At 37.4% G+C, this 1,153,433-nt stretch overlaps 16 protein-coding genes, 4 long non-coding RNA genes and 1 pseudogene across 30 annotated transcripts; 9 read left to right on the top strand and 12 right to left on the bottom strand.

The window, feature by feature from the left end:
• Positions 1-41,851: 41,851 nt before the first annotated feature.
• Positions 41,852-56,030, bottom strand: LOC122413831 (uncharacterized). Its single transcript, XM_043424440.1, has 3 exons — positions 55,583-56,030; positions 55,282-55,496; positions 41,852-41,886 (listed from the first exon to the last, which is right to left on the bottom strand). Exons 1-3 carry the CDS (start codon positions 55,927-55,929, stop codon positions 41,852-41,854), a joined length of 597 nt encoding a protein of 198 aa, XP_043280375.1. The 5' UTR covers positions 55,930-56,030.
• An 8,526-nt stretch (positions 56,031-64,556) lies between these two features.
• On the bottom strand, positions 64,557-65,579 carry LOC122413829 (uncharacterized). The gene has a single exon (XM_043424439.1). The coding sequence runs from the start codon at positions 65,577-65,579 to the stop codon at positions 64,557-64,559; it is 1,023 nt and encodes a 340-aa protein (XP_043280374.1).
• A 57,253-nt stretch (positions 65,580-122,832) lies between these two features.
• On the bottom strand, positions 122,833-125,111 carry LOC122413559 (uncharacterized). Its single transcript, XM_043423991.1, has 7 exons — positions 124,199-125,111; positions 123,912-124,102; positions 123,790-123,822; positions 123,680-123,712; positions 123,453-123,603; positions 123,163-123,325; positions 122,833-123,092 (listed from the first exon to the last, which is right to left on the bottom strand). Exons 1-7 carry the CDS (start codon positions 124,346-124,348, stop codon positions 122,938-122,940), a joined length of 876 nt encoding a protein of 291 aa, XP_043279926.1. The 5' UTR covers positions 124,349-125,111; the 3' UTR covers positions 122,833-122,937.
• Positions 125,112-147,532: 22,421 nt separating this feature from the next.
• Positions 147,533-149,523, top strand: LOC122413561 (apical junction molecule-like). Its single transcript, XM_043423992.1, has 2 exons — positions 147,533-148,195; positions 149,385-149,523. The coding sequence occupies exons 1-2, from the start codon at positions 147,619-147,621 to the stop codon at positions 149,498-149,500; spliced, it is 693 nt and encodes a 230-aa protein (XP_043279927.1). The 5' UTR covers positions 147,533-147,618; the 3' UTR covers positions 149,501-149,523.
• A 41,463-nt stretch (positions 149,524-190,986) lies between these two features.
• On the top strand, positions 190,987-191,722 carry LOC122414012 (uncharacterized). Its single transcript, XR_006261682.1, has 3 exons — positions 190,987-191,075; positions 191,457-191,516; positions 191,623-191,722. It is a non-coding gene; the product is annotated as an uncharacterized lncRNA (long non-coding RNA).
• Positions 191,723-265,297: 73,575 nt separating this feature from the next.
• LOC122413828 (uncharacterized) lies at positions 265,298-267,757 on the bottom strand. The gene has a single exon (XM_043424438.1). It carries the CDS (start codon positions 267,755-267,757, stop codon positions 265,298-265,300), a length of 2,460 nt encoding a protein of 819 aa, XP_043280373.1.
• Positions 267,758-267,980: 223 nt separating this feature from the next.
• LOC122413827 (uncharacterized) lies at positions 267,981-269,205 on the bottom strand. The gene is made up of 2 exons (XM_043424437.1): positions 269,074-269,205; positions 267,981-268,829 (listed from the first exon to the last, which is right to left on the bottom strand). Exons 1-2 carry the CDS (start codon positions 269,203-269,205, stop codon positions 267,981-267,983), a joined length of 981 nt encoding a protein of 326 aa, XP_043280372.1.
• A 65,718-nt stretch (positions 269,206-334,923) lies between these two features.
• On the bottom strand, positions 334,924-1,093,120 carry LOC122413486 (membralin). 5 transcript variants are annotated; one of them, XM_043423864.1, is made up of 14 exons: positions 1,092,791-1,093,120; positions 933,095-933,233; positions 850,115-850,660; positions 788,166-788,401; positions 684,890-685,112; positions 684,631-684,784; positions 684,291-684,534; positions 684,115-684,205; positions 650,578-650,635; positions 540,429-540,512; positions 511,556-511,688; positions 417,622-417,721; positions 373,960-374,287; positions 334,924-336,937 (listed from the first exon to the last, which is right to left on the bottom strand). In XM_043423864.1, exons 3-14 carry the CDS (start codon positions 850,427-850,429, stop codon positions 336,615-336,617), a joined length of 2,289 nt encoding a protein of 762 aa, XP_043279799.1. In that variant the 5' UTR covers positions 850,430-850,660; positions 933,095-933,233; positions 1,092,791-1,093,120; the 3' UTR covers positions 334,924-336,614. The 5 variants fall into 5 exon arrangements, with proteins under 5 accessions (XP_043279799.1, XP_043279801.1, XP_043279800.1 ...); XM_043423866.1 differs by having other exon boundaries at positions 684,291-684,525; XM_043423867.1 differs by lacking the exon at positions 334,924-336,937 and adding an exon at positions 360,414-360,968.
• LOC122413487 (uncharacterized) lies at positions 365,179-367,876 on the bottom strand. The gene has a single exon (XM_043423870.1). The coding sequence runs from the start codon at positions 367,874-367,876 to the stop codon at positions 366,275-366,277; it is 1,602 nt and encodes a 533-aa protein (XP_043279805.1). The 3' UTR covers positions 365,179-366,274.
• Positions 368,132-369,922, bottom strand: LOC122413489 (uncharacterized). Of its 2 annotated transcripts, XR_006261559.1 has the most exons (7): positions 369,691-369,920; positions 369,429-369,604; positions 369,119-369,339; positions 368,860-369,038; positions 368,622-368,781; positions 368,329-368,515; positions 368,132-368,248 (listed from the first exon to the last, which is right to left on the bottom strand). XR_006261559.1 is itself a non-coding variant. In XM_043423872.1 (6 exons), the coding sequence occupies exons 2-6, from the start codon at positions 369,563-369,565 to the stop codon at positions 368,388-368,390; spliced, it is 825 nt and encodes a 274-aa protein (XP_043279807.1). In that variant the 5' UTR covers positions 369,566-369,604; positions 369,691-369,922; the 3' UTR covers positions 368,334-368,387. The 2 variants fall into 2 exon arrangements, 1 of the variants encoding a protein (XP_043279807.1); XM_043423872.1 differs by lacking the exon at positions 368,132-368,248 and having other exon boundaries at positions 368,334-368,515; positions 369,691-369,922.
• Positions 777,516-781,166, bottom strand: LOC122413488 (uncharacterized). Its single transcript, XM_043423871.1, has 2 exons — positions 780,522-781,166; positions 777,516-780,149 (listed from the first exon to the last, which is right to left on the bottom strand). Exons 1-2 carry the CDS (start codon positions 780,567-780,569, stop codon positions 779,301-779,303), a joined length of 897 nt encoding a protein of 298 aa, XP_043279806.1. The 5' UTR covers positions 780,570-781,166; the 3' UTR covers positions 777,516-779,300.
• LOC122413826 (uncharacterized protein K02A2.6-like) lies at positions 920,049-920,999 on the top strand. The gene has a single exon (XM_043424436.1). The coding sequence runs from the start codon at positions 920,049-920,051 to the stop codon at positions 920,997-920,999; it is 951 nt and encodes a 316-aa protein (XP_043280371.1).
• On the top strand, positions 930,086-931,344 carry LOC122413490 (uncharacterized). Of its 2 annotated transcripts, none has more exons than XM_043423873.1 (3): positions 930,086-930,393; positions 930,510-930,827; positions 931,058-931,195. In XM_043423873.1, exons 1-3 carry the CDS (start codon positions 930,382-930,384, stop codon positions 931,076-931,078), a joined length of 351 nt encoding a protein of 116 aa, XP_043279808.1. In that variant the 5' UTR covers positions 930,086-930,381; the 3' UTR covers positions 931,079-931,195. The 2 variants fall into 2 exon arrangements, 1 of the variants encoding a protein (XP_043279808.1); XR_006261560.1 differs by lacking the exon at positions 930,086-930,393 and adding an exon at positions 931,291-931,344 and having other exon boundaries at positions 930,418-930,827.
• LOC122413825 (uncharacterized) lies at positions 1,006,749-1,010,267 on the top strand. Its single transcript, XM_043424434.1, has one exon. It carries the CDS (start codon positions 1,006,749-1,006,751, stop codon positions 1,010,265-1,010,267), a length of 3,519 nt encoding a protein of 1,172 aa, XP_043280369.1.
• Positions 1,015,993-1,017,219, top strand: LOC122413824 (uncharacterized). The gene has a single exon (XM_043424433.1). The coding sequence runs from the start codon at positions 1,015,993-1,015,995 to the stop codon at positions 1,017,217-1,017,219; it is 1,227 nt and encodes a 408-aa protein (XP_043280368.1).
• Positions 1,093,121-1,093,145: 25 nt separating the features above from the next.
• On the top strand, positions 1,093,146-1,094,724 carry LOC122413492 (uncharacterized). The gene is made up of 2 exons (XR_006261561.1): positions 1,093,146-1,093,232; positions 1,094,439-1,094,724. It is a non-coding gene; the product is annotated as an uncharacterized lncRNA (long non-coding RNA).
• Positions 1,094,725-1,104,399: 9,675 nt separating this feature from the next.
• On the bottom strand, positions 1,104,400-1,107,514 carry LOC122413363 (activin receptor type-2A-like; annotated as a pseudogene).
• A 7,114-nt stretch (positions 1,107,515-1,114,628) lies between these two features.
• LOC122413494 (uncharacterized) lies at positions 1,114,629-1,116,140 on the bottom strand. Its single transcript, XR_006261562.1, has 3 exons — positions 1,115,985-1,116,140; positions 1,115,180-1,115,856; positions 1,114,629-1,115,020 (listed from the first exon to the last, which is right to left on the bottom strand). It is a non-coding gene; the product is annotated as an uncharacterized lncRNA (long non-coding RNA).
• A 178-nt stretch (positions 1,116,141-1,116,318) lies between these two features.
• Mgat1 (alpha-1,3-mannosyl-glycoprotein 2-beta-N-acetylglucosaminyltransferase) lies at positions 1,116,319-1,122,471 on the top strand. Of its 5 annotated transcripts, none has more exons than XM_043423875.1 (11): positions 1,116,319-1,116,810; positions 1,118,251-1,118,378; positions 1,118,658-1,118,763; positions 1,118,916-1,119,091; positions 1,119,492-1,119,734; positions 1,119,823-1,119,961; positions 1,120,273-1,120,501; positions 1,120,968-1,121,072; positions 1,121,233-1,121,323; positions 1,121,408-1,121,578; positions 1,121,981-1,122,471. In XM_043423875.1, the coding sequence occupies exons 2-11, from the start codon at positions 1,118,277-1,118,279 to the stop codon at positions 1,122,092-1,122,094; spliced, it is 1,476 nt and encodes a 491-aa protein (XP_043279810.1). In that variant the 5' UTR covers positions 1,116,319-1,116,810; positions 1,118,251-1,118,276; the 3' UTR covers positions 1,122,095-1,122,471. The 5 variants fall into 5 exon arrangements, with proteins under 5 accessions (XP_043279810.1, XP_043279814.1, XP_043279811.1 ...); XM_043423876.1 differs by lacking the exon at positions 1,116,319-1,116,810 and adding an exon at positions 1,116,833-1,117,155; XM_043423877.1 differs by lacking the exon at positions 1,116,319-1,116,810 and adding an exon at positions 1,116,833-1,117,166.
• Positions 1,122,472-1,123,960: 1,489 nt separating this feature from the next.
• On the top strand, positions 1,123,961-1,152,898 carry LOC122413457 (uncharacterized). The gene is made up of 2 exons (XR_006261548.1): positions 1,123,961-1,125,104; positions 1,149,092-1,152,898. It is a non-coding gene; the product is annotated as an uncharacterized lncRNA (long non-coding RNA).
• Positions 1,139,746-1,145,358, bottom strand: LOC122413456 (uncharacterized). The gene is made up of 2 exons (XM_043423810.1): positions 1,141,243-1,145,358; positions 1,139,746-1,141,102 (listed from the first exon to the last, which is right to left on the bottom strand). Exons 1-2 carry the CDS (start codon positions 1,145,248-1,145,250, stop codon positions 1,140,785-1,140,787), a joined length of 4,326 nt encoding a protein of 1,441 aa, XP_043279745.1. The 5' UTR covers positions 1,145,251-1,145,358; the 3' UTR covers positions 1,139,746-1,140,784.
• Positions 1,152,899-1,153,433: the final 535 nt, after the last annotated feature.

Raw genomic sequence — 1,153,433 nt, 5'->3', positions numbered from 1 at the left:
AAAAAAAAACAGAGTTGAAATTTTTTCCATCTTCTTTATTCATAGGTCATCCTTGCTTATCCAACTATTGTGTGTATTGTCGAAACCTAGCCATTTTACAAGCAACTGACTGCCGCGCTTCTTCAACACTTTTTCAATGAGATATATGTCGGGGTATTTAACATGTAGTAGCTCTTGCTCGTAGAAACCACCTGCGATGGGCTCATCTTGATGATCTTTTATATTATAAGTAACTGGATTAGTTTTTCTCACTCGATATATTGTAAATATTTCTGTTGTCCAGTTTGGGGTATAACCTTTTTCGAAAACATTCTTAAATTTACTTATGCGCACTTTATCGCCGATTTTAAATTTTGCTGGTTTTCCCCGATTCACAGTTCTATTAAATACGTTACGCCATAGTTGTTTCTCATTCGCAGCACTAACATCTTTCGGTTTCATTTTTATCGTACGATGTAATGTATCATTATATTTTATAATTAATGTATCGAGAATATCGATCCATTTCCAGCTTCCGCGAAAACTGAATTGAATCCACATTTTATTCTTAAGTGTACGATTGAAGCGTTCACAAATTGAAGCTTTCAAATTACTAAATGTAGAATACAAGTGTATATTATACTTTTTCATCAAAGCCTTAAAGTCCGTATTATAAAATTCTTTCCCTCGATCCACATGGAGATTTTTCGGTATGCGTCCTTTGCCGAGAATCGACTCCATTGCAGCGGTCACATCTTTTCCACTTTTACTCTTCAACGGTGCGGCCCAGGCGAATTTGGAGAATATATCGATGACGGTGAGTAGGAATTTATGGTTGGAATTGTGTTGTGCATATGCAGACATATCTACAAGATCAGCTTGCCAAGTCTCATCCAGGCCACGTATATCCACATGTCGACGTGGATAATTCCGCCGAGCTGGCTTATGCAGTTCTTCAACCACCGCAAGCTTCTTTTCACTCATTTTTTTTTCTTCTCCCCCACGGTCCTCATCAATTGCTGAAGATAAGAGTCTGGAGGACTTTTCACTGACTTATCATTAGATGATCTCGTAAAAGCTTCATATCATCATGAAGTTCTGAGATTACTCTCTTTATATTATCAATTTTTTCACGGAGATAGGCGAGCTCGGTTCTCACACGCTTTTCTGCAGCCGCCACATTCGATTCACACTTTTGATTCGTTGTATGAGTCACACTATGAGTTATAGAATGAATGTGTTTACTGAATGCTTCGAGTGTTACAACATCTCGAGCATTTACTGGCTCGCCAACGTTGCTCAGTCGTTTTCGGTCCAAGTCGTAATGACCGTCTGATGTAATTTTGAATCCAGTACCTGGTTTACCCGGAGGACCTGCACCACGTCTACTCAACTTTCGACCAAACACATCGACGCTCATGTTGGGAATGTGGATGAAAGCAAGCCGTCACGCGTTAATAAATGATTTCAGCTTCACGCAACTCCTCGATAATCGATATAATTTCATTAGAATGTGATGAATTTCCAGCAGCTTGCGATGCGAGCAATAAGCGAAGACGATCCACCAGTTCATTCGGATCATCCCAATGAACATAGTCGACAGAGGTATGCTTTCGTGCTACCTTATACTGAGGCAGAGCACCGCCCTTCTTATCATTGCTACCGAGCATTTGGGATATATAATTTTTAAATTTACTACTTTTATCCTGACGTACTGCACCCGTGCGTTTATAAAATTTTTTATGAGCATTCGTTGTGATGATAATTTTCTGATATTTCTCCAAGTCATTTGGTGTTAGATATTTGAGTTCGGGCTCTTTTTTAAACAACAGTTCCACCAAGCCAATACTTTTGGGATACTTTTCATCTCCAACCACTATATGATCGAGTTTGAAATGAATTGGTGAATCACCAATCATTAATCTGTTTTGAGCGAGATTTCGTACTCCATACACGCCATCTAATCTTGTTTTGTTATTACTACGCAGTAAGCCCAGATATTCACGTATCAAATTATCAACATCTCCAGATGATTCCAAGTTATCATCGTCCTCATCATCATCATCATTATTATCTTCATGAATATCATTATCACTATTTTTAGTTAAGGGTACACCGACATTCTCATCAGTAATTGCATCATGCCTAATATCATCTTTGAAAGAAATATCTTGCTTCATGCTATTTTCTCCAAAATTTGGAGACTCTTCCTCCTTCTCCTCCTCCTCCTCCTCTTCCTCCTTTTTAATATTTACACGTTCATTCTTAATTTTAGGTTTTTTCGTATATGAAACTAGTTCTTCTAATGGTTCAACAATCGGTTTAAACACATCTTGCATTTTCTGCTGAGCACTATCACGTCCACTTTTCAACATTCGATGTTTTCGTCTGATTGCATCACTCGCCTTGGCAAGTTCACTCAATACAGCCGTCTCCTTTAAAAGTTCTTTGCGCTTCATGTTGACACGAGTAAGTCAGACTTTAGACTGTCTTGTAAAATCCAGGGGAACAATTATTTATCATCATCATCATCATCATCGACAGTGAGGAAAGAATCAAATCCCCTTCTATATCTTCCAGCATTCAACTCACTGTCCTTGTCAATCGTGATGAATCCATACTTGTCCGATTTCCAACACTTGACACACATTTTTTTGAAACTTGCATAAGTCATATCCGTATTGACATGATCATTATATACATGCTTGAGGTTCATATCATCTTGTTTGAATAGCACTATAAAATTTGCATTGTCACTCACGAGATGTTTCGGAATACGGGTATACGTCTGACAGAGATAAAAACTATCCACAATCTCGTGTCTTCCCATGGAAAAAAATGCTCTCACGTTGTCCTGTTTCTCACACGCTATATCGTCAAAGATGAATATGGAGTTTGGGCGAGCTTCACTAGGTGCCACAACTTGTTCATGCTCGTTAAATTGAAAAAATTTCACTCCTTCCACAGGTTTAAGCATTTGCTCGAGCAATCGGTATTTAGGCTGCTTCAAAGATTTCGAGTATAGATATATATTCTCAAATCTCAAACCATTTGGATGTATTAGGAGCGTGAGTAAGGCATTCGTTTTTCCACAATTCGAGGGGCCACAAAATACGGCTCGAATGCTGTTAGGTAGTAAGTTTCCATGACGCTTCTTCACACTACCCGCTCCAACAATAAATTCATCGAAATTTATTATGGGGAGTTGACCGCTCGAAACTTGTTTCTTCGACTTCATCTCGCATGCGACTGATTGAAAAAATCATATAAATGCAACTTTATAATGTTGGAATAGTCAGTCGAGTTGTAACCACTGCAGAGTGATGATTGTACATGATAAACCTGGTAAAGGTTTGGTAAACAGTATAATCAACAATCTCCCCGTGGAACTACATCTACCGGGCTATCAATATTGTGGACCTGGTACGAAATTGATCAAACGTCTTGCTCGTGGTGATCCTGGTATAAACGCGCTGGACGCTGCGTGTAAAGAACACGATATCGCATATTCGAAAAATCGTGAAAACTTGGAAGCACGACATCTGGCGGATAAAATTTTGGCTGAACAAGCCTGGCAACGTGTAACCTCGAAAGACGCAAGTCTTGGTGAAAGAGCAAGTGCTTGGGCCGTGACAAACATTATGAAGGCGAAAAAGAAATTTGGTCTAGGTATGAAACGAGTGACGAAAAAGACCAAAAAAAGTGTTTGTCTGAAAAAGATCATTAGTGCCGCAAAGAAAGCCATGGTTCGTAGTGGTGACCCCCGTGAAATCGTCATGTCAGCATTGAAAGGTGCGCGTGCCAGTGTTAAAGGTGTTAAAGTACGCACGCCTCGGGTTCTACCTGTACCTCGCAAAATCGGCGGTTTATTGCCCTTCCTCGTACCCATCTTTGCCGGCCTTAGCGCCGTTGGTGCACTGTCTGGTGGAAGTGCTGCAATAGTCAAAGCTGTAAATGCTGCTCAAGCGGCTAAAAAGGAATTGGAGGAAAGTAAACGTCACAATAGAACACTCGAGGCCATCGCTTTGGGTAAAGGTTTACATCTGAAACCATACAAACAGGGTTTGGGTCTTTACCTCGGGACAAAAAACGTATAATCACGCTACCACATCAACCACTGACCGACATCGATCTGCTAAAGTATGCGAGAGCCATGAACATTCGTAACTTTCGTGGGGTTATCATGCGTGACACTTTGCCTGAAAATGGACCACTCAAACAAGAATCGGCAATCGTGAATTTGGATGAAAATGTGGGCCCTGGGACACACTGGGTTGCATATAAAAAGAATGGTCAACGAGTCACATACTTTGACAGCTTCGGTAATCTCCCACCTCCACCCGAACTCATGAGATACTCCAATGTTGGTAGCGTGAAATACAATTATAAAAAGTATCAGGAATACGATACAATAATATGCGGGCATTTATGCTTGAAATTTTTGTGTGGACAACTAAATCGACGAGACAATTATGCACTATATAAATGAGGACTATGGAGCTGCGTGTTTAGTTCTAAATCTGCGAGCATCATGGATGATAGTTTGACGATCACCATTACTGGATCATCCTCCATACTCGAGGCACAATTTTTTCCACCCATCGAACTATCGCCCGACAAAAATTATACTCTTGGACTCGTCGAGCTGCTCACATTCAATTCGATTCCAAATATCGACATTGGTTGCAATGAATTTCACGTTGGAAATCATGTGGTGACCATTCCAACGGGCAGCTATGAAATTGAAGATATTGAAAAATATTTGAAAACTGAGTTGGCATCTAAAAACATACAAATTCAGCTTAAGCCGAATAATTATACGCTACGCAGTGAAATTGAGTGCAATCAATCGATTGATTTTACATCCAAAAATTCGATTGGACCTTTGCTAGGTTTTACGTCGCGTCGATTGGAGCCCAATAAAAGACATGTGTCCGATCTACCCGTATCCATTCTCAAAGTGAACGCCATTCGAGTCGAGTGTAACATAACCACTGGTGCATACATCAACGGGCGAAAAGTTCATACAATTCACGAATTTTTCCCATCTGTACCGGCCGGCTATAAAATCATCGAAGTACCGTCGAGCGTCATTTATCTACCAATCACAACTCGTCGCATTGACAATATACAGCTTCGTATTGTCGATCAAGACGGAGATTTGATCAATTTCCGCGGTGAAGTCATCACCATAAGACTTCATATAAAATCTCAATGGGCATAATTTACAATCATCGTATTGGCAATATTAATAAGCCAACATGGGATCGCGAAAGCAGTCGTCGATCAACGCTCAAAGAGCTAACACCTCAAAACCTTCTGCTATTGAAGAGTTTGGGTCTCAAAATTCGTGGAATTCGCGTGTGAGAAATTATCTGCTTTGCTCGTTGTGCATCTGCTGCCTGCAATGGAGGAAGAAATCGTAAACATCCAGACACCCGTCATGTTTGACGAATCCATCATACATTATGAGGTTCATGCTCATCAACCATACGCATCGTCAACATACAACAATAGTGATGAAATACGTATTTCAATCCAGCATCAAGATTTATCAATTCTACCGAGTAAAAGTTCAATTCACATTTGCGGCAAACTGACAAAGGCGGATGGTGCAGCGTTAGCTGCAACGAGCCTCGTCAACAATGCCATTTGTCATTTATTCGAGGAGGTGCGTTATGAACTTAACGCAGTTGAAATCGATCGTAATAAAAATGTGGGAATCACATCTCTCATCAAAGGATATACATCTCATTCGTCGGCGAGAAGTGCAATGCTTGAGAACACCGGTTGGCTCGATGTTGAGGAGACTAAACAAATTGTAGACGTAGCAGGCAACTTTGACGTATGCATACCACTGAGCATGCTGCTGGGATTTGCTGAAGATTATCGAAAAATGGTGGTGAATGCAAAGCACGAATTGATTTTGACTAGATCACGTTCCGATGATAATGCCATAGTTCAACCAGCCGCTGAAGATTATAAAATTACACTACGGAAAATTGAATGGCTCGTTCCATACGTCACCGTGGCGGATAAACGGAAAATTCAACTCTTGAAATTCATCGCCAAAGGTACCCCAATTCCAATGAGTTTTCGTACGTGGGAATTGTATGAATATCCAATGTTACCGGCGACATCGAAACACGTGTGGTCAGTCAAGACATCAACGCAGCTGGAAAAACCTCGATATGTGATCCTGGCATTCCAAACAGGACGAAAGAATAATAAGAGGCAAAATGCGAGTAATTTTGATCATTGCAACGTTACTGATGTAAAATTATACTTGAATTCACAATGCTATCCTTATGGTAATATGAATTTGAATATAGAACAAAATCAGTATGCAGTACTCTACGATATGTATACAAACTTTCAACCGATGTACTACAATAAGGAGGCCGAACCATGGCTTACAAAAGCTGATTTTCTCAAATTTGCACCTCTCATTGTGATTGACTGCTCGAAGCAGAACGATTCTCTCAAGTCTGGACCTGTTGATGTGCGCCTCGAATTTGAAACAAGCACAAATATTCCAGCACAAACATGCGCATACTGCCTCATTCTACACGATCGCATCGTTGAATACAATCCTGTGAGTGGTGGGGTGAGAAAATTGGTATAAAACCGTACCATCAACTTCTTCAGCCAACAGTCATCATGGATTTTGTCATCGATCTACAAGGCTTCAAAGGACCCATCAATGAGTTTATACTCAAAGAAATTTCAATCATTCGTGCGGACGTGAAGAATGCTGAACCTCTCACACTTTTCTTCGCACCACCGTATGCATGGGATTCTCTACCGGCAAAGTATAAAACGACAAACAAATGGCTGGAACGTAATTTTCATGGATTATCATGGGATTTTGGTGTAATACCATACGATGCGGCAAGAGGAATAATTCAAACTATCTTACGCGGCGCTCATACCATCTTCGTAAAAGGCTGCGAAAAATCTTCATGGCTGACGAACTTTTTGGATCTGTCAACGGAGATTGTCGATTTGGAGACTTTGGACTGCCCATCGTTGAAAAAACTGCCGAAAAGTCCATCGAAATGCGACCACCACCACACCAACGAATCGAAATTTAATTGTGCAACGATGAATGTAAAATCTTTGAAAAGCTGGTTATATGTATATCATGCATTGTGCAAACGAGGGATTTTTGAATAAACAAAACATTTTTTCCATATATGAGTGTGTGTGTTTTTTTTTTTATTTTATATAATACTCTTCCTCCTCCTCCTCCTCCTCTTTCAACATTACTCACACTTCATCGAAGATTTACATATACTATTTACATTTTTTCTATTTGTTGAGAAACATTAAACTTCTCTTTGACAAAATTTGATGGCCTTCAAATCGCCACCAAGATACTTCATATAAAGTTCCCCGTTATGAGCTGTTTCCAGGAGTTTCTTGAATGTAGCAGGATGCTGATCGAATGCCGTTACGACTCGTGGCGGCAGGAATATGTTGAATTCATTCTTGATTTCGGCAACGTATCTTTTGCCCCACTTGGTGTTTGCGATCCTGACATCCGAGACGAGATATTCCCCATCGACTTCGAGCTCGTTCAACTTCTTAGTAGGAAGATATTCGGACTTTGCGATGATGTCGTTTATTGCAGCGAACTCCATTTTACGATGAATATAGTTTTTGAGATTTTTCCACAAAGAGCAAGTCTTGACTCAACTTTATGAAAATGTGAAGTGATGCTTTTTTCTTCTGGACTCTGCTATTTGTAGTTTTTCCATCTATCCCTACCCCAAAACTGAATCATCCCCTTCCACACGTTTTCAAACAGGTTCAAACGTGATCTATATTGTGATCGATACAGTCTCCTCCGATGGTTCTTTTTTCTGTACAGGCTCAGACGGGTCATCTCTTTGATTCCGCCGACGTTATGAACACGTGCATTCTAAACTTGATCGAACACGTTTTGAACACCTGCATTCTAAACTTGTTCAAACACGTTCGGGCCTTCGCAACATTTCCAACAATGTCGTCGTTGAGGAGCAGGACCGTCAATATGATCATCCATCGACGATACGTTCCAATGTTCAACGCAACGACGTAACAATGCAATCTCTCTATCACATTTGTAATATTCTGGTAAACGATCCCACAGGATATCTGTATATTCACTAAAACATTGTTTAAAGACGGTAGGAGATATAATTTGGAGCTCCTCCGATGTCATTTCACAGGGATTTTTTATGCGTAGAGTCGTATAGATATTCACAAGTCGTTCCATTATGTGACACTTTTCACAATCTCGACGTTTAGGTCTACAAGAATCAATATGCGTATGTAGCCAGGGTTGATTAAAATGATCGTAGCACAATTGATATGATTGCACTTCACTATCACACTGCAAATACTTGGGTAAACGATTCCATAAAGCAGGAATGAATGCACTATAATACTTCAAAAGCAAAGCCTTCGGTAATGATTCAAGTTCATTTGCTGTTAATGCCAATGGATGTTTCGCCGGGTGGATAGCATACATACTTGCACACCTCTCCATCTCGACCTCGACTTCAGAAATGATCCCATTTTTTTTATTCCAATGTCTTTTAAATATTTCCCTCCCCACTTTCATCACTAGAATTTCCGTTCTACTACCCCAAATCATTTCATGATATATTTTTTTAATACTCCGTCCCCCTAAAAACTCATTAAGTGATCAAGATAAATCTGGTTTGAGAAAAGTTGCGTGGGTGGGCATTTCCGTAGAAAGTTTTCGAAACACTTTTTTTTCAGTGTCAGTAAATCTTAGTTAGTTACACCATGGTGGATATTCGACATACTTCGAATGTCATAAATTTGATTATGAATTTCATGGGTACTTTGAAATGGTTGAAAAAAACTTCCGCTCCTTTTCGTTCCTCACTCGCAGGTCATTGCGGGTCCTTAGATTTTTTGTCCCCGCAGTAGAAGTTTTTTTTTGCTGGAAAAGTTCAGTTGTACATTTTCTAATTTTTGGTGGAAAGTCGTTGGAGGGGATTCAATGCTCGCCATTAGTTGAAGTGTTGAAAGTAAGCGAAATCCTCCCTGTTTTTTTTTCTTCATACGAAGAGTTAAAAGGGCATTTTCCTGACGAGGAAAATCATTCTACTCTCAGCAAGTCTTCACCGACTCATCGAAAGGTTTTTTTCAAAGTTCGCGTGAAAATAAAAAAACAAAAAAATCAAAAATGTTCTCAATTGAAATTATCGACCTCACGAATGAGGATGTTTATGAACGCGAAATTGAAGTGATAAATATTGAAAGTGATGAAAGTTCGAGTGACGGGGATTGTGCCCAAAATGTAATCGATATTGAAGATGAAGAAAGGGACGCGAACTGTGCCATTAGTGATGAAACGGAGGACGATCTATCCCTCTATGAAGGGTCTTTCGAGTTCCCCGATAGTGAACGTGTTGCGTCACCCAATTATAATTCAATCCATATTGATATGGAGGATTATAGTGAAGTGGCGCTGTGGAGGGCTGGTGGGGACTTGTCTCTGAATTCGTGGGGCTTCGCGACCAGTACCCCTATACCAGCTACATCGCCGGAGGAAAGCCGTGACGATTGTCGGCTCGAAATGATGCGGCATCTGGAATCGGTTGATGTAACACCGATGACCCAGATTTGCCGCATGCAATCATTTTATGCCGACGATCAACAATTCTCGGTCTGTACGAGCTGTTTCGTACAGGCCTCAGATGCGTACGGACGAGTCACCGCGCACTTCACCCACCTGAGGGGGCCGTATGACGTCCTGGACGATCGGTGGTGCGGCAATTGTGGGAGATCGCTATCATTATTCGTCGCTGAAACGATGTGCCGGATATGTATGCAGTGACGGTGAGTTTCATCTTGCACAATTCTTTTTCTCATTTTATAATTAATGAATTAAGAATTTTTTTGTTTTTTTTTTGTTACAGGAAGGCTCCGATTTTTTTTTTTTTACTGAATAATAATGATAATCATAATAATAATCATAATAATAGTTATAATTATAATATATAGTTTTAATACTTACCGGGTCGTTATCGCGTCTCTTAATAATAATAATAATTTAAGAAGTAATAATAAGTAAATGTATCTAGTTATAAGAATAAATACTGTATATATCATCGAAAAAAATTTTATCTTCGGATCCCCTCTCCATAATTTCTTTTCATCTCACTCCCTCTCTCACACCCGCCACTTAACCATCACGCCCCCCCCCCCTCGCCCGCATTGCCGCCAACCTTTCTGACCATCCCCTCCAAACAACCGCACAACGGTTCCCCCTCCACATCCTGCCCCGTAGCAGACCCCGCGCCGCAGTCCCCGCGCTCCCCCGTCCCCGCACCCCCCCTGAGATCCCATGGGTTAGGTCTCTCCTAGCTACTCTACTAATATCCAATGTTACCGGCGACATCGAAACACTTGTGGTCAGTCAAGACATCAACGCAGCTGGAAAAACCTCGATATGTGATCCTGGCATTCCAAACAGGACGAAAGAATAATAAGAGGCAAAATGCGAGTAATTTTGATCATTGCAACGTTACTGATGTAAAATTATACTTGAATTCACAATGTTATCCTTATGGTAATATGAATTTGAATATAGAACAAAATCAGTATGCAGTACTCTACGATATGTATACAAACTTTCAACCGATGTACTACAATAAGGAGGCCGAACCATGGCTTACAAAAGCGGATTTTCTCAAATTTGCACCTCTCATTGTGATTGACTGCTCGAAGCAGAACGATTCTCTCAAATCTGGACCTGTTGATGTGCGCCTCGAATTTGAAACAAGCACAAATATTCCAGCACAAACATGCGCATACTGCCTTATTCTACACGATCGCATCGTTGAATACAATCCTGTGAGAGGTGGGGTGAGAAAATTGGTATAAAACCGTACCATCAACTTCTTCGGCCAACAGTCATCATGGATTTTGTCATCGATCTACAAGGCTTCAAAGGACCCATCAATGAGTTTATACTCAAAGAAATTTCAATCATTCGTGCGGAAGTGAAGAATGCTGAACCTCTCACTCTTTTCTTCGCACCACCGTATGCATGGGATTCTCTGCCGACAATGTATAAAACGACAAACAAATGGCTGGAACGTAATTTTCATGGATTATCATGGGATTTTGGTGTAATTCCATACTATGCTGCAAGAGGAATAATTCAAACTATCTTACGCGGCGCTCATACCATCTTCGTAAAAGGCGGCGAAAAGTCTTTATGGTTGACGAACTTTTTGGATCTGTCAACGGAGATTGTCGATTTGGAGACTTTGGACTGCCCATCGTTGAAAAAACTGCCGAAAAGTCCATCGAAATGCGACCATCACCACCACACCAACGAATCGAAATTTAATTGTGCAACGAAGAATGTAAAATCTTTGCAAAGCTGGTTATACGTATATCATGCATTATGTAATAGAGGGATCTTGGAATAAACAAAACAATTTTTTCATAAATGTGTAATTTTATTTATACAATATTCCTCCTCCTCCTCCTTCTTCAACATACATTTCATCGGTGATTCAGATATATACATTTTTGCGTTGAGAATATTAGAAATCTCTTTGAGAAAATTCAATAGCATTCCAATCACCACCGAGATCTTTCATGTATAGTTGTCCACAATGAGCCGTTTCCAGAAGTTTCTCGAATACCGCTGGATTCTGATCGAATGCCTTGACAACTCGCGGTGGCAGGAATACGGTGAATTCATTCCCGATTTCGGCGACGTATCTTTTTCCCCATTTGGTATTTGCTGTCCTCACGTCCGAGACGCGATATTCTTCGTTGACTTGGAGTTCTTTCAGCTTCTTGGCAGGGAGATACTCTGACTTTGCGATGATATTGTTGATGGCGGAGAACTCCATTATGGATATAGTTTTTTGAGATTTTCTTTAAAGAGCAAGTCTTGACTCAACTTTACGAAGACGTGAAGTGATGCTTTTTTCTTCTGGACTCTGCTATTTGTAGTTTTTCCATCTATCCCTACCCCAAAACTGAACCATCCCCTTCCACACGCTTTCAAACAGGTTCAAACGTGATCTATATTGGAATCGATGCAATCTCCTCCGGTGGTCCTTTTTTCTGTACAGGCTCTTTGATTCCGCCGACGTTATGAACACGTGCATTCTAAACTTGTTTAAACACGTTCACAGTATTTCCTACAATTTCGACGTTGCGGAGCCGGACCGTCAATATGATCGTCCATCGATGATACATTCCAATATTCAACGCAACGACGTAATAATGCAATCTCACTATCGGATTTGTAATATTCCGGTAAACGATCCCACAGAATATCTGTATATTCACCAAAGTATTCCTTGAAGATGGTTGGAGATATAATTTGGAGCTCCTCCGATGTCATTTCACAGGGATTTTTTATCCGTAAAGTCCCATAGATGTTTACAAGTCGTTCCATAATCGAGCATTTTTCACAATTTCTACGTCTGGATCTAGCTGAATCAACATGAGTTCGCACCCAGGGTTGATTGAAATGATCGAAACACAATTGATATGATTGCACATCAGCATCACACTGCAAATACTTGGGTAAACGATCCCATAACGTAGGAATAGAATTACTATAGTACTTTAAAAGCAAAGCCTTCGGCAATGACTCAAGTTCATTTTCCGTTAATGTCGATGGATCTTTTGCTGGATGGATAGCATACATACTAGCACACCTTTCCATCGCGACGTTTACTTTCAGAATAAGCGTTCGATGTGAAATTTTTTTTTTTCTCGGAAAACATTCAAACAACTCTCAAGTCAAAAGTTCGGGGAAGGGCAGGTGCATTTTGAAAAAGAAATCTCGTCGGATCTTGCGCCGTCTCAGGAATGTAGAGATATGTAACACTGGACATTTATCATTAGACGTCGTGTGACGTGCAATTCTCGGAATAACAATATATTTTTTCAAAGATACAAGTCTCAAGTGAAAAGTCGGGGGAGGGGCATTTTGAAAAAGAAATCTCATGGAAACTGGCACCATCTCAGGAATGCAAAAATATGTAGGACATATAAATTTGTCATTAGAGTAGTGCTTTGGTCCGATAATTGAGATCATTTTCGAAAAGAGCAGGTCACTTTTTCAAAAGAAAATTCCGTCCAATGCAATCTGATGATCACACCGGAAACATAAATCAGTCATTCGAGAAGTGCAGCAATCTTTTGTCATCAAAGTGCCGCCGCACCCCCGCTGTCCGAGAACCTTCCCCCTCCACATACCATGCAGCCCCGCAACGGTCCCCGCGCTCCCCCGTCCCCGCTCCCCCCTGAGATCCCTGAGTTAGAACTGGTATAGCCTTACTACTCATACTCCAAATGCGTATCAAAATTTTAACATGCCGGATATTCGAGTTCCCCTCCAATACTCCCGAATAATGGAGTAAATCCTCAGTCATATAGTAATTTAAACTAGATTGCGGTGCGTTGCGTTCGGGCCCACCATCGCATCGACAAGACTTCGATTTTGTGGAAGAATTAAAGGCCGGAATCGAAGGAAATGAGGGCCTAGATATAAATGCGGAGGAACGATTGTTATCCCAGTGCCCACATATGAAATTGACGGTGCTAGGCAAATCTCAGGTAGCGTTGCTCGATACAGGAAGCCAGGTGACGGCAATCTCTGAGACTTTCTATGATCATTTAAAGGGTAAACACGCAATCAAAGAATTACCCGTCACAAATTTAGAAGTCTCCACGGCTATTGGGAAAAAAGCAACTACAATAAAACGTCAGATTTTTCTAGCTGTTCAAATTGAGAATATGGTAATTCATAGTATTTTTTTAGTTGTTCCGTATCTGACTTCCGAAATAATATTAGGCAACGATTGGTTCATGCAAAATCAAGTGGTTATGGACTATAAACGAGGCTTTATTGAAGTCCGAAATCAACGAATGTTAGATTCGTCGGTGATTTTTGACGCTTCTGCACCCGAAAGAATTGTGTGCGCTCGAAATAATGATGCAATTCGTGTTTATGTGGTTAAATGTCATGAAATTTCCCCTATAAAAACCATAAATATAGAACAGCGTACCGGTAACGAAGTTATCGAAAGACAGGACGCGATTGGTACTCTAAACGATCATAGGAAAATTATTGACGCGAAACAAAATGTGACGATGGTTATTAGGGGTGACCCAGATACAAATGAAAGTTGGAAGGGTGTTGACAATGTTATTCGGAGGAACGGGGAGAATGGGCCGAAAGAAATGATTACAATTCGGGCCGACAAAAAAGTTATTGAAAATTCGAATAATTTGACTGCATCGAAAAGTTATGAAGTTATGGACAGTTCAAAGCATTTTATTGAATTAAATAATGTGAAAATGAAAATAAGAAATCCGGATAATCAAGGGATTTCAGACGAATTGCGTAATATTGTCAGTGGGGTGAAATTGTCGTGTAACAGAGAAAAAGATATTTTTTACAATGTGTTAATGACATCGCGTGCACTATTCTCGGATAAGGCGGGGTATGCTAAAGGGTATGAGCACCGAATAAAATTAATAACAAAAAATCCCAGCATTAGACATTCGTATCCAATTCCGTTCAAAGTTCGCGAACAAACTACTCATGCGATTGAAAAAATGATATCCGAGGGGATTATTGAGCGCGGAATCAGTCAGTTTATTAACCCTCTGCGAATAGTTAAAAAGGAGGACGGAACGGTAAGAGTATGTTTAGATGCTCGATTTCTTAATAAAGTAATTGAGGACGATCATGAGTCGCCACCTCTTATAAATGAGCTCTTACAGAAATACCATGATTGTAAATGGTTCTCCAAGATGGATCTCATACACGGATACTGGCAGGTGCCTTTACATCAGGATTCGCGACCATATACCGCGTTTTTATTCGATTCGCATATTTATCAATTTTGTCGTATCCCTTTTGGGTTGAAGACGACGGGAAGCGGTTTCATCCGAGCCTTAAGTTTCGCTCTCGGGAAAGATTTCGACAAACATGTTTCGTGTTATATTGACGATATTTTAATTGGAACAGAAACGTTCGACGAACATATTCGGGTAATGTCCGGGATCTTCACGCGTCTTCTTGCTTATAACTTTACGCTGAAATTATCGAAGTGTATGTTTTTTCAAGAAAGCGTGCCCTTCCTCGGGTTTATGGTATCGTCGAAGGGTATCGAACCAGAATCGCGAAAATTAGAATCGATCTTGAATTTTGAGGAACCACGAAACAAGAAACAGTTGCAACAGTTTCTGGGGGTCTGTAATTATTATAGACAATTTAATGTGAGGCATAGTGTGTCCCTGGATCCTCTTAGAGAGTTCCTTAAAAAAGATCAGGAGTGGCAATGGTCACCAGTTCATTCTCAAGCTTTTAGAAATATGAAGAAAGATTTTAATGAATGCATCACCCTTAATCATGTAATTCCCAATTCAATGTTTAAAGTCCAAACTGACGCGAGTGATAGGGGCATTGCTGGAGTATTGTACCAGGTCGATGAAAGGGATCAACATAATGTGGTGTCGGTGATAAGTCGGTGTTTGTCGCGCTGTGAAATTAACTATACGACGACAGAAAAGGAACTTTTGGCTATTGTATATGCTGTGGAAAAATTTCGGGTTTATTTAATTGGAGCAACATTTGAAATTGTGACTGATCACCAGAGTTTGACATTCTTACGATCGTCAACATTTCAAAATGCTCGAATCGTTCGATGGAACCTATTACTTCAACAGTATACCTTCAATATCTCTCACTGTCGCGGCATCGACAACACCGTAGCTGATTTCTTCAGCCGAAATCCCGTTGGCAAGTTTGAAAAACAAATCCAGGAGAAAATCGTGATTTCTTCCATGCATCAATATTTTTTACCAGTACAAAATCGAGAAGATTCCCCATTAATTTCGGTAGCCATGCTGAAATATGATTCGAATCTTAGGCGAGATTTTAGAACTTTGAGTGAATGGCAGCTTAAAGATCCGTGCGTAAAAAAGGTAAGAGATGCGGTGGAAAAGTCAGGAAATGAAAAACCGGGATTTATAATACACGAAGGCATATTATTTCATCGTAGTAAACGTCATGAAAATTGGAGGATCGTAATTCCGGAGAATATGCATTTATTGTTGATTAAGATGATACACGACAAACTAGCGCACCCGGGGGTCTATAAAACAATTGGATATTTAAAACGTTTTTATTATTGGAAACATATGTCCTCTCAGGTAAAACAGTTCGTTATGTGCTGTGATCTTTGTCAGCGGGTTAAGTACTTGACGATCTCCATGGAAGGAGAGTATAATTGGGTGGCAACTACCCAGCCAAATGAATTAGTGACGGTTGATTTTTATGGCCCCCTTCCAACCGGACGAGGGGGCGTCCAGTATATTTTTGTGATGCTGGATTCATTTTCTAAATTCGTTTGTCTTTATCCCATGAAAAAAGCGACTACCAGGAACTGTTTGAAAAAAATCGTAGACCATGATATTCCCTCGATGGGAAAACCGGCTCGGTTACTCTCAGATCACGGTAGTCAATTCACGTCGGACGTCTGGAAAATTGAATTGGAAAAATTAGGGATCAAAACGTTGTTCAGCTCGATTCGACATCCACAGTCAAATCCAACTGAACGCGTTATGAGAGAACTAGGTCGTTTGTTCCAAACTCTTTGCGCGAAAAGACATACTAAGTGGGCGGATCTTGTCCCGCAAATACAAGAATTATTAAATATCACCGTACATCAAAGTACCGGCATGACTCCTCAGGAATTACATTTTCACAAACCAATACAAGATGAAATTTATAAATTGATTGATTTTCCTGCAAATGAAGGACCCAGTCATGAATATATTATTACCCTGGCTCGGGAGAATTTGAAAAAGAATTTTGAATATCGTAAAAAGTTTCAACGCACTGTGACGAAGGTTCAATTATCCGTGGGAGATTTGGTACTCCTACGAGTTCGACATTTGTCGAATGCATATGACAAAGTCATCAAAAAATTTTTCCACCTTTTCGAAGGCCCTTACCGGATATCGCGCCGCGTTGGGGAAAATGCGTTCTGTCTGGTGGATCCAGCGAACGAGGAAAAAGAAATTGGTATTTATAATAGGCTTCATCTGCGAAAATATTGCGCTCCCAATCGAATTCACTGATTGAAAAGCGAGGAATGGTCTGGTGTCGTCAACCGGGGACTCTCTTTCTCTGGTTCCATTTCCCAGATCCATAGTATGTTTGGATAAATATTACTTGCGAAATCTCGATAGATTCATATTAAGGACGATATAAGGTGTAAATAACGAAATGAATGTTGAAAAAAAAAAAAAAAAAAATGTGCAAGACTCCAAATTGTATATTTCGATGAATCTGTTTTGTGTTTATAAGAGTGTTTATGTATGTCATTTATGCGTGAGATGAGTTTGCTATCGTATGGGTGTAAAATCGGTGTGAGTGTCGGTATGATACATCGACGTGAAAGAACATTTTTGGTCGAACTCCTCCCCGTGACCCCGGCCCTTATTACACTATCTGTGAAGCGCCGATTCGATCATAAACGGTCTGGGAGCGGTTCGCGCTTTTTGGCCATGAGTTTTTTTGTCGGGCTCTACTGCAACAGTTTCGTCGTGGTGATTGTCAGTTGTGGAATTTCTTCATGCGTCTTTGATCTCGAAAATGCGACGCACTCGAAGGGGAGAATTGTTAGATACGAAATTCGAATAAAGCGACTTGATCGACAATCCAAAAGTCGTTCGTCGATGGCCCCACTTATTTCGTTTGTCTCACCCCCACCAAAAATTGTCACCTGACGATCCCGATGATTATCTCGTCCTCGCTCTCTTCGCTCGGGGACGTCAACGAGGCCGGATCACCAAAGGATTTCATCCAAGCACAGAAAAAATCACTCGTTACCGCTGGCCAGCCACATCGTAATATCATCTGACCGATTTCAATACATCGCATCTGAGCCTCCAGTCCTCGGGCAAGAGCCAACGAGGGAATATTATCAATTCTTTGAGATAAGTCCAATTTTGTTTTTGTATTCACCGATTCAGTTTTTCACTATACCGAAAGACTAATTTATCGACGTCAAGATTCTCATGTTTGTACAAGCGAGACGAAATCTCAATGATGGATTTGTATGTGGGAGCGGGTGATATAGGCGCGATTGTATGTTTCGATAGAAATTTCTGTTCCGGATCACTAGATCCGATATGATTATATTCACAATATTTAAAATCTGAACACCAATGAAATATCGGTGATCGTTTGATTAAAATATTATTGTTATCTGAGCATCTAATTTTTGTTGTAACTTGAAAATTAATAAGAAAGAGTTACAGTATTTTCTGTTGTATTCGTTGTGTCTTGAATTTGATCTATCTTTTCTCTTTTCCTTTCTTTTCACTAACGTTGTAAGCCGGAAATCATATCTCAGCCCGCAACACGCATTGCTACATGCTCTTGAGTTTCCAATGGAGAAAACATATTAGAAGAAAAGGAGAAAAATCACCAAAGTCCAAGAACAAACCTCTATCGAAATATTTCCAGTACAATTTTGACGAAATTTAGGTCTTTTTTCGTGGAAACCAACGTTATAAGCCGAAAATCATATCACGACCTACAACCTGCTTTTCACCGTGCTCTTTGGTTCCTAATTGACAAAACATATTAGAGTACAAGGAAAAAAATTGCCAAAGTCCAAGAACAAACCTGTGACGAAATATTTCCAGTTCACTTTTTACGAAAAATAAGTCTTTTTTAGTGGAACCCAACGTTATAAGCCGAAAATCATATCCCGGCCTCCAACCCGCTTTCGACCGTGCTCTTGTGTTCTTGATTGACAAATCATATTAGAGTACAAGGAAAAAAATCGCCAAAGTCCAAGAACAGACCTGTGACGAAATATTTCCAGTTCAATTTTTACGAAAAATAGGAATTTTTTCGTGGAAACCTACGCTATAAGCCGAAAATCATATCCCGGCCTCCAACCCGCTTGCGACCGTGCTCTTGGGTTCCTCATTGACAAAATATATTAGAGTACAAGGGAAAAAATCGCCAAAGTCCAAGAACAGACCTGTGACGAAATATGTCCAGTACAATTTTGACGAAAAATAGGTCTTTTTTCGTGAAAACCAACGCTATAAGACGAAAATCATAAATAATTCATAGAAATTTAAACTAAAATCCTATAGTCAACTGAACATAAATAAGGAACTTTTGAGAAAAAAGACGTGATATCAAACCATAAACTTCCCCTAGGAAAAAAAAGGTTGGGACAAGTACATTGATGGTCCCTCGTTTGCTGATAATTCCATCCATGAAAAAAACTTTAAAAATATTTTCCTTTTAAATTGTCAAAAAAATGATTTTATAAAAAAAAATATAGAACAATTCGAAAAAATTTTCACAAATCTTGAAAAAACATTATCTGTAAAAAAAACTAATCTGTATCTACTTTTTAAAGTGTCAAAAGAATCAAATAACAAGTAAAAAATAAAAAACCGAAAAATCGCGCTTGAAATCATTTTGGAAACCGATGCCTCATTCTTCTTATTTGATTCGAAGGGCTAAATCAATTAAAAAAAATTCCATCTAATTTACGTGCAGCATTAAAATTTATTATATCAATTCGAGGCCAAGTATTTTCTAATAAATTGAAAAAAGTTACCATTTGAGTTACGTGCAGCACTAAAATTTATGATATCAATCGAAGGACAAGTAATTTATGAGTAACTCCAAATTTTAACATTCTGGAATTGTTCTAAGAAGCTTTTAAATCCAAAAAAATCACATGCAAGATAGTCATTTCTTACTCTATGGTGGCAAAGACTTATAAAAAAATCGATTCTTTTCAGACTTTCAGGAGCTTCTGATATTATTCACAATATTCGACGTCGATTAGATCGATACAAATTATGTTTAAATATGAGTTAAAAGTACTTGTCCGGCCCATCACTTTCCATTAAAATTGATTATTCAAATAAAAATCAGGGCTTCTCTAGAACTGATCGAGCACAAATATTCATGCAAAGCGTATTTAGAGAGTTATCTCCAAGTAATATTCCCTTAATTGCACTAATTGAATAAGAATGAAAACGAATTGTCCTGTACTATACAAGGGATGTTATTGTGCATCGATAAATAAAAAACATTTTGCACATTAAATATGTTCAAGCTTCCAAAAATAACTCCCCAGTTGGTATTGGAATGACGGCAATTTTGACTTCTCACTTTTTCCAGCGAACGAATTTCATTCGGTATAACTAACCTATACTATTATTAAGAACATTAAACTAATAATAAATCGCATGTCGATAAATTTTTAACCGGATTCTGCCGTACAATTTCGATTTTTTATGATTGATTTTTATTTGAATGGATAGTGATGGGCCGGACAAGTACTTTTAACTCATATTTAAACATAATTTGTATCGATCCAATCGACGTCGAATATTGTGAATAATATCAGAAGCTCCTGAAAGTCTGAAAAGAATCGATTTTCTTATAAGTCTTTGCCACCATAGAGTAAGAAATGACTAGCTTGCATGTGATTTTTTTGGATTTAAAAGCTTCTTAGAACAATTCCATAATGTTGAAATTTGGAGTTACTCATAAATTACTTGTCCTTCGATTGATATCATAAATTTTAGTGCTGCACGTAACTCAAGTGATAATTTTTTCAATTCATTAGAAAATACTTGGCCTCGAATTGATATAATAAATTTTAATGCTGCACGTAAATTAGATGGAATTTTTTTAAATTGATTTAGCTGTTCAAATCAAATAAGAAGAATGAGGCATCGGTTTCCAAAATGATTTCAAGCGCGATTTTTCGGTTTTTTATTTTTTACTTGTTATTTGATTCTTTTTACACTTTAAAAAGTAGATACAGATTAGTTTTTTTTACAGATAATGTTTTTTCAAGATTTGTGAAAATTTTTTCGAATTGTTCTGTATTTTTTTTTATAAAATCATTTTTTTGACAATTTAATAAGAAAATATTTTTAAAGTTTTTTTCATGTATAATATAAATAGATTAATCAACTTCATCTTTCATTTTCGTTTCATTTTGACAAGAGCGATTCGAAGGAAAATTATTTTCTCGGGAATTACTGTTGCTTAATATTGACACATGCATTAACTTCGTTTTTGATTTGTTTTTGATTGTTATAAAGAAGCAGTATGCAAAATTTCAGCTCAAAATTCGGTTTCCGCTTTTCGGAAGTACAGCCACGAAATTTGCAAATCTTGCACCGTTGATCCACGGGGCTACGATCGCAATCACTTTATAATAACATAACAGACGATAACAGACGGTAAACAAGAAAACATTGAGGACTATCAGATACTTTCTCATCGGCGATTGGTCGAGACGGATAGATTCTCACCGGTGATTGGTTATGATGGGCATCAAGAAGCCCTTGTATGTATCGGTCTGAACCCATATACGGATACGCCAGCTGCGTAAATGTGTTGGTACTTTTTGCATAATCTTGAGCCCGTGCAAAGTTTTTTCTCAGCAATTACGCCACCGATCATGCTGATTTTGGGCGCAATCGAAAGAGAATTTCTTAATTAGCTGAAAGTTCAATTTTCAAATTGCGACATAACTCCTGAGCTTTGCAATTCTAGAAAATGACATGTCGATTTTACCCCCACCACCGCGAATCGTTTTATTCAGAAATAATATAGTCTCGGCGAGAGCCTCGGGCCAGCAGACGACAGGGCTGTCAATGTACTTGTCCCGAGACTCTACCGAGTCTCTTGATATACAATGCTATTAGTCAGCCGTCAGTTTTTGATGTTATAACAAATGGATTTACGACATTACGAAGTGCGGGGTGAAAAAAAAAATATTTTTCATCTAATAAGTGTATGTGGTTTATCATCTAATACTGGCTGTATGAATTCGATTCAAAATTCTTATATGACTTGTAACGTAATATTTTCCCCGATGGGTACGATCACGTCCCTTCTCAGCTCACCCGTCTCGTCCTCTCGCACCACTCTCCGGCCATGAGAGTGAATTGGGCGCCAGGTACGAAGTACCGCCGATTACTCGACTTTTGATTCATTCACTCTCAACGATGGTAACGTCAAATAATATAATTTACGACACAGAGGGAACGAGAGACACGCGTGACTGAGGACGGTCCGGCTACTCAGCTCATCTGAGATACTGAAAGGTAGAGGGGGGGATCCTTGGGGAAAAGGTAGCAATTCGCAACGCAAAAAAAATAAGCCAAGACAAAGCAGAATTCTGGACATACTTCAAGCTTTATTCACAGTGACCGAATAAGTTCGAATACAGCAAAAGGGATAAATTATAACCGGGTTGGACTCGATACAAAATAAAGTTTGAGGGAAATTAATTCGGGGGGCATCGGATCGCAAAACTTTGACTGCTCGCGCCGTAACGAGGGACTTCGCGCGGGGCGCGCCCGAATTCACCGAGTAATAACGCGGTTAACGCCTCGTGGTCTCCCGGGTGCCGTAGGTAATCGACAACCGATGCTCTGGCGTGCAGGTAAAAGGTAATCAGCCGTCCGCCAGGCGGATGCTCTAGGTAAAAGGTAAAAGGTAAGCAACGCCAGAACAGCCGGTGCCCTAGGTAATCCAAGGTAAAAGGTAATGGGCACCCGTTCGATCGCGAGGAGTCTGGCGATACGCGACGAAAGGTAACCGAAGGTAACAGCGGGACGAACTTCGGCCAAGCGCGAGGTAACGCCGAAGTTCCCGCGCGTTCAGTGGAGGTAATACGAGCTGACGCGAATAAAGAATGCGATAAAATAGGGATAATGAGCGTCGGATTAATATTGGCGAAGATAACAGAGATGATGCAATAATACGTGGTAATAATGCTCGCAGAAAAAGGTACAGAAAAGACAGTAAGCGTCACACGAAATAGAAAAAGAACAATATAGGCGAAGGTAAAAATAACGGTGGAAAAAGATTCGATACAAAAGATAAAATACAACGCCGTATAAACGATGCTCGCTAGCGCGAGCGAGAGAGACAGAGCGCAAACGAACGCGAGGTAACGTGCTCGCTAGAGCCTCGGCGCGTGCAGGGAGAGAGAGAGAGAGAGAGGCGTCGTCGCGTGGAATATTCCAGCGCGTACGACGCAATTTCACAAAGACTCGACTTCTATGATTAACTCTACATTAGCGCGAAACTGTAAAGAATTGACTGAGACCAAATTAATAACGAAAAACTGATCAAGCTAAGCCCTTCAAAACGACAATATCAAAAGACGGGAAACACGGGAAGTATCGGCCGCAATCTCGCTCGATACTTCGCCCTCGTGCCCCACTAAACGCAACATAACTACAAAAACCGGAACTATATTCCGAAATAACAAGAGAAAAGAAAAGGGCTCGACTAGATCAGTGAATTCGGTGGAGATAACGAGTTGGACTTACCGAGGAACGCTCGCTGCACAAGGGGGGTGGTCGTTGGACTCGACTGGACGCTGACTCACCGGTATGATGTTCGGAACTCGACTGATTGTGCGTGCGAGCGGTCCTCGCGATTCGGCGCTGTCCCCACCACCGGGCCCCGGTACGGCAGCGCTCTCGCGCTAGGCGCGAGCCTGAGTGTGGACTCTTGGCTCGCGCTTTCGCGCGGGATTTTCAAATGAGGAGCGCGCAATGAACGTAATTGTAGTTACGTCTTTTGCCTGAACGGATTAATAACAACTCACCTCTTGTTCTCACCTTCCCCGCTCACTCGGAACACTCCTCTCGACTTGATAGCCGTGATCCGGGTGTCTTTCCTCTTGGGGATCCGGCGGGCAGCTCCGGAAGGACGAGGGGAGGCCTCCCTCACGACTCCGGACGTCTCGGAGACGTGGTGGGCCCACAAAATAAACCACCAGGTACAACAGCACCTCGCCTCCAGAAAAACTCCCCCAGATCCCACCTGACGAGGCGCCGGTTCACACGGACTGTGACACCCGAATCCACGGTAGTGCGGGCGGTGCAACTCTGGGTTGCTACAGCGGGAAAGACACGGGCGGCGTTCAAAATATGGCCTATGCCAGCGTGCTCTTTCAGCCGCCCGCAAGTCGAGAATGTTATTCGATGCTCGGTGACGGTGTGAGAGGGTGATCCTTATGAGCGAGATCGGCTCAGACAATCGGCAAGCCTCAAGCAAACAAATACTGGTGAGAGGGGGGGGGGGGACCCCGGCGGGTGGCAACCCCAAATCACTCCACTATCAAACGAAGCTGTCAAAATACACGTCATTAGAACTTAAAAAAGGCGAACTAAAATTCTCTCTCCCTCTTCTTTGCACGCGGGGGTAACAGAAGGTAAAACAGGTAAATTTCGCTAGCAAGGTAATACACGGGTTAACAAACTAATACTTAAAGATACGTGACGCTGAGTCTTGTTCCGACCATCGCCAGTGAGTCGAGGGGCGTCCCAAAATGGACCGTAAACCCGGTCCACTGGTCGACACAGATCGTACGAGTGGCGGGGCAGAAATGTCACGTCACAAACCCCAACCCCAGAATTTGTTTGGCTTGGTGATGACGACGCTCGACGATGTCGGCTGCGGGTGGCTGGCGGTGGTGTACATCCTTCGGGTGACTCATCTCGATGCCCACTCGCACGACTGTGTCTTCCGGCTTCCCGAATAGGCCAAGGCGGTTAACCTGAAACAGGGCTGGTTCCTCGGCTCGCCATACTCGGAGCCCAGATTTTCCCAGTCCACCACGCAAGTGCGTGCTCCATATCCCCAACTCAATTTGGTCCCAAGACGAATAAGAAAACTCAATATATCCTTGAGACTTTAGCCAAAGCTAAGCTCTCAATCAAAAGACACGAAATTTTTGAGCCAACGGGGCTCTGACTGATTTTACAACGAAAGGCGGCGGGACCACTCCGCGAGGACGGAAACCAGGTGAAATAGGGTTTAAAACACAAAAAAAACGACATTTGGAGAACACTTACTTCCTCTTTACTGGATTAACTTAAACTTAGAAAAAGGAATACAATACTCCGTCTTAGACCGAAAATCTTAAAGCTAATAGTTTAGAAGCGTCAAAGAAAGAAACAAAATAATAAATCACAAACGAAAATGCCACCACTACAACGAAAAAACTTTCTTAATTCATTGGCACGTGGGGGTAACGAATAAGGTAATAGAAGGTAAGGGCGGGCTGTTCAATCCAGCGGCCGGGTGCGTTTGGGGCGCCCGGGAAGCCCTACGTAAAAGCTATGACGCTGGTTTGCAACGGCCGTAAGTACGCGATAAGCCGGGTTCGAGAAGTCCGGGGAATGTTAGAGGAGAGGACTACAAGATTCAGGTGTGATGACCTCGGGTGGGCTCGGGGTGGAACGGATTGGGTGGTCACTCATCGGCGATTCCACTTCCAGGGTTCCTCCTTTTGATATGCGCCCCCGTGCTTCGGGCAAGTCCGTACTGTCACGTCGAGGGTTCCGCAACGGAAACAAAATTTGCGAGGGGTCCGTGGACACTCTTGCCGCCGGTGGGCCTTACTTCCGCAGTTGAAACATTGGCCGTACTGAGGGCCGGACAGGATCCCTGAGGGGCCTGGCGGAGCTGCCTTGCTGGTAGCCGTCGCAGAGTGGGGCGTTCCTGCCGAGGTCCCGTTCGTGTCCTCCACCCTAGCGGGTCCAGGAGGTTGGGTCCTCTGCTCGTCCGGTTCATTCGATGAGGCCATTGCGAACGTTGACGTCGTCTTGGGTCCCGTTGCGGTAGATAATACGCGCTCTAGACGGCCACGCAGTTCCTCCACTGGCAACGTTTGGCTCCCGGTGTCGCATATAGGCGGAGGACTTGTTTGATTGTCCGCGTCCCGTGTGCTCGGCGGAGGGGTTTGAGAAGCTGCGTCTTGGGTCGATGGGAACGCACTGATGGTCGCGGATGACCCCATGGACCGCGGGTGTCGTAGCCCTTCGGCGATCGGGCAATAGCCCGATTTGCGGTGCGTTAATCCCCGTATGAGACCAACCAGGGCGTCCAGAAATCCCGGTCGCACGAACTCTCCAGCGGCCAACAACGGAGCGTACGGTCGGAGGTTATCAAAAACCGGGTTGGCGTCGATGTCCACCGGCTCCTGCCGGTCCAAGGCCTCCAGCAGTTCTTCTAGTATCGCCATGGGAGATGGTGAGCGCGGTGGTGACATGTTGGTAGGTCGCGGAGTTGGCTTCGAATCCTCTCGAGGTGCCTCCCGGGGGGGTGACTCTCGCTTCCCCGGCGGGCCCCCTAGCGGGGAGCGCGAACGGTCCCGAGGATTAGTTGATGCTGGTTCTGGAGTTTGTCTTTGAGCGGCGGATGACCGTCTTCTCGGTGGGGGTGTTCGCCACTCGTCCGGGTCTCTGAGTAGTTCTTCCTCCGTGTCACTCCCGAGATCCACCACCAGCTCGGAGGGCCACGTACCGTCACTATCGCCCTCTGACGAGGAGGAAATTTCCATCTTGTAGTTTGTTGGGTGGGGAGAGCTCATTTCCAACTCGCAATACGTACCGACAAGTGCCTTCCGGAAGAGTGGGGTTCCGTCGTCGTTCCGCGCGTCGGGGCGGAGGCCCGTGGATAGGCGAGCGTGGAGTATAGGTACTGACCAGCGGAGGTAAGTTGCCGGCTAAGGGCGCGGCTGGGTAACTCGGAGGTAAAAGGTACGTTAGGAAAAAGGTAAAGCGTGAGGTAAGCGGAAAAGGAACGCCGAGTGGACATGCGTAGGTAAGCTGCGGAACGTAAAGCACAACAAAATCGACAATTAAAAGCCATGCAATCACCCTAGGTTCGTGAGAATGTCACCGGGAAAAGGAGGGAAACGAATGTTAAACACGTGAGAGTGGTGTGTCAACGTTGGCCGGGTTTTAGTTTGATCGAGTCAATTGACGTAGGGTTTAAGGTCTTGTACGTGAACTTTCCCAACCCAGGTTTCGTCGGGATTCGTCAATTCCATAACCACGGGAGATATTTTCCTTCGGACAATAAAGGGACCGTGGAATTTGGTCGCCAGCTTGGCTGCCACGTGTTGAGCTGCCGAGGATAACACATGTTGTCTTTTTAAGACTAGATCGCCTACCCGATAATCGCGATCGCGGTGCTTACGGTTGTAGTAGAGTGCTTGGCGCTCTTGGGCCTCGTCGATTGCGATTCGAGCGAGTCTGCGTAAAGTCTCGAGGCGTTTCATGCGTTCGGCCCAGCCCTGGGGTGTGGGAGGTTCGTTCGCCGACCCCTCCGGAGGTAATAGGTATCGCGGGGGTTTTGGTTCGCGCCCGTAATTAAGGTAAGCCGGACTCGCCTGGATGGACGTGTGATAGGCCGTGTTATAGGCGAAACGAAGAGCGGGTAGATGGGTATCCCACTCGCGGTGGTCGGGGCCGAGGTATGAGACGATCATCGTTTTTAGGACTCGGTTGACTCGTTCCACGGGGTTCGACTGAGGGTGGTACGGGGCGATGGTTTGGTGTTTTACGCCCAACCGATCGACTGCCGCGCGGAGGTCACGGTTAACGAACTCGGTTCCGTTATCCGTGAGCAGGACTCTCGGGTGTCCCCAGCGGCACGCGATTTCGTTCTCGAAAGCCTCGGCGATTTTCTTGCCTGTGGCTTTGCGGAGCGGAGCAACTTCGATCCACTTGGTAAACAAGTCCTGGAGGACGAGCACGTAGGTAAAACCGTTTTTACTGGTAGGTAAGGGTCCCATGATGTCTCCCGCAACTATATCCCACGGGTGGTCAAGGATTCGTTTACCCATGAGGCCGACCGGGGTGGCCTGCTCCACTTTACAACGCTGACACGTCGCGCATTTCCGAACGTACTTGACTACATCGCGAAACATATTTGGCCAATAATAGTGGACGCTGAGACGATGGAAGGTCTTTTCAACGCCTAAGTGACCGGCTTGAGGGACATCGTGTGAATTGAAAAGGGCTTGTTGCCAACGTTCAAAAGGTAAAACGAGCTTCCATGAATCTAAGTCTCCGACTTCGAGAGCGGGGAACCTGGGAGGGCGATGGTGGTAAAGACTGTCGTCCTGGCAACGCCAGTCAGGATATCGGTCCGGGGTTCGGCGAACGGTGCGAAATTTCCGGTTATACCAACGATCTTTACTTTCGAGAGGGGGTACGAGCAAGGCACAGGTATCTTCCGGGATACGCGAAAGGGCGTCGGGTACGTGGTGTAGGGCGCCTTTCCGATGGATGATTTCATAGTTGTACTCCTGGAGTTCCAGAGCCCAGCGTCCTAGACGACCGGAGGGATTTTTCAGATTGTGTAGCCACCGTAAGCTGGAGTGGTCGGTTATCACAGTGAAGTGATATCCTTCGAGGTAACAACGGAACTTCCGTATCGCCCAAATAACGGCGAGACACTCCTGCTCGGTGGTAGTGTAATTTCTCTCGGCGGCGATTAGAGCGCGACTCGCGTACGCGATTACGTGCTCTATGCCGTCGACGGTCTGAGTCAGAACGGCTCCCAAACCCACGCTACTTGCGTCAGTTTGTAGAACAAACGGTAGTTCGAAATCGGGGCAACTCAAAGTCGGGGAGCTAGATAATCGTTCGCGAATTTCCCTAAAAGCCTCTTGTTGGGACGACTCCCACGACCAGACCGAAGTTTTCTTCAACAGAGAGGTAAGCGGACTGGCTACTGTCGCGAAAGCCGGGATGAAACGACGGTACCAAGACGCCATACCGAGAAAGCGGCGTAGTTCCTTGATATTCCGCGGCGCGGGGTACGTGACTACCGGCGCTGCTTTTTCGGGGTCTATTTGTAATCCATCGCGGTTCACAAGAAATCCCAGGTATCGCACTTCCGAACGGCAAAATTCGCTCTTATCGGGATTAATGGTTAAGCCCGCGTCCCTGATCTTGGTCAATACCCGTCGTAACCATTCGAGGTGCTCGTCAAAAGTCGCGGTTACGATTATTATATCGTCCAGGTAGACGTACACGTGCGGCTGCATCTCGGGGCCGATGAGCCGATCGAGTAGGCGCTGGAAGGTAGCCGGTGCGTTAGTGAGACCGCACGGCATGCGCCGGAACTGGAATAAACCCATGCCGGGGACCGTAAAAGCGGTTATCTCGCGACTTTTCTCCGCCAAGGGAATTTGGAAGTACGCTTGGCTGAGGTCGAGGGTGGTAATGTAATTCGCCCGCCGTAATCGATCTAGAATGCTATTCATTAACGGGATTGGGTACGCGTCCTTTTTTGTGACCTCGTTGACTTTACGGAAATCGAGACAAAACCGTAGTTTGCCGTTGGGCTTCTTAACCATAACGATGGGGCTAGACCAGTCACTCGCGGAGGGCTCTATGATTTCGTCTGCGAGCATTTCTCTAACAGCTTCGTGAATCGCCTTCTCGATTGCCGGTGAGACGGCGTAATAGCGTTGTTTAATCGCGGGGTGTCCGCCTACGTCGATATGATGCTCGGTCAAGGTAGTGCAACCCGGTTTCTCCGGAGGCTTAGGTATTTCGCGGCTAACCAGGGCTTTTAAAGTGTCGTCTTGATCGGGCGTTAAGCTGCGCAGCCCGCAACAAAGATAATTAACTGACGGTTTGCTCATCTGAACTTCGAACGAGTGCACGCGTCGCGGTTCGAACCAGCTGAACCATTTTCCGCTCGCGAAATCAACGACCCAATGAGCGGCGCGCATGAAATCGAGTCCCAAGATACAAGGTAATACTAGCACAGGTAAAAGGTACGTCGTCAGACGGAAGGGGGTGCCATTCAGGTAAACGATCGGGTTCACGACTTCTCTCGCAATGGCTTTCTGACCGCCCGCCATTTCGACACCGCGCGGTCGACAACGCTCTCGCGGGATTCCTAGGTCGTCCACCCACTGAGTCGCGACGGGGCCGAAAAAGGTACGACTCGAACCGGAATCGAATAAGGCCCGCACCGGGTGACCCTGGATGGTGAAAGTCACGAATAGCGCGGTAGGGCTTTCTTCCGTTTGCACGGTGCCGCACCAGATGGTCTCGGCGTCGCGGGGCGTCGTTTTGGGGAATACGCGGGGCGGACCGTCGCTAGGGCGCGATGAGGTAGACGGTGCTTCGCGAGGTAATCCGTCAGGTGAACCTGACGAGGTAAAAGGTAATTCGCGAGGTATCCCGTCCGGTGACCCTGACGAGGTAAAAGGTAATTCGCGAGGTAATCCGTCAGGTGAACCTGACGAGGTAAAAGGTAATTCGCGAGGTATCCCGTCCGGTGACCCTGACGAGGTAAAAGGTAATTCGCGAGGTAATCCGTCAGGTGAACCTGACGAGGTAAAAGGTAATTCGCGAGGTATCCCGTCCGGTGACCCTGACGAGGTAAAAGGTAATTCGCGAGGTAATCCGTCAGGTGAACCTGACGAGGTAAAAGGTAATTCGCGAGGTATCCCGTCCGGTGACCCTGACGAGGTAAAAGGTAGTTCGCGAGGTATTTCAGCGGCCTTGGCGGGTGCCTTCCGTATTTTCCGTGGACCCGCCCTCAGCGGTTTCCCGAACACGAGCATTCATTCGACTTTTGGCCTCGGCGCCCACAACGATAACAGAATACGACTCGCGGTTCTCCGCACGAGTTAAAGCGGTGTCCCGGTTTCCCACAGTTCCAACAGTTGGCTGGTCTCTGATTCGGCTTGGTTTCCGCGGGGGCGTTTTCTCCGGTGGGGAGGTTATCGTCGAGAAACGGGTTCAAGGGGTGGAGCGGTTCTACGATCGGGCCTGGTTTCGGTGCCTGTGCACCGGACGCTTTCGGGGGAGGCTGGCGTCGCTTCTGGGGTTTACCCGGGGCCTTTTGGAGAGCGTTAATGCTTTCGGAAGCTGGGGCGGGGACCGGGTCCTCCGGTTGGTACTCGCCCGCGGGGGAAACTAGGTTCTCTCCATCTACTTCCGGCCAGGTTTCGACGGCCGCGAATATTTTCCGCGAGGAAGTGTTATTCGAGTTTTTCGGTCCCCGGTAAGCTAACTCTGGACAGAGCGACTGACTGGGAGCCGGTGGCGCGCGATAGTTACGGGAAACGGCGAAGCTCTTCTCGATTCTCACCGCGACGTGCTCGAACGAGTCAAAATCGAATACGTCGTCCCGGTGAATAGCAATATGCAAACGGGGAATTAAATTCCGATGCGCGTACTGAATTTGTTCCGCTTCGCTCCAGGGAGGCTGGAGACGATTGAATAACCCCCGTAGGCAGGTGAGATAGTCGGCGACGGACTCGTCCAGTCCCTGCGTTCGGCGCATGATCTCTTCACGCAGCGCATACTGATAATCGGGGTCCCCGAAACGCAAACGACACGCGGACGCGAATTCCGCCCACGTGCTCCAACGATCACTGTCGTTGCGGAACCATTGTAGCGCTACCCCGGTTAGAAAGAAGGGGATGCAACGAATTAGGTCGGCATCGGACACGGGTACGAGAGCGCGACCTTCTGAGATACGAGTCAGAAAGGTGTCAACGACTTCGCTCCGGCGTCCGGCGAATGAAATATTCCACTTTTTCATGAGGTGTAGCACGGAGGCGGCGGAAACCGGCGCGCGGGCGTACGGGTATTCCGGGTGTTGGCGCGGGGGAGGGTGTTGTACTGACCTTGGCTCACTGATCGGAGCGGTGTAATGGGGTGGTGCTCGTCCCCCGAGGAATTGCTCGCGTGGTCGATGGGGCGATTCGTCTGCGGGGTGGGTTTGCGGGCGATGAGCCGCGGGTGCGGAGGTACTCGTTCTCGGGCGTGCCCCCGCATGCATCGGAGGGGTGTTCAGGGGGAGTCCCGACCACGGTTGGTGATTTAGAGGGCCGAGACCAAGATGTTCGCCTTGATGTAGCAGCCGGGTCCAGATCTCCTGATGGCTGGATCGCTCCGGCCCTAGGGATCCGGACGGGCCGAAACTCGCTCCGGTAGCTGCCATGATGGGGCCCTTTAGGCTCCCTGTGGTTCTCGTGGTGTCCCCGGGCCACAGATACGACGCGTTCGAACCGTCCTCCGGTGGCATAGTATGGCCCAGGCCTGAATCCGTTCCTACGGCACCGCGGAATGGCTGAGCGTTCGTCGTACGTGGCTCGGACCCGAACGTTTCATTCCCTCCACCTACGGCGCCTGCCGGCGGCGGAGAGGAGGCACGCTGCGGGCCCCCGCCGAAGCCAGGGGAGCCGTCACGGTTTCCTTCCGGCATGGCGGCGAGCTGCCGAGTACGCGACGCGGGTGAAGAGACGGGAGCGCGGCGACGGAGGCGACACCGCGGGTACGCGCACTTGGGGTTTTACGCGGAAAAAGCGACTCTGAACGCGCGATGCTACTCGACGATCCCGAATAGCACTTTCGGAGACCTGAGAGGAAGCCCCAAAATGAATTTTTCCCCAGGCTCACGACGGGCAGTGACTAAAACCGTTTGTTTTACGTGGAGGTAGGGGAATCGTCAGCAGGCGAGGTAAGAATTCGATTCCGAAGGTAATAGGCGAGAGTGTGAATTCAAAGGTAACTCGAATTTGAATGACTTCAAATTCGATAGGTAATAGGTACAATTCAACTCCGCCAGGTAAAAGGTAAGGGATCGAATTCGTCGGAAGTACGCGATAACCCTCGAAGGAAGTTGAGAAACGAAAGGATGAAGAGTCCGATCCCGCAAAGTGAGAATTCGAGCCCAATAGGTAATAGTAGGTACGACTCGAATCCGTAGGTAATCGGCAGACAACCGAACTCCTCAATAGGTGATGGGTCGAGGTCCGATTCCGAAATTAAAAGCGAGAGTTTGAATTCAAAGGTAACTCGAATTTGAACGAATTCAAACTCGATAGGTAATAGGTACAATTCAACTCCGCCAGGTAAAAGGTAAGAAATCGGACCCGTCGGAAAAGCGAAGGGTAGCAAAAAAAAGAAAGGAAAACGAATTGATTTAGTCGGAGGTAGTAACTCTTCGATTAATCGGGGAGCGCGAAATTCGATTTTCGTGGTCGAAATGACTTCGCGAACCGTCGGATTTCGCGTCGTAATAAATCCGGGCGTAAGGGAAATCGCGAAAGAGGCAAACACAATTAATACAGTCCGAAATCAATAGGGAGGTAACGAATAGCTACGAAAACTGATCACGGTGAACACGGTAATTGAGTAAGCGAGGTATCAAGAGCGCGTGGCTGCTAAGCGTACCGATTGCTTACACGATTACTCGAAGAATGGCTGTTATCCTCGAGTCGGATCGCTGACTCTCCCCCCTTTCGACCGGGTATGCGGTGGGTAGGGGTAACGCGTCGGATCATCGATGGTCAAAACAAAAAAAAATTGGTTTTCGAAATGCCCCGTCCTCGACACGAGCGCTGGATTATCGCTTTTGTGTGTTGTGAACGAGTCTTGAGATAATCGCTACGGGTATTGTACGGCTCACGCACGGGTGGTTTTTCAACTCCTCGGAATTCGAACAATAGAAGAGTTGTTTACGTTTTCGGGGCTAACGGCCAATCTCCTGAGCTTGGACACTGAGCGAGCTCAACACATTGGGCTTATGCCCTCTAGCGCGAGGCAATGTTTACACCTTGGGACTAACTGCCAACCTCGTACGATTTAGAGATACGAGTTCAACACGTTGGGCTTATGTCCTCTGGCGTGAGGTGTTTTCACCGGGTACGATCTAGTTAAAATCAAAATACTTTGACGATCTCGTTCGACGAATTTGCTCAACGTTGACACACAGGATTAGAGGAGTAAATTATATAGCAGGCAAACACAAGAAATACGCAGAATTTCTTACGACTAGGAAACAAGATATTCAAACATAGCACAAGTTAAGCGGCACAATAGAGGTACTGAGGCAGCAGCGGTGAGAGAACAAAGATGTAAATAAGGCAAGAAATTGATATGGCTGGCAACGTACCAGGCCAACACCAAGTACGCACAAAAGAAATCGAAATAATATTTCGTCAGAAAAATATCTCGTAGTTATACGAGAGGTAAAAGGGAAAAACAAATTTTATTTGGTCACCCCACAATAACAACGCCTCTGCTCTCGGGAGTGTCCGCCAAACACAATAATACGCAATATTCGGAGAAGTCAGAAAAAGAAACAAAAGATTAAACTCTCTCAAGATCTCCCAGCACGTCGAGGTCTCGCTATCGCCAAGAAAAATGTTGACAAACGTACGCCAAAATAGATCGAAATTTCTCGACGCGGGCTATACGGATCTAGGGCGCAATGGTTACCGAAAATTATATGGTAACGAATAACGCGAAACACGAAATACGGAATCAAAATTCGATATTACAACATTCTAGACTCTAATAAATTGCTACTTTTCGGGCCCCACGTTGGGCGCCATTTGTAACGTAATATTTTCCCCGATGGGTACGATCACATCCCTTCTCAGCTCACCCGTCTCGTCCTCTCGCACCACTCTCCGGCCATGAGAGTGAATTGGGCGCCAGGTACGAAGTACCGCCGATTACTCGACTTTTGATTCATTCACTCTCAACGATGGTAACGTCAAATAATATAATTTACGACACAGAGGGAACGAGAGACACGCGTGACTGAGGACGGTCCGGCTACTCAGCTCATCTGAGATACTGAAAGGTAGAGGGGGGGATCCTTGGGGAAAAGGTAGCAATTCGCAACGCAAAAAAAATAAGCCAAGACAAAGCAGAATTCTGGACATACTTCAAGCTTTATTCACAGTGACCGAATAAGTTCGAATACAGCAAAAGGGATAAATTATAACCGGGTTGGACTCGATACAAAATAAAGTTTGAGGGAAATTAATTCGGGGGGCATCGGATCGCAAAACTTTGACTGCTCGCGCCGTAACGAGGGACTTCGCGCGGGGCGCGCCCGAATTCACCGAGTAATAACGCGGTTAACGCCTCGTGGTCTCCCGGGTGCCGTAGGTAATCGACAACCGATGCTCTGGCGTGCAGGTAAAAGGTAATCAGCCGTCCGCCAGGCGGATGCTCTAGGTAAAAGGTAAAAGGTAAGCAACGCCAGAACAGCCGGTGCCCTAGGTAATCCAAGGTAAAAGGTAATGGGCACCCGTTCGATCGCGAGGAGTCTGGCGATACGCGACGAAAGGTAACCGAAGGTAACAGCGGGACGAACTTCGGCCAAGCGCGAGGTAACGCCGAAGTTCCCGCGCGTTCAGTGGAGGTAATACGAGCTGACGCGAATAAAGAATGCGATAAAATAGGGATAATGAGCGTCGGATTAATATTGGCGAAGATAACAGAGATGATGCAATAATACGTGGTAATAATGCTCGCAGAAAAAGGTACAGAAAAGACAGTAAGCGTCACACGAAATAGAAAAAGAATAATATAGGCGAAGGTAAAAATAACGGTGGAAAAAGATTCGATACAAAAGATAAAATACAACGCCGTATAAACGATGCTCGCTAGCGCGAGCGAGAGAGACAGAGCGCAAACAAACGCGAGGTAACGTGCTCGCTAGAGCCTCGGCGCGTGCAGGGAGAGAGAGAGAGAGAGAGGCGTCGTCGCGTGGAATATTCCAGCGCGTACGACGCAATTTCACAAAGACTCGACTTCTATGATTAACTCTACATTAGCGCGAAACTGTAAAGAATTGACTGAGACCAAATTAATAACGAAAAACTGATCAAGCTAAGCCCTTCAAAACGACAATATCAAAAGACGGGAAACACGGGAAGTATCGGCCGCAATCTCGCTCGATACTTCGCCCTCGTGCCCCACTAAACGCAACATAACTACAAAAACCGGAACTATATTCCGAAATAACAAGAGAAAAGAAAAGGGCTCGACTAGATCAGTGAATTCGGTGGAGATAACGAGTTGGACTTACCGAGGAACGCTCGCTGCACAAGGGGGGTGGTCGTTGGACTCGACTGGACGCTGACTCACCGGTATGATGTTCGGAACTCGACTGATTGTGCGTGCGAGCGGTCCTCGCGATTCGGCGCTGTCCCCACCACCGGGCCCCGGTACGGCAGCGCTCTCGCGCTAGGCGCGAGCCTGAGTGTGGACTCTTGGCTCGCGCTTTCGCGCGGGATTTTCAAATGAGGAGCGCGCAATGAACGTAATTGTAGTTACGTCTTTTGCCTGAACGGATTAATAACAACTCACCTCTTGTCCTCACCTTCCCCGCTCACTCGGAACACTCCTCTCGACTTGATAGCCGTGATCCGGGTGTCTTTCCTCTTGGGGATCCGGCGGGCAGCTCCGGAAGGACGAGGGGAGGCCTCCCTCACGACTCCGGACGTCTCGGAGACGTGGTGGGCCCACAAAATAAACCACCAGGTACAACAGCACCTCGCCTCCAGAAAAACTCCCCCAGATCCCACCTGACGAGGCGCCGGTTCACACGGACTGTGACACCCGAATCCACGGTAGTGCGGGCGGTGCAACTCTGGGTTGCTACAGCGGGAAAGACACGGGCGGCGTTCAAAATATGGCCTATGCCAGCGTGCTCTTTCAGCCGCCCGCAAGTCGAGAATGTTATTCGATGCTCGGTGACGGTGTGAGAGGGTGATCCTTATGAGCGAGATCGGCTCAGACAATCGGCAAGCCTCAAGCAAACAAATACTGGTGAGAGGGGGGGGGGACCCCGGCGGGTGGCAACCCCAAATCACTCCACTATCAAACGAAGCTGTCAAAATACACGTCATTAGAACTTAAAAAAGGCGAACTAAAATTCTCTCTCCCTCTTCTTTGCACGCGGGGGTAACAGAAGGTAAAACAGGTAAATTTCGCTAGCAAGGTAATACACGGGTTAACAAACTAATACTTAAAGATACGTGACGCTGAGTCTTGTTCCGACCATCGCCAGTGAGTCGAGGGGCGTCCCAAAATGGACCGTAAACCCGGTCCACTGGTCGACACAGATCGTACGAGTGGCGGGGCAGAAATGTCACGTCACAGACTATAAAAAAAAATGTTATGTAAGTTTTGAGAAAACCATGTGGATTAATTTACCCTCATCGCAGTCGGTTCGCGAGTATTTATTATATAGGACATATATTAGTATTGGGAAATTTCTCCTTCTACTAATTCTTTGATTTTACGTTTATTTATGACATAATGTTGTTGCAATCCTGATTCTGGTTTATTAAAAATTTTCAACGGGAGTTATGTGAGAAAAAAAAACTTTCGCTCATTATAACCTCTCAAACGTTCTTTCCAAACAGAAATTTTATGTTATGTTATTACATTATAGAAAAAATATGCGTGGTTGCACGTAAATGAATGCAAATAAATTTTGAAAAACTTTGGTCAAGTAAAAGTGTCTAATTCAATGTATTGTTGTCATATTTTCTTTCATTTCATTTGGCTGTGTTCACCGGGCCCTTTTTCCCATCTCTCCTTAGCTTACAGTATATCCATACCAATTTCTATTCATTCTCTAGACAATTCGAGTGACATTCGTATTTCTATTTCCTCATATTGAGTTCAATAAATTGGAAAATTCATAACAAAATGTTTTCATGATTGCTTGTATATAAACCCAAGTTTTAAAAAATCTTTGGGCCATGTAAATACATAGATATTCACTTGAATTGTTGCAAGATGAATTTGGAAATTTATTTCAATGAGCCATTGGTTGCTTATTTTTCGTGATATCAAAATTTCTATCTTTGAAATGCAATGAACATCTCTTAAGGAGGCTCGGTCGCGAATGCCTGCGAAACAGAAAAAAATAATTTTTTAATATCTCATAGTTAGATTATCAATAATGACATATGCAAAATTTCAGATGGGGTCATCGACCATTTAAGAACGAAAAAAATAGTGAAAGTTAGGATTTTTAACACGGGTCTTATGGAAGAGTCACTCTCAAAACGCGTGTCCTAAGGGATATATATGCACTTACGCAACAGAAATAAACAAAAAAATAGAGTATTGTTCTCCAAATCATAAGGATTCAGAATATATCAAAAAAGTTTGGAGTTATCGACCTATCTAAAAAGATATTGACTGTTAAAATGTCTACAAACTCGATGTTCTGGGACGTTTCGTGACGGTGAGACGATTCCGCAACGTCGCAGAAATCAGATGTGCAGCACAGCGCTGAAGCGCATGCGCGATATTTGAAGCATCGACTGTCTAACCTGGAATTTGTGAAAAACACACGCACGTCCGGGCGCGTGTATACGCGTACATAGAGGTTAAAAAACGAATTAATTGTATAAAAACGTCAAGTTTTAACGATTAACACACAATTTATATACTTATTTTTCAACAATAATAAATAATGTTATATATCAGAGGTAATGAGACCGAAAAAAAATCGTAATAGATCGTTGAGTATTTCTGTATGAAATCAAGTCATTTTCAGCTGTTGAATTATTTTCTCTATATTTCGACGTTGCCACTTTTTTGTGAGCAGGATCGTAACGTCAAACTGTACCTTTTTTCTGTTCTTTTTTGATTGATGTGTGACTGATTATTTCTGTTTTAAATGATTAATAATCGTTTTATAATGCATTGTGGTAATGCAAATATGCGCATTTAAAAAAAAAAACGGGGTGCCCCGTTCATGCACCCACAGAACCCGGCCCTACGCGACCGAGCTTCCTTAAGTTTGACGACATGATGAAGCGACATGTATATTGAGTATTTCCAGACCATGTTTGCTCTGCAAAGTCCAACCCTACGTCCGAGTTTTCTCACGTGCAGGGCGGGCAACGGGTGTTTATCGTACTCGGCTAACAGGGCTCTGGCCACACACACACACACACCCACACCCACACACTACGCAAACACTTATACGCACACACCTTTTGACAAACCGGGGAGGTGAATGCTCGGTGACCCTGTAAACGGGTCTTACCGAAAATCGAATGTCCGGGAACTTCTATAAACGGAGTCGCCCGAAAACGAATGAAGGGGACCCTTATAAACGGGCTCTCCCCATGAAAGAAGCCCGGTTTGTCATTACGGGGCGATCGAGTGGGGAATGACGGAAACGAACCGACGCGGACGACTACTGCTGGAGATGGCCGCAAGACTGGACTTAGCAGTGGTAAATACGGGACACACGCCGACGTACAGACGACCAGGGTTCGGAGACTCCATCCCGGACGTGACGCTGACGTCGGACGGAATCCTGTCACGGCTGAGGGGGTGGCGGGTGATCGAGGACTATACAGCCAGCGATCACCAGTACATCACCTTCGAAGTGGCAGGACGGACAGAAACGAGACGAATGAGAATCCACCAACCCCCGCGGTGGAACCTTGACAAACTGGACGGACGAAAATTTTCTGAGGAGTTGATGACAACACCAGCTCCGATGACGAAAATTCCCCCCGAGCTGAGTGACCGGCAAAGGGCGGAGAGACTGACGGACGAGACGGCCAAACTAATAGACGGCTTGTGCAACAGCACAATGCCGAAACGACGACAGATACAGAAAAGACGACCACAATACTGGTGGACGGACGAGATCGTCGAATTGCGCAGGATTTGCCTGGCAAATCGGCGACGAGTGACGAGGGTGGGGGCGGACCCGAAAGGGAAAACTTTCAGGCCATATACAAAACAGCACAGAAGACGCTGACGAAGGCAATACGGGACGGCAAGACGCGATGCTGGAGGAAGCTCTGCGAGGAGGTGAACGAGGATCCCTGGGGAACGGGTTACAAAATTGTGACCGGCAAACTAGGGGCCCGAGTTCCACCAGAACTCAAAAATGCCGAAACAGCAGGACGGATTGTTGACGGATTGTTTCCGACGCACCCGATACGGACGAACGTGACGGACGACGCTGACGTGCCGGCGCCCCCCGTCTTTGTCGCTGAGGAGCTCACCAAAGTTACGAATGCGATGAAGACTGGTAAGGCGCCGGGACCAGACGGAGTACCGGCTGAGATCCTCCGGCTCGTGGCTCGCCTACGGCCGGAGATACTCCTCGACCTGTACAACACGTGCTTGACGACAGGGAACGTTCAGCGATCGGTGGAAAGAGGCGAGGCTCGTCCTTATCCCGAAAGGTAAGGGCGACCCTAACACGCCCTCGGCCTACCGACCATTGAGTTTACTTGACACGACAGGTAAACTCTACGAACAATTACTGAGACCGAGACTGACGGACGCGATGCAGGCCGGAGGGGGTCTCTCCGACTTGCAGTTTGATTTCAGGAGGGGTCGATCGATGATTGGAGCAATCCAAAAGGTGGTTGACTCTTTCCTGGAACTGGACAGACACTGTCACGCAGCCCGACCTATCGTACTGCTGGGGACACTGGACATCAGGAATGCTTTCAACTCGGCCAGGTGGGTGAATATCTTGGAGGCACTGAAAAGCAACTTCGGGATCCCACCTTACTTGGCCCGGGTTGTAGAGGATTACCTGAAAAACAGACGTATAACGTACGAGACGATAGAAGGACAGGTAACGAGACAGGTCACCGCTGGGCTTGCCCAGGGGTCGATACTGGGACCTGACTTCTGGAATGGCTTATACGACAGCTTGCTTCGGCTGGAGATGCCGCTCGGAGTGACCCTCGGCGCCTACGCTGATGACGTAGCGGCGGTGATTACAGAGCGATCTCCGGAACTAGCACAGTTGAAGTTGAACCAGACCATGAGATGAGTTGGACGTTGGATGACGGACCACGGACTGCAACTCGCAACGGAAAAGACGGAACTGACGCTCCTTACGAGAAGGCGCATACAGACGATACTGCCCATGAGAGTGGGGGCACACGAGACGGAGACCAAGGGGGAAGTCAAGTACCTTGGGGTAACCCTTGATACGAAGATGACCTTCTGGCCTCACATACAGAAGACGGCCCAGAGGGCGGCAGAGAGGATAGCGTCCTTGAGCCGCCTGATGGCAAATACGACGGGACCGAGACCGGGGAAACGGCGACTTTTAATGGCGACAGCTCACTCGATCCTCCTGTACGGTGCGGAGATCTGGGCAGACTTCCTGAACATAAAGAAGTACTGCAAGACGATGACGATGGTACAGCGACAAGGAGCGCTGCGAATCGCTTGCTCCTACCGGACAGTCTCTGCACAAGCTGTTCTGGTGGTGGCGGGCGTAATTCCCGTGGATCTCCTTGCGTTTGAGCGTAAGAGGGTCTACGGGAGCAGTGCGGACATAGGACAGAAGAACGCTGCAATCGCCGAGCGCGAAAGGACGATAGACACTTGGCAAGGACGGTGGACAAACGGAAATGATGGTAACTGGACGAGACGACTTATACGGGACCTGAGGCCGTGGCTCGGAAGGAAGTTCGGGGACGTGAATTTTTACGTTACTCAGCTCTTGACGGGGCACAGTTACTTCCGACGGTACCTCCACAGAATGAACAGAGTACGGACACCTGACTGTAAGTACTGTGGACATGAACGAGACGACGCGGAACACACGTTTTTCGTGTGTGAACGCTGGACGAGACAGAGACAAGAACTGGAAATAACAGTTGGCAGTATTACCCCGGAGAACATCGTCGGGGTGATGCTGCACGAACCTGAATGGTAGTGCTTAGTCGCCACCTACACGGAAACGATACTGCGACGTAAGAACGTGGACGGCTGCTTGACGGATGACTGAGCAGACTGAGTGACGCGACGTTACGATAACGGTGGGACAGAACGGACGAACGCACACAGACAGAACCCCCAGTCAGAAGTAATATCAACATAGTCCTTGGCTGGGGGGAAGGACAACAAGGAGGTGGCGGTTTTAGTGGGTAGGCCTATTTTTTTTGGGAGTCCCACATACCCATGTAGTCTGTAAGACTACATGGAATCCGTAAAAAGGATTTCCGCAACTCCTTGGTAAAAAAAAAAAAAAAAATTCCAGACCATGTTTACGATTGGCATTATGGATTGAAAAATTCATGTGTTTGAGTCTACGCCTGATCATTTTTGGATGTTATTCAATTTTCATTAAACAACCTTGTTTTTTCCGGATATTGAAAGGGAGAAAACGTTTCCCTGGATTTTGTGCAGGTCAATGAGGATTTTTCTTCTGATACTTACGTTCCTCTAATTTTTAATGAACCAAAAATCATGTGAGAATTTCAGTTTTTCGCTGGCATATGAATTTTGACCTGTGACATTAAATTTCATTAAAAAAAAACTAGTTTTTCCTGGATTTTGAAAGAGAGTAAACGTCGTGGCTTTCTTGATGGCAAAAGGATATCACAAAAAATACAGAAAAACCACATTTTTCAAGAGATTTGGCTGCATTACGTTGAGAAAGTATCTGTGAACTTGTAAATGGAACTTAGCGTTCTTAGTTTTATTGAAAAAACGTTATCATAAAGTTCGCATTTCGAAACCGTTAAACAAATAATTTTGTTATTTTCTTCCAATATTTATCACAAGGACCTTTCAAAAAATTCGATATTCCAAAAATTGTAAAAAATAAAAAAACATGAGAAATACCGAATGCAATCATCCTCCTTCAAGGAAAATTAGCTGGAAGCAACCTCCTAGAGGTCTAACAGGAACAGGAACAGGTGCGAATTGTAATAAATAACAGAGTCGAGAAAAGATTTATACTTAACAACTGTGATATTTTATTTTTTTATTTTTTATTTTAGGGTTGTTACAAGAAAAAATTTAATGGTTTTTCAAGATCGAACGAAATCTATTTACATGTTTTGTTATGGTATAGTTCGCAATAATTATCAGGAGGAAGAAGACTTATCTTTCGTTTGTCTTTTGCCTCGAATGGTCCTTTTCCCTAATATCGGACCTATTCGTTCAAGCGCTCGATTCCAACTGCCGTGATTGAAACACCTCTCTCGACACTTCAAAATCTTGAGAGGGGGAAATGTGTCGTAGAAAAACACTTTATCCGAATTACTCACTAAACTTACTCTTAGGCCAGAACTCTTGTTTCAATTTCTCGTTACACAACTTTTTATTTGACAGAAAAATATGTTTTTATCGCCATATTCGGTAATTTGAGGAAATCGAGAGATCCAGAACGTTCTATAATCTAGAACAATGAAAGGGAGAAGTTACACATTTATTAATAAAGGGTTGTCCTACTTTCATGTAAAAGAGATGACTGCGTCAAAATACATTTAAAATATAAATGGGCATTTCACCCCGAACTCAAAAAATACGAGGAATTAAACCGAATTAGAAGTAAAATTTATGTTCCACCATCTTACTTTTGAAAAATGAATGAAAATGTTATTTGGAGTTATTTTTTCGATTCAGTTTCGTTATCAGCTATCCGAAAAAATGGTGAACGGAACAGCGATCACGTCTGAGAGGCCGCATTACCACTATTTCACTGGAGAAACGCTATGTGGTTCACGAATAAAGCCATTGAATCTTCGCTGGGTTTTAGACATGCATATTCGCTGCTGGAACTCTGGTGCTAAGATATCAAAAACAAAAAATTCGAGGATTACGTTGACTTTCTAGAAAATTATATGGTATTGCCATCACCACAATTGGTTTTCCGAGTAATTAGCATCTACAGATCGAATTCATGAAAGATCGTTGCGAAGTCACATCTTTGAGAACAAATGCATGTTTTAACGAGCGTCCGGTGATCCAAATAACAATATGGCTAACTAAATTTCCGAAGTTGCATCCGCTTGAGAACTTGTGGAATAACACTTGGTTTTCTGTTATAAGATAAAATCGTAAGCAAATTTATTGAAAATTTCGGTTTTTGCTATAAATGTTACCGGTTAAGGTTTCTGTATGTAAAAATGGTATGAAATTTCCAAAGATATAGTGATAGTAGTAAGGCTATACCAGTTCTAACTCAGGGATCTCAGGGGGGAGCGGGGACGGGGGAGCGCGGGGACCGTTGCGGGGCTGCATGGTATGTGGAGGGGGAAGGTTCTCGGACAGCGGGGGTGCGGCGGCACTTTGATGACAAAAGATTGCTGCACTTCTCGAATGACTGATTTATGTTTCCGGTGTGATCATCAGATTGCATTGGACGGAATTTTCTTTTGAAAAAGTGACCTGCTCTTTTCGAAAATGATCTCAATTATCGGACCAAAGCACTACTCTAATGACAAATTTATATGTCCTACATATTTTTGCATTCCTGAGATGGTGCCAGTTTCCATGAGATTTCTTTTTCAAAATGCCCCTCCCCCGACTTTTCACTTGAGACTTGTATCTTTGAAAAAATATATTGTTATTCCGAGAATTGCACGTCACACGACGTCTAATGATAAATGTCCAGTGTTACATATCTCTACATTCCTGAGACGGCGCAAGATCCGACGAGATTTCTTTTTCGAAATGCACCTGCCCTTCCCCGAACTTTTGACTTGAGAGTTGTTTGAATGTTTTCCGAGAAAAAAAAAATTTTCACATCGAACGCTTATTCTGAAAGTAAACGTCGCGATGGAAAGGTGTGCTAGTATGTATGCTATCCATCCAGCAAAAGATCCATCGACATTAACGGAAAATGAACTTGAGTCATTGCCGAAGGCTTTGCTTTTAAAGTACTATAGTAATTCTATTCCTACGTTATGGGATCGTTTACCCAAGTATTTGCAGTGTGATGCTGATGTGCAATCATATCAATTGTGTTTCGATCATTTCAATCAACCCTGGGTGCGAACTCATGTTGATTCAGCTAGACCCAGACGTAGAAATTGTGAAAAGTGCTCGATTATGGAACGACTTGTAAACATCTATGGGACTTTACGGATAAAAAATCCCTGTGAAATGACATCGGAGGAGCTCCAAATTATATCTCCAACCATGTTCAAGGAATACTTTGGTGAATATACAGATATTCTGTGGGATCGTTTACCCGAATACTACAAATCCGATAGTGAGATTGCATTATTACGTCGTTGCGTTGAACATTGGAATGTATCATCGATGGACGATCATATTGACGGTCCGGCTCCGCAACGTCGAAATTGTAGGAAATGCTGTGAACGTGTTTAAACAAGTTTAGAATGCACGTGTTCATAACGTCGGCGGAATCAAAGAGCCTGTACAGAAAAAAGGACCACCGGAAGAGATTGGATCGATTCCAATATAGATCACGTTTGAACCTGTTTGAAAGCGTGTGGAAGGGGATGGTTCAGTTTTGGGGTAGGGATAGATGGAAAAACTACAAATAGCAGAGTCCAGAAGAAAAAAGCATCACTTCACGTCTTCGTAAAGTTGAGTCAAGACTTGCTCTATAAAGAAAATCTCAAAAAACTATATCCATAATGGAGTTCTCCGCCATCAACAATATCATTGCAAAGTCAGAGTATCTCCCCGCCAAGAAGCTGAAAGAACTCCAAGTCAACGAGGAATATCTCATCTCGGACGTGAGGACAGCAAATACCAAATGGGGAAAAAGATACGTCGCGGAAATCAGGAATGAATTCACCGTATTCCTGCCACCGCGAGTTGTCAAGGCATTCGACCAGAATCCAGCGGTATTCGAGAAACTTCTGGAAACGGCTCATTGTGGACAACTATACATGAAATATCTCGGTGGTGATTGGAACGCTATTGAATTTTCTCAAAGAGATTTCTAATATTCTCAACGCAAAAAATGTATATATCTGAATCACCGATGAAATGTATGTTGAAGGAGGAGGAGGAGGAGGAATATTGTATAAATAAAATTACACATTTATGAAAAAATTGTTTTGTTTATTCCAAGATCCCTCTATTACATAATGCATGATATACGTATAACCAGCTTTGCAAAGATTTTACATTCTTCGTTGCACAATTAAATTTCGATTCGTTGATGTGGTGGTGATGGTCGCATTTCGATGGACTTTTCGGCAGTTTTTTCAACGATGGGCAGTCCAAAGTCTCCAAATCGACAATCTCCGTTGACAGATCCAAAAAGTTCGTCAGCCATAAAGACTTTTCGCCGCCTTTTACGAAGATGGTATGAGCGCCGCGTAAGATAGTTTGAATTATTCCTCTTGCAGCATCGTATGGTATTACACCAAAATCCCATGGCAATCCATGAAAATTACGTTCCAGCCATTTGTTTGTCGTTTTATACTTTGTCGGCAGAGAATCCCATGCATACGGTGGTGCGAAGAAAAGTGTGAGAGGTTCAGCATTCTTCACGTCCGCACGAATGATTGAAATTTCTTTGAGTATAAACTCATTGATGGGTCCTTTGAAGCCTTGTAGATCGATGACAAAATCCATGATGACTGTTGGCCGAAGAAGTTGATGGTACGGTTTTATACCAATTTTCTCACCCCACCACTCACAGGATTGTATTCAACGATGCGATCGTGTAGAATAAGGCAGTATGCGCATGTTTGTGCTGGAATATTTGTGCTTGTTTCAAATTCGAGGCGCACATCAACAGGTCCAGACTTGAGAGAATCGTTCTGCTTCGAACAGTCAATCACAATGAGAGGTGCAAATTTGAGAAAATCCGCTTTTGTAAGCCATGGTTCGGCCTCCTTATTGTAGTACATCGGTTGAAAGTTTGTATACATATCGTAGAGTACTGCATACTGATTTTGTTCTATATTCAAATTCATATTACCATAAGGATAACATTGTGAATTCAAGTATAATTTTACATCAGTACCGTTGCAATGATCAAAATTACTCGCATTTTGCCTCTTATTATTCTTTCGTCCTGTTTGGAATGCCAGGATCACATATCGAGGTTTTTCCAGCTGCGTTGATGTCTTGACTGACCACACGTGTTTCGATGTCGCCGGTAACATTGGATATTCATACAATTCCCACGTACGAAAACTCATTGGAATTGGGGTATCTTTGGCGATGAATTTCAGCAATTGAATTTTCCGTTTATCCGCCACGGTGACGTATGGAACGAGCCATTCAATTTTCCGTAGTGTAATTTTATAATCTTCAGCGGCTGGTTGAACTATGGCATTATCATCGGAACGTGATCTAGTCAAAATCAATTCGTGCTTTGCATTCACCACCATTTTTCGATAATCTTCAGCAAATCCCAGCAGCATGCTCAGTGGTATGCATACGTCAAAGTTGCCTGCTACGTCTACAATTTGTTTAGTCTCCTCAACATCGAGCCAACCGGTGTTCTCAAGCATTGCACTTCTCGCCGACGAATGAGATGTATATCCTTTCATAAGAGATGTGATTCCCACATTTTTATTACGATCGATTTCAACTGCGTTAAGTTCATAACGCACCTCCTCGAATAAATGACAAATGGCATTGTTGACGAGGCTCGTTGCAGCTAACGCTGCACCATCCGCCTTTGTCAGTTTGCCGCAAATGTGAATTGAACTTTTGCTCGGTAGAATTGATAAATCTTGATGTTGGATTGAAATACGTATTTCATCACTATTGTTGTATGTTGACGATGCGTATGGTTGATGAGCATGAACCTCATAATGTATGATGGATTCGTCAAACATGACGGGTGTCTGGATGTTTACGATTTCTTCCTCCATTGCAGGCAGCAGATGCACAACGAGCAAAGCAGATAATTTCTCACACGCGAACTCCACGAATTTTGAGACCCAAACTCTTCAATAGCAGAAGGTTTTGAGGTGTTAGCTCTTTGAGCGTTGATCGACAACTGCTTTCGCGATCCCATGTTGGCTTATTAATATTGCCAATACGATGATTGTAAATTATGCCCATTGAGATTTTATATGAAGTCTTATGGTGATGACTTCACCGCGGAAATTGATCAAATCTCCGTCTTGATCGACAATACGAAGCTGTATATTGTCAATGCGACGAGTTGTGATTGGTAGATAAATGACGCTCGACGGTACTTCGATGATTTTATAGCCGGCCGGTACAGATGGGAAAAATTCGTGAATTGTATGAACTTTTCGCCCGTTGATGTATGCACCAGTGGTTATGTTACACTCGACTCGAATGGCGTTCACTTTGAGAATGGACACGGGTAGATCGGACACATGTCTTTTATTGGGCTCCAATCGACGCGACGTAAAACCCAGCAAAGGTCCAATCGAATTTTTGGATGTAAAATCAATCGATTGATTGCACTCAATTTCACTGCGTAGCGTATAATTATTCGGCTTAAGCTGAATTTGTATGTTTTTAGATGCCAACTCAGTTTTCAAATATTTTTCAATATCTTCAATTTCATAGCTGCCCGTTGGAATGGTCACCACATGATTTCCAACGTGAAATTCATTGCAACCAATGTCGATATTTGGAATCGAATTGAATGTGAGCAGCTCGACGAGTCCAAGAGTATAATTTTTGTCGGGCGATAGTTCGATGGGTGGAAAAAATTGTGCCTCGAGTATGGAGGATGATCCAGTAATGGTGATCGTCAAACTATCATCCATGATGCTCGCAGATTTAGAACTAAACACGCAGCTCCATAGTCCTCATTTATATAGTGCATAATTGTCTCGTCGATTTAGTTGTCCACACAAAAATTTCAAGCATAAATGCCCGCATATTATTGTATCGTATTCCTGATACTTTTTATAATTGTATTTCACGCTACCAACATTGAAGTATTTCATGAGTTCGGGTGGAGGTGGGAGATTACCGAAGCTGTCAAAGTATGTGACTCGTTGACCATTCTTTTTATATGCAACCCAGTGTGTCCCAGGGCCCACATTTTTATCCAAATTCACGATTGCTGATTCTTGCTTGTGTGGTCCATTTTCAGGCAAAGTGTCACGCATGAAAACCCCACGAAAGTTACGAATTTTCATGGCTCTCGCATACTTTAGCAGATCGATGTCGGTGAGTGGTTGATGTGGTAGCGTGATTATACGTTTTTTGTCCCGAGGTAAAGACCCAAACCCTGTTTGTATGGTTTCAGATGTAAACCTTTACCCAAAGCGATGGCCTCGAGTGTTCTGTTGTGACGTTTACTTTCCTCCAATTCCTTTTTAGCCGCTTGAGCAGCATTTACAGCTTTGACTATTGCAGCACTTCCACCAGACAGTGCACCAACGGCGCTAAGGCCGGCAAAGATGGGTACGAGGAAGGGCAATAAACCGCCGTTTTGGCGAGGTACAGGTAGAACCCGAGGCGTGCGTACTTTAACACCTTTAACACTGGCACGCACACCTTTCAATGCTGACATGACGATTTCACGGGGGTCACCACTACGAATCATGGCTTTCTTTGCGGCACTAATGATCTTTTTCAGGCAAACACTTTTTTTGGTCTTTTTCGTCACTCCTTTCATACCTAGACCAAATTTCTTTTTCGCCTTCATAATGTTTGTCACGGCCCAAGCACTTGCTCTTTCACCAAGACTTGCGTCTTTCGAGGTTACACGTTGCCAGGCTTGTTCAGCCAAAATTTTATCCGCCAGATGTCGTGCTTCCAAGTTTTCACGATTTTTCGAATATGCGATATCGTGTTCTTTACACGCAGCGTCCAGCGCGTTTATACCAGGATCACCACGAGCAAGACGTTTGATCAATTTCGTACCGGGTCCACAATATTGATATCCCGGTAGATGTAGTTCCACGGGGAGATTGTTGATTATACTGTTTACCAAACCTTTACCAGGTTTATCATGTACAATCATCACTCCACAGTGGTTACAATTCGACTGACTATTCCAACATTATAAAGTTGCATTTATATGATTTTTTCAATCAGTCGCATGCGAGATGAAGTCGAAGAAACAAGTTTCGAGCGGTCAACTCCCCATAATAAATTTCGATGAATTTATTGTTGGAGCGGGTAGTGTGAAGAAGCGTCATGGAAACTTACTACCTAACAGCATTCGAGCCGTATTTTGTGGCCCCTCGAATTGTGGAAAAACGAATGCCTTACTCACGCTCCTAATACATCCAAATGGTTTGAGATTTGAGAATATATATCTATACTCGAAATCTTTGAAGCAGCCTAAATACCGATTGCTCGAGCAAATGCTTAAACCTGTGGAAGGAGTGGAATTTTTTCAATTTAACTAGCATGAACAAGTTGTGGCACCTAGTGAAGCTCGCCCAAACTCCATATTCATTTTTGACGATATAGCGTGTGAGAAACAGGACAACGTGAGAGCATTTTTTTCCATGGGAAGACACGAGATTGTGGATAGTTTTTATCTCTGTCAGACGTATACTCGTATTCCGAAACATCTCGTGAGAGACAATGCAAATTTTATAGTGCTATTCAAACAAGATGATATGAACCTCAAGCATGTATATAATGATCATGTCAATACGGATATGACTTATGCAAGTTTCAAAAAAATGTGTGTCAAGTGTTGGAAATCGGACAAGTATGGATTCATCACGATTGACAAGGACAGTGAGTTGAATGCTGGAAGATATAGAAGGGGATTTGATTCTTTCCTCACTATCGATGATGATGATGATGATGATGATAAATAATTGTTCCCCTGGATTTTACAAGACAGTCTAAAGTCTGACTTACTCGTGTCAACATGAAGCGCAAAGAACTTTTAAAGGAGACGGCTGTATTGAGTGAACTTGCCAAGGCGAGTGATGCAATCAGACGAAAACATCGAATGTTGAAAAGTGGACGTGATAGTGCTCAGCAGAAAATGCAAGATGTGTTTAAACCGATTGTTGAACCATTAGAAGAACTAGTTTCATATACGAAAAAACCTAAAATTAAGAATGAACGTGTAAATGTTAAAAAGGAGGAAGAGGAGGAGGAGCAGGAGGAGAAGAAGGAAGAGTCTCCAAATTTCGGAGAAAATAGCATGAAGCAAGATATTTCTTTCAAAGATGATATTTGGCATGATGCAATTACTGATGAGAATGTCGGTGTACCCTTAACTAAAAATAGTGATAATGATATTCATGAAGATAATAATGATGATGATGAGGACGATGATAACTTGGAATCATCTGGAGATGTTGATAATTTGATACGTGAATATCTGGGCTTACTGCGTAGTAATAACAAAACAAGATTAGATGGCGTGTATGGAGTACGAAATCTCGCTCAAAACAGATTAATGATTGGTGATTCACCAATTCATTTCGAACTCGATCATATAGTGGTTGGAGATGAAAAGTATCCCAAAAGTATTGGCTTGGTGGAACTGTTGTTTAAAAAAGAGCCCGAACTCAAATATCTAACACCAAATGACTTGGAGAAATATCAGAAAATTATCATCACAACGAATGCTCATAAAAAATTTTATAAACGCACGGGTGCGGTACGTCAGGATAAAAATACTAAATTTAAAAATTATATATCCCAAATGCTCGGTAGCAACGATAAGAAAGGTGGTGCTCTGCCTCAGTATAAGGTAGCACGAAAGCATACCTCTGTCGACTATGTTCACTGGGATGATCCAAATGAGCTGGTAGATCGTCTTCGCTTATTGCTCGCATCGCAAGCTGCTGGAAATTCATCACATTCGAATGAAATTATATCGATTATCGAGGAGTTGCGTGAAGCTGAAATCATTTATTAACATGTGATGGCTTGCTTTCATCCACATTCCCAACATGAGCGTCGATGTGTTTGGACGAAAGTTGAGTAGACGTGGTGCAGGTCCTCCGGGTAAACCAGGTGCTGGATTCAAAATTACATCGGACGGTCATTACGACTTGGAACGAAAACGACTGAGCAACGTTGGCGAGCCAGTAAATGCTCGAGATGTTGTAACACTCGGTGCATTCAGCAAACACATTCATTCTATAACTCATAGTGTGACTCATACAACGAATCAAAAGTGTGAATCGAATGTGGCGGCTGCAGAAAAGCATGTGAGAACCGAGCTCGCCCATCTCCGTGAAGAAATTGATAATATAAAGAGAGAAATCTCAGAACTTCATGATGATATGAAGTTTTTACGAGATCATCTAATGATAAGTCAGTGAAAAATCCTCCAGACTCTTATCTTCTGCAATTGATGAGGACTGTGGGGGGGGGGGAGAAGAAAAAATGAGTGAAAAGAAGCTTGCGGTGGTTGAAGAACTGCATAAGCCAGCTCGGCGGAATTATCCACGTCGACATGTGGATATACGCGGCCTGGATGAGACTTGGCAAGCTGATCTTGTAGATATGTCTGCATATGCACAACACAACTCCAACCATAAATTTCTCCTCACCGTCATCGATATATTCTCCAAATTCGCCTGGGCCGCACCGTTGAAGAGTAAAAGTGGAAAAGATGTGAGTGCTGCAATGGAGACGATTCTCAGCAAAGGGCGCATACCGAAAAATCTTCACGTCGATCAAGGAAAAGAATTTTATAATACTGACTTTAAGGCTTTGATGAAAAAGTATAATATACACTTGTATTCTACATTTAGTAATTTGAAAGCATCAATTTGTGAGCGCTTCAATCGTACACTTAAGAATAAAATGTGGATTCAATTTAGTTTTCGCGGAAACTGGAAATGGATCGATATTCTCGATACATTAATTATAAAATATAATGATACATTACATCGTACGATAAAAATGAAACCGAAAGATGTGAACACTGCGAATGAAAAACGCCTGTTGCGTAATGTATACAATAGATCAGAAGTTGGAAACCAAGCAAAATTTAAAATCGGTGATAAAGTACGCATAAGTAAATTTAAGAATGTATTCGAAAAAGGTTATACACCAAACTGGACAACGGAAATATTTACAATATATCGAGTTAGAAAAACTAATCCAGTTACTTATAATATAAAAGATCATCAAGATGAACCCATCGCAGGTAGTTTCTATGAGCAAGAGCTGCTTCGAGCAAAATATCCCGACATATATCTTATTGAAAAAGTATTGAAGAAACGTGGTAGTCAGTTGTTTGTAAAATGGCTAGGTTTCGACAAAACACACAATAGTTGGATAAGTAAAAATGATTTGTAAACAATAAAGATGGAAAATTCAAAAGTCTGATTGATTTTTACGACCTTTCCCCAACTCCGCATGAAAAGCAGATTAAAGAAAAAGAATGACAGATTTTCACAAAAAATTTTTATTTTACATAAACTACAACATATATTTACAAATTTACAAGTTTTTGAGGAAAAGTCCTCTCGCACAAAATTTTTTTTATTTCATATCAATGTTGAGAACAAGTTCTCACTCTCACAATTTTTTTTTTTCGCTTTCAATGTACAAATATTCTCGCAATCTCTAACATTCACAAGCACACATTCGTATTTACAATGATCTATGCCTCCATAGCTTCTGGAAATTCGGGAATATTGTAATGGCCCCATGGTAACGTGTCTACCGTTCCAGGTATAACATAACGCTTGTCATCGTGTGGACTTAGAGCAATTTTTGTCTCCGTGATGGTATAGACATTGTGTAATGTCGAGCGAATTGAAGATTGAGAACGCTTCATTTCGATCTGCTCATTGAGACATTTCACGTAATCTTCGAATGTTATGGTCCTCGCCACAACATTACTTTTTACTCCTTTTGCTTTTTTAACATCGTTCTCACCCTCAACTCGCGTCGCATACATCTTCGATCTAAGTCCAACGAATTCGGTCATTATGGCCCCATTGTTCTCATCTTTCATGAGACCCGGGACCTTTTTGTTGACTAGCGGTATACCATAAACGTTGTCATGGGGATAGTCACTGGTGTCATATTTGTCGAGATTACATTTCATGTCCTCGTACACATCTTCACATTCAATGTGGTAAATTAAACTATCAGTATCCGTATACATGACTTTACATTTATTTTGATACGACGGCATCATGAACTCGTGATGGAATTCATATAAACAAGTTTTTGAAATATCTAAAATAGACATGCCAACATATATCGGTTTATTGAATTTGACTTGTAGATTTCGCAACTCTACAGCGATTAAATTTTCCGCAAAAATACTTCGACTGTGAAAGTTAGGTTTAGCAATCATAGCCTCTGCTCCGTATCGACCTGCCCATTCCGTTAACAGTTTAACTTGGACGTGACTACGAACATCCTCCATGGTTTTTCCAAACACGGCATTATTCATTAATTTGAATAGATTTTTTTCAAAATCATTTTTCGCACGTGTACGAAACTGTGTATTCAAATCAATGTATGTTTTGAGCCAGGAAGATTGCTTAAACTTCAAGACTCTATGAATTTTAGTGATTGTCAAACCATGTTTCAAACACTGCTGCAATGCACGATAGTGGATGACATATCGTTTTTTCGCATTCACCGTGGCAAGAAGCTTCTCTTGCTTCGCGCCCGGAGGTTTGTCATGCGTTGGACAAAATGGCAAATCACTATGTGCATCGTGCAAGTGTTTCGGATATTCCAGATCAACCTCAAGAATATAGCCAATTTCAGATTCAAATGGATGAGACTCGATGTTGAAGTTGGCAAGGTCTTCAATCCATTCGAAATCTGCATACGGCAGTGGTTGACTCATTGCCCAACCATACAAATTGTTCACATCAAAATACATCAAGTATGACGATGGAATAGATGGGTCATACGAGTTCATGTACTTGTTATTGGCACGGGCATGTCTTTTGGAGCATTGACTAAGACCACCTCGGATACCTCTCTCCACAAACAATACCATGTCGATGTCTGTGAGCAATTCAAACTTTACTTTTGTATATTTCATCATGGCATCCCAGGTATATCCGGGGAGAGTGTAGTAAAACGCAGGGTCAAGACCATAACTTTTCAGGCAAGTATCGCGAAAATTCTCAAAGATATCGGCTAATAGTAATACGTCAGTCTTCAAGTATAAATCGCTGTATTCGCCGAGCGTTCGCGTTGAAAATCGTTCCCACACATTTTTCGCATGTGCATACTCCTTCTCGGAAACTGTTGAATCAGTTAAAGAGCTGTAAAATGCTTCCCGCGGTGGAAGCTCCGTTTCATCCAACTTTTCGAAACTGTCAATATACTCGTACGGGAAGACACCTTTCCGTGTTAATAAATGAAAATGGTCTACATCTTGGAATTGCGACTTTAACGTCGCGAGTTTATCTACAGTTAAAAAGGATGCTAATTTGTCTAGGCTCGTATTGAGAAATCTGAGCGAGTCAATGAAACGCAATTTTATATTTTTCCGCGTGTCTTTGCCTGTTTGAACCGTTTTCGAGAAGGAGATGTACTTTTCTTTTGTTATTGGGAGCAAGTCGATTTTCCCCGCGAACGCAGTTGCTACTTCTTTAATTATAAAATGTGCATCATAACCGGATAAATTGTGGAAAACTATTGGCATGAAAAACGAATTCTGATAGTTTAAATTACAATTTGAATGAGCCGGACCTCTGAATTGCCCTGTCAAGTGGCAATGATCGCGAACACGCTCGTCACCCTCGACAAAAGGTTTCTCACAAATATGGCACTCTTTTTCTTCCCGAAATTTCCTCCACTCTTGCGGAGACAATTCTTTCATCGGAACGTTCGTAAGAAGAATCTTTTCTACGCGCAAAGCTAATTGTTTAAGTTCTTCTACGAACCATTCCACGCAGTCCTCACCTCGGCGTTCGTGGTATCCCGAAAGCGAATCATCGTAGGAGCACTTTACAAAATATCCAACGCTGAAGACGCGATGATGTTGGCTCTTATTTTTCTCCCTTTCTTCAGCGCTGGTCTTCTCCAAGATGCATTCGAGGTCGGCGTATACCACGAACGGGAGACGCTCCTTCCGATTGGCATTGGTAAACTCCAACCATTTGTCGTTCTCAGCTGGTAGTCGAACGGCACAATCGTTGATAACGCCACAATCCACCTCATGGAACTGCAGCTTATCAATGGTTGGGAAGTAATGAAGGCATCTATAACAATAAAAAATTTCAAATATTTACAGTATATTATCATAATCGTAAAGAAATGTATACAGTTGTATATTAAAAATACTTACCGATCACAGATGTATTTCTTGTGCCCATCAGAATTGAGCTGTGAGTTGACGAGCCGGGATAAATTCTTGATCCACGCGAAGTGTCCAATTCCACATCCCGACACGTCTTCGATGTAAAGCAAGTTGAAGTGTCGCTCTTTCTTCTCCTTGCTCACGCGGACTGGTAGAATGACTTCCTCCTTCTCGCTATAGACATTGATTGAGAGATTATTCATCTTCTCAAATTTCCCAATCTGGTCCAACTTCATAGGGAAGTTAATGCCTTGGAAGTTGAATATCGTTGAATAATGCGGGTAAGAGGATGTGCGATCGCTGTTTTTTTCTGCTGGATAAAGTGCAGCAGTCATAGCCCATCCAAAACACGCATTATCCGCCGATTTCACATTTACCACCGCTCTTTTCAACTGTATACGTTTCGCCAATGAAACGTGACATCCCGCCCGCAAAGCGTTGTACTTGTTGATGTTCACAGTTAAATTTGTTATTGATGTTAATGTCCAGCCACTGTCACTCTCCTGGAACTCCTCGAGCGATCTCAGAGTCGGCTCCACGACTCGCTTCCGATACCACTCACTCAAGTCCGATGTTGTGAAAAGTTCAACATTTCCCGTGTTGACACTTTTATTTGCCCGCTTATCGCCCACGGTAAACTCTCCGTTAAACGAAGTGTTCACTTTTATACTATTATATTTGCAAATATGAGCCTGCACTTGTTCTTCAACAAGCTCATACGCATCCAATAGAAACTTTCGTGGGTCGATATGATCACGATTAATCACAGCACCGGTTGACAAGCGATTTTCAAATGCGCTGTCAATTTCACGCCATGTTAATCCATGATCATTTAATCCTCCGCCCCAATGTATGAAGCGTTGGCGTGTTGCCTGCTTCAAACATTCGAGACGCAAGATTTGCGAAGTGACCGAGTGGTGATATCCCAGTCGCGGTCGTTTCGATCGAACTTGCTCCTCCAGCGATTCGATAAGGGTATCACACTGGTGTTCCCACACCAAAAATTGCTCCAACGTTCGCAGGAGAGTTGCTTGCATACGCAGCAATTGCTCGGTAGCGATGTCGACGGTGAGAGACATGATGCGCTGAACGAAATTTGACTCGAAATGTAACTGTTACGTCGTCTCAACAGAGTCTGAACCTTCCTCAAAATTGTTTCATTTTATATACGCGTTTTTTCGTTTCTGAGGTGGGGATGAGTAGGAGGGAGGAAAAATCTTGACTTTTCTGGAAACTCGAATGTGGTACCCAGGATCTAATCGAGGAAGTGCGGTTGACTTCAAAAATCCCTTCTTGCGCCTTTTGAGAAATGCCTCTGCAGGTTAAAAATGTGCAACACCGGACACATAAATCTGTCATTGAGCGAGTGCATCTCTGTAAAGATTTCTAGTCCAATGTGAACATTTTTTTTTTCTCGGAAAACATTCTTCTAAACATCTCTCAAGTCAAAAGTTGGAGGGAAGGGCAGGTGCATTTTTAAAGAAATCTCATCACCATCTCACGAATGTAAAAATATGTAATATGGGACACATAAATTTCTCATTAGGGGTCTCCGTCACAGATTCCAATAATTGAGAGCACTTTTCTTCTCAACTGACTTTTCTTAAAACTCCGCAGGAAACATAAATCAGTCATTCGAGGGGGGGGGGGGGGGGCGGGGGCATCCACGAGTTCTTTTTATTCCTGAAAATATACTTTGTCTATGCAATGCCGCAAACAGGACCGCTGCATCCCCTCTCCCCCTCTTTGTTACCCTGAGAACCTCCACACACCATGCAGCCCCCGCAATGCGCTTCCCCGTTGTCGCACTCCCCCTAAGAGCCCATCGGTTAAAACTGGTTTTGAAAACAGAAATCTTGTCGGAACTTGCACCACCTCAAGAATACAAAATACGTAACACCGGACACATAAATTTGTCATTAGTGTGACATGTAAACATCTTTCGTCACGGAGTCCGATAATTAAGATCATCTTCGGCAAGAGCACTTTAAAAAGAAAATTCCGTTCAATCTGATATACCAGAAACATAAATCAGTCATTGGAGGGTGTAAAAAAATCTTTTGTCTCTTCAAAGTGCCGCCGCACCCCCGCTGTGCGAGAACCTTCCCCCTCCACATACCATGCAGCCCCGCAACGGTCCCCGCGCTCCCCCGTCCCCGCTCCCCCCTGAGATCCCTGAGTTAGAACTGGTATAGCCTTACTACTAGTGATGCTTACAGGGAAGGATTCTCAGTAAGGGATCCATAATCCGTTGTTCTCGATGACACATCGCATGCGGTTTGGCATCGAGTTAACGAGATTGAGGGAAATTTCTTCCCTCGCCTCGATATCTCGCCAAACACGATACACGTGTGCCACGAGAGCGTCCCGGTTTCTGTCTTCACCAGATTCCCACTCTCGAACCATGATACCTATGAGGGGTTTAGAAATTTCCATTCAAATTAATTTTATGGCCAATAACATATTCCGCGTATTTAACGATGCGCTCCACAAGTATCTAGGAAAATAAAAGTAAATTCTGATAAAACATACTCCACAAGTTCTCAATTGGATTCAAATCTGGTGATTTGGGGGGCCAATTTATTTCGGTGACGTCCGGATGCTCGTCAAACCATCTCATCGTCTCACGGGAAGTATGAACCGCAGATTTATCCTGCATAAATTGGATACGTAGGTACTGATCAAGTGGAAAGCGAGCTCTGGCGGCTGGGAGCATGGTATTTTCAAGAACGTTGACGTAATCCCCAGAATTCATTCTTACTGGGATTTCGCATGGCGTCGTAGGCGTCGGCTATCGTCGGAAGACCGGAACACCTACAAATGGACGAGGAAAGGGAATCTTAAACTAGTAGTAAAATTCAGAGTTGAGAAGAAAAGCAGCTACGGAGATTTAGATTTCATATCTAGAGTCGCAGTAGCGACTTAATTCATTTTTAAGCGAGTCGCTCCCAGGGACACTTGACAGGAGCGATAAGGTTGCGAACTCTTTTCGAAAACGTTCAAGATTTGTTTTTTCAATAATAAAATAATTACATAGCTTCGTAAAATATTTGAAGTTTATATATTTCTATTCAATTTTTTGTATCGATCGCAATCTCTCGGAACTCTGTAACTTAACGCATTGAAAATATAACTTATTTATTTTTTCATGTCATCAAAAGATTGTGCATTTTTTGCACATATTTTTGATGTTTATTGATTTCATTATCTAGTGGCATTAATAAAAAAAATTTCCTACAACTGTTTATTTGAAAACTTATTTTCAAATTTTTTTTCCCGAAAGCTCTTCGCGGGTAGTCAAAAAATTCGAGGACGAAGATGAAGGCGAAGACTTTGGGATTTTATAGAATTAAAAAAAAAATTATATTTTACAATTACAAAAAATCTATAGGAATTTTATAAAGATTTTATCAAGAGACTCGGTAGAGTCTCGGGACAAGTACATTGACAGCCCTGTCGTCTGCTGGCCCGAGGCTCGCCGAGTATATTTTCTCTGAATAAAACGATTCGCGGTGGAGGGGGCAATACTGGCATGTCATTTTCTAAAATTGCAGAGCTCAGGAGATTTTTTATAAATCAAAAATTGGTTTGGAGACTAATTTTTAAAATCCAGCGGAATAAAGTTTATGAATAAGTTTATGAAATAAAGAAATAAAGTTTATGAATATATACCCATATATACAAGTAGGAAAAAGACTTCCGTTTCCGATGACAGTGGGGAAACAGTGGAGAAAAGTAAGGTGCGGGAAATAAAGGGAAAGAGAGCAAAGAAACAGTGTGGGGAGAGAAAGTGAGGGTGGAAAAGTGGGGAAGAGCGGTGGTAAGAGTGTGGAGGGCAAAAGAGCGTAAATGGAAGGTGGGGGAAGAAGTGAAAAAACCGAGGATAAAAAGGGGACGAAAAGATAGAGGTTAGAGCGGCTTAGGGTGAAGTAGGTAGAGAGTGAGGTGTGAGAAGTTGGGAGTAAGCGAGCGAGGAAAAGTAGGTCAGCGGCGGGTGGAGAACGGCGAAAGTAGGAAAGAGGAGCAGGTTGGTAAGGTAGAGGCGGGATAGGTAAGGTAGGAAAGAAAGGATAAAGAAGGAAATAGAGAAGGAGAGTGGAGATAGTGGATATAAGGGAAATGAGTGAGCAGAGTAAGAGAGGAATGGGGGACGGGGTAATGAGAGTGAGGAGCATGGAGGGGGGGGGGGGGGAAGAGCGAGTAGTGTAGGGAATATAATGGAAGCGATTCTGGCAGGGGACAGGAAGAAGAGGGAAAGGGAGGAAGGAATGGCGAGAGGGGAAGACGGAGGGGAGGTGGAGGCGTTTAAGAGAAGTAGAAAAGTGGTGAGGTCGCCGGAGAGAGAGGAGGGAGAGGCGGACGAGATAGTAAGAAAGATAGGGGAGATGATGAAGGAGTTGTTGAAGCAGGAGTTAAGGCAAGAGTGTGGGAGAATAGAGAGTAAGGTGGACAGGTGGGCGGAAGAGGTGAGAAAGGAGCATGATGAGATGAGAAGGCAGTGGGGAGAGGAGAGGGAAATGTTCAAAAAGAAAATTGAGGAATTGGAGCGAAAAGTGGAGGTACTGGAGAAGGAAAGAGGGGAGGGGGGAGAGGGTGGGGAAAGGATCGGGAGAAGAGTGTGGGAGGTAGAAAAAGAGCTGGAGAGGAGAGAGAGGGAGGAAAGGAGAAACAATATAGTGACGAGAGGGGTGAAAGTGGCGGAAGCGGTGGAGTGGGAGAGGGAGATAGAGAAGATATGGGAGAGATTAGGAGTGGAAGGAGGTAGGAAAGAGATGAGAAGAATAGGGAGGGTGGATGAGGGAGGGAGGGGGATGGTGTTAATAAGGCTGGAGGGAAGGGAGAAGAAGATGGAAATAATGCAAGCGAAAGTAAAGCTGAGAGGGAATAGAGAAATGATAGAGGATGATCTGACAAAAGAGGAAAGGAGAATAAAATGGCTGGTAGAAGGGCAGGCATATGAGGAGAGGAGAAAAGGAAAGTGGGTGAGGGTAGGATATATGAGGATGTGGGTGGATGAAAAGGTATTGGTGTGGAATGAGGGAGAGGGGAGGTGCACGGAAAGTGTGGGAAACGAATGAGGGAAAGGGACGGGGCGAGGCCAGGAGAGCAGTCAAAAGAAGGGGGAACGTGGTGAGAGAAAGCAAAATAGAAGAGGTATATAAAGTGGGATTTTGGAATGTGGCGGGGGTGATGAATAAGGACGAGGAGTTCTGGGAGGGTATAAAGCGATGGGATGTGGTGGTTATGTCGGAAACGTGGGCAACGGAGGAGGGGTGGGGGGTGGTAAGGGAAAGATGGAAGAAGGGATTTAGGTGGGTGATACAGGGAGCGAAGAGAGGAAAGGGAAGGGGAAGGGCGAAGGGTGGTATGGCGTTCGGGGTGAAGGAAGAGATCGAAGAAGAAGAAGGGGGGACAGAGCCGGGGGAGGAAGGATGGATGGAAAGAAGGGTGAAGTTGGGGACGGAGTGATGGATGATAGTGGGGGTGTATGTAAACGGGGACATGGAAAGGAAAAAGGAGCTGATGAGCCGGTGGATGGAAAGAGCAGGGGGGGGGGAAGGTGGTGATTGAGGGAGATATGAACGTGAGAACTGGAAGGGAAGGCGGAGGTTGGGACGGATGGCGGGTAGGGGAGAGGGAAGCGGTGAGGAGTTCAAGGGACGAGATAGTGACGAAGGAAGGAAAAGAATGGTGCAAGTTCGTGAATGAGAGAGGATGGAGGATAGTGAATGGAAGTGTGGAGGGGGATAGAGGGAGGGAGTGGAAGTTTGTGGGGGGAAGGGGTAAGTCGGTAATTGATTACGTGGTAGTGGGGGAGAAAGTGTGGGAAAGAATGAGGAAATTGGAAGTGGTGAGTAGGGTGGACTCCGACCACATGCCGGTGGTAGTGTGGCTCAAGGGGAGGGGGGGAAGAAGAGGGGCGAGTAAGAAGGGAGTGGGGAAGAGGAAGGAGGGAAGAGGAGTGTGGACAGAGAAGGGAGTGGAGAAGTTTCGAGAGGAATTTGGGAGATGGGAATGGGATACAGAGGGGGTAGAAGAAGGATGGGAGGAAATGAGGGGGAGAATAAAGAGGGCGATGAGAAAGGCTGAGGAAGAGCGGGCGGAGGGGCAGAGGGGGGGGGATGGTGGGATGAGGAATGTAGAAGGGCAAAGGAAGAGGCGAGAAGGGAGCTGGAGAGGTGGAAGAGAGAGGGAAAAGAAGAGGAAAGGTACAGGAGAGAGAAAAGGAAGTTCAGGAGAATATGTGAAGAAAAGAAAATGAAGGAGAGGGAAAGGTGGGAAAGAGAGATAGAGGAGATAAGGACGGAGGGTCAGGTATGGGAGGTAGTCAATAGGGGGAGGAGGAGGAGAAAGGGGGTGAATAAAAAGATAAGAAGAGAAGAATGGGATAGGTACTTTAGAGAGGGGCTGGAAGGGGTAACAGAAAGAAGGGTGAGACTAGGGCAAAGGAGGAGGGAAGGAGAGGACGAAAAAGAAACGGTGATAACAACGGAAGAGGTGAAGAAGGCTATAAGGAAGTTAAAGGACAGAAAAGCGATGGGGGAGGATGGAATTCCGAACGAAGTGTGGAAGTACGGAGGGGAGAGGGTGGTGAATAGCCTGAAGAGGATGTGCGAGAAGGTGTGGAAGGGGGAAGGGTGGCCGGAAGGTTGGAAAGAAGGGATAGTGGTGCCAGTAGTGAAGAAGGGCGAGGGGTAAAGGGTAGAGGAATATAGGGGGGTGACTCTAACGCAAACGGCGTATAAGGTGTACGTAGGGATACTGGCGGAAAGATTGAGGATGGAGGTGGAGGGGAAGGGGATGATGCCAAGGAGTCAGGCGGGATTCAGGAAAGGTATGGGTACAATGGATAACGTATACGTACTGAACTATTTGATAAATAGGGAAATAACGGAAAGGAGGGGAAAGGTGGTGCTGTTGTTTGTTGATTTGAAGGCGGCCTTCGACTCGGTGGATAGGGCGAAGCTGGTGGAGAGTATGAGAAAGAGAGGGGTAAGGGAGGGGCTAATTGAGAGGTGCGAGGAGGTGATGAAGGAGACGTATGCGAGGGTGAAGGTGGGTGGGGATAAAGGGGAGAAGTTCTGGACAGAGAAAGGGGTTAGGCAGGGATGTCCGCTGAGCCCGCAGCACTTCACGCTGTTGCTGGCGGACATGGATGAAGAGCTGGAAAAAGGGCGATGGGGAGGGGTGAAGCTGGGGGGTGGGAGGAAGGTATATTCGCTGGCATATGCGGATGATGTGGTGTTGTTGGCGAAGGATGAGGACGAGATGAAGGGGATGATGAGGACGTTGGAGAGGTACATAGAGGGAAAAGGGCTGGAGGTGAATACGGTAAAGACGAAGGTGATTAGGTGTAGGGTGGGAGGGGGAAGAAAAAGAAAGGTGGTATGGCAATGGGGAGGAGTAAGGATAGAAGAGGTGAATAGGTATACGTACTTGGGTTATGTGGTGAGAGCGAATGGAAGTCAGGAGGAGCAGGTGGAGGAGAGGGTGATGAAGGCGGCGAAGATAATGGGTAAGGTATGGGGGATAGGGATTAATAAGTTTGGTAGCGATTGGGGAAGGAGAGTGTGGCTTTTCGATAAGTTGGTGTGGCCAGTAGTGGGTTATGGAGTGGAGATTTGGCGGTGGAAGGGAAGGGAGATAGTAGAGAGGCTGCAGGAAAGATATTTAAGATGGGTGCTGGGGGTGTCGAGAGGGGTGGCGGGGTATACGGTGAGGGAGGAACTGCAAAGGGATAAGCTGGAGGTGCGAGCGGGGATGAGAGCATGGGGAAACGAGAAGAGATTGGAGACGGAGAAGGGGGGAGAATTGGCGAGAAGATGTAGGGGTGAGATGAAGAGAAGGGCAGGAAGACGGCAGGAAGCAGGAGGATGGGAGAGTGAAAGGAAGGAGTTTTACTTAAGGATGGGATGGGATCTGGAGGAGGTGGAGAGGAGATGATTGATTGATTGATTGATTGATTGTTTATTTATTATGCCCTGGGAATCCCATGGGGCAATTTAGTAAGACAAAAGAGTCACAGAGAATAATAAAGAGTAATAATTATGCATAGAATAAGAGTAAGTACAATTTTAAATATAAATTAAAGTATGAGCAAGCAAGTTGGTAGTGCAACAATGCAATTTATATAGTAATGAGTACATTATGAGTTGAGCAGAGAGAGTTGAAAAGACAGTTCATCAAATTTTTTAAAAGACCTACGTGAAATAGTGCGCTCTGTTAAGGGTGGTGACTCAAAATTGCAACTTAGATCAAAACAATCATGACCTGCAATAAACGGCTCGCAAGACTTCTCAATTGAGACAATTTTTTCTAAGTTATCAACTATAAATACGTCTAAAAGCGAGTCAGTTGATGCAGTGTGATGAGTGGCTTCAGTATGCACAATATTCAAGGATAGTGAAGATACAAAATCACGAAGAAAATCAGATTCAAAGTTCGAGGTGAGCAAGTTGCAATTTAGGTCACCGCAGATAATAATGTTTTTATATCCAGCCATATACCGATTAAAAATAACGCCAAACTCATTGAATAAGTGGCCCTTCGGGCGCCTATACATAATAACAAATAAAAGCAGTTCATTTTTTGAGGAGCGAATTTCTAGCATAATATACTCAGGGGCATTTAATGAAATACCTCTAGACAGTTCAAGTACAGTGAATTTCAAAGAATTGTGAACATAACATGCTACTCCTCCCCCACGACAGATTTGCCTATCATTCCTAACTAATACATGATCATTTAGACTAACAATATCATCCAAAACTGATTCATGAAGCCAAGTCTCGGCAATCGCAATAATGTGAAGTGGCTTAGTATTTAATCTCGCTCTCAACAAATCAAGATGAGCTAATAGTGAGTTGGCATTGAAATAGAATATTAATAAAGAGTCGGTGCCATAATTTGGATACAATTTTACCGGACAAGCCCCCAATGATACTTGTTCCAGATCATCTAGTCAGGCAATCTTATCGAGATCGGAGTCAGCCATAATGGGAACCGGCTCGGTGCCATTAGCTTTACGTACCCAGACTTTACCCGAACGTGCCCAAACAAATTTATAATCATTACTTTTTGCTCTAGCCTTCGCCTGTTTCAATAGTTTATAAAGATATGGAGGGATATGCTCATTTACAAATATGTTACCGGCCTGCTCTATTTTAAGTACTTCTTTAACCGTGAACTCGCTCAATTCGCGCCTACGTTGAATAATAGTGTCTCTCGCAGCAGTTGATTTTAAATAAACTATGTACGAAACGTGCGATGAGTGACTGGTACGCTGAGAAGAGCTCGTTCCGCTCCCAACAGTCAGCTGATCTTCAGGCAACTTGCGTATACTGATGATATCAGGTAAAAATTCCGTGACCCCAAGAGCATTGAAAACTTTATTGACGATGAAATCCGGTGGATCCTTGAGAGAGGGAGGGCAGCCAGTGATCGTTAATTCAAATGGATATTTGGAGGAGGTGAGAGTTGCCATTCCTCTCTCTAAGAACTGAATATGTTTTGACAGTTGTACATTTTCATCACGCAGTCGCTGCGTTTCCCTGCTATTCACTATCACATTTTCCTCTAGCGTCGTGACTTTGGCTACCAAAGCTTCATGTGAGGTTGTAAGTTGACGAACATCCATTTGAAGAGCATTGATATTTTCACCTACTTTCGTTATAGCCCTTTGCATTGAAGAAAGCTGGGTATTTGTTGACGCTGTACAAGAGCTTAGTTGCCTCATAATATCAACCAGAGTAATTGTATCTGGTGGTGATTCGCTATCGTTTACCGCCACCACGGAAGAATCATGAACATCAAAATCATCACAGGAATCACAGAGGAAATGATCGCATGATTTAAGTTCATCGAGCTCACGTTGATATTTTTTAGACGCACAGAGAATATGAAAGAGAGCATTACACTCCCCTATGCACTTCAGAGTTTCCGATCGACTCACTGGTTTTTTGCAGATCATGCACTTATTAGACATTGTGGTAAATGATAATAAAGAGACGAAGAATTTACGTACAAGCACAATGAATATAGTGAAATAGACCTGTTAATTCCACAGCAATATATAAAATAAAAGAGTTCGTGGCGTATCAGAATAATATCTTGCTAGTCATCGGAGATGATAACATGTAAAATACAGACTTGACACCAACGAAGCGAAGCCAAGACAGATGATACCGCTGAATGTTGGTAAACAGTAGGCGAGTTATAGCACATGAAGCAATTAGACCCAGTCACAGCTACAGCATCGAACGATCTAGATTCATCAGTAGAGTTGAGCATGGACGTCGAATGAGAGTGTGGTCGAGCAGAGAGGCAGAAAGTAGCCAGACAGAGCAGGAGGATTGATGTTATCCTACCAAAGGTTTGAATACGAATGAGACTTCGGACCTTTCCGTAGAGATTCGTGAGTCCCGAGAGCAGACATGAAGCAGCACGCTGTGATAGTAGACTCCATGATAATAGCTAAACGATCAAAGCACCAATCACTAGTAAGGTAAGTCGGGACGCCACTTATAATGAAGAATACACATGCGCAGAATGCTTAGCCGGTGTAATATGAGCTTTATGATGCCTTTGCAACCAATAGGTTAGGAAAAATTTTTATGGTTTGTGTCCGATAAAGACATGGAATTCACAGTATTTTGGCGTGAGAATCGGGCCAAATGAAGAGCAATGATTTTTGCAACACTTTGATTATAATATGCACAAATCCACGAATAGAAGGACACAACTAAGTCCATTAGAGACAGAGCGCTATAGAGTTTGACCACGCACGTTCGAACGAACTTGCTTACTCTCTAAATTCCTTGTCCTTCGATTGATATCATAAATTTTAATGCTGCACGTAAATTAGATGGAATTTTTTTTAGTTGATTTAGCCCTTCGAATCAAATAAGAAGAATGAGGCATCGGTTTCCAAAATGATTTCAAGCGCGATTTTTCGGTTTTTATTTTTTACTTGTTATTTGATTCTTTTAACACTTTTAAAAATAAATACAGTTTAGTTTTTTTTAAAGATAATGCTTTTTCAAGATTTGTGAAATTTTTTTCGAATTTATATTATGTACAATTATTTTCATTTATCAATGGACAATAATATCCCTTGTATATTGCGGAACAATTTCTTTGCTTTTTTTATTAAATTAGTGCAATTACGTGAAGATAATTCTCTCAATTCCCTCTGCATGGATACTTGTGATCCATCAGTTCTAGACAAGCACTGATTATTATTGGGATGAACAATTTAAACGGAAAGTGATGGGCCGGACAAGTACTTTAAACACATATTAAAACATAATTTGTATCGATCCAATCGACGTCGAATTTTGTGAATAATACCTGAGTAACATATGACTAGCTTTCATGTAATTTTTTTGGATTTAAAAGCATCTTAGAAGAATTTAATAATGTCAAAATTTGGAGTTACTAATAAAATACTTGTCCACCGATTAATATCATAAATTTTAATGCTGCACGTAATTCAAGTGGTAACTTTTTTCAATTCATTAGAAAATACTTGGCCTCGAATTAATATAATAAATTTTAATGCCGCACGTAAATTAGATGGAATTTTTTTCAGTTGATTTAGCTGTTCGAATCTAATAAGAAGAATGAGGCATCGGTTTCCAAAATGATTTCAAGACCGATTTTTCGGTTTTTTATTTTTTACTTGTTATTTGATTCTTTTGACACTTTAACAAATAGATACAGATTAGTTTTTGTTTTAATATCATGTTTTTTCAAGATTAATGAAATTTTTTTCGAATTGTTCTGTATTTTTTTTTATAAAATAATTTTTTTACAATTTTTAAAAAAATTTGTTTTAAGTTTTTTTTATGGATGGAATTATCAGCAAACGAAGGACCATCAATGTACTTGTCCCAACCTTTTTTTTCCTAGGGGAAGTTTATGGTTTGATATCACGTCTTTTTTCTCAAAACTTCCTTATTTATTTTCAGTTGACTATAGGATTTTAGTTTGAATTTCTATGGATTATTTATGATTTTCGTCTTATAACGTTAGTTTTCACGAAAAAAGACCAATTTTTCGTCAAAATAGTACTGAAAATATTTCGTCACAGGTCTGTCCTTGGACTTTGGCAATTTTTTTCTTTGTACATTGATATGTTTTGTCAATTAGAAACCCAAGCGCACGGTCGCAAGCGAGTTGGAGGCCGGGATATGATTTTCGGCTTATTACGCTGGTTTCCACGAAACAGGACCTATTTTGCGTCAAAATTTTACTGGAAATATTTCGTCACAGGTCTGTTCTTGGACTTTGGCACTTTTTTTCCTTTTACCCTAATATGTTTTGTCCATTGGGAACTCAAGAGCATGTAGCAATGCGTGTTGCGGGCTGAGATGTGATTTCCGGCTTATAACATTAGAAAAAAGAAAGGAGAAGAGGAAAGACAGATCAAATTCAAGACACAACAAATCCAACAGAATTGGCTATTTTTAAATCTTGCTTTTGCATTCTGAATCTAGACGTTTTCGTGTCATCCAAAACATGCCCCCGATGAAATATATTTCCAAAGTTTGCAAGTGGCCGCTGAGATCCAATTATCTACAGTTTGATAGTTGCAGAAAAAAGGCACCCGAAAACATTTATTGTGTCAGAACTCAAAGAAGCAAAAAAAACTGAGCGTACTTAATTCTACAGAGCAACGGAAATCAAAGACGATTAAGGTACCTGCATTGGTTGTGGAGGAAAACATTTCATTTCAGGATAATTTAGAAATAAATTTAGAAATTAAGAAATTTAGCATGGAATTTAGATAAAGGAAAATTAAGTTAAATAGTAAAGCTGAAAACTATTGTGATGAATTTTTGAAATTACATGTTACGGTTGGAGTAAAGAATTAAAATGATTGGCACACATGCTGCGACACAAAAATATCAAAGTTTGAAGTTATTCGCTCCATACCGCAGTAATACAAACTTCAATACTATTTGAAAAGAAACACTTTAAACCTTGCTGAACAAAGTTCCATTCCATATTACTATAATCAAAGATAGGGGATGATACTAGCACATATACTTATCCACAGAAATTTCAAAGTTCGCAGGTATCTGCTGCGATTCAATGTATCTGCGCAATTAGTTTGGAAGACAGCAATTTCAAATCCATCTATAAATGAGCAACTGAAGACTTTTCTAATGAATTTTTCACTTCATATTTATGTTACGGTGAGAGTCAAAAAGTAAAATGAATGGCACAGTATATAAATTTTATAGTTTGCAGATTTTTGCTGTATTTCAGTGATCCAAACATATAGTATTATAGTGAAAGTGTGTTAGAAGTCATGATGTTACATTAAAATGACATAGCGCACATAACATTCAGAAATTCTGTAGGTTTCCATGATGTTGGCAGGCATTATACTCAATCGCATCCAAAACTGAGCAACTGTAGACTTATCGTAATGAATGTTTTCACCAATAATTCCACATTTGCAGTTTGCAAAATAGGAATACTCAACATACACGTTATTTCATAAGTATTGTTGTCAAAATTTGTGTTTGCCTACCGCATTCCAAAGATTCAACTTTTTATATTATCAGCAAAAAAAGCATCCAAAGACTTTTTGGAACAAGTTTCAAAATTTATAACTCGACAGACCAGGTGGAAAAAGTATAACTACACTTATATCAACACCAGAAACTGTTTTGAGAATCAGATATACAAAATGTGCGATTGATGATCATAGTCGGAAACCACTTGAATTACGTTACCACAATCAGCATGAAGAAATATTAGAAAATCATAGGACACATATTAAGCAACCAATTAATAATATGTATCGATCCGCTACAAACCGATGGAGTCAAACAAGGATCGGAAAGGGCAGAGCCAGACTCAATAGGAAGCAAAATATGGGAATATTCAGAAATAATGATGACACAAAAAATAAATTAGAAAACATTTATTCGATTGGAGTTTCTCACATTATATATACTAACAGTTCCGTGTATTTTTGTTTTATTAATTATTAACCATAATATTGCAGATCGCAAAAAGAAAATTTGACGTTATAAGTTGACGAACATTTTTTCTTACAACTTCCAGATCTATTTTTGATAAACTGATTTGCCTTATTTATATTATTCATTAACTATGCGAACGTATGTTACATATGTCCCGCACTTCATAACGTCAAACCCCGGCCGGTTCGTTACCACACAGCTATCAAAGGGAACTCGTATATATAACCTACATAATTACACATGATATATAATCACGCAACTGACGATATATTTACACTAAACAATATTCCGCGCACTCTGGTTTAATTGAAAGATTATTTCAGTTGACACTTATTTCCAATCGAATGAAATAATGAAATCTTGAAAAGTTTCGTAGACATATGCATCGCGCATTTTTTATATTTTTTATTTGCACACACATCAGATCACAGTCTATATTTACGCGGCCGCTTTTATACCGGTTTAGTATACCACAAGTTTTAACAAAATAAATATTAACCACTTTTCACTAACCATTTTCATTTATTAATTAGAGTCCGCACACAATAGCACTTTGGGGATCATAACCTCACCTGTCAAAATGACGTTCAGTATGAAAACAAGTCTCGGGTGGTTTCGGATGTGCGTATCGATGTATTGATATCATATAACCTATTTACAAATGATATAAATGATAAACTTATTTTCAGTCAAACGAATTAATGAAATCTTAAAAAGTTTCGTCGACATGCACCGCGTATTTTTTTATTTTATTCTTTTTTACACACGTCGGATCACAGACTACATTTACACGACTGCTTTTATACCGGTTTAGTTTAGCATTCCACAGGTTTTCGACAGGCAACCTGTGGAATGCTAAACTATGTCATCTAACGAAGTGGTACTATGCACTTCGTTAGATGACCAAAGTTTTCTTTATTTATCCCACACGCATTCCATAATTTCAAAACTCCATTTGTTTATACGATGATCGAAAACTGACACATGGTTTATATATATATATATATATCGATCGAATTTATGAGTGCTGTTACCGTGCTACGTTTTTTTAATGTCTGCTGTGCTGCCGTGTGCTACGTTCTGAAGTTGACGTCAGATTTCCGATCATCAAGAACCAATTTCAACAACCAATCACAACGTCTAAAAATAGATGTCGTCAGATCGAACCAATCAGAAACTCGAGAGCATCAAAGTGCCTTTGATTGTGTTTATAAATACAGACGCATAAATTCTTGAATGTGTTGGTAACTTTTGCATAATCTTGAGCCCGTGCAAAGTTTTTTCTCAGCAATTACAACACCGATCATGCTGATTTAGGGCGGAATCGAAAGAGAATTACTCAATTGGCTTAAACTTCAATTTTCAAGTTGCTAAATGGCTCCTGAGCTTCGTAATTCAATAAAATCACATGCCAATTTTACCCCCACCACGGCGAATCGTTTTATTCAGAGAAAGTATAGTCTCGGCGAGAGCCTCGGACCAGCAGACGACAGGGCTGTCAATGTACTTGTCCCGAGACTCTACCGAGTCTCTTGATAGCAAATTTGCGAGATTTCGCGTCATGTTGACGTCTGAGGTTATGACCGCCGGAGTGCTGTTGCGTGCAGAGTGTAGAAAAATAAAAGTGGTTATTGATAAGTGGAAGGAATCGATATTATTAATGACGTGACTAATTAGTGTTTAATAATAATAATAATAATAACAATGAGAAAAAAACGTTCGTTCATTATAACCTCTAAAACGTTCTTTCCAAACAGAAATTCTATGTTGTGTAATTACATTAAAGAAAGAGGTGGATGGTTGTGTGTAAACGAATTCAAATAAATTTTAAAAAACTTTGGTCAAGTAATTCAATGTATTGTTGTCATAATTTCTTTCATTTAGTTTGGCTGTGTTCACCGGTCCCTTTTTTCCACCTCCTTAGCTTACAGTGTATTGTCATACCAATTTCTATTTATTCTCCAGACAATACGAGAGATATTCGTATTTCTATTTTTTTATATTAATTTCAACAAGATAATTTGAAATATTTATAACAAAAAGCCTTCATGATTGCTTGTTCATACACCCAAGTTTTGAAAAATCTTTGGGCCATGTAAATGCATAGATATATTCACTTGAGTTGTTACATGGTAAATTGGAAATTTATTTCAATAAGTCATTGGGTGCTTAATTTTCATGATATCAAAATTTATATCTTCGAAATGCAATGAACACCTCTAAAGTTCGACAAAGTGATGAAGCGACATGTATATTGAATATTTCCAGACCATGTTTGCGATTGGCATTGTGGGTTGAGAAATTCATGTCTGTAAGTCTACACCTGATCATTTTTGGATGTGATCAAATATTTTGTCTGCAGATAACTATGGAGACATACAAAATTACAGCATTTTGCTTGCTTCAACATGCATCGTATCTGTCACTTTTTTTTTGAATGTGTCATAATAAGTTTCAAAAATGTGGTTCATGTAATTTTGAAGTGTTTTTCCCTATAGCACCAAAGTCTGTATAACTGGTACGTAGCAAGTACCTATGAACTTTGATATTTCTGTGAAATAGCAGGTATGCTAATCTTTTAACTTTTTGGTTCCGACTGGAATATATTAACGAAGATATTCTTTACTAAAGTCTTCACCTACTTATTTCTGAATAGATCTGAAATTACTGTGTTCAGAAACTAATGCAGAGATACATGAAACAATTTTGATTTCTGTTCTCTTTCAATTGCGCTGTCTTTTTTCTTTTTAACTATGGCTCTGCTCTTTCCGATCCTTGTTTTGACTCCATCGGTTTGCAGCGGATCGATGCATATCAAGAGACTCGGTAGAGTCTCGGGACAAGTACATTGACAGCCCTGTCGTCTGCTGGCCCGAGGCTCTCGCCGAGACTATACTTTCTCTGAATAAAACGATTCGCGGTGGTGGGGGTAAAATTGGCATGTGATTTTCTTTAATTGCGAAGCTCATGAGTTCTGTACGGCTTTCAAAATTGAACTTTAAGCTAATTAAGAAGTTCTCTGTCGAATGAGCCCAAAATCAGCATTCTCGGTGGCGTATTTGCTGAGAAAAAACTTTGCACGGGCTCAAGATTATGCAAAAGTTACTGACACATCACGAGTTCGACGTATACGTATACGCGTTTTGACGTAGTTAGTGGTAGTAGAGTTGTGCCTCTACGCATTCTGATTGGCTCAACGATGTCGGCTCCTCCAGCTGCTAGGCCGACCGCGGGTGGGGCTCAAGAGTTAGAAGGCCTAAAATAGCGAACAGGCATTCTGTATATCTATATATGCGTTATACAGAATGCCCGTTCGCCATTTTAGGCCTTCTAACTTTTGAGTCTTACCCCGACCGCGCTCAGACTCCGTGAATATTATATATATATATAAATCATGTGTCAGTTTTCGATCATCGTATAAACAAACGGAGTATTGACATTATGGAATGCGTGTGGGATAAATAAAGAAAACTTTCGTCATCTAACGAAGTGCATAGTACTAAAACCTGTGAAATGCTAAACTAAACCGGTATAAAAGCTGTTGTGCCCGTACATCGCACTCATTAAAACAAATTAAGCACTCTCAGCGCAAACGCAGGAATGGTGAAATATCGATGCTCCCGAACGAGCGCATCGACCCTCGATGTCAACATCGAAACTTTCAGAAGGAAATCTAGGTTATATTCGCACGAGAAGGGGAAAACCCCCAAATCTATAAAATTATCGACTAACCCAAAATTCGACAGTCTTTGACGAGAATTGTAACGATTGGTCTCGAGGCAATAAAACCTCGAATTTGTAACTTCTTAAATAAACTTATTGCTAACTTGTTGTAAAAGTATCGAGTTGGAGTTCAGCTCTTTCGGCCTAAATCCCTTAAATACTCGTCCTTGATAACTCGTCCCTTCGCGACGGTCTTCGCGGACACAACAAAGCAGTCGCGTAAATGTAGTATGTGATCTGTCGTGTGTAAAAAAGAATAAAATAAAAAAATACGCGGTGCATGTCGACGAAACTTTTTAAGATTTCATTAATTCGTTTGACTGAAAATAAGTTTATCATTTATATCATTTGTAAATAGGTTATATGATATCAATACATCGATACGCACATCCGAAACCACCCGAGACTTGTTTTCATACTGAATGTCATTTTGACAGGTGAGGTTATGATCCCCAAAGTGCTGTTGTGTGCGGACTCTAATTAATAAATGAAAATGGTTAGTGAAAAGTGGTTAATATTTATTTTGTTAAAACTTGTGGTATACTAAACTGGTATAAAAGCGGCCGCGTAAATGTAGACTGTGATCTGTGTGTGCAAATAAAAAATATAAAAAATGCGCGATGCATATGTCAACGAAACTTTTCAAGATTTCATTATTTCGTTCGATTGGAAATAAGTGTCAACTGAGATAATCTTTCAATTAAACCAGAGTGCGCGGAATATTGTTCAGTGTAAATATATCGTCAGTTGCGTGATTATATATCATGTGTAATTATGTAGATTATATATACGAGTTCCCTTTGATAGCTGTGTGGTAACGAACCGGCCGGGGTTTGACGTTACGAAGTGCGGGACATATGTAACAAACGTTCGCATAGTTAATGAATAATATAAATAAGGCAAATCAGTTTATCAAAAATAGGTCTGGAAGTTGTAAGAAAAAATGTTCGTCAACTTATAACGTCAAATTTTCTTTTTGCGATCTGAAATATTATGGTTGATAATTAATAAAACAAGAACACACGGAACTGTTAGTATATATAATAGGGTGCTTTTTTTTTCAGCGACATTTTTTTTTCACTCCCATCTCGCCTTTTTGTAGGGAATACCTTAAAAAAAAATCCCTGAAAATTTGAGCCCTTAATATTAATTTTAAGTACTCGACCAAGGCGTACAAAGATTTCCCCTTTAAAATACACGTAAAGTTCGATTTTTCTTCTTAAAAGTTCTACAGCTCAGAGGCATTTAATGGTACAACCTTGGTCGATGAGCGGATTTATTCAGAATTAAATGCTCCACAAAAGTGTCCATTGTGGCGTAAGTGTAACTCGAACTGGCGAGGTCGTAGAGGTCACTCAACCCAATTTTTTCATGAAATTCTCGTTTTTTTGCCTCTATCTCGTAAATGACAAGAGCTACAGAAAAAATGGGAATGACAAACTTGGAGGAAATTCAATTTCCTACAAAAAAGTATTCAAGCACCAAATCGCTAACATCGATATTTCTTAAGATATTGGGCTTTTAAGTTGAGGTAGTATGGAATTTTCATGAATTATTGAGCTGGATTGTATAAGTTGTTGTTTTATTATTCTTAATTGTCACTTAAATCATTAAATATTTATTTGTTAAGTTGCAAATGATTGAAAAGTTGAATAACTGAACGTTTTGAAACTGAAATTCGGAAAAAAAAAACATTTTCAAAGTGCTTAAAAATTTTTTTTTCACTTTTCACGAATTTTTCAATTGATTTTCCCCTGATTCTTCTAATTTATTTACCAGTAATTGAATACCTATAAAGTTCTAGTTGAAAATATGTTGTATATACGCAAAATATTTCAATATTATTTTATATCTATATATCTTGTCTTGCTTATATCAAGAGACTCGGTAGAGTCTCGGGACAAGTACATTGACAGCCCTGTCGTCTGCTGGCCCGAGACTCTCGCCGAGACTATACTTTCTCTGAATAAAACGATTCGCCGTGGTGGGGGTAAAATTGGCATGTGATTTTATTGAATTACGAAGCTCAGGAGCCATTTAGCAACTTGAAAATTGAAGTTTAAGCCAATTGAGTAATTCTCTTTCGATTCCGCCCTAAATCAGCATGATCGGTGTTGTAATTGCTGAGAAAAAACTTTGCACGGGCTCAAGATTATGCAAAAGTTACCAACACATTCAAGAATTTATGCGTCTGTATTTATAAACACCATCAAAGGCAAATTGATGCTCTCGAGTTTCTGATTCGTTGGATCTGACGACATCCATTTTTAGACGTTGTGATTGGTTGTTGAAATTAGTTGTTGATGATTGGAAATCTGACGTCAACTTCAGAACGTAGCACACGGCGCAGCACAGCTGGTAACAGCAGTCATAAATTCGACCGAAATACATATCAGAACCAGGAAAAAAATTCTATACAAATAATAAACGAAAAACTGAAAACTTCAAAAAAATTCAATAAAAATAAAAACAATCGAAAAAATTCTGTAAAGAAAAATAAAAAATTTTCAAAAAAATTCATAAATATTGGACAAATTGAAAAATAAACTATCCAAGTTACATGCAGTATAAAAATGTATGATATCAATTGTTGGCCAAGTTTTTATTGATAATTTGAAATATTTATCGAACAAATCGGAAACTTTAATTGAAATTCATGATAATTATTTTCAAGAAAAAAGTTAATAAAAAAAGTCATAACGGAAGTTACGTGCAGTACTAAAATGAATTATATCAATTCGAGGTCAAGTATTTATCAGTTATTCGAAATATAATCTCCGGCGACAAATGAGCGTTGAGAATCCTTGTCGGGCTCACAACGTTTTATCAAAATTACTAAAAAATTAATGGAAATAAAATCATTCAAAATTCACGTGAAAGTCATTCGTTACTTCAACAAGGTACACACTTTAAAGAATCGATTCCCCTCCGACTTTCAGGATCCCCTGGTATTATTCACAACATTCAACTTCGATTGGATCGGTACAAATTATGTTCAAATACGTCTTAAACGTACTTGTCCGGCCCATCACTTTTTATTCAAATTGCTCATTCGAATACAAATCAAAAACGAAGTTAATGCATGTGTTAATATTAAGGAACAGTAATTCCCGAGAAAATAATTTTCCTTCGAATCGCTCTTGTCAAAATGAAACGAAAATGAAAGATGAAGTTGATTAATCTATTTATATTATATGGAGTCATAATTCACAACAAAATCATTTTTCTTCAAATTCCAGGAATCCACGTGTCGTACTCGACTAGTGATATTTATCAAAATGTGTACGTGACTATAGAAAAAAAAACATTGCATGGCTGAGTAGGTTGAAAAATTTCTAGTAATGCGCCTGATTATTTCTCATTTTCATTGGTTCTTACCGAATGGTATGTGTTCACTGAAGAAAATGAGAAGTGGATATTGCTATACGAACTTGCGAACAATCAAGTTCAAATTACTTGGAGATATTATTTTTATTTCTATCCATTTTATTATATTTGTCATTAAAGAACAGCCCTGATTTGTTTTCGAATGAGCAATTTGAATAAAAAGTGATGGGCCGGACAAGTACGTTTAAGACGTATTTGAACATAATTTGTACCGATCCAAACGAAGTTGAATGTTGTGAATAATACCAGGGGATCCTGAAAGTCGGAGGGGAATCGATTCTTTAAAGTGTGTACCTTGTTGAAGTAACGAATGACTTTCATGTGAATTTTGAATGATTTTATTTCCATTAATTTTTTAGTAATTTTGATAAAACGTTGTGAGCCCGACAAGGATTCTCAACGCTCATTTGTCGCCGGAGATTATATTTCGAATAACTGATAAATACTTGACCTCGAATTGATATAATTCATTTTAGTACTGCACGTAACTTCCGTTATGACTTTTTTTATTAACTTTTTTCTTGAAAATAATTATCATGAATTTCAATTAAAGTTTCCGATTTGTTCGATAAATATTTCAAATTATCAATAAAAACTTGGCCAACAATTGATATCATACATTTTTATACTGCATGTAACTTGGATAGTTTATTTTTCAATTTGTCCAATATTTATGAATTTTTTTGAAAATTTTTTATTTTTCTTTACAGAATTTTTTCGATTGTTTTTTATTTTTATTGAATTTTTTTGAAGTTTTCAGTTTTTCGTTTATTATTTGTATAGAATTTTTTTCCTGGTTTCATGACTTTTGACAACTTTTCATTATAATGCTGTAGATTCGGATCATTAAAATACTGCAAAAATCTGTAAACTATACAATTTAAATACTGTGCCATTCATTTTACATTTTGACTCTAACTGTAACATCTATATGAAGTAAAAAATTGATTATAAAAGTCTTCAGTTGCTCATTTATGGATAGATTTGAAATTGCTGTCTTCGAAGCTCATTGCGCAGATACATTGAACCGCAGCAGATACCGGCGAACTCTGAAATTTCTGTGGATAAATATATATGCGACGGATCACCCCTTATCTTTGATTATGGTAATATGTAATGGAACTTGGTTCGGCAAGTTTTTAAGTGTTCCTTTTCAAATAGTATTGAAGTTTGTATGACTGATATACAGCAAATACTTCCAAACTTTGATATTTCTGTGTTGCAGCATGTGTGCCAATCATTCAAATCATTTCCTCCAACCGTATCATGTAATCTAGAAAATTCATCACAAAAGTCTTCCGCATTTCTAGATACTTCAATTTTCCTTTTTCTACTCCATTGTGAGTTTTCGAATTTTTAAATTAATTTCTGAATTGTCCTGAAATGGTTTTTCTCCAAAACCAATGCAGGCACCTTAAACGTCTTCGAATTCTGTTGCTCTGTTGAATTAAGTTCGCTTAGTTTTTTTTGCTGCTTTGAGTTCTGGCATAATAAATGGTAGAAGTTTACGGGTACTTTTTTTCAGCAACTATCAATCTGTGGATAATTGAACCTCAGCGGCCGCTTGCAAACTTTGGAAATATATTTGATTGAGGGCACGTTTTGGATGAAATGAAATCTCTAGATTCAGAATGCAAAAGCGACATTTAAAGTGGGCAAATCTGTTGGATTTTTCGTGTCTTGAATTTAATCTATCTTTCATTTGAATTTTGAAGAAAAGGGATAAATAAAATCTGTTCTATTAAGGAAATCTTTACATCAGTTCTTTCTTGGTATGAAGACTTGGAAAAAATCGCCAAAGGCCAAGGACAGACAGGTGACGAAATATTTTCAGTACAATTTTGACGAAAAATAGATCTTTTGTCGCGGAAACCAACGTTATAAGTCGAAAATCATATTACACCCCCGAGACGCATTTCTTCACTCTCTTGGGTTCCTATTACACAAAACATATTAGAAGTGATGGGCCGGACAAGTACGTTTAAGACGTATTTGAACATAATTTGTACCGATCCAATCGAAGTTGAATGTTGTGAATAATACCAGGGGATCCTGAAAGTCGGAGGGGAATTGATTCTTTAAAGTGTATACCTTGATGAAGTAACGAATGACTTTCATGTGAATTTTTAATGATTTTATTTCCATTAATTTTTTAGTAATTTTGATAAAACGTTGTGAGCCCGACAAGGATTCTCAACGCTCATTTGTCGCCGGAGATTATATTTCGAATAACTGATAAATACTTGACCTCGAATTGATATAATACATTTTAGTACTGCACGTAACTTCCGTTATGTCTTTTTTTTCATTAAGTTTTTTCGTGAAAATAATTATCATGAATTTCATTACAGTTTCTAATTTTTTCGATAAATATTCCAAATTATCAATAAAAACTTGGCCTCCAATTGATATCATACATTTTTATACTGCATGTAACTTGGGTAGTACATTTTTCAATTTGTTCAAAATTTATGATTTTTTGTTGAAAATTTTTTATTTTTCTTTACAGAATTTTTCCGATTGTTTTTTATTTTTGTTGAATTTTTTTGAACTTTTCAATTTTTCGTTTATTATTTTTATAGAATTTTTTTCCTGGTTCTAAATCTTTTTTCTATGTTATAACATATTTTCAACTAGAACTTTATCGGTATTCAATGACTGGTAAATAAATTCGAAGAATCAGGGGAAAATCAATTGAAAAATTCGTGAAAAGTAAAAAAAAAAATCTAAGCACTTTGAAAATGTTTTTTTTTTTCGAATTTCAGTTTCAAAAGTTGAGTTATTCAACTTTTTAATCATTTGCAACTTAACAAATAAATATTTGATGATTTAAGTGACAATAAAGAATAATAAATTAACAACTTATACAATTTAGCTCAATAATTCATGAAAATTCCATACTACCTCAACTTAAAAGCCCAATATCTCAAGAAATATCGATGCTAGCGATTTGGTGCTTGAATACTTTTTTGTAGGAAATTGAATTTCCTCCAAGTTTGTCATTCCCATTTTTTCTGTAGCTCTTGTCATTTACGAGATAGAGGCAAAAAAACGAGAATTTCATGAAAAAATTGGGTTGAGTGACCTCTACGACCTCGCCAGTTCGAGTTACACTTACGCCACAATGGACACTTTTGTGGAGCATTTAATTCTGAATAAATCCGCTCATCGACCAAGGTTGTACCATTAAATGCCTCTGAGCTGTAGAACTTTTAAGAAGAAAAATCGAACTTTACGTGTATTTTAAAGGGGAAATCTTTGTACGCCTTGGTCGAGTACTTAAAATTAATATTAAGGGCTCAAATTTTCAGGGATTTTTTTTTAAGGTATTCCCTACAAAAAGGCGAGATGGGAGTGAAAAAAAAAATGTTGCTGAAAAAAAATCACCCTAATATATAATGTGAGAAACTCCAATCGAATAAATGTTTTCTAATTTATTTTTTGTGTCATCATTATTTTTGAATATTTCCATATTTTGCGTCCTATTGAGTCTGGCTCTGCTATTTCCGATCCTTGTTTTGACTCCATCGGTTTGCAGCGGATCGATACATATTATTAATTGTTTGCCTAATATGTGTCCTTTAATTTTCTACCATTTCTTCATGCTGATTGTGGTAACCTGATTCAAGTGGTTTCCGACTATGATCATTATTCGCACATTTTGTATATCAGATTCTCAAAACAGTTTCTGGTGTTGATATAAGTGTAGTTATACTTTTTCCACCTGGCCTGTCGAGTAATAAATTTTGAAACTTGTTCCAAAAAGTCTTTGGATGCTTTTTTTGCTGATAATATGAAAAGTTAAATCTTCAGAATGCGGTAGGCAAACACAAATTTTGACAACAATTCTTGTATTGAATGAAATAACGTGTATGTTGAGTATTCCTATTCTGCAAACTGCAAATGTGGAATTATTGGTGAAAACATTCATTACGATAAGTGTACAGTCGCTCAGTTTTCGATGCGATTAAGTATAATACCTGCCAACATCATGGAAACCTACAGAATTTCTGAATGTTATGTGCGCTATGTGATTTTAATGTAACATCATGACTTCTAACAACTTTCCACTCTAATACTATAGATTTGGATCATTGAAATACAGCAAAAATCTGCAAACTATAAAATTTATATACTGTGCCATTCATTTTATTTTTTGACTCCCACCGTAACATAAATATGAACTGAAAAATTCATTACAAAAGTCTTCAGTTGCTCATTTATGGATGGATTTGAAACTGCTGTCTTCCAAACTCATCGCGCAGATACATTGAATTGCAGCCGATACCTGCGAATTTGGAAATTTCTGTGGATAAGTATATGTGCTAAGTATCACCCCCTATCTTTATGGTAATATGTAATGGAACTTTGTTCAGCAAGTTTTAAAGTATTTCTTTTCAAATAGTATTAAAGTTTGTATTACTGCGGTATGGAGCGAATACCTTCAAACTTTGATATTTTTGTGTCGCAGCATGTGTGCCAATTATTTAAATTTTTTACTCCAACCGTAACATGTAATTTCAAAAATTCATCACAAAAGTTTTCAGCATTACTAATTATCTTAATTTTCCTTTTTCTAAATTCTATGCTAAATTTCTGAATTTGCTAATTTATTTCTAAATTATCCTGAAATGAAATTGTTTTCCTCCACAAGCAATGCAGGTACCTTAAACGTCTTTGAATTCCGTTGCTCTGTTGAATCAAGTACGCTCAGTTTTTTTTATTTCTTTGAATTCTGACATAATAAATGTTTCCGGGTGCCTTTTTTCTGCAACTATCAAACTGTAGATAATTGGATCTCCGCGGCCACTTGCAAACTTTGGACATATATTTCATCGGGGGGATGTTTTGGATGACACGAAAATGTCTAGATTCAGAATGCAAAGACGACATTTAAAAATGGCCAATTCTGTTGTCTTGAATTTGATCTATCTTTTCTCTTTTCCTTTCTTTTCACTAACGTTATAAGCCGGAAATCATATCACGAACTACAACCTGCTTTTCACCGTGCTCTTTGGTTCCTAATTGACAAAACATTTTAGAGTACAAGAAAAAAAATCGCCAAAGTCCAAGGAGAGACCTGTGACGAAATATTTTCAGTACAATTTTTACGAAAAATAAGTCTTTTTTAGTGGAACCCAACGTTATAAGCCGAAAATCATATCCCGGCCTCCAACCCGCTTGCGGCCATCCTCTTGGGTTCCTAATTGACAAAACATATTAGAGTACAAGGGAAAAAATCGCCAAAGTCCGAGGACAGACCTGTGACGAAATATGTCAAGTACAATTTTGACGAAAAATAGGTCTTTTTTCGTGAAAACCAACGTTATAAGACGAAAATCATAATTAATTCATAGAAATTTAAACTAAAATCCTATAGTCAACTGAACATAAATAAGGAACTTTTGAGAAAAAAGACGTGATATCAAACCATAAACTTCCTCTAGGAAAAAAAAGGTTGGGACAAGTACATTGATGGTCCCTCGTTTGCTGATAATTCCATCCATGAAAAAAACTTTAAAAATATTTTCTTTTTAAGTTGTCAAAAAAATGATTTTATAAAAAAAAATACAGAACAATTCGAAAAAAATTTCACAAATCTTGAAAAAGCATTATCTTTAAAAAAAACTAACCTGTACCTATTTTTTAAAGTGTTAAAAGAATCAAATAACAAGTAAAAAATAAAAACCAAAAAATCGCGCTTGAAATCATTTTGGAAACCGATGCCTCATTCTTCTTATTTGATTCGAAGGGCTAAATCAATTTAAAAAAATTCCATCTAATTTACGTGCAGCATTAAAATTTATTATATCAATTCGAGGCCAAGTATTTTCTAATAAATTGAAAACAGTTACCATTTGAGTTACGTGCAGCACTAAAATTTATGATATCAATCGAAGGACAAGTAATTTATGAGTAACTCCAAATTTCAACATTATGGAATTGTTCTAAGAAGCTTTTAAATCCAAAAAAAATCACTTGCAAGCTAGTCACTTCTTACTCTATGGTGGCAGAGACTTATAAGAAAATCGATTCTTTTCAGACTTTCAGGAGCTTCTGATATTATTCACAATATTCGACGTCGATTGGATCGATACAAATTATGTTTAAATATGAGTTAAAAGTACTTGTCCGGCCCATCACTTTCCATTAAAATTGTTTATTCAAATAAAAATCAGGGCTTCTCTAGAACTGATCGAGCACAAATATTCATGCAGAGCGAATTTAGAGAGTTATCTTCAAGTAATATTCCCTTAATTGCACTAATTGAATAAGAATGGAAACGAATTGTCCTGTACTATACAAGGGATGTTATTGTGCATCGATAAATAAAAAACATTTTGCACATTAAATATGTTCAAGCTTCCAAAAATAACTCCCGAGTTGGTATTGGAATGACGGCAATTTTTACTTCTCACTTTTTCCAGCGAACGAATTTCATTCGGTATAACTAAACTATACTATTATTAAGAACATTAAACTAATAATAAATCGCATGTCAATAAATTTTTAACCGGATTCTGCCGTACAATTTCGTTTTTTATGATTGATTTTTATTTGAATGAATAGTGATGGGCCGGACAAGTACTTTTAACACATATTTAAACATAATTTGTATCGATCCAATCGACGTCGAATTTTGTGAATAATACCAGAGGATCCTGAAAGTCTGAGAAGAATTGATTTTCTTTTAAGTCTCTGCCACCATAGAGTAACAAATGACTAGCTTTCAAGTGATTTTTTTTGGATTTAAAAGCTTCTTAGAAGAATTTGATATTGTCAAAATTTGGAGTTACTAATAAAATACTTGTCCACCGATTGATATCAAAACCATAAACTTCCCCTAGGAAAAAAAAGGTTGGGACAAGTACATTGATGGTCCCTCGTTTGCTGATAATTCCATCCATGAAAAAAACTTTAAAACAAAATTTTAAAAAAAAATGGGCGAAAAAATTATTTTATAAAAAAAATACAGAACAATTCGAAAAAAATTTCACAAATCTTGAAAAAGAATTATCTTTAAAAAAAACTAAACTGTACCTATTTTTTAAAGTGTTAAAAGAATCAAATAACAAGTAAAAAATAAAAACCAAAAAATCGCGCTTGAAATCATTTTGGAAACCGATGCCTCATTCTTCTTATTTGATTCGAAGGGCTAAATCAATTTAAAAAAATTCCATCTAATGTACGTACAGCATTAAAATTTATTATATCAATTCGAGGCCAAGTATTTTCTAATAAATTGAAAAAAGTTACCATTTGAGTTACGTGCAGCACTAAAATTTATGATATCAATCGAAGGACAAGTAATTTATGAGTAACTCCAAATTTCAACATTATGGACCTTTTTTAAGAAGCTTTTAAATCCAAAAAAATCACATGCAAGCTAGCCATTTCTTACTCTATGGTGGCAGAGACAATCGATTTTTTTCAGACTTTCAGGAGCTACTGATATTATTCACAATATTCGACGTCGATTGGATCGATAGAAATTATGTTTAAATATGAGTTAAAAGTACTTGTCCGGCCCATCACTTTTCATTTAAATCAAATAAAAATCAATTATAAAAAAACGAAACTGTACGGGAGAATCCGGTTAAAAATTTATTGAAATGCGATTTAGGTTAGTTATGCCGAATGAAATTCGTTCGCTGGAAGAAGTGAGAAGTAAAAATTGCCGTCATTCCAATACAAACTTATTTTTGGAAACTTGAACATATTTAATGTGCAAAATGTTTTTTATTTATCGATGCACAAAAACATCCCTTGTATAGTACAGGACAATTCGTTTCCATTCTTATTAAATTAGTGCACTTGAGGGAAAATTACTTGAAGATAACTCTCTAAATTCCCTCTGCATGAATATTTGTGCTCCAACAATTCTAAAAAATCCCTGATTTTTATTTAAATATAATAAGTTTAATGGAAAGTGATGGGCCGGACAAGTACTTTTAACTCATATTTAAACATAATTTCTATCGATCCAATCGACGTCGAATATTGTGAATAATATCAGTAGCTCCTGAAAGTCTGAAAAAAATCGATTGTCTCTGCCACCATAGAGTAAGAAATGGCTAGCTTGCATGTGATTTTTTTGGATTTAAAAGCTTCTTAAAAAAGGTCCATAATGTTGAAATTTGGAGTTACTCATAAATTACTTGTCCTTTGATTGATATCATAAATTTTAGTGCTGCACGTAACTCAAATGGTAACTTTTTTCAATTTATTAGAAAATACTTGGCCTCGAATTGATATAATAAATTTTAATGCTGTACGTAAATTAGATGGAATTTTTTTTAATTGATTTAGCCCTTCGAATCAAATAAGAAGAATGAGGCATCGGTTTCCAAAATGATTTCAAGCGCGATTTTTTGGTTTTTATTTTTTACTTGTTATTTGATTCTTTTAACACTTTAAAAAATAGGTACAGGTTAGTTTTTTTTAAAGATAATGCTTTTTCAAGATTTGTGAAATTTTTTTCGAATTGTTCTGTATTTTTTTTATAAAATAATTTTTTTGCCCATTTTTTTTTTAAATTTTATTTTAAAGTTTTTTTCATGGATGGAACTATCAGCAAACGAGGGACCATCAATGTACTTGTCCCAACCTTTTTTTTCCTAGGGGAAGTTTATGGTTTGATATCACGTCTTTTTTCTCTAAAGTTCCTTATTTATGTTTAGTTGACTATGGGATTTTAGTTTAAATTTCTATGAATTATTTATGATTTTCGTCTTATAACGTTGGTTTTCACGAAAAAAACCTATTTTTCGTCAAAATTGTACTGGACATATTTCGTCACAGGTCTGTCCTCAGACTTCGGCGATTTTTTCCCTTGTACTCTAATATGTTTTGTCAATTTGGAACCCAAGAGCACGGCCGCAAGCGGGTTGGAGGCCGGGATATGAATTTCGGTTTATAGCGTAGGTTTCCACGAAAAAAGACCTATTTTTCGTAAAAATTGAACTGGAAATATTTCGTCACAGGTCTGTTCTTGGACTTTGGCGATTTTTGTCCTTGTACTCTAATATGCTTTGTCAATCAGGAACACAAGAGCACGGTCGAAAGCGGGTTGGAGGCCGGGATATGATTTTCGGCTTATAACGTTGGGTTCCACTAAAAAAGACCTAAATTTCGTCAAAATTGTACTGGAAATATTTCGATAGAGGTTTGTTCTTGGACTTTGGTGATTTTTCTCCTTGTCTTCTAATATGTTTTGTCCATTGGAAACTCAAGAGCATGTAGCAATGCGTGTTGCGGGCTGAGATATGATTTCCGGCTTATAACGTTAGTGAAAAGAAAGGAAAAGAGAAAAGATAGATCAAATTCAAGACACAACGAATACAACAGAATTGGCCATTTTTAAATGTCGTTTTTGCATTCTGAATCTAGACATTTTCGTGTCATCCAAAATATGCCTCCGATGAAATATATTTCCAAAGTTTGCAAGTGGCCGCGGAGATCCAATTATCTACAGTTTGATATTTGCAGAAAAAAGGCACCCGGAAACATTTATTATGTCAGAATTCAAAGAAGTAAAAAAAACTGAGCGTACTTGATTCAACAGAGCAACGGAATTCAAAGACGTTTAAGGTACCTGCATTGCTTGTGGAGGAAAACAATTTCATTTCAGGATAATTTAAAAATAAATTAGGAAATTCAGAAATTTAGCATAGAATTTAGAAAAAGGAAAATTAAGATAATTATTAAAGCTGAAAACTTTTGTGATGAATTTTTCACTTCATATTTATGTTACGGTGCGAGTCAAAAAATAAAATGAATGGCACAGTATATAAATTTTATAGTTTGCAGATTTTTGCTGTATTTCAATGATCCAAATCTATAGTATTAGAGTGGAAAGTTGTTAGAAGTCATGATGTTACATTGAAATGACATAGCGCACATAACATTCAGAAATTCTGTAGGTTTCCATGATGTTGGCAGGTATTATACTTAATCGCATCGAAAACTGAGCAACTGTACACTTATCGTAATGAATGTTTTCACCAATAATTCCACATTTGCAGTTTGCAGAATAGGAATACTCAACATACACGTTATTTCATAAGTATTGTTGTCAATATTTGTGTTTGCCTACCGCATTCCGAAGATTCAACTTTTCATGTTATCAGCAAAAAAAAGCATCCAAAGACTTTTTGGAACAAGTTTCAAAATTTATTACTCGACAGACCAGGTGGAAAAAGAATAACTACACTTATATCAAGACCAGAAACTGTTTTGAGAATCTGTTGTACAAAATGTGCGATTGATGATCATAATTGGAAACCTCTTGAATCACGTTACCAGAATCAGCATGAAGAAATAGTAGAAAATCCTAGGACACACATATTAGGCAACCAATTAATAATATGCATCGATCCGCTGCAAACCGATGGAGTCAAAACAAGGATCGGCAAGAGCAGAGCCATAGTTAAAAAGAAAAAAGACAGCGCAATTGAAAGAGAACACAAATCAAAATTGTTTCATGTATCTGTGCATTAGTTTCTGAAGACAGTAATTTCAGATCTATTCAGAAATAAGTAGGTGAAGACTTTAGTAATGAATATTTTTGTTAATATATTCCAGTCGGAACCAAAAAGTTAAAAGATTGGCATACCTGCTATTTCACAGAAATATCAAAGTTCATAGGTACTTGTTACATACCAGTTATACAGACTTTGGTGCTATAGGGAAAAACACTTCAAAATTACATGAACCACATTTTTGAAACTTATTATGACACATTCAAAAAAAAAGTGACAGATACGATGCATGTTGAAGCATGCAAAATGCTGTAATTTTGTATGTCTCCATGGTTATCCGCGGACAAAATATTTGATCACATCCAAAAATGATCAGGTGTAGACTTACAGACATGAATTTTTCAACCCACAATGCCAATCGCAAACATGGTCTGGAAATATTCAATATACATGTCGCTTCATCACTTTGTCGAACTTTAGAGGTGTTCATTGCATTTCGAAGATACAAATTTTGATATCATGAAAATTAAGCACCCAATGACTTATTGAAATAAATTTCCAAATTTATCATGTAACAACTCAAGTGAATATATCTATACATTTACATGGCCCAAAGATTTTTCAAAACTTGGGTGTATGAACAAGCAATCATGAAGGCTTTTTGTTATAAATATTTCAAATTATCTTGTTGAAATTAATATAAAAAAATAGAAATACGAATATCTCTCGTATTGTCTGGAGAACAAATAGAAATTGGTATGACAATACACTGTAAGCTAAGGAGGTGGAAAAAAGGGACCGGTGAACACAGCCAAACTAAATGAAAGAAATTATGACAACAATACATTGAATTACTTGACCAAAGTTTTTTAAAATTTATTTGAATTCGTTTACACACAACCATCCACATCTTTCTTTAATGTAATAACACAACATAGAATTTCGGTTTGGAAAGAATGTTTTAGAGGTTATAATGAACGAACGTTTTTTTTCTCATTGTTATTATTATTATTATTCAACACTAATTAGTCACGTCATTAATAATATCGATTCCTTCCACTTTTCAATAACCACTTTTATTTTTCTAGACTCTGCACGCAACAGCACTCCGGCGGTCATAACCTCAAACGTCAACATGACGCGAAATCTCGCAAATTTGCTATCTATATATATATTACGATATCGAAGTAGAACAGATAATTCTTAATTTTCACGACACACATTATTCACCTTTTTACTTCTCAACATTAAATTTTACTCACTCTCAGTACACTGTATGAGATCAATTAATCCACTTTTGAGGTTTTATTTATTATAGATATTATTGTCGTGAATTGGGCTCGAAACTTATTGAAACTTCTTTTATGAAAAAAATAAAATTGATTATATCCACTGCTATTTCCAATAATGTTTTATTTATTTAAACGAAATTTGCAAATCTTGCACCGTTGATCCACGGGGCTACGATCGCAATCACTTTATAATAACATAACAGACGATAACAGACGGTATACAAGAAAACATTGAGGACTATCAGAAACTTTCTCATCGGCGATTGGTGGAGACGGATAGATTCTCACCGGTGAATGGTTATGATGGGCATCAAGAAGCCCTTGTATGTATCGGTCTGAACCCATATACGGATACGTCAGCTGCGTAAATGTGTTGGTACTTTTTGCATAATCTTGAGCTCGTGCAAAGTTTTTTCTCAGCAATTACGCCACCGATCATGCTGATTTTGGGCGCAATCGAAAGAGAATTTCTTAATTAGCTGAAAGTTCAATTTTCAAATTGCGACATAACTCCTGAGCTTCGCAATTCAAGAAAATGACATGTCGGTTTTACCCCCACCACCGCGAATCGTTTTATTCAGAGATAATATAGTCTCGGCGAGAGCCTCGGGCCAGCAGACGACAGGGCTGTCAATGTACTTGTCCCGAGACTCTACCGAGTCTCTTGATTTATTCAGAGATAATATAGTCTCGGCGAGAGCCTCGGGCCAGCAGACGACAGGGCTGTCAATGTACTTGTCCCGAGACTCTACCGAGTCTCTTGATAAATTTTAGTGCTGCACGTAACTCAAATGGTAACTTTTTTCAATTTATTAGAAACTACTTGGCCTCGAATTGATATAATAAATTTTAATGCTGCACGTAAATTAGATGGAATTTTTTTTAATTGATTTAGCCCTTCGAATCAAATAAGAAGAATGAGGCATCGGTTTCCAAAATGATTTCAAGCGCGATTTTTCAGTTTTTTATTTTTCACTTGTTATTTGATTCTTTTGACACTTTAAAAAATAGATACAGATTAGTTTTTCTTACAGATAATTTTTTCGAATTGTTCTGTATTTTTTTTTATAAAATCATTTTTTTGACAATTTAAAAAGAAAATATTTTTAAAGTTTTTTTCATGGATGGAATTATCAGCAAACGAGGGACCATCAATGTACTTGTCCCAACCTTTTTTTTCTAGTCCCTCACTTATTCAGAAAAATTTTCCAGCAAACGCCACAGAGCAACAAAGGTTTCTCGAATGTATCTGCAATTATTAAGAGGTTATCATCTGTTTTTATGCTAGCTCGGGTTATAAACTTAAAACAGTTTACGCGTACAAGTGCATGCATTGTATCTATACGATGTACTGTACAAATTCATTTTCAACATTACACACAGGTTTGGCGTGCATGGTTTTCAATTGGACGCTCGGGAAGAGAGAACTGTTCAAATTTACTATGAAAACAATAATTAATTAGAATTGTATGAACGATTGTGAAAAAAACCGATTCCCCAATAAAATAAGAGAGGCCCTGTTATATAATGATTTGGTAAACAATACAGATGGGTGAAATTTGTGGATAAAATTGAACAATTAAACGAACGGATAAAGAAATGAAATCAATCAATCCCTTTATATGCCTTTATCTTGTACGGATAGATATGGCCAATCTTTCATGCCCATACGCTTTTTAATTTATCCACGCGTCACTTTCACTCGTTTGTCCGTACACTCATTTTTTTACCAAATGGGCAGATGATTGGATGAATTACACAAGTACTGAAATGGATGAACAAAGAATTAAGCTGTGTAAACATTGATTTGAGAATAGAAAACGCGTTAAATACGAAAGATTTGGAGTAATGAATTTATCAGTCGAACTAGTCAAGAATAGATATTTTTCTTTGTGTACACAGCGCGGGATCTCACGTCGAACTACTCAATAAAATAGTTGGATGGAAAAGGGATGGCAAATTAAAAAACAATTACATGAGAGGATCATCAAGTTTTCTTCAAATATATCGATGGATGAGGCATTCCTTCGCCGAGCTTCCGATTGAAAACCATGCACGCCAAGCTTGTGTGTAATGTTGAAAATGAATTTGTGCAGTACATCGTATAGACACAATGCATGCACTTGTACGCGTAAACTGTTTTAAGTTTATAACCCGAGCTAGCATAAAAACAGATGATAATCTCTTAATAATTGCAGAATCATTCGAGAAACCTTTGTTGCTCTGTGACGTTTGCTGGAAAATTTTTCTGAATAAGTGAGGGATTAGGGCTAAAAGTGTACACGAATGAATTCCACAAGAACCTCAATTCATTCACTGTACTTGGCTACGTTAGAAAATGATCTCATTTTGTTTTATTTCCAAAATTCAGAATTCCTACAGGAAACGTAATCCATTCACTGTATATGTTACAACAGATCTCATATTTTTTTACAGTTAAACATTTTTTAAAATGTATTTATTGACAATGCGAATATAGAAAATCATTTAAAACGACGGTCACGACCTTTTAATACTTGGCGTGCCTTTTTTACTTTTTGAAGTTTTAATATTTACTGATTGCACTTCTTTTTGCGAGGCGTGACAACTATATAGGAATCGTATTTCATTCACTGTATTGGTCAACTTCAGAAAACAATTTCATTTTTTTTTTATATTTTGAAGTTTTTTATTGATAATGCAAATATAGAAAATTATTGGAAACTACGGTCGCAACCTTTTAATAATTGGCGTTCTTTTTTTACTTTGTCAATTATTTTTTTTCTGATTTAGCTTATTTTTTAGAGGCGTGACAATATTTACTTAAGAAAAAAAATACATTCCTCGTCTTCGACGAAAATTTTTAAAACGATTTGTTTCAAGTTGAGTGCTTTTCTCTATGTGGCAAAAGCAATCGACACAGCCAATTTTTCTATGTAGACGGACGAAAACTGTGCGGTTATGTTCATGTAAGTTGAAACCTTTCACAAGCAATAATGGTGACGATTTTGATTATCCATTCTGCAAATCGAATTTTCCATTGAAAGATTGGGAAATTCCTATGCAATGGGATGATATTTTCATTTTCTATTCCTTTTTTTTAAAAGCTCCACTTGTTTACTTGGAATAATGATTTTTGAAACTATCTTCTTCTCATTCATGGATTCCATGTTGACATGGATACTGTCAATGGTTTGCAATGTCCAAGGAGATGTTTCCATGGTAGTCAATGTCTAAGACTACAGTTTTATGGTTATTGGTGTCCAGTGATATTTTTTCATGGTCTTTTGTAACGTCTGAACCTGCCTCGACAATGTAAACTATTAAATCGCAGATCCAGATATCGATAATTATGAGGAAATATATCGTAAACCATTGCACCGTTTACCTACATATCGGGAAATATAAAATTGTCGAATATATATTGAAAAATGCGAAGGCATCCATCTAGACATCGAAAACCCTATAGTCGCTAAACTAGACATCGAAAACTATAGAGCCGACGACCTAGATATCGAAAACCTTAGAAAAACTCACCACACTATCGGAAACTATGGAGCCGTTGACTTTCATATCGGGAACCATGGACAAATTCATCTCAACATCGAAAACTATGGAGCTATCGACCGGGATAGTGAAAACTATGAAGTCGTCAACCTAGTCCACGAAAACAATGAGAAAACATACCTGGACATTGAAAACTACGGAGCCGTTGATCTAGACCTCGAAAAGCATGAAAAAACATACCAGGACGACGAAAGCCATTGAGAAATATACCTAGCCATTGAAAACCATGGAGCTGTCGACGTAGACATCGAAAACAATGGAGCCGTCGACCTAGACCATGAAAACCATGGAGAACCATAACCAAACATCGAAAACTATGGAATTGTTGACCTAGCATCAAAAGCCATGACGGAATATACCTGGACCACGAAAACCATGAAGGAACATACCTAGAAGAAAACTATGAAGAAATATACCTGGACATCCGAAACCATGGAGGAATATACCTAGACATTGAAAAATATGTAGACACATACCTAGACATCGAAAAGTATGGAGTCATCGACCTAGATCACGGAAATGATGAAGAAATATACCTAGAGAACAAAAACTATGTAAACTCAGACCTAACCATCGAAAACTGTGGAACCATCAACTTAGACGACGAAAACCATGGAGAAACATACCCAGACATCGATAACTATGGAGTCGTCGACCTCGCCCACGAAAACCATGAAAAAAAAAACGAAAACCATGGAGGGACATATCTAGACATTAAAAATCATGGAATAATACACCTGGACATAGAAAACTATGTAGAAACATACTTAGACGACGAAAGCCAAGGAGAAGTATACCCAGCAAATGAAAAGTATGGAGCTGTCCACGTAGACATCGAAAACCATGGAGGAATCTACCTAGACCACGAAAACCATGGAGAAACATATCCAGCCATCGAAAACCATGGAGGAATATACCTGAACCACGAAAACCATGATGAAACATGCCTAGACATTGAAAACCATGGAGGAATATACCTGGACGACGAAAAACATGGAGGAATATACCTGGACCACGAAAACCATGAAGAAACATGGTCTTCGTGGTCCGTCATACTTGGTCATTGAAAACTGTGGACCCGTCGACCTCGACTGCGAAAACCATGAAGAAACATACCTAGACCACGAGAACCATGGAGAAACATATCCATACATCGAAAACCATGAAGAAACATGCCTAGACATTGAAAAACATGGAGGAATATACCTAGACATCGAAACCCATGGAGGAATTATCCTAGACCACGAAAACCCGAGAGAAACATACCTGGACATCGAAAACTGTGGAGCCGTCGACCTCGACTGCGAAAGCCATGAAGAAACATACCTAGACGACGAAAACCATGGAGGAATCTACCTAGACCACGAAAACCATGGAGGTATCTACCTAGTCCACGAAAACCATGGAGAAACATATCCAGACATCGAAAACCCTGGAGGAATATACCTGAACCACGAAAACCATGGGGGAATTCTATCTAGACCATGGAAACCATGGAGGAATGTACCTAGACCACGAAAACCTTGGAGAAACATATCCATACATCGAAAACCATGGAGGAATATACCTGGACCACGAAAACCATGAAGGAACATGTCCAGACATTGAAAACCATGAAGGAATTTACCTAGACATCAAAACCCATGGAGGAATTATCCTAGACCACGAAAACCATGGAGAAGCATACTTGGACATCGAAAACTGTGGAGCCGTCGACCTCGACCGCGAAAACCATGATAAAACATGCCTAGACATTGAAACCCATGGAGGAATATACCTAGACATCGAACCCCATGGAGGAATATATCTGGACATAAAAAATTATGGGGTCGTCCACCTAGAAATCGAAAATCGCGATAGAATGTACCTAAACCTAGTCCTCCAAAACCCATGAGCTATCGCCCTAGACATCCTCGTAAAATCCAGCGGCGTCGACCAGAATTTTATATTTTTTTATTTCATTATTTATTATTCAATGTTATTCGTATTATTTAATCTTTTTATTTTATTATATTATTATCATTTTATATTATATATTGTATAATATAATATATTGTAACGTAACGCTCTTACCGACCCGGCCTGAACGCCGCCACGCGTCGGTTCGAGCTACCTTAATTTTAAAAGGAGCAGGTATGAACGAAACGAGAGACGAGAATTGTGTTGATAAGATAACAAAATGAATTTATTAAACAATACTTGTGTGTTTTTACAAAATGATACGTGTCTTTAATTTTAATCTTTGTCTGTCCGCGTTGTTTGACCAAGTCAGGCGAGAGAAGACTCGAAAGACCCGCAAAAACGGCGCGTTTTTCTGTATCAAATTTCGATTCAATTTTCAAATTTGTTTTCGTTTTTGTTTATACAATAAAGAACGCTTTATGGTTTATCATGCCCCCTGCTTATTCTATTTTCTTTCCTTTCCGCTTGCATGAGATTTTTCAGACAAAAAACAATCGAAAAATAATGAAATTCGCAACACTTATAATTGACAACCGATGTCCTGTAATCCTATACCGCTTGAACCTGGATTTTTACGCTTCCTAGTAATTCAAGACTAGTACGCTTTAGTTTTTACAATTTCTCGCTTTTGACGCTATACAAACTCTAGTCTTACCGCTGCCTCTTGAATTAACGCTTTTATTCGCTTGTTATTTGTTTTTATTGATTATAATTTGATCGGATGATTTATTTTACTTTGAAGTCGTACCATGGTTCAAATGAACTGTAGATTATTGAATTATTGAATTCTAACGCTAATTATTCGTTCGACCCAACCAAATCGGATAAATTGTAAAACAATCTTGACGTTAATAATAGTTAAGGTGATCTATCACTCGGTCCGACCTGTAAAGAAGAACGTAGAAATGGTTGCAAGGTTTTCTCGAAAACAACTGCATAAAATGCTTTGAAATTTTCACAGACGATGACTAATTAATAGACGAACAACGTGTAACTCTTGAATTTTCCAAATTTTGAAAAAAAAAAAGATTTATTTACCACGCGAGGTCCGCATTCAAAGATATAAAAATTAATTATTTCTGCGACGAAGAAGGTAAAACGAAGAGTTACACTCCATAGCTGAGGTTACAATGATTATTTTGAGCCATGATTTATTTTATTTGATGCTAAAACACGGGAGAAAACCGTGCAACCGTAATTTTTGATAATATTGTGAAAAATGTAAGCTGAAGAGAACGAAAAATTAGTGAACGAAAATTCCGATCGCAGCGCTGTGCTATTTTTCCTTTCCGCTAACATTGCCGATGTTTGGGCGCTCTATACAGCATGAGTGTGAGAGAGATGGCTGAAATCGTTTCACATTTTTCTTTGACGTATTTGTCATTTTTGAGGAAATAAATCGTACAAAATGTTCTCCGTTAAACAAGGAATAGTGTGCAACTACTTGTTCTTCTTGACAATGAAATTTTATCGATGAAAAATATATTACAAGTTGACTGATATCGACTCGATGACAGATGGTGTGTTTACGATTCTAGCAGCCTGCCATAACCTCAAAATTTGTGCTACTTTTCAAATGCCATCGCTAACATATGAAATAATGAACTTGACATGCCCCAAGAACCTTTTCCTCCATATTTCCTTTCCATTCACAGTGATATTTTTCATTAGAACTTACAGAGATGGAATTTTACAGAGATGGATAAGATTATACCCAGAAAGAAATTCGTGCAGTCCAAAAAAGAGTATCTGCACGGTGACGGCACGGTGACTACGCGGTACTGCACGCGTGCCGTTACATACGCGTTATGTCTGTCCGAACATGACTGATTTCTAACGCCACGGCGTAACGGCACGGCGTGCTTAAACTGTGCCGTTACGTGCTGCATTCGCATACACTTCAGAAGCGGCACGGCAACAGCACACAAGCGTCACATGATGCAAGCATAGATGTTGCCGAGACTGCACAGTGCCGACACGGTGTGTACACTCTGTGGCGTCGACAGCTGCAGCGCTGAGCCCAATCGGTGCTGTTACCGCCTATCATCTAATGCAATGCAGCGCTTCGCTGTCTGCAAGGTCGTTGAATGGTTAAAATCAATATTTAAGTCTCCATTCTCCATACGAGTCAAATGATAAAAGTTCTAAATTGATCTATTCGATTATAATTTCATTATACAGTATCAAATTTTCATTTATTGATTGCAAAAAAAAAAATTTTTTTGATTTCAATGCTATGTAAAAATTTTTTTTTTCGGTTGGTTGATCAAACTTTTCGAGAACTGATAGATAATTCATTAATTTCTTCGAATGAATGAGGCATCGGAATACCGTAACCAACGACAGAAATAGTGCCAGACAGCTCTGTCGCTTAAGGATATTTGGTACAGGCTTACAATGTTGCCATGCTAAACCATGCTAAAACATAACAAATTTCCAAATGATCAGAATTTTATAAAATTTGGTCAACATATTCTTTAGTGCCAAATTTGACAATACAAATTTTTTAAGATTTTTCTTCTGTACAGTTATCGAGTAATTGATCACTAAAGTTCACGTCTATGAGCATAGCGTTTCCATATATATATATAGGTATTCATTCCGGGCATAAGAAATCTACTTTAATGGGTAATTACTCGATAACTAAGCAGAAGAAAATTTTGAAAAAAATGTCTTTTCGCACTTAATATTGAAGAACATTATCACCAAATTTGATCAATTTCTAATTATTTAGACTTTTGTACCATACATCGGTAATAAATAAGTCTTACTCTATTGAGACGTAACACTCGCGTAGCGGCCCGAGCCCGCTCGAACTACTAGATACTACGCATGTGAAAAACATCGCGGCGCGATGACGGGCGTGCGACCCGACCGGCGGCCATCTTGGCTACTGGCACAAAGGCCCGAGCGAGCCGGCGGGCAACGCACTGAACGGCGCCACAAGCCCCAAATTCGAACCAAAATTGTATTTCTATTTTAAATTATTCCCAATCCTTTTATTAATTAATATGAACGTAATTAGGGTCAAAATGACGGGAAAAATGGCAGCTATCCGAGGAAAATAATGAAAAGACTAAAATTTGTAACAAATTTGTATAGTTTCAAATAAAAAGAAACGCGAGCTCACAGCGCATGCGCAGGCATAAGCGTCGATGGGCTACAGGACCCGAACGTGACTTTTTACGATTTTTCAAATAAAATTAAAGTAAATGATATTAAATAAAACAATGAAGCCAAATCGCTTAAATAATTAAACAATAAGAATTGGCATTGAAATTTCATTATTTTTAAGTCGTGTAGAGCGGAAAATTAATCAAAGCGGAATTCGGCGCATCGGGCAAAATAGCGATCAGCCAATAGCAAGGCGCGAATTAAGGCAGCGAGCCAATAGGGAAGCCCGTTACAAAAGAATGCGCAGAACGCGTCCGAAACTGAGAAATTCGGCGTTTGAGAGAATTTAGAGTGGGGAACGGGGTATAAGAGTCGGTGCACGGCTCATTCGGCAGGCAGTTCACCCTACCTCTAGAACCAACTCGGATCTCCTAGAAGAACTAGCAGACTCAAATAGAAAAATACACTCTATTCTGATATAACCTAAAATCCTTTTTCCTATTATTCCTTTGGATGCCTGGGGTATTGGTGAGACTCGGCGACGTATCGATCCCGTAGTCCAGGGTCCATTCCACATAACCTATAATTTCCGAATTTCGCTGCACGGGGCATTGGTGAGACTCGGTGACGTATCGATCCCGTGGTCCGTGGGCAAAATTACCTAACCTAGTGAATACTCAGGACATTGGCGAGACTCGGCGACGTATCGAGCCCGTGGTCTGGGGTTCACATCCTAACCTGTCTTGTGTTTTTGAGCATTGGCGCCATTCGGCGACGTTTGAGGCCCGTGGTCAAGCACAAACTTTCCACCTAGCATTTTTGGGTTTATTGAGAATAGAGGCGATAAATAAATGATTTTATGATTAATTATTATTAAATTCAAAATTGTTTCATAATTTATCCGATTTGGTTGGGTCGAACGAATTAATTAGCATTAGAATTGAATAAATCAATAATCCGCATCCCATTTGAACCATTGTACGACTCCAAAGTCAAGATAAATCATCTGATCAAATTATAATCGGTTATAACGAATAAAAACAAATAACAAGCGGATTAAAGCGTTAATTCAAGAGGCAGCGGTGAGACTAGAGTTTGTATAGCGTCAAAAGCGATCAAGAAACATAAGAAATTGTAAAAACAAAAGCGCTCAACACTCTTGAATTATCAGCAAGCGTAAGGACTCAGGCTCAAGTGGTTAGGATTACAGGACATCGGTTGTCAATCGGTAGTGTTTGCAAATTTCATTATTTTTTTTGAAAAATTTCATGCAAGCGGAAAGGAGAGGCAATATAATAAGCAGGGACACGATAAACCATAAAGCGTTCTTTATTGTATAAACAAAAACAAAAACAAATTTGAAAATTCAATCGAAATTTCACACAGTAAAACGCTCCGTTTTTCCGGGTCTTTCGAGTTTTCTCTCGCCTGACTTGGTCAAACAACGCGGACAAACAAAGATTAAAATTAAAAACGCGTATCATTTTGTAAAAACATAATAGTATTGTTTAATAAATTCATTTTTGTTATCTTATCAACAATTCTTGTCTCTCGTCTCGTTCATACCTGCTCCTTTTAAAATTAAGGTAGCTCGAACCGACGCGTGGCGGCGTTCAGGCCGGGTCGGCAAGAGCGTTACGTTACACTATATGTATCGTGGCAAAATTTGCTCTTGCTCTAACAATCAGCTACCTTCAAAATGAATGCGTTTTTTATGAGTATTCTCTTCCGAATCAATTATCCCTAAATATTTATGCATGCAATTTATCATTGCAGCCTCGATAAAAAAAAATTTGACTCGTAGCAATTGATTGGTGAGAAATCGTAACTTTGAACAAAACACGATTTCAAAACTGACAAATTCGGCATACCTATACTTACGTGATTTATTAGTATTTTCTCCATCAGATAATCAGTTTAAACAATAGCAGTTACTTAAATTATTTTTTTTGATCAAATCACACATTGAATTGAGATCTTTGATCTCGTGGAAGATTTATCGAAATTTGTTCAGTAGATTTCGACTGAAAAAAGCAATTATTTTTTTGAGAACCGGTTCATATTCGTGTAGGTAGAGAAGATGAATAAAAAAAAAATTTCGATTTCTTTGACTCACTTTCGATTTCAGATTTGAATTTCTGGTTTAGTTTTGATTGATTGAAATTATTTTGAAATGAGAATGTTAAAATCTCTGAGTGAGGACTGTTTCTAGTTAAGAGTGGGTTTCGCTAAAAAAATGATTTTGTTCTTCCTTCAAGCTTACTGCAGTGGTATGTGGTTTAAGGGGATATTACGATATTTGTGGCCCCAAGTTTTGGCCATGTAGTCTTCATATTTGGCCCGAAATATGACTTTTTTCAAGAGTAAAAAAAAACGAAATTCGGCTTTTAAGGGGGTGAAACAGAGATTTTTAATTTTTTCTAAGATAAAGTATTTTTTGGCAGATTTCCTTGAAATTCGACGTTTCTATTCTAGAATATGAGTAATTTAAAAAGTGTTCGGCAGTTATTTGGAACTTATCGAAGGTGTTGCAGACCCACCCAACGATTCCGCACATACATCGAAGGTGCTTCAGACCCACCCAACAATTCCGCACACACATCGAAGGTGCTCCAAACCCACCCAACGATTTCGCACACATATCGAAGGTGCTTCAGACCCACCCAACAATTCCGCACACACATCGAAGGTGCTCCAAACCCACCCAACGATTCCGCACACACATCAAAGGTGCTTCAAACCCACCCAACGATTCCGCACACACATCGAAGGTGCTCCAGACCTATCCAAAAATTCCGCACATACATCAAAGGTGTTCCAGACCTACCCAACGATTCCGCACACACATCGAAGGTGCTCTGTGCGCGTCTTCGTGAGTTGGCTACCGCCACACAAAAATAGTAATATAAATTTTAAAAAACATTTGCCGCGGTTGAAATTTTAGGTGTGATCTTGTTTTAATCTCCTTTTTATGTGTGCAAAAGCTGGGTGTTCAAATTGAAGTGTCCCTTTCGGAACTATATCTGCGATCGCAACCATCAACGGGTGGGGGGGGGGGGGGGGGGGGTCGAGGGGGCGAAGCCCCCCGCGGGGCAGAGCCCCTGAGAGAACACACGTAATTTCCAAATTTTTTTAAAACAATTTAGGTACCCCAAATAATATAATGCGCAAACTTCATGTCTCTTATTTTCCCCCCTCAAAGGCCGAGTTCCGATTATCTTTTTTTAAAAAAGTTTGCATGGTCAGAATTAGCGACCACAAATAATATACATTATAAAAACGCTGCAACTTTGAAACCACTTCCCCTTAATGGTCGAACTTGGATCTTGAGTGTATTAAAAAAAGTATGATTTTCGATGGAATATAGACGCTGTATCGTCAGAATTAGGGACCACAAACATTATAATGCTTCAACTTTCAACCCCCTGTTTCACCCCCTTAAAGGCCGAATTTCGATTTTTGTCACTCTTGAAAAAAGTCTTATTTTGGGCCAAATATAAAGACTGCATGGCCAAAACTCGGGGCCACAGATATCGTAATACTGTCTGGTTTAAGATTTGTCTGTGAACTTAGGATGGGTTAAAGTTTTTTTAAACCACTTGGAAACAGTTGCCAGTATCGCTTGAAAATACTTAGTCGTAACGACCTGTTTCAAGGCTAGTCGTTACGACTAAAAAAATTCTTTGAATTCATTTTCAAACGAATAACAATATTTTCTTGAATGACTTCTTTCTTGGAGGTTTGCGTACAAATTGCAACCAAATCGGTCCGTTCTCGCGATGTTTTCTTTTTTCGTAACTGTTCATTATTTATGAAGAAGGGTTGTTTTTTCCTCATTGCTTTGAGCCATAGCGAAAAGTTACATTTCCAATGCGTTCACTTTATCGGGTTCCATTCCTACAGTTGTTAACGAAAAATATTTAAAATGGTAAAACGTTCTCGTACTCTGATAAGTTCCAATTTGTTCAATCGTTCTGAATAATGACTAGAGTGTTTCTGTATAATTTTTTTGAAGGATTCTAGTTTTCAGCGCATCGTGCAAATTTTGGAATTATTTGATTGTAGATAAAAAGAACTTCATCTATATGGTGGTGATATACCCTGAAGAATTCCAATTTACTTAATAATCCTAAATAATAACTGGAATGGTTCTGTATAATTTTTTGAAAAGTTCTAGCCTTTAGCGTTTGGTGGAAATAAAAAAATGATAATTGGAGATGAAAAAAAAACATCAACTATGAGATGCTGTCGCACACGTACAGATTTCAGATTATTCAATGGTTCTAAATGGTAACTGGAGTGTTTGCGTATAATTTTTTAAAGAATTCCAGCATTTAACAATTCGTGAAATTTAGATAAACGATAAGTGTAGGTAAAAGGAAACTCGAACGATGAGATGCTGTCAGTAGTAAGGCTATACCAGTTCTAACTCAGGGATCTCAGGGGGGAGCGGGGACGGGGGAGCGCGGGGACCGTTGCGGGGCTGCATGGTATGTGGAGGGGGAAGGTTCTCGGACAGCGGGGGTGCGCGGCGGCACTTTGATGACAAAAGATTTTTTTACACCCTCCAATGACTGATTTATGTTTCTGGTATATCAGATTGAACGGAATTTTCTTTTTAAAGTGCTCTTGCCGAAGATGATCTTAATTATCGGACTCCGTGACGAAAGATGTTTACATGTCACACTAATGACAAATTTATGTGTCCGGTGTTACGTATTTTGTATTCTTGAGGTGGTGCAAGTTCCGACAAGATTTCTGTTTTCAAAACCAGTTTTAACCGATGGGCTCTTAGGGGGAGTGCGACAACGGGGAAGCGCATTGCGGGGGCTGCATGGTGTGTGGAGGTTCTCAGGGTAACAAAGAGGGGGAGAGGGGATGCAGCGGTCCTGTTTGCGGCATTGCATAGACAAAGTATATTTTCAGGAATAAAAAGAACTCGTGGATGCCCCCGCCCCCCCCCCCCCCCCCCCTCGAATGACTGATTTATGTTTCCTGCGGAGTTTTAAGAAAAGTCAGTTGAGAAGAAAAGTGCTCTCAATTATTGGAATCCGTGACGGAGACCCCTAATGAGAAATTTATGTGTCCCATATTACATATTTTTACATTCGTGAGATGGTGATGAGATTTCTTTAAAAATGCACCTGCCCTTCCCTCCAACTTTTGACTTGAGAGATGTTTAGAAGAATGTTTTCCGAGAAAAAAAAAATGTTCACATTGGACTAGAAATCTTTACAGAGATGCACTCGCTCAATGACAGATTTATGTGTCCGGTGTTGCACATTTTTAACCTGCAGAGGCATTTCTCAAAAGGCGCAAGAAGGGATTTTTGAAGTCAACCGCACTTCCTCGATTAGATCCTGGGTACCACATTCGAGTTTCCAGAAAAGTCAAGATTTTTCCTCCCTCCTACTCATCCCCACCTCAGAAACGAAAAAACGCGTATATAAAATGAAACAATTTTGAGGAAGGTTCAGACTCTGTTGAGACGACGTAACAGTTACATTTCGAGTCAAATTTCGTTCAGCGCATCATGTCTCTCACCGTCGACATCGCTACCGAGCAATTGCTGCGTATGCAAGCAACTCTCCTGCGAACGTTGGAGCAATTTTTGGTGTGGGAACACCAGTGTGATACCCTTATCGAATCGCTGGAGGAGCAAGTTCGATCGAAACGACCGCGACTGGGATATCACCACTCGGTCACTTCGCAAATCTTGCGTCTCGAATGTTTGAAGCAGGCAACACGCCAACGCTTCATACATTGGGGCGGAGGATTAAATGATCATGGATTAACATGGCGTGAAATTGACAGCGCATTTGAAAATCGCTTGTCAACCGGTGCTGTGATTAATCGTGATCATATCGACCCACGAAAGTTTCTATTGGATGCGTATGAGCTTGTTGAAGAACAAGTGCAGGCTCATATTTGCAAATATAATAGTATAAAAGTGAATACTTCGTTTAACGGAGAGTTTACCGTGGGCGATAAGCGGGCAAATAAAAGTGTCAACACGGGAAATGTTGAACTTTTCACAACATCGGACTTGAGTGAGTGGTATCGGAAGCGAGTCGTGGAGCCGACTCTGAGATCGCTCGAGGAGTTCCAGGAGAGTGACAGTGGCTGGACATTAACATCAATAACAAATTTAACTGTGAACATCAACAAGTACAACGCTTTGCGGGCGGGATGTCACGTTTCATTGGCGAAACGTATACAGTTGAAAAGAGCGGTGGTAAATGTGAAATCGGCGGATAATGCGTGTTTTGGATGGGCTATGACTGCTGCACTTTATCCAGCAGAAAAAAACAGCGATCGCACATCCTCTTACCCGCATTATTCAACGATATTCAACTTCCAAGGCATCAACTTCCCTATGACGTTGGACCAGATTGGGAAATTTGAGAAGATGAATAATCTCTCAATCAATGTCTATAGCGAGAAGGAGGAAGTCATTCTACCAGTCCGCGTGAGCAAGGAGAAGAAAGAGCGACACTTCAACTTGCTTTACATCGAAGACGTGTCGGGATGTGGAATTGGACACTTCGCGTGGATCAAGAATTTATCCCGGCTCGTCAACTCACAGCTCAATTCTGATGGGCACAAGAAATACATCTGTGATCGGTAAGTATTTTTAATATACAACTGTATACATTTCTTTACGATTATGATAATATACTGTAAATATTTGAAATTTTTTATTGTTATAGATGCCTTCATTACTTCCCAACCATTGATAAGCTGCAGTTCCATGAGGTGGATTGTGGCGTTATCAACGATTGTGCCGTTCGACTACCAGCTGAGAACGACAAATGGTTGGAGTTTACCAATGCCAATCGGAAGGAGCGTCTCCCGTTCGTGGTATACGCCGACCTCGAATGCATCTTGGAGAAGACCAGCGCTGAAGAAAGGGAGAAAAATAAGAGCCAACATCATCGCGTCTTCAGCGTTGGATATTATGTAAAGTGCTCCTACGATGATTCGCTTTCGGGATACCACGAACGCCGAGGTGAGGACTGCGTGGAATGGTTCGTAGAAGAACTTAAACAATTAGCTTTGCGCGTAGAAAAGATTCTTCTTACGAACGTTCCGATGAAAGAATTGTCTCCGCAAGAGTGGAGGAAATTTCGGGAAGAAAAAGAGTGCCATATTTGTGAGAAACCTTTTGTCGAGGGTGACGAGCGTGTTCGCGATCATTGCCACTTGACAGGGCAATTCAGAGGTCCGGCTCATTCAAATTGTAATTTAAACTATCAGAATTCGTTTTTCATGCCAATAGTTTTCCACAATTTATCCGGTTATGATGCACATTTTATAATTAAAGAAGTAGCAACTGCGTTCGCGGAGAAAATCGACTTGCTCCCAATAACAAAAGAAAAGTACATCTCCTTCTCGAAAACGGTTCAAACAGGCAAAGACACGCGGAAAAATATAAAATTGCGTTTCATTGACTCGCTCAGATTTCTCAATACGAGCCTAGACAAATTAGCATCCTTTTTAACTGTAGATAAACTCGCGACGTTAAAGTCGCAATTCCAAGATGTAGACCATTTTCATTTATTAACACGGAAAGGTGTCTTCCCGTACGAGTATATTGACAGTTTCGAAAAGTTGGATGAAACGGAGCTTCCACCGCGGGAAGCATTTTACAGCTCTTTAACTGATTCAACAGTTTCCGAGAAGGAGTATGCACATGCGAAAAATGTGTGGGAACGATTTTCAACGCGAACGCTCGGCGAATACAGCGATTTATACTTGAAGACTGACGTATTACTATTAGCCGATATCTTTGAGAATTTTCGCGATACTTGCCTGAAAAGTTATGGTCTTGACCCTGCGTTTTACTACACTCTCCCCGGATATACCTGGGATGCCATGATGAAATATACAAAAGTAAAGTTTGAATTGCTCACAGACATCGACATGGTATTGTTTGTGGAGAGAGGTATCCGAGGTGGTCTTAGTCAATGCTCCAAAAGACATGCCCGTGCCAATAACAAGTACATGAACTCGTATGACCCATCTATTCCATCGTCATACTTGATGTATTTTGATGTGAACAATTTGTATGGTTGGGCAATGAGTCAACCACTGCCGTATGCAGATTTCGAATGGATTGAAGACCTTGCCAACTTCAACATCGAGTCTCATCCATTTGAATCTGAAATTGGCTATATTCTTGAGGTTGATCTGGAATATCCGAAACACTTGCACGATGCACATAGTGATTTGCCATTTTGTCCAACGCATGACAAACCTCCGGGCGCGAAGCAAGAGAAGCTTCTTGCCACGGTGAATGCGAAAAAACGATATGTCATCAACTATCGTGCATTGCAGCAGTGTTTGAAACATGGTTTGACAATCACTAAAATTCATAGAGTCTTGAAGTTTAAGCAATCTTCCTGGCTCAAAACATACATTGATTTGAATACACAGTTTCGTACACGTGCGAAAAATGATTTTGAAAAAAATCTATTCAAATTAATGAATAATGCCGTGTTTGGAAAAACCATGGAGGATGTTCGTAGTCACGTCCAAGTTAAACTGTTAACGGAATGGGCAGGTCGATACGGAGCAGAGGCTATGATTGCTAAACCTAACTTTCACAGTCGAAGTATTTTTGCGGAAAATTTAATCGCTGTAGAGTTGCGAAATCTACAAGTCAAATTCAATAAACCGATATATGTTGGCATGTCTATTTTAGATATTTCAAAAACTTGTTTATATGAATTCCATCACGAGTTCATGATGCCGTCGTATCAAAATAAATGTAAAGTCATGTATACGGATACTGATAGTTTAATTTACCACATTGAATGTGAAGATGTGTACGAGGACATGAAATGTAATCTCGACAAATATGACACCAGTGACTATCCCCATGACAACGTTTATGGTATACCGCTAGTCAACAAAAAGGTCCCGGGTCTCATGAAAGATGAGAACAATGGGGCCATAATGACCGAATTCGTTGGACTTAGATCGAAGATGTATGCGACGCGAGTTGAGGGTGAGAACGATGTTAAAAAAGCAAAAGGAGTAAAAAGTAATGTTGTGGCGAGGACCATAACATTCGAAGATTACGTGAAATGTCTCAATGAGCAGATCGAAATGAAGCGTTCTCAATCTTCAATTCGCTCGACATTACACAATGTCTATACCATCACGGAGACAAAAATTGCTCTAAGTCCACACGATGACAAGCGTTATGTTATACCTGGAACGGTAGACACGTTACCATGGGGCCATTACAATATTCCCGAATTTCCAGAAGCTATGGAGGCATAGATCATTGTAAATACGAATGTGTGCTTGTGAATGTTAGAGATTGCGAGAATATTTGTACATTGAAAGCGAAAAAAAAAAATTGTGAGAGTGAGAACTTGTTCTCAACATTGATATGAAATAAAAAAAATTTTGTGCGAGAGGACTTTTCCTCAAAAACTTGTAAATTTGTAAATATATGTTGTAATTTATGTAAAATAAAAATTTTTTGTGAAAATCTGTCATTCTTTTTCTTTAATCTGCTTTTCATGCGGAGTTGGGGAAAGGTCGTAAAAATCAATCAGACTTTTGAATTTTCCATCTTTATTGTTTACAAATCATTTTTACTTATCCAACTATTGTGTGTTTTGTCGAAACCTAGCCATTTTACAAACAACTGACTACCACGTTTCTTCAATACTTTTTCAATAAGATATATGTCGGGATATTTTGCTCGAAGCAGCTCTTGCTCATAGAAACTACCTGCGATGGGTTCATCTTGATGATCTTTTATATTATAAGTAACTGGATTAGTTTTTCTAACTCGATATATTGTAAATATTTCCGTTGTCCAGTTTGGTGTATAACCTTTTTCGAATACATTCTTAAATTTACTTATGCGTACTTTATCACCGATTTTAAATTTTGCTTGGTTTCCAACTTCTGATCTATTGTATACATTACGCAACAGGCGTTTTTCATTCGCAGTGTTCACATCTTTCGGTTTCATTTTTATCGTACGATGTAATGTATCATTATATTTTATAATTAATGTATCGAGAATATCGATCCATTTCCAGTTTCCGCGAAAACTAAATTGAATCCACATTTTATTCTTAAGTGTACGATTGAAGCGCTCACAAATTGATGCTTTCAAATTACTAAATGTAGAATACAAGTGTATATTATACTTTTTCATCAAAGCCTTAAAGTCAGTATTATAAAATTCTTTTCCTTGATCGACGTGAAGATTTTTCGGTATGCGCCCTTTGCTGAGAATCGTCTCCATTGCAGCACTCACATCTTTTCCACTTTTACTCTTCAACGGTGCGGCCCAGGCGAATTTGGAGAATATATCGATGACGGTGAGGAGAAATTTATGGTTGGAGTTGTGTTGTGCATATGCAGACATATCTACAAGATCAGCTTGCCAAGTCTCATCCAGGCCGCGTATATCCACATGTCGACGTGGATAATTCCGCCGAGCTGGCTTATGCAGTTCTTCAACCACCGCAAGCTTCTTTTCACTCATTTTTTCTTCTCCCCCCCCCACAGTCCTCATCAATTGCAGAAGATAAGAGTCTGGAGGATTTTTCACTGACTTATCATTAGATGATCTCGTAAAAACTTCATATCATCATGAAGTTCTGAGATTTCTCTCTTTATATTATCAATTTCTTCACGGAGATGGGCGAGCTCGGTTCTCACATGCTTTTCTGCAGCCGCCACATTCGATTCACACTTTTGATTCGTTGTATGAGTCACACTATGAGTTATAGAATGAATGTGTTTGCTGAATGCACCGAGTGTTACAACATCTCGAGCATTTACTGGCTCGCCAACGTTGCTCAGTCGTTTTCGTTCCAAGTCGTAATGACCGTCCGATGTAATTTTGAATCCAGCACCTGGTTTACCCGGAGGACCTGCACCACGTCTACTCAACTTTCGTCCAAACACATCGACGCTCATGTTGGGAATGTGGATGAAAGCAAGCCATCACATGTTAATAAATGATTTCAGCTTCACGCAACTCCTCGATAATCGATATAATTTCATTCGAATGTGATGAATTTCCAGCAGCTTGCGATGCGAGCAATAAGCGAAGACGATCTACCAGCTCATTTGGATCATCCCAGTGAACATAGTCGACAGAGGTATGCTTTCGTGCTACCTTATACTGAGGCAGAGCACCACCTTTCTTATCGTTGCTACCGAGCATTTGGGATATATAATTTTTAAATTTAGTATTTTTATCCTGACGTACCGCACCCGTGCGTTTATAAAATTTTTTATGAGCATTCGTTGTGATGATAATTTTCTGATATTTCTCCAAGTCATTTGGTGTTAGATATTTGAGTTCGGGCTCTTTTTTAAACAACAGTTCCACCAAGCCAATACTTTTGGGATACTTTTCATCTCCAACCACTATATGATCGAGTTCGAAATGAATTGGTGAATCACCAATCATTAATCTGTTTTGAGCGAGATTTCGTACTCCATACACGCCATCTAATCTTGTTTTGTTATTACTACGCAGTAAGCCCAGATATTCACGTATCAAATTATCAACATCTCCAGATGATTCCAAGTTATCATCGTCCTCATCATCATCATTATTATCTTCATGAATATCATTATCACTATTTTTAGTTAAGGGTACACCGACATTCTCATCAGTAATTGCATCATGCCAAATATCATCTTTGAAAGAAATATCTTGCTTCATGCTATTTTCTCCGAAATTTGGAGACTCTTCCTTCTTCTCCTCCTGCTCCTCCTCCTCTTCCTCCTTTTTAACATTTACACGTTCATTCTTAATTTTAGGTTTTTTCGTATATGAAACTAGTTCTTCTAATGGTTCAACAATCGGTTTAAACACATCTTGCATTTTCTGCTGAGCACTATCACGTCCACTTTTCAACATTCGATGTTTTCGTCTGATTGCATCACTCGCCTTGGCAAGTTCACTCAATACAGCCGTCTCCTTTAAAAGTTCTTTGCGCTTCATGTTGACACGAGTAAGTCAGACTTTAGACTGTCTTGTAAAATCCAGGGGAACAATTATTTATCATCATCATCATCATCATCATCGATAGTGAGGAAAGAATCAAATCCCCTTCTATATCTTCCAGCATTCAACTCACTGTCCTTGTCAATCGTGATGAATCCATACTTGTCCGATTTCCAACACTTGACACACATTTTTTTGAAACTTGCATAAGTCATATCCGTTTTGACATGATCATTATATACATGCTTGAGGTTCATATCATCTTGTTTGAATAGCACTATAAAATTTGCATTGTCTCTCACGAGATGTTTCGGAATACGAGTATACGTCTGACAGAGATAAAAACTATCCACAATCTCGTGTCTTCCCATGGAAAAAAATGCTCTCACGTTGTCCTGTTTCTCACACGCTATATCGTCAAAAATGAATATGGAGTTTGGGCGAGCTTCACTAGGTGCCACAACTTGTTCATGCTCGTTAAATTGAAAAAATTCCACTCCTTCCACAGGTTTAAGCATTTGCTCGAGCAATCGGTATTTAGGCTGCTTCAAAGATTTCGAGTATAGATATATATTCTCAAATCTCAAACCATTTGGATGTATTAGGAGCGTGAGTAAGGCATTCGTTTTTCCACAATTCGAGGGGCCACAAAATACGGCTTGAATGCTGTTAGGTAGTAAGTTTCCATGACGCTTCTTCACACTACCCGCTCCAACAATAAATTCATCGAAATTTATTATGGGGAGTTGACCGCTCGAAACTTGTTTCTTCGACTTCATCTCGCATGCGACTGATTGAAAAAATCATATAAATGCAACTTTATAATGTTGGAATAGTCAGTCGAATTGTAACCACTGCGGAGTGATGATTGTACATGATAAACCTGGTAAAGGTTTGGTAAACAGTATAATCAACAATCTCCCCGTGGAACTACATCTACCGGGATATCAATATTGTGGACCCGGTACGAAATTGATCAAACGTCTTGCTCGTGGTGATCCTGGTATAAACGCGCTGGACGCTGCGTGTAAAGAACACGATATCGCATATTCGAAAAATCGTGAAAACTTGGAAGCACGACATCTGGCGGATAAAATTTTGGCTGAACAAGCCTGGCAACGTGTAACCTCGAAAGACGCAAGTCTTGGTGAAAGAGCAAGTGCTTGGGCCGTGACAAACATTATGAAGGCGAAAAAGAAATTTGGTCTAGGTATGAAAGGAGTGACGAAAAAGACCAAAAAAAGTGTTTGCCTGAAAAAGATCATTAGTGCCGCAAAGAAAGCCATGATTCGTAGTGGTGACCCCCGTGAAATCGTCATGTCAGCATTGAAAGGTGTGCGTGCTAGTGTTAAAGGTGTTAAAGTACGCACGCCTCGGGTTCTACCTGTACCTCGCAAAATCGGCGATTTATTGCCCTTCCTCGTACCCATCTTTGCCGGCCTTAGCGCCGTTGGTGCACTGTCTGGTGGAAGTGCTGCAATAGTCAAAGCTGTAAATGCTGCTCAAGCGGCTAAAAAGGAATTGGAGGAAAGTAAACGTCACAACAGAACACTCGAGGCCATCGCTTTGGGTAAAGGTTTACATCTGAAACCATACAAACAGGGTTTGGGTCTTTACCTCGGGACAAAAAACGTATAATCACGCTACCACATCAACCACTCACCGACATCGATCTGCTAAAGTATGCGAGAGCCATGAAAATTCGTAACTTTCGTGGGGTTTTCATGCGTGACACTTTGCCTGAAAATGGACCACACAAGCAAGAATCAGCAATCGTGAATTTGGATGAAAATGTGGGCCCTGGGACACACTGGGTTGCATATAAAAAGAATGGTCAACGAGTCACATACTTTGACAGCTTCGGTAATCTCCCACCTCCACCCGAACTCATGAAATACTTCAATGTTGGTAGCGTGAAATACAATTATAAAAAGTATCAGGAATACGATACAATAATATGCGGGCATTTATGCTTGAAATTTTTGTGTGGACAACTAAATCGACGAGACAATTATGCACTATATAAATGAGGACTATGGAGCTGCGTGTTTAGTTCTAAATCTGCGAGCATCATGGATGATAGTTTGACGATCACCATTACTGGATCATCCTCCATACTCGAGGCACAATTTTTTCCACCCATCGAACTATCGCCCGACAAAAATTATACTCTTGGACTCGTCGAGCTGCTCACATTCAATTCGATTCCAAATATCGACATTGGTTGCAATGAATTTCACGTTGGAAATCATGTGGTGACCATTCCAACGGGCAGCTATGAAATTGAAGATATTGAAAAATATTTGAAAACTGAGTTGGCATCTAAAAACATACAAATTCAGCTTAAGCCGAATAATTATACGCTACGCAGTGAAATTGAGTGCAATCAATCGATTGATTTTACATCCAAAAATTCGATTGGACCTTTGCTGGGTTTTACGTCGCGTCGATTGGAGCCCAATAAAAGACATGTGTCCGATCTACCCGTGTCCATTCTCAAAGTGAACGCCATTCGAGTCGAGTGTAACATAACCACTGGTGCATACATCAACGGGCGAAAAGTTCATACAATTCACGAATTTTTCCCATCTGTACCGGCCGGCTATAAAATCATCGAAGTACCGTCGAGCGTCATTTATCTACCAATCACAACTCGTCGCATTGACAATATACAGCTTCGTATTGTCGATCAAGACGGAGATTTGATCAATTTCCGCGGTGAAGTCATCACCATAAGACTTCATATAAAATCTCAATGGGCATAATTTACAATCATCGTATTGGCAATATTAATAAGCCAACATGGGATCGCGAAAGCAGTCGTCGATCAACGCTCAAAGAGCTAACACCTCAAAACCTTCTGCTATTGAAGAGTTTGGGTCTCAAAATTCGTGGAGTTCGCGTGTGAGAAATTATCTGCTTTGCTCGTTGTGCATCTGCTGCCTGCAATGGAGGAAGAAATCGTAAACATCCAGACACCCGTCATGTTTGACGAATCCATCATACATTATGAGGTTCATGCTCATCAACCATACGCATCGTCAACATACAACAATAGTGATGAAATACGTATTTCAATCCAACATCAAGATTTATCAATTCTACCGAGCAAAAGTTCAATTCACATTTGCGGCAAACTGACAAAGGCGGATGGTGCAGCGTTAGCTGCAACGAGCCTCGTCAACAATGCCATTTGTCATTTATTCGAGGAGGTGCGTTATGAACTTAACGCAGTTGAAATCGATCGTAATAAAAATGTGGGAATCACATCTCTTATGAAAGGATATACATCTCATTCGTCGGCGAGAAGTGCAATGCTTGAGAACACCGGTTGGCTCGATGTTGAGGAGACTAAACAAATTGTAGACGTAGCAGGCAACTTTGACGTATGCATACCACTGAGCATGCTGCTGGGATTTGCTGAAGATTATCGAAAAATGGTGGTGAATGCAAAGCACGAATTGATTTTGACTAGATCACGTTCCGATGATAATGCCATAGTTCAACCAGCCGCTGAAGATTATAAAATTACACTACGGAAAATTGAATGGCTCGTTCCATACGTCACCGTGGCGGATAAACGGAAAATTCAATTGCTGAAATTCATCGCCAAAGATACCCCAATTCCAATGAGTTTTCGTACGTGGGAATTGTATGAATATCCAATGTTACCGGCGACATCGAAACACGTGTGGTCAGTCAAGACATCAACGCAGCTGGAAAAACCTCGATATGTGATCCTGGCATTCCAAACAGGACGAAAGAATAATAAGAGGCAAAATGCGAGTAATTTTGATCATTGCAACGTTACTGATGTAAAATTATACTTGAATTCACAATGTTATCCTTATGGTAATATGAATTTGAATATAGAACAAAATCAGTATGCAGTACTCTACGATATGTATACAAACTTTCAACCGATGTACTACAATAAGGAGGCCGAACCATGGCTTACAAAAGCGGATTTTCTCAAATTTGCACCTCTCATTGTGATTGACTGCTCGAAGCAGAACGATTCTCTCAAGTCTGGACCTGTTGATGTGCGCCTCGAATTTGAAACAAGCACAAATATTCCAGCACAAACATGCGCATACTGCCTTATTCTACACGATCGCATCGTTGAATACAATCCTGTGAGTGGTGGGGTGAGAAAATTGGTATAAAACCGTACCATCAACTTCTTCGGCCAACAGTCATCATGGATTTTGTCATCGATCTACAAGGCTTCAAAGGACCCATCAATGAGTTTATACTCAAAGAAATTTCAATCATTTGTGCGGACGTGAAGAATGCTGAACCTCTCACACTTTTCTTCGCACCACCGTATGCATGGGATTCTCTGCCGACAAAGTATAAAACGACAAACAAATGGCTGGAACGTAATTTTCATGGATTGCCATGGGATTTTGGTGTAATACCATACGATGCTGCAAGAGGAATAATTCAAACTATCTTACGCGGCGCTCATACCATCTTCGTAAAAGGCGGCGAAAAGTCTTTATGGCTGACGAACTTTTTGGATCTGTCAACGGAGATTGTCGATTTGGAGACTTTGGACTGCCCATCGTTGAAAAAACTGCCGAAAAGTCCATCGAAATGCGACCATCACCACCACATCAACGAATCGAAATTTAATTGTGCAACGAAGAATGTAAAATCTTTGCAAAGCTGGTTATACGTATATCATGCATTATGTAATAGAGGGATCTTGGAATAAACAAAACAATTTTTTCATAAATGTGTAATTTTATTTATACAATATTCCTCCTCCTCCTCCTCCTTCAACATACATTTCATCGGTGATTCAGATATATACATTTTTTGCGTTGAGAATATTAGAAATCTCTTTGAGAAAATTCAATAGCGTTCCAATCACCACCGAGATATTTCATGTATAGTTGTCCACAATGAGCCGTTTCCAGAAGTTTCTCGAATACCGCTGGATTCTGGTCGAATGCCTTGACAACTCGCGATGGCAGGAATACGGTGAATTCATTCCTGATTTCGGCGACGTATCTTTTTCCCCATTTGGTATTTGCTGTCCTCACGTCCGAGATGAGATATTCCTCGTTGACTTGGAGTTCTTTCAGCTTCTTGGCGGGGAGATACTCTGACTTTGCAATGATATTGTTGATGGCGGAGAACTCCATTATGGATATAGTTTTTTGAGATTTTCTTTAAAGAGCAAGTCTTGACTCAACTTTACGAAGACGTGAAGTGATGCTTTTTTCTTCTGGACTCTGCTATTTGTAGTTTTTCCATCTATCCCTACCCCAAAACTGAACCATCCCCTTCCACACGCTTTCAAACAGGTTCAAACGTGATCTATATTGGAATCGATCCAATCTCTTCCGGTGGTCCTTTTTTCTGTACAGGCTCTTTGATTCCGCCGACGTTATGAACACGTGCATTCTAAACTTGTTTAAACACGTTCACAGCATTTCCTACAATTTCGACGTTGCGGAGCCGGACCGTCAATATGATCGTCCATCGATGATACATTCCAATGTTCAACGCAACGACGTAATAATGCAATCTCACTATCGGATTTGTAGTATTCGGGTAAACGATCCCACAGAATATCTGTATATTCACCAAAGTATTCCTTGAACATGGTTGGAGATATAATTTGGAGCTCCTCCGATGTCATTTCACAGGGATTTTTTATCCGTAAAGTCCCATAGATGTTTACAAGTCGTTCCATAATCGAGCACTTTTCACAATTTCTACGTCTGGGTCTAGCTGAATCAACATGAGTTCGCACCCAGGGTTGATTGAAATGATCGAAACACAATTGATATGATTGCACATCAGCATCACACTGCAAATACTTGGGTAAACGATCCCATAACGTAGGAATAGAATTACTATAGTACTTTAAAAGCAAAGCCTTCGGCAATGACTCAAGTTCATTTTCCGTTAATGTCGATGGATCTTTTGCTGGATGGATAGCATACATACTAGCACACCTTTCCATCGCGACGTTTACTTTCAGAATAAGCGTTCGATGTGAAAATTTTTTTTTTCTCGGAAAACATTCAAACAACTCTCAAGTCAAAAGTTCGGGGAAGGGCAGGTGCATTTCGAAAAAGAAATCTCGTCGGATCTTGCGCCGTCTCAGGAATGTAGAGATATGTAACACTGGACATTTATCATTAGACGTCGTGTGACGTGCAATTCTCGGAATAACAATATATTTTTTCAAAGATACAAGTCTCAAGTGAAAAGTCGGGGGAGGGGCATTTTGAAAAAGAAATCTCATGGAAACTGGCACCATCTCAGGAATGCAAAAATATGTAGGACACATAAATTTGTCATTAGAGTAGTGCTTTGGTCCGATAATTGAGATCATTTTCGAAAAGAGCAGGTCACTTTTTCAAAAGAAAATTCCGTCCAATGCAATCTGATGATCACACCGGAAACATAAATCAGTCATTCGAGAAGTGCGGCAATCTTTTGTCATCAAAGTGCCGCCGCACCCCCGCTGTCCGAGAACCTTCCCCCTCCACATACCATGCAGCCCCGCAACGGTCCCCGCGCTCCCCCGTCCCCGCTCCCCCCTGAGATCCCTGAGTTAGAACTGGTATAGCCTTACTACTGCTGTCATACTCTTATAAGTTCCAGTTGATCTAATGGTTTTAAATGATGACCGTAGCGTTCCAGTATAACTTTACAAGGAGTTCTAGCTTGTAGCATTTCGTGAAATTAAATAAATTATTATTGTTGATAAAAAGGAACTTTCTTCATAAGATTTTGTCGTAGTCTGACGAGTTCCAGTTTTTTGAATGGTTCTGAAAAATGAATGGAGTGTTTTTGCATAACATTTCGGAAAGTTGTAACGTTTAGCGTTCCGTGAAACTTAATAAACTATCATTATTGATATGAATTGACTTCAACTATGAGATGCTGTCGTAGTCTACTGACGAGTTTCAGTTTATCGAATGGTTCTGAATGATGACTGGAGTTTTTCTGTATATCTTCCCAAAGAGTTCTAGCCTCCAGCGCTTTATGGAATTACGAAAAAGACTATTTTCGATAAAAAGAAACTTTAACGATAAGATGCTTTCGTAGTATAACTAGTTCGAGTTTATTCAATGGTTCTGACAATGGTATAGCCTTTCTGTATAATATTTCGGAGAGTTCTAGCCTTTAGCATTGCGTGAAATTAAATAAATTATTATTGTTGATAACAAGGAACTTTATCCACAAGATTTTGTCGTAGTCTGACGAGTTCCAGTTTTTTGAATGGTTCTGAAAAATGAATGGAGTGTTTTTGCATAACATTTCGAAAAGTTGTAACGTTTAGCGTTCCGTGAAACTTAATAAACTATCATTATTTAAATGAATTGACTTCAACTATGAGATTATGTCGTAGTCTACTGACGAGTTTCAGTTTATCGAATGGTTCTGAATGATGACTGGAGTTTTTCTGTATATCTTCCCAAAGAGTTCTAGCCTCCAGTGCTTTATGGAATTATTATAATTATTATTGTCGATGAAAAGAAACTTTAACCATGAGATTCTGTCGTAGTCTGGCGAGTTCCAGTTTGTTCGAGGATTCTGAACGATAACTGAAGTGTTTCTATATAACTTTTCGAAGAGTTCTAGTCTCCTGCGCTTCACGGAATTTTTGAAATGATCATCAGTGATAAAAATAAACTTTACTCATGAGGTGCTCTCATCGTCTAATGAGCTCCAATTTATGTAATGATTCTAATCGATGACTGGAGCAATTCCGTATAACGTTTCGGAAAGTTCTAGCGTTTAGTTTTTCATGGAATTTCATAAATTTTTATGGTAGCAAAAAGAATGACATGCAGTCATTTTCTAATGAGTTTCAATTTATTCAATGGTTCTGAATGGTGAATCGAATATTTCTGTATAACGCTTCGAGGAGTTCTAGCCCTTATCATTCCGTGAAATTAAACAAATTATTGTTTTTGATAAAGAAGGAACATCAATCATTGGAAAAATAACAGTACGGAAACATCTAAGATTCGTACTGATATCAGTCGTATTCGAAATAGATAGTTCCAAGCATTTAAACACGTTTGGAAGCGTGAAACGCGCATGAGTGATTGGAAAAATTGCTAAATAAAATCTATACTAAACGGGTGTCGTGGCATGGCAAGAGCTTGATGTGACAGCGGAATCAAACAGGTACAATTGTATATTCTTCGAGTTAGATCGTAATAAACATTGTAAGTTATCACCACCAATGCGCATCTTCACGGCAGTATCACGTTAACATTCCAAAGAATTACAAATAGTGGTCTTTTTTACAATTATGTATCTTATTTTCAACTTTCAAGGGCTTCTACTATTTTTTCATTATACATTGAATATATATATGAGCAGATCCATTGGATTTCGCCCAATTTCTCGGGAGGGGTCTTTCGATTTTTCTCAAACTTAGATACTTTAAAGCACCTTAAAAACTATCCCCAAATTTCAAGTCTCTAAGTGCTCAAGATCACGAGAACGAGCCTTATAAATATCAAAAAATGACCATTTTTTGCCTCTTTTTAAGATGATGCTTCACACAAACTTTACGTTCACGTCAAGTAATACTGGTTCCATTTCCTTTAGTATACCATCTAGATTATAGAAAAACGTGGTCCAGTCGTCCAGATCAAGAGGCCTTTCATTGTGATCACGTTAAATGAATTGAAAATTTCAATAAAATGACCATTTTCAAATTGATGCTACAGGCTTGTTTCTAGCTTAATTGACTTCTAATATGGCTCATTTTTTTCATTTTTTATACCTTTCAAGCGAGTCATGCCGAAAATTCGGATTGCGTGAAGAAGCCTAGAGAGATATCATTCCAAAGTTGGTCTTTTTCGAAATTTTACGAAAAATCGCGAACTTTGACCGTGCACCACGGATTTCTATCAACTCCGAAGTTCACAAAAATTTAGGTAAGAGTAGTTCTTTATATCTAGAAAGACCCGCTTCGAGGAATTTCTTGGCCGGAACTTCCATCACTCGTTACAGCTTGCCGAAGATCACACAACTCCGAGTGCTTTAATATTGAAAAATGTATGATGCAGTGTTTCTAATTTTATTTTTAGGCTGTTTTGAGAAGTTTTCAGTACAGTCGTATTGAATCGAATCTAGAGTCGCGGTAGCGACTCTGAGACAAGTACATTTATGTATGACGAGTCGCTTCCAGAGAGTCTTTACCGGAGCGAGAGTGTTTTTCAGCTGTTTTCGATCATTTTTCTTTAATAACTGAATAATTACAGTATTCCAAAGAATCCTGCAAGATGACGTATTTTTGATTTTTTTTTATCTTTCGATCGCGACCTCTACGAACTCTGTAGCTTAACGCATTGAAAAGATATTAATTATTTATCAAGAGACTCGGTAGAGTCTCGGGACAAGTACATTGACAGCCCTGTCGTCTGCTGGCCCGAGGCTCTTGCCGAGTATACTTTCTCTGAATAAAACGATTCGCCGTGGTGGGGGTAAAATTGGCAAGTGATTTTTTTGAATTACCGAAGTTATGAGTCATCTGAGGCTTTGAAAATTGAACTTTCAGCTAATTAAGAAATTCTCTTTCGATTGCGCCCAAAATCAACACGATCGGTGGCGTAATTGCTGAAAAAAAACTTTGCACGGGCTCAAGATTATGCAAAAGTTACTGACACATCACGAGTTCGACGTATACGTATACGCGTTTTGACGTAGTTAGTGGTAGTAGAGTTGTTGCCTCTACGCATTCTGATTGGCTCAACGATGTCGGCTCCTCCAGCTGCTAGGCCGACCGCGGGTGAGGCTCAAGTGTTAGAAGGCCTAAAATAGCGAACAGGCATTCTGTATATCTATATATGCGTTATACAGAATGCCTGTTCGCCATTTTAGGCCTTCTAACTTTTGAGTCTTACCCCGACCGCGCTCAGACTCCGTAAATATTATATATATATATAAACCATGTGTCAGTTTTCGATCATCGTATAAACAAACGGAGTTTTGTCATTATGGAATGCGTGTGGAATATATAAAAAAAACTTTCGTCATCTAACCAAGTGCATAGTACTAAAACCTGTGGAATGCTAAACTAAACCGGTATAAAAGCAGTCGCGTAAATGTAGTCTGGTGTGTGAAAAAGAATAAAATAAAAAAATACACGGTGCATGTCGACGAAACTTTTTAAGATTTCATTAATTCGTTTAACTGAAAATAAGTTTATCATTTATATCATTTGTGAATATAGGTTATAAGATATCAATACATCGATACGCACATCCGAAACCACCCGAGACTTGTTTTCATACTGAACGTCATTTTGACAGGTGAGGTTATGATCCCCAAAGTGCTGTTGTGTGCGGACTCTACCCAGATAGACAGTTTCCAGCACGGTGACGGCACGGTGACTGCGCGGCACGGTACGCGTGCCGTTACATACGCGTTATGTCTGTCCGAACATGACTGATTTCTAACGCCACGGCGTAACGGCACGGCGTGCTTACACCGTGCCGTTACGTGCTGCATTCGCGTACACCTCAGAAGCGGCACGGCAGCAGCACACAGGCGTCACGTAGTGCGATCATAGATGATGCCGAGACTGCACAGTACCGGCACGGTGTGTGCACTCAGTGCTGTCGAGAGACCACACCGTGCGTGCACGGTGACAACTCATCGAGACGGCACGGATCTCCCTCAGACGTTACGTGGCGTCACCATTGCTACACGATGAGGCATTACGGTGCAGCGCTGAGTCTATTCAGTGCTGTTACCGTAGTACACGTTTTACTGCAGCAGAACGACTATTACACGATACAAGAACTCCGTTTTTCAATCCCAATCCGAATCCAGTGATAGAGATTACTCAATTCCATTGAACAGTCATCAAGTCGTACCGTATATTGAAACGAAATAACCTATCTGTATTGCATAATTTGTTCGTATGGATCGATAAGAGTCAAATATTTTCTAGTTCATAGGCCGGTTGAGAATGTTATTTATGGAATTAGGTCATTGACCGACGCAGCTGTAAGGTGCGAGTAAAACAATCGCAGATGAAAGGTGTTTGTGTCTCTGTATACATTCAGAATGAGATCGTTTAGATTCCCATCATTCGTATTTACACCTGTTTCTCATCGAAAAAGCCACCATTATCCTTGAGAACTGCGTTGACGAGTCGTGACATTCGCTTGATTAGTTTGTCGTTTATGACTTGATCTAAACTCGCCCAAGCGTCTACAAGCTTGTGCCACAAATCACTGGCAGGAGAAGGGCAGATCATTCTAAATTTTCGATCAATTTTTATTTTTCGGTTTTCAACGACGAGCTCATATCAGAAGAACATGCTCTCGGAGGAAATGGAACAATCGTTAATATGGCTTGGCCACCACAATCTCCTAACTTAAATCCGATCGAGCTTTTATGTGAGAAGCTGGATCGGAATGGTAGAACAATCTGTTCTTCCCTAAATCTGCCTGTGTAAATAAAGTAAGAGATTAAATAAGTAATTTTTTTTTATATTGAAATGATATGGGAATTGCGACTAAGTCTAAAAAAAGCACCTCATTTATTTTGAAAAAATGTCAGTGAGTTCTAAAGTATAAATTGAAACTTTTTTTCTCTTTTGAAATTTTATCCCAAACCCCATAATTTTCGAGTTATTCAGTTGTGACTCAACCAAAAAAATCGGAAAAAAAATTTTAAAAAAGAAATCTGCAATAATTAGAAGTTTATTATAAATCGGCACAACTTTTTACCCTCTTGGCATTTCGAAAGTATTCGAAATACGCTACAACTTTTGAAACTCCTCGTTTTGAGCTACAATTAGAGTAACCGTACGAAAAAAAAATGTTCGGTATTTTCTAAAAAAAACAGAAATACAGCTTTTCCTGTATCGAAGCTGTGATGGAGAAAAGTACAGAAAAAAAAATTCGGCAACATTGGCAGCCCGTTCACGAAGGCGTAAAATTTGTCGATAAGCGGCGCTGTTCTAAAGCGCGTGCCGGCTAAAAAAAAATTATAAACAAATTTAAGAAGCTACAAATTAAAGCGCAATTAGCCCTCTTTTAAATGACGTTTATTAAATTTTATTCCATCTATTTTTGACCGAACTACCGAATTTTCAGTGTGTGTAAAAGTTTCGATCGGTGAACTCAAACTTTTGAACGGGAGTGCACGATCCTAATGTCCGGATTTATTATTTTCTTTTCTCTTGATGTCACGAATTTTTTTGTTTTCTTTTCCTCTTGTGGTTCCATTAGATAAATAAATTATCTGGCAAGGTTTTATAGACCATGGAGAGAGCAGTATGTCTACAATTGGTTTTCACACATTTTATTGTGAATGCTTTGTGAAGTTTTGTTTCTTTTACTACTTTTTGTGAGATTCAGACTCAATTTTTTATCACTTCACTGTTTGGAAGGAAGGGGCATATGAATTTTTTGTCAAATTTTTACTGTTTGTTTCTATAGTTATTTCACATTTTTTGTAAGGAAGAAAATTGTCTTAAAAAAGTCTTGGAATTTACAAAGAGTTTATAAGTGGGTGGTCGACTCACACGCATATCAAATTTCAAAGTGTTCGTCTTATTGATTATTGGGGTAAACGTGTTTAAATATGAAGAAAAATGCACAGGATTATAGGGACTATGCGTAAAAAATCGTTTATCTTCCCATAGAACGAATGAATGCTTCTTATGAAGTTCATGGAAAAGTACACAATAACAATGCAGTATATAATAAAGATCTGGGAACGAATTCGAGACGATTGTCTTACTAGTAACAAAGATATATTACGTTAAAGATTGAATGAAATGGGTATAATCTCACATTTGTTTATTTCGGCATTTTATTTCTTTTTGGCTTGGGCCATTCCTGTCACAACCTTCTGTCTTCATTAACACTCTTTTCTTGATCCATTTTCCTTTGTATTTTGCATTTGCGCTTTTTACAATGATTTTTTACATATCAATACTATAGTAATTTAGCCAGATAAGTTGAAAAAATGTATTTACAATTCCGAATTAATAACTCTGACATTAATTTTGAGGTGATCTATCACTTGAGTGAGTGCGAGAGAGATAGCTGCAAAATGACGTTTTACTCGGACATCGTTGTTTTTTCGAGAAAAATAAAAGTTACATCTTGTTCTCTGATAAAATGAGAATAGCGTGTAACTCATATTTTCTTTCAAATATCAACCTACTCAGAACAAAACGTGCAGCAGGATTTTTATCGACTGAACAACTGAAAAAGATCACGTTGAGTGATGATTCTTTAATTAGGGAAGTAAAAGTCGATCTAATGTATTAAACACCCACAAAATACGACCCTTCGAGCATGATCTATCTTAAGGTCTATCTTAAGGATCTATCTATTCTTTCGCAGGACCGTATTTTTTGATATCGCAAACTAGAGCACTCGAAATTTAAATTCATTTTTAACCTCTGAGAAGTCGCTGTTGAATGGGAAAAGTTTCGACTTCTGCCATTTTTTCAACTTTTATCATTAATATCTCTTTTAAAAATTCGGTAACCCTTTATTTTTATCATCGCTATGGATTCCTTACATTTTTTTTTCTATCTGTGAGACAGTTTGTATCAGGAATTTTAGAGATATTTAGTGTACGAATTATTGAAATAGAAATGTGATGATGATGGAATCTCCGTAAGCTCCCGTATAAATTTTATAATTTTTGAAATTTTAATTTTTCATTGAATGTTTGATAACCTGACCTGAAATTTCACCAATCTATTCGCATGCACTTGTATACTCTAATAAATTAAAATCAATTTTTTACAGAGGGTTCGGGTTCGTGAAAGGACTTTAATTACAAAAAAAACTTAAACATATTAATTTAAAAAACAATGAGTAAATTAAATTGCAAGCTCTGGCTGCTGGTGGTCGGTTTTATCGTTCCCGACGGTTCTGCGGTGCCGTTGCTTTGAAGCCCTCAGCGCCGCAGTTAACGCGTCAATGAAGGTGCGCCGAGACGGCCGATCATCGGGCGGTATGTTTTTACATACGGCAACTGCAGATAAAAAATTTCTTTGCAGCGTGCTCAACGATTATATTCATAAAATGTTCGATCGAATACTTACCGTACATTGCTTTATACAAAGCCGTGCCCTCCAATCGGCACGAGTTCCGCGCACCCCCCTGGACGGTTACAACCGTCGAGAACTCGTCAGATATTGCTTCTTTAATAATAAGGTGAGCCCTCTCATGTATCGAGCCAGAGCTCAGGCTGCCTAAATACTGAATCTGCAACAATAAAATAAATCGAGAGGTAGATTATAATAACTTTGAAGTTTTTTTAATATCACAATTTCCGTATGTTATTGTTGAGAAAATATTTATATTGTTGAATTAGTTTACTATTGATACTCACTATTTGGTCTTTGTTTTCTTTCGTGAACCCCTCCAACGCCTCGAGCTCTCGAACTCCGCGGACCGGAAGGCACCGCGGTTTTTGTGGATACTCGACGATGTTCCGGCTGCGTTGGAGGTGTTCATATTTCTCGAACCGTCCTTCTAGCGCTCTGAAAACGTTATTATTATTAGTAAGATTATCGTTTTACTCAAACCTCATTTGCCATATTATGCCAAAATACACACGTGATTTTGTTCATTACGGTGCGCTCCATATTGCTGGAACAAAAACGAACAAAAAAATATTCATAAATTAATAAAATTTTTTATGAATTCATCAATTATCACAATCGTACCTTATCTGCTTTGATAGATCTCGGTGTATGGCCCTATAAACCGGAGAAAGGTAGTTTTAATACAACTACTACATTTGAATCCTCCCTTCTCTTCTCTGATCAGAAATGGTTTTTATACTTACTCCATCCTTGACAGAATAATGTCTGTGTCTAAATGACGGGAGGGCTGCCGAAACTCTACATTTCTGTCAAGCGGGCGTTGGTAGCCGTTGTCATTATATCGTTGAGGATAGCCTCGGTCATAATTCAAATTTGTCAATCGGGGCTCGCGGTGAGCCCCGAAGTCCGTGTCATCTTGGTCATCATATCGGCGCTGTAAAAACAATAATGCAACACTCATTTGTTTGGGTTTGTTCGTTACGGCACCTTTCAGATTGTACTCATAATCAGAGAATCGTGTTACTCGTACCAGAGTTTCGTCATCATTTGTTTCACGAGTTTTTTCATTGGGACGATGCCCTGAGTCCGTTGCGAAATCCTCGCATCCCTCCGTCGGATTTAGTGGATTAGTTCCACCCAGTCTCGGGCAACTTGATATTGCCGCGGCCACTCTGCTCATGGACTCATCGACGCTTTCATATAAACCAGTGAATAGCCGACCATCTTTATCCGAACTCTCATCGGTTGTTGGAGGGTAGTCCTCACCGACGAGAAATTGAGATAAGCGTGACGATGGTCGGCAAATTCGTTTGTTCTGGTTTTCTATATGCTGTGGAACAATAATAAGCGAGTATATTCTTCAACTCCGTCATTATCGTATTGGAAAAAGCTACTCTATACTGAACTCGTTCTACTCAAACCGTACATCTTGTCCGCGTTTTGCCATGTTTTGTAAATTCTGAGTCCTTCAACCTAAAAAAAAAAAAAAATTCAAAATTTTGGGTCACAGTAGAGAGTCACAAATTTCTTTGTTTTCCCCAAGAACGTCCATCCATCGTTTCAGTATTATAAAATATGACGCTTGTCCAAATTTCAATCATTCAAAAAATTTTTTGAGGTCACTCATCGTGATTTTCTTTCTCTAACTTTAATAATCCGGGAAACACATCACTGGCGTCATTTCAATTTTGCTACTCACGAACGGGGAAATGTACAATAATTTCAACGACAGGTTGTTATAGGAAAGCGAATAGTATATAAGAAAGATCTCCTATTATTTTGTGATAAATCTGTTCTTTTGAAAATTATTCTCAGACAAAGTTGAGCCTACAGTAGATTTTTTATTTCCACTTTTCCAGCGAAACTGCTACATTTATCATCGAAAATCGCAGTATTCTCTTTGAACCGCATGTTATTTTAATTATAATTATCTCGTGGAAAAATTTAGATTGTCATAGATTTAAAATTTACTCCTTCTCAGACCCCTTTTTTGAGGAGAAAATGGCTACATTCATCGATTACATCGTTATGGAAATGGATTTGGAGATACTTTGTAATGTTTATTGTTGATGGAGATCCTGAAATACGTTAGCGCAATCATTTGAGTATTTTTATCGATTTTTGGCATTTCAAAAATACGTTGTTTCAGAAAAAAGAAAAAAATTCTTATAGACTTTTGGATTCCTATTACCAGAAAATTTTCAAATATGGATAGGTAAAAATTTGCGCTTGTCATTAAATGCGCGAAACGAAAATTTTGGACACGCAATTGTAAGTACACAATTTTAATTGACCAACAAAAAAAATTACTAAAAACCTCATAGAGTAGGTTTTTAAGGAAGCTCTTTCAGAATCTGACATTTATTTTGTAAAATCAAATTAAATTCTTTATTATTTTAGCGTTGTCAGTTAAAAAATTAAAAATTTTTGAGGTTTTTTCTCTTCAAATCAAATTTCGTTATTGCTGCTGCATTCAAATAACCATCTTATCATCAGCAAAGGTGTCCTTTTAGTATCTCATCTTTCCATAATACTGCTTATGAAATCTTTTTTTCTACTCAGTTTTTCCAAGATAGCGATTTTTGCAAAACAGCATGATGTACATTTTCACGATTTTTTTCTCGGAAATTATCGACTTAGCGAAAAAAAATTATGCAAAAAAAGCATTGAGAATCATCTAAAGAGTGTTTTGATTTTTTTCAAAAAATTTCTAACTGTTTTTGTAGTCTCCAGTTTTAACAATTTTGTTAAGAATTTCAAAAATTCTGAAAAAATTTTTCGTAAAGTTGAAACTTTTTGAGAAAACAATTATGAACCTATTTATTATGCGACGGAAAATAAATTTGTTCAAAAAGTTTGAACTTTACAAAAAAATTTACGTACAAACATTTAGAATTTTGCAATAACCGCCAAATCTGTCGTTTTGTGCATTAAGGAAGTTGAGGTCATTTTTTTTACCCAAAAGTGATGACCTGTACCTTTCAAAAGGTAGGCCAGTTTACAGTTTGGCAATGTTGCATACACTTTAAAGAAAAGTTGGGGAAAAAAAGACGAAAAACTGGTGAAAGCTTAGTCGAAAACACGAACAGTGACGATCCTAGCCTCAAAAAACTGCACGGGAAACAGATTATTATTAATATAATGTCAGCAAATCTCCTAATAAATCTGAAAAAAATTCACATTATTCAGCAAGCCTTGCTCATGTTGCCCAAAAAATTTCATATTTTTAGCATCACTTTTAACGGAGATATCACTGAATGTGTCTTGACTTCCATAAGATTACATGTTATTTGGCCCAAATTGTTATTGATTTTTCTCAGCAACGACGCTCCTAAACTGTCTGAAAATTTAACTGCTTTTTTTTTACACTTCACTTTATAAGATTCAATCGGTTTAAAAGTGGTGACATCATTTTCATTCTAATGCCTCAACTTCCTTAATGGATTAACATTTGTTATTTTCATACCGATTAATTCAAAGAGAATGGCCATTTTCTCATACAAATGGGTCTGGAAGGTAGTGAATTGTTAACCTTCTCAGTCACGTAATTCAATTGAAAAAAAGTTAAGAAACATATGGGGCATTGCACGTCATATCAGCCACTTCAAAACTTTTGGATTTTTGATTTGGTTCAAAATTTTTCAGGTTGTTATACCCATTGAAAGGAGCTCTCTTGATTTTTTCCAGAATTTTTAGTGGATTGGATAATAAGTTATGATTTTTGGAAAAAAATAGAGATTTTTTTTCTTTTCCCTATAACTTTCCGAAAAATGGGCCGAATTGAACTTTTTTCTTTTTGAACTTGAGTGTTTTTTTCTGTTCTTTTCGAAGATATTTTTAAAAAAATTATTGGTGTAGATTTTAATCAATTTTTCGCAGTTTTAAGCAAAAAACCATTAATTTCAGGCAACAAGACGGCAGTACGACAACTGTATTCAGAATATCTGCATTCCTAAATAACTGGATGGTGAATGTCTTCCTTCCAAATCATCTGTAATCATAAATACCTCAATGTTCAAATAAATGTCTGGTTGAAAAATTGTATTCTTAAATAACTATATTCAAAGAATATCTCTATTCAGAAATATGATAACGTTTCAATATCTCCATTCTGAAATATCTTTCATCACAAACATTTGTACTCACAAACATTCGTAATCATAAATGTGGTCCAAAAATCTTCTTTCATAATTATCTGTATGTTAAAACATCTCTATTTATATAAATAGCTGCATGTTCAAACAACTGTAATCATTAATATCTCTCATCCAATATAACTGTGATCATGTAGAACAATCGGCAGTCCGATTGTTCTATAATCTAAAATTACTGTGATCATGTAGAACAATCGACAGTCCGATTGTTCTACATGATCACAGTTATTTTGGATGAGAGATATTAATGATTACAGTTGTTTGAACATGCAGCTATTTATAAATAGAGATGTTTTAACATACAGATAATTATGAAAGAAGATTTTTTGACCACATTTATGATTACGAATGTTTGTGAGTACAAATGTTTGTGATGAAAGATATTTCAGAATGGAGATATTGAAACGTTATCATATTTCTGAATAGAGATATTCTTTGAATATAGTTATTTAAGAATAAATTATTTAAGAATACAATTTTTCAACCAGACAGTTATTTGAACATTGAGGTATTTATGATTACAGATGTTTTGGAAGGAAGACATTCACCATCCAGTTATTTAGGAATGCAGATATTCTGAATACAGTTGTCGTACTGCCAATAAGACACTTTCAATTTTTTTCTAAAAAATTCTCAAAAAAACTTCAACGAATCCAACGATTGTTAAGACTAGTTGCGTTATGGGATCTTGTTTGGTTATATTTTTTTCGTAATTTTGAAAAAAACATTCATTAATAAAATCTTAGTTGTAGACCTGGACATTCAACCAAAAGTGATGTTTCATACGTGCAATACCATTTTGAATTATAGATCCTATTTGACTACAAGCGAAGTGTCGAATAGCAGTTCTAAAAGTTTAATAGAGAAGGTAGTCATAGGCCATTGATGAGAGGGGAACTATCGGTGGGACAGTTCCGATCTGGCGAGATCGTTGTTGCAATCCTTTTGAGTTGAAGAGGCACTACAAAATAAACGATTTACGATCGGCATTTCAAGCCGAGGATGCTCAAAAAAAAACTTGGTTTAAGTAAGGATTGCTTACCTAATAATATTTGAATCTCAGCGCTGTCACTATCATCATAGTATTAACCCATTATCAACGATCATTAGAGATATTCTATGCCAAAAAATAGAGCACAGTTAATGGGTCTTACTTAAACCAAGTTTTTTTGAGCATCCTCAGATGCCGATCGTAAATCGTTTATTTTGTAGTGCCTCTTCAACCCAAAAGGATTGCAACAACGATCTCGCCAGATCGAAACTGTCCCACCGATAGTTCCCCTCTCATCAATGGCCTATGACTACCTTCTCTATTAAACTTTTAGAACTGCTATTCGACACTTCGCTTGTAGTCAAATAGGATCTATAATTCAAAATGGTATTGCACGTATGAAACATCACTTTTGGTTGAATGTCCAGGTCTACAACTAATACGATTTTATTGATGAATTTTTTTTTCAAAATTACGAAAAAAATATAACCAAACAAGATCCCATAACGCAACTAGTCTTAACAATCGTTGGATTCGTTGAAGTTTTTTTGAGAATTTTTTAGAAAAAAATTGAAAGTGTCTTATTGCCTGAAATTAATGGTTTTTTGCTTAAAACTGCGAAAAATTGATTAAAATTTGCACCAATAATTTTTTTAAAAATATCTTCGAAAAGAACAGAAAAAAACACTCAAGTTCAAAAAGAAAAAAGTTCAATTCGGCCCATTTTTCGGAAAGTTATAGGGAAAAGAAAAAAAATCTCTATTTTTTTCCAAAAATCATAACTTATTATCCAATCCACTAAAAATTCTGGAAAAAATCAAGAGAGCTCCTTTCAATGGGTATACCAACCTGAAAAATTTTGAACCAAATTAAAAATCCAAAAGTTTTGAAGTGACTGATTTGACGCGAAATGCCCCATATACTACTGTTTCACGTAATAAGACATTGAATTGCGGAAAGAAAAATGGGTAATTATGCAGGAATAGAATGACACCACTACAAAGGCGTCGGTGACTGAAATGGTTAATTTGCAGTAATCTAAATTTTTTATATGAGATAAGTTCAGTGAAAAAAACGTGATTTCAAAAATATTTGCTGCGATGCTTCATGATAAATCTTATAGTTTCGCTGGAACAGTGGCAGACATTACAAATGTACTGTTGATTCGGCTCTGCCTATGAAAAACTTTTCAAAGAGCACATTTATCACAAAATAACAATAGATATTTCTTATAAAGCGTTTGATTCCCTGCAAAAACCTGTTGAGTGGGAATGAAATGTTAGAATGATTAAAATTTCGATGAGCAAAAATCTCGAGTTTATAAACATGCAATGGTAATAAGAAGGCAGATCAATTCGACTACAGCTATGAATGTCGAAAATACATAACGTAGAAACTTCAAGGTTCGAAGAAAGTTTACATCGAAAATAAAATGAAACAATTGCTCATAGAAAGATGACTAAAATATTGTACTACTGGAAATTTGACTATCACTTTTCGATTCATAAATTACTGCAATTACGAATACTGTGAGTATTCACAATTTCAAAAATATAATAATGAAAGACTAAATATTACTGAGATTGAAACAATGAAACACCAAAAATTCGATCGATCAAAGTGGTGAAACGCTAGAAAGTCGACCCACCAAAATAAAGAAATGCAGCGGAGCTCAAAATACACACGTCTCTCTCACTCACCGGGTGGGGTTCAATATGTCGAATGATTGAATTATACAACGGTGGATATTTCGAAATTTTTAAAGTTATGATATCAGTTTGGAGAAAAATAAGTAATTCGACATTCTTATTCCCGATTGACTATTCAGCAGATTGCGTGTTTAATCAAAAATTCCTTCTTTGAATTCGTATTTCTCCGAAAATATATATTTCAATAGTTTTCATTGCGAATACAATTTCGAAAAGGCGAAAGTCAAAATGGCGATGTTTAAAATGGGAGATCACCGGTGTGAGTAAGTGAGTGAGTAAGACGCGTGTATTTGGAGCTCCACTGTGTTTCTTCATTTTCATCGATTTTTTGCTGTTCTGACCGTTGGACTTTTTGATGTTTCAGTATTTCAACCTTGGTAATATTTAGTCACTCGTTATATTATACTTGCGAAATTGTGAATATTCACAGTACTGCTAATCGTAGTAATTTATGAACCGAAAAAGTGATAGTCGAATTTTCGGGAAATCGATATTTTAGTCGTTGTTCAATGGGCAATTGTTACGTTCTGCTTTTGATGTAAACGTGCTTCGAACCTTGAAGTTTCTACTTTATTTTTTTCGACATTCGAAACTCTAGTCAAATTGATCTATCTCCATATTATCATTCGAAGTTTATAAAATTCGAGATTTCAGCTGTTGGAAATGTTGGTCATTCTAACATTTTATCCCCACCCAGTTGCGGAATTCAAAAATCACCAGTGATGTGTTCTTAAAATATTTTTAAACGGCTCAAATGTGTACAAGCATCTAATTTCATTATACTGATACTATTGGGTGGTGTTCTTCGAAAAAAAAAAATTTTTTGACACAGAACACATAACACACAAATGAAAGTTATATTACATTATATTACACGAAATCTATATGGCTTAGAGTGTGTCGAAAAAAATCTTTTATATCACGCGGTACGTAAATGGACGCTTTTGAGTACGCTTCGCGTACACAAAACCCCCATTTCCGCACCTCGTAATATAAAATTTCGTATAACACGCGTACGAAAAACTTTTTCGTCCTAGTGTTATAATGTACTATTTTTTTCAGGCTCCACGAGCATACTTTTTCTTATCACGCCAAACGATGAAGCTAGCCGAAAGTATAGCTGGAAATAAAATTATTCCAGCCAGCCCACCGCACACTTCGGTTTTTCATAAAAATAACACGTGAAAACAAATTTTGACGAATATTTTGTTACATATCATCCGTAAAAAAAATTTCATAGATATGCTCCTTACGTATTTTTCTACAGAATTTCATTGCCTATAAAAAAAGTCCTCAGAGTCATTAGTCTAAAATCAACCGTTCCGTGATTACTACAGTTTGAAATTTCTATAATTACCCAGTCAGATTTCGCATGCTGAAAAAAAATCGTTAACTACTATAACGACTGTTTTCGAGGTCGCTATTTTCAATGGTGCTACGTAAATTGAATGGAAACCTTTCGCTTATTATATGTTTTGAAAATGGAGCAACGATAAGCAATTTTATAATAATGAATAAATAGTACAATAATAATATATAAGCAATTTCAAGGGTCCATTTTTTTCATATCCTAATTTGGAAGTCTGATTATGTGATTTTCCAATATTTCAGTGCATCAGTTGTGTGTCAAATGTTTGTATTGTCCAAGCATGCTTGGACAATACAAAATATCGTTACTCCATTTTCAAAACATATAATAAGCGAAAGGTTTCTGTTCAATTTACGTAACACCATTGAAAATAGCGACCTCGAAAACAATCGTCATAGCAGTTAACGATTTTTTTCAGCATGCGAGATCTGGCTGGGCGATTATAAAAATTTCAAACCGCAGTAATCACGGAACGGTTGATTTTAGGCTAATGACTCTGAGGACTTTTTTTATAGGCAATGAAATTCTCTAGAAAAATACGTAAGGAGCAGCATATCTATGAAATTTTGTTTACGGATGATATATAACATTCATCGAATTTTTTTTTCACATGTTATTGTTTATCGAAAACCGAATTGTCATTGTTTATCGAAAAATTGTGTATCGAAAACCGAAGTGTGCGGTGGTGGGCTGGCCGGAATAATTTTATTTCCACCTATGCTTTCGGCTAGCTTCATCGTTTGGCGCGATAAGAAAAAAAATGCTCGTGGAGCCTGAAAAAACAAAAAAAAATATCGATTTTCTTCGACACACCCAATATGGCTCTTACATATTTTCTTCATTTGCCGAAAATGAAAAAAATATTCAGTCAATGTAAAGAAATATCATAACTATATGGTGAATGCATTATATAATGTTTTTTGAACTTTCTTTCCTAATCCCTAATTCATTGCATCCGGAATGTACGAATATTTACGCATAACTCACGAGGAACCGTGCAGTTTCAATTATTTGATAAAACCAGTTTTGTTATCTCTATCTATCTTCGCTAGACTTATTTGCCTCGTGTTCATAACTGCGATTTTCTGCCACTGTCGATCATTTTTCGCAGTTTCGTACAATTTACCCAAAATTTTGGAAGTACACAGCCATGCAGGAGTATGAGATCGCTAGACAAAAATTTAAGCCGTACTACAAGTTTGGTAGCTGAAAAATCAAGATATTCTAGCTTATCAAACGGCATTTCGAAGAGGAGAAATTTATCTTCATATCCCCTTTCTCCAAATATTATTTATAATTTTCTTTGGATCTGGTACTTATTTTTAAAAGTAGTTGTTTTCTGCGGTTTTATTGGCTGTGTAAAATTGGATACAGGACTTTTAGAAATTTTTGGCCGGCTACATTTTTTCGTGGCAACCTTGAAAACAGCTTAAATTTCGTTTTTGAAAAAGTTTCAGGCGATTTCTATCACAAAGTGATCGTATTTTAATCCGACAGATAGCACTTTCAGAATATACGGCCAAACTTGAAAATTTTAAAAGTGAAATGAAATTATCAAGAGGTACAAAAGGTGCCAGAAAACAGCCATTTAGATTTATTTGTGTGAAGTGGCTTTTGGATTCCTGCGAAAGTGATGAACGCAAAGATTCTACACACATTTTTCATTCGCGATAGAATATAAATTCTATTATAAAATGTGAAGAATTTAATTGAAAAGTCAACAAAAAATCTTACCTTAAAATAGAAATCCTTTGTATTCCTTTTTTTCTCGCACTACCCACTTTACACTTAACTTTTTATCCTTGAGACTAGCACAATAACTATTCGAGCCTTCTCCCGTTCGCATATAAACCGACACTGCGTGAAATCGTCGAAGATCAATTTGGTGACAGGTCATCGTTTTCCATATTTTGAATATAGAGCAACCGACATCTCATTTCGAAGTCCTGTTCACGTATTATTATTTTTTTGGTGTGTACTTGAGATTGGTTATGTTTATGTACTTTCCAGAGCACAAACTCGGAACGTTCAGTTTCGATTTATTCAATCCTCGATTTTTTCAAACAGACCTCATACGTATATTCTGTTTTCGAAAACTTTTCGACCAATTCGCCAATTTCTTCCGGTAATGATGGAGCGAATCGGATTTTATTTTACGAAAACCCAAAAAAATTCGTTAAAGATAAGTTTCCTTGTATTTTTTTATATCATGTACACAATTAAACTTTCATTACAATCAGGATGAAACATGTAAGAAGGAGGAAAAAATGTATTCAAATGTTCACAAATAACATTTCAATATTTGATTGAAATTCATTTTTGAAGAATATCGAGAAAAGAAATCATAATGGGGATAAGTTTGATTACAAGCCACAAATGTTCTCATGAATATGAGTATCATTTTCACATGATGGAATTATTACTAATTACATGAAAAATGTAAACAGAAAATTGCTGAAGATTTTTGCTCGTTTTTAATATAGTAGATATTCAAAATCCACGGGGCAATTGATACTATTTGACAGGCGTTATACACATAACATACAGCAATATTACGAAAACAAAACAATGGTCACCTGAGAGCTGTCCGACACGACATGCGCCTGTCACTTTCGCTCATGAATCAGCTGTTGTATTTGAATTTTGTTCAGTATTTATATATGTATATATGGTCTTATCGTCCAGAAATGTTATCGTCTGTTACTGTTGTGTTTTGCATCGTTGTGAAAAACGATTGGTTTAAAAAAAAAAACATAAAGAGTTGTTCATAATAATCATATGAGATCGAATGGATATGCAAAATACGAATAACATTTCAGAAAACCCGTGATGCAATCTGAGAATATAATCGTATTCCTTTTTGAAGCTTTGTGATGATGAAAATTTTTTTTTCCAGTTTTCAATGTCAATGTGCTCACAATGTCCCAAAACATCGAAAAATCATATATAGAAAAAATGTCCGGATGTGTGTGCGCGCGCGCGCGCATGTGTGTGTGTGTGTGTGTGTGTGTGTGTGTGTGTGTGTGTGTGTGTGTGTTATGGCACTGCAAAATTACAACGTTTATAACTCGGAAACGGTTTGAGATATAGGGCTAACGTTTTGCACAGATGTTAATCTGTACAAGATCTTCATTCTCTGATAATTTTGTCAGCATTTGTAAAAAATTAAAAGGGTGTCGACGCTCTAACTTTCGAAAATTTTAAGATTTATTAATCATTTTTTTTTTTATAAATAAACTATCATAATAGGAAGATTGGTATTGAATTTGGGGGATATCAGTTGAGCGATTTAAATTTTATGATTTTTTGAATATTACGAAAATATGAGTTTGTCAAAAAATCGTGGAACCGCTTCAATTTTTGGAAATTTTGTAACATATTGTGTATAAGTCTGTACTTCCTCTAGACTTTCCGGCAAAGTTGTCGGATATATTTAATTTCAATGTAAATAGAAAAACGATGAAAATTGAAAATTTTTTCTGATGGATCGTCATTTAGTTATTTTTTATGAATTTAAACAAAGAGATAAATTAAAGTTCGTTAAAGAAGGTAGAGAAAATATATTATTTCCTTGTATACAAAAAAATGCTGCAAATAAAAATTTGAAAATTGCTTCCTCTATATATGAGGAGGCTAAAATGAAAAATATAGCACCTCATAGAGTAAGCTTTGAGCATCGTGCATCTTGAGCACCGTGCATCTTGACCATCTTGAGAAAGCAATTTGCAAATTTTAATTTGCACCATTTTTAAAAGCTTTATTCGTAATCGTATTCCTCTATAAGCTTCAATTTACGAATAGAATGCAAATAAGAAAGTTACAATTGCTCTATATTCAGTAGAAAGTGATGGTACTGGTAGTGATCAATATTATTATTATCAAAAACCCATCATGTACACTTTTTTTCGATTTATTTTTAGCTTAAATTTGAAATGCATAAATAGAAATATATCGATCAATTAGAGCAGAATCAAAAATATTCATATCATTCAAATCATTAATCGGGCTTATATCAATCGGCTCCTACGACAACGTGATTACTTTAAAAAAAACAATGAGGAAAAATGTGATCACAATGTTACTAATCTTAACAATTGATAACTACATTTTAGGTATTTCTTTTAGAAAACAAATGGCATGTATCACGAAAATTTTCTTTTTCTTTCCGAAGCAGAAAAAACGTTGACATTGGTAATATTATTTTTTTTTGCATATTTTCAAGCGGAAGTGCTCTCCACAGCAAAAAAAATGAATGGTGATATTTGTTGATATCTTCATCAATTGATTAGTAATCGGGGTTTCAAGGTTTTCAAAATTTCTAAAACGCATATTTTTTCGAATATTATAACTCTTGAGATAGAAAAGATAAACATCAAAAAATTGGTGTAAATACTCTTTTCATGGGGTACTATTTTGAAAAAAATCGAGGAAAATAAGGAATGGTCGTTTCTTAGATTTGTTTTGATAGGAAATCATATTGCCTGGTAGACTTATTTTCGTATTCTGGAAAAACAAGTCAGCTTTTTAATATAATTTCTGTGCGCATGCTGGTCTTGGCTATTCTTTGGGTCAATGACCGGCACAGCTGTAAGGAATCGGCCTTGGACCGGCAGTTCGTCAGAATAACATATAGAGATGAGATAGGAATATAACATTAGGAGCGCTTCGTCACTCTGTTTACATTTACGGAGCGCGATTGCCCTCGTTTTCATTATCGGCTCCGGTAAGAATAGGAGATGTTGGTGATGAAATTTGCATTCTGCATGAAATTGTTGGAGTTTCTTTTTTTGAAAATTACGTTTCGCAAGCGTTATTTTATATTGTGGAATTGGTGGATGCGGTGCCGAAATCATGTTATGAAGAATTATTGTATCAATGTAATGTTGTTAATGCAAATTCGTTCGTTTATGCAGATTGTTCGAGACAATTGACTCCACAAGTGAACGTTTCACAAAAAAGCAAAACTACTCACTTTGTTCCATTTCAAATTGGACAATTACAACAATTACGGTATCACAATTTATAAAAAATAGAAGAATAGATGAAATTAGTATTCGTATTGAATATTCAAGAGTCTATCGACTTCTTCTCATCAAGAGAGTGTGATAACAGTCAGGATTCATCAAAGTGGCGCGTGTGTGTGAGTTTGTTTGTTTGGGTTTACACCCGATGTATTCCACGGAAAGTCGGCAGAGTTTTTTTCTAACCCTTACCAATGTGATTAATTTTATTTATATGATCATGTTGAGCCCAAAAGGCACCCTAATTTTTTTCTAATTTATCTAAACAGTTCTTATATTTCATATTTGAATAATATTTTAATAATCAAAAGACAAATATGGGCTTACTGTAAAAAATGAGTGTTGGGTACCAAGTTATTCAGCTACTGGTCCGGAATGACGGGTGGTCCGAGATTTTTTTTGAATTTTTTTGCAGTTAATAGCTGATAGAACACAGAAAAGATCATTATTCCATAACATGCGATAGCTCAAAATGTTTTTCATATAATTACGAATTTTTGGAATTAAAAAAAAAATTTTTTCCTTAATAAGGGTTGTTTGGAAAAGTTGGAAAAATAAGGGTGTCTGAAAGACTCAATATGATCGTATGAAATGAAAATTCACTAAATTTGCGAGAGCCAGGGAAGAATTTCGCTGGTTCGACGTGAAATAACTCATATAAACATGTATAAGCGTTACATAGATTCAAAATGATAATAAAAGCGAATCACATAATTTTGTTTTCTCCGGCTGATCTGCTCAACAGTCTACTTCGAATATTCGACAAGCAAACATTGCAGTAAGTACTCGTACTCGTTAACGAATCTTTTCAATATAGTTTCCATAATGAATAATTCTCTAAAAAAGTGTACTTGCATAAAGTATCTTCCGGGCCTTAAAGAGCCATAAATTGTGTTAAACACTTGAATTAGAAAAATTAATCAGAAATTCGTGATCAGTGACTCAATTAAACCTTCGACACCATGTTAAATTTACTATCGGTTGTGGAAATATATTCGCTTCCATCGGAAGCAAAACTTCAACAAATTGGCACATGAATCGTGCACTGAGGAAAATTATTCATTCAATAATACGCGTGTTATTGTTTTACTTCGACGAATTTCGTTGTATTATGTCCAATAGTATGGAACTCCAACCAAATCATGACAATGTTTACACGGCGTTTTTATTTCGGTTTTGTTATATCGGTATAGATAGACAAAATACATATTTATTGATACACGTAAGTGATATATTAAATGATCCATATGAAAATACAAAAATTTCAAAATATATTTTTTCCAATCAAGAATATTTATATTTGATCGTTATCTGTGTTTTCAAAATCGTTTCGGTTATTCACTCAACAACATTATTATTTACATCAAACACAAAGTCAATAAATGTCCCAAATTTTTTTTACAACATATGTGATTGAAGAAAAAATACGAGTATCGTCATATGCGTTATCGAATTAAATAACATTTTCAATAATCTCATGATAGACAATAATTTTAATATATCATGATTAAGTTGGAATTCCATACTGTCGGGAGAATATTTTGATATTTCTTAAAATACAAAAATGACTAACACGTTCGCTGCCAGTGACCTTACAGAGGCCATCTTCCTTTGCAACTATTTTTGAAATTGTTTCTATAATAATAAATACAGTAGTTCGAAGAAAATTACAAGTTTACGTATTTTATTCTTCGTACCAATCGCGATTTCTTGAGACTCTGAGGCTGAATGTAGTGAAAGCAAATCAATTATTGTTCTTTGATTTTCAGAAAAAATTGTGCATTTTTCCACACATATCTTAAATATTTATTTGATTTATCATCTTTAGTGGCAGTACTAGAAATTTGATACCATACAGATTATATACAAGGCCTTCCACGCCGTTTCACTTAGCCCGAGATTCTGGCCATTTTCATTTTCCTCATTTTTTCGATATACCTCATCGAAGGGTATCCGCATCAATTTCTAGTTTTTTTTTTCTCTTCTCTATCAAGCGTTATATTTCTCGTAAAAATATGGGTTTTGGAAAGTAATTCGGGCGTTCTATGACTAGACAGATTTACAACTACTTCATGTTGATTAATTCAAATCAATTAATTGAAACCAAATTATAGATAAAATTAATAAACGCTTACATTGAGAATATTTTTATCATAACAATGTAGTAGTAGTAGTAGTAGTAGTAGTAGTAGTAGTAGTAGTAGTATAGTAGTAGTAGTAGTAGTAGTAGTAGTAGTAGTAGTAGTAGTAGTAGTAGTAGTAGTAGTAGTAGTAGTAGTAGTAGTAGTAGTAGTAGTATTTATTTGTGCATAGGCTTGCGCCTTTTACAAAGGAGAACGTTTTAAGTGGTTTTACATTATGCTTACAAAAATATTTGGGATCCTAAGGATTTCCGTATCGCGGTGTGCTTAAACATCTAATTGTGCGTCCGATACAGCGCTATTTTAACAAAAAATTATCTCTATCATAACAATGTAATTAAAATGCTTTAAAAATATCATGAAAGATAAAATTTATACTTCAACTTGACTAGTTAATGATTGGGTCGATACCGGTGACACTTAAAATTCACATAGCCTAGAGAATATTTTTATTGTGCGGAAGAAAGTTTATGTCGGTGTAAGGGCACCGAGAAAATGGAATGTTCAATTCATTAAAAAAAAAAGTGAAGCCATTAGACGAATAAAAGCACGTGAGTCAATCTCAAAAGTATGTTGGATGAAATTCCCGCGATTCCCGAATTTTCCCGAAATTCAATCAGCTTTTACCAGCAGTCCTACGTAATGATTGACATCCGCTTTTGACACGTCAAAAACTAAAGTTTTTTCATGTTTTCTTTCTTAAAAACAAAAAAGAGGTTATGTTTTTTTATTTAAAGAAACAGAATCTGCCAAATTTTCTTCATGTATAAACTGTTTTGAAGCTCGAATAACGTACAATTTAATCATAATTAATATTATTGTGAGTTCTCCCATAAGGTACTGTGTTAAAAACTCAAAATTGTAAATGAAATAATCGAAAATTTTGCCCCGTAAGAGGCTCCGGAACTGTGTTCATCCTTATCAGGGTCACCTGAATATCGTCGTTTCATATTTTTGTTTTGAAGAGCACTTTCACTTATAATCTTATAAGTGAATTATTTATAACTTTCACTTATAATCTTATAAGTGAACGTTTTTTCATTTGAAAAAAATTTCGTTATCAGTGATGAAATTTCGTTATCAATAAAAAACATTTTTTGGTCATTGAATACCCCTTTTTCGAGCAATTACCTCAAATATTATGATCCATTCTACGATCTTATGACTGGTCTCATCGTAGACCCATTTTTTCCTTTTTTTTTGTTTAGAATGAATTTAATTTTTGATTAAAGGATCATCATTATTGTTACCCTGATTAACTATAAAAAACATATGAATTTTTTTAATTGTACTCCAATTGATTGAAAATATGTCTCTATTTAAGTGTTTTTAATTCCAACATAGATTTTATCGAAAAATGAATTTTTTTGCAAAATTCATTCAATTAAAAATTTCTTTGTTTTTAAGAATAAATTCGTTCCATTCCTAATATTATTTTTCGAAAGGTATTGGGAAATAACAGGACAAAAACCATTAATTATCAATATATAGCAAAGTAGAAATTTCATTGTTTTCATTTTCGTATTTCCTTATATGCGCTAATTTACGAAATGAATACAAATGGAAACGTTATGATTATGTGTTTTAATAAAAAATTATTTTACTCATTAATTAATATGAATATTAGTAAAAGATTGTAAGTTTTGCACATAAATTGGTTTTTCGGTTTAATTTTAGTTTAAATTGGAAGTACATAAGTAGAATCACATTTTGAACCTACGAAAAGGAAATCAAAAATATTGATATCGTTAAAAACATTTATCGGGTTTATAATAATGATAATCCTTTAATGAAAAATTAAATTCATTATAGAACGAAGACAAGGAGAAATTTGCCCACGATGAAATTTGTCATAGAAATCGTAGATTGGATCATTACATTCTTGGGAATTCTTTGGAAAAAAGCATTCATCTACAAAAAAATGTTTTTTTTATTTTAGAGACAAGAAAAACGTGGACATTGGTAACGAAATTTTTTTTTTCATGTTATAAGCGGAAGTGCTTCAAACCAAAAATATGGAGCAGTCATATTTGTATATATTTCAGTTAGTTGAGGAGCCATCGGGTTATAATGATTTTAAAACGTTCCAAAATTCATTTTTTTTTGAAGACTCCAACTCCGGTCAGAGAAAAGATGAATATGTAAAAATTGGTTTGGATACTCTTTTCACGGGGTACTATTGTAGAGAAAAAAGAGACAAATAAAAAATAGTCAAGATCACGGGATAAGCGAACTGGCGTAGAATGCTTCATACATATGCCTTGGAATGATTGAAAGAATTTGTTTTTTTTTTCATTCTCGAACGGAACCAAGCTCAAAAGTTTGGTTTAGTACGATTCCAGATCGTACTATCAATACTTGTGTTTTTAGAATTTGTAGAGGTCCAAAATATACTTTCAGTTCGTTTGGAGCCCTTTGAATGGGAGAATCGGAATTTTTTGGAGAAAATGTTATACTGATACTGAGACATCAGATCATTTTTGTTGAGCGATCAATTCTGTACAAAAATAAGCCAAGAACTTTACAGTACGTCGTACCGTTCGGGAATTATGAAAATCAGAAGGAAAAAAACAGTTATTCTGTAGTATCCTTGTGAGAAATCGACAAGAGCGATGAGCACTAACTTAACATTAATATAAAGGGCTCATATTTCAACTGCTCCATTTTGGTATCTAAACTAAAAATTTGAGCTTGGTTCCCTTCGAAAATGAAAAAAAAAAATTGTGTTTAATCACCCTAAGATACCTCCGTGGATGATACCTATATAATTTAGTATCGTGATAAGAAAGCTCACCACATTGAAAATGGAATTTTCATTTTGATCCAACAAAATTCATTTGGTCAAAATGTATTTCATTGATTTAACCCTTGATTTTATTTGTAGTTTTTATGCCACAGTTGAGGTGTACAGATCTTCGCTTGTATCTTGAGGAAATGGCTGAAAAAACGATTTGTTGCTCAAAACAATCGATATTCGGTTGATTTCTCAGGATATTTAATCAGCTGATTACGATTTTGTACAACCAAACATTCCGATCTTTTATTCGCGCTATTGAAACAACGAAACGCTCGTTCCTTACGAAAAATCGCGCTTGAAATCATTTTGGAAACCGATGCCTCATTCTTCTTATTTGATTCGAACAGCTAAATCAATTGAAAAAAATTCCATCTAATTTACGTGCAGCATTAAAATTTATTATATCAATTCGAGGCCAAGTATTTTCTAATGAATTGAAAAAGTTACCACTTGAGTTACGTGCAGCACTAAAATTTATGATATCAATCGAAGGACAAGTAATTTATGAGTAACTCCAAATTTCAACATTATGGAATTGTTCTAAGAAGCTTTTAAATCGAAAAAAATCACATGCAAGCTAGTCATTTCTTACTCTATGGTGGCAAAGACTTATAAGAAAATCGATTCTTTTCAGACTTTCAGGAGCTTCTGATATTATTCACAATATTCGACGTCGATTGGATCGATACAAATTATGTTTAAATATGAGTTAAAAGTACTTGTCCGGCCCATCACTATTCATTCAAATAAAAATCAATCATAAAAAAACGAAATTGTACGGCAGAGTCCGGTTGAAAATCGATTGACATGCGATTTATTATTAGTTTAATGTTCTTAATAATAGTATAGGTTAGTTATACCGAATGAAATTCGTTCGCTGGAAAAAGTGAGAAGTAAAAATTGTCGTCATTCCAATACCAACTGGGGAGTTATTTTTGGAAGCTTGAACATATTTAATGTGCAAAATGTTTTTTATTTATCGATGCACAATAACATCCCTTGTATAGTACAGGACAGTTCGTTTCCATTCTTAATCAATTAGTGCAATTAAGGGAATATTACTTGAAGATAACTCTCTAAATACGCTCTGCATGAATATTTGTGCTCGATCAGATCTAGAGAAGCCCTGATTTTTATTTGAATAAACAATTTTGATGGAAAGTGATGGGCCGGACAAGTACTTTTAACTCATATTTAAACATAATTTGTATCGATCTAATCGACGTCGAATATTGTGAATAATATCAGAAGCTCCTGAAAGTCTGAAAAGAATCGATTTTCTTATAAGTCTTTGCCACCATAGAGTAAGAAATGACTAGCTTGCATGTGATTTTTTTCGATTTAAAAGCTTCTTAGAACAATTCCATAATGTTGAAATTTGGAGTTACTCATAAATTACTTGTCCTTCGATTGATATCATAAATTTTAGTGCTGCACGTAACTCAAGTGGTAACTTTTTCAATTCATTAGAAAATACTTGGCCTCGAATTGATATAATAAATTTTAATGCTGCACGTAAATTAGATGGAATTTTTTTCAATTGATTTAGCTGTTCGAATCAAATAAGAAGAATGAGGCATCGGTTTCCAAAATGATTTCAAGCGCGATTTTTCGGTTTTTTATTTTTTACTTGTTATTTGATTCTTTTGACACTTTAAAAAATAGATACAGATTAGTTTTTTTTACAGATAATGTTTTTTCAAGATTTGTGAAAATTTTTTCGAATTGTTCTGTATTTTTTTTTATAAAATCATTTTTGTGACAATTTAAAAAGAAAATATTTTTAAAGTTTTTTTCATGGATGGAATTATCAGCAAACGAGGGACCATCAATGTACTTGTCCCAACCTTTTTTTTCCTAGGAGAAGTTTATGGTTTGATATCACGTCTTTTTTCTCAAAAGTTCCTTATTTATGTTCAGTTGACTATAGGATTTTAGTTTAAATTTCTATGAATTATTTATGATTTTCGTCTTATAACGTTGGTTTTCACGAAAAAAGACCTATTTTTCGTAAAAATTGAACTGGAAATATTTCGTCACAGGTCTGTTCTTGGACTTTGGCGATTTTTTTCCTTGTACTCTAATATGTTTTGTCAATCAGGAACACAAGAGCATGGTCGAAAGCGGGTTGGAGGCCGGGATATGATTTTCGGCTTATAACGTTGGGTTTCACTAAAAAAGACTTATTTTTCGTAAAAATTGAACTGGAAATATTTCGTCACAGGTTTGTTCTTGGACTTTGGCAACTTTTTTCCTTGTACCTTAATATGTTGTGTCAATTAGGAACCAAAGAGCACGATGGAAAGCGGGTTGGAGGCCGAAATATGATTTTCGGCTTATAACGTTGGTTTTTACGAAAAAAGACCTATTTTTCATCCAAATTGTACTGAAAATATTTCGTCACAGGTCTCTCCTTGGACTTTGGCGATTTTTTTCCTTGTACTCTAATATGTTTTATCAATTAGGAACCAAAGAGCACGGTGAAAAGCAAGTTGTAGGTCGTGATATGATTTTCGGCTTATAACGTTGATTTCCACGAAAAAAGACCTAAATTTCGTCAAAATTGTACTGGAAATATTTCGATAGAGGTTTGTTCTTGGACTTCGGTGATTTTTCTCCTTGTCTTCTAATATGTTTTGTCCATTGGAAACTCAAGAGCTTGTAGCAATGCGTGTTGCGGGCTGAGATATGATTTCCGGCTTATAACGTTAGTGAAAAGAAAGGAAAAGAGAAAAGATAGATCAAATTCAAGACACAACGAATACAACAGAATTGGCCATTTTTAAATGTCGTTTTTGCATTCTGAATCTAGACATTTTTGTGTCATCCAAAACATGCCCCCGATGAAATATATTTCCAAAGTTTGCAAGTGGCCGCGGAGATCCACTTATCTACAGTTTGATAGTTGCAGAAAAAAGGCACCAGTAAACATTTATTATGTCAGAATTCAAAGAAGTAAAAAAAACTGAGCGTACTTGATTCAACACAGCAACGGAATTCAAAGACGTTTAAGGAACCTGTATTGCTTGTGGAGGAAAACAATTTAATTTCAGGATAATTTAGAAATAAATTAGGAAATTCAAAAATTTAGCATAGAATTTAGAAAAAGGAAAATTAAGATAATTAGTAAAGCTGAAAACTTTTGTGATGAATTTTTGAAATTACATGTTACGGTTGGAGTAAAAAATTTAAATAATTGGCACAAATGCTGCGACACAAAAATATCAAAGTTTGAAGGTATTCGCTCCATACCGCAGTAATACAAACTTTAATACTATTTGAAAAGAAATACTTTAAAACTTGCTGAACAAAGTTCCATTACATATTACCATAAAGATAGGGGGTGATACTTAGCACATATACTTATCCACAGAAATTTCCAAGTTCGCAGGTATCTGCTGCAATTCAATGTATCTGCGCAATGAGTTTGGAAGACAGCAATTTCAAATCCATCCATAAATGAGCAACTGAAGACTTTTGTAATGAATTTTTCACTTCATATTTATGTTACGGTGCGAGTCAAAAAATAAAATGAATGGCACAGTATATAAATTTTATAGTTTGCAGATTTTTGCTGTATTTCAATGATCCAAATCTATAGTATTAGAGTGGAAAGTTGTTAGAAGTCATGATGTTACATTAAAATGACATAGCGCACATAACATTCAGAAATTCTGTAGGTTTCCATGATGTTGGCAGGTATTATACTTAATCGCATCGAAAACTGAGCAACTGTACACTTATCGTAATGAATGTTTTCATCAATAATTCCACATTTGCAGTTTGCAGAATAGGAATACTCAACATACACGTCATTTCATAAGTATTGTTGTCAATATTTGTGTTTGCCTACCGCATTCCGAAGATTCAACTTTTCATATTATCAGGAAAAAAAGCATGCAAAGACTTTTTGGAACAAGTTTCAAAATTTATTACTTGACAGACCAGGTGGAAAAAGAATAACTACACTTATATCAAGACCAGAAACGGTTTTGAGAATCTGTTGTACAAAATGTGCGATTGATGATCATAATTGGAAACCTCTTGAATCACGTTACCACAATCAGCATGAAGAAATAGTAGAAAATCACAGGACACATATTAGGCAACCAATTAATAATATGTATCGATCCACTGCAAACCGATGGAGTCAAAATAAGGATTGGAAAGAGCAGAGCCATAGTTAAAAAGAAAAAAGACAGCGCAATTGAAAGAGAACAGAAATCAAAATTGTTTCATGTATCTGTGCATTAGTTTCTGAAGACAGTAATTTCAGATTCATTCAGAAATAAGTAGGTGAAGACTTTAGTAATGAATATCTTTGTTAATATATTCCAGTCGGAACCAAAAAGTTAAAAGATTGGCATACCTGCTATTTCACAGAAATATCAAAGTTCATAGGTACTTGCTACGTACCAGTTATACAGACTTTGGTGCTATAGGGAAAAACACTTCAAAATTACATGAACCACATTTTTGAAACTTATTATGACACATTCAAAAAAAAAGTGACAGATACGATGCATGTTGAAGCAAGCAAAATGCTGTAATTTTGTATGTCTCCTTGGTTATCCGCAGACAAAATATTTGATCACATCCAAAAATGATCAGGTGTAGACTTGCAGACATGAATTTTTCAACCCACAATGCCAATCGCAAACATGGTCTGGAAATATTCAATATACATGTCACTTCATCACTTTGTCGAACTTTAGAGGTGTTCATTGCATTTCGAAGATACAAATTTTGATATCATGAAAATTAAGCACCCAATGACTTATTGAAATAAATTTCCAAATTTATCATATAACAACTCAAGTGAATATATCTATGCATTTACATGGCCCAAAGATTTTTCAAAACTTGGGTGTATGAACAAGCAATCATGAAGGCTTTTTGTTATAAATATTTCAAATTATCTTGTTGAAATTAATATAAAAAAATAGAAATACGAATATCTCTCGTATTGTCTGGAGAACAAATAGAAATTGGTATGACAATACACTGTAAGCTAAGGAGGTGGAAAAAAGGGACCGGTGAACACAGCCAAACTAAATGAAAGAAATTATGACAACAATACATTGAATTACTTGACCAAAGTTTTTTAAAATTTATTTGAATTCGTTTACACACAACCATCCACCTCTTTCTTTAATGTAATTACACAACATAGAATTTCTGTTTGGAAAGAACATTTTAGAGGTTATAATGAACGAACGTTTTTTTTCTCATTGTTATTATTATTATTATTCAACACTAATTAGTCACGTCATTAATAATATCGATTCCTTCCACTTTTCAATAACCACTTTTATTTTTCTACACTCTGCACGCAACAGCACTCCGGCGGTCATAACCCCAAACGTCAACATGACGCGAAATCTCGCAAATTTGCTATCTATGTATATATTACGATATCGAAGTAGAACAGATAATTCTTAATTTTCACGATACACATTATTCACGTTTCCACTTCTCAATATTTTACTCACTCTCAGTACACTGTATGAGATCAATTAATCCACTTTTGAGGTTTTATTTATTATAGATATTATTGTCGTGAATTGGGCTCGAAAATTATTGAAACTTCTTTTATGAAAAAAATAAAATTGATTATATCCACTGCTATTTCCAATAATGTTTTATTTATTTAAACGAAATTTGCAAATCTTGCACCGTTGATCCACGGGGCTACGATCGCAATCACTTTATAATAACATAACAGACGATAACAGACGGTATACAAGAAAACATTGAGGACTATCAGAAACTTTCTCATCGGCGATTGGTCGAGACGGATAGATTCTCACCGGTGATTGGTTATGATAGGCATCAAGAAGCCCTTGTATGTATCGGTCTGAACCCATATACGGATACGTCAGCTGCGTGAATGTGTTGGTACTTTTTGCATAATCTTGAGCCCGTGCAAAGTTTTTTCTCAGCAATTACGCCACCGATCATGCTGATTTTGGGCGCAATCGAAAGAGAATTTCTTAATTAGCTGAAAGTTCAATTTTCAAATTGCGACATAACTCCTGAGCTTCGCAATTCAAGAAAATGACATGTCGATTTTACCCCCACCACCGCGAATCGTTTTATTCAGAGATAATATAGTCTCGGCGAGAGCCTCGGGCCAGCAGACGACAGGGCTGTCAATGTACTTGTCCCGAGACTCTGCCGAGTCTCTTGATATAGCAAAAAAAGTGGTCGTGAAATGAAATACAGAAGTAGTTAAGTTCGTCGGATTGTTAATTTTGAAATTTCAGATATGGGAAATTCGCATTCGCAGAGAGAGAAAAAGGAGATGGAGAGAATGGAGATGGAGAGAATGGAGATGGAGAGAATGGAGATGGAGAGAATGGAGATGGAAAGAATGCAGATGGAGAGAGTAGAGAGGGAACTGACGTTGGATCAAATAGAGCGGGAGAGATTGGAAGAGGAATGGATAGAGAGGAAGAGATTGGAAGAGGAACGGATAGAAAGGGAGAGATTAGCGGTGGAACGAAGGGAGAGGAAGAGATTGGAATTGGAGCGGATGGAGAGAGAAAGAATGGAGGTGGAACGAGTAGAGAGGGAGAAATTGGAGCTGAAACGGATAGAGAGCGAGAGATTGGAGATGGCAAGGTTGATAGAGAAACGAATGGCGATGGAGAAGGAAAAAGAACGAAGGAAGATTGAGGAGCAGGAGAGAGAAGAGAAAAAGCGTTTGGAGAAGAAAGAAGAAGAGACTGAAAAAATCCGGGCGATGGAGGCCCACATTCGAAATTTACGGATGCAGCTACAGCTGCAACAGCAAGTGCGACAGGAGGACATTACGCCAAATGCGAATCCGAGTGTTGAACGACGTAAGGATTGTAGTCAAAATTCATTCATTTTCTACTCGAAGCTTTCAACGTTTGCAGAATAAACTAGAAAAAAAAATTCAGTTTCGCAGACTGTCGGTAAATGTTTCCGAACGAAAGTTCGGTAAAGTTCCCTTAGTCTTTTAATTTTGGTCTTTCTAGAAAATCTCTACCTTTTTAACGATAATTTCTAAAACGTTCTTTTTTAGTTTTTTTTTTACCTCAGTCCTAATTGGGCCGCGTTTTGAGATAAAATTTTTTGACCTTCATTTCGTGAGTGAATTCGGGAGGTGCCGGTGACCTCAGCTTCAGCTTTGTTTTTGGAAAAGTATAATGCGATCATTTTCTGTCGAATTATCACGTTTTTGGCGACAAAAGACAAATGTAGGAAATTGCCGGACATCTCAAGAACTATTGGATGGCACAGAATGTTTGAGGAGTAAAAAAAGTTGCGTCTGCGATTTTTTTTAGTCGCTGAAATTTCCTTCGATTATTTTTTCGAATTTTTTTCTCCATTAATTTCAAGGAAAATCTCATGTATATTGATTATTGTAACTCTAGAACGATCGAATTTTTTATGGAACTTGAGATGAGAAAAAAATTTTACTTCCTTTATTTTCACTCTTTAAAATTGTGTAAGATTTTTCTGCTTTTTTGTTATCCATTAATTTTTACTTTCTACCTCAATAAATTGATTGTGTTTTTTGAGAACTTTGAAGTCATGTTAGGATATCCACAGTGATAAAAGTGTCATTTTTATACTTAAATTTTTTATTATTTTAATGTGATATTGATCAAATGTGGCATGGAACACCGATGCAGAAACATCCAATAGTTCTCGCGATATGCGGTAATTCCCTACATTTGTCTTTTTTCACCAAAAACGTGATAATTCAACAGAAAATGATCGCATTGAACTTTTCCAAAAATAAAACTGAAGCTGATGCTACCAGCACCTTTGAGGATTCTCTCACGGAATAAAGTACAAAAAATTTTATCTCAAAACGTGGTCCAATTGAAACCGAATTAAAAGAAAAAGCCAAAAAAAGGAATATTTCTGAAATATCTTGGTACCCCAAAAAAAAAATGTTGGAGTCTTTCTATTTATACCAAAATGAAGCTGTATGTCTGCCCTTAAAAATGCGCGTGGCGGCGTCTAAATATTTGAGACATTTCCTGGCAATGATTACAGACCGGTGGAGAGTTGCTGCAGGTCGAAGCCGAGCAGCCTGGTACCGCCGACGTCGTGAGAGACAGCGCAACACGCCGTACTGCCCTGAATGTGGGAAAAAACAATATTATTATTAAAAAAATAAAATATCATTGTCATTATTCCCTTTGTTTGAAAATCTCTTTTTTTCCTCTCATGCGCGAATGAAATGTAGTTGCTGAACTTTCATATAATTGTGTACATAATGGTTTTCGGAATCGTTGAAGACAAATTTGAGATCGAAATAGTGTTATCGAAGTTGTCGACTACCGAAACTGTAGCTCCAGCTTGTAAATTTTGTTTACTACACTGAGAAAATGTACAAGATATGGAAATTAAACTTGCTGCATAGGTTATTCGGAGGAAAAAAATGCAATCCAAAAGAAAAACAGTTTGTGATCCACGAGCTTCTTTTCGTAGCTCATTCATATCGCTATTGCATCTCACTTTCATATTTTTGATCGTATTTGTAGTCGGAATTCAGATTGTGTGCGCCGAAATCCATGGAAGACGTACTCGATCTAGATCAATGACATCTTTCCGGCACTCGTAGCTGTGATTTTCACCAATTTTCGCGATCTGTTGCAATTTATTCAAAGTTTAGAGATTCCATTATAAAAATTTTAACTCATCAGAATAGTTAGAGATGGGCCAAGTTTATTGTATGCATAGGGTGCGTTATTTTAGGGGAATTCTTTTTACTCCTCATGCGCGAAAGTTTTTAGTTAATGTCCCAAAACGAAGCCTAGAGAAAGGGTATGGTTGTCACGCAATATTTAGCAGTCGTAAATAGAAGTTGAAAGCTTCTCATTTGATCACCATTGAAAAAACTGTTGTCCTCATTATTTTTGGTGCCGCTCTACTAATTATCAGGTAACAATATTTTCCGAATGGATTTACATGGGAAGCTTGACATTCTAGAAGAATTAAATACATTGAACCCTGTCCGTAAATTCAATGCTTTTCTTGGCATCATGACTAAAAGTTAATTTTACATGAAAATTTCCACTTAAACAGCTGTGACACCTGAGTTATTGAATATAGAAAAAAAATCAAATGACACTTTGGTAGATAAACAAATTTGCTAGAAACATATTCCGAGTTGCAGATGTATTCCATTTTAAACAATCTCCATTTTTTCGAATATGATTTGTCAACTTCATTGAATATGTTTCTCTAATACGTTGAAATGAGAATCTTAAGTGATTATTTCCGGAAAGGATTTAATTGCAGGTTTCAGTTGAAAAAAAATTTGTCGATCCATTGGATTTTAATGTACAGTTATAAGATGATCGGAAAGAAAGAAGTGGCGGGAAAGGGGGGGGGGGGGGTCACATTAATTCGATGAAAAAAGGCAAAACTTGAAGAAATTTTTTAAACGCTACAAATAATACAAATTTATTTAATTACATTACATTCTGACATCATAATACAATATATCAACATTATTTTCTAAATTTTTAAAACCCCAACATTAATAATGAACTCGATGATAGCAAAGGCAGTTTAGGAAAAGTTGCCCATCGGTGAACAGTAAAAATCGAAATCTACTCACTTGTCGCCTGAAGGAAAAGCCTATTTTTTATAGTAAAATTATTAATTATGAGAAATTGGGCAAAACCTCTGGTAAATATACCTGGTCAAGCGCGCACAAAATCCTCTTAATCGTTGACTCGACTTATTTCGTTTAAACAATTCCAGCAATGTTTGGAGCATTCAAAACCATAAATATCTACTATATCGCAACGCACCATCGTTGTAACTTTAAAAATGGCAGCAAAAAGAGTATTTAAACCAACGATAACAAGTTTTGTGTAGTTATCTTTTGAGGTCTTCTCCCTTCGTAACTAATCGATCTGAATGTTTCCGCGTTCACTCGGTTCGTGTTTTTACCTCCTGAATTTCGTTCCTTGCACTCATTTGCATACCTCCAATAGTTTTCGTTATAGGCAAAGCGAAATAAATGCGGTTTTTTCACATATTTGTTTACGAAAATAAAATGTGGAGCTGGAGTACTAAACAAATTTTAATTCAAAATGTATGAGTTTAAAATAATATTCTCAAAAAAGGCAGTGTTTTTTGTTCGTGTATTCTTATTAAGTAATATATGATCCTGTAATACGGGAGCCAGCTTCTATTGTCTCATATTCGGCTAGCTTTCCTATCATGGACAAATAATATTCAGGTATACAGTTGTGTACCACCCACGCATATTATGGTGATGCCAAGAAGATTGATATTTTTTTTCTCAGAACTCCAATGCAAATCGTTAGTACATAAAAAAAATTAATTGTCCCAGCATTTCAAATTTTTAAAAAAAATTTTAGATAGGGCTCAAGCCACTTTTCAAAATTTTCCTGTTTTTTTTTCTCAAAAATCGCGAAGCCAAATTTTTTTTTTGCTCTCATAGCAGAAAGTGTTAGTCCTTCATGGAATCATAAATCTAATTAAATTTTATCGCTCACAAAAAAATTGTAAGGGTACCTTGCAAAATTCATTTCTTTTTTTTCTGTATATTTAGCCATAAATTATGAGATTAAAAAAGGTGTGGCTAAAAATTACAGTTTTCGTCGTCCTTCCAAAAGAAAAGGTGAATGTACTTTGCAAAAACATAGTTTTCAGAATTACATATTATAATAATGATTCTTACGTTTTCTCAAGCGATTGAGAATTTTGACAATTTTCCTGTATTTTTCATGAAGGTAAATACTTTAATGCACGAAAACCTGCTAGGACATCGTACAAAAATGATGATGTGCTAAATAAAGCTGTGTTTTGCCAAATTCAAATTCTTGATTTCAAAGTCTGGTATTTCACCGCAGAAAATTTAAAATTTGGGAATTTTCAAGTTTTCTCGGGCGTTATAAAAATTAGTAAAATATTGTGACCGAATTAAGTTAGAAAAAGATGAAGACTATTGCGTGCAAAATCGCAAATATTTTTCATCAAACGTTCAAAATCGGTCTCATTTTTTTTTGCGGATTAAAAAAAATAAAATTAATAAAATCGCAATAGGTGTATTGTACAAAGTTGCTTTCCTCAACAAATTTAAATAGTCTTTGATTGTAAGCAAAGAGTTCGGAACTAAATTTTTTTGCGATTTAGAATTCATAAGCCTATATTTATTATCCATTAGAATTTAGTCAAAATATTTTACTAATTGTTATAACAAATGAACAAACTAGAAAACTCGACAGAATAACAACCGTCCTCTTTACGGCTGTATTCAAAAACAACGCTGCTTCTAACAGCTGTAGTCTCGAATGAGAAAATCAATATGTTGTCTCCTCTTTTATCATAAATCTTTTGTATTGCAGCAAGTCAACAATTCTACTCTCAGTAATGTATTCAATAACTGTTCTCCTCGAAATATATGCTCAAAGAGCGGAGTTGGTATCATGTAGAACTGTGATGATGTAGCTGCTAGTTAACAACTCTGTCGATAGTCATTCTCGATAACAACTCCGCTCCTTAACAACTGCGGATCTGAGTAGAAAACGTCTACCCTCTTTAACATATCACACTGGAGTAGATATGTCTTCTCTTGATCTACAATATCTCTACTATAATATCTCTACTATGATTTCAGAAATCATCATGAGTAGAAATATTGAAGATCATGGATTGTACATGAGTAAATGTAGAGATGTTATGAATTTCGGAGTAAAGATTTTAAGAGCAGAGTTCTTTTTGAATGGAGCCATAAAGAGGACGATTGTTATTCTGCCGAAAATTCCTAAATTATAAAGTCTTCTGCCGTGAAATAGCAGACTTTGAAATAGAGAATTTCAGTTCGAGAAAACTTTGAAAAACTGTTTATGCAAAATACTTTCACCCCTCCTTTTGAGCCCCACCCCTTTTGGAAGGACGATAAGAATGGTTATTGATAGCCACACGGTTTGTAATCTTATCATTTATTACTGAATATAGAGAAAAGAAGAAATAAATTATGCTAGGTAGCCTTTAAATTGGTTTTGCTAGTGAAAAATTTTATTCGATTTATAATTTCATGGAGCACTAACACTTTCTGCTATGAGAGCGAAGAAAAAATGTTTGCTTCGCGATTGTTCAGAAAAAAAACAGGATAATTTCGAAAAGTGGCTGTCTAAAAATTTTTTTAAAATCTGAAATTTTTGAAAAATTACTTTTTTTGATGTACTAACGATTTCTGTTGGAACTCCGAGAAAAAAAAATATCGATTTTTTTGCGTCACCTCAACGCATATAGATGGTATATAGATGTATGTAATCTGTATTGCATGAAATTTTTACTAGTGCCACGAAAGATAATGAAACAAATAAAACTTAAAAATGTGTGTGGAAAAATGCAAAATCTTTTGATGACATTTAAAAGAATAATAATAAATAATTGATAAAAAGAAATACGTGAACTTGCAATCTGTGAACTACTGTGATAATTTTATCATTAGAGAAACACATCACAAACAGTTGGAAACGAAATGGCTTCTTTAAAGTCACTGGCAATAAACTCGCTTAAGAGGATGGATCAGTTGGTATATCGCAACCGTGAGTGCGAGAGAGATAGTTGCAAATTTCGAAATCGAAATTCTTTGAGACAGTTTGACCGATTAAAAAAAGGCTCTGTCAGTCGATTTTTGCCATCGTTCTGCGTAGGCTGACAGAGCCTTTTTTTAATCGATCAAACTGTATCAAAGAATTTCGATTTCGAAAATTCGAAATCGACTGATCCATACTCTTAAGAATATGGATCAGTCGACTAACCTCACTTGGAATTTTTGGAATTTAAATTCTTTGACATAGTTTAACGGATTAAAAAAAGGCTGTGCCAGCCTACGCAGGATGGCAAAAATCGGCTGACATAGCCTTCTTTCAATCGGTCAAATTGTATTAATAAGAATTTCGATTTAGAAATTTGCAGCTATCTCTTTGCTCGCACTCACGGTTGCGATTTACTGAATGATCTGTCCTCTTAAAAGAAATGCATAAAACAATAACGTATCGAAATGCGTAAAAAGTATACTTGGGACAAGTCTGTATGAGGTATACCAGCCCAAGTATGTAGATCCGCGGCCACGACCCTCGCAGATTTCGTTGTTTTTTTTCTCATTTGAACGCATTGTGTCTAAAAAGCACCCTCATAATGTATTTTGATGTTTACAAACATTCCTTATTTTTAAAAAAATTTCCTTTTGAGAAAAAAAAAGTTATATTTTAAGAATTCGAAAAAATTCCGAAACGACATTGATAATATATATAAAAAATTGTAGGCCATCACATCTGAAATGGGCGGATTTTTTTCTGTGTTTTCCAAGCCCTTAACGTTCGCAAAATTGAAAAAATACTCAAATAGTTTACCTTGAGCAGATGTTAAATTATTTTGTCACTTAAACAAATCTTGATGATGTTTTTTAAATGTAATGTGATACGAATAATCTTTTTTAAAAAAAGACATTTGGATATATCAAAATGTGAAGCCTGTATTCATTGCCATGGTTATATTTATTCGTTACCAAACATCATTATCATGTTTTTCGCCGGTACAGCGGGCGCGTAGCGTTGGCGTTGTTGCTAGGTAAACCTTAAAATGAGAATAATGCTTCCGCGATGCCTGAGTAATGCTCCACAACATGATATAGCGTCTGGGGTTCTTAACTCTGAGAGTTTTTCCCACATTCATGACTTCGATTTTTCGAAATTTCTACCAATTTCAGCAGTATTTCGCAATTTGCTCAAAATTTTGATGGAATGCGAGCCGTAGATAAATAATCCTATTTACGGATCTCAAATTGCGATTAAAAAGAAACTACCCAAACAACTTTCCCTAAAAATCGGGGTACATCGTAGTAAGTATTCTCGGCGGACACAAAAACTGAAGATTAATTCAACGAGAAACATCAAATCATTGTTTGCAATTAGATTTTTAATCATGCGATAAATTTATCCAGGGCCTACTCTCCGCTACGATGAACTCGAAAAAACAATATCGAATTGCATCGTTCATTTTGTAATTTTTATATTTTTTTATCTCTGCAGTTTCTGCTTACGATAGAAGTTTTTCTTTCGCCCACAAAATGAAAAGAGTTGGAGAAAATCCAAGCGGACGTAAATCGTACAACGAACTGTCGTTACGACAACGCAAGCGGCTTCAAATGCGGCGAAACGACAAAGAATCATCGGCAGCCCTTTATGAAGAAGCAACTTATGCACCTGAACAAGAAATTATAAGACCTAATACTGCTTACAGTGCTAATGAAATGGACATCTCGCCGATTTCATCAAACGTTTCAATGGCTTCGTTATCGCAAGTTGATCCACCGCAGCAAACACTTTATGATCAAAATTATGTCGACGGAAGGTCAAATATTTCATCAATTGAAGCGGACAAGAGCCGATACGACTCCTCTGGTGATGATGAAGATCGACATTGTTTTGAGGTCTGTTCAGAAGATCTAATCTCGAGCTCATTTGATGAAATTGAAGGGAAAAAAACGTTCCGAGAAAAGCTGGCCGCATTCTTCGTCAAAAAACGTATAACCGCGGAAGCTGGTGATGAATTACTTGCTTTGCTGAGGTCACATGCGTGCTTTGAGTCACTCCCTAAATCGACCAAATCATTATTGCGTACTCCACGACACCCTGTAGCATTAGTGGAAGTTCCACCAGGCCAGTATTTGCACCTAGGATTTGAAACAGCGCTTCATCGTATCCTCGACCGCGTAGAACCGTCTGAACGGCCCTCTTTTTTGGAAATTGATTTCAACACGGACGGAGCTACCTTGCACAGATCAGGAAGCAATCAAATTTGGCCCATACAATGCAGGATAGCGAATATAAAGAACAGTCCAGTGGGTGTAATCGGAGTATATAAAGGGAAAAAAAAACCCTCGGATGCTAATCTTTTTTTCAAGTTATTTATCGATGAGGCCGTAACATTAATCAAGAAAGGTGGAATAATGAGGTCGGGGAAAGAAGTACCTTTTCAGTTCAGGGCCTTTATTGCTGATGCACCCGCCAGAGCATTTATTCTAAATCACCACGGCCACACTTCATGTAACCCATGTTCGAAATGCCGAGTTACTGGTGAAGGTGTTGAGAACCATGTCGTCTTCATCGGCGACCACCATCTCCTCCGCACTGACACGGAGTACCAAACAAAAGAGGACGAGGATCACCATAAGAATGGTGATAGTCCATTATCACAACTACCAATGGGTTTAGTAACTCAAGTACCTTTCGAGTACATGCACTTGGTCTTACTAGGCGTTTTGAAACGTATGGTCTCTGCCTGGTTGAACGGAAAATTCTCCATGAACAGCAAATTATCTGGCTTTGAAATCTCTACCATATCACAAAGATTATACAGAATGTGTTATGAAAGTATTCCTGATGAATTTGCACGACCTCCTGCAAGCCTCTTGGAAATCCTCCAAGGAAAAGCCACGACTTGTCGTCTATTTCTATTGTTTTCAGGACCTGTCGTACTAAAAGGCATTCTATCGGATGAGTTGTATAAACATTTTTTAATTTTGCACACAGTCATGCGCATCGTGACATCTGCCAATCCAACGAAAGAGCAATTGTTGTATGCAAGATTGAGTTTGAGAACTTTTGTTATCCAGAGCGAAAGATTGTATGGAACAACCTTTCTGAGCTACAATGTGCATGGACTATTACATCTCGTGGATGATGTGGAAACATTAGGACCGGTCGATTCTTATTCTGCTTTCCCTTACGAAAACAACATGCGGATTTTTAATAACTACTGCAGGAAACCTCACCTCACTCTGCAACAGATAGCAAACAGACATGCCGAGGAAACGAATTGGATGCCAGTGAGGCAACCTAAGCGGAACGATAATTTCAAACTAATGCATGAACACACGAAAGGTCCTGTTCCGACTACAGCGACAGGAAGAATAGCGAAACAGTACCACCGCATTAAATGCCCAGAGTTTACGCTTGGAACAAAATGTAATGACAGTTGCTGTATTTTGAGAGATTCAACAATATGCATCATATATAACGTACTGAAGATCGGCCAAGAAATTAAGCTGGTAGTAAAAAAATTCAACGCGGTTGAGGATTTTTTCAACATAGCCATGCCATCGTCGTTAGTCGGGTACTATAAGTGTTCAAGGCTGCAAGAACAATATTCTCTGATCAGATTGAATGATGTCCGGGATAAAGGTTTTCTCATGCCTATTTGGTTGCCTCTTCAATTTGATGAAAGACGCATGGAGCGAATTGAAAATGAAACTTACGCTGTAGCTACTATATCCTCTGTAGTTTACTATTAGATTGAAAACATCTCAAATTCCGAATTTCGAAGATGAATTATCATATTTTCTACAATTTTCTGAATGTGAGGAAATTTTCCATCGTTATCACAATCTGGTTGAGTTATCGCCACCTGAACATGGAGTAAATTTGTTATCACTATCGCAATCTGGTCGAGTTATCGCCACCTGCACATGAAGTAAATTTGTTATCAGTGTTACAATCTGGTCGAGTTATTATCGCCACCTGCGAATCACAATTTTTTTTTATCATCGCTACAATGTGGTCGAGTTATCGCCACCTATACATGAAGTAAATTTGTTATTACTGTTACAATCTGGTCGAGTTATCGCCACCTGCCAATCACAATTTTTTTTTTATCATCGCTACAATGTGGTCGAGTTATCGCCACCTATACATGAAGTAAATTTGTTATTACTGTTACAATCTGGTCGAGTTATCACCACCTGAGAATTACAAATATTTTTTTAACATCGCTACAAACTGGTCGAGTTATCGCCACTTGAACTGTAAATTTTGTATCAATGCCACAGTCTGGTTCACTTATCGCCACCTTGGAATCATCCGGAGAAAACTATGCGCAGGGTTATCGAAATGATACCTAATTGAAATCGCGGTATAATGAAATATTCGTGGCCACCACAGATATTTTCGCTGAGAAACCAACATCAAGACATGGTAAACTGTAAAATGAACTTGAATAAAACATGGATTTGAAATTCAGCTATTATGAATCTGAAAGAGTTACAAATAAATCGAATATCCCACTCAATTGGAACGAAAATTGTTCATTGATACCATGAGACGGAGTGTAACTTATCACAGGTGAAAAATATTTTCAGTATAAAACTGTCAAAAAGCATATAAATTCCATCTGTGCACACTGTGATGATCAACGTTTTTGGTAATGTTTAAATCTTGTATTCGTATGGTATTAACTATGTGAAACGTTTGTCAGTGAATTATTGGAAATTTTCCATAGGCTGTTCAATGTAGTGCTTAAAATGAACGAGTACAATTTATTGTTGTTCACAGCAGAAAACTTGATTGGATATTTTGTTCTGTAATTAGAAAAAAAATGTTGGAGAGAGTATAAGTAAACCTTCATATAGTGAGTATAAATCCGTCAAATAAGTCACTTCGAAAAGTTGGTTTTTCAAATAGGTTTAAATTTTTCAAATATCTATATCTATTGAAGGGAGCTTTTTTGATATTTTTTTAAAGATTTTTTCGTCGATCGCAGAAGTTATAATTTTCTAGTAAAAATAGAATCTATTTTTTTATTCACTTATTAACTTGCCGAAAAATAGGCCAAGTTGAGCTTTTTTAAAATTTAAACATTTCTCCGGTTTTTTGAAGGTATTTTTTGAAAAATCATTGCTGTAGGTTTCAACCAATTTTTCAATTTCCAATCTTTAAAAATATGATTTTTTTCTTTGGAGAATTCTCAAAAAAACTATTATTTATTTATACTTTTATTTTCGTAATTTCGAAAAAAATATCTCCCAAAAGAAATCTTAGTTTAGCCCTTAACATTTAGCCCAAACAAAAAATGATATTTTATTCATGCCATACCATTTGGAATTATGACAGGTTCTCACACATTTTTGCCATTCTTATATTTTTCTGGTACCGAGCTTCACAGCTGAGCCGCTTTTCGTTACAATATACGGTTCAAGTTTGCGATTGTTCAGTAGAACTGAGTATTTAATAAATAGATGCTGCGTAAAAATTTGTATCGTATCGAATTTTTTTCGCCAACTCTCCATCACTGGATTCGGATTGGGATTGAAAAACGGAGTTCTCGTATTGTGTAATAGTCGTTCTGCTGCAGTAAAACGTGTACTACGGTAACAGCACTGAATAGACTCAGCGCTGCACCGTGATGCCTCATCGTGTAGCAATGGTGACGCCACGTAACGTCTGAGGGAGATCCGTGCCGTCTCGATGAGTTGTCACCGTGCATGCACGGTGTGGTCTCTCGACAGCACTGAGTGCACACACCGTGCCGGTACTGTGCAGTCTCGGAATCATCTATGATCGCACTACGTGACGCCTGTGTGCTGCTGCCGTGCCGCTTCTGAGGTGTACGCGAATGCAGCATATAACGGCACGGTGTAAGCACGCCGTGCCGTTACGCCGTGGCGTTAGAAATCAGTCATGTTCGGACAGACATAACGCGTATGTAACGGCACGCGTGCAGTGCCGCGTAGTCACCGTGCCGTCACCGTGCAGATACTCTTTTTTGAACTGCACGAATTTCTTTCTGGGTAATTAATAAATGAAAATGGTTAGTGAAAATTGGTTAATGTATATTTTGTTAAAACTTGTGGTATACTAAACCGGTATAAAAGCGGCCGCGTAAATGTAGACTGTGATCTGTGTGTGCAAATAAAACATATAAAAAAATGCGCGATTCATATATGTCAACGAAACTTTTCAAGATTTCATTATTTCGTTCGATTGGAAATAAGTGTCAACTGAGATAATCTTTCAATTAAACCAGAGTTCGCGGAATATTGTCCAGTGTAAATATATCATCAGTTGCGTGATTATCTATCATGTGTAATAATGTAGGTTATATATACGAGTGCCCTTTGATAGCTGTGTGGTAATAACGAACCGGCCGGGGTTTGATGTTGTGCGGGACAAATGTAACAAACGTTTGCATAGTTAGTGAATAATATAAATAAGGCAAATCAGTTTATCAAAAATAGGTCTGGAAGTTGTAAGAAAAAATGTTCGTCAACCTATAACGTCAAATTTTCTTTTTGCGATCTGAAATATTATGGTTGATAATTAATAAAACAAGAACACACGGAACTGTTAGTATATATAATGTAAGAAACTCCAATCGAATAAATGTTTTCTAATTTATTTCTTGTGTCATCGGTATTTTTGAATATTCCCACATTTTGCTTCCTATTGAGTTTGGCTCTGCTCTTTCCGATCCTTGTTTTGACTCCATCGGTTTGCAGCGGATCGATACATAGTATTAATTGGTTGCCTAATATGTGTCCTATAATTTTCTACTATTTCTTCATGCTGATTCAAGTGGTTTCCGACTATGATCATCAATCGCACATTTTGTATATCAGATTCTTAAAACAGTTTCTGGTGTTGATATAAGTGTTGTTATACTTTTTCCACCTGGTCTGTCGAGTAATAAATTTTGAAACTTCTTCCAAAAAGTCTTTGGATGCTTATTTTGCTGATGATATGAAAAGTCGTATCTTGGGAATGCTGTATGCAAACACAAATTTTGATAACAAAACTTATGGAATGACATGTATGTTGAGTATTTCCACTTTTCAAACTACAAATATGGAATTATTATAAAAAAAATTCATTCGAATAAGTCTACTGTTGCTCAGTTTTGGATGCGATCAAATATAATGCCTACCAACATCCCCAGAAACTTACAGAATTGCTGAATGCAATGTGCGCTATGTCATTTTAATGTAACATCATGACTTTTGACAACTTTTCATTATAATGCTGTAAATTCGGATCATTGACATACTGCAAAAATCTGCAAACTATACAATTTAAATACTGTGCCATTCATTTTACATTTTGACTCTAACTGTAACATATATATGAAGTAAAAAATTGATTATAAAAGTCTTCAGTTGCTCATTTATGGATAGATTTGAAATTGCTGTCTTCGAAGCTCATCGCACAGATACATTGACTCTGAAATTTCTGTGGATAAATATATATGCGACGGATCACCCCTTATCTTTGATTATGGTAATATGTAATGGAACTTGGTTCGGCAAGGTTTTAAGTGTTCCTTTTCAAATAGTATTGAAGTTTGTATGACTGATACACAGCGAATACTTCCAAACTTTGATATTTCTGTGTTGCAGCATGTGTGCCAATCATTCAAATCATTTACTCCAACCGTATCATGTAATCTAGAAAATTTATCACAAAAGTCTTCCGCTTTTCTAAATACTTCAATTTTCCTTTTTCTACTCCATTGTGAGTTTTCGAATTTCTAAATTAATTTCTGAATTGTCCTGAAATGGTTTTCCTCCAAAACCAATGCAGGTACCTTAAACGTCTTTGAATTCTGTTGCTCTGTTGAATTAAGTTCGCTTAGTTTTTTTTGCTGCTTTGAGTTCTGGCATAATAAATGTTAGAAGTTTTCAGGTACTTTTTTTCAGCAACTATCAAACTGTGGATAATTGGATCTCAGCGGCCACTTGCAAACTTTGGAAATATATTTCATTGGGGGCACGTTTTGGATGAAATGAAATCTCTAGATTCAGAATGCAAAAGCGACATTCAAAGTGGGCAAATCTGTTGGATTTTTCGTGTCTTGAATTTGATCTATCTTTCATTTGAATTTTGAAGAAAAGGGATAAATGAAATCTGTTCTATTAAGGAAATCTTTACGTCAGTTGTTTCTTGGTATGAAGACTTGGAAAAAATCGGCAAAGGCCAAGGACAGACCGGTGACGAAATATTTCCAGTACAATTTTGACGAAAAATAGATCTTATTTCGTGGAAACCAACGTTATAAGCCGAAAATCATATTACGGCCCACAACACGCATTTCTTCATGCTCTTGGGTTCCCAATAGACAAAACATATTAGAAGACAAGGAGAAAAATCACCAAAGTCCGAGGACAGACCTGTGACGAAATATGTCAAGTACAATTTTGACGAAAAATAGGTCTTTTTTCGTGAAAACCAACATTATAATCCGAAATTTATTTCTCGGGCCTATCATCCCGGATTCCTCCATGCTGTTGAGATCCTAATAGGCATAACATATTAGAGGATAAGGAAAAAAATCACCAAAGTTCAAGGGCAGTCTTGTGACGAAATATCTTCACTACAATTTTTACGAAAAATTGGTCTTTTATGGTGGAAACCAACTTAATAAGCCAAACATCATACCGAGGGAAAATAAGATTGGGAAAAGTACATTTATGGTCCCTTATTTGCTGATAATTTCATGAAAAAGATTATCCCATAAAAATTGTTCGTATGAGAATGGAATCTATAAAAATATACTAAGCAAATAATTCATAGAAATTTATACTAAAATCCTATAACCGTCATAACATAAATGAGGAACTTTTGAGAAAAAAGGCGTGATATCAAACCGTAAACTTCCCCTAGGGAAAAAAAGGTTGGGACAAGTACATTGATGGTCTCTTGTTTCTGGATGACATAGAAAAAAGACTCAGAACCAGGAAAAAAATTCTATAGAAATAATAAACGAAAAATTGAAAAGTTCAAAAAAATTCAACAAAAATAAAAAATAATCGAAAAAAATTCTGTAAAGAAAAATAAAAAATTTTCAAAAAATTCATAAATATTGGACAAATGGAAAAATGTACTATCCAAGTTACATGCAGTATAAAAATGTATGATATCAATTGGAGGCCAAGTTTTTATTGATAATTTGGAATATTTATCCAACAAATCGGAAACTTTAATTGAAATTTATGATAATTATTTTCAAGAAAAAAGTTAATGAAAAAAAGTCATAACGGAAGTTACGTGCAGTACTAAAATGTATTATATCAATTCGAGGTCAAGTATTTATCAGTTATTCGAAATATAATCTCCGGCGACAAATGAGCGTTGAGAATCCTTGTCGGGCTCACAACGTTTTATCAAAATTACTAAAAAATGAATGAAAATAAAATCATTCAAAATTCACATGAAAATCATTCGTTACTTCAATAAGGTACACACTTTAAAGAATCGATTCCCCTCCGACTTTCACGATCTCCTGGTATTATTCACAACATTCAACTTCGATTGGATCGGTACAAATTATGTTCAAATACGTCTTAAACGTACTTGTCCGGCCCATCACTTTTTATTCAAATTGCTCATTCGAAAACAAATCAAAAACGAAGTTAATGCATGTGTTAATATTAAGGAACAGTAATTCCCGAGAAAATAATTTTCCTTCGAATCACTCTTGTCAAAATGAAACGAAAATGAAAGATGAAGTTGATTAATCTATTTATATTGTATGGAGTCATAATTCACAACAAAATCATTTTTCTCCAAATTCCAGGAATCCACGTGTCGTACTCGACTAGTGATATTTATCAGAATAAAATAATATCAGAAAAAAAAACATTTCATGGCTGAGTAGGTTCGAAAATTTCTAGTAATGTGCCTGATTATTTCTCATTTTCATTGGTTCTTACCGAATGGTATGTGTTCACTGAAGAAAATGAGAAGTGGATATTGCTATACGAACTTGCGAACAATCAAGTTCAAATTACTTGGAGATATTATTTTTATTTCTATCGATTTTATTATATTTGTCATTATAGAACAGTCCTGATTTGTTGTCGAATGAGCAATTTGAATAAAAAGTGATGGGCCGGACAAGTACGTTTAAGACGTATTTGAACATAATTTGTACCGATCCAATCGAAGTTGAATGTTGTGAATAATACCAGGAGATCGTGAAAGTCGGAGGGGAATCGATTCTTTAAAGTGTGTACCTTATTGAAGTAACGAATGATTTTCATGTGAATTTTGAATGATTTTATTTTCATTCATTTTTTAGTAATTTTGATAAAACGTTGTGAGCCCGACAAGGATTCTCAACGCTCATTTGTCGCCGGAGATTATATTTCGAATAACTGATAAATACTTGACCTCGAATTGATATAATACATTTTAGTACTGCACGTAACTTCCGTTATGACTTTTTTTCATTAACTTTTTTCTTGAAAATAATTATCATAAATTTCAATTAAAGTTTCCGATTTGTTGGATAAATATTCCAAATTATCAATAAAAACTTGGCCTCCAATTGATATCATACATTTTTATACTGCATGTAACTTGGATAGTACATTTTTCCATTTGTCCAATATTTATGAATTTTTTGAAAATTTTTTATTTTTCTTTACAGAATTTTTTTCGATTATTTTTTATTTTTGTTGAATTTTTTTGAACTTTTCAATTTTTCGTTTATTATTTCTATAGAATTTTTTTCCTGGTTCTGAGTCTTTTTTCTATGTCATCCAGAAACAAGAGACCATCAATGTACTTGTCCCAACCTTTTTTTCCCTAGGGTTTTTTAATTTCATCAAAAAATGTTGCATTTTTTCGCACACATTTTTGATGTTTATTTGTTTTTTCTTTAGTGACAAATCTGGTGCCATAATACAAATTGTATATCTATATATTTCCATAAATCTGTTCATGCTTCAAAAATTTGGAAAGTAACAGTTCCCCGTTGTATTCAAAATTTAAGCTGTCAATTTCACGAAATGTTATCGAATCATTCAGGGATTAAAGGATACCACATGTTCGTTTTACTAAAAAATCTGAGTCACGTATTGTGGCCGAATCTTTTTTTTTTAATGTTCTTTTAGTAGGTATGATGCTATCGAGTAAATCGTTGGATAGGGCTTTTTTTTACTCGTGCTTATCGTTGATGATAAGCATTGGAGTGAATTTAAGTGAAGAATGCGCTAAATGTACATTCGTACATTCTTTATTTTTTGTATGAGCAAAGCTTGCAGGAAAAAAATAGTTACGCGCGTCATCGAACGAGGTTAGAATGATGTGTCGGTGCATACGCAGTAGAGAAACGATCTCAACCCCTTTTCACCAAGGGCACAAGCAAAATCCATCTCTCGTAGGTGGCGTGATAGTTTTCGATTTCTAGGTCGACGGCTCCATGGTTTTTGATGTCCAGATCGACGGCTCCATAGTTTTCGATGTCTAGGTCGACGACTGCAAGGTTTTCGACATTTAAGTCGGCGCCTCCATAGTTTTCGATGTCCAGATATATTTCTTCATGGTTTTCAATGTCTAGGTACATTTTTTTCCATTGTTTCCGTAATCCAGGTCGTCGGCGCTATAGTTTTTAATGTCTAGGTATACTTCTCCATGTTTTTCGATGTCTAGGCATATTTCTCCATGGTTTTTCATGTCCAGGTATAGTTCTCCATAGTTTTCGCTATCCCTATCATCATAATCCCTATATCATAATTTTTCATGTCTAGCTATGTTTCTCTACGGTTCGCGATGTCTAGGTTGACGGATCCATGGTTTTCAAAGTTTGGGTCGATAGCTCTATAGTTTTCGATGTACAGATCGACGGCTCCACAGTTTTTGATGTCTAGGTATTTTCCCCGTAGCTTTCGATGTCGAGGTCGATGACTCAATGGATTTCGATGTCTGGATATATTTCATCATGGTTATCGATATCCTGATCGAAGACTCCATGGTCTTCAATAACAGGGGAGATTTCAAGAACCCAGAATATCGTGAATAAATATCACCGGACACTGATAAACATGAAACTGTCAATCTAGATACTGGAACCTAATGAAACATGATACGAGATGAAAAAGATAATGAAACATGGAAACGTCCTCTCAAACATCGAAAAACAATGACAATAACAGTGTTAACATGGTAATCATTGAGGGATTGTTCTCGACCCCATAAACTATGGCGACCTAAATATCGAAAACTATGGAGCCGTTGACCTCGTCATCGAAAGCCGTAGAGAAATATAACTAGACATCAAAAACTCTTGAGAAATATACCTGGACATCGAAAACTATGGAGCCATCCCCCTGTACTCCTGTTTATTCTCATTGAACTGCTTCAACATTGGTAGGCTTGAAGACGCTGTTGCAATAAAAGTAGCGCTGCAGCGCTACAAGAAAACTATTCACACGCTTAACCCTCTCGGACCATATGTTGCTTCTACGCAACACGCGCTTCCAGGCCCAATGAAACTGCATCGGTCATTAAGGTCGGGGTTCTAACTGCCTATTTCAATCACGCAAGGTTAGATTGCACCTTAGATACTCCTAAACCAAGAGATAAACTGCTTTAACTCATCGAAATATCAATATGAAGTCGGCGTTTCATGTTGAGTTGGCGTTGTGTGAAAAGGTGCTTTAGTTATCGCAAAAGAAAAGTGGGTATAAATTTTTTTTTCGTACTCCAAATGTTATTTCCTTTCAAAGGGAAGCTAATATGATGTATTTAAGGTATTCGGTGCTAGATTCATTCGTAAATTTTCCTGATTTTGCTCCCCAAGGACCTGGTGCTGCGCGCAGCGAACATTCAAAAATTCATATTTCCCAACAAAAAAACCGAAATGTCACAATGGATTCGGAAACTAGAAAGTATTTTAAGATAAAATTATGAAGGGAATCATTTTCCGTCAACGCGAAATAGGTCTCGGTCTGAGAGGGTTAATCGCACGGAATGCACCCTAGTTCGGAATAAATTTTCAAATAAAATGTATTGTGTATGATATAAATATTGAATCCAAACGGAAATGTGTAGAATTGAATTGAATATTATAGATGGGTATATTTGTTGAATATATCTATTTTTACAATAATTCAATTTAACACATTACATTTTTGATTCTTTATTCAATTCTCATGGAAAACATTTTATTTAATAACAAATGAAGAATTTATATTCGTCTACAATATTTGTTTGATTATATTCTCAGATTTCAATTCCCGACACATTCCATTTTCGTTTCATTTGTTATATCATATGGAAAACATTTTATTCAATAATTCACGAGAAATTGGTTTTTTAATATCCTTTTACATTTTAAAGGAGATTTAAATAAATATATAAATCCATGCCTCTGCAGCATCTTTGTCATGGCGGCAATTTTCATCAGCTCTCCAAAATTGAATATTATCAGATTTGTAGATGATCATTATCATTGTCATTATGCTATTTTATCAAAAATTGGATAGATTCCATTGAAAAATATAAATAAAATAACCCAAGATAGGAGTGACGAATAAGATCAAGGACTACAAAAATATCTACCGAAGAAGCAAACACATTGTATGGAAAAACACTAAGAAGAAAGTTTAATTCTAATCAAGGGCTCGACGCATTGAGAACATTTCTGGTGGTCTGAAAAGAAAATGATGATAGAGATCTTGCGATTGTAATTGCATACGTACAGGCTGGTGACAATGGTTTTGAAATTCTCAGACTTTTGGATACTTCTATAAAAAAAATGTTAATAATGCCTGTGCTGCGTGTTCTGCCATGTAGTTTATAGTTGTCAAGTAAGCAGAAAAATGTTCATTATTGACTTGAATTTAAAGAGAACTTTTAAAAGTCTTACGACTATTGGATGGAATCAAATCATTTGAAATGTCATTTATGATTAAAAGATTTTCTGATAAACGTTTTTCCAAAGTAAAACAGTAATTGCATGTTTTCGATTGCAGAATCTTGTAACAATACGAGCCGCTACCGCGTCCCTTGATCCCCAGTGCTGATAAATGTGGAAGAGGCTTGTCGCAGCTTCACTATTTCTTATTCGTCATTTATTCATGGTATGCTATCGAGTCAGAGCAATGTCAGATGGTTCCGCTTGGTGGTATTTTTCATTTCACACAGAAGTTTTGGAGACTTTGTCGTAACGAACCAAGCTCATGGATTCCCAAATATATTAGAACTTGTTACGTACACTTTATACTCGCTTTTCTTGTGGAAGGTCATTCCTCGGTCATTCGAGCTTTACTCGACGGACAGGGAATTATTTCTTGTATTTTCCTCGAGTTGACATATTATTTTCACACCACCGTTCATGTCGTCCTCGACACCGCGAAATCTTGGGTTTTTGAAAATTCAGCCGTAGCAAAACTAATGCGTGTTTTTTTTTCGTTTCCGCTCTTGCAGAGTCTTGTTTCGCGGTACAATAATAGGAAGGGACCCGGAAATTTGCCTGGTTCAAAACCAAAACAGGCAAATGAACCGGCAAAGATTTTGTTGATCCGAAAGAAGGAGTGATAAAAACGTTGTATTCATCATTTTTAAGCATTACCTTTTGATAAAACATCCTAAAACAGAATATAAACTGCACAACTGATAAACTCGTTTAGCGTCATGTTCAATTTTAATTAAAATTCTACAGTCAATTGATTTCTGAAGTAATATTCAAGTTTCAATTCGATTTTTTGACGTCGATAGATTTTGCAGTGGGAAGGGTGCACAATTTCCTAATAATACTTTTAACTTCAAACCGATACGGGGTGATTTTCTACGATCGCAATATTGGTACATCTGTTCGGAAGAACAAAATCAATTGGTCAACACGGCTTTACAAAGTCTCGGGCGCCTCATGGAAATATTCCAAGCTTTTGGACCTCATAATAAAAATTCTCATCGCTTGTCCAGATTGTGTGAAATCTCAACTGATTCATACCAAGACATTCCTTGAGCCAGGGGCTTCAAATATATAAGTGGATACTGACAATGAGATTCATGGGTCACTTGTGAGAATCGAAAAATCCGGAATATTGTCTGAAACCTTGTTTATCAGAACTTTCGAAAAACACGAGAAACATTCTAGATTTAGGTCAACAAAATTTTGCTCAACGACCATTTTTCGCAATTTTCACCTATTTTCATGGTATTTTGGAATTCGGCTTCAGCATGTCAAAATAAATATATAGAGAGAGATGGGTGAAGGTGAATATATAAACTGCTTTATTGGGTGATCAGATGTTTCAATTTTATGATAATTATTTCAATTTTTCAATATATCCCATAAAATTTCAGATTTCGAGTACACAAAAAGTCGTCAAATAAACCTGAAACACAGCACGAATGCTGTAAAAAAACTAGAGACAAGTACATTTATGCCCTGTGGGAAGTCATCTGTAAAATCATGGAAATCAATGGTCGTAAGACTTTAAATCCAAGAAACAAAACGTTGTTAAATAAATGCAGAAGTTGCCGAGCACATCGCACTACGAACAAAAGAATTACAAAAGAAGAAAAATAGGACACAACAAATTACAACCACAAAGAATACAAAGACAAAACATTACAAAAACAAATTGCGACTAAAAAAAAATTAAGATCATAAAAATTAAAAAAAAAATACCCACGGAAAAAATTATATACCAAAAAATTGAAACAAAAAAAATTTGGCCGTTGTACTTGGCGTTTTTTTTTCTAGCTAATATTATCTAATTTACCTGTATCTTATACTCACAAATTCGAAAGTCGAGTAAAACGCCAAGTACAACGGCCAAATTTTTTTTGTTTCAATTTTTTGGTATATAATTTTTTTCCGTGGGTAATTTTTTTTTAATTTTTATGATCTTAATTTTTTTTAGTTGCAATTTGTTTTTGTAATGTTTTGTCTTTGTATTCTTTGTGGTTGTAATTTGTTGTGTCCTATTTTTCTTCTTTTGTAATTCTTTTGTTCGTAGTGCGATGTGCTCGGCAACTTCTGCATTTATTTAACAACGTTTTGTTTCTTGGATTTAAAGTCTTACGACCATTGGTTTCCATGATTTTACAGATGACTTCCCACAGGGCATAAATGTACTTGTCTCTAGTTTTTTTACAGCATTCGTGCTGTGTTTCAGGTTTATATATTTACCATACAAACAGCAGTACATTTTTTGAAAAATAGTAGCACAAAACCTTTCCATATGAATTTTCGTATTTGAAAATGTAATTTTTAAAGAAAAATATATGTTCAGCTCATTCAAAAGAACTATTTTCAATTGTGTTGAACCAGCTTTCAATTTTTATGAATTTCATCTTTGGACTTGGTTTAATATTTTTTTTTTCATCACGTGAAACTTAATCATTTTTCAATCGTGTATAATGCAGTTTGAATTGAGCTTATATGAAATATTAAAAGGTGCGTTAATATCTTCTCATTTCTTTGTATGGTAACAATAACGGTGCAAGGATGAGGGTGTAAGACCACTTGACGGACTATAAACAGTGTGAAAGTTGGAATTTTAGGTTTTTTTAAATTTTATTTTATAAATAAAATTTGGTTAGATGGGTTTAAATAAAACCTTGTACACATCTTTTACACACTCAGAAGTAGTGGAAAAATTTTGTTTTTAATTAGTTCCATGGTATTTTTTTGTACAATGGTATGTTGAAAATAGCACTCCTGGAGTCGGTGTTGACAACAAATCTCAAAAATGGATCTTCTCAGGACGAAAAACCAAAAAGATTCTTAAAATATATGAGGTATTCTAGTCCAAATGTGTAAACCCGTGACCCTGGATCCTTTCGGATTTCTTTGATTTTTTTTACATGCTCACATTGAGTCTTAAAAACATCCTCATCGTAGTTTTAAAGTGTTCCGAACCTCCCTCATTTCTGAACAAAAAATTTTTCGAAAAAAAACGTCATGTTTTACAAATCTGAAAAAGTTCTAAAAACGCCGTGATAGTTTATAAAAAATTTTAAGCCATCACTCGCAGTGGGCAGATTATTTTTTCGGTGTTTTACAAGCTATTAACGTTCTTGAAATAGCAGAAATTTTCCAAATAGTTCACCCTCAGCTGATACTGAAATATTTTGGTGCTCAATTTAATTTCGTTCATGATTTTCGAATAATCCAATACGAATTATAAACCTTAAAATGAGCGTAATGGATACGTGATGCCTGAATAATGCTCCACAACATGATATAGAGTCTGGAGTTCTTTATGTTTTTTTTTTCAAAATAGGTATAAAAAATTCTATTTGTAGTATAATTAATTATAATTATTAAGTCAGATTAATTCACGAGAAATAGGTTTTTATCGCAGATTGGGTGTGCGTGAAGGAAGTCATATTACTTGAAGTTTGTTACTTGAAGAATGTTTTAGACCTGACATCACCAGCATGAATGCTGTTAAAAACTAGAGACAAGTACATTAATTTTTTTTGAGCAGTCACCTGTAAAATCATGGAAATCAATGATTGAAAGACTTTTCATTCAAGAAAGAAAACGTTTTCAAATATATACAAAAGTTGCCAAGTACATCGGATTACGAACATGATTATGATTCCATTTTTCAAAAAATGTACTGCTGTTTACATGGTAAATATATGTTCGATTCTATACAACTGTACTGAAAACTTCGTAAAATAGCCTTAAAAAAAAATTAGATACACTGCATCATACATTTTTCAATGTCAAAGCACTTGGAGTTGTGTGATCTTCGGCAGGCTGTAAAGAGTGATAGAAGTTCGGGCCAAGAAATTCCTCGAAGCGTGTCTTTCTAGATATAAAGAACTACTCTCACCTAAATTTCTGTGAACTTCGGAGTTGATAGAAATCCGTGGTGCACGGTCAAAGTTCGCGATTTTTCGTAAAATTTCAAAAAAGACCAACTTTGGAGTGATATCTCTCTAGGCTTCTTCGCGCAATCCAAATTTTCGGCATGACTCGCTTGAAAGGTATGAAAAACGAAAAAAATGAACCATATTAGAAGTCAATTAAGCTAGAAACAAGCCTGTAGCATCAATTTGAAAATGGTCATTTTATTGAAATTTTCAATTCATTTAACGTGATCACAATGAAAGGCCTCTTGATCTGGACGATTGGACCACGTTTTTCTATAATCTAGATGGTATACTAAAGGAAATGGAACCAGTATTACTTGACTTGAACGTAAAGTTTTTGTAAACCATCATCTTAAAAAAAGGCAAAAAATGGTCATTTTTTTATATTTATAGGGTTCGTTCTCGTGACCTTGAGCACTTAGAGACTTGAAATTTGGTATTTGGGGATAGTTTTTAAGGTACTTCAAAGTACCTAAGTTTGAGAAAAATCGAAAGACCCCTCCAGAGAAATTGAACGAAATCCAATGGATCTACTCATATATTTTATATATATTCAATGTATAATGAAAAAATAGCAGAAGCCCTTGAAAGTTGAAAATAAGATGTTGTTTATTTGAGCAGAGTTTAGTATTCATACGTACATGATGTAAGCTAAAACTTGTCAGAGTAAAACGACATCTCTTAGTTAGTTGGAGATCTATTTTGGAAACAATAATGACTGGAGGTTTTTTCAAAAGCGATGAATGCTATATAAATCTTTCACGAAATACTAAACTTTAGAAGTTTCCGAAATGTTATACAGAAAAGCTCCAGTCATTGTTTAGAACCGTCGAAAAATCTGGAGCTGGCCAGACTACAACATCATCTTATACTTTTTTATTATCTGGAATAAAAATTTTTATAAATCTATGAGACACTGGAAGCTTTGGGAAGATATATTGAAACACTCGAGTCAACATTCAGAATTATTGACTAAACTAGAAATGAGTATGACACCATCACATGGTTGAAGTTTCCTTTTCTCTACATTAATAAATAAATAAACTACACGAATTTCTGCAGGCTAGAACTATTTGAAAAATTATACAGGAACACTCTAGTCATCGTTTAGAATCTACGAATGAACTGGAACTGGTCAGACTACGATAACATCTTATATTTGAAGTTTATTTTGATTTACAACAAATATTTTTATAATTCCATGAGGCGCTGGAGGCTAAAAATCTTCAGAAAGATGTAGAGAAACACTCCAGTCATCATTCGGCACAATTCCGTAGATTGGAACTCGCCAGAGTAGGAAAGTATCTCGTGGTTGAAGTTAATTCTTTTCAACAATGATAACTTACTGAGTTTCATGAAACGCTAAAGGCTTTTACAATTAGTAAATTTATACAAAACCTTTCTAGACATCATTGAGAACCATTAAATAAACAGGAACTCATTAGAATATGACAGTACCTCATAGTTGAAGTATCCTTTTACCTAAATGGAAATTAAACTGAAATGATTAAATTTTACGAATTGCTAAACGCTAGAACGCTCCGAAATGTTATACAGGAACGTTCCAGTCATTCTTCGGAACCATTGAACAAACCGAAACTGGTCAGACTACGACAACATTTTATAGTTTTTTTTTTTTACCTACATTAATCATTATTAATTTTCACGAAGAACTAAACGGTACAACTCTTCGAAATGTTATCCAGAAACGCTATAGTTATTGTTCAGAACGATTGAATGAACTGGAACTCATTAGAATATGACAGCATCTCTTAGTTGGAGTATCCTTTTACCTACAGTAATCATTTGTTAAATTTCACGAAAGACTAAACTCTACCACTCTCTGAAATGTTATACAGAAACGCTCCACTCACTCTTCAGAACCATTGAATAAACTGGAACTGGTCAGACTATGGCAGCATCTTGGTTCCAGTATTTTTATCAAAAATAGTAATTTTAATAATTCCATGAAGCGCTGGAGGCTAGAACTTTGTGAAGATATATCTCCAAAAAGCGTTGGTACAGATACAGTCCAGTCATCATTCTGAACCATTGAGTGAACTGGAACTCGCACGATTATGACAGCATCTCATGATTAAAGTTTCTTTCTATCAACAACAATAATGTAGTAAACGTCACGAAATGCTAAAAGCTAGAATACTTTAAAAAGTAATACAAGAACACTTCAGTCACTATTCATAACCATTAGATAAACTGGAACTCGTAAGAGTATGACAGCGTCTCGTGGTTAGAGTTTCCCTTTATTCATAATCATCGTTTATTAAAATGCATGAAATGCTCAAGGCTAGAAGACGTTGAAAAGTTATACAGGACCACTCGAGTCGCTATTCAAACCATTAAATAAACTAGAACTAATTAGAATATGACAGCATGACGTTCCAGTCATCATTTAGAATCCGTTGGATAAACTGGAACTCCTACGAGTATGATAGCATCTCATGGTTGAAGTTTCTTTTTATCACCAACGATAATTTTAAAAATTCTGTGATGCGCTGGAGGCTAGAAATTTGGAAGATTATACAGGAATACTCCAGTCACTATCTAAAACCATTAATTAAATTAAAACTCACTAGAGTATGACAGCATCCCATAGTTGGAGTTTCCTTTTACGTATTGATTAAATTTCGCGAATTGTTAAAGGCTAGAACTCGCCGAAAGTTATATAGAAACGCTCTATTTATTGTTCAGAACCATTGAATGAACTGGAGCTCATCTGAGTACAATAGAATGTCTCGGTTAAAGTTTTATCTTATCAACAATAATAACACCGGCACACAAAACAAAACTGGTCAGTGCCTAGAATCGTACCCATCAACCTCTTCGTAATTTAGCCTGCTGAATCTGAATCTAAGATTGGATTGGCTGATACATACCAGAAACTTTGAGTAAATTCCAAAATACTGCAAAAATAGAAAAAAATCGCTGTTTCAAGCATGATAAAAGTTGTCCTCGGACTTAATCGGGGATGCATTTTATGTAATTTGATGCACTGAATCTGAATATAAGGTTGGATTGGCCGATCCATACCAAAAACTTTGAATACATTTCAAAAACCAGCAAAAATGGCAAAAAATCGCTGTTTCAAGCATGATAAAAGTTGTCCTCGACCTTAATTGGAGATTCATTTTATGTAATTTGATGCGCTAAATTCGAATCTAAGGTCGGATTGGCCGATACATACCAAAAACTTTGAATGCATTTCAAAAAATTGCAAAAATGGCAAAAAATCGCTGTTTCAAGCATGATAAAAGTTGTCCTCGACCTTAATTGGGTATTCATTTTATGCAATTTTATACGCTAAACCTGAATCTAAGGTCGGATTGGCCGATACATACCAAAAACTTTGCGTTAATTCCAAAAACCAGCAAAAATGGCAAAAAATCGCTGTTTTAAGCATGATAAAAGTTGTTCACGACCTTAATAGGGGATTCATTTTATGTAATTTTATGCACTGAATCTGAATCTATGGTCGGATTAGCCGATACATACCAAAAACTTTAAGTAAATTCCAAAAAACAGCAAAAATCGCAAAAAAATACTGTTTCAAGCGTGATAAAAGTTGTTCTCGATCTTAATGGAGGTTTCATTTTATGCAATTTTATGCGCTGAATCTGAATCTAAGATCGCATTGGCCGATACATACTAAAAACTTTGCGTTAATTCCAAAAATCATCAAAAATGACAAAAAATCGCTGTTTCAAGCGTGATAAAAGTTGTCCTTGACCTTAACCGGGGATGCATTTTATGTAATTTGATGCGCTGAATCTGAATCTAAGGTCAGATTGGCCGATACATACTAAAAACTTTGCGTTAATTCCAAAAAACTGCAAAAATAGGAAAAAATCGCTGTTTTAAGCGTGATAATAGTTGTCCTCGACCTTAATCGGGGATGCATTTTATGTAATTCAATGCGCTGAATCTGAATCTAAGCTTGGATTGGCTGATACGCCCCAAAAATTTCGAGTAAATTCTAAACAACAGCAAAAACTGCGAAAAATCTCTGTTAACAGCATAATAAAAGTTGTCTTTAACCTAACACGGCGGTGTTTTTTATGTAATTTGACGCACTGAATTTGTATCTGAGGTTCGATTGGCCCACACACCCCAAAATAGTGAGTAAAATGCAAACATCGCTAAAAATGGGTCAAAGTCGCTAACATGGGTATGGAAAAAGTTTTAGTGATGCAGATCGAGTACGCTGCATTTGTATTTTGATGCGCTGAAACCGAAACTGGTTATCGATTTAACTCGTACTTCTCCAAAATTTTGCTTTCTAGGAAAAAACTGGCTAAAATTGTTCTTTACGAATTTCGAGCAACTCAATCCGACTGCGGTTGCTAGTAGTCCCGAGAATGCATACTTCCGCTCGTGAAAAATAACCAAAAATAGCAAAAAAACGTAAAAAAAATAGTTTTTTAAATGTTCTAAACATGAATGATTCATCTTGAATCATACACAAAAAAAGATCTATATAATCTGTATTCAATAAACTAGAAACTGGGGAAGATAGTATAAAAAAGTTTAATATAAAACTACCGCAGGCATGATTGTTCTTTAGTTTGAATTCTGCGTAATTGATTTTTTTTCTTCATTTTCTGTAAGTAACAGGAGAAGATAAAAATTATCACCGATCTTAAACCGCGTTCTTCTCTGTTAACGGATTCTTTTCTCTTCGATCGAGATATGTAGCGGCTTTCTCTTCTTCTTTCTCTCTTTAGCGTCCAGCAAAAATATGCCATTATATTGATATTCCACCTTCCCTGATACCGATTCTCCATTTCACTGATATATGTCTTATAAAATCTTTCTTCTTGTTCTTCACTTAGATCTCCAAGGTTTTCAGGAAAATAGTCGAGATGGGAGTGTAGAAAGTGCAGAATGATATTCATCAACCAGCCCACTTTTCTAAAATTTTCCAACAACTCTTCAACTAAATTTTGATAATTGTCACTTTTCGTATTTCCCAGCAGGTTTTAAGAAACGTTTTTGAAACTTTGCCAAGCTTTTTTCTCAGTATCGTTTATTTTTTTTTATGAAATTTTCGTCTTCAAACAAACTACGAATTTTTGGTTCATCAAATATACCCCCCTAATTCCGCATCCCTCATCGCGGGTAGCTTTTCTCCCAAATACTGTAAACAATTGCCATCTTTGTTCAGAGCTTTTACATACTGCGTTATAAGAACAAGCTTAATGTGAAGTGGAAGTAGTATATCAGCCGATCTGACTCCAGATTCAGATTCAGCGCATCAAATTACATAAAAACAGCCCCGATTAATGTCGATGACAACTTTTATTATGCTTTTAACAGCAATTTTCCACCATTTTTGCTGTTTTTTGGAATTTACTCAATATTTTTGGAGTGCATCGGCCAATCTAACTGTAGATTCAGATTCAGCGCGTCAAATTACATAAAGAACATCTCCGAGTAAGGTCGAGGACAACTTTTATCATGCTTTTAACAGCGGTTTTCCGCCATTTTTGCGGTTTTTTGGAACTTACTCAAAATTTTGGAGGTATATTGGCCAATCCGGTTCCGGATTTGCATTCAGCGGGCCAAAATATATAGATATTGATGGGTCTGGTTCTAGGTTTTAGCCACTTTTTTTTTGTGTGACGGTGTACTTTTAATAATTCTATAAACTGCTGGAGGCTAGAACTCTTTGAAAGGGTATACAAAAACACCTCAGTCATCATGAAGAACTATTGAATCAACTGGATCTCGTACGAATACGACAGTATCTCATGGATGAAGTTTCTTTTAATTAACAACAATAATGTAGTACATTTAACGGAATTAACAAAGACTCGAATACTTCGAAAAGTTATACCAGAACACACCAGTCACTATTCAAAACCATAAAATGCTGGCATATGTTTCGAAGTTGAAGTATCCTTCTACCGGGAATAATCATTTATTCAATTTTACGAAATGCTAAACTCTAGAACTCTCTGAAATGTTATACAGAAACACTCCAGTCATTCTTCAGAATCATTGAATAAACTGGAACTGGTTAGACTATGACAGCATTTTATAGTTGAAGTTTCTTTTTTTTTATCAATAATAATAATTTTAATAATTCCATAAAGCGCTGGAGGCTAGAACTTTTTGGAAAAATATACAGAAACACTCCAGTCATCATTCAGAACCATTGAGTGAACTGGAACTCGTACGATTATGACAGCATCTCATGGTTAAAGTTTCTTTTTATCATCGACGATAATTTTAATAATTCTATAAAGAAGAATTGAATAAACTGGAACACGTACAGGTACGACAGCATCTCATGGTTGAAGTTTTCTCTTATTTATAGTAATATTTCATTTAATTTCACGAAATGCTAAAGGCTGAAACTCTTTGGAAAGTTATACAGTAACACTCCAGTCATGATTTAAACCGTTGAATAAACTGGAACTCGTCAGAGCACGGTAGCATCTCATTGGCAGAATTCAACGAATATTTAATTGCAACGACCAGCTTACGGGACAATAATATGAGCCCCGGGATAGGTCGTTATAATTAAGCATTTTCAATCGATGCTGTCAACCTTCTCCAATTGGTTTATAAAAACTTCAACCCATCCAAAGCTCACGAACAAATCTAAAATCACATACCATTGCAGCAAGCTTGAAGGAAGAACAAAACCAATTTTTAGCACTACTCATTCTGAATTAGAAACAGTCCTCATTCAGATATTTTCACGTTCTAGTTTCAAAATAATTTCTATCAAAACAAACCTGGAAATTCAAATCAGAAATCGAAAGAAAGTCGAAAAAATCGAGAAAATTTCTCTGTTCATTTCCTCTATCTTTACGAATATGAACCGGTTCTCAAAAAAATGTTTGTTTTTTTTAGTAGAAATCTATACTATACAAATTACGATAAATTTTTCATGAGATCAAAGATCTCAATTCAATCTGTGGTTCGACCAAAAAAATTATCAGTAACGGCTATCGTTTAAACGGATCGCTCGATGGGGAAAAAAACTAATAAATCACGTAAGTATATATAAGTATGCTGAATTTGTCAGTTTTGAAATCGTGTTTTGTTCAATGTTTTTACGATTTTTCACCAATCAATTTCTAGGCATTTAATTTTTTTTATCAAGGCTGTAATGGAGGAATTCTCTGTCAAACCGGCTACTTTTTTCGATCACCTCAGATCTACCTCATAACGGGTTATATCAAAGTACTACTAAAAGGCACTCTATGTGAATTTTTTCAGATTTTTAAATTAATTATTTTAGAAAATACCGTTTTTTTTCAAATGAATATATCTCGGAAACTTTTGAAAAAAAATGTTTTCACATGAAAGGTGTAGTTTCGTGTTAGCTTTTGAACGGACGACTCGAAATAATTTTTACGTTGTGGTAACGATAACTTTTTACTGAAAGAGGGAGAATTATTTTTTTATTCAGAATCAGCCATTTTTTTCTGGCTGGAAAAATTACAGAGTCTTTCAGTATTTTTGACGAACTCGCGAAAAAAATCGCCAGAGTGGTGCGGATTAAAGTACCGGTATGAAAAAATTAATTTGTGTGATTTCATTTTTTACCCTAGAGCCTCTGTCCGTGCCACTCTGGCGATTATTTTGCAATATCGTCAAACAAATTGGAAAACTCTGTAATTTTTTCAGCCAAAAAAAATGACTGTTTCTGAATAAAAAAAATAATTCTCCCTTTTTTCGTAAAAAATCATAGTTACTAGAACGTAAAAATTATTTTTAGTCGTCCGCTCAAAAGCTAACACGAATAAAACTACAACTTTTATGTGAAAAAATTTTCTTTTAGTTACTCCAAGTTTCTTAGATATATTCATTTGAAAAAAAAACGGTATTTTCTGATATTATGAATTTAAAAATCTGAAATAACTCACATAGAGTAGTAGTAAGTTTTAGTTCGACAAAGAATCCCTCAATGGTAAATTGCATGCATAAATATTTAACGATAATTGATTCGGGAGAGAATACTCATAAAAAAACGCATTCATTTTGAAGCTGATTGTTAGAGCAAGAGCAAATTTTGCCACGATACATATAGAGTAAGACTTATGTATTAAGCGACAGAGCTGTCTGGCACTATTTCTGTCGTTGGTTACGGCATTCCGATGCCTCATTCATTCGAAGAAATTAGTGAATTATCTATCAGTCCTCGAAAAGTTTGATCAACCAACCAAAAAAAAAAAATTTTACATAGCATTGAAATCAAAAAAATTTTTTTTTTTTGCAATCAATAAATGAAAAATTGATACTGTATAATGAAATTATAATCGAATAGATCGATTTAGAACTTTTATCATTTGACTCGTATGGAGAATGGAGACTTAAATAATGATTTTAACCATTCAACGACCTTGCAGACAGCGAAGCGCTGCATTGCATTAGATGATAGGCGGTAGCAGCACCGATTAGGCTCAGCGCTGTAGCGTTCGACGCCACAGAGCGTACACACCGTGCCGGCACTGTGCAGTCTCGGCAACATCTATGCTTGCATCATGTGACGCTTGTGTGCTGTTGCCGTGCCGCTTCTGAAGTGTATGCGAATGCAGCACGTAACGGCACGGTATAAGCACGCCGTGCCGTTACGCCGTGGCGTTAGAAATCAGTCATGTTCGGACAGACATAACGCGTATGTAACGGCACGCGTACCGTGCCGCGCAGTCACCGTGCCGTCACCGGGGTGGGTATCAGAAATTCGAAAGATAAAAATTTCGAGCAGCTAAATCCGCGAATTCGGAAATTTCAAATTATAGTATGAAGACAGATAAATCCTACAACAGCTTAAATACTATAAATTAAAAAATGAGAATTTAAACCGTTCGAAATACGTTTACCTCGAAAATCAAATGTACAGCTTAACAATTGTCGAAAGCGAAAATATCGATTTTCAAATATTCGACTGTGATGCATTCGACTCATCGAATACTGGAATCGCAAAAACTGTGAATTTTAACAATTTCGAATATATAAAAACGAACAACCAAATATTTGTATAATCAAAATAACGACACACGAGAATGTCAAAGGGCCAAAATAGCGAAACAACGAAAAAGCGAAGCATCAAAAAGGCGAACGTCTATGGAGCTGTTCAGTATATACTTTGCATTATACGAGCTTTCAAAGAGATCCAACAGATGGCCCTAGCTGTCGCACGCTACTGGCGGAGTGGGCCGCATCGTAATCACCTTGCAAAAGCTAAAAAATCGTAAAAAACTATTATGCGGTGGCGAAAGGAAACTTAATTTGTCCACTACGAAATGATCATTACATTCAGTTTGATTGTTTTGTGATTGTGCTAAATCTAACTTTTACTGTGGGCGAAAACTTTGGCGAGTGAATACAAACTTTTGAGAGGGAGTGTAACATATATTGTTACACTTCCGCTGAAGCAATTGCTACATACTTTTGATCGAAAAATTAATAGGAACTCTTATCGTCAAAACGAAAAATGTTTTTTCGGGAGTTTACTTATTGAGATGTTTTGATGGCATCGTTACTTCCATGTAGTTATCGAAAAAGCTTAAGGAGGGTGGATCACGAAATCAAAATAATCAGAATTTGATAAAGTTTGGTGATAACATTCTTTGGCATCAAGTATACAAATACATTTTTTTCAAACTTTTTTAACACATGGTTATCGAATAATTGAGCGTTAAATCGAAGTTCTTATGCACGAGATGTACAATACGTTAACTCTATGTTTATACACGTGAACTTTAGTGTTAAATTACTCGAGAGCTATGTGGTAGAAAAATCTAAAAAAAATTTATATTGTCTTATACATTTTTAAAGAATCCATTACCAAATTTTATTAAATTCTTATCATTTTGAAATTCTTAATATTTTTAACATCGTTTAGCATGGCGACATTGTATCATCGCAATCCACCCTCCTTAATGAATTTTCTGATTAGTATTGAAACTGGCATCCATCGAAAAGTATATTTTCAGTTTAGATAATGTATAATATTATTTGACAGGGTATCTTGGTTTAGCCAGGTAAGTGAATAATGAGCCATTTGATTTAGTGTTTATGAATATAATAAATAGCAACGCAATCATACCAGAAAAACTAATCGAGGCGATAGGCTTTATGAAATTTAAGGGAATATTATAGTGAAACTTTTTTACACGCTGACGATTGTGTGAAATAATCATCCCTCCTTTAGAAATATTTCAATGTATTGGCTTTAATGCATATTGTTTTCAAAACCATTGAAAATGGAAAGAAATAATTGTGCAAGATTCTCCACGTCCTTTTTACATTGCCAAATCCTGAATCGTTTGAAATTGTTTTATTTTTTCATATGTATATTTCCCGATACTATGTGCTGTTTTTGCATTCTATACGGTTAGGTTTATAACTTCGAGTCTTCTCTGTCCGATTCCGAACTCGATTTCTCTGGCACTAATAGAACTATTATGAAATGGATTTTTTGTAAATTTCCATAGTTTTTTGCGTACACTGTGGAACATTTCATAATATCTATAAAATGAATTTCTGTTCATCTTTTTTAATTTGCTGTGAAAACTGAGGTATCTCAAATACCTTTGTACCTTTATAACGAAGTCTTGCGATTCGGCGCCAATTTTTCATACTTCCAATAAATTGTATGAATTTCATTCAAGCCCGTCGAGTGTTAATCAAAATGTAGTGGTCATTGGCTTTGGAAGCGTTGCTTCGAAAAATCACATATAAAATTTTTGTCTAGACACGATATTAGCATTTTGCCCTTGAGTAAATATAGGATATTTCGAAAGTATTTGTTGGATTGATTTAAAATATAAAAATAATATTTTTAAGATTTTCAAATACGTCAAAAAAATGCTTCATTTTTTTCAATCTGACTACCTCCAAGTCCTCAAATATCTGTGACTTCTTCGGCAAATTTTTGCCCACCGGAGGAACATGTTTTACAAAAATTCACAAAATAATTTAGGTCTGGTTCAGAGATACTACATATTTTCATGAAGAATTGAAAAAAATTAATCAAAACATAGAAATCAATTTTACATATTTCACATTTTTCCCTAAGAATACGCGAGGAACAACTGAATATTGCAAGATATGAATTTTGTCATTGTGCACCTAGATCCTCCCTCGTCGCGGTTTGAAATTGAATTAGTAGAATTTGGCTAGCTGTGCGAAATAAAAAAATTGTGAAACGCAAGATCTCAAAGAACTGCACCTTCTTCATTGACTGGTATAGAATGATATCCATATAAAATTTATTGAAATATGTATATATATATATATTAAATTTATATTCTTCTAAAAGAATTGGACATGTTGAATACGTAAAATAACACTTCGCAAGCTCTTTTCTATGAAAGGATCAAAAGATTTGGAAGTATCTATACGGTTTTCAAATGTTCTCATTGAAAAAAGAAATCTGTTGGGTACTTTCGAGAATTTATTTTAAGCAACCATCCATTTTCAATTACAACATATGTGAAGCATTTCAGCAATTTACAGTTAATAAGATGCTACGCATGTGTAACGATTAAACTTCCGAAATAAAGATCTATTTGTAAAATAGTTTCTCCCCCCATGTTTGACTGTACAATTTACGTATCACCATATTAATCCGTCATACAGTACAGAGAAAACTTTCGTTCTAAAAAAACAGCATTTATCGAGTGAAAAAAGTGAAAATGAATATTCAGTGTTGCTACTCAAATGAGTCGATCCACGTTTCAAAATATGGGTTTTCACAAGTAAGTAATCAATTTTCAATCTTCGTCTCTTTATGTTTACACACTATGCATATTTTAAATTTATATCGTATGAAATGAGCTAGAAATACCTGAACTACTAAAAAATTTCCCCCTCAACAGAAGAAAAAGATGGTATTGTTAATGGTACTCCTTAATAATTATTTACATGCAATTACAAAAATAAACCCGCATTTCGCAGCCCTTTAACATTAATTTTGAAAGCAGCCTGCGTTTTGTTAGTGTTTTCCATTCAAACTTTGCGCGTTTATTCTACAAGTGCATGTAGAAAAAAATCAAAGCTGTGCACGCAGTCGAATACTCAAAAATGAACAAGTTATATAGAGAAGAGTCGATCTCCGTTTTTTGCTTGAATTTCGAAAAATCTATGAAAATTACAAGCAAATACATCCGAAAGTGAAGCGCGTGGGAGCGCTTTCGAGAAGGGTAGATAGATCGATGGACGCGAGGAAAACGCTCAGCACGCTTGTTAACTGTATATACACCTTCCCGTAATAAATAGAGTTCGACAGAATTTGTATTGCTTTTGTTTCAGAAACTTACTTTGTGCAATGTTGCAATAATACAAATTTTCATTGACCGCTATTGGTCATGATCTTAATTAAATGTATCAATCTTCAAAATAATTTTATTTTCAATTTTATTCAATCTTTTTAATTTCATTTCTAATCTTCATGTCTTGATTCTATTGCATATTTTGTTAAATTTACACACAAATTTTGAAAAACTGTATAGAGTTTGAAGAATAGCAGGGTGTCCGCTCTTTACCGGCCAAACGGACCCCGTATTTTTTTCGAATATATCAGTATATACATATATAGATATCCGCGAACACTGTGTCAACTTGACTAGTGACGAACCCAGCCTTTTCCATAGTATGATTCAAAAAGTTTTGCATAAAGAACGATTTTTAATGTTGAAAACTATAAAGTGCATGCTTCTGGGCGGTAGAAGAAAAAATATGCTTGCCAAGGGGCATAAATGGTGTGAAAAATTATTTGTTTTCTTGTACCGTCACCGGCCCGGCTCGAAGACGTGCGCTGGTATTTTTTGTGCCGTATGCGCTAGCACTCACTTATACACGCTCACCCCCTGCGTATTTTATTGTAACGTCGCACAGTCCGTATTGACACCTCTTTCTGAGCGTATCGTGTTCCAAACTTTTCCGACATTGTTTCCGTTTATGCTTCATAATTTTTATTTTTTATACTTTTTATCGTAATATTACCTGTTCGCCTAAGCCTTAGTTTTACTTGAGCCTAGTTTAAATACTGTATTACATATTATTGTAAGCTATTTAGTGCATAATATTGTTCGTTTTATGAAATTGCTTTTTCGCGTGTGTGATCATTTAATATGCCTCCCCGACCTCAAAGGCGATTACCTGCGTCTGATCGGATCAAAGACGGACGGATTTTTCAAAAAAGTGGATCGTCCGGTGATGGAAGAATTATGTAAGTCAAAATTTATAGCTGATGGCAAAATCTTCCTTCTCCATTTAAATCAGACGTTTGCGCATAAAGTTTTGTGTGATCTCTTTATATAAAAAAAAAACAGTGCAAAAAAATTCTGTTTCTTCGGTTTTGTCTTTCTATAATTATTATAAATATATGGAATTTTTATTGGTTGTGATCGGTTGGAATGAATTCACGTATTGCTTTTTAGAATTGCTTGTTATTTCCAGATATCAAAATTTCGTGCAACGTGTAGTGTATCGCTTTGTTCTCCGTTTGAATTTTATCAATATTCTTATTTTCATACATTTTCTTAGTGGGCATCGTTTTTTGTTTACATGAAAGTATAGCTGGCCCCTGTCCACGTCTTGCCCTTTCCGTCACCTTGCTCTGTTTCGCTCTCTCGCTCTATCTCTCGCGCTTAACCTGACCCGCGCTCTCTTTCTTTCTTTCTTTCTTTTTCCTTTCTCTCTCTTTTCGTTTTTCAGCGTTCAACCACACGGATGTCTTGATCACTTCCATACCTCCAAATTTTCGTCAAACTTACCATTCATTTCTTTCATTTTTTCGTTATTTTTAGTAACAATTTTGTGTCTCTTGTTTTTTGTGTTCTGATTATTGTTACATTATTTTTTTACTTGTCCCTCGTAGTTTGCGGCATGTCTTATGTTCTTCATCTGTTGTTGTCTTTCATTTATCTTTTCGTCATTAATGCATTATTCGTATGTCGATTTTCTGTATTTTTGTTGTTTTTATTCTCTTTCACGTATTTCGATTCTCTAGTGCTTACTGCAACAGTATATATGTATTTCTAGCCCAATTCCGGGAGTGTCTACACTCGTTATCGCACCATGTCTTCGTCCACGCGCATTTTCTTAGGTCTACTTTCGTACGATCGAGTGATTCTTAGTTTTCAATCATTTATTGTTCGACATGTTCATCGAAAATATGCTTTGATCGTTTTTACCAGATCACTCAGTCTCGAGATCCTAGCATTATTCAAATCAGAGACATGGTTCTTCCATCAATTAACATGAAAATTTACGCGGTCTCTATCGATCTCTCGCCGTTCTCGGTGCTCGCGCTCTCTTTCGCGCTTACCCTGACTTGTTCTGTCTCCCTTTCTCTTTCCGTTTTTTTGCGTTCGATCGCACGGACGTCTTGATCGACTATTGTAGACAAATTTTTGTCAAACTTGTCATTCATTTATTTCATTTTTTTTCGTTATCCTTGGGAACATTTTTTGCTTGTTTTTTGTGTTCTGATTTTTGTCACATTATTTTTTTTTTTACTTGTCCCTTGTGGTTTGTGGCATGCCTTTTTATGTTCTTCATCTCTTGTTGTCTTTCATTTATCTCTTCGTCATGAGTGCATCATTATCCGTATGTCGATTTTCTGTGTTTTAGTTGTTTTTACTCTCTTTCACGTGTTTCGATTCTCTAGTGCGTACTGCAACAGTATATATGTATATCTAGCCCAATTCCGAGAGTGTCTACACTCGTTATCGCACCATGTCTTCGTGCACGCGCATTTTCGTAGGTCTACTTTCGTACGATCGAGTGATTCTCAGTTTTCAATCATTCATTGTTCGACATGTTCATCGAAAATATGCTTTGATCGTTTTCACCAGATCACTCAGTTAGTCTCGAGATCCTAAGATTATTTAGATCTGAAACATGCTCCGTTCGTGATTTAAGAGTTTAACATTGAAAAACAAGTTAGTCTGTTGCATTTTCAATCGTATTATTTATGGTGTTAGTGCCAAGAAAAAAATTCGCAATTTTGTTGACGACTTTTGAGGTACCTTTTGTTGGTAATTTCATTCTTATTTAGTTTTTCTATTGTAGTATTTTTACGTTTTTCTTATTGTACATCAAGATAATAAATTCAAAAATAGCAGTTTTGAAGGTATGGTTTTTTCCATATTCTGGAAGATTTCGCGTACTCTCTCTTAGATAATTCGTGGATATTTTTATTTTTTGTCACGGTAAATAATCCCGTAGAAAATTGTACGTTTGAAACTATTTCGTGCGGTTGAAAAGTCCAAATAGAATCGGAAGTTAATTGGACTGTATTGTTGATGAGTATGAAATTTGAGGTGAAAACAGGTTAAAAGTATTATCGTATTATCCAATCGACTGAATCATTGTAACATTCAAATCGCTCAGAGATTCAAATAATTCTTAGTAAACGTTAATTGCGGTCGAGTGAGAAAAAAATATTGGTCACCATAGGACCACTTGCAACAGCACTCGTCTAAACGTTTCGCTTGTTTCTCTTCCGAGGCAAGCAGATGAAATATACCATATAGATATGCAAAATCTCTTATGTGCTCATAACATTTGGAAAATATTTATCGATATATAACGCATAATATCGAGTTCAACCTACTCTTTTTTCGTGACTCTGTAAAGTCCCAAGTACGGAAACCCTTTTTCGAACCCCAAATCATACAAAACGTTCGATTTTTCTGTGAGAAATGTTAAACTTCAAATTTCAAAAACGAAGTTCGAACGGGATACACCGACTCGGGGTCTTTTCAATATTTTCCACCGGCTGTGTGAACCCCGTTCGATCTCCTGATCATGATTGTCTTCGGTTTCCTTGGAATTTCGTAAATCGTGCTAATAGATTGTATCATATATTTTCAATTATCCAAACCAACGGAATCTTGCAACGGGAAGCGTGAGATGTGATATGCTTTTTTTCAATAATATGCGATTTTTGTGACTACAGTCTTCCAAGAAACTACCAAGCAGCTAGAAGCTATTTGACTCGCATAAAAAAAGAGTATCGTGCTGAGCGAACGCTGACTCAATGTAGCTAAAATCATTTGAACACAGATCATTTCGGCTTTGATTTTTTCAAAAATAAATCCATGTAATCATTCCTGTGCGTGATATGTATTTTAGCAAATTATTTCTTTCCACCGTTTTTTCATTTGAATACTTCGGGATCTCAGTTCTTAGAAGTTGACCAACTAACTTTTTAATAGCGAACTCTTGACATGTTTATCTCTAGTCTTAATTTGAATTTTAATCAAATAAACTGTATTCTTTGTTGAGAATTTTTTTTTCGAAAAAGAGACAGGTAACTCGTGTTCTTTAGTTAATATGTCTGAATATGTCATGACGGAAATTAACCTTTCCATCCGTTCGCACACTAATTTCATGTTGGAATTATCTACAGAAAATGAAAGTAAACTTCAGTTCGATTCCGTTTTTTATTTTAGTTATTTCCGGTGTAAAAACAAAACCATCTGTCAAGGCACGGCGAAAATGATAAACGGCGTGATAGAAAATACTCATCCGCATTCGGAGTATTGTTTGCCAGATGAAAAAATCGAACTTGTCAGTAGATTTAAAGAAGCGTTGTCAGATGCACTTGCACGGCACTGGTATAAGTTAAAGGATCTATACGATACGATTGCGCTTGTGTAAGTTTTTTTTATAATTGCATGGTTTTTATGCTTCCAAGTAATCCAATCAATATTATTTCTTCACTATCTAATAATCTACAATTGCCTTTCGGTTTATTTAGAAATCTTGACTGTTATTATCATTTATTTTTTATTTCTGATATGAAGTCACACCGAAGCGGCATGCCACGTGTCGTATCGAAGCATTAAGTCATTTATGCAGCAGTGCAGGAAAAAACATTACCCTCCAAGTCCTCGCACTGTCCAGGAATTTGTAGACCGGTTTACCGATCCGATGTTTTCAAGAAACCTTGAATATATCAACGGTCGGCTCTCAGCGACCCTGATCACGGACGATAGTGGTGCACACCACGCCTTATTTTGGGATGACGACTTTGTACGACAGGAAATGGCCGATGTTTCAAAGTTATTAATCGATGGGACATTCCGCTCGAGACCACAGATTGATAACGTTTGTCAACTATTAACGATCATGGGCATCAAGCTTAATCATGTGAGAGATAGTATATTTTTCCAAGTTTTTATTATTTAAGTCATATGGATTTGATAGTTTGATCTTCCCGTTTCTAGGGTTTCCCCTTCATATGGGTAGTGATGACCAGGAAGACTCAAACGGCATATGTTGCTTGCTTGCGATACGCAAGAAATCATATTTTGCAGGCAAACAATATTATACTGGCAATGAGTGATTTTGAACGAGGCTTACGAAACGCTATAGCCGAAGTCTTTCCCGCCGCTCACAGCACGGGGTGCAACACCCACTACGATCGCGTAAGTATTAGTAGATCACGTGATGTTAAACAATTCCGAAAAATTTCAAAAAATGTTGCACAAATAATTTTACACCTGTTAAAATTTATTTATTTTTTATTAATCCATGTAAATTTTTTCCGCTTAATACAAACCTCCGAAAATAGCTACATTATCTGATGCATGAATGAACTGGAAGTAATGTATCATATTCCAGGCAATATATAAAAAAGCCAAGGCTCTTGGCCTTCACGACGTGATAAATTCGAACGATGAAGCCAAAACATACTTCAAAAAAGTACTGGCTCTCGCGTACTTACCAGCAAATTTCATCGAAGAACAATTCCGGGTACTCAACCAAAATTTATCGGCTCCTATCAAACGTAGAATGCGCCCATTTTCTACGTACTACAGGAGATATTGGCTCAGAATAGTGAAAGCAGAGGGCTTCAGTGTCCATGGGCTGAGCCGTCGAACAAATAATATTATTGAATCTTATCATAGTCGACTCTCGCACAAAATGGATACACGCCCCGGGCCTTGGGATTTTATCTGTAAGGATAACACATTCTCAAAAACACCTCGAAATTTATAATGATACAATGAAGAGGCTAAATATCATCACTTTTGGTTTCATTTTGTGCAACAGGCAAGCTGCTGAAACTACAAAGTGATGTGCGGACCGACATCCAAAGGCTAAAAAATAATCTACCGATTGGTAGACAAGCTAGATATAGCTCCATCTTCAAACAAAGGCAGCTAGTAAAAGGTTAGACCAATCTACATCAGCCGAAAAAAATGTATATCATAGGTACAGTAGTTATCAACTGCTTGTATTTTTTTTCAGCATGGCGTGAACTCCACATGTCAAATATCACTGTCGATGAATTTCTCGACAAGGCGGCTGCCCTTAATGGGAACGTTGATCTCTTAATGGCTCGCGTGAGAAATGATGAGGATGGCGATGATCAGGAGTATGAACTGAGAGAACCACCATTAATTGGGCCATCAGGTACATTTTTTTGTTAATAATAATCCAAGTTGAGAAATAATAGTTTTAAAACTTAAACTCTTCTGAACTATTTCAGATCCAGATTTCGAGAGGGAAATATTTTCGGACGAACCACCTCGATGGCTACGCGATAATGCGGGACCGCCTCCAGAAAACGGTAATTAGCTCTAGTTCTTTTCAAATTATTGAACCATTTGGACGGTTAAAGCATATAGCAAATGCTAATATATTTAATGAACCAGAATAAATATGAGAACTAACATAGAACATAATTATGAATTATTTTCAGATTTTCTTAATCACCATTCAGATGAAAACTTGGACAACGAGCTGAATGAAATAGAAACATCTGATGTCAGAGGTAAGATAAAACATTTCGAGGCTCAGTTTTTCTGAATCAATATGTTGAGTGAAAAATCGTTATAACCAGTTGCAGCGTGGAATATACGAAAATTTCCGAAGTCACGTTCTTAATTCTTGATAATCCCGTCAGTACTTATTTCAATGCTATCGTATAATTATTAATTTTAAATGAATATAAATGATTACGTGGAATTTTTTGGAAGAAAAGACTTCCGAAATAGTTTGCAATGATTACTCTACATCACCAATAACGCATTAGAATAAAATTTAAGCCTTATTTATTTATTTTTCCCTTTCATAGAAAGCCTACAAATCGTCATGGATGAAAATGACGACCCGCCGATCGTTGCAGAGGAAGATCAGCCTCTAGTCATGCCTACAGACCAGCCGATCGTCATTGACGATGATCTTTCGACACTTGAAGGAGGAGATCAGCCGATCGTTGTAGCCGAAAATTTGCCGATAATCATGGCCGCAGATCAACCAATCGTCATAGAAGACGATTCATTATCGCATCGTGCTGATGGTAATCTTGAACAAAACTAATATAACACTAGTTATGATGCATTTAACTCAATACATAATTATTTTTGTGAACTTCTGTTGCTGAAGAAATCAGTCTCAAGGAAAGGAATTTTTACAATCATAAAGTGACTGCGAAATCGTCACAATCCTGTAATATTAGTAGCTATTCATCCATTACAACCCATAATAGCTTAAAATCATTTTATGGTAATGAATTGTACTTGAGCTAAAAAGTCAGAAATTTTTTTTTCATGTTTTCATTCGTAAAATTCAAAATATCTATTCTTTTTGACACAAGGAATTCGTTACGATTAGAAATGATAATTCCATTTCACTAATGACGAACGACAAATATGAAAATGAATGAATTTTTGTTTCACAGGAAATCTGCCGATTATCAATGATGGTAACTCCCGACAAACTTTGTCAAGTGATTTTAATGGTGATTATTCAATAAATCATTTTTACATCTATGATTACTGTCGTTGAATATGAACATCTATACGTGATTTTTCTTTAACACTATTGGGATCTCGAAAACATTACAGAAGATTTGAACCAAAGACGACGACAACGAGACGAGACGCTACAAACCTCCGCGGCTTTATCTGAAGCCTCAGCCTCAAATAATCGAAAGCGAAATAAAAGACGGAAAGGTTAGATATTCCTCCAAGGGTGATAATTGATTTCGAATGCATAATAATGAGTTTAAAATATTACAGTAATGAGAAGATATGCATTTGAACGAGAACGGGAAGCTCGAATGATTGAATCAGCGAGTTCAGCGCCGGTTGAGAGAGAAAGAGAGTCGACAGAGAATCGCTCGCAAAGCGAAGGAATTGATGGTAACAGCATCTTTGTTCATATTCTATGGAAAATATGAGTAGAAGTTTATTGAGGGATTGAACTAATTTTCCGCCGAATTCATTGGGAGGGTTTTTTATGTCCGCGAATCTGTAAAAAAATGAATCATTGAAAATCTTTATATGCATCGGAATTCAATTTTTCAAGATCGTGAAACGATTTTTTCCGAAATTGCTTTAACATGTGTGGTACATTGTAAATTTGACGATGGTCCGTCACGTATCTTTTACCGTCAAACACACAATCCGTAGGGCCGCTTCTCTTCGGAGTTAATGTGGCCTATGGCGTAACTAATACTCGTTTTATACGGTGAAGAACAATACGGCGTTCACATTTTTTTTTTCGAGCTCATATTAATAATTGAGTTGGAGTGAAGAATAAAAGGTGCGAACATTCAAGAATTTTTTGATATAACTTCCATTAGCGATATGACCGTTGCTAGCATTTGCATTCTCTTTCGATAGAATCGCACAGTGAAAGTCGATGGTCCGTCACGTATCTTTTACCGTTAAACACACGATCCGTAGGGCCGCTTCTCTTCGGAGTCAATGTGGCCCGCGGTGAAGCTGGTGTTTGATTCGAATATTAGCTACTCTTAGGGCCGCTTCTCTTCGGAGTTAATGTGGCCTATGGCGTAACTAATACTCGTTTTATACGGTGAAGAACAATACGGCGTTCACATTTTTTTCGAGCTCATATTAATAATTGAGTTAGAGTGAAGAATAAAAGGTGCGAACAATCAAGAATTTTTTGATATAACTTTCATTAGCGATATGACCGTTGCTAGCATTCGCATTCTTTTTCGATAGAATCGCACAGTGAAAGTCGATCATCCGTCACGTATCTTTTACCGTTAAACACACGATCCGTAGGGCCGCTTCTCTTCGGAGTCAATGTGGCCCGCGGTGAAGTTGATGTTTGATTCGAATATTAGCTACTCTTAGGGCCGCTTCTCTTCGGAGTTAATGTGACCTATGGCGTAACTAATACTCGTTTTATACGGTGAAGAACAATACGGCGTTCACATTTTTTTTTCGAGCTCATATTAATAATTGAAGTGAAGAATAAGAGGTGCGAACATTCAAGAATTTTTTGATATAACTTCCATTAGCGATATGACCGTTGCTAGCATTTGCATTCTCTTTCGATAGAATCGCACAGTGAAAATCGATCGTCCGTCACGTATCTTTTACCGTTAAACACACGATCCGTAGGGCCGCTTCTCTTCGGAGTCAATGTGGCCCGCGGTGAAGCTGGTTTTTAATTTGAATATTAGATACTCTTAGGGCCGCTTCTCTTCGGAGTTAATGTGGCCTATGGCGTAACTAATACTCGTTTTATACGGTGAAGAACAATACGGCGTTCACATTTTTTTCGAGCTCATATTAATAATTAAGTTAGAGTGAAGAATAAAAGGTGCGAACAATCAAGAATTTTTTGATATTACTTTCATTAGCGATATGGCCGTTGCGAGCACTCGCATTCTTTTTCGATAGAATCGCACAGTGAAAGTCGATCGTCCGTCACGTATCTTTTACCGTCAAACACACGATCCGTAGCGCCTCCAAAATTGTTTTTTTTTTTTCATAAATATTCTACATTTATCTTTGTTTTTTCGAACTCCATGATGTACACTAAGTTCTATAAATGCCTGGTCCATTATGTTGTAGAAAGTGTTGAAGGCAGCGTTTTTCGATTGGACAACTCCCAGTCTCTTGTATGTAAAAGTATTTTGAAAAACCTGACATGACAGCGTCGACGTGTGGTGTGAATGCAGTGAACGGACTTGCCGCGTTGAATGATGTTCCCTTAATGCTTCTCCCCGCGATAATTAATCTATTCAAGAACAAAATCGTAAATAGAACAGTTGCTTTTACTATATTCCGTCACACTTCACGGTAAAATAATGTTTGTTCAGCGTTTTCAAATAATACCTGTATTTTACATATTTTACATAAGCACGTGTCATACGCGAATCAAGGGGCTCATACAAAACGTTTTATTAACTTGGCGGCACTGTTATGTTAGTATTAAAAAATCGTTTAACGTACAAGTCTGAAAGTCGTAAAATCGAACATCGAATGTTCTGACACTTGACACACCCAAACCGTTCGGGCATCAATAGAACTCCGTGTACTCCTTGTTACAATTATTTTTTCAGATTTGTGCAAAGTCTGCTACCTCACGAGGGCAACTCATCTATATTGGCAATGTGGACATTGCTGTTGTTGCTCCACGTGTGCCAATAGATTGTGGCACGAATTCCAGGATCGACGATGTCCCTTATGTCGGACGGTGGCATCCGAGCCTCCTCGCCGTATATTCCAACAGGCGGAATGTTGAGTCGTTTTTATTGAAACGAATAAAATGAATAAAGAATTTTTATTGAATTTTTTTGTTGTTTTCCTTTTATACCCGTACGTAAATGTATGTGTTCTGTAGCACCAATTATGCTGGTACAAATAACTAGCATATTTAAAGCAAATACCTTCAAGTATGCCATAGTTAAAAAATGTATTCAACCCTTTCTTCAAACTGTGAAAGTAATGTGGTTGGGTATTCTCATGACTTAGACGCTCGTAAACCTAACGCTATGTTTTCGAGCCTTCGCTTTTTCGGCTTTCGCTATTTTGGCTTTCATTATTTTGAGCGTTCGCTATTTTTCGTATCTAAGTTTTATGCCTTCAAAAAATTTATTATCGACTTTTTGCTAGTCTGTATGCTAGTCTGTGTATAAAACAACTACTCTCTATTTTGTATTCGAAAATATAAGTATATGATATTCGTATGGTCTGTAAGAATAGCATTCGAAATGAAAACTATCAAAATATATATTTTCGAATAAATACAAATTAAAAAAAGGCGAATATTCGATTAAACACTTAGTCTGCTAAACAGTTGATCGGGAATAAGAATTTCGAATACTTATTTTTCTCCAATCTAATATTACAACTTAAAAAATTTCGAAATATTGGTCGTTCTACAATTCAGTTATTCGATATTGTGAACCCCACCCAGGAGACTCGGTAAAGTCTCGGGACAAGTACATTGACAGCCCTGCCGTCTGCTGGCCCGAGGCTCTCGCCGAGACTATACTTTTTCTGAATAAAACGATTCGCGGTGGTGGGGGTAAAATTGGCATGTGATTTTCTTTAATTGCGAAGTTTATGAGTTATGTGCGACTTTGAAAATTGAACTTTCAGCTAATTGAGAAATTCTCTATCGAATGAGCTCAAAATCAGCATTATTGGTGGCGTAATTGCTGAGAAAAAACTTTGCACGGGCTCAAGATTATGCAAAAGTTACCAGCACATTCAAAAATTTATGTGTCTGTATATTATATTATAACACCATCAAAGGCACTTTGATGCTATCGAGTTTCTGATTGGTTGGATCTGGACGACATCCATTTTTAGACGTTGTGATTGGTTGTTGAAATTAGTTGTTGATGATTGGAAATCTGACGTCTACTTCATAACGTAGCACGCAGCGCAGCACAGCTGGTAACAGCAGTCATAAATTCGATCGATATACATATATATATGTACAAACCATGTGTCAATTTTTGATCGCATGAACAGAGTTTTGACATTACGAAGTGCGTGCGGGATAAATAAAAAAATAATTTTCGTCATGTAAGAAGTGCATATTACTATTTATTTTGTTAAAATTTGTGATATATTAAACCGGTATCAAAGCGGCCGCGTAAATGTAGTCTGCGATGTGTGTGTGAAAAAGAATATAAAAAATGCGCGATGCATATGTCAACGAAACTTTTCAAGATTTCTTTATTTCGTTCGATTGGAAATAAGTGTTGACTGAAAGAATTCTTCAATTAAACCAGATTACGAGAAATATTGTCCAGTGCGAATATATCGTCACTGGCGTGGTTATATATCATGTGTAAATAGGTTATACATACGAATAAATAGAACAAAAACACACGGAACTGTTAGAATGATATTAGAAACTTTACTTGAATAAATGTTTTCTAATTTATTTCTTGTGTCATCATTATTTTTAAACATCCCCATATTTTGCTTGATATTCAGTTTGGCTCTGCCCTCTCCGATCCTTGTTTTCACCCCATCAGTTTGCAGCGAATCGATACATATCAAGAAACTCGGTAGAGTCTCGGGACAAGTACATTGACAGCCCTGTCGTCTGCAGGCCTGAGGCTCTCGTCGAGACTATATTTTCTCTGAATAAAACGATTCGCGGTGGTGGGGGTAAAATTGGCATGTGACTTTCTTTAATTGCAAAGCTCATGAGTTATGTACGGCTTTGAAAATTGAACTTTTAGCTAATTAAGAAGTTCTCTGTCGAATGAGTCCAAAATCAGCATGCTCGGTGTCGTAATTTCTGAGAAAAAACTTTGCACGGGCTTAAGATTATGCAAAAGTTACTAACACATTCAGGATTTTACGTATCTGTATAAGCGTACTCCAACCGCTACAAACATAGGCCTCTTGGCCCCCATGATCACCAATCCCTGGTGAGAGAAATTTTGTTGCAACCAATGAAGAGTGAGAGAAGTTTTGGGCCAATGACATTCAAGAAAAAAAGCAAGGAAGTTTGGCGAAAAGCTAAGGAGCTCGAGAGCTCGAAAGTACTCGAAAGTCACCAGCTGAAGTTTCACGTCATGTTGACATTTGGGGTTATGATGTTATGAAGTGCGTGCGGGAAAATAAAAATAATTTTCACGTTATCTAACGAAGTGCATATTGATATTTATTTTGTTAAAACTTGTGGAATACTAAACCGGTATAAAAGCGGCAGCGTAAATGTAGACTGTGATCTGTGTGTGAAAATAAAAAATATAAAAAAATGTGCGATGCATATGTCAACGAAACTTTTCAAGATTTCATTATTTCGTTCGATTGGAAATAAGTGTCAACTGAGATAATCTTTCAATTAAACCAGAGTGCGCCCAATATTGTCCAGTGTAAATATATCATCAGTTGCGTGATTATCTATCATGTGTAATAATGTAGGTTATATATACGAGTGCCCTTTGATAGCTGTGTGGTAATAACGAACCGGCCGGGGTTTGATGTTGTGCGGGACAAATGTAACAATCGTTTGCATAGTTAGTGAATAATATAAATAAGGCAAATCAGTTTATCAAAAATAGGTCTGGAAGTTGTAAGGAAAAATGTTCGTCAACCTAAAACGTCAAATTTTCTTTTTGCGATATGAAATATTATGGTTGATAATTAATAAATCAAGAACACACGGAACTGTTAGTGTATAATGTGAGAAACTCCAATCGAATAAATGTTTTCTAATTTATTTCTTGTGTCAACATTATTTTTGAATATTCCTATATTCTTTTTCCTGTTGAGTTTGGCTCTGCTCTTTCCAATCCTTGTTTTGACTCCATTGGTTTGCAGTGGATCGATACATATTATTAATTGGTTGCTTAATATGTGTCCTATGATTTTCAACTATTTCTTCATGCTGATTATGGTAACGTGATTCAAGAGGTTTCCAATTATGATCATCAATCGCACATTTTGTACATCAGATTCTGTAAACAGTTTATGGTCTTGATATAAGTGTAGTTATACTTTTTCCACCTGGTCTGTCGAGTAATAAATTTTGAAACTTGTTCCAAAAAGTCTTTGGATGCTTTTTTTGCTGATAATATGAAGAGTTGAATCTTTGGAATGCGGTAGGCAAACACAAATATTGACAACAATACTTATGAAATGACGTGTATGTTGAGTATTCCTATTCTGCAAACTGCAAATGTGGAATTATTGGTGAAAACATTCATTACGATAAGTGTACAGTTGCTCATTTTTCGATGCGATTAAGTATAATACCTGCCAACATCATGGAAACCTACAGAATTTCTGAATGTTATGCGCGCTATGTCATTTTAATGTAACATCATGACTTCTAACAACTTTCCACTGTAATACTATAGATTTGGATCATTGAAATACAGCAAAAATCTGCAAACTATAAAATTTATATACTGTGCCAATCATTTTATTTTTTGACTCGCACCGTAACATAAATATCAAGTGCAAAATTCATTACAAAAGTCTTCAGTTGCTCATTTATGGATGGATTTGAAATTGCTGTCTTCCAAACTCAGTGCGCAGATACATTCAATCGCAGCAGATACCTGCTAACTTGGAAATTTCTGTGGATAAGTATATAATGAAAAAAAAGTCATAACGGAAGTTACGTGCAGTACTAAAATGTATTATATCAATTCGAGGTCAAGTATTTATCAGTTATTCGAAATATAATCTCCGGCGACAAATGAGCGTTGAGAATCCTTGTCGGGCTCACAACGTTTTATCAAAATTACTAAAAAATTAATGGAAATGAAATCATTAAAAATTCACATGAAAGTCATTCGTTACTTCAACGAGGTACACACTTTAAAGAATCGATTCCCCTCCGATTTTCAGGATCCCCTGGTATTATTCACAACATTCAACTTCGTTTGGATCGGTACAAATTATGTTCAAATACGTCTTAAACGTACTTGTCCGGCCCATCACTTTTTATTCAAATTGCTCATTCGAAAACAAATCAGGGCTGCTCTAAAATGACAAATATAATAAAATCGATTGAAATAAAAATAATATCTCTAAGTAATTTGAACTTGATTGTTCGCAAGTTCGTATAGCAATATCCACTTCTCATTTTCTTTAGTGAACACATACCATTCGGTAAGAACCAATGAAAATGAGAAATAATCAGGCACATTACAAGAAATTTTCGAACATACTCAGCCATGCAATGTTTTTTTTTCTAAAGTCCACATTTTTATAAATACCACTAGTCGAGTACGACACGTGGATTCCTGGAATTTGGAGAAAAATTATTTTGTTGTGAATTCTGACTTTATATGATATAAATAGATTAATCAACTTTATCTTTCATTTTCGTTTCATTTTGACAAGAGCGATTCGAAGGAAAATTATTTTCTCGGGAATTACTGTTCCTTAATATTAACACATGGATTAACTTTGTTTTTTATTTGTTTTCGAATGAGCAATTTGAATAAAAAGTGATGGGCCGGACAAGTACGTTTAAGACGTATTTGAACATAATTTGTACCGATCCAAACGAAGTTGAATGTTGTGAATAATACCAGGGGATCCTGAAAAACGGAGGGGAATCGATTCTTTAAAGTGTGTACCTCGTTGAAGTAACGAATGACTTTCATGTGAATTTTTAATGATTTTATTTCCATTAATTTTTTAGTAATTTTGATAAAACGTTGTGAGCCCGACAAGGATTCTCAACGCTCATTTGTCGCCGGAGATTATATTTCAAATAACTGATAAATACTTGACCTCGAATTGATATAATTCATTTTAGTACTGCACGTAACTTCCGTTATAACTTTTTTTTCATTAACTTTTTTCTTGAAAATAATTATCATGAGTTTCAATTAAAGTTTCCGATTTGTTCAATAAATATTCCAAATTATCAATAAAAACTTGGCCTCTAATTGATATCATACATTTTTATACTGCATGTAACTTGGATAGTACATTTTTCAATTTGTTCAATATTTATGAATTTTTTTGAACTTTTCAATTTTTCGTTTATTATTTCTATAGAATTTTTTTCCTGGTTCTGAATGTTTTTTCTATGTCGTCCAGAAACAAGGGACCATCAATGTACTTGTCCCAACCTTTTTTTCCCAAGGGGAAGTTTATGGTTTGATATCACGCCTTTTTTCTCAAAAGTTCCTCATTTATGTTATGACGGTTATAGGATTTTAGTATAAATTTCTATGAATTAATTGCTTAGTACATTTTTATAGATTCCATTCTCATACGAACATTTTTTATGGGATAATCTTTTTCATGAAATTATCAGCAAATAAGGGACCATCAATGTACTTTTCCCAATCTTATTTTCCCTGTGTATGATGTTCGGCTTATAAAGTTGGTTTCCACCATAAAAAACCAATTTTTCGTAAAAATTGTAGTGAAAATATTTCGTCACAAGTCTGCCCTTGAACTTTGGCGATTTTTTTCCTTATACTCTAATATGTTATGCCTATTAGGAACTCAACAGCATGGAGGAATCCGGGATGAGGCCCGAGAAATAAATTTCGGTTTATAATGTTGGTTTCCACGTAAAAGACCAATTTTTCTTCAAAATTGTACTGAAAATATAGGCAGTGGTTTGGTCTTGGACTTTGGTGATTTTTCTCCTTGTCTTCTAATATGTTTTGTCTATTGGGAACCCAAGAGAGCATGAAGAAATGTGTGTTGTGGGCCGTAATATGATTTTCGGCCTATAACGTTGGTTTCCACGAAAAACAACAAATTTCTCGTCAACATTGTACAGAAAATATTCCGTCACAGGTCTGTCCATGGACTTGGGCTATTTTTTTTCTTCTACTCTAATATGCTTTACTTATTGGAAACCCAAGAGAATGGTAGAAAGCGGGTTGGGGCCCGAGATATGATTTTCGGCTTATAACGTTGGTTTCCACAAAAAAGGACCTATTTTTCGTCAAAATTGTACTGGAAATATTTCGGCACTGGTTTCTTCTTCCACGTTGGTGATTTTCCCCCTTATCTTCTCATATGTTTTGTGTAATAGGAACCCAAAAGAGTGAAGAAATGCGTCTCGTGGGCTGTAATATGATTTTCGGCTCATAACGTTGGTTTTCGCGACAAAAGATCTATTTTTCGTCAAAATTGTACTGGAAATATTTCGTCACCGGTCTGTCCTTGGCCTTTGGCAATTTTTTCCAAGTCTTTGAACGAAGAAAAAACTGAGGTAAAGATTTCCTTAATAGAACACATTCTATTTATCCCTTTTCTTCAAAATTCAAATGAAAGAACACGAAAAATCCAACAGATTTGCCCACTTTAAATGTCGCTTTTGCATTCTGAATCTAGAGATTTCATCTCATCCAAAATGTACCCCCAATGAAATATATTTCCAAAGTTTGCAAGTGGCCGCTGAAGTCCAATTATCCACAGTTTGATAGTTGCTGAAGAAAAGTACCCGAAAACTTCTAACATTTATTATGCCAGAACTCAAAGCAGCAAAAAAACTAGGCGAACTTAATTCAACGGAGCAACAGAATTCAAAGACGTTTAAGGTACCTGCATTGGTTTTGGAGGAAAACCATTTCAGGACAATTCAGAAATGAATTTAGAAATTCAAAAACTCAGAATAGAGTAGAAAAAGGAAAATTGAAGTATTTAGGAAAGCGGCAGACTTTTGTGATGAATTTTCTAGATTACATGATACGGTTGGAGTAAATGATTTGAATGATTGGCACACATGCTGCAACACAGAAATATCAAAGTTTGGAAGTATTCGCTGCATATCAGTCATATAAACTTTAATACTATTTGAAAAGGAACACTTAAAAGCTTGCCGAACCAAGTTCCATTATATATTACCATAATCAAAGATAAGGGGTGATCCGTCGCATATATATTTATCCACAAAAATTTCAGAGTTCGCAGGTATCTGCTGCGGTTCAATGTATCTGCGCAATGAGCTTCGAAGACAGCAATTTCAAATCTATCCATAAATGAGCAACTGAAGACTTTTATAATCAATTTTTTAATTAGAATAACTACACACTATACCAAGACCAGATTTTTTTTTGAAAATCTGATTTATAAAATGTGCAATTCAAGATCATGGTTAGAAACCTCTCGAATCATGTTACCACAATCATCATGAAGGAGTAGAAAATCATAGGACGCATATTAGGGAACGAATTAATAATATGAATCGATCCGCTGTAAACCGTAACTCAAATGGTAACTTTTTTCAATTTATTAGAAAATAATTGGCCTCGAATTGATATAATAAATTTTGATGCTGCACGTAAATTAGATGGAATTTTTTTAAATTGATTTAGCCCTTCGAATCAAATAAGAAGAATGAGGCATCGGTTTCCAAAATGATTTCAAGCGCGATTTTTCGGTTTTTATTTTTTACTTGTTATTTGATTCTTTTTTAAGGTAAGAGTCGCGCGACTCTATGGTCAAATGACTATTTATTAATCGTCGAAATAAAATAGGTTATAAGAAAGGTTTTCTGTATTGAATAAATCTTGGGGCAATTTTAACTGTATTCGTATAAATTTATACAAGACCATGTTTAATAATTTATGATTAGAAATATCTTACGATTGCTTAGTTGACCCGGTTTTTCAATATATACATATATATATGACAAATGAGTAGTTTGGTGACTTTTTTAAATATAAAGTGAGTATTTCGGTGACTTTTGTGTACTTTGGTGACTATCACCGAAATGCCTCAATTAGATTTTTCCGGCGCTTCGCACCCATTTACTTTTTAAGAATTTTTTTTCTTCAACTTTTTAAATTTGAACAAAGAAAAAAGAAAATTCTTGAGAAGTAAATGGGTGGGTCTCTCCGGCGCGAAGCGCCGGAGAGACGGAATTTTTAGGTCAAAAACCCCAGAGTAGCCCAGCCAAGGAGCGCAACGTCTGTCATCCATTTTTAAAATAACCATTGGCAAACGTTGCGCTCCTTGGCTGGGCTACTCTGGGGTTTTTGACCTAAAAATTCCGTCTCTCCGGCGCGAAGCGCCGGAGAGACCCACCCATTTACTTCTCAAGAATTTTCTTTTTTCTTTGTTCAAATAAAAAAAATTGAAAAAAAAAAAAATTCTTGAAAAGTAAATGAGTGGGTCTCTCCGGCGCTTCGCGCCGGAGAGACGGAATTTTTAGGTCAAAAACCCCAGAGTAGCCCAGCCAAGGAGCGCAACGTTTACCAACCATGTATTTTTTTAAATGTGTCACCAAAATACTCACTTGTCTTACATATATATATATGTATACATACTTAACGTTGCCAAGTATATCGAGCTACTTCATGGCAGTCGATCTCCTGCCATTTTCTGAGTTTTCATCGAGATTATTTAAAAAATTCTCTTCGAATTAGTCGATGGCCCTATATTTTTATGGTCACATTAGAATCTTTATAATATAATCTATGAGGAGCAATTTTAACATAAACTATATCTAATCGATAAGGAAATGAATTCTGCAATCATAGTGTTGGCGGGATGGGTTTCTCATACAATGCCGTGTTATATTTCTATTTTCGATCGTAAATTTCTTGATATAATCTTCGGTAACCTATCAAATCCTTTAGCCATATGAAAGTTTATCACGTAAAAATGTTGTTCTGTATTTTTTTTATACAATAATTTTTTTGCCCATTTTTTATAAAAATTTTGTTTTAAAGTTTTTTTCATGGACGGAATTATCAGCAAACGAGGGACCATCAATGTACTTGTCCCAACCTTTTTTTTCCTAGGGGAAGTTTATGGTTTGATAACACGTCTTTTTTCTCAAAAGTTCCTTATTTATGTTCAGTTGACTATAGGATTTTAGTTTGAATTTCTATGAATTATTTATGATTTTCGTCTTACAACGTTGGTTTTCACGAAAAAAAGACCTATTTTTCGTCAAAATTGTACTGGACATATTTCGTCCCAGGTCTGTCCTCGGACTTCGGCGATTTTTTCCCTTGTACTCTAATATGTTTTGTCAATTAGGAACCCAAGAGCACGGCCGCAAGCGGGTTGGAGGCCGGGATATGATTTTCGGCTTATAGCGTAGGTTTCCACGAAAAAAGACCTATTTTTCGTAAAAATTGAACTGGAAATATTTCGTCACAGGTCTGTTCTTGGACTTTGGCGATTTTTTTCCTTGTACTCTAATATGTTTTGTCAATCAGGAACACAAGAGCACGGTCGAAAGCGGGTTGCAGGCCGGGATATGATTTTCGGCTTATAACGTTGGGTTCCACTAAAAAAAACTTATTTTTCGTAAAAATTGAACTGGAAATATTTCGTCACAGGTTTGTTCTTGGACTTTGGCGATTTTTTTCCTTGTACCTTAATATGTTTTGTCAATTAGGAACCAAAGAGCACGATGGAAAGCGAGTTGGAGGCCGAGATATGATTTTCGGCTTATAACGTTGGTTTCTACCAAAAAAGACCTATTTTTCATCCAAATTTTACTGAAAATATTTCGTCACAGGTCTCTCCTTGGACTTTGGCGATTTTTTTCCTTGTACTCTAATATGTTTTGTCAATTAGGAACCAAAGAGCACGGTGAAAAGCAGGTTGTAGGTCGTGACATGATTTTCGGCTTATAACGTTGGTTTCCACAAAAAAAGACCTAAATTTCGTCAAAATTGTACTGGAAATATTTCGATAGAGGTTTGTTCTTGGACTTTGGTGATTTTTCTCCTTGTCTTCTAATATGTTTTGTCCATTGGAAACTCAAGAGCATGTAGCAATGCGTGTTGCGGGCTGAGATATGATTTCCGGCTTATAACGTTAGTGAAAAGAAAGGAAAAGAGAAAAGATAGATCAAATTCAAGACACAACGAATACAATAGAATTGGCCATTTTTAAATGTCGTTTTTGCATTCTGAATCTAGACATTTTCGTGTCATCCAAAACATGCCCCCGATGAAATATATTTTCAAAGTTTGCAAGTGGCCGCGGAGATCCAATTATCTACAGTTTGATAGTTGCACAAAAAAGGCACCCGGAAACATTTATTATGTCAGAATTCAAAAAAGTAAAAAAACTGAGCGTACTTGATTCAACAGAGCAACGGAATTCAAAGACGTTTAAGGTACCTGCATTGCTTGTGGAGGAAAACAATTTCATTTCAGGATAATTTAGAAAGAAATTAGGAAATTCAGAAATTTAGCATAGAATTTAGAAAAAGGAAAATTAAGATAATTAGTAAAGCTGAAAACTTTTGTGATGAATTTTTGAAATTACATGTTACGGTTGGAGTAAAAAATTTAAATAATTGGCGCACATGCTGCGACACAAAAATATCAAAGTTTGAAGGTATTCGCTCCATACTGCAGTAATACAAACTTTAATACTATTTGAAAAGAAATACTTCAAAACTTGCTGAACAAAGTTCCATTACATATTACCATAAAGATAGGGGGTGATACTTAGCACATATACTTATCCACAGAAATTTCCAAATTCGCAGGTATCTGCTGCGATTCAATGTATCTGCGCAATGAGTTTGGAAGACAGCAATTTCAAATCCATCCATAAATGAGCAACTGAAGACTTTTGTAATGAATTTTTCACTTGATATTTATGTTACGGTGCGAGTCAAAAAATAAAATGAATGGCACAGTATATAAATTTTATAGTTTGCAGATTTTTGCTGTATTTCAATGATCCAAATCTATAGTATTAGAGTGGAAAGTTGTTAGAAGTCATGATGTTACATTAAAATGACATAGCGCACATAACATTCAGAAATTCTGTAGGTTTCCATGATGTTGGCAGGTATTATACTTAATCGCATCGAAAACTGAGCAACTGTACACTTATCGTAATGAATGTTTTCACCAATAATTTCACATTTGCAGTTTGCAGAATAGGAATACTCAACATACACGTCATTTCATAAGTATTGTTGTCAATATTTGTGTTTGCCTACCGCATTCCGAAGATTCAACTTTTCATATTATCAGCAAAAAAAGCATGCAAAGACTTTTTGGAACAAGTTTCAAAATTTATTACTCGACAGACCAGGTGGAAAAAGAATAACTACACTTATATCAAGACCAGAAACTGTTTTGAGAATCTGTTGTACAAAATGTGCGATTGATGATCATAATTGGAAACCTCTTGAATCACGTTACCACAATCAGCATGAAGAAATAGTAGAAAATCATAGGACACATATTAGGCAACCAATTAATAATATGCATCGATCCACTGCAAACCGATGGAGTCAAAACAAGGATCGGAAAGAGCAGAGCCATAGTTAAAAAGAAAAAAGACAGCGCAATTGAAAGAGAACAGAAATCAAAATTGTTTCATGTATCTGTGCATTAGTTTCTGAAGACAGTAATTTCAGATCTATTCAGAAATAAGTAGGTGAAGACTTTAGTAATGAATATCTTCGTTAATATATTCCAGTCGGAACCAAAAAGTTAAAAGATTGGCATACCTGCTATTTCACAGAAATATCAAAGTTCATAGGTACTTGCTACGTACCAGTTATACAGACTTTGGTGCTATAGGGAAAAACACTTCAAAATTACATGAACCACATTTTTGAAACTTATTATGACACATTCAAAAAAAAAGTGACAGATACGATGCATGTTGAAGCAAGCAAAATGCTGTAATTTTGTATGTCTCCTTGGTTATCCGCAGACAAAATATTTGATCACATCCAAAAATGATCAGGTGTAGACTTGCAGACATGAATTTTTCAACCCACAATGCCAATCGCAAACATGGTCTGGAAATATTCAATATACATGTCACTTCATCACTTTGTCGAACTTTAGAGGTGTTCATTGCATTTCGAAGATACAAATTTTGATATCATGAAAATTAAGCACCCAATGACTTATTGAAATAAATTTCCAAATTTATCATGTAACAACTCAAGTGAATATATCTATGCATTTACATGGCCCAAAGATTTTTCAAAACTTGGGTGTATGAACAAGCAATCATGAAGGCTTTTTGTTATAAATATTTCAAATTATCTTGTTGAAATTAATATAAAAAAATAGAAATACGAATATCTCTCGTATTGTCTGGAGAACAAATAGAAATTGGTATGACAAAACACTGTAAGCTAAGGAGGTGGAAAAAAGGGACCGGTGAACAAAGCCAAACTAAATAAAAGAAATTATGACAACAATACATTGAATTACTTGACCAAAGTTTTTTAAAATTTATTTGAATTCGTTTACACACAACCATCCACCTCTTTTTTAAATGTAATTACACAACATAGAATTTCTGTTTGGAAAGAACATTTTAGAGGTTATAATGAACGAACGTTTTTTTTCTCATTGTTATTATTATTATTATTCAACACTAATTAGTCACGTCATTAATAATATCGATTCCTTCCACTTTTCAATAACCACTTTTATTTTTCTACACTCTGCACGCAACAGCACTCCGGCGGTCATAACCCCAAACGTCAACATGACGCGAAATCTCGCAAATTTGCTATCTATGTATATATTACGATATCGAAGTAGAACAGATAATTCTTAATTTTCACGATACACATTATTCACGTTTTCACTTCTCAATATTTTACTCACTCTCAGTACACTGTATGAGATCAATTAATCCACTTTTGAGGTTTTATTTATTATAGATATTATTGTCGTGAATTGGGCTCGAAACTTATTGAAACTTCTTTTATGAAAAAAATAAAATTGATTATATCCACTGCTATTTCCAATAATGTTTTATTTATTTAAACGAAATTTTCAAATCTTGCACCGTTGATCCACGGGGCTACGATCGCAATCACTTTATAATAACATAACAGACGATAACAGACGGTATACAAGAAAACATTGAGGACTATCAGAAACTTTCTCATCGGCGATTGGTCGAGACGGATAGATTCTCACCGGTGATTGGTTATGATGGGCATCAAGAAGCCCTTGTATGTATCGGTCTGAACCCATATACGGATACGTCAGCTGCGTGAATGTGTTGGTACTTTTTGCATAATCTTGAGCCCGTGCAAAGTTTTTTCTCAGCAATTACGCCACCGATCATGCTGATTTTGGGCGCAATCGAAAGAGAATTTCTTAATTAGCTGAAAGTTCAATTTTCAAATTGCGACATAACTCCTGAGCTTCGCAATTCAAGAAAATGACATGTCGATTTTACCCCCACCACCGCGAATCGTTTTATTCAGAGATAATATAGTCTCGGCGAGAGCCTCGGGCCAGCAGACGACAGGGCTGTCAATGTACTTGTCCCGAGACTCTGCCGAGTCTCTTGATGAGGGCTAAAAGTGTACACGAATGAATTCCACAAGAACCTTAATTCATTCTACGTTAGAAAATGATTTCATTTTTTTTTCTTTCCAAAATTTAGAATTCCTACAGGAAACGTAATCCATTCACTGTATCAAGTTTCAAAATTTATTACTCGACAGACCAGGTGGAAAAAGTATAACTACACCAAGACCATAAACTGTTTACAGAATCTGATGTACAAAATGTGCGATTGATGATCATAATTGGAAACCTCTTGAATCACGTTACCATAATCAGCATGAAGAAATAGTTGAAAATCATAGGACACATATTAAGCAACCAATTAATAATATGTATCGATCCACTGCAAACCAATGGAGTCAAAACAAGGATTGGAAAGAGCAGAGCCAAACTCAACAGGAAAAAGAATATAGGAATATTCAAAAATAATGTTGACACAAGAAATAAATTAGAAAACATTTATTCGATTGGAGTTTCTCACATTATACACTAACAGTTCCGTGTGTTCTTGATTTATTAATTATCAACCATAATATTTCATATCGCAAAAAGAAAATTTGACGTTTTAGGTTGACGAACATTTTTCCTTACAACTTCCAGACCTATTTTTGATAAACTGATTTGCCTTATTTATATTATTCACTAACTATGCAAACGATTGTTACATTTGTCCCGCACAACATCAAACCCCGGCCGGTTCGTTATTACCACACAGCTATCAAAGGGCACTCGTATATATAACCTACATTATTACACATGATAGATAATCACGCAACTGATGATATATTTACACTGGACAATATTGGGCGCACTCTGGTTTAATTGAAAGATTATCTCAGTTGACACTTATTTCCAATCGAACGAAATAATGAAATCTTGAAAAGTTTCGTTGACATATGCATCGCACATTTTTTTATATTTTTTATTTTCACACACAGATCACAGTCTACATTTACGCTGCCGCTTTTATACCGGTTTAGTATTCCACAAGTTTTAACAAAATAAATATCAATATGCACTTCGTTAGATAACGTGAAAATTATTTTTATTTTCCCGCACGCACTTCATAACATCATAACCCCAAATGTCAACATGACGTGAAACTTCAGCTGGTGACTTTCGAGTACTTTCGAGCTCTCGAGCTCCTTAGCTTTTCGCCAAACTTCCTTGCTTTTTTTCTTGAATGTCATTGGCCCAAAACTTCTCTCACTCTTCATTGGTTGCAACAAAATTTCTCTCACCAGGGATTGGTGATCATGGGGGCCAAGAGGCCTATGTTTGTAGCGGTTGGAGTACGCTTATACAGATACGTAAAATCCTGAATGTGTTAGTAACTTTTGCATAATCTTAAGCCCGTGCAAAGTTTTTTCTCAGAAATTACGACACCGAGCATGCTGATTTTGGACTCATTCGACAGAGAACTTCTTAATTAGCTAAAAGTTCAATTTTCAAAGCCGTACATAACTCATGAGCTTTGCAATTAAAGAAAGTCACATGCCAATTTTACCCCCACCACCGCGAATCGTTTTATTCAGAGAAAATATAGTCTCGACGAGAGCCTCAGGCCTGCAGACGACAGGGCTGTCAATGTACTTGTCCCGAGACTCTACCGAGTTTCTTGATATGTATCGATTCGCTGCAAACTGATGGGGTGAAAACAAGGATCGGAGAGGGCAGAGCCAAACTGAATATCAAGCAAAATATGGGGGTGTTTAAAAATAATGATGACACAAGAAATAAATTAGAAAACATTTATTCAAGTAAAGTTTCTAATATCATTCTAACAGTTCCGTGTGTTTTTGTTCTATTTATTCGTATGTATAACCTATTTACACATGATATATAACCACGCCAGTGACGATATATTCGCACTGGACAATATTTCTCGTAATCTGGTTTAATTGAAGAATTATTTCAGTCAACACTTATTTCCAATCGAACGAAATAAAGAAATCTTGAAAAGTTTCGTTGACATATGCATCGCGCATTTTTTATATTCTTTTTCACACACACATCGCAGACTACATTTACGCGGCCGCTTTGATACCGGTTTAATATATCACAAATTTTAACAAAATAAATAGTAATATGCACTTCTTACATGACGAAAATTATTTTTTTATTTATCCCGCACGCACTTCGTAATGTCAAAACTCTGTTCATGCGATCAAAAATTGACACATGGTTTGTACATATATATATGTATATCGATCGAATTTATGACTGCTGTTACCAGCTGTGCTGCGCTGCGTGCTACGTTATGAAGTAGACGTCAGATTTCCAATCATCAACAACTAATTTCAACAACCAATCACAACGTCTAAAAATGGATGTCGTCCAGATCCAACCAATCAGAAACTCGATAGCATCAAAGTGCCTTTGATGGTGTTATAATATAATATACAGACACATAAATTTTTGAATGTGCTGGTAACTTTTGCATAATCTTGAGCCCGTGCAAAGTTTTTTCTCAGCAATTACGCCACCAATAATGCTGATTTTGAGCTCATTCGATAGAGAATTTCTCAATTAGCTGAAAGTTCAATTTTCAAAGTCGCACATAACTCATAAACTTCGCAATTAAAGAAAATCACATGCCAATTTTACCCCCACCACCGCGAATCGTTTTATTCAGAGAAAGTATAGTCTCGGCGAGAGCCTCGGGCCAGCAGACGGCAGGGCTGTCAATGTACTTGTCCCGAGACTTTACCGAGTCTCCTAAGCAACGGTATTGTAATTTGTTACTCTATGGTGGCAGAGATTTAGAAGAAAATCGATTCCCCTCAGACTTTCAGGATCCCCTGGTATTATTGACAATATTCGACGTCAATTTTGAATCGGTACAAAGTATGTTTAAATATGTGTTAAAAGTACTTGTCCGGCCCATCACTTTTCATTTTCATTTTTTTTGTTTTCGGATTCAAACGTCTCATAGAACAATTTCATAATATTAAAACTCGGAATTACTATACGCTTGTCCTTCGATTGATATCATAAATTTTAGTGCTGCACGTAACTCAAATGGTACCTTTTTTGATTCATTAGAACTCTCTCAAGTTCCTGATGGTTCCCCCATAAGAATAAATATTCCGAATTACCATTAAATACTTGGCCTCGAATTGATATCATAAATTTTAATGCTGCACGTAACTTAGTTAGATGAAATTTTTTGTCAATTGATTTAGCTTTTAGAATAAGATAAAAAGAACGGGGCATCAGTGTGGAACTTTTTTCGTACTGTTCTGTTGAAATTATTTACAGTTGGTTTTATAATTTTTTTAATGGAGTTTTTTTACACTTTCCGTGATATGATCAGGAAACAAGGGACCATCAATGTACTTGTCCCAACCTTTTTTTCCCAGTGGAACTTTTGGGATTTTATATCACGTCTTTTTTCTCAAAATTTCAGCAATCTTGTTTTTCGGATTAAATTAAGCTGAGCTAACTACAATCACGCTAAGTTCAAAGAATAAAAATGAAAACTCTTTACTCTGCAATCAGAAAATTGAAAATTCGATTGAAGCAATCTTTGAAAAAATGTTTACGTACGAGATAAAAGTGCTCGTCACATCGATATATTCTTGTACCTTCTTACCTATTTTTTGTTTGCAAAATTATGAAAAAATATTAGCTATTAGTAAGCAAGAATTTCAACATTTTCAATAAGGTCGTAATAGTAAAAAAGTCTTTTTTATTTTGTGTAATTTGCTATTGATGAGCTCAAGGACCAAAATTAACAGAGTATGGAATGTAGAATTTGATTGATTTATCAAGGAATGCTCTGTCATACATGCTGGAATAAATAAAATTTTCGTAAATAAAGTTTTGTTCAACAATTTAAACCATGGATGCTTGTTTTGTGTGTCGAATATTTGAAGTTCTCGTCAATACTCTTATTATTAAAGTGGAAAATACCGCATAATGGGTATATTGGTGGATAATATTATCCACTAATGCTATGGGATTGGAATAATATTTGATATTTTTTCACGGTTTGAAATCATTTTCATTGCGAGGTTTGAGAATTTTTGTTTACATTTTTTGAGTTTTTGCGAAAACGGGCGATCACCAATTTACTTGTCCGAATTTTTTCCGGAGAGGGAATTTTTATGGTTTTATCATAAATTGTAGTGATGCATATAACTCCAGCGGTAACATTTTTCAATTTATTAGAAAATACTTGACCTCGAATTGATATCATTAATTTTAATGTTGTAAGAAACTTAGATGGGATTTTTTTTTTAATTTGATTTAGTTATTAGAATAAGATAAGAAGAATGAAGCATCGGTTTTCAAAATGTTTTTCAAGCGCGATATTTTGGTTTTTTATTTCTCATGTATTATTTAAATTTTATTCACTTTACAAAATAATTACAGATTCGCATATTTTTTCAATGTGACGTTTTTTCAGGATTTGTGACATTTTTTCGAATTGTTCTGTTAAAATTATTTACACGTGGTTTCATAATTTGTCTTATGGAATTTTTTTAACATTTTTCTTGATATGGTCAGGAAACAAGGAACCATCAATGTACTTGTCCCAACTTTTTTTCCCTTGGTATATTCTGCAATAAGAAAATTGAAAATTCGATTAAAGCAATCTTATAAAAAATATTCACATACGAGACAAAAGTGCTCGTCACATCTATATATTCTTGCACCTTCTTACTTATTTGTTTTGCGAAATCAAGAAAATTAATTGACTATTGTAGGCAAGAATTTGAATATTTTCAGTATAGTCGTAATAGTTAAAAATTCTTTTTTAAATCTCATGTAACTTGCAATTAATGAGCTCAAGAACAAAAATCAATAGAGTGTGGAATGCGAAATTGAAACATTGGTTGATCTATCGAGGAATACTCTGCCATATATGCTGAAATAAATACACAACAAACATATAGTCCAGAGAATCAACAAAAATTGGTATGGATACACTGTAAGCTAAATAGGTGGAAAAAAGGGACTGGACGGCACGGCCAAACTAAATGTAAGAGAATATGACAAAAAAACAAAACTTGAAAAAAATTTTTTTTTTAATTGTAAAAAAAATTATTTTACAAAAAAAATACAGAACAATTCGAAAAAAATTTCTCAAATCTCGAAAAAGCACTATCTTTAAAAATAACTAATCTATATGAATTTTTTTAAGTGTCAAAAGAATCAAATAACAAGTAAAAAATAAAAACCGAAAAATCGCGCTTGAAATCATTTTGGAAACCGATGCCTCATTCTTATTATTTGATTCGAACAGCTCAATCAATTGAAAAAAATTCCATCTAATTTACGTACAGCATTAAAATTTATGATATCAATTCTTCTCAGACTTTCAGGATCCTCTGGTATTATTCACAAAATTCGACGTCGATTGGATCGATACAAATTATGTTTAAATATGTGTTAAAAGTACTTGTCCGGCCCATCACTATTCATTCAATAAAGAATCAATCATAAAAAAACGAAATGGCACGGCAGAATCTCGTTAAAAGTTTGTTGAAATGCGATTCATTATTAATTTAATGTTCTTAATAATAGTATAAGTTAGTTCTTATTCCGAATAGAATTCGTTCGCTGGAAGAATAAGTGGGAAGTAAAAATTGCCGTTATTGAATATAAACTGGAGAGTCATTTTGAAAGCTAGAACATATATATTATGTACAATTTTTTTTATTTATCGATGCACAATAATATCCCTTGGATATTGCGAAACAATTTGTTTCCGTTTTTTATTAAATTAGTGCAATTAAGTAACAATTACTTGAAGATAATTCTCTCAATTCCCTCTGCATGAATACTTGTGACTCATCAGTTCTAGACAAGCCCTGATTTTTATTTGGATAAACAATTTGAACGGAAAGTGATGGGCCGGACAAGTACTTTTAACACATATTTAAACATAATTTGTATCGATCCAATCGACGTCGAATTTTGTGAATAATACCAGAGGATCCTGAAAGTCTGAGAAGAATTGATATCATAAATTTTAATGCTGCACGTAAATTAGATGGAATTTTTTTCAATCGATTGAGCTGTTCGAATCAAATAATAAGAATGAGGCATCGGTTTCCAAAATGATTTCAAGCACGATTTTTCAGTTTTTTATTTTTTACTTGTTATTTGATTCTTTTGACACTTAAAAAAATACATATAGATTAGTTATTTTTAAAGATAGTGCTTTTTCGAGATCTGAGAAATTTTTTTCGAATTGTTCTGTATTTTTTTTGTAAAATAATTTTTTTTAGAATTAAAAAAAAAATTTTTTCCAAGTTTTTTTTATGGATGGAATTATCAGCAAACGAGGAACCTTCAATGTACTTGTCCCAACCTTTTTTTTCCTAGGGGAAGTTTATTGTTTAATATCACGTCTTTTTTCTCAAAAGTTCCTTATTTATGTTCAGATGACTATAGGATTTTAGTTTAAATTTCTATGAATTATTTATGATTTTCGGCTTATAACGTTGGTTTTCACGAAAAAAGACCTATTTTTCGTCAAAATTGTACTGGAAATATTTCGTCACAGGTCTATCCTTGGACTTTGGCGATTTCTTTCCTCGTACTTTAATTTAAGTAATTAAACACATTAATGTGATATGCTTATTGGGAATCCAAGAGCACGGTGGAAAGCAGGTAGCGGTCCGAGATATGATTTTCGGCTTATAACGTCGGTTTCCACGAAAAGAGACCTATTTTTCGTCAAAATTGTACTGGGAATATTTCGTCACAAGTCTATCCTTGGACTTTGGCTATTTTTTTCGTTGTACTTTAATATGTTATGCTTATTGGCAACCCAAGAGCATGCCGAAATACGTGTTGCGGGCCGAGATATGATTTTTGGCTTATAACGTTAGAAAGTTAGAAAAAAGAAAGGAAAAGAGGAAAGATTGATCAAATTCAAGACACAACAAATCCAACAGAATTGGCCATTTTTGAATGTCGCTTTTGCATTCTGAATCTAGACATTTTCGAGTCATCCAAAACGTGCCCCCGATGAAATATATTTCCAAAGTTTGCAAGTGGCCGAAAAAAGGCACCCGGAAACATTTATTATGTCAGAACTCAAAGAAGCAAAAAAAACTGAGCGTACTTAATTCAACAGAGCAACCGAATTCAAAAACGTTTAAGGTAACTTCATTGGTTTTAGAGAAAAACAATTTCAGGAGAATTTAGAAATGAATTCAGAAATGTAAAAATTCAGAATAGAATTTAGAAAAAGGAAAATTTAGGAATTTAGAAAATATGAAGACTTTTGTGGTGAATTTTCCAGATTACATGTTACGGTTGGAGTAAATAATTTGAATGATTGGCACACATGCTGCGACACAGAAATATGAAAGTTTGGAGGTATTCGCTTCATAGCAGTAATACAAACTTCAATACTATTTGAAAAGAAACACTTTAAATCTTGCTGAACCAAGATCCATTACATATTACCATAATCAAAGATATGGTGATACTTAGCACACATATTTATGCACAGAGATTTCAGAGTTCGCAGGGATCTGCTGCGATTCAATGTATCTACGCAATGAATTTTGAAGACAGCAATTTCAAATCTATCCATAAATGAGCAACTGAAGACTTTTGTAATGAATTTTTCATTTTATATATATGTTACAGTTAGAGTCAAAAAGTAAAATGAACGGCACAGTATATAAATTGTATAGTTTGTAGATCTTTGCTGTATTTCAATGATCCGAATCTACAGCATTATAATGAAAAGTTGTCAAAATTCATGATGTCACATTAAAATGACATAGCGCACATTGCATTCAGAAATTCTGTATATTTCTATGGATGTTAGCAGGCATTATATTTGACCGTATCGAAAACTGAGCAACTGTAGACTTATCATAATGAATCTTTTCACTAATAAGTCCACATTTGCAGTTTGCAAAGTGGGAATACTCAACACACATGTCATTTCATAAGTTCTATTGTCAAAATTTGTGTTTACCCACTGCATTCCGAAGATACGACTTTTCATATCATCAGAAAAAAAGTATCCAAAGGCTTTCTGGAACAAGTTTCCAAATTTATCACTCGACAGACCAAGTAGAAAAAGAATAACTATACTTATACCAAGACCAGAAATTTTTTTAAAAATATGATTTACAAAATGTGCAATTAAATATCATGGCTAGGAATCTCTCGAATCATCTTACCTCAATCAGCATGAAGAAGTAGTAGAAAATCAGAGGACACATCTCAGGCAACGAATTAATAAAACTTCAAAAAAATTCAACAAAAATAAATAACAATCGAAAAAATTCTGTAAAGAAAAATAAAAAATTTTCAAAAAAATTCATAAATATTGGACTAATTGAAAAATAAACTATCCAAGTTACATGCAGTATAAAAATGTATGATATCAATTGGAGGCCAAGTTTTTATTGATAATTTGAAATATTTATCGAACAAATCGCAAACTTTAATTGAAATTCATGATAATTATTTTCAAGAAAAAAGTTAATGAAAAAAAAGTCATAACGGAAGTTACGTGCAGTACTAAAATGAATTATATCAATTCGAGGTCAAGTATTTATCAGTTATTTGAAATATAATCTCCGGCGACAAATGAGCGTTGAGAATCCTTGTCGGGCTCACAACGTTTTATCAAAATTACTAAAAAAAAAATGGAAATAAAATCATTAAAAATTCACATGAAAGTCATTCGTTACTTCAACAAGATACACACTGTAAAGAATCGATTCCCCTCCGACTTTCAGGATCCCCTGGTATTATTCACAACATTCAACTTCGATTGGATCGGTACAAATTATGTTCAAATACGTCTTAAACGTACTTGTCCGGCCCATCACTTTTTATTCAAATTGCTCATTCGAAAACAAATCAAAAACGAAGTTAATGCATGTGTTAATATTAAGGAACAGTAATTCCCGAGAAAATAATTTTCCTTCGAATCGCTCTTGTCAAAATGAAATGAAAATGAAAGATGAAGTTGATTAATCTATTTATATTATATGGAGTCATAATTCACAACAAAATCATTTTTCTTCAAATTCCAGGAATCCACGTGTCGTACTCGACTAGTGATATTTATCAAAATGTGTACGTGACTATAGAAAAAAAAACATTGCATGGCTGAGTAGGTTCGAAAATTTCTAGTAATGCGCCTGATTATTTCTCATTTTCATTGGTTCTTACCGAATGGTATGTGTTCACTGAAGAAAATCAGAAGTGGATATTGCTATACGAACTTGCGAAAAATCAAGTTCAAATTACTTGGAAATATTATTTTTATTTCTATCCATTTTATTATATTTGTCATTATAGAACAACCCTAATGTGTTTTCGAATGAGCAATTTGAATAAAAAGTGATGGGCCGGACAAGTACGTTTAAGACGTATTTGAACATAATTTGTACCGATCCAATCGAAGTTGAATGTTGTGAATAATACCAGGGGATCCTGAAAGTCGGAGGGGAATCGATTCTTTACAGTGTGTATCTTGTTGAAGTAACGAATGACTTTCATGTGAATTTTTAATGATTTTATTTCCATTTTTTTTTTAGTAATTTTGATAAAACGTTGTGAGCCCGACAAGGATTCTCAACGCTCATTTGTCGCCGGAGATTATATTTCAAATAACTGATAAATACTTGACCTCGAATTGATATAATTCATTTTAGTACTGCACGTAACTTCCGTTATGACTTTTTTTTCATTAACTTTTTTCTTGAAAATAATTATCATGAATTTCAATTAAAGTTTGCGATTTGTTCGATAAATATTTCAAATTATCAATAAAAACTTGGCCTCCAATTGATATCATACATTTTTATACTGCATGTAACTTGGATAGTTTATTTTTCAATTAGTCCAATATTTATGAATTTTTTTGAAAATTTTTTATTTTTCTTTACAGAATTTTTTCGATTGTTATTTATTTTTGTTGAATTTTTTTGAAGTTTTCAATTTTTCGTTTATTATTTCTATAGAATTTTTTTCCTGGTTCTGAATCTTTTTTCTATGTCATCCAGAAACAAGAGACCATCAATGTACTTGTCCCAACCTTTTTTTCCCTAGGGGAAGTTTATGGTTTGATATCACGCCTTTTTTCTCAAAAGTTCCTCATTTATGTTGTGACGGTTATAGGATTTTAGTATAAATTTCTATGAATTAATTGCTTAGTACATTTTTATAGATTCCATTCTCATACGAACATTTTTTATGGGATAATCTTTTTCATGAAATTATCAGCAAATAAGGGACCATCAATGTACTTTTCCCAATCATATTTTCCCTGTGTATGATGTTCGGCTTATAAAGTTAGTTTCCACCATAAAAAACCAATTTTTCGTAAAAATTGTAGTGAAAATATTTCGTCACAAGTCTGCCCTTGAACTTTGGCGATTTTTTTCCTTATACTCTAATATGTTATGCCTATTAGGAACTCAACAGCATGGAGGAATCCGGGATGAGGCCCGAGAAATGAATTTCGGTTTATAATGTTGGTTTCCACGTAAAAGACCAATTTTTCTTCAAAATTGTACTGAAAATATTTCGGCACTGGTTTGGTCTTGGACTTTGGTGATTTTTCTCCTTGTCTTCTAATATGTTTTGTCTATTGGGAATCCAAGAGCATGAAGAAATGCGTGTTGTGGGCCATAATATGATTTCCGGCTTATAACGTTGGTTTCCACGAAATAAGATCTATTTTTCGTCAAAATTGTACTGGAAATATTTCGTCACAGGTCTGTCTTTGTTCTTTGGCTATTTTTTTTCTTCTACTCTAATATGCTATGCTTATTGGGAACCCAAGGGAATGGTAGAAAGCGGGTTGGGGGCCGAGATATGATTTTCAGCTTATAACGTTGGTTTCCACGAAAAAGGACCTATTTTTCGTCAAAATTGTACTGGAAATATTTCGGCACTGGTTTCTTTTTCCACGTTGGTGATTTTCCCCCTTATCTTCTAATATGTTTTGTATAATAGGAACCCAAGAGAGTGAAGAAATGCGTCTCGTGGGCTGTAATATGATTTTCGGCTTATAACGTTGGTTTCCGCGACAAAAGATCTATTTTTCGTCAAAATTGTACTGGAAATATTTCGTCTCCTGTCTGTCCTAGGCCTTTCGCGATTTTTTCCAAGTCTTCATACCAAGAAAGAACTGATGTAAAGATTTCCTTAATAGAACAGATTTTATTTATCCCTGTTCTTCAAAATTCAAATGAAAGATCGATCAAATTCATAACACGAAAAATCCAACAGATTTGCCTACTTTAAATGTCGCTTTTGCATTCTGAATCTAGAGATTTCATTTCATCCAAAACGTGCCCTCAATGAAATATATTTCCAAAGTTTGCAAGTGGCCGCTGAGGTCCAATTATCCACAGTTTGATAGTTGCTGAAAAAAAGTACCCGAAAACTTCTAACATTTATTATGCCAGAACTCAAAGCAGCAAAAAAAACTAAGCGAACTTAATTCAACAGAGCAACAGAATTCAAAGACGTTTAAGGTACCTGCATTGGTTTTGGAGGAAAACCATTTCAGGACAATTCAGAAATGAATTTAGAAATTCGAAAACTCACAATGGAGTAGAAAAAGGAAAATTGAAGTATTTAGAAAAGCGGAAGACTTTTGTGATGAATTTTCTAGATTACATGATACGGTTGGAGGAAATGATTTGAATGATTGGCACACATGCTGCAACACAGAAATATCAAAGTTTGGAAGTATTCGCTGTATATCAGTCATACAAACTTCAATACTATTTGAAAAGGAACACTTAAAAACTTGCATTTACCTTACATATTACCATAATCAAAGATAAGGGGTGATCCGTCGCATATATATTTATCCACAGAAATTTCAGAGTTCGCAGGTATCTGCTGCGGTTCAATGTATCTGCGCAATGAGCTTCGAAGACAGCAATTTCAAATCTATCCATAAATGAGCAACTGAAGACTTTTATAATCAATTTTTTACTTTATATAGATGTTACAGTTAGAGTCAAAATGTAAATTGAATGGCACAGTATTTAAATTGTATAGTTTGCAGATTTTTGCAGTATTTTATTGATCCGAATCTACAGCATTATAATGAAAAGTTGTCAAAAGTCATGATGTTACATTAAAATGACATAGCGCACATTGCATTCAGCAATTCTGTAAGTTTCTGGGGATGTTGGTAGGCATCATATTTGATCGCATCCAAAACTGAGCAACAGTAGACTTATCGGAATGAATTTTTTTTATAATAATTCCATATTTGTAGTTTGCAAAGTGGAAATACTCAACATACATGTCATTCTATAAGTTTTGTTATCAAAATTTGTGTTTGCATACCGCATTCCTAAGATACGACTTTTCATATCATCAGCAAAAAAAGCATCCATAGGCTTTCTGGAAAAGTTTCCAAATTTATCACTCGTCAGACCTAATGGGAAAACAATAACTACACACTATACCAAGACCAGATTTTTTTTTGAAAATCTGATTTACAAAATGTGCAATTCAAGATCATGGTTAGAAACCTCTCGAATCATGTTACCACAATCATCATGAAGGAGTAGAAAATCATAGAACACATATTAGGGAACGAATTAATAATATGAATCGATCCGTTGCAAACTGATGGGGTGGAAACAAGGATCAGAGAGGGCAGAGCCAAACTGAATATCAAGCAAAATATGGGGATGTTTAAAAATAATCACGACACAAGAAATAAATTAGAAAACATTTATTCAATTAAAGTTTCTAATATCATTCTAACAGTTGCGTGTATTTTTGTTCTATTTATTCGTATATATAACCTATGTACACATGATATATAATCACGCCACTGACAATATATTCGCACTGGACAATATTTCTCGTATTCTGGTTTAATTGAAGGATTATTTCAGTTAACACTTATTTCCAATCGAACGAAATGATGAAATCTTGAAAAGTTTCGTTGACATATGCATCGCGCATTTTTTATATTCTTTTTCACACACACATCACAGACTACATTTACGTGGCCGCTTTGATACCGGTTTAATATATCACAAATAACAAAATAAATAGTAATATGCACTTCTTTAGATGACGAAAATTATTTTTTTATTGATCCCGCACGTACTTCGTAATGTCGAAACTCTGTTCATACGATCAAAAACTGACACATGGTTTGTACATTACTATATGTATATCGATCGAATTTATGACTGCTGTTACCAGCTGTGCTGCGCCGTGTGCTACGTTCTGAAGTTGACGTCAGATTTCCAATCATCAACAACTAATTTCAACAACCTAATAAAGAACAAATAGTACAGGCTCTTAGCGAATACGTGAGAAGAAGTAGTTTATTTGCTAAATTACATATTGTAAAGATAGAATTAGAATGCCTAGGTGATATAGACGGATTTCATCGCGAGAGAGAGAGAATCGGAGTTAAGATGAGAATCGGCGAACACGCCTCGCGTACCGCGTGGCGACTCGGCGTTTCGCAAGATGGCGGACGGTCACACAGACGCGTGCACTCTTCAGAGTCAGTCTACCGAGCGCGTGGCCCTATTGCAACAGGCACACAGCCTATACCGTCGGACAAACCGTCGGTGTCACGACACCGCCACCCACACCCAGATACGACCCACTCACTACTTGTCCTTGTCGCACACACACCCAGAGTCTCGAGGCCATACGTGTTCTCTCTTTCAAGACCCGGAACGCACTCTCTTTTTCTCGTTCGGCGACGCTGTCCCACGTGAGGTAGTGTCGCCCCAGGCGCCTGTCGGCGCGACACCTATGCGCTGGAGTGATGCGCGGTAATACTAGAGCTCAGCCCGCAGGTTTTCATTATCACTCGCCCACGCTACCTCGCGCTCGCCCTCGAGAGCGTCCAAACACGTTGAGGCCACCCGGAGGTCCCTTGATTAAGTTCTCATGATGATCACTCGTCGTTGTTTACTCTCGTGCCACACTTTATCCCGCGTCGTAATTGCGACGCTAAGGGAGGCATACTGTATTTATCTCTCTTCCCGATTGTATAATGTAAACTAGAACAATGTTGTGAGTTCTCCCCAAAAGGGAAAAAAAACGAAAGAAAAGAAAAGAAAGGAATGAATGACTTATGACTATGACCATTGACCGCTTCGTTTCGGTCCTTACTCGCTAAGTTCGTTAAAGTCCTCTAGACGTCGGGGACGTCGTGTAATCCGATTCGAACGCCGCACTGATTCACTAGGGTCGCACGCTCGCTCACATCGCGCGGTTACACTATTTCCGAGCCCGGAGTGATGTTCGCTGCTCGTTGGTTCGACAGGTCGCGGTGGTTCCTGGTCCGCCGATCCGTCGTCGGTGTCACTGCTCTCTGAGTCTGAGTCTGATTGATGCGGTAGCCACAACTTAAGTTGTGACGCGTGCGCTGTCGACGCATATCGTCGGCCCTGTCCATTACTTCGGACGTCAGCGACGCGGAAGGTGTCCCCCGGTAAGCAATCGGTGATGACGAGTGGCCCTCTATATTTGGCATGTAGCTTGGTTGATTCGCCCGTTTGGACCGGCGCGGTCTTCATGAAAACAATATTTCCTTGAGTGAAATGGACGTTACGCGCGCGACCTGCATCGTATCGCTTTTTCATTGTCCGTTGGGTTCGCAGAATATTTTCTCGAGCCTCGCTCTGCACCATTTGCGGCATGCGATAGTTGTCAACTTCCGGGAGTAGACGCTTTAACTCACCCTCATGTCGACGTGGGACGTACCCGTACACGACCTCGAACGGGCTCTTTCCTGTGCTCGCGTTCCTCATCTCATTCAACGCGTTTTCGATGTCCCGAAGTTTCTTGTCCCAGGTGCGTCCATCTCCTTCCTCTAAACTGGCTCGAATGGCCGGTACTAGCGTCGCGTTTAAGCGTTCGACCTGGCCGTTGGCCTGCGGATGTCGAGGCGAGTTCATCGTGTGCTTGATACCTTCTTCCCGACAATACTCCGCGAATGCTCTCGACGTGAACGCTGTCCCTCGGTCGGAGATTATCCGATCGGGCGGCCCGTAATCACTCACGAATTCCCGCAACACTCGCAACACACTCGCGGTTTTTGTGTCCCGAACCGCACGTATAGTCGCGAACTTCGCGAAATTGTCCACAATGGCTAGCACGTATTTATTTCCCTTAGCACTAGTTACGAATGGGCCCAGGTGATCGACGTGTATTACGGCGAACGGACGTGATCCGGGTGGAATTGGATGTAGTTCTCCAGGCTGGGGCCCTGGTCGGGCTTTCCCCGCCATACACTGAAAACACGACTGAATGTGCCGTTTCACGTACGATCGTAATCCTGGGAAATAATAATGTTCCAGAATTCTTGCCGCAGTGCGTTCCGTACCTTGATGTCCTTTCAAATCGTGGAAACGTACAACTAAGCTCTTACGCATACTTTTCGGCACCGCGAAAAGTAATTTATCGTCCTTTCGTTTATAGAGCACTCCTTGCACTAGTTCATAATCCGCGACAGACCCCTTTTCGTCTCGAGTCCGCGCCGACATGGGCTTGTCTAATATTTCCTTTTTGCGCTTCACTTGCTCGTCCAGATTTTGATATATACACACGATATCTTCCTCGCGGTGGATCGAAAACACACCAAGTGCATAATTTTCCTCCGAGGCTTGGCTGGGAGCTCGGCTCAACGCGTCCACGTGTGCTAGCTTTGTTCCGGCACGATGCACAATTTTGTAGTCATATTCACTGAGGAGGTCATTCCATCGGATGATCTGTGGATTCAATGACTTTTGGGTATTCAGGAAGCTGAGAGCCAGGCAATCCGTCACAATGGTGAAGCTCAGGTTCGCCAGCATCGACCGGAGCCGCGTCACCGACCACACAATTGCCAACAGTTCGAGCTTGCTGCTGTGGTACCGACTCTCCGGTTCCGAAGTTCTCCGACTAACCGCGTACACCAGCCTCATACTTCCTTTTGCGTCCTTTTGCAGCAACATTCCCGCCAGCCCGGCTGCACTGGCGTCCGTGTGAAGCTCCGTTTCGGCCCTTGGGTCGAACGTCTGCAGAACCGGTGACTTCGTTAGATTGGCTTTTAGAGTTTCGAACGCACGTTGTTGTTCGTCCTTCCATACGAACGGAGTGTTCGTTTTAAGGAGTTTGGATATGGGTTGGGCAATCTGTGCGAATCGAGGTACAAAGTTCCTAAAATAGCTTGTGAGTCCGAGGAATCGACGAACTTCATGCACACTCGTGGGTGCAGGGAACTCACGAATTGCTCCCACCTTTTCTCGTCCGGGCTCAATGCCATTTGCGGAAACTTCGTGCCCGAGGTACGACACCTTATCGAACAAGAACCGACATTTTTCGAGTTTGATTGTAAACCCGGCGGTACGAAGCGCCGATAACACTTGCCGAAGTTTTGGAGCCAGATCTGTCCAACTATTTCCTGGAATTAGGATATCGTCTAAGTAGAATAGGGCAACACTATCTCGTAGTGGTCCCAGAGCTTGCTGCATCGCTTTGGAGAAATAAGCGGGCCGTTCATTAACCCAAACACCATTCTGGTGAACTCCACGGTTTCCTCGGGGGTGATGATGGCTGTTTTTTCCCTCGCCTCTGCCGTCAGCGGAATTTGCAGATATCCGTGGGCCAAGTCCAGCACAATGAACAGCTTACTGTCCCGTATTTGAGCCAGGTGATCGTCGATATTAGGAAGAGGGAAATGTACCCGCTCCGTGATCGCATTGAGTTTCCGAAAGTCCACACAGAGGCGGGACTCTCCATTTTTCTTCGCCACTAATAACACGGGGCTGGCGTACGGTGATTGCGTTTCGGTCACTATGCCCGCTCCTTTCCATTCGCTGATAATGTCCCTGATTTTCGCCCGTTCCCCGTCCGACGTTCGATACGGCTTACTACACACCGGTTGCGCCCCCTCTTTGAGTTTAATTGTCATCTCCACATTCGTCGCGCACCCGAGGTCACGTAACCCCACAGCTACACAATCACGAAATTCTCGCAATAAGGAGCACAGAGCTTGTCGCACTTCGTCCGATTGTCCCTCTCCCACTTGCAACAGGTCAGTCGTGATATCTCGCGGGTCTGCTCGTTGTCGCCCCACCATTTGCACGCGCGACACTTCTCCTCGCACCGTCGTAACCCCCTCTCTAATCACACGCTCGACTGCACTCGCGTTGGTTACCGGTAGCGAGTATTCCGTGTCTCGCTCGCGCACTCGTATGAAGCACATCGAATTCGGGGTAATCGACACTGAGTCTATTGTCATTAAATTCGCGATCGGAGATTCCAGCACTTCATTGTTGTTTTCCTCCTTCCTTGCATAGCAGAACGTTAACGTATCGCCAACTTTAAAATAGTTCACAGTTTCGTGATCCGTGAAGGGTCTTCCGACGAGAACATCGACAGCTTGGTGGTCGTCCGGCACCACTTGCACTGCGATATCTTTCACTTCCACATTGTCGATTGTCATGTTTGTTTTCACCATTCCTAAGCTTGACACCACATTTTCCGGCGGCCCGAATGGTTGTAGAGAAATCGCGGATGGCGTCACGGTTAGATTTTCGCGTACCACTGTTGACGAGCGAATGGTACATTCTGCGCTCCCGGCATCAATAAACGCCGTTAACATTCGTCCGTTAATCATTGCGTTTTTCAAATATTTTCGCGCCGTTAAGTCGTTAGCGCGATTAACCGTTTTCACTCCCGGATTCTCACTAGGTTTGTCGGGGCACTGTGGGCTCAAATGCCCTGGTTTTTTGCACGTGTAGCACGTTCTTACCTTGGGTTCCGTACACGCGCGCGCTATATGACCCGGCTTCTTACAATTGTAGCACTTACGATTTCCGTTTCGACCGGCTCCCGAACTGCCCGCGGCTTGTTCCGATTGACCCGCACTTGTTGACGTGGATTGATTTCCGTTCGTCGGTCTTTTGGGCATCGGTTTATCCCGATTGTTACGCATCGTATTTTGTAGTTTGATACAACGGTCGGCAGCGAGAATACTGTGTAAGAGGTCGTCCATGTTCGCGTGCATTCCCGGTAACACTGTTTGGAACAACTCTCGAGATTGTAACCCAGCCAAGATTTCTTCCTTTTGATCTTGGAAGGTGAGATCCAGCGCTTTGCATAATTTCACCTTCGAGTGAAAATAGATCGTGAGGGATTCATTGCGTTCTTGCTTTCGTGCTTGCATACGCGCCCACTTGGCAGATCGATTTTCGCGGGTAATAAACGTGTCACAGAAAGCCTCCCTGAATTCACCCCACGTTCTCAACTCTGCCAATCGCGCTCTCGACCAATCACGAGCTCCGTCCCGCAAGTTTAGTCGAGCGGCTGCCAGCCGATAATCCTCCGGCCAGTGATGCAAATCTCCCATCGCTTCCAAGTTCTCGAGCCATTCTTTTGCCCGAATGCCGTCGTCCTCACCCGAAAATTTGTCCAAGTCTCCAGACAGGTCCGGTATTACATGGTAAGATGGAATCACTGCGGCGGCATTTGCGGCCATCGGTACACCTTGGCCGTGTACGGTAAGTAGCGACGCAATTAACTGTGCCACTGAGCCCATATGCCCGTCGGCAACTAACCGTTCCACCGCTTGTATCAACTGAGGCTGTGTAGAGCCCTCGTTTATCGATGATTGGCCGGCTGGTGGTGCGGGATCGGTTCGTAGCTCTGACTCCCTGCTGGATTCGTGCGCCTGCGGTTCGCCCATATTTGCGACTTCATCACGAAGATTCCGAAGCCGGTCTCGTTCGGTGGCTCCTTCCACCTGACTTCTCGGGCGGGCTCCCCGCGTGGAGGCGTCGGAGCCAACGACACTCGCCGTGTCGTCGAGACGAGCTTGTTCGGCCACACCTGTACGCACTTCCGGAGCGCCATTTTGTTGTCCCGGCATTCTCGCCTGGGTCGGATCGTCGCGAAATGTTCCTCGACCCGGCGCGTACCGACTCGGCGTACCGTTCGTGCGGTTGAGTCCCATTGTCGAATAACGTTCGGCCGCAAATCTCTCGAACTCTCTCTCACTCGGCATTCAGATGACCCCGTACGCGGGAAATCATCCCACTTCTGATTTTAATAAAGAACAAATAGTACAGGCTCTTAGCGAATACGTGAGAAGAAGTAGTTTATTTGCTAAATTACATATTGTAAAGATAGAATTAGAATGCCTAGGTGATATAGACGGATTTCATCGCGAGAGAGAGAGAATCGGAGTTAAGATGAGAATCGGCGAACACGCCTCGCGTACCGCGTGGCGACTCGGCGTTTCGCAAGATGGCGGACGGTCACACAGACGCGTGCACTCTTCAGAGTCAGTCTACCGAGCGCGTGGCCCTATTGCAACAGGCACACAGCCTATACCGTCGGACAAACCGTCGGTGTCACGACACCGCCACCCACACCCAGATACGACCCACTCACTACTTGTCCTTGTCGCACACACACCCAGAGTCTCGAGGCCATACGTGTTCTCTCTTTCAAGACCCGGAACGCACTCTCTTTTTCTCGTTCGGCGACGCTGTCCCACGTGAGGTAGTGTCGCCCCAGGCGCCTGTCGGCGCGACACCTATGCGCTGGAGTGATGCGCGGTAATACTAGAGCTCAGCCCGCAGGTTTTCATTATCAAACCAATCACAACGTTTAAAAATGGATGTCGTCAGATCCAACGAATCAGAAACTCGAGAGCATCAAAGTGCCTTTGATTGTGTTGTAAATACAGACGCATAAATTCTAGAATGTGTTGGTAACTTTTGCATAATCTTGAGCCCGTGCAAAGTTTTTTCTCAGCAATTACGCCACCGATCGTGTTGATTTTGGGCGCAATCTAAAGAGAATTTCTTAATTAGCTGAAAGTTCAATTTTCAAAGCCTTAGATGACTCATAACTTCGGTAATTCAAAAAAATCACTTGCCAATTTTACCCCCACCACAGCGAATCGTTTTATTCAGAGAAAGTATACTCGGCGAGAGCCTCGGGCCAGCAGACGACAGGGCTGTCAATGTACTTGTCCCAAGACTCTACCGAGTCTCTTGATAAGGAATCCTAGATCTCTTTATTCACAACCTTTAATTCCCTTTCCTCAGTCGTAACCAAGATAAAGCAAGACTTCTCGAGGTCTATCGGCGTGCGCCCACGACACTCATAATGAGTATATCTTGTAACGCAATTTTCCCCGCGAGGGTACGATTGGTCCCTTCTCGGCTCACCCGTCTCGTCGGCTCGCACGACTCTCCGGCCACGAGAGTGAATTGGGCGCCAGGTACGAAGTACCGTCGATTACTCGACTTTAATTTTATTCACTCTCTACGATGGTAACGCCAACAGATCACGATATTCAGAGTGCGCGCGAGACACGAGTGACCGAGGACGGTCCGGCTACTCAGCTCAAACTGAGATACAGAAGGTAGAGGGGGGAATCCTTGGGGAAAAGTAGCAATCAGGAACGCAAAATAACATAATCGACACAAGATAGTAATTTGGCAAAATATTCACAATTTATTCAACTCCGTGACGACGCGGAAAGGTACAAGAAAGACATTAATGGGGATCGACGCAAACAATCGAGAACAAAATAATAAGATACGAGATTCGGTGAATTTTTAAGGATCGGTCACGATTTCAAACGATATAATACAAGTGACGGGTAGAATCTGGATAATGAAAATAATAGAACTGATCTGTCGCTTCGCATATTCGCACGCCTCACATTCGTTATTCGACACCCACGAATTGAGTGTCGCAGGTAAACGCAGGTAACACGTAACCAGCCGCGAGGGCCGTAGGTAAAGCGCAGGTAAAGTTCATCAGCCGCGAAGGCTGGAGGTACGATTAATCAGCCGCGAGGGCTGTAGGTAAAAGGTAACCGGTAACAAGTACCGTAGGTAATGCGCAGGTAAAGTTCATCAGCCGCGAGGGCTGGAGGTACGATTAATCAGTCGCAAGGACTGTAGGTAAAGTTAATCAGTCGCGAGGACTGTAGGTACAATTAACCAGTCGCGAGGACTGTAGGTACAATTAACCAGTCGCGAGGACTGTAGGTACAATTAACCAGTCGCGAGGACTGTAGGTAAAATTCATCAGTCGCGAAGACTGGAGGTAAAATTAATCAGTCGTGAAGACTGTAGGTAAAGCGTAGGTACGAGGTCAACGGCGGCAAAGGCCGAAGGTAAAGTACTAGTGTGAGAAAATGCGAGCGACAAGGTAATGACGGACTGATAAATAATTTAAGTAATAGTTAACGTAATAAAAGAACGAGGTATCGGAAAACGGTAATACGTTGCACGTCGGTTAAACTACGAGAGAACAATAATACGCGATACAGAAGAAAGGAATGAAATATAAAAATAAACGCGAACGCAACTAACCGCCGTATAGTCCGTAGCGCGACAACAAGTGCGAGAGAGAAAGCACGAAAACATCGCGCGACCGGGCGCGCTCGCTAGAGCCCTCGGCGCGTGCAAGGAGAGAGAGACAGAGGTACTCGAAAGATATTGCGCGTTATATTCAGCGCCTTCACAAAACGAAAGACTCAAAGGATATAATTCTAATCACGACCATTTTACGGACTTGAATGCACGAAATTATTGAACCAACTTGAAGGAATCGATTTGCCTAGTTGAGCGTTACTTTATCAAAATTCGAGACCCGGGAAGTATCGGCCGCAATCTCGCACGATACTTCGACTCGTAAGTCTCTCGAAACGCCATATAAATCTGAACTAAAACTCGGAACTAGATTCCGAAAAGAAAAACATGAAAGCTCAACAAGACAAACGATTCGGGGAGATAAAGAACGGACTTACCGAGGGATCCAACTCGCCGCACAAAGGAAAGGCTTGGTGGTGTTCGCCGGAACGCAGACTCGTCAGTACGGTGCTCGGAATTAGACTCATTGTGCGTGCGAGCGGTCCTCGGTGTTCGGCGCTCTCCCCACCACTCGGACCCAGCACCGCAGCGCTCACACGCCGGGCGCGAACTAGCGTTCGTCCTCCCGGCTCGCGTATTCGCGGTAAATTCAAAAGTGAAGCGCGTACGGAAATTACTTTCCGCACCGCTTTTACGCTATTCTTAATTGCACGATGTTCCTCGCTGCTCTCGCCTCTTCCGCCCACGTGAAACGCTCCTCCCGACTAAATGGCTGTGATCCGAGTGCCTTTCCTCTTGGGGATCCGGCGGGCATCTCTGAAAAGGCAGAGGGGAGGCCTCCCTCATGACTCCAGACGTCATGAAGTCACGGTGGGCCCACGACGATAAGCCACCAGGCAATTGCAGCACCTCTCCTCCAGGAAACTCCCCCGAACCCCACCGACCGAGGCGCCGTATTGCACGGACCGTGGCACCCGAATTCACAGCTGTGCGGACGGTGCAACTCTCGGTTGCTACGGCGGGAGAGACACGGGCGGCGTTCAACGGATGGCCTATGCCAGCGTGTCCTCTCAGCCGTCCGCAGGTCGAGAGTGATGTTCGAAGCTCGAAGACGAGGTGAGAAGAGTGCTCCCCGCGGGCGAGATCGGGTTGAACAGCGAGGTAGTGCGGGAGGTATAAATTAGCGATGCGCTCGGTCCAGCGTGGCGGAGGCAGGGCCAAACCTCGGAAACTACGGTAGATTTCTGAAATATTGTAATCAAGGTAACTCACGAAAACTGAACTCTTTCTCTCTCTTCCCAACACGGGCCGGGAATAGGTAAAACAAAAGGTAATCGTCGCGCAACAGATTATAGGCGCGAATCCTTAAACTAAAGCTTAACATTACGTAGCGGTGAGTCTCGTTCCGAACAGCGCCCGACGAGTCGCAGTGGTGTCAAAATGGGCCGCAAACCCGGTCCACTGGTCGACACGGTTCGCACGAGTGGCGGGGCAAAATGTCACGTCACAAACCTCCACCCCAGAATTTGCTTGTCTCGGTGATGGGTGACACTCGACGATGTCGGCGATGGGTGGTGGGCGATGTTGTGCTTCCTTCGGGTGACTTCTCTCGGTGCCCACTCGCACGAACGCGTCTCCCGGCTTCCCGAATGGGCCAAGTGCGTTCGATCTGAAACAAAGTTGGCTCCCTCGGCTCGTCCTCCACGGAGCCCATATTTTACCAGTCCTCCACGCCTTACGCGTGCTCCATCTCCACAGTAATTTGGTTCAATACGACAAAGAAAAAGAAGGAACTCAATACGTTCTCGGACTACAGCAGAAGGCTGCACCGCGAAGCAACACACACTCCACACGAAGTGTCGCGGACGACTCCACGAAGACAGGCGAAGGTGAAATTGGGGTGTGACATGCAATAATAACATTAACTCGATCGTTTTCGAAATTTTTAATAAATCATTCTCACGTAAGGCGTAAATAAAGGCATGGCACTCTTGGCAGGTAACAGGTTCACGACGTGAAACGCACAAGTAAAGAAGGTAAAACAAAATCACAAGGTAACTTAATTAGAGCCCGAGGGCTCAGTCTATAAGACTGTAATAACGTCGCTAGGAAAACAAAACAAAAGGAAACAAAAAGAAAACTGACTCCGCCTGCCAAAGAACTGGAAAAGAACTATCTGAACAACTCTCAGAAAAGGAAAGAAAAGAAAAAAAAAAATATGTAGAATGATTGGGTGCAGGTTCGAGTGACGCGGTTAGGTGCTGAAACGCTGGTTGGGGGGTAATGTCGAGGTACGGGGAGTGAGGTAACAGGTCAACGACGCTAGGTAGTGGCGACAGGTACTGAGGTAAGACGCGTCGGAGGGACATGCGAAGCTGTGGGATGTAAAGCTCACTAGAAAGAACAGATAAGCACAGAGCAAACAAGCGGGCAGGGTGGCGACAAAGCTAGGTCCGGGGGTGTGAAGAAGGAAGTGAGGTGAGGACGCAAAAGGTTGGGGTGTGTCAATGCTATTGGGACACTGGCTCGGTCAATTCACGTAGGGCTTGAGGTCCTGCACGTGAATTTTCCCACTCCAGGTTCCTTCCAAATTCGACAGTTCCATGACCACCGGGGAAATTTTTCTCCGAATGATGAAGGGGCCATGGAATTTGGTGGCTAGTTTAGCGGCCACGTGTTGAGTCGCCGATGACAAGACATGTTGCTTTTTTAACACTAAGTCGTCTACCCGATAATCGCGGTCGCGGTGTTTGCGATTGTAATAAAGAGCTTGTCGTTCCTGAGCCTCGGTAATCGCGATTCGGGCGAGTCGGCGCACGGTTTCCAATTGTTTCATGCGTTCGACCCAGGATTGAGGTGTGTGAGATTCGGTCCCCGGCCCTTCCGGGAGTAGACGATGCGGAGGTTTCGGTTCGCGCCCGTAATTCAAGTAGGCCGGGCTCGCCTGAATGGACGTATGATAAGCGGTATTATACGCGAAACGGAGGGCAGGTAAGTGTACGTCCCACTCGCGATGGTCCGGACCCAGGTAAGAAACTATCATACTCTTGATGACTCTATTAACCCGTTCGACGGGATTTGCCTGGGGGTGATACGGGGCGATAGTCTGGTGTCGGACGCCTAGCCGTTCGGTTAGCGCTCGGATATCGCGGTTGACGAATTCGGTTCCGTTATCTGTGAGGAAAATGCGAGGATGACCCCAGCGACACGCGATTTCGTTTTCGACAGCCTCCGCGATTTTCTTACCGGTAGCTTTCCGGAGGGGGATTATTTCGATCCATTTCGTGAACAAATCCTGGAGAACGAGGACGTAGGTAAAACCGCTTTTACTGGTAGGTAAGGGGCCCATGACATCTCCGGCAACTATATCCCACGGTTGCTCTAGAATTCGTTTTCCCATAAGACCGACGGGAGTGGCTTGCTCTACCTTACACCGCTGGCACACGGCGCACCTACGAACGTACTTGACAACATCGCGGAACATATTCGGCCAGTAATACCGAAGACTGAGACGGTGGAATGTCTTTTCAACTCCCAGGTGACCGGCTTGCGGAACATCGTGGGAGTTGAACAACGCTTGTTGCCGGCGTTCGAACGGTAATACGAGTTTCCACGCCTCCAAGTCAACGACCTCGAGGGCCGGAAATCGTGGGGGACGATGGTGGTAAAGGCGATCGTCCTCGCAACGCCAATCAGGATATTGGTCCGGCGCTCTGCGGACGGCGCGGAATTTGCGGTTGTACCACCGGTCTTGACTTTCGGGGGGAGGTAGAAGCAGGGCACACGAATCCTCGGGGATGCGGGAAAGGGCGTCAGGCACATGATGCAACGCGCCTTTCCGATGAATAATCTGATAGTTATACTCCTGGAGCTCCAGGGCCCAGCGTCCTGAACGACCGGAGGGATTTTTGAGATTATGCAACCACCGCAGGCTGGAGTGGTCGGTTATCACGGTGAAGTAATAACCTTCCAGGTAGCAGCGGAATTTCCGTACCGCCCAAATAACGGCGAGGCATTCTTGTTCGGTGGTCGTATAATTTCTTTCGGCGGCGATCAGCGCGCGACTCGCATAGGCGATTACGTGCTCCACGCCGTCGACGGTCTGTGTTAAGACGGCGCCCAAGCCTACGCTACTGGCGTCGGTTTGCAGAACGAAAGGTAACTCAAAATCGGGGCAACTTAAGGTAGGTGAGGTAGATAGACGCTCGCGAATCTCTCGGAAGGCTTCGCGCTGAGGGGCTTCCCAGGACCAGGTGGCTGTCTTCTTCAATAGAGAAGTGAGCGGGTTGGCTAGCGTCGCGAAAGCCGGGATGAATCGACGATACCACGATGCCATGCCGAGAAAACGACGAAGTTGTTTGATATTTCGCGGCGCCGGATAATTGACTACGGGCGCAACTTTCTCCGGGTCGATTTGTAGGCCGTCGCGATTCACTAAGAAGCCAAGGTATTTCACTTCTGACCGACAGAACTCACTTTTATCGGGGTTGATGGTTAAACCCGCGTTTCGAATTTTGGTCAACACGCGGCGTAGCCATTCAAGGTGTTCTTCGAAAGTGGCAGTTACGATAATTATGTCGTCGAGGTAGACATAAACGTGGGGTTGCATTTCGGGACCGATAAGGCGATCGAGCAACCGTTGGAATGTGGCCGGCGCGTTGGTTAATCCAAACGGCATGCGACGAAATTGGAACAAACCCATTCCCGGGACGGTGAAAGCTGTGATTTCGCGACTTTTCCCTGCTAGCGGGATTTGAAAATACGCCTGGCTAAGGTCGAGGGTGGTAATATAATTTGCTTGCCGCAGCCGGTCTAAAATGCTATTCATCAACGGTATCGGGTACGCGTCCTTTTTAGTCGCTTCGTTGACCTTTCGAAAGTCAAGACAGAATCGCAACTTCCCGTTGGGCTTTTTGACCATGACTATGGGGCTAGACCAATCACTGACGGACGGTTCTATAATTTCGTCCGCGAGCATCTCTCGAACCGCCTCATGAATCGCCTTCTCGATGGCTGGCGAGACAGCGTAGTAACGCTGTTTGATCGCGGTATGCCCTCCCACGTCAATGTGGTGTTCTGTCAGAGAAGTGCAGCCTGGTTTTTCGGGAGGTTTCGGTATTTCCTGGCTCACGAGAGTTTTTAGGGTAGTGTCTTGGTCGGGTGTGAGAATCTGTAGCCCGCCGCAAAGGTAATGGACTGTAGATGGGCTCATCTGGGCTTCGAAGGAATGTACGCGTTGAGGCTCGAACCAACTGAACCATTTTCCGCTCGCGAAGTCGACAACCCAGTGGGCCGCGCGCAAGAAGTCGAGGCCCAAGATACAAGGTAACACTAATACAGGTAACAGGTACGCGGTCAAACGGAAAGGACGACCGTTTAGGTAAATGACGGGGTTGACGACCTCACTCGCGATGGCTTTTTGACCGCCAGCCATCTCCACGCCGCGAGGGCGGCAGCGCTCCCTCGGGATGCCCAGGTTGTCGACCCATTGGATCGCGAGGGGGCCGAAAAACGTGCGACTTGAACCGGAATCGAACAGGGTGGCCTTGGAGCGTGAACGTCACGAAAAACGCGGTGGGGCTTTCTTCCGTTTGGACGGTACCGCACCGGATAGCTTCGGCGTCCCGTGGCGAGGTATTAGGTAAAACGGGAGGCAACGCGTCCTTCGAAGGCGAGGAGGTACGAGGTAATTCGCGAGGTAGCGCGTCATTCGAATGCGAGGAGGTACGAGGTAATTCGCGAGGTAGCTCGTCACTCGAATGCGAGCAGGTACAAGGTAGTTCGCGAGACGCGGCAGGTAATTCACGAGATGGCTCGTCATCCGGATGCGAGAAGGTACAAGGTAATTCGCGAGGCGCGGCAGGTAATTCGCGAGGCAAACTGACGATTTCGGCGGGTGCCACTAAAATATGTCCCGGACCCGCCTTCAGTGGTTTCCCGCACACGAGCATTCGGTTGACTTTTGGCCTCGGCGCCCACAACGGTATCAAAATACGATTCGAGTTTCTCCGCATGCATTAAAACGGTGTCCGGGTTTCCCGCAATTCCAGCAATTAGGTGATCGCGGTGGGGTTGTGGCGTTGCTCGGGGCAGGGTTGTTTCCGCCAGGAGAAGGCATCGCATCGAGGAACGGGTTTAACGAACGCAGGGGTTCCGCGGCAGCGTTGAGTTTCGACGCGGTTCCGTTAGTCGCGTTGGACATTGTCTTACGTCGTCTCCGGGATGGATTCGGGGCTTGTTGCGCGGCGTTTACGCTCTCGAGTACTGGGGTCGTGTTAGAGTCGTTTGACTCATTCGATTCGGAGGGCCCTTCGGCAGACGTTTCGTTCCCGCCGTCTAGCTCTGGCCACGTTTCTACCGCCGCGAATAATTTGCGGCCGGGGTTGTTGGCGAAGGTTTTAGAGCCGCGATAGGCCAGTTCCGGACACAGGGACTGGTTCGGAGCTGGTGGGGCGCGATAGGTGCGCGAGACGGCAAAACTTTTCTCTACCCGGACGGCAATATGCTCGAACGAATCGAAGTCAAACAGATCGTCTCGGTGGATGGCTATATGGAGTCGCGGAATCAAATTACGGTGCGCGTACTGGACCTGCTCTGACTCGCTCCAGGGAGGTTGGAGACGATTAAATAATCCCCGAAGGCATGTTAGATAGTCCGCGACCGGCTCGTCTAAGCCTTGGGTTCTACGCATAATTTCTTCCCGAAGCGCATATTGGTAGTCGGGGTCCCCGAAACGCAAACGACAAGCGGACGCGAATTCCGCCCAGGTATTCCAGCGATCGTGGTCGTTTCGGAACCACTGAAGGGCGACCCCATTTAGGAAGAAGGGAATGCAGCGGATTAAATCGGTGTCTGATACCGGTACGAGGGCGCGGCCCTCCGAGATACGCGTGAGAAAAGTGTCGACATCTTCCCCCCGTTTCCCAGAGAAAGAGATGTTCCATTTTCTCATCAGGTGTAATACCGCGGACGGAGAGATCGGTGCACGCGAGTGAGAATACTCCGTAGTTACACGCGGAGGCGGCTCATATACTGACCTGGGTTCGTTAACCGTTGGGGTGGCATAATGGTGAGGAGGTCCTCGTCCGCCTTGGAAATGTTCACTGGTACCCGTTAGTGGATCGTGACCGGGGTGGATTCCGGGCTGGTTCGGGCCTCTAGAGCGATCGGTGCGTGGGCGGGCGCCCGTTGGCCTGGGCGGCGTATTCGTGGGAAGTCCCGTCCACGGTTGATGGTTTAGGGGGCCGGGACCGAGATTCGGGCCGTGGTGGAGTACCCTCGACCAGATCTCCGGGTGGCCGGGTTGTTCCGGCCCGCGTGGAGGTTCGAACGGTCCGCCACTCGCTCCCATGGCCGTCATGACCGGCCCTTGGAAACTGCCCGTGATTCGGGTGGTGTCCCCGGGCCAGGCATAGGACAAGCTCGATCCGTCCTCGGGTGGCAAGGTATGCCCCATACCGGAGTCATATCCAGCCGCGCCGCAGGCGGGTGGGGCGTCACGTACTCGCGGGTCGACCTCGAATGTCCCCTTTTCGCCCCCCTCAGCGCCCACTGGCGGAGGAGACGAAGTACGTTGCGGGCCCTCCCCGAATTTCGGTGAACCGTCCCGGTTCCCTTCTGGCATGATGGCACGCAACCGGGTGTACGCGGTACGAAACGGCTAAGCGCGAGTCGGAACGACGCAGCGATTTTCGACGCGGATCGGTTCCGGGTCGGATACGAAGGAAACTGAGACTGCGCGAGCTCGCGAAACCTCCAGGTAATCAAGTCACAAAACGAAAGGTATTTCCGACACAGATAACGGGACCAATAGATCTTCCGAGATCCACCGCGTCGCGAGTTCGCGAATTCGAGTTTGCACCTCGGGATCAGCCAATTAGATGGAGCAAATACGAACGCAAGGTAAGAGTTTGACTTCGAGAGGTAATAGGCGCGGGGTTGAATCCGAAGGTAACTCGAATTTGGAACGAATCCAGATTCGGCAGGTAAGAGGTAAGAATTCAACTCCGCGAGGTAACAGGTAAGAATTTGAATCCGATGAACAGGTAAGGATTCAAACTCCTAAGGTAATAGCTACGAAATCGAACTCGTCGGGTTGGAGAAAACCGAAGCAACCGCAAATTAAAGACGGATTAGTGGCGGCGGAAAGCGACGCGTAACTCGTCAGGTACAAGGTAAACAGATTTTATAGGTGCTGGGGCTTGCTCGAATTCCCGGTACTTCCGCCAAAGGCCAAACCAACAGACTCGTGAAAGGGAGTCACGGCTCAACTCGGACGGCAATGCGCGGTACGTTAGAGCCAAGGTAAATTAAATGTCCCGAAATAAATACCGGAGCGCGAAAGATAAGTCGATTATTCGAAATGCAGTTAATAATACGAGTACACGGGTTAACGATCGGGATCGATTAGTGATTGAACCGTTCACTGACGCGGATACTCGACGAATGGCGCTTGTCGGCTGAGTCGACCAGGTGGCTCCCCCCTCGCTCGGTGTCGGTGATAAGTGGGGATAATCCGTGAATCGTCCGATTTCCAAAAAAAATTATTTTTCGCAGTTCGACACGGTCGACGTAAATACTGGATTAATGTTTTTGCGAGGGATGACGGATTATCGCGATAATATCCCGTTACTGACACAGCTCACGCGTGGATGATTTTGAGTCCTCTAAACGGAACAATAGAGGCACTGTTTACATGGTTGGGCGGGGCTAACTGCCGATCTCGTACGTTCAGGCAGCACGAGTTCTTGGTATCGGGCTTATGCCCTCGTTCGCGATGCGAATGTTGACTTTCAGGGGGGCTAACTGCCAACAACGTAGGCTTCTACACTACGCATTAGAAACGTTGGTCTTATGCCCTCTTACGCGAGGCGACAGTACGGGGCAACCGGTCGAGTCAAATTCAAAACAATTCGACCAAGCCAATATGTTCACCGATGACACATGGGATTAGGAGAGGTAAATGATGTAGCATACAAGCACAAGAAATAAGCAGAATTTCTTACAACTAAGAAACACGATATTTAAACATAGCACAGGTTAAGCGGCACAATAGAGGTACTGAGGCAGAAGCGTTGAGAGAACAAAAAAAAATGTAAATAAGGCGAGAAGTTAATACGGCTGGTAGCGTACCAGGTAAACACAAAGCGCGTACAAAAGAAATCGAGATAATAATATTTCGTCAGAAAAATATATCGTAGTCATACGAGAGGTAAAAGAGAAAAACAAATTTTATTTGGTCACACCACAATAACAACGCCCCTGTTCTCGGGAGTGTCCGCTAAACACAATAATACGACATACTCAGAGAAGTCAGAAAAAGAAACAAAAGATCAAAATCTCTCAAGATCTCCCAGCACGTCGAGGTCTCTCCATCGCAAAAAAAAATGTTTCCAAACGCAACGCCAAAATAGATCGAAATTTCTCGACGCGGGCTAAACGGATCCACGGCGTAATGGTTACCGAAAAATATATCGCAACGAAAAACGCGAAACACGAAATACGGAATCAAAATTCAACATTACAACATTCTGGATTCTAATAAATTACTACTTTTCGGGCCCCACGTTGGGCGCCATTTGTAACGCAATTTTCCCCGCGAGGGTACGATTGGTCCCTTCTCGGCTCACCCGTCTCGTCGGCTCGCACGACTCTCCGGCCACGAGAGTGAATTGGGCGCCAGGTACGAAGTACCGTCGATTACTCGACTTTAATTTTATTCACTCTCTACGATGGTAACGCCAACAGATCACGATATTCAGAGTGCGCGCGAGACACGAGTGACCGAGGACGGTCCGGCTACTCAGCTCAAACTGAGATACAGAAGGTAGAGGGGGGAATCCTTGGGGAAAAGTAGCAATCAGGAACGCAAAATAACATAATCGACACAAGATAGTAATTTGGCAAAATATTCACAATTTATTCAACTCCGTGACGACGCGGAAAGGTACAAGAAAGACATTAATGGGGATCGACGCAAACAATCGAGAACAAAATAATAAGATACGAGATTCGGTGAATTTTTAAGGATCGGTCACGATTTCAAACGATATAATACAAGTGACGGGTAGAATCTGGATAATGAAAATAATAGAACTGATCTGTCGCTTCGCATATTCGCACGCCTCACATTCGTTATTCGACACCCACGAATTGAGTGTCGCAGGTAAACGCAGGTAACACGTAACCAGCCGCGAGGGCCGTAGGTAAAGCGCAGGTAAAGTTCATCAGCCGCGAAGGCTGGAGGTACGATTAATCAGCCGCGAGGGCTGTAGGTAAAAGGTAACCGGTAACAAGTACCGTAGGTAATGCGCAGGTAAAGTTCATCAGCCGCGAGGGCTGGAGGTACGATTAATCAGTCGCAAGGACTGTAGGTAAAGTTAATCAGTCGCGAGGACTGTAGGTACAATTAACCAGTCGCGAGGACTGTAGGTACAATTAACCAGTCGCGAGGACTGTAGGTACAATTAACCAGTCGCGAGGACTGTAGGTAAAATTCATCAGTCGCGAAGACTGGAGGTAAAATTAATCAGTCGCGAAGACTGTAGGTAAAGCGTAGGTACGAGGTCAACGGCGGCAAAGGCCGAAGGTAAAGTACTAGTGTGAGAAAATGCGAGCGACAAGGTAATGACGGACTGATAAATAATTTAAGTAATAGTTAACGTAATAAAAGAACGAGGTATCGGAAAACGGTAATACGTTGCACGTCGGTTAAACTACGAGAGAACAATAATACGCGATACAGAAGAAAGGAATGAAATATAAAAATAAACGCGAACGCAACTAACCGCCGTATAGTCCGTAGCGCGACAACAAGTGCGAGAGAGAAAGCACGAAAACATCGCGCGACCGGGCGCGCTCGCTAGAGCCCTCGGCGCGTGCAAGGAGAGAGAGACAGAGGTACTCGAAAGATATTGCGCGTTATATTCAGCGCCTTCACAAAACGAAAGACTCAAAGGATATAATTCTAATCACGACCATTTTACGGACTTGAATGCACGAAATTATTGAACCAACTTGAAGGAATCGATTTGCCTAGTTGAGCGTTACTTTATCAAAATTCGAGACCCGGGAAGTATCGGCCGCAATCTCGCACGATACTTCGACTCGTAAGTCTCTCGAAACGCCATATAAATCTGAACTAAAACTCGGAACTAGATTCCGAAAAGAAAAACATGAAAGCTCAACAAGACAAACGATTCGGGGAGATAAAGAACGGACTTACCGAGGGATCCAACTCGCCGCACAAAGGAAAGGCTTGGTGGTGTTCGCCGGAACGCAGACTCGTCAGTACGGTGCTCGGAATTAGACTCATTGTGCGTGCGAGCGGTCCTCGGTGTTCGGCGCTCTCCCCACCACTCGGACCCAGCACCGCAGCGCTCACACGCCGGGCGCGAACTAGCGTTCGTCCTCCCGGCTCGCGTATTCGCGGTAAATTCAAAAGTGAAGCGCGTACGGAAATTACTTTCCGCACCGCTTTTACGCTATTCTTAATTGCACGATGTTCCTCGCTGCTCTCGCCTCTTCCGCCCACGTGAAACGCTCCTCCCGACTAAATGGCTGTGATCCGAGTGCCTTTCCTCTTGGGGATCCGGCGGGCATCTCTGAAAAGGCAGAGGGGAGGCCTCCCTCATGACTCCAGACGTCATGAAGTCACGGTGGGCCCACGACGATAAGCCACCAGGCAATTGCAGCACCTCTCCTCCAGGAAACTCCCCCGAACCCCACCGACCGAGGCGCCGTATTGCACGGACCGTGGCACCCGAATTCACAGCTGTGCGGACGGTGCAACTCTCGGTTGCTACGGCGGGAGAGACACGGGCGGCGTTCAACGGATGGCCTATGCCAGCGTGTCCTCTCAGCCGTCCGCAGGTCGAGAGTGATGTTCGAAGCTCGAAGACGAGGTGAGAAGAGTGCTCCCCGCGGGCGAGATCGGGTTGAACAGCGAGGTAGTGCGGGAGGTATAAATTAGCGATGCGCTCGGTCCAGCGTGGCGGAGGCAGGGCCAAACCTCGGAAACTACGGTAGATTTCTGAAATATTGTAATCAAGGTAACTCACGAAAACTGAACTCTTTCTCTCTCTTCCCAACACGGGCCGGGAATAGGTAAAACAAAAGGTAATCGTCGCGCAACAGATTATAGGCGCGAATCCTTAAACTAAAGCTTAACATTACGTAGCGGTGAGTCTCGTTCCGAACAGCGCCCGACGAGTCGCAGTGGTGTCAAAATGGGCCGCAAACCCGGTCCACTGGTCGACACGGTTCGCACGAGTGGCGGGGCAAAATGTCACGTCACAATCTATATAATAACACTCTGCGTATACATTCTGAATGGAAAAGTCTATGGGACATAACGTTTGCCGCTCGACGTTCAAATACCCGAACCTTTCCTGCACGCCCCTCCGGACGTGACAGATAAAAATTTGGTGACAGCGGTGGGATATTTTCTTAGTATGCTGAGCGCTTTATTCTTGTTACCACTGATGAAATGAAAACTAACAATTATCAAAAATTTTCTAATTACAAATCTTGACTAACGAAATTAATCGAAGTTCAATTAAACAAAAGAAAAGTGATACGAAGTGAATATAACAATGGCAGAACTTGCAAATATTACGCATCACCAAGCTATTACTGATGCTATGCTCACAAGTATGGGCGAGTGTATGGCTCTACAACAGGCACTCATACATGTGCCAAGTTTTAACGGGAAGAATATGCCCCTTAAATCATTTATAGAAGACGTAGAAAACGGTTTTACGTTCGTGCCTGAAGGCCTAATGACGTCATTTTTCAAGGGAGTTTGCTCGAAACTCAAAGAAACAGCTCGCGACGCGGTAGCTGATAAAACGATAGAGTCGGTAGAAGACTTATCGAAAGCCTTAAAAGAATATTTTTCACCCAAGAAATTATATCCTTATTATTGTGCAGAAATTCAATCAGTTAGATTGAGACGTGATGAAACAGTGCTCGATTATTATACACGAATTAAAAGATTACGAACCAGCGCCATTGCCGCTTTAAAAGACAAATTTACAGAAGCTGAGGCTACCCGAATGCTACCCATGCTTGACGGAGTAGCACTAGAGTCATTCAAAAGAGGCCTCTCAGACGATTTATTATACGCCATCAGCGTACAAGACCCCCAAACACTCGAGGAAGCGTTTAGAGTCGTACAACGAATAGAACGAGATATGGAAGGAGCAAATGCTCGGAACTCGAATTCATTGAGATATGCTCAATCAGAACAAGATCGCGCACCCCAATATAATTCTAATAACAACAATGGGTATCGTAGAGTATCCTTTCAAGATCGTGAAAATAATTATGATAACAAAAATTCAAATTTCAATGGATTTTTTCGCCGCGACACAACACCGCCTCGTGAACAACGACCGATACGCGAAAATTTCCCATCGCGAAAATTCCAAAATAGAAATCAATCACCAAGAAATTTCTATGGTTACCCACCAAACGCATTTTATGGACCACAAAATTATCCTCCAGTTCCATATGGACCTCCGATGTACCCCTCGTACAGTGAGTACCCACAGAATTTTTCCCCTTCGCACTCGATGTATCCTACTCCTTTTTATAAACGTGAAAATTCATTTCAAAACATGAGACCAGTATCTCCTCGACCCAACAACACTTCAGATAATTTAAACTCGCAAGACACCCGTCGAGCGGACGCATCGACGAGCGACCCTCAAGCCACGCGTCCCACAGCCGTGAAATTCCTCACGGCAGGAGATTTGTTAGATGGACCAGCGGACAAGAACGCTCCCCAATAATCACTTTACGAGCCCCCGAACTCGAAAACGCTTTTGGACGTTTTCTGATTGATACCGGAGCCGATATAAATATTGTTAAATTACAAGCACTAAAACGCAGATTCATAATTGCGGGTCATGAATTTTTAACATTATCAGGAATAACACCAGATAAAATTCATACACTAGGATCGACCGAATTAACGTTATTCGATAAACCAGCAAAGTTTCAAGTGTTAAACGAAAACACTGCTATCCCCGCGGACGGAATTATAGGAATCAAGTTTCTTCAAAACGAAAAGGCTGAGATATCATTTCACCATAACACACTCGTCACCACCTCGAAACCAATAAACCCGATACCGTTTGAGAATGACTCCGAAAACGTCAGGGAAAATCCAAAACCATAAACTTCCCCTAGGAAAAAAAAGGTTGGGACAAGTACATTGATGGTCCCTCGTTTGTTGATAATTCCATCTATGAAAAAAACTTTAAAACAAAATTTTTATAAAAAATGGGCAAAAAAATTATTTTATAAAAAAAATACAGAACAATTCGAAAAAAATTTCACAAATCTTGAAAAAGCATCATCTTTAAAAAAAACTAAACTTTATCTCTTTTTTAAAGTGTTAAAAGAATCAAATAACAAGTAAAAAATAAAAACCGAAAAATCGCGCTTGAAATCATTTTGGAAACCGATGCCTCATTCTTCTTATTTGATTCGAAGGGCTAAATCAACTAAAAAAAATTCCATCTAATTTACGTGCAGCATTAAAATTTATTATATCAATTCGAGGCCAAGTATTTTCTAATAAATTGAAAAAAGTTACCATTTGAGTTACGTGCAGCACTAAAATTTATGATATCAATCGAAGGACAAGTAATTTATGAGTAACTCCAAATTTCAACATCATGGAACTGTTTTAAGAAGCTTTTAAATCCAAAAAAATCACATGCAAGCTAGTCATTTCTTACTCTATGATGGCAGAGACAATCGATTTTTTTCAGACTTTCAGGAGCTACTGATATTATTCACAATATTCGACGTCGATTGGATCGATAGAAATTATGTTTAAATATGAGTTAAAAGTACTTGTCCGGCCCATCACTTTCCATTAAACTTATTATATTTAAATAAAAATCAGGGCTTTTTTAGAACTGTTGGAGCACAAATATTCATGCAGAGGGAATTTAGAGAGTTATTTTCAAGTAATTTTCTCTTAATTGCACTAATTTAATAAGAATGGAAACAAATTGTCCTGTAATATACAAAAGATGTTATTGTGCATCGATAAATAAAAAACATTTTGCACATTAAATATGTTGAAGCTTCCAAAATAACTCCCCAGTTTGTATTGCTATGACGGCAGTGTTTACTTCTCACTTCTTCCAGCGAACGAATTTCATTCGGCATAACTAACCTAAATCGCATTTCAATAAATTTTTAACCGGATTCTCCCGTACAGTTTCGTTTTTTTATGATTGATTTTTATTTGATTTAAATGAAAAGTGATGGGCCGGACAAGTACTTTTAACTCATATTTAAACATAATTTCTATCGATCCAATCGACGTCGAATATTGTGAATAATATCAGTAGCTCCTGAAAGTCTGAAAAAAATCGATTGTCTCTGCCATCATAGAGTAAGAAATGACTAGCTTGCATGTGATTTTTTTGGATTTAAAAGCTTCTTAAAACAGTTCCATGATGTTGAAATTTGGAGTTACTCATAAATTACTTGTCCTTCGATTGATATCATAAATTTTAGTGCTGCACGTAACTCAAATGGTAACTTTTTTCAATTTATTAGAAAATACTTGGCCTCGAATTGATATAATAAATTTTAATGCTGCACGTAAATTAGATGGAATTTTTTTTAGTTGATTTAGCCCTTCGAATCAAATAAGAAGAATGAGGCATCGGTTTCCAAAATGATTTCAAGCGCGATTTTTCGGTTTTTATTTTTTACTTGTTATTTGATTCTTTTAACACTTTAAAAAAGAGATAAAGTTTAGTTTTTTTTAAAGATGATGCTTTTTCAAGATTTGTGAAATTTTTTTCGAATTGTTCTGTATTTTTTTTATAAAATAATTTTTTTGCCCATTTTTTATAAAAATTTTGTTTTAAAGTTTTTTTCATGGATGGAATTATCAACAAACGAGGGACCATCAATGTACTTGTCCCAACCTTTTTTTTCCTAGGGGAAGTTTATGGTTTGATATCACGTCTTTTTTCTCAAAAGTTCCTTATTTATGTTCAGTTGACTATAGGATATTAGTTTAAATTTCTATGAATTATTTATGATTTTCGTCTTATAACGTTGGTTTTCACGAAAAAAGACCTAGTTTTCGTCAAAATTGTACTGGACATATTTCGTCACAGATCTGTCCTCGGACTTCGGCGATTTTTTCCCATGTACTCTAATATGTTTTGTCAATTAGGAACCCAAAAGCACGGCCGCAAGCGGGTTGGAGGCCGGGATATGATTTTCGGCTTATAGCGTAGGTTTCCACGAAAAAAGACCTATTTTTCGTAAAAATTGAACTGAAAATATTTCGTCACAGGTCTCTCCTTGGACTTTGGCGATTTTTTTCCTTGTACTCTAATATGTTTTGTCAATTAGGAACCAAAGAGTACGGTGAAAAGCAGGTTGTAGGTCGTGATATGATTTTCGGCTTATAACGTTGGTTTCCACGAAAACAGACCTAAATTTCGTCAAATTTGAACTGGAAATATTTCGATAGAGGTTTGTTCTTGGACTTTGGTGATTTTTCTCCTTGTCTTCTAATATGTTTTGTCCATTGGAAACTCAAGAGCATGTAGCAATGCGTGTTACGGGCTGAGATATGATTTCCGGCTTATAACGTTAGTGAAAAGAAAGGAAAAGAGAAAAGATAGATCAAATTCAAGACACAACGAATACAACAGAATTGGCCATTTTTAAATGTCGTTTTGGCATTCTGAATCTAGACATTTTCGTGTCATCCAAAACATGCCCCCGATGAAATATATTTCCAAAGTTTGCAAGTGGTCGCGGAGATCCAATTATCTACAGTTTGATAGTTGCAGAAAAAAGGCACCCGGAAACATTTATTATGTCAGAATTCAAAGAAGTAAAAAAAACTGAGCGTACTTGATTCAACAGAGCAACGGAATTCAAAGACGTTTAAGGTACCTGCATTGCTTGTGGAGGAAAACAATTTCATTTCAGGATAATTTAGAAATAAATTAGGAAATTCAGAAATTTAGCATAGAATTTAGAAAAAGGAAAATTAAGATAATTAGTAAAGCTGAAAACTTTTGTGATGAATTTTTGAAATTACATGTTACGGTTGGAGTAAAAAATTTAAATGATTGGCACACATGCTGCGACACAAAAATATCAAAGTTTGAAGGTATTCGCTCCATACTGCAGTAATACAAACTTCAACACTATTTGAAAGGAAACACTTTAAAACTTGCTGAACAAAGTTCCATTACATATTACCATAATCAAAGATAGGGGGTGATACTTAGCACATATACTTATCCACAGAAATTTCCAAATTCACAGGTATCGGCTGCAATTCAATGTATCTGCGCAATGGGTTTGGAAGACAGCAGTTTCAATTCCATCCATAAATGAGCAACTGAAGACTTTTGTAATGAATTTTTCACTTCATATTTATGTTACGGTGGGAGTCAAAAAATAAAATGAATGGCACAGTATATAAATTTTATAGTTTGCAGATTTTTGCTGTATTTCAATGATCCAAATCTATAGTATTAGAGTGGAAAGTTGTTAGAAGTCATGATGTTACATTAAAATCACATAGCGCACATAACATTCAGAAATTCTGTAGGTTTCCATGATGTTGGCAGGTATTATACTTAGTCGCATCGAAAACTGAGCAACTGTACACTTATCGTAATGAATGTTTTCACCAATATTCCACATTTGCAGTTTGCAGAATAGGAATACTCAACATACACGTCATTTCATAAGTATTGTTGTCAATATTTGTGTTTGCCTACCGCATTCCGACGATTCAAATTTTCATATTATCAGCAAAAAAAGCATCCCAAGACTTTTTGGAACAAGTTTCAAAATTTATTACTCGACAGCCCAGGTGGAAAAAGAATAACTACACTTATCAAGAGACGCGGTAGCGGCTCGACGCCAAGTATTAAAAGGAAAATCAGCAGCGTGTAAAGAAAAAGCCAGCGCGAGCCCTGCCGCACTCTTATATACGCGAATATGCCGATTTTTGACGTCACAGAGTTTTCAAACGGCGCTTGCGGACAAACCATATTATTAAAAAATCTAAAAATTGGTGAGAATTTTTTTTCGATTTTTCCCTTTCCATTGGTCTTTGTTGGAAGTAAATCCATTCAGCCATTCCCGAGATATGTCTCTTTAAAGAATTGAGACCGAACGCTTTACGATAAATTTCATTTCTTAGAGACAGAGAGGCGTAAGTTGAGCATGTTTACGTTCGGACTTACGGCCTTTGCAGGCCTGGTATACATTTCTCGGCTCTCCTGTCACACAGTACGCTAAACGCGGCTACCCCCTCTCTTGCGCGTCGCCGAGCGAGAGAGACAGAGAATGTGCGGACAGCGGGGGCAATACCAGCTCCTGGCTTACGCATAACTCGTATTATTATATAATATATATTTTATTTATTAATAAATAATAAAATATATTATAATAAATATTTTATTATAATTAATGTATAATGGAATATATATATTATATTATACAATATATAATATAATATAATAATAATATAATAAAATGAAAAAATATAATAATAAAAATAAAATTAAATAATAAATAATAAAAATAAAAAAATATAAAATCCTGGTCGACGCTGGATTTTTCGAGTATGTCTAGGTCGACGACCCTATAGTATTTTATGTCCGGATATATTCCTCCATGGCTTTCGTCGTCTAGGTATGTTTTTTCATGGTTTTCGAGGTCTGGGTCGACGGCTCCTTAGTTTTCGATATCCAGGTATGTTTCTCCATGGTTTTCGTGGTCTCGGATAATTCCTCCATGGATTTCGATGTCTAGGTATATTCCTCCATGGTTTCTGATGTGAGAGTGTATTTCTCCATAGTTTTTAATGTCCAAGTGTATTTCTCTATTATTCTTGATGTCTAGGTATATTCCTCCATGGCTTTCGCGTTCGAGGTCGACGGCTCCACAGTTTTCGATATCCAGATATGTTTCTCCATGGTTTTGGTGGTCTAAGTATGTTTCTTCATGGTTTTCGCGGTTGAGGTCGACGGCTCCACAGTTTTCGATGTCTAAGGTATGTTTCTCCATGGTTTTCGTGGTCTAGGATAATTTCTCCATGGGTTTCGATGTCTAGGTATATTCCTCCATGGTTTCTGATGTCCAGGTGTATTTCTCCATAGTTTCGGATATCCAGGTATATTTCTCCATAGTTTTTAACGCCTAGGTATATTCCTCCATGGTTTTGAATGTCCTCGTGAATTTCTCCATATTTCTTGATATCTAGATATATTCCTCCATGGTTTTCGTGGACTAGGCATGTTTCTTCATGGTTTTCGCGGTCGAGGGCGACGGCTCCACAGTTTTCGATGTCCGAGTATGTTTCTCCATGGTTTTCGTGGTCTAGGATAATTCCTCCATGGGTTTTGCTGTCTAGGTATATTCCTCCATGGTTTTCAATGTCTAGTCATGTTTCTTCATGGTTTTCGTGGTCCAGGTATATTCCTCCGTGGTTTTCGTGGTCCAGGTATATTCCTCCGTGGTTTTCGATGTATGGATATGTTTTTCCATGGTTTTCGTGGTCTAAGTAGATTCCTTCATGGTTTTCGCAGTCGAGGTCGACGGCTCTACAGTTTTCGATGTCCAGGTAGTTTCTCTCGGGTTTTCGTGGTCTAAGATAATTCCTCCATGGGTTTCGATGTCCAGGTATGTTCCTCCATGGTTTTCAATGTCTAGACATGTTTCTTCATGGTTTTCGTGGTCCAGGTATAGTCCTCCGTGGTTTTCGATGTATGGATATGTTTCTCCATGGTTTCCGTGGTCTAGGTGGATTCCTCCATGGTTTTCGTGGTCTAGGTAGATTGCTCTATGGTTTCGTGGTCTAGGTATGTTTCTTCATGGTTTTCGCAGTTGAGGTCGACGGCTCTACAGTTTTCCATGTCCAGGTATGTTTCTCTCGGATTTTCGTGGTCTAAGATAATTCCTCCATGGTTTTCGATGTCTAGGTATGTTCCTCCATGGTTTTCAATGTATGCATATGTTTCTCCATGGTTTTGGTGATCTAGATAGATTCCTCCAAGGTTTTCATGGTCTAGGTATATTTCTTCATGGTTTTCGCAGTCGAGGTTGACGGCTCCACAGTTTTTGATGTCCAGGTATGTTTCTCTCGGGTTTTCGTGGTCTAGGATAATTCCTCCATGGGTTTCGATGTCTAGGTATGTTCCTCCATGGTTTTCGTGGTCCAGGTATATTCCTCCATGGTTTTCGTGATCTAGGTAGATTCCTTCATGGTTTTCGTGGTCTAGGTATGTTTCTTCATGGTTTTCGCAGTCGAGGACCACGACTCCACAGTTTTTGATGTCCAGGTATGTTTCTCTCGGGTTTTCGTGGTCTAGGATAATTCCTCTATAGGTTTCGACGTCTAGGTATATTCCTCCATGGTTTTCAATATCTAGGCATGTTCCATCATGGTTTCCGTTGTTCAGGTATATTTCTCCATGGTTTTCGATGTTTGGATATGTTTCTCTATGGTTTTCGTGGTCTAGGTAGATTCCTCCATGGTTTTCGATGTCTACGTGGACAGCTCCATACTGTTCGTTTGCGGGGTATGCTTCTCCTTGGCTTTCGTCGGCTAAGTATGTTTCTACATAGTTTTCGATGTCCAGGTGTATTATTCCATCATTTTTTTTACGTCTAGGTATGTCCCTCCATGGTTTTCGTTTTTTTTTCATGGTTTTAGTGCGCGAGGTCGCCGGCTTCATAGTTATCGATGTCTAGGTATGTTTCTCGATATTTTTCGTGGTCTAGGTTGACGGCTCAACAGTTTTCGATGGCTAGGTCTGTATTTACATAGTTTTTGTTCTCTAGGTATATTGTTCCATCATTTCCGTGATCTAGGTCGATGGCTCTATAACTTTCGATGTCTATTTATGTGTTCACAGAGTTTTCAATGTCTAGGTATATTCCTCCATGGTTTCGGATGTCCAGGTATATTTCTCCATAGTTTTCAATGTCTAGGTATGTTCCTTCATGATTTTCGTGGTCCAGGTATATTCTGCCATGGTTTTTGATGCTAAGTCAACAATTCCATACTTTTTGATGTCTGGATATGTTTCTCCATGGTTTTCATGGTCTAGGTCGTCGGCTCCATTGTTTTCGATGGCTACGTCGACAGCTTTATGGTTTTCGATGGCTAGGAATATTTCTTCATGGCTTTCGCCGTCTCGGTATGTTTTTCCATGCTTTTCGAGGTCTAGATCAACGGCTCGGCAGTTTTCAATGTCCAGGTATGTTTTCCCATTGTTTTCGTGGACTAGATCGACGACTTCATAGTTTTCACTATCCCGGTCGATAACTTCATAGTTTCCGATGTTGAGGTGAATTTGTCTATGGTTTCCGGTATGAAGGTCAACGGCTCCATAGTTTCCGATGGTGCAGTCAGTTTTTCTAAGGATGACTACGTTGACGACCGCATGGTTTTCGATGTCTAGATTGACGACTGCATGGTTTTCGATATCTTGGTCGATGGCTCTATTGTTTTCGATGTCTAGGTTGGCGACTATAGGGTTTTCGACGTCTAGGTGGATGCCTTCATATTTTTCAATATATATTCGACAATTTTATATTTTCCGATATTTAGGTAGACGGTGCAATGGTTTGCAATATATTTCCTCATAGTTATCGATATCTAGATCGGCGATTTAACAGTCTGCATTGAGAAAGCATGTTCTGACGTTATAGAAGACCATGAAAAAATATCACTGGACACAAATAACTATAAAGCTGTCGTCTTAGATATTAAATAGCATGGAAACGTTTCTTTGGACATTGCAAACCATTGACAGTATCCATGTCAACATGGAATCCATTGAAAGAGAAGAAGTAGAAGAAGATAGTTTCATAAATCAATTTTCCAAATAAACAAATGGAGCTTTCCAAAAAAAGGAATAGAAAATGAAAATATCATCCCATTGCATAGGAATTTCCCAATCTTTCATCAGAAAATTCGATATGCTGAATGGATAATCAAAATCGTCACCATTATTGCTTGTAAAAGGTTTCAACTCACATGAACATAACCGCACAGTTTTCGTCCATCTACATAGAAAAATTAGCTGTGTCGATTGCTTTTGCCACATAGAGAAAAGTACTCAACTTGAAACAAATCGTTTTAAAAATTTTCGTCGAAGACGAGGAATGTATTTTTTTTCTTAAGTAAATATTGTCACGCCTCTAAAAAATAAGTGAAATCAGAAAAAAAAAATAATTGACAAAGTAAAAAAAGAATGCCAATTACTAAAAGGTCGCGACCGTAGTTTCCAATAATTTTGTATATTTGCATTATCAATAAAAAACTTCAAAATATAAAAAAAAAATGAGATCGTTTTCTGAAGTTGACAAATACAGTGAATGAAATACGATTCCTATATAGTTGTCACGCTTCGCAAAAAGAAGTGAAATCAGTAAATATTAAAACTTCAAAAAGTAAAAAAGGCACGCCAAGTATTAAAAGTTCGTGACCGTTGTTTTAAATGATTTTCTATATTCGCATTTTCAATAAATAAATTTAAAAAAATGTTTAACTGTGAAAAAATATGAGATCTATTGTAACATATACAGTGTATGAATTACGTTTCCTGTAGGAATTTTGAATTTTGGAAAAAAAAAAAATGAGATCATTTTCTAACGTAGCCAAGTACAGTGAATGAATTAAGGTTCTTGTGGAATTCATTCGTGTACACTTTTAGCCCTAATCCCTCACTTATTCAGAAAAATTTTCCAGCAAACGTCACAGAGCAACAAAGGTTTCTCGAATGATTCTGCAATTATTAAGAGATTATCATCTGTTTTTATGTTAGCTCGGGTTATAAACTTAAAACAGTTTACGCGTACAAGTGCATGCATTGTATCTATACGATGTACTGTACAAATTCATTTTCAAAATTACACACAAGCTTGGCGTGCATGGTTTTCAATCGGAAGCTCGGCGAAGGAATGCCTCATCCATCCATATATTTGAAGAAATCTTGATGATCCTCTCATGTAATTGTTTTTTAATTTGCCATCCCTTTTCCATCCAACTATTTTATTGAGTAGTTCGACGTGAGATCCCGCGTTGTGTACACAAAGAAAAATATCCATTCTTGGCTAGTTTGACTGATAAATTCATTACTCCAAATGTTTCGTATTCAACGCGTTTTCTTTTCTCAAATCAATGTTTACACAACTTACTTCTTTGTTCATCCATTTCAGTACTTGTGTAATTCATCCAATCATCTGCCCATTTGGTAAAAAAATGAGTTTACGGACAAACGAGTGAAAGTGACGCGTGGATAAATTAGAATGCGTATGGGCATAAAAGAATGGCCGTATGTATCCGTACAAGATAAAGGCATATAAAGGGATTGATTGATTTCATTTCTTTATCCGTTCGTTTAATTGTTCAATTTTATCCACAAATTTCACCCATCTGTATTGTTTACCAAATCATTATATAACAGGGCCTCTCATATTTTATTGGGGGATCGGTTTTTTTCACAATCGTTCATACAATACTAATTAATTATTGTTTTCATAGTAAATTTGAACAATTGTCTCTTCCCGAGCTTCCGATTGAAAACCATGCACGCCAAGCTTGTGTGTAATTTTGAAAATGAATTTGTACAGTACATCGTATAGATACAATGCATGCACTTGTACGCGTAAACTGTTTTAAGTTTATAACCCGAGCTAACATAAAAACAGATGATAATCTCTTAATAATTGCAGAATCATTCGAGAAACCTTTGTTGCTCTGTGACGTTTGCTGGAAAATTTTTCTGAATAAGTGAGGGATTAGGGCTAAAAGTGTACACGAATGAATTCCACAAGAACCTTAATTCATTCACTGTACTTGGCTACGTTAGAAAATGATCTCATTTTTTTTTTTTTCCAAAATTCAAAATTCCTACAGGAAACGTAATTCATACACTGTATATGTTACAATAGATCTCATATTTTTTCACAGTTAAACATTTTTTTAAATTTATTTATTGAAAATGCGAATATAGAAAATCATTTAAAACAACGGTCACGAACTTTTAATACTTGGCGTGCCTTTTTTACTTTTTGAAGTTTTAATATTTACTGATTTCACTTCTTTTTGCGAAGCGTGACAACTATATAGGAATCGTATTTCATTCACTGTATTTGTCAACTTCAGAAAACGATCTCATTTTTTTTTTATATTTTGAAGTTTTTTATTGATAATGCAAATATACAAAATTATTGGAAACTACGGTCGCGACCTTTTAGTAATTGGCATTCTTTTTTTACTTTGTCAATTATTTTTTTTTTCTGATTTCACTTATTTTTTAGAGTATCAAGACCAGAAACTGTTTTGAGAATCTGTTGTACAAAATGTGCGATTGATGATCATAATTGGAAACCTCTTGAATCACGTTACCACAATCAGCATGAAGAAATAGTAGAAAATCATAGGACACATATTAGGCAACCAATTAATAATATGCATCGATCCGCTGCAAACCGATGGAGTCAAAACAAGTATCGGAAAGAGCAGAGCCATAGTTAAAAAGAAAAAAGACAGCGCAATTGAAAGAGAACAGAAATCAAAATTGTTTCATGTATCTGTGCATTAGTTTCTGAAGACAGTAATTTCAGATCTATTCAGAAATAAGTAGGTGAAGACTTTAGTAATGAATATCTTCGTTAATATATTCCAGTCGGAACCAAAAAGCTAAAAGATTGGCATACCTGCTATTTCACAGAAATATCAAAGTTCATAGGTACTTGCTACGTACCAGTTATACAGACTTTGGTGCTATAGGGAAAAACACTTCAAAATTACATGAACCACATTTTTGAAACTTATTATGACACATTCAAAAAAAAAGTGACAGATACGATGCATGTTGAAGCAAGCAAAATGCTGTAATTTTGTATGTCTCCTTGGTTATCCGCAGACAAAATATTTGATCACATCCAAAAATGATCAGGTGTAGACTTGCAGACATGAATTTTTCAACCCACAATGCCAATCGCAAACATGGTCTGGAAATATTCAATATACATGTCACTTCATCACTTTGTCGAACTTTAGAGGTGTTCATTGCATTTCGAAGATACAAATTTTGATATCATGAAAATTAAGCACCCAATGACTTATTGAAATAAATTTCCAAATTTATCATGTAACAACTCAAGTGAATATATCTATACATTATTAGATGGCTCAAAGATTTTTCAAAACTTGGGTGTATGAACAAGCAATTATGAAGGCTTTTTGTTATAAATATTTCAAATTATCTTGTTGAAATTAATATAAAAAAAATAGAAATATGAATATCTCTCGTATTGTCTGGAGAACAAATAGAAATTGGTATGACAATACACTGTAAGCTAAGGAGGTGGAAAAAAGGGACCGGTGAACACAGCCAAACTAAATGAAAGAAATTATGACAACAATACATTGAATTACTTGACCAAAGTTTTTTAAAATTTATTTGAATTCGTTTACACACAACCATCCACCTCTTTCTTTAATGTAATTACACAACATAGAATTTCTGTTTGGAAAGAACGCTTTAGAGGTTATAATGAACGAACGTTTTTTTTCTCATTGTTATTATTATTATTATTCAACACTAATTAGTCACGTCATTAATAATATCGATTCCTTCCACTTTTCAATAAACACTTTTATTTTTCTACACTCTGCACGCTACAGCACTCCGGCGGTCATAACCTCAAACCTCAACATGACGCGAAATCTCGCAAATTTGCTATCTATGTATATATTACGATATCGAAGTAGAACAGATAATTCTTAATTTTCACGACACACATTATTCACGTTTTCACTTCTCAATATTTTACTCACTCTCAGTACACTGTATGAGATCAATTAATCCACTTTTGAGGTTTTATTTATTATAGATATTATTGTCGTGAATTGGGCTCGAAACTTATTGAAACTTCTTTTATGGAAAAAATAAAATTGATTATATCCACTGCTATTTCCAATAATGTTTTATTTATTTAAACGAAATTTGCAAATCTTGCACCGTTGATCCACGGGGCTACGATCGCAATCACTTTATAATAACATAACAGACGATAACAGACGGTATACAAGAAAACATTGAGGACTATCAGAAACTTTCTCATCGGCGATTGGTCGAGACGGATAGATTCTCACCGGTGATTGGTTATGATGGGCATCAAGAAGCCCTTGTATGTATCGGTCTGAACCCATATACGGATACATCAGCTGCGTAAATGTGTTGGTACTTTTTGCATAATCTTGAGCCCGTGCAAAGTTTTTTCTCAGCAAATACGCCACCGAGAATGCTGATTTTGGGCTCGTTCGACAGAGAACTTCTTAATTAGCTTAAAGTTCAATTTTCAAAGCCGTACATAACTCATGAGCTTCGCTATTAAAGAAAATCACATGCCAATTTTACCCCCACCACCGCGAATCGTTTTATTCAGAGAAAGTATAGTCTCGGCGAGAGCCTCGGGCCAGCAGACGACAGGGCTGTCAATGTACTTGTCCCGAGACTCTACCGAGTCTCTTGAACACTATACGAAATGTAACAAAAGATGACGAAGGAACATCATTTATTTTGAAAGCTCGGACTCGCATGAAGGTCCCAATTAAAGTAAATAACCCAAGTTTAAAAACGGGATTTCTTCCACGAATTCGAACTCCGGAAAATATTTTTATGGGAAACGCAGTCGTCACGAACGAAAATGGACCCTGTTATATTTACGCGATAAACGCTTATGAAGATGATGCTCAAATTGATGTACCTCCTCAAGAATTAATTCCATTCGAATATTACGATTCAGAAGATTTCTTTGATTATGGAAGTGATGGAAGTACTGAGGCAAACCCAGCCAATAGAGAAGAAAGAATACGCGAAAGTCTCCGTTTAGATCATTTAAATTCAGAAGAAAAACAACACGTTCTTGAAATAATAAAAGAGTACCCTCACTTGTTCCATTTACCTGGCGATAAGTTGCCCGCCACTACAGAAATAAAACATACTATACCCACTACTGACGAACTACCAGTGACCATCAGACAGTATCGATTTCCCCCTGCTCATAAAGAGGAAATTAATAAACAAATAAATAAACTCTTGGATAATAAGGTCATAGTAAATTCGACTTCTCCGTATAATTCACCTTTATGGATTGTACCAAAGAAACCTGATTCAAAGGGAAACAAACGGTGGAGAATGGTAATAGATTTCCGTGAATTAAACTCAAAAACCATAAGCGACGCTTACCCTTTGCCGAACATCACCGAGATCCTTGATAGACTCGGTGGAGCGAAACATTTCTCTACATTCGATTTAGCTAGTGGATTCCACCAAATTGAAGTGGAAACAAAAGACAGACAAAAGACTGCTTTTGCACACCTAACGGACACTACGAATACGCTAGAATGCCGTTTGGACTTAAAAATGCTCCCGCTACTTTTCAACGCTTAATGGATAGAGTTCTTTTAGGATTACAGGACAGCGAATTATTCGTGTATCTTGACGATATCGTGCTCTTCGCTACTTCCTTAGAAGAACATGGAGTAAAGGTTCGACAACTTTTTAATAAACTTAGTAACGCGAAACTGTCCTTACAGCCGGATAAATGCGAATTTCTAAACACTAAAGTAATTTATCTCGGTATAATTAGTTATGGAGGCGTACGGCCCGACCCTAAAAAGACAGAAGCGGTCGAGAAATTCCCGATCCCTAAAACTGTTACCAACGTGCGACAGTTCCTCGGCCTCGCCGGTTATTATAAAAGATTCATAGCCAATTTTTCCGAGGAAGCTAAACCGTTGAGTGATTTATTAAAGAAAAATGTCGAGTTTAAATGGGGTCCCGAACAACAAAAGGGATTTGACTATTTGAAGAACGCTTTATGTCCCTCCCCAATATTACAATATCCAAATTTCGAAGAACCTTTTATTCTAACCACAGATGCATCAAATTACGCAATAGGCGCGGTTTTAAGCCAAGGAAAAATCGGGGAAGATAAACAAATAGCTTATATGTCACGTTTATTAAATTCAGCCGAAAGAAATTATAGCACGACAGAAAAAGAATGCCTCGCGGTCGTTTACGCGATACTGCATTTCAGACCGTATCTATATGGTCGCCCATTCACTCTTGTCAGTGATCATGAACCGTTAAAATGGATTGATTCCGTAAAATTACCCGTTCAACGATTAATCCGTTGGAGAATACGACTACGCGAATACGAATACACCTTCTGTTACAAACCTGGGCGACTTAATTCAAACGCAGATGCGTTATCGCGGAACCCGGTTGTACCTGACGCTACGATATTACCTATATCATCTGGTTCCAGGAAGCCACCGAGTACCACAGTTCCCCGTAAAGCTACAGCTTCAAAACCATTAGCAAAAACAATTCAACCACCTGCAAGCAGGGGCAAGCCTTTGTCTACCGTATTGGAAGAGTCGAATGTACCGGGAAGTACCATCGGTGAACGAGTCAGAAATCGTAAAATAATTACGACAGGCCCTCCTGTAGTCCCAGTAAAAATCCCTCGAACTCAAACCCGGGCAGCATCGACAAAAGCGAGCTCCGGCTCCTCTGACACAGAACGAAGACCCCCTACTGCGCGAGCCCGGAACAGCGCTTTTCCTAGCCTGGCCGAAAAGAGGACAATCACCACCAGGGCTACGAAAGTCCCAGAACCTCCACCTTTGAAGCGTTACACAGACGCATTACGATTCGCATTTGATATTAATGAGTCTCTAGAGGAAAACGCCACCTCCTCCGAAACGGAAAATTTAACCGCCCCTGTAAATAACCAAAATATAGTTGAAATACAAGGAAGCCCGAAGGTAAATCAATACTGGTGGGACAATAATCAAAACAATGTTGAAGTAAATAAAGATTGCGGTACGCAAACAGATGAATATACGGAATCAGAAGACGCAGATAATGAAATAGGAAAGACCCGTGAATCATTAATAACTTTTAGACACCCTGTAGGTAGATCGACACCCGCCGTTACACAAAATGAAGAAGAGATAAGTAGCGAAGAAGAAGACCGCCGGCAACCTGAACCAAATTTACGACTAAATTTCAACAACTCCGAGAGCGAGTCTGAAGTAAGCAACCCAGAAGTGGCAGAAGCAGTACCAGTCAAAAATCCTGAAAGAACAGTTTCCCAGACCATAATTCCTGGAGTTTACTACCCCCACATGTGCAAAAGCGACAACCTCTTACAAGTAAACACCACAAACGAAAATTTAACTTATCATAAAAATAATTATCTACATTTCATATCAGCCGACTGTGAATTCACGACGGTCGTGTCGAGACTATTGATAGAAACAGACAAAATTTATCCACAAGATTTAAAATTCAAAAAGCCAAAGCGTAAACAAGTTTTAGTAACAAACAAAGGAAACTACAAAATCCTGAGTGCGGCACTAATTAATAAACATTTTGATACATATTCAGTTCAGGAACTCAAGGAAGTACTCCTCACCGTTAAAGACACAATAAATAAATACCAAATTAAAACACTCAGAATTTCAAAACCAGGGGATATGCTAGAAAATTTTAGCCACTCCTTTATTGCGGATCTATTAGAGGAATGTTTAGGAGAATGTGAGTGTGCAGTTACAATTTGCCGCGGGAATGTAACAATTCCAGACGAAGCTATTCGGCAAGAAATAATATCTGAATGTCACGAGAGCTTAATCGGTGGACACAAGGGTATTACAAAAACGTATAAGAGAATTCGAGAACGATTCTATTGGCCAAATCTCAAGGATGGGGTAACCGAATACGTGAGATCATGTCCCGAGTGTCAACAACAAAAATTGACTAGAATAAAAACTCGTGAACCTATGATCATCACGGACACCCCATATGAAGCCTTCGACAAAATTTCCATTGACACCGTAGGACCGTTGCCCGAAACCCCAAATGGTAATAGGCACATCTTGACCGTTCAAGACAATCTCACAAAATACTGTATTGCCATCCCTATACCAAACATAAAGGCCGAAACAATAGCTGACGCTCTGGCTAGAAACGTAATCATTCAATTTGGTACACCAAAAATCATTCTGAGTGATCAAGATAGATCATTTGTCGGGAAGATTTTTAATAATTTAGCCAGAATTTTCAAAATAAAACATCTAACCACGTCCGGTTATCACCCTCAAACCAACGGCTCATTGGAAAGAAGCCACATAGTTTTAGCAGAATTCATTAAACACTACATAGATAAATTCGAAGACTGGGATAAACTTGTTCCTTTTGCCATGTTTTCATACAACACATCGGTACACGAGTCCACAAAATTTACGCCCTTTGAGCTAGTATACGGAAGAATAGCTCGAACTCCAAGTTCTTTTCCCCCTCCCGAGAAATTAGAAATCTATGGAAGTTATCTATGTGAACTCACCTCTCGACTCGACGAAATGAGGAGACTCACGTCGAAATCTTTAATCAAATCCAAGTACCGCTCGAAGCAATATTATGATAAAAAGGTACATAGCGAAAATTTCAACCCTGGAGATATGGTGTACGTACTAAAGGAACCAAAAAAGGGAAAGTTTGACAATTGTTACATTGGACCTTATCAAATTACAGAATTATTAGACAGGCACAACGCTGTACTCGAAACCTCAGGAGGAAAAAGAATTTTAAAACATTTAGATAAACTGAAACCGTATAGAGCCAGAAGAAGCATCGCAACTCCTCTTTAGAAAATGCGTCATATGCCATCGCCGCGCCAGAAAACTAATAAACAGAGAGAGAAACTACCCCAAATTAATGAATAGGGCCTACAAGTATAAAAATCCACACATACACTAGAAAATCACTTACCCCGGATCTCCAGAGGTTCAACACATACAACTACAAGAACTACGGAGTTGTTTACATGAGAACGAATACGTAAACATAACATTTAAACTCTCGCACACACTCTCTCTCTCTCTCTCTCTGCTCCCCACTAGTATGGAAAATTTGGATCATACGAGGAAATTTTTTTTTTTTACTCGCAAGGAAGGGATGAGGTTTGACTATAAAAGGGAAGAAAATCCCGACTAATATTCAGTCTAACAAAAATTTTTCGTGGTGTCACATCAGAGATTCAGAGTAAAAGTCGTGGTAGTATAGTAGCCAAGTCATTTTAACTTAGAAAATTTGAGACGAGAGTCATACTCCTTCCAAACAACTAGACGAGGCACGACATTCACCATCAGAACCATCCAAACGATCAACCTTGCCCAAAGGTATTTGAAATTTATTTCAAGCCAAAATAATCAACATATCCCAACAAATTTTTTTCGTCATACAGAAAATAATTATTATTTCCAAGTAGTATATTTTGTTCTAAAATCAATAAGGAAACACATTGATGTTTGACGGTAGCCAAATTAATTCTATAAAGAGAGCTTCTCTCTCCATATAGTAGTTTTTTCTCTTCTTCTTCATGAAAGTTTTTTTTGAGGCCTACCGACATACACAGAAAAAAAAAACCCTTCCGGGACCAAGTGCAGAAACGTTTGCACGCCCATCACAACCCTTTTCCTCAAAGGCGAGATCAAGTGCAGAAACGTTTGCACGCTTGCTCCTTCCTGCGGTGAGAATAAGTGAAGATACGGTTTCACGCTCACCATACCTTCTCCAATACGGGAATAAGTGAAGAAACGTTTTCACGCCCGTAAAACCTTTAATTAACCATGGGACGAAGTCGTCGTGCCGGAAGAAAATTTCAACTGCGAAAACTTCATGCACAGCAATCGAAACCAGAAACATATCAATTGAATTATTTTCAAATCAAAAAAATCCAAAAAGAGCTCAGTCAAAGACCATCAATTGTTTCCATCGAAATAGTCACCCCGAAAATTCACATAAAAAAATTAATTCCAGTCGACTTACCCCCGAAACGTCCAACTGACAATATACCAGAAAACGACCCACGGTTACCGAAATACCAACAAATCAACAAATAATTCAAAAATTTTTATCTACTTGAGAAGACAGAATCAATTTGTCAACCACCCAGTAAGTCTTTTAATCACGAAACAATAATAGATATTTCCCTTTTTAACATATAAACAACCATATTTAACAAGCATGCATATTTCGGAATCAGAACTTAACTTTTTAAACGAACAAGAAACATTAGATTGGTTATATGAAATCCCTGCCACCAAAATACCGCGTAGGAATTACGAATTCTATAAGAGCATTGCTCAATCCAGATGTGTTAAAACCGTTTTAGAAACCCCTGTATGGTACATAGAAACTTATGCCAGAACTTTTTGTAATGATTGCTACAAAGATATAACTGCGGATGAAACCGAAAAACCCGGGAAAATGGTCAAAACCCACCGGTTAGTGCCAGGACCACATCACGGGGCATGCTGTAATATTTGTGGAATAAGATTATTAAAATCACAAACGCCGTATCAATGCGATAATTGTATTCTGGCTTGGATTTTCAATAGAGTTGACGTAGAAAGTAGGCGCGAAGTCGTGGTAAATTGGACCGAATAAATTTTCCAAGTTTCTAATTATAAAATACCTGGATCTGTTCCAGGATACCGATCATGCCAAATCTTAGCACAGAATATTACGTAAATTCAACCAGTTCCTCAGCACCACGTATCGTACAAAAACATCTTAAAAGACATTTAGTAATTTTTATTGCTTATGCAATAGAAATTCGTCGATCACGGCGCCAACATCGAGAGGAATTATTAGAACTTTGGAAAGAAGACACCCGTAATAAAAGTCTAGTATGGTGGGACCCCGAAGCAAATCCCGGGGACATTTTTGACCTGCGATCCTTGTTTGGCCTCGCACCCCTACCAGGGAGAGAAACTGATCCCCACTGGGAATATTTGGCAAAGCAATAGCATGGGCTCGTGCATGAACTCAGCTAAAAAAAAAAAAAAAATATATATATATATATATATATATTGTAACGGTACGTTTGTGCTTATGCACACCGTCACGCCAAGATTCGAGCAATTCTATAATAAAGAAGAGCGGGCATGAAGGAAAAACAAAAGTAAAATGAAATTAGATTGAAATGACAAATGTTTTATTCAATTTTTAATTGTTTTCAACCAAATTACAAAAATAAAGGCTTTTTATTTGAAATTGAGTTTTTCCGCTTTATTTTAATCGCATGTAAAATTTTATTTCCGGTATTTTTCTCCACACAAAAAGAAAATAATTTTCGCAGAATTAATTATGATGAATTTCGCAATGAATTTAAGCTCGCTTTTATTTGAATAATGATAGATTCGCTTGCAATAATAATTTTTCAATAATTCTCGCCAACGCTGGTCTTGATAAATTTTTAATTGATTTTGTTTGATAATTCGTACATTTGATAATTTGATAATTGAGCTATAATTCTTAGAAACTCACTTTTTGACTCTATATAATACAAATTGATTGTTCGAGTGGATTTCTTGCTGATCTCACTCTTTTGACTCGATATAATTCAAATAATGATTTTTAGTGAGTGATTTCGCTTTTTGAAATAATGTAATTGGCTCAAAATAATAAATGACTCGCAATTGTCTCGTTATGAGAATAAAGAAAATTTGTTTGATTTTAATGATTTCTACTGAATTAGATCACCATTCAGAAAACAATAACTCATTGATGGAAAAGAATCCACCCAGAGATCTTGAGACAGAACGAACCCGAACTGTCCCGGCCCCTCTGGCGTGGAAAGGTAGGAGTCCTACCCAAGAATCTTGTGACCGAACGAAATCGAACGGCCACGGCCCTCTTGGATAGAAAAAGGATAGAAAATCTACCAGGAATCTTGAGACAGAACGGAATCGAACTGTCCCGGCCCTCCTGGATAGATCGGAAACTCACCTAGGAATCTTGAATTCAAACGAAATCGAATGAACCCGGCCCTCCTAGCGTGAGGAGGAAAGGTGTTATTCTGTTTGAATTCTGAGTGGGATAATAGCGATGTTATTTTGCTCTTTGATTTTAGAGCGATTTTTAAAATGAGTGAAAATTTTATGTTTCTTTATTCTTGAAATTTGGGCGAGTTCACGCGGCGAGATCCGGAGGCAAGACTGGCTTTTGGTTATGGCATGCGAGTCGAGCTCTCAGGGATTCGAGACGTGACTGGCTCCTAGCTCCTAGCGTGGCGAGATTCGATATGAGACAAGCTACCGGAGCTTCTGCGCTCGGGTTTTTATACTCTCCCGAACAAAGGAAATAATAATAATAACGCGCTTGGACTTTGTCCCTTACTCCAATTCGCTGCGCGACTTAATCTCGAACCAGGGACTCCCACTCTAAATTCTCTGATTGGTGCGCTAACTCCCCCGCGTGGGTCCCAATTGGCCGAGTCGAGCTGCAGTCACACTGCGCATGTGCGAGAATTTAATGAAATTTAATAAACCCAATTTTTATTGTTTTTATGCACAATTCGTATCTTTTTCAATTATTTTGCTATGATTTCTAACAAATTTCTAAACAATAACATTTTTATTTCATTTTAATTAATTATTTGCTCGTGACTGCGCCTATTGCACGTGCCTGTGAAAGTAGGTCATCGCGCATGCGCATTGTGCACGCTCGATCTTTCAAAGAAAAATTTAAATAATTTTATCCTGAAATTTTCACCCATTTGTTCAAAAGACGTTTCTTTAATGATCAGCATTAATTTTCTAAACAAGAAAAGGTTTATTTAATTAAAATTGAATAAAATAAAGAATTTCACGAATCTAGGGAATTTTGTGGAATGGAAATTGAGTTGGCAGCACTGAGCGCCTCGCTTCCCGAGCGCCGCTTCGCGAAGTGACAGTTTTTCAACATGTCCGCCGGTGTAAACACTCGTGCGTACCATGGCGTCAAATAAAAAAAAATAAAATAAAGTTCTCGAGTCAGTGTTTCGCTTCAATATATATATAAAAATATAAAAAAATAAATAAATAAATAAAAATAAAAACAAAAATAAAAAAAACGACTATATTAACGATAGTTTATAACTCTTTAGCAACATCATGAACCCTCCAATACCAATAAAATCGCCGCTGAAGAGAATTGGGAATAAATACGTGGTTTACACGGGCACCTTTTACTCACCGTCACACTTCTACGTGATCAAAGCGAAGAATGTACCGAAGGTGGAAAAATACAGCAAGATCATCGAAAGATTCCTAAAGGCCTTCCCAATTTTCGATATGGGTATGTTAGGATCCCTGCAAACAGGTAGTTGCGCCGTCAAATTGGCTGATAGCTGGTTACGAGGTAATATTCTGGCAATAAGCAATGGGTTTGCAGTCTTAGACTTGGTTGATATCGGAGGAGTATTAAGATTTAACATCTTCGACCTTAGGCCTCTACCGCCCTCAATAACTCTTTCTACGGGCAAAGCTATACGAGTCCATCTGTGTAACATAGAACCAAAATTTGAAGGACCCTGGGCCGAAAGCGAGACGAGATTTCTCGAGACCCTCCTGGCTAGGCGACCTGTTGCGTGAAGGATCTGGTGTTGGTGGGGAGAAAATAAATGACACAACGCGTAGCGGGATAAAAAATGTAAAGAGGTTTTATTGCTCGTAGAGTAACGTGGACAGTATGCCCACGATTGAAAATACATCCGAACCGATGCAGATTACCCGAGTGAGAAGAGCCGGTCAACGTCGAACGAGGCTCGTTCGACGAAGCTACGAGGAGCGCTCGAAGCGTGCTTTCGCGTGCCCGATAGTTATCGTGAGAAATACCCGCAATCAATGAGAGAAAAGTCCGAATGAGTAGTCCAATTTGTTCCCGTGAATGTCCTGAAGATATTGAGCGAAATATTTTTGGTGAAACACCGTAATTACCGGAGAGATTTAGCCGAAAGTGAAACTTGAACGGAGAAGCACGTCAGCACGCTGAACGACCGGATCTAGACTAGTCAACCAATATGGAGATCGCTGAAGACGCGCCGTGGGCATGCGCCACACGTCGCGTCGACCGCACCCGAATTGCTTGTCCAGTACGTGCTGACCCCCCGCGAGAGCGTGAGAACTAGAGCACGAAAAGCCCATTGTCTCACGTTTCCCGAATTCCCGAGCCCGCGAGCTAGCGACGCCCGCGGTGGGGCGAGCACTCGAGCCCGAGAGCGCTCGCCGGCACCGAAACCTCGCTAATTCCCGAACATTCCACCCGCCATCGGCAGCAGTGCTGTCGATTAATCTCCTGGATGAATTGGCAGGACCGCTAGTTTGGCGATCGGCCTCTTGAGTGTCGTGGTCGCCGTCTTAATGGTGACGACCCGAATGAGCCCGTCCGGTCCCGGATGAACCTCGACCACCCGTGCCAGTGGCCATTTGAGCGGAGGTAGACTCTCGTCAGTCAGCAGCACCATTGTACCAACCCGGATTTGGTGAGAGGGGTGATGCCATTTGGAGATGGATTGCTGCTGCTGGAGATAACCCGATGACCAATGCTCCCAACAGTATTGGACCCGTTCCTGGATGAGTTGCCACCGCGCCAGCCGAGTGAGGTTCACATCCCGAAGTGATGGCTCAGGTATAGCCGTGAGTGCGTCCCCGATGAGGAAGTGCCCGGGGGTGAGTACGGAGAGATCGTCCGGATCTTCTGAGAGTGGTTGCAGCGGTCGTGAGTTGAGCGCAGCCTCGATTTGCGTAAGAAGAGTTGTAAGTTCTTCGAACGTGAGGCTGGTTTCCCGAAGCGTTCGCCGAAGGTGAAACTTGACCGATTTCACCGCTGCTTCCCATTTCCCGCCCATATGAGGTGCGCCCGGGGGGTTGAAAACCCACTTTGTCCCGTCGTTGGTCAGTAACTGCGCCAGCTGTTGCGATTCCCGAGTCCCGCCGTTGAAAAGTCTCCGCAACTCTGCATCCGCGCCTTGAAAGTTCTTTTCGCAGTCACTGTACAGTGTATGCACGTGACCCCGTCTCCCGGTGAAACGGCGGAATGCAGCGATGAATGTGTCAGTGGTGGCGTCAGTTACGACCTCGAGATGCATCGCCGAAGTGGTGAAGCAGACGAAAATGCACAGCCAGCCTTTGTAAGTCTTGTGCCCGCGTCCCCGCCAGCTCCTGAGAGAGACTGGCCCGGCGTAATCGACGCCGGTGAATAAGAAAGCCCGTGCTGGAGTGACCCGTGTTGAAGGCAGCTGGCCCATGAGTTGCTGTGCCCGATGCGCCCGAAAGCGCGCGCAATGCACGCATCGCAGTATGAAGGAACGAACCGGGGCCCGACCTCCGATTATCCAGTACCGCTGGCGCAGAAACGCCAGAGTTGCCTGCGTTCCCCCGTGTAGCGTGCGCGTGTGAGCGTCCGAGATGAGTAGACGCGTGAGTGGTGAGTCCCGCGGGAGGATGGCTGAATGTTTGCTCTCAGGTTGTAAGGCTGAGAGCTTCAACCGTCCCCCCACCCGGATGGTCCCGTGGAAATCAATAAACGCCGTAAGTCGTGTGAATGGATGCGACTTCGGAAGCGTTTGACCCGCCGAGAGAATCTTGAGCTCCGTCGCGAAGTAGGCCCCTTGAATTGCCTTGACCCAGTATTGTTGTGAGTGTTCCAGGTCGCCCGGTGTGAGGAGTGAGCCCGATGAATCCTGACCCGCACCTTTCAGGTTTGTAAGCGCCTTGAAAAGTAATGAAGTAATTCTCAACAGCCTGGTGAGGGAGGAATATCGATGAATGAGGTCGAAGACCGGTGAGGGTTGCGTTGAGACAGTGAGCGTAAGACCTGGCCGCTCTTCGAGCGCCGCTGAATCTGCCGTCCCGGTGAAATGAGTTGGCCAATGTGAGGATGATTTGACTAACCAGTGTGGCCCGTTCCACCATAATTGAAATTGCTCGAGCTGAGAGACGGTTAGTCCCCGTGAAGCCCAATCCGCCGGATTGTCCCGCCCGGGAATGAATCTCCATTGACCCTGAGGAATGAGCTCTTGAATTGAGGATACCCGATTGCGAACGAAATCCTTCCATCGTGAAGGATGAGAGGTGACCCATGTAAGCGTGACTGTGGAGTCCGTCCACAGATATACCCGCGAATCCCGGAGTTGCAACGTATCCCGAACGTATTTCGCGAGTTTGGCGACCAATAACGCGGCGGCGAGCTCTAACCGCGGAATGGTGAGCCGTTTGATCGGCGCGACTTTCGTTTTCGAGCAGACCAGCGCGGTTCTGGTGCTCTTTCCCGGACCCGTAACCCGAACGTACACGACCGCACCCATTGCCAACTGTGAGGCGTCAGAGAACCCGTGAATCTCGACGGTGGAATCCGAGGTCATGTTGAGCCACCGCGGGACCGCGATGTTCCCGAGGTGAGCCAGATCGTGACGAAATGCGACCCATGATTTCCCGACCTCCGTGGATACGGGGTCGTCCCAAGCGAGTTTTTCCAGCCACAACCGTTGTAGAAGGAATTTGCCCGAATGACCACCGGTGAGAGGAACCCGAGAGGATCGTAGATCTGAGCAATTTCCGAGAGTATGACCCGTTTGGTAATGCTTTGCTCGCCCGTGTACGGAAGTGAGGTGAATTTGAAGACGTCCGGCCCCGGAAACCATGCGAGCCCGAGAACTTTTGTTTCGCACTCGTCGAATGAGCGTGAATCCTCTGGACTCGACCCGAACCCCAGATTTGTGAGTAAAGCCGGACTGTTGCTCTGCCATTTTGCCAGCGGGAAGCCGCCCGCCGTGCAAATCCCGATAAGATGTCGCGCCTGGGTGAGAAGTTCCGAAATTTGGTCAGCCCCTCCGTAAATATCGTCCACATATCGCCCCATTGTAAGAGGAGCGACTGCGGCCGGATATTTCTCCCCTTCGTCTGCTACCAGTTGGAGTAGCACCCGTACCGCGAGAAACGGAGCTGACCGTGTCCCGTAGGTGACTGTAGTCAGGTGATAATGAGCCGTGTTCCCGTTTTCATCCACCCAAAGAATTCGTTGTAAATCCCAATCGTCCCGGGGTGAACCCGAATTTGTCGAAACATTTTGACTATGTCAGTCGCGAAAATGAATCGGTGGCGCCGTGCCCAGAGGAGAACATTCGAAATGTCCTGTTGTAATTTGGCGCCCGTGTGCATGAGATCGTTTAATGAGGTCCCGGAATCCGTGTTACACGACCCGTTGAACACTACCCGAAGTTTTGTCGTCAAGACCCCGTGATGAGGGAGATAATAGACCCGATCCCGACCGACTTCGTCGTCCCGCACCCGCGACATGTGCCCGAGGGACTCGTACTCCCCGAGAAATGTATCGTAAAGTCCCTTGTAGTGAGAGTCCCGGTCGAGCTTTCGTACGAGCCGATTGAGGCAAGCGTGCGCCGTATGAAACGACTGACCGAGCTGGATTGTGGACGACCGAAGAGGCAACCAAACGATATAGCGACCCGAATTGTCCCGAGAATGTGTAGCAACGAAGTGAGCCTCACATTCTTGCTCTTCCGGTGTGAGATCCGATCCGAACTGCACTGGCACCTCCTCTTGCACCCAGAATTGCGCGAGGAGGTCCTGGAGAGCCTGAAACCCGTGATCGACAGCGGCATGCTGTACCCAACCCGAGGAATTGTGAGCTTCGTTGCAGGGCCCGAATATTGCCCACCTGAATATCGTATTTTGTGCGATGGGTTCCTCAGGAGACCCGCGTCGAATTTGAGACCGTACCACTTTCCCGTATGCATCTGCGCCCAGTATGAGATCCACCGCATCCGGAACTGAGAAATCTGGATCCGCTAGAGGAATACCCTGTAAATGAGGCCAGTGGGGGTGCGAAATAGAGAATGAAGGCAGAGTTGGCATTAACTTGGGGATAATAAATGCTTTTATTAAGAGAGAATCCGTGGTGTGAATTGAGCGAAGTGTGCATGAGACCATCCCGCGAGTGTGACCCGATGAAATCCCGCCGATCCCGATGATTGAAATAGAGGAAGATTCCCGACGAAGTTTGAGCCGCTGAACGAGCTTGTCAGAGATGAGGGACAACTCGGACCCCGAGTCCAGCAGCATTCGTACCCGATGAGCAGCTCCGAAGTTGGTGATGAGAAGCGCCTGGCTCGTCGCCAGGAGCACCGCTGGTCGTGCACTTCCCGAAACCGCGCAAGTCAATGCCGCCGTATCTCATTGAGAAGTACCCGATGTTGACGCGCCTGCGTCCCCAGAGTTGGCCTGCTGGCCGCCCGATGTTGAGGGGGCTCCCGTACCCCTGGCTGCATCCCCGTATTTGGACCACCCGGTATGAATCATCGTGTGGTGTTTGCGCCCACACTCCTTGCATCGCGTAGCGATGTTGCACGCGTTGACGTTGTGCCGGCCCAAGCAGTTGAAGCACAGTTTGAGTCTCTGTACTTCGCCCCGACGCGCCTCTGGAGACAACTGCCTGAACTTGGAGCACACGGCAATGTAGTGCTTCTCCTGGCAGAAGGCACAAGCTTGTGAGGTTGTCCCGCTACTCGACGTGGCTGCATGCACGCGAGAGGAAGTATCCCTCTGTGTGCTCTCCTTGCCCGGGCCCGATATTGGGGTGGAGATGGTCCCGACGCCCGCTCCCTCCAATGCACGAGCTCGATTACCCAGGAATTCCCGTAGTGACGTGAATGACGGGGGAACTTTAGATTGCCCGGTCCTGAGCTCCCACGCCTCCCGAGTCCCAGGGTCGAGACGTCTGGCAATGAGATAAACCAGCACCCAGTCCCAGTGCTCTATAGGAGCGCCCAATACCCGAAGTGAGTTGTATGACTCGGTGACGCTGTGTGCGAGCGCGTGGAGATCCCGTGCAGAGCGAGGAGCGATCACCGCCGTTTTGAAGAGCGTGTCGAGATGAGAAGTGACCAAAACCCGATCGTTCTGGTAGCGCTCTGTAAGAGTCTACCAGGCCGTTGAGAAGGAGTCCGCTTCGATCGCCATGCTCGCGATCAGCTTCGCGGCTTCCCCCGTGGTCGACGCCCGTAAATAGTGCATCCGCTCGACATCTGAGAGAGCCCGATTATTGATGACGAGCGAAGTGAAGAGATCCCGAAACGGTATCCACTGAGTATACTCCCCGGAAAATGATGGTAGCTCGATTTTTGGCAGGTATGACCTGTCTCCCGTTGCCACGCTCGTATCGAGTGAGGGTTCCCGATCGCGATGCTGAATCCCGTCCTTCAGCACTGCCACCTGCCCGGTGATGTCGCCAAAGAGCGTGAAGGCCCGAGAGTACGCGTCCTCCGTGAAGTATTCATCCTGGAGGAAGTCGTCCGTGCTGTTCTCCAGTATGGAGTCGTGCATGAGGCTGAATTTACCCCAAAGGTCCTTGGCATTCGAGAGAAACCCGTCGAGCTGGGCCACGGAAGTATTCTCGACGTCCACGGCGCAAACCCGTTCGAATATGGCTCCCAACAGCCGTATCCGCGCCGCTTGAGTTGCTGCCCGAAGAGCGGCCGAGCCCGACGGCCGTTTGCCCGAATTTCCCGGTGAGTTGTCGCGTGACGAGCCCCGTTTGCCCTGCGACTCCGCGCCCGGAGACCGTTCCCGCCGAGTGGTGCCCGCTGGAGGGGGGGGGGGGGGGGGGCTAGCGATACCGTCGATGGCACACCGGGTGACGCTCCCGAATCGTCTCCCTCCTCCACCTTCCCGATGTGAATTTCACTGTCGGACATCCCGCGTCACTCCCGTTGAACCCGGCTGAAATACGGAGAAACCCGGACACACGTACGAATAACCTGCACAATGCCCGCGAAAATGTCCCGAAAGATGCACCGTGCGGCCCGAAGGAACCGAGAAAAGTCACTACGAGCACCGTAAACTCGCGCCACGGAGCGCCGCGACCGAAAACTCAAGTCCCGGTAATGTGACGCTCTCCGTTGAGCCCGAACACCCGACACTGTTCGTTTGGAATGAGCTCGAAAACCCGAATTATCGTGCACCGAACAATGTTCTCCGCAATTCAACGGAAGCGCACTTGAATTTTTCCGCGTGACCCAAAAAATCGTACGAGACTCACCAGTATGGTTGACGAAGCGGTTGAGAGTCCGAGTCGAACGCCGGTACCCGTGAGCGAGAGCGTCTCAAGATGGCCGCCGTGTGAGCGACGCACGTGGAGCCCACTGCGACGCGCCGAGACCCGATGAAAAATGTCCAACTCCCGATGAAAAGTTCCAAAGTCCCAAACGAGTCCACTCAAAAAAAAAACCACTTCACACACTCTGTATCACTGTTTGCACTGTGCCACCCACCAGATCCGGCTCGAAGGACCAAAATGTTGCGTGAAGGATCTGGTGTTGGTGGGGAGAAAATAAATGACACAACGCGTAGCGGGATAAAAAATGTAAAGAGGTTTTATTGCTCGTAGAGTAACGTGGACAGTATGCCCACGATTGAAAGTACACCCGAACCGATACAGATTACCCGAGTGAGAAGAGCCGGTCAACGTCGAACGAGGCTCGTTCGACGAAGCTACGAGGAGCGCTCGAAGCGTGCCCGATAGTTATCGTGAGAAATACCCGCAATCAATGAGAGAAAAGTCCGAATGAGTAGTCCAATTTGTTCCCGTGAATGTCCTGAAGATATTGAGCGAAATATTTTTGGTGAAACACCGTAATTACCGGAGAGATTTAGCCGAAAGTGAAACTTGAACGGAGAAGCACGTCAGCACGCTGAACGACCGGATCTAGACTAGTCAATCAATATGGAGATCGCTGAAGACGCGCCGTGGGCATGCGCCACACGTCGCGTCGACCGCACCCGAATTGCTTGTCCAGTACGTGCTGACCCCCCGCGAGAGCGTGAGAACTAGAGCACGAAAAGCCCATTGTCTCACGTTTCCCGAATTCCCGAGCCCGCGAGCTAGCGACGCCCGCGGTGGGGCGAGCACTCGAGCCCGAGAGCGCTCGCCGGCACCGAAACCTCGCTAATTCCCGAACACGACCCTTGAAATTAAAAAGCATGCATTGCAGAGGAAGTTGCTCCTCACTAACACTAGGAATAACCCTGGTAGATAGACCCACCAGTCTCGACATACGGCGACTCCTATTGAATCGCGGACTCGCAGTAGAAGGGTTCGTACCCGAATCTTTACTGTCAGACCTACCATCCGACCGTGTCGATGTTCTCCTTCAGGAAACATTGCAACAACAAACAACAGTTTAACCCGAGGAAAAGGAAACCCCATAGGCAATAGAATATATAAAAAAAAATATAAAAAAGAAAAAAAAAATTATTTTGCCCTAAATTCAAAACACATGATGCCTTCTTCCAAGCCTACTAACCATAAAACAGCAGGACACTTTAAGACCTCTCCAAAGAGGCAACATAGTAGCAATAGGCATGCACCCGCATGTATATCGCTAGGATATAAGAGGCTCTCTAGTTATAAATATGCTATTTCCTCTCATTGACTTCAGTAAATACTAAGGATAAACGTACATTTTCTTATTATTAAGGCTATACAAATAACCCAATTCTTATCGATCTAGATTTCAAGTCCAGCAATGTAACTCAGTAATAATACTAGTAGGCAATAAATAAGTTTATACATTTTTTTTTTTTATAAAACGTAATACACGAAGTACAAAACGCGCATATGAATATTCCTTAGTAGATAGCATTAAAAATACAGGACAATGGACATCCACTAACCACTCAAGTTAGATAATCTATATACCCCCTAAATAATAATAATAATAATAATAATAATAATAATAATAATAATATCAACGCCATGATTCCATTTATACTATATATATTATTTGATTCAAAATTTACTTGACGTTTAAAGATAAGTTTTAAATGCGTACATTAAATTATATAAATTTAAATGATACTTTACCATACGGAGGCATAGTAACCAAAGCAAAATGATTTTAATTATCACACTAAAGATTAGTAATAATCATCGTAATCGATATAAGGATAAATAATAGGTAAAATTAAAAAAAAATCCATCTAATTTACGTGCAGCATTAAAATTTATTATATCAATTCGAGGCCAAGTATTTTCTAATAAATTGAAAAAAGTTACCATTTGAGTTACGTGCAGCACTAAAATTTATGATATCAATCGAAGGACAAGTAATTTATGAGTAACTCCAAATTTCAACATTATGGAACTGTTTTAAGAAGCTTTTAAATCCAAAAAAATCACATGCAAGCTAGTCATTTCTTACTCTATGGTGGCAGAGACAATCGATTTTTTTCAGACTTTCAGGAGCTACTGATATTATTCACAATATTCGACGTCGATTGGATCGATAGAAATTATGTTTAAATATGAGTTAAAAGTACTTGTCCGGCCCATCACTTTCCATTAAACTTATTATATTTAAATAAAAATCAGGGCTTTTTTAGAACTGTTGGAGCACAAATATTCATGCAGAGGGAATTTAGAGAATTATCGTCAAGTAATTTTCTCTTAATTGCACTAATTTAATAAGAAAGGAAACAAATTGTCCTGTAATATACAAAAGATGTTATTGTGCATCGATAAATAAAAAACATTTTGCACATTAAATATGTTGAAGCTTCCAAAATAACTCCCCAGTTTGTATTGCTATGACGGCAGTGTTTACTTCTCACTTCTTCCAGCGAACGAATTTCATTCGGCATAACTAACCTAAATCGCATTTCAATAAATTTTTAACCGGATTCTCCCGTACAGTTTCGTTTTTTTATGATTGATTTTTATTTGATTTAAATGAAAAGTGATGGGCCGGACAAGTACTTTTAACTCATATTTAAACATAATTTCTATCGATCCAATCGACGTCGAATATTGTGAATAATATCAGTAGCTCCTGAAAGTCTGAAAAAAATCGATTGTCTTTGCCATCATAGAGTAAGAAATGACTAGCTTGCATGTGATTTTTTTGGATTTAAAAGCTTCTTAAAACAGTTCCATAATGTTGAAATTTGGAGTTACTCATAAATTACTTGTCCTTCGATTGATATCATAAATTTTAGTGCTGCACGTAACTCAAATGGTAACTTTTTTCAATTTATTAGAAAATACTTGGCCTCGAATTGATATAATAAATTTTAATGCTGCACGTAAATTAGATGGAATTTTTTTTAGTTGATTTAGCCCTTCGAATCAAATAAGAAGAATGAGGCATCGGTTTCCAAAATGATTTCAAGCGCGATTTTTCGGTTTTTATTTTTTACTTGTTATTTGATTCTTTTAACACTTTAAAAAAGAGATACAGTTTAGTTTTTTTTAAAGATAATGCTTTTTCAAGATTTGTGAAATTTTTTTCGAATTGTCCTGTATTTTTTTTATAAAATAATTTTTTTGCCCATTTTTTATAAAAATTTTGTTTTAAAGTTTTTTTCATGGATGGAATTATCAACAAACGAGGGACCATCAATGTTCTTGTCCCAACCTTTTTTTTCCTAGGGGAAGTTTATGGTTTGATATCACGTCTTTTTTCTCAAAAGTTCCTTATTTATGTTCAGTTGACTATAGGATATTAGTTTAAATTTCTATGAAATATTTATGATTTTCGTCTTATAACGTTGGTTTTCACGAAAAAAGACCTATTTTTCGTCAAAATTGTACTGGACATATTTCGTCACAGGTCTGTCCTCGGACTTCGGCGATTTTTTCCCTTGTACTCTAATATGTTTTGTCAATTAGGAACCCAAGAGCACGGCCGCAAGCGGGTTGGAGGCCGGGATATGATTTTCGGCTTATAGCGTAGGTTTCCACGAAAAAAGACCTATTTTTCGTAAAAATTGAACTGGAAATATTTCGTCACAGGTTTGTTCTTGGACTTTGGCGATTTTTTTCCTTGTACCTTAATATGTTTTGTCAATTAGGAACCAAAGAGCACGATGGAAAGCGGGTTGGAGGCCGAGATATGATTTTCGGCTTATAACGTTGGTTTCTACGAAAAAAGACCTATTTTTCATCCAAATTGTACTGAAAATATTTCGTCACAGGTCTCTCCTTGGACTTTGGCGATTTTTTTCCTTGTACTCTAATATGTTTTGTCAATTAGGAACCAAAGAGCACGGTGAAAAGCAGGTTGTAGGTCGTGATATGATTTTCGGCTTATAACGTTGGTTTCCACGAAAAAAGACCTAAATTTCGTCAAAATTGTACTGGAAATATTTCGATAGAGGTTTGTTCTTGGACTTTGGTGATTTTTCTCCTTGTCTTCTAATATGTTTTGTCCATTGGAAACGCAAGAGCATGTAGCAATGCGTGTTGCGGGCTGAGATATGATTTCCGGCTTATAACGTTAGTGAAAAGAAAGGAAAAGAGAAAAGATATATCAAATTCAAGACACAACGAATACAACAGAATTGGCCATTTTTAAATGTCGTTTTTGCATTCTGAATCTAGACATTTTCGTGTCATCCAAAACATGCCCCCGATGAAATATATTTCCAAAGTTTGCAAGTGGCTGCGGAGATCCAATTATCTACAGTTTGATAGTTGCAGAAAAAAGGCACCCGGAAACATTTATTATGTCAGAATTCAAAGAAGTAAAAAAAACTGAGCGTACTTGATTCAACAGAGCAACGGAATTCAAAGACGTTTAAGGTACTTGCATTGCTTGTGGAGGAAAACAATTTCATTTCAGGATAATTTAGAAATAAATTGGGAAATTCAGAAATTTAGCATAGAATTTAGAAAAAGGAAAATTAAGATAATTAGTAAAGCTGAAAACTTTTGTGATGAATTTTTGAAATTACATGTTACGGTTGGAGTAAAAAATTTAAATAATTGGCACACATGCTGCGACACAAAAATATAAAAGTTTGAAGGTATTTGCTCCATACCGCAGTAATACAAACTTTAATACTATTTGAAAAGAAATACTTTAAAACTTGCTGAACAAAGTTCCATTACATATTACCATAAAGATAGGGGGTGATACTTATTAGCACATATACCTATCCACAGAAATTTCCAAATTCGCAGGTATCTGCTGCAATTCAATGTATCTGCGCAATGAGTTTGGAAGACAGCAATTTCAATTCCATCCATAAATGAGCAACTGAAGACTTTTGTAATGAATTTTTCACTTCATATTTATGTTACAGTGCGAGTCAAAAAATAAAATGAATGGCACAGTATACAAATTTTATAGTTTGCAGATTTTTGCTGTATTTCAATGATCCAAATCTATAGTATTAGAGTGGAAAGTTGTTAGAAGTCATGATGTTACATTAAAATGACATAGCGCACATAAGATTCAGAAATTCTGTAGGTTTCCATGATGTTGGCAGGTATTATACTTAATCGCATCGAAAACTGAGCAACTGTACACTTATCGTAATGAATGTTCATCACCAATAATTCCACATTTGCAGTTTGCAGAATACTCAACATACACGTCATTTCATAAGTATTGTTGTCAATATTTGTGTTTGCCTACTTCATTCCGAAGATTCAACTTTTCATATTATCAGCAAAAAAAGCATCCAAAGAATTTTTGGAACAAGTTTCAAAATTTATTACTCGACAGACCAGGTGGAAAAAGAATAACTACACTTATATCAAGACCAGAAACTGTTTTGAGAATCTGTTGTACAAAATGTGCGATTGATGATCATAATTGGAAACCTCTTGAATCACGTTACCACAATCAGCATGAAGAAATAGTAGAAAATCATAGGACACATATTAGGCAACCAATTAATAATATGCATCGATCCGCTGCAAACCGATGGAGTCAAAACAAGGATTGGAAAGAGCAGAGCCATAGTTAAAAAGAAAAAAGACAGCGCAATTGAAAGAGAACAGAAATCAAAATTGTTTCATGTATCTATGCATTAGTTTCTGAAGACAGTAATTTCAGATCTATTCAGAAATAAGTAGGTGAAGACTTTAGTAATGAATATCTTCGTTAATATATTCCAGTCGGAACCAAAAAGTTAAAAGATTGGCATACCTGCTATTTCACAGAAATATCAAAGTTCATAGGTACTTGCTACGTACCAGTTATACAGACTTTGGTGCTATAGGAAAAAACACTTCAAAATTACATGAACCACATTTTTGAAACTTATTATGACACATTCAAAAAAAAAGTGACAGATACGATGCATGTTGAAGCAAGCAAAATGCTGTAATTTTGTATGTCTCCATGGTTATCCGCAGACAAAATATTTGATCACATCCAAAAATGATCAGGTGTAGACCCACAGACATGAATTTTTCAACCCACAATGCGAATCGCAAACATGGTCTGGAAATATTCAATATACATGTCGCTTCATCACTTTGTCGAACTTTAGAGGTGTTCATTGCATTTCGAAGATACAAATTTTGATATCATGAAAATTAAGCACCCAATGACTTATTGAAATAAATTTCCAAATTTATCATGTAACAACTCAAGTGAATATATCTATGCATTTACATGGCCCAAAGATTTTTCAAAACTTGGGTGTATGAACAAGCAATCATGAAGGCTTTTTGTTATAAATATTTCAAATTATCTTGTTGAAATTAATATAAAACAATAGAAATACGAATATCTCTCGTATTGTCTGGAGAACAAATAGAAATTGGTATGACAATACACTGTAAGCTAAGGAGGTGGAAAAAAAAGACCGGTGAACACAGCCAAACTAAATGAAAGAAATTATGACAACAATACATTGAATTACTTGACCAAAGTTTTTTAAAATTTATTTGAATTCGTTTACACACAACCATCCACCTCTTTTTTTAATGTAATTACACAACATAGAATTTCTGTTTGGAAAGAACATTTTAGAGGTTATAATGAACGAACGTTTTTTTTCTCATTGTTATTATTATTATTATTCAACACTAATTAGTCACGTCATTAATAATATCGATTCCTTCCACTTTTCAATAACCACTTTTATTTTTCTACACTCTGCACGCAACAGCACTCCGGCGGTCATAACCTCAAACGTCAACATGACGCGAAATCTCGGAAATTTGTTATCTATGTATATATTACGATATCGAAGTAGAACAGATAATTCTTAATTTTCACGACACACATTATTCACGTTTTCACTTCTCAATATTTTACTCACTCTCAGTACACTGTATGAGATCAATTAATCCTTTTGAGGCTTTATTTATTATAGATATAATTGTCGTGAATTGGGCTCGAAACTTATTGAAACTTCTTTTATGAAAAAAATAAAATTGATTATATCCACTGCTATTTCCAATAATGTTTTATTTATTTAAACGAAATTTGCAAATCTTGCACCGTTGATCCACGGGGCTACGATCGCAATCACTTTATAATAACATAACAGACGATAACAGACGGTGTGCAAGAAAACATTGAGGACTATGAGAAACTTTCTCATCTGCGATTGGTCGAGACGGATAGAGTCTCACCGGTGATTGGTTATGATGGGCATCAAGAAGCCCTTGTATGTATCGGTCTGAACCCATATACGGATACGTCAGCTGCGTAAATGTGTTGGTACTTTTTGCATAATCTTGAGCCCGTGCAAAGTTTTTTCTCAGCAATTACGCCACCGATCATGCTGATTTTGGGCGCAATCGAAAGAGAATTTCTTAATTAGCTGAAAGTTCAATTTTCAAATTGCGACATAACTCCTGAGCTTCGCAATTCAAGAAAATGACATGTCGATTTTACCCCCACCACCGCGAATCGTTTTATTCAGAGATAATATAGTCTCGGCGAGAGCCTCGGGCCAGCAGACGACAGGGCTGTCAATGTACTTGTCCCGAGACTCTGCCGAGTCTCTTGATATGTAGAAGGCAAAGACTAGAACCGTTAATAACATAGGTTTTATGAAAATAATAATAATAATAATAATAATAATAAGGAAAAATAGATAAATAAGACTCGACGACTAACAGAACGGCAAAATAAAACAACCCAACGATGACATCCGGGAACCAGAAACAACTACGAACGACAAACAACGAGACGAGTAACAATAGGGGGGGAGCACATACATAATAGGAAAAGAAAAACACAGAACACAAAAATTTAAATTTCTTAATTTATTCGGCTTCTCCCTTTAGGAAAGCCCTCCCAACCAAAATCTCTCCACTACAATCGAGGAAAATAACTAACAATAATAATACAAATTTTTTTTTCTCTCTCTCTCTCTTTCAATCGCGATCATACGCGGAATAAATCCCATCGGAGTGTGACCCATCCGTTTCCGGATGTTCATGCCCCCATCGCCCTTCCAGCATCCAACGGATTCCGTAGACGTCGAATCCTTGCTCCGAGTCCAAATGGGAATTGTGTCGGCGAAGTTGATGCCGATCATACCTTCTCCTCTTCATAAAGGACATGTACAAGACATCCCAAACATACTGAAATCAAAGAAAAACATATTATTTTCAATATATACCTCACTTCCTTATCTTTCTACCCTTGTTATTATAATACTCACGGCGAAGGTGTGCTTGAACCGACGACGACCCATAGTGATTCTTCCGGAAAAATTGGAAACGGTAGGTACGACGATGTGTTCTCACAGGAGATCGAGGGCTTAGTGAAGAGCTCCCCAAAAAATGACCAAAATTTCTCGCAATGGACGACCCCCACCATAACAAGATTTTCACCGCTCCACCAAAAACCATCCTCACAAAAAAAAAAAGGAAAAAAAAATTGAAAGAAAAAGAAGAAAGTGGTGTGTATGCGTACACGCATACATCCACACATATGCCACAAGGAAAAAAAAAGAAAGGGGGAAAACAGGGATGTATACTAACACAAATAACACTGGCTTTAACATACTAACGTTTTACTGACCATGCTCCGAGAACTCAAATGTACTTTCTCTTTTAGAAAATGCGTATCTTTAAGGCCATCATGCTAGTTTTAGCACTCGAACTCGGAAAGGTCTGGGCATCGACAAAAACACATGACATTAAACAGATCACCAACCTAGCTGGCATCTACGACGAACCGATGCACGAAATTCAGTTTTCCCGAACTGAATGGCGGTTGACAACTTTTATAGACTTGAAGCCCTTTGAAGACAACCGGCCTACCTTTACCGAAGTACCATTAATGGAACTCGTCTGCTTACCATACTTGGAGGACCGTTGCAAATCTTATATTAACAAAGACGACCTGACGATAAAAAGCGATTTAATCAACAAATACTTACTTTACATACGGAAACAAAAGGGCATGGAACCAGTAATAAGCAAACGTAGCATTCCCTTCGGATTTGTCGGAACAATTAGCAAAAGTCTTTTTGGCACTCTGAGTACCGACGACGCCGATTACTTCAATACAGAAATAGATAAACTATACGAAGACCAGAAGAAGATAGCCATTCTCGCCAAGAATCAGACTCATATAATAAGATCAGAACTCCACGACCTCTCCGATAAATTATACGACATGGAAAAGGAACACAAAGCAAAATGGAACAACCTAGTAGAAATATTTCATAACTCAACCGACACGATAATGCATATACAAGGTATCAGGGAATGGCGGAACAGCGTAGGAAACATCGCCCAAACGTATCTTGAAAGTCTTCGCGCCATCGTGGACGCAATACATTTCATCAAACTAGGACTTCTACACCCGGAACTAATAAACCCCGATACCCTGGACATTATCGTCAAGAGCTTCACAGAAACTCATCATCGTGACTTATTCCCAGTACCCCTCGATGAAATCCACTCCGGAACCCTATCAAAAATTTCCCGTTTATCAGCTTCCTACCACAAGAAGAAAATCATAATAGTCATGCACATCCCACTGCTCGAGCCTACGATATTTTTCCTTTACAAACTCCATCCTTGCCCAATTCCCCAGAAATTTGGAAGCAACAGCCAAGGAGCAGCATACGTACAGCCCAGGGCCTCGCACATAATCATCTTCAGAGACATGGACAAATACACCCTCATCACCGAAAACAACTATCCCAGATGTCAACACGTCCATAACTACCAGATATGCACACCAACGTACCCCATCTACGAAGTATCAGCACATCAAAACTGCGAGCTATTATTACTTACCAACGGCGGGCATGGATCATATGCAGATTGTGAAATCAAAATCATGAAGAAGCAAGCCCCACACTGGAAACAATTGGACCACCTGTCTGGATGGTTATACTCATTACCTAAACCAGAAAGAATACAGATTCTGTGCGATGATGATCCAGCCATTATCACCGAAATAAAAGACACCGGAATATTAACCTTAAGACCTGGGTGCATCGCTAAAACCCCATATGTGACCATTTCGGGAACTCAAACACTTGGGGAAACCATACGCTCTACATACATCGCTGCCGCAACCCTGGACGTGAATCTACTCGTTCCTAATATATCACATTACAAGCCTCTTCAAGACGCCGATGCTTCAACGTTTATACCCAAGGTCTTCTCCACAAACTCAATCGGAGCTTTACCCTTCGACGCTAGCTTGAAGGAAATAGAACAAGAACTTTTGGAAATCGCTTCCCATAAACGAGAACAACAAGGACAGGCCTCGTACACTACAATGGCCATAGCCGGAGAAATACTTTTGACCATTGGGTTACTGACCTACATTTTACGAAGATACCTTCTTTCCTGTGCCTGCGGTGCCTGCACCAGATGTCGAAAACCTACACCGCCACCAGAAGACTACGACGACAACACTCAAGAGCCGGAAGAAGAACCTGCTAATAAAAAGACGGAACCCATCTACGAGACGTTAACTCGTCCAGCCCACCCCGTTTTTATCCATGAAATTTCAACTCAAACCACAGTTTAACTCTAATTATAATTCTTATACACTCTTCATGATTACAAACACATTTAATTAATTATTAAAAATAAGAAATAATATTGATATCATTTAAATAACCAGGTTATGCATAATGAATTAATGTAATCACTATACACACTTTCTTTCGTGAACAGTAAAGACGAAGGTATCTCACTCACCTGCATATTCCATCATTAACACCTTAACTGTATCGCACTTCGTGAAGTACACCTCAAAACCACAATGGCATAGGCACTCCAAATAATTAACCTGCTGAAAAAAAAAAAAAAAAAAAAATGCTAATTTAACTAGCACCATCGTAAAAGAACAGGGTATATACCCACGTATATACAAATGGCTCTCGTTCATAGCCAGAGAAACTCCCAAAACAGCAGTAAATATTTTAGCCGTCTAAAGCCAATAATAGAGGTATGTCTTTAAGCTATACAGTTCCCTAAGAATCCTTACAGCCGACCAGCCGAAGAATATTCCCCCCCCCCCCCCCCCCCTCTAACCTGATCCTACATCCACATCAAGATACTCAGTCTAAACCAGGCAATGAAATAAAAAATTTACAAATTCTGTAATTTTACCATTTAAGCATATATTCAATTTAGAACATATTCAATATGCATAAATTGGTAGCCACCGAGGACGGTGTCTATTCTAAGTGGGGAGGTGTCACAACCGACGTAAATTTTTGTTAAATTATAATTAATATTAGATTAATCAACTACCGAACTTATAAGCACTCCCACTCGAGCCTTACACATTGCCATATATAGTCAGGTCATTCATCCGTATGCGACACACGACGACTACACCCATGTATCGACACTCGAAACCCTGTATACACAACAAACCACCGAGCGACCCTAGGACCCAAGACGCTTAGGCCATAAACTTAAAGCCCCCACCCGACACTACACGAACAACACTACGAAGATGACGCATCGAGTTCCCCTAAACTAGATCTGAGAATCCAAAAGGCTTAAAACACTTCCGTTTCCCCCACTAATTTCCGATTTTGGCTCCTATAAAAGGGCGAGATTTCTCATCTTCAGTGCAGTCCGTTCCGTACCTAGAGTCACGATTATACTGTTAGCAGTAGTTCGGTTGTCATTCGGTTAGCCGTCTTATACTTAAACTCTGACCGAACTCCGGGTCTTCTGTAGAAGAGAGCGAGTCGAGTCTTTCTACTAAAAATTAAAGTCCATTTCTTAGATTGGGACTTAGAATAAATTCGAACGTCCGCTTCTCGGACCTAGAATAATTTGCACGTCCGCTTCTCGGACTTATAATAATTTCCGCTTATCCGCGTAACTCAACATTGTCAAGTAAGCTACAACGAATCGAAGTAATCAAAGACACCTCTCCGGTAAAGCACTTAACAATATATCTCATCAAGTTTGTATCCTTCAATTGTATTTTACTAACATTTCATTTTAATATCGGAATATATGGAGAATCCTAAATCTCTCTATCTTATTCCACTTTTGTAATTCTACTAACCCTTTGTTTTCATTAAAGAGTGTATAAGGAATCCTAGATCTCTTTATTCACAACCTTTAATTCCCTTTCCTCAGTCGTAACCAAGATAAAGCAAGACTTCTCGAGCTCTATCGGCGTGCGCCCACGACACTCATAACGAGTATATCTATATAATAACGCTCTGCGTATACATGCTGAATGGAAAAGTCTATGGGACATAACGTTTACCGCTTGACGTTCAAATACTGGAACCTTTCCTGCACGCCCCTCCGGACGTGACACTGATTTCATTTCCAATCTTAATTTTCATGTACCTACCTTCGAAAAGGATGAAAATGAGGGTTGATAGTGAATATTTCCGATCTTCCAGCGGCATGTTTTTATGTTATATTACATGGAAAATCCAAATTTTTTAGGATGAAAATGAACAAAATTCACGATCCCCGAGGGGGTGAAAAATGAGGATTGGAGGTAAAATTTTCAGATTTTTCAATGGGAAATTCTTATGTTATATTACATAAAAAATGTTCGTTTTTGAGGGTACCAGATTCTTTCATCGAAATAAAATAAAATTCGCTACCTGCGAAAGGGTGAAAAATAAAGTTTGGGGATGAAATTTTTAGATTTCTTAATGAGGAGTTTTTGTGCTATATTACATGAAAATTTCGAGTTTTTTAGAATACTAGCCTCTTCTATCGAAATGCACCCCAACCCCCATTTTTCACCCCTTGGCAGATCGGGAGTTTTGGTTTATTTTGATAAAGGACTGTCATGCTCGACAAAAAACATACAGTTTTTATGTGGAAAAGCATAAAATTTCTCGTTGAAAAATCTGGAAATTTCACCGTCAAACCTTATTTTTCACCTCTTAGGGAATAGTGATTTTTTTTTTCATTTCGATAAAATAGTTTAGTGTCCTAAAAAACTTGCAATTTCCATGTAATGTAAAAAACTTTCACATTGAAAAATCTGAAAATTTCACCCCAACCCTTATTATTCATCTCTTCGGGGATAGTGAATTTAGTTTTATTTCGACAAAAGAGTCTACTTTGGAACTTGGAATTTTCAGGTAATATCGCATCAAGAGACTCGGTAGAGTCTCGGGACAAGTACATTGACAGCCCTGTCGTCTGCTGGCCCGAGACTCTCGTCGAGACGATACTTTCTCTGAATAAAACGATTCGCCGTGGTGGGGGTAAAATTGGCATGTGATTTTATTGAATTACGAAGCTCAGGAGCCATTTAGCAACTTGAAAATTGAAGTTTAAGCCAATTGAGTAATTCTCTTTCGATTCCACCCTAAATCAGCATGATCGGTGTTGTAATTGCTGAGAAAAAACTTTGCACGGGCTCAAGATTATGCAAAAGTTACTAACACATTCAAGAATTTATGCGTCTGTATTTATAAACACCATCAAAGGCACTTTGATGCTCTCGAGTTTCTGATTCGTTGGATCTGACGACATCCATTTTTAGACGTTGTGATTGGTTGTTGAAATTAGTTGTTGATGATTGGAAATCTAACGTCAACTTCAGAACGTAGCACACGGCGCAGCACAGCTGGTATCAGCAGTCATAAATTCGACCGATATACATATATATATATGTACAAACCATGTGTCAGTTTTTGATCGTATGAACAGAGTTTTGACATTACGAAGTGCGTGCGGGATCAATAAAAAAATAATTTTCGTCATCTAAAGAAGTGCATATTACTATTTATTTTGTTATTTGTGATATATTAAACCGGTATCAAAGCGGCCGCGTAAATGTAGTCTGTGATGTGTGTGTGAAAAAGAATATAAAAAATGCGCGATGCATATATGTCAACGAAACTTTTCAAGATTTCATTATTTCATTCGATTGGAAATAAGTGTTAACTGAAATAATCCTTCAATTAAACCAGAGTACCAGAAATATTGTCCAGTGCGAATAAATTGTCAGTGGCGTGGTTATATATCATGTGTACATAGGTTATATATACGAATAAATAGAACAAAAATACACGCAACTGTTAGAATGATATTAGAAACTTTAATTGAATAAATATTTTCTAATTTATTTCTTGTGTCGTCATTATTTTTAAACATCCCCATATTTTGCTTGATATTCAGTTTGGCTCTGCCCTCTCCAATCCTTGTTTTCACCCGCTCAGTTTGTAGCGGATCGATTCATATTATTAATTTGTTCCCTAATAAGTGTTCTATGATTTTCTACTCCTTCATGATGATTGTGATAACATGATTCGAGAGGTTTCTAACCATGATCTTGAATTGCACATTTTGTAAATCAGATTTTCAAAAAAAAATCTGGTCTTGGTATAGTGTGTAGTTATTCTTTTCCCATTAGGTCTGTCGAGTGATAAATTTGGAAACTTTTCCAGAAAGCCTTTGGATGCTTTTTTGCTAATGATATGAAAAGTCGTATCTTAGGAATGCGGTATGCAAACACAAATTTTGATAACAAAACTTATAGAATGACATGTATGTTGAGTATTTCCACTTTGCAAACTACAAATATGGAATTATTATAAAAAAAATTCATTCCGATAAGTCTACTGTTGCTCAGTTTTGGATGCGATCCAATATGATGCCTACCAACATCTCCAGAAACTTACAGAATTGCTGAATGCAATGTGCGCTATGTCATTTTAATGTAACATCATGACTTTTGACAACTTTTCATTATAATGCTGTAGATTCGGATGATTAAAATACTGCAAAAATCTGCAAACTATACAATTCAAATACTGTGCCATTCATTTTACATTTTGACTCTAACTGTAACATCTATATGAAGTAAAAAATTGATTATAAAAGTCTTCAGTTGCTCATTTATGGATAGATTTGAAATTGCTGTCTTTGAAGCTCATTGCGCAGATACAATGAACCGCAGCAGATACCTGCGAACTCTGAAATTTCTGTGGATAAATATATATGCGACGGATCACCCCTTATCTTTGGTTATGGTAATATGTAATGGAACTTGGTTCGGCAAGTTTTTAAGTGTTCCTTTTCAAATAGTATTGAAGTTTGTATGACTGATATACAGCGAATACTTCCAAACTTTGATATTTCTGTGTTGCAGCATGTGTGCCAATCATTCAAATCATTTCCTCCAACCGTATCATGTAATCTAGAAAATTCATCACAAAAGTCTTCCGCATTTCTAGATACTTCAATTTTCCTTTTTCTACTCCATTGTGAGTTTTCGAATTTCTAAATTAATTTCTGAATTGTCCTGAAATGGTTTTTCTCCAAAACCAATGCAAGTACCTTAAACGTTTTTGAATTCTGTTGCTTTGTTGAATTGAGTTCGCTTAGTTTTTTTTGCTGCTTTGAGTTCTGGCATAATAAATGTTAGAAGTTTTCGGGTACTTTTTTTCAGCAACTATCAAACTGTGGATAATTAGCAATTTGAATAAAAAGTGATGGGCCGGACAAGTACGTTTAAGACGTATTTGAACATAATTTGTACCGATCCAATCGAAGTTGAATGTTGTGAATAATACCAGGGGATCCTGAAAGTCGGAGGGGAATCAATTCTTTAAAGTGTGTACCTTGTTGAAGTAACGAATGACTTTCATGTGAATTTTTCATGATTTTAATTCCATTAATTTTTTAGTAATTTTGATAAAACGTTGTGAGCCCGACAAGGATTCTCAACGCTCATTTGTCGCCGGAGATTATATTTCGAATAACTGATAAATACTTGACCTCGAATTGATATAATACATTTTAGTACTGCACGTAACTTCTGTTATGACTTTTTTTTCATTAACTTTTTTCGTGATAATAATTATCATGAATTTCATTAAAGTTTCCAATTTGTTAGATAAATATTCCAAATTATCAATAAAAACTTTGCCTCCAATTGATATCATACATTTTGATACTACATGTAACTTGGATAGTACATTTTTCAATGTCTTCAATATTTATGAATTTTTTTGAAATTTTTTTATTTTTCTTTACAGAATTTTTTCGATTGTTTTTTTATTTTTGTTGAATTTTTTTGAACTTTTCAATTTTTCGTTTATTGATTTTATAGAATTTTTTTCCTGGTTCTAAATCTTTTTTCTATGTTAATAACTTTCCATTGAAAAATCTAACAATGTCAGCCTTAACGCTCAATTTTCACCTCTTTCAAGGTAAAAATTAAGCCCGGAACTCGATTCAGTGACACAAAAAACCCTTGTAAACCATTTTTCGTCCCAATCGGTTGAAAATTCAAAACGAGATTTCAATATGTACGCATATGATACATTATTACCAGAACTGACCCGACTTTTTTTTTGTATATACCAGTCAACAGGTTATACCTGATATGAGACGCCGATGCTCATTTTTTAGAAACTTGTGAATTTTGCGGATTGGGAAAAAAGTGCTGCATACGAAAGGTAGTTTTTTCAATATGAAACAAACATTTGATGGATGCTTTTTACGCAATCCACGGTATCTTTTCTACGAGTTTTTCAGGAATGCTCTTCAGTACTTCATGCCATGTCTTATAAAAGAAATCGTTCAATAAAAAATTCAAAAACAAAAATGATACTTTTTCTATTTTGGATATTCTAATACGACTTCATGATTCTCGAAAAACCTAGATCAATCCATAACTGTTTGAAGTAAAAAATGTTAAAAATCTGATAACATTCTCATGAGCTGAAATTGAATAGAAGATAAAACTTTTCTCTCCCTTCAAATTTCATTAAAAAAACCACATTGTTTCAGAGTTACGACAATCAAGGTACTTGAAGTTTCACTGGAAATTGGACGGAGGAAAATGTAAAAAAAAATTCAGTAAATAAACAATCGCTGACGCAACTTTTCTTATGCTTGAAATATCGTGTGCAATCTAATATTTCTCACGATACGCGGGAATTTTCTTTTCGGATTTTCTTTCGCTAAAAACGCGATGATTGAGCGAAAAAAATCGTTTCCAATAAAAAAATTGAAACTAAAACCTCAACTTTTGAGGATTCGCTCGTGGAATTGAGGAGAAAAAATTTCATGTGAAAACGCGGTCCAATTGAAAGGAGAATCCAACAAATCAAAAATCAACGTCTTTCGAAATGACGTAGCACCCGTAAAAAGGGTCGTAGTGACTTTTCGAATGAACCAAAGTAAAGATGAATGTCTTCCCTTCAAAATGCGCCTTCTTGCATCCGAGATCTAAACCAGTGGTCTAGTAGAAGAAAAAAGAGCGCGGAACATTTTTGGTCTTTTATTCGAAAATTTTTCCCCGGTAGTAAAAATACTTGAAAAAAAGTAAAAAAAAAAGAGCGAAAAATATTGAAAGACCGCAACCTTAGTTTTGAATGATCTTCAAATATTATCATTGTTAATTTGAAATTTTCTTCCTCATTATTTGTTTCACGATAGGGAAAAAAATATAAGACCATTCTAATATAGACAAGATTTACATCATTTGAAATTGACTAAACAATTTTTGTCCGTCAACGTAGAAAAAATAACTATTTAATACCGTTGATTGCTTTCGCCACCTGAAGGTACTTACTCAACTTTAAACAAATCATTTGTAAAAAATTTTTTGGAGATAAGAAAAAATGTATAATTTTCCAAAATATTTAGTAATTGTTACTCTTCTAAAAAAAAAGAAAAATTTCCTTTCCCATTATTTATTACTAAAATGACATAGTAGGGAAATCAAGATAGGAAAAAAAATATGAGATCATTTTAGCATAGCCAAGAATTTTGAATAAATTTCGATTTCTGCAGAGAATCATGTTACACCTCCAACTGTACCGGCTAAAGAGTTTTGTGACTTCAAGCGTTCCCAGAATGATTTTGCGATTAAGATATTGTTATTCTAATTTAATGCCCAAATTCACTGTCAAAATTACACACAAACTTGGCGTGGATGGTTTTCAAATCGAAGCTCGGCGAAGGAATGCTAATGCTCCATCCGTCTGCATCTAGAGCGAATTTCAATGCCCACTAATCCATTTGTTTTTTATTTCGTTATCCTTCATCCAGCCACGTATGAATTTTTTACTTGTCTACCTATCCATATACTGGTTCATCACAAGTATTCTGTATCCCATTCGTTGATTCATTCACCAGATTGTCCATTTTTATATTCCTAAAACCATACTTTCTCAACATCCTATTCGTTTGTTGATTCAATAATTTAATCCATTCGCCTATGTATTGTGTAATTATTCATTAAATCATTCATATTTGCTAATCATTTTATTTTCTTCATTAATCTCTTTCATCTATATACTATCTCAGGAATCTATTTTATTCATCAAACCATTAATTTTGAATAGTATATTTGATCAATCGTGTCTTCCCGAGCTTCGATTTGAAAACCATCCACGCCAAGTTTGTGTGTAATTTTGACAGTGAATTTGGGCATTAAATTAGAATAACAATATCTTAATCGCAAAATCATTCTGAGAACGCTTGAAGTCACAAAACTCTTTAGCCGGTACAGTTGGAGGTGTAACATGATTCTCTGCAGAAATCGAAATTTATTCAAAATTCTTGGCTATGCTAAAATGATCTCATATTTTTTTTCCTATCTTGATTTCCCTACTATGTCATTTTAGCAATAAATAATGGGAAAGGAAATTTTTCATTTACTGAAAATATATTCGAAACTAAAGGGGCGGTTTTTTAATACTTGGCGTTCTTTTTTTACTTTTTTGAAGTATTTTTTTTCTTTACAGAATTTTTTTCGATTGTTTTATATTTTTGTTGAATTTTTTTGAACTTTTCAATTTTTCGTTCATTATTTCTATAGAATTTTTTTCCTGGTGCTGAAACTTTTTTCTATGTCATTCAGAAACAAGAGACCATCAATGTACTTGTCCTAACCTTTTTTTCCCTAGGGGAAGTTTATGGTTTAAACTTTTCCCCTATATCGAAACGCAGTGTATTTCATTGAATCTGGATGAAGAGGGATCTGCCAAAAACTGTTTGTTAAATCTAGCGTTGTCATAACCTTTGCCGAATGACATTTCTGAAATATTTCCTCCATATTTGGTACTGACTCATGGTCGTTTGCCATAACCTGATTTAACTTTCGAGCGTCCAAACAAAGTCTAACTGTTCCATCTTTTTTAATTACCGGGATTATCAGATTAATCCACGGACTATTCGATCTTTGTATTATTCCAAAATCTAGTAACTTTTCTATCAAGAGACTCGGTAGAGTCTCGGGACAAGTACATTGACAGCCCTGTCGTCTGCTGGCCTGAGGCTCTCGCCGAGACTATCTTTTCTCTGAATAAAACGATTCGCGGTGGTGGGGGTAAAACTGGCATGTCATTTTCTAGAATTGCGGAGCTCAAGAGATGTTTTGTTAGGCGAAAATTAGTTTGGAGACTAAATTTCAAAATCTCTTTCGAATGAGCCCGAAACGAACCCGATCAGTAGCGTAATTGCTGAGAAAAAACTTTGCACAGGCTCAAGATTATGCAAAAGTTACTAACACATTTAGAAATTTGACATGTCTGTATATAATACCATCAAAGGCCTCATGTCCCTCGGTCTAACTTCGCGGCGGTGTCGCGGACTGACGTCACATGCCGAGAGCTCGAAAGTCACCAGCCGAAGTTTCACGTCATGTTGACGTTTGGGGTTATGATGTTATCAAGTGCGTGCGGGATAACTAAAAATATTTTTAGTTGTCGAATGAGCAATTTGAATAAAAAGTGATGGGCCGGACAAGTACGTTTAAGACGTATTTGAACATAATTTGTACCGATCCAATCGAAGTTGAATGTTGTGAATAATACCAGGGGATCCTGAAAGTCGGAGGGGAATCGATTCTTTAAAGTGTATACCTTGATGAAGTAACGAATGACTTTCATGTGAATTTTTAATGATTTTATTTCCATTAATTTTTTAGTAATTTTGATAAAACGTTGTGAGCCCGACAAGGATTCTCAACGCTCATTTGTCGCCGGAGATTATATTTCGAATAACTGATAAATACTTGACCTCGAATTGATATTATACATTTTAGTACTGCACGTAACTTCCGTTATGTCTTTTTTTTCATTAAGTTTTTTCGTGAAAATAATTATCATGAATTTCATTACAGTTTCTAATTTTTTCGATAAATATTCCAAATTATCAATAAAAGCTTGGCCTCCAATTGATATCATACATTTTTATACTGCATGTAACTTGGGTAGTACATTTTTCAATTTGTTCAAAATTTATGATTTTTTTTTGAAAATTTTTTATTTTTCTTTACAGAATTTTTTCGATTGTTTTTTATTTTTGTTGAATTTTTTTGAGCTTTTCAATTTTTCGTTTATTATTTTTATAGAATTTTTTTCCTGGTTCTAAATCTTTTTTCTATGTCATCCAGAAACAAGAGACCATCAACGTACTTGTCCCAACCTTTTTTTTTCCTAGGGGAAGTTTATGGTTTGATATCACGCCTTTTTTCTCAAATGTTCCTCATTTATGTTATGACGGTTATAGGATTTTAGTATAAATTTCTATGAATTATTTGCTTAGTACATTTTTATAGATTCCATTCTCATACGAACATTTTTTATGGGATAATCTTTTGCATGAAATTATCAGCAAATAAGGGACCATCAATGTACTTTTCCCAATCTTATTTTCCCTAGGTATGATGTTCGGCTTATAAAGTTGGTTTCCACCATAAAAGACCAATTTTTCGTAAAAATTGTAGTGAAAATATTTCGTCACAAGTCTGCTCTTGAACATTGGCGATTTTTTTCCTTATACCCTAATATGTTATGCCTATTAGGAACTAAACAGCATGGAGGAATCCGGGATGAGGCCCGCAAAATGAATTTCAGTTTATAATGTTTGGTTCCACGTAAAAGACCAATTTTTCTTCAAAATTGTACTGAAAATATTTCGGCACTGGTTTGGTCTTGGACTTTGGTGATTTTTCTCCTTGTCTTCTAATATGTTTTGTCTATTGGGAATCCAAGAGCATGGAGAAATGCGTGTTGTGGGCCATAATATGATTTTCGGCTTATGACGTTGGTTTCCACGAAATAAGATCTATTTTTCGTTAAAATTGTACTGGAAATATTTCGTCACAGGTCTGTCTTTGGACTTTGGCGATTTTTTTCCTTGTACTCTAATATGTTTCGTCTATTTGGAACCCAAGAGCATGGGGAAAAGTGTGTTGCGGGCCGAGATATGATTTTCGGCCTATAACGTTGGTTTCCACGAAAAACAACAAATTTCTCGTCAACATTGTACAGAAAACATTCCGTCACAGGTCTGTCCATGGAGTTGGGCTATTTTTTTTCTTCTACTCTAATTTGCTATGCTTATTGGGAACCTAAGAGAATGGTAGAAAGCGGGTTGGGGGCCGAGATATGATTTTCGGCTTATAACGTTGGTTTCCACGAAAAAGGACCTATTTTTCGTCAAAATTGTACTGGAAATATTTCGGCACTGGTTTCTTCTTCCACGTTGGTGATTTTCCCCCTTATCTTCTAATATGTTTTGTGTAATAGGAACCCAAGAGAGTGAAGAAATGCGTCTCGTGGGCTGCAATATGATTTTCGACTTATAACGTTGGTTTCCGCGACAAAAGATCTATTTTTCGTCAAAATTGTACTGAAAATATTTCGTCACCTGTCTGTCCTTGGCCTTTGGCGATTTTTTCCAAGTCTTCATACCAAGAAAGAACTGATGTAAAGATTTCCTTAATAGAACAGATTTTATTTATCCCTTTTCTTCAAAATTCAAATGAAAGATAGATTAAATTCAAGACCCGAAAAATCCAACAGATTTGCCCACTTTAAATGTCGCTTTTGCATTCTGAATCTAGAAATTTCATTTCATCCAAAACGTGCCCTCAATCAAATATATTTTCAAAGTTTGCAAGCGGCCGCTGAGGTTCAATTATCCACAGTTTGATAGTTGCTGAAAAAAAGTACCCGTAAACTTCTACCATTTATTATGCCAGAACTCAAAGCAGCAAAAAAAACTAAGCGAACTTAATTCAACAAAGCAACAGAATTCAAAGATGTTTAAGGTGCCTGCATTGGTTTTGGAGAAAAACCATTTCAGGACAATTCAGAAATGAATTTAAAAATTCGAAAACTCACAATGGAGTAGAAAAAGGAAAATTGAAGTATCTAGAAATGCGGAAGACTTTTGTGATGAATTTTCTAGATTACATGATACGGTTGGAGGAAATGATTTGAATGATTGGCACATATGCTGCAACACAGAAATATCAAAGTTTGGAAGTATTTGCTGTATATCAGTCATACAAACTTCAATACTATTTGAAAAGGAACACTTAAAAACTTGCCGAACCAAGTTCCATTACATATTACCATAATCAAAGATAAGGGGTGATCCGTCGCATATATATTTATCCACAGAAATTTCAGAGTTCGCCGGTATCTGCTGCGGTTCAGTGTATCTGCGCAATGAGCTTCGAAGACAGCAATTTCAAATCTATCCATAAATGAGCAACTGAAGACTTTTATAATCAATTTTTTACTTCATATAGATGTTACAGTTACAGTCAAAATGTAAAATGAATGGCACAGTATTTAAATTGTATAGTTTACAGATTTTTGCAGTATTTTAATGATCCGAATCTACAGCATTATAATGAAAAGTTGTCAAAAGTCATGATGTTACATTAAAATGACATAGCGCACATTGCATTCAGCAATTCTGTAAGTTTCTGGGGATGTTGGTAGGCATCATATTTGATCGCATCCAAAACTGAGCAACAGTAGACTTATCGGAATGAATTTTTTTTATAATAATTCCATATTTGTAGTTTGCAAAGTGGAAATACTCAACATACATGTCATTCTATAAGTTTTGTTATCAAAATTTGTGTTTGCATACCGCATTCCTAAGATACGACTTTTCATATCATTAGCAAAAAAAGCATCCAAAGGCTTTCTGGAAAAGTTTCCAAATTTATGACTCGACAGACCTAATAGGAAAAGAATAACTACACACTATACCAAGACCAGATTTTTTTTTGAAAATCTGATTTACAAAATGTGCAATTCAAGATCATGGTTAGAAACCTCTCGAATCATGTTACCACAATCATCATGAAGGAGTAGAAAATCATAGAACACATATTAGGGAACGAATTAATAATATGAATCGATCCGCTGCAAACTGAGCGAGTGAAAACAAGGATCGGAGAGGGCAGAGCCAAACTGAATGTCAAGCAAAATATGGGGATGTTTAAAAATAATGACGACACAAGAAATAAATTAGAAAACATTTATTCAATTAAAGTTTCTAATATCATTCTAACAGTTGCGTGTATTTTTATTCTATTTATTCGTATATATAACCTATGTACACATGATATATAACCACGCCACTGACAATTTATTCGCACTGGACAATATTTCTCGTACTCTGGTTTAATTGAAGGATTATTTCAGTTAACACTTATTTCCAATCGAACGAAATAATGAAATCTTGAAAAGTTTCGTTGACATATATGCATCGCGCATTTTTTATATATTCTTTTTCTCACACACATCACAGACTACATTTACGCGGCCGCTTTGATACCGGTTTAATATATCACAAATAACAAAATAAATAGTAATATGCACTTCTTTAGATGACGAAAATTATTTTTTTATTGATCCCGCACGCACTTCGCAATGTCGAAACTCTGTTCATACGATCAAAAACTGACACATGGTTTGTACATATATATATGTATATCGGTCGAATTTATGACTGCTGTTACCAGCTGTGCTGCGCCGTGTGCTACGTTCTGAAGTTGACGTCAGATTTCCAATCATCAACAACTAATTTCAACAACCAATCACAACGTGTAAAAATGGATGTCGTCAGATCCAACGAATCAGAAACTCGAGAGCATCAAAGTGCCTTTGATGGTGTTTATAAATACAGACGCATAAATTCTTGAATGTGTTGGTAACTTTTGCATAATCTTGAGCCCGTGCAAAGTTTTTTCTCAGCAATTACAACACCGATCATGCTGATTTAGGGCGGAATCGAAAGAGAATTACTCAATTGGCTTAAACTTCAATTTTCAAGTTGCTAAATGGCTCCTGAGCTTCGTAATTCAATAAAATCACATGCCAATTTTACCCCCACCACGGCGAATCGTTTTATTCAGAGAAAGTATCGTCTCGACGAGAGTCTCGGGCCAGCAGACGACAGGGCTGTCAATGTACTTGTCCCGAGACTCTACCGAGTCTCTTGAAAAATTTTCGTCATCTGCTAACGAAGTGCATATTACTATTTACCCCTAGGGAAAAAAAAGGTTGGGACAAGTACATTGATGGTCCCCCGTTTGCTGATAATTTCACCCATAAATAAAACTTTAAACAAAATTTTTTTTTAATTGTAAAAAAAATTATTTCATAAAAAAAACTACAGAACAATTCGAAAAAATCTTTACAAATCTTGACAAAACGTTATATTAAAAAAAAACTAATCTGCATCTATTTTTTAAAATGTCAAAAGAATCAAATAACAAGTAAAAAATAACAAACCGAAAAATCGCCCTTGAAATCATTTTGGAAACCGATGCCTCATTCTTCTTATTTGATTCGAACAGAAAAATCAATTGAAAAAAATTCCATCCAATTTACGTGCAGCACTAAAATTTATGATATCAATCGGTGGACAAGTATTTTATTAGTGACTTCAAATTTTGACATTATTGAATTGTTCTAAGAAGCTTTCAAATCCAAAAGAATCACATGCAAGCTAGTCATTTCTTACTCTATAGTGGCAGAGACTTATAAGAAAATCGATTCTTCTCAGACTTTCAGGATCCTCTGGTATTATTCACAAAATTCGACGTCGATTGGATCGATACAAATTATGTTTAAATATGTGTTAAAAGTACTTGTTCGGCCCATCACTTTCCAATTAAATTGTTTATCCAAATAAAAGTCAGGGCTTGTCTAGAACTGATGGATCACAAGTATTCATGCATGCAGATAGAATTGAGAGAATTATCTTCAAGTAATTTTTACTTAATTGCACTAATTTAATAAAGAACGGAAACAAATTATTCCGCAATATAGAAGGGATATTCTTGTGCATCGATAAATGAAAAAAATTGTACATAATGTATATGTTCAAGCTTCCAAAATAACTCTGCAGTTTACATTCGATGACGGCAATTTTTACTTCCCACTTATTCTTCCAGCGAACGAGTTCCATTCGGAATAAGAACTAATCTATACTATTATTAAGAACATTAAATTAATAATGAATCGCATTTCAACAAACTTTTAACAAGATTCTGCCGTGCCATTTCGTTTTTTTATGATTGATTCTTTATTGAATGAATAGTGATGGGCCGGACAAGTACTTTTAACACATATTTAAACATAATTTGTATCGATCCAATCGACGTCGAATTTTGTGAATAATACCAGAGGATCCTGAAAGTCTGAGAAGAATCGATTTTCTTATAAGTCTCTGCCGCCATAGAGTAAGAAATGACTAGCTTGCATGTGATTCTTTTGGATTTGAAAGCTTCTTAGAACAATTCAATAATGTCAAAATTTGAAGTCACTAATAAAATACTTGTCCACCGATTGATATCATAAATTTTAGTGCTGCACGTAAATTGGATGGAATTTTTTTCAATTGATTTTTCTGTTCGAATCAAATAAGAAGAATGAGGCATCGGTTTCCAAAATGATTTCAAGGGCGATTTTTCGGTTTGTTATTTTTTACTTGTTATTTGATTCTTTTGACATTTTAAAAAATAGATGCAGATTAGTTTTTTTTTAATATAACGTTTTGTCAAGATTTGTAAAGATTTTTTCGAATTGTTCTGTAGTTTTTTTTATGAAATAATTTTTTTTACAATTAAAAAAAAATTTTGTTTAAAGTTTTATTTATGGGTGTTTCCTTATCTAGAGTCGCGGCAGCGACTCTGAGACAAGTACATTTATAAGATATGACGAGTTGCTGCCAGAGACTCTTTACCGGAGCGATAGCGTTTCCAATTGTTTTCGAAAATTTTCAAAATTTGTTTCTTCAATAATTAATTAACTATATCATTTCGGAGAATATTATACGTTGACATATTTTTTATTATTTTTTTTCTTTCGATTGCGACCTCTTCGAACTCTGTAGCTTGACGCGTTGAAGAGATATTAATTATTTATTTTTTAATTGCATCAAAAAATGGGTCGGATTTTCGCACACATTTTTGATGTTTATTTGTTTTATATCTAGTGACAAATCTGGTGCCATAATACATTTTATATACCGATATATTTTTTTTCTGGTGCCATAATACCAATATATACCTATATATATTCGTGTCGTATGACTTATGGTGTGTTGTTTATGCTGATAGATGATGAGGTTATAAAGATCGCGAATTTGACAGTTCACCGATATCCCGGTCGGTAGTACAAGTATATACCTATATATTTCCGTTATGATATGACGTATGGTGTGTTATTTCAATGCTAACTAAATGAGGTTATAAAGATCGCGAATGTTACAATTCACCGAAACTGTTCCAATTTTTTCCGGTTCTGTAGAAAATAAATAAAAGCAGTACAATGTTTTAGTGAAAGTGGTGAGAAAAAAGTGAAGAAGAAAGAGATAAAGACCGAGGAATCCAAGAGTGTTGTGTAATGGAAAAAAAAACGAAAATTGTCAACAACGTTCGGATTGATGGTAAAAATATTTAGAAAGGTTAGAGATTTTTTCTATATATATCTTGAGATGTAGTCCGGATTCTGAAACATTAGAAATAAAAATCCATGCCTCCGCTCTTTCTCATCAGCTCTCTCTGATTGTATCATCAAACTTGTCGATGTTTGTTATTGCAGAATATCTAAAGACGAGGCATCATCTTGTAATAAAATAACCCAAAACAGGAATGACGGAAAAGAGCCAGGGGCTACAAAAATATAGAAAGGCAGTATAATCGCATTGTCTGTAAACGTATAACAGACTATTCGAAAGTGCTTGATTACAAAATTTCTATTGGCAAATCGAAACTGAGGCAATCAGTATTTTTTTCATTTTGCATTGGTGGAAATTTTTTCATCAAAAAGACTAAATTGATAATCACGGAGAGTTTTCACTTCAATTCCAACAAAGTAAAATTTAAGTTCGAAATAAAATATGTCCGCGTGTGTGTATATGTGTGTATTAGGGTGGTCGTTATTTGGGGTCTTTTAAAACAATGCTTAACCCTCGACCATGCGGGTTGAAGTTTTCCGTTTAAAATACATGGAATTTCTCTGTGTCTGTGGTCACGATTTTACTGTGGGCCTCAATACGTTTGGAAAATCTTGAAATTATCAGAAATTATTTTACAAGCATGTTGCTACACGGAAAAAAATTTCAATGCTCCTATCCTTAAAATGTTGTATAGCATCATCATACTAACCCATTAATGCGCAAAACGATATTTTTGGACACACAATTTCAAGTACGCAGTTTTGACTGAAAAACAAAAGAAAAATTCTCCAAAATCTGATATAGGGGGTTTTTGAGGGTGCTCTTTCAGAACCTGGCGTTTATTTTTTAAAATTAAATCAAAATCTTCATTATTTTTGCGTTTTGAATTGGAAAGTCAAAAATTTTGAACGTTTTTTTCCCTCAAATCGATTTTCGTTACTGTTGCTGCACTCAAATAACCATATTAAGGCCAGCAAAAGTGTTTTCAATGTCTGACCTTTCCGGAACATTGGTTATAACCAGTATTTTTCTCGAAAGACTCAACAAAGAAATGTAACAGAACAAAAAGTGTTGAGAATCATCTAAAGAATGCGCCTGATTTTTTTCAAAAATTTTCTAGCTAGTTTTGTATTTTTCAATTTCGATTAATTTTGTAAAATTTTTGAAGTTCTGAAAAGATTCACACTCATTCTTCGGATGATTCTAAACAATTTTTGTTATATAATTTTTTTGTAAAGTTGAAACTTTTTGAAAAATAAAATTATTTTCCATCAAATAATAAATAGGTTCATAATTTTCTTCTTAAAAAGTTTCAACTTAAAAAAAAAAATTATATAACAAAAATTGTTTAGAATCATCCAAAGAATGTGAATCTTTTCAAAGATTTTAAATATTTTCAAAATTTATCGAAATTGAAAAATACAAAAATAGCTAGAAAATTTTTGAAAAAAATCACACGTATTCTTTAGAAGATTCTCAATACTTTTTGTTCTGGAACATTTCTTTGTTATGTCAAGACTTTCGAGAAAAAAAATCATACAGATTTTCATCATGCTGTTTTGCAAAAGCCACCATTATGCAAAAACTGAGTAAGAAAAAAGTGTTTATAACCAGTGTTCTGGACTCGTCAGACCTTAAGAACATCTTTGCTGGCGATAATATGGTTATTTGAGAGCAGCAACAGTAAGGGAAATCGCTTTGAAAAAAAAAATGTTAGAAAATCTTGACTTTTCAATTAAAAACGAATAAATAATGAAGATTTTGATTTAATTTTACAAAATAAATGCAAGATTCTGAAAGAGCACTCTCAAAAACCCCCTATATCAGATTTTGTTCTTTAGTTAAAACTGCGTACTTGAAATTGTGTGTCCAAAATTGTCGTTTTGCGCATTAATGGGTTCTTATAGTGATGCTATACAACATTTTAAGGGTAGGAGTTTTGAAAATTTTTTTCGTGTAGCAACATGCTTGTAAAACAATTTATGGAAATTTCAAGATTTTCCAAATGTATTGAGGCCCACAGTATAATCGTGACCACAGACGCAGAAAAATTCCATGTATTATGAACAGAAAACTTCAACCCGCATGGTCGAGGGTTGAGCATTGTTCTACAAATCTGACAAAATTACAGCATTACTTTTTATGTATTTCGAACCAATTTAGGGGGCGAAAAGGGTAAAATAAATTTGATCCCAAATAACTACCACCCAAGTGGGTATTAAAATACCTAAAACAACTTGCATGCATAATAAAACGATTTTTATTTTCAAAAAAACTGATTCGGCTTGAGGGGGTCACCCCCCATGGCAACCGCATTTTTTGGGGTTTCCTCTATTTTTTGCGACGAGAAAAAAACACAGACTTAAAATTTAAAGAGTTTATTCATTGGTATTTCAACTTTAGGATAGAATTTTTTAACTCTGATGTCTCGAGTTAATTCCGTGTAAAATTAATCCACAGGATCCCATATGCTTCTCCATGGTGTCCACGATTCCCGGGGGTCCCGTTTATCTGCGATCAAAAAACCGAGGAGCGTTTTGATTTGTAAAGCAGTGGGCTATTGCCTGAACTAAAATCATACAGAAATATCGAAATTGAAGGATTATTGAGCTATGCAACATTTTGAAAAATTGAAATAAGGTTTTTCTAAACGAAAAAATCCTTCAATGTTTAATATTTCTGTATAATTTTAATTCAGGTGATAACCACTGCTTCACTAATCCAAACGCTCCTTGGTTTTTTGATTTCAGATAAACCGATCCCCTGGAATCGTGGAGACTATGAAGAAACATATAGGTTCCTGTGGAGTAGCTTTACACCGAATCTACCAGAGATATCAGAGTTAAAAAATTCTACCATCGAGTTGAAATAGCATTGAATAAACCCTTTAAATTTCAAAAGTCTATGTTTTTTTTCTTTGCCGCAAGAAAATTGTGAAAAAACCCTACAAAATTCGGCCGCCATGCGGGGTGACCCCCTATGTTGGATTTAATTATTCCAATCGATCAATATCGCGTTATCTTGAAAAAAGATTCGAGTGCCTTAGTCATTGAAATCCTGTCGTTATTTAACGACATTGAAATTTATTATTCGTTTTAATTTATTGAGTTTTTAAATAAATTAGCCGTAATTTGATTAAAAAATTTTTGTTTCCTTTTTTTTGATATCTCTTTCAATGAGACAGGGAATAATTTTAATTAAAAAATTTTTCAATAAATGTCTTTTCGCAAGTACACTCTGATGGGTGATAATATGATCATTACATCTGAACGGTAGTCTCAGTGAATAAACCCTACATATATGTTACTCATACATGTAGTGTGCATTTCTTGGTACGAACAAAAAATGAATTAATAATAACAGAATGTCATCTATATTGTGCCCTAATATGAAGAATTTGATTTTCCAATATCCTGTAAAACTTTTTCAAGTTCACAGTGCACAAAAAGTAGTCAAATCAAACCATAAGTAACAGCACGAATGCTGTTAAAAAATTGGAGACAAGTACATTTATGTTTGATGTCACCTGGACAATAGTCTCATTGTCAGTGAAACCTTATGTGACACTCATGTAGTTCAAAACACGAATGCACGATGATTTATAAGAAGTTGTTCGATCTGTTCTCTCGAAACTTGCTTCAAATGAGCAATTCATTACTAAAGGTTATAAAAAAAAAACCATTTCAAACGCAATGAATAAAAAAATGAATCTGTTAAATCATGGTAATGCGTGAAAAACGTTTGGTTCAAAGGAACAAAACGTGGTCAAATAAATGCAAAAGTGACGAGTACATCGGATGACGAGTGAAAAAAATTCAAACCATAACGGTATGTAAAAAAAATTACGAAACCAACTGTAAATAATTTCAACAAAACAATTAAGAAAAGCTTTCACAAATCATGAAAAAATATTATATTAAAAAAAATACAAATCTGTAATTATATTGTAAAGGAAAAAAAAAATTCAAATAGGACGTGAGAAATTCATTCTTACGGGAAGCACCCGGAACTTGAGAAAGTTCAAGTGAATCAAAAAAGTTACCATCTGAGTTATGTGCAGCACTACAATTTGTGGCATCAATCGGAGGATAAGTATTTTATTAGTATATAATACATAATTTTTCACAATATGAAATTGTTCTGAGAAACGTTCAAATCCAAAAAAAAAATCGCATCGAAGGTAAAAGTCATTTGTTACTCTATGGTGGCAGAGACTTACTTAGAAGAAAATCGATTCTTCTCAGACTTTCAGGATCCCCTGGTATTCACAATATTCGACGTCGATTTCGTATCGGTACAAATTATGTTTAAATATGTGCTAAAAGTACTTGTCCGGCCCATCACTTTTCATTCAAATTGCTCATTCAAATAGAAATCACACTAGACGTTAATTTCTGCGATATTTTTATGGAACTAGCATTAACGCTGGCGTTACACGCCCACTTGAATTTGGACATCATTCCACATATGCTCGGCGGCAACTATCTCTTCGCAACAATTCATGGCATCGAGTAAACAAAACCATTGCAACGGATAGAGGCTTTACATTCCGATATAAGGAAAATTTTTTTTTAAGAAAGGGTATATAGTAATACACTAGGGAATCACTTTTCATCGAATTTCAAGAAATGCCCGTGTCGCACTCATTTTTTAATGTTGATTTCAACAAAGTGCAATTGTGTACGTGTCCATAAAAAAACGAAATTGTACAGACGAATCTGCTCGAAAATTTATTTAATTGCGATTTATTATCAGCTGAATATCTTCAGTAATAGAAAAACAGCATGAGTGCTGTAAAAAAATTGGAGACAAGTACATTTATGTTTTATGTAACCTCGACTGAGTAAAACCCGACGTGTTACTCGTGTAGTCCAAAAAATAAATGCACGATGATTTATAAGAAGTTGTTCGATCTATTCTCTCGAAACTTGCTTCAAATGAGCAATTCATCACTAAAGGTCATAAATAAACCATTTCAAACGTAATTAATAAAAAAAATTGAATCTGCTAAATCTTGGTAATGTATGAAAAACATTTGGTTCAAAGGAACAAAAGGTTGTCAAATAAATGCAAAAGGGACGAGTACATCGGATGACGAATAAACAAAATTTTTAACATAATGGTATGTAAAAAAAATTACGAAACCAACTGTGTTTGAATAAAACAATTAAGAAAAGCTTTCACAAATCGCGAAAAAAATATTATATTTAGAAGAAATACAAATCCATAATTATATTGTAAAGGAAAAAAAAATTCAAATAGAACGTGAGAAATTCATTCCTACGGGAAGCATCCGGAACTTGAAAAAGTTCTAGTGAATCAAAAAGTTACCAAAAAATCGCATCAAAGGTAAAAGTCATTTGTTACTCTATGGTGACAGATACTTAGAAGAAAATCGATTCTTCTCAGACTTTCAGGACCCCTTGGTATTCACAATATTCGATGTCGATTTCGTGTCGGTACAAATTATGTTTAAATATGTGCTAAAAGTACTTGTCCGGCCCATCACTTTTCATTCAAATTGCTCATTCAAATAAAAATCAAACTAGACCTTAATTAATGTATTATTTTTATGGAACTAATATTAACGCTACCGTTACACGCCCACTTGAATTCGAACATCATCTCATATATGCTCGGCGGCAACTATTTCTTCGCAACAATTCACTCATGTTTTTATGTTGATTTTAACAAAGTGCAATTGTGTATGTGATAATAAAAAAAAACGAGATTATACAGACGAATCCTCTCGAAAATTTCAATATAAACTGGAGAGTTAATTTGGAAGCTTGACAATTTTTATCGTCCGAAGGGTATTTTTTCATCAATACACAATAATATCTCTTGTATATTACAGAAAAATTGAATGCAATTAAGTTAAAATCTCTTGGAGATAATTTTCTCAATTCCCTCTGTAGGCATACATATGATCCATCAGATCTAAAAGAGCCCTGATTTTTATTTGAATGAGCAATTTGAATGAAAAGTGATGGGCCGGACAAGTACTTTTAGCACATATTTAAACATAATTTGTACCGACACGAAATCGACATCGAATATTGTGAATACCAAGGGGTCCTGAAAGTCTGAGAAGAATCGATTTTCTTCTAAGTATCTGTCACCATAGAGTAACAAATGACTTTTACCTTTGATGCGATTTTTTGGTAACTTTTTGATTCACTAGAACTTTTTCAAGTTCCGGATGCTTCCCGTAGGAATGAATTTCTCACGTTCTATTTGAATTTTTTTTTCCTTTACAATATAATTATGGATTTGTATTTCTTCTAAATATAATGTTTTTTTCACGATTTGTGAAAGCTTTTCTTAATTGTTTTATTCAAACACAGTTGGTTTCGTAATTTTTTTTACATACCATTATGTTAAAAATTTTGTTTATTCGTCATCCGATGTACTCGTCCCTTTTGCATTTATTTGACAACCTTTTGTTCCTTTGAACCAAATGTTTTTCATACATTACCAAGATTTAACAGATTCATTTTTTTTATTCATTACGTTTGAAATAGTTTTTTTTTATAACCTTTAGTAATGAATTGCTCATTATTGAAGCAAGTTTCCAGAGAATAGATCGAACAACTTCTTATAAATCATCGTGCATTTATTTTTTGGACTACACGAGTAACACGTCGGGTCTTACTCAGTCGAGGTTACATAAAACATAAATGTACTTGTCTCCAATTTTTTTACAGCACTCATGCTGTTTTCACGGCTATATATATTATATAAGTGTTTCAAACCATGATTGCAATAATTTCCATCATCGACTAATTCGTAGCGTTAAACTTGGATACTGACTTACCTTGAGAAACACTTGAATCAATGGTTGTGTCTTGGCAAGAGCAACACGAAAAATGACCAAGCAGTTTGGACGGAATTCTCACAGCGAAAATCCAGAAATATTTTTTTTTTAACTGAAATAGAATACAATTAATCACATAATGATGACTTCGTTTCTCATTCAATTTGATAGAAAACTACAAAAAAATGCATATAAATATACCTGAATCGAAATTTCATTCTCTGTAGTATCGCACCTTTCAGAACTGAAAAGTTCTAACATATTCCTAACGAGTCTGACCCAAGAATCTCATTCCCAGTATCCACTCATTTGAAGCCCATGGCTCAAGGAATACCTCCATACACTTAAGATCACGAAATCTGGACAATCAAGACTTTGAGCCATATATTTTCATGGAACGCTTGAGACTGTAAAACCGTGTTGATCAACCAAACTGAGGTCATGGAAAAAAATCACACCGTGTCCATTTGAATCAAAAGAGTTTTATCAGGAAACACCGCTTCCACTGTAATAAAAAAAAATTTTTATTGCAATTTCATCTTCATCTATACTATTAAACTGAACGAGTTTATAGGGCTTGTGGTTTATATTCTGATTGAGGATCAAATTTTGATACCTTTATCTCAGATTTGCTGGTCCGTAACAAGTTCTGACACTTTAGGAACCTGTACGCTTGGACCATTGCGACAATCTTCAAAACCAAAAATGAAAAGGAACAGCAACAGACCGCTTCCACATTTCATTAGAACTGGAGATAAAAGATTCTGTGATCAGAAAATGACTATTATATTGAAAAATTATTCTACTTATTCAAAAGCATTGTCACCGGAGCCTGCAAGTATACTCACCCGCACTTGATCTTTCTTCATTTTCTTTGCAGATCAACGTTGATCCAAACCTCAAGAAATCTCTATCCGAAAGGAACCAAAATTTTATCTCGGTCTTCTGACTGGCAGTCTTCAAGTATGAAACTTTAACGCTGTTGATTGCAATTTCATCTTCATCTCTACTATTAACTTGTGGTTTAAATTCTGATTGAGGATCAAATTTTGATACCTTTATCTCAGATTTGCTGGTCCGTAACAAATTCTGACACTTTAGGAACCCGTGGACTTGGACCATTGCGACAGTCTTCACAACCAAAAATGAAAAGGAACAGCAACAGACCGCTTCCACATTTCATTAGCACTGGAGATAAAAGATTTTGTAATCAGAAAATTACTATTATATTGAAAAATTATTCTACTTACTTAAAAGCATTGTCACCGGAGCCTGCAAGTATACTCACCCGCACTCTATCTTTCTTCATTTTCTTTGCGGATCCAAAAATTTTTGTTGATCCAAAAATTCAGAATACGGACCAACTCAAGAAATCTCTATCCGGAAGGAACCAAAATTTTATTTCGGTCTTCTGACTGGCAGTCTTCTGCGTATGAAACTTTAACTGTTGAAAACACAATCTTGGATTTCGACCTCTATTTCGCTTTTTTTCATCTTCACTTTTTTCACCATTTTCACTAAACATTGTCCTGCTTTTAAATAGTCGGTGAATAGTCGGTGAAAACTGTTACATTCGCGATCTTTCTTTTACATCACGGAAATATATAGATATATACTTGTACTACAGAGAACTGTCAAACGCGATCTTTATAACCTCATTCATTTAACAACACACCATACGTCATATCACGAAATATATATAAGTATATACTTGTATTATGGCACCAGAAAAAAAATATATAGGTATATAAAATGTATTATGGCACCAGATTTGTCACTAAAAAAAAACAAATAAACATCAAAAATGTGTGCGAAAATCCGACCCATTTTTTGATGCTATTAAAAAATAAATAATTAATATCTCTTCAACGCGTTAAGCTACAAAGTTCGAAGAGGTCGCGATCGAAAGAAAAAAAAAAAAAAATACGTTAACTTATAATATTCTCTGGAATACTATAGTTAATTAATTATTAAAGAAACAAATTTTGAAAATTTTCGAAAACAATTGGAAACGCTATCGCTCCGGGTAAAGAGTCTCTGGCAGCAACTCGTCATGTCATGTTGTTGTTATAAATGTACTTGTCTCAGAGTCGCTGCCGCGACTCTAGATAGTTGCTATAACGAATAAAATTCGTTTGAAGAAGAAAACGTGTAGTAAAAATTGCCGTCATTTCAATATAAACTGGGGAGTTGGAAGCTGGACAATGCTTATCGTGCGAAGGATACTTTTTCATAAATACGCAATAATATCTCTTGGATATCACAGAAAAATTTGTTTGTATTTTTTTATAATGAATGCAATTAAGTTAAAATCTCTTGGAGGTAATTTTTTAAATTCCCTCTGTTTCCCTCTGTACGCATAGATGTGATCCATCAGATCTAGAAGAGCCCTGATTTTTATTTGAATGAGCAATTTGAATGAAAAGTGATGGGCCGGACAAGTACTTTTAGCACATATTTAAACATAATTTGTACCGATACGAAATCGACGTCGAATATTGTGAATACCAGGGGATCCTGAAAGTCTGAGAAGAATCGATTTTCTTCTAAGTAAGTCTCTGCCACCATAGAGTAACAAATGACTTTTACCTTCGATGCGATTTTTTTTTTGGATTTGAACGTTTCTCAGAACAATTTCATATTGTGAAAAATTATGTATTATATACTAATAAAATACTTATCCTCCGATTGATGCCACAAATTGTAGTGCTGCACATAACTCAGATGGTAACTTTTTTGATTCACTTGAACTTTCTCAAGTTCCGGGTGCTTCCCGTAAGAATGAATTTCTCACGTCCTATTTGAATTTTTTTTTTCCTTTACAATATAATTACAGATTTGTATTTTTTTTAATATAATATTTTTTCATGATTTGTGAAAGCTTTTCTTAATTGTTTTGTTGAAATTATTTACAGTTGGTTTCGTAATTTTTTTTACATACCATTATGTTTTGAATTTTTTTCACTCGTCATCCGATGTACTCGTCACTTTTGCATTTATTTGACCACGTTTTGTTCCTTTGAACCAAACGATTTTCACGCATTACCATGATTTAACAGATTCATTTTTTTATTCATTGCGTTTGAAATGGTTTTTTTTTTATAACCTTTAGTAATGAATTGCTCATTTGAAGCAAGTTTCGAGAGAACAGATCGAACAACTTCTTATAAATCATCGTGCATTCGTGTTTTGATCTACTTTTTCCCTATACATTAAAGGAACCTCGTAAGCGTGTGCAACTATTGGCTTATCCGTCGTGATATTTAATCGATGCTCATAAACTGAAATTTTACCTGTTATTTTACGAAAAACTTCCCTTCTATTCCAAATTACTTCTTTATGTGCTTCCTTTTGTTCTAATGAGAGCTTAGTTTGTTCCACGATCTCGTTAATCTCCTCAAGAGTTATTTTTTCACTATTTCTATTTTCAAAAATCAAATTTTGGATTGGCTCACTAATTTTCTCACTGTTACTCTTTTTCAATTTCAAATTTTGCTCCGGCTTCAAACTCTCTTCTTCTCCTATTTCTTTAACTTTCTCTTCAAAAACAATTTCTCGTAAAAAATTCTCTTTTTCTGTAGTCCCAATCGTGGGCACTACATCAATAATTTCATTATATTTCACCTGGAGAGACATTGCTCCCAGGTCAATTAAACTTTTTAGCGGTTGCAAAGAATCTACTCCAAGCAACACATCGCTAATCAAGCCGGGCACTATCAAAAATTTTATGTAGGTTTTAACTTTCCCAATTTCAGTCATTGCCATTATTTGATTCCTAACCTTCGTTAATTTCCCTTTTATCGCTCCTTTCACCGTCACTCCCGTGACAGGCAAAAGTGGACAATTTTAAAAAATCTCCCTATTCTCCAAATAAAATTCTTCAGAGATCGTGGTAACTCTAGAACCTGAATCTACTAACGCTGTAACCTGAATACCTTCTATTTTAGCATAAATCTCTGGACACTCAATAATTGGCAAAGCTTTCTCATTTATTCCCTCTTCCATTAAAAATTCCCTAGTATCCGTGAAAGTCGTGTTTATTGCCACTTTTATTTCCTGACTATCGCTCTTATTGTGGAGGTCCTCCGATAAACCATCCTGAGATTCTTTATTCTTTTTCTTAATCTTCTTCTTTTTCTCCTTTGTACCTCGTTCGTTTCCTTTATTATTAATCTGGTCATTGTTATTAAGCACGGGTACAACGTTTATTCGTTTCCCGCCCGAGATGTCGACGGCTGAGGCTCTTGATGGACCTCTATCGCTTGTATTTCTGGCCGTTGTCGTTCGTTAGTTTGGCGATGATCGTTTAGATTATTCGGCGGCCGGTATCCTCCATTGTTCTGTTGCGGTCTCCAGTTCAGATTCTGATTTTGTCGGTTATATCCGTTTTGTTGATTGTTGTTTCCATTATTGCGATTTTGCTGAGGGTATCCGTTGTTTTGCCGCTGGTTGTAATTTTGTTGATAATTGTTGTTGTTGGGGCTCTGATTGTAGTTCTGCTGGTAATTGCGGTTCTGTTGATTATTCCAGCCGTTGTTGTTGTTATAACTTCCGTTGGGTCGGTTATTTTGGTTCCAGTTTGGATTTCCACGGTTGAAATTGTTTTGGAAACCACCCTGGTTATTCCAATTGTTGCTTTGAGGCATTCGGAATGGCCTTCGCTCGTTTTTATTTTGATTTGGATTCGTCGAGGTTTCTTTTTCTTTTTTGGAATTTATTGGTCCATGCCGATCGATTTTACCCAGGAATTCGATCAATTGTTCCAATGTTTTGAATCCACGGCTTATTATAGTTGCCTGAATCTCATCCGTATAATGTTGCGAGAGTGATGCGATTATGTCCTCATCGCTTGGAGGAGGGATGAGATCCTTTGCGGCTCCGAAAATGTTGATCGTGTATTCCACTTTGGATGTTTTGTTATCCTTATCAGAGTAGTGTCCGAATTCGAGGTCTTTTCTCACTTTTCTCTGGACATCCGTGCTCCAGAAGCGCTCAACAAATTTCTTTTCTACTTCCTCAAAATCCTCGACACGGTCCTCGATAAGAACCTACCACTCCTTTGCGGCTTTCTCGAGACACTGTCCCAGCAAATATTTCATTTCAGTGATTGTGGGATTTGTCACCTCACAATACCGCCGGAATTCCTTAATGAACTTCATCGGTCTTTTCCTTTCCGAACCATCGTATGTGGGAGGTTTAATTTTTATTTTGTTTGGACGCATGTCCATTGGCAGCATCGTCCGAATCCCATCTGTTTTCTCTTCGGGCTCATATTTTTCCTTTTCGTTCTCGGATTCGTCATCTGAAACTACTTTACTGGACTTCGGGACGATCCGGGTGCTCTCAGTGTTTGGACTATGAATTTTATCCTTAGATTCGAGCTGATCGACCCTTTTCTTTATTGCGCTGACATCGAGTTGTATTTGTGCCACACTAACCTCAATAACGGCACTTTTCGACTCATTTTCTTGAACTATTCTCGTTAAGCCCGTAACGTGACGTTTCATTGGGTCATAGATTTTGTGAACATCACTAGCGATTGTGGCTTGTAGAGTCTTGAATTTTTCCGTAAATTCAGACCTCAAATCACTAGTGGCCTGATTATTTCGGGCAATCTCGTTAGCCATGCTTTGTACTTGCGTTTTCATTTCTTTCATTGCGTCGATTGGGCTCATCAATAACTTATGATTTAATTCCGCGAATTCAATTTTTCCTTTATTTGATTTAGGGGTTTCAAACTCCTCCATTTTAATTTCTTCATTCTGATCTTTATTATCATCGTCAAATTTCTCTTGTTGTTCAAATGCAAAGTTACCGCGAGATTCATTAAAAATGTTCCCCGCCCCTGGAGGAGGAACTGAGGTGGTTAAATCAACATTTTGTGCCGTTCGCTCATCGGGATTTTGGAACCCGGAATCTGTCGCTGTTTCGTTTCTATCGGTCTTTTCTGCCATTTTGACGTAATTAATTAATTTCATTCGAGCCAATCTCACGCTCGTTTGCAATACCTGTCCCTGTTCGGGCGCCAGTTGTAACGTAACGCTCTTACTGACCCGGCCTGAACGCCGCCACGCGTCGGTTCGAGCTACCTTAATTTTAAAAGGAGCAGGTATGAACGAGACGAGAGACGAGAATTGTGTTGATAAGATAACAAAATGAATTTATTAAACAATACTTGTGTGTTTTTACAAAATGATACGCGTCTTTAATTTTAATCTTTGTCTGTCCGCGTTGTTTGACCAAGTCAGGCGAGAGAAGACTCGAAAGACCCGGAAAAACGGAGCGTTTTTCTGTATGAAATTTCGATTGAATTTTCAAATTTGTTTTCGTTTTTGTTTATACAATAAAGAACGCTTTATGGTTTATCATGCCCCCTGCTTATTCTATTTCCTTTCCTTTCCGCTTACATGAGATTTTTCAGACAAAAAAAAAACAAAAAATAATGAAATTCGCAACACTAATAATTGACAACCGATGTCCTGTAATCCTATACCGCTTGAACCTGGATTTTTACGCTTCCTAGTAATTCAAGAGTGTTGTACGCTTTAGTTTTTACAATTTCTCGCTTTTGACGCTATACAAACTCTAGTCTTACCGCTGCCTCTTGAATTAACGCTTTTATTCGCTTGTTATTTGTTTTTATTGATTATAATTTGATCGGATGATTTATTTTGACTTTGAAGTCGTACAATGGTTCAAATGAACTGTAGATTATTGAATTATTGAATTCTAACGCTAATTATTCATTCGACCCAACCAAATCGGATAAATTGTAAAACAATCTTGAAGTTAATAATAGTTAATCATAAAATCATTTATTTATCGCCTCTATTCTTAATAAACCCAAAAAAATACGAGGTGGAAAGTTTGTGCTTGACCACGGGCCTCAAACGTCGCCGAATGGCGCCAATATTCAAAACACAAGACAGGTTAGGATGTGAACCCCAGACCACGGGCTCGATACGTCGCCGAGTCTCGCCAATGTCCTCAGCATTCACTTAGGTTAGGTAATTTTGCACACGGACCACGGGATCGATACGTCACCGAGTCTCACCAATGCCCCGTGCAGCGAAAATTCGGAAATTATAGGTTAAATGGAGTGGACCCTCGACTACGGGATCGATACGTCGCCGAGTCTCACCAATACCCCAGGCATCCAAAGGAATAGTAGGAAAAAGGATTTTAGGTTATACCAGAATAGAGTGTATTTTTCTATTTGTGTCTTCTAGTTCTTCTAGGAGATCCGAGTTGGTTCTAGAGGTAGGGTGAACTGCCTCTCGAATGAGCCGTGCATCGACTCTTATACCCCGTTCCCCACTCTAATTTCTCTCAAACGCCGAATTTCTCTATTTCGGACGCGTTCTGCGCATTCTTTTGTAACGGGCTTTACTATTGGTTCGCTGCCTTAGTTCACGCCTTGTTATTGGCTGATCGCTATTTTGCCCAATGCGCCGAACTCCGCTTTGATTAATTTCCAGCTCAGCATGACTTAAAAATAATAAAATCACAATGCCAATTATTATTGTTTAATTGTTTGAATGATTTGGCGTTTTTGTTTGATTTAATATCGTTAAATTTAATTTTGTCCGTAAAATCGGAAAAAGTCACGTTCTGGTTCCTATAGCCCATGAACGCTTGGCCCCGCGCGTACGCTGTGATCAAGCATCTCGCTCTATTTGAAATAACACAAATTTTCTACAAGCTTTAATCTTTTCTCTATTTTTCTTCAATAGCGGCTATTTTTCTCGTTAATTTAAGCCTAATTATACTCATAAGGATCAATAAAATGTTAGAAAACAATTAGAAAAAAGCAAATATGATTTAGTTCGATTTCTTTTCAAGTGGCGCTGTTCGGAGCGTTGCCCGCCGGCTCGCTCGGGCGTTTTTGCCAGTCGCCAAGATGGCCGCCGGTTGGGACGCACGCCCGTCATCGCTCCGCGATGTTTTCGGTTCGCGTAATATTCGATAGTTTGGGCGGGCTCGGGCCGCTACGCGAGCGTTACGTCTCAATATATATATTATATTATATATTAATTATAATAAAATATTTATTAAAGTAATATTTTATTATTAATTAATATTAATAAATAAAATATATATTATATAATTATATACATAATTTATGCGCAAACCAGGAGCTGGTATTGCCCCCGCTGTGCGCCCATTCTCTGTCTCTCTCGCTCGGCGACGCAGAAGGAGAGGGGGTAGCCGCGTTCAGCGTAGTGCATGACGTAGAGTGTGACAAAACATAAGAAATCGTGCAAAGGACGTAAGTCCAAACGTAAACATGCTTAACTTACGCCCGTCTGTCTCTAAGAATTCAAAGTTCCCGAAATGATGGATTTTAAATCACTAACGTTACATATCTCAGGATCGACTAGACGTATTTACTTGCAACAAAAACCAATGGAAAGGGAAAAATCGAAAAAAAATCAACACCATTTTTCATGTTCTTTCATAAAATGGTTTGTTTATGAGAGCCGTTTGAAAATTCCGTGACGTCATAAAACTGGCATATTCGCGTATATAAGAGTAGCGGCAGGGCTCGCGCTGGCTTTTCTTTTGCGCTGCAGTTTTTCCTTTTAATACTTGGCGTCGAGACACTACCGCGTCTCTTGATGTATGATATCAATTAGAGGCCAAGTTTTTATTGATAATTTGGAATATTTATTGAACGAATCGGAAACATTAATTGAAACTCATGATAATTATTTTCAAGAAAAAAGTTAATGAAAAAAAAGTCATAACGGAAGTTACGTGCAGTACTAAAATGTATTATATCAATTCGAGGTCAAGTATTTATCGGTTATTCGGAATATAATCTCCGGCGACAAATGAGCGTTGAGAATCCTTGTCGGGCTCACAACGTTTTATCAAAATTACTAAAAAATTAATGGAAATGAAATCATTAAACATTCACATGAAAGTCACTTCATTACTTCAACAAGGTACACACTTTAAAGAATCGATTCCCCTCCGATTTTCAGGATCCCCTGGTATTATTCACAACATTCAACTTCGATTGGATCGGTACAAATTATGTTCAAATACGTCTTAAACGTACTTGTCCGGCCCATCACTTTTTATTCAAATTGCTCATTCGAAAACAAATCAAAAACAAAGTTAATGCATGTGTTAATATTAAGGAACAGTAATTCCCGAGAAAATAATTTTCCTTCGAATCGCTCTTGTCAAAATGGAACGAAAATGAAAGATAAAGTTGATTAATCTATTTATATCATATGAAGTCAGAATTCACAACAAAATAATTTTTCTCCAAATTCCAGGAATCCACGTGTCGTACTCGACTAGTGATATTTATCAAAATGTGTACGTGACTATAGAAAAAAAAAACATTGCATGGTTGAGTAGGTTCAAAAATTTCTTGTAATGTGCCTGATTATTTCTCATTTTCATTGGTTCTTACCGAATGGTATGTGTTCACTGAAGAAAATGAGAAGTGGATATTGCTATACGAACTTGCGAACAATCAAGTTCAAATCACTTGGAGATATTATTTTTATTTCTATCGATTTTATTATATTCGTCATTTTAGAGCAGCCCTGATTTGTTTTCGAATGAGCAATTTGAATAAAAAGTGATGGGCCGGACAAGTACGTTTAAGACGTATTTGAACATAATTTGTACCGATCCAATCGAAGTTGAATGTTGTGAATAATACCAGGGGATCCTGAAAGTCGGAGGGGAATCGATTCTTTAAAGTGTGTACCTTGTTGAAGTAACGAATGACTTTCATGTGAATTTTTAATGATTTTATTTCCATTAATTTTTTAGTAATTTTGATAAAACGTTGTGAGCCCGACTAGGATTCTCAACGCTCATTTGTCGCCGGAGATTATATTTCGAATAACCGATAAATACTTGATCTCGAATTGATATAATACATTTTAGTACTGCAAGTAACTTCCGTTATGACTTTATTTTCATTAACTTTTTTCTTGAAAATAATTATCATGAGTTTCAATTAAAGTATCCGATTTGTTCAATAAATATTCCAAATTATCAATAAAAACTTGGCCTCTAATTGATATTTTTCATATTTGATTTTTAGTGTTTACAGCACTTTAGGGGACCTATGTATCATTTTATACTCCTTACGGTCGCCATATTTGATACGCCATTTTGAACTTTGGATTTCTGACTCCAGAATCATCAGTGACTCCAAAATCTATTGTAACGAGACGTTACACGAGCACCACTGGGACTCGAAGTACACCATCGTGCTCTCTGCTCGCTCATTCGAGTCTCTCTCTCTCAGCAAGAAAGAGAGCGGGTATAATGCTTCGTGATTCATACCTCGCGTTACTAGCCCCACCCGCTCTCGCTAATTCATGTCCACTCTATGTACACCTTTCAGTAGTTGACAGCTAATTTCGGCCCTCGAGCCACGCCCAAAGCTCCGAAATCTCAGCAGAGACCTCCTGTGCCTGTATATCTTCCGGATCCCGTAGCGAGTTCACTCGAACAGCGAAATTGTTGTTCAGCGAGTTAAAATAATTCGCGTGGTGGGAATATTGTCAAAAACTCTCCCACTCAAGGAGTTGGAACCCCCGCGACGTTTTCCTACCTGTCACCCATCACGATCTCGACGTAGGGATGGTTCTCCTCACCTCCCTGTACCTATTTAAGGACGTGCACCGGGAGATCATGATCATTAGTCACTGAAAAATTCGTCTACTTTGATATTCAACCGGCGGTCCAATAATTAACGGTAATGTCTTTAAACAATTGTGAGCACTGCTCACGCAATTAAATTCACCCCGAGTTCGTGAACAGGGCTCCTATTCCTTAGAAAGCCCCAGCATTGCGCTGGAAGTCTGACTCTGGAATTGGAGGATGCGTTGGTGACCTACAGTAAAAACTGAAAAGATCAAGAGACGCGGTAGCGGCTTGACGCCAAGTATTAAAAGGAAAAACTGCAGCGCAAAAGAAAAGCCAGCGCGAGCCCTGCCGCTACTCTTATATACGCGAATATGCCGGTTTTATGACGTCACAGAATTTTCAAACGGCTCTCATAAACAAACCATTATATGAAAGAACATGAAAATTGGTGTTGATTTTTTTTCGATTTTTCCCTTTCCATTGGTCTTTGTTGCAAGTAAATCCGTCCAGTCGATCCTGAGATATGTAACGTTACTGATTTAAAATCCATCATTTCGGGAACTTTGAATTCTTAGAGACAGACGGGCGTAAGTTAAGCATGTTTACGGTTGGACTTACGTCCTTTGCACGATTTCTTACGTTTTGTCACGCTCTACGTCACGCACTACGCTGAACGCGGCTACCCCCTCTCCTTCTGCGTCGCCGAGCGAGAGAGACAGAGAATGGGCGCACAGCGGGGGCAATACCAGCTCCTGGTTTGCGCATAAAATATGTATATAATTATATAATATATATTTTATTTATTAATATTAATTAATAATAAAATATTATTATAATAAATATTTTATTATAATTAATATATTATATAATATATATATTATATTATACAATATATAATATAACATGATAATAATATAATACAATAAAAAAATTAAATAATACGAATAACATTAAATAATAAATAATAAAAATGAAAAAAAATATAAAATTCTGGTCGACGCCGCTGGATTTTTCGAGGATGTCTAGGGCGATAGCTCACGGGTTTTGGAGGACTAGGTTTAGGTACATTCTATCGCGATTTTCGATTTCTAGGTGGACGACCCCATAGTTTTTTATGTCCAGATATATTCCTCCATGGCTTCCGTCGTCTAGGTATGTTTTTTCATGGTTTTCGAGGTATGGGTCGACGGCTCCTTAGTTTTCGATGTCCAGGTATGTTTCTCCATGGTTTTCATGGTTTCGGATAATTCCTCCATGGATTTCGATGTCTAGGTATATTCCTCCATGGTTTCTGATGTGCGAGTGTATTTCTCCATAGTTTTTCATATCCACGTGTATTTCTCTATAGTTCTTGATGTCTAAGTATATTCCTCCATGGATTTCGCGATCGAGGTTGACGGCTCCACAGGTTTCGATGTCCAGGTATGTTTCTCCATGGTTTTCGTGGTCTCGGATAATTCCTCTATGAGTTTCGATGTCTAGGTATATTCCTCTATGGTTTGTGATGTGCAGGTGTATTTCTCCATAGTTTTTAATGTCCAGGTGTATTTCTCCATAGTTCTTGATGTCTAAGGTATATTTCTCCATGGTTTTCGTGGTCTAAGTATGTCTCTTCATGGTATTCGCGGTCGAGGTCGACGGTTCCACAGTTTTCGATGTCTAGGTATGTTTCTCCATGATTTTCGTGGTCTAGGATAATTTCTCCATGGGTTTTGATGTCTAGGTATATTCCTTCATGGTTTTCAATGTCTAGACGTGTTCCTTCATGGTTTTCGTGGTCCAGGTATATTCCTCCATGGTTTTCGATGTATGGATATGTTTCTCCATGGTTTTCGTGGTCTAGGTACATTCCTCCATGGCTTTCGTGGTCTAGGTAGAATTCCTACATGGTTTTCGTGGTTCAGGTATATTCCTCCAGGGTTTTCGATGTCTAGATATGTTTCTCCATGGTTTTCGTGGACTAGGTAGATTGCTCCATGGTTTTCGTGGTCTAGGTAGATTCTTCCATGGTTTTCGTGGTCTAGGTATGTTTCTTCATGGCTTTCGCAGTCGAGGTCGACGGCTCCACAGTTTTCGATGTCCAGGTATGTTTCTCTCGGGTTTTCGTGGTCTAGGATAATTCCTCCATGGGTTTCGATGTTTAGGTATATTCCTCCATGGTTTTCAATGTCTAGGCATGTTTCTTCATGGTTTTCGTGGTCTAGGATAATTCCTCCATGGGTTTTGATGTCTAGGTATATTCTTTCATGGTTTTCGATGTCTGGATATGTTCCTACATGGTTTTCGTGGTCCAGGTATATTCCTCCATGGTTTTCGATGTATGGATATGTTTCTCCATGGTTTTCGTGGTCTAGGTAGATTCTTCCATGGTTTTCGTGGTCTAGGTATGTTTCTTCATGGTTTTCGCAGTCGAGGTCGACGGCTCCACAGTTTTCAATGACCAAGTATGAAGGACTACGAAAACCATGTTCCTTCATGGTTTTCGTGGTCCAGGTATATCCTCCATGTTTTTCGTCGTCCAGGTATATTCCTCCATGGTTTTCAATGTCTAGGCATGTTTCATCATGGTTTTCGTGGTTCAGGTATATTCCTCCATGATTTTCAATGTCTAGGCATTTTCATTATGGTTTTCGTGGTTCAGATATATTCCTCCATGGTTTTCGATGGCTGGATATGTTTCTCCATGGTTTTCGTGGTCTAGGTAGATTCCTCCATGGTTTTCGATGTCTACGTGGACAGCTCCAGACTTTTCATTTGCTGGGTATACTTCTCCTTGGCCTTCGTCGTCTAAGTATGTTTCTACATAGTTTTCTATGTCCAGGTGTATTATTCCATGATTTTTAATGTCTAGATATGTCCCTCCATGGTTTTCATTTTTTTCATGGTTTTCGTGGGCGAGGTCGACGGCTCCATAGTTATCAATGTCTGGGTATGTTTCTCCATGGTTTTCGTGGTCTAAGTTGATAGTTCCACAGTTTCCGATGGCTAGGTCAGAGATTACATAGTTTTTGTTCTCTAGGTATATTTCTTCATCATTTCCGTGATCTAGGTCTAGGTATGTGTCAACACATTTTTCAATGTCTAGGTATATTCCTCCATGGTTTCGGATGTCCAGGTATATTTCTTCATAGTTTTCTTCCAGGTATGTTCCTTCATGGTTTTCGTGGTCCGAGTATATTCCGTCATGGCTTTTGATGCTAGGTCAACAATTCCATAGTTTTCAATGTTTGGTTATGGTTCTCCATGGTTTTCAGGGTCTAGGTCGACGGCTTCATTGTTTTCGATGTCTCCATCGACAGCTCCATGGTTTTCAATGGCTAGGTATATTTCTCTATGGCTTTCGTCGTCCTGGTATGTTTTTTCATGCTTTTCGAGGTCTAGATCAACGGCTCCGTAGTTTTCAATGTCCAGGTATGTTTTCTCATTGTTTTCGTGGACTAGGTTGACGACTTCATAGTTTTCACTATCCCGGTCGATAGCTCCATAGTTTCCGATGTTGAGGTGAATTTGTCCATGGTTTCCGATATGAAAGTCAACGGCTCCATAGTTTCCGATAGTGTGGTGAGTTTTTCTAAGATTTTCGATATCTAGGTCGTCGGCTCTATAGTTTTTGATGTCTAGTTTAGCGACTAGAGGGTTTTCGATGTCTAGGTGGATGCCTACGTTTTTTTCAATATATATTCGACAATCTTATATTTCCCGATATTTAGGTAAAACGGTGCAATGGTTTACGATATATTTCCTCATAGTTATCGATATCTAGATCTGCGATTTAATAGTTTACATTGACGAGGCAGGTTCAGACGTTACAAAAGACCATGAAAAAATATCACTGGACACCAATAACCATAAAGCTGTGGTCTTAGACATTGAATACCATGGAAACATCTCCTTGGACATTGCAAACCATTCACAGTATCCATGTCAACATGGAATCCATGAATGAGAAGAAGATAGTTTCAAAAATCATTATTCCAAGTAAACAAGTGGAGCTTTTAAAAAAAAGGAATAGAAAATGAAAATATCATCCCATTGCATAGGGATTTCCCAATCTTTCAATGGAAAATTCGATTTGCTGAATGGATAATCAAAATCGACACCATTATTGCTTGTAAAAGGTTTCAACTCACATGAACATAACCGCACAGTTTTCGTCCGTCTACATAGAAAAATTGGCTGTGTCGATTGCTTTTGCCACATAGAGAAAAGCACTCAACTTGAAACAAATCGTTTTAAAAATTTTCGTCGAAAACGAGGAATGTATTTTTTTTCTTAAGTAAATATTGTCACGCCTCTAAAAAATAAGCTAAATCAGAAAAAAAAATAATTGACAAATTACAAAAAGAACGCCGATTATTAAAAGGTCGCGACCGTAGTTTCTAATAATTTTCTATATTTGCATTATCAATAAAAAACTTTAAAATATAAAAAAAAAATGAGATCGTTTTCTGAAGGTTGACAAATACAGTGAATGAAATACGATTCCTATATAGTTGTCACGCCTCGCAAAAAGAAGTGAAATCAGTAAATATTAAAACTTCAAAAAGTAAAAAAGGCACGCCAAATATTAAAAGGTCGTGACCGTCGTTTTAAATGATTTTCTATATTCGCATTGTCAATAAATAAATTTAAAAAAATGTTTAACTGTGAAAAAATATGAGATCTATTGTAACGTATACAGTGAATGAATTACGTTTCCTGTAGGAATTCTGAATTTTGGAAATAAATAAAAATGAGATAATTTTCTAACGTAGCCAAGTACAGTGAATGAATTAAAGTTCTTGTGGAATTCATTCGTGTACACTTTTAGCCCTAATCCCTCACTTATTCAGAAAAATTTTCCAGCAAACGTCACAGAGCAACAAAGGTTTCTCGAATGATTCTGCAATTATTAAGAGATTATCATCTGTTTTTATGCTAACTCGGGTTATAAACTTAAAACAGTTTACGCGTACAAGTGCATGCATTGTATCTATACGATGTACTGCACAAATTCATTTTCAACATTACACACAAGCTTGGCGTGCATGGTTTTCAATCGGAAGCTCGGGAAGAGACAATTGTTCAAATTTACTATGAAAACAATAATTAATTAGAATTGTATGAACGATTGTGAAAAAAACCGATTCCCCAATAAAATAAAAGAGGCCCTGTTATATAATGATTTGGTAAACAATACAGATGGGTGAAATTTGTGGATAAAATTGAATAATTAAACGTACGGATAAAGAAATTAAATCAATCAATCCCCTTATATGCCTTTATCTTGTACGGATAGATACGGCCATTCTTTCATGCCCATACGCATTTTAATTTATCCACGCGTCACTTTCACTCGTTTGTCCGTACACTCATTTTTTTACCGAATGGGCAGGTACCTTTTTGACTTTTTGAAGTTTTAATATTTATATATTTAAACAATTCGCTAGTGAATGAGGTATTGCATCATATTAGTTTTCACACTGGTACAGTTTCGCACGGAAATCGCCCCGACGAATTTTACGAGCCTTGTATTTCATCGAAATGGTCCTCAACTCGAGAATTGTTTAAATAATCCATTCTCTCATCAAAGCCAGCTCAAGACGTAGATCGAGAAGAAGGAAAGAATCCTTTCAGATCAACCTTTCCTTGTCTATCAGCCTCTCTGATATTTAGCGTAAGAACTGCTCGCCATATCCTTATGCATCGAGTCCGAATCTCAATCGGCATGAGATGGAAAACAATTCAGAGCTTGAACGCTCCCGTCGGCAATTCACTCAATCGGCTTCTCAGATATTTCAACTTACTGTTAATATGAAGACTGAGAAAAAATCGCCAAAGGCCAAGGACTGACAGGTGACGAAATATTTTCAGTACAATTTTGACGAAAAATAGATCTTTTGTCGCGAAAACCAACGTTATAAGCCGAAAATCATATTACAGCCCACGAGACGCATTTCTTCACTCTCTTGGGTTTCTATTACACAAAACATATTAGAAGATAAGGGGGAAAATCACCAACGTGGAAGAACAAACCAGTGCCGAAATATTTCCAGTACAATTTTGACGAAAAATAGGTCCTTTTTCGTGAAAACCAACGTTATAAGCCGAAAATCATATCTCGGTCCCCAACCCGCTTTCTACCATTCTCTTGGGTTCCCAATAAGCATAGCATATTAGAGAAGAAGAAAAAAAATAGCCCAACTCCATGGACAAACCTGTGAAGGAATATTTTCTGTACAATGTTGACGAGAAATTTGTTGTTTTTCGTGGAAACCAACGTTATAAGCCGAAAATCATATCTCGGCCCGCAACACACTTTTCTCCATGCTCTTGCGTTCCAAATGAACGAAACATATTAGAGTACAAGGAAAAAAATCGCCAAAGTCCAAAGACAGACCTGTGACGAAATATTTCCAGTACAATTTTAACGAAAAATAGATCTTATTTCGTGGAAACCAACGTTATAAGCTGAAAATCATATTATGGCCCACAACACGCATTTCTTCATGCTCTTGGATTCCCAATAGACAAAACATATTAGAAGACAAGGAGAAAAATCACCAAAGTCCAAGACCAAACCAGTGCCGAAATATTTTCAGTACAATTTTGAAGAAAAATTGGTCTTTTACGTGGAAACCAACATTATAAACCGAAATTCATTTCTCGGGCCTCATCCAGGATTCCTCCATGCTGTTGAGTTCCTAATAGGCATAACATATTAGAGTATAAGGAAAAAAATCGCCAAAGTTCAAGGGCAGACTTGTGACGAAATATTTTCACTACAATTTTTACGAAAAATTGGTCTTTTATGGTGGAAACCAACTTTATAAGCCGAACATCATACCCAGGGAAAATAAGATTGGGAAAAGTACATTAATGGTCCCTTATTTGTTGATAATTTCATGAAAAAGATTATCCCATAAAAAATGTTCGTATGAGAATGGAATCTATAAAAATCTACTAAGCAAATAATTCATAGAAATTTATACTAAAATCCTATAACCGTCATAACATAAATGAGGAACTTTTGAGAAAAAAGGCGTGATATCAAACCATAAACTTCCCCTAGGGAAAAAAAGGTTGGGACAAGTACATTGATGGTCTCTTGTTTCTGGATGACATAGAAAAAAGATTCAGAACCAGGAAAAAAATTCTATAGAATTAATAAACGAAAAATTGAAAAGTTCAAAAAAATTCGACAAAAATAAAAAACAATCGAAAAAATTCTGTAGAGAAAAATAAAAAAATTTGAAAAAAATTCATAAATATTGAAGACATTGAAAAATGTACTATCCAAGTTACATGCAGTATAAAAATGTATGATATCAATTGGAGGCCAAGTTTTTATTGATAATTTGAAATATTTATCGAACAAATCGCAAACTTTAATTGAAATTCATGATAATTATTTTCAAGAAAAAAGTTAATGAAAAAAAAGTCATAACGGAAGTTACGTGCAGTACTAAAATGAATTATATCAATTCGAGGTCAAGTATTTATCAGTTATTTGAAATATAATCTCCAGCGACAAATGAGCGTTGAGAATCCTTGTCGGGCTCACAACGTTTTATCAAAATTACTAAAAAAAAAATGGAAATAAAATCATTAAAAATTCACATGAAAGTCATTCGTTACTTCAACAAGATACACACTGTAAAGAATCGATTCCCCTCCGACTTTCAGGATCCCCTGGTATTATTCACAACATTCAACTTCGATTGGATCGGTACAAATTATGTTCAAATACGTCTTAAACGTACTTGTCCGGCCCATCACTTTTTATTCAAATTGCTCATTCGAAAACACATTAGGGTTGTTCTATAATGACAAATATAATAAAATGGATAGAAATAAAAATAATATTTCCAAGTAATTTGAACTTGATTGTTCGCAAGTTCGTATAGCAATATCCACTTCTGATTTTCTTCAGTGAACACATACCATTCGGTAAGAACCAATGAAAATGAGAAATAATCAGGCGCATTACTAGAAATTTTCGAACCTACTCAGCCATGCAATGTTTTTTTTTCTATAGTCACGTACACATTTTGATAAATATCACTAGTCGAGTACGACACGTGGATTCGTGAAATTTGGAGAAAAATGATTTTGTTGGCAATTATGACTCCATATAATATTGTGACGTCCTGGAGATTCGTTTTGATTTTTGCCTAATAGAATCTATAGAAATATAATAAATAATTAACGTAGTAAATTACGTTAATTGAATAATTATTCGAAGAGACGAACCGCTCGCGGTCCGTCTCATCTAGCGATAAGAAAACGCAAATCAGCAGCGACGAACGCCGTGAGACGGTTTGCCATGAGAAAATGCTGAAGCATCAATTCAAGATCATGGGAACCTCGGCCTAAGCATTTTCGACTGACTCGGACAAGATAGCCGGAGTCAGTGGGAAAAATGCAAAAGGGCAGGCAGTCTTGATTCGCGAACTAAACCGATCGGTTCTCCTCCGGCTTTGGTCGCTCTGACAAATATTAAAACTGTTCCAAAATTGTATCGCATTATCAATTCATTATTTTGAATATAATTTTATTGTTTTAAATACTTAACGCGCGGAGTTCCGTTTTTATTACACCTGCGCGAATATATCCGCGGACAACGGTCCCGCCCGCTATTCTCCACTCGTCTCTTTCCAATCGCCGTCGGCTGCATACCGGGTGTTGTAGAACGAGGGACCGCACCATTGCCACAGATATCACCGCACTCTTTTCGAATATCTTAAGCGACAGCGAAAAGGTAAGTGGGTTCCATCCAAATTGTAAAATAAAAGGGTTCGTCTGTCACTCGACACCGCTTCAATCCCCGGTCTCTCACAGCTGACCGAAACTGAAGCGCCGTTGCGACCACGGTAAGATCAAATCATACCGGGACGTAACATTTTTGGTGACAGCGGTGGGATATATGTGTCGATTGACCGGCGAAATCCGCAAGTGACCTAGCGAATTGAAGTGGTAAATTCTAATAAGGAAAATATGAGTGAAAACAACGTAGACCGTGGCCTTGGCTTGAGCGCGCTCATGGAGGAAGAACTTAACGAATTGCAAAATCAATTACTAAATAAACAGCGCGAGTTGATCGAAATCGAAAGAATTAATAAGGCTCGCGAGGTAGAATACGAAGAGAGACTCATAGAAATTCAAGAGAGAGAACTCGCTGTTCTAGACGCGGAAAAAAACTCAAACCCCGCGATTGTCAAACGCGAAAACAAGGGCGAACCCAGCGATTCGCGAGACATTAATTCCGCGTTGCGACAAGAACTACGGGAACTCAGAAACGAGCTAGCCGAATTGAGAGCGCGTAACGAAGATCCACCAGCGGAAACTCTTCCAGTTACAGAGCCTTACTCGGGACTAAGCACGCACTTATCGTTTAAGGACATTCTCGAATCAGTCCCGACGTTTAGTGGCGATGATATCCCGATCTTGAAATTTATTCGGGCGTGCAAAAGAGCGAAAGACATGATCTCGCCACCTCTCGAACCGACGTTTATGCGTCTCCTACGTAACCGATTAAAAGGGCGCGCATACACCGCGATCGAAGACGACACGTTTCGAACTGTCGCCGCGTTAACCGATCGCCTCAAAGACATTTTCGGAACCGCGAAATCGGTGAATCAACTCAGGGGCGAACTGGGAAACGTGATAAAGGGCAAAACGGAACACGTCCTTGATTATATCAGCCGCGTCAAGGACCTCCACTCGGCGATCTGCGACGGCGAAACCGAATCGTCCGGTCGTCTATCGCGAATGCAAAAATTGGAACTCGAAGAGGAAACGATGGAATCCTTCATCGCAGGGCTCCCGCCCGATTTTCGTTTACGGCTGAAATTCGAAGGGTGCAGTAACCTAGCCGCGGCCTATCAAACCGCGATAAAGGTCGAAAAGGAAATGGACCGGGATAAAACGCGTTTTCAAGAGGTTGCTAGAAGCGCGAAAAGTTACGCGAACGCGGCAGGCCAGGGCAAACCAAATTCGTCAAAATGCGAATATTGCAAAAAACCCGAGCACGTCGACGCCGACTGCTACATCAAACACCCCGAGAAAAAACCGCAAAGACCCGAAAGCAAGGGAGGACGCGACTCGGGCAAACAAATAATAACCGTCCCCAGGGCAATGAAAAACCTCGACCAACCTGTACGTATTGCGAGCGTACAGGCCACACGGAAAGCGTTTGTTATCAACGACTTCGCGAAACCGAGAATTCGGAAAACGCAAAACAACCTTCGGCCTCACAGGGTGCAAGCCGCAAGGACATCGCGGACCAGCGCCCTGTCAAACCGGTGCAGGTGAACGACGAGTGCGAACCGTCAACATCCGCTTAAACCGGAGTACATTCGTCCCAGTCGTAGAGTTCGAGGGCCCACAATTAAATCAAAAGACCGAGTTCCTAGTAGATTCCGGATCGGACCCCAATTTGATAAAAACTCAGGCGCTAACGGACAAAATCAACATAAACACGAACGATATCTTAAAACTGCAGGGAATTACTGACGAACCCGTATACACTATCGGATCGACGATATTAGATATATTGGGAACTCCGTCGGAGTTTCACGTGGTGGAAAATTCATTCGGGATAAATCAAGACGCGATTTTGGGGGCGGAATTTTATGGATTAAATCGAGGTGCAATAGATTGGGACGCAGAAGCCGTAAAATGGAATGACCGCGTGTTACCCTTCAAAAACCGCGAAACCGTAAAAATTCCAAGCCGATCGAGTTGCGTGTATTACGTGCGCGTTAAAAACACCGAGATTAATCAAGGCTACGTTCCGCGTTTAAAAAGTAAAAACGGGATCTATATAGGCGAAGCTGCTGTGTCCAATATAAAGGGCGTAGCGTATATGAGAGCGTTCAACACGACCGAAGAAGACGTGGAGCTCGCCGTCCCAACGGTGACCTTAGAGGCATTTGAGCTCCTCGACGAAAAACCGGCAAAAGACAAGAATCCACGCGAACCGCCAGGCGACGACGAAAATTCGCATGACCTGAGCGAAAATTCGCGGGATCAGCCTAGTGACGAACGTCGTACGCACGATCCTAGAGTCCAGACAGTAAAGTCAAGTACAGCCGACAAAAATTCCGTATTATCAAAAATAAAATCGCTGCTACGACTCGACCATCTTAACGATGAGGAGCGAGCAAGCGTTGAAAAATCAATTCTGGACGCGCACGATCTTTTTCAAATTCCCGGAGAATTTTTAAATTCAACAAATGCCATCGAGCATAAAATAATAACGACCGACGATCAGCCCGTCTTTACGCGACAATACCGCTTTCCGCCAGCGCATAAAGACGAAATTACAAAACAAATCGGCGATTTGATCGACGGGAAAATAATCGAGACCTCAGATTCCCCATATAGCTCACCGTTGTGGATCGTGCCGAAAAAGGCCGATTCACAGGGGAATCCTAGATGGCGGATGGTAATCGACTATCGTAAATTAAACGAAAAAACAATCGGCGACGCCTATCCCCTTCCTAACATAACGGATATCCTCGACCAATTGGGAAGCGCGAAATACTTCTCTGTATTTGATTTGGCGAGCGGATTCCACCAAATTCCACTCCACGGGGAACACGCGCACAAAACGGCATTCTCAACGCCGTTCGGGCATTACCAGTTTTCGCGAATGCCCTTCGGGCTCAAAAACGCCCCAGCCACGTTCCAACGTCTGATGGACCGTGTGCTGTGCGGATTACAAGGAACCGAACTTTTTGTGTACCTCGACGATATTGTATTGTACGCGAGTTCTTTGCAAGAACATGAATCAAAATTCAAAAAACTTACCGACCGATTACGAAAAGCATGCTTAAAACTCCAGCCAGATAAATGCGAATTTCTGCGCAAAGAGGTTGTGTACCTAGGTCACGTTATAAGCGAAGATGGTGTCCGACCGGATCCCAAAAAAATAGAGGCGTTAAAAGATTATCCGAGGCCGACCAGTCCTACGAAAATAAAACAGTTTCTTGGCTTGCCCGGGTACTACCGCCGATTTATAAACAATTTTTCCGGTACCGCGAGACCACTCACGCAACTGTTGAAAAAGGACACGGTTTTCAAATGGAACAATGCTCAAGAAGAAGCGTTCACCACTTTGAGGGAGTCGCTCTTTAAAGAACCCGTGTTACAACATCCCGATTTTACAGCGCCGTTTATCATTACAACGGACGCATCGGCGACCGCGATCGGTGGTGTACTCAGCCAAGGTAGGATAGGCAGCGACCGACCGATAGCGTACGCGTCGCGAACTCTGAACAAAGCAGAGGAAAAATACCCTGTGATTGAAAAGGAATGTTTAGCGATTGTGTATTGCGTGAATTATTTTAGGCCGTACGTCTACGGTAGGGAGTTTTCACTGGTGACAGACCACAAACCATTAGTTTGGCTGCACTCGGTTAAGGACCCCGCTAATCGACTGGTCGCCTGGCGTTTCAAACTGGTAAATTATCAATATAAAATCATTTACAAGCCAGGGAGGACAAACAGCAACGCCGATGCACTGTCACGCAACCCCCCTGAGCATGATAAATCAGTTTTTCTCGTAACACCGGTACGGACAAGAGGCCATCCCGATTCATTCGGAGATGAGGACGAAATCGTCTTTCACAGCGCGAAAAAACAAAAGGTCGCGAGGGAAGAATCGGCTGACCCGATACAAGGCAGCTGTTCGCAAAGCCATGTGGCCGAACCGCCGTCGACAAATCTTATTGACAATGACGATTCTGAAATTGACGAAATATCTAGCGACGAAAATTTAGTCACACCCGATAACACTCCAGCCAGTTCAACCGATTCTTCCGCCGACTCATGTAGATCAAGTTCACCGGAACCTGCCGAAAATTTTAGGATAATCGGAACCAGGGACACACTCTCAATGCGAAAAGATAATCTGGTATTTTTCGTAACAACAAAAAATCAAGCGGTAGACGACGGAGCCAAGGATTTGGCATCCGCATTAATTTTATCAATATTTCAAAGTCTCAACCTTTCACGAGCAGGAGTAGAACGCGTCGGGAACCGTGTATTGATCGGGTTGCCAATAAAAAACGATTTGAGAGCTAACGCCGCGAGGGAAGACTTGAATGAATCCATAGAGTCCCTTCGCGATGTGATGGTTGAATTAATGTTAAAATCAGTAAGCATCGCGAAAACAAACGTTTTGGACAACATCCCCTGGGCGGACACGCTGTCAATGGTGGAAAGCCACCTGAACGATCTACCAATACAACTCACGGTTTGCGAACAACTCGTGCGCGTCCCCGCCCTCGAAGAAAGAAGAAACATCATCGAAGAATGCCACGATTCGTTGGTCGGCGGACACAAAGGCGTCACGAAAACCTTCAAGCGAATTCGGGAAAACTACTTCTGGACGAACATGAAAGTTCAAATCCAGGAATACATCCAACAATGCCGCAGTTGTCAACTGAAAAAACTCGTACGAGTCAAAACGAGGCAACCTATGCTGATAACGGACACCCCGGGCAGTGCCTTCGACAAAATAGCGATGGATATCTTGGGCCCGTTTCCCGCTACACGTAAAGGCAACACGAATATCCTAACGATCCAAGATCTGCTAACGAAATATTCGTTAGCAATCGCGTTGCAGCACACGAGGGCATCAGATATAGCCGACGCCTTCGTTAAAAACTTTATCGCTCATTTCGGCCCCTCAAAAGCAGTCCTGACGGATCAAGGTACAAATTTCTGCAGCGACCTCATGAAGGGTCTGGCCAGGAAACTCCGGATCAAACAATACAAGACGACGTCATTCCATCCGCAGTCGAATGGATCCATCGAAGGTTCGCACCACGTGCTCGTCGAGTATCTCAAACACTACGTCAACAAAGAAAACGATTGGGACGAATTCTTGGAAATGGCCATGTTCTCGTACAACACCAGCCAGCACGAGAGTACGAGTTTCACGCTGCACGAGCTCGTGTATGGAAAATTAGCGAGACAACCAGCCAGGAGCGACAGAATCGAAGAACAGGAGCCGACGTACGCGGAATACCTGCGAAGACTCTTCACAAAAATTCACGGCCTCCAAGAACTCGCCGCCGAAAAATTACGAGCCGCGAAAGAAAAATCTAAAACCTACTACGATCGTAAACAAAATGTCCAAAACTTCAAAGTCGGAGACATGGTCCTCCTCCTAAAAGAACCTAAAATCGGAAAATTCTACGACCAATATACCGACCCTTGCGAAGTTCTCGAAATCCTAACAGACTCTAACGTAAAAATTAAACATAAGGGCAAACCTAAAATAGTTCACGCGAACAAACTAAGGAAAACAAAATTATCGTAAAAATATTTTTGCAGAACGTGAGGAAAATGGGAAAGGGTGACCAGAGATTCAGCGAAACGCTTGTCCTGATCGCAACGCTCCTACTCATCGGAGGGCTGCGCGAAATCAAGGGCCTGGTCGGCTACGACTGTGGAGGATCAATGTTGAACGTCACGACGCTATCGCTGAACGATGTCAAAGAATGCGACATCCCGTTAAAAGAACCGGAACCAACGCAGACGTACATACAGCTACTCCAATTATCTGAATTTTCGGACACCGTAGTAGTTCAGTGTCGAGTCGAAATATCCCGCCTCGTGCATTACTGCGGAATGTCGTCCTACAACTCATTAGTCGTCAACGGTTTTCAAGAATACTTACACGAACTGGACGAGACATCCTGCCGTCGCGTACACGAGACCGGAGTTATCCGACTCGGTTGTTCAGCGGAAATCCACGGACTTCGACGCAACGACACCACGACGAGAAGCATCACGCTGGCCGGGTCGACGTCGGCGAACGGCAGATGCGAGGGAACTCAGTACAGCGACTCGTTCGGAACATGGAGTGGGGTTTTCGTACAAGCATCAGTGAAGATATCGCTGTTCAATTACCAGGCGGCGGTCAATCTGCAAGGCGGAAGAATAACACTCCAATCTGGAACGCAATGCCAACTAGCAAATGGCAACTGTATCGACATCGACGGAAACAGCGCATTTTGGAAAACTACGCCACCCGACACGTGCAACTTCGAGATGTACGACGTCCTCTACGAAGGAATGGCATCCAAATTCACCATAATTGAAGACGGGTCGCGACTACCCGACGTATACACGCTCGTGACCGAACAAACTACGTTTGCGCTAGCTAAAACGTCCGAGTACCTCGTTTGCGGGTATCGGCTCATAAAAACCGAACACCCAAAGTTATTCATTCTGGAAACGGAAAAGGGGCAGTCATTCGCCATCAAAAGGAAAATTTCGGTGAACAATCTCGACATGTTTTCCTACATCAACTCGAAATTCATTTATGTCGAAAAACACGTCCGCAAACAAATGAAAAGCCTCTACAAGGACGTAGTTACGCAGAGGTGCAACCTCGAAAGGCAAATACTACAGGGCGCACTGTCAATTGCTGCGCTATTACCAGAAAGATTCGCTCGAACCGTTATGAAGGGTCCCGGGTACATGTCCGTCATCGCCGGAGAAGTCGCACACATTATCAAGTGCATTCCCGTCGAGTGCAAAATAAGGCGAACCGAGGAGTGTTACCAAGAGCTCCCAGTTACTTACAGGAATCAGTCGTTCTACCTTTCAGCAACATCGCGAATGCTTGTGAGATCAGCGACGCAAATAAATTGCGACCCCCTCGTTCCTGCACAATACCAAATCGAAGGGACCTGGTACCGACTCTCGCCAAATCCGATAGAAGTTATGCCACCACAATCTTTCGCGCCACTGTCGCAACCCGAATGGAAGTACGCATCACCTGGAAATCTCGCCAGTAGTGGCATATATTCTGAAACCGATATCGATAAGCTGCGTGAGCGAATAATGTTCCCGGCCGAAAAACCAGCGCTGCTCAATAACATCGCTCGAGGAACAATTGGATACCAAGTACCAGCCGGCAGTGTATCCATTCGCGAATTTCTCGACGAAGAAACGCTCAACCACATCGCCGAGAACGCAGCAGCTAAATTCTGGAACGGCTTCATGAAGTTCGGCTCAGCCAGCGGAAGCGTCGTCGGTGTGCTCTTGGTGCTCGCAGCAATCAAGTTCGTAACCGATACATGCATCCAGGGATACGCCCTCCACGCATTATATGGATGGAGCATTCACCTCCTCGGAGCAATATGGAGTTCGATTACCGGACTGCTCGTCACCTTAGCGCATCGCAAAACCAACCGACACGACGAAGACACCGAAGCTGGACACGAAACGGAAACAAAACAACGTGAATCCTCTCCGCCGCCCGAACCACCGAAACGAACGCCTTATCCTCACCTACCAGCAACCACGTCAGTAACGAGCTTGGCTGGTGTCAACCCCGAGCTCTCAGCGCGGCTGTTTGCATCCCACATGCAGAGCTGCAGCACTGCATCGGAATTAAATAAATAAATCAAGAAAATCAAAAGATCAACACCCGAAGATCATGGAAAGGTCAATAAATAACCAAAACGAACCGAACATAAATTAAAAGAAAATAAACAAACAAAGTCAACGAAATGCCTTACAATGTAGCACGAAAGAAGGGCCTTTCGTATGCAGCGACGACGAGCCATCGTATACGCGACGCCTCGAAATAAAATTAAAATATTATAAGCGTATTAAAATAAGAAAGCAAAATCTCAAAACGAAACTCAACGAACGTTTCTCTCATCGAACGCTAAGCCCAAGCATAGCGTTCTTCTTAAAGGGGGAGGTGTTACGTCCTGGAGATTCGTTTTGATTTTTGCCTAATAGAATCTATAGAAATATAATAAATAATTAACGTAGTAAATTACGTTAATTGAATAATTATTCGAAGAGACGAACCGCTCGCGGTCCGTCTCATCTAGCGATAAGAAAACGCAAATCAGCAGCGACGAACGCCGTGAGACGGTTTGCCATGAGAAAATGCTGAAGCATCAATTCAAGATCATGGGAACCTCGGCCTAAGCATTTTCGACTGACTCGGACAAGATAGCCGGAGTCAGTGGGAAAAATGCAAAAGGGCAGGCAGTCTTGATTCGCGAACTAAACCGATCGGTTCTCCTCCGGCTTTGGTCGCTCTGACAAATATTAAAACTGTTCCAAAATTGTATCGCATTATCAATTCATTATTTTGAATATAATTTTATTGTTTTAAATACTTAACGCGCGGAGTTCCGTTTTTATTACACCTGCGCGAATATATCCGCGGACAACGGTCCCGCCCGCTATTCTCCACTCGTCTCTTTCCAATCGCCGTCGGCTGCATACCGGGTGTTGTAGAACGAGGGACCGCACCATTGCCACAGATATCACCGCACTCTTTTCGAATATCTTAAGCGACAGCGAAAAGGTAAGTGGGTTCCATCCAAATTGTAAAATAAAAGGGTTCGTCTGTCACTCGACACCGCTTCAATCCCCGGTCTCTCACAGCTGACCGAAACTGAAGCGCCGTTGCGACCACGGTAAGATCAAATCATACCGGGACGTAACAATATAAATAAATTAATCAACTTCATCTTTCATTTTCGTTTCATTTTGACAAGAGCGATTCGAAGGAAAATTATTTTCTCGGGAATTACTGTTCCTTAATATTAACACATGCATTAACTTCGTTTTTGATTTGTTTTCGAATGAGCAATTTGAATAAAAAGTGATGGGCCGGACAAGTACGTTTAAGACGTATTTGAACATATTTTGTAACTTGGATAGTACATTTTTCAATGTCTTCAATATTTATGAATTTTTTTGAAATTTCAACTTACTGTCAACAAGAGCGCCAAGCGCAGATCGTTTTACAAAAGAAAAAGGGTAATTCAAGAAAAACACTATAGCTCAAGGCACAGTTTTCTGTGTTTTCATGAATGCTGTGATAGCATTTCGGGATTAGACGTGCTATTGGAAAATGAATCTGAGTCTGATTTCTCGTCTGAGCTTAAATCCTATGATTACAGCTGCGTGTGTGTATTCTGCTAGTAAATTTGTTCGCACACCTGTAAGAAACACCGGAGCAAGCCGAGAGCGCGAGCCGCTCCGAGAACGATACTCCTTCTCATCCTGGCACCCTAGTCCTCCGATCCGACTAACTGTCGTTTTCCTTCTAAAGAGGTGCTAATAACTATTAATCTTTCACTTCAATAATCTCTCTCATCAACTAACATTCGTATCAATACAAATTCCGAATTGTTTGCTTTTCAATTTAAACTTTATGTGTGATTCTTTCAGCAGCGATCTCATTATTCATTCAGTAGAATGCCGATGATGAAGAGTCGATACTGTCGCACATGAAAGCGACCAACTCAACCCTGAGGCTATTTTTTATACCTTTAATCTTTGTAATATCGCTGCTTCGAGACATTAAGTCCGTAGTCCTGCTATTCTCCTAGTGTCTAACAAGTCGAATCCACTCAAGTCCGAATCCTTAACTCCGCTGGACAGAGCTAATTAATAATATCGTTTTCGGAGAGTTTCTCAACTCCGAAAAGTTTCACTATATATACCGATTTTTGTGCCAATTGAAGGAAAAACAGCAAACTTAATAAAAAATAGTCACCGTTTCGAATCCGCAATCTTGAATTTTCCCATTTTTACTTCAGAATAATGTGAGATCTGCGCTTTTTGAAACGCCGCTCCAGCGGTCAACCAGCGCTTCGGCAAAGAGCGACGGGACGTCGTAATTCCACGCGCAGGACGCAGCGAGTTCACGCACTTCGATCCCACCCATCGATTTCGAATATTTCTCCTAACAGGGGATCTATGCGGAAGGATGACCAGGCGACAGAAGAACAAGAGATTCCGTCGTGTAGACAGGCCAGGGTTATCGTTGCTCAAGATAGACAGAATTTTTACAAAGAGCTTTTTCCGCCGGTTAGGCAAAGTTTATTCAAAGCGCCAATAGGCGATAATTGTATATCGAGTTCCAGTTAGGCGAATTATATACTGTATTCTACGATTAGCGCACAACGGCCTAGGGATCGAGAGACATCGTACAGGCTTGCGTACTTCACACGCTGATTCATTAAACCGAAGCCAAAATCTTACACCTTGTGTAAGACTTGTGTAAAACTTTTTTTTGAGCAGCGTCTAAGAGGTAAGTTTGGAAGTCTACCTTGCGTCAGTACAGAAAATCATTGTAAATTGTGGATGCAAGTTCGGTGTGGTCTTCTCACGGTTTCCTTCCCTCTCGAGCGCGCGCAAACGCTAATCACGAATAAAAGCGTTCTAAGCCGCGTATAATTTAACTACCCCTCACAATTGAGTCAGTCAATCCAAACGGTGAGTAGGTTGGTTACAATCGTATTCAGCGACCCACGAAACCTTTAGAACACATACGATTATGGAAATTGGTACGATAAAAATATGTGTTCCTCAAACGATTAAAACTCTGACTTGAAATTAATAATCCAAAATTATTGTTTTGCGCATTAATGGGTTAGTGTGGTAATGCTATAACCACATTTTGAGGTTAGGGGTTTTGGAATTTTTTTCCGCGTACTAAAATGCTTGTAAAGTAATTCCTGAGAATTTCAAGATTTTCCAAACATATTTAAGCCAACAGTAAAATAGTGACCACAAACGCAGAAAAACCTCATGTATTTCAAACTCAAAACTTCAACCTCCGTGGCCGAGGATTAAGCATTGTTTTAAAAATCGGAAAAAATTACAGCACTGTTTTTCTATGTATTTTCAACTGATTTAGGGGGCGGAACGAGTAGAATAAATTTTTACCCCAAATAACGACCACCCTAGTTTACATGTTATACAATGATGTTTATCATTACTGGTCTGATTAGTTTTTTATTAACGAGTGGTTTTCCCCAATCTATGCAACAAATGTCGAACCATGTCTATATATATTCCCTGAAGTAATAATAGAATGATCGAAATGAACAATAATCATTATAAATATAATTGGAACAATAACCTTACGAATTCGACGATTCATTATGATACATATTATGATACTTATTACAATTGGAGTTAAAACGGTTAACAGATAACTAGAAGGTACGGTACAATTAATTTCCAGCATGCACGACCGAGAAAAAAAATAAGCAAACCACTTTCTTACGTAACATATAAATTATCGAGGAAATTATTTCACAGAGGCGCATATATCTATTTAATATAGCATATGTAGTTAAAGTCGTGATTTACCAATGTGAAGTGACACATCAATGTACAATTGTGAGCAATTGGTTGGCCGTATTTTTTTCTCCGATCAATTTTATCTTAATATTTTTTTTTTCATACATTTTTGTTTCTTTCTGCTCGTTCTCTTCAGTTTAGCTGCATCATGAGATGTTAAATCACCTTTGGTTCTTACTGCTTCTTGGGTAGAAGATTACATGCATTCTCGGTGGTTAGGTACGATGCTAGGTATGATTATAGAAAAAAAAATTCGATTGAAGATCACATTTTTTATACTTTGTTAGAAAAGCACAATAATTTTTTAGCTATAAAAATGGAATGTCTCACAAATTCTACTCATCGTAACAACCGACGGTTAATCGGTGAGACAAGAAAATAATGCAGTTTGAGATACCGATATTTTTTTTTAAACTTTTGAACCATAATAAAGGTGCATCGTACATGGTATGATCCGTAAATTATATTTCGATAAAATATAGTTGAAGAATAAAAATGTTTGTAAACGGCACAAGTGAAATTTCACATAAATTTTTTAAACATCAAGGTAAAAATCAATTTTTTTCCGTTTCTTTTATAATCTCTTCTCATTCTGACTTCACACTGAAACATCATATACACTAATTTCCACGTTACAATTTTATAATGCAGCTCAATGTAACGCTAGATTTACAACCCATTCTAAAAATCCATTGGGACAAATATTTGTCGATATCGCCAATCTCGTATTTATAACAGATGGTGTACAGTTCTGTTATGTTTAATCTTTAATTTCTAGAGTACGGATCTATAACATCTTTCAATAGCAGCCAGGAGTAAAATATTTTGAATTTCTTTGTTTATTATTTTTTTTCTTGTTTATCCCATGATGACATGCTTGGTGCGTGATGCTCCTTCTCGAGTAGAATGTAAACTTGAAATATTAAATTATACAAATGGTATGGCCCCGAAATTTTGTGGCCATTGAATGAGTCGAAAATGAACCCTTTTCGATTACCCTCGTGATTTTCAACCTGGTGTACCAAGAAGCCTTCTACCACGATTTTGAATGTCAATTGATGTCACTTGGGTATTTGTTTCTTTCCATGTTTAAGCGATCCAATACTTTCTTGTTTTTTCAAGCGTCCTCGGAGTTTGTGGATTCTACTTCGGTTTCAAAATTGTTTGTTCCCTGAGGAATTATATCTGATGTAGTAGCCGTGGTTACCACTGGTGATGTTATTGTCTTCCCTAATACTTCTGTTAATAACAACTCGGTTGATGCCCCCACATCTTCAGAAACCTCTGGCATTGGAACTTCTTTCGGGGGTGTTGTCACCGTCTCGTCTGTAACTTGTGACTGCAAGTTATTCGGCATCATTTTATTCTCTTGTGTTTCTGAAGATATCATTCCGGTTTTTACACTTAGACGATCGTCCTCTGCTGTATCATTACTCCATGCTAAACAGAAAACAAAATATCGTATATTAGAAATTGAATTGGCTTTTCTGTAAGTTAACTGTCCCGTCCCACGTTTGGTTATCATTAAACGCGAGACTTGACGACGATCCTTTTCAACTTTAAAATATTTCTTTTATTGAAAATGCTAGAACGTTCTTGATTCAGTCAGTACGCGATACCTCGTGCCTTAGCAACCACTTGGAATCTGCCGATTCGGCATCGCCTGATCGCGACCTCCAAGGTGGCTCGTGGATACCCTTGGTAACGACTAAAGTCATAATTTAGAGACTAAAGTGCTGAGATGCACTGAAAACCCCGTCACGACGATCGCATTCGAGCTCTCGTCGCCGTGGCGAGGATTTTTGTACATCAGTTCCGTTTGATTCTTAACCGACACTCGGTAGTCCCTCGGGATAACTCTGTAATCCAGCTAACTTGCGGTGGGGTAGTAAATCCTGGTACAATGACACAGGTGAACCGCACAGAGGACCATAAGTCTGGGTTCCGTCAACAAACGCGTAGTGAGCAATACATTGGCCCTTGCCTCACGGACGTTCTGTTATCGAGTCTCGCGATTCGCCTTTTGTAATTCTTTTTAAAAACCAAGTTAATTCTGTGCATGTGTGTGAACCGCGCGTCGATTGAAGGCGCGGTTATGGTGTGCGGAGCGGAACGGGATAATTGTTCCCACTCAGGTGAGAGAATAAGTTGGAGTAAATGTTAATTCACTGTTGTTTACACCATCAATATTGTACCTTGTTTCAATCAAATTATAATCCTTTTTGTAATTTTTACTTTTTACATATATCTCTGTTCTCGTCGAACCTTCTGCTTTCCATATCTTATCAATAAATCTAAATTTCTATTAATTATTATTTGAGCGACCCAATCACCTGCTTCGGGGCCCGTACGGGACCATATACTCACTCCTTCATTACTTCTTAAATAATTTCGATTACTTAATCACTTTAATATTGCGATATTCCGGTTATTACATTAATTATCCAATTATTTCAATTCCATTTAGACCAAACAAAATATCCATTAAAATATTTTACATTTCAAAAAACCTACACTTTGTGTAGGTTGGTGGCAGCAAAATCTAGTAAACCTCCGAACACGTTCGTCCCTTCTGGACGTCATATAACCATCCAATCTGAAATTGTGCTATCGGGTTAATGGGCAACATCACTCTTCGTTGATATGTGGGCGGGTCTATGAGTGTTACAAAACAGTTTATGTCATCAATAACACCGGCGTACAAAAAAAAAGTTATCCGCACATAGAACCAGACCCATCAGTCTCTGTATATTTTAGCCCGCTGAATCCGAATCCAGGGTCAGATTGGCCAATAGACATCCAAAATTTTGAGTAAATTTTAAAATACCGCAAAAATGGAAAAAAATCGCTGTTAAACATAACAGTTGTCTTCGACCTTACTCGGGGGTGTTTTTTATGTAATTTGTTGCGTTGCATCTGAATCTGAGGTCAGATTGGCTGATACACGACTATAAATTTAAGCTAATAAGAAAAAACCGCAAAAATTGCCGAAAATCACTGTTCAAAACACAATAAACGTTATTTTCAACCTTACTCACAAGGAAAGATACTTTAGTGTTCCCCTCCGATTTTGATAATTTTTTTATATGTTATAGTCCATCGAAAAATAAGAGATACGTATTTTTTTTATCGGCTTAAAGTTATTTTTAAGGGGTGAAATCGACCCCCGAAGTTGGGCATGATTTGCATCTGGTAGACTCTTTTATATAAAAGCACTTAACCGATCGAAACAAAACCAATTGCAAAATGTTCTGCATGTCAAATAACCTATATGACATGTTCAACTTTTTATGCACCCTTACTGCAATGGGGTGAACCACCCCCGAATATCCAGATTTTTGTCGTATAAACAAATTTACGATCCGATTCTAATAAAACAAACGCTATTTTGCAGAGCAAAAAAAAATAAAATTGACGTGTTTTTAGGTTTTCCTCAAATCAAAAAAATTAAGGTAGTAAAACACCCTTAAAATGTCAAATTTTATTTCGAGCACTGTCCCCTTCCAATTTCAGTATTCTTTTTATAGAATGTAGCTTGTCAAAAAATAAGAGACACGTATTTTTTTTATCGGCCGAAAGTTATTTTTAAGGGGTGAAATCAACCCCCAAAGTTGGGCATGTTTTGCCCCTGTTAGAGTGTTTCATATAGAAGCATTCAACCGATCGTAACCGAACCAATTTCAAAATGTTTTATACGTCAAATAACCTGTATAATATTTTTAACTTCTTATGCACCCTTACTGCAGGGGGTAAACCACCCCCTGACATTCATAATTTTTTGAATGTCAGGGGGTTTTTTGACCATACGAGTCTCGAGAATTGGAGGGGTATGCTATAGAAAGAAAAAAAAATCAGCAAGTCCTTTTTTTCACATTTTTTTTATTTTTTCATTTTTACAAATCATCCTTATTTATCCAACTATTGTGCGCGTCATCAAAACCTAACCATTTAACAAGCAACTGACTACCACGTTTTTTCAATACTTTTTCTACAAGATATATATCGGGATATTTAACAGGAAGTAGCTCTTGTTCGTAGAAACTGCCTGCAATAGGCTCCTCTTGATAATCTTTTATATTATATGTGACTGGATTGGTTTTTCTCACTTGATATATTGTGAAAATTTCCGTTGTCTAGTTTGGAGTATAACCTTTCTCAAATACATTCTTAAATTTACGTATACGCACTTCATCTCCAATTTTTAATTTAGCTCGCTTCATTCCCACCGCAGTTTGATTGAAAACATTACGCAATAGTTGTTTCTCATTCGTTGCATCAACATCTTTCGGTTTCATTCTAATCGTATGAAGTATAGTATTATTATATTTTGTAATTAACATATCAAGAATATCGATCCATTTCCAGTTTCCGCGAAAACTAAATTGAATCCACATTTTATTCTTCAGTGTACGATTGAAGCGCTCACAAATTGATGCTTTCAAGTTGCTAATTGTAGAATACAAGTGTATATTATACTTTTTCATCAGATGCCTTAAAGTTCGTATTATAAAATTCTTTTCCTCGATCGACGTGAAGATTTTTCGGTATGCGTCCTTTGCTGAGAATCGTCTCCATTGCAGCACTCACATCTTTTCCACTTTTACTCTTCAACGGTGCAGCCCAGGCGAATTTGGAGAATATATCGATGACGGTGAGGAGAAATTTATACTTGGAGTTGTGTTGTGCATATGCAGACATATCTACAAGATCAGCTTGCCAAGTCTCATCCAGGCCACGTATATCCACATGTCGACGTGGATAATTCCGCCGAGCTGGCTTATGCAGTTCTTCAACCACCGCAAGCTTCTTTCCACTCATTTTTTTTTCTTCTCCCCCACGGTCCTCATCAATTACTGAAGATAAGAGTCTGGAGGACTTTTCACTGACTTATCATTAGATGATCTCGTAAAAGCTTCATATCATCATGAAGTTCTGAGATTTCTCTCTTTATATTATTAATTTTTTCACGGAGATAGGCGAGCTCGGTTCTCACACGCTTTTTTGCAGCCGCCACATGCGATTCGCACTTTTGATTCGTTGTATGAGTCACACTATGAGTTATAGAATGAATGTGTTTACTGAATGCTTCGAGTATTACAACATCTCGAGCATTTACTGGCTCGCCAACGTTGCTCAGTCGTTTTCGGTCCAAGTCGTAATGACCGTCTGATGTAATTTTGAATCCAGCACCTGGTTTACCCGGAGGACCTGCACCACGTCTACTCAACTTTCGACCAAACACATCGACGCTCATGTTGGGAATGTGGATGAAAGCAAGCCCTCACACGTTAATAAATGATTTCAGCTTCACGCAACTCCTTGATAATCGATATAATTTCATTAGAATGTGATGAATTTCCAGCAGCTTGCGATGCGAGCAATAAGCGAACACGATCCACCAGTTCATTCGGATCATTCCAATGAACATAGTCGACAGAGGTATGCTTTCGTGCTACCTTATACTGAGGCAGAGCACCGCCCTTCTTATCATTGCTACCGAGCATTTGGGATATATGATTTTTAAATTTACTACTTTTATTCTGACGTACTGCACCCGTGCGTTTATAAAATTTTTTATGAGCATTCGTTGTGATGACAATTTTCTGATATTTCTCCAAGTCATTTGGTGTTACATATTTGAGTCCAGGCTCTTTTTTAAACAACAGTTCCACCAAGCCAATACTTTTGGGATACTTTTCATCTCCAACCACTATATGATCGAGTTCGAAATGAATTGGTGAATCACCAATCATAAATCTGTTTTGAGCGAGATTTCGTACTCCATACGCGCCATCCAATCTTGTTTTGTTATTACTACGCAGTAATCCCAGATATTCACGTATCAAATCATCAACATCTCCAGATGATTCTAACTTATCATCGTCATCATCATTATTATCTTCATGAATATCATTATCACTATTTTTAGTTAAGGGTATACCAACATTCTCATCAGTAATTGCATCATGCCAAATATCGTCTTTGAAAGAAATAAATTGAAAAAAATTCCATCTAATTTACGTGCAGCATTAAAATTTATTATATCAATTCGAGGCCAAGTATTTTCTAATGAATTGAAAAAAGTTACCACTTGAGTTACGTGCAGCACTAAAATTTATGATATCAATCAGTGGACAAGTATTTTATTAGTAACTCCAAATTTTGACATTATTAAATTGTTCTAAGAAGCTTTTAAATCCAAAAAAAATCACATGAAAGCTAGTCATTCGTTACTCTATGGTAGCAAAGACTTATAAGAAAATCGATTTTTCTCAGACTTTCAGGATCCTTGGTATTATTCACAAAATTCAACGTCGATTGGATCGATACAAATTATGTTTAAATAAGTGTTAAAAGTACTTGTCCGGCCCATCACTTTCCGTTTAATTTGTTTATCCAAATAAAAATCAGGGCTTGTCTAGAACTGATGGTTCACAAGTCACAAGTATTCATGCAGAGGGAATTGAGAGAATTATCTTCAAGTAATTTTTACTTAGTTGCACTAATTCAATAAAAAACGGAAACAAATTATTCCGCAATATACGAGGGATTTTATTCTGCATCGATAAATGAAACAAATTGTACATAATATATATGTTCAAGCTTCCAAAATAACTCTCCAGTTTATATTCAATGATGTCAATTTTTACTTCCTACTTATTCTTCCAGCGAACGAATTCCATACGGAATAAGAACTAACCTATACTATTATTAAAAGCATTAAACTAATAATGAATCGCATTTCAACAAATTTTTAACCAGATTCTGCCATACAATTTCGTTTTTTTATGATTGATTTTTTATTGAATGAATAGTGATGGGCCGGACAAGTACTTTTAACACTTATTTAAACATAATTTGTATCGATCCAATCGACGTTGAATTTTGTGAATAATACCAAGGATCCTGAAAGTCTGAGAAAAATCGATTTTCTTATAAGTCTTTGCTACCATAGAGTAACGAATGACTAGCTTTCATGTGATTTTTTTTGGATTTAAAAGCTTCTTAGAACAATTTAATAATGTCAAAATTTGGAGTTACTAATAAAATACTTGTCCACTGATTGATATCATAAATTTTAGTGCTGCACGTAACTCAAGTGGTAACTTTTTTCAATTCATTAGAAAATACTTGGCCTCGAATTGATATAATAAATTTTAATGCTGCACGTAAATTAGATGGAATTTTTTTCAATTGATTTAGCTGTTCGAATCAAATAAGAAGAATGAGGCATCGATTTCCAAGTTTTTTTTTATGGATGGAATTATCAGCAAACACGATACCATCAATGTACTTGTCCCAACCTTTTTTTCCCTAGGGGAAGTTTATGGTTTGATATCACGTCTTTTTTCTCGAAAGTTCCTTATTTATGTTTTAATGAATATATAATTTTAATTTAAATTGCTATGAATTATTTACGATTTACTGCTTATAACGTTGGTTTCCACGAAAAACGACCTATTTTTCGTCAAAATTGTGCTACTTTGGCGATTTTTTTCCTTGTATTCTAATATGTTTTGTCAATTAAGAACCAAAGAGCATGGTGGAAAGCGGGTTGGAGGCCGAGATATAATTTTCGGCTTATAACGTTGGTTTTCACGAAAAAAGACCTATTTTTCGTCAAAATTGTACTGGAAATATTTCGTCACAGGTCTGTTGTTGGACTTCAGCGATTTTTTTCCTTGTACTCTAATATGTTTTGTCAATTAGGAACCCAAGAGCACGGTGGAAAGCGGGGTGGAGGCCGAGATATGATTTTGGCTTGTAACATCTGATTCATTGAAAAAAGACTGATACCGCACAATCAGTATACTAGTGAAGAACATTATACACTAATGCTGTAGGATTGTAATATATTTGATATTTTCTTACGGTTCGAAATCATTTTTGTTGTGTGATTTAAGAAGTTTTGTTTACATTTTTTGTGGTATAATGCGAAAACGAGCGATCATCAATGTAATTGTCCAAATTTTTTTTTCTCCGAGAAAGGATTTTTACGGCTTGATATCAAATCTTTTTTCTGTGGTAGTTCTAAACCACAAAAAATATTCTTAAATAAGATTTTCTCAAGTTCTCCAATGTTTCTATTGTGATATTTAAAAATAATTCTCCTTTCTCCAATGATTTTCTTTAAGTTTTGTACAATTTATAACAGTTTGATATTCTTCGAATGTTTGAAGTGATATCCTCAATTTTTCAACCATTTCGAACGTGTCTATAATTTTGTGGGATTAAAATCATATTCCGTAAGGTTTTTCAATATTTTGTATCATTGTGGAATTTTCCCCCTTCATTTATAAATTTTGTTTTCATCTGTTTTGATGAAATCATTGTGAATAAAGAAAACATGAAGATTTTTCAATGAAACGAATTTTTGGATTGATTTTCCTTCAAATTTGACAGAAGGAGAAAGAAAAAAATATATATAATGTTCACCAAGTCCACCAGAATTCGCAATTTTCACATATGTTTAATGAATTCTAATGCTAGTTATTTTTATTTCATTAAAAAACGTGCTTCCAAGGACTTTTTGAAGCAATCTTTTCCATTCGTATTATCATTCCCAGAGATAGAAAGTTGACGCACCTACGTCGATGCACAAAATTTTCAAACTCTGCATGTAGCCACCAAGGTTCAACCGGACAAAAGAAAAAGTATGAAGTGCGTCAAGACCAACAGAATTGCTTACTTTTTAATATGAGCATTGCATTTTGAAAACATAACTTCTTATGCCATTCATAAACAGGCCATCGCTGACTTTTTGTATCATTCATCATTATTTTTTATTATTGATTATTATTTATAATCCATTTCCAAATCCTATAATTCATGTATAATTTTTATTATTTGTAGATATCCATATTCCATAATCAAAAAAAGGAAGTACTAATACCTGGCATGCATGTCAATACACAGAATTTTCCAAATTTGCAAGTATTTGCTGCGATTTATTCATCTAAATTTTGGTACAGACAGAAAAAATTACCACCGATTCATAAAATTTATTATGCCAAATCTAAAAGGAAAAAAGACAGCGCACTTGAAAGTGAACAGAACGCATAATTGTTTCATGTATCTCATTCATATATTACAGTTGGAACCAAAAAGTGAAAAGATTGGCACACCTACCGCTTCGCAGGAATATCAAAGTTCATAGGTATTCGCTGCGTACCAGTAATACAAACTTTGGTGCTATGGGGCAAAAAACTTTAAAATTACCCGAACCACATTTTTGAAACTTATTATGGCATATTCAATAAATAAAGTGACAGATACGCTGCATGTTGAAGTAAATCAAATAGTGTAAAAAGTGACAGACAGATACGCTGCATGTTGAAGTAAATCAAATAGTGTAATTTAGTATGTCTCCATGGTTATACACAGACAAAATATTTGATCACATCCAGAAATGATCAGGCGTAGACTCACACACATGAATTTTTTAATCCATAATGTCAATCGTAAACATGGTCTGGAAATACTCAATATACGTGTCGCTTCATCATGTTGTCAAACTTAAGATGTGTTCATTGCATTTGGAAGATACAAATTTTGATATCACGAAAAATAAGTAACCAATGACTTATTGAAATGAATTTCCAAATTCATCATGCAACAATTCAAGTGAATATCTATGTATTTACATGGCCCAAAGATTTTTTAAAACTCGTGTTTGTAAACAAGCAATCATGAAAACTTTTTGTTATGAATTTTCCAATTTATTGACATCAATATGAGGAAATAGAAATACGAATGTCACTCGAATTGTCTAGAAAATGAATAGAAATTGGTATGGATACACTGTAAGCTAAGGAGGTGGGAAAAAGGGCCTGGTGAACACGGCCAAACGAAATGAAAGAAAATATGACAACAATACATTGAATTAGACACTTTTACTTGACCGAAGTTTTTCAACATTTATTTGCTTTCATTTACATACAATCACGCATATTTTTTCTATAATGTAATTACACAACATGAAATTTCTGTTTGGAAAGAACGTTTGAGAGGTTATATAATGAGCGAAAGTTTATTTTTCTCACATAACTCCCGTTGAAAATTTTTGAAGAACCAGAACCAGGATTGCAACAAAATTATGTCATAAATAAACGTAAAATCAAAGAATTTGTACAAGGAGAAATTTCCCAATACTAATATATGTTCGATATAACAAACACTCGCGAACCGATTGCGATGAGCGTAAACTAACCCACATGGTTTTCACAAAACTTACATAACATTTTTTTTTTATAGTCATATAAGAATTTTGAATCGAATTCATACAGCTGCACTATTTCTCCGAAATTTTATCATTCAGATCGCTGTTGCTATTAATTTGCTCATGCCATCAAAAACTGACAGATGGCGATGTACTATATATCACGTCAAAGTCACTATATGTCTGGTTTTTGTAATACTGTATGACACCACATACCACTATTTTTAATAAAATAAATACATATTTAACACTTTATTAGATGAAAAATATTTTTTTGTCACCCCGCACTTCGTAATGTCGAAAATCCGTTTGTTATAACATCAATAACTGACGGCTGACTGATGGTCTTGTATATATATTCATAAACTGTATTCCGCTGGAACGGTACAGCAAGTGTCCTGACCAATCACAACTCATTATTTCTGTAGCCGGGATCCCGGGACCCGAGCTTCCATAGAAATGGGTTATAGCTGGCATCAAGAGGCCTTTGATGGTGTTCTGTACAGACACAGTAAATCCATAGATGTGTTAGTAACTTTTGCATAATCTTGAGCCCGTGCAAAGTTTTTTCTCAGCAATTACACCACCGATCGTATTGATTTTGGACGCAATCGAAAGAGAATTTCTTAATTAGCTGAAAGTTCAATTTTCAAAGTCGTACATAACTCATAGGCTTCGCAATTAAAGAAAATCACATGCCAATTTTACCCCCACCACCGCGAATCGTTTTATTCAGAGAAAGTATAGTCTCGGCGAGAGCCTCGGGCCAGCAGACGACAGGGCTGTCAATGTACTTGTCCCGAGACTCTACCGAGTCTCTTGATCTTGCTGCATGCTATTTTCACCAAAATTTGGAGCCTAATCTTCCTCCTCCTCCTCCTCCCTTTTAACATTTACACGTTCATTCTTAATTTTAGGTTTTTTCGTATATGAAACTAGTTCTTCTAATGGTTCAACAATCGGTTTAAACACATCTTGCATTTTCTGCTGAGCACTATCACGTCCACTTTTCAACATTCGATGTTTTCGTCTGATTGCATCACTCGCCTTGGCAAGTTCACTCAATACAGCCGTTTCCTTTAAAAGTTCTTTGCGCTTCATGTTGACACGAGTAAGTCAGACTTTAGACTGTCTTGTAAAATCCAGGCGAACAATTATTTATCATCATCATCATCGACAGTGAGGAAAGAATCAAATCCCCTTCTATATCTTCCAGCATTCAACTCACTGTCCTTGTCAATCGTGATGAATCCATATTTGTCCGATTTCCAACACTTGACACACATTTTTTTGAAACTTGCATAAGTCATATCCGTATTGACATGATCATTATATACATGCTTGAGGTTCATATCATCTTGTTTGCATAGCACTATAAAATTTGCATTGTCTCTCACGAGATGTTTCGGAATACGAGTATACGTCTGACAGAGATAAAAACTATCCACAATCTCTTGTCTTCCCATGGAAAAGAATGCTCTCACGTTGTCCTGTTTCTCACACGCTATATCGTCAAAGATGAATATGGAGTTTGGGCGAGCTTCACTAGGTGCCACAACTTGTTCATGCTCGTTAAATTGAAAAAATTTCACTCCTTCCACAGGTTTAAGCATTTGCTCGAGCAATCGGTATTTTGGCTGCTTCAACGATTTCGAGTATAGATATACAGGGTGTCCCATTTTAATCTTATACCTGACTTTTCTCGGAAAATATTGCTCGGATCAAATATTGTGTGCAACAAAACTTTTCGGGATTGAAGGGGGACGTTTGATAAAAATTGGTTTATGGATCCAAAATTCAAAATGGCGGCGTTAGAATGACCGACATGTTTTTTTCGAATGGAAACATAACTTTTCTTCATCACCAAAAAATTTTTCAGCGCAAAACCAACAACTTTTCTTGGAAAAATTTTTTGATTAAGTTTATATTTTTTAAGTGAGAACATCATTTTTTCAACTATTTTAGAGGTATCCAGGATGCACCGCGAGGAGATCTTTAACGTACCAAGTGCAAGTCCGTTTGCGTGTTCGTCTGCATATGCGTACGTACGTGGAGGTGCATGTGTGTGTGTGTTTTTTATTTTCATTTTATTTTTCAACTTTTTTAAAAAGAGGGGCATGCAATGCCTTTATGCCCATAGGTACGAGCTCACAAGGATTAGGTCTCTGCGGTTCGTCACTACCGCAGTATTTTCGGACTCCAAACCCTCCTTGTGAGTGTACTCTGATCCCTCCCTAGAGATGTTCAAAGATCCCTCCATTCATGTTTAAACATGCCTGAACTCTGCTCTCAAAACCATCAACTGTGCGTAGGAGAACATCTCTCGGGATCGCACGGCAGGCAGCTCTTATCCGCTCCTTCATGTTCTCTCGTGTTGTTGGAGCTTGACGGTAGACAACGTCTTTTAAGTACCCCCACAAAAAGAAATCAGGAGACGTAAGATCTGGTGACCTTGGAGGCCAATTTACAGGACCGTCTCGACCAATCCACCGTTGACCAAATGTTGTATCCAGATGATTTCGAACAACATGAGCCCAGTGAGCGGGTGCACCGTCTTGCTGAAACCACATCTGTTGACGTGTTTCCAAATCCAGATCTTCTAGCAAAAGAGGCAGTTCATTTTGTAGAAAATCAAGGTAACGGACAGAGTTCACATTTCCCTCGAAAAAATGGGGACCTGTTAATTGCCCGTTCACAATACTATACCATACGTTCAAACTCCATCGATGCTGGTGATCGATCTGTCTCAACCAATGTGGATTCTGATCAGACCAATACCGAAAGTTCCATCGGTTCACTTGACCACGGTTGTTGAAAGTGGATTCATCACTGAACATAACGTATCAAAAAAAGTCCCTGGATCGCTCGATTTGTCTCAACGCCCACCGACAAAACGCCACCCTTCGCAACGGATTTGGATTAGGAGTGTCTTGGTGGAATTGTAGTCGGTGCGGGTGAAGTTTCGCACCTCTCAATACACGGTGCACTGTCGATTTGGGAAACCCCAGTCGTTCTGAGATCACTTTGGCACTCAAATGAAAATCAATTGCTATCATGGCTAAAATAGCCATGTTTCGGGCTTCATGCAATCGACCAAAATTATTGACGTTTGGGAAACGTCAACAATTTGAATTTTTTAGTGTCAATAAGAAGAATTTTTCATTTTAGAAGTCATTGTGATCGCCCACGGATGAAAAATTGATTGAAACGTTTATCTTCTGACTCCGCAGCCATTAGCAAAGAGACGAAATCGAAAATTTGTAAAGGTTCTGAAATCAGAGAAAAATTCTTGATTCTCGAAATTTTTAAAAGTTCTTAAATTAGAGGAAAATTCTGAAAATTAGCAACAATGGCTGATTTCAGTCCCAACGAAATTGTTGATATGCTCCTTACACGCAAACGCACTTGCACTTGGTACGTTAAAGGTCTCTTCGCGGTACATCCTGGATACCTCTAAAATAGTTGAAAATGATGTTCTCACTTAAAAAATATGAACTTAATCAAAAAATTTTTCCAACAAAAGTTGTTGGTTTTGCGCTGAAAAATTTTTTGGTGATGAAAAAAAGTTATGTTTCCATTCGAAAAAAACATGTCGGCCATTCTAACGCCGCCATTTTGAATTTTGGATCCACAAACCAATTTTTATCAAACGTCCCCCTTCAACCCCTAAAAGTTTTGTTCCACACAATATTTGATCCGAGCAATATTTTCCGAAAAAAGTCAGGTGTAAGATTAAAATGGGACACCCTGTATATTCTCAAATCTCAAACCATTTGGATGTATTAGGAGCGTGAGTAAGGCATTCGTTTTTCCACAATTCGAGGGGCCACAAAATACGGCTCGAATGCTGTTAGGAAGTAAGTTTCCATGACGCTTCTTCACACTACCCGCTCCAACAATAAATTCATCGAAATTTATTATGGGGAGTTGACCGCTCGAAACTTGTTTCTTCGACTTCATCTCGCATGCGACTGATTGAAAAAATCATATAAATGCAACTTTATAATGTTGGAATAGTCAGTCGAGTTGTAACCACTGCAGAGTGATGATTGTACATGATTCACAAAATTCGACGTCGATTGAATCGATACAAATTATGTTTAAATATGTGTTAAAAGTACTTGTCCGGCCCATTACTAATCATTCAATAAAAAATCAATCATAAAAAAACGAAATTGTACGGCATAATCTGGTTAAAAATTTATTGAAGTGCGATTCATTATTAATTTAATGTTCTTAATAATAATATAAGTTAGTTCTTATTCCGAATGGAATTCGTTCGCTGGAAGAATAAGTGGGAAGTAAAAATTGCCGTTATTGAATATAAACTGAAGAGTTATTTTGGAAGCATGAACATATATATTATGTACAATTTGTTTCATTTATCGATGCAGAATAAAATCCCTTGTATATTGCGGAATAATTTGTTTCCGTTTTTTATTAAATTAGTGCAACTAAGTAAAAATTACGTAAAGTGATTCTCTCAATTCCCTCTGCATGAATACTTGTGACTTGTGAACCATCAGTTCTAGACAAGCCCTGATTTTTATTTGGATAAACAATTTAAACGGAAAGTGATGGGCCGGACAAGTACTTTTAACACATATTTAAACATAATTTGTATCGATCCAATCGACGTTGAATTTTGTGAATAATACCAAAGGATCCTGAAAGTCTGAGAAAAATCGATTTTCTTATAAGTCTTTGCCACCATAGAGTAACGAATGACTAGCTTTCGTGTGATTTTTTTTGAATTTAAAAGCTTCTTAGACCAATTTAATAATGTCAAAATTTGGAGTTACTAATAAAATACTTGTCCACTGATTGATATCATAAATTTTAGTGCTGCACGTAACTCAAGTGGTAACTTTTTTCAATTCATTAGAAAATACTTGGCCTCGAATTGATATAATAAATTTTAATGCTGCACGTAAATTAGATGGAATTTTTTGCAATTGATTTAGCTGTTCGAATCAAATAAGAAGAATGAGGCATCGATTTCCAAGTTTTTTTTTTATGGATGGAACTATCTGCAAACACGATACCATCAATGTACTTGTCCCAACCTTTTTTTCCCTAGGGGAAGTGTATGGTTTGATATCACGTCTTTTTTCTCGAAAGTTCCTTATTTATGTTTTGATGAATATATAATTTTAATTTAAATTGCTATGAATTATTTACGATTTACTGCTTATAACGTTGGTTTTCACGAAAAAAGACCTATTTTTCGTCAAAATTGTACTGGAAATATTTCGTCACAGGTCTGTTGTTGGACTTCAGCGATTTTTTTCCTTGTACTCTAATATGTTTTGTCAATTAGTAACATCTGATTCGTCGAAAAAAGACTGATACCGCACAATCAGTATACTAGTGAAGAACATTATACACTAATGCTGTAGGATTGTAATATATTTGATATTTTCTTACGGTTCGAAATCATTTTTGTTGTGTGATTTAAGAAGTTTTGTTTACATTTTTTGTGGTATAATGCGAAAACGGGCGATCATCAATGTAATTGTCCAAATTTTTTTTCTCCGAAAGAAGATTTTTACGGCTTGATATCAAATCTTTTTTCTGTGGTAGTTCTAAACCACAAAAAATATTCTTAAATAAGATTTTCTCAAGTTCTCCAATGTATCTATTGTGATATTTAAAAATAATTCTCCTTTCTCCAATGATTTTCTTTAAGTTTTGTACAATTTATAACAGTTTGATATTCTTCGAATGTTTGAAGTGATATCCTCAATTTTTCAACCATTTCGAACGTGTCTATAATTTTGTGGGATTAAAATCATATTCCGTAAGGTTTTTCAATATTTTGTATCATTGTGGAATATTCCCCCTTCATTTATAAATTTTGTTTTCATCTGTTTTGATGAAATCATTGTAAATAAAGAAAACATGAAGATTTTTCAATGAAACGAATTTTTGGATTGAATTTCCTTAAAATTTGACAGAAGGAGAAAGAAAAATATATATATAATGTTCACCAAGTCCACCAGAATTCGCAATTTTCACATATGTTTATTGAATTCTAATGCTAGTTCTTTTTATTTCATTAAAAAACGTGCTTCCAAGGACTTTTGGAAGCAATCTTTTCCATTCGTATTATCATTCCCAGAGATAGAAAGTTGACGCACCCACGTCGATGCACAAAATTTTCAAACTCTGCATGTAGCCACCAAGGTTCAACCGGACAAAAGAAAAAGTATGAAGTGCGTCAACACCAACAGAATTGCTTACTTTTTAATATGAGCATTGCATTTTGAAAACATAACTTCTTATGCCATTCATAAACAGGCCATCGCTGACTTTTTGTATCATTCATCATTATTTTTTATTATTGATTATTATTTATAATCCATTTCCAAATCCTATAATTCATGTATCATTTTTATTATTTGTAGATATCCATATATCCATAATCAAAAAAAGGAAGTACTAATACCTGGCATGCATGTCAGTACACAGAATTTTCCAAATTTGCAAGTATTTGCTACGATTTATTCATCTAAATTTTGGTACAGACAGAAAAAATTACCACCGATTCATAAAATTTATTATGCCAAAACTAAAAGGAAAAAAGACAGCGCACTTGAAAGTGAACAGAACGCATAATTGTTTCATGTATCTCCTTCATATATTACAGTTGGAATCAAAAAGTGAAAAGATTGGCACACCTACCGCTTCGCAGGAATATAGTTCATAGGTACTCGCTGCGTACCAGTAATACAGACTTTGGTGCTATGGGGCAAAAAACTTTAAAATTACCCGAACCACATTTTTGAAACTCATTATGGCATATTCAATAAATAAAGTGACAGATACGTTGCATGTTGAAGTAAATCAAATAGTGTAATTTAGAATGTCTCCATGGTTATATACAGACAAAATATTTGATCACATCCAGAAATGATCAGGCGTAGACTCACACACATGAATTTTTTAATCCATAATGCCAATCGTAAACTTGGTCTGGAAATACTCAATATACGTGTCGCTTCATCATGTTGTCAAACTTAAGATGTGTTCATTGCATTTGGAAGATACAAATTTTCATATCACGAAAAATAAGCAACCAATGACTTATTGAAATGAATTTCCAAATTCATCATGCAACAATTCAAGTGAATATCTATGTATTTACATGGCCCAAAGATTTTTTAAAACTCGTGTTTGTAAACAAGCAATCATGAAAACTTTTTAATATGAATTTTCCAATTTATTGACATCAATATGAGGAAATAGAAATACGAATGTCACTCGAATTGTCTAGAGAATGAATAGAAATTGGTATGGATACACTGTGAGCTAAGGAGGTGGGAAAAAGGGCCCGGTGAACACAGCCAAATGTAATGAAAGAAAATATGACAACAATACATTGAATTAGACACTTTTACTTGACCGAAGTTTTTCAACATTTATTTGCATTCATTTACATACAATCACGCATATTTTTTCTATAATGTAATTACACAACATAAAATTTCTGTTTGGAAAGAACGTTTGAGAGGTTATAATGAGCGAAAGTTTTTTTTTCTCACATAACTCCCGTTGAAAATTTTTGAAGAACCCAGAACCAGGATTGCAACAAAATTATGTCATAAATAAACGTAAAATCAAAGAATTTGTACAAGGAGAAATTTCCCAATACTAATATATGTTCTATATAACAAACACTGGCGAACCGATTGCGATGAGCGTAAACTAACCCACATGGTTTTCACAAAACTTACATATCATTTTTTTTTTTATAGTCATATAAGAATTTTGAATCGAATTCATACAGCTCGCACTATTTCTCCGAAATTTTATCATTCAGATCGCTGTTGCTATTAATTTGCTCATGCCATCAAAAAATGACAGATGGATGTATTATATATCACGTCAAAGTCACTATATGTCTGGTTTTCGTAATACTGTATGACACCACATACCACTATTTTTAATAAAATAAATACTGTAACGAGATTTTTCCCCGCAAAGGGTCCAACCTGTCCCTTCTCGACTCGCCTGACCCGCTAACGGGTGGAGGCGTACCGGCGAGGTCGGGCTGGGCGCCAGGTACCGAGGTACCGTCGGAATACCGACTTATTTTTCGCCCTACCTCGCCAAATACGACCTTCCGAGCCACCCGACCCAGGTGACCGAGGACGGTCCGGCTACTCAGCTCCAACTGAGGTACGAAGTGGTAGAGGGGCTGGCCCAAGGTGAGAGTAACAACACGAGGTAACATAAAAGGTCAAAAGAGATACTCAACGCGTAGTTATTTCGACTTAAAATGCAGTTTATTAGTCGGAGGTAGTCGTGGCTCGCCCACAATAATACAGGAAGTAATAGCAAAATTGGGTCCGATCGAACTGATAAACAAAAGAATAAAGTAACGAAATCGACTACCGAATCGGTTGTGCGCGAGGAAAGAAGTTCCACTAAAGAAAATTCGGAGTCGCCGCTGCGAGGTAGTCCAAATAGGATAGGTAAGCAGCGGCGCGTCGTGGCTTGCAGGCAACTTGACGCCTCCATTTACACAAAATTACTATGACCGAATGACGCCGGAATCGCACGCGAGAGAAATAAATCGCGATAAAGGAAGTGTGGAATCACCGCTGCGAGGTAGTCCGAAACGGATAGGTAAGCAGCGGTGCGTCGCGGCTTGTAGGCAACTCGACGTCTCCATTTACAAACAAAAATTATGATGTAATGCTGTAGGAATCGCACGCGAAAGAAATAAAACACGATAGCGAACGTATGGAATCACCGCTGCGAGGTAGTCCGAAACGGATAGGTAAGCAGCGGTGCGTCGTGGCGTGTAGGCAGCTTGACGAATTCCATTTACAAGGCAAAATATAATAACGCAATAATCGCACCCGAAATAATCAAACCCGATAAAGAAAAATATGGAATCACCGCTGCGAGGTAGTCCGAAACGGATAGGTAAGCAGCGGTACGTCGTGGCTTGTAGGCAACTTGACGAATTCCATTTACAAAGTAAGATATAATGACGCAATAATCGCACGCAAAATAATAAACCCCGACGAGGGAATAATGTTTCGCTCGGGATTCTCGACTACGAAAAATCTAGAAAATAATACGCCGGAGCATAAGATAACGACATCGGCTTGGAGAGCCCGCGCGGCGAGCGCGAAGCGCAAGGAAAAAAGGTAAACACGCGAGGACGACGCTGGCCTTGAGCGCGCGCTGAGAGAGAGACTGAGGCGAACCCGATAGTTCGCAGTTACGCAGTTACGAAACTTTGAAATATTACGACGTAATATTGGCCGTAATATTCCACTAAAATTCTCATAATAAAACAACTAATAGGAATTAATGACTCGAAAAATAGCGCACAATAAGAAAAAAAACAAGGCCGATTTGGATCGCAATTGTTCTCCTCCCGTGATTCCTCAAACTCTAAAAATTAATACCCACGTGGCGTGAACGCGAGACTGTCGCAAAAGAACACGGCATCGTGGTTCGCCAAACAAAATGACTAGTACTACAAAGGGAACGCCAAAGAAATGATTAAAGAATCACGGGATCGAACGTATTAATGGAGAGAAAGAGGAACGAGCTCACCGAGAGTTCCTCCGAATCAGCTAAGAACAACCAGGTAATCCAAAGGGCACTTACACACGACTCACAGCACAGGATATCGATCGTAGACTGATGATCCCTCGCCTCGTTCGTAGGCAAGAGCTCCCGAATTCGCTCTATCCCCACCACTCATTACCCCCCACGAAGGGCCACGCGCCCGTGTCCCAGCACTGGATTGTTCTCTGTCTCTCCTATCCTCACGCCTCACGTGGTATTTCGGAGTTTTTCGCGTATTACGTTGGAATGTTATCCCCACTCCGATCCAGCGAACGAGGATCGATGCGGCTGATACGGTTCTCAAATCCCGCGCTCGAGTACAGGTCCTTCCAAATGATCGTTCCTTGGTCGCCTTCCTCTAGGGCCATCCGGCGTTCGTCTCCGGAAAGAGGGGAGGCCTCCCTCATGAATCCAAGCGTCCCTGAATCCACGGTGGGCCCACTCTTAAACCACCAGGAAATTCAGCACCTCCAACTCGGAAACGAACCCGAACCCCATTAGACGAGGCGCCGATTTGACTCGGACCGCGGTTCCCAAGGATACGATGGTGGGGTTGCAACTCTTGATTGCTACAGTAGGAGGACTAGCGGGCGGCCACCGACATTGGGCCTTTTTCCGGCGCTAGTCCTTGACACCCACTCTCAGATTTCGATGACTAAACCTGGAATACGGATCCGCACTCGAGCACGCGACTTAACCAAAAAAAGCTATTTTTATGAACCGTGCTGAGACGCTTGCGCGTTTTCCCGCGCGAGGGCAACTACGTGGAGTGAAACGGGCCAAAATGCAATAAAACGGCAATGGTATAATTCAATTATTAGGCTCTAACTCTCTCAGTCTCCTCTCTCGACGGCTTCTCGACCACGTTCACGCGTTTTCGCGGATTCCGCGGTGATATTAGATACTTTTCGCCGCAAAACTAAATCACAAACGGTGAAATAAAACAAACGAAAATACTTCGCCTCTAAGCCGGTTGAATCTCCGATCGGTCCAGCCCCGTGAGTCGGCGTGCGTCGGTCAAGTAGGACCGTAAATCCGGTCCACTGGTCGACACGGAACCGTACGAGTGGCGTGGCTCAAATGTCACGTCACAATACATATTTAACACTTTATTAGATGAAAAATATTTTTTTGTCACCCCGCACTTCGTAATGTCGAAAATCCGTTTGTTATAACATCAATAACTGACGGCTGACTGATGGCCTTGTATATATATTCATAAACTGTATTCCGCTGGAACGGTACAGCAAGTGTCCTGACCAATCACAACTCATTATTTCTGTAGCCGGGATCCCGGGACCCGAGCTTCCATAGAAATGGGTTATAGCTGGCATCAAGAGGCCTTTGATGGTGTTCTGTACAGACACAGTAAATCCATAGATGTGTTAGTAACTTTTGCATAATCTTGAGCCCGTGCAAAGTTTTTTCTCAGCAATTGCACCACCGATCGTATTGATTTTGGGCGCAATCGAAAGAGAATTTCTTAATTAGCTGAAAGTTCAATTTTCAAATTGCGACATAACTCCTGAGCTTCGGAATTCAAGAAAATGACATGTCAATTCTACCCCCACCACCGAAATTTACTTTATTCAGAGATAATATAGTCTCGGCGAGAGCCTCGGGCCAGCAGACGATAGGGCTGTCAATGTAATGGTCCCGAGACTCTACCGAGTCTCTTGATATGTTATGCTTATTGGCAACCCAAGAGCATGCCGAAATACGTGTTGCGGGCTGAGATATGATTTTCGGCTTATAACGTTAGAAAGTTAGAAAAAAGAAAGGAAAAGAGGAAAGATTGATCAAATTCAAGACACAACAAATCCAACAGAATTGTCCATTTTTAAATGTTGCTTTTGCATTCTGAATCTAGATATTTTCGTGTCATCTAAAACGTGCCCCCGATGAAATATATTTCCAAAGTATGCCAGTGGCCGAAAAAAGGCACCCGGAAACATTTATTATGTCAGAACTCAAAGAAGCAAAAATAATTGAGCGTACTTAATTCAACAGAGCAACAGAATTCAAAAACGTTTAAGGTACCTTCATTGGTTTTGGAGAAAAACAATTTCAGGAGAATTTAGAAATGAATTCAGAAATGTAAAAATTCAGAATAGAATAGAAAAATGAAAATTAAGAAATTCAGAAAAATTGAAGACCTATGTGATGAATTTTCCAGATTACATGCTACGATTGGTGTAAATAATTTGAATGTTTGGCACAAATGCTGCGACACAAAAATATGAAAGTTTGAAGGTATTCGCTCCATACCGCAATAATACAAACTTAAATACTATTTGAATAGAAACACTTTAAAACTTGCTCAACCAAGTTCCATTACATATTACTATAATCAAAGATAGGGAGTGATACTTAGCACATATTTATCCACAGAAATTTCAAAGTTCGCAGGTATCTGCTGCGATTCAATGTATCTGTGCAATGAGTTTGGAAGACAGCAATTTCAAATCCACCCATAAATGAGCAACTGAAGACTTTTGTAATGAATTTTTCACTTTATGTTTATGTTACCGTGAGAGTCAAAAAGTAAAATGAATAGCACAGTATATAAATTTTATAGTTTGCAGATTTTTGCTGTATTTCAATGATCCAAATCTATAGTATTATAGTGAAAAGTTGTTAAAAATCATGATGTTACATTAAAATGACATAGCGCACATAACATTCAGAAATTCTGTAGGTTTCCATGATGTTGGCAGGTATTATACTTAATCGCATCCAAAACTGAGCAACTGTAGACTTATCGTAATGAATCTTTTCACCAATAATTCCACATTTGCAGTTTGCACAATAGGAATCATACTCAACATACACGTCATTTCATAAGTATTGTTGTCAAAATTTGTGTTTGCCTACCGCATTCCGAAGATTCAACTTTTCATATTATCAGCAAAAAAAGCATCCAAAGACTTCTTGGAACAAGTTTCAAAATTCATTACTCGATAGACCAGGTAGAAAAAGAATAACTACACTTATATCAAGACCAGAAACTGTTTTGAGAATCTGATGTACAAAATGTGCGATTGATGATCATAGTTGGAAACCTCTTCAATCACGTTACCACGATCAGCATGAAGAAATAGTAGAAAATCATAGGACACATATTAGGCAACGAATTAATAATATGTATCAATCTGCTGCAGACCGATGGAGTGAAAAGGATCGCAAAGAGCAGAGCCAAACTAAATAGGAAGCAAAATATTGGAATATTCAAAAATAATGATGACACAAGAAATAAATTAAAAAACATTTATTCAATTGGAGTTTCTCACATTATACTAACAGTTCCGTGTGTTCTTGTTTTATTAATTATCAACCATAATATTTCAGATCGCAAAAAGGAAATTTGACGTTATAGGTGGACGAATGTTTTTCCTTACAACTTCCAGACCTATTTTTGATAAATTGATTTGCCTTATTTATATTATTCACTAACTATGCGAACGTTTGTTACATTTGTCCCGCACTTCGTAACGTCAAACCCTGGCCGGTTCGTTACCACACAGCTATCAAAGGGAACTCGTATATATAAACTACATTATTACACATGATATATAATCACGCAACTGACGATATATTTACACTGGACAATATTATGCGTACTCTGGTTTAATCGAAAGATTATTTCAGTTGACACTTATTTCCAATCGAACGAAATAATGAAATCTTGAAAAGTTTCGTTGACATAAGCATCGCGCATTTTTTTATATTTTTCATTTTCACACACAGATCACAGTCTACATTTACGCTGCCGCTTTTATACCGGTTTAGTATACCACAAGTGTTAACAAAATAAATATTAGTATACACTTTGTTAGATGACGCGAAAATTATTTTTATTTTCCCGCACGCACTTCCTAACATCATAACCCCAAACGTTAACACGACGTGAAACTTCGGCTGGTGACTTTCGAGTGATTAGTGATTTCGAGCTCTCGAGCTCCTCAGCTTTCCGCCAAACTTCCTTGCTCTTTTTATTGAATGTCATTGGCCCAAAAATTCTCTCACCCTTCATTGGTTGCAGCAAAATTTCTCTCACCAGGGATTGGTGATCATGGGGGCCAAGGGGCCTATGTTTGTAGCGGTTGGAGTACGCGTACACAGATGCGTCAAATCCTGATTGTGTTTGTAACTTTTGCATAATCTTAAGCCCGTGCAAAGTTTTTTCTCAGAAATTACGACACTGATCATGCTGATTTTGGGCTCATTCAACAGAGAACTTCTTTATTAGCTAAAAGTTCAATTTTCAGAGCCATACATAACTCATGAGTTTCGTAATTTAAGAAAATCACAAGCGAATTGTACCCCTACCACCGCGATTCGTTTTATTCAGAGAAAGTATAGTCTTGGCGAGAGCCTCAGGCCAGCAGACGACAGGGCTGTCAATGTACTTGTCCCGAGACTCTACCGAGTCTCTTGATAATCACGCAACTGATGATATATTTACACTGGACAATATTCCGCGCACTCTGGTTTAATTGAAAGATTATCTCACAAGGAAATATAGGGAGGTCGACCCCTCCGATTTTGATCTAATTTATATATGTTGTAGTACATCGAAAACTAAGAGACACGTATTTTTTCTTATCGGCCCATAAACGGTTTAACGGGGTGAAAACAACCCCCGAAGATGGGCACCTCACGGGGTGGTTTCTCAGTTTTGCATATAAGCGCTTTATGTATTCGAATGAAACCAACGCTAAAATATTTATATTGATAAATCATCGAAAACGCGCCCAAGACTTTTTAGGGGAGAGGGTTTTTAAGGGGTGAACAACCTCTAATTCGAAAATTTTATTCTGTACCATAAAAACTATTCTTCCGATTCGAACGGTACCAACTGCATTTTGTAGAGGTCGAAAAATTAGTCGATACGTGTTTCGGGGTTTTTCGGAAAAATTCGCTTTTAAGGGGGTAAATCACCCCTTTCGTCGTAATACCTTATATCATTATAAAAACATTTTTATTCTCAATTATATTGTTGTACGGTAGCACAACCACATATATATATTATTGGAATGTGTTCAAACTCAAAAATACATATTCAACTACCATCATAATACGTTAATATAGTTTTCAGATTATTATTAGTTTTTATAGTCTGTGCAGTAATGGTATTAATCAAAAAAGTGTTGTAAGCAAAGTAATTTCTTACACCACGAACATCTTATTATTGCCAATTTCTCACAACCTTGAACATCACATTGAGGTCTCGATGATTGTCCGAAAGAAAATTTGACAGGGTTGACAAATTCTTCAGTTTTATCGCTTGTAAACCCCTTTTGTACCAAGCATATCGAAACAAATTTTGATACCTTGGAGAAGATAACTGATTATGAGATAAAGATTGCAATTTGATTATATTATTTCTTAAAGGTAGTTTGAGATCATAATCGAGTAACAAGACAGCGTCTGAAAAATGTCAAACAAAATTCTTCCATATTCTGAATCCTCCATATCCATCGAGTGGTTGACTCCTTCCGGTTGTACCTTTTGGTATGATCATTGTTTTGATGCTTTTTCCGATCGGTGTAACCTGCCTGACTACTTGTGTGCAATGTCCACTCCATGAATCTATCAAAAGTACGCTTTTTGAACCGATGTTAGGGAAAAAGACCTTTTCCAGCCACATCTTAAAGTGATCTGCAAAATTCAATATAACGTTTGTTTTAATTTTCCTTTGCATATGTAGGATTGACAGATTTTGAAACAATTGTTTTTTCTTATAGCTGAAAATACAAAAGAAGGTAGGGTATACAAATACTTGAAATGAATTTTCCTGACTTGGAAGCAGTCAAAAAGATATTACTTGGTTTGAATAAGGTCGTCTCTATAATTGGTCCAAATGTTCCGGAAGGTTCTTTCAAAACAATGAAAAGTGGCGATAGTAATTTTCCCTCTGCAGATATTGTGGGCTGTATAGTGTAGCTGTGAGTTGTCGAAGACATTGACTGCACAAGGCATTCGATTTGTTTTGTGCCTTCTACTGCCAATGTTCGTCCTGAATGCATTTCTAATCGAAACCCACTTTGGTCTGAATTGTATATGTTTTGTAAACCATATTGTTCAAGAAGAGATTTAATTTCATTAACGAAGTTATCTGCATCTCTTTGCAAATCTGCTCCTTCCTCTACAGTTTTTCGGGTTACAAATTTGTTAGTTTTTCGAGATGTTATACGGTGAGCTTTCTTAAATTTCAACAACCACCAATCGGAAGCCTTGAACCGAACGTCTTCAAATCCCATCTCTTTTTGTGCTTGTAGGGCCCACCTCCGAAGATCCACATCATGAACAATTAAGCCGGCATCAACAGCACTCTTCATATTTTCCAATGTATATTGAGAAATGCGAGCTAGTTTTTCCATGTATGGTCCACCTTTGTTGAATTGATGAGCCCAACGTTTTAATTAACTTTTAGATGTCACTTTTTTGAATCGGTGTTTAACAGTGTCTACGCTTAAGTTCTTTTTCTTTCCGCTCCTCCAAAATTCAACTGCTCTTCTTTTATAATCATAGCTCAAATCTTCTTCATCGGCCGAACATGTATCGTATGGTGTTCCACGACTCCATTCCATCGCATTATCTTCTATAGGATTCGCCTCACACTCTTTATTAGGCTCTTGAAAATCTAAAGTATTTTCTTCAATATATTCCATTCCGATAAAATCTTGCATACTTTGCAGTAAAAATTTTTCGATATTTTCTTTCAATTCCCGCTCTTCATTATTGATTGGGCTTTCAGCAATGTTCATCGCTTCAAACGTGATCAATAAAAGTCGTATAACATTTAATGGATTTACAATCATTTTGTATTACGCGTGCAATAGCGGTGTATATTTCACTTGAATATCCCGTGACGAACTGATATTTGTCTCCAAAAATTGCTTTGAGGAATATGAAAATATACGCAACACCCAAGTCAGATAAGCACGCTTGGCAGAATGATAAACAAGTAGACAGATGGCACAAGGCTACAACCTACGCACAACTATAACTACGCACATATCTATCTTCCGAATAATAGTCATATCACGATAAAATCACGATCAAGACACTTTGGAGTTTGGTAGTCGGCGCTGGATATCAAGGCCGTGATATTTTTATTCCGTTGTACTCTGATGTATCATTTAAGAGTATGGATCAGTCGACTAACCTCACTTGGAATTTTTGAAATTGAAATTCTCTGACACGGTTTGATCGATTAAAAAAAGGCTCTGTCAGCCTACGCAGAACAATGGCAAAAATCGACTGACAGAGCCTTTTTTTAATCGGTCAAACTGCGTCAAAGAATTTCGATTTCGAAATTTGCAGCTATCTCTCTCGCACTCACGGTTGCGATATACCGACTGATCCATCCTCTTTATATAAATTTACAGAGCGTAGCATGGAGTGTTCACATCATTTAATATGGATATACATACTATACTTTATAATTAAATCTAATTTTCTATATTTTTCTAAACGGGGCTCTGGGGCAGGAATTCCTTTCGAATGTTCAACATTCTATGGTCTATAGCTTATCACATTTAAATCTATGCTTTATTTCCTTCATAATAATTAAATCGTAACTCACAAAGGGGCGATGTGGAAATTATCGATACGGGGATGATCTCGCGTAGAAATATGGTCAAAGGTAAACTTATTTTCGAGTTTGAAGACATTCCAATAATATATATAAGTGGTTGTGCTACCGTACAACAATATAATTGAGAATAAAAATGTTTTTATAATGATATAAGGTATTACGACGAAAGGGGTGATTTACCCCCTTAAAAGCGAATTTTTCCGAAAAACCCCGAAACACGTATCGACTAATTTTTCGACCTCTACAAAATGCAGTTGGTACCGTTCGAATCGGAAGAATAGTTTTTATGGTACAGAATAAAATTTTCGAATTAGAGGTTGTTCACCCCTTAAAAACCCTCTCCCCTAAAAAGTCTTGGGCGCGTTTTCGATGATTTATCAATATAAATATTTTAGCGTTGGTTTCATTCGAATACATAAAGCGCTTATATGCAAAACTGAGAAACCACCCCGTGAGGTGCCCATCTTCGGGGGTTGTTTTCACCCCGTTAAACCGTTTATGGGCCGATAAGAAAAAATATGTGTCTCTTAGTTTTCGATGTACTACAACATATATAAATTAGATCAAAATCGGAGGGCTCGACCTCCCTATGTTTCCTTGTCAGTTGACACTTATTTCCAATCGAACGAAATAATGAAATCTTGAAAAGTTTCGTTGACATATACATCGCGCATTTTTTAATACTTTTTATTTTCACACACAGATCACAGTCTACATTTACGCAGCCGCTTTTATACTGGTTTAGTATACCATAAATTTTTACAAAATAAATACTAGTATACTCTTTGTTAGATGACGCGAAAATTATTTTTATTTTCCCGCACGCATTAATAACATCATAACCCCAACGTCAATATGACGTGAAACTTCGGCTGCACGGAGAGAATATTATACGAATTTTTGTATTCGAATTTTTGAAATTTTTACTATGGTTTGTGGTAACGTGGTACCATGTCGGCATAACGCTAATTTTTATAATGCCACATAGTAATTTATAGAAACGTCAAGGTTTTAGCAGAAAGTAACCTATCATTCACGGATAACCATTAGTTGGACATTGCAAAATACATAACGTTACCATATAGAAATTTTACGATGTTTTTATACATATAAAATTTCGCTATACACCAGTATAAAATTTTACTATGGTCCTTTATTAATATTTGACCCGTTGGCTGTATCGGAATTTTTTTTTAAACTATAGCAATTTTTGCTGTGATCTAATTTTTTTTAATCGGTTGACGCGCTTCCATATCGTTTTGCCCCCTTCTCTCTATTCCCCCCGCCCCCCTCCCATCTTTCCTTTCTCTATCGTTGCACTCGTAAATATTTTAAATTGAAAAATGCACAAACGATGATGGCATTGTGGTGATTCGAGAGTAGGTTGTGAAAGAAACAATATTAAATAGTTTTAATCTCAGTATATTTCATCAATAAACAAAAATTTGGGTGGGGATCAAATGTTGGAATGACTAAAATTTCGAACAGCTGAAATCTCGAATTTATAAACTTCGAATGATAATATGGAGACGGATAGATTCGAGTAGAGCTTTGAATGCCGAAAATAAATAAAGCAGAAACTGCAAGGTTCGAAGCACCTTTACATCGAAAATAGAATGTAACAATCGCCCATAGGACGATGACTAAAATATCGATTTTTCGAAAATTCGACTATCACTCTTTCGATTCATAAATTACTATAGTCAGCGATACTGTGAAAATTCACAATTTTGAAAATATAATAACGAAAGATCAAATATTACTGAGGTTGAAATACTGAAACACCAAAAAGTCGAATGGTCAAAATAGCGAAACGTTAGAAAGTCGATCGATCAAAATAAAGAAATGCAGCGGAGCTCCAAATACACGTTTCTCACTCACTCACTTACTCAGACCGGTGATCTCCAATTTTAAACATCGCCATTTTGACTTTCGCCTTTTCGAGCTATCGCTATTCCGCATATCCAAGTTTTATAGGCTCGAAAAATTCACTTTTGATTTTTTGCTACTCTATATTCTGGTCTGTCTGTAAAACAATTACTCTCCATTTTGAATTCGAAAATATGAACTTTTGACATTCGTACGGTCTGTAAAAATTGCATTCGAAATGCAAACTATCGAAATATATATTTTCGAATACATGCGAATTCAAAGAAAAAATATTCGATTAAAAACGTAATCTGCTAAAGAGTCGATCGGGAATGAGAATTTCGAATTATTTATTTTTCTCCAATCTTACATGACGAATTTATTAATTTCGAAATATCGACCATTCTACAATTCGGTTATTGGAAATTTCGAACCCCACCCAAAAATTTCATCAATGTATACAAAAAGTCCTTATAGACAATATAAAAAAAGTCCAATATAGACAAAAAGTCCTTATATCTCTATAACTGAGTACTTATTTTATCGACGTTTACATATTGTTAAATCCATGTCTTAGGAATATACGTGTTACCATCGAGACTTGTCAACTTATGCGTAATTAATACATTTCGTAATTGTAACTGCTCCATAGTTACCGTCGACCAGCTGCAGTAAATATCTCGATTCGGATCAACTCGATAAGCCTCAAAATGACCTGCAAAGTAAAGCTTTCGCAATTCTATGCAAACAATCAAGACTTCAGTGCGTTTTACAATCAAATGCCGTACTTCATAAAATTCGGGTCCAACCTCTGCAGGAATCATGAGTACAGACCCTTTGTAAATTTTGAAATCAGATCTTTTAATCCAAGACACGGTGGAAATAGTGTCGTTACTGTTTCTTACAAATTGATGAACAATATACGGCATAGATCTCAGTAACTCTACTGATATTGGACCCATAATAAGTTTATTGGTGGTATCTCGCTGCAGAAATTTATAATTTAACTTTAATTGATGTCTCATTGCTATTGTATGGCAAACATTAACACGGGATACAGCAGAATAAGCCGTGATTTTGCCTTCGCGATGTTTGCTTTCAAACCTCATTGAACAAATATTCCATAATGGACCAATCCTTTCCATCGTCCTGGAATAATGTACGAGAAAGTGATGCTTCGGAAGCAGATTACGTACAAATAGTTTGGCTCTCAGGGTTAAATACTCTCGAATCTCAGCATCTAACAAATAATGAGAATTCACAGGAACCACTTTGCTCGTAATAAAAACTACGATTCGTTTCAAAATCAAAAACATTTGCCAAAATTCGTTATTTTCATCAATTAAATGTCCGATCATGAAACTCAAGTGCATAACAAAACAAAGCATCTCGGCAGCCGACATTATGATTCGCAAATTTTTCAGATGATTCTCAAGTATTTCAACCGGCCTATTTTTTTGACTCTTGGGATACGAAAAACCCTGTATGAAATTATTCAACTGAAATAAAGTGATTTTTTTTCGACATAAATAAAATGATGGAGAAGGAGCCCGAGGTCACATTGGCACACACCCTCCAAAATATCGTGCATCCCATCAACGGAGTAATTTTCCAAGAAATGATATCCATTTATTTGATGAAACGTACACGACGCTTTTATACCACTAACGGATGGATCGATGTTTTCGACGTGTGAAACATAACTTGACTTGTCTCGCAATTTACACTGTCGCTCGTTAAAAACGGTATTGATATCTTTTTGATGAATAGTACAAAATCTACAAAAGTGATTGGAGCGAAAACTTTCATTAAGCCCAAATAAAGAATGTAAGCCCAAATTATCTCCGAGAATTAGTTGTAAGGAAAAGTAAATTTGATGTGAACCTTGCTCAGTCTTAATAGAAATACCGTGTTTTTCAAGAAATTCGAGCTCCTCTATTGCTTTACGGAAAATCGGACCGTTACTGAAAATTTGTCTATCTAAACTATTGAATAGAATGAATAGAAATATATTTTCCAATTTTGATTGCATCTCAGGAGGTAAGCAGGGGATACTCAAATAAACAGCGCCACACTTAGCAATACCACGATGACTTCCGAGGGGATTGTTTGGTTCGTAATCGTCATAGTACATAAACAATGGGAAAACAATTTTTCCAATGAACTTAGATTTTTGTTCTTTCCACAGACTTCCTTGAATGAAATTTGATGTACCCCAATTAGCCGAATCTTCAAGTCTTTTTATATACTGGATAGTATGAGTAAAATTATAAGGCAATTCAAAAAAAGATTTCAATACGTTTCTCATTGATATAAACTCGATCGATACCGGAATATGTTTGTAAATTATTACATTCTTTTTTTTTTGAAATTCCTGTCTTTCACCGATAACGACCTGTTCTGGTTCTATGAAGGTATTTGCCTTTTTAAACTCGTTTAATCGCCGTCTTTCTGAATCGAATTTTTTGAGTGGCGAGATAAAGCTTTGCAAAATGGCATCAAGATTATGAAAATTCTTAACATAATCATTTTCTGAATGTAGGAGGTTTTTAACATCGTTTTCTATTGAAGAAACAGTGAAGTACATCAAACTAATGAATCGAGAAACTATAATATCAATTTTGCTTCTCGGAATCTCCAAGAAATTGTATAATTGAGCAACGAAAATGAGTAGTTCTGATTCAAAAGTTGGAGACTTTTCAACATTCACTTTTTCATCCGCGGAAGCCGTAAAATCATCATTCTCAAAAACGCTTGCATCAGAATCGCTGTCATTGCTAATATTCGGGTGATTCTCCGTTTCTAATTTTTCATCTGAAATATCTTCAGAAATGATCGTTTCAAAAGATCCCACAGATTGATCATCGGAAGCTATGTGTAGATTGTCAGGCAACGTTGGCTGAGAGGAGATATTACCATTTTCTGTTATGTGACATCTAATGCGGTGCCGTCGAAATGACTTGAAAAGAGAAAAACTTCGAGAACATCTTTCATCTGTACATTTGAAAACATTTGTTTCTGGGTGAACAAAACGTATGTGGTCTAAGAGTTCTTCGTTTGTGCGAATTTCATACTCGCAGATAAAACAGAAAATCATAATGAACCGCAACTCTAAACTTTATTGATTACGATTAATCGTTTCGTGAACCTCGCCGATAATTGAATTTAGTGCGCAAGATATTTTGTCATCGGGATTATCAATGAAATAATACGCTTTTTGAATGAACACCCACAAAGAATGTGCGTTCTGTGGATAACAACAATCCAGAGCATAACACATTTTAAACGCTACGTCGATCGACTCCAACAATGACTGCGTCGTGTATACTTGACGGCCAATTATAACATACGTTGTTGCTGGTTGAGCTAACGGCCCCACGACGACTGCAATCGGCTGTTTATTTAGTGCATCGCTTCTTGATCTCCGACTTTGTGCCTGCTGTACAATTTCGTCTAATGAAAATGCATCCTACGATAAAGAAAAATATTGGGACGGTTGCATTAAAACCATATGTTTAGATAGCAGCAAACTAAAATAAGAAAACTCACGTGCAAATGAACAACAAATGCGTCTCTTCGTTCCTGGAAACTGAGTTTTTTGGCCACATTCACTTCGTCTTCAGGGTCTGCAGATTCATAAATATTGCTCGTGTTGCGAGAGTTTTTCGTTTTCGCAAAAAGCGGCCAGGAGCAATCAAATGCGGTAATAAATAAAGAAGAATCGTATTTTGACCATCTGAAATATGTATGCAAAATTATCATCGAACGGTATACAATAAAACAGATACATTACACTGTAAACGTGATATTTTATACTTTAAAAAACTATTTTGTAAACATACCTGAGGATAACGTTGGTAACAAATGAATATATCCTTTCTCTTCGACGTTAGAAATTTTAAGATTCTGAAGTCGCTTTATAAGGTAACTTCGCGTCTTTCCCCAGTTATCTTTTAATAGCGATGATTTTTGAGGATACTGACGAACAAAATCAGACTCGTACTAGAAAAAAAAACCATTAACTAAAATAAATTTCCGCATTTTTCAATTACGTTATATGTTACAAAAATGTGTTCTTACTAAATCAATTGCTTTCTGCATACGCAAACAAGCGAAGGATTCGAGATATTGCGATACTGTTGGCCTTTCATTCATTAAGTATTTTATCCGGAAATCATATGTCTCATTCCACAGCTGTATAGTTTCATACCATGGATCAACTTTTGTTCGTAGAATATTGGCTTTGTCGATTGTGTCTTCTGAAATTGATAAAAAAGTCATATTAAAATACCACAATATTCGAAGTAATTATATCAAAAATGATGTATACAATACTCACGGGCAATAGGAGGAATGTTGATTGGTTCACAACGTTTCCGTAAGACGGAATTTTTTTTCATAACCCCTTTCGTATAATTATAGTGGTGCCACAGTTTACCGCTAGCATTAATCTGCTGACCATTCACGGTCTTGAATGGTGTGAAATACACTTCAAAGCGCTCTCCTGGAAATGTTGCGACAATTTCATTTGCCCAAGAAGAAAATTTCTCAGCGGGTATCCTGGAAAATCATTATATAATTATCTAGCACGGACTTTATTAATAATCCAGATTATTACGCTGATTTGATCATTGGATAATCATACTTACACAAATTCATTCAATCGCTCTCCCTGATATAAATCTTTGAAGGCATGATCTTGCTCCTGCTTTATTACGAATCGTACCAAGCGGTTACGTGCGCTAGGAGTCAAAAACTTTTGCGTTTCATAGACCGCTAGGATCATGCGACCATGAACATCGCTCAGCAGCAAATTGTGTAGCTTCTGTAGGAAAATGAAAATATAAATATTGATAATATTTTCAAAAAAATTTAGCTATCGATCGAACATGCATCGAAACAAATAAATACCGTTTCACAATTAGCTTGAGTGCGCGAACTCTCGACTGCTGCTGGCTGTATTTGACTATCAGGTTTATGAATGAGATCGTCGATATTTTCATTATTGTCAATCGGTTGCTGGAAAACGCAACTTTGGGAAGTCGACTTCAAAATAAGTAGTTCTGCGTCCGAATTCACAGTCTCATTGTTCTGCTTACAATAACAATAGATGAGTGAGCATTGATACAGATTGAGCACAAAAAAGAGCTAAATTGGGTCAACTTAACAGTTACGTGAAATACGTTGAATTAAATATTTTTTATATTCAAAACCTACTTCGTTTTGTCAATCATTGATCTCATTGCATGTAATTAATTTTATGAAATATTACTTTCAACGTACTTTATGAAACTGTTCACGGAAACCTTTAATGAGCTTTACTCACGTTGTCACTAATATCTACAAGCCTGGGCGTTATCGGATTCAGATCCTTGTGAAAAGAATCATCGTGCCACTTAAATTAAAACTTGTGTAAATATTTCGCATTTCGATTTTTTGAATTTTGCTAATCTTTTTTTTTAAATCGATTTTTTTACTTAAGAAAGATATATGTTCAATTTATAAAAATATCTTATATACCTCAAACCCTGTTTCCGAAGTATTAAGCGACATAATAGGCGTTTCTTTACGAGCTATGGCAAGCACCTACACAAGCTATACAAAACAGTGATATCAACAATTATCTATATATATATATAGAGAGAGAGAGAGAGAAAGTGTACTAAGAGTGCAAAAATGAATAAAGTTACAGTATACACACTAGGGTGCTTTTTTTTCAGCGACATTTTTTTTTTTCACTCCCATCTCGCCTTTTTGTAGGGAATACCTTAAAAAAAAATCCCTGAAAATTTGAGCCCTTAATATTAATTTTAAGTACTCGCCCAAGGCGTACAAAGATTTCCCCTTTAAAATACACGTAAAGTTCGATTTTTCTTCTTAAAAGTTCTACAGCTCAGAGGCATTTAATGGTACAACCTTGGTCGATGAGCGGATTTATTCAGAATTAAATGCTCTACAAAAGTGTCCATTGTGGCGTAATTGTAACTCGAACTGGCAAGGTCGTACGGGTCACTTAACCCAATTTTTTCATGAAATTCTCGTTTTTTTGCCTCTATCTCGTAAATGACGAGAGCTACAGAAAAAATAGGAATGACAAACTTGGTGGAAATTCAATTTCCTACAAAAAAGTATTCAAGCACCAAATCGCTACCATCGATATTTCTTAAGATATTGGGCTTTTAAGTTGAGGTAGTATGGAATTTTCATGAATTATTGAGCTGGATTGTATAAGTTGTTAATTTATTATTCTTAATTGTCACTTAAATCATTAAATATTTATTTGTTAAGTTGCAAATGATTGAAAAGTTGAATAACTGAACGTTTTGAAACTGAAATTCCAAAAAAAAAAACATTTTCAAAGTGCTTAAAAATTTTTTTTTCACTTTTCACGAATTTTTCAATTGATTTTCCCCTGATTATTCTAATTTATTTGAATACCTATAAATTTCTAGTTAGTAATTGAATACCTATAAAGTTCTAGTTGAAAATATGTTGTATATACGCAAAATATTTCAATATTATTTTATATCTATATATCTTGTCTTGCTTATATATAACATATTTTCAACTAGAACTTTATCGGTATTCAATGACTGGTAAATAAATTCGAAGAATCAGGGGAAAATCAATTGAAAAATTTGTGAAAAGTAAAAAAAAAATCTAAGCACTTTGAAAATGTTTTTTTTTTCGAATTTCAGTTTCAAAACGTTCAGTTATTCAACTTTTCAATCATTTGCAACTTAACAAATAAATATTTGATGATTTAAGTGACAATAAAGAATAATAAATTAACAACTTATACAATTTAGCTCAATAATTCATGAAAATTCCATACTACCTCAACTTAATAGCCCAATATCTCAAGAAATATCGATGTTAGCGATTTGGTGCTTCAATACTTTTTTGTAGGAAATTGAATTTCCTCCAAGTTTGTCATTCCTATTTTTTCTATAGCTCTCGTCATTTATGAGATAGAGGCAAAAAAACGAGAATTTCATGAAAAAATTGGGTTAAGTGACCCGTACGACCTTGCCAGTTCGAGTTACAATTACGCCACAATAGACACTTTTGTGGAGCATTTAATTCTTAATAAATCCGCTCATCGACCAAGGTTGTACCATTAAATGCCTCTGAGCTGTAGAACTTTTAAGAAGAAAAATCGAACTTTACGTGTATTTTAAAGGGGAAATCTTTGTACGCCTTGGGCGAGTACTTAAAATTAATATTAAGGGCTCAAATTTTCAGGGATTTTTTTTTAAGGTATTTCCTACAAAAAGGCGAGATGGGAGTGAAAAAAAAAAATGTTGCTGAAAAAAAAGCACCCTAATACACACGTTCAAGCATGTACCAAAAATTACATACAAAGCTATATAGGAAAAGCAAGTCCGAGTAAACATACAACGACGCTGCCGCGTCGTCATAGATGTTTACAAAGTAAGCCGAGACCAAAATGTGCTGATAGCGAAAGCGAGCATTTTAGTAACGACTCCGTAAATCACAATATAATATACCCAGGCATCGTACTCCATGCATGCATTATTACAGAAAAATAAAGAAGTAGAGAATAATGAACTTACCTTTGAAATTTTTTACAGAAGCGAAGTGTCGATGTCGAAGAAAAAGAAATCGCTTCTACGGCGTAGCTTCTCCTCTCTTCACACGCGATCACTTTCGTTGCTCGATAAACACTGAATGAAATGCCTGCTAATGAATGAGCAGGGTTTCAAATTCAAGGGGAGGGAGAAGAACGGTAGAGTAATTTTGTATGGGCCATCGTAATTTTTCCAACAGTATCGTGGAAGTGGCAAAAATAACAAAATGATGCTAGAAATTTTACTATGTTCTAACGTAGTTATTTCCATGATGTCAGAGCAAATCTACAAGTTTGTGTTAAACGCTATCATTTTGACTATGTTCCATTTTATTTTTCTTATGGAATCGTAGTAACTTTACGGTGTGCGGACACGGGCTGATAATATTACAATGTTCCATTCTAATATTTCCTCCTGAAGTAAAGCAATTATCAAATGCGTTAACGATTGCTACAAATTTTCTGATGTTCAATCCAATTTTTCTAAGATAATACATCGCATTATTCAGCGTGAATCGATAATATTTACTCAGACTCGTTTGAAGCATAACAGAAAGTCTAGTACTACATTGCAAAAATGATGCATTCCGCAGTTAAATAACTTTTTTTTTCCCAATCAGCATAAATTTTACCATGGTTTAGAGTAAAAATTTCGGTCTGTAAACAGTTAATTGCGGAATCTTCAAATGCAAATTTCGTGTATTGATAATTTCTGATATAGTGTGACGATGAAATTACGATGTACTACTGCAAAAATTCAGAATGCCATGGTATATTGTTATAATTTCAATATCAGTTCTCTTGACAATGATGACTTGGTTCCACGCTGCAATAAATACATAGTGATTTTTCGTATTAAATTCTCTCCGTGTGGTGACTTTCGAGTACTTTCGAGCTCTCGAGCTCCGAGCTCCTTAGCTTTCCGCCTAACTTCCTTGCTCTTTTTCTTGAATATCATTGGCCCAAAAATTCTCTCACCTTTCATTGGTTGCAACCAAATTTCTCTCACCAGGGATTGGCGATCATGGGGGCCAAGGGGCCTATGCTTGCAGCGGTTGGAGTACGCGTATACAGATAAGTCAAATCCTGAATGGGTTAGTAACTTTTGCATAATCTTAAGCCTGTGCAAAGTTTTTTCTCAGAAATTACGACACCGAGCATGCTGATTTTGGGCTCATTCAACAGAGAACTTCTTAATTAGCTAAAAGTTCAAATTTCAAAGCCGTACATAATTCATGAGCTTCGCAATTAAAGAAAATCACAGGCGAATTTTACCCAGACAACCGCGAATCGTTTTATTCAGAGAAAATATCGTCTCGGCGAGAGCCTCTGGCCAGCAGACGACAGGGTTGTCAATGTACTTGTCCCGAGACTCTACCGAGTCTCTTGAAAAAAATTATCAAAATCGGAAGGGGACACTAAAGTACTTTTCCTGGCAAGTTTCTTGGTAGGAAAGGTACTTTAGGGAGGAATAAAACATATTACTCTGGCTGATCTAGTATCATTGAATTCATGGTAAAACTACAAATATAATTTCTATAAATATATAAAAATAAGTTTAGCGATAAAGAATGATATATTTCACGTACATTCAGCCGTAGTAGTTTCAGCGATTTCATTACGAGAATTGTAAATTCCTGATGTGCTCGACCGTTCGGCAGGGACGCCTTGATCTGGCACGGCTTGCGGCAATTCACTTATATAATTTCCCAAGGATTGTTCATTCATTGGAGACCAAAAAGCTGGGTTACTCGAGGAAGGTGGGGTCGGAGATGGTCCAGGTGTCGATGTCCCAGTGCTCGGCGTTGGTGGATGAGGTGTAGATGGTGTATGATTTCGTAGTAAAAGTTGTTGCAACTGTGCTTGTTGAAGAATTACTGGGAGCTCATAGTGATGAAAAAAGTAGATCATTGAATGCTATAACAAAAAAAGCACATGAGGGAATTCAATGGATCAACTTAATTATTATATTTTGGTGAGGCATAAATTCTCGATGCGAGTTAACCCATTAACGCCTGACTTGACCAAAATTTTTCGCTAGATTTGGCTTAATATTTTGCATCGAAAAAAAATTCTAAAAATTATTGCATCCATCTTTCCTAATGTTTTCAGATCCGCTCTAACCGAATCCGCGATCAGATTGACATAAAAAACAGTTTAAACAATAGTTTTTTAATGTTTTTCAACAAAAAACGTGAATTTTGCTGGTCTATTTTTTTTCGAAACGTCAATTTCACTCCGATAAAACTGTAAAATAATGTTTTGAACTATCCTATCGTGGTCATCGATAGTTGCTCTTGAGACATACGTGGTTGAAAATTTTGTTCCGGTCTCAAAAGATAAATATGGCGGATGTTTATATGCGACGTCATTCGCGTAACGCGTTACATGTATTTACTCGTCAAGAATGCATCACAGGAAAAAAATCACAAGTACAAAAGTTGTTTTATTTGTTGAGATCTCTTCAATGATGTTCCCAAAAATGGGGCCCGATAAAATTTTGGGTCCGGTGAGGCCTAAATCACGATTTTTCATAAAAAATACTCAGATTTCATGAAAAGTAAGTTTCACATTACCCGGAGCTTCCCTGTTGGTGGTCCCAAAATTGGGCCTGATATGAATATTGGGGCCTGTAGGGTCCAAATAATGTTTTATATGCAAATTTTATTCCTATTATCGTAGAACTTGACTTTTCGCATGATTTTTTGTTCTACAACTATGAAATACGATAAGGTAGTCCATACTTCTCCTAATTCAAAATTTTTTAATGCTCTTAGCCGTTGCTGAATGTAACGTTCCCCGGTTTTCACCACGTGGAGGTGAGCATTCGTTGAAAACCTTCGTTTTTTTTTGTTTTTTTTTGTTGTTTAAAAAAAAACACTAATGGTTCTTTTCTTCAAGAGAAAAGTCAGAAAATGATAAGCTAAAATTCAAAAATAAGAAAAAAAAACAAAAAAACGCGATCACGTCGGGGTCACCAATTGTGGAGGTTGCGAATGTAAGAAATGTTTTATTAGAGAGTGAGGATTTCGATGACATGTTTATTTTTGGTTTCAAACTTTTATACAAACTTTTGAGAGAAGAGAAAAAGATAGGCGCATGGCCGAGAGAAAGTAACGTTGTTAATCTCTTAGTGTCTAAAATCACAGTCTTGAGTCACCGCAGCTGTGGGGGAAGAGAGGGTTTTTTTCCGTCGTTCTAACTCCCCTGTTTGTCCTCGTCCCCTGTAGAGGCGCGTCAGTCTTTTGTGTCTGAAGCGACCGAGTCGCCACAGTACTCCCCCCAAGTCTTTTTGCTCTATGATGCAAAAGAGACTTGTTTTTTGCTTTTCCTTTGGTAAGTTTTGGCAGGAGGATCCATAGATGATGACCATTGGTGTTCAGGAACTCGATCGGCTGGTGTGGGTTCGGTCTGATCGTGGGTATCTGTTTTTACGACGTAAGCAGGTTTCAAGCAATCGATGTTTAATGTTTTTGGTGTTCTATTGACGTCAATTTCGAAAAGTACGTCGCTGATTCTTTTTGTGATTTTGAATGGTCCTCGATACGGTGGTTCAAGTGGAGCTTTAACGTGGTCGCATCTAATAAAGACATGGCTGCACGTGTGAAGGTCTTTACTGACGAACATTTTCGTTTTAACGTGGTGAGCCGTCGGAGTTGGTCTAAGTCCTCGCATGAGTTCGCGATGTTTTTCAACAAATATCTGTGGGTTTCCACCGTAATCCGCGTTGACAAAAAATTCTCCGGGAAGTCTCAAAGTGATTCCGTAGAGCATTTCTGCCGGTGAAGCTTGTAAATCCTCTTTGTATGCTGCGCGAAGTCCCAATAGCGTGGTTGAGAGAGCTTCGGGCCATGGTTTGGGCGCGCACATCAGCGATGTTTTGAGCGTTCGATGCCATCGTTCGATTATGCCGTTCGATTGAGGGTGGTAAGGAGTTGTTCGTATTTTTTCCGCTCCGACCAACATTGCCAATGCTTGAAATAGAGCTGACTCGAACTGAGAACCCTGATCAGTTCTTATGGTCGTTGGTGCGCCAAAATTGCACATCCAGTAGCCGTATACCGCTGTGGTCACTGTTTCAGCCGTTATGTCTTTTAGTGGAGCCACGACTGGCCATCTCGAGAAGCGATCGATCATGGTGAGAGTGTATTTGTAGCCTTTGTATTCCGGTAGTACGATGATATCGATATTCACATGTTTGAGACGATCATCACCTACGTCAATGTGTCTTGGAGGTAGTCGAGTGTGTTCTGTACTTTTGCTCGTTGACAAGGTAAACATTCTCGACTCCAGGTGAGAACATCTTTTTTTATGTGGGGCCAGACGTATTTCTCCCGTACATGGCGTGATGTCACTTTTCTGCTGGGGTGTGAAAGTCCGTGAATAATGTCGAAGGCGGTTTTGCGAAGTGTTTTGGGAAGATAAGGCCGTACTATGCCTGCGGAAACATCACAATAAATTACTTTGTCGTCAATTTCTAACCTGTTTAGTTGCAGTGACGTGGTGTTGTTCTTGAGGAGTGCTAGAAGTTCGTCGTCGTCTTCTTGATGACGTTGAATTGTCTCTACCAGGAAAAAAATTCTATAGAAATAATAAACGAAAAATTGAAAACTTCAAAAAAATTCAACAAAAATAAAAAACAATCGAAAAAATTCTGTAAAGAAAAATAAAAAATTTTCAAAAAAATTCATAAATATTGGACAAATTGAAAAATAAACTATCCAAGTTACATGCAGTATAAAAATGTATGATATCAATTGGAGGCCAAGTTTTTATTGATAATTTGAAAAATTTATCGAACAAATCGCAAACATTAATTGAAATTCATGATAATTATTTTCAAGAAAAAAGTTAATGAAAAAAAAGTCATAACGGAAGTTACGTGCAGTACTAAAATGAATTATATCAATTCGTGGTCAAGTATTTATCAGTTATTCGAATTGATATAATCTCCGGCGACACATGAGCGTTGAGAATCCTTGTCGGGCTCACAACGTTTTATCAAAATTACTAAGAAATTAATGGAAATAAAATCATTAAAAATTCACATGAAAATCATTCGTTACTTCAACAAGATACACACTGTAAAGAATCGATTCCCCTCCGACTTTCAGGATCCCCTGGTATTATTCACAACATTCAACTTCGATTGGATCGGTACAAATTATGTTCAAATACGTCTTAAACGTACTTGTCCGGCCCATCACTTTTTATTCAAATTGCTCATTTGAAAACAAATCAAAAACGAAGTTAATGCATGTGTTAATATTAAGGAACAGTAATTCCCGAGAAAATAATTTTCCTTCGAATCGCTCTTGTCAAAATGAAACGAAAATGAAAGATGAAGTTGATTAATCTATTTATATTATATGGAGTCATAATTCACAAGAAAATCATTTTTCTTCAAATTCCAGGAATCCACGTGTCGTACTCGACTAGTGATATTTATCAAAATGTGTACGTGACTATAGAAAAAAAACATTGCATGGCTGAGAAGGTTCGAAAATTTCTAGTAATGCGCCAAATATTATTTCTCATTTTCATTGGTTCTTACCGAATGGTAAGAACCAATGAAGAAACTGAAGAAGTTACTGAAGAAAATCAGAAGTGGATATTGCTATACGAACTTGCGAACAATCAAGTTCAAATTACTTGGAGATATTATTTTTATTTCTATCCATTTTATTATATTTGTCATTATAGAACAGCCCTAATTTGTTTTCGCATGAGCAATTTGAATAAAAAGTGATGGGCCGGACAAGTACGTTTAAGACGTATTTGAACATAATTTGTACCGATCCAATCGAAGTTGAATGTTGTGAATAATACCAGGGGATCCTGAAAGTCGGAGGGGAATCGATTCTTTACAGTGTGTATCTTGTTGAAGTAACGAATGACTTTCATGTGAATTTTTAATGATTTTATTTCCATTAATTTCTTAGTAATTTTGATAAAACGTTGTGAGCCCGACAAGGATTCTCAACGCTCATTTGTCGCCGGAGATTATATCAATTCGAATAACTGATAAATACTTGACCACGAATTGATATAATTCATTTTAGTACTGCACGTAACTTCCGTTATGACTTTTTTTTCATTAACTTTTTTCTTGAAAATAATTATCATGAATTTCAATTAAAGTTTGCGATTTGTTCGATAAATTTTTCAAATTATCAATAAAAACTTGGCCTCCAATTGATATCATACATTTTTATACTGCATGTAACTTGGATAGTTTATTTTTCAATTTGTCCAATATTTATGAATTTTTTTGAAAATTTTTTATTTTTCGTTACAGAATTTTTTCGATTGTTTTTTATTTTTGATGAATTTTTTTGAAGTTTTCAATTTTTCGTTTATTATTTCTATAGAATTTTTTTCCTGGTTCTGAATTTTTTTTCTATGTCATCCAGAAACAAGAGACCATCAATGTACTTGTCCCAACCTTTTTTTCCCTAGGGGAAGTTTATGGTTTGATATCAGCCTTTTTTCTCAAAAGTTCCTCATTTATGTTATGACGGTTATAGGATTTTAGTATAAATTTCTATGAATTAATTGCTTAGTACATTTTTATAGATTCCATTCTCATACGAACATTTTTTATGGGATAATCTTTTTCATGAAATTATCAGCAAATAAGGGACCATCAATGTACTTTTCCCAATCTTATTTTCCCCGTGTATGATGTTCGGCTTATAAAGTTGGTTTCCACCATAAAAAACCAATTTTTCGTAAAAATTGTGGTGAAAATATTTCGTCACAAGTCTGCCCTTGAACTTTGATGATTTTTTTCCTCATACTCTAAAAACCATAAACTTCCCCTAGGGAAAAAAAGGTTGGGACAAGTACATTGATGGTCTGTTGTTTCTGGATGACATAGAAAAAAGATTTAGAACCAGGAAAAAAATTCTATAACAATAATAACCGAAAAATTGAAAAGTTCAAAAAAATTCAACAAAAATAAAAAACAATCGAAAAAATTCTGTAAAGATAAATAAAAAAATTTCAAAAAAATTCATAACTATTGAAGACATTGAAAAATGTATTATCCAAGTTACATGTAGTATAAAAATGTATGATATGAATTGGAGGCCGAGTTTTTATTGATAATTTGGAAAAACCATAAACTTCCCCTAGGAAAAAAAAGGTTGGGACAAGTACATTGATGGCCCTCGTTTGCTGCTAATTGCATCCATAAAAAAAACTTTAAAAAAATACAGAACAATTCGAACAAAATTTCACAAATCTTAAAAAAATATGTTTAAAAAAAACTATTCTGTATCTATTTTTTTAAGTGTCAAAAGTATCAAATAACAAGTAAAAAATAAAAAACCGAAAAATCACGCTTGAAATCATTTTAGAAACCGATGCCTCATTCTTCTTATTTGATATTCGAACAGCTAAATCAATTAAAAAAAATTCCATCTAATGTACGTGCAGCATTAAAATTTATGATATCAATCGAAAGACAATTAATTTCTAATCAATTGAAAAAAGTTACCATTTGAGTTACGTGCAGCACTAAAATTTATGATATCAATCGAAGGACAAGTAATTTATGAGTAACTCCAAATTTTGACATTATTAAATTGATCTAAGAAGCTTTTAAATCCAAAAAAATCACATGCAAGGTAGTCATTTCTTACTCTATGGAGGCAGAGGCTTATAAGAAAATCGATTCTTTTCAGACTTTCAGGAGCTGCTGATATTATTCACATTATACAACGTCGATTGGATTGATACAAATTATGTTTAAATATGAGTTAAAAGTACTTGTCCGGCCCATCACTCTCCGTTTAAATTGTTTATCCAAATAAAAGTCACGGCTTGTCTAGAACTGATGGATCACAAGTATTCATGCAGAGCGAATTCAGAGAATTATCTTCAAGTAATTTTTACTTAATTGCACTAATTTAATAAAAAACGGAAACAAATTATTCCGCAATATAGAAGGGATATTATTGTGCATCGATAAATGAAAAAAATTGTACATAATGTATATGTTCAAGCTTCCAAAATAACTCTGCAGTTTACATTCGATGACGGCAATTTTTACTTCCCACTTATTCTTCCAGCGAACGAGTTCCATTCGGAATAAGAACTAACCTATAATATTATTAAGAACATTAAATTAATAATGAATCGCATTTCAACTAACTTTTAACGAGATTCTGCCGTGCCATTTTGTTTATTTATGATTGATTCTTTATTGAATGAATAGTGATGGGCCGGACAAGTACTTTTAACACATATTTAAACATAATTTGTATCGATCTAATCGACGTCGAATTTTGTGAATAATACCAGAGGATCCTGAAAGTCTGAGAAGAATCGATTTTCTTATAAGTCTCTGCCACCATAGAGTAAGAAATGACTAGCTTTCATGTGATTTTTTTGGATTTTAAAGCTTTTTAGAAGAATTTAATAATGTCAAAATTTGGAGTGACTAATAAAATACTTGTCCACCGATTGATATCATAAATTTTAATGCTGCACGTAATTCAAATGATAACTTTTTTCAATTCATTAGAAAATACTTGGCCTCGAATTGATATAATAAATTTTAATGTTGCACGTAAATTAGATGGAATTTTTTTCAATTGATTTAGCTGTTCGAATCAAATAAGAAGTATGAGGCATCGGTTTCCAAAATGATTTCAAGGTCGATTTTTCGGTTTATTATTTTTTACTTGTTATTTGATTCTTTTGACACTTTAAGAAATAGATGCAGATTAGTTTTTTTTTAATATAACGTTTTTTCAAGATTTGTAAAATTTTTTTCGAATTGTTCTGTTTTTTTTTTATGATATAATTTTTTTTACAATTAAAAAAAAAATTTTTTAAAGTTTTTTTATGGGTGGAATTATCAGCAAACGAGGGACCATCAATGTACTTGTCCCAACCTTTTTTTTCCCTAGGTTATAAGATTTTTAAAATATAATAAAAATTTGTTAGTAATCAAAAATATGTTTTTTTTTCTGCTCTTTCATAGATGCCTTCACTATTTTTCATCTCATGAGAAGCTCCAATCACATGAGATGGATTGTGGCGAGATAAACGACTGCGCGATTCTGCTGCTGAATGCACATGACAAATGTTTGGAATTCAAGAACGTGAATCGAAAGGAGCATGTCATCGTGTTTTCCTGATTCAATTCGTATAATTCAACCATTTGATATCATTCAGGCTTTTATCATTGAATAAAAGAAAAAAAGCATCACACTGCAAGTACTTAGGTAAACGATCCCATAGCATGGGAATAGAATTACTATAGTGCTTTAAAAGCAAAGGCTCCGTCAATGACTCAAGTTCATTTTCTGTTAATGTCGATGGATCTTTCACTGGAGGGATAGCATACATACTCGCACACCTTTCCATCGCGACGTTTACTTTTAGAATAAGCGTTCAATGTGAAATTTTTATATTTTTTTTTGTCGGACAACATTCTTTTAAATATCTCCCAAGTCAAAAGTTGGAGGGAAGGGCAGGTGTATTTTCAAAACGAAATCTCATCGCTATTATTAAGAACATTAAACTAATAATAAATCACATTTCAATAAATTTTCAACCGGATTCTGCCGTACAATTTCGTTTTATTATGATTGATTTTTATTTCAATAAATAGTGTTGGGCCGGACAAGTACTTTTAACTCATATTTAAACATAATTTGTATCAATCCAATCGACATTGTATAATGTGAATAATATCATCAGCTCCTGAAAGTCTGAAAAGAATCGATTTTCTTATAAGCCTCTGCCTCCATAGAGTAAGAAATGACTACCTTGCATGTGATTTTTTTGGATTTAAAAGCTTCTTAGATCAATTTAATAATGTCAAAATTTGGAGTTACTCATAAATTACTTGTCCTTCGATTGATATCATAAATTTTAGTGCTGCACGTAACTCAAATGGTAACTTTTTTCAATTGATTAGAAATTAATTGTCTTTCGATTGATATCATAAATTTTAATGCTGCACGTACATTAGATGGAATTTTTTTTAATTGATTTAGCTGTTCGAATATCAAATAAGAAGAATGAGGCATCGGTTTCTAAAATGATTTCAAGGGCGATTTTTCGGTTTTTTATTTTTTACTTGTTATTTGATACTTTTGACACTTAAAAAAATAGATACAGAATAGTTTTTTTTAAACATATTTTTTTAAGATTTGTGAAATTTTGTTCGAATTGTTCTGTATTTTTTTGAAGTTTTTTTTATGGATGCAATTAGCAGCAAACGAGGGCCATCAATGTACTTGTCCCAACCTTTTTTTTCCTAGGGGAAGTTTATGGTTTTTCCAAATTATCAATAAAAACTTGGCCTGCAATTCATATCATACATTTTTATACTACATGTAACTTGGATAGTACATTTTTCAATGTCTTGAATATTTATGAATTTTTTTGAAATTTTTTTATTTTTCTTTACAGAATTTTTTCGATTGTTTTTTATTTTTGTTGAATTTTTTTGAACTTTTCAATTTTTCGTTTATTATTGTTATAGAATTTTTTTCCTGGTTCTAAATCTTCTTTCTATGTCATCCAGAAACAAGAGACCATCAATGTACTTGTCCCAACCTTTTTTTCCCTAGGGGAAGTTTATGGTTTGATATCTTGCCTTTTTTCTCAAAAGTTCCTCATTTATTTTATGACGGTTATAGGATTTTAGTATAAATTTCTATGAATTATTTGCTTAGTACATTTTTATAGATTCCATTCTCATACGAACATTTTTTATGGGATAATCTTTTTCATGAAATTATCAGCCAATAAGGGACCATCAATGTACTTTTCCCAATCTTATTTTCCCTAGGTATGATGTTCGGCTTATAAAGTTGGTTTCCACCATAAAAGACCAATTTTTCGTAAAAATTGTAGTGAAAATATTTCGTCACAAGTCTGCCCTTGAACTTTAGCGATTTTTTTCCTTATACTCTAATATGTTATGCCTATTAGGAACTCAACAGCATGGAGGAATCCGGGATGAGTCCCGTGAAATGAATTTCGGTTTATAATGTTGGTTTCCACGTAAAAGACCAATTTGTCTTCAAAATTGTACTGAAAATATTTCGGCACTGGTTTGGTCTTGGACTTTGGTGATTCTTCTCCTTGTCTTCTAATATGTTTTGTCTATTGGGAATCCAAGAGCATGAAGAAATGCGTGTTGTGGGCCATAATATGATTTTCGGCTTATAACGTTGGTTTCCACGAAATAAGATCTATTTTTCGTTAAAATTGTACTGGAAATATTTCGTCACAGGTCTGTCTTTGGACTTTGGCGATTTTTTCCTTGTAGTCTAATATGTTTCATCTATTTAGAACCAAAGATCATGGAGAAAAGTGTGTTGCGGGCCGAGATATGATTTTCGGCCTATAACGTTGGTTTCCACGAATAACAACAAATTTCTCGTCAACATTGTACAGAAAATATTCCGTCACAGGTCTGTCCATGGAGTTGGGCTATTTTTTTTCTTCTACTATAATTTGCTATGCTTATTGGGAACCCAAGAGAATGGTAGAAAGCGGGTTGGGGGCCGAGATATGATTTTCGGCTTATAACGTTGGTTTCCACGAAAAAGGACCAATTTTTCGTCAAAATTGTACTGGAAATATTTCGGCATTGGTTTGTTCTTCCACGTTGGTGATTTTTCCCCTTATCTTCTAATATGTTTTGTGTAAAAGGAACCCAAGAGAGTGAAGAAATGCGTCTCGTGGGCTGTAATATGATTTTCGGCTTATAACGTTGGTTTCCGCGACAAAAGATCTATTTTTCGTCAAAATTGTACTGAAAATATTTCGTCACCTGTCTGTCCTTGGCCTTTGGCGATTTTTTCCAAGTCTTCATACCAAGAAAGAACTGATGTAAAGATTTCCTTAATAGAACAGATTTTATTTATCCCTTTTCTTCAAAATTCAAATGAAAAATAGATCAAATTCAAGCCACGAAAAATCCAACAGATTTGCCCACTTTAAATGTCGTATTTGCATTCTGAATCTAGAGATTTCATTTCATCCAAAACGTGCCCTCAATGAAATATATTTCCAAAGTTTGCAAGTGGCCGCTGAGGTCCAATTATCCACAGTTTGATAGTTGCTGAAAAAAAGTACCCGAAAACTTCTAATATTTATTATGCCAGAACTCAAAGCAGCAAAAAAAACTACGCGAACTTAATTCAACAAAGCAACAGAATTCAAAGACGTTTAAGGTAGCTGCATTGATTTTGGAGGAAAACCTATTCAGGACAATTCAGAAATTAATTTAGAAATTCGAAAACTCACAATGGAGTAGAAAAAGGAAAATTGAAGTATCTAGAAAAGCGGAAGACTTTTGTGATGAATTTTCTAGATTACATGATACGGTTGGAGTAAATGATTTGAATAGTTGGCACACACGCTGCAACACAGAAATATCAAAGTTTGGAAGTATTCGCTGTATATCAGTCATACAAACTTCAATACTATTTGAAAAGGAACACTTAAAAACTTGCCGAACCAAGTTTCATTACATATTACCATAATCAAAGATAAGGGGTGATCCGTTGCATATATATTTATCCACAGAAATTTCAGAGTTCGCAGGTATCTGCTGCGGTTCAATGTATCTGCGCAATGAACTTCGAAGACAGCAATTTCAAATCTATCCATAAATGAGCAACTGAAGACTTTTATAATCAATTTTTTACTTCATATAGATGTTACAGTTAGAGTCAAAATGTAAAATGAATGGCACAGTATTTAAATTGTATAGTTTACAGATTTTTGCAGTATTTTAATGATCCGAATCTACAGCATTATAATGAAAAGTTGTCAAAAGTCATGATGTTACATTAAAATGACATAGCGCACATTGCATTCAGCAATTCTGTAAGTTTCTGGGGATGTTGGTAGGCATCATATTTGATCGCATCCAAAACTGAGCAACGGTAGACTTATCGGAATGAATTTTTTTTATAATATTTCCATATTTGTAGTTTGCAAAGTGGAAATACTCAATATACATGTCATTCTATAAGTTTTGTTATCAAAATTTGTGTTTGCATACCGCATTCCTAAGATACGACTTTTCATATCATTAGCAAAAAAAGCATCCAAAGGCTTTCTGGAAAAGTTTCCAAATTTATCACTCGACAGACCTAATGGGAAAAGAATAACTACACACTATACCAAGACCAGATTTTTTTTTTTAAATATGATTTACAAAATGTGTAATTCAAGATCATGGTTGGAAACCTCTCGAATCATATTACCACAATCATCATGAGGGAGTAGAAAATCATAGAACACATATTAGGGAACGAATTAATAATATGAATCGATCCGCTGCAAACTGATGGGGTGGAAACAAGGATCGGAGAGGGCAGAGCCAAACTGAATATCAAGCAAAATATGGGGATGTTTAAAAATAATGACGACACAAGAAATAAATTAGAAAACATTTATTCAATTAAAGTTTCTAATATCATTCTAACAGTTGCGTGTATTTTTGTTCTATTTATTCGTATATATAACCTATGTACACATGATATATAATCACGCCACTGACAATATATTCGCACTGGACAATATTTCTCGTATTCTGGTTTAATTGAAGGATTATTTCAGTTAACACTTATTTCCAATCGAACGAAATGATGAAATCTTGAAAAGTTTCGTTGACATATGCATCGCGCATTTTTTATATTCTTTTTCACACACACATCACAGACTACATTTACGCGGCCGCTTTGATACCGGTTTAATATATCACAAATAACAAAATAAATAGTAATATGCACTTCTTTAGATGACGAAAAATATTTTTTTATTGATCCCGCACGTACTTCGTAATGTCGAAACTCTGTTCATACGATCAAAAACTGACACATGGTTTGTACATGATTATATCTATATCGATCGAATTTATGACTGCTGTTACCAGCTGTGCTGCGCCGTGTGCTACGTTCTGAAGTTGACGTCAGATTTCCAATCATCAACAACTAATTTCAACAACCAATGACAACGTTTAAAAATGGATGTCGTCAGATCCAACCAATCGGAAACTCGAGAGCATCAAAGTGCCTTTGATTGTGTTGTAAATATAGACGCATAAATTCTAGAATGTGTTGGTAACTTTTGCATAATCTTGAGCCTGTGCAAAGTTTTTTCTCAGCAATTACGCCACCGATCATGCTGATTGTGGGTGGAATCGAAAGAGAATTTATTAATTAATCTCCAGTTCAATTTTCAAAGCCTCAGATGACTCAGGAGTTTCGTAATTGAACAAAATGACATGCCAATTTTACCCCCACCACCGCGAATCGTTTTATTCAGAGAAAAGATAGTCTCGGCGAGCTCGGGCCAGCAGACGACAGGGCTGTCAATGTACTTGTCCCGAGACTCTGCCGAGTCTCTTGATATCCAGAGCAGCTGGCATGTCGATTGTGCTGATTCGTGAGAGTGTATCCGCGACTATATTGTGATGACCCTTGATGTAAACCACGTCCGTCGAAAATTGTGAGATATAATCGAGTTTACGAAGCTGTCGTTCAGATGCCTTTTCGTGTTTTCTGTCAAAGGCGTAGATCAAAGGTTTATGATCTGTTCTGATCCATTTTATTATATTTGTCATTATAGCCCTGATTTGTTTTCGAATGAGCAATTTGAATAAAAAGTGATGGGCCGGAAAAGTATGTTTAAGACGTATTTGAACATAATTTGTACCGATCCAATCGAAGTTGAATGTTGTGAATAATACCAGGGGATCCTGAAAGTCGGAGAGGAATCGATTTTTCAAAGTGTGTACCTTGTTGAAGTAACGAATGACTTTCATGTGAATTTTGAATGATTTTATTTCCATTAATTTTTTAATGATTTTGATATAACGTTGTGAGCCCAACAAGGATTCTCAACGCTCATTTGTCGCCGGAGATTATATTTCGAATAACTGATAAATACATGACCTCGAATTGATATAATACATTTTAGTACTGCACGTAACTTCCGTTATAACTTATTTTTCATTAACTTTTTTCGTGAAAATAATTATCATGAATTTCATTAACGTTTCCAATATGTTCGATAAATATTCCACATTATCAATAAAAACTTGGCCTCCAATAGATATCATACATTTTTATACTGCATGTAATGTGGATAGTACATTATTCAATTTGTTCAATATTTATGATTTTTTTTGAAATTTTTTTATTTTTCTTTACAGAATTTTTTTCGATTGTTTTATATTTTTGTTGAATTTTTTTGAACTTTTCAATTTTTCGTTTATTATTTCTATAGAATTTTTTTCCTGGTGCTGAATCTTTTTTCTATGTCATCCAGAAACAAGAGACCATCAATGTACTTGTCCTAACCTTTTTTTCCCTAGGGGAAGTTTATGGTTTGATATCACGCCTTTTTTCTCAAAAGTTCCTCATATTATATATAACCTATAATCCTATAACCGTCATGTTGTGACGGTTATAGCATTTTAGTATAAATTTCTATGAATTATTTGCTTAGTAAATTTTTATAGATTCCATTCTCATACGAACATTTTTTATGGGATAATCTTTTTCATGAAATTATCAGGAAATAAGGGACCATCAATGTAGTTTTCCCAATCTTATTTTTCCTGGGTATGATGTTCGGCTTATAATGTAGGTTTCCACGTAAAAGACCAATCTTTCTTCAAAATTGTACTAAAAATATTTCGGCACTGGTTTGGTCTTGGACTTTGGCGATTCTTTTCTGTACTCGGATATGTTTTGTCAATTAGAAATCAAAGAGCCCAGTGGAAAGCGGGTTGGAGGCCAGGATATGATTTTCCGCTTATAACGTTGGTTTCCACGAAAAAAGACCTATTTTTCGTCAAAATTGTACTGGAAGTATTTCGTCACAGGCCTGTCCTTGGCCTTTGGCGATTTTTCTCCTTGTCTTCTAACATGTTTTGTCTAATAGGAACCCAAGAGAGTGAAGAAATGCGTCTCGTGGGCTGTAATATGATTTTCGGCTTATAACGTTGGTTTCCGCGATAAAAGATCTATTTTTGGTCAAAATTGTACTGGAAATATTTCGTCACTCGTCTGTCCTTGGCCTTTGGCGATTTTTTCCAAGTCTTCATACCAAGAAAGGACTGACGTAAAGATTTCCTTAATAGAACAGATTTTATTTATCCCTGTTTTTCAAAATTCAAATGAAAGATAGATCAGACTCAAGACATGAAAAATCCAACAGATTTACCCACTTTAAATGTCGCTTTTGCATTCTGAATCTTGAGATTTCATTTCATCCAAAACGTGCCCCCAATGAAATATATTTCCAAAGTTTGTAAGTGGCCGCAGAGGTCCAATTATCCACAGTTTGATAGTTGCTGAAAAAAAGTACCCGAAAACTTCTAACATTTATTATGCCAGAACTCAAAGCAGCAAAAAAAACTACGCGAACTTAATTCAACAGAGCAACAGAATTCAAAGACGTTTAAGGTACCTGCATTGGCTTTGGAGGAAAACCATTTCAGGACAATTCAGAAATGTATTTAGAAATTCGAAAACTCACAATGGAGTAGAAAAAGGAAAATTGAAGTATTTAGAAAAGCGGAAGACTTTTGTGATGAATTTTCTAGATTACATGATACGGTTGGAGTAAATGATTTGAATGATTGGCACACACGCTGCAACACAGAAATATCAAAGTTTGGAAGTATTCGCTGTAAGTAGTATGTGGGCCACTATGGCGACCCCCACTCCCATCCCCACTCCTACCCCCACTCCTCGGCCTCCCCTGCCAGCTCGATTTTTTCGAGTGGTGGGGGGAGGTGATGGAGGTGGGGGTGGGTGTGGAGGTGGGGTGTGTGGAGCCGTCATAGCAGCCCGCATGATTTTTTTTATCATTTTATTGCTTTTACATACAATTTGAAGATACATGAAATGTTTATAATTTATAAGTATGATTATGAATATGTATTAAGAATATTGGTAACAATATGATTAAAATGGTTGGTCATGAGATCGTCAATTAAAGACGCTTTAGATGTAGCAGACAGACCGCAATTAGCATCTGACATTGCTAATTTCTGGCTGATTTTTTCCCGTATTGTTAAACGCCTTCTCTTAATTTTCCGTCGTAAACGCTGCTTAGAGATTTTTGGGATTTCCATCGCAATAGTTTTAATCAATGTGTCCCGACATGTTTTAACATCATTTCCGATGCCCATAAGCCATGATCTGTGCGTGTTAATACTGTGACTTACTGCTCGTAAACTAGAGAACTCGACCTCCGTAAGCTGGACTTGAAACAGGTTGTTACGCCATACAGTTTCTACGTCATGATTTGTTTCGTTTTGAATAATAATTACGGGTTGGTTAGCATGTTCCTCAAACTTCAATAAATAACGAACACCTTTCATGACGGTGTGCTGTGACGGTGTAGATGATCTTTTTTCTAATTGAAAACCTGCATGGTCCTCTTCGTCCTCAGACCATTCTTCTTTTTTTCCGTTATGTAGCGACGATAGAACGCAGCTACTGTAGGCCGGTAATACTGTTTTTCTATTTTTTCTAAAAAACCGAGAAATAATCATAAAGTGCTCTTCAAAATCAACCCACGCAGCAGGACCCAGCACAATCCAGCCACTGTTGTCACAAGTAATATGTATTACTATTTTCGGATCACTATTGTTATGAGCGTCCAAGCCAACCCATATACATTTCGACGCCTCCGTATTTAAGGGGTATAATGCTGATAATAATGACAGCCTCGGTTTCAAACCTAATGACCGTAATCTCTTCTTCTTTTCATTTATCTTCTCGTTCAGATCCATGATATTTCTCGTAATAACAACGGTCAAAGTCAATTCTGGGCCGGCTTGAACTCGATACTATGGTATGGACCACCGTGATAGCGTATAAGCAAAGCACCGTCACGCGCACATTTCACCATTTGTTTGAAAAACTCTTCGTCTTCATCAAATGCTTTTGTAAAACGAGCTGGTAAATAACATGTGAATTCGTTTTTCACATCGATCATATAATTTACACCATGCGCTGTATTAACTCGTCGAATATCCGAAAGGCGGTAGTCTTGATCGGTAGACAGTGCAGATAATTTTTTCACGTCCAAGGAGGCACGAATGAGACTGATTTTGTTGATGCGTGAAAAGTCCATCGCTGATTTTTAAGCTTGTTAGTTCACGTGATAAAAAATTTAATTCCGCTCTGTGCCGTATGATATTTTTGATATGGGCGATATCTTTTATGAGGCGATTCACACGTAATTTCAGCTCGCGTCGTTTTTTATGCATACGATCTGAATAGACTATTTTTCCGGTTTTTTGGTCCGGTGTCTTCGTATCGTACTACGGTACAAGATAGATGCGCTCCTTGCTGCGAATCATTTATATACGGACAGCCCCCCTCTTAAGAGCGAATATTCCTCCACCAACCCACCACAGATAGATCATATTTTTTGCAAAGCATGCAAAATTATGAAATACGAGACACCCACAAAAAGCGCGAGCGTGAACAACAGTTTTGAATGCAGTATACCTTTTTTTCTTCAAACTGATCACGGTTATTAAAACTTCTAATCTTATTAGAAACAGAATCAACCATCGCGCTTTTATCACAGCGGCCAATAAAGTCTTTGTAATAATTATCCACTATTCGGTCATTGCGCGACAAGTCGCTTGAAAATATGCTTCTGAACTTATCAATACCGAACCCAGAACACATATAATGAAGAAACATAATGCAATACTGTCCGCAACATTGTGAATCCGCACTCTGAAGTTGAGAAGTGTTGCATCTGAAGATTCTACAGTTCCTTCGGAGGCTGCTGAGATGCTGCGGGATGATCGGGGGCAATCCGTAGCTATCGAAGAACCAACCGACTCCATCTCGATTGACGTAGAAACCGACCCAGTGGGTACCTGGTTGTTTGTGTCCATCAGTATTAGCCACAAAGGCTGTTGGTTTACCCCACACCTTAGGGATACGGTCAGCCGGGTATACGCCTACTGTATGATCCTTGATGCCTTGAAGAGCGTGTAGAATTTGAAGACTGTTCATAATAATCGACCGTTAATCAAGACCGCTATTTCTCTTCACAGATCACCGCGATGGGCCGCATCGTTCTTTGGTAGTTCTATATTTCCGTAAAGAACCAATACGATCGTTGTGAGATAGCCATGCTTTAATTCTTAAAGCATTGTCGAGAGAGCATGCGTACACGGTATTTTTTTTTTCACGTAGCATCCCATGATGAATACACGTTGTTATAGATTCAGAAAGATTGTGAAATGACGGCTCCTCAAAGTCATTTTCCAGATTTATAATGAAGCACCCTGTGAGCTGTTCTAGATATTTTGATTTGGTTGAGCCTCTAGTGAAGACTCGATCAGCACTCAGCACAGCCTCTTTCAAAATATTGTTTATGTCTTGCAGGCTTGTAGAGCCTTCAGACCACTTAACCCCGTGGTAATACCGTTGTAACCACGAATTTTCTCTTTTCAAATTATTCGGTAGTTCATTATAGTTATGAGGAGGTTTTATTAGCCAGTGGCCCGTGTACGAGCACTGCACAGACGCTATTGCAACTTCTTTTGGTACGAAAGAGCGCTCTTTATCTTTTAAGCCCTGTATATCTACAATGATGTTCATGGTAGCTCTCTTCAGCAGCAACTAACCATTTCACTGTTTAGAGAAGCTCTTTTTTATTCAACCGCTGAAGTCCACAATTACTTGCCGTGACGCATCAATCTCCAACACATTATCATACTCAGCATACACAACGCAGTTAACAGTTGTACTTAACGCTTCCTCAAAACGGACCTCAATTCTGACACTACCATGGCGTACCAGATTCCAGTGGGTGTTACTATTTGCCGAAAAATCGGGTGTAAGATCAAAAGCAAAGAGACAATATCCTAGAGGGTAATTACTACGCGAGACCGTGTTCCCTTGATTTAAAAAATGAATACCTGTACCTGAAAATAAAGTATGATAAGCATCTACGTATAGCCCCGAGGTACCAAAGCGCGGCTGTAGAGGTTTTGACGGTATTTGATTACCGTCCAGATACAGAGAAAGATAATTAATTTTATAATTATCGAAATTGAAGGGGTTCAGCGCTCTATTACCGTTGAAAGCCTTATTATCGACAAATCCTATAATGATTCGCTTAGGTAACTGCCCTAATATGACGTTGTCTAAGGTATCACCATGTACCCCTGCATGCATTGATATAGCTTTAACCTCTACGCGTGTCAGCGGGTACTTTGCGGTTGTTTTGGTCAGAGCCCGGGCGTGAGCTAAAAGAACACCTGGAGCTATTTTTGCCCTTCTTACAAGAAGAGACGCCTCACTAACATGAATATTATAATCAGGTGAGTTTGTCATAAGACAAAAAGCCTCATTTGTGCGTACAAGGCGTAAGCGCATTTCGACGCCGTTTATCGAGTACCTTTCTTGATTGAAGATATCGCAGTGCAGATGGCCAAGAAGGTCAATCTCACCACTACCTGTTAGGATATCTCTACGAGCAGCAAAACCTGTATTAGAAGACCCTAAAGTATCCATTTTACCAGCTGTATCACTATACCATAGAACAGTCGTAAGGTGTGACGATTTTGCACCAACACCATAATTCAATAATGTTTCAATGTATGCTCTGTACGCGTACGCGTTATTTGGAGGCGATACGAGTTTTTGGTTCAAGAAAATATCGACTTGATTAAACAACGAATGCAGTAAATTATTAACAGGGGCTACTTCCGATATTAATTCGGGCTTCGCATTTGTTGAAGTAATTTTAACCTTTAAGCTCAACATAGTATGCGCTAGATCAATGTACTCATCCCCCTGCCCTGGCACTACGAATTCAATAGGTGCATCATCAGTGAGAGATGATATAGGCTTATAGTACACCCACTGTGTTCCTTCTATAGTTGTTTGCGTTGGTGGTAACGTAAACAATTCAAGCTCTGATTTCATACACTCGCATGAATGTGTGTGTAAAAAAGCCATTTTTTCAATGAATAGATCTAAGAGAAAATATCAGACACTGTTCTTGATTTAGTTTTTACCTTCCTCTTTTTTCTTCTTATTGTTTTAAGACTGCCAGAAGATCTTGTCCTTCTAGCCGCTTTTTTTTTCTTTATACAACCGCTTCGCTTTCGTTGGGTAGAACGTGTGTTTCGCTTCTTCTTCTTTTTGCGAGCGATACGTCGCTGTGTACTGTCGTTGAAGGAATGCATCAGTTTACGAATTTTCGAGTCTTTATAACCTGAGCCACGCATCAGTTTATTAATTTTTTCTTCAGCTTTATGTTTTAAATTTTCACCCGATTCACGCAGCCTCGTTTTGAAGGCCTCTCGCGGCCGTACGCCAGTCTCTATATCGTTTATGACGTTGATACCGGACCTTAAAGCTTCTTTACCTACCGTTTGTGCTCCTTGTCTTAAGAGAGGTATGATACGTCGAAAAAGACCCCCTAAGAAACTACCGATCCCATGGCCCCGTTGGTTCGGGGAGCCAATGTATACATGGCTAATCCCGCCATAACCTGTTCTGGAACCGGCACCCGTCTGTGTATCAAAATATAAATCGTAATGATTCATTTTATTAGGTGTTAACCTACACGTTTGAACTGTAGCGTCACCGTCAGCGTTCCTCCCTCGAATGGTATAGGTTCCCCAAACTCGTCTCTTATATCAATATCTATTGTTTGAAAATTCGTACGTAACAAGGGTATGTAACGAGGTGGTGAGAAACTACGGATTTTCATAGAACCGTAGCTATAATTGTTAGAGGCGTCAGATGAAACGACACGTAATAAGGGTGTGTGTACATCTCCTGTAATATATGGTTCACAAATATCTGTATACACAAAGAACATATCAGGAATTCTGTTAGTCAAACTTGCAAGCCTTGGTGCTGTGTATGGTGATTTATGTTGTACCACAAGACCTATTGAATGCGTAAAACCTAAAATTTTGTTTAATATAGGAGAGAAGCGGAAAGAATGCTCTATATTTGTACAATTACGGCAGATGCGTGTTACAGTAATATAACCATTGCGCTCATATCGAAATTGAAGATGACCGGATACACAAGCCATTTCGTTAATCGTATCTAGTAGCGCATCTATGCTACGGTACACACCTGGTGGTACGCATACGTAATCGTCTATGAAATCAACATCAGCTTTCGTACCAGGAGTCACAACGTTTGTTACGATATTGATAAAATTTTCTTCGCCATCTTTCGGTATATGTAAAATAGTCATGGGTATATGTATTTCTGCTAAAGACACAGCCCATTTACCGTGCAAAGACATGCTTTGTGGTAAATTTGTAGTGTAGCGTGTTGTTGTATTTTCAGGGTAGTATTTCATACTGCTATTGCTAGGTAAAACGATATGGAATTCATCCTTCATTATGCCACCTTTTATTATACTTTCGACCTGATTGATGCAGTTACGCGAACTCTTGATAATTCCGGTTCATAAAAAATACCATCAATCTCTTCACCATGAAGATCGTGTAAAATATATACGAAAGGCTGCCGCGTTGTTGATACACGGTGTACTTTGAACAGCTCTTCACTCCAATTACCCTTGTAGCCTTTTGCAAAGGCTGCCTTCGCGCTACTGATACGTACAGTATCACCTACGCTGTATTTAGGAGCCCCTTGACTGCAGTGCTTTTTATACCGATGCATGAGATTCGCACGAGCTCTAGCAGCTGTGTGAAACGTTACAGAAACTGGTGCCATTTTTATACCACTATGTAACGCATGATTATACGCGTGGATAATATTTTGTAAAACATCAATGTATCGTTTTTCCCTGCTAAAAGTAAAATAGCGCCACATTCTTTCTTTAAGTGTGCGGTTGAAGCGCTCAACGATCGAGGCTTTAATATCAGGGTTCCTCACCGTACGAAACCGAATGTTTTTACGCTTCAAAAGAGTTTGAAATGCATTACCCATAAATTCTTTACCTCTATCCGATTGTAAACAAATTGGTGATCTGCATGTATTACGCTTGTGAAGTACACGGGCAAAAGCTTTTGCTACAGATTCGGTTTTCTTATCGAATAGCGGTTCTACCCAGACGTATTTACTTAAAACATCTATAACCACAAGAAGATACACATAGCCATCGTTGTAATTTTTAATTGAGCGAAGATCTACGAGATCCACCTCCCACACATCGTCTACGTTTCGCACATTATAACACCTACGCGGGAAACGATGCCTCACCACTTTATGCTTCGTGTAAGCATCCTGGGCTTCAAGCCAGTGCAACACTTTTTCACGAGGAATTTTTTTCTTCTTTCCTTCCTGTAATAATCTTCTTGCACCTGAAAAGGATGCTTCATGGCTAGTGTTATAGTAAACGCGTTTCAGCATCTTTCAGCTTATAATTTAATTTTTACCCAGTTTATGCGTTTTCTTTTACACTGATAACCAGAACCGTTTTGCGTACTTTGAACTGACCTATTGCTCTCGTTACCGCTGTAAAATTCAGAATGATCTTCTTCCTCTTCAACATCTTCTCTACTACTATCGCGACTCGGTCCTGCTTGTAATGTAGGGCTTCTGAGTGTTGAATTAGCTGTTGACGCTGCCCACAGCTCCTCATTACCAATGAACTCACGCGGCGTTTTTACAGATCTTAAAAACTGCGCAAATGTTTTACGGCCGACAGGTTTAGAGGTTTTTCGTGCTCGCATTGCGTCGTTGATCAGATCAACTATGTTTGAATCCTTCAGAGGTTTACCACGTATAGAAACAACACCCTCAGTATCCCAGGAAAAAAGGGACAAAGGTGTATTGTGCAAGCGACGTAATAAAAGTTTTGCTTTGTTACGAAATTTTCGTGGGACACTTTCGATTATAAGGGAGTCGTTCAAGCTTTCCCGGTTCATTTTTTTCTCCATGTTCTCCATGTTCTTGTCATTCTTCTTATCGTTCTGACCCGTTTTTTCTTTCTCTTTTAAATCTGTGATACCCTGCAGAGCTCTCTCACTAGTTGCAAAATGCAGGTAACGTTGTAGCACAGCCAGATAAGCACGCCATTTCTCCCGTGGGTCTTCGTACGATTCGTCTTGTAAAATTTTACTCATCTCAGCATCTAATCTAGCTAATGTTGCTTCAATAGTTTTGCCGATTAGCGAACCATGATGACACTCCTTAGAATCATTTTCATTATTATTAGGAATGAAACGATGCTTGTTATCTTTTTGTAGGGCTAAATGCGGTAAGCTCTCTTCGGGAACGAGAATCATTTTTCGAGCATGTTCCATTATCAGCGGTTACCTATGATATTAGACAAAAAACTACCCAATATCGGGGCTAATAAAAGGGGTAAAAAGCCACCGCTTTGAACGACAATTTTTTTTTTACTTTTCCAACAACCTTTCCGTACAGCTAATTTACGTATTAGGCTTTTTTTTTACAAGATTTTACAAGACGAATCGTACGAAGACCCACGGGAGAAATGGCGTGCTTATCTGGCTGTGCTACAACGTTACCTGCATTTTGCAACTAGTAAGAGAGCTCTGCAGGGTATCACAGATTTAAAAGAGAAAGAAAAAACGGGTCAGAACGATAAGAAGAATGACAAGAACATGGAGAACATGGAGAAAAAAATGAACCGGGAAAGCTTGAACGACTCCCTTATAATCGAAAGTGTCCCACGAAAATTTCGTAACAAAGCAAAACTTTTATTACGTCGCTTGCACAATACACCTTTGTCCCTTTTTTCCTGGGATACTGAGGGTGTTGTTTCTATACGTGGTAAACCTCTGAAGGATTCAAACATAGTTGATCTGATCAACGACGCAATGCGAGCACGAAAAACCTCTAAACCTGTCGGCCGTAAAACATTTGCGCAGTTTTTAAGATCTGTAAAAACGCCGCGTGAGTTCATTGGTAATGAGGAGCTGTGGGCAGCGTCAACAGCTAATTCAACACTCAGAAGCCCTACATTACAAGCAGGACCGAGTCGCGATAGTAGTAGAGAAGATGTTGAAGAGGAAGAAGATCATTCTGAATTTTACAGCGGTAACGAGAGCAATAGGTCAGTTCAAAGTACGCAAAACGGTTCTGGTTATCAGTGTAAAAGAAAACGCATAAACTGGGTAAAAATTAAATTATAAGCTGAAAGATGCTGAAACGCGTTTACTATAACACTAGCCATGAAGCATCCTTTTCAGGTGCAAGAAGATTATTACAGGAAGGAAAGAAGAAAAAAATTCCTCGTGAAAAAGTGTTGCACTGGCTTGAAGCCCAGGATGCTTACACGAAGCATAAAGTGGTGAGGCATCGTTTCCCGCGTAGGTGTTATAATGTGCGAAACGTAGACGATGTGTGGGAGGTGGATCTCGTAGATCTTCGCTCAATTAAAAATTACAACGATGGCTATGTGTATCTTCTTGTGGTTATAGATGTTTTAAGTAAATACGTCTGGGTAGAACCGCTATTCGATAAGAAAACCGAATCTGTAGCAAAAGCTTTTGCCCGTGTACTTCACAAGCGTAATACATGCAGATCACCAATTTGTTTACAATCGGATAGAGGTAAAGAATTTATGGGTAATGCATTTCAAACTCTTTTGAAGCGTAAAAACATTCGGTTTCGTACGGTGAGGAACCCTGATATTAAAGCCTCGATCGTTGAGCGCTTCAACCGCACACTTAAAGAAAGAATGTGGCGCTATTTTACTTTTAGCAGGGAAAAACGATACATTGATGTTTTACAAAATATTATCCACGCGTATAATCATGCGTTACATAGTGGTATAAAAATGGCACCAGTTTCTGTAACGTTTCACACAGCTGCTAGAGCTCGTGCGAATCTCATGCATCGGTATAAAAAGCACTGCAGTCAAGGGGCTCCTAAATACAGCGTAGGTGATACTGTACGTATCAGTAGCGCGAAGGCAGCCTTTGCAAAAGGCTACAAGGGTAATTGGAGTGAAGAGCTGTTCAAAGTACACCGTGTATCAACAACGCGGCAGCCTTTCGTATATATTTTACACGATCTTCATGGTGAAGAGATTGATGGTATTTTTTATGAACCGGAATTATCAAGAGTTCGCGTAACTGCATCAATCAGGTCGAAAGTATAATAAAAGGTGGCATAATGAAGGATGAATTCCATATCGTTTTACCTAGCAATAGCAGTATGAAATACTACCCTGAAAATACAACAACACGCTACACTACAAATTTACCACAAAGCATGTCTTTGCACGGTAAATGGGCTGTGTCTTTAGCAGAAATACATATACCCATGACTATTTTACATATACCGAAAGATGGCGAAGAAAATTTTATCAATATCGTAACAAACGTTGTGACTCCTGGTACGAAAGCTGATGTTGATTTCATAGACGATTACGTATGCGTACCACCAGGTGTGTACCGTAGCATAGATGCGCTACTAGATACGATTAACGAAATGGCTTGTGTATCCGGTCATCTTCAATTTCGATATGAGCGCAATGGTTATATTACTGTAACACGCATCTGCCGTAATTGTACAAATATAGAGCATTCTTTCCGCTTCTCTCCTATATTAAACAAAATTTTAGGTTTTACGCATTCAATAGGTCTTGTGGTACAACATAAATCACCATACACAGCACCAAGGCTTGCAAGTTTGACTAACAGAATTCCTGATATGTTCTTTGTGTATACAGATATTTGTGAACCATATATTACAGGAGATGTACACACACCCTTATTACGTGTCGTTTCATCTGACGCCTCTAACAATTATAGCTACGGTTCTATGAAAATCCGTAGTTTCTCACCACCTCGTTACATACCCTTGTTACGTACGAATTTTCAAACAATAGATATTGATATAAGAGACGAGTTTGGGGAACCTATACCATTCGAGGGAGGAACGCTGACGGTGACGCTACAGTTCAAACGTGTAGGTTAACACCTAATAAAATGAATCATTACGATTTATATTTTGATACACAGACGGGTGCCGGTTCCAGAACAGGTTATGGCGGGATTAGCCATGTATACATTGGCTCCCCGAACCAACGGGGCCATGGGATCGGTAGTTTCTTAGGGGGTCTTTTTCGACGTATCATACCTCTCTTAAGACAAGGAGCACAAACGGTAGGTAAAGAAGCTTTAAGGTCCGGTATCAACGTCATAAACGATATAGAGACTGGCGTACGGCCGCGAGAGGCCTTCAAAACGAGGCTGCGTGAATCGGGTGAAAATTTAAAACATAAAGCTGAAGAAAAAATTAATAAACTGATGCGTGGCTCAGGTTATAAAGACTCGAAAATTCGTAAACTGATGCATTCCTTCAACGACAGTACACAGCGACGTATCGCTCGCAAAAAGAAGAAGAAGCGAAACACACGTTCTACCCAACGAAAGCGAAGCGGTTGTATAAAGAAAAAAAAAGCGGCTAGAAGTACAAGATCTTCTGGCAGTCTTAAAACAATAAGAAGAAAAAAGAGGAAGGTAAAAACTAAATCAAGAACAGTGTCTGATATTTTCTCTTAGATCTATTCATTGAAAAAATGGCTTTTTTACACACACATTCATGCGAGTGTATGAAATCAGAGCTTGAATTGTTTACGTTACCACCAACGCAAACAACTATAGAAGGAACACAGTGGGTGTACTATAAGCCTATATCATCTCTCACTGATGATGCACCTATTGAATTCGTAGTGCCAGGGCAGGGGGATGAGTACATTGATCTAGCGCATACTATGTTGAGCTTAAAGGTTAAAATTACTTCAACAAATGCGAAGCCCGAATTAATATCGGAAGTAGCCCCTGTTAATAATTTACTGCATTCGTTGTTTAATCAAGTCGATATTTTCTTGAACCAAAAACTCGTATCGCCTCCAAATAACGCGTACGCGTACAGAGCATACATTGAAACATTATTGAATTATGGTGTTGGTGCAAAATCGTCACACCTTACGACTGTTCTATGGTATAGTGATACAGCTGGTAAAATGGATACTTTAGGGTCTTCTAATACAGGTTTTGCTGCTCGTAGAGATATCCTAACAGGTAGTGGTGAGATTGACCTTCTTGGCCATCTGCACTGCGATATCTTCAATCAAGAAAGGTACTCGATAAACGGCGTCGAAATGCGCTTACGCCTTGTACGCACAAATGAGGCTTTTTGTCTTATGACAAACTCACCTGATTATAATATTCATGTTAGTGAGGCGTCTCTTCTTGTAAGAAGGGCAAAAATAGCTCCAGGTGTTCTTTTAGCTCACGCCCGGGCTCTGACCAAAACAACCGCAAAGTACCCGCTGACACGCGTAGAGGTTAAAGCTATATCAATGCATGCAGGGGTACATGGTGATACCTTAGACAACGTCATATTAGGGCAGTTACCTAAGCGAATCATTATAGGATTTGTCGATAATAAGGCTTTCAACGGTAATAGAGCGCTGAACCCCTTCAATTTCGATAATTATAAAATTAATTATCTTTCTCTGTATCTGGACGGTAATCAAATACCGTCAAAACCTCTACAGCCGCGCTTTGGTACCTCGGGGCTATACGTAGATGCTTATCATACTTTATTTTCAGGTACAGGTATTCATTTTTTAAATCAAGGGAACACGGTCTCGCGTAGTAATTACCCTCTAGGATATTGTCTCTTTGCTTTTGATCTTACACCCGATTTTTCGGCAAATAGTAACACCCACTGGAATCTGGTACGCCATGGTAGTGTCAGAATTGAGGTCCGTTTTGAGGAAGCGTTAAGTACAACTGTTAACTGCGTTGTGTATGCTGAGTATGATAATGTGTTGGAGATTGATGCGTCACGGCAAGTAATTGTGGACTTCAGCGGTTGAATAAAAAAGAGCTTCTCTAAACAGTGAAATGGTTAGTTGCTGCTGAAGAGAGCTACCATGAACATCATTGTAGATATACAGGGCTTAAAAGATAAAGAGCGCTCTTTCGTACCAAAAGAAGTTGCAATAGCGTCTGTGCAGTGCTCGTACACGGGCCACTGGCTAATAAAACCTCCTCATAACTATAATGAACTACCGAATAATTTGAAAAGAGAAAATTCGTGGTTACAACGGTATTACCACGGGGTTAAGTGGTCTGAAGGCTCTACAAGCCTGCAAGACATAAACAATATTTTGAAAGAGGCTGTGCTGAGTGCTGATCGAGTCTTCACTAGAGGCTCAACCAAATAAAAATATCTAGAACAGCTCACAGGGTGCTTCATTATAAATCTGGAAAATGACTTTGAGGAGCCGTCATTTCACAATCTTTCTGAATCTATAACAACGTGTATTCATCATGGGATGCTACGTGAAAAAAAAAATACCGTGTACGCATGCTCTCTCGACAATGCTTTAAGAATTAAAGCATGGCTATCTCACAACGATCGTATTGGTTCTTTACGGAAATATAGAACTACCAAAGAACGATGCGGCCCATCGCGGTGATCTGTGAAGAGAAATAGCGGTCTTGATTAACGGTCGATTATTATGAACAGTCTTCAAATTCTACACGCTCTTCAAGGCATCAAGGATCATACAGTAGGCGTATACCCGGCTGACCGTATCCCTAAGGTGTGGGGTAAACCAACAGCCTTTGTGGCTAATACTGATGGACACAAACAACCAGGTACCCACTGGGTCGGTTTCTACGTCAATCGAGATGGAGTCGGTTGGTTCTTCGATAGCTACGGATTGCCCCCGATCATCCCGCAGCATCTCAGCAGCCTCCGAAGGAACTGTAGAATCTTCAGATGCAACACTTCTCAACTTCAGAGTGCGGATTCACAATGTTGCGGACAGTATTGCATTATGTTTCTTCATTATATGTGTTCTGGGTTCGGTATTGATAAGTTCAGAAGCATATTTTCAAGCGACTTGTCGCGCAATGACCGAATAGTGGATAATTATTACAAAGACTTTATTGGCCGCTGTGATAAAAGCGCGATGGTTGATTCTGTTTCTAATAAGATTAGAAGTTTTAATAACCGTGATCAGTTTGAAGAAAAAAAGGTATACTGCATTCAAAACTGTTGTTCACGCTCGCGCTTTTTGTGGGTGTCTCGTATTTCATAATTTTGCATGCTTTGCAAAAAATATGATCTATCTGTGGTGGGTTGGTGGAGGAATATTCGCTCTTAAGAGGGGGGCTGTCCGTATATAAATGATTCGCAGCAAGGAGCGCATCTATCTTGTACCGTAGTACGATACGAAGACACCGGACCAAAAAACCGGAAAAATAGTCTATTCAGATCGTATGCATAAAAAACGACGCGAGCTGAAATTACGTGTGAATCGCCTCATAAAAGATATCGCCCATATCAAAAATATCATACGGCACAGAGCGGAATTAAATTTTTTATCACGTGAACTAACAAGCTTAAAAATCAGCGATGGACTTTTCACGCATCAACAAAATCAGTCTCATTCGTGCCTCCTTGGACGTGAAAAAATTATCTGCACTGTCTACCGATCAAGACTACCGCCTTTCGGATATTCGACGAGTTAATACAGCGCATGGTGTAAATTATATGATCGATGTGAAAAACGAATTCACATGTTATTTACCAGCTCGTTTTACAAAAGCATTTGATGAAGACGAAGAGTTTTTCAAACAAATGGTGAAATGTGCGCGTGACGGTGCTTTGCTTATACGCTATCACGGTGGTCCATACCATAGTATCGAGTTCAAGCCGGCCCAGAATTGACTTTGACCGTTGTTATTACGAGAAATATCATGGATCTGAACGAGAAGATAAATGAAAAGAAGAAGAGATTACGGTCATTAGGTTTGAAACCGAGGCTGTCATTATTATCAGCATTATACCCCTTAAATACGGAGGCGTCGAAATGTGTATGGGTTGGCTTGGACGCTCATAACAATAGTGATCCGAAAATAGTAATACATATTACTTGTGACAACAGTGGCTGGATTGTGCTGGGTCCTGCTGCGTGGGTTGATTTTGAAGAGCACTTTATGATTATTTCTCGGTTTTTTAGAAAAAATAGAAAAACAGTATTACCGGCCTACAGTAGCTGCGTTCTATCGTCGCTACATAACGGAAAAAAAGAAGAATGGTCTGAGGACGAAGAGGACCATGCAGGTTTTCAATTAGAAAAAAGATCATCTACACCGTCACAGCACACCGTCATGAAAGGTGTTCGTTATTTATTGAAGTTTGAGGAACATGCTAACCAACCCGTAATTATTATTCAAAACGAAACAAATCATGACGTAGAAACTGTATGGCGTAACAACCTGTTTCAAGTCCAGCTTACGGAGGTCGAGTTCTCTAGTTTACGAGCAGTAAGTCACAGTATTAACACGCACAGATCATGGCTTATGGGCATCGGAAATGATGTTAAAACATGTCGGGACACATTGATTAAAACTATTGCGATGGAAATCCCAAAAATCTCTAAGCAGCGTTTACGACGGAAAATTAAGAGAAGGCGTTTAACAATACGGGAAAAAATCAGCCAGAAATTAGCAATGTCAGATGCTAATTGCGGTCTGTCTGCTACATCTAAAGCGTCTTTAATTGACGATCTCATGACCAACCATTTTAATCATATTGTTACCAATATTCTTAATACATATTCATAATCATACTTATAAATTATAAACATTTCATGTATCTTCAAATTGTATGTAAAAGCAATAAAATGATAAAAAAAATCATGCGGGCTGCTATGACGGCTCCACACACCCCACCTCCACACCCACCCCCACCTCCATCACCTCCCCTCACCACTCGAAAAAATCGAGCTGGCAGGGGAGGCCGAGGAGTGGGGGTAGGAGTGGGGATGGGAGTGGGGGTCGCCATAGTGGCCCACATACTACTGCTGTATATCAGTCATACAAACTTCAATACTATTTGAAAAGGAACACTTAAAAACTTGCCGAACCAAGTTCCATTTACATATTACCATAATCAAAGATAAGGGGTGATCCGTTGCATATATATTTACCCACAGAAATTTCAGAGTTCGCAGGTATCTGCTGCGGTTCAATGTATCTGCGCAATGAGCTTCGAAGACAGCAATTTCAAATCTATCCATAAATGAGCAACTGAAGACTTTTATAATCAATTTTTTACTTCATAATATAGATGTTACAGTTAGACTCAAAATGTAAAATGAATGGCACAGTATTTAAATTGTATAGTTTGCAGATTTTTGCAGTATTTCAACGATCCGAATCTACAGCATTATAATGAAAAATTGTCAAAAGTCATGATGTCACATTAAAATGACATAGCGCACATTGCATTCAGCAATTCTGTAAGTTTTTGGGGATGTTGGTAGGCATTATATTTGATCGCATCCAAAACTGAGCAACGGTAGACTTATGGGAATGAATTTTTATTATAACAATTCCATATTTGTAGTTTGCAAAGTGGAAATACTCAACATACATATCATTCTGTAAGTTTTGTTATCAAAATTTGTGTTTGCATACCACATTCCTAAGATACGACTTTTCATATCATCAGCAAAAAAAGCATCCAAAGACTTTTTGGAACAAGTTTCAAACTTTATTACTCGACAGACCAGGTGGAAAAAGAATAACTACACTTATATCAAGACCAGAAACTGTTTTCAGAATCTGTTGTACAAAATGTGCGATTGATGATCATAGTCGGAAACCACTTGAATCATGTTACCACAATCAGCATGAAGAAATAGTAGAAAATTATAGGACACATATTAGGCAACCAATTGATACTATGTATCGATCCGCTGCAAACCGATGGAGTCAAAACAAGGATCGGAAAGAGCAGAGCCAAACTCAATAGGAAGCAAAATGTGGGAATATTCAAAAATAATGAGGACACAAGAAACAAATTAGGAAACATTTATTCAATTGGAGTTTCTCACGTTATATACTAACAGTTCCGTGTATTCTTGTTTTATTAATTATCAACCATAATATTTCAGATCGCAAAAAGAAATCTTGACACATTATAGATTGAAGAACATTTGTCCTTACAACTTCCAGAGCTATTTTTGATTAACTGATTTGCCTTATTTATATTATTATTCACTAACTGTGCGAACGTTTGTTACATTTGTCCCGCACTATTCGTAACGTCAAACTCCGGCCGATTCGTTACGACACAGCTATCAAAGGGAACTCGCATATATAACCTACATTATTACACATGATATATAATCACGCAACCGACGATATATTTACACTTGAAAATATTCCGCGCACTCTGGTTTAATTGAAAGATGATCGCAGTTGACACTTATTTCCAATCGAACGAAATAATAAAATCTGGAAAAGTTTCGTTGACATAAGCATCGCGCATTTTTTTATATTTTTCATTTTCACACACAGATCACAGTCTACATTTACGCGGCCGCTTTTATACCGGTTTAGTATACCATCAATTTTGACAAAATAAATATTAGTATACACTTTGTTAGATGACGCGAAAATTATTTTTATTTTCCCGCACGCACTTCCCAACATCATAACCCCAAACGTCAACACGACGTGAAACTTCGGCTGGTGACTTTCGAGTGATTAGTGATTTCGAGCTCTCGAGCTCCTCAGCTTTCCGCCAAACTTCCTTGCTCTTTTTATTGAATGTCATTGGCCCAAAAATTCTCTCACCCTTCATTGGTTGCAGCAAAATTTCTCTCACCAGGGATTGGTGATCATGGGGGCCAAGGGGCCTATGCTTGTTATTTGATGCTTGGACACTTTACAAAATAGATACAGATTAGTTTTTTTAATATAATGTTTTTTCTAGATTTGTGAAATTTTTTTCGAACTGTTCTGTATTTTTTTTATAAAGTAATTTTTTTACAATTAAAAAAAAAAAATTTCAGATTTTTTTTATGGATGTAATTATCAGCAAACTAGGGATCATCAATGTACTTGTCCCAACCTTTTTTTTCCTAGGGGAAGTTTATGGTTTGATATCAAGTCTTTTTTCTTAAAAGTTCCTTATTTATATTCAGATGAGTATATCATTTTTGTTTAAATTTCTATGAATTATTCATGATTTTCGGATTACAAGGTTGGTTTTCACGAAAAAAGACCTATTTTCCGTCAAAATTGTTCTGGAAATATTTCGTCACACGTCCGTTCTTAGACTTTGGGGATTTTTGTCCTAGAACTCTAATACCTAGGGGAAAAAAGGTTGGGACAAGTCCATTGATGGTCCCTTGTTTGATGATATAGAAAAAAAGATTCAGAACCAGGAAAAAAATTCTATAGAAATAATAAACGAAAAATTGTTAAGTTCAAAAAAATTCAACAAAAAAAAACAATCGAAAAAAATTCTGTAAAGAAAAATGAAAAATTTTCAAAATAATTCATAAATATTGAACAAATTGAAAAATGTACTATCCAAGTTACATGCAGTATAAAAATGTATGATATCAATTGGAAGACAAGTTTTTATTGATAATTTGGAATATTTATCGAACAAATCGGAAACTTTCATTGAAAAATTGACGTTTTACGCATAGGAGCCACTAATCATTCATGATAATTATTTTCAAGAAAAAAGTTCTTGTTGAAAAAAAAGTCATAACGGAAGTTACGTGTAGTACTAAAATGTATTATATCAATTCGAGGGCAAGTATTTATCAGTTATTCGAAATATTATCTCCGGCGACAAATGAGCGTTGAGAATCCTCGTCGGGCTCAGAACGTTTGATCAAAATTACTAAAAAATTAATGGAAATAAAAAATTGCAGTATCTTTCTTTCGAATAATAAGAACGATGTCAATTCTTTTTAACCATTTCTTTTTAACCAGACCATATAAAAATCTTTAAAAATTCACATGAAAGTCATTCGTTACTTCAACAAAGTACAGACTTTAAAGAATCGATTCCCTTCCGACTTTCAGGATCCTCTGGTATTATTCACAACATTCAACTTCGATTGGATCGGTACAAATTATGTTCAAATACGTCTTAAACGTACTTGTCCGACCCATCACTTTTTATTCAAATTGGTCATTCGAAAATAAATCAGGGCTGTTCTATAATCCCAAATATAATAAAATGGATAGAAATAAAAATAATATCTCCAAGTAATTTGAACTTGATTGTTCGCAAGTTCGTATAGCAATATCCACTTCTCATTTAATTCAGTGAATACATACCATTCGGTAAGAACCAATGAAAATGAGAAATAATATTTGGCGCATTACTAGAAATTTTCGAACCTTCTCAGCCATGCAATGTTTTTTTTCTATAGTCACGTACACATTTTGATAAATATCACTAGTCGAGTACGACACGTGGATTCCTGGAATTTGGAGAAAAATAATTTTGTTGTGAATTATGACTCCATATAATATAAATAGATTAATCAACTTCATCTTTCATTTTCATTTCGTTTTGACAAGAGCGATTCGAAGGAAAATTATTTTCTCGGGAATTACTGTTCCTTAATATTAACACATGCATTAACTTCGTTTTTGATTTGTTTTCGAATGAGCAATTTGAATAAAAAGTGATGGGCCGGACAAGTACGTTTAAGACGTATTTGAACATAATTTGTACCGATCCAATCGAAGTTGAATGTTGTGAATAATAACAGGGGATCCTGAAAGTCGTAGGGGAATCGATTCTTTAAAGTGTGTACCTTGTTGAAATAACGAATGACTTTCATGTGAATTTTTAATGATTTTATTTCCATTAATTTTTTAGTAATTTTGATAAAACGTTGTGAGCCCGACAAGGATTCTCAACGCTCATTTGTCGCCGGAGATTATATTTCGAATAACTGATAAATACTTGACCCCGAATTGATATAATTCATTTTAGTACTGCACGTAACTTCCGTTATGACTTTTTTTTCATTAACTTTTTTCGTGAAAATAATTATCATGAATTTCATTAACCTTCCCAATTTGTTCGATAAATATTCCAAATTATCAATAAAAACTTGGCCTCCAATTGATATCATACATTTTTATACTACATGTAACTTGGATAGTACATTTTTCAATGTCTTCAATATTTATGAATTTTTTTGAAATTTTTTTATTATTCTTTACAGCATTTTTTCGATTGTCTTTTATTTTTGTTGAATTTTTTTGAACTTTTCAATTTTTCGTTTATTATTTTTATAGAATTTATAAAATTACACTACGAAAAATTGAATGGCTTGTTCCATACGTCACCGTGGCAGATAAACGGAAAATTCAACTGTTGAAATTCCTCGCCAAAGATACCCCAATTCCAATGAGTTTTTGTACGTGGGAATTGCTCGAATATCCAATGTTACTAGCGACATCGAAACACGTGTGGTCTGTCAAGACATCCACGCAGGTGGAAAAACCTGGATATGTGATCCTGGCATTCCAAACAGGACGAAAGAGTGTTAAAAGGCAAAATGCGAGCAATTTTGATCATTGCAATGTTACCGATGTAAAATTATACTTAAATTCATAATGTTATCCCTATGGTAACATGAATTTGAATATACAGCAAAATCAGTATGCAGTACTATACGATATGTATACAAACTTTCAACCGATGTACTATAATAAGGAGGCCGAACCATGGCTTACAAAAACGGATTTTCTCAAATATGCTCCTCTCATTGTGGTTGACTGCTCGAAGCAGAACGATTCTCTCAAATCTGGACCTGTTGATGTGCGTCTTGAATTCGAAGCAAGCACAAATATTTCTGCTCAAACATGCGCATACTGTCTCATTCTACACGATCGCATCGTTGAATACAATCCTGTGAGTGGTGGGGTGAAAAAATTGGTATAAAGTCATGGTGATGATTTTACTAATCGTCAGTCGAGATGGACTTTATCGTTAATCTCCAGGGTTTCAAGGGCTCACGCAATGAATTTACCCCGAAAGAAATATCAATTATTCGAGCCAACGACAAAATTTACAAACCTCTAACGCTGTTCTTCAAATCACCATATATTTGGGACGCGCTACCCGGTCGATATAAAATAACAAACAAATGGTTGGAACGAAATGTCCACGGGATTTCATGGGACTATGAGGGTCTACCATACACAACAGCGAAAATAATCATACAAACAATCTTACAACGAGCTCGTGCTATATACGTGAAAGGGAGCGAAAAGTCCTTGTGGCTGAAGAATTTCTTGGATCTGTCATCGGAAATTATCGATATGGAGACTCTGGACTGCCCATCGTTGCAGAGGTTGCCGAAAAGTCGCCTCGATTGTCCTCACCATCATCACAACAATCAGAATTCGAAATACAATTGTGCAAGTGCGAATGTGAAATTGCTCAGAAGTTGGTTATATGTATATCTAGCATTGTGTGAACGAGGGATTTTCAAATAAACAAAACATTTTTGTTACGATGATACTTTTTTCCATATTTTTATTATAAACTCTCCTCTTCCTCCTCCACTCTGATATTTCACATTGATGCTTTTTTTTTTTACAAAGATTTTGGAATATGTCTGAACAAAATTTCACTCCACTTGTCGGCAAACGTTTCCATGTAGAAATGGAAATAGTTCTCTCGCCTCAGCCTCCTCCAACAGCTTTTCGAATTCGCCCTCGTCTTGGTCGAAAGCCTCGGCAAGTCTCCCCGGTAGAAACACCATGAATTGGTCTCCGATATTGGCGATGTATCGTTTTCCAAATTTCGTTTTCACCGATTGAATATGATGAATTGGATGATCAGTCCTGACCTCAAGTTCAATCAGCTTCTTCGTTGGTATGTTGTTTTCCAGCGTGACAACTTTGTTCAGAGATGTAAACTCCATTTTGGAGAGTGATTTTTTTTTCTCGTCTGCTCTCGAACTAATGCAGCAGCTGACTGACGACGTTGCTTTCGATTTCTCTAGAACTTTGACGATTATTCCCCTCCACCTCTGCACGTTCATGCGTGTCACTCTCGCGACATTTTCTACAATTTTTTCGTAGAGGGGCCGGAGCATCAATGTGATCTTCCATCGAAGCCGTATTCCAATGATCATGGCATCGACGCAACGATTGAATTTCAACGTCAGATTTATAGTATTATGGAAAACGCTCCCACAAAACATCCGTAAAGTCACTGAAATATTTCTTGAACGTTGATGGTGTTATAATGAGGAGTTCTTCCCCCGTCATTTCACGCGGATTTCGTATACAATAAACTGCATAAATATTCACTAGTTGTTCCATGATCCAACATTTTTCACACTCTCGACGTATTGGTCCTAGAGCATCAATATGAGTCGACATCCACGGTGGATTAATGATCGTGACAATATTGATAAGACTGAACTTCACTATCACTCTTCAAATGTTCAGGTAATCGATCCCACAGCGATGGAATGAATTTGCCATAATATTTTATGAGCAGAACCTTAGGAATTGATTCGAGTTCATTTTTAGTCAACGTCCAATGTTTTTTTGATCGATGGATCGCATACATACTCGCACATCTATCCATCCTGAGATTACTTTTCAAACTGAAGTCAGAAAAAAAATTCCATCAATGTTGAAAAAATTCAACAGCGGACAGTCTTCTTATAGAATTATTGTAGAATATATGGTAAAGTTCATCCCGTCTCTCTCATGCTCTCTCCTAGACTTATGATTTTTTCTTACGTTCATTCCATCTCTCTCATCTCTCTCTCTCGAGCCGCAGACCCTTGCCCCTTCTTTATCGACATCCGGTCGTGCACGATGACAAATCCGAGAATCACTGGTATTCCAAATAAACTAAATGTCACATACATTTTCTTACGTTTATTTCATCTCTCTCATACTCACCATCGGCTCTATCTCTCCTTCTTTTTTTAAAGGGCTGCGTGAAGGCGTTAGACACACACACACACAATGATTTTTTACAGAAGTAATTTCGTCTCTCTCATACTCGTCAATTGCTATTCATTCCATCTCTCTCTCCAACTCTCGACCCTTCGTTGTGCGCCTCTTCCCTATCTATATACGACATTCCTCAGTGCGTGGGAGACAAAAAATTTTGAAAGAAGTAATTCCATCTCTCTCTCCTACTCATCAACTCATTCCATCTCTCTCACACTCACCATCGGCTCTATCTCTCCTTCATTTTTCAAAGGACACAATAATTCCATCTATCTCATACTCACCTCTCTCTCCCACTCCTGACCCTTCACTGCCCCCCGCCCCCCCGTACACTCGGGCCTTTCCCGCACATCGCTCCCCCCTCACCGCCCTAAAACATAGCGAGCGGCTCCCCCACACACCGCTCCACCCTGAGAGCCCGCGTGGTTTCCCCGTACACCGGTCCCCTCTGAGAGCCCCATGGGTTAGAACTGGTATAGCCTTACTACTGACACTCACTCACGTAGACACACTTTTATATTCTTGCATACGCATTTGCTCAACAGTCTAAATCCTTACGTTGCAATTTCCTAATATTGGAAGCATCGATAGAGAATTGACAACAAAAATTGGTCAGCCTTTCGCTAATCTGAGGTCTAAGCGGAGCTCCTCAGGTATTATTACTTCGAGTCCGAGTCTTCTTCCAGGTTTTTACAAGATAGTTAATAGTTACGTGTCTTCGAATCTTCGCGATCAAGCATCACTGCTCGGGGGCTAGTGAGGCACTGAGATGCAGCGTTTCTTTACTCTTGGAGGCAAATAAGAACTAGTTAATCAATTATTCACATATCCAAACCTTTAAAGTACTAATAAGAAAAGTTCAGAAATCAAACATTATTTCGATATATTATATTCACAATTTATCGAGTGTACTACGCGATTTGTGTACGTGGGTGTGCCGACTACACTGTCTTCGAGGAGACCCGCAACGCTCAGCGTCAGCACCTCTCAAATTACGCGTAGAACACCGACCGTAAGTCCAAAACTGTATCATTTTTTATTTCATTTATGTTATGTAATTGTAAACAAGAGGAAGTAGACTGCGATCTTATTCGACTGTAATCTAAATCTCCAATGCTGACTCCTCAATAAACAAGTTAACTCGTTACTTTTACTCGATATTTCTGTGTCTTGCACCTACATCAATCTCCCTGAAATTCCATATTGTGTATTAGCAACCGTAATAGGTGCGCCTAGCGCTTTAATAGCTATTCCGACCATCTACTATTTTTTATCTCTTCTCCTTTTTACTCAATTATTTATTTGTTCATCTGAGAGATTAGTAACGTTAATATTAATTATTCGTTATTTTCCTCTCAGCCCGCGCGATCTCACGTTCGGGCATAACAACTATATCTTCATCAGAAAGCTCTGCATCCATCGGTTTGGTAGTTACGGTTTCATCCACGCCCATGATTTTTGCTTGTTTCTGCACTCATAAAACGTTGGCATACACAATTTTATTTCTGGAATTTTTCGTGAAACCAGTGATGTCGGTCATACAAAAAAGGTAATTCTCTTAACATGTCGGTGCAGACCATATCATAGCCTTTGTGAATTGCAAGCACTCTTGCTTTCTGGACTTATTCTATCGTATCAACATCGTCATGGAAGTACGCATGATCGGGACTACTAGGTACCGTAATCGGATTGAGCTGCTTGAAATTCATAAAGAACAATTTTAGCCGGTTTATTCCGTGGAAGAAAAATTTTGGAGACGTACGAGTTAAATAGACGCCCGGTTTCGGTTTCAGCGCATCAAAATTCAAACAGAGTGTACTCGATCTAGATCAATAAAACTCTTCTTCTACCCATGCTAGCGATTTTGACCCATTTTTAGAGATTTCTGCAGTTACTCAAAATTTTGCGGGTATATCAGCCGATCTGATTCGAGATTCAGATTCAGCGCATTAAATTACATAAAAAAACCTCGATTAAGGTCGAAGACAACTTTTATCATTCATTAAACAGCAATTTTCCGTCATTTTTGCGGTTTTCTGAACTTTACTAAAAAAATTGGAGATGTATCAGTATCAGTCAATCTAACCCTCAATTCAGATTCAGCGCATCAAATCACATAAAAAATATCTCCGCGTAAGGCGAAGAGAACTTTATTATGCTCTTAACATTGATTTTCCGCAATTTTTGCGGTTTTTTGGAATTTACTCAAAATTTTGGAGGTATACTGGGCAATCTGACCCCGGATTCGGATTCAGCGGGCCAAAATACGTAGAGATTGATGAGTCCGGTTCTAGGTACTTACCACTTTTTTTTTGTGTGCCGGTGTTATTTATGATTTTCGGCTTATAACGTTGGTTTTCACGAAAAAAAGACCTAAAACATAAACTTCCCCTAGGAAAAAAAGGTTGGGACAAGTAAATTGATGATCCCTGGTTTGCTGATAATTACATCCATAAAAAAAATCTGAAATTTTTTTTTTTTAATTGTAAAAAAATTACTTTATAAAAAAAAATACAGAACAGTTCGAAAAAAATTTCACAAATCTAGAAAAAACATTATCTTTAAAAGAAAACTAATCTATATCTATTTTTTAAAGTGTCAAAAGAATCAAATAACAAGTAAAAAATAAAAAACCGAAAAATCGTGCTTGAAATTATTTTGGAAACCGATGCCTCATTCTTCTTATTTTATTCGAACAGTTAAATCAATTTAAAAAAATCCATCTAATTTACGTGCAGCATTAAAATTTATTCTATCAATTCGAGGCCAAGTATTTTCTAATCAATTGAAAAAAGTTACCATTTGGGTTACTTGCAGCACTAAAATTTATGATATCAATCGAAGGACAAGTAATTTATGAGTAACTCCAAATTTCAAATTATGGAATTGTTCTAAGAAGCTTTTAAATCCAAAAAAATCACATGCAAGCTAGTCATTTCTTACTCTATGGTGGCAGAGATTTTTAAGAAAATCGATTCTTTTCAGACTTTCAAGAGCTTCTGATATTATTCACAATATTCCACGTCGATTGAATCGATGCAAATTATGTTTAAATATGAGTGAAAAGTACTTGTCCGGCCCATCACTTTCCATTAAAATTGTTCATTCAAATAAAAATCAGGGCTTTTCTAGAACTGATGGAGCACAAATATTAATGCAGAGGGAATTTAGAGAGTCATCTTCAAGTAATTTTCCCTTAATTGCACTAATTCAATAAGAATGGGACCGAATTGTCCTGTAATATACAAGGGATGTTATTGTGCATCTATAAATAAAAAACATTTTGCACATTAAATATGTTCAAGCTTCCAAAATAACTCCCCAGTTTGACGGCAATTTTAACTTCTCACTTCTTCCAGCGAACGAATTTCATTCGGCATAACTAACCTATGCTATTATTAAGAACATTAAACTAATAATAAATCGCATTTCATTAAATTTTTAACCGGATGCTGCCGTACAATTTTGTTTTTTTATGATTGATTTTTATTTGAATGAATAGTGATGGGCCGGACAAGTACTTTTAACTCATATTTAAACATAATTTGTATCGATCCAATCGACGTCGAATATTGTGAATAATATCAGAAGCTCCTGAAAGTCTGAAAAGAATCGATTTTCTTATAAGTCTTTGCCACCATAGAGTAAGAAATGACTAGCGTGCATGTGATTTTTTTGGATTTAAAAGCTTCTTAGAACAATTCCATAATGTTGAAATTTGGAGTTACTCATAAATTACTTGTCCTTCGATTGATATCACAAATTTTAATGCTGCACGTAACTCAAATGGAAACTTTTTTCAATTTATTAGACAATACTTGGCCTCGAATTAATATTATAAATTTAATGCTGCACGTAAATTAGATGGAATTTGTTTCAATTGATTTAGCTGTTCGAATCAAATACGAAGAATGAGGCATCGGTTTCCAAAATAATTTCAAGCACGATTTTTTGGTTTTTTATTTTTTACTTGTTATTTGATTCTTTTGACACTTTAAAAAATAGATACAGATTAGTTTTCTTTTAAAGATAATGATTTTTCAAGATTTGTGAAAATTTTTTCGAATTGTTGTGTATTTTTTTTTAAGTTTTTTTTATGGATGGAATTATCTCAAACGAGGGACCATCAATGTACTTGTCCCAACCTTTTTTTTCCTAGGGGAAGTTTATGGTCTTCTTTTTTTCAATCTGACGTTACGTCTTTGCTTGATTAGGACATTGATTTTTTATAACCCCTGAATCAATGGCTTCCTTCCATATTGCCACTAGCTATCTTAATCGCGATGTCTCTCAATAGTGTTTGAGTACGAGCTATTAATTTGGTGCCCAAATTGTGAAAAATAGTCCTGTTGTCGACGGCGTTGTCGAAAGAGGAATCAAAGTCATTACAGAGTACAACAGCAGACTCACTAACGATAACGAACAAAAACAATTCTTTCTTCAAGTCGTCGGAGGATGTAAAATGTATCCAGATGCGAACAAGAGGACTTTGCTTCGACCGCTCCGCCGATGAAATCTCACATAAGTTCGAATTCCTATGAGTTATTGTTAAGTGTACACTGTTTATTACGGCTCAAACTTTGTCTAAACGCATCAAAGTAACGTTTTAAAGTGCTTTGATTGACCGTGATGTGAGTATGTTACGTCCGGAAGGGGCGAACGTAATTGTTATCCCGAAACCGAGGTTTGATACTGAACTGACGCCTGCCACCAACCTACGTGAAGCGTAGGATTTCGAATTGTGAAATATCTAATTGGAATTAAGAGAATTTGATAATTAGGATCGCCTATATGGTCCCGTACGGGCCCCGGAAGATGTTGAGGGGATCGTTCAAGGTTATAACACAAATGAGAATGTGATTTATCAGATACGAATTTCGTGTTTTATTCAATAGAAGAGCATGGAAAACGGAGAATTAATAGAACGTAAAACGATACAGTAGAACTTACAGTTGTCGGTGGAGGGGGGGGGGGGGGCGATTCTCCCTCCCAGGTTCACACTGTCACACGATAGTACCGCGCTACAATGGCGCGCGGTTCTTACACACACACACACACACACACACACACACACACACACACACACACACACACACACACACACACACACACACACACACACACACACACACACACACACACACACACACACACACACACGCACACACTACGAAGAAGAAGTAAAAGAATCTAAAGGGATGAGAAGAAATTAATAGAGGGTGCACGCAAAAGTCTGCAAGACTCGGCAATAGAACGTCCGTGAGGCAAGGAGCAGTGTGTTGCTCACTTCGCGTTTGTTGACGAAAGTTAGGTTGACGGCCTCTGTATCGTTTCACATCTATTTCAGGATTTAGTTAACCGCCGCGAGTGGCTAACTTACAGAGTTATCCAAGGGGACGACCGAGTGTCTAAAGCGATCAAACGGAACTGAGGCCCGAGAATATCAGCCACGGCGACGATTGCTCGAAAGCGATCGTCGCGGCGTGACATTCCCGCGCCGTCAGCACTCCGGTCGCACCCAAGGATATTCCTCCTCGGAACCCGGGATCAGGCGATGCTGAGCCAGCGAATTCCGAGGGCCCAACTCGTGACGGCACGAGGCAACGCACAGAGGTCGAGCCAAGGTCGCTCTGTTGCCAAGCCCCGCGAGAGCGGCGTCACGTACCGCGGGTGTGCCTTGATGCACGCGGGACGTGACAAGTACTAAAAAAATAAATAATAGGGTTATCTTCATAACGTTCAAAATCACGGAAATAATCTTCGGAAAAATCTAAAAAAAAATCTGGTACAAATATTATTTTTTGATGTTGATGATACTTCCGCAAAGGAATTTGCAAAAAAAGTGACCCGAATTCTGGCCACCCTAATGGAGACGTCAACTGTAAGAATGGAGTAAACTATCATTCGCGATAAAATCAGAACGTGAAAATCAAGCACTCTAGATAGCGGAGCAGACAATAATACGGGATAGCATCATCAGAAAACCAATATGTCCAGATGCGTGACCAGAGGCATCGGTTTTTAAAATATTTTCAAGCGAGGTCATTAAGTGTTATAGGATTATGATGTTTTTAAGTGGTGTAGTTCAATTTATTTTCACGGCTTAAAATAATATTCGGTAAGGTTTAAAATTTTTTTCGTACAGTTTTTGTGAAATATTATAAGGTCGTCGTGAAAAAATTTTTACTGTTATAAATTATGTACGTGATTATAAAAAACAATCACAATTATACGGCTGAGTCTGCTTGAAAATTTCTCGAATTGCGAGTTATTATAAGTTTAATGTTCTCAGCAATAGTATAGGTAATAGTATAGTTAGGTCCATATACGGAATAGAGTTTGCTCACTGAATGAAATGAAAAGCAAAAATTGTTTGTCAAGCTTTCATCTTTTTCTTCCAACCAAAAAAAAATTTCTATTACTTAGGAAAGTGATGAGGGGAGGATTTAAAAAAACTCACCTGTATAAAGAGCCACGATGTTACGAGAGCAAGAGTGCCATACTGTCCGTTGAATCGATAGTGATATGCATAGAAACAAAAGTGGTATAAGTAGAAGAATCTGCAACACACCACAAGAAAATATATATTTTTTAATACTGAATTGTATTTTATCGACCCCGTGTATCACTGGAACATATGGCGAGTTCCCATGGAAATGGAACGCTTTAGTCATCATTGATCTCGTATACCGATTTAGCAGTTTAAACCGCACAACTCACCATACACAAAGACAAAAATGCACATCATTACAATGGAAAACAATGCACTCCATTACAATGAAAAACCAAACCCTCTGATAAAATTCTTCCTTCCAAAGGCCAAAACCTGATGATAAAACATTGCTAAAAGAATCACTCAACAAATACCCTAGAAAAAAAACGGTTTCATAAAGCTTAATCACACAACAAAGTACAACGGTCAAAATATCACACGACAAAATATCAATTTCTGTTCATTCTCTAGACAATATGTGTGTTGTGCGTATTTCTGTTTCCTCGTAATGATTTCAACAACGTAATATGAAAAATTTATAACGAAGAGTCTAGTTTGTAAACCCGAGTTTCAAAAACATATTTGGGCCAAGTAAATGCATAGATATTCCTATAAGTAGCATGGTGAATATGAAATTTGATATTATAAATATTAAATCATAAAGTTAATGGGTGCTTTATTTCACGTAATATCATAATTTGTATCTTTGAAATGCGATGGACACCTCTAAAGTTTAAGAATGTTATGAAAGGATATAGTGAGTATTTTCACTTCATGTATGCAATTAGCATTATGGAATAGCGAGTACCTGTAAACTTTAATATTTCTGTAAAGCAGCTGGTGTGCAAATCATTTCATTTTTTGGTTTTGACTATAATATAAGCCTCACAAATTCACCTAGAAATTTACCCTAAAAATTTCACAAATCATGAAAAAACATTATATTAAAAGAAAATACAAATTTGTAATTATTTTTTAAAGTGTCAAAAAATTCTAATAAAACGTAAGAAAAAAATAATCAACATGAAAAATTTTAAAAAATCAATTGAAAACAATTTCCGTCGAAATTACGTCCAGCATTAAGGAGGTTGAAGCGTATCTTATGTTAAAACTATTTTCCAACTTTGCACAATAAAATTTTTTAAACAGAAAGCTTAAGACAGTATTAAACTTCTGGCGGGATATGCTGATGATTCACCGTCGTGAAATTGAGATATTTATTGTTGAAGTTTGCAATTTTTTGAAAGCTTCCATAAGAGCCCATGTTTAACCTTGTCATTATCAACAATTAATATCTCGATTACTAGGCGGTGAAACCTTTCCAAATTTTTCACACATAATTAAACCCTATTCAAGAAGATTTACGTAAATTTTCAATTCATCTATTTGGAATAAGAAAATCTAATATATTTTTCGTATGATGTCCTATATATATATCGCTTCAACTTCCTTAAAACTTATGATATCAATTCGAGGCCAAGTATTTAATGATAATTCAGAATATCAATTCCTACGGGTACCGTCATGAACTTGAGAAAGTTTTTATGAATCATAAAAGTTACTATTGGAGTTACGTGCAGCACGTTTATGATATTAACCGGAGAACAAACTTTTTAATAATAATTTTGGGTTTTAACATTATGAAACTGTTTCAAGAAGCGTTTACATCCAAAAAAAAACACATCGAAGGTAAAATAATTCGTTACTCTATGGTGGCAGAAACTTGGAAGAAAATCGATTCTTCTCAGACTTTCAGGATCCCCTGGTATTATTCGCAATATTCGACGTCGGTTTTAGATCGGTACAAATTATGTTTAAATATGTGTTAAAAGTACTTGTCCGGCCCATAATTATTCATCCAAATAAAAATCGTTCATAAAAAAACGAAATTGTACAGCAGAATCCAGTTGAAAATTTATTCAAATGCGATTTGTTGTCAGTTTAATGTTCTCAATAGAAATACTTATGGAAAAAAAGGTTGGGACAAGTATATTGATCGTCCCTTGTTTCCTGATCATATTACGAAAATTGTAAAAAAAATTCCATAAAAAAAATTATAAAACCAAGTGTAAATGAATTCAACAGAACAATTCGAAAAAATTTCACACTGATGCCCCATTCTTTTATTTTAGTCTAAAAGGTAAATCAATTGACAAAAAATTCCATTTAAGTTACGTGCAGCATCAAAATTTATAATATCAATTCGAGGCCAAGTATTTTCTAATGAATTGAAGAAAGTTACCACTTGAATTACGTGCACCACTAAAATTTATGATATCAATTGGTGGACAAGTATTTTATTAGCTCCAAATTTTGACATTATTAAATTGTTCTAAATAGCTTTCAAATTCAAAAAAATCACATGAAAGCTAGTCATTTGTTACTCTATGGTGGCAGAGACTTATAAGAAAATCGATTCTTCTCACAAGGAAAGGTACTTTAGTGTCCGCCTCCGATTTTGATAATTTTTTTCTATGTTATAGTCCATCCAAAAATAAGAGACACGTATTTTTTTTTATCGGCCGAAAGTTATTTTTAAGGGGTGAAATCAACCCCCAAAGTTCGGCATGTTTTGCGTCTGGTAGAGTGTTTCATATAGAAGCACTCAACCGATCGAAACGAAACCAATTGCAAAATGTTTGGCATGTCAAATAACCCATATGACATGTCCATCTTCTTATGCACCCTTACGGCAAAGGGATGAACCACCCCCGAATGTTCAGAATTTTTTCGTATAACAAAAACTTACAATCCAATTTTAATAAAACAAACGCCATTTTGCAGAGCAAAAAAAAATAAAATCGACGTGTTTTCGGGTTTTCCTCAGATCAAAAAAATTAAGGGGGTAAAACACCCTTAAAATATCAAATTTTGTTTTGAGCACTGGCCCCTTCCAGTTTTAGTATTCTTTTCATAGAATGTAGCTTATCAAAAAATGAGAAACACGTATTTTTTTTTATCGGCCGAAAGTTATTTTTAAGGGGTGAAATCAACCCCCAAAGTTGGGCATGTTTTGCATCTGGTAGAGTGTTTCATATGGAAGCACCCAACCGATCGAAACAAAACCCATTGCAAAATGTTCTGCATGTCAAATAACCTATATGACATGTCCAACTTCTTATGCACCCTTACTGCAAAGGGGTAAACCACCTCCGAATATTCAGAATTTTTTCGTATAATAAAAACTTACAATCCGATTTTAATAAAAGAAATGCCATTTTGCAGAACAAAAAAAAATGGACGTGTTTTTTGGTTTTCCTCGGATCAAAAAAATTAAGGGGGTAAACCAGTCCTAAAATCTTGAATTTCACTTTGCGAATCGAAATGTTTACAATCCAATTCATATGGTTCCTTTATCATTGCGTATCGACTTATATGTTGAATAATATTTATTTCACATATTCATTGGCTAACATCATAATCGTATAGGGAATCGAATACTTTGACATGCTTTACGTGAGAAGTGTTAGTTTTCGTTCTATTTATATAAGTTTCTATTTTGAATGATTTACGAAAACAAAATAAAACTCAAATATCGAGAGCCGCATTGACAATTCCCCGCCCAGAAGGCAAACAAAGCTGACTCAAGCCTTGCCATATTCTTATCCATATCAAGAATCGCTATAGCGGCTCGTAGCCATGTATTCTTAAAAAAGCCAGCTCGCTCAGCCTAATGCTTGAGAGATATCCGAAAAAATAAAAAAATCTGTTTTTGTGATGATGTCAGATTAAGCCCCCCACTCACGATGAAGAAGCTAAAAGTGACTTTATCATACTCCAGAAGTTTAGTTGCTATTTGATTATTTATCTATCACTATCGTGTCCGCTATTGTGAATAACGTATTGTCATGAACATGTCTGTCAACCCAATGAACGTAATAAGACTGTTGCTTCTTACATTTGAAGTAATGAACATTCCTGACAGTCCTGTTAACAATAATGAAGTGGAATTGAAAGAAAGTTTCGAGAGAATTCTGAAGGCTTCTATGGCAGAGTTCAATCGGTTAGAAATCGTGGAAGATACGACATTAGATTTTCAAGAACCGTTTAAAGATGTCATAGTAGAACCTGTAGAACGAAAACTAACACTTCTAACGTAAAGCATGTCAAAGTATTCGATTCTCTATACGATTATGATGTCAGCCAATGAATATGTGAAATAAATATTATTCAACATATAAGTCGATACGCAATGATAAAGGAACCATATGAATTGAATGTCAACATTTCGATGCGCAAAGTGAAATTCAAGATTTTAGGACTGGTTTACCCCCTTAATTTTTTTGATCCGAGGAAAACCAAAAAACACGTCCATTTTTTTTTTGCTCTGCAAAATGGCATTTCTTTTATTAAAATCGGATTGTAAGTTTTTATTATACGAAAAAATTCTGAATATTCGGAGGTGGTTTACCCCTTTGCAGTAAGGGTGCATAAGAAGTTGGACATGTCATATAGGTTATTTGACATGCAGAACATTTTGCAATGGGTTTTGTTTCGATCGGTTGAGTGCTTCCATATGAAACGCTCAACCAGATGCCAAACATGCCCAACTTTGGGGGTTGATTTCACCCCTTAAAAATAACTTTCGGCCGATAAAAAAGAATACGTGTTTCTTATTTTTTGATAAGCTACATTCTATGAAAAGAATACTAAAACTGGAAGGGGCCAGTGCTCAAAACAAAATTTGATATTTTAAGGGTGTTTTACCCCCTCAATTTTTTTGATCTAAGGAAAACCCGAAAACACGTCGATTTTATTTTTTTTTGCTCTGCAAAATGGCGTTTGTTTTATTAAAATCGGATTTTAAGTTTTTGTTATACGAAAAAATTCTGAACATTCGGGGGTGGTTCACCCCTTTGCCGTAAGGGTGCATAAGAAGATGGACATGTCATATGGGTTATTTGACATGCCAAACATTTTGCAATTGGTTTCGTTTCGATCGGTTGAGTGCTTCTATATGAAACACTCTACCAGACGCAAAACATGCCGAACTTTGAGGGTTGATTTCACCCCTTAAAAATAACTTTCGGCCGATAAAAAAAAATACGTGTCTCTTATTTTTGGATGGACTATAACATAGAAAAAAATTATCAAAATCAGAGGCGGACACTAAAGTACCTTTCCGTCAGACTTTCAGGATCCTCTGGTATTATTCACAAAATTTGATGTACTTGTCCCAATCTTTTTTTTTCCTAGGTTAATTTATCCGTATGGCTATGCGTGAGTTTTTGTTTAAATGTAAAATTGTGTAATTCGGGGATATAATAAAGTTTAATGTGATACATTCATACTTTTTATTGCGAGTATACCGACAGCATGGTATACAAGTGTATAATATGGCCGCTATGTGTCGTGGCGCGACGTTCGCATGATTTTGAGTCGGCTGATCGACAACAGTCGTCAATATGGCTACGTCCGCGTGTGACAGTTTCGCGTGAGTTTTTATGCTTAATTTTACAAAAAGGGATAAAGTGTCTTTAAATTAAAATATACAATGGTAGTTTGCTTAGTGAGGGTTCGTGAGATTCGTGTGTTATGCGCAATTTGCTCGAATACGTGTCGTATCGGCGTATTTGGGAATAGATACCTTGACCTTTTTCCCTCCCGATATAATTTTTGTTATCTTTTTATAAATTTGACTACTTCTCTCAATCCCGTCCTCTCGTCGCCCTTTTATTCCTCTCCTTTAGTTTTTGTGTGAGGGATCACACGCAAATTCCTTTATGTTATATTTATTTCTCCTCGTGCTTCGAGGTTGGAAAACACCTTTCTGTCTCTTACTTTTGAGCCAGAGACAGGGAAGTGGTTTTCTCCCATCAAGAGACTCGGTAGAGTCTCGGGACAAGTACATTGACAGCCCTGTCGTCTGCTGGCCTGAAGCTCTCGCCGAGACTATATTTTCTCTGAATAAAACGATTCGCGGTGGTGGGGGTAAAATTGGCATGTGATTTTCGTTAATTGCAAAGCTCATGAGTTATGTACGGCTTTGAAAATTGAACTTTTAGCTAATTAAGAAGTTCTCTGTCGAATGAGTCCAAAATCAGCATGCCCGGTGTCGTAATTTCTGAGAAAAAACTTTGCACGGGCTTAAGATTATGCAAAAGTTACTAACACATTCAGGATTTTACGTATCTGTATACGCGTACTCCAACCGCTACAAACATAGGCCTCTTGGCCCCCATGATCACCAATCCCTGGTGAGAGAAATTTTGTTGCAACCAATGAAGAGTGAGAGAATTTTTGGGCCAATGATATTCAAGAAAAAGAGCAAGGAAGTTTGGCGGAAAGCTAAGGAGCTCGAGAGCTCGAAAGTACTCGAAAGTCACCAGCTGAAGTTTCACGTCATGTTGACATTTGGGGTTATGATGTTATGAAGTGCGTGCGGGAAAATAAAAATAATTTTCACGTCATCTAACGAAGTGCATATTGATATTTATTTTGTTAAAACTTGTGGAATACTAAACCCGTATAAATGCGGCCGCGTAAATGTAGACTGTGATCTGTGTGTGAAAATAAAAAATATAAAAAAATGCGCGATGCATATGTCAACGAAACTTTTCAAGATTTCATTATTTCGTTCGATTGGAAATAAGTGTCAACTGAGATAATCTTTCAATTAAACCAGAGCGCGCGGAATATTGTGCAGCGTAAATATATCATCAGTTGCGTGATTATATATCATGTGTAATAATGTAGGTTATATATACGAGTGCCCTTTGATAGCTGTGTGGTAATAACGAACCGGCCGGGGTTTGATGTTACGAAGTGCGGGACAAATGTAACAAACGTTCGCATAGTTAGTGAATAATATAAATAAGGCAAATCAGATTATCAAAAATAGGTCTGGAAGTTGTAAGGAAAAATGTTCGTTAACCTAAAACGTCAAATTTTCTTTTTGCGATATGAAATATTATGGTTGATAATTAATAAATCAAGAACACACGGAACTGTTAGTGTATAATGTGAGAAACTCCAATCGAATAAATGTTTTCTAATTTATTTCTTGTGTCAACATTATTTTTGAATATTCCCATATTTTGTTTCCTATTGAGTTTGGCTCTGCTCTTTCCGATCCTTGTTTTGACTCCATCGGTTTGCAGCGGATCGATACATATTATTAATGGGTTGCCTAATATGTGTCCTATGATTTTCTACTATTTCTTCATGCTGATTGTGGTAACGTGATTCAAGAGGTTTCCAATTATGATCATCAATCGCACATTTTGTACAACAGATTCTCAAAACAGTTTCTGGTCTTGATATAAGTGTAGTTATTCTTTTTCCACCTGGTCTGTCGAGTAATAAATTTTGAAACTTGTTCCAAAAAGTCTTTGGATGCTTTTTTTGCTGATAATATGAAAAGTTGAATCTTCGTTATGCGGTAGGCAAACACAAACATTGACAACAATACTTATGAAATGACGTGTATGTTGAGTATTCCTATTCTGCAAACTGCAAATGTGGAATTATTGGTGAAAACATTCATTACGATAAGTCTACAGTTGCTCAGTTTTTGATGCGATTAAGTATAATACCTGCCAACATCATGGAAACCTACAGAATTTCTGAATGTTATGTGCGCTATGTCATTTTAATGTAACATCATGACTTCTAACAACTTTTCACTCTAATACTATAGATTTGGATCATTGAAATACAGCAAAAATCTGCAAACCATAAAATTTATATACTGTGCCATTCATTTTATTTTTTGACTCGCACCGTAACATATATATGAAGTGAAAAATTCATTATAAAAGTCTTCAGTTGCTCATTTATGGATGGATTTGAAATTGCTGTCTTCCAAACTCATTGCGTAGATACATTGAATCGCAGCAGATACCTGCGAACTTGGAAATTTCTGTTGATAAGTATATGTGCTAAGTATCACCCCCTATCTTTGATTATGGTAATATGTAATGGAACTTTGTTCAGCAAGTTGTAAAGTATTTCTTTTCAAATAGTATTAAAGTTTGTATTACTGCGGTATGGAGCGAATACCTTCAAACTTTGATATTTTTGTGTCGCAGCATGTGTGCCAATTATTTAAATTTTTTACTCCAACCGTAACATGTAATTTCAAAAATTCATCACAAAAATTTTCAGCTTTACTAATTATCTTAATTTTCCTTTTTCTAAATTCTATGCTAAATTTCTGAATTTCCTAATTTATTTCTAAATTATCCTGAAATGAAATTGTTTTTCTCCAAAACCAATGCAGATACCTCAAACGTCTTTGAATTCCGTTGCTCTGTTGAATTAAGTACGCTCAGTTTTTTTTTGCTTCTTTGAGTTCTGACATAATAAATGTTTCCGGGTGCCTTTTTTCAGCAACTATCAAACTGTAGATAATTGGATCTCCGCGGCCACTTGCAAACTTTGGAAATATATTTCATCGGGGGCATGTTTTGGATGACACGAAAATGTCTAGATTCAGAATGAAAAAACGACATTTAAAAATGGCCAATTCAGTTGGACTCGTTGTGTCTTGAATTTGATCTATCTTTTTTCTTTTCCTGTCTTTTCACTAACGTTATAAGCCGGAAATCATATCTCAGCTCGCAACACGCATTGCTACATGCTCTTGAGTTACCAATGGATAAAACATATTAGAAGACAAGGAGAAAAATCACCAAAGTCCAAGAACAAACCTCTATCGAAATATTTCCAGTACAATTTTGACGAAATTTAGGTCTTTTTTCGTGGAAACCAACGTTATAAGCCGAAAATCATATCACGACCTACAACCTGCTTTTCACCGTGCTCTTTGGTTCCTAATTGACAAAACATATTAGGGTACAAGGAAAAAAAACGCCAAAGTCCAAGAACAGACCTGTGACGAAATATTTCCAGTAAAATTTTGACGCAAAATAGGTCCTTTTTCGTGGAAACCAGCGTTATAAGCCGAAAATCATATCCCGGTCTCCAACCCGCTTGCGACCGTGCGCTTGGGTTTCTAATTGACAAAACATATCAGAGTACAAAGAAAAAAATTGACAAAGTCCAAGGACAGACCCTTGACGAAATATTTTCAGTACTATTTTGACGAAAAATAGGTCTTTTTTTCGTGAAAACCAACGTTATAAGACGAAAATCATAAATAATCCATAGAAATTCAAACTAAAATCCTATAGTCAACTGAACATAAATAAGGAACTTTTGAGAAAAAAGACGTGATATCAAACCATAAACTTCCCCTAGGAAAAAAAAGGTTGGGACAAGTACATTGATGGTCCCTCGTTTGCTGATAATTCCATCCATGAAAAAAACTTTAAAAATATTTTCTTTTTAAATTGTCAAAAAAATGATTTTATAAAAAAAAATACAGAACAATTCGAAAAAATTTTCACAAATCTTGAAAAAACATTATCTGTAAAAAAAACTAATCTGTATCTATTTTTTAAAGTGTCAAAAGAATCAAATAACAAGTAAAAAATAAAAAACCGAAAAATCGCGCTTGAAATCATTTTGGAAACCGATGCCTCATTCTTCTTATTTGATTCGAACAGCTAAATCAATTGAAAAAAATTCCATCTAATTTACGTGCAGCATTAAAATTTACTATATGAATTCGAGGCCAAGTATTTTCTAATGAATTGAAAAAAGTTACCACTTGAGTTACGTGCAGCACTAAAATTTATGATATCAATCGAAGGACAAGTAATTTATGAGTAACTCCAAATTTCAACATTATGGAATTGTTCTAAGAAGCTTTTAAATCCAAAAAAATCATATGCAAGCTAGTCATTTCTTACTCTATGGTGGCAAAGACTTATAAGAAAATCGATTCTTTTCAGACTTTCAGGAGCTTCTGATATTATTCACAATATTCGACGTCGATTGGATCGATACAAATTATGTTTAAATATGAGTTAAAAGTACTTGTCCGGCCCATCACTTTCCATTAAAATTGTTTATTCAAATAAAAATCAGGGCTTCTCTAGAACTGATCGAGCACAAATATTCATGCAGAGCGAATTTAGAGAGTTATCTTCAAGTAATATTCCCTTAATTGCACTAATTGAATAAGAATGGAAACGAATTGTCCTGTACTATACAAGGGATGTTATTGTGCATCGATAAATAAAAACCATTTTGCACATTAAATATGTTCAAGCTTCCAAAAATAACTCCCCAGTTGGTATTGGAATGACGGCAATTTTTACTTCTCACTTTTTCCAGCGAACGAATTTCATTCGGTATAACTAACCTATACTATTATTAAGAATATTAAACTAATAATAAATCGCATGTCAATAAATTTTTAACTGGATTCTGCCGTACAATTTCGTTTTTTTATGATTGATTTTTATTTGAATGAATAGTGATGGGCCGGACAAGTACTTTTAACTCATATTTAAACATAATTTGTATCGATCCAATCGACGTCGAATATTGTGAATAATATCAGAAGCTCCTGAAAGTCTGAAAAGAATCGATTTTCTTATAAGTCTTTGCCACCATAGAGTAAGAAATGACTAGCTTGCATATGATTTTTTTGGATTTAAAAGCTTCTTAGAACAATTCCATAATGTTGAAATTTGGAGTTACTCATAAATTACTTGTCCTTCGATTGATATCATAAATTTTAGTGCTGCACGTAACTCAAGTGGTAACTTTTTTCAATTCATTAGAAAATACTTGGCCTCGAATTCATATAATAAATTTTAATGCTGCACGTAAATTAGATGGAATTTTTTTCAATTGATTTAGCTGTTCGAATCAAATAAGAAGAATGAGGCATCGGTTTCCAAAATGATTTCAAGCGCGATTTTTCGGTTTTTTATTTTTCACTTGTTATTTGATTCTTTTGACACTTTAAAAAATAGATACAGATTAGTTTTTTTTACAGATAATGTTTTTTCAAGATTTGTGAAAATTTTTTCGAATTGTTCTGTATTTTTTTTTATAAAATCATTTTTTTGACAATTTAAAAAGAAAATATTTTTAAAGTTTTTTTCATGGATATATATTTATTCTTCTTTTTATTAATTTATTTGAAATCCCCTGGCAGGTACGTTTGGGCAACCGGACAGAGGAGGAGCAGATTTTCTGGGGACGGAGAGCCAGCGACGGAGAGAATTTCAACAAAATCTCTGGGTGAGTCAAAGTATCATTCTCTAATATTTCTCTTTCTTGAAAGATATCTGGACAAGTCAGTCTTCCATAGAGAAGATTTTGTACTTGAGAGAATCCAGAGATCTTTCAAAATTACCAAATATCTTTAACGCTATTGGTTTGATTCGGCCACTTCACAAGAGCTATCGCTCAGTCTTGGATTACTCCTTGATTGTCGGGCTCGAGCGAGGCTGAGTCTTGCCAATAATGCCTCGGATATTCTGGCTGAGCGAATGCTCGGGTACAAAAAGGAAGAGAGAGTTTGCATGAATTCGTTGGGATTTATATGCTTCCAGAGCCGGCTTTGCTTGTGAGCAATATTTGTTCAATTTAGCCCTCTGGAAGAATATTTATCAACTATATAATTTGTTTAATTATTATTATCATTATTAACATTTATTTATTGTTCGCATGTTAACACATAGATGGCAGCAGTGGTGCTGCTGGTGTGGCGTTCCAGTTAGTTCGCGCAACAACCGCTACGAGGCTACAACTTTCTCGTATACGCTTGGACAGGCTCTCATCAAATATATACAACGTCCATCCCAGAACCCTTCATCCACAAGCGTCTGGGGTAGGGTACAGTAGGCACAGCCCCACTGATGAGTCTGCCACTATACCCGAGACGAAACGCATCCCAAAACCATTCTTTTAAAAACCACAGCTGTGGCGGATCCTTCATTACCAACATCCGTATCCAAAAATCCTATTTAACGAATCTACAGAAATGAGAAATAACAGCAGCCGTCGAAAGCCAAATCAACAACAGCCCAGCGGACAACAAATAATAATAACGTAGAAGAGAACTTATACTCTACACTGGGACTGCGGCACATAAGTATGCCGTTACATTGTCCCCCTGGATTCTACGGAGGATCAACCGGAGCCACGTCGAGGGTCTATCCAAGGGAGAATCCACCTTACAGGTGCTGAGGATCAACTGGAGACCCCTTGAGGGTTTGTCTGGTGGACACTTTACCCCGCTAATGCTTGATTTTATATCTTTGCTCTATAGCCTGAAGTGCTTTGTTTTCGTATTTATTGTTGCATGTATCAATATCATTTTGAATAAATGTGCATGCTCTCCTTCTTTACTTCATTTAAGTTGGCTTTCTTTTTTTTGATTATTTTTATTCAATAACAAAAAAAATATATGAACAAGTTTTTCATTTGCTCGTATTTCTATTCGTCAGTATACATTTTGTCGCATAAAGTAAGAGAAAATTGAAACTTCAGTTGGGTAAATTAAAGAGTCTCTTTGTCAGAAAAAAAATAATAGTAATAAAAAAAAGGAAATTTTCGCACTTTGCGTACTGCATATTCGATGTGTCTCACTCATTTTATTGTTCGTCGTCAATTGATTTTATTGAATTCCGATCACTCTCTTCATCGTCACTTTTTAACTCCTTGAGCTCGTCCCATTGGGCCAGAAGTTCCGGGTTTGCTTCTAGTGGTTCTTCTTCATCTTCTTCATCTTCCACTGCTTCTCCATATACGACAGATGGTGGGGGTCCTGCCGATGCTACGGACGTGTTCTCCAAATATCGTGCGTACCCATCGTCTCCTTTTATCCGTCTCTCCTTTTCCAGATGCCTGTACACACTGCCCCATTCTGCTCCACAGTGTTGCCATTCAAAACGCGGTCATCTTTTCGTTGGACGAACTGTTCCTGAACTCAGGATAATCTCACTGTAGGAGGTACCTTCGTATGCGCCCTCCTCAAGGAAAAGTTCTCCCCATATTGCGTCAGTCCCTATTGACTCCTCAGCTACTTCGAGTCGCCATGTTTCAGTTTGTGCCCATTCATATGCAACAGATATGGCCTCGTGCGAATATTTATTTCCATTCCTTGGCGTTATTCCTCTCACACCACAAATACTTCCCTGGAACGGGATGGATACAGCTTCCCTTGTGGTGGTGTAACAGTTTTCTAATGTTGTAGCACTCTCGCGTCCTACATCACCCAGCCAGACTCTTATTTCTCCGTGGAAGCTTTCTAAAGCCGTTGCTAGTTTGAAATGGTCTTCTTGGTAGTAAAGCAGGGCAGCTCCTTGGAAGATTTCCTCCTCTATGCACGAGTGAATTTCTTCATGGTTTTTTTTTGTACTCCGCCACTCTTTCAAAAATCCCTTCGCACACATCGTCCTCTAAATCTAACATGATGCACATTTGCTCCGGAGATATCACTCCCATGATGTTCGCTTCATTATATGTGCCATGCATAGCATAAGCAGGATAATTTTCGTAAATCACACTTGTTTCCTCACTCCGCGGTTGCTGATCTACACGTGTGTTGCTCAGTATTCACTTTTGTCCAATTGATGATAGATCCGGTGCACGTGCTTTTTAATGAACCGTCTCCTCACTACGCGTGCGTTTAGAGTCCTAAGGACTTTCCCGGATACCAATTTTTGACTTCCGCATCCGTCAATTTCTTTATTTCGTAATCCGTTTCCTCCCGCTCCTTTTCTTGTTCTTTTTCTTGTTGTATTTTATTTTCGATGGTTTGGAGTTTTAGTTTTTGCTGGTTTTTGAATATTTTTCGGCGGAGACTACGTTTCCTTTTTCGGTTCTCGTCTTTCTGTACCATGAGGGTTGGTGTGGAATTCCCGTGCATTATACTTATCTTCGTGTTCGTTGAGAAGAGAGGATCGTTTATCGATTGTTGCTCCCTTTTATAGCTTTTTGGGTCTTATAGTTGATGTCTTTGAGCGTGTACTGATTATTAACAATTATTATTCAATAATCTTAGTTGCTTGAGTGATCGAGGTGTGGCGTTGCTCGCTATTATTATTCGTTTGAATTTTGGGAATGCTTGTCCTTGGTTTTGTATTTCTTTAAAAGGCAACCGTGGAATTTGCCGTGATCTTTGCGCGTTATCGGATCCTTGAGGAAATATGTCGCGATCCCCACGCATTTATCGATACGGTAGGGTCCCTCGTATAAAGGTTAGAATTTCGCGGTGATTTGTTTTTGTGCATCCGACATCGTTAGCGCTTTTACTAGGACGAGTTCCCCTTCTTCGAAACTCACTGTTTTGTGGGAATTATTGAATCTTGCGGCACGGGCTAATCCCTTTTTTTGAATTCGATCTCTCGCCATTTTAACTTTCTCTTCATATGGAATTTTATCGATCTCATCTTCTGGCGTTACTTTTAGCCATTCTTTCCATATCCTGTAAGGCTTCTTCTTGGTCTGGAGTTCCGTGGGAGTGAATTCAGTAGTTTCGTGGTGTAGATCATTGATGCACGTTGCTATTACCGGTAACCATTTGACCCACCCGGTATGTCTATCCTCCAGGAATGTTCGAAAAAATTTTCCAAGCTCGCGATTAACTCGTTCCACGATGTCTCCTTGACGATGTCGAATCGACGAAAATATTCCTTTTATGCTTTCTTTTTGTAGATGCTCTTGCCATGTTTTTGAGGTGAATTGGGTCCCATGATCGAACTGAATTATTTTCGGTTTGCCATACTTTGGAATATAGTCATTGAATATTCTTCGTATTGTCGTAATCGTGTTGGCTTTCTTAAGCGCATATAATTTGACAAATTTGGTAAAAGCATCGATTACCACGAGAATATGTTTTACGCCTCCTGTCGATGTTGGTAGTGGTCCGTAAAAATCAATTGATAGCAAATCCCTTGGGCCCTCAGGGATTATTGTTTGCATTTGCGCATAATTTGTTTGATTCGGGACTTTCATTCTCTGGCAACGATCGCATGTGGCCACTACTTACCGAATTTTTCTCGCCATATGTGGATTCGTAAATTCTTCGTTTAAAAGTCTGAAAAGCTTTGTTGCGTCCTGATGCCCATATAAACGGTGCATGTCCTCGATAAAACATTCCATTATAACATTTGGGAGCACGAATTTCCAATCACCATTCCTCATTCTTTTTTGGAAGCAGTTATTCAAAATTCGATAATTTCGAAAGGTGTCGGGATTTTCTTCGACCGCTTTCCATAGCTCTTGAATTCTAGGATTCTCTTTCTGGACATCTCCAAAAGTTAGCATGCTTTCTTCGAGCTCTTTGCTCGGTTCGCTTACCAGAATTGTCGCAATGATAATTTCTTTGTTTTTCCTCTTTTCCTTTTCATATATTCCATTATCTGGCCGGCTCAGCATATCCGCCACTTTGTTTGTAACTCCGGGATGGTGTTCAACTTCAAGGTCGTAGTCCTGTAGGAGGAGTACCCATCGTAATAAGTGATCGCCCACAAAACGACAGGATTTTAAGAACAAAAGAGCCTTATGATCTGTTACCACCTTTATTTTTGCGCCCAATAAATATGTTCTAAATTTTTGTAACGACCATACGATGGCGAGTACCTCTTTCTCGGTGGTTGTATAACCGAGTTCTGCCCCTTTCAAAGTTCGACTCGCGAAGGAAATTACTCCCATTTCGCCATTGCAATCTTCCTGGCTAAAGACCGCTGCTCCTAGTGAATATTCGCTTGCATCTGTCGTTAAAACATATGGTTTGGTAACGTCTGCATGCCCAAGCATCACACTTTAAAGTTTTTTTATTTCTTCGAAAGATTTTTGTCTTTTCTCGTTCCAATCCCATTTTTCATTTTTCTTCAATAGTTCCAGTAGAGGTACTGTTTTATCCGCATGTTTGTTTGTAAATTTTGTATAAAAATTTACCAACCCCAAAAATCCTCTGAGTTGTTTTATAAACTTCAAAAAGTAAAAAAGGCACGCCAAGTATTAAAAGGTCGTGACCGTCGTTTTAAATGATTTTCTATATTCGCATTGTCAATAAATAAATTTTAAAAAATGTTTAACTGTGAAAAAATATGAGATCTATTGTAACATATACAGTGAATGAATTACGTTTCCTGTAGGAATTCTGAATTTTGGAAATAAAAAAAAATGAGATCATTTTCTAACGTAGCCAAGTACAGTGAATGAATTAAGGTTCTTGTGGAATTCATTCGTGTACACTTTTAGCCCTAATCCCTCACTTATTCAGAAAAATTTTCCAGCAAACGTCACAGAGCAACAAAGGTTTCTCGAATGATTCTGCAATTATTAAGAGATTATCATCTGTTTTTATGCTAGCACGGGTTATAAACTTAAAACAGTTTACGCGTACAAGTGCATACATTGTATCTATACGATGAACTGCACAAATTCATTTTCAACATTACACACAAGCTTGGCGTGCATGGTTAGAAAATGATCTCATTTTTTTTTATTTCCAAAATTCAGAATTCCTACAGGAAACGTAATTCATTCACTGTATATGTTACAATAGATCTCATATTTTTTCACAGTTAAACATTTTTTAAAATTTATTTATTGACAATGCGAATATAGAAAATCATTTAAAACGACGGTCACGACCTTTTAATACTTGGCGTGCCTTTTTTACTTTTTGAAGTTTTAATATTTACTGATTTCACTTCTTTTTGCGAGACGTGACAATTATATAGGAATCGTCTTTCATTCACTATATTTGTCAACTTCAGAAAACGATCTCATTTTTTTTTCTATTTTGAAGTTTTTTATTGATAATACAAATATAGAAAATTATTGGAAACTACGGTCGCGACCTTTTAATAATTGGCGTTCTTTTTTTACTTTGTCAATTATTTTTTTTTCTAATTTAGCTTATTTTTTAGAGGCGTGACAATATTTACTTAAGAAAAAAAATACATTCATTGTCTTCGACGAAAATTTTTAAAACGATTTGTTTCAAGTTGAGTGCTTTTCTCTATGTGCCAAAAGCAATCGACACAGCCAATTTTTCTATATAGACGGACGAAAACTGTGCGGTTATGTTCATGTGAGTTGAAACCTTTTACAAGCAATAATGGTGACGATTTTGTTTATCCATTCAGCAAATCGAATTTTCCAATGAAAGATTGGGAAATTCCTATGCAATGGGATGATATTTTCATTTCCTATTCCTTTTTTTGAAAAGTTCCACTTGTTTACTTGGAAAAATGATTTTTGAAACTATCTTCTTTTCATTCATGGATTCCATGTTGACATGGATACTGTCAATGGTTTGCAACGTCCAAGGAGATGTTTCCATGGTATTCAATGTCTATAAGACCACAGCTTTATGGTTATCGGTGTCCAGTGATATTTTTTTAATGGTCTTCTGTAACGTCTGAACCTGCCTCGTCAATGCAAACTATTAAATCGCAGATCTAGATATCGATAACTATGAGGAAATATATCGTAAACCATTGCACCGTTTACCTAAATATCGGGAAATATAAAATTGTCGAATATATATTGAAAAATACGAAGGCATCCACCTAGACATCGAAAACCCTATAGTCGCCAAACTAGACATCGTAAACTATAGAGCCGACGACCTAGATATCGAAAAGCTTAGAAAAACTCACCACACTATCGGAAACTATGGAGCCATTGACTTTCATATCGGGAACCATTGACAAATTCACCTTGACATCGGAAACTATGGAGCTATCGACCGGGATAGTGAAAACTATGAAGTCGTCAACCTAGTCCACGAAAACAATGGGAAAACATACCTGGACATTGAAAACTACGGAGCCGTTGATCTAGACCTCGAAAAGCATGAAGAAACATACCAAGGCGACGAAAGCCATGGAGAAATATACCTAGCCATCGAAAACCATGGAGCTGTCGATGTAGACATCGAAAACAATGGAACCGTCGACCTAGACCATGAAAACCATGGAGAACCATAACCAAACATCGAAAACTATGGAATTGTTGACCTAGCATCAAAAGCCATGACGGAATATACCTGGACCACGAAAACCATGAAGGAACATACGTAGACATTTAAAACTATGAAGAAATATACCTGGACATCCAAAACCATGGAGGAATATATCTAGACATTGAAAAATATATAGACACATACCTAGACATCGAAAAGTATGGAGTCATCGACCTAGATCACGGAAATGATGAAGAAATATACCTAGAGAACAAAAACTATGGAAACTCAGACCTAGCCATCGAAAACTGTGGAACCATCAATTTAGACCACGAAAACCATGGAGAAACATACCCAGACATCGAAAAACATGGAGGAATATACCTGAACCACGAAAACCATGATGAAACATGCCTAGACATTGAAAACCATGGAGGAATATACCTGGACCACGAAAACCATGGAAGAATCTACGTAGACCACGAAAACCATAGAAAAACATATCCATACATCGAAAACCATGGAGGAATATACCTGGACCACGAAAACCACGTAGGAACATATCCAGACATCGAAAACCATGAAGGCATATACTTAGACATCAAAACCCATGGAAGAATTATCCTAGACCACGAAAACCATGAAGAAACATGCCTAGACATTGAAAACCATGGAGGAATATACCTAGACATCGAAACCCATGGAGGAATTATCCTCGACCACGAAAACCCGAGAGAAACATACCTGAACATCGAAAACTGTGGAGCCGTCGACCTCAACTGCGAAAACCATGAAGAAACATACCCAGACCACGAAAACCATGGAGAAACATATCCATACATTGAAAACCATGGAGAAATATACCTGGACCACGAAAACCATGTAGGAACATATCCAGACATCGAAAACCATGAAGGAATATACCTAGACATCAAAACCCATGGAGGAATTATCCTAGACCACGAAAACCATGGAGAAGCATACTTGGGCATCGAAAACTGTGGAGCCGTCGACCTCGACCCCGAAAACCATGATAAAACATGCCTAGACATTGAAAACCATGGAGGAATTATCCTCGACCACGAAAACCCGAGAGAAACATACCTGAACATCGAAAACTGTGGAGCCGTCGACCTCGACTGCGAAAATCATGAAGAAACATACCCAGACCACGAAAACCATGGAGAAACAAATCCAGCCATCGAAAACCATGGAGGAATATACCTGAACCACGAAAACCATGATGAAACATGCCTAAACATTGAAAACCATGGAGGAATATACCTGGACGACGAAAAACATGGAGGAATATGCCTGGACCACGAAAACCATGTAGGAACATATCCAGACATCGAAAACCATGAAGGAATATACCTAGACATCAAAACCCATGGAGGAATTATCCTAGACCACGAAAACCATGAAGAAACATGCCTAGACATTGAAAACCATGGAGGAATTATCCGAGACCACGAAAACCATGGAGAAACATACCTGGACATCGAAACCTGTGGAGCCGTCAACCTCGATCGCGAAAACCATGGAGGAATATATCTGGACATAAAAAACTATGGGGTCGTCCACCTAGAAATCGAAAATCGCGATAGAATGTACCTAAACCTAGTCCTCCAAAACCCGTGAGCTATCGCCCTAGACATCCTCGAAAAATCCAGCGGCGTCGACCAGAATTTTATATTTTTTTATTTTTATTATTTATTATTTAATGTTATTCGTATTATTCAATTTTTTTGTTTTCTTATATTATTATCATTTTATATTATATATTGTATAATATAATATATATTATATTATATTATATATTAATTATAATAAAATATTTATTATAATAATATTTTATTATTAATTAATATTAATAAATAAAATATATATTATATAATTATATACATATTTTATGCGCAAACCAGGAGCTGGTATTGCCCCCGCTGTGCGCCCATTCTCTGTCTCTCTCGCTCGGCGACGCAGAAGGAGAGGGGGTAGCCGCGTTCAGCGTAGTGCGTGACGTAGAGTGTGACAAAAGTAAGAAATCGTGCAAAGGACGTAAGTCCAAATGTAAACAAGCGTAACTTACGCCCCTCTGTCTCTAAGAAAATGAAAATCCCGAAATGATGGATTTTAAATCACTAACGTTACATATCTCAGGATCTACTGGACGGATTTACTTGCAACAAAGACCAATGGAAAGAGAAAAATCGAAAAAAAATCGTCACAAATTTTCAAGTTCTTTTATGAAATGGTTTATTTGTGAGAACCATTTGAAAATTCTGTGACGTCATAAAACCGGCATATTCGCGTATATAAGAGTAGCGGCAGGGCTCGCGCTGGCTTTTCTTTTGCGCTGCAGTTTTTCCTTTTAATACTTGGCGTCGAGCCGCTACCGCGTCTCTTGATTCTTCGGTGCTGGAAATTCGTGGATTGCTTTTATCTTCTCAAGCTGTGGTTTTAGACCTCCGATTGTCAAAATATGTCCCAAGAAGTACATTTCTTGGTGAAAAAATGCTGACATCTTAAAGTTGAGGGTCATACCATGGTCCTCGAACCTTCGAAACAGCTGAGTAAGATGTCCTATGTGATCCATTGGATTTCTCGAAATGCACAGCAGTTCATCCACAAAATTGATTACTGACAAGGAAACATAGGGAGGTCGACCCTTCCGATTTTGATCTAATTTATATATGTTGTAGTACATCGAAAACTAAGAGACACGTATTTTTTCTTATCGGCCCATAAACGGTTTAACGGGGTGAAAACAACCCCCGAAGATGGGCACCTCACGGGGTGGTTTCTCAGTTTTGCATATAAGCGCTTTAGGTATTCGAATGAAACCAACGCTAAAATATTTATATTGATAAATCATCGAAAACGCGCCCAAGACTTTTTAGGGGAAAGGGTTTTTAAGGGGTGAACAACCTCTAATGCGAAAATTTTATTCTGTACCATAAAAACTATTCTTCCGATTCGAACGGTACCAACTGCATTTTGTAGAGGTCGAAAAATTAGTCGATACGTATTTCGGGGTTTTTCGGAAAAATTCGCTTTTAAGGGGGTAAATCACCCCTTTCGTCGTAATACTTTATATCATTATAATTATTAATATTATATATATATAATATAATTATTAATATAATATAATACTCAATATCATTATAAAAACATTTTTATTCTCAATTATATTGTTGTACCACTTATATATATTATTGGAATATCTTCAAACTCGAAAATAAGTTTACCTTTGACCATATTTCTACGCGAGATCATCCCCGTATCGATAATTTCCACATCGCCCCTTTGTGAGTTACGATTTAATTATTATGAAGGAAATAAAGCATAGATTTAAATGTGATAAGCTATAGACCATAGAATGTTGTACATTCGAAAGGAATTCCTGCCGCAGAGCCCCGTTCAGAAAAATATAGAAAATTAGATTTAATTATAAAGTATAGTATGTATATCCATTGTAATGTAGATTTTCCCCGCAAGGGTACGATCCAGTCCCTTCTCGGCTCATCCGCTCCTTCCCGTATCACTCTCCGGCTGCGAGAATGAACTGGGCGCCAGGTACAAAGTACCGTCGAATTAATCGACTTTATTTTCGTCGATTCTCGCGATCGTAACGCAACGCAAATCTAGAATTTAGAGTACACGAGGGGAACGAATGACCGAGGACGGTCCGACTACTCAGCTCATCTGAGATACAAAAGGTAGAGGGGGGGGATCCTTGAGGAAAAGTAGCAATTCACAACGCAAAGCAAATAATCGACACAGACAGAAGATTCCGAAAAGATTCACAATTTATTCAAATAAAAAAAAGTACAGTAAAAGATGAATCCTCGCGAGATTGGGTTCTACATAAAATAAGAGTTGAAAAGGAAATTCAATTTTCGGCTCGCTAGAATCGCATGGCCAATACGTATCGGACGACAACGCGGTTTCGGCGCGTGGCTTACTCGAATTCATCAGGTAATTCAGGTAATAGGTAATCGCATCGCAATTTCGCGGGTGTCGTAGGTAATCGACGACCGACGCTCTGGCATTGTAGGTAAAAGATAATCAGCGATCTGACGAGCAGATGCCTTAGGTAACAGGTAAAAGGTAACCAACGCCAGAACAAACGGTGTCTTAGGTAAATTCAGGTAAAAGGTAATCGACACCAGGTAACCCGAAAATAATTCGCGAGAGCGTCATAGGCAATATAGGCAAGGTAATTGACGCTAGGTAACCCTAAATAATTCGCGAGAGCGTCATAGGCAACATAGGCAAGGTAATTGACGCTAGGTAACCCTAAAATAATTCGCGAGAGCGTCATAGGCAACATAGGCAAGGTAATTGACGCTAGGTAACCCTAAAATAATTCGCGACGAAAGGTAATCGAAGGTAATAGTGAGGCGACTTCGGCTAAGCGCGAGGTAACACCGAAATTCCCGAACGATCAGTACGATAATACGAAGATAGCGGCGTTATACGATAAAATAAATCACAGAAACTAATAGCAAGATAATCTTTGAAACGGTAACAGAGGGAACGGAAGTGTGCCGTAAGATAATTCGCCATAGAGAGACACAAAATGATACGATCGTCACGAAATAGAGAAAAGGAAATAACTGCGAACGCAAAAGGAACGGCTGAAAAATACGCAATACAAAAGACAGAATAAATCGCCGTATAGACGACGCGCGACAATAAGTGCGAGAGAGACAGAGCGAAAACATCGCGCGAACGACCGTGTTCGCTAGAGCCTCAACGCGTGCAGGGAGAGAGAGAAACATAGCTGCGTGGAATATTCCAGTGCGTACTACCAAAATTCGATATCAAAAATTCGACATTACAAAACTCAAACTTAATTAATTAATGCGCAACAAGATTACGTCAAATAAACTATACTGAATGGACCCAAATTAATATCGAATCGATTAGTGGAGCTGTTGTGTCCGCGAAGACCGTCGCGAAGGGACGAGTTATCAAGGACGAGTATTTAAGGGATTTAGGCCAAAAGAGCTGAATTCCAACTCGATACTTTTACAACAAGTTAACAATAAGTTTATTTAAGAAGTTACAAATTCGAGGTTTTATTGCCTCGAGACCGATCGTTACAATTCTCGTCAAAGACTGTCGAATTTTGGTTAGTTGGTAAATTTATAGACTTGGGGGTTTTTCCCCCTCTCACGACAATATTGCGTGATATTCTTTCTCGAAGTTTCGGTGATGACATCGAGGGTCGATGCGCTCGTTCGGGAACGTCGATATTTCGCCGTCAATGCATTTATGCTGAGAACGCTTAATTTATATACTCTTTATTTTAGGAGTGCGATGTACGGGCACAACATCCCTCCCCCCTTCGGGAGACGAAATTCATTTCGGCTACTTTTTCGCACGGAATAAAATACTTAAATTTGAATCATTTCGTAGTTATGTTTGTTTTCTAGTTCCCTGTTTAATGTAAGTTTTTTTTTTTTTTGAGGTTACATTAGTAATTTTTTTTTTGTCTTTTATTGTCAAATTATAATCTGTTATGTACATAATAATAAATAATTGTGATGGTATCCAGGGTGGTTTATGATTTCAGAGTAAGCATCCATCGATGCTTATTATCTCTGGGTTTCGCAGTACGATTTTTTACGGAGATTAATTGAACCTTTCTCGTAGGTCGATCGGTTTGAATTTCTTAAGGAAGCTCGGTCGCGTAGGGCCGGGTTCTGTGGGTGCATGAACGGGGCACCCCGTTTTTTTTTTTAAATGCGCATATTTGCATTACCACAATGCATTATAAAACGATTATTAATCATTTAAAACAGAAATAATCAGTCACACATCAATAAAAACAGAACAGAAAAAAGGTACAGTTTGACGTTACGATCCTGCTCACAAAAAAGTGGCAACGTCGAAATATAGAGAAAATAATTCAACAGCTGAAAATGACTTGATTTCATACAGAAATACTCAACGATCTATTACGATTTTTTTTCGGTCTCATTTACCTGTGATATATAACATTATTTATTATTGTTGAAAAATAAGTATATAAATTATGTGTTAATCGTTAAAACTTGACGTTTTTATACAATTAATTCGTTTTTTAACCTCTATGTACGCGTATACACACGCCCGGACGTGCGTGTGTTTTTCACAAATTCCAGGTTAGACAGTCGATGCTTCAAATATCGCGCATGCGCTTCAGCGCTGTGCTGAATATCTGATTTCTGCGACGTTGCGGAATCGTCTCACCGTCACGAAACGTCCCAGAACATCGAGTTTGTAGACATTTTAACAGTCAATATCTTTTTAGATAGGTCGATAACTCCAAACTTTTTTGATATATTCTGAATCCTTACGATTTGGAGAACAATACTCTATTTTTTTGTTTATTTCTGTTGCGTAAGTGCATATATATCCTTTTAGGACACGCGTTTTGAGAATGACTCTTCCATAAGACCCGTGTTAAAAATCCTAACTTTCACTATTTTTTTCGTTCTTAAATGGTCGATGACCCCATCTGAAATTTTGCACATGTCATTATTGATAATCTAACTATGAGATATTAAAAAATTATTTTTTTCTGTTGCGCAGGCATTCGCGACCGAGCCTCCTTAAGCCTTCTAGTGATTTGGTTGGGGTCTAAGACAGCTCTGGCCAGCTGGTTGGAGTGGGTTTGTATCCGTTCTTCGTATCTTTCGCTGTAGTGTTTGATTTCCATCGTTATCGTATTTATTCCGAGGTCTCTGTGGATGGTGGCGTTGCTGACGTACCAGGGGGCATTGAGTAGCATTCTCAGTGTTTTGGATTGGAACCTTTGCATGATCTCTAGGTTGGAGTTACTGGCCGTCCCCCATAACTGTATTCCGTATGTCCACACCGGCTTGAGGATTATTTTGTAGATGTTGAGTTTGTTGTTTAGGGATAGCTTTGAGTTACGGCCAATTAGCCAATACATTTTACGTATTTTTTAGGTCCAGCTCTTTTCTTTTTGCTTTAATATGTTTTGACCACGTTAGCCTTCTGTCGAGATGCATACCCAGGTATTTCACGTCGTTGGTGGTTGGCAGTGGGTGTCCGTGCATCTTGACTTTTGGACAGTCGCCTATTTTTGTGGCGAAAGTAACCTGTACAGATTTAGTTTCACTGACTTTTATGCGCCACGTGTCCAGCCAGTCCTCTATTTCACGAAGTTCCCTTTGTAGATTTTTGGATGCAGTCCCAGGGTTTTGGTGGACCGCAAGTATCGCGGTGTCGTCGGCAAATGTAGCCGCTACGATATCCCTTCTTATGGGTAAGTCAGCGGTGTACAGTGTGTAGAGGATAGGCCCTAGGACACTACCCTGTGGGACGCCGGATTGGATGGGGTTCAATTCTGAAAGATCTTGTCCGTGACGTACTTGGAAGCATCTGTCGCTTAAGTAGGATTTAAGCAGAAGGTAAAACTGCGGTAGTTTTTGTTTTATTTTATAGAGTAGTCCGTCGTGCCAGACTTTGTCGAATGCCTGCTGGATATCGAGGAGCAGTATTTATTTTCCTCTATTGCCTGGGAGATGGTATTGAATACTCTATTTGTTTGTTCAATGGTTGAGTGGCCATTTCTAAAGCCGAATTGGTCGTCAGGAATGAGTTTGTCGTTAGCTATTAGTGTCCTGATCCTTGTCAGTAGTAGTTTCTCGAGAAGTTTGGAGAAGATTGGCAGCAGGCTTATGGGACGATAGGATGTCAGTTCGTTTGGCGGCTTACCTGGCTTTGAGATCATAACGATTTGTGCCACTTTCCATTGATTGGGGATGTGGGAGGTGCGTAGGATTGCATTGTACAGTGTAGTTATAAAAACTAGGGCTTTTCTGGGCAGTTTTTTGAGTATTGCTCCAGTGATTAGGTCATACCCGAGCGCTTTAGAGTTTTTTTATTTCTGTTAGGATTGTTCGTTTTACTTCTGAAGGAGAGAAGTGTTTAATTGGTAGATTCATAGGTAAAGGACATTCCAGGAATTGTAGTATGGCTTCATTATCCAGTTGAGTTGGTACGGGGGTGAATACTGCGGCTAGATGATTGGCGAATATCTCTGCTTTTTCGACGTCACGTTTGGCCCAGTCTCCATTTGGTTTTTTAATCGGTGGGTTGTGTTGTTGTGGCCGTTTAAGCCTTTTGGTGGCTTTCCATAGGGAATAGTCGGTGCTCGCCGTGTTTGTAAGATTGGATAGATTCTGTTCCACAATACCGTTGTTGTAGTCATAGATAAGTTTTTTAAGTTCACGGGTAATTCTATTGTAATTTGTTTTATCAATTGGATTCCTACTTAGTTGCCAAATTCTTCTAAGTCTTCTCTTTTGAGCTATTTTTCCTTTGATATTTCTTGTATAGCTGTTGGTTAATTCCTTAGGAGTTGCTTCAGGCGTTGACGCCCAGGCTGATTCTTGAATCAATTGAGTTATATATTCTGTAGCATCCTTTATCTCCTCCTTATTTTTTAATGATACATGTAAGTTTATGTTCTTGTTCAGTTTATCTTGAAAGGCTATCCAGTCCGTTTTTTTATTGTGAAGGAACGGGAGTGCTTCTTTGTACACAATCCCACTGCTTAGCGTTAATATCACTGGGGTGTGATCAGATGAGAGGTCTAGACTAGATTCTACGTGCGTGTACATATTTGATATTCCTTTAGTAACGAAAAAGTCTAAGACATCGGGTATTTTGTGTATATCTGAAGGCCAGTAGGTCGGTTGGCCAGTCGACAGTTGACTACAATTATGTTCCGCTATGGCTTTTCGGAGCTCTCGGCCTCTCGGAGTGGTGAGTCTCGACCCCCAGCAAGGGTGTTTTGCGTTATAATCACCGCCAGCTAAGAACTAGGGGAAGTTTATGGTTTGATATCACGTCTTTTTTCTCAAAAGTTCCTTATTAATGTTCAGTTGACTATAGGATTTTAGTTTAAATTTCTATGAATTATTTATGATTTTCGTCTTATAACGTTGGTTTCTACGAAAAAAGACCTAATTTGCGTCCAAATTGTACTGAAAATATTTCGTCACAGGTCTGTCCTTGGACTTTGGCAATTTTTTTCTTCGTACTCTAATATGTTTTGACAAATAGGAACCAAAGAGCACGGTCGAAAGCGGGTTGGAGGCCGGGATATGATTTTCGGCTTATAACGTTGGTTTCCACGAAAAAAGACCTAAATTTCGTCAAAATTGTACTGGAAATATTTCGTCACAGATCTATTCTTGGACTTTGGCGATTTTTCCCCTTGTCTTATAATATGTTTTGTCCATTGGGAACTCAAGAGCATGTAGCAATGCGTGTTGGGGGCTGAGATATGATTTCCGGCTTATAACGTTAGAAAAAAGAAAGGAAAAGAGGAAAACAGATCAAATTCAAGACACAACAAATCCAACAGAATTGGCCATTTTTAAATGTCGCTTTTGCATTCGGAATCTAGACGTTTTCGTGTCATCCAAAACATGCCCCTGATGAAATATATTTCCAAAGTTTGCAAGTGGCCGCTGAGATCCAATTATCTACAGTTTGATAGTTGCAGATAAAAGGCACTCGGAAACATTTATTATGTCAGAACTTAAAGAAGCAAAAAAAACTGAGCGTACTTAATTCAACAGAGCAACGGAAATCAAAGACGTTTAAGGTACCTGCATTGGTTGTGGAGGAAAACAATTTCATTTCAGGATAATTTAGAAATAAATTTAGAAAATCAGAAATTTAGCATGGAATTTAGAAAAAGGAAAATTAAGTTAAATAATAAAGATGAAAACTTTTGTGATGAATTTTTTAAATTACATGTTACGTTGGAGTAAAAAATTAAAATGATTGGCACACATGCTACGACACAAAAATATCAAAATTTGAAGGTATTCGCTCCATACCGCAGTAATACAAACTTCAATACTATTTGAAAAGAAACATTTTAAAACTTGCTGAATCAAGTTCCATTACATATTACCATAATTAAAGATAGGAAGTGATAATTAGCACATATATTTATCCACAGAAATTTTAAAGTTCGCAGCTATCTGCTGCAATTCAATGTATCTGCGCAATGAGTTTCGAAAACAGCAATTTCAAATCATTTTCATTAAATTTCAAATCATTTTCATTAAATTTCAAATCAAATTTCAAAGCATTAATGAGCAACAGAAGACTATTCTAATGAATTTTTCACTTCATATTTATGTTGCAGTGAGAGTCAAAAAGTAAAATGAATGGCAAAGTATATAAATTTTATAGTTTGCAGATTTTTGCTGTATTTCAATGGTACAAATCTATATAGTATTATAGTGAAAAGTTGTTCAAAGTCATGATGTTACATTAAAATGACATAGCGCACATAAAATTCAGAAATTCTGTAGGTTTCCATGATGTTGGCAGGCATTGTACTCAATCGCATCCAAAACTGAGCAACTGTAGACATATCGTAATGAATGTTTTCACCAATAATTCCACATTTGCAGTTTGCGGAATAGGAATACTCAACATACACGTTATTTCATAAGTATTGTTGTCAAAATTTGTGTTTGCCTATCGCATTCCGAAGATTCAACTTTTCATACTATCAGCAAAAAAAACATCCAAAGACTTTTTGGAACAAGTTTCAAAATTTATTACTCGACAGACCAGGTGGAAAACGTATAACTACACTTATATCAACACCAGAAACTGTTTTGAGAATCTGATATACAAAATGTGCGATTGATGATCATAGTCGGAAACCACTTGAATTACGTTACCACAATCAGCATGAAGAAATATTAGAAAATCATAGGACACATATTAGGAAACCAATTAATAATATGTATCCATCCGCTGCAAACCGATGGAGTCAAAACAAGGATCGGATAGAGCAGAGCCAAACTCAATAGGAAGCAAAATATGAGAATATTCAAAAATAATGATGACACAAGAAATAAATTAGAAAACATTTATTCGATTCGAGTTTCTCACATTATATATACTAACAGTTCTGTGTGTTCTTGTTTTATTAAATATCAACCATAATATTTCAGATCGCAAATAGAAAATTTGACGTTATAGGTTGACGAACATTTTTTCTTACAACTTCCAGACCTATTTTTGATAAACTGATTTGCCTTATTTATATTATTCTCTAACTATGCGAACGTTTGTTACATTTGTCCCGCACTTCGTAACGTCAAACCCCGGCCGGTTCGTTACCACACAGCTATCAATACAAAGGGATATATGTATCCTCGTATCCTCTCGTATATATGACCTACATTATTACATATGATATGTTATCACGCAACTGATGATATATTTACACTGGACAATATTCCGCGAACTCTGGTTTAATTGAAAGATTATCTCAGTTGACACTTATTTCCAATCGAACGAAATAATGAAATCTTGAAAAGTTTCGTTGACATATGCATCGCGCATTTTTTAATATTTTTTAGCACACACAGATCATAGTCTACATTTACGCGGCCGCTTTTATACCGGTTTAGTATACCACAAGTTTTAACAAAATAAATATTAACCACTTTTCACTAACCATTTTTATTTATTAGAGTCTGCACAACAGCACTTTGGGGATTATAACCTCACCTGTCAAAATGACGTTCAGTATGAAAACAAGTTTCAGGTGGTTTCGGATGTGCGTATCGATGTATTGATATCATTTAACCTATTTACAAATGATATAAATGATAAACTTATTTTCAGTCAAACGAATTAATGAAATCTTAAAAAGTTTCGTCTACATGCATTTCATTTTTATTTTATTCTTTTTTACACACGACAGATCACAGACTACATTTACGCGACTGCTTTTATACCGGTTTAGTTTAGCATTCCACAGGTTTTAGTACTATGCACTTCGTTAGATGACGAAAGTTTTTTTTATTTATCCCACACGCATTCCATAATGTCAAAACTCCGTTTGTTTATACGATGATCGAAAACTGGCACATGGTTTATATATATATATATATAATATAATATTCACGGAGTCTGAGCGCGGTCGGGGTAAGACTCAAAAGTTAGAAGGCCTAAAATGGCGAACAGGCATTCTGTATAACGCATATATAGATATACAGAATGCCTGTTCGCTATTTTAGGCCTTCTAACACTTGAGCCTCACCCGCGGTCGGCCTAGCAGCTGGAGGAGCCGACATCGTTGAGCCAATCAGAACTTTTGCATAATCTTGAGCCCGTGCAAAGTTTTTTCTCAGCAATTACGCCACCGATCGTGTTGATTTTGGGCGCAATCTAAAGAGAATTTCATAATTAGCTGAAAGTTCGATTTTCAAAGCCTCAGATGACTCATAACTTCGGTAATTCAAAAAAATCACTTGCCAATTTTACCCCCACCACGGCGAATCGTTTTATTCAGAGAAAGTATACTCGGCGAGAGCCTCGGGCCAGCAGACGACAGGGCTGTCAATGTACTTGTCCCGAGACTCTACCGAGTCTCTTGATTAGATAAAAATCGGAGGGGTCGACCTCCCTATGTTTCTTTGTGAGTCCCCCAAATCTTGTAGGACGATGTCAAGTCCTTTGAATAGACTAGCGGTACTCGTTTTCAATCCGAACGGGGTGACCGTGAATTGATAGCATTTCCCTTCATGTAGGAAGGTCGTATATTTTCGGGATACTTCATGAAGTGGGATCTGCCAAAAACTGCTTGTCATGTCGAGGCTTGACACGAGTTTAATACCCCCACATCTTTGGAATATTTCTAACGTGGGTGGTACAGAATCGTAATCCTCGACCAAATATCTGTTTAATTGCTTTGCATTAAGACAAAGTCGGATTGACCCATCTTTTTTTATCACTGTGACGAGTGGGTTTATGAAACGGTTTGTTGCTCGCTCAATCACCCCATGTCCAAGCATTTTATTGATCTCGCCGTTCACTTTACTCCTGTATTGCATCGGGACAGGGTAAGATCGGTCCATGTAAGGTTCTGGGTCCTTCATGACAAGCTTGTGAACGTAAGGAACCATTTTTCCGGGCCTTTTCGTGAATATGTGCCGAAACCAGAAAATCAGATTTTTAAAGGGGATTCTAATCTCTGGAGGCATACACTCACATTCAGCGATCTTCTCATCCACCTGTTGTTCGGTGATTTCTTCCTCATCAAGCCTGATTGTTGATTGCACATTTATAGATGGATTATCTGTTTCATTATTATTTGGTTCTATTCTGCTTTCAGGATTTGTCCACAGCCCTTCGTCTAGTAGAAGTACGACCTTTTTCTGCACCAATATTTGCCCTTTTGTGGTGTTTATTTCAATTTTTAATTGAATCATCCCATCTATTCCGAGGAGTGCATCTCGTCGTAATTTCGTCGTAAATTTGCCATTAGTTTCGGCCTCGACAATTATTTGGTTTTTTATCCGGCTATTGTTACCGCTAAAGGCGCCTTTAACTTCCCCGCCGATCACTGGTAACCGCGGGCAGTTTTTGAAATTCTTTTCCATCCGGTTATAAAAATCCTCGGATATGCACGAGACTTCGCTCCCACTATCGATCAACATGTTCACAAATGTACCTTCCAATTTAATCGGAAGAACAGGGCACCTGGGATAAATTTCATTGTTGTCCAGTTTGATTATTCCCTCCTCCATCAAGTAATCTCGGGGACTTTCATAGGTGGTTTCCAGAATCTTCATTTCTTCTTCCCTTTTGTAAAATTCGGGTGACCATCCTTTGATTTTGGTACCTTTTTTTCGATTATTTCCAGAGCTATTGATTCCGTGTTTCCTGGTTGTTCCTTTTTATTTTTCTTTTTACGTTCCCGTTTCTTTACATTCCTTTTATGTCTTTCGTTAACTTCTTCCATTGCAGCTTTTTGTAGTTCATCCTCCGTTTCACCTCGTTGTGGCTCTTTTTTAACCAAGCCCATCGTCTCGGGCGCAATGTTTAGGCGTTTCCCTGGTCCTGCTTCACGAAAGGATATGGTCCCCCGGCAGTTTGGTTTTCTACCGGTGGATTTCGATGTCTAGGTATGTTCCTCCATGGTTATCAATGTCTAGACATGTTCCTTCATGGTTTTTGTGGTCTAGGTATGTTTCTTCATGGTTTTCGCCGTCGAGGTCGACGACTCCATAGTTTTTGGTGTCCAGGTATGTTTCTCTCGGGTTTTCGTGGTCTAGGATAATTCCTCCATAGGTTTCGATGTCTAGGTTTATTCCTCCGTGGTTTTCAATATCTAGGCATGTTCCATCATGCCTTCCGTGATTCAGGTATATTCCTCCATGGTTTTCGATATTTGGATATGTTTCTCCATGGTTTTCGATGTCTACGTGGACAGCTCAATACTGTTCATTTGCGGGATATGCTTCTCCTTGGCTTTCGTCGACTAAGTATGTTTCTACATAGTTTTCGATGTCCAGGTGTATTATTCCATGATTTTTTTTTATGTCTAGGTATGTCCCTCCATGGTTTTCTTTTTTTTTCATGGTTTTAGTGCGTGAGGTCGCCGGCATCATACTTATCGATGTCTAGATATGTTTCTCGATGGTTTTTGTGGTCTAGGTTGACGGCTCCACAGTTTTCGATGGCTAGGTCTGTATTTGCATAGTTTTTGTTCTCTAGGTATATTTTTCCATCATTTTCGTGATCTAGGTCGATGACTATATAACTTTTGATGTCTAGGTATGTGTTTACATAGTTTTCAATACCTAGGTATATTCCTCCATGGTTTTCGTGGTCCAGGTATATTCCGCCATGGTTTTTGATGCTAAGTCAACAATTCCATAGTTTTCGAGGTTTGGATATGGTTCTCCATGGTTTTCATGGTCTAGGTCGACGGCTCCATTGTTTTCGACGTCTACGTCGACAGCTCCATGGTTTTCGATGGCTAGGTATATTTCTGCATGGCTTTCGTCGTCCTGGTATGTTTTTCATGCGTTTCGAGGTCTAGATCAACGGCTCCGTAGTTTTCAATGTCCAGGTATGTTTTCCCATGGTTTTCGTGGACTAGATCGACGACTTCATAGTTTTCACTATCCCGGTCGATAGCTTCATAGTTTCCGATGTTGAGGTGAATTTGTCTATGGTTTCCGGTATGAAGGTCCACGGCTCCATAGTTTCCGATGGTGCGGTGAGTTTTTCTAAGGATATCTACGTTGATGACCGCATGGTTTTCGATGTCTAGATTGACGACTGCATGATTTTCGTTATCTTAGTCGACGGCTTGTTTTCGATGTCTAGGTTGGCGACTATAGGGTTTTCGACGTCTAGGTGGATGCCTTCATATTTTTCAATATATATTCGACAATTTTATATTTTCCGATATTTAGGTAGACGGTGCAATGGTTTGCAATATATTTCCTCATAGTTATCGATATCTAGATCGGCAATTTAACAATCTGCATTGAGAAAGCTGGTTCTGACGTTATAGAAGACCATGAACAGATATCACTGGACACAAATAACTATAAAGCTGTCGTCTTACAAGTAAAGGTACTTTAGTGTCCGCCTCTGATTTAGATAATTTTTTTCTATGTTATAGTCCATCCAAAAATAAGAGACACGTATTTTTTTTTATCGGCCGAAAGTTATTTTTAAGGGGTGAAATCAACCCTCAAAGTTCGGCATGTTTTGCGTCTGGTAGAGTGTTTCATATAGAAGCACTCAACCGATCGAAACGAAACCAATTGCAAAATGTTTGGCATGTCAAATAACCCATATGACATGTCCAACTTCTTATGCACCCTTACGGCAAAGGGGTGAACCACCCCCGAATGTTCAGAATTTTTTCGTATAACAAAAACTTACAATCCGATTTTAATAGAACAAACGCCATTTTGCAGAGCAAAAAAAAATAAAATCGACGTGTTTTCGGGTTTTCCTCAGATCAAAAAAATTGAGGGGGTAAAACACCCTTAAAATTTCAAATTTTGTTTTGAGCACTGGCCCCTTCCAGTTTTAGTATTCTTTTTATAGAATGTAGCTTATCAAAAAAAAAGAAACACGTATTCTTTTTTATCGGCCGAAAGTTATTTTTAAGGGGTGAAATCAACCCCCAAAGTTGGGCATGTTTTGCATCTGGTAGAGCGTTTCATATGGAAGCACTCAACCGATCGAAACATAACCCATTGCAAAATGTTCTGCATGTCAAATAACCTATATGACATGTCCAACTTCTTATGCACCCTTACGGCAAAGGGGTGAACCACCCCCGAATATTCAGCATTTTTTCGTATAATAAAAACTTACAATCCGATTTTAATAAAAGAAATGCCATTTTGCAGAGCAAAAAAAAATGGACGTGTTTTTTGGTTTTTCTCGGATCAAAAAAATTAAGGGGGTAAACCAGTCCTAAAATCTTGAATTTCACTTTGCGCATCGAAATGTTGACATTCAATTCATATGGTTCCTTTATCATTGCGTATCGACTTATATGTTGAATAATATTTATTTCACATATTCATTGGCTGACATCATAATCGTATAGAGAATCGAATACTTTGACATGCTTTACGTGAGAAGTGTTAGTTTTCGTTCTACAGGTTCTACTATGACATCTTTAAACGGTTCTTGAAAATCTAATGTCGTATCTTCCACGATTTCTAACCGATTGAACTCTGCCATAGAAGCCTTCAGAATTCTCTCGAAACTTTCTTTCAATTCCACTTCATTATTGTTAACAGGACTGTCAGGAATGTTCATTACTTCAAATGTAAGAAGCAACAGTCTTATTACGTTCATTGGGTTGATAGACATGTTCATGACAACACGTTATTCACAATAGCGGACACGATAGTGATAGATAAATAATTAAACAGCAACTAAACTTCTAGAGTAATATAAAGTCAGTTTTAGCTTCTTCATCTTGAGTGGGTGGCTTAATCTGACATCATCACAAAAACAGATTTTTTTATTTTTTCGGATATCTCTCAAGCATTAGGCTGAGTGAGCTGGCTTTTTTAAGAATACATGGCTACGAGCCGCTATAGCGATTCTTGATATGGATAAGAATATGGCAAGGCTTGAGTCAGCTTTGTTTGCCTTCTGGGCGGGGAATTGTCAATGCGGCTCTCGATATTTGAGTTTTATTTTGTTTTCGTAAATCATTCAAAATATAAACTTATATAAATAGAACGAAAACTAACACTTCTCACGTAAAGCATGTCAAAGTATTCGATTCCCTATACGATTATGATGTCAGCCAATGAATATGTGAAATAAATATTATTCAACATATAAGTCGATACGCAATGATAAAGGAACCATATGAATTGAATTGTAAACATTTCGATTCGCAAAGTGAAATTCAAGATTTTAGGACTGGTTTACCCCCTTAATTTTTTTGATCCGAGGAAAACCAAATACACGTCCATTTTTTTTTGTTCTGCAAAATGGCATTTCTTTTATTAAAATCGGATTGTAAGTTTTTATTATACGAAAAAATTCTGAATATTCGGAGGTAGTTTACCCCTTTGCAGTAAGGGCGCATAAGAAGTTGGACATGTCATATAGGTTATTTGACATGCAGAACATTTTGCAATGGGTTTTGTTTCGATCGGTTGAGTGCTTCCATATGAAACACTCTACCAGATGCAAAACATGCCCAACTTTGGGGGTTGATTTCACCCCTTAAAAATAACTTTCGGACGATAAAAAAAAATACGTGTTTCTTATTTTTTGATAAGCTACATTCTATGAAAAGAATACTAAAACTGGAAGGGGTCAGTGCTCAAAACAAAATTTGAACTTTTAAGGGTGTTTTACCCCCTTAATTTTTTTGATCTGAGGAAAACCCGAAAACACGTCGATTTTATTTTTTTTTGCTCTGCAAAATGTCGTTTGTGTTATTAAAATTGGATTGTAAGTTTTTGTTATACGAAAAAATTCTGAACATTCGGGGGTGGTTCATCCCTTTGCCGTAAGGGTGCATAAGAAGATGGACATGTCATATGGGTTATTTGACATGCCAAACATTTTGCAATTGGTTTCGTTTCGATCGGTTGAGTGCTTCTATATGAAACACTCTACCAGACGCAAAACATGCCGAACTTTGAGGGTTGATTTCACCCCTTAAAAATAACTTTCGGCCGATAAAAAAAAATACGTGTCTCTTATTTTTGGATGGACTATAACATAGAAAAAAATTATCAAAATCGGAGGCGGACACTAAAGTACCTTTCCTTGTTAGATATTGATTACTGTCACAACCGACGTAAATTTTTGTTTAATTATATTATAATTAATATTAGATTAATCAACTACCGGACTTATAAGCGCTCCCACTCGAGCCTTAGCCATTGATATATATAGTCAGGTCATTCATCTGTACGCGGCACACGACGACCACACCCATGCATCGACACTCGAAACCCTGTATACACAACAAACCACCGAGCGACCCTTGGACCCAAGACGCTTAGGCCATAAACTTAAAGCCCCAACCTGACACTACACGAAAACAACACTACGAAGATGACACATCCAGTTCCCCTAAACTAGATCTGAGAATCCAAAAGGCTTAAAACACTTCCGTTTCCCCCACTAATTTCAGATTTTGGCTCCTATAAAAGGGCGAGATTTCTCATCTTCGTGGCAGTCCGTTCCGTACCTAGAGTCACGATTATACTGTTAGCAGTAGTTCGCTTGTCATTCGGTTAGCCGTCTTATACTTAAAAAATCGATTCCCCTGCGATTTTCAGGATCCCCCGGTATTATTGACAACATTCAACTTCGATTGGATCGGTACAAATTATGTTCTGTGTCGTGACATTTTGCCCCGCCACTCGTATGAATTGTGTCGACCAGTGGACCGGGTGTACGGCCCATTTTCCACGACTTTTCGACTCGTCGGGTGTTGGTCGGAGCCGGACTCATTATTGCGTAATTATTGTATTAAGTTCGAAAAACCGCCTACATTACCGATTTGAGAGATTTTAGTTAATTTTAGCTACCTGTTACCTACGTGGCAGGAAGCGAGAGAATTTCGTTATCTATTTTTGGATTTAATCTGACGTTTATTTAAAGTACAATTTCATTGTCGTTTTGGGATATTTGGTGTCGCCCCCGCGACTGGGTTTGCGAACCGTCTTCTATTGTGACGATGCTTTGCTGTTGTTCGACCCGATCTCGTTCGCGAGAAACACCCTCCCACACCGTCTTCGAGTTACGAGCATCATTCTCGACCAGTGGACGGCTGAGAGGACACGCTGGCATAGGCCATTCGTTGAACGCCGCCCGTGCCTCTCCCGCTGCAGTAACCGAGAGTTACACCGTCCGCTACACCGCAAATTCGGGTGCCACGGTCCGTGCGATACGGCGCCTCGTCAGGTGGGATTCGGGGGAGTTTTCTGGAGCCAAGGTGCTGTTTTGCCTGGTGGTTTTTGTCGTGGGCCCACCATGACTTCTAGACGTCCGAAGTCATGAGGGAGGCCTCCCCTCGGTCCTTCAGAGCTGCCCGCCGGATCCCCAAGAGGAAAGGCACTCGAATCACGGTAATTAAGTCGGGAGGAATGTTTCAAACGGACGGGAGAGGTGAGAGCAATAGGGAGGCAAATTACCGACGTGGCGCGTCTTAATTTGAATTCCCGCGAAAGCGTGAACTACGAGCCTATGCTCTGGCTCACGCCTAGCGTGTGAGCGCTGCGGTTCGTGCGCCTAGTGGTGGGGATGGCGCCGAATATTGAGGACCACTCGTTCGCACAATTAGTCTTGTTCCGATCACCTCACCGGCGAGTCAGAAGTCCGAGTCTGCAGTCATCTAGGTCTCTTTTGTCTTTTCTTCGGGTGCGACGAGTGATCTCCTCGGTAAGCCCACTACTCTTTCTCCCCGGGTTCTTTGGTAGAGTTGAGCGTATTGTTTCGGAATTTAGTTCCGGTTTTCTTTGAGTTTTGTTGCCTGGTGGCCTTTTCTTTGAGGGAGACCTGTGTGGCGAAGTAGCGAGCGAGATTGCGGCCGCTACTTCACAATCTCCATTATTTTTCGTGTGGTTTATTGAGATGCTCAACTCTATCAGAGGATTCCCTCTTAATCTGGTTCAATGCATTATTATCTGATTTCGAAGATGGTGTGAACGATTATTCGTTCGAGTTTTGATAAAGCGCTGAATATTACGCGCAGTAAAGTTTGAGTTCTCTTTTGTCTCTCTCTCTCTCTCTCTCTGCACGTGTCGAGAGCTCTAACGAGCGCGCTAGCCGCGTGATGTTTTCGTTGTGTCTCTCTCTTTCTCATTGTCGCGTTCGGGATGTACGGCGGTTAGTCAAGGCATTATTTTTCAGTATTTTTCTTTCGTTTCTTTTATATTGCGCATTCTTTCGTACCTGCTATTGCATTATTTCTTGTCTCACGATCGACGTATTTTCTGTTACCTCTTTTGAAGTATTCTATTGTAAAATTGCGTTATTCTCCGTCGTCGATCATAATTTCTCCTATCTTTTGTCTTTCGCGTTGCGTCCGTGCATTGCCCAAAATCGCGGACTTCTATCTTTTGTGATTTCTGTCGCCATGTGGTAGGTTAGCTCGCGGATGAATTATTGGGTAGTAAATTACCAGGTGTCGATTACCTTTTGCCTTTGCGCTACTTACGACACCCGCGTAATCTACCTGGAATTGTCTCACCGTGGTCACTTTGTTGCCTACCCTGCCTTAGTGACCAATGCGTTACAATTTCCGTCATAGCAGTTACCTATTACCTATTGCCTATTGCCTGTAGTTACCTTGCGAACTCGGGTAGGTCGTTGGCGACGTTTAGTTACCTACTTGTAAACAGGGCCAACGCGATGGCGAATTAAAATTACCATTTTTCCGAATTATTATCTTGTTCCGTTTAACTGGCTAATCTAGACTATCGTTTCCTGAAATATTATTTTGTTGAAAATGAAATGGCGATCTCGTATTTTTCTCCTGTATAATTTGTTTTCCGCTAAAAATTGTGAATAAATGACGCATACTGTTTCGAATTTTATATTTTGTTGTGGGCTATTTCTTTTGTATTTCGTGACCGCTACTTTGCCCCAAGGATCCCCCTCTCTACCTTTTGTATCTCAGATGAGCTGAGTAGTCGGATCGTCCTCGGTCACTCGTGCCCCTCGTGCACTCTAGACTTTAATTTTGCGTTGCGTTACTATCACGAGGATTGACGAAAATCAAGTCGATTCATTCGACGGTACTTGGTACCTGGCGCCCAGTTCATCCTCGTAGCCGGAGAGAAGCGCGAGGCGAGGTGAGTGAGCCGAGAAGGGACAGATCGTATCTTCCCGGGAAAATCTTGTTACAGTTCAAATACGTCTTAAACGTACTTGTCCGGCCCATCACTTTTTATTCAAATTGCTCATTCCAAAAAAAATCAAAAACGAAATTAATCCATGTGTTAATATTAAAGAACCGTAATTTCCGAGAAAATAATTTTCCTTCGAATTACAGGAATCGCTCTTATCGTACTCGACTCGTGATATTTATCAAAATATGTACGTGACTATCGAAAAAAAAACATTGCATGGCTGAGTAGGTCCGAAAATTTCTTGTAATGCGACTTATTATTTATCATTTTCATTGGTTGCTACCGAATGGTATGTGCTCGCTGAAGGAAATGAGAAGTGGAAATTGCTATTATTGCAATACGAACTCGAGAACAATCAAGTTCAAATTACTTGGAGATATTATTTTTATTTCTATCCATTTTATGATATTTGTCATCATAGAAGAGCCCTGATTTTTTTTCGAATGAGCAATTTGAATAAAAATTGATGGGTCGGACAAGTACGTTTAAGACGTATTTGAACATAATTTGTACCGATCCAATCGAAGTTGAATGTTGTGAATAATACCGGGGGATCCTGAAAATCGCAGGGGAATCGATTTTTTAAAGTCTGTACCTTCTTGAAGTAACGAATGACTTTCATGTGAATTTTTAACGATTTTTATATGTTCAGGTTTAAAAAAATGGGTTGATATCGTTCTTATTATTCGAAAGAAAGGTTCTACGATTTTTTATTTCCATTAATTTTTCAATAATTTCGATGAAACGTTCTGAGCCCGACGAGGATTCTCAACACTCATCTGTCGCCGGAGATTATATTTAAATTATTGATAAATACTTGGCCTCGAATAGATATAATCAATTTTAGTACTGCACGTAACTTCCGTTATGACTTTTTTTTCACGAACTTCTTTTTTCTCGAAAATAATTATTATCACGGAAAATGTGAAAAAAAATTGCATTAAAAAAATTATTCAACCAACTGTAAATAATTTCCACACGAAAATTCGAAAAAAATTTCACAAATCATGAAACAACATTACAATAAAAAAAATCCAAATCTGTAATTATTATTTGAAGTGTCAAAAAATTCTAATAAAACGTAAGAAAAAAAACGAAAAACCAAAATGAAAAATTTAAAAAAATCAATTGAAAAAAATTTCCATCTATAAGTTACCTTCGGCATTAAAATTTATGATATCAATTCGAGGCCAAGTATTTAATGATAATTCAGAATATTCATTCTTACGGGTATCATCAAAATTTGAGAAAATTCTTATGAATCAAAAAAGTTACCATTTGAGTTACGTGTCGAATTAAATTTATGATAGCAATCGGAGGACAAGCGTTTTGGGAGTAATTTCGAGTTTGAACATTATGAAATTGTTTCAAGGAGCGCGAAATCCAAAAAAAAAACATCGAAGGTATAGTAGTTTGTTACTCTATGGTGGAAGAGACTTGGAAGAAAATCGATTCTTCTCAGACTTTCAGGATCCCCTGGTATTATTCACAATATTCGACCATCACTTTCCGTTTAAATTGTTTATCCAAATAAAAGTCAGGGCTTGTCTAGAACTGATGGATCACAAGTATTCATGCAGAGGGAATTGAGAGAATTATCTTCAAGTAATTTTTACTTAAACGCACTAATTTAATAAAAAACGGAAACAAATTATTCCGCAATATAGAAGGGATATTATTGTGCATCGATAAATGAAAAAAATTGTACATAATGTATATGTTCAAGCTTCCAAAATAACTCTGCAGTTTACATTCGATGACGGCAATTTTTACTTCCCACTTATTCTTTCAGCGAACGAGTTCCATTCGGAATAAGAACTAACCTATACTATTATTAAGAACATTAAATTAATAATGAATCGCATTTCAACAAACTTTTAACGAGATTCTGCCGTGCCATTTCGTTTTTTTATGATTGATTCTTTATTGAATGAATAGTGATGGGCCGGACAAGTACTTTTAACACATATTTGAACATAATTTGTATCGATCCAATCGACGTCGAATTTTGTGAATAATACCAGAGGATCCTGAAAGTCTGAGAAGAATCGATTTTCTTATAAGTCTCTGCCACCATAGAGTAAGAAATGACTAGCTTGCATCTGATTCTTTTGGATTTGAAAGCTTCTTAGAACAATTCAATAATGTCAAAATTTGGAGTTAGTAATAAAATACTTGTCCACCGATTGATATCATAAATTTTACTGCTGCACGTAATTCAAATAGTAATTTTTTTCAATTCATTAGAAAATACTTGGCCTCGAATTGATATAATAAATTTTAATGTTGCACGTAAATTAGATGGAATTTTTTTCAATTGATTTAGCTGTTCGAATCAAATAAGAAGAATGAGGCATCGGTTTCCAAAATGATTTCAAGGTCGATTTTTCGGTTTATTATTTTTTACTTGTTATTTGATTCTTTTGACACTTTAAGAAATAGATGCAGATTAGTTTTTTTTTAATATATCGTTTTTTCAAGATTTGTAAAATTTTTTTCGAATTGTTCTGTATTTTTTTTATGATATAATTTTTTTTACAATTAAAAAAAAATTTTGTTTAAAGTTTTTTTTATGGGTGGAATTATCAGCAAACGAGGGACCATCAATGTACTTGTCGCAACCTTTTTTTCCCTAGGGGAAGTTTATGGTTTGATATCACGTCTTTTTTCTCAAAAGATCCTTATTTATGTTCAGATGACTATAAGATTTTAGTTTAAATTTCTATGAATTGTTTATAATTTTCGGCGTATAACGTTGGTTTTCATGAAAAAAGACCTATTTTTCGTCGAAATTGTACTGAAAATATTTCGATAGAGGTTTATTCTTGGACTTTGGTGATTTTTCTCCTTGTCTTCTAATATGTTTCGTCCATTGGGAACTCAAGAGCATGGAGCAATGCGTGTTGCGGGCCGAGATATGATTTTTGGCTGATAACGTTAGGAAAAAGAAAGGAAAAGAGGAAAGATAGATCAAATTCTAGACACAACAAATCCAACAGAATTGTCCATTTTTAAATGTTGCTTTTGCATTCTGAATCTAGACATTTTCGTGTCATTCAAAACGTGTCCCCGATGAAATATATTTCCAAAGTATGCAAGTGGCCGAAAAAAGACACCCGGAAACATTTATTATGTCAGAACTCAAAGAAGCAAAACAAACTGAGCGTACTTAATTCAACAGAGCAACAGAATTCAAAAACAATTAAGGTACCTTCATTGGTTTTGGAGAAGAACAATTTCAGGAGAATTTAGGAATGAATTCAGAAATGGAAAAATTCAGAATAGAATAGAAAAAGGAAAATTAAGAAATTCAGAAAAACTGAAGACCTTTGTGATGAATTTTCCAGATTACATGCTACGATTGGAGTAAATAATTTGAATGATTGGCACAAATGCTGCGACACAAAAATATGAAAGTTTGAAGGTTTTCGTTTCATACCGCAGTAATACAAATTTCAATACTATTTGAAAAGAAACACTTTAAAACTTGCTGAATCAAGTTCCAGTACATATTACCATAATTAAAGATAGGGGGTGATACTAGCACATACACTTATTCACAGAAATTTCAAAGTTCGCAGGAATCTGCTGCGATTCAATATATCTGGGGGGTGGGGGTCAAAACAACGAACGACAAAATAGCGAACAGGGCATTCAGTATATCTATATATGCATATATAGTGTAACGAAACGCTCTTGCCGACCTGGCCTGAACGCCGCCACGCGTCGGTTCGAGCAACCTAAATAATAAGGAGCAGGTATGAAGGAAAACGCGGAAACCAAGAATTCTTGTTGAAAATTAAAATAATCAAATTTATTCAAATAACTGATTGAATTTTGACAAAATAAAAAGCTTCGCGATTGCTTTTGATGATTAAAACAGTTTGGTTTTTTTTTTTTATATTGTCTTGCGTTGTTTTACCGGATCTGGCGAGAAAAAGACCCGAAAGACCCGAAAACGTTGCAAATTCTCTGTCTGAGATAATTTTTAATTTCTCAATTTTCGAATTTTAATTGTACAAAAATAATAATTAGAAATAAAACAATTTTAAATTTAATGGTTGCGTTCGTTCTAGTCTCTCGACACGCCTCGAGCTTAAAAACCTCTCAATTCAATGCTTCGAGCTATAATTCGTTTGATGCGGTTTTTCCGATGTCCTGTCACGCTTGTTTTCTAAAAAAAAAATATAAATGAATCCAAGAGGATCTCTTCGCTTTTACAATTTTTCAATTTTGTTTTGACTCGATATAATTTTAACTCGATCTATCGCCTCTTGGATTTTTGTTAATTCTCTAATTTGCGTTAGGTCTCCATACCCGGCCAACTCGGACAAGATTTTTATCAATTTTGAATTTAAAATTTTAATTAACCCAAAAAAATAATTTTACAGCTCTGCTTTTAACGATCATAAAATGACAAAATAGAATCTACTATGGAATATGACAGGATAGCGTAGACCACAGGCTCTGGGATTGAAACGTCACCGAATCGCTCCGAGATCCTGTGCATCCACTAGGTTAGGTAATTCACCGTCCACGGGCTCTGGGATTGAAACGTCGCCGAATCGCTCCGAGATCCCGTGCAACAGAAATTTGGAAAAACTAAGAGTGGACCCTGGACTCTGGGATTGAAACGTCACCGAATCGCTCCGAGATTCCAGGCATCCAGGAAAATTTGGAAATTTTAGAGGTTAGGTGCGGACCCTGGACTCTGGGATTGAAACGTCACCGAATCGCTCCGAGATTCCAGGCATCCAGGAAAATTTAGGAAAGGAATTTATGAATTTTAAAGCAGAGTGCTTGGTCAGTGTTGTCAGAGAGGTCCGAGTTGATCCTTGAGGCAGGGAGAACTGAATGCCGAATGAGTCGCGCAGCGCTTCTTATACCCGTGTCCCCACCATAAAATTCTCGAGCGCCGAGAATCTCCGTTTTCTCTTGGTTCTGCGCACCTTTCTATTACGCCTACTCTGATTGGCCCGTTGCCATGATTCACGCTCGCCCGTTGGTCGAGCGGGCTAACATACGATGCGCGGACTACCGCTTTTTATGATTTGCAGCTTATTACGATGTTAAACAATAAAAACTTCAATTTGATCAATTATTACTCAATTTCTTCTTTAATTTGGTATTGTTATTTGTTTTAATATGATTCGTAAAATTATAATTCGCTAAAAGTCACGTACGCGTCCTATAGCCCATCAACGCTCTGCCCGCGCATGCGTCTTAGTCGCTTTTCACATTTTTCATTATTACCTTAATTTTGTCACATTGATTTGACTTCAGATCATTTTTCTTAAACTCGTACTATTTTTCTGATGATTTTGATCATATTCACGTGCTCGGGCGACTTAAAATAAAAAAAATACAAAAAGAATTAATCTCGATAAAATATCGCGCGGCGAAGTTCAGAGCGGCGCCGGTAGCCCCGCTCGAGATCATGCCTACCGGCCTAAGATGGCCGCCACCTGTCAACAGCGACGAGCGTGGTCGCCGCGATGTTTTGTCCGCGATCTAAAGATCGCGGAGTTTCGTTCGTTTCGACGGGCTCGAGCCGTCGCGCGTGTGTTTCGCTACAATAGATATACAGAATGCCTGTTCGCTATTTTGATCGCTCGCTGTTTTGACCCCCACCCGTATTTGGGCAATGAGTTTGGAAGACAGCAATTTGAAATCCATCCATAAATGAGCAACTGAAGACTTTTGTAATGAATTGTTCACTTCACATTTATGTTACGGTGAGAGTCAAAAAGTAAAATGAATGGCACAGTATATAAATTTTATAGTTTGCAGATTTTTGCTCTATTTCAATGATCCATTCAATGAGCCGGACAAGTAGTTTTAACTCATATTTAAACATAATTTGTATCGATCCAATCGACGTCGAATATTGTGAATAATACCAGAAGTTCCTGAAAGTCTGAAAAGAATCGATTTTCGTATAAGTCTCTCTCACCATAGAGTAAGAAATGATTAGCATTCATATGATTTTTTTGGATTTAAAAGCTTCTTTAAACAATTCCATAATCTGGAAATTTGGAGTTACTTATAAATCACTTGTCCTCCGATTGATATCATAAATTTTAGTTCCGCACGTAACTCAAGTGGTAACTTTTTCAATTTATTAAAAAATACTTGGCCTCGAATTGATATCATTAATTTTATTGCTGGAAGTGACTTGGATGGATATTTTTTGAATTGATTTTATTATTCGAATAAGATAAGAAAAATGGGGCACCGTTTCTCAAAATGTTTTCAAGCGTGATATTTCGGTTTTTTATTTCTCATGTTTTATTTGAATTTTTTTCACTTTACAAAATAATTACACATTTATATTTTTTTTTAATGTAATGTTTTTTTTATTTCAAAATTTGTGAAATTTTTTCCACTTGTTCTGTTAGATTATTTACAGTTGGCTTCATTTTTTTTTTTTTATAAAATTTTGATCACATTTTTCGTGATGTGATCAGGAAACACGGAAACATCAATGTACTTGTCCAAACCTTTTTTTCCCTATGGGAATTTTGGCGGTTTTATATCACGACTTTTTTCTCTAAAGTTCCTTTATCTTTTTCGTTGGCTATAGGATTTTGATTTCAATTTTCCAATTACCAATAAATACTTGGCCTCAAAGTGATATCATAAATTTTAGTGCGCATGTAACGTAGATGGAAACTGTTCCAATTCATTGTTTAGTTATTATTTCTCTGTCAGAATAAAATTAGGAGCACAGTGCATCAGTTTTTAAAATGTTTACAAGTAAGGTCTTCGGGTGCCATAGATTGTTAATACATTTGATATTTTTTCACCGTTTTAAATCATTTTCATTGCGAAGTTTGAGAACTTCGATTTACATTTTTTGAGATTTAATGCGAAAACGGGCGATCATCAATGTATTCGTCCGAATTTTTTTTCATCGAGGAGGGATTTTTATAGTTTCATATCAAATTTTTTTTTTTGTGATTTTTTTAATTGTAATGGAATATTTTTCGATAAGGTTTCTTAAAGTTTTTGAAAGTTTTGATGTGATGTTCAAAATTAATTTCTCCAATGATTTTCGTTTTGTGCATTTTATAACGAGTTTGATATTTTGTATATATTGAGACGATCCACACCCATCGATCACACCGCAACCTATTGTACCGACGCGCTAGAGCGCGGTACGACAATTAATCAATAGAGGCGACAGCGCCTGGACGCGTTATCGACCCATCAGCACAGAGATCCTCGCATAGATTCGAGCGTAAAACAATTTCGTTAAATTTCAATAAAACAAAAGCAAACCCAATACAAATAAGCATCCAAGTTATTGCGAAACTATACCCATTTCAAATGATGGAACCTCCTTAAAGAAAATGAAATTAAAATTAAGAAAAATTCTAAAATGAAATTATCACAGATCCTTTCAAATTTGAATGTACTTCGCGCGCTTCAGGCAACAAGCGCACATTCGCCAATCAAGAGGTCCGAGCCAATCAACCAATAGCAAAGAACATACGACACAAAATTTAACCAATCGGGAAATTTAAGAAGGTTTGAGATGAACTTGATTGGTGAATGGGCGTAAGTGTCGCAATGCGACAAAATTATTATGATGGTTGGTCGTTGTTTCGCGTGAGTATAAAGAGCCCATGGAAACTGGCCTCAGTAGCCAGTCTTGCCCTCATCACGCTTGACTCGCTTCCGCACGCCGATCTGAGACTGAGCAACTCAGATCCGCCCACGCAATTACGCCGACTCTGGCCTGGAAAACCAGAGTCCGCATACGTAAAATATAAAGAAAACACTCAGGAAGCATTCTCATACCACCAACTCACGCTAACACGGCAGGCACCATTCGGGGACGTTTGGGATCAGGACTGTTAGTGTGAGTCTCCGATCTAGTCAGGAGGGCGGGTGTGGCGCGGATACGTGTCACAACCAGATTTCTGGCTAGATTACTCATCCTTGTCTATCAAGAGGGCTGCGATCGAGCGGGTACGTTCGATCAAAAGATTCTTGGTGGACTCCTTACCACTCATCCCAGGAGGGCCCGGGTAGTGCGGATACGTGCTACTCTATGAATCCTGGGTGGGTTCAAATCCATTCGTCAAAAATCTTGGCTTCCTGAGTTTAGAGTTTATCAATTATGAATTAAAATTGCCAATCTTTATCAATTATAAATTAAAATTGCGAATATTTATCATTTATCAATTAAAATTGCGAAATCTTATAAATTAAAATTGCGAAACTTTATACATTAAAATTGCGAATATTTATCATTTATCAATTAAAATTGCGAAATCTTACAAATTAAAATTGCGAAACTTTATCAATTAAAATTGCGAAACTCAATCAATTATGAATCTTCTTCAAAATTTCGGATCTTTATGAATTGTCATAAAAAGTGCGAAAGATTATCAATTCCGAATTTTCTCAATCTGGGGAAACTCTATCATATTTGCGAATCTCTATAATTTTGCGGAATTTTATTATATTTGTGAACTCTCTTATTTTGTTTCCTCTTTGCGAAACCCATTATAGTTGCGAACTTTCATAATTTTACGAAACTTTATTCATTTGCGAGCGTTTGGGTCATTATAAACTTATCATTTATAGAATCTTTGCGAGCGTTGGAGTCATTATAAACTTATCATTTATAGAATCTTTGTGAGCGTTTGAGTTATTATAAACTTATCATTTATAGAATCTTTGTGAGCGTTTGAGTTACTATAAACTTATCATTTATAGAATCTTTGCGAGCGTTTAAGTTATAATTCGAAAAATTGCTGGGATTGGACATGCGGAATATCAAATCTGTTTTTATACACCAACACAAAACAAACACAGACTCTGAATAAAAATATCTTTTGTTATCCTTCAACGTCTTCTCGCATCACTCTTGTTTTGCTTTCATACCTGCTTCGTAATCTACACTAAGCTCGAATCTACGCGTAACGTGGTGTTCTGTCACCAAAAGGACCGTTACAACTTTGGCGCCCAACGTGGGGCAGGTATTGCAAAAGGGAAGCAAGGGTGTTCTGTCACCAAAAGGACCGTTACAATATTTAAAGTGAACCCCTGAATTTTTCAACAATTTCGAATGTTTTCACCATTTTGTGAAATTAAAATTATTCTCCATAAGGTTTATAATCTTTGTCCATCATAGTTGAATTTGTTTCTCTTATTGATAAATTTTGTTTTTAATTTTTTTGTTAAAATAATTGTTGATAAAAAAAAACCTGAAGATTTTCAGTAAAACAAATTTTTTTGATTGTTTTTTTTCCAAAATTTGATAGAAAGAGATAGAGAGAGAGAGAGAGAGAGAGAGAGAGAGAGAGAGAGAGAGAGAGAGAGAGAGAGAGAAAGAGAAAGAGAGAGAGAAAGAGAGAGAGAGAGAAAACACATATAATGCTCACCAAATCCAACAAAACTGACAGTTTTTAGATATATATATTGCATTCTGAATCTAGATACTTTTATTTCATTCAAAAATGTGCTTCTAATGTCTTTTCAAAGCATTTTTTTATATTCATATTACCATACTCCGAGATTCAAAGTGGATGCACATATGTCGATGGACAAAATTTTCAATGTCTGCCTGTAACCACCAAGGTTCAACTGGAGAAAGAAAGAGTATAAAACGAGTCAAGACCAACATAATTGCATATTTTTCAATATATGCATTGCATTCTGAAACCATAAATTCTTATACCTATCATGAATGAGCCATCGATGACATTTTGTAGCATTTTGAATTATTTTCATTGTTTATTTTAATATATATCCATTGAAGCGAAACACCGACTCGAGAACTTTATTTCAACGACATGGCACGCACGAGTGTTTACACCGGCGGCCATGTTGAAAAACTGTCACTTCGCGAAGCGGCGCTCGGGAAGCGAGGCGCTCAGCGCTGCCAACTCAATTTCCATTCCACAAAATTCCCTAGATTCGTGAAATTCTTTATTTTATTCAATTTTAATTAAATAAACCTTTTCTTGTTCAGAAAATTAATGCGGATCATTAAAGAAACGTCTTTTTAACAAATGGGTGAAAATTTCAGGATAAAATTTTTTAAAAACTTAAGAAAACTTTTCTTTGAAAGATCGAGCGTGCACAATGCGCATGCGCGATGACCTACTTTCACAGGCACGTGCAATAAACGCAGTCACGAGCAAATAATTAATTAAAATGAAATAAAAATGTTATTGTTTAGAAATTTGTTAGAAATCATAGCAAAATAATTGAAAAAGATACGAATCGCGCATAAAAACAATAAAAATTGAGTTTATTAAATTTCATTAGATTCTCGCACATGCGCAGTGTGACTGCAGCTCGACTCGGCCAATTGGGACCCACGCGGGGGAGTTAGCGCACAAATCAGAGAATTTAGAGTGGGAGTCCCTGGTTCGAGATTAAATCGCGCAGCGAATTGGAGTAAGGGACAAAGTCCAAGCGCGTTATTATTATTATTTCCTTTGTTCGGGAGAGTATAAAAACCCAAGCGCAGAAGCTCCGGTAGCTAGTCTCGTCTCTAATCTCGCCACGCTAAGAGCCAGTCACGTCTCGAATCCCTGAGAGCTCGACTCGCATGCCAAAACAAAAAGCCAGTCTTGCCTCCGGATCTCGCCGCGTGCACTCGCCTTAATTGAAGAGAATAAAGAAACATAAAAATTTTTTCGCTCATTTAAATAGCTCTCAGAACAAAGAGCAAAATAACATCGCTCATTAACACTCAGAATTCAAACAGAATAACACCTTTTCTCCTCACGCTAGGAGGGCCGGGTTCATTCGATTTCGTTTGAACTCAAGAATCCTAGGTGAGTCTCCGATCTATCCAGGAGGGCCGGGACAGTTCGATTTCGTTCTGTCTCAAGATTCCTGGTAGATTTCCTATCCTTTTTCTATCCAAGAGGGCCGTGGCCGTTCGATTTCGTTCGGTCACAAGATTCTTGGGTAGAGTTCCTACCTTTCCACGCCAGAAGGGCCGGGACAGTTCGGGTTCGTTCTGTCTCAAGATCTCTGGGTGGACTCTTTTCCATCAAAAATCATTGTTCTCTGAGTGGCGATTTAATTGATTAAATTCATTAAAATTAATAAAACCAAGCACGTTTCTTTATTCTCCAAACGAGACATCGATTAATAGAATTTTGCGAGTCAAACAAAATATCATTTTCAAATCAAATTGAGCTTATTAAATTAATCAAAACGAATTAACTCACTGAAAACGATTTAATTGGATTGTATCGAGTCTTTAAGAGTGAAGACAAAACGATGATTCACTCGTCAAAATAAACTTGTATTGTATAGAATCAAAAACTGAGTCTCTAAGAATCATAGCTCAATTAAAAATTATTTAAGATCAATAAGCGTTAGCGAGAGATTATTATGGCAAGAATTATCAGAAATTTGAATTACTGCGAAATTTAAATCAAATTCCTTCATGCGAGAGAAAAATATCGGAAATTAATGATCGTGCGAATTTTTCATGCAAAATAAAATAAAACAAAAACATGATATCGAACAAGAATTCTTTATTGTTGTAAATTGGTTCAAAGCATTTAAAATTGAATAAATTATTTGTTAATTTCAACACAATTCAATTATACTTTTGTTTTTCTTTCATGCCCGCTCTTTATTTCGATATAAAGCTCGAACTCACGCGTAACGGCGTGCATTAGCACAAACGTACCGTTACACCATATTCCATGATCAGAAATAGTAAATGATTATACTTGACGCACATGTCAATACGCAGGATTTTCCAAGTTTGAAAGTATCCACTGTGATTTATTCATCTTTATTTTCCTACCACAGATTCATTAAATTAACTATGCCAAAACTAAAAGTAAAAAAGACAGCATACTTAAAAGCAAACAGAACTCCAAATTGTTTGATGTATAGGTGCATTGGCTTTTGAAGACAGCAATTTCAGAACTATCCAGAAGTAAGCAGCTGAAGACTTTAGTAGTAAATTTTTCTGTTCATACACTACAGTCTAAACCAAAAAGTGAAATGATCGGCATACCTGCCGCTTTAAAGCAATATCACAGTTTAAAGGAACTCGCTGCATACCAGTAATACAAACTTTGATTCTAAAGGGAAAAACATTTCAGAATTTCTTGAACTACATTTTGAAAAGTTATTATGTCACATTCAAGAAAAAAAGTAAAAGACATATAGTGCATGTTAAAGCAAGCAAAATGGATTAATTTTATATGTCTCCATGATTATACGCAGATAAAATATTTGATCGCATCCAAACATCATCAACTGTAGGCTTGCAAACATGTATTTTTCAACTCATAATGCCGATCACCAACATGACGTGGAAATACTCAATATACATGTCGCTTCATCACGTTGTCAAACTTTAGAGATCTCCATTGCATTTTGAAGATACGAATTTCAATATCACGAAAATTAAGCCCCCAATGACTTATTGAAATAAATTTCCAAATTTATAATGTAACAACACAAGTTAACCCCTAGGAAAAAAAAGGTTGGGACAAGTACATTGATGGTCCCTCGTTTGCTGATAATTCCATCCATGAAAAAAACTTTAAAACAAAATTTTTATAAAAAATGGGCAAAAAATTATTTTATAAAAAAAATACAGAACAATTCGAAAAAAATTTCACAAATCTTGAAAAAGCATTATCTTTAAAAAAACTAAACTGTATCTATTTTTTAAAGTGTTAAAAGAATCAAATAACAAGTAAAAAATAAAAACCGAAAAATCGCGCTTGAAATCATTTTGGAAACCGATGCCTCATTCTTCTTATTTGATTCGAAGGGCTAAATCAATTTAAAAAAATTGATCTAATTTACGTCCAGCATTACAAATTTATTATATCAATTCGAGGCCAAGTATTTTCTAATAAATTGAAAAAAGTTACCATTTGAGTTACGTGAAGCACTAAAATTTATGATATCAATCGAAGGACAAGTAATTTATGAGTAACTCCAAATTTCAACATTATGGAACTGTTTTAAGAAGCTTTTAAATCCAAAAAAATCACATACAAGCTAGTCATTTCTTACTCTATGATGGCAGAGACAATCGATTTTTTTCAGACTTTCAGGCGCTACTGATATTATTCACAATATTCGACGTCGATTGGATCGATAGAAATTATGTTTAGATATGAGTTAAAAGTACTTGTCCGGCCCATCACTTTCCATTAAACTTATTATATTTAAATAAAAATCAGGGCTTTTTTAGAACTGTTGGAGCACAAATATTCATGCAGAGGGAATTTAGAGAGTTATCTTCAAGTAATTTTCTCTTAATTGCACTAATTTAATAAGAATGGAAACGAATTGTCCTGTAATATACAAAAGATGTTATTGTGCATCGATAAATAAAAAACATTTTGCACATTAAATATGTTGAAGCTTCCAAAATAACTCCCCAGTTTGTATTGCTATGACGGCAGTTTTTACTTCTCACTTCTTCCAGCGAACGAATTTCATTCGGCATAACTAATCTAAATCGCATTTCAATAAATTTTTAACCGAATTCTCCCGTACAGTTTCGTTTTTTTATGATTGATTTTTATTTGATTTAAATGAAAAGTGATGGGCCGGACAAGTACTTTTAACTCATATTTAAACATAATTTCTATCGATCCAATCGACGTCGAATATTGTGAATAATATCAGTAGCTCCTGAAAGTCTGAAAAAAATCGATTGTCTCTGCCATCATAGAGTAAGAAATGACTAGCTTGCATGTGATTTTTTTGGATTTAAAAGCTTCTTAAAACAGTTCCATAATGTTGAAATTTGGAGTTACTCATAAATTACTTGTCCTTCGATTGATATTATAAATTTTAGTGCTGCACGTAACTCAAATGGTAACTTTTTTCAATTTATTAGAAAATACTTGGCCTCGAATTGATATAATAAATTTTAATGCTGGACGTAAATTAGATCAATTTTTTTAAATTGATTTAGCCCTTCGAATCAAATAAGAAGAATGAGGCATCGGTTTCCAAAATGATTTCAAGCGCGATTTTTCGGTTTTTATTTTTTACTTGTTATTTGATTCTTTTAACACTTTAAAAAATAGATACAGTTTAGTTTTTTTTAAAGATAATGCTTTTTCAACATTTGTGAAATTTTTTTCGAATTGTTCTGTATTTTTTTTATAAAATAATTTTTTTGCCCATTTTTTATAAAAATTTTGTTTTAAAGTTTTTCTCATGGATGGAATTATCAGCAAGCGAGGGACCATCAATGTACTTGTCCCAACCTTTTTTTTCCTAGGGGAAGTTTATGGTTTGATATCACGTCTTTTTTCTCAAAAGTTCCTTATTTATGTTCAGTTGACTATAGGATTTTAGTTTAAATTTCTATGAATTACTTATGATTTTCGTCTTATAACGTTGGTTTTCACGAAAAAAAGACCTATTTTTTGTCAAAATTGTACTGGAAATATTTCGTCACAGGTCTGTCCTCGGACTTCGGCGATTTTTTCCCTTGTACTCTAATATGTTTTGTCAATTAGGAACCCAAGAGCACGGCCGCAAGCGGGTTGGAGGCCGGGATATGATTTTCGGCTTATAGCGTAGGTTTCCACGAAAAAAGACCTATTTTTCGTAAAAATTGAACTGGAAATATTTCTTCACAGGTCTGTTCTTGGACTTTGGCGATTTTTTTCCTTGTACTCTAATATGTTTTGTCAATCAGGAACCAAAGAGCACGATGGAAAGCGGGTTGGAGGCCGAGATATGATTTTCGGCTTATAACGTTGGTTTCCACAGTAGAGTAACTAGGGGAGATCTAACCCACGGGATCTCAGGGGGGGTGCGGGGACGGGGAAGCGCGGGGACCGGTGCGGGGTCTGTTGCGGGGCAGGGTATGGAGGGGGAACCGTTGCGGAGGGGATCGTCAGAGAGAGAGAGGAAGAGGCTGGATGCGACGTGGAGAGGGTGGAGGGGGTGATGGCCAATTGGAGAGTGTGAGAGAGGGAGTGAGACAATAAAATTTATAAGTTTTAGCAAAAGTCTTTTGAACAGTGGGGTTTTTTTACATGAACTTTCACACAGGTTTTTCTCAAAGCAGAATTCCATGAAATGGCTATCGGAGGAAGCCACTCATGTCTTCAACCCTAAGAAACAGCAGCAACCTGTGCGGTAGTAATAAAGTATAGGATTTATGACCTCTGAAACGAAAGATTTGTTCTGGTCATTGCAAGAACCTTTCCTAATTAAATTTACGTCTTTGATGAAAAAAGGGGGGGGGGGGGGGGGGAACTTACTTCTACGTTTACAGGGTTCCAAAAATACTAGCACCTGCATCCCAGAATTGATCCATTGTTCTCAAAAAGATGTCCTCTGGTTTTTTTGTGAAACTTTGGAAAGAAATGCAATCGTCATCCATGACCTTTTTAATTAAGTCTTTCGGCAACCGACTTTTTTTCATGGTATGGTTTATAAAGTCAGGAGCACCTGCACTTACACTACATTGTTTCCGAAAAATATGTCTCCTAGATTTTTTCCCCGAATAGCTGCTCACCCACAATTTTTCCCGAGTTTGTTTACTGATATTATCATGTCAAATGTACTAATAGATGTTTATGTTCGTATATTCCGTTCTTACACCATACTAGGTAAAAGGATAGTTTAAAAGAAAGATGCCGATTCGTGGAGGTATAACGAGACGTTAAAGGAATGAAGATGTCTTTGAGTTAGGGACCGACTTTCACGCTATAATCGTCCGAAGTGCATACACCTGCTTGTTCATGATTGACCCATTGTTTCCGCAAAAGATGTCTCCACGTTTTTTTTTCCTCGTAAAAACATGTTCGTCCACGCACATTTTTTTCCTAACATCGATCTAGAGTAATCATGGGAATATGTAAAAGAAATGCCGACAGGTCAACCCTCACATATACAGTTCTCATATACACCCCCACTCTTAAAAAGTCAATTTTTAAGGAAAAAGGTTGGAGGGATGATGTCAATTTTATCGAGATGATTTCAAAACTCGAGACATTCGGGATCGAGTTTTCTTTGAGACCACATCGAAGTTTAGTTTCGTATTCTCCGCATCACCATGGCAAATTTCAATGATGATGATATGGAAAAGTTTTTAAGTAATCGTGCGGCTTCGTTACAATCGGTGGAAGAATATATTGCGTGGGAAGAACAGTGCGACGTGTTTATCGCATCGTTAAGTGGCGAAAATTCTTCCAAACGTGCTCGATTAAACATAGCGTCACAACGTTCATTAATTGCGTGAATTATACGTTTAGAAACTTTGAAATCAACAACGCGTTCACAATTCATTCACACGGGTGATGGATTGAATGATCGTAACTTGATATGGTGTGAAATTGACACAGCGTTCGAAAATCGCGTGCTAACCGGTGCTGTGATTAATAAAAATTATATCGATCCGCGAAAATTTCTACAAGATTCATACGACTTGGTAGCATTGCAAGTGATGGACAATATTTCTAAACATAATAGTATAAAAGTAAATACTGAGTTCAATGGCGAGTTTACTGTGAATGGCAGGCGTGCAAATAAAAGTATTATTACGAGGACTGTTGAACTATTTGAAACGTGTGATATAAGTGATTGGTACCAAAAGAAAGTGGTTGAATCGACGTTAAAATCACTCGACGAATTTCAAGAGAGTGAGAGCGGTTGGACATTAAGTTCAATTTTAAATTTAACTCTTAACATAAATAAGTATAATTCTATGGGTGCGGGTTGTCATATAACATTATCAAAAAATGTTATATCGAAGAGAGCTGTGATCAATGTGAAATCCAATGATAACGCGTGTTTCGGCTGGGCGGTGGTTGCGGCACTCTACCCAGCCGCAAAATATAGCGAACGCCCATCATCGTATCGACATTACTCAACGGTCTTAAATCTTGCGGGTATCAATTTCCCCATGACTTTAGATCAAATGAAAAAATTTGAGAATCTCAACAACCTCTCAATAAATATATATAGTGCACCAAATGATGTGGTGCAACCCATTCGCTTGAGCAAACAAAAAAAGGAGAGACACATCAATTTACTATACATAGAAGATGCGAGGGATGTAAACATGGGACATTTCGCATGGATTAAAAATCTATCGCAGTTAGTGAGCAAGCAGCTGAATGCTCACAACGGTCGAAAATACATCTGTGATCGGTAAGTGATATCGGTATACCACTATATATATATACGATTTTTAAAATATAATAAAAATTTGTGAGTAATCAAAAAATGTTTTTTTCTGCTCCTTCATAGATGCCTTCATTATTTTTCATCTCATGAGAAGCTCCAATCACATGAGGTGGATTGTGGCGAGATGAACGATTGCGCGATTCTGCTGCCTAATGCACATAACAAATGGTTGGAATTCAAGAACGTGAATCGAAAGGAGCTTCTACCGTTCATCGTGTATGCCGACCTCGAGTGCATTTTGAAAAAAACCACGGCTGAAGATATGGACCGCAATAAATATCAACATCACCAAGTCTTCAGCGTGGGATACTACGTCAACTGCTCGTATGACGAATCATTGTCAGGGTATCACACACATCGGGGCGAGGACTGCGTTCAATGGTTCGTACGTAGATTAGAACAATTGGCGAAACAAGTAGCAACCATTTTATATACCATCATTCCGATGAAAGAATTGACTCCGCAAGAGTGGCGAAAATTCCGAGAAAATACGGAATGTCATATCTGTGAGAAACCATTCGTACAGGGTGATATTCGAGTACGCGATCATTGTCATTTAACAGGCAAATTCAGAGGTCCAGCGCATCAAGACTGTAATTTAAAATATCAAGAGTCTTTCTTCATCCCCATAGTTTTCCATAATTTGTCGGGCTACGATGCTCATTTTATCATCAAAGAAGTAGCTACGGCGTTTAAGGGGAAAACTGATTTACTACCTATAACGAAAGAAAAGTATATTTCTTTTTCGAAAACCGTTATAACTTCGAAAGATCATAGAAAAAATATTAAGTTGCGCTTCATTGATTCATATAGATTTCTGAACACAAGTCTTGATAAATTAGCATCTTTCTTGACTCCTGATCAACTCACGGTTTTAAAATCTGAATTCCGAGATACCGATAATTTCAATCTGTTAACGCGAAAAGGTGTATTCCCATACGAGTACATCGATAGCTTTGACAGACTGGAGGAAACGGCACTTCCACCGCGAGCATTATTCTATAGTTCTTTAACCGATTCAACGGTATCGGAAAATGAGTACGCTCATGCTTTGACCGTTTGGGAGCGATTTTCCACTCAAACACTTGGAGAATACAGTGATTTATATTTAAAAACCGATGTTTTATTGCTAGCTGACATTTTTGAAAATTTTCGTAACACCTGTTTGAAAAGTTACGGTCTCGATCCCGCATATTATTATACACTTCCTGGATACACCTGGGATGCAATGATGCGATACACAAAGATCAGATTCGAATTGCTCACAGATATTGACATGGTCTTATTTATGGAAAGAGGCATTCGTGGAGGTCTAAGCCAATGCAGTGGTAGATATGCCCGCGCCAATAATAAATACATGCCATCTTATGATCCGTCGGAACCGTCTACGTATTTAATGTATTATGACGTTAATAATTTATATGGATGGGCAATGAGCCAAGCATTGCCCTACGATCAGTTCGAATTTATTGAAAATGTTGAAAATTTCGATGTCGAATCAATTCCATTGAATGGTACACATGGTTATCTGCTTGAGGTCGATTTCAAATATCCAGAAGAACTACATGATATCCATAGTGATTTACCATTCTGTCCGACGCATGAAAAACCTCCGGGTAAACAGCAGGAGAAGCTCATTGCCTCAGTTAGTGCGAAAAAGCGTTACGTCATACATTATCGCGCGTTACAGCAATGTCTAAAACATGGTGTAAAACTCGCAAAAATACATAGGATTTTGAAATTTAGGCAATCATCGTGGCTTCAGAAATATATCGACCTGAATACCCAATTTCGAACAAATGCAAAGAATGAGTTTGAAAAAAATCTCTTCAAATTAATGAACAATGCGGTTTTTGGGAAAACTATGGAGGATGTTCGAAGTCATGTACAAGTGAAACTTTTAACGGAATGGGCAGGAAGATATGGTGCTGAAGCCATGATTGCGAAACCCAACTTTCATAGTCGTAGTATTTTCGCTGAAAATTTAATTGCTGTAGAACTTCGGAACTTGCAGGTCAAGTTTAATAAGCCAATATATGTTGGAATGTCTATTCTAGATATATCAAAAACATGTTTGTATGAATTCCATCATGAATTCATGTCCCCGTTATATCAGAACAAATGTAAAATCTTATACACTGACACCGATAGTTTAATCTATCATATTGAGTGTGACGATGTATATAATGATATGAAGAATAATCTTAGTAAATACGATACAAGTGACTACCCTATAGATAATAAATACGGTATACCGCTAGTTAATAAAAAAGTACCCGGTCTCATGAAAGATGAGAATAACGGGGCTATTATGACCGAATTCGTCGGACTTAGGTCAAAAATGTATGCAACACGAGTTGTAGGTAAGAATGATGTAAAAAAAGCAAAGGGTGTTAATAGTAATGTTGTAGCGCGAACTATAACTTTTGACGACTACACTAAATGTTTAAATGAGGAAATTGAGATGAAGCGCACTCAATCTTCGATAAGGTCCACATTACACAATGTATATACTATTAAGGAAACAAAAATAGCTCTAAGTCCGTATGACGATGAGCGGTACATTATTCCTGGCGCAATGAATACTTTGCCATGGGGTCACCGTGACATACCGTAATGTCTTTGAAAGCGATGTAAATAAGTATGAGTGGGTGAGAGCGAGAGAGAGTTTGTACATTGGAAGTGAAATAAAAAAAAAATCTCCGACCAAGCTCAATGTGTCCTTTTTTCTTATACCTGCTATGTTTCAAGCTCCGCTGCATGTATAGGGAGTGGTCATAAAAAAAAAAAAACAGAGTCGAAACGTTTCCGTGTCCATTTTCTTTATTCATAGATCATCCTTGCTTATCCAACTATTGTGTGTATTGTCGAAACCTAGCCATTTTACAAACAACTGACTGCCACGCTTCTTCAACACTTTTTCAATGAGATATATGTCGGGATTTTTCGCTCGAAGCAGCTCTTGCTCGTAGAAACCACCGGCGATCGGCTCATCTGGATGATCTTTTATATTATAAGTAACTGGATTAGTTTTTCTAACTCGATATATTGTAAATATTTCCGTTGTCCAGTTTGGTGTATAACCTTTTTCGAATACATTCTTAAATTTACTTATGCGTACTTTATCACCGATTTTAAATTTTGCTTGGTTTCCAACTTCGGATCTATTGTATACGTTACGCAACAGTCGTTTTTCATTCGTAGTATTCACACCTTTCGGTTTCATTTTTATCGTACGATGTAATGTATCATTATATTTTATAATTAATGTATCGAGAATATCGATCCATTTCTAGTTTCCGCGAAAACTAAATTGAATCCACATTTTATTCTTAAGTGTACGATTGAAGCGCTCACAAATTGATGCTTTCAAGTTGCTAAATGTAGAATACAAGTGTATATTATACTTTTTCATCAAAGCTATAAAGTTCATATTATAAAATTCTTTTCCTTGATCGACGTGAAGATTTTTCGGTATGCGCAATTTGCTGAGAATCGTCTCCATTGCAGCACTCACATTTTTTCCACTTTTACGCTTCAACGGTGCGGCCCAGGCGAATTTGGAGAATATATCGATGACGGTGAGGAGAAATTTATGGTTGGAGTTGTGTTGTGCATATGCAGACATATCTACAAGATCAGCTTGCCCAGTCTCATCCAGGCCACGTATATCCACATGTCGACGTGGATAATTCCGCCGAGCTGGCTTATGCAGTTCTTCAACCACCGCAAGCTTCTTTTCACTCATTTTTTTTTCTTCTCCGCCACGGTCCTCATCAATTGCAGAAGATAAGAGTGTGGAGGATTTTTCACTGACTTATCATTAGATGATCTCGTAAAAACTTCATATCATCATGAAGTTCTGAGATTTCTCTCTTTATATTATCAATTTCTTCACGGAGATGGGCGAGCTCGGTTCTCACACGCTTTTCTGCAGCCGCCACATTCGATTCACACTTTTGATTGGTTGTATGAGTCACACTATGAGTTATAGAATGAATGTGTTTGCTGAATGCACCGAGTGTTACAACATCTCGAGCATTTACTGGCTCGCCAACGTTGCTGAGTCGTTTTTGTTCCAAGTCGTAATGACCGTCCGATGTAATTGTGAATCCAGCACCTGGTTTACCCGGAGGACCTGCACCACGTCTACTCAACTTTCGTCCAAACACATCGACGCTCATGTTGGGAATGTGGATGAAAGCAAGCCCTCACACGTTAATAAATGATTTCGGCTTCACGCAACTCCTCGATAATCGATATAATTTCATTCGCATGTGATGAATTTCCAGCAGCTTGCGATGCGAGCAACAAACGAAGACGATCTACCAGCTCATTTGGATCATCCCAATGAACATAGTCGACAGAGGTATGCTTTCGTGCTACCTTATACTGAGGCAGAGCACCACCTTTCTTATCGTTGCTACCAAGCATTTGGGATATATAATTTTTAAATTTACTATTTTTATCCTGACGTACCGCACCCGTGCGTTTATAAAATTTTTTATGAGCATTCGTTGTGATGATAATTTTCTCATATTTCTCCAAGTCATTTGGTGTTACATATTTGAGTTCGGGCTCTTTTTTAAACAACAGTTCCACCAAGCCAATACTTTTGGGATACTTTTCATCTCCAACCACTATATGATCGAGTTCGAAATGAATTGGTGAATCACCAATCATTAATCTGTTTTGAGCGAGATTTCGCACTCCATACACGCCATCTAATCTTGTTTTATTATTACTACGCAGTAAACCCAAATATTCACGTATCAAATTATCAACATCTCCAGATGATTCCAACTTATCATCGTCCTCATCATCATTATTATCTTCATGAATATCATTATCACTATTTTTAGTTAAGGGTACACCGACATTCTCATCAGTAATTACATCATGCCAAATATCATCGTTGAAAGAAATATCTTGCTGCATGCTATTTTCTCCAAAATTTGGAGACTCTTCCTCCTTCTCCTCCTCCTCCTCCTCTTCCTCCTTTTTAACATTTACACGTTCATTCTTAATTTTAGGTTTTTTCGTATATGAAACTAGTTCTTCTAATGGTTAAACAATCGGTTTAAACACATCTTGCATTTTCTGCTGTGGACTATCACGTCCACTTTTCAACATTCGATGTTTTCGTCTGATTGCATCACTCGCCTTGGCAACTTCACTCAATACAGCCGTCACCTTCAAAATTTCTTTGCGCTTCATGTTGACACGAGTAAGTCAGACTTTAGACTGTCTTGTAAAATCCAGGGGAACAATTATTTATCATCATCATCATCATCGATAGTGAGGAAAGAATCAAATCCCCTTCTATATCTTCCAGCATTTAATTCACTGTCCTTGTCAATCGTGATGAATCCATACTTGTCCGATTTCCAACACTTGACAAACATTTTTTTGAAACTTGCATAAGTCATATCCGTATTGACATGATTATTATATACATGCTTGAGGTTCATATCATCTTGTTTGAATAGCACTATAAAATTTGCATTGTCTCTCACGAGATGTTTCGGAATACGAGTATACGTCTGACAGAGATAAAAACTATCCACAATCTCGTGTCTTCCCATGGAAAAAAATGCTCTCACGTTGTCCTGTTTCTCACACGCTATATCGTCAAAGATGAATATGGAGTTTGGGCGAGCTTCACTAGGTGCCACAACTTGTTCATGCTCGTTAAATTGAAAAAATTCCACTCCTTCCACAGGTTTAAGCATTCGCTCGAGCAATTAGGCTGCTTCAAGGATTTCGAGTATAGATATATATTCTCAAATCTCAAACCATTTGGATGTATTAGGAGCGTGAGTAAGGCATTCGTTTTTCCACAATTCGAGGGGCCACAAAATACGGCTCAAATGTTGTTAGGTAGTAAGTTTCCATGACGCTTCTTCACACTACCCGCTCCAACAATAAATTCATCGAAATTTATTATGGGGAGTTGACCGCTCGAAACTTGTTTCTTCGACTTCATCTCGCATGCGACTGATTGAAAAAATCATATAAATGCAACTTTATAATGTTGGAATAGTCAGTCGAGTTGTAACCACTGCAGAGTGATGATTGTACATGATAAACCTGGTAAAGGTTTGGTAAACAGTATAATCAACAATCTCCCCGTGGAACTACATCTACCGGGCTATCAATATTGGGTACGAAATTGATCAAACGTCTTGCTCGTGGTGATCCTGGTATAAACGCGCTGGACGCTGCTTGTAAAGAACACGATATCGCATATTCGAAAAATCGTGAAAACTTGGAAGCACGACATCTGGCGGATAAAATTTTGGCTGAAAAAGCCTGGCAACGTGTAACCTCGAAAGACGCAAGTCTTGGTGAAAGAGCAAGTGCTTGGGCCGTGACAAACATTATGAAGGCGAAAAAGAAATTCGGTCTAGGTATGAAAGGAGTGACGAGAAAGACAAAAAAAGTGTTTGCCTGAAAAAGATCATTAGTGCCGTAAAGAAAGCCATGATTCGTAGTGGTGACCCCCGTGAAATCGTCATGTCAGCATTGAAAGGTGCGCGTGCCAGTGTTAAAGGTGTTAAAGTACGCACGCCTCGGGTTCTACCTGTACCTCGCAAAATCGGCGGTTTATTGCCCTTCCTCGTACCCATCTTTGCCGGCCTTAGCGCCGTTGGTGCACTGTCTGGTGGAAGTGCTGCAATAGTCAAAGCTGTAAATGCTGCTCAAGCGGCTAAAAAGGAATTGGAGGAAAGTAAACGTTACAACCGAACACTCGAGGCCATCGCTTTGGGTAAAGGTTTACATCTGAAACCATACAAACAGGGTTTGGGTCTTTACCTCGGGACAAAAAACGTATAATCACGCTACCACATCAACCACTCACCGACATCGATCTGCTAAAGTATGCGAGAGCCATGAAAATTTGTAACTTTCGTGGTGTTTTCATGCGTGATACTTTACCTGAAAATGGACCACTCAAGTAAGAATCAGCAATCGTGAATTTGGATGAAAATGTGGGCCCTGGGACACACTGGGTTGCATATAAAAAGAATGGTCAACGAGTCACATACTTTGACAGCTTCGGTAATCTCCCACCTCCACCCGAACTCATGAAATACTTCAATGTTGGTAGCGTGAAATACAATTATAAAAAGTATCAGGAATACGATACAATAATATGCGGGCATCTATGCTTGAAATTTTTGTGTGGACAACTAAATCGACGAGACAATTATGCACTATATAAATGAGGACTATGGAGCTGCGTGTTTAGTTCTAAATCTGCGAGCATCATGGATGATAGTTTGACGATCACCATTACTGGATCATCCTCCATACTCGAGGCACAATTTTTTCCACCCATCGAACTATCGCCCGATAAAAATTATACTCTTGGACTCGTCGAGCTGCTCACATTCAATTCGATTCCAAATATCGACATTGGTTGCAATGAATTTCACGTTGGAAATCATGTGGTGACCATTCGAACGGGCAGCTATGAAATTGAAGATATTGAAAAATATTTGAAAATTCAGTTGGCATCTAAAAACATACAAATTCAGCTTAAGCCGAATAATTATACGCTACGCAGTGAAATTGAGTGCAATCAATCGATTGATTTTACATCCAAAAATTCGATTGGACCTTTGCTGGGTTTTACGTCGCGTCGATTGGAGCCCAATAAAAGACATGTGTCCGATCTACCCGTATCCATTCTCAAAGTGAACGCCATTCAAGTCGAGTGTAACATAACCACTGGTGCATACATCAACGGGCGAAAAGTTCATACAATTCACGAATTTTTCCCATCTGTACCGGCCGGCTATAAAATCATCGAAGTACCGTCGAGCGTCATTTATTTACCAATCACAACTCGTCGCATTGACAATATACAGCTTCGTATTGTCGATCAAGACGGAGATTTGATCAATTTCCGCGGTGAAGTCATCACCATAAGACTTCATATAAAATCTCAATGGGCATAATTTACAATCATCATATTGGCAATATTAATAAGCCAACATGGGATCGCGAAACCAGTCGTCGATCAACGCTCAAAGAGCTAACACCTCAAAACCTTCTGCTATTGAAGAGTTTGGGTCTCAAAATTCGTGGAGTTCGCGTGTGAGAAATTATCTGCTTTGCTCATTGTGCATCTGCTGCCTGCAATGGAGGAAGAAATCGTAAACATCCAGACACCCGTCATGTTTGACGAATCCATCATACATTATGAGGTTCATGCTCATCAACCATACGCGTCGTCAACATACAACAACAGTGATGAAATACGTATTTCAATCCAGCATCAAGATTTATCAATTCTACCGAGTAAAAGTTCAATTCACATTTGCGGCAAACTGACAAAGGCGGATGGTGCAGCATTAGCTGCAACGAGCCTCGTCAACAATGCCATTTGTCATTTATTCGAGGAGGTGCGTTATGAACTTAACGCCGTTGAAATCGATCGTAATAAAAATGTGGGAATCACATCTCTCATCAAGGGATATACATCTCATTCGTCGGCGAGAAGTGCAATGCTTGAGAACACCGGTTGGCTCGATGTTGAGGAGACTAAACAAATTGTAGACGTAGCAGGCGACTTTGACGTATGCATACCACTGAGCATGCTGCTGGGATTTGCTGAAGATTATCGAAAAATGGTGGTGAATGCAAAGCACGAATTGATTTTGACTAGATCACGTTCCGATGATAATGCAATAGTTCAACCAGCCGCTGAAGATTATAAAATTACACTACGGAAAATTGAATGGCTCGTTCCATACGTCACCGTGGCGGATAAACGGAAAATTCAACTGTTAAAATTCATCGCCAAAGATACCCCAATTCCAATGAGTTTTCGTACGTGGGAATTGTATGAATATCCAATGTTACCGGCGACATCGAAACACGTGTGGTCAGTCAAGACATCAACGCAGCTGGAAAAACCTCGATATGTGATCCTGGCATTCCAAACAGGACGAAAGAATAATAAGAGGCAAAATGCGAGTAATTTTGATCATTGCAACGTTACTGATGTAAAATTATACTTGAATTCACAATGCTATCCTTATGGTAATATGAATTTGAATATAGAACAAACTCAGTATGCAGTACTCTACGATATGTATACAAACTTTCAACCGATGTACTACAATAAGGAGGCCGAACCATGGCTTACAAACGTGGATTTTCTCAAATTTGCACCTCTCATTGTGATTGACTGCTCGAAGCAGAACGATTCTCTCAAGTCTGGACCTGTTGATGTGCGCCTCGAATTTGAAACAAGCACAAATGTTCCAGCACAAACATGCGCATACTGCCTCATTCTACATGATCGCATCATTGAATACAATCCTGTGAGTGGTGGGGTGAGAAAATTGGTATAAAACCGTACCATCAACTTCTTCAGCCAACAGTCATCATGGATTTTGTCATCGATCTACAAGGCTTCAAAGGACCCCTCAATGAGTTTATACTCAAAGAAATTTCAATCATTCGTGCGGACGTGAAGAATGCTGAACCTCTCACACTTTTCTTCGCACCACCGTATGCATGGGATTTTCTGCCGACAAAGTATAAAACGACAAACAAATGGCTGGAACGTAATTTCCATGGATTATCATGGGATTTTGGTGTAATACGATACGATGCTACAAGAGAAATAATTCAAACTATCTTACGCGGCGCTCATACCATCTTCGTAAAAGGGGGCGAAAAGTCTTTATGGCTGACGAACTTTTTGGATCTGTCAACGGAGATTGTCGATTTGGAGACTTTGGACTGCCCATCGTTGAAAAAACTGCCGAAAAGTCCATCGAAATGCGACCATCATACCGACCAATCGAAATTCAATTGTGCAACGATGAATGTAAAATCTTTGAAAAGCTGGTTATATGTATATCATGCATTGTGCAAACGAGGGATTTTTGAATAAACAAAACATTTTTTTTTCCATATATGAGTGTGTTTTTTTTTTTATTTTATATAATACTCTTCCTCCTCCTCCTCCTCTTTCAACATTACTCACACTATATCGAAGATTTACATATACTATTTACATTTTTTCTATTTGTTGAGAAACATTAAACTTCTCTTTGACAAAATTTGATTGCCTTCAAATTGCCACCGAGATACTTCATATAAAGTTCCCCGTTATGAGCTGTTTCCAGGAGTTTCTTGAATGTAGCAGGATGCTGATCGAATGCCGTTACGACTCGTGGCGGCAGGAATATGTTGAATTCATTCTTGATTTCGGCAACGTATCTTTTGCCCCACTTGGTGTTTGCGATCCTGACATCCGAGACGAGATATTCCCCATCGACTTCGAGCTCGTTCAACTTCTTAGTAGGAAGATATTCGGACTTTGCGATGATGTCGTTTATTGCGGCGAACTCCATTTTACGATGAATATAGTTTTTTTGAGATTTTTCCACAAAGAGCAAGTCTTGACTCAACTTTATGAGAATGTGAAGTGATGCTTTTTTCTTCTGGACTCTGCTATTTGTAGTTTTTCCATCTATCCCTACCCCAAAACTGAATCATCCCCTTCCACACGTTTTCAAACAGGTTCAAACGTGATCTATATTATGATCGATGCAGTCTCCTCCGGTGGTTCTTTTTTCTGTATCGGCTCAGACGGGTCATCTCTTTGATTCCGCCGACGTCATGAACACGTGCATTCTAAACTTGATCGAACACGTTTTGAACACCTGCATTCTAAACTTGTTCAAACACGTTCGGGCCTTCGCAACATTTCCAACAATGTCGTCGTTGAGGAGCAGGACCGTCAATATGATCATCCATCGACGATACGTTCCAATGTTCAACGCAACGACGTAACAATGCAATCTCTCTATCATATTTGTAATATTCTGGTAAACGATCCCACAGGATATCTGTATATTCACTAAAACATTGTTTAAAGACGGTAGGAGATATAATTTGAAGCTCCTCCGATGTCATTTCACAGGGATTTTTTATGTGTAGAGTCGTATAGATATTCACAAGTCGTTCCATTATGTGACACTTTTCACAATCTCGACGTTTAGGTCTACAAGAATCAATATGCGTATGTAGCCAGGGTTGATTAATATGATCGTAGCACAATTGATATGATTGCACTTCACTATCACACTGCAAATACTTGGGTAAACGATTCCATAAAACAGGAATGAATGCACTATAATACTTCAAAAGCAAAGCCTTCGGTAATGATTCAAGTTCATTTGCTGTTAATGCCAATGGATGTTTCGCCGGGTGGATAGCATACATACTTGCACACCTCTCCATCTCGACCTCGACTTCAGAAATGATCCCATTTTTTATTCCAATGTCTTTTAAATATTTCCCTCCCCACTTTCATCATTAGAATTTCCGTTCTACTACCCCAAATCATTTCATGATATTTTTTTTAATACTTCGTCCCCCTAAAAACCCATTAAGTGATCAAGATAAATCTGGTTTGAGAAAAGTTGCGTGGGTGGGCATTTCCGTAGAAAGTTTTCGAAACACTTTTTTTCAGTGTCAGTAAATCTTAGTTAGTTACACCATGGCGGATATTCGACATACTTCGAATGTCATAAATTTGATTATGAATTTCATGGGTAGTTTGAAATGGTTGAAAAAAACTTCCGCTCCTTTTCGTTCCTCACTCGCAGGTCATTGCGGGTCCTTAAATTTTTTTCCCAGCAGTAGAAGTTTTTTTTTTGCTGGAAAAGTTCAGTTGTACATTTTCTAATTTTGGTGGAAAGTCGTTGGAGGGGATTCAATGCTTGCTATTCGTTAAAGTGTTGAGAGTATGCAGAATCCTCCCTCTCTTTCTTTCTTTCTACGAAGAGTTAAAAGGACATTTTTCTCACGAGGAAAATCACTCTGCTCTCTACGTCTCTTCTGACTCATCGAAGTTTTGTTTCGAAGTTCGCGAAAATAAAAAAAATAGAAAAAATGTTTGCATTTGAAGTTATCGACCTCACGAATGAGGATGTTTACGAGCGCGAAATTGAAGTCATCGATCTTGAACCTAATGAAAGTACGAGTGCAGCTTCAGTTAGTGACGGCGATTGTGTTCACAACGAATTTCATATTGCGGATGAAGAAAGGGACGTGAATTGTGTAATGAGTGATGAAACGGAGGACGATTTATCGCTTTATGAAGGGCCTTTCGAGTTCCCCGATAGTGAACGGGTTGCATCACCCAATTATGAAATTGGTATGGATGAATGTAATTCGCATCTAGCGATGATGCGGCAGCTAGAGTCGGTAGCAACCATTACACCGATGTCTCAAAGCTGTCGTATTCAATCGTATTACGCGGATGAACGGGACTACTTCGTGTGCGCGGGCTGTTTTATCCGCGACCCTGAAGTCTACGGGGTGGTGACTGCGCACTTCACGTACCTGCAAGGGGTTTATGACAGCCTCGATGGCCGGTGGTGTAGTAACTGTGGGAGGCCGCTCTCCTTATTCATCGCTGATAGGATGTGCAGGATATGCATGTATTGATGGTGAGTTATTTTCATTCTTTAACGTTTTTTTTTGCTGAATAAATTGAATAAAAAATTAAGAATTTTCGATTTTTTTTTTGTTGCAGGAGGCTCTTTATAATATGAATGTATATTATAAGAATACGTATAACTATAAGATTTATAAAAATCAAAATAAGAATATAATATTGATAAGAATAATAATAATAAGAATAATAGTAATAATAAGCATATTAGTAATATCAAGAATAATAGAAAATGTAAGTAGTAATAGGAATAAATTAACAATTTGATCTAATGATGGATATTTAAAAAGTCTACCCTGAATCCTCCAAAACGGTGACATTCACCCCCATCTTTCCATCTCTCTCTCTCTCTCTCCACTTAACCATCCACTTCCACACACCCCCGCAACACATACCCACCAGACTCCTCAGACCCTGCCCCGCAACACATCCCATCCACACTCCTCGAACCCTGCCCCGCAGCAGTCCCCGCGCCGGTCCCCGCGCTCCCCCGTCCCCGCTCCCCCCTGAGATCCAATAGGTTAGATCTCCCCTAGTTACTCTACTTTCCACGAAAAAAGACCTAAATTTCGTCAAAATTGTACTGGAAATATTTCGATAAAGGTTTGTTCTTGGACTTTGGTGATTTTTCTCCTTGTCTTCTAATATGTTTTGTCCATTGGAAACTCAAGAGCATGTAGCAATGCGTGTTGCGGGCTGAGATATGATTTTCGGCTTATAACGTTAGTGAAAAGAAAAGAAAAGAGAAAAGATAGATCAAATTCAAGACACAACGAATACAACAGAATTGGCCATTTTTAAATGTCGTTTTTGCATTCTGAATCTAGACATTTTCGTGTCATCCAAAACATGCCCGCAATGAAATATATTTCCAAAGTTTGCACGTGGCCGCGGAGATCCAATTATCTACAGTTTGATAGTTGCAGAAAAAAAGGCACCCGGAAACATTTATTATGTCAAAATTCAAAGAAGTAAAAAAAACTGAGCGTACTTGATTCAACAGAGCAACGGAATTCAAAGACGTTTAAGGTACCTGCATTGCTTGTGGAGGAAAACAATTTCATTTCAGGATAATTTAGAAATAAATTAGGAAACTCAGAAATTTAGCATAGAATTTAGAAAAAGGAAAATTAAGATAATTAGTAAAGCTGAAAACTTTTGTGATGAATTTTTGAAATTACATGTTACGGTTGGAGTAAAAAATTTAAATAATTGGCACACATGCTGCGACACAAAAATATCAAAGTTTGAAGGTATTCGCTCCATACCGCAGTAATACAAACTTTAATACTATTTGAAAAGAAATACTTTAAAACTTGCTGAACAAAGTTCCATTACATATTACCATAAAGATAGGGGGTGATACTTAGCACATATACTTATCCACAGAAATTTCCAAATTCGCAGGTATCTGCTGCAATTCAATGTATCTGCGCAATGAGTTTGGAAGACAGCAATTTCAAATCCATCCATAAATGAGCAACTGAAGACTTTTGTAATGAATTTTTCACTTCATATTTATGTTACGGTGCGAGTCAAAAAATAAAATGAATGGCACAGTATATAAATTTTGTAGTTTGCAGATTTTTGCTGTATTTCAATGATCCAAATTTATAGTATTAGAGTGGAAAGTTGTTAGAAGTCATGATGTTACATTAAAATGACATAGCGCACATAACATTCAGAAATTCTGTAGGTTTCCATGATGTTGGCAGGTATTTTACTTAATCGCATCGAAAACTGAGCAACTGTAGACTTATCGTAATGAATGTTTTCACCAATAATTCCACATTTGCAGTTTGCAGAATAGGAATACTCAACATACACGTCATTTCATAAGTATTGTTGTCAATATTTGCGTTTGCCTACCGCATTCCGAAGATTCAACTTTTCATATTATCAGCAAAAAAAGCATCCAAAGACTTTTTGGAACAAGTTTCAAAATTTATTACTCGACAGACCAGGTGGAAAAAGAATAACTACACTTATATCAAGATCAGAAACTGTTTTGAGAATCTGTTGTACAAAATGTGCGATTGATGATCATAATTGGAAACCTCTTGAATCACATTACCACAATCAGCATGAAGAAATAGCAGAAAATCATAGGACACATATTAGGCAACCAATTAATAATATGCATCGATCCGCTGCAAACCGATGGAGTCAAAACAAGGATCGGAAAGAGCAGAGCCATAGTTAAAAAGAAAAAAGACAGCGCAATTGAAAGAGAACAGAAATCAAAATTGTTTCATGTATCTGTGCATTAGTTTCTGAAGACAGTAATTTCAGATCTATTCAGAAATAAGTAGGTGAAGACTTTAGTAATGAATATCTTCGTTAATATATTCCAGTCGGAACCAAAAAGTTAAAAGATTGGCATACCTGCTATTTCACAGAAATATCAAAGTTCATAGGTACTTGCTATATACCAGTTATACAGACTTTGGTGCTATAGGGAAAAACACTTCAAAATTACATGAACCACATTTTTGAAACTTATTATGACACATTCAAAAAAAAATGACAGATACGATGCATGTTGAAGCAAGCAAAATGCTGTAATTTTGTATGTCTCCATGGTTATCCGTAGTCAAAATATTTGATCACATCCAAAAATGATCAGGTGTAGACTTACAGACATGAATTTTTCAACCCACAATGCCAATCGCAAACATGGTCTGGAAATATTCAATATATATGTCACTTCATCACTTTGTCGAACTTTAGAGGTGTTCATTGCATTTCGAAGATACAAATTTTGATATCATGAAAATTAAGCACCCAATGACTTATTGAAATAAATTTCCAAATTCATAATGTAACAACTCAAGTGAATATATCTATGCATTTACATGGCCCAAAGATTTTTCAAAACTTGGGTGTATGAACAAGCAATCATGAAGGCTTTTTGTTATAAATATTTCAAATTATCTTGTTGAAGTTAATATAAAAAAATAGAAATACGAATATCTCTCGTATTGTCTGGAGAACAAATAGAAATTAGTATGACAATACACTGTAAGCTAAGGAGGTGGAAAAAAGGGACCGGTGAACACAGCCAAACTAAATGAAAGAAATTATGACAACAATACATTGAATTACTTGACCAAAGTTTTTTAAAATTTATCAAGAGACTCGGTAGAGTCTCGGGACAAGTGCATTGACAGCCCTGTCGTCTGCTGGCCCGAGGCTCTCGCCGAGACTATATTATCTCTGAATAAAGTAAATTTCGGTGGTGGGGGTAAAATTGACACGTCATTTTCTTGAATTGCGAAGCTCAGGAGTTATGTCGCAATTTGAAAATTGAACTTTCAGCGAATTAAGAAATTCTCTTTCGATTGCGCCTAAAATCAATACGATCGGTGGTGTAATTGCTGAGAAAAAACTTTGCACGGGCTCAAGATTATGCAAAAGTTACTAACACATCTATGGATTTACTGTGTCTGTACAGAACACCATCAAAGGCCTCTTGATGCCAGCTATAACCCATTTCTATGGAAACTCGGGTCCCGGGATCCCGGCTACAGAAATAATGAGCTGTGATTGATCAGGACACTTGCTGTACCGTTCCAGCGGAATACAGTTTATGAATATATATACAAGGCCATCAGTCAGCCGTCAGTTATTGATGTTATAACAAACGGATTTTCGACATTACGAAGTACGGGGTGACAAAAAAATATTTTTCATCCAATAAAGTGTTAAATATGTATTCATTTTATTAAAAATAGTGGTATGTCGTGTCATACAGTATTACGAAAACCAGACACATAGTGACTTTGACGTGATATATAGTACATCGATCTGTCAGTTTTTGATGGCATGAGCAAATTAATAGCAACAGCGATCTGAATGATAACATTTCGGAGAAATAGTGCGAGCTGTATGAATTCGATTCAAAATTCTTATAAGACTATAAAAAAAAAATGTTATGTATGCTTTGTGAAAACCATGTGGGTTAGTTTACGCTCATCGCAATCGGTTCGCGAGTGTTTGTTATATAGAACATATATTAGTATTGGGAAATTTCTCCTTGTACAAATTTTTTGATTTTACGTTTATTTATGACATAATTTTGTTGCAATCCTGGTTCTGGTTTTTCAAAAATTTTCAACGGGAGTTATGTGAGAAAAATAAACTTTCGCTCATTATAACCTCTCAAACGTTCTTTCCAAACAGAAATTTTATGTTGTGTAATTACATTATAGAAAAAATATGCGTGATTGTATGTAAATGAATGCAAATAAATGTTGAAAAACTTCGGTCAAGTAAAAGTGTCTAATTCAATGTATTGTTGTCATATTTTCTTTCATTTCGTTTGGCTGTGTTCACCGGGCCCTTTTTCCCACCTCCTTAGCTTACAGTGTATCCATACCAATTTCTATTCATTCTCTAGACAATTCGAGTGACATTCGTATTTCTATTTTCTCATATTGATATCAATAAATTGGAAAATTCATAACAAAAAGTTTTCATGATTGCTTTTTTACAAACACGAGTTTTAAAAAATCTTTGGGCCATGTAAATACATAGATATTCACTTGAATTGTTGCATGATGAATTTGGAAATTCATTTCAATAAGTCATTGGTTGCTTATTTTTCGTGATATCAAAATTTGTATCTTCCAAATGCAATGAACACATCTTAAATTTGACAACATGATGAAGCGACACGTATATTGAGTATTTCCAGACCATGTTTACGATTGGTATTATGGATTAAAAAATTCATGTGTGTGAGTCTACGCCTGATCATTTCTGGATGTGATCAAATATTTTGTCTGTGTATAACCATGGAGACATACTAAATTACACTATTTGATTTACTTCAACATGCAGCGTATCTGTCACTTTTTACACTATTTGATTTACGTCAACATGCAGCGTATCCGTCACTTTATTTATTGAATATGCCATAATAAGTTTCAAAAATGTGGTTCGGGTAATTTTAAAGTTTTTTGCCCCATAGCACCAAAGTTTGTATTACTGGTACGCAGCGAATACCTATATGAACTTTGATATCCCTGCGAAGCGGTAGGTGTGCCAATCTTTTCACTTTTTGGTTCCAACTGTAATATGTGAATGAGATACATGAAACAATTATGCGTTCTGTTCACTTTCAAGTGCGCTGTCTTTTTTCCTTTTAGGTTTGGTATAATAAATTTTATGAATCGGTGGTAATTTTTTCTGTCTGTATCAAAATTTAGATTAATAAATCGCAGCGAATACTTGCAAATTTGGAAAATTCTGTGTATTGACATGCATGCCAGGTATTAGTACTTCCTTTTTTTGATTATGGAATATGGATATCTACAAATAATAAAAATTATACATGAATTATAGGATTTGGAAATGGATTTAAATAATAATCAATAATAAAAAATAATGATGAATGATACAAAAAGTCAGCGATGGCCTGTTTATGAATGGCATAAGAAGTTATGTTTTCAAAATGCAATGCTCATATTAAAAAGTAAGCAATTCTGTTGGTCTTGACGCACGTCATACTTTTTCTTTTGTCCGGTTGAACCTTGGTGGCTACATGCAGAGTTTGAAAATTTTGTGCATCGACGTGGGTGCGTCAACTTTCTATCTCTGGGAATGATAATACGAATGGAAAAGATTGCTTCCAAAAGTCCTTGGAAGCACGTTTTTTAATGAAATAAAAATAACTAGCATTAGAATTCAATAAACATATGTGAAAATTGTGAATTCTGGTGGACTTGGTGAACTTTATATATATATTTTTCTTTCTCCTTCTGTCAAATTTTAAGGAAAATCAATCCAAAAATTCGTTTCATTGAAAAATCTTCATGTTTTCTTTATTCACAATGATTTCATCAAAACAGATGAAAACAAAATTTATAAATGAAGGGGGAAAATTCCACAATGATACAAAATATTGAAAAACCTTACGGAATATGATTTTAATCCCACAAAATTATAGACACGTTCGAAATGGTTGAAAAATTGAGGATATCACTTCAAACATTCGAAGAATATCAAACTGTTATAAATTGTACAAAACTTAAAGAAAAGCATTGGAGAAAGGAGAATTATTTTTAAATATCACAATAGAAACATTGGAGAACTTGATAAAATCTTATTTAAGAATATTTTTTGTGGTTTAGAACTACCACAGAAAAAAGATTTGATATCAAGCCGTGAAAATCCTCTCTCGGAGAAAAAAAATTTGGACAATTACATTGATGATCGCCCGTTTTCGCATTATACCACAAAAAATGTAAACAAAACTTCTTAAATCACAAAACAAAAATGATTTCGAACCGTAAGAAAATATCAAATATATTACAATCCTACAGCATTAGTGTATAATGTTCTTCACTAGTATACTGATTGTGCGGTATCAGTCTTTTTTCGACGAATCAGATGTTACAAGCCAAAATCATATCTCGGCCTCCAACCCGCTTTCCACCGTGCTCTTGGGTTCCTAATTGACAAAACATATTAGAGTACAAGGAAAAAAATCGCTGAAGTCTAACAACAGACCTGTGACGAAATATTTCCAGTACAATTTTGACGAAAAATAGGTCTATTTTCGTGAAAAACAACGTTATAAGCAGTAAATCGTAAATAATTCATAGCAATTTAAATTAAAATTATATATTCATCAAAACATAAATAAAGAACTTTCGAGAAAAAAGACGTGATATCAAACCATAAACTTCCCCTAGGGAAAAAAATTTTGGGACAAGTACATTGATGGTGTCGTGTGTGCTGATAATTCCATCCATAAAAAAAAACTTGGAAACCGATGCCTCATTCTTCTTATTTGATTCGAACAGCTAAATCAATTGAAAAAAATTCCATCTAATTTACGTGCAACATTAAAATTTATTATATCAATTCGAGGCCAAGTATTTTCTAATGAATTAAAAAAAGTTACCATTTGAATTACGTGCAGCACTAAAATTTATGATATCAATCGGTGGACAAGTATTGTATTAGTAACTCCAAATTTTGACATTATTGAATTGTTCTAAGAAGCTTTCAAATCCAAAAGAATCACATGCAAGCTAGTCATTTCTTACTCTATGGTGGCAGAGACTTATAAGAAAATCGATTCTTCTCAGACTTTCAGGATCCTCTGGTATTATTCACAAAATTCGACGTCGATTGGATCGATACAAATTATGTTTAAATATGTGTTAAAAGTACTTGTCCGGCCCATCACTTTCCGTTTAAATTGTTTATCCAAATAAAAGTCAGGGCTTGTCTAGAACTGATGGATCACAAGTATTCATGCAGAGGGAATTGAGAGAATAATCTTCAAGTCATTTTTACTTAATTGCACTAATTTAATAAAAAACGGAAACAAATTATTCCGCAATATAGAAGGGATATTATTGTGCATCGACAAATGAAAAAAATTGTACATAATGTATATGTTGAAGCTTCCAAAATAACTCTGCAGTTTACATTCGATGACGGCAATTTTTACTTCCCACTTATTCTTCCAGCGAACGAGTTCCATTCGGAATAAGAACTAACCTATACTATTATTAAGAACATTAAATTAATAATGAATCGCATTTCAACAAACTTTTAACGAGATTCTGCCGTGCCATATCATTTTTTTATGATTGATTCTTTATTGAATGAATAGTGATGGGCCGGACAAGTACTTTTAACACATATTTAAACATAATTTGTATCGATCCAATCGACGTCGAATTTTGTGAATAATACCAGAGGATCCTGAAAGTCTGAGAAGAATCGATTTTCTTATAAGTCTCTGCCACCATAGAGTAAGAAATGACTAGCTTGCATGTGATTCTTTTGGATTTGAAAGCTTCTTAGAACAATTCAATAATGTCAAAATTTGGAGTTACTAATACAATACTTGTCCACCGATTGATATCATAAATTTTAGTGCTGCACGTAATTCAAATGGTAACTTTTTTTAATTCATTAGAAAATACTTGGCCTCGAATTGATATAATAAATTTTAATGTTGCACGTAAATTAGATGGAATTTTTTTCAATTGATTTAGCTGTTCGAATCAAATAAGAAGAATGAGGCATCGGTTTCCAAAATGATTTCAAGGGCGATTTTTCGGTTTATTATTTTTTACTTGTTATTTAATTCTTTTGATACTTTAAAAAATAGATGCAGATTAGTTTTTTTTTAATATAACATTTTTTCAAGATTTGTAAAATTTTTTTCGAATTGTTCTGTATTTTTTTTATGAAATAATTTTTTTTACAATTAAAAAAAAATTTTGTTTAAAGTTTTTTTTATGGGTGGAATTATCAGCAAACGAGGGACCATCAATGTACTTGTCCCAACCTTTTTTTTCCCTAGGGGAAGTTTATGGTTTGATATCACGTCTTTTTTCTCAAAAGATCCTTATTTATGTTCAGATGACTATAAGATTTTAGTTTAAATTTCTATGAATTGTTTATAATTTTCGGCGTATAACGTTGGTTTTCACGAAAAAAAGACCTATTTTTCGTCGAAATTGTACTGAAAATATTTCGATAGAGGTTTATTCTTGGACTTTGGTGATTTTTCTCCTTGTCTTCTAATATGTTTCGTCCATTGGGAACTCAAGAGCATGGAGCAATGCGTGTTACAGGCCGAGATATGATTTTCGGCTGATAACGTTAGGAAAAAGAAAGGAAAAGAGGAAAGATAGATCAAATTCTAGACACAACAAATCCAACAGAATTGGCCCTTTTTAAATGTTGCTTTTGCATTTTGAATTTAGACATTTTCGTATCATTCAAAACGTGTCTCCGATGAAATATATTTCCAAAGTTTGCAAGTGCCCGCTGAGATCCAATTATCTACAGTTTGATAGTTGCTGAAAAAAGGCACCCGGAAACATTTATTATGTCAGAACTCAAAGAAGCAAAAAAAACTGAGCGTACTTAATTCAACAGGAGCAACGGAATTCAAAGACGTTTAAGGTATCTGCATTGGTTTTGGAGAAAAACAATTTCAGGAGAATTCAGGAATGAATTTAAAAGTTTAAAAACTCAGAATAAAATAGAAAACGGAAAATTTAGGAATTTAGAAAAGCTGAAGACGTTTGTGATGAATTTTTGAGATTACATGTTACGGTTGGAGTAAAAAATTTAAATGATTGGCACACATGCTGCGACACAAAAATATGAAAGTTTGGAGGTATTCGCTTCATACCGCAGTAATACAAACTTCAATAGTATTTAAAAAGAAATACTTTAAAACTTACTAAACCAAGTTCTATTACTCATTGTCATAATCAAAGATAGGGGGTGATACTTAACACACATATTTATGCACAGAAATTTCAGAGTTCGCAGGTATCTGCTGCGATTCAATGTATCTGCACAATAAATTTTGAAGACAGCAATTTAAAATCTATCCATAAATGAGCAACTGAAGACTTCTATGATGAGTGTTCACTTCATATATATGTTACAGTTAGTTTTAAAAAGTAAAATGAGTGGCACAGTATATCAATTTTATAATTCTCAGATTTTTGCTGTATTTCAATAATCCAAATCTATAGTATTATAGAGAAAAGTTGGCAAAAGTCATGATGTTACGTTGAAATGACATAGCGAACATTATATTCAGAAATTCTGTATGTTCCCATGGATGTTAGCAGGCATTATATTTGATCGCATCCAAAACTGAGCAACTGTAGACTTAGCGTAATGAATCTTTTCACTAATAATTCCACATTTGTAGTTTGCAAAGTGGGAATACTCAACATACATGTCATTTCATAAGTATTGTTGTCAAAATTTGTGTTTGCCTACTGCATTCCAAAGATTCGACTTTTCATATGATCAGCAAACAAAGCATCCAAAGACTTTTTGGAATAAGTTTCAAAATTTGTTACTCGACATACCAGGTGGAAAAAGAATAACTACACTTATATCAAGAACAGAAACTGTTTTGAGAATCTGATGTACAAAATGTGAGATTGATGATCATAGCTGGAAACCTCTTGAATCACGTTACCACAATCAGCATGAAGAAATATAAAATCATAAATAATCAATAATCAAGAAATAATCAATCATAAAAAAATGATATGGCACGGCAGAATCTCGTTAAAAGTTTGTTGAAATGCGATTCATTATTAATTTAATGTTCTTAATAATATAGTATAGGTTAGTTCTTATTCCGAATGGAACTCGTTCGCTGGAAGAATAAGTGGGAAGTAAAAATTGCCGTCATCGAATGTAAACTGCAGAGTTATTTTGGAAGCTTCAACATATACATTATGTACAATTTTTTTCATTTGTCGATGCACAATAATATCCCTTCTATATTGCGGAATAATTTGTTTCCGTTTTTTATTAAATTAGTGCAATTAAGTAAAAATGACTTGAAGATTATTCTCTCAATTCCCTCTGCATGAATACTTGTGATCCATCAGTTCTAGACAAGCCCTGACTTTTATTTGGATAAACAATTTAAACGGAAAGTGATGGGCCGGACAAGTACTTTTAACACATATTTAAACATAATTTGTATCGATCCAATCGACGTCGAATTTTGTGAATAATACCAGAGGATCCTGAAAGTCTGAGAAGAATCGATTTTCTTATAAGTCTCTGCCACCATAGAGTAAGAAATGACTAGCTTGCATGTGATTCTTTTGGATTTGAAAGCTTCTTAGAACAATTCAATAATGTCAAAATTTGGAGTTACTAATACAATACTTGTCCACCGATTGATATCATAAATTTTAGTGCTGCACGTAATTCAAATGGTAACTTTTTTTAATTCATTAGAAAATACTTGGCCTCGAATTGATATAATAAATTTTAATGTTGCACGTAAATTAGATGGAATTTTTTTCAATTGATTTAGCTGTTCGAATCAAATAAGAAGAATGAGGCATCGGTTTCCAAGTTTTTTTTTATGGATGGAATTATCAGCACACACGACACCATCAATGTACTTGTCCCAAAATTTTTTTCCCTAGGGGAAGTTTATGGTTTTACTCATTCTCATAATCAAAGATAGGGGGTGATACTTAACACACATATTTATGCACAGAAATTTCAGAGTTCGCAGGTATCTGCTGCGATTCAATGTATCTGCACAATAAATTTTGAAGACAGCAATTTAAAATCTATCCATAAATGAGCAACTGAAGACTTCTATGATGAGTGTTCACTTCATATATATGTTACAGTTAGTTTTAAAAAGTAAAATGAGTGGCACAGTATATCAATTTTATAATTCTCAGATTTTTGCTGTATTTCAATAATCCAAATCTATAGTATTATAGAGAAAAGTTGGCAAAAGTCATGATGTTACGTTGAAATGACATAGCGAACATTATATTCAGAAATTCTGTATGTTCCCATGGATGTTAGCAGGCATTATATTTGATCGCATCCAAAACTGAGCAACTGTAGACTTAGCGTAATGAATCTTTTCACTAATAATTCCACATTTGTAGTTTGCAAAGTGGGAATACTCAACATACATGTCATTTCATAAGTATTGTTGTCAAAATTTGTGTTTGCCTACTGCATTCCAAAGATTCGACTTTTCATATGATCAGCAAACAAAGCATCCAAAGACTTTTTGGAATAAGTTTCAAAATTTGTTACTCGACATACCAGGTGGAAAAAGAATAACTACACTTATATCAAGAACAGAAACTGTTTTGAGAATCTGATGTACAAAATGTGAGATTGATGATCATAGCTGGAAACCTCTTGAATCACGTTACCACAATCAGCATGAAGAAATAGTAGAAAATCATAGGACACATATTAGGCAATTAATTAATGATATGTATCGATCCGCTGCAAACCGATGGAGTGAAAACAAGGATCGGAGAGGGCAGAGCCAAACTGAATATGAAGCAAAATATGGGAAACATGAGAAATAAATTAGAAAACATTTATTCAATTAAAGTTTACAACATCATTCTAACAGTTCTGTGTGTTTTTGTTGTATTTATTCATATATATAATCTGACGCCTTCATATATATAACCTAGCCTACTGACAATATATTTACACTGGACAATATTTCTCGCACTCTGATTTAATTGAAAGATTATTTTAGTTAACGCTTATTTCCAGTCGAACAAAATAATGAAATCTTGAAAAGTTTTCGTTGACATATGCATCGCGCATTTTTAATATCCGTTTTCGCACACATATCACAGACTACATTTACGCGGCCGCTTTGATACTGGTTTAGTATATCACAAAATTTAACGAAATAAATAGTAATATGCACTTCGTTAGATGACGAAAATTATTTTTAGTTATCCCGCACGCACTTCATAACATCATAACCCCAAACGTCAACATGACGTGAAACTTCGGCTGGTGACTTTCGAGCTCTCGGCATGTGACGTCAGTCCGCGACACCGCCGCGAAGTTAGACCGAGGGACATGAGGCCTTTGATGGTATTATATACAGACATGTCAAATTTCTAAATGTGTTAGTAACTTTTGCATAATCTTGAGCCTGTGCAAATTTTTTTCTCAGCAATTACGCTACTGATCGTGTTGGTTTCGGGCTCATTCGAAAGAGATTTTGAAATTTAGTCTCCAAACTAATTTTCGCTTAACAAAACATCTCTTGAGCTCCGCAATTCTAGAAAATGACATGCCAGTTTTACCCCCACCACCGCGAATCGTTTTATTCAGAGAAAAGATAGTCTCGGCGAGAGCCTCAGGCCAGCAGACGACAGGGCTGTCAATGTACTTGTCCCGAGACTCTACCGAGTCTCTTGATAACCACGCCACTGACAATATATTCGCACTGGACAATATTTCTCGTACTCTGGTTTAATTGAAGCATTATTTCAGTTAACACTTATTTCCAATCGAACGAAATAATGAAATCTTAAAAAGTTTCGTTGACATACATGCATCGCGCATTTTTTATATTCTTTTTCACACACACATCACAGACTACATTTACGCGGCCGCTTTGATACCGGTTTAATATATCACAAATAACAAAATAAATAGTAATATGCACTTCTTTAGATGATGAAAATTATTTTTTTATTGATCCCGCACGCACTTCGTAATGTCGAAACTCTGTTCATACGATCAAAAACTGACACATGGTTTGTACATATATATATGTATATCGGTCGAATTTATGACTGCTGTTACCAGCTGTGCTGCGCCGTGTGCTACGTTCTGAAGTTGACGTCAGATTTCCAATCATCAACAACTAATTTCAACAACCAATCACATCGTCTAAAAATGGATGTCGTCAGATCCAACGAATCAGAAACTCGAGAGCATCAAAGTGCCTTTGATGGTGTTTATAAATACAGACGCATAAATTCTTGAATGTGTTGGTAACTTTTGCATAATCTTGAGCCCGCGCAAAGTTTTTTCTCAGCAATTACAACACCGATCATGCTGATTTAGGGCGGAATCGAAAGAGAATTACTCAATTGGCTTAAACTTCAATTTTCAAGTTGCTAAATGGCTCCTGAGCTTCGAAATTCAATAAAATCACATGCCAATTTTACCCCCACCACCGCGAATCGTTTTATTCAGAGAAAGTATAGACTCGGCGAGAGCCTCGGGCCAGCAGACGACAGGGCTGTCAATGTACTTGTCCCGAGACTCTACCGAGTCTCTTGATAATATGAATCGATCCGCTGCAAACTGATGGGGTGAAAACAAGGATCGGAGAGGGCAGAGCCAAATTGAATATCAAGCAAAATATGGGGATGTTTAAAAATAATGACGACACAAGCAATAAATAAGAAACATTTATTCAATTAAAGTTTCTAATATCATTCTAACAGTTGCGTGTATTTTTGTTCTATTTATTCGTATATATAACCTATGTACACATGATATATAACCACGCCACTGACAATATATTCGTACTGGACAATATTTCTCGTATTCTGGTTTAATTGAAGGATTATTTCAGTTAACACTTATTTCCAATCGAACGAAATAATGAAATCTTGAAAAGTTTCGTTGACATATGCATCGCGCATTTGTTATATTCTTTTTCACACACACACATCACAGACTACATTTACGCGGCCGCTTTGATATCGGTTTAATATATCACAAATAACAAAATAAATAGTAATATGCACTTCTTTAGATGACGAAAATTATTTTTTTATTTATCCCGCACGCACTTCGTAATGTCGAAACTCTGTTCATACGATCAAAAACTGACACATGGTTTGTACATATTATATGTATATCGATCGAATTTATGACTGTTGTTACCAGCTGTGTTGCGCCGTGTGCTACGTTCTGAAGTTGACGTCAGATTTCCAATCATCAACAACTAATTTCGACAACCAATCACAACGTCTAAAAATGGATGTCGTCAGATCCAACCAATCAGAAACTCGAGAGCATCAAAGTGCCTTTGATTGTGTTGTAAATAGAGACGCATAAATTCTAGAATGTGTTGGTAACTTTTGCATAATTTTGAGCCTGTGCAAAGTTTTTTTTTCAGCAATTACGCCACCGATCATGCTGATTATGGGTGGAATCGGAAGAGAATTTATTAATTAATCTCCAGTTCAATTTTCAAAGCCTCAGATGACTCAGGAGTTTCGTAATTGAACAAAATGATATGCCAATTTTACCCCCACCACCGCGAATCTTTTTATTCAGAGAAAAGATAGTCTCGGCGAGCTCGGGCCAGCAGACGACAGGGCTGTCAATGTACTTGTCCCGAGACTCTACCGAGTCTCTTGATTGGTGAATTACAAACGTTTTTTTTCGTTCATTTCGTTGGACTCCAAAGTTGAAAACATCAGCGTCGTTTCAAACTTGAGTGTATGAACAAGCGATGATGTACAGTTTTTGTCATAAATTTTTAAACTATGTTGATGAAATCAATATGAGGAAATTGGAATACACAACACGCATATTGTCTAAAGAATGGACAGAAATTGGTATGGATACACTGTAAGCTAAAGCGGTGGAAAGAAGGGACTGGAGGGCACGACTAAACTAAATGCAAGAAAATATGACAACAATATATTGGATTAGACACTTTTATTCGATAAAAGTTTTTAAAAATTTATTTGAATTCATTTACATTCAACCAATTGCGCGTGTTTTTTCTTTAATATAATTACACGACATAAAATTTCTGTTTCAAAAGAGCGTTTAAGGTTATAATGAACAAACATTTTTTGCTCGCAACCCACTTTGAAAATTTAAAAGAATATAAGAAAAAGGATTGCAACAAAATTATCTCGTAAACAAACGTAAAGTCAATGTGTTTATACGAGTAGAAATTTTTCAACACTGATATTTTATATATCAATAAACACTCGCAAATTATTGACATGGGAGTAAACTAACCCGCACTGTTTTCACGATACTTACATAACACATTTTATAGGTATTGTAGCGAAACACACGCGCGACGGCCCGAGCCCGTCGAAACGAACGAAACTCCGCGATCTTTAGATCGCGGACAAAACATCGCGGCGACCACGCTCGTCGCTGTTGACAGGTGGCGACCATCTTAGGCCGGTAGGCATGAGCCCGAGCGGGGCTACCGGCGCCGCTCTGAACTTCGCCGCGCGACATTTTATCGAGATTAATTCTTTTTGTACTTTTTATATTTTAAGTCGCCCGAGCACGTGAATATGATCAAAATCATCAGAAAAATAAGACGAGTTTAAGAAAAATGTTCTGAAGTCAAATCAATGTAACAAAATTAAGGTAATAATGAAAAATGTAAAAAGCGACTACGACGCATGCGCGGGCAGAGCGTTGATGGGCTATAGGACGCGTACGTGACTTTTAGCGATTATAATTTTACGAATCATATTAAAACAAATAACAATGCCAAATTAAAGAAGAAATTGAGTAATAATTGATCAAATTGAAGTTTTTATTGTTTAACATCGGAATAAGCTGCAAATCATAAAAAGCGGTAGTCCGCGCATCGTATGTTGGCCCGCTCGACCAACGGGCGAGCGTGAATCATGGTAACGGGCCAATCAGAGTAGGCGTAATGGAAAGGTGCGCAGAACCGAGCGAAAACGGAGATTCTCGGCGCTCGAGAATTTCATGGTGGGGACACGAGTATAAGAAGCGCTGCGCGACTCATTCGGCATTCAGTTCTCCCTGCCTCAAGGATCAACTCGGACCTCTCTGACAACACTGACCAAGCACTCTGCTTTAAAATTCATAAATTCCTTTCCTAAATTTTCCTGGATGCCTGGAATCTCGGAGCGATTCGGTGACGTTTCAATCCCAGAGTCCAGGGTCCGCACCTAACCTCTAAAATTTCCAAATTTTCCTGGATGCCTGGAATCTCGGAGCGATTCGGTGACGTTTCAATCCCAGAGTCCAGGGTCCACTCTTAGTTTTTCCAAATTTCCGTTGCACGGGATCTCGGAGCGATTCGGCGACGTTTCAATCCCAGAGCCCGTGGACGGTGAATTACCTAACCTAGTGGATGCACAGGATCTCGGAGCGATTCGGTGACGTTTCAATCCCAGAGCCTGTGGTCTACGCTATCCTGTCATATTCCATAGTAGATTCTATTTTGTCATTTTATGATCGTTAAAAGCAGAGCTGTAAAATTATTTTTTTGGGTTAATTAAAATTCTAAATTCAAATTTGATAAAAATCTTGTCCGAGTTGGCCGGGTACGGAGACCTAACGCAAATTAGAAAATTAACAAAAATCCAAGAGGCGATAGATCGAGTTAAAATTATATCGAGTCAAAAAATTGAATAATTGTAGAAGCGAAGAGATCCTCTTGGATTCATTTATATTTTTTTAGAGAAAACAAGCGTAACAGGACATCGGAAAAACCGCGTCAAACGAATTATAGCTCGAAACATTGAATTGAGAGGTTTTTAAGCTCGAGGCGTGTCGAGAGACTAGAACGAACGCGACCATTAATTTTAAAATTGTTTTATTTCTAATTATTATTTTTGTACAATTAAAATTCGAAAATTGAGAAATTAAAAATTATCTCAGACAGAGAATTTGTAACGTTTTCGGGTCTTTCGGGTCTTTTTCTATCCAGATCCGGTAAAACAACGCAAGACAATATAAAAAAAAAACCAAACTGTTTTAATCATCAAAAGCAATCGCGAAGCTTTTTATTTTTGTCAAAATTCAATCAGTTATTTGAATAAATTTGATTATTTTAATTTTCAACAAGAATTCTTGGTTTCCGCGTTTTCCTTCATACCTGCTCCTTATTATTTAGGTTGCTCGAACCGACGCGTGGTGGCGTTCAGGCCAGGTCGGCAAGAGCGTTTCGTTACAGTATATGTAAGAACTTTAAATCGAATTCACACATCTCGCACTGTTTTCTCCGGAATTTTATTATTTAGATCGCTGTTGCTACTCTTTTGCTCATACCATCAAAAACTGACAGATATGGCTGTACAATATATATAGATATATATTGTACATTCATTAAAACATGCTTTGAAACGATGATTAGGCTCGAAAGTAGGTTATGTTTCGGTTTTATTTTCGAAGAATAATATTTGAGAACTCGGAGAGTTTTTCGATCACACCATTGACACTTTTCACATTGAAGTTACTAGGACGTCCAGTTTTCGTAATATTATGACACCACACTATCATTTAAAATAAATAAATAATAAAATAATAGATATGGAATGCACTTCACTAGACGACGAACTTTTTTTAAAATTTATACCGAGTTTAGTTAATTTTCGTTATGTCGAAACTGCGTTTGTTTATTAATTTCATACCGCACTTCGTTATGTCCGAAAATAACGTTTGTTATAAATATATAAGCTTTCGTAGAGTCTGAACGTGGTCGGTCGCTAGAGTGCTAAACGTTAGGCCTGCTACACACGGTCAATAATATTGCGCAATATAGGTGATTGCACGATATTATTGAACGTGTAGATGTAGTATTGGAATATTGCGCAATCGCAATCATTGAATAGAAGTATGAGCGATCTTCAATTTATGGCGCGCTACACACCATACAAACTTATTGTGCAATATTATTGTGCAACATTATTGACTGTGTGTAGCGGGCCTTATAGAGTTTGAACGTGGTCGGTGAGCTGGATTGAGCTGAGATCGGAGAGCCAATCAGAATGCGTTGAGACACAACTCTACTACCACTAAACTACGTCGAACGCGTATACGTATACGTGAAATCTGTGATGTGTTAGCAACTTTTGCATAATCTTGAGCCCGTGCAAAGTTTTTTCTCAGCAAATACGCCACCGTGAATGCTGATTTTGGGCTAATTCGATAGAGAACTTCTTAATTAGCTTAAAGTTCAATTTTCAAAGCCGTACATAACTCATGAGCTTCGCAATTAAAGAAAATCGCATGCCAATTTTACCCCCACCACCGCGAATCGTTTTATTCAGAGAAAGTATAGTCTAGCAAGCTCTTGGGTTCCCAATAAGCATAACGTATTAGAGTACAAGGAAAAAAATCGCCAAAGTCCAAGGACAGACCTGTGACGGAATAATTCCAGTACAATTTTGACGAAAAATAGGTCTTTTTTAGTGGAAACCAAAGTTACAAACCGAATTCATATCTCGCCCTCCAGCCCGGTTTCCACCGTGCTCTTGGGTTCCCAATAAGCATAACATATTAGAGTACAAGGGAAAAAATTGCTAAAGTCCAAGGATAGACCTGTGACAAAATATTTCCAGTACAATTTAGGCGAAAAATAGTTCTTTTTTTGTGGAAACCAACGTTATAAGCCGAAGATTCCCAAAAAGCATAACATATAAAGTACAAAAAAATCGTCAAAGTCCAAGGATAGACCTGTGACGAAATATTCCCAGTACAACTTTGACGAAAAATAGGTCTTTTTTCGTGAAAACCAAGTTTATAAGTCGAAAATCATAAGCAATTGATAGAAATTTGAACTAAAATCCTATAGTCATTTGAACACAAATAAGGAACATTTGAGAAAAAGACGAGATATCTAACCATACACTTCCCCTAGTAAAAAAGGTTAAGACCAGTACATTGATGGTCCCTCGTTTGCTGATAATTCCATATATAAAAAAAACTTTTAAAAAGAATTAAAAAAAAAAATTGTAAAGAAAAATATTTTATAAAAAAATACAGAACAATTCGAAAAAAATTTCACAAATCTTCAAAAAACATTATTTAAAAAAAAAACTAATCTGTATCTGTTTTTTAAAGTGTCAAAAGAATCAAATAACAAGTAAAAAATAAATAACCGAAAAATGGCGCTTAAAATCATTTTGGAAACCGATGCCTCATTCTTCTTATTTGATTCGAACAGCTAAATATATTGAAAAAAATTCTATCTAATTTATGTGCAGCATTAAAATTTATTATATCAATTTGAGGCCAAGTATTTTGTAATTGAAAAAAGTTACCACTTGAATTACGTGCAGCCTTAAAATTTGTTATATCAGTCGGTGTACAAGTATTTTATTAGTCACTCCAAATTTTGACGATATTAAATTGTTCTAAGAAGCTTTTAAATGAAAAAAAATCACATGAAAGCTAGTCATTTGTTACTCTATGGTGGCAGAGACTTATAAGAAAATTTATTTTTCTCAGACTCTCAGGATCCTCTGGTATTATTCACAAAATTCGACGTCAATTGGATCGATACAAATTATGTTTAAATATATGTTAAAAGTACTTGTCCGGACCAGCACTTTCCGTTTAAATTGTTTATCCAAATAAAAATCAGGGCTTGTCTAGAACTGATGGATCACAAGTATTTATGCAGAGGGAATTGGGAGAATTATCTTCAATTAATTTTTACTTAATTGCACTAATTTAATGAAAAACGGAAACAAATTGTTCCGCAATATACAATGGATATTATTGTGCATCCATAAATGAAAAAAATTGTGCATAATCAAGAGACTCGGTAGAATCTCGGGACAAGTACATTGACAGCCCTGTCGTTTGCTGGCCCGAGGCTCTCGCCGAGACTATATTATCTCTGAATAAAACGATTCGCGGTGGTGGGGGTAAAATCGACATGTCATTTTCTTGAATTGCGAAGCTCAGGAGTTATGTCGCAATTTGAAAATTGAACTTTCAGCTAATTAAGAAATTCTCTTTCGATTGCGCCCAAAATCAGCATGATCGGTGGCGTAATTGCTGAGAAAAAACTTTGCACGGGCTCAAGATTATGCAAAAACTACCAACACATTTACGCAGCTGACGTATCGGTATATGGGTTCAGACCGATACATACAAGGGCTTCTTGATGCCCATCATAACCAATCACCGGTGAGAATCTATCCGTCTCGACCAATCGCCGATGAGAAAGTTTCTGATAGTCCTCAATGTTTTCTTGTATACCGTCTGTTATCATCTGTTATGTTATTATAAAGTGATTGCGATCGTAGCCCCGTGGATCAACGGTGCAAGATTTGCAAATTTCGTTTAAATAAATAAAACATTATTGGAAATAGCAGTGGATATAATCAATTTTATTTTTTTCATAAAAGAAGTTTCAATAAGTTTCGAGCCCAATTCACGACAATAATATCTATAATAAATAAAACCTCAAAAGTGGATTAATTGATCTCATACAGTGTACTGAGAGCGAGTAAATGTTGAGAAGTGAAAACGTGAATAATGATTCGTGAAAATTAAGAATTATCTGTTCTACTTTGATATCGTAATATATATATAGATAGCAAATTTTCGAGATTTCGCGTCATGTTGAAGTTTGAGGTTATGATCGCCGGAGTGCTGTTGCGTGCAGAGTGTAGAAAAATAAAAGTAGTTATTGAAAAGTGGAAGGAATCGATATTATTAATGACGTGACTAATTACTGTTGAATAATAATAAAACCCCAAAATTCCCCTAGGGAAAAAAGGTTGGGTCAAGTACATTGATGGTCCCTTGTTTCTGGATGACATAGAAAAAATATTCAAAACCAGGAAAAAAATTCTATAGATGTAAAAAAGGAAAAATTTAAAAGTTCAGAAAAATTCAACAGAAATAAGAAACAATCGAAAAAAATTCTATAAAGGAAAATAAATATTTTCAAAAAAATTCATAAATTTTGAGCAAATTGAAAAATGTGCTATCCAAGTTTCATGCAGTACAAAAGTGTATGATATCAATTGGAGGCCAAGTTTTTATTCATAATTTGGAATATTTATCGAACAAATTGGAAACTTTCCTTGAAAAATTGACGTTTTATGCATAGGAGCCACTAATCATTCATAATAATTATTTTCGAGAAAAAAGAAGTTCGTGAAAAAAAAGTCATAACGGAAGTTACGTGCAGTACTAAAAATGATTGTATCTATTCGAGGCCAAGTATTTATCAATAATTTGAAATATAATCTCCGGCGACAAATGAGTGTTGAGAATCCTCGTCGGGCTCAGAATGTTTCATCGAAATTACTAAAAAATTAATGGAAATAAAAAATCGTAGAACCTTTCTTTCGAATAATAAGAACGATATCAATCCATTTTTTTTAACCTGAACATATTAAAGTCGTTAACAATTCACATGAAAGTCATTCGTTACTTCAAGAAGGTACAGACTTTAAAAAATCGATTCCTCAGCGATTTTCAGGATCCCCCGGTATTATTCACAACATTCAACTTCGATTGGATCGGTACAAATTATGTTCAAATACGTCTTAAACGTACTTGTCCGGCCCATCACTTTTTATTCAAATTGGTCATTCCAAAAAACATTAGGGCTCTTCTATGATCACAAATATAATAAAATGGATGGAAATAGAAATAATATCTCCAAGTAATTTGAAATTGATTGTTCTTGAGTTCGTATTGCAATAATAGCAATTTCCACTTCTCATTTCCTTCAGCTAGCACATACCATTCGGTAGCAACCAATGAAAATGATAAATAATAAGTCGCATTACAAGAAATTTTCGTACCTACTCAGCCATGCAATGTTTTTTTTTCGATAGTGACGTACATATTTTGATAAATATCACGAGTCGAGTACGACAAGAGCGATTCCTATAATTCGAAGGAAAATTATTTTCTCGGAAATTACGGTTCTTTAATATTAACACATGGATTAACTACATTTTTGATTTTTTTTGGAATGAGCAATTTGAATAAAACGTGATGGCCGGACAAGTACGTTTAAGACGTATTTGAACATAATTTGTACCGATCCAATCGAAGTTGAATGTTGTGAATAATACCGGGGGATCCTGAAAATCGCAGGGGAATTGATTTTTTAAAGTCTGTACCTTCTTGAAGTAACGAATGACTTTCATGTGAATTTTTAACGATTTTTATATGTTCAGGTTAAAAAAATGGGTTGATATCGTTCTTATTATTCGAAAGAAAGGTTCTACGATTTTTTATTTCCATTAATTTTTTAGTAATTTCGATGAAACATTCTGAGCCCGACGAGGATTCTCAACACTCATTTGTCGCCGGAGATTATATTTCAAATTATTGATAAATACTTGGCCTCGAATAGATACAATCAATTTTAGTACTGCACGTAACTTCCGTTATGAGTTTTTTTTTACGAACTTCTTTTTTCTCGAAAATAATTATTATGAATGATTAGTGGCTCCTATGCATAAAACGTCAATTTTTCAAGGAAAGTTTCCAATTTGTTCGATAAATATTCCAAATTATGAATAAAAACTTGGCCTCCAATTGATATCATACACTTTTGTACTGCATGAAACTTGGATCGTACATTTTTCAATTTGCTCAATATTTATGAATTTTTTTGAAAATTTTTTATTTTCCTTTATAGAATTTTTTTCGATTGTTTCTTATTTTTGTTGAAATTTTTTGAACTTTTAAATTTTTCCTCTTTTACATCTATAGAATTTTTTTCCTGGTTTTGAATATTTTTTCTATGTCATCCAGAAACAAGGTACCATCAATGTACTTGTCCCAACCTTTTTTCCCTAGGGAATTTTGGGGTTATATATGTTCAAGCTTCCAAAATAACTCTCCAGTTTATATTCAATGAAGGCAATTTTTATTTCCCACTTATTCTCCAGCGAACGAATTCCATTCGGAATAAGAACTAACCTATCCTATTATTAAGCACATTAAATTAATAATAAATCGCATTTAAATAAATTTTTAACCAGATTCTGCAGTGCAATTTCATTTTTTTGATTGATTTTTTATTGAATGAATAGTGTTGGGCCGGACAAGTACTTTTAACACATATTTAAACATAATTTGTATCGATCCAATCGACGTCGAATTTTGTGAATAATACTAGAGGATCCTGAAAGTCTGAGAAGAATCGATTTTCTTATAAGTCTCTGCCACCATAGAATAACAAATGAATAGCTTTCATGTGATTTTTTTGCATTTAAAAGCCTCTTAGAACAATTTAATAATATCAAAATTTGGAGTGACTAATAAAATACTTGTCCGCCGATTGATATCATAAATTTTAGGGCTGTACGTAATTCAAGTGCTAACTTTTTTCAATTCATTATAAAATACTTGGTCTCGAATTGATATAATAAATTTTAATGCTGCACGTAAACTAGGTGGAATTTTTTTCAATTAATTTAGCTGTTCGAATCACATAAGAAGAATGAGGCATTGGTTTTCAAGTTTTTTTTTTATGGTTGAAATTATCAGCAAATACGACACCATCAATGTAATTGTCCCAACCTTTTTTCCCTAGGGGTGTCACATTCAAGAAAAAAGTGACAAATACGCTGCATGTTGAAGCAAGCAAAATGCAGTAATTGTGTATGTCTCCATGGATATCCGCACACAAAATGTTTGATCACAGACATGAATTTTTCAACCCATAATACCAATCGCAAACATGGTCTGGAAATACTCAATTTACGTGTCGCTTCATCACTTTGTTGAACTTTAGAGGTGTTCATTCCATTTCGAAGATACAAATTTTCATATCATGAAAATTAAGCTTCGCAATGCTTTATTAAAATTAATTTCGAAATTCATCATGTAACAACTTAAGTGAATATCTATGCATTAACATGCCCAAAGATTTTTTGAAACTCGGGTGTATATGTAAACAAGCAATCATGAAGAATTTTTGTTATAAATTTTTCAAATTATGTTGTTGAAATCAATATGAGGAAATATAAATACACATGTTTCACATATCGTCTAGAGAATAAATAGATATTGGTATTGATACACTGTAAGCTAAGGAGGTGGGAGAAACGGCCAGGTGGACACAGCCAAACTACATGAAAGAAAATATGACAACAATACATTGGATTAGACAGTTTTACTTGTTCAAAGTTTTACAAAATTTATTTGCATTTATTTACATACTCATACTTTTCTTTTATATCTAATTACACAACATAAATTTTCTGTTTGGAAAGAACGTTTGAGAGGTTATAATGAACGAACATTTTATTCTCATTAGTATTATTATTCAACACTAATTAGTCACGTCATTAAATATATCGATTCCTTCCACTTTTTAATAACCATTTTCATTTTTTACACTCCGCACGTAACAGCACTCTGAGGATCATAACCTCAAACGTCAACATGACGTAAAATCTTACAAATGTGCTATCCTTATTTATATTATGATAACTGCACAAAACAACTGCAATTTCTGAAAAACGTCTGTTTTTTCCTTTATTCACTCAGTTATTAACTGAACTTTCTTTACAATGACAGCTAGACTACATTTTTACAATCACAACTTTTATACACTGACACTCGTCTTTCGACCGAAATTATGTCTGCTGTTACCATGCTACGTCTTTTTTAAATGTCTGCTGTGCTGCCGTGCTACATTCTGACGTTGTCAACAACAACAATTTCAACAACCAATCATAACATCTAAAAATGGATGTCGTCAGATCCAACTAATCAGAAACTCGAGAGCATCAAAGTGCCTTTGACGTTGTTGTAAATGCAGAAACATAAATTCTTGAATGTGTTGGTAATTTTTGCATAATCTTGAGCCCGTGCAAAGTTTTTTATCAGCAATTACGCCATCGATAATGCTGATTTTGGGCGCAATCGAAATAGAATTTTTTAACAACAAAATGACATTCCAATGTTACCCCCACCACCGCGAATCGTTTTATTCAGAGAAAAGATAAAATCTCGGTGAGCTCGGGACAGCTGTCAATGTACTTGTCCCGAGACTCTACCGAGTCTTTTGATTAGAGTCCCAAAAAATGCTGAATACCGAGGTAACTGGCAGTTATCAGGTTTATCCATCGATACGCCATGGCGGGGAATAACGATACAACCGAAATCATAGATATTTCGAAATATATAACTACGTCATAAAACGGTCAGTTTTATATCAACAATGAATCGTACCTGAGCCAATGCCTCTTTGTGATGTCTGTGTGGCAGCAGATAACGTCATACTGGTCGGCTACCCAGACTATAAGAATAACATAAAAGGCTGTTGTTCCATCGTTGAAAAATTCCGCCATGATCGCTTCCATTCCTGAAAAACATTTCATCTTTGTACTTGAATGATGATGATGATGATGATTTTTTTTAGGAACTTATAGATTCTACAGTTAAAACTATTTAATAAACCATTTTTTTTACGTATCAAACTGTTGTGCCCGTACATCGCACTCCTAAAATAAAGAGTATATAAGTTAAGCGTTCTCAGCATAAATGCATCGACGCCGAAATATCGACGTTCCCGAACGAGCACATCGACCCTCGATGTCATCATTGAAACTTCGAGAAAGAATATCACGCCATTTATCGCGAGAGGGGGAAAAACCCCCGAGTATGTAAATTTACCAACTAACCAAAATTCAACAGTCTTTGTCGAGAATTGTAACGATTGGTCTCGAGGAAATAAAACCTCGAATTTGTAACTTCTTAAATAAATTTATTGTTATCTTGTTGTAAAAGTATCTAGTTGGAGTTCAGCTCTTTTGGCCTCAATCCCTTAAATAGTCGTCCTTGAGAACTCGTCCCTTCGCGACGGTCTTCGCAGACACAACATTGGTGGCAGCGATGGGATTGCCACAACTTGAGAAACCCGACACGTCTACAATAGTCAAACGGAACGAATTCAAATTGCTGAGGAGGACCGATAATTCTAGAAAAGTCGATAAATCGAACGGACGTTCGATCACCGATCATCGCATCCAAGGCAGACCGATTTACGTCAAGATTCAACTCAAAATACGACTGGAGCAGGAGCGCAAGAAATTCAACACGACAACGAATCTGAACATCATGTTAGCGATCATCTGACTGTAAGTGATGGAACATTATCAAATGACATTGTAATCTGCCATAGCCAGATCGTATATAAAAATTTATATGTCAGACGACGAGTACGCTGAACGTCTCAAATTACCGGGCGTTAACACTATTTCGCGATTGCTCAATTCATTTTTCGACGATAAACTCAACTACAATCGCGAAAAAAGAAACAAAACTACCTCGCAAAGTCGAAGACGACGAAGTAGCGTCCAATCTTTAAATCGATCTCCGAAATCGGAAGACGATTATTTAGACGTGGAAAATACGCCGGAAAATACCGTATTAGAAACTACCACAAATCCCTTAGTATCAACAATGGTTGAAACCTTAAGGGGATGGATCACTCGCTTCGAAAATTCGATTGCGAAATTCGTCCACACCACTCATCCGATTTCGATGAAAATTGAACTGCGTATGCAGTGGAATAGTACAAATCCGCTGACAGAGCGATTTTTTGAAATTCCAAAAAAAATTTTTTTTTTTGTTACAATCGGAGTAATCTTACGATTACTCTGAAAATAATTGATATATCGAAAATCCGGCTAGTCAGCGGAAGCGCAAAATCAAAACGAACAGTTTGAGCCTTCTTGCATCGAAATCGATGCAAAATTGTCAACGAATTTTGATTTTGAAATTGTCGTAAACAAAAGTTATCGTCAAGATATCGACCTTGCAAAATTTTAGTTCTCCAAAATTCTGTCGTGTGGCGCGGTCATCGATTTCCAACGATCAACTGCTTCGTTGATGTGAACCATCAGTCCCCGTGGCGGGATAAGTATATCCGATGAATTGTCTTTGCGAATACATATCGAGAAAAAAATTTAGGTTGCAATCTCGAAATACCAATATATATTTACATATATGTCTACATTTTTTTGTCCAATCCCATTTCTATGTTTCGGAAAAATAATCAGATATACAGGGTGTCCCATTTTAATCTTACACCTGACTTTTCTCGGAAAATATTGCTCGGATCAAATATTGTGTGCAACTAAACTTTTAGGGGTTGAAGGGGGACGTTTGATAAAAATTGGTTTGTGGATCCAAAATTCAAAATGGCGGCGTTAGAATGGCCGACATGTTTTTTTCGAATGGAAACATAACTTTTTTTCATCACCAAAAAATTTTTCAGCGCAAAACCAACAACTTTTGTTGGAAAAATTTTTTGATTAAGTTCATATTTTTTAAATGAAAACATCATTTTCAACTATTTTAGAGGTATCCAGGATGCACCGCGAAGAGATCTTTAACGTACCAAGTGCAAGTGCGTTTGCGTGTGCGTCTGCATATGCGTGCATACGTGGAGGTGCATGTGTGTGTGTTTTTTTATTTTCATTTTATTTTTCAACTTTTTTAAAAAAGAAAGGCATGTAATGCCTTTAGGCTCATAGGTACGAGCTCACAAGGATTAGGTCTCTGCGGTTCGTCACTACCGTAGTATTTTCGGACTCCAAAGCCTCCTTGTGAGTGTACTCTGATCCCTCCCTAGAGATGTTCAAAGATCCCTCCATTCATGTTTAAACATGCCTGAACTCTTCTCTCAAAACCATTAACTGTACGTAGGAGAACATCTCTCAGGATCGCACGGCAGGCAGCTCTTATCCGCTCCTTCATGTTCTCTCGTGTTGTTGGAGCTTGACGGTAGACAGCGTCTTTTAAGTACCCCCACAAGAAGAAATCAGGAGACGTAAGATCTGGTGACCTTGGAGGCCAATTTACAGGACCGTCTCGACCAATCCACCGTTGACCAAATGTTGTATCCAAATGATTTCGAACAACATGAGCCCAGTGAGCGGGTGCACCGTCTTGCTGAAACCACATCTGTTGACGTGTTTCCAAATCCAGATCTTCTAGCAAAAGAGGCAGTTCATTTGATAGAAAATCAAGGTAACGGACAGAATTCACATTTCCCTCGCAAAAATGGGGACCTATTAATTGCCCGTTCACAATACCACACCATACGTTCAAACTCCATCGATGCTGGTGATCGATCTGTCTCAACCAATGTGGATTCTGATCAGACCAATACCGAAAGTTCCATCGGTTCACTTGACCACGGTTGTTGAAAGTGGATCCATCACTGAACATAACATATCGAAAAAAGTCCCTGGATCGCTCGATTTGTCTCAACGCCCACCGACAAAACGCCACCCTTCGCAACGGATCTGGATTAGGAGTGTCTTGGTGGAATTGTAGTCGGTACGGGTGAAGTTTCGCACCTCTCAATACACGGTGCACTGTCGATTTGGCAAACCCCAGTCGTTCCGAGATCACTTTGGCACTCAAATGAGGATCAATTGCTATCATGGCTAAAATAGCCATGTTTCGGGCTTCATGCAATCCACCAAAACTATTGACGTTTGGGAAATGTCGACGGTGGCGGATCATCCGACCTGCCCTCGCTCGCTGCTCAAGGGTTCGGATTGTCTGCCGTGATGGGTGACGACGATCAGGATATTCACGTCGATACAAATTTTCAGCTCGGAAGTAATTGCCCCGACACCTCCCTAAAATAAGGAGCATATCAATGATTTCGTTGGGACTGAAATCAGCCATTGTTGCTAATTTTCAGAATATTCCTCTAATTTAAGAACTTTTAAAAATTTTGAGAATCAAGAATTTTTCTGTGATTTCAGAACCTTTACAAATTTTCGATTTCGTCTCTTGCTAATGGCTGCGGAGTCAGAAGATAAACGTTTCAATTAATTTTTCATCCGTGGGCGATCACAATGACTTCTAAAATAAAAAATTCTTCTCTGATTTACAACTCAAAAGTAGGCGTAAGTCTCGCTTACGTGAACTTATCTTTAAGCGAAAGCCTCGCTTGCGTGTACTTATCTTTAAGCGTAAGCCTCGCTTACGATTAAAGGTAAGTTCACTTTGTAAGAGATTAAAGAAAACATCATTGGTAGTACTGACATAGTCTGACTTTGCGTAGTGCTCTTACTTTAGAGTTTTAAATCAGAGAAGAATTTTTTATTTTAGAAGTCATTGTGATCGCCCACGGATGAAAAATTGATTGAAACGTTTATCTTCTGACTCCGCAGCCATTAGCAAGAGACGAAATCGAAAGTTTGTAAAGGTTCTGAAATCAGAGAAAAATTCTTGATTCTCGAGATCTTTAAAAGTTCTTAAATGAGAGGAAAATTCTGAAAATTAGCAACAATGGCTGATTTCAGTCCCAACGAAATCGTTGATATGCTCCTTACACGCAAACGCACTTGCACTTGGTACGTTAAAGATCTCTTCGCGGTACATCCTGGATACCTTTGAAATAGTTGAAAATGATGTTGATAAATATGGACTTAATCAAAAAATTTTTTCAACAAAAGTTGTTGGTTTTGCGCTGAAAAATATTTTGGTGATGAAAAAAAGTTATGTTTCCATTCGAAAAAAACATGTCGGCCATTCTAACGCCGCCATTTTGAATTTTGGATCCACAAACCAATTTTTATCATACGTCCCCCTTCAGCCCCTAAAAGTTTTGTTCTACACAATATTTGATCCGAGCAATATTTTCCGAGAAAAGCCAGGTGTAAGATTAAAATGGGACACCCTGTATATTTAAAATACAATCAGAGTGTATTTTACCTATATCAATTATATGTTTTTAGTATAAAAGAAATACATTTCAATTGAATTTCCAATGAACTAGAAAGACTTTTTATTTGTAGGAAGAATATAGTGAAATTATGAGAGAAATACATTTGGAGACGCCGGGGCGTCGAATCAAGAGACTCGGCAGAGTCTCGGGACAAGTACATTGACAGCCCTGTCGGCTGCTGACCCGAGGCTCTCGCCGAGACTATATTATCTCTGAATAAAACGATTCGCGGTGGTGGGGGTAAAATCGACATGTCATTTTCTTGAATTGCGAAGCTCAGGAGTTATGTCGTAATTTGAAAATTGAACGTTCACCTAATTAAGAAATTCTCTTTCGATTGCGCCCAAAATCAGCATGATCGGTGGCGTAATTGCTGAGAAAAAACTTTGCACGGGCTCAAGATTATGCAAAAAGTACCAACACATTTACGCAGCTGACGTATCCGTATATGGGATCAGACCGATACATACAAGGGCTTCTTGATGCCCATCATAACCAATCACCGGTGAGAATCTATCCGTCTCGACCAATCGCCGATGAGAAAGTTTCTGATAGTCCTCAATGTTTTCTTGTATACCGTCTGTTATCGTCTGTTATGTTATTATAAAGTGATTGCGATCGTAGCCCCGTGGATCAAAGGTGCAAGATTTGCAAATTTCGTTTAAATAAATAAAACATTATTGGAAATAGCAGTGGATATAATCAATTTTATTTTTTTCATAAAAGAAGTTTCAATAGGTTTAGAGCCCAATTCACGACAATAATATCTATAATAAATAAAACCTCAAAAGTGGATTAATTGATCTCATACAGTGTACTGAGAGCGAGTAAATGTTGAGAAGTGAAAACGTGAATAATGTGTGTCGTGAAAATTAAGAATTATCTGTTCTACTTCGATATCGTAATATATACATAGATAGCAAATTTGCGAGATTTCGCGTCATGTTGACGTTTGAGGTTATGACCGCCGGAGTGCTGTTGCGTGCAGAGTGTAGAAAAATAAAAGTGGTTATTGAAAAGTGGAAGGATGAATCGATATTATTAATGACGTGACTAATTAGTGTTGGATAATAATAATAACAATGAGAAAAAAAACGTTCGTTCATTATAACCTCTAAAACGTTCTTTCCAAACAGAAATTCTATGTTGTATAATTACATTAAAGAAAGAGGTGGATTATTGTGTGTAAACGAATTCAAATAAATTTTAAAAAACTTTGGTCAAGTAATTCAATGTATTGTTGTCATAATTTCTTTCATTTAGTTTGGCTGTGTTCACCTGTCCCTTTTTTCACCTCCTTAGCTTACAGTGTATTGTCATACCAATTTCTATTTGTTCTCCAGACAATACGAGAGATATTCATATTTCTATTTTTTTATATTAATTTCAACAAGATAATTTGAAATATTTATAACAAAAAGCCTTCATGATTGCTTGTTCATACACCCAAGTTTTGAAAAATCTTTGGGCCATGTAAATGCATAGATATATTCACTTGAGTTGGTTACATGATAAATTTGGAAATTTATTTCAATAAGTCATTGGGTGCTTAATTTTCATGATATCAAAATTTGTATCTTCGAAATGCAATGAACACCTCTAAAGTTCGACAAAGTGATGAAGCGACATGTATATTAAGTATTTCCACACCATGTTTGCGATTGGCATTGTGGGTTGAAAAATTCATGTCTGTAAGTCTACACCTGATCATTTTTGGATGTGATCAAATATTTTGTCTGCGGATAACCATGGAGACATACAAAATTACAGCATTTTGCTTGCTTCAACATGCATCGTATCTGTCACTTTTTTTTTGAATGTGTCATAATAAGTTTCAAAAATGTGGTTCATGTAATTTTAAAGTGTTTTTCCCTATAGCACCAAAGTCTGTATAACTGGTACGTAGCAAGTACCTATGAACTTTGATATTTCTGTGAAATAGCAGGTATGCCAATCTTTTAACTTTTTGGTTCCGACTGGAATATATTAACGAAGATATTCATTACTAAAGTCTTCACCTACTTATTTCTGAATAGATCTGAAATTACTGTCTTCAGAAACTAATGCACAGATACATGAAACAATTTTGATTTCTGTTCTCTTTCAATTGCGCTGTCTTTTTTCTTTTTAACTATGGCTCTGCTCTTTCCGATCCTTGTTTTGACTCCATCGGTTTGCATCGGATCGATGCATATTATTAATTGGTTGCCTAATATGTGTCCTATGATTTTCTACTACTTCTTCATGCTGATTGTGGTAACGTGATTCAAGAGGTTTCCAATTATGTTCATCAATCGCACATTTTGTACAACAGATTCTCAAAACAGTTTCTGGTCTTGATATTAGTGTAGTTATACTTTTTCCACCTGGTCTGTCGAGTAATAAATTTTGAAACTTGTTCCAAAAAGTCTTTGGATGCTTTTTTTGCTGATAATATGAAAAGTTGAATCTTCGGAATGTGGTAGGCAAACACAAATATTGACAACAATACGTATGAAATGACGTGTATGTTGAGTATTCCTATTCTGCAAACTGCAAATGTGGAATTATTGGTGAAAACATTCATTACGATAAGTGTACAGTTGCTCAGTTTTCGATGCGATTAAGTATAATACCTGCCAACATCCATGGGAACATACAGAATTTCTGAATATAATGTTCGCTATGTCATTTCAACGTAACATCATGACTTTTGCCAACTTTTCTCTATAATACTATAGATTTGGATTATTGAAATACAGCAAAAATCTGAGAATTATAAAATTGATATACTGTGCCACTCATTTTACTTTGTATTGCTATGACGGCAGTTTTTACTTCTCACTTCTTCCAGCGAACGAATTTCATTCGGCATAACTAACCTAAATCGCATTTCAATAAATTCTTAACCGGATTCTCCCGCACAGTTTCGTTTTTTTATGATTGATTTTTATTTGATTTAAATGAAAAGTGATGGGCCGGACAAGTACTTTTAACTCATATTTAAACATAATTTCTATCGATCCAATCGACGTCGAATATTGTGAATAATATCAGTAGCTCCTGAAAGTCTGAAAAAAATCGATTGTCTCTGCCACCATAGAGTAAGAAATGACTAGCTTGCATGTGATTTTTTTGGATTTAAAAGCTTCATAAAACAGTTCCATAATGTTGAAATTTGGAGTTACTCATAAATTACTTGTCCTTCGATTGATATCATAAATTTTAGTGCTGCACGTAACTCAAATGGTAACTTTTTTCAATTTATTAGAAAATACTTGGCCTCGAATTGATATAATAAATTTTAATGCTGCACGTAAATTAGATGGAATTTTTTAAAATTGATTTAGCCCTTCGAATCAAATAAGAAGAATGAGGCATCGGTTTCCAAAATGATTTCAAGCGCGATTTTTCGGTTTTTATTTTTTACTTGTTATTTGATTCTTTTAACACTTTAAAAGATAGATACAGTTTAGTTTTTTTTAAAGATAATGCATTTTCAAGATTTGTGAAATTTTTTTCGAATTGTTCTGTATTTTTTTTATAAAATAATTTTTTTGCCCATTTTTTATAAAAATTTTGTTTTAAAGTTTTTTTCATGGATGGAATTATCAGCAAACGAGGGACCATCAATGTACTTGTCCCAACCTTTTTTTTCCTAGGTAATGTATTCATCTAATAATTTAACTCCTTACAAATAAAAAGTATTCCTTTCGAAATACTAAAATTATACGAAAATATAAAAAATTGAAGAAGAGTAGTAAGGCTATGCCAGTTCTAATCCATGGGGCTCTCAGGGGGGGAGAGGGGACGGGGGAACGCGGGGACCGTTGCGGGGCTGCATGGTATGTGGAGGGGGAAGGTTCTCGGACAGCGGGGGTGCGGCGGCACTTTGACGACAAAAGCCGCACTCCTCGAATGACTGGTTTATGTTTCCGGTGTGATCATCCGATTGCATAGGACGGAATTTTCTTTTAAAAAAGTGACCTGCGCTTTTCAGAAATGATCTCAATTATCGGATCAAAGCACTACTCTAGTGACAAATTAATGTGTCTTACATATTTTTGCATTCCTGAGATGGTGCCAGTTTCCATAAGATTTCTTTTGAAAATGCCCCTTCCCCGACTTTTCACTTGAGACTTGTATCTTTGAAAAAATATATTGTTATTCCGAGAATTGCACGTCACACGACGTCTAATGATAAATCTCCGGTGTTACATATCTCTAAATTCCTGAGATGGCGCAAGATCCGACGAGATTTCGTTTTTTCAAAATGCACCTGCCCTTCCCCGAATTTTTGACTTGAGAGTTGTTTGAATGTTTTCCGAGAAAAAAAAAATTTCACATCGGACGCTTATTCTGAAAGTAAACGGCCCGATGGAAAGGTGTGCGAGTATGTATGCTATCCATCCAGCAAAAGATCCATTGACATTAACGGAAAATGAACTTGAGTCATTGCCGAAGGCTTTGCTTTTAAAGCATTATAGTAATTCTATTCCTTCGTTGTGGGATCGTTTACCCAAGTATTTGCAGTGTGATGCGGATGTGCAATCATATCAATTGTGTTTCGATCATTTTAATCAACCCTGGGTGCGAACTCATATTGATTCAGTTAGACCCAGACATAGAAATTGTGAAAAGTGCTCGATTATGAAACGACTTGTAAACATCTATGGAACTTTACGGATAAAAAATCCCTGTTAAAAGACGTCGGAGGAGCTCCAAATTATATCTCCAACCATCTTCAAGGACTACTTTGGTGAATATACAGATATTCTGTGGGATCGTTTACCCGAATATTACAAATCCGATAGTGAGATTGCATTATTACGTCGTTGCGTTGAACATTGGAATGTATCATCGATGGACGATCATATTGACGGTCCGGCTCCGCAAAGTCGAAATTGTAGGAAATCCTCTGAACGTGTTTAAACAAGTTTAGAATGCACGTGTTCATAACGTCGGCGGAATCAAAGAGATGAGCGTGTACAGAAAAAAGGACCACCGGAGCAGACTGCATCGATTTCAATATAGATCATGTTTGAACCTGTTTGAAAGCGTGTGGAAGAGGATGATTCAGTTTTGGGGTAGGGATAGATGGAAAAACTACAAATAGCAGAGTCCAGAAAAAAAAAGCATCACTTCATGTCTTCGTAAAGTTGAGTCAAGACTTGCTCTTTGTGAAAAAAAACTCAAAAACTACATCCATAATGGAGTTCTCTGTCATCAACAATATCATCGGAAAGTCAAAGTATCTCCCCGCCAAGAAGCTGAAAGAACTCCAAGTCAACGAGGAATATCTCGTCTTGGACGTGAGGGTAGCAAATACCAAATGGGGAAAAAGGTATGTCGCCGAAATCAGGAATAAATTCACCGTATTCCTGCCACCGCGAGTTGTCAAGGCATTCGACCAGAATCCAGCGGTATTCGAGAAACTTCTGGAAACGGCTCATTGTGGACAACTATACATGAAATATCTCGGTGGTGATTGGAACGCTATTGAATTTTCTCAAAGAGATTTCTAATATTCTCAACGCACAAATTTATATATCTGAATCGCCGAAGAAATGTATGTTGAAGGAGGTGGAGGAGAAGGAATATTGTATAAATAAAATTACACATTTATGAAAAATTTTTTTTGTTTATTCAAAGATCCCTCTATTACATAATGCATGATATACGTATAACCAGCTTTGCAAAGATTTTACATTCTTCGTTGCACAATTAAATTTCGATTCGTTGGTGTGGTGGTGGTCGCATTTCGAGGGACTTTTCGGCAGTTTTTTCAACGATGGGCAGTCCAAAGTCTCCAAATCGACAATCTCCGTTGACAGATCCAAAAGTTCGTCAGCCATAAAGACTTTTCGCAGCCTTTTACGAAGATGGTATGAGCGCCGCGTAAGATAGTTTGAATTATTCCTCTTGCCGCATCGTATAGTATTACAACAAAATCCCATAATAATCCATGAAAATTACGTTCCAGTCATTTGTTTGTCGTTTTATACTTTGTCGGCAGAGAATCCCATGCATACGGTGGTGCGAAGAAAAGTGTGAGAGGTTCAGCATTCTTCACATCTGCACGAATGATTGAAATTTCTTTGAGTATAAACTCATTGATGGGTCCTTTGAAGCCTTGTAGATCGATGACAAAATCCATGATCACTGTTGGCCGAAGAAGTTCATGGTACGGTTTTATACCAATTTTCTCACCCCACCACTCACAGGATTGTATTCAGCGATGCGATCGTGTAGAATGAGACGGTATGTGCATGTTTGAGCAGGAATATTTGTGCTTGTTTCAAATTCGAGGCGCACATCAACAGGTCCAGACTTGAGAGAATCGTTCTGCTTCGAGCAGTCAATCACAATGAGACGTGCAAATTTGAGAAAATCCGCTTTTGTAAGCCATGGTTCGGCCTCCTTATTGTAGTACATCGGTTGAAAGTTTGTATACATATCGTAGAGTATACATCGTAGAGTACTACATACTGATTTTGTTCTATATTCAAATTTATATTACCATAGGGATAACATTGTGAATTCAAGTATAATTTTACATCAGTAACGTTGCAATGATCAAAATTACTCGCATTTGCCTCTTATTATTCTTTCGTCCTGTTTGGAATGCCAGGATCACATATCGAGGTTTTTCCAGCTGCGTTGATGTCTTGACTGACCACACGTGTTTCGATGTCGCCGGTAACATTGGATATTCATACAATTTCCACGTACGAAAACTCATTGGAATTGGGGTATCTTTGGCGATGAATTTCAACAGTTGATTTTTCCGTTTATCTGCCACGGTGACGTATGGAACGAGCCATTCAATTTTTCGTTGTGTAATTTTATAATCTTCAGCGGCTGCTTGAACTATTCCATTATCATCGGAACGGGATCTAGTGAAAATCAATTCGTGCTTTACATTCACCACCATTTTTCGATAATCTTCAGCAAATCCCAACAGCATGCTCAGTGGTATGCATACGTCAAAATTGTCTGCTGCGTCCACAATCGGTTTCGTCTCATCGACATCGACTCAACCAGTGTTCTCAAGCATTGCACTTCTCGCCGACGAATGAGATGTATATCCTTTCATAAGAGATGTGATTCCCACATTCTTATTACGATCGATTTCAACGGCGTTAAGTTCATAACGCACTTCCTCGAATAAATGGCAAATGGCATTGTTAACGAAATTCGTTGCAGCCAACACTGTACCATCCGGCATTGTCAGTTTGCCGCAAATGTGAATTGAACTTTTACTCGGTAGAATTGATAAATCTTGATGCTGGATTGAAATACGTATTTCATCACTATTGTTGTATGTTGACGATGCGTATGGTTGATGTGCATGAATCTCATAATGTATGATGGATTCATCAAACATGACGGGTGTCTGGATGTTTACGATTTCTTCCTCCATTGCAGGCAGCAGATGCACAACGAGCAAAGCAGATAATTTCTCACAAGCGAACTCCACGAATTTTAAGACCCAAATTCTTCAATAGTAGAAGGTTTTGAGGTGTTAGCTCTTTGAGCGTTGATCGACGACTGCTTTTGCGATCCCATGTTGGCTTATTAATATTGCCAATAAGATGATTGTAAATTATGCACATTGAGATTTTATATGAAGTCTTATAGTGATGACTTCACCGCGGAAATTGATCAAATCTCCATCTTGATCGACAATACGATGTTGTATATTGTCAATGCGACGAGTTGTGATTGGTAGATAAATGACGCTCGACGGTACTTCGATGATTTTATAGCCGGCCGGTACAGATGGAAAAAATTCGTGAATTGTATGAACTTTTCGCCCGTTGATGTATGCACCAGTGGTTACGTTACACTGGACTCGAATGGCGTTCACTTTGAGAATGGACACGGGTAAATCAGACACATGTCTTTTATTGAGCTCCAATCGACGCGACGTAAAACCCAGCAGATGTCCAATTGAACTTTTGGATGTAAAATCAATCGATTGATTGCACTCACTTTCACTGCGTAGCGTATAATTATTCGCCTTAAGCTGAATTTGTATGTTTTTAGATGTCAACTCAGTTTTCAAATATTTTTCAATATCTTCAATTTCATAGCTGCCCGTTGGAATGGTCACCATATGATTTCCAACGTGAAATTCATTGCAACCAATGTCGATACGTGGAATCGAATTGAATGCGAGCAGCTCGACGAGTCCAAGAGTATAATTTTTGTCGGGCGATAGTTCGATGGGTGGAAAAAATTGTGCCTCGAGTATGGAGGATGATCCAGTAATGGTGATCGTCAAACTATCATTCATGATGCTTGCAGATTTAGAACTAAACACGCAGCTCCATAGTCCTCATTTATATAGTGCATAATTGTCTCGTCGATTTAGTTGTCCACACAAAAATTTCAAGCATAAATGCCCACATATTATTGTATCGTATTCCTGATACTTTTTATAATTGTATTTCACGCTACCAACATTGAAGTATCTCATGAGTTCGGGTGGAGGTGGGAGATTGCCGAAACTATCAAAGTATGTGATTCGTTGCGCAGTCTTTTTATATGCAACCCAGTGCGTCCCCGGGCCCACATTTTCATCCAAATTCACGATTGCTGATTCATGCTTGAATGGTCCATTTTCAGGCAAAGTATCACGCATGAAAACGCCACGAAAGCTACGAATTTTCATGGCTCTCGCATACTTTAGCAGATCGATGTCGGTGAGTGGTTGATGTGGTAGCGTGATTATACGTTTTTTGTCCCGAGGTAAAGACCCAAACCCTGTTTGTATGGTTTCAGATGTAAACCTTTACCCAAAGTGATAGCCTCGAGTGTTCGGTTGTGACGTTTACTTTCCTCCAATTCCTTTTTAGCCGCTTGAGCAGCATTTACAGCTTTGACTATTGCAGCGCTTCCACCAGACAGTGCACCAACGGCGCTAAGACCGGCAAAGATGGGTACGAGGAAGGGCAATAAACCGCCGATTTTGCGAGGTACAGGTAGAGCCCGAGGTGTGCGTACTTTAACACCTTTAACACTGGCACGCGCACCTTTCAATGCTGACATCACAATTTCACGGGGGTCACCACTACGAATCATGGCTTTTTTTGCGGCACTATTGATCTTTTTCAGGCAAACACTTTTTTGGTCTTTTTCGTCACTCCTTTCATACCTAGACCAAATTTCTTCTTCGCCTTCATAATGTTTGTCACGGCCCAAGCACTTGCTCTTTCACCAAGACTTGCGTCTTTCGAGGTTACACCAGATGTCTTGCTTCCAAGTTTTCACGATTTTTCGAATATGCGATATCGTGTTCTTTACACGCAGCGTCCAGCGCGTTTATACCAGGATCACCACGAGCAAGACATTTGATCAATTTCGTACCAGCTCCACAATATTGATAGCCCGGTAGATGTAGTTCCACGGGAAGATTGTTGATTATACTGTTTACCAAACCTTTACCAGGTTTATCATGTATAATCATCACTCTGCAGTGGTTACAACTCGACTGACTATTCCAACATTTTAAAGTTGCATTTATATGATTTTTTCAATCAGTCGCATGCGAGATGAAGTCGAAGAAACAAGTTTCGAGCGGTCAACTCCCCATAATAAATTTCGATGAATTTATTGTTGGAGCGGGTAGTGTGAAGAAGCGTCATGGAAACTTACTACCTAACAGCATTCGAGCCGTATTTTGTCGCCCCTCGAATTGTGGAAAAACGAATGCCTTACTCACGCTCCTAATACATCCAAATGGTTTGAGATCTGAGAATATATATCTATACTCGAAATCGTTGAAGCAGCCATAATACAGATTGCTCCAGCAAATGCTTACACCTGTGGAAGGAGTGGAATTTTTTCAATTTAACGAGCATGAACAAGTTGGGGCACCTAGTGAAGCTCGCCCAAACTCCATATTCATCTTTGACGATATATCGTGTGAGAAACAGGACAACGTGAGAGCATTTTTTTCCATGGGAAGACACGAGATTGTGGATAGTTTTTATCTATGTTAGAAGTATACTCGTATTCCGAAACATCTCGTGAGAGACAACGTAAATTTTATAGTGCTACTCAAGCAAGATGATATGAACCTCAAGCATGTATATAATGATCATGTCATTATGGATATGACTTATGCAAGTTTCAAAAAAATGTTTGTCAAGTGTTGGAAATCGGACAAGTATGGATTCATCACGATTGACAAGGACAGTGAATTAAATGCTGGAAGATATAGAAGGGGATTTGATTCTTTCCTCACTGTCGATCATGATGATGATGATAAATAATTGTTCCCCTGGATTTTACAAGACAGTCTAAAGTCTGACTTACTCGTGTCAACATGAAGCGCAAAGAAATTTTAAAGGTGACGGCTGTATTGAGTGAAGTTGCCAAGGCGAGTGATGCAATCAGACGAAAACATCGAATGTTGAAAGGTGGACGTGATAGTGCTCATCAGAAAGTACAAGATGTGTTTAAACCGATTGTTGAACCGTTAGAGGAGTTAGTTTCATATACGAAAAAACCTAATATTGAGAATGAACGTGTAAATGTTAAAAAGGAGGAGGAAGAGTCCCCAAATTTTAGAGAAAATAGCATGCAGCAAGATATTTCTTTCAAAGATGATATTTGGCATGATGCAATTACTAATGAGAATGTCGGTGTACCCTTAACTAAAAATAGTGATAATGATATTCATGAAGATAATAAAACCATAAACTTCCCCTAGGGAAAAAAAAGGTTGGGACAAGTACATTGATGGTCCCTCGTTTGCTGATAATTCCACCCATAAAAAAAACTTTAAACAATTTTTTTTTTTAATTGTAAAAAAATTATTTCATGAAAAAAATACAGAACAATTCGAAAAAAATTTTACAAATCTTGAAAAAACGTTATATTAAAAAAAAACTAATCTGCATCTATTTTTTAAAGTGTCAAAAGAATCAAATAACAAGTAAAAAATAATAAACCGAAAAATCGCCCTTGAAATCATTTTGGAAACCGATGCCTCATTCTTCTTATTTGATTCGAACAGCTAAATCAATTGAAAAAAATTCCATCTAATTTACGTGCAACATTAAAATTTATTATATCAATTCGAGACCAAGTATTTTCTAATGAATTGAAAAAAATTATCATTTGAGTTACGTGCAGCACTAAAATTTATGATATCAATCGGTGGACAAGTATTGTATTAGTAACTCCAAATTTTGACATTATTGAATTGTTCTAAGAAGCTTTCAAATCCAAAAAAATCACATGCAAGCTGGTCATTTCTTACTCTATGGTGGCAGAGACTTATAAGAAAATCGATTCTTCTCAGACCTTCAGGATCCTCTGGTATTATTCACAAAATTCGACGTCGATTGGATCGATACAAATTATGTTTAAATATGTGTTAAAAGTACTAGTCCGGCCCATCACTTTCCGTTTAAATTGTTTATCCAAATAAAAGTCAAGGCTTGTCTAGAACTGATGGATCACAAGTATTCATGCAGAGGGAATTGAGAGAATTATCTTCAAGTAATTTTTACTTAATTGCACTAATTTAATAAAAAACGGAAACAAATTATTCCGCAATATAGAAATGATATTATTGTGCATCGATAAATGAAAAAAATTGTACATAGTGTATATGTTCAAGCTTCCAAAATAACTATGCAGTTTACATTCGATGACGGCAATTTTTACTTCCCACTTATTCTTCCAGCGAACGAGTTCCATTCGGAATAAGAACTAACCTATACTATTATTAAGAACATTAAATTAATAATGAATCGCATTTCAACAAACTTTTAACGAGATTCTGCCGTGCCATTTCGTTTTTTTATGATTGATTCTTTATTGAATGAATAGTGATGGGCCGGACAAGTACTTTTAACACATATTTAAACATAATTTGTATCGATCCAATCGACGTCGAATTTTGTGAATAATACCAGAGGATCCTGAAAGTCTGAGAAGAATCGATTTTCTTATAAGTCTCTGCCACCATAGAGTAACATATGACTAGCTTTCATGTGATTTTTTGGATTTAAAAGCTTCTTAGTAGAATTTAATAATGTCAAAATTTGGATTTACTAATAAAATACTTGTCCACCGATTGATATCATAAAATTTAGTGCTGCACATAGTTCAAATGGTAATTTTTTTCAATTCATTAGAAAATACTTGGTCTCGAATTGATATAATAAATTTTAATGTTGCACATAAATTAGATGGAATTTTTTTCAATTGATTTAACTGTTCGAATCAAATAAGAAGAATGAGGCATCGGTTTCCAAAATGATTTCAAGGGCGATTTTTCGGTTTATTATTTTTTACTTGTTATTTGATTCTTTTGACACTTTAAAAAATAGATGCAGATTAGTTTTTTTTTAATATAACGTTTTTTCAAGATTTGTATAATTTTTTTCGAATTGTTCTGTATTTTTTTTTATGAAATAATTTTTTTACAATTAAAAAAAAAAAATTGTTTAAAGTTTTTTTTATGGGTGGAATTATCAGCAAACGAGGGACCATCAATGTACTTGTCCCAACCTTTTTTTTCCCTAGGGGAAGTTTATGGTTTGATATCACGTCTTTTTTCTCAAAAGATCCTTATTTATGTTCAGATGACTATAAGATTTTAGTTTAAATTTCTATGAATTGTTTATAATTTTCGGCGTATAACGTTGGTTTTCACGAAAAAAGACCTATTTTTCGTCAAAATTGTACTAAAAATATTTCGATAGAGGTTTATTCTTGGTCTTTGGTGATTGTTCTCCTTGTCTTCTAATATGTTTCGGCCATTGGGAACTCAAGAGCATAGAGCAATGCGTGTTGCGGGCCGAGATATGATTTTCGGCTGATAACGTTAGGAAAAAGAAAGGAAAAGAGGAAAGATAGATCAAATTCAAGACACAACCAATCCAACAGAATTGGCCCTTTTCAAATGTTGCTTTTGCATTCTGAATCTAGACATTTTCGTGTCGTTCTAAACGTGTCCCCGATGAAATATATTTCCAAAGTTTGCAAGTGGCCGCTGAGATCCGATTATCTACAGTTTGATAGTTGCTGAAAAAAGGCACCCGGAAATATTTGTATGTCAGAACTCAAAGAAGCAAAAAAAACTGAGCGTACTTAATTCAACAGAGCAACGGAATACAAAGACGTTTAAGGTATCTGCGTTGGTTTTGGAGAAAAACAGTTTCAGGAGAATTCAGGAATGAATTTAAAAGTTTAAAAACTCAGAATAAAATAGAAAACGGAAAATTTAGGTATTTAGAAAAGCTGAAGACGTTTGTGATGAATTTTTGAGATTACATGTTACGGTTGGAGTAAAAAATTTAAATGATTGGCTCACATGCTGCGACACAAAAATATGAAAGTTTGGAGGTATTCGTTTCATACCGCAGTAATACAAACTTCAATAGTATTTAAAAAGAAATACTTTAAAACTTACTAAACCAAGTTCTATTACTCATTCTCATAATCAAAGATAGGGGGTGATACTTAACACACATATTTATGCACAGAAATTTCAGAGTTCGCAGGTATCTGCTGCGATTCAATGTATCTGCGCAATAAATTTTGAAGACAGCAATTTAAAATCTATCCATAAATGAGCAACTGAAGACTTCTGTGATGAGTGTTTACTTCATATATATGTTACAGTTAGTTTTAAAAAGTAAAATGAGTGGCACAGTATATCAATTTTATAATGCGCAGATTTTTGCTGTATTTCAATAATCCAAATCTATAGTATTATAGAGAAAAGTTGGCAAAAGTCATGATGTTACGTTGAAATGACATAGCGAACATTGAATTCAGAAATTCTGTATTTTCCCATTGATGTTAGCAGTCATTATATTTGATCGCATCCAAAACTGAGCAACTGTAGACTTCGAATAATGAATCTTTTCACTAATAATTCCACATTTGTAGTTTGCAAAGTGAGAATACTCAACATACATGTCATTTCATAAGTATTGTTGTCAAAATTTATGTTTGCCTACTGCATTCCAAAAATTCGACTTTTCATATGATCAGCAAACAAAGCATCCAAAGACTTTTTGGAATAAGTTTCAAAATTTGTTACTTGACAGACCAGGTGGATAAAGAATAACTAAACTTATATCAAGACCAGAAACTGTTTTGAGAATCTGATGTACAAAATGTGAGATAGATGATCATAGCTGGAAACCTCTTGAATCACGTTACCACAATCAGCATGAAGAAATAGTAGAAAATCATAGGACACATATTAGGCAATTAATTAATGATATGTATCGATCCGCTGCAAACCGATGGAGTGAAAACAAGGATCGGAGAGGGCAGAGCCAAACTGAATATGAAGCAAAATATGGGAAACATGAGAAATAAATTAGAAAACATTTATTCAATTAAAGTTTACAACATCATTCTAACAGTTCTGTGTGTTTTTGTTGTATTTATTCATATATATAATCTGACGCCTTCATATGTATAATCTAGCCTACTGACGATATATTTACACTAGACAATATTTCTCGCACTCTGATTTAATTGAAAGATTATTTTGTGGAGATTACGGTATCTTTGGCGCCTGCATTTGATGGTTGGGTTATGAAAAATGGGCCAAAAAAATACGAAAAACAAAAATAACTTTTTTCATTTTAAGCTTTAGTTTTGGATTTACAGCGCTTCGAAGAAGAAAAAAATGTAATTTGTCGATTTTCGACGTACATTCAATTTGCACTGCGTTTCATATTGTTTTGTCGTAATTCTTTGTTCGCTTTTCTAAAACTCGTATCTTTCAATACAAACAAAAACGGCAGTCCACTATTTGCGTTACCCAGAATTCACCGCGTGGAGGTCGTCTGTAAGAATACCTGGCCCTAAAAAGGGCCGTTTTGCGTGTGTGTGTTTGCAGAGATTAGGACCCGCGGCCCGTCATTTCCGCAGTATTTAATGACTCCAAACCCTTTCTGCTATGTGTGCGTGTCCGTGTGTGTGTCTGTGTGTCCGCGTGTGTGTCCGTGTGTCCGTGTCCGTGTCCGTGTCCGTGTCCGTGTCCGCGTGTCCGCGCGCGCGCGCGCGTGTGTGTGTGTGTGTGTGTGTGCGTGTGTGTGTGTGTGTGTATGTATTTATGAGCTGTCCCTACCGGCATCCATTTCCTCGTCGGTTGCGTTGTCGATCATCTCCTCAGTCGTTTTTTTTCTGGGATCAGATGTTCAATCTCCTCCGATTTCGTTGTGGGTACTTCAATATCTTTCAAAAACATTTCTTCTTTTAACTCCCCATCAACGTATCCAGGATACACTTTCGTGATGTCTTCGAGCAAGGTCATTATCTGAGATCACCGGGGTATTTTTTTTTCGAGGATATTTTTCTGGTAGAAAAATAGAGCCATATATTGATGAAGGAGCTTTTCCGATCGTCGGCAGACAATGTTTCTTTTTAACAATTTATTTTGATTCTCGAGGTCGTTCATCGTATTTTTGGGGTTTCCCTTCTCAACGTACTCACCCTTGCTATGATTTGTACTGAAATGCGAACAATTTCTCAATACCGTGGTATTGTTTTGCCGAATCAGTGCAAACGGTTGTGGTCATGGGATCTACGTGCTTCTTAATTAGAGGCCATAGATCAGCCTTACTTTTACCGACGACCTTGAAGAACAGACCCGTTTTGTCCTCCTTACAGTACATGCCCAGAACCACGATCGTCATCTGCTTTGTAATACGACCACGATGATACTTCCTTTTAGTTAGGAAAGTTTCGTCTATTTGAATGGTCTTCTCAGCACCACCTAGCCGTATTTCGCAATTGTTGCTGATGACTTCAGCAATCTCACGACAATATGAGTAGTAATCAGACACCGTAGTATTGCTCACTGTCTCATCATCCTTGCTTTGACGCCAATTCGTTACATGCTTAATAACGTCAGTCACCTTCATTTGCATTACGAAGCAAAGAATTATGGCTAGAATGTCATTGAGAGCAACCCGACATAACGTTCCCTCGAAAAAAGTATTCATACTTGGATTAATCGTTTTTCGACAAGCAGTTTGCTTCTTCTTTAATTTTTTTTAGAGCTATAAGAAGCGCATCTCCATATCCAGCCAAGCTTTGTACTTTTCATTTCCTCTACTCGCATTGGCAGATCGCAGCATTTCGGAGGTTGGCTAATCCTCGATGGAATGCAATGCACCTCTTCTAAGAAACGTTGTGCTGCATCGGAGCTTTTAGTGAGGGGCTCAAAGGAATGGAAAATCGAGAAAAATTTCAGTTTTGCATGAATGTTCGGATGCTCCGCTGACATTTTTGGAGTCAGTATTTTCGGAATCAGAAAATATCCGTATGACCGTATGCGTGATAGATCGATGATCAGATAAGCAAATCCTCATACGCGCGTTAGTGGCTTGTGTTTAATAATTTTAGCAATAATATATGAAGCATACATGAATGGTAACAGATTTTAATGAATGTACGTTACGATACTTCGGGCTATCAATTTTTTTAGTACAGGCAGTCACAAATTAACTCCTCAAATAACAAATCATTAAGTTAATTTTCAAGCATATGACGGAAAAATGAAATTAAGAGCACCTAATACTAATCAACACTGAATGGTATCATACACGTATCGAAAGTGCTTCAAACCCACCCAAGGAGTCCGTAAACACATCCAAGGTGTTCAAACCCCCCCAAGGAGTCCGTACACACATTGAAGGTGCTCCAGACCCACCCAACGATTCCACACACACATCGAAGGTGCTCCAAACCCGGCCAACAATTCCACACACACATCGAAGGTGCTCCAGACCCGGCCAACAATTCCACACACACACATCGAAGGTGCTCCGAAACCCGGCCAACGATTCCACACACACATAGAAGGTGCTCCAGACCCGGCCAACGATTCTACACACACATCGGGGGTGCTCCAGACCCACCCAACGATTCCACACTCACATCGAAGGTGTTCCAGACCCACCCAACGATTCCACACACACATCGGGGGTGCTCCAGACCTACCCAACGATTCCACACTCACATCGAAGGTGTTCCAGACCCACCCAACGATTCCACACACACATGGAAAGTGCTCCACGCCCACGTGTGTGTTTGTAGTAGTAGTGGCGTTTACCGTATGCATTACATGTTTGTATATACATGATTGAGCAAATTAACGATTTTCAAAATTCAATATCTCAAAAAATTTTGCGGTACCCCAAAATTCCTTTTCATAGGGTCCCTTATATCGTTAATAAGAAGGTCTGTCCCAAATTTGAATCCAATCAGAAGTAACAGTTTTTCGGAAGTTTATACTAATTTTTAATGGAATTTTTTCATAGAGAAAATGAAAGATACAACAAAAAATGATGTTCAAATATATTTACAACCAAATTTTAACACCCTCCTCTTCCATCCTTTAAAACCGCATTTTCGAGAAAAAGTCGCATTTTCAATCGAATATGGAGGCTGTATGGTCAAAAGTAGGAACTACAAACAATAATGCTTCGACATTCAACCCCCTGTTTCACCCCCTTTAATCGCCGAATTTCGGATTTTGTCACTCTTGAAAAAAGTCTTATTTTGGGCCAAATATCAATAAACCAGGGTCAAATAAAGGCGCCAAAGATATCGTAATCATGCCTATTCACTAACTATGCGAACGTTTGTTACATTTGTCCCGCACTTCGTAACATCAAACCACGGCCTGTTCGTTATTACCACACAGCTATCAAAGGGCACTCGTATATATAACCTACATTATTACACATGATATATAATCACGCAACTGATGATATATTTACACTGCACAATATTCCGCGCACTCTGGTTTAATTGAAAGATTATCTCAATTGACACTTATTTCCAATCGAACGAAATAATGAAATCTTGAAAAGTTTCGTTTACATATGCATCGCGCATTTTTTTATATTTTTTATTTTCACACACAGATCACAGTCTACATTTACGCGGCCGCTTTTATACCGGTTTAGTATTCCACAAGTTTTAACAAAATAAATATCAATATGCACTTCGTTATAGATGACGTGAAAATTATTTTTATTTTCCCGCACGCACTTCATAACATCATAACCCCAAATGTCAACATGACGTGAAACTTCAGCTGGTGACTTTCGAGTACTTTCAAGCTCTTGAGCTCCTTAGCTTTCCGCCAAACTTCCTTGCTCTTTTTCTTGAATGTCATTGGCCAAAAAATTCTCTCACTCTTCATTGGTTGCAACAAAATTTCTCTCACCAGGGATTGGTGATCATGGGGGCCAAGAGGCCTATGTTTGTAGCGGTTGAAGTACGCGTATACATAGTAGGAGTGTATGTACAAGGAGATATGGGGAAAAAAATAAGGAAGATGAGGCAGTGGATGGAGCGGCAAGAGAGTACGGAAACGACGATAATAGGAGGGGATTTTAACGCGAGAACAGGAAGGGAGGGGGGAGAGTAAAAGGAGTAGAGGAAGGGAGAATAGAGAGGAAATCAAAAGATAGTGTAAAAAACGGGGATGGAAAGAAACTAATAAAATTGGTGGAAGAAACGGGGTGGGAGATTCTGAACGGAAATATAGAGGGAGACGAAGAAGGGGAGAATACATACACAGGAGGAAGAGGAGAAACGGTAATAGACTACGTAATAGGGGATGAGAGAACGAGAGGAAAAGTAAGGAACGTAATAGTGGAAGACAGGGTGGAGTCGGACCACCAGCCTTTGGTGGTGACAATAAAAGGAAGGGAGGAAGGAAGAAGGGGGGAAGAGTAGAGAGGGAGATAAGGAAAGGGAAGGGCGGAAAATGGTCGGAGAGAAAGAAAGAAGAATATAGGAGGAAGATGGAAAGAATAGAGTGGGAAGAAGGGGACATACAGGCAACAGCAGAAAGGACAAAAGAGAAGATAAAAAGAGTGATGAGGGAGAGCGAGGAAATAGAGGAAGAGAGGGAACAAAAAAAGAGAGGCGGATGGTGGGACGAGGAGTGCATAGGCAGAAAGATGGAGCTGAGAAGAGCACTAAGAGGTTGGAGGGAGGAACGGGTGGGAAGAGAAGAGTACAGGGAGAAAAGGAGGGAATACAAGGAGCTGTGTGAAGCAAATAAAAAAGAGGAACAGGATAGATTGATTAGAGAGATAGCAGAGGCTAGGACAGAGGAGAAGGTATGGGAGATAGTGAACAGGGGGAGGAAAATTAGGAAGAAAATAGACGAGAGAATATCACTGGAGGAGTGGAAAAGATATTTTATGGAACTATTGGGGGGAAGAGAGCAAAGGGAGGAGAGAAGGATATACAGGGAGAGGCAAGGGCAGGAGGAGGAAATAAGCAGAGAGGAAATAAAGAAGGCGATAAAGAAAATAAAGGAGGGGAAAGCGGTGGGAGGGGACGGAATACCGAACGAAGCATGGAAATACGGAGGGGAAAGGACGGAAGAAAGGGCGTGGGAGATATGCAGAAGAGTGTGGAGGGGAGAGGGGTGGCCTAATGAATGGGAGGAGGGGATAATAGTACCAATAGTGAAAAAAAGGGGAAGGAAAGAGGGTGGAGGAGTATAGGGGGGTTACGGTAATGCCGTCGCTATATAAGATATATGCGACGGTGTTAGCAAGAAGACTGGAGAGGGAGATAGAATAGAAGGGGATTGTGCCACCGAATTAAACGGGCTTTAGAAGAGGGACTGGAACAATAGACTGCATATACGTGATGAATTACCTGGTGGGCAGAAGATGTGTGGAAAAAAAAGGGAAAGTAATAGCGATGTTTGTGGATTTAAAGGCGGCGTTTGACTCAGTGGACAGAAAGGTGTTGGTAGAAACGATGGAAAAAAGGGGAGTAAGGGAAGGGATAAGAGAAAGGGTTAGAGAGATTTATGAGGAAACGAGGAATAAAGTAAGGGTAGGGGGAGTGGTAGGGGAGGAATTCTGGACCGTCAGGGGGGTGAGACAGGGCTGCCCACTGAGTCCGGCATTATTCAATGTATTGATATCGGACCTAGAGGAGGAAATGGCAAGGGGGAGATGGGGGGGGGGGTAAAGATTGGGGGAAGAAGAATTTGCACGTTGGCGTGTGCGGACGATGTAGTGATACTGGCGGAAGGGGAGGGGGAGATGAAAAGAATGATGAGCAGGTTGGAGAGATATCTAGAGGAGAAAAAACTGGAGCTGAACACGGAGAAGACGAAGGTGATGGTTTTTAGGAAGGGAGGGGGGAGAAGGAAAAAGATAGAACGGAAGTGGAAGGATAGAAGAATAGAGGAAGTGAGGGAAGTGCAATATTTAGGCTTTTGGTTTAAGAGTAACGGGGGGTTAGAAAGGCATATAAAAGATAGAGTTAGGAAAGCGGCGATAGTAATGAGACAGGTGTGGGGGATCGGGAAAAGAAAATTCGGAAAGAACTGAGAGAGGAGGATGTGGCTTTACGACTCGCTGATGTGGACGGTGATGGCATACGGAGTGGAAATATGGGGATGGGAGGAGTGGCAGGGAATGGAAAAGCTGTAAGATAGGTATATAAGGTGGACGATGGGCTTAGAATGGACAACACCAGGGTACATGGTAAGGGAGGAGACGAAGAGGGAGAAAATAAGGACAAGAGCGGCTAGGAGGGCATGGAAGTACGAGGAAAAATTAGAGGAGGGGAGGGGAAGCGAATTAGCGAGAATCTGTTGGGAAGAGACTAGAAGGAGAGAGCAAGGAAACAGGGAGCTATCGGGATGGGAAAAAAGAAGAAAGGAAAGCAGGGAAAAGGGGAGGGTGGAGGAAAGACAAAAAATGGAAAAATGGATGGAGAGAGACAGGGAAGAACAGAGAGAAGAAAGGGAAAGGAGGATAAGGGATTCGAAATACAACAGATGGTATAGAGAGATAAGAACAGAGGAAGTCCCAAAATACTTGAGGTCAGGTTGGGGGGAGGAAAGATACAGAAGGATAGGGAGATATAGATTGGGGAACGAAATGAGAGAGGGCCAATACTGCAAAGGGGTAGAAGAGAAAAAATGCAGAATATGTGAGGAAGAGGAAGAAACATGGGAGCATGTATTAGATAGATGTGGTGGAGGGGAGGAGTCAGAGAGAGGAGTAGAAGAAAGAATTAGGGAGATTCTGGATCAAGAAGGAAAGGGATGGATGAAGAAGATGGAAGAAAGGAGGAGAGGGAGAAGCGAAGACCGAGGGGATGAAAGAAGAGGTCAGATGAATGAAAGAAGGAATGGAATGAAAGGGCGGAAACGGAAGTCGGAGACGGGGAGAGGGAGAGGGAGAGGGGGGGAGTGAGAGAGGAGAGAGAGGGAGGAGAAGGAACACAAAGGCCGAAATAAAATGAATAGAGCAATAAGGATGTAAAGGGAAAAAAATGTAAAAAGGTAGAAATAGATGGAATGGAAAATGGAAAGGTAGAAGGCGAATAAAGGCGATAGTAAAGTAAGATAGAAGTAGGACGACGCGTTAGATGTAAGGTAGAATAAGAAGGAATAGAATAAGAAAGAGGAAATGTGAAACAGGAGGATGTAACCCTTAGGGGAGTCATTAAATCATTCAAACAAACAAAACACTAACTATGCGAACGTTTGTTACATTTGTCCCGCACTTCGTAGCATCAAACCCCGGCCTGTTCGTTATTACCACACAGCTATCAAAGGGCACTCGTATATATAACCTACATTATTACACATGATATATAATCACGCAACTGATGATATATTTACACTGCACAATATTCCGCGCACTCTGGTTTAATTGAAAGATTATCTCAATTGACACTTATTTCCAATCGAACGAAATAATGAAATCTTGAAAAGTTTCGTTTACATATGCATCGCGCATTTTTTTATATTTTTTATTTTCACACACAGATCACAGTCTACATTTACGCGGCCGCTTTTATACCGGTTTAGTATTCCACAAGTTTTAACAAAATAAATATCAATATGCACTTCGTTATAGATGACGTGAAAATTATTTTTATTTTCCCGCACGCACTTCATAACATCATAACCCCAAATGTCAACATGACGTGAAACTTCAGCTGGTGACTTTCGAGTACTTTCGAGCTCTTGAGCTCCTTAGCTTTCCGCCAAACTTCCTTGCTCTTTTTCTTGAATGTCATTGGCCCAAAAATTCTCTCACTCTTCATTGGTTGCAACAAAATTTCTCTCACCAGGGATTCGTGATCATGGGGGCCAAGAGGCCTATGTTTGTAGCGGTTGGAGTACGCGTATACAGATACGTAAAATCCTGAATGTGTTAGTAACTTTTGCATAATCTTAAGCCCGTGCAAAGTTTTTTCTCAGAAATTACGACACCGAGCATGCTGATTTTGGACTCATTCGACAGAGAACTTCTTAATTAGCTAAAAGTTCAATTTTCAAAGCCGTACATAACTCATGAGCTTTGCAATTAAAGAAAGTCACATGCCAATTTTACCCCCACCACCGCGAATCGTTTTATTCAGAGAAAATATAGTCTCGGCGAGAGCCTCAGGCCAGCAGACGACAGGGCTGTCAATGTACTTGTCCCGAGACTCTACCGAGTCTCTTGATATTGTGACGTGGCAATTCTGCTCGTCACTTAAAAGTGTATAATTCATCAAACATGGCTCAGGGGAAGGTGTTGTTCGATGTTGTCTGAATTCCTCACGAACGAATACTCCTCAAAAGTCTCAGACGATAAAATAACCAATATTATGAATTTTATTTTTTTTTGTTTCACATTTAAACATTTTATGAGCGAGCAACGAGCTTCGAAAAATTAAGGAAGCGAGAGCAGAGAAATTGGGCAGTTCAAATATAGAAGATCGTCCGTCATTTCATCGTAGATCTCGGTGGTCATCGAGTACGAGATTCAAAACATCGAGCGATGGGACGCTAACTCAAAGCTCTCACCGCGAGTTCGATTCTCGAGCCTATCTCTTTTGTTTAATTAAGGATATATTGCACAGGCGATACAATGTTGCCATGCTAAACCATGCTAAAAACATAAAAAAATTCAAAATGATCAGAATTTTATAAAATTTGGTGAACATATTCTTTAGTGCCAAATTTGACAATACAAATTTTTTAAGATTTTTCTTCTGTACAGTTATCGAGTAATTGATCACTAAAGTTCACGTGTATAAGCATAGAGTTTCCATATATATAGATATACATTCTGGAATGTATGATTTCTTATGCCTGGGCATAAGAAATCTGCTTTAATGCGTAATTACTCGATAACTAAACAGAAGAAAATTTTGAAAAAATTCGTGTTTTCGCACTTGATGTTGAAGAACATTATCACCAAATTTGATCAATTTCTAATTATTTCGACTATTATATCATTCACCCTTAAATAAAAATTTTGTCGAGGATAAATCCTCGGCTGGCGCCCAACAATAAAAGGATTGGGTTAATTTGTCGCTCAACTGCGAAAAGCATTGCAATATAGATATATATGCGTTCAGGGAGCGCGGTCAGTCAGCTGAAGTGAGCCGAGATCGGTGAGCCAATTAGAATGCGTTGAGATACAACTCTACTACCACTAACTACGTCGAACGCTTATACGTATACATCGAATCGGGGTTGTGTTAGTCATTTTTGCATAATCTTGAGCATGTGCCAAGTTTTTTCTTAGCAATTACGCTACGGTTCGTGTCGGTTTCGGGCTCATTCGAAAGGGATTTTGAACATTAATCTCTAAACCAATTTTTGCTTAACAAAACTTCTCCTGAGCTGTTGAATTTCAGAAAATGACATGCCAGTTTTACCCCCACCACCGCGAATCGTTTTATTCAGAGAAAGTATAGTCTCGGCGAAAGCCTCAGGCCAGCAGACGACAGGACTGTTAATGTACTTATCCCGAGACTCTACTGAGTATCTTGATAGTGATTTTTTGAGATTTAAACCCATTCTCATCGATTTTTTGCCATTTAATTAAAATTTCGGGTATATATCAGCCAATGTGACCCCAAATTCAGATTTAGTGCATCAAAAACAGGAAAAAAGATTCTTGATTTAGATCGATAAAAATTTGTTCACACTAAAAACTGCAATTTTTCATAATTTTTGGGGTTGAGATCAAGATTTATTAGAATATTGGGGATGAAAAACAATTATGTGAATAGAAATATTTGCAAGATTGAAGTGGCATCTTTTCGATATCGTTTGTTCAAGATTGTGTCGTATTATCATATTATCATTCGATTACAGTATCATAAAAAATGGTCCGAATATAAAAAGTGCTGAATATGATCAATAGAGTTATAAAACAATACGGAATTCGCAGTGGAATAATTTGATATGTGATCGCAGCATAAGTCAAAATTTGGTTCTTGAATAAATTTTTTTTCCTTTACAACGATTTTACTTATGAACATTAATACAATTACGTCCATAAAATAGTTTTGAGAGATTCAGCGAGTTGTTGAACTTACCAACTAGAGCAAGAATCACTGTGAAAAAAGATGCTGCTGGGAAGGATGCTGTAACGTTGAACTCAAGCATCTGAAAAAGGTCCACTGAAAAATTAAGCATCGTATTAGCAATTTCCAAATTCACTCAACACAATGAAAATTCAATCAAGAGTGATATTTTTTTCTCAATGTTGTGGATTTTGGTAATTAACTTATTTCGTAGTGCCGCTAATCTACTACTCATAAGATTTTTCAGAGATTCCATTCATATTATTCAATTATAAAAACAATCAAGGATTAGACGATAAACTATCATGAGCTTTGGATTGATGAGTGTGAATATATTGTACGGTTTTATGTATTTTACTTAATACTGAGAGGTGGACGCGTCGAATTAACCGTGAATTCGAAGGGTGGGGCTCAAAAGTTCGAAGGCTTAAAATAGCGAACAGGCATTCTGTATATCTATACATGCATATATATCTATATTAGGGTGGTTCAAAAAAATCGACTATTTTTATTTCTTCAAAGCCCGGATTTCAATTATTGCAGTGAGGTGAAAAAAGATGCCTGACAAAATTTGAGTCCTTAAAAAAATTTTTTAGAGGTCACTCATCGCGATTTTCTATTGTCCATTTAAATAACACAGGGAAGACGTTACTAGCTGCTTTTGAATTTTATTCCTCGGTAACGGGTGAGGGTACGACAACGCCCAAGGTGGTTTTTTTGTAGGGATTTGAACGCTCTATAAAAAAAGTCTCTTGGCGTTTTACGCTAAACCTACTCCTACGAAAGTTATTCAACGTCAAAATTGGCTTTGAAGAAAATTTCGACATTTTTTCACTTTTCCGGCGAAACTATTGACGTTGTCACAAAACGCTGTGGAAACTTTTTCGGAAATCATGTGATTTAGTATAATATCGTGTTGTTAGTTTATTAAAAAATTGAATAATTTATAATAATACTACATTACGAGGTTATTCTTAGAGAAAACTGCAATTTCGGTCGAGTGAATCGTTATATAACAAAAAAAGTTCCAAGTTTCATCGTGTCATTAGATAATGCCTCAGAAAGAAATTGTTGGTGAAAATTCCAAAATGCATCGCATTTCTCCACCTTCCATTTATAATTTCTTTTGGGGCATTAATTTTTTTTCCTGAGGAATGCAATATAAATTCAGATTTAATGTTATTTGAATTAAGTATAAATTGAAACGTCTAATATAATTAAGTGGAAATGATGTTTGGAATAATGGATAGCTCTACAGTAAGGGTAACATCCTATGATACCGGCAGAACGGAAAAGGAGGTTACCCTTACTGTACGGCTATGATCCATTATTCCAAACATCATTTCCACTCAATTTTTGCAACTCAATTACATTAGACGTTTCAATTTATACTTACTTCGAATAACTTTGAATCTGTATTTATATTGCATTCTCAAAAAAAAATAAATTAATGCACCAAAAGAAATTATAAATGGAAGGTGGAAAAATCCGATGCATTTTGGAATTTTCATCAACAATAAGCATTAATCCGTAAAAAAAATATGAAATTTTTTTTTTTTATTGTAAACAAAATTACTTTATAAAAAAAAAAATACACAATAATTCGAAAAAAAATTCACAAATCTTGAAAAAACATTATATTAAAAAAAAACTAATCTGTACCTATTTTTTAAAGTGTCAAAAGAATCAAATAATAAGTAAAACATAAAAAACCGAAACATCACGCTTGAAATAATTTTGGAAACCGATGCCTCATTCTTCCTATTTTATTCGAAGAGCTAAATCAATTAAAAAAACTTCCATCTAATTTACGTGCAAGTATTTTCTAATCAATTCAAAACAGTCACCATTTGAGTTACGTGCAGCATTAAAATTTATGATATCAATCGAAGGACAAGTAATTTATGAGTAACTCCAAATTTCAACATTATGGAATTGTTCTTAGAAGCTTTTAAATAAAAAAAAAATCACATGAAAGCTAGTCATATGTTACTCTATGGTGGCAGAGACTTATAAGAAAAATAATTCTTCTCAGACTTTCAGGATCCTCTGGTATTATTCACAAAATTCGACGTCGATTGGATCGATACAAATTATGTTTAATATGTGTTAAAAGTACTTGTCCGGCCCATCACTCTTACTCAATGATTTGATTAGAGACTTCTCCCGACAAATATTAAACTCCATTATGATTATAACATATTTCAGTTGTTTGTGTGTAAAATTTTTTGTTTTATTATCACCTTCATTCTTTGTACAATCATTCAACTTCGACAATTACTATATTAAAATTTTTATTTTCATATATAAATGACTTAACTACCATCAATCGATATTAACCATAAAAATCGAATCTCGAGGGAGTTGTATTAAATGGTTTCTTATCTATCTTATTATTAATCTATTTTTATTTAAGTCTTTTCAAAGTTTACTGCAATTTTTTTAAGAAAAAATCATTTTCTGGAAACGCATATCCTTTTTTTACAATATTGTTTTCTTCTAACATTCATTTTTTTCTCGACTTCGTTTTATTTTAAATACGCTATACAATTTTTCAGTCGGGAGTTTTTTATATGTTTTTTTTAAACATTATTTTTACAAAGTTGTTTTACTACCACAAATTTTTTTTTAACATATTTTACAAAGTTGTTTTTTATAACATAAATTTTTTTTAAACCTTTTTTTCAAACATTTTTTTAACAAAGTTGTTTTTTCGAACACTCATTTTTTTTATTACTAAAACATTTATTATTTCATAATTTTCAAAGTTCACTACGATTTCTCAGTCCCAATAATTTTTATTATTATTTTACATGATATTTTCTCGTTTTCACTATATTTTTCAATACACTATATAATTTTTGCAGTCGGGAGTTTTCTTCCTTTATTTTTGCCTATCAATCGTTATTTTTTGGTTTTTTTGTAGAATACCATCAAATCAGTCTTATTGAATGAAAAAAAGTTAATGAAATTGTCGATTTTTTTTTCGATCGTCGTATTAATTGTACATGTTGTACTAAGAAAAAAATGAATGATTAACTGTCCTAATAAGTACTGTATATTTTGAACATGTACTTCGAGAAAAAATGTCCAAAAATGTGACACAATGTTGTAACATCACTGTGAGCTGAATATCCGACAATTCAGTGTCCTGCACACAATAAGTCTTTCTTTTGTCAAGTTTCCCAATTTGTTTATTAGCTTCGCATCAGCTTGCATTCTCCGTTTCACATGCAGTGTCCACAACAAACAGCAGACGTCTCGATTCATGGGTTGAGTAATAGAAAAAAAAAATTGGAAGAGTAACAAATCAGTGGTACATTTTTTTTGCATTCGAGTCGTTAATTCCAGAAATAATTTAGGAAAAAAAAACTAATAAAAATCATGCATAATTGTTGTCCAAAATTGCACTTCAATAGCGCCATATTTCCGTGGGACATGAGCGCCGCCATCGGTAGTGCGGATCGCTAATAGCTGAGAGCTGAATGAAAGGCGATCCAGAACAGCGTGAAGTAGTCGATAGTCGAATATGATGCGATATATTTATACTGAGTATAGCGTAAATATCAATTAAAAAGGAAAATATTCAATAGATTTTGATTAAATTTGCTTTAGAACACTCTCTGCCACTCACAGAAGGACAAGCACAAAATTGGTTACGACAACTATCACCGTTTTCGAGAAAACTGGCGACAAAGGAATATCCCCCCACCCACTGATCGCAGTGAAACGCATAACTCCCGAGTAGTAAGGCTATACCAGTTCTAACCCATGGGGCTCTCAGGGGGGAGCGGGGACGGGGGAGCGCGGGGACCGTTGCGGGGCTGCACGGCATGTGGAGGGGAAGGTGCGGGGGTGCAGCGGCACTTTGAAGAGACAAAAGATTTTTTTACACCCTCCAATGACTGATTTATGTTTCCGGTATATCAGATTGAACGGAATTTTCTTTTTAAAGTGCTCTTGCCGAAGATGATCTTAATTATCGGACTCCGTGACGAAAGATGTTTACATGTCACACTAATGACAAATTTATGTGTCCGGTGTTACGTATTTTGTATTGTGGCGCAAATTCCGACAAGATTTCTTTTTCAAAATGCCCCTCCCCCAATTTTTGCTTAGAGGAATATATTGTTTTCTTCTGAGAAGAAATGAAAGTTTGCATCAGACTGGAAGTATTTGCTCTCAATGACAGATTTATGTGTCCTGTGTTACATTCCTGAGATGGCGATTTCTTTTTTCAAAATGCTTCTCCCTCGACAAATTTATGTGTCCTGTGTTGCATCTTTTGTATGCCTGAGGTGGTACAAGTTTCGACGAGATTTCTTTTTTTCAAAAACTAGTTTTAACTCAGAGATTTCAGGGGGAGTGCGTTGCGGGGGCTGTGTGAAGGTCCTCAGGGTAGTGAGGAAGTGGAGGGGGGATGCAGTGGTCCTGCTTGCGGCATTGCATAGACAAAAGTATATTCGAGGAAAAAAGAATTCGCTGATGCCCAATAACAGATTTATGTTTCCTGCATAGAAAAGTCAGTTGAGACGAAAAGTGTTCTCAATTATTGGTATCCGTAACGAAGGAGACCCCTAATGCGAGATTTATGTGTCCTGTGCTACATTCCTGAGAAGGCAATGAGATTTCTTTGGGAAATGCGCCTGCCTTCCCACCCATTTTTAGCTTGAAAGTTGTCAAGAAGAATGTTTTCCGAGAAAAACTATAAAAATTTTCACATTGGACTAGAAATCTTTACAGAGATGCACAATGACAGATTTATGTGTTCGCTGTTGCACATTTTTTAACCTGCAGAGGCATTTCTCAAAAAGTGTAAGAAGGGATTTTTTGAAGTCAACCGCACTTCCTCCACTTTCTCGATTAGATCTTGGGAATCACATTCGAGTTTCCAGAAAAGTCAAGATTTTTCCTCCCTCCTACTCATCCCCACCTCAGAACCGAAAAAAAACGCGTATATAAAATGAAACAATTTTGAGGAAGGTCCAGACTCTGTTGAGACGACGTAACAGTTACGAGTCGAATTCCGTTCAGTGCATCATGTCTCTCACCGTCGACATTGCTACCGAGCAATTGCTGCGTATGCGAGCAACTCTCCTGCGGACGTTGGAGCAATTTTGGGTGTGGGAACACCAATGTGATACCCTCATCGAATCGTTGGAGGAGCAAGTTCGATCGAAACGACCACGACTGGGATATCACCACTCGGTCACTTCGCAAATCTTACGTCTCGAATGTTTGAAGCAGGTAACACGTCAACGCTTCATACATTGGGGCGGCGGAGTATCGAATGATTGTGGATTAATATGGCGAGAAATCGAGAGCGCATTCGGAAATCGCTTGTCAACCGGAGCTGTAATTAATCGTGATCACATCGACCCACGGAAGTTCTTACTGGATGCATTTGAACTTGTTGAAAAACAAGTGAGTGCTCATATACGCAAGTATAGCAGCATTAAAATGAACACTTCGTTCAATGGAGAGTTCAGCGTGGGTGATAAGCGGGCGAATAAAAGTATCAACACGGGAAATGTTGAACTTTTTACAACATCGGATCTGAGAGAGTGGTATCAGAAGCGAGTCGTGGAGCCAACTCTGAAATCGCTCGAGGAGTTCCAGGAGAGTGACAGTGGCTGGACCCTAACATCAATAACCAATCTAACAGTGAACATCAACAAGTACAATGCTTTGCGTGCGGGATGTCACATTCCATTGGCGAAACGCATACTCTTGAAGAAAACAGTCGTTAATGTGAAATCACGAGATAATGCGTGTTTCGGATGGGCAATGACTGCTGCACTTCATCCAGCAGAACAAAACAGTGATCGCATATCTTCATATCCACATTATTCGACGATATTTAATCTCCAAGGCATCAAATTTCCTATGACGTTGGATCAAATTGGGAGATTTGAAAAATTAAATAATCTCTCAATCAATGTGTATAGCGAGAAGAAGGATGTGATTCTGCCAGTGCGGGTGAGCAAGGAGAAGAAAGAGCGACATGTCAACTTGCTTTACGTCGAAGACGTGTCAGAATGTGGAATTGGACACTTTGCTTACATCAAGAATTTATCTCGGCTCGTCAGCTCACAACTCAATACTAATGAGCACCAGAAATACGTTTGCGATCGGTAAGTAAATTGTTATACGAGTGTACTTCTTTTCCCCTTTATAATTGTGACAAAATATTAAAAAGAATTTGAAATTTTACAGATGCCTCCATTACTTCGCAACCATCGAAAAGCTGCAGTCACATGAGGTGGATTGCGGCGTACTCAACGATTGTGCTGTTCGACTACCGGGTGAAAACGACAAATGGCTAGAATTCACGAACGCCAATCGGAAGGAGCGTCTCCCGTTCGTGGTATACGCCGATCTCGAGTGTATCTTGGAGAAGACCAGCGCTGAAGAGAGAGAGAAAAACAAGATCCAACATCATCGCGTCTTCAGCGTTGGATATTACGTAAAGTGCTCTTACGATGATTCATTATCGGGATATCACGAGCGCCGAGGTGAGGACTGTGTGGAATGGTTCGTCGAAGAACTAAAACAATTAGCTTTGCGCGTTGAAAAAATTCTCCTAACGAACATTCCAATGAAACAATTGACTCCGCAAGAGTGGAAAAAATTTCGGGAAGACAAAGAGTGTCATATTTGCGAGAAACCTTTTGTCGAGGGTGATGAGCGTGTTCGCGATCATTGCCACCTGACAGGCCAATTCAGAGGTCCGGCTCATTCAAATTGTAATTTAAACTATCAAAATTCGTTTTTCATGCCAATAATTTTTCATAATTTATCCGGTTATGATGCGCATTTCATCATAAAAGAAGTTGCAACTGCGTTCGCGGGGAAAATCGATTTGCTTCCGATAACAAAAGAAAAGTACATCTCCTTCTCGAAAACGGTTCAAACAGGCAAAGACACGCGGAAAAATATAAAATTACGTTTCATCGACTCTTTCAGATTTCTCAATACGAGTCTCGATAAATTAGCATCTTTTTTAACTGCCGACAAACTCGTAACGTTAAAATCACAATTTCAAGATGTAGACCATTTTCATTTCTTAACGCGGAAAGGTGTCTTCCCGTACGAGTATATTGATAGCTTTGAAAAGTTGAATGAAACGGAGCTTCCACCGCGGGAAGCATTTCACAGCTCTTTAACTGATTCAACAGTCTCCGAAAAGGAGTATGCACATGCGAAAAATGTATGGGAACGATTTTCAACGCGAACGCTCGGTGAATACAGCGATTTATACTTAAAGACTGACGTATTACTATTAGCCGATATCTTTGAGAATTTCCGCGACACTTGTCTAAAAAGTTATGGTCTTGACCCTGCGTTTTACTACACTCTCCCCGGATATACCTGGGATGCCATGATGAAATATACCAAAGTAAAGTTTGAATTGCTCACAGACATTGATATGGTATTGTTCGTGGAGAGAGGTAATCGAGGTGGTCTTAGTCAATGCTCCAAAAGACATGCCCGTGCCAATAACAAGTACATGAACTCGTATGATCCATCTATTCCATCGTCATACTTGATGTATTTTGATGTGAACAATTTGTATGGATGGGCAATGAGTCAACCACTGCCTTATGCAGATTTCGAATGGATTGAAGACATTGCAAACTTCAACATCGAGTCTCATCCACTTGACTCTGAAATTGGTTATATACTGGAGGTTGATTTGGAATATCCAAAACACTTGCACGATGCACATAGTGATTTGCCATTTTGTCCAACGCATGATAAACCTCCGGGCACGAAGCAAGAGAAGCTTCTTGCAACGGTGAATGCGAAAAAACGATATGTCATACACTATCGTGCATTGCAGCAGTGTTTGAAACATGGTTTGAAAATCACAAAAATACACAGAGTCTTGAAGTTTAAGCAATCTTCCTGGCTCAAAACATACATTGATTTGAATACACAGTTTCGTACACGTGCGAAAAATGATTTTGAAAAAAATCTGTTCAAATTAATGAATAATGCTGTGTTTGGAAAAACCATGGAGGATGTTCGTAGTCACGTTCAAGTTAAACTTTTAACGAAATGGGCAGGTCGATACGGAGCAGAAGCTATGATTGCTAAATCTAACTTTCACAGTCGAAGTATTTTTGCGGAAAATTTAATCGCTGTAGAGTTGCGAAATCTCCAAGTCATGTTTAACAAACCGATATATGGTGGCATGTCCATTTTAGATATTTCAAAAACTTGTTTATATGAATTCCATCACGAATTCATGATGCCGACGTATCAGAATAAATGTAAAGTCATGTATACAGATACTGATAGTTTAATTTACCATATTGAGTGTGAAGATGCATATGAGGACATGAAATGTAATCTCGACAAATATGATACCAGTGACTATCCCCCAGACAACGTCTATGGCATACCGCTTGTGAACAAAAAGGTCCCGGGTCTCATGAAGGATGAGAACAATGGGGCCATAATGACTGAATTCGTTGGATTGAGATCGAAAATGTATGCGACGCGAGTTGAGGGCAAGAACGATGTTAAAAAAGCTAAAGGAGTCAAGAGTAATGTTGTTGCGAGAACCATAACATTCGACGATTATGTGAAATGCCTCGGTGAGCAGATTGAAATGAAGCGTTGTCAATCTTCAATTCGCTCAACATTACATAATGTCTATACGATCACGGAGACGAAAATCGCTCTAAGTCCACACGATGACAAGCGCTATGTTATACCTGGAACGGTAGACACGTTGCCATGGGGCCATTACAGTATTCCCGAATTTTCAGAAGCTATGGAGGCATTGTGAATGTGTGCTTACGAGTGTTGGAGATTAAGAGTATATTGAAGGCGAAAAAAAAAAAAAATTGTGAGAGTGAGGACATTTATACGAAATAAGAAAATTCTGTAAGAGAAGAATTTTCCTCAAAAACTTGTACATTTGTAATTGATGTAAAATAAAATTTTTTGTGAATCTCTGTCATTCTTTTTCCTTCGAATCTGCTGTTCGTGGGGGAAAGGTCGTTAAAATAAACCAGACTTTGAATTTTTCATCTTTATTGTTCACAAATCATCCTTACTTATCCAACTATTGTGTGTATTGTCGAAACCTAGCCATTTCACAAACAACTGACTGCCACGCTTCTTCAACACTTTTTCAATTAGATACGTGTCGGGATTTTTTGTTCGAAGCAGCTCATGCTCGTAGAAACCACCTGCGATGGGCTCCTCTTGATAATCTTTTATATTATAAGTAACTGGATTAGTTTTTCTCACTCGATATATTGTAAAAATTTCCGTTGTCCAATTTGGCGTATAACCTTTCTCAAATACATTCTTAAATTTACTTATGCGTACTTTATCGCCAATTTTGAATTTTGCTGGTTTCTCCCCATCCACAGTTCTATTATATACGTTATGCAATAGTTGCGCCTCATTCGCAGCGTTCACATCTTTCGGTTTCATCTTTATCGTATGATGCTGTGTAGCATTATATTTCTCAATTAAGGTTTCGAGAATATCAATCCATTTCCAGCTTCCGCGAAAACTAAATTGCATCCACATTTTATTCTTGAGTGTACGATTGAAGCGCTCACAAATTGATGCTTTCAAGTTGCTAAATGTTGAATACAAATGTATATTATACTTTTTCATCAGGGCCTTAAAGTCCGTATTGTAAAATTCTTTTCCTCAATCGACGTGAAGATTTTTGGGTATGCGTCCTTTGCTGAGAATTGATTCCATTGCAGCGGTGACATCTTTTCCACTTTTACTCTTCAATGGTGCGGCCCAGGCGAATTTGGAGAATATATCGATGACGGTGAGGAGAAATTTATACTTGGAGTTGTGTTGTGCATATGCAGACATATCGACAAGATCAGCTTGCCAAGTCTCATCCAGACCGCGTATATCCACTCGTCGACGTGGGTAATTTCGTCGAGCTTGCTTGTGTAGCTCCTCTACCACCGCGGCACGCTCATTCTCTCGCAACTTTTCACTTTTTAAGCTCCGCGATTGCATTTTCCAAATCTTTCATCTCCTTCAACGGGATGGTAAGATCATCTTTTATTTGCTCCGCGATTGTACTTTCCAAATTTTTCATCTCCTTGCGTAGAGTGGCGAGATCATCTTTTACACGCTTCTCTAGAGCAGCCACATTCGATTCGCACCTTTGATTCGCTATATGAGTCACACTATGAGTTATAGAATGAATGTGTTTACTTAATGCACCGAGTGTTACAACATCTCTGGCATTTATTGGGTCGCCAACGTTTTCCAATCGTTTTCGTTCCAAATCGTAATGACCGTCTGATGTAATTTTGAATCCAGCACCTGGTTTACCCGGAGGACCTGTACCACCACGTCTACTCAACTTTCGTCCAAACACATCGACGCTCATGTTGGGAATGTGGATGAAAGCAAGCCCTCACATGTTCATAAATGATTTCAGCTTCACGCAATTCCTCGATAATCGATATGATTTCATTCGAATGTGATGAGTTTCCAGCAGCTTGCGATCCGAGCAATAAACGAAGACGATCCACTAGTTCATTCGGATCATCCCAATAAACATAGTCGATAGAAGTATGCTTTTGTGCTACCTTGTAATGGGGCAGAGCACCACCCTTCTTATCGTTGCTACGCAGCATGTGGGATATATAATTTTTGAATTTACTATTTTTATCCTGACGTACTGCACCCGTGCGTTTATAAAATTTTTTATGAGCATTCGTTGTAATGACAATTTTCTGATATTTCTTCAAGTCATTTGGAGTTATATATTTGAGTTCAGGCTCTTTTTTAAACAACAGTTCCACCAAGCCAATACTTTTGGGATACTTTTCATCTCCAACCACTATATGATCGAGTTCGAAATGAATCGGTGAATCACCAATCATTAATCTGTTTTGAGCGAGATTTCGTACTCCATACAAGCCATCTAATCTTGTTTTGTTATTACTACGCAGTAGACTTAAATATTCACGTATCAAATTATCAACATCTTCAGATGATTCCAAATTATCGTCATCATCATCATGATTATCATTATTTTTAGTTACGGATACATGGACATTCTCATCAGTAATTGCATCATGCCAAATATCGTCTTTGAAAGAAATATCTTGCTGCATGCTATTTTCTCCGAAATTTGGAGACTCCTCCTCCTCCTCCTCCTCCTTCTTAACATTCATACGTTCACTCTTAAGTTTCGGTTTTTTCGTATATGAAACTAGCTCCTCTAATGGTTCGACAATCGGTTTAAACACATCTTGCATTCTCTGCTGAGCACTATCACGTCCACTTTTCAACATTCGATGTTTCCGTCTGATTGCATCACTTGCCTTGGCAAGTTCGCTCAATACAGCCTTCTCCCTTAAAAGTTCTTTGCTCTTCATGTTGACGTATGCAAGTCAGACTCTAGACTGTCTTTAAAACTGAAAGAACAATCATTTATCATCGACGGTGAGGAAGGAATCAAATCCTCTTCTATATCTTCCAGCATTCAATTCACTCTCCTTGTCAATCGTGATGAATCCATACTTGTCCGACTTCCAACACTTTATACACATGTTTTTGAAGCACGCATAAGTCATATCAGTATTCACATGGTCATTATACACATGTTTTAGATTCATATCGTCTTGCTTGAATAGTACAACAAAATTTGCATTATCTCTCACAAGATGTTTCGGGATACGGGTATACGTTTGACATAGATAAAAACTGTCCACAATCTCATGTCTCCCCATGGAAAAAAATGCTCTCACATTATCCTGCTTTTCGCATGCTATATCATCAAAGATAAATATTGAGTTTGGTCGAGCTTCACTGGGGGCCACAACTTGTTCATGCTCGTTAAATGGGAAGAATTCCACTCCTTTCACGGGTTTGAGCATTTGCTCGAGAAGTCGATATTTCGGCTGTTTCAACGATTTCGAGTAGAGATAAATGTTCTCGAATCTCAAACCGTTTGGATGTATCAGGAGCGTAAGTAGAGCATTCGTTTTTCCACAATTCGATGGTCCACAAAACACGGCACGAATGCTACTAGGTAGTATGTTCCCATGACGCTTCACTTTCTTTGCATCACCTACGAGTTCATCGAAATTTATTACGGGAAGTTGACCACCTTGTTTCTTCATCTTCATCGCGCATGCTACTGATTAAAAAATCATATAAATGCGACTTTATAATATAATACTGATCAGTCGTATTGCGACCACCGCGTGGTAATGATTGTGCATGGCAAAGGTCTTGTCAACAGTCTAATTAACAGTCTCCCGGTGGAATTGCATCTACCAGGCTATCAATATTGTGGACCTGGCACAAAATTGGCCAAACGTCTTGCTCGTGGTGATCCAGGTATAAATCCGCTGGACGCAGCTTGCAAACAGCACGATATCGCATATTCGAAAAATCGCGACAATTTGGAAGCAAGACATTTGGCAGATAAAGTTTTGGCTGAACAAGCTTGGAAGCGTGTAACCTCGAAAGACGCGAGTCTCGGTGAAAGAGCAAGTGCTTGGGCTGTGACGAACATTATGAAGACTAAGAGGAAATTTGGATTGGGTATGAAACGCCCGAAAAGTGTTTGCCTGAAAAAGATTATCGGTGCTGCGAAGAAAGCAATGATACGTAGTGATGATTCTCGTAAAGTCGTAATGTCTGCACTGAAAGGTGCGCGAGCTGGTGTAAAGGGCGTTAAAGTACGCACGCCTAGGATTCTACCTGTTCCTCAAAAAACCGGCGGTTTATTACCCTTCCTCGTACCCATCTTTGCCGGTCTTAGCGCTGTTGGAGCATTGTCGGGTGGCAGTGCTGCAATAGTCAAAGCTGTAAGTGCTGCTCAAGCGGCTAAAAAGGAATTGGACGAACGTAAGCGTCATAATCGAACACTCGAGGCGATCGCTTTGGGTAAAGGTTTACACTTGAAACCATACAAACAGGGTTTGGGTCTTTACCTCGGGTCAAAAAACGTATAATCACGCTACCACATCAACCACTCACCGACATCGATCTGCTAAAATATGCGGGAGCCATGAAAATTCGTAACTTTCGCGGTGTTTTCATGCGTGACACTTTACCTGCGGACGGACCACTCGAGCAAGAATCAGCAATCGTTAATTTGGATGATAATGTGGGACCTGGTACACACTGGGTTGCTTATAAAAAATCTGGCCGAGGAATCACATACTTTGACAGCTTTGGCAATCTTCCACCTCCACCCGAACTCATGAAATACTTTAATGTTGGTAGCGTGAAATATAATTATAAAAAATATCAAGAATATGACACGATAATATGTGGACATTTATGTTTAAAATTTTTGTGTAATCAACTGAATCGGCGAGACAATTATAAACTATATAAATAAAGATTATGGAGCTATGTGTTTAGTTCTAAAGTTGCGAGCATCATGGATGATAGTTTAACTATTACCATCACTGGCACATCCTCCATACTCGAAGCACAATTTTTTCCACCCATCGAACTATCGCCCGACAAAAATTATACTCTTAAACTCGTCGAGCTGCTCACGTTCAATTCAATTCCAAATATTGACATTGGTTGCAATGAATTTCATGTTGAAACGCAAGTGTTGACCATTCCAACGGGCAGCTATGAAATTGAAGATATTGAAAAATATTTGAAAGCTCAGTTGACAAACATACAAATTCAGCTTAAGCCGAATAATTATACGCTACGTAGTGAAATTGAGTGTGATCAATCGATTGATTTTACATCGAACAATTCTATTGGACCTCTTTTGGGTTTTACATCGCGTCGATTGGAACCCAATAAAAGACACGTGTCTGATTTGCCGGTATCCATTATCAAAGTGAACGCCATCCGAGTCGAGTGTAACATAACAACTGGTGCATACATCAACGGACGAAAAGTTCACACAATTCATGAATTTTTTCCATCTGTACCGGCTGGCTATAAAATCATCGAAGTACCATCGAGTGTCATTTATCTACCAATCACAAATCGGCGAATTGACAATATACAACTTCGTATTGTTGATCAGGACGGAGATTTGATCAATTTCCGCGGTGAAGTCATCACCATAAGACTTCATATAAAATCTCAATGGGCATAATTTACAATCATCATATTGGCAATATTAATAAGCCAACATGGGATCGCGAAAGCAGTCGTCGATCAACGCTCAAAGAGCTAACACCTCAAAACCTTCTGCTATTGAAGAGTTTGGGTCTCAAAATTCGTGGAGTTCGCGTGTGAGAAATTATCTGCTTTGCTCATTGTGCATCTGCTGCCTGCAATGGAGGAAGAAATCGTAAACATCCAGACACCCGTCATGTTTGACGAATCCATCATACATTATGAGGTTCATGCTCATCAACCATACGCGTCGTCAACATACAACAATAGTGATGAAATACGTATTTCAATCCAGCATCAAGATTTATCAATTCTACCGAGTAAAAGTTCAATTCACATTTGCGGCAAACTGACAATGCCGGATGGTGCAGCGTTAGTTGCAACGAATTTCGTTAACAATGCCATTTGTCATTTATTCGAGGAGGTGCGTTATGAACTTAACGCAGTTGAAATCGATCGTAATAAAAATGTGGGAATCACATCTATCATCAAAGGATATACATCTCATTCGTCGGCGAGAAGTGCAATGCTTGAGAACACCGGTTGGCTCGATGTTGAGGAGACTCAACAAATTGTAGACGTAGCAGGCAACTTTGACGTATGCATACCACTGAGCATGCTGCTGGGATTTGCTGAAGATTATCGAAAAGTGGTGGTGAATGCAAAACACGAATTGATCTTGACTAGATCACGTTCCGATGATAATGCAATAGTTCAAGCAGCCGCTGAAGATTATAAAATTACACTACGAAAAATTGAATGGCTCGTTCCATACGTCACCGTGGCAGATAAACGGAAAATTCAACTGTTGAAATTCATCGCCAAAGATACTCCAATTCCAATGAGTTTTCGTACGTGGGAATTGTATGAATATCCAATGTTACCAGCGACATCGCAACACGTGTGGTATGTCAAGACATCCACACAGCTGGAAAAACCTCGATATGTGATCCTGGCGTTCCAAACAGGACGAAAGAGCGTTAAAAGGCAAAATGCGAGCAATTTTGATCATTGCAATGTTACCGATGTAAAATTATACTTAAATTCACAATGTTATCCCTATGGTAACATGAATTTGAATATACCGCAAAATCAGTATGCAGTACTATACGATATGTATACAAACTTTCAACCGATGTACTACAATAAGGAGGCCGAACCGTGGCTTACAAAAACGGATTTTCTCAAATATGCTCCTCTCATTGTGGTTGACTGCTCGAAGCAGAACGATTCTCTCAAGTCTGGGCCTGTTGATGTACGCTTTGAATTTGAAACAAGCACAAATATTCCTGCTCAAACATGCTCATACTGTCTCATTCTACACGATCGCATCGTTGAATACAATCCTGTGAGTGGTGGGGTGAAAAAATTGGTATAAAGTCATGGTGATGATTTTACTAATCGTCAGTCGAGATGGACTTTATCGTTGATCTCCAGGGTTTTAAGGGCTCACGCAATGAATTTATCCCGAAAGAAATATCAATTATTCGAGCCAACGACAAAATTTATAAACCTCTAACGCTGTTCTTCAAATCACCATGTACTTGGGACGCGCTACCCGGTCGATATAAAATAACAAACAAATGGTTGGAACGAAATGTTCACGGGATTTCATGGGACTATGAGGGTCTACCATACAAAACAGCGAAAATAATCATTCAAACAATCTTACAACGAGCTCGTGCTATATACGTGAAAGGGAGCGAAAAGTCTTTGTGGCTGAAGAATTTCTTGGATCTGTCATCGGAAATTATCGATATGGAGACTCTGGACTGCCCATCGTTGCAGAAGTTGCCGAAAAGTCGCCTCGATTGTCCTCACCATCACCATAACAATCCGAAATACAATTGTGCGAATGCGAATGTGAAATCGCTCAGAAGTTGGTTATATGTATATCTAGCATTGTGTGAACGAGGGATTTTCAAATAAACAAAACATTTCTACGATGAGACTTTTTCCATATTTTTATTGCAAGCCCTCCTCCTCCTCCTCCTCCTCCAATTAGTCTACAATATTTCATATTATTATTACTATTATTAGTATGATTTTTCAATAATGATCACAATTATTCATTTTTTTCTCTTCACGAAGATTTTGGAATATGTTTGAACAAAATTTTACTGCATATGTCGGCAAACGTTTCCATGTAGAGTTCTCTCGCTTGAGCCGCCTCCAACAGCTTTTTGAATTCATCCTCGTCTTGGTCGAAAGCCTCGGAAAGTCTCCCCGGTAGAAAAACCATGAATTGACCTCCGATGTTGGCGATGTATCGTTTTCCAAATTTCGTTTTCACCGATCGAATATGATGAATTGGATGATCAGTCCCGACCTCAAGTTCAATCAGCTTCTTCGTTGGTATGTTGTTTTCCAGCGTGGCAACTTTGTTCAAAGATGTAAACTCCATTTTTGAAGAGTGATTTTTTTTTTCTCGTCTGCTCTCGAACTAATGCAGCAGCTGACTGACGACGACGTTGCTCTCGATTTCTCTTGAATTTTTAGGGTTATTCCCCCTCTACCTCATGCATGTCCTCCCTCTCCCGACATTTTCTACAATTTTTCCGTAGAGGGGCCGGAGCATCAATGTGATCTTCCATCGAAGACGTATTCCAATGATCATGGCATCGACGCAACGATTGAATTTCAACGTCGGATTTGTAGTAATATGGAAAACGCTCCCACAAAACATCCGTAAAGTCACTGAAATATTTCTTGAACGTTGATGGTGATATAATGAGGAGTTCTTCCGCCGTCATTTCACGAGGGCTCCGTATACAATAAATTGCATAAATATTCACTAGTTGTTCCATGATCCAACATTTTTCACACTCTCGACGTATTGGTCCTAGAGCATCAATATGAGTCGACATCCACGGTGGATTAAAATGATCGTGACAATATTGATAAGACTGAACTTCACTATCACTCTTCAAATGTTCAGGTAATCGATCCCATAGCGATGGAATGAATTTACCATAATATTTTATGAGCAGAATCTTAGGAATTGATTCGAGTTCATTTTTAGTCAGCATCCAATGTTCTTTCAACGGATGGATCGCATACATACTCGCACATCTATCCATCTTGAGAATACTTTTCATACTGAAGTCTTGAAAAAAAAAAAAACAACAAAATGTCGAAAAAATCTTGAGACCTCTTATAGAATTATTGTAGAATAATTTTGCTGCAGACCCTTCCCCATCCGGCCCGCACATGAGCGATGACGAATCAGTGGCATTTCAAACTGAATGTTTACATCTCGACATACACCCAGAGTTCAAAACTCTTAGAGAATATTTTTCTCGTTCACTCCGTCTCTCTCATGCTTTTGCTCTCTACGGTCATTCTATCTCTCTCACACCTCTCTCTCCAACGGCAGACCCTTCGTTATACCCCCCCCCCCCCTCCCCGCCCTTATCTGCATCCGAGGCGAAGACAAATCCGTAACGCACTGGTCATAAATTAACACGATTTTTCTCATTCCATCTCTCTCACACTCACCGTCGGCTCTATCTCTCCTTCTTTTTCAAGGGCCGCGAGAATGTGTGCGACACACACACACGGCCCTACGGCGCGCGGCTTCCCCCTTCGCTGCCCCCCTCTGGCCCTGGCGCTTCCCCGCACACCGCTCCCCCCTCGCCCCCATTTGAGCCAGAACCGGCGTAGCCTTACTACTCATATCGACCCACGAAAGTTTCTATTGGATGCGTATGAGCTTGTTGAAGAACAAGTGCAGGCTCATATTCGTAAACACAATAGCATCAAAGTGAACACTTCGTTTAACGGAGAGTTTACCGTGGGTGATAAGCGGGCGAATAAAAGTGTCAACACGGCAAATGTTGAACTTTTCACAACATCGGACCTGAGTGAGTGGTATCAGAAGCGAGTCGTGGAGCCGACTCTAAAATCGCTCGAGGAGTTCCAAGAGAGTGACAGCGGCTGGACCTTGACATCCATAACCAATCTAACAGTGAACATCAACAAATATAATGCCTTACGTGCAGGATGTCACGTTTCATTGGTAAAATGGATACAGTTGAAAAGAGCGGTAGTGAATGTGAAATCGACGGATAATGCGTGTTTTGGATGGACAATGACTGCTGCTCTTCATCCGGTAGACCGATACAGCGATCGCACATCTTCTTACCCGCATTATTCGACGATATTCGACTTCCGAAGCATCAACTTCCCTATGACGTTGGACCAGATTGGGAGATTTGAAAAGATGAATAATCTCTCAATCAACGTCTATAGCGAGAACAAGGAAGTCATTTTACCAGTCCGCGTGAGCAAGGAGAAAAAAGAGCGCCACATCAACTTGCTGTACATTGAAGACGTGTCGGGATGTGGAATTGGACACTTTGCGTGGATCAAGAATTTATCCCGACTAGTCAACTCTCAACTTAATACTGATGGGCACAAGAAATATATCTGTGATCGGTAAGTAAATTAATATACAACTGTAAAAAATTTCATTCGTTGCGATAATGATGAAACGTTTTTAAAAATTTGAAATTTATTTTATTGTTACAGATGCCTGCATTACTTTTCAACCATCGAAAAGCTACAGTCTCATGAGGTTGATTGCGGCGTACTCAACGATTGTGCTGTTCGACTACCGGGCGAAAACGACAAATGGCTGGAATTCACGAACGCCAATCGTAAGGAGCGTCTCCCGTTCGTGGTATATGCCGACCTCGAATGTATCCTGGAGAAGACCAACGCTGATGAGAGGGAGAAAAATAAGAGCCAACATCATCGTGTCTTCAGCGTTGGATATTATGTCAAGTGCTCCTACGATGATTCGCTGTCGGGATACCACGAACGAAGGGGTGAGGATTGTGTGGAATGGTTCGTAGAAGAACTTAAGCAATTAGCTTTGCGGGTAGAAAAAATTCTTCTTACAAACATTCCAATGAAAGAATTGTCTCCGCAAGAGTGGAGGAAATTTCGGGAAGAAAAAGAATGTCATATTTGTGAGAAGCCTTTTGTCGAGGGTGATGAGCGTGTCCGCGATCATTGCCACCTGACAGGACAATTCAGAGGTCCGGCTCATTCAAATTGTAATTTAAACTATCAGAATTCGTTTTTCATGCCAATAGTTTTCCACAATTTATCCGGTTATGATGCACATTTTATAATTAAAGAAGTGGCAACTGCGTTCGCGGGGAAAATCGATTTGCTCCCAATAACAAAAGAAAAGTACATCTCTTTCTCGAAAACGGTTCAAACATCCAAAGACACGCGGAAAAATATAAAATTACGTTTCATCGACTCTTTCAGATTTCTCAATACAAGTCTCGATAAACTAGCTTCATTTTTAACTGCGGACAAACTCTTAACTTTAAAATCACAATTTCAAGATTTAGACTATTTTCATTTATTAACACGAAAAGGTGTCTTTCCATACGAGTACATTGATAGTTTGGAAAAGTTGGATGAAACGGAGCTTCCACCGCGAGAAGCATTTTACAGCTCTTTAACTGATTCAACAGTTTCCGAAAAGGAGTATGCACATGCGAAAAATGTGTGGGAACGATTTTCAATGCGAACGCTCGGTGAATATAGCGATTTACACTTAAAGATTGACGTATTACTTTTAGCCGATATCTTTGAGAATTTCCGCGATACTTGCCTGAAAAGTTACGGTCTTGACCCTGCGTTTTACTATACTCTCCCCGGATATACCTGGGATGTCATGATGAAATATACAAAGGTAAAGTTTGAATTGCTCACTGACATCGACATGGTATTGTTCGTGGAGAGAGGTATTCGAGGTGGTCTTAGTCAATGCTCCAAAAGACATGCTCGTGCCAATAACAAGTACATGAACTCATATGACCCATCTATTCCATCATCATACTTGATGTATTTTGATGTTAACAATTTGTATGGATGGGCAATGAGTCAAGCATTGCCTTATGCAGATTTCGAATGGATTGAAGATCTTGCAAACTTCAACGTTGAATCTCTGCCATCAGACTCTGAAATTGGTTATATACTTGAAGTTGATCTGGAATATCCAAAACACTTGCACAATGCACATAGTGATTTGCCATTTTGTCCAACGCATGATAAACCTCCGGGCTCGAAGCAAGAGAAGCTTCTTGCAACGGTGAATGCGAAAAAACGATATGTCATACATTATCGTGCATTGCAGCAGTGTTTAAAACATGGTTTGAAAATCACGAAAATCCACAGAGTCTTGAAGTTTAAGCAATCTTCCTGGCTCAAAACATACATTGATTTGAATACACAATTTCGTACACGTGCGAAAAATGATTTTGAAAAAAATCTATTCAAATTAATGAATAATGCTGTGTTTGGAAAAACCATGGAGGATGTTCGTAGTCACGTCCAAGTTAAACTGTTAACGCCATGGGCAGGTCGATATGGAGCAGAGGCTATGATCGCTAAACCTAACTTTCACAGTCGAAGTATTTTTGCGGAAAATTTAATCGCTGTAGAGTTGCGAAATCTCCAAGTCATGTTTAACAAACCGATATATGTTGGCATGTCTATTTTAGACATTTCAAAAACTTGTTTATATGAATTCCACCACGAGTTCATGATGCCGATGTATCAAAATAAATGTAAAGTCATGTATACGGATACTGATAGTTTAATTTACCATATTGAATGTGAAGATGTGTACGAGGACATGAAATGTAATCTCGACAAATATGACACTAGTGACTATCCCCATGACAACATCTATGGTATACCGCTAGTCAACAAAAAGGTCCCGGGTATCATGAAAGATGAAAACAATGGGGCCATAATGACTGAATTCGTTGGACTTAGATCGAAGATGTATGCGACGCGAGTTGAAGGTAAGAACGATGTTAAAAAAGCAAAAGGAGTAAAAAGTAATGTTGTTGCGAGAACCATAAGATTTGAGGATTACGTGACATGCCTTAATCAGCAGATCGAGATGAAACGTTCTCAATCTTCAATTCGCTCGACATTACACAATGTCTATACCATCACGGAGACAAAAATTGCTCTAAGTCCACACGATGACAAGCGGTATGTCATACCTGGAACGGTAGACACGTTGCCATGGGGCCATTACAGTATTCCTGAATTTCCAGAAGCTATGGAGTCATAGATCATACGAATGTGTGCTCATGAGTGTTAAAGATTGAGAGAATATATTTGTACATTGAATGCGAAAAAAATTGTGAGAGTGGGAACTTGTTCTCAACATTTATACATTGTAATAAAAATTCTGTAATGGAGGACTTTTCTCCTCAAAAAATTTGTACATTTGGAATATATATATATTTTGTAATTGATGTTAAATAAATTTTTTTGTGAAACTGTCATTCTTTTTCCTTCAAATCTGCTCTTCGTGCGGAGAACTTGATTGGGAAAGGGTCGTAAAAATAAATCAGACTTTGAATTTTCCATCTTTATCGTTTACAAATCATTTTTATTTATCCAACTATTGTGTGCTTTGTCGAAACCTAGCCACTTTACAAACAACTGACTACCACGTTTCTTCAACACTTTTTCAAAATTGTAAAAAAAATTATTTCATAAAAAAAAATACAGAACAATTCGAAAAAAATTTTACAATTCTTGAAAAAATGTTATATTAAAAAAAACTAATCTGCATCTATTTTTTAAAGTGTCAAAAGAATTAAATAACAAGTAAAAAATAATAAACCGAAAAATCGCCCTTGAAATCATTTTGGAAACCGATGCCTCATTCTTCTTATTTGATTCCAACAGCTAAATCAATTGAAAAAAATTCCATCTAATTTACGTGCAACATTAAAATTTATTATATCAATTCGAGGCCAAGTATTTTCTAATGAATTAAAAAAAGTTACCATTTGAATTACGTGCAGCACTAAAATTCATGATATCAATCGGTGGACAAGTATTGTATTAGTAACTCCAAATTTTGACATTATTGAATTGTTCTAAGAAGCTTTCAAATCCAAAAGAATCACATGCAAGCTAGTCATTTCTTACTCTATGGTGGCAGAGACTTATAAGAAAATCGATTCTTCTCAGACTTTCAGGATCCTCTGGTATTATTCACAAAATTCGACGTCGATTGGATCGATACAAATTATGTTTAAATATGTGTTAAAAGTACTTGTCCGGCCCATCACTTTCCGTTTAAATTGTTTATCCAAATAAAAGTCAGGGCTTGTCTAGAACTGATGGATCACAAGTATTCATGCAGAGGCAATTGAGAGAATAATCTTCAAGTCATTTTTACTTAATTGCACTAATTTAATAAAAAACGGAAACAAATTATTCCGCAATATAGAAGGGATATTATTGTGCATCGATAAATGAAAAAAATTGTACATAATGTATATGTTGAAGCTTCCAAAATAACTCTGCAGTTTACATTCGATGACGGCAATTTTTACTTCCCACTTATTCTTCCAGCGAACGAGTTCCATTCGGAATAAGAACTAACCTATACTATTATTAAGAACATTAAATTAATAATGAATCGCATTTCAACAAACTTTTAACGAGATTCTGCCGTGCCATTTCGTTTTTTTATGATTGATTCTTTATTGAATGAATAGTGATGGGCCGGACAAGTACTTTTAACACATATTTAAACATAATTTGTATCGATCCAATCGACGTCGAATTTTGTGAATAATACCAGAGGATCCTGAAAGTCTGAGAAGAATCGATTTTCTTATAAGTCTCTGCCACCATAGAGTAAGAAATGACTAGCTTGCATGTGATTCTTTTGGATTTGAAAGCTTCTTAGAACAATTCAATAATGTCAAAATTTGGAGTTACTAATACAATACTTGTCCACCGATTGATATCATGAATTTTAGTGCTGCACGTAATTCAAATGGTAACTTTTTTTAATTCATTAGAAAATACTTGGCCTCGAATTGATATAATAAATTTTAATGTTGCACGTAAATTAGATGGAATTTTTTTCAATTGATTTAGCTGTTCGAATCAAATAAGAAGAATGAGGCATCGGTTTCCAAAATGATTTCAAGGGCGATTTTTCGGTTTATTATTTTTTACTTGTTATTTAATTCTTTTGACACTTTAAAAAATAGATGCAGATTAGTTTTTTTTTAATATAACATTTTTTCAAGAATTGTAAAATTTTTTTCGAATTGTTCTGTATTTTTTTTTATGAAATAATTTTTTTTACAATTAAAAAAAAATTTTGTTTAAAGTTTTTTTTATGGGTGGAATTATCAGCAAACGAGGGACCATCAATGTACTTGTCCCAACCTTTTTTTTCCCTAGGGGAAGTTTATGGTTTGATATCACGTCTTTTTTCTCAAAAGATCCTTATTTATGTTCAGATGACTATAAGATTTTAGTTTAAATTTCTATGAATTGTTTATAATTTTCGGCGTATAACGTTGGTTTTCACGAAAAAAGACCTATTTTTCGTCGAAATTGTACTGAAAATATTTCGATAGAGGTTTATTCTTGGACTTTGGTGATTTTTCTCCTTGCCTTCTAATATGTTTCGTCCATTGGGAACTCAAGAGCATGGAGCAATGCGTGTTACGGGCCGAGATATGATTTTCGGCTGATAACGTTAGGAAAAAGAAAGGAAAAGAGGAAAGATAGATCAAATTCTAGACACAACAAATCCAACAGAATTGGCCCTTTTTAAATGTTGCTTTTGCATTCTGAATTTAGACATTTTCGTATCATTCAGAACGTGTCTCCGATGAAATATATTTCCAAAGTTTGCAAGTGGCCGCTGAGATCCAATTATCTACAGTTTGATAGTTGCTGAAAAAAGGCACCCGGAAACATTTATTATGTCAGAACTCAAAAAAGCAAAAAAAACTGAGCGTACTTAATTCAACAGAGCAACGGAATTCAAAGACGTTTAAGGTATCTGCATTGGTTTTGGAGAAAAACAATTTCAGGAGAATTCACGAATGAATTTAAAAGTTTAAAAACTCAGAATAAAATAGAAAACGGAAAATTTAGGAATTTAGAAAAGCTGAAGACGTTTGTGATGAATTTTTGAGATTACATGTTACGGTTGGAGTAAAAAATTTAAATGATTGGCACACATGCTGCGACACAAAAATATGAAAGTTTGGAGGTATTCGCTTCATACCGCAGTAATACAAACTTCAATAGTATTTAAAAAGAAATACTTTAAAACTTACTAAACCAAGTTCTATTACTCATTCTCATAATCAAAGATAGGGGGTGATACTTAACACACATATTTATGCTGTGACGTGACATTTTGCCCCGCCACTCGTGCGAACCGTGTCGACCAGTGGACCGGGTTTGCGGCCCATTTTGACGCCACTGCGACTCGTCGGGCGCTGTTCGGAACGAGACTCACCGCTACGTAATGTTAAGATTTATTTTAAGAATTCGCGCCTATTATCTGTTGCGCGACAATTACCTTTGGTTTTACCTATTCCCGGCCCGTGTTGGGAAGAGAGAGAAAGAGTTCAGTTTTCGTGAGTTACCTTGATTACAATATTTCAGAAATCTACTGTAGTTTCCGAGGTTTGGCCCTGCCTCCGCCACGTTGGACCGAGCGCATCGCTAATTTATACCTCCCGCACTACCTCGCTGTTCAAACCGATCTCACCCGCGGGGAGCACTCTTCTCACATCGTCTTCGAGCTTCGAACATCATTCTCGACCTGCGGACTGCTGAGAGGACACGCTGGCATAGGCCATCCGTTGAACGCCGCCCGTGCCTCTCCCGCCGTAGCAACCGAGAGTTGCACCGTCCGCACAGCTGTGAATTCGGGTGCCACGGTCCGTGCAATACGGCGCCTCGGTCGGTGGGGTTCGGGGGAGTTTCCTGGAGGAGAGGTGCTGCAATTGCCTGGTGGCTTATCGTCGTGGGCCCACCGTGACTTCATGACGTCTGGAGTCATGAGGGAGGCCTCCCCTCTGCCTTTTCAGAGATGCCCGCCGGATCCCCAAGAGGAAAGGTACTCGGATCACAGCCATTTAGTCGGGAGGAGCGTTTCACGTGGGCGGAAGAGGCGAGAGCAGCGAGGAACATCGTGCAATTAAGAATAGCGTAAAAGCGGTGCGGAAAGTAATTTCCGTACGCGCTTCACTTTTGAATTTACCGCGAATACGCGAGCCGGGAGGCCGAACGCTAGTTCGCGCCCGGCGTGTGAGCGCTGCGGTGCTGGGTCCGAGTGGTGGGGAGAGCGCCGAACACCGAGGACCGCTCGCACGCACAATCAGTGTTGCCAATTTAGTACAATTGTACTAAATCTATTACCTTGTGCCCCCATTTAGTACGTTATTACGCCGCTGGCGTATCTAGTACGTTTTCATACTATGGGTACTGGGTACTGTCACTGTCGGTGTTATAGTCATTGGTCTTCGTGCACTTCGGTTTTTCGGCGTATACCTCACGTGGTACGTGGTATACGCAGAGCAAATAAAAAAAAGATTCGATTTCGAAGATCCGGTTCTGTCTTTTGTAAGTTATTTCAATCCGACTACAGTCTTATCCGGAGAGATCGGCAGTATTGCCACCGAAGCACTCAAGTTTTTTCCACACCTTGTGAGTGATATAGAAAAGGTCAATAATGAATGGCGACTTTTGGCCGATTTGCAAGAAATGGAAACCCACAAAAATGATTCACTCGAAGATTTTTGGACTAACGTTTTCGAGCTGAACTCTCAACTGGATGTTCCGATGTTTCCAAATTTAATTAAATTGGTTAAGGGGATACTCTGTCTGCCACATTCTTCGGCGGCAGCTGAGAGGATATTTTCTCAACTTAATTTAATAAAAAATAAAACACGCAATCGCTTGCATGTTGATACGTGCGAAAGCATTTTGCATGCCAAGGAGTCTTTGCGCAATGATTTATGCCATACATGGGAGCCTTCAGCTTCACTGCTTTCAAAAACGAAATAATCTTTCCGAGTCTTGCCAGCTTTATTTTAAGTAAATATTATTTTACTTTATAAAAAAATAATTTTATTACAGATATCAATAGAAGAGCCAAAAACCATGTGATATTATATTATTTATATTGAAATGTTATAATCGAATAAAAATTGTTGGTTATTAAAACTTCTTATTTATTTATCAAACGTTTAATTAGAAAACCTCTCATATAAACTCGTATACATGAAAATTCGGTTATTCCGTATGCTTTTACCCCCTCTCCTCATTTGTTACGTTTTAGTACGTTTCTTTGCCGCCGCCTAGTACGGGATACAATCTTCGAGTGGCAACACTGCGCACAATTAGTCTAATTCCGAGCACCGTACTGACGAGTCTGCGTTCCGGCGAACATCACCAAGCCTTTCCTTTGTGCGGCGAGTTGGATCCCTCGGTAAGTCCGTTCTTTATCTCCCCGAATCGTTTGTCTTGTTGAGCTTTTTCATGTTTTCTTTTTCGGAATCTAGTTCCGGGTTTTAGTTCAGATTTATATGGCGTTTCGAGAGACTTACGAGTCGAAGTATCGTGCGAGATTGCGGCCGATACTTCCCGGGTCTCGAATTTTGAGGATGTAACGCTCAACTAGGCAAATCGATTCCCTTAAGTTGGTTCAATCGTTTCATAAAAATTGTCGTTATTAGATTTATATCTTTTGAGTTTTCGTAGTGTAAACGCGCTGAATATAACGCGCAATATCTTTCGAGTATCTCTGTCTCTCTCTCCTTGCACGCGCCGAGGGCTCTAGCGAGCGCGCCCGGTCGCGCGATGTTTTCGTGCTTTCTCTCTCGCACTTGTTGTCGCGCTACGGACTATACGGCGGTTAGTAGCGTCTTCGTTTATTATTATATTTCGTTCCTTTCTTCTGTATCGCGTATTATTATTCTCTCGTAGTTGAACCGGCGTGCAGCGTATTGCCGCTCTCCGATACCTTATTCTTTTATTATGTTAACTGTTACTTAAATTCTTTATCAATCGTTCGTTACCTTGTCGCTCGCATTTTCTCACACTCGTATTTTACCTGCGTTTTACCTACAGTCCTCGCGACTGATTAGCTTTACCTGCAGTCCTCGCGACTGACTAGCTTTACCTACAGTCCTCGCGACTGATTAACTTTACCTACAGTCCTCGCGACTGATTGATTTTACCTACAGCCCTCGTGGCTGATTAATCGTACCTCCAGCCCTCGCGGCTGATGAACTTTACCTGCGCATTACCTACGGTACTTGTTACCGGTTACCTTTTACCTACAGGCCTCGTGGCTGATTAATCGTACCTCCAGCCCTCGCGGCTGATGAACTTTACCTGCGCTTTACCTACGGCCCTTGCGGCTGGTTACGTGTTACCTGCGTTTACCTGGGGCACTCAATTCGTGGGTGTCGAATAACGAATATGAGGCGTGCGAATATGCGAAGCGACAGATCAGTTCTATTAATTTCATTACCCAGATTCTACCCGTCACTTGTATTATATGGCTTGAACTTTTGTCCGATCATTAAAATTTACCGAATCTCGTATTTGACTATGTTGTTCTCGATTGTTCACGGCGTTCAATGTTAATGTCTTTCTTGTAACTCTACGCGTCGTCACGGAGTTGAATAAATTGTGAATATTTTGTCAAATTACTATCTTGTGTCGATTATGTTATTTTGCGTTCCTGATTGCTACTTTTCCCCAAGGATTCCCCCCTCTACCTTATGTATCTCAGTTTGAGCTGAGTAGCCGGACCGTCCTCGGTCACTCGTGTCTCTCGCGCATTCTGAGTATCGTGATCTGTTGGCGTTACCATCGTAGAGAGTGAATAAAATTAAAGTCGAGTAATCGACGGTACTTCGTACCTGGCGCCCAATTCACTCTCGTGGCCGGAGAGTCGTGTGAGCCGACGAGACGGGTGAGCCGAGAAGGGACCAATCGTACCCTCGCGGGGAAAATTGAGTTACAATGCACAGAAATTTCAGAGTTCGCAGGTATCTGCTGCGATTCAATGTATCTGCACAATAAATTTTGAAGACAGCAATTTAAAATCTATCCATAAATGAGCAACTGAAGACTTCTGTGATGAGTGTTCACTTCATATATATGTTACAGTTAGTTTTAAAAAGTAAAATGAGTGGCACAGTATATCAATTTTATAATTCTCAGATTTTTGCTGTATTTCAATAATCCAAATCTATAGTATTATAGAGAAAAGTTGGCAAAAGTCATGATGTTACGTTGAAATGACATAGCGAACATTATATTCAGAAATTCTGTATGTTCCCATGGATGTTAGCAGGCATTATATTTGATCGCATCCAAAACTGAGCAACTGTAGACTTAGCGTAATGAATCTTTTCACTAATAATTCCACATTTGTAGTTTGCAAAGTGGGAATACTCAACATACATGTCATTTCATAAGTATTGTTGTCAAAATTTGTGTTTGCCTACTGCATTCCAAAGATTCGACTTTTCATATGATCAGCAAACAAAGCATCCAAAGACTTTTTGGAATAAGTTTCAAAATTTGTTACTCGATAGACCAGGTAGAAAAAGAATAACTACACTTATATCAAGACCAGAAACTGTTTTGAGAATCTGATGTACAAAATGTGAGATTGATGATCATAGCTGGAAACCTCTTGAATCACGTTACCACAATCAGCATGAAGAAATAGTAGAAAATCATAGGACACATATTAGGCAATTAATTAATGATATGTATCGATCCGCTGCAAACCGATGGAGTGAAAACAAGGATCGGAGAGGGCAGAGCCAAACTGAATATGAAGCAAAATATGGGAAACATGAGAAATAAATTAGAAAACATTTATTCAATTAAAGTTTACAACATCATTCTAACAGTTCTGTGTATTTTTGTTGTATTTATTCATATATATAATCTGACGCCTTCATATATATAACCTAGCCTACTGACAATATATTTACACTGGACAATATTTCTCGCACTCTGATTTAATTGAAAGATTATTTTAGTTAACGCTTATTTCCAGTCGAACAAAATAATGAAAGCTTGAAAAGTTTTCGTTGACATATGCATCGCGCATTTTTTATATCCGTTTTCGCACACATATCACAGACTACATTTACGCGGCCGCTTTGATACTGGTTTAGTATATCACAATATTTAACGAAATAAATGGTAATTTGCACTTCGTTAGATGACGAAAATTATTTTTAGTTATCCCGCACGCACTTCATAACATCATAACCCCAAACGTCAACATGACGTGAAACTTCGGCTGGTGACTTTCGAGCTCTCGACATGTGACGTCAGTCCGCGACACCGCCGCGAAGTTAGACCGAGGGACATGAGGCCTTTGATGGTATTATATACAGACATGTCAAATTTCTAAATGTGTTAGTAACTTTTGCATAATCTTGAGCCTGTGCAAATTTTTTTCTCAGCAATTACGCTACTGATCGTGTTGGTTTCGGGCTCATTCGAAAGAGATTTTGAAATTTAGTCTCCAAACTAATTTTCGCTTAACAAAACATCTCTTGAGCTCCGCAATTCTAGAAAATGACATGACAGTTTTACCCCCACCACCGCGAATCGTTTTATTCAGAGAAAAGATAGTCTCGGCGAGAGCCTCAGGCCAGCAGACGACAGGGCTGTCAATGTACTTGTCCCGAGACTCTACCGAGTCTCTTGATGAGATATATGTCGGGATATTTTACTCGAAGCAGCTCTTGCTCGTAAAAACGACCTGCGATGGGCTCATCTTGATGATCTTTTATATTATATGTAACTGGATTAGTTTTTCTCACTCGATATATTGAGAAAATTTCAGTTGTCCAGTTTGGTGTATAACCTTTTTCGAATACATTCTTAAATTTACTTATGCGCACTTTATCGCCGATTTTTAATTTTGCTTGGTTTCCTACTTCAGATCTATTGTATACATTGTGCAATAATTGTTTTTCATTCTCAGCGTTCACATCTTTCGGTTTCATTTTTATCGTACGATGTAATGTATCATTATATTTTATAATTAATGTATCGAGAATATCGATCCATTTCCAGTTTCCGCGAAAACTAAATTGAATCCACATTTTATTCTTAAGTGTACGATTGAAGCGCTCACAAATTGATGCTTTCAAATTACTAAATGTAGAATGCAAGTGTATATTATACTTTTTCATCAAAGCCTTAAAGTTCATATTATAGAATTCTTTTCCTCGATCGACGTGAAGATTTTTCGGTATGCATCCTTTGCTGAGAATCGTCTCCATTGCAGCACTCACATCTTTTCCACTTTTACTCTTCAACGGTGCGGCCCAGGCGAATTTGGAGAATATATCGATGACGGTGAGGAGAAATTTATGGTTGGAGTTGTGTTGTGCATATGCAGACATATCTACAAGATCAGCTTGCCAAGTCTCATCCAGGCCACGTATATCCACATGTCGACGAGGATAATTCCGCCGAGCTGGCTTATGGAGTTCTTCAACCACCGCAAGCTTCTTTTCACTCATTTTTTCTTCTCCCCCCCACAGTCCTCATCAATTGCAGAAGATAAGAGTCTGGAGGATTTTTCACTGACTTATCATTAGATGATCTCGTAAAAACTTCATATCATCATGAAGTTCTGAGATTTCTCTCTTTATATTATCAATTTTTTCACGGAGATAGGCGAGCTCGGTTCTCACACGCTTTTCTGCAGCCGCCACATTCGATTCACACTTTTGATTCGTTGTATGAGTCACACTATGAGTTATAGAATGAATGTGTTTGCTGAATGCACCGAGTGTTACAACATCTCGAGCATTTACTGGCTCACCAACGTTGCTCAGTCGTTTTCGTTCCAAGTCGTAATGACCGTCCGATGTAATTTTGAATCCAGCACCTGGTTTACCCGGAGGACCTGCACCACGTCTACTCAACTTTTGTCCAAACACATCGACGCTCATGTTGGGAATGTGGATGAAAGCAAGCCATCACATGTTAATAAATGATTTCAGCTTCACGCAACTCCTCGATAATCGATATAATTTCATTCGAATGTGATGAATTTCCAGCAGCTTGCGATGCGAGTGTCACGTCCCGCGTGTGATTTCAATATACGCGGTTCGTGACGACGGCCTTCTCCGACAACTGCGCGACTTGACAACGGAGCGTCCTTGAGTGCGACCTATGCGCGTTGCCTCGTGTCGCCGCTGGCCGGAAGCCCTCGGAATCCGCCCGATCAGCATCGCCTGATCGCGAGTTCGAGGGACCTATCCATGGGAACGACTAAAGTGCTGAGATGCTGAAAACCCCGTCACGACGATCGCTTTCGAGCTCTCGTCGCCGTGGCGAGGATTTTTGTACATTAGTTCCGATTGCTCGCTACAGACTCTCGGTCGTCCACTTGGATAACTCCGTAATTCAGCAAGCTCGCGGCGGGGTAGTAAATCCTGAAAGATTGGTGAACCGCACAGAGAACCATAAGTCTGTTTTCCGTTAACAAACGCGAAGTGAGCAACACACTGCCCCTTGCCTCACGGACGTTCTTTTGCCGAGTCTTGCAGACTTTTGCGTGCACCCTTTTGTTAAGTTTATTTCTCATTTTGTTATTCTTCATAAAACCAAGTTAATTCTGTGCGTGTGTGTGAACCGCGCGTCAAACGAAGGCGCGGTTATTGTGTGCGGAGCGGAATGGGAGAATTGTTCCCGTTCGTGTGATGTAAACCTTTTGTATCTTTCCTTTTCGCATACTTTTCACAACTATTTCTGTTCTCGTCAAACCTTCTACTTCCATGTCAATAAATCTGATTTCCCGAGTAATAATTATTTGAGCGACCCAATCTCCTGCTTCGGGGCCCGTACGGGACCATATAGGCACCCTTTCGTTATCTCTTAAATTATTTCGATTACTTAATCACTTCAATATTTCGGTTATTCCCATAATTATCCAATTATTTTAATTTCGTTTAGACCAAACAAAAGATCTACTAAATATTTCACATTTCAAAAATCCTACACTCTGTGTAGGTTGGTGGCAGCGAAAACTAAGTAAATTTCCCAATTACGTTCGTCCCTTCAGGACGTAACACGAGCAATAATCGAAGACGATCTACCAGCTCATTTGGATCATCCCAATGAACATAGTCGACAGAGGTATGCTTTCGTGCTACCTTATACTGAGGCAGAGCACCACCTTTCTTATCGTTGCTACCGAGCATTTGGGATATATAATTTTTAAATTTACTATTTTTATCCTGACGTACCGCACCCGTGCGTTTATAAAATTTTTTATGAGCATTCGTTGTGATGATAATTTTCTGATATTTCTCCAAGTCATTTGGTGTTAGATATTTGAGTTCGGGCTCTTTTTTAAACAACAGTTCCACCAAGCCAATACTTTTGGGGTACTTTTCATCTCCAACCACTATATGGTCGAGTTCGAAATGAATTGGTGAATCACCAATCATTAATCTGTTTTGAGCGAGATTTCGTACTCCATACACGCCATCTAATCTTGTTTTGTTATTACTACGCAGTAAGCCCAGATATTCACGTATCAAATTATCAACATCTCCAGATGATTCCAAGTTATCATCGTCCTCATCATCATCATTATTATCTTCATGAATATCATTATCGCTATTTTTAGTTAAGGGTACACCGACATTCTCATCAGTAATTGCATCATGCCAAATATCATCTTTGAAAGAAATATCTTGCTTCATGCTATTTTCTCCAAAATTTGGAGACTCTTCCTCCTTCTCCTCCTCCTCCTCCTCCTCTTCCTCCTTTTTAACATTTACACGTTCATTCTTAATTTTAGGTTTTTTCGTATATGAAACTAGTTCTTCTAATGGTTCAACAATCGGTTTAAACACATCTTGTATTTTCTGCTGAGCACTATCACGTCCACTTTTCAACATTCGATGTTTTCGTCTGATTGCATCACTCGCCTTGGCAAGTTCACTCAATACAGCCGTCTCCTTTAAAAGTTCTTTGCGCTTCATGTTGACACGAGTAAGTCAGACTTTAGACTGCCTTGTAAAATCCAGGGGAACAATTATTTATCATCATCATCATCGACAGTGAGGAAAGAATCAAATCCCCTTCTATATCTTCCAGCATTCAACTCACTGTCCTTGTCAATCGTGATGAATCCATACTTGTCCGATTTCCAACACTTGACACAATTTTTTAAAACTTGCATAAGTCATATCCGTATTGACATGATCATTATATACATGCTTGAGGTTCATATCATCTTGTTTGAATAGCACTATAAAATTTGCATTGTCTCTCACGAGATGTTTCGGAATACGAGTATACGTCTGACAGAGATAAAAACTATCCACAATCTCGTGTCTTCCCATGGAAAAAAATGCTCTCACGTTGTCCTGTTTCTCACACGCTATATCGTCAAAGATGAATATGGAGTTTGGGCGAGCTTCACTAGGTGCCACAACTTGTTCATGCTCGTCGTTAAATTGAAAAAATTCCACTCCTTTCACAGGTTTAAGCATTCGCTCGAGCAATCGGTATTTTGGCTGCTTCAACGATTTCGAGTATAGATATATATTCTCAAATCTCAAACCATTTGGATGTATTAGGAGCGTGAGTAAGGCATTCGTTTTTCCACAATTCGAGGGGCCACAAAATACGGCTCGAATGCTGTTAGGTAGTAAGTTTCCATGACGCTTCTTCACACTACCCGCTCCAACAATAAATTCATCGAAATTTATTATGGGGAGTTGACCGCTCGAAACTTGTTTCTTCGACTTCATCTCGCATGCGACTGATTGAAAAAATCATATAAATGCAACTTTATAATGTTGGAATAGTCAGTCGAGTTGTAACCACTGCAGAGTGATGATTGTACATGATAAACCTGGTAAAGGTTTGGTAAACAGTATAATCAACAATCTCCCCGTGGAACTACATCTACCGGGCTATCAATATTGTGGACCTGGTACGAAATTGATCAAACGTCTTGCTCGTGGTGATCCTATTATAAACGCGCTGGACGCTGCGTGTAAAGAACACGATATCGCATATTCGAAAAATCGTGAAAACTTGGAAGCACGACATCTGGCGGATAAAATTTTGGCTGAACAAGCCTGGCAACGTGTAACCTCGAAAGACGCAAGTCTTGGTGAAAGAGCAAGTGCTTGGGCCGTGACAAACATTATGAAGGCGAAAAAGAAATTTGGTCTAGGTATGAAACGAGTGACGAAAAAGACCAAAAAAAGTGTTTGCCTGAAAAAGATCATTAGTGCCGCAAAGAAAGCCATGATTCGTAGTGGTGACCCCCGTGAAATCGTCATGTCAGCATTGAAAGGTGCGCGTGCCAGTGTTAAAGGTGTTAAAGTACGCACGCCTGGGGTTCTACCTGTACCTCGCAAAATCGGCGGTTTATTGCCCTTCCTCGTACCCATCTTTGCCGGCCTTAGCGCAGTTGGTGCACTGTCTGATGGAAGTGCTGCAATAGTCAAAGCTGTAAATGCTGCTCAAGCGGCTAAAAAGGAATTGGAGGAAAGTAAACGTCACAATAGAACACTCGAGGCCATCGCTTTGGGTAAAGGTTTACATCTGAAACCATACAAACAGGGTTTGGGTCTTTACCTCGGGACAAAAAACGTATAATCACGCTACCACATCAACCACTCACCGACATCGATCTGCTAAAGTATGCGAGAGCCATGAAAATTCGTAACTTTCGTGGGGTTTTCATGCGTGACACTTTGCCTGAAAATGGACCACTCAAACAAGAATCAGCAATAGTGAATTTGGATGAAAATGTGGGCCCTGGGACACACTGGGTTGCATATAAAAAGAATGGTCAACGAGTCACATACTTTGACAGCTTCGATAATCTCCCACCTCCACCCGAACTCATGAAATACTTCAATGTTGGTAGCGTGAAATACAATTATAAAAAGTATCAGGAATACGATACAATAATATGCGGGCATTTATGCTTGAAATTTTTGTGTGGACAACTAAATCGACGAGACAATTATGCACTATATAAATGAGGACTATGGAGCTGCGTGTTTAGTTCTACATCTGCGAGCATCATGGATGATAGTTTGACGATCACCATTACTGGATCATCCTCCATACTCGAGGCACAATTTTTTCCACCCATCGAACTATGGCCCGACAAAAATTATACTCTTGGACTCGTCGAGCTGCTCACATTCAATTGGATTCCAAATATCGACATTGGTTGCAATGAATTTCACGTTGGAAATCATGTGGTGACCATTCGAACGGGCAGCTATGAAATTGAAGATATTGAAAAATATTTGAAAACTGAGTTGGCATCTAAAAACATACAAATTCAGCTTAAGCCGAATAATTATACGCTACGCAGTGAAATTGAGTGCAATCAATCGATTGATTTTACATCCAAAAATTCGATTGGACCTTTGCTGGGTTTTACGTCGCGTCGATTGGAGCCCAATAAAAGACATGTGTCCGATCTACCCGTGTCTATTCTCAAAGTGAACGCCATTCGAGTCGAGTGTAACATAACCACTGGTGCATACATCAACGGGCGAAAAGTTCATACAATTCACGAATTTTTCCCATCTGTACCGGCCGGCTATAAAATCATCGAAGTACCGTCGAGCGTCATTTATCTACCAATCACAACTCGTCGCATTGACAATATACAGCTTCGTATTGTCGATCAAGACGGAGATTTGATCAATTTCCGCGGTGAAGTCATCACCATAAGACTTCATATAAAATCTCAATGGGCATAATTTACAATCATCGTATTGGCAATATTAACCTTTTAAGCGGCAGAACCAATTCGCCTCATAGTGCCCAAAATGCGGGAAAAAAAAAGTATTCAGATTGTTACGAAATTTAGTACTCGGAGGTTTTTGGGGTCGCTGATTACGAGTCTGCTCTCAAAATTTCGAAATTCAAAATGGCGGATTCAATATGGCGGCCGAAAATAAAAAATTCGTTTGAATCGGATAAAAATTGGTACTCGGGGGTTTTTGGGGTCATCGATTACGAATCCGCCCTCGAAATTTCAAAATTCAAAATGGCGGATCCAATATGGCGGACGAAAATGAAAAATTCATTTGAATCGGATAAAAATTGGTACTCGGGGGTTTTCGGGGTCACTGATTACGAATCCGTCCTCAAAATTTATAATTCGAAAACAATATCTCATATGCCGACCATGCACGGGGCAATTTTGAATAGTATTTGTGTTACATTTATTCACATATAAAACTTGAAAAACTCAGGGTTAATATAAAATCAATATGAAGAGAAAGGTGCCATTGCAAAAATTTTACATGATCAATTCATATGTGTCATAGAGAATCTTCTATTTTCAATTTATATACTCCGTAATCAGCGACCCCGAAGAATACTAAATTTCGACCGATTCAAATGAATTTTCGGATTTTTGACCACCATATTGGATCCGCCATTTTGAATTTCGAAATTTCGAGGGCGGATTCGTAATCAGCGATCCCGAAAACCCCTGAATGTCAATGCCTATCCGATTCGAATGAACTTTTGCATTTTCGGCTGCCATATTGGATCCGCCATTTTGAATTTCGAAATTTTGAGGGCGGATTCGTAATCAGCGACCCTAAAAACCCCCGAGTACCAATTTTTATCCGATTAAAATGAATTTTTAATTTTAGGCCGCCATATTGGATACGCCATTTTGAATTTCAAAATTTTGAGAGCGGATTCGTAATCAGCGACCCCGAAAACCCCCGAGTACCAATTTTTATCCGATTCGAATGAATTTTTGCATTTTCGGCCGCCATATTGGATCCGCCATTTCGAATTTCGAAATTTTGAGAGTGGATTCGTAATCAGCGACCCCAGAAACCCTCGAGTATCAAATTTGGTGATAATTGATTGACTTAATCACGAGATAATCGATGTGCGCCATATGGCGTCATTGCCGCTTTGGGCCCAGAAAAAATGTGCGCCATATGGCGTTATTGCCGCTTAAAAGGTTAATAAGCCAACATGGGATCGCGAAAGCAGTCGTCGATCAACGCTCAAAGAGCTAACACCTCAAAACCTTCTGCTATTGAAGAGTTTGGGTCTCAAAATTCGTGGAGTTCGCGTGTGAGAAATTATCTGCTTTGCTCGTTGTGCATCTGCTGCCTGCAATGGAGGAAGAAATCGTAAACATCCAGACACCCGTCATGTTTGACGAATCCATCATACATTATGAGGTTCATGCTCATCAACCATACGCATCGTCAACATACAACAATAGTGATGAAATACGTATTTCAATCCAGCATCAAGATTTATCAATTCTACCGAGTAAAAGTTCAATTCACATTTGCGGCAAACTGACAAAGGCGGATGGTGCAGCGTTAGCTGCAACGAGCCTCGTCAACAATGCCATTTGTCATTTATTCGAGGAGGTGCGTTATGAACTTAACGCAGTTGAAATCGATCGTAATAAAAATGTGGGAATCACATCTCTCATCAAAGGATATACATCTCATTCGTCGGCGAGAAGTGCAATGCTTGAGAACACCGGTTGGCTCGATGTTGAGGAGACTAAACAAATTGTAGACGTAGCAGGCAACTTTGACGTATGCATACCACTGAGCATGCTGCTGGGATTTGCTGAAGATTATCGAAAAATGGTGGTGAATGCAAAGCACGAATTGATTTTGACTAGATCACGTTCCGATGATAATGCCATAGTTCAACCAGCCGCTGAAGATTATAAAATTACACTACGGAAAATTGAATGGCTCGTTCCATACGTCACCGTGGCGGATAAACGGAAAATTCAATTGCTGAAATTCATCGCCAAAGATACCCCAATTCCAATGAGTTTTCGTACGTGGGAATTGTATGAATATCCAATGTTACCGGCGACATCGAAACACGTGTGGTCAGTCAAGACATCAACGCAGCTGGAAAAACCTCGATATGTGATCCTGGCATTCCAAACAGGACGAAAGAATAATAAGAGGCAAAATGCGAGTAATTTTGATCATTGCAACGTTACTGATGTAAAATTATACTTGAATTCACAATGTTATCCTTATAGTAATATGAATTTGAATATAGAACAAAATCAGTATGCAGTACTCTACGATATGTATACAAACTTTCAACCGATGTACTACAATAAGGAGGCCGAACCATGGCTTACAAAAGCGGATTTTCTCAAATTTGCACCTCTCATTGTGATTGACTGCTCGAAGCAGAACGATTCTCTCAAGTCTGGACCTGTTGATGTGCGCCTCGAATTTGAAACAAGCACAAATATTCCAGCACAAACATGCGCATACTGCCTTATTCTACACGATCGCATCGTTGAATACAATCCTGTGAGTGGTGGGGTGAGAAAATTGGTATAAAACCGTACCATCAACTTCTTCGGCCAACAGTCATCATGGATTTTGTCATCGATCTTACAAGGCTTCAAAGGACCCATCAATGAGTTTATACTCAAAGAAATTTCAATCATTCGTGCGGACGTGAAGAATGCTGAACCTCTCACACTTTTCTTCGCACCACCGTATGCATGGGATTCTCTGCCGACAAAGTATAAAACGACAAACAAATGACTGGAACGTAATTTTCATGGATTGTCATGGGATTTTGGTGTAATACCATACGATGCTGCAAGAGGAATAATTCAAACTATCTTACGCGGCGCTCATACCATCTTCGTAAAAGGCGGCGAAAAGTCTTTATGGCTGACGAACTTTTTGGATCTGTCAACGGAGATTGTCGATTTGGAGACTTTGGACTGCCCATCGTTGAAAAAACTGCCGAAAAGTCCATCGAAATGCGACCATCACCACCACATCAACGAATCGAAATTTAATTGTGCAACGAAGAATGTAAAATCTTTGCAAAGCTGGTTATATGTATATCATGCATTATGTAATAGAGGGATCTTGGAATAAACAGAACAATTTTTTCATAAATGTGTAATTTTATTTATACAATATTCCTCCTCCTCCTCCTCCTTCAAAATACATTTCATCGGTGATTCAGATATATACATTTTTGCGTTGAGAATATTAGAAATCTCTTTGAGAAAATTCAATAGCGTTCCAATCACCACCGAGATATTTCATGTATAGTTGTCCACAATGAGTCGTTTCCAGAAGTTTCTCGAATACCGCTGGATTCTGATCGAATGCCTTGACAACTCGCGGTGGCAGGAATACGGTGAATTCATTCCCGATTTCGGCGACGTATCTTTTTCCCCATTTGGTATTTGCTGTCCTCACGTCCGAGACGCGATATTCTTCGTTGACTTGGAGTTCTTTCAGCTTCTTGGCAGGGAGATACTCTGACTTTGCGATGATATTGTTGATGGCGGAGAACTCCATTATGGATATAGTTTTTTGAGATTTTCTTTAAAGAACAAGTCTTGACTCAACTTTACGAAGACGTGAAGTGATGCTTTTTTCTTCTGGACTCTGCTATTTGTAGTTTTTCCATCTATCCCTACCCCAAAACTGGATCATCCCCTTGCACACGCTTTCAAACAGGTTCAAACGTGATCTATATTGGAATCGATGCAATCTCCTCCGGTGGTCCTTTTTTCTGTACAGGCTCTTTGATTCCGCCGACGTTATGAACACGTGCATTCTAAACTTGTTCAAACACGTTCACAGCATTTCCTACAATTTCGACGTTGCGGAGCCGGACCGTCAATATGATCGTCCATCGATGATACATTCCAATGTTCAACGCAACGACGTAATAATGCAATCTCACTATCGGATTTGTAATATTCGGGTAAACGATCCCACAGAATATCTGTATATTCACTAAAACATTGTTTAAAGACGGTAGGAGATATAATTTGAAGCTCCTCCGATGTCATTTCACAGGGATTTTTTATGCGTAGAGTCGTATAGATATTCACAAGTCGTTCCATTATGTGACACTTTTCACAATCTCGACGTTTAGGTCTACAAGTATCAATATGCGTATGAAGCCAGGGTTGATTAAAATGATCGTAGCACAATTGATATGATTGCACTTCACTATCACACTGAAAATACTTGGGTAAACGATTCCATAAAACAGGAATGAATGCACTATAATACTTCAAAAGCAAAGCCTTCGGTAATGATTCAAGTTTATTTGCTGTTAATGCCAATGGATGTTTCGCCGGGTGGATAGCATACATACTTGCACATCTTTCCATCTCGACCTCGACTTCAGTAATGATCCAATTTTGAAAAAAGAAATCTCGTCGAAACTTGTACCACCTCAGGAATACAAAAGATGCAACACAGGACACATAAATTTGTCGAGGGAGGGGCAGGTGCATTTTGAAAAAAGAAATCGCCATCTCAGGAATGTAACACAGGACACATAAATCTGTCGTTGAGAGCAAATACTTCCAGTCTGATGCAAACTTTAATTTTTTCTGAGAAAAACAATATAATCCTCTAAGCAAAAATTGGGGGAGGGGCATTTTGAAAAAGAAATCTTGTCGGAACTTGCGCCACAATACAAAATACGTAACACCGTACACATAAATTTGTCATTAGTGTGACATGTAAACATCTTTCGTCATAGAGTCCGATAATTAAAATCATCTTCGGCAAGAGCACTTTAAAAAGAAAATTCCGTTCAATCTGATATACCGGAAACATAAATCAGTCATTGGAGGGTGTAAAAAAATCTTTTGTCTCTTCAAAGTGCCGCCGCACCCCCGCTGTGCGAGAACCTTCCCCTCCACATGCCGTGCAGCCCCGCAACGGTCCCTGCGCTCCCCCGTCCCCGCTCCCCCCTGAGAGCCCCATGGGTTAGAACTGGTATAGCCTTACTACTCTCCCGTCTTTTGGCCCTGCGGGCAGTCGGGAGTTAAAAAGTTCCTTATTTATGTTCAGATGACCATATCATTTTAGTTTAAATTTCTATGAATTCATGATTTTCTATTTATTCATGATTTTCGGATTACAAGGTTGGTTTTCACGAAAAAAGACCTATTTTTCGTCAAAATTGTTCTAGAAATATTTCGTCACATGTTCATTCTTGGACTTTGGGGATTTTTTTCTAGTACTCTAATATGTTATGCTCATTGGGAATGCAAAGAGCACGGTGGAAAGCGGGTTGTAGGCCGTGATATGCTTTTCGGCTTGTAACTTTGGTTTGCACGAAAAAAGACCTATTTTTCGTCAAATATGTATCGAAAATGTTTCGTCACAGGTCTGTTCTTGGACTTTGATGATTTTCCCCTTGTCTTCTAATATGTTTTGTCCATTGGGAACACAAGAGCATGGAGGAATGCGTGGTGCGGGCCGAGATATGATTTTCGGCTTATAACGTTAGAAAAAAGAAAGGAAAAGAGGAAAGATAGATCAAATTTAAGACATAACAAATCCAACAGAATTGGCCATTTTTGAATGTCATTTTTGCATTCTAAATAATTTTTGAATTCTGAATTGCATTTTCGTGTCATCCAAAACGTGCCCCGATGAAATATATTTCCAAAGTTTGCAAGTGGCTGCTGAGATCCAATTATTTTCAGTTTGATAGTTGCAGAAAAAAGACACCCGGAAACATTTATCATGTGAGAACTCAATGAAGCAAAAAACCTGAGCGTACTTAATTCAACAGACCAACGGAATTCAAAGACGTTTAAGGTACCTGCGCATTGGTTTTGGAGAAAAACAATTTCAGGAGAATTTAAAAATGAATTTAGAAATTTAAAAACTCAGAATAGAATAGAAAAAGGAAAATTTAGAAATTTAGAAAAGCTGAAGACGTTTGTGATGAATTTTTGAGATCTTATGTTACGGTTGGAGTAAAAAATTGAAATGATTGGCACACATGCTGCGATACAAAAATATGAAAGTTTGAAGGTATTCGCTCCATACCGCAGTCATACAAACTTCAATATGAAAAGAAACACTTTAAAACTTGCTGAACCGTGTTTCATTACATATTACCATAATCAAAGATAGGGGGTGATACTTAGCACATATACTTATACACAGAAATTTCAAAATTCACAGGTATCTGCTGTGATTCAATGTATCGGCGCAATGAGTTTGGAAGACAGCAATTTCAAATCCATCCATAAATGAGCAACTGAGGACTTTTGTAATGAATTGTTCACTTCATATTTATATTACGGTGAGAGTCCAAAAGTAAAATGATTGGCACAGTATATAAATTTTATAGTTTGCAGATTTTTGCTGTATTTCAATGATCTTAATCTATAGTATTATAGTGAAAAGTTGTTAAAAGTCATGATGTTACATTAAAATGACATAGCGCACATAGCATTCAGAAATTCTGTAGGTTTCCATGATGTTGGCAGGTATTGTACTTAATCGCATCCAAAACTGAGTAACTGTAGGCTTATCATAATGAATGTTTTCACTAATAATTCCACATTTGCAGTTTGCAGAATAGGAATACTCAACATACACGTCATTTCATAAGTATTGTTGTCAAAATTTGTGTTTGCCTACCGCATTCCGAAGATTCAACTTTTCATATTATCAGCAAACAAAGCATCCAAAGACTTTTTGGAACAAGTTTCAAAATTTATTACTCGACAGACCAGGTGGAAAAAGAATAACTACACTTATATCAAGACCAGAAACTGTTTTGAGAATCTGATGTACAAAATGTGCAATTGATGATCATAGTTGGAAACCTCTTGAATCACGTTACCACAATCAGCATGAAGAAGTAGTAGAAAATCAGAGGATACATCTCAGGCAACGAATTAATAATATGTATCGATCCGCTGCAAACCAATGGAGTCAAAACAAGGATCGGAAAGAGCAGAGCCAAACTCAATAGGAAGCATGATATGGGAATATTTAAAAATAATGATGACACAAGAAATCAATTAGAAATCATTTATTCGATTGGAGTTTCTCACATTATACACTAACAGTTGAGTGTGTTCTTGTTTTATTAATTATCAACCATAATATTCCAGATCGGAAAAAGAAAATTTAACGTTATAGGTTGACGAACATTTTTCCTTACAACTTTCAGACCTATTTTTAATAAACTGATTTGCCTTATTTATATTATTCACTACTTATGCGAACGCTTGTTACATTTGTCCCACACTTCGTAACGTCAAACCCCGGCCGGTTCGTTACGACACAGCTATCAAAGGGAACTCACATATATAACCTACATTATTACACATGATATATAATCACGCAACTGACGACATATTTACACTTGACAATATTCCGCGCACTCTGGTTTAATTGAAAGATTATCTCAGTTGACACTTATTTCCAATCGAACAAAATAATGAAATATTGAAAAGTTTCGTTGACATAAGCATCGCGCATTTTTTTATATTTTTCATTTTCACACACAGATCACAGTCTACATTTACGCGGCCGCTTTTATACCGGTTTAGTATACCACAAGTTTTAACAAAATAAATATTAGTATACACTTTGTTAGATGACGCGAAAATTATTTTTATTTTCCCGCACGCACTTCCTAACATCATAACCCCAAACGTCAACACGGCATGAAACTTCGGCTGGTGACTTTCGAGTGATTTTGAGCTCTCGGCTCTCGAGCTCCTCAGCTTTCCGCCAAACTTCCTTGCTCTTTTTATTGAATGTCATTGGCCCAAAAATTCTCTCACCCTTCATTGGTTGCAGCAAAATTTCTCTCACCAGGGATTGGTGATCATGGGGGCCAAGGGGCCTATGTTTGTAGCGGTTGGCGTACGCGTATACAGATGCGTCAAATCCTGATTGTGTTAGTAACTTTTTGCATAATCTTAAGCCCGTGCAAAGTTTTTTCTCAGAAATTACGACACTGATCATGCTGATTTTGGGCTCATTCGACAGAGAACTTCTTAATTAGCTAAAAGTTCAATTTTCAAAGCCATACATAACTCATGAGTTTCGTAATTTAAGAAAATCACAAGCGAATTTTACCCCCACCACCGCGAATCGTTTTATTCAGAGAAAGTATACTCGGCGAGAGCCTCAGGCCAGCAGACGACAGGGCTGTCAATGTACTTGTCCCGAGACTCTACCGAGTCTCTTGACCTAATGACTTAATGAAACTTGGAACTTGAAACATTGTCAAAAGAATATAACTCTTTTTAATAATATCTATATAGTGTATGCAATAAATATGCAACAATTTATGCAATAAATAAATAAATATGTAATAAACTAGAAACTGGGGACAATTGTATAAAAAACTTGAATATAAAACTATCGCAGGCATGATTAAAATTCTTTTATGAAGTTTGCTTCGGTATTAAAATAGTAGACTGGAGTGCGAATTGGATACCACATACAGTTTGTGGTCGGTGTAAGACAATGTTAATACGATGGAATAAGTCCAGAAAGCAAGAGTCCTTGCAATTCACAAAACCTATGATACGATCTGCACTGATAGGTCAAGGGAATTGCTATGTTTGTATGACCGACATCACTGGTTTCACGAAAAATTCCAGAAGTAAAATTGTGTATGCCAATGTATCATCAGTGCAGAAACCAACAAAAATAGTGGGCGTGGATGAAATCAGAACTACCGAACCGATGGATGTGGAGCTTTCTGATGAAGAGATAGTCATAGATGTTGCCGAGATCTATCAAGCAGAAAGTTCCGAAGATGACGATTCCCTCCCAGATGATGAAAGAAAAGCTCCCCAAACCCTCAACCAAGAAGAATTGAATGATCTCATACGAGATTTAGGACTGCCGAAGGACGGAGTTGAATACTTAGCGGCAGCATTTAAAAAGAAAAACTTGCTACCGAAAGGAACATCGGCTTATTTTTATCGTGACAGGGAGAAAGAGTTTCGGCAATTCTTCACAAACGACGAAGAGAATTCATTGGTGTTCTGTGTTTTGTTCAGATGTGAAAGGCTTAATGGATAAATTCAAACCTAACATTTACAAATACGTCGAGTGGAGACTCTTCATTGATTCGTCAAAGAGAAGTCTCAAAGCCGTTCTACTCCACAACGGAAACACATATGCTCCTATTCCAATAGCTCACTCGACCAAGCTGAAAGAAAATTACGAAAATTTACAATTGGTATTGGAGAAAATAAAGTATTCGGAACATCAATTGCAAATTTGTGGTGATCTTAAAATTGCAACACTGCTTTTAGGTCAACAATCGGGGTTCACAAAAAATCCTTTTATCGTTTTAGCTTTATGGGACAGTAGAGACAGAAAAAAACACTATGTTCAGAAAGGGTGGCCAACAAGAACAAACTTCGATCTAGTCCGTAATAACATCATACGAACATCATTGATCGATCCTTTGAAATATCTGCTACCACCACTCCACATTAAGCTTGGTCTTATAAAGCAGTATGTCAAAGCTGTGGACAAAGATGGCGATTGTTTCCAGTATATGGGAGAAAAGCTTCCCGCTATGAGTGATGCAAAATTAAAGGAGGGTATATTTGATGGACCACAAATTCGTAGTTTATTTGGCGACGGAAATTTCATTAAAAAAATGAACGATACTGAAAAGGCAGCATGGCAAATTTTCAAAAAAGTTTCTTAGAACTTTTTGGGAAATGAAAAAATTGACAATTACCAGGATTTAGTTGAAGAGTTGTTGGAAAATTTTAGAAACTTGGGTTGCTTGATGAATCTCAAGCTGCATTTTCTACACTCCCACCTCGACTACTTTCTTGAAAACCTTGGAGATCTAAGTGAAGAACAAGGAGAAAGATTTCATCAAGACATCAGCGAAATGGAAAATCGGTATCAGGGAAGGTGGAATATCAATATGATGGCAGATTTTTGCTGGACGCTAAAGAGAGAAAGAGAAAGAGAAGATAGAAATAGGAAGAGAAACCCACTGCATAGGTCGTTCGAAGAGAAAAGAATCCGTTACAAGAGAAGGACGGTTTAGGATAGATGAAGATTTTTTTATTCTCATATTATTGTGGAAAGTGGAAAAAAATCAATTAAGCAGAATTGAAAGAACAATCATGCCTGCGATAGTTTTATATTCAAGTTTTTTATACAATTTTCCCCAGTTTCTAGTTTATTGCATACAGAATATATAGATCTTTTTATTTGTGTACAGTTTAAGATGAATCATGCATATGTAAAACATTTAAAAAACTATTATTGACGTTTTTTTGCTATTTTTTTGTTATTTTCGATCTTCGACCGAAATATGTATGATCGCGACTACTAGCTACTGGATTCGCATTGAGCTGCTCGAAATTCATAAAGAACAATTTTAGCCGGTTTTTTCCATGGAAGTAAAATTTTAGAGACGTACGAGTTAAATAGACGCCCGGTTTCGGTTTCAGCGCATCAAAATACAAAAGGAGCGTACTCGATCTAGATCAATAAAACTTTTCTTCTACCCATGCTAGCGATTTTGACCCATTTTTAGAGATTTTTGCAGTTACTTAAAATTTTGCGGGTATATCAGCCGATCTGACTCCAGATTCAGATTCAGCGCATCAAATTACATAAAAAAACACCCCCGATAAAGGTCGAAGACAACTTTTATCATGCTTTAGACAGCAATTTTCCGTCATTTTTGCGGTTTTTTGGAATTTACTAAAAATTTTGGAGATGTATCAGTCAATCTAACCCTCCATTCAGATTCAGCGCGTCAAATTACATGAAAAACACCCCCGCGTAAGGCGAAGAGAACTTTTATTATGCTCTTAACAGCGATTTTCCGCAATTTTTGCGGTTTTTTGGAATTTACTCAAAATTTTGGAAGTTTATTGCCCAATCTGACTCCGGATTCGGATTCAGCGGACCAAAATACGTAGAGATTGATGGGTGCGGTTCTAGGTACTTACCACTTTTTTTTTGTGTACCGATGTAATTAATAAAACAAAAACACACTCAACTGTTAGTGTACAATGTGAGAAACTCCAATCGAATAATGGTATTCTAATTTATTTCTTGTGACATCATTATTTTTGAATATTTCTATATTTTGCTTCCTATTGAGTTTGGCTCTGCTCTTTCCGATCCTTTTTCTGACTACATCGGTTGGCAGCGGAATTATTAATTGGTTGCCTAATATGTGTCCTATGATTTTCTACTATTTCTTCATGCTGATTGTGGTAACGTGATTCAAGAGGTTTCCAACTATCAATCGCACATTTTGTACATCAGATTCTCGAAATAGTTTCTGGTCTTGATATAAGTGTAGTTATTCTTTTTCCACCTGGTCTGTCGAGTAATAAATTTTAAAACTTATTCCAAAAAGTCTTTGGATGCTTTTTTTGCTGATAATATGAGAAGATAAATCTTCGGAATGCGGTAGGCGAACACAAATTTTGATAACAATACTTATGAAATGATGTATATGATGAGTATTCGTATTCTGCTAATTGCAAATGTGAAATTATTGGTGAAAACATTCATTACGATAAGTCTACAGTTGCTCAGTATTGAATGCGATTAAGTACAATGCCTGCCAACATCATGGGAACCTACAGAATTTGTGAATGCTATGTGCGCTATGTCATTTTAATGTAACATCATGACTTCTAACGACTTTTCACTATAATGCTATACATTTGGATCATTGAAATACAGCAAAAATCTGCAAACTATAAAATTTATATACTGTGCTTTTTGATTCTCACTGTAACATAAATATGAAGTGAAAAATTTATTACAAAAGTCTTCAGTTGCTCATTTATGGATAGATTTGAAATTGCTGTCTTCGAAGCTCATTGCGCAGATACATTGAACCGCAGCAGATACCTGCGAACTCTGAAATTTCTGTGGATAAATATATATGCGACGGATCACCCCTTATCTTTGATTATGGTAATATGTAATGGAACTTGGTTCGGCAAGTTTTTAAGTGTTCCATTTCAAATAGTATTGAAGTTTGTATGACTGATATACAGCGAATACTTCTAAACTTTGATATTTCTGTGTTGCAGCATGTGTGCCAATCATTCAAATCATTTACTCCAACCGTATCATGTAATCTAGAAAATTCATCACAAAAGTCTTCCGCTTTTCTAAATACTTCAATTTTCCTTTTTCTACTCCATTGTGAATTTTCGAATTTCTAAATTCATTTCTGAATTGTCCTGAAATGGTTTTTCTCCAAAACCAATGCAGGTACCTTAAACGTCTTTGAATTCTGTTGCTTTGTTGAATTAAGTTCGCTTAGTTTTTTTTGCTGCTTTGAGTTCTGGCATAATAAATGTTAGAAGTTTTCGGGTACTTTTTTTCAGCAACTATCAAACTGTGGATAATTAGACCTCAGCGGCCACTTACAAACTTTAGAAATATATTTCATTGAGGGCACGTTTTGGATGAAATGAAATCTCTAGATTCAGAATGCAAAAGCGACATCGAAAGTGGGCAAATTTGTTGGATTTTTCGTGTCATGAATTTGATCTATCTTTCATTTGAATTTTGAAGAAAAGGGATAAATAAAATCTGTTCTATTAAGGGAATCTTTACATCAGTTCTTTCTTGGTATGAAGATTTGGAAAAAATCGCCAAAGGCCAAGGACAGACAGGTGACGAAATATTTTCAGTACAATTTTGACGAAAAATAGATCTTTTGTCGCGGAAACCAACGTTATAAGCCGAAAATCATATTACAGCCCACGAGACGCATTTCTTCACTCTCTTGGGTTCCTATTACACAAAACATATTAGAAGACAAGGAGAAAAATCACCAAAGTCCAAGACCAAACCAGTGCCAAAATATTTTCAGTACAATTTTGAAGAAAAATTGGTCTTTTACGTGGAAACCAACGTTATAAACCGGAATTCATTTCTCGGGCCTCATCCCGGATTCCTTCATGCTGTTGAGTTCCTAATAGTCATAACATATTAGAGTATAAGGAAAAAAATCGCCAAAGTTCAAAGGCAGACTTGTGACGAAATATTTTCACTATAATTTTTACGAAAAATTGGTCTTTTATGGTGGAAACCAACTTTATAAGCCGAACATCATACCCAGGAAAAATAAGATTGGGAAAAGTACATTGATGGTTCCTTATTTGCTGATAATTTCATAAAAAAGATTATCCCATAAAAAATGTTCGTATGAGAATGGAATCTATAAAAATGTACTAAGCAAATAGTTCATAGAAATTTATACTAAAATGCTATAACCGTCACAACATGACGGTTATAGGAGTATAGATTATATATAATATGAGGAACTTTTGAGAAAAAAGGCGTGATATCAAACCATAAACTTCCCCTAGGGAAAAAAAGGTTAGGATGATGGTCTCTTGTTTCTAAATGACATAGAAAAAAGATGCAGCACCAGGAAAAAAATTCTATAGAAATAATATACGAAAAATTGAAAAGTTCAAAAAAATTCAACAAAAATATAAAACAATCGAAAAAAATTCTGTAAAGAAAAATAAAAAATTTTCAAAAAAAATCATAAATATTGAACAAATTGAAAGATGTACTATCCACGTTACATGCAGTATAAAAATGTATGATATCAATTGGAGGCCAAGTTTTTATTGACAATGTGGAATATTTATCGAACAAATTGGAAACGTTAATGAAATTCATGATAATTATTTTCACGAAAAAAGTCAATGAAAAATAAGTTATAACGGAAGTTACGTGCAGTACTAAAATGTATTATATCAATTCGAGGTCAAGTATTCATCAGTTATTCAAAATCAAGAGACTCGGTAGAGTCTCGGGACAAGTACATTGACAGCCCTGTCTTCTGCTGGCCCGAGGCTCTCGCCGAGACTATACTTTCTCTGAATAAAACGATTCGCGGTGGTGGGGGTAAAATTGGCATGTGATTTTCTTTAATAGCGAAGCTCATGAGTTATGTACGCCTTTGAAAATTGAACTTTAAGCTAATTAAGAAGTTCTCTGTCGAATGAGCCCAAAATCAGCATTCTCGGTGGCGTATTTGCTGAGAAAAAACTTTGCACGGGCTCAAGATTATGCAAAAGTTACCGACACATCACGAGTTCGACGTATACGTATACGCGTTTTGACGTAGTTAGTGGTAGTAGAGTTGTGCCTCTACGCATTCTGATTGGCTCAACGATGTCGGCTCCTCCAGCTGCTAGGCCGACTGCGAGTGGGGCTCAAGAGTTAGAAGGCCTAAAATAGCGAACAGGCATTCTGTATATCTATATATGCGTTATACAGAATGCCTGTTCGCCATTTTAGGCCTTCTAACTTTTGAGTCTTACCCCGACCGCGCTCAGACTCCGTGAATATTATATTATATATATATATATATATATATATATAAACCATGTGTCAGTTTTCGATCATCGTATAAACAAACGGAGTTTTGACATTATGGAATGCGTGTGGGATAAATAAAGAAAACTTTGGTCATCTAACGAAGTGCATAGTACCACTTCGTTAGATGAGATAGTTTAGCATTCCACAGGTTGCCTGTCGAAAACCTGTGGAATGCTAAACTAAACCGGTATAAAGTTGCGTAAATGTAGTCTGTGATCCGGCGTGTGTAAAAAAGAATAAAATAAAAAAATACGCGGTGCATGTCGACGAAACTTTTTAAGATTTCATTAATTCGTTTGACTGAAAATAAGTTTATCATTTATATCATTTGTAAATAGGTTATATGATATCAATACATCGATACGCACATCCGAAACCACCCGAGACTTGTTTTCATAGTGAACGTCATTTTGACAGGTGAGGTTATGATCCCCAAAGTGCTGTTGTGTGCGGACTCTAATTAATAAATGAAAATGGTTAGTGAAAAGTGGTTAATATTTATTTTGTTAAAACTTCTGGTATACTAAACCGGTATAAAAACGGCCGCGTAAATGTAGACTGTGATCTGTGTGCAAATAAAAAATATAAAAAATGCGCGATGCATATGTCAACGAAACTTTTCAAGATTTCTGTGGTGTCTTGGGGCTTTGGGTTTTACCCGGCGTTGCATTCAAGACACGTTTTTGAAAAGATCTTTTCTCTTTATTAATTACATCGGCAGAGCCGCTCAGTTAGCACGTTACATGTCAATATATGGCGGAGATCCGGACGAGACTGACTGTCTTAACATATGGAGCAGTACGGCCTCGGGCGCGCATGCTTACGAAGCATAACAATGTTGCCAACTTACATTTATTTCACCGCGACAGCACAATCCTTCCTTCTTAATTTCGTGGACATATTACACATTCCTAATTTGGAAAATACTCGAGTAGCTCGATCATACAGACTATTAAACATTAAGCCTAACGAACCCACTCACACACGGAATTCATGTATTACAGATTTAGTTTCACAACGGGTTTAGGAACCCTATTTGATCGCCGCAATGGAAGCGCTGAATTGGCAGGTGCAGTGTTGACATTTTCCCCACTACTTCCTTTTAATGGATCCAGAGGCACTGTAGATGCTATAGAAAAGGATTGATCGTTCGCTACCTCCGGTTCGACCTCATTCGTATTCTTATAATTCGATAAAATCGACTTGGATGCTTGTTTACAATTTTTAACCGCAACATCACATGACCTTATTTGATCGGTATGCCGCTTCCACGAACGATTATCATCCGTTTGAATGTTATAAGTCACCGGAGTGAGACGCTCCATTACCTGTGCTCTCTTCCACGAATTATTCGCGTAATCTTTAGCCATTACAAATTGTTCATTTTGCCACGTCGCCGTTCTATTGCCATGAAAAGATTTTATTTGTTTCTTTTGTTTCTGCTCAATTTCGTATCGCAACGTCGGTCTCAAGTAGTCTAACTTAGTTCTAAATTTCCGTCCTATTTGCAATTCCGCAGGACTGCAATTCGTCATACAATGGGGAGTGGCTCTAATATAAAATAAATATTTACAAAGCGCTTCGTTCTTCGAATTTCCTTCTTTCAGTAATAGTTTGTATTTATTCTTAAACGTGCGTACTGCGTTTTCGGCTGCACCATTCGACGCAGGGTGATACGGCGCAGTTTTAACATGTCTTATGTTGTATTGTTTCAAGAAATCGTCGAAGTCTTTTGCGCAAAAACTCGGACCGTTGTCCGTGACTAGAGTCAGAGGAAATCCCCAACTACAGAAATATTCACGAAAGGCCCGAATTGTGGACTCTGACGTGATGTTTGACATTTCTTTAACATCCACCCATTTCGAAAATGAATCCACAATTATTAAAAACATTTGGCCTTCAATCGGGCCCAAAAAATCTGCATGAATCCTATAGGATGGACCTTCTGGCCACTTCCAAGGGTGTAATACTGCTCTGGGCGGATTTTCCGCGGACTCTAAACACAATTTACACATTTTAGCCACTTGTTCAATATCTTTGTCCAATTCTGGCCACCACACAAATGACCTTGCCATTGTTTTCATTTTCACTATCCCCATGTGAATACCATGTAATTCATCTAGAAGGGCGCTACGCAATGCTAGGGGAATGACAATTCTGTGACCCCACATGACACAGCCTCCTTCTATTGTTAGTTCTTTCGATCTATTTTTATATGCTTTAAATTCATCCGAGATTGATTCCGGCCACCCCTTCTTTACAAACTCTCGGACTTTACTCAATATTTTATCGTCGCCAGTTTCTCTTTCTACAAGTTCGGCATCAATCGATTTAATTCCGTTGGAAACCCAATTCAAATAAGAATATTCTTTTTTTTCCATACTACAATCCAACTCACTATTATTCAGAGGCACTCGGGATAAACCGTCAGCTCGGGCATTGTCCTTTCCTTTTATAAATTTAATCTCATAATCATAAGCTGACAATAACACGGCCCAGCGCTGTACGCGATTTGCTGACATTTGTGGTAAACCCTGTTTTGAACCGAAAATGTACACTAGGGGCTTGTGATCGGTCTCCAACGTAAAATGACGCCCATAGACGTACTGATGAAATTTCTTGACTCCAAATATAAGTCCTAAAGCCTCTTTGTCTAACTGTGAATACCCCTTCTCGGCCTTCGACAGCGCTCGTGACGCGAAAGCTATGGGTCTTTCGGAGCCATCTTTGTAAACATGGGAGATTACCGCACCCAACCCGAATGGAGACGCATCACACGCTATTTTAATGGGCAATTTTAAATCAAAATGAGCCAAAACCTTCGATTGCATGAGGCTCTGTTTTGCGGCCCTAAAAGCGTTTTCTTCTTGCCAACCCCATTTCCATTGAACATTTTTCTGTAAGAGATTATATAACGGGCTAACGATTTTGGAGTAATTCCTGATAAACTTGGCATAGTAGTTGATCATACCTAGAAATGCTCTCAATTGAGTCAAATCCTTCGGAGCTGGCGCATCGCTAATTGCTCTCGTTTTTTCAGGAGATACATGAGTACCTTGGGCATCTAAAACGTACCCCAAAAATTCAATACTCCTTTTACCAAACTCGCACTTTTCCCTTTTGACTGTTAATCCGCATTTTTCTAATCTATTTAACACGGCTCGAAATCTCTCATCATGTGATTCGCGAGTTTCCCCGGAAATCAAGATATCGTCAAAGAAACATATAACCCCTTCAATACCACTTAATATTTTTTCCATCTCTCTTTGAAATAGTCCCGGTGCCGAAGATACTCCAAAACAAAGTCTATTATATACAAATAGGCCCTTATGCGTAGAGATTGTTACTAACAATTTCGATTCTTCATCCAACTCCACCTGCTGATACGCTTGAGAGAGATCGATTTTCGAGAAAATCGTGCCCCCATTTAGCGTTGCTAAAAGGTCTTGTACTCGTGGAATTGGATAGCGATCCACTTTAATATGAGGGTTGAGTGTGACTTTATAATCACCGCACAATCTCAACTCCCCGTTACTCTTTGGCACCGGCACAATAGGCGTAGCCCATTCGCTACTCTCAACTGGTTCAATAATACCCTCTTCAATCAATCGGTTCAACTCTTTTTCGACTTTTTCTTTCATTGCATACGGAATCGGCCTAGGTTTGACGAATATCGGCTTCACGTTCTCTTTCAAATGCAACTTAAATTTTCTTTTGTTATATTTCCCCAATTTATTTGAGAAAACTGAGTCAAATTCGTTAATAAAAGCTTCCAGCTTCCCTTCCTTCTTATTGTCAAGCCATTCAATATTCGAATTTCCTTTATTTTCTAACAATTTTGCCACTGGTACTTTTAATGCATTTATCCACGTTCGACCAATGAGCGGTGGACCATTACCCGGCAAAACATATAACTCCAATTCCTTTTCAATTTCACCCAATGCTACTTTTACCATTATACAACCCCGCGGTATTATCACTTGCCCTGGATGAGATCGAAACTTCCGATTTGATTTATTTAGCTTCAATTTCCTTAATTTTATGTGATTCTTGAAAAAATTTTCAGAAATTGCTGCAACATCGGACCCTGTGTCCACGTCAAATTCTATTTGCTCCTCTAAGAGTGTCAATTTAATTCTGATTGGCTCAATATTGAAAATTCCTTCGTATTCTTTTTCATTACACTCTTTTTTTTCCGTTTTCAAATGAAGCAAATTGTCAAAATCATTAATTTCATGTTCGCCAATATAATTTTGTCTCTTTTCGCCATTATTATTTAAATTATTTATTTTATTCGCTTGGTCCCTTTTCTTTTGATAACTTTTGTTTTCTCTACAAACGTTTGATAAATGACCCTTCTTTTTGCAAACATTACAAGAATAATTTTTAAATCTACATACGCTAAATTTGTGGTTCGTTCTTCCACAACAACTACAACGATTTCCTCTGTTGTCGGTACTTCTGTTGCCAGATGACTGCGATGATTGTGATGATTGTGACGACTGCGATGATCTTCTTGAGCCCATATAATTGACTCGTTCCGATGAGTTCCTGTGAGAAGCTCCCATTTGCGCCACGTCTCTCGAAGCAGATTCCAATGCGAGAGCTAACTCAACTGCTCGCATATATGTAAGCTCTGGTTCACCGAGCAACCGTTTTTGTATCGAAGAATTGCTGAGGCCCCACACTAATTGGTCTCTTAAATGATAATTTAGGTTATTACCAAATTCACAGAATGTAGATAATTCCTTTAATTTTGCCAAGTACGATTTAATGTCTTCGCCCTCTTTTTGACGACATTCTTTGAACTTGAAACGTTCTGTAATGACACTTGGTTTCGGCTGTAGATGATTTTTCATCATTTCACTTAATTCATCGAACGACTTTTCCGACGGCTTAATTGGAGCACTTAAATTCCGGAGCAATGCATACCCTTCGCTTCCGAGAAGTGTGATGAGAAGAGAGACTTTTTTTGTGTCAGGTATATCATTAGCGAAAAAAAATTGCTCTAACCTCTCATTCCATAGTGCCCAGTCTTCTTGTATATTGAACTCCTTCAATTCGCCGATTCTTGACGTTACGACTTGTTGAGTCTGTCCTTGTACAGCCTGCGATGTTCCCAAGTTTCGTTCCCGTTCCCGTAATTGGTTCTGTTGTGCAGCCAAATTTTGCTGATCTGCCGCCAATTGTCTGCGACTTTCTGCCAATTGGAGATTTTTCTCCGCTATCTCAGCTCTGGCCTTTTCGAGTTCCTTTAGTTCTCGCGCCAGCTTCCGTTTCATCTCCTCGTCAGCCATGTTGCTTCTGACCACGTTTCAGTCACCGTATATAATCGCCTTGTATCACTGCGATCCTTAATTATTTCTTTTTTCCGTTATCCTCGTCGCCACTGTGGTGTCTTGGGGCTTTGGGTTTTACCCGGCGTTGCATTCAAGACACGTTTTTGAAAAGATCTTTTCTCTTTATTAATTACATCGGCAGAGCCGCTCAGTTAGCACGTTACATGTCAATATATGGCGGAGATCCGGACGAGACTGACTGTCTTAACATATGGAGCAGTACGGCCTCGGGCGCGCATGCTTACGAAGCATAACAATGTTGCCAACTTACATTTATTTCACCGCGACAGCACAATTTCATTATTTCATTCGATTGGAAATAAATGTCAACTGAGATCATCTTTCAATTAAACCAGAGTGCGCGGAATATTGTTCAGTGTAAATATATCGTCAGTTGCGTGATTATATATCATGTGTAATTATGTAGGTTATATATACGAATTCCTTTTGATAGCTGTGTGGTAACGAACCGGCCGGGGTTTGACGTTAAGAAGTGCGGGACTTATGTAACATACGTTCGCATAGTTAGTGAATAATATAAATAAGGCAAATCAGTTTATCAAAAATAGATCTGGAAGTTGTAAGAAAAAATGTTCGTCAACTTATAACGTCAAATTTTCTTTTTGCGATCTGAAATATTATGGTTGATAATTAATAAAACAAGAACACACGGAACTGTTAGTATATATAATGTGAGAAACTCCAATCGAATAAATGTTTTCTAATTTATTTTTTGTGTCATCATTATTTTTGAATATTCCCATATTTTGCTTCCTATTGAGTCTGGCTCTGCCCTTTCCGATCCTTGTTTTGACTCCATCGGTTTGCAGCGGATCGATACATATTATTAATTGGTTGCCTAATATGTGTCCTTTAATTTTCTACCATTTCTTCATGCTGGTTGTGGTAACCTGATTCAAGTGGTTTCCAACTATGATCATTATTCGCACATTTTGTATATCAGATTCTCAAAACAGTTTCTGGTGTTGATACAAGTGTAGTTATACATTTTCCACCTGGCCTGTCGAGTAATAAATTTTGAAACATATTCCAAAAAGTCTTTGGATGCTTTTTTTGCTGATAGTATGAAAAGTTAAATCTTCGGAATGCGGTAGGCAAACACAAATTTTGACAACAATACTTATGAAATAACATGTATGTTGAGTATTTCTATTCTGCAAACTGCAAATGTGGAATTATTGGTGAAAACATTCATTACGATAAGTCTACAGTTGCTCAGTTTTGGATGCGATTGAGTATAATGCCTGCCAACATTATGGAAACCTACAGAATTTCTGAATGTTATGTGCGCTATGTCATTTTAATGTAACATCATGACTTCTAACACCCTTTCACTATAATACTATATATTTGGATCACTGAAATACAGCAAAAATCTGCAAACTATAAAATTTATATACTGTGCCATTCATTTTACTTTTTGACTCTCACCGTAACATAAATATGAAGTGAAAAATTCATTAGAAAAGTCTTCAGTTGCTCATTTATGGATGGATTTGAAATTGCTGTCTTCCAAACTAATTGCGCAGATACATTGAATTGCAAAAGATAGCTGCGAACTTTAAAATTTCTGTGGATAAGTATATGTGCTAGTATCATCCACTATCTTTGATTATAGTAATATGGAATGGAACTTTGTTCAGCAAGTTTTAAAGTGTTTCTTTTCAAATAGTATTGAAGTTTGTATTACTGCGGTATGGAGCGAATAACTTCAAACTTTGATATTTTTGTGTCGCAGCATGTGTGCCAATCATTTTAATTTTTACTCCAACCGTAACATGTAATTTCAAAAATTCATCACAATAGTTTTCAGCTTTACTATTTAACTTAATTTTCCTTCTTCTAAATTCCATGCTAAATTTCTTAATTTCTAAATTTGTTTCTAAATTATCCTGAAATGAAATGTTTTCCTCCACAACCAATGCAGGTACCGTAATCGTCTTTGATTTCCGTTGCTCTGTAAAATTAAGTACGCTCAGTTTTTTTTGCTTCTTTGAGTTCTGACACAATAAATGTTTTCGGGTGCCTTTTTTCTGCAACTATCAAACTGTAGATAATTGGATCTCAGCGGCCACTTGCAAACTTTGGAAATATATTTCATCGGGGGCATGTTTTGGATGACACGAAAAGGTCCAGATTCAGAATGCAAAAGCGACATTTAAAAATGGCCAATTCTGTTGGATTTGTTGTGTCTTGAATTTGATCTGCCTTTCCTCTTCTCCTTTCTTTTTTCTAACGTTATAAGCCGGAAATCACATCTCAGCCCGCAACACGCAATGCTACATGCTCTTGAGTTCCCAATGGACAAAACATATTAGGATAAAAGGAAAAAAAGCGCCAAAGTCCAAGAACAGACCTGTGACGAAATATTTCCAGTAAAATTTTGACGCAAAATAGGTCCTCTTTCGTGGAAACCAGCGTAATAAGCCGAAAATCATATCCCGGCCTCCAACCCGCTTGTGACCGTGCGCTTGGGTTTCTAATTGACAAAACATATCAAAGTACAAAGAAAAAAATTGCCAAAGTCCACGGACAGACCTGTGACGAAATATTTTCAGTACTATTTTGACGAAAAATTGGTCTTTTTTCGTGAAAACCAACGTTATAAGACGAAAATTATAAATAATCCATAGAAATTCAAACTAAAATCCTATAGTCAACTGAAAATAAATAAGGAACTTTTGAGAAAAAAGACGTGATATCAAACCATAAACTTTCCCTAGGAAAAAAAAGGTTGGGACAAGTACATTGATGGTCCCTCGATTGCTGATAATTCCATCTATAAAAAAAACTTAAACCAAATTTTTTTAAAAATTGTAAAAAAAATTATTTTATAAAAAAAAATACAGAACAATTCGAAAGAAACTTCATAAATCTTGAAAAAATATTATATTAAAACAAAAACTAATCTTTATCTATTTTTTAAAGTGTCAAAAGAATCAAATAACAAGTGAAAAATAAAAAACCGAAAAATCGGTCTTGAAATCATTTTGGAAACCGATGCCTCATTCTTCTTATTAGATTCGAACAGCTAAATCAACTGAAAAAAATTCCATCTAATTTACGTGCGGCATTAAAATTTATTATATTAATTCGAGGCCAAGTATTTTCGAATGAATTGAAAAAAGTTACCACTTGAATTACGAGCAGCATTAAAATTTATGATATCAATCGGTGGACAAGTATTTTATTAGTAACTCCAAATTTTGACAATATTAAATTCTTCTAAGATGCTTTTAAATCTAAAAAAATCACATGAAAGCTAGTCATATGTTACTGTATGGTGGCAGAGACTTATAAGAAAATTAATTCTTCTCAGACTTTCAGGATCCTCTGGTATTATTCACAAAATTCAACGTCGATTGGATCGATACAAATTATGTTTAAATATGTGTTAAAAGTACTTGTCCGGCCCATCACTTTCCGTTTAAATTGTTCATCCCAATAATAATCAGTGCGTGTCTAGAACTGATGGATCACAAGTATCCATGCAGAGGGAATTGAGAGAATTATCTTCACGTAATTTTTATGTAATTGCACTAATTTAATAAAAAAAGCAAAGAAATTGTTCCGCAATATACAAGGGATATTATTGTCCATAGATAAATGAAAATAATTGTACATAATATATATGTTCAAGTTTAAAAAATAATTCTGCAGTTTGTATTCAATGACGGCAATTTTTGCTTCTCACTTAGTCTTCCAGCAAACGAATTCCATTCGGAATAAGAACTAACCTATACTATTATTAAGAACATTAAACTAATAATGAATCGCATTTCAATAAATTTTTAACCGGATTCTGCCATACAATTCCATTTTTTCATGATTGATTTTTATTTAAATGAATAGTGATGGGCCGGACAAGTACTTTTAACACATATTTAAACATAATTTGTATCGATCCAATCGACGTCGAATTTTGTGAATAATACCAGAGGATCCTGAAAGTCTGAGAAGAATTAATTTTCTTATAAGTCTCTGCCACCATAGAGTAACATATGACTAGCTTTCATGTGATTTTTTTAGATTTAAAAGCATCTTAGAAGAATTTAATATTGTCAAAATTTGGAGTTACTAATAAAATACTTGTCCACCGATTGATATCATAAATTTTAATGCTGCACGTAATTCAAGTGGTAACTTTTTTCAATTTATAATCTCCGGCGACAAATGAGCGTTGAGAATCCTAGTCGGGCTCACAACGTTTTATTATTAAATTCTTCTAAGAAGCTTTTAAATCCAATAAAATCACATGAAAGCTAGTCATATGTTAGTCTATGGTGGCAGAGACTTATAAGAAAATCAATTCTTCTCAGACTTTCAGGATCCTCTGGTATTATTCACAAAATTCGACGTCGATTGGATCGATACAAATTATGTTTAAATATGTGCTAAAAGTACTTGTCCGGCCCATCACTTTTCATTCAAATTGCTCATTCAAATAAAAATCACACTAGACGTTAATTTCTGCGATATTTTTATGGAACTAGCATTAACGCTGGCGTTACACGCCCACTTGAATTTGGACATCATTCCAAATATGCTCGGCGGCAACTATCTCTTCGCAACAATTCATGGCATCGAGTAAACAAAACCATTGCAACGGATAGAGGCTTTACATTCCGATATATGGAAAATTTTTTTTTAAGAAAGGGTATATAGTAATACACTAGGGAATCACTTTTCATCGAATTTCAAGAAATGCCCGTGTCGCACTCATTTTTTAATGTTGATTTGAACAAGGTGCAATTGTGTACGTGACCATAAAAAAACGAAATTGTACAGACGAATCTGCTCGAAAATTTATTGAATTGCGATTGATTATCAGCTGAATATCTTCAGTAATAGAATAGATTAGTTGCTATAACGAATGAAATTCGTTTGAAGAAGAAAATGTGTAGTAAAAATTGCCGTCATTTCAATATAAACTGGGGAGTTAATTTGGAGGCTGGACAATGCTTATCGTGCGAAGGATACTTTTTCATAAATACACAATAATATCTCTTGGATATTACAGAAAAATTTGTTTGCATTTTTTTATAATGAATGCAATTAAGTTAAAATCTCTTGGAGGTAATTTTTTTAATTCCCTCTGTTTCCCTCTGTACGCATAGATGTGATCCATCAGATCTAGAAGAGCCCTGATTTTTATTTGAATGAGCAATTTGAATGAAAAGTGATGGGCCGGACAAGTACTTTTAGCACATATTTAAACATAATTTGTACCGATACGAAATCGACGTGGAATATTGTGAATACCAGGGGATCCTGAAAGTCTGAGAAGAATCGATTTTCTTCTAAGTAAGTCTCTGCCACCATAGAGTAACAAATGACTTTTACCTTCGATGCGATTTTTTTTGGATTTGAACGTTTCTCAGAACAATTTCATATTGTGAAAAATTATGTATTATATACTAATAAAATACTTATCCTCCGATTGATGCCATAAATTGTAGTGCCGCACATAACTCAGATGGTAACTTTTTTGATTCACTCGAACTTTCTCAAGTTCCGGGTGCTTCCCGTAAGAATGAATTTCTCGCGTCCCATTAAAATTTTTTTTTTCGTTTACAATATAATTACAGATGTGTATTTTTTTTAATATAATATTTTTTCATGATTTGTGAAAGCTTTTCTTAATTGTTTTGTTGAAATTATTTACAGTTGGTTTCGTAATTTTTTTTACATACCATTATGTTTTGAATTTTTTTCACCCGTCATCCGATGTACTCGTCACTTTTGCATTTATTCGACCACGTTTTGTTCCTTTGAACCAAACGTTTTTCACGCATTACCATGATTTAATAGATTCATTTTTTTATTCATTGCGTTTGAAATGGTTTTTTTTTAATATCCTTTAGTAATGAATTGCTCATTTAAAGCAAGTTTCGAGAGAACAGATCGAACAACTTCTTATAAATCATCGTGCATTTGTGTTTTGAACTACATGAGTGTCACATAGGGTTTCACTGAGACTACTGTCCAGGTGACATCAAACATAAATGTACTTGTCTCCAACTTTTTAACAGCATTCGTGTTATAAATTTTTTCAATAAATGTCGTTTCGCAAGTACACTCTGATGGGAAAGATGATCATTACCTAACATGAAGATTTTTCCCATATCCTGTAAAAATTTGTCAAGTTCATAGTGCACAAAAAGTAGTCAAATCAAATCATAAGTCACAGCACGAATGCTGTTGAAAAATTGGAGACAAGTACATTTATGTTTTATGTCACCTGGACAGTAGTCTCAGTGAAACCCCGTGTGACACTCATGTACTTCAAACCACAAATGTACGATGATTTATAAGAAGTTGTTCGATCTATTCTCTCGAAACTTGCTTCAAATGAGCAATTCATCACTAAAGGTCATAAATAAACCATTTCAAACGTAATTAATAAAAAAAATTGAATCTGCTAAATCTTGGTAATGTATGAAAAACGGTTGGTGTTCAAATGAACAAAACGTTGTCAAATAAATGCAAAAGTGACGAGTACATCGGATGACGAATGAAAAAAATTAAAAACATAATGATATGTATTAAAAAAAATTACGAAACCAACTGTAAATAATTTCAACAACACAATTAAGAAAAGCTTTCCCAAATCGTGAAAAAAACATTATATTTAGAAGAAATACCAATTCGTAATTATATTGTAAAGGAAAAAAAAATTCAAATAGAACGTGAGAAATTCATTCCTACGGGAAGCATCCGGAACTTGAAAAAGTTCTAGTGAATCAAAAAGTTACCAAAAAATCGCATCAAAGGTAAAGGCATTTGTTACTCTATGGTGACAGATACTTAGAAGAAAATCGATTCTTCTCAGATTTTCAGGATCCCTTGGTATTCACAATATTCGATGTCGATTTCGTGTCAGTACAAATTATGTTTAAATATGTGCTAAAAGTACTTGTCCGGCCCATCACTTTTCATTCAAATTGCTCATTCAAATAAAAATCAAACTAGACCTTAATTAATGTATTATTTTTATGGAACTAGTATTAACGCTGCCGTTACACGCCCACGTCAATTCGAACATCATTCCATATATGCTCGGCGGCAACTATTTCTTCGCAACAATTCACTCATGTTTTTATGTTGATTTTAACAAAGTGCAATTGTGTACGTGATAATAAAAAAAACGAGATTGTACAGACGAATCCTCTCGAAAATTTATTAAAATGCGATTTATTATCAGTTGAATATCTTCAGTAATAGAATAGGTTAGTTGCTATAACAAATAAAATTCGGTTGAACAAGGAAATGTGAAGTAAAAATTGCCGTCATTTCAATATAAACTGGGGAGTTAATTTGGAAGCTTGACAATTTTTATCGTCCGACGGGTATTTTTCCATCAATACACAATAATATCTCTTGTATATTACAGAAAAATTGAATGCCATTAAGTTAAAATCTCTTGAAGATAATTTTCTCAATTCCCTCTGTAGGCATACATGTGATCCATCAGATCTAAAAGAGCCCTGATTTTTATTTGAATGAGCAATTTGAATGAAAAGTGATGGGCCGGACAAGTACTTTTAGCACATATTTAAACATAATTTGTACCGACACGAAATCGACATCGAATATTGTGAATACCAAGGGATCCTGAAAATCTGAGAAGAATCGATTTTCTTCTAAGTATCTGTCACCATAGAGTAACAAATGACTTTTTCTTTACACCTCGGTCGAAAGTACGCAGTTTTTGCGCCAATTTTAGTACCGAAAGTACAACATTTCTGCACTGTCAAAACTGCACGCCCATCATTTGTCTCAGCGGGAGCAAACAATTTTGTCTGCATTCCGAAAGGTTTGACATAGTTTTATTGACGTGATTTTTTTAACGTTTGACGTTTAAATCAATATTGCCTACACAGTTTTTGAGAAAGACCGTGTCTAGTCGTCTGGAAACCGTATGAATAAGGTTATGTTACCAAAACAGCGCTAAATTGCTACATGTCCGGGCGAATAATATGCATTTATTCTTCCAGATGAAATCGATGCGACGACAAAAAATAATGTAATCGAATCAAGTATAGTAGCGGGAAATATTCATAGAAAAATTGTTAACTGCATGTAGCGAAAAATGAAAATGCGTAGAATAAATTTAACAAAAGCAGTGACACATTATGAAAGTACACACTTTTCTTTAAACGCATTGTCTGATCGTCCGGTTACCGTATATTTAGCATTAGCCTATTCGTCCGGATTATATATTGCTGCTGAGAACTTTTGTCGTGTGTACATTCGTAATCCGTAGTCCGGACCATCCGGACTTGTAGCAGTTTAGCGCTGTTTTCATAACATAACCTTATTATTCATACGATTTCCAGACGACTAGACATAGTACGTCTTCTTTAAACTATAATAATTGTATCGTTCGATTATTTATACTTGTTCCGTTATTTATAACCTAAAATATAAAAATGGCATAAGTTTGAACTTTTTATTTAATTATATTTGCTGTTTTTTGTATTGATGCCTGCCCCCGACCAGCTGGCACTCGCTTCGCTCGTGCCGCAAATGTCGGGGCAGGCATCAAAACATCTATCGATAGATGAACATTTCAGAAGAAACGTACTTTCGACCGGCTGTAAAGAAAAATAGTATACACCACACGGGCAGACGTTTGAAAGCCCTGAACTGCGCTTCAAATGCCCTCGGCTTCACCTCGGGCATTATGACGCGCAGTGCAGGAATTTCAAACTTTCTGCCCTTGTAGTGTAATATACTATTTCTGCCCTCCGCGCAGCGGGCCGAAAGTTGCCACTTTCCGCCCGCGTCGGACAGAAAAATCGTATACACACCTCGGGCAGGAAAAAGTAAAGTCTCAGACCACATGTTTGTCAGCCTCGGCTTCGCCTCGGCCGACTTTCCTTATTTTCCTGCCCTAGGTATGTAATACCTAGGAAAAAAAGGTTGGGACAAGTACATTGATGGTCCCTCGTTTGCTGATAATTCCATCCATGAAAAAAACTTTAAAAATATTTTCTTTTTAAATTGTCAAAAAAAATGATTTTATAAAAAAACATACAGAACAATTCGAAAAAATTTTCACAAATCTTGAAAAAAACATTATCTGTAAAAAAAACTAATCTGTATCTATTTTTTAAAGTGTCAAAAGAATCAAATAACAAGTAAAAAATAAAAAACCGAAAAATCGCGCTTGAAATCATTTTGGAAACCGATGCCTCATTCTTCTTATTTGATTCGAACAGCTAAATCAATTGAAAAAAATTCCATCTAATTTACGTGCAGCATTAAAATTTATTATATCAATTCGAGGCCAAGTATTTTCTAATGAATTGAAAAAGTTACCACTTGAGTTACGTGTAGCACTAAAATTTATGATATCAATCGAAGAACAAGTAATTTATGAGTACCTCCAAACTTCAACATTATGGAATTGTTCTAAGAAGCTTTTAAATCCAAAAAAATCACATGCAAGCTAGTCATTTCTTACTCTATGGTGGCAAGAACTTATAAGAAAATCGATTTTTTTCAGACTTTCAGGAGCTTCTGATATTATTCACAATATTCGTCGTCGATTGGATCGATACAAATTATGTTTAAATATGAGTTAAAAGTACTTGTCCGGCCCTTTTAGATCCATCAGATCTAAAAGAGCCCTGATTTTTATTTGAATGAGCAATTTGAATAAAAAGTGATGGGTCGAACAAGTATGTTTAAGACGTATTTGAACATAATTTGTACCGATCCAATCGAAGTTGAGTGTTGTAAATAATACCGGGGGATCCTGAAAGTCGGAGGGGAATCGATTTTTCAAAGTCTGTACCTTCTTGAAGTAACGAATGACTTTCATGTGAATTTTTAACGATTTTTATATGTTCTGGTTAAAAAAAATGGGTTGACATCGTTCTTATTATTCGAAAGAAAGATTTTACGATTTTTTATTTCCATTAAATTTTTAGTAGTTTCGATGAAACGTTCTGAGCCCGACGAGGATTCTCAACACTCATTTTTTTTCACGAAATTCTTTTTTCTCGAAAATAATTATTATGAATGATTAGTGGCTCTTATGCATAAAACGTCAATTTCTCAATCAAAGTTTCCGATTTGTTCGGTAAATATTCCAAATTATCAATAAAAACTTGGCCTCCAATTGATATCATACATTTTTATACTGCATGAAACTTGGATAGTACATTTTTCAATGTGTTCAATATTTATGAATTTTTTTGAAAATTTTTTATTTTCCGTTATAGAATTTTTTTGATTGTTTCTTATTTTTGTTGAATTTTTTTGAACTTTTTAATTTTTCGTTTTTTGCATCTATAGAATTTTTTCCTGGTTTTGAATATTTTTTCTAAGTCATCCAGAAACAAGGGACCATCAATATACTTGTCCCAACCTTTTTTCCCTAGGGGAATTTTGGGGTTTGATATCACGTTTTTTTTCTCGACTTCCTCGATTTCATTTTGATGGCTTATTCTAGAATTTAAGTTTCAATTTTCATGTGTTAATTGGTTCGTATGTTTTTTAAGAATATCATTTTGGTAGTGCATTTTCAAAGATTTTAAACACGCACGATAATGATATGATACTGTGATCTCTTTTCCGCACCACCGCAGGGGTAGAGTTCCAGGCGCGTTTTTTTTACGTCACAGTTCTATCCTTGGCCTTTAGCGTTTTTTTTTCTTTACTCTAATATATTATGGCCATTAGAAATCCAAGAACATGGAAAAATCCGGGATGGGTGCCGAAATATGATTTTCGGTTAACAACTTTGTTTTCCACGAAAAAGGACTTATTTTTCGTAAAATTTGATGTAAAAAATTATCGGCACAGATCTATCCCTAGACTTTGGCGATTTTTTCCAAGTCTTCATACCAGGAATGAAGGGATGTGGAGACTTCTTTCATAAAACAGATTTTTTCGATCCCTTTTCTCCAAAATTCAAGGGAAAGATAATAAAATTCAAAAAAAATGCAACAGAATTGGCAGTTTTAAGATATTTTATATATTGCATTCTGAAGATAGAAATTTTTATTTCATTTGAAATGAGCTTTCCAATGACTTTTCAATTCCAATGACTTTTCCAATGACTTTCCAAAATTTTCAAATTCTGCATGTACCCACCGAGTTTCAATAGGAGCAAGAAACAGTATAGTGTGTCTAGACAAACACAATCGCTTATTTTTTGATGTATGCATTGCATTCTGAAACCATAAAATGATATGCCATTCTCAAATGAGCCACCGCTGACTTTGTGTAACATCTGCTATGATTATTTTTTTATTATCTTTATTACTTATTATTTCTATATATATCCATATTTTATATTTCTTCTGTAATTTTGATTATTTATATATGTCCATATTCCATAATCAAAAATGCGAAATGATAATATCTGGCGCACATGTTAATACACAGAATATTCAAAGTTTGCAAGTATCCGCTGCGGTTCATTCATCTTCATTTTCCTACAGACCAAAAGTTTACGACAGATTCGTTGACTTAATTATGCCAATACTAAAAGTAATATGTCAATACTAAAAGTAACAAAGACAGTACGCTTAACAGCCAACAGAAATCAAAATTGTTTGTTGTATCTTTGCATTGGCTTTCGAAGACAGCAATTTCAGACCTATTCAGTAATAAGCGACCGAAGACTTTAGTAATAACTTTCTCCATTTATATACTACAGTCGATACCAAAAAGTGAAATGATTTCCACACCGGCCGCTTTACAGAAATATCAAAGTTTACAAGTACTCGCTGCATACTGGTAATACAAACTTTGATACTATGGGGAAAAATATTTCAGAATTTCCTGAACCACATTCTCGAATGTTATTATGTCACATTTGAGAAAAAAAGTGAAATACATGGTGCATGTTGAGGCAAGCGAAATGGTGTACTTTTGTATGTCTCCATGGCTATACGCAGACTAAATATCTGATCATATCCAAAAATGATCAGGCGTAGACTTACAGACATGAATTTTTCAACCCATAATGCCAATTGCAAACATGAAGTAGAAATACACACTATATATGTCCTTTCATAACGTTCTTAAACTTTAGAGGTGTCCATCGCATCTCAACAATACAAACTTTAATATGACGAGAAATAAAGCACCCAATAACTTTTTGATATAAATTTCCAAATTGATCATGGAACTCAAGGGAATATGTATGCATTTACTCGGCCCAAATTGTATAAACTAGACTCTTCGTTATATATTTTTCATATTATATTGTTGAAATCATTACAAGAAAATACCAATACCCACAACACACATATTATCTAGAGAATAATGAATTGAAATTGGTAGGGATATTCTGTAAGCTAAGGAGGTAGAAAAAAGGGAGTGGAGAGTACAGCCAAACTCAATGAAAGAAGATATTAGAATACATTGGATTAGACACTTTTATTTAATCAACATTTTTTTTAATTAATATGATTTCATTTATATACAACCAATTTCGCGTGTTTTTTTTTCAATATAATTGCATGACATACAATTTAGGAAGACACACAGTTTGAAAAGAGCGTTTGAGGTTATAATGAACGAAATTTTTTTTTTCTCGCAATTCCTGTTGAAAATTTAACGAAATAAGAACAAATGATTGCAAGAAAATTATGTCACAAAATGAACGTAAAAGTCAAAGTGTTTATACAAGGTGACATTTCCCAACATTAATGTTTATATATTGACAAACACTTGCGAACACATAGCCATGAGATCTAGAGTCGCGGCAGCGACTCTGAGACAAGTACATTTATAAGATATGACGAGTTGCTGCCAGAGACTCTTTACCGGAGCAATAGCGTTTCCAATTGTTTTCGAAAATTTTCAAAATTTGTTTCTTCAATAATTAATTAACTATATCATTTCGGAGAATATTATACGTTGACATATTTTTTATTATTTTTTTTCTTTCGATTGCGACCTCATCGAACTCTGTAGGTTGACGCGTTGAAGAGATATTAATTATTTATTTTTTAATTGCATCAAAAAATGGGTCGGATTTTCGCACACATTTTTGATGTTTATTTGTTTTATATCTAGTGACAAATCTGGTGCCATAATACATTTTATATACCGATATATTTTTTTTCTGGTGCCATAATACCAATATATACCTATACATTTTCGTGTCGTATGACGTATGGTGTGTTGTTTATGCTGATAGATGATGAGGTTATAAAGATCGCGATTTGACAGTTCACCGATATCCCGGTCGGTAGTACAAGTATATACCTATATATTTCCGTTATGATATGACGTATGGTGTGTTATTTCAATGCTAACTAAATGAGGTTATAAAGATCGCGAATGTTACAATTCACGGAAACTGTTCCAATTTTTTCCGGTTCTGTAGAAAATAAATAAAAGCAGTACAATGTTTTTGAAACGAAACAAATGTCTACCAGCCGCTTCGCGGGTTCGGGGATGCCGACTTTTAATTCTTATTTGTTGTGCTGGCCGTCTGATCTGGGGTTATTGACCGGCTCAGCTGTGTGGATCTTCGGACAGGCAGATAAGAAGGAGAGAGAGAGATAGGAATACAACCTCAGGAGCGCGTCGGCTGCCGTGTTTACATGCGGCACGTACTGTCGCACTTTTTCATCATCGGTTAGGATGAGGATTCGATGTTTTGGTAGTCTGGAGGTGGGGACTTGGGAATTCCCTTGATTGTGTGCTAGTCAGGCGCTGTGCTGAGAGACACGACAATAAAGGAATTCTTCGAACGATTTATGTGTCAAAGGATAGTCGAACGCAATGTCGAGAGACTTTTAACACATAACTCGGTTTTTTCTGATCTATCGGGTGGCTCACGAATGGCGTTGGGATAATGCTTGATTTAGTGTGTTTCGAAATGATGAAGTGGGTGCTGCGTTTAGAATGGCATGGGCTATACCGAGGACTTAGTATACTAATGAGGTATGGGCTGTACCGAGACTTATAAACTACGTGGCATGGGCTTTGCCGAGAACTTATATCTAAGAGTGGCCTGGGCTGTGCCAAGGAGTTTAGATTTCTATGGCAAGTGATAGTCGGACGCTATGCCGAGAGACACTTGTCACGGAGATCTTAGGGTGATTTCGTTCCCGAGTGATAGTCGGACGCTATGCCGAGAGACACTCGTTTCCGAGATCGAGGAGAATATCATGATAGCTGGACGCTGTGCCAGGAGACACGATATTCGAGGTAGGATGGGCTTTCCTAAGGAAGCGTGATAGCTGGACGCTATGCCAGGAGACACGCCGAGAGTGTATTATAGGGTTGGAGTTTTTGGATCAAATGATAGGTAATTGGCCACGGAGGTGTCGCCTTATATAGTGTCCACTCCGTGGTGCGACGGGGCACGCGGCGCGGGGTTTCCCTCGCCGTGGTGGGGCGTCGGACTCGACTGTTCTTACGCACACGGGCGCTTGCCGTGTGTGTAACGTGTATCGTTACAGTTTTAGTGAAAGTGGTGAGAAAAAAGTGAAGAAGAAAGAGATAAAGACCGAGGAATCCAAGAGTGTTGTGTAACGGAAAAAAAAACCGAAAATTGTCAACAACGTTCGGATTGATGGTAAAAATATTTAGAAAGGTTAGATTTTTTCTATATATATCTTGAGATGTAGTCCGGATTCTGAAACATTAGAAATAAAAATCCATGCCTTCGCTCTTTCTCATCAGCTCTCTCTCTGATTGTATCATCAGACTTGTCGATGTTTGTTATTGCAGAATATCTAAAGACGCGGCATCGTCTTGTAATAAAATAACCCAAAACAGGAATGACGAAAAAGAGCCAGGGACTACAAAAATATAGAAAGGCAGTATAATCGCATTGTCTGTAAACGTATAACAGACTATTCGAAAGTGCTTGATTACAAAATTCCTATTGGCAAATCGAAACTGAGGCAATCAGTATTTTTTTGCATTGGTGGAAATTTTTTCATCAAAAGGACTAAATTGATAATCACGGAGAGTTTTCACTTCAATTCCAACAAAGTAAAATTTAAGTTCGAAATAAAATATGTCCGCGTGTGTGTATATGTGTGTATTAGGGTGGTAAAATAGCTAGAAAATTTTTGAAAAAAATCACCCGTATTCTTTAGAAGATTCTCAATACTTTTTGTTCTGGAACATTTCTTTGTTATGTCAAGACTTTCGAGAAAAAAAATCATACAGATTTTCATCATGCTGTTTTGCAAAAGCCGCCATTATGCAAAAACTGAGTTTGAAAAAAGTGTTTATAACCAATGTTCTGGACTCGTCAGACCTTAAGAACATCTTTGCTGGCGATAATATGGTTATTTGAGAGCAGCAACAGTAAGGGAAATCGCTTTGAAAAAAAAAATGTTAGGAAATCTTGACTTTTCAATTAAAAACGAATAAATAATGAAGATTTTGATTTAATTTTACAAAATAAATGCAAGATTCTGAAAGAGCACTCTCAAAAATCCCCTATATCAGATTTTGTTCTTTAGTTAAAACTGCGTACTTGAAACTGTGTGTCCAAAATTGTCGTTTTGCGCATTAATGGGTTCTTATAGTAATGCTATATAAAATTTTAAGGGTAGGAGTTTTGAAAATTTTTTTCGTGTAGCAACATGCTTGTAAAACAATTTATGGAAATTTCAAGATTTTCCAAATGTATTGAGGCCCACAGTATAATCGTGACCACAAACGCAGAAAAATTCCATGTATTATGAACAGAAAACTTCAACCCCCATGGTCGAGGGTTGAGCATTGTTCTACAAATCTGACAAAATTACAGCATTACTTTTTATGTATTTCGAACCAATTTAGGGGGCGAAAAGGGTAAAATAAATTTGATCCCAATAACTACCACCCTAGTGGGTATTAAAATACCTAAAACAACTTGCATGCGTAATAAAACGATTTTTATTTTCAAAAAAACTGATTCGGCTAGAGGAGGTCACCCCCCATGGCAGCCGCATTTTTTGGGGTTTCCTCGATTTTTTGCGACGAGAAAAAAACACAGACTTAAAATTTAAAGAGTTTATTCATTGGTATTTCAACTTTATGATAGAATTTTTTAACTGTGATGTCTCAACTTAATTCCATGTAAAATTAATCCACAGGATCCCATATGCTTCTCCATGGTGTCCACGATTCCCGGGAGTTCCGTTTATCTGCGATCAAAAAACCGAGGAGCGTTTTGATTTGTAAAGCAGTGGGCTATTGCCTGAACTAGCATCATACAGAAATATCGAAATTGAAGGATTATTGAGCTATGCAACATTTTGAAAAATTGAAATAAGGTTTTTCTAAACGGAAAAATCCTTCAATGTTTAATATTTCTGTATAATTTTAATTCAGGTGGTAACCACTGCTTTACTAATCCAAACGCTCCTTGGTTTTTTGATCTCAGATAAACCGATCCCCTAGAATCGTGGAGACTATGAAGAAACATATGGGTTCCTGTGGAGTAGCTTTACACCGAATCTACCAGAGATATCAGAGTTAAAAAATTCTACCATCGAGTTGAAATAGCATTGAATAAACCCTTTAAATTTCAAAAGTCTATGTTTTTTTTCTTTGCCGCAAGAAAATTGCAAAAAAACCCTACAAAATTCGGCCGCCATGCGGGGTGACCCCCTATGTTGGATTTAATTATTCCAATCGATCAATATCACGTTATCTTGAAAAAAGATTCGAGTGCCTTAGTCATTGAAATCCTGTCGTTATTTAACGACATCGAAATTTATTATTCATTGTAATTTTTTGAGTTTTTAAATAAACTAGCCGTAATTTGATTAAAAAATTTTTGTTTCCTTTTTTTTGATATCTCTTTCAATGAGACAGGGAATAATTTTAATTAAAAAATTTTTCAATAAATGTCTTTTCGCAAGTACACTCTGATGGGTGATAATATGATCATTACATCTGAACCGTAGTCTCAGTGAATAAACCCTACATATGTTACTCATACATGTAGTGTGCATTTCTTGGTACGAACAAAAAATGAATTAATAATAACAGAATGTCATCTATATTATGCCCTAATATGAAGTATTTGATTTTCCAATATCCTGTAAAATTTTTTCAAGTTCACAGCGCACAAAAAGTAGTCAAATCAAACCATAAGAGTATAGGGGCTAGGCCGGTTCTAAGCCAGGGATCTCAGGGGGGTGCGGGAACGGGGGAGCGCGGGGTCTGCAGCGGGGGGTAGGGTCTGCAGCCGGCGAGGGGCCTGTAGAGGGGGGGGGGGGCCGTCAGGAGAGAGATGGAAGATGAATGTGAGAGAGATGGGAAAAATGATCCGCAGTGGTGGTGGCAGGGTCTGTAGTGGGGGAGTTTGTAGAGGGATCACCAAACGGGGGGGGGGGGGGGGAGAGATGAATGAATGGGTGTAAAAAGAGAAGGAAAATGAGAGTTGGGGAAATATGGTTTTTAAATATCGCATACGCTTGACAAAATTTATCAAAAATTAGAATTTTATTACAATAAATTTCCATGAAGTGAACGTATACATTAGAAAATTGATTTAATATATAGATTGAAAATGCAATTTACTCTATTTGAACATTATAATACAATTTACAGATAAACATTTTTTTTTGACAAGTATATATAAACTAGTTGTTAAAATGGAAGTGGGTGTGTGTAAATTTTTAAAACGACTTGGAAGGAAAAAATAAAAATCATTTCACAAGTTAATCTCAAGATGGATAGATGCGCGAGTATGTATGCAATCCATCCGTTGAAAGAACATTGGATGCTGACTAAGAACGAACTCGAATCGATTGCTAAGGTTCTGCTCATAAAATATTATAGTAAATTCATTCCGTCATTATGGGAGCGATTACCTGAACATTTGCAAAGTGATAGTGAGGTTCAGTCTTATCAATATTGTCACGATCATTTTAATCCACCATGGGAACGGACTCATATTGATAATCTAGGACCACTACGTCGAGAGTGCGAAAAATGTTTGATCATGGAGCAACTAGTGAATATTTATGCAATTTATCATTTAAGAAATCCTCGTGAAATTACGACAGAAGAACTTCTAATTATATCACCATCAACGTTCAAGAAATATTTCAGTGACTTTACGGATGTTCTGTGGGATCGTTTGCCAGAACATTATAAATCTGATAGTGAAATTGTATCGTTACGTTATTGCATTAAACATTGGAATGCATCATCAATGGATGACCATATTGACGGTCCAGCACCTCTCCGTCGAAATTGTAAGAAATGCTCTGAACGTGTTTGAACAAGTATGCAGGTGTTTACAACCTTGGTGAAGTCAAAAACGGATGAGCCGAGGGATAGTCGGGGGAGGCTGCATCGATGCGAGCGTTGATCAAGTTTGAACCTGTTTTTTCAACGTGGAAAAAAAATGTGTAGTAGCGGATGATTCAGTTTTGGGGTAGGGATAGATGGAAAAACTACAAATAGCAGAGTCCAGAAGAAAAAATCATCATTCCACATCTTCGTAAAGTTGAGTCAAGACTTGCTCTTTGAAGAAAAATCTCAAAAAAAAACTACATCCATAATGGAGTTCGCCGCAATCAACAAAATCATCACCAAGTCAGAGTATCTTCCTTCCAAGAAGCTGAAAGAGCTGCAAGTCAACGAGGAATATCTCGTCTCGGACGTGAGGACAGCAAATACCAAATGGGGAAAACGATACGTTGCCGAAATCGCGAATCAATTCACCATATTCCTGCCGCCTCGAGTTGTCAAGGCATTCGACCAGAATCCAACGGTATTCGAGAAACTTCTGGAAACAGCTCATTGTGGACAACTCTACATGAAATACCTCGGTGGTGATTGGAACGCAATTGAGTTTTCTCAAAGAGATTGTTAATATTTCTCAACAAAAATTTGAATCGTCAATGAAATGTATATTATGTTGAAGGAGTAGGAGGAGGAACATTGTATAAATAAAATAACACGTATATGAAAAAAAAATGTTTTTTTTTGTTTATTCAAAGATCCCTCTATTACATAATGCATGATATACGTATAACCAGCTTTGCAAAGATTTTACATTCTTCGTTGCACAATTGAATTTCAATTCGTTGGTGTGGCGGTGGTGATCGCATTTCGATGGACTTTTCGGCAGTTTTTTCAACGATGGGCAGTCCAAAGTCTCCAAATCGACAATCTCCGTTGGCAGATCCAAAAAGTTCGTTAGCCATAAAGACTTTTCGCAGCCTTTTACGAAGATGGTATGAGCGCCGCGTAAGATAGTTTGAATTATTCCTCTTGCAGCATCGTATGGTATTACCCCAAAATCCCATGATAATCCATGAAAATTACGTTCCAGCCATTTGTTTGTCGTTTTATACTTTGTCGGCAGAGAATCCCATGCATACGGTGGTGCGAAGAAAAGTGTGAGAGGTTCAGCATTCTTTACGTCCGCACGAATGATTGAAATTTCTTTGAGTATAAACTCATTTATGGGTCCTTTGAAGCCTTGTAGATCGATGACAAAATCCATGATGACTGTTGGCCGAAAAAGTTGATGGTGCGGTTTTATACCAATTTTCTCACCCCACCACTCACAGGATTGTATTCAACGATGCGATCGTGTAGAATGAGGCAGTATGCGCATGTTTGTGCTGGAATATTTGTGCTTGTTTCAAATTCGAGGCGCACATCAACAGGTCCAGACTTGAGAGAATCGTTCTGTTTCGAGCAGTCAATCACAATGAGAGGTGCAAATTTGAGAAAATCCGCTTTTGTAAGCCATGGTTCGGCCTCCTTATTGTAGTACATCGGTTGAAAGTTTGTATATATATCGTATAGTACTGCATACTGATTTTGTTCTATATTCAAATTCATATTACCATAAGGATAACATTGTGAATTCAAGTATAATTTTACATCAGTAACGTTGCAATGATCAAAATTACTCGCATTTTGCCTCCTATTATTCTTTCGTCCTGTTTGGAATGCCAGGATCACATATCGAGGTTTTTCCAGCTGCGTTGATGTCTTGACTGACCACACGTGTTTCGATGTCGCTGGTAACATTGGATATTCATACAATTCCCACGTACGAAAACTCATTGGAATTGGAGTATCTTTGGCGATGAATTTCAACAGTTGAATTTTCCGTTTATCCGCCACGGTGACGTATGGAACGAGCCATTCAATTTTTCGTAGTGTAATTTTATAATCTTCAGCGGCTGGTTGAACTATTGCATTATCATCGGAACGTGATCTAGTCAAAATCAATTCGTGCTTTGCATTCACCACCATTTTTCGATAATCTTCAGCAAATCCCAGCAGCATGCTCAGTGGTATGCATACGTCAAAGTTGCCTGCTGCGTCCACAATCGGTTTCGTCTCATCGACATCGACCCAACCGGTGTTTTCAAGCATTGTACTTCTCGCCGATGAATGAGATGTATATCCTTTCATAAGAGATGTGATTCCCACATTTTTATTACGATCGATTTCAACGGCGTTCAGTTCATATCGCACTTCCTCGAATAAATGACAAATGGCATTGTTAACGAAATTCGTTGCAACTAACGCTGCACCATCCGGCATTGTCAGTTTGCCGCAAATGTGAATTGAACTTTTACTCGGTAGAATTGATAAATCTTGATGCTGGATTGAAATACGTATTTCATCACTATTGTTGTATGTTGACGACGCGTATGGTTGATGTGCATGAACCTCATAATGTATGATGGATTCATCAAACATGATGGGTGTCTGGATGTTTACGATTTCTTCCTCCATTGCAGGCAGCAGATGCACAACGAGCAAAGCAGATAATTTCTCACACGCGAACTCCACGAATTTTGAGACCCAAACTCTTCAATAGTAGAAGGTTTTGAGGTGTTAGCTCTTTGAGCGTTGATCGACGACTGGTTTCGCGATCCCATGTTGGCTTATTAATATTGCCAATACGATGATTGTAAATTATGCCCATTGAGATTTTATATGAAGTCTTATGGTGATGACTTCACCGCGAAAATTGATCAAATCTCCGTCTTGATCGACAATACGAAGTTGTATATTGTCAATGCGACGAGTTGTGATTGGTAGATAAATGACGCTCGACGGTACTTCAATGATTTTATAGCCGGCCGGTACAGATGGGAAAAATTCGTGAATTGTATGAACTTTTCGCCCGTTGATGTATGCACCAGTTGTTATGTTACACTCGACTCGAATGGCGTTCACTTTGAGAATGGACACGGGTAGATCAGACACATGTCTTTTATTGAGCTCCAATCGACGCGACGTAAAACCCAGCAAAGGTCCAATCGAATTTTTGGATGTAAAATCAATCGATTGATTGCACTCAATTTCACTGCGTAGCGTATAATTATTCGGCTTAAGCTGAATTTGTATGTTTTTAGATGCCAACTCAGTTTTCAAATATTTTTCAATATCTTCAATTTCATAGCTACCCGTGGGAATGGTCACTACATGATTTCCAACATGAAATTCATTGCAACCAATGTCGATATTTGGAATCGAATTGAATGTGAGCAGCTCGACGAGTCCAAGAGTATAATTTTTGTCGGGCGATAGTTCGATGGGTGGAAAAAATTGTGCCTCGAGTATGGAGGATGATCCAGTAATGGTGATCGTCAAACTATCATCCATGATGCTCGCAGATTTAGAACTAAACACGCAGCTCCATAGTCCTCATTTATATAGTGCATAATTGCCTCGCCGATTTAGTTGCCCACACAAAAATTTCAAACATAAATGCCCACATATTATTGTATCATATTCCTGATACTTTTTATAATTGTATTTCACGCTACCAATATTGAAGTATCTCATGAGTTCGGGTGGAGGTGGGAGATTGCCAAAGCTGTCAAAGTATATGACTCGTTGACCAGTCTTTTTATATGCAACCCAGTGTGTCCCAGGGCCCACATTTTCATCCAAATTCACGATTGCTGATTCTTGCTTGAGTGGTCCATTTTCAGGTAAAGTGTCACGCATGAAAATGCCGCGAAAGTTACGAATTTTCATGGCTCTCGCATACTTTAACAGATCGATGTCGGTGAGCGGTTGATGTGGTAGCGTGATTATACGTTTTTTGACCCGAGGTAAAGACCCAAACCCTGTTTGTATGGTTTCAGATGTAAACCTTTACCCAAAGCGATGGCCTCGAGTGTTCTATTGTGACGTTTACTTTCCTCCAATTCCTTTTTAGCCGCTTGAGCAGCATTTACAGCTTTGACTATTGCAGCACTTCCATCAGACAGTGCACCAACTGCGCTAAGGCCGGCAAAGATGGGTACGAGGAAGGGCAATAAACCGCCGATTTTGCGAGGTACAGGTAGAACCCGTGGCGTGCGTACTTTAACACCTTTAACACTGGCACGCGCACCTTTCAATGCTGACATGACGATTTCACGGGGGTCGCCACTACGAATCATGGCTTTCTTTGCAGCACTGATGATCTTTTTCAGACAAACACTTTTTTTGGTCTTTTTCATCACTCGTTTCATACCTAGACCAAATTTCTTTTTCGCCTTCATAATGTTTGTCACGGCCCAAGCACTTGCTCTTTCACCAAGACTTGCGTCTTTCGAGGTTACACGTTGCCAGGCTTGTTCAGCCAAAATTTTATCCGCCAGATGTCGTGCTTCCAAGTTTTCACGATTTTTCGAATATGCGATATCGTGTTCTTTACAAGCAGCGTCCAGCGGGTTTATACCAGGATCACCACGAGCAAGACGTTTGATCAATTTCGTACCAGGTCCACAATATTGATAGCCCGGTAGATGTAGTTCCACGGGGAGATTGTTAATTATACTGTTTACCAAACCTTTACCAGGTTTATCGTGTACAATCATCACTCTGCAGTGGTCACAACTGGACTGACTATTCCAACATTATAAAGTTGCATTTATATGATTTTTTCAATCAGTCGCATGCGAGATGAAGTCGAAGAAACAAGTTTCGAGCGGTCAACTCCCCATAATAAATTTCGATGAATTTATTGTTGGAGCGGGTAGTGTGAAAAAGCGTCATGGAAACTTACTACCTAACAGCATTCGAGCCGTATTTTGTGGCCCCTCGAATTGTGGAAAAACGAATGCCTTACTCACGCTCCTAATACATCCAAATGGTTTGAGATTTGAGAATATATATCTATACTCGAAATCGTTGAAGCAGCCAAAATACCGATTGCTCGAGAAAATGCTTAAACCTGTGGAAGGAGTGGAATTTTTTCAATTTAACGAGCATGAACAAGTTGTGGCACCTAGTGAAGCTCGCCCAAACTCCATATTCATCTTTGACGATATAGCGTGTGAGAAACAGGACAATATGAGAGCATTTTTTCCCATGGGAAGACACGAGATTGTGGATAGTTTTTATCTCTGTCAGACGTATACTCGTATTCCGAAACATCTCGTGAGAGACAATGCAAATTTTATAGTGCTATTCAAGCAAGATGATATGAACCTCAAACATGTATATAATGATCATGTCAATACGGATATGACTTATGCAAGTTTCAAAAAAATGTGTGTCAAGTGTTGGAAATCGGACAAGTATGGATTCATCACGATTGACAAGGACAGTGAATTGAATGCTGGAAGATATAGAAGGGGGTTTGATTCTTTCCTCACTGTCGATGATGATGATGATGATGATTATGATAAATAATTGTTCCCCTGGATTTTACAAGACAGTCTAAAGTCTGACTTACTCGTGTCAAGATGAAGCGCAAAGAACTTTTAAAGGAGACGGCTGTATTGAGTGAACTTGCCAAGGCGAGTGATGCAATCAGACGAAAACATCGAATGTTGAAAAGTGGACGTGATAGTGCTCAGCAGAAAATGCAAGATGTGTTTAAACTGATTGTTGAACCGTTAGAAGAACTAGTTTCATATACGAAAAAACCTAAAATTAAGAATGAACGTGTAAATGTTAAAAGGGAGGAGGAGGAGGAAGAGGAGGCTCCAAATTTTGGAGAAAATAGCATGCAGCAAGATATTTCTTTCAAAGACGATATTTGGCATGATGCAATTACTGATGAGAATGTCCATGTATCCGTAACTAAAAATAATGATAATCATGATGATGATGACGATAATTTGGAATCATCTGAAGATGTTGATAATTTGATACGTGAATATTTAAGTCTACTGCGTAGTAATAACAAAACAAGATTGGATGGCGTGTATGGAGTACGAAATCTCGCTCAAAACAGATTAATGATTGGTGATTCACCAATTCATTTCGAACTCGAGCATATAGTGGTTGGAGATGAAAAGTATCCCAAAAGTATTGGCTTGGTGGAACTGTTGTTTAAAAAAGAGCCTGAACTCAAATATGTAACACCAAATGACTTGGAGAAATATCAGAAAATTGTCATCACAACGAATGCTCATAAAAAATTTTATAAACGCACGGGTGCAGTACGTCAGGATAAAAGTAGTAAATTTAAAAATTATATATCCCAAATGCTCGGTAGCAACGATAAGAAGGGTGGTGCTCTGCCTCAGTATAAGGTAGCACGAAAGCATACCGCTGTCGACTATGTTCATTGGGATGATCCGAATGAACTACTGGATCGTCTTCGCTTATTGCTCGCATCGCAAGCTGCTGGAAATTCATCACATTCTAATGAAATTATATCGATTATCGAGGAGTTGCGTGAAGCTGAAATCATTTATTAACGCGTGACAGCTTGCTTTCATCGACATTCCCAACATGAGCGTCGATGTGTTTGGACGAAAGTTGAGTAGACGTGGTGCAGGGCCTCCGGGTAAACCAGGTGCTGGATTCAAAATTACATCAGACGGTCATTACGACTTGGACCGAAAACGACTGAGCAACGTTGGCGAGCCAGTAAATGCTCGAGATGTTGTAACACTCGAAGCATTCAGTAAACACATTCATTCTATAACTCATAGTGTGACTCATACAACGAATCAAAAGTGTGAATCGAATGTGGCGGCTGCAGAAAAGCGTGTGAGAACCGAGCTCGCCTATCTCCGTGAAAAAATTGATAATATAAAGAGAGAAATCTCAGAACTTCATGATGATATGAAGCTTTTACGAGATCATCTAATGATAAGTCAGTGAAAAGTCCTCCAGACTCTTATCTTCAGCAATTGATGAGGACCGTGGGGGAGAAGAAAAAAAAATGAGTGAAAAGAAGCTTGCGGTGGTTGAAGAACTGCATAAGCCAGCTCGGCGGAATTATCCACGTCGACATGTGGATATACGTGGCCTGGATGAGACTTGGCAAGCTGATCTTGTAGATATGTCTGCATATGAACAACACAACTCCAAGTATAAATTTCTCCTCACCGTCATCGATATATTCTCCAAATTCGCCTGGGCTGCACCGTTGAAGAGTAAAAGTGGAAAAGATGTGAGTGCTGCAATGGAGACGATTCTCAGCAAAGGACGCATACCGAAAAATCTTCACGTCGATCGAGGAAAAGAATTTTATAATACGAACTTTAAGGCTCTGATGAAAAAGTATAATATACACTTGTATTCTACATTTAGCAACTTGAAAGCATCAATTTGTGAGCGCTTCAATCGTACACTTAAGAATAAAATGTGGATTCAATTTAGTTTTCGCGGAAACTGGAAATGGATCGATATTCTTGATATGTTAATTACAAAATATAATAATACTATACATCATACGATTAGAATGAAACCGAAAGATGTTGACGCAACGAATGAGAAACAACTATTGCGTAATGTTTTCAATCAAACTGCAGTGGGAAAGAAGCGAGCTAAATTAAAAATTGGAGATAAAGTGCGTATAAGTAAATTTAAGAATGTATTTGAGAAAGGTTATACTCCAAACTGGACAACGGAAATTTTCACAATATATCAAGTGAGAAAAACCAATCCAGTCACATATAATATAAAAGATTATCAAGAGGAGCCTATTGCAGGCAGTTTCTACGAACAAGAGCTACTTCCTGTTAAATATCCTGATATATATCTTGTAGAAAAAGTATTGAAAAAACGTGGTAGTCAGTTGCTTGTTAAATGGTTAGGTTTTGATGACGCTCACAATAGTTGGATAAATAAGGATGATGTGTAAAAATGAAAAAATAAAAAAAAAATGTGAAAAAAAAGGACTTGCTGATTTTTTTTTCTTTCTATAGCATACCCCTCCAATTCTCGAGACTCGTATGCTCAAGCCTTATATTGTAGAGGTCTGAGTTTAGAAAAGCAGGTAGAATGAAAAAAAAGGGGCTTGTAGACCTGGTTCTTTTTATTCGACACACAAATGTACAATATTGAACAAAAATATTCTCTCTCTCACGCTTACATATTTACATTTCAACTATATCAAATTTTTGACAGATATTAAATCTGCATCTCTTCTTCGGAAATGTTTGAGTACATGGGGATCTTGTAGTGACCCCACGGCAATGTCTCCACCGTCCCCGGTATAATATAACGCTTGTCATCATGTGGGCTCAGGGCAATTTTTGTTTCTGAGATGGTATATACCTGATGTAATGTTGAACGAATTGCTGATTGGCAACGTGTCACTTCAGTCTCTTCGTTTAAACATTTTACAAAATCGTCAAAGTTTATTGTTTTCGCAACAACATTGCTCTTCACACCCTTGACCTTCTTTACATCTTTTTTACCCTCGACACGCGTGGCATACATTTTTGACCTGAGCCCCACAAACTCCGTCATAATGGATCCATTATTCTCGTCCTTCATGAGACCCGGAACCTTTTTATTGACAAGCGGAATATGGTAAGCATTGTCAATGGGATAGTCACTCGTATCAAATTTGGAGATATTTTCGCGCATATCTCGATAAACGTCATCACACTCAATTTCATATATCAACCTATCTGTATCTGTATACATTACTGAACATTTATCCCCATACTTTGGAGTCATAAACTCATGATGAAACGTATACAGCCATGTTTTCGATATTTCGAGAATTGACATGCCTGCGTATATTGGTTTGTCAAATTTCACCTCAAGCTTACGCAATTCAACGGCTATCAAGTCTTCAGCAAAGATACTGCGACTGTGGAAATTCGGTTTTGCAATCATCGCTTCCGCTCCATATCTACCATCCCACTCTGTTAACAATGAAACATTTTTACGTTCGCGCACATCTTCCATCGTTTTACCGAAAACTGCATTATTCATTAGTTTATACATATTTTTGTCAAAATCATTCGTTGCACGCGTTCGCAATTGTGTGTTCAGATCAATGTAGCCTGCCAGCCATGGAGCTTCAGCAAATTGCAATATCTTATGTATTTTTTTGAGTATGAGCCCATGACTTAGACAGTGTTGTAGAGTTCGGTAATGGATAACATAGCGCTCTTTATCGAAAACGGTTGCAAGTAACTCTTCTTGTTTCTTACCCGGTGGTTTTCCATGTTCAGGACAAAAAGGCAAGTCTTTGTGTTTGTCATGCAAGTGCGCCGGATACTCCAAATCAACTTCCAGTATATAACCTTTTGTCGGATCTGGAGAGTTTATATCAAAGTTCGAGATGTCTTCGAGAAACTCAAAATCTCGATATGGTAATGACGTTTTCATTGCACTTCCATACAGATTATTTACATCATAGTACATAAGGTATGTGGAAGCTTGTGATGGATCGAAAGATTCCATGTACTTGTTATTTGCACGTGCATATCTCCTCGAACATTGACTTAAACCCCCGCGTATACCTCTTTCAATAAACAATACCATATCAATGTCGGTGAGTAGTTCAAATTTTATTCCAGTAAATTTAAGCATAGCATCCCAGGTGTACCCCGGGAGAGTGAAATAATATGCTGGGTCAAGCCCATAACTTTGTTGAGAACTAACTCGGAAATTTTCAAAAATGTCTGCCAGTAAAAGGACATCCGTTTTCAAATAAAGATCGCTATATTCCCCCAGCGTTTGAATTGAAAATCGCTCCCAAACTGTTTGTGCATGTTGATATTCACTTTCAGAAATTGTTGTGTCTGCTAAAAAACTGTAAAAAGCATCCCGAGGTGGAAGCTCTGTATCATTTAATTTTTCAAAACAGTCTATGTATTCATACGGGAAGACTCCTTTTCTCGTCAAAAGAGTGAAATCATCGTGTGAAATATTTGAAAATTGTGATTTTAAAACTTTAAGTTGGTCAATCAATAGGAGCGATGCTAATTTATCAAGACTCGAACTCATAAATTTGAATGAATCAATGAAACGGAGTCTTATCTGTTTCCTATAGTCATGTGACGATGATTTAACTGTTTTTGAAAAAGAAATGTATTTTTCTTTTGTTAAAGGGAGTAAATCGATTTTCCCCTCAAACGCTGTGGCCACCTCCTTTATTATGAAATGCGCGTCATAGCCCGATAGATTGTGAAAAACAATTGGAATGAAAAATGAATTTTTGTAATTTAAATTGCAATTGCCATGAGCCGGACCTCGAAACTGCCCCGTTAGATGGCAATGATCGCGTACACGTTGTTCTTTCTCAACAAAGAGTTTTTCACAAATATGACAATTTACGTCCTCTCGAAATTTTTTCCATTCCGCTGGCGATAATTCCTTCATCGGGACATTCGTTAGTAAAATTTTTTCCACGCGGAGTGCCAATTCTTTCAACTGTTCAACGAACCACCCAATACAATCCTCACTACGACGTGAATAATATCCCGATAATGATGAGTCGTATGAACAGCTAACGTAAAAGCCTATACTAAAAACTTTATGATGGTGCTGCCTATTCATCTCTCTTTCTCTCTCACCAGTCTTCTCTAATACGCACTCCAGGTCAGCATAAACGATGAATGGTAGGCGCTCCTTCCGATTATGGTTTGTGAATTCCAACCATTTATCGTTTTCCGCCGGTAATCGTATAGCACAATCATTCATCTTGCCACAATCCACCTCATGAGCTCGTAGCTTGCTCTCCATTGAAAAATACTGCAAACACCTGTAAAATGATCATGAATATATTTTTGAGGGGAAAAAAAAATGTTGCACATATGAGTATAGAAATTTACTTACCGATCACAAATATATTTTTTATGATTCTTGCTGCTCAGTTGGCTGCTCACTAAGCGGGATAGATCTTTAATCAGTGTAAAGTGGCCAATTCTGTCCCCTTCCTCGTTTTCAATGTACAACAAATTGACGTGTCTCCCTCTTTTCCACTTGGTAATGTAAAGAGGTGCAATACCACTTTTCGTTATACCATACACATTTATCGAGACATCGTTCAATTGTTCAAATTTTTTTATTTGATTCAGTGTCATCGGAAAGTCAATGTCCTGAAGATTCAGAATCGTCGAGTAGTGGGGATACGAACTTTGACGATCAGCATGCTGTTCAGCTGGGTGGAGAGCGGCAACCACAGCCCATGCAAAACATGCGTTGTCATTTGATTTAACGTTGACAACGGCTCTCTTCAACATTATTTTTCGCGGCAATCGAATGTGACATCCCGCACGCATTGGATTATATTTATTAATATTTACAGTGAGATTGGTGATTGAAACCAATGTCCATCCACTATCACATTCTTGAAACTCATCGAGTGATGCCAAAGTGGGCTCCATCACTCGCTCTTCATACCACTCTTTTACATTCGACGTTTGAAAAAGTTCCTCATTAGCCGTATTGATACTTTTATGAGCACGCTGATCACCCGTAGCAAACTCGGCATTGAACTCCGTATTAACTTTAATGCTATTAAATTTTACTATACAGTCTTTCACTCGCTTTTCAACCAATTCGTATGCATCCTTCAAGAACTGGCGTGGTACAATGTAATTTCGATTGATTACGGCGCCAGTCACTACGCGATTTGCGAACGCCGAATCAATTTCTTTCCAGACTAATCCTCGATCGTTTAGTCCTGCGCCGATATGTTGAAACTGTGAACGTGTGACTTCCAGTAACCCTTGCAAGCGTATTATTCTCGCAGTTACAGAGTGCTGATGTCCCGTGCTCAATCGAGGGCGTTTATTCGGTGAAACTTGCTCTTCCAACGATTCAATAAATTCGAGACATTGTTTTTCCCAATAATTATATTCTTCCACCGACTTTATGGAAGCTACTTGTTCACGTAACAGTCTTTCAATATCGATACCGTTGGTTTGAGCCATGGTTGTTGAAAACGAAAAAGTATAAACTACATTGTTGACTCGAAGACGATCCGTCGCAAAGTGTGAAAACTTTGAAAATGTTGCTAACAAAATCATGATCATCTCTCTTATATATTTACGATTAAAAAAAAAAATGTGAGAGTATTGATGTAAACTTATTTGAATATTTTCTTTCCATGTTAGCATGAAAAACATTGAAAATGTTGCTACTTTATTTTTTTTCCACAAAGCCATTTTTCTTAATAAGGTGAGAGTTTAAAATATGAATGGGAAGATGCAGACATAGCGATGTAAATCTATTAGTTTCAAATTTTTTTTTCTTCCTTTGTTATCACGAAGAAATGTTGCTGCTTTTTTTTCCCCCGTGAAGTCAACAATTTTTTCTTTTTTTTTGTTAACAAGGCGGAGGGGAGAAAAATGTGGTGCTAGAAATGCAAGTCTGTTGAATTTTTTTCTTTTATGTCACTGTGAAAAAAAATGTTTTGAAAAAAATGTGATAGCTTTTTTTATTCATATAGTCAGCATTGTGGGAGTGTAAGATAGAAAATTTAATGGAAATGGAAATTAGCAGGTTTATACTTTCGTTACATCAGTCTACATGAACAATAAGTCAAAGGGGAAGGATGTGGGTGAGCACCCTCCCGTTGAGTAAAAATTTCTAGCTGGACTTTTTTTCCAAACACTATGTTTCAAATTGTGTTCGAATACGATTTTACAATGTGAAAAGTCGCTCCACGTCTCCTAGAAGACATTGAGATTATCTGATTCAAATTTTTTCTTTCATGTTACTGCGAAGAAATGTTGTGGCCGCTCTTTTCACGTAGTCACCTGTTTTCATATTATGGTAGCATAAGAATGAAAATTTCGTAAAAATGGAAATTAGTTTGCCTTTACTTTTGCCACATCAGTCTACGTGAATAATAGGTCAAGGGAAAGGATGTGGGTGAGCACCCTCTCATTGAGTAAAAATTTCTAGTTGGACATTTTTTTTTCAAATGCTTTTTCAATCGTAATCGAATACGATTTTACAATGGGAAAAGTCGCTCCACGTCTCCTAGAAGATGTAGCCTACGGAAGTGGCAAGGCTTGAAAATTTCACCCTATTGTGTCAATATTCCCCCCCACCTTTTTCTCCTGTAAACGTTTTAAAAGGGCATTTCCCTTATGGCAAAATAATCATTCCGCGAAAAACCTTCGAAGACTTCACCCGTCTCATTGCTACAAATTTTCATTTTTTTTTTCCACGAGAAAAAAAAATGTCTCAGAGCGCAAAATCATTTGAAAGTGCTGTGGAGATCGTTGATCTCATGGATAACGATAGTGCAGTGCGTGAAGTAGATGATGTGATGGTTATTGACATTTCGGAAGACAGTGTCGAAGTTTGTGAGGATCCTGTAAATTATCATGTGCGTGATGAAGGACACGATGTGATGGTTATTGACATCTCCAACGATGATGACGACGATGTCGGAATTGCCAATAACGACATAAACGATATGCCGGATGAGGATGACGATTTCGCATATCATGGTGGTGGTGGTGGTGATGATATTGAACTCGAGAACAATGTTGAGGACGATGAAGTCCTCGACATGCTCGATGAAATGGAGCGCGACTTTCAATATTACGGTCAGGACGTGGAGTTCCACGAGATCGAGCCGGCGGAGGGTAATCCACCTGACGACGGTTTCGAGTCAGATTCCTCCGTCGATGAAGGGGAATCGACTCAACGGCTGCTGTCACGACCGACGGCGTTGGCCATGGTACCGTCAGACCGGGTCTGCAGAATAAAATCTTATTATGCAGACCGTATGCAGAATCGCATTTGTGTCGATTGTTTCATACGGGACCCGGAAACCTATGGGCGTGCTGTGGCCCACTTTGAACACCACGTCGGGCCCTACGAGGTCTTGGGAGACCTCTGGTGTTACAACTGTGATCGGCCGCTCACACTCTTCATCGCGTATAATACATGCGGAGTGTGTAAAAAATAATGGTGAGTAGTTTTGATCATTACCCTTTTTTGTCGCAATGAAAAAAAAAAACAGAAAATTAAGAATTTGGGTTTTTCTTTGTGTTCCAGGAAATGGAGCGACATAGAGTTAAAAAAACAATATATGTTTATCTGTAAATTGTATTATAATGTTAAAATAGAGTAAATAGTATTTTCAATCTATATATTTAATTAATTTACTAAAGCATACGTTCATTCCATGGAAATGTATTGTAATACAATTCTAATTTTTAATAAATTTTGTCAAGCGTATGCAATATTAAAAAACAATATTTCCCCAACTCCCATTTTCCTTCTCTTTTACACCCATTCATTCATCTCTCTTCTTCACCCCCGCGATCCCTCTACAAACTCCCCCACTACAGACCCTGCCACCACCACTGCGGATCATTTTTCCCATCTCTCTCACATTCATCTTCCATCTCTCTCCTGACGGTCCCCCCTCTACAGACCCCTCGCCCGCTGCAGACCCCGCGCTCCCCCGTTCCCGCACCCCCCTGAGATCCCTGGCTTAGAACCGGCCTAGCCCCTATACTCATAAGTAACAGCACGAGTGCTGTTAAAAAATTGGAGAAAAGTACATTTATGTTTGATGTCACCTGGACAGTAGTCTCAGTGAAACCCTATGAGACGCTCATATAGTTCAAAACACAAATGCACGATGATTTATAAGAAGAAGTTGTTCGATCTGTTCTCTCGAAACTTGCTTTAAATGAGCAATTCATTACTAAAGGATATAAAAAAAAACCATTTCAAACGCAATGAATAAAAAAATGAATCTGTTAAATCATGGTAATGCGTGAAAAACGTTTGGTTCAAAGGAACAAAACGTGGTCAAATAAATGCAAAAGTGACGAGTACATCGGATGACGAGTGAAAAAAATTCAAAACATAATAGTATGTAAAAAAAATTACGAAACCAATTGTAAATAATTTCAACAAAACAATTAAGAAAAGCTTTTACAAATCATGAAAAAATATTATATTAAAACTAAATACAAATCTGTAATTATATTGTAAAGGGAAAAAAAATTTAAATAGGACGTGAGAAATCAAGAGACTCGGTAGAGTCTCGGGACAAGTACATTGACAGCCCTGTCGTCTGCTGGCCCGAGGCTCTCGCCGAGACTATACTTTCTCTGAATAAAACGATTCGCGGTGGTGGGGGTAAAATTGGCATGTGATTTTCTTTAATAGCGAAGCTCATGAGTTATGTACGGCTTTGAAAATTGAACTTTAAGCTAATTAAGAAGTTCTCTGTCGCACGAGCCCAAAATCAGCATTCTCGGTGGCGTATTTGCTGAGAAAAAACTTTGCACGGGCTCAAGATTATGCAAAAAGTACCAACACATTTACGCAGCTGATGTATCCGTATATGGGTTCAGACCGATACATACAAGGGCTTCTTGATGCCCATCATAACCAATCACCGGTGAGAATCTATCCGTCTCGACCAATCGCCGATGAGAAAGTTTCTGATAGTCCTCAATGTTTTCTTGTATACCGTCTGTTATCGTCTGTTATGTTATTATAAAGTGATTGCGATCGTAGCCCCGTGGATCAACGGTGCAAGATTTGCAAATTTCGGTTAAATAAATAAAACATTATTGGAAATAGCAGTGGATATAATCAATTTTATTTTTTTCATAAAAGAAGTTTCAATAAGTTTCGAGCCCAATTCACGACAATAATATCTATAATAAATAAAACCTCAAAAGTGGATTAATTGATCTCATACAGTGTACTGAGAGTGAGTAAAATATTGAGAAGTGAAAACGTGAATAATGTGTGTCGTGAAAATTAAGAATTATCTGTTCTACTTCGATATCGTAATATATACATAGATAGCAAATTTCCGAGATTTCGCGTCATGTTGACGTTTGAGGTTATGACCGCCGGAGTGCTGTTGCGTGCAGAGTGTAGAAAAATAAAAGTGGTTATTGAAAAGTGGAAGGAATCGATATTATTAATGACGTGACTAATTAGTGTTGAATAATAATAATAATAACAATGAGAAAAAAAACGTTCGTTCATTATAACCTCTAAAACGTTCTTTCCAAACAGAAATTCTATGTTATGTAATTACATTAAAGAAAGAGGTGGATGGTTGTGTGTAAACGAATTCAAATAAATTTTAAAAAACTTTGGTCAAGTAATTCAATGTGTTGTTGTCATAATTTCTTTCATTTAGTTTGGCTGTGTTCACCGGTCCCTTTTTTCCACCTCCTTAGCTTACAGTGTATTGTCATACCAATTTCTATTTGTTCTCCAGACAATACGAGAGATATTCATATTTCTATTTTTTTATATTAATTTCAACAAGATAATTTGAAATATTTATAACAAAAAGCCTTCATAATTGCTTGTTCATACACCCAAGTTTTGAAAAATCTTTGAGCCATGTAATAATGTATAGATATATTCACTTGAGTTGTTACATGATAAATTTGGAAATTTATTTCAATAAGTCATTGGGTGCTTAATTTTCATGTTATCAAAATTTGTATCTTCGAAATGCAATGAACACCTCTAAAGTTCGACAACGTGATGAAGCGACATGTATATTGAATATTTCCAGACCATGTTTGCGATTGGCATTGTGGGTTGAAAAATTCATGTCTGTAAGTCTACACCTGATCATTTTTGGATGTGATCAAATATTTTGTCTGCGGATAACCATGGAGACATACAAAATTACAGCATTTTGCTTGCTTCAACATGCATCGTATCTGTCACTTTTTTTTTGAATGTGTCATAATAAGTTTCAAAAATGTGGTTCATGTAATTTTGAAGTGTTTTTCCCTATAGCACCAAAGTCTGTATAACTGGTACGTAGCAAGTACCTATGAACTTTGATATTTCTGTGAAATAGCAGGTATGCCAATCTTTTAGCTTTTTGGTTCCGACTGGAATATATTAACGAAGATATTCATTACTAAAGTCTTCACCTACTTATTTCTGAATAGATCTGAAATTACTGTCTTCAGAAACTAATGCACAGATACATGAAACAATTTTGATTTCTGTTCTCTTTCAATTGCGCTGTCTTTTTTCTTTTTAACTATGGCTCTGCTCTTTCCGATCCTTGTTTTGACTCCATCGGTTTGCAGCGGATCGATGCATATTATTAATTGGTTGCCTAATATGTGTCCTATGATTTTCTACTATTTCTTCATGCTGATTGTGGTAACGTGATTCAAGTGGTTTCCGACTATGATCATCAATCGCACATTTTGTATATCAGATTCTCGAAACAGTTTCTGGTGTTGATATAAGTGTAGTTATACTTTTTCCACCTGGTCTGTCGAGTAATAAATTTTGAAACTTGTTCCAAAAAGTCTTTGGATGTTTTTTTTGCTGATAGTATGAAAATTTGAATCGTCGGAATGCGGCAGGCAAACACAAATATTGACAACAATACTTATGAAATGACGTGTATGTTGAGTATTCCTATTCTGCAAACTGCAAATGTGGAATTATTGGTGAAAACATTCATTACGATAAGTGTACAGTTGCTCAGTTTTCGATGCGACTAAGTATCAACATAATTTCTATCGATCCAATCGACGTCGAATATTGTGAATAATATCAGTAGCTCCTGAAAGTCTGAAAAAAATCGATTGTCTCTGCCATCATAGAGTAAGAAATGACTAGCTTGCATGTGATTTTTTTGGATTTAAAAGCTTCTTAAAACAGTTCCATAATGTTGAAATTTGGAGTTACTCATAAATTACTTGTCCTTCGATTGATATCATAAATTTTAGTGCTGCACGTAACTCAAATGGTAACTTTTTTCAATTTATTAGAAAATACTTGGCCTCGAATTGATATAATAAATTTTAATGCTGCACGTAAATTAGATGGAATTTTTTTTAGTTGATTTAGCCCTTCGAATCAAATAAGAAGAATGAGGCATCGGTTTCCAAAATGATTTCAAGCGCGATTTTTCGGTTTTTATTTTTTACTTGTTATTTGATTCTTTTAACACTTTAAAAAAGAGATACAGTTTAGTTTTTTTTAAAGATAATGCTTTTTCAAGATTTGTGAAATTTTTTTCGAATTGTTCTGTATTTTTTTTATAAAATAATTTTTTTGCCCATTTTTTATAAAAATTTTGTTTTAAAGTTTTTTTCATGGATGGTTCAATCTTACGGGAAGCACCCGGAACTTGAGAAAGTTCAAGTGAATCAAAAAAGTTACCATCTGAGTTATGTGCAGCACTACAATTTATGGCATCAATCGGAGGATAAGTACTTTATTAGTATATAATACATAATTTTTCACAATATGAAATTATTCTGAGAAACGTTCAAATCCAAAAAAAAATCGCATCGAAGGTAAAAGTCATTTGTTACTCTATGGTGGCAGAGACTTACTTAGAAGAAAATCGATTCTTCTCAGACTTTCAGGATCCCCTGATATTCACAATATTCGACGTCGATTTCGTATCGGTACAAATTATGTTTAAATATGTGCTAAAAGTACTTGTCCGGCCCATCACTTTTCATTCAAATTGCTCATTCAAATAAAAATCAAACTAGACGTTAATTTCTGCGTTATTTTTATGGAACTAGCATTAACGCTGGCGTTACACGCCCACTTGAATTTGGACATCATTCCACATATGCAGCGCGGCAACTATCTCTTCGCAACAATTCATGGCATCGAGTAAACAAAACCATTGCAACGGATAGAGACTTTACATTCCGATATATCGAAAATTTTTTTTTAAGAAAGTGTATATAGTAATACACTAGGGAATCACTTTTCATCGAATTTCAAGAAATGCCCGTGTCGCACTCATTTTTTAATGTTGATTTCAACAAAGTGCAATTGTGTACGTGACCATAAAAAAATGAAATTGTACAGACGAATCTGCTCGAGAATTGATTGAATTGCTATTTATTATCAGCTGAATATCTTCAGTAATAGAATAGATTAGTTGCTATAACGAATAAAATTCGTTTGAAGAATAAAATGTGTAGTAAAAATTGCCGTCATTTCAATATAAACTGGGGAGTTAATTTGGAGGCTGGACAATGCTTATCGTGCGAAGGATACTTTTTCATAAATACACAATAATATCTCTTGGATATTACAGAAAAATTTGTTTGCATTTTTTATAATGAATGCAATTAAGTTAAAATCTCTTGGAGGTAATTTTTTTAATTCCCTCTGTTTCCCTCTGTACGCATAGATGTGATCCATCAGATCTAGAAGAGCCCTGATTTTTATTTGAATGAGCAATTTGAATGAAAAGTGATGGGCCGGACAAGTACTTTTAGCACATATTTAAACATAATTTGTACCGATACGAAATCGGCGTCGAATATTGTGAATATCAGGGGATCCTGAAAGTCTGAGAAGAATCGATTTTCTTCTAAGTAAGTCTCTGCCACCATAGAGTAACAAATGACTTTTACCTTCGATGCGATTTTTTTTGGATTTGAACGTTTCTCAGAACAATTTCATATTGTGAAAAATTATGTATTATATACTAATAAAATACTTATCCTCCGATTGATGCCATAAATTGTAGTGCTGCACATAACTCAGATGGTAACTTTTTTGATTCACTTGAATTTTCTCAAGTTCCGGGTGCTTCCCGTAAGATTGAATTTCTCACGTCCTATTTAAATTTTTTTTCCCTTTACAATATAATTACAGATTTGTATTTAGTTTTAATATAATATTTTTTCATGATTTGTAAAAGCTTTTCTTAATTGTTTTGTTGAAATTATTTACAATTGGTTTCGTAATTTTTTTTACATACTATTATGTTTTGAATTTTTTTCACTCGTCATCCGATGTACTCGTCACTTTTGCATTTATTTGACCACGTTTTGTTCCTTTGAACCAAACGTTTTTCACGCATTACCATGATTTAACAGATTCATTTTTTTATTCATTGCGTTTGAAATGGTTTTTTTTTAATATCCTTTAGTAATGAATTGCTCATTTAAAGCAAGTTTCGAGAGAACAGATCGAACAACTTCTTCTTATAAATCATCGTGCATTTGTGTTTTGAACTACATGAGCGTCTCATAGGGTTTCACTGAGTTGAACTAAACCGCACTATTTTCACGAAATTCGCATAAAACATTTTATAGTTATATAAGAACTGTGAATCGAATTTACACATCTCGCACTGTTTTCCCGAAATTTTATTTTATAAGCGATGAACGAATTTACGCAAACGGTGACCGAAAGAAATTATTTTGACAGTAGATATAAATTATGTGACACGAAGACCGAGAGTCCGAGTTTCGTAAATAAACATGGGACCGATGATGTGACAAGAAGACCGACGGTGTGAAGACAGACGACAGGACCCATGAGAAGTTTTCTAATCGGCGATTGGTTGAAACCGGTATTTTCTCGGTGTGGATTGGCTCTGAAGGGCATCAAATGCTCTTATATGTGTCGGTCAGAACGCGTATACAGATACCTCTAGTTCATAAGTGTGTTAGTAACTTTTGCATAATCTTAGGCCTGTGCAAAGTTTTTTCTCAGCAATTACGGCACCGATCACATTGACTTTGGGCTCATTCGAAAGGGATTTTGAAAATTAGTCTCCAAACTGATTTTCGCTTTACAAAAAATCTCCTGGGCTCTGCAATTCTAGAAAATCACATGTCAATTTTACCCCGACCACCGCGAATCGTTTAGATACGAGAAAGTATAGTCTCGGCGAACTCGGGCCAGCAGACGACAGGGCTGACAATGTACTTGTCCCGAGACTCTACCGAGTCTCTTGATATGTTGTGCCTATTAGGAACTCAACAGCATGGAGGAATCCGGGATGAGGCCCGAGAAATTAATTTTGGTTTATAATGTTGGTTTCCACGTAAAAGACCAATTTTTCTTCAAAATTGTACTGAAAATATTTAGGCACTGGTCTGGTCTTGGTCTTTGGTGATTTTTCTCCTTGTCTTCTAATATGTTTTGTCTATTGAGAACCCAAGAGCATGAAGAAATGCGTGTTGTGGGCCGTAATATGATTTTCGGCCTATAACATTGGTTTCCACGAAAAACAACAAACTTCTCGTCAACATTGTACAAAAAATATTCTGTCACAGTTCTGTCCATGGACTTGGGTTACTTTTTTTCTTCTACTCTAATATGCTATGCTTATTGGGAACCCAAGAGAATGGTAGAAAGCGGGTTGGGGGCCGAGATATGATTTTCGGCTTATAACGTTGGTTTCCACAAAAAAGGACCTATTTTTCGTCAAAATTGTACTGGAAATATTTCGGCACTGGTTTTTTCATCCACGTTGGAGATTTTCCCCCTTATCTTCTCATATGTTTTGTGTAATAGGAACCCAAAAGAGTGAAGAAATGCGTCTCGTGGGCTGTAATATGATTTTCGACTCATAACGTTGGTTTCCGCGACAAAAGATCTATTTTCAAGAAAAAAGTTCTTGAAAAAAAAGTCATAACGGAAGTTAAGTGCAGTACTAAAATGTATTATATCAATTCGAGGCCAAGTATTTATCAGTTATTCGAAATATTATCTCCAGCGACAAATGAGCGTTGAGAATCCTCGTCGGGCTCAGAACATTTTATCAAAATTACTAAAAAATTAATGGAAATAAAAAATCGCAGAATCTTTCTTTCGAATAATATGAACGATGTCAAACCATTTCTTTTTAACCAGACCTTATAAAAATCGTTAAAAATTCACATGAAAGTCATTCGTTACTTCAACAAGGTACAGACTTTAAAGAATCGATTCCCCTCCGACTTTCAGGATCCCCTGGTATTATTCACAACATTCAACTTCGATTGGATCGGTACAAATTATGTTCAAATACGTCTTAAACGTACTTGTCCGGCCCATCACTTTTTATTCAAATTGCTCATTCGAAAACAAATTAGGGCTGTTCTATAATGACAAATATAATAAAATGGATAGAATTAAAAATAATATCTCCAAGTAATTTGAACTTGATTGTTCGCAAGTTCGTATAGCAATATCCACTTCTGATTTTCTTCAGTGAACACATACCATTCGGTAAGAACCAATGAAAATGAGAAATAATCAGGCGCATTACTAGAAATTTTCGAACCTACTCAGCCATGCAATGTTTTTTTTTCTATAGTCACGTACACATTTTGATAAATATCACTAGTCGAGTACGACACGTGGATTCCTGGAATTTGAAGAAAAATGATTTTGTTGTGAATTATGACTCCATATAATATAAATAGATTAATCAACTTCATCATTACGCTAAGTCTACAGTTGCTCAGTTTTGGATGCGATCAAATATAATGCCTGCTAACATCCATGGGAACATACAGAATTTCTGAATATAATGTTCGCTATGTCATTTCAACGTAACATCATGACTTTTGCCAACTTTTCTCTATAATACTATAGATTTGGATTATCGAAATACAGCAAAAATCTGAGAATTATAAAATTGATATACTGTGCCACTCATTTTACTTTTTAAAACTAACTGTAACATATATATGAAGTGAACACTCATCACAGAAGTCTTCAGTTGCTCATTTATGGATAGATTTTAAATTGCTGTCTTCAAAATTTATTGTGCAGATTCATTGAATCGCAGCAGATACCTGCGAACTCTGAAATTTCTGTGCATAAATATGTGTGTTAAGTATCACCCCCTATCTTTGATTATGAGAATGAGTAATAGAACTTGGTTTAGTAAGTTTTAAAGTATTTCTTTTTAAATACTATTGAAGTTTGTATTACTGCGGTATGAAGCGAATACCTCCAAACTTTCATATTTTTGTGTCGCAGCATGTGCGCCAATCATTTAAATTTTTTACTCCAACCGTAACATGTAATCTCAAAAATTCATCACAAACGTCTTCAGCTTTTCTAAATTCCTAAATTTTCCGTTTTCTATTTTATTCTGAGTTTTTAAACTTTTAAATTCATTCCTGAATTCTCCTGAAATTGTTTTTCTCCAAAACCAATGCAGATACCTTAAACGTCTTTGAATTCCGTTGCTCTGTTGAATTAAGTACGCTCAGTTTTTTTTGCTTTTTTGAGTTCTGACATAATAAATGTTTCCGGGTGCCTTTTTTCAGCAACTATCAAACTGTAGATAATTGGATCTCAGCGGCCACTTGCAAACTTTGGAAATATATTTCATCGGCGACACGTTTTGAATGATACGAAAATGTCTAAATTCAGAATGCAAAAGCAACATTTAAAAAGGGCCAATTCTGTTGGATTTGTTGTGTCTAGAATTTGATCTATCTTTCCTCTTTTCCTTTCTTTTTCCTAACGTTATCAGCCGAAAATCATATCTCGGCCCGTAACACGCATTGCTCCATGCTCTTGAGTTCCCAATGGACGAAACATATTAGAAGACAAGGAGAAAAATCACCAAAGTCCAAGAATAAACCTCTATCGAAATATTTTCAGTACAATTTCGACGAAAAATAGGTCTTTTTTCGTGAAAACCAACGTTATACGCCGAAAATTATAAACAATTCATAGAAATTTAAACTAAAATCTTATAGTCATCTGAACATAAATAAGGATCTTTTGAGAAAAAAGACGTGATATCAAACCATAAACTTCCCCTAGGGAAAAAAAAGGTTGGGACAAGTACATTGATGGTCCCTCGTTTGCTGATAATTCCACCCATAAAAAAAACTTTAAACAAAATTTTTTTTTAATTGTAAAAAAAATTATTTCATAAAAAAAAATACAGAACAATTCGAAAAAAATTTTACAAATCTTGAAAAAATGTTATATTAAAAAAAACTAATCTGCATCTATTTTTTAAAGTGTCAAAAGAATTAAATAACAAGTAAAAAATAATAAACCGAAAAATCGCCCTTGAAATCATTTTGGAAACCGATGCCTCATTCTTCTTATTTGATTCGAACAGCTAAATCAATTGAAAAAAATTCCATCTAATTTACGTGCAACATTAAAATTTATTATATCAATTCGAGGCCAAGTATTTTCTAATGAATTAAAAAAAGTTACCATTTGAATTACGTGCAGCACTAAAATTTATGATATCAATCGGTGGACAAGTATTGTATTAGTAACTCCAAATTTTGACATTATTGAATTGTTCTAAGAAGCTTTTAAATCCAAAAGAATCACATGCAAGCTAGTCATTTCTTACTCTATGGTGGCAGAGACTTATAAGAAAATCGATTCCCCTCCGACTTTCAGGATCCTCTGGTATTATTCACAACATTCAACTTCGATTGGATCGGTACAAATTATGTTCAAATACGTCTTAAACGTACTTGTCCGGCCCATCACTTTTTATTCTATACTTTTTTTATTTTATATCGAAAAAAAAATCAAAAACGAAGTTAATCCATGTGTTAATATTAAGGAACAGTAAATCCCGAGAAAATAATTTTCCTTGAAATCGCTCTTGTAAAAATGAAACGAAAATGGAAGATGAAGTTGATTAATCTATTTATATTGTATGGAGTCATAATTCACAACAAAATCATTTTTCTCCAAATTCCAGGAATCCACGTGGCGTACTTGACTAGTGATATTTATCAAAATGTGTACGTGACGATCGAAAAAAAAACATTGCATGGCTGAGTAGGTTCGAAAATTTCTAGTAATGGGCCTGATTATTTCTCATTTTCATTGGTTCTTACCGAATGGTATGTGTTCACTGAAGAAAATGAGAAGTGCTGTACGAACTTGCGAACAATCAAGTTCAAATTACTTGGAGATATTATTTTTATTTCTATCCATTTTATTATATTTGTCATTATAGAACAGCCCTGATTTGTTTTCGAATGAGCAATTTGAATGAAAAGTGATGGGCCGGACAAGTACGATTAAGACGTATTTGAACATAATTTGTACCGATCCAATCGAAGTTGAATGTTGTGAATAATACCAGGGGATCCTGAAAGTCGGAGGGGAATCGATTCTGTAAAGTGTGTACCTTGTTGAAGTAACGAATGACTTTCATGTGAATTTTTAATGATTTTATTTCCATTAATTTTTTAGTAATTTTGATAGAACGTTGTGAGCCCGACAAGGATTCTCAACGCTCATTTGTTGCCGGACATTATATTTCGAATAACTGATAAATACTTGACCTCGAATTGATATAATACATTTTAGTACTGCACGTAACTTCCGTTATGACTTTTTTTTCATTAACTTTTTTCGTAAAAATAATTATCATGAATTTCATTAAAGTTTTCAATTTGTTGGATAAATATTCCAAATTATCAATAAAAACTTGGCCTCTAATTGATATCATACATTTTTATACTGCATGTAACTTGGATAGTACATTTTTCAATGTCTTCAATATTTATGAATTTTTTTTATTTTTCTTTACAGAATTTTTTCGATTGTTTTTTATTTTTGTTGAATTTTTTCGAACTTTTCAATTTTTCGTTCATTATTTTTATAAAATTTTTTTCCTGGTTCTCAATCTTTTTTCTATGCCATCCAGAAACAAGAGACCATCAATGTACTTGTCCCAACCTTTTTTTCCCTAGGGGAAATTTATGGTTTGATATCACGCCTTTTTTCTCAAAAGTTCCTCCTTTATGTTATGACGGTTATAGGATTTTAGTATAAATTTCTATGAATTATTTTCTTAGTACATTTTTATAGATTCCATTCTCATACGAACATTTTTTATGGGATAATCTTTTTCATGAAATTATCAGTAAATAAGGGACCATCAATGTACTTTTCCCAATCTTATTTTCCCTAGGTATGATGTTCGGCTTATAAAGTTGGTTTCCACCATAAAAGACCAATTTTTCATAAAAATTGTAGTGAAAATATTCCGTCACAAGTCTGCCCTTGAACTTTGGCGATTTTTTTTTCCTTATACTCTAATATGTTATGCCTATTAGGAACTCAACAGCATGGAGGAATCCGGGATGAGGCCTGAGAAATGAATTTCGGTTTATAATGTTGGTTTCCACGTAAAAGACCAATTTGTCTTCAAAATTGTACTGAAAATATTTCGGCACTGGTTTGGTCTTGGACTTTGGTGATTTTTCTCCTTGTCTTCTAATATGTTCAAGAGACTCGGTAGAGTCTCGGGACAAGTACATTGACAGCCCTGTCGTCTGCTGGCCCGAGGCTCTCGCCGAGTATACTTTCTCTGAATAAAACGATTCGCCGTGGTGGGGGTAAAATTGGAAAGTGATTTTTTTGAATTACCGAAGTTATGAGTCATCTGAGGCTTTGAAAATCGAACTTTCAGCTAATTAAGAAATTCTCTTTAGATTGCGCCCAAAATCAACACGATCGGTGGCGTAATTGCTGAGAAAAAACTTTGCACGGGCTCAAGATTATGCAAAAGTTACTGACACATCACGAGTTCGACGTATACGTATACGCGTTTTGACGTAGTTAGTGGTAGTAGAGTTGTTGCCTCTACGCATTCTGATTGGCTCAACGATGTCGGCTCTTCCAGCTGCTAGGCCGACCGCGGGTGAGGCTCAAGTGTTAGAAGGCCTAAAATAGCGAACAGGCATTCTGTATATCTATATATGCGTTATACAGAATGCCTGTTCGCCATTTTAGGCCTTCTAACTTTTGAGTCGCGCTATCACAGAAGCCCTGAAATTCATGAAAAATAGATCAAACAAGAAAAATATCTTAATTATAACAGACTCCTTAAGCGTAATCACAGCCCTAGATTACACAGGGATCAGTGCTAAATCGCACCCACTAATAGCAGAAATAAAACCCCTCACGTATCGTATCTCCCTAACAAACAGAAATGTAGAATTTCTGTGGTGCCCCTCTCACAAGGGAATTGAAGGGAATGAAGTAGTAGACGGCTTAGCCAAGGCGGCAATAGAGAAAGGTTCAGTCATAAACATTAACTTAACTCCGCGAACAATTGCCAAAGATCTGCAAAAAAAAATACTGGACGAAGAACAAATTAGTATGAAGGATACATTTAGTAATAAAGGAACTCTCTATTACAAATACAGTAATCCCAACACGAATACTCCTTGGTGGAAGGATATGTCATTAGAACGTAAATCCATCACATTAATAAATAGACTAAGAACAGGGCACATAGGTGTAAATAATCACCTTTACAGGATAGGCCTTGTTGACTACAAGGAGTGTCCATGCGGACATCCAGAACAAAGTATAAACCATGTCTTCTGGGAATGCGAATTGAACAGAGAGCACTCGGACACACTCCTGGGGGAATTGATCAAACTAAATGTGCGACCTCCACTAGAAATCCGGAGTCTTTCCTTCTCTCAGTCCGAGAAAGTGCTAAAAGCTATTAAAAAGTTTGCAGAGAAAATAAAAGATAACACATACTTGACCTACTGAACACCTCCTTTCTTTATTAATTTGGGCTATACGTTACATAATCCGAATGTTAATCAATCAGATTTAAATATAGAGAGAGATTAGTTAACCTAAAAACTATTTATTTAAAAAAATAATAATAATAAAAAACGAAACAAAAAAAAATAACCTATATAAATGAAAATGAGAAAATGAAATAAAACGAAAACTAAAATTAACAACAAGAAAAGGTCAAAGAAAACAAGATAAATACTCGAAATATAGTAAAGCAACACCAAACTTAGTCACTAAACAACGAGATAAACAACCGGCACACAAGACACGTCAACAGAACTGGAAACGCCATGTAATTGATAACGACAGGAAATGAGTACGTATCCACTACTGCCAGATTTGAGCCGAACAATGGCCGAAGCGGAGTCACTCCAGTGGCCAGGCTAGCCTCACGCCAAGCTCACGGTCTGGAGTCTAGCCAAAAAGTAGAAGAAGAAGAACTTTTGAGTCTTACCCCGACCGCGCTCAGACTCCGTGAATATTATATTATATATATATATATATATATAAACCACGCGTCAGTTTTCGATCATCGTATAAACAAACGGAGTTTTGACATTATGGAATGCGTGTGGGATAAATAAAAAAAACTTTCGTCATCTAACGAAGTGCATAGTACTAAAACCTGTGGAATATGCTAAACTAAACCGGTATAAAAGCAGTCGCGTAAATGTAGTCTGTGATCTGTCGTGTGTAAAAAAGAATAAAATAAAAATGAAATGCATGTCGACGAAACTTTTTAAGATTTCATTAATTCGTTTGACTGAAAATAAGTTTATCATTTATATCATTTGTAAATAGGTTATATGATATCAATACATCGATACGCACATCCGAAACCACCTGAAACTTGTTTTCATACTGAACGTCATTTTGACAGGTGAGGTTATAATCCCCAAAGTGCTGTTGTGCAGACTCTAATAAATGAAAATGGTTAGTGAAAAGTGGTTAATATTTATTTTGTTAAAACTTGTGGTATACTAAACCGGTATAAAAGCGGCCGCGTAAATGTAGACTATGATCTGTGTGTGCTAAAAAATATAAAAAAATGCGCGATGCATATGTCAACGAAACTTTTCAAGATTTCATTATTTCGTTCGATTGGAAATAAGTGTCAATTGAGATAATCTTTCAATTGAACCAGAGTTCGCGGAATATTGTCCAGTGTAAATATATCATCAGTTGCGTGATAACATATCATATGTAATAATGTAGGTCATATATACGAGTTCCCTTTGTATTGATAGCTGTGTGGTAACGAACCGGCCGGGGTTTGACGTTACGAAGTGCGGGACAAATGTAACAAACGTTCGCATAGTTAGTGAATAATATAAATAAGGCAAATCAGTTTATCAAAAATAGGTCTGGAAGTTGTAAGAAAAAATGTTCGTCAACCTATAACGTCAAATTTTCTATTTGCGATCTGAAATATTATGGTTGATATTTAATAAAACAAGAACACCCAGAACTGTTAGTATATATAATGTGAGAAACTCCAATCGAATAAATGTTTTCTAATTTATTTCTTGTGTCATCATTATTTTTGAATATTCCCATATTTTGCTTCCTATTGAGTTTGGCTCTGCTCTATCCGATCCTTGTTTTGACTCCATCGGTTTGCAGCGGATGGATACATATTATTAATTGGTTTCCTAATATGTGTCCTATGATTTTCTAATATTTCTTCATGCTGATTGTGGTAACGTAATTCAAGTGGTTTCCGACTATGATCATCAATCGCACATTTTGTATATCAGATTCTCAAAACAGTTTCTGGTGTTGATATAAGTGTAGTTATACTTTTTCCACCTGGTCTGTCGAGTAATAAATTTTGAAACTTGTTCCAAAAAGTCTTTGGATGTTTTTTTTGCTGATAGTATGAAAAGTTGAATCTTCGGAATGCGGTAGGCAAACACAAATTTTGACAACAATACTTATGAAATAACGTGTATGTGCAATGTGGAATTATTGGTGAAAACATTCATTACGATATGTCTACAGTTGCTCAGTTTTGAATGCGAGTGAGTATAATGCCTGCCAACATCATGGAAACCTACAGAATTTCTGAATGTTATGTGCGCTATGTCATTTCAATGTAACATCATGACTTTGAACAACTTTTCACTATAATACTATATAGATTTGGACCATTGAAATACAGCAAAAATCTGCAAACTATAAAATTTATATACACTGTTAAAAAAAAATTCTTTTTCCAAGTAATTCAAATTATTTGAGGGAAATTCATTTTTTTGGCAGTTATTGATTAGTCGTTATAATAAAGGTTCTTGAAACTAAATACCGTTATTTAAATTAAATACAGAATTGCTGCCAATAGCAAATAATATATTTTCGTGGTAAATAAATAATATTTTTGGTGGCAATATTTTATTTTGATGACATACATGGAAATTACTCATGAGAAATATGCAATATTTTCCATTGGAAACACGCAACGTACTTGAAACAAGTAATTGACTTTTATTCCAGCAATCACATTACTCTTCGGTATAAAAATAAAAAACTTTAATCGAAAAAATTTGTATTCCAGGAAGAAGAAAGAAATTACTTTCTAAATTAAGATTGTACACTTTTTAAATTTCGAACAAAACATACTTTGGCTGCAAAAATTCGAAAGCTCTGTCGAAATTTTTATTTAGTCAGCCGAATTAAATTGACGCATTGTTTGTAGTGAACGTGCAATCTCGTCTATTAACGGTCCATTATTTTTAAGAAATTTATATTTGTTTTCATAAAAATATTAAATTTATGTCAAAAACATATTTACATGGAAACAATAATGAATTACTAGATAATATACAAGTAATTCATTTATTTGCATTAAAAAAAAGTTACTTGTTTGAAAAAAATTTTTTTAACAGTGTACTTTGCCATTCATTTTACTTTTTGACTCTCACTGCAACATAAATATGAAGTGAAAAATTCATTAGAAAAGTCTTCAGTTGCTCATTAATGCTTTAAAATTTGATTTGAAATTGAATGAAAATGATTTGAAATTGCTGTTTTCGAAACTCATTGCGCAGATACATTGAATTGCAGCAGATAGCTGCGAACTTTAAAATTTCTGTGGATAAATATATGTGCTAATTATCACTTCCTATCTTTAATTATGGTAATATGTAATGGAACTTGATTCAGCAAGTTTTAAAGTGTTTCTTTTCAAATAGTATTGAAGTTTGTATTACTGCGGTATGGAGCGAATACCTTCAAATTTTGATATTTTTGTGTCGCAGCATGTGTGCCAATCATTTTAATTTTTTACTCCAACGTAACATGTAATTTCAAAAATTCATCACAAAAGTTTTCATCTTTATTATTTAACTTAATTTTCCTTTTTCTAAATTCCATGCTAAATTTCTGATTTTCTAAATTTATTTCTAAATTATCCTGAAATGAAATTGTTTTCCTCCACAACCAATGCAGGTACCTTAAACGTCTTCGATTTCCGTTGCTCTGTTGAATTAAGTACGCTCAGTTTTTTTTGCTTCTTTAAGTTCTGACATAATCAAGAGACTCGGTAGAGTCTCGGGACAAGTACATTGACAGCCCTGTCGTCTGCTGGCCAGAACTCGCCGAGACTATCTTTTCTCTGAATAAAACGATTCGCGGTGGTGGGGGTAAAATTGGCATGTCATTTTGTTCAATTACGAAACTCCTGAGTCATTTGAGGCTTTGAAAATTGAACTGGAGATTAATTAATAAATTCTCTTTCGATTCCACCCACAATCAGCATGATCGGTGGCGTAATTGCTGAGAAAAAACTTTGCACAGGCTCAAGATTATGCAAAAGTTACCAACACATTCTAGAATTTATGCGTCTATATTTACAACACAATCAAAGGCACTTTGATGCTCTCGAGTTTCTGATTGGTTGGATCTGACGACATCCATTTTTAAACGTTGTCATTGGTTGTTGAAATTAGTTGTTGATGATTGGAAATCTGACGTCAACTTCAGAACGTAGCACACGGCGCAGCACAGCTGGTAACAGCAGTCATAAATTCGATCGATATACATATAATAATGTACAAACCATGTGTCAGTTTTTGATCGTATGAACAGAGTTTCGACATTACGAAGTACGTGCGGGATCAATAAAAAAATAATTTTCGTCATCTAAAGAAGTGCATATTACTATTTATTTTGTTATTTGTGATATATTAAACCGGTATCAAAGCGGCCACGTAAATGTAGTCTGTGATGTGTGTGTGAAAAAGAATATAAAAAATGCGCGATGCATATGTCAACGAAACTTTTCAAGATTTCATCATTTCGTTCGATTGGAAATAAGTGTTAACTGAAATAATCCTTCAATTAAACCAGAATACGAGAAATATTGTCCAGTGCGAATATATTGTCAGTGGCGTGATTATATATCATGTGTACATAGGTTATATATACGAATAAATAGAACAAAAATACACGCAACTGTTAGAATGATATTAGAAACTTTAATTGAATAAATGTTTTCTAATTTATTTCTTGTGTCGTCATTATTTTTAAACATCCCCATATTTTGCTTGATATTCAGTTTGGCTCTGCCCTCACCGATCCTTGTTTCCACCCCATCAGTTTGCAGCGGATCGATTCATATTATTAATTCGTTCCCTAATATGTGTTCTATGATTTTCTACTCCTTCATGATGATTGTGGTAACATGATTCGAGAGGTTTCTAACCATGATCTTGAATTGCACATTTTGTAAATCAGATTTTCAAAAAAACATCTGGTCTTGGTATAGTGTGTAGTTATTCTTTTCCCATTAGGTCTGACGAGTGATAAATTTGGAAACTTTTCCAGAAAGCCTATGGATGCTTTTTTTGCTGATGATATGAAAAGTCGTATCTTAGGAATGCGGTATGCAAACACAAATTTTGACAACAATACTTACGATATGACATGTATGTTGAGTATTCCCACTTTGCAAACTACAAATGTGGAATTATTAGTGAAAAGATTCATTACGCTAAGTCTACAGTTGCTCAGTTTTGGATGCGATCAAATATAATGCCTGCTAACATCCATGGGAACATACAGAATTTCTGAATATAATGTTCGCTATGTCATTTCAACGTAACATCATGACTTTTGCCAACTTTTCTCTATAATACTATAGATTTGGATTATCGAAATACAGCAAAAATCTGAGAATTATAAAATTGATATACTGTGCCACTCATTTTACTTTTTAAAACTAACTGTAACATATATATGAAGTGAACACTCATCACAGAAGTCTTCAGTTGCTCATTTATGGATAGATTTTAAATTGCTGTCTTCAAAATTTATTGTGCAGATACATTGAATCGCAGCAGATACCTGCGAACTCTGAAATTTCTGTGCATAAATATGTGTGTTAAGTATCACCCCCTATCTTTGATTATGAGAATGAGTAATAGAACTTGGTTTAGTAAGTTTTAAAGTATTTCTTTTTAAATACTATTGAAGTTTGTATTACTGCGGTATGAAGCGAATACCTCCAAACTTTCATATTTTTGTGTCGCAGCATGTGCGCCAATCATTTAAATTTTTTACTCCAACCGTAACATGTAATCTCAAAAATTCATCACAAACGTCTTCAGCTTTTCTAAATTCCTAAATTTTCCGTTTTCTATTTTATTCTGAGTTTTTAAACTTTTAAATTCATTCCTGAATTCTCCTGAAATTGTTTTTCTCCAAAACCAATGCAGATACCTTAAACGTCTTTGAATTCCGTTGCTCTGTTGAATTAAGTACGCTCAGTTTTTTTTGCTTTTTTGAGTTCTGACATAATAAATGTTTCCGGGTGCCTTTTTTCAGCAACTATCAAACTGTAGATAATTGGATCTCAGCGGCCACTTGCAAACTTTGGAAATATATTTCATCGGCGACACGTTTTGAATGATACGAAAATGTCTAAATTCAGAATGCAAAAGCAACATTTAAAAAGGGCCAATTCTGTTGGATTTGTTGTGTCTAGAATTTGATCTATCTTTCCTCTTTTCCTTTCTTTTTCCTAACGTTATCAGCCGAAAATCATATCTCGGCCCGTAACACGCATTGCTCCATGCTCTTGAGTTCCCAATGGACGAAACATATTAGAAGACAAGGAGAAAAATCACCAAAGTCCAAGAATAAACCTCTATCGAAATATTTTCAGTACAATTTCGACGAAAAATAGGTCTTTTTTCGTGAAAACCAACGTTATACGCCGAAAATTATAAACAATTCATAGAAATTTAAACTAAAATCTTATAGTCATCTGAACATAAATAAGGATCTTTTGAGAAAAAAGACGTGATATCAAACCATAAACTTCCCCTAGGGGAAAAAAAGGTTGGGACAAGTACATTGATGGTCCCTCGTTTGCTGATAATTCCACCCATAAAAAAACTTTAAACAAAATTTTTTTTTAATTGTAAAAAAAATTATTTCATAAAAAAAAATACAGAACAATTCGAAAAAAATTTTACAAATCTTGAAAAAATGTTATATTAAAAAAAAACTAATCTGCATCTATTTTTTAAAGTGTCAAAAGAATTAAATAACAAGTAAAAAATAATAAACCGAAAAATCGCCCTTGAAATCATTTTGGAAACCGATGCCTCATTCTTCTTATTTGATTCGAACAGCTAAATCAATTGAAAAAAATTCCATCTAATTTACGTGCAACATTAAAATTTATTATATCAATTCGAGGCCAAGTATTTTCTAATGAATTAAAAAAAGTTACCATTTGAATTACGTGCAGCACTAAAATTTATGATATCAATCGGTGGACAAGTATTGTATTAGTAACTCCAAATTTTGACATTATTGAAGCTTTTAAATCCAAAAGAATCACATGCAAGCTAGTCATTTCTTACTCTATGGTGGCAGAGACTTATAAGAAAATCGATTCTTCTCAGACTTTCAGGATCCTCTGGTATTATTCACAAAATTCTACGTCGATTGGATCGATACAAATTATGTTTAAATATGTGTTAAAAGTACTTGTCCGGCCCATGTGCAACAGCGAACACATAAATCTGTCATTGTGCATCTCTGTAAAGATTTCTAGTCCAATGTGAAAATTTTTATAGTTTTTCTCGGAAAACATTCTTCTTGACAACTTTTAAGCTAAAAATGGGTGGGAAGGCAGGCGCATTTCCCAAAGAAATCTCATTGCCATCTCAGGAATGTAGCACAGGACACATAAATCTCGCATTAGGGGTCTCCTTCGTCACGGATACCAATAATTGAGAACACTTTTCGTCGCAACTGACTTTTCTATGCCGGAAACATAAATCTGTTATTGGGCATCAGCGAATTCTTTTTTCCTCGAATATACTTTTGTCTATCCAATACTGCAAGCAGGACCACTGCATCCCCCCTCCACTTCCTCACTACCCTGAGGACCTCCACACAGCCCCCGCAACGCACTCCCCCTGAAATCTCTGAGTTAAAACTAGTTTTTGAAAAAAGAAATCTCGTCGAAACTTGTACCACCTCAGGAATACAAAAGATGCAACACAGGACACATAAATTTGTCGAGGGAGAGGCATTTTGAAAAAAGAAATCGCCATCTCAGGAATGTAACACAGGACACATAAATCTGTCATTGAGAGCAAATACTTCCAGTCTGATGCAAACTTTCATTTTTTCTCAGAAAAAAACAATATATTCCTCTTAGCAAAAACTGGGGGAGGGGCATTTTGAAAAAGAAATCTTGTCGGAACTTGCGCCACAATACAAAATACGTAACACCGGACACATAAATTTGTCATTAGTGTGACATGTAAACATCTTTCGTCACGGAGTCCGATAATTAAGATCATCTTCGGCAAGAGCACTTTAAAAAGAAAATTCCGTTCAATCTGATATACCAGAAACATAAATCAGTCATTAGAGGGTGTAAAAAAATCTTTTGTCTCTTCAAAGTGCCGCCGCACCCCCGATGTGCGAGAACCTTCCCCTCCACATGCCGTGCAGCCCCGCAACGGTCCCCGCGCTCCCCCGTCCCCGCTCCCCCCTGAGAGCCCCGTGGGTTAGAACTGGCATAGCCTTACAACTTTCAGACCCTCTGGCACAAATTAATTCCATAATTGGTGGAATGACCCATACATCTGTACGTTGCGAAAAAAGTTTTACTTCAGTTGAGTGGTCTAAAGCACACTCATATTTTTTACTTATCCCGCACGCACTTCATAACATCATAACCCCTGAACGACAACATGACGTAAAACTTCAGCTGGTGTTCTTCGAGCTCTCGAGTTTCTTAAGTTTCCGCCAACCTTCCTTGCTCTTTTTATTAAATGTCATTGGCCCAGAAATTTTGTCACCCTTCATTGGCTGCAACAAAATTTCTCTCAACGGGGATTGGTAATCATGGGAGCTAAGGAGCTTATGTTTATAGCGGTCAGAGTCCGCATAAACAGATACGTCAAATTCTGAATGTGTTAGTAACTTTTGCATAATCTTAAGCCAGTGCAAAGTTTTTTCTCGGAAATTACACCACCGATCATGATGATTTTGGGCTTAATCGAAAGAGAATTTATTAATTAGCTAAAACTTCAATTTCCAAGTTGTGAAACGGGTCCTGAACTTCACAATTGACCAAAATGACATGCCAATTTTACCCCCACCACTGCGAATCGTTTTATTCAGAGGAAGTATAGTCTTGGCGAGAGCCTCAGGCCAGCAGACGACAGGGCTGTCAATGTACTTATCCCGAGACTCTACCGAGTCTCTCGATGAACAACTTTTATCTAAAACTTTTTTCCATAGAACGCATTCCAAAAATGTTCACTCAAAAAAACCGATTTTTTTTCAATAATTTTTTATTGTTAAAAGCCAGGATGGATTTTTATGAAAACTCAGGGCTATATTCCTATGGGTCAAAATAACCTATAACAAAATTGGCTTACCTCCAGATGTCTTGAATAAAACTTTTCCTAAGGTGACTGGACTATATGGATTTCATCTCAAATACATTTGTGAAATTGATTTGCATATTGACGAAGTTCTATTATTTATCTTCGGTTGTTCTTCTTTTTCTCATCAAAAGTTTATACTTTTTGATGAAAACCTTTATGTGTTGTACGCTTTCGAATTATTCTATCGTCTCGATAAAAATCACTATTTATTTCAGTCATTAGTTTACTGACTCCAAAAGAATAATCTATAAGCCGTCGGTTTTGATTTATTGACGCATGCTTTTATTCCACTTACCAATAAATATAAAGATCTGATGGTGTGAAAAGCGCAGCAGCATTGAAATCGATACCGTCTGAAATTAAACAACAACAGACATTTCTTATGTAGAAATTATTGATGTGTGGTTTTATTTATGATATTCAAATAATAACTAGCTGTAAGTAGGGCACCGAGATACATGAATTGAATACACAAAATTTTATTTATTTCGAAACTAAGAGACGACGGTGATAATCTGATAATTTTTATTTTAAGCGGTAACTCCAGTCTATAACTTGCGAAAATTCTGGTTTTTTTTGCTCAAACAGTATTTCAAGGTCATGGGAATGATATCCAATTGGTTCTATGGTCAAGAAAAAATTATAACAGGATCAAATTTTAATCATGCCGCCGCTCCTCGAAGTGTGCATCAATTCATCCACTCTGATGTTTGCTTTCACCATTTGGTTTACCTTTTTACCTTTTTTTACTTGTTGCAATATTGAATGATTCTTCCAATTCGAGACTAGAAAGTTATTAGGTCGCCTTATATGATTATTAGGATCCGCTCATATGATAATATAAAATATGGAGATATCCATTACTTATCGACCGCAGCCTGCACGCTTGGGTCAGCGATTTGGCTGTCTTTTTTTTCCAGAAAAGTCGGTTTTAAAAAAACTCCACCTTCCAAATTCGAACGAGATTGATCAAATTTTGATGGCTGTAGATGTTCGAAATTCTTAAAAAGTCAATTTTTTAGCTATTTTTATGATTTTTTCCGGCGGCATTAGTAAAAATTTAATAGTATCCGAGATAATCCCACTTTTCCGAAATTTTTGAAAATCCCTAACATTATGCAACATTTTTCGAATCACATCGGCTAATACTTTTTCGTTTTGCTCGGTTTCTCAATATTGCTTAAAATTGTGCAATTTGTAAAAGCCATGAATATTCCAATGGTTTTATCATTTTATACGAAAAAATAATTTTATTACTTACTTTTAGCTTCTTTAACTATTCATTACTGTTTGACTACTACTAGTACCCTAGTGGAAAAATGGTTTGGACAAGTACATTGATGGTCCCTTGTTTCCTTATCATATCGTGAAAAAATGGTGCAAATAAAAATTTGCAAATTGCTTCCTCAAAATGGTCAAGATGCACGATGCTCAAAGCTTACTCTATGAGGTGCTATATTTTTCATTCTGGCTTCCTCATAGAGGAAGCTTTGAGCATCGTGCGTCTTGACCATCTTGAGGAAGCAATTTGCAAATTTTTATTTGCAGTATTTTTTTGTATACGAGGAAATCATGTATTTTCTTTACCTTCTTTTACGAACTTAAATTTATCTCTTTGTTTAAATCCATAACAAAAAACTATATGACGAGCCGTCAGAAAAAACAGTTTGCAACTTACAATTTTCATCATTTTTCTATTTACATTGAAATTAAATAATTCCGACAACTTTGCTGGAAAGTATAGAGGAAGTACAAACTTATACACAATATCTTACAAAATTTCCAAAAATTGAAGCGGTTAGACGATTTTTTGGAAAACTCATATTTTCGTACAATTCAAAAAATCATAAAATTTATTCCAATCTTCCTATTATGATGGTCTATTTATAAAAAAAAAAAAAAATATTAATAAATCTTAAAATTTTGGAAAGTTAGAGCGTCGACACCCTTTTTATAAAAATTTCAAAATGTCGTAGGATTCGTAATTTTTTTATAAATTCTGACAAAATTATCAGAAAATGAAGAGCTTGTATTGTGAGACAAACTTTTCGATTTGTACTTCGCGCGAGTTCCCGTCCATCGATCCAATGATCGAAACGCTTCGATTTTGGGAGCGCGTTTCTCCCTCCTCACGCACTCCGGATTTTCGCGAGCTCGCACCTGCCAAAATTCTAGCTCTCTTGCTCCGGGATCGTCAAAGGGACAACCACGTAACGAGCGATCGCTAGATCATCACTCTTCGCACTCATCTGGGTGTTACTGGGCTTGGCCGCCCCAATTATCTCCCACGGACCAAGAACGATTTTCCGGAACATTGATACATTTGAACGACGTGCATAGATCTTTCCGAGGTACCCGGAGCATTAGAGTCAACGAGGGATTCTCTACAATTCGACGATCCCGAGATAAGTGACTCAGACATTTTTCAATACTTCTTAAATCTGAATGTTCCGGACAAAGTGAAAAAATATAATAATTGTGAGGCGATGTATGTGTGTGCGTGGAAATCTGAGTGTATGTGAGCGAGCGAATATCTCGAAAGATACAGAGACATATTTTTTTTTGTTGTTTTGTTTTTTTTCTTTTGACTTGCGTCGCGTATTCGAAATATCGAAATTTTTCTCTCTCTTTACATTTATTTATGCCGATTCACGAGACTGATCTTGTCGGTTATTTTTTTGTATGACTGAATTCGATTGCTGAGATAAATATATATATATTATAACGTAACGCTCTTGCCGACCTGGCCTGAACGCCGCCACGTGTCGGTTCGAGCAACCTAAATAATAAGGAGCTGGTATGAAGGAAACGCGGACACTGTTAATTTTGATAAAATATAAAAATAATCAATTTTATTTAATTATTTGACCGAATTCTGACAAAAATAAAAGCAATTTTGCGCTTTGACTCGCTGATTCCAAAACAATTTTGTGTTTTTTGTTTTTAAAACTGTCTTGCTTTGTTTAATCGGATCTGGCGAGAAAAAGACCCGAAAGACCCGAAAACGTTGCAAATTCTCTGTCTGAGATAATTTTCAATTTCATTCAACGTTTCATGCTATAGTTCACTGATTCTAATTTTCGATCGCTCGCTTTTTTTTCTTTTTTAAAGGAAATAAATTCAGGAATACTATTCGCTTTAACAATTCTTTCTTTCGTTTCTGATTCGATATAACTCAAATTTTATCTATTGCTTCTTGGATTATATTTTTCGTAAGATCTCCTTGCCAGATCAACTCAGATAAAGTTTACGCCAAATGTGAATTTAGAATTTTTAATTAATCAAAAAGAATTCCAGCTCTACTCTTTACAATCATACAATGAAAAGATAAAAATCTACGTGAAATAGGCCAGAATAGCGTAGACCACAGGCTCTGGGATTGAAACGTCACCGAATCGCTCCGAGATCCAATGCAACGGAAATTTGGAGAAAACTAAGAGTGGACCCTGGACTCTGGGATTGAAACGTCACCGAATCGCTCCGAGATTCCAAGCATCCAGGAAAATTTAGGAAAAATTGAAGGTTAGGTGCGGACCCTGGACTCTGGGATTGAAACGTCACCGAATCGCTCCGAGATTCCAAGCATCCGGGATAATTTAGGAAAAAGGAGTTTATGATTATTTGAGCAGAGTTCAGAGTCTAAACTGTTCAGGAGATCTGAGCTGGTCTTGTAGGCAGGGAGAACTGACTGCCGAATGAGTCGCGCAGCGCTTCGTATACCCAGTTCCCCACCACGAGATTCTCGAGCGCCGAGAATCTCCGTTTTCGATCGGTTCTGGGCACCTTTTTGTAACACCTTCTCTGATTGGCCCGTTGCCATGATTCACGCTCGCCCGTTGGTCGAGCGGGCTAACATACGATGCGCAGACGACCGCTTTTTATGATTTTCAGCTTATTACGATGTTCAACAACAAAAACTTCAATTTGATCCGTTATTATTTAATTTTCTTCATTTTTTAACATTGTTACTTGTTTTAATATGATTCGTAAACTTATAATCGCTAAAAGTCACGTACACGTCCTATAACCCATTGACGCTCTCCCCGCGCATGCGTCGTAGTCGCTTTTTACATTTTTCATTGTGATTAGATTTTATGTTATTAATTTGACTTGTAATCATTTTTCTTACACTCGTGTAATTTTTCTGATAATTTTGATTGTAATTATGTGCTTGGGCGACTTAAAATAACAAATTACGAAAAGAATTAATTTCCGAAAAATATAGTGCGGCGAATCCCGCGCCACGCGAGCTCGTACTTAGCCGCTCGACGCGACTCTCCGTGGCTCGGCGTAAAGGCTATTGCTTTAATAAGAAAAACTCTTTTCTCTCACAATTACTCTTATTTTATGTCTCAAAGACACTATTAATTTCATTTTCAGAAAAGGCAAGGTTCAATTGAATTAAACAAATTAAAAATCCAGTCGAAAAGACAATTAGGAGAGTTCAGGTAAAACTTGTCCAGAAAACTCCAATTGCGTGCAGGCTCCAACGGAAATGACCAGTCACGAGCGAGCACTTGGTTCTGGGAGAAATAATGCTACGAAATGATGACAATTTATTAATTTCACGTTTACTAAAGACAAACTTGATCCATTGAAACTTAAAAAAGTGGAATACAAATTTTGTTCGTTAAAAACATTTATTTTCACACAGAAATCATTTATTTTACAAAAGCGAGGGAAAACAGCCTCTAGTTTGTCCAATCACAGTTCGAGCGGGAATTGGAGAACCAATCCCAGAATTTAGGAATCGAAACTCTGGTTCGAGTTTATTTTCCAAGCGAATCACAGTTCAAGTTATTTTTAGAGTGAATTATGATCATTATTCCTTTGTCTAAATCAGTATAAAAGGCCGTGCGGAGCAGCAACGGCAGCTCATTCTTGAATCAGCTCTCGCTTCGAATACAGAGGTAGTGACTCTGGAAGACAAGCTCCAACAAACCAACACCCTATAAAATTCCAAATTTCACGCCGAGAGGGAGGGGATTGTGCGATTCCGTACGATCTGCAGATTCGAGGGTGAAATTCCTTTCCAATCACGCCGAGAGGGAGGGGACTGAGCGATTCCGTTCAGGCCAAAGATTCGAGGGTGATTTCCCATTCATTCAGTTAGAGAGGGAGGGGACCTTGCGATTCCGTGGGGTCTGAAGATTCTCTAACTTGATCCATCTTTCCTATGCTAAAGAGGGAGGGGACGGTGCGATTCCGTACGGTCTGCAGATTCTTGGCATAGGCCCCTTTTCCTCAACCCATTTTTGATTTTATTTTGTTGGAAGCAAAAGATTAGTTTAATTCGAAAATAAAAGCTTCATGATCCTCTTGGAGGCGAGAACTGATTCCATTCTCCAAATTATTTCAATTATTTAACAGAGACAAACTTTGATAGAAAAAGAAAATTTATTTTTGTTTGTCCAAAAATTAATCAATCTCAGTTGATTTGTATCGAGCCAGTCCGCAAAGATCATATAAAATTGTATAGAAGCAGAGAATTAGTCGGATTGATTAAATTAAAAAAAAAAAAATTAGGCATTAATTTCTGAGCTCACAGACCAGAATTGATAAGAATTAGCAAAAGAGAGCAGAAATAATTAAAATTGGACAAGTTTCTTGACGTAAGAGAGCGACACCACGCATAAATTGGACAAGTTTATTGAAATTGGGCAGGTATTATCATTTACACCACAAAACACCAACGATTTGCACCGCATTAACCAAGTTCAACCAAATTATTTTGAATAAACACGATTGTTATATTTTCAAACACAAATTCTTAATCTCTCGTTCATTTCATGCCTGCTCCTAAATTTTTAGTAGCTCGAAAACACGCGTAGCGGGTCACGGCTAAAAGCGTACCGTTACAATATATATATATCCATTTTGTCCGAATCCATGCTCTCGCTTTGTCTTTATTTTTTTTGATTTGGACATTCTCTGCTCTACAAAAAATTGATTCCGTCATCTTTCACTATTCCCAATAATTAAATGTTACAGTATAGATTAACATCTGAGCAAAACGGTAGCCCTGTATCTCAAACCGTTTCCGACTTATAAGCGTTTAAGGTATTACTGGATGGATAGCCCAGCCGATAAATTGTACCTGATCGGAATTTCCGTACTTCATGATGCAATAAAAATCTGAAAATATTCAGCAATATTTGGTATCAATAATAATATTTATTATTGATTTAGTTATTGAAAGTTATTAATAAATTGTTTAATAAAATAATTTTTTAACAATTTTACAGTAAACTCTTGTTTTTTTTTTACGAATCGAATGTGCGCATTTTTCTGAATGCTCGAGGTTTTTTTCGGAATTTTCGTGGATTTTTGAAATTTTCTATTTTAAATTTTTTAAGTGACTCTATTTGTACATTTCTGATTGAGTAACCTTGAGACTATTCAAAACTGATGGTAAATATTGTAACGTAACATCCTCCTGAAGGAGCTGAATCGACTCAAACCCGAACATAACCTCGACAAAACATCGCGCCGCGATGTTTTGACCGAGCGCGTACAAGGACCGGTGAGATGCGTCACTGCTGGGCGGCGGCGGCCGTACTGGAGGGCAATACAAAGGCCCGATACAAGCGGTGGAGCGCGATACTAGCGGCGCCGCGTATTAAAAACTTGAACTACAATATTTTTTTCTTTTGTTAATTAAAATGCAATGCGAGTAGAGAACCGAAGAGAGACCTGGACCAGAGATCTCAGGGGGGTGCGGGGATGGGGGGAGCGCGGAGACTGTTGCGGGGCAGGGTGTGGAGGGGGAACCGTTGTGGAGGGCATGATTAGAGACAGAGAGAGAGGAAGAGGCTGGAGGCGACGTGGAGAGGGAGGAGGGGGTGATGGTCAAGTGAAGAGTGTGAGAGGGAGTGAGACAATAAAATTTATAACTTTTAGCAAAAGTTTTTTGAACAGTGGGTTTTTTTTACATGAACTTTCACCCAGGTTTTTCTCAAAGCAGAATTCCATGAAATGGCTATCAGAGGAAGCCACTCATCTCTTCATCCCTAAGAAACAGCAGCAACCTGTGCGGTAGTAATAAAGTATAGGATTTATGACCTCCGAAACGAAAGATTTGTTTCAGTCATTGCAAGGACCTTTACTAATTAAATTTAAGTCTTTGATGAAAAAAAGGGGGAACCGACTTCTACATTTACAAGGTTCAGAAATACTAGCACCTGCATTCCCAGAATTTATCCATTGTTCACCAAAAGATGTCCTCTGGTTTTAGTGAAACTTTGGAAAGAAATGCAATCGTCATCCCTGACCTTTTTAATTAAGTCTTTCGGCAAAAGGCGGACCAAGTTTTTTTTTCATGGTATAGTTTATAAAGTCGGGAGCTCCTGCATTTCACTACATTGTTTCCGAAAAAGATGTCTCCTAGGTTTTTTCTCCGAATAGCCGCCCACCCACAATTTTTCCCGAGCTTGGTTACTGCTATTATCATGTCGAAGAAATGTCGAAACCTACTAATAGATTTTCATCTTCGTATTTTCGATTCTTACATCATACTTGGTAAAAGGATAGTTTTAAAGAAAGATGTCAAACCGTGGGGGTGTAACGAAACGTTAAAGGAATGAAGATCTCTTTGAGTTAGGGACCGACTTTCACGCTATAATCGATAGGAGTGCATGCATCTGCTTGTTCATGATTGACCCATTGTTTCCGCAAAAGATGTTCTTAAGTTTTTTCCTCTTAAAAAAATCTAAGCCCACCCACATTTTTTTCCTAACATCAATCTAGAGTAATCATAGGAACATGTAAAAGAAATGCCAACAGGTTTCAACCCTCACATATACAGTTCTCCCTCACATATACACCCCCTCTCCTAGAAAAAAGTTAACTATTGGGAAAAAGTTTGGAGGGATGCTGTTAATTTTGTCGAGATGATTTCAAAAATCGAGACATTCGGGATCGAGTTTTCTTCGAGTCCACATCGAAGTTTAGTTTCATATTCTCCTTATCACCATGGCAAACGTCAATGATGTTGATGATATGGAAAAGTTTTTAAGTAATCGTGCGGCTTCGTTACAATCGGTGGAAGAATATATTGCGTGGGAAGAACAGTGTGATGCGTTTATCGCATTGTTGAGTGGCGAAAATTCTTCCAAACGTGCTCGATTAAACATAGCGTCACAACGTTCATTAATTGCACGAATTGTACGTTTAGAAACTTTGAAAACAACAACCCGTTCCCAGTTCATTCATACGGGTGATGGGTTAAATGATCGAAACTTGGTGTGGTGTGAAGTCGACACAGCGTTTGGAAATCGTGTGCTAACCGATGCTGTGATTAATAAAAATTACATCGATCCACGAAAATTCCTTCAAGACTCATACGACTTGGTGGCATTGCAAGTGGTGGACAATATTTCCAAACATAACAGCATAAAAGTTAATACCGAATTTAATGGCGAGTTCACGGTGAATGGCAGGTATGCAAATAAAAATATAATTACAAAGATAGTTGCACTGCTCGAAACATGTGATATAAGGGATTGGTATCGAAATAATGTTGTTGAGCTAACGCTAAAATCCCTCGATGAATTTCAAGAAAGTGATAGTGGTTGGACATTAAGTTCAATTTTGAATTTAACTGTGAACATTAATAAGTATAATTCTATGCGTGCGGGTTGTCATATAACATTATCAAAACACATTAGATCGAAAAAAGCAGTGATCAATGTGAAATTCAATGATAACGCGTGTTTCGGCTGGGCGATCGTTGCGGCCCTCCATCCCGCCGCCAATCATAGTGATCGCTCATCATCATATCCACACTACTCAACGATCTTAAATCTTGCGGGTATCAACTTCCCCATGTCTTTAGATCAAATAAAAAAATTTGAGAGCCTCAACAACCTCTCGATAAATATATATAGTGCACCGAATGATGTTGTTCAACCTATTCGATTGCGTAAACAAAAAAAGGAGCGACACATCAATTTGCTGTACATAGAAGATGTGATGGATACAAATGTGGGACACTTAGCATGGATTAAAAATCTATCCTATTTAGTGGGCAAGCAACTGAATAATCACAATAGTCGAAAATACATCTGTGATCGGTAAGTGATATCAGTATACTACTATATATAAAGATTCTTAAAATATAATCAAGATTTCTGAGTAATCAAAAAATGTTTTTTTTCTGCTCCTTTATAGATGCCTTCATTATTTTTCATCTCATGAGAAGCTTCGATCACATGAGGTGGATTGTGGCGAGAAGAACGATTGCGCGATTCTGCTGCCTAATGCACATGACAAATAGTTGGAATTTAAGAACGTGAATAGAAAGGAGCTTCTACCGTTCATCGTGTATGCCGACCTCGAGTGCATTTTGAAAAAAACCACTACGTCAACTGCTCCTATGACGAATCATTGTCAGGGTATCATACACATCGGGGCAAGGACTGAGTTCAATGGTTCATACGTAGACTAGAACAATTGGCAAAACAAGTAGCTACCATTTTATATACCATCATTCCGATGAAAGAATTGACTCCGCAAGAGTGGCGAAAATTCCGAGAAAATAAGGAATGTCATATCTGTGAGAAACCATTCGTACAGGGTGATATTCGAGTACGCGATCATTGCCATTTAACAGGCAAATTCACAGGTCCAGCGCACCAAGACTAATTTAAAATATCAAGAGACTTTCTTTATCCCCATAGTTTTCCATAATTTGTCGGGCTACGATACTCATTTTATTATAAAAGAAGTAGCTACGGCGTTTAAGGGGAAAGCCGATTTACTACCTATAACAAAAGAAAAGTATATTTCTTTATCGAAAACCGTTATAACATCGAAAGATTATAGAAAAAATATTAAGTTGCGTTTCATTGATTCATCTAGAGACTCGGTAGAATCTCAGGACAAGTACATTGACAGCCCTGTCGTCTGCTGGCCCGAGGCACTCACCGAGACTATATTATCTCTGAATAAAACGACTCATGGTAGTGGGGGTAAAATCGACATGTTATTTTGTAGAATAATGAAGCTCAGGAGTCATTTCGCAACTTGAAAATTGAAGTTTGAGCCAATTAATAAATTCTCTTCCGATTACGCCCAAAATCAGCATGTTCGGTGGCGTAATTACTGAGAAAAAACTTTGCACGGGCTCAAGATTATGCAACAGTACCAACACATTTACGGAGTTGACGCATCTGTATATGGGTTAAGACCGATACATACAAGGGCCTCTTGATGCCCATCACAAGAAATCACCGGTGAGAATCTATCCGTCTCGACCAATCGCCGATGAAAGAATTTGTGATAGTCCTCAATATTTTCTTGTATACCATCTGTTATCGTCTGTTAGGCCCGCTACACACAGTCAATAATATTGCACAGTAATATTGCACGATAAGTTTGTATGGTGTGTAGTGCGCTATAAATTTAAAATAGCTCAAACTTCTGTTCAATGATTGCGTAATGTTTCAATACTACATCTACACATTCAATAATATTGTGCAATCACCTATATTGCGCTATATTATTGACCGTGTGTAGCAAGCCTAATAATGTAGGTTATATCTACGAGTTCCCTTTGATAGCTGTGTAGTAACGAACCGGCCGGGGTTTGACGTTACAAAGTGCGGGACAAATGTAACAAACGTTTGCATAGTTATAGTGAACAATATAAATAAGGCAAATCAGTTTATCAAAAATAGGTCTGGAAGTTGTAAGGAAAAATGTTCGTCAACCTATAAAGTCAAATTTTCTTTTTCCGATCTGAAATATTATGGTTGATAATTGATAAAACAAGAACACACGGAACTGTTAGTATATAATGTGAGAAACTCCAACCGAATAAATGTATTCTAATTTATTTCTTGTGTCATCATTATTTTTTAAAATTCCCATATCATGCTTCCTATTGAGTTTGGCTCTGCTCTTTCCGATTCTTGTTTTCACTCCATTGGTTCGGGATGCGGTAGGCAAACACAAATTTTGACAACAATACTTATGAAATGACGTGTATGTTGAGTATTCCTATTGTGCAAACTGCAAGTGTGGAATTATTGATGAAAACATTCATTACGATAAGTCTACAGTTGCTCAGTTTTGGATGCGATTAAGTATAATGTCAGCTAACATCCATGGAAACCTACAGAATTTCTGAATGTTATGTGCGCTATGTCATTTTAATGTAACATCATGAGTTTTAACAACTTTTCACTATAATACTATAAATTTGGATCATTGAAATACAGCAAAAATCAATTTTCAAGCTGGACCAACGATTCGAGAAATAAAAAATTGGTAAATCACAAAAGTTTTTTTCGTTCATTTCGTTGGACTCCAACGTTGGAAACTTCAGCATCGTGATAAATATATGTGCTAAGTATCACCCTCTATCTTCGTTTATGGTGATATGTAATGGACCTTGATTCAGCAAGTTTTAAAGTGTTTTTTTTTTTCAAATAGTATTGAAGTTTGTATTACTGCGCTATAGAGCGAATACCTTCAAACTTTCATATTTTTGTATCGCAGCATGTGTGCCAATCATTCAAATTTTTTACTCCACCCATAACATGTAATCTCAAAAATTCATCAGTAGTAAGGCTATGCCAGTTCTAAGCCATGGGGCTCTCAGGGTGGAGCTGGGACGGGGGAGCGCGGGGATCGTTGCGGGGCTGTATGCTATGTGGAGGCAGAACGTTCTCGGACAGCGGGGGTGCGGTGGCACTTTGACGACAAAAGATTGCCGCACTCCTCGAATGACTGATTTATGTTTCCGGTGTGATCATCAGATTGCATTGGACGGAATTTTCTTTTGAAAAAGTGACCTGCTCTTTTCAGAAATGATCTCAATTATCGGACCAAAGCACTCCTCTAATGACAAATTTATGTGTTCTACATATTTTTGTATTCGTGAGATGGTGCTAGTTTCCATGAGATTTCTTTTAAGAATGCCCCTCCCCCGACTTTTCACTTGAGACTTGTATCTTTGAACAAATACATTGTTATTCCGAGAATTGCACGTCACACGACGTCCCATGATAAATGTCCGGTGTTACATATCTCTACATTTCTGAGATGGCGTAAGATCCGATGAAATTTCTTTTTCAAAATGCACCTGCCCTTCCCCGAACTTTTGACTTGAGAGTTGTTTGAATGTTTTCCGAGAAAAAAAATTTTTACATCGAACGCTTATTCTGAAAGTAAACGTCGCGATGGAAAGGTGTGCGAGTATGTATGCTATCCATCCAGCGAAAGATCCATCGACATTAACGGAAAATGAACTTGAGTCATTGCCGAAGGCTTTGCTTTTAAAGCATTATAGTAATTCCATTCCTTCGTTGTGGGATCGTTTACCCAAGTATTTGCAGTGTGATGCTGATGAGCAATCATATCAATTGTGTTTCGATCATTCCAATCAACCCTGGATGCGAACTCATATTGATTCTTGTAGACCTAAACGTCGAGATTGTAAAAAGTGTCACATAATGGAATGACTTGTGAATATCTATACGACTCTACGCATAAAAAATCCCTGTGAAATGAAATCGGAGGAGCTCCAAATTATATCTCCTACCGTCTTTAAACAATGTTTTAGTGAATATACAGATATTCTGTGGGATCGTTTACACGAATATTACAAATCCGATAGTAAGATTGCATTATTACGTCGTTGCGTTGAAAATTGGAATGTATCATCGATGGACGATCATATTGACGGTCCGGCTTCGCAACGTCGAAATTGTAGGAAATGCTGTGAACGTGTTTGAACAACTTTAGAATGCACCTGTTCATAACGTCGGCGGAATCAAAGAGCCTGCACAGAAAAAAGGACCACCGGAGGAGATTGCATCGATTCCAATATAGATGACGTTTGAACCTGTTTGAAAAAAAACTCAAAATACTACATCCATAACGGAGTTCTCTGCCATCAACAATATCATCGCAAAGTCAGAGTATCTCCCCGCTAAGAAGCTGAAAGAACTCTAAGTCAACGAAGAATATCGCGTCTCGGACGTGAGGACAGCAAATACCAAATGGGGAAAAAGATATGTCGCCGAAATCGGGAATGTATTCACTGTATTCCTGCCACCGCGAGTTGTCAAGGCATTCGACCAAAATCCAGCGGTATTCGAGAAACTTCTGGAAACGGCTCATTGTGGACAACTATACATGAAATATCTCGGTGGTGATTGGAACGCTACTGAATTTTCTCAAAGAGATTTCTAATATTCTCAACGCAAAAATGTATATATCTGAATCACCGATGAAATGTATGTTGAAGGAGGAGGAGGAGGAGGAATATTGTATAAATAAAATTACACATTTATTCTTCGTTGCACAATTAAATTTCGATTCGTTGGTGTGGTGGTGATGGTCGCATTTCGATGGATTTTTCGGCAGTTTTTTCAACGATGGGCAGTCCAAAGTCTCCAAAACGACAATCTCCGTTGACAGATCCAAAAAGTTCGTCAGCCATAAAGACGTTTCGCAGCCTTTTACGAAGATGGTATGAGCGCCGCGTAAGATAGTTTGAATTATTCCTCTTGCCGCAACGTATGGTATAACACCAAATTCCCATGATAATCCATGGAAATTACGTTCCAGCCATTTGTTTGTCGTTTTATACTTTGTCGGTAGAGAATCCCATGCATACGGTGGTGCGAAGAAAAGTGTGAGAGGTTCAGCATTCTTCACGTCCGCACGAATGATTGAAATTTCTTTGAGTATAAACTCATTGATGGGGCCTTTGAAGCCTTGTAGATCGATGACAAAATCCATGATGACTGTTGGCCGAAGAAGTTGATGGTACGGTTTTATACCAATTTTCTCACCCCAACACTCACAGGATTGTATTCAACGATGCGATCGTGTAGAATGAGGCAGTATGCGCATGTTTGTGCTGGAATATTTGTGCTTGTTTCAAATTCGAGGCGCACATCGACAGGTCCAGACTTGAGAGAATCGTTCTGCTTCGAGCAGTCAATCACAATGAGAGGTGCAAATTTGCGAAAATCCGCTTTTGTAAGCCATGGTTCGGTCTCCTTATTGTAGTACATCGGTTGAAAGTTTGTATACATATCGTACAGTACTGAATACTGATTTTGTTGTATATTCAAATTCATATTACCATAAGGATAACATTGTGAATTCAAGTATAATTTTACATCAGTAACGTTGCAATGATCAAAATTACTCGCAATTTGCCTCTTATTATTTTTTCGTCCTGTTTGGAATGCCAGGATCACATATCGAGGTTTTTCCAGCTGCGTTGATGTCTTGACTGACCACTTGTGTTTCGATGTCGCCGGTAACATTGGATATTCTTACAATTCCCACGTACGAAAACTCATTGGAATTAGAGTATCTTTGGCGATGAATTTCCACAGTTGAATTTTCCGTTTATCGGCCACGGTGACGTATGGAACGAGCCATTCAATTTTTGGTAGTGTAATTTTATAATCTTCAGCAGCTGGTTGAACTATGGCATTATCATCGGAACGTGATCTAGTCAAAATCAATTCGTGCTTTGCATTCACCACCATTTTTCGATAATCTTCAGCAAATCCCAGCAGCATGCTCAGTGGTATGCATATGTCAAAGTTGCCTGCTGGGTCCACAATCGGTTTCGTCTCATCGACATCGACCCAACCAGTGTTCTCAAGCATTGTACTTCTCGCCGACGAATGAGATGTATATCCTTTCATAAGAGATGTGATTCCCACATTCTTATTACGATCGATTTCAACGGCGTTAAGTTCATAACGCAGTTCCTCGAATAAATGACAAATGGCATTGTTAACGAAATTCGTTGCAGCCAACACTGTACCATCCGGCATTGTCAGTTTGCCGCAAATGTGAATTGAACTTTTACTCGGTAGAATTGATAAATCTTGATGCTGGATTGAAATACGTATTTGATCACTGTTGTTGTATGTTGACGATGCGTATGGTTGATGTGCATGAACCTCATAATGTATGATGGATTCATCAAACATGACGGGTGTCTGGATGTTTACGATTTCTTCCTCCATTGCAGGCAGCAGATGCACAACGAGCAAAGCAGATAATTTCTCACACGCGAACTACACGAATTTTGAGACCCAAACTCTTCAATAGCAGAAGGTTTTGAGGTGTTAGCTCTTTGAGCGTTGATCGACGACTGCTTTCGCGATCCCATGTTGGCTTATTAAAATTGCCAGTACGATGATTGTAAATTATGCCCATTGAGATTTTATATGAAGTCTTATGATGATGACTTCACCGCGGAAATTGATCAAATCTCCGTCTTGATCGACAATACGAAGCTGTATATTGTCAATGCGACGAGTTGTGATTGGTAGATAAATGACGCTTGACGGTACTTCGATGATTTTATAGCCGGCCGGTACAGATGGGAAAAATTCGTGAATTGTATGAACTTTTCGCCCGTTGATGTATGCACCAGTGGTTATGTTACACTCGACTCGAATGGCGTTCACTTTGAGAATGGACACGGGTAGATCAGACACATGTCTTTTGTTGAGCTCCAATCGACGCGACGTAAAACCCAGCAAAGGTCCAATTGAATTTTTGGATGTAAAATCAATCGATTGATTGCACTCAATTTCACTGCGTAGCGTATAATTATTCGGCTTAAGCTGAATTTGTATGTTTTTAGATGCCAACTCAGTTTTCAAATATTTTCAATATCTTCAATTTCATAGCTGCCCGTTGGAATGGTCACCACATGATTTCCAACGTGAAATTCATTGCAACCAATGTCGATATTTGGAATCAAATTGAATGTGAGCAGCTCGACGAGTCCAAGAGTATAATTTTTGTCGGGCGATAGTTCGATGGGTGGAAAAAATTGTGCCTCGAGTATGGAGGATGATCCAGTAATGGTGATCGTCAAACTATCATCCATGATGCTCGCAGATTTAGAACTAAATACGCAGCTCCATAGTCCTCATTTATATAGTGCATAATTGTCTCGTCGATTTAGTTGTCCACACAAAAATTTCAAACATAAATGTCCACATTTTATTGTGTCATATTCCTGATACTTTTTATTATTGTATTTCACGCTACCAACATTGAAGTATCTCATGAGTTCGAGTGGACGTGGGAGATTGCCGAAACTATCAAAGTATGTGATTCGTTGTGCAGTCTTTTTATATGCAACCCAGTGTGTCCCAGGGCCCACATTTTCACCCAAATTCACGATTGCTGATTCTTGCTTGAGTGGTCCATTTTCAGGTAAAGTGTCACGCATGAAAACGCCACTCAAAGTTACGAATTTTCATGGCTCTCGCATACTTTAGCAGGTCGATGTCGGTGAGTGGTTGATGTGGTAGCGTGATTATACGTTTTTTGTCCCGAGGTAAAGACCCAAACCCTGTTTGTATGGTTTCAGATGTAAACCTTTACCCAAAGCGATGGCCTCGAGTGTTCTGTTGTGACGTTTACTTTCCTCCAATTCCTTTTTAGCCGCTTGAGCAGCATTTACAGCTTTGACTATTGCAGCACTTCCACCAGACAGTGCACCAACGGCGCTAAGGCCGGCAAAGATGGGTACGAGGAAGGGCAATAAACCGCCGATTTTGCGAGGTACAGGTAGAACCCGAGGCGTGCGTACTCTACCACCTTTAACACTGGCACGCGCACCTTTCAATGCTGACATGACGATTCCACGGGGGTCACCACTACGAATCATGGCTTTCTTTGCGGCACTAATGATCTTTTTCAGACAAACACTTTTTTTGGTTTTTTTCGTCACTCGTTTCATACCTAGACCAAATTTCTTTTTCGCCTTCATAATGTTTGTCACGGCCCAAGCACTTGCTCTTTCACCAAGACGTGCGTCTTTCGAGGTTACACGTAGCCAGGCTTGTTCAGCCAAAATTTTATCCGCCAGATGTCGTGCTTCCAAGTTTTTACGATTTTTCGAATATGCTATATCGTGTTCTTTACAAGCAGCGTCCAGCGGGTTTATACCAGGATCACCACGAGCAAGACGTTTAATCAATTTCGTACCAGGTCCACAATATTGATAGCCCGGTAGATGTAGTTCCACGGGAAGATTGTTGATTATACTGTTTACCAAACCTTTACCAGGTTTATCATGTACAATCATCACTCTGCAGTGGTCACAACTCGACTGACTATTCCAACATTATAAAGTTGCATTTATATGATTTTTTCAATCAGTCGCATGCGAGATGAAGTCGAAGAAACAAGTTTCGAGCGGTCAACTCCCCATAATAAATTTCGATGAATTTATTGTTGGAGCGGGTAGTGTGAAAAAGCGTCATGGAAACTTACTACCTAACAGCATTCGAGCCGTATTTTGTGGCCCCTCGAATTGTGGAAAAACGAATGCCTTACTCACGCTCCTAATACATCCAAATGGTTTGAGATTTGAGAATATATATCTATACTCGAAATCGTTGAAGCAGCCAAAATACAGATTGCTCGAGCAAATGCTTACACCTGTGGAAGGAGTGGAATTTTTTCAATTTAACGAGCATGAACAAGTTGTGGCACCTAGTGAAGCTCGCCCAAACTCCATATTCGTCTTTGACGATATAGCGTGTGAGAAACACGACAACGTGAGAGCATTTTTTTCCATGGGAAGACACGAGATTGTGGATAGTTTTTATCTATGTCAGAAGTATACTCGTATTCCGAAACATCTCGTGAGAGACAACGTAAATTTTATAGTGCTACTCAAGCAAGATGATATGAACCTCAAACATGTATATAATGATCATGTCAATACTCATATGACTTATGCAAGTTTCAAAAAAATGTGTGTCAAGTGTTGGAAATCGGACAAGTATGGATTCATCACGATTGACAAGAACAGTGAGTTGAATGCTGGAAGATATAGAAGGGGATTTGATTCTTTCCTCACTGTCGATGATGATGATGATAAATAATTGTTCCCCTGGATTTTACAAGACAGTCTAAAGTCTGACTTACTCGTGTCAACATGAAGCGCAAAGAACTTTTAAAGGAGAAGGCTGTATTGAGTGAACTTGCCAAGGCGAGTGATGCAACCAGACGAAAACATCGAATGTTGAAAAGCGGACGTGATAGTGCTCAGCAGAAAATGCAAGATGTGTTTAAACCGATTGTTGAACCATTAGAAGAACTAGTTTTATATACGAAAAAACCTAAAATTAAGAATGAACGTGTAAATATTAAAAAGGAGGAGGAGGAGGAGGAGGAGGAAGAGTCTCCAAATTTTGGAGAAAATAGCATGAAGCAAGATATTTCTTTCAAAGATGATATTTGGCATGATGCAATTACTGATGAGAATGTCGGTGTACCCTTAGACGTATTTGAACATAATTTGTACCGATCCAATCGAAGTTGAATGTTGTGAATAATACCGGGGGATCCTGAAAATCGCAGGGGAATCGATTTTTTAAAGTCTGTACCTTCTTGAAGTAACGAATGACTTTCATGTGAATTTTTAACGATTTTTATATGTTCAGGTTAAAAGAAATGTGTTGATATGGTTCTTATTATTCGAAAGAAAGGTTCTACGATTTTTTATTTCCATTAATTTTTTAGTAATTTCGATGAAACTTTCTGAGCCCGACGAGGATTCTCAACACTCATTTGTCGCCGGAGATTATATTTCAAATTATTGATAAATACTTGGCCTCGAATAGATATAATCAATTTTAGTACTGCACGTAACTTCCGTTATGACTTTTTTTTCACGAACTTCTTTTTTCTCGAAAATAATTATTATGAATGATTAGTGGCTCCTATGCATAAAGCGTCAATTTTTCAATGAAAGTTTCCAATTTGTTCGATAAATATTCCAAATTATCAATAAAAACTTGGCCTCCAATTGATATAATACATTTTTATACTGCATGAAACTTGGATAGTACATTTTTCAATTTGCTCAATATTTATGAATTTGTTTGAAAATTTTTTATTTTCCTTTATATAATTTTTTTCGATTGTTTCTTATTTCTGTTGAATTTTTTTGAACTTTTAAATTTTTCTTTTTTTACATCTATAGAATTTTTTTCCTGGTTTTGAATATTTTTTCTATGTCATCCAGAAACAAGGGACCATCAATGTACTTGTTCTAACCTTTTTTCCCTAGGGGAATTTTGGGGTTTGATATCACGTTTTTTCTCTCGACTTCCTCCATTTCATATTGATGGCTATAGAATTTCAATTTCAATTTTCATGTGTTATTTTGTTAGTATGTTTTTTAAGAATATTATTTCGTTAGTACATTTTCAAAGATTTTAAACACGCACGATGATGATATGATACTGTGATCTCTTTTCCGCACCACCGTAGGGGTAGAGTTCCAGGCGCGTTTTTTTTTTACGTCACGTTATGTCCATTAGGAACCCAAGAACATGAGGAAGTTCATGTTGGTGGCAGGAATATGATTTTCGGCTTTTAACGTCGGATTCCGAGAAAAAAAGACCGATTTTTCGTCAAAATTATATTGAAAATATTTCGTTACAGGTCTGTTCTTGGCCTTTAGCGATTTTTTTCGCTTTACTCTAATATATTATGGCCATTAGAAACCTAAGAGCATGGAGAAATCCGGGATGGGTGCCGAGGTATGATTTTCGGTTAAAAATTTTGGTTTCCACGAAAAAAGACCAAATTTTCGTCAAAATTGTACAGAAAAAATATCGTCATAAGTCTGTCCTTGGACTTAGGCGATTTTTTTCCTTGTACTATAATATGTTATGCCCACTGGGAACCCAAGAGCACGGAGGAATGCGCGTTGGAGGCCGAGATATGATTTTCGTCTTGCAACTTTGGTTTCCGTGAAAAAAGACAAACTTTTCGTGACAATTGAACTAAAAATATTTTATCACAGGTCTGTTCTGGGACTTTGTCGATTTCTCCCTTCTACTCAAACATTTTATGCTTATTAAGAGCCCAAGAGCACGGAGGAATGCGCGTTGGAGGCCGAGATATGATTTTCAGCTTGTAACTTTGGTTTCCACGAACAAAGACCAACTTTTTGTCAAAGATGTACTGAAAATATTTTGTTACATATTTGTCCTTGGACTTTGGTGATTTTTTCCCTTGTACTCTAATATGTTATGCTCATTGGGAACCCAAGAGCACCGTGGAATGCGCATTGGAGGCCGAGATATTATTTTCGGTTTGTCACTTTGGTTTCCATGAAAAAGGGCTTATTTTTCGTAAAATTTGATGTAAAAAATTATCGGCACAGATCTATCCCTAGACTTTGGCGATTTTTCCCAAGTCTTCATACCAGGAATGAAGGAATGTTAAGACTTCTTTCGTAGAACAGATTTATTCGATCCTTTTTCTCCAAAATTCAAGTGAGAGATAGATAAAATTTAAAAAAATCCAACAGAATTGGCAGTTTTGAGATATTATATATATTGCATTCTGAAGATAGAAATTTTTATTGCATTTAAAATGAGCTTTCCAATGACTTTTTGATGAATTCACTTTTATTCATATCACTATAGCCAGATATGCAAAGTGAATGCACACATGTCGATGCACAAAATTTTCAAATTCTGCATGTACCAACCGAGTTTCAATAGGAGCAAGAAATAATATAGTATCTCTAGACCAACAGAATCGCTTATTTTTTTATGTATGCATGGCATTCTGAAACCATAAAATGTTATGCCATTCTTAAATGAGCCACCGCTGACTTTTTGTAACATTTATGATTATTTTTGTATTATGTTTATTTACTTATTATTTATTGTAACGAAACGCTCTAGCCGACCTGGCCTGAACGCCGCCACGCGTCGGTTCGAGCAACCTTAATAATAAGGAGCAGGTATGAAGAAAACGCGGACACTGTTGATTTTGGTAAAATATAAAAATAATCAATTTTATTCAATTATTAGGCCGAATTTTGACAAAAATAAAAGAAATTTTGCGCCTTAGCTCGCTAATTCTAAAACAATTTTGTGTTTTTTGTTTTTAAACTGTCTTGCTTTGTTTAATCGGATCTGGCGAGAAAAAGACCCGAAAGACCCGAAAACGTTGCAAATTCTCTGTCTGAGATAATTTTTAATTTCTCAATTTTCGGAATTTAATTGTACAAAAATAATAATTAGAAATAAAACAATTTTATATTAAATGGTCGCGTTCGTTCTAATCTTTCGACACGCCTCGAGCTTAAAAACCTCTCGATTCAATGCTTCGAGCTATAATTCGTTTGACGCGGTTTTTTCGATGTCCTGTTACGCTTTCTTTTAAAATGAACTAGAGGTATTTCTCACTTTTATAATTTTGAATTTTTTTTTACTCGATATAAAATAAATTTTAAACTATCGTCTCTTGGATTATTATTTTCTAAAATGGGTCTAGATCTCCCTACCTGGACCACCTCGGACAATGTTTTTCAAACGAGAATTTAATTTTTGATAACAGAATGAATTTTTAATCCTCCTCGACAATAAGAAAGATATAAAAAAGTGAAAAGGTAGGATGTAAACCACGGGCTATGGGATAGAAACGTCACCGAATCCCTCCGAGAGTCCGTGCATTTACTGGGTAGAGGTAACCTCCCGTCCACGTGTTATGGGATCGAGACGTCACCGAATCGATCCGTGAACTCCGTGCAACGGAAAGCCGGAAATTTTTTAGAGGTTAGGTGCGGACCCTGGATTATGGGATCGAGACGTCGCCGTGTCACTCCGAGAATCCAGGCATCCAAGGAAATAGGCAATTCACCGTCCACGGGCTATGGGATCGAAACGTCACTGAGTCGATCTGAGAGTCCGCGCTACGGGAACCCCAAAAATTTTGAGGATAGGTTTAGTATTGCTGAGGCTGATGTCGAAGTGTACTAAGAGAGGTCCGAGTTGATTCTTTAGCCAGGGAGAACTGTCTGTCGAATGAGTCGCGCAGCGCTTCTTATACCCGTGTCCCCACCATAAAATTCTCGAGCGCCGAGAATCTCCGTTTTCGATCGGTTCTGCGCACCTTTCTGTAACGCCTACTCTGATTGGCCCGTTGCCATGATTCACGCTCGCCCGTTGGTCGAGCGGGCTAACATACGATGCGCGGACTACCGCTTTTCTTGATTTACAGCTTATTACGATGTTCAACAACAAAAACTTCGATTTGATCCATTATTATTTAAATTCCTTCATTTTTTAACATTGTTAGTTGTTTTAATATGATTCGTAAAATTATAATCGCTAAAAGTCACGTACGCGTCCTATAGCCCATCGACGCTCTCCCCGCGAATGCGTCGTAGTCGCTTTTTACATTTTTCATTATGATTGTTTTTTATACTATTAATTTGACTTGTGATCATTTTTCTTACATTCGTGTTATTTTTCTGATGATTTTGATCGTAATTACTTGCTCGGGCGACTTAAAATAACAAATTACGAAAAGAATTAATTTCTGAAGAATATAGCGCGGCGAAGTTCAGAGCGGTGCCGGTTGCCCCGCTCGGGCTCATGCCTACCGGCCTAAGATGGCCGCCACCTGTCAATAACGACGACGTGGTCGCCGCGATGTTTTGTCCGCGATCTAAAGATCGCGGAGTTTCGTTAGTTTCGACGGGCTCGGGCCGTCGCGCGGGTGTTTCGTCACATTATATATATCCATATTTTATATTTCTTCTGTAATTTTTATTATTCATTTATGTCCATATTCCATAATCCAAAATGCGAAGCGATAATATCTGACGCATATGTTAATACACAGAATTTTCAAAGTTTGCAAGTATCCGCGGCGGTTCATTCATCTTCATTTTCCTACAGACCACAGATTCATTAACTTAATTATGCCAATACTGAAAGTAATAAAGACAGTACGCTTAACAGCCAACAGAGCTCAAAATTGTTTGATGTATCTGTGCATTGGCTTTCGAAGACAGCAATTTCAGACCTATTCAGTAATAAGCGACTGAAGACTTTAGTAATGACTTTCTCTGTTTATATACTACAGTCAATACCAAAAAGTGAAATGATTTCTACACCGGCTGCTTTACAGAAATATCAAAGTTTACAGGTACCCGCTGCATACTGGCAGTACAAACTTTGATACTATGGGGAAAAATATTTCAGAATTTCCTGAACCACATTCTCGAATGTTATTATCAAGAGACTCGGCAGAGTCTCGGGACAAGTACATTGACAGCCCTGTCGTCTGCTGGCCTGAGGCTCTCGCCGAGACTATCTTTTCTCTGAATAAAACGATTCGCGGTGGTGGGGGTAAAACTGGCATGTCATTTTCTCGAATTGCGGAGCTCAAGAGATGTTTCGTTAAGCGAAAATTAGTTTAGAGACTAAATTTCAAAATCTCTTTCGAATGAGCCCGAAACCAACACGATCAGTAGCGTAATTGCTGAGAAAAAACTTTGCACAGACTCAAGATTATGCAAAAGTTACTAACACATTTAGAAATTTGACATGTCTGTATATAATACCATCAAAGGCCTCATGTCCCTCGGTCTAACTTCGCGGCGGTGTCGCGGACTGACGTCACATGCCGAGAGCTCGAAAGTCACCAGTCGAAGTTTCACGTCATGTTGACGTTTGGGGTTATGATGTTATGAAGTGCGTGCGGGATAACTAAAAATAATTTTCGTCATCTAACGAAGTGCATATTACTATTTATTTCGTTAAATTTTGTGATATACTAAACCAGTATCAAAGCGGCCGCGTAAATGTAGTCTGTGATATGTGTGCGAAAAAGGATATAAAAAATGCGCGATGCATATGTCAACGAAAACTTTTCAAGATTTCATTATTTTGTTCGACTGGAAATAAGCGTTAGATAAAATAATCTTTCAATTAAATCAGAGTGCGAGAAATATTGTTCAGTGTAAATATATCGTCAGTGGCTAGGTTATATATATGAAGGCGTCAAGTTATATATATGAATAAATACAACAAAAACACACAGGACTGTTAGAATGATGTTGTAAACTTTAATTGAATAAATGTTTTCTAATTTATTTCTCATGTTTCCCATATTTTGCTTCATATTCAGTTTGGCTCTGCCCTCTCCGATCCTTGTTTTCACTCCATCGGTTTGCAGCGGATCGATACATATCATTAATTAATTGCCTAATATGTGTCCTATGATTATCTACTATTTCTTCATGCTGATTGTGGTAAGGTGATTCAAGAGGTTTCCAGCTATGATCATCAATCTCACATTTAGTACATCAGATTCTCAAAACCGTTTCTGGTCTTGATATAAGTGCAGTTATTCTTTTTCCACCTGGTCTATCGAGTAACAAATTTTGATACTTATTCCAAAAAGTCTTTGGATGCTTTGTTTGCTGATCATATGAAAAGTCGAATCTTTGGAATGCAGTAGGCAAACACAAATTTTGACAACAATACTTATGAAATGACATGTATGTTGAGTATTCTCACTTTGCAAACTACAAATGTGGAATTATTAGTGAAAAGATTCATTACGCCAAGTCTACAGTTGCTCAGTTTTGGATGCGATCAAATATAATGCCTGCTAACATCCATGGGAACATACAGAATTTCTGAATTCAATGTTTCCTATGTCATTTCAACGTAACATCATGACTTTTGCCAACTTTTCTCTATAATACTATAGATTTGGATTATTGAAATACAGCAAAAATGTGCGAATTATAAAATTAATATACTGTGCCATTCATTTTACTTTTTGACTCTCACCTTAACATGAATATAAAGTGAAAAATTCATTAGAAAAGTCTTCAGTTGCTCATTTATGGATGGATTTGAAATTGCTGTCTTCCAAACTAATTGCGCAGATACATTGAATCGCATCAGATACCTGCGAACTCTGAAATTTCTGTGCATAAATATGTGTGTTAAGTATCACCCCCTATCTTTGATTATGGGAATGAGTAATAGAACTTGGTTTAGTAAGTTTTAAATTATTTCTTTTTAAATACTATTGAAATTTGTATTACTGTGGTATGAAGCGAATACCTCCAAACTTTCAAATTTTTGTGTCGCAGCATGTGTGCCAATCATTTAAATTCTTTACTCCGACCGTAACATGTAATCTCAAAAATTCATCACAAACGTCTTCAGCTTCTCTAAATTCCTAAATTTTCCGTTTTCTATTTTATTCTGAGTTTTTAAACTTTTAAAGTCATTCCTGAATTCTCCTGAAATTGTTTTTCGCCAAAACCAATGGAGATACCTTGAACGTCTTTGACTTCGGTTGCTCTGTTGAATTAAGTATGCTTAGTTTTTTTTGCTTCTTTGAGTTCTGACATAATAAATGTTTCCGGGTGCCTTTTTTCAGCAACCATCAAACTGTGGATAATTGGATCTCAGCGGCCACTTGCAAACTTTGGAAATATATTTCATCAGGGACACGTTTTGAATGACACGAAAACGTCTAGATTCAGAATGCAGAAGCAACATTTAAAAAGGGCCAATTCTGTTGGATTTGTTGTGTCTTGAATTTGATCTATTTTTCCTCTTTTCCTTTCTTTTTCCTAACGTTATCAGCCGAAAATCATATCTCAGCCCGCAACACGCATTGCTCCATGCTCTTGAGTTCCCAATGGATGAAACATATTAGAAGACAAGGAGAAAAATCCCCAAAGTCCAAGAATAAACCTCTATTGAAACATTTTCAGTACAATTTCGACGGAAAATAGGTCTTTTTTCGTGAAAACCAATGTTATACGCCGAAAATTATAAACAATTCATAAAAATTTAAACTAAAATCTTATAGTCATCTGAACATAAATAAGGATCTTTTGAGAAAAAAGACGTGATATCAAACCATAAACTTCCCCTAGGGAAAAAAAAGGTTGGGACAAGTACATTGATGGTCCCTCGTTTGCTGATAATTCCACCCATAAAAAAAAATTTAAACAAAATTTTTTTTTAATTGTAAAAGAAATTATTTCATAAAAAAAATACAGAACAATTCGAAAAAAATTTTACACATCTTGAAAAAACGTTATATTAAAAAAAAACTAATCTGCATCTATTTTTTAAAGTGTCAAAAGAATCAAATAACAAGTAAAAAATAATAAACCGAAAAATCGCCCCTGAAATCATTTTAGAAACCGATGCCTCATTCTTCTTATTTGATTCGAACAGCTAAATCAATTGAAAAAAATTCCATCTAATTTACGTGCAACATTAAAATTTATTATATCAATTCGAGGCCAAGTATTTTCTAATGAATTGAAAAAAATTACCATTTGAATTACGTGCAGCACTAAAATTTATGATATCAATCGGTGGACAAGTATTTTATTAGTAACTCCAAATTTTTACATTATTGAATTGTTCTAAGAAGCTTTCAAATCCAAAAGAATCACATGCAAGCTAGTCATTTCTTACTCTATGGTGGCAGAGACTTATAAGAAAATCGATTCTTCTCGGACTTTCAGGATCCTCTGGTATTATTCACAAAATTCGACGTCGATTGGATCGATACAAATTATGTTTAAATATGTGTTAAAAGTACCGGTCATCGTATAGATACAATGCATGCACTTGTACGCGTAAACTGTTTTAAGTTTATAATTCGAGCTAGCATAAAACAGATGATAATCTCTTAATAATTGCAGAATCATTCGAGAAACCTTTGTTGCTCTGTGACATTTGCTGGAAAATTTTTCTGAATAAGTGAGGGATTAGGGCTACAAGTGTACACGAATGAATTCCACAAGAACCTTAATTCATTCACTGTACTTGGCTACGTTAGAAAATGATCTCATTTTTTTTTATTTCCAAAATTCAGAATTCCTACAGGAAACGTAATTCATTCGCTGTATATATTACAATAGATCTCATATTTTTTCACAGTTAAACATTTTTTTAAATTCATTTATTGACAATGCGAATATAGAAAATCATTTAAAACGACGATCACGACCTTTTAATACTTGGCGTGCCTTTTTTACTTTTTTTTATACTACATGTAACTTGGATAGTACATTTTCCAAAGTCTTCAATATTTATGAATTTTTTTGAAATTTTTTTATTTTTTTTTACAGAATTTTTTCGATTGTTTTTTATTTTCGTTGAATTTCTTTGAACTTTTCAATTTTTCGTTTATTATTTCTATAGAATTTTTTTCCTGGTTCTAAATCTTTTTTCTATGTCATCCAGAAACAAGAGACCATCAATGTACTTGTCCCAACCTTTTTTTCCCTAGGGGAAGTTTATGGTTTGATATCACGCCTTTTTTCTCAAAAGTTCCTCATTTATGTTATGACGGTTATAGGATTTTAGTATAAATTTCTATGAATTATTTGCTTAGTACATTTTTATAGATTCCATTCTCATACGAACATTTTTTATGGGATAATCTTTTTCATGAAATTATCAGCAAATAAGGGACCATCAATGTACTTTTCCCAATCTTATTTTCCCTAGGTATGATGTTCGGCTTATAAAGTTAGTTTCCACCATAAAAGACCGATTTTTCGTAAAAATTGTAGTGAAAATATTTCGTCACAAGTCTGCCCTTGAACTTTGGCGATTTTTTTCTTTATACTCTAATATGTTATGCCTATTAGGAACTCAACAGCATGGAGGAATCCGGGATGAGGCCCGAGAAGTGAATTTCGGTTTATAATGTTGGTTTCCACGTAAAAGACCAATTTTTCTTCAAAATTGTACTGAAAATATTTCGGCACTGGTTTCGTCTTGGACTTTGGTCATTTTTCTCCTTGTATTCTAATATGTTTTGTCTATTGGGAATCCAAGAGCATGAAGAAATGCGTGTTGTGGGCCATAATATGATTTTCGGCTTATAACGTTGGTTTCCACGAAAAAGGACCTATTTTTCGTCAAAATTGTACTGGAAATATTTCGTCACTGGTTTGTTCTTCTACGTTGGTGATTTTCCCCCTTATCTTCTAATATGTTTTGTATAATAAGAACCCAAGAGAGTGAAGAAATGCGTCTCGTGGGCTGTAATATGATTTTCGGCTTATAACGTGGGTTTCCGCGACAAAAGATCTATTTTTCGTCAAAATTGTACTGAAAATATTTCGTCACCGGTCTGTCCTCGGCCTTTGGCGATTTTTTCCAAGTCTTCATACCAAGAAAGAACTGATGTAAAGATTTCCTTAATGGAACAGATTTTATTTATCCCTTTTCTTTAGAATTCAAATGAAAGATAGATCAAATTCAAGACACGAAAAATCCAACAGATTTGCCCACTTTAAATGTCGCTTTTGCATTCTGAATCTAGAGATTTCGTCTCATCCAAAACGTGCCCTCAATGAAATATATTTCCAAAGTTTGCAAGTAGCCGCTGAGGTCCAATTATCCACAGTTTGATAGTTGCTGGAAAAAAGTACCCGAAAACTTCTAACATTTATTATGCCAGAACTCAAAGCAGCAAAAAAAACTAAGCAAACTTAATTCAACAAAGCAACAGAATTCAAAGACGTTTAAGGTACCTGCATTGGTTTTGAAGGAAAACCATTTCAGAACAATTTAGAAATGAATTTAGAAATTCGAAAACTCGGAAAGGAATAGAAAAAGGAACATTGAATTATTTAGAAAAGCTGAAGACTTTTGTGATGAATTTTCTAGATTACATGATGCGGTTGGAGTAAATGATTTGAATGATTGGCACACACGCTGCAACACAGAAATATCAAAGTTTGGAAGTATTCACTGTATATCAGTCATACAAACTTCAATACTATTTGAAAAGGAACACTTAAAAACTTGCCGAACCAAGTTCCATTACATATTACCATAATCAAAGATAAGGGGTGATCCGTAGAATATATATTTATCCACAGAAATTTCAGAGTTCGCAGGTATCTGCTGCAGTTCAATGTATCTGCGAAATGAGCTTCGAAGACAGCAATTTCAAATCTATCCATAAATGAGCAACTGAAGACTTTTATAATCGATTTTTTACTTCATATAGATGTTACGGTTAGAGTCAAAATGTAAAATGAATGGCACAGTATTTAAATTGTATAGTTTGCAGATTTTTGCAGTATTTTAATGATCCGAATCTACAGCATTATAATGAAAAGTTGTCAAAAGTCATGATGTTACATTAAAATGACATAGCGCACATTGCATTCAGCAATTCTGTAAGTTTCTGGGGGTGTTGGTAGGCATCATATTTGATCGCATCCAAAACTGAGCAACAGTGGACTTATCGGAATGAATTTTTTTTATAATAATTCCATATTTGTAGTTCGCAAAGTGGAAATACTCAACATACATGTCATTCTATAAGTTTTGTTATCAAAATTTGTGTTTGCATACCGCATTCCTAAGATACGACTTTTCATATCATTAGCAATAAAAGCATCCAAAGGTTTACTAGAAAAGTTTCCAAATTTATCACTTGACAGACCTAATGGAAAAAGAATAACTACACACTATACCAAGATCAGATTTTTTTTTGAAAATCTGATTTACAAAATGTGTAATTCAAGATCATGGTTAGAAACCTCTCGAATCATGCTACCACAATCATCATGAATGAGTAGAAAATCATAGAACACATATTGGGGAACGAATTAATAAAATGAATCGATCCACTGCAAACTGAGCGGGTGAAAACAAGGATCGGAGAGAGTGCAGAGCCAAACTGAATATCAAGCAAAATATGGGGATGTTTAAAAATAATGACGACACAAGAAATAAATTAGAAAACATTTATTCAATTAAAGTTTCTAATATCATTCTAACTGTTGCGTGTATTTTTGTTCTATTTATTCGTATATATAACCTATTTACACATGATATATAACCACGCCACTGACAATATATTCGCACTGGTCAATATTTCTCGTACTCTGGTTTAATTGAAGGATTATTTCAGTTAACACTTATTTCCAATCGAACGAAATAATGAAATTTTGAAAAGTTTCGTTGACATATATGCATCGCGGTTTTTTTATATTCTCTTTCACACACACATCACAGACTACATTTACGCGGCCGCTTTGATACCGGTTTAATATATCACAAATAACAAAATAAATAGTAATATGCACTTCTTTAAATGACGAAAATTATTTTTTTATTGATCCTGCACGCACTTCGTAATGTCGAAACTCTGTTCATACGATCAAAAACTGACACATGGTTTGTACATATTGTAACGAGACATTTTCTCCGGGAGGGTCGCCTCGCCCCTTCTCCGCTCACGGTGAGGAGAATCACGGGTCCACACGGCCCCGGGTGGGCTGGGCGCCAGGTACAAGCGTACCGCCGATGAAAATCGACGTAGTTTTGCCCACCCGAATTGGAAGATGACTCACGACCCCGTGATTCCCCGCGTGACGAAGGATGACCCGACTACTCAGCTCGAATCTGAGGTACTAAAGGTAGAGGGGAGGGTACTTGGGGAAAAGACAACCATTCACGACACGAAAGAATGTAGCCGACACAAGTCAATGGATCCAGTAAATTATTAACAATTTTATTCACCGTTTAATGCCGACAAGAAATTTTTAAGAAAACGTGTAGAGATTACATTGAGTGCCTCAGAACTAAACGATAACGCGTAGGTATCATCCGCAGGGGCCGAAGGCCGTAGATAGAGCGCCGGTCGAGGACAAACGGCGACAGGCGCCGTAGGTAAAGCGCAGGTAGCCGGTAGCGAGTACCGGAGGTAAGGCGCAGGTAACCGGTAGCGAGTACCGTAGGTAAAGCGCAGGAAAAGATTGAACAGCCGCGGAGGCTGTAGGTAAGCGCAGGTAAAATTAGACAGAGAGATATTATAATCGACTCAGTGCGCCACGCGAGGGCAATACCGAGGACAAATCAAATTAGTTCAATTACAACGAAGGGGTAACACGCGAGACGGAAAAGAGCGCACATGAAACAATATGATAGACAACGCCGGGGCTCAACGCCGTACGTCCCGAAGCGCGACATCGCGAAAGAGAGAGAGATAGGCAGGGCACCGGCACGCGCGCTAGATGCCAGGTAACATGACGAAAAATGAAATAACGCGACGGCTAGAGACTTGAGGCGAAAACTAGTGAAAGGAATAAGCGGAATCAGCAATTGGCCAAACAATATCGCTCCTGTCCTCGTGTTCCATCCCAGAAATATCCGCGAGACGATGGAGAAAGAGTCGGGACGATTGCCGGCCGCGAGGCCGACAATTCCCTTCCACGATCTCTCGTCAGGCACAATCTACAAATAAATGTCAGGGACTCGATCCCCTAGAAGCGACATTATACGAAAAACGGACTCGAGACACGAGAACAGGAATGAAGAGAAACATGAGGAGCGTGCTTACCGAGAGATCCCTGCAGGCCAGGTAGTAGGCACCGTCCGCCGTGCTGTTCAGATGAAGACTGACTAGCGCGTTGGCCGGTGCGCCGTCTCGGCACTTCCCCCTCTCCGCCGGGCCGCACGCTATGGGCCACGCTCTCGCGCCTCACGAGCGGACTTGTGGTTGCTCGCGCACCGCGCTTCCCGCGGCAAATACGAAAATCGAGCACGTGGGAGAGTTAACCTCTCACGCGCTCGGTTGTGGCTAACGCCGGATTCAAAAAAAATGAAGGGTTTTGCGGGCAAAGTTCCCGACCGCGTTCGGTGGTTTTGTCAAGGCCCGGACACTGTTCCTCTTGGGGACTCGGCCGACGTTACCGGGGAGCCGGGGGGAGACCTCCCTCGCGACTCGGGGCGTCCCTTCGAGCCACGGTGGGTCCACTAGGCGCCACCAGGCAAAGATTACACCCCGACTCCCGATGGATAATCCCGAGCCCCACTGGACGAGGCGCCGGTTTGAACGAACTGTAGTGCCCGGGCGGACGACGGTGGACGGGACAATTCTCGGTTGTTTCGGCGAAGAGGTCACGGGAGGCGTTCAAATTGGCCGATAAAACCGGCGTGATCCTCTGACCGCCCACTGGACTGAGCTTGGTTGTGCGGAGCCCAGTCCCCGATACGCTGACAGGAAAGTCCCCGCGAACCCCACACAGAGAAATTGAGCACGCGAAAGCGCGACCCGCGCGCGCGGTCGGCAGAGGGGGGGAAAGAGGAAACGAGGTACTTCGGTGATCCCGAGGGAACTCCCACGAGGCACAGTCGCGAAACAAAGATTCGACCTCAAGTCCGTCGACGATCGACAAAAGATAGCATACAAGTAGGTACTGCAAATGCGCGTCTCCCTCTCTTTTTACAGGCAATTCGTGATGGCGTGTGCGCAAGTAGGCAATAAATAATACAAAGGAAGAAATTCAAGAATTCAAAGTAAGGCAAAGTTAACGTTACGTGACGCAGTTAAAACTAAAGAATCTTCATCCGAATGAAACAGGCGGGCGGCGGGCGTCGGCAAAAGTATGGGCCGTATACCGGTCCACTGGTCGACACGGGTTCGTACGGACGTGGCGGGGCGAAATGTCACGTCACAATATATATATGTATATCGGTCGAATTTATGACTGCTGTTACCAGCTGTGCTGCGCCGTGTGCGACGTTCTGAAGTTGACGTCAGATTTCCAATCATCAACAACTAATTTCAACAAGCAATCACAACGTCTAAAAATGGATGTCGTCAGATCCAATGAATCAGAAACTCGAGAGCATCAAAGTGCCTTTGATGGTGTTGATAAATACAGACGCATGAATTCTTGAATTCCTGATCATGCTGATTAAGGGCGGAATCGAAAGAGAATTACTCAATTGACTTAAACTTCAATTTTCAAGTTGCTAAATGGCTCCTGAGCTTCGTAATTCAATAAAATCACATGCCTCTTTTACCCCCACCACGGCGAATCGTTTTATTCAGAGAAAGTATAGTCTCGGCGAGAGTCTCGGGCCAGCAGACGACAGGGCTGTCAATGTACATGTCCCGAGACTCTACCGAGTCTCTTGATATATTCCATAAATATTTGTCTAGTCGTATTTTTAACTAATATTGTCACTGGAGAGCAACTTCAATTTCTTTTTTTTGATAAATTTTTCAAAATCAATATGACGTCTCTATGTTTGACTATAATTATTCACGTTTAATTATGAATTTCGTTTGAGAATAATTGTACAAAAGCGTTCATTACCTTATCGTCCCAAATTGCACATAGTTGAAAAAATTTTCAAGGTAATTTCATTTGCAAACATTTTTGGTATAGTCACGGACACGTACCTGTTACTATAATGGAATATTATATTATTACTGATATAGTGCAACAAGTTTGTTACACTTACCGTTGTCGCGTCAACCATTGGGACATTTCGATCCTGTTTATATAGCGGTACACCGACTGGTACCGAAGAACACGTCGTACTACCTTTGAGCCATTTTGACTCAGGGGCCACTGCATTACACGTACAGATAGCCCAGGAACACCTTGTTGCTGCAATTGGGTCATTTTGACCCGGTGCGAATAACGTTACACCGACTGGTAGCCAAGTATAACGTGGATAGTGCCAATGGGTCATTCTGACCCTTGCATTACACGCACTGCATTACACGTACAGGTAGTCCAGTAACACATTGCAACTGCCATCGGGTCATTTTTCCCTGGTACGAACAGCGTTACATCGACTGGTAGCCGAGTAACACGTCATTACGACCATTGGGTCAGTTTGACCCATGGTAAAAACCCTTGCTTAAAAAATGTACTGCAATGTCTGAAGCAAATATGATACCATTGCTAAATGCAATGTGATGAGTAAGAAAAATTTTTCACTTTACAAAATTCAAAGTAATGAGTGATGGATTTCATTTCCATTACAAATTCAAAAAGTAATGAGTGATGCATCACTTTTTCATTACAAATTTTGCAACCCTGTTTGTCACATAGATTTTCTTTCATATTAAATATCTTAAATATCTTAAATCTTACATTTCAGTGTAGGTTCGTAGCAGCAAAAAATTCAATTCAAACCAACCCTTCTTCGTCTCTTATGGACTTAGCATTTAATAGAGTACTTATACTTACAAAAAGAAGCATTATGAAAAATGCCGCGAGGTATGAAGTTTTGGCCATCCACATGCTAACGAATCGATAATGTTCACCCGTTATAACATTTCTACAAAATAAAAATTCTCGTTAGTCAAATTCGGTGTTGTGGAGCAACAAAAAATAGTTGATTGAGTTGAATGAATGGACTTTACCGAAGGAAGCCTTTGTTGTCCTCGTGTTCAGCAAGCGTTTTGATGCTAGCCATGAGCAAGTCGTCATAGCCAAGCAATTCATCGAGGATGAATCGAGAAAAGGCATCACCAAAGCATTTATCATTGAGCGGATCTAACGTGACGATCTTGACTGGAATATTGTGCCTTTGTCGTACAGCAGGAGATAGACGAAGAAAACCATATTCCAATGAATACTCAACGATGTATTCATCTTCTGGAAACACTGGAGGTTTTGCAATTTGTTATAGATTGTTAGATATAACGGCAACGATGACAGAATCAGCTGGGAGTGAGCTGTATTAATTCCCATAAAACCAACCTGCATGAACAAATTTTTCAACGTCGGGAACTTGACTTTTTAAAGGTTGAATTATGTTATCTGGAGAGGATTCCTTTTCATCTACAGATTCTTTGGCTGTAACATTGGCCTTGCCTTCAGTGGACGATGTAAATATTCCATGACCCAACAACCCCTAAATGAACATTATTGTATCGTACAAAATATTTTCGTTCGTTCCCACTTCTTTCTATTCAGCGAGAAAATGTATTTTGGTTAAGTATCTAATGATGCGTATTACCTCTTTGGGTTCATCGTTTTTGTTCTCGGGCCATAACTTGGTAGACAAAAGTGAGCTTGTCGTCGTAGCATTCGTCAACTCTTTTTTGTCGATAGCATCGGAATTGGTGGAAGAACTCCGAATGACGTTATTGGCTAAGGTGATATTGTGATGTTCATTTTTGCTGATAGCGTCAGCAACTGTTTGTTCCTCGTCTACCGCCGAAGGCTCAATGTTTATAAACCTAAGGAAAAAACGTAACGTTATCTTTCTTCCTCTTTATGATAAATTCTGTATGTTGTTTATGAAACTGTAAGAATACGCGAAGAAAGCGAATGAACGTGAATAGATGGCATAGGTAGACCTAAGGCTTTGCAGAAAATTTCCCAAATAACAATTGCCCGAAATACAATTTCCCGAAAACAATTCCCCGAAAACAATTTCTCGAAACTTCAATTCCCCGAAAACAATTTCCCGAAAAATCAATTCCCCAAAAACAATTTCCCGAAAACACAATTCCCCGTAAAACAATTCCCCGAAAATACAATTACCCGAAAACACAATTTCTCGAAAATTCAATTCCCGAAAATCCCATTCCCCGAAGGACAATTTCCTGAAAATCAAATTTCCAAAAATACAAGGGTGTGTTACGTTTTGGCACACCGTTCTGACGGGGCCATTTGTGGCACGAGATTTTTGGGCACGGGGACATTCACATGTGAGGACCTTCCGACGCGGCTCTTCGGGCGCAGAGACGATGGGGCGCGAAGACATTATTACGTAACCTTATCGGCGCTAAGATTTTTTAAAATAAAAACTAGAATATGCAAAACATCAAATAAAATTATATCGTGAACGCTGAAGAAAAGAATGGTAGCTGCAAAGGGTGGGATTTTTTATGGATCCGCGATTTTCTGCGGTTTTTCAATTTCGCCCGATAGAGGATGGGATTTGGTACTCATGGTAACTAATTTGAAATTTTAATCGTCACCCTCGGGGGCTTCGCCCCTGCGACCCCCATCGCCCGCGTTGGGATAATATACGGGTACTCAGCATCGAAAAATGTATATACCCCTAGGAAAAAAAGGTGGGGACAAGTACATTGATGGTCCCTTGTTTCCTGATCATATCACGAAAAGTGTGAAAAGAATTCCAAAAAATATCATAAAACCAAGTGTAAATAATTTCAACAGAACAATTCGAAAAAAATTTCATAAATCCTGAAAAAAACATCACATTAAAAAGAATACAAATCTGTAATCCTTTTGCAAAGTGAAAAAAATTCAAATAAAACATGAGAAATAAAAAACCGAAATATCAAGCTTGAAAACGTTTTGAAAAACGATGCCCCGTTCTTCTTATCTTATTCTAACAACTGAATCAATTTTAGACAAAATTCCATCTAAGTTACTTACAGCATTAAAATTTATATCAATCGGAGGACAAGTAATTTATGAGTTACTCCAAATTTTAACATTATGAAATTGTTCTAAGAAGCTTTTAAATCCAAAAAAAATCACATGAAAGCTAAATTTATTTGTTACTCTATGGTTGCCGAGAATTATAAGAAAATCAATTCTTCTCAGACTTTTAGGATCTCCTGGTATTATCCACAGAATTCGACGTCGATTGGATCGATACAAATTATATTCAAATATGTGTTAAAAGTACTTGTCCGGCCCATCACTTTTCATCAAGAGACTCGGTAGTCTCGGAACAAGTACATTGACAGCCCTGTCGTCTGCTGGCCTGAGGCTCTCGCGGAGACCATACTTTCTGTGAATAAAACGATTCGCGGTGGTTGGGGGTAAAATTGGCATGTGATTTTCTTTAATTGCGAAGCTCATGAGTTATGTACAGCTTTGAAAATTGAGCTTTTAGCTAATTAAGAAGTTCTCTGTCGAATAAGCCCAAAATCAGCATGATCGGTGTCGTAATTTCCGAGAAAAAACTTTGCACGGGCTTAAGATTATGCAAAAGTTACTAACCCATTCAGGATTTGACGTATTTGTATACGCGTACTCCAACCGCTACAAACATAGGCCTCTTGGCCCCCATGATCACCAATCCCTGGTGAGAGAAATTTTGTTGCAACCAATGAAGGGTGAGAGAATTTTTGGGCCAATGACATTCAATAAAAAGAGCAAGGAAGATTGGCGGAAAGCTAAGGAGCTCGAGAGCTCGAAAGTACTCGAGAGTCACCAGCCGAAGTTTCACGTCATGTTGACGTTTGAGGTTATGATGTTATGAAGCGCGTGCGGGAAAATAAAAATAATTTTCGCGGCATCTAACGAAGTGCATATAAATATTTATTTTGTTAAAACTTGTGGTATACTAAACCGGTATAAAAGCGGCCGCGTAAATGTAGCCTGTAATCTGTGTGTGAAAATAAAAAAACCGCGATGCATATGTAAACGAAACTTTTAAGATTTCGATATTTCGTTCGATTGGAAATGAGTGTCAACTGACATAATCTGCTTTCATTTAAACCAAAGTGCGCGGAATATTGTACAGTGTAAATATATCATCAGTTGCGTGATTATATATCATGTGTAATAATGTAGGTTATATATACGAGTTCGCTTTGATATTTAGCTGTGTGGTAACGAACCGACCGGGGTTTGATGTTACGAAGTGCGGGACAAATGTATCAAACGTTCGCATAGTTAGTGAATAATATAAATAAGGCAAATCAGTTTATCAAAAATCGGTCTAGAAGTTGTAAGGAAAAATATTATGGTTGACAATTAATAAAACAAGAACACACGGAACTGTTAGTATATATAATGTGAGAAGCTCTAATCGAATAAATGTTTTCTAATTTCTTTCTTATGTCATCATTATTTTTGAATATTCCCATATTTTGCTTCCAATTGAGTTAGGCTCTACTCTTTCCAATCCTTGTTTTGACTCTATCGGTTTGCAGCGCATCGATCTATATAATTAATTGGTTGCCTAATATGTGTCCTATGATTTTCTACTATTTCTTCATGCTGATTGTGGTAACGTGATTCAAGAGGTTTCTAACTATGATCATCAATCGCACATTTTGTACATCAGATTCTCAAAACAGTTTCTGGTCTTGATATAAGTATAGTTATTCTTTTTCCACTTGGTCTGTCGAGTAATAAATTTTGAAACTTGTTCCAAAAAGTCTTTGGATGCTTTTTTTGCTGATAATATGAAAAGTTGAATCTTCGGAATGCGGTAGGCAAACACAAATTTTGACAACAGTACTTATGAAATAATGTGTATGATGAGTATTCCTATTCTGCAAAGTGCAAATGTGGAATTATTGGTGAAAATATTCATTACGATAAGTCTACAGTTGCTCAGTTTTAGATGCCATCAAGTATAATGCCTGCCAACATCATGGGAACCTACAGAATTTCTGAATGTTATGTGCGCTATGTCATTTTAATGTAACATCATGACTTCTAAAATCTTTTCACCATAATACTATATAGATTTGGATCATTGAAATACAGCAAATATCTGCAAACTATAAAATTTATATACTGTGCCATTCATTTTTCTTTTTGACTCTCACTGTAACATAAATATGAAGTGAAAAATTCATTACAAAAGTCTTCAGTTGATCATTTATGGATGGATTTGAAATTGTCGTCTTCCAAACTCATTGCGCTATATTTTTTTTATAAAATATATTTATTTTCGAGAAAAAACAAGTTCATGAAAAAAAGTCATAACAGAAGTTACGTTCAGTACTAAAATTTATTAAAGTTCTAAAAAATCAATGGCCATAAAAAATCCCAAAATCTTGCTTCCCAATAATAAGATCGATGTCAACCCATTTCTTTTTAACCATAACATATAAATAACGTTAAAAATTCACATCAAAGTCATCTGTTTCTTTAAGAACTTACGGACTTTCAAAAATCAATTCCCCTTTGACTTTCAGGATCCCTGGGTATTATTCACAACATTCAACTTCGACTGGATCGGTACAAATTATATTCAAATACGTCTTAAATGTACTTGTCCAGCCCATCACTTTTTAAAAATTATTTAGAGTCGTCTGCTCGAAAGCCAATATGACACGACAATTTTAATGTGAAATCATCTTTTTCAGTTACTGCAAGTTTCCGAGATATACTCATTTGAAAAAAAACGGTATTTTCTGAAATTATGAATTGAAAAATCTGAAAGAAATTCAGATAGAGTGCTTTTTAGTAGTACTTTGATAAAATCAGTTATAGGATAGATTTGAGATGGTCGAAAAAAAAGTAGCCGGTTCCACAGAGAATCCCTCATAAGTCTATGCCACCATAGAGCAATATATAACTTTGACGGGATTTTATTAGATTTCAACACTTATTAGAATAATTTCATATGGTTAAAATTCGGAATTACTAATCCATAAAAACAATTGTTTAACCAACTATAAACAATTTCAACAGAACGATTAAAAAAAAATTCACAAATCCTGAAAAAATATATATTACGTTAAAAAAATACAAATCTGTAATTATTTTGTCAAGTGTCGAAAAATTCTAATAAAACGTAAGAAATAAAAAAAAAATCCAAATGAAAAATAAAAAGAAAAATCATTTGTAGTGAGTGATAGTGGGCCCACGAATGCTAGGAATAAATGTATGTGTGAGTATGTAGAGAGGGGGACGAGTCTCGAGCGGTCGAGAGACACTTCATAGTAGCCGAGATAGTCAGTAGGTGTTCGTCCGTCGAAGGAACAGTCAAATAAACTCGAAATATTAAAAGTATAATGGTCACATTTCAACTCTCTCTCCCAACTAGTACCATCGACACCCTAAACAGCGTCCCTATAACGAATACCAAAAACAAAAACAAATAAAACTTCTAAATTTGGCGCCCAACTTACGGCAGAACCAAGCCCGTCTGAGATAAGTATTGAGTTATAAAAAGAAAAACAATTATTACCAATTAGTAACGTTGATAAATGTACTTGACGAGAAATAGTAAAATATATGCCGAAAATAAAGCGACCGGTCTCACCGAGAATAACCAGAGCAAAAGATAAAAGTGGGAACGAGTCGCTATCAAGTGTAAAAGTAACAAGGCTTATCAAACGCAAAGCCGATTCACCCAAAGCAATTCCAAAAAAAAGATTAAACGCAATTCAAAATATTAGTAGGCAAGGATCACCAGAAATGCCAGAAACTCGACGCGAAGAGATGAATATCGAAGAGGAATGGAAAAGGATTCGAGAAGAGCTAGAGCGTCTCCTACAAGAGAGAATAGAATTTAAGAACCTTCGAACAGCACAAGGGACGAGAAACGTAAATGTAGCGCAAAATGGACCTGGACGGGCGAACGAAAATGTAAATGGTGAGATGGTCACAGGAATATTTACGCAGTTACAAAATCTAAATATTAACGTAGACGTGCCGAAATTTAAGGAAAGCAAAAATCCTATAGAGTATTTGGGAGAGGTCGAGCGATATTTACGATTAAAAAATTGCCGCGCGGAAAACAAATTGATTTTATTGGAAACCATTGTGGAAGGTAGAGTTAAAACTTGGTATGAGATTAATAAAAGCGAAATATTAACGTTTGAAATGTTTAAAAATGCTTTTAAGAAAGAATTTTATGATATACCGATCCAAGTGCGATTTAAAAGTACGTGGGCCACACGGAAATATAAAGAAAATGAAGGCAGCATGCAAAATTATTTTTACAAACAAATAAAAGAAGCCCGAAATTTTGAACCACCGTTAACGGCGTATGAGACTAATTATACGATTGCACAACAATTTCCTCCGCGGACAAGAAAAAATCTAGCGACGTTAAATTATAACGACACGAATTTAGTGGCTCAAGCATTGGCGCAATTAGATTTAGCTCAAGAGGATTTTGTGCGGAGCAGAGAAGTTGAAAGTCAATATTACGCACAAACGCCCAAAATAAATCAGATTGCGGTTAACAAAAAACCAACGCATTTTCAAAATCAGAGAGAAATGTACAATCCGTACGGGAGACCTAAATATAAGAATCAAAGAAACACAAGCAATGGACAAAATCCAGAAGCATATTTTCCAATAAATAATAATCGCAATCCGTGGTGGCAAAATTGCGCATGTAATCACGGACAAATTCCGCTACCGGACATTCGATTCCCCCCACCGAATAATCAACCGCCAAACCATCCGAGTCAAATCGAACGACCAAATATAAATTGTAATAATAACACTTCGGGAAACTAGAGCTTGACACGATGTACACAACTCCGGCACCGTGTCATAAAATGTTCGACTTTGTAAAGGACATTAGCAAAGAAATAGAAGGGAACGAATGTATAGGAGAAAGAAATTCAATCGAAATATTGCCGTGTCCTCACGTTCGAATGAAAATAGTTGTTTATGAAATAAAAGTATGACATAGAAAAAAGATTCAGATCCAGGAAAAAAATTCTATAGAAATAATAAACGAAAAATTGAAAAGTTCAAAAAAATTCAACAAAGATAAAAAAGAATCGAAAAAAATTCGGTAAAGAAAATTAAAAAATTTTCGAAAAAATTCATACATATTGAACAAATTGAAAAATGTACTATCCAAGTTACATGCAGTATAAAAATGTATGATATCAATTGGAGGCCAAGTTTTTATTGATAATTTGGAATATTTATCGAACAAATCGGAAACTTTAATTGAAATTCATGATAATTATTTTCAAGAAAAAAGTTAATGAAAAAAAAGTCATAACGGAAGTTACGTGCAATACTAAGAAGTATTATATCAATTCGAGGTCAAATATTTATCAGTTATTCGAAATATAATCTCCGGCGACAAATGAGCGTTGAGAATCCTTGTCGGTTTCACAATGTTTTATCAAAATTACTAAAAAATTAATGGAAATAAAATCATTAAAAATTCACATGAAAGTCATTCGTTACTTCAACAAGGTACACACTTTAAAGATCGATTCCCCTCCGACTTTCAGGATCCTCTGGTATTATTCACAACATTCAACTTCGATTGGATCGGTACAAATTATGTTCAAATACGTCTTAAACGTACTTGTCCGGCCCATCACTTTTTATTCAAATTGCTCATTCGAAAAAAAATCAGGGCTGTTCTATAATCCCAAATATAATAAAATGGATAGAAATAAAAATAATATATCCAAGTAATTTGAACTTGATTGTTCTCAGGTTCGTATAGCCATATCCACTTCTCATTTCCTTCCGGGAACACATACCATTCGGTAAGAACCAATGGAAATGAGAAATAATCAGGCACATTACAAGAAATTTTCGAACCTATTCAGCCATGCAATGTTTTTTTTTCAATCGTCACGTACACAGTTTGATAAATATCATTCGTCGAGTACGACACGTGGATTCCTGGAATTTGGAGAAAAATCATTTTGTTGTGAATTATGATTCCATATAATATAAATAGATTAATCAACTTCATCTTTCATTTTCGTTTCATTTTGACAAAAGCGATTTGAAGGAAAATTATTTACTCGGGAATTACTGTTCTTTAATATTAACACATGCATTGACTTTGTTTCTGATTTGTTTTCGAATGAGCAATTTGAATAAAAAGTGATGGGCCGGACAAGTACGTTTAAGACGTATTTGAACATAATTTGTACCGATCCAATCGAAGTTGAATGTTGTGAATAATACCAGGAGATCGTGAAAGTCGGAGGGGAATCGATTCTTTAAAGTGTGTACCTTGTTGAAGTAACGAACGACTTTCATGTGAATTTTTAATGATTTTATTTTCATTAATTTTTTAGTAATTTTGATAAAACGTTGTGAGCTCGACAAGGATTCTCAACGCTCATTTGTCGCCGGAGATTATATTTCGAATAACTGATAAATACTTGACCTCGAATTGATATAAAACATTTTAGTATTGCACGTAACTTCCGTTATGACTTTTTTTTCATTAACTTTTTTCTTGAAAATAATTATCATGAATTTCAATTAAAGTTTCCGATTTGTTCGATAAATATTCCAAATTATCAATAAAAACTTGGCCTCCAATTGATATCATACATTTTTATACTGCATGTAACTTGGATAGTACAATTTTCAATTTGTTCAATATTGTAACGAAACGCTCTTGCCGACCTGGCCTGAACGCCGCCACGCGTCGGTTCGAGCTACCTTAATTTTAAAAGGAGCAGGTATGAAAGAAACGTGAGAACGCGGAATTTCGATTTTAACAATTTTAGCAATTCGGATTTATTCAACTTTTATCGATTTTACAGGATCATTGATTTTTTTATTTATTATTTTGATTGCGTTCGATAATTGGGGAAATTTCGATTGCGCTCGCCGTTTTTCGAATTGATCAAATTTTTAATTTACACGTTTTTTTCGCTCGCTTTTCAAAATAGTAGTTTCGATTTTATACATTAAAAAAAATGATTATAGGTTTGACGCGATATAACCTCAAATTCGTACCGCGGCCTTTTTAATTATTTGAAATTTACAAGATTTACAAACTTTACAGAAATCTTGGTTTTGTTTGACTCGGACTCGATTAATTTCAATTTTGAATTTAAAAAGAGAATTTACAAATTTACAAATCAATTTACAAGAAAAATCATTCCTGATTATAGCAGGCAAAAGAATAATAAAAAAAAAAAAAAATAGGTTCAGTTAAGGAACAAACCCCAGGCTATGGGATAGAAACGTCGCCGAATCCCTCCGAGAGTCTGAGCATTTGGAAGGTTAAGGTAACTTGCCGTCCACGTGTTATGGGATCGAGACGTCGCCGAATCGCTCCGAGAACTCCGTGCAACGGAAAGCTTGGAAAATTTAGAGGTTAGGTGTGGACCCTGGATTATGGGATCGAGACGTCGCCGAATCGCTCCGAGAATCCAGGCATCCAGGAAAATTAGGATAGGTTAGATTGCTTGCTAAAATCAGGAAGAATGTTTGAGGTCAGCCTTTTTGTTCCGAGTCAGAATTTTGAGGAAGGACTGCCTGCCGAATGAGTCGCGCAGCGCTTCTTATACCCGTGTCCCCACCATAAAATTATCAAACGCCGAATTTTCGATTTTCGGATCGGTTCTGTGCATCTATTTCTAACGCCTTCTCTGATTGGCCCGTTGCCATGATTCACGCTCACCCGTTGGTTGCGCGGGCTAACATACGATGCGCGGACTACCGCTTTTTATGATTTTCAGCTTATTCTGTTTTTCAACAATAAAAACTTCGATTTGATTAGTTATTATTTAATTTCCTTCATTTTTTAACATTGTTACTTCGTTTAATATGATTCAAATAATTACAATCGCTAAAAGTCACGTACGCGTCATATAGCCCATTAACGCTCTATCCGCGCATGCGTCATAAACACGCGTCTTGTTTTATTTGAATTTACACCAATTTTCTAAAAGAAATAATCTTTCCCTTATTTTTCTTCGACTCGTTATAATTTTCCGCTTCATTTGAGCCTAGTTACAATCTTTTACGAAATTGCGTTGAATTTTAATTAACAAAACAAAAACATATAATAGTTCGAGTTTTTAATACGCGGCGCCGCTAGTGTCGCGCTCCGCCGCTCGTATCGGGCCTTTGTATTGCCCTCCAGTACAGCCGCCGCCGGCCAACAGTGACGCGTCTCACCGGTCGTTGTACGCGCTCGGTCAAAACATCGCGCCGCGTCGCGATGCCCCTTTTTAAGGTTATGTTCGGGTTCGAGTCGATTCGGTCGCTCAGGTGGAGGTTACGTTACAATATTTATGAATTTTTTTGAAAATTTTTTATTTTTCTTTACAGAATTTTTTTCGATTCTTTTTTATTTTTGTTGAATTTTTTTGAACTTTTCAATTTTTCGTTTATTATTTCTATAGAATTTTTTTCCTGTATCTGAATCTTTTTTCTATGTCAACCAGAAACAAGAGACCATCAATGTACTTGTCCCAACCTTTTTTTTCCTAGGGGAAGTTTATGGTTTGATACCACGCCTTTTTTCTCAAAAGTTCCTCATTTACGTTAGGACGATTATAGGATTTTAGTATAAATTTCTATGAATTATTTGCTTAGTACATTTTTATAGATTTCATTCTCATACGAACATTTTTTATGGGATAATCTTTTTCATGAAATTATCAGCAAATAAGGGACCATCAATGTACTTTTCCCAATCTTATTTTCCCAGGGTATAATGTTCGGCTTATAAAGTTGGATTCCACCATAAAAGACCAATTTTTCGTAAAAATTGTAGTGAAAATATTTCGTCACAAGTCTGCCCTTGAACTTTGCCGATGTTTTTCCTTATACTCTAATATGTTATGCCTATTAGGAACCCAACAGCATGGAGGAATCCGGGATGAGGCCCGAGAAATGAATTTCGGTTTATAATGTTGGTTTCCAAGTAAAAGACCAATTTTTCTTCAAAATTGTACTGAAAATATTTCGGCACTGGTTTGGTCTTGGACTTTGGTGATTTTTTCCCTTGTCTTCTAATATGTTTTGTCTATTGGGAATCCAAGAGCATGAAGAAATGCGTGTTGTGGGCCATAATATGATTTTCAGCTTATAACGTTGGTTTCCACGAAATAAAATCTATTTTTCGTCAAAATTATACTGGAAATATTTCGTCACAGGTCTGTCTTTGGACTTTGGCGATTTTTTTCCTTGTACTCTAATATGTTTCGTCTATTTAGAACCCAAGAGCATGGAGAAAAGTGTGTTGCGGGCCGAGATATGATTTCCGGCTTATAACGTTGGATTCCACGAAAAACAACAAATTTCTCGTCAACATTGTACAGAAAATATTCCGTCACAGGTCTGTCCATGGACTTGGGCTATTTTTTTTTTCTACTCTAATATGCTATGCTTATTGGGAATCCAAGAGAATGGTAGAAAGCGGGTTGGGGGCCGAGATATGATTTTCGGCTTATAACGTTGGTTTCCACGAAAAAGGACCTATTTTTCGTCAAAATTGTACTGGAAATATTTCGGCACTGGTTCGTTCTTCCACGTTAGTGATTTTCCCCATTATCTTCTAATATGTTTTGTGTAATAGGAACCCAAGAGAGTGAAGAAATGCGTCTCGTGGGCTGTAATATGATTTACGGCTTATAACGTTGGTTTCCGCGTCAAAAGATCTATTTTTCGTCAAAATTGTACTGGAAATATTTCGTCACCGGTCTGTCCTCGGCCTTTGGCGATTTTTTCCAAGTCTTCATACCAAGAAAGAACTGACGTAAAGATTTCCTTAATAGAACAGACTTTATTTATAACTTTTCTTCAAAATTCAAATGAAAGATAGATAAAATTCAAAACACGAAAAATCCAACAGATATGCACACTTTAAATGTCGCTTTTGCATTCTGAATCTAGAGATTTCATTTCATCCAAAACGTGCCCAGAATGAAATATATTTCGAAAGTTTGCAAGTGGCCGCTGAGGTCCAATTATCCACAGTTGGATAGTTGCTGAAAATAAGTACCCGAAAGCTTCTAACATTTTTTATGCCAGAACTCAAAGCAGCAAAAAAAACTAAGCGAACTTAATTCAACAGAGCAACAGAACTCAAAGACGTTTAAGGTACCTGCATTGGTTTTGGAGGAAAACGATTTCAGGACAATTCAGAAATGAATTTAGAAATTCGAAAACTCACAATGGAGTAGAAAAAGGACAATTGAAGTATTTAGAAAAGCGGAAGACTTTTGTGATGAATTTTCTAGATTACATGATGCGGTTGGAGTAAATGATTTGAATGATTGGCACACACGCTGCAACACAGAAATATCAAAGTTTGGAAGTATTCACTGTATATCAGTCATACAAACTTCAATACTATTTGAAAAGGAACACTTAAAAACTTGCCGAACCAAGTTCCATTACATATTACCATAATGAAAGATAAGGGGTAATCCGTCGCATATATATTTATCCACAGAAATTTCCGAGTTCGCAGGTATCTGCTGCGGTTCAATGTATCTGTGAAATGAGTTTCGAAGACAGCAATTTCAAATCTATCCATAAATGAGCAACTGAAGACTTTTATAATCAATTTTTTGCTTCATACAGATGTTACAGTTAGAGTCAAAATGTAAAATGAATGGCACAGTATTTAAATTGTATAGTTTGCAGATTTTTGCAGTATTTTAATGATCCGAATCTACAGCATTATAATGAAAAGTTGTCAAAAGTCATGATGTTACATTAAAATGACATAGCGCACACTGCATTCAGCAATTCTATAAGTTTCTGGGGATGTTGGTAGGCATTATATTTGATCGCATCCAAAACTGAGCAACAGTAGACTTATCGGAATGATTTTTTTTATAATAATTCCATATTTGTAGTTTGCAAAGTGGAAATACTCAACGTACATGTCATTCTATAAGTTTTGTTATCAAAATTTGTGTTTGCACACCGCATTCCTAAGATATACGACTTTTCATATCATCAGCAATAAAAGCATCCAAAGGCTTGCTGGAAAAGTTTCCAAATTCATCACTCGACAGACCTAATGGGAAAAGAATAACTACCCAGTATACCAAGATCAGAAATTTTTTTGAAAATCTGATTTACAAAATGTGCAATTCAAGATTATGGTTAGAAACCTCTCGAATCATGTTACCACAATCATCATGAAGAAGGAGTAGAAAATCATAGGACACATATTAGGGAACGAATTAATAATATGTATCGATCCGCTGCAAACTGATGGGGTGAAAACAAGGATCGGAGAGGGCAGAGCCAAACTGAATATCAAGCATAATATGGCGATGTTTAAAAATAATGATGACACAAGAAATAAATTAGAAAACATTTATTCAAGTAAAGTTTCTAATATCATTCTAACAGTTGCGTGTGTTTTTGTTCTATTTATTCGTATATATAACCTAAAATTGAAAAATGTACTATCCAAGTTACATGCAGTATAAAAATGTATGATATCAATTGGAGGACAAGTTTTTATTGATAATTTGGAATATTTATCGACCAAATCGGAAACATTAATTGAAAAATTGACGTTTTATGCATAGGAGCCACTTATCAATCATGATAATTATTTTGAAGAAAAAAGTTCTTGAAAAAAAAGTCATAACGGAAATTACGTGCAGTACTAAAATGTATTATATCAATTCGAGGCCAAGTATTTATCAGTTATTCGAAATATTATCTCCGGCGACAAACGAGCGTTGAGAATCCTCGTCGGACTCAGAACGTTTTATCAAAATTACTAAAAAATTTATGGAAATAAAAAATCGCAGAAGCATTTAAATAAAAAGTGATGGGCCGGACAAGTACGTTTAAGACGTATTTGAACATAATTTGTACCGATCCAATCGAAGTTGAATGTTGTGAATAATACTTTATTCACAACATTCACCTACTTTAAATGTCGCTTTTGCATTCTGAATCTAGAGATTTCGTCTCATGCAAAATGTGCCCCCAATGAAATATATTTCCAAAGTTTGGAAACGGCCGCTGAGGTTCAATTATCTACAGTTTGATAGTTGCTGAAAAAAAGTACCCGTAAACTTTTAACAATTTTTATGCCAGAACTCAAAGTAGCAAAAAAAACTAAGCGAACTTTATTCAACAGAGCAACAGAATTCAAAGACGTTTAACGTCCCTGCATTGGTTTTGAAGGAAAACCATTTCAGAACAATTTAGAAATGAATTTAGAAATTCGAAAACTCGGAAAGGAATAGAAAAAGGAACATTGAATTATTTAGAAAAGCTGAAGACTTTTGTAATGAATTTTCTAGATTACATGATGCGGTTGGAGTAAATGATTTGAATGATTGGCACACACGCTGCAACACAGAAATATCAAAGTTTGGAAGTATTCACTGTATATCAGTCATACAAACTTCAATACTGTTTGAAAAGGAACACTTAAAAACTTGCCGAACCAAGTTTCATTACATATTACCATAATCAAAGATAAGGGGTGATCCGTAGAATATATATTTATCCACAGAAATTTCAGAGTTCGCAGGTATCTGCTGCAGTTCAATGTATCTGCGAAATGAGCTTCGAAGACAGCAAATTCAAATCTATTCATAAATGAGCAACTGAAGACTTTTATAATCGATTTTTTACTTCATATAGATGTTACGGTTAGAGTCAAAATGTAAAATGAATGGCACAGTATATAAATTGTATAGTTTGCAGATTTTCGCTGTATTTCAATGATCCGAATCTACAGCATTATAATGAAAAGTTGTCAAAAGTCACGATGTTACATTAAAATGACATAACGCACATTGCATTCAGCAATTCTGTAAGTTTCTGGGGATGTTGGTAGGCATTATATTTGATCGCATCCAAAACTGAGCAACAGTAGACTTATCGGAATGAATTTTTTTTATAATAATTCCATATCTGTAGTTTGCAAAGTGGAAATACTCAACATACATGTCATTCCATAAGTTTTGTTATGAAAATTTGTGTTTGCACACCGCATTCCGAAGATACGACTTTTCATATCATCAGCAAAAAAAGCATCCAAAGCCTTTCTGGAACAAGTTTCCAAATTCATCACTCGACAGACCTAATGGGAAAAGAATAACTACCCAGTATACCAAGATCAGAAATTTTTTTGAAAATCTGATTTACAAAATGTGCAATTCAAGATTATGGTTAGAAACCTCTCGAATCATGTTACCACAATCATCATGAAGAAGGAGTAGAAAATCATAGGACACATATTAGGGAACGAATTAATAATATGTATCGATCCGCTGCAAACTGATGGGGTGAAAACAAGGATCGGAGAGGGCAGAGCCAAACTGAATATCAAGCAAAATATGGGGATGTTTAAAAATAATGATGACACAAGAAATAAATTAGAAAACATTTATTCAAGTAAAGTTTCTAATATCATTCTAACAGTTGCGTGTGTTTTTGTTCTATTTATTCGTATGTATAACCTTTTTACACATGATATATAACAACGCCAGTCACGATATATTCGCACTGGACAATATTTCTCGTAATCTGGTTTTATTGAAGGATTATTTCAGTCAACACGTATTTCCAATCGAACGAAATAATGAAATCTTGAAAAGTTTCGTTGACAAATGCATCGCGCATATTTTATATTCTTTTTCACACACACATCACAGACTACATTTACGCGGCCGCTTTGACACCGGTTTAATATATCACAAATTTTAACAAAATAAATAGTAATATGCACTTCTTTAGATGACGAAAATTATTTTTTTATTTATCCCGCACGCACTTCGTAATGTCGAAACTCTGTTCATGCGATCTGACACATGGTTTGTACATATATATATGTAAATCGAAAAAGAATTTCTTAATTAGCTGAAAGTTCAATTTTTAAATTGCGACATAACTCCTGAGCTTCGCAATTCAAGAAAATGACATGTCGATTTTACCCCCACCACCGCGAATCGTTTTATTCAGAGATAATATAGTCTCGGCGAGAGCCTCGGGCCAGCAGACGACAGGGCTGTCAATGTACTTGTCCCGAGACTCTGCCGAGTCTCTTGATATCGATCGAATTTATGACTGCTGTTACCAGCTGTGCTGCGCCGTGTGCTACGTTATGAAGTTGACGTCAGATTTCCAATCATCAACAACTAATTTCAACAACCAATCACAACGTCTAAAAATGGATGTCGTCAGATCCAACCAATCAGAAACTTGATAGCATCAAAGTGGCTTTGATGGTGTTATAATATAATATACAGACACATCCATTTTTGAATGTGTTGGTAACTTTTGCATAATCTTGAGCCCGTGCAAAGTTTTTTCTCAGCAATTACGTCACCAATAATGCTGATTTTGGGCTCATTCGATAGAGAAATTCTCAATTAGCTGAAAGTTCAATTTTCAAAGTCGTACATAACTCATAGGCTTCGCAATTAAAGAAAATCACATGCCAATTTTACCCCCACCACCGCGAATCGTTTTATTCAGAGAAAGTATAGTCTCGGCGAGAGCCTCGGGCCAGCAGAAGACAGGGCTGTCAATGTACTTGTCCCGAGACTCTACCGAGTCTCTTCATATGTCCTATAAAACCGCCGAAATTCCCTTAGGGAAAAAAAGTTTGGGACAAGTACATTGATGGTCCCTTGTTTCCTTATCATATCACGAAAAATGTGAAAAAAAATCCCATAAAAAAAATTATGAAGCCAACTGTAAATAATTTCAACAGAACAATTGGATAAAAATTCACAAATTTTGAAAAAAACATTACATTAAAAAAAATACAAATCTGAAAGTATTTTGTTAAGTGAAAAAATTCAAATAAAACATGAGATATAAAATCTGAAATATCCCGCTTGTAAATATTTAAAAAATTGATACCCCATTTTTCTTATTTTATTCTAACAACTAAATCAATTAAAAAAAATTCCATCTAATTTACTTACAGCAATAAAATTAATGAATATCAATTCGAGGCCAAGAATTTCTAATAAATTGAAAAAAGTTACCACTTGAGTTACGTGCAGCACTAAAATTTATGATATCAATCGGAGGACAAGTGATTTATGATTAACTCTAAATTTCAAGATTATGGACTTGTTTTAAGTAAGAAGCTTTTAAATTCAATAAAATCACGTGAAAGCTAATCATTTCTTACTCTATGGTGGCAGAGACTTATAAGAAAATCGATTCTTTTCAGACTTTCAGGAACTTCTGGTATTATTCACAATATTCGACATCGATTGGATCGATACAAATTATGTTTAAATATCAGTTACTTGTCCGGCTCATCACTATTCATTCAAATAAAAATCACTCCTAGAAAAAGGACATTGTACGGCAGAACCCGGTTAAAAATTTATTAAAATGCGTTTTATTTTTAGTTCTATGTTCTTAATAGTATATAGGTTAGTACTTATACCGAATGGAATTTGTTCGCTGGAAGATGTAAGAAGTAAAAATTGCCGTCATTGAATATAACCTGGAGAGTTATTTTGGAAGCTTCAACATGTTTATTGTGTAAAATTTTTTCCATTTATCGATGTACAATAATATCCCTTGTATATTACAAGACAACTCGTTTTCATTCTTATTGAATTAGTGCATTCAAATAAAAATTATTTAAAGATTATTTTATAAATTCCCTCTGCATGTATATAATTGCTTTCTCATTTCTAGAAAAGCCCTGATTTTTATTTGAATGAATAGTGATGGGCCGGACAAGTACTTAAACTGATATTTAAACATAATTTGTATCGATCCAATCGTGACGTCGAATATTGTGAATAATACCAGAAATTCCTGAAAGTCTGAAAAGAATTGATTTTCTTATAAGTCTCTGCCACTATAGAGTAAGAAATGATTAGCTTTCACGTGATTTTTTTGAATTTAAAAGCTTCTTACTTAAAACAAGTCCATAATCTTGAAATTTAGAGTTAATCATAAATCACTTGTCCTCCGATTGATATCATAAATTTTAGTGCTGCACGTAACTCAAGTGGTAACTTTTTTCAATTTATTAGAAATTCTTGGCCTCGAATTGATATTCATTAATTTTATTGCTGTAAGTAAATTAGATGGAATTTTTTTAAATTGATTTAGTTGTTAGAATAAAATAAGAAAAATGGGGCATCGTTTTTCAAATTATTTTCAAGCGCGATATTTCGGTTTTTTATTTCTCATGTTTTATTTGATTTTTTTCACTTTACAAAATACTTACAGATTTGTATTTGTTTTAATGCAATGTTTTTTTCAAAATTTGTGAAATTTTTTCCAATTGTTCTGTTGAAATTATTTGCATTTTGCTTCATAATTTTTTTTATGAATTTTTTTTTACATTTTTTATAAGTATTGTAACGGTACGCTTTTAGACGTGACCCGCTACGCGTGTGTTCGAGCTACTAAATTTTTGGGAGTAGGCATGAAATGAACGAGAGACTAAGAATTTGTGTGTGAAAATATAATAATAGTGTTTATTCAAAGTAATTTTATTAAACAAATGAGAATGTGATGCAAATCGTTGGTGTTTTATGGTGTAAATTAAAATATTTCCCTAGTTTCACCAAACTTGTCCAATTTACGCGTGGTCTCACTCTCTTATGTCAAGAAAGTTGTCCAGTTTTATTCATTTCTGCTCTCTTTTGCTGATTCTTTAATTAATTTGTAAATGTTATCTGTGAGCTCAGAAATTAGTTCCTACTTTCTTAATTTTCAAATTCAATCAATCTGATTTATCCTGTGATTCTATATAATTTTAAATGTGTTTGGGCTTTGACTCGATACAAAACAACTGAGATTGATTAAATTTTTGGACAATCAAAATAATTTTTAATTTTAATCAAACAGCCCTCGCTTCAAGGAGAATAGCAGAAGCTTATGCTTTCGAAATAAATTACTACTCCCTCTTTAGCATAGGAGTGGAAACATCAAAATTGAGAATCTGCAGACCCTACGGAATCGCAGGGTCCCTTCCCTCTCAATAATGAATGGAAAAGGTGCTCACACTAGAAATCTGCAACCAGTATGGAATCGCACCAGCCCCTCCCTTCTTCGTGTGAGTGGAAAGGAATTTCACCCTCGAATCTGCCAATTGCACGGAATCGCACAATCCCCTTCTTCTCGGCGTGAAATTTGGAGTATTTTTGGTCGGTTTTGTTGGAGCTTGTTTCCAGAGTCACTACCTCTGTACTAAAGCGAGAGCTGATTCAAGAATGAGCTGCCGTGGTTGCTCCGCACGGCCTTTTATACTCGTTCAGACAATGAAATAATAATGATAATTCAGTCTAAAAATAACTCGAACTTTGATTCGTTAAGAAAAATAATCTCCAACCAGAATTTTGCTCGCTAAATTCATTGATTGGCCAGCCGATTTCTATTTCGACGTGGTTGGGTAAGCTTGAAGCTGTTTTCCCTCGCTTTTATGGCAATAATGATTTTTCGATCAAATTAGATGTTTTTATGAACCAAAAATCATATTTTGCTTTTTCAAAATCAAATAAATCAAATTTTCTTGTTGCAATCGTTAAATTAATAAATTATTGTCAGTGTTGCGTGAAGATCTGGTATTGGTGGGAAAATAAATGACGCAATGCAGGTCGGTGTAAAATGTGTAAAAAGATGGCTCTTTATTTGATGGTGAAATATAGGAGTAATCCCGCGTTTATAGGTCCCAGAAAATGTGTCAAATTGTAGCAGATAATGTCCCGAATGCGTTGAGCACAATATTTTTTCGAATGGCACCCGAAATGTGTGAAATGTTGCCAAAAGAAAGAGTGAAGAACACGGATCACGTCAGCACGCTGTACGACCGGATCGAAGACTAATGAATCAATATGGAGATCGATGAAGACGCGCCGTGGGCATGCGCCACACGTCCCGTCGATCGCGCCCGAATTGCGTGTCCAGTACGTGCTAACCCCCCGCGAGAGCGTGAGAACTAGAGCACGAAAAGCCCATTGTCTCCCGTTTCCCAAATTCCCGAGCCCGCGAGCTAGCAACGCCCGCGGTGGGGCGAGCGCTCGCCGGCACCGAAACCTCGCTAATTTCTGAACAGTCAATTTGGATCAATATTTCTCATAGATCCAAACGCTTATTCATGACTGGCTATTTCCGTTAGATCTAGCACGCAATAGGACTTTTCTGGACAAGTTTTATCTGGACACTCTCAATTGCCTTTTACACTACATTTTTTATTTGTTTTGTTTAATTAAATCTTGCCTGGCATAAAAATGGAATTGATTGAGTCATTAAAACATATAATGAGAGTAATTACGAGAGAAAAGACTTTTCTTACTAAGGCCTTTACGTTGAGCCACGGAGAGTCGCGTCGAGCGGCTAAGTACGAGCTCGCGTGGCGCGGGATTCAAATGTGATATTACGATAGAGTAAGAGAGCTATGGGGATTCTGGATCAAGTGGAGGGGCCGAGGGGGGAAGCGGCGCGGGGTCCCCCCGCACCGCTCGGCTCCTCCACTTGATCCAGAATCCCCATAGCTCTCTTACTATAGCGTGTTCCCCCCGCAACCGAGGGTCGCCGTGCGTTCAGTTGACCTGTCTGTAGGTTCGGCGGGAGGGGGAAGGGAGGTGTGAAAAAGAGAGGGATAGTTAGAAAGATGGTAAGTGTAAGAGAGGGATGGATAGATTAGTATGAATGAATAGAAAATGCATTTTATGTATCGTTTTTTTCATAGAATAATCATTTCCAAAGTAGATTTCAAAATGGATAGATGTGCAAGTATGTATGCAGTCCATCCATCAAAAGAGCCGTGGTTACTGACAAAAAATGAACTTGTATGGTTTCCCAAGGCTTTGCTTGTAAAATATTATAATAAATATATTCCCGTTCTGTGGGATCGATTGCCTGAACATTTGCAAAATGATAGTGAGGTGCAGTCATATCATTGGTGTCAAGATCATTTTAATCCTCCATGGGTACGAACTCATATTGATGCTCCATGGCCTATACGTCGCAATTGTGAAAAGTGTTACATGATGGAAGAACTTATGAATATATATGTGGTTTATCGCATTCGAGATCCTAGTGAAATATCGTCTGAAGAACTTCAAATAATATCACCAACAATGTTTAAGAAATATTTCAGCGACTTTACCGACATATTGTAGGAGCGTTTGCCGGAATATTACAAATCTGACAGTGAAATTAAATTTTTTCGTCGATGCTATGAACATTGGAATACCAATTCGGTGGGCAATCATATAGATGGTCCTGCACCTCTACGTCGAAATTGTAGAAAATGTAGAGAAGAGAGTGAAGAGTCTAACTGAGCTCAAGTCAATATCTTTGTAGGGAAAAGTATATAAATGGAGACAAAGAAGAAAATCCAAGAAAGTGGAAAAAAAACCTGTTTTCCCGAGCCGTATTATGATAACGATGGGTGCGAGATGTGGAGGTGGAAGTTTGGTGATATGTTTGAACCTGCGCATCGAGAAGGTGGAGGGGGAGCGGAAATGGATGATTTTGAAAATGAAAAAGGGAATCGAGAGCTTTGTCATTCACCCTGTACATCAGCTCCGAGTTGGACGTTAATCTCACTCTCGCTCACAATCTTTTTAACTCTTCGAAAAAAGAAAATGGACTTCAAATCTCTGAACAAAGTTGCCACATTGGAGAATCTACCGTGGAAGAAGTTGATCGAGCTTGAAGTTAAAACAGATTATCCAATCCACAATATTCGATCGGTGAAAACCAAATTTGGCAAACGATACGTCGCTGACATCGGAGGCGAGTTCTCAGTCTTTCTACCTGGACGACTTGCCGAGGCTTTTGACCAGGATGTGGAGGGATTCAAACAATTGTTGGAGGCAGCTCGTTCAAGGGAACTCTATATGGAAACATTTGCCGACAAGTGGAGTAAAATTGAGTTTAAACATATTGCAAAATCTTCAGAGTGAAAACAGGAGAAGAAGTGTATCATTGTTGTGAATAATCTTAATAATCATAATATTGTATGCTACGCTGATGAGAAGGGAGTTGATAATAAAAACGAAGAAAAGTCACATATTATCATCGAAAAAATGTTTTATTTTTCATTGAAGAATCCCACGTTCACATAATGTTAGATATACATATAATCAACTCCTTAGAGATTTCACATTTTCATTCGCACAGTTATATTTTGAATTTTCATTTCGGCGGCGGTGGTGGTGGTGGTGGTGGTGGTGGTGGTGGTGGTGGTGGTGGTGGTGGTGGTGGTGGGGACAATTGACGTGAACTTTTGGCAACTTCTGCAGCGATGGACAGTCCAGAGTCTCTAAATCGATAATCTCCGTTGATAGATCCAACAAACTTTTCAGCCACAAAGATTTTTCACATCCTTTCACATATATTACTCGGGCTCGTTGTAAGGTGGTTTGAATTATAACTTTTGTTGTATCATATGGTAGATTTCCATAGTCCCATGATATTCCATGATAGTTTCGTTCCAACCATTTGTTCATTGTCTTATATTTAGCTGGTAGAGTATGCCATGCATATGGCGATTCGAAGAATAATGTAAGAGGTTCAGCATTTTTGTTGTTAGCACGAAAAATTGATATTTCTTTGAGGATAAAGTCGTTGGTGGGTCCCTTGAAACCTTGTAGATCCACGATAAAGTCCATCGCGACTGATGTTTAGTCAACTCGTAACAATGATCTTATACTAATTTTTTTACCCCACCACTCAAGGGAGTGTATTCGACGATACGATCATGCAGTATGAGGCAGTATGCACACGTTGACGCTGGTACATTTTCCTTCATTTCAAATTCGAGACGTACATCGACAGGTCCAGACTTGAGAGAATCATTTTGCTTTGAGCAGTCAATGACTATGAGAGGAGCATATGTCAAAAAATTTGCTTTCGTCAGCCACGGCTCAGCCTCCTTATTATAGTACATCGATTGAAAATTTGTATACATGTCATAGAGCAATGCATACTGATTTTGTGCTATATTTAGATTCATATTGCCATAAGGATAACATTGTGAATTGAGGTATAATTTCACATCGCTCACGTTGCAATGATCAAAATTACTTGCATTCTGCCGTTTATTATTCTTCCGACCTGTTTGGAATGCCAAGATTACATATCGAGGTTTCTCCAGCTGTGTCGATATCTTAACAGACCATACATGTTTCGTTGTAGCAGGTAGCATCGGATATTCATACAATTCCCAGGTGCGAAAGCTCATTGGAATTGGCGGGTCTTTAGCGATGAATTTTAAAAGCTGAATTTTTTTCTGATCTGCTATGGTAACATACGGAACAAGCCATTCGATTTTTTGTAGAGTAATTTTATAATCCTGCGCAGTCGTTTGAATTACTGCATTATCATTGGAACGTGATCTCGTTAAAATCAATTCATGCTTTGCATTCACAACCATTTTTCGATAATCTTCAGCCCAGCAGCATACTCAGCGGTATGCATATGTCAAAGTTGCCCGCCGCATCTGCAATTTGTTTCATCTCCGCAACATCAAGCCAACCGGTGTTTTCAAGCATTGTACTCCTCGCCGACGAAAGCGAGGTGTATCCTTTTATGAGGGATGTAATACCCACATTCTTATTACGATCGATTTCAACTGCATTAAGTTCATAACGCACCTCCTCGAATAAATGACAAATGCCGTTGTTAACGAAATTTGTTGAAGTTAACGCTGCTCCATCTGGCTTTGTCAATTTTCCACAAATGTGAATAGAACTTTTGCTCGGTAGAATTGATAAATCTTGATGTTGGATTGAAATACGTATTTCATCGCTATTGTTGTATGTTGATGACGCATATGGTTGATGAGCATGAACTTCATAATGTATAATGGATTCATCGAACACTACGGGTGTTTGAATGTTTACAATTTCCGCTTCCATTTCACACAACAGATGCACAATGCACAAAGTAGATAATTCTTCACACGCGTAGCCCACGAACTCTGAGACCCAAATTCTTCAAGAGTAGACGATTTTGCGGTGTTAGCGCTTTGAGCGATGATCGATGACTGATTCTGCAATTCCATGCCGGTGGCTTATTAATATTGTCCACTCTATTGTAAATTATGCCCATCGAGATTTTATGTGCAGTCGTACGGTGATGATTTCTCCGCGAAAATTTACCAAATCACCGTCTTGATCAACAATACGAAGTTGTATATTGTCGATTGAACGAGTTGTAATAGGTAGATATATGATGCTTGATGGTACTACAATGATTTTATAGCCTGGCGGTACAGATGGGAAAAATTCATGAATTGTATACACTTTTTGTCCGTTAATGTAAGCACCAGTGGTTATATTGCACTCGACTCGTATGGCGTTCACTTTGAGAATGGATACTGGCAGATCAGACACATGTCTTTTATTGGCTTCCAATGAGCGCGATGCAAAGCCCAGCAGGGGTCCAATCGAGTTTTTAGATGGAAAATGTATAGGTTGATCACACTCCAGTTCACTGCGTAGTGTATTATTATTCGGTTTGAACTGAATTTTTATGTTTTTACGAGTTAGTTCAGATTTTAAGTAATTTTCAATGTCCTCTATTTCATAACTACCCGTTGGTATGATCAATGTATGTGGTCCAACATGAAACTCATTCGAGCCAATGTCGATATTGGGAATTGAATTGAATGTGAGTAGCTCAACGAGGCCGAGAGTATAATTTTTGTCGGGTGATAGCACGATAGGTGGAAAGAATTGCGCCTCGAGAACAGATGACGATCCAGATATGGTGATTGTTAAGCTATCATCCATGATGCTTACAAATTAGAACTAAACTATTAGACTTGTATTCCTCATTTATATAGTGTGTATTTGCCTCGACGATTCAACTGACCACACAAAAATTTTAAACATAAATATCCGCATATTACGGTATTATATTCTTGATATTTTTTATAATTATATTTCACGCTACCAACATTGAAGTATTTCATGAGTTCGGGTGGAGGTGGGAGATTTCCAAAACTGTCAAAATACATGATTTTCCCACCAGTTTTTTTGAAAGCAACCCAATGCGTGCCAGGACCAACATTTTCATCCAAATTCACAATGGTAGATTCGCGTTTCAGTGGTCCACTCGCAGGTAGAGTATCTCGCATGTAAACTCCTCGAAAATTTGAAATTTTCATGATTCTCACATACTTTAGTAGATCATGATTGGTGAGTGGCCGATGTGGTAGCGTGATTATGCGTTTTTTTTTGGTGAAATATGAAGGCCCAAACCCTGCTTAAATGGTTTCATTACTAAACCTTTGCCCAAAGCAATCGCCTCGATGGTTCGATTATGACGTTTGTTTTCTTCCAATTGTTCTTTAGCCGATTGAGCATTATTCACAGCATTTGTTATTGCGGCTGCACCACCAGACAAAGTACCTGCAGCGCTGAGACCGGCAAAGATTGGAATGAGAAAGGGTAGCAGACCCCCGGTTTTCGGGGGAACAGGTAACACTCGAGGTGTGCGTACTTTGACACCTTTCACGCTGGCACGAGCCCCTTTTAGTGCGGACAAGACCACTTTACGAGGATCATCACTTCGAATCATAGTTTTTCGTGCTGCACTAATGACCTTCTTCAAGCAAACACTTTTTGCCGCAGTTTTTCTCGTCTTCTTCTTCTTCTTATTCAACGACTCCATGCCCATACCGAATTTTCTTTTCGCCTTCATAATGTTCGTTACTGCCAAAGTGCTTGCTCTCTCACCGATACTAGCGTCTTTTGCGATGACTCGTTGCCACGCTTGTTCAAACAAAACTTTGTCGGCCAAATGCCTCGCTTCTAAATTATGTCGATTTTTCGAGTATGCAATATCGTGCTCTTTGCAAGCTGTATCCAGCGGGTTTATTCCAGGATCACCACGCGCAAGACGTTTGACCAACTTTGTGCCAGGTCCACAATATTGATAGCCCGGTAAATGTAATTCTATGGGAAGATTGTTGATGAGATCGTTGATTAAACCTTTACCCGACTTATGATGTATGATCATCACCGTTGGACAGGTCGTTCTTAACTGATCATTGCAGATGTTATAATGGTGTATTTATAGGGTTTTCAATTAGTCGCGTATGAGATGGTGCCCAAGAAACAAGTTTCAAGTGATGGTGGTGGTGGTGGCGGTGGTGGTGGTGGTGGTGGCGGTGGTGGTGGTGGTGGTGGTGGCGGCGGTCAACTCCCCATCATAAATTTCGATGAATTTGTCGTTGGAGCGGGTGCGGGTGTGAAGAAGCGTCATGGAAATCTACTACCCGACAGTATTCGCGCCATATTTTGTGGACCATCGAATTGTGGAAAGACTAATGCATTACTCACGCTACTAATACATCCAAATGGTCTGAGATTTGAAAACATTTATCTCTACTCCAAATCGTTGAAGCAGCCAAAATATAGATTGCTTGAGCAAATGCTTCAACCCGTGGATGGAGTGAATTTTTTTTCCTTTCAACGAGCATGAACAAGTCATTGCACCAAATGATGCTCGACCAAACTCAATATTTATCTTTGACGATATAGCATGTGAAAAGCAGGATAATGTGCGAGCATTTTTTTCCATGGGGAGACATGAGATTGTAGACAGTTTTTATCTATGTCAAACGTACACGCGTATCCCGAAACATCTTGTGAGAGATAATGCAAATTTTGTTGTGCTGTTCAAGCAAGACGACATGAACCTCAAACATGTGTATAATGATCATGTGAATACCGATATGACTTATGCTGCTTCAAAAACATGTGTATAAAGTGTTGGAAGTCGGAAAAGTATGGATTCATCACGATTGACAAGGATAGTGAAATGAATGCTGGAAGATATAGAAGAGGATTTGATTTCTTCCTCACTGAGGATGATAATGATGATAATAAATGATTGTTCTTTAGTGTTTATAGAACAGTCTGAAGTCTGACTTGCTCATGTCAACATGAAGAGCAAAGAACTTTTAAAGGAGAAGGTTGTATTGAGTGAACTTGCCAAGGCAAGTGATGCAATCAGACGGAAACATCGAATGTTAAAAAGTGGACGAGACAGTGTTCAGCAGAAAATGCATGATGTATTTAAACCGATTGTTGAGCCGTTAGAAGAGCTAGTGTCATATACAAAAAACCCAAAAGATAAAATTAAGAAGGAACGTGTGAATGTTAAGGTGGAGAAGAGGGGTGAAGAGCAGCCTCAAATCTTTGAAGAAATACAAGACAACATGTTACATAACATTTCTCCAAAATATGATGATGATGATGATGAATGGCATGATGTAATTGTCGATGAGAATGTGCCCTCAACTAATAATAATGATGATGATAATGATGATAATGATGATAAAAAGACGAAATTAGACTGCTTGTATGGTGTACGAAATCTCGCTCAGAATAAATTGATGATTGGCAATTCACCAATTCATTTTGAACTCGATCATATATCAGTTGGAGCGGAAAAGTATCCAAAAAGTATTGGTTTGATCGAATTATTGTTTAAAAAAGAGCCTGAGCTCAAATATTTAACACCAAATGACTTGGAGAAATATCAAAAAATTATTATTTCAACGAATGCTCATAGAAAATTTTATAAACGTAATGGTGCAGTACGCCATGATAAAAGTAATAAATTCAAAAATTATATATCCAATATGCTGCATAGCAATGGTGGATATAAAAAAGGTGGTGGTGGGGGTGATAGTGTTGGTCTGCCCAAGTATAAGGTGGCACGCAAGCATACCTCTATCGACTACGTGCATTGGGACGATCCGAATGAACTAGTGGATCGTCTTCGCTTATTACTCGCATCGCAAGCAGCCGGAAACTCATCGCATTCGAATGAAATTATTTCAATTATTGAAGAATTGCGCGAAGCTGAAATCATTTATTAACATGTGAGGGCTTGCTTTCATCCGCATTCCCAACATGACAGTCGATGTGTTTGGACGAAAGCTGAGTAGACGTGGTGCAGGTCCTCCGGGTAAACCAGGTGTTGGATTCAATAAAACCCCAGACGGTCATTTTAATTTGGAACGAAAACGATTGGGAAACGTTGGCGACCCAATAAATGCCAGAGATGTTGTAACACTCGGTGTATTAAGTAAACACATTCATTCTATAACTCATGGTGTGACTCATATAACGACGCAAAGGTGCGAATCGAATGTGGCTGCTCTAGAGAAGCGTGTAAAAGATGATCTCACCACTCTACGCAAGGAGATGAAAAATTTGGAAAATGCGATCGCGAAGCAAATAAAAGATGATCTCCCCATCCTGTTAAAGGAGATGCAAAATTTGGAAAGTGCAGTTGCAAAGCTTAAAAGTGACTTCAAAATTTTACAATCAAACTGAAGTGAAATGATCGAAGAAAAAGCCAACAATACTCAATCATGAAAATGTGGTAAGACGTGTTGCGACTGACGAGAGAAAATGAGTGATAGGAAGCGTGCCGTGGTGGAGGAGCTGCATAAGCCAGCTCGACGAAATTATCCACGTCAACGAGTGGATATACGCGGCCTGGATGAGACTTGGCAAGCTGATCTTGTGGATATGACCGCATACGCACAATACAGCTCCAAGTATAAATTTTTACTTACCCCCATCGATATTTTCTCCAAATTCGCCTGGGCCGCACCGTTGAAGAGTAAGAGTAGGAAAGATGTCACCGCCGTTATGGAATCAATTTTCCGCAAAGGACGTGTACCGAAAAATCTTCATGTCGACCGTGGCAAAGAGTTTTACAATATGGACTTTAAGAATTTAATGAAAAAATATAATATAAATTTATATTCAACATTTAGCAATTTAAAAGCTTCGATTTGCGAACGCTTCAATCGCACACTCAAAAATAAAATGTGGCTACAATTTAGTCTTCGCGGCAATTGGAAATGGTTAGATATTCTTAGTACTTTAATTAAGAATTATAATAATACTATTCATAGTACGACAAAAATGAAGCCGAAAGATGTTAACATCGCGAATGAAGAACGACTTTTACATAGCGTTTATAACCCAATAGAGGTGGTGAAAAAACGAGCAAAATTTAAAATAGGTGATAAAGTGCGTATAAGTAAGTTTAAAAATGTTTTCGATAAAGGTTATACGCCAAATTGGACAACTGAAATATTTACCGTCTCCCGTGTAAGAAGAACTAACCCAATAACTTACCATTTAAAAGATTACCAAGACGAGGTCATTGCCGGCGGTTTTTACGAGCATGAACTTTTAAAGGTGAAATATCCTGATATTTATCTCATAGAAAAAGGAGTTAAGAGGCGTGGCAATAAGATATTTGTAAAATGGCTCGGTTTCGACGATAGCCAGAATTCATGGATTGATGCTGGTGCAATAAAATGAAATGAAAAAAAAAAGGAAAAGTGCCCCGTAGTTTTTCCTTTTCTATGTATCTCTCCCCTCTCACGCTCACTCCCTTTACACAGTCCTTTCCCTCGGATGGTGCAGGTAATTTTCTTATTCTTCTCTCTCTCTCGCGTTCTACCTCACTCGTTTTCACGTTGACTTGAAATTACTAACTGGGAGGGTGATATATTGGAGTAGTAAATAAAAAAATGACTCAGAGACAGGCTTATTATGTTTTTTGGATATTAGATTTTATTATTTTTATTAAGAAAAAATATTTCGTGAAAAATATATTTTGACAAAATATATGAAAGGTTATCAACAATATAATACACACACACACACACACACACTTTTTTCTTCAACATAAGTCGATGGAATTGTCGGAGTCACTAGCCTCTTCCTCCTCCTCCTCCAACATTGGTATTTCCAACACACCCCATTGTTGAAGGAATCGGATTTCCTCGGGATGCATTGGTGGAGCCCTCAAGTTATCGTCCTCCTCCTCCTCCTCCTCGCCCGCTGCCATCGCGTCCATCTCCTCTTCTTCCAAGTCGAAATTTAACCACATATCATCATCGTCATCAAACAATGATATCTGGTCATCTGCATCACCAACTGGATGAGTTCCATCATCATCATCATCATCATCCTCACCATTCGCGAAGTTAGCAAATTTGTTAGTTTGCTCATATACGCTGCAGAACCACGATCCTGCAGCAGCAAACTCGAATGGTGTCGTGTCGTTGGATTTTCGACCAGCTGAGAGGCTGTAAACGAGATCGACATAGTCGATGCGTTCGTCCGGGTCCTCCGAATTCTTTATGAGCCGTCCCCACACTGCATCGGTGTTGGTTTCCTCTTGTGATATTTCAAGAGTCCAGCCGACACCTTTAATCGCTGCATCAACACTCTCGATGTGTAATGGTTCATAGTCCACACCAATCGGTCCAATGCCACGGATCCCACACACTACCGCCTGATATGGCACTTCGAATGTCCATCTTGGTGGTGTGAAAAGTTCATTGATTTTCACCGTGATTTCGAAGCCATAATCACCGAGCCAAACAATCACATTATCCACTCCCGCTCGGCGGATGACCGTGGCCCGATAATGTGTTATTTCCTCCTCACGATAGAGAAGAGCCTTCCCCGGGTGCACTCTTCCTCGAGAATGGGATGAACCTCTGCATGATCAAGGGGTATATCGTTGACTGCTTCCAACACTCGATGCACTAAACTGTTGTCTTCACCGAATATATGAACACACACTTGGCTCGGATTGAGCACGCTGGAAATGCGTACATAATGATATGGTCCGACCAACTTGTCAGTATTGAAGTTTTCATAATACATGATGAATACTTTTTGAGACGGATGATTTGAAAAAATTGCGAAACGTACTGTGGTAAGTACTACGGTTGAATGAGGGAAGTTTTTCTTTCCAAAATTTTCTCTCCCTGAAAAATTTTTTTCCCCAAAAAACAATGTGAATGGGGGATAAGAGTGGGAAAAAATAGGTAGTGTATCCTCCTAATGAGTAAAAAAAATTGTAGAAAGTAAGGAAGAGAACTGCGAGAAGAAGGGTATGGGGGAGATGCGGAAAAAGGCAAACGTTAAACAACGCAGATTTTGAGCCTTAGGTATCATCCTAGCCTGAGCAGGTGCCTCAGTCATTTTAATCTTTCTCTCTCTGGCCCACTCTTCGAATGCGTTGAAAGCTTAACCGTTCCCCAGGTTGGAAACGTGAGCAGGTATCGATGGTCTGTCAAAGGAAAACGTTTTGGTATTTTATATGAAAAAATACCATGGGAAATTTATCCTGAAATAACAGCATGTGTTAACATGCTCTGGGTCTGGAAAAACTGCTAATTGATAGAAAAAAGAGGAAACATCAATGGTTTGATAAAACTATTTTTATTATGTGTGAAAAATATACAGGAAATGTACATTAGATATCACTACACTCTCGCTCTCTCTCTCTCTCTCTCTCTCTCTCTCTCTCTCTCGCTTTCATGACTTTCCTTAAGCTATTATTTACAATGGCACTCGATAATGTCCACATGGTAGAGTTTGCACACTTCCTGGAATGATATATCGTTTATCGTCGTGACGACTCAGAGCAGTTTTTGTCTCTGAAATTGTATATACCTGATGTAAAAATGATCTTATACAAGACTGACTACGAGTTATTTCAATATCATGCTCTAAGCATTTCATATAATCGTCAAAGGTTATTGTTCTAGCGACAACATTACTCTTCACTCCCTTCACCTTTTTCGTTTCTTTTTTACCCTCCACGCGTGTTGCATACATTTTAGATCTAAGGCCCACGAATTCAGTCATAATAGCCCCATTGTTCTCATCTTTCATGAGACCTGGGACCTTTTTATTGACCAACGGGATTTCATATACATTATCACTTGGATAGTCGCTCGAGTCAAATTTTTCAATATTTCGCTTCATATCCTCATATACATCTTCACAGTGAATGTGATATATAAGACTATCAGTGTCTGTATACAAAACTTTACACTTGTCATGATATAATGGAACCATAAAATCATGATGAAATTCATACAAGCATGTCTTTGAAATGTCCAAAATCGACATTCCAACATATATAGGCTTGTTGAATTTCACCTCGAGATTACGCAATTCCACTGCGATGAGATTTTCCGCGAATATGCTGCGACTATGAAAATTTGGCTTTGCAATCATTGCCTCTGCACCATATCGACCATCCCATTGCGTTAGAATTTTCACTTGTACATGCGTGCGTACGTCTTCCAGTGTTTTGCCAAACACCGCATTGTTCATCAATTTGAACATTGTTTTTTCAAATTCGTTCTTCGCTTGAGTTCGAAAATACGTATTCAATTCAATGTATGATTGAAGCCAGGGGGATTGCTCGAATTGCAATATTCGATGGATTTTTGTAATTTTCAATCCATGATGTAGACACTGTTGTAAAGCACGATAGTGAATTACATAACGCTTTTTTTCATGGACCGTTGCAAGCAACTTTTCCTGCTTCTTACCCGGAGGTTTATCATGTGTTGGACAAAACGGTAAGTCGACGTGTGTATCATGTAAATTCTCAGGGTATTCTAAATCAACTTCGAGGATGTAGCCGATTGGTGAATCTGCAGCGATCGATTCAATGTTAAAATTTGTAATATCAGAAACCCACTGAATCTTAGAATGAGGCAAACATTCCGTCATTGCCCATCCATACAAGTTATTCACATCATAATACATTAGATATGATGAGGGTTCCGATGGATTGAACGATTTCATGTACTTATTATTTGCTTTCGCATACCTGCAAGAGCATTGACTCAAACCTCCTCGTATACCTCTCTCAATGAATAGCACCATGTCAATGTCCGTGAGTAACTCGAATTTAATCCCCGTTTTTTTCATCATTGCATCCCAGGAGAATCCGGGAAGCGTGTAATAATGTGCTGGATCGAGAGTATATCTTTGTAGGCATGTATCACGAAAATTTTCAAATATATCAGCTAATAGAAGAATATCCGTCTTTAGATACAAATCGCTGTATTCACCGAGCGTTCGAAGTGAAAATCTCTCCCACACATTTTTCGCGTGTGCATACTCTGAATCATCGATTGTCTCGTTAGTCAATGAACTATAAAATGCACCTTGAACTGGAAGACAGGTCTCATCTAATTTTTCCATACTATCAATGTACTCATATGGAAATACTCCTTTTCGAGTCAAGAGCATGAAATCATCTGCGGATAAACTTTGAAATTGAGATTTTAAAATTTTGAGTTTATCTATGGTTAATAGTGATACTAGTTTGTCTAGACTTGTGCTTAGAAATTTGAAAGAATTAATGAAGCGCAGTTTTATATTCTTCCGTGTGTCTTTCGATATCTGCACGGTCTTTGTAAATGAAATGTATTTTTCTTTTGTCAGAGGGAGAACGTCAACTTTCCCCGTGAATGCAGTGGCCACTTCTATGATGATAAAATGAGCATCGTACCCTGACAAATTGTGAAATACTATCGGAATGACGAAGGAATTTTGATAATTTAAATTACAATTAGAGTGTGCTGGACCTCTGAATTGCCCCGTTCGATGGCAATGATCATGCACACGTTGCTCTTGTTTTTCGAACGGTTTCTCACAAATATGGCAATTCCTATCCTCACGAAATTTTTTCCATTCAGCCGGTGTTAACTCATTCATGGGGATCGTGCGCAATAAAATTTTTTCCACTTTCAATGCCAAGTCTCTCAACTCCTTTACAAGCCATTCTATACAATTACTACCGCGAGGAGAATAATAACCCGACAATTTTTCATCGTATGAACAGCTTACATAATATCCAGCGCTGAATGCCCAATGATGTTGTTTTTTCTTCTCTTCATCTTCAGTCTTCATGAGGATGCACTCCAGATCTGCATAAACGACAAATGGATGTCGCTCTTTTCGATTGGTGTTTGTGAAACTTAACCATTTGTCAAGTTCGTTGGGCAGTTTCACAGCGCATTCATTCAATTGACCGCAATCTATTTCATACGAATGTAGTTTCTCAATCGATGGGAAATAGTGTAGACAGCTGTAAAATTGAAAAATTATTGATTATGTTTTTCAAGATCTATGATTAAAATTTATCTCCACTCCTTTTCACAACTTACCGATCACAGATGTATTTGCACGGTCGATGTTTGCTTAAACTCGAGCCCACCAGACGAGCTAGATTCTTTATCATCACATAGTGTCCAATGTTGCCAGGATGTTGATCTTCAATGTACAGCAAGTTCACATGCCTATCCTTCTTATTAGATGTTACATGAATTGGTGCCACCGTATCCTTTTTCATTCCATATACGTTTATCGAGAGATCGTTAAGTTTTTCAAATTTTTTCACGCGGTTCACGGCTACGGGGAAAGAAATCCCGGCTAAATTCAACACTGTGGAGTAGTGGGGGTATGACGCTGTTCGGTCGCTGTGACTCTCTGCTGGATAGAGAGCGGCTACCACGGCCCAAGCAAAACATGCATTGTCTTGAGATTTTACATTGACAATTGCCTTCTTCGAGGCTATATGTCGTGGCAATCTAATGTGGCATCCCGCACTCAAAGGTTTATATTTATTAATATTAACTGTTAGATTTAATATGCGAGTTAAAGACCACCCACTGTCACGTTCTTGAAATTCATCAAGCAAAGTCAATGTAGGCTCAACAATATGTTGAGCATACCACTCACTCAAATCAGATGTTTTGAAAAGTTCTACATTTCGCGTATTTATGCTTTTATACATTTGTTTTTCCCCTGTCATGAAATCACCGTTGAATAGCGTATTCACTTTCACAAAATCATGTTCAGCAATGAAGTTTTGCACTTTTTCAATAACTATTTCACCTGCGTCTGAGAGGAAGAGTCTTGGATCAATGTGTTTTTGATTGATCACAGCACCGGTTATCAAGCGATTTGCGAATGCACTCTCCGTCTCTCGCCAGATCAATCCATTATAATTGCCCGCACCAATGTGGATAAAACGTTGACTCGTCACATATTTTAAACCTTCCAAACGCATAATTTGAGCCGCCACATATTGATAATAACCAAGTCTCAATCGTATACGTTTCACCTGAGATTCCGCTTTGTTGTGTCCGCGAAGACCGTCGCGAAGGGACGAGTTATCAAGGACGAGTATTTAAGGGATTTAGGCCAAAAGAGCTGAACTCCAACTCGATACTTTTACAACAAGTTAACAATAAGTTTATTTAAGAAGTTACAAATTCGAGGTTTTATTGCCTCGAGACCAATCGTTACAATTCTCGTCAAAGACTGTCGAATTTTGGTTAGTTGGTAAATTTATACACTTGAGGGTTTTCCCCTTCTCGTGCGAATATAACCTGGATTTCCTTCTAGAAGTTTCGATGTCGACATCGAGGGTCGATGCGCTCGTTCGGGAGCATCGATATTTCAACATTCCTGCGTTTGCGCTGAGAGTGCTTAATTTGTTTTAATGAGTGCGATGTACGGGCACAACATCCCTCCCCCCTTTGGGAGACGAAATTTATTTCGGCTATTTTTCGCACGGAATTAAAATAATTAAATTTGTGTGAAACTTGAATATGCTTTCCCTTTTTTAATTCCTTTTCCACTTTTAGTAGGATTATGTTTAGGTTATAATGAAGCGTTTTGTGTGGCATTATTTTTGTTTTTTGGGCGTGCCTTAGTTATGTAAATTTTTTCATCAGTAGGTCTAGATGCAAGTTCTTCTATGATTTTTGGTCTTGCCACGAAAGTCGGGGCTAGTTCGATGTCATTAGTTTGTTGTATTAATCGAACTCTTTGACAATGTTTAGCTTTAAAAATTGTTAAAATGATAATTATTATGATGATCAGAGTCATGCTAATGGCACTTAGAGAGTAATTTCCAATTATGTGATAAGGATGTGCCCAAATATTCGGTTCTTCTTTTAGTTTTTGCTGAAGAATTTCAATTCGTTCGCCTAATTTATTCGTTTCCAGTGGATTAGTAATTATTTTTGATGGTACGCTGTAATTGAAAATTGGGTGATTAGCGTTTACCATTCCAATCGCATTTGTTAGATTATATAGTGGTATAAATGTTATAAATTCGTGTTGTCGTAGTTCGTTTAAAGATAACAATTGAAAATTTATTGATGTGGCGGAACATTCTCCGTCCAAAGCCAGTAATCCTGTATTGTGGATTATTTCGTGTGTCGTAGATTTATTTTTACAATCTATTCTTACGCTTTCGGGTTTTGGGGCTACGAATAGCCATCTACCTTCCTTTTCCAGTGCGATTATTAATATTTTCTCGAGTTTTACAATTCGTTGATTACATAATAGTTTTTCGGGATTATTTCCTAAATAAATCGCTATTTCGCATGGCGTATTGCCGTTTATTGTTTGCAGTGACTGTTTAGGTTTGTAATAATAGATATTGTCGACTTTTCTGGCTTTGTTTAAATCTTCTTCGGACATTGTTATATACATTCTTTTGTAGTTGTCAACGATTATTATTTTAGATGTAGTTTCTATGAATTGGAATTGATTTTCATTGATTTTCGTAGGTAGTGGGTAGACTTTGTTGACTTTCAAAATTGAACTTTCGATTAAAGGGAATTTTATGATTAGAACAAATCGTAGTTTTGCTGTATAGCTAGTAATTTCTGCTGTTTTCAGTAAGTTAGTCATTTCACTACTCTTGACGTTTGTTGGAAAGTTTAATCCTTTAGGAATGTAGGGAGTTGCTTCTATTAGATAGTCGGCCAACTGCTTAGGTGAAATTACCGTAGGGTTTATTGTTCTATTGTAAATTTCTGTTAAAAAGTTTGCTAGTTGATTTACGTCGCTTGTAAAAGCTTCGACTGTCGTTGTAAATATGTTTATGTTTTCGTCTATCATTTGTTTCCTTTTTATTGTTGAAAATTGACCTTCTACCGTGTTTTTAATTCTTTCTATCATATGCATTAAATTGTCCATTTTGTCTATTATTTCGGAAGTAGATTCGTTGTAGAGTTTTAGTGTAGATTGTAGAATTTGTACATTTTCCTTTAACATATCTTCGTCAGTTTTTTGTCTTGTTATTATGTCGTCAATGTTTTTGTCTATTTTTTCTGCGTCATCTTGGTCGAGATTCCCAGTTATTGCTTTGATTACTGTTCCTAGACCGTTAATTAATCCTCTTTTGTTTCTACTTTCTCCTGTGCCTACGAAGTTGTATATCGCTGTTATTGAGGAACTGACTTTCTTCAATAACGGTTTTAATGTGCTGTCTACGGTGGAACATAGTGAATCGTCAGTCGTTTTGTTGCATAATTTTTCCATAGTTTCTAGTGTTTTGAATAAAACGTCTGCTTTTCTTTCCATATAGTGTAGATCCATGTGGATTACTAATTTCCATGTTCCTTTTACCAAATATAATGATCCTATTTCCTCGAAGTATATTCCTGGCGATGTTTGAAAATTGTTGATTCGATATTCATTGATTACCGATGACTCGATCCCTCCTACGACTGCTATTGCGCTCGCACACTTGTAATGGGTTGTTTGAGTTAGTCGCTAGTCGGTCGGTACGGTAGAAATCAACTTATCTCGATGTCGGTAAGTGCGTCGGGTGGTTACTGTTTTGAAAGGATTTTGACCTTATTTTTTGTTTCTTTTCTGACTACTTGTCAATTCGCTGAATCTGCGTTTTGAGCTTTCATTTTACCGCGAATGTTTCTCGTATTCACTTAGTGTACTATCGTCTTTGAGTGTGTTTCGTTTGCGAGTAAAATGGCGAATATTGTCCATATTAATTTAAGAGAGGCAATGTTTTTTATCGTAGCGGAGACCCGCCGTAAGGAAGTGTCGGTGAGTTTAGATTAAAATGGATTGTGTATAGATATATATATAATGGATGGATCTATACAATGAATTTGTTTTTATGAATATATATTTTTTCCTTTTTAACATGTTTCTTTTTCTTTCTTTTCAGCGCGTTTTGTATGGGCCCCCTTTGCCGAAACGGCGTCGTGGCACCACGCTGGAGTTTGCGGCACGTGTTTTCCGTGAGGAATTTATTGTAAGTTATTTTCGTTCATTTTATTTATTTTTATTTGTATTATTTCTTATTTTATTTAATCCCCTCTTCCTTTTTTGTTGCAGGAATTTATTGAGGATTTTGCCGAGTACCGTCGGTATTGTCGGGCTGAGCCCAACGACGAATTTGGTCGGCCGTGGGATACCGAGGGGTTCGACATCGGGTTTATTCGATGGATGTTCGAGTGGAGATGGGGCCAGCTCCACCCGGAGGATGACTGGGATCATCCGGCTTGGTCCCACCCTTTGGGCGTCGCCTCCGCATATGATGCGGATTAGACTGTATAAAAAATGTGTTTTGTTTTATATATTTCTGTGTAATAAATCGACCCGTTTGTTTTTGTACTTCGGATGTGTTGGTCCCTTTATTTCCTTTTATGTATATATTCTCTTCATATTATTTTATTTTTATCTTATATATTTTTATTTTATATTTTTTTTTCTGTTTATGTGCTATATATTTTGCGAGAAAAAAGATTTTGTATATTATGTTTCGCGTGTGCTGTAATACCGGCGAGGCTTACCACGGTCGGCTAGTGGGTAACGTAGGGCTTGATTCGCTCCACGTGTACTCGAACAGTTTTGCGTCCCCTGCCGATACTGTAGTTCACTGATGAATCCTTACTTTTTATTTCAAATGGTCCTGTCCATTTTGGTGTTAATTTTGCTGATCTGCCTCGACGAACTGTTGGGTCGAGCAGCAGTACTTTATCGCCAACGCGGTATTCGGTGTTTTTTGCTGTTTCCCATTGTTTTTCCGCTATCTTCTCCTTTTTTTCCATTAATTTTTCTCTTGCGACTTGCCAAGTCGCCCGGAGTCGTTCTCGAAGTTCGGCTGCATAGTCGTCGTACGAGTATGTGGTTCTCGGCAGCTCTTTTAGTGCAGTCGGTAAAACAGGTTTTTGACCATACCTCAATTCATACGGGGTGAATCCTGTAGATGAGTGAGGTGTTGTATTGTACGTATACATGGCGTATGGTAGCCATAAATCCCAATCCCTTTGATCCTCTTGAACGAAATGTTTTAAATATTCTGCCAGAGTGCGATGGGATCTTTCCAATGCTCCGTTTGATTGCGGATGATATGCAGTTGTTTGAATTTTCTTGATGCATAATAATTTGCACGTTTCCTTAAAAACGTCGCTCAGAAAATTCGTTCCTTGATCGGAGAGAATGGTTTGAGGAGGTCCATGCTGGCAAATGATCCGAGTGGTCAATGCCCTTGCTACCTCTTGTGCCTCCTGATTTTCCAATGGAATTGCTTCGGAAAATTTTGTTAATAAACATTGTGCTGTTAGAATATATTTATTTCTCCGGTCGGTTTCGGGTAGAGGTCCTACTATATCGACCACGCATTTTTCAAATGCTCTTTCTGGGGTATCGGTGATAATCATCGGTGCTCGATTTAGTTTCGTTACTTTATTCTTTTGGCATTTGTCGCATTTCGCTACGTATTCTTTTATTTCCTTTTTCATTCCCGGCCAACGATACTTTTCTTGAATTCGTTGAGTCATTCTTTTTACTCCGGGGTGTCCTCCGAGAGGCGTGTCGTGATACTCTCGTAGTATTGTTTTTCTGTCTTTCTCTGACAGGTCCGTCGCGTCGGAGTCGAGGTGTTCGGATTCACTCTCGCTATCTCCTTCGTCGCTGTCCACTATATGCGTCTCATTTTTATCTTCAGCCACACTCGGCTGATTATCAAGTCGGCCATTATGATTAGGGCTGGACCGATTGTCCGAGGAGGCTGGTGTTGTTGAAGAAGATGGAGTCGCGTCGGCTCTGATTTTTCGCGGCCTTCCTCTTCCTTCTTTTTGCGGCTGATCTGTGTTTTTGTTTTGACTGCGCGTGATTGCGTATATGCGGCTCAGTGCGTCAGCATTAGTGTTCTTTTTGCTTTCTTTATATTCAATTTTGTATGTGTATTCTTCTAATTTTATTCCCCACCGCATTAGTCTGGAGCCTGGATCTTTTACGTTGAATAACCAGGTGAGGGGTTGATGATCGGTAACGATAGTGAATTTCGTTCCATAAATGTACGGGCGAAACTGATGTACAGCCCAAACTATTGCCAGCATTTCCTTTTCCGTTGCTGAGTAGTTTCTTTCCGCTTTGTTTAGCGTTCTGCTCGCATAACAAATTGGTAGATCTTCCCCTACTTTTCCCTGTGATAAGATAGCTCCGATTGCCTTGTCCGATGCGTCGGTGGTGACGACGAACGGCTTCGTGAAGTCGGGATATTGAAGTATTGGTGCGGTGCTGAGTGTTTCTTTTAACGTCTCGAACGCTGCCTGCGTATGCTCGTTCCACTCGAATTTTCTGTCCTTTTTTATCAGCTCTGTTAATGGTTTTGCGAGTTTTGAAAAATCTTGAATGAATTTCCTGTAGTATCCTGCGAGTCCCAGGAATGATTGGACTTCTTTAACATTTTTTGGTGAAGGAAAATTTTTTACAGCTTTGATTTTCTCCGGATCGGGTTTCACTCCCACTTCTGTGATGATGTGACCCAAATATTGCGTTTCTTTTCTCAGAAATTGGCATTTCTTCGGTTGCACTTTTAATTGAGCTTCTCTCAACCATTTGAAGACATCTCATAGTCGTTCGTTGTGTTCCTTGAAACTTGATCCGTGTATTACGATATCGTCCAGGTAAACGTAACATTTGAGACCCTGAAGACCTGTCAAAACAGCATCCATCAATCTTTGGAAAGTCGGTGGTGCGTTTTTTAATCCGAAAGGCATTCGATTGTATTCGTAGTGGCCCAACGGAGTTGAAAAGGCAGTTTTTTGTTTGTCTTCTTCCGCCATCGGAATTTGATGAAATCCAGAGGCAAGATCAAGTGTGGTGAAGTACTTTGCTTTTCCCAATTGATCCAAGATCTCTGTGATATTGGGCAGAGGGTAAGAATCTCCCTCGGTGACCTCGTTCAATTTTCTGAAGTCAACTACGACTCTCTTCTTGACGTTACCTTGAGCGTCTGCTTTTTTAGGAACGACCAGTAATGGCGCGTTCCACGGACTTCTGCTTGGCCTAATTATTCCGGCTTTAAGCATTTCCTGCGTCTGAGTCATCACTTCTTGTTTATGATTCTCGGGCAGTCGGTACGGTCGAATATTGACTGGTACGGTGTCCTTTTTCGTGTAGATGCGATGTTCTACTAAGCTCGTATTTCCTAAAGATTCTCCTTTCAGGTGGAATACATCTCCGAATTCCTGGCAAAATTCTTGTAGAAATTTTTCTTCCTCTTTGTTGAGGTGCGAATGTTCACCAATTTGCATCATTATTCGACTTACTCTGTTACCTTTTTCTTCGGCGTTGGTGACGTAGATTTCTTCCTTGACTGGACCGCTCGCCGTTTCGCCTGTTTTCGTTTGATTTTGTTCTTGGACGCTTCCTATTTCTTCGATTTCGACCGTCGGTCTTTCGATCGAGACTTCCTGGTCTAACGTGTTTAGAAAAGATATGGGGAAAATCATACTTTTTTCGTGAACCGTCCCTTGTCCTATTTTTATTCCTTTTTCAATTTCTCTGGCTGCTACGCATCCGATTGCCAGTTTTTTTGTTTTCACGTAGTGAATACTCTCAGAACGGGGGGGTAATTTTAATTTCTCCGAACCGTTCACCAAAGGCTCGACGTGACCATATATTTTGATTATACGGCCACCCAATATGTCGACCTTGTGTTTTTTCATGAAATCGAGTCCCAGGATTCCGTCTGTTTTGATTGGAACGTCGTTGTCGACGACGAAAAATCCGTGAAGAATGTTGACGGCGGGCGTTTCGATCTCGAGTATGACTTTACACAGGGCGTTGAAGGCTTGTCCTCCGACGCCAGTCAGTTCGACGGTTTCGTCGATTATTTCGGTATCTTCTTTTAGGGCGCCTCTTTTAATTATGCTGCATTGGGCTCCCGTATCAGCTTTCAAAAGGAGAGCTGAATTTATAGCGTGCGGTGACGTGATATAAAAATCGCTAGCCATTCCCCAGGAACCGAAAGAATTTATTTCTAGTTTTATTCGCGTTTGGTTTGCCTGAGGTGTGGGTGAGCCTGTAGCTCGCTCGGCCTCCAAACAGCTGACGTGCGTGTTCTTTCGCTCGGCCGTACGTGCAAGGAGACTGAGGTTCAACGACCCTATCGTTTTCTTTTCTTCCGCGTTACCTGACTGATTTTGAGACTGATTTTTATTTTGATTATTTGGATTATTATTTGGACCATTATTTGGTCTATTACTTTGATAACCTCTGTTTTTACCCCTGCTTCCTTGATTTTCGCGATTATTTTGATTATTATTATTTCTTCTGTTTCCTTGATTTCTATTTTGGTTACTCCGATTATTTCCTCTTTGATCGCCGTTTTTATTTTTCCTGTTCCAGCAGTCGTCATAGACATGACCTGGTTTTTTGCAATAATTACAGAAGACTGAATTTATGCTTTTATTTTGGTTAAACTGATTGTAGTTACCATTATTACCGTTATAACCGTTTTTATTCCCTGAGCTTCTACAGTCGCACGCAATGTGACCCTTCTTATTACACTTACTGCAAATAGTCGTATTTCCAGGTTCTCTACGAGTTCCCTGTTGTATCTTTTCTTCGTCAATCGCGGCTGGGATTGCTTCATTAAGTGTTGGATATGCCCTAACTTTAATAATGGTTTGGTATTCGCGTTTGAGACCTTGCGCGAAACTCGAAAGGGCTACTTCGCGTATGTGCTTTTCTACCGCCATTTGTTCGATCATTGTCGAGTGCTTTTTTATACTTGCATCAATTAGTTCCATCATTGTGTCTTCTACTCTTCTTCCGAATTCTTTTACTGATTCATTAAATTTCTGTCGACAAGAATACAGCTCTGTTTGAAGGGCTCCTACGGTTCTCGTACCGCAGAATATTTCTAACATAACGGATTTAAATGTTTCGAAATTTGGAATATTTTTATATCTTACTTCTGCTCGGGCTCTACCGGTTAGTTTCGTTGTTAACACTGATTCCAGGAGAATCTCTTGGTCCTCCTCTAAAATATGTTTGTTGACGTGAGCAAAAGAATCTACAAGTTCTCGCGCTTCTTCTGGTTTTGAACCATCGAATCGAGGAATTAAACTACGCGCTTCTTTAAGAGACATTGAGCCTCGAAGTCTGTTAGTTCGCGAGTGATTTGGCGAGGAATTTTGACAATTATTTCCTCTATTATTTTCGCCATTATTTCCAGGATTTCCGGGATTATTATTTCGACTATTTCCGAGATTTCCGGAATTCTGATTATCTCCCGTTGTGTCTAAATTTACTGTTTCAACCATTGTTGATACTAAAGGATTTGTTGTTTCTACTACCGAATTTTCCGGCGTATTTTCCGCGTCTAAATAATCGTCTTCCGATGTCGGAGATCGATTTAAAAATTGGGCGCTACTTCGTCGCCTTCTACTTTGCGAGGTGATTTCGTTTTTTCTTTCGCGATTGTAGTCGAGTTTATCGTCGAAAAATGAATTGAGCGAACGCGAAATAGTGCTTACGCCCGGTAATTTGAGACGTTTAGCGTACTCGTCGTCTGACATATAAATTTTTATATACGATCTGGCTTTGGCGGATTACAATGTTATTTAGAAATGTTCCGTCACTTACAGTAAGATGATCGCTAACATGATGTCCAGATTTGTTGTAGTGCTGAATTTCTTCCGCTCCTGCTCCAGTCGTATTTTGGGTTGAATCTTGACGTAGATCGGTCTGCCTTGGATGCGATGATCGGTGATCGAACGTCCGTTCGATATATCGACTTTTCTAGAATTATCGGTCCTCCTCAGCAATTTGAATCCCTTCCGTTTGACTATCGTAGACGTGTCGGGTTTCTCGAGTAGTGGCTATCCCACCGCTGCCACCAATGTTGTGTCCGCGAAGACCGTCGCGAAGGGACGAGTTATCAAGGACGAGTATTTAAGGGATTTAGGCCAAAAGAGCTGAACTCCAACTCGATACTTTTACAACAAGTTAACAATAAGTTTATTTAAGAAGTTACAAATTCGAGGTTTTATTGCCTCGAGACCAATCGTTACAATTCTCGTCAAAGACTGTCGAATTTTGGTTAGTTGGTAAATTTATAGACTTGAGGGTTTTCCCCTTCTCGTGCGAATATAACCTGGATTTCCTTCTAGAAGTTTCGATGTCGACATCGAGGGTCGATGCGCTCGTTCGGGAGCATCGATATTTCAACATTCCTGCGTTTGCGCTGAGAGTGCTTAATTTGTTTTAATGAGTGCGATGTACGGGCACAACAGCTTTCAGTAAATCAATCAAATCATCACATTTCTTTTCCCAAGCAGTATATTCTTCTATTGAACGAAGCGATGCAGCTTGCTCACACAAGTTCTTCTCTTCTCCCGCAAAAGCCATGGGTGCGAAGCACTAAAATTTTATTGAAGTACAAGCAGGACAACTACCTGACTAAAACTATGATACTTCTCGATGAGCCCTCAGAATAAAAACCTTCTGATTTATCTCTATGTGGGGAAAAAGTGATTTTTCTCACCAATAGAGAAGAAGAAAAGTTAAAGTAATTGTGAAGGAGAGGGGGAGCGGGGGAGGTGCTACAAGATTGAGCCTCCCTTATCGGTCGAGATGATGCTGATGAGTTTTGAAAATATTCGGAAATGTCGTTGGAGCTCTTCAAGATAATAAACTCGAATATATTGACCGTGTTCCCTTTCATCAGAAACATCCGGCATCGTCAATATGCTATACAGGTATATGTTGACGAAAATGGTTTGGACCTCCATGACGTCTGCTAAGACACCCTTTGCGGCGTGGATTTTTCCCCCCAAAAATTGTGTGGAAAAAAACACTTTTTTCCGCCATAGCATCTAGCAAAAAATTATCTGAGGATGGGAGGGGGGAGATGAGGGAAATACTGAGCTTCATCAAAATTTTAAACTCCACTCATTAGTCTTCAGACATTTTCCCGAGCGAGTCGAGCAAGGGTATAATCATCGGACTACCTGAAACAATTCCATGTGAATAGTTTTTGCTTGTTATAAGCATTTTAACAATAAATTTGTGAGGGTGAAAAAAATATTCTTGAAAAACAGTAAAAAAAAAATGAGTGAAAATTGTGAATCAAAAAAAATTAACCCTCTCGGACCGTATGTTGCTTCTACGCAACACGCGCTTCCAGGCCCAATAAAACTGCATCGGTCAGTAAGGTCGGGGTTCTAACTGCCTATTTCCATGAAGCAAGGTTAGATTGCACCTTAGATACTCCTAAACCAAGAGATAAACTGCTTTAACTCATCGAAATATCAATACGAAGTCGGCGTTTCATATTGAGCTGGCGTTGTGTGAAAAGGTGCTTTAGTTATCGCAAAAGAAAAGTGGGTATATATTTTTTTTTCGTACTCCAAACGTTATTTCCTTTCAAAGGGAAGCTAATATGATGTATTTAAGGTATTCGGTGCTAGATTCATTCGTAAATTTTCCTGATTTTGCTCCCCAAGAACCTGGTGCTGCGCGCAGCGAACATTCCAAAATTCATATTTCCCAACAAAAAAACCGAAATGTCACAATGGATTCGGAAACTAGAAAGTATTTTGAGATAAAATTATGAAGGGAATCATTTTCCGTCAACGCGAAATAGGTCTCGGTCTGAGAGGGTTAAGCGTGTGTTCAGTGAGGAGCAAAAAAATGCTCTTGACCGCACATCGGAAATTTGCGCAATCTCCGTATATTATAAGGCCGAACGTGGCGAAAAACTGTGTGGTGTCTGTATCTTGGAAATTGGTGGAGATCGCTTTTCCATCCTTTGAATCACCCGTAAACATGAGCGTGGTTCTTATGACGCGCTTTCCGTTGGATATTGCGAAGACTGCGGGACCAGACTCTTTCAACTCATAACACAAGAGATTTGTCCGGATTGCAATCAGTTGTAACGAAAAGTAAGTATGATCTTTTCCACATATTCTCATTGTTTTTGAGAAATTTTGTGACTCAAAGTTTCTTTTTCTTTTAATCTGTTTCAGAAAACAGACAATCACCATTAAGAAGAAAAAACTCATAGTTTTAAAAATTAAGCGTTAAAATTAATTCTAGATGTATTTTGTCATTATAATATAAAAATTGATTGATACAAATGAATCATTCTTATTTCATTACCATCTTTCCTCAGTTTTTGACAATCCTTCTCTATCACTCTCCTCATTATTCTCGATTTAACCATCTTTCTTTTTCTCTCTCACCCCAATACTTTACCCTCTAAGTCTATAGCCAGATCTCTGCTGAGTTGTATGATTTTGCGGGAGGGGGGGACTCTGTTGCATAGAACATGCTATACATAAAATACATTTTCTATTCATTCATACTGATCTATCCATCTCTCTCTCTCTCTCTCTCTTACACTTACCATCTTTCTAGCTATCCCTCTCTTTTCTCACCTCCCTTCCCTCTTTCCGAACCTATAGGCAGGTCAACTCATGGCACGGGGACCCTCGGTTGCGAGGGGAACACGCTATAGTAAGAGAGCTATGGGGATTCTGGATCAAGTGGAGGGGCCGAGGGGGGAAGCGGTGCGGGGGGGTCCAGAATCCCCATAGCTCTCTTACTCGATAGGATAAAAGGGAGTGCCGTTTCAGTATACCATAAACAATAACCGCTAGTCGATCAGAAATATGAACGTATTAACTAACTCATTCTTATAATTTACATTATAATAATCTCCATACGTTGAAATGTATCGAGATAAGGCTTTCTTTGATTTCTTATATACATAGTTTTAGTATCCTAATACGATACTTTTACCCACTTTCATCTTATAAATATTAGGCTAGGATATATCCTTCGTCACTCTTATGCTAAGGACCTAGAATAATAAGCGCACTGTGTGGTTTGCGTTGTGCGGTGTACGGCTTTGGGGGCCTCCGTGGACGGTTCTCATCGTGCAGATTGCCCCCTAGCCGTGTACTGGCTGGCGCAACGTACCACAGTAGAGGAGGTGCATGATTGAGGCTTTGCGGAAAATTCCCCAAATAAAAATTGCCCGAAATACGATTTCCCGAAAACAATTCCCCGAAAACAATTTCTCGAAAATTCAATTCCCCGAAACCAATTTCCCGAAATATCAATTCCCCAAAAACAATTTCCCGAAAATACAATTCCCCGAAAATACAATTTCCCGAAAAACAATTCCCCGAAAATACAATTACCCGAAAACACAATTTCTCGAAAATTCAATTCCCGAAAATCCCATTCCCCGAAGGACAATTTCCTGAAAATCAAATTTCCAAAAATACAAGGGTGTGTTACGTTTTGGCACAACTGCACAACTGTTCTGACTGGGCCATTTATGGCACGAGATGTTTGGGCACGGGGACATTCAGATGCAAGGACGATTCGACGCGGCTTTTCGGGCGCAGAGACGTTGGGGCGCGAAGACATTTTTACGTAACCTTATCGGCGCAAAGATTTTTTAAAACCCAAACTAAAATATGCAAAACATTAAATAAATATATATCGTGAAAGAGGGGTAGCTACAAAGGGTGGGATTTTTTATGGATCCGCGATTTTCCGCGGTTTTGCATTTTCGCACGATAAAGGGTGGGATTTGGTACTTATGATAATTCATATAAAATTTTAATCGTCACTCTAGGAAGCTTCGCCCCCTGCGACCCCCATCGCCCGTGCTGGGATACTATACGAGTACTTAGCATCGAAAAATGTATATACCTAGGGGAAAAAAGGTTGGGACAAGTACATTGATGGTCCCTTGTTTCCTGATCATATCACGAAAAGTGTAAAAAAAAATCCAAAAACAAAAATCATATAACCACGTGTAAATAATTTCCACAGAACAATTCGAAAAAAATTTCGCAAATCCTGAAAAAACATCACATTAAAAAGAATATAAATCTGTAATTCTGTTGCAAAGTGAAAAAAATTCAAATAAAACATGAGAAATAAAAAACCGAAATTTCGAGCTTGAAAACGTTCTGAAAAACGAAGCCCCATCAAGAGACTCGGTAGAGTCTCGGGACATTGACAGCCCTGTCGTCTGCTGGCCCGAGACTCTCGCCGAGACTATATCAAGAGACTCGGTAGAGTCTCGGGACAAGTACATTGACAGCCCTGTCGTCTGCTGGCCCGAGACTCTCGCCGAGACTATACTTTCTCTGAATAAAAAGATTCGCCGTGATGGGGGTAAAAGAGGCATGTGATTTTATTGAATTACGAAGCTCAGGAGCCATTTAGCAACTTGAAAATTGAAGTTTAAGTCAATTGAGTAATTCTCTTTCGATTCCGCCCTAAATCAGCATGATCAGGAATTCAAGAATTCATGCGTCTGTATTTATCAACACCATCAAAGGCACTTTGATGCTCTCGAGTTTCTGATTCGTTGGATCTGACGACATCCATTTTTAGACGTTGTGATTGGTTGTTGAAATTAGTTGTTGATGATTGGAAATCTGACGTCAACTTCAGAACGTAGCACACGGCGCAGCACAGCTGGTAACAGCAGTCATAAATTCGACCGATATACATATATATATATGTACAAACAATGTGTCAGTTTTTGATCGTATGAACAGAGTTACGACATTACGAAGTGCGTGCGAAATCAATAAAAAAAACAATTTTCGTCATCTAAAGAAGTGCATATTACTATTTATTTTGTTATGTGTGACATATTAAACCGGTACAAAAGCGGCCGCGTAAATGTAGTCTGTGATGTGTGTGTGAAAAAGAATATAAAAAAACCGCGATGCATATATGTCAACGAAACTTTTCAAGATTTCATTATTTCTTCCGATTGGAAATAAGTGTTAACTGAAATAATCCTTCAATTAAACCAGAGTACGAGAAATATTGTCCAGTGCGAATATATTGTCAGTGGCGTGGTTATATATCATGTGTACATAGGTTATATATACGAATAAATAGAACAAAAATACACGCAACTGTTAGAATGATATTAGAAACTTTAATTGAATAAATGTTTTCTAATTTATTTCTTGTGTCGTCATTATTTTTAAACATCCCCATATTTTGCTTGATATTCAGTTTGGCTCTGCCCTCTCCGATCCTTGTTTTCACCCGCTCAGTTTGCAGCGGATCGATTCATATTATTAATTCGTTCCCTAATATGTGTTCTATGATTTTCTACTCCTTCTTCATGATGATTGTGGTAACATGATTCGAGAGGTTTCTAACCATGATCTTGAATTGCAGATTTTGTAAATCAGATTTTCAAATAAAAATCTGGTCTTGGTATAGTGTGTAGTTATTCTTTTCCCATTAGGTCTGTCGAGTGATAAATTTGGAAACTTGTTCCAGAAAGCCTTTGGATGCTTTTTTTGCTAATGATATGAAAAGTCGTATCTTAGGAATGCGGTATGCAAACACAAATTTTGATAACAAAACTTATAGAATGACATGTATGTTGAGTATTTCCACTTTGCAAACTACAAATATGGAATTATTATGAAAACAATTTATTCCGATAAGTCTACCGTTGCTCAGTTTTGGATGCGATCAAATGTGATGCCTACCAACATCCCCAGAAACTTACAGAATTGCTGAATGCAATGTGCGCTATGTCATTTTAATGTAACATCATGACTTTTGACAACTTTTCATTATAATGCTGTAGATTCGGATCATTAAAATACTGCAAAAATCTTCAAACTGTACAATTTAAATACTGTGCCATTCATTTTACTATTTGATCCTAACTGTAACATCTATATGAAGTAAAAAGTTGATTATAAAAGTCTTCAGTTGCTCATTTATGGATAGATTTGAAATTGCTGTCTTCGAAGCTCATTGCGCAGATACATTGAAACGCAGCAGATACCTGCGAACTTTGAAATTTCTGTGGATAAATATATAAACCAGGAAAAAAATTCTATAGAAATAATAAACGAAAAATTGAAAAGTTCAAAAAAATTCAACAAAAATAAAAAATAATCGAAAAAAATTCTGTAAAGAAAAATAAAAAATTTTCAAAAAAATTCATAAATATTGGACAAATTGAAAAATGTACTATCCAAGTTACATGCAGTATAAAAATGTATGATATCAATTGGAGGCCAAGTTTTTATTGATAATTTGGAATATTTATCGAACAAATCGGAAACTTTAATTGAAATTCATGATAATTATTTTCAAGAAAAAAGTTAATGAAAAAAAGTCATAACGGAAGTTACGTGCAGTTCTAAAATGTATTATATCAATTCGAGGTCAAGTATTTATCAGTTATTCGAAATATAATCTCCGGCGACCAATGAGCGTTGAGAATCCTTGTCGGGCTCACAACGTTTTATCAAAATTACTAAAAAAATAATGAAAATAAAATCATTAAAAATTCACATGAAAGTCATTCGTTACTTCAACAAGGTACACACTTTAAAGAATCGATTCCCCTCCGACTTTCACGATCTCCTGGTATTATTCACAACATTCAACTTCGATTGGATTGGTACAAATTATGTTCAAATACGTCTTAAACGTACTTGTCCGGCCCATCACTTTTTATTCAAATTGCTCATTCGAAAACAAATCAAAAACGAAGTTAATGCATGTGTTAATATTAAGAAACAGTAATTCCCGAGAAAATAATTTTCCTTCGAATCGCTCTTGTCAAAATGAAACGAAAATGAAAGATGAAGTTGATTAATCTATTTATATTATATGGAGTCATAATTCACAACAAAATCATTTTTCTCCAAATTCCAGGAATCCACGTGTCGTACTCGACTAGTGATATTTATCAAAATGTGTACGTGACTATAGAAAAAAAAACATTTCATGGCTGAGTAGGTTCGAAAATTTCTAGTAATGTGCCTGATTATTTCTCATTTTCATTGGTTCTTACCGAATGGTATGTGTTCACTGAAGAAAATCAGAAGTGGATATTGCTATACGAACTTGCGAACAATCAAGTTCAAATTACTTGGAGATATTATTTTTATTTCTATCCATTTTATTATATTTGTCATTATAGAACAGCCCTAATTTGTTTTCGAATGAGCAATTTGAATAAAAAGTGATGGGCCGGACAAGTACGTTTAAGACGTATTTGAACATAATTTGTACCAATCCAATCGAAGTTGAATGTTGTGAATAATACCAGGAGATCGTGAAAGTCGGAGGGGAATCGATTCTTTAAAGTGTGTACCTTGTTGAAGTAACGAATGACTTTCATGTGAATTTTTAATGATTTTATTTTCATTATTTTTTTAGTAATTTTGATAAAACGTTGTGAGCCCGACAAGGATTCTCAACGCTCATTGGTCGCCGGAGATTATATTTCGAATAACTGATAAATACTTGACCTCGAATTGATATAATACATTTTAGAACTGCACGTAACTTCCGTTATGACTTTTTTTCATTAACTTTTTTCTTGAAAATAATTATCATGAATTTCAATTAAAGTTTCCGATTTGTTCGATAAATATTCCAAATTATCAATAAAAACTTGGCCTCCAATTGATATCATACATTTTTATACTGCATGTAACTTGGATAGTACATTTTTCAATTTGTCCAATATTTATGAATTTTTTTGAAAATTTTTTATTTTTCTTTACAGAATTTTTTTCGATTATTTTTTATTTTTGTTGAATTTTTTTGAACTTTTCAATTTTTCGTTTATTATTTCTATAGAATTTTTTTCCTGGTTCTGAGTCTTTTTTCTATGTCATCCAGAAACAAGAGACCATCAATGTACTTGTCCCAACCTTTTTTTCCCTAGGGGAAGTTTATGGTTTGATATCACGCCTTTTTTCTCAAAAGTTCCTCATTTATGTTATGACGGTTATAGGATTTTAGTATAAATTTCTATGAATTATTTGCTTAGTATATTTTTATAGATTTCATTCTCATACGAACAATTTTTATGGGATAATCTTTTTCATGAAATTATCAGCAAGTAAGGGACCATAAATGTACTTTTCCCAATCTTATTTTCCCTCGGTATGATGTTCGGCTTATAAAGTTGGTTTCCACCATAAAAGACCAATTTTTCGTAAAAATTGTAGTGAAAATATTTCGTCACAAGACTGCCCTTGAACTTTGGCGATTTTTTTCCTTATACTCTAATATGTTATGCCTATTAGGAACTCAACAGCATGGAGGAATCCGGGATGATAGGCCCGGGAAATGAATTTCGGTTTATAATGTTAGTTTCCACGTAAAAGACCAATTTTTCTTCAAAATTGGACTGAAAATATTTCGGCACTGGTTTGGTCTTGGACTTTGGTGATTTTTCTCCTTGTCTTCTAATATGTTTTGTCTATTGGGAACCCAAGAGCATGAAGAAATGCGTGTTGTGGGCCGTAATATGATTTTCGGCTTATAACGTTGGTTTCCACGAAATAAGATCTATTTTTCGTAAAAATTGTACTGGAAATATTTCGTCACCGGTCTGTCCTTGGCCTTTGGCGATTTTTTCCAAGTCTTCATACCAAGAAACAACTGACGTAAAGATTTCCTTAATAGAACAGATTTCATTTATCCCTTTTCTTCAAAATTCAAATGAAAGATAGATCAAATTCAAGACACAAAAAATCCAACAGATTTGCCCACTTTGAATGTCGCTTTTGCATTCTGAATCTAGAGATTTCATTTCATCCAAAATGTGCCCCCAATGAAATATATTTCCAAAGTTTGCAAGTGGCCGCTGAGATCCAATTATCCACAGTTTGATAGTTGCTGAAAAAAAGTACCCGAAAACTTCTAACATTTATTATGCCAGAACTCAAAGCAGCAAAAAAAACTAAGCGAACTTAATTCAACAGAGCAACAGAATTCAAAGACGTTTAAGGTACCTGCATTGGTTTTGGAGGAAAACCATTTCAGGACAATTCAGAAATGAATTTAGAAATTCGAAAACTCCCAATGGAGTAGAAAAAGGAAAATTGAAGTATTTAGAAAAGCGGAAGACTTTTGTGATAAATTTTCTAGATTACATGATACGGTTGGAGGAAATGATTTGAATGATTGGCACACATGCTGCAACACAGAAATATCAAAGTTTGGAAGTATTCGCTGTATATCAGTCATACAAACTTCAATACTATTTGAAAAGGAACACTTAAAACCTTGCCGAACCAAGTTCCATTACATATTACCATAATCAAAGATAAGGGGTGATCCGTCGCATATATATTTATCCACAGAAATTTCAGAGTCAATGTATTCGCAATGCGCAAAGCGCAATGAGCTTCGAAGACAGCAATTTCAAATCTATCCATAAATGAGCAACTGAAGACTTTTATAATCAATTTTTTACTTCATATATATGTTAGAGTTAGAGTCAAAATGTAAAATGAATGGCACAGTATTTAAATTGTATAGTTTGCAGATTTTTGCAGTATTTCAATGATCCGAATTTACAGCATTATAATGAAAAGTTGTCAAAAGTCATGATGTTACATTAAAATGACATAGCGCACATTGCATTCAGCAATTCTGTAAGTTTCTGGGGATGTTGGTAGGCATTATATTTGATCGCATCCAAAACTGAGCAACAGTAGACTTATTCGAATGAATTTTTTTTATAATAATTCCATATTTGTAGTTTGAAAAGTGGAAATACTCAACATACATGTCATTCCATAAGTTTTGTTATCAAAATTTGTGTTTGCATACAGCATTCCCAAGATACGACTTTTCATATCATCAGCAAAATAAGCATCCAAAGACTTTTTGGAAGAAGTTTCAAAATTTATTACTCGACAGACCAGGTGGAAAAAGTATAACAACACTTATATCAACACCAGAAACTGTTTTAAGAATCTGATATACAAAATGTGCGATTGATGATCATAGTCGGAAACCACTTGAATCAGCATGAAGAAATAGTAGAAAATTATAGGACACATATTAGGCAACCAATTAATACTATGTATCGATCCGCTGCAAACCGATGGAGTCAAAACAAGGATCGGAAAGAGCAGAGCCAAACTCAATAGGAAGCAAAATGTGGGAATATTCAAAAATACCGATGACACAAGAAATAAATTAGAAAACATTTATTCGATTGGAGTTTCTTACATTATATATACTAACAGTTCCGTGTGTTCTTGTTTTATTAATTATCAACCATAATATTTCAGATCGCAAAAAGAAAATTTGACGTTATAGGTTGACGAACATTTTTTCTTACAACTTCCAGACCTATTTTTGATAAACTGATTTGCCTTATTTATATTATTCACTAACTATGCGAACGTTTGCTACATTTGTCCCACACTTCGTAACGTCAAACCCCGGCTGGTTCGTTACCACACAGCTATCAAAGGAAACTCGTATATATGACCTACATTATTACACATGATATGTAATCACGCAACTGATGATATATTTACACTGGACAATATTCCGCGAACTCTGGTTTAATTGAAAGATTATCTCAGTTGACACTTATTTCCAATCGAACGAAATAATGAAATCTTGAAAAGTTTCGTTGACATATATGAATCGCGCATTTTTTTATATGTTTTATTTGCACACACAGATCACAGTCTACATTTACGCGGCCGCTTTTATACCGGTTTAGTATACCACAAGTTTTAACAAAATATACATTAACCAATTTTCACTAACCATTTTCATTTATTAATTAGAGTCCGCACACAACAGCACTTTGGGGATCATAACCTCACCTGTCAAAATGACGTTCAGTACGAAAACAAGTCTCGGGTGGTTTCGGATGTGCGTATCGATGTATTGATATCATATAACCTATTTACAAATGATATATGATAAACCTATTTTCAGTCAAACGAATTAATGAAATCTTAAAAAGTTTCGTCGACATGCACCGCGTATTTTTTTATTTTATTCTTTTTCACACACAGACCACAGACTACATTTACGCGACTGCTTTTATACCGGTTTAGTTTAGCATTCCACAGGTTTTAGTACTATGCACTTCGTTAGATGACGAAAGTTTTTTTTATTTATCCCACACGCATTTCATAATGTCAAAACTCCGTTTTTTTATACGATGATCGAAAACTGACGCGTGGTTTATATATATATATATAATATAATATCCATCTGAGCGCGGTCGGGGTACGACTCAAAAGTTAGAAGGCCTAAAATGGTGAACAGGCATTCTGTATAACGCATATATAGATATACAGAGTGCCTGTTCGCTATTTTAGGCCTTCTAACACTTGAGCCTCACCCGCGGTCGGCCTAGCAGCTGGAGGAGCCGACATCGTTGAGCCAATCAGAATGCGTAGAGGCAACAACTCTACTACCACTAACTACGTCAAAACGCGTATACGTATACGTCGAACTCGTGATGTGTCAGTAACTTTTGCATAATCTTGAGCCCGTGCAAAGTTTTTTCTCAGCAATTACGCCACCGATCGTGTTGATTTTGGGCGCAATCGAAAGAGAATTTCTTAATTAGCTGAAAGTTCAATTTTCAAAGCCTCAGATGACTCATAACTTCGGTAATTCAAAAAAATCACTTGCCAATTTTACCCCCACCACGGCGAATCGTTTTATTCAGAGAAAGTATACTCGGCGAGAGCCTCGGGCCAGCAGACGACAGGGCTGTCAATGTACTTGTCCCGAGACTCTACCGAGTCTCTTGATGCGACGGATCACCCCTTATCTTTGACTATGGTAATATATAATGGAACTTGGTACGGCAAGTTTTTAAGTGTTCCTTTTCAAATAGTATTGAAGTTTGTATGACTGATATACAGCGAATACTTCCAAACTTTGATATTTCTGTTTTGCAGCGTGTGTGCCAATCATTCAAATCATTTACTCCAACCGTATCATGTAATCTAGAAAATTCATCACAAAAGTCTTCCGCTTTTCTAGATACTTCAATTTTCCTTTTTCTACTCCATTGTGAGTTTTCGAATTTCTAAATTCATTTCTGAATTGTCCTGAAATCGTTTTCCTCCAAAACCAATGCAGGTACCTTAAACGTCTTCGAATTCTGTTGCTTTGTAGAATTAAGTTTGCTTAGTTTTTTTTACTGCTTTGAGTTCTGGCATAATAAATGTTAGAAGTTTTCGGGTACTTTTTTTCAGCAACTATCAAACTGTGGATAATTGGACCTCAGCGGCCACTTGCAAACTTTGGAAATATATTTCATTCTGGGCACGTTTTGGATGAAATGAAATCTCTAGATTCAGAATGCAAAAGCGACATTTAAAGTAGGCAAATTTGTTGGATTTTTCGTGTCTTGAATTTGATCTATCTTTCATTTGAATTTTGAAGATAAGGGATAAATAAAATCTGTTCTATTAAGGAAATCTTTACATCAGTTCTATCTTGGTATGAAGACTTGGAAAAAATCGCCAAAGGCCAAGGACAGACCGGTGACGAAATATTTTCAGTACAATTTTGACGAAAAATAGATCTTTTGTCGCGGAAACCAACGTTATAAGCCGAAAATCATATTACAGCCCACGAGACGCATTTCTTCACTCTCTTGGGTTCCTATTACACAAAACATATTAGAAGATACGGGGGAAAATCACCAACGTGGAAGAACAAACCAGTACCGAAATATTTCCAGTACAATTTTGACGAAAAATAGGTCCTTTTTCGTGGAAACCAACGTTATAAGCCGGTAATCATATCTCGGCCCCCAACCCGCTTTCTACCATTCTCTTGGGTTCCCAATAACCATAGCAAATTAGAGTAGAAGAAAAAAAATAGCCCAACTCCATGGACAGACGTGTGACGGAATATTTTCTGTACAATGTTGACGAGAAATTTGTTGTTTTTCGTGGAAACCAACGTTATAGTCCGAAAATAATATCTCGGCCCGCAACACACTTTTCTCCATGCTCTTGGCTTCCAAATAGACGAAACATATTAGAGTATAAGGAAAAAAATCGCCAAAGTCCAAAGACAGACCTGTGACGAAATATTTCCAGTACAATTTTAACGAAAAATAGATCTTATTTCGTGAAAACCAACGTTATAAGCTGAAAATCATATTATGGCCCACAACACGCATTTCTTCATGCTCTTGGATTCCCAATAGACAAAACATATTAGAAGACAAGGAGAAAAATCACCAAAGCCCAAGACCAAACCAGTGCCGAAATATTTTCAGTACAATTTTGAAGAAAAATTGGTCTTTTACGTGGAAACCAACATTATAAACCGAAATTCATTTCTCGGGCCTCATCCCGGATTCCTCCATGCTGTTGAGTTCCTAATAGGCATAACATATTAGAGTATAAGGAAAAAAATCGCCAAAGTTCAAGGGCAGACTTGTGACGGAATATTTTCACTTCAATTTTTACGAGAAATTGGTCTTTTATGGTGGAAACCAACTTTATAAGCCGAACATCATACCTAGGGAAAATAAGATTGGGAAAAGTACATTGATGGTCCCTTATTTGCTGATAATTTCATGAAAAAGATTATCCCATAAAAAATGTTCGTATGAGAATGGAATCTATAAAAATGTACTAAGAAAATAATTCATAGAAATTTATACTAAAATCATATAACCATCATAACATAAAGGAGGAACTTTTGAGAAAAAAGGCGTGATATCAAACCATAAATTTCCCCTAGGGAAAAAAAGGTTGGGACAAGTACATTGATGGTCTCTTGTTTCTGGATGGCACAGAAAAAAGATTTAGAACCAGGAAAAAAATTCTATAAAAATAATGAACGAAAAATTGAAAAGTTCGAAAAAATTCAACAAAAATAAAAAACAATCGAAAAAATTCTGTAAAGAAAAATAAAAAAAATTCATAAATATTGAAGACATTGAAAAATGTACTATCCAAGTTACATGCAGTATAAAAATGTATGATATCAATTGGAGGCCAAGTTTTTATTGATAATTTGGAATATTTATCCAACAAATTGAAAACTTTAATGAAATTCATGATAATTATTTTCACGAAAAAAGTTAATGAAAAAAAAGTCATAACGGAAGTTACGTGCAGTACTAAAATGTATTATATCAATTCGAGGTCAAGTATTTATCAGTTATTCGAAATCAAGAGACTCGGTAGAGTCTCGGGACAAGTACATTGACAGCCCTATCGTCTGCTGGCCTGAGGCTCTCGCCGAGACTATATTTTCTCTGAATAAAACGATTCGCGATGGTGGGGGTAAAATTGGCATGTGACTTTCTTTAATTGCAAAGCTCATGAGTTATGTACGGCTTTGGAAATTGAACTTTTAGCTAATTAAGAAGTTCTCTGTCGAATGAGTCTAAAATCAGCATGCTCGGTGTCGTAATTTCTGAGAAAAAACTTTGCACGGGCTTAAGATTATGCAAAAGTTACTAACACATTCAGGATTTTACGTATCTGTATACGCGTACTCCAACCGCTACAAACATAGGCCTCTTGGCCCCCATGATCACCAATCCCTGGTGAGAGAAATTTTGTTGTAACCCATGAAGAGTGAGAGAATTTTTGGGCCAATGACATTCAAAAAAAAGAGCAAGGAAGTTTGGCGGAAAGCTAAGGAGCTCAAGAGCTCGAAAGTACTCGAAAGTCACCAGCTGAAGTTTCACGTCATGTTGACATTTGGGGTTATGATGTTATGAAGTGCGTGCGGGAAAATAAAAATTATTTTCACGTCATCTATAACGAAGTGCATATTGATATTTATTTTGTTAAAACTTGTGGAATACTAAACCGGTATAAAAGCGGCCGCGTAAATGTAGACTGTGATCTGTGTGTGAAAATAAAAAATATAAAAAAATGCGCGATGCATATGTAAACGAAACTTTTCAAGATTTCATTATTTCGTTCGATTGGAAATAAGTGTCAATTGAGATAATCTTTCAATTAAACCAGAGTGCGCGGAATATTGTGCAGTGTAAATATATCATCAGTTGCGTGATTATTAGGGTGGTCCTTAATAGGGGTGTTGACGAATTTCGATAAGTGCGCCCCCCAGATACGTTCGAAATGAATAAAAAATAATGTGTGTGAAACCCCAGCGCTGTAGTTCAATAAGAAGACGTGCCTGTAAGCTCGTTTTGTTTCCCATTTGAATAACATAGGATTTTCCGACTAATTCAGTCATTATTTTTCCGATGTGCTCCTGAGCATTGAAAAAAAATATTATTCATATAAATCCATTCTGAATTTGCATGTTTACGCGTAAATTCTTTCCCATGGCGTTATTACAACCCTTATGCCCCCCCATCCCCCTCATATTATACTCGACGCAAAATTAATCAACTTTTTGGCTGCTCGATGCTTAACAGTATTTTACCCATTAAAAAGCAGTTTTGTTTGCGTCATATGTTTCAAAAAATAATAATTGTACATGTAGGAAAAAATATTTATTTCAATTAGCATATTTCAAAACAAACCCAAACACTTTTTGCGAAAAAATAACAAAAATTAAAATAGTTTTATCACCGTCTGTTTTTTTGGATCGGGAAAGCTTTTGCGATATTCCGAGACAATGTGAAGAATATACTGCTTCTGATCTTCGTTCCTTGTGAGAATATTGTTATATTCTTCCATTAAATGAACTGCTCTCTCAGCCGTATCATTGACAACCTTCAAAAGTTTGACCACATGTAAACCTTTTTTGAAATCCTCATCTTCAGGCCAAAAAGACGGATCGAGTTTCAAAAAATTTGTACTAATTTCGAATCTCGTGAAAAAGTTTAGCGATTGTGAAGATATGAAGTAATCCATCTCTTTGTCGAGTATGAGATTAATATTTTTGGGATTTATCTCTATGCGATTGGGGTAATCCTCTTCGGTTTCGTCACTCGTGTTCAACTCGAGCAACATTTTTCGTTTCACGCACAGTGATATTTCTCGATCAAAAAAAGACATCGCTGCAGTTTGCGGATTGAGATACCATAAGTGCTTCATGAGTTTTTGGATTGTAACTCGAGAAACATCAGGATCAATTGATTTGTAATCATCAAGTCTTTTCAATAGCTGCAAGTCGTGGTTCGGTGCCTGAGATGCAAATGGAGCTGTAAACCATGCTCTTACGTATATTAAAACAATAAAAATACACACCCCAGCAATTGCTTTTCGTTCTTTTGAAGTTAACTTAAAACTTTCGCGAAACAAATATATTTTCAAGCAATAGATCGCCTTTGCCATCCAACGAGCATGATGATACGCTCCGGGGAACCGGAATGTAACACCACGAGGCGAAGTAATTCCGATAAATATTTGAGTTAATTCCAGTAGCTCCTTATAATCTTCTCTCGGCTGACTATTGATCGAAGTTTTTTCCACGAATGATTCAATATTTTCGATATGCTCGATTAATATTTTTTTTACATCCGCATCCTCGATTCCACTTTTCCATGAGGTTTTATCTATCTTAGTCCACGATTCTTGAAACCTCTTAAAAATAGCGACGTTTGGACCGCTCGATGCAGGCATTTTTTGTTCGAAAACACTTCTTAGAATAATTTCGAATATATGGTGTCGACAAGGTAAGAATAAAATATCACGTTTCAAAATCTGTTCCAAAATGACTGCCGCGCCTTTTGTGTGACCGAGATTAGAGGCTGTCGTATCACAGCATAGTGCCTTGACAGTATGTGAGAGACCCCAATCTTCAAGTACTTCGTATATGGCGTTTGCTTGGGATAGCCCAGTTCCGTCCTCCAACTCTGGTACTCCCAAAAGTTTTTCGACATTTCCATTCGTTATGATGATAGGCAGTCTGTCATTTACCTCACGTTTCAATATATTGGGCAGCATTTTTCCATCCCAGTGTAAGACGACTGCATCGAGTTCCGTTTCTTTAAATACTCGTTTAATATTGATGGCTTTCGCTGCACGCAATTTTTCTCTGTAGCGTCGAATTGACGTTCTATTAAGAACCAACGAGTTGAGATCGTATTGTAGAGATTGAGCAACGGCAGCAATTACATGGACAGCATCTCTGTCGCTCAATTTACATTTATCTAATACAGCGACCAATTTTTCGTTAATTATATTTACGCTCCCACGGGACCTTTTGGGCTGCGACGGTCCGGCTTCGGACTCATCGATTAAGAGAACCGACGAATCCATATCATCTTCTATAGAAACGTTAGAATAAGTGCCAACGCTTCTTTGACTCAGTGTGTTCAGAGAGGCTTCATTACTTGATGCCAATTCTACGAATTCTCCTACAACAAATTATAATCATTTTGAGTCGTATCAAATCTAAATAAAAAATATTACGTAGGAACAAAATGTTTCGTCCAACAGTAAATAAAAATAATTTCAATAAAAATAAAAACTTACTGGCTAAGTTTTTCTCCATTTCGCTTTTTCGCAGTCTTTGAAGAATAATCTCTTCTTTATGTCGCTGGAGTTCTTCATCATTCTCGTACATTGTTTCGATGTCTCCGATATAACCAACTCGTCCGTCCTTCCTTTGGTTTAGTAAAAATTCTCTTCCCTTCTCATCAACCATGTCCATAACATTTCCGTGGGCGATGTCGAATAGGTTGTTAAGTCCGAGGGAGAAAGCTTCCTCTTTTTCTTTGTTAAAGAATTTCTCGGCATTTTTTTGCAATTTTCGCCACTTCTCATATAAATTTATCAATTTTTGTACAGCGCGATGCGATTGTTGTGTCGGTAAACGGGCTTTTTCCCAAAATACAATTACTTCTTTTATCACCAACGTCGCACTTTCTAGCAGCGTTAATTTCAATTCGCGAATGTTGAAAAAAAGTACTTTTAAAACTTGTTTTCGAGACGGTAACTTGTTTCCATACATTTGAGTGTCAATATCACCAATTAAAAAAATGTTCAACCGTGTCGTACGTGACGAAGACATTGTACATTTCACAATAATGTACAAACTCACGAATAAAATAGCAAAACGAAACTATTGAAAGTACAATGACCAACTGTGAATTAACCTACTACGAAATGATGATAATTTTACATAGACTCGCGCACACACGCTCGGGACAGAAAACGTCGTGCTCTGCCAAGCGGCGTCTCGTTGTAAACAGAGGCGCTTCCGCGCGTCCTGTGCTATCCTCGGGCCGACCGACTCGCATATTCTGTTTCCGGGAATTACGATGAATTCTATTGAATTACGGTTCGTTGCCGCCTAGCGATAAGAAAATTTGACACTGAAGCCCGGGAGACTAAGGATTCATTTAAATTCAATGAATTAAAAAATGAACATTTTTATGATATTGAAAATATTTCTCATCAATATTTATACTCTGAATGAGTAGAATTTTCGATTAAACACAATTCAAACTGAATGAACATAATTTGAATTCAACTCAAATCAAACTTCGGATATGGAATATCAAGTATCAAATTTATAATAAACTGCAGCGACGTCGTTTTTTGATTAAGAAATATCACTGTGCGTGAAACGAAAAATGTTGCTTGAGTTAAACACGAGCGACGGAACCGAAGAGATTACTCATTGCTACGGTTACTCGAATAAATATTTTTTCCTACATGTACAATTATCATTTTTTTAAACATATAACGCAAACAAAACTGCTTTTTAATGGGTGAAATACTGTTAAGCACCGAGCGGCCAAAAAGTTGATTAATTTTGCGTCGAGTATAATATGAGGGGGATGGGGGGGCATAAGGGTTGTAATAACGCCATGGGAAAGAATTTACGCGTAGACATGCAAATTCAGAATGGATTTATATGAATAATATTTTTTTTCAATGCTTAGGAGCACATCGGAAAAATAATGACTGAATTAGTCGGAAAATCCCATGTTATTCAAATGGGAAACAAAACGAGCTTACAGGCACGTCTTCTTATTGGACTACAGCGCTGGGGTTTCACACACATTATTTTTTATTCATTTCGAACGTATCTGGGGGGCGCACTTATCGAAATTCGTCAACACCCACATTAAGGACCACCCTAGTGATTATATATCATGTGTAATAATGTAGGTTATATATACGAGTGCCCTTTGATAGCTGTGTGGTAATAACGAACAGGCCGGGGTTTGATGTTACGAAGTGCGAGACAAATGTAACAAACGTTCGCATAGTTAGTGAATAATATAAATAAGCCAAATCAGTTTATCAAAAATAGATCTGGAAGTTGTAAGGAAAAATGTTCGTCAACCTAAAACGTCAAATTTTCTTTTTGCGATATGAAATATTATGGTTGATAATTAATAAATCAAGAACACACGGAACTGTTAGTGTATAATGTGAGAAACTCCAATCGAATAAATGTTTTCTAATTAATTTCTTGTGTCAACATTATTTTCTAATATTCCCATATTTTTTTTCCTATTGAGTTTGGCTTTGCTCTTTCCGATCCTTGTTTTGACTCCATCGGTTTGCAGCGGATCGATGCATATTATTAATTGGTTGCCTAATATGTGTCCTATGATTTTCTACTATTTCTTCATGCTGATTGTGGTAACGTGATTCAAGAGGGTTCCAATTATGATCATCAAAATCGCACATTTTGTACATCAGATACTGAAAACAGTTTCTGGTCTTGATATAAGTGTAGTTATTCTTTTTCCACCTGTTCTGTCGGGTAATAAATTTTGAAACTTGTTCCAAAAAGTCTTTGGATGCTTTTTTTGCTGATAATATGAAAAGTTGAATCTTCGGAATACGGTAGGCAAACACAGATATTGACAACAATAATTATGAAATGACGTGAATGTTGAGTATTCCTATTCTGCAAACTGCAAATGTGGAATTATTGGTGAATACATTCATTACAATAAGTGTACAGTTGCTCAGTTTTCGATGCGATTAAGTATAATACCTGCCAACATCATGGAAACCTACAGAATTTCTGAATGTTATGTGCGCTATGTGATTTTAATGTAACATCATGACTTCTAACAACTTTCCACTCTAATACTATAGATTTGGATCATTGAAATACAGCAAAAATCTGCAAACTATAAAATTTATATACTGTGCCATTCATTTTATTTTTTGACTCGCACCGTAATATAAATATCAAGTGAAAAATTCATTACAATAGTCTTCAGTTGCTCATTTATGGATGGATTTGAAATTGCTGTCTTCCAAACTCATTGCGCAGATACATTGAATCGCAGCAGATACCTGCGAACTTTGAAATTTCTGTGGATAAGTATATGTGCTACTATCACCCCCTATCTTTGATTATAGTAATATGGAATGGAACTTTGTTCAGCAAGTTTTAAAGTGTTTCTTTTCAAATAGTATTAAAGTTTGTATTACTGTGGTATGGAGCGAATACCTTCAAACTTTGATATTTTTGTGTCGCAGCATGTGTGCCAATCATTTTAATTTTTTACTCCAACCGTAACATGTAATTTCAAAAATTCATCACAAAAGTTTTCAGCTTTACTATTTAACTTAATTTTCCTTTTTCTAAATTCCATGCTAAATTTCTTAATTTCTAAATTTCTTTCTAAATTATCCTGAAATGAAATTGTATTCCTCCACAACCAATGCAGGTACCTTAAACGTCTTTGATTTCCGTTGCTCTGTAGAATTAAGTACGCTCAGTTTTTTTTGCTTCTTTGAGTTCTGACACAATAGATGTTTTCGGGTGCCTTTTTTCGGCAACTATCAAACTGTAGATAATTGGATCTCAGCGGCCACTTGCAAACTTTGGAAATATATTTCATCGGGGCCATGTTTTGGATGACACGAAAACGTCTAGATTCAGAATGTAAAAGCGACATTTAAAAATGGCCAATTCTGTTGGATTTGTTGTGTCTTGAATTTGATCTTTTTTTTTTCTTTTTTCTAACGTTATAAGCCGGAAATCACATCACAGCCCGCAACACGCATTGCTACATGCTCTTGAGTTCCCAATGGACAAAATATATTAGAAGACAAGGGGAAAAATCGCCAAAGTCCAAGAACAGACCTGTGACGAAATATTTCCAGTACAATTTTAACGAAATTTAGGTCTTTTTTCGTAGAAACCAACGTTACAAGCCGAAAATCATATCTCGGCCCCCAACCCGCTTTTCACCGTGCTCTTTGGTTACTAATTGACAAAACATATTAGAGTGCAAGGAAAAAAATCGCCAAAGTCCAAGGAGAGACCTGTGACGAAATATTTTCAGTACAATTTGGATGAAAAATAGGTCTTTTTTCGTAGAAACCAACGTTATAAGCCGAAAATCATATCTCGGCCCCCAACCCGCTTTCCATGGTGCTCTTTGGTTCCTAATTGACAAAACATATTAGAGTACAAGGAAAAAAATCGCCAAAGTCCAAGAACAGACCTGTGACGAAATATTTCCAGTTCAATTTTTACGAAAAATAGGTCTTTTTTCGTGGAAACCTACGCTATAAGCCGAAAATCATATCCCGCCCTCCAACCCGCTTGCGGCCGTGCTCTTGGGTTCCTAATTGACAAAACATATTAGAATACACGGGGAAAAATCGCCAAAGTCCGAGGACAGACCTGTGACGAAATATGTCCAGTACAATTTTGACGAAAAATAGGTCTTTTTTCGTGAAAACCAACGTTATAAGACGAAAATCCTAAATAATTCATAGAAATTTAAACTAAAATCCTATAGTCAACTGAACATAAATAAGGAACTTTTGAGAAAAAAGACGTGATATCAAACCATAAACTTCCCCTAGGAAAAAAAAGGGGTAATTATGCAGTTTGATTACTTTTCCGAAAATCAACGAAAGAAATTTTTTTTTAGCATGGACGGCTTCGATTAGTTACCATTGATGATATTTCGTCGGGGGAGGCTAACATTTTCCATAAAAACCATGTGTTTGAGGTTTTGAAGTTATTGGAAAAATATGATGAAATATGGTATATTTGAATATTTTTGAGTTCACAACACGACAGAGCGCGCGGGCACACACACACACACACACACACACACACACACACACACACACACACACACACACACACACACACACACACACACACACACACACACACACACACACACACACACACACACACACACACACACACACACACATCAAAGGTATTCTAAACCCGCCCAGCAATACCACACAAGCATCAAACATGCTCTGAATACACGTACCGCACGCACGCGTGCGTGCGTGCGTGCGTGCGTGCGTGCGTGCGTGCGTGCGTGCGTGCGTGCGTGCGTGCGTGCGTGCGTGCGTGCGTGCGTGCGTGCGTGCGTGCGTGCGTGCGTGCGTGCGTGCGTGCGTGCGTGCGTGCGTGCGTGCGTGCGTGCGTGCGTGCGTGCGTGCGTGCGTGCGTGCGTGCGTGCGTGCGTGCGTGCGTGCGTGTGTGCGTGCGTGCGTGCGTGCGTGTGTGTGTGCGTGCGTGCGTGCGCGTGCGCGCGCGCGCGCGCGCGCGTGTGTGTGTGTGTGTGTGTGTGTGTGTGTGTGTGTGTGTGTGTGTGTGTGTGTGTGTGTGTGTGTGTTACGTCCCCGGGAGCTTATCGGAATTGGAGAGGACGCAACACGGGTATGACTTCTCTTTCGGGTCAAGATAATTAAGTCCTTTACCCAGGGACGAAAGTCTCGTCTCTTGGTATGGAGAGAATGTCGGGGCCGATGGTCCGAGAAGCCGCGAGGTGGTGGGATAAAATGAGGGGTTTTATGAAAAAAAAGAGAGGATTAGTTACTCACGTCGGTTATTTGTCCTTGTGGTTATTTATTGTCCACTGGTCACACAAGCTGGTTACAAATTTACACAGACATGTATTATCTTTAATATAAGTTAAGTACGGCGATATTATTCTGGCGGATGAGGTACAATCGTAGTTCAGGTACAAATCACAGGTTATCGTTGAACAAATGAGTTAGAAAATATATATATTCGCGGGGTTTAGTATCGGGTTGTGGTGACTGGCAAAGTCTACCAGGAACGGTGACAAACGACAAAGTTCAAGATTCGATGGATTGTCCGAGAATGACAAAGTCCGAACTGGGGTGTTTCGCAAAAATGACAAAGTCCGAACTGGGGTGGTTCGCGAAAATGACAAAGTCCGAACTGGGGTGGTTCGCGAAAATGACAAAGTTCCAACTGGGATTTTGAAGTATGGTGAACCGGGTGTCGGTGGAGCAGAGCCTCCGGCAGATACGCTGACTTGAAGTAGAAGACGCTCCGGTGGTCCAGGGTGGTCAGTTTTATACTTGAAATCCCTTCCAAGGGTGCCTCTGAAGATTCCTACTCCTTTTTTTGTTCTTCGGTGGTGGGAAAAGATTCCTAAACGTAGATTTGCTGATTGAGTTGCGTGATATGACTAATTTTTGGTACAGCCCATTTTTCCTTTGGTGGAGGAGAAGGCTCCTGTCCGCGGATGCGCGGATCAAGCCCTGTTGTGACTAGTTTTGTTTCCATCCCTTTCTCTCTGGTGTAAGGAGGGGTTTTTTGATTCTTGGTTTGCTGATAAGTCGTTAAATCGAGTCGCGATCTGGCTCATTTCTGGCGTTTGGTCCTTCGTCTTCGGAGTGGGAGATGGCTTTGTCCACTGATTTGTGAATTAGTTATAAAGCTGCGTTCTCAGCGGTGCGCATCGTCCAGCGTTCTCATCCCCCAACAAGGAATTTTTTCACTTGTAGTTATTGGAGTGGAAAAGTTAATGGGGTGTTAAGGAAAATAGTTTGTTAAGGAAAATAATGTTTAAGGGAAATAGCGGATCACGTCATCTCTTTGCTCTAGTCTTGTCACGCCTGTGTGTCGCCTGCCTTTTAATGACCGTGTTGCGTTGGAGTGATGACTGAGTCACAGTAGCCCGATTTTTCTGATATATGGGGTAGTAGAAAATCATCTATTGTCCCTCTTGGTTACAGATTTGGGGCTAATTTTCATGGCAGTTCGCATAGCTGGTTTGAGTTTTATGGCCCCCGGAATCCCTTCGAGAGGTTCCGATCAATACTCTGATTCTTCTTGTTATTATGATTATTATTTGTGATTGGACTAAGTAGTTATTATTAATTAGTTGAATCTAATAGGAGTTGGATGTAACATGTGTGTGTGTGTGTGTGTGTGTGTGTGTGTGTGTGTGTGTGTGTGTGTGTGTGTGTGCGCGCGCGCGTGTGTGTGTGTCCACCTGTCCTAATGTGAACTCCTAAATAACCTGATATACGCCAAATCCCCGTAGCCCAGTCGGGTTAGACAAAAAAAGGGCCGAACCCTGCAAAAATTCCCGGACATATTTTTATTGTTGGAATCTTTGGGGGGGGTCAGTGGGAGTCTAAATTCAAAATGGCGACCAAATTCCAACGGTGCGTCAGCCGGCATTTTGAATTTAAGCCAAAACGGTTTTTGCTTAATAACTTCGCCATTTTCAACTTTTTGACAAAAGTTTAAATGGCAAAGTTGTTGCACATTTAATTATCTACAATTTATTTGTTGCAAATTTTTTCGTATAAAAGATATTTTTAAAGTTAAGCGACAAAATAGTCAAAAACTATTAACATCGAGTTATCTCGTTAAATATCAACTTTTGGACAAAAATGCCCTATAACAAAGTTGTAGACAATTGAATTTCCAACAAATTTGGTCCCTACAACTTTTTCCGTAAAATCGATATTTAAGGTGCTACGCCTATGGCAACCAAAGCGGGACAAAGTTTATGCACAAAGTTGTATGGCCTCGTACAAATGCGACGTTCGAAACGATATGTCGAAACAACATTTCGTACGTAAAACGACACTATGAAAAAGAGGTAATTCTAGTGTTCGACGTTTACCCTGAAGATCGAGAAATAGCCGTTTTGAAAGGTTGGGAGCAGCGAAGACGGGCCGCCAAAAATCGTTCGCCAGACATCATTGTCAACGCAATGTCTGCCCCTTCGACAACACAAGAGAAATTTTTGGGGAATTCCAAAAATAAGGCTAGGCTTATTGAACTTTTAAAAAAAACTTTGCGAGATGCCAATGTTATCGTTCAGCAGGCACCAACGGACGCAGATTCTTTCATTGTTGGCACTGCCATTGAAGAAGCCGCTAATTACGATGAAGTTACCATCATTGGCGAGGACATCGATCTTCTCGTACTATTAACTGGGTTTGCCAGTCACTCAAAACATATTTTTTTTAAGAAACCGAGCAGAGGTCGCACTCCGGAACAACTTTTTTCCCCGGCGAGTTTTAAGTACGAAGAAGCTGTTGCTCGACATATATTGTTTTTGCACGCTTTTAGTGGATGAGACGCGACATCGTCATTTTTCAATGTCGGCAAAGTTAAATTCTTCAACACTCTCCAGAAGAATCAAGACTTGGGAGCGGGTCTCAGCTTATTTCAAGATAACAGCGTCAACAAAAAGGTCCTAGAATCAGCCGGTGAAAGTCTTGTAATCGCCTTGTTCGGAGGCAGCCGAGACGTAAAATCGCTCGACACACTACGTTTTAATGAGATCATGGCCACTATCAAGAGACTCGGTAGAGTCTCGGGACAAGTACATTGACAGCCCTGTCGTCTGCTGGCCCGAGGCTCTCGCCGAGTATACTTTCTCTGAATAAAACGATTCGCCGTGGTGGGGGTAAAATTGGCAAGTGATTTTTTTGAATTACCGAAGTTATGAGTCATCTGAGGCTTTGAAAATTGAACTTTCAGCTAATTAAGAAATTCTCTTTCGATTGCGCCCAAAATCAACACGATCGGTGGCGTAATTGCTGAGAAAAAACTTTGCACGGGCTCAAGATTATGCAAAAGTTACTGACACATCACGAGTTCGACGTATACGTATACGCGTTTTGACGTAGTTAGTGGTAGTAGAGTTGTTGCCTCTACGCATTCTGATTGGCTCAACGATGTCGGCTCCTCCAGCTGCTAGGCCGACCGCGGGTGAGGCTCAAGTGTTAGAAGGCCTAAAATAGCGAACAGGCACTCTGTATATCTATATATGCGTTATACAGAATGCCTGTTCACCATTTTAGGCCTTCTAACTTTTGAGTCGTACCCCGACCGCGCTCAGATGGATATTATATTATATATATATATATATAAACCACGCGTCAGTTTTCGATCATCGTATAAAAAAACGGAGTTTTGACATTATGAAATGCGTGTGGGATAAATAAAAAAAACTTTCGTCATCTAACGAAGTGCATAGTACTAAAACCTGTGGAATGCTAAACTAAACCGGTATAAAAGCAGTCGCGTAAATGTAGTCTGTGGTCTGTGTGTGAAAAAGAATAAAATAAAAAAATACGCGGTGCATGTCGACGAAACTTTTTAAGATTTCATTAATTCGTTTGACTGAAAATAAGTTTATCATATATCATTTGTAAATAGGTTATATGATATCAATACATCGATACGCACATCCGAAACCACCCGAGACTTGTTTTCGTACTGAACGTCATTTTGACAGGTGAGGTTATGATCCCCAAAGTGCTGTTGTGTGCGGACTCTAATTAATAAATGAAAATGGTTAGTGAAAATTGGTTAATGTATATTTTGTTAAAACTTGTGGTATACTAAACCGGTATAAAAGCGGCCGCGTAAATGTAGACTGTGATCTGTGTGTGCAAATAAAACATATAAAAAAATGCGCGATTCATATATGTCAACGAAACTTTTCAAGATTTCATTATTTCGTTCGATTGGAAATAAGTGTCAACTGAGATAATCTTTCAATTAAACCAGAGTTCGCGGAATATTGTCCAGTGTAAATATATCATCAGTTGCGTGATTACATATCATGTGTAATAATGTAGGTCATATATACGAGTTTCCTTTGATAGCTGTGTGGTAACGAACCGGCCGGGGTTTGACGTTACGAAGTGTGGGACAAATGTAGCAAACGTTCGCATAGTTAGTGAATAATATAAATAAGGCAAATCAGTTTATCAAAAATAGGTCTGGAAGTTGTAAGAAAAAATGTTCGTCAACCTATAACGTCAAATTTTCTTTTTGCGATCTGAAATATTATGGTTGATAATTAATAAAACAAGAACACACGGAACTGTTAGTATATATAATGTAAGAAACTCCAATCGAATAAATGTTTTCTAATTTATTTCTTGTGTCATCGGTATTTTTGAATATTCCCACATTTTGCTTCCTATTGAGTTTGGCTCTGCTCTTTCCGATCCTTGTTTTGACTCCATCGGTTTGCAGCGGATCGATACATAGTATTAATTGGTTGCCTAATATGTGTCCTATAATTTTCTACTATTTCTTCATGCTGATTCAAGTGGTTTCCGACTATGATCATCAATCGCACATTTTGTATATCAGATTCTTAAAACAGTTTCTGGTGTTGATATAAGTGTTGTTATACTTTTTCCACCTGGTCTGTCGAGTAATAAATTTTGAAACTTCTTCCAAAAAGTCTTTGGATGCTTATTTTGCTGATGATATGAAAAGTCGTATCTTGGGAATGCTGTATGCAAACACAAATTTTGATAACAAAACTTATGGAATGACATGTATGTTGAGTATTTCCACTTTTCAAACTACAAATATGGAATTATTATAAAAAAAATTCATTCGAATAAGTCTACTGTTGCTCAGTTTTGGATGCGATCAAATATAATGCCTACCAACATCCCCAGAAACTTACAGAATTGCTGAATGCAATGTGCGCTATGTCATTTTAATGTAACATCATGACTTTTGACAACTTTTCATTATAATGCTGTAAATTCGGATCATTGAAATACTGCAAAAATCTGCAAACTATACAATTTAAATACTGTGCCATTCATTTTACATTTTGACTCTAACTCTAACATATATATGAAGTAAAAAATTGATTATAAAAGTCTTCAGTTGCTCATTTATGGATAGATTTGAAATTGCTGTCTTCGAAGCTCATTGCGCTTTGCGCATTGCGAATACATTGACTCTGAAATTTCTGTGGATAAATATATATGCGACGGATCACCCCTTATCTTTGATTATGGTAATATGTAATGGAACTTGGTTCGGCAAGGTTTTAAGTGTTCCTTTTCAAATAGTATTGAAGTTTGTATGACTGATATACAGCGAATACTTCCAAACTTTGATATTTCTGTGTTGCAGCATGTGTGCCAATCATTCAAATCATTTCCTCCAACCGTATCATGTAATCTAGAAAATTTATCACAAAAGTCTTCCGCTTTTCTAAATACTTCAATTTTCCTTTTTCTACTCCATTGGGAGTTTTCGAATTTCTAAATTCATTTCTGAATTGTCCTGAAATGGTTTTCCTCCAAAACCAATGCAGGTACCTTAAACGTCTTTGAATTCTGTTGCTCTGTTGAATTAAGTTCGCTTAGTTTTTTTTGCTGCTTTGAGTTCTGGCATAATAAATGTTAGAAGTTTTCGGGTACTTTTTTTCAGCAACTATCAAACTGTGGATAATTGGATCTCAGCGGCCACTTGCAAACTTTGGAAATATATTTCATTGGGGGCACATTTTGGATGAAATGAAATCTCTAGATTCAGAATGCAAAAGCGACATTCAAAGTGGGCAAATCTGTTGGATTTTTTGTGTCTTGAATTTGATCTATCTTTCATTTGAATTTTGAAGAAAAGGGATAAATGAAATCTGTTCTATTAAGGAAATCTTTACGTCAGTTGTTTCTTGGTATGAAGACTTGGAAAAAATCGCCAAAGGCCAAGGACAGACCGGTGACGAAATATTTCCAGTACAATTTTTACGAAAAATAGATCTTATTTCGTGGAAACCAACGTTATAAGCCGAAAATCATATTACGGCCCACAACACGCATTTCTTCATGCTCTTGGGTTCCCAATAGACAAAACATATTAGAAGACAAGGAGAAAAATCACCAAAGTCCAAGACCAAACCAGTGCCGAAATATTTTCAGTCCAATTTTGAAGAAAAATTGGTCTTTTACGTGGAAACTAACATTATAAACCGAAATTCATTTCCCGGGCCTATCATCCCGGATTCCTCCATGCTGTTGAGTTCCTAATAGGCATAACATATTAGAGTATAAGGAAAAAAATCGCCAAAGTTCAAGGGCAGTCTTGTGACGAAATATTTTCACTACAATTTTTACGAAAAATTGGTCTTTTATGGTGGAAACCAACTTTATAAGCCGAACATCATACCGAGGGAAAATAAGATTGGGAAAAGTATATTTATGGTCCCTTACTTGCTGATAATTTCATGAAAAAGATTATCCCATAAAAATTGTTCGTATGAGAATGAAATCTATAAAAATATACTAAGCAAATAATTCATAGAAATTTATACTAAAATCCTATAACCGTCATAACATAAATGAGGAACTTTTGAGAAAAAAGGCGTGATATCAAACCATAAACTTCCCCTAGGGAAAAAAAGGTTGGGACAAGTACATTGATGGTCTCTTGTTTCTGGATGACATAGAAAAAAGACTCAGAACCAGGAAAAAAATTCTATAGAAATAATAAACGAAAAATTGAAAAGTTCAAAAAAATTCAACAAAAATAAAAAATAATCGAAAAAAATTCTGTAAAGAAAAATAAAAAATTTTCAAAAAAATTCATACATATTGGACAAATTGAAAAATGTACTATCCAAGTTACATGCAGTATAAAAATGTATGATATCAATTGGAGGCCAAGTTTTTATTGATAATTTGCAATATTTATCGAACAAATCGGAAACTTTAATTGAAATTCATGATAATTATTTTCAAGAAAAAAGTTAATGAAAAAAAGTCATAACGGAAGTTACGTGCAGTTCTAAAATGTATTATATCAATTCGAGGTCAAGTATTTATCAGTTATTCGAAATATAATCTCCGGCGACCAATGAGCGTTGAGAATCCTTGTCGGGCTCACAACGTTTTATCAAAATTACTAAAAAAATAATGAAAATAAAATCATTAAAAATTCACATGAAAGTCATTCGTTACTTCAACAAGGTACACACTTTAAAGAATCGATTCCCCTCCGACTTTCACGATCTCCTGGTATTATTCACAACATTCAACTTCAATTGGATCGGTACAAATTATGTTCAAATACGTCTTAAACGTACTTGTCCGGCCCATCACTTTTTATTCAAATTGCTCATTCGAAAACAAATCAAAGACGAAGTTAATGCATGTGTTAATATTAACGAACAGTAATTCCCGAGAAAATAATTTTTCTTCGAATCACTCTAGTCAAAATGAAACGAAAATGAAAGATGAAGTTGATTAATCTATTTATATTATATGGAGTCATAATTCACAACAAAATCATTTTTCTCCAAATTCCAGGAATCCACGTGTCGTACTCGACTAGTGATATTTATCAAAATGTGTACGTGACTATAGAAAAAAAAACATTTCATGGCTGAGTAGGTTCGAAAATTTCTAGTAATGTGCCTGATTATTTCTCATTTTCATTGGTTCTTACCGAATGGTATGTGTTCACTGAAGAAAATCAGAAGTGGATATTGCTATACGAACTTGCGAACAATCAAGTTCAAATTACTTGGAGATATTATTTTTATTTCTATCCATTTTATTATATTTGTCATTATAGAACAGCCCTAATTTGTTTTCGAATGAGCAATTTGAATAAAAAGTGATGGGCCGGACAAGTACGTTTAAGACGTATTTGAACATAATTTGTACCGATCCAATTGAAGTTGAATGTTGTGAATAATACCAGGAGATCGTGAAAGTCGGAGGGGAATCGATTCTTTAAAGTGTGTACCTTGTTGAAGTAACGAATGACTTTCATGTGAATTTTTAATGATTTTATTTTCATTATTTTTTTAGTAATTTTGATAAAACGTTGTGAGCCCGACAAGGATTCTCAACGCTCATTGGTCGCCGGAGATTATATTTCGAATAACTGATAAATACTTGACCTCGAATTGATATAATACATTTTAGAACTGCACGTAACTTCCGTTATGACTTTTTTTCATTAACTTTTTTCTTGAAAATAATTATCATGAATTTCAATTAAAGTTTCCGATTTGTTCGATAAATATTGCAAATTATCAATAAAAACTTGGCCTCCAATTGATATCATACATTTTTATACTGCATGTAACTTGGATAGTACATTTTTCAATTTGTCCAATATGTATGAATTTTTTTGAAAATTTTTTATTTTTCTTTACAGAATTTTTTTCGATTATTTTTTATTTTTGTTGAATTTTTTTGAACTTTTCAATTTTTCGTTTATTATTTCTATAGAATTTTTTTCCTGGTTCTGAGTCTTTTTTCTATGTCATCCAGAAACAAGAGACCATCAATGTACTTGTCCCAACCTTTTTTTCCCTAGGGTTTAAAAATCTGCAGAAAAATCTGATTTTTTTACACAGCATAGAAAAATGTTCGAAAGATACGGTAAAAAAAATTGAGGGGAGGTTACCGAACATTTAAGCAAGAAAATAAGTATTAAAAATTGGACATCGTAGTGGCAGTAAATGGATCGTGATTTTTCAATCAAATTTAAGGGATCGTAAATGCTGGAAAAAAAAATTAAATCATATACGTATTCGTTGAACATTTATCTTGTTAATGGCGTTATAAAAATATCAGGTCACCGAAACTTTAAGAATGAAATCATAAATTAACTACGATTATCGCTCACGATGAATCGTGCCGTAAAGCAGGCCTCAAATGTTCTGTTATTTGCCAAAACTGCAGTGGTGAAACATGCGATAATGTTGTCGAGCTTCAGGAGCTACTTGAAGAAAACGAAGATGATCTTCCTATCGAGAACGATGATTTATCGCCAATTGATGACAGCAAAATTCAATGGGAGGATAGCTGCGAAGAGCAAGCTGACGATGTCGATGTGGCAGGAACATAATCAAAAAAAAAAAGATTTAAGTAATTCCGACAACGAAGCCGCCGACAAAAAACGCGCCCGGAACTCTACCCCTGAGGTGGTGCGGAAACGAGTTCGCGAAATAACATTTTTACGGGTTTCTTTGCCTTTACCGCAAGCGTAGCACCTTAAATATCGATTTTACGGAAAAAGTTGTAGGGACTAAATTTTTTGGAAATTCAATTGTCTACAATTTTGTTATAGGGCATTTTTGTCCAAAAGTTAATATTTAACGAGATAACTCGATGTTAATAGTTTTTGACTATTTTGTCGCTTAACTTTAAAAATATCGTTTATACGAAAAAATTTGCAACAAATAAATTGTAGATAATTAAATTTGCAACAACTTTGCCATTTAAACTTTTGTCGAAAAGTTGAAAATGGCGAAGTTATTAAGCTAAAACCGTTTTGGCTTAAAATCAAAATGGCGGCTGACGCACCGTTGGAATTTGGTCGCCATTTTGAATTTAAACTCCCACTGCCCCCCCCCCCCCCCAAAGATTTCAACAATAAAAATATGTCCGGGAATTTTTGCAGGGTTAAATGCTAACCCGACTGGGCTACCGCATTTTTCCAACAACTTCAAAACTCCATAACTCATGGTTTTTATGGAAAATGTTAGCCTCCCCCGACGAAATATCACTTACTATAGTCCAATCGATAACTTCGAGAAGAAGAAAAAAAAATTCCATTGATTTTCGGAAAAGTAGCCAAACTGCATAACTACCAAAAAAGGTTGGGACAAGTACATTGATGGTCCCTCGTTTCCTGATAATTCCATTCATAAAAAAAACTTTAAAAATATTTTCTTTTTAAATTGTCAAAAAAATGATTTTATAAAAAAAAATACAGAACAATTCGAAAAAATTTTCACAAATCTTGAAAAAACATTATCTGTAAAAAAAACTAATCTGTATCTATTTTTTAAAGTGTCAAAAGAATCAAATAACAAGTAAAAAATAAAAAACCGAAAAATCGCGCTTGAAATCATTTTGGAAACCGATGCCTCATTCTTCTTATTTGATTCGAACAGCTAAGTCAATTGTAAAAAATTCCATCTAATTTACGTGCAGCATTAAAATTTATTATATCAATTCGAGGACAAGTATTTTCTAATGAATTGAAAAAAGTTACCACTTGAGTTACGTGCAGCACTAAAATTTATGATATCAATCGAAGGACAAGTAATTTATGAAGAACTCCAAATTTCAACATTATGGAATTGTTCTAAGAAGCTTTTTATTGCAAAAAAATCACATGCAAGCTAGTCATTTCTTACTCCATGGTGGCAAAGACTTATAAGAAAATCGATTCTTTTCAGACTTTCAGGAGCTTCTGATATTATTCACAATATTCGACGTCGATTGGATCGATACAAATTATGTTTAAATATGAGTTAAAAGTACTTGTCCGGCCCATCACTTTCCATTAAAATTGTTTATTCAAATAAAAATCAGGGCTTCTCTAGAACTGATCAAGCACAAATATTCATGCAAAGCGAATTTAGAGAGTTATTTTCAAGTAATATTCCCTTAACTGCACTAATTGAATAAGAATGGAAACGAATTGTCCTGTACTATACAAGGGATGTTATTGTGCATCGATAAATAAAAAACATTTTGCACATTAAATATGTTCAAGCTTCCAAAAATAACTCCCCAGTTGGTATTGGAATGACGGCAATTTTTACTTCTCACTTTTTCCAGCGAACGAATTTCATTCGGTATAACTAACCTATACTATTATTAAGAACATTAAACTAATAATAAATCGCATGTCAATAAATTTTTAACCGGATTCTGCCGTACAATTTCGTTTTTTTATGATTGATTTTTATTTGAATGAATAGTGTTGGGCCGGACAAGTACTTTTAACTCATATTTAAACATAATTTGTATCGATCCAATCGACGTCGAATATTGTGAATAATATCAGAAGCTCCTGAAAGTCTGAAAAGAATCGATTTTCTTATAAGTCTTTGCCACCATAGAGTAAGAAATGACTACCTTGCATGTGATTTTTTTGCAATTAAAAGCTTCTTAGAACAATTCCATAATGTTGAAATTTGGAGTTCCTCATAAATTACTTGTCCTTCGATTGATATCATAAATTTTAGTGCTGCACGTAACTCAAGTGGTAACTTTTTTCAATTCATTAGAAAATACTTGGCCTCGAATTGATATAATAAATTTTAATGCTGCACGTAAATTAGATGGAATTTTTTTCAATTGACTTAGCTGTTCGAATCAAATAAGAAGAATGAGGCATCGGTTTCCAAAATGATTTCAAGCGCGATTTTTCGGTTTTTTATTTTTTACTTGTTATTTGATTCTTTTGACACTTTAAAAAATAGATACAGATTAGTTTTTTTTACAGATAATGTTTTTTCAAGATTTGTGAAAATTTTTTCGAATTGTTCTGTATTTTTTTTTATAAAATCATTTTTTTGACAATTTAAAAAGAAAATATTTTTAAAGTTTTTTTTATGAATGGAATTATCAGGAAACGAGGGACCATCAATGTACTTGTCCCAACCTTTTTTTTCCTAGGTATAATCTCCGGTAACAAATGAGCGTTGAGAATCCTTGTCGGGCTCACAACGTTTTATCAAAATTACTAAAAAATTAATGGAAATAAAATCATTAAAAATTCACATGAAAGTCATTCGTTACTTCAACAAGGTACACACTTTACAGAATCGATTCCCCTCCGACTTTCAGGATCCCCTGGTATTATTCACAACATTCAACTTCGATTGGATCGGTACAAATTATGTTCAAATACGTCTTAAACGTACTTGTCCGGCCCATCACTTTTTATTCAAATTGCTCATTCGAAAACAAATCAGGGCTGTTCTATAATGACAAATATAATAAAATGGATAGAAATAAAAATAATATCTCCAAGTAATTTGAACTTGATTGTTCGCGAGTTCGTACAGCAGTATCCACTTCTCATTTTCTTCAGTGAACACATACCATTCGGTAAGAACCAATGAAAATGAGAAATAATCAGGCCCATTACTAGAAATTTTGGAACCTACTCAGCCGTGCAATGTTTTTTTTTCGATCGTCACGTACACATTTTGAAAAATATCACTAGTCGAGTACGACACGTGGATTCCTGGAATTTGAAGAAAAATGATTTTGTTGTGAATTATGACTCCATATAATATAAATAGATTAATCAACTTTATCTTTCATTGTCGTTTCATTTTGACAAGAGCGATTCGAAGGAAAATTATTTTATCGGGAATTACTGTTTCTTAATATTAACACATGCATTAACTTCGTTTTTGATTTGGTTTCGAATGAGCAATTTGAATAAAGCGTGATGGGCCGGACAAGTACGTTTAAGACGTATTTGAACATAATTTGTACCGATCCAATCGAAGTTGAATGTTGTGAATAATACCAGGGCATCCTGAAAGTCGGAGGGGAATCGATTCTTTAAAGTGTGTACCTTGTACAAGTAACGAATGACTTTCATGTGAATTTTTAATGATTTTATTTCCATTAATTTTTTAGTAATTTTGATAAAACGTTGTGAGCCCGACAAGGATTCTCAACGCTCATTTGTTGCCGGAGATTATATTTCGAATAACTGATAAATACTTGACCTCGAATTGATATAATACATTTTAGTACTGCACGTAACTTCCGTTATGACTTTTTTTTCATTAACTTTTTTCGTGAAAATAATTATCATGAATTTCATTAAAGTTTTCAATTTGTTGGATAAATATTCCAAATTATCAATAAAAACTTGGCCTCCAATTGATATCATACATTTTTATACTACATGTAACTTGGATAGTACATTTTTCAATGTCTTCAATATTTATGAATTTTTTTGAAATTTTTTTATTTTTCTTTACAGAATTTTTTCGATTGTTTTTTATTTTTGTTGAATTTTTTTGAACTTTTCTATTTTTCGTTTATTATTTTTATAGAATTTTTTTCCTGGTTCTAAATCTTTTTTCTATGCCATCCAGAAACAAGAGACCATCAATGTACTTGTCCCAACCTTTTTTTCCCTAGGGGAAGTTTATGGTTTTCACAATATTCGACGTCGATTGGATCGTTACAAATTATGTTTAAATATGAGTTAAAAGTACTTGTCTGGCCCAACACTATTTATTGAAATAAAAATCAATCATAAAAAAACGAAATTGTACGGCAGAATCCGGTTAAAAATGTATTGAAATGCGATTTATTATTAGTTTAATGTTCTTAATAATAGTATAGGTTAGTTATACCGAATGAAATTCGTTCGCTGGAAGAAGTGAGAAGTAAAAATTGCCGTCATTCCAATACAAACTGGGGATTTATTTTTGGAAGCTTGAACATATTTAATGTGCAAAATGTTTTTATTTATCGATGCACAAAAACATCCCTTGTATAGTACAGGACAATTCGTTTCCATTCTTATTAAATTAGTGCACTTGAGGGAAAATTACTTGACGATAACTCTCTAAATTCCCTCTGCATGAATATTTGTGCTCCATCAGTTCTAGAAAAACCCTGATTTTTATTTGAATAAACAATTTTAATGGAAAGTGATGGGCCGGACAAGTACTTTTAACTCATATTTAAACATAATTTGTAACGATCAAATCGACGTCGAATATTGTGAATAATATCAGAAGCTCCTGAAAGTCTGAAAAGAATCGATTTTCTTATAAGTCTCTGCCACCATAGAGCAAGAAATGATTAGTTTGCATGTGATGTTTTTGGATTTAAAAGCTTCTTAGAACAATTCCATAATGTTGAACTTTGGAGTTACTAATAAAATACTTGTCCATCGATGGATATCACAAATTTCAGTGCTGCACGTAATTCAAGTGGTAACTTTTTTCAATTCATTAGAAAATACTTGGCCTCGAATTGATATAATAAATTTTAATGCTGCACGTAAATAAGATGAATTTTTTTTCAATTGATTTAGCTGTTCGAATCAAATAAGAAGAAAGAGGCATCGGTTTCTTAAGTTTTTTTTATGGATGGAATTATCAGCAAACACGACACCATCAATGTACTTGTCCCAACCTTTTTTCCCTAGGGGAAGTTTATGGTTTGATGTCACGTCTTTTTTCTCGAAAGTTCCTTATTCATGTTTTGACGACTATATAATTTTAATTTTAATTTCTATGAATTATTTACGATTTAATGTTTATAACATTGGTTTCCACGAAAAAAGACCTATTTTTCGTCAAAATTGTACTGGAAATATTTCGTCACAGGTTTATCCTTGGACTTTGGCGATTTTTTTCCTTGTACTCTAATACGTTTTGTCAATTAGGAAACCAAGAGCATAGTGGAAAGCAGGTTGGAGGCCGAGATATGATTTTGGCTTGTAACATCTGATTTGTCGAAAAAAGACTGATACCGCACAATCAGTATACTAGTGAAGAGTATTATACACGAATGCTGTAGGATTGTAATATATTTGATATTTTCTTACGGTTCGAAATCATTTTCGTTGTGTGACTTAAGAAGTTTTGTTTACATTTTTTGTGGTGTAATAAGAAAAAGGGCGATCATCAATGTAATTGTCCAAATTTTTTTTCTCCGAGAGAGGATTTTTACGGCTTGATATCAAATCTTTTTTCTATGGCAGTTCTAAACGACAAAAAATATTCTTAAATAAGATTTTCTAAAGTTAACCAATGTTTCTATTGTTATATTTAAAAATACGTTCTCCAATGTTTTTCTTTAAGTTTTGTACAATTTATAACAGTTTGATATTCTTCGAATGTTTGAAGTGATACCCTCAATTTTGCAACCATTTCGAACGTGTCCATAATTTTGTGGGATTAAAAACATATTCCGTAAGGTTTTTCAATATTTTGTATCGTTGTGGAATTTTCCCCCGTCATTTATAAATTTTGTTTTCAATAGTTTTGATGAAATCATTGTGAATAAAGAAAACCATCCATAAAAAAAAAACTTGGAAATCGATGCCTCATTCTTCTTATTTGATTCGAACAGCTAAATCAATTGAAAAAAATTCCATCTAATTTACGTGCAGCATTAAAATTTATTATATCAATTCGAGGCCAAGTATTTTCTAATGAATTGAAAAAAGTTACCACTTGAGTTACGTGCAGCACTAAAATTTATGATATCAATCAGTGGACAAGTATTTTATTAGTAACTCCAAATTTTGACATTATTAAATTGTTCTAAGAAGCTTTTAAATCCAAAAAAAAATCACATGAAAGCTAGTCATTCGTTACTCTATGGTGGCAAAGACTTATAAGAAAATCGATTTTTCTCAGACTTTCAGGATCCTTTGGTATTATTCACAAAATTCAACGTCGATTGGATCGATACAAATTATGTTTAAATAAGTGTTAAAAGTACTTGTCCGGTCCATCACTATTCATTCAATAAATAATCAATCATAAAAAAACGAAATTGTACGGCAGAATCTGATTAAAAATTTGTTGAAATGCGATTCATTATTAGTTTAATGCTTTTAATAATAGTATAGGTTAGTTCTTATTCCGTATGGAATTCGTTCGCTGGAAGAATAAGTACGAAGTAAAAATTGACATCATTGAATATAAACTGGAGAGTTATTTTGGAAGCTTGAACATATATATTATGTACAATTTGTTTCATTTATCGATGCAGAATAAAATCCCATGTATATTGCGGAATAATTTGTTTCCGTTATTTATTAAATTAGTGCAACTAAGTAAAAATTACTTGAAGATAATTCTCTCAATTCCCTCTGCATGAATACTTGTGAACCATCAGTTCTAGACAAGCCCTGATTTTTATTTGGATAAACAATTTAAACGGAAAGTGATGGACCGGACAAGTACTTTTAACACTTATTTAAACATAATTTGTATCGATCCAATCGACGTTGAATTTTGTGAATAATGCCAAAGGATCCTGAAAGTCTGAGAAAAATCGATTTTCTTATAAGTCTTTGCCACCATAGAGTAACGAATGACCAGCTTTCATGTGATTTTTTTTTTGGATTTAAAAGCTTCTTAGAACAATTTAATAATGTCAAAATTTGGAGTTACTAATAAAATACTTGTCCACTGATTGATATCATAAATTTTAGTGCTGCACGTAACTCAAGTGGTAACTTTTTTCAATTCATTAGAAAATACTTGGCCTCGAATTGATATAATAAATTTTAATGCTGCACGTAAATTAGATGGAATTTTTTTCAATTGATTTAGCTGTTCGAATCAAATAAGAAGAATGAGGCATCGATTTCCAAGTTTTTTTTTTATGGATGGAATTATCAGCAAACACGATACCATCAATGTACTTGTCCCAACCTTTTTTTCCCTAGGGGAAGTTTATGGTTTGATATCACGTCTTTTTTCTCGAAAATTCCTTATTTATGTTTTGATGAATATATAATTTTAATTTAAATTGCTATGAATTATTTACGATTTACTGCTTATAACGTTGGTTTCTACGAAAAACGACCTATTTTTCGTCAAAATTGTGCTAGAAATATTTCGTCACAAGTCTGTCCTCGGACTTTGGCGATTTTTTTGCTTGTATTCTAATATGTTTTGTCAATTAAGAACCAAAGAGCATGGTGGAAAGCGGGTTGGAGGCCGAGATATAATTTTCGGCTTATAACGTTGGTTTTCACGAAAAAAGACCTATTTTTCGTCAAAATTGTACTGGAAATATTTCGTCACAGGTCTGTTGTTGGACTTCAGCGATTTTTTTCCTTGTACTCTAATATGTTTTGTCAATTAGGAACCCAAGAGCACGGTGGAAAGCGGGTTGGAGGCCGAGATATGATTTTGGCTTGTAACATCTGATTCGTCGAAAAAAGACTGATACCGCACAATCAGTATACTAGTGAAGAACATTATACACTAATGCTGTAGGATTGTAATACATTTGATATTTTCTTACGGTTCGAAATCATTTTTGTTGTGTGATTTAAGAAGTTTTGTTTACATTTTTTGTGGTATAATGCGAAAACGGGCGATCATCAATGTAATTGTCCAAATTTTTTTTCTCCGAGAGAGGATTTTTACGGTATGATATCAAATCTTTTTTCTGTGGTAGTTCTAAACCACAAAAAATATTCTTAAATAAGATTTTCTCAAGTTCTCCAATGTTTCTATTGTGATATTTAAAAATAATTCTCCTTTCTCCAACGATTTTCTTTAAGTTTTGTACAATTTATAACAGTTTGATATTCTTCGAATGTTTGAAGTGATATCCTCAATTTTTCAACCATTTCGAACGTGTCTATAATTTTGTGGAATTAAAATCATTTTCCATAAGGTTTTTCAATATTTTGTATCATTGTGGGATTTTCCCCCTTCATTTATAAATTTTGTTTTCATCTGTTTTGATGAAATCATTGTGAATAAAGAAAACATGAAGATTTTTCAATGAAACGAATTTTTGGATTGATTTTCCTTAAAATTTGACAGAAGGAGAAAGAAAAATATATATATAATGTTCACCAAGTCCACCAGAATTCGCAATTTTCACATATGTTTATTGAATTCTAATGCTAGTTATTTTTATTTAATTAAAAAACGTGCTTCCAAGGACTTTTTGAAGCAATCTTTTCCATTCGTATTATCATTCCCAGAGATAGAAAGTTGACGCACCCACATCGATGCACAAAATTTTCAAGCTCTGCATGTAGCCATCAAGGTTCAACCGGACAAAAGAAAAAGTATGAAGTGCGTCAAGACCAACAGAATTGCTTACTTTTTAATATGAGCATTGCATTTTGAAAACATAACTTCTTATGCCATTCATAAACAGGCCATCGCTGACTTTTTGTATCATTCATCATTATTTTTTATTATTGATGATTATTTATAATCCATTTCCAAATCCTATAATTCATGTATAATTTTTATTATTTGTAGATATCCATATTCCATAATCAAAAAAAAAGAAGTACTAATACCTGGCATGCATGTCAATACACAGAATTTTCCAAATTTGCAAGTATTCGCTGCGATTTATTCATCTAAATTTTGGTACAGACAGAAAAAATTACCACCGATTCATAAAATTTATTATGCCAAAACTAAAGGGAAAAAAGACAGCGCACTTGAAAGTGAACAGAACGCATAATTGTTTCATGTATCTCATTCATATATTACAGTTGGAACCAAAAAGTGAAAAGATTGGCACACCTACCGCTTCGCAGGAATATCAAAGTTCATAGGTATTCGCTGCGTACCAGTAATACAAACTTTGGTGCTATGGGGCAAAAAACTTTAAAATTACCCGAACCACATTTTTGAAACTTATTATGGCATATTCAATGAATAAAGTGACAGATACGCTGCATGTTGAACTAAATCAAATAGTGTAAAAAGTGACAGATACGCTGCATGTTGCAGTAAATCAAATAGTTTAATTTAGTATGTCTCCATGGTTATACACAGACAAAATATTTGATCACATCCAGAAATGATCAGGCGTAGACTCACACACATGAATTTTTTAATCCATAATGCCAATCGTAAACATGGTCTGGAAATACTCAATATACGTGTCGCTTAATCATGTTGTCAAACTTAAGATGTGTTCATTGCATTTGGAAGATACATTTTGATATCACGAAAAATAAGCAACCAATGACTTATTGAAATGAATTTCCAAATTCATCATGCAACAATTCAAGTGAATATCTATGTATTTACATGGCCCAAAGATTTTTTAAAACTCGTGTTTGTAAACAAGCAATCATGAAAACTTTTTGTTATGAATTTTCCAATTTATTGACATCAATATGAGGAAATAGAAATACGAATGTCACTCGAATTGTCTAGAGAATGAATAGAAATTGGTATAAATACACTGTAAGCTAAGGAGGTGGGAAAAAGGGCCCGGTGAACACAGCCAAACGAAATGAAAGAAAATATGACAACAATACATTGAATTAGACACTTTTACTTGACCGAAGTTTTTCAACATTTATTTGCATTCATTTACATACAATCACGCATATTTTTTCTATAATGTAATTACACGACATAAAATTTCTGTTTGGAAAGAACGTTTGAGAGGTTATAATGAGCGAAAGTTTATTTTTCTCACATAACTCCCGTTGAAAATTTTTGAAGAACCAGAACCAGGATTGCAACAAAATTATGTCATAAATAAACGTAAAATCAAAGAATTTGTACAAGGAGAAATTTCCCAATACTAATATATGTTCTATATAACAAACACTCGCGAACCGATTGCGATGAGCGTAAACTAACCCACATGGTTTTCACAAAACTTGCATAACATTCTTTTTTTATAGTTATATAAGAATTTTGAATCGAATTCATACAGCTCGCACTATTTCTCCGAAATTTTATCATTCAGATCGCTGTTGCTATTAATTTGCTCATGCCATCAAAAACTGACAGATGGATGTACTATATATTATTGAATGGGTGAGAGAGAGTTTAGCGCATTCGTAGTTCGCGCCTCTTTGGGGTGCTGCCGCAAACGAGTGTGAGAGCGTGACGCCAGGGGCGTGAGTGTGTCAGAGAGGGGAGAGAATGAGTGAGAAGGTTTCAGTTTCCGGTTTTTGTTAAACGAAGAAAGACACGTTTTTCATGTTAAAAATAAAGAAAAATTTATCAGAACTTATCCTACCAATCCGAGTATAATTTTTATTTCATATAACCTCTTTGAGATCCTGGAAATTACCAACAGGTTATGGGCCCAGGCGTTTTTTGAAAAAGCCCTAGCGGATTGTACGACCAGGCATTGGTCTAAAAAAGTACAAAAACGACCGAAATTGGTCGAAAACAACCGAAAAACGACCAACTTCGGTCGTTTTTGTACTTTTTTTGACCGATGCCTGGTCGTACAATCCGCTAGGGAGAGGAGTTGAAACGTAAAAATTCGGGAGTTTGTGTGCGGCAACAGGTCGGTCGTATCGCGAGTCACGTGGCAGCCATAGTTTTTTTTTTTGGTTTTTTCGTTCGAGGAACAGCGTCGTGTTGAGGCAGTTGATCGAATAAAGTGTGCGCGGTCGAGACAGTTGTGAAACATGTCAGACTTATCAGTTCGAAATATTGAAAAACTGGACGGAACGAATTTCGTAACGTGGAAATTCGAGATGATGGCGGTGTTCCGCTCACAAAAAGTGCACGAGGTTGTAAGCGGCACGGATGCGTTAGCGCCGGACGCAACGGTGGCGGTCAGGAACACATGGGAGGAAAAAGACGCAACAGCGAGAGTGTTAATCTCAACGACAATTGAGAGGTCTCAGAAAATTTCGTTGGTAACGTGTCAAACCGCGAAAGAAATGTGGGACTCGCTGTGTAGCCAATACGAGCAAAAATCAGCCTCGAGCAAGTTGCTTCTTCTGAAGCGTTTTCAGTCGTTCAAAATGGAACCGGGAGACACGGTGGTGCAGTATGTGTCGAAAATAAAAAATTTGGCGTTACAGCTGAACGAAGTTGGTACAGAAATGCCTGACGATATTGTCATGGCGGCGATACTCTCCGGGTTATCATCGTGGGACAATGTCGACGAGGAAAAACAAACCGTGGAGAGACTGAGAGAGCGACTGGTGAATGAGGAAGCGAGACAACAATCGGGCGGTGAAGCGATCGAAGTGTTAGCTACTATAAAAAAGGCTGGTATCAAGAAGAAAACAGCAAACAATGATCAGAAAAAGAAAAAGGATCTAAAAAACACAAAGTGTTTCAAGTGTCACGCAAAAGGACATTACGCGTACGATTGTCCTCAGAAAAAAATGAACAGTCAGAAAGACGAAAGTAGTGCGTCGACAGTTGTGCTTGTGGCCGAGGTAAACGAGGCTCGGATGATGACGTCGGAAAAATGCGCCGGTATCTCGGCAGAACAAGTGAGACGTATACTTGAGGTCGATAAGGCAGACGCCTGGATTGGCGACAGTGGGGCCTCTTGTCACGTGACTCATCGGCGTGAGTGGTTCGAGACGTTGCACACGGGTGACTACGGTACAGTGGTGCTGGGAAACAATCTCGAGTGTAAAATCGAGGGTGAAGGAAGCATCAATATCGAAACGTGTATCGACGGACGGTGGAAGAAAGTACAACTCAAACGCGTGTTACTTGTGCCCGAAATAAAAAAGAATCTACTGTCGCTGGGCGAGTGTGCGGAAAAAGGGTGTCAAGTCACGATCGACAGAGAGAATGTAAAAGTGTCGAAAAAAAATGAAGTCGTGATGGTAGGGGTAAACCGAGGTAACGCGATTTACCAGATGCTCGTTCGTGTGTCAATTCCAAGTGCAACGACGGAAATAAACGCGGTAACGGCGGATTTGAAAACGTGGCACGAGCGCTTAGGTCATGTCGGGGCGCGTGCGCTCGAGGACATGGTGAAAAACAATCTGGTGACCGGCGTGAAGCTAAAAAATGTGAAAAAATTTTTCTGTGAGCCATGCCAGCTCGGCAAGGCCCATAAACTGCCGTTCAAAGAAAACAAATCGAGTTTGCGAGAAATGAAAACCGGTGAGTGCGTACACTCTGACGTTTGCGGGCCAATCCAGGTAAAATCGCAAGGGGGCGCGAGTTACTTCGTAACGTTCATTGATGAAGCTTCGAGTTTCTGCGTTGTTTATTTCCTCAAACAGAAAAATGAAGTACTCGAGAAGTTCAAGATATATGACCGGCTCGTCGAAAACAAGTTCGGGACGAGGCTGAAGGTCGTGAGATCGGACAACGGAGGCGAGTACAAGAACAAAAAGTTCGCAGCGTATCTCGAGAGCCGAGGCATATCGATGGAAAATTCCGCACCGTACTCTCCGCAACAGAACGGAAAAGCAGAAAGAGCGAATCGCACAATCTTCGAGAGTGCTCGAACCATGCTACGAGCGAAAGAACTACCGAAGACGTTGTGGGCTGAGGCGGTCAACACAGCGGTGTACGTGATTAACCGAACAACGCACTCAAGCAGAAAGGACCAGAAGACAGCGTATGAGACATGGACCGGGAGGCGACCAAAGCTGGACCATGTGCGAGTTTTTGGATCGGTGGCGTATGTACATGTTCCTCGGCAACTCCGACGAAAACTCGATGACAAGGCGAAGAAAATGATACTCGTAGGGTATCAAGACGAGTCAGCCAATTATCGTTTGTATGACGCGGAAAAGCGAGCAATCGTCGTGTCTCGTGATGTCGTGTTTAACGAGGAAGTAGCTGATGAGGGTATGCGTCTGAGTGACTCCGACGAAGGGGGTTTAACAATGAAACGAGAGCCCGAAGTGGTCGAGGTTCAGGACGACTCACTGGAAGAAGACGAGGAAGAAGAAGCAAGCGCGATACCAAATGCTCAACAACCGCCACCGGAAGAAGACGTCGAGCAACGCCAGGGAGTAGGTGAGCGGGCACTCAGAAATCGAAATCGAATTCAGAGACCGAGAAGGTACCAGTATGAAATAGATTTCGTAGAATTCCATGCACCTGAGACTTTCCAAGAAGCGATCACGGGTCCCGAGAAGGAGAAGTGGTCGGAGGCTATCGACCAAGAGCTTCGAGCCCATGAGGAAAACAGCACCTGGACGGTGGTCAGCAAGAGACCGGGGGACAAAATAATAGACTCGAAATGGGTCTTTAAGGTCGTACGGGGGACAAAAACGGGTGAGTGTCGTTTCAAGGCACGTCTGTGTGCGCGGGGGTTTTTGCAGCGGCCGGGGGTGGACTACAACGAAACATTCGCTCCGGTCATACGTTATGACTCACTCCGCGTGTTTCTGGCCAAGACTACACAAGAGAACTACGATCTAACGCAATTCGACGTGTGCACGGCTTTCCTGTATGGAGATCTCGAAGAGGAGATACTCATGAAAGCCCCTGAAGGTCTCTCGGTGAAACAGGACGACGTGTGCAAACTAAACAAGTCCTTGTATGGTTTGAAACAGTCGCCCAGATGCTGGAACTTGAAATTCAGTGAGTTCCTGCGCAAGTTCAAGTTCGCACAGGGCGAGGCGGATCAATGCATCTTCAAAGGGTGCGTCGACGGAGAGGAGGTCTATCTGGCGCTATTTGTTGATGACGGCCTTGTGGCTGCAAAGTCGAGCAAAGTGCTAGCCGCGGTGATTGAACATTTAAAAGGTGCGTTCAAAATTACAATTGGGGACGCGTCGCGGTTCGTAGGGCTACAAATTGAACGGGATCGTGTCAAGAAAACAATGTTCGTGCATCAAACCGAGTACACCAAGAAAATTCTGGAAAAATTCGGGATGTCGGATGCAAAATCGGTGACCGTGCCCGCTGACCCGAACGCGGTGCTGACTCCTGTCGACGATGAAGAAATATGTTTGGACGTTCCGTATCGTGAGGTTGTAGGGTCGCTGATGTTTCTCGCGATCGTGACGCGACCTGATATCGCGTTCGCGGTAAATCGTGTGTCAAAATTCTTAAACAAGCATGGCCGCGCGCACTGGTTGGCGGTGAAACGAATATTCTCCTATTTAGTCGGGAAGCAAAATCACGGGATTCTCTACAAAAATAAAGAAATTGAACCGGAGCTTGTTGGCTACTGTGATGCAGATTTCGCAGGGGACGTGGAGACGCGTCGATCAACAACGGGCTACGCGTTCATGTATGTCGGTGGAATTGTGTCGTGGGCGAGTCAGAGGCAGAAGCTCGTTACGCTTAGTACGACAGAGGCGGAGTATGTAGCCGCTACTGCAGCAGTGCGCGAAGCAGTGTGGTTGAGAAGACTACTTACGGAAATAGGAGTGTGTAGTGACAAACCGACTGTGATTTGGGTTGACAACCAAAGTGCAATCAAACTCGCAAAAAACCCCGAGTTTCATAAGCGCACAAAACATATTGATGTAAAGTTTCACTTCGTGAGAGAAAAGGTTGCTAGTCGCGTTGTAGAGGTAAAATATGTGTCTACGGAAAACCAAAAAGCCGATATGTTTACGAAGGCTCTGCCGAGAGTACAGTTTGGCCGGCTGTGTGATATGTTAGCAATAACGAATGCTCAAACGGTGAGTGTGTTGAATGGGTGAGAGAGAGTTTAGCGCATTCGTAGTTCGCGCCTCTTTGGGGTGCTGCCGCAAACGAGTGTGAGAGCGTGACGCCAGGGGCGTGAGTGTGTCAGAGAGGGGAGAGAATGAGTGAGAAGGTTTCAGTTTCCGGTTTTTGTTAAACGAAGAAAGACACGTTTTTCATGTTAAAAATAAAGAAAAATTTATCAGAACTTATCCTACCAATCCGAGTATAATTTTTATTTCATATAACCTCTTTGAGATCCTGGAAATTACCAACATATATCACGTCAAAGTCACTATATGTCTGGTTTTCGTAATACTGTATGACACCACATACCACTATTTTTAATAAAATAAATACATATTTAACCTATTTAACACTTTATTAGATGAAAAATATTTTTTTGTCACCCCGCACTTCGTAATGTCGAAAATACGTTTGATATAACATCAATAACTGATGGCTGACTGATGGCCTTGTATATATATTCATAAACTGTATTCCGCTGGAACGGTACAGCAAGTGTCCTGACCAATCACAACTCATTATTTCTGTAGCCGGGATCCCGGGACCCGAGTTTCCATAGAAATGGGTTATAGCTGGCATCAAGAGGCCTTTGATGGTGTTCTGTACAGACACAGTAAATCCATAGATGTGTTAGTAACTTTTGCATAATCTTGAGCCCGAGCAAAGTTTTTTCTCAGCAATTACACCACCGATCGTATTGATTTTGGACGCAATCGAAAGAGAATTTCTTAATTAGCTGAAAGTTCAATTTTCAAATTGCGACATAACTCCTGAGCTTCGGAATTCAAGAAAATGACATGTCAATTTTACCCCCACCACCGAAATTTACTTTATTCAGAGATAATATAGTCTCGGCGAGAGCCTCGGGCCAGCAGACGACAGGGCTGTCAATGTACTTGTCCCAAGACTCTACCGAGTCTCTTGATATGAAGATTTTTCAATGAACCGAATTTTTTGATTGATTTTCCTTAAAATTTAACAGAAGGAGAAAGAAAAAAATATATACAATGTTCACCAAGTCCACCAAAATTCGCAATTTTCACATATGTTTATTGAATTCTGATGCTAGCAATTTTCATTTCATTAAAAAACGTGCTTCCAAGGACTTTTTGAAGCAATCTTTTTCATTTGTATTATCATACCCAGAGATAAAAGTTGACACACCCACGTCGATGCACAAAATTTTTAAACTCTGCATGTAGCCACCAAGGTTCAACCGGACAAAAGATAAACTATGAAGTGCGTCAAGACCAACAGAATTGCTTATTTGTTAATATGGCCATTGCATTTTGAAAACATAACTTCTTATGTAATTCATAAATAGGTCATCGCTGACTTCTTGTATCATTTATCATTATTTTGAGTTATTTATTACTAGTAATCCATATCATCATCCATAATAGTAATCCATATTGTATCATTTATCATTATTTTGAGTTATTTATTACTAGTAATCCATATCCCAATTCTATAATTCTTCTACAATTTTTATTAATTGTACGTATCCATATTTCATAATTAAAAATAGGAAGTGCTAATACCTAGCGTGCATATCAATACACGCTAGGTATAGTCTCGGCGAGACTATACTTTCTCTGAATATACTCGGCGAGACAGCAGACGACAGGGCTGTCAATGTACTTGTCCCGAGACTCTACCGAGTCTCTTGATAAAAATCATATAACCATAGAAACAAAATTTACGTGATCTATCAGTTGTTCAGTCGGTAAAAATCCTGTTGCACGTTTTAATCTGAGTTAGGTTGATATTTGAAAGAAAATATGAGTTACATGCTATTCTCATTTTATTAGAGAACAAGGTGTAACTTTTATTTTTCTCAAAAAATCAAGGATGTCCGAGTAAAACGTGTGACCATTTTGCAGCTATCTCTCGCACTTACGCAAGCACCACGCAAGTGATAGATCACCTTAAGGAACTTAAGGATGTACGAGCACTAGACTCGATTTCAGATGGCACTCTAATTTTTTTGTATGTTGTAGTCCAAGCTTAATACTTGATCTGTGTGAAATTTCAAGATCCCTTATCGACTGTTTTATCGAAATATTATTAGTTAAAAAGAACACAATTTTACGTGTCGCCTTTAGCCGCAATGGCTTCGAAGCTTGTATAACTCAAAATTTGTTCCATTTCTATATAAGGTGTCGATAATAAAAAAAATCTATTATATGAATTGGTTCCCTCAGGATTCTAACGGTTGGTTAAAAAAAGAGGGTCACGGACATCTGAATTAGAAATATAAAGTTAAAGACGACAAATGCTCACGGAATCTGAGGATTTTATAACCATGAAAAGTTGTGGCAACCTCGCGAAACCTATATATGTATACATCTGTACAAAACCTAACGTTACTGTCAGAGGGTTACTCCAAATAAAAAAATTGACGATATTTTGATACACAGCATTTCAAGCGATATAAAAACTATGAAGAAATAATTGCATTCATAAAATAACTAAACGTTAGTGAAAAAAATGTATAAAATTTGCGTTTAGAAAATATATTTCAATTGGCTCAGAAAGGTGGCTTGCACGTTGCGTATACAAAAATTCTTTTGTATACGCAACGCCCTTTTTTTCATTAATAAACGGAAAATGAAAAAATGCACGGAAAAAAAATTTGGGATGGTATATTTTTGTGAAATAAATTTCATTTCATCAAATGCTTGGTAATATGTGTAAGATTTTTTATTGAGAGGCCTCAAAAGGAATTTTGTTGACATAATAACTTGATGTTATGGGTACCTGAACGCCCGACGTTGTCAGACGTAAACTTTTCACAATGCACTACCGAGTCATATTAACAACTCTGCACAAAATCTTTTTCATGATAAAATGAACTTGAATAGTATTTACCGTTCTAAAATCATTATAACATTTCTTAATAATATACTATGCTACATTAGACCTGTCCTTAAGAAGGGCAAAATTGAATTTTAATGGTCTTACTCCCTAAATTGCTTCAAAATAATTCAAAAAAAATGCCAGAATTTTAAAAAAATTTTCCCATCATATTTACCCACCGCTAAGAAGCTTTACTTTTTCCCATAAGAAAAGCATTGATTTTTCGTAATTTTATATCTTTTTTTTATCGTCGCCCGATATATCAGCTAAAAAATCGTAAATGCTCAGAAAATGTTGATAGTAATATTACATTTTTGTGGGATTTTTTGGAATTCGATACAAGCATTTTTGCACTAGATCAATCACATCTTTATTCTCTGTATGTTTCGAAAAACGCGGAATAAAGCAAAAAAATCGAAGAACGTCGTTTGGAGAGCTCAAAATAGGAGGAATAAAATGGCAGAGGTTAAAAATAAGGAATCTTTTTTCCGAAGATAGTAAATTCTCGGAAATCGCTGAAAATAGAAAAAAAAGTCTAAAAGTATTTTCCAGAGGTCTAAATATAGAAGTTAAAATGAGTTAAGTCTTCACACATTTTTTATTATTATAGAAGGTCCGAATAGAAGTTCTAGTTTATAAATATAGAAGTTAAAATCGCTAAAGTCATCACATATTATATTAAGGATTTTGATCCTGGCATGTATTTCTAAATGATATAGCAAAGAACATCATAATACTTCCTTAAACCGATTGCTTTATTCATAAATTTTGCATGACCGTTATTTTCTTTGAATCAGGGAATTTCCTCCTATGTTCCTCAATGACTTGCAGAATGTATTGTTTCTGTTTTTCATTCTGCGTCAGAATATTATTGAAATCTGTGAATAGACTAACAGCCCTTTCTGCCGCATCATTCACAACTTTTAATTTTTTGACAATTTCCGAACCTTCTCGGAAGCTCTCATTTTCAGACCATAGAGATGGGTCAATTTGTAGAAACGATTGAGCAATTTCAAATCGGAAAAAAAAATTCTGGGTTTGCGATGTTACAAAATGATCCATCTCTTTGTCACAAAAACTACCAACGTCTTTTACGTTTATTACAATTTTCTTCTGGCAATTTTGATCAATTTCTTCGATTACGTCGAGCGGGCCCAACTCGGACACCATGCGACGTTTCACTTCCAATGATAAATTCTCATCAAAAAATGATAAGGCGACCGTTTCAGGGCTCAAAAACCAAAGGTGATTCACCAATTTTTGCATAGCTGCATTAGCTATCTCTCTATCGATGCTCTTATAATTATAGAGTTTTTTCAAAAACTGAAGATCGTGATTTGGAGCTGCTCCTGCGAGTGGAGCAGTGAACCACGCTTCCAGATAAATTGTTACGATAAAAACCGATACATCTCGGATCGCCTGATATTCAGTTTTTGTCATTTCAAAACTGTCTCGGAACAAAAATATTTTCAAAGAATAAATAGCTTTGGACATGAAACGTGCATGATGCATTGCACCCGGTGAACGTATAACGACTTCTTGCGATGGGACGGTTCCGAGAAATAATTTTGTTAAATTCAAAAGCTCCTTGTAATCCACTCGAGGTTGATCCGTTTCTAATGCCCATTCAACAAATGAATTTATTCTCCTGATATTCTCCACAGTTACAACGCTCGCTGTACTTTTTTATCATCAATTCCGATGCGAAATGCTGTTGAATCAATTTTCGACCAGGAATCTTTAAAACGTTTTACAATTGGTTCATCTGGTCCAGTCGAAAGGGATTTTAATTTCGCATTGAAAACGCTTTTCAAAACTATTTCGAAAATATGGTGTCGACATGGCAGGTATAAAATAGATTTCTTTAACATTTGTTCTAATAAAACCGCCGCGCCATTCGTGACACCCATGTTCGAAGCCGTTGTATCACAACAAAGAGCTTTTATCGAACTCAAAGCACCCAACTCATCGAGAACATCATGAATGGCGTTCGCTTGCGTAATGCCTTTCCCATTTTCAAGTTTTGGGACACCTAACAGCTTCTCAGAATCACTGTTTGTTATCAAAACGGGTAGTCTCTCAAACTTCTTACCGCTTTCATAATCAGGCAAAAGTTTTCCGTCCCAATGTAAAACAGCGGCTCTCAAGTCAGTATTTTGGAACATGCATTTTATTCTCATGGACCTCATTTCATGTAATTTTTCACGCTTTCTCTTTATCGAACTCCGATTAACAATCAACGTATTTAAATCGAATCCAAGAGATTGAGCTACAGAAGCGATTAAATGAACGGCCGATGTATCAGAAACCTTGAACCTATCAAGAACCGCGATGAGTTTGTCGTTCACCACATCTACAATGCCTCGAGATTTTTTCGGATTCGATGGACCAGCATCATCTGCAGGATGGTCTTCTGTGGAATAATTCGAAAGTGTGCCAATGGATTTTTGTGACAACGCTTGTGAAAAGTCGCCACAATCACCCATCACTCGATGCCAACTCCACGATCTCATCTGGAAGAAATTTTTATCGTTATTACATATCTTTGCTAATTGAGGATCGATAAAAAAAAATGACACCACGGTTTACAAAATATTCCTCACAAAAGGACGAAATTCGCAGATACAGATAAAAAATAAATAAAAAAAAATGAATTCAAAATCTAAAAATAAGCGCCATTAGAAATGTGAAAAGAAGCCAAAAAGTATTACGAAATTTTTCGATAGCGCTCCTCAGTGTAAATACTAACGTATACGAAATTGAAGTTCAAAAAATAAAAAATACGCACAACTAGGTAGTAGTTCCAAGAACTCGAAATTTGCAAATGTAGAAATCTTCAGGATCATAGAAAGATGGTTTGTTCAAGATATTCGGAGGAAAATTACCAAATAATGCTCTTTCCTGTTCCATTCTCTCCAACTTCTGTAACGCATCGGTTGTTTTTCGCAATTCTGCTGCCTCCATCAAATCATATGTGCTTTGGATATCCCAGATGAAACCGATACGACCAGGCTTTCTTTGATTTTGCAGAAATTCCGTTCTTATATCGTCGAGGCCTGCAAGCACATCTTGATGGGCGATGTCAAAGAGGTCATCTAGTTTACCGCAAAATTCCTCTTCCCTCTTTTTATTGCTTGGGGCATTAATATTTTTTCCCAATAGATGCCATTGTTGATGTAAATCCATCAGTTTCGTTACGCAGTTATAATCTTGCTTCGTTTTTAATCTGGCTTTTTTCCAAAAAATCATAGTTTCACGTACGGCTAATGCTGCACTTGTTTTTATGTCAAAACCTGACACTCGTGTGTTGAAAAATAAAACTTTTAAAACTTGACGAGTTGATGGTAGTTTATTCCCGAAAATTTGGAAATCCACATAACCAATCAAACGAATGTTTTCTCGTAAACGCATTGTGCACGTAACCTAAATTGACGAAATCTGGGAGAGCGCAATAGTTGGCTGTTGAAGACCGACTACTGGGCCTCGAGTCGATGCTCTCGGAACTCGGAGTCCAGTGGTGATAAGACCCTTTGTTCGGGCGCGTTGGTGTTACTCCGCGCGGATATAGTCTGGCCGCATTGCGCACATAGCACGTGCTGGGTCGGAGGAAATAGGACTATGGTGCGTTGTAGAAAGAACAAAATTAACAAAGGAGACGTACCATTTCACATTGTTCTAATCTCAAATAGTTTATTTTGGATAATTTTATCCAACTTTCATTAACTTATGATCGAAAATCTTGATGCACTTTTTTTTATTACTATAATTGATTGCCAAAACATAATACGGATAAACTTTCAGGACAAACAATCAAAATGTGTACGTGATGCCGGGTTCTGAGAATTGGTTTTTATGGGAGTGCGACGTGCGGGAACAGTAAGTCAAGCAAGAAAAACAGAAAAATTTCAAATCATAGCATAATCGAATTAGCTGCAAGGATGGCCTTAAATTTTTTTTACGTGATTAATTATTTTGTACAAAGAATTTTATATGTTTTAAGACTACACCGATTGAATTCTTTCAATATTTAACTCTGCAAATCACGTTTTTCGACTTTTTTCGGCATTTTTCACAATATACAGAGGATAAAGGTGTGATTAATCTAGCCCAAAAATGCTTGTATCAAATTCCAAAAAATCCCACAAAAAGGTAACATTACTATCAATATTTTCTGAGAATTTACGATTTTTTAGCTGATAGTTCGGGTGACGATAAAAAAAAAGATATAAAATTACGAAAAATCAATGCATTTCTTATGGGAAAAAGTTAAGCTTCCTAGCGGTGGGTAAATATAGTGGGAATTTTTTTTTAAATTCTGACATTTTTTTTGAATTATTTCGAACTAATTTGGGGGGTAAGACCATTAAAATTCGATTTTGCCTTTCTTAAGGACAGGTCTAATGCTACATATAATTGCCTGTGGTAATTTTTTTCAAAAAATATGGTCAAAGACTGTCCATTAACTAGTACGACCCGCTTTATTATCCTTAACAAAATAAAGATCAATGTGAACTTCGTTAGATGACGCGAAAATTATTTTTATTTTCCCGCACGCACTTCATAACATCATAATCCCAAATGTCAACATGACGTGAGACTTCAACTGGTGACTTTCGAGTACTTTCGAGCTCTCGAGCTCATTAGCTTTCCGCCAAACCAAAGAAGTCAGATTTATATAGAAGCCCAGTTCTTATGGGTGGCTTGAAGACAAATTTTCTGCGACCCAAACTGCCTCTCCGCGGCGCGGCGTTGGCTTGTGACGTCACTAACGAACAGCTGTCACGGAGGTGGGGAAGTTGGAATGTTGTTTCTCTCTCACACATTAAATGGTCAAAAGATGCTTGCCCTAAGCGCGTGGGGTCAAGGGATCGAATCCTACATTTCGAGTTTTTTTTTTTCATAAGACATAAATATTTGAAGGCACTTCTCTTTGTAATATAATTTTTGGAAACTAATCGCCATTGTCTGCTTTGAGTCGGTGCTTTGTCGTGCTGTTCCCTTTAAATTTCAAAATCTTTATTTACATGATGTAAAAATACCGTGTTACACGTGTATATATGTGGTGAGAAACAGTGGACAGTTTTGTTGTTCGTTAAGCTACCTAGAAGTTGGAACAACCCGCCCTAACTCCAATATCAAAAAAATTATAACTTTTAAACCTCAAGCCGCCGTCTCACGATTTATAAGCAAGTAACAATGTTTGATATGTATAATTGCTAGCGTTGTCGAGTGGTTACCTTCAGCGACTGTAAACTCGAAGGTTAAGGGTTCGATTCTCGAATGATGATTTTTTTTTCTTTCTGAGTAAACATTTTCTCTTATAAATATTTTTTCAATGAAATTATTATAACTTTTTAGTTATAAATCGAATTAATTTACATTATACTTAATTATCGAAGTACATTTTTTGTTTCAGCTAGATCATTAACAAAATTCATTTTGTATTTCCAATCTTTCTCGTGTTGGGGCTTCAAAAGGGTAATCTAGCCAAATTTTGCCGATTTGATATACTTGCCATGAGAGAAGTCAATTTTTCTATTTTGTATCTGATTTATTTATTTACATTTATTGATAAAGGGGTAATTACATTGTCTGAAATCAATTTGGAGAAAATAAGTATAATGTAAATTAATTTGATTTATAACTAAAAAGTTATAATAATTAAATTGAAAAAATATTTATAAAAGAAAATGTTTACTCAGAAAAAAAATTACCAATCGAGAGTCGAACCCTTAACCATCGAGTTAATGGTTGCTGAAGGTAACCACTCGACCACGCTAGCACTCATACATATCAAACATTGTTACTTGCTTATAAATCGTGAGAAGGCGACTTGAGGTTTAAAGGTTATAACTTTTTTGATATTGGAGTTAGGGCGGGTTGTTCCAACTTCTAGGTAGCTTAACGAACAACAAAACTATCCACTGTTTTTCATCACATACACTGCCGTCCAAAAATTTGGGGTCACCCGTCGAAATTTCTACCCACACTAAAAGTTTGATAGCTCAATCAAAAATCAACCGAATCGAATTTAACAAACGTCATTTCAAAGAGAATAAATTAGTCTTCCTTTTGACACTTGTTAATATTTTTTACAATTTTTTTTTTCAGCTGGCAGACGCTTCAGAACAGCATCGTTTTTCGACATATTTTTGGCTTTCGTAAACACGCTGCCTATCAAGTAGAAATTGTTTTCCCGACTTTCCTCCATAACAGCTTTAGAGGGGATAGAAAAAGCTTTATTTTTATTTTTTAAAAAATACCGTACGATTTTTTTTCGCAAAATTATCTTAGTTTTAGCTAAAAATGAGGAGTTTCAGAAATTGTGGCGTATCTCAAAAACTTTATGGGTTCAAAGGAAATGTCAAGAGGGTAAAAAGTTGTGTCGGTTTATGATAAGCTCACTTTAATTAATTTAAATTATTTTTTTAATCATGGTATGGGGCTGCTTTTCTGGTCACGGTACTGGCAATTTGATAAAAGTTGAGGGTATTATGAAGAAAGAACATTATCACCAAATCCTTATCCGGCATGCGATTCCGTCAGGTCTCAGGACCATTGGCCTCGGGTTCGTAATGCAACAGGACAATGATCCGAAGCATAGTTCCCGCCTTTGTCGAGGATATTTGGAAACTAAAGAAAAAAATGGAGCAATCATCAATGCGGCGTGGCCACCACAATCTCCTGACCCAAATTCGATCGAGCTTTTGTGGGAGGAGCTTAATCGGAAAGTTAGAATCATTTGCCCTTCTTCTGCCAGCGATTTGTTGCGAAAGCTCAAAGACGCTTGGGCGAGTTTAGATCAAGCCATAATTGGCAAATTGATCGAGCGAATACCACGACTTGTCAACGCAGTCCTCAAAGCCAAAGGCGGCTTTTTCGATGAGAAACAGGTGTAAACTAGGTAAGAGACTAAATGAACTATTTTTTCTATTGAAATAACATGGGGATTGCGATAAAATCTGCAAAAAGCATCTCGCTTATTTAAAAAAAAATCGATAAAAAAATTTGAAAAAATGTCAGTTAGTTCAAAATTATAAATTGAAACTTTCTTCTCTCTAGAAGTTTCATCGCGAACCCTATAATTCTCGAGTTACACCGCTTTTCTCAATCAAGATCCGACCAAAAGGATCGAAAAAAAATTTTTTTTAAATAATCCAAATTAATTAAAGCGAGCTTATCATAAACCGACACAACTTTTTACCCCCTTGACATTTCCTCTGAACCCATAAAGTTTTTGAGATACGCCACAATTTCGGAAACTCCTCGTTTTGAGCTAAATCTAAGATAATTTTGCGAAAAAAAATCGTACGGTATTTTTTAAAAAACAAAAATAAAGCTTTTTTTATCCCCTTTAAAGCTGTTATGGAGGAAAGTCAAGGAAAAAATTTCTACTGATAGGCAGTGTGTTTACGAAGGCCAAAAATATGTCGACAAACGATGCTGTTCTGAAGCGTCTGCCAGCTAAAAAAAAAAAATTGTAAAAAATATTAACAAGTGTCAAAAGGAAGATTAATTTATTCTCTTTGAAATGACGTTTGTTAAATTCGATTCGGTTGATTTTTGATTGAGCTATCAAACTTTTAGTGTGGGTAGAAATTTCGACGGGTGACCCCAAACTTTTGGACGGCAGTGTATATTGAAACGTAACACTCGCGTAGCGGCCCGAGCCCGCTCGAACTATCAAATACTACGCGTACGGAAAACATCGCGGAGCGATGACGGGCGTGCGTCCCGACCGGCAGCCATCTTGGCTACTGGTACAAAGGCCCAAGCGAGCCGGCGGGCAACGCTCTGAACAGCGCCACTTGACGAGAAATCAAACTAAATCATATTTTCTTTATTCTAATTGTTTTCAAACTTTTTATTTATCAATATGAGCGTAATTAGGCTCAAAATGTCGGAAAAAATAGCCGCTACCAAAGAAAATTAAGGAAAAGGTTAAAACTTCGGGAAAATTTGTACAGTTTCAAATAGAGCGAGATGCTTGATTACAGCGCATGCGCGGGGCTAAGCGTTAATGGGCTACAGGACCCGAACGTGACTTTTTCCGAGTTTACAGATAAAATTAAATTTAACGGTATAAAATCAAACAAAAAGGCCAAATCACTCAAATAATTAAACAATAACAATTGACATTGTAATTTTATTATTTTAAAGTCATGCTGAGCTGGAAATTACTAAAAGCGGAATTCGGCGCATCGGGCAAAATAGCGATCAGCCAATAACAAGGCGCGAATTAAGGCAGCGAGCCAATAGTAAAGCCCGTTACAAAAGAATGCGCAGAACGCGTCCGAAATAGAGAAATTCGGCGTTTGAGAGAATTTAGAGTGGGGAACGGGGTATAAGAGTCGGTGCACGGTTCATTCGAGAGGCAGTTCACCCTACCTCTAGAACCAACTCGGATCTCTTAGAAGAGCTCTCCTAACATCAAATAGCAAAATACACTCTATTCTGTAAAACCTAAAAATCCTTTTTTCCTACTATTCCTTTGGATGCCTGGGATATTGGTGAGACTCGGCGACGTATCGATCCCGTAGTCCAGGGTCCACTCCACATAACCTAAAATTTCCGAATTTTCGCTGCACGGGACATTGGTGAGACTCGGTGACGTATCGATTCCGTGGTCCGTGGGCAAAATTACCTAACCTAGTGAATGCTCAGGACATTGGCGAGACTCGGCGACGTATCGAGCCCGTGGTCTGGGGTTCACATCCTAACCTGTCTTGTGTTTTGAACATTGGCGCCATTCGGCGACGTTTGAGGCCCGTGGTCAAGCACAAACTTTCCACCTAGCATTTTTTTGGGTTTATTCAGAATAGAGGCGATAAATAAATGATTTTATGATTAATTATTATTAACTTCAAGATTGTTTTACAATTTATCCGATTTGGTTGGGTCGAACGAATAATTAGCATTAGAATTGAATAATTCAATAATCCGCAGTCCATTTGAACCTTATTTGTACGACGTCAAAGTCAAAAGAAATCATCCGATCAAATTATAATCAATTATAACGAATAAAAACAAATAACAAGCGAATAAAAGCGTTAATTCAAGAGGCAGCGGTAAGACTAGAGTTTGTATAGCGTCAAAAGCGAGAAATTGTAAAAACTAAAGCGTACAATACTCTTGAATTATCAGAAAGCGTAAGAACCCAGGCTCAGGCGGTCAGGATTACAGGACATCGGTTGTCAATCATTAATGTTGCGAATTTCATTTTCTTTTTGTTTTTTTTTGTCTGAAAAATCACATGCAAAGCGGGAAGGAAAGGAAATAGACGATAAATCATAAAGCGTTCTTTATTGTACAAACAAAAACGAAAACGAATTTGAAAATTCAATTTCATACAGAAAAACGGTCCGTTTTTCCGGGTCTTTCGAGTCTTCTCTCGCCTGACTCGGTCAAACAACGCGGACAAACAAAGATTAAAATTAAAAACACGTATCATTTTTTGTAAAAACACAAAAGTATTGTTTAATAAATTCATTTTATTATCTTATCAACACAATCCTCGTCTCTCGTCTCGTTCATACCTGCTCCTTTTAAAATTAAGGTAGCTCGAACCGACGCGTGGCGGCGTTCAGGCCGGGTCGGCAAGAGCGTTACGTTACAATATACACGTGTAACACGGTATTTTTACATAATGTAAATAATGATTCTGAAATTTAAAGGGACCAGCACGACAAAGCGCTGATTCAAAACAGACATGGCGGTCAGAATGGCGAGGGGTGAGCGCAAGCTGACGTCACAGCTTGATGTCACATGTCCCCAGCGTATAAGCCCATGAGAGAGAGTGAGAGCGAGAATGGTATGCCGACGGCAGCGCCGCTGGATACGAACTAACGCTGGGGACATGTCCACACTAAAATCGGCACAAAATTTCCTGAAGGACCATTGGTTGCAACAAAATTTCTCTCATTGGTGATCATGGGGGCCAAGGGGCCTATGTTTGTAGCGGTTGGAGTACGCGTATACAGATACGTCAAATCCTGAATGTGTTAGTAACTTTTGCATAATCTTAAGCCCGTGCAAAGTTTTTTCTCAGAAATTACGACACCGAGCATGCTGATTTTGGACTCATTCGACAGAGAACTTCTTAATTAGTGAAAAGTTGAATTTTCAAAGCCTCATTTTCAGAACTCATGAGCTTCGCAATTAAAGAAAATCACATGGCAATTTTACCCCCACCACCGCGAATCGTTTTATTCAGAGAAAGTATAGTCTCGGCGAGAGCCTCAAGCCAGCAGACGACAGGGCTGTCAATGTACTTGTCCCGAGACTCTACCGAGTCTCTTTATGATCTTGATGTACCTATCTATTGAATAATTTTTTATGGATTTCAATATAATTGTTGATCACCTGAAATTACTATGAGCGGGTTTGGTCATTGATTTTGATGTATTCAACTATGCATTATTGGGAGTTATTTATCAATTTATAGACATTCCTTGAGGTTTAGATTTAGTTTCTCGTCACCCGTGATATCAGTGAATGATAATAACAATAATTTGTTTTTAAACACTTGCCCATCTCTTGCTAATAATCCAAGAACGCTGTTAATATCATCCACCCTCTCCTGCCTCAGTTTTGCTTCTTTCGCATAGCTTTTTTCTATACTATAATCTTCGGCGCCGTTGCGCAATATTTCAACTCGTAATATACCATCTCGGGGCCATTCATCCCGTATGTGCTCAAGACAATTTGTAGGTGCCCGTGAGAATACAATGTGGATGTACGCCATTACAAAAAAAGCAGTTATAGCCTGAAAAGCAGAAAAATAAAATGCATTAGGAAACTTATTAATTAAAAATGAACCTTCATTCTACTTCTAGGGAAGCTGCTTTTCAAGTACAGCAGTTTTATTTCAAGATTTTTATTTTTAAAGAAATATCTGAATTTTGGTGTGAACTTTTTTCCTCTGCTTAATGACAGTTTCATAATTTTTATCTTTATGAGATGCAGACATTTGCATTTTGTAATGGAAAAAACATAACCCATGTTAGTAGTAAGGCTATACCAGTTCTAACTCCGGGATCTCAGGGGGGAGCGGGGACGGGGGAGCGCGGGGACCGTTGCGGGGCTGCATGGTATGTGGAGGGGGAAGGTCCTCGAACAGCGGGGGTGCGGCGGCACTTTGAAGAGACAAAAAATTTGGTACTTCGTTAAAGAGACAAAAAATTTGGGACAAAAGATTTTTTTGCTACTAATTTATGTTTCCGGTGTATCAGAGATTGCACTGGACGGAATTTTCTTTTGAAAGTGCTCTTTCCAAAAATGATCTCAATTATAGGATTCCATAACTAAAGATGTTTGCATGTTACACTAATGACAAATTTATGTGTCCTGTGTTACATATTTTTACATTCCTGTGGTGGCGCAAGTTCGGACGAGATTTCTTTTTTCAAAACCGGTTCTAATGCTCTCAGGGGGGTGTGGGGACGGGGGGAGCGCGTTGCGGGGGTTGCATGGTGTGTGGAGGTTTTCAGGGTAACGAGGAGGGGGAGAGGGGATGCAGCAGTCCTGTTTGCGGCATTGCATAGACAAAGCATATTTTGAGGAATAAAAAGAACTCATAGATGCCCCCCTCGAATGACTGATTTATGTTTCCTGCGGAATTTTAAGAAAAGTCAGTTGAGAAGAAAAGTGCTCTCAATTATTGGAATCCGTGACGAAGGAGACCCCTCTAATGAGAAGTTTATGTGTCCCGTATTACATATTTTTACGTTCGTGAGATGGCGATGAGATTTCTTTAAAAATGCACCTGCCCTTCCCTGCAACTTTTAACTTGAGAGATGTTTAGAAGAATGTTTTCCGAGAAAAAAAAAATGTTCACATTGGACTATAAATCTTTACAGAGATGCACTCGCTCAATGACAAATTTATGTGTCCGGTGTTGAACATTTTTTAACCTGCAGAGGCATTTCTCAAAAAGGCGCAAGAAGGGATTTTTGAAGTCAACCTCACTTCCTCGATTAGATCCTGGGTACCACATTCGAGTTTCCAGAAAAGTCAAGATTTTTCCTCCCCCCTACTCATCCCCACCTCAGAAACGAAAAAACGCGTATATAAAATGAAACAATTTTGAGGAAGGTCCAGACTCTGTTGAGACGACGTAACAGTTACATTTTCGAGTCAAATTCCGTTCAGCGCATCATGTCTCTCAACGTCGACATTGCTACCGAGCAATTGCTGCGTATGCAAGCAACTCTCCTGCGCACGTTGGAGCAATTTTTGGTATGGGAATACCAATGTGATACCCTCATCGAATGGTTGGAGAAGCAAGTCCGATCGAAACGACCACGACTGGAATATCACCACTCGGTCACTTCGCAAATCTTGCGTCTCGAATGTTTGAAGCAGGCAACACGCCAACGCTTCATAAATTGGAGCGGAGGATTAAATGATCATGGATTAACATGGCGTGAAATTGACAGCGCATTTGAGAATCGCTTGTCAACCGGTGCTGTGATTAATCGTGATCATATCGACCCACGAAAGTTTCTATTGGATGCGTATGAGCTTGTTGAAGAACAAGTGCAGGCTCATATTCGCAAATATAATAGTATAAAAGTGAACACTTCGTTTAACGGAGAGTTTACCGTGGGCGATAAGCGGGCGAATAAAAGTGTCAACACGGGAAATGTTGAACTTATTAAATTAAATTTCTCATTAATGCAAAAATTATAATAGAAAACTTCAAATTTTTCATTAATGAGAAAATAATAATGGAAAAAATGAAATTTCTGATTGATAAAAAAAAACAATGGGATACTCAAATTTTCCATTAACGAGAAATCAATGATAAAGAAGAAAATGTCACAGATATAACCTCTAAAAAAGACTATCTTAAATAATAAATGAATGTCGGAATAGACGTAACCATGAACGGCGCCACGCAACATGCTACAAAAATGAGCGTTAACGATATCAGAAACGACTCGTAAAATCGCCATTTAAAAAAATGAATTTCAGGGAAAAATGCATTTTTTTAAACTGATATACGGTATTAAAATATGACATGAATGCGAATGGTTACATTAATGGAGACAATATCTGCCAATGATTATTTAAATGAGTTTCTTATCTCCAAAAAACAGAGTACGCGCGACGTTGCAAAGCTTCTTTTCTTTATTTTTCTCCAATTTGACTGTAGCTTTTTCTCACACGACTAGGAAGGCGCTGTAGTCTGGGAGCATTCGCATGGGGCAAAGCGCGGTGACCTTGGCTACTACACTTGTATTGTGAGCGCGACGAGCGCGACCACTACACGCATGAGTGCCTGTCACTGCCAACATTGTAAGTGCTGTTGTGGTCGCGGAATATTTGGAGCTACTTTCAGTCGTCATTAATCCGCAAAAGGAATCGAAAAAATTCATTGTATTATCGTTTACACTGCAAGCTAAAAAATATCGAACTCGTAAAAAAAACTACGAAATTGTTTGCTTTTACCGGTTCATCGATTTTTTCAGTTTTTGTGAATTCTCCTGGTGGCGTTCTTCACGGTTCTCGGAAATTCGGAAAAACACGAATCTGTACGTAGAGCGACGTTCAACCAAAATCAAGGAATCGTTTCCAAATATATAATCACCGGTTTGCAAAAGTATACTATATATTGTGACGGGGTTTTTCGTCACTGCTGGCTGAAATGGTTAAAAACAAAAGGGGAATAAAAATGAAATAAATAAGGAACCAGTATTTAGTAGAAAAAAATGATAACAAACAAAAATAGGCTTTATTTCACCAATTTGGGCGCCAGTTAGTTTTTACAAAAAAGTAACAAAAATAAATCAGATCGATCTCTTCGGATCTCGAATGTTAACAACAGAGGACTCAACTACTACGGCTAATGCGGGGGGAAATGTATAGAACGGGGCTAGCTCGGAGAAAGAAAAAGAAAACGGTGGAAGATGGCTCAATGCTTTTGAGACTCAATATCTTCGGGTCGATGGACACCTGTCGCTCAGGCGTCTTACATATACCCGTGAGGTTGCAAACGATAAAAAGAAACAATTACAATAATGATTCGACGAAGTACGATACGCGACCCGACGACGAAGCCGGTGGGCTAGGAGCGGGGGGGGGGGGGGTAGATCACGCGAAAAAGGGGCTTAATATAGCACCACAGCATTCACTCGCATTTAACGCAGAAAGAATAATTTCGAAGAGAAATCATAACCAAGGGAGAATCGATCACGAGCCAGAAGGGCTCGGGGGAAATTCGACCATGAAAACGTGACCGGGGAAATCGAGACGCGATCTACGACGAAGATGGCGGAACACCCACGTGTTTTCGTCGCAGAGTCAAGAGAGTAAAAACGACTTACTTGGCGCTGAGATTATGCGTCGTACATTTTTTCAGGCTCAAGATTGCCGCTGTGGTCTCCAAGAATCAAGCCGGTGGTCGTTGGAACACTAACTGGGGTCGAACAAAAAAACTACAAGTAATATTGAGAGTACTGGGAACTGGGCCATGGTACGCACGCCGGAGTCGTGGTGGAAGTGATTGATCTCCGTGCTCGCTCGTCGTTCTTCCTCGTTGCGCATAAATTATTGATTATTGATCCTTGCGCGCGCCGATGATCATCCAATCGGACTTTTCTATCTCGCGCAGGAGTAGCGACTCGGTGACGAGGGGGGGTGAGGAAGGAAAAGGGTTAACGACGAGGGCTATTGATTGGCGATTGATTGCTTGACGGCGCGGCGCTGTTATCAGCCGGCTCGATCGATGGCGCCGCCTGGACGTAGCTCGGCCTGGCGCGCGAATTTTCGGTTCATTAATTCGTGATAACAGCGGGGCTGATGCGTACCGGCCGGAGTTAACTCTGCTATTGCTCGGAACCTCGACGCCAGGGAACTCGTACGATGCTTTTCTCGAGTTGGAGACAATTCCTTCTCGAGAAGACGTTCGATGATATTGATCGGTCCCATGACTCGGTTCTACTAGCCTTTATCCGATGTTTTAGCCTCTCGGGATTCGGGGAAGGGCTTTTTACAAGTGGGAGGGAATTGCTTGGGGTAGGGTTTGACGGGGACTCTCGTTCAGGGGGAAAGGGGGATCGTAGTCGGTGAATTTCACGAGTAGACAATTGCGAGCGATTGCCAAGACGGCCGAAGAACTTATGGCTAATAATAATGGCGATACAGAAAAATGAATAATTAAAATAACATAAGAAAATGGTGTGATGCGCAATTAGTTGAAAATGCCAGAAAAATATAGCGATTTTTGACGCTTCAAAAGTGAGTGAGCGGTGTGGTGGATTCCACCACGACGCGGGGCGTTGCGGCTCTGCCACAACGTCACAATATCAAGGGACTCGGTAGAGTCTCGGGACAAGTACATTGACAGCCCTGTCGTCTGCTGGCCCGAGACTCTCGCCGAGACTACTTTCTCTGAATAAAACGATTCGCCGTGGTGGGGGTAAAATTGGCATGTCATTTTATTGAATTACGAAGCTCAGGAGCCATTTAACAACTTGAAAATTGAAGTTTAAGCCAATTGAGTAATTCTCTTTCGATTCCGCCCTAAATCAGCATGATCGGTGGCGTATTTGCTGAGAAAAAACTTTGCACGGGCTCAAGCTTATGCAAAAGTTACCAACACATTCAAGAATTTATGGGTCTGTATTTATAAACACCATCAAAGGCACTTTGATGCTCTCGAGTTTCTGATTCGTTGGATCTGACGACATCCATTTTTAGACGTTGTGATTGGTTGTTGAAATTAGTTGTTGATGATTGGAAATCTGACGTCAACTTCAGAATGTAGCACACGGCGCAGCACAGCTGGTAACAGCAGTCATAAATTCGACCGATATACATATATATTTAAACGGCACTCCCTTTTATTTTAAAGCAATATCACATTTGAATCCCGCGCCACGCGAGCTCGTACTTAGCCGCTCGACGCGACTCTCCGTGGCTCGGCGTAAAGGCTATTGTCTTATTGAATAAACTCTCTTCTCCCACACAATTACTCTCATTTTATGTCTCAAAGACACTATTAATTTCATTTTCAGAAAAGGCAAGGTTCAATTGAATAAAACAAATTAAAAATCCAGTCGAAAAGACAATTAAGAGAGTTCAGGTAAAACTTGTCCAGAAAACTCCAATTGCGTGCTGGCTCCAACGAAAATGACCAGTCACGAGCGAGCACTTGGTTCTAGGAGAAATAATGCTCCGAAATGATGACAATTTATTAATTTCACGTTTACTAAAGACAAACTTGATCCATTGGAACTTAAAAAAGCAGAATACAATTTTTGTTCGTTAAAAACATTTATTTTCACACAGAAATCATTTATTTTACAAAAGCGAGGGAAAACAGCCTCCAGTTTGTCCAATTACAGTTCGGGAGGGAATTGGGGAACCAATCCCAGAATTTAGCAATCGAAACTCTGGTTCGAGTTTATTTTCCAAGCGAATCACAGTTCAAGTTATTTTTAGAGTGAATTATGATCATTATTCCTTTGTCTAAATCAGTATAAAAGGCCGTGCGGAGCAGCAACGGCAGCTCATTCTTGAATCAGCTCTCGCTCTAGTACAGAGGTAGTGACTCTGGAAACAAGCTCCAGCAAACCCTAGACCTTAAGAATTCCAAATTTCACGCCAAGAGGGAGGGGACTGAGCGATTCCATTCAGGCCAAAGATTCGAGGGTGATTTTCTATCCATTCAGTTTGAGAGGGAGGGGACCTTGCGATTCCGTGGGGTCTGAAGATTCTCAAACTTGATCTATCTTTCCTATGCTAAAGAGGGAGGGGACGGTGCGATTCCGTACGGTCTGCAGATTCTTGGCATAGGCCCCTTTTCCTCAACCCATTTTTGATTTTATTTTGTTGGAAGCAAAAGATTAGTTTAATTTGAAAATAAAAGCTTCATGATCCTCTTAGAGGCGAGAACTGATTCCATTCTCCAAATTATTTCAATTATTTAACAGAGACAAAACTTTGATAGAAAAGGAAAATTTATTTTTGTTTGTCCAAAAATTAATCAATCTCAGTTGACTTGTATCGAGTCAATCCACAAACATCAGTCAAAATTGTATAGAAGCAGAAAATTAATCGGATTGATTAAATTTGAGAGTTGAGATAAACAGGAATTAATTTCTGAGCTCACTGATTAGAATTTATCAGAATTGGCAAAAGAGAGCAGAAATAATTAAATTGGACAAGGTTCTTGGACAAGTTTATTGAAATTAGAGAAAGAAAACCTAAAATTGAACAAGTTATTGATATTAGAGAGATATTTTCATTCGTACCACGAAACACCAACGATTTGCACCACATTCACATTTGTTCAACGAAATTATTTTGAATAAACACTGTTATCAAGAGACTCGGTAGAGTCTCGGAACAAGTACATTGACAGCCCTGTCGTCTGCTGGCCGGAGGCTCTCGCCGAGACTATATTATCTCTGAATAAAACGATTCACGGTGGTGGGGGTAAAATCGACATGTCATTTTCTTGAATTGGAAAGCTCAGGAGTTATGTCGCAATTTGAAAATTGAACTTTCAGCTAATTAAGAAATTCTCTTTCGATTGCGCCCAAAATCAGCATGATCGGTGGCGTAATTGCTGAGAAAAAACTTTGCACTGGCTCAAGATTATGCAAAAAGTACCAACACATTTACGCAGTTGACGTATCCGTATATGGGTTCAGACCGATACATACAAGGGCTTCTTGATGCCCATCATAACCAATCACCGGTGAGAATCTATCCGTCTCGACCAATCGCCGATGAGAAAGTTTCTGATAGTCCTCAATGTTTTCTTGTATACCGTCTGTTTCGTCTGTTATGTTATTATAAAGTGATTGCAATCGTAGCCCCGTGGATCAACGGTGCAAAATTTGCAAATTTCGTTTAAATAAATAAAACATTATTGGAAATAGCAGTGGGTATAATCAATTTTATTTTTTTCATAAAAGAAGTTTCAATAAGTTTCGAGCCCAATTCACGACAATAATATCTATAATAAATAAAACCTCAAAAGTGGATTAATTGATCTCATACAGTGTACTGAGAGTGAGTAAAATGTTGAGAAGTGAAAACGTGAATAATGTGTGTCGTGAAAATTAAGAATTATCTGTTCTACTTCGATATCGTAATATATACATAGATAGCAAATTTGCGAGATTTCGCGTCATGTTGACGTTTGAGGTTATGACCGCCGGAGTGCTGTTGCGTGCAGAGTGTAGAAAAATAAAAGTGGTTATTGAAAAGTGGAAGGAATCGATATTATTAATGACGTGACTAATTACTGTTGAATAATAATAATAATAACAATGAGAAAAAAAACGTTCGTTCATTATAACCTCTACAACGTTCTTTCCAAACAGAAATTCTATGTTGTGTAATTACATTAAAGAAAGAGGTGGATGGTTGTGTGTAAACAAATTCAAATAAATTTTAAAAAACTTTGGTCAAGTAATTCAATGTATTGTTGTCATAATTTCTTTCATTTAGTTTGGCTGTGTTCACCGGTCCCTTTTTTCCACCTCCTTAGCTTACAGTGTATTGTCATACCAATTTCTATTCATTCTCCAGACAACACGAGAGATATTCGTATTTCTATTTCTTTAGATTGATTTCAACAAGATAATTTTAAATATTTATAACAAAAAGCCTTCATGATTGCTTGTTCATACACCCAAGTTTTGAAAAATCTTTGGGCCATGTAAATGAATAGATATATTCACTTGAGTTGTTACATGATAAATTTAGAAATTTATTTCAATAAGTCATTGGGTGCTTAATTTTCATGATATCAAAATTTGTATCTTCGAAATGCAATGAACACCTCTAAAGTACGACAAAGTGATGAAGCGACATGTATATCGAATATTTCCAGACCATGTTTGCGATTGGCATTGTGGGTTGAAAAATTCATGTCTGTAAGTCTACACCTGATCATTTTTGGATGTGATCAAATATTTTGTCTGCGGATAACCATGGAGACATACAAAATTACAGCATTTTGCTTGCTTCAACATGCATCGTATCTGTCACTGTTTTCTTGAATGTGTCATAATACGTTTCAAAAATGTGGTTCAGGTAATTTTGAAGTGTTTTTCCCTATAGCACCAACGTCTGTATAACTGGTACGTAGCAAGTACCTATGAACTTTGATATTTCTGTGAAGTAGCAGGTATGCCAATCTTTTAACTTTTTGGTTCCGACTGGAATATATTAACGAAGATATTTATTACTAAAGTCTTCACCTACTTATTTCTGAATAGGTCTGAAATTACTGTCTTCAGAAACTAATGCACAGATACATGAAACAATTTTGATTTCTGTTCTCTTTCAATTGCGCTGTCTTTTTTCTTTTTAACTATGGCATAATTAATTTCATGAATCTGTGGTACTTTTGTCCATCTGTATCATAACGTAGATGAAGAAATTGGAGCAGATACTGGCAAACTTTGAAAATTCTGTGTTTACACTTGTGCGCCAAGTATTAGCACTTCCTATTTTTGATTATGGAATATGGGTATATATAAATTATGAAAATTATTAAAAAATTATAGAATATGGTAATACATAAATAATAAATAATTCAAAATGGTACAAAAAGTCAGCGGTGGCCCATTTATGATTGGCATAAGAATTTATGTTTTCAAAATAGATATATATTAAAAAATAAGCAAATCTGTTGGTCCTGACACACTCAATACTTTTGATTTCTCTGATTGGAACTCAGTCGCTACATGCAGAGTTTAAAAATTTTATACATCGACATGTGTACATCAACTTGATATCTCTGGGTATGATACTGTGAATAGAAAAGAATGCTTCAAAAAGTCATTGGAAGTTTCCTGGTGGACTTGGTGAGCATTATATATATTTTTTCTCTCTCTCTTTCTGTCAAATTTTACGGAATATCAATCAAAAAATTCGTTTCATTGAAAAATTTTCATATCTTTTTTATTCACAACGATTTGAGTAAAAAAATTGAAAATAAAATTCATAAATGAGGGGAGGAAATTCCTCAATAATACAAAATATTCATAAACATTACGGAAAATAGTTTTAATCCCACAAAATTGTGGACACATTCGGAATCGATGAAACATGAGGGGATCATCGTGTTTCATCATCATCATCATCACCATCATCATGAGGGAAACATGAGGAAACATCAAACATTCAAAGAATATCAAACTGTTATAAGTTGCAGAAAACTTAACGAAAATCATTGGATAAATTATTTTCGCTTATCATAATAGAAACAGTGGAAAACTTTCGAAAACCTTATTTGAAAATTTAGAACTACCATAGAAAAAAGATTGGATATCAAGCCGCAAAAATCCTCCCTCGGAGAAAAATAATTTGGACAAGCCCTAGCGGATTGTACTTTTTTTGACCAATCGTTACATCCGTTAGGGAGTACATTGATGATCACCCGTTTTCGCATTATACCACGAAAAATGTAAACAAAAATTATCAAATTTCGAAATGAAAATTATTTTAAACCGTGAAAAATATTCAAATACATTAAAACCCGGCAGTATTAGTGAATGATTTATCCACTAATATACTGATTATCGCGGTATTTTCAACATTAATAAGAGTTTTCAATTGAATTTCAAGCATTGGACACACGAAACAAATATCTAGGGTTTAAATTATTGACTATAATAATTTGTCAAAATACGGCTTTCGATTTATTATTTGAAAACAATAAGAAAGAGATTATTTGCAAAAATTCAATTTATTCTAGCATACATGACATTCCCCTAGGGGAAAAAAAGGTTGGGACAAGTACATTGATGGTCCCTCGTTTGCTGATAATTCCACCCATGAAAAAACTTTAAACGAAATTTTATTTTAATTCTAAAAAAAATTATTTCATAAAAAAAAATACAGAACAATTCGAAAAAAATTTTACAGATCTTGAAAAAACGTTATATTAAAAAAAAACTAATCTGCATCTATTTTTTAAAGTGTCAAAAGAATCAAATAACAAGTAAAAAATATTAAACCGAAAAATCGCCCTTGAAATCATTTTAGAAACCGATGCCTCATTCTTCTTATTTGATTCGAACAGCTAAATCAATTGAAAAAAATTCCATCTAATTTACGTGCAACATTAAAATTTATTATATCAATTCGAGGCCAAGTATTTTCTAATGAATTGAAAAAAATTACCATTTGAATTACGTGCAGCCCTAAAATTTTTGATATCAATCGGTGGACAAGTAATTAGTAACTCCAAATTTTGACATTATTGAATTGTTGTAAGAAGCTTTCAAATCCAAAAGAATCACATGCAAGCTAGTCATTTCTTACTCTATGGTGGCAGAAACTTATAAGAAAATCGATTCTTCTCAGACTTTCAGGATCCTCTGGTATTATTCACAAAATTCGACGTCGATTGGATCGATACAAATTATGTTTAAATATGTGTTAAAAGTACTTGTCCGGCCCATTTTCTAATAAATTGAAAAAAATTACCACTTAAGTTACGTGCGGCACTAAAATTTATGATATCAATCGGAGGACAAGGGATTTATAAGTAACTCCAAATTTACAGATTATGGAATTGTTTAAAGAAGCTTTTAAATCCAAAAAATCACATGAATGCTAATCATTTCTTACTCTATGGTGGGAGAGACTTATACGAAAATCGATTCTTTCCAGACTTTCAGGAACTTCTGGTGTTATTCGCAATATTCGACGTCGATTGGATCGATACAAATTATGTTTAAATATGAGTTAAAAGTACTTGTCCGGCCCATCACTATTCATTCATAAAAATCAATCTTAAAAAAACGAAATTGTACGGCAGAGCCCGGTTAAAAATTTATTGAAATGCGTTTCATTTTTAGTTCAGTGTTCTTAATAATAGTATAGGTTAATACTTATACCGAATGGCATTGGTTCGCTGGAAGAAATGAGAAGTAAAAATTGCCGTCATTGAATATAAACTGATGAGTTATTTTGAAAGCTTGAACATGTTTATTGTGTCAAATTTTTTCCATTTATCGATGCACAATAATACCCTAGGGGAAAAAAGGTTGGGACAAGTACATTGATGGTCTCTTGTTTCTGGATGACATAGAAAAAAGATTCAGAATCAGGAAAAAAATTCTATAGAAATAATAAACGAAAAATTGAAAAGTTCAAAAAAATTCAACAAAAATAAAAAACAATCGAAAAAATTCTGTAAAGAAAAATGAAAAATTTTCAAAAAAATTCATAAATATTGGATAAATTGAAAAATAAACTATCCAAGTTACATGCAGTATAAAAATGTATGATATCAATTGGAGGCCAAGTTTTTATTGATAATTTGAAATATTTATCGAACAAATCGCAAACTTTAATTGAAATTCATGATAATTATTTTCAAGAAAAAAGTTAATGAAAAAAAAGTCATAACGGAAGTTACGTGCAGTACTAAAATGAATTATATCAATTCGAGGTCAAGTATTTATCAGTTATTCGAAATATAATCGCCGGCGACAAATGAGCGTTGAGAATCCTTGTCGGGCTCACAACGTTTTATCAAAATTACTAAAAAATTAATGGAAATAAAATCATTAAAAATTCACATGAAAGTCATTCGTTACTTGTACAAGGTACACACTTTAAAGAATCGATTCCCCTCCGACTTTCAGGATCCCCTGGTATTATTCACAACATTCAACTTCGATTGGATCGGTACAAATGATGTTCAAATACGTCTTAAACGTACTTGTCCGGCCCATCACTTTTTATTCAAATTGCTCATTCGAAAACAAATTAAAAACGAAGTTAATGCATGTGTTAATATTAAGGAACAGTAATTCCCGAGAAAATAATTTTCCTTCGAATCGCTCTTGTCAAAATGAAACGAAAATGAAAGATGAAGTTGATTAATCTATTTATATTATATGGAGTCATAATTCACAACAAAATCATTTTTCTTCAAATTCCAGGAATCCACGTGTCGTACTCGACTAGTGATATTTATCAAAATGTGTACGTGACTATAGAAAAAAAAACATTGCATGGCTGAGTAGGTTCGAAAATTTCTAGTAATGCGCCTGATTATTTCTCATTTTCATTGGTTCTTACCGAATGGTATGTGTTCACTGAAGAAAATCAGAAGTGGATCAAGAGACGCGGTAGCGGCTCGACGCCAAGTATTAAAAGGAAAAACTGCAGAGCAAAAGAAAAGCCAGCGCGAGCCCTGCCGCTACTCTTATATACGCGAATATGCCGGTTTTATGACGTCACAGAATTTTCAAATGGTTCTCACAAATAAACCATTTCATAAAAGAACTTGAAAATTTGTGACGATTTTTTTTTGATTTTTCTCTTTCCATTGGTCTTTGTTGCAAGTAAATCCGTCCAGTAGATCCTGAGATATGTAACGTTAGTGATTTAAAATCCATCATTTCGGGATTTTCATTTTCTTAGAGACAGAGGGGCGTAAGTTACGCTTGTTTACATTTGGACTTACGTCCTTTGCACGATTTCTTACTTTTGTCACACTCTACGTCACGCACTACGCTGAACGCGGCTACCCCCTCTCCTTCTGCGTCGCCGAGCGAGAGAGACAGAGAATGGGCGCACAGCGGGGGCAATACCAGCTCCTGGTTTGCGCATAAAATATGTATATAATTATATAATATATATTTTATTTATTAATATTAATTAATAATAAAATATTATTATAATAAATATTTTATTATAATTAATATATAATATAATATATATATCAAGAGACTCGGTAGAGTCTCGGGACAAGTACATTGACAGCCCTGTCGTCTGCTGGCCCGAGGCTCTCGCCGAGACTATACTTTCTCTGAATAAAACGATTCGCGGTGGTGGGGGTAAAATTGGCATGTGATTTTCTTTAATTGCGAAGCCTATGAGTTATGTACGACTTTGAAAATTGAACTTTCAGCTAATTAAGAAATTCTCTTTCGATTGCGTCCAAAATCAATACGATCGGTGGTGTAATTGCTGAGAAAAAACTTTGCACGGGCTCAAGATTATGCAAAAGTTACTAACACATCTATGGATTTACTGTGTCTGTACAGAACACCATCAAAGGCCTCTTGATGCCAGCTATAACCCATTTCTATGGAAGCTCGGGTCCCGGGATCCCGGCTACAGAAATAATGAGTTGTGATTGGTCAGGACACTTGCTGTACCGTTCCAGCGGAATACAGTTTATGAATATATATACAAGACCATCAGTCAGCCGTCAGTTATTGATGTTATAACAAACGGATTTTCGATATTACGAAGTGCGGGGTGACAAAAAAATATTTTTCATCTAATAAAGTGTTAAATATGTATTTATTTTATTAAAAATAGTGGTATGTGGTGTCATACAGTATTACGAAAACCAGACATATAGTGACTTTGACGTGATATATAGTACATCGCCATCTGTCAGTTTTTGATGGCATGAGCAAATTAATAGCAACAGCGATCTGAATGATAAAATTTCGGAGAAATAGTGCGAGCTGTATGAATTCGATTCAAAATTCTTATATGACTATAAAAAAAAAATGTTATGTAAGTTTTGTGAAAACCATGTGGGTTAGTTTACGCTCATCGCAATCGGTTCGCGAGTGTTTGTTATATCGAACATATATTAGTATTGGGAAATTTCTCCTTGTACAAATTCTTTGATTTTACGTTTATTTATGACATAATTTTGTTGCAATCCTGGTTCTGGTTCTTCAAAAATTTTCAACGGGAGTTATGTGAGAAAAATAAACTTTCGCTCATTATATAACCTCTTAAACGTTCTTTCCAAACAGAAATTTCATGTTGTGTAATTACATTATAGAAAAAATATGCGTGATTGTATGTAAATGAAAGCAAATAAATGTTGAAAAACTTCGGTCAAGTAAAAGTGTCTAATTCAATGTATTGTTGTCATATTTTCTTTCATTTCGTTTGGCCGTGTTCACCAGGCCCTTTTTCCCACCTCCTTAGCTTACAGTGTATCCATACCAATTTCTATTCATTTTCTAGACAATTCGAGTGACATTCGTATTCCTATTTCCTCATATTGATGTCAATAAATTGGAAAATTCATAACAAAAAGTTTTCATGATTGCTTGTTTACAAACACGAGTTTTAAAAAATCTTTGGGCCATGTAAATACATAGATATTCACTTGAATTGTTGCATGATGAATTTGGAAATTCATTTCAATAAGTCATTGGTTACTTATTTTTCGTGATATCAAAATTTGTATCTTCCAAATGCAATGAACACATCTTAAGTTTGACAACATGATGAAGCGACACGTATATTGAGTATTTCCAGACCATGTTTACGATTGACATTATGGATTAAAAAATTCATGTGTGTGAGTCTACGCCTGATCATTTCTGGATGTGATCAAATATTTTGTCTGTGTATAACCATGGAGACATAATAAATTACACTATTTGATTTACTTCAACATGCAGCGTATCTGTCACTTTATTTATTGAATATGCCATAATAAGTTTCAAAAATGTGGTTCGGGTAATTTTAAAGTTTTTTGCCCCATAGCACCAAAGTTTGTATTACTGGTACGCAGCGAATACCTATGAACTTTGATATTCCTGCGAAGCGGTAGGTGTGCCAATCTTTTCACTTTTTGGTTCCAACTGTAATATATGAATGAGATACATGAAACAATTATGCGTTCTGTTCACTTTCAAGTGCGCTGTCTTTTTTCCTTTTAGATTTGGCATAATAAATTTTATGAATCGGTGGTAATTTTTTCTGTCTGTACCAAAATTTAGATGAATAAATCGCAGCGAATACTTGCAAATTTGGAAAATTCTGTGTATTGACATGCATGCCAGGTATTAGTACTTCCTTTTTTTGATTATGGAATATGGATATCTACAAATAATAAAAATTATACATGAATTATAGGATTTGGAAATGGATTATAAATAATAATCAATAATAAAAAATAATGATGAATGATACAAAAAGTCAGCAATGGCCTGTTTATGAATGGCATAAGAAGTTATGTTTTCAAAATGCAATGCTCATATTAAAAAGTAAGCAATTCTGTTGGTCTTGACGCACTTCATACTTTTTCTTTTGTCCGGTTGAACCTTGGTGGCTACATGCAGAGTTTGAAAATTTTGTGCATCGACGTAGGTGCGTCAACTTTCTATCTCTGGGAATGATAATACGAATGGAAAAGATTGCTTCAAAAAGTCCTTGGAAGCACGTTTTTTAATGAAATAAAAATAACTAGCATTAGAATTCATTAAACATATGTGAAAATTGCGAATTCTGGTGGACTTGGTGAACATTATATATATTTTTTTCTTTCTCCTTCTGTCAAATTTAAAGGAAAATCAATCCAAAAATTCGTTTCATGGAAAAATCTTCATGTTTTCTTTATTCACAATGATTTCATCAAAACAGATGAAAACAAAATTTATAAATGAAGGGGGAAAATTCCACAATGATACAAAATATTGAAAAACCTTACGGAATATGATTTTAATCCCACAAAATTATAGACACGTTCGAAATGGTTGAAAAATTGAGGATATCACTTCAAACATTCGAAGAATATCAAACTGTTATAAATTGTACAAAACTTAAAGAAAATCATTGGAGAAAGGAGAATTATTTTTAAATATCGCAATAGAAACATTGGAGAACTTGAGAAAATCTTATTTAAGAATATTTTTTGTGGTTTAGAACTACCACAGAAAAAAGATTTGATATCAAGCCGTAAAAATCCTTTCTCGGAGAAAAAAAAATTTGGACAATTACATTGATGATCGCTCGTTTTCGCATTATACCACAAAAAATGTAAACAAAACTTCTTAAATTACACAACAAAAATGATTTCGAACCGTAAGAAAATATCAAATATATTACAATCCTACAGCATTAGTGTATAATGTTCTTCACTAGTATACTGATTGTGCGGTATCAGTCTTTTTTCAACGAATCAGATGTTACAAGCCAAAATCATATCTCGGCCTCCACCCCGCTTTCCACCGTGCTCTTGGGTTCCTAATTGACAAAACATATTAGAGTACAAGGAAAAAAATCGCTGAAGTCCAACAACAGACCTGTGACGAAATATTTCCAGTACAATTTTGACGAAAAATAGGTCTTTTTTCGTGAAAACCAACGTTATAAGCCGAAAATTATATCTCGGCCTCCAACCCGCTTTCCACCATGCTCTTTGGTTCTTAATTGACAAAACATATTAGAATACAAGGAAAAAAATCGCCAAAGTAGCACAATTTTGACGAAAAATAGGTCGTTTTTCGTGGAAACCAACGTTATAAGCAGTAAATCGTAAATAATTCATAGCAATTTAAATTAAAATTATATATTCATTAAAACATAAATAAGGAACTTTCGAGAAAAAAGACGTGATATCAAACCATAAACTTCCCCTAGGGAAAAAAAGGTTGGGACAAGTACATTGATGGTATCGTGTTTGCTGATAATTCCATCCATAAAAAAAAACTTGGAAATCGATGCCTCATTCTTCTTATTTGATTCGAACAGCTAAATCAATTGAAAAAAATTCCATCTAATTTACGTGCAGCATTAAAATTTATTATATCAATTCGAGGCCAAGTATTTTCTAATGAATTGAAAAAAGTTACCACTTGAGTTACGTGCAGCACTAAAATTTATGATATCAATCAGTGGACAAGTATTTTATTAGTAACTCCAAATTTTGACATTATTAAATTGTTCTAAGAAGCTTTTAAATCCAAAAAAAATCACATGAAAGCTAGTCATTCGTTACTCTATGGTAGCAAAGACTTATAAGAAAATCGATTTTTCTCAGACTTTCAGGATCCTTGGTATTATTCACAAAATTCAACGTCGATTGGATCGATACAAATTATGTTTAAATAAGTGTTAAAAGTACTTGTCCGGCCCATCACTATTCATTCAATAAAAAATCAATCATAAAAAAACGAAATTGTATGGCAGAATCTGGTTAAAAATTTGTTGAAATGCGATTCATTATTAGTTTAATGCTTTTAATAATAGTATAGGTTAGTTCTTATTCCGTATGGAATTCGTTCGCTGGAAGAATAAGTAGGAAGTAAAAATTGACATCATTGAATATAAACTGGAGAGTTATTTTGGAAGCTTGAACATATATATTATGTACAATTTGTTTCATTTATCGATGCAGAATAAAATCCCTCGTATATTGCGGAATAATTTGTTTCCGTTTTTTATTGAATTAGTGCAACTAACTAAAAATTACTTGAAGATAATTCTCTCAATTCCCTCTGCATGAATACTTGTGACTTGTGAACCATCAGTTCTAGACAAGCCCTGATTTTTATTTGGATAAACAAATTAAACGGAAAGTGATGGGCCGGACAAGTACTTTTAACACTTATTTAAACATAATTTGTATCGATCCAATCGACGTTGAATTTTGTGAATAATACCAAGGATCCTGAAAGTCTGAGAAAAATCGATTTTCTTATAAGTCTTTGCTACCATAGAGTAACGAATGACTAGCTTTCATGTGATTTTTTTTGGATTTAAAAGCTTCTTAGAACAATTTAATAATGTCAAAATTTGGAGTTACTAATAAAATACTTGTCCACTGATTGATATCATAAATTTTAGTGCTGCACGTAACTCAAGTGGTAACTTTTTTCAATTCATTAGAAAATACTTGGCCTCGAATTGATATAATAAATTTTAATGCTGCACGTAAATTAGATGGAATTTTTTTCAATTGATTTAGCTGTTCGAATCAAATAAGAAGAATGAGGCATCGATTTCCAAGTTTTTTTTTATGGATGGAATTATCAGCAAACACGATACCATCAATGTACTTGTCCCAACCTTTTTTTCCCTAGGGGTTATATTATACAATATATAATATAAAATGATAATAATATAAGAAAACAAAAAAATTGAATAATACGAATAACATTAAATAATAAATAATAAAAATAAAAAAATATAAAATTCTGGTCGACGCCGCTGGATTTTTCGAGGATGTCTAGGGCGATAGATCATGGGTTTTGGAGGACTAGGTTTAGGTACATTCTATCGCGAATTTCGATTTCTAGGTGGACGACCCCATAGTTTTTTATGTCCAGATATATTCCTCCATGGTTTTCGCGATCGAGGTTGACGGCTCCACAGGTTTCGATGTCCAGGTATGTTTCTCCATGGTTTTCGTGGTCTCGGATAATTCCTCCATGGTTTTCAATGTCTAGGCATGTTTCTTCATGGTTTTCGTGGTCTAGGATAATTCCTCCATGGGTTTTGATGTCTAGGTATATTCCTTAATGGTTTTCGATGTCTGGATATGTATGTTCCTACATGGTTTTCGTGGTCCAGGCATATTCCTCCATGTTTTTCGTCGTCCAGGTATATTCCTCCATGGTTTTCAATGTTTAGGCATGTTTCATCATGGTTTTCGTGGTTCAGGTATATTCCTCCATGGTTTTCGATGGCTGGATTTGTTTCTCCATGGTTTTCGTGGTCTGGGTATGTTTCTTCATGATTTTCGCAGTCGAGGTCGACGGCTCCACAGTTTTCGATGTTCAGGTATGTTTCTCTCGGGTGTTCGTGGTCGAGGATAATTCCTCCATGGGTTTTGATGTCTAGGTATATTCCTCCATGGTTTTCAATGTCTAGGCATGTTTTATCATGGTTTTCGGGGTCGAGGTCGACGGCTCCACAGATTTCGATGCCCAAGTATGCTTCTCCATGGTTTTCGTGGTCTAGGATAATTCCTCCATGGGTTTTGATGTCTAGGTATATTCCTTCATGGTTTTCGATGTCTGGATATGTTCCTACATGGTTTTCGTGGTCCAGGTATATTTCTCCATGGTTTTCAATGTATGGATATGTTTCTCCATGGTTTTCGTGGTCTGGGTATGTTTCTTCATGGTTTTCGCAGTTGAGGTCGACGGCTCCACAGTTTTCGATGTTCAGGTATGTTTCTCTCGGGTTTTCGTGGTCGAGGATAATTCCTCCATGGGTTTCGATGTCTAGGTATATTCCTCCATGGTTTTCAATGTCTAGGCATGTTTCTTCATGGTTTTCGTGGTCTAGGATAATTCTTCCATGGGTTTTGATGTCTAAGTATATGCCTTCATGGTTTTCGATGTTTGGATATGTTCCTACGTGGTTTTCGTGGTCCAGGTATATTCCTCCATGGTTTTCGATGTATGGATATGTTTTTCTATGGTTTTCGTGGTCTACGTAGATTCTTCCATGGTTTTCGTGGTCCAGGTATATTCCTCCATGTTTTTCGTCGTCCAGGTATATTCCTCCATGGTTTTCAATGTCTAGGCATGTTTCATCATGGTTTTCGTGGTTCAGGTATATTCCTCCATGTTTTTCGATGTCTGGGTATGTTTCTCCATGGTTTTCGTGGTCTAAATTGATGGTTCCACAGTTTTCGATGGCTAGGTCTGAGTTTCCATAGTTTTTGTTTTCTAGGTATATTTCTTCATCATTTCCGTGATCTAGGTCGATGACTCCATACTTTTCGATGTCTAGGTATGTGTCTATATATTTTTCAATGTCTAGGTATATTCCTCCATGGTTTTGGATGTCCAGGTATATTTCTTCATAGTTTTAAATGTCTACGTATGTTCCTTCATGGTTTTCGTGGTCCAGGTATATTCCGTCATGGCTTTTGATGCTAGGTCAACAATTCCATAGTTTTCGATGTTTGGTTATGGTTCTCCATGGTTTTCATGGTCTTTGTCGACGGTTCCATTGTTTTCGATGTCTACATCGACAGCTCCATGGTTTTCGATGGCTAGGTATATTTCTCCATGGCTTTCGTCGCCTTGGTATGTTTCTTCATGCTTTTCGAGGTCTAGATCAACGGCTCCGTAGTTTTCAATGTCCAGGTATGTTTTCCCATTGTTTTCGTGGACTAGGTTGACGACTTCATAGTTTTCACTATCCCGGTCGATAGCTCCATAGTTTCCGATGTCAAGGTGAATTTGTCAATGGTTCCCGATATGAAAGTCAATGGCTCCATAGTTTCCGATAGTGTGGTGAGTTTTTCTAAGCTTTTCGATATCTAGGTCGTCGGCTCTATAGTTTACGATGTCTAGTTTGGCGACTATAGGGTTTTCGATGTCTAGGTGGATGCCTTCGTATTTTTCAATATATATTCGACAATTTTATATTTCCCGATATTTAGGTAAACGGTGCAATGGTTTACGATGTATTTCCTCATAGTTATCGATATCTAGATCTGCGATTTAATAGTTTGCATTGACGAGGCAGGTTCAGTCGTTACAGAAGACCATTAAAAAAATATCACTGGACACCAATAACCATAAAGCTGTGGTCTTAGACATTGAATACCATGGAAACATCTCCTTGGACATTGCAAACCATTGACAGTATCCATGTCAACTTGGAATCCATGAATGAAAAGAAGATAGTTTCAAAAATCATTTTTCCAAGTAAACAAGTGGAACTTTTCAAAAAAAGGAATAGGAAATGAAAATATCATCCCATTGCATAGGAATTTCCCAATCTTTCATTGGAAAATTCGATTTGCTGAATGGATAATCAAAATCGTCACCATTATTGCTTGTAAAAGGTTTCAACTCACATGAACATAACCGCACAGTTTTCGTCCGTCTATATAGAAAAATTGTTAGTGTCGATTGCTTTTGGCACATAGAGAAAAGCACTCAACTTGAAACAAATCGTTTTAAAAATTTTCGTCGAAGACGATGAATGTATTTTTTTTCTTAAGTAAATATTGTCACGCCTCTAAAAAATAAGCTAAATTAGAAAAAAAAATAATTGACAAAGTAAAAAAAGAACGCCAATTATTAAAAGGTCGCGACCGTAGTTTCCAATAATTTTCTATATTTGTATTATCAATAAAAAACTTCAAAATAGAAAAAAAAATGAGATCGTTTTCTGAAGTTGACAAATATAGTGAATGAAAGACGATTCCTATATAGTTGTCACGTCTCGCAAAAAGAAGTGAAATCAGTAAATGTTAAAACTTCAAAAAGTAAAAAAGGCACGCCAAGTATTAAAAGGTCGTGACCGTCGTTTTTAATGATTTTCTATATTCGCATTGTCAATAAATAAATTAAAAAAAATGTTTAACTGTGAAAAAATATGAGATCTATTGTAACATATACAGTGAATGAATTACGTTTCCTGTAGGAATTCTGAATTTTGGAAATAAAAAAAAATGAGATCATTTTCTAACGTAGCCAAGTACAGTGAATGAATTAAGGTTCTTGTGGAATTCATTCGTGTACACTTTTAGCCCTAATCCCTCACTTATTCATAAAAATTTTCCAGCAAACGTCACAGAGCAACAAAGGTTTCTCGAATGATTCTGCAATTATTAAGAGATTATCATCTGTTTTTATGCTAGTACGGGTTATAAACTTAAAACAGTTTACGCGTACAAGTGCATGCATTGTATCTATACGATGAACTGCACAAATTCATTTTCAACATTACACACAAGCTTGGCGTGCATGGTTTTCAATCGGAAGCTCGGCGAAGGAATGCCTCATCCGTCCATATATTTGAAGAAAACTTGATGATCCTCTCATGTAATTGTTTTTTAATTTGCCATCCCTTTTCCATCCAACTATTTTATTGAGTAGTTCGACGTAAGATCCCGCGCTGTGTACACAAAGAAAAATATCTATTCTTGACCAGTTTGACTGATAAATTCATTACTCCAAAAGTTTCGTATTCAACGCGTTTTATTTTCTCAAATCAATGTTTACACAGCTTACTTCTTTGTTCATCCATTTCAATACTTGTGTAATTCATCCAATCATCTGCCCATTTGGTAAAAAAAAGAGTGTACGGACAAACGAGTGAAAGTGACGCGTCGATAAATTAAAATGCGTATGGGCATGAAAGAATGGCCGTATCTATCCGTACAAGATAAAGGCATAGAAAGGGATTGATTGATTTCATTTCTTTATCCGTTCGTTTAATTGTTCAATTTTATCCACAAATTTCACCCATCTGTATTGTTTACCAAATCATTATATAACAGGGCCCCTCTTATTTTATTGGGGGATCGGTTTTTTTCACACTCGTTCATACAATTCTAATTAATTATTGTTTTCATAGTAAATTTAAACAATTGTCTCTTCCCGAGCTTCCGATTGAAAACCATGCACGCCAAGCTTGTGTGTAATGTTGAAAATGAATTTGTGCAGTTCATCGTATAGATACAATGCATGCACTTGTACGCGTAAACTGTTTTAAGTTTATAACCCGTACTAGCATAAAAACAGATGATAATCTCTTAATAATTGCAGAATCATTCGAGAAACCTTTGTTGCTCTGTGACGTTTGCTGGAAAATTTTTATGAATAAGTGAGGGATTAGGGCTAAAAGTGTACACGAATGAATTCCACAAGAACCTTAATTCATTCACTGCACTTGGCTACGTTAGAAAATGATCTCATTTTTTTTTATTTTCAAAATTCAGAATTCCTACAGGAAACGTAATTCATTCACTGTATATGTTACAATAGATCTCATATTTTTTCACAGTTAAACATTTTTTTTAATTTATTTATTGACAATGCGAATATAGAAATATTGCTATACGAACTTGCGAACAATCAAGTTCAAATTACTTGGAGATATTATTTTTAATTCTATCCATTTTATTATATTTGTCATTATAGAACAGCCCTAATTTGTTTTCGAATGAGCAATTTGAATAAAAAGTGATGGGCCGGACAAGTACGTTTAAGACGTATTTGAACATAATTTGTACCGATCCAATCGAAGTTGAATGTTGTGAATAATACCAGGGGATCCTGAAAGTCGGAGGGGAATCGATTCTTTACAGTGTGTATCTTGTTGAAGTAACGAATGACTTTCATGTGAATTTTTAATGATTTTATTTCCATTAATTTTTTAGTAATTTTGATAAAACGTTGTGAGCCCGACAAGGATTCTCAACGCTCATTTGTCGCCGGAGATTATATTTCGAATAACTGATAAATACTTGACCTCGAATTGATATAATTCATTTTAGTACTGCACGTAACTTCCGTTATGACTTTTTTTTCATTAACTTTTTTCTTGAAAATAATTATCATGAATTTCAATTAAAGTTTGCGATTTGTTCGATAAATATTTCAAATTATCAATAAAAACTTGGCCTCCAATTGATATCATACATTTTTATACTGCATGTAACTTGGATAGTTTATTTTTCAATTTATCCAATATTTATGAATTTTTTTGAAAATTTTTTATTTTTCTTTACAGAATTTTTTCGATTGTTTTTTATTTTTGTTGAATTTTTTTGAAGTTTTCAATTTTTCGTTTATTATTTCTATAGAATTTTTTTCTTGATTCTGTATCTTTTTTCTATGTCATCCAGAAACAAGAGACCATCAATGTACTTGTCCCAACCTTTTTTTCCCTAGGGGAAGTTTATTATAATTTTACACACAAATCCTTAATCTCTCGTTCATTTCATGCCTGCTCCTAAATTTTTAGTAGCTCGAAAACACGCGTAGCGGGTGACGTCATAAAAGCGTACCGTTACAATATATATGTACAAACCATGTGTCAGTTTTTGATCGTATGAACAGAGTTTCGACATTACGAAGTGCGTGCGGAATCAATAAAAAAACAATTTTCGTCATCTAAAGAAGTGCATATTACTATTTATTTTGTTATTTGTGATATATTAAACCGGTATCAAAGCGGCCACGTAAATGTAGTCTGTGACGTGTGTGTGTGAAAAAGAATATAAAAAATGCGCGATGCATATATGTCAACGAAACTTTTCAAGATTTCATTATTTCGTTCGATTGGAAATAAGTGTTGACTGAAATAATCCTTCAATTAAACCAGAGTACGAGAAATATTGTCCAGTGCGAATATATTGTCAGTGGTGTGGTTATATATCATGTGTACATAGGTTATATATACGAATAAATAGAACAAAAATACACGCAACTGTTAGAATGATATTAGAAACTTTGATTGAATAAATGTTTTTTAATTTATTTCTTGTGTCGTCATTATTTTTAAACATCCCCATATTTTGCTTGATATTCAGTTTGGCTCTGCCCTCTCCGATCCTTGTTTTCACCCGCTCAGTTTGCAGCGGATCGATTCATATTAATAATTCGTTCCCTAATATGTGTTCTATGATTTTCTACTCCTTCATGATGATTGTGGTAACATGATTCGAGAGGTTTCTAACCATGATCTTGAATTGCACATTTTGTAAATCAGATTTAAAAAAAAAAAACTGGTCTTGGTATAGTGTGTAGTTATTCTTTTCCCATTAGGTCTGTCGAGTGATAAATTTGGAAACTTTTCCAGAAAGCCTTTGGATGCTTTTTTTGCTAATGACATGAAAAGTCGTATTTTAGGAATGTGGTATGCAAACACAAATTTTGATAACAAAACTTATAGAATGACATGTATGTTGAGTATTTCCACTTTGCAAACTACAAATATGGAATTATTATAAAAAAAATTCATTCCGATAAGTCTACTGTTGCTCAGTTCTGGATGCGATCAAATATGATGCCTACCAACATCCCCAGAAACTTACAGAATTGCTGAATGCAATGTGCGCTATGTCATTTTAATGTAACATCATGACTTTTGACAACTTTTCATTATAATGCTGTAGATTCGGATCATTAAAATACTGCAAAAATCTGCAAACTACACAATTTAAATACTGTGCCATTCATTTTACATTTTGACTCAAACTGTAACATCTATATGAAGCAAAAAATTGATTATAAAAGTCTTTAGTTGCTCATTTATGGATAGATTTGAAATTGCTGTCTTCGAAGCTCATTTCGCAGATACATTGAACCGCAGCAGATACCTGCGAACTCGGAAATTTCTGTGGATAAATATATATGCGACGGATTACCCCTTATCTTTGATTATGGTAATATGTAATGGAACTTGGTTCGGCAAGTTTTTAAGTGTTCCTTTTCAAATAGTATTGAATTTACTCCAACCGCATCATGTAATCTAGAAAATTCATCGCAAAAGTCTTCCGCTTTTCTAAATACTTCAATTGTCCTTTTTCTACTCCATTGTGAGTTTTCGAATTTCTAAATTCATTTCTGAATTGTCCTGAAATGGTTTTCCTCCAAAACCATTGCAGGTACCTTAAACGTCTTTGAATTCTGTTGCTTTGTTGAATTAAGTTCGCTTAGTTTTTTTTGCTGCTCTGAGTTGTGGCATAAAAAATGTTAGAAGCTTTCGGGTACTTATTTTCAGCAACTATCCAACTGTGGATAATTGGACCTCAGCGGCCACTTGCAAACTTTGGAAATATATTTCATTGAGGGCACGTTTTGGATGAAATGAAATCTCTAGATTCAGAATACAAAAGCGACATTAAAAGTGGGCAAATCTGTTGGATTTTTCGTGTCTTGAATTTGATCTATCTTTCATTTGAATTTTGATGAAAAGGGATAAATAAAATCTGTTCTATTAAGGAAATCTTTACATCAGTTCTTTCTTGGTATGAAGACTTGGAAAAAATCGCCAAAGGCCAAGGACAGACAGGTGACGAAATATTTTCAGTACAATTTTGACGAAAAATAGATCGTTTGTGGCGGAAACCAACGTTATAAGCCGAAAATCATATTACAGCCCACGAGACGCATTTCTTCACTCTCTTGGGTTCCTATTACACAAAACATATTAGAAGATAAGGGGGGAAATCATCAACGTGGAAGAACAAACCAGTGCCGAAATATTTCCAGTACAATTTTGACGAAAAATAGGTCCTTTTTCGTGGAAACCAACGTTATAAGCCGAAAATCATATCTCGGCTCCCAACCCGCTTTCTACCATTCTCTTGGGTTCCCAATAAGCATAGCAAATTAGAGTAGAAGAAAAAAAATAACCCAACTCCATGGACAGACCTGTGACGGAATATTTTCTGTACAATGTTGACGAGAAATTTGTTGTTTTTCCTGGAAACCAACGTTATAAGCCAAAAATCATATCTCGACCCGCAACACACTTTCCTCCATGCTCTTGGGTTCCGAATAGACGAAACACATTAGAGTATAAGGAAAAAAATCGCCAAAGTCCAAAGACAGACCTGTGACGAAATATTTCCAGTACAATTTTAACGAAAAATAGATCTTATTTCGTGAAAACCAACGTTATAAGCTGAAAATCATATTATGGCCCACAACACGCATTTCTTCATGCTCTTGGATTCCCAATAGACAAAACATATTAGAAGACAAGGAGAAAAATCACCAAAGTCCAAGACCAAACCAGTGCCGAAATATTTTCAGTACAATTTTGAAGAAAAATTGGTCTTTTACGTGGAAACCAACATTATAAACCGAAATTCATTTCTCGGGCCTCATCCCGGATTCCTCCATGCTGTTGAGTTCCTAATAGGCATAACATATTAGAGTATAAGGAAAAAAATCGCCAAAGTTCAAGGGCAGACTTGTGACGGAATATTTTCACTACAATTTTTACGAGAAATTGGTCTTTTATGGTGGAAACCAACTTTATAAACCGAACATCATACCTAGGGAAAATAAGATTGGGAAAAGTACATTGATGGTCCCTTATTTGCTGATAATTTCATGAAAAAGATTATCCCATAAAAAATGTTCGTATGAGAATGGAATCTATAAAAATGTACTAAGCAAATAATTCATAGAAATTTATACTAAAATCCTATAACCATCATAACATAAAGGAGGAACTTTTGAGAAAAAAGGCGTGATATCAAACCATAAATTTCCCCTAGGGAAAAAAAGGTTGGGACAAGTACATTGATGGTCTCTTGTTTCTGGATGGCATAGAAAAAAGATTTAGAACCAGGAAAAAAATTCTATAAAAATAATAAACGAAAAATTGAAAAGTTCAAAAAAATTCAACAAAAATAAAAAACAATCGAAAGAAGTCTGTAAAGAAAAATAAAAAAATTTCAAAAAAATTCATAAATATTGAAGACATTGAAAAATGTACTATCCAAGTTACATGTAGTATAAAAATGTATGATATCAATTGGAGGCCAAGTTTTTATTGATAATTTGGAATATTTATCCAACAAATTGAAAACTTTAATGAAATTCATGATAATTATTTTCACGAAAAAAGTTAATGAAAAAAAAGTCATAACGGAAGTTACGTGCAGTACTAAAATGTATTATATCAATTCGAGGTCAAGTATTTATCAGTTATTCGAAATATAATCTCCGGTGACAAATGAGCGTTGAGAATCCTTGTCGGGCTCACAACGTTTTATCAAAATTACTAAAAAATTAATGGAAATAAAATCATTAAAAATTCACATGAAAGTCATTCGTTAGTTCAACAAGCTACACACTTTACAGAATCGATTCCCCTCCGACTTTCAGGACCCCCTGGTTCACAACATTCAACTTCGATTGGATCGGTACAAATTATGTTCAAATACGTCTTAAACGTACTTGTCCGGCCCATCACTTTTTATTCAAATTGCTCATTCGAAAACAAATCAGGGCTGTTCTATAATGACAAATATAATAAAATGAATAGAAATAAAAATAATATCTCCAAGTAATTTGAACTTGATTGTTCGCAAGTTCGTATAGCAATATCCACTTCTGATTTTCTTCAGTGAACACATACCATTCGGTAAGAACCAATGAAAATGAGAAATAATCAGGCCCATTACTAGAAATTTTCGAACCTACTCAGCCATGCAATGTTTTTTTTCTATAGTCACGTACACATTTTGAAAAATATCACTAGTCGAGTACGACACGTGGATTCCTGGAATTTGAAGAAAAATGATTTTGTTGTGAATTATGACTCCATATAATATAAATAGATTAATCAACTTCATCTTTCATTTTCGTTTCATTTTGACAAGAGCGATTCGAAGGAAAATTATTTTCTCGGGAATTACTGTTCCTTAATATTAACACATGCATTAACTTCGTTTTTGATTTGTTTTCGAATGAGCAATTTGAATAAAAAGTGATGGGCCGGACAAGTACGTTTAAGACGTATTTGAACATAATTTGTACCGATCCAATCGAAGTTGAATGTTGTGAATAATACCAGGGCATCCTGAAAGTCGGAGGGGAATCGATTCTGTAAAGTGTGTACCTTGTTGAAGTAACGAATGACTTTCATGTGAATTTTTCATTTTCCATTAATATATATATATATTAATTATTTCCATTAATTTTTTAGTAATTTTGATAAAACGTTGAGCCCGACAAGGATTCTCAACGCTCATTTGTCGCCGGAGATTATATTTCGAATAACTGATAAATACTTGACCTCGAATTGATATAATACATTTTAGTACTGCACGTAACTTCCGTTATGACTTTTTTTCATTAACTTTTTTCGTGAAAATAATTATCATGAATTTCATTAAAGTTTTCAATTTGTTGGATAAATATTACAAATTATCAATAAAAACTTGGCCTCCAATTGATATCATACATTATTATACTACATGTAACTTGGATAGTACATTTTTTAATGTCTTCAATATTTATGAATTTTTTTGAAATTTTTTTTATTTTTTTATTTTTCTTTCGTTTATTATTTTTATAGAATTTTTTTCCTGGTTCTAAATCTTTTTTCTATGCCATCCAGAAACAAGAGACCATCAATGTACTTGTCCCAACCTTTTTTTCCCTAGGGGAAATTTATGGTTTGATATCACGCCTTTTTTCTCAAAAGTTCCTCCTTTATGTTATGATGGTTATAGGATTTTAGTATAAATTTCTATGAATTATTTGCTTAGTACATTTTTATAGATTCCATTCTCATACGAACATTTTTTATGGGATAATCTTTTTCATGAAATTATCAGCAAATAAGGGACCATCAATGTACTTTTCCCAATCTTATTTTCCCTAGGTATGATGTTCGGTTTATAAAGTTGGTTTCCACCATAAAAGACCAATTTCTCGTAAAAATTGTAGTGAAAATATTCCGTCACAAGTCTGCCCTTGAACTTTGGCGATTTTTTTCCTTATACTCTAATATGTTATGCCTATTAGGAACTCAACAGCATGGAGGAATCCGGGATGAGGCCCGAGAAATGAATTTCGGTTTATAATGTTGGTTTCCACGTAAAAGACCAATTTTTCTTCAAAATTGTACTGAAAATATTTTGGCACTGGTATGGTCTTGGACTTTGGTGATTTTTCTCCTTGTCTTCTAATATGTTTTGTCTATTGGGAATCTAAGAGCATGAAGAAATGCGTGTTGTGGGCCATAATATGATTTTCGGCTTATAACGTTGGTTTTCACGAAATAAGATCTATTTTTCGTTAAAATTGTACTGGAAATATTTCGTCACAGGTCTGTCTTTGGACTTTGGCGATTTTTTTCCTTGTACTCTAATATGTTTCGTCTATTTGGAACCCAAGAGCATGGGGAAAAGTGTGTTGCGGGCCGAGATATGATTTTCGGCCTATAATGTTGGTTTCCACGAAAAACAACAAATTTCTCGTCAACATTGTACAGAAAATATTCTGTCACAGGTCTGTCCATGGAGTTGGACTATTTTTTTTCTTCTACTCTAATTTGCTATGCTTATTGGGAACCCAAGAGAATGGTAGAAAGCGGGTTGGGAGCCGAGATATGATTTTCGGCTTATAACGTTGGTTTCCACGAAAAAGGACCTATTTTTCGTCAAAATTGTACTGGAAATATTTCGGCACTGGTTTGTTCTTCCACGTTGATGATTTTCCCCCTTATCTTCTAATATGTTTTGTGTAATAGAAACCCAAGAGAGTGAAGAAATGCGTCTCGTGGGCTGTAATATGATTTTCGGTTTATAACGTTGGTTTCCGCGACAAAAGATCTATTTTTCGTGAAAATTGTACTGAAAATATTTCGTCACCGGTCTGTCCTTGGCCTTTGACGATTTTTTCCAAGTCTTCATACCAAGAAAAAACTGATGTAAAGATTTCCTTAATGGAACAGATTTTATTTATCCCTTTTCTTCAAAATTCAAATGAAAGATAGATCAAATTCAAGACACGAAAAATCCAACAAATTTGCCCACTTTAAATGTCGCTTTTGCATTCTGAATCTAGAGATTTCATTTCATCCAAAACGTGCCCTCAATAAAATATATTTCCAAAGTTTGTAAGTGGCCGCTGAGGTCTAATTATCCACAGTTTGATAGTTGCTGAAAAAAAGTACCCGAAAGCTTCTAACATTTATTATGCCAGAACTCAAAGCAGCAAAAAAAACTAAGCGAACTTAATTCAACAAAGTGTTACGTCCTAGCATTACGCTAAACGCCCCTCACTTTTTCTCTTCAACTCAAATGCTATCACGAGTATATTCCTAACCTTTATCATCATTTGTCGATACATAGTTCGTATCTAAGAATATATATAAACACAGAGCGTATCCAGACCATCCATAACAAATACATCCTGCGAGACACTCGGCGCTCGCACATATTTTTTTCCTCAACTGTCCATTCTTTAAACACTCACAACGCGTGCCCTAGACTCTCCCCGACGTTCCGGCGCCATAAATAATCCTACAAGACGAGCACGGAAAACCAGAAATAAACAGTCCAAGACCGATTTCCTATCCTTGAATTTATTATCAATGCAGCATTTCCTAAATCCACACGAAATTCCAGAGACGCGTTCCGAAACTCGCGTTTCCCACGAGTCCCGAAAACAGATGCTCTTATCTCAAGTGCAACACGTGCACATCTCAGAACTCCGCTCAACACACTTTCCCTAATTCTAAGAAATCTCGAGCGACTTTTCCTCCAATCATATCTTCGGAAAAGTCTCCCCCATATTCAATCCAATCATCAAATCAGACGATACTTTTTACCCAATCCAAACTAAAAAACCACAGAGAACAAACCCCCTCTACAGCATCCTACCCCCAAAAAACACATCCTCCTCTCGAACTCTAACTAGGCTAAGAATCTTAGTTGTTAGTCAGTTAGCATCGAACGTTAAAGACATTAACATCGGAGAACTCTCCTCTCTCTAAATCCTAATTCATCTTAGAGAGCTCCGAATAATAGCTAACTCTTTATTCAACAGTTTAATTTCTTAATTTTGTAAAATAAATAAGTGCATAAGTGTCTCAATAAACACATCAGAGTATTTTGTAATAAACAAAATATCATCGAGTGTACTTATTTCATCAAGCCTTCGACACCGCTCAACAATTGGAAAATCCTTCCAATTCGCGGGCACAACCACAATAAAAGGTCACGTATACCTGAAAATATAGTATATGTTCTCGGGCCTCGCACAAGTCCCAAAGAAGACTCACTGGCAGAGGTACTCAACGTACACTCTGCTTCTCTAAATCGGCGACTGTGCGCCCCCAACTAATCCTCCCCCCTGGGACGTAACATATTACTATATTAAAAACTGGTGGCAGCGGAAACAAAAAAACAAAAGCACCATTTTTTAATTTTATATTAAAAACTGGTGGCAGCGGAAACCAAAAAGAAAAAAAAACAAAAAACACCATTTTTTAATTTTATATTAAAAACTGGTGGCAGCGGAAACCAACAAGGAAATCAACACACACCATTTTTAATTTTATCTTCAAAACTGGTGGCAACGGAAAACAACAAAAATCAGCAAACACCAATTCTTCAATTTTATCTCCAAATTGGTGGCATCGGAAAACATCAACAAAAACCCACCACTTTTAATTTTATATTAAAAATTGGTGTCAACGGAATTCACACCGAAGGACAACATCGAAAATAAACATCAACAAGTATCAACGAACTCCAGAAATCTCCTCCAACACGTACGAGTACTCCAAGCCATCGGAGGGACACAGCCATAAACCATCGGCATCATCGAAGAGCAGGTCAAAAACACCAGCAGCGGTAGACCACTAGCAGGATCGTCACCACAACTCAACAACAGGTTCATCGGCACGCGTCACCCGACTACAAGATCTTCGTAACGTAAGTCATAAAACTCACAATGTCCAACGAAGACCAAAACCCCATGAACGTCTACGGACAGGGCGGACCGCCAAATCAAGATAACGCAGGTCAGCCGAATCCACAGAACGAATTTGGACCAAATCCCAACCCTCTACAAGTTAATGTAGATATAGACGTACTCAGTAGATATATTGCAGATAATATTCAACGTCAAGCTCCCCAACATGTCAATGCTAATCGAGCACCAGAAAACACACCATACCCCATACACGCGAATTATAAAGATTTCACTAGGTATGTACCAGAGTTCGATGGTACAACAAAAACATGTTCCCTCAATACTTTTATTAATTATTGTGAATCCGTAAGAGAATACACTCAAGCGATTGGCGAAAGACCAGTAGTCGCATTACTGAGAAGTAAATGCAAAGGCGTTGCATGCGAAAGTCTAGAAAGTTTTACAATTTCAACAATCGATGACCTCATCAACATTTTGAGAAGTAGATTCATTACATCGAAACCCTTGTTCGCGTGGCTCGAGGAATTAAACACTTTCGAACAAAAAGATAAAGAAACATTGCTCGCTTTCTATAGTCGAATCAACTTGCATCTTACTCAAACTCAACAGGCCATCGGCTTGTCAAAATTGCAAGACCCGGAAGGAGCAAAAAATTACGCTCGAGACATGGCAATAAATCAATTCCGTAGAGGCGTAAACCCAGCTTACAGCGCTCACATACCTATCACAGTCTTCGCTACCCTCGAAAGTATTTATCAACAGACAATCGAAATCGAAAAACTAGTAGGACCAATAGAAAGAAATAACAAAAATCAATCAACCTGCCTCCCTATTAGTTCGCAAGATAACAAAAACTCAAATAATAGATCAATGCAAAACGCAAACACGACCGGTAAACTTTGTAAATTTTGCAAGAAAACAAATCACGTTACGGACGACTGTTACGCTCTTGCAAAACAAAACAAACAACAAGAACAACAACAAAAACCTCAACAATTACAGCAACAACAAACGACTGAAAACAAAAGTAGCGTATCTTGCAACTATTGCAAAAAACCGGGACACGTAATAAACGACTGTCGTAGGAGAGCGTACAATAACGGCAAAAAGGCTGCGGCGAATGCAGGTAACCAGCCGGGAAACGAGTCAACGACCCCTCGGCCAGGTGCCTCGACGGGACAAAATCAGTAGAGGCACCAAAACCCGAAAGACCCGAAGAAATAAAACGAAATATCCTTCGGGCTAATTGCAATCTCAGCGCGTCTTCTCATAACTATAACGCGCCAACCATCGTATTAGAGTCACGGGACTTAATCAAAAAACAAACCCTATTCCTCGCTGACTCGGGATCGCAATTAAATCTAATCAAAATTCAAAATATCGCAGATAAAAATACAATAAACGAATCGATCATTTACGAACTATACGGAATCTCAAGTTCCGATAGACCTAAAACTCTCGGTCAAATTAACATCGCTATTCATGGAAAACCGGAAATGTTTCATGTTGTAGGCGACGATTTTCCTGTAGAATTTGATGCAATACTTGGTCATGAGACCCTCGGTAATAGCAACGGTAAAATTGACTGGATGGAGAGGTGCGTGCAAATCAATGATGTAAAAGTACCATTTACAAACACCGAATCATTTCTTCTGCGGGCCAGACAGAAAATGATCATGTTTGTTCGAGTGGGAAATACTCTAGAGACAGGCTACGTACCCCGCATAAGATTTCCAGAAGGCGTTTACGCAGGCGAAGCATTGGTGAAAAACACCGACGGCAAAGCTTACCTTTACGCTATCAATACCCTTGACAAAGACGTTAAAGTGGACGTTCCCGTTATATCCCTCTATCCTTTTGATATGAGTACGGATGAAAACGAGGAACAGAACGAAGATTCCGCAATTGGCAAAGCTAAAATACATAGTATCCCTTCTCGGACGCGAGAAAATCGTGTAGAAAACGTGATAAACCTTTTGCGCCTCGACCACCTTAATGTCGAAGAGCGAGACGCGGTAAATGCACTCGTTGCAGAAAACGCAGACCTCTTTCATTTACCGGGCGACCCTCTGAAACCAACTAGCGAATGCAAGCATCGAATCTTAACAGTGAACGACAGACCTGTCAACACGAGACAATACCGACATCCACCCTTTCAAAGACCAGAGATAGAAAAACAAATTAACGATTTATTAGAACTCAATATAATCGAACCATCTAAATCTCCGTACAATTCACCGGTGTGGATAGTTCCGAAAAAAGCAGACTCAAAAGGAAATAAAAGATGGAGACTTGTGATCGATTTTAGAAAACTCAACGAAGTCACGATAGGAGACGCTTATCCTTTACCCTTAATAACCGATATCCTTGATCAACTCGGCGGAGCAAAATACTTTTCAATTTTCGATTTAGCATCTGGATTCCACCAAATACAGATGGATCCAGCAGATAAACATAAAACAGCTTTTACAACCCCCCACGGTCACTACGAGTTTAACAGAATGCCATTCGGTCTAAAGAATGCACCAGCAACCTTTCAGCGCCTAATGGACCTCGTACTTAAAGGTCTTCAGGGCAATGAACTGTTCGTATACCTGGATGACATAGTCATCTACGCTCGTTCCTTAGACGAACACAATAGTAAATTCAAAAAATTGGCCGAACGTCTACGAAATGCTAATCTTACTCTCCAAACCGATAAATGCGAATTTTTAAGAACGGAAGTACGATATCTAGGTCACCTTATATCAGCTGATGGCGTAAAACCCGACCCTAAAAACATCGAAGCGGTTCAAAAATTTAACGTACCAAAAACCCCAAAAAACGTTAAAGAGTTTTTAGGACTTGCAGGTTACTCCCGGCGTTTCATAAAAAATTTCGCAGCAATAGCAAAACCATTATCAGATCTAACGAGCAAAAATGTCGAATTCCACTGGAATTCAGAACATCAATTAGCATTCGAAACGCTGCGTGATAAACTCTGCTCTGCTCCAATCCTTCAATACCCGAATTTCTCCGAACCTTTCATCGTGACAACCGACGCATCTAATTATGCGGTCGGTGCAATTCTTTCACAAGGCAAAGTCGGTCAAGACCCTATGGTGGCTGCTGCCTCAAGGGTCCTAAATAAAGCCGAACGGAACTACTCCACCACCGAAAAAGAGATGGTCGCAGTGCTCTTCGCAATAAAAACCTTCAGACCCTACCTTTATGGCAGGGAATTCTTACTTCTAACGGATCACCGACCACTTGCTTGGATCGACTCAATGAGTGACCCGACGTCGCGTGTACTGAGATGGAGAGAAAGATTAAAAGAGTTCGAATATAAAATCGAATACAAACCGGGAAAAATAAACACAAACGCTGACGCACTATCGCGTAATCCAATAACTCTCCCGATAAAACTCAAATGGCGAATCAGTCAGACACCTACAGGTGGAAAGCTATTAAGCTTGAACCCAGGTATCGCCAGAACATACTCGTCTGTTTCAAATTCAGACAAAAACTTAAAGAGACCCAAAGTTTCTTTCTCTAATTCGGAGGGTGATCAAAAAGATCCCCCCACATCAAACCCTGTTTCAGAACTAACTGATTACACGGATACGGAAGTTCCTAGAGAAACGTACGCTAATCAAGTTGGTGAAGAAACAAACGAAATCCTAAATCATCAGCGATCTGATCAATCGTCTGATATATGCCTCAATAATGGGAGCATCCTAAATCCAGAGCTCGAAGAAATAAATTCGTCTAAATCTTTTAATTCCGAGCATCATACGAATTTACGAGAGCAAAAAGAAAAAACAAGTTCGTCTAAATCTAGTAGCACAGAGCATCATACGAACTCGTTGCAAAATCAAAAAGCAAACTTGTCTAAATCAATTAACCCTAACCCTCATACAAGTTTGCAAAGAAAAAAGAATTCGTCTAAATCTTCAAATTCCGAGCATCATACGAATTCATCAAAAAATTTAAAAATAAATTCGTCTAAATCTTCAAACTCAGAGCATCACACGAATTTATCAAAAAATCTAAAAACAAATTCGTCCAAATCAACCAACTCAAAACGCGACGCGAATTTGTCTCTTAATTCAATCAAAAAACAAAAATCTCAAAGTAGCAATTCAGAAAACCAAGAACTCTATTCGGAATACGATAGATGTAAAAGGAAAATCCTAATGAAGAAGAAAGATCGCGATAAACGACACAAATCCTACAGCACTCATAAAAATCGATCTCCCTCTTCTTCAGAAGAATGCGAAGACAATACAGTCGACGCGGTCTCTTCAATTGCAACAGATCAAGAGATTTGCCCATCCTCGGATCAGAAAATTTCTGAGGAACAGGACAAATCCTTCACAACCCTCGAAAATATACACTCCGAAAACTCTAACCCTGCTGAATCAATGGAGGTCACATCACCACATTGTCCAAACACACCTTCGGCCGAATCCAGCACAGAATCCGACGAAAAATCCCTGTACTTTACTCCTCAAACCCCTCCAATTCTCAGTGACCATATGTCACCAAGAATAACTGAGATCCCACAAAAACCTTTAGAAAAACGTACACAAAAAACGGCAGAATTCACACCGCCCCCTAGTAAACGTACGAAAAGGAAATCGCACAGCACCACAAGCTCTCTCGAATCAGGGAGTAATCCAGATGGGGAAACCCAAAAGAGCGAAACTCAGTCTCAAACATGCGATACACAGAACCCCGAAAACAGCCAGGAAGCACCAAGTGATCTAAACGGGAAAGAAATAGCCCCTAACGAAAAAACGGTACCTGACACAAGTTTAATATGCACAACGCTCTCGAACGAAAAGCCTAACGCCATAGAAAATAAAGAAAATACCATCTTAACACACATTAAATCCCCAAAAGACAGTAAAGACCCCGTAGTAATGGCAAATACGGTTCACAACGATCAGTGGAAAATTCCCAAGCCCCTCAAGAAGCAAAGAATGAAAAAACCACCATTGTTACCGACTCGTAGATCGTCAAGAGAAAGAAAACCAAAGCAATGCACATATTGCTCACAAGCGGGACAACACACGCATGAATATAAAAACTACACCAAACAAATCCAAGATTCAAACAAAACCGGGCTTAGCCCACCCCAAAGAATAATGCCTGCAGTCGTATCAACGACGAGCATTCCAGCAAACCCTCCTAAAAACAAAAAACAAAAACGCACGGATAAAATTCATAAAGTTCTTAAACGAAATGACACGGTCATCGAAGACGAAATTTGCATGTCCCCGGAAAACGAAAACGACAAAGAAGCGTCGTCCGAAAACGAAAGGCCGCTAAGCCTCCACAATGAAAACAATTTTGAATTATTGCACGAGGACGAAGTACCGTCAAACCCCCAGAGGCACGAACCCCTTACACCGACCGTAAATATCGTCACACAACCTCCGAGTGAAACTCCCCCTCCAGCGGGAGGCACCCCAAATATCGTGAACGATAGCGGCACAGAAATCGACACCGTCAACATTATCGAAACAAATGACAATTTAGAAATGGTCAAAGACAACTATATATGTTTCATCTCAGCAGACGGTACGGTGTCAAGCGAGATTGGCAAGAGACTAATCGAACTAGGCTTCCTCACCTTATCCCCCTCCAACAAACTGGAAGTAGGTCAAGTACTAGTTTCAGGCTCTAAAAATAAAAAGACATTTGGCTTAGTCATTCAAGAAAACGATTCATCACCCATCACTCTAGAAAATTTCACAAAATCATTAAAAAATCTCAGAATCAAGATGGAAGAATTAAAGTTGAATTCAGCAGCAATTTCTCAAAAAAGAAATAATTTCGACCCTTCAATTTGGATCAAAATAAAAAATCTCATACGCGAAATTTTCGCACATTCAAAAATCCAGATAAAAATATGTAAAGACGAGATTACAACTCCACCTCAAGAGCACAGATTAGAAATAATAAGAGAGTGCCACGACTCCCCGGTAGCAGGCCACAAAGGCGTCACCAAGACATATAATAGAATCCGTCAAAGATATTTTTGGGACAATCTAAAAAAACAAGTAGAAGACTACGTCAGGCAATGCGAAAGTTGTCAAAGGAGAAAATTGGTTCGAATAAAAACGAAACAACCTATGGTCATTACCGATACCCCGATCGACGTATTCGATAAGATCGCAATGGACATAGTCGGACCGATAACACCGGTATCAACCCTAGGTCATCGTTTTATCCTCACCATTCAAGATAATCTCTCGAAATTCTCCTTCGCAATTCCGCTCATGAGCGCGACAGCAAACGAAATCGCAGACGCACTGGTAACAGAATTCATATGTGTTTTCACTTGTCCAAAAATAATTTTGACAGATCAAGGAGCAGCGTTTATTGGCCGCGTCATGAAACAGTTAACAAAAATCTTCAAAATTAAACAAATCAAAACTACAGCCTTTCACCCACAGTCAAACGGGTCCCTTGAACGAAGCCATCAGGTACTCACAGATTACCTGAAGCACTATACCAACAAAAAAGACTGGCATAAATGGCTTAAGCCAGCAACACTTTCATACAACGCGACCATACACGAAGGCACAAAATTCTCGCCATACCGTCTAGTCTTTGGCAAAGAACCTCGTCTTCCATCTCAATTCACACAAATGGACGATTTCATCACGTTCGATGATCACGTGAAAAACCTCGCGACTCAATTACAGGAAGTACGAAAATTAGCGCGAAACAATTTAGAAGCCGCAAAACAAAAATCGAAAACCTATTACGATAGAAATATCCATCAAGTAAAATTTAATGTCGGCGAAAAAATTTATTTAGTAAAGAATCCAAAGATCGGAAAATTCGCTGACAACTATAAAGGTCCTTATCTAATAACACGCACCTTCCCAGAACAAAATGATATCGAAATCGAGCTCGAAAACAAAAAGAGGAAAATCATTCATTGTGACAGAGCAAAAATAGCACATTAAGTATCATTTAAAACTTCTCGAGACTCATAAAATCGGAAGCTTTTCAGGATCATGGAAAAATTACTCGAACCGCACTAAATAAGCAGGAACAAGTACACCCACCCTTAGACTCAAACTATCGCCATCGCTTATTGGTCAAGACACCAAAAACGTAGTCGTACCCCTAGTCCCCACCATCACTAAAGACAAACCCTTAGTCCCACATCCCACTCCTACGCTGAAATGAAGCGAAAAGCAACCCACCTCGAATACCCCCATCGAACTCTGAAACTCAGGAAAATTATACCAATGTTAAACTAGAATATATATATATATATACATTTCATATAAGAACAATAAAAATAATTAACAATAATCTTGAAGACACAAAATCTATGTAATAATAAACAATACCTCAAAATTATTGATTAAGATATTGTAACATATATTGTAACACAATACATACCTTAATTCGTTATTTTACAACACATCAAATGGAAACTACCCAGAACAACTGGTCGAAACTCAACGAATATCTTAATCACTACATATAGGAAATAAATAATAACGAACAAATATTCTTCAAACGCCTATTAGTAAGAACGTAAAACGACAATAAAATAAATGTCACAACAACATTGTAATCTTAAGATTTAAGAATTTAGCTCAATAAATCTAACTCCAGTGTAAATCGACAAACGATGATTACCAATCCTTCATAAACTCTCACGATTAAATTTTGATTAATCTAATTGAGCGAGACGCTCAATCTAAAGGAGGGAGGTGTTACGTCCTAGCATTACGCTAAACGCCCCTCACTTTTTCTCTTCAACTCAAACGCTATCACGAGTATATTCCTAACCTTTATCATCATTTGTCGATACATAGTTCGTATCTAAGAATATATATAAACACAGAGCGTATCCAGACCATCCATAACAAATACATCCTGCGAGACACTCGGCGCTCGCACATATTTTTTTCCTCAACTGTCCATTCTTTAAACACTCACAACGCGTGCCCTAGACTCTCCCCGACGTTCCGGCGCCATAAATAATCCTACAAGACGAGCACGGAAAACCAGAAATAAACAGTCCAAGACCGATTTCCTATCCTTGAATTTATTATCAATGCAGCATTTCCTAAATCCACACGAAATTCCAGAGACGCGTTCCGAAACTCGCGTTTCCCACGAGTCCCGAAAACAGATGCTCTTATCTCAAGTGCAACACGTGCACATCTCAGAACTCCGCTCAACACACTTTCCCTAATTCTAAGAAATCTCGAGCGACTTTTCCTCCAATCATATCTTCGGAAAAGTCTCCCCCATATTCAATCCAATCATCAAATCAGACGATACTTTTTACCCAATCCAAACTAAAAAACCACAGAGAACAAACCCCCTCTACAGCATCCTACCCCCAAAAAACACATCCTCCTCTCGAACTCTAACTAGGCTAAGAATCTTAGTTGTTAGTCAGTTAGCATCGAACGTTAAAGACATTAACATCGGAGAACTCTCCTCTCTCTAAATCCTAATTCATCTTAGAGAGCTCCGAATAATAGCTAACTCTTTATTCAACAGTTTAATTTCTTAATTTTGTAAAGTAAATAAGTGCATAAGTGTCTCAATAAACACATCAGAGTATTTTGTAATAAACAAAATATCATCGAGTGTACTTATTTCATCAAGCCTTCGACACCGCTCAACAATTGGAAAATCCTTCCAATTCGCGGGCACAACCACAATAAAAGGTCACGTATACCTGAAAATATAGTATATGTTCTCGGGCCTCGCACAAGTCCCAAAGAAGACTCACTGGCAGAGGTACTCAACGTACACTCTGCTTCTCTAAATCGGCGACTGTGCGCCCCCAACTAATCCTCCCCCCTGGGACGTAACAAAAGCAACAGAATTCAAAGACGTTTGAGGTACCTGCATTGGTTTTGGAGAAAAACCATTTCAGGGCAATTCAGAAATTAATTTAGAAATTCGAATACTCACAATGGAGTAGAAAAAGGAAAATTGAAGTATCTAGAAATGCGGAAGACTTTTGTGATGAATTGTCTAGATTACATGATACGGTTGGAGGAAATGATTTGAATGATTGGCACACATGCTGCAACACAGAAATATCAAAGTTTGGAAGTATTCGCTGTATATCAGTCATACAAATAATAAAGAACAAATAGTACAGGCTCTTAAGCGGATACGTGAAAAGAAGTAGTTTATTTGCTAAATTACATATTATAAAGGTAGAATTAGAATGCCTAAATGACATAGTAGAAGTTTATCGCGAGAGAGAGAGAATCGGAGCTGAGATGAGAATCGGAGAACACGCCTCGCGTACCGCGTGACGACTCGGCGCTTCGCAAGATATCGGACGGTCACACAGACGGTCAGAGTCAGTCTACCGAGCGCGTGGCCCTATTGCAACAGGCACACAGCCTATACCGTCGGACAAACCGTCGGTGTCACGACACCGCCACCCACACCCAGATACGACCCACTCGCTACTTGTCCTTGTCGCACACACACCCGAAATCTCAAGGCCATACGTGTCCTCTCTTGCCAAGACCCGAAACGCACTACTCTTTTCTCGTTCGGCGACGCTGTCCCACGTGAGGCAGTGTCGCCCCAGGCGCCTGTCGGCGTGACACCTATGCGCTGGAGTGATGCGCGGTAATACTAGAGCTCAGCCCGCAGGTTTTCATTATCACTCGCCCACGCTACCTCGCGCTCGCCTTCGAGAGCGTCCAAACACGTTAAGGCCACCCGGAGGTCCCTTGATTAAGTTCTCATGATGATAACTCGTCGTTGTTTACTCTCGTGCCACACTTTATCCCGCGTCGTAATTGCGACGCTAAGGGAGGTATACTGTATTTATCTCCCTTCCCGATTGTATAATGTAAACTAGAACAATGTTGTGAGTTCTCCCCAAAAGGAGAAATAAAACGAGAGAAAAGAAAAAAAAGAAAAGGAATGAATGAATTATGACTATGACTATTGACCGCTTCGTTTCGGTCCTTACTCGCTAAGTTCATTAAAGTCCTCTAGACGTCGGGGACGTCGTGTAATCCGATTCGAACGCCACACTGATTCACTAGGGTCGCACACTCGCTCACATCGCGCGGTTACACTATTTCTGAGCCCGGAGTGATGTTCGCTGCTCGTTGGTTCGACAGGTCGCGGGGGCTCCTGGTCCGCCGATCCGTCGTCGGTGTCACTGTTCTCTGAGTCTGAGTCTGATTGATGCGGTAGCCATAACTTTAGTTGTGACGCGTGCGCTGTCGACGCATATCGTCGGCCCTGTCCATTACTTCGGACGTCAGCGACGCGAAAGGTGTCCCCCGGTAAGCAATCTGTGATGACGAGTGGCCCTCTATATTTGGCATGTAGCTTGGTTGATTCGCCCGTTTGAACAGGAGCGGTCTTCATGAAAACAATATTTCCTTGAGTGAAATGGACGTTACGCGCACGACCTTCATCGTATCGCTTTTTCATTGTCCGTTGGGTTCGTAGAATGTTTTCTCGAGCCTCGCTCTGCACCATTTGCGGCATGCGATAGTTGTCAACTTCCGGGAGTAGACGCTTTAACTCACCCTCATGTCAACGTGGGACGTACCCGTACACGACCTCGAACGGGCTCTTTCCTGTGCTCACGTTCCTCATCTCGTTCAACGCGTTTTCGATTTCCCGAAGTTTTTTGTCCCAGGTGCGCCCATCCCCTTCCTCTAAACTGGCTCGAATGGCCGGTACTAGCGTCGCGTTTAAGCGTTCGACCTGGCCGTTGGCCTGCGGATGTCGAGGCGAGTTCATTGTGTGCTTGATACCTTCTTCCCGACAATACTCCGCGAATGCTTTCGACGTGAACGCTGTTCCTGGATCGGAGATTATCCGATCGGGCGGCCCGTAATCACTCACGAATTCCCGCAACACTCGCAACACACTCGCGGTTTTTGTGTCCCGAACCGCACGTATAGTCGCGAACTTCGCGAAATTGTCCACAATGGCTAGCACGTATTTATTTCCCTTAGCACTAGTTGCGAATGGGCCCAGGTGATCGACGTGTATTATGGCGAACGGACGTGATCCGGGTGGAATTGGATGTAGTTCTCCAGGCTGGGGCCCTGGCCGGGCTTTCCTCGCCATACACTGAAAACACGACTGAATGTGCCGTTTCACGTACGATCGTAATCCTGGGAAATAATATTGTTCCAGAATTCTTGCCGCGGTACGTTCCGTACCTTGATGTCCTTTCAAATCGTGGAAACGTACAACTAAGCTCTTACGCATACTTTTCGGCACCGCGAAAAGTAATTTATCGTCCTTTCGTTTATAGAGCACTCCTTGCACTAGTTCATAATCCGCGACAGACCCCTTTTCGTCTCGAGTCCGCGCCGACACGGGCTTGTCTAATATTTCCTTCTTGCGCTTCACTTGCTCGTCCAGATTTTGATATATACACACGATATCCTCCTCGCGGTGGATCGAAAACACACCAAGTGCATAATTTTCCTCCGATGCTTGGCTGGGGGCTCGGCTCAACGCGTCCACGTGTACTAGCTTTGTTCCAGCACGATGCACAATTTTGTAGTCATATTCACTGAGGAGGTCATTCCACCGGATGATCTGTGGATTCAATGACTTTTGGGTATTCAGGAAGCTGAGAGCCAGGCAATCCGTCACAATGGTGAAGCTCAGGTTCGCCAGCATCGACCGGAGCCGCGTCACCAACCACACAATTGCCAACAACGAGCTTGCTGCTGTGATACCGACTCTCCGGGTCCGAAGTTCTCCGACTAACCGCGTACACCAGCCTCATACTTCCTTGTGCGTCCTTTTGCAGCAACATTCCCGCCAGCCCGGCTGCACTGGCGTCCGTGTGAAGCTCCGTTTCGGCCCTTGGGTCGAACGTCTGCAGAACCGGTGGCTTCGTTAGATTGGCTTTTAGTGTTTCGAACGCACGTTGCTGTTCGTCCTTCCATACGAACGGAGCGTTCGCTTTAAGTAGTTTGGATATTGGCTGGGCAATCTGTGCGAATCGAGGTACAAAGTTCCTAAAATAGCTTGTGAGTCCGAGGAATCGACGAACTTCATGCACACTCGTGGGTGCAGGGAACTCACGAATTGCTCCCACCTTTTCTCGTCCGGGCTCAATGCCATTTGCGGAAACTTCGTGCCCGAGGTACGACACCTTATCGAACAAGAACCGACATTTTTCGAGTTTGATTGTAAACCCGGCGGTACGAAGCGCCGATAACACTTGCCGAAGTTTCGGAGCTAGATCTGTCCAACTATTTCCTGGAATTAGGATATCGTCTAAGTAGAATAGGGCAACACTATCTCGCAGTGGTCCCAGAGCTTGCTGCATCGCTTTGGAGAAATAAGCGGGGCCGTTCATTAGATCAAACACCATTCTGGTGAACTCCACGGTTTCCTCGGGGGTGATGATGGCTGTTTTTTCCCTCGCCTCTGCCGTCAGCGGAATTTGCAGATATCCGTGGGCCAAGTCCAGCACAATGAACAGCTTACTGTCCCGTATTTGAGCCAGGTGATCGTCGATATTAGGAAGAGGGAAATGTACCCGCTCCGTGATCGCATTGAGTTTCCGAAAGTCCACACAGAGGCGGGACTCTCCATTTTTCTTCGCCACTAATAACACGGGGCTGGCGTACGGTGATTGCGTTTCGGTCACTATGCCCGCTCCTTTCCATTCGCTGATAATGTCCCTGATTTTCGCCCGTTCCCCGTCCGACGTTCGATACGGCTTACTACACACCGGTTGTGCCCCCTCTTTGAGTTTAATTGTCATCTCCACATTCGTCGCGCACCCGAGGTCACGTAACCCCACAGCTACACAATCACGAAATTCTCGCAATAAGGAGCACAGAGCTTGTCGCACTTCGTCCGATTGTCCCTCTCCCACTTGCAACAGGTCAGTTGTGATATCTCGCGAGTCTGCTCGTTGTCGCCCCACCATTTGCACGCGCGACACTTCTCCTCGCACCGTCGTAACCCCCTCTCTGATCACACGCTCGACTGCACTCGCGTTGGTTACCGGTAGCGAGTATTCCGTGTCTCGCTCGCGCACTCGTATGAAGCACATCGAATTCGGGGGAATCGACACTGAGTCTATTGTCATTAAATTCGCGATCGGAGATTCCAGCACTTCATTGTTGTTTTCCTCCTTCCTTGCATAGCAGAACGTTAACGTATCGCCAACTTTAAAATAGTTCACAGTTTCGTGATCCGTGAACGGTCTTCCGACGAGAACATCAACGGCTTGATGGTCGTCCGGCACCACTTGCACTGCGATATCTTTCACTTCCACATTGTCGATTGTCATGTTTGCTTTCACCATTCCTATGCTTGACACCACATTTTCCGGCGGCCCGAATGGTTGTAGAGAAATCGCGGATGGCGTCACGGTTAGATTTTCGCGTACCACTGTTGACGAGCGAATGGTACATTCTGCGCTCCCGGCATCAATAAACGCCGTTAACATTCGTCCGTTAATCATTGCGTTTTTCAAATATTTTCGCGCCGTTAAGTCGTTAGCGCGATTAACCGTTTTCACTCCCGGATTCTCACTAGGTTTGTCGGGGCACTGTGGGCTCAAATGCCCTGGTTTTTTGCATGTGTAGCACGTTCTTACCTTGGGTTCAGTACACGCGCGCGCTATATGACCCGGCTTCTTACAATTGTAGCACTTACGATTTCCGTTCCGACCGGCTCCCGAACTGCCCGCGGCTTGTTCCGATGGACCCGCACTTGTTGACGTGGATTGATTTCCGTTCGTCGGTCTTTTGGGCATCGGTTTATCCCGATTGTTACGCATAGAATTTTGTAATTTGATACAACGGTCGGCAGCGAGAATACTGTGTAAGAGGTCGTCCATGTTCGCGTGCATTCCCGGTAACACTGTTTGGAACAACTCTCGAGATTGTAACCCAGCCAAGATTTCTTCCTTTTGATCTTGGAAGGTGAGATCCAGCGCTTTGCATAATTTCACCTTCGAGTGAAAATAGATCGTGAGGGATTCATTGCGTTCTTGCTTTCGTGCTTGCATATGCGCCCACTTGGCAGATCGATTTTCGCGGGTAATAAACGTGTCACAGAAAGCCTCCCTGAATTCACCCCACGTTGTCAACTCTGCCAATCGCGCTCTCGACCCATCACGAGCTCCGTCCCGAAAGTTTAGTCGAGCGGCTGCCAGCCGATAATCCTCCGGCCAGTGATGCAAATCTCCCATCGCTTCCAAGTTCTCGAGCCATTCTTTTGCCCGAATGCCGTCGTTCTCACCCGAAAATTTGTCCAAGTCTCCAGACAGGTCCGGTATTACATGGTAAGATGGAATCACTGCGGCGGCATTTGCGGCCATAGGTACGCCTTGGCCGTGTACGGTAAGTAGCGACGCGATTAACTGTGCCACTGAGCCCATATGCCCGTCGGCAACTAACCGTTCCACCGCTTGTATCAACTGAGGCTGTGTAGAGCCCTCGTTTATCGATGATTGGCCGGCTGGTGGTGCGGGATCGGTTCGTAGCTCTGACTCCCTGCTGGATTCGTGCGCCTGCGGTTCGCCCATATTTGCGACTTCATCACGAAGATTCTGAAGCCGGTCTCGTTCGGTGGCTCCTTCCACCTGACTTCTCGGGCGAGCACCCCGCGTGGAGGCGTCGGAGCCAACGACACTCGCCGTGTCGTCGAGACGAGCTTGCCCGGCCACACCTGTACGCACTTCCGGAGCGCCATTTTGTTGTCCCGGCATTCTCGCCTGGGTCGAATCGTCGCGAAATGTCCCTCGACCCGGCGCGTACCGACTCGGCGTACCGTTCGTGCGGTTGAGTCCCATTGTCGAATAACGTTCGGCCGCAAATCTCTCGAACTCTCTCTCACTCGGCATTCAGATGACCCCGTACGCGGGAAATCATCCCACTTCTGATTTTAATAAAAAACAAATAGTACAAGCTCTTAAGCGGAAGCGTGAAATGAAGTAGTTTATTTGCTAAATTACATATTATAAAGGTAGAATTAGAATGCCTAGATGACATAGTAGAAGTTCATCGCGAGAGAGAGAGAATCGGAGCTGAGATGAGAATCGGAGAACACGCCTCGCGTACCGCGTGACGACTCGGCGCTTCGCAAGATGGCGGACGGTCACACAGACGCGTACACTCTTCAGAGTCAGTCTACCGAGCGCGTGGCCCTATTGCAACAGGCACACAGCCTATACCGTCGGACAAACCGTCGGTGTCACGGCACCGCCACCCACACCCAGATACGACCCACTCGCTACTTGTCCTTGTCGCACACACACCCGGAATCTCAAGGCCATACGTGTCCTCTCTTGCCAAGACCCGAAACGCACTACTCTTTTCTCGTTCGGCGACGCTGTCCCACGTGAGGCAGTGTCGCCCCAGGCGCCTGTCGGCGCGACACCTATGCGCTGGAGTGATGCGCGGTAATACTAGAGCTCAGCCCGCAGGTTTTCATTATCACAAACTTCAATACTATTTGAAAAGGAACACTTAAAAACTTGCCGAACCAAGTTCCATTACATATTACCATAATCAAAGATAAGGGGTGATCCGTCGCATATATATTTATCCACAAAAATTTCAGAGTTTGCAGGTATCTGCTGCGGTTCAATGTATCTGCGCAATGAGCTTCGAAGACAGCAATTTCAAATCTATCCATAAATGAGCAACTGAAGACTTTTATAATCAATTTTTTACTTCATATAGATGTTACAGTTAGAGTCAAAATGTAAAATGAATGGCACAGTATTTAAATTGTATAGTTTGCAGATTTTTGCAGTATTTTAAAGATCCGAATCTACAGCATTATAATGAAAAGTTGTCAAAAGTCATGATGTTACATTAAAATGACATAGCGCACATTGCATTCAGCAATTCTGTAAGTTTCTGGGGTTGTTGGTAGGCATCATATTTGATCGCATCCAAAACTGAGCAACAGTAGACTTATCGGAATGAATTTTTTTTATAATAATTCCATATTTGTAGTTTGCAAAGTGGAAATACTCAACATACATGTCATTCTATAAGTTTTGTTATCAAAATTTGTGTTTGCATACCACATTCCTAAGATACGACTTTTCATATCATTAGAAAAAAAAGCATCCAAAGGCTTTCTGGAAAAGTTTCCAAATTTATCACTCGACAGACCTAATGGGAAAAGAATAACTACACACTATACCAAGACCAGATTTTTTTTTGAAAATCTGATTTACAAAATGTGCAATTCAAGATCATGGTTAGAAACCTCTCGAATCATGTTACCACAATCATCATGAAGGAGTAGAAAATCATAGAACACATATTAGGGAACGAATTATTAATATGAATCGATCCGCTGCAAACTGAGCGGGTGAAAACAAGGATCGGAGAGGGCAGAGCCAAACTGAATATCAAGCAAAATATGGGGATGTTTAAAAATAATGACGACACAAGAAATAAATTAAAAAACATTTATTCAATCAAAGTTTCTAATATCATTCTAACAGTTGCGTGTATTTTTGTTCTATTTATTCGTATATATAACCTATGTACACATGATATATAACCACACCACTGACAATATATTCGCACTGGACAATATTTCTCGTACTCTGGTTTAATTGAAGGATTATTTCAGTCAACACTTATTTCCAATCGAACGAAATAATGAAATCTTGAAAAGTTTCGTTGACATATATGCATCGCGCATTTTTTATATTCTTTTTCACACACACGTCACAGACTACATTTACGTGGCCGCTTTGATACCGGTTTAATATATCACAAATAACAAAATAAATAGTAATATGCACTTCTTTAGATGACGAAAATTGTTTTTTTATTGATTCCGCACGCACTTCGTAATGTCGAAACTCTGTTCATACGATCAAAGACTGACACATGGTTTGTACACATATATATATATATATATATCGGTCGTATTTATGACTGCTGTTACCAGCTGTGCTGCGCCGTGTGCTACGTTCTGAAGTTGACGTCAGATTTCCAATCATCAACAACTAATTTCAACAACCAATCACAACGTCTAAAAATGGATGTCGTCAGATCCAACGAATCAGAAACTCGAGAGCATCAAAGTGCCTTTGATGGTGTTTATAAATACAGACGCATAAATTCTTGAATGTGTTGGTAACTTTTGCATAATCTTGAGCCCGTGCAAAGTTTTTTCTCAGCAATTACAACACCGATCATGCTGATTTAGGGCAGAATCGAAAGAGAATTACTCAATTGGCTTAAACTTCAATTTTCAAGTTGTATATATTGTGACGTGACAATTCGACCCGCCACGTGGTACGAATCGTGTCGACTAGTGGACTGGGTTTACGGCCCTGTGGACGCCGCTTCGACTCGTCGGGTGGTGCTCGGAAGGAAAACTCCTCATTGCGTAGTTTTAAATTTGTATTAAGAATTGTCTACCTTACCTGCCGAGCGCTAGTTACCGTGCAAGACTAATTACCGACTGCGTGCCTGGACAGAGAGAGAGAGAGGAAAATTTGAATTATCCCGGGTAGTTTTCGTAATGCCATAATCCGATTAGTATTTCAGCTGCCCTTTTATCGTAAAGGACCGGTGTCGCCTCCGTCACTTCGGACTCACACGTCGCTCGATACGTCGTGAGGTAGCTCTTCGTTCTACCCGATCTCGCTTAGGAGGATGGTCCCTCCCAAAACTTCGAGCATAAAACATCGCTCTCGGCCCGCGGACGGATGAAGGGACACGCTGGCATAGGCCACTTGTGAACGCCGCCCGTGCCTTCCCCGCGGAAGCAACCGAGAGTTACACTGTCCACTAGACCGTGAATTCGGGTATCGCAGTCCGTGAGACACGGCGCCTCGTCCAGCGGGGTCCGGGGAAGTTTCCTGGGGGAGAGGTGCTGTATTGCCTGGTGGTTGTGTCATGGGCCCATCGTGATCCTGTGGGACGCCCAGGGTCATGAGGGAGGCCTCCCCTTTGCCCTTCAGAGATGCCCGCCGGATCCCCAAGAGGAAGGATGCCCGAACCACGGTCGTCAAATCGGGAGGCCCTATCCAAACCGGTGGGGGAAGGGAGAACGAAGATGTGGAGTGTTACAAAATCATCCGTTATGAAGCGCGGCGAAGGATCATTTTCGCGCGCGCTTCCACTTCAAAATTGCCGCGAACGCGTGAGCCGGGGCCCACACTTCGGCCGCGCCTAGCACCCGAGCGCTGCGATGTGATACCCGAGTGGTGGGGATATCGCCGGGCGCCGAGAGCAGCTCGCTCGCGAAAATAAGTCTACTTCCGAGCACCCGATTGACGAGCCACGTCCAGATTGCTGCGCCACCCGTCTTTCATCGTGCCTTTCCTTTTGTTGCGAGCTGTTTCTCGGTAAGTCCGTCTTTCTCTCTATGAGTTCTTTCATCTCGTTGAGCCTTCCGTTCTCGTTTAGTATTTTCGGAATATCGTTCCGGATTAAAAGTTAGTTTTATTGCGATTTAGTGGGGACGCGTGGATTGTGGTACCGAGCGAGATTGTGGCCGGTACTTCCCGCTTCTCCAGCCTCTTTTGATTTTGTGGCTCAATCAGATGAACGAACTCGATATTAGTTTGGTCCCTAAATTTTGAATGATTGTGGAAAACAGACGTTATGCTGTTCTTCCAATTTTGCCGATTGCGCGTTGGAAATTTCCACGCATTATTTTCGAGTCACTCTACCTCTCTCTCCCTGCACGTGCTAAGGTCGCTAGCGAGCGCGCTCGGTCGCGCAATGTTTTCGCGGCGTCTCTCTCGCTCCTACGTTCGCGCTACGGCTTGTACGGTGGCTCACACCTCGTATTGTATTAATTGTATTTCGTTCCTTTCTTCGTTCTTCGTTACTGCGTATCGACTCGAATAATATGTCGTGTTTCGCCTCGAGACTTTAGTCGTACGTAATTTCTCCGCATTATTTTATAATTTATTTCTCGCTTTTATTTACTGTATCGGTTTGAGTTGCGAGGGAATCTCGGTGTACCCTCCGCCGGGCCGAAGTTTCCTTCGCTATTACTTGTGATACTCGCGAATTATTTTAGGGTTACCTATCGTCAATTACCTTGCCTATGTTGCCTATGACGCTCTCGCGAATTATTTTAGGGTTACCTAGCGTCAATTACCTTGCCTATGTTGCCTATGACGCTCTCGCGAATTATTTTAGGGTTACCTAGCGTCAATTACCTTGCCTATGTTGCCTGTGACGCTCTCGCGAATTATTTTAGGGTTACCTAGCGTCAATTACCTTGCCTATGTTGCCTATGACGCTCTCGCGAAGTATTTTAGGGTTACCTAGCGTCAATTACCTTACCTATGTTGCCTATGACGCTCTCGCGAATTATTTTAGGGTTACCTAGCGTCAATTACCTTGCCTATGTTGCCTATGACGCTCTCGCGAATTATGTTAGGGTTACCTAGTGTCAGTTACCTTGCCTTTGTTGCCTATGACACTCTCGCGATTATCTCTCGTTACCTGCGAAATCCGGTTGAACCGCGTGCGCGCTCGGTGATTCCCTGCTCGGGCTCGACGAGGTCTGTAAACAGTCGAATACTAGTATTCGGACCTGCGCTCTTTATTATACTTCGTATCTCAACCGCACGACGAACTATGTTAATTTAATCAACCCCGATTTTGTTCATTATTTGTAATTCGATCTGACGGAATAAATTGTTATTTAATATTTAATCCTCCGCTGTTTCGGCTACATTTTGTTTGTGCTGTCATTCGTGTTGCGACCATCGCTACTTTTTCTCAAGGATCCCCCCTCCTCTACCTTTCGTACCTCAGCTGAGCTGAGTAGCTGTACCGTCCTCGGTCACGGGCGTCCCTCGGGAACTCGGTATTCTACTGTTTGATTACGTTAACATCGCGAGAAGGGGAAAAATCAAGTCGAGTAATTCGGCGGTACTCTGTACCGGGCGCCCATCCCGTCTTCGTTGCCGGTGAGTTCCTGAGGAGGCGCGACCCGTGAGCCGAGAAGGGACCGATCGTACCTTTTCAGGGAAAATCGATGTTACAATATATATATATATATTGTAGCGAAACACACGCGCGACGGCCCGAGCCCGTCGAAACGAACGAAACTCCGCGATCTTTAGATCGCGGACAAAACATCGCGGCGACCACGCTCGTCGTTGTTGACAGGTGGCGGCCATCTTAGGCCGGTAGGCATGAGCCCGAGCGGGGCTACCGGCGCCGCTCTGAACTTCGCCGCGCTATATTTTATCCAGATTAATTCTTTTTGTATTTTTTTTATTTTAAGTCGCCCGAGCACGTGAATATGATCAAAATTTTCAGAAAAATAACACGAATTGAAGAAAAATGATCACAAGTCAAATTAATAACATAAAAACTGATCACAATGAAAAATGTAAAAAGCGACTACGACGCATGCGCAGGGAGAGCGTCGATGGGCTATAGGACGCGTACGTGACTTTTAGCGATTATAATTTTACGAATCATATTAAAACAAATAACAATGCCAAATTAAAGAAGAAATTGAGTAATAATTGATCAAATTGAAGTTTTTATTGTTTAACATCGGAATAAGCTGTAAATCATAAAAAGCGGTAGTCTGCGCATCGTATGCTAGCCCGCTCGACCAACGGGAGATCGCGAATCATGGCAACGGGCCAATCGGAGAGGACGTAACAAGTTGATGCGCAGAACCGGTCGAAAACTGAGATTCTCGGCGCTCGAGAATTTTATGGTGGGGAACGGGGTATAAGAAGCGCTGCGCGACTCATTCGGCAGACAGTTCTCCCTGGCTAAAGAATCAACTCGGACCTCTCTCAGTACATCAGCCTCAACAATACTACACCTATCCTCAAAATCTTTGGGGTTCCCGTAGCGCGGACTCTCGGATCGACTCAGCGACGTCTCGTTCCCATAGCCCGTGGACGGTGAATTGCCTATTTCCTTGGATGCCTGGATTCTCGGAGCGACTCGGCGACGTCTCGATCCCATAATCCAGGGTCCACACCTAACCTCTAAAAAAAATTTTCCGGCTTTCCGTTGCACGGAGTTCTCGGATCGACTCGGTGACGTCTCGATCCCATAACACGTGGACGGAGGGTTACCTCTACCCTGTAAATGCACGGACTCTCGGAGGGATTCGGTGACGTTTCTATCCCATAGCCCGTGGTTTGCATCCTACCTTTTAACGTTTTATTTCTTTCGTATTGTTGAGGAGAATTAAAAATTCATCTTATTATCAAAAATTAAATTCACGTTTGAAAAACATTGTCCGAGGTGGTCCAGGTAGGGAGATCTAGACCCATTTAGAAAAAAATCCAAGAGGCGATAGATCGAGTTAAAATTATATCGAGTCAAAACAAAATTGAAAAATTGTAAAAGCGAAGAGATCCTCTTGGATTCATTTATATTTTTTTTTTTAGAGAAAACAAGCGTAACAGGACATCGGAAAAACCGCGTCAAACGAATAATAGCTCGAAGCATTGAATCGAGAGGTTTTTAAGCTCGAGGCGTGTCGAGAGACTAGAACGAACGCGACCATTAATTTTCAAATTGTTTTATTCCTAATTATCATTTTTGTACAATTAAAATTCGAAAATTGAGAAATTAAAATTATCTCAGACAGAGAATTTGCAACGTTTTCGGGTCTTTCGGGTCTTTTTCTCGCCAGATCCGATTAAACAAAGCAAGACAATATTAAAATCAAAATACAAATTTTATTTTCCGCGAGCCAAAGTGCTAAATCTTCTTTATTTTTGTTAAATATCGATCAAAATTGAATAAAATCGATTATTTTATTATTTTCACAAAATTAACGGTGTCCGCGTTTCCTTCATACCTGCTCCTTATTATTAAGGTTGCTCGAACCGACGCGTGGCGGCGTTCAGGCCAGGTCGGCAAGAGCGTTTCGTTACAATATATATATATATATATAATGTATAGATGATCGGTACATCAATAATAAGAAGCGATATTCGGTGTAGTTTTTTCCTTCAAAACATTAATTGATAAAAAAATTCCTCGTGAACGTTGTTTCTTGTACGTGAATTTTTTTTCACGATATTTTACTTGACAGTGCAAGAGAATACGGACGTTTTCAGGTCTGCAACTTTTTTTCGAGTCAATTAGATGAGTTAAATCTGTAATATATATATTACATAAAATTTTCACTCAACATACAGTCTTGCTCAAAAATTTGAATTTTGTGAAACGTAGATCGTAAAATTTTTGCGACTTCATATTGTTTCTTTACGATTCTATCCAGAGTTTTCCTAAATGTGATGTCGGATTTATAGAAATTTTTACTTCTTTTTCTTTCTATCTTTTTATGCCGGATGGAATCGCATTGTAATACGTGATCTTTTGGATCTTATTTTTCCTTTTTTTTCCATTCCCAAAAAGAATGGCTTCCAATGCGGAATCAGACGAAGAAGTGTCCTCAAGTCAAGGCCTTCCAAACCAACCGGGAACTTCAAACAATTCTAATATGAATGTATCTAGAACTAATGATCTCGTGGTAGGGGGTATACGAGATATGGCACAAATGAAAAAAGAACTTCTGATGGAATGCAATCGTTTGCCATATCTTGATGATACTTTTTTCACCCCGAATTTGAAACTTTTAAAATTAGATGGCACAGTAACGGCAGTTTGTCAGTTGTGTGAAACAGAATTCAATAAACATCATACGATCTCAGGCTTTTTACGGACCTCGTGAAACTTTACCACTCACGTTAAGGTAAATACATATTTTTTAACCACTGTTACTGCATCGTAGTTTAGTAAATTGTCTGAGGTGATTCTTTTTGCAACTATATTAATAACGTCGTTATGATAATTCAAATAAACACTCACTATTGATCAATTTCGACGTTTCAGAACGTCCACAAAAGAAAATTGAGTGAGTTCAAAAACTATGTTGAAACGACACAAAAAAAATGAAAGCGGACAGTGACGAAAAAGTTAAAGGTAAAACATATTGCACCTTTTCGCAAGCAAAATTCGAGGAGAACGTAATTTATTACATATTGGAAAATTTGATTCCAATCAATACCGTTGAATCATCATCGTTCAGAAGAATACTCGATGGCAATTAATTTTTTAATTTGTTGCATATAGAATATCAATTAATTTTTTGCCGGAATGGAATCAGCCCCGCCTAACTTATTCCGGAAATTTTTTTTTCATATGGCCATGAAAGTTCCGTTCTGTTCTTGTACATTTATTCTTCTCCGTAGAAATGAATATAATTAAGAAAAATGGCAAATCACTCCAACATCTATCCGCGCGATGTGTCAGTCGGAGAATGAAAGAAACTTTTGACGGGGAAATTTCCGAAATAAAAAGAGAACTTACAACGACTCAATACGTGTATACAACGGCTGATGTTTGGTCATCTCGTACTCGTCGGTTTTTAGGGATGACTGTGCACTGGGTAAATGCCAAAAAATTTGAAATAATTTGATCTTCTTTTTAAAAAAAAGTTTGAATATTTATTTTTTATTTATATTAAAAAAACGATGGTCTAATCATTTTCAAACCGTTTATCTGTGAGAGTGATTTAAAAATATTGTGGAGTCATGAAATCAGTATATTCGCGAGCGTGCGCGCATCTGCGTTGAATATCTAAGTGAATATTTCATATTATGCATCATCATATTGCATCATCATAGATTGATGCAATAACTTTCGAAAGGAAGTCTCATGCTATAGCATGTCGACGCTTTAAAGGTGAACATTCTTTTGAAAAAATTGCCCGGATTATCAAAGAAATACACGCTTTGTATGGGATTACCGGCACCCAAGTGGTTGCCACAATAACTGATAATGGCTCCAACTTCGTTAAAGCGTTCCGCGAATTTGGAATCAAATTTGGTGATAGTTTTTTCCACGGTGAGCCTTGAGAAATATAGCTAATTATTCACGCATAAGAATAACTTTTAGTCAACTGAAAAGAAAATCGTTACTCACGTACAGAAGGAGTCCTAACCTCGCCAAACAATGAAGAATCGGACTTTAATGACGATTATGGAGAATTCCAAGCGATTGAGAGCGCAAGTACCCAAGATGCAAGCTGTGTGTTACCACAACATTTCCGTTGTGCCAGCCATACGCTGAACCTGATAGTAACGAAGAATGCCATCACTGGGATTCAGTCGTCAACAGATTTGCAATCGGTTTATGATGAGATGATCGCAAACTGTAACACGTTGTGGAAGTTGCTATCATCGCCTAAAAAGAGTGACAAGCTGCACCAGTCTCTTGGACAATCTCTCAAACGACCGATCGTAACAAGGTGGAATTCTTTGTATGATGCCTTGCAACAGATTTTAACATTCAAAGAGAAGCTCACGAATGTACCTCCTGAAATCGATATTTCCAGTTCCTTTCGGGAAATAGATTTCGGGTATGATCACGACAGTTTTCATTTTTTCCAATAGTATTGTGTATGATAGGAGCTTGAGAAAATATTTAATGGCAGTAGCACGTTTATCTTTGAACTTTTTTCCGTTAATTCGCGATAAATTCAAAAGTATTTATCATATTTTTTATGTATTCATTGTAACTTATTGATTCATAACTGTAACTCAACAGATTCATGGAAGAATATATTCGTTGTAATCGACCAATTGCCAATGCCCTTGATATCCTCCAAGGAGAGAAAATCTGCTCATATGGATATTTGCTTCCTACTTTGATATCGATAAAAAACAAATTAAAAAATTTTTTGGGACTTTGGAATGGTGCGACAATTTAGTGAGCGCATTGATTGAAGGAATCAATATTAAATTCCAAAAGATTTTTGACGTTGTGGAAGAAGGTCGCGTCGCTGCAGTTGCTGCCGCTACGCATCCGAGATTTAAATTAAAATGGCTGCACTGTTTGAGTCCTGTTGCCCAAGAAAATGTTTTTTCGGCACTCAAAGAAGTCCTCGCAAACAACACAAATCCAAGTGACGGGGAGGAAGCAATGGATATCGTGGATGAAAATGATTTTTTTGAATTTTCTTCGAACACCGAACCAAGCACTGACGTGGTTGACAATGTGACATTCGGTATCAAAGATAGAGAGGCTCTATTTCAACGCTTTTTGAGCGAAACAAGGACGGACATAGAGCTTCTGAATGTACATCCGGTTGTGAAGGATATTTTCCTCAAATTTAACACACCGCTGCCATCGTCCGCTCCTGTTGAACGTCTATTTAGTTACGCCACTATGTTCAATCTATCGAAATTCAACAGATTGAACAACGACAATTTTGAATTACGCGTCTTGATGAAAGCAAACAGTGTCAATCGTAATAAATAGAAAAAATGGTGAATATACATATTCTTTTTTCCGCACCTATACATTTATCGGTTAAGTTTTATTTTTTCAACCATATAACTTTGGAGAAACATGAATATGAATGTGTGCTGGTGTGTATTTTTGCTAGGTTCATCATTTTTTTGATAATGAAAAAATTGGTGCATCTCATTATTTATTTTCAATCAATGGAAATTTAAGTTTCTCTCATTGACATTTTTCCGATAATGAAAAATCGGGTTTGTCTCATTATTATGCAACGATTAATAAAAAATTTGAATTTTCATATTGATATTCATTCACCAATGAAAAATTTAACTTCTTCCATTTTTTGTATTCTGTTAATAATTTTTTTTCTTTGTCCATTAACATTACTTGATCAATGGCAATAATTTTAGGTTTTATTTCCATTTATCCATCAATGACTATTTTTCTACTATTTTCTATGGATTTTTCTTTCGGAAAATAATGATCCTTTCATCATTAGCCTTTATGTAAATAATCGATATTATTTTCAATCTTATTGTTAGTTCTTCAATATCAATAGTGAAAATTATGAAAGTAATTCATTTTCATTACAATGAATAATTTCTTTATTTACATTTTTTTGTGTACCCTAATGATGAATACGTCGAATGAATTTTTGGTCATTTTGCTAATGGAAAATTCAATTCTTTTATTCGAATATTTCAACAAATGCGAAAATGGAAAATGATCATTTTTTTTGCCGATCACTGCCTGGGATGCCATGATGAAATATACAAAAGTAAAGTTTGAATTGCTCACTGACGTCGACATGGTATTGTTCGTAGAGAGAGGTATCCGAGGTGGTCTTAATCGATGCTCCAAAAGACATGCTCGTGCCAATAACAAGTACATGAACTCGTATGACCCATCTGTGCCATCATCATATTTAATGTATTTCGATGTTAACAATTTGTATGGATGGGCAATGAGTCAACCTTTGCCTTATACAGATTTTGAATGGATTGAAGATGGGGCAAACTTCAACATTGAAAATCTACCATTAGACTCTGAAATTGGTTATATACCGTTACAATCGTTGATAACGCCACAATCCACCTCATGGAACTGCAAAGCTGCAGTTCCATTGATAAGCATCAATGATTGGGAAGTAATGAATGCATCTATTATAATAATAAAAAATTTCAAGTAGTTATAGTATATTATCATAATCGTAAAAAAATGTATACAGTTGTATATTAAAAATACTTACGGATCACAGATGTATTTCTGTGCCCATCAGAATTGAGTTGTGAGTTGACAAGCCGGGATAAATTCTTGATCCACGCGAAGTGTCCAATTCCACATCCCGACACGTCTTCGACGTAAAGCAAGTTGAAGTGTTGCTCTTTCTTTTCCTTGCTCACGCGGACTGGTAAAATGATTTCCTCCTTCTCGCTATAGATATTGATTGAGAGATTATTCATCTTCTCAAATTTCCCAATCTGGTCCAACGTCATAGAGAAGTTGATGCCTTGGAAGTTGAATATCGTTGAATAATGCGGGTAAGAGGATGTGCGATCGCTGTTTTTTTCTGCTGGATAAAGTGCAGCAGTCATGGCCCATCCAAAACACGCATTATCCGTCGATTCAACATTTACCACCGCTCTTTTCAACTGTATACGTTTCGCCATTGAAACGTGACATCCCGCCGGCAAAGCGTTGTACTTGTTGATGTTCACAGTTAAATTTGTTATTGATGTTAATGTCCAGCCACTGTCACTCTCCTGGAACTCCTCGAGCGATCTCAGAGTCGGCTCCACGACTCGCTTTCGATACCACTCACTCAAGTCTGATGTTGTGAAAAGTTCAACATTTCCCGTGTTGACACTTTTATTCGCCCGCTTATCGCCCACGGTAAACTCTCCGTTAAACGAAGTGTTCACTTTTATACTATTATATTTGCGAATATGAGCCTGCACTTGTTCTTCAACAAGCTCATACGCATCCAATAGAAACTTTCGTGGGTCGATATGATCACGATTAATCACAGCACCGGTTGACAAGCGATTCTCAAATGCGCTGTCAATTTCACGCCATGTTAATCCATGATCATTTAATCCTCCGCTCCAATTTATGAAGCGTTGGCGTGTTGCCTGCTTCAAACATTCGAGACGCAAGATTTGCGAAGTGACCGAGTGGTGATATTCCAGTCGTGGTCGTTTCGATCGGACTTGCTTCTCCAACCATTTCGATGAGGGTATCACATTGGTATTCCCATACCAAAAATTGCTCCAACGTGCGCAGGAGAGTTGCTTGCATACGCAGCAATTGCTCGGTAGCAATGTCGACGTTGAGAGACATGATGCGCTGAACGGAATTTGACTCGAAAATGTAACTGTTACGTCGTCTCAACAGAGTCTGGACCTTCCTCAAAATTGTTTCATTTTATATACGCGTTTTTTCGTTTCTGAGGTGGGGATGAGTAGGGGGGAGGAAAAATCTTGACTTTTCTGGAAACTCGAATGTGGTACCCAGGATCTAATCGAGGAAGTGCGGTTGACTTCAAAAATCCCTTCTTGCGCCTTTTTGAGAAATGCCTCTGCAGGTTAAAAAATGTTCAACACCGGACACATAAATTTGTCATTGAGCGAGTGCATCTCTGTAAAGATTTATAGTCCAATGTGAACATTTTTTTTTTCTCGGAAAACATTCTTCTAAACATCTCTCAAGTTAAAAGTTGCAGGGAAGGGCAGGTGCATTTTTAAAGAAATCTCATCGCCATCTCACGAATGTAAAAATATGTAATACGGGACACATAAATTTCTCATTAGGGGTCTCCTTCGTCACGGATTCCAATAATTGAGAGCACTTTTCTTCTCAACTGACTTTTCTTAAAATTCCGCAGGAAACATAAATCAGTGATTCGAGGGGGGCATCTATGAGTTCTTTTTATTCCTCAAAATGTGCTTTGTCTATGCAATGCCGCAAACAGGACTGCTGCATCCCCTCTCCCCCTCTTCGTTACCCTGAAAACCTCCACACACCATGCAACCCCCGCAACGCGCTCCCCCCGTCCCCACGCCCCTCTGAGAGCATTAGAACTGGTTTTGAAAAAAGAAATCTCGTCCGAACTTGCGCCACCACAGGAATGTAAAAATATGTAACACAGGACACATAAATTTGTCATTAGTGTAACATGCAAACATCTTTAGTCATGGAATCCTATAATTGAGATCATTTTTGGAAAGAGCACTTTCAAAAGAAAATTCCGTCCAGTGCAATCTCTGATACACCGGAAACATAAATTAGTAGCAAAAAAATCTTTTGTCCCAAATTTTTTGTCTCTTTAACGAAGTACCCTCGGTACGTAGTGAGTCAGAGAGTTTTGATCTTCAATATGGGTAACGTAGTATATATTTCGGCAACACCGTAGCCCCTGGGTACACGGTAGCCCCGTGTACGTGCTCACGTACAAACATTGAATCTACGTATAGTCGCGTATAGAAAACCCAGCGTCTGCGTGTTTCGTTTTTCATCAGTGGGTAAAGAAATCCGAAGTGTATACGGGAAAAGAAACATCCCTAACCTCAAAGAATACTTCAAAAATGATTAAATTGACGGTGTCTTCTTTTCATATTTTCTATTTCTTATTGTTTCCGAAAAAAATTGATGCATGGAACACACAAAATGTTCGTTACAAATGTCTAATAATTCTTTTGCAATACTGTGTTTCTATCGTTGACTCAATTTGCGCATGATCAGATGGTTTCAAAAGTGCTGCTGTAACTTATATTCGAATGAAGCGCCATAACCTACAATTCTGTGGTGTTGCCACATTTGCGTGTTGCTCAAAAATCTTGTCTTATTTCCAGTCCTCTCTTAGAACACAAGCAAGTTTTGCATGTTTTTCAAAAAGAAAAATGTTCATTGGACATTCGTTCATATCTTCTCCAAATTTTATAAAAATCTGTTTGTTAACTTCAACGTTATAAATTAAAAAGTGCGTCTGAATCACAGATTCACATAAGACTCTATGTTAGCTGCTTCAAATTAAATCATTGATATCTCTTTTCAAATCAACTACAGGTCACAAAATTTTAACTGAGTCATTTTTCGAAAGATTTAGACATCTTTACAAATTTTTATAATTTTCTGTTTGTTAATTGATTTACCGAGGGTACTTCCTTAAAGTGCCGCCGCACCCCCACTGTCCAAGAACCTCCATATACCATGCAGCCCCGCAACGGTCCCCGCGCTCCCCCGTCCCCACTCCCCCCTGAGATCCCTGAGTTAGAACTGGTATAGCCTTACTACTCATGTTGTAAGTAAAAATTTACTCACCTTCAACAAAACTACAAATTCTATAAATCTTCTGACCGGCCTTGGAAATATTCTTGCATAAGCGAGTGCTGCCTTGATGAAAAGGGCGTGAAACAATCTATCACGCATGTGGTATAACGGATTCTGATTATTGTTGTTACGAGCACGATTAATTAGTATAGGACCAATAGCCGCAGCTATATTAGCTGCAGCTTGTAGATTTTCTCCCACTGGTCCACCACCACCACTACTACCTCCTACTCCTCCACTAACAGTATTGCCGTTAGGGAGTGAGCTTCGCCGAGCAGGCGGAGTTGTTGCATCGTGTCCCGGCATCTTCCTTCGTTGGTTGATAAAATTAACAATAAAAACTTTACACTTTTTTACTCCCGTTTGAAAAAATGGAAATACTTATTTCGAATTAAACGGTATGGTAGTTTTTTTTCATTCGATAATTGTTGAAGGTCCTCTGCACTCATAAACATGGTTTTTTCCAAGTCGAAAAGACTCCGAACTTGACACTTCTTGTTCTCGAATAAACAAGCCACATGGATATTCTCGTACTACCTGGAACAGAAAAAATTGATGATTGATTTAGAATTCTCAAGTTTAGTTATCTCCTTTTACATCTATGATTATCTCAGAAAAAGGTATCTTTTGTTTTTACGTTTTTTTTTTATTGATTCCATCCAATAAAAAAAGTTTAGGTAAATATTTAAAAGAGCAACTTGTTCCTAAAATTATGATAAACTTTTCTTTCCGTCTGGATTATTTTAGTTGGTCACAACTGACGTTATTCTGTCAAGGGAGGCTGAAATTTTTTATTAATTCCATAAGTTATAGGAGTTCAAAGTTCCTCCAATTGTGGAAACCCTAGGTGTCTAACAGTAATTTTTACTGTTTTAATGTTTCGAACTTGTGGCAGGAAGGTTTGCGGCTGAAGGATACCCCCCCCCCCTCTCCCTGCACAAATGCACACATATACTGTGAGGGGTAGCACGTCCAAATATCACACGTAAAAATATCACGGACAATATATCACCACGACAAAATATCACACGTCAAAAGGTCGGGTGGGGGTCGAAACAGCGAACGATCAAAATTCTGTATATCTATATGTGCATAGATAGATATACAGAATGCCTGTTCGCTATTTTGATCGTTCGCTGTTTCGACCCCCACCCAAAAGGTCATACACACAAAATATAACAAGACCACAAATAACTGTGACAAAATATCGCATCGATATAGTATAAGGAGGCAAATCACGCTAATATCACGGATTACTCGAAGCTTAATGCTTGTTTGTGTGGTGATGTATGTGATTGTCTGTTTCGGTTTGTTTGTGTATAGAGATGTAGTATGTGTTTGTCTGTTTGGGTTTGTTTGGGTAGGGATGTATGTGGTTGTCTGTTTGGGTTTGTTCGTGTAGTAATGTATATGTTTATCTGTTTCAATTAGTTTATGTGAGGATATATATCTTTATCTGTTTGGAATTGTTTGTGCGAGGATGTATGTCACAAGATCACACACACCAAATCTCACAAGACCAAAAATAACTGTGACAAAATATCGCATCATTATAGTATATGGAGGCAAATCACGAATATATCAGGAATTAATCGAAGCTTAATGTTTGTTTGTGTGATGATGTATGCGATTGTCTGTTTAGGTTTGTTTGTGTATAGGGATGTATGTGTTTATCTGTTTGGGTTTGTTTAAGATGGGATGTATGTGTTTGTCTGCTTTGATTTGTTGGTGTAGGGATGTACGTATTTGTCTGTTTGGGTTTGTTTGTGTAGGTATGTATATGTTTATCTGTTTCTGTTAGTTTATGTAGGGATATATGTGTTTGTCTGTTTGGGATTTTTTGTGTAGGGATGCATGTGTTTGTTTATTTGGGTTTGTTTCTATAGGGTTGTATCTGTTTGTCCGTTTGAGTTTGATTGAAACCAAAAATAATTTAATTGAAACTGTTAATATTTTAATGGTGATATACTGTCCGTGTGATATTTTGTCGTGTGATTTTTTGTCGGTGATATTTTGTTGCTGTTTTTTTGTCGTGTGATTTACAGTCATGGAACCACTGGGAGGGTATTTCCTCCGGAAACCCAGAAAATGGGGAAAATTCAGGAAGGCAAAAATAAATTAAATTGTGCACGGAAATTTATGATTGAGTCAATAACAAAAATTGGCTTCATTTGACAAGTACTAGCTGTTTTGAGTGCCAATTAAATTTCAAACAAAAATAAATAAATCGTAGTTGCTCTGATTTTTTAGTAATAAAAAAATAACATATTTAACTGCAGTTAATACTAAACCCCAAAATTCCCCTAGGGAAAAAAAAGGTTGGGACAAGTACATTGATAATCCCTTGTTTCTGGATGACATAGAAAAAATATTCAAATGTAGGAAAACAATTCTATGGAAACAAAAAACGAAAAATTGAAAAGTTCAAAAAATTCAACAAAAATTAAAAACAATCGAAAAAAATTCTATAAAGAAAAAGTAAAAAATTTTCAAACAAAATCATAAATATTAAACAAATTGAAAAATGTACTGTCCAAGTTACATGCAATATAAAAATGTATGATATCAATTGAAGGCCAAGTTTTTATTGATTATTTGGAATATTTACCCAACAAATCAGAAACTTTGATTGAAAAAATGACGTTTTATGCATAGGAGTCACTAATCATTCATAATAATTATTTTCGAGGAAAAACAAGCTCATGAAGCAAAAGTTATAAAGAAAGTTACGTGCAGTACTAAAATGTATTATATCAATTCGAGGCTAAGTATTCATCAGTGATTCGAAATATTATCTCCGGCGACAAATGAGCGTTGAGAATCCTCGTCGGGCTCAGAACGTTTTATCAAAATTACTAAAAAATTTATGGAAATAAAAAATCGCAGAATCTTTCTTTCGAATAATAAGAACGATGTCAAACCATTTCTTTTTAACCAGACCATATAAAAATCGTTAAAAATTCACATGAAAGTCATTCGTTACTTCAACAAGGTACAGAACTTAAAGAATCGATTCCCCTCCGACTTTCAGGATCCTCTGGTATTATTCACAACATTCAACTTCGATTGGATCGGTACAAATTATGTTCAAATACGTCTTAAACGTACTTGTCCGGCCCATCACTTTTTATTCGAATTGCTCATTCGAAAAAAAAAATCAGGGCTCTTCTATGATCACAAATATAATAAACTTTATAGAAATAAAAAGAACATCTCCAAGTAATTTGAACTTGACTGTTCTCAAGTTCGTATTGCAATAATAGCAATTTCCACTTCACAATCCCTTCAGTGAACACATACCATTCGGTAGGAACCAATGAAAATGATAAATAATAAGTCTCATTACAAGAAATTTTTGAATCTACTCAGCATTGGAATGTTTTTTTTTTCGATAGTCACGCACACATTTTGATAAATATCACGAGTCAAGTATGACACGCGCGATTCCTGCAATTCCTGGAGAAAAATGATTCTGTTGTGAATGATAAGTCCATATAATATAAATAGATTGATCAATTTCGTCTTTGATTTTAGTTTCATTTCAACAAGAGCGATTCCTGTAATTCGAAGGAAAATTCTTTTTTCGGCAATTACTGTTCCTTAATATTAACATATGGATTAACTTCGTTGTTGATTTTTTTTTGGAATGAGCAATTCGAATAAAAAGTGATGGGCTGGACAAGTACGTTTAAGACGTATTTGAACATAATTTGTACCGATCCAATCGAAGTTGAATGTTGTGAATAACACCAGGCGATCCTGAAAGTTGGAGGGAAATCGATTTTTCAAAGTCTGTACCTTCTTGAAGTAACGAATGACTTTCATGTGAGTTTTTACCGATTTTCATATGTTCTGGTTAAAAAAAAAGGTTGCCATCGTTCTTATTATTCAAATAGAAGATTCTGCAATTTTTTATTTCTATTAATTTTTTAGTAATTTCAATGGAACGTTCTGAGCCCGATGAGGATTCTCAACACTTATTTGTTGCTGGAGATTATATTTTGAATTACTGATAAATCCTTGGCCTCGAATGGATATAATCAATTTTAGTACTGCACGTAACTTTCGTTATAACTTTTGCTTCATGAGCTTGTTTTTCCTCGAAAATAATTATTATGAATGATTAGTGACTCCTATGCATAAAACGTCATTTTTTCAATCAAAGTTTCTGATTTGTTGGGTAAATATTCCAAATGATCAATAAAACCTTGGCCTTCAATTGATATCATACATTTTTATATTGCATGTAACTTGGATAGTACATTTTTCAATTTGTTTAATATTTATGATTTTGTTTGAAAATTTTTTACTTTTTCTTTATAGAATTTTTTTCGATTGTTTTTAATTTTTGTTGAATTTTTTGAACTTTTCAATTTTTCGTTTTTTGTTTCCATAGAATTGTTTTCCTGGATTTGAATATTTTTTCTATGTCATCCAGAAACAAGGGATCATCAATGTACTTGTCCCAACCTTTTTTTTCTCTAGGGGAATTTTGAGGTTTGATATCACGTTTTTTTTTCTCGACTTCCTAGATTTCGTTTTGACGACTATAGAATTTAAGTTCCAATTTTCATGTGTTATTTTGTTAGTATGTTTTTTAAGATTATTATTTTGTTTGAGCATTTTCAAAGATTTTAAACACTCGGGATAATGATATGATACTGTGAACTATCTCCCGGACCACCGCAGGGGTAGAGTTCCAGGCGCGTTCTTTTTACGTCACTTTATGTCCATTAGGAACCCAAGTACATGGGGAAATTCATGTTGGCGGTAGGAATATGATTTTCGGCTCTTAAGGAAGTCGAGGCATTAGAATGAAAATGATGTCGTTGCTTTCAAACCGATTGAATCTTATAATGGGAAGTGTAAAAAAAAATCAGTTAAATTTTCAGACATGTTAGAAGCGTCGTTGCTGAGAAAAATCAATAACAATTTGGGCCAAATAAAAAGTAATCTTATGGAAGTTAAGAAACATTCAGTAATATCTCCGTTAAAAATGATACTAAAAATATAAAATTTTTTAGGCAATATAAGCAAGACTTGCTGAATAATGTCAATTTTTTTCAGATTTATTAGGAGATTTTCTGAGATTATACTAATAATAATCTGTTTCCCGTGCAGTTTTTGGAGGCTAGGATCGTCACCGTTCGTGTTTTCGACTGAGTTTTCACCAGTTTTTCGTCTTTTTTCCCCCAACTTTTCTTTAAAGTAATATTGCCGAACTGTAAACTGGCCTAACTTTTGAAAGGTACAGATCATAACTTTTGGGTAAAAAGAAAGACCGTACAGCCTCAACTTCCTTAACGTCGGATTTCGAGAAAATACCCTATTTTTCGTCAAAATTGTACTGAAAATATTTCGTCACAAGTCTGTACTTGGACTTGAGCGATTTTTTCCCTTGTACTCTAATATGTTATGCTCGTTGGGGATCCAAGAGCACGGAGGAATGCGCGTTGGAGGCCGAGATATGATTTTCGGTTTATCACTGTGGTTTCGACGAAAAAAGACTTTTTTTCGTAAAATTTAATGTAAAAAATTATCGGCACAGATCTATCCCTAGACTTAAGCGATTTTTGACGAAAAATAAATAAAATTCAAAACAAATCCAACAGAATTAGCAATTTTAAGGTATTATATCGTAGGAATGAATATGCTGAATTATCTTTAAATACCTGGCCTCGAATTGATATCATAAGTTTAAATGCTGGATATAACTTGGATGGAAATTTCTTTCAAGTGATTGGAAAAAAACTTTTTTCTATTTGCCGTTTTTTTATTGCTTATGTTTTATTTGATTTTTTTGACACTTTTAAAAATAATTACAGATTTGTATTTTTTTGATGTAATGTTTTTTCAGGATTTGTTAATTTTTTTTTATACGTTTTGTTGAAATTGTTTACAGTTGGTTTAATAATTTTCTAATGGAATTGTTTTTCCACATTTTTCGTAATATGATCAGGAAACAAGGGACCATCAATGTACTTGTCCCAACCTTTTTTCCCTAGGGGAATTTTTGATATTCTGTATCAGATCTTTTTTCTCAAAAGTTCGGTAATCTTGTTTTTCGGATTACATTAAGCTGAGCTAACCATGCACAATCACGCTGGGTTAAAAAAGAAATAAAAACTATATACTCTACGTTCAGAAAATTGAAAATTTTATAGAACCAATCTTTTAATTATTCACTTTGCTTTTAAATATTCACATACGATACAAAAGTACTCGTCACATCCATATATTCTTGTATGTCCTTACTTATTTGTTTTGCAAAATTAAGAAAAACAATTGACTATTAGTAGGCAAGAAAAAGTTGTAATAGTAAAAAATTCTCTTTTTTCTCATGTAACTTGCTGTTTATGAACTCAAGAACAAATATCAACAGAGTGTGGAATGCGAAATTAAAACATTGGTCGATTTATCGAGGAATACTATATCATGTATGCTAAATTAAATTGAATTTTTGCAAATAATCTATTTCTTATTGTTTGCAAATAATAAATCGAAAGCCGTATTTTGACAAATAATTATAGTCAACAATTTAAACCCTAGATATTTGTTTCGTGTGTCCAATGCTTGAAATTAAATTGAAAACTCTTATTAACGTTGAAAATACCGCGATAATCAGTGTATTAGTGGATAAATCATACACTAATACTGCCGGGTTTTAATGTATTTGAATATTTTTCACGGTTTAAAATAATTTTCATTGCGAAATTTGATAATTTTTGTTTACATTTTTCGTGGTATAATGCGAAAACGGGCGATCATCAATGTACTCCCTAACGGATGTAACGATTTGTCAAAAAAAGTAGAATCCCTTAGGAAAAAAGAGGTTGGGACAAGTACATTGAAGGTCCCTCATTTGCTGATAATTCCATCCGTAAAAAAAAACTTGAAAAAAAATTTTGTTTTTAATTGTAAAAAAAATTATTTTACAAAAATAAATACAGACCAATTCGAAAAAAAAATTTTAAATCTTGAAAAAACATTATCGTTAAAAATAACTAATCTGTATCTATTATTTAAAGTGTCAAAAGAATCAAATGACAAGTAAAAAATAAAAAACCGAAAAATCATGCTTAAAATCATTTTGGAAACCGATGCCTCATTCTTCTTATTTGATTCGAACAGCTAAATCAATTGAAAAAAATTCCATCTAATTTAAGTGCAGCATTAAAATTTATGATATTAATCGGTGGACAAGTATTTTATTAGTAACTCCAAATTTTGACATTATTAAATTGTTCTAAGAAGCTTTTAAATCGAAAAAAATGACATGAAAGCTAGTCATTTGTTACTCTATGGTGGCAGAGTCTTATAAGAAAATCGATTCTTCTCAGACTTTCAGGATCCTCTGGTATTATTCACAAAATTCGACGTCGATTGGATCGATACAAATTATGTTTAAATATGTGTTAAAAGTACTTGTCCGGCCCATCACTATTCATTCAATAAAAAATCAATCATAAAAAAACGAAATTGTACGGCATAATCTGGTTAAAAATTTGTTGAAGTGCGATTCATTATTAATTTAATGTTCTTAATAATAATATAAGTTAGTTCTTATTCCGAATGGAATTCGTTCGCTGGAAGAATAAGTGGGAAGTAAAAATGGCCCTTATTGAATATAAACTGGAGAGTTATTTTGGAAGCTAAAACATATGTATTATGTACAAATTTTTTCATTTATCGATGCACAATAATATCCCTTGTATATTGCGAAACAATTTGTTTCCGTTTTTTATTAAATTAGTGCAATTAAGCAACAATTACTTGAAGATAATTCTCTCAATTCCCTCTGCATGAATACTTGTGACTCATCAATTCTAGACAAGCACTGATTGTTATTTGGATAAACAATTTGAACGGAAAGTGATGGGCCGGATAAGTACTTTTAACACATATTTAAACATAATTTGTATCGATCCAATCGACGTCGAATTTTGTGAATAATACCAGAGGATCCTGAAAGTCTGAAAAGAATCGATTTTCTTATAAGTCTCTGCTACCATAGAGTAACAAATGACTAGCTTTCAAGTCATTTTTTTCGATTTAAAAGCTTCTTAGAACAATTTAATAATGTCAAAATTTGGAGTTCCTAATAAAATACTTGTCCACCGATTAATATCATAAATTTTAATGCTGCACTTAAATTAGACGGAATTTTTTTCAATTGATTTAGCTGTTCGAATCAAATAAGAAGAATGAGGCATCGGTTTCCAAAATGATTTCAAGCATGATTTTTCGGTTTTTTATTTTTTACTTGTCATTTGATTCTTTTGACACTTTAAATAATAGATACAGATTAGTTATTTTTAACGATAATGTTTTTTCAAGATTTGAAAATTTTTTTTCGAATTGGTCTGTATTTATTTTTGTAAAATAATTTTTTTTACAATTAAAAACAAAATTTTTTTTTCAAGTTTTTTTTATGGATGGAATTATCAGCAAACGAGGGACCTTCAATGTACTTGTCCCAACCTCTTTTTTCCTAAGGGAAGTTTATGGTTTGATATCACGTTTTTTTTCTCGAAAGTTCCTTACCCCTAGGAAAAAAAAGGTTGGGACAAGTACATTGATGGTCCCTCGTTTCCTGATAATTCCATCCATAAAAAAAACTTTAAAAATATTTTCTTTTTAAATCGCAAAAAAATGATTTTATAAAAAAAAATACAGAACAATTCGAAAAAATTTTCACAAATCTTGAAAAAACATTATCTGTAAAAAATACTAATCTGTATCTATTTTTTAAAGTGTCAAAAGAATCAAATAACAAGTAAAAAATAAAAAACCGAAAAATCGCGCTTGAAATCATTTTGGAAACCGATGCCTCATTCTTCTTATTTGATTCGAACAGCTAAGTCAATTGAAAAAAATTCCATCTAATTTACGTGCAGCATTAAAATTTATTATATTAATTCGAGGCCAAGTATTTTCTAATGAATTGAAAAAAGTTACCACTTGAGTTACGTGCAGCACTAAAATTTATGATATCAATCGAAGGACAAGTAATTTATGAGGAACTCCAAATTTCAACATTATGGAATTGTTCTAAGAAGCTTTTAATTGCAAAAAAATCACATGCAAGCTAGTCATTTCTTACTCTATGGTGGCAAAGACTTATAAGAAAATCGATTCTTTTCAGACTTTCAGGAGCTTCTGATATTATTCACAATATTCGACGTCGATTGGATCGATACAAATTATGTTTAAATATGAGTTAAAAGTACTTGTCCGGCCCAACACTATTCATTCAAATAAAAATCAATCATAAAAAAACGAAATTGTACGGCAGAATCCGATTAAAAATTTATTGACATGCGATTTATTATTAGTTTAATGTTCTTAATAATAGTATAGGTTAGTTATACCGCATGAAATTCGTTCGCTGGAAAAAGTGAGAAGTAAAAATTGCCGTCATTCCAATACCAACTGGGGACTTATTTTTGGAAGCTTGAACATATTTAATGTGCAAAATGTTTTTTATTTATCGATGCACAATAACATCCCTTGTATAGTACAGGACAATTCGTTTCCATTCTTATTCAATTAGTGCAGTTAAGGGAATATTACTTGAAGATAACTCTCTAAATTCGCTCTGCATGAATATTTGTGCTCGATCAGTTCTAGAGAAGCCCTGATTTTTATTTGAATAAACAATTTTAATAGAAAGTGATGGGCCGGACAAGTACTTTTAACTCATATTTAAACATAATTTGTATCGATCCAATCGACGTCGAATATTGTGAATAATATCAGAAGCTCCTGAAAGTCTGAAAAGAATCGATTTTCTTATAATTCTTTGCCACCATAGAGTAAGAAATGACTAGCTTGCATGTGATTTTTTTGCAATTAAAAGCTTCTTAGAACAATTCCATAATGTTGAAATTTGGAGTTCCTCATAAATTACTTGTCCTTCGATTGATATCATAAATTTTAGTGCTGCACGTAACTCAAGTGGTAACTTTTTTCAATTCATTAGAAAATACTTGGCCTCGAATTGATATAATAAATTTTAATGCTGCACGTAAATTAGATGGAATTTTTTTCAATTGACTTAGCTGTTCGAATCAAATAAGAAGAATGAGGCATCGGTTTCCAAAATGATTTCAAGCGCGATTTTTCGGTTTTTTATTTTTTACTTGTTATTTGATTCTTTTGACACTTTAAAAAATAGATACAGATTAGTATTTTTTACAGATAATGTTTTTTCAAGATTTGTGAAAATTTTTCGAATTGTTCTGTATTTTTTTTTATAAAATCATTTTTTTGCGATTTAAAAAGAAAATATTTTTAAAGTTTTTTTTATGGATGGAATTATCAGGAAACGAGGGACCATCAATGTACTTGTCCCAACCTTTTTTTTCCTAGGGGAAGTTTATGGTTTGATATCACGTCTTTTTTCTCAAAAGTTCTTTATTCATGTTCAGTTGACTATAGGATTTTAGTTTAAATTTCTATGAATTATTTATGATTTTCGTCTTATAACGTTGGTTTTCACGAAAAAAGACCTATTTTTCGTCAAAATTGTACTGGACATATTTCGTCACAGGTCTGTCCTCGGACTTTGACGATTTTTCCCCGTGTACTCTAATATGTTTTGTCAATTAGGAACCCAAGAGCACGGCCGCAAGCGGGTTGGAGGGCGGGATATGATTTTCGGCTTATAGCGTAGGTTTCCACGAAAAAAGACCTATTTTTCGTAAAAATTGAACTGGAAATATTTCGTCACAGGTCTGTTCTTGGACTTTGGCGATTTTTTTCCTTGTACTCTAATAATATGTTTTGTCAATTAGGAATCAAAGAGCACGATGGAAAGCGGGTTGGGGGCCGAGATATGATTTTCGGCTTATAACGTTGGTTTCTACGAAAAAAGACCTATTTTTCATCCAAATTGTACTGAAAATATTTCGTCACAGGTCTCTCCTTGGACTTTGGCGATTTTTTTCCTTGTACTCTAATATGTTTTGTCAATTAGGAACCAAAGAGCACGGTGAAAAGCGGGTTGGGGGCCGAGATATGATTTTCGGCTTGTAACGTTGGTTTCTACGAAAAAAGACCTAAATTTCGTTAAAATTGTACTGGAAATATTTCGTCACAGGTCTGTTCTTGGACTTTGGCGATTTTTCCCCTTGTCTTCTAATATATTTTGTCCATTGGGAACTCAAGAGCATGTAGCAATGCGTGTTGCGGGCTGTGATATGATTTCCGGCTTATAACGTTAGAAAAAAGAAAGGAAAAGAGGAAAGACAGATCAAATTCAAGACACAACAAATCCAACAGAATTGGCCATATTTAAATGTCGCTTTTACATTCTGAATCTAGACGTTTTCGTGTCATCCAAAACATGGCCCCGATGAAATATATTTCCAAAGTTTGCAAGTGGCCGCTGAGATCCAATTATCTACAGTTTGATAGTTGCCGAAAAAAGGCACCCGAAAACATCTATTGTGTCAGAACTCAAAGAAGCAAAAAAAACTGAGCGTACTTAATTCTACAGAGCAACGGAAATCAAAGACGTTTAAGGTACCTGCATTGGTTGCGGAGGAATACAATTTCATTTCAGGATAATTTAGAAAGAAATTTAGAAATTAAGAAATTTAGCATGGAATTTAGAAAAAGGAAAATTAAGTTAAATAGTACAGCTGAAAACTTTTGTGATGAATTTTTGAAATTACATGTTACGGTTGGAATAAAAAATTAAAATGATTGGCACACATGCTGCGATACAAAAATATCAAAGTTTGAAGGTATTCGCTCCATACCGCAGTAATACAAACTTCAATACTATTTGAAAAGAAACACTTTAAAACTTGCTGAACAAAGTTCCATTCCATATTACTATAATCAAAGATAGGGGGTGATAGTAGCACATATACTTATCCACAGAAATTTCAAAGTTCGCAGGTATCTGCTGCGATTCAATGTATCTGCGCAATGAGTTTGGAAGACAGCAATTTCAAATCCATCCATAAATGAGCAACTAAAGACTTTTGTAATGAATTTTTCACTTGATATTTATGTTACGGTGCGAGTCAAAAAATAAAATGAATGGCACAGTATATAAATTTTATAGTTTGCAGATTTTTGCTGTATTTCAATGATCCAAATCTATAGTATTAGAGTGGAAAGTTGTTAGAAGTCATGATGTTACATTAAAATGACATAGCGCACATAACATTCAGAAATTCTGTAGGTTTCCATGATATTGGCAGGTATTATACTTAATCGCATCGAAAACTGAGCAACTGTACACTTATCGTAATGAATGTTTTCACCAATAATTCCACATTTGCAGTTTGCAGAATAGGAATACTCAACATACACGTCATTTCATAAGTATTGTTGTCAATATCTGTGTTTGCCTGCCGTATTCCGAAGATTCAACTTTTCATATTATCAGCAAAAAAAGCATCCAAAGACTTTTTGGAACAAGTTTCAAAATTTATTACCCGACAGAACAGGTGGAAAAAGAATAACTACACTTATATCAAGACCAGAAACTGTTTTCAGAATCTGATGTACAAAATGTGCGATTGATGATCATAATTGGAACCCTCTTGAATCAAGTTACCACAATCAGCATGAAGAAATAGTAGAAAATCATAGGACACATATTAGCCAACCAATTAATAATATGCATCAATCCGCTGCAAACCGATGGAGTCAAAACAAGGATCGGAAAGAGCAGAGCCAAACTCAATAGGAAAAAAAATATGGGAATATTCAAAAATAATGTTGACACAAGAAATAAATTAGAAAACATTTATTCGATTGGAGTTTCTCACATTATACACTAACAGTTCCGTGTGTTCTTGATTTATTAATTATCAACCATAATATTTCATATCGCAAAAAGAAAATTTGACGTTTTAGGTTGACGAACATTTTTCCTTACAACTTCCAGACCTATTTTTATAAACTGATTTGCCTTATTTATATTATTCACTAACTATGCGAACGTTTGTTACATTTGTCCCGCACTTCGTAACATCAAACCCCGGCCTGTTCGTTATTACCACACAGCTATCAAAGGGCACTCGTATATATAACCTACATTATTACACATGATATATAATCACGCAACTGATGATATATTTACACTGCACAATATTCCGCGCACTCTGGTTTAATTGAAAGATTATCTCAATTGACACTTATTTCCAATCGAACGAAATAATGAAATCTTGAAAAGTTTCGTTGACATATGCATCGCGCATTTTTTTATATTTTTTATTTTCACACACAGATCACAGTCTACATTTACGCGGACGCTTTTATACCGGTTTAGTATTCCACAAGTTTTAACAAAATAAATATCAATATGCACTTCGTTATAGATGACGTGAAAATTATTTTAATTTTCCCGCACGCACTTCATAACATCATAACCACAAATGTCAACATGACGTGAAACTTCAGCTAGTGACTTTCGAGTACTTTCGAGCTCTTGAGCTCCTTAGCTTTCCGCCAAACTTTCTTGCTCTTTTTCTTGAATGTCATTGGCCCAAAAATTCTCTCACTCTTCATTGGTTGCAACAAAATTTCTCTCACCAGGGATTGGTGATCATGGGGGCCAAGAGGCCTATGTTTGTAGCGGTTGGAGTACGCGTATACAGATACGTAAAATCCTAAATGTGTTAGTAACTTTTGCATAATCTTAAGCCCGTGCAAAGTTTTTTCTCAGAAATTACGACACCGAGCATGCTGATTTTGGACTCATTCGACAGAGAACTTCTTAATTAGCTAAAAGTTCAATTTTCAAAGCCGTACATAACTCATGAGCTTTGCAATTAAAGAAAGTCACATGCCAATTTTACCCCCACCACCGCGAATCGTTTTATTCAGAGAAAATATAGTCTCGGCGAGAGCCTCAGGCCAGCAGACGACAGGGCTGTCAATGTACTTGTCCCGAGACTCTACCGAGTCTCTTGATTTATGATCAGATGACTATAGGATTTTAGTTTCAATTGCTATAAATTATTTATGATTTTCGGCTTATAACGTTGGTTTTCACGAAAAAGACCTATTTTTCGTTAAAATTGTACTGGAAATATTTCGTCACCTGTCTGTCCTTGGCCTTTGGCGATTTTTTCCAAGTTTTCATACCAAGAAAGAACTGACGTAAAGATTTCCTTAATAGAACAGATTTTATTTATCCCTTTTCTTCAAAATTCAAATGAAAGATAGATCAAATTCAAGACACGAAAAATCCAACAGATTTGCCCACTTTAAATGTCGCTTTTGTATTCTGAATCTAGAGATTTCATTTCATCCAAAACGTGCCCTCAATGAAATATATTTCCAAAGTTTGCAAGTGGCCGCTGAGGTCCAATTATCCACAGTTTGATAGTTGCTGAAAAAAAGTACCCGAAAACTTCTAACATTTATTATGCCATAACTCAAAGCAGCAAAAAAAACTAAGCGAACTTAATTCAACAAAGCAACAGAATTCAAAGACGTTTAAGGTACCTGCATTGGTTTTGGAGGAAAACCATTTCAGGACAATTCAAAAATGAATTTAGAAATTCGAAAACTCACAATGGAGTAGAAGAAGGAAAATTGAAGTATCTAGAAAAGCGGAAGACTTTTGTGATGAATTTTATAGATTACATGATACGGTTGGAATAAATGATTTGAATGATTGGCACACATGCTGCAACACAGAAATATCAAAGTTTGGAAGTATTCGCTGTATATCAGTCATACAAACTTCAATACTATTTGAAAAGGAACACTTAAAAGCTTGCCGAACCAAGTTCCCTTACATATTACCATAATCAAAGATAAGGGGTGATCCATCGCATATATATTTATCCACAGAAATTTCAGAGTTCGCAGGTATCTGCTGCGGTTCAATGTATCTGCGCAATGAGCTTCGAAGACAGCAATTTCAAATCTATCCATAAATGAGCAACTGAAGACTTTTATAATCAATTTTTTACTTCATATAGATGTTACAGTTATAGTCAAAATGTAAAATGAATGGCACAGTATTTAAATTGTATAGTTTGCAGATTTTTGCAGTATTTTAATGATCCGAATCTACAGCATTATAATGAAAAGTTGTCAAAAGTCATGATGTTACATTAAAATGACATAGCGCACATTACATTCAGCAATTCTGTAAGTTTCTGAGGATGTTGGTAGGCATCATATTTGATCGCATCCAAAACTGAGCAACAGTAGACTTATCGGAATGAATTTTTTTTATAATAATTCCATATTTGTAGTTTGCAAAGTGGAAATACTCAACATACATGTCATTCTATAAGTATTGTTATCAAAATTTGTGTTTGCATACCGCATTCCTAAAATACGACTTTTCATATCATTAGCAAAAAAAGCATCCAAAGGCTTTCTAGAAAAGTTTCCAAATTTATCACTCGACAGACCTAATGGGAAAAGAATAACTACACACTATACCAAGACCAGATTTTTTTTTGAAAATCTGATTCATAAAATGTGCAATTCAAGATCATGGTTAGAAACCTCTCGAATCATGTTACCACAATCATCATGAAGGAGTAGAAAATCATAGAACACATATTAGGGATCGAATTAATAATATGAATCGATCCGCTGCAAACTGAGCGGGTGAAAACAAGGATCGGAGAGGGCAGAGCCAAACTGAATATCAAGCAAAATATGGGGATGTTTAAAAATAATGACGACCCAAGAAATAAATTAGAAAACATTTATTCCATTAAAGTTTCTAATATCATTCTAACAGTTGCGTGTATTTTTGTTCTATTTATTCGTATATATGTATAACCTATGTACACATGATATATAACCACACCACTGACAATATATTCCCACTGGACAATATTTCTCGTACTCTGGTTTAATTGAAGGATTATTTCAGTCAACACTTATTTCCAATCGAACGAAATAATGAAATCTTGAAAAGTTTCGTTGACATATATGCATCGCGCATTTTTTATATTCTTTTTCACACACACGTCACAGACTACATTTACGCGGCCGCTTTGATACCGGTTTAATATATCACAAATAACAAATTTGGGCTTGTCCAAATTTTTTTTCTCCGAGGGAGGATTTTTGCAGCTTGATATCCAATCTTTTTTCTGTGGTAGTTCTAAATTTTCAAATAAGGTTTTCGAAAGTTTTCCACTGTTTCTATTATGATAATCGAAAATAATTTATCCAACGATTTTCGTTAAGTTTTCTGCAACTTATAACAGTTTGATATTCTTCGAATGTTTGATGTTTCCTCATGTTTCCCTCATGATGATGGTGATGATGATGATGATGAAACACGATGATCCCCTCATGTTTCATCGATTCCGAATGTGTCCACAATTTTGTGGGATTAAAACTATTTTCCGTAACGTTTACGAATATTTTGTATTATTGAGGAATTTCCCCCCCTCATTTATGAATTTTATTTTCAATTTTTTTAATCAAATCGTTGTGAATAAAAAAGATATGAAAATTTTTCAATGAAACGAATTTTTTGATTGATTTTCCATAAAATTTAACAGAAAGAGAGAGAGAAAAAATATATATAATGCTCACCAAGTCCACCAGGAAACTTCCAATGACTTTTTGAAGCATTCTTTTCTATTCACAGTATCATACCCAGAGATATCAAGTTGATGTACACATGACGATGTATAAAATTTTTAAACTCTGCATATAGCGACTGAGTTCCAATCAGAGAAATGAAAAGTATTGAGTGTGTCAGGACCAACAGATTTGCTTATTTTTTAATATATATCTATTTTGAAAACATAAATTCTTATGCCAATCATAAATGGGCCACCGCTGACTTTTTGTACCATTTTGAATTATTTATTATTTATGTATTACCATATTCTATAATTTTTTAATAATTTTCATAATTTATATATACCTATTTTCCATAATCAAAAATAGGAAGTGCTAATACTTGGCGCACAAGTGTAAACACAGAATTTTCAAAGTTTGCCAGTATCTGCTGCAATTTCTTCATCTACGTTATGATACAGACAGACAAAAGTACCACAAATTCATAAAATTAATTATGCCATAGTTAAAAAAAAAAAAGACAGCGCAATTGAAAGAGAACAGAAATCAAAATTGTTTCATGTATCTGTGCATTAGTTTCTGACGACAGTAATTTCAGACCTATTCAGAAATAAGTAGGTGAAGACTTTAGTAATGAATATCTTCGTTAATATATTCCAGTCGGAACCAAAAAGTTAAAAGATTGGCATACCTGCTACTTCACAGAAATATCAAAGTTCATAGGTACTTGCTACGTACCAGTTATACAGACTTTGGTGCTATCGGGAAAAACACTTCAAAATATTACCTGAACCACATTTTTGAAACTTATTATGACACATTCAAGAAAAAAGTGACAGATACGATGCATGTTGAAGCAAGCAAAATGCTGTAATTTTGTATGTCTCCATGGTTATCCGCAGACAAAATATTTGATCACATCCAAAAATGATCAGGTGTAGACTTACAGACATGAATTTTTCAACCTACAATGCCAATCGCAAACATGGTCTGGAAATATTCAATATACATGTCGCTTCATCACTTTGTCGAACTTTTGAGGTGTTCATTGCATTTCGAAGATACAAATTTTGATATCATGAAAATTAAGCACCCAATGACTTATTGAAATAAATTTCCAAATTTATCATGTAACAATTCAAGTGAATATATCTGTGCATTTACATGGCCCAAAGATTTTTCAAAACTTGAGTGTATGAACAAGCAATCATGAAGGCTTTTTGTTATAAATATTTCAAATTATCTTATTGAAATCAACATAAATAAATAGAAACACGAATATCTCTTGTATTGTCTGGAGAACTAATAGAAATTGGTATGACAATACACTGTAAGCTAAGGAGGTGGAAAAAAGGGACCGATGAACACAGCCAAACTAAATGAAAGAAATTATGACAACAATACATTGAATTACTTGACCAAAGTTTTTTAAAATTTATTTGAATTCGTTTACACACAACCATCCACCTCTTTCTTTAATGTAATTACACAACATAGAATTTTTGTTTGGAACGAACGTTTTAGAGGTTATAATGAATAAACGTTTTTTTTCTCATTGTTATTATTATTATTATTCAACAGTAATTAGTCACGTCATTAATAATATCGATTCCTTCCACTTTTCAATAACCACTTTTATTTTTCTACACTCTGCACGCAACAGCACTCCGGTGGTCATAACCTCAAACGTCAACATGACGCGAAATCTCGCAAATTTGCTATCTATGTATATATTACGATATCGAAGTAGAACAGATAATTCTTAATTTTCACGACACATTATTCACGTTTTTACTTCTCAACATTTTACTCACTCTCAGTACACTGTATGAGGATCATGTCGATTTTACCCCCACCACCGCGAAACGTTTTATTCAGAGATAATAATAGTCTCGGCGAGAGCCTCGGGCCAGCAGATGACAGGGCTGTCAATGTACTTGTCCCGAGACTCTACCGAGTCTCTTGATGAGGGAGATGTAAATAACGGGAGCTAGTTAACTCAAGAAAAAGAGAAAGAACGACTCAAAGCTTCTGAAACTTAAGATTATCAAGTTGACGGGCACCTGTCATTCAGGCGTCTTACGTATACCATTGAGATTTTTTTTTTTTTATTTGTATACCGGGGTTGGGGAAAATGAATTTACGCACTGGGGGGGGGGGGGGGGGGGCTTGTAAGGCCCCCTGTGTGCCGGACTCTCCATATCGGAACTACCGGCTAAAAACCCCACCCCCGGTCTCCTAGCGTCCCATCCTCCACGAAGGCCAGCTTGCGGCGAAGGACAACCTCGACAAAAAGGTTGACCTCCGCCCAAGGCTCTTCGCCCAGGAGCATAATCCGGACGATGTTATCCGGAGTTATGCTCCCGTACTTCTCCTCCAATGGGCCCTCCACACTCTCCATTCCTCGCATTCGAAGAACGTGTGGAGGGCATCGATACCTTTGAGATTACAAATGAACGAAATGGAATTAATAGCTCGCTGAACTACCCGAAGCGAATGAAAGGAGATATTTAATGTGCAGGGGAGGGGTGATCACATGTGAAAGAGCTTAAAACTACGCCGCAGCACTCACTCGCTTTTGAAAATGTGAAGAGAAAGAAGAACAATTATCACGTAGGGGAATCAATTGCGAGCCAGAGGGGCACGGATAACCTTCACGGACCAAATATTGGACCATCGAAATTGAGGCGCAAGCCGCAACGAAGCGTGGCGAGGCGACCACGTGTTTTTCGTTGTAGCGATAAAGGAGTGAAAACGACTTCAATATTTGAGCGTTGAAATAATCCTTCGAACGACTTTTCGAGTTCAGAAATAGAACCCCTAGGGAAAAAAAGATTGGGACAAGTACATTGATGGTCCCTTGGTTCCTGACTATATCACGAAAATGATGTAAAAAAAATCCATAAAAAAAAATTATCGAACTAAGGGTAAGTTATTTCAACAGAACAATTCGAAAAAAATTTCACAAATCATGAATAGTATATTACACACCTAGGGAGAGAAAGTAGACTACTTCAAACCGCGGGCAGTGATAAGCACGCGGTTTGAGGTGGTCTAATTTCAATCCCGTGGATTGTATACTATTTTTCACCACACATGCACCGAAAATTCAACCTTCCAATTTCGGAAAGTTGAACTTTTGGCGCATTTGTGGTGAAAAATTGTTTATTTCCAACGAAACTAAATATCGTACAATTCCAGAGTGCTGAATCCAACTAAGAAATCCGATTCTCATAATCTCAAAAAGTAGATCCACTCCAACAGGAGAGGCTTTGAGTTTTGATTTGATTGAGTTGATTTAAACTCGAGTACCGAAATGTGAGAAACAATTCAACATAATATAAAAGTAAAACAGTCTTCTGCTGGCGCGAGGCTCTCGCCGACACTATCTTTTCTCTGAATAAAACGAAACCATAAACTTTCCCTAGGGAAAAAAGGTTGGGACAAGTACATTGATGGTGTTGTGTTTGCTGATAATTCCATCCATAAAAAAAAACTTGGAAATCGATGCCTCATTCTTCTTATTTGATTCGAACAGCTAAATCAATTGAAAAAAATTCCACCTAATTTACGTGCAGCATTAAAATTTATTATATCAATTCAAGGCCAAGTATTTTCTAATGAATTGAAGAAAGTTACCCCTTGAATTACGTGCAGCACTAAAATTTATGATATCAATCGGTGGACAAGTATTTTATTAGTAACTGCAAATATTGACATTATTAAATTCTTCTAAGAAGCTTTTAAATAAAAAAAAATCACATGAAAGCTAGTAATTTGTTACTCTATGGTGGCAGAGACTTATAAGAAAATCGATTCTATTCAGACTTTCAGAATCCTCTGGTATTATTCAGAAAATTCGACGTCGATTGGATCGATACAAATTATGTTTAAATATGTGTTAAAAGTACTTGTCCGGCCCATCACTTTCCGTTCAAATTGTTTATCCAAATAAAAATCAGGGCTTGTCTAGAACTGATGAGTCACAAGTATTCATGCAGAGGGAATTGAGAGAATTATCTTCAAGTAAGTGTTACTTAAGTTCACTATTTAATAAAAAACGGAAACAAATTGTTTCGCAATATACAAGCGATATTATTGTGCATCGATAAATGAAAAAAGTTTTACATAATATATATGTTCTAGCTTCCAAAATAACTCTCCAGTTTATATTCAATAACGGCAATTTTTACTTCCCACTTATTCTTCCAGCGAACAAATTCCATTCGGAATAAGAACTAACTTACACTATTATTCAAAATATTGAATTAATAATGAATCGCACTTCAACAAATTTTTAACCAGATTCTGCCGTACAATTTCGTTTTTTTATGATTGATTTTTTATTGAATGAATAGTGATGGGCTGGACAAGTACTTTTAACACATATTTATATCGATCCAATCATAATCAGATATAATTTGTATCGATCCAATCGACGTCGAATTTTGTGAATAATACCAGAGGATCCTGAAAGTCTGAATAAAATCGATTTTCTTATAAGTCTCTGCCACCATAGAGTAACAAATTACTAGCTTTCATGTGATTTTTTTGGATTTAACAGCTTCTTAGAACAATTTAATAATGTCAAAATTTGGAGTTACTAATAAAATACTTGTCCGCCGATTGATATCATAAATTTTAGTGCTGCACGTAATTCAAGGGGTAACTTTTTTCAATTCATTGGAAAATACTTGGCCTTGAATTGATATAATAAATTTTAATGCTGCACGTAAATTAGGTGGAATTTTTTTCAATTGATTTAGCTGTTCGAATCAAATAAGAAGAATGAGGCATCGGTTTCCAAGTTTTTTTTTTATGGATGGAATTATCAGCAAACACGACACCATCAATGTACTTGTCCCAACCTTTTTTTCCCCAGGGGAAGTTTATGGTTTGATATCACGTCTTTTTTTCTCGAAAGTTCCTTATTTACATTTTGATGACTATATAATTTTAGTTTAAATTTCTATGAATTATTTACGATTTACTGCTTATAACGTTGGTTTCCACGAAAAAAGACCTATTTTTCGTCAAAATTGTACTGGAAATATTTCGTCACGGGTCGATCCTTGGACTTTGGCGATTTTTTTCTTTGTACTCTAATAAGTTTTGTCAATTAGGAACCCAAGAGCATGGTGGAAAGCGGGTTGGAGGGCGAGATATGATTTTGGCTTGTAACATCTGATTCGTCGAAAAAAGACTGATGATACCGCACAATCAATATACTAGTGAAGAATATTATACACAAATGCTGTAGGATTGTAATATATTTGATATTTTCTTACGGTTCGAAATCATTTTCGTTGTGTGACTTAAGAAGTTTTGTTTACATTATTTGTGGTATAATGCGAAAACGGGCGACCATCAATGTAGTTGTCCAATTTTTTTTTCTCCGACAGAGGATTTTTACGGCTTGATATCAAATCTTTTTTCTGTGGTATAGTTCTAAACGACAAAAAATATTCTTAAATAAGATTTTCTAAAGTTCTCCAATGTTTCTATTGTGATATTTAAAAATAATTTCTCCAATTATTTTCTTCAAGTTTTGTACAATTTATAACAGTTTGATATTCTTCGAATTTTTGAAGTGATGCCCTCAATTTTTCAACCATTTCGAACGGTGTCCATAATTTTGTGGGATGAAAATCATTTTCCATAAGGTTTTTCAATATTTTGTATCATTGTGGAATTTTCCCCCGTCATTTATAAATTTTGTTTTTAATAGTTTTAATGAAATCATTGCGAATAAAGAAAATATGAAGATTTTTCAATGAAACGAATTTTTCGATTGATTTTCCTTATAATTTGACAGAAGGAGAAAGAAAAAAATGTATATAATGTTCACCAAGTCTAGCTAGCAATTTTTATTTCATTAAAAAACGTGTTTCCAAGGACTTTTTAAAGCAATCTTTTCCATTCGTATTATCGTACGCAGAAATAGAAAGTTGACGGACCCACGTCGATGCACAAAATTTTTAATCTCTGCATGTAGCCACCAAGGTTCAACTGGACAAAAGATAAACTATGAAGTGCGTCAAGACCAATAGAATTGCTTATTTATTAATATGTCCATTGCATTTTGAAAACATAACTCCTTATGCCATTCATAAACAGGCCATTGTTGAATTTTTGTAACATTCATCATAATTTTTTATTATTGATTATTATTTATAATCCATATCCAAATCCTATAATTCATGCATAATTTTAATTATTTGTAGATATCCATATTCCATAATCAAAAATAGGAAGTACTAATATCTGGGATGCATTTCAATACACAGAATATTCCAAGTTTGCAAGTATCCGCTGCGATTTATTCATCTAAATTTTGATGCAGACAGAAAAAATTACCACCGATTCATAAAATTTATTATGCCAAAAAACAATATTGTAAAAAAAGGATATGCGTTTCCAGAAAATGATTTTTTCTTAAGAAAGTTGCTACTGCAACTTTGAAAAGACTTAAATAAAAATAGATTAATAATAAGATAGATAAGAAACCATTTAATACAACTCCCTCAAGATTCGATTTTTATGGTTAATATTGATTGATGGTAGTTAAGTCATTTATATATGAAAATAAAAATTTTAATATAGTAATTGTCGAAATTGAATGATTGTACAAAGAATGAAGGTGATAATAAAACAAAAAATTTTACACACAAACAACTAAAATATGTTATAATCATAATGGAGTTTAATATTTGTCGGGAGAAGTCTCTAATCAAATCATTGAGTAAGAGTTAGAGACATCTCCCGACAAATATTAAACTCCATTATGATTATAACATATTTTAGTTGTTTGTGTGTAAAATTTTTTGTTTTATTATCACCTTCATTCTTTGTACAATCATTCAACTTCGACAATTACTATATTAAAATTTTTATTTTCATATATAAATGACTTAACTACCATCAATCGATATTAACCATAAAAATCGAATCTCGAGGGAGTTGTATTAAATGGTTTCTTATCTATCTTATTATTAATCTATTTTTATTTAGGTCTTTTCAAAGTTGCAGTAGCAACTTTCTTAAGAAAAAATCATTTTCTGGAAACGCATATCCTTTTTTTACAATATTGTTTTTTTCTAACATTCATTTTTTTCTCGACTTCGTTTTATTTTAAATACGCTATACAATTTTTCAGTCGGGAGTTTTTTAAATGTTTTTTTAAAACATTATTTTTACAAAGTTGTTTTTTATAACATAAATTTTTTTTAAACCTTTTTTTCAAACATTTTTTTTAACAAAGTTGTTTTTTCGAACACTCATTTTTTTTTATTACTAAAACATTTATTATTTCATAATTTTCAAAGTTCACTACGATTTCTCAGTCCCAATAATTTTTATTATTATTTTACATGATATTTTCTCGTTTTCACTATATTTCTCAATACACTATATAATTTTTTTAGTCGGGAGTTTTCTTCCTTTATTTTTGCCTATCAATCGTTATTTTTTGGTTTTTTTTGTAGAATACCATCAAATCAGTCTTATTGAATGAAAAAAAGTTAATGAAATTGTCGATTTTTTTTTTTCGATCGTCGTATTAATTGTACACGTTGTACTAAGAAAAAAATGAATGATTAACTGTCCTAATAAGTACTGTATATTTTGAACATGTACTTCGAGAAAAAATGTCCAAAAAAGTGACACAATGTTGTAACATCACTGTGAGCTGAATATCCGACAATTCAGTGTCCTGCACACAATAAGTCTTTCTTTCGTCAAGTTTCCCAATTTGTTTATTAGCTTCGCATCAGCTTGCATTCTCCGTTTCACATATGCAGTGTCCACAACAAACAGCAGACGTCTCGATTCATGGGTTGAGTAATAGAGGAAAAAAAGTGGAAAAGTAACAAATCAGTGGTGCATTTTTTTTGCATTCGTGTCGTTAATTCCAGAAATGATTTAGGAAAAAAAACTAATAAAAATCATGCATAATTGTTGTCAAAATTGCACTTCAATAGCGTCATATTTCCGTGGGACACGAGCGCCGCCATCGGTAGTGCGGATCGCTAATAGCTGAGAGCTGAATGAAAGGCGATCCAGAACAGCGTGAAGTAGTCGATAGTCGAATATGATGCGATATATTTAAACTGAGTATAGCGTGAATATCAATTAAAAAGGAAAATATTCAATAGATTTTGATTAAATTTGCTTTAGAACACTCTCTGCCACTCACAGAAGGACAAGCACAAAATTGGTTAAGACAACTATCACCGTTTTCGAGAAAACTGGCGACAAAGGAATATCCCCCCACCCACTGATCGCAGTGAAACGCATAACTCCCGTCTTTTGGCCCTGCGGGCAGTCGGGAGTTAAAAACTAAAAGGAAAAAAGTCAGTACACTTAAAAGTGAACAGAACTCATAATTGTTTCATGTATCTTCGTTCATATATTACAGTTGGAACCAAAAAGTGAAAAGATTAACACACCTACCGCATCGCAGGAATAGAAGTTCATAGGTATTCGCTGCGTACCAGTAATACAAACTTTGGTGCTATGGGGCAAAATTACCTGAACCACATTTTTGAAACTTATTATGGCATATTCAAGAAATAAAGTGATAGATACGCTGCATGCTGAAGTAAATCAAATAGTGTAATTTAGTATGTCTCCATGGTTATACACAGACAAAATATTTGATCACATCCAAAAATGATCACGCGTAGGACTCACACACATGAATTTTTCAATCCATAATGCCAATCGTAAACATGGTCTGGAAATACTCAATGTACATGTCGCTTCATCATGTTGTCAAACTAAAAAGGTATTCATTGCATTTCAAAGATACAAATTTTGATATCACGAAAAATAAGCAACCAATGACTCATTGAAATAAATTTCCAAATTCATCGTGCAATAATTCAAGTGAATATCTATGTATTTACATGGCCCAAAGATTTTTTAAAACTTGGGTTTATAAACAAGCAATCATGAAAACTTCTTGTTATGAATTTTCCAATTTATTGAACGCAATATATGAGGAAATGGAAAAACGAATGTCACTCGAATTATCTAGAGAATGAATAGTAATTGGTATGGATATACTGTAAGTTAAGGAGAGATGGGAAAAAGGGCCTGGTGAACACAGCCAAACGAAATGAAAAAAAATATGACAACAATACACTTTTACTTCACCAAAGTTTTTCAAAATGTATTTGCATTCATTGACATACAACCACGCATATTTTTTCTATAATGTAATAACACAACATAAAATTTCTGTTTTGAAAGAACGTTTGAGAGATTATAATGAGCGAAAGTTTTTTTCTCACATAACTCCCGTTGAAAATTTTTAATGAACCAGAACCAGGATTGCAACAACATTATGTCATAAATACACGTAAAATTAGAGAATTAGTAGAAGGAGAAATTTCCCAATACTAATATATGTCCTATTTAATAAATACTCGCGAACCGACTGCGATGAGGGTAAACTAACCCACATGGTTTTCACAAAACTTATATAACATTTTTTTTTATAGTCATATAAGAATTTTGAATCGAATTCATACAGCTCGCACTGTTTCTCCGAAATTTTATCATTTAGATCGCTGTTGCTATTAATTTGCTCATGCCATCAAAAACTGACAGATGGTTGAACAATATATCATGCCAAAGTCACTATATGTCTGGTTTTCGTAATACACTGCATATATGACACCACATACCACTATTTTTAATAAAATAGATAGATATTGAACACTTTATTAGATGAAAATTTTTTTTTTTTCACCCCGCACTTCGTAATGTCGAAAATCCGTTTGTTATAACATCAAAAACTGACGGCTGACTGATGGCATTGCATATATAGGTATATATTCATAAACTTTATTCCGCTGGAACGGTACAGCGAGTGTCCTGACCAATCATAACTCATTATTTCTGTAGCCGGGATCCCGGGACCCGAGCTTTCATAGAAATGGGTTATAGCTGGCATCAAGAGGCCTTTGATGGTGTTCTGTATAGACACGGTAAATCCATAAATGTGTTAGTAACTTTTGCATAATCTTGAGCCTGTGCAAAGTTTTTTCTCAGCATCTACCGATCGCTACCGATCGTGTTGGTTTCGTGCTCATTCGAATGGGATTTTGAAAATTAGTCTCCAAACCAATTTTTGATTTATAAAACATCTCCTGAGCTCTGCAACTTTAGAAAATGATATGCCAGTTTTACCCCCATCACCGCGAATCGTTTTATTCAGAGAAAGTATACTCGGCGAGCCTCGGGCCAGCAGACGACAGGGCTGTCAATGTACTTGTCCCGAGACTCTACCGAGTCTCTTGATTTATGTTCAGATGACTATAGGATTTTAGTTTAAATTTCTATGAATTATTTATGATTTTCGGCTTATAACGTTGGTTTTCACAAAAAAAGATCTATTTTTCGTCTAAATTGTTCTGGAAATATTTCGTCACAGGTCTATCCTTGGACTTTGGCGATTTTTTTCCTTGTACTTTAATAAGTTATGCTTATTGGCAATCCAAGAGCATACTGAAATACGTGTTGCGGGCCGAGATATGATTTTCGGCTTATAGCGTTAGAAAAAAGAAAGGAAAAGAGGAAAGATTGATCAATTTCAAGACACAACAAATCCAACAGAATTGTCCATTTTTAAATGTCGCTTTTGCATTCTGAATCTAGACATTTTGGTGTCATCCAAAGCGTGTCCCCGATGAAATATATTTCCAAAGTTTGCAAGTGGCCGAAAAAGGCACCCGGAAACATATATTATGTCAGAACTCAAAGAAGCAAAAAAAACTGAGCGTACTCAATTCAACAGAGCAACAGAATTCAAAAACGTTAAAGGTACCTTGATTGGTTTTGGAGAAAAACAATTTCAGGAGAATTTAGAAATGAATTCAGAAATGTAAAAATTCAGAATAGAATAGAAAAAGGAAAATTTAGGAATTTAGAAAAACTGAAGACTTTTGTGATGAATTTTCCAGATTACATGCTACGGTTGGAGTAAATAATTTGAATGATTGGCACAAATGCTGCGACACAAAAATATGAAAGTTTGAAGGTATTCGCTGAATACCGCAGTAATACAAACTTTAATACTATTTGAAAAGAAACACTTTAAAACTTGCTCAACCAAGTTCCATTACATATTACCATAATCAAAGATAGGGGATGATACGAGCACATATACTTATCCACAGAAATTTTAAAGTTCGCAGGTATCTGCTGCGATTCAATGTATCTGCGCAATTAGTTTGGAAGACGGCAATTTTAAACCCATCCATAAATGATCAACTGAGGACTTTTGTAATGAATTTTTCACTTCATATTTATGTTACAGTGAGAGTCAAAAAGTGAAATGAATGGCACAGTGTATAAATTTTATAGTTTGCAAATTTTTGCTGTATTTCAATGATCCAAATTTATAGTATTATAGAGAAGAGTTGTTAAAAGTCATGATGTTACATTAAAACGACATAGCGCACATAACATTCAGAAATTCTGTAGGTTTCCATGATGTTGGCAGGTATTATACTTAATCTCATCCAAAACTGAGCAACAGTAGACTTATCGTAATGAATCTTTTCACTAATAATTCCACATTTGCAGTTTGTAGAATAGGAATACTCAACATACACGTCATTTCATAAGTATTCTTGTCAAAATTTGTGTTTGCCTACCGCATTCCGAAGTTTTTGCAAACCCGAACAAACCCAAATGAACATTTTTTATGGGATAATCTTTTTCATGAAATTATCAGCAAATAAGGGACCATCAATGTACTTTTCCCAATCTTATTTTCCCTAGGTATGATTTTCGGCTTATAAAGTTGGTTTCCACCATAAAAGACCAATTTTTCGTAAAAATTGTAGTGAAAATATTTCATCACAAGTCTGCCCTTGAACTTTGGTGATTTTTTTCCTTATACTCTAATATGTTATGCCTATTAGGAACTCAACAGCATGGAGGAATCCGGGATGAGGCCCGAGAAATGAATTTCGGTTTATAATGTTGGTTTCCACGTAAAAGACCAATTTTTCTTCAAAATTGTACTGAAAATATTTCGGCACTGGTTTGGTCTTGGACTTTGGTGATTTTTCTCCTTGTCTTCTAATATGTTTTGTCTATTGGGAATCCAAGAGCATGAAGAAATGCGTGTCTTGGGCCATATAATATGATTTTCGGCTTATAATGTTGGTTTCCGCGACAAAAGATCTATTTTTCGTCACAATTGTACTGAAAATATTTCGTCACCGGTCTGTCCTTGGCCTTTGGCGATTTTTTCCAAGTCTTCATACCAAGAAAGAACTGATGTAAAGATTTCCTTAATGGAACAGATTTTATTTATCCCTTTTCTTTAAAATTCAAATGAAAGATAGATCAAATTCAAGACACGAAAAATCCAACAGATTTGACCACTTTAAATGTCGCTTTTGCATTCTGAATCTAGAGATTTCGTCTCATGCAAAACGTGCCCCCAGTGAAATATATTTCCAAAGTTTGCAAGCGGCCGCTGAGGTCCAATTATCCACAGTTTGATAGTTGCTGGAAAAAAGTACCCGAAAACTTCTAACATTTATTATGCCAGAACTCAAAGCAGCAAAAAAAACTAAGCAAACTTAATTCAACAAAGCAACAGAATTCAAAGACGTTTGGTACCTGCATTGGTTTTGGAGGAAAACCATTTCAGGACAATTCAGAAATGAATTTAGAAATTCGAAAACTCACAATGGAGTAGAAAAAGGGCAATTGAAGTATTTAGAAAAGCGGAAGACTTTTGTGATGAATTTTCTAGATTACATGATACGGTTGGAGTAAATGATTTGAATGATTGGCACACACGCTGCAACACAGAAATATCAAAGTTTGGAAGTATTCGCTGTATATCAGTAACCATCCATAAAAAAAACTTTTAAAAAATTTTCTTTTTAAATTGTCAAAAAAATTATTTTATAAAAAAAAATACAGAACAATTCGAAAAAATTTTCACAAATCTTGAAAAAACATTATCTGTAAAAAAAACTAATCTGTATCTATTTTTTAAAGTGTCAAAAGAATCAAATAACAAGTAAAAAATAAAAAACCGAAAAATCGCGCTTGAAATTATTTTGGAAACCAATGCCTCATTCTTCTTATTTGATTCGAACAGCTAAATCAATTGAAAAAAATTCCATCTAAATTACGTGCAGCATTAAAATTTATTATATCAATTCGAGGCCAAGTATTTTCTAATGAATTGAAAAAAGTTACCACTTGAGTTACGTGCAGCACTAATATTTATGATATCAATCGAAGGACAAGTAATTTATGAGTAACTCCAAATTTCAACATTACGGAATTGTTCTAAGAAGCTTTTAAATCCAAAAAAATCACATGCAAGCTAGTCATTTCTTACTCTATGGTGGCAAAGACTTATAAGAATATCGATTCTTTTCAGACTTTCAGGAGCTTCTGATATTATTCACAATATTCGACGTCGATTGTATCGATACAAATTATGTTTAAATATGAGTTAAAAGTACTTGTCCGGCCCATCACTATTCATTCAAATAAAAATCAATCATAAAAAAACGAAATTGTACGTCAGAATCCGGTTAAAAATTTATTGAAATGCGATTTATTATTAGTCCAATGTTCATAATAATAGTATAGGTTAGTTATACCGAATGAAATTCGTTCGCTGGGAAAAGTGAGAAGTAAAAATTCCCGTCATTGCAATACATGGCGGCCAGGGGGGAGCGGTGTGCGGGGAAGGGCCGGGTTTGCGGGAGGGGGTGGCGGCAGCGAAGGGTCAGGCGAGAGAGAGAGAGAGGTGAGTATGAGAATGATGGAATTATTGTCATATTTCCTTTGAAAAAGACAGAGATGGAATTACTTGTTTAAAAATTTTTGTGTGTCCCACGCCTTCTCAAACTGAGGAATACGTAGGGTCATATGTAGATAAGGAAAAGGGGCACAACGAAGGGTCTGCAGCTCAAGAGAGAGGTGAGAGACATGGAATGAACGTAAGAAAATGTGTGTGACATTTAGTTTATTTATGATTTGGAATACTAATGATTCTCGGATTTGTCATCGTGCACGGCCGGATGTCGATAAGGAAGAGGGAAGGGTCTTCAGCTCGAGAGAGAGGTGAGAGAGATGGAATGATCGTAAGAAAAAATCATAGGTCTAGGAGAGAGAATGAGAGAGACGGGATGATCTTTACCATATATTCTACAAGAAAAAATTATTCTATAAGTGGTCTGTCCGCTCTAGATTTTGAACTCTGGGTATGTGTCGAGATGAAAACATTGGTTCATCATCGCCTGAAGAATGCACGGCCGGATGTAGATAAGGAAGGGGAAAAAGCAAGGGGAAAATGAACTTTACCAAATACTCTACAATAATTCTATAAGAAGACTGTCCGCTGTTGAACTTTTTTAACATTGGTGGAATTGTTTTTCTTGACTTCAGTTTGAAAAGTAATCTCAAGATGGATAGATGTGCGAGTATGAATGCGATCCATCCATCGAAAGAAAATTGGACGTTGACTAAAAATGAACTCGAATCAATTCCTAAGGTTCTGCTCATAAAATATTATGGCAAATTCATTCCATCGCTATGGGATCGATTACCTGAATATTTGAAGAGTGATAGTGAAGTTCAGTCTTATCAATATTGTCACGATCATCTAGAGTCGCGGCAGCGACTCTGAGACAAGTACATTTATAACAACAACATGACATGACGAGTTGCTGCCAGAGATCTAGAGTCGCGGCAGCGACTCTGAGACAAGTACATTTATAACAACAACATGACATGACGAGTTGCTGCCAGAGACTCTTTACCGGAGCGATAGCGTTTCCAATTGTTTTCGAAAATTTTCAAAATTTGTTTCTTTAATAATTAATTAACTATAGTATTCCAGAGAATATTATAAGTTAACGTATTTTTTATTTTTTTTTTCTTTCGATCGCGACCTCTTCGAACTCTGTAGCTTAACGCGTTGAAGAGATATTAATTATTTATTTTTAAATAGCATCAAAAAATGGGTCGGATTTTCGCACACATTTTTGATGTTTATTTGTTTTTTTTTAGTGACAAATCTGGTGCCATAATACATTTTATATACCTATATATTTTTTTTCTGGTGCCATAATACAAGTATATACTTATATATATTTCGTGATATGACGTATGGTGTGTTGTTAAATGAATGAGGTTATAAAGATCGCGTTTGACAGTTCTCTGTAGTACAAGTATATATATATATATATTTCCGTGATATAAAAGAAAGATCGCGAATGTAACAGTTTTCACCGACTATTCACCGACTATTTAAAAGCAGGACAATGTTTAGTGGAAATGGTGAAAAAAGTAAAGATGAAAAAAAGCGAAATAGAGGTCGAAATCCAAGATTGTGTTTTCAACAGTTAAAGTTTCATACGCAGAAGACTGCCAGTCAGAAGACCGAAATAAAATTTTGGTTCCTTCCGGATATAGAGATTTCTTGAGTTGGTCCGTATTCTGAATTTCTGGATTAACAAAAATTTTTGGATCCGCAAAGAAAATGAAGAAAGATAGAGTGCGGGTGAGTATACTTGCAGGCTCCGGTGACAATGCTTTTAAGTAAGTAGAATAATTTTTCAATATAATAGTAATTTTCTGATTACAGAATCTTTTATCTCCAATGCTAATGAAATGTGGAAGTGGTCTGTTGCTGTTCCTTTTCATTTTTGGTTGTGAAGACTGTCGCAATGGTCCAAGTCCACGGGTTCCTAAAGTGTCAGAATTTGTTACGGACCAGCAAAAATTTTGTTGTCTGAGATAAAGGTATCAAAATTTGATCCTCAATCAGAATTTAAACCACAAGTTAATAGTAGAGATGAAGATGAAATTGCAATCAACAGCGTTAAAGTTTCATACTAGAAGACTGCCAGTCAGAAGACCGAGATAAAATTTTGGTTCCTTTCGGATAGAGATTTCTTGAGGTTTGGATCAACGTTGATCTGCAAAGAAAATGAAGAAAGATCAAGTGCGGGTGAGTATACTTGCAGGCTCCGGTGACAATGCTTTTGAGTAAGTAGAATAATTTTTCAATATAATAGTAATTTTCTGATTACAGAATCTTTTATCTCCAGTGCTAATGAAATGTGGAAGCGGTCTGTTGCTGTTCCTTTTCATTTTTGGTTTTGAAGATTGTCGCAATGGTCCAAGCGTAGAGGTTCCTAAAGTGTCAGAACTTGTTACGGACCAGCAAATCTGAGATAAAGGTATCAAAATTTGATCCTCAATCAGAATATAAACCACAAGCCCTATAAACTCGTTCAGTTTAATAGTATAGATGAAGATGAAATTGCAATAAAAATTTTTTTTTATTACAGTGGAAGCGGTGTTTCCTGATAAAACTCTTTTGATTCAAATGGACACGGTGTGATTTTTCCATGACCTCAGTTTGGTTGGTCAACACGGTTTTACAGTCTCAAGCGTTCCATGGAAATATATGGCTCAAAGTCTTGATTGTCCAGATTTCGTGATCTCAAGTGATTGATATGGAGGTATTCCTTGAGCCAAGGGCTTCAAATGAGTGGATACTGGGAATGAGATTCTTGGGTCAGACTCGTTGGGAATATGTTAGAACTTTTCAGTTCTGGAAGGTGCGATACTACAGAGAATGAAATTTCGATTCAGGTATATTTATATGCATTTCTTTGTAGTTTTCTATCTAATTGAATGAGAAACGAAGTCATCATTATGTGATTAATTGTAAATTCTATTTCAGTTAAAAAAAAAATATTTCTGGATTTTCGCTGTGAGAATTCCGTCCAAATTGCTTGGTCATTTTTCGTGTTGCTCTTGCCAAGACAAAACCATTGATTCAAGTGTTTCTCAATGTAAGTCAGTATCCAAGTTTAACGCTACGAATTAGTCGATGATGGAAATTATTGCAATCATGGTTTGAAACACTTATATATATATATATATATATATTTACGTTTTTTGCAGTTTTCCTCGTTGTTGCTGATAAGAAGTTACGGACTTGTGGCTTGGTTCATCGTGTTTTTCAGAAACCAGTTTGCTTAATGTATTTTGGTAAAAAATATGGTCCATTTTGAAATTTGCTCTGACTCGTTAATTCAGGAGTCAATGGGGTTGGAGAAGAAATTTATGAGGGCGTTGATGGAATTCTTGATAATTTAGAAAATGGCGCTGAATTTGTAACCGCATAACAGACTATTCGAAAGTATTGATGATTTTTAATCGAGCAAAGTAAAATTTAAGTTGGAAATAAAATATGCGCGCGCATGTTTGTTTGGCTGTATAGTACTTAAAACAACTTTAATGTATAATAAAATGATTTTTCAAAAAAACTAATTCTGTGTAAGTTGGATTTTCAATATCGCGTTATCTGGAATTTTTATTAGCCGTAATTTGATATATTTTTCTCTTTCAATGAGGCAGGGAATTTTTTAAAAAATTTCCAAGGTAGGGAAACTAAAAATCTATTTTATTAATTAAAAATTTTTCCGAATACACTGATAGGTAATAATTATAGTGCAGGAAATTCTATATTCACTTGTGGACAGACTTATGTCGGTCTTTCTCGTGTTACTACCTTAGACGGACTACATTTAATCAATTTCGATCCCCATTCTGTAAAAGCAGATGAGTTAGCTATAAGGGAATACAATCGTCTCAGACAGAAGTTTCGTACAGATCTTGTCCTCATAAAGTTTGCCAAACAATGGGCTCCCAAAATTCCAGATTTTGTTTGGGCTATATCCAAAAATGTTATGGAGTGTCAATCAGCGGCAAGTGAATGGAAAAATATGAGCTCCTGGTCTATTAACGGATTAACCAATACGGATGGTGTTTCGTGTTATGCTAATTCTATTATACAATGTATTTTCAATTGCAAACCTCTTAGGGAAGAATTTTTCAGAACTTCGGAGGAGAAAGAAAATTCTATACCTCTTTTACTTCGGTCTTATGTGGAAAGAAATAAATCAGTGAGTTCATGCGTTGTAAGAGAATATGTAGGAGAATCGTTTATTCAAAAAAAAAACACCACGACGTTTCTGAATTTTTCATGGGAATCTGCAAAAAATCTGATTTACTTCAAAATGCTGTAGAACATAAATTGATTATTAAAGTTCGATGTAAAGCTTGTCAATATACGACCACAGATGAACAAGCAAATAATATACTAGTTTTGAGCTTTCCGCGTGTTAAAAAAGCTTTTACTTTACAGGAATTAATCGAACATAGTTTGTCTCAGTGGAATCCGATTGAAGGTCATCAGTGCAATGCTTGTGGCGGAATGGGAACACTCTTAACAAAAACTTCGCTATCAACTGTTCAAGGCGTTTTGATTCTTCAACTTTTAATATTATCTATAGATGAAAAAACTATGAAACTTTCAAAGATTGATTTTAGTATTAAAGGTATTCCATCCGCTGTAGTTACTGTTTGCGGCGAAAAATATAAAGTCAATAGTGCTATTTTCCATCATGATCGAACAGTATTTGAAGGGCATTATACGAACATGTTAAGATCTGGTACGTCATGGGTTTTTGCTGATGATGCTAAGGTCGAAAAAAGAAGTTGGCCGAGAAACGCCAAGAATAGTTATGTGTATTTCTTGGAACGAACAAAAAAATGAATTAATGATAATAGTTGTGTCGTAACATGGCCTGTGAATTTTTTTCAAGTTCACAGTGCACAAAAAGTAGTCAAATCAAACCGTGAAAACAGCATGAGTGCTGTAAAAAAATTGGAGACAAGTACATTTATGTTTTATGTAACCTCGACTGATGAATGAAACCCGACGTGTTACTCGTGTAGTCCAAAAAATAAATGCTCGATGATTTATAAGAAGTTGTTCGATCTATTCTCTGGAAACTTGCTTCAATAATGAGCAATTCATTACTAAAGGTTATAAAAAAAAACTATTTCAAACGTAATGAATAAAAAAAATGAATCTGTTAAATCTTGGTAATGTATGAAAAACATTTGGTTCAAAGGAACAAAAGGTTGTCAAATAAATGCAAAAGGGACGAGTACATCGGATGACGAATAGACAAAATTTTTAACATAATGGTATGTAAAAAAAATTACGAAACCAACTGTGTTTGAATAAAACAATTAAGAAAAGCTCTCACAAATCATGAAAAAACATTATATTAAAAAAATTAAAAATCTGGAATTATTTTGTAAAGGAAAAAAAAATCAAATAGAACGTGAAAAATTCATTCTTACGGGAAGTATCCGGAACTTGAGAAAGTTCTAAAACTTGCTTCAAATGAGCAATTCATTACTAAAGGTTATAAAAAAACCATTTCAAACGTAATGAATAAAAAAAATGAATCTGCTAAATCCTGGTAGTGTATGAAAAACGTTTGGTGTTCAAATGAACAAAACGTTGTCAAATAAATGCAAGTGACGAGTACATCGGAAAGTGATGGGCCGGACAAGTACTTTTAGCACATATTTAAACATAATTTGTACCGACACGAAATCGACATCGAATATTGTGAATACCAAGGGATCCTGAAAGTCTGAGAAGAATCGATTTTCTTCTAAGTATCTGTCACCATAGAGTAACAAATGACTTTTACCTTTGATGCGATTTTTTGGTAACTTTTTGATTCACTAGAACTTTTTCAAGTTCCGGTGCTTCCCGTAGGAATGAATTTCTCACGTTCTATTTGAATTTTTTTTTCCTTTACAATATAATTACGGATTTGTATTTCTTCTAAATATAATATTTTTTTCACGATTTGTGAAAGCTTTTCTTAATTGTGTTGTTGAAATTATTTACAGTTGGTTTCATAATTTTTTTTACATACCATTATGTTTTTAATTTTTTTCATTCGCCATCCGATGTACTCGTCACTTGCATTTATTTGACAACGTTTTGTTCATTTGAACACCAAACGTTTTTCATACACTACCAGGATTTAGCAGATTCATTTTTTTTATTCATTACGTTTGAAATGGTTTTTTTATAACCTTTAGTAATGAATTGCTCATTTGAAGCAAGTTTTAGAACTTTCTCAAGTTCCGGATACTTCCCGTAAGAATGAATTTTTCACGTTCTATTTGATTTTTTTTTCCTTTACAAAATAATTCCAGATTTTTAATTTTTTTAATATAATGTTTTTTCATGATTTGTGAGAGCTTTTCTTAATTGTTTTATTCAAACACAGTTGGTTTCGTAATTTTTTTTACATACCATTATGTTAAAAATTTTGTCTATTCGTCATCCGATGTACTCGTCCCTTTTGCATTTATTTGACAACCTTTTGTTCCTTTGAACCAAATGTTTTTCATACATTACCAAGATTTAACAGATTCATTTTTTTTATTCATTACGTTTGAAATAGTTTTTTTTTATAACCTTTAGTAATGAATTGCTCATTATTGAAGCAAGTTTCCAGAGAATAGATCGAACAACTTCTTATAAATCATCGAGCATTTATTTTTTGGACTACACGAGTAACACGTCGGGTTTCATTCATCAGTCGAGGTTACATAAAACATAAATGTACTTGTCTCCAATTTTTTTACAGCACTCATGCTGTTTTTTTAATCCACCGTGAATGTTGACTCATATTGATGCTCTAGGACCAATACGTCGAGAGTGTGAAAAATGTTGGATCATGGAACAGCTAGTAAATATTTATGCAATTTATTGTATACGGAATCCGCGTGAAATGACGGCGGAAGAACTTCTCATTATATCACCATCAACATTGAAGAAATATTTCAGTGACTTTACGGATGTTTTGTGGGAACGTTTTCCATATTACTACAAATCTGATGTTTAAATTCAATCGTTGCATCGATGCCATGATCATTGGAATACGGCCTCAATGGAAGATCACATTGACGCTCCGGCCCCTCTACGAAAAAATTGTAGAAAATGTCGGGAGAGTGACACGCATGAACGTGCAGAGGTGGAGGGGGAATAATCGTTAAAGTTCTAGAGAAATCGAGAGCAACGTCGTCAGTCAGCTGCTGCATTAGTTCGAAAACCGACGAGAAAAAAAATCACTCTTCAAAAATGGAGTTTATATCTCTGAACAAATTTGCCACGCTGGAAAACAACATACCAACGAAGAAGCTGATTGAGCTTGAGGTCAGGACTGATCATCCAATTCATCATATTCGATCGGTGAAAACGAAATTTGGAAAACGATACATCGCCAACATCGGAGACCAATTCATGGTCTTTCTACCGGGGAGACTTGCCGAGGCTTTTGACCAAGACGAGAGTGAATTCGAAAAGCTGTTGGAGGTGGCTCAGACGAGAGAACTTTACATGGAAACGTTTGCCGACAAGTGTAGTAAAATTTGGTTCAAACATACTCCAAAATCTTTGTAAAAAAAAAGCATCGATGTGAAATATCAGAGTGAAAGCGGAGGAGGAGCAGCAGAGCTTATAATAAAAATATGAAAAAAAGTCTCATCGTAAAAAATGTTTTGTTTATTTGGAAATCCCTCGTTCACACAATGCTGGATATACTGTAACGTGTTAAAATTGATCAAAACATGGATTGGCACGGTGAGAGAGGAAACGTCGGGTAACGACGGATAATACCTCTCGAGATAAATGTTTCCGAGTCAAATGCGAGCGTTACTTCGTTTTAGTAATTTATTTTGAATATTTTATTTCTCGTTGAGCGAGCGACAGCGAACGAGACGGAAAGGATAGCAGATGAGTCGAAACATCGTTGAAATTACCGCAAGGGAAGGCATAGGCTAGTCGTCAAGGTCAAAATTGTTATCGTCGTACGTCGAACTTTCGAGCAAGGGTCGCTAGCTCGAAGCCCTCACCTGGAGCTGTCTCACCTCGCGACGCGTCAATAAGCGTCGGGAATCATCGGAACATCTCGGCTGTCAATGGTCATCGTCCGTCGTCGATCGTTTAACCGAAATTCGGAATTAAGCGAATCGAAATAAAATCAAAACCTTCGAGAATAATCTAGATCCCGCGAGTAGGCGAAGGGTGGGGGGCTAGGACCCGAAAGTATAAGAACGCTGCCCTGTCGTTAAGGGAGGACTTCGTTTTCTGGAACACTACGTGACCTGACGTATTCTTTCGAGTCGTCGCCAACCCGTCAAGAATTCGACATCACCGGAATATTGGGGAGAACTCCGTGGTCTTTTCCGGAGTATTTCTTGACTAAAACCGTCGCGGTGAGCTGTCGTTTCGCTTTCTTTTTGTGATTTATTTTGTGAAATTTCGTATCGAAAAGAGCTCTAAAAATATTGTGAATGTTTCGATTTCCAGAGCGATATTGTTTCGGGGTAACGTTGGCTTTTGAGAAAAGTTGTGTAATCGTCTTGCGCGGTATAAGAGCTACCGTTTTCGCGTTATTTATTTCGAGAATTGCCGAGAGGAATTCGTCTTTCTTGTTCCGCGAAGTCCGTAGGTTAGGAGATCTGACAGAAGTTGTTTCATTAATTAAGACCTTCTGTTACCAATTATTAGATTGCAACCATCACTTCAATTTATTGTAAATCGAACATTTTCCGGAAATTACTTATCTTGAAAACTACCAAATATTTGTTTTCCCGTGTTTTCTAATCAGTTGTTTTTATTTAATAAATCATCCTGTGATTCCGGAATATTGTATCTGATGTGTGAATTACTTTTTTTTAATGATAAACGATGAAAAATGCAACTGGTTTCATATCGGAGGGTTGCATAGGAAAAAAGTTATAGGGGTTAAAATTCACAAAATCGTTATAACAAAAAAGTATTGCACCTATCTCGATGAACTTAATTGCATTTCGAAGAGGGTAAAAAAATAGTAGATACGTGTTTTTGCGTTTTTCTCGCAAATCAAGTTAAGGGGGTGAACTACCCCTATATATGTTTACATCAAATCTCAATAAAACGGCAGTAATTTTTTGTTTTCCTTATTTCTTCTGGTCGTGATACGTTTTTCCTTCACATTTTCAATATTTACATCTTAAATGATGGATAGATTTTTCTCGAAATTACATTTTCATAACTAGTGAAAGTTATAGAACCTAAAGTGTGCGTCCAATCCTTATGGTTTATTTTTCATTTGAAGGCAATCTGACTCTTCTAGTTATACGTAGAAGATTCTATTCAAAATTTATTTAAACAATGGATTTTACCTAATTGATCAAGAAAAATGCGATAACATCAAATTTTTCGGTTGAAAATTCTACCACTTCATCATTTCGTTTTTTGTAACTTTCCATGGTATTCATATGAATCACATCCATAGTTTGAAAGAATTCACTTTTTCCCGCCAAAAATTACTGATGGGATAACTTCTACAGATAACAATTTTTTTTATTAGTTAATATTGAATAACCCCCAAGACAAATTCCAAAAATATCTATTCCTTATGTTTTTCACAAAAATTCGGTAAATATTGACACATTTCCATAGTTATCATCAATTCAAGTTATCATCAACTCCCCCCTCCCCCCTCCCCCCCCCCCCCCTTTACTTGACGGTGTTATTTGGAAGTCATCTCTGTTCAGTCTGTGACTCGCTCCCAAAATTAGATTTGAAATACGACGCAGAAGCAGTGATAAAACTGCGATCGCGGAATATATTCACCACAGTCGGTTATTTTTATTCTACACGAAAGAAGTGCCTTACAATTCGAGACTATTTAAAACGAAGTTGCAAGTATTAATCAAAGTAAAGATAAATCCTTTGAACGTTATTAGAATGCTTCTCGCAACTTTTGAAGTTATGCGTTTACCGGATTCGCCAGTGAATAACGATGAAGTAGAGTTGGAAGAAAACTTTGAAAATATTTTGTTGACTGCAATGAACGAATACAGTGGTTTTGAAATGGTAGAAGAAAATTCTTTGGATTTTGAAGAACCGTTCAAGGATTGGGAAATGGAAATTGTTGAAGATAAGGAGTGGGCAAACGCCTTGCATGAACCAGAACTTCCGCCTGATACATGCACTCGTGATGATGAAGATTTATCTTACGAGTACAAATTAAGGGCCGTTCAGTATTGGCGCAGTGGGAAGAAAGGAAATTTAAGTCTGGGCAGTGTTAAACAAAAGTTCAAGAGAGTGCAATCTATACGACAGTTGCAGCGGTGGGCACATAATTTGAACAAGGGGGGGACGTACAAAGAAAAATTAGGACGAATTTGTAGTTACACTTTGGAAAATTTCAAAGCTGCTGTGGATGCTGGTTTAATAGTGCACGATTCCGATTTGAAAAAATGGGCCTTACATGCTCAAAAAGAAATAGGGCATTCTGATTTTCGTTTCAAAGCATCTCCTAAGTTGATAAAATCATTTAAAGCGGCTCAGCGTATCGTATCGAGAAAAATTAATAAGTTCATTACATCCAAAACAATTGAAGATGGAGAAATTTTGGAACAACAAATTCAAAAATTTGTCTTTGACGTAAAGCAAAATATTGCAACATACAAATTGTCAAATACATTCAACGCAGATCAGAGTGGCTTCCAGCTAGAAATGCATTCCGGAAGAACTTTATCATTCGAAGGAGAAAAGCAAGTACAATGTGTTGTACAATCAGTCTCATCTACGACCCACAGTTATACGATTCAGCCGACTATATCAGCTGACGGCAAACTGCTATCTCCTTTATTATTGGTTTTAAAAGAACCAACCGGCAAGATTGGTCCAATAGTGGAGAAAACGCTTTTCAGACCAGATAATGTGTACATAGAAGTATCCAAGTCTGGGAAGCTTACTTCAGGTATAAATTACACCCACTGTTTGTGTATAGATATTTTTTCGAATGAAAAAAAAATACGTTTTTCTAATTTCAGATCATTTCAAAATTTGGTTACAGCATGTGTTTTTCCCGAAATCTGGTTTAAAATCTTTATTACTGATTGATTCTTGGACTGGACACTGTCCCCAAGCTGTACTTGATGTGAAACCTTCAAATAGAGATGTCAAAGTAATGATTATACCTAAAGAAACTACCGGAAAAATCCAATCCCTCGATGTTTTTGGATTCCGAGTATGGAAAAATTTTGTTAGACATTTTTCTGATACTTGTCTATTGATGAATTATAATATTGATTTGCATTTGAGAAATAATATCATAAAGCTGCAGTCACTCGTTCATAACCAACTGTCGTCACGACATTATATCAATCTTTTCAAATATTCTTGGTACAAAAGTGGTTATATAGAAGAAAAACCAGCCAATTTTGAAAATCCTGTAGACTTTGCATTTGGAGATTCTTGCAACTCACATTGTGAAGTTCCAGGATGTGAAAATGTTGCTATTGTTCGCTGTTCCTGGTGTAAAAAGTAGCTATGTTTTAAACACTTTTTCGATGACTATCATTACTGCAGTACTTACAACGGCTAATAGAGCATACGATTATATATTCGCTTCTATTTATTGCTGTTGACATATTATCAATAAAAGATATAAGCATATTGTAAGCTCTCTTTTTTTTACTTGACTACGCAATTTTTCTATGCGTCATCCCAAAACTTGGTCTTATCAACCGGAACGAATATGAATATATGTGTAAGCGCTTATCGTATGCCTATGTTATTATCTCATTGCCAAATATAAATCAGTCAGAATTATCAATAAGGAAAAACGTATCACGACCGGAAGAAATAAGGAAAACAAAAAATTACTGCCATTTTATTGAGATTTGATGTAAACATTGTGACGTTGTGGCAGAGCCGCAACGCCCCGCGTCGTGGTGGGATCCACCACATCGCTCACTCACTTTCGGAGCGTCAAAAATCGCTATATTTTTTCTTGTATTTTTAATTATCTGCGAACTGTATAATTTTCTTATGTAATTTCGCCTATTAATTTCCCCGCTTTACTATTGTTATTAGTCATAAGTTTCTTCGGCCGTTTTGGCACTCGCTCGCATCGTCTACAACTGAAACTCAGCGGACTACAATCCTCCTTCCCCCCGAACGAGAGTCCCCGTCGAGTCCTGCCCCCAGTAATTCCCTCCCACTGACAAAAAGCCCCTTCCCCGAATCCCAAAAGGCTAGAACATCGGATAAAGGCTATCGGAACCGAGTCATGGAACCAACCACCATCATCGAACGTATTCTCGAGGAGGAATTGTCTCCAATTCGAGAAAATCATTGAACGAGTTCCCTGGCGTCGAGGTTCCGAGCTATGACAGAATTAACACCGGCCGCCACGCATCAGCCCAGCTGTTATCACGAGTTCGTCAACCGAAAATTCGCGCGTAAGGCCGAGCTTCGTCCAGGCGGCGCCATCGATCGAGCCGGCTGATAACAGCACCGCGCCGTCAAGCAATCAATCGCCAATCGATAGCCCTCGTCGTTAGCCCTTTTCCTTCCTCACCCTCCCTCGTCCCCGAGTCGCTACTCCTGCGCGAGATAGAAAAGTCCGATTGGATGATCATCGGCGCGCGCAAGGATCAATAATCAATAATTTATGCGCAACGAGGAAGAACGACGAGCGAGCACGGAGATCACGCACTTCCACCACGACTCCGGCGTGCGTACCACGGCCCAGTTCCCAGTACTTTCAATCTGACTTGTAGTTTTGTTTTGTTCGACCCCAGTTATCTTGCCCCAACGACCACCGGCTTGATCCTTGGAGACCGTAGCGGCAATCTTGAGCCCGAAAAACCGTACGACGCATAATCTCAGCGCCAAGTAAGTCGTTTACACTCTCTTGACTCTGCGACGAAGACACGTGGTTGTTTCGCCATCTTAGTCGTAGATCGCGTCTCGATTTCGCCGGTCACGTTTTCATGGTCGAATTTTCCCCGAGCCCTTCTGGCTCGTGATCGATTCTCCCTTGGTTGTGATTTATCTTGGAGGTTATTCTTTTTGCGTTAAATGCGAGTGAGTGCTGTGGTGCTAGTATTAAGCCCCTTTTTAGCGTGATCTACCCCCCCCCCCCCCCCCCGCTCCTAGCCCACCGGCTTTGTCGTCGAGTCGCGCATCGTATCTCGCCGAACCATTATTGTAATTGTTTCTTTTTATCGTTTGCAACCTCACGGGTATATGTAAGACGCCTGAGCGACAGGTGCCCATCGACCCGAAGATATTGAGTCTCAAAAGCATTGAGCCATTTTCCACCGTTTTCTTTTTCTTTCTCCGAGCTAGCCCCGTTCTGTACATTTCCCCCCGCATTAGCCGTAGTAGTTGAGTCCTCTGTTGTTAACATTCGAGATCCGAAGAGATCGACCTGATTTATTTTTGTTACTTTTTTGTAAAAACTAACTGGCGCCCAAATTGGTGAAATAAAGCCTATTTTTTTTGTTATCATTTTTTTTCTACTAAATACTGATTCCTTATTTATTTCATTTTTATTCCCCTTTTATTTTTAACCATTTCAGCCAGCAGTGACGAAAAACCCCGTCACAAATTGGCGCCCAACGTGGGGCCCTGTCAATTCCCGTAAAACTACGCTCCGAAACCGCACCGGCGGTAAAGCACCGTACTGGTGGAAAGTTTTGGCTCTCGGTAAATTTTCAGAAAACTTTCGAGTATTTCCAGAACACTTCGGGAATAACTCCTAAGATATTTCGGAGGTGTTTGGAAATCGATTGGACGCTTTCGGTAGCATAATAAAATTTTTTTTTTTTCTTTATTGCCCCCCGTGAACTAGTGCTCACCCGTGAACCCCGAGTCGATTAGCCCACCACAGCACTCTAGCGTGAAAGATTATCGTGCCTGCCCATTGTTGTTGCTTGTCAACAAAACGATCTTACTGAATCGCATGTTTATTTTCTTTTGTAATTCATTGAATTTATTTTGCAATTTTCTTATACTTTTGTATGTTTGGAATTTCTGGTGACGCGTGGAGACTTCACCGTACACCTGCAGTGATCACCCCTCTCACCATCGTACTGCCCACCGCTTTGCCCTGAGTTATTTATTTTGCCCAGAATTTTGATTCTTTTCCGCGCGCCCCACCGTTTTACCCCGAATTACTTATTTGGACCACAGTAACTATTCATTTTGGCCCGGAATATTTATCCGCTTTTACCGTGACTTACTCAATTCTTTTTTGTAGAATCGAAGGAATATTTTTAGCTTGGCCCCAGCTATCCATTTTTGTCCTGACACATTCACTTTTTGTTCGGTTCCCTGAATAATTATTTATTTCGAGTCGGAATATTTATTTCTTTGTACCCTGAACTACCTAATTTTCTTTCTTTTTGTAGGTTCGGAAGAATATTTTTGGTCCAGCCCCAGTTATTTCCCCATTCCCCTGACACGATTGTTTTTTTTTGTTTTTGTTGTGTCCCCCTAAATATTTGCCCCTTTTACCCCGAATTGGTTAATTTAACCCGAAATATCTATTCCCTTTGACATCGCCCACCGTTTTACCCCTGATTTTTGCTTCTGTCCCGAGATATTTATCTGTTTTGGCCCCGAGTTATTCACTCGTAATAATTGACCCATTATTTGGCCCAATCTTACGTATTTCATTTTGCCAGAAAATATTTGCAGTCCCCAGCCACATTTACTTTGTTGCTTGAAGCATTCTTACCCTTTTTTCCCGGGTAGCTAATAACGTTGTGCTTACCCCCCCCCCCCCCCCCCCGCCCCCCTTGGTCTTTTCTTCCCTCAATTTGCCCGCGAATAATCTCCCCCTTACAGCCCCTGAATAATTGCTTTGAGCCCCGCGCCCGGATATTTGTTGGATGATTTTGCATCCCTGCAGTTGCCCCGTATTGTGCTTTTTGTATCGTAGTCACTAAAGTGCCCGAGTCGGGCTAGTAATTTCTTACCCCCTTTTTTTTTCTTTTTTTTTTCTTTTCAATAATTTTGACAGCCCCTCAACCCCCGTCCCCGCAAAATTGATAGATTCATTGCAAAATCTTTGGCGCGATCGCCGACTCCCCGCTAACCCGCGAGTTCTCGAGTTATTCATCCCTAGTAGCTTTTTTCTAGTTTCCTAGTTCTTCTAGTTTTTCCTTTCTTTCTCGTTTTTGTTGTTTTGTCGCCCTTTTCGGTTTTTACCCCTTGCCCTCCCTTTGAGCCCTTCTCACATCGAAGATACTTTCGATATAATATATTGAAATAGCCCCTGAATTGGCGTGAGTGTTCCTACTCCCAATAATTTTGAGATACTCCATCCATTTGAACTGCCCTCCGGTACCTCCCCCCCCCCCCCCCGTCAGTTTTGGTACGCCGCCCCGTGTTTGGAAGTCAGCCCCCCCCGTGAAGACCTTTGCAAATTTCCCCCCCCCTCCCCTTGTTGAACGCTGCCCGCAAGATGGCAAGCTCCTGCTGCGATACCCCCTCTCTCGATATAGCCCCCGACAGTACCCCGCACGAGATAGAGGAGAGTGACACTCTCTCCGAGCACAAAACCCCAGATGCATCCCCCAGTGAGTTAAATCTGAGTTCATCCCCCACCAGCGCCCCCCTGGTAAAAGAAGAGTATTATGAAATGCCCGCGAGTACACTCAGATTCCTGGAACGGGAATTTGGGGAAGAATCTGTAGCTGGCTTTAGAGTAAGCAATACAGCTTATAGACTCGGTACCACGCCCCAAGAGACGCCCGATCGATCGCTTATTGATTTCGAGGACGAAATCTACCTGGACCCCCTCCCCCTTCGAGCTTCGCCCCTATGCCCTGGTTCAAAGTACCACGGTCAAAAAGGGTTTGGCCGTCGGCACCCAGTGGTATCAGAACTGATCGAGCTAAGCGAGTGCATTCTGAAGGAAGGCCCCGATGACGGGATAATCTTCTTGCGAGATGTACTCAAGACTCTGCACGTTTTCCGGAGACGCGGAGTTTCTCCGCTCGCCCCCAGCCCAGCATCAGGTAATGCATCCCCGATAACCCCCGTAGCCACCCCAGTGAATGAATTGGAGCCCCCCGAAATAGACTCCGATGAACCTTCGGAGTACGAAGTATTCGAACGACCCCAGTGCCCCTCTCCCAGTTCAAACCCCAGTTTCACCCCCTCCCCAGCACCAGAGTCGCCCCAGAGTCAAAGCGCCCCAAAATACTTTACCCCCTCAGAGTCGCCTAGAAGGCAAGAGACAAGGAGATATAGACGGAATGATCCGTTCGAGCCACGTCGCCCCCGCTCAGCCCCACCACTGAACGGAATACGTCCGTTAATGGAATATTTGATCCCTCCCCCAGCCCCGAGCCCTGTGATACCCCTGTACCGATCCTTATTCCCCAGTTGCCCTCCTCCCCTGAGCCCATACCCCCCAGAAGTGTCTTTCCAAGTAGGACCCCCCCTCCAGCCCTGGTGGTTTCCCCCTACCCCTGCCCCTTTCGTGAAGTCACCCCCGTTAGCCCCAATGATGTCAGGGCAGTACAGCCCGACGACGGCGAATCGATGCCGTCCCCCTCCATTCCCAGAGCCTTTTTGGCAATACTATCAGAGTCGCCTGCCCCCCCGATGGAACCCGAATCGTGAGTAGTACACCCCGATGATAGCATTCAAGAGCCCCGAGCCCCTGAGCTAGATAAAGTTCTCCCTTCTCTCCCCAGTATCGTACCAAGCCCCAGAACCCGTTGAATACAACTAGACCCTCGTGATCACTGCAGCCATCATTCCGACAGTCTCGCAGAACGCACGTCAGTAAAGTCAGAGTTGACCGCATGGCACGATGGTCAGAAAGATTAGCTCGCTAGCGAATTTAAGAGCTTATAAATTCTCATACCCACCCGACCAATAGTGCGATTTTGAGACGCTAAAGTGAGTGCAAACGACGTGAACATTCCGATTGTGTGACGAAAAACCGTCCACCCGGTATTTCCGTCAAGCCGGGGGGAGTTGTGACGTTGTGGCAGAGCCGCAACGCCCCGCGTCGTGGTGGGATCCACCACATCGCTCACTCACTTTCGGAGCGTCAAAAATCGCTATATTTTTTCTTGTATTTTTAATTATCTGCGAACTGTATAATTTTCTTATGTAATTTCGCCTATTAATTTCCCCGCTTTACTATTGTTATTAGTCATAAGTTTCTTCGGCCGTTTTGGCACTCGCTCGCATCGTCTACAACTGAAACTCAGCGGACTACAATCCTCCTTCCCCCCGAACGAGAGTCCCCGTCGAGTCCTGCCCCCAGTAATTCCCTCCCACTGACAAAAAGCCCCTTCCCCGAATCCCAAAAGGCTAGAACATCGGATAAAGGCTATCGGAACCGAGTCATGGAACCAACCACCATCATCGAACGTATTCTCGAGGAGGAATTGTCTCCAATTCGAGAAAATCATTGAACGAGTTCCCTGGCGTCGAGGTTCCGAGCTATGACAGAATTAACACCGGCCGCCACGCATCAGCCCAGCTGTTATCACGAGTTCGTCAACCGAAAATTCGCGCGTAAGGCCGAGCTTCGTCCAGGCGGCGCCATCGATCGAGCCGGCTGATAACAGCACCGCGCCGTCAAGCAATCAATCGCCAATCGATAGCCCTCGTCGTTAGCCCTTTTCCTTCCTCACCCTCCCTCGTCCCCGAGTCGCTACTCCTGCGCGAGATAGAAAAGTCCGATTGGATGATCATCGGCGCGCGCAAGGATCAATAATCAATAATTTATGCGCAACGAGGAAGAACGACGAGCGAGCACGGAGATCACGCACTTCCACCACGACTCCGGCGTGCGTACCACGGCCCAGTTCCCAGTACTTTCAATCTGACTTGTAGTTTTGTTTTGTTCGACCCCAGTTATCTTGCCCCAACGACCACCGGCTTGATCCTTGGAGACCGTAGCGGCAATCTTGAGCCCGAAAAACCGTACGACGCATAATCTCAGCGCCAAGTAAGTCGTTTACACTCTCTTGACTCTGCGACGAAGACACGTGGTTGTTTCGCCATCTTAGTCGTAGATCGCGTCTCGATTTCGCCGGTCACGTTTTCATGGTCGAATTTTCCCCGAGCCCTTCTGGCTCGTGATCGATTCTCCCTTGGTTGTGATTTATCTTGGAGGTTATTCTTTTTGCGTTAAATGCGAGTGAGTGCTGTGGTGCTAGTATTAAGCCCCTTTTTAGCGTGATCTACCCCCCCCCCCCCCCCCCCGCTCCTAGCCCACCGGCTTTGTCGTCGAGTCGCGCATCGTATCTCGCCGAACCATTATTGTAATTGTTTCTTTTTATCGTTTGCAACCTCACGGGTATATGTAAGACGCCTGAGCGACAGGTGCCCATCGACCCGAAGATATTGAGTCTCAAAAGCATTGAGCCATTTTCCACCGTTTTCTTTTTCTTTCTCCGAGCTAGCCCCGTTCTGTACATTTCCCCCCGCATTAGCCGTAGTAGTTGAGTCCTCTGTTGTTAACATTCGAGATCCGAAGAGATCGACCTGATTTATTTTTGTTACTTTTTTGTAAAAACTAACTGGCGCCCAAATTGGTGAAATAAAGCCTATTTTTTTTGTTATCATTTTTTTTCTACTAAATACTGATTCCTTATTTATTTCATTTTTATTCCCCTTTTATTTTTAACCATTTCAGCCAGCAGTGACGAAAAACCCCGTCACAACATATATAGGGGTAGGTCACCCCCTTAACTTGATTTGCGAGAAAAACGCAAAAACACGTATCTACTATTTTTTTGCCCTCTTCGAAATGCAATTAAGTTCATCGAGATAGGTGCAATACTTTTTTTGTTATAACGATTTTGTGAATTTCAACCCCTATAACTTTTTTCCTATGCAACCCTCCGATATGAAACCAGTTGCATTTTTCATCGTTTATCATTAAGATAATTATCCATTTGGGTGCATTCTATTATCTCAGGTGAAAATAGGTGAAACCTGAAAAGTACCCCTCGGAGGTCTCAACTTTAAAGGGTGATTTCAACCCCTAGGAACGTTTTTCCGCCGATAAAAAAAATACGTGTCTTTTAGATTTTGATGTAGAATAACATATTTAAATTTCATCAAAATCGAAGGACGTCAGCAGAGAACCTTTCCTTGTTAGAAAGTTTATATTATTTACCAACTATACGGACGTTCGTTACATTTGTCGCGCCTTCGTAACGTCAAACGCCGGCTGATTCGTTAACACACAACTATCAAAGCGAACTCGTATACATAATCTAATTACACACATGACATATAACCATGCTTTAACTGACGATATATTTACACTGGACAATATCCCTCGCACACTGGTTCAATTGAAGGAATTAATACGTATTTCCAATCGAACGAAATAATAAAATCTGCATCACCCAAAAACACACGGATCACAGACTACATTTACGCGGCCGCTTTTATACCGGTTTAATTCACTAAAAGACCGGTTTTCTTAATATTATGACACCACATCACTATTTTTACTAAAATAATAAATATTATGCACTCTACTAAACAACAAACATTTTTTAAAATTGAATTTAGACCGCACTTTATTATGTCGAAACTACGTTTGTTCATGATGCTATCAAAAACTGACAGATGGTTGTACATATATACGTTGACGAAGTCTGAGCGTGGTTACGTTCATGGAGTGTGACCGTGGATACGTTTATGGAGTTTAAACGTGGTCTGTCAGATGGAGTGAGCCAATCAGAATGCGTTGAGATACAACTCTACTACCACTAACTCACGTCAAAACGCGTATACGTATACGTCGAACTCGTAATGTGTCAGTAACTTTTGCATAATCTTGAGCCCGTGCAAAGTTTTTTCTCAACAATTACGCCACCGATCATGCTCATTTTGGGCGGAATCGAAAGAGAATTTATTAATTAATCTCCAGTTCAATTTTCAAAGTCTCAGATGACTTATGAGTTTCGTATTTGAACAATATGACATGCCAATTTTACCCCCACCACGGCGAATCGTTTTATTCAGAGAAAGTATACTCGGCGAGAGCCTCAGGCCAGCAGACGACAGAGCTGTCAATGTACTTGTCCCGAGACTCTACCGAGCCTCTTGATTCGCGGTGGTGGGGGTAAAATCGACATGTAATTTTCTTGAATTGCGAAGCTCAGGAGTTATGTCGCAATTTGAAAATTGGACTTTCAGCTAATTAAGAAATTCTCTTTCGATTGCGCCCAAAATCAGCATGATCGGTGGCGTAATTGCTGAGAAAAAACTTTGCATGGGCTCAAGATTATGCAAAAAGTACCAACACATTTACGCAGCTGACGTATCCGTATATGGGTTCAGACCGATACATACAAGGGCTTCTTGATGCCCATCATAACCCGATGAGAAAGTTTCTGATAGTCCTCAATGTTTTCTTGTATACCGTCTGTTATCGTCTGTTATGTTATTATAAAGTGATTGCGATCGTAGCCCCGTGGATCAACGGTGCAAAATTTGCAAATTTCGTTTAAATAAATAAAACATTATTGGAAATAGCAGTGGATATAATCAATTTTATTTTTTTCATAAAAGAAGTTTCAATAAATTTCGAGCCCAATTTACGACAATAATATCTATAATAAATAAAACCTCAAAAGTGGATTAATTGATCTCATACAGTGTACTGAGAGTGAGTAAAATGTTGAGAAGTGAAAACGTGAATAATGTGTGTCGTGAAAATTCAGAATTATCTGTTCTACTTCGATATCGTAATATATACATAGATAGCAAATTTGCGAGATTTCGCGTCATGTTGACGTTTGAGGTTATGACCGTCGGAGTGCTGTTGCGTGCAGAGTGTAGAAAAATAAAAGTGGTTATTGAAAAGTGGAAGGAATCGATATTATTAATGACGTGACTAATTAGTGTTGAATAATAATAATAATAATAACATTGGGAAAAAAAACGTTCGTTTGTTACGTCCTAGCATTACGCTAAACGCCCCTCACTTTTTCTCTTCAACTCAAACGCTATCACGAGTATATTCCTAACCTTTATCATCATTTGTCGATACATAGTTCGTATCTAAGAATATATATAAACACAGAGCGTATCCAGACCATCCATAACAAATACATCCTGCGAGACACTCGGCGCTCGCACATATTTTTTTCCTCAACTGTCCATTCTTTAAACACTCACAATGCGTGCCCTAGACTCTCCCCGACGTTCCGGCGCCATAAATAATCCTACAAGACGAGCACGGAAAACCAGAAATAAACAGTCCAAGACCGATTTCCTATCCTTGAATTTATTATCAATGCAGCATTTCCTAAATCCACACAAAATTCCAGAGACGCGTTCCGAAACTCGCGTTTCCCACGAGTCCCGAAAACAGATGCTCTTATCTCAAGTGCAACACGTGCACATCTCAGAACTCCGCTCAACACACTTTCCCTAATTCTAAGAAATCTCGAGCGACTTTTCCTCCAATCATATCTTCGGAAAAGTCTCCCCCATATTCAAATCCAATCATCAAATCAGACGATACTTTTTACCCAATCCAAACTGAAAAACCACAGAGAACAAACCCCCTCTACAGCATCCTACCCCCAAAAAACACATCCTCCTCTCGAACTCTAACTAGGCTAAGAACCTTAGTTGTTAGTCAGTTAGCAGCGAACCTCGAAACAATTAAGGTCGGAGAACTCTCCCTCTCTAATCCAAAATCACTTGGGAGAACTCTGTCATAATCGCTAACTCAAAAGTACATAGAAAAACATTTCAATTTCAAAGTGTAAATAAGTGTAATAGTCAACCAATAAATTCATCAATATATTTTGTAGTGAACAAAATATCATCGCATACACTTATTTCGCGAAGCCTTCGACACCGCTCAACAGCTGGAAAATCCTTCCAATTCGCGGGCACAACCTCAATAAAAAGGTCACGTATACCTGAAAATATAGTATATGTTCTCGGGCCTCGCACAAGTCCCAAAGAAGACTCACTGGCAGAGGTACTCAACGTACACTCTGCTCCTCTAAATCGGCGACTGTGCGCCCCCAGCTAATCCTCCCTCCTGGGACGTAACATATTACTATATTAAAATCTGGTGGCAGCGGAAACAAAAAAAACAAAAACACCATTTTTTAATTTTATATTAAAAAACTGGTGGCAGCGAAAAAAAAAAAACACAAAAAACACCATTTTTTAATTTTATATTAAAAACTGGTGGCAGCGGAAACCAACAAGGAAATCAGCAAACACCAATTCTTCAATTTTATCTCCAAAATTGGTGGCATCGGAAAACAACAACAAAAACCCACCACTTTTTTATATTAAAAATTGGTGTCAACGGAATTCACACCGAAGGACAACATCGAAAATAAACATCAACAAGTATCAACGAACTCCAGAGATCTCCTCCAACACGTACGAGTACTCCAAGCCATCGGAGGGACACAGCCATAAACCATCGGCATCATCGAAGAGCAGGTCAAAAACACCAGCAGCGGTAGACCACTAGCAGGATCGTCACCACAACTCAACAACAGGTTCATCGGCACGCGTCACCCGACTACAAGATCTTCGTAACGTAAGTCATAAAACTCACAATGTCCAACGAAGACCAAAACCCCATGAACGTCTACGGACAGGGCGGACCGCCAAATCAAGATAACGCAGGTCAGCCGAATCCACAGAACGAATTTGGACCAAATCCCAACCCTCTACAAGTTAATGTAGATATAGACGTACTCAGTAGATATATTGCAGATAATATTCAACGTCAAGCTCCCCAACATGTCAATGCTAATCGAGCACCAGAAAACACACCATACCCCATACACGCGAATTATAAAGATTTCACTAGGTATGTACCAGAGTTCGATGGTACAACAAAAACATGTTCCCTCAATACTTTTATTAATTATTGTGAATCCGCAAGAGAATACACTCAAGCGATTGGCGAAAGACCAGTAGTCGCATTACTGAGAAGTAAATGCAAAGGCGTTGCATGCGAAAGTCTAGAAAGTTTCACAATTTCAACAATCGATGACCTCATCAACATTTTGAGAAGTAGATTCATTACATCGAAACCCTTGTTCGCGTGGCTCGAGGAATTAAACACTTTCGAACAAAAAGATAAAGAAACATTGCTCGCTTTCTATAGTCGAATCAACTTGCATCTTACTCAAACTCAACAGGCCATCGGCTTGTCAAAATTGCAAGACCCGGAAGGAGCAAAAAATTACGCTCGAGACATGGCAATAAATCAATTCCGTAGAGGCGTAAACCCAGCTTACAGCGCTCACATACCTATCACAGTCTTCGCTACCCTCGAAAGTATTTATCAACAGACAATCGAAATCGAAAAACTAGTAGGACCAATAGAAAGAAATAACAAAAATCAATCAACCTGCCTCCCTATTAGTTCGCAAGATAATAAAAACTCAAATAATAAATCAATGCAAAACGCAAACACGACCGGTAAACTTTGTAAATTTTGCAAGAAAACAAATCACGTTACGGACGACTGTTACGCTCTTGCAAAACAAAACAAACAACAAGAACAACAACAAAAACCTCAACAATTACAGCAACAACAAACGACTGAAAACAAAAGTAGCGTATCTTGCAACTATTGCAAAAAACCGGGACACGTAATAAACGACTGTCGTAGGAGAGCGTACAATAACGGCAAAAAGGCTGCGGCGAATGCAGGTAACCAGCCGGGAAACGAGTCAACGACCCCTCGGCCAGGTGCCTCGACGGGACAGAATCAGTAGAGGCACCAAAATCCGAAAGACCCGAAGAAATAAAACGAAATATCCTTCGGGCTAATTGCAATCTCAGCGCGTCTTCTCATAACTATAACGCGCCAACCATCGTATTAGAGTCACGGGACTTAATCAAAGAACAAACCCTATTCCTCGCTGACTCGGGATCGCAATTAAATCTAATCAAAATTCAAAATATCGCAGATAAAAATACAATAAACGAATCGATCATTTACGAACTATACGGAATCTCAAGTTCCGATAGACCTAAAACTCTCGGTCAAATTAACATCGCTATTCATGGAAAACCGGAAATGTTTCATGTTGTAGGCGACGATTTTCCTGTAGAATTTGATGCAATACTTGGTCATGAGACCCTCGGTAATAGCAACGGTAAAATTGACTGGATGGAGAGGTGCGTGCAAATCAATGATGTAAAAGTACCATTTACAAACACCGAATCATTTCTTCTGCGGGCCAGACAGAAAATGGTCATGTTTGTTCGAGTGGGAAACACTCTAGAGACAGGCTACGTACCCCGCATAAGATTTCCAGAAGGCGTTTACGCAGGCGAAGCATTGGTGAAAAACACCGACGGCAAAGCTTACCTTTACGCTATCAATACCCTTGACAAAGACGTTAAAGTGGACGTTCCCGTTATATCCCTCTATCCTTTTGATATGAGTACGGATGAAAACGAGGAACAGAACGAAGATTCCGCAATTGGCAAAGCTAAAATACATAGTATCCCTTCTCGGACGCGAGAAAATCGTGTAGAAAACGTGATAAACCTTTTGCGCCTCGACCACCTCAATGTCGAAGAGCGAGACGCGGTAAATGCACTCGTTGCAGAAAACGCAGACCTCTTTCATTTACCGGGCGACCCTCTGAAACCAACTAGCGAATGCAAGCATCGAATCTTAACAGTGAACGACAGACCTGTCAACACGAGACAATACCGACATCCACCCTTTCAAAGACCAGAGATCGAAAAACAAATTAACGATTTATTAGAACTCAATATAATCGAACCATCTAAATCTCCGTACAATTCACCGGTGTGGATAGTTCCGAAAAAAGCAGACTCAAAAGGAAATAAAAGATGGAGACTTGTGATCGATTTTAGAAAACTCAATGAAGTCACGATAGGAGACGCTTATCCTTTACCCTTAATAACCGATATCCTTGATCAACTCGGCGGAGCAAAATACTTTTCAATTTTCGATTTAGCATCTGGATTCCACCAAATACAGATGGATCCAGCAGATAAACATAAAACAGCTTTTACAACCCCCCACGGTCACTACGAGTTTAACAGAATGCCATTCGGTCTAAAGAATGCACCAGCAACCTTTCAGCGCCTAATGGACCTCGTACTTAAAGGTCTTCAGGGCAATGAACTGTTCGTATACCTGGATGACATAGTCATCTACGCTCGTTCCTTAGACGAACACAATAGTAAATTCAAAAAATTGGCCGAACGTCTACGAAATGCTAATCTTACTCTCCAAACCGATAAATGCGAATTTTTAAGAACGGAAGTACGATATCTAGGTCACCTTATATCAGCTGATGGCGTAAAGCCCGACCCTAAAAACATCAAAGCGGTTCAAAAATTTAACGTACCAAAAACCCCAAAAAACGTTAAAGAGTTTTTAGGACTTGCAGGTTACTACCGGCGTTTCATAAAAAATTTCGCAGCAATAGCAAAACCATTATCAGATCTAACGAGCAAAAATGTCGAATTCCACTGGAATTCAGAACATCAATTAGCATTCGAAACGCTACGCGATAAGCTGTGCTCTGCTCCAATCCTTCAATACCCAAATTTCTCCGAACCCTTCATCGTGACAACCGACGCATCTAATTATGCGGTTGGTGCAATTCTTTCACAAGGCAAAGTCGGTCAAGACCCTATGGTGGCTGCTGCCTCAAGGGTCCTAAACAAAGCGGAACGGAACTACTCCACCACCGATAAAGAAATGGTCGCAGTGCTCTTCGCAATAAAAACCTTCAGACCCTACCTTTATGGCAGGGAATTCTTACTTCTAACGGATCACCGACCACTTGCTTGGATCGACTCAATGAGTGACCCGACGTCGCGTGTACTGAGATGGAGAGAAAGATTAAAAGAGTTCGAATATAAAATCGAATACAAACCGGGAAAAATAAACACAAACGCTGACGCACTATCGCGTAATCCAATAACTCTCCCGATAAAACTCAAATGGCGAATCAGTCAGACACCTACAGGTGGAAAGCTATTAAGCTTGAACCCAGGTATCGCCAGAACATACTCGTCTGTTTCAAATTCAGACAAAAACTTAAAGAGACCCAAAGTTTCTTTCTCTAATTCGGAAGGTGATCAAAAAGATCCCTCCACATCAAACCCTGTTTCAGAACTAACTGATTACACGGATACGGAAGTTCCTAGAGAAACGTACGTTAATCAAGTTGGCGAAGAAACAAACGAAATCCTAAATCATCAGCGATCTGATCAATCGTCTGATATATGCCTCAATAATGGGAGCATCCTAAATCCAGAGCTCGAAGAAATAAATTCGTCTAAATCTTTTAATTCCGAGCATCATACGAATTTACGAGAGCAAAAAGAAAAAACAAGTTCGTCTAAATCTAGTAGCACAGAGCATCATACGAACTCGTTGCAAAATCAAAAAGCAAACTTGTCTAAATCAATTAACCCTAACCCTCATACAAGTTTGCAAAGAAAAAAGAATTCGTCTAAATCTTCAAATTCCGAGCATCATACGAATTCATCAAAAAATTTAAAAATAAATTCGTCTAAATCTTCAAACTCAGAGCATCACACGAGTTTATCAAAAAATCTAAAAACAAATTCGTCCAAATCAACCAACTCAAAACGCGACGCGAATTTGTCTCTTAATTCAATCAAAAAACAAAAATCTCAAAGTAGCAATTCAGAAAACCAAGAACTCTATTCGGAATACGATAGATGTAAAAGGAAAATCCTAATGAAGAAGAAAGATCGCGATAAACGACACAAATCCTACAGCACTCATAAAAATCGATCTCCCTCTTCTTCAGAAGAATGCGAAGACAATACAGTCGACGCGGTCTCTTCAATTGCAACAGATCAAGAGATTTGCCCATCCTCGGATCAGAAAATTTCTGAGGAACAGGACAAATCCTTCATAACCCTCGAAAATATACACTCCGAAAACTCTAACCCTGCTGAATCAATGGAGGTCACATCACCACATTGTCCAAACACACCTTCGGCCGAAACCAGCACAGAATCCGACGAAAAATCCCTGTACTTTACTCCTCAAACCCCTCCAATTCTCAGTGACCATATGTCACCAAGAATAACTGAGATCCCACAAAAACCTTTAGAAAAACGTACACAAAAAACGGCAGAATTCACACCGCCCCCTAGTAAACGTACGAAAAGAAAATCGCACAGCACCACAAGCTCTCTCGAATCAGGGAGTAATCCAGATAGGGAAACCCAAAAGAGCGAAACTCAGTCTCAAACATGCGATACACAGAACCCCGAAAACAGCCAGGAAACACCAAGTGATCTAAACGGGAAAGAAAAAGCCCCTAACGAAAAAACGGTACCTGACACAAATTTAATATGCACAACGCTCTCGAACGAAAAGCCTAACGCCATAGAAAATAAAGAAAATACCATTTTAACACACATTAAATCCCCAAAAGACAGTAAAGACCCCGTAGTAATGGCAAATACGGTTCACAACGATCAGTGGAAAATTCCCAAGCCCCTCAAGAAGCAAAGAATGAAAAAACCACCATTGTTACCGACTCGTAGATCGTCAAGAGAAAGAAAACCAAAGCAATGCACATATTGCTCACAAGCGGGACAACACACGCATGAATATAAAAACTACACCAAACAAATCCAAGATTCAAACAAAACCGGGCTTAGCCCACCCCAAAGAATAATGCCTGCAGTCGTATCAACGACGAGCATTCCAGCAAACCCTCCTAAAAACAAAAAACAAAAACGCACGGATAAAATTCATAAAGTTCTTAAACGAAATGACACAGTCATCGAAGACGAAATTTGCATATCCCCGGAAAACGAAAACGACAAAGAAGCGTCGTCCGAAAACGAAAGGCCGCTAAGCCTCCACAATGAAAACAATTTTGAATTATTGCACGAGGACGAAGTACCGTCAAACCCCCAGAGGCACGAACCCCTTACACCGACCGTAAATATCGTCACACAACCTCCGAGTGAAACTCCCCCTCCAGCGGGAGGCACCCCAAATATCGTGAACGATAGCGGCACAGAAATCGACACCGTCAACATTATCGAAACAAATGACAATTTAGAAATGGTCAAAGACAACTATATATGTTTCATCTCAGCAGATGGTACGGTGTCAAGCGAGATTGGCAAGAGACTAATCGAACTAGGCTTCCTCACCTTATCCCCCTCCAACAAACTGGAAGTAGGTCAAGTACTAGTTTCAGGCTCTAAAAATAAAAAGACATTTGGCTTAGTTATTCAAGAAAACGATTCATCACCCATCACTCTAGAAAATTTCACAAAATCATTAAAAAATCTCAGAATCAAGATGGAAGAATTAAAGTTGAATTCAGCAGCAATTTCTCAAAAAAGAAATAATTTCGACCTTTCAATTTGGATCAAAATAAAAAATCTCATACGCGAAATTTTCGCACATTCAAAAATCCAGATAAAAATATGTAAAGACGAGATTACAACTCCACCTCAAGAGCACAGATTAGAAATAATAAGAGAGTGCCACGACTCCCCGGTAGCAGGCCACAAAGGCGTCACCAAGACATATAATAGAATCCGTCAAAGATATTTTTGGGACAATCTAAAAAAACAAGTAGAAGACTACGTCAGGCAATGCGAAAGTTGTCAAAGAAGAAAATTGGTTCGAATAAAAACGAAACAACCTATGGTCATTACCGATACCCCGATCGACGTATTCGATAAGATCGCAATGGACATAGTCGGACCGATAACACCGGTATCAACCCTAGGTCATCGTTTTATCCTCACCATTCAAGATAATCTCTCGAAATTCTCCTTCGCAATTCCGCTCATGAGCGCGACAGCAAACGAAATCGCAGACGCACTGGTAACAGAATTCATATGTGTTTTCACTTGTCCAAAAATAATTTTGACAGATCAAGGAGCAGCGTTTATTGGCCGCGTCATGAAACAGTTAACAAAAATCTTCAAAATTAAACAAATCAAAACTACAGCCTTTCACCCACAGTCAAACGGGTCCCTTGAACGAAGCCATCAGGTACTCACAGATTACCTGAAGCACTATACCAACAAAAAAGACTGGCATAAATGGCTTAAGCCAGCAACACTTTCATACAACGCGACCATACACGAAGGCACAAAATTCTCGCCATACCGTCTAGTCTTTGGCAAAGAACCTCGTCTTCCATCTCAATTCACACAAATGGACGATTTCATCACGTTCGATGATCACGTGAAAAACCTCGCGACTCAATTACAGGAAGTACGAAAATTAGCGCGAAACAATTTAGAAGCCGCAAAACAAAAATCGAAAACCTATTACGATAGAAATATCCATCAAGTAAAATTTAATGTCGGCGAAAAAATTTATTTAGTAAAGAATCCAAAGATCGGAAAATTCGATGACAACTATAAAGGTCCTTATCTAATAACACGCACCTTCCCAGAACAAAATGATATCGAAATCGAGCTCGAAAACAAAAAGAGGAAAATCATTCATTGTGACAGAGCAAAAATAGCACATTAAGTATCATTTAAAACTTCTCGAGACTCATAAAATCGGAAGCTTTTCAGGATCATGGGGAAAATTACTCGAACCACACTAAATAAGCACGAACAAGTACACCCACCTTTAGACATATAACTATCGCCATCGCTTATTGGTCAAGACACCAAAAAACGTAGTCGTACCCCTAGTCCCCACCATCACTAAAGACAAACCCTTAGTCCCACATCCCACTCCTACGCTGAAATGAAGCGAAAAGCAACCCCACCTCGAATACCCCCATCGAACTCTGAAACTCAGGAAAATTATACCAATGTTAAACTAGAATATATATATATATATATACATTTCATATAAGAACAATAAAAATAATTAACAATAATCTTGAAGACACAAAATCTATGTAATAATAAACAATACCTCAAAATTATTGATTAAGATATTGTAACATATATTGTAACACAATACATACCTTAATTCGTTATTTTACAACACATCAAATGAAAATTAGCCAGAACAACTGGTCGAAACTCAACGAATATCTTAATCACTACATATAGGAAATAAATAATAACAAACAAATATTCTTAAAACGCCTATTAGTAAGAACGTAAAACGACAATAAAATAAATGTCACAACAACATTGTAATCTTAAGATTTAAGAATTTAGCTCAATAAATCTAACTCCAGTGTAAATCGACAAACGATGATTACCAATCCTTCATAAACTCTCACGATTAAATTTTGATTAATCTAATTGAGCGAGACGCTCAATCTAAAGGAGGGAGGTGTTACGTCCTAGCATTACGCTAAACGCCCCTCACTTTTTCTCTTCAACTCAAACGCTATCACGAGTATATTCCTAACCTTTATCATCATTTGTCGATACATAGTTCGTATCTAAGAATATATATAAACACAGAGCGTATCCAGACCATCCATAACAAATACATCCTGCGAGACACTCGGCGCTCGCACATATTTTTTTCCTCAACTGTCCATTCTTTAAACACTCACAATGCGTGCCCTAGACTCTCCCCGACGTTCCGGCGCCATAAATAATCCTACAAGACGAGCACGGAAAACCAGAAATAAACAGTCCAAGACCGATTTCCTATCCTTGAATTTATTATCAATGCAGCATTTCCTAAATCCACACAAAATTCCAGAGACGCGTTCCGAAACTCGCGTTTCCCACGAGTCCCGAAAACAGATGCTCTTATCTCAAGTGCAACACGTGCACATCTCAGAACTCCGCTCAACACACTTTCCCTAATTCTAAGAAATCTCGAGCGACTTTTCCTCCAATCATATCTTCGGAAAAGTCTCCCCCATATTCAAATCCAATCATCAAATCAGACGATACTTTTTACCCAATCCAAACTGAAAAACCACAGAGAACAAACCCCCTCTACAGCATCCTACCCCCAAAAAACACATCCTCCTCTCGAACTCTAACTAGGCTAAGAACCTTAGTTGTTAGTCAGTTAGCAGCGAACCTCGAAACAATTAAGGTCGGAGAACTCTCCCTCTCTAATCCAAAATCACTTGGGAGAACTCTGTCATAATCGCTAACTCAAAAGTACATAGAAAAACATTTCAATTTCAAAGTGTAAATAAGTGTAATAGTCAACCAATAAATTCATCAATATATTTTGTAGTGAACAAAATATCATCGCATACACTTATTTCGCGAAGCCTTCGACACCGCTCAACAGCTGGAAAATCCTTCCAATTCGCGGGCACAACCTCAATAAAAAGGTCACGTATACCTGAAAATATAGTATATGTTCTCGGGCCTCGCACAAGTCCCAAAGAAGACTCACTGGCAGAGGTACTCAACGTACACTCTGCTCCTCTAAATCGGCGACTGTGCGCCCCCAGCTAATCCTCCCTCCTGGGACGTAACACGTTCATTATAACCTCTAAAACGTTCTTTCCAAACAGAAATTCTATGTTGTGTAATTACATTAAAGAAAGAGGTGGATGGTTGTGTGTAAACGAATCCAAATAAATTTTAAAAAACTTTGGTCAAGTAATTCAATGTATTGTTGTCATAATTTCTTTCATTTAGTTTGGCTGTGTTCACCGGTCCCATTTTTCCACCTCCTTAGCTTACAGTGTATTGTCATACCAATTTCTATTAGTTCTCCAGACAATACAAGAGATATTCGTATTTCTATTTCTTTATGTTGATTTCAACAAGATAATTTGAAATATTTATAACAAAAAGTCTTCATGATTGCTTGTTCACACACCCAAGTTTTGAAAAATCTTTGGGCCATGTAAATGCATAGATATATTCACTTGAGTTGTTACATGATAAATTTGGAAATTTATTTCAATAAGTCATTGGGTGCTTAATTTTTATGATATCAAAATTTGTATCTTCGAAATGCAATGAGCACCTCTAAAGTTCGACAAAGTGATGAAGCGACATGTATATTGAATATTTCCAGACCATGTTTGGGATTGGCATTGTGGGTTGAAAAATTCATGTCTGCAAGTCTACACCTGATCATTTTTGGATGTGATCAAATATTTTGTCTGCGGATAACCATGGAGACATACAAAATTACAGCATTTTGCTTGCTTCAACATGCATCGTATCTGTCACTTTTTTCTTTAATGTGTCATAATAAGTTTCAAAAATGTGGTTCAGGTAATTTTGAAGTGTTTTTCCCTATAGCACTAAAGTCTGTATAACGAGTACGTAGCAAGTACCTATGAACTTTGATATTTCTGTGAAATAGCAGGTATGCCAATCTTTTAACTTTTTGGTTCCGACTGGAATATATTAACGAAGATATTCATTACTAAAGTCTTCACCTACTTATTTCTGAATAGGTCTGAAATTACTGTCTTCAGAAACTAATGCACAGATACATGAAACAATTTTGATTTCTGTTCTCTTTCAATTGCGCTGTCTTTTTTCTTTTTAACTATGGCATAATTAATTTCATGAATCTGTGGTACTTTTGTCTGTCTGTATCATAACGTAGATGAAGAAATTGCAGCAGATACTGGCAAACTTTGAAAATTCTGTGTTTACACTTGTGCGCCAAGTATTAGCACTTCCTATTTTTGATTATGGAATATGGGTATATATAAATTATGAAAATTATTAAAAAATTATAGAATATGGTAATACATAAATAATAAATAATTCAAAATGGTACAAAAAGTCAGCGGTCGCCCATTTATGATTGGCATAAGAATTTATGTTCTCAAAATAGATATATATTAAAAAATAAGCAAATTCGTTAGTCCTGACACACTCAATACTTTTCATTTCTCTGATTGGAACTCAGTCGCTACATGCAGAGTTTAAAAATTTTATACATCGACATGTGTACATCAATTTGATATCTCTGGGTATGATACTGTGAATAGAAAAGAATGCTTCAAAAAGTCATTGGAAGTTTCCTGGTGGACTTGGTGAGCATTATATATATTTTTTCTCTCTCTCTTTCTGTCAAATTTTACGGAAAATCAATCAAAAAATTCGTTTCATTGAAAAATTTTCATATCTTTTTTATTCACAACGATTTGATTAAAAAAATTGAAAATAAAATTCATAAATGAGGGGGCGGGGAAATTCCTCAATAATACAAAATATTCATAAACGTTACAGAAAATAGTTTTAATCCCGAAAAATTGTGGACACATTCGGAATCGATGAGACATGAGGGGATCATCGTGTTTCATCATCATCATCATCACCATCATAATGAGGGAAACATGAGGAAACATCAAACATTCGAAGAATATCAAACAGTTATAAGTTGCAGAAAACTTAACGAAATCATTGGATAAATTATTTTCGATTATCATAATAGAAACAGTGGAAAACTTTCGAAAACCTTATTTGAAAATTTAGAACTACCACAGAAAAAAGATTGGATATCAAACCGCAAAAATCCTCCCTCGGAGAAAATTTGGACAAGCCCTAGCGGATTGTACTTTTTTTGACCAATCGTTGCATTCGTTAGGGAGTACATTGATGATCGCTCGTTTTCGCATTATACCACGAAAAATGTAAACAAAAATTATCAAATTTTGCAATGAAAATTATTTTAAACCGTGAAAAATATTCAAATACATTAAAACCCGTCAGTATTAGTGAATGATTTATCCACTAATATACTGATAATCGCAGTATTTTGAACATTAATAAGAGTTTTCAATTGAATTTCAAGCATTGGACACACGAAACAAATATCTAGGGTTTAAATTGTTGACTATAATTATTTGTCAAAATACAGCTTTCGATTTATTATTTGAAAACAATAAGAAAGAGAGTATTTGCAAAAATTCAATTTATTCTAGCATACATGACATAGTATTCCTTGATAAATCGACCAATGTTTCAATTTCGCATTCCACACTCTGTTGATATTTGTTCTTGAGTTCATAAACAGCAAGTTACATGAGATAAAAGCAAATTTTTTACTATTACAACTTTTTCTTGCCTACTAATAGTCAATTGTTTTTCTTAATTTTGCAAAACAATCAAGTAAGGACATACAAGAATATATGGATGTGACGAGTACTTTTGTATCGTATGTGAATATTTAAAAGCAAAGTGAATAATTAAAAGATTGGTTCTATAAAATTTTCAATTTTCTGAACGTACAGTATATAGTTTTTATTTCTTTTTTAACCCAGCGTGATTGTGCATGGTTAGCTCAGCTTAATGTAATCCGAAAAACAAGATTACCGAACTTTTGAGAAAAAAGATGTGATACAGAATATCAAAAATTCCCCTACGGAAAAAAGGTTGGGACAAGTACATTGATGGTCCCTTGTTTCGTGATCATATCACGAAAAATGTGGAAAAACAATTCCATTAAAAAATTATTAAACCAACTTTAAACAATTTCAACAAAACGTATAAAAATAAAAATCACAAATCCTGAAAAAACATTACATCAAAAAAATACAAATCTGTAATTATTTTTAAAAGTGTCAAAAAAATCAAATAAAACATAAGCAATAAAAAAACGACAGATAAAAAAAAGTTTTTTTCATGTAACTTGGATGTAACTTAGATGGAAATTTCTTTCAATTGATTTGAAAAAAACTTTTTTTTATCTGTCGTTTTTTAAACATAAGTTTAAATGCTGGATGTAACTTAGATGGAAATTTCTTTGTAAAAAGTTGTAATAGTAAAAAATTCTCTTTTATCTCATGTAACTTGCTGTTTATGAACTCAAGAACAAATATCAACAGAGTGTGGAATGCGAAATTGAAACATTGGTCGATTTATCAAGGAATACTATGTCATGTATGCTAGAATAAATTGAATTTTTGCAAATAATCTCTTTCTTATTGTTTTCAAATAATAAATCGAAAGCCGTATTTTGACAAATAATTATAGTCAACAATTTAAACCCTAGATATTTGTTTCGTGTGTCCAATGCTTGAAATTCAATTGAAAACTCTTATTAACGTTCAAAATACTGCGATTATCAGTATATTAGTGGATAAACCATTCACTAATACTGACGGGTTTTAATGTATTTGAATATTTTTCACGGTTTAAAATAATTTTCATTGCGAAATTTGATAATTTTTGTTTACATTTTTCGTGGTATAATGCGAAAACGAGCGATCATCAATGTACTCCCTAACGAATGCAACGATTGGTCAAAAAAAGTACAATCCGCTAGGGCTTGTCCAAATTTTCTCCGAGGGAGGATTTTTGCGGCTTGATATCCAATCTTTTTTCTGTGGTAGTTCTAAATTTTCAAATAAGGTTTTCGAAAGTTTTCCACTGTTTCTATTATGATAATCGAAAATAATTTATCCAATGATTTCGTTAAGTTTTCTGCAACTTATAACTGTTTGATATTCTTCGAATGTTTGATGTTTCCTCATGTTTCCCTCATTATGATGGTGATGATGATGATGATGAAACACGATGATCCCCTCATGTTTCATCGATTCCGAATGTGTCCACAATTTTTTTTTTGAGGAATTTCCCCGCCCCCTCATTTATGAATTTTATTTTCAATTTTTTTAATCAAATCGTTGTGAATAAAAAAGATATGAAAATTTTTCAATGAAACGAATTTTTTGATTGATTTTCCGTAAAATTTGACAGAAAGAGAGAGAGAAAAAATATATATAATGCTCACCAAGTCCACCAGGAAACTTCCAATGACTTTTTGAAGCATTCTTTTCTATTCACAGTATCATACCCAGAGATATCAAGTTGATGTACACATGTCGATGTATAAAATTTTTAAACTCTGCATGTAGCGACTGAGTTCCAATCAGAGAAATGAAAAGTATTGAGTGTGTCAGGACTAACAGATTTGCTTATTTTTTAATATATATCTATTTTGAGAACATAAATTCTTATGCCAATCATAAATGGGCCACCGCTGACTTTTTGTACCATTTTGAACTATTTATTATTTATGTATTACCATATTCTATAATTTTTTAATAATTTTCATAATTTATATATACCCATATTCCATAATCAAAAATAGGAAGTGCTAATACTTGGCGCACAAGTGTAAACACAGAATTTTCAAAGTTTGCCAGTATCTGCTGCAATTTCTTCATCTACGTTATGATACAGACAGACAAAAGTACCATAGATTCATGAAATTAATTATGCCATATGTAATGTATTACGACCGTGGGGATAAGCCCACGAGTAACTTGGCAACACTGTAAAGCGTTAAGCGTTAGAAAAGGAATCCAAGCCCAGGCTCCGGGCAGTCAGTCGTTGATCGCACCTTGTCGAAACTAGTCCGTCTACTAAGCGATTTATAAGAGAACCGCAGTATAATAAAAGAATTACGTCTACATACAGCAACAGCGTGTAGTGGCTTACTCTGACCCCATCCCACTACATTACATTGGCGACGAGGATAAAAAGTGAAGTAAAAGGTGACATGGAGTCACAGGTATAAATATAAAAAAAAAAAGTATTTTTTTATATAAAAGTATATATAAACGGAAAAACCGCACGAAGAAAACGAATCATGCCGACCAAGGAGGAATTAGACAAAAGGCAGCAATTTCTCGAGGCAAAGCAGGCGGAACAAGAGAGTTTTAAGGAAAAGCTCTTGGAGCAACAAAAACTCCTACAAACCCAGCATATGGAGCAAGTAAGGAAAAAGGAGCAGCTTGATGTAGAACGACAACGGTTCGAAGAAGAACGACGGCAATTCGAAGCCTCAAGGCCGAGCGCTCGAACTACGATAATAACACCGACAGACCAGGTATCGAACATAAACTTTTTTTCTACCATTGGTGCCTTAACGGAATTTCGTATAAGCGAGGATTGGGACATATACGAAGAGCGTCTCAACCAGTATTTATTAGCAAATAAAATCGCAGAAGATCGTTGGGTAGCTGTTTTGATAACGTTGGTGGGTCAAGAAGCATACAAAGTGTTGAAAGACTTGTGCGATCCACAGCTACCATCGACAAAACCATTTGCTTAGCTGTGCGAAATTCTGAGAAAATAATTCGCTCCAAGGGTCACGGCTTTCAAAGAAAGAAGAGAGTTTTTCAATATGACCCAAGGAGATTCAGAGTCGGTAAATCAATGGTATGCTTGAATAAAAAAAAAGGCGTCTAACTGTAAGTTAGGATCTTTATTAGACGACAAAATCAAGGATGGATTTATAACTGGTCTGAAAAGTGGATCTGTGTTGGACAAGGTGTTCGAACAGAGTCCAATCGCTACGCTAGATGAAATTCTCGAAGTGGCGAGAACGAAAGAGGCATCGCTGGCGATATCATCGAGATCAAGTGCATCGGAGTTACACAAGATCCAGTCGAGGAGTCCGAAGGAGCGAACGAGTAAAAACATCTCAGACAACAAGAAGTCAACGGAAGAGCGCCCAACAAGACACCCGGCATCGAAATCTTCGAACAATCGAGCCAAGGAGGCTGACTCCGGATCGTCCTGCAACCACTGCGGCGGCGTGCGTCATAATTATAAAACATGCAAGTACAAAGAATATCGGTGCAAGATTTGTAAAAAGATTGGTCATTTGGCAAAAATATGTCGTGAAAACGTCAGATCGCATAATTTTATCGAGGTCGAGTCAGAAGAATCGTTCGAAATCTCCGATATGTTGAATCTCGAGATAGACAATAGCGAAACGACACACGAATTAATAGAATTAATGGTTGAAGACAGTAAAATCAAATTTGAAATTGATTCCGGGGCTGATAGATCAATAATTCCAGAAAAAATTTACAAACAATTCCTTAATCGCTGCGTTTTAGAAAAAACATCAGCTCGTTTGAAAATGTACGATGGTACAGTACTAGTTTCAAGTGGTCAAATAAACGTGAGAATAAGTAATAAAAAATGCAAGGTGCAAAGTCAATTAATAGTCGTAAAGGAAGGCTGCAGACCACTTTTGGGCAGAGATCTAATGAAACCATTGGGTTTTTATATTGCATCGATAAATTGCATTTCGACCGAGTCTGAAGTCAAAGAAATAGTCAAACAATATACCGAACTTTTCGACGGAAAATTAGGAAAATACAAATACGAGAAAATCAAGATTAAACTCCAACAAGACGTAGCGCCAAAATTTTTCAAACCGAGGCCAGTGCCTCTAGCTATTAAAAAACAACTAGAGGAAGAACTAAAAAGACTAGAAAATGAGGGAGTAATTTCACTAAAAAGCGTAAATGCATGGGGAACTCCTCTAGTACCGATCCTGAAACCGGATGGTAAAATTCGAGTGTGTGCTGATTATAAATTGACGGTCAACCAACATATCGAGGACATTAGACATCCATTCCCCCGGATCGAGGAGGTTTTTGCCGCATTAAGCGGCGAGGAAAAGTTTACTAAATTGGATATGTCGTCAGCTTATAATCAGCTTGAACTTACCGATGATTCAAAAGAAATTTTGGCATGGAGCACACACCGAGGCGTTTACGCAATAAATAGGTTGCCGTTCGGTATCAAATCAGCTTGTGCGATTTTCCAAAAAACGATCGAAAAAATACTGCAAGGAGCGAAAGGCGTAGTCTCGTTTCTTGGCGATATTATAATTACAGGTAAAAATCGCGATGAACATTTGCAAAATTTGAAAGAAACTTTTGAACGGCTTTCGAAAGCGGGTTTAAAATTAAATAAAGAAAAATGCGTTTTCTTTCAATCCGAAGTGCGTTATTTGGGGCATATTTTAAACAAAGATGGGTTAAAGAAAAATCCCGAAAAAATTGAAGCAATTATAAATGCTCCAAAACCAACAAATATCAAAGAATTGCAGGCTTTCATTGGAATGGTCAATTATTATGCAAAATTCGTGCCGAAATTCGCGGACATAATTTCGCCTCTTTATAATATGCTAAAAAACAAGGAGTTTAAATGGTCAAGAGAAGGCGAACTTGCTTTTAATGAAATTAAAAAAAAAATGTCAGGCGAATGTTTTTTGACCCATTTCGACCCAAACCTGCCAATTAAATTGTCATGTGACGCCTCAAACGTGGGAATTGGCGCAGTGTTATCGCATATTCTTCCGGATGGAGCAGAAAAGCCCATAGCTTTCGCATCAAGAGTCTTGAGAGACTCAGAGAAAAATTATTCCGCTATTCATCGTGAGGCGTTGGCGATTTATTGGGCCGCGAACAAGTTTTTTCAATATTTGATCGGGAACGAATTTTTACTATATTCCGATCACAAACCGCTACAAGCCCTATTCGGGGAGAATAAAGGATTGCCACAGTTGGCCGCCGGTAGGCTCCAACGGTGGGCACTATTCTTGAGTGGTTTAAATTACAAATTCGCGTACGTGAAAGGCACAGAAAATGGCGGAGCCGATGGGTTATCGCGACTCCCACTTCAAGTTGAGAAAAACGCAAATAACGCAGATTTCGATTATTTTCACTTTGTTGTCGAAGATCACGTGCCAGTCTCAGCCGATCAAATTCGCAGAGAAACAAACCGTGATGTTGTTTTGAGTAAAGTATTACTGTATACAAGAAACGGCTGGCCTGAAAGCATTAACGACAACGAATTGAAACCATATGCTTATATAGAGCAAACGAATGTTATATCGAAAATGGAATCGTGATGTGGGGTTATAGAGCTATAATATCGAAAAAGTTATGGGCAATTTTCTTAGCGGAAATTCATAGCACGCATATTGGCATGGCCAAAATGAAAATGTTAGCGCGCCAATATTTTTGGTGGCCTAATCTTGACAAAAACATCGAAGAGTATATCAAAAATTGTAATGCCTGTATGTCGACGGCTAAGGCACCGCCGAAAGCAGCGCTGATCAAATTTCGCGAGGCAGAAGCACCCTACGAGAGAGTTCATATAGATTTCTTGGGGCCCTTTCATGGAAAAAGCTATTTATTGATCATCGATGCGTATTCAAAATGGCCAGAAATTTTCGAAATGAACAAAGTAGATTCTAATAATACAATCGAAAAGCTAAGGGAATGCTTCGCGAGATTTGGTCTGCCGCAAATAATTTTTTCGGACAATGGTCGACAATTTACATCTGACGAATTTGCAAAATTTTGCGAACTAAACGGCATTCTTCACCGAACGTCGGCGCCGTATCATCCGTCGACAAACGGACAAGCCGAAAATGCGATAGGTACATTTAAACGAAGCATCACGAAAACTTTAAACGAATGCGACAGCAGAATTAAAATGACGACTATAATAAGTAGATATTTGTTAACGTATAGGAACATTCCACATTGTACGACCGGGGAAACCCCCGCGAAATTATTATTAGGATACAACGTCAGAACGCGTTTGGGATTCTTGAACAAGACGATATCGCAAAAAATGAGAGAAAAACAAATTAGACATTTTGGAGGCAAACGAGAGATCAAGTTTAAAAAAGGGGAAATAGTATATGCCCGTTGTTACAGGAATCCAAGTAAACCGACGTGGCGAAGGGCTTTGGTCAAAGAAAAGTTGGGAGAAAGAAATTATTTATGTAAATCTGAAGAGGAAAATGTGGAATGGAAGAGGCACGTAGATCAATTAAAGAAAAGCGGTACTTTTTACGAAAACGAGCTTTCAGAACCAAGTTCCGAACATCGGGTATCAGATCAATCGAGAACTGACCACCGGGTGTAAGAAGAGTGCGAAGAAAAAACGCAAAATTCCGGGGAAATGTCTGGCGAATTAATCGCGAACGGAGAACCCGAAGGAAAAAATGATCGAGGATCGAAAGACAGTTTATGCGAGGAAAATCAGGCGCAGTTAAATGCTCCGAATGTCGAGATAAGTCGAAATACATCAAGGAATGACACGTTGATCTCAGCGTCGAATAAAGATGTCAAACGCGACGATAGCCTAAACGTGAATAGTAGACCAAAACGGGTAGTCAAACCTATAAAACGTTTGAATTTGTAAATACAGGGATAAACCCTTATAGAATTTAGTAAGTCCTCGCGATAGGGTAGAATTCAAAATGTAATACGAGGTTAGCAACATCTTGTAAAAGAGCTGCGTATCGAGTAAGCATCCTCAATGCAAATTTGAAAAATGTCGTATGTGTAACATGAACTAGTCGAGGGGGAAATGTAATGTATTACGACCATGGGGATAAGCCTACGAGTAACTTGGCAACACTGTAAAGCGTTAAGCGTTAGAAAAGGAATCCAAGCCCAGGCTCCGGGCAGTCAGTCGTTGATCGCACCTTGTCGAAACTAGTCCGTCTACTAAGCGATTTATAAGAGAACCGCAGTATAATAAAAGAATTACGTCTACATACAGCAACAGCGTGTAGTGGCTTACTCTGACCCCATCCCACTACATTACACCATAGCTAAAAAGAAAAAAAGACAGCGCAATTGAAAGAGAACAGAAATCAAAATTGTTTCATGTATCTGTGCATTAGTTTCTGAAGACAGTAATTTCAGACCTATTCAGAAATAAGTAGGTGAAGACTTTAGTAATGAATATCTTCGTTAATATATTCCAGTCGGAACCAAAAAGTTAAAAGATTGGCATACCTGCTACTTCACAGAAATATCAAAGTTCATAGGTACTTGCTACGTACTCGTTATACAGACTTTGGTGCTATAGGGAGAAACACTTCAAAATTACCTGAACCACATTTTTGAAACTTATTATGACACATTAAAGAAAAAAGTGACAGATACGATGCATGTTGAAGCAAGCAAAATGCTGTAATTTTGTATGTCTCCATGGTTATCCGCAGACAAAATATTTGATCACATCCAAAAATGATCAGGTGTAGACTTACAGACATGAATTTTTCAACCCACAATGCCAATCCCAAACATGGTCTGGAAATATTCAATATACATGTCGCTTCATCACTTTGTCGAACTTTAGAGGTGTTCATTGCATTTCGAAGATACAAATTTTGATATCATAAAAATTAAGCACCCAATGACTTATTGAAATAAATTTCCAAATATATCATGTAACAACTCAAGTGAATATATCTATGCATTTACATGGCCCAAAGATTTTTCAAAACTTGGGTGTATGAACAAGCAATCATGAAGACTTTTTGTTATAAATATTTCAAATTATCCTGTTGAAATCAACATAAAGAAATAGAAATACGAATATCTCTTGTATTGTCTGGAGAACTAATAGAAATTGGTATGACAATACACTGTAAGCTAAGGAGGTGGAAAAATGGGACCGGTGAACACAGCCAAACTAAATGAAAGAAATTATGACAACAATACATTGAATTACTTGACCAAAGTTTTTTAAAATTTATTTGAATTCGTTTACACACAACCATCCACCTCTTTCTTTAATGTAATTACACAACATAGAATTTCTGTTTGGAAAGAACGTTTTAGAGGTTATAATGAACGAACGTTTTTTTTCTCATTGTTATTATTATTATTATTATTATTCAACACTAATTAGTCACGTCATTAATAATATCGATTCCTTCCACTTTTCAATAACCACTTTTATTTTTCTACACTCTGCACGCAACAGCACTCCGGCGGTCATAACCCCAAACGTCAGCATGACGCGAAATCTCGCAAATTTGCTATCTATGTATATATTACGATATCGAAGTAGAACAGATAATTCTTAATTTTCACGACACACATTATTCACGTTTTCACTTCTCAATATTTTACTCACTCTCAGTACACTGTATGAGATCAATTAATCCACTTTTGAGGTTTTATTTATTATAGATATTATTGTCGTGAATTGGGCTCGAAACTTATTGAAACTTCTTTTATGAAAACATAAAATTGATTATATCCACTGCTAACGCAACAGCACTCCGGCGGTCATAACCCCAAACGTCAGCATGACGCGAAATCTCGCAAATTTGCTATCTATGTATATATTACGATATCGAAGTAGAACAGATAATTCTTAATTTTCACGACACACATTATTCACGTTTTCACTTCTCAATATTTTACTCACTCTCAGTACACTGTATGAGATCAATTAATCCACTTTTGAGGTTTTATTTATTATAGATATTATTGTCGTGAATTGGGCTCGAAACTTATTGAAACTTCTTTTATGAAAACATAAAATTGATTATATCCACTGCTATTTCCAATAATGTTTTATTTATTTAAACGAAATTTGCAAATTTTGCACCGTTGATCCTCGGGGCTACGATCGCCATCACTTTATCTAGAGTCGCGGCAGCGACTCTGAGACAAGTACATTTATAAGATATGACGAGTTGCTGCCAGAGACTCTTTACCGGAGCGATAGCATTTCCAATTGTTTTCAAAAATTTTCAAAATTTGTTTCTTCAATAATTAATTAACTATATCATTTCGGAGAATATTATACGTTGACATATTTTTTATTATTTTTTTTCTTTCGATTGCGACCTCATCGAACTCTGTAGGTTGACGCGTTGAAGAGATATTAATTATTTATTTTTTAATTGCATCAAAAAATGGGTCGGATTTTCGCACACATTTTTGATGTTTATTTGTTTTATATCTAGTGACAAATCTGGTGCCATAATACATTTTATATACCGATATATTTTTTTTCTGGTGCCATAATACCAATATATACCTGTATATTTTCGTGTCGTATGACGTATGGTGTGTTGTTTATGCTGATAGATGATGAGGTTATAAAGATCGCGATTTGACAGTTCACCGATATCCCGGTCGGTAGTACAAGTATATACCTATATATTTCCGTTATGATATGACGTATGGTGTGTTATTTCAATGCTAACTAAATGAGGTTATAAAGATCGCGAATGTTACAATTCATCGAAACTGTTCCAATTTTTTCCGGTTCTGTAGAAAATAAATAAAAGCAGTACAATGTTTTAGTGAAAGTGGTGAGAAAAAAGTGAAGAAGAAAGAGATAAAGACCGAGGAATCCAAGAGTGTTGTGTAACGGAAAAAAAACCGAAAATTGTCAACAACGTTCGGATTGATGGTAAAAATATTTAGAAAGGTTAGATTTTTTCTATATATATCTTGAGATGTAGTCCGGATTCTGAAACATTAAAAATAAAAATCCATGCCTTCGCTCTTTCTCATCAGCTCTCTCTCTGATTGTATCATCAGACTTGTCGATGTTTGTTATTGCAGAATATCTAAAGACGCGGCATCGTCTTGTAATAAAATAACCCAAAACAGGAATGACGAAAAAGAGCCAGGGACTACAAAAATATAGAAAGGCAGTATAATCGCATTGTCTGTAAACGTATAACAGACTATTCGAAAGTGCTTGATTACAAAATTTCTATTGGCAAATCGAAACTGAGGCAATCAGTATTTTTTTGCATTGGTGGAAATTTTTTCATCAAAAGGACTAAATTGATAATCACGGAGAGTTTTCACTTCAATTCCAACAAAGTAAAATTTAAGTTCGAAATAAAATATGCCCGCGTGTGTGTATATGTGTGTATTAGGGTGGTAAAATAGCTAGAAAATTTTTGAAAAAAATCACACGTATTCTTTAGAAGATTCTCAATACTTTTTGTTCTGGAACATTTCTTTGTTATGTCAAGACTTTCGAGAAAAAAAATCATACAGATTTTCATCATGCTGTTTTGCAAAAGCCGCCATTATGCAAAAACTGAGTAAGAAAAAAGTGTTTATAACCAGTGTTCTGGATTCGTCAGACCTTAAGAACATCTTTGCTGGCGATAATATGGTTATTTGAGAGCAGCAACAGTAAGGGAAATCGCTTTGAAAAAAAAAATGTTAGAAAATCTTGACTTTTCAATTAAAAACGAATAAATAATGAAGATTTTGATTTAATTTTACAAAATAAATGCAAGATTCTGAAAGAGCACTCTCAAAAACCCCCTATATCAGATTTTGTTCTTTAATTAAAACTGCGTACTTGAAATTGTGTGTCCAAAATTGTCGTTTTGCGCATTAATGGGTTCTTATAGTGATGCTATACAACATTTTAAGGGTAGGAGTTTTGAAAATTTTTTTCGTGTAGCAACATGCTTGTAAAACAATTTATGGAAATTTCAAGATTTTCCAAATGTGTTGAGGCCCACAGTATAATCGTGACCACAAACGCAGAAAAATTCCATGTATTATGAACAGAAAACTTCAACCCCCATGGTCGAGGGTTGAGCATTGTTCTACAAATCTGACAAAATTACAGCATTACTTTTTATGTATTTCGAACCAATTTAGGGGGCGAAAAGGGTAAAATAAATTTGATCCCAAATAACTACCACCCTAGTGGGTATTAAAATACCAAAAACAACTTGCATGCATAATAAAACGATTTTTATTTTCAAAAAAACTGATTCGGCTTGAGGAGGTCACCCCCCATGGCAGCCGCATTTTTTGGGGTTTCCTCGATTTTTTGCGACGAGAAAAAAACACAGAATTAAAATTTAAAGAGTTTATTCATTGGTATTTCAACTTTATGATAGAATTTTTTAACTCTGATGTCTCGAGTTAATTCCGTGTAAAATTAATCCACAGGATCCCATATGCTTCTCCATGGTGTCCACGATTCCCGGGGGTTCCGTTTATCTGCGGTCAAAAAACCGAGGAGCGTTTTGATTTGTAAAGCAGTGGGCTATTGCCTGAACTAAAATCATACAGAAATATCGAAATTGAAGGATTATTGAGCTATGCAACATTTTGAAAAATTGAAATAAGGTTTTTCTAAACGGAAAAATCCTTCAATGTTTAATATTTCTGTATAATTTTAATTCAGGTGATAACCACTGCTTTACTAATCCAAACGCTCCTTGGTTTTTTGATCTCAGATAAACCGATCCCCTAGAATCGTGGAGACTATGAAGAAACATATGGGTTCCTGTGGAGTAGCTTTACACCGAATCTACCAGAGATATCAGAGTTAAAAAATTCTACCATCGAGTTGAAATACCATTGAATAAACCCTTTAAATTTCAAAAGTCTATGTTTTTTTCTTTGCCGCAAGAAAATTGCGAAGAAACCCTACAAAATTCGGCGGCCATGCGGGGTGACCCCCTATGTTGGATTTAATTATTCCAATCGATCAATATCGCGTTATCTTGAAAAAAGATTCGAGTGCCTTAGTCATTGAAATCCTGTCGTTATTTAACGACATCGAAATTTATTATTCCTTGTAATTTTTTGAATAAATTAGCCGTAATTTGATTAAAAAAATTTTGTTTCTTTTTTTTTTGATATCTCTTTCAATGAGACAGGGAATAATTTTAATTAAAAAATTTTTCAATAAATGTCTTTTCGCAAGTACACTCTGATGGGTGATAATATGATCATTACATCTGAACGGTAGTCTCAGTGAATAAACCCTACATATGTTACTCATACATGTAGTGTGCATTTCTTGGTACGAACAAAAAATGAATTAATAATAACAGAATGTCATCTATATTGTGCCCTAATATGAAGAATTTGATTTTCCAATATCCTGTAAAATTTTTTCAAGTTCACAGTGCACAAAAAGTAGTCAAATCAAACCATAAGTAACAGCACGAGTGCTGTTAAAAAATTGGAGACAAGTACATTTATGTTTGATGTCACCTGGACAGTAGTCTCAGTGAAACCCTATGAGACACTCATGTAGTTCAAAACACAAATGCACGATGATTTATAAGAAGAAGTTGTTCGATCTGTTCTCTCGAAACTTGCTTTAAATGAGCAATTCATTACTAAAGGATATAAAAAAAACCATTTCAAACGCAATGAATAAAAAAATGAATCTGTTAAATCATGGTAATGCGTGAAAAACGTTTGGTTCAAAGGAACAAAACGTGGTCAAATAAATGCAAAAGTGACGAGTACATCGGATGACGAGTGAAAAAAATTCAAAACATAATAGTATGTAAAAAAAATTACGAAACCAATTGTAAATAATTTCAACAAAACAATTAAGAAAAGCTTTTACAAATCATGAAAAAATATTATATTAAAAAAAAATACAAATCTGTAATTATATTGTAAAGGGAAAAAAAAATTTAAATAGGACGTGAGAAATTTAATCTTACGGGAAGCACCCGGAACTTTAGAAAGTTCAAGTGAATCAAAAAAGTTACCATCTGAGTTATGTGCAGCACTACAATTTATGGCATCAATCGGAGGATAAGTATTTTATTAGTATATAATACATAATTTTTCACAATATGAAATTATTCTGAGAAACGTTCAAATCCAAAAAAAAATCGCATCGAAGGTAAAAGTCATTTGTTACTCTATGGTGGCAGAGACTTACTTAGAAGAAAATCGATTCTTCTCAGACTTTCAGGATCCCCTGGTATTCACAATATTCGACGTCGATTTCGTATCGGTACAAATTATGTTTAAATATGTGCTAAAAGTACTTGTCCGGCCCATCACTTTTCATTCAAATTGCTCATTCAAATAAAAATCAAACTAGACGTTAATTTCTGCGTTATTTTTATGGAACTAGCATTAACGCTGGCGTTACACGCCCACTTGAATTTGGACATCATTCCACATTCCACAAAACCATTGCAACGGATAGAGGCTTTACATTCTGATATATCGAAATTTTTTTTTTAAGAAAGTGTATATAGTAATACACTAGGGAATCACTTTTCATCGAATTTCAAGAAATGTTTTTTTTATATCCTTTAGTAATGAATTGCTCATTTAAAGCAAGTTTCGAGAGAACAGATCGAACAACTTCTTCTTATAAATCATCGTGCATTTGTGTTTTGAACTACATGAGTGTCTCATAGGGTTTCACTGAGACTACTGTCCAGGTGACATCAAACATAAATGTACTTGTCTCCAATTTTTTAACAGCTAATAACATAACAGACGATAACATACGGTATACAAGAAAACATTGAGGACTATCAGAAACTTTCTCATCGGCGATTGGTCGAGACGGATAGATTCTCACCGGTGATTGGTTATGATGGGCATCAAGAAGCCCTTGTATGTATCGGTCTGAAACCATATACGGATACGTCAGCTGCGTAAATGTGTTGGTACTTTTTGCATAACCTTGAGCCCATGCAAAGTTTTTTCTCAGCAATTACGCCACCGATCATGCTGATTTTGGGCGCAATTGAAAGAGAATTTCTTAATTAGCTGAAAGTCCAATTTTCAAATTGCGACATAACTCCTGAGCTTCATCAGAACTTCATCACCGTAGCTGAGCCGACAAAGAAATTCGACGCAAGGAGGCTCGGAATTTTGTCTATCGTACGCTCAAATGAAGAACATCGAAACCATCGGACAACAACGATAGAACCTCCTTCGCCAATTTCGATGAGCGGAATTTTTTGTATACGATATGCTCCTAGAAAATTAAAGCGAAGTCAGAAGACCGCTGAGAAAGTGTAAATTCATTTCGAATTTTTGTGTGACGCTTCATTTTATGTTTATTATCTCGTTTTGTATACCAGTACGGATATAGAGTGAATTTAATCTCGAATTATTTCTCTTGTATAATAAGAATAATTGAAGAGTGTAAATGTTTTGTCATGTTGTCTCAAATATATATTAAAATATCCTGTGCCGCAAATTTATCAATGAAATATGGAATATTGTATTGTGGAGAACCTTTATCGCAATAAAACAAGAAGAAATCCATTACAAAAAAAAGAGAAAAAAAAGTTTGTGAGAGATTGAGTTTCGTAGATATATATAAATAAAAAAAAAGTGAGTGTGCTTTAGACCACACAACTGAAGTAAAACTTTTTCGCAACGTACAGATGTTTGGGTCATTCCACAAATTATGGAATTAATTTATGCTGGAGGGTCTGAATTATGCATAATAGTCAATGCTTTTCAAAAGTACGTGTCACTATGAGCTTTCATGATTTTTTTCATTTTTTTTTTGTCTAGCCGTTTCCAAGTTATAGAGGTTTGAAAATTAGAAAATTTGCAATCGTTAACTTCTCGTGTTGAAAATATCGAACCCCTGAATTATTTTTCGGAACACTAAACGTAGTCATTTTTATGTGAAAAAACCTCAGTTTTTCGATAAAAATATTTTAAATAAAGTTTAAATTTAAATATTTTAGTAAAGTTCAGACTTCTTTTTACAAAGAAACAGTGCTATTTTATTTTGAGATTCTTAAAAAGTCAAGTATAAAAAATCAAGTTGAATGATACGTCATGAATTATCGGTGTGTGCTGTACTGCAGCAACGCCCGTCACGTCATTTATGGGTTGAAATTCAAAGATCTCGACATATAACATTATATTCAGTAGCTGTGTACTTGAATATGTATATAAAAAACATGAAATTCGTGTGGTTTTTCGTAGAGGATTACTTTCTCTAGTAAAAAAGTGTTACAATTATTGTAATTTAAAAATTTTTATAAAATCACTTATTTTTATTGTTTCGTGCTTGGATTTAATATCGTTCGTTTAAAGCTACTGAACTCAAAACTCACACACGCTTTACTGAGATATACATATTATTTCATGAACTGGCAGTGAGAAAAAGAGAGAAAGAAAATATACGCGCGAAATTTCTATCACTTGCTCCTATAGGGCTTCTATCAATGTTCGTGTAAAGCAGGCTAACGCACTAACACTGCGTAAATGAGAGAAACAGAGAAAGAAAATGTGCGTGCCCATCACTCTCTCTCTCTCTCTCTCTCTTGCTCCTACAATACTTTCAAGTCAGAGCTCAAGAATAAATGTAAAAGTGGGGGCGATGGGCCTACACTGCGTATTAGATTTTTCTATCTCTACCAACGTATATCTCTCTCTCAATTATCGTTCGCCTCGTCCAATCACACGAGCCCATGGCAATGAGGGTGAGAAAGAACGAAAATGTACATGCGCATGCGCATTAACACTTTTCATAGCATTTCCGTTACACACTTCCGTAACAAGATTTTCACTAGTTTACCCCCCAATCCCACCGCGCCTATAGAAGTTTTACTTCAAAAAGAACCACTAAATTTGTTACAATACCTAAGACATCAAACTGCAGATTCAGCATTGGGATGGAGTGGGGGAAGGTGTCCATCCCTTTCATTCGGATGATTTTTACTTCATTAGCAGTCCAGTGTTTGAAGTGATCAAATCGAGTAGAAAACATGAGACATTGCGTAAGTGAAAAAAAATAAAACAGAACTCGCGAATTCGTATAGTGTTTGTGAATGTGTAAGTGCAGGAAATGAGTGACGTGATTTTGAACCAAGTTTTTTTTCCAAAACTTTGTTAGGAGGATTATGTGTCTCCATCCGACCCCTGGCCAATACCAGATATTTGGGTAGAGGTGACAGATGAAGAAAGACGGGTGTACTTGGTATACGATGACGTCACTCCGGAACTTCATGCCGCTCCGAAGATGAATGTTTGGAGTTATCGGAGAGCGGTCAACGACGATGAAGCCCGTCAAAACGCTGCCCGTTCACGAGCATTAAGGAAACGGAGGAAAGCAAAAGAAACTGTTATCTGTGGGAAAAGGAAGTTCGAGCCGTCTTCATGGACTGATATTGTTTTCAAAAAAACTCCGAGTTATTCAAGAGAGAGAAAAACAGTAAGTTCATATTTATTGTTTTCCATATAGAAAGACAATCAATGAATTTATTCATTGAAATAATTTTAATGTAATAAAGGGTAAAAAAAATTATTTGATATTGATTAAGTTCAAATGTTTTTACGTTGTGCAATCATCCCAAATTTGCAAATTTTTTATTTCCCAAATTCACAAATTTTGATATTGATTATAAATTCCACTAATAAATCAATCCGTTTTAATTATTTCAGGGAGAAAGAAGAAGAAAATAAATGGAAGTTGATTCCAATAGATTTTGACTCGCCACGACCCCCAAATGTGGAGAAGCTGAGCAATAATCTGAAGAGAGTGGTGCTATCCGAGAACGATGAGAATGAAATAGAAGACCCGTAAGTAATGCAATTTTTTTCAACATAAAAACATGATCCAAAAAAAAATAAGAAAAATAAAATTAAAAAATTTCTTTTTCATTCTTCTGTTCCAGAAGAAAGAAGAAGAAGAAACGAAATTGAATGCTATCACATTAATGCAGTTATGATTTTCCAATTGAATATAAATAAAAAATAATAAAGAAAAGATTTATACCAAAGTGTTTTTCGTAAATAGTTATTTACGATGATCACGTCAACCATCACCATCGCCATCACCATCACCATCACCATCATCATCATAAATAAAAAACAATATAAATGTATTCAACCCTCTACTCCCGAAGAGAAAAAAAGAATAAAGTAGAAAAACATACAGGTATGGTACTTCTCACACTATCCCCCTCCTTCCCCCCTCGCACCTGGCCGCCAAGCTATTTACCTGTGGAGTGGGAAAAAATAGCTTGGAGTGGGTGGGTGTTGTGGTGGGGGAAGGAGTGGGGATAGGAGTGGGGGGCGCCATACCTGTATGTAGTCTACTTATACCTTCGATGTTATTTATTTGGTTTTAAATGCTTCTTAGAAAAATATCATAATGTTAAAACTCAAATTTATTAATAAAACGCTTGTCTTCTGATTGATATAATAAATTTGAGTGCTGCACGTAACTCAAATAATAAGTCTTTCGTTTCATTAAAACTTCATTAAGTTCCTGATGGTTCCCATATGAATAAAAATGCCGAATTACTATTAAGTACTTGGCCTCGAATTGATATCATAAATTTTAATGCCGCACGTAACTTAGATTGAATTTTTTTTTCAATTGATTCAACAGTCAGAATAAGAAAAGAAGAATGGGGCATCGGTTTCCAAAATGATTTCAAGTGCGATTTTTCGGTTTCTTATTTCTTACGTATTATTTGAATTTGTCTGACACTTTAAAAAATAATTACAGATTTGTATTTTTTAAATATGTTTTTTCATGATTTGTAAAATTGTTTTCCAACTGTTCTGTTGAAATTACTTACACATGGTTTGATAATTTTTTTTATGGAATTTTTTTACATTTTTCGTGATATGATCAGGAAATAAGGGATCATCAACGTACTTGTCCCAACTTTTTTCCCCCTAGGTCTACATTTTGATACTAATAGATAAAGCACCACAGACTTTTCAAATTAATTACGCCAAAAATAAAAAAAGGAAAGCAAAAAACAGCGCACTCAAAAGGTAATGTAATTCAAAATTGTTTGACGTATCTGTGCATTTGGTATCGAACGCAGCAATTTCCGACCTGTTCAGAAATAAGCAGCTGAAGACTTCAGTAATGAATTTGTTAATTCATATATAACACGCAGAACCAAAAAATGAAATAATTGGCCCACATGCCATTTCACAGAAATATTAAAGTTCACAGGGACTCACTATATACCAGTAATATAAACTTCGATGTTTTTGTAAAAAAGTACTCAAAATCTTCTTGAAACAAGTTTTCAAAAATTATTGTCATTTAGGGGAAAACGTTGAAGACATAACACATGTAGAGAAAGCATCTTTCGTCTCAATATGTATCATCCACGGTTGTATTTATAGGTCTGGAAACGACAGTAACATTGCATAAATATCATGTGCTTTTTTTTACCACTGTCAAGGTGTGGCGCTGTGATTCATAATTCATTCTCAGAGAATGCATAAAACGCAATAGTGAAGGGAAAATTATTGTTCGGGTAAGTTTATTCAATTTTTTCTCAATGCTTTTGTCAAACCATCTTTGCTTCTGTTGAATATTTTATTTAATCTGATCTATTTGAATCACTGAAATACATTCCATCATATTGTTCATAGGCTCCATCTATATATATCCACGTCTAGCGGAGGTTGCAGTACCCATGATAATTTCAAGTTCAATTGCGATTGTACCAAATAATTCCACCGGTGTACTATCCATCAAATGAAGAAACTGTGGGTATGGATAACTCATCAAGATTCCTAGCTCAGGAGGATACAGTTTTACCAATGGAAATGATGGATAATGCAACGTCTCTGCAGCAGAGCGACCCTGAAACAATGTATATAAATCACATAATCGAGCATGAAAATAGGCCATCAGGTGTTTCTGGTCAAACGGTCATTATTCTATCAATGAAAAATATGCATAATCAAACGACAGCGTACAACGCCAACTCAACAAGAGTTTTAACAACAGAGGAATCGGTAGCTTCTCTAGAAAACATCGGATCTTCAATTAATGCTATCCCACTATCTAAAGCCTAGACATGCCGCAACAAAATTTTTTTTATATCAAGTGTTATAACAAGCGATACTGATTCAATTAACAGCAGCGATATTGCATGTGCGCATACAAACTATACCAAAATCGTAGGCCGTTGGAAAATTTTCGGATGAAAAAAGCCAATGTATTGTTTTTCGCATTTTATTAAGAAAAACAATAACGATATCGAGATGACCGAACCGGAAAAATGTATCACAGTTAATTAAAACAAAACACTCCAATACAGTGTTTAAAGACTCCCAGTGGATCCAAAGAAGTGCCTTCTCGTTTAGAAAATATGATATAGCCAATGAGCACCTTGGAGTGATTTAAAAATATCAACGTGTGCAGTGGCCTTGAAGATGTAAACATTGATTATATTATTTATCTGCTGATTTAGCATTCAAAGTTTATATTGCACATAGACGTGACAATAATTGTTTGATGACTGCAAAACAAAAACGATGTGACACTTATAGTTAGGGAACTGGTGAGTATTTCGGGATATGGTTTACTCGTGTTTCATATCGATATGGATTGAAATTTAGATCGATACAAATCGATTTGGTCCAGTAAAAAAAGTCATATGTCGCTGCGTTTTTGCGTTACAGTGCTTTAAATCTGTTAAAAAAAGAGGAGTACTAATTCATTTGCACATGTCTGCCCCTGGGACTGATGGTCACAATCATTCTGAAAACGAAGAAAATCGAAGAGGCAGACATCCAGGGCACTCCATAATCACAGGACGGAGTTGTAAAAATGCTAAAAAAAAAGCTCTACTAAATCATTTGCTCATGGTTCTAATTGTGCCCATTCGATTCATTGTGACTCCCTCAATACGAAAAAAATTTGGCAGACACTTTGCTCACTGATTTTGAGCTGTACAGTTCTTTCAAGTTCGTGGAATCAAAGGAAAGTGGGTATTACGGTTGATTGTTGTTTTTTCTGATAGTTTTACTCTTATTATTTTATTTGGTATCATTCTCTAAACACGGTGGAACGATTTCAACTTCTGAAGCTGAAATCTATTGAATAGAATAAATACAAATGTCAACCAGAAATAAAAATACGCGTGAAACTCGAATGTGGTATGTATATAATTTCAAATTCTCTATCTCTTATTCATTTTATTTATTCACTGTGATGAAAATGAAGAAAATCCTTTTTCTTTACACCTCGGTCGAAACTTTCTACCCTTGTAGTATAATATACTATTCCTTTCACAGTAGTACTCTACGCGTTGCAGGACTAACAGACTTAGCCTGAAGCTTTTTTATGCATTTGAAATATATTGTATTCTAACCGATATAACGATTTTGAGCCTAGGCGCTCACTCTCTTCTCCCCCCCCCCCCCCCCCGCCCCTAACACAGAAATGATCAAAACTGAGTTATACCGTTCTCACTCATTTTCCACAATAAGAGAAAGACAAACTATGTAGCTATTTTGTACCTGCGGAATAACAGTTAAGGAGGTTGGATACAAAAGTCTAAATAATTAGAAATTGATCAAATTTGGTGATAATGTTCTTCAACATTAAGTGCAAAAACATAATTTTTTCAAAATTTTCTTCTACTCAGTTATCGAGTAATTACGCATTGAAGCAGATTTCTTACGCCCGGAATGTATACCTATATATATGGAACGGTATGCTTGTACACGTGAACTTTAGTCATCAATTACTCGCTAACTGTACAGAAGAAAAATCTTAAAAAATTTGTATTGTAAAATTTGGCCCTAAAGAATATGTTCACCAAATTTTCTTAAATTCTTATCATTTTGAAATTTTTAATGAAAAGACGCGGTAGCGGCTCAACGCCAAGTATTAAAAGGAAAAACTGCAGTACAAAAGAAAAGCCAGCGTAAGCCCTGCCGCTACTCTTATATACGCGAATATGCCGGTTTTCTGACGTCGCAGAATTTTCAAACGGCTCTCACAAACAAACCATTTCATGAAAGAACCTGAAAATCAGTGACGATTTTTTTTTTATTTCTCCGTTTCCATTGGTCTTTGTTGCAAGTGAATCCGTCCAGTTGATTCTGAGATATGTAACGTTAGTAATTTAAAATCCATCGTTTCGGGAACTTTAATATCTTAGAGACAGACGGGCGTAGGTTCAGCATGTTTACAATGGGACTTACGTCCTTTGCACGATTTCTTACGTTTTGTCACACGCTACGTCACGCACTACGCTGAACGTGGCTACCTCCTCCCCCCCTCTCCTTCTGCATCGCCGAGCGAGAGAGACAGAGAATGTGCGCACAGCGGGGGCAATACCAGCTCCTAGTTTAATCCCTTTATATGCCTTAATCAGCCCCCTGACACTGGCCTCGGAAATCGACTCGAGAAATGTAGCTCTGAATTGTCGCCGAGTTTTGCCGCTTGTAGCGCTGGCAGGCACAAGACCGCTGCAATGGAATGGAGAGGGGATGGGTTTGCCAGTAGGGGCGGTAGGGGCTGTAGGATGTAGGGCAACACAAAAAATATTTTATTTGTTATTTTTGTATGTAATTTATTATTTGTTATGTATTTATTTTTTTTTATATTTAGTACGTTTAGGATTTAGAACCTAGTTTAAAAAAGGGAAGACGGATGAAAGAAGACAAAATATATGAAAACAAATAAATATTTATTTATTTACATTTAAGTGGTATGAAATTTTGAATGTTTTTTGCTGGTTTGGTTATTTTTTTTTGTTCAGCGTTGATTCTCGTACAATATTGTTGCATCCTTTTCGTGACGAAGTATTTAATTATTTGATACAAAATATCATGAGCATGATCGGGACAAGGGAATGACAGGCTCCGATAATTAAGCACATCGTCAAGAATATTATCAAAAACATGCGGGGAATCACAGTGAGATTGGAAGCTTTTCTCAAGAAATACTAAAAAATGGTATAAACGTGTGTTCGGGTGGACCAGCCCGTCGCGTTGTTGCCAATTACTCAATAGAGCTTCGGGGAGAATTATGCCATTGGCATCTGATCGTAATAATGCGTCTTTGCATTTGAGACACTTAACTGTGTTACAAATTTGTTTTGAAAGGTCAGCAGTTAAGCAGTACATAACGCAACTGGCAACTTCAGGCACACTGTAATCGTGCTCCGATACAGTTTCGAAGTCCCATTCTTCATGCTGCACAATACGTTGCAATTTTTCTTTGATTAAATTTGAGATGTTCACAGAAGTATCAGAATTGTGGTATATCGATTGAAGATCGGCAAGCGTTACCAAAGGCAGGGTAGGGTTTTCTTTTGTAATGGAACAATTTCCCGTTTTTGGAGGTTTGAGAATACTGTACAAAGACAAAATTTTATAAATATTCAAAAACGTTGGCATCGAGGGATGATCATCGCAACCACCCACTTGTCGAGAAGTGCCAAAAAATTTCTGCAATTAACACAAGAAAAACAAAGACACATGCATGGATTAACGTGCAAAGAAAAAAAAAGAACCATAATTGTGGAATCCTGAATCTGATAAGTTTGGATCGCATGCTTTGTTGATAAAAGAAATTGAAAATTCATGTTGTCAAATCTTATAAATACACGAAGCCTGTTGATAAAGGAAGTAATTCATAGGAAATTTCTCGACGAGAGGACTCTGTAAACAAACCTCCAGCGGATCCTGGTTAACTCGACCGGTTAGTACACTGGGAAAATTACAGTGCTGCGTTAAATAATCTACAAGATCTAACATCTATTGCAGTGTAACGCGAAGACCCTCTGCAGTTTGTTTCGTTAAGAAGAGATTCTCCGATATTCGTTCTTTTTCCACGTGGTCCTCCCAAGCGTCCAACTTTCTCAGCGACTCTTGAATGTTATATCACAATAATGATTTATATTTGATAGAAAATTATATTTATATAAATATAAATTTAGATAAACAACAGTAACATCGCATAGCTAATTATAATGATATCATTTATTACATTTACCTTGTAGTCGATATTGCCTGATTGGACACCGTCGATCAGGTGTTTACGATTTAGAGCGTCAAACATATTGTTGACCCACTCACAAAATGAAGCCGTGGCTTCACAGTTACGAAGTTCCGGTACATACATTTTGAAAAACCGTAGCCCTCCTGCCACTGATTTGCTGAAGACCTGTAAGTCAATAATTAAATCAATTCAGTTGGTTTACTTTTTTTTTGAAGAAAGTTTGTTTTAGAGTAGACACAGTTGATTGTAAGAATAAAGAGGCTTACTTGAGTTGCCAAGCGCACACGCATTTTTGAAGAGTTGTTCAAATTGACGTGATTAGATGTTAACCTTGGACAAACTAGAGCTTGGCCGGGACCTGCATTTTCGCGGTCTTTTTCATAGAGAAGCTTGATGTGCTCCCACTTGATGAGTGGTTCTGAAGGATCGATCTGAAAAATGTTTACTATAATGAATACAACAAATATATTTATGCAGCTATTTACTTTTAGTGCATATAAATATACATACCTGTAAAACTCCTTTATTATGCAAACGGTTTCGTATAGTCTTTACAAGATGAGGAGTATCGGAAAAGACAAATATTTTGCGACCTTCTACTAAAGGATGCTCAAAGTAATTGCGCAGATTCTCTTTTTTCCCACTCACGCCGACTTCAGACCAAAATTTTCTATTCGTGCTGGCTCCATCGCCAACAACTGCGTGTATTTTCGCGCCGATATTTTCAAGCAAAACAATTGCTTTTACGATGAGTTGTGCGAGCACTTCGCCTTTTACGGGTCCTCTTGAGGCAAAAACTGCAACAGGCTGACAATTCGAATCGGTTAACGACTGGAACATCAAAACTAGTGCATGGTTCGCTTTTTCCGTGAAATTCGACGATTTGCAACCGTCATTCCCGAAGTCGATTAATCCTTTATATGTGAGGTTTTTCGTGTCAACACTGACGCATTCCCGAACAGAAATTTCGTCGAATAAAAGAATCCCATGTCTTTGTGATTCATCCAGTTTGTTCAATGCCACTTGAAACACCTCGAAAAATTCCTGATCAAAACCACAAGTGGTCTTAATTTTCGATAAATATCTGGAAACAATTAGCGATATTTAGTTCGTATTTATACATGTGAGAAAAAATACGAAAATTATAGTTTTCAATATTTCGAATTTTTTAATTCCATATCTCAATAATGTCAATACATAGTATAACATACCTGCGAACAGTTCTCTTACATGGAAGAGGTAAAATCTCGTTTAATCGCAGAAACTCATACCTTGCTGGTGATCTCATATTCAGGAGCATGCTTAGTAACATCCATTGCTCCGAGTAATCGCGTCCTTTCGAATTGTTATGCTTTGCGGCTTCAATTATTTGAGTCAGCACGTGAAGTTGGTTTTGAGGAATATTTCCATTTTCGATATGTCGCTCAAGATCTTGACTGGTACATGATGCCATTTTCTCGCGAATTTTATGAACCTCCATTTTCAAACTTTTCACTTTTTCCCGTGCAAGACGTTTGGCCTTCACTGCTGAGCGGTATCTCGATTGCGACCTCAATAATAGCCGTTGTTGCTCCTTTAAAGCGATAATTGATTTCTTTCGAATTATTTTTACCTCGCCTTGCATGTACCTGCGAAGATTTGTAGCCAATGATTTTTTTGCTCGGTTACAAAATTCGCACATCTTTGTATTATGCAATAACAGCGAACATCGAGCGTGACGCCAAGTACTAGAAACGTCTTTTTTTAATGTGATACAGTTCAGCTGCTCCGGTGGTTCACCACAACCGCGACATACGTTGAGCCGATGCATCGTTCTCAGTAAAATTTCCAACTGTTCAAGGTCAGTTATATAGCGAGGCAAGTTGAGATCGAGATGATGACTAGGATTGAGCGGTACGCCTAAAACTCGCATTTGGACAGACATTTCTTCTTTCAGTGTGATATCTTTCAATATATGCGTTTCATATATTTCACCAATTTCCTCAGTTTTGTGGGTGAAAAAAAATATGACCTTGGCATGGCCGCAGTCTATAACTTGCTTCATCCATCCGAAAGGAATTAGTATTTTAGCTGCAAGCAGTTTTGTGAAATCCAGAGTACTTATACTTTCCATTTGTGTTGATCTTTCTTCTGCCGGAGCAACGTGGTCCGATTCATTTGATGTACAATGTTGACTGTCAGAAAAAATCTCTTCTGCAGTGGCAGCGATGGAAATAATCTCTTCGATATTTGATTTGTTCTCTCCTTCTGCCAGAGCAATTTGGACAGATTCCTTCGATATGGAATATTGACTGTTAGAAAAAATCTTTTCGGCAATACCAGCGATGGAAAAAATCTCTTCGATATTTGATTTGTTCTCTCCTTCTGCCGGAGCAGCTTGGACAGATTCCTTCGATATGGAATGTTGACTGTTAGAAAAAATCTCTTCGGCAATACCAGCGATGGAAATATCCTCTTCGATATTTGATTTGTTCTCTCCTTCTGCCGGAGCAGCTTGGACAGATTCCTTCGATATGGAATGTTGACTGTTAGAAAAAATCTCTTCGGCAATACCAGCGATGGAAATATCCTCTTCGGAATTTGATTTTTCGCCTTCCTCTTCCTGAGAAACTTCATTGCATTTGTTCCATGGAAACTGCGAGGGTACAGAGCCTTTCTTCAAACGCGGGATTTTGTACTGTGTCTGTAATTATAATTACAATCCCAATTATAATAATGTGAATGAAAAAAAATGAAATAAACCTATCTGAATCTTGCAAAGCAATTATGAGTCACCAATACTTACCACTCCAAGTACTTGACCATCGGAACCAAGTAGTTCGCGTTGCCAAACAATTTGGTCTTTTCGAAAATGTTTTTCGCATACCGCTCTTCCGGCTTTGACCAAATTATCCGTTCTTCTTGTTGCCACTTTCCACAATTTTTCACTTTCGGGATTTCGGGGTAAGGTGAAAAAGTGAACTTTCTCACTATTTGAAAAATAACCCGAAGTACATCCCGGCACAATACACGTCGGCATGACAAACTATGCAATATTGTCCGTTTACACTGTTTACCATTACCGATTTTCAGATCACTGCACAAAAAAACGAAAAAACCACTATGCACACCGAATATTCCGAATGCTCCGAAAATCCCGAAAATGCCCGAAAACTAATGGCAAAAATAACCTCGAACGCTCAAGTAGCTCAAATGGCTCAAATGAATTAACAACATGGCTGACCGGCGAAGGGGAAATCGGGGGGGGGTGAAGTTTCAGACGGTCACATCGGTCACATCACTGCCAACGCCACGTACAGGGCGCTAGCAGAACTAAGAAACAGCATCAAAACGCGAATTGTTTCGTCGTATAGGAAAAACCGGCAAGTGTCAGCCCCCTGGCCTTAATCTTGTACGGATAGATACGGCCATTCTTTCATGCGCATACGCATTCTAATTTATCCACGCGTCACTTTCACTCGTTTGTCCGTACACTCATTTTTTTACCAAATGGGCAGATGATTTGATGAATTACACAAGTACTGAAATGGATGAACAAAGGAGTAGGCTGTGTAAAAATTGATTTAAGAAAAGAAATCGCGTTAAATAGGAAGAATTTGGAGTAATGAATTTATCAGTCGAACTAGTCGAGAATGGATATTTTTTTTTATGTACACAGCGTGGGACCTCACGTCGAACTACTCAATAAAATAGTTGGATGGAAAAGGGATGGCAAATTAAAAAACAATTACATTAGTGGATGTTCAAGTTTTCTCCAAACCCTAGGGAAAAAAAAGGTTGGGACAAGTACATTGATGGTCCCTTGTTTCTGGATGACATAGAAAAAATATTCAAATCCAGGAAAACAATTATATGGAAACAAAAAACGAAAAATTGGAAAGTTCAAAAAATTCAACAAAAATTAAAAACAATCGAAAAAAATTCTATAAAGAAAAACTAAAAAATTTTCAAACAAAATCATAAATATTAAACAAATTGAAAAATGTACTATCCAAGTTACATGCAATATAAAAATGTATCATATCAATTGAAGGCCAAGTTTTTATTGAGCATTTGGAACATTTACCCAACAAATCGGAAACTTTGATTGAAAAAATGACGTTTTATGCACAGGAGTCACTAATCATTCATAATAATTATTTTCGAGGAAAAACAAGCTCATGAAGCAAAAGTTATAAAGAAAGTTACGTGCAGTACTAAAATTGATTATATCCATTCGAGGCCAAGTATTTATCAGTAATTCGAAATATAATCTCCAGCAACAAATAAGTGTTGAGAATCCTCATCGGGCTCAGAACGTTTCATTGAAATTACTAAAAAATTAATAGAAATAAAAAATTGAAGAATCTTCCTTTTGAATAATAAGAACGATGGCAACCTTTTTTTTAACCAGAACATATGAAAATCGGTAAAAACTCACATGAAAGTCATTCGTTACTTCATGAAGGTACAGACTTTGAAAAATCGATTCCCCTCCAACTTTCAGGATCGCCTGGTGTTATTCACAACATTCAACTTCGATTGGATCGGTACAAATTATGTTCAAATACGTCTTAAACGTACTTGTCCAGCCCATCACTTTTTATTCGAATTGCTCATTCGAAAAAAAAAATCAAAAACGAAGTTAATCCATATGTTAATATTAAGGAACAGTAATTGCCGAAAAAATAATTTTCCTTCGAATTACAGGAATCGCTCTTGTTGAAATGAAACTAAAATCAAAGACGAAATTGATCAATCTATTTATATTATATGGACTTATCATTCACAACAGAATCATTTTTCTCCAGGAATTCCAGGAATCGCGCGTGTCATACTTGACTCGTGATATTTATCAAAATGTGTGCGTGACTATCGAAAAATAAAACATTCCAATGCTGAGTAGATTCAAAAATTTCTTGTAATGAGACTTATTATTTATCATTTTCATTGGTTCCTACCGAATGGTATGTGTTCACTGAAGGGATTGTGAAGTGGAAATTGCTATTATTGCAATACGAACTTGAGAACAGTCAAGTTCAAATTACTTGGAGATGTTCTTTTTATTTCTATAAATTTTATTATATTTGTGATCATAGAAGAGCCCTGATTTTTTTTTCGAATGAGCAATTCGAATAAAAAGTGATGGGCTGGACAAGTACGTTTAAGACGTATTTGAACATAATTTGTACCGATCCAATCGAAGTTGAATGTTGTGAATAACACCAGGCGATCCTGAAAGTTGGAGGGGAATCGATTTTTCAAAGTCTGTACCTTCATGAAGTAACGAATGACTTTCATGTGAGTTTTTACCGATTTTCATATGTTCAGGTTAAAAAAAAGGTTGCCATCGTTCTTATTATTCAAAAGGAAGATTCTTCAATTTTTTATTTCTATTAATTTTTTAGTAATTTCAATGAAACGTTCTGAGCCCGATGAGGATTCTCAACACTTATTTGTTGCTGGAGATTATATTTCGAATTACTGATAAATACTTGGCCTCGAATGGATATAATCAATTTTAGTACTGTACGTAACTTTCTTTATAACTTTTGCTTCATGAGCTTGTTTTTCCTCGAAAATAATTATTAAAACTTTAAAAATATTTTCTTTTTAAATTGTCAAAAAAATAATTTTATAAAAAAAAATACAGAACAATTCGAAAAAAATTTTACAAATCTTAAAAAAACATTATCTGTAAAAAAAACTAATCTGTATCTATTTTTTAAAGTGTCAAAAGAATCAAATAACAAGTAAAAAATAAAAAATTGAAAGATCGCGCTTGAAATCATTTTGGAAACCGATGCCTTATTCTTCTTATTTGATTCGAACAGCTAAGTCAATTGAAAAAAATTCCATCTAATTTACGTGCAGCATTAAAATTTATTATATCAATTCGAGGCCAAGTATTTTCTAATGAATTGAAAAAAGTTACCACTCGAGTTACGTGCAGCACTAAAATTTATGATATCAATCGAAGGACAAGTAATTTATGAGTAACTCCAAATTTCAACATTATGGAATTGTTCTAAGAAGCTTTTAAATCCAAAAAAATCACATGCAAGCTAGTCATTTCTTACTCTATGGTGGCAAAGACTTATAAGAAAATCGATTCTTGTCAGACTTTCAGGAGCTTCTGATATTATTCACAATATTCGACGTCGATTGGATCGATACAAATTATATTTAAATATGAGTTAAAAATACTTGTCCGGCCCAACACTATTCATTCAAATAAAAATCAATCATAAAAAAACGAAATTGTACGGCAGAATCCGGTTAAAAATTTATTGACATGCAATTTATTATTAGTTTAATGTTCTTAATAATAGTATAGGTTAGTTATACCGAATGAAATTCGTTCGCTGGAAAAAGTGAGAAGTAAAAATTGCCGTCATTCCAATACCAACTGGGGAGATATTTTTGGAAGCTTGAACATATTTAATGTGCAAAATGTTTTTTATTTATCGATGCACAATAACATCCCTTGTATAGTACAGGACAATTCGTTTCCATTCTTATTCAATTAGTGCAATTAAGGGAATATTACTTGAAGATAACTCTCTAAATTCGCTCTGCATGAATATTTGTGCTCGATCAGTTCTAGAGAAGCCCTGATTTTTATTTGAATAAACAATTTTAATGGAAAGTGATGGGCCGGACAAGTACTTTTAACTCATATTTAAATATAATTTGTATCGATCCAATCGACGTCGAATATTGTGAATAATATCAGAAGCTCCTGAAAGTCTGAAAAGAATCGATTTTCTTATAAGTCTTTGCCACCATAGAGTAAGAAATGACTAGCTTGCATGTGATTTTTTTGGATTTAAAAGCTTCTTAGAACAATTCCATGATGTTGAAATTTGGAGTTACTCATAAATTACTTGTCCTTCGATTGATATCATAAATTTTAGTGCTGCACGTAACTCAAGTGGTAACTTTTTTCAATTCATTAGAAAATACTTGGCCTCGAATTGATATAATAAATTTTAATGCTGCACGTAAATTAGATGGAATTTTTTTCAATTGACTTAGCTGTTCGAATCAAATAAGAAGAATAAGGCATCGGTTTCCAAAATGATTTCAAGCGCGATTTTTCAATTTTTTATTTTTTACTTGTTATTTGATTCTTTTGACACTTTAAAAAATAGATACAGATTAGTTTTTTTTACAGATAATGTTTTTTCAAGATTTGTGAAATTTTTTTCGAATTGTTCTGTATTTTTTTTTATAAAATCATTTTTTTGACAATTTAAAAAGAAAATATTTTTAAAGTTTTTTTTATGGATGGAATTATCAGGAAACGAGGGACCATCAATGTACTTGTCCCAACCTTTTTTTTCCTAGGGGAAGTTTATGGTTTGATATCACGTCTTTTTTCTCTAAAGTTCCTTATTTATGTTCAGTTGACTACAGGATTTTAGTTTGTATTTCTATGAATTATTTATGATTTTCGTCTTATAACGTTGGTTTTCACGAAAAAAAACCGATTTTTCGTCAAAATTGTACTGGACATATTTCGTCACAGGTCTGTCCTCGGACTTTGGCGATTTTTTCCCTTGTACTTTAATACGTTTTGTCAATTAGGAACCCAAGAGCACGGCCGCAAGCGGGTTGAAGGCCGGGATATGATTTTCGGCTTATAACGTAGGTTTCCACGAAAAAAGACCTATTTTTCGTAAAAATTGAACTGGAAATATTTCGTCACAGGTCTGTTCTTGGACTTTGGCGATTTTTTTCCTTGTACTCTAATATGTTTTGTCAATTAGGAACCAAAGAGCACGGTGAAAAGCAGGTTGTAGGTCGTGATATGATTTTCGGCTTATAACGTTGGTTTCCACGAAAAAAGACCTAAATTTCGTCACAATTGTACTGGAAATATTTCGATAGAGGTTTGTTCTTGGATTTTGGTGATTTTTCTTCTTGTCTTCTAATATGTTTTCTCCATTGGAAACTCAAGAGCATGTAGCAATGCCTGTTGCGGGCTGAGATATGATTTCCGGCTTATAACGTGAGTGAAAAGAAAGGAAAAGAGAAACGATAGATCAAATTCGAGACACAACGAATCCAACAGAATTGGCCATTTTTAAATGTCGTTTTTGTATTCTAAATCTAGACATTTTCGTGGCATCCAAAACATGCCCCCGATGAAATATATTTCCAAAGTTTGCAAGTGGCCGCGGTGATCCAATTATCTACAGTTTGATAGTTGCAGAAAAAAGGCACCCGGAAACATTTATTATGTCAGAATTCAAAGAAGTAAAAAAAACTACTGAGCGTACTTGATTCGACAGAGCAACGGAATTCAAAGACGTTTAAGGTACCTGCATTGGTTGTGGAGGAAAACAATTTCATTTCAGGATAATTTAGAAATAAATTAGGAAATTGAGAAATTTAGCATAGAATTTAGAAAAAGGAAAATTAAGATAATTAGTAAAGCTGAAAGTTTGAAGGTATTCGCTCCATATCGCAGTAATGCAAACTTTAATACTATTTGAAAAGAAATACTTTAAAACTTGCTGAACAAAGTTCCATTACATATTACCATAATCAAAGATAGGGGGTGATACTTAGCACATATACTTATCCGCAGAAATTTCCAAGTTCGCAGGTATCTGCTGCGATTCAATGTATCTGCGCAATGAGTTTGGAAGACAGCAATTTCAAATCCATCCATAAATGAGCAACTGAAGACTTTTGTAATGAATTTTTCACTTGATATTTATGTTACAGTGCGAGTCAAAAAATAAAATCAATGGCACAGTATATAAATTTTATAGTTTGCAGATTTTTGCTGTATTTCAATGATCCAAATCTATAGTATTAGAGTGGAAAGTTGTTAGAAGTCATGATGTTACATTAAAATGACATAGCGCACATAACATTCAATAATTCTGTTGGTTTCCATGATGTTGGCAGGTATTATACTTAATCGCATCGAAAACTGAACAACTGTACACTTATCGTAATGAATGTTTTCACCAATAATTCCACATTTGCAGTTTGCAGAATAGGAATACTCAACATACACGTCATTTCATAAGTATTGTTGTCAATATTTGTGTTTGCCTACCGCATTCCGAAGATTCAACTTTTCATATTATCAGCAAAAAAAGCATCCAAAAACTTTTTGGAACAAGTTTCAAAATTTATTACTCGACAGACCAGGTGGAAAAAGACCTTATATCAAGACCAGAAACTGTTTTCAGAATCTGATGTACAAAATGTGCGATTGATGATCATAATTGGAAACCTCTTGAATCACGTTACCCCAATCAGCATGAAGAAATAGTAGAAAATCATAGGAAACATATTAAGCAACCATTTAATATTATGTATCGATCCGCTGCAAACCGATGGAGTCAAAACAAGGATCGAAAAGAGCAGAGCCAAACTCAATAGGAAAAAAATATGGGAATATTCAAAAATAATGTTGACACAAGAAATAAATTAGAAAATATTTATTCGATTGGAGTTTCTCACATTATACACTAACAGTTCCGTGTGTTCTTGATTTATTAATTATCAACCATAATATTTCATATCGCAAAAAGAAAATTTGACGTTTTAGGTTGACGAACATTTTTCCTTACAACTTCCAGACCTATTTTTGATAAACTAGCTGATTTGCCTTATTTATATTATTCACTAACTATCCGAACGTTTGTTACATTTGTCCCGCACAACATCAAACCTCGGCCGGTTCGTTATTACCACACAGCTATCAAAGGGCACTCGTATATATAACCTACATTATTACACATGATATATAATCACGCAACTGATGATATATTTACACTGCACAATATTCCACGCACTCTGGTTTAATTGAAAGATTATCTCAGTTGACACTTATTTCCAATCGAACGAAATAATGAAATCTTGAAAAGTTTCGTTGACATATGCTTCGCGCATTTTTTTATATTTTTTATTTTCACACACAGATCACAGTCTACATTTACGCGGCCGCTTTTATACCGGTTTAGTATTCCACAAGTTTTAACAAAATAAATATCAATATGCACTTCGTTAGATGACGTGAAAATTATTTTTATTTTCCCGCACGCACTTCATAACATCATAACCCCAAATGTCAACATGACGTGAAACTTCAGCTGGTGACTTTCGAGTACTTTCGAGCTCTCGAGCTCCTTAGCTTTCCGCCAAACTTCCTTGCTCTTTTTCTTGAATGTCATTGGCCCAAAAATTCTCTCACTCTTCATTGGTTGCAACAAAATTTATCTCACCAGGGATTGGTGATCATGGGGGCCAAGAGGCCTATGTTTGTAGCGGTTGGAGTACGCGTATACAGATACGTAAAATCCTGAATGCGTTAGTAACTTTTGCATAATCTTAAGCCCGTGCAAAGTTTTTTCTCAGAAATTACGACACCGAGCATGCTGATTTTGGACTCATTCGACAGAGAACTTCTTAATTAGCTAAAAGTTCAATTTTCAAAGCCGTACATAACTCATGAGCTTTGCAATTAAAGAAAGTCACATGCCAATTTTACCCCCACCACCGCGAATCGTTTTATTCAGAGAAAATATAGTCTCGGCGAGAGCCTCAGGCCAGCAGACGACAGGGCTGTCAATGTACTTGTCCCGAGACTCTACCGAGTCTCTTGATGAATGATTAGTGACTCCTATGCATAAAACGTCATTTTTTCAATCAAAGTTTCCGATTTGTTGGGTAAATATTCCAAATGCTCAATAAAAACTTGGCCTTCAATTGATATGATACATTTTTATATTGCATGTAACTTGGATAGTACATTTTTCAATTTGTTTAATATTTATGATTTTGTTTGAAAATTTTTTACTTTTTCTTTATAGAATTTTTTTCGATTGTTTTTAATTTTTGTTGAATTTTTTGAACCTTTCAATTTTTCGTTTCTTGTTTCCATATAATTGTTTTCCTGGATTTGAATATTTTTTCTATATCATCCAGAAACAAGGGACCATCAATGTACTTGTCCCAACCTTTTTTTTCCCTAGGGGAATTTTGGCGTTTGATATCACGTTTTTTTTTCTCGACTTCCTAGATTTCGTTTTGACGATTATAGAATTTAAGTTCCAATTTTCATGTGTTATTTTGTTAGTATGTTTTTTAAGATTATTATTTTGTTTGAGCATTTTCAAAGATTTTAAACACTCGGGATAATGATATGATACTGTGAACTATTTCCCGGACCACCGCAGGGGTAGAGTTCCAGGCGCGTTCTTTTTACGTCACTTTATGTCCATTAGGAACCCAAGTACATGGGGAAATTCATGTTGGCGGTAGGAATATGATTTTCGGCTCTTAAGGAAGTCGAGGCATTAGAATGAAAATGATGTCGTTGCTTTCAAACCGATTGAATCTTATAAAGGGAAGTGTAAAAAAAAATCAGTTAAATTTTCAGACATGTTAGAAGCGTCGTTGCTTAGAAAAATCAATAACAATTTGGGCCAAATAAAATGTAATCTTATGGAAGTTAAGAAACATTCAGTAATATCTCCGTTAAAAATGATACTAAAAATATAAAATTTTTTGGGCAACATAAGCGAGACTTGCTGAATAATGTCAATTTTTTCAGATTTATTAGGAGTTTTTCTGAGATTATATTAATAATAATCTGTTTCCCGTGCAGTTTTTGGAAACTAGGATCGTCACCGTTCGGGTTTTCGACTGAGCTTTCACCAGTTTTTCGTCTTTTTTCCCCCAACTTTTCTTCAAAGTAATATTGCCGAACTGTAAACTGGCCTAACTTTTGAAAGGTTCAGATCATAACTTTTGGGTAAAAAGAATGGCTGTACAGCCTCAACTTCCTTAACGTCGGATTCCGAGAAAATACCCTATTTTTCGTTAAAATTGTACTGAAAATATTTCTTCACAAGTCTGTACTTGGACTTGAGCGATTTTTTCCCTTGTACTCTAATATGTTATGCTCGTTGGGGATCCAAAAGCACGGAGGAATGCGCGTTGGAGGCCGAGATATGATTTTCGGTTTATCACTGTGGTTTCGACGAAAAAAGACTTATTTTTCGAAAAATTTGATGTAAAAAATTATCGACACAGATCTATCCCTAGACTTAAGCGATTTTTGACGAAAAATACACAAAATTCAAAACAAATCCAAAAGAATTGGCAATTTTAAGGTATTATATCGTAGGAATGAATATGCTGAATTATCTTTAAATACCTGGCCTCGAATTGATATCATAAGTTTAAATGCTGGATGTAACTTAGATGGAAATTTCGTTCAATTGATTTGAAAAAAACTTTTTTTTATCTGTCGTTTTTTTATTGCTTATGTTTTATTTGATTTTTTTGACACTTTTAAAAATAATTACAGTTTTGTATTTTTTTGATGTAATGTTTTTTCAGAATTTGTGATTTTTTTTTTATACGTTTTGTTGAAATTGTTTACAGTTGGTTTAATAATTTTTTTATGGAATTGTTTTTCCACATTTTTCGTGATATGATCAGGAAACAAGGGACCATCAATGTACTTGTCCCAACCTTTTTTCCCTAGGGGAATTTTTGATATTCTGTATCAGATCTTTTTTCTCAAAAGTTCAGTAATCTTGTTTTTCGGATTATATTAAGCTGAGCTAACCATGCACAATCACGCTGGGTTAAAAAAGAAATAAAAACTATATACTCTACGTTCAGAAAATTGAAAATTTTATAGAACCAATCTTTTAATTATTCACTTTACTTTTAAATATTCACATACGACACAAAAGTACTCGTCACATCCATATATTCTTGTATGTCCTTACTTGATTGTTTTGCAAAATTAAGAAAAACAATTGACTATTAGTAGGCAAGAAAAAGTTGTAGTAGTAAAAAATTCTCTTTTATCTCATGTAACTTGCTGTTTATGAACTCAAGAACAAATATCAACAGAGTGTGGAATGCCAATGATTTCATTAAGTTTTCTGCAACTTATAACTGTTTGATATTCTTCGAATGTTTGATGTTTCCTCATGTTTCCCTCATGATGATGGTGATGATGATGATGATGAAACACGATGATCCCCTCATGTTTCATCGATTCCGAATGTGTCCACAATTTTGTGGGATTAAAACTATTTTCCGTAACGTTTACGAATATTTTGTATTATTGAGGAATTTCCCCCCCTCATTTATGAATTTTATTTTCAATTTTTTTAATCAAATCGTTGTGAATAAAAAAGATATGAAAATTTTTCAATGAAACGAATTTTTTGATTGATTTTCCATAAAATTTAACAGAAAGAGAGAGAGAAAAAATATATATAATGCTCACCAAATCCACCAGGAAACTTCCAATGACTTTTTGAAGCATTCTTTTCTATTCACAGTATCATACCCAGAGATATCAAGTTGATGTACACATGACGATGTATAAAATTTTTAAACTCTGCATATAGCGACTGAGTTCCAATCAGAGAAATGAAAAGTATTGAGTGTGTCAGGACCAACAGATTTGCTTATTTTTTAATATATATCTATTTTGAAAACATAAATTCTTATGCCAATCATAAATGGGCCACCGCTGACTTTTTGTACCATTTTGAATTATTTATTATTTATGTATTACCATATTCTATAATTTTTTAATAATTTTCATAATTTATATATACCTATTTTCCATAATCAAAAATAGGAAGTGCTAATACTTGGCGCACAAGTGTAAACACAGAATTTTCAAAGTTTGCCAGTATCTGCTGCAATTTCTTCATCTACGTTATGATACAGACAGACAAAAGTACCACAAATTCATAAAATTAATTATGCCATAGTTAAAAAAAAAAAGACAGCGCAATTGAAAGAGAACAGAAATCAAAATTGTTTCATGTATCTGTGCATTAGTTTCTGACGACAGTAATTTCAGACCTATTCAGAAATAAGTAGGTGAAGACTTTAGTAATGAATATCTTCGTTAATATATTCCAGTCGGAACCAAAAAGTTAAAAGATTGGCATACCTGCTACTTCACAGAAATATCAAAGTTCATAGGTACTTGCTACGTACCAGTTATACAGACTTTGGTGCTATCGGGAAAAACACTTCAAAATATTACCTGAACCACATTTTTGAAACTTATTATGACACATTCAAGAAAAAAGTGACAGATACGATGCATGTTGAAGCAAGCAAAATGCTGTAATTTTGTATGTCTCCATGGTTATCCGCAGACAAAATATTTGATCACATCCAAAAATGATCAGGTGTAGACTTACAGACATGAATTTTTCAACCTACAATGCCAATCGCAAACATGGTCTGGAAATATTCAATATACATGTCGCTTCATCACTTTGTCGAACTTTTGAGGTGTTCATTGCATTTCGAAGATACAAATTTTGATATCATGAAAATTAAGCACCCAATGACTTATTGAAATAAATTTCCAAATTTATCATGTAACAATTCAAGTGAATATATCTGTGCATTTACATGGCCCAAAGATTTTTCAAAACTTGAGTGTATGAACAAGCAATCATGAAGGCTTTTTGTTATAAATATTTCAAATTATCTTGTTGAAATCAACATAAATAAATAGAAACACGAATATCTCTTGTATTGTCTGGAGAACTAATAGAAATTGGTATGACAATACACTGTAAGCTAAGGAGGTGGAAAAAAGGGACCGGTGAACACAGCCAAACTAAATGAAAGAAATTATGACAACAATACATTGAATTACTTGACCAAAGTTTTTTAAAATTTATTTGAATTCGTTTACACACAACCATCCACCTCTTTCTTTAATGTAATTACACAACATAGAATTTTTGTTTGGAACGAACGTTTTAGAGGTTATAATGAACGAACGTTTTTTTTCTCAATGTTATTATTATTATTATTCAACAGTAATTAGTCACGTCATTAATAATATCGATTCCTTCCACTTTTCAATAACCACTTTTATTTTTCTACACTGTGGGCTCCCGAAGCTTCTCATCATTGCCACTACGCGGCTAAATCCGTTGAACAGTTTCTCGTAAGCGGATGGTTAGGTCTGCGTTTCAATATAATACACATCGCTCCATGCCTCGACATCCTCAGCGCGTCTAGGGCACGGTATGAGTCACTTAGCCCTACTGATGAGTCTGTGACCATACCGGAGACGAAACGCAACGATCCCATTCTTTTCGACCGCTACGTACTGCGTAGGGATCTTCTCTACCGACCTAACCATTTCTTACTTATACAGAAACTCCTCGACGGTACACGATTTGTGTTGGACTCTGGCCTGAACGTCTCCACGGACGCGCCAGGCACCGAGTCGCTACAACACTCTGCACGCAACAGCACTCCGGCGGTCATAACCTCAAACTTCAACATGACGCGAAATCTCGCAAATTTGCTATCTATGTATATATTACGATATCGAAGTAGAACAGATAATTCTTAATTTTCACGACACATTATTCACGTTTTCACTTCTCAACATTTTACTCACTCTCCGTACAGTATATGAGATCAATTAATCCACTTTTGAGGTTTTATTTATTATAGATATTATTGTCGTGAATTGGGCTCGAAACTTATTGAAACTTCTTTTATGAAAAAAATAAAATTGATTATATCCACTGCTATTTCCAATAATAGCCAAAATATTTAAACGAAATTTGCAAATCTTGCACCGTTGATCCACGGGGCTACGATCGCAATCACTTTATAATAACATAACAGACGATAACAGGCGGTATACAAGAAAACATTGAGGACTATCAGAAACTTTCTCATCGGCGATTGGTCGAGACGGATAGATTCTCACCGGTGATTGGTTATGATGGGCATCAAGAAGCCCTTGTATGTATCGGTCTGAACCCATATACGGATACGTCAGCTGCGTAAATGTGTTGGTACTTTTTGCATAACCTTGAGCCCATGCAAAGTTTTTTCTCAGCAATTACGCCACCGATCATGCTGATTTTGGGCTCATTCGATAGAGAACTTCTTAATTAGCTGAAAGTTCAATTTTCAAAGCCGTACATAACTCATTAGCTTCGCAATTAAAGAAAATAACATGCTAGTTTTACTCCCACCACCGCGAATCGTTTTATTCAGAGAAAGTATAGTCTCGCCGAGTGCCTCAGGCCAGCAGACGACAGGGCTGCAATGTACTTGTGCCGAGACTCTACCGAGTCTCTTGACAATGCCGAGGTGTGATTGCCTCGAGATCAATGACTGTTAGTTAATTCGGTATTTAGTTGTCGGCAATCGCAAACTGGTGATCCGGGCTTTTGTCTTATTTTTATATAGGGTCATTCAAACGCCCTAGGTTTGCCCCTCCTATGATTACTTTTCAAGTGATCGATTTTGAAATGCATCGTCATATGCTTCTATAGTGCGTAATTCCTGGGCTGATGAGCTTGCGCTCGATGGTCGAGAATCGTGGTTTAGCAACGTTAGCAGTTTAGCAATTCAACAGTTAATAATTAAGAATTTGTTGCAGTTAGTAGTTTAACAATGTTTCTCGTGAATTGTTACATACTTATTCCAATTTGTGTTGTCATGGGCACAAAATTAGTAAAATATTTTCACTGAATTTTAACGAAAAAGTAATGTAGACTTATAAATGCAAAATCGCAAGACTTCTAGTTCTCAACTGTTTGTTTACAATCAAAAACTATTTGAGTTTATACAGGAAGGTAACTTTGTACAATAGACATATTTCGATCTTGTTAATTCAATTGTTATTTCAAATCTGCAAAAATTACAAGATCAATTTTGGAAGTTTGATGAAAAATATTTGTGGGCTTGCATCCGTCGGTCTCCATTTTTTATTACTAAATTCTTACTACTAAATTACTTAATTATTTTACTTATTTCTATAACGCACGAGAAAACTTAAAAAATTCCCAAATTTTATCGTTTTTGCGGTGAATCATGACACTTTGAAATACAAAATTTGAATTTGGCCAAACACAGCTTTATTTGGCACGTTGTCATTTTTGTACGATGTCCTAGCAAATTTTCGTGCATAAAAATATTTATCTATATGAAAAATAAAGGAAAATCGATAAAAATCATTGTTATAACATGTAATTTTGAGAACCTATTTTTTGCAAAGAACATTCACCTTTTCTTTTGGAAGGATGACAAAAACTGCGATTTGTAGGCACGCGTTTCTTAATCTCATAATTTATAGCTAAATATACAGAAAAAAAGAAATAAATTATACGAGGTAGCCTTAAAATTTCTTTGAGAATAAGTGTAACGGCCCATACCCCTGAATCCTTTCCCACACCGACACCAAAAACCTCATATCCGCTCTATCCCTACAACAACTCTTTCCCATGCACTATCATTCCCAAGTCAGCGCATTCCTCACCTGCAGTCCCGCGGCTCACGGCAGCCGTCGTACGCTTAACACGCGCCGACCGCCTCGGTATCACTCAGCGGAGTGATACTATTAATGTATAGACAAAGGGTCCTACTTCTGACTGCCCGGCAAGCATCTTAACACACGCCAGTTCATCTCCATCTCCCGAACCATTAACTTGCACTCTCTCTCACTCAAAAATCCCAGTCGTTCAATTCATTATAAACACTGTCCATTCTCTAATAATCCTTTCAGCCCCATCATATAAGAAAATTTCATTAGATTTCTGAGTCCATGAAGGACCAACATTTTCTGATATTGTTACTTCCCGGTAGGAGATTTTTTAAATAGAAGGGAACGCAACATGGTATTGACTCTTCTTTCGGATCAAAACACTTAAGTTACACTTAAGTTTACCCAGGGACGAGAGCCACGTCTTTTGAATATGGGAGCATAAGAATGATTTTTGCAGGATAGATTGTTGTAATCCCAGTGGCATGCAGATAAACCCACATAGGTGTGAATGTATGTATTGTAACGAAACACTCTGCGAGACGGTCTAGCCCGTCGGAACGAACGAAAAACTCCGTGATCTTTAGATCGCGGCGACCACGCTCGTCGTTGTTGACAGGTGGCGGCCATCTTAGGCCGGTGTGCAAGGGCCCGAGTGGAGCAACCGGCACCGCTCTGAACTTCGCCGTGCTATATTTTTCTGAAATTAATTCTTTTTGCATGATGTTAATTTAGATCGCCCAAGTGCGTAATTACGATTAAAATCATCAGAAAAATAACACGAGTTTAATGAGATCATGGCCACTATTTGAAAATCTGCTGAAAAATCTGATTTTTTTACACAGCATAGAAAAATATTCGTAAATTACGGTAAAAAAAATTGAGGGGAGGTTACCGAACATTTAAGCAAGAAAGTCATATGTGAGTGACAAGCTATCAGTTTACCGTTGGCAAGGTAGATATATCTCTCCACCAACAACAAAGTTGCCAAATCAAAAAGTTAACTAGTCAAATTTTTACTAATAATGATATTTTTTTTATATAATTGATAATTACAACGGACTAATTGATTAGTTATGTTAATTTTTAAATCTATAAATTTTGAGAGAATATAATAGCACCAATCCCTTATCATGACAAAAAATTCAGTTGTTCAACGCTCGTGTGGTGGGCATGATCTCATTAAGAAAAATGTTCACGAGTCAAATTGATAATATAAAATATAATCACAAATAAAAATGTAAAAATCGACTGCGACGCATGCGCGGGTAAAGCGTTGATGGGCTATAGGACGCGTACGTGACTTTTAGCGAACATAATTACCCAAATTGTATTAAACTGAATTACAGTGCCGAATTATAGGGAAAATTAAATAAGAACTAATCAAATAGAAGTTTTTATTGTTAATAATCATACAAAGTTGAAAAATATGAAAAGTGGTAGTCCGCGCATCGCATGTTAGCCCGCTCGGCCAACAGTAGAGCGCGAATCATGGCGACGGGCCAATCAGAGAAGGCGTTACAAATGGATGCGCAGAACCGGTCTAAAACGGACATTCTCGGCGCTCGAGAATTTTATGGTAGGGAACTGGGTATAAGAAGAGCTTCGCGACTCATTCGTCAGACAGTTCTCCCTGGCTAAAGGATCAACTCGGATCTCTCTCAGTATATCTCTATTTCGGCCTCGACAATAATAAACCTATCCTCGAAATTTTTCTGGGATTCCCGTTGCGCGGACTCTCGGATCGATTCGGCGACGTCTCGATCCCATAGCCCGTGGACGGTGAATTGCCTATTTCCTTGGATGCCTGGATTCTCGGAGCGATTCGGCGTCATCTCGATCCCATAATCCATGGTCCGCACCTAACCTTAGATGCTCGGACTCTCGGAAAGATTCGGCGACATTTCGATCCCATAGCCCGCGGTCTACATCCTACCAGTTTCATTTTTCTTTCTTATTGTTTGAGGAGAATTAAAATTTACCCGATTATTAAAAATTAAATTCTCATTTGAAAAATATTGTCCGAAGTAGTCCAGGCAGAGAGATCTAAACTAATTTAGAAAAATCAGAATCCAAGAGGTGATAGATAGCGCTAGAATTTATATCAAATCAAAAACGAAAATAAGAATTGTAAAAGCGAAAAATACTCTTGGATTTATTTGATTTCAAAGCGAGCATAACAGGACATCGGAAAAATCGAGTCTAATGAATTATAACACGAAATATTGAATCGAGGGGTTTTTAAGTTTGAGGCATATCGAAAGATTAGAACAAACGCGACCATTAAGTTTAAAACTGGTTTTTCTTTAATTACTATTTTTGTACAATTGAAATTTGAAAATTGAGAAAATTGAAATTTTCTCAGACAGAGAAATTGCAACGTTTTCGGGTCTTTCGGGTCTTTTTCTCGCCAGATCCGATTAATCAAAGCAAGACAGTTTAAGACAAAAAACACAAAATTGTTTTAAAAATCAGCGATCCAGAGCGCAAAATTTCTTTTATTTTGTCAGAATTCGGTAAATTATCTGAATAAAATTGATTATTTTATTTGTTACTAAATTCACGGTGTCCGTGTTTCCTTCATACCTGCTCCTTATTATTGAGGTTGCTCGAACCGACGCGTGGCGGCGTTCAGGCCAGGTCGGCAAGAGCGTTTCGTTACAATATATATATATTCAAGTATATATATATTTTAAGTAAGTACTCACGAGATATTTTTTCTTGGTTATTTACCGTGGATTATTTATTAAACGGATTTCTCCTTGTTTCCTTTATTTCTTTCCTTAAAATTGAGTCTTCAGCGTTGTACAGGCAGATTTTTGTGTTCAAGCGGTTACAATAGCTCATCGAAGATGATTTACAATGTTAATTACAATATATTTGATTATAATTATTTATTTTAATATAGTTGGTTTTAAACTCACCTTGTGGCTTGATTAGAATTAAGCGATTATTAAATTCGTAGAGGTGAGTTGAAACTGTGTTTCAACTCTATGATTATTACTTGAAAGAAAAAAAAATATTCTAAGTCCGGATTAAGACGGGATTTTGTGAATAATTTGGACAAAGTCCTTTTTCGCAAAGATTCACGAATAACGGAACTGCGTTTAGAAAATTCTGGTGAAGACGATGAACAAGAGGAAGAACGAACGACTGACGCTTAGGGCGTTTTGCACCTGATTGAAGTAGATTTTACCCCCCTCGAATTTCTCCCTTCCATATGAAGATTTAGACGCAAGTTGCACCCGTCATATCAATTGCCCCTTAAAATTTTATAGAAAGGGAAATTATTGGCCAATCGCGAAATTCAAGCTTTGTTCCTCTCTTGATCCAGAAAACTGTTGAAGTAAAGGAGATGTTAATTCTCAAATTGGCAATGTTGCCGTTAGATGCCCCCTATTCTCTGTTCTCTGAATTCTTGCTCTCGGCACTGAGTCCACGTTCTTGTAACAAACCTTTTTTTTCCGAGTGATCCGATCTTTTGTGTGTAGTAGCAGCACCAGTGTGTGATTTCTCTTTTCCTTATATTTCGTTTACAAGAACTACCTTTTTTCTCTTCACGTGTGTACCAAATAAAATATTCCTAAAAAAACAAAAAGAGTGTATATTGAGTCCTATTCAGACACGAGAGTCAACGAAGAAAAAACACAATAGGTTATGGGCCCAGACACGAGGTCGCCGCAACTTGCGTAAATTATCGAAAATTTCTTTTTCTAGATAACGTGAGTCAATCAGAGTTGCTTAAATCTGATCAGAATGGATTTAGCAAAGCATATCAAACCGTTGACTGGTGAGTCAGATTGACCAGTGTAGAAAAGAAAAATACGAGATCTGCTTGACTACCACGAAGGAGCTCTGAACGCTATCGACAAGAAGTTGGTGAAACCAGAACCTCTCGCAGAAGGTGCCACGGAGGATTAAATCAAGAAGCATAAAGCGAAAGATGATTTGTATCGTAAGGCAAATAGTTACGCAAAATCTATGATTTCGAGTTCCGTTACGGATACCGTATATCAAAAAATCATGGATGAAGAGACAGCTCGCGAGGCTTGGGAAGCGTTAAAGCAGCAGTTCGAAGCGACGTTGAAATACCAGCTATTGAAGATATGTAAAAATTTCTTCGCTTTTAGCTGAACAGGAAGTGAAGATGCTTCTACGCATATCGTAAAATTAAGAAACTTGTGGTACGAACTAAATAATGGATTAGAGGCAAAAAGCGAGAACAGACTTTCGGACTTAATTCTGGTATGTGAAACTCTGCAGATTTTGCCAAGAAAATTAGAAACACTTCAGTCTAGTTGGATGATACTGACTAAGTACACAGAAAAAAACTTTTGATTGACTAACGATGCAACTGTGCATGTTCGAGAGAAATTTTGGAAAAATTACAGACAGCGAAAATTTTCAAGAGGCACTAGCGACGTATAATAGCAAAAGCAAAGAGAAGAGAGTCGAAAGAGAACAGGAAGGAAGGACGATGTTTGCAACTATTGTAAAATGAAAGGACATTGGGTACGAAATTGCCAGAAGTGGATAGCAGACGGAAAACCATTGAAAGATAAGACAACGAGTGATCCTCAAAGCAATGCACTTGATACGAATGTTGCTCTCATTTCCATTTGTGATGAAATGTGCAAGACAGAGATGAAATCATCGGACTGGTGGATCGACAACGGAGCGACGAGATATGTAACACATTGCCCGAATTTTTTCTTTGAATTTCAGAAATTTGACAGCCCACGCAGCATAAAAGCCGCTGGAAAAGAGACTCTCAGCGCAGTTGAGCAAGGGAAGATCCGTGTCTTGTCGACAGTTAACGACAAAAGTCAAATTTTAACGCTTGAGGATGTGTAGTATGTTCCAAAAGTCTCCAGGAATCTATTCTCAGTTTTGGCAGCTCAGGACAGGAATCAAAATAGTCAGTTTGAATCTACTCCAATGAATTGCTGGCTTAAAGTTGATGGTAGAATAATGGTGTGCGGAGTTCGCGAAGTAGGTGGAACACTGTACAAGGCACCATAAAAGAGATAATTTCTCAACGAGAACTGGCAATAAATGTAGCAGATGCAAACAGTTCGGCTTTGCAGCTCTACCACGATAGGTGGGGACATCAAGACAAGCGACATGTTAAAGAAATGCTTGAGAGAGAGTTAGGCATTAATGTAAAATGGGATAAAGAACTTTGCGAGCCGTGCATCTATGGGAAAGCCCATCGCTTGCCATTCGCCGCCAGGAAGAAAGTTACCGAACCTGGAGAGCTAATGTCGACCGACGTATGCGGCCCCTTTGACGAGTCGATCACGAAGAAGCGATATTTAGTAGTTTTTAAAGGACAATACCAGTGTGACCCCCCGTTTTTTGCCGTTTTTCAAGAATTTTTTTTGTGGGAAAAAAGAGATATTCCAAAATTTTGTTTTGTTTGTTGTTTATTAAAGATACATAACAAAATTTTTTTTTATTTTTCACGCCCCATGGTGGCGCTGAGGAAGCTCCCGCGTCAGGTGCTGTTGCCTCTGCAGTGATGCGCGGCACGCAGCAGAACTGTCTTCAAAGTCGATCTGAAAAAAAATACCGAGTGTTTTCGTTAATAATCAAGAGACTCGGTAGAGTCTCGGGACAAGTACATTGACAGCCCTGTCATCTGCTGGCCTGAGGCTCGCGCTGATACTATACTTTCTCTGAATAAAACGATTCACGGTAGTGGGAGTAAAATTGGCAAGTGGTTTTTTTAAATTACGAGACTTCTGAGTCATCTGAGGCTTCGAAAATTGAACTGGAGATCAATTAATAAATTCTCTTTCGATTTCACCCAAAATCAGCATGATTGGTGGCGTAATTACTGAGAAAAAACTTTGCATGGGCTCAAGATTATGCAAAAGTTACCAATACACTCAAGAATTTATGTGTCTGTATTGGGGTGATGCAAAAAAAATCGATATTTTTTTTTCTTGGAGCTCCAACGAAAATCGTTAGTACTTCAAAAAAAGTAATTTTCCCAAAATTTCAGATTTTTTAAAAAATTTTTGTATAGTGCTCAAGCCACTTTTCGATATTTTCCTGGTTTTTTCTCAAAAATCGCAAAACAAAATTTTTTTTTGCTTTCATAACAGAAAGTGTTAGTACTCCATGGAATTATAAATCTAATAAAATTTGTTCACTCTCAAAAAAAATTAAATGGCTACCTCGCATAATTTATTTCATTTTTCTGTATATTTCGCTATAAATGATGAGACTAAAAAACGTGTGGCTACAGATAACTATTCTTGTCGCCCTTCCAAAAGAAAGGGTGAATGTACTTTGCAAAAAAATAGTTTTTCAAAATTACATGTTATAACAAATATTTATGCGTTTTCTCAAACGATTGGTTTCAATTTTCTTGTATTTTTCATACAGATATATATTTTTATTGACGAAAACTTTTTTCTTGCTAATGCATCGTACAAAAATGACAACATACCAAATAAAGCTGTGTTTTGCGCAATTTAAATTCTCTTTTTCAAAGTCATGTTTTTCACCGCAGAAGATGTGATACTTTGGAAATTTTCTAGTTTTCCCATTTGTTATAAAAATTAGTAAAATATTTTGACTGAATTTTAATGGAAAATAAATGTAGGCTTATGAATGCGAAATCGCAAAAATGTTTAGTTCCGAACTCTTTGTTTACAATCAATAACTATTTGAGTTTGTATAGGGAGGCAACTTTGTACAATAGACCTATTTCGATCTTGTTAATTTAATTTTTTTTTTTATTAGTAAAGATTACGAAACCGATATTGGAAGCTTTATGATAAATATTTGCGATTTTGCATCCATTAGTCTCCATTTTTTTCTAACAGAATTCGGTCAAAATATTTTACTAGTTTTTATAACGCACGAGAAATTAGAAAATTCCCAAATTTTAACGTTTTCTGCGGTGAAATATCAGACTTTGAAATAATGAATTTGGCAAAACACATATTCGTTTGGCACGTTATTTTTGTACGATGCCCTTGTAAGTTTTCGTGCATAAGAGTGTTTATGTCTATGAAAAATACAGGAAAATTGAAATCAATCACTTGAGAAAATACGAAAATCATTGTTATAACATGTAATTTTGAATAACTATGTTTTTGCAAAGTACATTCACCCTTTCTTTTGAAAGGATGACAAAAATAGTTATTTGTAGCCCCACGTTATTCAATCTCATAATTTATAACTAAATATACTGTAACGTAACGCTCTTGCCGTCCCGGCTTGAACGCCACCACGCGTCGGTTCGAGCTACCTTATTTTTGAAAGGAGCAAGTATGAACGAGACGAGAGACGAGGATTGTTGATAAGATAACAAAATGAATTTATTAAACAATAATTTTGTGTTTTTTACAAAAATGATACGCGCTTTCGATTTTAATTTTTATTTGTCCGCGTTGTTTGACCGAATCAGGCGAGAGAAGTCTCGAAAGACCCGGAAAAACGGAGCGTTTTTCTGTATGAAAATTTCGACTGAATTTCCAAATTTGTCTTCTTTCTTATTTGTACAATAAAGGGCGCTCTATGATTTATCGTGCTCCCTGCTTATTCTATTTCCTTTCCCTTCCGCTTTGCATGAGATTTTTCAGACAAAAAATGAAATTCGCAACATTAATGATTGACAACCGAGGTCCTGGATTCCTAACCGCTTGAGCCTGAATTATTACGCTTCCTGATAATTCAAGAGTGTTGTACGCTTTTATTTTTACAATTTTTCAATTCATGATCGCTTGGATGCTATACAAACTTTAGTCTTACCGCTGCCTCTTGAATTAATGCTTTCATTCGCTTGTTATTTGTTTTTATTCGTTATGATTTATTTCGACTTTGATGTCGTACAATGGCCCAAATGGACAGCGGATTATTGAATTATTTAACTAATGATGGATTCTAATGCTAATTCATTCATTCGACCCAACCAAATCGGATAAATTATAAAACAATCTTGAATTTAATAATAATCAATCATAAATTCACTTATTTATCGCCTTTATTCTCAATAAACCCAAAAAAAATAGGTGGAAAGTTTGTGCTTGACCACGGGCCTCAAACGTCACCGAATGGCGCCAATGCTGAAAAACACAAGACAGATTAGGATGTGAACCCCAGACCACGGGCTTAATACGTCGCCGAGTCTCGCCAATGTCCTGAACATTCACTAGGTTAGGTAACTTTGTCCACGGACCATGGGATCGATACGTCACCGAGTCTCACCAATGTCCCGTGCAACGAAAATTCGGAGGTTTTTTAGGTTATTTGGAATGGACCCTGGACTACGGGATCGATACGTCGCCGAGTCTCACCAATATCCCAGGCATCCAAAGGAATTGTAGGAAAAAGGATTTTTAGGTTATACCAGAATAGAGTGTATTTGTCTATTTGAGTCTGGTCTAGTTCTTCTAGAAGATCCGAGTTGGTTCTAAAGGTAGGGTGAACTGTCTGCCGAATGAGCCGTATACTGACTCTTATACCCCGTTCCCCACTCTAAAATCTCTCAAACGCCGAATTTCCCTGTTTCGGACGTGTTCTGCGCATTCTCTTGTAACGGGCTTCTCTATTGGCTCTTTGCCATGATTCGCGCCTTGCTATTGGCTGATCGCTATTTTTACCGATGCGCCGAATTCCGCTTCTAATGATTTTCAGCTCAGCGTGACTTTAAAATAATAAAATTTTAGTGCCAATTGCCATTATTTAATACTTTATATGATTTGGCTTCATTGTCTTATTTAATATCGTTAATTTTAATTTTATTCGAAAAATCGGGAAAAGTCACGTTCGGGTTCCTATAGCCCATGAACGCTTAGCCCCGCGCATGCGCTGTAATCAAGCATCTCGCTCTATTGAAATTGTACAAATTTTCTAGAAGATTTAACCTTTTCTTTAATTTTCTTCGATAGCGGCTATTTTTCCCGACATTTTGAGCCTAATTACGCTCATATTGATTCATAATAAGTTTAAAAACAATTAGAATAAGAAAATATCATTTTAGTATGATTTTCCCTCAAGTGGCGCTGTTCAGAGCGTTGCCCGCCGGTTTGTTCGGGCCTCTGTGTCAGTAGCCAAGATGGCCACCGGTTGGGACGCACGCCCAAGGAGACTATAGGTAAGGAGTGCAATCTCCGTATTGGGCGCCTGTTAGAAAAACGTCCGTAAAAATGTCGGGCAACCCGAGTTCGAGGAACGGTCACTACGCGTCGCATTATCGTTTGGTACGGCTATATATATAGTAATAAAATCAATGTCGTTGGTGAAACTGACCGTCATGGCGGCGGAATCGTGGATTTAAAGAGCTTGCGCCTATAAAAAATTGTTGAATCACGAATCAACAATTATGAGCGCTCGTGATCGAAAGTACTAATATGTATTGTAATAATATTCTCCAGCGACGTGAAACCCTGTGCTTCGCACATTCAAAGTATCAGCTGATCCCCCCTCGTATGTCGCGCTGTTAAGAAATCTATAGCATCCGGACGATTGCCGGTTCATATACTCATGTCGAAAAAATTTTTTTTTGTTACAAATTTTTTTTAAATGATATTTATGAATGTTTGAAAATTAGATTGATAACTATAGTTCTTGTGACCACAGTTATTGTTTCATAAAACCTTAATATATCAAGCGGCCCGGATAAGCCAGTAGCATTTTCTGCCGCTAAAATATCAAGAGTTTACGTGGTGTGATGGTTCAATATCGGGCTTGTACTCGTGAAGTTGGCGGTTCGAATCCTCATTCGTTTTATTTTTTTTTTCCATCATAGATGTTATTGTTCTTTGACTATAACAGAAATTTAAAAAAATCAATTGATGTTGTTGAATTATAATTTTTTTTTATTCATTTATATAAAAAATGACTGCAATATATTAATGTATTTTAACAGCAATGGCCCCTGTGTCAGTGTAATTATCACAGTGTCAGCTGGCAGCAACGCATGCGCGTATATAACGCGTACGTTGTGCGCATGCGCCACCGTACGAAACTACAACAGCACCGCTCGAGAGGAACCCTCTTTCCCGACACTTTTACGGACGTGCCCGGTCGCCGAGATTGCACTCCTTACCTATAGTCTCCTTGCGCACGCCTGTCCATCGCTCCGCAATGTTTTTAGTTCGCGTAATATTCGAGTCGTTTGAGCGAGTTCGGGTCGCTCCGCGGGCGTTATGTTTCAATACAGACAAGAAGAAATAAATTATGCGAGGTACCCTTTAAATTTTTTTTGAGAGTGAAAAAACTGTATTAGATTTATAATTCCATGGAGCACTAACACTTCTGCTATGAAAGCAAAAAAAATTTTTTGCTTCGCGATTTTTGAGAAAAAAACAGGAACATATGGAAAAGTGGCTTGAGCACTATCCAAAAAATTTTTTAAATATCTGAAATTTTGGGAAAATTACTTTTTTTTATGTACTAACGATTTTCGTTGGAACTCCAAGAAAAAAAAATATCGATTTTTTTTGCATCACCCTAGTCTGTATATTATAATACTATCAAAGGCACTTTGATGCTCTCGAGTTTCTGATTGGTTGGATCTGACGACATCCATTTTTAGATGTGATGATTGGTTGTTGAAATTGGTTGTTGATGTATGAAAATCTGACAACAACTTCGGAACGTAGCACGGCAGCACAGCAGACATAATTTCGATCGAAAGACGAGTGTCAGCATATAACTAGTTGTGATTTTAAAAAAAAGTACAGTTAATAACTGAGTGAATAAAAGAAGAAACAGACGTATCTCAGAAATTACAGTTGTTTTGTGCAGTTATCGTAAAATACATAGATGTGCGAGATTTCACATCATGTGGACTAGGGTGTGCGGAAAAAAAACGATATTTTTTTTTTACTTTGCATCCAGCCGAAAAAGGTGATTCAAGGTGAAAAAAAAAGAATCTCAGAAGGAGAGCTCACCAAAAAATTTTTTCAAATGGCGCTTCGCGTTTGAAGATTTTCCATAAGAATAACCCAGGAAATTATTGAGACCTCCGATCATTGCATCATAACTCTTCACAAAAAAATTGTACAAAAACGATAATTATATATTTTTATAGAAAATCGATTCCCCCACAAAAAAAGTCCTTATGAACATTCAGCTTGGAGCAACCATTCTCGTGCTATCACCCTTCGAAGTTGGATCGATAGAAAAAAAATTTTCATAAAACTGTCGAAATCAAATTTTTCGTTTCACAAACAAACTTCTAGGAACTTTTTCGTAGAAAATTACTTGCTCTTTTAGAAAATCGTTATTATTATTCGAACAATGCTCTTTTCGACAATGCTGTGCCAGTTAGTATGAAGACTAAAATGTTGCAATCTCGAGCAAAATCTAAAATTCCTTCAGAGCGAGTAATCATTGAAAAAAGTGATTACAAAACGTTGCTTTCAAAGGATATAAAGCTATTGCGTCACACAAGAATCCTTATTCCTTTTCAACCAAATTAATTTACCCCATGACTAAGGATAAATATGGACTTATGGCCTGAAAATGCCAGTTAGTTAAGCTGCTTAGATTTTTTTTTTTATTTGAAAATTGTCAATGACATGGCTAATGGCATCGCTTTGATAGAAGCCTACAACGGTTCATTGACCAAAAACGAAGAGCAGTTACAATATTTATTGAAAATAATGCAAGCTCATCGTCAAAAAAATACTCCAATTGCAATAAACGCACACTTAAAAATAGCAATGGGTATTTTTAATCTTCCCTCGTGTAAGCAAAAGGGTTAATTTGTAATTTTATATATACCTCATTTGTAATTTTATGTATGATACCGGGTGAAAAAAAATCATGGCAAAAAGTAAAAACTTTTGAAACCCGATTATTGATAAATTTTCTTTTATCGTTTCTTTTATTATTTCGTTTCATACCCAATTGTAATGAAAACGAGATGGAAAGTTTATATTTAAGAGTTTTTTAGTGGTAATAATTGTTATCCTATGGAAACCAAGCACGAAACATGTCTACAATAATTTAATGAAAATCATAAAAAATAAGTAATTTTATTAAAATTATAAAATTCGAATAATAATAACGATTTTCTAAAAGAGCAAGTAATTTTCTACGAAAAAGTTCCTAGAAGTTTGTTTGTGAAACGAAAAATTTGATTTCGACAGTTTTATGAAAATTTTTTTTCTTTCGATCCAACTTCGAAGGGTGATAGCACGAGAATGGTTGCTCCAAGCTGAATGTTCATAAGGACTTTTTTTGTAGGGGAATCGATTTTCCATAAAAACATATCATTGTCGGTTTTGTACGATTTTTTCCTGAAGAGTTATGATACAATGATCGGAGGTCTCAATCATTTCCTGGGTTATTCTTATGGAAAATCTTCAAACGCAAAGGGCCATTCGAAAAAATTTTTTGGTGAGCTCTCCTTCTGGGATTTTTTTTTTCACCTTGAATCACCTTTTTCGGCTGGATGCAAAGTAAAAAAAAAATATCGTTTTTTTTCCGCACACCCTAATGTGGACGTTTGAGGTTATGATCCCCAAAGTACTGTTAATGCGTGCGGAGTGTAAAAAAATGGAACTGGTTATTGAAAAGTGGAAGAAATCGATATTATTTATGACGAGACTAATTAGTGTTGAATAATAATCATAATAATGAGGAATAAGATGTTCGTTCATTATAACCTCTCAAACGTTCTTTTCAAACAGAAATTTTATGTTGTGTAATTACATCAGAGAAAAAATATGCGTGGTTGTATGTAAATGAATTCAAATAAATTTTGGAAAACTTTGATCAAGTAAAACTGTGTAATTTGATGTACTGTTGTCATATTTTCTTTTATTTAGTTTGGCTGTGTCCGCCGGGCCTTTTTTCCACCTCCTTAGTTTACAGTGTATCTATACCAATATCTATTTATTCTCTAGATGATATATGTGGGACATGCGTTGTAACGAGAAATTGAAACACGAGTTCTGGCCTAAGAGTAAGTTTAGTGAATAATTCGAATAAAATGTTTTTCTACGACACATTTCCCCCTCTCAAAATTTTGAAGTGTCGAGAGAGGTGTTTCAAGCTAGGCAGTTGGAATCGAACGCTTGAACAAATAGGTCCGATATTAGAGAAAAGGACGATTCGAGGCAAAAGACAAACGACAGATAAGTCTTCTTCCTCCTGATAATTATTTTGAACTGTACCAGAACAAACCTGTAAATAAATTTCGTTCGATCTTTTAAAACAATTGGATTTTTTTCTTGTAAAGCTCTAAAATAAAGAAATAAAAAAATAGAACATTACATTGGCGCCCAACTAGAGGCTCGAGTAGCCACACTATATATATTTTGTGTTCTTTTTTTTCTTTTTCTTTCTTCTACATATATATTTCATCTGTCTAAATTATATTTATATGTGGATTCATGTCCGAAAATAACACGCCAAGAACTTCGCGTGTGACAAGATCTCATTCGAAAAGTCGCTTGAACATATTGAATCCGTCAACACCTCGAATTGAAAAGAAAAAGTATAAGAATACCAAGATAACGCTAAATAAAAAAACTCTCGACGTAAAGACATTTGCTAAAAGTTATACAGGAAACAAGCATAATATGCCGGACGATACTGAAACTGAGAATACTACCCGAACAGTCCTCGAAAACGAGCTACAACAACTCAGAGATGAAGTGCAACGGCTTGAGCGAATAAGGCGAGAACTCGAAACCGAACGTGAACAGGATATAGCACAACAATTACAACAAAATGATGATCCGCGTCCAGCCGTGAACGGTGAGCAGGTGATTGATGGATTAGTAAATCATATGCGACATCTCCACATTAATATAAGTGTGCCAAAATTTTCTGACGATACAAATCCGGTGGAATACTTGGAGGATTTGGATCGATATTTTGTTTTCAAAGGTGTGCGTAGAGAGCATAAACTTTTTGTGATAGAAAGTGCGATGGAAGGCAAAATTAAGATGTGGTACCAAACTGCAAAACATACATTAAAAACGTTTACTGACTTCAAAACAGCTTTTTTGAATGAATTTTATTCCGTTCCGGTCAAAGTGCGTTTTAAGAACCGTTGGGCATCGCGAAAATATTCATTAAAAGATGGATCCTTGCATACATATTTTAAACAGCAATTACGAGAAACAAGATTTTTTGATCCTCCCCTCACGGAGTATGAAATTAATTTTACGATTATACAACAATTGCCACAAAGAATTCGAACAACATTAGCGACGATAAATTTTTCCAATACAAAATCGATTGAAGAAAGTCTCTCTCAGATTGATAGCTCTCAAGAAGATTACAATCATGAGCGTGGTGGCGAATGGAAAAACTCAAACAATCACACAGTTAACAACCGTTTGAATAATGGTATAAATAGCTTCCAAATATCTAACGGATCATACCAAAATAGAGAACACCAGCACATAAATACGAACCAGCCTCGAAACAATCACAATAGAAACCGACAGTCGTATTATTATCAGAATAGTCGTACCAACGGACAGTATAATAATGATTAATCGTGGATGCCTCGTAATACGCAGACATTTAATGTACCAATAGTACCGGATTTTTCTGTTCCCCCACCAAATTATAACACGAACACTTCGAATATTAGTAATCAAGATTCACTCTCCTATAATTGTAATAAGACAGATTATAATTTAAACTAGAGAAGGGCACGATACGAGAAGAAAATATAAAAGAAATTGTGTCGTGCCACAATCCTTTCGATTTTATTGATGAATTTCTAATTGGAATTGACGGAGATCTATCTCAACCTTGCTCGTCGAATCGTGAGGTTTACGAATGTCCGGGACTTATTGTAAAAACAAAGGATTACAAAGTTAAAGCTCTCATAGATACGGGTAGTATGATCACTTGTATGTCTGAAGCAACTTATAATATAATAAAATCGAAATCCAAAATAAAAGAATTGCCTGTATCAAATGTCTATGTCACGGCGGCAGTCGGAAGGAAGAAAACAGCCGTGAAAAGACAGATTTCAGTTCAAGTAGCAATTGGTCCGGTCTCGTGTGAGTTATTGTTTTTAGTAGTGCCGGGCCTTACTAGTGACATGATCTTGGGAAATGATTGGATGCATCAGAACAGAATAATCATAAATTACAATTCGCTCAGTGTGACGTTCCGTGGTGTATGCCTGACCTCTGACACCATATCATTTGACGAGAAAGCGTATGAAAAAATAATAACCAAAAAATATGGTCATGATACGTTTATAGAAGTAATTGGAGTAGAACAATGTTCGATCAACAATGTACAGATAGACTCACAGTGTGGAAATGACGAAAATGAAAAGCCAACAATATTACACAGAGATAAGAATAATGAAAATAGGAATAGGGACGAGAGTCGAGTAAACTCGCTTGAAATCAATGATTATGTATTGAATACTGGAATTGACACGCTTGACGATTTTCTAAGAAATACGAAGGTGAAAACAAGCGATAATGCGAAGAAAGATATTGAAGATAATAACTATGAAAAAAATATTGAATCGATAAACTTGTCTATGTTATTGAATAATCAGAATAATGCCAATTCATGTGCCGCTATAAAAGAACGTATATTAACCGATGTCAATGGTAGGAAAATAATGGATTATAACGACGGCACGAAACTAACCAGTACTGAAGTAAAAAAAATTATCGAGGATAAAAGTCAGGACACTTTTGAAACTGATCTTGATAAGGTTGCAAGTAAATTAACGTTGACAAATCCTGAGCAAACGTGTGCTATAATCAAACTAATTCATGAGTTTCGACCACTATTCTCTAACAAACCAGGGTGCACAAATGTTTACGAACATAATATAAAACTCAAGAAAAATAAGACCATTGTTAAAAAATCTTATCCGGTACCTTTGGCTCATCGTGATTCGGTACGTAACGAAATCAGAAATATGTTGAGTCAAGGAGTAATTGAACGCTCTGATAGCGAATTTTGCAATCCCTTACGAATTGTTAGGAAAAAAGACAACAGCATTAGATTGTGTATTGACGCGAGATATATTAATGATTTAATCGAAGGAGACAATGAGTCACCTCCTAGGATCGATGAATTAATGCAAAAATATTATGGTAAAACGCTGATGTCTACCCTCGATTTGACTCATGGGTATTGGCAAGTGCCACTGGGAAAAGAGTCAAGAAAATATACGTCCTTTTTTTTCGATGGGTCTCCATATCAATTTACGCGCATTCCTTTTGGGTTAAAAACTGCCGGCAGCGGCTTTATTAGGGCAATTAATATCTTGGTGAATAATCTTGGTGAAGAATTTAATGATTTCTTAACGTGTTACGTTGACGATCTATTGGTCACCTCGCGAAATTTCGAAGAACATTATGGTCATTTGAAACGAATTTTTAGTAGATTATTAAAACATAATTTCACTCTACGATTAAGCAAAGCTCTTCTGTGTCAAACTTCGGTCTTGTTTTTGGGATTTATAGTAAGTCCCACCGGGATAAGACCCGATCCCATGCGATTGACGACGATTTTAAATTTTGAAGAGCCTCATAATAAATTGGAACTCCAGAAATTTCTGGGGGTTTGCAATTATTATAGGCAATTTAGTCATAATCACGCCAAATACATGGAACCATTTAGAAAATTATTGCAAAAAAATTCGGTGTGGGAATGGACAAATGACCACTCACAGGCATATGATGCGTTAAAGAGGAATTTTGTGAAAATAGTGGAGCTCTCACATTATTGTTCAGACAAAACTTTCAAGTTACAGACTGACGGCTCTGACACGGGGATTGGTGGAGTTTTGTTTCAAGTGAACGATTGTGATGAGAAGCAAATAATAGGAATTGTCAGTCGATGCCTTACTGCTGCAGAAAAGAACTATACTACCACCGAAAAAGAGCTTTTAGCTATAGTATATTCGATTACAAAGTTTCGCGTATATTTGATAGGCAGGCCCTTTGAGATAATAACCGACCATCAGGCCCTCACGTTCTTAGACCGGACATCATTTTTAATTCCAAGGCTTAGCCGCTGGTGTATTCTATTGCAAGAATACACGTTTATCGTCACACATTGTCCCGGAGTAGAAAATGTAATGGCGGATTTCCTAAGTCGTAATCCCGATACATCATATCATGACAGTACTTCAGAGCAAATTATTATATCAACGGCGACGAAACATAACATGGAGACGTCTAATTATTATGCTGGCGACGCGTTGATTTTAATTTGCCAATTGGAGGTTAGTCCTGAATTTAGGAAACAAATAAAAATGATAGGTGATTGCCAACGGAGAGATATGAATCTCATGGAGAGAGTTCGAACACAGCAAATAAAAAATAAAAGCCAATTTAACGAATATAAAGACGTTTGGTTCCATCGTAAATCCAATACTGAGAATTGGTGCGTTATTATTCCTGAAGCGCTGAAGATGGTAGTGTCAAGATTCGAACATGAAAGATTAGGTCATGTTGGAGTATATAAAACTTTAAATCATCTGAAGAAATATTATTATTGGAGAAATATGGCTCAAGACACAAAAAGAATAATCAAATGTTGTGACCTTTGTCAGCGTGTCAAACACCTATCACGTGCGAGTGCAGGGGAATATTGCATGGTGCGTCCCGAATCTTTAGAAGATTTAATAACGGTAGATTTTTATGGCCCTCTTCCGCGATCAATCGGGGGTGTGCAGTATTTGTTTGTTGTTCTTAATGCTTTCTCAAAGTTGGTCGTGCTTTATCCGGTCAAACGAGCCACCACCGACATAGTTTTGAAGAAGATTTGTGGAGATTATATTCTAAATTACGGGAAACCGAGACGAATATTATCGGACAACGGCACACAATTTACATCGATCAAATGGCGAAAAAATTTAGAAGAAAGGGGCATAAAGGTGATTTATTCATCCATTCGCCATCCACAATCGAATCCCACTGAGAGGGTGATGCGGGAGTTGGGAAAGTTTTTTAGAATATTTTGCGCGGACCAGCATACTCGATGGGCCAAACACGTAACGAAAATACAGGAGCTTCTCAATTTAACTGTACACAGTAGTACAGGCTTCAGCCCATATGAATTGCATTATGGAAAAGATCCAGATGATGCAATACGAAAACTGATACCATTTCCCGCCGCCGAAAAGGTCCCACACAACGTAAAGCTCACTTTTGCAAACGATAATTTAATGGAATGTTTTGAGAAACGGAAGGAACAACAAAAAGCAAAATCATCGATAATGTATAAAGTTGATGATGAAGTCTTGTTATTGGTACCACATCTTTCTAGCAACACAGACAGAGTCACCCATAAATTTTTTCATTTGTACGAAGGTCCATATATAATCGCTGAGGTTAAAGGGCCTAATGTATATGTACTTGTGCACGTCGATGATAGACAGAAGATAAAAGGCACTTACAATAGGGTTAATATTCGCCCATATTATCGATCCATCAAACCTGATATCCGTTCACGAAATACATAAAATAACTATAACATTATTTAATAAGTAAAGTATGACGAATCCATGAAATGAGGATGTAAAGCGTGATGAATTTTGAACTGACTTGGTTGATGATTGAACCGAAATAACTTATAATATAAGGACAAACGAATAGTGACTGTAAAAGGAAATATCTTTGCTGTAATTCTTCGATAATTAGGTCAATATTGTATTTACTTGTAAGTTATCATTAAAAGTATCGCTAATTAGAAGTACGATTCTCCCATTGCTATTTTAATGTTAAGGCTAATCCACACGCTTCGTGTATATTTAAATATGTGAATTCTAATTACAGTATTTGATATGAATCTTGTTTTTATTATATGTGAAGTATGAGTGTGAGTGTGATGTGTGTAGGTTAAGTTAGGGCGAGATCCTTAGTGGGGTGGAGCCATAGAATGCGTGCGGAATGGATGGATGTATGTGAAGATTTGTTAAGGGCACTTACAAGATTTTTGTGCTCAACATCGAAATTTCATCTATCGCCCAAAATAGGGGGATAATGTAACGAGAAATTGAAACACGAGTTCTGGCCTAAGAGTAAGTTTAGTGAATAATTCGAATAAAATGTTTTTCTACGACACATTTCCCCCTCTCAAGATTTTGAAGTGTCGAGAGAGGTGTTTCAAGCTAGGCAGTTGGAATCGAACGCTTGAACAAATAGGTCCGATATTAGAGAAAAGGACGATTCGAGGCAAAAGACAAACGACAGATAAGTCTTCTTCCTCCTGATAATTATTTTGAACTGTACCAGAACAAACCTGTAAATAAATTTCGTTCGATCTTTTAAAACAATTGGATTTTTTTTCTTGTAAAGCTCTAAAATAAACAAATAAAAAAATAGAACATTACAGTGTATTTATATTTCCTCATATTGTTTTCAACAAGATAATTAAAAAAATTTATAACAATAAGTCTTCGTGATTGCTTGTTTATACACCCGAGATTTAGAAAAATCTTTGGGCCATGTAAATGTATAGATACATTCACTTGAATTATTGGATGATGAAGTTAGAAATTTATTTCAATAAGTCATTGGGTGCTTAATTTTCATGATATCAAACTTTGTATCTTCGAAATGCAATGAACACCTCTAAAGTTCAACAAAGTGATGAAGCAACATGCATATTGAGTATTTCTAGACCATGTTTGCTGTTTGCGATGGGCATTATGGGTTAAAGTCAATGTCTGATCATTTTTGAATGTGATCAAATATTTTGCCTGCGTATATCCATGGAGACATACAAAATTAATGCATTTTGCTTGCTTCAACATGCAGCGTATCTATCACTTTTTCTTGAATGCGACACCCTAGGAAAAAAAAGTTTGGGACAAGTACATTGATGGTCCCTCGTTTACTGATAATTCCAACCATAAAAAAACATTAAAAATACAGAACAATTCGAAAAAAAATTCACAAATCTTGAAAAAACTTTATGTTTAAAAAAAACTAATCTCCCTAGCGGATTGTACGACCAGGCATCGGTCAAAAAAAGTACAAAAACGACCGAAGTTGGTCGTTTTTCAGTTGTTTTCGACCAATTTCGGTCATTTTTGTACTTTTTTAGACCAATGTCTGGTCGTACAATCCGCTAGGGCTGTATCTATTTTTAAAAGTGTTAGAAAAATCAAATAACAAGTAAAAATAAAAAACGAATAATCGCGCTTGAAATCATTTTGGAAACCGATACCGAATAGCAAAAGGAAAATTTATGAATTTACAAAAGCTGAAGTCTTTTGTGATGAATGTTCCAGATTACATGCTACAGTTGGAACAAATAATTTGAATGATTGGCATACATGCTGCAACACAGAAATATGAAAGTTTGGAAGTATTTGCTGTATATCAGTCATACAAACTTCAATATTATTCGAAAAGAAACACTTTAAAACTTACTGAATCAAGTTCCATTACATATTACCATAATTAAAGATAGGGGGTGCTACTAAGCACATATATTTATCCACAGAAATTTCAGAGTTCGCAGGTATCTGCTGCGATTCAATGTCATTGCTGCGTAATGAGTTTGGAAGACAGCAATTTCAAATCCATCCATAAATGAGCAATTGAAGACGTTCGTAATGAATTTTTCACTTCATATTTATATTACAGTGAGAGTCAAAAAGTAAAATGAATGGTACAGTATATAAATTTTATAGTTTGCAGATTTTTGCTGTATTTCAATAATCCAAATCTATAGTAATATAGTGAAAAGTTGTTAGAAGTCATGATGATACATTAAAATGACATAGCGCACATAACATTCAGAAATTCTGTAGGTTTCCATGATGTTGGCAGGCATTATACTTAATTGCATCCACGACTGAGCAACTGTGAACTTATCGTAATGAATGTTTTCACTAATAATTCCACATTTGCAGTTTGCAGAATAGGAATACTCATCATACACGTCAACTCATAAGTATTGTCAAAATTTGTGTTTGCCTACCGCATTCCGAAGATTCAACTTTTTATATTATGAGCAAAAATAGCATCCAAAGACTTTTTGGAACAAGTTTCAAAATTTATTACTCGACAGACCAGGTGGAAAAAGAATAACTACACTTATAACAAGACCAGAAACTGTTTTGAGAATCTGATGTACAAAATGTGCGATTGATGATCATAGTTGGAAACCTCTTGAATCACGTTACCACAATCAGTATGAAGAAATAGTAGAAAAGCATAGAACACATATTAGGCAACGAATTAATAATATGTATCGATCCGCTGCAAACCGATGGAGTCAAAACAAGGAACGGAAAAAGCAGAGCCAAACTCAATAGGAAGCAAAATATGGGAATATTCAGAAATAATGATCACACAAGAAATAAATTAGAAAACATGTATTCGACTGGAGTTTCTCACATTATATATACTAACAGTTCTGTGTGTTCTTGTTTTATTAATTATCAAACATAATATTTCAGATCGCAAAAAGAAAATTTGACGTTATAGGTTGACGAACATTTTCCCTTACAACTTCCAGACCTATTTTTTTGATAAACTGATTTGCCTTATTTATATTATTCACTAACTATGCAAATAACGTTTGTTACATTTGTCCCGCACTTCGTAACGTCAAACCCCGGCCGGTTCGTTACGACACAGCTATCAAAGGGAACTGGCATATATAACCTACATTATTACACATGATATATAATCACGCAACTGACGATATATTTACACTTGACAATATTCCGCGCCCTCTGGTTTAGTTGAAAGATTATCTCAGTTGACACTTATTTCCAATCGAACGAAATAATGATATCTTGAAAAGTTTCGTTGACATATATATGCATCGCGCATTTTTTTATATTTTTTATTTTCACACACGGATCACAGTCTACATTTATGCGACCACTTTTATACCGGTTTAGTATATGACAAGTTTTAACAAAATAAATATTAATATGCACTTCGTTAGATTATGCGAAAATTATTTTTATTTTCCGCACGCACTTCATAACATCGTAACCCCAAACGTCAACACGACGTGAAACTTCTGCTGGTGACTTTCGAGTGATTTCGAGCTCTCGAGCTCCTTAGCTTTCCTCCAAACGTCCTTGCTCTTTCTATTGAATGTCATTGGTCCAAAAATTCTCTCACCCTTCATTGGTTGCAACAAAAATTCTCTCACCAGGGATTGGTGATCATGGAGGTCAAGGGGCCTATGTTTGTAGCGGTTGGAGTACGCATATACTGAAATATGTAACGCCCGCGGAGCGACCCACACTCGCTCAAACGACCGACATATTACGCGAACTGAAAACATCGCGGAGCGATGGACAGTCGCAAGGTTCCTAAACTACACAGGTTGTCTCATTGACAAGCTTACGGGCCGGTGACGTAGCGGCGAGGAGGGGTTGTGACGTCACAGAGAATCCTCCAGAGTCGCTCATTCTACGGCTCCCAGTGGTTATCAATTTAAAAATACCACATGGCCAACATCGATAAAAGCATATGAATAAGCATTGAAGGATGATTTGTGGGTGGTGACCGATGATATTTAAAAATATTATTTAAATCGAAAAACCGTATAATAACATTTAATAAATAATTTGTATCTATTGACTGGTTATATTATTATTAAGCGTACGAGAACATTGTCATTTTTTCTTTTAAATCTAACCCAAAAGCAATATCGACGTACGACAAATGGATTGATAAGAAGAATATCCCGCCGTCCAAGTTCTCAAAATTTGAGCTTTAAATAAAATAACATATTAAAATAACTAATAACAGTGATGATATAAACCGTCAAATAATCAAAACAAAAGATAGATTTTCAGAATGAATGATTTAATTTTTTTAATAAATAAAAAAAAAAGTTGTGTCTACTGAGAATCGAACCCGACGTCCCTTCATCTCATAACTGGCACGATATCGCTTCGGCTATTTGGCATCATATATAAAAATTCGCTTTGTAGTACATAAACGCTGAGAGGGCTCGAAGCATTGTTATACCTATATTGAGCGGCTGCCGGCTGCTACGCTCCTACTACAGACTGCCATGAAACGCGCATGAGCAAAGTGAGTGAGACGGAATTTGTGTGTCTCTGTCGCACAGGATTCTCTGTGACGTCATAGAAAAAGTGGGGATGAGACAACCTGTGTAGTTTAGGAACCTTGGGACAGGCGTGTGTCCCAACCGGCGGCCATCTTGGCTACTGATACAAAGGCCTGAGCGAGCCGACTGGCAACGCTCTGAACAGCGCCACTCGACGGGAAATCATACTAAAATTATATTCTCTTATTTTAATTGTTTTCAAACTTCTTATTTTTTAAAATGAGCGTGAGTAGACTCAAAATATCGAGAAAAATGGCCGCTATTAAAGAAAATTAATGAAAAAGTTAAAACTTGTAAGAAATTTGTATTATTTCGATTAAAGTGAGACGCGTGCTCACGGCGCATGCACGGCGGTAAGCGTTCATGGGCTATAGTTACCCGAACGTGAATTTTCTCGATTTTCCTAATAAAATTAAAATTAACGATATTAAGTAAAACAATGAGGCCAAATCATACAAACAATTAAACAATGGCAATTTTGATTAGAATTTTGTTATTTTAAAGTCACGCTGAGCTGGAAATTATTAAAAACGGAATTCAGCACATCAGGCAAAATAGCGATCAGCCAATAACAAGGCGCGAATCATGGCAAAGAGCCAATAGAGAAGCCCATTACAAAAGAATGCGCAGAACACGTCCGAAACAGGGAAATTCGGCGTTTGAGAGATTTTAGAGTGGGGAACGGGGTATAAGAGTCAGTATACGGCTCATTCGGCAGACAGTTCACCCTACCTTTAGAACCAACTCGGATCTTCTAGAAGAACTAGACCAGACTCAAATAGACAAATACACTCTATTCTGGTATAACCTAAAAATCCTTTTTCCTACAATTCCTTTGGATGCCTGGGATATTGGTGAGACTCGGCGACGTATCGATCCCGTAGTCCAGGGTCCATTCCAAATAACCTAAAAAACCTCCGAATTTTCGTTGCACGGGACATTGGTGAGACTCGGTGACGTATCGATCCCATGGTCCGTGGACAAAGTTACCTAACCTAGTGAATGTTCAGGACATTGGCGAGACTCGGCGACGTATCAAGCCCGTGGTCTGGGGTTCACATCCTAATCTGTCTTGTGTTTTTCAGCATTGGCGCCATTCGGTGACGTTTGAGGCCCGTGGTCAAGCACAAACTTTTCACCTAGCATTTTTTGGGTTTATTGAGAATAAAGGCGATAAATAAATGATTTTATGATTTATTTTTATCAAGTTCAAGATTGTTTTGTAATTTATCCGATTTGGTTGGGTCCAACGAACTAATTAGCTTTAGAATCAATTATTAATTGACTAAGCCAATAATCCGTTGTTTTTGAGTCATTGTACGAAATAAATCGCCGAACAAATTACAATTAAATAAAGGCGAATAAAAAAGCGAATAAAAGCATTAATTCAAGAGGCTGCGGTAAGATCAAAGTTTGTATAGCGTTAAAGCGATCATAAATTGAGAAATTGTAAAAACAAAAGCGTAAAACACTCTCGAATTACCAGGAAACGTAAAAATTCAGGCTCAAGCGGTTAGGATTCCAGGACATCGGTTGTCAATCATTAAAGTTGCGAATTACATTTTTACTGAAAAATCTCATGTAAGGCGTGCAGGATTGGAAAATAGAATAAGCAGAGGCACGATAAATCATAAAGCGTTTTTTATTATACAAATAAAAAGGGAAACAAATTTGAAATTCAGTTGAAATTTTCATACAGCAAAACGCTCCATTTTTCCGGGCCTTTCGAGTCTTCTCTCGCTTGATTCCGTCAAACAACGCGGACAAATAAAAATTAAAATTAAAGACGCGTATCATTTTTTGTAGAAACACAAAATTATTGTTTAATAAATTCATTTTGTTATTTTATCAAAACAATCCTCGTCTCTCGTCTCGTTCATACCTGCTCCTTTTAAAAATAAGTTAGCTCGAACCGACGCGTGGCGGCGTTCAGGCCGGGTCGGCAAGAGCGTTACGTTACAATACAGATACGTCAAATCCTGAATGCGTTAGTAACTTTTGCATAATCTTAAGCCCGTGCAAAGTTTTTTCTCAGAAATTGCGATACCGATCATGTTGATTTTGGGCTCATTCGACAGAGAACTTCTTAACTAGCTGAAAGTTCAATTTTCAAAGCCGTATATAACGCATGACCTTCGCACTTAAAGAAAATCACATGCCAATTTTTCCCCCACTACCGCGAATCATTTTATTCAGAAAAAGTATACTCGGCGAGAGCCTCAGGCCAGCAGACGACAGGGCTGTCAATGTACTTGTCCCGAGACTCTACCGAGTCTCTTGATAAGTTTCAGAAGTGTGGTACGAGTAATTTTGAAGTGTTTTGCCCCATAGCACCAAAGTTTGCATTATTGATATGCAGCGAGTACTTATGAACTTTGATATTTCTGTATGGCAGGTATGCTAAGCTTTTCACTTTTTGGTTCCATCTGTAATATATGAACGAAGATAGATGAAACAATTTTGAGTTCTGTTCACTTATTTCAAGTATTTGAAATGAATTTGTGGTAGTTTTTTCTGCCTGTATCACGACGTAGATGAAGAAATCACAGCAGATACTTGCAAGCTTTGAAAATTCTGTTATTTGACATACGCACCAAGTATTAGCACTTCTTATTTTTGATTATGGAATATGGCTGTATATAAATTACAAAAATTATAAAATATGAATATACATAAATAATGAATGATTAAAAATGATACAAAAAGTCAGCGGTGGCCTATTTATGATTGGCATAAGAATTTATGTTTTCAAAATCCAATACGTACTGTAACGAAACGCTCTAGCCGACCTGGCCTGAACGCCGCCACGCGTCGGTTCGAGCAACCTTAATAATAAGGAGCAGGTATGAAGGAAACGCGGACACCGTGAATTTAGTAAAAAATAAAATAATCAATTTTATTCAATTATTTAACCGAATTCTGACAAAATAAAAGAAATTTTGCGCTTTGGCTCGCTGATTTTAAAACAATTTTGTGTTTTTTGTTTTAAACTGTCTTGCTTTGTTTAATCGGATCTGGCGAGAAAAATATCCAAAAGACCCGAAAACGTTGCAAATTCTCTGTCTGAGAAAATTTTAATTTTCTCAATTTTCATGTTTTTAATTGTACAAAAATAGTAATTAGAGAAAAAACAATTTTAAATTAAATGGTCGCGTTTGTTCTAATCTTTCGATACGCCTCAAACCTCTCGATTCAATGCTTCGTGCTATAATTCGTTAGACGTGATTTTTCCGATCTCCTGTTATGCTCGCTTTAAAATCAAGTAAATCCAAGAGTATTTTTCGCTTTTACAAATTCTTAATCTTGTTTCTCGGATCGATATAAATTCTAGTACTATCTATCGCCTCTTGGATGATTATTTATTTTTCTAAATTGGTTCAGATCTCCCTGTCTGGACCACTTCGGACAATATTTAAAAAATGAGAATTTAATTTTTAATAATCGGATAAATTTTAATCCTCCTCAAACAATAAGAAAGAAAAAAAATGAAAGTGGTAGGATACAGACCGCGGGCTATAGGATCGAAACGTCGCCGAATCTTTCCGAGAGTCCGAGCATCTATAGGGGAGAGGTAACCTCCCGTCCACGTGTTATGGGATCGAGACGTCACCGAATCGATCCGAGAACTCCGTGCAACGGAAAGCCGGAAATTTTTAAGCTTAGGTACGGACCCTGGATTATGGGATCGAGACGTCGCCGAATAGCTCCGAGAATCCAGGCATCCAAGGAAATAGGCAATTCATCGTCCACGGGCTATGGGATCGAGACGTCGCCGAATCGATCCGAGAGTCCGCGCAACGGGAATCCCAGAAAATTTCGACGATAGGTTTATTAATGTTGAGGCCGAAATGGAGATGTACTGAGAGAGGTCCAAGTTGATCCGTTAGCCAGGGAGAACTGTCTATCGAATGAGTCGCGCAGCGCTTCTTATACCCGCGTCCCCACCATAAAATTATCAAACGCCGAATTTTCGGTTTTCGGATCGGTTTTGCGCATCTTTTCGTAACGGGACTCGCGATTGGCTCGTTGCCATGATTCACGCTCGCCCGTTGGTCGAGCCGACTAACGTACGATGCACGGACTACCGCTTTTTATGTTTTTCTGCTTTGTGTGATTTTTAACAACAAAAACTTCCATTTGATTCGTTCTTATTTAATTTTTTCTATAATTCAGCGCTGTTATTCAGTTTAATATGATTTGAATAATTATATTCGCTAAAAGTCACGTACGCATCCTATAGCCCATCAACGCTCTACCCGCGCATGCGTCATAAACACGCGTCTTGTTTTATAGGAATTGACACCAATTCTTTAAAAGAAATAATCTTTTCATTACTTTTCTTCGATTCGTTATAATTTTCCGCATCTTTTGAGCCTACTTACATAATTTTACGAAATCGCGTTTAGTTTTTATTAATAAAACAAAAAAATATGATAGTTCGAGTTTTTAATACGCGGCGCCGCTAGTATCGCGCTCCACCGCTTTTATCGGGCCTTTGTATTGCCCACCAGTACGACCGCCGCCGGCCAGCAGTGACGCGTCTCACCGGTCGTTGTACGCGCTCGGTCAAAACATCGCGCCACGTCGCGATGTTTTTCGAGGTTAGATTCGGGTTCTAGTCGATTCGGGTTGTTCAGGAGGGCTTTACGTCACTATACATATTAAAAAATAAGCAAATCCGTTGGATCTAACACATTTCATACTTTTTCTTTCTCTGATTGTAACTCAGTGGCTATATGCAGAATTTAAAAATGTTGTGCATCGGCATGTGTACATCCACTTGCCTCTCTGCGTATAGTAATGTAAATGAAAAAAAATACTTGAAACGTCATTTGAAGCCCATTTTTGAATAAAATAAAAATTTGTAGCTTCTGAATGCAATATATATAATATCTACCCTAGCGGATTGTACTTTTTTAGACCAATGCCTGGTCGTACAATCCGCTAGGGTAAAATTGCAAATTCTGTTGGACTTGGTGAGTATTACGTTTTTTTTCTCTTCCTGTATCTCTTCCCCTGAAATTTTGAGGAAAATCAACGGAAACATATGTTTTAATCAAAAGCTTTCATATTATTTTTATTCACAATGATTTCATCGAAAAAATTAAAAACAAAATTTCTAAATAAAGGGGAAAAATTCCACAATGATACAATATATTCATAAACCTTATGGAAAATGTTTTTAATCTCACAAAGTTGTGGAAACAATCAAAATCGTTGAAAAATTAAGAGAATCATGTCAAACATTTGGAGAATATCAAACTGTTATAAATTGTACAAAACTTGACGAAAATCATTGAAGAATTTTTTTTTAAACCCTGCGTAAAAATATAACAAAACTTTTAAAAACCTTATTGAAAAACATTTTGTATCGTTTAAAGCTATCACAGAGAAAAGATTTGATATCAAACCATAAAAATCCCCTCTCGAAGAAAGAAAATTCAGACGATTCAGAAGATGATGCCCGTTTTTGCATTAAACTTCAGAAAATGGGAATAAAAATTTTCAAACGTCGCAATGAAAATTATTTCAAACGAGAAAAAATATCAAATATATTACAACCCTACAACATTAGTGGATAATATTATCCCCTAATATATCAATTATGCGGTGTTTGGAACGTTAAACGAGTATTGAAAAGAACTTCGACACACAAAACAAACATCCATGGTTTAATTTGTTAACTATAATTATTTGTCTCCATGCGGCTTCTCATTCCATATTTAATAAGAAATGAGAAAATCATTATTTACGAAAACTTCATTTATTCTAGAATGCATGACAGAGCATTCCTTGATAAATCAACCAAATTCTGCATTCCACACTGTGTTTATTTTGGTTATTGAGCTCATCAATAGCAAATTGACAAGATAAAAAAGATTGTTTTTTACGATTATGACTTTATTGAAAAAGTTGAAATTCTTGTCTACTAATAGCTAATTTTTTCCTAAATTTTACAAAAAAAAATAGGTAAGAAAGTACAAGATTATATCGATGTGACGAGCACTTTTATCTCGTATGTAAACATTTTTTCAAAGATTGCTTTAATCGAATTTTCAATTTTCTGATCGCACAGTATAGAGTTTTCATTGTTATTCTTTGAACTTAGCGTGATTGTAGTTAGCTCAGCTTAATTTAACCCGAAAAATAAGATTGCTGAACTTTTGAGAAAAAAGCCGTGATATAAAATCCCAAAAGGTCCCTTAGGGAAAAAAAAGTTGGGACAAGTATATTGATGGTCCCTTGTTTCCTGATCATATCACGAAACGTGTAAAAAAATTTCCATAAAAAAATTATAAAACGAAGTGCAAATAGTTTCAACAGAACAATTCGAAATAAGCTTCACACCGATGCCCCATTCATTTTATCTTATTCTAAAAGCTAAATCAATTGATAAAAAATTCGTTCTAAGTTACGTGCAGCATTAAAATTGATAATATCGATTCGAGGCCAAGTATTTAAGGATAATTCGGAATATTCATTCTTATGGGGGAACCATCAGGAACTTGAGAGAGTCCTAATGAATCAAAAAAATTACCATTTGAGTTACGTGCAGCACTAAAATTTATGATATCAATCGAAGAACAAGCGTTTTATTAGTAATTCCGAATTTTTATCTTATGAAATTGTTCTATGGAGCGTTTGAATCCAAAAAAAAATCACATCAAAGATATAATAATTTGTTACTCTATGGTGGCAGAGATTTAGAAGAAAATCGATTCCCATCAGACTCTCCGGATCCCCTGGTATTATTGCCAATACTCGACGTCAATTTTGGATCGGTACAAATTATGTTTAAATATGTGTTAAAAGTAGTTGTCCGGCCCATCACTATACATTTAACTTTTTCATTTACATAAAAATCTATAATAAAACAACGAAGCTGTACGGCAGAATCGGGTTGAAAATTTACTGAAATGCGGTTTATTATTCGTTTAATATTTCCAATAAAAGTATGGGTTAGTTCTTATACCATACTAGTCAAGGTATGCCCGCTTCGCTGGGCACACAATAGTACCCTAGGGAAAAAAGGTTGGGACAAGTACATTGATGGTCTCTTGTTTCTGGATGACATAGAAAAAATATTCAAAACCAGGAAAAAAATTCTATAGATGTAAAAAAGGAAAAATTTAAAAGTTCAAAAAAATTCAACAGAAATAAGAAACAATCGAAAAAAATTCTATAAAGGAAGATAAAAAATTTTCAAAAAAATTCATAAATATTGAGCAAATTGAAAAATGTGTACTATCCAAGTTTCATGCAGTATAAAAATGTATGATATCAATTGGAGGCCAAGTTTTTATTGATAATTTGGAATATTTATCGAACAAATTGTTGGAAACTTTCATTGAAAAATTGACGTTTTATGCATAGGAGCCACTAATCATTCATAATAATTATTTTCGAGAAAAAAGAAGCTCGTGAAAAAAAAGTCATAACGGAAGTTACGTGCAGTACTAAAATTGATTATATCTATTCGAGGCCAAGTATTTATCAATAATTTGAAATATAATCTCCGGAGACAAATGAGTGTTGAGAATCCTCGTCGGGCTCAGAACGTTTCATCGAAATTACTAAAAAATTAATGGAAATAAAAAATCGTAGAACCTTTCTTTCGAATAATAAGAACGATATCAACCCATTTTTTTCAACCTGAAAAATCGTTAAAAATTCATATGAAAGTCATTCGTTACTTCAAGAAGGTACAGACTTTAAAAAATCGATTTCCCTGCGATTTTCAGGATCCCCCGGTATTATTCACAACATTCAACTTCGATTGGATCGGTACAAATTATGTTCAAATACGTCTTAAACGTACTTGTCTGGCCCATCACTTTTTATTCAAATTGCTCATTCCAAAAAAAAATCAGGGCTCTTCTATGATCACAAATATAATAAAATGGATAGAAATAAAAATAATATCTCCGAGTAATTTGAACTGGATTGTTCTCGAGTGCGTATTACAATAATAGCCATTTCCACTTCTCATTTCCTTCAGCGAGCACATACCATTCGGTAGCAACCAATGAAAATGATAAATAATAAGTCGCATTACAAGAAATTTTCGGACCTACTCAGCCATACAATGTTTTTTTTTTCGATAGTCACGTACATATTTTGATAAATATCACGAGTCGAGTACGATAAGAGCGATTCCTGTAATTCGAAAAAAAATTATTTTCTCGGAAATTACGGTTCTTTAATATTAACACATGGATTAACTTCGTTTTTGATTTTTTTTTTGGAATGAGCAATTTGAATAAAAAGTGATGGGCCGGACAAGTACGTTTAAGACGTATTTGAACATAATTTGTACCGATCCAATCGAAGTTGAATGTTGTGAATAATACCGGGGGATCCTGAAAATCGCAGGGAAATCGATTTTTTAAAGTCTGTACCTTCTTGAAGTAACGAATGACTTTCATATGAATTTTTAACGATTTTTATATGTTCAGGTTGAAAAAAATGGGTTGATATCGTTCTTATTATTCGAAAGAAAGGTTCTACGATTTTTTATTTCCATTAATTTTTTAGTAATTTCGATGAAACGTTCTGAGCCCGACGAGGATTCTCAACACTCATTTGTCGCCGGAGATTATATTTCAAATTATTGATAAATACTTGGCCTCGAATAGATATAATCAATTTTAGTACTGCACGTAACTTCCGTTATGACTTTTTTTTCACGAGCTTCTTTTTTCTCGAAAATAATTATTATGAATGATTAGTGGCTCCTATGCATAAAACGTCAATTTTTCAATGAAAGTTCCCAACAATTTGTTCGATAAATATTCCAAATTATCAATAAAAACTTGGCCTCCAATTGATATCATACATTTTTATACTGCATGAAACTTGGATAGTACACATTTTTCAATTTGCTCAATATTTATGAATTTTTTTGAAAATTTTTTATTTTCCTTTATAGAATTTTTTTCCTGGTTTTGAATATTTTTTCTATGTCATCCAGAAACAAGGGACCATCAATGTACTTGTCCCAACCTTTTTTCCCTAGGGGAATTTTGGGTTTTGATATCACGTTTTTTTGCTCGACTTCCTCGATTTCATTTTGATGGCTATAGAATATCAATTTCAATTTTCATACGTTATTTTGTTAGTATGTTTTTTAAGAATATTATTTTGTTAGTGCATTTTCAAAGATTTTAAACACGCACGTTGATGATATGATACTGTGATCACTTTTCCGCACCACCGCAGGGTTAGAGTTCCAGGCGCGTTTCTTTTTACGTCACGTTATGTCCATTAGGAACCCAAGAACATGAGGAAGTTCATGTTGATGGCAGGAATATGATTTTCGGCTCTTAACGTCGGATTCCGAGAAAAATGACCGATTTTTCGTCAAAATTATACTGAAAATATTTTGTCACAGGTCTTTTTTCGGTTAAAAATTTTGGTTTCCACGAAAAAAGACCAAATTTTCGTCAAAATTGTACAGAAAAAATATCGTCATAAGTCCGTCCTTGGACTTTGGCGATTTTTTTCCTTGTACTCTAATATGTTTTGTCAATTGGGAACCCAAGAGCATGGTGGAAAGCGGGTTGGAGGCCGGGATATGATTTTCGTCTTGTAACTTTGGTTTCCGCGAAAAAAGACAAACTTTTCGTCACAATTGAACTAAAAATATTTTATCACAGGTCTGTTCTTGAACTTTGTCGATTTTTCCCTTCTATTCTAATATGTTTTGCTTATTAGGAGCCCAAGAGCACGGAAGAATGCGCGTTGGAGGCCGAGATATGATTTTCAGCTTGTAACTTTGGTTTCCACGTACAAAGACCAACTTTTTGTCAAAGATGTACTGAAAATATTTTGTTACATATTTGTCCTTGGACTTTGGTGATTTTTTTCCTTGTACTCTAATATGTTATGCTCATTGGGAACCCAAGAGCACTGAGGAATGCACATTGGAGGCCGAGATATTATTTTCGGTTTGTCACTTTGGCTTCCACGAAAAAGGACTTATTTTTCGTAAAATTTGATGTAAAAAATTATCGGCAGAGATCTATCCCTAGACTTTGGCGATTTTTCCCAAGTCTTCATACCAGGAATGAAGGGATGTGAAGACTCCTTTCATAGAATAGATTTTTTCGATCCTTTTTCTCCAAAATTCAAGTCAGAGATAGATAACATTAAAAAACATCCAACAGAATTGGCAGTTTTAAGATATTATATATATTGCATTCTGAAGATAGAAATTTTTATTGCATTTGAAATGAGCTTTCCAATGACTTTTCGATGAATTCACTTTTATTCATATCACTATATCCAGAGATGCAAAGTGAATGCACACATGTCGATGCACAAAATTTTCAAATTCTACATGTACTCACCGAGTTTCAATAGGAGCAAGAAACAATATAGTGTGTCTAGACCAACAGAATCGCTTATTTTTTTATGTATTGTAACGTAACGCTCTTGCCACCTGGCCTGAACGCCGCCACACGTTGGTTCGAGCTACCTTAATTTTAAAAGGAGCAGGTATGAAAGAAACGTGAGAACGCGGAATTTAGATTTTAAAGAATTTAACAATTCCGATTTATTCAATTTTCATTGATTTCACAGGATAAATTCGTTTTTTGATTTGTGGTCGTGAAATGTTCGCGATCTCGCTCGCCAATTGTGAAAAATTTTGTTTCACTCGCCGTTTCAAACAATTTTTAATTTACGCGTTTTTCGCCTATTTTCAAAATAATAGTTGCAATAATTCAATCGTGTTTCGATTTTATACAATAAAAGAAATTATTATAGGTTTGACGCGATATAACCTCAAATTCGTACCGCGGCCTTTTTGATTATTTGAAATTTACACGATTTACAAACTTTACAGAAATCTCGGTTTTGTTTGACTCGGACTCGATTAGTTTCAACTTTGAATTTAAAAAGAGAATTTACAAATTTACAAATCAATTTACAAGAAAAATCATCCCTGATTCTAGCAAGCAAAAAAGAAATAAAAATTGGTTAAGTTAAGGAACAAACCCCAGGCTCTGGGATTGAAACGTCACCGAATCGCTCCGAGATCCCGTGCAACGGAAATTTTGAAAGTTTAGAGGTTAGGTGCGGACCCTGGACTCTGGGATTGAAACGTCGCCGAATCGCTCCGAGATTCCAGGCATCCAGGAAAAATTAGGATAATAGGTTAGGTTGCTTGCCAAAATCAAGAAGGGTGTTTGAGGTCAGCCTTTTTGTTCCGAGTCAGAATTTTGAGGAAGGACTCCTCCCGAATGAGCCGTGCACCGACTCTTATACCCCGTTCCCCACTCAAAAAACGCCGAATTTGCCTGTTTCGGACGTGTTCTGCGCATTCTCTTGTGACGGGCTTCTCTATTGGTTCTTTGCCATGATTCGCGCCTTGCTATTGGCTGATCGCTATTTTGCCCGATGCGCCGAATTCCGCTTTTAATAATTTTTAGCTCAGCGTGACTTTAAAATAATAAAATTCTAATGAAAATTGCCATTATTTAATTAGTTGCATGATTTGACCTCATTGTTTTATTTAATATCGTTAATTTCAATTTTATTCGTAAAATCGGGAAAAGTCACGTTCGGGTTCCTATAGCCCATGAACGCTTACCCCCGCGCATGCGCCGTAAGCACGCGTCTCGCTCTAATTGAAATAATACAAATTTTTCTACAAGTTTTAACCTTTTCATTCATTTTCTTCGATTCGTTATAATTTTCCACTTCATTTGAGCCTAGTTACAATATAATGAAGGTGATAATAAATAAAAAATTTTACACACAAACAACTAAAATATGTTATAATCATAATGGAGTTTAATATTTGTCGGGAGATGTCTCTAACTCTTACTCAATGATTTGATTAGAGACTTCTCCCGACAAATATTAAATTCCATTATGATTATAACATATTTTAGTTGTTTGTGTGTAAAATTTTTTATTTATTATCACCTTCATTCTTTGTACAATCATTCAACTTCGACAATTACTATATTAAAATATTTATTTTCATATATAAATGACTTAACTACCATCAATCGATATTAACCATAAAAATCGAATCTCGAGGGAGTTGTATTAAATGGTTTCTTATCTATCTTATTATTAATCTATTTTTATTTCAGTCTTTTCAAAGTTTACTGCAATTTTCTTAAGAAAAAGAGTTTAAAATCATTTTCTGGAAACGCATATCCTTTTTTTACAATATTGTTTTTTTCTAACATTCATTTTTTCTTGACTTCGTTTCATTTTAAATACGCTATATAATTTTTCAGTCGGGAGTTTTTTAAATGTTTTTTTAAAACATTATTTTTACAAAGTTGTTTTTTATAACATAAATTTTTTTTAAACCTTTTTTTCAAACATTTTTTTTAACAAAGTTGTTTTTTCGAACACTCATTTTTTTATTACTAAAAAATTTATTATTTCATAATTTTTAAAGTTCACTACGATTTCTTAGTCCCAATAATTTTTATTTACTAAAACATTTATTATTTCATACTTTTTAAAGTTCACTACGATTTCTCAGTCCCAATAATTTTTATTATTATTTTACATGATATTTTCTCGTTTTCACTATATTTTTCAATACACTATATAATTTTTTCACTCGGGAGTTTTCTTCCTTTATTTTTGCCTATCAATCGTTATTTTTTGGTTTTTTTGTAGAATACCATCAAATCAGTCTTATTGAATGAAAAAAAGTTAATGAAATTGTTGATTTTTTTTTTCGATCGTCGTATTAATTGTACACGTTGTACTAAGAAAAAAATGAATGATTAACTGTCCTAATAAGTACTGTATATTTTGAACATGTACTTCGAGAAAAAATGTCCAAAAATGTGACACAACGTTGTAACATCACTGTGAGCTGAATATCCGACAATTCAGTGTCCTGCACACAATAAGCCTTTCTTTTGTCAAGTTTCCCAATTTGTTTATTAGCTTCGCATCAGCTTGCATTCTCCGTTTCACATGCAGTGTCCACAACAAATAGCAGACGTCTCGATTCATGGGTTGAGTAATAGAGGAAAAAAAGTGGAAGAGTAACAAATCAGTGGTGCATTTTTTTTACATTCGTGTCGTTAATTCCAGAAATAATTTAGGAAAAAAAATTAATAAAAATCATGTATAATTGTTGTCAAAATTGCACTTCAATAGCGCCATATTTCCGTGGGACACGAGCGCCGCCATCGGTAGTGCGGATCGCTAATAGCTGAGAGCTGATTGAAAGGCGATCCAGAACAGCGTGAAGTAGTCGATAGTGGAATATGATGCGATATATTTAAACTGAGTATAGCGTAAATATCAATTAAAAAGGAAAATATTCAATAGATTTTGATTAAATTTGCTTTAGAACACTCTCTGCCACTCACAGAAGGACAAGCACAAAATTGGTTAAGACAACTATCACCGTTTTCGAAAAAACTGGCGACAAAGGAATATCCCCCCACCCACTGATCGCAGTGAAACGCATACCTCCCGTCTTTTGGCCCTGCGGGCAGTCGGGAGTTAAAAATATTAGAATGCACTAGATTAGACACTTTTATTTAATCAACATTTTTTTTAATTTAAATGATTTCATTTATATACAACCAATTTCGCGAGATTTTTTTCAATATAATTGCATGACATACAATTTAGGAAGGCACACAGTTTGGAAAGAGCGTTTGAGGTTATAATGAACGAACGTTTTTTTTTCTCGCAACTCTCCTGTTGAAAATTTAACCAAATAAGAACAAATGATTGCAAGAAAATTATGTAACAAAATAAACGTAAAAGTCAAAGTGTTTATACAAGGAGACATTTCCCAACCTTAATGTTTATATTGTTACGTCCTGGAGATTCGTCTCGATACTTTGCCCCAAAAATTATGCCTATTTTAATAAGAGATACAACGTAATATAGTACGTGAATAAAATAATTATCCGAAGAGACGAACCGCTCGCGGTCCGCCTCGCTTAGAGATAAGAAAACCCAACTCAGCAGCGACGAACGCCGTGAGACGGTTCGCCATGAGAAAATGCTGAAGCATCAATCCAAGATCATGGGAACCTCGGCCTAAGCATTTTCGACTGACTCGGACAACATAGCCGGAGTCAGTGGGAAAAATGAAAAAGGGCAGTTAGTCTTGATCCGCAAATCAAACCGAACGGTTCTCCTCCCGCTTTGGTCGCTCTGATAAAATACAAAATATCAATGTAAATGGTATCACTTAATCCGTTCTAAATTTTGAATATAATTTGTCATCTTCAAACATTACTCGCGCGGAGGTCCATTTTTATTTCATCCGCGCGAATATATCCGCGAACAACGGTTCCGCCCGCTATTCTCCACTCGTCTCTTTCCAATCGCCGTCGGCTGCATACCGGGTGGTACCAGAACGAGGGACCTCACCATTGCCACAGATATCACCGCACTCTTCTCGAATATCTTAAGCAACAGCGAAAAGGTAAGTGGGTTCCATCCAAATTGTAAAATAAAAGGGTTCGTCTGTCACTCGACACCGCTTCAATCCCCGGTCTCTCACAGCTGACCGAAACTGAAGCGTAGTTTGCGACCACGGTAAGATCAAATCATACCGGGACGTAACAATATATTAACAAACACTTGCGAACACATAGCCATGAGATTGATCTAAACCGCACTGTTTTCACGAAATTCGCATAACACATTTTACAGTTATATAAGAACTGTGAATCGAATTTACACATCTCGCACTGTTTTCCCGAAATTTTATTATATGAACGATGAACGAATTTACGCAGACGGTGACCGAAAGAATTTATTTTGACAGTAGATATAAATTATGTGACACGAAGGGTGCGTTCGACTTGGGTGCTTACACGCTTTCAGCGTCTGAACGTAGAGTATCATAAAACAAACATGGGAACGATGATGTTACAAGAAGACCGACGGTGTGAAGATAGACGACAGGACCATTGAGAAGTTTTCTAATCGGCGATTGATTGAAACCGGTATTTTCTCGGTGCGGATTGGCTATGAAGGGCATCAAAATGCTCTTATATGTGTCGGTCAGAACGCGTATACAGATACCTCCAGTTCATAAGTGTGTTAGTAACTTTTGCATAATCTTAGGCCTGTGCAAAGTTTTTTTTCAGCAATTACGGCACCGATCACATTGACTTTGGGCTCATTCGAAAGGGATTTTGAAAATTAGTCTCCAAACTGATTTTCGCTTTACAACAAATCTAGAAAATCACATGCCAGTTTTACCCCCACCACCGCGAATTGGTTTATTCCAGAGATAATATAGTCTCGGCGAGCTAGGGCCAGCAGACGACAGGGTTGTCAATGTACTTGTCACGAGACTCTACCGAGTCTCTTGATCCAACACAGATTACCATATGACCTATGTGATACTGTGTACAGGTATGCGTATACAGGTATACGTTTATTCCGAATTCAGTGATTTCCGTATGAAGTCGTGTACTAAGTTCCAGAGGGTTATTCGTCTCTTTTATTTCAGTACACGTCCTTGCTATGTCTTTACTCGTTTCGATAAATTTTTATTTATATAAATATCGAAAATGAAATATATCCTTGTGTCGTTTCCCCGATGATAGTAAATAAATTTGTCGATCTCTAAACGTCAGCGTCAGAAAACGATCTGTCAAAATGTGCTATGTCAAAAAACATCTGCAGACTTCGATTGTCAAAAAAAGATCAGTACCGAGTTGGCTATGGAAAAACTTCAAAAAATTCACATTCGAAAACCCTATTCAGTGTGAATATTCAAAAAATCCTGAGATACGTTGATAATTTCAGATCCATCATACATGAAACATGTATTTATTTCTAAATTTCCAACTCGCCGCCTACGCGGAGTCGTTACTTTTGCTTCCTCATACAGGAAGCTATGTGATGGTGAAATTTTTATTTTTCCAGTGTTCAATAGCAATGTGCTTAAACTGTCACAAAACGTCGATAATTCATATCTATAAGAATGTCCGGATGTGTATGTATGTGTGTGTGCGTGAGCGTGTGCGTGTGTGCGTGTGTGCTGGTGTGCGTGTGTGCTGGTGTGCGCGTGCGCGTGTGCGTGTGTGTGTGTGTGTGTGTGTGTGTGTGTGTGTGTGTGTGTGTGTGTGTGTGTGTGTGTGTGTGTGTGTGTGTGTGTGTGTGTGTGTGTGTGTGTGTGTGTGTGTGTGTGTGTGTGTGTGTGTGTGTGTGTGTGTGTGTGTGTGTGTGTGTGTGTGTGTGTGTGTGTGTGTGTGTGTGTGTGTGTGATTTTTCAATTAATCTATATCCCGTGAAAAAGTTGCCGATGCTTACCATATTGCCAATGCTTCGCTCGATATTCGGTAAACGACCGTTGGACCCGAGCACGGGCCAGCATGTTTGCCCACGTTTAGTCATTGCTAAACTTGGGCGTTGCGATCCAACAACCAGCCAACTCTCGGCCGGTGTCGGTTCATAACTGGCAACCGACCGTTGGGACTCGGCGTTGGGCCCGAGCACGGGCCAGTATACTTGCCCACACTTATAGCCAATGCCGAACTTGAGCAATGGAACCCGATAATCGCCCGCGCCTTGGCTGGTGTCAGTTCATGACTGGCAGCCAACCATTGGTGGCCGTCATTGTACCGTACCTCGGGTTTAGATACACAATCGGTATCTGCTCATCAGCCTAGACTCAGCCAACACTGTCTTGCAAACGGCAGCCATTGATGATCAACTTCTGGTCATCCATTTATTGTTCATCAACCGATTTGTTATTAATCCAAGAATATGTTGTTGCTCGCACTCAACAAAATAATCGAATCTTTGAAGTAATTTTTTTTTTCAGTATATATAATATTCGGTGGATACATGTTTTGTTGTCTTCATTTTTTTGATATTGCAAACGAATTAAAATTTTTGTATAATAATAATAATAATAATAATAATAATAATAATAATAATAATAATAATAATAATAAGCTCTGCAAAATCCAACCCTACGTCCGAGATTTCTCACGTGCAGGGCGGGCAACGCGTTCTTTTGCATGCGGCTAGCAGGGCTCTGGACACACATACACACACTCACACTCACACACTACACAAACACTTACACGCACACGCCTTTCGACAAACCGGGGACGTGAATGCTCGGGGACCCTATAAACGGGTCCTACCGAAAAGCGAATGTCTGGGGACTCCTATAAACAGAGTCGCCCGAAAGCGTATGAAGGGGATCCCTATAAACGGGCTCTCCCCGTGAATGGAGCCCGGTTTGTCATCACGGGCACTCACACCCACGCAGACTCGACAGGGGGGAACACTGAACACACAGGGAGGGGGGGGACCTCAGGGGCCGTGCGTTGTCCCAGCGCGGTTCGTGGAGTCGCGACCACGAGGGACCCGTAGCACGATGGGACAGACAAAAATGGACATGCACGAACAAAATAAGGACTTACCTCAAGTGGTAACCCCTCCTCAGGGGAAATCCACCCCGGGTTCCGATCGGGTGAAAGCCCCGGTGGCCACGGACAGCGGCACGGATTTTGAGGGCCGCACTTTGTGCACGGTGACGAGGAGGACGACACGGAACAAAGAGACGAACAAGACGTTACTGAACATATCGAGACGACAAAGGACGGACAGCGTCTCCAGCGGAAGCAGCGCGGCAAGCTATGCTTCCGCCGTTGACAACGCGATACAAACGACGAAACGAACAGCAACAACAACGGGCGTCAAACATGACTTGACGGAACTGCTGCGGCTCATCCACGAGACTGCGACGAAAATGGCCAAAGCAGCTAACGTACAAAAAAACATGAACATGACGGTAAAGACAGGAATCAAGACGATCCTGGAGACTGTTGACATCGCGCTGCATACGCAGATGGAAGCAGCTACAAAGGGCCGTCTTGTAGACAGTGACAAGACGTCGACGGGCAACATGAACGACAAAGAGACGCCACGGACGAAACGGAAACGGTCGCCGACTGGGACCACGCCGGAGTCCTCTCAAAAGAGGCCACCGACGACGGAACAGGCCGCGGACTGGCAGACAGTTACACGGAGGGACAAAAACCAAACAAAAAAGAAGACAGACGCGACAACCCGAGCTGTCGGGAGCGGCCCGGCCCCCCGGCAAAGGGGAAAGGCTGTTCTCGTCAAACCGGGAACGGACATGACGTACTCGGACATAGTACGGAAGATACGGTCGACGGTGGATCCGAAGAAGAGTCACGTGCAGGTGACGACTCTGAGGAAGACCAAAAACGGTTTGTGCCTGCTGAAGCTGCAGGCGGACGCAAGCAAGCCAGACAAACGGGACGAATTTGAGCGAGAGATACAGGACGCAATAGGGGAAGCGGGCAGCGTCAGGGCTCTGACCTCCAAGGTTCAACTGGAGATCATGGACCTGGACTGCGATGCGACTCCGGATGTCGTGAGGGACGCTCTGAGACGAGAGACGGGACGAGACGTGGACTTTCGAGTTCACATTTTCGGTCCGAACCGTGCCGAGCAGTACATGGCGGTCTGCGAACTTGATTCGCGGGAAGCCGATGCGCTGCTCCGGCGCGGCAGGATCGGAATAGGCTGGGTGCATTGCCGCGTTCGGAAACGACTGACGGTCACGAAATGTTACAGGTGCCTTGGCTTCGGCCACGTAAAAGCCGACTGCAAGGACGTGGACAGGACGAAATGTTGCCGCAAATGCGGCGCATCCGGACACCATGCGACGGACTGTAAAAACAAACCGGTCTGTCCACTGTGCTCCGAGGCCCGGTACAAGGACGTAGTGCACCTCGCCGGAACGGGTAGGTGTGCCATGTTCCGAGCCGCGCTGGAGGAGTGCCGGAAGCAGGCCGGAAGATGGACAAAATAGTTCAGGGAAACCTGAACCGAAGTAGGACCGCAGACATGCTCCTACCACAGATAGCCGACGAACATGACGCGGACATCCTGATCCTGTGTGAACCATACAGGAAAAGGACGACCCAGACGTACATCACGAACGAGACAGAGACCACGGCTATCTGGGTAACGGGGGCCACCCAATCGCGAGTCTCCGACCGTGGAGTAGGGGACGATTTCGTCTGGGCCAGGGTGGGCGCTGTCACTTACGTCAGCGTCTACCTGACGCCCAACTGCACTGCGGCGGAATTCGAGAGGAAGGCGGCGCTCCTAGAAGACGGAATCAGGGACCTGCCCGGGGATGTCATCGTTGCGGGGGATCTCAACGCGAGGGAAACCGAGTGGGGAATGACAGAAACGAACAGACGCGGACGACTGCTACTGGAAATGGCCGCAAAGCTGGACCTGGTAGTGGTAAACACGGGAAATACGCCAACGTACAGACGACCAGGGTTCGGAGACTCCATCCCTGACGTGACGCTGACGTCGGACGGAATCCTGTCACGGCTGAGGGGGTGGCGGGTGATCGAGGACTATACAGCCAGCGATCACCAGTACATCACCTTCGAAGTGGCAGGACGGACAGAAACAAGACGAACTAGCTCCCACCGACCCCCGCGGTGGAACCTCGACAAACTCGACGGACGTAAATTTTCTGAGGAGTTGATGGCAGCACCAGCTCCGATGACGAAAATTCCCCCCGAGCTGACTGGCCGGCAAAGGGCGGAGAGACTGACGGCGAGACGGCCAAACTAATGCCGAAACGACGACAGATACAGAAAAGACGACCACAATACTGGTGGACGGACGAGATCGCCGAATTGCGCAGGATTTGCCTGGCTAATCGGCGACGAGTGACGAGGGCTGGGGGCGGACCCGAAAGGGAAAACCTTCAGGCCATATACAAAACAGCACGGAAGACGCTGACGAAGGCAATACGGGACAGCAAGACGCGATGCTGGAAGAAGCTCTGCGAGGAGGTGACCGAGGATCCCTGGGGAACCGGTTACAAAATTGTGACCGGCAAACTAGGGGCTCGAGTTCCACCAGAACTCAAAGATGCCGAAACAGCAGGACGGATTGTTGACGGATTGTTTCCGCCGCACCCGATACGGACGAACGTGACGGACGACGCTGACGTGCCGGCGCCCCCCGTCTTTGTCGCTGAGGAGCTCACCAGAGCAACGAAGGCGATGAAGACTGGTAAGGCGCCGGGACCAGACGGAGTACCGGCTGAGATCCTCCGGCTCGTGGCTCGCCTACGGCCGGGGATACTTCTCGACCTGTACAACACGTGCTTGACGACAGGAACGTTCAGCGATCGGTGGAAAGATGCGAGGCTCGTCCTTATCCCGAAAGGTAAGGGCGACCCTAACACGCCCTCGGCCTACCGACCGTTGAGTTTACTCGACACGACAGGTAAACTCTACGAACAATTACTGAGACCGAGACTGACGGACGCGATGCAGGCCGGAGGGGGTCTCTCCGACTTGCAGTTCGGTTTCAGGAGGGGTCGATCGACGATTGGAGCAATCCAAAAGGTGGTTGACTCTTTCCTGGAACTGGACAGACACTGCCACGCAGCCCGACCTGTCGTGCTGCTGGCGACGCTGGACATCAGGAAGGCTTTCAACTCGGCCAGGTGGGTGGATATCTTGGAGGCGCTGAAAATCAACTTCGGGATCCCATCATACTTGGCTCGGGTTGTGGAGGATTACCTGAAAAACAGACGAATAACGTGCGAGACGATCGAAGAACAGGTAACAAGACAGGTCACCGCTGGGGCTGCTCAGGGGTCGATACTGAGACCTGACTTCTGGAATGGCTTATACGACAGCCGGCTTCGGCTTGGGATGCCGCTCGGAGTGACCCTCGTCGCCTACGCTGATGACGTAGCGGTGGTGATCACAGAGCGATCTCCCGAGCTGGCGCAGCTAACGTTGAACCAGACCATGAGACGAGTTGGACGTTGGATGACAGACCACGGACTGCAACTCGCAACTGAAAAGATGGAACTGACGTTTCTTACGAGAAGACGCATACAGACCATACTTCCCATGAGAGTGGGGACGTATGAGACGGAGACCAAGGGGGAAGTCAAGTACCTTGGGGTAACCCTTGATACGAAGATGACCTTCTGGCCTCATATACAGAAGACGGCTCAGAGGGCGGCAGAGAAGATAGCATCCTTGAGCCGCCTGATGGCAAACACGACGGGACCGAGACCGGAGAAATGGCGACTGCTTATGGCAACAGCCCACTCGATCCTCCTATACGCCGCGGAAATATGGGCAGACTCCCCGAAGACGAAAAAGTACTGTAAAACGATGACTATGGTACAGAGACAGGGAGCGCTGCGAATCGCTTGCTCCTACCAAACAGTCTTTGCACAAGCTGTTCTGGTGGTGGCGGGCGTAATTCCCGTGGACCTCCTTGCCTTTGAGCGCGAGAGGATCTAGGGGAGCAGCGCAGACATAGGACGGAAGAACGCGACAGTAGCCGAGCGCGAAAGGACGATCGACGAATGGCAAGGACGGTGGACAAACGGACACGATGGTAACTGGACGAGACGACTTATACGGGACCTGAGGCCGTGGCTCGGAAGGAAGTTTGGCGACGTAAATTTTTACGTTACCCAGCTCCTGACGGGTCACGGTTCCTTCCGACGGTACCTCCACAGAATGAACAGAGTACGGACACCGGACTGTAAGTACTGTGGACACGAACGAGACGACGCGGAACACCCGTTTTTCGTATGCGTCCGCTGGACAGGACTCAGACGAGAACTGGAGACAACGGTTGGCAGCATCTCCCCCGATAACATCGTCGAGGTGATGCTGCACGAACCGGAATGGTGGCGCTTAGTCGCCACTTTCACGGAAACAATACTGAGACGGAAGAACGCGGACGGCTGCTTGACAGATGACTGAGCAGACGGAGTGACGCGACGTTACGAGAACGGTGGGACAGAACGGACGAACGAACACAGACAGAACCCCCAGTCAGAAGTAATATCAACATAGTCCCTGGCTGGGGGGAAGGACAACAAGGAGGTGGCGGTTTTAGTGGGTAGGCCTGTTTTTTTGGGAGTCCCACATACCCATGTAGTCCGTAAGACTACATGGAATCCGTAAAAAGGATTTCCGCAACTCCTTGGTAAAAAAAAAACCTTTTAATAATATACAGATTAGTCATTTAATTTTTTCGACTTTATTAGTTAATCGGCTGAGTGATAAACTTTTTTCAGTTTTCTTACCAAAATTCGTACGAGCTAATGAGTTATCGAATTACATGAAATTTTGTTTCCGGAGATTTTATGGTTATGTACCAAATTTGGTCTAAATTGGTTGAGAATTAAAAAAGTTATTTCAATATATACATAATACAATACCAGAATGGGCCCGAAATTTTATTGGGAGAATGTTGATGCAAAAATAGGAAGTAGTCGATAGTGTAGTGGTTAGCGTCTCGGACAAACTAGGCAGCCATTAAGTAGGAAAGTTGTAGGTAGGCAGTTCAAATCCCCTCTGAAGAATTTCAACTCTAAAGAAAATATACGGAACTGTTTTTTTTTTAACGAATCAAAATTTTCACAATGACGGATAATTGTATAGAGTGATAAAATAAGCATGATTGAATATAAATATTATTTAATTAAATAATCGATAACAGGCATTCGCTGGGGAATGACGCTGGGTGAATGTGGGGCTAGCATTGGGCAAACACCGGCCCAGCGTTGGGCCGTTGTCCAGACTAACGCTGGGCCGATACTGGTCCCGAGCTCTAGCCTACCGTAGGACCGTAGCTATCACTCCAACCATGGTTCTACGGTTGGCCATGTTGTATCGCCAACGGTCGTCCAACCATCGCGTATAGTTGGCGCTGTACTGCACCGAGCTTGAGCCAATGGTGCCGTTTTTCACGGGACGCTCACTAAGAACGGATTTTGTTCGTTCTCTACCCAAAAAAAATTATTTTTTTTTTTTCATTTTCTATATGCGTTGTCTGTCAGTCAGTCAGTCAGTCAGTCATTCAGGCAGGAGACCACTTCAGAATTTTCAAAAAATCGATTTTTTTTTTTATTACATATTTCGAAAGTATGATACCAAAAGAATATTATGACCAAAGGAAAACTCAAAATATCGAATATATACAGAGTTATCGCATTTGGAGTGCGGGAACAATATGCGGTCAGGTGGCTCGGGCCGTTAGAGGCAGAGCGACCTTTGCTTCCTTTGTTTACCTTTTGTATGGTCAAGCAGCTGTTTCGGGGAATTTTTTTGGAACGCTCTGCTACTCCTTTTCATGTGAATGCTATTATATATATATCTATATAGTGTGAAACTCTAGGTATGCGAAACGAAACGTTGCTCGAGCAATAGAATCAGTTTAGCTCGAAAGTTTGTCGTGAACGGTTGAATTTTCAAAACGAAAATGCCGAACTATATAAAAGGAACACGAGGTAATATAGCTCGGAAGTGTGTTAAAAAAAAAACGATTTCAAGGAAATCAATTCGTTGATGAGAGCGGGGAGAATTTCGGGTCGAGTACAAGTGACGGTGCAAGTGCAAGTGCTAAAAAACTAAAGACTGGGTGCACAGAGGATATTCGTACAAATCCTTTGCACGCATATAGAATGATTGAGTTTTTAACAGTTTTTATGGCTCTATCAGAAATTTTAATCTGTGCTGTTTGCAAGCAAAGGGTAAATTTTTGCTGCTGGGGTGTTTAATGATGGCTTTTCTTCGATCCTGAGGATTATGAATGCATTGGACATAATCGTTGGTACCAACTGCAGAGTTTTCGCCGAAACCACCGATGAGGCGCGAATTGCACGAGAGGACCGGAGGAGTCTTTCTACGACAAAAGAAGCTCGTACAGCCCGGAAAAAGCAGCTAGCGGAGGAAAATCAGTTTTTCGAGGAAGTCGAAGGACTATTGTACGCGCCTGGAATAGCCGATTAATCCGTAAGTTACTACAATTAATCATTTTCTCATGTTGAAACTTTAAACGCGATTATCTCGAAACTACTTTTTCAAAAACTGCTCGTGTTGTAGCTCAAAAAGTTATCGACCGATTTGGATGAAATTTTGTGAGGTTACTCTCAGTAATATTATCGGAAGGATATACCTAAAGTTTCAAAAGTAGCGTGTAAATAAATAATTTTTTGGGGGTCAAATATGTCGAAAAAATGGTCGAAAATTCGAACTTTGGAGTAAAAAGGCTCCCAAATTTTGAATTTTGCACTTTTTCATCCTTTTATAGGTATATCCTTCCCCTTAATATGTCAGTAAAAGAATGACCCTTATTAAATCTTTTTCAGATCAACCGAAAAAGAGTGGCAACTGCAGCAGTTTTCGATGTCGCGGGAAACAGGCGTCCGGAGCTCCTTAATACCGCCGCCATTTCTTTGGTCATCCCGGAAAAAAAAATTCTTTTGAATACTTAACAGTTCCAATAAACTTTTGTCCAAATTTGGAAATAATCGGATTATTTTATTCCCTCTAAAAAAAATCCCAAAAAATACCTGTTTTTTACGCTCCTAAAGTGGTCTCCTGCCTTCAGTCAGTCACGCAACAGATATATATATTAGGGTGATTTGTTTTGAGCGAACATTTTTTTTTCTTTACTCCCGCAGCCTAATATCATTCTTTATGCTGAAAAAAAGACCCTGTCCAAAGGGGAGCTCTGAATTTTAATTCTAAGTACTTTTTTTTCAATTTTGAAGATTTCCTATTTAACATACACGTAAATTTTTATTTTTTTTTCTTTAATTTTCATAACTCTGCGGCATTTGATGGTATCATCACACCCACAAATAGGATTTCTTCAGAATTGAACGCTCTAAAAAAGTCCCCATTGCAGCGAAAGCGTAACTCACACTGGTGAGTAATTGCGCTTTGCTAAACCTGATTTTTTCCTGATATTATCATGAGATTAGACATTATCTCGTTAAGAACGAGAGCTACAGAAAAAATGTGAATAATGAACTTTTAGGAAATTTAATTTCCTACAAAAAAGGTCTTATAAATGTAAGCCATACAATTGATAGTTTGAGAGATATTCAACATTTAGAAAAATAATTTGCTGAAAATCGATAAAATTGCTAGGTTTATGGCTTCACAAATTCGTCATGAGAAATTATACAATTTTCAATGATCACAATGATCAATTTTAACCTTTTTATATTAATTTGAAATTCAACTAGACAATGACTAATTGGTGATCTATTACTTGTTCAATCGGTAAAAATCCTGTTGCACGGTTTATTGCAAGTAGCTTGATATTTCAAAGAAAATATGAGTTACATGCTATTCTCATTTTATCAGAGGTGTAACGTTTATTTTTCTCGAAAAATCAAGAGTGTCCGAGTGAACCGTGTAACCATTTTGCAGCAATTTCTCTCGCACTTACGCAAGTGATAAATCACCTTAACACTTAGTGAACTGATAACGACACAAATTGACAAAATTTCGTTTTTTATAGTAATTAAAATTGGGTTTCAGAAAATAAAATTATTTTGGATAGCAATGCTAGGTTATTTACTCTGTAACTCAACTGAATTTAAAATTGAAAACGAAGGTGTATTGAAATGATTAAATGATTCTTCATATAAAAAGGTTGGTAATAAATAAACAATTATTAAATGAAAAAATTCTTATTAATGTCATATTACGTTTTCCAATAATTATAAAAATATTATTTATGAAAAAATAAATAACTTTTTTTGAGTGTTTTGATGATTTAAAAGACATAAAACTAGCAATTTTATCGATTCTCAGCAAATTATTTTTCTAAATGTTGAATATCTCTCAAACTATCAATTGTATCGCTTACATTTATAAGACCTTTTTTGTAGGAAATTAAATTTCCTAAAAGTTCATTATTCACATTTTTTCTGTAGCTCTCGTTGTTAACGAGATAATGGCTAAACTCATGATAATATCATGAAAAAATCAGGTTTAGCGACCCGCAATTACTCACCAGTGTGAGTTACGGTTTCGCTGCAATGGGGACTTTTGTAGAGCGTTCAATTCTGAAGAAAACCTATTTGTGGGTGTGATGATACCATCAAATGCCGTAAAGTTATAAAAATTAAAGAAAAAAAAATAAAAATTTACGTGTATTTTAAATAGGAAATCTTCAAAATTGAAAAAAAAGTACTTAGAATTAAAATTCAGAGATCCCCTTTGGACAGGGTCTTTTTTTCAGCGTAAAGAATGATATTTGGCTGCGGGAGTAAAGAAAAAAAAATGTTCGCTCAAAACGAATCACCCTAATATATATATATATATATATAGATGGAATTATTTCGCTGGAAGAAAGGAAAAGTTAAAATTGCTGTCATTGTAATATAAACTGGGGGGTCATTCTAGAAGCTTAAACATGTTTATTGTTGCAAAATGCTTTTCGTTTATTTATCGATGTACAGTAATATCCCTTGTATATTATAGGAGAATTGATTTGCAATTGTTATTAATTTGACGCAAAGTAAAAATTATTTGGAAATAACTTTCTCAATCCCCTCTGTATTCATACTTATGATCCATCAGTCCTAGAAGGGCCCTGATTTTTATTTAAGTGAAAAATTTAAATGAAAAGTGATGGGCCGGACAAGTACTTTTAACACATATTCAAACATAATTTGTTGAGGGGAATCGATTTTCTTCTAAATCTCTGCCACCATAGAGTAACAAATTACAATACCTTTGATGTGATTGTTTTTTGGATTCAAACGCTCCATAGAACAATTTCATAATAATAAAACTCGGAATTACTAATAAAATGCTTATCCTTCAATTGATATCATAAATTTTAGTGCTGCACGTAACTCAAATGGTAACTTTTTTGATTCATTAGAACTCTCTCAAGTTCTTGATAGTTCTCCCATAAGAATGAATATTCCGAATTACCCTTAAATACGTGGCCTCGAATCGACATTATCAATTTTAATGCTGCACGTAACTTAGATCAAATTTTTTGTCAATTGATTTAGCTTTTAGAATAACATAAGAAGAATGGAGCATCGGTTTGAAATTTTTTTCGAATTGTTTTGTTGAAAGTATTTACACTTTGTTTTATCATTTTTTTTATGGATTTTTTTTACACGTTTCGGGATATGATCAGGAAACAAGGGACCATCAATGTAGTTGTTCCAACCTTTTTTCTCTAGGGTATGATATTTTGAAGAGAAGTACATAGGGATTTGAAAAAATATTGATTTTTAAAAAATAGGCACGCATTTGAAATTTAAGATCTATTTTCGAGAAAAATTTCTCGTCAGTAGTAGAGCTATGCGGGTTCCGCACCATGTAGGGATCTACCTTACCGACCGTCGGTAAAGTAGATTCCCTGCTCAAACCCAAACAAACCCAAACGGTCGGTAATGAAGATGGCCGCCCAAACCCAAACGGCCGGTAATAAAGATGGCAGCCCAAACCCAAACAAACCCAAACATCGAACTGAGCTCTAACCCAAACAAACCCAAACATGTGATCGAACTGAGCTCTAACCCAAACAAACCCAAACATGTGATCGAACTGAGCTCTAACCCAAACAAACCCAAACATGTGATCGAACTGAGCTCTAACCCAAACAGACCCAAACATGTGATCGAACTGAGCTCTAACCCAAACAAACCCAAACAAACCCAAACATGTGATCGAACTGAGCTCTAACCCAAACAAACCCAAACAAACCCAAACATCGAACTGAGCTCTAACCCAAACATTGAGCTCAAACATTCAAAGTCCGCGCGCCGTATAGTTCGCGTAAATGCCGATAGATGGCGATTTGGCTAGTGGGATCTCTCGTGTGCGAAGCCTCGGCTGGACGAGCATATAAGGCGGCGAGTATCGCTTGGATTTCAGAGAATTTCCAGGAGCGACAATGGTAAGTCTATCCCATAATAATTCTCTCATGTACCTTTTTTGAAATCACCACATTTTGCAGGTGTACAACAACGTGTGCTTGTGCGGCATGCACGAGTGGGATCCCCGCTTCGGCCGGCAGGTGCTGGACCTCCCGCTGCCGGCATTTGCGGGGATTGAGGAGCCACCACCCGCACCAGCACCATCCCCAGCATCATCACCAGTACCATCCCCAGCACCAGCACCATCACCAGCACCAGCACCATCACCAGCACCAGCACCATCACCGGCACCAGCTCCAGCATCGGAGGAGGGGAAAAGGTCTATCCTCGAGGACGACCTCTTCCTCTCCGAAGATGATAACCCTCCCGCTCCAAAAATGAAGCAGCCCTCAGGGGATGTTAAAAGAAAATCAATTCTTATCCCTCCCCTGAAGGCTGCTCCATCTAGGAAGAGGGTGCGTATTATCGTACCCAAGGGCCCTGCTAAAGAAAACGCCGACCCTTGGGTACGCAAAAGCACAGCACCGTTGAGACCACCCACTACGGCTCAACGGTTGCTTAAATGTATTAAAAATATTTAAAAAATTAAAAAAAAAAATGTAAAAAATTTAAAAAAAATTAAAAAAAATGTAAAAAAAATAAACGGTCGTCAAAAAAGCGACCACCCAAACAAACTGAGCCTCAATTCTTTTTTTACCACTTTTATTCAAAGAGAATTTACATTTTCGATGGATGAAAAGTCACACTGGGTAAAATAGTCTTTCAACGTCGTCGTTTCGGGGATGCACTCGGTAGAGTCCGCTTGCTGTCGGAGGAGGAGCCATGTTTTCAGCGCGCACGCGTTGTTCACCGCGCAATGGGAAGGATTCCATCCGCTCTTGTGATTGGTGCACGAGTCGGTAGCGTTCGCGGTCAATTGACGGAGCGATGGGCAGGCAATGTCGTCGAGATTGTAGACCCGGGGTAGAATTTTCTCGAGACATCTCTTCTTCTCGAACCCCTTCACGTACACCTTGCTGGCTTCTCGTAGTCTGCTGAAGAAGATCTCGTGCGCCTCGTCATAGGGCACGGTGCCGCTGTTCCAGTTGAGCCCATGATAGTTTTCCTCCAACCACCGATTCTCGCTCTGGTACTTGGCCGGTAGATAGCTCCATCTGTGCGGCGACTCGAACAAATAGACCGACGGCTGGGCATCGTCTTCGAGAGCAACCATCGCCACCTCCTTGTAGACGAACTCGTTGAAGGGTCGCTTGAAGCCCTGGAAGTCCACCACGAACTCCATCCTCGAACTGATGCTTGCAAGTGGATGCTCGCCTCTTTTATACCTCCCACCTGCGTTGCTCTTTACCCCCACGCTCAGCAGCCAATCGTTGCTCTCTACAGTCCCACCTCATTGCTATCCTGGAACTTTCTGGAAGCGAAAATCAACAACGTTCTGCAGAGTAAGGGATCGAATGCGGTCAAGGTTTACGCCGTGCTTGCCGCAAAATTCACCGTTATGAAGAATGATGAAGAGGTGTTCGATACGAAGTTCTTCAACACGAAGGCAGCACCGATCTTCGGCACCACTGATATACGCCGATGGTTCGCGGAGAACATTCAGGAGCCCATTCAGACGGATCTGGAGGAATTCGAGGAGCAAGGTTCAGGCTGGTCGTTGCATTCCATCATCAACATGACGCTGCACATCAACAAGTTCAATCCGATGCGTGGCAGCTCTTACGTGGATCTGCCGGCCAAGATACGAAACAAGAACGCCTGCATCAACGTCCAGAACAACGACGAGCAGTGCTTCAAGTGGGCCATACTATCGGCGCTTCATCCCACCAATTATTCCAACCGTGTCTCCGAATACAGACGGTACGAGCAGGAATTAAACTTTGACGGGATCGAGTTCCCCGTGGAGCCACGTAAAATCTCCAAATTCGAGAAGCAAAACGAGGTCTCAGTCAACGTCTACATATTGAAGAAGAAGAAGCATGACTTCGACGTGTTGCCCCTACACGTGACGGATGCGAAGAAGCAACGACACGTCAATCTACTCCTAGTGCAGGACCATTACGTGGAGGAGGAGGGTGAGGAAGAGGATGAGGAGTGCTACGCGATCCCGAGGCTCCATTACGTGTGGATTAAGGACCTGTCTCGTCTGGTATCAACCCAATTGTCGAACGGTAAGCGCAAACTGCACATCTGCGATCGCTGCCTCCACTTCTACCACACCGAAGACAAGCTGGCAGCACACGAAGTTGATTGCAAGAAAGTCAACAAGTGCAAGGTCACCATGCCCAAATGGGCGAACAGGATGCTTCGTTTCAAGAACCATGGGCACAAGGAGCGCGTACCTTTCATCATGTATGCCGACTTCGAGTGCTTGCTGAAACCGACCCGGGACGAGAATGCCTATCAGAGCCACGAGGCATTCAGCGTGGGGTACTATGTGAAGTGTAGCTACGACGACTCACTATCGCGCTACCGCAGTCACAGGGGGCCGAAGCCCGCGGAATGGTTCGTCAGGGAGCTGCAGAACTTCGCTCAAGAACTGGACAATGTTCACGCGAACCCTCGGCCCATGGAAGCACTGACGCGGCAACAGGTCCGAGAGTTCCACAACGCCATCGAGTGCCACATCTGCCAGAAACCCCTATTGGGCGGCGACCGAGTGAGAGACCACTGCCATCTGACGGGCAAGTACCGCGGAGCAGCGCACAACGAGTGCAACCTGAACTATCAGGACTCGAGGACCGTGCCCATCGTCTTCCACAATCTCACCGGCTACGACTCGCACTTCATCATACGGGAAATCGCCACATGCTTCCCCGGTCCAGTCGAGGTCTTGCCCGAGACGAAGGAACGCTACATCTCGTTCACGAAGCACGTTGCCGGCAGCGATGTGAAGTTTCGCTTCATCGACTCGTTCCGCTTCATGGCGTCGTCGCTGGAAAAACTAGCATCGGACTTGAGTGAGCTGCGGATCGTGAGGGGTGAATTCCCCCACCTGTCCGATGAGAAATTCGAGCTGCTCACGAGGAAGGGTGTGTTCCCCTACGAGTACGCCGACTCTGTGGACAAATTGCAGGATATCGAGCTACCGCCAAAAGCGAGCTTCCACAGTTCACTGACGGGCAGCGACATCTCGGACGCGGACTACGAGCACGCCAAGAGAGTGTGGGACGAGTTCGAGATCCGGAGCTTGGGCGAATACTCGGACCTGTACTTGAAAACGGATGTGCTTCTCCTTGCCGATGTCTTCGAGAACTTCCGCAACAACTCTGTCGCAGCATACGGCCTGGACCCCGCCCACTACTACACACTGCCAGGCTACTCTTGGGACGCGATGTTTAGGTACACCCAGGTCCAGCTAGAACTCCTCACCGACCCCGATATGCACCTCTTCGTCGAGCAAGGAATACGCGGGGGTATTAGCCAGTGCTCCAACCGATACGCCCGGGCCAACAACAAATACATGAGCGACTACGACGCCAATGAGGAGGCCAAGTATCTGATGTACTTCGACGTGAACAATTTGTATGGCCGAGCGATGATGGAGTACCTGCCGCAAGGAGGCTTCGAGTGGTTCACCGGCCATAACGTCGACTTCCTCAATGTGCCGGACGACTCGCCTGTCGGATACATCCTCGAAGTGGATCTCGACTACCCGGAGAATTGTCACGACTCGCACAAAGACCTGCCGCTGTGTCCCGAGCACAAGAGCGCCCCCGGCTCGAAACAGAACAAGCTCATGACTACGCTGGAGCCGAAGAAGCGCTACATCCTCCACTACCGCAACTTGAAGCAGGCTGTGCAGCAGGGGATGAAACTCGTACGCGTCCATCGCGTCTTGAAGTTCAGACAGTCCGCATGGCTACGACCCTACATCGAGCTGAACAGCGAGTTGCGAAAACGGGCGCGGAATGAGTTTGAGAAGAATCTCTACAAACTCATGAACAACGCGGTGTTCGGCAAGACGATGGAGAACGTACGCAAACACGTGACTGTGAAGCTGGTGAGGAAGTGGGGTGGGCGCTACGGGGCCGAAGCACTCATCGCCAAGCCGAATTTCCATAGCTGCTCCATCTTCGGGGAGAACCTCGTGGCGATTCAGCTCACGAAGACGGAGGTTTATCTCAATAAGCCGATCTACGTGGGGCTGAGCGTGCTGGACCTATCGAAGATCCACGTATACGACTTCCACTACGAGTACATGAAGCGGGAATTCGACGATCGATGCAAGCTCCTCTACACCGACACCGACAGCCTGCTCTACGAGATTCGCTGCAACGACATCTATGCCATCATGAAGCGCGATATCAAGCGATTCGACACGTCCGATTACCCGCCGAACAACCGGTTTGGCATGCCACAGGCCAATAAAAAGGTGATCGGCCTTATGAAGGATGAGTGCAACGGCCGCATCATGACCGAGTTCGTGGGCTTGCGCAGTAAGATGTATTGCGTCCGTGTGGAGGGGCGTGATCGCATCAAGAGGGTCAAGGGCGTGAAGAGGAGCGTGGTCGAGGCGAGCATCACATTCGACGACTTTCTGCGATGTCTCCGAGACAAAAAGGCGCAACGACGAGTGCAATGCGTAATCAGATCACGCTTGCACAATGTGTTTACGGAGAGGCAGTCGAAAGTGGCGCTCAGTGCTCACGACGACAAACGCATTCTCCTACCCGGCAGCACGGACACGTTGCCATGGGGGCATTTCAGGGCCCCGCCACCACCACCGCCACTGCCACCACCACCACCACCACCACCACCGCAGCTACCACCACCACTACTGCCACCACCACCGCCGCAGCTACCACCACCACCTGCGCCCTGAGTGGGGATGGCGGGTATATTAACAGCGAACTCGCAGCCGTTCTTCACAGCAGCACGATGGACACCGTCGAGAAGCTCAACAAAATCGCTCTGCTCGAGGATTTCCTGCCAACGAAGAAACTGACGGAGTTGTGCGTCAACAGCATATATCATGTCACCGATCTGAGGCAAGTCACTACGAAGTATGGCCTGAGAGCTGTCGCCACTCTCGACAACGAATCCCAAGTCTTCCTACCGAGACGCATCTCAACGGCGTTCGAGAAGGATCCGAAGATGTTTGAGCAGATGGCGCAAACAGTCGTCGACGAGCGATTGCTTCTGAAGTACCTGCCCGGCAAGATACCACAAATCGAATTCAGCATCAAACAGTTGTCGACGAGCGATTGCTTCTGAAGTATCTACCCGGAAAATTGAATCAAACACTTTTGATGAAAAAAAAACATTTATTGAATAAATTACAAATCGTTCTTATTTATCCAACTGTTGTGTGAATTATTGAATCCCAACCACTTAACGTATACTTTATCGCCGCGCTTCTTCAATACTTTCTCCACGAGATACGTGTCGGGGTATTTGACTCGTAGGAGCTCCTCTTCGTAGAATCCACCGGCGATGGGCTTGTCTTGATAGTCCTTTAGTTTGTACGTTATCGGCTCCGTTGACGTCACCACTCGGCTCACCGTGAATATTTCCGTCGTCCAGTTGGGGGTGTAGCCTTTCTCGAAGACGTGCTTGTTCTTGCTCACTCGAACCTTGTCGCCGAGATCGAACTTGGGCGCTCTGCGCCGGCGTGCGCGTGGCTGTCGTAGCAGCGTTTCGACATGATCAGCGGTCACTTCACTCGGTTTCATACCGATAGTACGATGTTTGCTACCGTTGTACGCGGCTACGAGCTCGGGCAGAATGTCGAGCCACTTGTAGGAGCCGCGCAGACTGAACTGCAACCACATCTTGTTCTTGAGCGTGCGATTGAATCGTTCGACGATGGACGCTTTGAGATTACTGTACGTCGAGTAATGATTGATGCGGTGCCGGCTCATGAGTCGCTTGAATGGCGCGTTGTAGAATTCCTTGCCTTGATCGGTCTGCAGATTCCGCGGGACTCGGCCCTGACGGAACACCAGTTCCATCGCGGCAGTTACATCCTCGCCGGTCTTTCGCTTGACGGGCACGGCCCACGCGAACTTGGATAGCGCGTCGATGATGGTGAGCAAGTACCTGACACCTCGGTTCTCTCGGGCATACGGTTGCATCTCCACGAGATCCGCCTGCCACGTCTCGTCGAGCCCCCGAGCCTCGAACTTGCGTCGTGGGTAATTTCGGCGTGCCGGTTTGTGCAGCTCTTCCACCAATCTCTCACGTTCATTTTCCATGCAGCAACGTCTCGATTACCTCAGAATTGCGTTTGGCTAACTTCAGAGTCGTTTCAACGTTACCGTCCAGTATCCGTAGCTTCTCATTCACTTGATCCCGCAGAATCTGTATGTTCACTTGCACTTCGTCGGTGTCCTCTCTCAGGCGAGTTGTAGCGTGCAGCAATTTGTTCAGCGTACTCAAATTAACGGCGTCACTCGGTTCACTCGCCTCGGCGACGTTGCACAGTTTCTTGTTATCGACGTCGTACTGACCGTCGGTTGTGAGCTTGAATCCAACTCCTGGAGGACCACGCGTACCACCCTCGATTCGTCCCAATTGACGTCCGAACACATCGACGCTCATTGTTCGACTGAGGCTTCCTCGCGCGCGTGCGCCTACTATATGACGATACCGGCCTCGCACAACTCCTCGATGATCGAGACGATCTCGTTGGTGTGACTGGGATTGCCGGCCGATCGCTCGGCCAGCAGCAGACGCAGACGATCGACCAACTCGTTCGGATCGTCCCAGTACACGTAATCCATTCGCGTGTTCCTTCGCGCGACCTTGTATCGTGGCAAGGCACTACCGGTCTTCTGCGGTACGAAGGGTGCCACGTAGTTCTTGTACTTGCTGCTGTTTTGCTTGCGAATATCCTCGTCCGGACTGTAGTGTTTCCTGTAGGCGTTCGTACTTCGCAGAATCGTCCCATACGTGTTACCGTCTTCCGCGCTAACGAGACGAGAGTCAGGCTCCTTTCGGAAGAGCAGTTCGAGCAACCCGACGCTCGATCAGTACTTGGCATCACCCACGACGATGCTCCCCGTCTCAAAACGAATGGACGAGTCTCCGATCATCGTTCTACCGTCCGGCATTTTTCGAACTCCGTAAGTCGTGTCGAGATACTTCTTCCTGTTCGTGTTGAGCATGTGAAGATATTTGCTGACAGTCGGCACTTCCTCCTCCAGCACGTCATAATATTCCTCGCGTGGATCAGCGGGGCTGCGAGCCTCGTGAAGCCATTCACCGACTGCGGGACTCCGTTTGGTTGCAGGACTCTCGCCGACTGCGGGACTCCGTTTGGTTGCAGGACTCTCGCCGACTGCGGGGCTGCGAGCCTCGTGAAGCCATTCATCGACTGCGGGACTTCGTTTGGTTGCAGGACTCTCGCCGACTGCGGGACTCCGTTTGGTTGCGGGGCTGCGAGCCTCGTGTCGTTGAAGCCATTCATCGACTGCGGGGCTGCGAACCTCGCGTCGTTGAAGCCATTCGTCGACTGCGGGACTCTGTTTGGTTGCGGGCCATTCAGCCGGCTCCGACCACTCTTCCGCATCGTAGTAGGCCGTTTTGAAGGAATTTTCCATCTCATTAGGCTTCTTATGTGCATTAACGAGACGTTCGAGCGGCTGGACGATTGGTTTGAAAGTTTCGTCGAGCGCCCTCTCCATCGATTGCTTGTCAGCCTTCAGAAGCGCGTACTTGCGTTTAACGGCATCCCTCATCTTCTCCAGCTGGCTGAGCGTTCGTTTCTCGGCCCTCGCACTTCGGCCGTCCATGATGTACTGCGCGGAGTCACGCGGTGCGCGATATATTTATGGCGAAACGGTCGAAGCCCTTTCTGTACCTGCCGGATCCGCTACCGCGCTCCTTATCGATTACGAGGAATCCGTGATCGGTGTCGTTCCAGCAGGCGGAGCACAAGTCTCTGAACCGCGCGTACGGCATGTCCGTGTTGACGTGATCGTCGTAGACGTGGCGCAGGTTCATCTCGTCCTGGCGAAAGATCACCAGGAGATTGACGTTATCGCGCACCAGGTGCTTGGGAATCTGAGCGTACGACTGACACAGGTAGAAGCAATCGACGTTCTTGTGACGGCCCATGCAGTAGAAGGCTCTGACGTTGTCCTGCTTCTCGCATGCTATGTCGTCGAACACGATGATGGAATTGGGTCGCGCATCCTCCGGCGACACGACTTGATCGTGCTCGCTGAAGGCAAAGTACTCGATACCCCGGAGCGGTGCGAGGAGTTTCTCCAGCAGTCCGTACTTCGGTTGATTCAGCGACTTGGAGTATACGTAGACGTTCTCGAATCGCAGTCCATTGGGATGCGTGATGAGCGCGAGCAGCGCGTTGGTCTTGCCGCAGTTGGACGGTCCGCAGAAGACTGCGCGTATACTGGCGGGCAGTAACTCTCCGTGACGCGTGCGCGGTGCTCGTTGCTCAACGAGTGCATCGAAATTCATCACCGGTAACTTGCGCGTGTGCTCGCGGAAATCCATGACTGAGTCGTCGGGGGTATAAATAGCGCGCTTATATACCCTCAGCCACCATTCATCGGCGTGATGCGCACTGGACGAGGTCTCCTGAACAAGTTCATCAACCGACTGCCCATCGAACTGCACGTGCCGGGCTATCAGTACTGCGGACCTGGCACGAAATTGGCCGAGAGACTGGCTCGAGGTGATCCGGGAATCAATCCGTTGGACGCAGCGTGCAAGGAGCACGATATCGCGTACTCGCAGAACCGCGAGAACGTCGAAGCGCGCAACACTGCGGACCGACTGTTGGCCGACAGGGCGTGGCAGCGCGTGTTAGCGCGGGACTCCGGTGCGAAGGAGAGGCTCACCGCTTAGTCGTGGCGAACGCCATGAACGCAAAATCGAAACTCGGCATGGGCCTGAAGCGGAAGACCGCGACCCTCGCCCAAATTGTGAAAGCTGCCTCGCGATCGAGCGGCAATAATTCTCGCGAGATCATTCGATCGGCACTGAAGCAGGCTCGCGCTGCCGTGAAGAAGGCCGGCGGTAGGAGAAAAGTGCTAGTACCGCGCGTACTGCCAGTGCCGGAGAAAGTGGGCGGATTTTTACCCTTCCTGATTCCCCTCTTTGCTGGTTTGAGTGCGACGGGGGCACTGGTGCGACGGGGGCTCGGTAGGTGGCGCTGCGGGCGTTGCCAAAGCTGTGAACAGCGCCAAAGCTGCCGAGCGTCAGTTGCGCGAGAATCGCAGACACAACGAGACGATGGAGGCTATCGCAATAGGCAAAGGGCTCTACCTCAAACCCCACAAAAAGGGTTTCGGCCTGGAGATGCAAAAAAAAAGTCCGTCTGCCGAAACGCCCTCTAACGGACGCTGATCTGCTGAAGTACGCGCGAGAAATTCCCCACTTTCGCGGCGTATTCATGCGAAACGCCATGCCGAGGGGCGGACCGCGATTTCGCGAATGCGGCATCGTTAATCTCGACGACAAGGAGGGCCCCGGGACGCACTGGGTAGCGTATCGAAAGATCGGCAAAGACGTCCGCTACTTCGACAGCTTCGGCGATCTGCAGCCGCCTCGCGATCTCATGGATTACCTCGGCGTCCGCGAGGTCAAGTACAATCACTCGCGATATCAGAATTTCGGTACGTACGAGTGCGGCCATCTCTGCCTCAAGTTCTTATATAACCAGCTGTGAGCCGCCGCATCGACTCAGTCGCACGCGAAGCGACATGGGTGATTCATTGACCCTCAGTCTGACGGGAACGTCGTCGTTGCTGGAGGCGGAGTACTTTCCACCGATCGAGCTTTCGCCCGGCAAGAACTACGTTCTCGGCCTGGTGGAGTTTCTCACCTTCAACTCCATACCCAACATCGATATCGGCAAGAACAAGTTCTACGCGGGTGACCAAGTGATCGTGTTGCCGACGGGCAGTTACGAGATCGATGACATCGCAACGTACTTGCAGGAAGCGCTTGCACCGCTAGGCATCTCCCTCAATCTCAAGCCCAACAACAACACGCTGCGCAGCCTGCTCAAGTGTGACCACAACGTGGACTTTCGTCCTGCCGACTCCATCGCGCCCCTGCTGGGCTTCGCCCCACGCGTACTGTCGGCCGATACGACTCACAGCTCCGACTTGCCTGTGGCTATTCTCAAGGTCAACGCATTGCGCGTCGAGTGCAACATCACGTCCGGCGCGTACATCAACGAGCACAAGGTTCACACGATTCACGAGTTCTTCCCGGCCGTGCCACCGGGATATAAGATCATCGAAGTCCCCTCGCAAGTCATTTATCTTCCGATCGCCGTCCGAGTCATTGATCATCTGCAACTGCGCATCGTCGATCAGGACGGAGCACTGGTGAATTTTCGCGGCGAAATCATTACCATCCGGCTGCATATCAGAGAAGTCAAGTAGACCATGGGCATCGTCTTCAACAGCAGAACCACTCCGGGCTATAAAAGAGCGACACCACATCGTCCAAGCATCAGTCGGCGAGGAGTGTCGAAAACGCTAACACGTCGCAACATTCAGTTCCTGCGGAGTCTCGGCCTTCGAGTCATCGGTGGTGGAAGAAATTAACTTGCGTGATATTTTGCTGCTGGAATGGAAGAGGCTTTGGACGTTCATTCGCCCGTCGTATTCGACGAGTCCGTCACGCATTACGAGATTCACGCGCATCAACCCTACACTTCGTCGGGCTTCGCCAACAGCGACGAGATTCGCATATCCATCCAACATCAGGACCTCTGCGTCCTACCAGCCCGAAGCTCGCTGCACATCTGCGGTAGACTCAGCAAAGCCGATGGAAATGCCGTAACGGCCACACAATTGGTGAACAACGCCATCTTGCATCTGTTCGAGGAAATTCGTTACGAGATCAATGCCATCGAGATCGATCGAAGCAAAAATGTGGGTTTGTCCAGTCTCATGAAGGGATACGCCTCCTTCAGTCCCAGTCAGACGGCCATGCTTGAAAACTCCGGCTGGCTCGACGTTGCGGAGGCTCAACAGCTGAACAACGCCGGAGGATACTTCGACGTATGCATCCCACTCGCCATGATCCTAGGTTTCGCCGAGGATTATCGCAAGATCGTCATCAACGCGAAGCACGAGCTCATTCTCACGCGATCGAGGCACGACATGAATGCGATTCTTCAAACGGCCATCGAGAATGGCACCTTCGAGAATTACAAGATCGAAATCACGAGAATCGAGTGGTTGATGCCTTACGTGATGCTGGCGGACAAGCGCAAAATTCAGCTGCTCAGTCGCATTGACAAGGACATAGTCATGAGTTTTCGCATCTGGGAATTGTTCGAATATCCCGCGCTCCCGAGCACGACCAAACACGTTTGGACGGTGAAGACGTCGAATCAGCTGGAGAAACCGCGTTTCGTCATTCTCGCCTTCCAGACGAATCGAAAAGCCACTCGAACGGCAAACGCTAGCCGCTTCGATCACTGCGGCATTACCAACGTCAAACTGTTCCTCAACTCGCAGTGCTACCCTTACGGCAAGCTCAATCTCGACGTGCAACGCAACCAGTACGCGCAATTGTACGAGATGTACTCCAACTTCCAGAGCGCGTACTACAACGAGAAGGATGCCGAACCCCTGCTGACGAAGGGTGACTTCATCGCGCATGCGCCAATCATCGTGATCGACTGTTCGAAACAGAACGATACCCTCAAGCTGGCGCCGGTCGACGTCCGTATCGAACTCGAGGCCGATTCGAATTTTCCCGCGGGAACCACTGCCTATTGCCTCATCTTGCACGATCGCATCGTAGACTACAATCCCATAAGTGGCGACGTTAGGAAACGTCTGTAGTGGGGATGACTGAGGAGTGGGGATCCTCCTATAAAATGCGGGCGGCCGAGCGGAGTGCTCGGCATTCGTCATGGAGTACCTCGTGGACGTGCAGGGCTTCCAGTACCACAACTTCATAGTCAAAGAATTGGCCGTCGCTCCACTCAACTCGCCCGACTACTCGCTGGTCTTCCTGTTCCAACCACCGACGCCGTGGAGCGAGATTCCCGCCAGGTACAAGGGTGTAAATCTCTGGCTCGAACGCAACTATCATCGTCTGCGCTGGAGCGCCGGTGACGTACCCTACGACGAGGTCGAGAACGTGCTTCGCTCGGTTCTACGCGACGCGAGCACCGTCTACGTGAAGGGTGAGCAGAAACAACGGTGGCTCGAACAATTCGGGTTCAACGCGCGTGACGTGGTGGACTGCCCGTCGCTCAGGACCTCGTGCAAACTCGCTGCAGCATGCCCCCACCACGATTCACCCCATTGCGCACTGCGAAACGTTCTACTGTTGCGGATCTACCTTCACGAGTCGCGACCCTCTCTGGGAAGGTCATTGAAGCTGTGTCATCGGGGCGAACCTCTCTCAACCGCCGACATCGCCCAGCTGCCCAAGGAATTCATCGTGACCTTCGCCGCGTACAGCGTCGATGCTGCCTGGGAAAAATTGCCCGAGTCCCTCAAAATGGATCCTGAAGTTGCCGAGTGCCGACGATGCCGAGAGCATACAATGGAAAAATTGTTCGCGCCACTCAAAAGAGAATGTAAACTTTGTAAACTCGATTAAGTGAATAAAAAAATCTTTTTTATAATTGTGTGTCCGTGATCTTACTCAATAACTATCCCGATATTTAACTATTCCGATAGTTAACTTTAACTATTCCGATAGTTTAACTATTTCGCTAGTTAACAATTCCGCTCGGGGTTGCCGACTTGTATCCGCACACGAGATCTCCACTATCCAAATCGCCATCGGCGCGAACTTTACGGCGCGCGGACTTTGAATCCATTCGAGGTTTGTTTGGGTTAGAGAGGTCATCCTTTTTACCGACCGTTTGGGAGGCCATCTTTATTACCGACCGTTTAGGAGGCCATCTTTATTACCGGCCGTTTGGGTCCATCTATCGGCATTTACGCGAACTATACGGCGCGCGGACTTTGAATCAGTGCGATGTTTGGGTTTGTTTGGGTTAGAGCTCAGTTCGATGTTTGGGTTTGTTTAGGTTAGAGCTCAGTTCGATGTTTGGGTTTGTTTGGGTTCGATCACATGTTTGGGTTTGTTTGGGTTAGAGCTCAGTTCGATCACATGTTTGGGTTTGTTTGGGTTAGAGCTCAGTTCGATGTTTGGGTTTGTTTGGGTCTGTTTGGGTTTGTTTGGGTTTGTTTGGGTTAGAGCTCAGTTCGATGACATGTTTGGGTTTGTTTGGGTTAGAGCTCAGTTCGATCACATGTTTGGGTTTGTTTGGGTTAGAGCTCAGTTCGATCACATGTTTGGGTTTGTTTGGGTTAGAGCTCAGTTCGATCACATGTTTGGGTTTGTTTGGGTTAGAGCTCAGTTCGATCACATGTTTGGGTTTGTTTGGGTTTGTTTGGGTTTGTTTGGGTTAGAGCTCAGTTCGATCACATGTTTGGGTTTGTTTGGGTTAGAGCTCAGTTCGATGTTTGGGTTTGTTTGGGTTTGGGCTGCCATCTTTATTACCGGCCGTTTGGGTTTGGGCGGCCATCTTCATTACCGACCGTTTGGGTTTGTTTGGGTTTGAGCAGGGAATCTACTTTACCGACGGTCGGTAAGGTAGATCCCTACATGGTGCGGAACCCGCATAGCTCTACTACTCTCGTCGAAAAAAGGCTATAACTTTTCTTTTTTATTGAGATATCGATAAAATTCTATGTACTTCTTTAGATAATCTAGTTATATTGATGCAGTCCGAATTTGAAGTCGATCGAATAAAAATTGCCAGAGTTCTGCTGCGTGCCGCACTCAAAAAAGTGGTTTGAGAAAAACGCGTTCAAAGTTTGAAGTTTGGTAATTTATGTGATAATGTTACGTCCAAAAGGGACGAACGTAAACGGGAAATTTATTTAGTCTTCGCTGCCACCAACCTACACAAAGTGTAGGATTTTTGAAATGTGAAATATTTAGTAGATATTTTGTTTGGTCTAAATGAAATTGAAATAATTGGATATTTATGGGAATAACCGACATATTGCAATATTAAAGTGATTAAGTAATCGAAATAATTTAAGAAATAACGAAGAAGTGCCTATATGATCCCGTACGGGCCCCGAAGCAGGAGATTGGGTCGCTCAGATAATTATTAACCGGGAAATCAGATTTATTGACAAGGTATGGAAACAAATGGTTCGACGAGAACAGAAAATTATGTGAAAAATATGCGAAAAGGAAAGATACAAAAAGGTTTACAATTTGAATGAATCGAGGTACGATTTTGAAGACGGAAACAACCGTGAATTAACATTTACTCCAACTTACTCTCTCACACGAACGGGAACAATTCTCCCGTTCCGTTTCGCACACAATAACCGCGCCTTCAGTTGATGCGCGGTTCTCACACACGCACAGAATTAACTTGGTTTAGGAAGAATGACAAATGGAGAAATAAGGTTAAATAAATGGTGCATACAAAAGTCTGCAAGATTTGGCAAGAGAACGTCTGTGAGGCCAGGGGCAATGTGTTGCTCACTACGCGTTTGTTGACGGAACCCAGACTTATAATCTCTATGCGGTTAACCTGTGTCATTGTACCAGGATTTACTACCCCGCCGCGAGTTGCTGGATTACAGAGTTATCCCGAGGGACGACCGAGTGTCAGTTAAGAATCAAACGGAACTGATGTACAAAAATCCTCGCCACGGCGACGAGAGCTCGAAAGCGATCGCCGTGACGGGTTTTTCAGTGCATCTCAGCACTTTAGTCTCTAAGTTATGACTTTAGTGGTTACCAAGGGTATCCACGAGCCACCTTGGAGGTCGCGATCAGGCGATGCCGAATCGGCAGATTCCAAGCGGTTGCTAAGGCACGAGGCATCGCGTACTGACCGAATCAAGAACGTTCTGGCAGTTTCAATAAAAGAAATATTTTAAAGTTGACAGGAATCGTCGTCAAGTCTCGCGTTTAATGATAACTAAACGCGGGACGTGACAATAAATTGGAAAAAAAATGTTTACCTTTAATCAGCAATTCCGGCACCATATAGCTGGCCTTCAAGAAGCAAATCAAGGCCCTCAGCATCTTTTCTCGAACTTGTAGAGGCTCTTCTTGCCTCTTTTGCAACATCCGTGAGCGAGCACTCCGCCTGCTCGATCCGCGCTCCGTCGGTTTCAACGCAAAAATTGAAACAATTTGGGCCGATAGTTACCCCCAACATCTCCATAACTTTCATGAGGCTTCTCAGGCCATCGTTGAATAATAATACCGCGATATCAGCGGCAATACCGACGATTTTTTTGCTCCCGGACTGACTCTTGTGGGCTATTGCCCAAACTGATTTATTGTATTTTTCGTTATTGTTTTACGTAAAGCTGCCCAAACGACGCTGCAGCAAATCGTCTCTGCTCAAATTTTTATACACTGGCGTAATTACCTCCAATACTTCCTTAGGAAGAGGCGGCGCCGACCGGTTGAGATGCGCACCTGGCTGAGGCGGCGCGGAGCCCCGAGCGTCACAGAGCACAGCACCACTCCATAAAATATTTAATATCTCCGAAAATAATTATTTTTTCGACGTGGGACCAACGGCATTCTATTTTTAAATGTATTTTAGATTTTTCTAGATGGTTTTCAAAAAATCGATTTTTTGAAGCCTTCACAGTGGTGTTGTCCCTTAAAGACACTTACACAAAATTTCGCTACGGATATATTATAAAGCAAAAGTCCAATGTAATGAACGCACTGCAACAGATGTTAGCACACGCAAAAACGCAAGGACACTTGATCAAGGAATTACTAACAAGGAAAGTCACCTTAGTGTACCCCCACAACCTGGGTTGAAAAAATTACATTTTGTAGTTCACATCAAAGTATAAACCGTCACAAAAAATTAGCTGCCCACTCGCATATTTAAGGGATGAAATTAATTCCTCAAAATCGGTCGTTTTTTCGTTTTTCGTTGATATCTCCGCAACTAAAATAGATACGGCAAAAGTTTAAATGGCAAATTAATTCATTTTTCAGTGTTTTTCAATAATATATAATCGTTAATTGTATAGCTTTTTATATTCATTTTATTTTCATAAAAAAACGTGTTTTTTTGTACATTTTTCTCTACTTTTCCATGGTAAACCTAATTATTCCGATTCGAAATTCAATCATATCAATCTACATTGGTTTTTTTCCGACACAAGTGCTCATTTTTTCAAACGCAAAATTTTTTATCAATTTCAACTTATAACATCTTTTCGTCAAACTATGAGGTGGGTTTCTTAAAATACGTTTTATTTTTCTATGATATCCTATCTATTGTGTTAAACAGTGATATATCAGTAAAAGATAAGGCTCTATATAATCTCATTGTTATCACATTTAAGTTAGTTTTAAAGCGGTTCCCGTTCACTAAAGTTCTCTGATCATAGGTATGCATTGTTGAGTACGTATTGAATACTACGAACTTTTATAAAAATGCATATCAATCCAATGAATGTCATACATATTTTGTCGACTTATTTTATGACGATGAATTTGCCCGAAACACCGGTGAATGAAAGTGAAATGAAATTAGCCAATACCATTAAAGAGTTTTTAATTGAAAGTATAAACGAATACACGGGAATCGAAATTGAAGAAGACGAAACTCTAAACTTTCAAGAACAATTCAAACCCCGTGAGCCTGAAAGTGTAGAAGATAGTGAATTGGAATGGGATTCAATTTCATTCAATGAAGCTGATGGATCTCATTGTACAAAAAAAAATGACGATGAACTCCCATTTGATTACAAGAAGAAAGCTGTGGAGTATTGGAGAAGTGGAAAAACAAAAAATTTAAATATTCGTACAGTCGCACATCGTTTAAGAAAAGTAATTTCTAAAACACAATTAAAGCATAGAGCTCATCAAATAAATAAAGCTGGGACTTATAAAGAAAAATTGAATGAAATATCTCAATATACTTTAAATCACTTCATTGAAGCAACTGAATGTGGCAAGACATACATGATATTGATTTGCAACGATGGACTTTGACCGCAACATAAAGATTTCATGAATTCCGATGCACGATTCAAAGCATCAAAAAATTGGGTGAATAAGTTCAAAAGAGCACATCACATAACGTCTCGAAAAATTACAAAATTTATTACCAGGAAAACTTTAGAAGACTCAAAAAATCTTGCAAAAACGGTTGAAGAGTTTATAAATAATGTTAAATCTGTTATCAACGACATTGGTCTGGAAAACGTTTACAATTCGGACCAAAGTGGATTCCAATTTGAAATGCATTCCGGTCGCACTCTTGCAAACCAAGGATCAAAAGAGATTGAAAGCGTTGTTCAATCCATATCTTCGACAATCCATTCATATACAATTCAACCAATGATATCGGCCGATGGAAAATTACTTTCACCGTTATATCTTGTATAAAAATAAATCGGTGGTGACTTTGGTCCACGCGTAGAAAAAACGTTATTCAAACCCAAAAACGTTTTTGTTTCGGCATCAAAATCGGGAAAGTTAACATCAGGTACGAACTATTCAAATTATATATTCGGGCCGCAAATTAAATATTGCAAACCAAATCATACTAAATATTTCGTTTTATCGACAGATCATTTCAAACAGTGGCTAACAGAAATTTATTTTCCGAATGTTGGTGACAGCAGCGCGCTCTTGATCGACTCTTGAAGTGAACACTGTCCAGGGGTAGTTAATGAAGTAACTCCTCTTCATAAAAAATTGTATTAGAAATTATTCCAATAAGAATAACAGGACAAATACAAACATTAGATGTGTTTGGTTATCGAATATGGAAAAATTTTGTAAGGCACTTTTCAGACATAACTATTCTTTCCGGTAGCGATATAAATCTACATTTAAGGAATAACCGAATTGTAAACGTTTTCCAGACCAATGTCGTTGATAACAGATTTAACATTATTTATAAACTCTTCAACCGTTTTTGCAAGATTTTTTGAGTCTTCTAAAGTTTTCCTGGTAATAAATTTTGTAATTTTTCGAGACGTTATGTGATGTGCTCTTTTGAACTTATTCACCCAATTTTTTGATGCTTTAAATCGTGCATCGGAATTCATGAAATCTTTATGTTGCGGTCAAAGTCCATCGTTGCAAATCAATATCATGTATGTCTTGCCACATTCAGTTGCTTCAATGAAGTGATTTAAAGTATATTGAGATATTTCATTCAATTTTTCTTTATAAGTCCCAGCTTTATTTATTTGATGAGCTCTATGCTTTAATTGTGTTTTAGAAATTACTTTTCTTAAACGATGTGCGACTGTACGAATATTTAAATTTTTTGTTTTTCCACTTCTCCAATACTCCACAGCTTTCTTCTTGTAATCAAATGGGAGTTCATCTTCATTTTTTTTTTGTACAATGAGATCCATCAGCTTCATTGAATGAAATTGAATCCCATTCCAATTCACTATCTTCTACACTTTCAGGCTCACGGGGTTTGAATTGTTCTTGAAAGTTTAGAGTTTCGTCTTCTTCAATTTCGATTCCCGTGTATTCGTTTATACTTTCAATTAAAAACTCTTTAATGGTATTGGCTAATTTCATTTCACTTTCATTCACCGGTGTTTCGGGCAAATTCATCGTCATAAAATAAGTCGACAAAATATGTATGACATTCATTGGATTGATATGCATTTTTATAAAAGTTCGTAGTATTCAATACGTACTCAACAATGTATACCTATGATCAGAGAACTTTAGTGAACGGGAACCGCTTTAAAACTAACTTAAATGTGATAACAATGAGATTATATAGAGCCTTATCTTTTACTGATATATCACTGTTTAACACAATAGATAGGATATCATAGAAAAATAAAACGTATTTTAAGAAACCCACCTCATAGTTTGACGAAAAGATGTTATAAGTTGAAATTGATAAAAAATTTTGCGTTTGAAAAAATGAGCGCTTGTGTCGGAAAAAAACCAATGTAGATTGATATGATTGAATTTCGAATCGGAATAATTAGGTTTACCATGGAAAAGTAGAGAAAAATGTACAAAAAAACACGTTTTTTTATGAAAATAAAATGAATATAAAAAGCTATACAATTAACGATTATATATTATTGAAAAACACTGAAAAATGAATTAATTTGCCATTTAAACTTTTGCCGTATCTATTTTAGTTGCGGAGATATCAACGAAAAACGAAAAAACGACCGATTTTGAGGAATTAATTTCATCCCTTAAATATGCGAGTGGGCAGCTAATTTTTTGTGACGGTTTATACTTTGATGTGAACTACAAAATGTAATTTTTTCAACCCAGGTTGTGGGGATACACTAAGGTGACTTTCCTTGTAAGTGACAACGGCGGAGAGTTTGATCATGTAGACGTAAAAGAGATTCTACAAGAGAACAGGATTACGCAGAGATTTACAGCACCGAACACTCCGGAGCAGAATGGTGGCAGCGAGCGCGAAAATCGAACAATAGTAGAGATGGCAAGGACCTTCAAATATTCGAATCCTGAGGTCGAATTTCCAGAAGCAATTTGGGCGGAACTCGTAAGTTCTGCAGTGTACGTTCTGAATAGAACCGGCAAATCGTCAATACAAGGGGTAAGTCCATACCAGCTTTGGATTAAAAGAAAACCGAGAATAAACCATTTGCGTATTATCGGATCAACGTGTTATATCCATGTTCCGATTGAGAAACGAAGAAAGACGGACGAAAAGCCGAGAACAGGATATCTCGTGGGATATGACGGTGAAGAACGATACAGGATCTACGTGAAAGAATAGCACAAAGTCCTGTTATCAAGAAACGTGCAATTTGAAGAAAAAACCGGAGAATGCAAGCAGAAAGTAAAACTGCCGCTTCGAGACGTTGAGCCTGAAGAAAAATCTCGAGAGATAAAAGACGAAGAAGAAAAGTCGAGCACGAAGGAATAGAGCAGCGATGATGATGCGTTTGAGTCTGCGGACGAGAACGAAAGTGAGGATGGCGGGGAGAATGCTCAGTTCGCTTCATCTCGTCAATTAAGAGATCGATCGATATTAAACAAGCCAAAAAGGTTCGAGTTTGTCATGATAGTGGAACAGTTCGTTAACGAAATAAAAAATCCCGAAACATGCGAATAAGCCATAAACAGTAAACGAAGTGCTTAATAGAGGAAGGCCATGGATAGCGAAATGTCTTCGCTAAAGACAAATCAGACTTGGAAACTGACGTCACGAGCGGCAGGTGCTAAAGCTTTACCCTGCAAATGGGTATTTCGTTTGAAAACAAATCCAGATGATAATATCGACAAGCATAAGACGAGGCTAGTGGTCAAATGCTTTCGACAACGCCAAGGAATTGATTACAGCCAGACGTTCAGTCGGGGAAATGGGAACAATTCGGTCGATTCTAAGCATTGCTGCGAGCGAGAAGTACCTTGCACAGTTTGACGTTTCAACAGCGTTTATATACGGAGAACTTGAAGAAACAATTTTTATGAAACAGCCTGCTGGATACGACGATGGAACAGGAATGTCTGTGAGCCCAAGAAAAGTCTGTACGGACTAAAGCAGGCGCCAAGATGCTGGCATAAACTTTTTGGAGGCTTTCTTTCCAAATTGGGATTTAACTGCAGTGGAGCTGACTCATGCTTATATATTCGCGAGAGAAACGACCAGAAACTCGTTTTAGTGGTGTACGTAGATGACGGGTTGGTTGGCGCAACAAATCCAAACGATTTAAAAGATTTTCTGGCAGAGCTGAAAGAAGAATTCAAGATCGTCTCAAAGTAAGCAGTTTATTTCTTAGGACTGGAAATTGAACGAGATGAAAACATCAAAAGAAGCCAGAAAGCATACGCGAATAAAATTCTTCAACGGTTCAAGTTCTCAGAGTACAAGTCAGTGTCAACGCCGATAATGAAGAGCTCCGAGATTCTCGAATCAGGGAAAGAAGAGGTCCAGCAGCAGCACAACTTTCCGTATAGGCAAGCGGTCGGTGCATTAATGTACTTGATGCTCGGCACAAGACCGGATCTGGTGTACAGTATAGGATTCTTGGCAAGAACACTCGAGAATCCATCTACTGAAGACGTCGCTCGAGTCAAGAGAGTTTTTCGGTACATCAGAGGCACAATCGATTTGGGAATTGTCTACCGCTGTAACGGAAGCAAAGGCATTCTAGAGTGCTTCAGTGACGCAGACTTCGGAGGATGCACAAAAACTGGTCGATCAACTTCCGGAGTAGTCATTTCCCATGCGGGCGGAATTACATCGTGGTTGGGTCAAAGACAGACAATGGTTACCAACTCCACAACCGAGTCAGAGATTGTAGCACCAAATGAGGCCGCCAAAGAAATCATTTGGCTGAGCAGATTGGTTGGAGAAATTGTAAAAATGGAGTGCATGCCAATTCTTCAAGTAGACAATTCTGCGGCTGTGAGGATAGCTCAAAACCCCCAGATTCATCGCAGAACGAAACATATTATTATAAAGCAGTTCTTCATTCGAGAAAAGGTCATAGAAGGAAATCTGGTAGTCCGACAAGTTTGAATCGAGGAACAGGTTGCGGACATCGTGGCGAAGCCTCTTCCAAAAACACGACTGAAGATCCCGTGTGACAAAATGGGACATTCATAAGAAACAAAAAGACTAAAGAGAAACCAAAGAGCGTTTTTTTTGTTATTAATTTATTTTTGTGTTTAGTTCAGAAGAGTCTATTTTCAATTAACAAAGGAAAGTGTTGAAGTAAAAGAGATGTTAATTCTCAAATTGGCAATATTGCTGTTAGATGGCCCCCTATTTTCGATTCTCTGAATTCTTATTCTCGGCACTGGGTCCACGTTCTTGTAACAAACCTTTTTTTCCGAGCGATCCAAGCTTTTGTGTGTAGTAGCAGCATCAGAGTGTGATTTCTCTTTTCTTTATATTTCGTTTACAAGAACTACCTTTTTTCTCTTCACGTGTGTAACAAATAAAATACTCCAAAAGAACAAAAAGAGTGTACCCTAGGAAAAAAAAGGTTGGGACAAGTACATTGATGGTCCCTCGTTTGCTGATAATTCCATCCATAAAAAAAACTTAGAAAAAAAGTTTTTTTAATTGTAAAAAAAATTATTTTACAAAAAAAACGTAATAATTCGAAAAAAATTCACAAATCTTGAAAAAACATTATCTTTAAAAAAATGAAATCTGTATCTATTTTTTAAAGTGTCAGAAGAATCAAATAACAAGTAAAAATAAAAAACCGACAAATCGCGCTTGAAATCATTTTGGAAACCGATACCTCATTCTTCTTATTTTATTCGAACAGCTCAATCAATTTAAAAAATTCCATCTAATTTACGTGCAGCATTAAAATTTATGCAGTATTAAAAAAGGACAAGTAATTTATGAGTAACTCCAAATTTCAACATTATGGAATTGTTCTAAGAAGCTTTTAAATCCAAAAAAATGATATGCAAGCTAGTCATTTCTTACTCTATGGTGGCAGAGACTTATTAGAAAATCGATTCTTTTCAGACTTTCAGGAGCTTCTGATATTATTCACAATATTCGACGTCGATTGAATCGATACGAATTATGTTTAAATATGAGTTAAAAGTACTTGTCCGGCCCATCACTATTCATTCAAATAAAAATCATTCATAAAAAAACGAAATTGTACGGCAGAATCCGGTTAAAAATTTATTGACATGCGATTTATTATTAGTTTAATGTTCTTAATAATAGTATAGGTTAGTTATACCGAATGAAATTCGTTCGCTGGAAAAAGTGAGAAGTAAAAATTGCCGTCATTCCAATACCAACTGGGGAGTTATTTTTGGAAGCTTGAACATATTTAATGTGCAAAATGTTTTTTATTTATCGATGCACAATAACATTCCTTGTATAGTACAGGACAATTCGTTTCCATTCTTATTCAATTAGTGCAATTAAGGGAGTATTACTTGAAGATAACTCTCTAAATACGCTCTGCATGAATATTTGCGCTCCATCAGTTCTAGAAAAGCCCTGATTTTTATTTGAAAAAACAATTTTAATGGAAAGTGATGGGCCGAACAAGTACTTTTAACTAATATTTAAACATAATTTGTATCGATCCAATCAACGTCGAATATTGTGAATAATATCAGAAGCTCCTGAAAGTCTGAAAAGAATTGATTTGCTTATAAGTCTCTGCCACCACCGAGTAGGAAATGACTAGCTTGCATGTGATTTTTTTTGGATTTAAAAGCTTCTTAGAACAATTCCATAATGTTGAAATTTGGAGTTACTCATAAATTACTTGTCCTTCGATTGATATCATAAATTTTAGTGCTGCACGTAACTCAAATGGTAATTTTTTCAATTTATTAGAAAATACTTGGTCTCAAATTGATATAATAAATTTTAATGCTGCACGTAAATTAGATGGAATTTTTTTAATTGATTTAGGTGTTCAAATCAAATAAAAAGAATGAGACATCGGTTTCCAAAACGATTTCAAGCGCGATTTGTCGGTTTTTTATTTTTACTTGTTATTTGATCCTTCTGACACTTTAAAAAATAGATACAGATTAGTTTTTTTCTTAAGATAATGTTTTTTCAAGATTTGTGAAATTTTTTTCGAATTGTTCTGTATTTTTTTTTTTAATAATTTTTTTTTCAATTTTTTTTCAATTTTTTTATGTATCGGCCGGGATATGTATTTCGGCTTGTAACTTTGGTTTCCACGAAAAAAGACCCATTGTTCGAAAAAATTGAACTGAAAATTTTTCATCACAGGCCTGTTCTTGGACTTTGGCGATTTTTTTCCTTGTACTCTAATATGTTTTGTCAATTAGGAACCCAAGAGCACGGTGGAAAGCAGGTTGGAGACCGAGATATGTTTTTCGGCTTGTAACTTTGGTTTCCACGAAAAAAAACCTATTTTTCGTAAAAATTGTACTGGAAATATTTCGTCACAGGTCTGTTCTTGGACTTTGGTGATTTTTCCCCTTGTCTTCTAATATGTTTTGTCCATTAGGAACTCAAGATTATGGATCAATGCGTGTTGCGGGCGGAGATATGTTTTTCGGCTTATAACGTTAGAAAAAAGAAAGGAAAAGAGGAAAGATCGATCAAATTCAAGACATAACAAATCCAACAGAATTGGCTATTTTCAAATGTCCCTTTTGCATTCTGGCTCTAGACATTTTCGTGTCATCCAAAACGTGCCCCCGATGAAATATATTTCCAAAGTTTGCACATGGCCGCTGAGATCCAATTATCTACAGTTTGATAGTTGCCGAAAAGAGGTACCCGGAAACTTTTATTATGTCAGAACTCAAAGAAGCAAAAAAACTGAGCGTACTTAATTCAACAGAGCAACGGAATTCAAAGACGTTTAAGGTACCTGCATTGGTTGTGGAGGTAAACAATTTAATTTCAGGATAATTTAGAAATTCAGAAATTTAGCATAGAATTTAGAAAAAGGAAAATTAAGATAATTAGTAAAGCTGAAAACTTTTGTGATGAATTTTTGAAATTACATGTTACGATTGGAGTAAAAAATTTAAATAATTGGCACACATGCTGCGACACAAAAATATCAAAGTTTGAAGGTATTCGCTCCATACCGCAGTAATACAAACTTTAATACTATTTGAAAAGAAATACTTTAAAACTTGCTGAACAAAGTTCCATTACATATTACGATAATCAAAGATAGGGGATGATACTTAGCACATATAGTTATCCACAGAAATTTCCAAGTTCGTAGGTATCTGCTGCGATTCAATGTATATGCGCAATGAGTTTGGAAGATAGCAATTTCAAATCGATCCATAAATGAGCAACTGAAAATTTTTGTAATGAATTGTTCACTTCATATTTATGTTACGGTAAGAGTCAAAAAGTAAAATGCATGGCACAGTATATAAATTTTATAGTTTACAGATTTTTGCTCTATTTCAATGAACCAAATCTGTAGTATTATAGTGAAAAGTTGTTAGAAGTCATGATGATACATTAAAATGACATAGCGCACATAACATTCAGAAATTCTGTAGGTTTCCATGATGTTGGCAGGTATTATAGTTAATCGCATCTAAAACTGAGCAACTGTAGACTTATCGTAATCAATGTTTTCACCAATAATTCCACATTTGCAGTTTGCAGAATAGGAATCATACTCAACATACACGTCATTTCATAAGTATTGTTGTCAAAATTTGTGTTCACCTACCGCATTCCGAAGATTCAACTTTTCATATTATCAGCAAAAAAAAGCATCCAAAGATTTTTTGGTACAAGTTTCAAACTTTATTACTCAACAGACCAGGTGGAAAAAGAATAACCACACGTATATCAAAACCAGAAACTGTCTTGAGAATCTGATGTACAAAATGTGCGATTGATGATCATAGTTGGAAACCTCTTGAATCACGTTACCACAATCAGCATGAAGAAATAGTAGAAAATCATAGGGCTCATATTAGGCAACCAATTAATAATATGTATCGATCCGCTGCAATCTGATGGAGTCAAAACAAGGATCGGAAAGAGCAGAGCCAAACTCAATAGGAAGCATGATATGGGAATATTCCAAAATAGTGATGACACAAGAAATAAATTAGAATACATTTATTCGATTAGAGTTTCTCACATTATATATACTAACAGTTCCGTGTGTTCTTGTTTTATTAATTATCAACCATAATATTTCAGATCGCAAAAAGAAATCTTGACATTATAGGTTGACGAACATTTTTCCTTACAACTTCCAGACCTATTTTTGATAAACTGATTTGCCTTATTTATATTATTATTCACTAACTGTGCGAACCTTTGTTACATTTGTCCTGCACTTCGTAACGTCAAACCCCGGCCGGTTCGTTACGACACAGCTATCAAAGGGAACTGGCATATATAACCTACATTATTACACATGATATATAATCACGCAACTGACGATATATTTACGCTTGACAATATTCCGCGCACTCTGGTTTAGTTGAAAGATTATCTCAGTTGACACTTATTTCTAATCGAACGAAATAATGATATCTTGAAAAGTTTCGTTGACATATATGCATCGCGCATTTTTTTATATTTTTTATTTTCACACACGGATCACAGTCTACATTTATGCGACCGCTTTTATACCGGTTTAGTATACGACAAGTTTTAACAAAATAAATATTAATATGCACTTCGTTGGATTACGCGAAAATTATTTTTATTTTCCGCACGCACTTCATAACATCGTAACCCCAAACGTCAACACGACGTGAAACTTCCGCTGGTGACTTTCGAGTGCTTTCTGCTTTCGAGCTCTCGAGCTCATTAGCTTTCCGTCAAACTTCCTTAGGGCGGGTTGTTCCAACTTCTAGGTAAACCTATCTCACAGTTAAAGGTCTACAAGTCAATGCTTTTACCCGCCAGATGAGCTACCTAGAAGTTGGAACAACCCGCCCATACTCTTTTTATTGAATGTCATTGGCCCAAAAATTCTTTCACCCTCCATTTGGTTGCAACAAAATTTCTTTCACCAGGGATTGGTGATCATGACCAAGAGGCCTATGTTTGTAGCGGTTGGAGTACGCGTATACAGATACGTCAAATCCGGAATGTGTTAGTAACTTTTGCATAACCTTAAGCCCGTGCAAAGTTTTTTCTCAGAAATTACGACACGGATCATACTGATTTTGGGCTCATTCGACGGAGAACTTCTCAATTAGCTAAAAGTCCAATTTTCAAAACCATACATAACTCATGAGCTTCGCAATTAAAGAAAATGACATGCCAATTTTACCCCCACCACCACGAATCGTTTTATTCAGAGAAAGTTTAGTCTCGGCGAGAGTCTCAGGCCAGCAGACGACAGGGCTGTCAGTGTACACTCCCGTCCAAAAATTTGGGTTCACCCGTCGAAGTTTTTACCCACACTGAAAGTTCGATAATTTGGTCAAAAATCAATGGAATCGAATTTAATAAACATCATTTTGAAGGGAATAAGTTGAGTTTCAATTTGCCTCCTGTCAAATTTTTTTACAATTTTTTTTTCAACTGGCACGCGTTATATAACAGTGCCGTTTTTCGACAATTTTTTGGCCTTCGTAAACCGGCTGACTATGTAGTAGAAATTTTTTTCGTTACTTTTCTCTACGACAGCTTTGAAGGGGATAGAAAAAGCTTCATTTCTGTTTTTTAAAAAATATCGTACGATTTTTTTTCGCATGGCTATTTTAATTTCAGCAAAAAATGAGGAGTTCCAGAAATTGTTGCGTATTTCTAAAACTTTGAGGATTCCGTGGAAATGTTAGGCGAGTAAAAAGTTGTATCGGTTTATAATTATCTTGTTCCAATTATTTTAGATTACGTTTTTGAAAATTTTTTTTTTTCATCTTTTTGGTCAGGTTTCGACTGACAATAACTCGAGAAATATGGGGTTTGGGATAAAATTTCATAAGGGAAGAATGTTTCAATTTGTAATTTTGAACTTACTGACATTTTTTCAAATTTTTTTATCGATTTTTTCAAAACAAGTGAGGTACTTTTTTTTAGATTTCATCGCAATCCCCATGCCATTTCGATAGAAAACTCTTAGTCCTTTACCTTATTTATACCTGTTTCGCTCGATTGATTTGTTTCTTATGGCTTGGCAAATTTAGTTGACACCAGCAGTGTGTTGTTGTAAAAAGCCGCTACTGCGTCTAGTTAATAAAAAAAAAACTATACCAATGGGTGCTTTAACATCATGGATGAAAAGTGTGTCAGTGGAGGAATATACTGCGTAGACGGAAGAACCTAAATTTTAATTTTTCCATTCTCAATGACGAGTTCACGTTAGAAGAACGTGCTCTCAGACAAAAAGGAGCAATCATATATACGGCTTGGCCATCTCAATCTCCTAACTTAAGTTTCAATTGAATCCGATAGCTTCTGTGGGAGAAGCTCGATCAGAAAGTTAGAACAACCTGTCCTTTTTCTGCCAACGATTTGTGGTGAAAGCTTGAGGACCCTTGGGCGAGTTTGGACCAAGCCACATAATTATAACAAATTAATCAAGCGAATGCTACGACTCGTCAACGCAGTCCTCGAATCCAAAGGCGGCTTTTTCGATGAGAAACAGGTGTAAATAAGATAAGAGACTAAAAGTTTGTTTTCTATCGAAATGATATGGGTATTGCGATGAAATCTAAAAACAAGTATTTCACTTGTCTTAAAAAAATCGACAAAAAAATTTGAAAAATGTCAGTGAGTTCAAAATTACAAATTGAAACTTTCCTCCCTTCTGAAATTTTATCCCAAACCCCATATTTCTCGAGTTATTGTCAGTTGAGACCTGACCAAAAAGATGAAAAAAAAATTTTTCAAAAACAAAATCTAAAATAATTGGAACAAGTTTATTATACACCGACACAACTTTTTACCCTTCTGACATTTCCTCGAAACCCCCAGTTTTCGAAATATGCAACAATTTCTGAAACTCCTAATTTTTCGCTGAGATTAAGATAACCGTGCAAAAAAAAATCGTACCATATTTTTTAAAAAATAAAAATGAAGCTTTTTCTATCCCCTTCAAAGCTGTCATGGAGGAAAGTAACGAAAAAAATTTCTACTACATTGAAAACCGGTTTACGAAGGCCAAAAATTTGTCGAAAAACAGCGTTATTCTAAAACGCGTGCCAGCTAAAAAAAAATTCTAAAAGAATTAAAGAGACGGCAAATTGAAGCTCAACTTATTCCCTTAAAAATGACGATTATTAAATTCGATTCCATTGATTTTTGACCAAGCTATCGAACTTTTAGTGTGGGTAAAAATTTCGACTGGTGAACCCAAACTTTTGGACGGAAGTGTACTTGTCCCGAGACTCTACCGAATCTCTTGATTTAACGCAATTGAGTAATAATTACATAAAAATTACTTTCTCAATCCGCAATATATGCGTACTTATGATCCACCGTTACCATTAGTGCCCTGATTTATATTTGAATGAAAAATTTAAATGAAAAGTGATGGGCCGGACATGTACTTTTAACATACAGGGTGAGGCACTAAATATTGCCACCTTAAATATCTCGGTAATTACCGACGTTACAAAAAAATATTTCAGACAAAAGTTTGATGGTGCGAAAGGGGTCATCAAATGCGACCATTTTTTTCATTTCAGTGGAGGCGCTGACGCACGGTGAAGTTCACCTCCACTTTTTTAAAGTGGTACGATACATTTTTTTCAACCTTCTTGTAGAGCATGGCGAACTGCATAAAAAACATCCAGGGGTCAAAGTTGTTCAAGGTCATTCAAGATCAAAAAGTGACATGAACTTTATTTTTATGTGAAATGAACTTACTTTACATAAGGTGCGTAGAATACAGATTGCGTAGAATTTCTTATCACTTCGGCACTGATCGCATCACATGCTCGAACAATTCTCTCTCGCATATCGTGCAAAATTTGACAGTAATTTGGCCGTAATCTTACCATTCCTATTAGCGTTGTCTTGTATGTAAACAACGGTACCTTTGTTTGATAAATACGCTGTATTTACTAAATATGACGTACAAGTGTTTCAATTAACACACATTCACATCACATTACATTCAAGACAACGATAGTAAGAATGGTAAGACTAGTATCAGTACATCAAGCGAATGTGAATGATGTATTCCTTTGAAGAACAAACCGATATGCTTCTAATTTACGGAGAATGTCAGAAAAATGCAGTGAGAGCTAGAGACTTATACGCTTGAAGATATCCCGAACGTCTTCATCCTACACGCCGTACATTTCAAGTTTTGTGCAATAAATTGAGAACAACTGGATCCTTAGCCCATCGGAAAACTAACCGACAAAAGCGAGTTACTAACGAAGAAACGGAAATTGGTGTTCTTGCTACTGTGACTCGAGATCCTTGTGTTAGTTCGCGTCAAATTTCGAGGGAATCTGGTGTAAGCCAGAGAAGTGTTCTACGTGTTCTGCATCGCCATAAATATCATCCTTACCACATTAGTCTCCACCAAGAATTAACTGGTATGGATTTCGTGAATCGCATTGAATTCTGCCGATGGGCTCAACACCAGATTCAGAGACATGACTCATTTATTAATCAGATTTTATTTACTGATGAGGCGACATTTACGAATCATGGAAACTGCATTGATTCCAATGGCAATCACTTTGAACACCTTATGTAAAGTAAGTTCATTTCACATAAAAATAAAGTTCATGTCACTTTTTGATCTTGAATGACCTTGAACAACTTTGACCCCCGGATGTTTTTTATGCAGTTCGCCATGCTCTACAAGAAGGTTGAAAAAAAAATGTATCGTACCCTTTAAAAAAGTGGAGGTGAACTTCACCGTGCGTCAGCGCCTCCACTGAAATAAAAAAAAATGGTCGCATTTGATGACCCTTTTCGCACCATCAAACTTTTGTCTGAAATATTTTTTGTAACGTCGGTAATCACCGAGATATTTAAGGTGGCAATAGTTAGTGCTTCACCCTGTATATCTCAACAACATAATTTGTCCCGATCCAAAATCGTCGTCGAATATTGTGCGTAACACCAGAGGATGTTGAAAGTCTGAGACGAATCGATTTTCTTCTAAATCTCTACCACCATAGAGTAACAAATTACTATACCTTCGATGTTATTTATTTGGTTTTAAATGCTTCTTAGAACAATATCATAATGTTAAAACTCGGAATTATTAATAAATCACTTGTCCTTCTATTGATATCATAAATTTGAATGCTGCACATAACTCAAATAATAACTCTTTTGATTCATTAGAACTTTCTCAAGTTCCTGATGGTTCCTAGATGAATAAATATTCCGAATTACTATTAAGAGGATGGATCAGTCGGTATATCGCAACCGTGAGTGCGAGAGAGATAGCTGCAAAATTCGAAATCAAAATTCTTTGACACAGTTTGACCGATTAAAAAAAGGCTCTGTCAGTCGATTTTTGCCATCGTTCTGCGTAGGCTGACAGAGCCTTTTTTTAATTGGTCAAACCGTGTCAGAGAATTTCAATTTCAAAAATTCCAAGTGAGGTTAGGAGGTTAGTCGACTGACCCATACTCTTAAATACTTGCCTCGAATTGATATCATAAATTTTATTGCCGCACGTAAGTTAGATTGAATTTTTTTTAATTGATTTAACTGTTAGAATGAGCTAAGAAGGATGGAGCATCGGTTTCCAAAATGATTTCAAGCGGGATTTTTCGGTTTCTTATTTCTGACGTGTTATTTGAATTTTTTTGACACTTTACAAAATAATTACAGATTTGTATATTTCAAATCTATTTTTTCATTATTTGTAAAATTATTTTCGAAGTCTTCTGTTGAAATTACTTACACTTGGTTTGATAATTTTTTTATGAATTTTTTTTTACATTTTTCGTGATATGATCAGGAAACAAGGGAAATTCGAAATTTTTTTCGAATTGTTCTGTATTTTTTTTCAATTTTTTTGAAGTTTTTTTTTTATGGATAGAATTATCAGCAAACGAGAGACCATTAATGTACTTGTCCCAACCTTTTTTTCCGTCGGGGAATTTATGCGATTTTATATCAGGGATTTTTTCTCAAAAGTTCGGCGATCTTGTTTTTCTGGTTAAATGACTGAGCTAACTGCAGTCACACTATGTTCAAAAAATAAAAATGAAAACTATAGAGTATAGACTCTGCGATTAAAAAATTGAAAATTCGATTGAAATAATCTTTTATAAAATTTTCACATATAAAACAAAAGTACTCGTCACAACGTTACATTTGTACCTCCTTACCTATTTTAAATTAAATTTTCGTAAATAATTTGTTTTTTTTCATATTAAAAAAAATATGTAATAAATTTTTATCAATATAAAATATTAATACTAATATATAATTAATTATAATAATAATATTGATATATAATTATAATTTGTTTACATAATAAATCAGAAGCCGTAAAGAGACAAATAATTATAATCAACAATTTGAACCATGGACGTTTGGGTTTGTGTGTCGAATAGAGTGTGTCGAAAAAAATCGTTTTCATAAATATGTTTAAGTAAAAGTTTTTTCCAAATCACGAGTTCTAAGACTTTCATGCATTTGCTTTAATTAATTTATAAACAGCTTGTACATAATCAGAGATAAAACTATTATTATAATTATAAAAAAAATAGAACGGAGCATTTCCCCACGACGTAACTAGGCTTAAAATTCATCAAAAAAATGAACTTTTTTTTATAAAACATTATAAAGAAAATCCAGGGGGACTAACATAGTGAAGAAAAAAAATTCTGACTTAAAGCAGATGAAACTGCTTGAATCAATTCGTTGATAATCTTTAACGTATTATCAAACTGAAGGCCATTCCAAAACAAGGACTTTTACCCCCCGATGCATCAGTTTGGATTGATTTTTCACAAAGTTATATACATTCAAATAAAAAAAATGCAATATTTTTAAAAAATTCTAGCTGACAGAAATGTTGAGATAAAAATTCGAAATAAATGAAGCGAATTCATGTGAGGGAGTTCTTGAGAAAAGAAAATGGTAAATATTCGGAAGTGGGGCTCCTGCTATAATTGGGCTGAAAATTTTTTTTTATGAATTCCCATAGAAAAAAAACATTGTACCTCGTGTTATTGTGGTGGCGCATGACCAACAAAAATGTAATCCACAAAAAATCTAAAACAAAACCATTTTCAATATTTTCAAAAATTTGTTCTACAAAATTTTCTTCACGCAATTTCACGAACGAACGAACGAACAAACATACACACGCACGTATGCGCACACATGCAAAATTCATTGTGATGTATCATAATGAAAAAACTTGATTGCATCGATAAGTGCATGTGTGCGATCGCTATGCGAAGGATGTGTTCAACGAAAAAGAAAATCAGCAATATATCCAGCCATGTGATATAATCACATCGTTCGTATTTCGGAATACCACCACGTGCATCACGCCATATTCTTTCAATATTTTGCGTGTTTGCTCCTGAATCATGGTAATCAATACATTGAGTAGTGTACTGATTACACTATGCTTAATAATGATTTGCTATCTGATTATATTTGAGTGAATGTATGTTTATATTTCCAAAAATTTGCTGTCTTGTACATTTACGGGATGTTCAGTGTTTGCTATAGTACCCCCCCTCTCTCTCACTCACACACACACACACACACACACACACACACACACACACACACACACACACACACACACACACACACACACACACACACACACACACACACACACACACACACACACACACACACACACACACACACACACACACACACAGTTCAGCAGTGGACGGTGAGTCGATTTGTCACACTTCCCAGTGCTCCGTTTCTCTTCGAATTTTTACTGTGCAAAACTGCCTACGGGCGTCTTGTTTCAGGTCCAAAACACGCACTCTATTGCTTTGTACCCATTACCGGTTTTTCTCATCCTTGCTGAGGTGCAAAGTAATTAAAAAGCTGAAATAATATATTGGCACACCTAATTTTCATCTTATTCTGGATTTTTCTTGTCTGTTTCCTTACGGCGCATGCGCCGCCCGCTCTCATCGACTCGGGTGTGAGTGTATTGAAGACCTCATCGACCACGTGATATAGTTTGATCGTCAGCTGATCTATCAGCGATCACCGTGGTTATTGGCTGTGACTACGCATGCGCAGTCCGCCTATATCAACACCAGGTGAGAGTGTATCGGCGAGTTTATCGATCCCAGTGACGTCTATCAAAGTAGACTAATACAGCGCTGTTAGTCGTTGGGATTTCGGTTACGGCACGTTCCGGCACTTTTCGGTCTGACGAGCTCTCCCTACTTATGTGTGCTCTCTACTCTCTTCTTTCTATACGAGTTGTGCACATCTTCCTCGACGTCGGGATAGCTTGTGTCGGTAAATCTCTCCATATACACATTAGGGTGGTTCAAAAAAATCGACTATTTTTATTTCTTCAAAGCCCGGGTTTCAATTATTGCAGTGAGGTGAAAAAAGATGCCTGACAAAATTTGAGCCCTTAAAAAAAATTTTTAGAGGTCGCTCATCGCGATTTTCTATTGTCCATTTAAATAACACAGGGAAGATGTTACTACCTGCTTTTGAATTTTATTCCTCGGCAACGGGTGAGGGTACGACAACGCCCAAGGTGGTTTTTTGTAGGGATTTGAACGTTCTATAAAAAAAGTCTCTTGGCGTTTTATGCTAAACCTACTCCTACGAAAGTTATTCAACATCAAAATTGGCTTTGAAGAAAATTTCGACATTTTTTCACTTTTACGGCGAAACTATTGACCTTGTCACAAAACGCTGTGGAAACTTTTTCGGAAATCATGTGATTTAGTATAATATCGTGTTCTTAGTTTATTAAAAAATTGAATAATTTATAATAATACTACATTACGAGGTTTTGTTAGAGGAAACTACAATTTCCGTCGAGTGAATCGTTATATTAACAAAAAAAGTTCCAAGTTTCATCTCTATTTTTCTCTATTTTTCTTTATTTACATTAATGATATAGCCACGGACTTGAAATATTGTCGGCCCATGATTGTTGCCGATGATACGCAAATTTATGCCACGTGCAGACCGCGAGAATTGGCCGGTTTTATCAGTCGTATGCAGATCGATGTGGGCTCAATTTTCAATTTCTCTAAAGAAAATGACTTAACTTTAAATGGAACGAAATCTAAAGTCTTAATTCTCGGGAGCAATGCAAGGATACGAGCAATTGAACTTGAAAATCTACCTCACTTAAATATTAATGGAACACCGATACAGTATATTCGTAGTGCTCGAAACCTTGGGGTTATCATGAGTGCTAACTTATCATGGCATGATCATGTCTCGGAGATAAATAGACGCATTTGATCTGCTCTCCACAGGTTCAAGTTTTTTCGAAACTCGTTGACGAGAGAGCTACGCATTAAATTGGTTACCTCCCTCATTTTCCCTCTGATTGATTACTGTTGTGTAGTTTATAACAATCTTGCAAGTGAACTCAACACTAAGCTGCAAAGGGTAGTCAGTATGCATTCGATTCATCTTTGATTTGAGGAGAGATGTACATATAACGCCTTATCGCCTTGGTTTAGGATAGCTAAGCATTCATGACCGTCGATTATATTTCCAAGGTATCGCTATGTATCATGTTTTTCACGGTGAAGCTCCACGGTATATTAATGAATTGTTTGATCGGGCGGAAATCACTGAATCGCGAAATATGAGACCTCGAAGCCACGATTTTTCTGTTCCTCATCATCGTACTCAAATATATCGCAATGCTTTTTGCGTGTCAGGTTGTTACTGGCACTCTCTTCCAAGGGAAATTACGTCAGCCTCGAGTTTAGAGTTGTTTAAACGCAGCTTGTATGCTTTCATCCGAGAAGCTGATCGAGCTAGACACAACACTGCTCATTAATTATGAAGGTCATTTATTCATTTCATTTAATTGTAAGTTTATATAAGTTCAAAAATATGTTTATATAATTTTAAATAAGTTATAATGTTATTAAATAAGTTGATATAATTTCATATATTTGTATCATCTGTAGTACGGAAGAGGCGCTTTATACTTCGTATTCCATACTTATTACTGCACCAATTTATTATAAGTGTGTATTTCTTATGATGTATTAGTCGGATGGATATTTGACTCGCCATCCTTTTATTGTACTCTCATTTCTTCACATATTCCTGAACTGTTATTTTATTATGATCTTGTATATGGCTTCATTGCCTAAAAGTAGACACTAAGGCAAATACACAAATTAAATCAAATAAAAAAAACTCTCTCTCTACGAGATAGACGTACGTAAAGTGTCACTCCTCAATTGTCTAATTATTTAACTGTCTATCTTAATCGTGAGTGCTTTTGTCATGCTAACAAGTTGCATGTGTATTTTTACTGTGCTGAGAACCAATAATTCAAACAATTTATGAGTCGAAAAGTATTATTCCAAAGTAAAAAAGTGAAAGTGAATACTTGGATCAAATTGTCAGTTACAAGTGGCCATATTCCCACAAACACAAAACTTAATTATGCATGCGCCTTTGGTCATTTTATACCGCGTAATCATGCGTGTTCATCGCCGATCACCCGTGAAACTGTCGATTGTTATAAAGAGCTAATCTCAGTGCGAACTGTGTCGACCACCTAAGACATCTAGTGAGATAATATTCAGCCATTACACTATATAGCTCAGTAAATGCATGATAACTCAAACCGTAAATTTGCAAGAAAGTGCCCAAGATCACAGCTGTAGGTCCTATAATTGTTTTGGTATTACGTTAAACGGCCTTGCCGATCAATCCAAACAGAGCCAGTCTCACTTACACACGTGTACACTCAAATGTTGTCGTGGTTAGGTGTTTACATGTAATGTGTTCACAATATACTGACCAAAGAGGAAAACAGCCGTATAAACGCACATATTCATATATACAGCTGCTTAGACTGACAGTCATCACTACATGCACAACAGCTGATTTGGATTCAAAACAAATACACGTTGAGCCTTGGCATTCTTTCTACGCGTAATACACAATATTTAACGAGAGAATATTTATATGTGAATACTTATATGAGTGTTATCTGAGAGTAGAATATGTTCACAATTCGTGTATACATTACACAGAACTGCATTATTTAGTGGCGCTGGTGCCACTCTCTCATTTTTGACACCAGCAGAATCAAACAAAACTACGCTTCACTGAAAGTGCGATATAGTGTGTTTTGATGTCGACTCTGCCTCATAATTGTCACAAGTGTAACAGGACTATCGCCCGCGAATGTTTGATGTGCTCGGTCTACGTACGAACTTTTCACCCGCGCTGCCTCAACTCTCACCTACTATATAATACTGCCAGTGATTGCTGTCGCCGCGAATTTGGCCATAGAATTACTAGCACAATGGTCGATGAAAATCCCACTACTACAAACAATAGTTCTACACCTGATGCAATGAATCAGTCAGTCTCTGCTTCACTCGAAACGATTGTTGCTCTTCTCAAAAAATCAGATAAGAAATTTACAGCACTGCATTCAGCATCAAATGCCAAACTCTCAGCGTTCATGGAAGAACAGCGTGAAGCCATCAGGAATATCAACACAACGCTTGCTGACATTCCCGTACTCATCAACAAGCCTTGAATTCTGAAAGAATTGACAGCCTGGACTCAAAAACCGATCAACTGAATGAAAAATTTGACCGAGAAATTTCATCCCTCAAGATAGAACTTAAAAACATTGCAACTCCACCAAAATCAGCACTAGATCCTTATTCAGATGAAATTGTCATAAACGGATTACCGAACAGCGAATCAGGTTCGGCGAAAGAACTCGTTCATAAAGTATTTGATACTCTTGAAATTACTGAACTTAAAGGCCACATAATGCGAGTTAGAGTTTTAGAGAAGAAAAAACAGCAAGAAAATGTTCAAAGCAATACTACGCAACAGGGGAGCATTGTACAACGAATTCATTTCTCTGTCATTGTTACTCTTGCGTCAGCAAGAGCACGTGCGGCTGTGATCGATGCTAAACGGAAAAAACGTGATTTACTCACTCAGGAAATCTTTGGAAATAACGTTCGAGGCAAGATGATCATTAATGAGCTCCTACCCCCAGACACTTACAAGCTGCTATTAGACACGAAAGCTGCAATAGCAAAAGCGGGTCATGATAAAAGAGCGGTTTGGCACTATAACTCCAATGTCTACGTTCGCATCAAGACAGGGCAGCAGGCCATACATGTTCGCACGCACGAGGATCTCACCAACATTTGACTAACATCGTCGCATTTGGATCCAGGAGCCTTATCGCCAAGTCTGTCACACAATTCTCAACTGGATATCAAGAGACTCGGTAGAGTCTCGGGACAAGTACATTGACAGCTCTGTCGTCTGCTGGCCTGAGGCTCTCGCCGATACTATATTTTCTCTGAATAAAACGATTCGCCGTGGTGGGGATAAAATTGGCATGCGATTTTCTTTAATTACGAAACTCATGAGTTCTGTACGGCTTTGAAAATTGAACTTTCAGCTAATTAAGAAGTTCTCTGTCAAATGAGCCCAAAATCAGCATGATCGGTGTCGTAATTGCTGAGAAAAAACTTTGCACGGGCTTAAGATTATGCAAAAGTTACTAACACAGTCGGGATTCGACGTATCTGTATACGCGTACTCTGACCGCTACAAGCATAGGCTCCTTGGTCCCCATGATCACCAATCCCCGGTGAGAATATTCTTGTTCCAACCAATGAGCAATGAAAAAAATCCTAGGCCAATTACATCAAAGTTTGAAATGGCATGCGCAAGTATATAGCATGTGCATTTCAGTTCTGACTATGAATGTAAAATATATATGACGTCAACTTCAGAACGTAGCACACGGCGCAGCACAGCTGGTAACAGCAATCATAAATCAATCGATATACATTAGGGTGCTTTTTTTTTCAGCGACATTTTTTTTTTTCACTCCCATCTTGCCTTTTTGTAGGGAATACCTCAAAAAAAAATCTCTGAAAATTTGAGCCCTTAATATTAATTTTAAGTACTCGCCCAAGGCGTACAAAGATTTCCCCTTTAAAATACACGTAAAGTTCGATTTTTCTTCTTAAAAGTTCTACAGCTCAGAGGCATTTAATGGTACAACCTTGGTCGATGAGCGGATTTATTCAGAATTAAATGCTCTACAAAAGTGTCCATTGTGACGTAATTGTAACTCGAACTGGCAAGGTCGTACGGGTCACTTAACCCAATTTTTTCATGAAATTCTCGTTTTTTTGCCTCTATCTCGTAAATGACGAAAGCTACAGAAAAAATAGGAATGACAAACTTGGTGGAAATTGAATTTCCTACAAAAAAGTATTCAAGCACCAAATCGCTACCATCGATATTTCTTAAGATATTGGGCTTTTAAGTTGAGGTAGTATGGAATTTTCATGAATTATTGAGCTGGATTGTATAAGTTGTTAATTTATTATTCTTAATTGTCACTTAAATCATTAAATATTTATTTGTTAAGTTGCAAATAATTGAAAAGTTGAATAACTGAACGTTTTGAAACTGAAATTCCAAAAAAAAAAAACATTTTCAAAGTGCTTAAAAATTTTTTTTTCACTTTTCACGAATTTTTCAATTGATTTTCCCCTGATTCTTCTAATTTATTTACCAGTAATTGAATACCTATAAAGTTCTAGTTGAAAATATGTTGTATATACGCAAAATATTTCAATATTATTTTATATCTATATATCTTGTCTTGCTTATATATAACATATTTTCAACTAGAACTTTATCGGTATTCAATGACTGGTAAATAAATTCGAAGAATCAGGGGAAAATCAATTGAAAAATTCGTGAAAAGTAAAAAAAAAAATCTAAGCACTTTGAAAATGTTTTTTTTTTCGAATTTCAGTTTCAAAACGTTCAGTTATTCAACTTTTCAATCATTTGCAACTTAACAAATAAATATTTGATGATTTAAGTGACAATAAAGAATAATAAATTAACAACTTATACAATTTAGCTCAATAATTCATGAAAATTCCATACTACCTCAACTTAAAAGCCCAATATCTCAAGAAATATCGATGTTAGCGATTTGGTGCTTGAATACTTTTTTGTAGGAAATTGAATTTCCACCAAGTTTGTCATTCCTATTTTTTCTGTAGCTCTCGTCATTTACGAGATAGAGGCAAAAAAACGAGAATTTCATGAAAAAATTGGGTTAAGTGACCCGTACGACCTTGCCAGTTCGAGTTACAATTACGCCACAATGGACACTTTTGTGCAGCATTTAATTCTTAATAAATCCGCTCATCGACCAAGGTTGTACCATTAAATGCCTCTGAGCTGTAGAACTTTTAAGAAGAAAAATCGAACTTTACGTGTATTTTAAAGGGGAAATCTTTGTACGCCTTGGGCGAGTACTTAAAATTAATATTAAGGGCTCAAATTTTCAGGGATTTTTTTTTAAGGTATTCCCTACAAAAAGGCGAGATGGGAGTGAAAAAAAAAATGTTGCTGAAAAAAAAGCACCCTAATATACATATATATATGGGTACAAACCATGTATCGGTTTTTGATCGTAAGAAGAGAGTTTCGACATTACGAATTACGAAGCGCGTGCGGGATAAATAAAAAAATAATTTTCATCATCTAAAGAAGTGCAGATTACTATTTATGTTGTTATTTGTGATATATCAAACCGGTATCAAAGCGGCCGCGTAAATGTAGTCTGTGATGTGTGTGAATATAAAAAATGCGCGATGCATATGTCAACGAAACTTTTCAAGATTTCATTATTTCGTTCGATTGGAAATAAGTGTTAACTGATATAATCCTTCAATTAAACCAGAGTACGAGAAATATTGTCCAGTGCGAATATATCGTCAGTGGCGTGGTTATATGTCAAGGTTATATATACGAATAAATAGAACTAATTTTAGTTCTATTTATTCTAACAGTTGCGTGTAAATACATATTAGTAACTTTAATTGAATAAATGTTTTCTAATTTATATCTTGTGTTGTCATTATTTTTAAACATGCCAATATTTTGCTTGATATTCAGTTTGGCTCTGCCCTCTCCGATCCTTGTTTTCACCCCATCAGTTTGCAGCGGATCGATTCATATTATTAATTCGTTCCATAATATGTGTCCTATGATTTTCTACTCCTTCATGATGGTTGTGGTAACATGATTCGAGAGGTTTCTAACCATGATCTTGAATTGCACATTTTATAAATCAGATTTTCAAAAAAAAATCTGGTCTTGGTATAGTGTGTAGTTATTCTAATTAAAAAATTGATTATAAAAGTCTTCAGTTGCTCATTTATGGATAGATTTGAAATTGCTGTCTTCGAAGCTCATTGCGCAGATACATTGAACCGCAGCAGATACCTGCGAACTCTGAAATTTTTGTGGATAAATATATATATACGACGGATCACCCCTTATCTTTGATTATGGTAATATATAATGGAACTTGGTTCGGCAAGCTTTTAAGTGTTCCTTTTCAAATAATATTGAAGTTTATATGACTGATATACAGCGAATACTTCCAAACTTTGATATTTCTGTGTTGCAGCATGTGTGCCAATCATTCAAATCATTTACTCCAACCGTATCATGTAATCTATAAAATTCATCACAAAAGTCTGCCGCTTTCCTAAATACTTCAATTTTCCTTTTTCTACTCTATTCTGAGTTTTTGAATTTCTAAATTCATTTCTGAATTGTTCTGAAATGGTTTTCCTCCAAAACCAATGCAGGTACCTTAAACGTCTTTGAATTCTGTTGCTCCGTTGAATTGAGTTTGCTTAGTTTTTTTGCTGCTTTGAGTTCTGGCATAATAAATGTTGGAAGTTTTCGGGTACTTTTTTTCAGCAACTATCAAACTGTGGATAATTGGACTTCAGCGACCACTTGCAAACTTTGGAAATATATCTCATTGGGGGCACATTTTGGATGAGATGAAATTTTTAGATTCAGAATGCAAAAGCGACATTTAAAGTGGGCAAATCTGTTGGATTTTTCGTGTTCTTTCATTTGAATTTTGAAGAAAAGGGATAAATAAAATCTGTTCTATTAAGGAAATCTTTACGTCAGTTCTTTCTTCGTTCAAAGACTTGGAAAAAATTGCCAAAGGCCAAGGACAGACCGGTGACGAAATATTTCCAGTACAATTTTGACGAAAAATAGATCTTTTGTCGCGGAAACCAACGTTATGATGAGCCGAAAATCATATTACAGCCCACGAGACGCATTTCTTCACTCTTTTGGGTTCCTATTACACAAAACATATGAGAAGATAAGGGGGAAAATCACCAACGTGGAAGAAAAAACCAGTGCCGAAATAATTCCAGTACAATTTTGACGAAAAATAGGTCCTTTTTTGTGGAAACCAACGTTATAAGCCGAAAATCATATCTCGGCCCCCAACCCGCTTCTACCATTCTCTTGGGTTCCCAATAAGCATAGCATATTAGAGTAGATGAAAAAAAATAGCCCAAGTCCATGGACAGACCTGTGACGGAATATTTTCTGTACAATGTTGACGAGAAATTTGTTGTTTTCCGTGGAAACCAACGTTATAGGCCGAAAATCATATTACGGCCCACAACACGCATTTCTTCATGCTCTTGGGTTCCCAATAGACAAAACATTAGAAGACAAGGAGAAAAATCACCAAAATCCAAGACCAAACCAGTTCCTAAATATTTTCAGTACAATTTTGAAGAAAAATTGGTCTTTTACGTGGAAACCAACATTATAAACCGAAATTCATTTCTCGGGCCTCCATGCTGTTGAGTTCCTAATAGGCATAACATATTAGAGTATAAGAGAAAAAATCGCCAAAGTTCAAGGGCAGACTTGTGACAAAATATTTTCACTACAATTTTTACGAAAAATTGGTTTTCTATGGTGGAAACCAACTTTATAAGCCGAACATCATACCCAGGGAAAATAAGGTTGTGAAAAGTACATTGATAGTCCCTTATTTGCTGATAATTTCATGAAAAAGATTATCCCATAAAAAAATGTTCGTATGAGAATGGAATCTATAAAAATGTACTAAGCAAATAATTCATAGAAATTTAAACTAAAATCCTATAACCGTCATAACATAAATGAGGAACTTTTGAGAAAAAAGGCGTGATATCAAACCATAAACTTCCCCTTGGGAAAAAAAGGTTGGGACAAGTACATTGATGGTTCCTTGTTTCTGGATGACATAGAAAAAAGATTCAGAACCAGGAAAAAAATTCTATAGAAATAATAAACGAAAAATTGAAAAGTTCAAAAAAATTCAACAATAAAAAACAATCGAAAAAAATTCTGTAAAGAAAAATAAAAATTTTCAAAAAAATTCATAAATATTGAACAAATTGAAAAATGTACTATCCAAGTTACATGCAGTATAAAAATGTATGATGTCAATTAGAGGCCAAGTTTTTATTGATAATTTGGAATATTTATTGAACAAATCGGAAACTTTAATTGAAACTCATGATAATTATTTTTAAGAAAAAAGTTAATGAAAAAAAAGTCTATATAAATAAAAATATAACTAAAAGTCTATAAAAATCTATATAATCAACTTTATCTTTCGCTTTCGTTTCATTTTGACAAGAGCGATTCGAAGGAAAATTATTTTCTCGGGAATTACTGTTCCTTAATATTAACACATGCATTAACTTTGTTTTTGATTTGTTTTCGAATGAGCAATTTGAATAAAAAGTGATGGGCCGGACAAGTACGTTTAAGATGTATTTGAACATAATTTGTACTGATCCAATCGAAGTTGAATGTTGTGAATAATACCAGGCGATCCTGAAAATCGGAGGGGAGTCGATTCTTTAAAGTGTGTACTTTGTTGAAGTAACGAATGACTTTCATGTGAATTTTGAATGATTTTATTTCCATTAATTTCTTAGTAATTTTGATAAAACGTTGTGAGCCCGACAAGGATTCTCAACGCTCATTTGTCGCCGGAGATTATATTTCGAATAACTGATAAATACTTGACCTCGAATTGATATAATACATTTTAGTACTGCACGTAACTTCCGTTATGACTTTTTTTTTATTAACTTTTTTCTTAAAAATAATTATCATGAGTTTCAATTAAAGTTTCCGATTTGTTCAATAAATATTCCAAATTATCAATAAAAACTTGGCCTCTAATTGATATCATACATTTTTATACTGCATGTAACTTGGATAGTACATTTTTCAATTTGTTCAATATTTATGAATTTTTTTGAAAATTTTTATTTTTCTTTACAGAATTTTTTTCGATTGTTTTTTATTGTTGAATTTTTTTGAACTTTTCAATTTTTCGTTTATTATTTCTATAGAATTTTTTTCCTGGTTCTGAATCTTTTTTCTATGTCATCCAGAAACAAGGAACCATCAATGTACTTGTCCCAACCTTTTTTTCCCAAGGGAATGTTTATGGTTTATCTTCTTCCCAGCACACTCTTAAGATTGCTTATTTTAACGCTGATTCACTACTAGCCCATATGGAGCAAACGAGGCTATTTCTTGAAACGAACTTTTTTCACGTTGTGGCCATAACGGAAACTTGGCTTCATTTTACGATACAAGATAAGTTGATAAACATTAAGGACTATTTTATTTTAAGGAATGATCGTGAAAGCAAAGCCGGTGGTGGTGTCATGTGTTATATACATGTATATCTCAAAGTGCGCATTCTTAAAACATCACCGACTTTATTTTCTAACTCACCTGAGTTTTTAATATTTGAAATTGCCTGTACTTCTCAAGAAAAATTAATGTTTCCGTGTATGTATAGGAGACTAAAGGGACAATTATTTGCCAACTTTTGAAATGCATTCAATCGACACAGTTTTGCTTATGAAAATGTAATTATTACAGGCGACCTGAATTGCAACTTATTTGTCGATAGCTTTGAGACTCTTGCATTGAAGGAATTGATCACTTCTCAAGCATTATTTCTTGTCCCTTTAACCGCTACGTATCACACTGCTCATAGTGACTCGTGGCTCGATGTAATTATTTTGGATAGCGAGGTAAAGCTATTTACATTTTCGAAATCACCCACTCCATTCATAGCAGGGCATGATGTCATTCACTTTTCATATAAAATGAGTCGACAGCTCAGTATTAATCGAACCATTACCCGAAGAAATTTGAACGACTTAAATATTGATAGACTATGTTCTTTGCTTAACAATTCATTTCACTTGCCTGATATACTAATCTTATCTTCATTTGTCTCTATTGCTGAGTTGGATCATCTCGTTGACCTTGTTACCTATGAAATTAACACCGCCTTTGATATTTGTGCTCCTATGCGTACTTTTACGCCACGTCGCCCACGGTCACCATGGTTACCTGATGATTTAAAATTGCTACTTCGAGAGAAAAATAAACTATATGAACAAGCCAAGCGTACGAATAGTATACTTGATTACAGTATATATAGGCAATTCCGTAATGATCTATCGATCAAATTGAAAGAGGCAAAAAATAATTATTTTGCGGCTAGGCTGAATACTTTAAATACGCCGGATAAAATGTGGAAGGAACTCGCCTATCTTGGCCTTGTCAAGCCCAGTATTACCTCGCCACTCCGATTTTTTACACCGGAGGAATTAAACAAATTTTATAATTCTATCTCGGGCAACTCTACTATACTTGAACACGAAACTTTCAAACAGATGATAGCATCTGAGAGGCGAGTTCATCCCGCGTTTTCTTTCCAGCAAATCACTGAAGAAATTGACTTGAAGGTTTTACAAACAAACTTATCATCTTCACACGGCACTGGACCTGGTACAATTTCTTCTTTTTGCCTTTCCAAATGCAAAACATCAGTCTCTAAAATTTTAACATCGATCTTTAATCAGGCCATTACACTTGCTCACTTTCCGACTAGTTGGAAGCGAGCTTATATACGTCCGTTGCTCAAAATAAAAACACCTCTCTCTCCGTCGGATACCAGGCCTATAGCCAATCTTCCAGAAGTATCCAAAGTCTTTGAACGTCTGCTTCACGATCAAATTTCCAATCACTATAAAGTGCACCCCAATATTCTTGACTCCCGCCAATCAGGATATCGTGCATTCCACAGCACGCAAACAACATTGCTGAGAGTCACCAGCGCATGCTGACGATACTTATTCTATTTGATTTCTCGAAAGCATTCGACACCGTGGCACATTTAAACCTCTTTCAAAAATTAAAACAACTAGGCTTTGGAGATCGTGAGCTTGAACTGATTTATTCTTATCTCATGAATCGTACCCATGCTACAATTGGTGGACAGAAGTGTGTATCAGAATGGCTTCCGATTACTAGGGGTGTTCCTCAAGGATCGGTACTGGGACCGCTGCTATTCACCCTGTTCATCAATGACAATGGTGAAGGTTTAAGGTATTCTAGTCGCACGATCTTTGCTGATGATACTCAGATCTATTTGCACTCTCTACCATGCGACATCAATAATGCAATAGCTAAAATCACTTATGATGCTAACGCCATTGCTGGCTTTGCTCAATCTAACGGTCTGGAATTGAACATAGATAAATCTAAAGCTTTAATTATTGGTAGTAATGCTTCAATGAGAAAGATTGACCTGGCTTTGTGTCCGAATATTAGAGTAGGTTCGAATATTCTACCGTTTACAACAGTAGCACGTAATTTAGGCGTAACATTCCCCAACAATTTCACCTGGCGTAAGCATGTCACCCTGATTAGTCAAAAAGTCCATGCTGTCTTGTACAAGCTCAAACACCTACGCAATTCACTATCAAGGCATTTAAGAGCTAAGCTTATGGTCACCCTTGTGTTTCCTCATTTTGATTATTGCTGCCTTATGTATAATGATCTCACTGAGGAATTAAATACAAAGCTGCAAAGGTTGCTAAACTGTTGTGTAAGATTTATCTTTGACTTGCGACGAGATGAGCGTATTACCCCATTTAGACTTCGCCTGAACTGGCTCTCCGTTAAAAGTCGACGTCTGTACTTCCTTGAAATATCAACCTATAAATTGTTAAACCTGTGCTATCCACCGTACATCAGTGAACTCCTACCGAGAGTCAGTCTCTCTGACCGCTATTCAGCACGTCTTCAATCTAGCGGTGATAGCACAGGTCATATATTCGCAATTCCTAATCATAGAACAGCGGCTCTGCATAACTCGTTCCGACTGCCCACAGCTTATCAATGGCATAGTCTGCCGAAGAAAGTGACATCTGCAAGCTCACTCACTATATTCAAATCACGGCTCTTCTCACATCTTATAAAAATAGAAACATTAAATTATAATGCATGAAAACTAGAAAAGAAATAGTTTTCTTTTTTCGTTAAGCCATCATAATTTACTTCACATCATTTTATATTACCTATTTTTGCTTCTACAGCAGACAAAATATAGAAACATCAAAATATTAATATTAAGCAACTTGTAACTAAAATTGTTAATTTGTCATAATTTGTCCCAAAGTTGTTACAACTAGGGCATAATAAACGAATCAATCAATCAATCAATCTCTCTCTCTCTCACTCTCTCTCTCTCTCTCTCTCCTCTCTCAATCTCTCTCTTTTTGTTTAACTCTGAAATATGATATGCTGATTCTAATCTATATCCACAATTAACGTAATTAGTAATCACGTTTAGAATTAATTCAACTATGCTAATGGTCTCTATCGCAGTTATTATTTTTGCTTAATATTTAAACTACTGTATTCTTATTATTTTTAAGATATCGTAATGATTTAATGATCATACGATCATGTAAGTCAGACTGAACTTCTGTATATTGATACTGTTTTTATCTTATTCTATTTGTAATTGAATCTAGATTTTGTAAACTTCAATTTTTATTCCTTCTTTGCCCCATAGCGCTGCTAGGGCATAATAAATTTATCTATTATCTATCTATCTCTCATTAACGAATTTGCTGATATTTTTAATCGTCACGCCTTTGCGTATAAAAACATTGTAATATACGACGATTTAAATTGTAATTTGTTGCGTGATAGTTTTGAATCTACTTTTCTGCGCGAATTTGTTACCTCACAATCTCTACATTGCATTGAAACGCAGGCTACTCATCATTCTTCTACAACTGACTCTGTTCTTGATACTTTTATTGTGGATAGCCTCGATAAAGTTTTGTCAATCAGTAAATCTGATGTGCCGTTCAAAGCCGGGCATGATTTTTTGGAGCCCAGATACAATTTTGCTTCTCCTCCAATCACTGAGAGGAAAATATCACGGAGATCTCTAAAACGTTTCAATAGTGAGACTTTTCAACGCACTCTGATAAGTGAGCTGCATTCTTTATCGTATGAATTTGCCAGTGTCGTTAATCCCGAGGAATTGACCAATTTAATTCAGCTTTCGGTTAACAACGCTTTCAATTCTCATGCTCCGCTGTGTACTTTTGTAACGCGTCGCCCGGCAATGCCTTGGCTTTCGGATTCCCTGAAAACTAAGTTAAGGATTAAGAATACCTTATATAAGCATGCCAGACGATCTGGTTTATTTGGTGACATGAATGAATATAGGAGGTTCAGAAACTGTATGACCGCCGAAATGAGGGCAGCAAAAAATGTATATTTACTAAATAGATTTTCAAAGTGCACTGATTCTTCAACCTTGTGGAGAGAACTCGCACTGTATGGATTAACCAAGTCCAAGTCTCGGTCACCATTTACTTATTTTAATGCAAATCAACTAAACTCTTATTTTACTTCTATTTCTAATGTTAGTCTTAAATGTGATCGGGCTCTTGTCCTTAGAGAGATGGAAAGCATTCCGGTGGGTCGATGCGAATTTAACTTCTCGGCAGTAACATCAGAGATGGTGAAGTCGCTCATTTTATCTTCAAAACCTTCTCTAGGCAAAGGCCCTGATGATTTATCATCGTTTATGTTGCATAATTTAGTACCGGTGTTGTTAAATCATATAACGGATTTTTTTAATGAGTTTCAGTGAGTCCTACTTTCCCTTGTCATGGAAGAGAGCTTTTATGAGATCTCTGTTAAAAACAAATCCTCCTCTATCTTGAGTCCGATTGTCGGCCTGTTGCCAATCTGTGCGAACTATCGAAAATTTTAGAGAGACTTGCTTTGAAACAGATGTGGAGTTACATTGCATCTCATGATTTATTGAGCGTTTATCAGTCGTCTTATCGCCAAGGTTACAGCACTCAAACTGCTTTGCTGAAAATATGTCATGATGTTTGCCTTGCAGTTGACAATCGTGAACTTACCATAATGGTTTTATTTGACTTCAGTAAGGCATTTGATGTTGTTCCGCACGTAAAATTGTTGATCAAACTTCACAGATTGGGTCTCTCTTTACAAGCCCTAACATGGATATTCTCGTATTTGACTGATCACAAGCAGGCTGTAATAGATCTTAACAATGTGTGCTCAGACTGGTTGCATACTACGGCGGGAGTACTGCAGGGTTCGGTGCTTGGACCGTTGCTTTTTTTATTATTTATTAATGATATTGGGAATGATCTTATCTACTACTAGCACATGATCTTTGCGGATGATACTCAAATATATCTCCACTGCTCGCCGGGTGATATTCAATCAGGGTTAGAAAAAATTCCCTATGATGCTCAAGTTGAAGCTAAATACGCGAGGGACAACGATCTCAAACTTAATCTAAATAAAACTAAGATCATGATACTTGGCAGTAGTGCTTACATTAATCGGTTGCATTTAAATTCTCTCCCGAAAATTATTGTGGATGGTACTATACTACCTTATGTCTCCCAAGCGACAAATCTTGGAGTCGTCATGTCGTCAAACTTATCTTGGCATAATCACATTATTCAGTTATCTAGGAAATGTAATTTTACGCAGTTTAAACTAAAATTCCATAGCAACTCGCTTTCGCATGAATTCAAAATTTCCCTAATTACCTCTCTTATTTTTCCTATTCTAGACTATTGCTGCTTGGTCTATAATGATCTGACAAAAGAACAGAATCTGCGGCTTGAAAGGTTGATCAACTAGTGCATTAGGTTTATTTTTAGTTTTGCGTGTGCGTGTGCGTGTGCGTGCGCGCGTGCGTGCGTGCGCGCGTGCGTGCGCGCGTGCTTGCGTGTGCGTGTGTGTGTGTGTATATGTGTGTGTGTGTGTGTGTTCACCTTTGACAAATTTCGATTAACAGTAGAACACGAACATTCTCAATGTATAAAAACAAAAATGAATAAATAATAAAAAATGTTTTTTTTTGGCCAATAACATCTTGCGCCACCTGAATATTGCTTTTTCTCATGTTCTTTATGCATAAAGAAGGTAAAAAAAATATTTCAGCCCAATTACAGCAGGAGCCCCACTTCCAAATATTTACCAAGAAAATGAACTAAATAAAAAATGCGAATTTGAAAAGTGTCCGACTTGGCGTGGAACGCCCCATATATTGCATTCAGAAGCTATAAAGTTTTATTTTATTCAAAAATGGACTTCCAATGACGTTTCGAAGAATTTTTTTTCATCAAGAAACGCGGTAGCGGCTCGACGCCAAGTATTAAAAGGAAAAACTGCAGCGCAAAAGAAAAGCAAGCGCGAGCCCTGCCGCTACTCTTATATACGCGAATATGCCGGTTTTATGACGTCACAGAATTTTCAAACGGCACTCATAAACAAACCATTTTATGAAAAAACATGAAAATTGGTGTTGATTTTTTTTCGATTTTTCCCTTTCCATTGGTCTTTGTTGCAAGTAAATCCGTCTAGTCGATCCTGAGATATGTAACGTTAGTGATTTAAAATCCATCATTTCGGGAACTTTGAATTCTTAGAGACAGACGGGCGTAAGTTAAGCATGTTTACGTTTGGACTTACGTCCTTTGGACGATTTCTTACGTTTTGTCACACTCTACGTCACGCACTACGCTGAACGCGGCTACCCCCTCTCTTTCTGCGTCGCCGAGCGAGAGAGACAGAGAATGGGCGCAAAGCGGGGGCAATACCAGCTCCTGGTTTCCGCATAAAATATGTATATAATTATATAATATGTAATTTATTTATTAATATTAATTAATAATAAAATATTATTATAATAAATATTTTATTATAATTAATATATAATATAATATATATATATATTATATTATACAATATATAATATAAAATGATAATAATATAATACAATAAAAAAATTAAATAATACGAATAACATTAAATAATAAATAATAAAAATGAAAAAAAAATATAAAATTCTGGTCGACGCCGCTGGATTTTTCGAGGATGTCTAGGGCGATAGCTCATGGGTTTTGGAGGACTAGGTTTAGGTACATTCTATCGCGATTTTCGATTTCTAGGTGGACGACCCCATAGTTTTTTATGTCCAGATATATTCCTCCATGGCCTTCGTCGTCTAGGTATGTTTGTTCATGGTTTTCAAGGTCTGGGTCGACGGCTCCTTAGTTTTCGATGTCCAGGTATGTTTCTCCATGGTTTTTATGGTTTCGGATAATTCCTCCATGGATTTCGATGTCTAGGTATATTCCTCCATGGTTTCTGATGTAAGAGTGTATTTCTCCATAGTTTTTCATGTCCACGTGTATTTCTATATAGTTCTTGATGTCTAGGTATATTCCTCCATGATTTTCGCGATCGAAGTTGACGGCTCCACAGGTTTCGATGTCCAGGTATGTTTCTCCATGGTTTTCGTGGTCTCGGATAATTCCTCTATGAGATTCGATGTCTAGGTATATTCCTCTATGGTTTCTGATGTGCAGGTGTATTTCTCCATAGTTTTTAATGTCCAGGTGTATTTCTCCATAGTTCTTGATGTCTAAGGTATAATTCTCCATGGTTTTCGTGGTCTAAGTATGTCTCTTCATGGTATTCGCGGTCGAGGTCGACGGTTCCACAGTTTTCGATGTCTAGGTATGTTTCTCCATGATTTTCGTGGTCTAGGATAATTTCTCCATGGGTTTTGATGTCTAGGTATATTCCTTCATGGTTTTCAATGTCTATACGTGTTCCTTCATGGTTTTCGTGGTCCAGGTATATTCCTCCATGGTTTTCGATGTATGGATATGTTTCTCCATGGTTTTCGTGGTCTAGGTACAATCCTCCATGGTTTTCGTGGTCTAGGTACGTTTCTTCATGGTTTTCAATGTCTAGGCATGTTCCTTCATGGTTTTCGTCATCCAGCTATATTCCTCCATGGTTGTCTCGGTGTAGGTAGATTTCTCCATGGGTTTCGTGGTCTGGGTATGTTTCTTCATGGTTTTCGCAGTCGAGGTCGACGGCTCCACAGTTTTCGATGTTCAGGTATGTTTCTCTCGGGTTTTCGTGGTCTAGGATAATTCCTCCATGGGTTTCGATGTCTAGGTATATTCCTCCATTGTTTTCGATGTCTAGGTATGTTTCTCCATGATTTTCGTGGTCTAGGATAATTTCTCCATGGGTTTTGATGTCTAGGTATATTCCTTCATGGTTTTCAATGTCTATACGTGTTCCTTCATGGTTTTCGTGGTCCAGGTATATTCCTCCATGGTTTTCGATGTATGGATATGTTTCTCCATGGTTTTCGTGGTCTAGGTACAATCCTCCATGGTTTTCGTGGTCTAGGTACGTTTCTTCATGGTTTTCAATGTCTAGGCATGTTCCTTCATGGTTTTCGTCATCCAGCTATATTCCTCCATGGTTGTCTCGGTGTAGGTAGATTCCTCCATGGGTTTCGTGGTCTGGGTATGTTTCTTCATGGTTTTCGCAGTCGAGGTCGACGGCTCCACAGTTTTCGATGTTCAGGTATGTTTCTCTCGGGTTTTCGTGGTCTAGGATAATTCCTCCATGGGTTTCGATGTCTAGGTATATTCCTCCATTGTTTTCAATGTCTAGGCATGTTTCTTCATGGTTTTCGTGGTCTAGGATAATTCCTCCATGGGTTTTGATGTCTAGGTATATTCCTTCATGGTTTTCGATGTCTGGATATATTCCTACATGGTTTTCGTGGTCCAGGTATATTCCTCCATGGTTTTCGATGTATGGATATGTTTCTCCATGGTTTTCGTGGTCTAGGTAGATTCTTCCGTGGTTTTCGTGGTCTAGGTATGTTTCTTCATGGTTTTCGCAGTCAAGGTCGACGGCTCCACAGTTTTCAATGACCAAGTACGAAGGACCACGAAAACCATGTTCCTTCATGGTTTTCGTGGTCCAGGTATATCCTCCATGTTTTTTGTCGTCCAGGTATATTCCTCCATGGTTTTCAATGTCTAGGCATATTTCATCATGGTTTACGTGGTTCAGGTGTATTCCTACATGGTTTTCGATGGCTGGATATGTTTCTCCATGGTTTTCGTGGTCTAGGTAGATTCCTCCATGGTTTTCGATGTCTACGTGGACTGCTCCATACTTTTCATTTGCTGGGTATACTTCTCCTTGGCTTTCGTCGTCTAAGTATGTTTCTACATAGTTTTCTATGTCCAGGTGTATTATTCCATGATTTTTAATGTCTAGATATGTCCCTCCATGGTTTTCGTTTTTTTTCATGGTTTTCGTGGGCGAGGTCGACGGCTCCATAGTTATCGATGCCTGGGTATGTTTCTCCATGGTTTTCGTGGTCTAAGTTGATGGTTCCACAGTTTTCGATGGCCAGGTCTGAGTTTACATAGTTTTTGTTTTCTAGGTATATTTCTTCATCATTTCCGTGATCTAGGTCGATGACTCCATACTTTTCGATGTCTAGGTATGTGTCTACATATTTTTCAATGTCTAGGTGTATTCCTACATGGTTTTGGATGTCCAGGTATATTTCTTCATAGTTTTAAATGTCTACGTATGTTCCTTCATGGTTTTCGTGGTCCAGGTATATTCCGTCATGGCTTTTGATGCTAGGTCAACAATTCCATAGTTTTCGATGTTTGGTTATGGTTCTCCATGGTTTTCATGGTCTAGGTCGACGGTTCCATTGTTTTCGATGTCTACGTCGACAGCTTCATGGTTTTCGATGGCTAGGTATATTTCTCCATGGCTTTCGTCGTCCTGGTATGTTTTTTCATGCTTTTCGAGGTCTAGATTAACGGCTCCGTAGTTTTCAATGTCCAGGTATGTTTTCCCATTGTTTTCGTGGACTAGGTTGACGACTTTATATTTTTCACTATCCCGGTCGATAGCTCCATATTTTCCGATGTTGAGGTGAATTTGTCCATGGTTCCCGATATGAAAGTCAACGGCTCCATAGTTTCCGATAGTGTGGTGAGTTTTTCTAAGGTTTTCGATATTCACGTCGTCGTCTCTATAGTTTTCGATGTCTAGTTTGGCGACTATAGGGTTTTCGATGTCTAGGTGGATGCCTTCGTATTTTTCAATATATATTCGACAATTTTATATTTCCCGATATTTAGGTAAACGGTGCAATGGTTTACGATATATTTCCTCATAGTTATCGATATTTAGATCTGCGATTTAATAGTTTACATTGACGAGGCAGGTTCAGACGTTACAAAAGACCATGAAAAAATATCACTGGATACCAATAACCATAAAGCTGTGGTCTTAGACATTGAATACCATGGAAACATCTCCTTGGACATTGCAAACCATTGACAGTATCAATGTCGACATGGAATCCATGAATGAGAAGAAGATAGTTTCGAAAATCATTTTTCCAAGTAAACAAGTGGAGCTTTTCAAAAAAAGGAATAGAAAATGAAAATATCATCCCATTGCATAGGAATTTCCCAATCTTTCATTGGAAAATCGATTTGCTGAATGGATAATCAAAATCGTCACCATTATTGCTTGTAAAAGGTTTCAACTCACATGAACATAACCGCACAGTTTTCGTCCGTCTACATAGAAAAATTGGCTGTGTTGATTGCTTTTGTCACATAGAGAAAAGCACTCAACTTGAAACAAATCGTTTTAAAAATTTTCGTTGAAGACGAGGAATGTATTTCTCTTTTTAAGTAAATATTGTCAGGCCTCTAAAAAATAAGTGAAATCAGAAAAAAAATGATTGACAAGGTAAAAAAGGAACGCCAAGTAGTCGCGACCGTAGTTTCCAATACATTTCTATATTTACATTATCAATAAAAAAACTTCAAAATATAAAAAAAAAATGCCATCGTTTTCTGAAGTTGACAAATACAGTGAATGAAATACGGTTTCTATATAGTTGTCACGCCTCGCAAAAAAAAGTGAAATCAATAAATATTAAAACTTCAAAAAGGAAAAAAGGCACGCCAAGTATTAAAATGTCGTGACCGTCGTTTTAAATGATTTTCTATATTCGCATTGTCAATAAATAAATTTAAAAAAATGTTTAACTGTGAAAAAATATGAGATCTATTGTAACATATACAGTGAATGAATTACGTTTCCTGTAGGAATTCTGAATTTTGGAAATAAAAAAAAATGAGATCATTTTCTAACGTAGCCAAGTTTAGTGAATGAATTAAGGTTCTTGTGGAATTCATTCGTGTACGCTTTTAGCCCTAATCCCTCACTTATTCAGAAAAATTTTCCAGCAAACGTCACAGAGCAACAAAGGTTTCTTGAATGATTCTGCAATTATTAAAAGATTATCATCTGTTTTTATGCTAGCTCGGGTTATAAACTTAAAACAGTTTACGCGTACAAGTGCATGCATTGTATCTATACGATGTACTGCACAAATTCATTTTCAACATTACACACAAGCTTGGCGTGCATGGTTTTCAATCGGAAGCTCGGCGAAGGAATGCCTCATCCGTCCATATATTTGAAGAAAACTTGATGATCCTCTCATGTAATTGTTTTTTAATTTGCCATCCCTTTTCCATCCAACTATTTTATTGAGTAGTTCGACGTGAGATCCCGCGCTGTGTACACAAAGAAAAATATCTATTCTTGACTAGTTCGACTGATAAATTCATTACTCCAAATGTTTCGTATTCAACGCGTTTTCTTTTCTCAAATCAATGTTTACACAGCTTACTTCTTTGTTCATCCATTTCAGTACTTGTGTAATTCATCCAATCATCTGCCCATTCGGTAAAAAAATGAGTGTACGGACAAACGAGTGAAAGTGACGCGTGAATAAATTAAAATGCGTATGGGCATGAAAGAATGGCCGTATCTATCCGTACAAGATAAAGGCATATAAAGGGATTGATTGATTTCATTTCTTTATCCGTTCGTTTAATTGTTCAATTTTATCCACAAATTTCACCCATCTGTACTGTTTACCAAATCATTATATAACAGGGCCTCTCTTATTTTATTGGGGGATCAGTTTTTTTCACAATCGTTCATACAATTCTAATTAATTATTGTTTTCATAGTAAATTTGAACAATTGTCTCTTCCCGAGCTTCCGATTGAAAACCATGCATGCCAAGCTTGTGTGTAATGTTGAAAATGAATTTGTGCAGTACATCGTATAGATACAATGCATGCACTTGTACGCGTGAACTGTTTTATGTTTATAACCCGAGCTAGCATAAAAACAGATGATAAACTCTTAATAATTGCAGAATCATTCGAGAAACCTTTGTTGCTCTGTGACGTTTGCAGGAAAATTTTTCTGAATAAGTGAGGGATTAGGGCTAAAAGCGTACACGAATGAATTCCACAAAAACCTTAATTCATTCACTGTACTTGGCTACGTTAGAAAATGATCCCATTTTTTTTTATTTCCAAAATTCAGAATTCCTACAGGAAACGTAATTCATTCACTGTATATGTTACAATAGATCTCATATTTTTTCACAGTTAAACATTTTTTTAAATTTATTTATTGACAATGTTTATATTACTATGCGCAGAGATGCAAAGACACATGCCGTTTCACAAAATTTTGGAATTCTGCATATAACCACTGAGTTCCAACCAGAGAAAGAAAAAGTATGAAATGTGTTAGGTTCAACGGATTTATTTATTTTTTCATATTTATGTATGGCATTTTGAAAACATAAATTCTTATGCCGATCATAAATAGGCCAACGCTGACTTTTTGTACCATATTGAATCATTTATAATTTCTGTATATCCGTATTCTATAATTTTTATAATCAAGAGACTCGGTAGAGTCTCGGGACAAGTACATTGACAGCCCTGTCGTCTGCTGGCCTGAGGCTCTCGCCGAGACTATAATTTCTCTGAATAAAACGATTCGCGGTGGTGGGGGTAAAATTGGCATGTGATATCTTTATTTGCGAAGCTCATGAGATATGTACGGCTTTGAAAATTGAACTTTCAGCTAATTGAGAAGTTCTCTGTCGAATGAGCCCAAAATCAGCATGATAGGTGTCGTAATTTCTGAGAAAAAACTTTGCACGGGTTTAAGATTATGCGAAAGTTACAAACACATTCAGGATTTGACGTATTTGTATACGCGTATTCCAACCGCTACAAACATAGGCTCCTTGGCCCCCATGATTACCAATCCCTGGTGAACGAAATTTTGTTGCAACCAATGAAGGGTGAGAAAATTTTTGGGCCAATGACATTCAATAAAAAGAGCAAGGAAGATTGGCAGAAACCTAAGAAGTTCGAGAGCTCGAAAGTCACCAGCCGAAGTTGCACGTCATGTTGACGTTCGGGGTTATGATGTTATGAAGTGCGTGCGGGATAACTAAAAATAATTTTCGTCATCTAACGGTGTGCATATTAGTATAAAAGCGGCCGTGTAAATGTAGACTGTGATCTGTGTGTGAAAATAAAAAATATTAAAAAATGGGCGATCCATATGTCAACGAAGCTTTTCAAGATTTCATTATTTCGTTCGATTGAAAATAAGAGTCAACTAAAATAATCTTTCAATTAAACCAGAGTGCGCGGAATATTGTCCAGTGTAATTATATCATCAGTTGCGTGATTATATATCATGTATAATAATGTAGGTTACATATGCGAGTACCTTTTGATAGCTGTGTCGTAACGAACCGGCCGGGGATTGACTTTACGAAGTGCGGGACAAATGTAACAATCGTTCGCATAGTTAGTGAATAATATAAATAAGGCAAATCAGTTTATCAAAAATAGGTCTGGTAGTTGTGAGGGAAAACGTTCATCAACCTATAACGTCAAATTTTCTTTTTGCGATCTGCAATATCATGGTTGACAATTAATAAAACAAAACACACGAAACTGTTAATATATAATGTGAGAAACTCCAATCGCATAAATGTTTTCTAATTTATTTCTTGTGTCATCATTATTTTTGAAGATTCCCATATCATGCGTCCTATTGAGTTTGGCTCTGCTCTTTTCGATCCTTGTTTTCACTCTATCAGTTTCCAGCGGATCGATACACATTGCCTAATATAATTCGTTGCCTAATGTATGTCCTATGATTTTCTACTACTTCTTCATGCTGATCGTGGTAACGCGATTCAAGAGGTTTCCAACTATGATCATCAATCGCATATTTTGTACATCAGATTCTCAAAACAGTTTCTGGTTTTGATATAAGTATGTCGAGTAATAAATTGTGAAACTTCTTCCAAAAAGTCTTTGGATGCTTTTTTTGCTGATAGTATGAAAAGTTGAATCTTCGGAATGTGGTAGGCAAACACAAATTTTGACAACAATACTTATGAAATGACGTGTATGTTGAGTATGACTCGTATTCTGCAAACCGTAAATGTGGAATTATTGGTGAAAACATTCATTACGATAAGTCTACAGTTTCTCAGTTTTGGATGCGATTGAGTATAATGCCTGCCAACACCATGGAAACCTACAGAATTTCTGAATGTTATGTGCGCTATGTCATTTTAATGTATCATCATGACATCTAAAAACATGATAATATTTCAACATAAATAATTGAATTTATTTTAAATTATTTTAATAATTTAATGTTACATCATGACCTAAACAAACCCAAACAACTTTTCACTATAATTGGAAATCAGTGGCCACTTGCAAACTTTGGAAATATATTTCATCGGGGGGACATTTTGGATCACACGAAAATGTCTAGATTCAGAATGGAAAAGCGTCATTTAAAAATGGCCAATTCTGATAGATTTGTTGTGTCTTGAATTTGATTAATCTTTCCTCTTTTCCATTCTTTTTTCTAACGTTATAAGCCGAAAATCATATCTCGGCCTCCAACGTGCTTTCCACCGTGCTCTTTGGTTCCTAATTGACAAAAAAATATTAGAGTACAAGGAAAAATATCGCCAAAAAAAAGTCCAAGAACAGACCTGTGACGAAATATTTCCAGTACAATTTTGACAAAAAATAGCTATTTTTTCGTGGAAACCAACTTTATAAGCCAAAAAGCATAAACCATAAACTTCGTCTAGGAAAAAAAAGTTTGGGACAAGTTGGTCCCTCGTTTGCTGATAATTCCATCCATAAAAAAAAACTTGCAACAAAACTTTTTTTTTAATTGTAAAAAAAATTATTTTATAAAAAAAAAGAACAATTCGAAAAAAATTTCACAAATCTTGAAAAAACATTATATTAAAAAAAAACTAATCTGTATCTATTTATTGAAGTGTCAAAAGAATCAAATAACAAGTAACAAATAAAAAACCAAAAAATCGTGCTTGAAATCATTTTGGAAACAGATGCCTCATTCTTCTTATTTGATTCGAACAGCTAAATCAATTTAAAAAAATTCCATCTAAATTACGTGCAGCATTAAAATTTATTAAATCAATTCGAGGCCAAGTATTTTCTAATAAATTGAAAAAAGTTACTATTTGAGTTACGTGCAGGACTAAAATTTATGATATCAATCGAAGGACAAGTAATTTATGAGTAACTTCAAATTTCAACATTATGGAATTGTTCTACGAAGCTTTTAAATCCAAAAAAATCACATTCAAGCTAGTAATTTCTTATCTTATGGTGGCAGAGACTTATAAGAAAATCGATTCTTTTCAGACTTTCAGGAGCTTCTGATATTATTTACAATATTCGACGTCGATTGGATCGATACAATTTATGTTTAAATATGTGTTAAAAGTACTTGTCCGGCCCAGCACTTTCCGTTTAAATTGTTTATCCAAATAAAAATCAGGGCTTGTCTAGAACTTATGGATTTCAAGTAATCATGCAGAGGGAATTGAGAGAATTATCTTCAAGTAATTTTTACTTAATTGCACTAATTTAATAAAAAACAGAAACAAATTATTCCGTAATATACAAGGGATATTCCTGTGCATCGATAAATGAAAAAAATTGTACATAATATAGGGCAAAATGGACACTTAAGGATTTAAGCAAGTTTCATTGATGAGCATATGGTCTTTCAACTATTTTTGAGTCCCAAAATTGATGCCCTGTCCTTGTTTCCCGAATTTTGTAAAAAAAAAATTCGGGGCAAAACGGACACAGCCCCTGAAAAGCATAAAAATCGAAAAACCGTCATTTTTCGAAATACAGCCGTTCCAAGCGACTCTTATCGAACAGAATGTCAACTCGGTAATATGGGAAAAGAAATGGGACCGCTCAGGCTCCATTCCTTGGATATAAATGAAAAAAAATGAGTCAAATCTTATATCCCATTTCTGTCATGTTTTTAAGGTATGCAAAAAATCAACTTTGGGTCCATCGTGTTAGGGTATATTTGGTGTTCGCACTATATCGGAGTCCCACCAATGATTCATGGTCCTAGTTTCCGGAATTTCTTCAAAAAAAAATTTCGGGGCAAAACGGAAACAGCCCCTTAGAAGCATAAAAATTGAAAAATCCACATTTTTCAAAATGCAGCCGTTCCAAGCGACTGTTTCCGAATAGGATGTCAACTCGGTAATATGAAAAAAGAAATGGGACCACTCAGGCTCCATTCCTTGGATGTGAATGAAAAGAAATGAGTGAAATCTTATATCCCATTTCTGTCAAGTTTTTGAGGAATGCAAAAAATCAACTTTGGGTCCATCGTGCTGGGGTATATTTCGTGTTCGCACTATATCGGAGTTCCACCATTGATTCATGGTCCTAGTTTGCGGAATTTCTTCAAAAAAAATTTTCGGGGCACAACGGATACAATCTTTAAGAGGCATAAAAATCGAAATACCGAAATTTTTCGAAATATAGCAGTTTAGCAGACAGAAAAAAAGCTCACTAAGACAGCTAAGTCCTCGTCTTTTGAAGACGTTTCTTGCATTTTTTGCGAAGGGTTATATATTCGTCGTCCTCCGAAGATTGGATTTTCTGTGTAACATGCAAAAAATGGGCACACACCTTGTGTACAATTGTTGAAGACGAAGATGTCAACAATGAGTAATAAAAAACCTTTTTTCCTTATTCGTACTTTGATTACTATTGTGGTTTTTACAAATAAGTCAAAAAAGCGAATAGATAGTGAGAAAGTAGTTTGGGATCTATTTTGCTCTGAAACTTGAATTTTTTGGGAATGTTACCGTGAAATTCAACAATTTACCATGATTTATTGTCAGGACATGATTTGGAACCGAAAAAAAAATTTTATGCATTTTATGAAATTTCAGTTTTGGGAAAGTCCGTTTTGCCCCGGAATTCAACTTTATGGGGCAAAATGGACACTGTGTCCGTTTTGCCCCATGTGTCCGTTTTGCCCCATATTACCCTATATGTTCAAGCTTCCAAAATAACTCACCAGTTTATATTCAATGAAGGCAATTTTTACTTCCCACTTATTCTCCAGCGAACGAATTCTATTCGGAATAAGAACTAACCTATCCTATTATTAAGAACATTAAATTAATAATGAATCGCATTTCAATAAATTTTTAACCAGATTCTGCCGTACAATTTCGTTTTTTTATGATTGACTTTTTATTGAATGAATAATGATGGACCGGACAAGTACTTTTAACACATATTTAAACATAATTTGTATCGATCCAGTCGACGTCGAATTTTGTTAATAATACCAGAGGATCCTGAAAGTCTGAGAAGAATCGATTTTCTTATAAGTCTCTGCCACCATAGAGTAACAAATGACTGGCTTTCATGTGATTTTTTTGGATTTAAAAGCTTCTTAGAACAATTTAATAATGTCAAAGTTTGGAGTGACTAATAACATACTTGTCCACCGATTGATATCATAAATTTTAGTGCTGCACGTAATTTAAGTGGTAACTTTTTTCAATTCATTAGAAAATACTTGGCCTCGAATTGATATAATAAATTTTAATGATGCACGTAAATTAGATGGAATTTTTTTCAAATAATTTAGCTATTCGAATCAAATAAGAAAAATGTGGCATCGGTTTCCAAAATGATTTTAAGTGCGATTTTTCGGTTTTTTATTTTTTACTTGTTATTTGATTCTTTTGACACTTTAAAAAATAGATACAGATTGGTTTTGTTTTTAATATAATGTTTTTTCAAGATTTGTGAAATTTTTTTCGAATTGTTCTGTATTTTTTTTATAAAATAATTTTTTTTACAATTTTTTTTTTATTTTCTTCAAAGTTTTTTTTATGGATGGAATTATCAGCAAACGAGGGACCATCAATGTACTTGTCCCAACCTTTTTTTTCCTAGGGGAAGTTTATGGTTTGATATCACGTCTTTTTTCTCAAATGTTCCTTATTTGTGTTCAGATGACTATAGGATTTTAGTTTAAATTTCTATGAATTATTTATGATTTTCAGCTTATAACGTTGATTTTGACGAAAAAAGACCTATTTTTCGTAAAAATTATACTGGGAATATTTCGTCACAGGTCTATCCTTGGACTTTGGCGATTTTTTCCCTTGTACTTTAATATGTTATACTTATTGGGAACCCAAGAGCACGGTGGAAAGCGGGTAGCGGTCCGAGATATGATTTTCGGCTTATAACGTTGGTTTCCACGAAAAAAGAAATATTTTTCGTCAAAATTGTACTGGAAATATTTCGTCATAGGTCTATTCTTGGATTTTAGCGATTTTTTCCCTTGTACTTTAATATGTTAGCCTTATTGGGAACCCAAGAGCACAATGGAAACCGAGTTGGAGGCAGAGATATGATTTTCGGCTTGTAGCTTTGGTTTCCACTAAAAAAGACCCATTTTTCGTCAAAATTGTACTGAAAATATTCCGGCACAGGTATGTCCTTAGACTCTGGCGATTTTTCTCCTTGTACTCTAATATTTTTTGTCCATTAGGAACCCAAGAGCATAGAGTAATGCGTGTTGCGGGTCGAGATATGATTTTCGGCTTATAACATTTGTTTCGTCGAAAAAAGACCGATTTTTCGTGAAATTTGATATGAAAAATTATCGCCATGGATCTATCCTTAGACTTTGGCGATTTTTCCCAAATCTTCATACCAAGAAAGAAGAGAAGTAGAGACTTCTCTAATAGAACAGATTTTTTTTATCTCTTTTCTCCAAAATTCAAGTGAAAGATAGATAAAATTCAATGCACAACAAATCCAACAGAATTGTCCATTTTTAAATGTCGCTTTTGCATTCTGCATCTAGAGATTTTCGTGTCATCCAAAACGTGCCCCTGATCAAAAATATTTTTAACGTTTGCAAGTGGCCGCTAAGGTCCAATTGTCTACAGTTTGACAGTTACCGAAAAAAAACACCAGAAAATTTCCAACATTTATTATGCCAGAATTCAATAGAGCAACAGAATTCAAAGACGTGCAATGTACCTGCATTGGTTTTGAAGGAAAACCATTTCAGGACAATTTAGAAATGAATTTAGAAATTCGAATACTCAGAAAGGAATAGAAAAAGGAACATTGAAGTATTTAGAAAAGCTGAAGACTTTTGTAATGAATTTTCCAGATTACATGTTACGGTTGGAGTAAATAATTTGAATGATTGGCACACATGCTGCGACACAGAAATATGAAAGTTTGGAGGTATTTGCTTTATAGCAGTAATACAAACTTCAATACTATTTGAAATGAAACACTTTAAATCTTGCTGAAGCAAGATCCATTACATATTACCATAATCAAAGATAGGGGGTGATACTTAGCACACATATTTATGCACAGAAATTTCAGAGTTTGCAGGGATCTGCTGCAATTCAATGTATCTACGCAATGAGTTTTGAAGACAGCAATTTCAAATCTATCCCTAAATGAGCAACTGAATCCTTTTGTAATGAATTTTTCATTTTATTGATATGTTACAGTTAGAGTCAAAAAGTAAAATGAATGGCACAGTATATAAATTGTATAGTTTGTAGATCTTTGCTGTATTTCAATGATCCGAATCTACAGCATTATAATGGAAAGTTGTCAAAATTCATGATGTCACATTAAGGATATTTGGTACAGGCTTACAATGTTGCCATGCTAAATCACACTAAAAACATAAAAAATTCCAAAATGATCAGAATTTTATAAAATTTGGTGAACATATTCTTTAGTGCCAAATTTGACAATACAATTTTTTTAAGATTTTTCTTCTGTACAGTTATCGAGTAATTGATTACTAAAGTTCACGTGTATAAGCATAGCGTTTCCATATATATAGGTATACATTCCGGTCATAAGAAATCTGCTGTAATGCGTAATTACTCGATAACTAAGCAGAAGAAAATTTTGAAAAAATTTGTGTTTTCGCACTTGATGTTGAAGAACATTATCACCAAATTTAATCAATTTCTAATTATTTAGACTTTTGTACCATACATCGTTAAAATGACATAGCACACATTGCATTCAGAAATTCCGTATATTTCCATGGATGTTGGCAGGCATTATATTTGATCGTATCCAAAACTGAGCAACTGTAGACTTATCATAATGAATCTTTTCATACAGGGGGTAATACTTAGCACATATATTTATGCACAGAAATTTCAGAGTTCACAGGGATCTACTGCGATTCAATGTATCTACGCAATGAGTTTTGAAGACAGCAATTTCAAATCTATCCATAAATGAGCAACTGAAGACTTTTGTAATGAATTTTTCATTTTATATATATGTTACAGTTAGAGTCAAAAAGTAAAATGAATGGCACAGTATATAAATTGCATAGTTTGTAGATCTTTGCTGTATTTCAATGATCCGAATATACAGCATTATAATGAAAAGTTGTCAAAAGTCATGATGTTTACTTTAAAATGACATAGCGCACATTGCATTCAGCAATTCTGTATATTTCCATGGATGTTGGCAGGCGTTATATTTGATCATATCCAAAACTGAGCAACTGTAGACTGATCATAATGAATCTTTTCACTAATAATTCCACATTTGCAGTTTGCAAAGTGGGAATACTCAACATACATATCATTTCATAAGTTCTATTGTCAAAATTTGTGTTTGCTCACTGCATTCTGAAGATACGACTTTTCATATCATCAAAAAAAAAGCATCCAAAGGCCTTCTGGAACAAGTTTCCAAATTTGTCACTCGACAGACCAAGTAGAAAAAGAATAACTATACTTATACCAAAACCAGAAATTAAAAAAAAAACATCTAATTTATAGAATGTGCAATTAAAGATCATGGCTAGAAATATCTCGAATCATGTTACCTCAATCAGCATGCAGAAGTAGTAGAAAATCAGAGGACACATCTCACGCAACGAATTAATAATATGTATCGATCCGCTGCAAACCGATGGGGTGAAAATAAGGATCGGAGAGGGCAGAGCCAAACTTAATATCAAGCAAAATATAGGAATGTTCAAAAATAATGATGACACAAGTGTGGTGTCTGGGATGGTAATATTAATCGGAGAATAATAATGCACACGACACGATTGCGAGGTGGAAATATCTATATATCAAGAGACTCGGTAGAGTCTCGGGACAAGTACATTGACAGCCCTGTCGTCTGCTGGCCTGAGACTCTCGCCGAGACTATACTTTCTCTGAATAAAACGATTCGCCGTGGTGGGGGTAAAATTGGCATGTGATTTTATTGAATTACGAAGCTCAGGAGCCATTTAACAACTTGAAAATTGAAGTTTAAGCCAGTTGAGTAATTCTCTTTCGATTCCGCTCTAAATCAGCATGGTCGGTGGCGTATTTGCTGAGAAAAAACTTTGCACGGGCTCAAGATTATGCAAAAGTTACCAACACATTCAAGAATTTATGCGTCTGTATTTATAAACACCATCAAAGGCACTTTGATGCTCTCGAATATCTGATTCGTTGGATCTGACGACATCCATTTTTAGACGTTGTGATTGGTTGTTGAAATTAGTTGTTGATGATTGGAAATCTGACGTCAACTTCAGAACGTAGCACACGGCGCAGCACAGCTGGTAACAGCAGTCATAAATTCGACCGATATACATATATATATGTACAAACCATGTGTCAGTTTTTGATCGTATGAACAGAGTTTCGACATTACGAAGTGCGTGCGGGATCAATAAAAAAATAATTTTCGTCATCTAAAGAAGTCCATATTACTATTTATTTTGTTATTTGTGATATATTAAACCGGTATCAAAGCGGCCGCGTAAATGTAGTCTGTGATGTGTGTGTGAAAAAGAATATAAAAAATGCGTGATGCATATATGTCAACGAAACTTTTCAAGATTTCATTATTTCGTTCGATTGGAAATAAGTGTTCACTGAAATAATCCTTCAATTAAACCAGAGTACGAGAAATATTGTCCAGTGCGAATATATTGTCAGTGGCGTGATTATATATCATGTGTACATAGGTTATATATACGAATAAATAGAACAAAAATACACGCAACTGTTAGAATGATATTAGAAACTTTAATTGAATAAATGTTTTCTAATTTATTTCTTGTGTCGTCATTATTTTTAAACATCCCCATATTTTGTTTGATATACAGTTTGGCTCTGCCCTCTCCGATCCTTTTGTTTTCACCCGCTCAGTTTGCAGCGGATCGATTCATATTATTAATTCGTTCCCTAATATGTGTTCTATGATTTTCTACTCCTTCTTCATGATGATTGTGGTAACATGATTCGAGAAGTTTCTAACCATAATCTTGAATTGCACATTTTGTAAATCAGATTTTCAAAAAAAAATCTGGTCTTGGTATAGTGTGTAGTTATTCTTTTCCCATTAGGTCTGTCGAGTGATAAATTTGGAAACTTTTCCAGAAAGCCTTTGGATGCTTTTTTTGCTAATGATATGAAAAGTCGTATCTCAGGAATGTGGTATGCAAACACAAATTTTGATAACAAAACTTATAGAATGACATGTATGTTGAGTATTTCCACTTTGCAAACTACACATATGGAATTATTATAAAAAAAATTCATTCCGATAAGTCTACTGTTGCTCAGTTTTGGATGCGATCAAATATAAACATAAACATAAAGTGAAAAATTCATTACAAAAGTCTTCAGTTGCTCATTTATGGGTGGATTTGAAATTGCTGTCTTCCAAACTCATTGCACGGATACATTGAATCGCAGCAGATACCTGCGAACTTTGAAATTTCTGTGGATAAATATGTGCTAAGTATCACTCCCTATCTTTGATTATGGTAATATGTAATGGAACTTGGTTGAGCAAGTTTTAAAGTGTTTTTTTTCAAATAGTATTGAAGTTTGTATTATTGCGGTATGGAGCGAATACCTTCAAACTTTCATATTTTTGTGTCGCAGCATTTGTGCCAAACATTCAAATTATTTACTCCAATCATAGCATGTAATCTGGAAAATTCATCACAAAGGTCTTCAATTTTTCTGAATTTCTTAATTTTCATTTTTCTATTCTATTCTGAATTTTTACCTTTCTGAATTCATTTCTAAATTCTCCTGAAATTGTTTTTCTCCAAAACCAATGAAGGTACCTTAAACGTTTTTGAATTCTGTTGCTCTGTTGAATTAAGTACGCTCAATTTTTTTTGCTTTTTTGAGTTCTGACATAATAAATGTTTCCGGGTGCCTTTTTTCGGCCACTGGCATACTTTCGAAATATATTTCATCGGGGGCACGTTTTGGATGACACGAAAATATCTAGATTCAGAATGCAAAAGCAACATTTAAAAATGGACAATTCTGTTGGATTTGTTGTGTCTTGAATTTGATCAATCTTTCCTCTTTTCCTTTCTTTTTGCTAACTTTCTAACGTTATAAGCCGAAAATCATATCTCAGCCCGCAACACGTATTTCGGCATGCTCTTGGGTTGCCAATAAGCATAACATATTAAAGTATAAGGAAAGAAATCGCCAAAGTCCAAGGATAGACCTGTGACGAAATATTTCCAGTACAATTTTGACGAAAAATAGGTCTTTTTTCGTGAAAACCAACGTTATAAGCCGAAAATCATAAATAATTTATAGAAATTGAAACTAAAATCCTATAGTCATCTGAACATAAATAAGGAACTTTCGAGAAAAAAGACGTGATATCAAACCATAAACTTCCCCTAGGAAAAAAAAGGTTGGGACAAGTACATTGAAGGTGCCTCGTTTGCTGATAATTCCATCCATAAAAAAAACTTAAAAAAATTTTTTTTTTTAATTGTAAAAAAAATTATTTTACAAAAAAAAAAGTACAGGACAATTCGAAAAAAAAATTTCAAATCTTGAAAAAACATTATCTTTGAAAATAACTAATTTATATCTATTATTTAAAGTGTCAAAAGAATCAAAAAACAAGTAAAAAATAAAAAACCGAAAAATCATGCTTGAAATCATTTTGGAAACCGATGCCTCATTCTTCTTATTTGATTCGAACAATTAAATCAATTGAAAAAATTCCATCTAATTTACGTGCAGCATTAAAATTTATGATATCAATCGGTGGACAAGTATTTTATTAGTAACTCCAAATTTTGACATTATTAAATTGTTCTAAGAAGCTTTTAAATCGAAAAAAATGACATGAAAGCTAGTCATTTGTTACTCTATGGTGGCAGAGACTTATAAGAAAATCGATTCTTCTCAGACTTTCAGGATCCTCTGGTATTATTCACAAAATTCGACGTCGATTGGATCGATACAAATTATGTTTAAATATGTGTTAAAAATACTTGTCCGGCCCATCACTTTTCGTTCAAATTGTTTATCCAAATAAAAATCCGTGCTTGTCTAGAACTGATGAGTCACAAGTATTCATGTAGAGGGAATTGAGAGAATTATCTTCAAGTAATTGTTGCTTAATTGCACTAATTTAATAAAAAACGGAAACAAATTGTTTCGCAATATACAAGGGATATTATTGTGCATCGATAAATGAAAAAAATTGTACATAATACATATGTTTTAGCTTCCAAAATAACTCTCCAGTTTATATTCAATAACGGCAATTTTTACTTCCCACTTATTCTTCCAGCGAACGAATTCCATTGGGAATAAGAACTAACCTATACTATTATTAAGAACATTAAACTAATAATGAATCGCATTTCAATAAATGTTTAACCGGATTCTGCCATACAATTCCATTTTTTCATGATTGATTTTTATTTAAATGAATAGTGATGGGCCGGACAAGTACTTTTAACACATATTTAAACATAATTTGTATCGATCCAATCGACGTCGAATTTTGTGAATAATACCAGAGGATCCTGAAAGTCTGAGAAGAATCGATTTTCTTATAAGTCTCTGCCACCATAGAGTAACAAATGACTAGCTTTCATGTCATTTTTTTCGATTTAAAAGCTTCTTAGAACAATTTAATAATGTCAAAATTTGGAGTTACTAATAAAATACTTGTCCACCGATTGATATCATAAATTTTAATGCTGCACGTAAATTAGATGGAATTTTTTCAATTGATTTAATTGTTCGAATCAAATAAGAAGAATGAGGCATCGGTTTCCAAAATGATTTCAAGCATGATTTTTCGGTTTATTATTTTTTACTTGTTATTTGATTCTTTTGACACTTTAAAAAATAGATGCAGATTAGTTTTTTTTTAAAATAACGTTTTTTCAAGATTTGTAAAATTTTTTTCGAATTGTTCTGTATTTTTTTTTATGAAATAATTTTTTTTACAATTAAAAAAAAATTTTGTTTAAAGTTTTTTTTATGGGTGGAATTATCAGCAAACGAGGGACCATCAATGTACTTGTCCCAACCTTTTTTTCCCTAGGGGAAGTTTATGGTTTGATATCACGTCTTTTTTCTCAAAAGATCCTTATTTATGTTCAGATGACTATAAGATTTTAGTTTAAATATCTATGAATTGTTTATAATTTTCGGCGTATAACGTTGGTTTTCACGAAAAAAGACCTATTTTTCGTCGAAATTGTACTGAAAATATTTCGATAGAGGTTTATTCTTGGACTTTGGTGATTTTTCTCCTTGTCTTCTAATATGTTTCGTCCATTGGGAACTCAAGAGCATGGAGCAATGCGTGTTGCGGGCCGAGATATGATTTTCGGCTGATAACGTTAGGAAAAAGAAAGGAAAAGAGGAAAGATAGATCAAATTCAAGACACAACAAATCCAACAGAATTGGCCCTTTTTAAATGTTGCTTTTGCATTCTGAATCTAGACATTTTCGTGTCATTCAAAACGTGTCCCCGATGAAATATATTTCCAAAGTTTGCAAGTGGCCGCTGAGATCCAATTATCTACAGTTTGATAGTTGCTGAAAAAAGGCACCCAGAAACATTTATTATGTCAGAACTCAAAGAAGCAAAAAAAACTGAGCGTACTCAATTCAACAGAGCAACGGAATTCAAAGACGTTTAAGGTATCTCCATTGGTTTTGGAGAAAAACAATTTCAGGAGAATTTAGGAATGAATTTAAAAGTTTAAAAACTCAGAATAAAATAGACAACGGAAACTTTAGGAATTTAGAAAAGCTGAAGAGGTTTGTGATGAATTTTTGAGATTACATGTTACGGTTGGAGTAAAAAATTTAAATGATTGGCACACATGTTGCGACACAAAAATATGAAAGTTTGGAGGTATTTGCTTCATACCGCAGTAATACAAACTTCAATAGTATTTAAAAGAAATACTTTAAAACTTGCTAAACCATGTTCTATTACTCATTCTCATAATCAAAAATAGGGGGTGATACTTAACACACATATTTATGCACAGAAATTTCAGAGTTCGCAGGTATCTTCTGCGATTCAATGTATTTGCGCAATAAATTTTGAAGACAGCAATTTAAAATCTATCCATAAATGAGCAACTGAAGACTTCTGTGATGAGTTTTTTACTTCATATATATGTTACAGTTAGTTTTAAAAAGTAAAATGAGTGGCACAGTATATCAATTTTATAATTCGCAAATTTTTGCTGTATTTCAATAATCCAAATCTATAGTATTATAGAGAAAAGTTGGCAAAAGTCATGATGTTACGTTGAAATGACATAGCGAATATTGTATTCAGAAATTCTGTATGTTCCCATGGATGTTAGCTGGCATTATATTTGATCACATCCAAAACTGAGCAACTGTAGACTTAGCGTAATGAATCTTTTCACTAATAATTCCACATTTGTAGTTTGCAAAGTGGGAATACTCAACATGCATGTCATTTCATAAGTATTGTTGTCAAAATTTGTTTTTGCCTACTGCATTCCAAAGATTCAACTTTTCATATGATCAGCAAACAAAGCATCCAAAGACTTTTTGGAATAAGTTTCAAAATTTGTTACTCGACAGACCAGGTGGAAAAAGAATAACTACACTTATATCAAGACCAGAAACTGTTTTGAGAATCTGATGTACAAAATGTGAGATTGATGATCATAGCTGGAAACCTCTTGAATCACGTTACCACAATCAGCATGAAGAAATAGTAGAAAATCATAGGACACATATTAGGCAATTAATTAATGATATGTATCGATCCGCTGCAAACCGATGGAGTGAACACAAGGATCGGAGAGGGCAGAGCCAAACTGAATATGAAGCAAAATATGGAAAACATGAGAAATAAATTAGAAAACATTTATTCAATTAAAGTTTACAACATCATTCTAACAGTTCTGTGGGTTTCAGTTGTATTTATTCATATATATAACCTGACGCCTTCATATATATAACCTAGCCACTGACGATATATTTACACTGGACAATATTTCTCGCACTCTGATTTAATTGAAAGATTACTTTAGTTAACGCTTATTTCCAGTCGAACAAAATAATGAAATCTTGAAAAGTTTTCGTTGACATATGCATCGCGCATTTTTTATATCCTTTTTCGCACACATATCACAGACTACATTTACGCGGCCGCTTTGATACTGGTTTAGTATATCACAAAATTTAACGAAATAAATAGTAATATGCACTTCGTTAGATGACAAAAATTATTTTTAGTCATCCCGCACGCACTTCATAACATCATAACCCCAAACGTCAACATGACGTGAAACTTCGGCTGGTGACTTTCGAGCTCTCGGCATGTGACGTCAGTCCGCGACACCGCCGCGAAGTTAGACCGAGGGACATGAGGCCTTTGATGGTATTATATACAGACATGTCAAATTTCTAAATGTGTTAGTAACTTTTGCATAATCTTGAGCCTGTGCAAAGTTTTTTCTCAGCAATTACGCTACTGATCGTGTTGGTTTCGGGCTCATTCGAAAGAGATTTTGAAATTTAGTCTCCAAACTAATTTTCGCTTAACAAAACATCTCTTGAGCTCCGCAATTCTAGAAAATGACATGCCAGTTTTACCCCCACCACCGCGAATCGGTTTATTCAGAGAAAAGATAGTCTCGGCGAGAGCCTCAGGCCAGCAGACGACAGGGCTGTCAATGTACTTGTCCCGAGACTCTACCGAGTCTCTTGATATGACGGCAGATTCCAGGACATTTATATGTTTATAGCGGTGTTTACCGGGACATTTGGCAGGTTCCAGGACAGTCCTGGAACCCATTTAATAGAATGGATGGCAAACGTTGCGCTCCTTGGCTGGGCTACTCCGGGGATTTTGACCTAAAAATTCCGTCTCTCCGGCGCGAAGCGCCGGGGACACCTACCCATTTACTTTTCAAGAATTTTTTTCTTTAATTTTTTTAAATTTGAACAAAGGAAAAAGGAAATTCTTGAGAAGTAAATGGGTGGCTCTCTCGCTTCGCGCCGGAGAGACGGAATTTTTAGGTCAAAATCCCCGGAGTAGCCCAGCCAAAGAGCGCCACGTTTGCCATCCATTCTATTAAATGGGTTCCAGGAGTGTCCTGGAACCTGTCAAATGTCCCGGTAAACACAGCTATAAACATATAAATGTCCTGGAATCTGCCATCATATCTACTGTGACGTTGTGGCAGGGCCGCGACGCCCCGCGTCGTGGTGGAATCCACCACACCGCTCACTCACGGATGAAGCGTCAAAAATCGCTATATTTTTCTGGCATTTTCAACTAATTGCGCATCACACCATTTTCTTATGTTATTTTAATTATTCATTTTTCTGTATCGCCATTGTTATTAGCCATAAGTTCTTCGGCCGTCTTGGCACTCGCTCGCAATTGTCTACTCGTGAAATTCACCGACTACGATCCCCCTTTCCCCCTGAACGAGAGTCCCCGTCAAACCCTGTCCCAAGCAATTCCCTCCCACTTGTAAAAAGCCCCTCCCCGAATCCCGAGAGGCTGAAACATCGGATAAAGGGTAGTAGAACCGAGTCATGGGACCGATCAATATCATCGAACGTCTTCTCGAGAAGGAATTGTCTCCAACTCGAGAAAATCATCGTACGACTTCCCTGGCGTCGAGGTTCCGAGCAATAGCAGAGTTAACTCCGGCCGGTACGCATCAGCTCCGCTGTTATCACGAATTAGTGAACCGAAAATTCGCGCGCCAGGCCGAGCTACGTCCAGGCGGCGCCATCGATCGAGCCGGCTGATAACAGCGCCGCGCCGTCAAGCAATCAATCGCCAATCGATAGCCCTCGTCGTTAGCCCTTTTCCTTCCTCACCCCCCCTCGTCACCGAGTCGCTACTCCTGAGCGAGATAGAAAAGTCCGATTGGATGATCATCGGCGCGCGCAAGGATCAATAATCAATAATTTATGCGCAACGAGGAAGAACGACGAGCGAGCACGGAGATCAATCACTTCCACCACGACTCCGGCGTGCGTACCACGGCCCAGTTCCCAGTACTTTCAATCGTACTGGTAGTTTTTTTCGTTTGACCCCAGTTAGTTTGTTCCAACGACCATCGGCTTGATCCTTGGAGACCATAGCGGCAATCTTGAGCCCGAAAAATCGTACGACGCATAATCTCAGCGCCAAGTAAGTCGTTTTCACTCTCTTGACTCTGCGACGAAAACACGTGGGTGTTCCGCCATCTTCGTCGTAGATCGCGTCTCGATTTCGCCGGTCACGTTTTCATGGTCGAATTTTCCCCGAGCCCTTCTGGCTCGTGATCGATTCTCCCTTGGTTATGATTTCTCTTTGAAATTATTCTTTCTGCGTTAAATGCGAGTGAGTGCTGTGGTGCTAGTATTAAGCCCCTTTTTCGCGTGATCTACCCCCCCCCCCCCCCCCCCCCGCTCCTAGCCCACCGGCTTTGTCGTCGAGTCGCGCATCGTACTTCGTTGAATCATTATTGAGATTGTTTTTTTTTATCGTTTGCGACCTCACGGGTATATGTAAGACGCCTGAGCGACAGGTGCCCATCGACCCGAAGATATTGAGTCTCAAAAGCATTGAGCCATTTTCCACCGTTTTCTTTTTCTTTCTCCGAGCTAGCCCCGTTCTGTACATTTCCCCCCGCATTAGCCGTAGTAGTTGAGTCCTCTGTTGTTAACATTCGAGATCCGAAGAGATCGGCCTGATTTATTTTTGTTACTTTTTTGTAAAAACTAACTGGCGCCCAAATTGGTGAAATAAAGCCTATTTTTTTTTGTTATCATTTTTTCTACTAAATACTGGTTCCTTATTTATTTCATTTTTATTCCCCTTTTATTTTTAACCATTTCAGCCAGCAGTGACGAAAAACCCCGTCACACTACATATATATTTGTTATATATATATATATAACAAATATATATATATAGACTAGGGTGCTTCAAAAAAAATCGTTTTTTTTTCGTGGGCTGAAGAGGGATGTTAGTACATGTAAAAAAAGTGACTTTCCCAAACTTTGAGATTAAAAAAAAAAATATTTAGCGGTCCCACAAACGATTTTTCTATGTTTTTTCCTATTTTGAGGAAAATCGTCATGGAAAAAGTCTTAAAAAGTCATGAAACGTTATGTAAACATAAAATGCACTTTCTTTGTTGAATAAGTGAAATATTGTGAGCATAAAATACATTGGAATAATGCGCTGAACATGTGTATTCCAGTATACTACGCAAATTCATTGCAAAATTATGTTAAAACCATAAACTTCCCCTAGGGAAAAAAAGGTTGGGACAAGTACATTGATGGTCCCTCGTTTGCTGATAATTCCACCCATAAAAAAAACTTTAAACAAAATTTTTTTTTAATTGTAAAAAAAATTATTTCATAAAAAAAAATACAGAACAATTCGAAAAAAATTTTACAAATCTTGAAAAAACGTTATTTTAAAAAAAAACTAATCTGCATCTATTTTTTAAAGTGTCAAAAGAATCAAATAACAAGTAAAAAATAATAAACCGAAAAATCATGCTTGAAATCATTTTGGAAACCGATGCCTCATTCTTCTTATTTGATTCGAACAATTAAATCAATTGAAAAAATTCCATCTAATTTACGTGCAGCATTAAAATTTATGATATCAATCGGTGGACAAGTATTTTATTAGTAACTCCAAATTTTGACATTATTAAATTGTTCTAAGAAGCTTTTAAATCGAAAAAAATGACATGAAAGCTAGTCATTTGTTACTCTATGGTGGCAGAGACTTATAAGAAAATCGATTCTTCTCAGACTTTCAGGATCCTCTGGTATTATTCACAAAATTCGACGTCGATTGGATCGATACAAATTATGTTTAAATATGTGTTAAAAGTACTTGTCCGGCCCATCACTATTCATTTAAATAAAAATCAATCATGAAAAAATGGAATTGTATGGCAGAATCCGGTTAAACATTTATTGAAATGCGATTCATTATTAGTTTAATGTTCTTAATAATAGTATAGGTTAGTTCTTATTCCCAATGGAATTCGTTCGCTGGAAGAATAAGTGGGAAGTAAAAATTGCCGTTATTGAATATAAACTGGAGAGTTATTTTGGAAGCTAAAACATATGTATTATGTACAATTTTTTTCATTTATCGATGCACAATAATATCCCTTGTATATTGCGAAACAATTTGTTTCCGTTTTTTATTAAATTAGTGCAATTAAGCAACAATTACTTGAAGATAATTCTCTCAATTCCCTCTACATGAATACTTGTGACTCATCAGTTCTAGACAAGCACGGATTTTTATTTGGATAAACAATTTGAACGAAAAGTGATGGGCCGGACAAGTATTTTTAACACATATTTAAACATAATTTGTATCGATCCAATCGACGTCGAATTTTGTGAATAATACCAGAGGATCCTGAAAGTCTGAGAAGAATCGATTTTCTTATAAGTCTCTGCCACCATAGAGTAACAAATGACTAGCTTTCATGTCATTTTTTTCGATTTAAAAGCTTCTTAGAACAATTTAATAATGTCAAAATTTGGAGTTACTAATAAAATACTTGTCCACCGATTGATATCATAAATTTTAATGCTGCACGTAAATTAGATGGAATTTTTTCAATTGATTTAATTGTTCGAATCAAATAAGAAGAATGAGGCATCGGTTTCCAAAATGATTTCAAGCATGATTTTTCGGTTTTTTATTTTTTACTTGTTTTTTGATTCTTTTGACACTTTAAATAATAGATATAAATTAGTTATTTTCAAAGATAATGTTTTTTCAAGATTTGAAATTTTTTTTTCGAATTGTCCTGTACTTTTTTTTTTGTAAAATAATTTTTTTTACAATTAAAAAAAAAAATTTTTTTAAGTTTTTTTTATGGATGGAATTATCAGCAAACGAGGCACCTTCAATGTACTTGTCCCAACCTTTTTTTTCCTAGGGGAAGTTTATGGTTTGATATCACGTCTTTTTTCTCGAAAGTTCCTTATTTATGTTCAGATGACTATAGGATTTTAGTTTCAATTTCTATAAATTATTTATGATTTTCGGCTTATAACGTTGGTTTTCACGAAAAAAGACCTATTTTTCGTCAAAATTGTACTGGAAATATTTCGTCACAGGTCTATCCTTGGACTTTGGCGATTTCTTTCCTTATACTTTAATATGTTATGCTTATTGGCAACCCAAGAGCATGCCGAAATACGTGTTGCGGGCTGAGATATGATTTTCGGCTTATAACGTTAGAAAGTTAGCAAAAAGAAAGGAAAAGAGGAAAGATTGATCAAATTCAAGACACAACAAATCCAACAGAATTGTCCATTTTTAAATGTTGCTTTTGCATTCTGAATCTAGATATTTTCGTGTCATCCAAAACGTGCCCCCGATGAAATATATTTCGAAAGTATGCCAGTGGCCGAAAAAAGGCACCCGGAAACATTTATTATGTCAGAACTCAAAAAAGCAAAAAAAATTGAGCGTACTTAATTCAACAGAGCAACAGAATTCAAAAACGTTTAAGGTACCTTCATTGGTTTTGGAGAAAAACAATTTCAGGAGAATTTAGAAATGAATTCAGAAAGGTAAAAATTCAGAATAGAATAGAAAAATGAAAATTAAGAAATTCAGAAAAATTGAAGACCTTTGTGATGAATTTTCCAGATTACATGCTATGATTGGAGTAAATAATTTGAATGTTTGGCACAAATGCTGCGACACAAAAATATGAAAGTTTGAAGGTATTCGCTCCATACCGCAATAATACAAACTTCAATACTATTTGAAAAAAAACACTTTAAAACTTGCTCAACCAAGTTCCATTACATATTACCATAATCAAAGATAGGGAGTGATACTTAGCACATATTTATCCACAGAAATTTCAAAGTTCGCAGGTATCTGCTGCGATTCAATGTATCCGTGCAATGAGTTTGGAAGACAGCAATTTCAAATCCACCCATAAATGAGCAACTGAAGACTTTTGTAATGAATTTTTCACTTTATGTTTATGTTTATATTTGATCGCATCCAAAACTGAGCAACAGTAGACTTATCGGAATGAATTTTTTTTATAATAATTCCATATGTGTAGTTTGCAAAGTGGAAATACTCAACATACATGTCATTCTATAAGTTTTGTTATCAAAATTTGTGTTTGCATACCACATTCCTGAGATACGACTTTTCATATCATTAGCAAAAAAAGCATCCAAAGGCTTTCTGGAAAAGTTTCCAAATTTATCACTCGACAGACCTAATGGGAAAAGAATAACTACACACTATACCAAGACCAGATTTTTTTTTGAAAATCTGATTTACAAAATGTGCAATTCAAGATTATGGTTAGAAACTTCTCGAATCATGTTACCACAATCATCATGAAGAAGGAGTAGAAAATCATAGAACACATATTAGGGAACGAATTAATAATATGAATCGATCCGCTGCAAACTGAGCGGGTGAAAACAAAAGGATCGGAGAGGGCAGAGCCAAACTGTATATCAAACAAAATATGGGGATGTTTAAAAATAATGACGACACAAGAAATAAATTAGAAAACATTTATTCAATTAAAGTTTCTAATATCATTCTAACAGTTGCGTGTATTTTTGTTCTATTTATTCGTATATATAACCTATGTACACATGATATATAATCACGCCACTGACAATATATTCGCACTGGACAATATTTCTCGTACTCTGGTTTAATTGAAGGATTATTTCAGTGAACACTTATTTCCAATCGAACGAAATAATGAAATCTTGAAAAGTTTCGTTGACATATATGCATCACGCATTTTTTATATTCTTTTTCACACACACATCACAGACTACATTTACGCGGCCGCTTTGATACCGGTTTAATATATCACAAATAACAAAATAAATAGTAATATGGACTTCTTTAGATGACGAAAATTATTTTTTTATTGATCCCGCACGCACTTCGTAATGTCGAAACTCTGTTCATACGATCAAAAACTGACACATGGTTTGTACATATATATATGTATATCGGTCGAATTTATGACTGCTGTTACCAGCTGTGCTGCGCCGTGTGCTACGTTCTGAAGTTGACGTCAGATTTCCAATCATCAACAACTAATTTCAACAACCAATCACAACGTCTAAAAATGGATGTCGTCAGATCCAACGAATCAGATATTCGAGAGCATCAAAGTGCCTTTGATGGTGTTTATAAATACAGACGCATAAATTCTTGAATGTGTTGGTAACTTTTGCATAATCTTGAGCCCGTGCAAAGTTTTTTCTCAGCAAATACGCCACCGACCATGCTGATTTAGAGCGGAATCGAAAGAGAATTACTCAACTGGCTTAAACTTCAATTTTCAAGTTGTTAAATGGCTCCTGAGCTTCGTAATTCAATAAAATCACATGCCAATTTTACCCCCACCACGGCGAATCGTTTTATTCAGAGAAAGTATAGTCTCGGCGAGAGTCTCAGGCCAGCAGACGACAGGGCTGTCAATGTACTTGTCCCGAGACTCTACCGAGTCTCTTGATATGTTTTTTGAATATTTAGCTTGGAAATAATTTTTCTCTGCGCTGAATATGAAGCATATTTTTCCCATGTTTTTTGCGAAGCCCCTAGCTCATGTAGCTGTTGAGCTTCGTCCTTGTCGTGGTCATAGTAGCTCTGTTTATGTTGCTTCACGGTCTACAATGTAACAAGTACAAGTGCACTAGTACGAACAAAAATGTCATACGAACAGAAAAGTCATTTGAGGGACCGTTTAATTAATGGTTTTTTTTTTCAACACAAAGGTAAAGTTTCATGTATTCAAGGGAGAAGTGCATTTTATGTTTGCATAACGATTTATGATTTTTTTCATGACGTTTGTCCCCAAAACAGGAAAAAAAATACAAAAGTCGTTTGAGGGACCGTTATATATTTTTCAAAAGATCTGAAAATTTGAGTATGTCATTTTTTTTACATATACTAACACCCCTCTTCGGCCCACGAAAAAAAAAAAAATATCGATTTTTTTTTGAAGCACCCTAATATAGACACATCTATATAAACTAAATCATCCCTAATACAAAAAAGGCTATATCTCTGAAACTATAAAAGACTCCCAACTATAATTATAGATAAAATTACTCGGGAGAACGCCCAGAATAACAAATAAAATAATTAACGCGATCGGAGGTGAGGCCCGTATTGTGAATATTTACCAAGAAAAAAATAGGGGTAAGACGTACTAGAAATAAAAACACTAGCGAAGTGAGGATACCGGCCGAGCGAGACAAACGCTATAGATATACTCGCTCGGGTTAAAACAGCAACTTAAAAATTCAATTTCTCAATAAATATTACTAGTCGCCAAAAATCCTTTTAGGGGAAGTCTTATATTATTATAAAGAAACAGTATGCAAAATTTTAACTCAAAATTCGGTTTCCGCTTTTCAGAAGTACAGCCGGACTTTCGTATTAGATATGTATCTGCTATTATATCATCTTTTGTATAAAAATCCTCATTCTTTGAAACTATTAGAGACCGCCATATACAATTATATCTACAGTCGCGGTAGCGACTCTGAGACAAGTACATTTATGTATGACGAGTCGCTTCCAGAGAGTCTTTACCGGAGCGACAGTGTTTTTCAGCTGTTTTCGATAATACTCAAAATTTATTTCTTTAATAACTGAATAATTACAGTATTCCAAAGAATCCTGCAAGATGACGTATTTTTTATTTTTTTTTATCTTTCGATCGCGACCTCTACGAACTCTGTAGCTTAACTCATTGAAAAGATATTAATTATTTATTTTTTAATTTCATCAAAAAATGTTGCATTTTTTCGCACACATTTTTGATGTTTATTTGTTTTTTCTTTAGTGACAAATCTGGTGCCATAATACATTTTATATATCCATATATTTTTTTCTGGTGTCATAATACAAATTGTATACCTATATATTTCCATGAATCTGTTCATGCTTCAAAAATTTGGAAAGTGACAGTTCCTCGTTGTATTCAAAATTTAAGCTGTCAATTTCACGAAATGTTATCGAATCATTCAGGGATTAAAGGATACCACACGTTCGTTTTACCAAAAAATCTGAGTCACGTATTGTGGCCGAATCTTTTTTTTAATGTTCTTTTAGTAGGTGTGATGCTATCGTTTAATGTTCTTTTAGTAGGTATGATGCTATCGAGTAAATCGTTGAATTGGGCTTTTTTTTACTCGTGCTTATCGTTGATGATAAGCATTGGAGTGAATTTAAGTGAAGAATGCGCCAAATGTACATTCGTACATTCTTTATTTTTTGTATGAGCAAAGCTTGCAGGAAAAAAATAATTACGCGCGTCATCGTACGAGGTTAAAATGATGTGTCGGTGCATACGCAGTAGAGAAACGATCTCGACCCCTTTTCACCAAGGGCACAAGCAAAATCCATCTCTCGTAGGTGGCTTGATAGTTTTCGATTTCTAGGTCGACGGCTCCATGGTTTTCGATGTCTAGATAGATTTCTCCCAGATTTTCGAAGTCTAGGTATATTTCTCCATGGTTTACGATGTCTAAGTATATTTCTCCACGATTCTCAATGTCTAGATCGACGGCTCCAAGAATTTCGATGTCTAGGTCGATGGGTCCGTAGTTTCCGATGTCTAGGTATATTACCTCATGGTTTTCGATGTCCAGGTATATTTGTCCATAGTCTTCGATGTCTACGTATATTTCTCCATAGTTTTCGATGTCTAGGTATATTTCTTCATGGTTTTCGATGTCTAGGTATGATTCATGATAGTCGTTGCCATTCACATCGACGGCTTCATAGATTTCGACCCTAGGTATATTTCTTAACGGCTTTTGATGTATAGGTCGACAGCTCTATGGTTTTCGATGTCTAGGTCGAAGGCTCCATGGTTTTTTATGTCTAGGCCGACGGTTCCATGGTTTTTGATGTCCAGATCGACGGCTCCATAGTTTTCGATGTCTAGGTCGACGACTGCAAGGTTTTCGATATTTAAGTCGGCGCCTCCATAGTTTTCGATGTCCAGATATATTTCTTCATGGTTTTCAATGTCTAGGTATATTTTTTTCCACTGTTTCCGTTATCCAAGTCGTCGGCGCTATAGTTTTTAATGTCTAAGTATACTTCTCCATGTTTTTCGATGTCTAGGCATATTTCTCCATGGTTTTTCATGTCCAGGTATAGTTCTCCATAGTTTTCGCTATCCCGGTCGACGGTTTCATATTTTTCCATGTCTAGCTATGTTTCTCTACGGTTTGCGATGTCTAGGTTGACGGATCCATGGTTTTCAAAGTTTGGGTCGATAGCTCTATAGTTTTCGATGTCCAGGTCGACGGCTCCACGGTTTTTGATCTCTAGGTATTTTCCCCGTAGCTTTCGATGTCGAGGTCGATGACTCAATGGTTTTCGATGTCTGGATATATTTCATCATGGTTATTGATATCCTGATCGAAAACTCCATGGTCTTCAATAACAGGGGAGATTTCAAGAACCCAGAATATCGTGAATAAATATCACCGGACACTGACAAACATGGAACTGTCAATCTAGATACTGGAACCTAATGAAACATGATACGAGATGAAAAAGATAATGAAACACGGAAACGTCCTCTCAAACATCGAAAAACAATGACAATAACAGTGTTAACATGGTAATCATTGAGAGATTGTTCTCGACCCCATAAACTATGGCAACCTAAATATCGAAAACTATGGAGCCGTTGACCTCGCCATCGAAAGCCGTAGAGAAATATACCTAGACATCAAAAACTCTTGAGAAATATACCTGGACATCGAAAACTATGGAGCCATCCCCCTGTACTCCTGTTTATTCTTATTGAACTGCTTCAAGATTGGTGGGCTTGAAGACGGTGTTGCAATAAAAATAGCGCTGCAGCGCTACAAGAAAACTATTCACACGCTTAATCGCACGGAATGCACCCTAGATTGGAATAAATTTTCAAATAAAATGTATTGTGTATGATATAAATATTGAATCCAAACGGAAATGTGTAGAATTGAATTGAATATTATAGATGGGTATATTTTTTGAATATATCTATTTTTACAATAATTCAATTTAACACATTACATTTTTGATTCTTTATTCAATTCTCATGGAAAACATTTTATTTAATAACAAATGAAGAATTTATATTCGTCTACGATATTTGTTTGATTATATTCTCAGATTTCAATTCCCGACACATTCCATTTTCGTTTCATTTGTTATATCATATGGAAAACATTTTATTCAATAATTCACGAGAAATTGGTTTTTAAATATCCTTTTACATTTTAAAGGAGATTTAAATAAATAAATAAATCCATGCCTCTGCATCTTTGTCATAGCGACAACTTTCATCAGCTCTCCAAAATTGAATATTATCAGATTTGTAGATGATCATTATCATTGTCATTATGCTATTTTATCAAAAATTGGATAGATTCCATTGAAAAATATAAATAAAATAACCCAACATAGGAGTGACGAATAAGATCAAGGATTACAAAAATATCTACCGATAAGAAGCAAACCCATTGTATGGAAAAACACTAAGAAAGTTTAATTCTAGTCGAGGGCTCGACGCATTGAGAAAAATTCTGGTGGTCTGAAAAGAAAATGATGATAGAGATCTTGCGATTATAATTGCATACGTACAGGCTGGTGACAAGGGTTTTGAAATTCTCAGACTTTTGGATACTTCTATAAAAAAATGTTAATAATGCCTGTGCTGTGTGTTCTGCCATGTAGTTTATAGTTGTCAAGTAAGCAGAAAAATGTTCATTATTGACTTGAATTTAAAGAGAACTTTTAAAAGTCTTACGACTATTGAATGGAATCAAATCATTTGAAATGTCATTTATGATTAAAAGATTTTCTGATAAACGTTTTTCCAAAGTAAAACAGTAATTGCATGTTTCCGATTGCAGAATCTTGTAACAATACGAGCCGCTACTGCGTCCCTTGATCCCCAGTGCTGATAAATGTGGAAGAGGCTTGTCGCAGCTTCACTATTTCTCATTCGTCATTTATTCATGGTATGCTATCAAGTAAGAGCAATGTCAGATGGTTCCGCTTGGTGGTATTTTTCATTTTATACAGAAGTTTTGGAGATTTTGTCGTAACGAACCAAGCTCATGGATTCCCAAAGTATTTGAACTTGTTATGTACACTTTATACTCGCTTTTCTTGTGGAAGGTCATTCCTCGGTCATTCGAGCTTTACTCGACGGACAGGGAATTATTTCTTGTATTTTTCTCGAGCTGACATATTATTTTCACACCACCGTTCATTTCGCCCTCGACACCGCGAAATCTTGGGTTTTTGAAAATTCAGCCATAGCAAAACTAATGCGTGTTTTTTTTCGTTTCCGGTCTTACAGAGTCTTGTTTCGCGGTACAATAATAGGAAGGGACCCGGAAATTTGCCTGGTTCAAAAGCAAAAGAGGCAAACGAACCGGCAAAGATTTTGTTGATCCGAAAGAAGGAGTGATAAAATCATTTTTAATCATTACCTTTTGATAAAATATCCTAAAACAGAATATAAACTGCACAACTAATAAACTCGTTTAGCGTCATGTTCAATTTTAATTAAAATTCTACAGTCAATTGATTTCTGAAGTAATATTCAAGTTTCAATTCGATTTTTTGACGTCGATAGATTTTGCAGTGGAAAGGGTGCACAATTTCCTAATAATACGTTTAACTTCAAACCGATACGGAGTAATTTTCTACGATCGCAAGATTGGTACATCTGTTCGGAAGAACAAAATCAATTGGTCATGTTGACCAATTTTTTTACAAAGTCTCGGGCGTTTCATGGAAATATTTCAAGCTTTTGGACCTCATAATAAAAATTCTCATCGCTTGTCCAGATTGTGTGAAATCTCAACTGATTCAAACCAAGACATTCCTTGAGCCAGGGGCTTCAAATATATAAGTGGATACTGACAATGAGATTCATGGGTCACTTGTGAGAATCGAAAAATCCGGAATATTGTCTGAAACCTTGTTTATCAGAACTTTCGAAAAACACGAGAAACATTCTAGATTTAGGTCAACAAAATTTTGCTCAACGACCATTTTTCGCAATTTTCACCTATTTTCACGGTATTTTGGAATTCGGCTTCAGCATGTCAAAATAAATATATAGAGAGAGATGGGTGTAGGTGAATATATAAACTGCTTTATTGGGTGATCAGATGTTTCAATTTTATGATCATTATTTCAATTTTTCAATATATCCCATAAAATTTCAGATTTCGAGTACACAAAAAGTCGTCAAATAAACCTGAAACACAGCACGAATGCTGTAAAAAAACTAGAGACAAGTACATTTATGTCCTCTGAGAAGTCATCTGTAAAATCATGGAAATCAATGGTCGTAAGACTTTAAATCCAAGAAACAAAACGTTGTTAAATAAATGCAGAAGTTGCCGAGCACATCGCACTACGAACAAAAGAATTACAAAAGAAGAAAAATAGGACACAACAAATTACAACCACAAAGAATACAAAGACAAAACATTACAAAAACAAATTGCGACTAAAATAAATTAAGATTATAAAAATTTTTAAAAAATTACCCACGGGAAAAAATTATATATCAAAAAATTGAAACCAAAAAAATTTGCCCGTTGTACTTGGCGTTTTACTCGACTTTCGAATTTGTGAGTATAAGATACAGGCAAATTAGATAATATTAGCTAGAAAAAAAACGCCAAGTACAACGGCCAAATTTTTTTTGTTTCAATTTTTTGGTATATAATTTTTTTCCGTGGGTAATTTTTTTTAAATTTTTATGATCTTAATTTATTTTAGTCGCAATTTGTTTTTGTAATGTTTTGTCTTTGTATTCTTTGTGGTTGTAATTTGTTGTGTCCTATTTTTCTTCTTTTGTAATTCTTTTGTTCGTAGTGCGATGTGCTCGGCAACTTCTGCATTTATTTAACAACGTTTTGTTTCTTGGATTTAAAGTCTTACGACCATTGATTTCCATGATTTTACAGATGACTTCCCAGAGGGCATAAATGTACTTGTCTCTAGTTTTTTATCAAATTACTCGGGATGATGTCCACAACAACATATTTCAAGATGAATAAAATCGGAGGTGGAGACCTTATTCTGAATATTTACCGAATGTAAACAAGTGCCACCAAAGAGTTGATAAATGCAAAACGGGTGTATTTATCAAACTTGTTACTTAAATATTATCTGCCTCCCATAATAATGACGATAGAAATCTGAAATTTGGTACACTTGTTGTTCATATCAAAGGGTACGAAACGGATTTTTTCATATTTTTCCGAAGATTATTTCCGTGATTTTTACCGTTACAAAGATAACCATATTTTGAATTTTTTTAGTACTTTGATCACGGTCAATCGAAGCACTTTTAAACGTTACTTTGATGCATTTAGACAAAGTCTGAGCCATAATAAACAGTGTACACTTAACAATAACTCATACAAATTGGAATTTACGGGAGATTTCGTCGGCGAAGCGGTCGAAGCAAAGTCTACTTGTTCGCATCTGGATACATTTTATGGTAATCTCCGACGACTTACAAAAGGAACTGTTTTTGTTCCTTATCGTTAGTGAGTCTGCTGTTGTACTCTATAATGAGTTTGATTCCTCTTTCGGCAACGTCGTTGACAACAGCAATATTTTTCACGATTTGGGCACCAAATTCATAGCTCGTACTCAAACACCATAGGGAGACATCGCGATTGAGGAAGCTGGTGTCAATATGAGACCGTTCAAAGAAAACCATTGATTCTGGGGTTATAAAAAAATCAATGTACCTATCAAGCAAAGACATAACGTCAGATTGAAAAGAATAATATCTTTAAATTCGTAGAAAGCTACCCAAAAAAAAACCAAAATTTACTTTCTTCTTGTATACTACATACCCTCGTGCCCTTATTCTTGAATGACAGAATTAAAGTCATAACTATAATTACAAACGAACGAAGAAAGCGAACAAATTCTATCCATTCCTGCATTAAAAAATGAACAAGGCTCAACACTAGTAAGGGCCATCACTATGCACAATTTATAGAAAAAAATCATAATAATCACACAATATGATCCATAAAATGATACTTCATGTCCACTACATTCATATCACGTTAAGCTTACTTTAATATTTTTAAAAAAGTAAAAAATAATTCTACCCATTGATTTGAAAAAAAAAAATTGTTTTCCGTGTAACTTCACAGGTTCTTCAAAAGTGGGAATAAAAGACTCACTAATGATGAAAAACGAAATTCAATCATGAAGCAAGTGGTCGGAAATTTTTAAAAAACGTGTTCAAACGTTGGCAGAGGGACTTTGTTTGAAGCGCTTCATCGATGAATTCTCACACAATTTCAAATTTTGATGAGTTATTGGTAAGTGTACACTGTTGATTACGGCTCAAACTTTGTCTAAATGCTTCAAAGTGACGTTTAAAAGTGCTTCGTACCCTTTAATATGAACAATAAGTGTGCCAAATTTCAGATTTATATCATCATTATTATGGGAAACAGATAATAATTAAGTAACAAGTTTGATAAATACACGTGTTTTGCATTTAAAACTTCAACTCTTCGGTGGCACCTGTTTAAATTCTCCTAGCGCATTCAAATTTGGTGCACATTTTTTTTTTTGATGTTGATGTTTCCGCAAAGGAATTTGCAAAAAAAAAGTGACCTGAATTGCGGCCACCCTAATATATATTGTCTTTTTTCTTACTTTTATTGTATTCTTTTATAAAGTTGAATTATAATTATTTTTTTACTTATAGATTGCCTAGAAGTATTGAAAAGGCAATAATAAATAAATACAGAATATAAAATATCAACTGTCTCTCGCCCGCCCCCTCCCGACTTATCTGTGCCTTACGCACACATGCTACGCCTTTTTCGTATTTATAAACTCAAGAATACCATACACACACGCACACATATAGACGAATAAAAATATTCGTACACAAATGCAGCTATACTATAAACTCATGTAACTGAACCCGTCAGGTGTTGAAATGATCAAACAGTCGGCTTTCTCTCGAATATATGTTTAATAACACTGTATATTATCCGTACCGTCGATGTAACTCCCATCAATCATGTATGGAAACCGATGACATGTATACGCATGCAGCACTAGTTGAGTACTTTTTCCTCCATGTCACGTAAGTCAATTCACTCTAATTTACTTTTTTATTGAATACTGTCGGCTATTTTAATTAAACCATGCTTAGTAAAGAGGTTTCTCATTAAGCAGAGGCTAATAAAATTTTGCAACGGTATTGCTACTGTTCACTATTGGAACACTAACACTGCGTACGTCACTGGGATAGGTACAATAGTTTACCCCTCTACACCCCTGCACTGCGCTGAAAATGTCACTTCATCGTTACGTTCCCCGAGTAAACAGCTAGCTCTTTGTAGCGGAGCAGTCACAACTGGCTAGCAGCGGAGCAGCAGCTGTTTGTACTCAAGTTTACTGCACTGATACTACTCACTTCACATCATCTCTACCACGGTGCATATATTCAAATTCACCCAGTAACTGGTGAAGGGCTGGAAAATAATTTCATACTCGTAAACTCATCATGAATACATTTATATATGTTTAAAAAGTGTGATTATTATATATGTAGAGATATGAAATGATGCAAAATTCCGATGTTACTTCCATAAACTTAGCCGTACAACTTTGATTTTTTAATTTTCCAATTATTCATTGCTCTAGGTGCTCTCAAGGTGGTTTCTGGTAGTGTATTTAAAACGTTTGGTAATCAATAGTTTTTTATAAATAAATGATTGAACGTTTGAGCGTAAAGATAACCGACCTTTACGTATATTGCGTGAAATGGTTCGAATAAAATACTTAAATCGGGGCAGAATCGTCTGGTAGCGACGAATCCATGAAATATAGTCTTTGGTAATCAATTATTCTTCCATAAAATGTAGATATAAACTATTCACTAATATAATCAGCTGACAAAGTAAACTTAGCCAGCCAAATATTCCATTATTCGACTAATTTCATTTCGCATAGTCTTTGTCTATAGAAAATCGTCTGGTAGTGCTTGGTAGTTTAAATATGATGTTTGGTGATTATTTCTTCGATTAACATCAATAGGGTATTACACCTTTTTTTGAAAACTGTTTTAAAATAATCGTGTGATTGTAATAAACCAGTAGAATTTTTATTTCAATTTTATAAGACCGAAAACTGTCTTGAAAACTATTTTTTATTTATGATTTTCAATTTTCGCACGGAAAGACCAAGTAATAAGATTTGTAAAAATAATGAGTTATAGTGGTATATCATTGGTGTGTCGTAAATGCCACAAAAATTGTGGATTCATCGCCACCATCAACATATTTATCATTGGTAGATTTTTACTATCTGCTTTCACAAAACCGTTTTCCATAATGCGATTTTAATCAAATGAATGATAAAAGGCCACAAACGTGCATAATAACTTGTAAAACTTCAAAATAACACAGAGCGCACAATAAGAATCTAGATTGTATACTATCGGAGTGACGTCACGTTGGAATCCAATATGGCGAATGGTGTTTTCGACATTTGAAAAACAGTTGAAAAAAGACGATTTTTAAAATTGAATTATAAAATTTACATTGCATTTTTATGAATAAATATTGACGTTTCTCGTTTACTTTTTACGAAATCTATCATAATCATGCATTTTTATATATTTTTTTACATGGTGTAAAGTACCCTATTGAAAAACTATCGGAATCAGTTCACGAGAACGAAGCGCTCTGATTGATCATCGGAGTCAGGTCGAACGGAACAACCAACCATATATAGGGTATTAACTAGCCACGGCAGACGACAATACAAAACGGACTCGACCGTCGAACCTGGAAGAAGGTTGACGTGTTTCCGTGTTCCCACGGAAATTAATGAAAGGTTCCGTGTATTTTTACATTTTATTCGAACAAGTGACAAAAATGACAGTGTATAATAATATCAGTAAATTAAATTAATAAAAAACAAACGAAATAATTAATTTCTCAAAACATCAAGAATAATAAAACCTGGGGAAAAAAGATTGGGACAAGTACATTGATGCATGGTCCCTTGTTTCCTGATGATATCACAAAAAATGTAAAAAAAAATTCATACAAAAAAAATTTCAACACAATAATTCAAAAAAAATTTTTCAAATCATGAAAAAACATTATATTAAAAAAAATTGGAAATGTGTAATTATTTTGTGAAGTGAAAAAAAATCAAATAAAACGTGAGAAATGAAAAATCACGCTTGAAAGCATTTTGGGAACCGAAGCCTCATCTTATTTTTTAACATCTAAACCAATCGAAATAAATTTCCATTTAAGTGACGTGCAGTATTAAAATTTATGATATCGATTCGAGGACAAGTATTTAATGGTAATTCGGAATATTCATTCCTATGGGAACCATCAGGAACTTGAGAAAGATCTAATAAAATCAAAAACATTACTATATCTGAGTTACGTGAAACACTGAAATTAATGATATCAATTGGAGGACAAGTATTTTACTAGCAATTCGCAATTTCGACATTATAAAATTGTTCTAAAAAGCGTTCAAATCCAAAAAAGTTACATCAAAGATAAAGTCATTTGTTACTCTATGGTGATAGAGACTTATAAGAAAATCGATTCTTTCTCAGATGTTCAGGATCCCCTAGTATTATTCACAACATTCGACGTCGATTGGATCGGTTCAAATTATGTTTAAATATGTGTTAAAAGTACTTGTCCGGCCCATCACTTTTCATTGAAATTGCTCATTCAAATAAAAATCAAGCAAGACATTATTCCATGTATTACTTTTGTGGAACTAGGATTAACGCGAGCGCTACGCGCCTATGCTTTAAATCGGACATCCAACTATGCTCGGCGACAACTATCTCTTGGCGAATCATGGTATCAAATAAACAAAATCATTGCAATGGATAGAGGCTTCACCTTTCGTTAAAGTAGTTCGGCCGTTCTATCACTAGTCAAGTTTGCAACCACTTCATGTTGATTAATTTTAAGTCCAAATTACTAATCAAATTAATAAATACTTACATTGAGAATATTGTTATCATAAAAATGTAATAAAATGCTTTAAAAATATCATAAAAGATAAAATTTATACTCGAACTTGACTAGTAAGTGATCGAGTCGATACCGGTGACACTTGACATACACATAACCCAGAGAACATTTTTATTGTGCGAAAGAAAGTTTATATTCATAAAAAAAATAATGAAGCCGACTATAAATAATTTTAACAGAACAATTGGAAAAAATTTCACAAATTTTGAAAAAAAAATACAAGTCTGTAATTATTTGGTAAAGTGAAAAAAAATTCAAATAAAAAATGAGAAATAAAAAACCGAAATATCACGCTTGAAAACATTTTGAAAAACGGTGCCCCATTTTTCTTATCTTATTCTAATAATAAAATCAATTAAAAAAAAATCCATCCAAGTTACTTACAGCAATAAAATTAATAATATCAATTCGAGGCCAAGTATTTTTTAATAAATTGAAAAAAGTTACCACTTGAGTTATGTGCGGCACTAAAATTTATGATATCAATCGGAGGACAAGTGATTTATGAGTAACTCCAAATTTCAAGATTATGGAATTGTTCTAAGAAGCTTTTAAATCCAAAAAAATCACATGAATGCTAATCATTTCTTACTTCATGGTGGTAGAGACTTATAAGAAAATCGATTTTTTTCAGACTTTCAGGATCCTCTGTTATTATTCACGAAATTCGACTTCGATTGAATCGATACAAATTATGTTTGTATATGTGTTAAAAGTACTTGTCCGGCCCATCACTTTCCGTTTAATTTGTTTATCCAAATAAAAATCAGGGCTTGTCTAGAACTGATGGAACAAGTATTCATGCAGAAGGAATTGAGAGAATTATCTTCAAGTAATTTTTATTTAATCGCACTAATTTAATAAAAAACGGAAACAAATTGTTCTGCAATATACAAGAGATATCATTGTGCATAAATAAATGAAAAAAATTGTACATAATGTATATAATGTTCTAGCTTCCAAAATAACTCTCCAGTTTATATTCAATGACGGCAATTTTTACTTCCCACTTATTCTTCCAGCGAACCAATTCCATTCGGAATAAGATCTAACCTATACTATTATTAAGAACATTAAATTAATAATGAATCGCATTTCAAAAACGTTTTATCCAGATTCTGCCGTACAATTTCGTTTTTTTTATGATTGATTTTTTATTGAATGAATAGTGGTGGACCGGACAAGTACTTTTAACACATATACAAACATAATTTGTATCGATCCAATCGAAGTCGAATTTTGTGAATAATACCAGAGGATCCTGAAAGTCTGAAAAGAATCGATTTCCTTATAAGTCTCTGCCACCATGGAGTAAGAAATGATTAGCATTCATGTGATTTTTTTGGATTTAAAAGCTTCTTAGAACAATTCCATAATCTTGAAATTTGGAGTTACTCATAAATCACTTGTCCTCCGATTGATATCATAAATTTTAGTGCCGCACGTAACTCAAGTGGTAACTTTTTTCAATTTATTAAAAAATACTTGGCCTCGAATTGATATAATTAATTTTATTGCTGTAAGTAACTTGGATGGATTTTTTTAAATTGATTTTATCATTAGAATAAGATAAGAAAAATGGGGCACTGTTTCTCAAAATGTTTTCAAGCGTGATATTTCGGTTTTTTGTTTCTCATGTTTTATTTGAATTTTTTTTCACTTTACCCAATAATTACAGATTTGTATTTTTTTTCCAAAATTTGTGAAATTTTTTCCAATTGTTCTGTTGAAATTGTTTATAGTCAGCTTCATTATTTTTTTTATGAAATTTTTATCATGTTTTTCGTGATATGATCAGGAAACACGGAAACATCAATGTACTTGTCCAAACCTTTTTTTCCCTAAGGGAATTTTGGCGGTTTTATATCACGACTTTTTTCTCTAAAGTTCCTCTATCTTTTTCGTTGGCTATAGGATGTTGATTTCAATTTTCCCATTACCAATAAATACTTGGCCTCAAATCGATATCATAAATTTTAGTGCTGCATGTAACGTAGATGGAAACTGTTCCAATTCATTTTTTAGTTATTATTTCTCTGTCAGAATAAAATTAGGAGCATGGGGCATCAGTTTTTAAAATGTTTACAAGTAAGGTCTTCGGGTGCTATAGAATGGTAATATATTTGATATTTTTTTGCCGTTTTAAATCATTTTTATTGCGAAGTTTGAGAACTTTGATTTACATTTTTTGAGATTTAATGCGAAAACGGGCGATCATCAATATATTCGTCCGAATTTTTTTTCATCGAGAAGGGATTTTCATACTTTTATATCAAATTTTTTTTTGCGGTATTTTTAATTGATATGGAATGTTTTTCGATAAGATTTCTTAAAGTCTTTGAAAGTTTTGATGTGATGTTCAAAATTAATTCCTCCAATGATTTTCGTCAAGTTTTGTGCATTTTATAACGAGTTTGATATTTTCTATATATTTAAAGTGAACCCCTGAATTTTTCAACAATTTCGAATGTTTTCACCATTTTGTGAAATTAAAATTATTCTCCATAAGATTTATAATTTTTGTCCATCATCGTTGAATTTGTTTTTCTTATTGATAAATTTTGTTTTTAATTTTTTTGTTGAAATAATTGTTAATAGAAAAAAACATGAAAATTTTCAGTAAAACAAATTTTTTTGATTGTTTTTTTCCAAAATTTGATAGAAAGAGAGAATGAATGAATGAATGAATTTATTATGCCACGGAAAAACCATTGGGCAAAAAATAACAATACAAAAAAACAAAAAGCATAAGCAACGAAATAAATAAAGCAATATTAAGCTATAAACTTAAAACTAAAAATAAAAATAAACTTAAACTAAAGATAAACTAAATAAACTTAAGAGAAATAAGAGAAAATAACGAGGAAACAAAAATAAAAATACAAAATCATATTAAATAAACGTAAACAAAAACAAAGCGGCGAGCACGGCCAAAAACCAAATAATAAGAACAAATTTGCACGGGAAACAATATAGGAGTGTGATACGCAGTGAAACATTCGGTTCCATGTATAAAAAGAAAAAGAAAACATACGAAAAACGCAAGGGTAACGCAGTGCAGAAAACAGAAAGACGCAAGAAATATTGAAGGAGATAACAGAGAATAGACAGTAAAGAGAGATACCACGAACCAAATATGAGATTACCGCTCATTCTCGAGATCGAAGAGATAAGCATAGAGGGAGGGCTTGAAAGAACCAAACGTCTGGGCTCCAGTAATTCTTAGTGGTAGTGAATGCCAAAAGTACATGGATGCTAGTGGAAATGCGTTACGGTAAGTCGCCATTCGATGCGTAGGAATTACAAAAGTCTCGGGAATTCGATTTCGCGGGGGTCGAAGAGAGAGCGTGAAAAGAGTGAAAAGATCAGAAAAATATTGAGGTGAATCATTGCGGAGTATTTTGTAAATGTAGAGACCCAAAAAGTAAAGCCTCCTCGATCTGACCGACAACCAACCAAGCCGCCTACAAAAAGGAGAAATATACTCGTCTCTACGCAAGTTGAAGATGAATCTATTACCAGAATTAATCAGCCTTTGTATTCTATCATTTTGTTCATTAGAAATATCATTGTAGACTAAACAGCAGTAGTCTACAATGGGAAAGATCAAAGCCGTAATCAATTTAATTTTAGCTGGAAGTAAAAGGGCATTTCCTGGAACTGGACAGACACTGCCACGCAGCCCGACCTATCGTGCTGCTGGGGACACTGGACATCAGGAATGCTTTCAACTCGGCCAGGTGGGTGGATATCTTGGAGGCGCTGAAAAGCAACTTCGGGATCCAATATTTTCTTACCAGCCCTGTTTATTCGAGTGACCGAAGTATCGGAATAGCACGGGAGACCGTGATTGCTTGTGGGCCAAGAGAAGGTCCGTTGCTCGCAAATCCTGTAAAATCCTTTTCATCTCTTTTTGTATCGTTTTCTCGAACGTTACAACAGTTGGCATTCAGCGGTAGCAAGGAAGCCGCCGAGGAGGATGATCCTTCAGTCAGCCAACTCGTTGGTTTGCCGTCCTGTTAGAGAATTCGGGAAAACAAAAATCGCGGACTTGTCACTCCGGTAAAAAGCATCAAAAAGCCGGGAGCCAAAAATCTTGAATGAGAAACGGCGATGAATCACATTTTTTTTTTTAGATTGACAACAAAATTTTACTCCCGACAAAAATGTCATTTTCAAATCTGGGAAAAGTGCTTATTGATTTCACTGAGCAACATTTATTACACCTTGAACGTCGTCCTGCCTCGAGTGGTGACGGGTCTGAAATCATGTGGTTACCCTGATCTGACGATCGCCGTAGGCTGGTGAAGCGATTGCGACCCAATTGGAGACTCTGGGCGGGGCAGTTCTCGAAGCCTATTTAGAAAGACGCTGCAATCCCTTCGTCGGGACAATCAAACCATAAAAAAAACTTTAAACAAAATTTTTTTTTAATTGTAAAAAAATTATTTCATAAAAAAAAATACAAAACAATTCGAAAAAAATTTTACAAATCTTGAAAAAATGTTATATTAAAAAAAAACTAATCTGCATCTATTTTTTAAAGTGTCAAAAGAATTAAATAACAAGTAAAAAATAATAAACCGAAAAATCGCCCTTGAAATCATTTTGGAAACCGATGCCTCATTCTTCTTATTTGATTCGAACAGCTAAATCAATTGAAAAAAATTCCATCTAATTTACGTGCAACATTAAAATTTATTATATCAATTCGAGGCCAAGTATTTTCTAATGAATTAAAAAAAGTTACCATTTGAATTACGTGCAGCACTAAAATTTATGATATCAATCGGTGGACAAGTATTGTATTAGTAACTCCAAATTTTGACATTATTGAATTGTTCTAAGAAGCTTTCAAATCCAAAAGAATCACATGCAAGCTAGTCATTTCTTACTCTATGGTGGCAGAGACTTATAAGAAAATCGATTCTTCTCAGACTTTCAGGATCCTCTGGTATTATTCACAAAATTCGACGTCGATTGGATCGATACAAATTATGTTTAAATATGTGTTAAAAGTACTTTAAAAGTATTTTCGGCTGATAACGTTAGGAAAAAGAAAGGAAAAGAGGAAAGATAGATCAAATTCTAGACACAACAAATCCAACAGAATTGGCCCTTTTTAAATGTTGCTTTTGCATTCTGAATCTAGACATTTTCGTATCATTCAAAACGTGTCCCCGATGAAATATATTTCCAAAGTTTGCAAGTGGCCGCTGAGATCCAATTATCTACAGTTTGATAGTTGCTGAAAAAAGGCACCCAGAAACATTTATTATGTCAGAACTCAAAGAAGCAAAAAAAACTGAGCGTACTCAATTCAACAGAGCAACGGAATTCAAAGACGTTTAAGGTATCTGCATTGGTTTTGGAGAAAAACAATTTCAGGAGAATTCAGGAATGAATTTAAAAGTTTAAAAACTCAGAATAAAATAGAAAACGGAAAATTTAGGAATTTAGAAAAGCTGAAGACGTTTGTGATGAATTTTTGAGATTACATGTTACGGTTGGAGTAAAAAATTTAAATGATTGGCACACATGCTGCGACACAAAAATATGAAAGTTTGGAGGTATTCGCTTCATACCACAGTAATACAAACTTCAATAGTATTTAAAAAGAAATACTTTAAAACTTACTAAACCAAGTTCTATTACTCATTCTCATAATCAAAGATAGGGGGTGATACTTAACACACATATTTATGCACAGAAATTTCAGAGTTCGCAGGTATCTGCTGCGATTCAATGTATCTGCACAATAAATTTTGAAGACAGCAATTTAAAATCTATCCATAAATGAGCAACTGAAGACTTCTGTGATGAGTGTTCACTTCATATATATGTTACAGTTAGTTTTAAAAAGTAAAATGAGTGGCACAGTATATCAATTTTATAATTCTCAGATTTTTGCTGTATTTCAATAATCCAAATCTATAGTATTATAGAGAAAAGTTGGCAAAAGTCATGATGTTACGTTGAAATGACATAGCGAACATTATATTCAGAAATTCTGTATGTTCCCATGGATGTTAGCAGGCATTATATGTGATCGCATCCAAAACTGAGCAACTGTAGACTTAGCGTAATGAATCTTTTCACTAATAATTCCACATTTGTAGTTTGCAAAGTGGGAATACTCAACATACATGTCATTTCATAAGTATTGTTGTCAAAATTTGTGTTTGCCTACTGCATTCCAAAGATTCGACTTTTCATATGATCAGCAAACAAAGCATCCAAAGACTTTTTGGAATAAGTTTCAAAATTTGTTACTCGACAGACCAGGTGGAAAAAGAATAACTACACTTATATCAAGACCAGAAACTGTTTTGAGAATCTGATGTACAAAATGTGAGATTGATGATCATAGCTGGAAACCTCTTGAATCACGTTACCACAATCAGCATGAAGAAATAGTAGAAAATCATAGGACACATATTAGGCAATTAATTAATGATATGTATCGATCCGCTGCAAACCGATGGAGTGAAAACAAGGATCGGAGAGGGCAGAGCCAAACTGAATATGAAGTAAAATATGGGAAACATGAGAAATAAATTAGAAAACATTTATTCAATTAAAGTTTACAACATCATTCTAACAGTTCTGTTTGTTTTTGTTGTATTCATTCATATATATAATCTGACGCCTTCATATATATAACCTAGCCTACTGACAATATATTTACACTGGACAATATTTCTCGCACTCTGATTTAATTGAAAGATTATTTTAGTTAACGCTTATTTCCAGTCGAACAAAATAATGAAATCTTGAAAAGTTTTCGTTGACATATGCATCGCGCATTTTTTATATCCGTTTTCGCACACATATCACAGACTACATTTACGCGGCCGCTTTGATACTGGTTTAGTATATCACAAAATTTAACGAAATAAATAGTAATATGCACTTCGTTAGATGACGAAAATTATATTTAGTTATCCCGCACGCACTTCATAACATCATAACCCCAAACGTCAACATGACGTGAAACTTCGGCTGGTGACTTTCGAGCTCTCGGCATGTGACGTCAGTCCGCGACACCGCCGCGAAGTAGACCGAGGGACATGAGGCCTTTGATGGTATTATATACAGACATGTCAAATTTCTAAATGTGTTAGTAACTTTTGCATAATCTTGAGCCTGTGCAAAGTTTTTTCTCAGCAATTACGCTACTGATCGTGTTGGTTTCGGGCTCATTCGAAAGAGATTTTGAAATTTAGTCTCCAAACTAATTTTCGCTTAACAAAACATCTCTTGAGCTCCGCAATGCCAGAAAATGACATGCCAGTTTTACCCCCACCACCGCGAATCGTTTTATTCAGAGAAAAGATAGTCTCGGCGAGAGCCTCAGGCCAGCAGACGACAGGGCTGTCAATGTACTTGTCCCGAGACTCTACCGAGTCTCTTGATCGAGCGTGTATCTCGGTGGTTTGAAATGAGACTCTGAAATAGAACCTACTTATGTCAGACCTTATGCGGGCGAAGCTTTGGCCAATCTGATAGCGATTCATGCTGATGTAATTTTAAAATCCGTCAATTCTTAGTTCTATGGGCGATATCGCGTAAACGATACGATAGAGTGAAAGTTCATAGGACCAATCTTGTAGAGCACAAAATTACCCTCGAATAAGGTTCGGACGAATTTCTTCTCTTCCTGCTAATTCGTCTCGGGAGCAGGTCGAAAAATACCTTCGAATTCGTCCTTCACCTGAGCTTGAAAAAGAGATTTTCTATCGGCTCTCAGGACCAAACTAGTAAGGATGGAAAAAATGTTGTCAGGAACGTTTTTGTAGGGATTTAGCTCGACAAATTTGTGTGCGTATAAAAAATTTATTGCTCTATCGTTCTCAGGTAAATCGCGTTTTACCGGTAATGCTCAAACGCGTTTTATCCCACATCGTCGAGACAAATGCCGAAGAATTAGCGCGACCAATATCCTGTAGCAAAATTCGGTCAACCCAGAATAATCCAAGCCCGAGCCGACATCATGATGCTACGTAAACTTTAGATGCTTATTGCACACCGAGAAAGAAGTAAAAAATTCGATTTCAATTTCACATAAATCGAATTCATTGAATTATCAAAATAATCCATTTTTTAACTCATCAGACAGGAGTTGCTTTGAAGAAGTCCTGAACGCAATTTCTCAACTAGCCAGAAGATTCCTTGAGGATCAAAGCACTTTTTTGAGCAAAGTAACAGCTTCGATGCAACTGCAAATATGCTGCCTCACTGATCGTTCACAATCCAAGATCATTTTGCAAGAAGATCCTCTCCGAACAACAACTGTATGAAATTTTTTAATTTCACACAAGAACTGTTTTATATTTTATTCATAATTGTACTCTCAATAAATTCTACGAAGAAAAATTCACTTCTAAACGCATAATTTGCGAATTGACTCTTTTTTTATTGATTTTTCTGGTTTTTCAGTATTTTATTCTTTTTGTTTCGAACGTGTAAAAAGTAAAAAATTTCTACATCTTTAACTATAGAACCTGCGGAATGTGTAGCTGGACTGTTTTTACTTCAGTTAATTTTTTCAACTCTTTTCCGAGTATTGAAAACAACAAATTTCATTTAATTTTCTTCTTGCTGTCTCTTCGCAATGAGCTGCCACCGTTTGACTCTTCCATTATTGTTGCTCTGTCTCTGCGGTTCTTGTCAACTGGGTAAATAGCCTGAAATTAAACAAATGATCAAGAACTTGAAATTTTTTTCACTCCAAAAACGGAAATTCTCATTTAACCAGTCAGAAGAATAACTTATTTAAACATAGTTATAGAATCCCCGAAAATATGAAATTACAAATGTTAGGAACGAAACTTTGGATAGTTAAATAAAAGGTAAGAAAAATAGTCCCTCGTCAACACACAAACGCGTATGATTTAGACGTTTTCCGTCGTCCCCATATCCTTTTATGTTAATGTATGATTTTATGTTGTTTTCATGAAAACTTTAAATAAAAAGTATGGTACAATAAAACTGGTTGGTTGTGCAGTGAAACTAAAACTTGAATACATACGGCTACCTACCTACTAGACTCTTTCGTATTATCAACGCGTATCAACGTCGATGCATTTATCACGAGAGTTCTGTTCAACGTAGCAATACGTTTCATAAAACACAGGAAGCCGATAGGCGTGCCTCGGCGTGATCCTAACACTCCTCCATCGTTTCACAGAGGGAAAGAAGACCCTGCAATATCGGAATAAAACAAAAATGGTTGAAAATTTTATACAAATGATTGTTTTCACTCTTTTTCTTTCTATGTATTTAAACTAAAGGAAAATCTAGTTTTTCAATAATGTTTACTGACGAATTCTGATAATTTTCTGTTACAAATTAGCTTGAACACGGCTTGTACTCAGTTTGGGGGAACGGATAGTAAAAAACAAGGAAGAGGGTCTAAAAGAGACTATTCCATCAAAGTTCAGGAAACTATTAAGCATTTCAACTGGATTTTCACAATGTTTATGTCGATGGATCGTTGGATGAATCTCTGCCACGTCTCTGGTATCAGTATTCTTTCCTTCTTGTGTACTTCGCTCTCCTGCATATCTTCCAAGGTAGGATGAAGACCGACCTCTTCCTCGAAAGGCAGTCTGTATTCTTTGACTGGTTCCTGATGAACGAAAATTATGATCCTGAAACAAAAAAGCATTCAATGTCAACTGGTTTCAACATGAGGTTCTACGATTCGACAACCCCGTTAAATAAATTGAAGAAATCGAACATTTTGCTTACATAAATTAAAATAAGTTTCTTCAATATGTTTAAGAAAAAAACTTGACTAACATCTTGGGCGGTAGACATCGAGAAGCCAACTCTCAAAGTACGAGACCACATGCGTACATGTCGATGCGAAGAAACGAATATTGTGTGACATTTATCGCACCTTCCAAAACTTCAGGTGCCATGTACCTTCAAGTACCAACCTGTAACAATTTATCGGTGAAATTTCGATGGATTTTTATCTTTTACATGACAATGTACAAAATAAAAGATACAAATATTCATAGAGTATTTACCTGACCGGGAGTATCACATCACAAGGTTTTCCAGGATGAAAAATGAGAGCGAGTCAAAAATCTGCTATGCAAGCATTTATATTGGATTTCAAGAGAACATTTTTCGATTTTAAATCTCTGTGTGCAGCTCCTGGCTTGTAACTCTTAACTTTGTTTGGAGGAATTTCTTCGTGTAAATGCATCAAGCCATGAGCCATTCATTCAGCTATTTTGCACATTTCCGGGCACGAAACAACGTTTGCTTTGAGATAATCGCACAGTGAACCTTTCTCATGATAAGCTGTGATCAGCCAAAATTCAGCTTGAAGGTTATGGCCTCGTTTGTTTTTCTACGCCGATGAAATTCAAAATATTCTGATGATCCATCCATATGAGCCAGCTTGAATATTCCTTGCTCCGTTTGCCACAATATTTATCCTGCACTGGAAAAACTTTGACTGCTACAACAATGTCATTTCTGTATTATGCTTTCCAGACCGCGCCAAAACGGCCACGAGCTTTTATTTCGATCAGTTGGATGTCAGTAACAAGTTCATATTTCCGCCTTTGGTATGGGGTCTTACTTTGTCCACAAAATTAAAAAAATCTATTTCTTTCATTATTCGAGCCTCTAAAAACAAAAATCAAAAATTAGATTTACAAATTCTACAATAGTAAACTCGTTGCTAAGGAATCTTAATAACTTTAATTTTTCGTCAAGGTCACCAAAAATTTATTGATTCCAAAAAAAAGATTTCAATATTAAAGGCTTGAATCATTAAACAAAATACTAAAAGAGTAAATAAAATTCTCAGACACTTACTTTGTTCAAGAATCCTAACTTGCGGCGTTTGAAGCACCAGTAAACTAATGACAGAACAATGGTGAGCATCAACAATGGAACTGAAATGGACATGAGTGTGAAGAGTTGTTGGTCATCTTTTGGCACAGCTTTCGATTTTTAAGGTAAAAAAGATAAAAATCATTATTCATAATTGTTTTTATATATAAATTTATAACATAGAACTTATAAAATATAAATTTTCATACGTTCTGTGTGCGATCGTTCTGTGGGTTGCCGATCCCATGTGAAATTCTGGTTGCACATAATGCCATTGCAGCAACAGAAGAATAATTTTTTTTTTTCGCCATTGTTTTCAACACAGTGTGAGGCTTGTCGTAACATTCTTTGCTATCTAAAAAACAGCCCTGAAAGTGATTAAGCAAAGTCATTAATATCCTACAAAATACATTTGAACAATGCACTCATCAATGCATTCATTTGTAGTTTGTGATGCTTTCTAATTCTGTATGAATCTTTTAATTTCGTTAATTATTTAGAAAATGATTTTGAGAGGTATAGAGATATTTTACAATGTATAAATAGAAAATAGAAAACCTTGAGCTTTATGGTGGCTCTATCCAACTGCCAGAGAACATAACAATGGTTTCTTTTGCCCGGATTGTGAGGGATGCATTCCTCTCTTTCCAAACACCCTTGCTGCGACTCCACGCACATAGTTTCATTGTAGACCTCGCAGAATGCTGAGCCTTTGACATTGTCACCACTTGTTGTGCCTGGGTAGAAATGTAATTTTGGGCAGATGTTCACTGGTATATCTCCTTTTGCGATGTAGTACACAAAAATTTGTGAAAGTAGCGTTGTCGATTCACAATAAAAATGAAAACGTTATGGTTGTTACTTCGTCTTGTGAACCAAGAAAATAATCATGAAAATATATAATTTGCAACAATTGAGGAAACTCTTGAATTCCAAGTTTCATATTATCTATATCTTTTTAACATTTTGTTCCAGTTAGCCAAGAGAATTTGGAAATATGTTTACATCGAGATACCAATTGTTTGAATTTAAGTCTAAAGTAATCAATATTGATTTTATATAAAAATTCTTCTCATATCAGATGATAGCTGAGATTTTGGCGAACCGAAACGAAAAAAGAAATACGAAAATAAACAAAATCCCAGATATGCCGATTGTAATTACGAGACTTTACTCGTTATTTCAACACAACTATCATCTTAAAGATAAATAATGAGAATAAGAAACATTTACCGTTATGTTATTTGACGTGGTAGGGCGGGGAAGGACTAAAGAAAGCACTCAGTCGGGTGGTATTATTGCCAAAGAAATGATAACGCCTTTTTTTATTAATCGCACTATAATTACAGACGCGCCGCGGTACTCGCTCGATCAACTCACTCACATTCTCAATTTCGCACTCCTCTCCCTTCCGCACTTTCCTTACTTCGCACTTGCTCTCCTCCCTCCCCTCTATCGATCATTCGTTATCGCGCGATCGTTTGTAGCGACTCGGTGCCTGGCGCGTCCGTGGAGACGTTCAGGCCAGAGTCCAACACAAATCGTGTACCGTCGAGGAGTTTCTGTATAAGTAAGGAATGGTTAGGTCGGTAGAGAAGATCCCTACGCAGTGCGTAGCGGTCGAAAAGAATGGGATCGTTGCGTTTCGTCTCCGATATGGTCACAGACTCATCAGAAACTGTTCAACGGATTTAGCCGCGTAGTGGCGATGATGAGAAGCTTCGGGAGCCCACACGTTCGCAACCTCTCCTGCCATCTACCCTCTCTCTTTCTCGCATTCATCCATACATGCACACACATTCATGCCACGAGCCCATCGCCATTCTGTAACAGTTATCAAATCAAACATTTGGAAATGTTCAAACGAATAAACAAAATTTTTAACATAATGGTATGTAAAAAAAATTACGAAACCAACTGTGTTTGAATAAAACAATTAAGAAAAGCTTTCACAAATCATGAAAAAACATTATATTAAAAAAAATAAAAATCTGGAATTATTTTGTAAAGGAAAAAGAAAATCAAATAGAACGTGAAAAATTCATTCTTACGGGAAGTATCCGGAACTTGAGAAAGTTCTAAAACTTGCTTCAAATGAGCAATTCATTACTAAAGGTTATAAAAAAACCATTTCAAGCGTAATGAATAAAAAAAATGAATCTGTTAAACCATGGTAATGCGTGAAAAACGTTTGGTTCAAAGGAACAAAACGTGGTCAAATAAATGCAAAAGTGACGAGTACATCGGATGACGAGTGAAAAGAATTCAAAACATACTGGTATGTAAAAAAAATTACGAAACCAACTGTAAATAATTTCAACAAAACAATTACGAAAAGCTTTCACAAATCATGAAAAAATATTATATTAAAAAAAATACAAATCTGTAATTATATTGTAAAGGAAAAAAAAAAATTCAAATAGGACGTGAGAAATTCTTTCTTACGGGAAGCACCCGGAACTTGAGAAAGTTTAAGTGAATCAAAAAAGTTACCATCTGAGTTATGTGCAGCACTACAATTTATGGCATCAATCGGAGGATAAGTATTTTATTAGTATATAATACATAATTTTTCACAATATGTAATTGTTCTGAGAAACGTTCAAATCCAAAAAAAAATCGCATCGAAGGTAAAAGTCATTTGTTACTCTATGGTGGCAGAGACTTACTTAGAAGAAAATCGATTCTTCTCAGACTTTCAGGATCCCCTGGTATTCACAATATTCGACGTCGATTTCGTATCGGTACAAATTATGTTTAAATATGTGCTAAAAGTACTTGTCCGGCCCATCACTTTTCATTCAAATAAAAATCAAACTAGACGTTAATTTCTGCGTTATTTTTATGGAACTAGCATTAACGCTGCTACACGCCCACTTGAATTTGGACATCAATCCACATATGCTCGGCGGCAACTATCTCTTCGCAACAATTCATGGCATCGAGTAAACAAAACCATTGCAACGGATAGAGGCTTTACATTCCGATATATCGAATTTTTTTTTTTAAGAAAGGGTATATAGTAATACACTAGAGAATCACTTTTCGTCGAATTTCAAGAAATGCCCGTGTCGCACATATAAGTGTTTCAAACCATGATTGCAATAATTTCCATCATCGACTAATTCGTAGCGTTAAACTTGGATCCTGACTTACCTTGAGAAACACTTGAATCAATGGTTGTGTCTTGGCAAGAGCAACACGAAAAATGACCAAGCAGTTTGGACGGAATTCTCACAGCGAAAATCCAGAAATATTTTTTTTTTTAACTGAAATAGAATACAATTAATCACATAATGATGACTTCGTTTCTCATTCAATTTGATAGAAAACTACAAAAAAATGCATATAAATATACCTGAATCGAAATTTCATTCTCTGTAGTATCGCACCTTCCAGAACTGAAAAGTTCTAACATATTCCCAACGAGTCTGACCCAAGAATCTCATTCCCAGTATCCACTCATTTGAAGCCCTTGGCTCAAGGAATACCTCCATATCAATCACTTGAGATCACGAAATCTGGACAATCAAGACTTTGAGCCATATATTTTCATGGAACGCTTGAGACTGTAAAACCGTGTTGACCAACCAAACTGAGGTCATGGAAAAATCACACCGTGTCCATTTGAATCAAAAGAGTTTTATCAGGAAACACCGCTTCCACTGTAATAAAAAAAAATTTTTATTGCAATTTCATCTTCATCTATACTATTAAACTGAACGAGTTTATAGGGCTTGTGGTTTATATTCTGATTGAGGATCAAATTTTGATACCTTTATCTCAGATTTGCTGGTCCGTAACAAGTTCTGACACTTTAGGAACCTCTACGCTTGGACCATTGCGACAATCTTCAAAACCAAAAATGAAAAGGAACAGCAACAGACCGCTTCCACATTTCATTAGCACTGGAGATAAAAGATTCTGTAATCAGAAAATTACTATTATATTGAAAAATTATTCTACTTACTCAAAAGCATTGTCACCGGAGCCTGCAAGTATACTCACCCGCACTTGATCTTTCTTCATTTTCTTTGCAGATCAACGTTGATCCAAACCTCAAGAAATCTCTATCCGAAAGGAACCAAAATTTTATCTCGGTCTTCTGACTGGCAGTCTTCTAGTATGAAACTTTAACGCTGTTGATTGCAATTTCATCGTCATCTCTACTATTAACTTGTGGTTTAAATTCTGATTGAGGATCAAATTTTGATACCTTTATCTCAGACAACAAAATTTTTGCTGGTCCGTAACAAATTCTGACACTTTAGGAACCCGTGGACTTGGACCATTGCGACAGTCTTCACAACCAAAAATGAAAAGGAACAGCAACAGACCGCTTCCACATTTCATTAGCACTGGAGATAAAAGATTCTGTAATCAGAAAATTACTATTATATTGAAAAATTATTCTACTTACTTAAAAGCATTGTCACCGGAGCCTGCAAGTATACTCACCTGCACTCTATCTTTCTTCATTTTCTTTGCGGATCCAAAAATTTTTGTTGATCCAAAAATTCAGAATACGGACCAACTCAAGAAATCTCTATCCGGAAGGAACCAAAATTTTATTTCGGTTTTCTGACTGGCAGTCTTCTGCGTATGAAACTTTAACTGTTGAAAACACAATCTTGGATTTCGACCTCTATTTCGCTTTTCTTCATCTTTACTTTTTTCACCATTTTCACTAAACATTGTCCTGCTTTTAAATAGTCGGTGAATAGTCGGTGAAAACTGTTACATTCGCGATCTTTCTTTTACATCACGGAAATATATAGATATATACTTGTACTACAGAGAACTGTCAAACGCGATCTTTATAACCTCATTCATTTAACAACACACCATAAGTCATATCACAAAATATATATAAGTATATACTTGTATTATGGCACCAGAAAAAAATATATAGGTATATAAAATGTATTATGGCACCAGATTTGTCACTAAAAAAAAACAAATAAACATCAAAAATGTGTGCGAAAATCCGACCCATTTTTTGATGCTATTAAAAAATAAATAATTAATATCTCTTCAACGCGTTAAACTACAGAGTTCGAAGAGGTCGCGATCGAAAGAAAAAAAAAAATAAAAAATACGTTAACTTATAATATTCTCTGGAATACTATAGTTAATTAATTATTAAAGAAACAAATTTTGAAAATTTTCGAAAACAATTGGAAACGCTATCGCTCCGGTAAAGAGTCTCTGGCAGCAACTCGTCATGTCATGTTGTTGTTATAAATGTACTTGTCTCAGAGTCGCTGCCGCGACTCTAGAAAGTCGGTATAATATCAGAATAGATGAGCGAGAAATCAATTCATTTCATTTGTCTGAAGAATGTCCGTATACCAGGTCTCACAAATAAGTTCCGCGAGAACGCGAGAAAAAGATTATTTCAGGCTTCGTAAAATAAACGACGTTAATAGCGAACAGACGCCCTATACAATACACGTGTAGCGTCGTACACAGTACTCTAGCAAAGTAATCGCGTTATATACTTGCAAACAAACACTTATAATGACAATGGTACCACACAACTATATGTGAATAAAATAAAAAAACAATAAATCGATAAAAACCAAAACTTTCACTGAAAAACACTCCACACTTTTCTTGATATAACGCACGTGGACGCAAAAAGTATGATAACACCGTGATGATAACCAAACAGCTGGTCACTGGGATTTTTTCCACATGTGCTCTGTGTCAATGTCGTTGGGGAAACTGACCGTCATGGCGACGGAATCGTGGATTTAAAGAGCTTGCCAAGGAGACTATAGGGAAGGAGTCCAATCTTCGTATTAGGCGCCTGTTAGAAAAACGTCCGTGAAAATGTCGGGAACCCGGGTTCGAGGAACGGCCACTCGCGTCACATTGTCGTTTGTGTACGGATATATATAGTAATAAAATCAATGTCGTTGGTGAAACTGACCGCCATGGCGGTGGAATCGTGGATTCAAAGAGCTTTCGCGTCTGTCAAAAATTGTTGAATCAACGATTATGAGTACTCGTAATCGAAAATATTAATATGTATTGTAATGATATTCTCCAGCAACGTAAAACCCTGTGCTTTACACATTCAAAGTATCAGCTTATCTCCCCTCGTATGTCGCGCTGCTAAGAAAACCATAGCATCCGGGAAATTGCCGGTTCACATACTCATGTCGAAAGAAATTTTTTGTCACAAATTTTTTTTTGCATGATATTTATGAATATTTTAAAATTATATTGATAACTATAGCTTTTGTGATCACACTGTTGCGGCCCGGATAAGCCAGTAGCATTTTCTGCCGTTTAGAATATCGTTATAGCTTACGTGGTGTAATGGTTCAATGACGGGCTGATACTCGTGGAGTCCGCCGTTCAAATCCTCCTTTGTTTTATTTTTTTTTCATCATAGATAGTTATTGTTCTGACTATAGCAGAAATTTTAAAAAATCAATTGATTTTGTTGAATTATGTTTTTTTTTATTTATTCATATAAAAAATAACTGCAATATGTTAATTTATTTTAACAGCAATAGCTACTGTGTCAGTGTATTCCATTTTACAAAGATAGGTTAGACCACGGTTAGACCCACAAAAACTATCAACAGTGTCAGCTGGCAGCAATGCATGCGCGTATATAACGCGTACATAATGCGCATGCGTTAATCCGTACACTACCTGCAACAGCGCCGCTCGAGAGGAACCCTCTGGTGCGCACTCCCACTTATCATTCGCGCTTGCGCATTGCAAGCGAAAGTGACGAGCCGTGAGCGAGAGAGCGATATTGTCTGCACCGTAATGTTCTCGTCACGTTTTAGGGGCCGCTGGCAATAAGAAGTATTACATATATGGTCCCAAATCGACAGTGGCGGCCAAGTGTGTAAACTCTACCCTATATACAGATGTATCCATGGATATATCATTCGCGATCGTACAACGGTGGAGCATAACTATACATAATATAAAGTTTACACACTTGGCCACTTGGCCACTGTTGAATTAAGACGTGGTTGAGACTATGGTTTTCCAATATAAAAAAAACGTCAAACAACCAAGAGAGGGTTTTTATGAAATAAAAAAATGGAGCTACATCGGAAATAAAAAAAATACTGGAAACAAAATGAATACATTTTTTAATTCATTTTTCACTTTATCCTTTTTTATCAGTAAAAAAATAAATCTTAGAAAAAACAATGTAAAAAGGATATGTGTTTCCAGAAAATGATTTATCTTCTAACTCCTTTTCTTAAGAAAATAGAAGTAAACTTTAAAAAGACTGAAATAAAATAGATTAAATATAATTAATAAGATAGATAAAAAACTATTTAATTGTTAAGTACTACTCCTTCGAGATTCGGTTCCTATGGTTAACCCTCTCAGACCGAGACCTATTTCGCGTTGACGGAAAATGATTCCCTTTATAATTTTATCTCAAAATACTTTCTAGTTTCCGAATCCATTGTGACATTTCGGTTTTTTTGTTGGAAAATATGAATTTTGGAATGTTCGCTGCGCGCAGCACCAGGTTCTTGGGGAGCAAAATCAGGAAAATTTACGAATGAATCTAGCACCGAATACCTTAAATACATCATATTAGCTTCTCTTTGAAAGAAAATAACGTTTGGAGTACGAAAAAAAATGTATACCCACTTTTCTTTTGCGATAACTAAAGCACCTTTTCACACAACGCCAGCTCAACATGAAACGCCGACTTCATATTGATACTTCGATGAGTTAAAGCAGTTTATCTCTTGGTTTAGGAGTATCTAAGGTGCAATCTAACCTTGCTTCATGGAAATAGGCAGTTAGAACCCCGACCTTACTGACCGATGCAGTTTTATTGGGCCTGGAAGCGCGTGTTGCATAGAAGCAACATACGGTCCGAGAGGGTTAATATTGATTAATGGTAGGTAAGTCATTTATATACAAAAATAAAAATTTTATTATAATTTTCGAAGTTGAATGATTGTACAACGAATGAAGGTGATAATTAGAAAAATGTAATCTCACAAACAACTAAAATATGTTATAAACATAATGGAATTTAATATTTGTCGGGAGAAGTCTCTGATCAAATCATTGAGTAAGAACTAGAGACATATCCGTGAAGATTTGTCTTTTTTTTTACCGCTATCGCGATTTTTCTCTTCATTTTCTTCATCATAATCCGTATCACCTTCGCTCTTGGATTCTACATGTTCCCAGCCAGGATGCAATAGGATGTGAAAGTTCAGATTTGGCTCATAAGCGGAGCGTCTTCATCGGTCAACGTTTCACCAGTTGCAATCTCGTTGACATTCACACGGACATCATCCCAGTTTGCATCCTCTTTGCTGTCCTGTGTTCCTTTTCCTTCTGTCATGGTGAACAATTAGTTTTGTTGAATTTATATGGTTTAGGATAAATATCTCAGTTTTGATACACGAAAAAACAAGCCAATGCGATTTAAAACTATTTTTTTGTTGTGCCACAAATTGGATCTTGGAATAAAGAGAAAAAATAGCTAATCGTTACCTTTTTACGCTTCAATTTGTTTTCTTTGCTGTTCCATTTTGTGCTGTTCAACCATTTTCATAAGATTGCTGATGAACATGTAGGTTTGTGAGAGTAGGAAAACTAAACGTTTGCCTTCTTCTGATCAATGAGCTTCCTATATTCTTCTTCGTCCTTGGCCATAACGACACATACGCTCTTTCTTGATACATTTGTGTTTCTTCTTCTAGTTTGCACATCAATTTATTGGTATAATGAACACTGTATAATGACATTCCAAATCTTGTAAAAAAAATATTCCAATTCCAGTTTGTAAATATTCATCTCGGGTTTACCATAACTGCCTACAAACTACTGAATCAACTTTCCTGATGTTTGCTTTCAGTTACATTCTCCGAGTTTTTGTTACCTCTCTAATTATTTGAGTGTTATTGAAATGCAATTATTGAATGTTTTTTTCTCACGTAGTATTTAGCTAGAACGATATCACTGATGTATCCAGATGGACCAGGATGCGTTCTCGTCCGCGCCTAGTAACTTTTCACCATCGATAATTGTCCCGTTCAACCTGACTTCGATAACAAATTAGAGCGCTTCGTTCTCGTGAACTGATTTCCGATAGTTTTTCAATTTATGTTGATCGAGGAAATAATCACCAAACATTATATTAAAACTACCAAGCACCACCAGACGATTTTCTATAAATAAAGTCGATGCGAAATGGAATTAGTCGAAAAATAGAATGTATGATCGGCTAAGTTTACTCCGTCAGCTGACTATTAGTGAATAGTTTATATCTACGTTTTATTGATAAATAATTGATTACCAAAGACTATATTTCGTGGATTCGTCGCTACCAAACGATTCTGCGTCGATTTAAGTATTTTATTCGAACCACTTCACGCAATATACGTAAAGGTCGGCTATCTTTACGCTCAAACGTTCAATCATTTATTTATAAAAAAATTATTGATTACCAAACGTTTTAATTACACTGCCAGAAACCACCTTGAGAGCACTTAGAGCAATGAATAAATGGAAAATTAAAAAATCAAAGTTGCACGGCTAAGTTTATGTTAGTTGTTGCAGTCCGCATGTCCATGTTTGACTTACAGCTGATTTTGGTTCGGTCTTTCTTGCTTGCATGTGACGTCTCTAAGAAAACGTGTTGCTTCAAATCAAACGTTGATTTAAACGCAATTTGCGTTAGGTGGCCCATACACCATACTACCATTCAATATAGATAATTACACAATATTATTTAACGTGTAGGGGTAGTATTGGAACATTGCACAATACTTAAACAAAAGTTTGAGCGAGCTTAAATTTATAGTGCCCCATACACCATTACATATTGTACAAACTGATTGTGCAATAATATTATTGAAGGGTATTGTATATGAGCAGGCCTTACCGTTTGTGCCGTTTGTCACGATCCCCTTTGTCAATTTAATGACAATTTTTTTTCACTTGTCTAAATTGTTGTTTATTTGATGGTACTATACGCTTTCTTCTTTTTTACGACGATATTTTTGCACCGATGATATAACAACAAGAAACGATTTAACACCGAGAGGGAGCGTCGACATCGCGCACGACGAATATTTCATATTCGCCGGCTCCACATTTTCAATATTAATATTGACAGAATGGTAAGTTCGACCATGTCTTACGTTTTTATCAGAACACAACAATTTCTTTACTACCTATAAACTATTGAATTCAACGCCTCCGTGTTTTTTATTTATTCAGATATTCCTATCTATTTTTTTTTACGTATATCGTGATAATAGTGATATTGCCCATGTTGGAAAACGTCGAAATGCAAACTTTTTCGTTATGATTGTATAGATTACAATTATAACCCCCATGGCACTATCAAACTTTCGACCTTGCGTTTTGGAAACAGTGAATATTTAGAAATCGTTTTGCTCAATCAAATCCCATATATTTTGGTGATTTCAACAGTTGCAATATACGTTCAGAGGAACATATATGTAAGAATCAAGTATGAATCAGTTACCTAACCTCACTTCTATTGTTCAGTATTGAAATTCCCTGATATCAACTGACCCATATTCGTAATTTGAAGAATCCTGTATTAGTTGTTACTAGTCTAATAGATTTAGCTGTTGAGAAGTTTTCCTTCATAATGCAGCAAAGAAGTAATATTAAAAGAAAATTGAGTTACGTGTGAGAGCTGGTAATTTTTCACTTGTCAATAATAATTCTTTTATTCAATCCTTTTATGGATAAATTTGATTCAGATGTGAAAAATTTGTTAATAATGGCAATAATCTTGTATATGTACCTAGTTTATATTTATAAATGTAACTATAAATTGTGTACCTAATAGAAAAAAGCATAAGTAAATATGGAAAATATGCACATAATTAGAAGTGGATTGCCAATGTAACTATCACATGATTTCATTTTGCAAGATGCTTATATCATGATTGATTTATGAATAAGGTTTGTTTTTATTTCAATTCAGGAAAAATTAGTCATGTAACATTAAAGCAAAACTCAGTCTTATTAGAAAGTACCAGATATACTTAAGTTAAAAAATTTTAGAGTTGACTGAAATCTATTGTAATAATTGCTGGACGTCGTTTTTGTTAAGGGAACTTTCACAGGTCAAGAAATGTGACCGAAACAACAATGAATAAAAGATTCAGTGTCACAGACTGCTCATTCATCTAGAAGAAAAAGCTAATGAGGCAAAAATAAAATTGAACGAGCCTCAATTATATAGAGTCAGATTTGGTATTTGTCAAATGAGAGTGAAATTTCTTTTTCAATGCAGATACTTCAAATCAAAAGACATAAGACTGACTTATAGATTTTATAATTGTTAATGCAAAAAAATTAAAAAATTGAAATTATGCACTGGTTTTCTAGCTAGCTAGCTAGCAACAACGCGGGTGCTATGCACCTGCTTTAATTTTGATATCTGACATGCTCCGTGGCAACTAATGACACTTGGCAATAATTCGGTCATAGTAACAAATAAACAAAACCATGGCAATGACAAAGGATTTTTGAATAAAAGATATATATTGCATAATTCGTTGTTTAATTCGTTTTAACAGATGAGGTGACACTCTGCTGTTCTGCAATGCGAAACAGATCTATTGGATTGATTTTCATATCTATATTCATTTGGGGTGTGATAACTTACTTCTTGTTCCTTGATCGCCCCATTGGCAGACAAAACGAAGTTAGTATAACCTAACCTCTGTTAAAATAACTTTATTTTCAGCCAAATCATGAAAAATATCTCAAATCACAGCAATTTTTTTTATTTGAAATTCAAATTGTGAATTTCTTGTTACTAAATTGTGACTTATTTTTAGTTTAACTTTTACAATATTGTTTGTATGATATTTTGATAGCACTTACGCGAAAAGTAACAAAATTATAAATGGAAATCATTGTAAAAATATGTTGAGGCATTTTCCTTCCATTCTCCTTGTTCTAATTCTATTGCTCATTACAGCATGCACTCACTAAGCAAATCAAGAAACTTAGCAGCGAAGTCAAACATCAAATATCAGCTAATCAACAACTTTTTCAACGATTGTTACAAAGAGAACAAAATAAAAGTAAGCTTTTTTGCAGGTTCCTATTGCACTATCAAATTTAATTTCCATTTCACCACAGAATCTCAAGCTTTCATATTCAATATTGCATATAGTGTTTTTCAATTGTGATGAAACTGCATCTAAAATGTTCGAATACATTGATTGCATTTCAGTGGAGGAAAAAAAAGCAGCGGCTGCTCATAGCTCTCCAGAAAAAATAATCGAAAGTGATGTTAAAGATGAAGGTGATACTGGAATCGACAAGGATTTTGTGGAAAAAACGTCTACGAAAAGCAATGTGGATCTAATTCCAAATGTTTTTAATCCCGAAGATGTTTCCAAAAAAAAAGTAATTATGCCATTTCGTTTCATAAAATAGATAAAGAAAATGAATTATTATTTAGCATATATACTGCAAAATTTGTGAAAATACTATTTTTATTTTCACAATTTTTCGGTGGACCTATCTGAAACTACAATTGTAAAAATAATACATTTAAACCTCATCAAGCTAAAATAAAGTTTTTCTTTTTATTTAAAGTTACAATGTATTAACGATTGAACAACCTCTAACACTCGGGAGCACAGATAATCAACTATAAAGTGTTAAATACGCGGTTAATATTGATAATCCTATAACAATCGTATTCGTGATTAATTAGGACCACCGTTCATAAATATGCATTGAAATTATGTCCACCTCTCTTTTTCAAATTGTGTACTGAATAATGTAGAATATGGCCCTATAGGCAAAGCTAAGGGAAGAAAAGTTGCGTGGCATAGCAAAAAAAAAAACTCTACCGAACGGATCACCGATAATAGCTGTTCTAGTATTATCCTGCGACCGCCTTACCGTGCGACGGTGTCTCGATCAATTGATAAAGCAGAGAAAAAATGCGGAACAATTCCCGATAATAGTTTCTCAAGACTGTGTGCATAAAGAGACCGCCACCATTATTGAATCGTACGGTGATCAAGTCGTACACATACAAGTAATATAGATTATTTTCATACTGATTCTACTATGAAACAAGACGTATCATATTTAACAATGAAAAAACTGATTTTTTATTATGGAAGCAACCCGATCAATCTGACATGGATATACCCTTGACAGAGAAAAAATTCAAAGGATACTTCAAAATTGCCCGACATTATGGTTGGGCGTTAAATCATGTTTTTGTGGAATTGGAATTTGACACCGTTATCATCGTGGAAGGTATTGGAGATATTATATTTATTGATACATTATTGGCTACAAAATCTGTTTACCTCATCATACTTCACTATACAATATAGCAAGATTTGTTTTGCACAGAAACATTACTCCAGAAATCTGGAAAATTTTTTTATCAATGGATATACTAGTTTGGAATATATTTTTGCATTTCCACTTGCGATTTTTTTCAACGCTTGTATATGAGTTTGAACTTTCCACTATTCGAAATTTCCTAAATAGATGAGTTTCAAATTTCAAGAATATTTTAGCCAAAAAATGTTGTGTTTAATTAGTCGAACTCTGATTTGTAGATGATTTGGACATAGCCCCAGACTTTTACGAATACTTTCTTGGTACTTACCCAATTCTCGTTGCTGACGAATCCCTCTGGTGCGTATCGGCATGGAATGATAATGGTAAATCTGGGTTGGTTGATGAAAATGCATGGAAACTCCTCTATCGAACCGATTTTTTTCCTGGTCTTGGCTGGATGTTGACGAGAAAATTGTGGTCTGAGTTATCACCGAAGTGGCCCAGAGCGTTAGTATTAACATGCAATTATAAATCGATTTTTTCACTAATCTATTAAATCTATTCTCGTGATGTAATTGAAAAATGTATATAAAAGTATGAGGTTAGTATTTTGGTCGGTCTCCTTGGAGCACTCTTAAGAGTTTTGACATCTTTAAATATCGGTATTAACTGATTGACTTTAATCCAGTCAGATAAATAATGTGAAAAGTTTTTATTTTCGTACGTGGAGCTTTCTTTGAACAGACATATTGTTTAGATTAAGGGTTATTAATTGACAAAGACTCTGATTAAAAAATGAACAATATCCTGAATGGTGATATGACAAAAAACTTATCGAATAAACTATATTTTTTTTGAAGAAATGAAAATGAAATCCGTAACAATCGTTTGCGTTCTTAACATGTAGATTGATTTCCGAGATGCATTAATCACGTGTCGGCTTTTTTTTCTAATCAGCACATTTTCGGCACAGATACTGGGACGATTGGATTCGGCAGCCTCAGCAAAGAAAAAACCGAGCCTGCATTAGACCTGAATTATCGAGAACAAGAACATTTGGAAAGATTGGCGTGAGCAAGTGCGTATAGTTAGATTTTTTTTTAACCTAATCTTTTATCTCACAGTGCAATACCGACGTACAACGTTCAAATGCGTATATTCTTTATTTTAAATTGTGAAAGACCCGAGGCAGTTCTTTTTTATTTTCTTGATTACGGCGTATTGTATTTTGTTTTCAGTGGACTTTTTTATGAGAAACATTTAAAGTTTATAAAACTCAATGAGGAATTTGTGCATTTTACCGAGATGAATTTAACTTATTTGTTGAAAGTGAGTAATATGGCAAATTTCGTGCTCAGAAGCTACATAATTAGAGATGCTTTGCGAGTCTTTATTGTGAGATTTTTATTTTAGGATAACTATGACATAACCTTCGTAAATGAAGTCTACCAATCGACAGTGATAAGTTACTCGGAATTGAAAAGTGGAAATATTCAATCGCGAGGGTCAGTGAGAATTCCGTACTATACGCGCCAGTCGTATAAAAATACTGCCAAAATGCTGGGACTCATGGATGATTTCAGGGTGAATATCAAGAATCTTAGTTTTCATCAATGGATCTTATCTCCGTTTCATTAAATGGAAATTTTAATTCATTAACAATTAAATAATTCGATTAGCAACCGTCAAACTGCTTTAGAGATATTTCACGATCAAACTACCAGTTATTGATTTTGTTCAATATTAAAGTATATTAGTATTTCATAACAACTATAAACTGATGAATTGTTTGATCAAAGTATTATTCAACACGTGCTTAGTCACTTTTTGCTCATTCTAGGAATTGTGTTGTTTACTTTCTGCGCGATATAGCTGAAATTTTGAAATCTTAGAAAACAAAAGACCGATTTCTCGAAGTGAACATTTTTTGGTAAACTCATTTAAATAATTTTACGAAGCAATAATGTTGTTTTATTTTGTTTCAAGAGTGGAGTTCCAAGAACGGGTTACCGCGGTGTTGTAACCTTCTTCTACAACAATCGACGAGTTCATTTAGCGCCAAATGCAAATTGGAACGGTTACGATATTACCTGGAGCTAACACATAATTCGACATTACAACAAAGACCCATGAGAGGTAGTAGAATGGAATTTTCATTAGGAGCAATTAATCAGGAAAGCTAAATTTCCGAAAAAAAACCTGTTTATATGGCGTTCGTTGGTTGTGACGTCCTACGAAAGGCGACTTCCAAATGGTCTTTCTAGAATGAATTCCACAAGAACCTTAATTCATTTACTGTACTTGGCTACGTTAGAAAATGATCTCATTTTTTTTTTATTTCCAAGATTCTGAATTCCTACAGGAAACCTAATTCATTCACTGTATATTGTACAATAGATCGCATATTTTTTAATAGTTAAAATTTTTTTTCAATTGATTTTATTGACAATGCAAATATAAAAACTCATTTAAAACTACGGTCACGACATTTTAATACTTGGCGTGCCTTTTTTACTTTTTGAAGTTTTAATATTTACTGATTTCACTTCTATTTGCGAGGCGTGACAACTATATAGGAACCGTATTTCATTCACTGTATTTGTCAACTTCAGAAAACGATGTCATTTTTTTTATATTTTGAAGTTTTTTATTGATAATGTAAATATAGAAAATTATTGGAAACTACGGTCGCGACCTTTTAATACTTGGCGTTCCTTTTTTACTTTGTCAATTATTTTTTTTTCTGATTTAGCTTATTTTTTAGAGGCGTGACAATATTTACTTAAGAAGAGAAATACATTCCTCGTCGTCAACGAAAATTTTTAAAACGATTTGTTTCAAGTTGAGTGCTTTTCTCTATGTGACAAAAGCAATCAACACAGCCAATTTTTCTATGTAGACGGACGAAAACTGTGCGGTTTGTTCATGTGAGTTGAAACCTTTTACAAGCAATAATGGCGACGATTTTCATTATCCATTCAGGAAAAATGAATTTTCCAATGAAAGAGTGGGAAATTCCCATGCAATGGGATGATACTTTAATTTTCTATTCCTTTTTTTGGAAAGCTCCATTTGTTTATGTGGAAATAGTACATTATAACACTAGGACGAAAAAGTTTTTCGTACGCGTGTTATACGAAATTTTATATTACGAGGTGCGGAAATGGGGGTTTTGCGTACGCGAAGCGTACGCAAAAGCGTCCATTTACGTACCGCGTGATATAAATTCATTTTTGAAACTATCTTTTTCTTCTTCTTTTCTTCAATGGATTCCATGTTGACATGGATACTGTCAATGGTTTTCAATGTCCATGGAGACGTTTCCATGGTATTCAGTGTCTAAGACGAGAGCTTTATGGTTATTTGTGTCCAGTGATATTTTTTCATGGTCTTCTATAACGTCAGAACCTGCTTTGTCAATGTAGACTGTTAAATCGCCGTTCTAGATATCGATAACTATGAGGAAATATATTGCAAACCATTGCACCGTCTACCTAAATATCGGGAAATATAAAATTGTCGAATATATATTGAAAAATATAAAGGCATCCACCTAGACGTCAAAAACCCTATAAAGTCGTCGACCTAGATATCGAAAATCATGCGGTCGTCAACCTAGACATCGAAAACCTTAGCAAAACTCACCGCACCGTCGGAAACTATGAAGCCGTTGACCTTCATATTGAGAACCATAGACACATTCACCTCAACATCAGAAACTATCTATCGACCGGGATAGTGAAAACTATGAAGTCGTCAATATAGTCCACGAAAATAATGAGAAAACATACCTGGACATTAAAAACTGCGGAGCCTTTGATCTAGACCTCGAAAAGCGTGAAAAAACATACCAAGACGACGAAAGCCATGGAGAAATATTCCTAGCCATCGAAAACCATGGAGCTGTCGACGTAGCTATCGAAAACAGTGGAGCCATCGACCTAGACTACGAAAACCATCGAGAAACATACCTAGACATCGAAAACTCTGTAGAAACATACCTAGACGACGAGAGCCAAGGAGAAGTATACCTAGCAAATGAACAGTATGGAGCTGTCCACGTAGACATCGAAAACCATGGATGAATCTACCTAGACCACGAAAACCATGGAGAAACATATCCAAACATCGAAAACCATGGAGGAACATACCTCAACCACGAAAACCATAATGGAACATGCCTAGACATTGAAAACTATGGAGGAATAGACATCAACACCTAGACATCGAAACCGGGAGGTAGCGTTGCATTTACATAAGTCATAATAAGCCGGCTGATATTGATATTGATAGTCGATCTTATATGACTAATAAGAGAAGCGCTCGTCAGCCGATCAAGTAACAGTGGGTGTGGGTGTGGGACGTTGCGGAAGTAGTAAAAAAAAATAAAAATGAAGTACACCGGCTGAAACTTTTTTCATGAATAATTTACATTTTGATGAATTGAAATTAAATCGTCAGCTGCATCGCGGGTGGGAGATTAAGCGTCAGCTGCTTGCATGAAGTTATTAAAAAAAAAACACGTAAAAAAGTTATAGTACGCCGGGCCAAAATCGAGTAGGTGATTGTTTGAGAAATTTAAAGCACGAAAAAAATAGTCAGCTGCGTGTGTAGTGGTGGAAAGACCGTCAGCTGACGCGGTAAAGTTGAAAAATATCGGAGCATATTCCTTTAAACACGTATTTGGAGATGGATTTCGAGCTGCTTGGGCCCAAATAATGACCTTCGGGCTACTTGAGCCCCTCCCTCTAAAATTTCAAAGCATCATTTGCGTGTGCCTGTCCTTCATTTGACGTACGAGATCAGTTCCGGGTGAACTCTTCGAATGAACGGATACAAGTCCAAATATGTCGGAGATTCAACCTTTCTGTATATTCTGATGTAAAAAAAAAACAGGAATTTTAACATTGTTCGCGGAAAAAACTGTGGAAAAATGTACCTCTGTGTTGGAGATTCGCCAAAAAAACAATCTTTCTATGCAAAGTGTCAAAGTGCCGTTAAAATCAAACGATTTCGAAAAATATTATTCGAAGTGCTATCGTCAGTTTACGGCTTTACCGCCAAAATATCTAAGAGCCGTTGAAACTCCTTCAACATCAGCAGCGGCAAGGTAAGTTTTATTTTATTCTTTTTTGACATTTATTTTGATTGAAATGCATTTAAATTTATATTGTTTGATATTAATGAATTTCCGATAGTTGATACGCAAAAAAAACCTTTTCAATTAATTATTTTTCCTCTTTTTTGTTAATCGTCTACATTCTTCTGGCAAATTTTGTTCTTAAGTTTTGAATAAAATATTGTTTAATTATCGTAGATAAAGTCTGCGTGAAAATGTTTGGCTGGTATAAAAAAAAAAAAAAACAGAATTTTGTTACATTTAAGTGATTCAAACGTCATAAAGGTCATTGTATGTATTGTGACAATTTTTATTTTTCGAGATTGTCACAAATACGATTTATCAAGAGTGAGACACCGGGAAACGTTTGCCCGTCTCGCTCGCTCTTTACTTCGGCCACGCAACCACTCCACAAAGCCTTTATAGAGTCGAAATTTTTCTGAGAACATTTAATTTCTGCCAAGCGATTTATTTTATTTGTTTTCCATGCAAGCCGTTCTGTGAAATCGGCAAGGAAGATGGGAGTTTGGGAAAAAGTTTATAATCCGAGGAACAGAACATTCGAAACGTCGGGGTATTTCGAGCAGGGCTCGTATGCAGGAATACAAACACGTCCCGAACAACACACACACAATTTCACGATACACACTGTACTGTATTCTCGAAAGTTCGAGAAGATCGAGATTTTAAATCCTGTGAGGAGTCATCGACATTGCCGTGCCGAAATCTCAGGGGAGTCCCATCTAAAGGGATGTCGAACCCTTCCGGAGTTTGAGGATCTACAATCAAGAATCCAGAACTCAACGTTGGAATACTCCTTTTTTCTATTAGCATTCGCGACAACAAACGTAAAATCTAGGCTAGGGATTATGGTTAACATCAAAAATTAAATATTTAATCCCGCGAAAATTCGATATCGGGAAATTTTCGTGAAGTATCGAGCGAGCCAGACGTGGAGAGAGCCATAGTGTGATCTGTGAGTTCACCCTTTCTTTCAACGACTCACAGTCTTTGAACTCTCGTGAATTTTTTTCGTTATTATTGTCTTCGTGGCGAATTGTATACTCGTCGTATCGGAAAGTTCAATTCAATTAATCCCGTCAAAAGAGCCGAAACCTCTCGAGAAATACGGTCACGGCGACGGCTTCGTCTCGCAATTTTCAAGTTCAGATTTTGTATTCTTTTCTGTTCGTACCCGCGTTCCGGTATAGTGAAGTGGGTCTTACGAAATTAAAATAAAAGTAGAGTAAATGTGTAGCTTGCGTGGTCGTGCACTCCGTGTCGTAATAATTGCGTGGGGAAAAAATTGGGAATATTTATGTGAATTTGAGTACGATGGAGTGAGTGGATTGGGTTCGCTTACGCGTGCGACGGGAAAACAGCTCGACCGAGTAACCGATTAGCGGAGGCTCGGTGATTTCTTTTGATCCCGTAAATAACACCGGCACACAAAAAAAAAGTGGTAAGTACCTAGAACCGGACCCATCAATCTCTACGTATTTTGGCCCACTGAATCCGAATCCGGAGTCAGATTGGCCAATATACCTCCAAAATTTTGAGTAAATTCCAAAAAACAGCAAAAATTGCGGAAAATCGCTGTTAAGAGCATAATAAAAGTTCCCTTCGCCTTACGCAGGGATGTTTTTTATGTAATTTGACGCGCTGAATCTGAATCGAGGGTTAGATTGACTGATACACCCCCAACATTTTGAGTAAATTCCAAAAAACTGCTAAAATTGCGAAAAATTGCTGTTAAAAGCATGATAAAAGTTGTCTTCGACCTTACGCGGGGCTGCTTTTCATGTAATTTGATACGCTGAATCTGAATAGAGGGTTAGATTGACTGATACACCCCCAAAATTTTTAGTAAATTCCAAAAAACCGCAAAAATGACGGAAAATTGCTGTTTAAAGCATGATAAAAGTTGTCATCGACCTTAATCGGGGGTGTTTTTTTATGTAATTTGATGCGCTGAATCTGAATCTGGAATCAGATCGGCTGATATACAAGTAAAATTTTGAGTAACTGCAAAAATCTCTAAAAATAGGTCAAAATCGCTAGCATGGGTAGAAGAAGAGTTTTATTGATCTAGATCGAGTACGCTCTTTTTGTATTTTGATGCGCTGAAACTGAAACCGGGCGTCTATTTAACTCGTACGTCTCCAAAATTTTGCTTCCATGGGAAAAACCGGCTAAAATTGTTCTTTACGAATTTCAAGCAGCTCAATCCGATTCCGGTAGCTAGTAGTCCCGATCATGCGTACTTCCATCGAAGATCGTGAAAAATAATTAAAAAATAGCAAAAAAACGTCAAAAAATAGTTATTCAAATGTTTTACATATGCATGATTGATCTTAAACTGTACACAAATAAAAAGATCTATATATTCTGTATGCAATAAACTAGAAACTGAGGAAAATGGAATAAAAACTTGAATGTAAAACTATCGCAGGCATGATCGTTCTTTCAATTCTGCTTAATTGATTTTTTTTCACTTTCCACAATAATATGAGAAGAAAAAAATCTCCATCTATCTTAAACCGTCCTTCTCTTGTAACGCATTCTTTTCTCTTCGAACGACCTATGCAGTGGGTTTCTCTTCTTCCTATCTTCTCTTCCCCTTTCTCTCTTTAGCGTCCAGCAAAAATCTGCCATCATATTGATATTCCACCTTCCCTGATACCGATTTTCCATTTCGCTGATGTCTTGATGAAATTTTTCTCCTTGTTCTTCACTTAGATCTCCAAGGTTTTCAGGGAAGTAGTCGAGGTGGGAGTGTAGAAAGTGCAGTTTGAGATTCATCAAGTAACCCAAGTTTTAAAAATTTTCCAACAACTCTTCAACTAAATCCTGGTAATTCTCACTTTTCTCATTTCCCAGAAAGTTCTGAGAAACGTTTTTGAAACTTTTCCATGTTGCCGTTTCAGTATCGTTCATTTTTTGAATGAAATTTTTGTCGCCAAATAAACTACGAATTTGTGGTCCATCAAATATACCCTCCTTTAATTTCGCATCACTCGTCGCGGGAGACTTTTCTCCCAAATACTGGAAACAATAGCCATCTTTGTCCAGAGCTTTGAAATACTGCTTTATAAGACCAAGCTTAATGTGGAGTGGTAGTAGCAGATATTTCGATGGATCGATCAATGATGTTCGGATGATGTTGTTACGCACTAGATCGAAGTTTGTTCTTGTTGGCCACCCTTTCTGAACATAGTGTTTTTTTCTGTCTCTACTGTCCCATAAAGCTAAAAAGCTAAAAGGATTTTTTGTGAACCCCGATTGTTGACCTAAAAGCAGTGTTGCAATTTTAAGATCACCACAAATTAGCCATTGATGTTCCGAATACTTTATTTTCTCCAATACCAATTGTAAATTTTCGTAATTTCCTTTTAGGTTGGTCGAGTGAGTTATTGGAATAGGAGCATATGTGTTTCCGTTGTGGAGTAGAACGGCTTTGAGACTTCTTTTTGACGAATCAATGAAGAATCGCCACTTGACGTTTTTGTATCTATTGGGTTTGAATTTAGCCATCAAGCCTTTCACATCTGAACAGAACACCAACGAATTCTCTTCGTCGTTTGTAAAGAATTGCGGAAACTCCTCCTCCCTGTCACGATAAAAATAAGCCGATGTTCCTTTCGATAGCAAGTTTTTCTTTTTCAATGCTGCCGCTAAGTATTCAGCTCCGTCCTTCGGCAGTCCTAAATCTCGTATGAGATCATTTAATTCTTCTTGGTTGAAGGTTTGGGGAGCTTTCCTTTTATCATCTGGCAGGTAATGATCCTCAGAACTTTCTGCAAGATAGATCTCGTCGACATCCATGACTATATCTTCATCAGAAAGCTGCACATCCATCGGTTCGATAGTTCCGGTTTCATCGACGCCCATGATTTTTGTTGGTTTCTGCACTGATGAAACGTTGACGTACACAATTTTACTTCTGGAATTTTTTGTGAAACCCAGCAATTCTCTTGACATGTCGGTGCAGACCATATCATAGGCTTTGTGAATTGCAAGCACTCTTGCTTTCTGGACTTATTCCATCGTATCAACATTTTCATGGAAGTACGCATGATTGGGACTACTAGCTACCGGAATCAGATTGAGCTGCTTGAAATTCGTAAAGAACAATTTTAGCCGGTTTTTTCCATGGAAGCAAAATTTTGGAAATGTACGAGTTAAATAGACGCCCGGTTTCGGTTTCAGCGCATCAAAATACAAAAAGAGCGTACTCGATCTAGATCAATAAAACTCTTCTTTTACCCATGCTAGCGATTTTGATCCATTTTTAGAGATTTTTGCAGTTATTCAAAATTTTGCTTGTATATCAGCCGATCTGATTCCAGATTCAGATTCAGCGCATCAAATTACATAAAAAAAACACCCCCGATTAAGGTCGATAACAACTTTTATCATGCTTTAAACAGCAATTTTCCGTCATTTTTGCGGTTTTTTGGAATTTACTAAAAATTTTGGGGGTGTATCAGTCAATCTAACCCTCTATTCAGATTCAGCGTATCAAATTACATGAAAAGCAGCCCCGCGTAAGGTCGAAGACAACTTTTATCATGCTTTTAACAGCAATTTTTCGCAATTTTAGCAGTTTTTTGGAATTTACTTAAAATGTTGGGGGTGTATCAGTCAATCTAACCCTCGATTCATATTCAACGCATCAAATTACATAAAAAACATCCCTGCGTAAGGCGAAGGGACCTTTTATTATGCTCTTAACAGCGATTTTCCGCAATTTTTGCTGTTTTTTGGAATTTACTCAAAATTTTGGAGGTATATTGGCCAATCTGACTTCCGATTCGGATTCAGTGGGCCAAAATACCTAGAGATTGATGGGTCCGGTTCTAGGTACTTACCACTTTTTTTTTGTGTACCGGTGTAATTAGTACATCGTAATTTTCCATCTAAGAATTCCCTGACCACAAGTAGCTCTGTGACAGGGCGAAACGAGCTCGATATTAAATTATTAAGTGTGTAGGATCCCGATCGTGTGTGAATGTAATTCGCGACGTTTTTCCCCGAATTGCGTGACAGTCCCGGCGAATTTCTCACCAGCGATAAATAAAATTTGTTAAATAGATCGACGAATGAAACGGAGTGCTTAATTAAACTTTAAATTGTAACTTCAAAGATTCTGAGTTATTCTTCCTTTCGCTCACCCCCATCTCGCTGCCAGCCAAGCCGGACAACAGGTTCTCTTTCTTTTTTTCGTCGAGTCGCTCAGCGACTGGCGCCCACGGGATTTATCCCGAAATAAGAAATCGGCGGAAAAGAGATAGAGAGTTTTGTGACAAAAGTCGAAGATGTTGAAAATTTTGGTCACAGAATGTAGATGTAATGTATATGTAATGAAAACGTCAAAAAGTAAAAAAGGCACGCCAAGTATTCAAAGGTCATGACCGTAGTTTTAAATGATTTTCTGTATTTGCATTGTCAATAAATAAATTTAAATAAAATTTTAACTATGAAAAAATATGCGATCTATTGTAAAATATACAGTGAATGAATTACGTTTCCTGTAGGAATTCCGGATCTTGGAAATAAAAAAAAATAAGATCATTTTCTAACGTAGCCAAGTACAGTGAATGAATTAAGGTTCTTGTGGAATTCATTCGTGTACACTTTTAGCCCTAATCCCTCACTTCTTCAGAAAAATCTTCCAGCGAACGTCACAGAGCAACAAAGGTTTCTAGAATGATTCTGCAATTATTAAGAGATTATCATCTGTTTTTATGCTAGCTCGGGTTATAGACTTAAAACTTTTTCCACAATATGATACAAGAACCTTTTATAAAGAAAAGCACAAATACGCGTACAAGTGCATGCATTATATCTATACGATGTACTGCACAAATTCATTGTCAACATTACACACAAACTTGGCGTGCATGGTTTTCAATTGGAAGCTCGTGAAGAGACAATTGTTCAAATTTACTATGAAAACAATAATTAATTAGTATTGTATGAACGACTGTGAAAAAACCGATCCCCCAATAAAACAAGAGAGGCCCTGTTATATAATCATTTGGTAAACAATAGAGATGGGTGAAATTTGTGGATAAAATTGAACAATTAAACGAACGGATAAAGAAATGAAATGACTCAATCCCTTTATATGCCTTAACCTTGTACGGATAGATACGGCCATTCTTTCATGCCCATACGCATTTTAATTTATCCACGCGTTGCTTTCACTCGTTTGTCCGTACACTCATTTTTTTACCAAATGGGCAGATGATTGGATGAATTACACAAGTACTGAAATGGATGAACAAAGAAGTAAGCTGTGTAAAAATTGATTTGAGAAAAGAAAACGCATTGAATAGGAAACATTTGGAGTAAAGAATTTATCAGTCGAACTAGTCGAGAATGGATATTTTTCTTTATGTACTGTGACAATTTTTATTTTTCGAGCTTGTCACAAATAAGATTTATCAAGAGTGCGATACCGGGAAACGTTTGCCCGTCTCGCTCGCTTTTTACTTCGGCCACACAACCACTCCACAAAGCCTTTATAGAGTCGAAATTTTTCCGAGAATATTTAATTTCTGCCAAGCGATTTATTTTATTTGTTTTCATGCGAGCTGTCCTGTGAAATCGGCAAGGAAGGTGGGAATTTGGGAGAAAGGTTTATAATCTGAGGGACAGAACATTCGAAACGTCGGCGTACTTCGAGCAGGGCTCGTACGCAGGAATACAAACACGTCCCGGACAACACACACACAATTTCACAATACACGCTCTGACATATGCTCGAAAGTTCGAGAAGATCGAGATTTCGGCAGGGTGTCAAATGGACATCGGACGATTCCCCATCGTGTCAAATGCCCATAAAATATAGATATACCGTTGACGATCATGCAACGGCGCGGTATATCTATATTTTATGGGACTATATTTCGCGGGAACCATTAATTAATTTTTCAGATGTTTAGATAATACCCCTGACCCGAATAAAACGATGATTATGTTATTTGATGGCGGAGGAGAGTTTCCCGATGGTTTTCAACATTTTCACTAGGCATAATCAGGACGATGTAAATTTTATAAACAGGTTCGACGCCTTTTTTGACGGGACTCCCCTGAGTTTTCGACACTGCTACGTCGATGACTCCTTACAAGATCGGAAATCTCGGCAGGGTGTCAAATGGACATCGAGTGATTCTCCATCGTGTCAAATGCCCATAAAATATAGATATACCGTTGACGCGGCGCGGTATATAATACCCCTGGCCCGAATAAAACGATGATTATGTTATTTGATGGCGGAGGAGAATTTCCCGATGGTTTTCAACATTTTTATTAGGCATAATCAGGACGATGTAAATTTTATAAACGGGTTCGACGCCCCTTTTGACGGGACTCCCCTGAGTTTTCGGCACTGCTACGTCGATGACTCCTTACAAGATCGGAAATCTCGGCAGGGTGTCAAATGGACATCGAGCGATTCTCCATCGTGTCAAATGCTCATAAAATATAGATATACCGCGGTATAGATATACAACGGTATAGATAGCTAGCATAAAAATAGATGATACTCTCTTAATAATTGCAGAATCATTCTAGAAACCTTTGTTGCTCTGTGACGTTAGCTGGAAAATTTTTCTGAAGAAGTGAGGGATGAGGGCTAAAAGTGTACACTAGAGTGTGTCGAAAAAAATCAATATTTTTTTTTTCGGGCTCCACAAGCATTTTTCTTCTTGTTATGCCAAACGATGAAGCTAGCCAAAAGGACATCTCAAAATAAAATTATTTCGGCCGGCCCACCGCATACTTCAATTTTCCATAAGAATAACACGTGAAAAAAAAACTTCGGTGAACATTGTTCCATATCATCTGTAAAAACAATTGCACAAATATTCTACCGATGTATTTTTGTAGAAAATTGAATTCCCTATAAAAAAAGTCCTTAGACTCATTGGCCTAGAACCAATGGTTCAACGATTACAGCAGTTTGAAGTTTCTAACGTCACCTAGCCAGATTTCGCATGTATCATTCCCTATTTTCGAGGTCGCTCCTTTTAATGGTACTGTTTAAATTGGACTGAAAACTATTTTTAAGTATAGTTTTTCAAAAATAGCTTCTAGGATCGTTATCTAGGCAAAAATATCGGGTACATACTGTTCTCATTTGTTTGAACGAACGACATAAATTGTTTGTCTTTCCACTATTTGTTTGAATAAATTATGAAATTCAATGAACCAACTAAACCAAATGCACAGATATAAATATACATAGGAAAAGAGAGAGAGATAGAGAGAGAAAGAGAGAAAACAGTTCAATTTTTTCCCGTGCTTACAATTGAATTGATTAACTTATTATAATTACATGTTGGCGTATAATCGAACCGTTTGAGCGCTGTAAGCGCACACGTTGGCGTAATGCCGAACTGCTTCAGTCTTCATTTTTTTTAAATATAAAAAAACATAGGCTTTAGCCCAATTTAAACAGCACCGTTAAAGGGAGCGACCTCGAAAATAAGAAATGATACATGCGAAATTTGGCTAGGTGACGTTAGAAACTTCAAACTGCTGTAGCCATTGAACGGTTAATTCTAGGCCAATGACTGTAAGGACTTTTTTTGTAGGGAATTCAATTCTCTACAAAAATACGTAAGTAGAATATCTGTGCATTTTTTTTAAACATGATATGGAACAATGTTCACCGAAGTTTTTTTTCCACGTGTTATTCTTATGGAAAAATGAAGTATGCGGTGGGCCGGCCGAAATAATTTTATTTCGGGCTGTCCTTTCGGCTAGCTTCATCGTTTGGCATAATAAGAAGAAAAATGCTTGTGGAGCCCGAAAAAAAAAATATCGATTTATTTCGACACACCCTAGTGTACACGAATGAATTCCACAAGAACCTTAATTCATTCACTGTATATGGCTACGTTAGAAAATAATCTCATTTTTTTTTATTTCCAAGATTCTGAATTCCTACAGGAAACGTAATTCATTCACTGTATATTGTACAATAGATCGCATATTTTTTAATAGTTAAAATTTTATTTAAATTTATTTATTGACAATGCAAATATAGAAACTCATTTAAAACTACGGTCACGACATTTTAATACTTGGCGTGCCTTTTTTCCTTTTTGAAGTTTTAATATTTATAGATTTCACTTTTTTTTGCGAGGCGTGACAACTATATAGAAACCGTATTTCATTCACTGTATTTGTCAACTTCAGAAAACGATGGCATTTTTTTTTTATATTTTGAAGTTTTTTATTGATAATGTAAATATAGAAATGTATCGGAAACTACGGTCGCGACTACTTGGCGTTCCTTTTTTACCTTGTCAATCATTTTTTTTCTGATTTCACTTATTTTTTAGAGGCCTGACAATATTTACTTAAAAAGAGATAATAATACATTCCTCGTCTTCAACGAAAATTTTTAAAACGATTTGTTTCAAGTTGAGTGCTTTTCTCTATGTGACAAAAGCAATCAACACAGCCAATTTTTCTATGTAGACGGACGAAAACTGTGCGGTTTGTTCATGTGAGTTGAAACCTTTTACAAGCAATAATGGCGACGATTTTCATTATCCATTCAAGAAAAACGAATTTTCCAATGAAAGAGTGGGAAATTCCCATGCAATGGGATGATACTTTAATTTTCTATTCCTTTTTTTGGAAAGCTCCATTTGTTTATGTGGAAAATTCATTTTTGAAACTATCTTTTTCTTCTTCTTTTCTTCAATGGATTCCATGTTGACATGGATACTGTCAATGGTTTTCAATGTCCATGGAGACGTTTCCATGGTATTCAGTGTCTAAGACGAGAGCTTTATGGTTATTTGCGTCCAGTGATATTTTTTCATGGTCTTCTATAACGTCAGAACCTGCTTTGTCAATGTAGACTGTTAAATCGCCGTTCTAGATATCGATAACTATGAGGAAATATATTGCAAACCATTGCACCGTCTACCTAAATATCGGGAAATATAAAATTGTCGAATATATATTGAAAAATATAAAGGCATCTACCTAGACGTCAAAAACCCTATAAAGTCGTCGACCTAGATATCGAAAACCATGCGGTCGTCAACCTAGACATCGAAAACCTTAGCACCGTCGGAAACTATGGAGCCGTTGACCTAGATATCGAAAAAACCATAAACTTCCCCTAGGAAAAAAAAGGTTGGGACAAGGACATTGATGATCCTTTGTTTGCTGATAATTACATCCATAAAAAAAATATGAAGTTTTGTTTTTTTAATTTAAAAAAAAATTACTTTATAAAAAAAATACAGAATAATTCGAAAAAAATTTCACAAATCTTGAAAAAACATTATATTAAAATAAAAACTAATCTGTATCTATTTTTTAAAGTGTCAAAAGCATCAAATAACAAGTAAAATATAAAAAACCGAAACATTACGCTTGAAATTATTTTGGAAACCGATGCCTCATTCTTCTTTTTATATTCGAACAGCTAAATTAATTTAAAAAACTTCCACCTAATTTACGTGCAGCATTAAAATTTATTATATCAATTCAAGGGCAAGTATTTCCTAATCAATTGAAAACAGTTACCATTTGAGTTACGTGCAGCATTAAAATTTATGATATCAATCGAAGGACAAGTAATTTATGAGTAACTCCAAATTTCAACATTATGGAATTGTTCTTCGAAGCTTTTAAATCCAAAAAAATCGCATGCAAGCTAGCCATTTCTTACTCTATGGTGGCAGAGACTTATAGGAAAATCGATTCTCTTTAGGTTTTCAGGAGCTTCTGATATTATTCACAATATTCGACGTTGATTGGATTGATACAAATTATGTTCAAATATGAGTTAAAAGTACTTGTCCGGCCCATCACTATTTAAACAAATAAAAATCAATCATTAATTTTTTGCTATTTTTGTAATATTCTGTGAAACCTAATATTTCTGGTGGTACGCGACAGTTTTAAAAATTTGTCTTCTTTTTGTAAAAACGTGATAATTCTGCAAAAAATGATTGCAATAAATTTTTCCAATTACAAAATTGAAGCTAAGAACCTTCGAGGACTCGTTCGCAGAATTGAGGACAAAAAATTGTATCTAGAAATGAAATAAAAAGAGTAAAAAAACGGACGTTTTTGAAATGACGTAATAACCACAAAAAAGATCCTAGACGTAGAGACAATAAAACAAAAAACAAACATGAAGCGGAATGTCTCTTCTCAATTACTTGCGTTGTCCATTCAAGGAGGAAAAACGCTTTTTTTGCTTGACACGAGATAAAAAATAGAAAAAAAAGTAACAAGTCATGAATATCACAAGCTCAACATTTTTCTGCATGTGTAGAAAGGTCTATTAAAACGTGGTGAATTTTTTGAAAAAATTCAACACGGTCCATGTTTGAAAAAAAAATATTTTTGGTTAAAAACTAAAAATAAGTATAAAAATTGATTTTGTTATTTTTTTTGTATTTTTTTTATAAAACTACAACTTAAGACGAAAAAAAATGACCTGCTGTTCTATTTCGATATCTCTGTTATTGAAGAAGTTATGGGCGTTCACAAAAAAAATATACGAAATTGTGAAAAATTTATTGTGATCAGATGAGTTGGGGAAAACATCTAAAAAAATTAGGAACGACTTCTTTCAGTAGTTACAAAATAATAAAAAATTTTCAGCAAAATCAAAAATGGTCAGGATCACGGATTGGGCGTTTTAGTATGGAGTGACCCATAAATATATACATTAGGGTGGCCCTTAATATGGGTAAAAAAAAATTGATCGCGCCACCCCCCAAAACGGTTCCGAATGATAAAAAAAAATCTACGCAAAGCCGTGGCTATGTTCGGTAAGAGGAAGACGTGCCTGTAAGCATGAACTTGGATTTAAATATCAACTTTTCTGCATGATTGGAGAAACTTGGATTTCTTAAATCTGGTTTATGTGTCAATTTGTTTTTCCTACTTTCCGAAGCTATTGTATATTAGTATTCAACATACAGATCAAATAATAAGGACTTCCATACTATACTAACGAAAAAAAATTAAAGGGTCAAAAAAATTTTTCGAATTTTTAGTGACTTTTCAAAATGTTGTATTTCAGTGAAAAATGGTCGTATCGAGGTTTAAAAAAACGCATTTTGAAGCTTCAAGTTTCTAATTTCAAGATCTTATGACGAAAAAAATGCAGAGCTACATGTTCTGCGCAATTTTGAGAAAAAGTGCGAGAAAAAATTTGCAAATTTCTATACTTTTTTTCAATTCCACAAGCGTAGATTTATTTTTTTCAACTAAGCTATGGTACGGACCGGATAGTTGGTTTATTCAGCTTCAATTTGCTTTTTTTAAAACTTCGGTAGGACCATTTTTTGTTGAGATGTTGAATTTTTAATCAACATTTTTATCTTTGATCGACGATATCTCGGCAACCAATGGTCGCGCAGGAAATTCAAGGGCAGTACTGAAAACTGGAATGAACGTCGCACAAGGTTCCCTTGCGATCTTGAAGACGAATTTTTTCTTCCATCCCTGTCGTGCATTAAAAAATCAGGAAAAAAATGTAATTTATGGTTTTTCAAAAGCCCTCAATGTTGGAAGCCTTAAGCAAAAAAATCAATTTTCAATCAAAAACTTTCGGAAATTTTTTTTGTTGTATATTTCAACCTTATTTATGGAAAAAATGTTGAAAAAACTTAGAAATTTTTTATTTTCCATTTTTGTCATGATCATGACTCGTTTAAAGTGAAAAACGTGACCCTTACATTTTTTTAAATGTTAGACCGGTTGCAACAAAGAAACGTTGCAACAAAGATCGAAATGTAACTTCGCAGGGTTTTTGGGGGTATATTCCGCTGTAAATGGCATACTCAACATCAGTCATTTCATGATTATTTGAAATTTGGTTATTGACTTTCTGAAAAACCATAAAGTACCGGTTTTTTGGTATTTTTTAAAATTCATGACAAGGATGGAAGAAAAAATTCGTCTTCAAGATCGCAAGGGAACCTTGTGCGACGTTCATTCAAGTTTTCAGAACTGCCCTTGAATTTCCTGCGCGACCATTGGTTGCCGAGATATCGTCGATCAAAGATAAAAATGTTGATTAAAAATTCAACATCTCAACAAAAAATGGTCCTACCGAAGTTTTAAAAAAAGCAAATTGAAGCTGAATAAACCAACTATCCGGTCCGTACCATAGCTTAGTTGAAAAAAATAAATCTACGCTTGTGGAATTGAAAAAAAGTATAGAAATTTGCAAATTTTTTCTCGCACTTTTTCTCAAAATTGCGCAGAACATGTAGCTCTGCATTTTTTTCGTCATAAGATCTTGAAATTAGAAACTTGAAGCTTCAAAATGCGTTTTTTTAAACCTCGATACGACCATTTTTCACTGAAATACAACATTTTGAAAAGTCACTAAAAATTCGAAAAATTTTTTTGACCCTTTAATTTTTTTTCGTTAGTATAGTATGGAAGTCCTTATTATTTGATCTGTATGTTGAATACTAATATACAATAGCTTCGGAAAGTAGGAAAAACAAATTGACACATAAACCAGATTTAAGAAATCCAAGTTTCTCCAATCATGCAGAAAAGTTGATATTTAAATCCAAGTTCATGCTTACAGGCACGTCTTCCTCTTACCGGACATAGCTACGGCTTTGCGTAGATTTTTTTATCATTCGGAACCGTTTTGGGGGGTGGCGCGATCAATTTTTTTTCTCATATTAAGGGCCACCCTAATATACATATGTTTTGCGTGTAGTCCAGTCAAAATGCAGGAATGGAGCAACTTTCGAGGGGAAATCTGCAAACTTGATCTAAGACTAATTTGATGACGCTGAATCGAATGGTGTAAATTATTTTGCGATCAACCCCCGGCAACATTGAGAAAATTAGGGTTAAAAGTTTAAAACGCTTATAACTCGAAAACTATCAAATCGATTAAAAAAATACTTGTACCATCGTTTTCGGGTGATAAAAATACGTAAGAGCACCCTGTTAATTTTCGATAACTAAAAAATTAATGGTTAAATAGTAAAAAACAACAGTGCGCTCGGGGTGAAAACCTCGAAACTTCGAAGGCTTCAAAACATATTAAATTTGTAGATAACTCGGGTTCTTTCTATTCTACGCGTTTCAGGAGGGTTTAATTGAACTTTGCAGAAAAAAATTATTTTTTTATACATTGTTTAAATATGGACAAAATGCAATTGAATATTGAGAAAATACGCGTTGAGAACCGCTTTTAGAAACAGACGCACTGTATGCTTTGCCGTTCGCACTTATAGAGAGGTCCTCTCTATCATCCGGCGCATGCGTTAAAATGCGGTAGGCTCGGAAACACAAGTACGTAGAGTCTGTGTGAGTATGTGTGCGTTTTGTTTTGGTTTTCTGTAGCACTCAAAACTGAAACGTCTACACGCGAACGATTTGAGCAACTGACGAACTCGGGAACGCACAGATACCCATTCAGCATTATTTTCTGAAATGTTGAAAAAAGGCATTCAAATAATTAAATGAATATTTCATGATATTTTAAATCATTATATTTTATTTACTATCAATATAGAGTAATAACGAATAATACAATAAAATAATTTATATCACGCGGTACGTAAATGGACGCTTTTGCGTACGCTTTGCGTACACAAAACCCCCATTTCCGCACCTCGTAATATAAAATTTCGTATAACACGCGTACGAAAAACTTTTTCGTCCTAGTGTTATAATGTACTATTATTATCTATTTAAAAAAATGTTATACTATAATGATGATTTATTGTAGTATCTACAATAATTATATATATCAGACACTCTGTACTATTTTGTGGCCATGACCGCTATTTTTGAATATATATCAGAACCGCTATTTTTATTTTTATTTTTTTATGCAATAGGATCTTCTGGAAGAAATATATAAATACAGATGATTTCCGCACATTTAAAGAGTTACAACTTTTTCAAAAAATCAGGTTTTACAAAGTTTGGAAATGTTCAAAAGTTTATTCAGAAGTTTGTCATAATTTCCACGCATGACAATGTAACAATTTCATCCTATTTTGGACTTAGAAAAAGATAGGAAGAGATTTCCAATCCTGCTAAAATAGAATTGTACAAAAATTTCAGCTCTTCAAAAACTAGCAAATGAAAATATTAAAATTATTATAAATATTCCCTGTATGATACGATGGAACTAAAAGAATTATATGATAGGTATATGATAGGACTAGAAGAATTAGCAAAATTATTTTACGTTTTACATTTTATATAACTAATGAATAAGACTTCATGACTCTGATTGCAACAGAGGAAACTCAAACTTTAGTCTTCATTTGTCAATTCTTATCAATTTTTTTTTTAAACCTCAGACTCCCTTTTAATGAATTTTCATTATTTGGGAAGCCTCATCATCGGCTTTGAACTGAAAATGTAAATAAAATTGAAGACATGAAACCATTTTTTGTTTTTTTTTTTTACTAATGAACGGATCGGGGCATTCCAAAGTTTTTTATTCGTGCATTGATTCTCTATAATTCGTCAACTGGACTGATTAGCGTTATTTTAAAAATTTTTGTTTTAGGAACAAAATACCAAAAAAAATCGATTTTTCACATTTAAATGTTGATACAAAAAAGGAAATAGGGAAGTGGTAATTTCAGAGCCATTTTTTTGGCCTCAATAAGCAAAAAAATCTGCAATTACATATTATAAAAATTATATTCGATTTCCATATCTTCTTCTTCTTCTTCGCCCTCACTTCCGTTTATCTCATCGTAATTATCAGGATCATCAGGATGTAATTCAGCAGCTATATTGAGGAATTCGCTGACTGGTAGTCTCTCGTCATCTTCATTTTGCTCTCCAGCAATATTTCCCATTTCATTTCTGATGCTATTGACGGCAACATTAGAGCATGATTGACCTTCACAATGCTTGCATAGCTGAGTGCACGGTAATCCCGATTTTCGGCAAGTGCAACGAGCAGTTTTGCAGTCTCCAGTACACGAACATGATACCTGCAACATAGATATTCAGGAAAATTGAGGAAAACATAAACATAGTACATTTCGTGTGAATACTTTACAACGTTTAGTTAATGCACCGTCAGATTATTTTTAATATTTAAATATCTGTTTAAACATTTTGATGAACTCACCAGTGTCAACAAATTGTCAGGCGCTGAATTCTCAGGGTTCATAACAGGTACCATCATGGTCCTCGTTCGTCTCCAGCCCCAGTCTTCTGGATTTAATTCATTGCTCAACCACGATTGTATCTGGTAAAAAGTGCGTTTGACATGTTCACGCAGGACAGGTTGTGTTGGTGGCAATTGTGCTAATCGAATTTCTACGGAGGCATGAACAGCTAATGTTGTAAATTTCTGATATCGAGCATCACTGAGCGATTGGTCCGAATTTTTAAAGCTATATAAATGAGCAATTATTTGTTCCGCGAATTTACATAAACTTTCAATTGTACTCTCAGCATTGTAAAACGTTTGTACAATATTCTGTAGATCTGAATTTTTTTTAAGAATAGAAAAGAGGCTTTTCTTTCCTTTTCCATATATGGCACTTGTCGTGTCACAACCAGAAAATGCGTGAGCAAATAAAATAAACGGTTTCAAATCAGCGTGATCGTCTGTTGCATATAAAGTATCTTTTTTAGAATTTGGCGTGATTTTATAAAAAAAAATACGACTGCAATGTGTTAAAACAATCAATAAAACCAGCAAATCGGTGTCATTACCAACAACTGCCACCTCACGACCTGTCTTTTGTCTCTGCTCAATCGCGGCTCTTGCAATGAGTGCATCCGCATCTTCCTGTGCAACTTTGACGTTTATGCCACGTGCACTCAAATATTGGGAGAGTAACTGTATCAATTTCATTTTGTTAAGTGTATTTGATAAAAATCTTGTCTGGCTCAAAGTGACAAGTGTACTCTCGGTGAAATCTACATCCGGTGCCATATTTCGTTGACGTCGGCGATACCTCTCATAAGATTTTATACCAATATGGTCATTGCTATAGCCATCAAAGACTACCCAAGAATTTTCTCCGTACTTACTGATGATATGTGAGTGATAAACTTCACATATGACTCCAAACGATGCTCCATGTGGCCAACTCATGCTGTGCAGTAAAAATCCTCCATCAATTACGAAGGTCACATTGCGTAAAATATTTTCTGTTTGGAGAACATAAGGTTTCAATATTTTATACAACTCGGACTTCGCTGTTTTTCTCATCAGACCCAACTCATCGAACAATGATAAAGGATAGGGCGACAGTTCGAACTCAAACGCTTTTCGCGTCTGTGCTTCGTTTCCATGAAACAAAACGGAAATCCGTTGAAACAGTAGAGTAGAGTCTACTGAGCTAAAAGTTTCATTACTGACGTGGGTCCCCACTTTGACTGCTGCCAGATTTTTTACTTTATTGGACGAAGACAATGAAATTTTGGCCACAGTTTTCCCTACCATCCATGCCATACCGTGTTTTCCTTTCTCAAATGCCAAATGACAATCGGTAGTTGTTGCACCGACAAGTCCGGTTGACAGAAAAAACAAAGAAGTTCGATGTTTAAAAGGACCGTGTTCTTCAAACCAAAATATAAACTTCTTGATGTCCTCATTATCTCGCTGAATGCGGTAGTTGGCTAGATCAACGTGTTGAGCACTAGTTATCGATTCAATGCCACAATAATCCTCTAAACACTTAATAATTGAGAACGACGATGGCATGATTGACAAAAATCTCGCAACAACACTCGGTGTAACGCCTCTGCCGTGCTTGAGCTCTATGCCAAAAAATCTGTTCAAGGTTTGCTCAATCGTCATGTCCGTCCACACACCGCACCAAGCTTTGTCAGACCTTCGCACTGTAAAATTCCCATCCGTTGTAAATCTCCGATATTCTTCATCAGTCATTGTCACCTCTAGGTTGACCATATCTTGGAGATAAATTTGAGCGCTTTTTGCGTAATTAAAATGGCCTGCAGCGTGGAAAATTGGTAACATATTACGAACACTTTGAAGGTGTAAATTCCAGTTACCTGAGCGTTCGGCTTCTATAAATTGTAATGCGATAACAATGCACTCAAAATATTGCACCCATAGCTGTGAAGTAGGTCCTCGATTTTTTAAAATGGTCAACTGTGCGATCAATTCCGATGTCATCATAGCGATTGAAGTTTCTACTTGACAGTCACCGATAGTCGGAGGTTCTGTGCTCCATCTTTGCAGAAAAGATTTCACATCTCTCTCGTATTGTGTGCGCACTTCATCTTCGGTTTCACGGCAAATCATCATTCCCAGAGCAGTAAATGTCAATATATGAGCACGTATCGCGCGAGCATAAGCGTGTCCCGTTAACATTTTTTTTACCGATGCTGGAGCATATGCAACTGCCCAAACGTCTTCGAGTCCGCTACCATCCATTATATGACCAATGGAGCCCAAATAAGACATGAGCAAGTGAAATCCGCCAAGGCGTACTACAACATCATCGAGCTCGCCTTCAGAAGCTGCAACTATCTCACGAGCTTTATGGTACAGTGGTTGATCGAATGTGACAAAACATGTTTTCTGATTAACACGTCGAGCATCAGCTAAAGCCGTACGTAAAGCTGTATTAATGGTACTCATATTGGAAGGGGGATGATTGATAAAGGGTAGACAAACAACTTTGGAAACGTTGTAAGTTGAATCAGCCGTCAAAACCTCCATAAAACCTCTCCAACTCGGTACATTCTCTATATCACAGTGCTTCGCCCATAGATATGTTGAGTACGCTGCTGGCAGTACGGACGAATTTGTAGAAAACAGTTTTGCCGTGTCGGTGTATACAATGTTATCTAATCCGTTGCAATGGGCTGTCCATGGAATGGTTCGGATTATGCTCTGTGATGCTATCGTTGCAGATGATACGTTCGACGCATTTTTCAATTTCTTGGTTCGACCTTCATAGCTTACATTTTCCTCCGGCGAGTATATAGCTATTCCTCCTAAACAATGATATGTGTTGTAGCCATCTAAAGTTCCAACATTGTGGTCGGTGTTGTCAAAGACATGCTGGACGCAAATGTTTTCCTCGAATACAAATTTCGGTGGGTCCATAATGACTGACGCTTCGTATTGCTGAAGTTGATAATATGAAACACAAGCACCCAATTTATGGAGGAGATCGATTATCAACTTTGATCCACACTTTCGATGAATATAAATTCCCAAGGCTAGCTGCAGATGAGAAGTAAAACCGGAACGCCGAACAAGAGATAATATGGAATGCGCTATCGCGCTACGTTGCACGAAATATCGTTCGTCGTGATCTTCTGTAAGGTTCAGTAAATCTGGTACAATTAGTGTATCAATAAAAGTACGAAGCAGTGGAGGAATGTCTTGTTGGACTGAAGAAAGGAATCTACCAGCAGGCGGGTAAACATCGTGTTCATAAACATGACTTTCAATATCTTTCCGGATAATTTGTGCTGCAGCGTTCACTAACGCTTCTTTCTGTTTTTTTTTAAGAGAATTGGGATCAGTGTACCAGTCTCCACATAATTTTGTTGTACTAAAGCATCTGTAGAAAATTAAAGTATCGGTGCCTCGTTTCTTCAAAATGTAGATATCCCCACCATAATGGTCCATCAACATCTGAAACATTCTGTCATACGTCGTTTTTCCCCTCATGACACGGTCTAATTCCGCCGCCGTAAATTTTCCTTTTTGTGATTTTTCTATGTACTCTGTAACTTGTCGAAATGCCGACTGTACTTCCGCTTCTCTCTCTGCACTAGCTGAGTTGTCACATAGGATTTTCGAAAACATCTTTTGGCATTTATGATGGTATCGTGCACCCACAGCAACTAAAGATACGACATCGTTTAATCGATTCATCACTTCGATAGCTATGGAATCGCCTCGCAGTTTGGCTATATCAAGAAGTTTTTCCTTTATGTAATTATTCTGCACCATGTGGCTTTGCTGGTGATTACGATCCCATGGCATACCACATATCAAGCACAATTCACGGAAATTAAATTCATTTTGCGCAGTTACTGAGTCCGAGGTCTTCGATGATGTAAAAGATGGCGCAGAACAAGATGCCTTCAAAGATTTCAGTTTTGCTGCTTTTGCAGCCACACTTTTAATTGACGCCATCAAATACCACTTACGGCAGGTGCTATGAACGACTAGCGAGTCGTTATTGGTCCATATCTCCCATTTTTTATCACCTAATTCTCGACTTTTCGTAATGAATGATTTAAGACCCCTCGATCCAACTTTGTCAATTTGCGATGTAGCCATGTTCAGTGGCTCGTCGCATATAGTGCATGTTATAGGTGGATCCATTTTCAGGGGATGCTGAAAAAATTGAAAAGATTTGTCTAATTACTGTTAACGAACAGTATTACAATTTTAATTTATTTTACTCTAATAAGGATAAAAATTAGGAATGGTATTGAAAAAAGAGTAAAAACGAATTAGAAATGTCGATTTCATTTCTTTTCGAGTAATCAGATTTAGTTTCTATACATTGATCTTTACTTCATAATAATTGTATAGAGTATCATAATTATCCTTCAAAATACGCATAAAAATATACGAGTCGTTTAACCAAAAACTGAATAAAAGTCGCATGTCTTTTGGAAAAAGTATGCCACTTGTGGCTTCGTTTGATTTTTTGCTTTTTTTTTCATCGCGCTCCTCGAAGTTATAGCAGCTCGAAATTTTGAATTGTTGACTTTTTGCGTGAAAATATCAACCCTTTGATTAATTTTTCTAAACACATAATGAAGTTATTTTTAGATGGGAAAATGCGACTTCTGATTAAAATATTTCCATATTCTCTGGACCCAAGAAGATTCCATAGAAGATATCATAATTCAAAAATCACTTAGTGTGTTTTTTGTATCATTGTACATTTTTAATTTTTTTTCGGATATGTGAAATTTTTTTACAGTAGCATTTTATTATATTGTTTTGAAATTTTTTAAAATTAACCGTAACAAGACCAAGTCGAAAATTATCTTATGAGCTATTGACTTGTGTTATATGGTTCCACATCAATCTTCAATTGAAATTTATCGGAGTCATATTCAATCGAAAATTGATGTGGTAGGCCGCATTACACTAGTCAATAACTCAACACAATTTTTAATTTGATTTTGTTGTGATCGATTTATACAAATTTTCTAAATAACAATCAAATTCTATCGTAAAGATATTTGACCTTTCCGTAAAAGATATTTTCAAAAAATTTAAATATGATGAAATAGTAGTACAAGTGATTTTTCGGTTATAGTGTCTTTTCCGAAATCTTCTTTGGACCAGAAAATATGGAGTATATTTTTATCAGCAACGAAAATTTTTCCACTAGAAAATTACTTCATTGGATGTTTCGAAAAATGACTCGGAAATTCGACATTTTCAACAGAAAAAGTCAAGTGTAAACGTTTCTAGTGCAATAACTTCAAAAGAAATTCATAACAATTATTATAAAAAATGAAGCGAGTTCACGGGTGGCATGTATTATGAAAAAGAATTTACAGTAACGTATGAGTCAGACCACCTAAGAAAATTTTATGCGGTGCTTGACGGAATCAAACATGCACAGATTTAGCCAAAAATATTGAATCCCTTCGGATTTTCCAACAGACATAAAATCGAATATCATCACGAGAAACAGTGATCGGATTATTCAACTAGCAGACTATCGAAAAACGAAAAAAAATCGCTTGTCAATTTTATAAAACAGGCTTTTGAGTGGAGAAGTCAAACTTTTTTTGCTTCTCTATTTCTATTTCTACGACTTTTTTGTGCTCAGTACGTCATTTTGAAAAACATTTTTATAATTTTTTCACCTCACAGAAGCACTTTTGCCGAAAATATATGGGAATTTCTGATCGGTATATAAATTTGAAATGAAGAGTCGTACTGACTTGAAACGCTTCTCATATTTCTTCATCGATTTCCTTCACACATTTTATCCACTTCGATTTATTTGAAGGGAAATGGTTCATTCAGCGTTATCAAAAAATATATTGATTTTAAACACTTCAGAGAACGTGTCGTACGGGAAAGATGAAGGCGGTGCCCATTCAAAACACTTTATTAACTTTTTTTTCGAATTCTCAGGGAATACTAAGTACGTTTTAAAGAATGTATTAATAACTATTTTTTTATACAAAAAAGTTATTCATCATATATATTTTCCGTAGACTGAAAACATGAAATATTTAATTTGTTTGTATTGAAAACACATTTTTGAAGATGTCCTTGTTATTCCTCGAGAATTTTCGAGCGCTTCAATTTATCGTTTACAGCACTTGTTTCAACGTTTTTGAAATGAAGACATTGTGGTTGGTTTAAACAAATTTTTGACATGCGAGTCTACATTCAATGATTTTCGGGTGCAATTAAAATCGCCGTAACAGAAATAGAAAAGTGCAATGAAGCTAAAATTGCTTATTTCAAAAGCCTGTCCGTTAAATGGACTACCCATTATTTTTAGTTAAAATATTCTTTTTTGTCTGATTGGAAAACCAAAATGTCTGCCTGATACTTTTGGGCAAGTGGCTAAAAACAACTATTGCGAAAAAAAATTCTAGACTACAAAGAAAAATAATCAAAATAGACGATAAAAATTTAACTTACCTCAGTGGATGTTTTCTCACAAAAGATGAAAAGTTCACTAAAAGATTATTGCAAATAAAATAAAAATTATAACTGCACACTTTCGTCTAGACGAACGTTATATTCAAATGAGTTTTTCACTCCGTCACGTCATGTGGTTTGTTATAGAATGAAAGATTGAAAATTATTACAGGTATACGAAATAATTTTATGATTTAAACTAGCTACAACTCGATGCGAATATATTGCCCCTGCGCAGATCCCTATTTCTATATACACATGTTAGGGCGTCGCGCAGGACTGTCTAGACGATAGGCCAAAAATCCAAAAGACGACTTGGGACCGATTTACGGAAATCTTCCTATCTCTATCTTTCTTACTTTCTGCCCGTCCTTGTCGCACTCATTGACGCGGCTCACGTCTCAACACGTTGTGCGAGCCACGCGTGCGCACAAACGCACTCTAATGAGTGCGACAGAGATGTACGCATATCCTCCATCCTTCTTTACGTCCCCAGTGGTGCTCGATATGCCAAATTTTGTCTTAAAAACCATTTTTCTCACTTATTTTTTAATTATCGGAAATTAATAGGGTGCTTTCTTACGTATTTTTGTCGTCCGAAAACGATAGTATAAGTATTTTTTCAATCAATTTAATAGCTTTCGAGTTATAAGCGTTTTAAACTTTAACCCTAATTTTCTCAATGTTGCCGGGGGTTGATCGCAAAATAATTTACACCATTCGATTCAGCGTCATCAAATTAGTCTTAGATCAAGTTTGCAGATTTCCCCTCGAAAATTGCTCCATTCCTGCATTTTGACTGGACTAGTGAACCAAGAGCTGGTATTGCCTCCGCTGTGCGTACGTTATCTGTCTCTCTTGCTCGGTGACGCACAATGAGAGGGGGTAGCCGCGTTCAGCGTAGTGCGTGACGTAGCATGTGACAAAACGTAAGAAATCGTGCAAAGGACGTAAGTCCAATTGTAAATATGCTGAACTTACGCCCCTCTCTCTCTCAGAAAACGAAAGTTCCCGAAACGATGGATTTTAAATCACTAACGTTACATATCTCAGGATCGACTGGACGGATTTACTTGCAACAAAAACCACTGGAAAGGGACAAATAAAAAAAAAAAATCTTCACCAATTCTGAGATTCTTTCATGAAATGCTTTGTTTGTGAGAGCCATTTGAAAATTCTGTGACGTCATAAAAACGGCATATTCGCGTATATAAGAGAGTAGCGGCAGGGCTCGCGCTGGCTTTTCTTTTGCGCTGCAGTTTTTCCTTTTAATACTTGGCGTCGAGCCGCTACCGCGTCTCTTGATATGTAAATGAAACCCAAATAATATAAGATTTTATTTTAGCTCGGAAACGGACGCTCAAATATCAGAAGCAGTTGAACATCAAAATAAAAACATCGACGTGTCATCCAACCTTGCTGAAAGCCAAATCATCTCGCCATATGCTTCATCGAGTATCGGTGATCAATCCGATGTTTTGAACACTGTTTCAATCGAGGAAGCAGAGGAAGACGCTCATGATTCCACAGAACAACACGTGTGCGTTTTCTGTATCAAGAGGCGGAAAAAACATCAAGGCCGCGAGCAACAGCTACAAACATGTACGACCGAGGAAAGTATGTATAATTTAAGGCGTAACGTGAGCAAAGTAGGTAATGTAGATTTATGGGATAGAATTATTGCGCAATATTTAAGCAATCAAATTGTTTTCTACCATAAATTGTGCCGGTCAAATTGTCGGAACACACTCAAGTAGTCACAGATCACCGCACAAAGCGAAAAAAAAGAATGGCACAAATCACGAGAAGTCCACAAAGAAGCGTTTGAGCAAGTATGTCGCTTTGTTACAGAAAATATCGTTAAAAAACAACAATGTTATTTTTTATCGTTTTTAAGATCAGTTTTCACCGATTTTGCCAAAGATATTGAATTATCTACAGACGCCGAACCATATAATTTGAAAAAAAGATTGTTGGAAACTTTTCCCAAAAAAATTTTCATTGTGTGTATGAACACAAAAAAAGTTGTAAAATCCTATGCCAGCGTTACTATAGAAAAAGAAGGCAGTTTGAAAACAGCTATACATTTTTTGCGATCGGCAATCCGTGGCATAAAACGTCGTCCACTACCAGACGCATTAACAGCAAAAAACTTAATAACAGGAGAATTCGACAGTCCAAAAATATTAAATGATTTTTATTCGAAGTTGATATGTTCTACTTTTCGGCGGAAGCATAATTCAAAGGTAGCCAGATTGGCTCAATAATTCTCCGAAGATTTGATTTATGCTGTCTCTAATGTGCAAGTTAAACCTTCGAAACATTAATTTTGGTCTGGCATTGAAAAGTTTAACGAACAGTCAAAAAATTATCAACATCATTAATAAGTACGGGCATTGCTGTGGCTATACTGTTTTAGAAGAATTAGAAACTGAAGTAACTTTTTCTTCTACACTTCGATCAGAAATTTGACCTGATGATATCATTCGCGTAAAAAGTTTATGCACAGGATTAGCTTATAATAATTTCGATCGATTTGTAGATACGCTAACAGGCAAAGACATGTTACATGGTACTGTTGGCATTATATTTCAGGACATTGTTGATTCTGCTCAGTATGATTCCACAAACGATCCCCCTCAAGATTTTGAAAATATCGCTGAAAACACCGCGGATTTAGAAAGTGATGCACAAAATTCTGGGAGTTCTAGGAGTTTGAAAAAGAGACGGCGCACTTTTGATGCTATAACGTTTGAATTCGAACCGTACAACGAGAAGCCACAATTTTGTGAAACTTTAGAGCCGGTCGAAAGTCTTTTGCGATTACATATTCCTGAAAATCTTCGATCATTCAAACATCTTGATCTCGCTTGGGTACGCTCTCATTATCTAAAATTGCCAAATACTCCATCATGGGTAGGATACAATAGCATGATTCATCAGGATACAAGTTGCAAACAAAAAGTTTCATATTTAACGACAATAAATTCTTCTCCAACGAATATAACAGTTCTTATGGAAACAATGAAACGGAGCTAACAAGTCGCTTTGGAATGCGATGAAAAATATATAGAAGTCACGTACGATTTAGCTATCGCCAAAATCGCATTGTAGAACCAAAGTACGGAAAAACCGCAATTTGATAACGTGTTCATTCATTTTAGATCGTTCCACATTATAATGGCATATTTTAAAGCTATAGAAAAATTCATCAACGGTTGCGGAATTACGAATGTAATGCTAAACAGCGAAATACTTGCGAGCGGCTCCATAAATAGTTTTACAACTGGCAAACACTTCAATAGGTGCAAACGGTTACATACCGGAAATAACTGATGAAATGAAGAAATATTTATCAAATTTCGTGATGGACAAATCAGTCAATCCAACAGTTATGAGAGAAGAATTTATTAATTTGTTTGTAAAGTATGAAGAGTATAAACAACAAACACTCAATGGCGAGTATGGCAAAACTCCGCAATTTTACATGATTTATGTGAATTTGATTGAATATTATTTCATGCTATCCAGAAGTATTTGAACAGCGAACCTCGAACTTTTTCGATTTGTTTTACTGAAAATTGCAAATCTCTTTTTCACTTTCAACCAACAAAACTATTTACGTTATACCGTGATATATCACGAGAAATTGATGAAAGCACATGAATCTCATCCGGGGTTACAGTTGCAGATCGGAAGGGGATCGTTTGGAGTTAAAAGAACTGACAAACCATTTTCGAGACAGCCTATTGATCTTATGCTAGAGCAAACCATAAATGCATATGTTGCAAATAAATTGACAAGAATAATGCATACTACAAATTCAATTTCGGCTCTTCAACGTTGGTGTAAAAGCCATAGCATTCGCTCAATCATTATTAGTCACATAATGGAGCAAACAGGATTGAAAAAGTCTCAGGACATTACTGCTAACCTTGAAAAAAGCAGAATAAAAAGAAATTCGTTGCAGCTCGGAAATGTCATCACAAATATCAAACAGAATATCAATCCTTTTTCAAATGATTTAAAAGAAAGTTTGTTATACAAAATTTCAACGGGTTAAGCTGTACAAGCGAACATTGAACAATTTTTACGTAATGTAGAGAATCGTGGAAATGAGCTACGTGAACAATTTATCAAAGAATGTTTCGAAGATGTAGAAAGATTCGAAAAACCGATAAAAAGAATAAAATTTTGACTTTCGTGGATGCAGTACCAAAAAAAAGGTTGCTATTTCGGGAAAACTTGTAGAAGTTCGAATGCAAAGCGACTTATTTGCACAGCTGCTATTAATTTCTCTGGAGCAAACATTAAATATTGACAAAGTTTTGTCGTATCCATTAACGCCAGTTCCCTTAGCTATGTGTCACGCAGATGGGGTAATTTGTAAAACCGATAAATCAGTTTTATTGAAAATACTAGAAAAAGAAACTGATAGTAATACACCACAAAGATGTGATGTACTAATTGATGATGGCCTTTTTATGCTCCATGCATTAAAAGACGTTCCGTCTACATTTGGAAATATTTCGAAAAAAATGATTCAAATGTTCACTAAAAATAATGCGCGCATTATTGTAATCACATTCGATCCTAACTTTTCGCCATCGATTGAAGATAACGAGCATTTGTTAAGAGGTGGGGTAAAAGGTCAACAGTACCGTATAAAAGGCCCTGATCAAGTTTGTCCAGCTAATTTTGCTAACGAATTGAAGAACATTCATTTCAAAGCTGCCTTAGTGGAATTTCTTTGTGACGATTGGAAAAATAATTATATGGCTAGCTATATACGCAATAAAACGATCTATGTTAACTACGAGTTTTGTTATAAATACAAATCACAAAGTGATGAAGTTGTAAGAACCGTCGATCACAATTTATCTTATCCAGCTCACGAAGAAGCTGACACAAAAATTGTATTTCACGTTTGTAAGATTGATTTCGATGCTCACGTTACGATAACATGCTCAGATACAGATATCTGTATAATAATGCTCGGCAATATGAATGCCATTCAAAACGATGTAGAGTCGCGGTAGTGACTCAAAGACAAGTACATTTATGACGTCGCTGCCAGAGACTCTTTACAGGAGCCATCGCTTTTCTACTTGTTTCGAAAATTTCTTTCTTCAATAAAAAAATAATCACAGAATTTCATAGGATATTTCAACTTGACGTATTTTTTATTTATTTTTTTCTATCGATTGCGACCTCTTGCAACTCTGTAGCTTAACGCATTCGAAAGATATTAATTATTATTTTTTTAATTTCATCAGAAAATTGTGTATTTTTTTCGCACACATTTTTGATGTTTATTTGTTTCAAGAACTAGGAATATCTGATTCCAAACATATTTTGTATACCTATATAGGGTGGCCCTTAATATGGGTTAAAAAAAAATAATCGTGCCGCCCCCCAAAACGATTCCAAATGATAAAAAAAAAAATCTACGCAAAGCCGCAGCTATGTCCGGTGAGAGCAAAACGTGCCTGTAAGCATGAACTTGGATTTAAATATCAATTTTTCTTCATGATTGGAGAAAATTTCGATTTTTTAAATCTGGTTTATGTGTCAATTTTTTTTTCCTACTTTCCAAAGCTATTGTATATTAGTATTCAATATCCAGATCAAATAATAAGGTCTTCCATACTACACTAACGAAAAAAATTAAAGAATCAAAAGATTTT

This window comes from Venturia canescens, chromosome 7 (genome assembly GCF_019457755.1).
Source record: "Venturia canescens isolate UGA chromosome 7, ASM1945775v1, whole genome shotgun sequence".
NCBI classification, from domain to species: domain Eukaryota; kingdom Metazoa; phylum Arthropoda; class Insecta; order Hymenoptera; family Ichneumonidae; genus Venturia; species Venturia canescens.
The sequence above is the reverse complement of the archived record's forward strand: the minus strand, read 5'-3'. Positions and strand labels throughout refer to the sequence as shown.

What these genes read in the sequence shown, in the direction of transcription:
- LOC122413559 (XM_043423991.1), bottom strand. Translation starts at nt 124,348, where the DNA reads ATGAGCAGAGTGGCCGCGGCAATATCAAGTTGCCCGAGACTGGGTGGA. An exon ending in ATTATTCTGTCAAGGATGGA is followed by an intron (nt 123,823 to 123,911) that starts GTAAGTATAAAA and finishes TCCGGTTTATAG; the next exon opens with GGCCATACACCGAGATCTAT. An exon ending in GATCTATCAAAGCAGATAAG is followed by an intron (nt 123,713 to 123,789) that starts GTACGATTGTGA and finishes TTTTTGTTCCAG; the next exon opens with CAATATGGAGCGCACCGTAA.
- LOC122413824 (XM_043424433.1), top strand. Translation starts at nt 1,015,993, where the DNA reads ATGGAAGAGGCTTTGGACGTTCATTCGCCCGTCGTATTCGACGAGTCC.
- LOC122413825 (XM_043424434.1), top strand. Translation starts at nt 1,006,749, where the DNA reads ATGCTCGCCTCTTTTATACCTCCCACCTGCGTTGCTCTTTACCCCCAC.
- LOC122413828 (XM_043424438.1), bottom strand. Translation starts at nt 267,757, where the DNA reads ATGGCAGAGCAACAGTCCGGCTTTACTCACAAATCTGGGGTTCGGGTC.
- LOC122413487 (XM_043423870.1), bottom strand. Translation starts at nt 367,876, where the DNA reads ATGATTTTCTGTTTTATCTGCGAGTATGAAATTCGCACAAACGAAGAA.
- LOC122413827 (XM_043424437.1), bottom strand. Translation starts at nt 269,205, where the DNA reads ATGAGATACGGCGGCATTGACTTGCGCGGTTTCGGGAAGTGCACGACC. An exon ending in CGAATGCTGCTGGACTCGGG is followed by an intron (nt 268,830 to 269,073) that starts GTCCGAGTTGTC and finishes CCTCATTTACAG; the next exon opens with GGTATTCCTCTAGCGGATCC.
- LOC122413490 (XM_043423873.1), top strand. An exon ending in ATTCAAGAGAGAGAAAAACA is followed by an intron (nt 930,828 to 931,057) that starts GTAAGTTCATAT and finishes TAATTATTTCAG; the next exon opens with GGAGAAAGAAGAAGAAAATA.
- LOC122413486 (XM_043423864.1), bottom strand. Translation starts at nt 850,429, where the DNA reads ATGCCGGGACACGATGCAACAACTCCGCCTGCTCGGCGAAGCTCACTC. An exon ending in GGATTATTAGCAAGAGATGG is followed by an intron (nt 685,113 to 788,165) that starts GCAAGTGTTTAA and finishes TTTTTTCCTTAG; the next exon opens with GTTTATAAACATTGAGCCTT. An exon ending in ACAAAGAGGCATTGGCTCAG is followed by an intron (nt 417,722 to 511,555) that starts GTACGATTCATT and finishes GGTGTGTTGCAG; the next exon opens with ATTCTTCTACTTATACCACT.
- LOC122413829 (XM_043424439.1), bottom strand. Translation starts at nt 65,579, where the DNA reads ATGTCTAATAAGTGCATGATCTGCAAAAAACCAGTGAGTCGATCGGAA.
- LOC122413826 (XM_043424436.1), top strand. Translation starts at nt 920,049, where the DNA reads ATGGCCAAAATGAAAATGTTAGCGCGCCAATATTTTTGGTGGCCTAAT.
- LOC122413456 (XM_043423810.1), bottom strand. Translation starts at nt 1,145,250, where the DNA reads ATGGCGTCAATTAAAAGTGTGGCTGCAAAAGCAGCAAAACTGAAATCT. An exon ending in CTGACAATTTGTTGACACTG is followed by an intron (nt 1,141,103 to 1,141,242) that starts GTGAGTTCATCA and finishes TCTATGTTGCAG; the next exon opens with GTATCATGTTCGTGTACTGG.
- LOC122413831 (XM_043424440.1), bottom strand. Translation starts at nt 55,929, where the DNA reads ATGACTGCTGCACTTTATCCAGCAGAAAAAAACAGCGATCGCACATCC. An exon ending in AAGAAATACATCTGTGATCG is followed by an intron (nt 55,497 to 55,582) that starts GTAAGTATTTTT and finishes TTATTGTTATAG; the next exon opens with ATGCCTTCATTACTTCCCAA. An exon ending in AGAAAGGGAGAAAAATAAGA is followed by an intron (nt 41,887 to 55,281) that starts GCCAACATCATC and finishes ATTAAAAATTAG; the next exon opens with AGGAACGTAAGTATCAGAAG.
- LOC122413488 (XM_043423871.1), bottom strand. Translation starts at nt 780,569, where the DNA reads ATGCGTTACAGAAGTTGGAGAGAATGGAACAGGAAAGAGCATTATTTG. An exon ending in ACAGGAAAGAGCATTATTTG is followed by an intron (nt 780,150 to 780,521) that starts GTAATTTTCCTC and finishes AATTTCTTCCAG; the next exon opens with ATGAGATCGTGGAGTTGGCA.
- Mgat1 (XM_043423875.1), top strand. Translation starts at nt 1,118,277, where the DNA reads ATGCGAAACAGATCTATTGGATTGATTTTCATATCTATATTCATTTGG. An exon ending in ATCAAGTCGTACACATACAA is followed by an intron (nt 1,119,735 to 1,119,822) that starts GTAATATAGATT and finishes TTATTATGGAAG; the next exon opens with CAACCCGATCAATCTGACAT. An exon ending in ATTTAACTTATTTGTTGAAA is followed by an intron (nt 1,121,324 to 1,121,407) that starts GTGAGTAATATG and finishes TTTTTATTTTAG; the next exon opens with GATAACTATGACATAACCTT.
- LOC122413489 (XM_043423872.1), bottom strand. Translation starts at nt 369,565, where the DNA reads ATGATCCTAGCGGTCTATGAAACGCAAAAGTTTTTGACTCCTAGCGCA. An exon ending in GAGCGATTGAATGAATTTGT is followed by an intron (nt 369,340 to 369,428) that starts GTAAGTATGATT and finishes ATGATTTTCCAG; the next exon opens with GATACCCGCTGAGAAATTTT. An exon ending in TGCAGAAAGCAATTGATTTA is followed by an intron (nt 368,782 to 368,859) that starts GTAAGAACACAT and finishes TTTTTTTTCTAG; the next exon opens with TACGAGTCTGATTTTGTTCG.
- LOC122413561 (XM_043423992.1), top strand. Translation starts at nt 147,619, where the DNA reads ATGGGAAATTCGCATTCGCAGAGAGAGAAAAAGGAGATGGAGAGAATG. An exon ending in GAATCCGAGTGTTGAACGAC is followed by an intron (nt 148,196 to 149,384) that starts GTAAGGATTGTA and finishes CAATGATTACAG; the next exon opens with ACCGGTGGAGAGTTGCTGCA.